General features: G+C 43.4%; 31 protein-coding genes and 8 long non-coding RNA genes across 85 annotated transcripts; 20 read left to right on the top strand and 19 right to left on the bottom strand.

Annotated features, from left to right (window-relative positions):
• The first annotated feature begins 16,323 nt into the window (after nt 1–16,323).
• BEST1 (bestrophin 1) lies at nt 16,324–40,532 on the top strand. Of its 4 annotated transcripts, none has more exons than XM_082215993.1 (10): nt 16,324–16,543; nt 21,433–21,592; nt 22,650–22,744; nt 23,851–24,084; nt 25,514–25,668; nt 29,464–29,541; nt 32,134–32,286; nt 33,610–33,690; nt 34,488–34,639; nt 36,206–40,532. In XM_082215993.1, the coding sequence occupies exons 2-10, from the start codon at nt 21,441–21,443 to the stop codon at nt 37,413–37,415; spliced, it is 2,310 nt and encodes a 769-aa protein (XP_082072119.1). In that variant the 5' UTR covers nt 16,324–16,543; nt 21,433–21,440; the 3' UTR covers nt 37,416–40,532. The 4 variants fall into 4 exon arrangements, with proteins under 4 accessions (XP_082072119.1, XP_082072120.1, XP_082072118.1 ...); XM_082215994.1 differs by having other exon boundaries at nt 21,430–21,592; XM_082215992.1 differs by lacking the exon at nt 16,324–16,543 and adding an exon at nt 21,241–21,285 and having other exon boundaries at nt 21,430–21,592.
• On the bottom strand, nt 18,258–21,568 carry LOC309528537. The gene is made up of 3 exons (XR_014217804.1): nt 21,462–21,568; nt 19,806–20,029; nt 18,258–19,451 (listed from the first exon to the last, which is right to left on the bottom strand). It is a non-coding gene; the product is annotated as an uncharacterized lncRNA (long non-coding RNA).
• A 128-nt stretch (nt 40,533–40,660) lies between the features above and the next one.
• Nucleotides 40,661–46,924, bottom strand: FTH1 (ferritin heavy chain 1). The gene is made up of 4 exons (XM_082216014.1): nt 46,664–46,924; nt 43,342–43,488; nt 41,776–41,901; nt 40,661–40,991 (listed from the first exon to the last, which is right to left on the bottom strand). Exons 1-4 carry the CDS (start codon nt 46,772–46,774, stop codon nt 40,827–40,829), a joined length of 549 nt encoding a protein of 182 aa, XP_082072140.1. The 5' UTR covers nt 46,775–46,924; the 3' UTR covers nt 40,661–40,826.
• Nucleotides 46,925–47,861: 937 nt separating this feature from the next.
• LOC309528534 lies at nt 47,862–52,754 on the top strand. The gene is made up of 2 exons (XR_014217803.1): nt 47,862–48,602; nt 52,140–52,754. It is a non-coding gene; the product is annotated as an uncharacterized lncRNA (long non-coding RNA).
• Nucleotides 52,755–60,281: 7,527 nt separating this feature from the next.
• Nucleotides 60,282–79,616, bottom strand: LOC309514326 (inner centromere protein B-like). The gene is made up of 19 exons (XM_082191329.1): nt 79,551–79,616; nt 77,014–77,154; nt 75,833–75,946; nt 74,131–74,852; nt 73,520–73,568; nt 72,220–72,253; nt 71,120–71,237; nt 70,598–70,688; nt 69,381–69,507; nt 69,158–69,292; nt 68,433–68,444; nt 67,956–68,065; nt 67,491–67,611; nt 66,634–66,732; nt 65,657–65,742; nt 65,328–65,409; nt 64,603–64,707; nt 61,916–62,075; nt 60,282–60,605 (listed from the first exon to the last, which is right to left on the bottom strand). Exons 2-19 carry the CDS (start codon nt 77,148–77,150, stop codon nt 60,391–60,393), a joined length of 2,517 nt encoding a protein of 838 aa, XP_082047455.1. The 5' UTR covers nt 77,151–77,154; nt 79,551–79,616; the 3' UTR covers nt 60,282–60,390.
• INCENP (inner centromere protein) lies at nt 78,969–99,537 on the top strand. Of its 5 annotated transcripts, none has more exons than XM_082191328.1 (18): nt 78,969–78,990; nt 82,355–82,499; nt 84,246–84,353; nt 84,987–85,705; nt 86,860–86,896; nt 89,078–89,105; nt 89,658–89,748; nt 92,374–92,425; nt 92,898–93,009; nt 93,093–93,230; nt 95,117–95,226; nt 95,313–95,433; nt 95,769–95,891; nt 96,569–96,741; nt 97,228–97,342; nt 97,545–97,643; nt 98,620–98,770; nt 99,224–99,537. In XM_082191328.1, exons 2-18 carry the CDS (start codon nt 82,363–82,365, stop codon nt 99,424–99,426), a joined length of 2,517 nt encoding a protein of 838 aa, XP_082047454.1. In that variant the 5' UTR covers nt 78,969–78,990; nt 82,355–82,362; the 3' UTR covers nt 99,427–99,537. The 5 variants fall into 5 exon arrangements, with proteins under 5 accessions (XP_082047454.1, XP_082047452.1, XP_082047453.1 ...); XM_082191326.1 differs by lacking the exon at nt 78,969–78,990 and adding an exon at nt 79,753–79,862; XM_082191327.1 differs by lacking the exon at nt 78,969–78,990 and adding an exon at nt 79,986–80,007.
• A 1,386-nt stretch (nt 99,538–100,923) lies between these two features.
• Nucleotides 100,924–122,362, bottom strand: NLRP6 (NLR family pyrin domain containing 6). Of its 5 annotated transcripts, none has more exons than XM_082236219.1 (10): nt 120,429–122,362; nt 115,747–115,862; nt 112,539–112,846; nt 112,025–112,066; nt 108,139–109,795; nt 107,238–107,324; nt 105,142–105,312; nt 104,457–104,627; nt 102,781–102,954; nt 100,924–101,457 (listed from the first exon to the last, which is right to left on the bottom strand). In XM_082236219.1, the coding sequence occupies exons 3-10, from the start codon at nt 112,822–112,824 to the stop codon at nt 101,271–101,273; spliced, it is 2,775 nt and encodes a 924-aa protein (XP_082092345.1). In that variant the 5' UTR covers nt 112,825–112,846; nt 115,747–115,862; nt 120,429–122,362; the 3' UTR covers nt 100,924–101,270. The 5 variants fall into 5 exon arrangements, 4 of the variants coding, with proteins under 4 accessions (XP_082092345.1, XP_082092346.1, XP_082092344.1 ...); XM_082236220.1 differs by having other exon boundaries at nt 115,747–115,851; XM_082236218.1 differs by lacking the exons at nt 115,747–115,862; nt 120,429–122,362 and adding an exon at nt 113,389–113,562.
• On the top strand, nt 119,436–124,055 carry LOC309539885 (secretoglobin family 1D member 2-like). Its single transcript, XM_082236243.1, has 3 exons — nt 119,436–119,597; nt 122,369–122,559; nt 123,785–124,055. Exons 1-3 carry the CDS (start codon nt 119,543–119,545, stop codon nt 123,830–123,832), a joined length of 294 nt encoding a protein of 97 aa, XP_082092369.1. The 5' UTR covers nt 119,436–119,542; the 3' UTR covers nt 123,833–124,055.
• Nucleotides 124,056–128,013: 3,958 nt separating this feature from the next.
• LOC309527730 (uncharacterized protein) lies at nt 128,014–130,128 on the top strand. The gene is made up of 3 exons (XM_082214627.1): nt 128,014–128,148; nt 129,204–129,391; nt 129,861–130,128. Exons 1-3 carry the CDS (start codon nt 128,094–128,096, stop codon nt 129,903–129,905), a joined length of 288 nt encoding a protein of 95 aa, XP_082070753.1. The 5' UTR covers nt 128,014–128,093; the 3' UTR covers nt 129,906–130,128.
• Nucleotides 130,129–136,426: 6,298 nt separating this feature from the next.
• LOC309514554 lies at nt 136,427–144,309 on the top strand. Its single transcript, XR_014212057.1, has 3 exons — nt 136,427–136,544; nt 138,473–138,660; nt 144,204–144,309. It is a non-coding gene; the product is annotated as an uncharacterized lncRNA (long non-coding RNA).
• Nucleotides 144,310–145,118: 809 nt separating this feature from the next.
• On the top strand, nt 145,119–151,595 carry LOC309527717 (uncharacterized protein). 2 transcript variants are annotated; one of them, XM_082214618.1, is made up of 5 exons: nt 145,119–145,403; nt 147,637–147,757; nt 149,126–149,291; nt 150,631–150,824; nt 151,336–151,595. In XM_082214618.1, exons 3-5 carry the CDS (start codon nt 149,240–149,242, stop codon nt 151,369–151,371), a joined length of 282 nt encoding a protein of 93 aa, XP_082070744.1. In that variant the 5' UTR covers nt 145,119–145,403; nt 147,637–147,757; nt 149,126–149,239; the 3' UTR covers nt 151,372–151,595. The 2 variants fall into 2 exon arrangements, with proteins under 2 accessions (XP_082070744.1, XP_082070743.1); XM_082214617.1 differs by having other exon boundaries at nt 145,119–145,593.
• A 2,615-nt stretch (nt 151,596–154,210) lies between these two features.
• Nucleotides 154,211–157,384, bottom strand: LOC309526884. The gene is made up of 3 exons (XR_014217010.1): nt 157,250–157,384; nt 156,243–156,427; nt 154,211–154,461 (listed from the first exon to the last, which is right to left on the bottom strand). It is a non-coding gene; the product is annotated as an uncharacterized lncRNA (long non-coding RNA).
• Nucleotides 157,385–173,494: 16,110 nt separating this feature from the next.
• On the top strand, nt 173,495–178,272 carry LOC309514579. Its single transcript, XR_014212073.1, has 3 exons — nt 173,495–174,178; nt 174,664–174,848; nt 177,470–178,272. It is a non-coding gene; the product is annotated as an uncharacterized lncRNA (long non-coding RNA).
• Nucleotides 178,273–178,356: 84 nt separating this feature from the next.
• On the bottom strand, nt 178,357–181,746 carry LOC309514587. The gene is made up of 2 exons (XR_014212076.1): nt 181,648–181,746; nt 178,357–179,558 (listed from the first exon to the last, which is right to left on the bottom strand). It is a non-coding gene; the product is annotated as an uncharacterized lncRNA (long non-coding RNA).
• Nucleotides 180,873–188,330, top strand: CIMAP1A (ciliary microtubule associated protein 1A). The gene is made up of 7 exons (XM_082191693.1): nt 180,873–181,055; nt 181,685–181,814; nt 182,270–182,467; nt 184,457–184,558; nt 185,361–185,482; nt 186,068–186,205; nt 187,733–188,330. Exons 2-7 carry the CDS (start codon nt 181,706–181,708, stop codon nt 187,820–187,822), a joined length of 759 nt encoding a protein of 252 aa, XP_082047819.1. The 5' UTR covers nt 180,873–181,055; nt 181,685–181,705; the 3' UTR covers nt 187,823–188,330.
• Nucleotides 188,331–189,757: 1,427 nt separating this feature from the next.
• BET1L (Bet1 golgi vesicular membrane trafficking protein like) lies at nt 189,758–193,609 on the bottom strand. The gene is made up of 4 exons (XM_082191708.1): nt 193,470–193,609; nt 192,726–192,817; nt 192,260–192,316; nt 189,758–191,500 (listed from the first exon to the last, which is right to left on the bottom strand). Exons 1-4 carry the CDS (start codon nt 193,486–193,488, stop codon nt 191,333–191,335), a joined length of 336 nt encoding a protein of 111 aa, XP_082047834.1. The 5' UTR covers nt 193,489–193,609; the 3' UTR covers nt 189,758–191,332.
• A 16-nt stretch (nt 193,610–193,625) lies between these two features.
• RIC8A (RIC8 guanine nucleotide exchange factor A) lies at nt 193,626–217,416 on the top strand. 7 transcript variants are annotated; one of them, XM_082191518.1, is made up of 13 exons: nt 193,626–193,736; nt 195,897–196,112; nt 196,707–196,779; nt 198,570–198,754; nt 203,740–203,787; nt 206,229–206,843; nt 209,024–209,118; nt 209,798–209,948; nt 210,661–210,756; nt 211,101–211,245; nt 212,152–212,296; nt 213,431–213,550; nt 216,147–217,416. In XM_082191518.1, exons 4-13 carry the CDS (start codon nt 198,671–198,673, stop codon nt 216,280–216,282), a joined length of 1,635 nt encoding a protein of 544 aa, XP_082047644.1. In that variant the 5' UTR covers nt 193,626–193,736; nt 195,897–196,112; nt 196,707–196,779; nt 198,570–198,670; the 3' UTR covers nt 216,283–217,416. The 7 variants fall into 7 exon arrangements, with proteins under 7 accessions (XP_082047644.1, XP_082047640.1, XP_082047646.1 ...); XM_082191517.1 differs by lacking the exons at nt 193,626–193,736; nt 196,707–196,779 and adding exons at nt 194,301–194,383; nt 194,824–194,999; XM_082191514.1 differs by lacking the exon at nt 196,707–196,779.
• Nucleotides 217,417–219,256: 1,840 nt separating this feature from the next.
• SIRT3 (sirtuin 3) lies at nt 219,257–228,333 on the bottom strand. 4 transcript variants are annotated; one of them, XM_082191599.1, is made up of 8 exons: nt 228,244–228,333; nt 225,356–225,539; nt 224,794–224,976; nt 223,300–223,532; nt 223,033–223,133; nt 222,617–222,778; nt 221,057–221,266; nt 219,257–220,097 (listed from the first exon to the last, which is right to left on the bottom strand). In XM_082191599.1, exons 1-8 carry the CDS (start codon nt 228,317–228,319, stop codon nt 219,882–219,884), a joined length of 1,365 nt encoding a protein of 454 aa, XP_082047725.1. In that variant the 5' UTR covers nt 228,320–228,333; the 3' UTR covers nt 219,257–219,881. The 4 variants fall into 4 exon arrangements, 3 of the variants coding, with proteins under 3 accessions (XP_082047725.1, XP_082047726.1, XP_082047727.1); XM_082191600.1 differs by having other exon boundaries at nt 219,257–220,021; XM_082191601.1 differs by lacking the exon at nt 228,244–228,333 and having other exon boundaries at nt 224,794–224,935; nt 225,356–225,480.
• Nucleotides 228,334–229,592: 1,259 nt separating this feature from the next.
• On the top strand, nt 229,593–239,878 carry PSMD13 (proteasome 26S subunit, non-ATPase 13). The gene is made up of 13 exons (XM_082191662.1): nt 229,593–229,806; nt 230,289–230,367; nt 233,666–233,700; nt 233,835–233,890; nt 234,511–234,554; nt 234,970–235,056; nt 236,470–236,641; nt 236,955–237,034; nt 237,120–237,245; nt 237,784–237,846; nt 238,100–238,180; nt 238,477–238,593; nt 239,074–239,878. The coding sequence occupies exons 1-13, from the start codon at nt 229,712–229,714 to the stop codon at nt 239,167–239,169; spliced, it is 1,131 nt and encodes a 376-aa protein (XP_082047788.1). The 5' UTR covers nt 229,593–229,711; the 3' UTR covers nt 239,170–239,878.
• Nucleotides 239,879–248,558: 8,680 nt separating this feature from the next.
• On the bottom strand, nt 248,559–255,723 carry LOC309540671 (veficolin-1-like). Its single transcript, XM_082237725.1, has 8 exons — nt 255,495–255,723; nt 253,737–253,874; nt 253,465–253,527; nt 253,136–253,180; nt 252,642–252,775; nt 251,165–251,294; nt 249,496–249,630; nt 248,559–249,259 (listed from the first exon to the last, which is right to left on the bottom strand). The coding sequence occupies exons 1-8, from the start codon at nt 255,598–255,600 to the stop codon at nt 249,009–249,011; spliced, it is 1,002 nt and encodes a 333-aa protein (XP_082093851.1). The 5' UTR covers nt 255,601–255,723; the 3' UTR covers nt 248,559–249,008.
• A 2,039-nt stretch (nt 255,724–257,762) lies between these two features.
• On the bottom strand, nt 257,763–306,272 carry LOC309517111 (uncharacterized protein). Its single transcript, XM_082196166.1, has 24 exons — nt 306,158–306,272; nt 296,796–297,164; nt 294,546–296,292; nt 292,735–292,872; nt 292,449–292,517; nt 291,710–291,880; nt 290,306–290,476; nt 289,430–289,600; nt 288,191–288,355; nt 287,058–287,228; nt 284,904–285,074; nt 283,560–283,730; nt 278,117–278,130; nt 274,362–276,030; nt 273,390–273,476; nt 271,096–271,266; nt 270,181–270,354; nt 268,735–268,905; nt 267,106–267,276; nt 262,589–262,759; nt 261,443–261,613; nt 260,171–260,341; nt 259,383–259,553; nt 257,763–258,127 (listed from the first exon to the last, which is right to left on the bottom strand). The coding sequence occupies exons 2-24, from the start codon at nt 297,094–297,096 to the stop codon at nt 258,040–258,042; spliced, it is 6,675 nt and encodes a 2,224-aa protein (XP_082052292.1). The 5' UTR covers nt 297,097–297,164; nt 306,158–306,272; the 3' UTR covers nt 257,763–258,039.
• A 3,945-nt stretch (nt 306,273–310,217) lies between these two features.
• PGGHG (protein-glucosylgalactosylhydroxylysine glucosidase) lies at nt 310,218–327,192 on the top strand. Its single transcript, XM_082229232.1, has 15 exons — nt 310,218–310,294; nt 312,473–312,738; nt 313,374–313,584; nt 314,211–314,646; nt 316,146–316,265; nt 316,785–316,916; nt 317,286–317,397; nt 318,303–318,375; nt 319,464–319,600; nt 321,730–321,863; nt 322,010–322,105; nt 322,212–322,309; nt 324,187–324,401; nt 324,887–325,022; nt 326,139–327,192. The coding sequence occupies exons 2-14, from the start codon at nt 312,492–312,494 to the stop codon at nt 324,943–324,945; spliced, it is 2,070 nt and encodes a 689-aa protein (XP_082085358.1). The 5' UTR covers nt 310,218–310,294; nt 312,473–312,491; the 3' UTR covers nt 324,946–325,022; nt 326,139–327,192.
• Nucleotides 327,193–337,622: 10,430 nt separating this feature from the next.
• LOC309520678 (interferon-induced transmembrane protein 5-like) lies at nt 337,623–341,765 on the bottom strand. The gene is made up of 2 exons (XM_082202686.1): nt 341,000–341,765; nt 337,623–338,926 (listed from the first exon to the last, which is right to left on the bottom strand). The coding sequence occupies exons 1-2, from the start codon at nt 341,318–341,320 to the stop codon at nt 338,708–338,710; spliced, it is 540 nt and encodes a 179-aa protein (XP_082058812.1). The 5' UTR covers nt 341,321–341,765; the 3' UTR covers nt 337,623–338,707.
• Nucleotides 341,766–355,092: 13,327 nt separating this feature from the next.
• LOC309535521 (interferon-induced transmembrane protein 1-like) lies at nt 355,093–357,200 on the bottom strand. The gene is made up of 2 exons (XM_082228650.1): nt 356,863–357,200; nt 355,093–355,739 (listed from the first exon to the last, which is right to left on the bottom strand). The coding sequence occupies exons 1-2, from the start codon at nt 357,061–357,063 to the stop codon at nt 355,596–355,598; spliced, it is 345 nt and encodes a 114-aa protein (XP_082084776.1). The 5' UTR covers nt 357,064–357,200; the 3' UTR covers nt 355,093–355,595.
• Nucleotides 357,201–359,507: 2,307 nt separating this feature from the next.
• On the bottom strand, nt 359,508–364,533 carry LOC309514538 (uncharacterized protein). Its single transcript, XM_082191695.1, has 2 exons — nt 364,297–364,533; nt 359,508–360,217 (listed from the first exon to the last, which is right to left on the bottom strand). The coding sequence occupies exons 1-2, from the start codon at nt 364,492–364,494 to the stop codon at nt 360,032–360,034; spliced, it is 384 nt and encodes a 127-aa protein (XP_082047821.1). The 5' UTR covers nt 364,495–364,533; the 3' UTR covers nt 359,508–360,031.
• Nucleotides 364,534–371,179: 6,646 nt separating this feature from the next.
• Nucleotides 371,180–391,091, bottom strand: LOC309517105 (uncharacterized protein). The gene is made up of 4 exons (XM_082196156.1): nt 390,536–391,091; nt 388,232–388,396; nt 373,844–374,053; nt 371,180–371,785 (listed from the first exon to the last, which is right to left on the bottom strand). The coding sequence occupies exons 1-4, from the start codon at nt 390,791–390,793 to the stop codon at nt 371,552–371,554; spliced, it is 867 nt and encodes a 288-aa protein (XP_082052282.1). The 5' UTR covers nt 390,794–391,091; the 3' UTR covers nt 371,180–371,551.
• A 29,157-nt stretch (nt 391,092–420,248) lies between these two features.
• Nucleotides 420,249–597,421, top strand: B4GALNT4 (beta-1,4-N-acetyl-galactosaminyltransferase 4). 6 transcript variants are annotated; one of them, XM_082242317.1, is made up of 20 exons: nt 420,249–420,504; nt 515,694–515,809; nt 535,804–535,914; nt 550,172–550,267; nt 551,606–551,696; nt 552,166–552,266; nt 555,596–555,663; nt 563,353–563,431; nt 566,624–566,690; nt 577,242–577,385; nt 579,183–579,292; nt 579,955–580,055; nt 580,922–581,016; nt 582,609–583,893; nt 585,082–585,395; nt 587,532–587,685; nt 588,848–588,920; nt 589,011–589,164; nt 591,427–591,553; nt 595,541–597,421. In XM_082242317.1, exons 1-20 carry the CDS (start codon nt 420,354–420,356, stop codon nt 595,653–595,655), a joined length of 3,552 nt encoding a protein of 1,183 aa, XP_082098443.1. In that variant the 5' UTR covers nt 420,249–420,353; the 3' UTR covers nt 595,656–597,421. The 6 variants fall into 6 exon arrangements, with proteins under 6 accessions (XP_082098443.1, XP_082098445.1, XP_082098447.1 ...); XM_082242319.1 differs by lacking the exon at nt 420,249–420,504 and adding an exon at nt 460,548–460,668; XM_082242321.1 differs by lacking the exon at nt 420,249–420,504 and adding an exon at nt 460,570–460,673.
• On the bottom strand, nt 591,560–647,464 carry LOC309514562. 4 transcript variants are annotated; one of them, XR_014212061.1, is made up of 7 exons: nt 647,272–647,464; nt 636,505–636,566; nt 610,842–611,180; nt 609,556–609,717; nt 600,681–600,732; nt 594,542–594,817; nt 591,560–593,141 (listed from the first exon to the last, which is right to left on the bottom strand). It is a non-coding gene; the product is annotated as an uncharacterized lncRNA (long non-coding RNA). The 4 variants fall into 4 exon arrangements; XR_014212062.1 differs by lacking the exon at nt 609,556–609,717; XR_014212063.1 differs by lacking the exons at nt 609,556–609,717; nt 610,842–611,180 and having other exon boundaries at nt 591,562–593,141; nt 647,249–647,464.
• PKP3 (plakophilin 3) lies at nt 622,940–690,803 on the top strand. 2 transcript variants are annotated; one of them, XM_082191384.1, is made up of 15 exons: nt 622,940–623,135; nt 647,497–647,686; nt 669,705–669,793; nt 670,264–670,997; nt 673,756–673,879; nt 674,193–674,397; nt 679,873–680,047; nt 680,913–681,030; nt 682,874–683,041; nt 683,858–684,043; nt 685,063–685,216; nt 685,412–685,604; nt 686,332–686,419; nt 687,359–688,554; nt 688,930–690,803. In XM_082191384.1, exons 1-14 carry the CDS (start codon nt 623,094–623,096, stop codon nt 687,392–687,394), a joined length of 2,502 nt encoding a protein of 833 aa, XP_082047510.1. In that variant the 5' UTR covers nt 622,940–623,093; the 3' UTR covers nt 687,395–688,554; nt 688,930–690,803. The 2 variants fall into 2 exon arrangements, with proteins under 2 accessions (XP_082047510.1, XP_082047509.1); XM_082191383.1 differs by lacking the exon at nt 647,497–647,686 and having other exon boundaries at nt 622,980–623,135.
• Nucleotides 690,804–692,655: 1,852 nt separating this feature from the next.
• Nucleotides 692,656–729,286, bottom strand: SIGIRR (single Ig and TIR domain containing). Of its 6 annotated transcripts, none has more exons than XM_082191475.1 (12): nt 725,074–725,254; nt 723,652–723,819; nt 720,860–720,983; nt 710,984–711,331; nt 708,825–709,014; nt 707,698–707,828; nt 705,334–705,477; nt 704,999–705,142; nt 702,980–703,082; nt 702,304–702,454; nt 697,669–697,843; nt 692,656–694,727 (listed from the first exon to the last, which is right to left on the bottom strand). In XM_082191475.1, exons 3-12 carry the CDS (start codon nt 720,957–720,959, stop codon nt 694,534–694,536), a joined length of 1,680 nt encoding a protein of 559 aa, XP_082047601.1. In that variant the 5' UTR covers nt 720,960–720,983; nt 723,652–723,819; nt 725,074–725,254; the 3' UTR covers nt 692,656–694,533. The 6 variants fall into 6 exon arrangements, with proteins under 6 accessions (XP_082047601.1, XP_082047600.1, XP_082047603.1 ...); XM_082191474.1 differs by having other exon boundaries at nt 723,652–723,723; XM_082191477.1 differs by lacking the exons at nt 723,652–723,819; nt 725,074–725,254 and adding an exon at nt 729,017–729,286.
• Nucleotides 729,287–731,142: 1,856 nt separating this feature from the next.
• Nucleotides 731,143–770,128, bottom strand: ANO9 (anoctamin 9). 2 transcript variants are annotated; one of them, XM_082191374.1, is made up of 25 exons: nt 769,826–770,128; nt 760,834–760,890; nt 757,744–757,775; nt 755,802–755,918; nt 754,883–755,034; nt 753,590–753,642; nt 752,573–752,631; nt 752,082–752,164; nt 751,487–751,621; nt 750,099–750,195; nt 749,646–749,706; nt 749,158–749,240; nt 747,760–747,864; nt 744,720–744,884; nt 744,589–744,625; nt 744,291–744,402; nt 743,718–743,775; nt 742,965–743,062; nt 740,973–741,136; nt 740,174–740,326; nt 739,425–739,572; nt 737,403–737,519; nt 735,934–736,027; nt 734,845–734,957; nt 731,143–733,439 (listed from the first exon to the last, which is right to left on the bottom strand). In XM_082191374.1, the coding sequence occupies exons 5-25, from the start codon at nt 755,032–755,034 to the stop codon at nt 733,412–733,414; spliced, it is 2,115 nt and encodes a 704-aa protein (XP_082047500.1). In that variant the 5' UTR covers nt 755,802–755,918; nt 757,744–757,775; nt 760,834–760,890; nt 769,826–770,128; the 3' UTR covers nt 731,143–733,411. The 2 variants fall into 2 exon arrangements, with proteins under 2 accessions (XP_082047500.1, XP_082047499.1); XM_082191373.1 differs by lacking the exon at nt 757,744–757,775.
• Nucleotides 770,129–780,092: 9,964 nt separating this feature from the next.
• PTDSS2 (phosphatidylserine synthase 2) lies at nt 780,093–822,170 on the top strand. The gene is made up of 12 exons (XM_082191585.1): nt 780,093–780,524; nt 787,692–787,793; nt 798,660–798,742; nt 802,704–802,771; nt 805,009–805,143; nt 806,978–807,028; nt 808,190–808,303; nt 809,082–809,200; nt 810,828–810,942; nt 811,905–812,050; nt 818,937–819,122; nt 819,882–822,170. Exons 1-12 carry the CDS (start codon nt 780,268–780,270, stop codon nt 820,024–820,026), a joined length of 1,521 nt encoding a protein of 506 aa, XP_082047711.1. The 5' UTR covers nt 780,093–780,267; the 3' UTR covers nt 820,027–822,170.
• On the top strand, nt 788,004–790,581 carry LOC309514338 (inner centromere protein-like). The gene has a single exon (XM_082191335.1). The coding sequence runs from the start codon at nt 788,045–788,047 to the stop codon at nt 790,463–790,465; it is 2,421 nt and encodes an 806-aa protein (XP_082047461.1). The 5' UTR covers nt 788,004–788,044; the 3' UTR covers nt 790,466–790,581.
• Nucleotides 822,171–833,649: 11,479 nt separating the features above from the next.
• SYT12 (synaptotagmin 12) lies at nt 833,650–885,096 on the top strand. 2 transcript variants are annotated; one of them, XM_082191635.1, is made up of 9 exons: nt 833,650–834,625; nt 837,128–837,247; nt 855,140–855,201; nt 856,780–856,973; nt 857,222–857,611; nt 880,397–880,612; nt 880,907–881,027; nt 882,247–882,380; nt 884,586–885,096. In XM_082191635.1, the coding sequence occupies exons 3-9, from the start codon at nt 855,168–855,170 to the stop codon at nt 884,757–884,759; spliced, it is 1,263 nt and encodes a 420-aa protein (XP_082047761.1). In that variant the 5' UTR covers nt 833,650–834,625; nt 837,128–837,247; nt 855,140–855,167; the 3' UTR covers nt 884,760–885,096. The 2 variants fall into 2 exon arrangements, with proteins under 2 accessions (XP_082047761.1, XP_082047762.1); XM_082191636.1 differs by lacking the exon at nt 833,650–834,625 and adding an exon at nt 835,955–836,525.
• A 19,127-nt stretch (nt 885,097–904,223) lies between these two features.
• IGHMBP2 (immunoglobulin mu DNA binding protein 2) lies at nt 904,224–979,559 on the bottom strand. The gene is made up of 15 exons (XM_082191323.1): nt 979,397–979,559; nt 975,602–975,771; nt 971,384–971,576; nt 970,777–970,874; nt 967,300–967,463; nt 966,336–966,536; nt 960,107–960,254; nt 958,055–958,229; nt 939,430–939,612; nt 929,437–929,555; nt 921,655–921,749; nt 921,394–921,517; nt 916,528–917,418; nt 914,825–915,009; nt 904,224–908,060 (listed from the first exon to the last, which is right to left on the bottom strand). Exons 1-15 carry the CDS (start codon nt 979,480–979,482, stop codon nt 907,863–907,865), a joined length of 3,030 nt encoding a protein of 1,009 aa, XP_082047449.1. The 5' UTR covers nt 979,483–979,559; the 3' UTR covers nt 904,224–907,862.
• A 45-nt stretch (nt 979,560–979,604) lies between these two features.
• On the top strand, nt 979,605–999,079 carry MRPL21 (mitochondrial ribosomal protein L21). Of its 6 annotated transcripts, none has more exons than XM_082191679.1 (7): nt 979,605–979,740; nt 985,260–985,320; nt 994,118–994,203; nt 995,185–995,348; nt 997,486–997,538; nt 998,080–998,183; nt 998,917–999,079. In XM_082191679.1, the coding sequence occupies exons 1-7, from the start codon at nt 979,680–979,682 to the stop codon at nt 998,979–998,981; spliced, it is 594 nt and encodes a 197-aa protein (XP_082047805.1). In that variant the 5' UTR covers nt 979,605–979,679; the 3' UTR covers nt 998,982–999,079. The 6 variants fall into 6 exon arrangements, with proteins under 6 accessions (XP_082047805.1, XP_082047804.1, XP_082047800.1 ...); XM_082191678.1 differs by having other exon boundaries at nt 979,639–979,791; XM_082191676.1 differs by lacking the exons at nt 979,605–979,740; nt 994,118–994,203; nt 995,185–995,348; ... (1 more) ...; nt 998,080–998,183; nt 998,917–999,079 and adding exons at nt 982,456–982,636; nt 983,556–984,935; nt 986,698–988,381.
• Nucleotides 999,080–1,001,303: 2,224 nt separating this feature from the next.
• LOC309535766 lies at nt 1,001,304–1,015,398 on the bottom strand. Its single transcript, XR_014221398.1, has 4 exons — nt 1,012,062–1,015,398; nt 1,009,598–1,009,702; nt 1,004,130–1,005,557; nt 1,001,304–1,003,530 (listed from the first exon to the last, which is right to left on the bottom strand). It is a non-coding gene; the product is annotated as an uncharacterized lncRNA (long non-coding RNA).
• On the top strand, nt 1,011,168–1,037,432 carry LOC309535751 (ras-related and estrogen-regulated growth inhibitor-like). The gene is made up of 4 exons (XM_082229137.1): nt 1,011,168–1,011,391; nt 1,027,194–1,027,250; nt 1,029,980–1,030,053; nt 1,032,793–1,037,432. Exons 1-4 carry the CDS (start codon nt 1,011,295–1,011,297, stop codon nt 1,033,276–1,033,278), a joined length of 714 nt encoding a protein of 237 aa, XP_082085263.1. The 5' UTR covers nt 1,011,168–1,011,294; the 3' UTR covers nt 1,033,279–1,037,432.
• Nucleotides 1,037,433–1,055,541: 18,109 nt separating this feature from the next.
• LOC309535720 (SITS-binding protein-like) lies at nt 1,055,542–1,089,864 on the top strand. 5 transcript variants are annotated; one of them, XM_082229114.1, is made up of 13 exons: nt 1,055,542–1,055,606; nt 1,058,004–1,058,162; nt 1,059,909–1,059,979; nt 1,062,390–1,062,611; nt 1,065,447–1,065,618; nt 1,067,148–1,067,355; nt 1,068,300–1,068,450; nt 1,070,018–1,070,221; nt 1,071,726–1,071,994; nt 1,072,956–1,073,092; nt 1,078,080–1,078,201; nt 1,080,235–1,080,414; nt 1,089,513–1,089,864. In XM_082229114.1, exons 3-13 carry the CDS (start codon nt 1,059,932–1,059,934, stop codon nt 1,089,684–1,089,686), a joined length of 1,887 nt encoding a protein of 628 aa, XP_082085240.1. In that variant the 5' UTR covers nt 1,055,542–1,055,606; nt 1,058,004–1,058,162; nt 1,059,909–1,059,931; the 3' UTR covers nt 1,089,687–1,089,864. The 5 variants fall into 5 exon arrangements, with proteins under 5 accessions (XP_082085240.1, XP_082085241.1, XP_082085239.1 ...); XM_082229115.1 differs by lacking the exon at nt 1,055,542–1,055,606 and adding an exon at nt 1,055,730–1,056,257; XM_082229113.1 differs by lacking the exon at nt 1,055,542–1,055,606 and having other exon boundaries at nt 1,057,792–1,058,162.
• Nucleotides 1,089,865–1,090,662: the final 798 nt, after the last annotated feature.

The following is a 1,090,662-nucleotide window of genomic DNA, read 5'->3' as shown; positions in this document are numbered from 1 at the left end:
AATCAAAATCAATACAAATATGAGGTTCTCCCCCCCCCAACAAAAGCCTGCCCCACTAACAAAAATCCTGGCTAGGCCCATGGCTGGAATGATAGGTAGAAATAATTCATGGACCTACTACACCCCCCCTCCTCTCCCCAATTTTAGGCAAACTGCCCTCTCACGGCCTTATAAAAACAGTGGGAGGGGGGTCACCAAAGGAAAGGGGCCAGTCTCTCTCCACTGACATAGTTTGAGCAGTTTTTATATGATGACAAATTGCTTTTAAATGTTGCCAAACCCTGAGCCTTTAAGGGCAGCGTGGCTTACCAATATTCTGCTGTCCCTGTTTACTCGGAAGAAAGCTCCCCCTGACATGGAGAGCAATTGCTCAAGTGTGCATTAAAGCAATCTTAACAAATACATCTATGTAATTGGATTTCAAGACTCTGAAGGTCAGGGGCCCATCCCTCACATTTTGACTTGGAAGTCAGCTTGAGTTCATTGGGAACAGCTTTCAAGGAAATGTGCAATGTGACAGGCAGTCTTGCAGCCCCTGCTTCAGTGGGGAGGCAGTTCAACAGCGTGTCAGCAAAGCATGACAGGCTTGCTATACCTGATTCAAAATGTTCATGGTCTCAGGTGAGGGGAAGCACTCAAAGGAACACATTGTAATTGTGATCCACCATCGTTATGCATGGATTTTCAGGTTTACGTAGGCGAGATATGTTGCTGTTAGAGAAATAATACACCTTTAAATTAAAGCCCTACTGAAATGTGACAAGAAATTGATGTTATAGAGCAACTTCTTCCCCTTCTTCACCAGACCTAATAGAGGGAAGGGTCTGTTTCCCTGGAATTATCCTTCAAGAGTATTTAAAGAGGAAGTTACCTATAAAAGCTCTTGCTGAAAGTACATTTGAAAAGTCTTTTAAGGTGGCATAGCCTTTCTTTTGCTGCTGAAACATACTAGAATTCAGGAAAAGAGTGGCTGTAATAATGCATTGGATGAGAACCATGTATTTTTCATGCATTTCCACAGGACTTTAATGTAAAGGCACATTATTTTCCTGGCCTCCTTAATAGCAAAAATGACATTTGTTCCCCCTATATAAACACCACACACACTGATGGTTTATAATAATTTTTTTAAGTGTTCCCTCTGTTGCCCTTGAATATTGTGGTAATAAAGAGAAGCAAGTAGGGAGGGAAGAAGAGACAGATATGCTATGTAAGCAACAGACTGTCTTTGGCATATCAAGATGTCCTTGAGGCTGGTAATGCTGATATCTTGTCTAGATGTAGTTTCATGGAAAGCCAGAAGCAAATGAAAATGTCAGGTTTTTTATGCAAGGGACTGTGTTTCTCCCTCTTGCATTTAACTCATAGCTGATTGTCATACCTTCTTCCTGCAGCATGTCACTCCCACTCGACAAATTCAGAGTTATTAATAAAAAAAAGACATGCTGCCCCCTTAATCCCATGCTCTTCAAAAACAAGGTTCCAATTGCTGTTGCATAAATATCAGGTGAAACAGCAGCAGCCCATCCATGGCAAAAGTGGAAAAGACGACCTGGTAAAAATTAAACAATAAAATGAACCATCAGGATTCTGGACTAGATACACCTTTGGTCTGATCCAGGAGGGTTCTGAAGCTTTCATGTTCATATATTAATATCAAAATCCCATTTCATTCTAATGCATCAAAACTACATAGTACTTCAGGGGGTCAGCAACACCTGCTACACTCAAATGCAAGTTCATTTAACTTTCTAAGTAAGACCAGACTTATTGGGCCATCCAGTCCCATCTTGAACGGTAATTTTAGACAGCAGCTTTTAGCAGCATGGGGGCTCCAATTTTCCTGCCCCAACCTCCACTAACTTTCTACATTTTAGGACAAAAAGTATTAATAAAATGTCCAAAGCTGTTAACAGGTCTGAAGAAAGTGGCAGATTTCTATGTTTCTTGCTTCTTGTCTCATGCATGTGAACTCATTATTATAAAGCCCAGAAGTTCCAGCTACCTAATCTTACTCCTTGGCCCAACAAGTATGCATAGGATTGCAGTCCTTAGCCCCTTGGATAAAAATTATGACCATAATTCCGCAAGCCCTTTTATGCCTATTACATGGATGTACAGTATGTGAGTGGTGTGTTTCCCTTTATTTCCCAAACAAATTCCACAAGAGGAATTTACAAAGCCATTCACAGTGCTACATGGGGGTAAAAAAATCTCTTGCTGATTGTATGGGTGTTCTCCAGATTAGGGGCCCTGCTTCTTATCCCTACCATTAGTCAGTAATGATAAGCGGGCATGACAAACAACTGTTTCTCCATCTTTCTGACACCCTTATAAACATTTGAAAGCTATAAACTGGTTTCTCCCCAAAGTCCTTTTCGGTAGGCAAAACATACCAAGTTTGTGTAATGTTTGCTCCTATGGTTTGTCTCTAAGTTCTTTTATTATCCTCGTAACTCTGCCCAGAATCCTTTCCAGTTTGTCAACATCCTTCTTAAATTGTAATTCCTGGAACTGAACATTATCCTCCAGATAAGGTCTTTCCACTGTGAGCGTATGAGGTTGTTCGATGTTGTGCAATGGCAACTTGAGCCAAGTAAAAATGCATTGTTTAACTAGCTTGGGGAAAAGGAACAAATGTAGAGTGTGTTGCAGCCAGTTCACAGGTTGGCAAATCTAGCAATTCCAATACGTTCAGTGAGATCCCCACATGAAATTACTGCTTTATGTAGGAACTGACATGCAAATCCGGCATTTACACAAATATAAGCCCATTTTCCATTACCCATGTTGAGATGAAAGAGTTATGGAAATTTGGACATTGTATAAGTGTGCCCATATGCCCACAAATCAGTTCAACTAAATGTGAGTGGAACTGTTCTGTTCCACTCAAGTTAGTTCACTAAGACAATGGGAATTTTTCCATCCAGAGTCTGACAAATAATCATTTCAGATTCCAGAACAAAAGTACAGCTCAGAACAGCTGCTGGCCTTTTTTCTAATGTACGGAAGCCTCATGCTTAGCTTAGGACTGGCTGGTATCCTTGACCTGAATCATCACAAGAGATCTTTCCATATGCACAAAGTCTCTTATACAAAGAAAGCCCAAAAGCATGTGTGCTTCTTCCCCTTCCAGGGGATTTTCTGGAACCACCACCAGATTCCATAGCCAATTTGTTGAGGAATCTGTCCAAGATGGGGAATCTGCTAACTAATTCCAGTATGTACAAAATTTGGTAGCATCCCTACTTGCTGTGCAGAGTGGCAATCACAAGTACATAGTTTTGCTCCACTCCATATAATGAACTGTCAGCTTTATGTGAAATGGCCACCAGGAGCCATGTTTGAAAATGGAAAAGTACAGACTACAGTCTTGCTAGTGACCCAGTAAAAGGTAAAGGGACCCCTGACCATTAGGTCCAGTCGTGGAAGACTCTGGGGTTGCAGCGCTCGTCTCGCTTTATTGGCCAAGGGAGCCAGCGTACAGCTTCCGGGTCATGTGGTCAGCATGACTAAGCCGCTTCTGGTGAACCAGAGCAGAGCACGGAAACGCCGTTTACCTTCCCGCCGGAGTGGTACCTATTTATCTACTTGCACTTTGTGCTTTCGAATTGCTAGGTTGGCAGGAGCAGGGACCGAGCAACGGGACCTCACCCCGCCGCGGGGATTTGAACCACTGACCTTCTGATCGGCAAGCCCTAGGCTCTGTGGTTTAACCCAGTACAAACTGACAAAAGTGGAAAACACCTGACAAGAGTTCATTTTACTTTATTTGTATGCATGCATATATTAATGCTTTAAAATGGTGACAGCAGGGTGAGTCTGGCTATCAAAGACAATGCATATGTCCTCAGGTTAAAAAGAAAAGAATGTTGCTAATGCAGGATGGAAAGAATTCAGAGACAGACAAACAGACAGACAGAGCAATCTAACCACTAGCTGGTTGTGTTACAGACCCAGTTCATGGAAGCAAAATAATAATAATAATAGTAATAAATTTTTATTTATACCCTGCCCTCCCTGGCCAGGACTGGGCTAAGGGTGGCTAACACCAAATATGAATTACAATAAATCATAATAGAAAAACAACAACAAACAAACAAACAAACAAACAAACAGTTAATTAAAATACTGCTTAAAATACTGCTTAAAATGCAGCCTCATTTTAGTATGTGCCACGCATCCTGAGCCAGCACCTAATAGTCTACAAATCACTTTATCAACAACAACAACAACATTATTTAAACTGAAACCTTAGGAATAGCAACACCCCCCCACACACAAATTGGCTTCAAAACAAAAGCAAGGAAATGATAGCTGAGGGAGAAGGAATGTGCTAATGAAAGAACTTCCAGAGGGATAGCTGGGTGAGTCTGCTCTAGCAAAAACCACAAAGCATCTTCCAGCACATCTATTACAAGCATTTTATTTATTTACGTATTTCTTCACTACCTTTTAAGTCATGGTCCTAACAAGGCAGTTTAGAGAACAACAACATAATGAAAGATGTGAAATGCAAGGCGGTCCAAACAATGTTAAAATGTCAGCATAGAAACTAAGGCATCACCTATATAATTTAAACATGAATCAAACAGCAACTTAAGATTCAGATATATAGCATTAATGTACTAGAGTCCACTTCATCAAACACTAATGGAAGAAAATACTTCTCAGTTGAATGTATCAGGGGAAAAAGGAAAAGTCCCTTCACCGTGCAGGCCATTTTGCCAAAACCAACTCCAGAGCAGTTTCAGCTGTGCAGCTGGAGGAGCCAATCGATTGCAATAACATATGGCTGGGGATTTAAATTGGCACCAGATCCTGACTGTGGCTCCTTCCCTTCTGAAATACATAACGGTCTGGAATGCAGGATCCCCTCAGACGAGTGCTGAGACAGCTTTAATTGGCTCAGCAGGAAAGACTGGAGTTTAGAGAAATAATACCGCACAGGAAATAAACATGGACAGCAGCCGAAGGGCGGGCGGGGGGAGAGGGGTTTCAAATGGAGGTTAGATGGAAGGTTAGATGGTTGTGATTTGAAGCCTTTGTGACACATGAGCTTTAAAGAAAGCTGGGAAGCCTGCAAGCACTAGGTCAAGAAATTGGTCGGTGAAGCCAAATTGCGTATGTGGCCCTGATGCTCAGGGTGGCTTTTTCATTTTTTTATATAGATCAGGGGTGGCTAACAGGTCATAGAGCGGGAAGGCGATCCAGGCCAAGGCAGCATCCTAGGAAGGGCTGCAGCTCAGTAGCAGAGCATCTCTTTGGCATATAGAAGGTTTCATGTTCTACCCCAGACATCTCAAGGTAGGGCTGGAAGGAGATGGCCCCATCTGAAATCCTGGAGAGCCAGTCAGTGCAGACAATACTGAGTCAAATGGATCAGTGGTCTGACTTGGCGCAAGGCAGCTTCCTATGTTTTTTTATGTTCCACCCCTGGGCAGATGGCCATCTAGCCTGCACTTAAGTAATTCCAGCTGAAGGAGAAGCCACCTCCTTCTGAGAGAGTCTGTTCTTCCACCATCAGAGAGCTCTTACCACTGGGAAGTTTATCCTCATGTGGCAGAGGGGCCTGAACTGTGCCCTCATGGCCTGTAGGCATATGATAAGGGTCACATGCTCAAGCTATCTGAGTGTAGCCCTGCATGTGTCTGTATGAGAGGCTGCTTGCTGAGGTCTCTGAGCTCCTTGAAAGATGTTTGTACAGTGGTACCTCGGGTTAAGTACTTAATTCGTTCCGAAGGTCCGTTCTTAACCTGAAACTGTTCTTAACCTGAAGCACCACTTTAACTAATGGGGCCTCCTGCTGCCACCGCACTGCCGGAGCATGATTTCTGTTCTCATCCTGAAGCAAAGTTCTTAACATGAAGCCTTATTTCTGGGTTAGTGAAGTCTGTAACCTGAAGCGTAGGTAACCCAAGGTACCACTGTATTATATTGGTCTTCACTGCAGCTGGCGGGGGGGAGGTCTAACCCAGCTCACTATCCGTATGCTGTTCTCCACTCTTGCTCCCAGCCACTAAACTAAAACACATTTTTAAAGTTAAAATGACAGATTTTAGGGGGTTTTGGTGAACCACAAAAACAACAACTTCCAGGGGGTTGATACAGCCCCCAGACACAGATTATCCAACTCTGCTAGAGTGTTTTGACAAGCAGTTAACAGCTATGCACAAGTCACCATCCCATCACTGCCCTACTGAGATTCTCCCTCTCCTTGCCTGTTTTATTATGGGGTTTAAAAAATGCTGCATACTTTGTCTTTGGTTGACTACCCCTAAAGGTCATCACCTCAATTCTAAGCTAGCATCTGCATGAATCTGGAGCAATTCAGGAACTTAGTTGGTGCCCAGAAATCTGCCAATGGAAACAAGCAAGGAGAGTTTCCATGTTTCTTACACATCATGTGAGTTTGGCACCCCATTGTTTTGTGGTTTGCCAATATTGCTGCCTTTGCATGTAAGCATCCATTGATGGACACTGTTGAAGCTAATATTTAAAATAGTGGCTGGGAAGCAATAACAACTTGTCAGCAACCAGATTATCTCTGGTGGCTTAGTTATGCGAAACTGTCTGTCAAACAGCAACTATGGCAGATAGAGGCTCCGTATTTGTTAAACACAATAGCCACTGATGAAAGGCAAGCTAGGATGTGATAAGCTTATCACTTGATTACTCCCACGACAACCATCTTAAATGGCGGCAAGGTTTGTAAGGCAATGAAAAATTGTAAAGTGTGAAGATGATGATGATGATGATGATGATGATGATGATTTCTACCCCGCCCATCTGGCTGGGTTTTCCCAGCCACTGTGGGTGGCTTTCAACAGAACATTAAAAACAGAATAAAACTTCAAACATTAAAAACTTCCTTAGCAGATAGACTGCTAGGACTTTTATGAGCTGATGATGAAGATAGGCTAATCTATCTTTTGCCCAGCTAGTGCCCTCCCATCAGCCTCAGCCAGCTCGGCCATTTTGGCTGGGGCTGATGGGAGTCATAATCCAAAATGTGTGATGGGAACCAGCTTGGCAAAGGCATTATGCCAGTGCATCCAGAGTCAAACTTCCAGGACCACAGCTGTTTGATGTATACCCGTGCCCGACTGTCCCTCCTATTTTCTGGTTGCTGAAAGTGATGAGGTAAATTTATTTATGATGTTCTCTTGTACGGCTTGTATTTTAAATTCTTTATGCAAGCCACCCTGGGATTGCTATTGCAATAAAGAGCAGGTAATAAATATTTTAAATAAACATGAACGGATGAATAAAGAAAGGCATGGTCTCTCCACCAGTGCCCCTGCCAAGATTCACACACAAAGACACTTGGGAAGAGCACTTTATTTCCCTCTCATACCATTTTGCCTCCTTCAAAGTTCTAGCTATAATCCTGCCCACCCCTCCCTTCTCTGTGTTGCCTTTTGCTTTCCTTAATTCTTGTCTCCATACACACACCATGCCTCTAGTTGGTTCTGGCTGAGAACACTGCCCTGTTTCGAGATTGGAGAACAAAGCTAGCAGCAATGAATGAGGTGGAACCTCCAGGTTTAACAGGGCTAGGTTTAACAGGGCTAGGGGAACGTTACGATGAAGATCAAAATACAGAGTTCTTATTAGGGGCACGCGTGTGACCTTGCTTCCCCACATATCTCCCTTGCTGGCTCAGAAGAACACAGAACTCCAATCTTTGCTACCTTCAAGGACCAGCTAAAAGAAAGGAAATGAATCAGGCACAGAGGGCACTCTGGTAACTTATTAGTCCATGTAATAATTAACTCCTGAATCTTAAGCCATCAGAGTAGAAGATCCACAAGTTCAGAAGTGCAGAAAATTAAAAATTAGCAAAGTGAGAACCGAAAGAGTGAAAGCACTGCAGATGCTCAGGTTGTTCTGCTTTCACAGAAATGCTGGTGACAACTGGGGTCTCACAAATTCATCATTGAGGATGGAAACTATGGAAGTGTAGAAATGAAAACATCCTGATGGGGAATCTGTGGGAGAGAATCAGCATTCAAGATGCATAAGGAGGGCCATGACAGAAGTGTATCAAATTAGGTCTGGTGCAGAGAAGGTGGGCAGTGACATCTTTTTTCCCCCTTCCTCATGCTAGAACCTGGGGCTATAATGCAGTGGTACCTTGGTTTACGAACTTAATCCATTCCAGAAGTCTGTTCTTAAACCAAAGAGTTCTTAAACCAAGGCGTGCTTTCCCATAGCAGCTGGGGACTCATTTTACAAATGGAACACACTCCACAGGAAGAGGAACATGTTCTGCTTCCAAGCCAAAGTTCACAAACCAAAACACCTACTTCCGGGTTTGCAGCGTTCTTAATCCAAGTTGTTCATAAACTAAGCTGTTCTTAAACCAAGGTACCACTGTATGTTGGAAGATTCAGGACAGAGAAAATGAAGTCCTCCCCACAGTGCATAAATTATGGGATTTGCTACCATAACATTTAAAACCAAATTCACCACCTACAAACACTATCTGCCTCACAGAACAAAAGTCTGCTAGAATCAAAAAGTCTTCAACAGCCAGTGAAAGAGAATGAGCCCAGGGGCCGGGCTACATTTCTGCTTGTCCCGTGCTTAGAAAGCATGGGTCCAAGTAGTTTCGTCTTCGCCCTGCTGCTTTCCCCAGAAAACCCACTCTTTGGCACTAACAGCAATCAAACAGCAATCCACAGAAAACCCAGTTGCTGTTTGTTCTGATTCAGCACTAAACGGGGGGTTTTCCTGGGGGAAAGCAGGGGAGCAAAGCAGTGTGGGTGAACTGTGTTTCTGTGTGTGTGTGTGTGTGTGTGCGCGCGCGCACAATCATAGCTGTAGCTCATTGGGAGAGCATCTGTGTTGCATGCAGGAGGTCCCAGGTTCAATCCCCAGCATCTCCCTTGTCTGAAACCCTGGAGAGTCACTATTAGCCAGTGTAGACAATACTGAGCTTTATGGCCCAATGGTCTGACGTAATATCAAGCAGCTTCCTATAGTGATGTAGTGGTCACAAGATGTAGTGATGGGCATCAACTTGGATGAGTTCACCTAGGGATTGGATCAATTTGCAGAGGATGTTATCAATGGCTCTTAGTCATAGCAGCTTTGTACTACCTGCGGTATCAGAGATATGCCATCTACCCTCTTGTACTGTGGAATACACCAGGGGTTGACTTCAACAGTGCCCATCAGTTGATGGTAAGACTATTGTCAGTGGAACAGGGGAGGGAAGCAATGTCTGGCTATTCCTTCCTCCTTGCAGCCCTCCACGCCCCCTAAATCTAGTCTAGAGGTCTGGAGAACCCTAGTTTAGAGCATTGGTGGGGGGAGGGCAGGCAGCTCCAGGGGAAGGGGGAATTCCTGAAAAATGTCCCCCACCCCCATCCTGCTGTTGGAAGCTGAGAGACACTCTTGGACACAAGCCCACACATATGGTAAAGTCTTATTTATCTTAGAGTGGAATTGCACTTTGCCACATGTTCCCAAACTTGAGGCAACACAAATGCAAGGCTGATGGGTATTTGGTGGCCAGGACATGTGAGGCTGCTTTCATTTGGGGAGGAGAAAAGGCAGAAAAAAGGTCTGGTGCCATTTGCAGGAGGGAATTATCAGACAGGGAAAGGGTTAAATAGCCCTCCCATCCACCATTTTTGCCCCCCACACAATACAGAACCTATGCCCAGCCTCATAATATGGAATTCTGACCTTGAGTGCCTGTGCAAGCACACACGTACCCTAGCAAAGCAGAGAAACAGCTGATGTAAAGCAGAGCCTTGGCGCCTCCTTCGTTGTTGCTTCTCGCTTTCCATATTTCAGCTCTTTTAAACACCCCAAGCCAAAGTCTGCAGCCTGTGTTTATAAAAATGTGCTTACTCTAATTCCTCCATAGTACAGTGTGAGGTTTCCAGCACCCCACCCTCTGAGGGGACAGACGGCGAGTCAAGATCTATGACTTGCTGCAGGAGACAATCATCTGAGATCCTTGCTTTTCATTCTAGCAGGACAGAGAGCAGCTGCCTGTGCCAGGAGACATACTGCTGATCTGAAGCCAGTGAGAGAGTGTGGCCTCCAGAATGTGCAGCATTTTTCCCCTGCCTTGCTTCCAAACTGAGGTTTGCAGGAAAGTCAGGTGCAAAGGAATGAAAAAATGATGTGACATGTATTCTGGAAGTTGTTGTTGTTGTTTTTTAAGAGATGGTGTGATTGCCTAAAAATTTAGAAAAGAAAAAGAAGGGCTTTGGAAACACAGGCTCCAGCCGCCCACATGTCCCCCTCATCCAGCTGTGTGGAATGTTTGCACAACTGGATGGAATGTTTGCACAGAAGATCCCCCTGGGATCCGTTGAATCTAAGATCTCCGGTTTCAAAGATCTCCAGTTCAAGAGAAGGAAGACAACATGATGTCCCAGTCAGCATTAAAGAATTTGCTTTTTGCCACAAAACAACTGCAGCAGGGGAAAGAGACATGCTAGAACCAAGGAGTGGAGAGAGGTGAAAACAGATGGGATATGGCCCCGTCCGGTCGTGCAGAAAGCAGAGATGGAAGAAGAAACCATCCCAGTGGGAACAAGAGGAGAGCCTGAAGTAGAAAACAGTCTTCCAAAGCATTGGTTAAAGCCCAATTGTGGGCTCTTCCAGATGAACCTATTTATTGAGCATTTGCCCTGATTTGTTTGCACTAAGCTTATACAGAGGTTAGATTATATCCAGTCTTGACTGAACATTTATTCTGCTTTGTTTGCAGGAAGATTATCCCACAATGAGTATTCATCCTGCATGCCTCTGCACTGCATGTTTATACAGCTTTGCATTAATCAATTGTTCATTCCCCAATTCAATTCATTTCCCCATCAATTCCCTAACTATGAAAAGGTGTGTTTCTTTTTAAAAGTGGACTTGTTGTTCTAGGGCAACAGAATGCTTTGAACCACTTTAATTGTGCAAACCTAAATTTAATTGTGCAAAACCTAAATTTCCCAGTATATGTTTGAATCCCTCCTGCAAAATGCTGTCAGTCTTTCAGGGACATAAAGGCAAAACTGGTCTGTATGGAGCCATGCCACTTATGCCAAAAAGCTTTGGAACGGTGAGAAAAGAAATCATAATAAGTGTGTGGTATATATCACACTTTTTCCTCACATGGCAATATGCTATTTGCACATCACAGGAACTGCATCCACAAAGCACACTTCCCCTATGGATACCACGTATAGTAGTCAGATTTTCAGATACTGCATTAGGCATAGGAAGATATTCTATGGAGGCTGACCCATGGGAACAAATGGGGCACTGCCCCACCTAGCTTAGCCTGCTCTCAGCATATTGCCCCCTGCCTGCTTCCTATGTGCAACAAGTCCAGAGGGTGGCCACTAGCTGATAATTCAGAAGCTGTGCAATTGAAAACTCAGTAGAGTGGGAAGGCAAGGAACAGAGGGGTGGATATTGCTTCCCTCTTTCCTTCTTGCTCTAACTCCAGAAATGTCTCATGTGGGAAAGGAGGACCGAGAGTTTGCAAGCTGTAATGTAGTAGCTGTAGTTTTACTCTGGCACCTTGGGAATGCAGAGGTGTGAGTCTGAGTTCACACAGAGCCAGAATAATTTCAGATTACAATTTACAGCCTTTTCCCTAGTGGAGTGCTGGTGTTGGAGCAAAAGGAAGGGAGCAGCGCAAGAAACTTCCAGCTTCTTCAAAGGCTAGTGCTGCAATGAGGAGTGGCAATGAAATGTCACAGCCATCATGGGCCATGCTCTGGAGCCTCCTAGTGGCGGATCTCATGCATGCAACCTATGTGGAAGTGTGTGGTACTTGGGCTGAGCTCAGGCAACAGTTTCAATGAAGCAATGGGAGAAATTCCCCTTTTCTGCCACTTTGGCACTGCTACAGCTAGGTAGATCAAATGCTATGTATATGTAACGGAGATGAAGAAGACTCATTGAAGGGATGGGGAGATGCTGCTTATTCTGTTTTCTTTTAATCTTTAGTTACGGACCAGCCTTATACAAATTAATATGCATAGAATTCTCTTTTTTACAAGCCTCTTTTTTTATCCAGTCAATTTTATTCACAGGGAAAGCTTTATTTTTCCCCTCTCTGCCCCACTGTGGAGATATGGTGTCACACACTCCTCATTTCACGTAACAACAGAAAATAAGAAATAATTTTAAAAATCAAAATGTTCCAAAACTGCTTCAGGGTTATATGCCCAGGAAAGCCAAACACACACAAAAAACAACAATATTACACTCCACCAATGCTGGACATGTGGAAACTTCCGGAGGCTAGATTTGGCTTATAGCTTGGAGCATGGGTAAACAGGATCAGTTCTTCATATTTGCACTCACACCAGAAGACCAAAAAAGCCCCTGTCATAGATCAGTACTGCATCAATACCCATTATAGTTTATTTATCTTTTATCTACAAATTCCCAGGTTTTTATCTACAAATCCTCTTCAAAGCAAAATGCTTCTGAGACCAGCTTTCCACACTTGAATTCGCTTCTTTTCCAGTTGTGTAGATTAGAAATATTGTCCCCCCATCCCCTCACTTTAAAAATGAAAACTTTAAAGGAAAGTTATTTCATATTTATTTTTCCCTATACAGTGGTACCTCAGGTTAAGAACTTAATTTGTTCCAGAGGTCTGTTCTTAACCTGAAACTGTTCTTAACCTGAGGTACCACCTTAGCTAATGGGGCCTTCTGCTGCCGCCGCGCAATTTCTGTTCTCATCCTGAGGTAAAGTTCTTAACCTGAGGTACTACTTCCGGGTTAGCAGAGTCTGTAACCTGAAGCGTCTGCAACCTGAAGCGTCTGTAACCCAAGGTACCACTGTATGGAGATCATTGAGCATCCATCCTGATTTGCTTGTCCAAAGCTTACATGGAGGTCAGCTTATATCCGGTCTTTATTTGGTTTTCATTCTCATTTGTTTGTGTGGTGGTTATATGACAATGAACATTTGTCCTGATTAGCAGTGTTTATGTGTCTTCCTGTTAGTCATTCGTCCATCCCACACTTTTCAGTGCATTCCCCTTTCACTTTCCTGACCATAAAAATCCTTTTTTTATTATGGATTTGTTGCACTAGGTCAACAATGCCTTTTAATGCTTTTTTATTGAACAAACCTACATTCCCAACATGTGCTTGAATCCCTCCAGCAAAATAGTGGTAGACCAGAGGCAACTCTGTTATCGGGGTGATAAAGAAGCTGATTCCACTTGATACCACTAGATGGTGATAAGTCATGTTTCTAGAACATAGCCTGCTGGCAGGGATGGGGAAGAAATTCGATTTTGTTTGCATTTTAATAAGAAACACTTTTCAAACTAATATGAGAACTGAAACACAGCTATCTTCTGAAATTCGTACATCTCTGAATTTTGCGATGCAATCAAATAACATGTACCAAAATGCAAAAAGGCATGGAAAGAAGATGCAAAAATGCTTTACATCAGGAGGGGGGAATCGCTTTCCAAAATGTGTGTGTCAGTTAAAACTTCATACAGAAATGTGTTTATTAGGAGAAATTCACACTAAAATGCTAATGAATTTTCATGAGGGTTAAAAAAAAATGAATAAAGAATTGCAGGTTGCTGTGGAAATGTGGAGCACTGAATTTAAGAGTGGAAGGATGAGAAACTGAGATAAACCAAAACTGAAAGATTCAGCTGTACCTACCTGCTAGTTAGTTCAAATGTGAAGAAGACAACGAGACTTTGGCACCTTAAAGATGGAGAGCGGAATTCAACATCATTTCACAAGATCGTCATGAGCACAAACATTTCTGGACATGCATGCTGTTCTGGGGTTTATTCTAACCCTCCTAAGCAGATCTGGGGAGGCCGTGGGGGGCGCGCAGGTGGACAAGAGGGGGGAACCCCATTGCACAGGCATGTCTTTTTGGACTGGCTTCTGCTAGCGCAACTTAGTTGAATCCAGCCTCAACAGATTTATTATGGCATAAGGTTTCATGGACTACTGTCCACTTCATCAGATGGACATTCATTGGACTGTGGTCTAGGAGAGCTTATGCTGTAATAAATGTGTTAGTCTTTAAGGTGCCAGAAGAATCTTCTATTTCTGCTGCAAGAGACTAACACACCTATCCAGACAAATTTAGACGACACAGAGGAAGTCCAGAGGAGCTGTTCAGCACACCATCAGGTCCAGCTGTCCTGGTTTCTGTTATTAATGGCAGGAGGTTGTGGGCACACTGCTTGAAGGGACTTGTCCTCTCAACTCTTGCCCATCTTGGCTTATTCAGTCTAGCTGAGAGGGAATCACTAGGTGGGTCCAAGGAATCACCAGTGCCTTGTTGTAGGGGAGGGGGTGCCACCTGCCTTGAAGGAGGTGGTTGTAGCGTACCACCTCCTCAAGGGGCCCTCCCTGACCCCATAAATGTCAACCTGGTGTCCTGCTTTCGACTCCAGCTCCCATCAGCCCCAGCCAGCTCAAAATATCTGGATGGCACCAAGTGGCAAGAGGTTGACATAGGGTTTGAGAATGAATTGATGGACAGGAACTTCTGCCTAACTTGGATTGCCCAGCAGAAGGCAGTTGCAAAGTTTACTCAGTTGCCCCCTGAAGGAAATGGGGCAAAAGTATTTTGACTCCCTGAGGTTAAGCTCCTGAGGTGAAGACAAAAAAATTAAACTGCCTCTGAGAGTTTGAGGCAGTGATACCCAAGAAGGAGAATTTGGGAACGGGCCCTTCCTGGCCACATTGACTGGATGTGAAAGAAGGGTATGTTTGAAGGCAGGGACAAGAATCCTCCCTCAGATAAAGCACCTGCCAACTATAGTTTAAAGAATTAAGTGTGACTGACCAAGAGAGGCACTTTGTGGGCAACACAAGCAGATGACTGAGCTCTTTGGTTAGTCCCACTGACAATATTTAAAAACCTACTGAGGAGCAGGGGGAGCTGACCCCAGTGAAAAACCAAGATTTGGGTGCTTAGTTCAGCAGGCTCAACAAGTTTTGGGAGGAAGGGATGAAGGTTGCTGACAAGGTCATGATAGCTTTTATATGCTGCACTTTTAACTAGATAGAAACCCCGCCTTCTGCTCCCTCCCCCTGTCCTACTAGATGAAATGGAATCAAACCATTAGGAAATAGTTATCCTCATCATCAGAGCAAGAGTGAGTTCATGCAGGTCTTCCCCAACCTGCTGCCCTCCAGCTGTTGTTGGACCCCAGCTCACAGGAGCCCCATCCAGTGTGGCCAATGATGGTGGGAGCTGTAGTTGGACAACATATGGAGGGCACCAGGTTGAGCAAGGCTGATTTTATGTGGGTGAATTGGTGGGAGAAAGGAGAATGGCTGCAAAGCAAGGACAAGATTTGAGGGTTAGAATATAAGAAATTGCCATGAGTCTTGTGGAGACATCTTGGAGAGGGCAGTCAGATGACAAGGAATGGGAGGAGATTGGGGAACTGGAGGAGTCTAACCAAGGGGAAGGTCCTAGTGGGTTGGTGACCTCCAGATTCCAGGAGGAGTCTGATCCCAGAGACACATGGATCTAGGGGAAGGGCTGAGCGGTTAAGTCATGAGAATGGCTCACTTCCGCATGCAACATCACTGCCAGTTGAGAAGATTCAGGCGTCTCCCCATCAGCGCAGATCCATCTTCTCCTAAGGAAGCACTTGGGGATAAATCTGACAGCAAGACTCCACCTCCATCTCCAAGGACATGGAGTAGCAGCCGCAAGAACAAACCAGTGTGAATTCCCCCCGCCCCTCAGGTCAGTTGGCAGGTCTAAGTTGATGGTGGCAACCATATACAAGAAGAGCCATTGCAGATCAAGTCCCACAAGAGAGAGTGTCCATATCTCCACCTATGCTTCCTAAGTGGAGAAGCCCGCATGTTCAATTTCAAGCCACCAAATACTGAGCCGTCAAGCGAGGAAACAACCCATGGAGTGATGAGACTTGAATGTGTGAACTGGGCCCAAGTTCAGTTGCCTGGAGGCCAGAGAGCATCCCAGCTCACAGGAAGCCATCGTTTGGAGCCCCAGAAGAAGGCCTGTGGGTGGGTTGTGCTCAGCGCGGCATGACAAAACCCTTATAAACTGTGTGGAAAATTCCAGCCCCACTTAATCCCCGGGGCTTCTGAAAAACGGTGACATTCAGAAAAGATCCAAACAGGAAAGAATTAACAGGAGAAATGCCTTTCTTCTTGCGGCTGCCACGGCTGTGCCAGGAGTGAGTGCAAGCAGGAGCGGGCGGGCGGCAGCTGAGGGGCCACCCCCCGCTCCCCCCCCCGGCCTGCCTCTCTCTAAACACGCAGAGCTTACTTGGAAGATTAGGAGAGAACACAGCAAAAGACAACAGAGTTCCTTTTGTAATGGGGGTGGGATTAAGGAATCAAGTGACCGGTTGCAACTCCCAAGTGGGTTTCAGGCTTCTTAGAGCACCGTTTCACTGTCAGGTTCAATCACCCACAAGCCACAGAGGTGGGAAGAGGTGGAGTGTGGCGTGTGCCGACAAAGAACCTCGCCAGGACACATGCGAGGCCAAACGTCTCCAGTCCCAGCTGCAGGGCCGGAGCCTGCTTTGGTAAGTAGCTCCCCGAGGGCTGCTGTGGTGCTGTCCTAGAATGGGACAGATTTTCTTTTTGCTTAGGGATACATGTTTTTCCACTTTTTTTATAACAAGGCATCTTTATTTAGTTTAATTGGGGCAGAGGGAGGTTCCGTACATTTAGCCATCACGAGAATACTGCGTATACAGATGCAAAGGAGGAACCACCTGGGGTTCTTGTATCTTTCACAGGAGAGGAGGGTGGTGCAGCAGGCGCAGCCTCCCTTGTCCCTGAAGGTCAAGCAACTCTTGCCACAATTTCCTCTTGCATAAACTAGGTCTTGTTCTCCTTTGCGGTTGGCCACGGGGTCTAAGGATGCACTTTAACATGCAAAAAAATGGCATTCTCACATTGGGCATTCCAATGTTCACGTTTAAAATGACTTAATTCTTGAAAGCTGTTCCCCTCCCCCCTCCCCCGAAAAAAGCACATTGGCAAACTCTTTTTTCCTCACTGCACAAAATCCAGTGATCTACTGTTCTATGAGATCCGCAGAGTATTTGCATTATGAAGGCCCCCCGGTGTGTTGGGTGTCACAGCTTTTTATTTTAGAACAATTCACCTGAAATAACAACTCCCATACTCACAAGTAAGTCCCATTCCATGCAGAGGAATCTGTGAACTGTAAAATAGTAGGAAATGCCACCATCAGCTGTGTTTTCCAAGCCTGTGCATGTTTGCTCTGCTGTAGGTCCCACTGTCTTCAATGGGACTTAACTCTCCCAAGTAGGTTTACACAGGATGTTAGCCTCAGCCGGTCTAACAGTAAGGACAAAAGCTGTTTAAAGTGTGTTACAAGGTAGTTCCTCCATGTTATGTGACTTTGGATATGGATCCTTCCTTATTTTAATAGTGTACGCCTGTCTGCACATATAGAGTTTATAGGACTGTTTAGTGTCTGTCACTCTACCAGCTCCTGAGCCAAGGGAGCCTTAACCGGTGAGTACCAGGGAAAAGTTTGACTGGGGAAAACAATGAAGATACCTCTAACCGTAGGATATCAGAAGATGTATTCACTTATTCTCAGACTGAGAATAAGGAGGTATTTGTGCTTTTTTTCTCCATAGGTATTCCAGGTGCAGTACAAGGATATATCGAATCATAGTATTGTAAGGGACCTAAAACACCATTTTTTCCAACCCCACTGCTAAGGCAGAAAACCTGGTGCTATAGCATCTCTGAAAAGCAGCCATCCAGGCTCTTTTTTAATATCTCTAGCGAAAAAGAGCCCACCCAACACCTAATTCAAAGCACCCTGGCATCATATAATATAGAATATGCTCTTTCGCTCCACCGAATCCACAAGAGGAAGCATTACAACTTTCTTCTCTTCTTCTTTGGTGATCAGTGCATTCTCTCCTCTGCTTCTAGAAATTTGATTTGGCATGGTTAACCTTCCAGTTTCCTTCCACAGTAAGCAATATAGCAGGGCAGGGGGGTATTCTAGACTAGGGGGGAAAGGGAAAGGCACAAGACTTTCTATATACTGCTGAAGAATTCACGGGCATTATTTACACAGGCAAGGCTTGGAGTTTTCCATCTTTGGTAAAAATGCACTCCGCATTTGAATTGCATGAGAAAAATTATACCTGGGTGCGGTGGAGGAGCAAAGGAAGTTGCCATAACAAAACACACACAATCAAGGAATATCTTCAAGTGGTTCAAGTGTGTGTGTGTGTGTGTGTGTGTGTGTGTGGTCATTTCCTTTATCTTTTCCACATTTGTGGATTTGTTGTGTTGTGAGTTTTGGAGGGTGAGGTGGGGGTGGGGGTAGGCTGTATGCCTAAATCCCTTCTAATTCCAGGATCCAATGAAGATTCAATTGTTGGAATAGCCAGGCAAGTTTCTTGGTAATGGCACCTAAGTATGGGTACTTAGGGTAACGAAGGAAGTGGCTCTGTGCCAGAGAGGAAAGGGATGGGGCCCCCACCCCCACCTGGCTGTTAGTGTGAAGGACAAAGGCCAGAGTTGTGTGAGAGCTAGAGGCTAGAAGCAGGCTGGACAGCTGCCTGGACACGGCCATGCTTGATTTCTGCTGGAATCTAATGTGGTTATGGGAGAATGCAGATGACTGTAGATTAGAAAATGAAATTAGCATTGGTGAACATTATCTGACTGGCATGTTTACCACCCATCTAGGAAAGAGGTGAAGGGGGCATTGTTTATGTGGTTATTCTAATATACACAATTTTAAAAGGTCTTCAGCAGCGTTGCTGACAATTTTTAAAACAAAAGTATCTAGCTGTAAAATTATCAAATAGCAGCCCCAGACTAGACTGGGGGTATATCTACACTCACTTTTTGTTGAGTGTGGGTTTGGGGGGGGGCTGAGCTTTCCCTATGAGAACCTGCTCTTTAAGACTCAGTTGGAGCAAACATCAATTTGGGTTTCCCACAGATTGCTGTTTGCTCCAACTGAACTATAAAGAGTGGGTTTACACAGAGAAACTCCGGAGCAATGGGGAAAAAAGGCATTTGGACATGGAGTTTTAAGGCACAGACCGTGCCTGGAAAGCATTGAGGAAAGGTAAGTGTGGATAAGCCCTGGCATTTTCTTGCTACCAATGCAGTCAGGTGCATAATCATCTGGGGGGGGTGAGAGAGAGAAAGAGGCACAGTGAGATGGACAATTCAGCAGACAATATGCTTATTTGGGGGCTGAGCTATTCTTACAGATAGACTGGCTACCATACAACATTTCTGTGTTATGTATTTGGCATTACATATTGGAATAATCTTCAAGCTGCCTCTGGCAAACACGTGGCTAGGAACACAATAATATAAACACTGGGACCTTGTGAAAGGTTCATCCATCACATTGAGCAACTCCAGGCGATGACATGACTGAGCCAGGAAATCCACATCATCAAGATACTGTTAAACCTACATGGTCAGGGGGGGAAATATTCCATAGAAAATATTTCGTTGTGTTTCTGCCTGCTTGGACAAACTCGTCTAGAGGATAAGTTTGTGCATTTCTGTGGAACATGCATAGAACGTGCAGAAAGCCTCTCCCACCCTTTACTATACCTTATTTCTGCACCATACTATACAATCATCCCTCCTGCTCACCCCTATCCAAACACAACAGTCCAAACCAAATGTTGTTATTGATGCTTGTGGGGAAGGCCTTTCTGAGAAGCAACATACTTCGGTGCTCTCTTTAATGTGTAAACTATCTCCTGGGCAGCAGTCCAAACCCGAGTTGTTAGTACTACTGAATAAACTTTTTCTTACATCTCGCCTTTTCTTTTCCCATACTCCAACTCTTGGTTCCTTTAGATGTCCCCCAATTGCCTTCTCCTTATTTTCCAGTGTTGCTTCTTTATTCCTGCTCACTTCTTGCCTCAGGAGGAAAAGTTTTCTCTTTGAAGGACTATCAGAGAGGAAAGTCTTCTGTTTCAAGGCATCCTTTATTCAACGAACCATCCAATCCAAGTCCGATGTAAAGACAAATAATCCTAAGAAGAGAGAGCAGGGGTCTTGAAGTTGCCCACCTTAGCACCTGGGCAGCAGACAGAGCAGGCACAGAGGACATCTGGCCCCAGTCTTCTCCATCATGGGAAGATGCATTCTGTTTCTTTCCAAATTGCACAATGGACCTTCCTGCTTCTCTCCTCTCCCCTGTAGCCCCCTGTGCACCCTCAATATTTGCGCATGATGGATGGGGGAGCCTCAGGACACTACTTAAAGTTAAGGCTGTGGTTGCCTTAAAATGTGTTGTATATGTGTATCCGATATAATCTGACATCTTTACTTTCTGGAACAAATCGTGTTTGTGACACCAAGGACTGAGATCCCATCAAACATACTTTTTCCAACATGGAAAATATGTCCATGCAAGAAAAAAGCATGCAACAAATGCAGCTCATCATGTATGATGATGGACATTTATTCTGCTGACCTGTATATCCGATCATCGATATATGGTTAGATAGATAGAAACTTTATTTGCATTAGCCACTAGCCATAGCAATCTATATATGGTTTTCACAGTATATTTCCATCAGCATTTGTTGTCAATTTGAGATTGATTCATTGGGGCTATTATTCTAATAATTATCATCGATTTACTAATAGGTTTCTACACAATAGTCTCAAGACCGTGTACATTAAAAACAGTTAAAAATACAAAAAAGCCAATACATTCCAAACAAAACCAAAACCAAACAGAAGGGCCCATTTATCCGGCTGGGAAAGCCTGTCGGAACAAAAATGTCTTCATTTGTTTCCAAAAAGTGGGTGTCTGTCATATCTCGATATGAAAGCTATTACAGTGGTACCTCGGGTTACATACGCTTCAAGTTACATACGCTTCAGGTTACAGACTCCGCTAACCCAGAAATATTACCTTGGGTTAAGAACTTTGCTTCAGGATGAGAACAGAAATTGGGCAGGGGTGGCCGAGGCCCCATTAGCTAAAGTGGTCTTCAGGTTAAGAACAGTTTCAGGTTAAGAACAGACCTCCAGAACGAATTACCGTAAGTACGTAACCAGAGGTACCACTGTATTGCACGGAACAGGGGCAGCCACTCAAAAAGCTCTGCTCCGGGTTACTGCAAGGCTACCTTCCCCCTCTCTCACACAAACACAATGAAATTGCATACAATTTTGCCCAGTGCTTGCTTGCTTCAGTGGGTGTGGGTGTGTGGGTTGTGTGTCAGCACAAAATGGCTGCCACGGGCAGCAAAAAAACAGGTGATGGTTCCCTGCCCTGGTAAGAACCTTCACCCACAAAAAAACACTGATTTTATCCAGGTTATCCAATTCTCCAACCTGCCAAAGCTGGTTTTGTCTTTCGACAGGACCCGCTCTCCCGCAAAGGGCCTCAACCCCCATCATGTTGCTGTTTGTTTCTTAGCAGGCCTTGTGATGACAGTGACATACACATACCGTGTAGCTGACGCACGCCTGGGCACCTTCTCACAGCTCCTGCTCCGATGGAAAGGGAGCATCTACAAACTCCTCTATTGCGAGTTCCTAATCTTCATCTCTTTCTACTTCGGCATCAGCCTCATCTACAGGTGAGCACCGGCATTTCTTTTAAGCCCGGTTGGTTTCTTTAGGGTCTTTCTGCATGCATCATGCAAGCACGTTTTAGATATGGCATAAGACTTCTGCAGGGGAACAATTGGTAGAGGACGGCTCAATATCTCATTCACTTGTAGGCGATCAGTCTTCCTTTTGAGAGACAGGGAAGGAGGAGCCTGTACTTCAGGGTCTGCCTCCTCCTCCTCCTTTTAATCTGCATTCCATCCAGGAATAACTCCAGAGGGTAAGAAAGGGGATAGTGGGTGTCCCGTCAAAAATGCTTCCCGCTACGCTTTCTGCTCCCACTTAAGACAGAAAAACAACACAGCTTAATATGAACCACAGCAAACTAATTGTAAAAAAAAACACCACAGTAGATTTTGGCCTTCGTTTTGAGCTCATTCTTTGGAAAGGCAGTGGGTGCTTTTAAGGAAAGAATGTTTCCCTCCTCCTCTCCCCAAACTCCAAAACCAACAAACAGGAGTCTGTTGAGCTGTAGGAAGGAGGCAGCTCTCCAGAGAGGAGGCCTGAGGCCGGGCACAGTTGCCCGACTCAACCAAGGAGACAGCACCCTCAGAAGTCAGCGGGGAGGGTGTTTTTCCATGTGATCCGCAGGGGGGCAGATACGTAGCACCTAAATTTTTATTTATAAAATCTGAATACTTAAAAAAAAAAAACAGACCCAACGGTGGGGGGATTGTGTTCAATCTTGTTCCAGAGCTGTGCAATGAGGAAACACGGAACCACAAAGAAAAAATTATTCTAAAGATTATATTTCCCCTAGATTTGAGTGTTTTGAATGCTCAGAGAAACATGAGGCTCTTATATAAGCAAAGCATTACATTGCAACATTGAGGGACAGCATCTTACTGCACACAACAAATGAAAACAAAAGTGAATTTGTTGTACGGTATTGTCCAAATAGCAACAAGAGTCCATGATTCTGCAGGAAGCTCTTTTTCTTCCTTTTTGCTTTTCTCAGTACCCGTTACTGAGAAATCCCCTTTGTAGTGTTGAAACTGGAAATATTCCCCTGTGTTACCATTACAGGCTGGTTCTGAATGAGAGCCAAAGGCTGATGTTTGAGAAGTTGGCTATGTACTGCAATAGCTATGCCGAACTGATCCCGGTGTCCTTTGTACTAGGTAAGGCATGTAAAAATGGGGAAAGAATGGTGTGAAACCCTAACATTATTTATTTGCTTATTTGTAACATGTATAGCCAGGGCCAGCAAAAACATTTTGGTGCTTGAGGCAGAAAATCCAAAATGGCGCCCCACCCACCCCTAATAGCTCTCTATCTGTACCTAGAATGATCAGTAGCAAAGCACTTGAGCTGAGAATCACAGATTCTGTTGTTTCTCAATTATAACAATAGGGAAATATTTTTCTCCCTCTCTTATAACATCCTTTGGAAGCTGAATGTTGGAAAATTTGGAACACACAAAATAAAGTACCGTATTTTTCGCTCTATAACACACACCCGACCATAACACGCACATAGTTTTTAGAGGAGGAAAATCCGTAGGCATGCCACCCGTAGGCATTTCCTCCATAACACGCACAGACATTTCCCCTTACTTTTTAGGAGGAAAAAAGTGAGTGTTATGGTGCAAAAAATACGGTACTTCTTCACAAAGGAGGACATAATTAGGCTATGACAGCTGTTCCTGCCTGGCATGAAATCTGAAGGCTGCTGGAGAATTTCTCACACCCCTTAAGAAACACCAGACAGAAGTTCACATAAATATGTCTTCTCTGAGAGGCAAGATGGCTCTCTGCCAAGAGTACCATTCTTACTGACAGTTTCATGTCAGGCTTTGACAAAGCATTCTCCCTACTCTGGGCTCATAAGACTGAGGAACAATGTGGTAGTGCCCATTCTGACAGGGTATTGCTAAATGAGAGAAGAGCAGGGCTGAGGGATCTTTCTCACAGGATCAACTGCATATACTACAGACAAAGATCTCGCAAGCTCAGGCACTACAGCCAGGGTGCTGAGCATATAATGAGGCCACCCAGAGTCAAGCAAACATAATTTGGATTCCAAAGATTTTCAGCTTTCTTCAGTTTTGTGAGACAAAAAAATTGAACATGCCCAAGTGATGTCTTGTGAAAGCTCAAAATGGAAAAGGTTTGTGGCTCAGAGCTTGTGTGTGTGTCCCAATTTTGCTCAAATTGGATCTGTTCCTGCAGCCCTTTTCTTTTCGTTCCTATCATCCTCACTAACCATCTCTTTGTTTTCACTCTAGGCTTTTATGTCACCTTAGTGGTGTCTCGATGGTGGGGACAGTACGAGAGCATCCCATGGCCTGACCGCATTATGAACCTGGTCTCAAGTAGCGTGGATGGGAAGGATGAGTACGGCCGCCTCCTTCGGCGCACGCTCATGCGCTACATCAATCTGCTGGGTGTGCTGATCTTGCGCTCCGTCAGCACTGCTGTCTTCAAGCGATTTCCCAGCATCGAACATATTGTGACAGCAGGTACTACCCATCGCAGTGATGACCAACTAAGACAAAATGTGCTTAAAGTGATTCCCATCCTCCGGGCCACAAATGAAGACATCCAGGGGGACCCTTTTTGAGATGCCAAGAGTTGGTTAGAGGAGGGAGGGAGGCAATCTTGCTTGTTAAATACATTTATATCCTGCTTTTTTTTCCTCCAAGGAAACTAATAGGCAGTGTACAGGGTTATCTCTGTTGCTTTTTATTCCTACAACAGTCATGTGAGGTAGGTTGGATTGAGAGATAGTGACTGGCCCATGATGACTCAGTGAGCTTTAGGACTGAGCATTGATTTGAACTTGGGTCTCCCCTTTTCTAGCTTGAGATTTAATCTCCTATGCTACACTGGCCCTCAGTCTTTGATGCCTTCAGCCTATCAAATCTAAGGGTTCAGAACAACTGGGCAAGTTATAATTGTTATGGGACCCACTCTGAAGCTCCCGTTAAGCTCTTCCCACATCTCCAAGTGGTTAGCAGTTCTAGGGGTACAGTACATATCCAAGTTTGGTTTCCTTTGGAAGGTGGTCATTGGAAGCTTTTGGTGTTTTGTACGGTATTGGCCCAAATATATGCCACATTTCCCCCCCCCCAAATTCTGACCATAAAAAGTTAAACTGCAGCTTAAATTTGTGACCTTACAAAAATTGGGTTTTACGATATCGCTGCTGAAACAGACATACGGTAAAATGGAACAGGTGTGAGTGCCTGTGGAATTTTAAGGGAGTGACATATTCGAGTACAATATTGTATTTTTTTTTTCTTTTTCCCCTTGAATTTTAAAGGTGCGGCTTATATTTGGGTACGGCTTATATTTGGGCCCATATGGTAATATCTGTGTTTATTTACAAATATATATTTGAATTTGTGCTGTCTATTGTGTTATTAGAGATGCGGGTGGCGCTGTGGGTTGAACCACAGAGCCTAGGACTTGCTGATCAGAAGGTTGGCGGTTCGAATCCCCGTGACGGGGTGAGCTCCTGTTGCTCGGTCCCTGCTCCTGCCCACCAAGCAGTTCGATAGCACGTCAAAGTGCAAGCAGATAAATAGGTACTGCTCTGGCAGGAAGGTAAACGGCGTTTCCGTGCGCTGCTCTGGTTCACCAGAAGCGGCTTAGTCATGCTGGCCACATGACCTGGAAGCTGTACGCCGGCTCCCTCGGCCAATAAAGCGAAATGAGCGCTGCAACCCCAGAGTCGGCCACGACTGGACCTAATGGTCAGGGGTCCCTTTACCTTTACCTTATTGTGTTATTAATTTTTGCTGATTAGTTTTAAGGCGCTTCAATATTTTGAGGTCCCAAAAATTGTTTTTGAGATCAACAGGTTTATTTCCTTTCCAAAATACAACCTGCGTGATGGGATTTGTGTAAACTGTCCTCCTTCTCTCCTCCATCTTCTTGTCTGCATAGGCCTGATGACTCCAGAAGAACACAAGAAGTTTGACAGTTTAAACTCGCCCCATAACAAGTTCTGGATCCCCTGCGTGTGGTTCTCGAACCTGGCAGTGAAGGCACGTAATGATGGAAGGATCCGTGACAGCGTGCTGCTGCAAGGCATCTTGAATGTGAGTTCATTATATGCAAGTGGGTGTCAGCCAACCATGCTGTAGTTTCCTGAACAGAGAACATCACATTTATGTGAAGTGATGAATAATATCTTAAAAGATGGAAGGATACCAAACACCTGGAAGGAAGCATATATTACTTTAATACCTAAAAAAGATGTGGATGCCTTAGAGGTGAAGAACTATAGGCCGATTTCGTTATTAAATAACGACTACAAACTGTTTGCGGATATAATGGCAAAAAGACTAAAAAGGGTATTAAAAAATAGGATTCATAAAGACCAAACGGGCTTCCTACCAGGAAGACAACTAAAAGATAACGTCAGAAATGTGATAGACGTTATTGAATATTTGGAATCTAGAATAGATAAACAGGCAGCCTTGGTATTCATAGATGCGGAAAAGGCATTTGACAATGTCTCATGGCACTTTATGATGGAAAACCTGAAGAGGATGGGGATGGGAGAAAGATTCAGAAAGGGCATAGAGGCCATTTATTATGAGCAAAAGGCAAAACTTATAATAAATAATTCCACATCAGAATTTTTTGATATTTTGAAAGGGACTAGACAAGAGTGTCCCTTGTCTCCCTTACTTTTTATTCTAGAATTGGAAGTACTCACTAAGAAACTGAGGGAAACGGCTGAGGTTAAGGAGTTAGGGTAGGAATTAAGGAACATAAAATTAAAGCCTTTGCGGATGATATTGTGTTAACATTAGAAAACCCAATACATAGTGTAAAAGAAGCCTTACAAAAAATTGAAGCGTTCGGAGCGGTAGCAGGACTCAAAGTCAATAAGATAAGACTAAAATACTGACCAAAAATCTATCTAAGGAAGACATTGCAGAACTAGAACAAAAGACCGGAATTATGACGGCAAAAAAGGTGAAATACCTGGGAGTTTGGATGACGGCTAAGAATATCAATCTATACAAAGATAATTATGAGGTTACCTGGAAGAATATTAAGAAAGATTTAGAAATTTGGGAAAGAATGAGATTATCTTTTTTGGGGAGGATTGCGGTTATTAAAATGAACGTACTGCCCAGAATGATATTTCTATTTCAAACCATCCCGGTAATTAAAGGTCTAAAGCAATGTAAAGAATGGCAAAAAGCCTTAGGGAGATTCATCTGGCAGAAAAAAAGACCGTGAATTAAAATGAAAATATTGGTAGACAGAAAAGAAAGAGGGGGTTTTGCCCTTCCGGATTTATGTATATACTATGAGGCGGCGTGTTTAATGTGGTTGAAAGACTGGATAACGCTAGAAAATAAAGATCTGTTAGACCTTGAAGGCTTTGACAATAGGTACGGATGGCATGCGTACCTATGGTACGAAAAGGTGAAAATACATAGAGGCTTTCGAAACCATATCTTTAGAGGTCCATTACTTCAAGTATGGGAAAGAAATAAAAACATATTGGAAAGGAAGACACCCTGGTGGATTTCTCCAGTAGAGGTGTTGACGGTTTAAAAAGTGAATATGGAGGGGAAGAATGCTACTTATGAAGAACTTACAAGAAAGACGGATCAAGGTATAAAGCTTAGACCATATGAAGAGATTAAAAACTCATTTACCGGGTGGATGCAATATCACCAAGTAAATGACTTGCTAAATGAAGATAAAAAGAAAACAGGATTTGAAGATAAAAAATCTAAATTTAATGTGGAAATTGTTGAAGGAAAGAACAAAGTATTGTCCAGAACATATGATATATTATTAGAGTGGTATACAAAAGACGAAGAGGTGAAGGAGGTCATGATTAAGTGGGCAATAGACTTCGGCTATAATATTGATTTTGAGAGATGGTTAGAATTATGGAATACTAACATGAAATTTACGGCTTGTATGGCGCTAAAGGAAAATATATGGAAGATGATATATAGGTTGTACCTTACACCAGTGAAATTGGCTAAGATGTACAGGTTAAAAAATAAAAGATGCTGGAAATGTGGAGAAGCAGATGGTGACTTCTACCATATGTGGTGTTCATGCAGCAAAGTGAAAGGCTTTTGGGAATTAATTTATAATGAGCTCAAAAAAAATTTCAAGTATACGTTCCCCAAAAAACCCGAAGCTTTTCTGCTAGGAATGACAGGTAAAGAAATTAAAAAGGAAGACAGAGTACTATTTCTATATGCCACAACAGCCGCAAGAATCATATTAGCGCAAAATTGGAAAATGGATGTCATTCCCAATATATACGACTGGCAGATTAAATTAACAAATTATGCCGAGCTCGCTAGAATAACTGCAAGAATAAGAGACCAAGATGAACAGAAACTACATGACAATTGGGTTAAGTATTGGACATATATTGGAATTAAATCTTAAATGACACTAGCGGGATTGGAAACAACTCTAACAGTAAATGGCCAGTATGTGAAAGAAATAAAATACGTGAGTATAAAGTTTATCTGATACTTACCAAAGTTGTAGAAGGAAGTCCAAGGCTCGGCAGAGCCTAAAATGAATATATTCTTGACTTACGGACTGTTTAGATTTTGTGCAACTTAAGTATTGAATTTTGTATACGCTTATTTGTATGTATGTATAATATGTATAATTACTAATAAAAACTTATCTACAAAAAAAGAGAGAGAACATCAGGTCTCTCTCCAGGAAGGAGCAGAGGCAGAATGCAGTGGTACCTCGGGTTAAGTACTTAATTCGTTCCGGAGGTCCGTACTTAACCTGAAACTGTTCTTAACCTGAAGACCACTTTAGCTAATGGGGTCTCCTGCTGCTGCTGCGCCGCCGGAGCACGATTTTTGTTTTATCCTGAAGCAAAGTTCTTAACCTGAAGCACTATTTCTGGGTTAGCGGAGTCTGTAACCTGAAGCGTATGTAACCTGAAGTGTATGTAACCCGAGGTACCACTGCATCAAGGATGGGATATGATGATAGGCAGCTTAAGACCAGACAGGACAGTGGTATGCGGGGAGCTGCGGACCCAAAACCTTCTGTGTCCCTACTGACAAAATAACAAAACAATATTGCAATTGGCAGTGCTCACTTTGGGCTCAGAGAAGGCAAGTCAATGGAAAAGATCAAGCAGGGTCATGTGAGTCTGTGATGTGCTTCAAGGACCACAAGGAGGAACCCCTCGCAAAGAGCGGAAGGATGAGAAAAGGAGGGAGAACTGCTTCACTGGGTGCTTCCACACAGCAGCCGATTGTGACTCAGTGCTGCTCATGAACGCAAGTTTTTCACAGTGTCCACACAATTTCATCCTCATTAAAACACCATCCCAGCCTCCCCATTTAATCTGGATTTACCAGTTCTGGATTTATTTATTTTTAACTTAATGGGTTTTCCATAGAAACAATAAATCCTGATTAAATGGGAAAATACAGTGGGATGGCAATTTGATGAGGACATTGTGAGAGAGACACTCTTAATATTTTTGCATTCTCCCAAGTTTCCTCTTATGTCTACAAAAACAGGACTTTTCGTGTTGCGGCATCTGCCCTCTGGAATGTGCTCCCAGTAATCATCAGACAGGTGCATATAGTACTAGCATTTCAGCATCTCCTTAAAACGCATTTGTTCATCCAGGCTTTCCATGAGAGGCAATCCAGTTAAGCTGAGTTATTAATCTGATTCATTGATGCATTATTTGTAATTTGATTTTATTTATCATTTTATGTTGTTCACCGCCTCAATATGTTTTAAATGTTTGGCAGTATACAAATATTTGCAAAGAAACAAATAATAAAGGAAAAATGGGGAGGGGACCTCTCTGGTGGATCATCTGTACTTTTATCAGTACTTGTCCTTCCCTCCAACAGGAAATGAACACTTTGCGCAGTCAGTGTGGGAGACTCTATGGGTATGATTGGATCAGCATTCCATTGGTCTACACACAGGTGAGAACTGGTATATATTCTCCAGACAAAATTAAATGAGTCTTGGTCCCACTTAAAATCAAGCTAGCTCACTTAACACTCATTTATTTCAATGGGATTTAAAATAATCAAACTTGCTATCAAAATGCAAAGCAAGCTGGAGCAAGTCCTGTACAAGGAAGCATAACAACATTTGGGGCTTTTTAGTTTAGAAAAAAGGGGTGAGCTGAGGAGAGGGCAGTGGTGGAGCTTCGTGCTCCGGCATGGGGGCGGGGTGGAGAGCAGGTGGGGGCAGGGCTGGTGTGCGTCCCCAGGGTGTGGCGCGCTGCCCGCAGGGGTGTGGCACATGTCCTGGAGGTGTGGCACTCTGCCTGCGGGGGCATGGCAGCCGTGATGGCACCCCACCGGGATCACACTGCCAGGGGTGGTGCGCTCCCCCCATACTCCTCTTCCTCCGCCAGTGGGAGAGGGGACATGAATAGAGTGGGTCCCCCCCCACTTTTTTCTCCTAATATTAGAATATCTGGGGTTATGCAAAAAAGCTAGATGATTGGAGTTTCAGATGTATTTCTTCACACAGTGCACTATAGAATTTGCTCCCACCAGATGTGGTGAAGGCCACCGACGTAAAGTGGGATATGAAAAATTCATGTAGGATAAGGCTGTCAGTGGCTGCTGCTGCTGGTCATGGTGGCTGTTGCTACTTCCAGGAGCAGAGGCAGCCTGCTTCAGAACACCAGCCACTTGGCAATGGCTGCAGTAGAAGGCTGTTTCCACATGCCCTGCTTGTGAGCATAGGCATCTGGTTCACCACTGTGGGAAATGCAGTGCTGGGCTAGATCAGCCTTTGGTCTGACCCAACTGGGCTCTTCTATTCTTAGCCTCAGAATGCATCCAAAGTCCTCATGTACAAATAAGTATCTGCCCTTAAACCCCTTCCACTTGAATCTCCAAGTGGGAGGGGTTGTTATTGGTTTGTGGTTGTTTCCTTTGCTCTCATTTTTATTGTGTGTTTTGTGTTTTTATCTTGTATTCTTTATGTTGTGAACCGCCCTAGAATCTACAGATGAGGGCTGGTATACAAATTTAAGAAATAAATAAAATTGTTAGCTTTCCCCACCACAACCACAGATATGCATACTGCATTCATGATCTTCTGTAGCCTTCACACCCATTCCTTGCATCACCTTCTCATGTAACCTTTGTTATGAATCCCATACACACAACTCTAGTGTGCCAGACGTTGTATGCTCAAGTCACAACGTCTTATGCGGTTGCAGTCAAACACATAGCACATAATAACTCCCCATACAATGACAGGGAATTTTCATGGCTAATGAGTTTGGGTCCTTATTTTCTCTGAGTACATGCTCTTTTTCTCCTTGAGCATATCAAAACTTGCCCTACTAGCTCACTCCCATCCACTGAATCATGTTTTTGCCTGAGCCCTACAAACACAGCTTCACAGCTCTTGGCATGCTGTTCCTGCCCTCTGTGCAAAAGGAAGGCTGTTATCTACATTAGACACCAGGCATGTTAACTGCTCACCACCGCCCAAACTGCAGCCTCAGGGTAGACGTTATGGTGCCAGCTTCCTCGCATGTCTTATGCAACCCTGTTGCTTAAATAGTGCACTCTGCCAGACTCTGTTGTGCTGAGAAAAAGGATTTCAGGTTAATGGAAGGTATATATCGAACCCTGCAAGCCAGGATGAAAGGCAGATCAAGGCAGATCAAGGCTGTACATGCACAGTCTGTTTCCATGAATTAGTTGTTTTCTGCATAGCCATAGGGACTTAAATAATGACAGGTGGCATTCTGAGCCAGATTTTGGATTGCAAATGATGTAGAAATGATATGGGATATTAACCATGGTGCCTTTAGCGGTCCCGTATATTGGAAAGATCAAATAGTGAATTGTAAAACTCAAAAAAGCTAAAGAATTAGTAGAGAATTTAGAGCCAGAGTAGTTCTTTTGAGGCAAAAGGGATGAGGAAGTGAGACAATAACTGAGTTCTTCAAAATCTTTGGGGCTTTCCAGACAAAGGTCCTTTTTCATGGAAATACAACCATGCTTTCACCTAGGGCTTTTCTAATACTAGCCACATTTTAAAAATCCCCATAGATCTTCCCAGTGTGGAAGCAAATGGGCCTGAACTTGCTGCAAGAAGAAAACATGGCTTGTTGTTCTTTTGTATTTAAACTGTATGAGGGATTCACTCAAGTACTGGAAGATGTGTCTGAAGTTTCTGGAAGATAGAAAAAAAGGAATGAAAAGAACCAATGGAAGGGGTTTAAAACAGTGGTGCTTACCCATGTGGTAGGCAGGTGGGTGAGGGACAGGTGATGTGTCTTGCAGCAGTCTCATAGGCATTTCAGACCCTATGGGTACATGTGGCATCAGTGAAACCACAGCAAAAGAGACAGAACACAGGTGTACTTCTTGAGGGCGAGAAGCTTGCTTTCTTGGGTTAATGACTTTAGTCTGGGTCATAATGATACTACCCCTGCAGAAGCACTTCCTTTTGTGAACCATAGCTCAGTAATGGCTGTGCAACCCCAATAAGCCACGGCGTCTTAAAAGGCCCTAACACACACTGTCTCTTTCTCCAAGGTGGTCACAGTGGCGGTTTACAGCTTTTTCCTGGCTTGTTTAATTGGTCGACAGTTCCTGGACCCGGCAAAGGCATATCCTGGCCATGAGATGGATCTCTTTGTGCCTATCTTCACCTTCCTGCAGTTTTTCTTCTATGCTGGCTGGCTAAAGGTCAGTTCAAAGGAGAGGGCGTGGATTCCCCCAGAAACTTCTGCCCATCAGGATAGAACTTCCAAAGTTCTTTTTTGGGTAGCCAAAACACACCCTGAAGCCACTTTAGACAGAGGTAAATCCAGGGTTTATAGAGTGGCCCAAAGTCTACGTGATGGTGGCAGACCTAGATCTTCAAACATAGGTCTGCCCATCCATGGGTAACTGGAAGATGGTGGGTGATTTAAAGGACCAAAGGTCCATGCAAGTGCGAGGTGCTGTGCCTTCTGTTCCAGCCACCACTCTTACCTCTGCAGGCCATCCCATCAAGAGGTTTTCTTTCTAGTGAGCTAGCTTAAAAATATATATTACAGTGGTGCCCCGCAAGACGAATGCCTCGCAAGATGGAAAACTCGCTAGACGAAAGAGTTTTCCGTTTTGGAGGTGCTTCGCAAAACGAATTTCCTATGGGCTTGCTTCGCAAGACGAAAATGTCTTGCGAGTTCCTGCGGGTTTTTTTTCCTTCCCCCCCTTTTTCTAAGCCGCTAAGCCGCTTATCAGCTGATCCGATAAGCCGCTAAAAGCCGCTAATAGCGCTAATCCGCTAATCCGTCAATGGGCTTGCTTCGCAAGACGAAAAAACCGCTAGACGAAGAGAATCACAGAACGGATTCTTTTCGTCTTGCGAGGCACCACTGTATTAAGCTGCTGGAGCTGGCAAGGTCTTCTTCAAATGCAAATTGTATTGGTATGGCAGTGCATAACAAGCAAATACATCAACATCTCACTTTCTTTTTGTCTTTTTTTTTTACAAAGTGCCAGATCCTTTTGGTCTGTTTACCTTGCCTTTTAATCCTGCTGACTGGACAAGATAAAATTGTCTTAAATATAATAGTGAAGCCCATTTTTAAAAGCAATCTGGACCATCCTTAGTTCCACAACTAAGGAGCTATTTTCATTTAATTTAAAAGCATTTCTAAACCGCATAATATGTAACCATCTCTAACCAGTATGTAAGAGTACAAAACAAAAGCAATGAAACATTATCGTAAAGCTAAAAATACAACATAAAAACCAGTAAAACAGCATTATGAAAACATAAACAGGATTTCAGCAAAAACAGACCAACCTTCTGAGTCAAGGAAAGCCTAGGCTAACAGGTATGGGTGGTATTCAACTAAGTTTTACTTGACTTAGTCATGTCCATTAACTTCCGTGGGTGTACTCTGAGTAAAGCTTCGTTAACTACCAACCTATGTCTTCACAAGACATCCGAAACAACTGATGGATGAAATTTCATGTCCAATGCTGATCAGCAATGCTTTCATTGCACACATTTCACAGGTAGCTGAACAGCTCATTAATCCATTTGGGGAGGATGATGACGACTTTGAAACCAACTGGCTCATTGATAGGAATCTCCAGGTGAGTCTGAGGCCTGGCTATTACAGAACTCAGAGAAGGCCTTTTTTATGCTTCCCACAGGGCAGCTCTTTCCTCTTTGAGGCTCAACGTTCCTTCTCAGCGATTCATTAGACACCCAGCATTCAATAAGATGAAATCATGGCTCTGAGAAAAAGCTTCATATAGCCTTAGCAGGTCTCTGAGCCAAGCATGACTTTCTTGGTGTGTGGCTTTGTTATCACAAGGCCTAGTGTGCTTCTAACTTAACGTATGACATTTCAAGATGTTTCTGTATCAAAATTTGGAAGGAGGCTTCCCATACTCGGCCCTCCTTGAGCTTTCACTCTTTACTGCACTTTGATCATTTGCCTGCTACTCATGATCTCATGCTGCTTCCTGTACATCAAAGGCACCTCACAATCAACCTCTCCTCCTAGGCAGGCTTGCACAACTTGTGGTGCACCAAGCTGAGCATAGCCCCACTCAGCCATGAGCTGAGCCTACTACAGATGCCATAAACCTCCAGCTTTTTTTTTTTTTGTCTGCCTGGGACTCGCCCACTCAAAAAAGGAGAGGGTTATCAAGACTCCAGCAAGCCACAATAACATAGTTATCTTAGTGAGCTGCTCTATTATCATAAGCCCTCCAGCACTCTCAACTGAACACAGTCATCGCCTCAGCCATTCTTAAATTGCAACCGCCCCCAAATTATTAGAAATGGATGTTTTCTCAGAAATGGAAGAATAAGAGCAAACGCATTCACAGTGCCATTGAGTTTTGACCCCTTTGTGCCTGACATGTATGTCTTGCCTACATAGGTCTCCCTTATGGCAGTGGATGAAATGCACCAGGACCTGCCCACCCTGCAGAAGGACCCATATTGGAACGAACCAGACCCACAGCCACCCTACACAGCAGCAACTGCGGATTATAAGCGGACATCTTTCCTGGGCTCGACCTTTGACATCAGGCAAGTGAAGCTACCTAAAGCAACCCTTTCCCAACACAGGAGATGAAGTAGGTGTTTGCCTATGGAAGCTCATGACATTATACACATGTTTGTCATTATAGTTCCACAAGAGTTTTGAGAATTACTAGCAGAAAACCGAAGGAGGAGATAAAATAACATGTTGCAGTGGGGAGTGCTCCTGTTCAGGGTTCCAGCCAGCCATGCCCTCTTCCTGCACACAAAGTAATAAACAAGAAGAGGACAGTGTTCAACAGAACATATTAAAAAAAACCTTAAAACGTTTTGTACTTCCACAAGCCTGCTCTTGTGCATGGATGATGCCATTTGGGCTATGTAAGGAGAATGAGTTTGCAGTTAGCATATAATTTGACATTCCTCCAATGCTCACACCACTCTTTTTACATCAGCATCTACCAGAACGTGTCATTTGGCTGTTTTGAGGTGCTGTGGAGCTTGTTTTTGCTGTTGCTATGGCTCCCAGCAGAACCTCAGTCACCCAAACCACAAATAGCCAAATTCTTTGTGATATGTTGCCAAGACTCACCTCTTTAGCTCTGCCACACCTCACCTTGTGGCCTGCAGGTAATCAAGTGAATACCACTGGCCAAAGTAATCAAGGTGCAAACTGCCAAATAAGCTGTTTATGAACATCTTCCTCCTCTGAGGTGTTTGAATAAATAGGACTGTGCTATATGTCATGTCTGAGCAACTTGTCTCATAGGTCAGCTTATCCTGGTGCAGGATTTTCATATTTTTGTTTTGTAAGTACACATAGAGCCGGCCCTATCATTGGGCAGAGTGAGGCAGCCACCCCAGGCAGCTGGTTTTAGATATCACAAGAAGGCAGCAAATTGTTAGTGATTTAATATTGATTTTTTTTACTGCCAAGGAGTGGGGAGAGCTGCTTGTTGATTTTTTTAATTTTTTTGCCTCAGGTGCCAAACTAACTTGATCAGCCTTGGATATTGCACCCCTTGATGAGGGGGAATTTTGCAGCAAAATGTCTTGGGCCAAACCTGGAAGTAACAAACAACCATGAGTAGACATGCTAGTACAAACAGAGAAGTATTCCTACTGGGCACAAGAATCATTGACTGGCATGGTCAAGCACCTACCAAGTCCCATACGTCAATAGTTGAGAGCCCCCTGGTCCCACCCCTTCTCCTCTTCCTTGCTGTTGCTGCCCACTTGCTCACCTCTTCTCTCTCTCTCTCTCTCTCTCTCTCTCTGGCCCACAAAGGGGGTGAGCAAGTGAGGAGCCATGTTAGTGAGGAGCAGCAATCTGTGCCACATTTGCTTGCTCATTGGTTCTTCTCTGCCTGGTGAACACTGAACAGGTGACAGCAATAGTCAGGGGAAGCAGCAGCAACAGGGGCTGGAAGTGGGACCCCTGACGTAAGTTGGAGAGAGGTTTTAAAGGGGCACTGAGGATGGTTTCTCTCCAAGGGCTCTCCAGAACATGGAGATGCCCCTGTTCAGAGTGCACCTAACATAGGAGTTTAGAGCCACCCTACGTGTTCTAATCTCTCCGGTCACTGTGTGCAACTGCCTGTTTCCCTTCTCCAGCATGCAGAAAGAAGAGATGGAATTCCAACCCCTGGAACAGATTAAAGAGAACGAGGAAGCAAACCACTCCACCCCATTGCTGGGCCACATCAGCCGCTTCCTGAACGTCCAGTCCCCCACTTTCCCCAGGTCGTCCAGAATGAACCTGATGCGCCGGAGGAATGACAGTGTGCCTTCTTCCCCTTATTACGCCTACCCAGATGTGGGCAAACCCGGCAGCCCAACCAGTATCAACCAGCAAAGGGGAGACTGCTCCCCGGCAAGCTTCAGCTCCCAGGACCAATGGGACAAGGCGGCCAGCAAGCTGAGAGAAATTGACGCCTTCATGTCCACTCCGTTCTACGAGAGGCCTGGCTTCTACAGCGCCCCACAGACGCCCATCAGCTCCATCCCCATGATCTTCCCATCCAGACGTCAAGGCCGCAAGAAGCCGCCTGCTCTCTCCAGCATCGCCGCCTGCTCTGCTTCTTTGAGGGACAACTCCACCAACCAATCTCCTGGCAGAGCCAGTGACATGGACAGAAGTGAGAACTCTCTTGGATCGGGAACTAGAGAAACTTTTGTTTGGCCAACGGAGAAAGGCCAGGCTTCAGACTCCTTGGCAGTGACCATTGAAGAGGTGGCAAAAAACTTGACCAATGGATCGAAGGAGATTGCCCCCTTGGGAAGCCCAGGAGGGCCTCTGTCCTCAGCGAGCTCGGCAAGTCCCAAGTTTCCTTTCTTTGCGGAGTCCCCAGATCCTGAGATGCCGGCAAACATCAAGGGTCTGAAAGGCCACCGGCAGCCCTGGTTCACACCAGACCACTCAGCAACTCCAAACCCAGACTACCCCACCTACCTCCACTCCTACGGTATCAAGACCCCTAGCAGCAATGGCCCTCCCACCTGCTTTCCCTTCACACCCTTGACATCCCCAGTGCTTGAGAGATCCCGTCTGGGCAAAGCAAACGCTGCTGTTGGCTCTGCCTCGGAGGCTTCTCCTGGAGGCATGGAGCAGGATTCGCCAACAGCACCGGGGGCTGCCAGAGATGCAGGAAGTGGAGTCACCAACACTTATCATACCAAGGATCAGAGAAAGGCAGCCAGCTCTTCTCCCAATGACTCGGGCATCTCCCTAGCAGAAGGAGACTTTATCGGGCTAATGGAAGTGATCATGGAAACCACCGAAAGCACAGCTGATGAAGGGAAGGAAGCAGAGATAACTAAATGAAATGGGCTCACAGATGCGTTTCAACTAGGATGGCATGATTTTTTAAAAATGAAGCTTCATGGGTGCGCAGCCTCTTAAGAGACACTGGAATCACATACAATGAGCTACAGAACAGCTGAGAAGGCAAAAACATTGGGTTGAACAGATCACACCATAGATAATGCATAGGCTTTTGCTTACATGCTGGTTAAGAGTCATTCAGGGCACTTGAGCACCACACAATTATGAAACCAGTTCTCATTCCAGCAAGCCAAGGAGAGTGTGGGAGTCCCAGAAATATCCCAGTTGCTCCCAAAGCACAATCCCATCCTTGAGCGGAGGATCAGCAAGCATCAGACAGCAGTACTAATTGGTCCATCCCACCATTGCAAGGAAGAGGCCCGCCCAATGTTCTGAGACAATATAGACTGATATAATCTTTTTGAGAATGAGAGTGAAGTTTGCTTCCACTTCTAACACTGCAGGAAAAAAAGGTGTCAGGTCTCAAAAATTTGGGGAGCGCACACACAACAGCACTTATGGATAGAAAGATTAAGGCTGTGGTTAAAAACTACTTGCTTGATAACCATTAAGAGTTTTTTGCTGGCTGCCTAAGTTAACTGTAGGACAGATAATGAAGATGCAGTTTCGCTGAGTGGCCATAGCTTGATTGCACTGTCTTTTGTGCTATATCCCTTTACTAAACACACATTAGCAATAGACAGCATCACAGCTTTTATTTGCCGACAATCTATTTCTAAAAAGCAGGTGACAAGTCAACTGAAGAAAAAGTTTCAGTTCCTTGTAGCTTTAAATAGCACGAACAGAAAGTACAGCTAGACAATGCCCCTGTTAAATTACAGAGAGTTGGATGTTTTGATCTGGCTATGTTTTAACACAGGATCTTGAGCCATTTACAGGTCCAACAAATGGCTCCTGTCAGGATATAGCAATTGCTGTAGCAACATTCACGGGGGCAGGAAGAGAATCACTTACAATTTTGGGCATCAGCATTTGCAGAATCTCATGCTCACTAAACTGGAAACCTTGAAAAACACCTCCACTTCTCAGGGTATCAAATGAGAACCACCTCCACTTTTTATTTTCTGCTACTGCTCTGCTGTTGTGGCCTAGTGCACCACAAAACACAGGAAACCCATTTGGGGCCATTACTGAAAGTTCCAAGGAAGAAATCCCTTCATTGGATCTAATCCATTGGTTTTGGCATCCGTCTGTCTCGGTAGACAGTAGGAGAGTGCACCTTCGAGGGTGAAGTCAAGCGGTTGGAGTTGCATCACCTGCTGTGGTTGCAGAGACTGATAATGGAAGGGACATGTTTTGTTGCAGCTGGGGCAGATGAAGGCATCCGGTTTAGTTACTTACAGGTGCACCATGGGGTTTCTTTCTGCACTTCTCCCAGCAGTCATTCATCCTCTCGTAGACACACAATCTAATCCACAGATAGGGAAACTGTGGTTTTCCAGATTAAGAGTCTCACGCTGTACCGACCGCTCGTATGAGTCACAGCCAAGATGGCCAGTGGTCAGACATGACTGCAGCCCAACATCTGGAGGGCCCCAGGTTCCTCATCCCTGATTTAATCTGTTCTCTGAAGATTAACCTTTTTTCCAGTTTACAGGAGGGATGAAAATGGGTCAGAAACATACCAACTGTAAAAGCAGTTATTAGTAAAGCAACAGACTTCAAAGAGTGTAATTTCTTTCCATTAAGGGTGGAGAGGCTTCAGGCATGCTCTAGGTATAAGCAAGGCTGCCTATATTCCACACAAGAAAGATTTCAACATAACCTGACATCAGCTATCATTAAAGGAAAGAGGAAAAAACCAAGTTTCTAAACCTTTTGGATAGGAACCTCTCCCAAATATTGTACTGAGGACAAAAGATTAAGACAGAAAATCCCAAGCAGGGTTCTGTCGTGGACATGAATCAAGTTCCTCAAACTTCCCCCATAACTAGCACAAATCCAATGGTTGTTAACTGTTTCCCTCCAGATATGCTTAACTACACCTGCATCATTCTTAACCTTTGACATGAGTCTAGAATTTAACAACTCAGAGCTGCCCCTCATGAAACAAACGGGAAAATTACTCTGGAATGAACCATTGTTTCAAAAATTCATTGTGGAAAGGTACATTTCATGGCAGCTATCAATCCTTTATCCAGAACTGCTCCAAAGAGAAAGTTAAGATCCAAACTAATTCATTAGCTGTGACATGATTTCAAAGGATCTTAGGACAGTGGCTAGAGCAGATCTTGTGTATCTCTCTATAGTTTATTGGAGTGCTTTAAACAGTTTATAGTTCCTAAAGCATGAGTTCACATCCTTCACTGAACTTACTGGAAAAGGAATGGGCTTGAAAATGGCTGACAGCAGCAGCTCACATACAATTGGGAGTTGTGTGGCAATTTTGCACCAGAGACATTCATGTATGTATGCATATGCATATTTTGAGGGCGAAGGCCCAGAAATACCATACTAACAATATCCGCAGTGGGGTCTTATCCCACCCTTCCTTAGCATTCCCAACCATCTTCATTATAAGGTGGCAGAGTAGCATTTCATGTAGTGATTAACTTGCCAAGCCTCACTGAAGAATCAATTTTTAGAAAATAATTTACCCAGACATGTCGCCAGGTTCATAGTTCAACACTCCTCCATGAACTTTAAAAACAAACAAACATCCCACTTGTTAAAACTGACCCTGCCCCCTTATGAAAACGTAGCTCATTTCCACAATGGCAATGACTCTGAAAGATTTAAGCTACATGTATAATTTAATTTCTCTGATGTAGAGGTCACAGTTAAGTGCTTTTATATGGAAGACACAGGATGAGAGTCCAGCAGAGAACAGAACGTTCAAGAAGTCTGAAAACATGTACGTCTACTCAGAAGTACCACTGAGTTAAATGGAGCATATACTCTTCACATATTTCTGTATCCCAGGAGGTTGGGCTAGATGACCCTTGGGGTTTTCAAACTTTACAATTTTATGAGAGCATATAGGATTGCAGGGTTGTACAAGTCCCAGTGTGGGCAATGGAGCGATTTTTAGAAGTTTAAGCCCCTCCGCCTCACTTAAAAGGCCAGTGGGATAAATGTGAAGGCCTTGTGGTGGAGCTTGGGGGCGAGAACTGGGTGGTATTCCTAACAAGGAAGGTATAAGAGATTTATTAAGTTTGGAAGAAACTCTGCTCTCACAACTTTGCCAACACTTGATCTATATACATACTATAGGACAACTGAAATTTAGTGGAACCAAATCACTTTTATTGGGCATTTGAGTTACAACACAAAAAGAACAATAGATGGTTTTATACAGTTATGGACAATAGTATGGATAAACAAAAAACAAACAAACATGCACAGCTGAGTAAGAAGGTAAGAGTCCCTGCTGAAGCATTCATGGGAGGTTTAGTTTTCACTGTCACTTTCTCCCAGGGTGTGCTTGTCAAAGAGATACTCTGCCATTCCAGATTTTGGTGCCCCCATCTTGCGCAAGTTGGTCACATGGTCACCCAGTTCTTTGATGGATTTGACTTGCTCATCCAAGTAGTGGGTCTCAATGAAGTCACATAACTGGAAAATAAAACAATGCATTAGGCACACCACACTATTGATCCTGCCAGCAAAGCAAAGCAGTCCTCAAAACTATCATCAAGAAGTCAAGGTTTCCTGATGAAACCATGAGCAAAGTCAGCAGTCAAGGTACTGCCAGTAGTTTTATGCCTGGTTTGACCTTAAAATGCAGCTCTGCCTTCAGATTCTCTTTGAACAGATGTAGCACACAAGTAGCATGTGGGGTTTTTGTTTTTACGAACTCCCATTAAAGGAGAGCACCTCAAGAATTAGAGCATGATCTACTACTTGATGCACTCCATGCTAAAAATGAAAAATCTGTATCAATGGAGACCAAATTCTGTTGCATGTATAGACTACGCAGATTTTGCAATCTGTCCTGCAGTTTTTGCTAGGTACTAAAGAAGTAAGGACTCTGAAGCCCCACCCCAGCCTCTAAAACAAAAGAAAAATATCTGAAAGCTTCTCACTTCTGCAATCTTAGTATGCAGTGCAAAAATATACCTGGAAATGTGTGGGCAGGCATAAAGGCTAGAAACGGTCTCTTTAAATAAAAATGGCAAAAAAATCATCGTGTCGAGTTCTCTACCAACACGAACACATTCTGTAGTCCCACAGCTTCTCTGAACACACAGTTCCACCTACCAGCGTGGAATTCCAATACAGCCCAGTTCTTTTACTGTTTCAAATTTCATTTACTTCTTGCTTTCTTTCAATCGCAGCAAGTATTTGAGCATATCATTTACACAGACAAACATGCTATTTCCATTAATTTCCAACTTACATGGGGGTCATTTTTGTCAGTTGCCAGCTTGTGCAGTTCCAAAAGTGACTGGTTCACATTCTTTTCCAAGTGCAAAGCACACTCCATTGCTGTCAATCCACTCTCCCAGTCATCACGATCTGGTTTCTAATAAAAGCAAAGGAAAGCACTCTCAAAGCTGAACCACTGGAATAACAAGGATTATTAGTACAACATACGCCTAACAGAATAACTAGCAGGTATTTACAGGACAAATTTAGGGCTCTTTATATATGAATACACTTTAGATTAAATACTTCATTACAGGGCATGTTCCAACGCAAAATGTGTCTATTGCAATGTCCTCCAGCTCCTGAAACTGTAACTGGCTGCTTCTAACCCGGTTCCAGGCACTGCCAGATTCCATCTACCTCTCCTCTCATCCCTAATAGGAAGGAAATAGCAACAAAAACTACAGCAGCTAGCTAAGCATGCCCATAAACACCCAAATGCTCTGAAAGAGCCAAGCGCTGATTTAAACTGCTCTTGGTCACACCTCAAGTTTCTTGTGATCAGACTTTCCCCTTACTTCCCCTGCCCCCCGGTCAATAATTTTTCCTTTGACACAAGTCACTTGCTTTATCAGCGAACACTGAAGTTATATGGAACACCATGTATTTATCTGCAGATTAGAGCTGTTCCCTGTTTATTACATAATCACCAGAAGATTGGTTGATGTTGCAGTTTCCATGGCAACTAAATTCTCAAGTTGCATTTTCACTGCAGAATGAAGGGCATGTTCCATTTTGCACATATCTTTTAGCCAAGCACTGGTAACTCAAGACACCTCAAGCCACTTTAAGCTTGAAGGAACTTTTTCCTGGTCAGCTTGGCCAGCAAGACCACCTGCAAGTTGAAAAGGACTTTAGGAAATCCTAGGTAGCTAACACCTCATAGTGTACAGGCTAGGCCTGATGGGATCCACTTTTGGCCTGTGTGAACTGACCCTAACTTTCCTTTTTCATGCAGAGGTGGTAAAGCTGTATTTCAGAAAAGCTGGCGCTACAGTTAGAATTTAGCAGAGAAGCCACCACAATAACTCCCCTATGGCTCCTTGCCACACAGTCTGAAAACCACTGCTTCCAAGCAAGACATGATCAGCAACTACACGTAGTGCTGCAGTTTATCTACTGCTGGACTGTACCACTTCAGATTGGTCATGGGGAGGGAATCCAGTTTTGAATCGCCCTCATAACTCCATGCATAATTAAAATGTGAATGTTGGTGAGGGTGTTCTAGTTTCAAATTACCTCCAAGTAGTTTTGTACAGGCAGCAAGGAATTTGTTTACACAAAGGGATATTTCCCCTCCTTCAACCCCACCCTGGTGTACAGGTATAATCTAGCAATGCTACATCCTATGAGGTCCATTATTCATGAACTCGCCTTAAGCAGATTTAGCTTCTGTAACCTCTAGACTAGCTGTGGATTTTGCATTTAATGATACATTCAGTCTTTGGAAAGCACATTTTAGCTCTTTTCATAATTTTAATCTGGATCCCAGTCCAGGAAGCAACAGCGCTGTATTTACCACACTTTTACAACTCACTTTGATGTCCTGCAAGAAGATGCGGCCGCCTCTCTGGTTCTGCAACTTCATAAGTTTCTCTGCATGCTCACGCTCCTCGTGGGACTGGTGAAGGAAGTACTTGGCAAAGTTCTTCAGGGCCACATCATCACGGTCAAAATAGTAGGACTGAAAATAAAGTTCAGATTCATTAATTAGAATCAGGAAACCATGTATTTAAGCCATCAATGTTTATATCACTTGACGTATGCAGGTGGGAACTTGCTGCTCCTGGTTGGCAAATTTATTTTCTTACATTGCTGTTCTTGAAACTACTGATCATCAAATCTATCAAACTTGGCCACATTAAAGGTTTCCATTACTGTATTACCGTATTTTTCGCTCTATAACACGCACCCGACCATAACACGCACGTAGTTTTTAGAGGAGGAAAACAAGGGGAAAAAATATTCTAAACGAAACAGTGGATGTATGATTTTTGTGGTTCATGCTGTGGCCACAGACATGTGATCTGATGGTGAATTTGGGGTGACCCAGTGCAAAAATCCTGAGGATCCATGCTTTGTAACCACGTTTTAAGTGGGGAGGGAAGGAAAAGCACTCAAGGGACAAGGAGCACGCGTGGGGTGGGTGGAGAAGGATGCTGCTAATAATGAAGAAGAGGGGTTTAAGGGGAGAAGAAGCATGTGTGGGGTGGGTGGGTGAAGGTGCTGCTAATAATGAAGAAGAGGGGTATAAGGGGAGAAGGCTCCTCTCCTCTCCCACTTTGCTCCTTTAAAGCAAGCAGGCTCTGCTTTTCTCCCTCCTCCCCGCTCAGCCCCGGCTTAGCGAGCTGAAAAACCTTGCTGCTATGTAACGAGCTGAGTGGGGAGGAGAGAGGGACAGAGAGCCTGCTTGCTTTAAAGGAACCAACCGGACAGGAGCCGCTTACACTCGTGTAAGCGGCTCCTCTCCTCTTCCACTTTGCTCCTTTAAAGAAGCAGGCTCTCTGTCCCTCTCTCCTCCCCACTCAGCGGCTTTTCTCCTGCTTTGCTGTTTCAAAGCAAGCCACGGAGGAGGGAAGGAAGGGGAACCATGGATCCTCTGCTCACGACTGCAGCAGATCTCCCCCCCCCCCCGTAGGCATTCCCTCCATAACATGCACAGACATTTCCCCTTACTTTCTAGGAGGAAAAAAGTGAGTGTTATGGTGCAAAAAATACGGTACTTGTTTCTGGTATACCACACATAGGCTCAAGGGTCTAGAAGCACTGGAGCTCCAGCCTCAGTCAAGCCACAACAAACTAAAGTGACCTCAATGTGGAAATTCTAGTTGACTTTATTATTTAGCAGTAATGGTGAAAACCTGGCCCTTAACAGTGCAATGGTGCTTGGTGAACACTTAAAATTATTAACTTGTGGTCTAGGAGTAGGAAAATAACTATCAAAGTGACAATTATTGACATGACTAGTTATGAAATAAATCATGACACTCCAAAGCAGGATCGGAAACCTGTGGCTTCTTTGAGACCATGTTGTCTCAAGAATCCAGCCCTTTATAGTCAGTTTTGACAGTCCAAATCTAATCCCTCTAATACACTTGTAAAACATAGGCCAGGTGAACAAATTAGTTTTAACAGGACTGCGGAAGCTCCAACAGCAACTTTATAGGTTCTAACTTACTCAATTGTGTAATTTGCTTGTTTAAAGCATTCATTTGCTTACAAGCTAGTTGTATGTTCCGTTCTACTTTCCAACTAACGCTGATAAAAGCTCTAGGGTTGAAGGAGTCATCCTAGTCCTTTAGTGGAGTTTGTAATATGGCAGCCTGCTTTAATTAATGCAAATTGAACTGTTAATGCATGTTGAAATAGGCAGGGCAGGCCAATCTGTTATTTGCTTATTAGATGCTGCCAGACAAATAAAGTTTGTTTTACTATACCAAGCAACGAGCAGTAGATTGCTCACACGTGGTCCACTTATCCAAGTTCTCAGCACATTACAGAACATTCTAGCACTCAAAACAGTGAGCACCAAGTGAAAGGCAAACATTTTCAAGCTAGGGTCAGAGAAATGGCTTGTAACTACACCTACACCCCAAATGACAGACTGTTTGAAGCTTTATTGAAGATTCTTGGCATTAACAAGCCCAGGAGTCCCACCCACCTACCCGCCCTCCTCCTGGCAAGTTTAAGATAGCCATCTTGAAGTCCTACTGTTCTCCACATTCACATAGGCCAGTACAAACATTACAGTGGAAGCCTGTTTATACCAAACGTGTATGTGGAAGGACTGGTTAAAGATTAACTTTTAAAATGCAATCCTCTTTTATTCAGAGGCAAGCATACAACCAACTGCTTATTTGTGAGTCCACCCCATGTCGCCTCCTAGCAGGGCTGTGTCAAAAGGTCCGTCCCGTCCCCCCCATAGCTGCTTTCTGCCCTCCGCGCCGGTCCCGGCAGCACAGTGCCCAAATGTTTGCCAAACCCCAGCGGTCCCGGCCTGCCAACAGGGCCGCCCCCCCCCTCCAGCCAGTGGCGCAGAAGCTGCATTGACCTTAGAGCCGAGCACGGAGCATCACGGAAGGCCCCGCTGGGCGCGAGGCAGGGCGCACCGCGATGCGCTTCTCGCTCCCGCCGCAGGTGCGCGCAGCAAAACTGCCGCTCGGCAGGAACGGAGAACCAAGAAAACCGCTACAGCGCAGCGAGAGCGGATCAAGCCTCCCGTCTCAGCACTGGGCTCCCAGCAGCGGCCAAACAAACAGCATAGAAATGCAAGCTTCTAGGATTTTTTTTTTTATGGCGGTTCTTCGACTCCCGGGCCGACTCACGCTCGGAACGCTTGCGCAAGAGGCTGGCTGCTCCAGGGGGAGGAAAAAAGGAGGAGGAACGGAGCGCCTTGCGGCTCGGAAAAAAACAAACCACCAGATTTATTACGACATGAGTAGCGAAGTAGCCCGCGGCTGAAAAAAACCTGTTGGGCCTTTTAAGGCGTCACAAGACGTTGCCGTTTTATGCTCCAACGGGCAGAGGGCAAGCCTCTCTGCACCGTCCGCAGAAGGGCAGCGGAGCGGCTCGAAGGGCGCCGCGATCTCCTCGGGAAAGGAAACCGCTCGGTTGTTTACAGCGAGGAATCCCGAAGGGATCCGCCTGCAGGAGCACGCAGGCCTCACTCGCCCTCCAAGGGCAAGCCAATGCACGGCTAGTAAACAGAGACGGAGGCGGCGCCCCCGGGGAGGGAGGGGAGGGAGCTCCAGCCGCCGCCGCCGCTTGCATTTCCTTCGCCCCCGCCTCCAGCAAGGCACCATTCCCTGCTCCAGTTCAGGACCCCCCCCCCTCGCCCGCCTGCCCAGGTCGGAGCTCACCATGCTGAGATACACGTAGGAGGCGTAGAGCTCCAGGTTGATCTGCCGGTTGATGGCGGCTTCGCAGTCCTGGTGGTAGTTCTGGCGCACCTGGGAGGGAGACGAAGCCATGGCAGCGCGGCTGGAGGTGGTGCAGCTGGGTCGGGCAGGCGGAGGAGGCGCGGAGGTCGGGTGGGCCCGAGCAGGGGTGGGTTCCGTCCAATCACTGTTGAAGCAGGAACCTCCTCGGCCGGGTCTGGTGGAACGTTCTAAAGCCCTGCGCCTTACGTAGCTGCCGTATATACCCGGACCCCGAGGCTGCGTCACAATCCGAGGCGGGAAAAGCCACGCCCACTGCCGCGCGAGGAGGGGGGGCGGAGGGAAGGAAGGGGAGCTGGGCTCCGGTCTCGCGCCTGAAGAGTAAGCGTGACGCAGCAGTTTCTCGGGCGGCGAGGGGGCAGGCGGCGGGAACGAGAAGAGCGCTCCAGCTCCGGGGAGAAATCGCTGACTCGTGGTGTTATTCGAAATTCAAATAAAAGTTGCATGCTGAAATATGGGAATGAAAGACCCGAAGGCAGTGGTACCCTGTAGAGAAGGAAGCCAGTTAACGCATAACCCGAAACAGTGTGTACGTGAGCGCGCGCACATACTTCTGGGAGTGTAACATCCATAGGAGCCAATTTCTAGGGAGCCCACCACCCCCCAACAAAAAATTGAGGGGACCATTCAGATATGCGCGTGCACCGCATCATGTGATGGATTATGCGGGGCGGGGTTTACCTGCCCCCCCTCCTTAATATTTTATTCAAAGTTGGCATCCCCAGTAACATCAAGTGATGAACAGCTACCCAGAGACTGGAAAAACAATGACACAAAAACTTCATCTCTTCTGAGAGAAGAATCATTGTGATGTAGTGCAATGGTTCTAAAAGTGGGTTGCAAGCCAGTGTTGGCAGTGCAAAGATCATCTCCAACCTTCTCCGGGTGGTGGGCATCTTACCAGCTTGAAAGCAGAGTACCCAAGCAACTAGCTGTTGAATCAGTGTGTTATTTTAATGCAAGGGGAGGTAGAGCGGCAACTGCCTTTTTGCAATTATTATTATTTTTTAATTTATTTAAACTGTTTTTAATCCTACTCTTCAGAAGAAGAGTGGGAGAAGGGGGAAAAGGAAACTCAAGATATCAGTTCTTAAAGTTACAGTTCTTTTAACAGGTCAATTATAACAGGTCTGGTAGCCTGAAGGAATGGCTATTGCTAGGTGACCCATGAGGGAGAAGACTAGCCAAAGGTAGCTGGTCTCCCAGCAGAGCGGCTGAAATAGCCCTGTTGCCTTTTCTTTCTCACTACTGTAACCTGATGGAACAGGCAAGGCTAGGATGCTTTTTAGAGAGAGCCCAGAGACAACTGGTCTCTCAGAGTAGCTGATGGCCAGGTCGCAGCTTCCAGAGAGAGAAAACACTTATTCTTCTGTTTTAATGTGCGTTCACAGTTCCTTTAAATGTAGCACCTTCTTTTACAGCAGTGCTTTTAAGGGGTTCCTCAATCAAAAAGAGAGTTGGAAAAAACTGCTTTATAGCACTGTATACATTGCACACATACTTCACTCCTTGACAGGAGAAAATATAGCTGTGTACATACACAGTGCTCATTGTACATAAAATAGGCGTCAAGCCAAAATCAATAAGGCTCTTCTGTGAGGTCTGGTGATATGTTCTGCCAAATGATTTTTTAACAAACAAACCTCCAAGTATACATTTTCTTGAATGCGCCAGGAAACACCTTTTCACAATGATGCACTATATAACTGTACTCCTTTTTTTATCGTCACGTCATCTTCAGCATCCTTCACATTTTCAGAATTTCAAAACACTGGCAGAATTGTGAAATTTAGTTCCCAAGTGAGAAAGTCCTGAATCAGCCCCAGTAACATACTAGTTGGAGGGGAAGCTGCAGAATCAGGTATGAATTCAGAGGCAATTCGGAGAGTAGAAAAACACTGTGCAGTAATTATAAAATAGATGCCCTTAGTGGCTGTGGATTCCCTTTAAACTCTTGTATTACCAGGGAGCATTGTCAAAGGCCTATTGTTTCAGCTCATAACTTGTAGACTGAAAGCCAGAAAGAAGCAGCAGACTTCAAACTGGTACAAATTAAAAAGGTTTATTCTTGTCAAAGAGAGTAACAGGATAACTAAAGGATTTCAATAGCTGCTTGGTCAGGGTGATGCGATTTGATATTCCAAAAAGGGAAGCAACTCGCAACATGCTGAGTACAAATGATGATGATGATGATTAAAATTTGTATACTGTACCACCATCTGAAGATCACAGGGCAGTTAAATATTGATTGATTGTTTAGAAATGTCATGGCATCTAACATGTTTCAAGCTACAGCTCTTCCTTGGGGGCAATAATTAGCATGCACTTTCAACATGCAACACTATTATGTATACCGGTATTTGGTTTATAGCTGCTGGTTTTATTTGTATGTTGATAAATTTTATATTTGTGTTTAGCACTTGATTCTAAATCAATTATTTTACATTGTAAACTGCTCAGAGGTTTTTGTTAGTTAAGTAATATATAAATATGGTCAAATAATATATCCCAGGAGATTCCTCCATCCTCAAAGATAGCCCATCAAAAAAAGAACAAAGTAGAACCAATAGGCAGCCAAGCTAAGAGAGCCAGGAAAGGAGGGGAGATAGTGGAAGGAACTTTATAGGACAGTGTCCGCAGTGGGTTAAGAGACAAAACAACAACAATGGAAAGATTAGGTAAAGGAGGCAGAGACCTCAAAGAAAGGCAAATAAGAGACAAAATCCCTCATGGGCTTCCATTCACTGAGAAGCTCTATATGTATTCATCAGTTTGCACGAAGGGCTCCTTCTCACATATGGGGAGGAGCGGCTACAGGCATGGCAAATGGGACAAGCTAGTCTGTGCAGCATGGTCCTCTTACGCCTTTTGAATATGTGACACACAGACTAGTCCCACATGGGACCCCCTTCTACAACAGCTCTACTGGCTAGCTATTTCCAGACTCAATTCAAAGTGCTGGTTATGACCTATAAAGCCCTACATGGCTTAAAAGGGTAAAGGTAAAGGGACCCCTGACCATTAGGTCCAGTCACAGATGACTCTGGGGTTGCGGCGCTCATCTCGCTTTACTGGCCGAGGGAGCCAGTGTACAGCTTCCGGGTCATGTGGCCAGCATGACTAAGCCACTTCTGGCGAACCAGAGCAGCGCACGGAAACGCTGTTTACTTTCCCGCCAGAGTGGTACCTATTTATCTACTTGCACTTCGTGCTTTCGAACTGCTAGGTTGGCAGGAGCAGGGACCAAGCAACGGGAGCTCACCCTGTCGCGGGGATTCGAACAGCTGACCTTCTGATCTGCAAGCCCTAGGCTCTGTGGTTTAACCCACAGCGCCATGTATTTGAAAGTCTTATTCCCACATACGAAGCTCCCGGTGGCTTTTGCCCCTAGGATGCGTCAAGGAAAGAGTTAAAAATGGGTGTGATGTGATTGGCCAGTGATAATGCAAGAGGGGAGTAAAAGATAGAGTTGACAGTTGAAGTTTGGGAGTTGGGAGTTGAGGCTTGGGTGTTGGAGAAGGAAGAGGGAGGCTTAGGTGTGGGTTGGCTAGAGTTGTATTGTGAGAGAGTGAGAGGAATTGTTAGGGAGTTAGTTAGATAGTTGGGAATAATTCAGTTTGAGGTTGTAGGAACTAAGATTTAAGAAACTGACAAGAGAAAAATAAACTGAAACCATACGCTTATTCCTGCACGTAAAAATAAACTTGATTATTTGTTTATGTTAACAACTGTCTGGACTCCGTGTGTCCCCGTGAGAAGTGGGGTGGTGGCAGCGAAGAAAGCAACCGCAATGGTGGCACAGGGTCAATAGACTGTGAAACGTCCGGGGGCCCTGTGTGATCGCCACACTCCCCAGCATTTGAGATCTTCAGGGAAGGCCCTTCTATTGATCTCGCCACCCTCACAGGATCACTTGTGGACAGAGTCTTCTCGGTGGCTGCCCCCAGGTTTTGGAACTCCTTCCCTAGAGAAGCTAGACTGGCTCTCTCTCCTTGTTGCCCTTCTGTAGGCAGTTGAAGAAGTTCTTGTTCCAACAGGCTTTGAGGAATTGATTGCTTTTAATGAAAGGGCTGGTGCTATGCTGTTTTTATTGTAATCATCTGTTTGTTTTTAATGGATTTTATATATGTATATAGTTTTGTTTTTTCTGTCTTTTTAGCCATTATTATTTTTAATTGTAAGCCACTTTGAGTTGCATCAGGGGAAAAGGTGAGGTATAAATACAACAGCAACAGCAACAACAACAACTTTAAAGCCATGCCCCCTTGCTGTAGTATCTGCCATCCATACAATTCACTAGTATATCACTTTGCCCTCCTGACAAGTGGGAGTTCTAGACATTTGGTACACTTGTAGGAGCTCTCCTTATATGCACCAAATGCACAGCTGGCAAGAGATGCAGTCCGGGCATCTGTCAGCAGCAGATGGCCCTGCTTACCTGGTGATACCCTGGCCTCCTGCTCAACATGTGGGAAGGGTGTTTGTAAGAATTCTTCTAAAAGGAGAGGCCATGGATGGCAGGAAGGGATAAGTAAGCAAAAGAGCTTTGGATGCTAAGGGACTGTGGTAAGAGATGCCAGAGTAATTGTTTGAATTAGCCACCCATACGTTTGTCTGCAGTCCTCACAGAATAGCTTTGATCCAGCAGAGCACTTTATGGATCTGACCTTACAGTGTGTTTTGAGAAGAAGCTTTTAGGCAGAGTAACTTTTTTTTAGTTTATTTAACTGTTTGTTTTGAATCTGACATGTCACCCAGACAGGAAATGAGTGTAAAAGTTCCATTGGGTAACTACCCGGGCTGTCACTTGTAGAAACCCAATTACGTCAGGCAAACTATGCAATGCCCTGTAAGGAACTTTGTGCAACAATGAGGAAAAACAAACTACAGAAATATCACCTTGTGGTGAGTCTACAAAGTACTTAAGAGATTAGGAGAGCATTAGCTGGGTTTTGAAAACGCCTTTAAGAAAGCCAAATCACAGTAAAATGCTATGTCATGTTAAAGCCAATCAGAGTATTAAATATTAAGAAAGCAGAGCTACACAATGCAGAATTCAAACCACAGTGGGAAGTGCCACAGAACCCCACTGGAAGATGAACCAAGTAGCGTTGGTCAATTACTCATCTTACATGACTCACAGGGGTGCTGGTAATAATTTGTACATTTCCTTGCACCAGTCCCTTTGACATAGGTCAGAATTAGGAAAGGTAATGCCTGCCACTGCCCTGTACTGTGAATGAGAAGCTATTGCTGCTACTCCATAAACCCTAATACATAAGCTGTTGTATACAGTGGTCAAGGTACTGTACTGCTGAGAAGTATTGGGCCACTTGTTGGAAGTGTCTATAATGTCCAAAACCTGTATTGATTTGCCGATCCGATTTTTGTTCTCCAGGCCACAGATGCCGCTGGAAATGCTGACACTCTTATTTGCCAGAGTGCAAGAGCCTTGCTGGGTCAGGCCAAAGGCCCATCTAGTCCAGAATGCTGTTCTCACACCAGCCAGCTTGAGCCACTGCCTCCTTTTGTTGTTCCCTTAGCCTCCTGGGCTGTCTGCAGGCAGGGAGATTGGAAAGCAGTCACCTTGGTGCTGATTTGCTGCCTCAAAAGTATTTCAACGTATGTAGGCACCACCTCACAAGGACCAGACCACCCTACACAACAGAGAGAACATTGTTGAGGGTTCAGTCCCAAGACGAGAAGCAGATGTCCCTCAGGCACTGAGCTGAGGTGTCAGAGGAAAAAATTCCAGAAGCTAAACACAAGAAGGCAAATGAGGGGGAAAGATATCTCTGTTGAAATGCCATTGGAGACTTTCCACTCCCTATAACCACTTCAGCCCCCTTCCAGCTTCTGTGCAAACACAACTGGTAAACAATGAGGCTGACTGGTAGGTCTGAGGGCTGTGGAAATGTAGCCCTGCCCTTCGCTGCAAGTTAGTGAGAGAGCGCTGCTTGTTTTTAAACAGGGGCCGAACTAGGCAGTGTCATTAAATACTGTATGTCTCTGCCCTTCCTGTGTAATTTATTATGATTTTTAAATGTAAGCTGCAGCAGGGCTGGGGAATTGTCCAGATTGCAGAAGGCAGAAGTAGGGATCTTTTCCCCTCCCTTGCTGAAGTCCTTTGAAGCTATTTGCATAGGGAGGAAACACCCCCCTCCTTTGGCGCCAGAACCAGGCGCATGTAACCTCAGGTCTAGTTAAATATCAGCAGTTCCAAAAGACAAGCAGAGACAATAAAAACAGCCGGGAGTCCTCCTCCTACTCAATCCTTTCCTAATCCCCATCCATGTCCCTTCTCCTGCCCCTAATCCCTCATGTGTGCTATCAGTCCCTATTTTGTACTACAACCCTGCCCAAAAGCTGAGCTCACAGTGGCCATTCCACATTCTGCTCATTCAGGAGTCCACACTTATGCTCTTCATGCGATGAGGGGAAAGCCAGCATGTTGCAACTTGGGCATGTGGGATTTTTAAAAAAAAAAAGTTACACAAATGGGACTGAAACAGCTGTAGAATATGCAGGGGGGGGGCAGCATCAGCTGAGCAGAAAAAGCCCCCACATATCAGGAGAAAAGAGAAACACACTTCTTGTAAACAAAATATGCCCCTTTTCCCTTATGGGGTATCCAAGAGCCCGTAGAGAGTCCTTACGTGGGTTCCTTATTGGTAGGAGAAAATAACTGAGGCCAACCAGAGAATACTGAGAAGCAAAGCAGCTAGTAAGCCTGATCTTTATTGATCTGTTGCAACAGGGTGCTCCCCTCACACGCAGGAAAGGAGGAGGACCCAGAACCAAAGTGTGCCTGCCCTTATATAGACATTTTAAATTCCCTCCACCTCTCCATACATCATACATACCGTATTTTGCGCCCCATAAGACGCTCCGGCCCATAAGACGCACCTAGTTTTTTTGGGGGGGGAAATAAAGAAAAAAAATTATTCCCCCCCCAGGTGCGGGGCTGGAAGAACCAGGTCGGGGAACAGTGGGAAGGCACGCTCTGCCTCCCCGCTGTCCCCCGAGCTTGTGGGGCTGGCGATGGGGAGAAGTGCACCAGTCCCGGGAGGGCAGGCAGCTCTGCGCCGCCATCCAGAGCGGAGCAGGACTTAGCGCCCCGCTCGGGATGGCGGCGCAGAGCTGTGCTGGTCCCAGGACCACAGGCAGCTCTGCAGGGCCACCGGGAGCGGGGCGGAGCTTCTCCCCCGGCTCCCGGTGGCCGGGCAGAGCTGCGCTGGTCCCAGGACCGCAGGCAGCTCTGCACGGCCACCGGGAGCGGGGCGGAGCTTCTCCCCCGGCTCCCGGTGGCCGGGCAGAGCTGCGCTCGTCCCAGGACCGCAGGCAGCTCTGCACGGCCACCGGGAGCGGGGCGGAGCTTCTCCCCCGGCTCCCGGTGGCCGGGCAGAGCTGCGCTGGTCCCAGGACCGCAGGCAGCTCTGCACGGCCACCGGGAGCGGGGCGAAGCTTAGCGCCCCGCTCCGGATGGCAGCGCAGAGCTGCGCTGGTCCCAGGACCGCAGGCAGCTCTGCACGGCCACCGGGAGCGGGGCGGAGCTTCTCCCCCGGCTCCCGGTGGCCGGGCAGAGCTGCGCTCGTCCCAGGACCGCAGGCAGCTCTGCACGGCCACCGGGAGCGGGGCGAAGCTTAGCGCCCCGCTCCGGATGGCAGCGCAGAGCTGCGCTGGTCCCAGGACCGCAGGCAGCTCTGCACGGCCACCGGGAGCGGGGCGGAGCTTCTCCCCCGGTCTCCCGAGGGTTGCGCAGAGCTTCCTGAAGCCTGGAGAGCGAGAGGGGTCGGTGCGCACCGACCCCCCTCGCTCTCCAGGCTTCAGCGAAAGCCTGCATTCGCCCCATAAGACGCAGGCACATTTCCCCTTCATTTTTGGAGGGGAAAAAGTGCGTCTTATGGGGCGAAAAAGACGGTACATCACAGAAGGGGTGTAACCCAAGACCACCCCCCACAAACATCATACCTACATCACATAAAAGGTGGTCTACAACAGAAATTTGAATGTTGTTGTTTTTCCTGTCTGTCAGGTTATCTGATAATGCCTTATCTGATTGCCTTTCCTGGTAGTCTGCCCATTCCTTTGAGGTGGTGATTTCCCAATTCCTGAGACAATGGGAAGGCTCCCTGACCTCCTCCCTCCTTGCAGAGAAAACATTTGGTCAGTTTGGGAGTCAAAATGGTTTCAGGTCAGTCTTCCTGTGCTGATCTATGTAAGTGCTTGGTTGGTACATTTATGAACATTTATTATATATATAAGACCTTAAATTTTAATACACACTCTTCCCAAGGCAGAGTCTAGATAGCTTCATCACACCAAAGAGCACAATTTGGTTAACAGAGCTCAAATCTATTTTAAAAAGTCTCACATGCAAAAAAAGTAACTGAGTTCTTTGTCCCTTTATTTTGGCATAAGCTGTCATGGGGGAATCACCAACAGCGTGCCCTTCAGATGTTGCTGAGCCACAGCTCTCAACCATGTGGACAATGCTCAGGGATAAGGAGAGTTGTAAGTTCAGCAACATCTGGAGAGCAGGAGCCATTTTTTGTTTTGCTTTGGCTAATGTTTATGGGAAGGTTGCCAGCAGTCCTCTTTGGGAAGGGGTGGGGCAAAGTGAGGGGGAGAAAAGGGACATCATCACTCCTCACTGAAATGTCAAGTTGTGTGCTAAATCCAAGTTAATCTTTGGTGTACTGACTAAAGACAACTAATCTCAGATTTCTAGTAAGGAATTAAAGGACATTTCTTTAGTAGCTGATTGTTAGGGGCCCAGACTACAGGACATTCTAGCAAGACCTATATATTCAGTTTGCTCTAGGTTTGACATACTTAACAAGACAAAGATTTACTCTCACGAAAAGCCTTTATGCTAAAACATTTTAGAACTCCCCTGGTGGATAATAAAAATTATATTAAAAAAAAGGAATAATAAAAATTATATTTAAAAAAAGAACTCCCCTGGTGGTAGGGCTCTTGCGCTGGATTATCTCATCATAACACTAACTCTGTCAGAATAGAGTCTATTGATGAATCTTGTTTCACCATTTTGAAAACACCGTTCCACATAATATACCCAGTACCACATACAATTGCCAGAAGGCCCTTGGAACTGGACATCAGTGTCCTGGCTGAACTATGGGAATGGAAACGCTCCTTCAGGTATACAGGGCCAAGGCTTGAACAAGCTTTCAAGTCCCCTAGCTTGGAACACTTTGTTAAGCTAGATGATACACAAAAGCAGGGGTGGGAGATGAGAAGAACAAAAAGTACTAGACTTACGGCAGGCAATCTACTGCACTTGCAGCACCCTTTCTTCCTCAGTCTATCCGCTGAGAGACTTGGGTGCCTTGTCCTTAAAGCCCTTACATATTGTCGAGTCCCCTAACTTTTGGAGTTGGGGGGGCAATTTGGAAATCTAATAAATTGTCGAGGGCACAAGAAGATACCCACTTTGCAGAAGAAAAACTGGTGATGTTCAGAACTCCTATTTAGCAGACAAAACACCTACAGATCCAAAGCAAGTAAGAGACAAGAGAGAGAGAGACAACCCCCCAACAAACATGTAACCTCCCCAAACAAAAACAGACACAATGCTGTTCATAAATAACTGGGAGGATTGAAGACCCCAGTTATAGAGGGTTCAACAGAGTGGAACTATAGCATGGAACTTCAACCGGTGCCACGCAGTTTGGTCATATTACACCAATTTTGCATCAGACACTTTAGTTACTCATTCCCAGGCTCAATCAAAAGGACTGGTACTGGCCTCTAAAGCCCTGAATGGTGTGGGACCAGGTTAGCTGAAGGACTACCAACAACAGGGAAGGGGAACCTCCATTCACAGCACAATGCAAGCCCCAAGGATCAATTGATACTTGGGTTTGAGTGTTTTGCACATAGAGCTATATAAGCCCCACAAATCAGCTGATGGTCAGATATCCCCCCCAAAAAAAGTTTTTTTAATTAGATTTTTTATTTGCTCTTCACTGTATGGTTCCAGGGTGGGTAACAAGCAGTACATTCATGCAAACAAGTAAAATAGTTTATATATTATAAAAACCAAATAAAACGATTTCAAGCAAAAGCAATAAGCTTCAGAAAAATGTCAAGGGACCTAGGAACAGAGTTGGAAAGCCACTACTCTCTACCTTTCACCAAAAATCATTATTCCACTCTTAGGTATATTCTGAATAACTGCGTAGTTTTACTAGCTTTCATAGGAGGATACAGTAGGGAATTCAAATCTGACTTATTGCACACTTGGCCAGTTTGTAATGAGAGAGCTTCTGGGTAGTTGCACTAGGCCCCTTAGGGACTGACTGTTCCATCTGTGTGCATCTTCATACGCATTTCTGAACATGTCAGCACATATTACAAACTTTAGCTAGGTATAAAATCATTTTTTATCAGGTGATATTAGTCATTCATCGTATTATGGAGCCGACAGACATACAGTAATTACCATCTTCCCAAGGCCCTCTTAGGCTGGCAGGCATGCATGCTGTAGCCCTTCCTCAAGTCATGTGCACAGAAGCAATACTAACCCTCTGTAATTATCACTAGGAGACAGAATCACAAAGGAGCACAGCTTGGGAGCACAAGAGCTGCAAATTCAGTCATCACAGTTTAGCAAGTGGTTGCTGATGGAAAGAGCTACATCTTACTCTTCAGAAACTCATTTGAGTGAGTGGCAGATCCTTCATGACTGGGTTGGTGCAAGGCACACATACACACACACATACACCAGTCTAGGGGGTAAACGGCAGAATCATTACAGAGTTCTTTGGAAATACAAAGGTTGGCAAAAGGACACTCAGTGCTCAGGAAGCAGTGCTCCTGTAGAGAATTGCTGTGCACATCCTTTCAAAGCAGCTCTAGGGGGAAAAGCAAAGCACCTTCAATCTTGTGCCATTACCAATGACTTCCAAAAGAGCCAGTATTTCAATTGCATTACAACTGAGCACTTGTTATTCACCCAAAACTGTGTAAGTAGTAGAGAATAAGGAAACACATTCCATCAACAGCCTTGACTCAACATCTGCAGTTTTAATGCAGATTAAGTACAAATTACATGGGAGCCTCTGTGGTCCAATTTATACAGACAAAAGGAATGAAAGGTTTTTGTTTTGTTTTGTTTTGCTGGTGTTAAAGGAGATTCATGGGATTTAAAAAACCACATTGTACAAAAATATGTTTCCAGTCATCTGACAAAGGGCCGTTCTTTCAAAATCCATAGCGACTGATTCATCTTTTTCCTTCCTGCTCTTCTGGCTACGTCATTACGCCAATTCAGGTTTCAGCTGACGGGACAAGATTCCTTTGACACAAGACATGAACATTACTTTGACAAACAAGGAATTGTTATGAATGAGTGGGTTGTTGCTCCAAGGCCAATTTGATAGCCATACCTGCAATTTTCTAAGTCCACATGTAGATAAAGAGTGTAGCAAATTGAGGAGCTGTAAAAAGGAAGATCTCTTCTTTGGGTTGAGACCACCTGCTCTTCAAAACACCAAAAATCTGCTCCAGGACAGGGATGTACATGTGTACATTTCCCTATGCCAGCAGATATCCCTGGTAGCATAGGGTGGCTTGCAAGCATTTGCCCCGGAGGGGGATAGAAGTATGTTTGCCAATGAAACACAAGAACCACCTGGCTCCTTTTGCCTACTAGTATCACACAGTTGCTAGTGCAAGAGGAGTCTGTGACAGGCAGCAACCACAATCTGCACAGTAGGATACTGGTTTTTTAGGCAGAGGTGAGGCATGCATAATAGAGAATGCTGGAGAACTTACAATTCCAATAGACTCTCCTACTTCCAAAACAAATAAATCAATGAAAATTACTGTATTTTTCGCTCCATAAGACACACTATTTCCCTCCTAAAAAGTAAGGGGAAATGTGTGTGCGTCTTATAGAGCGAATGCAGGCGAGAGGCTCTGCTCAGTGCTCCCTTTAAAGAGCCGCATGGAGTGTGTGTGCGGCTCTTGGGGGCTTTTCCCCGAGGAGGGAGAAGGGCAGCTCTGCTCAGCACCCCATTTGAAGAATATTTTTTTTTCTTGCATTCCCCCTCTAAAAACTAGGTGCATCTTATGGAGCAAAAAATACAGTAGCTACCATCTGATTGATTAATCCCAAGGCTCTCTTTTATAGCATGACCAGTAATATGATATTAGTCTGGATTCACAACTTTTCATCAAGGTTTGCCTAGCAACACAAATTGTGTTTAGCTACCTTCTGTGCCTAATTGCTGTTTTGGACATTGAAACTGAACACGCCTGCTAGGACAGATCTGGGCTTGTCTCTTCCAAGCAAACGGCCTTGGCATCCTCATGTCGGATAATCTTTGCTACCAAGACAAGGGCATTACTTCTTGTCCTTTGATACAGCAGTCCCCAGAGGCAGTTTCAAATAAGAAAAAACACATTTGTTGCAATTATCACTCTAAAACCCTAAAGCTAGCTACCTCCATGTAAATAAAGCCAAGGTCACTGCAATACTCCCATTAGACGGAGCCATGAAAAGTGAGTTTATGTACTGCCTTTGTCAAGATGACAGATTTCATCCTCCTCAAAATTTCAGAAATAACCATGTGAGCTGTAACATCCCTTGGTTTTACTGCCTTTCTAGGAAAGTCATCAAAATATTTGTATTTACTTGACTGCAAATGCATGTAACCTTTGTATGTCACACTGAAATCTAACTTTCTGAAGCAGTGAATCTGCGTTCTGATCTGGGCAGGTAAAAAAGGCTGTGTGCTAAAACTAAAGGCTGGTAGTACTTACATAAGACCAAACCCACTTTTTTTTAGAAAGGCAGAGGAAGTCCCATAAAGTATTAATATAGTTTAGTCCCTTTGGCAATGATCCCTTTGGTTCATACTGAGCAAGAATTTAGTTCACATCATTCTTGCCCATTTGTTTACTTGTTCAGTTATTCCAACTACTGTCAGTTTGTTTTTTCAACTGCCCTCTTTCTCTCTCACCATTAGCTTGGAAGAACCATTTGTGCTGGTGTGAAGTAAGAAACAGTTATAAACAGTCTATTAGGACCTGAAGGCACAATGGGAAGAGATAAACCTAGCAGTATTGAAGTCTACTACAACCTCTTTCTTCATCTTAGTTGGAAGATTCGGTAAACACCTGCACCTACAGGGAACCAGGCAGAGGGCCTTCTCGGTAGTGGCGCCTGCCCTGTGGAACGCCCTCCCATCAGATGTCAAAGAGACAAACAACTACCTGACATTCAGAAGACATCTTAAGGCAGCCCTGTTCAGGTAAGTTTTTAATGTGTGACATCTTTGTGTATTTTTGGTCTTTGTGGAAACCGCCCAGAGTGGCTGGGGAAACCCAGCCAGATGGGTGGGGTACAAATAATAATTTTATTTATTATTATTATTATTATTATTATTATTATTATTATTATTATTATTACTACTATTATTATTATTATTATTTCCAAAATAAGCAAAGCAAATTTGCCCTGGTTATTTGTTTTTTAAAAAACACACACGTTCTTGACAGTTTTAGCATTTAAACCTTTATTGCACAAGATATAAAACATTAAAATACCTTACAGATGCATTTTACATAGACATGACAGACAAAAAACAGCAGAGCGCCATAAGTGGTTCTACACAGCTTCAGTGCTTCTTCATACTGTTAGAGGCACGCAATGCTGCTTTGGTACCTGGAAGAGGTGGAGACTGCCAAACAGCTGAACTTGTGCGCTTGAAATACCTTGGCTTACTTTTGTAGAAGATAGCTTCTAGTTTAGGACTTAAGATTACTCCAAAGAACTTGTTGATGTCTGGAGGGTTGTAATATTGGTATGTAACAGCTTCATTAAGCTGAAGACCTGAGGAAACAAGCAGTTATTCTGTGAGTAATCCTTCAAGTAGCAACACATCTCCACTTCAAGCACTTCTACGTAGGGGGAAAAAATGTGAAACCCAATCTATGAGTGGACTCTAGCCAGCAGCTCAATTCAGCTGCAGCACTCACCGGATCTAGGTATGGCTCGGCCTACATACGGAATACCTCACTGTAATTATCCAATAGTCTCCACCACACAAGCAGACTTATCATTTTGATTCAAAAAACCCCAAAGGAATTAAAAAGCAAGTTTGTCAGATGACCAAATAGAGGCAGGCCTGTAGAACAGAAATTATATTTCAAGCTGGGCAAGTTGGCTACACGATGAATTCCCTCCCCCCCCCAGTTAGATTTTATTAAAGCTTTTTCACAATACAAGAAACTAAATAATAACAAAAACAGAGGAAGAAAGAAGAAAGTGCAGAGTCTTCTCTCAGAGGTAGTTCTTAACCCTTGCCACACACAGAAAGCGGGGGACCCTCCCAGCTCTCACCCGGGGGCTTGCCTTTCTTCTCCCAGTCTCTCACCCCGGGAGATCTTCCCTTCCTTGCATCTCACTCAGGGTCCTTCAACCAACCATCCACCATCCAGAAAGAGCATCTCATAGAGAGCAATGAAGCCTACATTGACTTTGAGAGATCTGCATTGGCTCCCAGTACGTTTCGGAGCACGATTCAAAGTGTTGGTGCTGACCTTTAAAGCCCTAAACAGCCTTGGTCCAGTATATCTGAAGGAGCGTCTCCACCCCCATCGTTCAGACCGGACACTGAGATCCAGCGCCGAGGGCCTTCTGGTGGTTCCCTCATTGCGAGAAGTGAGGCTACAGGGAACCAGGCAGAGGGCCTTCTCGGTAGTGGCGCCCGCCCTGTGGAACGCCCTCCCATCAGATGTCAAAGAGATAAATAATTACCTGACATTCAGAAGACATCTTAAGGCAGCCCTGTTCAGGGAAGTTTTTAATATGTAACGCTGTACTGTTTTTAACACTGATTGGGAGCCACCCAGAGTGGCTGGGGAAACTCAGCCAGATGGGCGGGGTATAAATAAATTATTATTATTATTATTATTATTATTATTATTATTATTATTATTATTTGCTCTCTCCGTGAGGTTGTGTAAAGGCTCTTGTGTTACAGTCAGGGTCTTGTAGCAGAACTGAGCTCTGAGAGATTTGTTTAGGTATTTATATATTAGGACAGATCCAGCAAAAACCTAGAGGACCGTCAGAATCTGAAGCAAGAACCCTGTAATTTCAGTGATACCATTTTGCAGCCACTGAAAACTCACTCTTACCAGTGGCCCATGCAGGGATGGGTTTCCTGGGCTCGCTTTCGTCATCCGTGGAGTCATCGCTATTCAAGTCCATTCCATAGTCATTGTGGTTGACTTTGAGGGACTTGGTACCTTTCAGACCTTGGGGGCTCATTTGACTAGAGCGGGCAGCAGGAGATTTCTGTAATAAAGACGAGACCTGAATGGATTGGTTAATGTTACAGGTGCAGCAATTTGCCAACAGGGCTCTGTGGCTATACATCTTCCAGTTCCAATGTTTCGACCCGTGCCTTTTAAAGTTTCTTATTACGCAAGCACCTCAAATGACACTGTGGGTATTTCCTCTGGGATCATTAATCACTATGGAAAGCTTATGATTACCATACCTAGAATATTTAATATGGAATATGGATGCTCTAATGTGCTTGAAGTTTTTTATTTTATTTTCTGTAATGTGTGTATATTATTATTGTTTATTAAATTTATATACTGCCCTTCATCCAAAGATCTCAAGGGGGTTCACAAGATAAAAAGACAGAATACAATCACAAATAAATAGTTAGAAGCAAAGCAAAGCAAAGCAAAAACACCCATCCCAAATACATTTAAAAGGCCATAGAATATTAACCAGCCCAAGGCCTGGTTGAAGAGAAACATTTTTGTCTGGAACCTAAAGATATATAATGACAGAGCCAGGTGAGCTTCCCTGGAGGAAGCATTCCACAAGCAGGGAGCCACTACAGAAAAGGCCTGTCCTTGTGTTGCCACCCTCCAGACCTCTTGCAGAGGAGGCACACGAAAAAGAGAAGAGAAGAAGAGTTTGGGATTTGATGTCCTGCTTTATCACTACCCTAAGGAGTCTCAAAGCGGCTAACATTCTCCTTTCCCTTCTTCCCCCACAACAAACACTCTGTGAGGTGAGTGAGGCTGAGAGACTTCAGAGATGTGGGACTAGCCCAAGGTCACCCAGCAGCTGCATGTGGAGGAGCGGAGACGCGAACCCAGTTCACCAGATTACGAGTCTACCGCCCTTAACCACTACACCACACTGGGCCTCAGATGATGATTGCACAGGCCAGGTTGGTCTATAAAGGGAGAGGCGGTCCTTGAGCTATTGCGGGCCTGAGCCATTGGTTGTACAGTCCAAAAGATAAATAGCTAGGGAGATGCTGGTGACTGCGCCACAGTACTAAAAGGCACCAGCTATGCAAGTTCCTGAAAATTAAGGCTTGAGATTGGTAGTTCCAGTTTGTCTATCAGAATATGCCACCAGGGAGTGGCTACTTCAAGAATGAATACATGAATATACATAATGCAAAAGCGGCCAGTTACGTTATACGTTGGAACTGAGCTTGTTCCAACATGCTGACACTTTGAAACACCACGAAGTCTAGGACTTCATAGACACACAAGGGCATTGCTATATATAGCACTCACAGCTTCCTCCTTAACTGGCTGAGAGAAAATAACTCCAGGTCTAACCAGAACAATGCTGAACTGCATTTTTGCTGGCTTCTAGTAATCAATCCTTCTCTTGCGCTTTTGTGAGTTATTGGAGCTGCACACCAGATACTCACAAGGCAACATGGGGGATTATGAAGCTTCACCTCCCTCATTCTGGTTTCTGCCAGGCTAAATGGAATAGCATTTAAGTGTGTGTGTAGGGTGCGAGACACCATTGCTCCAAAGTAACCCCCTCAGTATTAGAAAGTACTGCTTCTTCTAAGTCCTTCCTATGGTGGTGCTACAACCAGTACTTTTTTTCTTTAACAAGGTTTAGGGGATCTGTCATTTTGATTCAAGAAAATCACCATTTTATAATTCAAATTGGGAAAAATAAATACAGTAAATGGACAAAAGTACAAAGATTCACAAAAGGTTTAGGGGTATCCGTCCCCCCAGAAAAAAGGCACTGGCAACAGCCATGGAAGGGCTGCCCTTTACAAATATTCCCAGTCTTCTTTGATAACAGCAGTCAAACAGCTTAGTTTATCATATTCTCATGCCCCCTTGTGCTCATTTGTTAGAACTGCAGCACCTTTAGAATTCATGACCACTTATTGCAGCATAAACAGCTGTAGGTTTCTTCCAATATGTATTCAAAAGTGTGTTGTTTTTGATGCCTTGTCTCCTTCAAAGAGGAAGGAAGTGTACAGCCTCAGGAAATGCTTAATGCAGCATCTGGGTCTCAAAACTCACTCAAAACCCTATGCCAGTGACAGCCAAGCGGCTGTGCTAGAAGGTGTTGGTAGGGTGAGGGGAGAAGAGAAATAAAAGGTCCCCAAGTTGGAGGCATTTAACATTCAGCAATATACCACCTGGCTGTTCTTGATCTGCTTTAATCACAGTGTAGGCCCCACTGATGCTTTGAAGTACAATACACAGCAAGGATACACTGCAGGACAACTGCTTGCTCTATAGCCAACAAGTGAGGGGAACTGCAGAAACAGACACTGCCCCATCCCCAAGTGCTTACTTAACAGGCAAAGGGAACGGAGGGGCAACAGAAGGCACTTTTGGACTGCGTCTGCCCACCGCTCAGGGCATAGGCAGAGTGAATATATCTCCGAGCATAAAACGGAGGACTGCTTTTAATTTCAGTTACTGAAAAGGTGTCACAAGTTTGTGAGATACCAATGGACATCCAAGTCACTTTCCAATTCAAAGCCCAGGTATCTGACCACAGGCCTCAACTATCTATTGCTTACCTGGGCAGTTATATTCAACCATTTATTAGCAGCAGGAACTGTGTCCACCTGCATAGCTTTCTTTTCTTGCTGCAGCTCGTCTAGACGGGTAGAATTCTGTTCATCCTATTGGCAAGATCAGATTTATTAGCTGACCATTCTACAATGGTCTTTGATTCCATCCACTTCACCCAGACTGTATTGAAATTTAGTAGGGTAGCCTCTTCACTAGAAGGCACCAGCAGCTATTTTTTGTAAAGATGCAGAGGGTCTTCAGAAAACAAGTTTCTTTTCAGAAAAATCCATTAAGATGCTCCACTAATAAGTCCGTTAACTCTTCCTGCCTGCTCCCCCATCATCAGTGAAGCATAATTGTGATCGCTACCTTTCCCCGGGTGATTCCCCAGACACCCATCCCATTCCCCAAAGAACAAATATAAGTGTAAACTCAGTTCTCTTGTACAGCATATCGTGCAAAAAATGTGCACAAACTTACAGTCTGGTTCAGTATGGTGGGAACATAGCTGCACAAGATTAACACAGCACTTTACAGAATTTAAATGGTGTCAGACAAGCAAATACTCAATTCAAGCAGTTCCCATCAGCAGCACAAGGGACAAGTTGATGTCCTGCATTTTGAAAATGCATCTGCTAAAATTAGAGGGATTTGTTTACATAGCTGCTGGCAAGTGTGGCTTTATGCCCACCCCCACTTCAAATCCTGGCTTTCCAATTCCTTGGCATACCTTCAGATTTTCTTCCTCTTCTGTAACTACTGCTAGCTCCTGGGGTCTCACCAATTTCTCTTTATCATGCTGTCCATGGTGTCTAAAAAGTGAAAGGAGAGCATACATAAACATGTTTACTTGTGACAGGATTACTAGCAAGTGTGTGTTAGGACTGCAGCTTTAAGCAGTTTACCTTAATTACAAAATGCATATTGTAGAAAGCCATATGGTTTTAGAACTGGCCCTTTTACACACAATTTTGGGAAGTCGTCAGAATTGCATCTACACCATTCCAACAAGTGTCCTAGGGTCATCCAACCTTGTAACCGAGAAAGCAAAGTCCTCACCCTTTCCCCTGTTTTGTGCAATTGTGCTCCAGCATTTTCTTAATTTCTCCAACGGTCTTCCACTCTCGATTTTTGTGCCCTTCTTCCTGAAACAAGGAGTACAGAATCAGCAGCCACCATAAACACGAAGAGCAGGTGGGGAAATGCCAAATCCCTGTAGTGCAGTGTTTCTCAACCTTGGGTCCCCAGATGTTGTTGGACTACAACTCCCATCATCCCTGAGCTCTGGCCTTGCTAGCTAGGGATGATGGGAGTTGTAGTTCAACAACATCTGGGGACCCAAGGTTGAGAAAGGCTGCTGTAGTACAACGAAGAGAACTCTGCCCCATTATATTTAACTGCTCCTTATGTACACAACAGGAATTGTATTAAGAGAGGTTTTATTGTAACAACAATGTTTATTAAAAAACTAAATAGCCAAGCAGAATGCTTTAGAAACAAACCAAGCAGTTCAGACAATACTTCTCAATTCTCACCCATACGTGCAACAAAAACCACAGTGGGACGGGTGCTTTTTTCATGGCTTCCCAGGAGATACAGAAGGTAATGCCTGAGCTAGAGGATTTTGCATTTAATATCTCTGAGGGCATGTGGCAATGGTATTACCTCTTATCCACATGAATGCTAGGAAGCTAGATGCAAAGACATTGGGGTAGGTTTTAAAAACCTACATATTCTCACCACCAAGAGTCCCTCCATATTTTGCTCACTCCTCACCCCTTCTGACAACTCCTTATGGCCTGGCTTTGTTAGTAGGAACCAACAGGTCAGCGGAGATTTAAATGCATCTTCCTCTTTCCAAGGAGATCTCCAGGGTTTGATACTTCAGGCAACAGCAAATGCACTTTTCAGGATTACAAGAAGACGTTGCTCAGGAGTTTGACTATTTCAGTCTCCAGCATGCAGGGCTTAATCCTCTGCCTCAGTTTCATTCTCTTCTGTACACCCTTTCACTTGACATTCAATACAGTGCTCACCATCTGAAGCACCTTCTGTTTTCGCGCTTCTGCTTCCCCCATTTTCTTAGTAGATATTCTTTTCTTGGTCTTTTCCTCTGCTACTTTCTCTTCCCGCACCTGTGTGAAAGATCCTTTTATATTTTAGTTTTCATATTTCAGACCTCAAGACCATACTGAATAACAATTCATATAGTATCTGGGGGGGGGGGGGACAGAATCCAGTTAAGAATTATCAACCCTACATGCCTGTGAAGTGCTGATTTGAGTTTATGATCTCAGTGCCGAGTACCAAGTGCAATCCTGTAGTCAGTGCCAGACCAGAACTGAAGAGACCCAGGTTCAGATCCCCACTGGGTGTATCTCATGAGGTGACCTTGAGCTAGTTGTAGCCCCTCAGCCTCCCTGGCCTCACAGGATTGCCAGGAGCAAGGCTCGGGAACCAAGGGCCCTCCATATGTTCTTGGACTGCAACTCCCATCATCATTACCTTGGGTCACACAGGCTGGGGCTGATGTGAGTCAGAGTCCAGAAACATCTGAGCGAAAGTTCTTCAGCCCTTGTTAAAAGGCCAAACCAAAAGTAGCCAATGTGGTGCTTTCCGGAGATTGCTGGACTACAACTCCCATCAGCCTCAGTCAGCATGGCCAATAGTCAGAGATAATGGGAGCTGTTTTCCAGCAACACCTGGAGGATACCACATTAGTGACCCCTGGATTACATATACTGTATACAAAGAATTAACGTTGGTAGCCTATTTAATAAAACATAAAACCACATCTCTCAGAATGGATGACACAATATACCAATAGGAATCCGCTTACATGCTCTGACCACTGTCATTAAAAGGCTAGGAAGAAAATGGGACCATCTCCTACCTTCTCGCTCCTTTCTTCATGTTGAGATAACTTCTGCTCCATCCTCCTTCTCTTTTCTTCCCCCATCTGCTCCACCCGTTCTCGAGCTTGCAGTGTCTTTCTTAGACGTTCTTCCCGCTTTCTGTGTGATACAGAGAAACAGGTGTGTTTATAGTAGAGGCTGGAGAACCTTAGGCCGGGCAAAAAGCCCCAATTTGGCAAGCAATGCTGCTTCCCCCAAACCGTGTCCACCAGGCCCAAACCTGACATGTGGTATCAGGTATGGGGCAGGCAGGGAACGCGCCACAGGGGAACCTTAACATGCACTCCCAATTGTTCATTAGCAAGGAAGGCTTGCTATCATGGCCAATCAGCCTGCCGGAAGTGGCTGCAGTACAGAGCTCCTAGTTTAGACTGCAGGCTGGACCTATCTAGGTGACTGGCCCACAGTTATCCAAACGGGACTGAGGGGGAACAGCTACCTACAGCCTTATCTCTTCTAGTCGCCGCTTTTTTTCTTCCTCAACTTTCTGCTTCCTCTGCTGCTCAGCTTCCTGCTTTTTCCGCAAACTCTCAAGACGCTGTCGCTCCTTTTCCTATGATGTGTAGAAAGTTTGGGCTACTTCCAGTTGTGGCAACCATTTATTATTATTTATTATTATTATTATTATTATTATTATTATTATTATTATTATTATTATTTACTATTATTATTTACTATTATTATTTACTATTATTATTATTTATTATTGACCCACTAGCCAACAAAAGCAATGTTTTCTCCAACCTCACTACCACGAGTTAAAACCAGATCAGTACGTGTAGCAGTACTTAGGTACGTGAAACACCAACACCTTCCGAAAAGATCCATATGCAGCTAAAATGGGTAGTGCATTTAGGGCAGTTAAGTCTTTTTTAAAAAAACAATTCCCAGGCCACAAAATGAGAAAAATAGTTACTTACAACAAACTCTCCCTTTGGCAGGATGAATATGAAAAGGAAAGGAAAGACAAGTTACTTAGTTTCCAAGTCTAAATGCTAACTAACCAGTTCATTAGAGTGATTCAATAGCAGTTCCTTCTGCGTTAGTAAAGGAAAGGCTTGTGAGAAGATGCAAAGTGGCACCAGGGCCCAGCAAGTAACTCCTTTACCTTATCAGTTATAACAAAGGAGATGAGGCAAATAAATCCCAATTTGCTGCCTTAAGGCTATCAAAGATCCCAAGTTCCACAGCAGGACTGGGAATGGAATTAAATTAAACCAAACCAAACCAAAGCTGGAAAGTCCAACAAGCTTAATTTTGAAGAGACTTCAGCCATGCTTCAAAAGGCAGAAGATGATGGCTCTGTCTGACCGATGACCTCCCCAATTGGTTTCCTCAAGAGTAAGGCAGACCGATCGAACCCACATGCACAAGTGGAGGAAGAAACTTCTCTTGCTGGTATGTGCTGGAAATTTCCCACGAGGCCACTTACAAAATGACAGTCCTAGCTCCAACCTCACATCTCTCAGTGTGATAAAAGGATGCATAAGCCCACACTATTAGTTCACCAAACCCAACCCAGCTGGCAGCAGTTCTGCAAGGTCTCATGCAGAGGTCCCTTAGCCCTGCTACACAAGGCAACTGCAGCTGCCAGGAGCTCAGTGTCTAGCAGACTTTTAACTTGAGCAGCATCCTTGACCCTTACCTTGGAGGTAGGTTTACTGGGGGTGCCACGTTTGATGAGATTTTTCATGACACTATTGTGGCCTGCAGACCCTGGGGATTTGAGTAGCTGGCTCTTCTGTATTGTCTGGAAGAAGTTTTTGAAAGGCCGTGTGATCTGTCGGAAGAGTATGGATGTTCTTAGTGGCTGGCCAGTGATGTGGCATCAGAAAAGGGCCATTATGTTGTCCTTGGCATTTATTTACCTTGCCTGGGCCAGATAAGGGCTTGTTTGCAGGAGATGTGGGTTTGTGACTAGGAAGAGAAGTGCCTCCATCCTGTGTGTGCTGGCCAGCAGGTAGTTCATCCATTGCTTGTTTATAACTCTGGCTCCTGAAAAGAGCATGAACTGTATACATAGCAATCCCAATTACATAAATGATCCTTGCTGTCAGAGGTCTGAAGACTCCCAACGATTCAGCACAATCAAAAGGTTTTGGGCCTCTTACTCAATGTCCTTTTGGAGGTCAAGGTGCCCTATAAGCTCTCCAGTGACGCTCAAAAAAAAAACAGGGGAGGGGGAGAGGTATTACAGAGGAAACCACAAAAACAAAACAAAAACCTAGCAAGCACAAGAAACAAAAAAACTTCTATATATTTTTGAATCCAAAATTTTGGCCTCTTCAGATTAGAGTAAAATAACACCTTGATATAGTAACATGTTCAAGAATATACAGTTGTTCTTTGAAGTAAAACAGAATCCGTTCCAGAAATCCGTTCCAACTTCCAAAACGTTCGGAAACCAAAGCATGGCTTCTGATTGGCTGCAGGAAGCTCCTGCAGCCAACTGGAAGCTGCGGAAGCCCCTCAGGCGTTTGGGTTCCAAAGAACATTCGCAAACTGGAACACTCACTTCTGGATTTTCGGTGTTCAGGAGCCAAAACATCCAAGTACCAAGGCATTCGGGATCCAAGGTACGACTGTATACTGTTATGCCACATGGTTTCATGATAGCCAATTTTGCCTGACACTTCCAATTCTGAGTCAATATACATGTACATGTATTAAGCTTACCCAGATATCCAAATTTCCTCTGATCTGTTATACTAGGAGATGTTCATTATGGAGCTTTTACCAGTAAAGATAACGGACTGCATACTATTTCTATGTCCACCCACCTGCCAACGGTGACCCACTGAGTGGAGGGATGGGGTGGGGGGGGATAAGAAAAGAGAGAAGAATCTGGCTCACTGGCTGGACCCATCCTGGAAGAACTCATCTCCCAGAACAAAGATAAGCTTTCATCAGATATACTTGTGTAACCAATCCCTAACACAAAGTGTCATGATACTTTCCAGGAGAACTCTTTCTACCTGAAACAACTTTTGGTAACTGCATTGACTGGAAACTGAGGTGGATTATATCAAAGTTGAAAAGAAAAAAGAGAGGCCACACCAGATTATGCTCCCAAAAGAAAACATACCGTATATTCTGCAATTGCTCACGGGGACAGTTCTGCGCTGAATAGTCAGCTCCACAGACCTGGGTGTCAGTAATTTTAGTTTCAGCTGTTTCTGTGGAGAAGGCACAATTAGTTCAATGAAGGGTATTGTCCTGAAACAGTATCACAGAAGCCACCTTCAACTGACGGCAGCTAAGGTTAGGTGGAAATTGTACCGTGGGCACAACGTGTACTCTAGACAATGCTAACCTAGGCATAGTAACAGTATGCCAGGATTCAGGTCTCTTGTGCCTCAATCCTTTCCACTGGAAGGACAAGATGCTAAGCATTTATGCAGGTTAACTTATATGACAGTTCCCCTTTATTCTAAACTTGGAAACACAACCCATATAATTAAAATTCTAAAGAAACAAAAATAGATTTTTAAAATAAAAAGAAAACGATTCAAACAATGCTATAGTGGGTTGATGGCAACTTCTACTTTCATTTGTTTCACAAAGTCCTATGCTGTGCAGGCAGCTTTGATTGCATGAAGCTGTTTACCTTTACTGCATGATTCCCCTTGCTGCATCTCAAGCGGAACTGGACTTTGCACAGTGCGACAAATATTCAGACTAGGTGCACCCAGAGCACAAGTCATATTTTGTAGAGTGTTCAAAGCCTAAAGGAAAAAATAATGTTTTAACACTAGAGTGACAGTCCTTCCACCAGGTTGAGCAAGCTGAATCCTAGATGAAGCACATGCATAACTTTTATTAAAAGGTAAAGGAGCCCTGACAGTTAAGTCCAGTCGTGAACGACTCTGGGTTGTGGGGCTCATCTCGCTTTAAAGCCCAAGGGAGCTGGCGTTTGTCCGCAGATAGTTTTTTCCAGGTCATGTGGCCAGCATGACTAAGCCGCTTCTGGCGCAATGGAACACTGAAGCCAGAGCAACTCACACAAACAGTAAAATAAGCACGTGCCATTTTTCACGAAGAAAGATGAAAGAGAGAGAAATATTAAAAGACTATTTCCAAGAAAGCAGCTATATAGCACCCAGTGAGGAAACCCAACCAAAGTCAAGGAAATATTCAAACACCAGAAGCAGGAGTCTTGGGATCAGTTTATACTATTAGAAGATCAAATAAAACTTTCTTAGACTAGCACTACAGGCAGTGGTGTCACGGGGGAGTAAGGAGAGAAGGCATGCTTATTCAATTGCTCTCCTAAACAAAGCCTTCCTCCACATAAAAGCTAAAATATCTGGGCAAAGTGTTCAGTGTGGCCATGTAGGTTGGGACTACCTGGCTTAGAAAAGTGGCTGGTGGCAAATAAAAACTTCTTCCCAAGACCACACACATGTGTTAAGACTCGGAACCTCCAAGAGGCTCATGTCTAAGGCCCTAATTTACTTCTCTACTCAACAGATACAACACTTAGTTTTCCTCTGCATTTTGCACAAGTCTCCAAGTTTTGTTTGGATGCCCTTTAACACGGAGCATCTATCACTAGCCATCCTGACAGAACTAACTGACTGGTCCTCTGATCCAACCGACAGGTTTGTACAAGATTATGAGGCAAAGTGATCTGAACTAAAGCAGGTGCAAGGAAAGAGCAGGCAATTCACCAAGTGTAACCCAGTGGATAGCTTATCAATACCTTACCTCACTGGTTTCAGCATTCTGTGCCAAGAAAGGCCTACGGAGAGGCATTTTGACAAAGCGTTACCCATCCCAACAGAGATCAAAACAATGGCTGCATGAGCAGATTAAAACCTTAAGGCACTTCCAAAGAACAATTGAACAGAAGTTGAATCTTCTGATAAAACAAAGCTGAAAGAACAGCATATTGTGTCCACAGGTCTAGCAGTTTCCTTTTTTTATGCCCTTCAGGGTGCAACTTCAGAAGTTTAAACTTAACATAAGGCTCCAAGGAAAGGTAAAGACTTTTTGCAGAGCCACTGGTCTTAAAGTGGACAGTAGAAAACAGGAATGGTGAGCTTGTAGACCTCCACATGTTGTTGGACTCTGGCTCCCATCATCCTTGACCACTGGCAATGCTGGTTGCAACTGATGTTGCAATGACATTAGGAGGCCCACAGGTTCCCCAGTCCTGACGTAAAATGACTTTAAGCTATAGGTTTATTAGGAGCCTCATATCTGCCAAGGGAGCAATGACCAATCCTTTAGTCAAGTGTGCCAGAAAGACATCCAAAGTGTTAAATAAGCACCATTTAAGCATATATCACAACACATATGTATGCAATGAACCTCTTTATACCCTGGGGACATTTTACCAGTATATTCCAGAGCTAAGGAGCAGATCGCCACATAAATCTGGGAAGGCAAGGAGTATAGGCCAGACAACTAGGGCTCCCTTGTCAATTAGGGCCAAATGCTCCCTCTGCCACTTGTGACCTTAGTCAAGAACCAAAGTGCAACAGAGCCTTGAGACTGAGGCTACTCCCAGTCTTTGCTCTTCCACTGTAAACTACAGACAGAACCGCAACTCATTTTCCACATTATGAGTATTTTTCTTCAGTGTACATTCCACTAGGATCCATCCACACAAGAGGGCATGACATAGATGCTGTGGGTAGGGTGTTTGATGCTCAACACACATTAGCAAAACACTTGTAATAGGTGCCATTTTATGACCCTGTTTGTTTGTTTTGTTTTGTTTTAACTGCCACTAAGACAATTTTCCAGGTAGGGGTGATTTTGGGTTTGGTATTTTTTTATAATGAAAGAGATATAGTGCTAACACATCACTATGCTATAACGTTAACATTTAAAATGAATTAAAAGGAAAACATATTTCTCTTATTTCCATTTTAGCAACCTTTATAATGGCACTGGTCAGAATTTTTTTTAAAAAACATTTTTTAAAAAAATTTAAAGTTAAAGTTATAGCAGAATCTTCCAAAGGGCTTTGATTGCTGTCTGTTTGCTAAAGCTTGCTCACCTATGTTTGCTGGTTTCATCATCCATGAATATATCAATGGAATTGTGGCCTGGAGAATAAAAAAGTTAAAGAAAACCATTAGTTGAACAAATGCTTGAAGGGTAAAAGTGTGGTTTGCTTCTCTCCCTCCCATTAGCAACTCTGTCAGTCTAAGAGGCAGAACTTTAAACATATCAGCAAGTTCTGCTACAGTGAAGGGTGTATGTCTCTCTGGTGTATGCACGTACACATGGACAGAATTAACATACCAGCCCATTTGCTACTTGTCTTCATTCAGCACTTTCACTGTGCATGACAAAGAGCATAGTATGCCACAGGTTTTATTAAATCAGTGTTAGTTAAGGGGAGATGTGAGGCGTGAACTATTAAGGAATACCAGTGTACTTTCAGAGTAGTTCCTTGCCTGCAAAAAGAAGGCAAATACACTGCGTGTACCAGGGTTAGATATCAAGTTTTGAAGGCCCTCCAATTAGGAAGTGACCCCGCACTTTCTATATAAGCAGCATATTGGAGATGCCAATTTCTTTCCCATATGTCACAAAGTTAAGGCTACATATTGACAGCTTGTAGAGCCTTACATCCCAGAAGTGAACAGAATTGTCTTCACTTACAGCTTACTTGGCTAGAGGTAGATGAGGAGTCCCAAACTGCTTTCTTCTGAGCAACGCTCTTGTGGATGGATTTCCGAATCATGCTTTTCCTTTTGTTGGCTAGTGAGTATTTCTCCGCGAGTGACACCCGTCTGCTCTTGCGAGGTCTATTTGGAGGGGGGTGGCCTGACTGAGAGTCTGCAGAAGTTCCAGTGTTGTTCTTTAACCCTCGGGAAAACTCTCCCTCGGGCACCATATTAGAGACTAGTTCTTGGGCAGGAAAGTCTTCACTTTCACACATTGCTTTTTCATTCAAAGATGTGTTTGGAGTGGATGTACGCATTGATCCGACTGCATCTTTTTCTGCGCTTCCCGGATCAGTTGTGTCTGTCAGCACCAGCGCAGAGCTATTTGCTACACCTGCAGCCTCTGTAGCCCCAGGCCTAGCAACTGAACAGCCACTAGAACCCACAGTGATGATTTCAGGGTCTCCATTCATCTCCTCATTCAGTTTTCCTGATAATTCACTATTTTGGCTACAGTCAGTACCAAGTGCTCCACCGCCTGCTGCATACATAGTCAACTTGTCACACTGTACGTCTGAAGTTGGTTTAGCAACAGAGCAGGCCGCAAAACCAGACATGGATCTTGCCATCCCCACATCAATTCTTTTCAGTTTCTCTTCACATGGGGACAGACACTGAGAAGGTACTATCTTTACACTGCTTCGTCTTCTAGACAGTCTTAAAAGAGAAACAAGCAAATAAACTTGTTGTTAAAAAAAAATTTAAATTTTTAAAAAATGTTTATTCTGTGTTAAGCCACAGGGTGGCACCAGATACTGGGATACAAATTTCAGATATTCCACAGAGCTTTTTTCCACTAGAATTGAGTGTGACCACACCAAATCCCTCCATTTTCTTTGAAGTGTTATAGACAGGATAAACCTAGAAATTAATGAATGCTCGGATTTTGGTTATTTGTGGTATGAAGGGAGAATGCAATTCCTGGGCTGGCTTATGCAAACCAGCCTGGCTGGCTGGGAGAAGAGGAGACCTGCTAGCATTACAAAAAGGTGTTGAGGGGCCACAGAAGGATCCTTTGGTCTGGGGAGTCAGATGTCACAATGGTTGCCAGGGTAACTGTGTGTTTGAGGGGCCAGGAAAGGGGAGTTTTGAAACAGTGGCTTCTGGGCAGAAGGAGGAGGAAGTGAGGCTGAGGTCCATCTTAGAGAAGGGGACAAAAGGTTGCCTGCAATGCCGTGGGCCATGCTGTACGATCTAGATTCCCTCTATGCAGGCTGAAGATGTAAATAGGCAAATAAACCCTATTTCTTAAAGCATGTCAGTGTCTTCCATTCTCCAAAGGGACACAGACCTTGCATGTGTGCCTGTGCCCCCATGCGCTCTTGCCACTGCTTGGCAGAGAGAGGGGCAGGCACTGGGCTTTTGTAACAATAGGTTACTCCACTGAATAGTCATTGTCCTTATTAGGTGCCCAGCGCAGGGTAAAACTAAGGCTTGATTTAAGCACTGTATGGTGCTGGCTGACAAGTATAATCTAGAAACAGAGAGAGGAACATGATATCAGCAAAACCTGGGAACAACCAATTTAGCAAGCTATAATTCAGTCCTAGGCAAGTACAGAATTGATATAGCTCTTTTAAATACACATAGATGAACATCTAAAAATATTACATCTCTGTGACCTCTGACTGCAATACCTTTTTCTAGTTAGTTCCTTATATTCATCCTTAAAAGTTGAAGATCGTTTCTTCTTCCGATACTTCTTTTGAGAAGGCGTTCTGGGCATCAGCTCAGGCTCAGCACTGAAGTTGCTATTAAAAACAATCTACTGAATAATTGAACTAAACCAAAATCAAAAATAAAGATTGCAAGTTGCATTCAATGTTTGGCATATTCAGAGGAAACCCACTGAAATTAATGGACATTACTAATCCATTGCTCCCAATAGGTCTAGTCTAGCCTCAGCAAAGTATAGTTGGATTCAATACCATACGCTGGTCCCTGTTTCAGAAGAAAATCTTAACTATTATACTGCCATTCTAGCAGGCCAGAACATGTTGCAATACCAGCCAGTTGATAGCAAAATAACAATATATTCATATGTACCGTATTTTTCACTCCATAAGACGCACCTAGTTTTTAGAGGGGGAATGCAAGAAAAAAATATTCTTTAAAGGGAACGCTGAGCAGAGTCTGAATGCACCCGAGGCTCTGCTCAGCACTCCCTTTCACGAGCCGTGTGGAGCGTGTGTGTGGCGCTTGCGGGCTTTTCCCCGAGGAGGGACAAGGGTAGCCCGTCACTGACGGGTTGCCCTTCTCCCTCCTTGGGCAAAAGCCCCCAAGAGATGCACACACGCTCTGTGCGGCTCTTTAAAGGGAGCGTGGCTCTTGCGGGCTTTTCCCCAAGGAGGGTGGGGGAAGGGACAGAGCGTGGCTAAGCCAGAAGCTAGAACAGCAAGAGGGAGCACAGCGATCCTTCTTGCTGTTCTGGCTTCTGGGATAGCTGCGCAGCCTGCATTCGCTCCATAAGATGCACACACATTTCCCTTTACTTTTTAGGAGGGAAAAAGTGTGTCTTATAGAGCGAAAAATACGGTATTTATCACAGCGACAGCCACTGAATCCACATGCAGAAAAGCCCCTCAGTCAGTCAGTCCTAAACTTCTGATGCAAATACCCAACTTATGCCAGGAGCAGAATAAAGCAAAAACAAAAACAAAACCCACATGCCAGAGAGACAGCCTTGATTTCCATCAGACTGGTACTCTGCATTTTTTAAATCTCTTAAGAATAGTGCAGAAATTATGGCACTGGTGGAAAAAGTCATATTCCTCTTTTATAAGATGCCTGGGATTCAAGGGTCAAACCCTAAGCCTACCTATCAAACATCTTCAGGGCTTCGTCCTCGATTTCCCGCAACCACACCAAGCATTTATGTTCAGCATTGAACAAGAATTCTGTGAACTTCCGACTACAAACATCTAGAAGATGAGTGGGGCCTCCTGCCTCTGCCATGGCACTGGTTAAAACAGGAGAAAAATACATTAATCATTGCATTCTGCATTTGATTGCATAGTGATTTCCTCCTAGCAGCAGATAATATTGACAGCCAACCAATTTTCTTACAAATGTGCTTGTCTGAGTCTACTACGGCAGTGTTTCCCAACCGGTGTTCCGCGGCACACTAGTGTGCCGCGAGATGTTGCCTGGTGTGCCGCGAGATGTTGCCTGGAGGGAGGCGGGCGAGTCCAAAAAAGGTTGGGAAACAAGTTTCTCTTTCAAAAAGGAAACGTGGGTTAAAGCGGCGACGCCGCCTCCCACTCACTTTCCTGCTCTGGCTTCCCTAACAGTTTTCCGAGTTGCGTCACTGGATCCAGCCCCCTTTTCCACAGGTGACATGGGGCTGGAGGGAGGGAAATAGGGCTTTACGTCGCGCACAAAGGCAGCCTCCTAGAAACGCTCTGGGCCGGCGCCGTTTCGCTGAAGGCGCCGGTGGACCCCCACCCTCAGCTCCTTCAGAAAGGAAGCCCCGCCCCTCGGCTCCCTACGCCGCCAGGCAGCTCAGCTGACTGACGAGGACGTTCTGCGGCGGCGGCCGCACAACCACACAACCACCGCAGTTGCTGGCAGCGTCCACAGCGCAATAAGTAACAGCGCCTGGTGCTGCCAACTATTTCTCTCTCTCTCCCGCCCCCCGCCCCCAAGCTCTCTCGCGCCCCGCGTCAACATCGCCGCACGCAGCTTCCCAAGCTCGAGGCCAGCCGCTGCACGCACGCGCCGGCTCGTCATCGGCTCCGGTTGTTGCCTTTCTCCGCCGAGGTCGGTGGACCCCGAGCCTAGGCTTCCTTCCCGCACCCCGCTTTCCGAAGACCGCACACCAGTTGGGCCAGTACATATTCCCCTCCCGTGACTGGAGCGGAATAGCCCTTTCTCTTCTTCCCCAACCCTTGTCGTTCGAGGAGTCCCTCAGTCCCTCGCTTTGCTGCCTCCTCCCCCCCCCCCCAAAGCTTGGAGGTTCCCCGGCAAGGGGGAGGGAAAAAAATTGAAAGTTACACTTTCGTGCGTCCCTCCCGGCGTGACGCTGCGCGCTGACGTCACGGGGCTGTAATGGTGGTGTGCCTCGAGATTTTTTTCATCAAACAAGTGTGCCTTTGCCCAAAAAAGGTTGGGAAACACTGTACTACGGAAACTGAAGTTGAGCAAGAAAGCTAACAAACCAGCAAGACAAATGAAGAGTAAGCATTAACTTATACATGCAAAATCAGTAACAGGGAGAAACTAGGAAGCCAACGCTGCCCAGGTAATTCAATACGGTTAGGAACGGTTACTTTCAACTAGCCTGATTAGGTTTTGTTTTTAGAATAGTTAGATTAAGCGCCATTACGTTTGCAAATTGTTTAACTCCTTTGCTGCTTGCCAGGGGCTGAATGGGGAGAGAGCTTCCTGGTTAATACAAGGAAGGGAAAAGAGGATGAGCGCAAGCCGCTCCCTCCCTACCAAGATAAAGGAGTCGAGCAAAGCTAGAGGAAAATGCTCAAAACGTGCTAGTTAATAGCAAATCCAAGGAAACAAACTTAAGTTCTCCTTTAACTTAAGTTCTCCGTCGGTTGCCCAGAAAGAGGCAAACTGCAAACCCTGCACCCTGCAAGGATCACACCTAAAACTTGCACGGTTAAGTGCCTGAATTCTTTAAAACACAGCAGAACGCCTTCCGCCCGCGCGCGCCTCAGCGTTCGAAGCGAGCGCCCGCCCCCTCGCGCGCCTTCTCACCCCTTCTGCCGCGCAGCTACATCGCGGCTCACGCGCAGAGAGGGCGGGTTATACGGATAGACGACGCCGATTGGCTGCAGCCTTTGTAAGTTAAATCTTAAAGAGGACGTTGCATCCCCAACCCCTTTGAACATCAGCCGGACCGAGATGAACAGGGAGACGGGCTCTTTCCTAGTCTGTCAAGCCCCGAACTCAGATTTTTAAAAATAGTACAGACTGACCATTCCTTTGTTCGCTGACGGGACCATTTGCTTATTTTTGAATTTTGGTGCGGGGGGCGGGGGAGGAATGAGGGCACAGCTATTATTGGAGACAAAGGAGAAGTCTGGGACTTTATGGGAGCTGGGACTGGGCAACTGGACCACCAAAGAAAGGCGGTCGTGCTCTTGTAAGCTCACATCAGAGTCCGTGCGCGATGGAAAGGAAACGAGAACGTTGTCCTACCAGTGCAAACCTAAATATGTCGGGGCTGTTAAAGCCCTTTTAAAGTGCAGCGGTGGTGGTTTTCTTCCCAGACCTGTCCCAGTTTTTGTTATTTTCTGCTGAAAACTCCCCCAAAGCCAACAGCCTCAGGTCGCAGCAAGCACGAACAGCTACCTCCGGTTTACCCGCGCTGATGTTTAAAACCCCCAAGTTTGAACGCACCATTCACCTCCACGCGCCCGCCCGCCCTCCAATACGAAGCGGAAACTCAAAGCCAGGCAGTGAGCCGGCGGAAAGACTTCCGAGCCCTTCCCCTCCTCTGTCTCGCCCAGTCGCGTCTGAGCCAATAGCAGGCACCGCTCTGAAAAACCGCGCTTCCCATTGGAGCGCGGCGGCGGTGACGCTCTTTGAAAATAGGAGCGGGCGGCGTGCCTGACGTACAGAACCCTGGGCGGTTTTTCTCGTTTGGCGTGAGGGGCTCGTGCGGTGGCCGGACAAACGGGACTTGCGGCGGAGCGACGGGGCCCAGCCCAAGTGAGTTTACAAGCCGTGGAGGGGGGGGGGAAGCGGGCGCGAGGGGAGGCCTTCGGAGGTCGGTCTCCTGGGGACACCGGCCGTTGCTCGGCCGGCTGCGGCAGAGAGCCGGGGAGAGGGTGTAGGTGGCGTCTCGGCGGGCGTGGCGGGTGTCTGGAGCGGAGGGGCGCCTGAGGAGCCTTACAGAGCTTTGCGCACGGGGGGGGGGGTGTTCAAATGCGGCCCTCCAGGCGTCGTCCATTCTGCCCCTCTCACTAACTCTCGTCCATGGCCTTTATGCCTAACACCAGTGTGCTACTGACCAGGGCTTGTGTTTCGGAATGGACAGGAGCTTACAAAACCTATTCTTTTTGCATGGCTCGAATGCAAATTGGTGCGCGAAGAGGAGGCCGTAGCTGCTGCTGGTGCTCCGCCTCCTTTTTCCTCTGCTCGCTGCAGGATGCTCTCCTTGGGCTTCAGAAGGTTTCCTCCCCCCCCCCCCCGCGCAACCTCTTTATTGGACGTGGTGTTTCCCCAGAGGGGGCTGCAAAGGCAGAAGCATCAAGTGGTTATCCGCTTTGAGATTTTCTAAAAATATATAAAGCGGTATAGAAATACAACAATAATAATAATAAATAAAAAATATGTCTACTCAGAAGTAAGCTCCACCCAGTGCTTATGGGTAAGCGGGTCTTTTATAGGGCTGCAGCCTGGGAACTACTCCGAGGGGATGCCAGGCTGCTTGGCGACTCCTTCGGGAGCTGGTGGGTTGAGGGTCAGACCAAGCTGCGGGGAGGTATTGTAAGCATACACAAGTTCAGGGGTATTTACTCTCCATCAGCTCGTTCTCAGTAACAAGAGTGTCTCTTAGTTTCCGTATTCGGCTGCCAGGTTTGAATTTAGCAGGGCAAGCCCGAACAGGAGGAATGGGAGGAGAAAAATGGAGATATCAAAAAGGCAGAGTGAATTTGAAGTTAGAAAAAGTCGCTTCCGTATAAACCATTATTAAGTCTCCCTTTCCTGGGGAAATTGGAATCATCCATAGAAATAGAGAAAGCTAAGATTTTAAGTTGTGTGCTCCAAGCAAAAGGTAGCAGCAAAGACAGGTGTCAATGCTGCTTGTTACTCTGCTGTGAAATGTGAAATAGCTTGTTTTTGCATTTTAAAAAAAACCTATTAAGTTTGTCAGTGCAAATTCAAGGTGAAGTAGTTTGTCATCCCATATTGCAGTTTGGAAGAGTCTGTGGCTGCTGCTGAGAGAGAGGGAATTGAATTTTAAAAGCCCTGTAGTATACTTCATTCTGAATACTCTGTTGGTTGCCAGGCTGAGGTAAGGTAGTTTTGCAATAATTCTGTAGCATTTTCCTATGGCTTGGTGAAGATTAACATACTTTCTGTTAAGAAAACGTCTCTCAAGTCATTTCTAGCACTCAGCTTCATGCCAAGGCTTGCATTCCTTTGATTTGCATACAGAGTGATTGTGCTTTTCAAAAACTGTTCTTTAAAAAAGTTTGCATACTAAATAAGATTCAGACTAGGAAGAATGGGGACTCCTGTCTTTTCTGACTGACTCCTTTTTTATTGGGAGGTACCTGTTCCCCAGTTCAATATGGTAGCACCCGAATTTCTCCTTTGATTACTATTAACTGCTCCCATTTCAACTGTGGAATCGATTTTATCTATTTAAAATATAAATTTGTGGGTATGTGTGGGATTTTTTGAATCTTTGGGAAAGCGGAAATGGTAGGAAGGAGGTGGGTGGAGGAGAAGCATGCAAAATTGCCATAGGGAGGGGAAGAAAAGCTAGCGTTGAAGGAGGTGTAAAAGCGTAGTGCAAAAAATAGGTTGAGTGCTTGCTTAATATCCACTGGATATTAACATCAGGAGGAGCATTATTTATGAAAAAGACATTTGCACAAACCAATGCTAGGTAAAAACTGAGATTGTTACTGCATGTATCTTGTATGTAAGTTTACAACTTTGCACTACAATTGTGTGTGTCCTTATTCGGAAGTAGCTCTGTATTCAGTGAGGGCCTTAATACTCAAGCAAGTGGATTTAGACAGTGTTAGAAACTCAAAAATATATACTAGGCACCAAATGGTTCTTTAAACCAAGGTTACAGGCACCAAAATGGAATGTCCAACTACTATTTTTGGTAAGACAGCTCTAAAGTCTTTCAAAGGATTGGCTGGCTGTGATTATCAGTGAAACATCTGGCTAGTTCAGATGACAAACTTGAGCTAGGTTCAGAACTTTGAGAACTTAAAGAAGTTTTTGCAAGAGATGTGTAATGAAAGCCACAGACCCTGCTGCCTTTTGCTCACTTCTGTTTTTAAGATGTAGAGTGGCCTTGAGGTACAGGAGGCAGGCAGAAGGTTGAGAAAACCATTTGAGTTTTGCAACATGATGCTGTTTTACATTGTTGCAATATACTTCCTACCATTTGTGGGGAGATCAATGGATTTTTGTTTTTTTGTGCCTTGAGCAAGAAGTCTCTTTCATTTTTGCAGGCCAAGCCATGTGGAAGATGGGGAACCCAGTGATGCCGGAAGAACGTGCAAGGAAGAAACTTGCTGAATTTCTACAAAATATTGACAACAATGACTGTGTGTGGATGGATGAGATTATTGAAGAGGCTAAAAAGATGTTTACGAGGTATGAGCAAGATATCTAGAAATGGTGCCCCAAAGCATGAGTTTTTTGTTCTAGGAATCCATTGAAATAACAACAGCCCATAAGCTGTGTATATACCATAGGTTAAGACTAGGTTTGTCACCCATGCTAGATTAATTTTAAATCAAGGCAATGGTAAATCTGCAAGGAAAAGATATTTACTTTATTTATTTTACAGCCCACCCATCTGGGTGTCTTAAAGGTAAAGGTAAAGGTACCCCTGCCCGAACGGGCCAGTCTTGACAGACTCTGGGGTTTGTGCGCCCATCTCACTCAAGAGGCCGGGGGCCAGCGCTGTCCGGAGACACTTCCGGGTCACGTGGCCAGCGTGACAACGCTGCTCTGGCGAGCCAGAGCCGCACACGGAACGCCGTTTACCTTCCCGCTGGCAAGCGGTACCTATTTATCTACTTGCCCCCGGGGGTGCTTTCGAACTGCTAGGTGGGCAGGCGCTGGGACCGAGCAGCGGGAGCGCACCCCGCCGCGGGGATTCGAACCGCCGACCTTTCGATCGGCAAGCCCTAGGCGCTGAGGCTTTAGCCCACAGCGCCACCCTGGGTGTCTTACAGCATATCTAAAAACATAATAAAACATCACATATTAAAAACTTCCCAATACAGGGCTGCCTTCAGATGTCTTCTAAAAGTTGTGTAGTTTTTTATCTCCTTGACATCTGAAGGGAGGGCATTTCACAGGGACGGTGCCACTACCGAGCAGGCCCTCTGCCTGTTTTCCTGTAACTTCGCTTCTCACAGTGAAGGAACCAGCAGCAGACCCTCGGAGGAGGACTTTGGTGTCTAGGCTGAGCAATGGGGGTAGAAATACTCCAGGTATACTGAACCACCCTGAGACCCTTGGGTATAGGGCGGTATATAAATTCAAATTATTATTATTATTATTATTATTAATAATAATACTGGGACAGGACCATTTAGGGCTTTAAAGGTCAGCACCAACACTTTGAATTGTGCTTGGAGACGTACTGGGAACCAGTGAAGATCCTTTAGGACCAGTGTTATATGGTCCCGGCAGCCACTCCCAGTCTCCATTCTAGCTGCCGCATTCTGGATTGGTTGTAGTTTCCAAGTCACCTTCAAAGGTAGCCCCACATAGAGCACATTGCAGTCGTCCAAGCGGGAGATAACCAGAGCCTACACAACTCTGGCAAGACAGTCTGCAGAGAATGCTTCTAGTTGGATGTTACAAACTATAATTCTCATATGCTATATTATTAGAGAATATGTTACAGTATTAATGTGTTTTCTCATGTGGGAGTATACAACAAAGTGATTACTCCGTCAGACATAGTACAGTACAGTGTCATTAGTCTCTGGGTTTCAGGAAGTTTGATTCTGTGCCATGGTCAGAAACCAGACTGGCTTTGGTAAAAGAATCCCAAGCTGCAAACAATATCCTGAACTGCAAACAATGTTTTTTCCTAGTCTTTACCAAAATGAGAGCTTGAAAGATGAACTTTGAATGAAAGTGGGATACCTGCAATTTTAGCCTGTCATCAAGCCATTGCTTCTGAGGAAAATGTTGACATTCTCGGTCTCCAATAGCTTGACCTCTGTAGGAATCGATACCTTGATTGTTCCAATCCTACAGCATGAATTATGTGAAATGGTCTGAAATAAGAAATTGCCATTCAGTGAGTAGTTGGCAATATTCCTAGGTAAAGGCACTTGGCAGACCAGAATTTAAACTTCTGCTCTTATCTCAAAATAGTGGCTCCAGTGATGAACCTGAGCTGATGCCAAAAACACCATCACAGAAGAGTCATAGGAAAAAGAAGCGTTTTTCTTCTGTTAAGAATGATCACTTTGCTACAAAGAGGTAGGGAATGTATTTGTGGGCTAAGTAGCAGGGAATAATCTGGAAGATAATGTTTAAAATTCCTTGTAGTTACTTCAGGAAAATGTCTAGATTGGGTTGCAATGTTTATTTGATTAGCTAAATATGTTTTGAAGATTTAAAAATGTGTCTTTTTGTGCTTTTGTAATGAGGGGTGGGTTGTAAATGTTTTTTTAAAATTAAAAATAATTACCACCAGGAGATCTCCACACACTACCTCACAAAGCACATCACAACAAGGATAGGACTTTCCTAATTCCATCTACCAGGTGTCCCAGGACTGCAAATCTGAAAGGAATCCCTCTCTCTGTCCCTGTCCATCAGCCAGTCTCTTAGTCTGTTGTCTGTAGTAAGCAACATAGTTACCCTGAATCAAAAGACAAGGTATAAATCTTTAAAATAAATATTGATTTCATCAGCCCAAGGTTTGAATGATATATAAGTGGTAAATTGTTGATGTAACATTTCTCACTCAGTTTGTCCAGGATTTTTCAGTTCAGCTACGCTATTGTCCCTTGCAACACCAAATTGGTTTTATAACTCCATTTCTGCCAGCTTTGGCACACAGTCAGCTTAGTCCCCATTGCTTTCCTTACAATGTGTTTCTTTTATCAGGTTGTCAAGAAGAGAGAGTACTCGGTTATTTTCCAAACGGATTACCCGAAGTCGAAAAAACTTGGAAATTAATGTAGAGAATGCCTCCCCTTGTCATCGTGTTACTAGATCTCGGGCTGCCTCATCTGCCAGTGTCTCAGATGCTTCTCTTAAGAAACTATCTTTCAATTTAGCCAAAGATCGGTTACCACTAGTAGTAATCAGTGCTAATGAGAGGCGTAGTGCAGAACTGCAGGCAAAAAAAGTGCTACCTCAGACAGATACAGCTGATTTGACTCTTCAATTATCTGAGGAGGGGTCTCCTATAAAGAGATCACCTTTGACCAAAACTTGCCTTGTGGCGAAAGAAACTCCTGAAGCTGAAATAAAAGAGGGACGGGGAATATGCAAGATGAAAATAGCAGAAGTACCCGGTGCCGCTGAAAACAAAGAATCCAGCACTCAGAACCAAGAACCAAGTGCCCAGAACCAAGAGGACAGCTGGGCTTCTGAATCAGAGGCTGCTCAGAAGTTAAACCAGAGCTCACAAGCACCCACTACTTCAAAAGCAAACCGTCACTCAGTCCGCCTAAGCAGGACCTCCAAGTCCTCCAGAGCCTCTATGGCTGAGAGATACTCACTCAGTACTAAAAGGGAAAGAATGATCCGGAGATCTAGTCGGAAGTCTTTGTCAAAGCGGAAAACATCCCAGCGGTCATTATCTGCTAGGCATGAAAGTTGTAAGTTTCAATAATGTGAGATAAGAGTACCAAAAAAAAGTGTTGCTGTTTTTACCTTGTAGCAGGCTAGCTTGATATGAACTGCAAAATGCTTCCAATATTTAAGATGTATTTATTTATTATTTTGGTTAGGCTTTCCACCCTCTTGATAACTTCCTTTGTAGTTTCCAATAACTCAAGGCAAAAGTAAGGTTTAAAATTAAAGGTGATGTATTGGAATAATTTTACTCTATACTCAGTGAGACTTTGTCTTGAAACACCTGCTTCCTATTTTTTAAATCTATCCTAAGTCATGTGGTGCAGGCCTTAAGTACATCTAGGGGAAACCTACTGCTATCATTTAGGTTTGGGGGCACTTAGCAATAGTTGGTTCTGGGGATAGGTGGATGCTGCCAAAATGTCCCATACTTGCTGCCCATCAGTTGCCAGCTGAGAAGGTAGGTCTTCTGCCAGTTTTGAGCGATGCATCAACTTTGTATCTCGGAGGAAAGTGATCCAGAGACATGAAGCTGCTGTGGAACAGTCACTGTCAGGTGCTTGCATAAATGTGTTCATAGCCAGAGGCTCCAATGAGAAGAGGCATGGTCATAAAATGTTTGGGATGCCTGCCAGTGATGTGTGTAGATTTGTGTTCATTTGTAACCTGCTTTCGAATTGGCATGTGCAGTGAATAATAGGCAATAAACATTTTAAATAAAAGAAAAACAGTGGCCACCAGGACATCCGTATACACTGCCTCACAAAGCACATCACAACATCCTACTCTCATCCTCCAGCTACAAAAGGAGCAGCTGCATCCAGCTTATTGCTTGCCGACAATTTTGTGATGTAGGGAAGCTAATGCATTCTGTATATGCTACAGAAAGTAGTCCTAGAGTATAAATTAACCATTGTTAGGTGTCTGTCTTAGAATGCATTTCAGACTCCTTACCAGGCGGAATTAGCAAAAACTTTTCCAGTCACAGCAAATTATTTTTCCAGTACTGAAGATTTTAAAATTTGAGCACTTGTCCCTTAGCCCATGGTAGACCCCAGTGGTGCTTAAGGAGGTCCAGGATGATGTCATATATTGTGGGGTGCAGTCTAAGAGCCAGGATGCTTCTGCGGATGTTTGACTTTGTTGGAGATGTAACCTCATGTCTCTTCTCATTCAGGTCATGTTGCTGTGGCTGAAGAAATTACTGAATCTGGGTGAGTTGGAATTAGAATCTTAGATTATTATTTTTTTAAGTGATAATTTAGGAGACGTGGCTAACTGAGGAGCTAAATGGTAGCTTAACTACCACAAGAAGATAAACAGATCAAGTGGGCTTTAAAAAGCGATTTAAAATACAGCAGTTTACAGCTCCAATAAGGTAATGCTCCGGGGACTACAAAGTCCAAAAAGCAAAATGCTAAAACTTGATTTAAGGGAGGAAACATCTGTTCTGAGGACTTGGACAAGGCCTCAGACTCTGAAATGGCACATCAACAAAAAGGCAGGAGCTCAGCTTTCTAAATGTGGGATGATAGAGAGTCATATGCTTACATAACCTAAATCCAGCAAGAGCTAGCTTCAGACTGGGCAACTACTCTAGCCCCCTTTGAAAGATGGTTTGACACACTATCAGGAACCGTAAAGAAATTTCCAAAACAGCTAATGAAGTTGTGAATACAGCCCTTGAAAACCAGTCTGAAATTCAATTGCTCCAAATGACAACTGATTATGTAGCACTTAGGCTAGAAGAATAGGTGGAAAAACCTTAACCTTCATTATTTACCTGAAAAAGAGGGAGGGGGGGTATGGATGCATTTATAATCAACAGGACCGTGAATCTCACTGTCTCCAGTGGATTTAGAGTGGGCTCATAGACTCCTGAGCAGTTGAAACTCCAAGAGACAGTTTGAGCGCTACAGGCTCAAGGATAGTCTTCAAAGTCATTGGGAATATCTGGAATATAAAATATAATGATTCCACGAATAAAATCTGATTAATTAGCTCTGCCATGCTCAGAAGAGTCTTTCATGTACAGTATATGTAACAGGCATATCAGAAGCTTATTGTTCCTCACAAAGGAAGAGCGTGGATTGTAAGCACATACAGCAGGTTGATAATATGCTTAAAATGCTTCAGCTCCAACTTCCAGAAAACACTAAACACTGCCCAAATGAGAATGAAACATACCCTGGTTCACCAAAGGGGGAAGAACAAACAATACATTGCATGCACTATAGTTTTCAATGGCCACTCAAGTCTTTTTGCTACAGCCATGATTCTGACAGTCCTGTGGCAGGAAGGGAGGACTTGGAGATATTGTAACAGCCTCCTTTTGCTCCCACCTAAGCCTAGATTGCATGGAGCAGCTCTCCACTGCCTCCATGACTACCTGCTGGTTGAAGCCTGTATTCTTGGCAAATTATGTTTACAGAGTTCACTGTTTTATTTATAGATCTGGTCAAAGTCTAGGTACTTATTCTGACAGTACAAGTCTTGCTATTCTCGACCCTATTAACAGCCCCTCATGGTAGTTCTGTCTTTTCCTTTCTTTTCTCCCCCCCCCCCCACTATATGCTGAACTTCCCTCCACATTATGGTAGAAACTTATAGATTGGTGAAAGCGCGATCGCTTAATGTAAAGGGTTCAGGTGCTGCTGTTAAAAGAGCAGAGGTAGACTCTATCTTGCAAAAGGAAGGATTGGACATTATGCTTTAAGAAACTCAGAAGCTGGGTAAAGATTCCACAAAAGTGGACTTGTACAGACCAATAGCACTTATAAATGTGGATGCTAAGCTTTTCGCTGCCATTATAGTGAAGTACTTGAATGTTTTTATAACCTCCTACATCTCCCCTGACCGGACATGCTTCATTCCATTTTGAAGCATTGCAGGATCGGTAAGAAGGGTTCTTGATATAATTTATGAATTGCAATCTAAAGAAATGCCAGTATTGTTACTTTCCCTGGATGCCTTTAAGGCCTTTAATAGAACATACCCATCTCTCTTAACTGTTCCTCATAAGGCTTGGTTTCCAGACCATTTATCATCTTGGCCACTCCTCTGCACAGGTTTCAAGTTGTCAGTGACACCACATGCACAATGTATTTTTTGTGGAAATTGTATTAAATAACTAGACTTGTACCCAGACAGAAAAGAAAGGAAATGGTGAATCTATTTTTGAAAGCATGGCAGCAGTGAGGTGTTGTATGGGCTTTCTGTAGTCTAGTATGAGCTGAGGCTAGAGTTCAGCTGATAGGTTGATAACTTCATTTCATTACTTCAATGCATTTAAAGATACAATGAAATGATAAGACCAATTAAAACTCATGCTGCAAGATAAGAGCATGAAAGGAATTTGTTTATTATTAAAAATATGCATACCTTTTCTCTCTTAGACTGATGATAGAGCCACCATCTCAGAAGGTAAGTTCTAAAGAAGACTAAAAGAAGCTTAAGGCCACAATCCATTTACCCAGCAGTAAGCCCCACTCAACTCTATGTGACTCATTTTTGGGTAGAACTGTGTGATTAGCAACCATCCAGACTCAAGCAGGGGGGAGTGTAATGTGCATGGAAGAGTTGGGTGGCATTCCATGGTGCATCTTCAGGGTACATCTGTCCTGCCTCCAGACCTGCTCAACACTGACATGCTGGATGAGATGTTTTGACAGAAACTGCATGTTCAGAGTTAAACACACACAGACTTAATCTGCAGTCAATCCTTTGAAGTTCATGATTGCATCATTTGAGCCTGTGCATGTTGGATTCCACATTAGTGAACCTGAGTGCTGTCCTAGAATGCCTTCTTTCCTATGGCTCTCACTGAAGTGCCAACATCATTTTTAGAGATACTCGAAGGGGCTTAGTATGCCTAACATCATTTGTGCTAAATTGTTAAAGGGCCCACTTAGTTGTCTAGTGATTACACATCTATGGGAGGGGCTTGTACTGAGAAGGAATTTGCCTTTGCTGCAGGTTGATGAGAACCCTCGCATGTCCCTTCGTTCTCACAAGGCCAGTATGCAAGCAGTTATCAAACCTGTGGAACAAGATGGAGATGACAAAGGTCAGTATACTCCTTGGCTAAGTAGCAGTAGAAGGTAAATGGTGAGTTGGATAGAATGTATTTTGAGGAAAGGCAAGTTTACAAGCCTATTATTTGCAAGATGCTCAGTTGCTCAAGCAAAAATAATGACTTGACTGGCCAATGTGGTATAGTAGAAGGTGTATTAGTGTTTGACTGAGAAGTCCAGGTTCAAATTCTAGTTTGGCCATGAAGTTAATGAGGTGAGCTTCAGCCAGTTTTCTCCTGAACTAATCTACATTGAAAAATTGTTGTGAGGAAGCACTGTATGCTGCCATGAGGTCTTGGAAAGGAAGGGTCCTATAAAAATTCATAGCAAACTTGGCTATGTCACATACACAGGCATTCAGCTGGATCTTTCCTCCACTTACGTTTGAGTTGTCCCCCAGCTTGTTTCCTTGCCCTAAGCTCTGGAGTATACTAAGGAGCCAAACGAGCTCCATGAAGTGGCGCTCAGGGGGGGATCATGTTAACAGCCTGAGCCATTCAGATTTCCAGAGGTCAGCCAGAGCTTTGACAGGAGCACCTGTCATATCAGCCAGAAAATCCCTCCGAGCAACCTGGAAACCTACTGGATCCATCAGCTTCCAAGGCCAAACCATCCTCATAAATCTCAACCGGAAGTGATCTGACCATGACAAGGGACTAATGTCAATATGCCCAACTTTCAGATCAGCCTCTTCCTGCCCAACTGAAAAAGGGTTTTGCGTATGTTGGAAGATGCCTGCCTGCTAGGCAGGTGCCAGGTCCCAAGAGACTCACAGAATGTATTCCTGCATATTTGCTGAATAAGGATGAAATCTCATCATGTATTGGCAATATGCTTAGTCTAAAGTAGGTTTCACCTCTTGCTGTTCAGTATAAACTTGGAAAGCACTGGCTAGTCCTATTGTGTTGTATGAGTTTCAGTTGGTAAAGCTTGAGGATGTGGACAAGGTGCTTGGATTGGTTAGGGTGACCATTAGGGCTCTTACCCTTGCCCCTCTTGGCTGGTTAAAAACTAGTAGGGAGGGGAAAGCTGGTTGGGCCAGGGAGGTGATTAATGCCCCCTTGCGAGAGGGGGCTAGTCCCTGCCTACTTGAAGGAGGCAGTGATGAAATCTAAGTAACTACCAACCAGTTGTTTGTGTCTCTTTCCTGGATCAGATCCAGGCGCTTATGCAGGAAACTTATTTTCTATATCTATTGGGAGTTTAGGCCCAATTTTGGCACAGAAACTGCTTTGGTTGCCCTGTGTGAGGACCACTGTCAGGCGAAATGTTGTCCCTGTTAATTTTCTTTGACTTCTCAGTGGCTTTCAATGCTATCAACCATGGTATCATTTTGGTGCAGCTGCCCAAGCTACGGGTGGGTGGCACCACTTTGCAGAGGTTTTGGTCCTACTTGGATGGTTGTTCCCAGAGGGCGTTGCTTTGGGAGTGTTCTTCAGTTCCATGGAGCCTTCAATGTGGGGGAGCCTTCTCAAGGTTTGATTTTATCCCCTGTGCTGTTCAACATCTACATGAAACCACTGAGTGGAGTTATCCAGAGGGTTGGAGTATATTGTCAGCAATATCCTGGTGACACACAGCTCTACTTCTCCTTTACAACTGCAGGAGAGGTAGTGGATGTGCTGGACTGTTGTCTTGCCTTAGTAATGGACTAGATTAGAGGCAACAAACTGAAGCCCAATCCAAATAAGACTGAGACACTGCTAGTGGGCAGTTCCCTAGATCAGATGACTAGGAAGTTGCCTGCTCTTGATGGGGTTACACTTCCTTTGAAGGAGTGGGTATGGTTCTTGAGGGTGCTTCTGGATCCATTGCTATCTCTTGAGACTCAGTTGGCCTTAGTGATGCGGAGTGCCTTCCATAAGCTTCTGCTGGTGGTCCAGCTGTGCCCCTATCTGGACAGGGACAGCCTAACTACTGTTGTCTATGCTCTGGTAAACCTCTAGATTAGATTATTGCAATGCTGGACTGCCTCTGAAGATGGTTCAGAAACTTCAGCTAATGCAGAATTCAGCGGCATTGGCTGCCATTTAGTTTCTGGGCCCCATTCAAAGTGCTGGTTTTGACCTATAAAGCCTTCAGCAGCTCAGAACAGCAATACCTCAAGGACCGCCTGTCTCCATATGAACCTACCTAGACCCTCATCTTCTGAGGCCCTTCTTTGTGTGCCTCCACAAGAGGTCCAGAAGGTTACAACATGAGAATGGTCCTTTTCTACAGAACTGTACTCCCCATTTGTGAAATGTTCTCCCCAAGGAGGTACAGCTGGCACCTTCATTATACACCTTTAGGTGCCAGGCGAAAAATGTTTCTCCTTAACCTGGCCTTTGGCTGACTAACACCCAATTCCCTTTTAAATGTTTTGTGTAGGGGGGGTATTGGCTTGTTTCTGTTCTTATTTTTATTATGTATTTTGCCTTTTTTATATTGTAACTTTATGGTGTGAACTGCCCTGAGATCTATGGTATAGGTCTAATAATCATAATAATAATTAATAATAACTCTGCCCTGACAACTATAAGTATTCATCCCTTTGTTGACTAAACAACTTTGGCTTCAGGCCTTTGCTACATGAAACACTTCCACCATCACTAATTGCTCTCTTTCTCTGTATGCAGGGGGGAGTTCTGAAAAGACTGATGAGGTGCAAAAGCAGCCCCAGAGTGCTAGGTATGTTTTCTTCGGACAAAACCTCCATGGAGCAAAACAAGATGATGATATCTGAGGATTAAGTGCTTAATTGTTCTGTTTGGTTGACACCTGTATGCAGGTTGAAGGTGCTAGGATCTAAACAGTGGAAGAATGGAAGGAGAGGAAGTGAAGGGAAAATACAAGATGGGTATTCTTACAGTTTTTTTCTCCTGTGCGGAGAGAGAGGATTTTCAGAGAAGACTGCAAGCATCATGAGAATAGGAGAGCAGGTCCATTGGTTGGTTGATGGGTAGCTCCTATGTGAGAGGAGAGTTAATTAAAATACTTAACTGAGCAGCTATATTTCTTCTGGCCTCAAAGGATCCTAAGCAACAGAGAATGGAGCCAGAGTCCTGTACTTCCCCTGGTAATTCTGAGACAAGGAGGTGGTTGACTTCTCTGCTGGTGCATCCTATGAAATGAGCCCTGTATTAATATTTAATATTTACAGGAGGAAGCCAAGCTATAAAAGAGCAGTTTATGAGGAAGATGGACAGCACTCAGAGGAGGACTTCTCCCCTGCAAGGAAAAGGGCTGTATCTCCGCAGTGCCCTGCCAGCAAAGTAAGTCGAAAATTCCATCTTTGGGAGCGAACCAGGTCCCATCATTTGCCTTCCAAGGCCTGATCACTTCCTGTATTTTTCAGGTTGTCCGTCCTTTCAAGACATTCTTGCATACAGTGCATAAGAACCGAGTGCTCATGATGACCCCTGGCTCTTTGAGTCGAAGTGCAACCATGAAATCATTCATCAAACAAAACACTCCTATCCAAGCCACTCCCCAGGTAGAGTGAAGTCCTGTTTTGTTTTGTTTTTAAATCCATGTATACCACCTTGAGTTCCTAGGATGAAAGGATGGATGTAAATGTAAGAAATAAATTGCACAAAAACTTCACATGGGCTTAAGGGAAGGAGGAGCTGTAAGAGTAAGAGGGCTTAAGAGACTGAAAGGACTGACATTGGATTGGATGAGAGCAACATTTCTCCTTTGCGTTGAGCTAACCAGCTTATGTCTTTGACCTCAGGTTGTGAATTACTCCATCCCCACTCCATAGCTTAGCTTTTCAGTGATCTTTTAGCATAAGTTTATTGCATGCCATTTGGTTAAATCCATTACTTTTCCTTGGGTTAAACAGGGCTTGACTGGTGAAGCATGGCAGAGAGTTGAATAGGGCAAATCCTATATCAACTAGTGGTCTAGTTCTTTTGTATTGTTGGCAATGAAATACTGATAATTTGGGTGCTAACTTCCAAAGGCATTAATTATGTCTCAATCTTCTCTTCGTACAGCGGGGGTTTGTTGTAAGTAACAACATTTGGTCTCACAGTAGCTGTATTTGTATATCATTAACATGGTGTGTTATCTAATGGCATTCTTAACCTGCATAGTGACTTAACATTGCTTCCTCTTTTTAAGGTGGAATTCTAGCATTTTATTTAGTGCTTATTAGGGTAATCTTACTAAAAAGTAGATAATGGGTAAGCATTGTGCTATTTTGTTCCCTGTAGTAAGAAAGCCACAACCATTTCAAAACACAATAATCAATAACTGCCATTTCTTCTCTTGAATGTCTTAACATTTTTTCTGTTTAATTATTTTAAGTTTAGAATAAAGTGCAAAAAAGAAACTAGATGCATTCTTAAGGTCTTGGTTCAGTTTGCATTGGTGGATTTGGCCTTGGCTCTGGTGGTCCAGAGCTTTTTCACTTCCATTATGCACACTTACATGGTATGATCATTGAATTCAGGAAGACCTCCTTCTAAACAGGGATGCCTATTTTCCTCCTTCCTTACGTTTGTTAGAAAGTAACTACATAGCTTAATTTGGGCAGATTAAAAGGCTAAGGTTACCTATCAGCTTCGTTTTTTCATCTAAGGCAGTAGATAAAACCTTTTTTTTCCCTTTTACCATGAGCTAGCCCAATCATATTGGCTGCTGCATTTTTATACTCCTTACAAGTTCTTTTCATGCATGGATATTGACAGAAGTACCCAAAATGAAAGATTTTTTGCAGGTGTGTTGCTTCTGTCAATATTGTGTGATGGTGATAGTGGAAATAGCATCTGCTTCTATGTAACTGAAGGCAAAGGAGCCCTGTCTTGTGCTGGATCTACCTGTCAAATCACTTGATGGCTTGTCTGAGGTCTGGGCATTTCTAGACTGCATGTGTATCAGGAAGTGTAGGGTGCAATACTTCAAGAAGGTAGACAGAAATTACCAGCGTGTTGTTGCTATGTGATTCTTCCTACCCAATCCACCATAAGGTGCATCAAAGCCTTTCTGAAATAAGTAAAAGATGCATGCTCTAGGTTTAACAATGCATTCAAGTACTATAGAGAGTGTTGTCTAATCACTAACTGTTTGCTGTGATTTAGCTGGGGGGGGGGGGAGGGAAGGAGTGTAGAACAGGCATTGTGAGGGATTGAGCAGTTCTTGCCTATCTTGCTCTTGGGGAAAATTGGTGGCTAAATTTGTGCTCTCTTTTTGTAGTTACTACACTTTCACTACAAAGGATGTTTTCACTGTTAGGAACATTTGCCACAGTGGAGAGAATAGTTCCTTCCAGTTCTGTTGCCTGTCTTCTACCGGGGTGGGTTTTCATATTACAGTAACTGTTAACAGACACATCATTCTATTCATGTGTGCTAATGAACTTCCTTCCCTACCTAGCAAAAGGAAAGAGAACGGTTAGAGTCCCAAAGAAAGAGGGAGGAAGCAGAACAACTAAGGAGGCAGAAACTGGAGGAGGGGAAAAAGCAGCGGCTGGAAGAGATAAAGCGGTATGCATACATAGACATCCTTCCAGTTACTCCTTTCCTAGTTTTGCCTTGGAGCTTTTTCTAACTGAACTCCTGTGTGCCATCAGGAAGCGCGAAGATCGCCTTCGCAAGGTGTTGCAGGCTCGGGAACGGGTAGAGCAGATGGAAGAAGAGAAGAGAAGGCGGCTTGAGCAAAAGCTTGCTCAGCATGAGGAGAAAAATGAGAAGGTGAACATGAATATGGCCAGAGAGCATTTTGGAAACATGTGTTCTTCAGAGTTTAATTATCTATTTGGAAATCCTAACCATTCTCATCAGGGGAATATGCCCCATTGTATTCAGTAGGACTTAGTTTCTGAGTAGACCTGGTTAGGATTGTGCTGATAGTCTTATCAACCCAACAAGTCCCTCCCTCCGTGTGTTTGTCTTGTTAAAACAGTGAAGGGTTTAGAGTGCTTGGTACGTTATAAAGGACATATCTCTTACATTACTGTGTTAGGCTTATCTTGTTTTTAAAAGAAACATGACCCGTATAATGGCAAGATATACACAACCTATTGTAGGTGCGTGAGGAAAAACTGGCAGAGGACAAAGTTAAGAAGAAGGTAGCTGCCAAGAAGTTGGAAGAACTTGAAGCCCGGCGGAAACAAGAAGAAGATGCCCGTAAAAGAAGAGCTCTGCAGCTGGTAAGGGCAGGGGTGTGGGAGTGGCTGGCCATGTAGGACAGTAGGCACACCCCTGTTAAGGCTAAATTCAAAGCCATGTAGCTGCAGGACTTGAAGAGGCTAGGCTTTCAAGTATTTCTATGTCTTTCATGGTCACCGAATCTGTAGTGATTTTTAAGGTAATTGCTACTTTAGCATAGTATATAGCTCCAGTTAAGGATCTTTTTAAAAAATAATAATGTCTGCCTCTTCATCAAGCTTCAGAGGTTGACAACTTGAAGGGGAAACTTTACTAGAAATCTAAGTCTAATTTATAAGTTTGTCTTGCCTGAAGTATTCACTGTTGCTATTCACCTATGAAACATAGGTGAATAGCAACTGAATACTTCAGGGTAGTTGTCCCAGGTGGAGTTGAGGATTTGATTCATGTCATGCAGATGTTTATGCATAATCTATATGACTTCATTACAGCTCTTTAGGTCATTATACTAAGACGAGTTGGCAAAAGTTTTTTGTTTTATAAGGAGGGCTCTGCTGGGTCAGATCAAAGGCCTGTCTAATCCAGTATCCTTTCGTCCCAGTGGCCAGCCAGATGGGCGGAGTATAAATAATAAATTTATTTTTTAAAAATTATTATTATTAGACCCAAAGCAGGGCATGAGTGCAATAGCACTAGCCTGCTGCGTTTATCTTTTCAGGAGGAAGAGCGAAGGCACAAGGAGCAAATGCAGAAAAAAAGGGAAGAAGAGGAACAAGAAAAGGCTAGAAAGATTGCAGAGCAGCATCAGTTGGAACTAGAAAGGGAGAAAAAGCTGTGTGCTGAGAGAGAACTAGAGAAGAGGCGAGAACAGGAGAGGCTCCAAGCACAGCGGTAAGAACAGAATGACTGAGCAACCCACTTGAGAAGGCTTCCAGTCACTCAGCACAGCCATTCCATATAGGGCAGAGGGAAGACTTGCTCCTCCTGGTCTGCCGCTGATGCCCTGCCCCCTTCAAAGGCTAATACTGGCCAGTTTAAATTTTAAAAAATGGAAGACGATCCCATCATCCCCCGCGGCCAGTCATAGCTGAAGCCAGCAGCTAGCACCAAAGGGAGGATGGGGCTGCTCTCCCACCCCCAGGGAGCTGGGCCAGGCTGCAACAGTCGCCCACCCCAGGAAAGGGTAGGTGTTCTTTTCACCAATCTAAAAAATATGGCTGTGGATGAAGCTGTGAGGGGGGAATGATGTGAGCCCCAAGGTGTATGCCACAGGCTGTTGGGAGTGCTGCTCAAGCTAATGCTGGGTGTACAGGTCATGCTTAAGGTCATGATCCCCTTCTTTCTTTGGATGGTAATGAAGTGTCTTTTGTCTGCAAGGGAGCATGAACAGAAAGAGAAGGAGAAGGCTGCTCGGCTGCATAAAGAGGTTTTAGCAGCAGCCAAAGAGAAGGAGCGACTCAGAAAAGAGTTAGAGGAAAAGGAGAGGAAATTGGTAAGTGGCTCTCATGTTTCTATCACATGAATATATTCCTTATACTAAAAGGTATGTTTTCAGCTCCCCAAATCTGGGTCCGGTTGCTTTAGGGGAAGTTTAAATTGGCAGACCCTGTATGCTTCTTCCTGGAGTGCACTGTGTCATCAAGTGTAGGGTGGGAGCAGTGACCTATCAACTGTGTGGCCTTCTTGTGTTTTAGCAGGAACAGCGGCAACAAGAAGAGAAGCGAGAGAAAGCTGCTTCTGAGGCTGAGGCCAAGGCTTCCAGCAAACAACTGAATACAACAGTGGTTATCGAGGTGAGCTACAAACCACAGATCAGGCATTGAAAGGAGTAATGATGGCCCTATTGACTTTCTCTATGAGAGAGAGCATGTACTGCAATGCACAGGCTTGCCCACAGAAGCACATTACCTTCAGTGTGCCTTGAGGCCACTTAATAAAGGCTTTGAACATAAAGTCCCACACATGTTGTTCTGACCCAGTTATTTCCAAGTCTGCCTTCTGCAACCTGGATCACTAGATTGACTGCAGCTCCCATGGCAGGAGTTGTAGTCCAAACACCTGGAGGGCACAAGATTGGGGAAGGCTGCTCTTAAGTGAACAACTACATTAAATGGAGCAATATATCTTAAACCCTGAAAAGGGCAGCATGCCAAAATCATATACTTTTAAATAAACTGTTAACGCTAACTGGAATTTGGAATTTTTGCTTTGGACCGTCAGCTTCTTGCTGGTTGACAGCTGGTTATCTCAACGGAGAAAGCTGTACTGTATAAAAGAAGGGGCCTTTAAAAAATAATGATGTGGCCATTGTCAGAAAAGTTGTGCTTCTTTAACTTTGAAAAGAGATTTGTTGCTGGTCGAGAGAGAGAGAGATCAGAGGGCCTAGGGCATGATTGGTTGCAGTTGATTGGTTGCAGTGTGTTTTGATTGAGAGGGGGCATGCTGCTGGGTGAAGTTAGCCATATTGACTCGTAGTTTGTCAGTTGGTGGTGATTCATCATGCTCTTCTGATAGAATAAGTTCTTTCCTAAAAGGCTGTATTGAGATTCTAGAGCAGAGCAACAACACTAAGTTGGTAAAGCATGAGACTCTTAATCTCAAGGTTGTGGGTTCAAGCTCCATGTTGGGCAAAAGATTCCTGCATTGCAGAGGTTTTGACTAGATGACCCTTGTGGGTCCTTCCAACTCTACAATTCCGTGATTGTAACTTTGCCAGCAAAATCTGGTTCTATACCCAGTGACTTAGCTCTCCCCTCATCTTCTTTCCAGAACTCTACTAGCTGTAATTCCTACCCGATGACACCACAAGGCCCTAAACAGCCCAAGATTGATGTGAATAATTATGGAATGGATTTGAACAGTGATGATTCAACAGATGATGAGAGTCAACCCCGCAAGCCCATACCTGCTTGGGCTACTGGTTTGTTTGAATCCTTTATAGTTGATCTTTCCTTATATTGCTGTATGGAATGGGCTGCTTCAAGGTGTGATGGTGAAGGTGCGAAGACCACTAGCTTTTCCTCCATGAATTTGTCTATCTGCTGCTATTAGTCATGATAGCTGAATGGATCTTGTGTGTTAAGAAGCAGCATGCCCCTGAATACTAGGTTTAAAGGAGGAAGAGGCATTTACCTGGCCACTGGATGCTGGGATAGACAAACCTTTAGTCTGACCAAGCTTGCAATGCTGTCTACTTAATGTTTATGCTCAAGTACTTGAGTGTTTATTAACATTAGCCTGATCCAGCAGGCTCTTAGGTTCATTGGATGCAACCTACTATCTTTGAGTTGAGTTCTTCATGAGCATTATTAATGACACATAAAACTTGGTTAATTGGCTTCAACTGACTGTATGCTGTTCTTCTTTCCATTAGGAAATCTACTAAGCCAGGCAATCATACATCAGTATTACAAACCAGTTGACACCGCTGCCCTCTTTGGAGTTGTGAAGAGCCCTAAACTAGAAGAAATATTCAAGAAGAGCAAGCCGCGTTACTTCAAACGCACCAGTTCTGCAGTGTGGAACTCTCCACCATTCCCAGGTGGCAGAAATGTACCATATGCTTTAAAGATATGATGTTTTCTAGATCTCATGGATATGTGGTGTTTTTGTTCAAGAAGTGTATTTCTGTTTTAAATGTTGAGTCCCTTTTTTCTTGTTTATATTAATAAATGTTGCACTTCCAAGACAGTTTTTGTCTCTGTGATGGGAAGAAGAGAGTACAGATTGCCAGCTGAAATTGGCAAGGATGAGTGAAAATCATTTGGCCTATATTTAACTTACTGAACTGCTAGGAAGAGTCTACGTGGTATAGTAGTTAATATGTCATGCTGAGAGTGAGGAATTATAGGTTCAGATCTCTGAATGCCAGTTTATAATTTAAAGGAAACTCCTAAGTCTAATGGCCCAAGCTAGATAGAATCAAGCTGCTGATACCATGATAGATGAGGCTCTGAGGCATTTCCCAAAGGACATTATTATCTTTTTTTTTTTTTAAGTAATATTTATTAGAGTTTCCAATAGTACAGAAAATCAAAAAGAAAAAAAGAAAAGAATTCAACCTTTAAAGTCCCAATTTCAATAACTTCTTTCCACGACTTCCCCTCACCTCCCCTTCTTGTATTCCAAATCCAAATATTTATCCAACAAGTTCTTATCTCTAATTTCTTAACCTTATTTTGTTATTATATTTATTTATATTAAATTTTTACCCTTAATTCATTGTTATATTTAGTTCAGTTTGTATATCAACTTTTAACTTATGTACCTTAATCATTTATTTTAAAAAAACACTTTTTCTAAGGTTGACCCTATTTCCCTTCCACGAATTCCCCATTCTCATAGTGATAACAACATAAAAATTAAGCACAGAGTAAAAAAGATCAGGCCCCCTTTGGATTTCCCAACCCCACCCTTCCCTCCCCGGTTTCAATCCCAAAGCCATAGTCCATTAGTCCATTTATTTAGCCTGGTGACCTCACGTCCGAGGCTCTTAAATCTCTCACAGTCCCTTTCTGCCGGCTTCTTTGAGAGTCCCTTATGTTTAACGCCCAGTCTCGGAGGGGCACTCTCTCTATGATGTCCATGTTCCTTCCCGCCAGGCCTCCTTGTTTAAAGGTGGAGCTCAAGTCCTGTTTCTTAAGTCCAAATGTCCCAAAAGCTCCAGCTTCCACCTTAATCAGATTAGTAATCCCTAGATCTTCAGATCTCCACAAAAGAAGATCTTTCCATTCCTCCTTTCTAGGTTCAGACCAAATTTTCCTCTTCCGATCCTTGTTTTCTTTAGTAATCATCTTGGCAGGCCTCCGGCTCTCATTTGCCTTCTGTGACACTTCAGCCCCTCTTTTCTGCTCCTCCTGTTCAGTGTATATCTCTTCCTCCTCGCAAAGGAGATTATTATCTACGTAAGTTCCACTTGACAAATTTTGACAGTCATTATTGCATTCTGTGCAAGGCCTTGTTACTATTTTTAAAGAACCTGAAAAAGTAAAAAATTGAAAAGGTGGAATGAAGAACAGGTTATCTTATCAGAAGAAACTGATGTGGAATTGACATGCATTCTAGACGTACTCCTTTTTAGCTTTCCTGTGTCACAATTTAATTACACCTTTTTGTAAATATGATCACACTTATGTATTTAATGATAATTGAGATTTTCTTGCTGCATGAGGCTAAAGATGGAGAAGACAACAGACTGGAAAGGAGAATTCTGTTTGTCACCAGCAGCAATGAAAAAGCTGCTTTTTTTCTTTTAGGGAACAAGGTTGAAGAAATGTGAACATGTGCCCATATACTAATCATAAATCTCTAAACAAAATTTAAATCAAATGCAGATAATCAAACTACCATTTTAACAGATTAGACAACCACTAATTAACTTTATTAGAAAAAAGCAAACCCACCTTCCCCATGTTGTAGGCCTATAAGCTTATTTGTATTCTAAAGTTATGCTGCTTCAATTTTCTAATCCTGCTTCGTTTATCAGCTCCCAGGTAACTCTTCAAATCATCGTTATTTTGTAGATCAAGCTCTCGCAGAGACTGGTTTGTTTTGAGAGCTGCCAAAAAGGCTTCCCAACATGCCTCTGTCAGTCCACATGAATCCAACCTAGATAAAAGTTCATAAGGAGATGGTTGCTTGTAAATGAAAACCACCAAGTTCAAAATCTGTTGCAAATAACTCTCAGAAGGACAGTTGTCCTAGATGACTTTGCATTCTTCTAACTGAAGTTTTGACTGATTTGCTTCTATTGTAAGGAAGCTTCTCATAAGCTATTGGCCTATTGTTTTTAGTCCACCTTTGCTATCTAAATGTGAGACCCTCTCCCTCCCCCCCAAGTGTCTGCAAAAATATCCAAGATGATCGCTCTTCCCACTGTAATGGTTTCCTTGAAACTAGTCACTTAAAAATCAAGTGTTAAAAACAAATGAACATAAAATGCAATAACAGAATCAGTTAAGGAATAACAATAAAAATACATGTTAAAATCCTTCAAGAAAATTGTTCCGAGCTCTTGAGGGTTTCATATACTTATAATCTGCCCCAGTAATAAAGTAGCAGCCAGTGTAGCACTCCAAACAGAGATGTAATATGATGACAGGGTGTCATTCTTGTTAGTGCAGAATGCAGCAGTAGTAGTAATTTTATTATTTATACCCTGCCCATCTGGCTGGGTTGCCCCAGCCACCCTGGGAGGCTGCCAACACATATAAAAGCATAATAGCATGATTGCTAACTGCAGTTTGATGAAAGACACTCCAAGCCACAGAAACAATGTGGCCTCTAGTGAAAAATGTTGATCCAGATGTACACCAGACTGTATCTGCTCGTTTAGGGAGAGTGCAGTTTGTCCAAGGCAATTGGTCTACTTTTTCAGACAAACCATTCACCCACAGCCCCTCCATTCAAGCTTGGTTTCTTTTCTCCCGTTCAGACCACCACAGTGTCCAAGCATGGCCAGGATCTGCATTGTTCTCCTGATACTATGGACAAATAGAGCTGGGTGCTTTAGCATACTGATGGCACCATGCCCCAAATCTTCCAAAATCTGTTGGAAGCAATTCTCATCCAAACTTGGTGTACAGCTTGAAAATCAATATCTTATTCCCAATGTACAGTGGTACCTCGGGTTAAGTACTTAATTCATTCCGGAGGTCCGTTCTTAACCTGAAACTGTTCTTAACCTGAAGCACTACTTTAGCTAATGGGGCCTCCTGGTGCCGCCGCGCCGCCAGAGCACAATTTCTGTTCTCATCCTGAAGCAAAGTTCTTAACCTGAGGTAATATTTCTGGCTTGGCAGAGTCTGTAACCTGAAGCGTATGTAACCCGAAGTACCACTGTAGTTATGAACCACTTTGTCAAAGGTTCCCATCACTGTTCAATTTGCTTTTAACATCCCTATGATATTTCAAATACTTTGAAACAAGTACCTTAGTGAAACTATTTTGCAATTTGGATGTCGAAGGCCTTCGCATAAGAGCTGCACGCCAGCCTCTCCCATTTCTTCATTATGGCCTAGAGACAGCTCTAGCAGGGACTGGTTTTTACAGAGAACAGAAGCAAGATTCACACAGCAAGCAGCAGTGAGATTGCAACCAAGCAAGCTGTTCAAAGAGATGAAAAATCCATTACAAAGTTATTTACATGGAAGTAGCTTAACAGGCTTTAAGTCCAGCGGCAGAATATTTTTACAATATCTGCCTTTACAGGGTCTATAACTTACTGCAGCGAAAATAAAATGAGTCCTGTAGAAGAAAGGTCGCTTTATGTACTCATTGAGGACCCCCATCCCCAAGATTTGACACTTTGCATCCATTTCCCAATCTGACTAGCTTGGCTGACTTTCCCTATCAGTGGTGGCTTATGACGGAAATGTCTCTGCTTGCAAGATGTGCACCTCTCCCTGGTTTTGCCACAGTCATGATTACGCTAGACTACCTGATTAAATGGTCCCATGTGACAGAACTACTACTGCACCTTCTCAACTAGCCTGTTAGGAAGAAGAGATGTAGCAGAATCTTGCCCCCAATGTGCTGTCTCTTTGTTATAAAGGAATATGACATTTATGCCATCTGCAAAGCGAGTCTGCTTAAAAATTTGAGCCTGCTGATGGGGGGGGTGTTGTCTCTGACAGTTAATTATTCATTTCATTTCTATACCACTTTATATTTTAAAGAAAACAATCTGGTTTGCAACACATTAAAACATCAGATAAAGCATTACTGGAGAAAGTCAAATAAAAAGTATACATCCAAAGCAACATAATTAACAGGATCCTAGAATATCACCTAAAGATGTCAAAACAAAGCATTATTAAGTTCAACAACAGGATGCATATTTAACGTAACAAACAAACAACAAAAATTTAAACATTTCAAAAGAAAACATAACTAAAGGAAGTCAAATACAAAATGCACATTTAAAACAGCATAATTAACAAGAGAATAAAATCTCAAGCATTGTTGCTACCAATCCTGCCAGGGCAGGTGGTGGCGGCTGTGGAAGCTCAGGCTTGCTGACTTGGGTCTGCACTAAGAGACAGCCAAGATAGTCTCTATATGGTTCTGTATTATGTCCTAGGAATGTCAAATCAAGTGTCTGGAGGTCCTAGTCTTTGACAAAATCTGAAATGATGTGTGATTTTCTCCATTACAGCTATATTCCAGAGTGAGCAGTACCAAGTGTCCAGTGTAAGAGTTGGGCTGTTTTCTCTTGAGTTGCAATTACTATTTCGTTCTGCCATCCTATATAAGACCAATTCTTTTGACAATACATTTACAGTGCATCATCAAAAATCTTCAGTAGCATTAATTTCAGGCAACAAACAATAGTTTCTTTAGTAATATTTGCTATTTTTGTCAAAATTGAGTTGGGGCAATGTGTACTGTGCTTAGGAGAAAATCTATACTGAGCCAGGCAATTCAGATGATGCTAAGTTTTTTTAAAAAAGCCAGTGGGGGGGCTGTGGCCTCCAGAAGCTGTTGGACTACAACTCCCACATCCTTGGGCATTGGCCATGCTAGCCAGGGCTGATGGGAGTTGAAGTCCAACAGTACATAGAGAGTCACAATTTGCCTATGATTGCAATAAGCCATTGGTCACTTACCTGAGTACCTGCAGTTGGCAGTCTGGATGCAATAACATTTGGCAGAGCTCTATTAGTCCAGCATCCCCTATATTGTTAAAGTCCAAATAAAGCATTCTCAGGTTCTGGTTTTTAGGAACAATAGAGGCTAATTTCTCACATGACTTGGGACTGAGGTTACAGCAACGTAATCTGAAAGGTTTAAGTGTTCAAGAGGAATTAATGATGACAATGTATTCAGTAAGTTGACTGTGTTTCAAAAGTAGGTCATGTTTTTTTTAAAAAAACAAAGTAGAAGTCCCATTATCGTTGGCATTTTCCTTAGCCGTAGTGCTTTGTTTCCTTTGTCCTCAGAAAGTGCATTAGAGATGGGCTGACTAGCACAGTGAACAATATTCTAGATGTGGTTGCTATGCCAAATACTTATATAACAGTATAGATAGTTACTAATGTGTTTTAATTTATTTCTTATTCCAACCACTGAGTTTGCCATCACATTGACTATCCACTTACCCTCCGGTGACTCAGAAATATAGATCAGTGGCATGGAGATTTGCAGTGTCAGGACTCGGAGCAGAGCATCACAGACTACAACTAGGCTGGGTATCCTTTGGCACAAGAAGGCCACTTTGGATAGCAACCCTGGCAAGTGTAACCCAAGGTTCTGCCCTTACGATTTTGATCAAAGGCACCCATGAGCACTCACCTCAGTGTCTGCAGTTTGCAGTTGGGATGCTTGAGTGCTTGACAGAGTTTGATCACTCCCACTTCTCCTAGGTCGCTTTGCTGTAAGTTGAATTCTCTGATGTGTTGATTCATGGTGAGGACAGAGGTAAGAATCTCAAAGGAAGCAGCTCTGAGATTGCATCGCTTAAAACTGAGGAAGAAATAGGGAGTCAGTCTTCCCTTTCCCAACTCTTTGCAACTTCTTTAGGATAAGCTTTTAGACTGCAGGAGCCAAAGAGAAGAAACACCATGGTGCGTCTGCAGCAGCGCAACCAGATGCCTTCATCTGCTGCAACAAAGCACGTCTCTTCTGCATTGGTCTCTCCACAGCAGGCACTGCAACCATCCAATAACCTGACCTCTCCCCCAAAAGTACACTCCTCCATTGTCTCCCGAGACAGATGGGTGCCAACAAGAAGTGAATCATACTAAGGCCTACGCCTATACTTTTGACTTTTAACTAGTTTGACATGGATTGGCAGCCCCTGATAACAGACTTCTCCTTTTTTAAATCAGCTTTGGAAATGCAGTCTACTCATTTCAGTAGTGACTTTAACTATTCATGTGATCATCAACAGCATCTCCTTGCACATCAAGGGAAAAGGCCAGGCTGCATAGCCCTATCCATTAGCCAGAGATGGGGCAGCTGCAGAGAGCTGGCTTCCCCCTCCCTCCTCAAAAGACTATTCTACTCCAACTTCCCACTGCCTTCATATACCAGAATGTCACACCTTCCAGTGTTCTAGATTTGACTTGCTGCACATTTGTCCAAAAAGTTGGCTGCTGCTATCTCCAAACAATAAAAAAGGCCTTTACAATGGATGCTACTTTAAATAACCTAAAGCTGCAAACCTAAGAAAAACTACAGTGGTGCCTCACAAGACGAAATTAATTTGTTCCGCAAGTTTTTTCTTCTTGCGAGTTTTTCGTCTTGCGAAGCACGGTTTCCCATAGGAATGCATTGAAAATCAATTAATGCGTTCCTATGGAAACCGCTTGCCAGGCTAGCGGTGCGGAGAAGGGCTTTTCTCCCCACCACAAGCCTTCAGGACAGGTACGGGAATAGAGGGGAAGGGGCGCAGCGCTTCTCCTCTGTTCCCGGGGCTTGCGGTGGGAGGAGGGTTTTTCCTCCCCACCGCCAACATTCAGAACAGCATTCTGAATGTTGGCGGTGGGAAGGAAAACCCTCCTCCCACCGCAAGTCTTCAGGACAGCCATCCGAAGGCTGGTCCGGGGAGAAGGGCTTTCCGCCCCACCGCCAGCCTTCGGAGGAGCCTTCCGAAGGCTGGTGCGGGGAGAAGGGCTTTCCGCCCCACCGCCAGCCTTCGGAGGAGCCTTCCGAAGGTTGGCTCGGGGAGAAGGGCTTTTCTCCCCACCGCCAGCCTTCGGAGGAGGTCCGAGGACAGTGGGGAAGACGCGCTGCGCTTCCCCGCTGTCCCGGAGATTTCCCTCTGGGCTTTCGTCTTGCGAAGGAAGCCCATAGGGAAATTCGTTTTGCGAAGCGCCTCCAAAACGGAAAACCCTTTCGTCTAGCGGGTTTTCCGTCTTGCGAGGTGTTCGTCTTGCGGGGCACCACTGTATTCCTATCCAAGGTAACAGTTGCCTACAGCAACCCTAGACTTCTAATGGTCTCATATATATTATTTTTAAAATTGCATTTATTTCCTGCCTTAATGGTGTAAAATAGAGAGCCATGTACACCACCTTCAATGCCTCCCTCCACTCTCAGACTCTGTCCGTTGAAGATGAAGGGCTGAAGGGACATTCCAATTGCATTCAGCAGAACATACTGAAAGCTGGGAACCCTAGTAATACAAGCTTTCAGATCCTGAGGAGGCTTCCAGCTGAACAGGCTTAGAATCTCCATACAGTCATGTGGAGAGATGCTGGGGTGGGAGTAGTGTGCACAGCCCTCCCAGTCCCTACCCAGTTTGTGCCCTCAGGCATTTGGCTGAGCCCCCGACAGGGCTGAGGGCACCTGGGCCCTGGGCATGCCAGCGGAAAGCTGCGTGAGATGAACTAAGGCAGAGTTGCACAGGACATGAAAGAACAAAAGTATCATTGCCAGCTACCTACCAGATCTCTCTTACATTACACCTTGGATCCTTCAGTCCTTCAAATAGGAGAGGCAGGTTTTCATCCACTCTTCCATTAAAATATAAGCTAAACAAAATAGAAAACTGTGTGTTGGATATGCTATGCAATTGGATCATACAGCCGCAGCAGACAACGTTGCATCATGACCTGTGAAGTTGTAGGGTGTGTTTTACACAACTCCTCCAGGGCACAGAGACAAGATTGTTGATCAAGAGTAATTTTTAGCCCTAGAGGATAAATGTTGACATATGTGCTCATTCTGGGTGAAATCACTTCTAAAAGAGGTTGGCATAGCCATAAGCAACAGAAAGGCACATTTTTGAATATGAAAAGTCAAATTCACATTGAGCGAAACTTTCCCTTGATAACCAAAACTAGGACTCTTTCATGAAGTATGCACCAGCAAAGCTGGGTTTGCCACCAAGTATATGCTCAAAAGGGAGTGATGGCCATGAATGAACATGTACAATATAAATGTTTGCAAATACGTGTTTGTTGCATTCAGTTTGAGCTTTAGCAACTAAAATTTTATGTGCTCTGGCTTAACAAAATGGGCTCTTTGGAAAAATCTGTGCCTTAGATTCACTGCTACCCATGCTCTAGTACCCTTAAACATACCTACATGCAACATAGAATCTTAGATCTGGAACATTATTTGGCTTTCAGAGAATTACACCTTTTCTTAATATTTTTTTTTAAAACCACCTATATATTTAATCATAATCTATGAGGTTGCCATTGCATGGGCCATAGTGGTCAGAATATCCCAGGAAAGGGCATAATTAAATGGACCAAAGTTTTGGTTTGCACTTTAGCTAAAAACAAAAAAAACAAAAACCCTGAACTGATCTGAACAGTGTCTTCTGATGGGTTCACATACCTTGACAAAAAAAGTAGATATCCAAGATGGAAGGACTGTTCTTTACGACAGTGTCTCAGGCAAAATGAAATAACCAGAGAGTTGAATGCGTTGCCTAGGCAGTTATCATACAGCTTAATCTCAGGGATACAATCCATTGCTCTTCCCACAAACTCTTCTTCTTGAATTTCATATAAGCAACAGAATATCTCAGATTGCTTTTGACAGCTCTTTGATGCCACCTCGGCTTCAATCCAGTCCAAAAGCACTTGTTTCGTTTCTGAACAAATTTTACAGCCTAAACTTTTCTCTATTGTTTTCTTCCTTTTCTCATTTAAAAGACCAAACAGAAAGCGGACTGTCAACACTAAGTACTCATTTCCACCCTCTCCAAAATCTTTAAGCAACTTTCTCACGTCTTCATAACTACAATCTGATTTGTCGGCCATTTCTGGTATTTCCTCTAGCACGTAGGACAAGGCCGCAAAAAACTCTTGGAAACTTAAGTGGATGAAGCTGTAGGCAGATTGGCAATCAATATCTTGCTGGAAGAGTTTCTTGTGAAGGAAGAGTGACCGGATGTCAGCCTCATTTAAGCCATGTTTTTGGAGGTCATCATCCTCAAAGAGTATTTTCCTTGTCAAGACTCCTTCTCTGGCTAAGAGACAAAGGTTTTGGAAATGTTTCTGTTTACCTCTTTCCAACGCTGGACTGTGATCTCTGAGTAAGCTAGTTAAATAAAACATGTATACACAGGTAGTTGTTTTTGAAGTCTGCACAAGATCTTCTCCTCTATCCATCTGTTGCTTCATCACAGTGCAGATGATCCAACACACAATGGGGACAAAGCACATGGTGAAGAGCATCTCATTTGCTTTCACAACCCCAAAAGCTTGCACCGCTTGCCTCTCATTCCCAAAATACTTGTGGAAATACTCTTCCCTGTCCTTCTCAGAAAACCCCAGGATCTCTATGTAGCGGGGATACTTCAGACACTTCTGCAGTTGCTCCAGAGCAATTGGCCTTGTAGTGATGATTAAATAGGATTTGGGAAGAATGCTTTTCCTGACTAAACTTCTCAGTACAACTTTCACCGGCTTCTTTTGACTAGGAGCGAAACATAGATGTTCCTCATTGGATTCTAAGGAAAATTTCAGTTCATCAAGACCGTCGATTATGAACAGGAGCCTCTCTGGGTTTGCAAAAATATCTTCCAGGGGAGCATTTCTCTCAGGACAGTTCCAAAAGATTAAATCAATCAGACTCTGCTGCTCAGTCATCAAGTTAATTTCTCTGCAGTTTATGTAGAATGCATAATCAAACTTGCCTTGGTAGAGTTTGCCAACTGCCCAGTCCAACATAATCTTCCTCGCTGTCATTGTTTTTCCAATCCCAGCAGGCCCTTGGAGCACAACAGTTCTAGGGTTCACTCTGTTATCATCGGGATCAAATAAAGCCGCAATACTACCTGGACTGGCTTGCTTGCCCATCATGTTGGCATGTTTCCTTCCTGTGGACATAATTTCATGCTGCTTCTCTTCCAGCAGGCAATGTTTCTGAATGATCAAGAGTTGGGTGTATCTTCTGTTTAGGTTCACCCATTGACCAAGGAGGGCATTTTTGTCTTGAATTACTTGATATTCTTCCCATACATATTCTCTGTATTTAATCCTGTAATCTAATAACAAGAAAGAAAGCACTGGGGGAGAGTACATGAAACAATGCAAACGAAACATTTAATGATATACCGTATTTTTCGCCCTATAAGACGCACTTTTCCCCCTCCAAAAATGAAGGGGAAATGTGGGTGCTTCTTATGGGGCGAATGCAGGCTTTCGCTGAAGCCTGGAGAGCGAGAGCGGTAGGTGCGCACCGACCCCTCTCGCTCTCCAGGCTTCGCGGACCTCTCGGCAAGCAGCGGGAACGCTCCCGCTGCTTGGGGAGAGTTGCCTGCATCCCGAAGCCTGCGGGCGCTGATCTCAGCGCGTCCAGGCTTCGCGGATCTCTCCTCAAGCAGCGGGAACACTCCCGCTGCTTGGGGAGAGTTGCCGGCATCCCGAAGCCTGCGCGCACTGATCTCAGCGTGTCCAGGCTTCGCGGATCTCTCCTCAAGCAGCGGGAACGCTCCCGCTGCTTGGGGAGAGTTGCCGGCATCCCGAAGCCTGCGCGCGCTGATCTCAGCGCGTCCAGGCTTCGCGGATCTCTCCTCAAGCAGCGGGAACGCTCCCGCTGCTTGGGGAGAGTTGCCGGCATCCCAAAGGCTGTGCGCGCTGATCTCAGCGCGTCCAGGCTTCGCGGATCTCTCCTCAAGCAGCGGGAACGCTCCCGCTGCTTGGGGAGAGTTGCCGGCATCCCGAAGCCTGCGAGCACTGATCTCAGCGCGTCCAGGCTTCGCGGACCTCTCGGCAAGCAGCGGGAACGCTCCCGCTGCTTGGGGAGAGTTGCCGGCATCCCGAAGCCTGCGCGCGCTGATCTCAGCGCGTCCAGGCTTCGCGGATCTCTCCTCAAGCAGCGGGAGCCACCGCTGGGCTCCCACGGCTTGCAGAGAGCTGCCTGTTTGGGGGCTGGGGTCGGGGGAAGCTCGGGCTGCCCCAGCCCCGCGCCTGGGGGAAAATAATTTTTTTCCCTTTATTCCCCCCCAAAAAAACTAGGTGCGTCTTATGGGACGGTGCGTCCTATAGGGCGAAAAATACGGTAGTTCTCAGGAGTAGACTTTTGATCTTGGTTTGGGCTTCCCGCAAATGGACTCCCCACCCCCGCAGACACAGACATCCACAGAGGTAAAATGCTCCATTTGGATGAAGTGGTTTGAATTAAAACAGATTTTGAAGAGCTTCCCTGTGATCACAGATCAGCTACTCAGGAATGTCAGCAACTCAGGAACATTAAGTTCTTGATTATTCATCTGTGCCTGTCCCACACCTGACATCACATGGAAAACAAATTGGGACCCTACTGAGGCTCGTGGATGCTGGGCTAGATACTGGACTCAGATCCAAGACGCTTGTGCGCTCAAGCCCTAACAAAGGAATTGCCAACATATTACCTTCCTGATGCTGTTGCCAGCACAGTTAATTGTCAGGGATGATGGGAATTGTGATCCATCATCTGGAGGGCTACAGATTCTCCACTCCAGCCCTAATACCTTACTGTGGCTGGAGTCTCTGTACAGGGCTAGAAGGTGGGGTTAGATGCCTAGAAGGTGGGGTTAGATGCCTTGCTTACCTGGATTGCAGTGGCAGGCAGGCAAGTCCTGAGAGGCTGCATGTAGGTGTGGCCAGGGTGTGACCCATTATTGAAATGGACTGGTGGACTAGGTGGGCTTTTGCTTTGGTTCAGAGAAGGCCTGCCCTGCCCTTATATTTCTATGGTCTGCTTGTACAGAGGGAGGAAGGCCTCAGCACTCTACCCTCCTTATGCAAACAGGACTAGATCATTTCCATAGAAAGGAGTGCTGCTGCCCTGTATATATATATTGTGCAAGACCATGTTCACCACTTTAATGGAATAGCAACTGTTAAGTTGTGGGCAAACATATCAGATGACACAGCGATTCTTCCAAAGCAGCTCTTTATTTGTAAGCTGGAACAGAACTAACTGAGGAGCTCAGTCAGCCTGCTTATATAGAGCTCCAGAACAATTGTAACTGTTGCAACTTTCTAAAACTATCCAATCACAGAACGTCACTTTTCGATCCTTCATTTGCATAACTATCTACAGTATCCCCCTGCTGGCCCAGGGTGAGAACATCAGTACATAACAGCAACCACCCAGATCCAACACCCAAAATCATGTGCATTCAGCAGCTCTCTCAAAATACTTTCAAGTGAATCAGATTTGCTAAGGTGTTAAACCCAAACTTCTAAGGCTTTGATAAGAGGAATGACCTGCTGTGGGTTTTATGTACCTTTTGGTGATATCTCCAGTGCTTTCTGACCGGACACTAAACCTGAAAGGAGAATTGAAATTGTTCTTAGAATACCTGTTTAGTTTAGTGTAATCTGACACATGTATATTATTCACAGAGGGACACCTGGTGGCCCAAAGAAGGATTATCTCAAAATGCATTGGGCTTGAAATAAATCTTTCTTCAAGCATCTGGAGTTTCTTCCTTTCTCTGCCCCCTAGCTTAGGCTAAAAGACAATGTATTCCCCAAAGCTATCTGGTAAATGTAATTAGTTGAGTCCAACTGAGTTTCTCACATACAAATTCAATGTTGCAACCATTGCAGTGGTGTGCTGTAGTAGATAATTCTGAGCACGTTTGCCAGACTCGATAAGTGTAAACTCTTTGTACATAATCATTTCATAACTCTTTTCTAGAAGACACTTGCACTCTGGATAGTGGTAAGTAGAGCTAGTTGGATCACCTGTGTTAAGCACAGCTTGTTCATGTCGCAGGTTTCCTCAGAGTCCCTTACCTTTCTCTTTCTCTTTTCTGAGTTTAGCAGCAGACTGTTTCTGATTAATATCCAAGAGCACTTGTATGGTTACATCTATTGCATCATCTCCACCATAAAACTTGAGCAGGAGATTCTTGGTATCTACCCTGTCTGCGTTCTCTAGCCGACTTCGGGGAATTATGAAACGCTTTCCTTCGAGGTCTGAATAGGAGAGCTTGTCTTTAAACCTTTTGAAGTCTTCCTGAGAAAGGTCATCGAGCACAAATAAGAGCAGGTCACTGATTCGGCTGCTCTTGTTTCCCATCGTTAAGCATCAAAGAACTAAACTGAAATATAAAGAAGAAGCAAAGTACAACTTTAATTACATAATTTAAAAGGGAAATTTAAAATAAAAATGGTGGATGCGATTAGTTGCCTACAGAAAGGAAAATAAATGGCTGCATATCCAGGTCGCTTGACTATGGCAAGTGCTATACTCTCAGACTGGGGAAACTCACTCTATACTAATGTGTGCATGTATACTTGTGTATGTGTGCACTGTCTCTGTTAGTTTTGAGAGATCAGAGTTATTTTTTGGAATGTTTATTTTAATATGAATCAGTTTATAAAATGCAGTGCTCACAAACTGCTCCAAAGTTGCATACCTATGCCTTGAACGCTGCTACTACTACAACTAATGAGGATTATGGTGTTTGAAAATGCGTTAAACACTGCAAGGAAGTGAAAGGGGCTACTATGAAGGCTCTGCCCAACTCTGACACAATGCATTTTTTTTAATGTTTAAAAATAGGATAGAAACAGGAAATTTAAAGGAAGATGTTTTAACTAAGAACATCAGCAGGACAGTGATGCAAGAAAAACTGCTTACAGTCTTCAAGCAGTAGCGGTAGTTGTGGCCACCAGAGTGCCAGGGTGCTGAGGATCAACTGCACAGCTGGCTGACGTCAGTAATGGCCTTAGAGGTTTCAGTTCACATCACGAGTCAATGGTGGTCACTCCTCGTAGCCCTCCATGGGCTGCGAGGAGGTTCAGGCAGGGGAAAACCAGGATTTATGAGGTATAAGCCCTGCTGGCAATGTTCCCCAGTGCGGTCTGGTGAGTTTACTGCATCCCACTGTAAGCCCATTTCTGCCAACTTGAAAGGCGGAGCAGGTGTGACCTGGCAGTGTGTCCCTGCCATGGACAAACCTCCGTCTTCGGCATGGCTTGTGGTTGGTTCCTCTATAATTAGGACAACTGGCATTAATCAAGAGGCGCTCCTGGCCCACCAGTTTCAATCCTAATTCAGTGTCTTTCTTTACTGCATTTATACTTCCCACCCCCCTCCTCACTCCCCAGTGGCCTCCAACCTGCTGCACACGAGTCCGCAACGCAGAGACAAAACGAGACAAGCAACAACCCCCTGCTGAAAGCAAAGTATAATTAAACAATGGAAATATAAAAATAAAGAGCCATGACTGTTAAGCATATGAAACATAATGAGAACATTGTAGAACACTATAGGGTGGCTCATAACTCAATGGGAAAGTGAGCTAGGTACTATAAACGACATTAAGATGACTCAGGTGCTCAGTGCCTACTTTCGCAATATCTGAGCTGCGCCCTCACCCACTCAAGATGGGGCATCTGACAGTGGTACTTTCAGGGCAGCACAGAGGTCCAGGGCTTGTTTAAAAGTGTGGCACTTACTATAACAGCTACAGTGGTACCAGGTTACAGACACTTCAGGTTACAGACTCCGTTAACCCAGAAATAGTACCTCGGATTAAGAACTTTGCTTCAGGATGAGAACAGAAATCACGCGGTGGCAGCAGGAGGCCCCATTAGCTAAAGTGGTACCTCAGGTTAAGAACGGACCTATGGAATGAATTAAGTTCTTAACCTGAGGTACCACTGTACATGATAAGTACCTGCAATTTTTCTTCTAGAATAAAAGCACTGCTCCCAAGTATTCCGGAGAGATTTGACCCACTTTGCCTTTCAACTTCCTCAGCAATTGTCCAGTAATTGGTTCAGTTACACTTATGTCTTGCATCAGGTCCTGGGTGTTACCCCACTGGGGCCCAGAGTCATTGCCCCTCTGGCCAGTTTCATGACCAAGTGCGTAATCCACCCAAGGGCTCTGTGGCACCATTCACATAACAAAAAGTACCATAGAGATATCAACATTTTCAAAAGGCGTCCATGGCTTGGCTTTTGAAAAATGGGGGGGGGGAGGGCACAGTACTTAGTTAATTGGGAACCACTGGTCTAAGGCACAGTCATTTCTGATATCTAGAAATGTGATATGTTTGTCATTACTGGAACTCACACCTACCCAGTCTGTTTGGGAGTAACTGAAGTCACCCATTCCTACAGCCAGTGCTCCCCCACCCCCAAAAAAATGTTTAGGGGTACTCTCATTTTCCTACTCATGTTGAAATACTGCCCCTCAATGAGGCTAAACTTCCCAAAATGTTTAGGGATATGCGTACCCCCAGAAAAAAGCACTGCCTACAGCACTTCCTCCTTTAGATGCCTCCCTAATTTCATTCTCCATCTCACAATCACCCTGGGGATTTTGGACAGGCGGACAATAGTACACCCCTAGTCCTAAATTACTCTTGTGGCCTGATATCAACACCCACAAGGATTCCATGGGGGAATCTACCCTTTTTGAAATTTCTAACATGGTGGATTCTATGTTGTCTTTGACCTACAGTGTGAAACCACCCCCAGTATGCCCTTTCTGGTCCCTCCTGTGGAGTTTGTCTTTAGAGAGATAACCATGTCCCACTGGTTCTCTTCCTTCCACCAAGTTTCCATTATACCTACTATATCTGTGTTCTTTACTTTTCCTGAAACTGTCTCACCTAGTCAAAAACTAATGACAATGTGAGGCAATAGAATATTTATTGATACTTAACTTTAATACTTAACCTTGAACATCTGTAAATCTAAATCTATAGGCGTTTATCAGTGTTCAATCCCATTCAGGATATTTTGCCAAAGTAGCTGTTCCATTTAAAAACAAAACAACAGCAAAACCTTTCACCAGAGTTAGGACTTCATATGCAAAAGCCCCATTGAAATATATGGGAATTGAGTTATAGGTACAGCTCATTCTTAAGGTGCTTGTGAATAAGTTTCCAAATAGCAAACTTCATAGATGACAGTTGGCCTTTCATCAACACTATGATTAAAACCGGCAAATACTGGAAGATAATAAAGAAAATTATGTACTTACCATTAGTTAGCAAGGATAATGCTGTGAGTAAGAAATCTGGCTATGCCTTGGATTAACTTGGATCCACTTTCTGAGTGTTCAGAGGAGATTCCTACCTTAGACCCCCTGAAGAGGAACTAGGAAACATTTACATCATACTTGATTGTTGCAAAACTGTCAAACCCAAATCTTTCCTGTTTTCTGAACTGCCCTAAATGCCGTCTGACTGATATAAAAGGGAATGTGTGTTTTGTTTAGCATTGTTTCAGTGTGTGCTCAGTTTCAGAAAAAAGAAAATACTTCTCTATTCTGTGAATTTTACTTCTTCGACTTAGCAATTGCTTAATGGAGTGTGTTCCCACGGTGCCTGTTGTCTCCTCAATTATTACTCTCTTGGCTTCTGAAAGTTCCAGGAACCTGAGGTCCTTTGTGGGCATGCACACAGATACATGTGTTTTGTCTGTGAAATTGCACAGCAATACATCTTACCAAAGCAAACCTTTCAAAAATGTCCCATAAAGAGCCAAATGTTCATTAAAAAATAATAATTCTTTCTATATTTACCACTTTTGCATAAAAAAGAAGCTTCAAGAGCCACTAAATTCTTCCAGCTCTGTTCTTTTCTGGCCAGGTTGCTGTTAACTACTTCACCGTTTACATCATCGGGCAAGTCCTGCTGCTCGTGCCCGGAGAGCTTTCCTAGGCAAAAAAGGAGCGGGGGGGGGGGCTAAAGAAATGGGGAGATTCTTTTTCCACTCTCCATGTGTGCAGCACAGGGATCCCACCATCAAATAATCCATGGAATCGGGAAATCCAAATTAATTAGGCAGAAATTTCAGACTTCCACCTGGATGTTGTGTTTAGAACATGTCAAACATGCACACACAAAACGCATCAAATCCACTTTAGACTGCCATGTGTGTATACCCTAAGAGGAAAAGAACAGCATAAAAGCACATGCCACTCAAGTGTGGACACACTGCAGGTGGGGGATGGTTGTTTTAATGTGTGTAGTGACATTTTGCTGGGTGGCACCTGTGCTTCCATTTGCTAGTCACCCCAGCACAACCAAGCCATCTTGTTTCCACCAGCTCAAACTGATGTTGCGCAAAACAGATGTATTAAAACTCGAACGCAGATTGGTCCTTGTTGGGCTACGAGGCAGGAAAGGGGGAAGGAAAACAGTGTGTTTCCAAATCCATTACCCCCAATTGCTGCCTGCCTCTTGCCTTTACTGCTTATGTTCTTCTCCAAACAGCCCTCTGGCTCTCCATGTGTGGAAGTCTGGATTTCAGCTCCTCCACACACAAGGGAGGTTGATGGCAAACCCAAGGCAAGGCAGCATCCTGGGTTAGTCACTGGTGACCCCTTTTCCTCTCCTAAATAACAGCAAAGAAAGAGATTTCTAGAAAATGGGCAGAGGGGACCTCTCAGGTTTCACAACTCTGAAGTCAGTGGAATAGTACAGCCCCTCAACAGGATTTCCTTCTTCCATTCAGTCATGCCTTCAGTTTTGCCTGAAATCAGAGGAATATTGCAAGCCTTGTAGAAGGCATGCCAGTTATTTTCAGCCCAGAACAGCTGGTTCTCTTCTGGCACCTTATCAGCAAAAGTAAAGCTGCCCCGCACAATTTTACTGAAAGCTCTGAGTCTGAGGCCCCTGCTTGGGGGCACTAATGAAGGCCTTTGTGGGTGCCCAGGCATCCATGAGCACAGCATTGGGTGACTCCTGTCAGTTCATTTGAGGCCAGTTCATATATTTACTCAGCCTATCTGTCCTCTTTGCTTGGGGGAAGAGTGGGTTGGGTAAGTACATGAACCAGACCATAAAATCTTTTCTGCATACTTCCTAATTCTCAGGTGGATACTGTTGCATTATAGGGGGCAAGGTTTACTCCATTGTTCATTTCAGTAGATTTCCCTGTCAATATTTGTTAAAATAAGAAGATAAATGTTGCAGAAAGTTATTGAACCAAGACTGTTTATGATTTGGCGGGAAGTCAAAACCAAATGTTAAAAGGGCAGGTCATTTTGCTGCCAACACCGTCACTAAGTGCTAAGCTCTTATACCGTTAGGAATTAGCACTGAACAAGTGCCACTAAATTATTTGTTTAAAGTCATCTTAGTTTCCCTTTAATGGTGGGAGTAGTCCACTAGAACAGTATTAATAATTTCATAATTACTGAAAACATGAGTTATTGGTTAGAAATGAACTGGTCAAATTCCTATTAAGAACAATGTAACCTTTCAAATCAGGATGCGGGTGGCGCCGTGGGTTAAACCACAGAGCCTAGGACTTGCTGATCGGATGGTCGGCGGTTCGAATCCCCCTGATGGGGTGAGCTCCCGTTGCTCAGTCCCAGCTCCTGCCCACCTAGCAGTTCGAAAGCACCTCAAAGTGCAAGTAGATAAATAGGGACCGCTCTCCGGCGGGAAGGTAAACGGCGTTTCCGTGTGCTGCTTTGGTCCGCCAGAAGCGGCTTCGTCATGCTGGCCACATGACCCGGAAGCTGTCTGCGGACAAGTGCCGGCTACGGGCCTCTTGAGCGAGATGAGCACGCAGCCCCAGAGTCGGTCACGACTGGACCTTACGGTCAGGGGTACCTTTACCTTTTCCTTTAACCTTTCAAATGAAGAAATTTGAGTTTGACAGAGCTAGAAATGTCAATTTATAACCCCAAAGGTTTATTGCCAGGTTCACTTAACCTAACAATAGTAATAATGTTTCTGGCTAGTAACTGTCAGTACTTTAACAACTTAGCCTAATTTTTTAATAACAGCCGTGTTTATTGTACCCTGGAATGCTCACCATTTTGGCTGATTCAAAAGTGACTGCTGGAGTCTGTCCCCAGGTCATTCTTTTAATGGATAAAACCACAATTTAAGGTTTTTATATATTTAATAGAAAGTCACCTGCTTCTATTTGGGACACGGGTGGTGCTGTGGGTTAAACCACAGAGCCTAGGACTTGCCGATCAGAAGGTCGGCGGTTTGAATCCCTGTGATGGGGTGAGCTCCCGTTGCTTGGTCCCTGCTCCTGCCAACCTAGCAGTCTGAAAGCACGTCAAAGTGCAAGTAGATAAATAGGTACCGCTCCGGCGGGAAGGTAAACAGTGTTTCCGTGCGCTGCTCTGGTTCACCAGAAGCAGCTTAGTCATGCTGGCCACATGTAAACCAGCTCCCTCGGCCAGTAAAGTGAGATGAGTGCTGCAACCCCAGAGTCAGCCACGATTGTACCTAATGGTCAGGGGTTCCTTTACCTTTTTACACCTGCTTCTCCAAAATTGCCTAAACCAATTTTGTTGTTTTATAGCTTCTTCAGCTGTCACTACTGACAAAGTTTATCTAAAACAGAGATTAAGGCTTGTTTCTGTGTTATTGGTCATACCTGAACTGGACATGAACTTCTTTGGCACTAATAAGCTTTTCAGTTCCTTTTACATTTTAATGTGATCCTACATAATTCATTCTTCTTGAAACCACATGCTTCACTTCTCCAGTTTGCAAAATATCCTTTATTGTTTTGCATTTGTGCATAGCAGGAACAAGTGGCTTCTATGGGCCACTTCATTCTCACGGGAACAAGATCAAAGAGCTATAGTTGTACTTTCCCCTCGCTCCTGCTCTGGAAACCTACTTCATGAACAAAGATGGCTTGAATTACATTTCTGAAGAATTTATTTCTGTAATTTGGCACAAATTCAGCTGGGTGGAAAACCAGCAGTCTCCTATATATATTTAAGCTTGGTCCTTAACTTTCCAAAGGAAGTCCATTGCCTGTTGCCATCTGGTACGCAATAGACAACCATCTCCACCATGAAGCTGACAACTGTATTTCTCCTGGGCACTCTGTTGGTTTGCTGTTATTCGGGTGAGTTGCTTAGCCCATTATAACAAGACATTTTAGTCTCAATGGACCCTTTTGGGTAAGTATGGATGCTTCCATAGGAAAGAGTTTCATACTGGACAATTTCATACTAAACAGTTTTCCTTAAATACCTAAAATTTGTAAGTCATTGTTATCCTGCTGCTCAAATTAGTTTTCAGTAGCAGTATAAAGTTGCCTAGCTGTCAGGCTTCAGGGAATCCGATCCCCCACCCTCCTGGCTGACAATCAGAAATGGGAAAACAAGAAGTTCTTACCATGGTATTTTATTCAATACTGACAGAGAGAGACGGAGGATGCTGCCTCTCAGATAATGGCGTTGCTCCGAGTAAAGTCCCACCCCTTCTGTCTCTCCTATTATACATCATTCCTGCGCCGGCTGATCTGCGCTTTCTGCCTCTGTGCTTTCTGTTCTCCTACTCTCAATGCACGCCGGGTCCTGGGAGAGGAGGGGTCAGGAATGCTGTCTAAAGACACTGAGTCTGTGAGCTGTCTCTCCCCTGGTGCTTCTTCTTCCTGGTTCTCTCCCAATATTTCCCAGCTTCTCCCCTCTCCAGCCTCTGAACTATGACCTTCTGCAAACCATTATTCTAAATCTATACTGTCCTCCTCTTCTCGGGAAGGTTCAGGAAGAGGGTGGGGCGGTCCCCACCATTCCTCATCAGTCCAGTCCCTGACACTACCCCCAAATGCATTTCATGGGCCAGTCTCTCTCTCTCTCTCTCTCTCTCTCTCTCTCTCTCTCTCTCTCTCTCTCTGTTATGTCCGTATGGTTGGATGGAGCCACCCTCCAAAGTCAGCTTTGCTGCAGCTTACCCTGATAGCTCTGTGGCAGGATGGGTGCACCAGCAGAGCCAATCCAGAGCTTCCATTGGCATACCCATGTGGCTCTGACCTTGCCGCTCCCTACTCTACCTCATCCTAGACTTGCCCAGCTAGACTGCAGTGACACTAGTGTTAGGAGGATGGCTCTGCCCCACTCACAATTCACAATTGCTTATTAGCATCCGGTGTTGTGAGTAAATGGATCTGGGCTTATGTGCTTATTTTTGCTCGTACAGTTTTCTTTGGACATATGTGGGGGGAAAGTATTTCACCCCGCAGGTATTCTGGGTAAAACTGTTATGTTTATATGCAAAGGCTAGCCTGCACCAGCTGCTTAGTACTGGAGTTATTTAGAAGACAACTTGGTCACAACACAGAGAGTGTCTTGCAGAGCTGTAAATAGCTCCAGTCTTTTGTTATCATTACAGTGAATCTACCTGAGAGAGAGAAAGCTAGAAGTCTCCTACCCCAAGGGTGACCCCAAAAGATAGGGTTGGGAAAGAATAAGGATGCACACACATGTAGTCTTTGAAACCACACAGGGGTTGGTTTTTTTGTACACAGCAGTTTCCAATTGTACATACCTTAATGCAACAACATCATACAAAGCTGCAGCTACTACCCCTGTTGTCTGTACACACAGGTGGGCTTGTTTTCAAACTTTTGTGCAATGACATTCTCTATTTCGCTCAGTGTTGGAACAGATCATATACCATATATACTCGAGTATAAGCAGACCCGAATATAAGCCGAGGCACCTAATTTTACCACAAAAAACTGGGAAAACTTATTGATTCGAGTATAAGTCGTTTCACCACACCAGAGGCTGGTGGCAGCAGTGGCGGAGGAAAAACAAGCAGCCTGAAAGGGCTGCTTTCGGGCTGCTCGTTCCTCCTCCTCTGCCGCCAACAGTGGCAAAGGCGGAGGAGGAGGAAGGAGCAGCCCGAAAGGACCCTCACTCGAGTATAAGCTGAGGGGGGCTTTTTCAGCATTAAAAATGTGCTGAAAATGTCGGCTTATACTCGAGTATATACAGTATACACATAATAGCCTTTCAAAAGAGGGGATGGAAACCAGTGTGTTGATATGCTGCGGATATATTCTAGTATACAGAGGAGGCTAAATGACTGCGCTGTTTCTTATTTTGCCTATTTCATTCAAAGACAAGTTAAATATGATGAGGGCTAGTGGCACAGCCCTGCAATGTCCATAGGGCTTCCCCAGTAGGAGGAGGAGACCTGAGAAAGTGCTCTCTGTGTATGCATGTAGGCAGCAAGCACTTGAGAAGTGCATTATCGGTGCAGAACGGATTATAACTGTTCCAGCAGAATGTGTTTTAGATCAATGAATAATTTGGGACAGGGATGACATGGCACCTGTATCCAGCACTGAATGTACATAATCATGCCATGTGTGCACACCCAAAAAAGAATAGGCGAATTCTGTGTGAGAGTCTCAAGAGGATTTTGGTGGTATGGTGAGGAGGTTAAGAAGACTGGTGCCTGGATCTATTTCTGGAACTATTTCTGGAATAGAAGATCAAATGTCTCCTGGACACCCAGCCTCCCACCCCAAGTTCCAATTTATGGACATGACTGAAATAATAAAATCCTTGTCATTCAGGGTCATGGAATCTGGCATGCTGTTTCATTTAATACCCTAGGAAGCCAGTTAGCAGGTGAGAAAGTGGAAAGCTGAGACAGATTCACAAAAGTAACGGATTAATTAAAAATATTTTTATCTGTTATATATTTGGTTTTTATCATGCACTCATAGTTTCTGCTTAACTTGAATACCCTAGTTAAAGCTACACTACCTGCTTTTTGCCATGTGATATTTAACTACAGTAGTTCGAAGCCTGCTAACTTTTATCACAATTCAGATTTCCTCACTCAAAATCTAATTTTCAAGCATTTTCCATTCCTTTCCAGCTACTGCTATCAAAACTTGCCCCGTTCTTGTTGATACTCTCACAAACTTCCTTTTCGCCTCGCATGATGACTACATGAAAGCAATTGATCGCTTTGCCACCACCGAAGAAATGAAGAAAGCTGCTTCTGTGCTTAAACAATGTGCAGTTGGGCTTCCGGAATCCGTTCTAATTGCAAAAAGCCAAGTGCTGGTAATTATTTTCACACACATATACCCAACACTTAAATCACAGTTTGGGGCAAATTCACAAATGCACATTCATTATTTGAGGACTTGAAGGTCTAAAACTGATATGACAGATTGCCGCAAGTCACCACAGACACAATATGTTTCAGTGGAAGTAGGTTCTGAGGCCTTGTTCAGATATGGCTGTTTATCACATCATGACTCCAGCATATGCTAGCTGGGTGTCTGTATGAGTTAACTATATTGTTTATTTTTCATTCAATAATAAATACTAAAGTCAGATAATAAAAAAGAACTACAAAGAGAAAGTTTAATTAGATAGCAAAAAAGGCTGTAATAAAAGCAGAGAAACACAGAGTTAAAGCAATCCATTAAAAGTTCAGAAGATCCAAACTGTCTTCATCTGTTGCCTAAAAATTAGAAAATTGGCACCAAAAGTGTATCTCTGCTAGGAAAGAATATTTTGCAACCAATGAGCATAGCTGTCAACGTTTCCCCCTTTTAAAGGGAAATTCCCTTATTCTGAATACGTAAAGGGAAACGTTGACAGCTATGCCAATGAAGGTTTCCAGCCCCTGGGGATTGGTAGTGAAGGGCAAAAGCTCCCACATTAAAGAAGCACATTCAATCTCTGAGATTAGGGCAGGAGTTGTCAACCTTTCTGGGCTAGAGGACACATTCAGAATTTTGAGAAAGCACAGGGCTCTAGTTATAAAATGGCTGCCACATGTAGAAGAGCAGAAAAAGAGACAGGACACAAAATGGTGCAGAATTCCTCCTCATCAGCCATCTCCATCAGTGGAGGAGGAAGAATCACCTATATTCGCCCCTACTGCACTCGCTCACAGAGAGAAGCTCTTTGCACCTCTCCCCTGTTCAGCACAGATGGGAGGGTGTGTGTCTAATCCTGGCCTTCACTGGAATGTAGCATGTTTAAAGGGGCACGCATGGTCCATCTTGGAGAGGCTGAGTAAGTGCAAACAGGAACTGTGCAGGAAAAGCAATCAGTCTCTCATGCGTTGTAGATTTTTGAGGGGCTATTTACTGAGACCTTTTGCAGGCACCACAGGAGGTACTGGTGCCCTCAAGTGCCATGTTGGCTAACCCTGGATTAGGACAGCCTAGACACGACCTACCATATCAGAGACAGATATGATTATATGATTAGGTTTTATCCTATTCTCCATGTGAATTAAAGCATACATTTCTATTGGCAATCTTTGTTCCAGTTAAATATCCTGCATGAATGTGAAAAGCCACAACTGCTGCAAAACTGAAGCTTTGAGGAATTCTCCTGGTCCACCAGCCCCAGCCAGGACAGGAACCCATGATGATCATGCTAGCTGTTGATTGTGATTCCCTTTCACCGATCTTCATCCTGCTGAAACGTATATTTGCTTCAAGAGCAGTTCTTCTCTCAAATGATCCCGCTCTTCAAGATCGGGCATCTTCACAGGCTTCTTTCTAGTCACTTCTTTCCTTAATAAACAAAAAGCATACTAGTGGCGTAGTTTGGAGGTTGTTGTTTTTTTAAAAAGAAACAACTGATAACAGCTCATCTCTTCCAGGGTTTCTACCCCAGTCTGTATCCATAGTGCACTCTAGCAATTCATTAAGTTTAATAACTTTGATTTTCTAATTTATGGTTTAGGTTCATACGTTGTGCTTTGTGTCCCCCCCCCCCCAATAGACAAAGCCTTTCTTGCCTGAAAACCATTTTGTGATTTTTTTCCAACTTGTCTTTAGCCAACCCCACTCCCCATCCACCTTCCTTTCATTCAGCAACCTGCCATGTCTACCCATCCGTCCCTCTCACACTTTCCAAGTGCAGCCAATCCCAGCAAGCCATTGTTACCAAGGCGACACATGGCCCAGACCATGCATTAGTCACACTTGAACTTTACAGGCACATTAAATCTTTATGAATACACATTACCATGGGTGCATGTTATTTTCAAGATCATGGGCCCAGAGTTGTGATATGCCACAGGGATGCTGCATTGTGCTATAGTCTCCAGGGCAGTCACCAATGCATTGCTGAACTGGTTTATTGTTACAAAACACCAAAATGCTATCAGAGAGAAAAAGGGACATGAGAGTGAAACTGTCAAAACAATAACAGAAAAAATGGAGTAAAACTTGGGCAGATAATTCAAAAACACCACACTGCCTGGACCAGCAGCTTACTTGCTCGTTTCTGTGACAGAGCCAAATGATTACCCTTGATGGCACAAGTGAAATAGTAGCACCTTTCTTTCTACTTTCCTTCAAAAATATAGTTAAAATATATGCAATATGTGATATTTTATGAGACAAGCGGCAAAAGCAGGCAGAAGTATAACAGAATGGCAGAAAAGTTCTCATTTTAGCTATGGTCTAAATCAGAGACAGTGCCTGGCTGAAGCTAAGCAGGTTGGCCAGACCTGGCCTTGCCTCGTAGCCCGATGACCTGCCTCAGGTGGCACCATGAGGGATGGGGCAATGAATATACGAAACTGCTCTCCATGGTTTCAGGCAGGAGCTTTCCCCCGGAGACACCAGGGATTGAACCTGACACCTTCTTCATGCAGTGTAGATGACCATGTAGATGAGGTCCTTCCCCAATGAATGCAGGCACTGATGCCTTAATGGGTGAGCCAACTATTACATATTCCCCTTAGCTACAGCAGAGGTAGTTCTAGGCTAGGCTTTAGGAAACAAAAGAGTAATGAGTAAGCACTTGGTTTGGAATTTTCAGTGTATTGATGGGAGATTGATTGGGACTTATTTGTAGAAACAAATACATTGAGATGTGAAGATGTTATTGGACAGCATGCACACCTCCACACCAATGGCAAAGTGCTGCTGGACTCACTGATCATGGCATCACTTCATAGGAAATAGCAGCTCAGGGCAATGGTCCTCAGAAGAGCACAGAGAGTTTGCCTTGGCAGGATAATCCCCTAGAGAATGCCTGAGGAAGGTGGCTCTATTTTCACTCCCCCACTTCAGATGCAAGCCCTTCATCAAAGTGCTCAAAAGCAAATATTTGTTTTAAAGCACTGGAGTTTGATCTCTTAATAACATGCAGTGTGTACATAAAACATTACTAATTAGTTTTCAAAGCACACCATCAAATAATGAACATGCCAGAGCCCGAATCAGTACCCAAAGTAGAAAAGTCAATATATACAAAACAAGTCCCCTAATTTAGGCAATTCCTTAATAACCACAATGGCTTAGAAACAGAATTCATATTAGTTATTCTTGCCAGATTTTTTTTCTGTTTAGAAAACCTGCGGCCATACTGATCATTTGGATACGAAGGCAATTTAGCCTGCCCTAGAATTACCTGCCCTTTCTTCTTTGTAGCCTTGAAAAACGTATGGCCAGTGGTCATTGCAAATACAAGTCTGTAGTAGATTTATCAGCTACAAATCATGTGCATTAAGTACAACCAGTGCTTTTTTCCTTTAAGAAAATGTTTAGCGGCACTCTCATTTTGACTCAAGAAAATCACCATTTTATAGTACAAATTGGGAAAAATAAATACAGTAAACAGACAAGAGTACAAAGATTCACAAAATGTTTAGGGGTAAACGTACCCCTGCATCCCCCCAGAAAAAACACTGTGTACAACATATGACATGGATATATTTCATTATTATTTTTTGTATGTTTTGTATCTTGTCTTTTACTTCCCCAAGAAACTGATAGTGACACTCTAGCCTCACAATAATCGTGTGAGATGGTCTGTGCTGAGTGCAGTTTCTCCAGAGATACCTAGGGAGCTTAATATGGGCGGAACCAGGGATTCATTCTACATGTCCAAACTCAGTCCTCAAGTCATGGCATTCCATCTGTTCTCTTACCTTTATTTAGAGCATGGTTTTTATTTATAGCATGGTTTTTTCCTGTGTGTAGATCTACCCTAGTAAAATGGTTTTCGGAGCATTTTTAATGTTATTTTTGCAATATGCATTTTAATGCACATTCTAACCTTCCATCCCTAGACACCCTCCAAGTAATCCTGATGTAGCACCTTTCTGCTGGCACCCCCTCTGCCTGTGTACCAAAGGGTAAGGCTGCACACAATCAGTGACTCTGCTAGCCGCAGCTGCTTCATGCACAGGGTGTGATATGCACACATGGGAGCGGCAGCTGGGGGGTGTGATGTTAGTCTGATCTGGTGAGAGAAGGGGTTACAGGAGATGAGTTAGAGGAGTCTGTGGGAGCCGGTATCGGACTCTGTGGGTGAATGCACAAGATGCTTTGAGGCTGAGGAGATAGGTCCTCAGTTATAGATTTAGACAGAGAAATAAAGATTTCTTGCCATGCAAAACCAAAAAACCAAAACCAAGTGAGAGGAACAGAAACCACAGAGAATGCAGAAATTAAAAACATCCTCTCAAACGTGCCAGCTAATTTATATTGATCGCAGCTACATGCATTTGAGAATATAGGTTCCTTTTATAGGAGCAATTGTAAGCTTTCACATTTTGTAGAGTAGCTATGTAGAGGTAAAGGGATCCCTGACCATTAGGTCCAGTCGTGACCGACTCTGGGGTTGTGGCGCTCATCTCACTGTATTGGCTGAGGGAGCCGGCGTACAGCTTCCGGGTCATGTGGCCAGCAGGACTAAGCCACTTCTGGTGAAACCAGAGCAGCGCACGGAAATGCCGTTTATCTTCCCGCCGGAGTGGTACCTATTTATCTACTTGCACTTTGACGTGCTTTCGAACTGCTAGGTTGGCAGGAGCAGGGACCGAACAACGGGAGCTCACCCCGTCGCGGGGATTCGAACCGCCGACCTTCTGATCGGCAAGTCCTAGGCTCTGTGGTTTAACCCACGTCCCTTAGAGTAGCTATGTAGCGGGTGCCAATCCTGCTGCCTGTTAGGCACCACGAGGAATGACATCACCTCTGGTGAGGATGCTGCAGAGGTGGGTGACCAATGGCAGCAGCCGTGGGCCCAAGTCACGTTGCAGGCAAAGGTGGTAGTGGAAGGGACGAGAACAGGGCTCTGTCCACCTTCTCTGTCTTTGTGGGGCAAAGTGACAGACTGTATTAACTTGCATGGGGAAGAGGGGAGAATGTCTGCCCCCTCATAAATGGCTGGTGCGTTGGGGAAAATCTCACCCATCCACCAAATTCTCCATTATTCTGCCTCACCAGCTCTAATGGGTAGGCATCACCACTGAATAAAATTGGTTTAAAAAGTTTTTCATTCAAGATTATCACTAACAGAGCTAACCAAAGTGACCCACCTGGTGCCAACTAATTTGAGAATGTCTGAAGCATCTCTTTGACTCCCTTGGATTCAATTTTTGAAGAGAAACAAACCAACGGGACAATTCCTCTCTCATCCATCTAATTCCTCCCTCAGGGTATAATGAAGAGAACAAACATGACAAAGGCCAAGTGTCCTCCTATGTCCTGTTGTGGGTGGTGTTGCTCTTGCTACCTCCTATATATATATCTACACCTGCGCTGTGCAGCTCACCATCACAGACGATTTCCCTGGTAAAGCAATCCATACATAGAGCGTTCTCCATCATCATGAAGTTGGCACTTGTCGTCCTCTTCATCACCCTGGCATGTTGCCTCACCTCTGGTAAGCATCACTCATGATTAGCGTTGCTATTGTTGCACTTTTATTGTCGTAAACTGCTTTGGGATTTGTTTTTAAATGAAAAGCGGTATAAAATGCTTTTAAACAAACAAACAAAAAATAATGCTCTTTTTTCCTCAACACACTGAAGAAGCACAAATGACCTCATTCAGCACAGTGTTTTCAGAGATGGCATTTGCAAATGAAGTACAGTAGGGGAAAGAACTAAAAAATCTGGGCTTTAGGCATCTGACTTAGGTGTGTACTCTGAATGTAATATGTGGAAAGGGGGCAATTGTGGATACGGGGGGGGGGGCAATTGTGGACACCGCTGGCAGATGTTAATGTGACTTCAGTGGAACGTTTTCCAGCCACTGTGATTGTGGAAATTCCTGGCTCCGTCATTGCCAGCCTCAGGTAGGCTTCACTTGCTATGTCAATGTGAGGGATTGCTTCTGTATTGAAGGAAATGTTTGGTGAAAACTGATCCCCAGAGATGCAAACTCACCACTTTGTTGACTAAGTCTCAGTAGTCAAAGTGCTGATGCCCAACAGCTTGCGAAGGTTGCTCAGTATTTGCTAGCTGCTTGGAAGAACAGTTAGGCTCCAAGGAAGCACTGGAGAGGGGCTTGTGGGATTTCCTGCTTCATGGGTCAAAATAATGTAACAAACCTTGAACAACATCCACCCTTGAGTCTGTGAAGGTATCATTTACCACTCCAACTCAGGTTAAAAAACAACAACAACCCAACAATATCTCAAGGGAAGAACTTTCAAAATTGTTACTATTAATATTTTTGAATTATGAACAACAACAGAACAAGTCTGTGGTGGTAGTTCCACACAACTGGGAAGTGGGGCCTGGTGCCTTGTAAATATTTAGGATTATATAGTCTGAGTAAATGGCATCCAGTTTAGATCAGAGCTAGTGCATTCTCAGGTGAGTCCTTTTCCTTCTAGCCAGCTATCACACAAGGTTTTTTTATGTAAAGAGTTTTTAAACATTCGTTTAATTTATTGAAAAATCTTTTCTTTTCTTTTCTTTTGCTTTTTTCTAGTTTCTGCTGATATGTGTGAACCTGTTGACGAGTTTCTGCAAGCAATGCTGGATAAATCAGATGAAGAATTTAAGGAGGTAGCTGAAAAGTATGCCGAGGACGACCATGGGGTAGAAGCCTCAATGAAGCTAAAAAAGTGTGCAGATAAACTGTCAAGCGACGAAAATCCTGCTTACTTTAAAGTGGCGGTAATTATCAGTTTTGCCATTTTCTTTTCTTGCTTTTTGCAGCACAAGCCAACAATCAGATTCAGGATTTGCAATCAATCTTTGTTTTCCTTTCTGTTTAAAAAAGTTATATTAACACACAGATCAAAGGTCATAAGATATAATATCCTGGTCCAAAAAGCACTCAATAAACCTTGTCCTGCCTTCTTCCTCACAGAGAGCTGTATCTCAATTGTTACGGTGTTGTACCTGAATATGGTTACAATATAAATAAAATTTGAAGCAAGCAAGCCAGTCAGGTCAGGCCAGCTGACCTAAATTAAACTATGAGCCACTTTTCTCCCGTTCAATTGCTTACATGCCATTGGGCCATCTGCTCCCAGTACACCTGAATCACCCAAAAGTAACCACAGCTGCACTGTGTACCCATAATCCCCTGCTTCTTTGTCCTGCAACACTCTGTATTGACCTGGATTTCATTTCATTTCAGAAAAATGTAATGGCCAAATGCAAAGAAAGCTGGAAGGAGGATTGATCCATGGATGAATCCAAGCTGATTCCACAGGCTGACTACTAGCATCCGTTGCTGCAAAGCAACACTCATTGATCCATTCTTCTACTTCTTCTGTACTGTCACTATTCCATCCTGAGATTTCTCTCTCAATCTGGATAGTATTCAACAAATACTATCGAGAACCTAGAGAAATCTCACCTGTTGTTCTTGAATCATTCATAATCAATAAACTCTCTGCCTTGCATTTCTGTGCTCAAGATTAATTTTTGAGTGTGTATTAACTTTTGTCACAGTTAATCCAGAGACTTCATTGGGGATCTAGAATTCTAGAAGGGTGACATAACTTTTGTCAATAAAGGATCACTAAAGATTCAACATTGCTATATTAACGAATACCATGTTGGTTAGAGGTGGGAGAGTTGTATTATACCTCTCTGAATATTCAGAGCAGGTCTGCTGCAACATTCAGGCACATATGAAAAGGACTTTGGGGTTTTAACAGACCACAAGAGTCAGCTGTGTGATATGGCAGCTAAAAAAAGCCAATGAAATTTCTAGGCTGCATCAACAGAAGTGTAGTGTCCAATTGCAATAAATCATGGTACCACTGCATTTTGCTTCGGTCAGACCTCAGCCTGGAATACTGTGTCCAGTTCAGGGAACTGGAGTTAAAGGAGAATATTGTTGCACACCACCCCAATCTCCAAGCGGTACAAGATTCCAGGGGTTCCAATCACTTACCCAGGGTTCGTGTTTCCTTTTGGAATGAGGCACAGTGGAGACTGCGGTGTCTTTAGGCTATAAGGTTTATTTACACATACATACAGCCTGATCCTATGATGGAGGCATTCGCAGCATCAATACCCCAAAAGGGACTTGTTTCTCCCATAGCGACAGCCTTGGATCGAAGCAGAGATCTGGCATGGCGCGCTCTCTCTGCTTGCTGCATTGCTCACAACACAGCCCTGAAAACTCTACTCCAAACTCTGGCTTTGTCTTTTGCAAGAAGAGCCCCCACCTTCGGAACTAGGCTCATCCGATGAAGCAGAATGGTAGAAGATTCAGAAAAGACAAGAACTACTGCTTCACAGAATGGAATTCATTGATGAAAATGAAGCAGTGACGGTGACTAATTTAGACAGCAGGCAATCAATAGTGACTAATGTTGGCTGAACAAAACCTTCTGTACCAGAGGCAATATGCTTCTGCATACCCACCAGGTCTCCCCATTTGAGCCATGAGGCCATTTCAGCAAGCCACACAGACATTAAAGTACAAGCGTGTCCATAAATTCAAAAATGGCAGAAGCCAACCTTTTAACAAACACAGAATAAATTCAATATTACAAAAAAAAAAACAACACAAAAAACCCCACAATTTAGATTTAGGTTACTGTCTTTTTGGCGATGATTGAAGATCCTCCTTTTCTAATAAGGACCAATATACAGTGGTGCCTCGCAAGACGAAATTAATCCATTCCGCGAGTCTCTTCGCCTTGCGGTTTTTTCGTCTTGCGAAGCACTGCTATTAGCGGCTTAGTGGCTAACCTGTAGTACCTGTGGTTCAACCCAATTGCAACCTCTGTACGTAAACCTAAAGTTGTTCTCTGTTAATAACCTTAGACAACAGATCAGCAGGAATTTCATTTCCTGGCATGTAGGACACCTGAATGAGTCCTTTCTGAATACACTCTCTTGCACGATGTAACTTAATCTGCAAGTACTTGGTTCTTTGCTTGCAACTCTCTGAGTTCAGCAAAGCCAAACAGGATCTATTGTCTTGATACACTTGTATAGGACATTTCACAGAAACTCTGATGTCCTTAAACAGTTGCATCAACCGTTCACAATCCATGAGTGAAAATGACAGAGCATTGAGTTCTGCTTCACAGGAATTTAGGCTTACTGTCGTCTGCTTTTTGCACAGCCAGTCAAACAGACAGTGGTTGTACATGTAGCATACTCCAGAAGTGCTTGTACCATCCATGGTGTCACTTCCAAAACTAGCATCTGCAAAGATTTCAAGACCTCCAGTCTTCTGACTGGTGAACCTCAGCCTGTAGTGCAAAGTCCCTTTCAAATAGCGGGCTATGCGCTTCAGAGCTTTCCAATCCTGAACAGTAGGATTGTTAGCATGTCTGCTAAGCAGGTTAGTGCTTACAGCTATGTCAGGTCTTGAGCATCTAGCAATGAAATTCAACTTGCCTAGAATGCATCTGTACAGCGTTGTGTCAGAAAACGCTTCAGCAGTACTATCTACCTGGTAACCTGGCACCATCGGTGTGTCTGCTGGGTTTGCATCAACCAAATTCAACCTGGTTAATACATCAGCAATTTTCTGTGTTTGGTGTACCAGAAAACTACCTGCTTGGTCCCTCTCCACCTGCAGAGAAAGATAGTTGAATACTTCACCAAGATCCTTCATGTCAAAGTGCTCCTTCAGCTGAGCAAGGGTGCTTTGGTACAAAGCCTGATTCTTCCAAAACATCAGAAGATCATCAACAAAACATAAACAATACAGACAAACAAGACAAACAAGGAAAGAATACATGCTCTCTTATTTGTCCAATTTCTGCCCCTCGCCCCATGGTTTATGGCAAAACAGTTGCAACATACAAAAAAACTTAAGACTTCTTTTTGTTTACAATACTACACAAGGGTCTGGCTGTTGGGATATCTGAATCTGTGGTGTTATAGCGAGGTTTGGGTACTAATAACTCATGTTTGAATAATGTTTTGTATAACAATTGTTTGGATAGCAGAACCTTTGCATGTATAGCAAAGATGCCAAACTCGCTTCTGTGGTCAGGGATTTCCACAGCTTATATGTTTTGATTGTTAAATCACTAGCTATGTTTCATGGGTAGCAATTCTTAAGTGAAATTAGTAAACTGGCAACTGAAGGGTAGTATAGAAATTTAATAAAGAAAGAAGAAAGACACAATGTGCTGCCAGACATGGGGACAATGGTGTGTCACTTGGTAAAAAATGCCATCTCTGGGCAACAGGCCTCCTCAGAAGCAGAAAGGGCGCTGGATGGTCACTTGAGAGTGCCATATTGTTAGATGGCTGAGGAAGGGGCTTTGGTCCCTATCCAATGCTGCTGTTCCACTAGCACAGCAAAGCTTTCCTCTCCCCTGCAGGCCACCGCCATCGTAAGCTGCTCCAGAGGGTTGGAAGATCCTTTAGAGCAGATATTGAAGGTGCACAGGTTAATGAAAGGGAAGTCCTGCTCTGTGAGTAGAACCTGGGTTGCCATATTTCAAAAGGAAAAACCAGGAACTTCTTCTTCTTCTTTTTTACATAAACACTGAAAAAACGCGAATTTTCAATTGACTTGCCTAAGATCCAGGACCAAGTGCCACCTTTCGGATGTCAATTCCGCCTTTGAAATCCCAGTAATGTCCGGGGAAACCTGGACATTTGGCAGCCCTAGTAGAACTCCATGCATGCAGCGTTGGATATAACCCTTTATCTCTCTCCCCCCCCCACGCCCACTCCTAATACAGGTCCTTCATTCAACTGACAACCTTAATAACACAGAGATATCGCCAACTAGTTTTCAAAGCATGCCATCCAAGCATGAAGAAGGGAAAACATGCCTGAATCCAAATCAATCCCAAAATCAGAAAAGTCAATAGATACAAAGAGATCCTATATGGTAGATAATCCCTTAATGACCAAAATTATTTAGAAGTAGCATTTATATTAGTGATCTCTGCCAAAGACATTTTTGACCGTTAATAAAGCCCAAGGCTATACTGGTCATTTGGAATTTAGCCTGCTATGGAATAGACCGCTTTTTCCTTCCTACAACCCTCCTTGCCGCACAACAACCATCTGCTGTTTGGATGCCTTGAAAATATTTTGGTCACTAATATTTGCAGATTCCATGATTGCGTCCTGCAATTCTTAACAAAAATGCTCTCTGATCCAGCAGGATTTTTCACACCACTTGTTTATTTTCAAGCACGTCCATTGCCTTCAAATTTCATTTGCAATATGACCCAATCACCCATTATACATTTGGAACATTGCTATCTTTAGAGAAAGTTTTGGAGAAAATCTAACCCAAGAGAGGGTGGGAGAGTGAAAAAAAAAATATGGGTGTTCTGGATTGACATTAAAAGAAACCTTGATGAAATTTCAAACCACAATTTCAATCTGAATTCCATAGCTATTTTTAAAGGAAATTTCATAGAAGTAGTACCACCTCAAGGACCTCCTCTCCACATATGAACTGACCAGACCCTGCAGTCATTATCTGAGACCCTTCGCATACCTTCTCTATGACTGGCCGAAAAGCGGCAACACAAGAACAGGCCTTTTCTGTGTTGGCTCCCTGTTTGTGGAATGCTCTCCTCAGGGAAGAAGAAGAAGAAGAGTTTGGATTTGATATCCCGCCTTTCACTCCCTTTAAGGAGTCTCAAAGCGGCTAACATTCTCCTTTCCCTTCCTCCCCCACAACAAACACTCTGTGAGGTGGGTGGGGCTGAGAGACTTCAGAGAAGTGTGACTGGCCCAAGGTCACCCAGCAGCTGCATGTGGAGGAGCGGAGACGCGAACCCGGTTCCCCAGGTTACGAGACTACCGCTCTTAACCACTACACCACACTGGCTCTCAACTGGGAGAGACTCAACTGGCAGCTTTGTTACATGTCTTTAGGCACCAAGCAAAAACATTCCTCTTTTCCCAGGCCTTTGGCTAATTAAACAATCTGTGTGTGCGAGGGTAATTGTTTTGTTGTTGTTGTTCTGGTATGCATTTTTGTGTTCTCATATTGTAAACTGCCCCGTGATCTTAGGATGAAGGGTGGTATAGAAATTTAATAAATAATAATAATACCAACGTGCTATAAAATAGTGGAAAGTTTACCAATTATAAATAGCAAAGCACTGGATGGGAGGTGGGAACACACACACACAATCTGGCACAGGATACTAGGGAACAAAATAGCCTGTGAATTATTGTGGGAAGGTACAGTAAATATGATCAACTGAAAATCTGGTATAAATTTGTTTCATACTGGAACAGTGAACTCAATCCAATAATACTGGTAATGCATGTTGAGAATGTAAACAGAAATGTGAGGCAAGGATAACTATAGAGAACTGTAAATGTGGTAGCTCCTTCTCTTTTACATATTATTTCAACAAGGAACTCTTTGGAATGGATGATTCCTGATGACTAAAGTATACAATTTATGGTTCCTGGTAAAATGAAATGTGTTATATTTTGTCCCTTAAATAAATACATATTTTTAAAGGCACTGAGTGCAAGTCTCAGGGCATCTGAAATAGAGGTAGCAGCTGCACACCTTGTATGCAAGAATTACTGTACTTCCGAAAGAGATCTGTTGTGAGGGGTTTTTTCACATTTGCCTCCTGTCCTTCATCCAAGTAACTCAGAGCCACTTTCTAGCTTCACAATAGGTTAGCTATGCCAAAAGGGTGATTTCCCCAGGACTGTCCTGCGAGCTTCATATGTCAATAGCAATTTTGCACATCCAATCTCAATATTCCAGCTGCCTTACTTTTTCAAAATTCTTATGTACAGCATACCCTCCAACTTTTATCTGGTGAAAATAGGGATGTCCCATTCCATGATAATTTTACTTTTTATACCCCACACATCTTACTGGGTTGCCCCAGCCACTCTGGGCAGCTTCCAACACATATAAAAACATAATAAAACATTAAACATTTTTTAAAAATCCCTATACAGGATTGCCTTCAGATGACTCGGGAGTCAAATAACTCCATACCCCCCAACATTTCTCCAATGAAAATAAGGACACCCTAAGGAAAAGTGGGACATTCTGGGATCAAATCAGAAACTGGATCAGTTTCTCTAAATCAGGGATGTCCCTGGAAAGTAGGGACACTTGGAGGGTCTGTATACAGTGTGCATATAGTCCTACAAGGAGCTGACCTGGGCTAGGCCCCTGTAGTTCACAGAAGTGGTCAAAAACCTGCTTCTCTCTTGCAAGGAAGTCCCTTATAGGGCACATCACAGCAGCCCATACTCTGGCCACTAATTTTGCAATATGTGAAGCCACTCTTCATCTCCTTCAGATCTGATTCTAGGACTGAAATGTTCCAAGAGACACTAATCAGTAAGAGAATTCCTCTCTCGTCTATATTTCCTCTCCCACAGAAGATAGTTTTTAATGTAAAATGCTCAGAGAACTTTGGTTATTGGGCAGTATAGAAACATAGCTGTCAACTTTTCCCTTTTCTTGTGAGGAATCCTATTCGGAATAAGGGAATTTCCCTTTAAAAAAGGGAAACATTGACAGCTATGTATAGAAATGTGCAAGGATGGCTGCAATGCTAACTATACTTACCTGGGACTTGGGAGTAAGCACCACTGAATTCAGTAGGACTTACTTATGAGAGAACATGGTTAGGTTGCCCCATCAGTAAATATATTAAGTAAGTAAATACCAGGAGAAATGTAAATAAGGTCATGTGTGCTCCTGTGTCATGTTGTGGGCGGAGTGGTTCTTGCTACCTCCTCTGTGTGTATAAATAAACACACACCCCAAACAGTTTTGCTGCGTATTGGAACCCATACTGGGATTTCTTCTCCACCATGAAGCTGACACTTGTCCTTCTGCTCCTTGCTCTGGCATGCTGCTCCTTGGATGCGCATCACCATGGTAAGCATCACTCCTCTGGTAACTATCACTATGATGGCTCTTTGCCTTAAGAAACAAAAATAATCCAGTCTAATGTCTTCAGATATGGCATCTACAAATGAGATGCAGGAGAACTTCAGCAAAATCATGAATGCCCGTACCTGACACTTCAGGCATACTCTCCTGAGGTAGCTGCAGTGGCAACCAGGGGCCCAGGACAAAAGATAGTCTTTGGGAACCCTCCACCAATGCAACCCCCTCCCCTAATGCTGTCTGCAGTGAACATAGTATATTTGGGTAAATGAAATATCAGCACAATACCAGGGATGCGGGTGGCACTGTGGTCTAAACCACAGAGCCTAGGGCTTGCCGATCAGAAGGTCGGTGGTTCAAATCCCCACGACGGGGTGAGCTCCTGTCGCTCGGTCCCTGCTCCTGCCAACCTAGCAGTTCGAAAGCACGTCAAAGTGCAAGTAGATAAATAGGTACCACTCCGGCAGGAAGATAAACGGCATTTCCGTGCGCTGTTCTGGTTCGCCAGAAGCGGCTTAGTCATGCTGGCCACATGACCTGGAAGCTGTCTGCGGACAAACATCTTCTCCCTCGGCCAGTAAAGCGAGATGAGCATTGCAACCCCAGAGTCATTCGCAACTGGACTTAACGGTCAGGGGTCCCTTTACCTTTACCTATTTGCATTGTAAACTTTAAAATGTAGTATTTAATGCTGGTCATTAAATTAATAAAATTAAATAAATAATAACCATGAATATTGACTCACTAGCCTAGTGATGTTCATGGGTATCCATGAATGTATCTATCTAGCCTACTTTAATAGAGCTCAGAAGCAGTTCCTTCCAATCTAGGAAATTAAGAATCATCAGAATAGCTGTACATTTTTACAGTCATTAAAATTAAGAGCAGAAATGATAACCTATTCTTATAATTCAAGCAAAACATCATTTTTTGCAAGAATTAACAAGACATCTGATTCTTAAACAAGTAGCCAAGTTAGATGACTTGCTTCTAGTTTGGTGAAAGAAATTTCTCAAAAGAGATTTGCCTAGCTAGCTTACTTTCTTCTGAGAAAATAAAAAAATTCCTTCCAGTAGCACCTTAAAGACCAACTAAGTTAGTTCTTGGTATGAGCTTTCGTGTGCATGCACACTTCTTCAGATTCTGAGAGCATAAGATAGGGGTCAAGCCTATCTTGCCCCTTGGTAAATCTTGGGTGCTCCTTTGTCAGAGGGGGCAAGGGAAGGATAAGGAAGCCCTGTCCATAAGTCAGATCCAGCCCACAGCTGAATTTCATATGGAGGCCACTCAGTATTCTCCCCAAGAAAGACCTGGGTGGACATGAGCATTGGGTGCCACTGCCTGAAAGCACATGCTCACTTCCATCCTGCCTTCTCTATTCATCTGGTAGGTACAGAGGCTGAGAAAACCAGCATGCCTCTCCACTGTCCCCAGGTGGGCTGGAGGGAGATGATGGAAACACTTCCTCCTGTCTCTCATTTCATAGATTTGCACCTGCCTGCCTGTCCATTAATGTAGGAGTGTCCACATTACACTCTCTCCATTTCAGGGTTGTCCCGCATCTTTCCTCCTTTTAATGTGGGGTGTTTTTTTTTCAATCCTTGGAAAGCCCAAAGAGGCCAGGATTGAAAAACCTTGCAATAATGAAGAAACAGGAAAGTGCAAATCCATGCTTTGCTCCAGTGTGGTCAAGCTCATAGCATCTGCTGGTGTAAGTGCCTCTGTCTCGCAGTCTTCTTCTATGGCATCCCAGCTGGATCCTGGGCAGGGCAGACTGAAGTGGGCTATCATGGTTGCAGCCAGTTATCACTTACTTTTTATTTACTTTTAAAAGATGATACTAAAGAAGAGTGTGTGTGTGTAGATTTAAAGTGTTTTTAACAGCCTGTTTGGGTTTTCATTTTCCTTCTTCCTAGATTCCCACAAAACATGCAAACCTATGGAGAAATTTCTAGGTGCAAAGTTTTCCGGAACAGATTCTGATTATATGGAAGAACTTGAACGTTATTCTGACAACGAAGATGGCATCCAAGCTGCAATGGAAGTAAAAGATCTTATTGAAACATTTTCGGATGAGAAACGTTCAGAATACTTGAAACTTCTGGTAATTTTAAGCATTGTCCTTTTTCTTGCTGGCTTTTTGTGTTTCTAACTCATAACAAGAGACAGGGGGAGGAATATGATATTGCGATTGCCAAACAGAATGATCTCCTCTCTCCTCCTGCTGCATGCTGTTCTGGGGGTTCTCCTGGCGCCCCAGAAGGGATTGGGGGGTAGAAGGGGAGTCATATTGCACTAGTGGAAGCCTGTGAACTGACTTCTGCTAGCACACTGGGTTAATTGAATCCAACCCAGGATGTATATGTCCCCCCCCCATCTAATTTTTTAATTTCATTTTTATTGATGAATTTATAAGAGCACAAAATACAGAACTGAAAAATAAAAGAAAAAGTGAAAGAAAAGGAAGGGGGGAAGGGGGGAGAGATACATTACATCAATCCATAATTCTATTTCATCGACTTCCCACCCATCCTTCCATGGTTCCCTAAAGTTTCCCTTTCCTGCTGCATATTCTATTTTTTCTAACTATTTAAACATTCAAATACTTCCCAGTGTAAACTATAACTGCTGAGCTTACTCCAAACCGACTAAAGTTCTAACATTTTTACAATGGTTTTTTAGGTAGTCTACAAATGGCTTCCGTCCCCGGGGTGTATATGTTCTCACCTATCCCACAAATTACAGTCTTTCGGTTTTAAGAGAGTGTTTTACCCTACAGATTGAAAGCCATATGACAAAATCTGATGCTCTAAAACAGTTTTAAATACGTTCCCTGACCCCAGCACTCTCCACATACTAATTTACATCCACAACACATGTATCTGTATTCACTTTTCATCCCAGATAAATGTTTGCATGCCCAGGCAGAGACCCCCGACCCCAAGAGCCATGAATGACTCATGAATAATAATAATAATAATAATAATAATAATAATAATAATAATAATTTATTTGTACCCCGCCCATCTGGCTGGGTTTCCCCAGCCACTCTGGGCGGCTTCCATAGAAACCAAAAAACACTAAAATATCATACATTAAAAACTTCCCTGAATAGGGCCGCCTTAAGATGTCTTCTGAATGTCAGGTAGTTGTTTATCATTTTGACATCTGATGGGAGGGCATTCCACAGGGCGGGCGCCACTACCGAAAAGGCCCTCTGCCTGGTTCCCTGTAGCTTTGCTTCTCGCAATGAGGGAACCGCCAGAAGGCCTTCGGCGCTGGACCTCAGTGTCCGGGCAGAACGATGGGGGTGGAGACGCTCCTTCAGGTATACTGGGCCGAAGCCGTTTAGGGCTTTAAAGGTCAACACCAGCACTTTGAATTGTGCTCGGAAACGTACTGGGAGCCAATGTAGGTCTTTCAAGACCGGTGTTATGTGGTCTCGGTGGCCGCCCCCAGTCACCAGTCTAGCTGCCGCATTCTGGATTAGCTGTAGTTTCCAAGTCACCTTCAAAGGTAGCCCCACGTGGAGCGCATTGCAGTAGTCCAAGCGGGAGATAACTAGAGCATGCACCACTCTGGCCAGACAGTCCGCGGGCAGGTAGGGTCTCAGCCTGCGTACCAGGTGGAGTTGGTAGACAGCTGCCCTGGATACAGAATTGACCTGCGCCTCCATGGACAGCTGTGAGTCCAAAATGACTCCCAGGCTACGCACCTGGTCCTTCAGGGGCACAGTTACCCTATTCAGGACCAGGGAGTCCTCCACACCAGCCCGCCCCGTCCCCCAAAAACAGTACTTCTGTCTTGTCAGGATTCTACTTCAATCCATTAGCCGCCATCCATCCTCCAACCGCCTCCAGGCACTCACACAGGACCTTCACCGCCTTCACTGGTTCTGATTTGAAAGAGAGGTAGAGCTGGGTATCATCTGCATATTGATGGACACCCAGTCCAAACCCCCTGATGATCTCTCCCAGCGGCTTCATATAGATGTTAAAAAGCATGGGGGAGAGGACGGAACCCTGAGGCACCCCACAAGTGAGGGCCCAAGGGTCTGAACACTCATCCCCCACCACCACTTTCTGAACACGGCCCAGGAGGAAGGAGCGAAACCACTGTATAACAGTGCCCCCAGCTCCCAACCCCTCTAGACGGTCCAGAAGGATGTTATGGTCGATTGTATCAAAGGCCACTGAGAGATCCAGCAGAACTAGGAAACAACTCTCACCTTTGTCCCTAGCTCGCCGGACCAGTGCGACCAAGGCAGTTTCAGTCCCATGATGAGGCCTGAACCCTGATTGGAAGGGATCCAAATGGTCCGCATCCTCCAGGCGTGCCTGGAGTTGTTCAGCAACCACACGCTCAATCACCTTGCCCAAGAATGGAAGATTTGAGACTGGGCGATAGTTGGCCATACTGGCCGGGTCTAAAGATGTTTTTTTAAGAAGCAGTTTAATGACCGCCTCTTTCAGCGGATCTGGGAATGTTCCCCCACAGAGGGAAGCATTCACCACCCCGCAGAGCCCATCGCCCAGCCCTTCCCGGCTTGCTTTTATTAGCCAGGATGGGCAAGGATCAAGGAGACAGGTGGTTGGTTTCACGCGTCCAAGCAGCCTGTCCACATCCTTGGGGGTAACGGATTGAAATTGATTCCACACAACTTGACCAGACAGGGCTCTAGCACTCTCCCGCCCCAACCCTACTCCCACGGTGGTGTCTAGCTCCTTCCGAATATGAGTGATTTTATCTGCCAAAACCTTTGCAAAATCGTTGCAGGAGATCTTGGGGTCTTTACAAGGCCCCGGTGGTAAAGGTGGTTCCGTTAAATTGCGGACCACCTGAAAGAGTCTCCTGCTACTATTTTCTGCAGATGCAATAGAGGCGGTGAAGAAAGTCTTCTTCGCCGTTGCTATCGCCACTTGGTAAGCTCGACGTTGAGCTCTAACCTGTGTCCGGTCAGATTCGGAGTGAGTTATCTGCCACCGACGCTCTAGCCATCTCAGCGATTGTTTCATCGCCCTCAGCTCTGAAGAAAACCACGGGGCTGTCCGGGCTCCATGCAGTCAGAGAGGGCGCTTCGGAGCCAGACAGTCGATAGCCCTGGTTAACTCTGCATTCCAGCGGGCCACCAGGGAATCAGCTGAAAGGCCATCAACATGGGATAAAGCATCCCCTACCACTCTCTGGAAACCATTTGGATCCATTAAGTGGCGGGGGCGGACCATACGAATTGGTCCCACCTCCCTGCAGAGGGGAAGGGTCGCGGAGAAGTCCAGTTGCACCAGGAAGTGATCTGACCATGGCACTTCTTTGGTTTCACTTTTACTTAGTGTCAGATCACCGACGTCACTAGAGGTGAATACCAGGTCTAAGGCATGTCCATGATTATGAGTTGGGCCCAACTTATTCAGGGACAGCCCCATGGAGGCCATGCTTTCCACAAAGTCCCGAGTGGCCCCTTGTAAGGTCGTGTCGGCGTGGATGTTAAAATCCCCTAGGACAACCAAATTAGGTGTCTCCAGGAGAACATCCGCCACGACCTGAAGCAGCTCGGACAGGGAATCCTTGGTGCAGCGGGGAGGTCGGTACACCAAAAGGAATCCTGTACTGCCCCTGTTACCCAACTTCCAGAACATGCACTCAGAAAACTGGGTCTTCCCAGTAGGACGCCTGATGCAAACTAATGACTTCCTAAAAATCACTGCAACCCCCCTCCCCGCCCGCATGACCTGGGTTGCTGTGCGTAAGAGAAACCTGGTGGGCAAGCGGCAGCAAGGACAGGCCCATCTGCTTCCTCCAACCAGGTCTCTGTCACACATGCCAGGTCAAATCCTCCATCCACAATCAGGTCGTGGATGGCAGTGGTTTTATTCATCATTGACCTGGCATTACACAGCAACACCTTCAGGTCATGTGGGTTTCCCCTGTTGATTCCAGTATCCATCCGGTCAAGGCCAGACCCGGAGGCAGGGATAGTCTTCAAACAACGACTAAACCTGCCTCCTCGGTAATGACATGGTCTGGTCTTAGCGTAACTCGGCCTCCTGCCCATGATCACTGAGATCGGATGTCCCAGTGCTTCCCCCCCTGTGGAGCTTGTCCCAGCCATCGTGTTGGCTGGGGCCTCACTCCCAGGCAGCCCCGATCCCGCCCCTTAAAAACAAAACACAAACTACACAGAACCAATAAAACAACAGAAAGCAAAAACAGAACAATTATACTAAAATTAATCCCCAACCAAATATCCATCCCACCCACCCACCCCCAACAAAGGAAAAAAGGAAAAAAAGAAATACAAATTTAAATTGCCACCGACTGCTTGAGGACATTTTAAAACACAACGTGTTATGGGATTAAATTGGCCACAACTTTATTTAAACTTTCAGATGCAGGAAGACCTTAGCTTAGGCATTGGGCATGTATCCCTCCCAGTCCCCAGCTGGGGATCTGGGGCACATCCAGGTAATCAGGTCTGTCTGGGAAGTGGGCTGGCTCTGGTAGACATTTTTTTTATGCAGTGTCCACCACCATTTCACCACAACACTGGGGAGTGCACTGACAACTTTTCAGTTTATGGCCCTTTAATGGGGATCGCCGCCGCAGGGGGAGAGTATCACCACTTCAAGGCCCCCCCCCCAATATAGGGAAGATAGACTAAAGGATTCCACCCAAGGCCTAAAACTGCCAAAGTTGTGACATCTGCTACAGGGAAGGCGAAACTTGCCAATGCAGGGAAATTCCTTCCCGGCCCCTTAACAGCAACCATCCTAAGACCATAGCAGCGCCTGAATACCTGTAAAAGAAGTTAACCTGTAATAAAAGAACATTAAACAAAAGGAGGGTGGGGAGGGTGAAGCTCTGGAGCCGACTGTGTGCTGTCAGGTAGGCTGCACCCCTTTTAACTACACAAAGAGCTCCGCCTCCCCCCCCACACACAGATAGGTTTATTAGAACTGAGGTTTGGTGGGAACCTCAAAGGGCTGTGATGTGGGGAGGTGGACCAGGAACTTCTGCCATTGTCTCAGGGATCAGGGTACCTCGTGCGGCCACGCAAAGGGCGCCCTCCGGTTGATGGGAGAGCGGTCATTACGCAGGTTGCCTATGCGAACCAAGGTACAGAAAGGAGGCAAATATACCACCCCATGAGGCAACCTCCTACTGTTTGAGAAGCAGGCTGATGCTTAAATCCAAGACACAAATACTTTTTCTTCCAACACCCTTGAGTTGGCTCAACTAGAACTCCCTCAAGCCCTGTCTACCTCACCCCTTCCCTTCCTCCTCATTCATAAGGATCCCTGAAGCCTCATGGCCAATAGCTGTGCCTCTCCCAGCTTTACTTTACCTTTCTAATCTCCCAGCCATTCTTCACCAGCAAGCCCTGCTGACAAGGAGAAAGGCAGTGGTACGGCCCTTGGTGGTCCTTCAGATTAACCCTACTACTGTTTCAGCCCTCCTTCCTTCCTTCCTTCCTTCCTTCCTTCCTTCCTTTCTTTCTTTCCCTTCTGTATAATAAAAAATACCTAAGTGGTGAACAAGAGTATATGAAAATACGTACATAAAGTCACTGGAGCTACATTGCACAGCTGTGATTTCTTTCTTCTTTGTCATTCAGCACTCTGTACTCACCCAGATTTCATTTCATTTCAGAAAAACCTAATGCACAAATGCAAAAAAGACTGGAAGAACTGATCTTTGGATGATGCTACGCTGATTCTACAAACTGACTACCAATTCCTGAAATATCATATCATAGAATCATAGAATCATAGAGTTGGAAGAGACCACAAGGGCCATTGAGTCCAACCCCCTGCCAAGCAGGATCCATTCTTCTATTTCACTTGTACTGCCCTTGTTCAAAGAAGCTCCCTGTGGGGCAATAATCATTATGCGACAGAAAACCTGTTCTGCAATCAGTCATATTCAAATTGTTATTAAACTTACTGCCTTGCATTCCTTTGCTCAAGTTTCATTCCTGTAGGCTGTTAAATGTGTGCCATTTGCACTGATCTCTTGAGATTTGCTGGAGCCAGCCAGAGACTATGTTAGAGCAGAACAAGGAATATTCTGAACAGCGAGTTGCTGGCCCAGCCCTTCTCTACAACCTAGAGAGGGCCCTTGTGTTGCTAGTTTGAGAGACAGGCAGTTGGGCTTCCCTAACTTCCAAATCTTTTTTGTGGGGGTGGGGAGAGTGGCTAGTACTAGGGACAAAGTGCCATAATGGTCAGTCAGATACATGGATTCCAGAAAGTCATGGAAGCAGGTGGTAGAGTTTATGGGCCCCAACTCTGATCCCAGGAACAGGAATGCAGCTGATAGAATTGATATGCTCACCTGTGAATAAATGTCTACACACGCACACACACACCCCACAAATGTGAGTAAATGCACTCGCACGCTCATGATACTGACATGTGCTAGACAGTCAGGAGCTTATATTACAAGGTTAAGCTAGAGGAAACCATTCATTTGTCCACTTTTTCAAAATAGACAAGACCTTTCTGCAGGCAATATGATTAGCCCAGGGATGATGAACAAAACATTTCGATAAGGAACAAAGACTGCCAAATGCATCATGTGACTCTAGTCAGTGGCCTCATCTGCACAATACAATTATAGCACTATCATAACACTTTAACCGTTCTGGCTTCTCCCAAAGAATTCTGGGAAATATACTTTATTAAGGTGCTGGGCACTCCTTCCTCCAAGCAGCCCCCCATCTCTAGACCTTCTTTCTTGCCAAACCACTGTAATTAGATATTGCAGAAAAATGGATTCAGTTTAGTCCCACAAGGCTGGCACTCTTCTTTAAGAAGTCTTTCTGCAGCATCTTGCACTTCTCTGAACCTGGTAGGACTCTTAACATAACGTAAGAATATAAGATGATCCTGCTGTATCAGACCAATGGCCCATCTAGTCCAGCTTGCTGTTCCCACAGGGGTCAACCAGGTCCCTATGGGAAGCCTGCAAGTTGGACAACAGCACTCTGCTCACCTGAAACTCCCAGCAACTGGGATTCAGATGTATGTTGGCTGCCAAGGTAGGACAAGGGTATCAATGCTAGTAGCCACTGATGGTCTCATCCCCCATGAATTTGTCTAATCCTTTTGGAAAGCCACTCAAGTTGGTGGCCATCACAGCCTCTTGAGGGATCAAGTTCCATAGTTTAACTATCTGCCCTGAATCTTCCAGCATTCTGCTTCATTGGATGCCCATGAGTTCTAATGTTATGAAAGAAGCAGAAAAACACTTTCTCCATGTCATGCATAATTTCTGTCACGTCACCTTTTTTCTCTGAACTAAAAAGTCAAAAATTCTGCAGCATTTCCTCACAGAGAAATTACTCCACCTTCTTGATAGATTTGTCTAATGGTGTTTTAAATTCCTTTTCTAGGGCTCTTCTGTTGTGGAGGTGGGGGGGTTGATTAAGAAAATCAATCCTCCTGTCAATATCTGGGAATCACGCAGTTTAGGACATTCCACACCTTCCCTCAGCAGAGTTTCTTGTTCACTGAGAAAAATAAAGCTTGCGTATATGTAAACTCAGCTTTAATAAACTCAGCTTTAATTTTAAGAAAACTGTAACAAGATAACATAATGAAAGAAACTAAATACGACGACATGAGGCAAATTTGAGGCACGAAACAAGAAGAGACAGTTGGTCCCTCCTAACTGAAACACACTGAAGGGAGGGGCTGATTCTTGAGCAGAACACACAAGCCCCTCCCACCAGATACCTGGCACTCTACTATTCAAATTAGGACCTAGTGTTTTTCTTACATCTTCAGCATGGGATTTGCCCTTTCCACAGCTGCTACACCTTGGGTCAAATATTCCTTCAGCTACTACCCCAAGGTCTCAGTCCTGATCAGTCACTGCCAGTTCAGACCCTATGAGTGTATATGTAAAATTAATATTATTTTTCACCACAATATGCATCACTTTACACTTGTTTACCCTGAATTGCATTTCCCATTTACTGCCCATTCCCTCAATTTGGAAAGGGCTTTTTGGAGCCCTTTGCAAAATCTTTTCATGTTAATGACTCTGAACAATCTATTATCTTCCACAAACTTGGCTACCTCACTGCTTACCCCTAACTCTAGATCACTTTCGAACAAGCCAAAGATCACAAGTCCCAATACCAATCCTTGTGGGATTCCACTTTCCACATGTCTCCCTTTGGAGGACTGTCCATTGATTCCTGTTCTCTGTTTTCTTAACCAATATCTGGCCCACAAGAAGACTTCTCCTCTTATTCCATGACTGCTAACCTTACTAAACTTTCATGAGGTACCCTGTTAAAGGTTTTTGAAAGCCCAGGTACACTACATCACTGGATCAGTTCTATTTATATGCTTGCTGACACTCCAAAATAAATCTAATAGCTTCGTCAGAAAGCCATGCAGAAGCCATGCTGGTTCTGCTTCTTGATGATGTACAAACAGCCTGCCTGTCTCTCATAAGAGTACATAAAAAAGGCAATGCCTATCCCCAGAGAGGCGGAATACCCTCCAAGCAGCAGCATTGGGGTAAAGTGGCTGTATCCACCTCGTATATTACTGAGCTACTCAGTTAGCATGACCAACAGCCAGGGGATAGGAATGTTGTATTCCAGAAACATCTGGAGAGCCATAAGTTCCTTATCCTTGACACTCAAGAACTCCTGAAAAGGTTTCAAGGGTTGATCAATCCATTAATTCATCTGATAGTATGCTTGTGAGCACGCCTCTTCTACAGCACATGAAGGTGCGAAATTTGCCTCAGACACTTAATAACAAACACACAAAGTTGCCTTGCACAGGTTCAGATCATTTTCCATCTAGGCCACACAGACGTATTAGCGTAAGCACTAGATTGGCTCTGCACAGCCCTGACCTCACCACCACCTTCCCTTTCCAGTACATGGAAGTGATGCTACCTCTGTCAAATGTTGTTGTTGCAGCTCCACCCAACCAGGTGAGCTGCTCTTGATCTCTCGCAATAGTATACAGCACTTTTAAAATGGGTCAGATTTCTTCTCATGGTAAGTCTCGTGATTATTATTTTTTAAAATCTTTGGCCCTTTTCACTTTGTTTTTAGCTAAGGAATCTTTCTGCCCCTGTCAGACCTTTCGTCCACAGAAAGTTATAGTACATTCCTCCACACAAGGAAAAGATAACAAGGAAAGAAAAGGAGAAGGAAATCAGAAGAAACCTAGCTGGTTAGTAAAGATATTATTGTCTATACTGTCTGCTTATGAAATGAATGAATGAAGATTATCTGGAAAATTGGGGGGAGTGCATGAATTCAAAGCAGAATTCATAGCCTAGCCCAAAGACAATAGGTGGTATCCAGTGAAGTAGTTCCATCAGTGGCAGAGCTTGGGGTCTCAAATTTCAGTGGAGCCCTGTGCAACTTCAAAATTCAGCACCCTCTGCCTTTTGTGCTCCATTCTAAATCATAGTTGTGGTGTCCCCAGCGTTGCCACTCCCCTAAATCCGTTCCATTAGGACATGAATAAGAGGAAACACACAGGCCTGGGCATAAATCAATACGCAAAGGAGAAATGTCAATATATACGGTACACATCCTTCAATTTAGGTAATCCCATAATGATCTAAAGAATTTAAAAGCAACATTCATATTAGCAATACTTGGCAAAGTCAAGATAGTTTGGACTGTTTATAAAACCTCAGGCTATATGGATCATTTGCATTTACCTTACCATGGAACAACTTGCCCTTTCCTTTTTGCCTCCATCAACCATTTGCTCTCTAGAACCTTGAAAATCTTACAGCCACTGATCTTTTGTCCTGCAATTTCATTTGCATATAATTGAATGCACATTTGGAAGGTTACTATATATTTATAAAGTGGTTGGGGTGCGGGAATCAAATCAAAGACACAGAATGAAAATCTGAGTGTATTTGTAATTGATTTAGCAGCTGCACACAGGGACTATTAAGTATAACACATGAGAGAGAGAGAGAGAGAGAGAGAGAGATTTTGTTTTGTTACGTTCTTGTCCCCAGAAACTCAGTGTGGCACTCGAGCCTCACAATACCCCTTTGAAGTACGCTATACCAAGAAAGAGTGATTTCCCAGGGCTACCCAGTGAGCTTCATATGGGAGCAGGGATTTGATGCATCAAAAGTCAAGAGTACAGCCATAACTCTCTCTTGGCTCTCTTGTCTTTTTAAATCCTACGTACATTCTGCATATAGGTCAGTAGGAAGCCACACCTGACCCTCCTTGTGCTGTAGGAATTGATCTTGGTCTCTTCATCTTGCCAACCTTAAGTTTAGTTCACCCCATTTCCACAGCATTTTTTTCTTCTTTTAAAAGCTGCCACAAAAATTCAGGTAGATGATATTCTGTATCAGTTTGCTGACAGACTGGCTCTTTCCCCCATACAAATAGTCAAAAATTTGATTTTGTCCCCTCAAGGAACTCTCTAATAGGGCACACCGCAGTAACCAACCCAGTGCATCCTGAATTTTAAATGCATGCAGCAGCTCTCCATCTCCTTTGGATTTGATCAGAAATGAGGAGGAGAACAATGTGAATAAGGGCATGTGTTGTGTTGTAGGCGGAGCAGCTCATGGGCACATAGAGCTATATATATAGATGCCTGTGCTGCGCAGCTCAGGATCCCAGATAGTTTTGCTGTGTGCTGCAACCCGTCTGAGAATTTTTCTCCATCATGAAGCTGACACTCATCCTGCTCATCGCCCTAGCATGCTACTGCTCTACAGGTAAGCGTCACTACTGAGACTTCTGGCTCTTGGTTTCAATAGACTCAAGAAGCAAACATTTAGTAGTATGGCATAACATTTCCAGAGATGCCATTTGTAAATGAAATACAGTAGAATCTCAGTGAAATGAACTCCAAGAGCTGGACGTTTTAGGCAATGAAACGTCCTGGACCAGCTCCGCAGGGCCTCTACTCAAGTGCAGCACAATGCAAAGCAGGCTTTCTCAAAAGTAAGTCCTGTTGTGCCCAATGGGGCTTTTCCCCCAGTATGCTTTCTTTAAGATTGCACAGGCCACAATTAGGGATACTGGAGAATTCCGACGGAAATGGAAGCAGAAATCGCCACTGTTCACTTATTCGTTCCACATCTGGAATGAAAATCAGTCAATTGGATGCAATCGGTATTAGCTGTTGTCACTTTCAGTCTGGAAACGATACATGATTGATGAGTCGTCGTCCCCGTCCCCCCCGCATTTGCCCCGTGTTTCCATTACATAGAAATGAATGAGGTTGAATAATGCAATGGCAATGTAATTACATAATTTACATAACTATGTAAAATTTGTCACATCGGACAGTGAGACGAGTAACATCGTTTCTTACATCCCTAGTGACAGTACTGAGCTCTAAAAAATCATTATGGCAACCAGATGCAAAAAATAAATAAATAATAAGGACAAGGTTCCTGTAGCTTTTAAAATTTCAGCAGGTATAGTTTGGCATGGGAGGTGCATCTGCAGAAATCTCCTCTTTACACAGCTGTTAAAAGGTGCAAGAGCCCTGTCCCTTTTTTTTAACCTGGGCACCCTAAAAATCACTAAAGATGATAGTCAGTGAGTTTAAGTGGGCTACAACAGGACTCAGTTTGATCTAGTGACATGTGAATTTTATGGTAAGTTAAGATGTCATATTTATGGCCTCCAATTTAGAAATTACTCGGCTGTGAAAAGGCCAGTTTTGGTTAGTGCTACACAGAGGAAGTATAGTATTTCCCCCCCCCGCCCCCCTGCATCTACAGAGCCCAGGAAACATAGCGCCCTCTGGTCAGGGCTGTGTGTCCCTGACATACAAACATGGTAAGGAAACAACATTCAAACCATCCTCATGTGGTGTCAGCACAAGAAAGTGCTTTTCCCATGGAGATTTCTTGCAGAGAAATGGGCATTCAAGCTGGAGCTGAGCTGGGCCCTTGTCAAGGATATGAATCATATTATTTCCATCCAGCTATCAGGTGATTATTTCTTTTTTTTCCTAAGATGACAATAAAGAGTTTAAATAAAACATGTATAAAGTATTATAAATTCAGTTTTTGTTTTCGTTTTGTTTCCTCCTCCCCCCAGTTTATTCTGAGCTATGTCCTTCTGTCCAGAATTCAGTGACTGCATTCCTTTCTGGAACAGCGGATGACTTAAAAGAGGAGCTTAAAAAACACGTATCTCGTTCAAAGTATGGGATAAACAATGCACAGAAGGTGCAAAGTTGTACCCAGGATGAATTTACAGAAAAGGAAAAAGAGGGGTTATATGATCTTGTGGTAATTATCTATTTTGCCATTTTTTTCTTGCCTGTTTTTGGGGTACTTATTATACCTTGTCTTTCATCCCATCAAACTGTATTTGCAGTCTGCTATTTAAAAACATTATTTTAGCATGCATATCAAAGGCCACAAGTTAATATCTGATGATCTAAAAAGGATCTAAATTCTTTGTCCTGCCATCTATTATTACCAGAGCCTTCTCCATATGTCAGAGACTAATTCAGGTCATACAGTAATATCTCTAGTTTAATATGCATGCAGCAGGCCTGTGTCATCGTAAGGAAGACCCATCTTTTCCAACCCTAAACCTGCCCAATTGTTCTGATGGTTGAGCCAAGTGAATCGAGGCAAAGTTGCCTTTTATTGACTTTCAGTCATTTTCACCATGGCATGATCTTCTAATGTTCAGGAAGCAGGCTGTTGAGTAATGCTTGCCAAGAACCAGCTAGTCCCAACCTTCCTCATTTCCTTTATCGCCTGTACTTACATTTGTTTCATTTCATTTCAGAAAAAGATGGTTGACAAATGCAGCAGCGACGAGTAATTCTGATCTATGGAAGAAGTCAATCAAATTCCACATGCTGACTACTGGTATTGGTTGCTGGAAAATATTGATCCATTCTTCTATTTCTTTGATCCTGTCATTGACGTCGGAGCTCCTGCCTCCCTTTGAAGCAATAATCATATGCTGCAGAAATGCTAGAGAAATCTCCTGCCATGTTCTTCAATCATTCCTACTTGAATCATTATTAAAACCCGTGATTTGCATTTCCGTGCTGAAGATTCATTTTTCAGTGTGTATGATAAATGTCACAGTTAATCCAGAGACTACTTGAAGGATCTAGAGAACAATTCTAGAAAGGGAATTTAATTTTTGTTGATATTTATTTATAAAAATATTTATATACCGCCAACTCAAAGCAGGGTAGAACAAAAGATAAAATGAAATGAAATAGTTTATTGTCACTTGTACAACTTGTATACAGTGAGATTACACGAGCACCTCCCACTCAGCTCTCTTAGTCTTAATTCCCCTCGTTTACTAACGCACACCCACCAAACCCAAAAGTCAGTTGCCCTGTTGTTATCTTTTCATTCAGCAGCCTAACAGCCCACGGATAGAAGCTGTTCTTTATCCTGTTCGTGCGACTAATCATGCTTCTATATCTTCTGCCTGATATTCTTGCTGATATTAAGGTGCAAGTGGTTCCCTAGGCACCATGTAGATATTTTTTGGACCTCCCCTCTATACGCTGATTCGTCTCCACCTCTTATTAAACCCATTATGGTGGTGTCATCTGCAAACTTAATAATTGCAGTAGATGGGTCAGATGATAAAAGGACACTAAAGGATTGTTGGGGTCCGCTAATCGGGCCCAAGCTGCCTTGGTCACTGAAAGGCCAATAAATGCCATAGACAGAGTCCCATAATTACTCGTTTATTCAGCTGAGTAAAACAGAGCGGGCGAGCCACACTCACCAGTGTGATGGTGAAGCCATGCCTAAATAGCCTTTGTTCAGACTTTTTATAGGCATCCCCCCTGCCTTTCCCCTTTTGAAGTTCCTAGCGCTGATCAAAACAGGACACCCTGCCTGGAAACCTTGAAGGGAAAAGCTTCCTGGCAGAGGGAAGTTTTCTGGAAAATTGCCTAGCAATGTTATCTGGTCTTCACATATTTGTGGCTCACCCTCCGAAATTATAAAGCAGGCAGTTTCTTTACAGAAGCAAAATGGCATCAGTTAGTCTAACCAAAAAACAGACAAGAACAGGCCTCTGTGGCTTTTCCTGAGACCTCACAGGATAAAATACAATAAAAACAATAAATGGCAAAGGGCTAGCATTGATGTATCAAAGGATTCTGTCTGAATGTGGTGCACAACTCTAATACAGTTAATAACAATATTCAGACTTATGCATCCTGCAAATGACCTGCTTATCAAGCATTCATTCTGGTTTGCTTACATAAGCAACAGCACCCTCTACAGCGCAGCTCATGGTTGGCACAGAAAGTGGGAGTATAGCAAACAACCTAGTTCAGCCCACTCTGTGGAATGCAAAGATGAAGCATGTTTTTTTTTTGGGGGGGGGGGAGATGCACACTCTCCCACCATCACCCTGCCTTCTCACCATCCAAAGACACATTCAGTCAGTAAAAAAACAAAAACCTCAAGGAGGCTGCAAAGCAAAACTGGAGGTGGGTGATCTGAGCACTGACAGAGAGGCTTGGATGGCTGTATCTGGTCCCCAGAGCCCAATATTCCCTATCTATGCACCCTTAACAAAATACAGTTTTTGGATTCGCTGGGTTTAATTGTTTTAGTTGTTGTGTTCTATGCTGAAGGTAGTTATTTTTTTATTGGGCTTCTTTACTTTCTGATTTATTTTAAGGTTTTTAATAATAGTATAAATGCTGTGTAAAAATGCAGGCTAAACCAGCTTCCTGGCCAGGAATCACCTGGGGAACCATGTGGCTCTGAGAAGTGGACAGAGACAGGAGAATTGGCAGGTTTTAAAAACTGGGCTTGGAATGCCTGAGGCAGAAGGGGAGGTGCTGCGTTTTCCAGGGACTGGGGGGGGGGGTGAGAGAAAGGAGGGGTCAGAACTTCATGTAGGAGCTGAAAGGCAGAACTATCTTGGCTGCATCCCAGAGGCTGAGGAAGATGGCTGGCTGCTCTGGACTCAAGATGGCTGAAGCTGTGAGAGAAGCAAGGAGAGACACTCTGGAGATGTAATGCTGTGAACTCCTCCATCCTAGGCTCAGGTTGTAAATAGGTGTTATTAAACCATATTTCTTAAAGACACTTGCCATCTCTGTGCCTTGATCTGCCCAATGCAAACACAACCCTGGGTAAGTGCCTGGAACCCTGGAATCTGTGAAGACTAGGGTAGTGTGTAACAGTATTTTATATCAAAATAAGGTGGCTAAGTTCCATTAGCAATAGTGTCTGTTTTTACCGGAAACCCGAGGACACCTCTGACTCTGTACTATAGCATATCACAAATTATAATCTCCACGTGTTTCTAATTACTCCTACGTTTTACAACACATGAAGTGAAGCTGTTTCACATATTGCAAAACCAGGTGGTAAGTGAATTTATCTTGCCCCTGAAATTAGGGAAGTCCAGCAACTATTCTGTTCTATTTTGACTTCTTTGTGTTGGGTTAGTTAGTATAACCCCTTGCATTGGGCCAATGATATGCAGAATTATTTCAGATTGAAGATGAAACTCTTACAAATATCACTAGCCATGTAGTGTGGCATATTACAAACACCCAAGTGACTGCTACAAAGTCAGCTTTGCAACCCAAATGTTTGTGCCCTTCCCAGCAGTTCAGCTGGTGAGCAAAGAGCACTTGCCATCAAGAATACACAAAGCAGAGTTTGAATGCAAGGCAATGAGTTTAATGAAACAGGGAGTCTGAGTGATTTAGAAATATTATAGGAGGTTTCTTCAAGTTTTGTAGATCATGATGGATGCACTCTAAAGGAAAGATGGGGCTTCTTGATCAGCGAGAAGGAAGTGATGCAACTTGCAATTGGCTTTGTCTGGCTGCTGACCTGTAGCGTTGCTGTAGATTTCTTTTGAAAACTGAAGCTACTGGATTGAGTCGCAATTCTTCATCACTTTCCTCTGAAATTGAAAGAACAGATGAAAGGTCAGCATAAAGTGCCAGTGTCATCCCAACCTAACAATATGGGCTATATATTGTCTGGAAAGATGATTAAGTTTTTATAAAAGTTTTTACATCCTTACTATACTGGTGCTAGCCTTGATCTGAGTGTTATAGGAGCACCGTGCCTCTTCTTTATATACTAGAAACCAGAATACTACTCACACTGATACCTACCTGTTACTTTTCAATGGAATTCTGTTTGTGCAGCAGGGCTTCCCCTCCCCCTCCCAGCCCACTCTCAAAATCTCTTTTGAAGGATCCTCCAATCCTCTGGAGAAGATTTTGAAGACACGTGCATGGTGGACTACAGGGGAGAGGAGGGAAGGGGGAAGTTTTGTTGCACAAGTGGAAGTCTTCTGCACTGGCTGAACAACAGCTTAGATACAACCCAAAGACTCATGGGTATTCACTGGCATTATACCAAACAAGGGAGTCAATAGGCTGGTCAGTTGGAAAGAGGACAGGACTCCTGTACCTTTAACAGTTGTGTAGTAGAATTTCTGCAGGTGCAGCAAGTGACAACTGCTGGAATTCCTTCATCTAAACAATTATTACAGGAACAGGAGCCACTATCCTGTTTTTCACCTGCTGGCCACCCTAGTTACACCTCATGAACACCACTTTGTCCATTGAATTAAACGAAGGTAGGACCTTCAGTCATAACTAATTCAATATTGGTATCTTTGTTTAGCTCAGTGGTTATCAAACTTTTGGGTCGCACACACACCCCGGTCCCATGAACTCATTCCCAGCATCCCCTACCCTATAAAAAGCATCATTCAGAATAGTGGTTTGCACAACCCACTAAGGAAGATAAGAATGCAATAAAATTCAAAACAGTGACAATTAATTGCACAATTATTCAAAACAGACCGCTCCCTGATGAAAGGCCCATTTCCACCTGGCCTAGGGCATGGGGCCCACACTCACCCTGAACACCCTGGGACACTGCTGGAACAACTCTTGGGTTGGGGCAACTGGCTAAAATGTTTAAAATGGTTCTAATTTTGGTTGCTCTGCTTCATTTTTGTTGGTTAAATGTTTAGTTGTTTTTTAATGTTTGATATTTTGTTGTGTTTTATATGTTGTAAGCCACCCAGAGTATCCTACAGCCAGATGAGTAGGATATAAATTTAAAATATTGTTGTTGTTGTTGTTGTTATTGTTGTTGTTGTTGTTATTATTATTACTGAAATCCAGTTAAAACTATTTAGTTGAATTAATTCAACAGTGGAACCTCTGGCTTAGCCAGTTATCTCATAGATACACAATTATGCTGTACAAGTAGTCCACCACCTGAAATATGAAGGTAGAAATGTGATTTTAAAAGTTAAAGGATTGCTTGCATGCATGCAAAGGCGTACCTAGGCTCCCTTGCACCCTTGGCAAGGAGCTATATCGGTAACTCCCCATCCCCACCACCAAATCCCTTCCACCTTTGGCAAGAAGATGCATCAGCACCTCTGAAGCCAGGAGAGAAAATGAACCATGAAAATGAAAATGAACTCAAAAGATTTGCTTTTTGTTGCCTTTCACCCTCCACCACTGACTTCCTCCATGAACATCGAGGTTAGGGTGTGTCTGCTGTGCCTCCTCCTCCTCCATCTGTCTGTCTGCCTCTCTCCCCACCTCAGCTTCCCATGGTAGAGAGTGGGAACAAAACTATTTCTCCTTCTCCCCCACTCCCCACAAATGACTTAGCTTAATTTTCTAGATAGTTGTAGCAAAATATAATTACCACCACAGGAAGCAGAGTTGCTTTTTGCAAAAGGCTTAATTCGCCGACACATTCTTTCAATTTAAATACAGCATTCTTGGCATCACTGTCCTCTGTGTGCTTAGAAACTTCTTTCTCAACTTCATCATCTGATTTAAAAAGCACCGTTTTTACGAAAGACTTGACGGGCTCACAGATGGAGAAAGCTGCATTAAAGCAAAACAAACAAACAAAACAAAAACACTAAAGAGCTGGCGATTTAAGAAATAACTTTTCACATACATTTTATTTCAGATTTTTGGAGTTTTAAATGTATAATGACAATAGTAACTGGGAAGAGTGTATAGCTTGATTATTTTTATTTATTCCTTGTTAGATTTATATACCGTCCTTCAAAAGATCTCAGGGCAGTTCACAAGATAAAAACACTAGATAAAAGCACAAATAAATAGTTAACACAGAAACAACAAAACCTCCCACAAACACATTTAAAAGGCTGTAGAATATTATCAGGAACGGGGAATGAGAAGAGAGAAATATAAAAGAAAAAACCTTTTCCGCTTCTAGCTTCCTAATCAGCAAATTCTGCCTAAAAGGCAGAGGCTGAGTTGCAATATCTCAGTAGGAACACAGGCAGCTGCGTCACACCAAATCAAGCCACTAACTAACTTAGCACAGTCTACACTGACTGGCTGTAGCTCTGCAGAATTTCAGTCAAGGAGTCTTTGCCAGCCCTGCCTAGAGGGGCTGGAGACTGAAACTGAGACCTTCAGCGTGTAATGCAAATGTAGCAACGTCCAAAGATCAATTAGATATCAGTAGAGAATGGTGTTCATGACTGCCAGTCGGTTATGCTAAGCTCTGCGTCTCCCTGCCACCGTTTTGCGACTGGTTCTGTCCCTGCAACACCACTTTGTGACAGTAATTTTCAGCCATGTCAGGTGGGACTTGAGGGGTCGAAGGCTTGAGAAACCCTGTTCAACAGTGTTCTCAGGCAGAGAGCCGTGCATGGCATTACGGATGCTTACCAGAGTTGCAGCTACATGCCAGGATGAGGAGCAGAAAGAGAAGGGTTGGCTTCATAGCAGCAAGGACCACTTCCTAGAAATAGCTGAAATGCTTTGTGACTTCCTTTGGAACCTAAGGCGCACAGCCGAGAAAGAAGGAGATATATAAGAGGCTACAAGACTGACTCCTCCCTCAACAGAGCATGGCAGGTCACCAGACTTCCTTTGTGCTTGTCTTCCTTGCGCATTTCCTTAGCAAGAACGCACAGGCAAATATGCCCTCCAGCCAGTTTCAGATATGCAAGCCTCTGTTCAGTTCTCCGAAGCTATGACACGTTGAAGAGTTCGAGGAAACCAAGCAGCCACAAGGACTGCCATTTGCACTGGCAACAGCCATGGCCAGATGTAGTTGCACACAGCATAGAACGAGTTGGAATTTTCCTAAGCCCATTTTAACAACAAGAGCTGTTTCAAATCCCCCAGTAGAAATAACAACACCAAGATCTGCTGAGTTGGGTTTTCTCTAGAATCCTTGTATCTGATATATTTCAATAAAATGTCATCCACTAACTCCATCAACAATAAAGCAGGAGCATAGAAAGGATAATGTTTTATTTCAAACAATTTCTTGGGAAAGTAATGGCAGAGGTGAAGAAATCAGTACTCTTACCCAATCATCTTTAAGGCATCTAGGACAATACCAAACCTTACATTCCTCTGATACTTAGTAGGCTTCATCCACTCAGAAGACTACTATGCCTGCAAATTTCACCCAGTTTTGACACATTAAACCCATTTGTTGATCTCTCCATCATAGTTGATGGGGAGACAGCTGAAGCTTTGGAAAACTAACCAAAGCAAAGCTCCTCTTCAGATCTTAAATTAAGTTTGAGGACATTACTAGGCTTCAGCCTGAGACTCCAAAGTGGGTTCTGAGCCGAGTAATTTGTTTTTACAACCCTAATCTGTATGCAATGGGAAATTTGTTGTTGTGACAGACACTACAGTTGTCACCTCTGTGTTCTTTTTCCTGGAACTGCCATCATTTGTTTACTCACTTTCTATGGGGATTCATACAAAGCGGTTGCCAGATCGTTGCATTCTTATATTTTTTGCGGGGGTCTCCTATTATTTTTCAGACCTGGGCTTTTTTGGTGACAATTTGTGTTATAAAATACAATCACAGTAAGCAGCTTGTCTAATCTGAACAGAGAAAACACTCTCAAGGCTTTTAAACATTAGTGTGCCTTTAAACAAAAGCTTTCTGTCTGAAATCCAGGACACACGTTGATGGCACTGGTCCCAGCAGGTGATTGGGCTGCCATGGCCTTGCTGCTGCCCCATTCAACAGCTGCATGGCTGTTGCCAGTGCAGATGGCAGTCCTTGTGGCTCCTTGGTTTCCTCGAACTCGTCAACATGTCATAGCTTCGGAGAACAGAACAGAGGCTTGCATATCCGCTCCAACAGACTCCATTACCACCTGTTATCAATGTTCTTAATGAAATAAAATACACCTATGGAAAGACCCCCTAATACAGATTTTGTTTGGGATTTGTTTCTATCATTAAGGGATTTCCTTAGCTATTGACATTTCTTCTCTTGATATTGGCATGCGGTTTCTTTTCTGAGGGAGCAGTTAATTTGGCCACAGGCATGCTTTACTTTTATTCCTGGTTTTGGCACGCTTTTAAATTCAGTTGTTAATTGTGCCAAACTACCGCACCACTATTTAGTTAGTTATTTACTATTATATTTCACCCTTCCTGCAAAGGAGCCCTAGGTGCTTGGAGTGTGTTTTAAGTTAAAGTGTTTTCCAACCATTGCAAATGCTTTTATTTCTAAGTATTTCAAAGAAAAGTTTGCATTGGGAGATACAAAGGTGAACAACATCCCACATGCAAATAGGTGTAATTGTGTTCTTATGGCCTGTAACTAACACACACACACACAGAGAGAGAGAGAGAGAGAGAGAGAGAGAGAGAGAGAGAGAGAGCTGTTCTCTCCAGCATTTCCACCAACATGAAATTTCTTTCCATCTCCACCTTGTTGGCTACCTGCCTGCTACAGTAAAAGATGTGTAGAGAGTTGTTGGACTCACCCATCAGAAGGATCACCTAGTGGGGGGGGGGGCGAGAATGTTTGCATCTGTCCTATTGGTAGATGACTGATGGAGAAGCTTTGTCTCTTAATTCCCCTCCTCCTTCAATGCTACTCCATCATTGAAGTGCCCAGTCTGAAGCCCTTAATCTCTCTCTCTCTCTCTCTCTCTCTCTCTCTCTCTCTCTCTCTCACACACACACACACACACACACACAAAATGAACAAAATGGAGGCAGCTAGTACCAGTTTAATTTTCTGTGGAGGACATAAAGCATAAATGAGTGAAAGCACACATGCCTCCGTCCAAATCAACTCCCAAAGAAGAAAAGTCCATGTATACAAACTAATCCTTTAATTTAGGTAATCACTTAATGACCTGAATAATTTAGAAGCAGCAGTTGTGCTATCAGTTCTTGCCAAAGTCAAGACATTTTTGACGGTTTACAATGCCTAGGATTATGCTGATCGTTTTCGATTTACCTTGCTATGGAATAATCTGCCTTTGCCTTTTCCCCTGCCCAGTCCCCAACCATTTGCTCCTTGTAACTGTGAAAATCTTATAGCCACTGATCTTTGCAAACCTCATGATCCTGTTCACCAGTTCTTAACACAAATGCTTCCTTGCTATTTATACCCATTAGTTATCTTGGCAGGGGTGCCAACTTGAATAAAATATTGGAGGGTCCAGATAAGCCCTTCCTCTGCCCCTATCCACCTTAGGCTTCAAGCTTGGGCTTTTTTCACTCACCCTTGGTCACCTCCAACACAGGAGAAGAATACTAGTAGGCTCTAGCTTGTCTGCCCCCTGTTCATTTCTGTTCCCCATCATCGTCATCATCATCATCATCACCACTTCCACATCATAACCATGAAAACCTTATGGCTATTGATCTTTGCAAAATCTATCATCCTATTCTGCATTCAGGTAGGTAGCCATGTTGATCTGACGCAGTTGAAATAAAAAATAAAAAATTGTCCAGTAGCACCTTAGAGACCAACTAAGTTTGTTCTTGGTATAAGCTTTCGTGTGCATGCACCAGAACAAACTTAGTTGGTCTATAGGGTGCTACAGCACAATTAAAAAAAAATATACGTCCTATTCTGCAGTTCTTAATGAGCACTAACTCTCCCTGATCTCACTACCTTTCCAGCAACACTAACTTAAGTTCATTCATTCCTAATTTTCTTTGGCCTCATATTTTGTTTGTATGCCACCAAATACATATTCAGATAGTTATTTTCTTTATACAGAGTTTTGGAGGAAATCAGAGACATGGCGTGCAAGCCTGAGCACATGTGAAACTGATTCAGCACTTGCAAACCATATACATGAAAAATGAAAACATTTCAGGTAGATATATTGTCGCTTTTCTGACAGTTATAGCTTGGTTTATACATTAAGAAACTCGCAGGAGTTTCTAAGCGTTCCATCCTCACCATAACCCTATGAAGTAGATTATGCAAAGTTGTTTTCTCTGAGTGGCAAAGTGGTACAGTTAAGTAATGTTAGGCTTTGGACCTAGTGGTCCGACAGCACCCCCTTTCGATGAGCACATGAACTACATCAGTTGTGAAGCACACAGTTAACATTTATTTCCTCCATCTCCTCCTCCTCCTCCTCCACGACCACCACCACCACCAATTCCACACTTTAAAACTGTTTCTACATTCATGATAAATTTAAGCAAGTGAAAAAACAAACAAAAACTGTTTGTCAACCCCGATTTAAAAGAAAAAACAACTATAAGCACCTGAAATTTCACATTTTAAAATCATTTAAAATCATAGCACTACCATGCCTACAAGAATGAAATGGAGTCTGTTGCTGTGCTGCTAAATACACATAAATGGGAATAAACACTATTTTGTTCTAAAAAAAAGAATAAGACATGGTTAGGGGGGGTGTTAAAAATGAACATCTGTAGCCATGCACATGCCTGGTTGGCTGGCTGCCCCCTAACTATAGAATGTTTTTCAAAATAAGAAGGAAAAGATGTTAGCCTTGGTGGGCTCCAACATGCCCATGCTGACCCAAGTGCTGATGCGGGGCCTGTTTGCGTCTCCTTGCATCATCTGAACTGTCACTGTGGTCTAAACCACAGTGCCAGTCGGAAGGTCGACAGTTCGAATCCCCGTGACGGGGTGAGCTCCTGTAGCTCGGTCCTAGCTCCTGCCAACCTAGCAGTTCGAAAGCACGTCGAAGTGCAAGTACATAAATAGGTACCGCTCTGGCAGGAAGGTAAACAGCATTTCCGTGTGCTGCTCTGGTTTTGCCAGAAGCAGTTTTGTCATGCTGGCCACATGACCCGGAAAAACTGTCTGCGGACAAAAGTGGGCTCCCTTGGCCAGTAAACTGAGCGTTGCAACCCCAGAGTCATTCATGACTGGACTTAACTGTCAGGGGTCCTTTACCTTTACCTTTACCTTTACCTAGGGATGCAGGAACCTGGACTTGACATCCAGCCCTTATTAAATCACTGCTTAGAGGAAATGCATTACCAAAAATGAGGACAAAAGAGAACATTGATTTGCATAAAACTGGTACATCTCAGCTTCTCAATAACCTTGTGAAGTAAGCTATACAAATAGAGAGTGATTTTTTTTGCCCCCAACCTGCTGGTGAAGTCCATATGTGAATGGGATTTTCCATATCTAAACTCAGCATGTTGCCCACAAATTTTGCAATGTTTAAAACAGCCCTCTGTCTCTGCTAGATTTGCTTTTCCAAACCAATGGAAGGTTTACTTCTTCTTCTTCTTCTTCTTCTTCTTCTTCTTCTTCTTCTTCTTCTTCTTCTTCTTCTTCTTAAAATGATTTTTACCTGTAGATTTCACAAAAAGGGGAAGGAAAAAGAACAGTGTAGGAAAAAAATCAAAATAAGATGTGCTGATGGTTATTGTATCCATACTGTGAACTGATCATGTTTTTTTGTTAGTGTTGTTTATATATTCTTTTTCTTTCCTTCCTTTTATTGCCTTTATTTATTCGTCTTTTTCTTCCACCAGTTGAAGGATTCCCCTCCCACCCATCTTCCCCCCACTTCAAGAAATAAGGAAGATAACAGATGTGAATAAGTTTATAGTGCCCTCCGTTTTCATGTGATGGGTAGAACATCTGTTGCTATTTCCTGTTTCTGAACTATGCAATTAAATAAATTACACGCCCAGTTTTTCACCTTCTAAAGTGTCTCCCCCCCTGCCCAGAAACTGACATTGTCCTTCTGTTCATCACCCTAGCATGCTGCTACTTCTTTGGTAAGAATCACTTATGGCTCTTTGCAGCAAGTCACTCAAAAAGCAAAAATAAAACAATTCAGTGCATGCTTTCAGAGACAGCATTTGCAAATGAAATACAGTGGTACCTCGGGTTAAGTACTTAATTCGTTCCGGAGGTCCGTTCTTAACCTGAAACTGTTCTTAACCTGAACCACCACTTTAGCTAATGGGGCCTCCTGCTCTTGCCATGCCGCCAGAGCACAATTTCTGTTCTCATCCTGATCAAAGTTCTTAACCTGAAGCACTATTTCTGGGTTAGCGGAGTCTGTAACCAGAAGCGTATGTAACCTGAAGCATATGTAACCCGAGGTACCGCTGTACAGTAAAACAGGTTCCAAAATGAGGACATTTCAGACATCTGGCTCTCCATGTGCATAGTATCACCTCATTGAGACATGCACCTGTGTGGCTGAATGCAACATCTTCTCTTTAAGCTGCAAAATGTCACATGAAGGAAAACTTCCTTCATTTCTAGCATTAATATTTTGGCGTTGTGATGACCAGCCACCTTTCTTCAAGAGAATTTGATGGTTCTCCCATTGCCCAGAACAAGGTGTTATACGAATTCTAAGGTCTCATATATAAAAATAATACATTCATAAATGTACAAGGTAAAAACATACCTAAGTATATGAGCCACGTGTCTGAAATAGTGCTCTTGGATACCCCATAAGGCAGTGGTGTCCAAACTTTTTTCCAAAGAGGGCCATGAGGGGCCAACCAAAGTTGTTAACCTTTTTTTTTAGGATTGAAGTTGTTGAGCTTTTTTTTACCCTGGGAAATAAACTGCCACAGCACATTAAACTGACTGGCGGGCCAGCTACATTAGGCCCCCAAAACGGACTTTGTACATGCCTGCCTTAAGAGTATGTGTGTGCGGCTGCACTCAAGCGCAGCACAATCTGCTGGAGATTTGCTCAGCTGTGGGTTCTGTTGTGTTCCTTGGGGCTTATTCCTTAATTCCCTTATTTTCTTTTGTGCATCTCACTGGCAAGCCACGAGATGGAGCTCTAAGAATCATTGAAGATGGTCAATGCTACTTGAGGAGTTATTATTTGCTCCACAGTGACCATCTGGATCCTGTGGCAACTTATTGCACTTAGAGTAGATATCACCCAAACCTTGTGGAGACCGTTGTAAGAAGAACCTTTGTTTGACCAGTGCTACACAGAGGAAGCAGAATACATTAAAGTTCCTACTTTCCTGCCCAGCTCCAAGCAGGGCTGCATCACATGTCTTTGTCATGCAAATACATAAAGCACCAGAGTGGGTTTACCTGGCTTGAGCTGTGCTGCCTCCAGAGGCTGGGAGAGCTACGTGGCTGCCCAGCACATAACAGCAACACTGTCACTGTGCATGTGTCTGCTTGCATGCAAGGGGGAGGCAAAGGCTGTTGGCTGCACCCACAACAGCACCAAATGCTAGTGGGAACTGAGGAAGCAATTGCTGCTGTGGGATCTATCAAGGGCAGCCTGTTCTGGGCACCCAATACTCTGGAGCTGGGCTTGTGTCCTTTAGTATATCAATGTGAACCCATCGTCACTTACTATTAAGGGATGGAGGGAATGTTGCCCTTCTAGATTTGTTCTCCAGATCCCCAAAAGTAGCCTCTGTGACAAAATGCATTCATCATACAAACTTAGAAATGAATCCTGAGCACAGGATTACAAGGCAGTGATTCGAGCATGAAAGATTCAAGAATATGGCATAAAAATTCTCAAGGTTTTCTGTAGCATAATCAGGGTTTGATGTAAGGTTTGATGAGGCCCTAAGCTACTGAAGGTAATGGGGCCCTTTATATGTCCAGCTGTCCTTTGTCAACAACAAATTGTCACTGTTTTTGTGTGTGTTGAATATATGCTATATGGTAATTTATGGACCTCATAGGTACCTAAAGCCATTTGCACATAACAAAATATGTATTTTATCAAGATAATTATTGAACTGAAATACAATTAAGAAGAAGTATATTAATAATGAAATACAATTAAGAAGAAGTATATAGTTTTTGGGGCCCCTAGAGAGTGGGGCCCTAAGCTATAGCTTGTTTAGCTTATATGTAAATCTGGCACTGGCTGTGACAAAATGCATTCATCATACAAATTTAGAAATGAATCCTGAGCACAGGAATGCAAGGCAGTGATTTGAGCATGAAAGATTCAAGAACATGTCATAAAAATTCTCAAGGTTTTCTGTAGCATAATGATTATTGCTTCACAGGGGAAATGAAACTTCTTCATCAATGACAATACAAGAGAGGAGGAAGAAAAGAATAGATTGATGAGGAGTATTTCTCCGCAACTGATGCTGGCAGTCAGGATGTAGAATTATCTGGGCTTCATCCAAAGATCATAATTCCTAGAAGGCTTAGCATTTTTCCAGCACTTTTTCCTGAAATGAAATGTAGGTCAGTACAGGGTGCTGAAGCGTAAAAGAAGCAGGAGACAAAAGCACAGAGTACTTTTTGATGAACAAAAGTATTAATAAGCTTCCCCAAAAGTATGAGATTGCATCATGGCAGATAAGTGGAAATAATTAATATCTTTGCCTTGTAAATTGAGAGATTATGCATAAGAATTTGTGTATAGAGAGGGCTGTTTGACTTTTGATCTGTACCATAATGTTTTTAACAAAGAGACTGTACATAAAGTTTGAAAATTTTGAACCTGTTTGTAATCTTCAACTGGGGGAAAAATAAGCAAGAAAAAAACGACAGAATTACCACCAGTGTCTTGTAGCCATTTTTTTCCTCCTGTGACAATTTGTCGACGCTCTGTTTCAACGTGGTAACAGCAGCTATTGCAAGCTTTGAAGCAGAGTATTTTTCAAGAGCACTCTTCACATCGGACTCTGATCCATGAAGCATTAGAGACATAATATCTTGAACAACTGCACACTGATAAAAAGAAGCTAGGAAGAAAAAAATAAATAAAAACCAAACAGATTTTTTTTTTAATGCATGCTTTATTTAAACCCTTTGTGGTGGCTCACCTGAGAATGCACTACCTCTGATATGATGTGGATACCAATTATAACTCTGTAGAGTTGTGGTGGGAGAAACACTCCTTCTGCTGACACTACATGAGGGAAGAGTGTCATGCTTACTCGCTCATTGCTATGTTTGCATGCCAGGGACATGAAGCCATGATGAAAGGGTGGCACACTCACTGGAAGTGGTGCATTCAGGAAGGACCAGTCAAACATTAAGCTTCCTCTACGTAGCACTGCCTCCCCCCAGAAAACACAAAAAACACTTTGGCCCAGCTTTCCTGTGAGCTGAGTAACTTCTAAACTGGATCCCACACTGGAGCTCACCACAGAATGCAGATGTCACTACTAGAGCCACCATAAACTGGCAGTGCCTCATGTAACTCACTGACTGTCACATTCACAGATCTTTCTGAGCTCCGTCCTGTGAGCTGCCAGGCAGTAGCACAAAAGCAACTAAACACAATTCGTAAACACAATTAGTAGGGAGTAAGCCTCATGAAGCCCAATGGGATCTGCTCCTGAGAGAACTTGGGTTGGGTTGTGCTTGAGTGCAGGGCCGTCTCAAGAGTTAGTCCAGGTGAACTCCTTGTCTCCTTGTTCTGGGCACTGAGAGGACCACCCCATTTTCCTGAAGTAAGTAGGTGGGTCATAGTGCTAGAATACAAAGGCCAGCCTTTTTGAAAACTATTCTTTCTTCTCCCTGAACCCACACACTTCTTTTCTTCACACTCCTTCCACTGTCACAGCGCCTCTGAACCCAGCTGTTCTCCCAGATGCACAAGCAAGCCTTGCTAATTCGCATCAACACAGTCAGAGCCAGTAATTTCAGAGAATCAGAGAATTGGAAGGGACCCTGAGGATCATCTGCAGTGCAGGAATATGCGGCTGTCCCACGCTCTAACCATCCAGGCTCATAAACTTGCTCCTAGCGGTATCCATAATTGACCCCTTTCCACATATCAGGTGGTTTTCAGCGCTAGCTCTACTCAAAGTAGAACCATTGAAGTTAATGGATAGGATGAATTTAGGTTCCTGAATTTCAATGGGTCTGTGTAGAACTCAGCTGAATACAACTCTTTGCATTTGGCCACCTGTGTACCTACCTTTGGGCAGGTGGTACTCTTTGCCTGGAGAGCCCGATGCCTGAAGGGTCCTGGTTTTGGAGTTCATTTCCCTGAGGCTCTCTGGCACTTTGTTTACAAATGTTGCTTCTGAAGACACTACACTGAATTGTTCTATTTTTGCTCCTTCAGTTTGTTGAGGAAATGAAGGCCATTAGTAATGCTTACCAGAGGAACAGCAAAATGCCAGGGTGAGGAGCAGAAGGACAAGCGCTGGCTTCATGGTGGCAAAGAACGCTCTGAATAGGGTTACAAGAAGCAGCAAGTTGTTTGGGATCCTGGACTGCACAGCAGCTCGGGTATGTGTGTGTGTATATATATATATATATATATATATATATATATATACACACACACACACACACACACACACACACACACCTGGTAGCAAGACCGGCTCCGCCCACAAAATGACAAATGAGGAAACATGACCTTATTCACCTTGTTCTTCTCCTTATTTCCTGAGGGAGAGAAAAGATGGGCGGTCTGATGTCTCTTGAGGGAGGGGGGGAATGAAATCTGAAGGAGACGGGGCTGCTTCAAACATTGTAAAATTAATAGACAATGTGTAGGTCACCGTGGCATGCCCTGTAAGGCATTTCCTTGCAAAATAAGGAAAGGTTTCCCTCCCCCCGCCCAGCCCAAGGCAAGTGCATCTCCCTGTGGACTCAGGTGCAGAATATAAATGGGGTTTTAAAATGCAAGAGGGCAAAAATGGTGTTATGAAGTGTTTAATCTGAATGTGGAAAATCCCTGCTCACATATGGAGCTCTCTGGTAGCACTGCTTGTTTCTATTTGAAAGACTGCCAGAGGACAGTCTGCTGTTTGAAGGGTTTCCCAGTTTAAAGATAAAACCCACAGAAGCCATAGAAGATAAAGCAGGAGTTTTGAAGCACCTGTCAACAGTTATTTATCTATTTATTTTATGTTGTTGTTGCTGCTGCTGCTGCTGCTGTTACAATAGATTTATGAATCACCTTCTAGACCAGTGTTTCCCAACCGGTGTTCCGCGGCACACTACTGTGCCGCGGAACGTTGCCTTGTGTTCCGTGGGAGGGAGGCGGGCGAGTCGGGCGGCGAGAGGCGGGGCGGCGGCGGCGAGCGAGCGAGCTCCCACATCCCATCGCCGCTCGCTTCGGCCGGCCTACTGGAGGAAGGCGCAAAAACCTCGCGCATGCGCAGGCCTTCCGCCTGCGACAGCCCAGTAGGCCGGCCGAAGCGAGCAGCAATGGGATGTGGGAGGGAGGGAGCTCGCCACGAGTCGGGCGGCGAGAGGCGGGGCGGCAGCAGCAAGGAGAGGCCGCCCAGCGCGGGGCTCTCGCCGTCTGCCTGCCTGGCTGCCTGCGAGCTCGGCAGGCAGCGCTTCCGTCCACAGCGCCCGCCTCGCGGCTCTCATTCCCTGCCCCTGCCAAAGCTCACCCAGCCAAGCCGCGCTCTCCTTCCTGCCTCGCTTTGCTGCCTCCTCCCCCCCCACCCCCAAAGCTTGGAGGTTCCCCGGCAGGAAGGAGGGAACTTAATCCTCTCCAAGGGCTGCGGAAAACAGACATGCAAATGGGGGCTTGCCAGCTCTTCAAGCGCCGCCGGCTTTCTTCGGGAATTACCGCCCGCCGAGCCCGGTAACGCTGACAGGCCGAGCCGTGGGGCTTGGCAGCGCAGCCGGCAGAGTGTGGGAAAGGGCGGCCGCCACGCGCCGGGCAAGGCGAGACTCGACAGGGAGGACACCGGCAGCAGCGCCCCCCCCCCCAGAAACCCGCTCTGGGCAGGTAATTCACAGAGAGTGGACAGAAGGAAGCCTTAAAGGGCTTCAGCCTCCCAGAGTGGCGGGGAATAATAATAATAATAATAATAATAATAATAATAATAATAATAATAATAATAATAATTGACAGGTGGTGTTTTTCTAGGTGAGGGGGTGGGGACTGTGATAACAAAAAAATCAGCTGTATATCAACCGCTGTTTTGCAATGAGGAATTGCAAATAAGGAAGATCAAAAGGAGAATGTTTTTTTGGGGGGGACTCTCTTCCTCTTCCTCTTCCTCTTCCTCCTCCTCCTCTCGTTCTTGCTCCTCTTCTTGGCAAAAGGGCTGCTGAGACCCCTTCTCTCTTGGGTGCCGGTGGGTGCTGTGACGTTGACGCTGCTGTGGCAAGTGCCTTTACTTAGCAGAGTGCATTACCCTTTACACAGGAGGGGAGGGAAAATAATTGAAACTTACACTTTCGTGCGTCCCTCCCGGCGCGACGCTGCGCGCTGACGTCACGGGGCTGTAATGGTGGTGTGCCTCGAGATTTTTTTCATCAAACAAGTGTGCCTTTGCCCAAAAAAGGTTGGGAAACACTGTTCTAGACCACCATCTCAAGGCAATTTACACATTAAAAAACCCAGTTAAAAGCACAAAAGAAAATACATTTAAAACAAAACTAAAACCTTAACATAGTGGACACTCGTGGTAAGGAGCCATTTATCCAGCTGGGAAAGCCCCCTTTTCCTCCCAGGAACTCAAGACAGCACACATGTTTCTCCCCATCTGCATTTATTCTCACAACAACCCTGTGAGGTCGGTTAAGCTGAGAAACAGTGACTGGACCAAGATCACACAGTGAGCTTTATAGCTCAGTGGGGTTTATTGACCCAGCTCCCCCAGGTCGTAGTCCAACACTTTAACCACTTGAGCACACTGCGAGCACACAGCACTTGTAGAGCAAGCACACCAAACACCTGGTTAGCTTCTAACCCCTAGGGTGGAGTGCATTATATTTCCCATTAAATAACTGCATTTATTTCTAAATGTATATCTATACATATAAATGACCATGTGCAAATTTTGTGTGTGAGTGTGTCTTATTTTGACCTTCTGATGCCTTTTCTCTTCTTTGGCTATGCCTACGTGGCCATTTATTCACTGGATAGTCCTGAGAAAACAACTCTCTCTCTGCATAGCCTGACTGCCTGGTTTAGGAGGCAGGAATGTTACTGTGTATTTCTTGGTGGAAGGAGAAAATGTGCACGTAAAGAATGAAATATGTCACTTTCGCAAGTCAAATTTAATGTGCATTCTGTGCAGCTGAGGAACCTGATTCAGATGTTCTTAGATTTGCACTTTTGTGTTTTTGATTAGTTCCCCCTCCATAATTGTCTTTAAGTGTAGTAACATTCTAAATGTGTACTTCATTATGTGCATATACAAATGAAATCCAAAGACAAATGCATCTCAATATGTGCAATTTTGAAGTTGAATGAGTGATGTTGACAATATTGCTGGATCAGGCAGCGTTTGTGTTAGGAGCTGCACAACAGGACTGCAAACTTTGCAGATCAGTGGCTGTAACTTTTTCAATGTTACAAAGAGCACATGCAGGTAGGGGAATGGGATGGAAAGAGGCAGGTTATTCCACAACACAGTTAATTTGCCCTGTATCCAAATAATCAGTATAGCTTAGGGTTTTATAGAGTTTCTGAATACAGTGGTACCTCGGGTTAAGTACTTAATTCGTTCCGGAGGTCCGTTCTTAACCTGAAACTGTTCTTAACCTGAAGCACCACTTTAGCTAATGGGGCCTCATGCTGCTGCCGCGCCGCCAGACCACGATTTCTGTTCTTATCCTGAAGCAAAGTTCTTAACCTGAAGCACTATTTCTGGGTTAGCAGAGTCTGTAACCTGAAGCGTATGCAACCTGAAGCGTATGTAACCTGAGGTACCACTGTACAGGGCTAGAATTGCTGCTTCTAAATCATGTAGGTTATTAAAAGATTTGTATGTATATTTTTTCCTATTGATTTGTAGTCAATATTGTTTCTAGAATTCCATCTCCTGGGAAGTTTATCTGGGGCCTTCTGCATTGTTATTTTGTAGGTACCACGTTAATATACATTTTATTTTCTCAGGCATTTGTTTATTATTTTCTTTTACATATGATAGAAATGGAAAAACTGTTTTAAACACGGAAACTAAATTATCCATTCAGCTGAATCTGGGAAATTCTTTTATTTTAACAGCTTTGTACTACATTCAGTAAATATGAAGGGCTGGATAAAAGCGAGTTGAGAAACCTGTCATCAGTCAGCCAGAGCAAAAGCATGCTGTTCCATATCAACTGTATGTCTAGCTTATGTCTAGACCATCCCAATTTGGGGACTGTGTGTGTGTTTCTTCAAAGCCTCCCTTCAGCCGTTTCTCTAATCCCAACCGTCCTCTCCAGAAATAGCTGTTCTTTTGTGGCTGGGAAGAGTTAAAGGCCACATGGGACCCTCTACGGCCACATAGTATGACCCCTCTACGAGATCACCACGAGGCACTTAACCAATAGGAATGCATCTTCATGGTCTCCGTTCTGAGTCAGGCTAAGCTCCATTTTGTCATGGGTGTAAGCCTTGTGTGGAGTTTCTGGGACCTTCTGCAATCTGTCAGTCTCCCTCCACCTGCTGCTGACAGCTCTGGAATATAGGGACGTGCCCTGAATCAGGCCATAAAGGAACCTCTCTACCTTAAAGAAATGGTGGGAGAAGCATGGGGTGTTGATCGTATGGGATGTTGAGTACAATGTTAAAGTCCTGTTTCACTTTAAAAACCATGTGCCCCTTTCTTCATTTTGGGAGGTACATAGCTGTGTTTTCACTCTCCCCAGCACCATCTAAGCAGAACCAGAAAAACACTTTGCTCTTCTCTTTCTCCAGTGTTGCAATATGAGTGTGGGGGGACAAGACCCTTAAAAACAAAAAATGTCATCTGCTAGCCTGCTTGTCTCGTTTTGCAATGCAGTATCTATACATTTAAAGGTTTTCTGGTATTTTCATAGATGCATAGTTCAGTTTATCTATTCTGAACATCTTTAAATGAATTTTTCTCAGGCAATTAAGTGGTTGCCAAAGTACAGGCATGCCTCGTTGTATTGCACGTCACAGATATTGCTCCTTATGAGGATGGGGGTGCAACTGCAGGCAGCCCAGCCACGTCCAAGGTAAGGAAATCCCCCCCCCTGCACCACCACTGCCCCTTTTCTGGACACAGTAGAGGAGTGGGTTGGTGCTGGAGCTGTTTTTCCCCCTCCCACCTCTGCGGCCTCAAGGGCCTGGATTAATAGTACTGTACAGTGGTACCTCGGGTTACAGACGCTTCAGGTTACAGACTCCGCTAACCCAGAAATAGTACCTCGGGTTAAGAACTTTGCTTCAGGATGAGAACAGAAATCACGCGGCGGCAGCGAGAGGCCCCATTAGCTAAAGTGGTACCTCAGGTTAAGAACAGTTTCAGGTTAAGAACAGACCTCCGGAATGAATTAAATTCTTAATCAGTCATGTAAACATGACTTTTGGATGCACTGGGAAACAAAAAAAAGTGTGACTATCTTTATTACAACATTCACTTTGTTGTGGTGGTCTGGAACTGAACCCACAATATCTCTGAGACAGAGGCACCAACTTGGGCCCCAGTTTGTGGGTGCCCCGCGGTGTGCTCAACATGATGACATGACATCATTTTGCACATGCGCGCACATGCGTTGCTCGGCCTCTGCTTGCAGAGAACCAACAAAAGTGTTTGTTTTTATTAATTCCTTCCATGCAGCTCAAAGTGACATATTTGGTTCTCCTCCCCGTTGACCCTCACAATGGCCCTGGAAGGTATGGTAGGTTTGTCTGAGCTGCAGCAACTGATTCAAGGATAGCCAGTCAGCCTTTTGGATTGAGCAGGGACTTGAACACCAGCCAAATCAGGGGTCCCCAACCTGCAGCCCATGGGCCGGAAGCAGCCCACAGAGGCTGTTTAACCAGCCCCCGAGCCGCCTCCGAACCGAGCCGTCCACTTGGCGAGTCCCCACACGCTGCACTAAACTGGCGCAGCGCGGCGCAGGGACTCTCTTCTGCGGCGCCAGAAATCGCTTCTGCACATGCCCAGACGCTGGAAATCGCTTCTGTGAAGGCACGAAACGCACAGAGAAACGCAAGAAAACTTGGATGCAATTATCTAAGACGCATGTCAAAAAAGAAACATAAAAGAATTAAATGATACAGACTTCCAACAGATTTATAGTCGTCAAAAAAACCGAGCTGAAGAAGGCATGTCTCCGAAACAGGGCCCTGTCCTGGTTACTACTACTGAGTCGTACATCTGATTCACACTTCGGATACTCCTTTTTGGCCCTATTTGATCCTTTACTCTTTATTCTTTATTCTGATTTTATATAATGTGGACTCTTTTTGACTACTATTGAGACTTGTATAAAACAATTGTTGTGCACTGGTATTTCATGTACCTTTGTACTATATCACTGTATATTTGAAACTACATTATTTCTGTACTTAAACGTTGTATCCAAACTTACCATTACTTTAAAACTATTGTACTTACACGTTGTGTTTAAACTTACCACTAGCTTCAAACTGTTATTCTTAGCAGAATATACACGTTTTTCATTTCAACTCTTGAGTAGGAATTATTCCTTATAGTGAAACTTTTGGCCAGAGTTCTTGATATATCCTTTTCAGTGCAGTGACAACAAGAACTCCAATTTCTCTAAGGCACGATTTTAGGCATCTGGGCATGCGCAGAAGCTATTTCTGGCGCCATGGACGTGCGCAGACGCAATTTTCGGCATCATGCTGCGCCGGTCCAGCCCACGGAGGATCTCCACGGGAGTGATCTGGCCCATGCCCGGTAAGCCTTGCTGACCCCTGAGCTAAGTATATAAGAACCATTGCGGGATCATATCATACAACAGAGGGTCATCCTGCCCAGCTGCTGAATGCATTGTCTTAAATTGTTGTTGTTGTTGTTGTTGTTGTTTAAAATGCATCTATTTTTATTTTTATCCTGAGGTACTGCAGTGGAATAATTCAGAGGCTTCATACCTGAGCAGTACAAAATTGATAATATCGGCTGCTTCAACACGAGAGCCTTTTACTAGTGCTGAGGCACTATTTTTCCACAATTAGCTGCATGTGAAATATAAAGTATAGCTAGAAGGGAAAGTATAGTGTTGCATTAATCAGCCGATGGCCAAGATCCTGTTTCATAGCGTCAGCAGAAAGTCTCTGATCTGACTCTTGTGTAGAAATAAATCCTCTTCACCACAGTAAATAAGTTTTTTTAAAAAAAGCTTTACTTGCAGAACTTGGTTTCTAAACATTTAGCTATAGACAATAATTGTTACAAAGCAACAAAATGATACGTTGCATGTTAGCAATGGGTTTCAGTCTTTTAAAGTCCAGTAAATCTCTTCCTCTGACTGCATGCTGTTTAGAAACAAAAACAGCCAAAGAAGCCTTGTAAACTGCCATGCCATATTGAGGGAGGAGTCAGTGTTGCTGGCTGGCTCCTATATATTTCTCTCGGCTGCATGTCTGAAGTTCCGAAGAAAGTCACAGAGCATTTTGACTATTCCCAGGGAGCACTCCTTTGTCCTTGTAGCTATGAAGGCAGCCATTGTCTTTCTGCTCCTCTCCCTGCCATGTGGCTGCAACTCTGGTAAGTATCGCCAATACTGTTTATGTCTCTTTAAGATGGAGGTAAAAGTGTGATCAAAACCAGAGATTGGCAGTGAAAATGAACAGAACCTTAAGAAGAGCCAGTCCCTTCCTTCCTTAAAACTTGAGGAAAAACCACCATTTTATCCTCTCAACAACCCTATGAGATAGATTAGAGTGTGTGAGAAAGCGACTGGCTCAACATTCACACCATACAAGCATTATGATACCACTTTAAACGGTCACAGCTTTCCCCAAAGAATTCTGGGAGCTGTAGTTTATTAAAGGTGCTGAGAGTCGTTAGGAGACCCCACTATCCCGCACAGAGCTACAATTTGCAGAGGTCCCTTGGGAAGAAGGATTAATTGTTAAGCCACTGCATCGCTGTTATTAATTTTACACTCCTAAGGCATGAAATAAAATATGTGTAAAAAATGTAATTTTCAAATCACTTGCTCTTCAGCTCTTCTTTTTCTTTTAACCTAGGTTTGATTTCTTGTATTGCTGTCAATACCATTGTGCAGAAAGGGCTTTTTAAATCGGATTCAGTGTTTCAGGAAGAACTTTCAAAGTACACAAGTGACGTCCATGCGATAAATGGTGCACTTAAAATGAGAGCAAGTGTATTCGAGTTGTCTTTGCTCCACAAACTGGCTTTGGTGGATCTGGCGGTAATCTTCTTTTTCTATTTTAAAAAAATGTCCTTGCATTTCTTGCAGTTAACTCTGACGGGTCGTCGTAACATTTTCACAAATGCTATTCAATTAAGAAAAATCATGCTAATGTCCACATACTGAACATGAAAGAACGTAGAATCACACAGGTTTCCAGGGACTTGAGTAATGTTTAAAAATTAGAACAAGTTTTCTATCTACTAGAGAATGGCGAAATCCTGGATCACTGGACTGGGTGCAACCTAGCCCCATGTGGTCTGCAGTGCCATCCTAGGCGGTGGCAGGAGCTGGTGCCAGGCTCAAAACAGGAAAATTGGTAGGAAAACTGGAAGTTGTGTGAAATATACTCAGAGTCGCAAAGTGATTTCATGCTCTTTATTCAGCTAATAGTGGTGAGGAGGAATGAATGAAAGTCCCCTCACAGTATCTGCTTTATATACATTATTTACACAATGGGCTGCACATGATTGGCTAATTCCGGAATTCTACTGTAAACCAATCAGGTTATGGATTCACTTCTATCTGGAGCAGGATTGGGTGGTTCCTGCCAACCAATCATACTGCTGCATTGTTCTAGGACCAATCAGACTGCTGCATTCTGAATCCTATTGTTCTAGGACCCATCAGACTGCTGCATTTTGGATCCTATTGTTCTAGGGCCAATCAGACTGCTGCAGTTTGGATCCTATTCAACTCAGTACATAACATTGTGTTTGCCACAACTTCAACCTCTCTCTGCCCTCTCTTACGTTTTGGTTTGTGGTTGCACCTGCAAGTTGCACAGTGCAAGTTTAGTGCTCATTTCTGCAGTATTTGCAAAGAGATTTTATCTGGACGTAAATGCACAGGATCGCTCCGTCACTAGAGCATGAGACTCTTAATTTCAGGGCCAAGCCCCACATCAGGTAAAAATACCTGCATTGCAGGGGGTTGGGCTAGAAACACCCTCAGGATCCTTTCCAACTCTGCAATTCTATTCTTCTATGAACACAGAAATGAGCACTCAACTTGTGTTATATTCTGCTATGTTCCCAGAAGTGGCTTTTACCTTCTGTGAAAGCTCATTTATAACACAGAAATCAACAGTCAAGGAAATGTGAAAAGGGAATAAATTGCTGTGTGGAGGCAGTCTCGGGAGACAAAGTGGTGCTTATGAGGTGGCACCACTCACCAAGGTAGCTTAGGCTCACAGATGCTCACTGATATTATATCTAACATGGGCAGCCAGAGGTCCAAGAGGGTATGTACTCCAGCAGGTGTGGCTTGTCAAGCAAGCTGAAATCCCCTCATCTACACAACTATTAAAGAGCCAGGAGGCCTGTCCTCTTTTGTATCTGGCAAGTCTAGGTATCACACTTGTGTTAGATATAATATCAGCAAGTTTTTGTAAAGGAACATGTGAACAGGTGTGTGCCCATCCCAGCATCTGTCATGTAGAAATAAGCACTGGCGGAGGAAGAGGAGTGGGGGGGGGGAGCGCACCGCCCCAGCCATCGCAGCTGCCCCCCCCCCGCCAGTGCATAAAGGTCCGCCACTGGACACAAGGCATGGTGCTCGAATAGCACTAGGTCAAAACTACCACAACAGTGGTGGACAATTATTTTCTGCATACTCAATAAATGTTCTCCACTCTTCTTTAAACATATGTTCTTCTTGCTCTCTTGTTCTATGTGTTAAACCTGCAAGTTCTGCATATTCTAACATCTTAAGTTGCCAATCCTCTTTATCTGGGACCTTGCTCATTTTCCATTTTTTGGCTATCAAAACATGGGCTGCTCTTGTTGCATACATAAACAAGATTTTCTGACACCTATGAATTTTTGTCTGGGCTATTCCTAATAAAAAGGACTCTGGTCTTTTGGGGAAGGTAATTTTTTTTTTAAAAAAAATCAACTTGTTATAAATCATTTCCCAATATTCTTTTACCATTTTACATGTCAACCACATATGAAAAATGGTCCCCTCCTTTTCTTTACATTTCCAACACATATCTGATTGTACATTACACATCTTAGCCAACCTACTTGGAGTTGGGTACCATCTGTGAATCATTTTCAGATAGTTCTCTTTCAATGTGTAACATGCAGTAAATTTCAAATTTCTTTTCCAGAGTTTATCCCAGAGGTTTAAATCCATATTGTGTCCTATATCCATTGCCCTGTGGGTCATTGAAGCTTTCACTAGTTCGTCTTTTGTTTCCCATTGTAATAGAAGGTTATACATTCTCGACAAAAGTTTATCCTTGTGTTGTAATAGTTCTTTTTTAAATTGTGAGCTTTGGTCCCAAAACCCAAAAACGCTGGCCGCGTTAAGATAAATTCAACAGTGTAATTAATGTTTGAATGGTGTAAAAATGGAAAATTGATTTGAATGGTTATAGTAAAATATGCAGGAATGGAAGATATGTAAAATGAACCATGGAAAGAGAAGAGGGGAAGTCATTGGATATCAATAAGTTTATAAAAATGTCTATTTCAAATTGTAAAAATAAAAAATAAAAAAAATAAAAAAGACTAACACAACTATGGTGAGGGTAATCTGCGAAGATGTGAACTTATCCCATATTGCTATGTTGAGAGGACTTTATGCTAAATTTTCTTCTGCCCTTTTAATTTCAGGCTGATGTACTGAAGATGTGCTGACAATTCGAAGGAAATCTTCAATAACATTGCAGGCCATCTGCCAGCAGCAGTTGCCCAGTACTGCTCACTGAATGATGCACCCTTTTCTCCCTTTTCTCTTTCTGCTTTCACTGATCAAGCCCTATCCTTCCTTTAGAGTATATTCATCATGCTGTACAAAACCAATGAGAAACCTCTTTATAATATTCCTGAATAATTCAAGCTTCATGTTTCATTAAAATTCCTTATCTTGTTGCATTCAGGTAAATTACAAACGATCTCTGTGTGTTTTCCAGCAGTTACAGCAGCAATTTGGGTCTCTGTAATATGTAGTGCTGTATGGCTGATAATACTTTTAAGGAGTTTCACTTTCAATCTTGCAAGTAACTGAGGCAATACAACAGCTTATCCACTACAAGTAATTCAATATGGAAAAAGACGGTAATTGGTGTGAGTCTGGGTAACACTGCCAGTTCCAGGAGCATGGGGAGGTAACAAAGGTGAATTCTGACCACTGTTCCTTCACCATCTTGGCTCTGTCTTAAGCCTGCAATACGTGAAAGTAAACTTCAGTTCAAACCTTGTAAAATACAGAAATTGTCTGCATGAACACACAGAATCAACGCATTCAATTTAATTTGAGAAATGGTTTGGAACATGCATGGAAATTGCATTTGTGGTGACAACTGCAGGTGCAGGTTTTTTCATGTTTGTTTATTTTTATTTGACCAATTGTGGCTTCCCAGATGTACCCATAATGAAGAACCTGCATGTCTTGACCACCACCCATGAATGCTGGTTTGCAAACAGCAGAAGCAGCCAAAAAAACCAACGCATGAAAATCAACTGCAAAAGAACTACAGTGAAAATTCTACATGTTTAAATAATGTAGTTATTTTACAGGTTTAATTAACATAGTTATGATAAAAATAATCTCATTGAAAGAAAAATAATCTCATGGAAAAATACTGTAAAAATCAGTGACTCATATAAATATTAGCAGCAACGTTTTTTCGACTCTTGTCTGATGGACCAGAAGGTAACTCAATATCAGACCCTGAAGGTGTTTCTAAAGCACAGGAGCAGCAAAGGTCTTTTTTTCCAGCCAGTTGGCATCCCCAGCTGGGGGAAAAGGGATGCAGGGGTGAAAGCCTTCTGTTTGTGCCTCAGCATGGGGGAAAGTGGCAAAGTGGGGTGGGGTTAGATAGAAAGCTGTTGGGCAGAATGATCCCTACTGTCTCAATTTCCCTATTGTGCCAAAAGGTGGAAGGCGATTGAAAGTCAATCAGTTTATTTCTGCATATCAATGATAGCACTTGTGATAGAATCCATTCCACAATCATCACCATCATCATCATTTATTATTTATACCCCGCCCATGTGGCTGGGTTTCCCCAGCGACTCTGGGCAGCTTCCAACAGAATATTAAAATACAATAGTCGATTAAACATTAAAAGCTTCTCTAAACAGGGCTGTCTTCTAAAAGTCTGGTAGTTGTTTTTCTCTTTGACATCTGGTGCGAGGGCATTCTATAGGGCGGGTGCCACTACCGAAAAGGCCCTCTGCCTGGTTCCCTGCAACTTGGCTTCTCGCAGCGAGGGAACCGCCAGAAGGCCCTCGGTGCTGGACCTCAGTCTGGGCTGAATGATGGGGGTGGAAACGCTCCTTCAGGTATACTGGACCGAGGCTGTTTAGGGCTTTAAAGGCCAGCACCAACACTTTGAATTGTGCTCAGAAACGTACTGGGAGCCAGTGTAGGTCTTTCAAGACCGGTTTTATGTGGTCTTGGCGGCCGCTCTCAGTCACCAGTCTAGCTGCCGCATTCTGGATTAGTTGTAGTTTCCAGGTCACCTTCAAATGTAGTCCCACGTAGAGCGCATTGCAGTAGTCCAAGCGAGAGATAACTAGAGCATGCATCACTCTTGGTGAGACACTCCGCGGGCAGGTAGTGTGTCAGCCTGTGTACCAGATAGAGCTGATAAAGAGCTGCCCTGGACACATATCCAATGTTCCAATGTATCCAGAGCAGCTGTAGGCCAATATAGTGATAGAGACAGTGATTTTGGCTTGATGACTACATGTGAACCTGAAATGAAACAAAAGCCATCAGTATTATGAAGGGGAACGAATATCCTAACATGGCTGGTTTCAGGTCAACAGGCAGTTGCTGGAACCAAAGGCAAGCTATGCGTCCATCTTGTCAAGAATGCCATCATGTTCACTTTGCGTGGGGCATAATTGCTCATGAGTTCTGGGGCCCCACTGAAACAAAACAAAAAAAAAAAGTGTGGCTTGCTTTATTGTGATATTCGCTTTATTGCTGTGGTCTAGAACTGAACCCACAAGATCTCTGAGGTATTGTCGCGGACTGGCTGGACACGGGAATGGTGGGAGGCACCAGTTGGGGAACCCCCAAGGGAAGAAGGCTCAGAGCCAGGGGATTGGTGGTGGGATGATGATGAGGGTCAGAGGGAGAAGAGGGAGCAGACTGGGAGGAGGAGGTGTTAGCAGAGGCGGAGCTAGCTGCTCTGGCACCCAGAGCAGCGCACATGCTGTGCACCTAGGGGCGGGGCTACCCATCTCTGGGGGCGGGGCAAGCATCCCAGGGGGTGCTGCCCACAGTGAGTGTCCCGGGGGGGGGGCGGAGGGCGATGTCACCACCCCCTTCCTCTGCCAGTGGGTGTCGGAAGCTGAAGAGGTAACATGGTTTATTGTTCAGGAAGAGGCTGTAGCAGAGGGAAGTCCAAAATCAGAATCTGAAGCAGGAGAGGAGGGAGGCCAAGAGGCAGAGATGAGTCAGGCTGGTGAAGAAACGCAGGTGTCTCCCTCTCCTGCTGCAACAAGCTCTCCTCCCCACAGTCTCCCAGGACCAGAAGAGGTCTGAAGACAGAGGAGCATAGACAGGCATGCCAGCATAGTTTCAGATTGCTTGGGAAGGACCCGGGGGGAGGATGAGATTTGCTTCTTCAAATAAAGAGTAAACGCTACATACTCTGTGTGATTCATGGCTCCCTGACAGGTATGCCTGTATTAGGATTGTGTATTTTCAATGTGCACTATTTTCAGATATTCTATTCATTCTCAGAGATTTTCATACCCAAAATTTTAACTTACAAGGCTGGCTGCATCATTAGAGACAACTTGCTTAGAGTAGCTGGCATGGGAGAGGAGCAAAATAATTCCCTTCCTTCTCCTCTGCAGTGTGCCAGTCAAAATCCCCGGTTCTTTTAGCAAAAGAAAAATATATTTGGAGATCCAACCAAGGATCTTCCACAGACTATGGGATTTGACTCTAATTCTCATCATGACACACACACACAGCCCAGGCTTTCTTAAGAGTCATACCTGGAGTTCTAGAACACCCAGAAGTACTATGAAGGGCAATTGTCTGTTTCTATGGCAATTTCATGAAGGTTCTTCACATGAAGGGGAGGATAAATCCCTGCAAACGGAGATGGGTTCTGCCTGTTCAGAATTCCATCTTCTCCTTAAACTGTCCACAGCCCTGTTGACAGACAGCAAGGAAATATCCTGCAGAAAACACTGTTGCCCACATCAGTTAAATCTCCAAGGGCAAAAGAAGGTGAATTAGCACTCAGTGGCCATTTAAGAATTGTTTTAGTTTATATTCATTTTTTCCTCTGTTTCATGTGCTGGGTAGTTAGTTACCTGACTCTTTTGGAAGTCGGTGGCTGATTCTGGGCAGGGGTTTAATACTGTAAACGGATCACTTAGATAGTGCAAACTGGTAATCAGCAACACAAGGTTTTCTATTTATTTATTTACTGGGTTTCTCCCAGGAAAGGTAAATCCAGATTAAACAGAGGGAGAAGCACAGGCTGGTATTTTGATGACGACAACTATGCCATGTGGAAGCTACAAAAGATCTTGGATGCATGAAGAGCCCCTTCCCACAATAAATGGTGGCCACTGTGAGAACAGGGTGCTGGACCAGATCAGCAGCTGGCATGATCCAGTAGGCACTTCTTATGCAGGAGAGGCCTAATTCTTCCATTCTTCGTACTTCTATCTCCAATACAACCCAGATAATACAATGAGACTCTACTGAATTGGTAACAGTCGTGTTAATAGCTAGCTATAGATCCTGCCAGCTCAGTGCAGGGTACAATAGAGTTACCCCAAGTTTTCCCCCAGGAGGATGTATCCAAACTAACCTTTACACAAATTCACTCTGTGTTCTTCATTTCTTAGGCTTTCGAATAGATTGCCATCATGAGTAATGGAGGTTGGGTGGGCACATGGAGGCCCCATCGTCCACGAGGACCAGTCATGGCCCAGTATTCCAGCCCTGGGCCCAAGTACAACATACCGGGAGCAACAGGTAAGCTAACAGAAACAGAAGTATAGTGGGGTTTTAAAAGTTGATTAAAAAAGGGGGGGGCTGGACAGCAGGAGCAGTCTGCCAGGCTGGCCCACCTCACAGAAATTGATCAGGGGTGGGGGAGCTCCATATTCCGGTACATATTTTCCCTTTGGGGCATGTAGAAACCTGAAAACTCTTAGAGCTTGGGTCCCCTGCTGGCTCTTGGCCGGGGACACCAGTCCCCTCTGTACCCTGTCCCTCTCAGCTGCCCTGGTGCCCCACAACTAGAAATGACTGAGATCAGCTGCATCATTATAGGAGAACATATCTTCCCAGGTTCGATCCCTCGCGCCTCGGACTAAATGATCTAAGGAAGCAGGGCCAGGAATGTCCTTTGTCTTTGAGATACTGGAGAACTGCAACCAGTCGGAGGCAACGCCTTACTCCTGAGCTCTGTGTCTGTCCTTTTTCAGGTTATATCTCGCACATCCCTACCAAAAGGAAAGCCCCTGCCTACAGTATGTATGGCGCAAAGCCCCCATCCAGCAAAGACAGAGTTCCGGGTCCTTATGATGTGCAGGGCTATATGACAAACAGAGGAAGGCAATCAGCTCCGTCTTATACAATGGGTGGTCGATTCAGAGTGAAAAAGGAGGTTACCCCAGGTCCTGGTGAGTAATAGTCACCCATCCAAGGTATAAGTTGACGGCATCTGCTAACCCAAGACTAAGGTAGAGTTTGGGTGCATCGTTCCAAAACTGGCCTTTGGAATGATTTCTTATGGCTACGTTGAAAAACATGCGGTGTCATCCTCAGATTAAATAATCCATATGAGTTGCTTGCTCAGACAGAGACTGGACTGATTCTGTTTGTTCAGTTTCTTTTTTCTTTTTCGTAAATTTATTTATTTGGTTTTTCAATTTAAAGTTTTACAATCAGATATCCAACATACGTCATAAGGTTCCATAGAATCTCCTGGACTTCCCTCCTCCCCTTTGTGGGTCCATACGTTAATCATTTCTTCCTGCATCTTTTATAGTAATCCAACTGTTTGTTACGTTTCAACGTGCCTGATTATTTTTAGAGAATAAAAAAGCTCTGTCAAAGGCTGCATCTGGATGTTTGTCAAAAGTGTCCTTGAATCTTGCCACAACATCAGGCATATCTCGTATGCTACTGTTGGCTTTAGGTTGAATTTTGTCTTATTTCTCAGTTTAGGCTGCATTTTGTCTTGTTTCTTGGTTGTATTTTTTATATTGTGCCATGTCAATTTTGGGTAAGCTGCTTTGGGCAGAATCCAAAGAAGTTCTTCCACTAGTGCAGGAGTGGGGACCATGTATTGACCCTCCATATATTGCATTGTCTCTAGTCACTTGGCCCTGCTTGCTGGGGCTGGTGGCCATTGTGGCTCAACTAGTTCAACTAGCCTAAGGATTTCTACTTGCGCAACAGAACAACTCCCTCTCCTCTCCCTGCATGCCTCTGCACCCTCCCAGGGCCGGCTCATAACATTTTGACATCTGAGCCAGGCCCCAAAATGGTGCCCCTGCCCTGCCTGGGAAGAAGGGGTGAGAGAAAATCTATATCCAAAATGGGGGGGGGATATCAGCATTAGGTTCTGCTGCCCTGGCAAATTCAGCCACCTGAGGCAGTCACTTCACCTCATTGGCCACAGAAGGGACACCCAGTTTCCTGCCAGCTCGTAGGGACATAGATACTTTTTCGTCCACTGGTGCATACACCCTTTGTACCAGGGACAGTTCTGTGGCACAAATTTGCACAAAACACACACTTTTTTGGCATCCTTCTGTCTAGAGAGACAATGGAATGCTCCTCAGGGGGTGAAGTCAAACTGCCAGAGAATCACAGCGCCTGCTGTGGCTGCAAAGACTGGTAACTCGTAACTACTGCCTCCTGTGCTGTTTTTGCTGCATTAGCAGCACCACAGTGACCTCCCTGGGGTACAAGCCTGGGCAGTGTGTGTGGAGGTCCTGAGCTGCCCAGAAAACAACACCCACCCCCTCTCAGCCTCAGTGATGTGGTCCAAAGGAAAGCAGAGCAATGCGTTTGGCACCAGCTTGGCTGCAGGAATGGCCAGAAGGAGGCATACAAGACGCCGTCCAACCATCTTAGGGACTCCACTCAGGATTTGTGTGGTGTTTCCTCCTTAGCCTTTTCTTCTCCCGAAAACAAGGCAGTGGGTATGTATATGCATAAGGTAATTTATATGGAGAAACTAAGATGGTGAGTGGCTGGGGTCTTACAAGCACCACATGGTGAAGAAGGCCCGAGTGCCATAGAATTAAAGTTAAGAACAGGAGATCCAGAAAACACCTGTTGTCTCTGCAACTCCCAATAGCATCCCTGCTTCCCACACTACATTCTATTCCTTCTGTATCTGCTGTTTTATATTCATCCAACCGCGGTCTCATTTGCAATCAGAATAAATCATGCAAAATGTACATTCATCCTGCATTTTAATTCACATGCCTTAGTCAAAATGTGATGAGGGATTTATCCTCCCTGCACGCAGAATGTTAACTTTTTAATTAACAAAACTGTAGACAGCCCTTCAGAGGCTTTAGGACATAGCAGTCATTTTGGCATGGTGAAAGATGAGCTTTAATCTAATTGCATCCATTGCCTTCCCATCTACCTAGCCTCTTACTCACCAGAGAAGTCACGGAAAATAATTTATCAAAATGCTCCTGCACATTCTATGTCATTCAGGACTCGTGGTTACAAAGTAGACGCCACACCAGGTAAGGCTTATCCCTTATGGTTTTGTTTTTTGCTTTGCTGTTGTTGAAAGGCATCAAACATAGGTTGTCTTCAGAAATCTATCAGTGATGAAACACAGCGCATTAGCTCAGGTCTATACATGTTTACTTGAGAGCAAGTTCAGAAGGACTTACATGTGCATGTTTAAGCCTAGGGGTGTACTATTATGCTTCTGCCATTCAGAAAGGTCTTCTCTCATGGTGGTAAGGCTGTGGGTGGCTGGCATCATGCTAACCCGGTATTATTAGCTTGCTAAGATATCACCATTCACATATTATGAAAAGAAGAGCGCCTAGCCTTTGCAGTTAGAGGATAGACTTGGTGGAAGTGGGAAATAGCTTTTTATGTTTTGACCTGTGAACTTGAGCGCTGGAGAGAATGTGCACATGGCCTCTGGAGGAAAATAAAATTAAGAAAACTCTTTTGAAATGGAGGAGGTGCTGAAAAGCAATTTCTGAGATACTGTATTGCGATGGTTTGATGTTCTAAGACAGGTGTGGGGAACCTTTGGCCCTCCAGAGGTAGCTGAACTACAGCTCCCATCAACCCCAGCATGGCCAAAGGCCAGTGATGTTGGGAGCTGTAGTTCAGCAACATCTGGCAGACCAATGGTTCCTTACACCTCTTCGAAGGAAAATGGTCAAAAGTTTCCTAGGTGGTATTCCTGAGCACTTAGGCCAACCTGAAGTAGCTCTTTGGATCCCAGCCATTACCTCCCTCCTCCTCTGGCTCTGCTGGAAGTCTCTGGTGCTCCTCCCAATGGTCCCCATGTTCCTCTTTCAGGTCCCAGCGCTTACACGATGCCTGAGGTCCTTGGACCGCACACAGTGGCCACCTCCGCTGGCCCTTCTTACTCCATGACAGGGAGGAGTAAGCTTGGGCGTTTTGATGAAGACTTGCATAAGGTAGACTGCTGGTTCATTTCATGCCTTGTTTCTCTGTTGGTTACCAATAGTCAAATTTGTGCCTGCTCTGGTCCATTTTTCTGAGATTTGTTTTAATCTTGATTTAATGCATACTGCTGGTTGCTAGTGCCAAAGAGCCAATTTAAGCTCTTTCATGGGGGTCTGAATGCTAAAATTATTCATTCAGGAGCAGATAGAAATCTGGCTGTGATGCACTGTTCGCTCTTGCCATGGTCATTTTACCAAACTTTTTGCAACGCCTTTAATCTTGTTTTACTCCTACTTTTTAGCTCCAGTTGTGCAACATCTTTTACTCTAATTTTCACGTGTCCTTAAAAATAAAAATAAAAAAGCAACTCAATGACAGGTCCTATTTTCATATTTGCTTTTTTATTTTACAACTGCACTGATAAATCATTGGGGAGCGGAAGATAATTAGTGAGAGAAGTAAAGTGTTGCCACGGTAGAAACTATATTCAATGTATTTTGGTGTAACACAGGGAGCTGCTCAATTTTCCTGGGAAATTAGGAGATATGGATTGTATTATTACTTCATCTATGGGAATCCTGCTCCTTCTCTTACAGACCCCTGGTCCTGCTGCATATCATAAGCCCGATACAGATATCTACAAAAAGAGAGCGCCCAAGTATTCTATGGGCAGTCGAAGCAAGGGTCTAAGAGCTGGGAAAACACCTGGGCCTGCAGACTATAGTGTAGGAAAGGTGAGAAGCAGCTTCCTTTCATTCTTAATTGTTTTCAGCAATTATTACTCCCATGTACGGATATTCTCCTTTCCTGGCAACAGAGCCTGAAATTGTGGGATGTGAGGAGAGGGAAATGTTTGTCCTAATATTACAGAAACAGAAGTTAGAAGCTGGTCATAGGTAGCTTAGCAACCCTGTTCATTTTTGTTAGACGTAATTACCAAACCATCAACTTGTTCTGGCCCATGCAAATAATTACTAGTGATATTCTATATCTAGATTGGTCCATTTGTCGCACGGGTCTGATTGGGACATCACATTTCTGCTTCAAGAAACCATGGTTTGTTGGCTCAGGAGCAAGCAATGAGTTGGAGCAGTCCCTCCTCTCCTTATGCAGCTGGCTGTCAGAGAAACTTTCTGTATTGTTGAATGACAGTTTGCCATGATGTCTAAAGTATAGCTTTAAAGCTCTCTACAAGCCAGGATTGTAAACTGAGAACAATCAGTGGTTTGCAATCCTGGTTTACATGGTGTGCTTAGACCAATTTCCTGGCTTAGATGTAATGCAAACTATAGTTTAACAAACCAGTCTCTTCTGCTGCCAAACACATGGTTTGACAGGTTGGGAACATAGTGAGACTACTCAGTGGCGAAGGAAGCTTCTCTGGCACCCTGGGCGGGACACCGAGGGGCAGGGCGAATCGCCCAGTGACGGATGCATGACATCTGTACGGACTGCGCATGTGCGGCGACCATACAGGATGCCACACATGCGCAGTCCGTACGGGCTGCCACTCTCACGCAGCGGCATCCCTACAGAATGCGCACGCATGGCAGCCCATACGGTCGCCGTGTGAGAGGCAGCCCATACGGACACCTGTATGGATGACACGAGAGCGTGGCAGCCCATATGGACGCTGCGCGAGCAGCGCCCTTACTGTGTGCGCCCTCGGCCGCTCTACAGCTGGAGGGAGGCAGGGGCCATCTTGTCATCTTGTCAAACCCGCCCCGCCCCCCCGGGTGGAACCTGGGGTGATCTGCCCCCTCCGCCCCCCACTTTGTACGCCCCTGAGACTACTACAGGTGTGTGCAAAGCAGTTTGGGGGTTTTGTGAACTGATGAACATGAAAATCGCATGAAATTTTGTTTGCAAGTGTGTGCTGCTGGATCTTGAAACTGTACACACTCCATTTCCAGAATCAACCATGGTGCTACTTAATTGCATATGAAGTTACTCAGACCAGAAGAAACAAGATGTTGAAATTACTGTTTCTCTCCAAGGGTCCACAATGCCCAGGATATTCATCTAGCTCCTCCAGCAGTATTTCATGAAACACTGCCCCAGTTGTGCTCTGCAATTATTAATTATCTGTACTTAATAGTTCCACTTAACATTCCATTTAAAATGTTTCTTACTCAGTAAACCAGCAGGAAGCAGCCTGTTCTGTTAAGCAGAACACAGATATCAAAGAACAAAATGAAGAATCTGTTAGCAGAAGCCTAGCCTGTTTCACCTAATATATTTTACTCTCCTTCTGCTTCTAGGTATCATTGCTCAAATCTTGTGCTCCAGTTGTCACTTTTGGAATCAGACACTCCGACTACACAACACCTCTGATTGTGGACGTCTGCTGAATTCATCCCTTGTACAGAAAATGATTTTTCTACTGATATTTCTATATCATGTTCCTCCACATTTTAACAGTTAACCACCAGCTGTTTAACTGCATTTTTTTACAAATACCAGAGCTAAAGGACCATTTAAAATATTCAGAAACTGATTACCATTCAAGACTGAAGTTCTGTCCTCTGATGAAGGCATATGCCATAAGCCCCTCTTGTGAGGAAGACAAAGCGCAGCTCACACTTGCCCTACTCTTTGAGCCCAAGGAATACATATCTAAATGCACGTCGGCATTCTGACAACTAGTATACAATTAACGGTGTCATTCTTCATAAAGTAGGATCCAATATATATTAAATATATATATGTATTTGTGTAAAAAAGCTACTTGTGTTCCTGATCCAGAATTATTTCATGGAACTTGTTTGTTGCAATAACTCACATAAAAAGTATTTTGTATATTCCATATCTTCAGCTGAGAAACGTGTTTTGAAATAAATATATAAATCAGGAATAAAATGTTTATTTCATGTCCTAGCTATAAAATAAAATAAAACATCAGTTCTTTTGTAGAGGGTTCACTACTCGAAAACTGTAGGAATATTCTGAACTTGAAAAGTAGAATGTTAAGCTTTTTCATAGAGAACTAGCAGTAATAGTGATAACAATCACTGAGCCTTGCAGCTCAGTCAGGATTCTCACCCATTCATACTGGTACAGCAGCTGAAATAATTGACGCTGTGAATGGTTGCATCCCCTCCTGCACAAAGGTGTAGAGGGGGAACCAGGATCTCGCCAGTTCCCCCTCCTTATCATCCTTTGTGCATTATATTTATTGTGTCCATCCTCAGAGCAACTCTGTGAGGAAAGCCATTTCACAGATGAGTATATGAGGCTGCACATAGCACAGATGAAACTTGTTCCAAGCCCTACTCTGTCCACTTGACCACAATTTAGACAGTAACTTTATTACGGCATAAGCTTTCATGGTCTACAGTCCATAAAATCTGTTAGTCTTTAAAGGTGCTACAAGATTGTTTTTGCTGCAAAAAGCAAATAAACTCACTTTCTTTCTCACCGTGCTGTAGCAACGGAATGTCAGTTGAGATATCTTTCAAAATAAAAGCATAAACTTCTTTATTTAGATTTATCTTTCAAAAGCCTTCTAGCACATGATGTGGAATACCTGTGATCAGATCTCCCAATATCTTTTTAGAGCTTTAAAAGGAGAGGGGTATTTAACCCTTTCCCTTGACACTGAAACAGTTAGCCCTGCTTTGAGACAGCAAGGCTGTCGGTTGTGGGAGGAAGCTTTTGATCAGTATTTTTGCCCTGATCTAGTTGCACTGGCTCCTGCCAAAACCTTTAAGTCTAGAACAGGAATGGCATGCTATGAAGTTTGTTTGGCTTGGAAGCCAACTAAGAAGTGTGCTTTTAATTTTCTGGCATTAAAAAATGATAAATAAATCATAGTGACTTTAAAGAATTTGGCATCTTTTGACAGCATCCCTGAGTTGAAGGTTGCTTAGCTTTTCAGTGACCTCAGGTTCCTTTTGCCCATTGCATTTTTAGGTGTACTGTACACCTAGAGATATGAGGTGAATATGACGAAACATTATTGCAACCACGTGTATCAGGACGGGTACACTAGTCTAAGAGCTACGATTCACTGCGTGTCTCTCTGGAGTATGCATTTAGGGGTTCACAAACTGGGGCTTGCCGCCTTGTCCCTCATTCAGAGGTTTTAGAAGACAGGCTCCTGGAAGATTTTTTGACTTGCCCTCAAAAACATGATACCGATTTAGTTAGTTCACATGTTCTAAAGAAGCAACTATCTAAAGAAGCAACTATAACATTGGGCAGCAGCCTTTATTGTCTAACATGCAGGAGCAAATATTTGCTTTTCCTAAGAACAGCCAAAGGTTACTAAGAAAGACTTTAGAAACTTTTTGGGCGGGCGGTGTGTGTGTAACATCCTGTGGCACAGCTGTGCTTTAACAGGTGAGGGCTGAAGGCTCAGGAGCAGCTTGTGGGATTGTTGCTGCTACTGTATCTCCCTAGCACTGGCTGAGCTAACTGCCTCACTTTGCCTAATACTCGGTCAGGACCTGTATATACCAGAATTTATACTAGGGACAGGGATACAGGAAAAAAAATACTGGCAAGTGTTTAAAACCTGTTTTAATTTTATTTTTAAGTTAAAAAACAGTGTGGAAGGTACTATTGCTATGATGAGATGTTATAGAATAAATGAGAAACAAAAAAAGCAAGATTCACCCAAATCAAGTCAGGCTTTGAATGACAAAGATCAGCAATGTATCAACTAGACCATGATACACAGCAGAACTGTACGAGAATCTTTCTTCTTTATATTATTTCAATGGTGACATAGTAAATTATGGAAAGTTATATCTGGGAAATTGGAACATCAGACCACCAGCTGAGAGATGAAAAACCTAGGCTGCAATCCTATGTGCCTTTACCCAAGTTTTGAGTATACATGCATAGGACACACACACACACACACACTCTTTCATATATATATATATATATATATATATATATATATATATATATATCAATCACACACAAACTTAACTCCAGTTTTGCTGTTAATACCTTTCTGGCACTCCAGGTGCCAGAACCTAGTAACAAACATTAAAACTGAGGAGTATTGCAAAATGCTACTTGATTCCAGAGAGAAGTGGATAATTATTCAGCAGCCAGCTAAAGAAGACTTAACCAAGAATCAATGTATCAATAAAATTCTTTAACAGAAAGGATGATTTGGACAAACTTTTTAAAGCGAATATACTTTAACTTGCTATAAGGTAAGGTTTGTATAACAAGAAACAAATATAAATAATTTGGTCAGGGGACAGACTAGAATAAGAAGGGGGAAAAATGAGATAAAATCATTTGTGCAAGTTCTCACTCTTCCTTCGTTTAGGAATATTCTCTGTTTTACTAAGCAAGTCCTTGAGAGTAATGGGCAAAAAGGATTGTTTGACTACTTATAAATGCTGGTGTTAACAGAAGTGGAAATAAATTCAAAGTTATTTTTCTAGGAAGAAGTTGTCCATAACACAATTAGTTCTCAAGAGATGCATCACAGTCCTCCAGGTAGTATTTTTTCATTTAAATTGGGCACTTGAACATCTCTGACATGGGTGTCAGGATTTTCCTGCTAACCACAAAATTATAAGAGGTGGCATCACCAGCATGCTTTCCCACCCAGACAGCAGAGAAAATAAGGTATTATATAGAGACTTGGTTTCAACAAGGATGTGAATTGTGCTGCATTTAAATTTTCAAAGGAACAGTGACAGAATAAATTATATTCTTTTAAAGAGAGAGCGTCAAAACAATCCAGAGACGATACTGAAATCCACAGAGGTGCCTCTGGATGACTGTCAACATTTGAATAATATTTTCAGGATCTGAAGATCTTCCAAAACCATTTTCTTCATCAGTTTTTCCCCCTCTTCAACAACTATCCAATACAAAATCTTGACAATTACTCAAGTCCGTGCTCTTGTAACCAAATAATAGAGGATGAAGAAGACTACAATCAGTCCAGCAGAGACGTAGCAAAGAAGTTTACGATTGTCTCTTCCCGACCGGGTCATAGTGGAGAAACGCTTCACACTCCCCGTCAGAAGGCCTGTCACACTCATGAAATCGGAATCCTAATGCCAAGAGTAGAAATAATAAGGTATTTAGAAGACATTGCTTACTGAAAGAAGCAACATGATTATATATACATATGGCATATTTCAGTGAGAGAAATATATTTAACTCAGTTAATTGAATTCCAATTTAATACTGTTAATATTTAAAAAGAAAACCCAAACAAATGCAGACACATGTGCTCAGATCCCACACCAGCAAGATACACTAGTGAAATTCAAGATTTGACCTTGTCAATAACAATTTTAAATGACTTTACTGCGTGCATATTTTGATCTCATTTATCCTTGCGATAACCCAGTGAGAAAATAAGACTTCTATGTGATCATTATAACATGTGGTAGTCTGTGCAAGGTCCACACAAGGTTTGCACACTTGTTCATTCAGGTACTTCTTGCATAAGAAATTCAGAATATTTGACACGAACCTCAATTTTACTGCATAAAATAGTTTCACAGCATATTTGCCATTAGATACCAGATCACTGAACACCAGTTTCTCAGGGAATCACTACCAACAGAAGACCAACAAGTTTGGTCCCTCTTGGAAAGGAAAAAAGATACGTGTGCATGAGCATGTCCCAGAAATATAAAGGCAGGCTAAAACACATTAACTCTCTGGAACAGAGCGACTTACACCAATAGACTTGTGGGTGATTTCTTTTCTGTACAGAAATATGTTTCAATGCAAACTAATTGTCCTGTTTGCTCATGCTGAGCTTCATCAGTAATTCTTAAAGAATGCAAACAGTTGCTTACCATGCCATCCAAGTAGTGATTTTGATCCTCAGCATCTTTGTCAATGTCCAGTGCAAGCTATTGAAAACACAGAATGAAGCAGTTATTGATACCTAGACAACTTTCGGAAAGAACTAATAAAACTGAAAAAAAAATATCATTTGCTCCTGAGAAATTCTCTGTATATTACTAAATACAAGGGGGGTGGGGACAAAAACAAAAACCCTCAAAGACCAAAGTCTTCTGGAGAGCAAGACAGCAATAAAAGAGCAAGGGCTCATCCAGACTTCCTTTTTGCCCAAATGCCACGAATTTCCATTTGTTCTGATTCAGCGTGAAAGAGCAAGTTTTCGATGGGAAAGCGCCAGGGCAAGAGAAATAAAACATGTTCAGTGATGACATTTCAAAGCACAGCCCTGTGCCTAGAAAACACAGGGCAAAAAGGTAAGTGTGGATGAGCCCCAAGTAAAGTAAGTAATCTACAAACCGATTTTAGCCGGGTGACTTTGGAGGCTAGGTTTTCGGTCATACGCTTATTTTCCACATCTAACATATCATCCACAGCATTGGCATTCTGACCTGAAATAAAGATAAAATAATTATGCCACTTAGTGCAGCTAAAACATAACAGCTGTTAAAACAAAAGGTAATACTGTGGGAGGCAGTGGAAGACAGGAGGGCCTGGCGTGCTCTGGTTCATGGGGTCACGAAGAGTCGGACACGACTAAACGACTAAACAACAACAACAAAATATGGTAAAGTGTGTGGTTATTTTGAAGACCTTCCCCCAGCTCACTCCAAAGCCTATTTTCACCATCACAGGGCACAGCAGGCTCCCCACTTGCTAGTGTGGGATGTTACCCCACACTGCAGACACACACACACAAATGCCCTGCGAGCGGGGAAGAGTCCATTCCTCCACCACAACAGAAAGCCACACTGGCAAAGCATGGGCAAAACAGCTGCCACGTCCTTGCCTGTCAGTCAACTACAGAAGACACAGGAGCCCGGAGCAGGGGGGAAGGTGGCAACCGTGACCTGGGGATGATCAGAATGCCTCCTTTGTTCCCCGTCCCCCACCCCCAGCCCAGGCCACGGAGGTCCTGAGGCAGCGCGACGAGCCGGAGCAACGGCGCCCCAAGCCCCGTTCTCCTGAGGGAAGGCAGCGCCGCCGCCGCCACCACCCGGTCCCGCTCAGGCGCCCCCTCGCCATCCTCTTCCGCGCTCTCACCTCGCCCCCAGTCCGCCATGGCCGCTTCCTGCCTTCGTGTCCCGCTCCGCCCACAGAGAGCAGGAGGAGGAGCAGCGGCGGCGGCGGCGGCGGCGGGGAAGGCTCGGCTAGCCGAGGAAACTCCCCCCTCGGCCGCAGCGTCCCCTCCTGTCAGCCCTCCCCTCGGCTGGAGAGGGAGGCGGCCTCAGGCTGCTCTGGCGGAGGCCTCGTCGCCCTTGTTATTCGGGAACGACTTGGATGGTCCACGGCCTCGGGCAGGATTGCCACGTAAGGGGCCCGCTCTGGCTTCTAGTGGGTTGCGACAAAGGCTCGTTGGCTGAATTCGTGTCGCCCAGGTGTTAAAAGGGCAAGACGTCGTTTAGAGGAAAAGGTGGCACTCCTTCCTCGCCCTTTTTTGGACAGTGCAAGTCTATAAGATTATTTATTCTTCCAAGTGAGCCTTGGAGCGTTTGGCAAACCAAATGCTAAAGTGTGACATTTTTATGCCACCACGCTCATACCTTCCAGGTTTTGTGCAGTTCAAAAGCATGTCAAAGTGCAAGTAGATAAATAGGTACCGCTCCAGCGGGAAGGTAAACTGCATTTCTGTGTGCTGCTCTGGTTCGCCAGAAGCGGCTTAGTCATGCTGGCCACATGACCCGGAAGCTGTACGCCGGCTCTCTTGGCCAATAAAGTGTGATGAGCGCCGCAACCCGAGTCATTCACAACTGGACCTAATGGTCAGGGGTCCCTTTACCTAATAGCTTACAGAAACTTGTTTGCGTATGTAAACAATTTATGAGTATGTTAGTTCTTCCAGTTCATCTAATTTCTTCATGTGTTTTTCTTCAGGTTAAATATACCGGACACTAATTTTCTTGTACTGGATACAATACATTGCCAAGAACTGGTATATAACTCCAAAAGAATAATTGGTAATTAAGGCTGGCATCCTGCATGCAAGTTGCTTAAGTTCCTTTGAAGGGAATGGGATTCTGGCTGAAAGCCCAAATACATTTATAAGGGGCAAGTCCAGTCTTGTCCAAAAGCACTTACCAACACACCAGGAGTAAGGATGATCTTCATATTGAGGGGCCAGATAACTTTGTGTTGTGATGGCTTACAGTGTAATCGCATGAAGAGTTGGTGCACCTATGGTAATTATTCATAACACAGCAACAAGATGTTTACTTGCTCTGCTTGCATGTGCTCAGAGACATTTATTTGATAAAATTAGCAGTTTCTTTACTAGAAAGGCAGCCTGCAACTATTTTAAATAAATAAATGTTTAGGTAAAGATAACGGTGAAGGACCCCTGGACGGTTAAGTCCAGTTGAATTTGACTATGGGGTGTGATGCTCATCTCTGCTTTCAGGCTGAAGGATCCGGCGTTTGTCTGCAGACAGCTTTCCCAGGTCATGTGGTGAGCATAACTAAACCGCTTCTGGCGCACAGAACACCATGATGAGTGCCAGAGCGTATCTACTCGTGCTGGTGTGCTTTCAAACTGCTAGGTTGGCAGGAGCTGGGACAAAGGGGAGTTACTCAGAGGTAAATCCCTTGTGGAACTGAAGTTAGTGAACTCATTCAAGAAAGTAGTCTAAAATGACATGTTAACTAACCGAAACACATACCGTAGATAGGAACAGATAATATGGATTACTTTTCCCTTAGTGTAATAATCATAGAGAGAGGCATAGGCACAAACTCCTAGAGGGCAAGGGGTATTCGGCCACCCCAATAAAATATTTGAGGGGGCCAGCCCTCAAATGGTGTGCATGCACTGCATCATGTGATTGATTACCTCCCCCCCCCCCAATATTTTATACAAGTTGCCCCCCTGGAGCAAGGGTAGTTAAATATTGGTACAATTGACTTTTTATGCTTATACATAGAAGAGTGATACATTTAAGTGTTTGTCTAGAATCTAGATCAATATTTATGTAGAACAATGATGTAGCAGTTATTCCTACCTCATTAATCTATGTCATTATTTATTACATTTCTACCCCAGCCTTCATCTCAAAGGATTCCAGGGTGACAAACGCCAAAATCTTAAAACAATAATAGTAAGAGGATACAAGCTTCTGTAAGTACCATTACAGAAGATTAAAGTATTATCTATCTAGTTAGTGAAGAATCAAAATAGGACTCTGAAATAACAAGCTGGGTTAAGGGTTTCCATAAGTCTGTTATCTCCAAGAGTAAAACAAAATCCAGGTGATTTCTTTTTTACCCTTTGGATATCCAATCTGTGGATGCTGGTTTGCCATTTCTGACTGCTGCCTGGGGAGCAAAGCCAAGAGTTGACTGTAGCCAATCATTTGCTCTGTTCCATGATTTCTCACTTCCCGTATGGTTTTGCATTCACCATTTCCCATCAGCCTGAAGACAGTTACTGAAAGGGGTGGAATTCCCAAGAGACCTCCTGTTCTTTCTCTTCTACAGTCTTTGGATGAGCAGCCCAGCATTGTGGTTCCCCACTGCGCCCTCTGTTTTCTGCTAGCAGGATTTCTAGCAGAATGACAACAAAGCCGCTGCCTGCTCTTGAAAACTGCATTTGGTAGGGTTGGGGGAAGGAGGTAGAGTTGCTGTTTTCAGGAAATGAAGCAGGAAGTCTGATCGAAAACTGCACACACAAAAGGCAGCTTAACTAAAAAGAAGGTAATATTTTCCCCTCATCCTCTGATTAGTTTGGTTTTTAAATTTCTGAATTCAGGTTAGTAGGACTAGCTAGGCATGAATTTATAGTGAAAATGATTTTTTTGCTCTTTTTTTAAAAAAGGGAAAAATGGATATATAAACAATATTATTTTAAACCATTTTGGAGTCTGTCCTGTAGCTTGCATGTTGGATGACAGGCTGGGATATAGGTTAATGGGATATTTTACATTTCCCCGAGCTTGTGAATGTTTTCCAGAGGGATGTGAATGGCAGTAGGCTTTGATGGAGTTTAAAAGATTAACATAATCTATGTATATATGGCTTGCCTAAACAGAAACAGGTCTGACTTCAGCTTTACATTTTCCTTCATATACAAAGGTTTGCATATTCTGTTTGATGCTGATCTTTTTTTCCAGTGTGTGCACTGGAAATGGGTGAAAAATAAACTGATATGGCTGTTTCTAAATTACAAAATCCTTGCATGTGTGTGGACCTGTAGTGGAAGTGCTAACTACAATCATTGTAGCAAGTACTGCCAGATGTTTCCTATTTCAAGGTATATACCTTATTAAAAATGCTTTGCTTTTGTTTCAGATTATCACAAGTCTATATAAGATAAAGGAAGTGATCTGTTTCGCAAGCTGTTACAAGCTAACTCATACAATCAGTTGAGCTATTGGCCTCATTCTTTGATAAACTTTCACTTGTTGACAATGCTTGATGTCAAAAAACTGTTTTGCAATTAAGAGCTAATTTATGCCATGATTCTATATTTTCCTTTTTAGTTCCCTTAGAAAATGGGTTACACCTTATGGCAAAAGATGGTCTCAATTATTTGTTGTAAACACAAAACTCATGTTTCCATTCCATTGCAAACCTTCCTAATAGGAGTTGAATAACAGTATGCCAAATCGCAATTTGTACTTGAGACAAATGGACCCAGTTTGGGACAAATGGCCCCAGACAAATCTACCAGGGTGCTTGGAGAAATCAGGGGACAATTTTATTGTTAAAGAACTGGCATAAAACTTTTTGTACAGTGTTTAAAAGAGAATACAGGAAAACATACAAGCCCACATTCCCCACAAGATTTCAGGGATTTAGCAATAGAGACCTTGATCCAGCTCCAGTTGCGAGGAACTAGTTGCGTGATTGGCCCTGGGTTGGGACGTGCATTAACTATGTGTACAGAAGGCTGCTTATTTTCATGCAGTTTGTTTCTAATACTCTGGTTATGTTTACAACTCAGTCTCCACACATACATACCCCACTGTTCCAATGCCTGTAGCTCTGAGAACTGATTAAATTTTGTATAAAAGACAGCTGAATTCTTATGAGATGAAGCATTTATGGATCCAAGAATGGTGGTGCTGTGCCAGAATTGACAATGCCTGTCTGTATCTGGTCATAAATATATAGCATCGTATCTCTTAGTTCTTTATTTGGATGTTGTTCTGTGCCATACTCTTTGCTGGTTTGCAAAGAACTCATAGCAAGTATTTATGTCAATGTAAGCTGTAGCTCACAGCAATTTCACACTTTGTGGCAGCTGGGTAGTGTTTTCCTCAGTACACATGTAAAGTGTGAAGGTCAGGCACCTCTAAATATGAGACGTGACTCTTAGATAGTACAACTCGTGGCATTCTGGGAATGTTATCAGTCTTCTGTAATTCTGGCTTGCACATAATTTGCAACTTGCAGGAAGAGACATATATCATAATGATTAGCATTTTAGTTATGAAGGTCAGGATGGATTCTATAATGTAAATGGAATCCACTTGATTATAAGGCTGAGCACTCTCAAGATGGGACAGGCATGGACTTCTTGTTGCCTCACCCAGCTTGTGTGCATGGTCTGCTGATCTCCCTCACCCTGTCACTGTGTGCTGACATCATGTGCTGTGATTAGAAAGACCACTGGAGGGAAACAAACATGGCCACACATCCTTTAAACAGTTGCCATGTTTGTTACTCCGTGGTAATTGAATACAGATGATACATTTAACCAGGTTCATGTATTTGGATCTAACGGGAGTCAATTTAAAAGATACTCAGATCTGTGGAAACCTGACAAATGATTTTGCCACCTTAACCTAGATGGGGGAGTGTGTATGTTTGCCTATATTGTGCTATGTACATTTTTAAAATATATCACTGGGATGGTTCTAGGTTTTTCTGTGCTGTAACAGAAACCAGGACAGTTGGAGGAGGGAGGCTATTTCAGGGAGCTGCAGCATCCCTTCTGAGGTAATCCTCAGACTGGGGGAGGGGGAGGCTTTTGGAGGTGCTTTGCTGGGAGGGCATTTTTTAAAAGCTGCAAAGCTCAGTGAGGGAAGAGGATTAGTGTGAGAGAGCGAGTGAGCTGCTGGCTGGTTTTACTAGGATCATCCATCTGCTCTGTGCTTTGGGCATATTGAAGTGGGCAGTCTCACTTTGCTTTCCTCATCTCCTCCTCAGCTGTGTGATTAGGGCCCTGCGCATCTGTAATTATCCAGCCAGACTGCAAAGCCGCTTGCCACACTTTACAGCACTCCAGGCCACCTCCACACCGTGGAGCAATGGCGCTCCGGACTGTGCTAGAGACTGTCGAAAGTGGGGAGCAAGATACTATTCTCAAGGTGCTGCAGATCTACAACCAGGAGGTGAGTATTCATTGGAACTTGTTTGGCTGATGTCAGTCGGAAGGATCAGCTGGAGAATCTGTGCTGGTGCTTTGATGCCGTTCCCCATAAGCTGCCTTCAGTTTCATCTGCCTGCATTGCTTCAACAAAATGTTGTTAACCTCTGCGGGCAAGTATCTTTTTGCCTTTGCAAAGAGTAGGTCTTTTGCATATTGATTGTTTGTGACTGCAGTCTCCCTTTTTTCCTGTATGTAATGGGGAGCTTGTGCTGCTTTGGCCAGAGTCAGACGTGTTGGAAAAATCGATGTTAGCAGTGAAGGACGGATTTTGGAGAGCAGAAGGGAAAGGAGGAGCTTTATGTGGCAAGCAGATGTGTGGTATTAACAAACAGGCAGCCCCAGGAGGAGCTGTATGTGGAATAGAACTACTGTGCGGTGTGCAATTTTAGATAATTAAAAAATCTCTTAATGAAGGGATTGCCATAGATATGGCATTTGAAAACTGATGGGGAAGAGAGGAAAAACAATGAACATGGTGAGAACAAGCAGTCTAAGGCACTAACCATTAGATTTGTTTCAAAATGACACAAGAACAAGATACTTCAATGATAATCATATCTGAGAACTTGGAATCAAGCTCCTGTGAATGTGTCATTAATTTACAGGCAGTTGCATCAGGAATACTTTTGGTTTACATATCTATGTGACTCCCCTTGTGGTAGACCTTCAAACTAGGTGGGAAATAAGCAAGGCAGCACATTTTATACTTAGCACAAAAGGTATTTCCTCAGAGGAAAAATAAATGAGTTGGCAAACTGCATGTATTTATTTGCATAGGAAATCGTCTTACACTGTGTCAGATCATTGGTCTTTAATCCAGCATTTGTTTACTTCAGCTCACAACGAGGCCTCGGCCAGAGGTCTTTCCAAGGCCTGGCCTGAGATGCTTTTTAATTAGAGATGCTGGGAAATGAACCTGGGAACTTTTGCATTAAGAGCTTGTGCTCCACTGCTGAGCCTTCCCCTTGTTTTGCTGTGGCAAAGATTCCAGCTGTAGCAATGACAACATGAATAAAGCAGAGACTGGTAGATAAAATATCAGCTTCATTAGCAGAAAAAAGGTTTAAACCTTTAGAACTCCATTCAGGATATATGTGTATGTACTGTATGTATGCATTTGTAGGCGATTTTGGATAGAGAAAATCAATATTCTACCTGGAAGTTTAGAGAACAAGAGCTTTGTAAACAGAAAGGCAACCTTTTGGTGTTTCTCAATCAGTGTTTGGAAGAGTGACTGCCATTCTCTGAGCACCCAGAAATGCTTCACTGTGGTCTCTCAGTATGGAAATAGTTTAATGCTGAGATGTTTTAAGAATTCATGAGAGGGAACTCCATAAGAGGAATCACAGCAGATAAAGCAAAAGCCATGCTTACCAAAAACTTCTTAGTTTTTACCCAAAAAAATTATGAGGCTATATAAAATATAATATAAAAGCTATACACCTAACAGTGACATTTGTGCTCCACTTCTCAGCTGTCACTGCCAAGCAGCTACCAGTGAATCGAGTGCAACTAGTAGGCTTATTCAACAACTGAGGGAACAATTATGTGAATTTCATTTTTCTTTTTCCTAATGATGTTTGCATATAAATCAGACGGTATATGAAGCAGCAGCAAAGGCTGTAGAACTTTGTTTCTTCGACACATGAGTGATCTCTGTTTGATGTTGAGAAGGAATATTTGCCACTCGGGAGAATATGAAACCAAAACTAAGATATTGCTAGGAGTTTTTGAACGGTAGTGTGGGAAACCCATGAGATCCTTGGAAACTTATTAGGAATCCTGCAATCAGAAGATCAAGAATGGTGGGCAAGCTTTCCTGAAGAATGACTTGCCCACCATTGCTGATCTTCCATTGCAATGTAAAGCTGAAGGGATGCATTAGTGTGTTCTAGAGTGTGTTTTTAATTCCCAGAGGGCAATGATGAGATCCAGTAGGCTGCCTTAGAGCGCTGCATGAATGGACTGCCCATCTTAGGACATGCATCATAATATTCTACATTGTAGGGGTTTCCCTTCAGCAAAGTTAGCGTGGGTTTCCCTGAAAGTAGAAAATTTGAAAACTACAGTCATAATCAACTCAGGTAGTAATAGGCCGTTCTTCCTGTATCTCTCCCTCCTCCTTACCCCAGCAAAACAAGAAGGTACAAAATATGGTTTAGTTGTTTGTCTGCAATAGCAAACAGTGTATGATTCAGTGGGCAGGGCTGTCTTTCAGAGAAGCTTGCCCATCATTACCAATACAGTGGTACCTAAGGTTACAAACACCTTGGGTTACAAACACTTCGGGTTACAGACTCTACTAACCCAGAAGTAGGACAGTAGTACCTTGGGGTAAGAACTTTGCCCCAGGATGAGAACAGAAATCGCGTGCCGGTGGTGCAGTGGCAGCGGGTCTGTGGGAGGCCCCATTAGCTTAAGTGGTACCTCAGGTTAAGAACAGTTTCAGGTTAAGAACGGACCTCCGGAACAAATTAAGTTTATAACCAGAGGTACCACTGTATTCTCATTGATAATGTTGTTCTTCATCCTCCCCCCTCCCCGTATCTTCCCACGTGGAATGTGAGCCACTCTGAGGACTCCAAGCCAAAAGTGAAATACATATCTAATAAATTAAAACTATTGTGGATCCCTTGATAGGTTTTCAAGGAAGCACAGAGTACCATAGAACAGAGTTTCAGAAACCGTTGCTGCTGCTAATAAAACATATTGCAAGATCTGAAGCATAAGGCCTCCTGACCATTAAATAAATCCTCTTTATACAGCCAAAATGCATTGTTAAATCATTCCTAAATTTGGAATCTTAGTATTCCATTTCCTTTCTATATGATAGCAATGAGAGAGAGGTGAACATGATTTTGGAATGTGCATAGATGAGTGTCAACAAGACCTGTCAATAGTGATTTACCTGTGTCTGTTTGAGAATCATCTTCATACATAGCAAAAATGAATCTGCTAAAAAAATAAAATACATTGTGATTATGAAATGTTTACAAAGTAGTATAAAATTAAAAAAGAATCTAGAAGACTTTAAAAAGCAAATGGACTCGAATTTTGGGTCCTTATTTACAGTTTCCCATGTATTCTTCCTTCAGGAAAGCTGGCTGGGCTGTGTGAACTGTCTTGTACTGAGGATTGCCCTTGAATGTAGTAATCTTTTGAGTGGTAGTTGACAATTCAGGTTAGAGCCCTGTGTGCTCCCCTACCACTTCATTGTGGAAAAAATGTCACTATCTACCCTCACTTAAAATGATTGTAAGGTTATCTCAGGACAGTTAATTTCAGTAGAACAAGATGTGGAGAGTGTAGGACTGAATTAAAGATTTTAGATTCATACAGTGTAAATGGAAGGAAAAAACCACAGTGGTATGAGATGAATGGGCAGCTGTCTACTTGCCTTAGCATAACAATTAATCTTTTGCTGATGTTTGGATGTCTCGGTATCCTGGTACCTCAAGACTGAATAGGTATGCTTTGAAATGACCCTATGAATTTAATTCAAAGTTTCCAACTTTTTAAGTATGCATAGCATACTTTAAAAATGGACTCTAGATATTTTCAGTGCTCAGTGTCTCTAATTCTGTGTAGGATTAAGGTGACCCTTACTGGGCACTCCTAACATGCTAGGTTCTGTACATTCTAGTTTATTAAGCTCCTTGTGATAAAACAAATCATGTAACATGCTTTTGAACAATATGATCAGTAGTGGCTAGCTAGGGATTTGCATAAGTGACATATATACACATTCCAAAAACAATAACTTGGATCATAACTAGGCTTGTTTGTGGGAGCATCACTTGAGCAGAGTTCCTCTTTTGCTGGCAGGAGCATCTCATGAATGGGCAATGGAACTTTCCTCACTTTCCCCCTGCAATCCCTTATGCCTTACAAAATCTGCTCTAGAAGGTTGGAAGACTCTCCAGAGAAGCATGAGAGAGAGTGCAGGGGGTTGCAGCAGGAAGGGGGAATTATAGAAAATTGCCTCTTCCGTCTTCCATGTTGCAGACTCATAAGAATTTTTACTCAAATATAAATTGGCCAGTGGCGTAGCGTGGGGGGTGCAGGGGGGGCCGGCCGCACCGGGCGCAACATCTGGGGTTAGGGCAAATCCACGGGTTAGGGGGCGCAAATCCACGGGTTAGGGGGTGCAAATTACTTGCCTTGCCCCGGGTGCTGACAACCCACGCTACGCCACTGAAATTGGCTACAATAATGTATTGAAACTTCTTGTTCCAAAGTCAAGAGAAACTAATTAGATTGTCATTTTCTCGTGAAGACATCAGAATGGAGAACCAGTTTTTTTTGTGTTGTTCAAATGATTCTGTTGAGCACATCCTCAATGGCTTCAAAAGGCTTTCCAGATGCAAGTACTTTAAGGACTGCACCCCAAATTTGCTTTGTTCTGCATCTTATATTACTTCAGAATTGCATCCTATGTATCTTTTGATGTTTTCTTCAGCATAGCCTTATATGAAACAGTAGAATTGTACAGAGCTGCACAGTTTCCTTATACAGTGGTACCTCGGGTTAAGAACTTAATTCATTCTGGAGGTCCGTTCTTAACCTGAATCTGTTCTTAACCTGAAGCACCACTTTAGCTAATGGGGCCTCTCGCTTCCGCCACACCACTGGAGCATGATTTCTATTCTCTTCCTGAAGCAAAGTTCTTAACCCAAGGTACTATTTCTGGGTTAGCGGAGTCTGTAACCTGAAGCGTCTGTAACCTGAGGTACCACTGTATCATAGCTTTCATATGCTCCTCAGTATGAATTTATCAGTTTAAGCATGTTTCTTGCTTAACTTCTCACTGCTTTATAGTGTTCACTGGAGTTGCATGCTGTAGGTGTTCAGAAGAAATCAGTTGATTATCACTTTAAAATTCCTTTTGCGCTTTTAGAGTAAGTTTATTTTCCTAGTACATATCTGTTGTCTCTGTTTCATTCTCAGAAATCACAGTGTTTCACTTTTGAAGATGAGGAACAGGAAGAAAGGAGGGTAAGTACTTATTTTCTTATTTTGCTTACTCCATCAGGATCACTGAGGCTGTGAGATGGTGACTTGCCCTAGACATTGAAAGCACTGAATTCCTCCTACATGCATGGAAGCTTTTCCTTCTGAACAAAAGTGTCTAGTTCAAAAGCATGTTTCATGTATATTATGGTCCTCAAGAAGTATGAAATCATGCTGGTAGCAGCTAGAGGGTGGCTGATGGTGCTGCCTCATAAAACCACATGCTGGGTAAGAAGCAGAGTACAGTTTGATAGCAAGGCACCTGTTGCATTCAGGCCCCATTTCTTTTGTTAACCCCACCCGCCACCCCAGTCTTGGAGCCGTGAGATGAGTAGCAAATAATCTACTTGACTAGTAGTTGTGTGAGGTGCTTATACAGAAAGACCTTTCTATGAGGAGGCACAGTCACAATAAATAATGGGAGCTCAGTTCCCTCATGAAGTTTCCTTGATGAGGCAGCAGTGCTAAGCCAATTACATCAAACCATAAGTCCTGTAAAGCTGTAGTGTTTGAGATCCTTCTATATCAACATTTCTGTTGATATAGGTCTAAAAGGTCTATTTAAAATAATATAGTTAACTTTTATTTAACTGTTAAAATAATATGAACAATTACTAATGATAAGTATAACCAATCTTATTAATATTATTATGATAGATAGGTAAATATTTGATTATTAAATATTTAACTATTTTAGATAATAAAAAGTACCGTTGCTGTTTTTAACTGGCAGTTTTATTGACATGTTTTTTACCTGCTTGCTTTATAGGTAGTATTTTATGTGTATGGGATTATTTTATGTTGTATTTTTATTTTACTTGATATTGGGCAACTTGGGTGTCATTATGTGGAAAGGAATGATATAAATTTAATAAATAGGGTCATACATTGGCAGGCACATTTTCAGTGGGTGCACCAGCTAGTATAATTTTATCTGTTCAAGGAAGCTTCCTTGAGTTTTACTGCATAGCCAAATTGCAGAAAGAAAAGGGGGATCATCCAAGATGTAACTGCATACAGTGACTATGCAGATATCTTTATTGCATTCACTTTCAGGGCAGAAAGCTACTGTGACTTGTTCTCTTCTCCCACCCCACTCCGCAGCTGTTTTAGTTTCTCTTCTCTGGATTTGAACTCTGACAGAAATAAGCCACCAGTCTTTGAGGAGAACAATAGTTCTTTGCATAAGCAGTCCTGTTCACTAGCATCAGTTAAAAAGGCATTTAAACAAGTGCTGATAATGCTCCAAAAATAGATACACCTCTGTACCTTTACTGAATTTGGATTAAATTGACCCATAGCCTGCTTCGGAAAGGGACGCGGGTGGCGCTGTGGGTTAAACCACAGAGCCTAGGGCTTGCCGATCAGAAGGTCGGTTGTTAGAATCCCTCGCGACGGGTTGAGCTCCTGTTGCTCGGTCCCTGCTCCTGCCAACCTAGCAGTTCGAAAGCATGAAAGTGCAAGTAGATAAATAGGTACCACTCTGGCAGGAAGGTAAACGGCATTTCCGTGTGCTGCTTTGGTTCGCAAGAAGCGGCTTAGTCATGCTGGCCACATGACCCGAAAGCTGTACGCCAGCTCCCTGAGCCAGTAAAGCAAGATGAGCGCTGCAACCCCAGAGTCGTCTGCGACTGGACCTAATGGTCAGGGGTCCCTTTACCTTACCTGTTGCAGAATAAAAGGATACAAAGAGAAGACGAGAGAGAGAAGGAGAGGAAACCTATGAAACTACAAATGTGCCTATTTTTAAATACTGTATCTGTTTTCACTGAAGGTCCACCATGGCACTACTCCACTCACTTTTGCATCATTTTGCTGCTTTGTTGTGGCCTGCAGAAAGCAAAGAACTACATATCACTAAAACCAATGAGGGTGTGTGTATAGAAAGTGGAATCCTCTTAAGGATCATTTTTAAACCTGCTTTTTTAAACTTGCTCATTAATAACCTAGAGTTAGAATGTTGCCACCAATGCCAGAGGTTTTGAGAGGAGTCCCAAAGGCATATCTGCAAATTGCAGGGAACTTGTCATTAAAATTGCAAATGCAGTTGCTGCTGCTGCTGTTTTTATTATTAAATTTTTAACCTGCCCGATATAAGCAAGTGTAGAGCAGTGCACATTTAGGCAAAAAAAGCCTCATTTATTTTAACTATATTTAAAAATTATAAACTGTTCTACAGTCAAATAATAAGTGGTACAGTGTATTAACATGTGTCACAGATGTACTAATGGGGTCCAAACTGGCAGTGACTGACCAAGATGGATATGGCCCGAGGCACTGGATGGGTTGTGCAGGTTTGAGGTACAACGTAGCTCGTTGAACCTGTGCAATCCACTAGCGCAGACATAATTTTCTTTCTTCACATAGACGTTTATTGCTTCACTACTCGTTTTCTTCTCCCACCCCCCACCTCTGTAATGCTTCAGAAACTGGCTGCGCTTCTGATCAAGTTTCTGGAGAGGGTGCTGCAGCCATCCTGCCAGGTCACCTGTTTGGAAAGCATACGGATCCTGTCCCGAGACAAAAGCTGCCTTGGCCCTTTCACAACCATGGAAGGCCTGAAGACACTGGCCAGGCACGCGGGGATTGATTACGCAGAAGAGCAGATTCTGGAGGTTCCAGACCTTGAAGTGATCCTGGAGGCGCTGAAGTGTCTCTGCAACATTGTCTTCAGCAGTCCCCGGGCTCAGGAGCTGACCTCCGAAGCCCGGTTCGTGGTGGGCCTCACAGACCGCATCAAACTCTACAACGAGAGAAACCTCCCGCACGATATAAAGTTCTTTGACTTGCGCCTTCTCTTCTTGCTGACGGCATTGAGGGTGGACATCCGGCAGCAGCTTGCGCAGGAACTCCGGGGTATTGGTCTGATGACAGATACCTTGGAACTGACCCTGGGAGTCAAGTGGCTAGACCCTCACGAGGTAGCTGCTGAAGGGAACCCTTCTGCTCCTTTACCTCGGCAGGAGGTGGAGCGTGCCATGGAGATCCTGAAAGTGCTCTTCAATATCACATTTGACACCAGCAAGAGGGAGGTAGATGAGGTAAGACACTCAGAGCTTTTGGTAGCTCAATTTTGTGATGTATTTCTGTTTTTATGTATCTGTTTCTTTCATCCATGATTCCTGTGCTTATAGACACCATTTAAGAAAGGAAGGGGGCAAGTTGCCTGACTTAGTTCACCCCACCCCCCTGCATTTCTGACTTGTTCTGTGGGAGCGCCTACTACATACCGTATTTTTCGCTCTATAGGACGCACTTTTTCCCCTCCAAAAATGAAGGGGAAATGTGGGTGCGTCCTATGGGGCGAATGCAGGCTTTCGCTGAAGCCTGGAGAGCGAGGGGGGTCGGTGCGCACAGACCCCTCTCGCTCTCCAGGCTTCAGGAAGCTATCCCAAGTCTTGCAAGCCCGGCGGGATGTCCCGCGGGCTCGCAAGGCTTGCGGGCAGCAGCCTGCACCCAAAAGCTGGGGACAGCGGGGAGGCGCACCGCCGCCACCCCGCTATTCCCCGACCTGAACTGGAGGCTGGGGGTGGGAGAAGTAAGCCTGCTTTTCCCCCCGCCAGCCCCACAAGCTCGGGAGATAGGGGGATGGCGAAGCGCCGCCACCCCGCTATTCCCCGACCTGATCTGGAGGCTGCCGGGGGGAGAAACACGCCTGCTTCTCCCCCCGCCAGCCCCACAAGCTTGTGGGATAGCAGGCCAAGCTGTCCCTGAAGGAAGAGGGAGACGGAGCACTCCGTCTCCCTCTTCTAGCTTGGGATGGTTGCGCAAAGCCTCTGCAGGGCAGCACAGTGCGCTGCCCCACAGAGGCTTGGGAGGCTGTCCCTGAAGGCAGAAGAGGGAGACGAAGTGCTCCGTCTCCCTCTTCTAGCTTGGGGATGGCTGCGCAAACCTGGGGGGAAATCAATTTTTTTCCCTTGATCCCCCCCCCCCCAAAAAAATAGGTGCGTCCTATGGGCCGGTGCGTCCTATAGGGCGAAAAATACGGTATTTGGTCAATTCTGCTCATGCCCACTGGCTGACTCTTGTTATAAACAGGCCTATTTATCAACATACAAAAGCACAAATTCCTGCACACTCGAAGCCAATAAAAAAGAAAGGCTAAATGAATGAAAACATTCATTTCTAAAATTATGTTATGTTTGCTTCCACAGACCTGTTCTAAAACATGGTAAAATCAGATATATTACAATCTGGTGGAATCTATTTTTCAGCAATGCATGGCTAAAAACTCAAGAAAGAAAGCCTAGCATTGTGGGTGTTGAGGTGTAAGCAGCAGTGTTGGCAAGGTACTGCCAGTGTCTGTTTACTAACTAAATCGGGATGAAAACCTAGCAGATCAAGCTATTTAAAATATCCAGAGTCTCTCTCACTTTCTGGATTAGTAATGAACTGTGAGCTCAGGGAGACCTGTGAAGGATATAATTTCTGGGTGTCTATTTTATACTATTTATTTATTTCATCAAAATTATACTGCTTGATTGTAGAAATCCTCAACAAAATTACTTTGGGTTTTATGTATTCTGCTCTGATATTTTATGATGTGAGTTTATAAACCTTTAAAAATATAAATAAATGAAACATGAAGCAGCAGAAGAGAGGGTAAAGTGTGGCAGAAGAAATATAGATACCTCTGTAGGGAAACAATATTTGCATCTGGAGTTCTGGATTAAGAAAATATTCCAGATTCAGCAACCAGACAATCCAAATTCCATGACTGGATATATATATATATTTAAATGCAATTTGCCGTGTTTGTGTATGTATGAATTAATTTAATTTAACCGTTATATTCTTGCTGCCTAATTTAATTGTTGTTTTGCATAATTTTACATTGTGGGGAAAGAGAAGGAAGAATGCAGCTTAGACAAAATTGTGGGAGCATAATCAAGACACCCAGAGAGAAGGCTAAGGGTTCAAGAGAAGAAAGAAATGCTGAATGAAGGAGTCTCGTACTACTTCATTCAGCCCTACTTTGGTTACTATGCCCACATTTCTCCACAAAATGGTGCCAGGAACTCTGTTAAGGGCTGTATTCTGAGCAGGGTAATTCAGCTACACACATTTTTAGTTTCCTTGGGCACAGTTTTTCTTTGGACTAGAATTACATTCCATTTTGAGAACGTACTGTAAAGCGTAGCTTTTTGCTGCCAACAGACTCTGCACAAGAGAGATGTGTTCCTTTCTCATAATCAGGCTTTTCATTGTGTTTTGGGGCCAGGAAGATGCTGCTCTGTACCGACGCCTGGGTGCCCTCCTCCGTCACTGCCTGATGATTTCAGCAGATGGTGAAGATCGGACAGAAGAATTTCACAGGTGATTATCCTGGTGAAAAACTTGGATTGGCTGGAAAAACAAAAAACATTATCATGACCGCCATACAGCTTGAGTATTCAAGAATCTGGGGGTCAGGTCTATTTGACACAGTTAGTACCTAAGAACTTTAGTTGCTGATACTGATTGATATAGTGCTACCTGCACTTCCATACGGGGGGGGGGGGCGTGCCGCACCAGGTACTGTTTGGGGAATGGGTGCCATCGTGACTGCCTCCCGGGACACGCAACCCTGGGATGTGCACCATGCCCCCGCAGGCGACGCGCCACGCCCCTGGGACGTGCACCAGCCACGCCCACGCCTGTTCTCCGCTCCGGGGGCTGCCACATGTTGCTTCGCCACTGGCTACTGGTTGTTGTTGTTGATGATGATATAGTACATGGCACTTTATAAAGAATTAGTTTGATATAATCTAAAAATGGACATCAGAAAACATCAAAGGAAGGGAAGAGAAAATTGAGGCAGTACATGGGAGAAGAAAATGCTATTGTTAAATGTTCTCAGGAGTGTTTATAGTCTTGCCACGATGCCAAGGAAAGGATAGTTTTGGGTCTTGTTCCCGTGGTGCTTGAAAATGGAAATTAACTAGATCTTTGTCAGGCTCCTTGTTGATGTGGAGGCTACTTCCTTTGCATATTTTGTCTTGCATTGCATGTTCAGCCACACAGTCAACCTTCTGGGCAATCTGCCTCTCAAGTGTCTGGATGTCCTGCTGGCCCCCAAGGTGCATCCGGGCTCGCTTGAATATATGGGAGTCAACATGGATGCTGTGAATGTTCTGCTGGATTTCCTTGACCGACGTCTTGACAGGGTGGGTGAAAAGTTCCTCATTGCCTCACACCCACATTTACTTCAGATTCTTTTCATGCAGCCAATGAAATACACTGTAATATTTCTTAGAGAGGAAGGGGGGAACTACAGAGTGTTACAGGTTTTGGTGGGTACCCTGAATTTCTTATACCATAAAGTTTCATCTGAGAAAAGGGATGAGTTATAAGGTATATCTACTCCATGGGTGGAACCAGGATTTATTTATTTTTTTTGGGGGGGAGACTTTATGTTGGGGGGGGGGAGAACAGATATATCTTCAATGCAATTGGTCAGTTAGTTAAGTATTTCTATTTATTTATTTATTTACTTGATTGAGGAGGGCAGTTGCCCCCACACCTCTCTGGCTATGCCTATGATCTACTCCAGGCACCCCCAACCTGCAACCCTCCAGATGTTTTGGCCTACAGCTCCCATGATCCCTAGCTAACAGGACTAGTGGTCAGGAATGATGGGAATTGTAGTCCAAAACATCTGGAGGGCCAAAGGTTGGGGGTGCCTGATCTACTCTGGTGATTTATTATTATGTTGCCTGCAGCTGAGCTGCCATTTACCTGCTCTGTTTCAGAGAAAGGAAACTAATGTTTTTAGATCCTTCCATAAAAAAATTGTGCTCTGATGTATTTTCTCCCTACATGGGAAACAACATGGCTGTGATTATTATTATTACCTTCTTTTTGTGGGCTCTTCTATAGGGTCACAAGCTTAAGGAGAGCCTGACCCCTGTGCTGAACTTGCTGACTGAGAGTGCTCGAGCCCATCGGCAGACCAGGAAATTCCTTAAAGCTAAGGTACTGTATTTAAATTACGTAGGATCCTAAGCAATAATGCTTCCATTGATCCAGCAAAAATGTAAGGCAAGCCCCACCCGTGCCATCATTCTGAAAATATATACTGCAGAAAGACTGAAATTGTTTCCCAAGATTGTGTGTGATCCTATTGTTTTGAAAAATGCCTTGAAGTTCTGTGCTCCCTTGCTATATGAGTGTGAGTGGGCATGTGTCTGCCTAATGTAAAAGTTGCAAAAGTCACCATGATGGTTTCTGCAAAGATGTAGTGGCGCTTTTGGAGCAATATTTACCAACGTAATAGGAAGGCCTTTTAAAATAACTCTCCCCTTTCCATGGGATTGCAGGTACTCCCTCCACTGCGGGATGTGAAAAATAGACCGGAGGTGGGGAACTTGTTGAGAAATAAGCTTGTGCGCCTCATGACTCACATTGACACTGATGTCAAGCACTGTGCTGCGGAATTCCTCTTTGTTCTCTGCAAGGAGAGTGGTGTGTGCCTTTCCATGTTCTATTTCACCTAGTGAAGGTTGTCTTGTAACATTGTATGTCTGACATTGTATGTTACAATGTCTTGTAACATTGACTGTCTGAAAAAGCAATTGAGTGAATAGACTGATCCATCCGACTTCATATCTGCTGAAAGATTCAAAGCACTGGGGTAGACAGGCAGAATATGTTTTAATGGTGGCTTGGCTGCTAAGAGCTGAGGCAATTCACTTATGGATCATAAGGCAAAATTACATATTGCCTGGGTAAGGATGGAATGAAACAGAACCAAATAATTCACCCTAAACATTCACTGACTTGAGATACACTTAGGAAAGAAAAATATTCATTGTAAAAAGGGAGGAATTCCAAACTTAAGCTTTGATAGCCACATACTTACATATTCTCTCTCAAGTTCAATCAAAGGGCCTCGCTTCACAATTAAATAACTCTTTTTGCTGAATGTTAGGACAATGGCAACAGTTTTCCATATTTTTCCTTTGCAAAGTGACTGTTTCCCTCCAAATACATGCACCAGCCCATAGATGCCTACAACCAGTCCCATATGACATTTCACACATTTCTTCTAGTGTGGATATTATATTTGCTTGAGGTAAAAGTAATACAAATATATTTAACGGTCAAAGAAGCTGGGTTCCCTGCTGCTACAGGAGTAAGAGGATTCCCTGGGCCTGTACGGCAGGCGGAGAGTGAGAGGCAAAAGAGGTGAAGTGAAGCAGCTCTGAATGTGACTTACAGACTTGAGAGGCTTGCAAGAAATCATTTCCTTGAAAGGTGGTCCGATAAGCAAGGGTCGGTTTTATGATCATTTGAATTCAGCAGTCTTTTCCAGATTGTTTTTGTAGCAGCAGCAGAATATGACCCTTTTGCCTTTATTTTCTTCAACAGTGTCACGGTTTGTGAAGTACACGGGTTATGGGAATGCTGCGGGGCTCCTGGCAGCCCGAGGCCTCATGACAGGAGGTCGGACAGAAGGAGAATACTCTGAGGATGAAGACACTGATACAGAGGAATACAAGGAGGCAAAACCCAAGTATGGACCCCCTTGTATGCATTGCTTCCTTAAGTATTGCCCTTTCTTCTACTTTTGGCACAAGTCCTTTTCTTGTTAACTTTTCCTCACTCAACCCATTACTCATTTTTTTCTTTCCAACGTTCTTATTGGCATGATGTTCATTTCCCTGTGTTTAATACTGTAGTTATCTGCTTCCATGCCTAATGGCCTTATTCACTGTCTGCCACATCTTCACAGTTGTATGTCTAGCTTTCCCCTATAATCTGCTGCAGAGCATCACAAACCTTTGTTTTGAACTCCATTTATAGGTGGCTGTATGTACGAAAGCTTTTATGTCATGAAAGAGGTTCTGACTCCTCCCCACTCCCATTTATCTTGGTAGCTTTCTCTCTTCCTATCCCTTGTCCCATCCCTCCCATCCCCTTCATTAGCAGATGATTCTCCCTTCTATTCCAAATATATACAGAATTTCCGTCATTCATGATTAAATCCATCTTGTAGATTTCTTTGGTTAACTGTTTCATTAGCACAAACTTCACAATCCCATGTCCATGTTCTTTCCTTCTGCTACCCCTTCCCATTTTCCCCTGCTCATCAGTTATATTGTGATACATGTGAATACATTTGCACATATAGAAAATTTATTAAAGTAGGGACTATTGCAATTCAGAGGAGGGAGAAGTGAACATTACTGGGAAAGGGGTGAAGATTAGAACCTGGACAATGAGAGGGATAAGATTGAACTGAACTCAGTCAAGAGTGCTATTCTGGACACTTTGGGGACAGACACACAAAAGCACCTTGTATTCTCATGTTAAAGGTGTATGTCTGTGATAGGCATGTGAATTATAGCACTAGATTGCTGGGCTGCTAACCTCCTCCTCTTCCCCTGCTTCCACAATAACCAGTCCAAATGGGGATCAAAACTGGCATGCCTGTCAGTAGGTGGATTGCCACTTGCCTAGCAAGAATCCTGTGCCATTTTCAATTTTTTAGTAGTATTTGGTCTTAGGTAGCATGTAGCGTTGAAGAATGCTTGCTACATCTCTGGTACAGTCAACAGTCATTATGCCAGTGGTCAATATATCTGCCTTTTAAATGAACATGCTGTGCCTTCTTTCTGTGTGCTGTTGTTTTGACTGATTCGTACAGCATTAACCCTATAACGGGACGTGTGGAGGAAAAGCTTCCCAACCCAATGGAGGGAATGACAGATGAGCAGAAAGAGGTTGAAGCAATGAAACTGGTGAACATGTTTGACAAACTTTCAAGGTACCATGAGAAGATTTATTGGGAAGTGGGTCAGCAGTTTGAAGAGCAGGCTAAAAGAGGTCAACCAGTTAAAATCGAAGGTTCTGAAATTCCAAGCTCATTGTGACTTCAAACGAATAATTTCTGAATTGTTGACCTACATTTGACCTCTTTTATCCTCCAAATCATTGGACTGTCTTAGATTGTGAGCTCCTAGGAAAGAGGACTATTAACATCAAGAAAGGCCATTGAAAACAGCCATGAGCCTGTTAGGTAGCACAGGATATCAATATGATTTTGTCCATTAAGCCATTATGTGTTAACAATGACTGAATGGGAATGAAGTGGAACCAATTGAAAGAATCAAAGGAGTGAAGTACTGCCCTGCCATCAGTGGTGGCTGATGGGGTAGCATTGCTCTCTTGGCTTCTCAATGTTGTGCATCACTGTGAGTTACTAAGAGGTGAAGGGAGGGCATGGCAGCAGGGAGCTCAGCACAGTGTGGGTGCCAATCCATGCACTGTGTCAAGCTCCCTGTTGCCTTTCCCTCCTCTCTCATGGTAACCAACAGCTACACTGGATCTCCATCATTTGGTGACAGTAGGGCTTTACTCATTGGCTTCAAATGTGGTTGCTGGAATGAAATAGTGTGCATCTCATTTTTTAAAAACCATTTAGACTGTTTTGTAACTGCTAGTGGACTAGGAGAATTATATTGAACTTTTGGCAAGCAACAGGAAGGCAATGACAGGTGACCATACCAAAAGGGTGCTGGTATTCTGGCCTTTTGACTACTGGAACTAGAGTAGCAGGGCTTGGAAAATGTCGACCATGTATCATTAAGTTTCTTCCTCAACAGTGAGGATTGGAAATATTTGTTATAATATTAAAGCAGAAATTTTCTAGAATCCTGAGGGGGAAGTGGAACCCAAAATCAGTGGTCTAGGTTCATCTGTGCTGGAAAATGAACACCTTGGATAAACTGGGTGTAATGACTGGGAATAATGGAAATCTGCACCCTGGGGGATTGCACACCACTTACCTACAGTATACATTTGAATGTCATCTCCACAAAGTTCATTCTGCAGGCTATGTAGTGATAACTCTAGCTAGCTGCTAGTAGGAAGTACTATTGCAAAGGCAGATGGCAGCTAATGGCACCCATTCTCCTTCCCAGCAGGCATTCACTCTACAGTAGTTGTTCATACATCATTTAAGAGTACTGTGGGCAGGAGTCCAGGATCTACCTAAGGAGTTCAAATGACATCTTGCTGAGCAGCCGCCAGTCTTTTTATGCAGATGCCCCATGTTTCCAGTGTGCATTAGACAGACAGAAATGCTAGTCTGAGCATTTCATTAATGGTATTTCCACTACAATGTCACTTTCTTTTGCTGCTGACGTGGCCTAATCAGAAGGACCCCTGAGGCATTTTCCAGCTAGATTAGCGGAGAAAGATTTTGGAGCAATCACTTCCTGGGTTTCCAGTGTAATTTTAGCATTGTTACAAACTTGCATTTGGACCTTAACTTCTCTGAAAATCACACCCTTATACTTTTCCAGGATGTATGTCATGAAGGTTCAGAAAGGCTGATAATTAGCATTTGGTGCATGGCTAATGTACCCTTTAGCTAGCGATGAAGCCAAAAATAGAGCTCCAGTGCACCATAAAATGAAGGAAAAGCCTTCATTAGCAAGCTAGTCTCCACATTTCCCACTGAGTTTCAAACAAAAAAATATTTTTCCTTTCAGTGGAAATGGTTCATCATATAAAATGATTTCAGTCAGAATGTAGGCAGTTCTGTTCAGGTTTCTGAGCATGAAAAACTGCTTTCTGGCCAAATATGGAGATTACATCCTCTCTACCCAAGAAATCTAAACAACACTCTTAGATCTGACACACTGATTATACAGTATTTCATTTACATTTGATTAAATGGGATTAAGAAATCTACATTCTGATTGGATTCATTTTTTGTTGCTTAGTTGTTTCTCCTGAAGAATATTTATGACTGAAAAATGTTTTTCATATTTGGAATCCACTGACCAAGTTCCCTTGATGGACTAAAAGGGCCTAGGAGATAGAAAAGCAGTGGAAAAGTCATTCCACTTGATCCTTAAAGGTAGCTCAGTGACTGAGCGCATGCTTTGCCAATGGCACCAGATTCAGTTCCTACAATCTCCAAACTTAGGTGCCTGAAAAGAAATCTGCCTCACAACCTGATGATCTGTAGATTGTTGGGTTACTGTAGATTGTCATATAAAACCATCATCCGAAAGCTTCAAATTCTCTTCTAGAAATGTTAATAGAGCAACATATGTAGTTGAGCAAATAGCATTTGTCCATGGTGTGAGTATTTATATTCTGGATGTGAGCAAAGCAGTGCCAGCACATGTACCAGATGCCAAACTGAGGGAGGGTTGGGGCTGTTTTTACTGGTGGTGGTATGTATGGCTATTTTATACTATTTCTGCTAGGATCAACAAATGAATTACATTTCTCAAAGTGGGCATACTACTGGTCTGTCCTTAATGTAGGCTTCCCCTTGATGGTTTCTCTAAGAATGTTATCATGAGGAGCCCCTCTCTTGACTGTGCTATTTCTCCTTTCCATTGCAGACAACGAGTCATCCAACCAATGGGGGTCAATCCAGATGGCAATTTAACCTCTCTCAATGTAACCTCCTTGGAGGATGCTGTCCATCAGATATCTGAGGAGAGGTTATCATCTGACTCTGACTTGGAATTGGACTGAAAAAACATTTCCTGTTCCTCAAAAACCTATGGACCCTCTATTCTCTCTCTGTAACAGGTGCTGTATCAGGAGACCAGTCCTAAGAAAGGACTTCCCGTGGGATGGATCTCCACCGCCCAGAGTGGTATAACATCTGTTTCTTCTCTAGCTCTATAACACTCCTACCTTAGAGAGCTCTTTACAGCTTAGCTCTTTTGATCTGTTTTCCCTCTGTGTCCACAAGATTATTACACTCCGATTCCAAGGATTTTTGAGCAGAAATTTCATGGAGGGAAGGGCAATCTCTTATTATATCAAGGTTTAGTAGCACTTAAGGGTGCTGTGAGTGTACTGCAGAGTTACTTATATGGGACTAAAATGTGATACACACAGGTGATATATATGTGTGCGTGTGTGTGTGTGCATTGATATTTGTGCAATGCACATAATGCAGCAACCATACAGTGTGGTGGTGTTTAAAACACACGGATATTCTTGGCAAATGTAAATGTCTATTTGCATACACGACTGGGGCATATTATAGAAATGTGTGAACAATGAGAAGCCTGCATTTTTTTTTACATGTGAAATGCAAGAAAGCATACTCCTGGAGGCATATAAGTGCAATGTGTGTGGCAATCAGTCACATTTTTAGGCAGTTCCTTTAAGACACATTACATGTGTATGGAAACATGCAGGTAAGGAAACGTGCATTGTTGAAATAGTATGTATATGTGCAGTATGTGTCCATTATCTGAGATAATGTGCAAACCTCTTGAGATATCCTTTGCTCACAGCGACATTGTTTGCGTTTGCTGATAATTTGGGGCCAGGAGGCCTCTAATCCCCACTATAACCTTGACACCATGTTCCTCTTTCTACCATGTTTAGTTTCTGGACTACTCTCACTCTCTGTGCTCTTCAGACAAAAGGCGGTGACCAATTGCTTACCCGCACTCTAAATCTGCTTCAGTTCCCCTCTATCCACAGCACTCTGCATTCACCCTGTTATGTACCTTCATCCTGATCATAGGCTTTTCTGTTTTAAAAAAGCAGCCCCCATCTCCTACTTTGTTTCCAACTTTGCCAACAGTTTCTGAACTTAGCACAAATATAAAGATTTTCACTAGAATAAATGAAGCCTTCAGATAACAATATGCGTGCATCTGTTGATTATTTGGGTGATTGTATCTGAGCAATTAGAAATTACATTTCTTGGCAATGTAACTGCAGCCAAACTGGGAGGAGTACAGTTATAGCAGTGTTGTACTCAAGTACAATGCCATGTGGGTGAGCGGTGGAACTTTCTGTGCTTTCAACAAACTAAACCTCACTGAGGCCATTGGTGTCTTATCAGTCAGTCTGTAGTGATCACATATGTGGAGTATCCCGCCCATTGCATCGGACTGGATGATCTTCCAGCTGCCTCTGATTCTAGCTGTACTGTTTGAAAATGTTGGAAACTTTGGGTTATCTCCACAAACTAACACTGAGTATAATTATGACTCTTCTGCATACCCCATCCTCCTAATATATAGTTAAAAGGTTATTAATCACTTACATTTCAACACAATGAAACTAATTGGTCTGCACATCAGACCAAAGGTCTGCCTAGTATCCTGTTTCCCAGAGTGATCATCAGGCACTTGCAGGAAGCCCACAACCAAGCCTTCCCCTGTTGCTCATGTAGCCATCATGCCTTATGGCCATTGATATTCCTTTTGTCTTCCTTGTCATTAAAATAAAATTGTTTGGGGTCATTAAAACAAAGCTTATGAAGAACTCCAAAACGACTCTCCAAATTGAATGAAAGGGCAAAAGCAATTCAGTGGAAGCAAGTGTAAAATGATGTATATCGAGACCAAAAAGTCAAATTGACTTCATGTGTATGCTCATGGGTTCTAAACTGACAGTGACCAGGAACGCCTTGGTGTTGTAGTGTATGGCTCCATGGAAGATGCTGCTCCACTGTGCTGCAGCTGTGAAAAAGGCAAATTCCATGTTAGGGAGCATTAGGAAAGGAGCTGAAAATAAAACTGCTGTTATACAAATCTTGGGTGCAACAACATTTGAAATACTGTGTACTGTACTGTTCTGGTTGCCTCACCTCAAAAACAATATTGTAGAGTTGGAAAAGGTTTAGAAAAAGGCAACCAATATGATGGATTGGTTACATTCCTTCGCATGTAAGGAAATGTTGCAGCATTTTTAGTTCGGCGAAAAGGGAAGTAAGAGGTGACAGTATATAGCAAACACACACACACACACACACACACACACACACACACACACACTTCAGAAGGGTTGGTGATTCAAATGTCTCATTTGAATGGCTTATCCTAAATTCAAGAGCTTTCCAATCCAATATTTGAATCACACATTCATATAAACAAATCTGTTAGCACATTCAAATTATCAGAAGCTCTGCAAAAACGGCCTTGCTGAAAATAGAGCTTGAGGGCGGGGGATCCAGCCTCTGAGGTTGATTGTAATTGGAGAGAAATAAGTAGAGTTCTTCAAATTGGGGGAGCAAACTAGTCACAATTCCTAAAAGCAAAGGGTAATCCTTGGCTTACATGGTTATTGGATGGCACAACCACAAAGTTAATATTAAGCTACACACACTTGACATGTACAAAGTGGTGTTTGCATCTTCATGGTGATTTAAAGTTCATAAAGTAGCAGTACTAGATTTAATAGGTTCCACAATTTCAATGTTAATTCAGGGTAACACTACAAATAACACTGTTCTAACCACCCCGAGCTTCCTTTCATCTCTTTGTCAACAATTACATATTGAAAGAAGAAACCCAGAAGCCCAGCATCTCTTTTAAACAGATAAAAGCCTGTCATTCAAAGATGCTGAATAACACCCAGAAAAATGTCAGACAATTGTGTGAATGATGCCCACAATACTTTTTCCCCCATTAAATGAATTAAAGGACAGAAAATACAAGTTTAGAATTTAAATACTGAGAAATCTGCAGACAGAATATTGAGAGACTGCTGAAACATGCTTTTATTTTGACTAATTATTGCCACTCAATAAGTGTTCATTCAAGTTCAAACAGCAGCTTCACTACACTTTTCATTGTTGTCATTTCTTGCTAGAATTGTAGTTACACACCCCTTATCTTTTCATGTTACATAAATGATACACTGCATATTAATACATCAAATTATTTTAGAATAGCAGCTTTCAGATTGATCTTCACAGAAGCTACAGCAGAAGACACACTGACTGAACAGCCAAACTTCTAAGCTTAGTTATGAAAGCTGGCCTAATCCAAATTCTTTCACAAGTTGGTACAATGTCAGATTCACCATAACTGTGATGAATGCTATTGCAGCTAAGGCTACTAGTGCAACACCACAAGATCTGTGATGGTTTAGAAAACATTTGAAGAGTTTGTTTGGAGAAACAGCTTAAGAGGTGAAGTTTAATGGGAAGTAGCAGCTGTAATGTACATCTTCATCTTCCACCCTGGTATCTAGAGCCTCTTATGCAAAAGCAAATTCACAACCTGCCATTTGATCATCATCTCCCAAGATCCTTCAGAGGACATCCATGTGCAACTAGACTCTCTGAATGATTTTTAGTTTTTCTAACCTACTGGGTGCTAGCACAATGGAGAGCATATTTTCCTCCAGTTCTCTGCTCTTATTGCTGTAACCTTTGGCTGCAGCGAACAGTCCTTTAGGAGGTAAACATCATTTCCAACAGCAGGGGTCAGATTTCCTATTTGTCTTTTGCATCCAGCTAAAAATAGAAAGAACATTATTTGTCTATGAAGCTTGCTTGTTCCAAAGTCCATCCGTTCAACAGCTGATACTGACTAAAGTGCAAAAGCAACAACACAGAGAAGGAAATGATTTGTTTACAGTTAAATGAAAGCACATCACTGTTGAGTTGTAAGAATACAACAAATACATAGGAAAATGTCATTAATTCTATCGTCACAGAATCACAGAACTATAGAGTTGGAAGGGACTCATCTAGTCCATTGTTTTTTTTGGGGGGGCATTCATTTGATTTGTTCTTATTTTGTATTTTTATGCTGTTTACCTCCCCGAGATCTTTGAATGAAGGGTAGTATACAAATTTAATCATAATCAAATAGTACAATCCCTTGAAATTCATGACAGACAGCCATCCAACCTCTGCTTAAAAACCTCCAATGAAGGAGTCCACCGCCTTCCGAGGGAGCCCCCTTCCACTGTCAAACAGCTCTTGCAGTTAAAAAGGTCTTCCTGATGTTTACTAAGAATCTCCTTTCATGTAACTTGAAACCTTTTGTTTGGGTCCTACCCTCCAGAGCAGGAGAAAAAAACTCCCTCAACCATTCCTCATGAGGTTTGGTCTCCAGACCCTTGATCATCTTGGTCACCCTTCTCTGCACATGTTCCAGCTTGTCAATATCCTTTTTAAATTGTGGCACCCAGAACTGGACACAGTGCCCAAGTGTGGTCTGACCAAGACAGAATAGAGTGATATCATTGCTTCCCTTGATCTGTACATCATACTTCTGTTAATGCAGCCTAGAATAGCATTAGCTTTTTTGCTGCTGTATCACACTGTTGATTCATGTTAAACTTGTGGTCTACCAAGACATCTAGAACCTTTTCACATGTACTACTGGTATGCCAGATACCCCCCATCTTGTACAGGTCATATTATGTCAAGACAGGTGATTAACTGCTGTTTTCAGAACTCCTGCAATGTTTGTACTCATGAGAGATTCTGCAAGTGAAATGGGGTTAGAGAATAAAAGCCTTTCAACTCGAACTTTCATACCTTTTCTTTTTCCTTCTTCATTAATTCTTGCAACTCCTCCTTCCAGCCCAACAGTTCCACTACTTTTTCTACTCCAATGATGACGTCTCCCAGTTCAGCCACGTCACTGTGCTGTGGCTGATAAGCGAATGGTCCCACCAATTCCCGATTGATCAGCACACGTGGAACAGAGCTACGAATTGCATAAACCAGACTGGCAAATGGCTCCACCTAAAATCCAAACAACAAAAGGAAAAGGCTGCATATTCTGTTCCAAAGTGAAAGTCACAGCTCAAAAGAAATTCATAACACCTTGAGATCTATTGATCTATCGAACAACTGTAATAAAGCACCCAAATACTGGTTAATGAAGAGGGCTATATGGTAGTGTAAATGAGAACCTGCTAACAAAAAGGAAATATATTACCTATTGGACAGTGGTTCTGCTAAATGCCCACTCAAAGCAATTCAAACTTAAGATTATTTCAGGTTATTCTTTCAACAAGTCAGGTAGGTAGGTTAGCAATATTATTCCTAAGTGAAAGAGTATAGCTGAGGCTTGTAAGAAAATGACTTGCTCACGGCCATCCAGTGAGTTTGTATCTAATCTAATATTTTAACCAAAGTCTTCCTATTTCAGGGTGCATACCCTTGGCCATGGGTAGGCAAACTAAGACCCAGGGGCCGGATTCGGCACAATTGCCTTCTAAATCCGGCCCGCAGGCGGTCAGGGAATCAGCATGTTTTTACATGAGTAGAATGTGCGCTTTTATTTAAAATGCATCTCTGGGTTATTTGTGGGGGCTGCTTGCTGTTTTTACATGAGTAGAATGTGTCCTTTTATTTAAAATGCATCTCTGGGTTATTTGTGAGGCATAGGAATTTGTTCATTCCCCCCCCCCCCAAAAAAACACAGTCCAGCCCCCTACAAGGTCTGAAGGACAGTGGACCGGCCCCCTGCTGAAAAAGTTTGCTGACCCCTGCCCTTGGCCATACACTGTACCAGCTATTCATCCTCAATTAATGCAGAACATTTGAACAGCAGCTAAGGAAATCTACATGCTTCTTATTTAGGAAATGGGGTGTACTGATTCATCATTGATCCCTACAGTACAGGTGATTTGAGTCCATATTGCTCTCCCTTTCCCCTGCTAACACAGTTGCTGATGGAGGCAATGTGCATGTTAAGATTTCTATTGTGTGTGCTGGGATAATGTCAAAGAGGAAAAACTGCTTGCATTTCCAATATTCCTGACTTTATACACAACAATATTTAGTGAAGACTGTCTTGTCATATGTCATATTTACTTCTGCTCTGCCACTGAGAGACAACAACTCTGATTCTGCCTCTCCCTACATCACTAGATACACAAAATCATTTCTTCGATTTTGGCAATCTATGCTTCCCGAGCTATTTATAAATCCTTCTTACACATTTCCCAAGATGCACTTGACTTTGTTGATCCCTGAATTGCCACCCTCGCTTTCCCTTTGGATCCGCATTGCTTTCCAGAGTCCCCGAACCACTCTGTCTCAATACCCCAGCTTTCATTCTCTTCCCATGTTCATGATAGCGCAGACCTCAAGGGAGGTTCCGATGACAAAGAGCAGGTCTGCCATAGGAAAATCTGTCACGTGCAAGAAGAACCGATGAGGGAGCTCCTCTCCAAAAAAAACAATGTCAGGTTTGATCATTCCAGTACACACAGGGCACTTGGGGATCTTGTCAGCCATCACATCCTCCTATAATGATAACACAGAAAGCAGGATATGAGTCCACAATCAGGCAGTATAAGCCACACATTACATCACTTGAAATTACAAGGGACACTTTCCATTGGTACTATTAACTGAACACCCCAAGCATTAATGAAAGTAAAAGCAAACCTGTGAACCCCGCAAAACAAGATTCTTGGTCCCTAAGCCAAACATAACCAGCACCCTTTGGAGTATGCTTGATATTCCTGGAGTGGTGTATCTGCTGTGCTGTCACTTACCCTGAAGTCTTCACCAGGGTATGACCTTCGACAGACAGTGCATGTAGCAGAAGCAAATGTACCATGAGCCTCAACTAGTTTATCTGGAGGAATCCCAGCAACTAGAACACAAAACTCAGAGTTAAGGTCAATTCAGCCCAAACGTTCCATCAACGCAAAGGAAGTGGAGAATACTCTCCCAGCCATCCAAAGGTTTGCTGCAGTATCTCTAACATTAGCCTAGATTTTTATTTCTTAGATCCAAATTGAGGGGATGGGGAGACGTACCTCTCTCCAGCCCATCAATGTTCTGTGTGTACAGACGCAGAAGGAGCCCTTTGTCAAGTAGAAGTCGGAGAAAGTAATGAGCATAGTTGGGCCTGTAATTGCCAGGGTATAACTCCTTGGCCAATGTAAAGAAAGGCTTAGGATTGTGGAAAAAGTAATTAAGCTCAAATATGGCTTCTGGATAAGGAATATTATACTGCTGGAGATTACTGTAGAGGCCACTCCCAGGGGACCTGTGGAGACAAGAGGGGAAGAAAACTACAGAACATGCCAGGAAACCAAGCCATTGCAAAGGTTTTTCATGTGCTGGTATACCCCTATTAGAAGTAAATTCACATATGAGGAAACACAGTTTAGGAATATTTTATCACAAGTTTGTCAAGAAGACATACCACCAAAGTGGCCTATCAGTTTATATGTGAACAGTTTATGGTGAACAGGAAGGAGAATTCAGCAGTGGAGGCCTCTCTCAAGAAGCAATGGCGCTTTTAGGATGGGAGGAGACCCTGTGACAATGATACCAGAAAATGAGAAGGAGGGTAGCTGAGAGCATGCCTGGTAAGAGAACTTCAAACAGGGTAAGGGTGTTTTGATTTGATATAGTAGCATATTGTTTCACTCTTTACCAGCATAGCAGGATCAAACAAGCAAATGAGAACTACAGCAAAATGTGACACTTCCCTGAGACCAAAGATCTTTACATAAATACTCAGATTAAACATGCCTTCCTTCTCTGAAAAAAGAAATGTGCTGAAAGTTCAAAGCAGAAGATGATTGCGCAGGACACTGGCTGGCACTGCATAAAGCCACCCAAAACATACCTCTCTAATCCCCAATAGTGGTTTTTCACTTTACTGCCTTATTTTTTGAAAAGAAAACTGTTAAAAGTTTCTTTTTTAAAAAATAAGGCAATGGCTGAATGGTTATAGGCATAAGTGTTCACAAAATGCTTTCAAAAATTAAATAAAGGCAGCTGACAAGCCACATGAAGGAGGGGGAGGTGCGTGACTGGTGAAATAGCATTCTGTTCACAAATGCGGGTCTGTCACTTCATGCACAACACCTGGTGTATTTGCTCTGGATTCTGTTGCTATCCGTTTTTGAACATAGGTTGCAATCCATAAAAGGGGAAATTTTGGATGCAAGAAAATCAAATTAAATAGTTAAAGGACCTATTGTGGCATCCTCCATGTAGCATAAAACCAGATGGCACTTTATTTAGCATTAAGGGACTATACCATTAATGAACCTTGTTTGGCGCAATGTTGGGATAGGAAAAAAAGTTACACCTACAGTACCAGCCTCTTCATTCAATTCCAAAAAAAGAGCCTGGTTCACTCTTACTGCCTGTGCCCTGCTTCTTGAAGCTGCTCCATCTATGACTGGACAGTGTGGTGGCTGCTGAAGAGTTTCCGCAAGGTGGAGACTTTGCAGAGTAGGGAAAATGTCTGTACAGTCCAGAGAGCAAGGCCTTGACAGCAGTTTGAGTGTTACCTGAAATCGGGGATACCACTAGGAGTGCTGAGCCCTGCTCCAGTCATCACCACGACTCTCTTGCATTCTTTCTTCTGAATTAGTTCTGCCACATCCTTCAGGGTGAGCTGCTCCTTTTGACCATCATTTCTTCCTCTTCCACCTCCAAAGAATACCATTAGAGCAGTGGATAATGAAAAGGGCCTGCCAGCAACATATGCAACGGGTTACAAAGAAACACATTCGAATGCCATTCACCAGAACGAGATTACTGGGAGAAAACTCCCTCAGTTCATATTAGCAGTGAATTGGCATTGTTTTTAACAATGTGGCTTTACTCGTCCTGTGTCTGGTGTCATATGACTTAAAGTGCGCTCTCAACACTTCCTTTGCTTGAATTCTAAAATAACTGAAGCCACAGCTGCAAAGGAAGAACCAGGAGTGCACTTTAAGTCAAGGAGATTCTTATATTCTTATGGGATAAGGTAGAGAAACACAAATAAATACAAGCGTCTCAAGCACGTTTTGTGAAGGAAGGTGGAAGAATTCAAAGTCAAAATGAGCAGGAGAAAGGATATCATACCTCACTCCATAGGTACTTGCAATCTTTTCTATTCTGCTTTCTGGAGTTCTTTGAAAGAAAAGATTTCTATTTGGAAAGACGAAGGTGGGTTTCAGTGAAGTTAGGAGCAGTTTTCTGCAGGCCATAGAACCAGAAAAATTCCCATAATAATGTTGCTGGGAACATATCCAGCAATTCCTCCATCCTATAAAACATAACAACCATTTTCAAATGCAGGGCTTGTAATAGTTGGTTATATGAAATTTCACTGAGGAATAGAAAACCCATTTAACAGTGCAATCCCAACGATGTCTACTAAGAAGTCCTATTAAATTTAATGAGGCTTACTCACAAGTAAGGGACGCGGGTGGCGCTGTGGGTAAAAGCCTCAGCGCCTAGGGCTTGCTGATCGAAAGGTCGGCGGTTCGAATCCCCGCGGCGGGGTGCGCTCCCGCTACTCGGTCCCAGCGCCTGCCAACCTAGCAGTTCGAAAGCACCCCCAGGTGCAAGTAGATAAATAGGTACCGCTTACCAGCGGGAAGGTAAACGGCGTTCCGTGTGCTGCGCTGGCTCGCCAGATGCAGCTTTGTCACGCTGGCCACGTGACCCGGAAGTGTCTCCGGACAGCGCTGGCCCCCGGCCTCTTGAGTGAGATGGGCGCACAAACCCCAGAGTCTGTCAAGACTGGCCCGTTCGGGCAGGGGTACCTTTACCTTTACTCACAAGTAAAGTGGGAGCAATAGGATTAACCCTAATTTAGTTAATTAAACATTTATTTTGAGGTAGGGAATCTTCACTTCATAATCCAGGTGTGGCCCACAGGATCGCCCCTTTAGCTTGCCAGTCTTTTCCCAGATCCAGATCCATCTACTTAGCCCCCTTCCCCCCCACCCTCGCCCCCACTGCTGAGCTGTAATATTCAATCCGTGAAGTAGCCCGGGGAGAACAGATCATAGTGAGGGGAGGAAAACCTCCCACTGCCCTGTGCTGCTCAGCTTACTGAAAATTACTGCTCAGTAGTGGGGAAGAGGGAACATGGCTGAGTCCTGCTGCTGAGCTGCCCATGAGCTGAGCTGAGCAGTTCTTCCTTCATGGGCAGTGTGGTGCATTTTTATCCTGGACAGTGAGAAAAGGAGTCCCTTTTACACTGTGCAGCACAAAAGTTAACTGAGCGGCTTCGGAAGGAAGAGATTACTTTCTTCCCCCATTGGCAGTTCCTGGGCTAAGCATGGAGAAAGGGAGTCCCTTTCTCAGCATGTAGCACAGAAGCCATGCAAGCAGAACGTGGCGCTCTTCAGAGGTTGTTGAACTATGACTCTGATGCTTCCTGATCACTTACCAACCTGTCTGCTGAAGAGAGGGCACTATACTGGCGGCCTGATACAGCGTGTATATGTGCACGTGTTATGTACAGTGGTACCTCGGTTTAAGAACAGTCCTGTTTACGAACGATTCGGCTTATGAACTCCACAAAACCGGAAGTAGTGTCGCGGTTTGTGAACATTACCTCGGTCTAAGAACGGAATCCGAATGGTGGAAAGGCACTGGCAGCGGGAGGCCTCAATAGGGAAAGCACACCTCGGTTTAAGAATGGACTTCCGGAACGGATTAAGTTCGTAAACCAAGGTACCACTGTATGTAGGTTTGTGAATGGGATGTGAGTGTCTATGTATGCTTTGACCCTGCCTTCTTTTGGCCTTGGACCGAAACACTACAGGTGTATAGCCTTGACTACTCCTCCCCCCGCAAATGGAGCCCTGGAGAATGGGAAAGGTTCCCCAGCCTTGTATTATATATGAGAGTTTAGAGTTGAAGAAGAAGAAGAGTTTGGATTTGATATCCCGCCTTTCACTCCCCTTCAGGAGTCTCAAAGCGGCTAACATTCTCCTTTCCCTTCCTCCCCCACAACAAACACTCTGTGAGGTGAGTGGGGCTGAGAGACTTCACAGAAGTGTGACTGGCCCAAGGTCACCCAGCAGCTGCATGTGGAGGAGCGGAGACGCGAACCCGGTTACCCAGATTACGTGACTACCGCTCTTAACCACTACACCACACTGGCTCTCTTAGAGTTTTGGATTTTATATCCCGCTTTATCACTACCCGAAGGAGTCTCAAAGCGGCTAACATTCTCCTTTCCCTTCCTTCCCCACAACAAACACCCTGTGAGGTGAGTGGTGCTGAGAGACTTCAGAGAAGTGGGACTAGCCCAAGGTCACCCAGCAGCTGCATGTGGAGGAGCGGGGAATCGAACCCAGTTCACCAGATTACGAGACTACCGCCCTTAACCACTACACCACACTGACTATATGACTAGTATTTGCCAAAGAACATAAATTATTATTAAGTATCTCCTCATGCAGTTGTATAGACAAAGCAACGGGGTTTTGCTCCAAAGGAGACTCACACTTTATGCAACAAAAGGGGATAAAGGGGGATACACTGCAAAAGTCTGAGATTACATTTTACTGCACTTCCTTCATATGGCTCCTCGGAGGATGTGAGAGTTATAAACCATTTTGCAGGCTAAAAGTGTTCTACAGACAGATAGATGTAAAAAATTACCTACTCTAAATTGGTTCATAGAGGAAACACCTTAGCTCAGTGGTAGACTGTATGTTTTCCATGCACAATGTCCCCGGCATCTCTAGTTATCTCAGGTAGCAGGGCCAAGGCCTCTGTCCACTTGAGAACTTGGAGAGCAGTTGTCTGTCAGAGTACTCAGCCAACAGTCTGATGCACTGTAAGAATCCTTCCAATATTCAACTTTCCTATTTATACTAAACATTCCAACAATCTCCCTGAGTACCTGTAAGCTTTTCCATTCCAGGTCTTAGCTCTCCTAACTCTTCCAAAATCTGATATGCCCCTTCCAGTTCATTCATATTCTTCTGTATTAGACTGTTACTTACCCATTGGTCTCTGAAAACTTTCAGCACAAAGTGCATGCCTTCCTGCAGAGACTCTGTAATATAATTTCCAGTTCATTTCCCTCCAGCCGCCTAGTCCTGCGCCAGAGAAAGAAAAATCAAGAGGTTTCTATGTCTTCTGCGTTCTTCCCTTTATTAATGGCTCTACACATGCAGGGGGGCAGGAGGCTGGTATTACTCTGTATCTCGCCAGTTTCCTGTTTGGGTTGTATTTGTGGTCTGAAGGTTACAGAAGATCTGGAGTGGAGCAGTAGGGCAAAGCACCACTCTTGTTTGCTTTCAGTGATCTTGAGCCTGAAAGAACAGCTGAAAAGCTCTTTACCTTAATGTTCCTAAAAGAAGAGCCTAGATCCGCTCATGCTAAAAATCTTAAGGTCCCCACCACCCTTGCAGTAGCTATTTGGAGATGAATTGCACCACCATTTAAGGCATTATGCTACAAAACTGCTTGTTACAAAGTACTGCTCTGAACTGGCAATAGCTTTTTTCTTTGCAGTAGGTTCTGCTGGGTGTAATCTCGTTCACAGTGGCTTTTTTTATAAGGCGTCACTGGTCTCCGACTGCCGTAATTGCCCAAGAAGCACAGCTCTGTGTTTCACTCATTTTAAGGCAAGGCCCACTTCAGACACACATCCCCATCCAGGATATTATTCTTTTTAGCATTTTCGAAACCAATATACAGCAATGAGTGCAACAACTTTGTTCTTTGCGTCGCAAGATGCCACTTACAGCAAAGGAACCCGCACCTCCCTCAGTTCTAAGATTGGGCAGAAAGGGACGGAGGGGCCAAAAACGGGAGAGCGACGCTTCCCTGCCCAAACCTCCGTCCGACGGTGGCGATGCACCTGAGCAAAGGGAGCAAAAGGAACCCGAGGGGCCGTGTCCAGGTCACTTATGGCCGGCGCGGAGGGGCCCTAGCGGCTCTCCCCCAGCCCGACCGGGGGGGGGACGACAGCAGAGCCTGGGAAACATGTTCTCTGCCGCCGACAGGTATAGCGAGGCGGTGGCGGCAATGTTTTATTTCACGAAGCTGCGACACTAGACGTCCTCCTCGTGGCGCGAGGCGGTGGCGAGTGACGTCAGCATCCCCCCCACGTCACGCGCGGAGGCGGGCCGCCATGGCAACCGGCACCCAACGACTGCAGGGGGCGCCCGAGACAAGTTCGCCGGCTCGCTCGCGAAGCGGAGGCCGTTGCCATGGCGACCAGCGGGCCTGCCCGCCCTCCCCCGGAACTCTCGCCCTTCCTCCCCCCCCCCCCAGCGCGTGGGGCGAGATCGAGAAGCAATGCTGCGCAAAGCAAGGCCAATACGGTACCCGGCGTGCTCCGCGCCGAAGGTGCCGGAAGTGAGTGTGCATTTCCGGCGGCAGGGTGGCCCGGCCTCCTGCTCCTGCTCCTGAGGGTGAAGTGCTCTCTCTGTCTCCCGCTGCTTCCCCGGTCCCGGCCTCGCCATGAAGGACGTGCCGGGTTTCCTGCAGCAGAGCCAAAGCTCGGGGCCCGGCCAGGCCGCCGTGTGGCACCGTCTGGAGGAGCTCTACAACAAGAAGTGAGGCGGGGGGGGGCGGCTGGGGGAGCCTGCGGGAGGTGGGGAAGGGGCGCTCTGCCGTTGACTCGGGGGGGGGTCTCCTGCTCTTGAAGGCCAACCCCCCCCCCCCGGTTCAGGAAGCTGGTGCATCGGGCCTCGCTCCCGAGATGTGTGAGCAGGCTGCTTGCCTTAGGAAAATGGTGGATAGGCACGCGTCGCTTGCCTTGGGCCAAGGTGGCATAAGCACAACAGGGTCGGAAGTGTGAAGCACTCGGCCGTCTCCATTGAGGCTCTGCGCTGGCCTGGTTGCCAAAACGTGTGTGTGTGTGTGTGTGTGTGTCGTGCAAGGGCTTGTATTCATATAACTCGTGTTTGATTTGGGTAAATACACCGTTGCTGTGGTCTCCTGGCTGCTGCTGTACTCTTCCCTTGCTCTCCCTCATTTTGTAAAATTGACAGCCTGTCCTTTGCCATTTCCATTGTCATGTGTGTGTGTTTTACAGACTCTGGCACCAGCTGACTCTTCAGGTTCTGGACTTTGTGCAAGACCCCTGCTTTGCCCAAGGAGATGGACTCATCAAGGTAATATCCCAAGCCCTAACCTTTGTCATAGAGATGGTGATGGGTTGCATTATTTGTATTCTAATTCACAAGATTCTTGGAATTACCATAAATAAGAAAAATTAAAATTAAGAGTAGTGTAAATGTTTACCCCCGGCTTCTTGTGAATACAAACGTTGCCAATAATGAGGCATTTAGGGGAACTCCACTGAACACATCAGTTCCAGGGCTTTGTAGCTTATGTCCTAATTTTTTTGCTTTGTAAATTCTGTTGACTTCTGTATCACTTTTTTGGCATTTGGGATCACATTTTTATTCTTTCCAGGAGCCAAAGGGTGCATTTTGTAAATACTGTATAATGCTGGTACTCTAAATACATGATGCAAAATGGTATGAGATGACATTGCAATGATAAACTGCCAGATTAAATCATTGGTGGGGAACCTCTGCTCCCAGGCCTAGTTATGCCTACCAGTCCTCTGAATTTTGACCACCAGGCCATTTTTGGCACAAACAACACCCACCTGTCAGTCATCTGACACCATATGACATCAGGCGTGGATAATCTATTACCTCCAGTCTAAGTGCTGTTTGTCAAGACCGGAAATAAGGGATCTCCTTTCTTAGTGCTAAGCATTATAGTGCTAAAATCAGAAATAAGCCCAAGCGTATATAAAAAAAAGGTACCAGCGGCAAATATAAGTCTGTGCCTACTCTGATGGTTTGAAGTTTGAATCACCTGGTGTCATATTACATTGGGTGATTGACAGGTGGGTAGCCCCACCCACCTGTCAAAATGGCAGGAGAAGGATGTACCAGTTCTGGATCCAGCCAACCCTGTATTATAGAAAATACTAAATGAATGAAGGCTTGCTTTAAAGGAGGACAACATGACAGACAGTTGTATGAAAAACAAGAAAGATTGAAGGAACTGGATATGTTTGGTCTGGAAAAGAAGATTGAGAGGGGATATAGTAGTTGTAAGGGACCCAAAAGTCATGTAGCCCAACCCCTTGCAATGCAAAAATCTCAGCTAACGCATCCGTGATAGATGGTCATCCAACCTCTGCTTACAAACCTCCAAGGAGGCAGAGTCCACCACATGATAGCACTGTTGAAATAGAGCATGGGTGTCAAACCCAAGGCCCGCGGTCCAAATCCAGCCCGCCAGACCTCGTCATGTGGCCCATGTAGCTGCCGCCGGCCGCCAGCCTTCACCTTTTATTCTCGCTTTTTTCCCTTTTTTTTTTTTTTGACACAAGAAAGTTTACATGGTGCGGCTCCCTACTCGCCTCCCCCTGTCGCTCTTAAGGACGTGGCTGCTTCTTCAAATGTCCCTGCGTCTCTCAACTTGCGCCTTCGTCGTCGGGGGCCGAAGCGAGGCAGGCAGCTGGCTTCTCTCTCCCGCTCACTGCTCAAAAAGAGCAAGCGGAAGGTCAGGTCTCTCCGTGCCGCGGAGGGGGAGTCTTTCTCCTCGGAGAAACTTTTTTATTCCAGCCTTGGATCTTCTCCGGGGATGCTGGATCCCGGCGTGCAAACTCGCCCTGCGGGAGGCGTCCTCTTCTCCTCCACGCTGGATTTCACCAGCCCGGGGCTTCCCTTCCTCTTCATTTCACCTCCCTCTCCATCTTTGCACAGCCAGCCTTTCCAGGACCAACGATGCCCGTGATCAAGTTGTTCTTTGGGAATATGGGGTGGCTGGTGGGGGGGTGTGAGTGGGAGAGAGAGAGAGGCGCGCGCACACACTCCAAACACCCTTAAAATAAATGTAAAGTGGGGGTGGCGATGATGATGGCTGTGATGGGAGGGGGCTGTGTTCCCTGGCACCCCCTCCACTCCCCGCCCCCCACCGCCGCCTTCCTCCTCCTCCTCTTGCAATTTCGTGGCAAGCCAAGCGAGGAAGGCGATCTGGCGCCCGGCTCTCTATCTCAGCTCCACAAGTTGGACTCCGCGTCTGCACAGCGGTGCTGGGCGGTTCTCCCCGCCTTCCGGCACATGTCAGTCCCGCTGGCACATTCCTGGGAGGAGATCGGACGCGGCTTCTTGCAGCCCTTCCATCACTCGGTCACACAATTGGGCGGCTCGCTCTCCGCCCTGCCAGCAGCTCCGCCTTGATCTCTCCCTCCCGCCTCAGGGAAGGAAAGGAAGAAGCCGGAGATCCAGTTGCAGGCAGCGTGCTCGCGCTCTTTCGCCTTTTGCACTATGCAATGGCACCCCGAGATGGGGAGGGGCCAGGGGAATTAGCCAAGGAAAATGAGAGTGCACAAGGCATGTTGATGCTTTCCTGTCAGAGCGCTCTCTCTCGCGCTCTGTCTCTCTCTCTCTCTCTCTCTCTCACACACACACACACACACACACACACACATTTTATTTACAGCCCCATGCCGTGTATGTTTACTCAGAAGCCAGCCTCACTTTCTTCGACAGGAGTTTCAAGTAAATGCACATAGGATTGCAGCAATCGCCTCATTAGGGCTCATTCTTTGTAACAACTTTGTTTCCTAGTTCTGCTGGATCTCTCAGCGGCCTTTGATACAATCGACCATAACATCCTTCTGGACTGTCTACATTATTACAAAAAACAGTAATAATTGAATGCAGTCACAATAATTTATGATAATAAAGAGTGGACACATAGTCCTACAGATACAACCGGCCCTTTGAGGGTGACCAAACTGCTGATGCGGCCCCCGATGAATTTGAGTTTGACACCCCTGAAATAGAGGCTCTTACATAGAAATGATCACATACTTGTTATACCTAGAGGGCAGGACTGACTGGTTTCAGTTACAGAAGGATAGATTTCAGTTCAATATTAGGATAAAATGTTTTACTGGTAAGAGCAGGGTTGGTGTTGCCAGCCTTCATGTCACATAATTTGCGGACATCTTTGTAGCACAGAGTTGTTCTGCTAATTGGCCTGGTGCCAGAAGCCAGCTCGCTGTAGATCAGGTCCTTAGGGATCCTGCCATCTTCCATTCTGTGGACATGAGCAAGCCAGCGTACCTAAGCTAAACCATAGCTTAGTGTAAATGCATGAGCTCTTGGAGAGAGATCACATCTGCCTTGCTCTTTCTCTGGCCTACTGGCATGTTGTCCAAACCTGAGTTTTGATGTTTCTCACTCCAGACGAGGCATGAGCTGTAACAAAGGTGTTATGGCCTACTGCTGACCAGGTGCTTAATATTGATTGCAAGGAATTCCATGCACGCTAATCAAACTGTAAGATAGTGTCCTAGATATACTAATGATCAACTTGACTTGTTAACCAAAACACACTTGTACTGCTAAACTTACTACCTCTTTCTTTGATTTACAGCTTTATGAGAACTTTATCAGTGAGTTTGAACACAGGTAAAGATTTTAAAATACTTAAAATTTAGGAAATACCTTCCATTTTAAGATCAATATTTTAATTCTAAAGTTCATTATTAAACTTAATCGCTATTAAAACTTCAGTTGTTCATGTTACCATCTCTTTATTTCAGGGTGAACCCTTTGTCCCTTGTAGAAATAATTCTTCATGTAGTGCGGCAGATGACAGGTAAAACATCTTCATTTTATCATAGCTATCTTTCCTTATGAACTGGTTCGGGGGGGGGGGATCTGAGGCCAACAATAAGACCTTTAGGAAAGTAACAAGGGATTGAACTAAGTCTTGGAGAAAGGGAATTATTTACATTTCAGTCTTTGTGGACACTAGCCATTAATACTCCTTAACTTTGCTATAAGGTCAGCAGAGATGTATTAATGCAGAATTTGAGAATCTAGGGGTTTGACAGTCTGAAGGCCTCTTTTGGTGCTGGTTTCTCCTTGGGACTGATCCAAGGAAGTATCTGGGAGCTGGCTTTTGGCTTGCACAATCACTCCCCCTCAGTGTAGAGAGAAATGGAATGATCAAACAGGAGATCTCATGTTACTTTGAACACGAGCTCTCCTCTGACTTTGGGACATTAAATCAGGAGATCCTTGAAACCAGAAGTCTGAGCAAAAATTTTGTCATTGTTTCTCGGAACGAAGGGAGGAAGCATGCCTTGAAGCTCTCTACTCCTCTCCCCAAGGACAATATCATCCAGGCAGGTCCTCAATTCTAAAACTTTTGTGATAGGATCCAATAAGAGGTTATGTGAATCTTAATGTAATTGCTTGCTTGTACCTCCTTAGATCCTAATGTAGCTCTTACTTTTCTGGAAAAGACCCGAGAAAAGGTAAGTATGATATATGACAGATACTTTATATAGTACTTTGATCCACTTGCATGGAATTGTTTTCAATGCAGTTACTAGTTTTTATTCATTGCTGTAGCCTACTGATGTTTTTATCACTCGTTTTAAAGGAGTGTAGACTTAAAACTGTTGATTTAAAATAAGCAATTATAGGTTTTATGTTACAATTTCTGTATGCTATCTTTTGTCCTAAAAGGCACAATATAAATTAATAACACATCTACTGAACTGGCCAACAAGCTATGCTTCATTGCCAGTAAGAAAATGATCAAGGATAGTTATACAGTCAGATTTGGAAAAACTGCTAACTACTTACGCTCTCTTTGGCAGACACTAGTTTCATTGCTATTTGAAACAATAGCTGTTTTATTACGTTCATTTTGTATTGTGGCTGCAGGTGAAAAGCAGTGATGAAGCCGTGATTCTATGTAAAACTGCCATTGGAGCTCTGAAATTAAACATTGGTGATCTACAAGTCACAAAGGTGAGACAAAATACATATTTTCTTGTTCATAATAACAAAACCTTTTTTGAATTTGCTTTATTGGACGGCTCTTGCATTTTTGTGCAGCCCTTAGCTTTTAGTAGCTATCTTCTAACATAGGAGAGGGCAGACTTCAGGCCCTTATAGGTACTCTGAAAAGCCATTAGCTGTAGTCAGGTGCAAAAGACATAAACTTAGAATTGAAGGACATTTTGTGTTTGAGCAGGTGCTGATCAGCATGATTTGTTTTGGGTACCAGAACTGAGCTGAGTTTGTTCTCTTTTCATGCAAAAATCCATTCCTGATTACCCCCAAGCATTCTTCATTGTTGCAGGGGGAGAGGCATTTTGTTGCCATTGTTAAACAATTGAGAGTCAGAAATCTTTGCCATTGTACTGGACATCAGGCAATATTGTGGACCTACTTCTCCCCAGTACTGGATGTGTGGAGAAGACTAAATTCTATCTGCTTCTTGTGTTCCACTTTGTGTTACTGGAAATGCAATACAGTGGTACCTCTAGTTACAAACTTAATTCATTCTTAACCTGAAACTCTTCTTAACTAGAGGCGTGCTTTAGCTAATGGGGTCGCTGCGCCACCAGCACACGATTTCCATTCTCATCCTGGGGCAAAGTTCTCAACTCAAGGTAACTCTTCCAAGTTAGCGGAGTTTGTAACCTGAACCATTTGTAACCCGAGACGTTTGTAACTCAGGTACCACTGTACAGTGCAATTTAAATAATCAAAAGTGTTGTTGGTATTTCTGATAAAATACTGTATTGAGTTTTTTTAAATAAGATGCTGAGTATGCAGTAACAGTATTTGTGCCTTTGACAAGTGGCATTATTATTTCCATTCTGATGGCCAGAGATCACTTTTGATTTGATTTATTTTACTGGTATAATCCAGTAACATAATCCATGGCCCATTACAAACTGTTCACAAAAGTCTCAAATAAACATCTTGCAATGTATTCATACTTTGTACAAATGAAAGCTATTTATCAGTTTGCCACAAGCAAAGGATGGGGGGTTTCAAACCTGTAAACATCTGTTTAGAAACTTGTTTTGGCAATTAACAAGGTTATTAAATTTATATAATGGAGGTTGTTTCATTTTTTTATAAACCACAATTAGGAGCTGTAGTGTTCAAGCAGACAAGGATATACAGTTGTGGATTTGTTTCTTCAGCAGAGTTGAGACTTCAGCAGGTCAAGTCCTACTACCAGCAGAAATAAAATAACAAATATGTTCTGATCCTTAATGTGATCACGCCATTCTTTGGAGTTGTGTGTTTTTCTCTCTTCAAATATTGCTTATAGTTGTTAGGCAAAGTATTGTAACATGCTTTTGTGTGTATGTATATAAAATACATGTGGATTTTAAGGATTGGTATCACCTTTTTTCCCTTTAGGAGACCATTGAGGATGTTGAAGAGATGCTGAATAATCTTCCTGGTGTGACATCTGTTCACAGCCGTTTCTATGATCTCTCCAGCAAGTATTACCAGACAATTGGGAATCATGCCTCTTATTATAAGGATGCATTAAGGTTCCTGGGCTGTATAGATGTCAAAGATCTCCCAGGTAATGCTCTTTTCTTCCCATATTGAACAAAATGCATTTGTTTGTGCTGTGGAGACCTGTATCAAATGGATTTAATTTACTGTGCAGAGAGGGAAATAAAAATTATCCTCAAGATTATTGTTGTTGGAACCTGGAGTTTCAGGAAAATAGGCCTAAGACAAATAATTTATTGTACCTTTGTGTATAGAATGCTCACATTTTTATTGAACGTAGGAGAATATATGTACTCTGTGTGTGTGTGTGTGTGTGTGTGTACTAAAATGGGGTGTGGTCTCTCAGACTGTTGCTTGACCCAGATCATTCTTCTTTTCAGTGGCAGACCAGCAGGAGAGAGCCTTTACTTTAGGGTTAGCAGGACTCCTTGGGGAAGGAGTCTATAACTTTGGGGAACTGGTAAGTAGAACTTAATTGGTGAAAATGTTCAGGAACCAGAAGTTAGCTACTATATCTCAATGTCCTACTTTATTTCCATCCTCAGCTTATGCACCCAGTGCTGGAGTCTTTGAGGAACACTGACAGGCAATGGTTGATTGACACGCTTTATGCCTTCAATAGTGGCAATGTGGAAAAATTCCAGGCTTTGAAGTCAGCATGGGGGCAGCAGGTAGGTGGCTGGTTTGACTGATTAAATAAGTACTTCCTCTTTGACTTGCTAGCGGAAAGTAAAGCATACGCACTTCTGAAAACAGCTGGTATAGATTCAGAGTCTTAAACAAAAACCCTTGGGGCAACAGGACAGAGTTCCCCCATTAACTGTTTTAGAGTACTTAAGCCTTGGGACACGGGCCAGTTCAGGAAGGATCTGCCGCAGAGAAGGTCTAAATAACTCCAAAGCATCCCACTTCAATTTAAAATCCATGCTCTGAAACAGATGCATTGCCTGATGTCTTGAACTGTGTAGTAGCATTCATTTTCTCACTCCCATAGAGGAGATGTTGGTTTAATCAGTCTTAGCGGTTGCATTTAGAAATTAAACACTTCTGTTGAACAATTTACAATGATAGGTCTAAGGCTGTGGTTTCATGACACAAGACACATGAAAAGATGAGCGCTTTCTGTGTGTTGCATGCATCTTGTTAAATAAAAGAAAACACAGTAAGATTTTTGGAGTAACTAAGGTTCTCATCTGTCATGTCTTACAGCCAGACTTGGCTGCAAATGAAACTCTTCTTCTACAGAAGATCCAGCTGCTGTGCCTCATGGAGGTAAGTCTAGCAATTCTAAATTATATAATCTGGTCCTTCCCTGTAGTGGTTTCCACTTGGGGCAGAAGTTTTTATTTGTATTGAAATGTAAGATACAGTATATTGCTATTGAAGATCTAGTCCACCTTTCAAATAATGTCTTGCACAGAGGCAAACAAAGCTGGGGAAATCAGGCTTTCTGATCACTGTGTTGGGAACTTCTTTTTTCACGTAAGCCCAGGTTAGTTTTAACTTTAGTTTTACTTGACTGCAGATGACCTTCACCCGACCAGCTAACCACAGGCAACTCACTTTTGAAGAGATTGCTAAAAGTGCCAAAGTCACTGTAAATGAGGTGAGTTGCATTTGCAGTTCTTTATGAGGGAACCAAATGTTCTAGGACCCTGTGTCATTCCATTTTCAAAGACATTTTCATTTCAGATAATCCCTGTTAAAATCGATGCAATTAAATTTCCAGACAGGCATTTACAGCAGCCATGATCTTGGACATTTTCCTTTCTCTGTTTGTTAAATCCCTCTTTTTGAATTGTAGCAAGTACTCAGACTGGTAGGTTGCAGTGATTTTTGTGGAAACAAGTGGATATGTTTCTCAAAAGCCAGTAATGGACTCTTGGTTTTCTTTTCCTGCAGGTGGAGCTGCTAGTGATGAAAGCCCTGTCAGTGGGTTTGGTGAAAGGCAGTATTGATGAAGTGGATAAGAAAGTTCACATGACATGGGTCCAACCACGGGTGCTGGATTTACAACAGGTAATCACTGTTGCTGAAATCTCAGTGCAACACTCTCCTTTTAAAGCATGGCATGGAATCTTAGTAAAAAACAGCTTTCTGAGGAGAAAGGGTGTGGTTTCTTTGATTAATCACACTGCACTTATATGTTTTCCTTTATTTCAGTGCAGAAACAGCTTTATACGGTCACATGTTGAATTTATGACACATTGAATAATTGACTTAATTCAGTTTTCTTCACAATGCTTACTTTGTTTCTGGCACCTTTGAATTTCCCTATCAAAACGTCTTGTCATTAAGACAGACCAATAAGACACACCACTCGGAGATTGCAGTTTATCTTTTCTCTAAAACAGGATTTTAATGTAGTCTGTTGCAAGAGACATTCTAATGCAGAGTGGTTAAATTTTTTATCTTTCATGGCCCTTATTTTGTCTTTATGTATTCATTGTGTATCCGTTGAGTCCAAGTTCCTAAAGTGCTTGTGGGTTTATTTCCTAGATAAAGGGCATGAAAGACCGCCTGGAGTTCTGGTGCACAGATGTGAAGAGCATGGAGATGTTGGTGGAGCACCAAGCCCACGATATCCTGACATAGAGGACTTTGCACTGGCTGAGGGAATGTCTTGTACTGTTGCTGAAACTGGCAGTGCCCTGACCACTGACTCTGTACTGAATTCTATTAACAGGGGGGCTAGGGGAGGAGGGAAAGAACTACTTTTCTGATGCTTGTACAGAGGACTAAGTGGCCTTTGCTGTGTAACCCTTTGGTGCTTGGAGTCGGGAATTCCCTCCTACGTGCTAAGCCATTTGATTAGCATTCTCCTTGGGAGCTCCCATCCTGCTGCCACCAAAGGCAATAAGGACTCCTTCATGGTGGATTAATCGGTCTTGGTGTGAGGCTGCCGCAATGGAGGATGTTTGGGGCTTATGGGCTAAAGGGTGGAGATCACTAGCTCCGCAGTGGGATGGCAGCAGGACTTCCATTGTGCATTTAGGGTGTAAGAAGGAAGGGCCATCTTCAGTCATTGGGCATTTCAGACGGACGTGGGGGGAGAGCATGACCTTTCTCCCTGCCAGTCCAAAGGCAGCATAAATGAGAACAAATGCCTCTTTCCCCTAGTCTCCCTCTGTTTTGCAGTAGAGGAAACTGCTCAAACCCCATCAATGAGTTTTCCAAGAATAAAATCATAAATTTAATGGATTTGTTTTTATACTCTCCTTGGGTTTGCTCTTGTCTTTTATGAACGTTTTATCCTGAAGTGTGATGCAGTCAAATAACTGCTGGAATAAACTTCTCTGCCTTCCCTCTTGCGCAGTTCTGTTGGTATGCTTTACACTGAGTCTTGAATTGAGCAGCAGTCCTATTATAAGAAGCCAAAACCAGAGTTAGCAGCTTACTTGTGCCCTTCAGAGATCAGTGGATTTTAAATAATAATACTACTAATCACATGTCTATGGAAGGCATGATTTCGATGTTAGTATTGCTCTCAGTCTTAGAACAGTAATGGGTGACTTTGGACTTGATCTTGAAAGGGGCTCTGTTCTCCAATTTTTGAATACATACGGAATCTATTTTAAAAAGCTTTTAGCTTTCCGTGACAATTTTTCAGCTTCATGTTTGAAGGTGAAATGGGCATCTAATGACAAAGGCTTCTCTGGTACGGCTTTTATGGTGCCCAGTTGGCATTCATCCACAATAGGGTGCTCACCAATGTTAAAGGTTATCTTGAAAAGCATCCTTTTCACTGTGACTTTCACCTTGGACATGTTGTTAGTAAACTAAATCTGCCCTTGTTTTAGTTCTGGTCAGATTCCCTTGGGGGAATCCCTTGGGGGTGGGGGGAGGAAAATGTCCAGATTTTCTTTAAAAATTGAATATAGAGAAATGGTGGGAGAAGTAGGCCAACAGCTCAGTCTACAGTAGAGCATGAGAGCCAATGCAGTTCTGGGCTGCATCAATAGGAGTATAGCATCTAGATCAAGGGAAGTAATAGTGCCACTGTATTCTGCTCTGGTCAGACCTCACTTGGAGTACTGTGTCCAGTTCTGGGCACCACAGTTCAAGAAGGACACTGACAAACTGGAACGTGTCCAGAGGAGGGCAACCAAAATGGTCAAAGGTCTGGAAACGATGCCTTATGAGGAACGGCTAAGGGAGCTGGGCATGTTTAGCCTGGAGAAGAGGAGGTTAAGGGGTGATATGATATCCATATTCAAATATAAAAAAGGATGTCATATAGAGGAGGGAGAAAAGTTGTTTTCTGCTGCTCCAGAGAAGCGGACACGGAGCAATGGATCCAAACTACAAGAAAGAAGATTCCACCTAAACATTAGGAAGAACTTCCTGACAGTAAGTGCTGTTCGACAGTGGAATTTGCTGCCAAGGAGTGTGGTGGAGTCTCCTACTTTGGAGGTCTTTAAGCAGAGGCTTGACAACCATATGTCAGGAGTGCTCTGATGGTGTTTCCTGCTTGGCAGGGGGTTGGACTCGATGGCCCTTGTGGTCTCTTCCAACTCTATGATTCTTAATCTCAAGGTCATGGGTTTGAGCCCCACATTGGCCAAAGATTCCTGAATTGCAGGAGGCTGGACTAGATGACCCTGGGGGGGGTCCATTCCAACTCTATAATTCTATGATTCTAGGGAGATCATGGGACCAGATATTTTTCTCTAAATTAATGAGAACTGTGGTGATGGTGAATTGATAATCATGATTAAATTATCTACTGTTCACAACTTCCCAGGGCTGGTCAGAGCAGTGTAAAATGTCTTGTAAAAAACTATTAATCACTCACAAAGGGGCTGACTGGCCTATCTCATGTTAAAAAATCAGCAGCTAACATTTCTAACATTTGGTCATCTGCTAAAGAAACTAAAAGTATGAGAACTAGCTGCTGCCAGTTGTGTATAAACAGCTTTCTGATCGCATCGCAGCCTTGCTCCGTTACACCGGTTTATAACTGATAACATAGCAAAAAGTGCGACATGAAGCCACATCACTCAACCTTTTATAGGTGTGGGGTTGGCTAACTGATTATTTTGATACAGATAGTTGCGTGCTTTTGTACAACTGCATTTACAACATATAATTTCCACTAATTCAGCTGAGTTTCAAAGTGGTCCATTTTAACTGTGTACTATGTATTCCAGTCTTTAGTCCTTGTGAGGGGGATAATGCATCTGTCTGTAACAAAAGTATGTAGAGGCCATTGTTAATGACAGCATACCTTGTTCTTAGAGATGGTAAATCGGTTTCACAGTTATATTGATCCAACCTGCAGTAGCAGCTTCGAATTTGAAAGAGTTCTAGTCAAGCCATCACCCTGACATGCTAGTTATCTATATGCAGCATTTGTTTGCTTTTCTGGAGGGGCATTTCATTAAGTTAGTCCCCTCCTGCAGTCTGGAATGGCACATCCTAGAAAAAGGCCAACAGTCAGTGTCGCTTGTTTCTTGCTTTCACATTAAAGTGGGTTGAAAAGTATCTGTGGAACACATTTACTTGGAAGCGAGTCCCACTATGTACTATGTGTATAGGATTGGGGCCTGAGAGACATGAGAAGACACTGCTTAATTGAGAAGGCTGTTAACCACATTCTCCTTTTTCTGTTGTACCATCTCCAAGTTTGTGGCGGAAACGAGATCTTAACTGGGGAATTTCAGATTTACAGCTTGATCTTCCAAGCCACTGCGCTATGCTAACTGAATACTTATTCTCTGCTTTCCCTGGCATGTTTTATTATTTCATGTTGCTATAGGGAAGAGGAATAAGGGGCATTTTTTCCTGAACAAACAAGTTTCACTGTGGTTTTTTAAAAGCAATTTTTTAATTATAAAAACAGCAAGAGACAGCTTTGCATATGGGAAGATGCAAGTTCCTTTGGCATCTGCTTTGTGACCACGTTCATAGTGGAGAACTTCTGCCTGTGCTTCATTCACGGTGCGCGTTCTTGTAATCCTCCATATGGCTCAATATCCAACCAGATGGGACCAAGAAGGTTACAAACATCACAGTCAGTCCAATAGCTTGTTCCTGTACAAAGAAACAGAGGTGAATGTCGTCTGCAGGATTATGAATGTTGTAGAACATTCTAGGTTCTCCTCGGCTAATCACCATTTATAGTTCATGCAGGGAAGAAAGCAAGTGGGCTAAAGTTAATGTATGTGCTGTGTGATGAGTCTTTATTTTTGTACAGTGCAGTGAAGTCCTTATAGGATGGATGTTCGTTGTGGTTTTGAAAGACTCCTCAGTTGCCTGACTAGTCTGACTGCCAGGGCCCAAAATAATCTGCAGATAATTGAAAGGCCTCCTTCTGTTGGTTGGTATCTTTTTTAACAGTCAGGCATGCTGAGCCCACTTCAGCCCCTATAGCCTCTTCTGTGAAAGAGCCTGAAAACTCAATTGCATTAATAACCGCCAGGGCCTAAAAGAAATTGCTATACACCTAATTGTGTAGTTTTGAAAATGTATTGGGAGTCTTAGCAGGGTATAAATACTGCATACATGTGTGCTCTAGAGATGAGGAACTCTTTGGACTGGGCTTTTTTCTAGGTTTCATACCAAAAAAGGAAAACTTTGGAAAACTAAGTCAATCAGAGGGCTTGGGTTTTTATTTTAGTTATTACCCATTCCTCACCCCAAGGTCCCAGGGCAGGTTACAATTTAAAATTGAACTGCAAAAAATGCAACCACAAAAGATAACATCTAATAAAAAGTAACACAATTCATATGATTGCTTATATTATATTTAGATTTCCAGTGTTGGCCTCCCTTTACTAGCTCCCAGATGCACTCCTCCTTTTCATTCAGAAGCAGGAGCTTTTGAAGAACTACATCTCATAGTTCTCTCTAGTCTGTTCACAAGCACAATGGGGCAGGAAAACAAAATCCTCTGCTCTCCACTCACACACCTTTGATGCTGTCCCCACTTTAATAAGGGGAGGGGAAGAGGGACGGGCTAATAGGTGATAGAGATGGATGGGGTTGAGAACAAGAATTCTTCTTAAGACTAAGTCTTATAAAGTTTGCCTTAGTTTTGATGAACACCTGCAGTATGGGTATGTTTAGGGTGTGTGTGTATGAAGTCACACCACCGGAGAATCACAGCGCCTGCTGTAGCTGTGCTACTCATAACTGCTGTCTCCTGTGTTCCTTTTGCTGTGTTAGCAACACCGAAGTGACCTCCCCAAGGCACAAGCCTGGGCAGTGTGTATGGAGGTCCTGGGTTGCGCAGACCACAAGACCTCCCTCTTGGCCTTGCTGATGTGGTCCAAAGGAAAGCAGAGCTATACGTTTGGCACCAGCTTGGCTGCAGGAGATGCTAGAAGGAGGCATACAAGACGCCGTCCAACCGTCTTAAGGATTCCGCTCTGGATTGATGTAGGGCTTACTCCTTAGCCTTTTCTCCCAAAGAAGTCCCACAAGAGAGTTGGTTTATGTTTATGTATGTATGTGTGTACACACATACACACACCATGGTTTGGCTGAGATTGAACAGTGTACTGTACAACCTACTCTTACCAAATGTGTGGTCTTGCTGTGCCTGTTAATTTGTGTCGTTTAATTTTTCCTATGATGCAATGTACATAATTTTCCTCATTCAATATAAAGTGTTAGTTGGGCCCTCACTATTGCTAGTTATAAGCAAAGGCTGTAGTCAGCCCAGATGAGTATTGCTGAATGGTGCAGCCTTTAGATTACTTCTGAGCAAGGAGATAATCTTTTTGCAATGGCATACTGGCAGTAGCCTGACTTTCAAGTGACTTTGTCCTGAGAGCAGTAGCACAGGCCTGCCTGAGCCCAGTTAGAAATCATCTGAACTAGTTATATTCTGTTGTGCCTGTGGGACTGGCTGTGCATACTAACTCTTGTGTGTACTAAAAAATATGTAAAGCATATATTTTTGTTTGGTTCCTATAGAGGGTGGACATGATTTTCAATCACTGTGTTTACTCACAATTTAATTCAGTTGAGATCCATCTGATGAAAAAATGAAGAAAAAATTGCCCTTCCTTCAGAAACCACTCTTTTAATCATAAATTGTTACTGACATGATCAGGGCTGTTAATTTGGTGCCAAAAACTTAGTTTTTCAGCAAGAAAATCAATGTGCATGCCACAAAAATGAAAAACTCTGAATAATTAAAGCAACATGAAGAAAGGGGGACATGACTTGAGGCCACAAAAACTGGTAGAATTTATTTGTGGTTGCAAAAATTCTACACTGATCAATAAAGGCTGCAGATACTGCCTATGTATATTCAAATAAATATTTGATTTTCTTATAGGTTAAAGGCCTCTAAAAGCTGCTTCTCACTTTATTGTGCCATAAAAGGTATAGAGCTGTGAAATTTCTATTTCCTGGTACGTGTATCAGATCTGGAGAACAATGGCTCTGTGCAGGCATATTGCCAAAGTTCTTAACGCTCTTTAAGTTGGGAAGGATGAGGAAATGAATTGTATGATTTTTTAAAATGAGGCTGGATGTGGAAGAGTTGAGGGTGGGAGGAGATGGTCTCCATAAATAACACTTTGCCCATTATTATTAATTTGCTGGGGGGGGGGGAGTTCTACATGTGTCTCAAAGCACTGGTTTTTTGTTTTGTTTTGTTTTTTGCTATTAGGGTTTTTTGCATTGATTAAATGTGTTAAACAAAAGCTTAGCTTCTTTCCCCTAAAAGTGATTTGGAATACCTTCAAATCCACAAAGCAAACAACATGTGGAGAGTAATATAAAGTACGGTACACACACCTTTCGGCGCACGTGTACTCACGTCTCAAAAGTTTTCAGGTGTATGTAGAGACAGTTTAAAGCTATATGTATGTAATCTGTACTTTGCTGCAAGAAATATGAGTACTATGATGTTGTTCTGCCTACTGCAGGTAGGTGCTGGGGATCAAGGGGGTGCGATGCCAAGGGGTTAAGAGGACAAGAGCTGTGTGTGCCACATGGCTCCTAATCTAGCCTACCGCAATATCCCAGTGCCAGTGTTGGAGAAAGATCATAACTGCCATCCTGATAGCTTCTAGACATCTGATTTGTCCTTCGACTTAGGCTGCAAACTCTGGAGTCAGCCCTGGCTGCATGGAACGTGGACCCACCACACCTGCAGTAGGAGAGCCAACGCTTATGAAGACTTGAAATGAAGGTTGGCTTGTGGGAAAGCCCTACTTTGATACACGTCCATACTATAGTTAAAAGAGTTGACAGTAACATTCAAATGTGGCCTGTGGGACCAAGAGCCATTTTGAGCTGTTCCTGCACGTTATATGAAGCAAATGTGCCACAATCATGTTGCAAGGAATAGATGCACCAATAAACTCGTACTGTTGTGCTGCAACTTTGGGGAACAGAATTTGAGACAGTATATAGCGGGGAAGGTGTAATGGCCTATATTTCAGAAGGGTGGGGAGGAGCTGCTTTAGAGTCCCAGCAGCACTCAAGGCAGTCGAGAAACTATTAGGCTAGCTGCTTGAGGGCCAAATGACGCAGTCTGTTCAAAGCGTTACTTAAACACTTGGTTAGAACCCGCTGCCACTTTTAACGAAGAAGCAGGCAAGTGTGAATGTGTGGCATTCAGCTCAGGAGCCTTAAATCCTGTGCCATTTTCGTGCCTGATATCACAGTGCAAATCGTGGGGAATTTATTCACTGGAAGAAAAGACAAGGGAGGAGGAAAAAAGGGAATTCCCTAGGCTGCCCCCCCCCCTTACAGACTTTCCTTTCAGAAACCAAAATCAAGGCTTCAGGTTTGTGGCTGGATAAAGTGTGTAGTTGGCAATTCAGGGGACACCTTAACCATTCTCACCTTCTGAAATCTGAACGTGACATCTAAGCACACGACAATACAATGTATCTGCTGCCCTACCCTAATTTCCTGGTGGTCCAGAGACACCAAAAAAGGGATACTTACCATTGGCGTTATGATCTCCTTAGGTGGCTTCTCAGTGATATTTGCTCGAGGAACAATCTGATTCCTCATTGTTGCATTCAGGAATCTGAACGTCTTATGGAAACGCAGCATTTTCCTTTCGCTTTTGAGCTCCCCAAAGCTGTTGCTGAAATGGCGCTTTCTGCCCTTTGGTAGGGAGTGTCTACAGGCTCGGGCTCTCGAGCTGGGAAGTTGCAGCTGTCGGTGTCACAAGTGCACGCTCGCTCGTCCAAAGGCAGCTGAAGGTTTCCAAGAGGTCGGAGAGGAAAACAAGTGGCTCCGTTCCTGCCAGACTAATTTAGCACCGCTTTCTTGGCTCCGATTGGCTGCTGGGATAGCAGCAACTGCACAATATATCACAAGATATCCCTGGGATAGGAAGCAACTGCACAAAGGTGCCTCGATAGCAGGAAATATCAGGGCTTCTAACTGAATCTCTCTAAACAGTTTCTACTAAACTGTGTAAAATGTTTTTGAAGAACCCAGTGCAAAAATTAAAATAGATTTATCTTTAAAAGTGTGACTTGCTTGACCGAATTCTAGAAGGAAGTTTAAAGAAAATGTACCACCAATTATGGGAGTAATGTGGCAAACAGGCTTGGAGCAGAGCCGATTTTTGGCTGGAAAAGCTTCTTGCACTGCGGTCCTGATTCAAACTTTTCCTTTGTTAAAAGACGTGTCAGGTCCTAACAGTGTACTTAATGTGATCCGGCCTTTGGCCTCAGACAGCTCAGCCTGCACATCCCCACAAGACCAGCTCGCTTTCACCCCCAGAAGCAGGTCATTGTTTGGGTGAGGCACGTGTTACAATAACGTGATCCTGGTATGCTGCCAGCCCCCCAACCTTACTCTAGTAAATGCCCCAAAAATCCCTTGCCCTCCATGTTTAGAATTTGGAAAATGCTTGAGGTGTAATCTAAGGGTAAAGATGCACCCTTTTCCTTTGCTGCACTGCTTCTCCCTGTTTCATATCACAATGCTTTCCCAGTTGTTCTCTGTCTCTTTGAACCAGCGTGTCCAGGAGCAGGAGTTGTATAAACATAAAGAAAGAAAGTGTGCGAAGCCAAAGTCCAAAGAGGCCCAAATAGGGGATACTGTTTAACTCTCTACATCTCTCTCTCTTTCCCTCTCTCCATGTACGGGTGAAAACTGCCAAGAAGAGCATAAAATATATTGCAAGTCTCTCACCCACTGTTTTGGACTAAAACTCCCATCAGCCCTGCTAGCATGATAAAGTGGATTACTCAGGCAGTGGCAATCGCAAATGAATGGATTCCGCAGTATCTCCTGTCAGCGTAGCTGTTTGTTTATAGGAACAGCAAGTGCTTTTCTTCTTAAAAAATGTTTAGGGGTACTCTCATTTTCCTACTCATATTGAAATACTGCCCCTCAATGAGGCCAAACTTAAATTCACAAAATGTTTAGGGGTATGCGTCCCCCCAGAAAAAGAAGCACAAGGAACAGTTATCTGAATGTAATAGCTCCTTTATGTCATTTTCTAGCTTTGATGTCCATCTGATGCGTGTGGCCCGTAAAAGAATGAAATATGTTGTGTATGTACTTTCCCAATAGCAAAATATTCTAACTGGAATCCTGAGAAATACTGCAATAAAAATTAAGCCTCAAGAGAAGACAGGAGGTTGGTAGGTATTTAGCAACCCAAATGTGCTTTAAAAAATGTATAAATGAATATTCTAGAAAGGCCCTCGTGATTATAATCTCCAGTGCAATGTCAGAGTGATTGTAGAGCTACAGGGGGGAAAGAAACCTGGCTGCAAACTGTAAGTAAAAGGCACAAGGCAGTATGAACTGATCAATTAGGAACTCTGCATTGTTCTAGTTTTTATTTGCAAATGTGCTGTTTGCTACAACTTTTGGTTCCTTCGTATCTCCCCAACCCCACTCCATTTATCAATGTGCACCGACAAAACTCTGTATAAAACCATTTTTGATATGACTGTACATATGAAAATGCATCATTTTGTGATGTGTTGCTTTACCAATGTGCATTGATGAAGCACCCAAGCGACAATAACGAAACAAAACATGGGAACTCTGTTCATCCTCATGCCACAGACTAGGAATTTATAAAAATAATGAGAACATTTCACATCATTTTTAAAAAGCGTTTGAATCAGCATGTAAACTTCTTGTGTGGTGTTCAACACCCACCAGCGCTGCAGTTCAACATAAGGCTGTTGCTTTATGTGGGGACGTTGTGGGTGTTTCAAAGCAAGGAGCCAGCCACAATTTGTCCATTCGAAATGTTCACTGTGGGATCCTTTCTACCATTCATACAAGGGGAATGAAAGGCGGCCTTTTGCAAGTGACCACCAGGGGCTTCATCAGACTGGCCTCTTCCTGTTCAGGCCACTGCAGTGTCCTGTGCCCCAAGGAGGGCCTCTGTGTGTGTTGTATTTTAAAAGCAGATGATTCCACATTCAGAGATTGCCCTGCCAGGCATGGAATGCAGAAGCAAGTTCCTGAACAGGTGGACACTTCACCTATTGAGGTCTAAATTTCATGTCTGCATATTTGTAAGAATAATGATGCCCCCGCCCAGAAGACCAGTTGATGCCGTTAGCATAAGAAGAATGTTCGCCTTTGAGGTACAGGCCATTCAGGTTGGAAGAGTGGCAGACACTGTACCACCAGCCCCCCTTGTAAACCACAGCGCAGCTGCCTTTTTCGTTGGTATCGTTGTCCTTGTCTCGGGTGGAGAAGGCCATTCCCCTGTGTCCTGAGAAAGAATCTCCTGAAAGAGAAGAGCAGGGGAAACATCGAATTCACCTCTTTCACATTAACTGTGTGTGCTAAGGCAGTGGAAAAAGGCAGGTGCACTGCTAGGTCACATATATAAGTGCCAGAGGAGACGCTCTGCAGGCGGAAGGTCCTCCTAGATTCAATTCCTGGACCTTCAAAAATGCAGTATTTGTGTTTTTAGGTTACTTTGAAGCAGATGCCTCAAAGGGAATTCTTTGTATAACTCACCCATGTTGCCATCTAAATAGGAGCCCACTTCCAGAGTGTAGTTGTCCCTCTCACTCAAGACTTTGAAGCTGGTATATGTAGCATAAGTTCTAGTGTCATTGAAGTCCTTCACGTCAATTCGCAATTGTTGTACTCCTAACCCCCAAGAGAATGGAAGAGATCTGAGAGTAAGCACTGGTTTGTTTTTTTGTTTGTTTTTATAGTGTTTTATAAACAAGAATAACGTTATACAAATAAGTATACCAAGTTTTCTTATGTCATTTGTATATCACAAAAATAGCATAATAAATGTGGGAAAATATCTACGACATATGTTTCATTATTAGTGGTCAATGTATAAGTTCTTGGTTTATGAATTGGTTTAAATAATTAGGGAGGAGGAGGAGGAGGAGGAGGAGGAGGAGAAGGAGAAGAAGAAGAAGAAGAAGAAGAAGAAGAAGAAGAAGAAGAAGAAGAAGAAGAAAGGGGGGGAAGAGGAGTGGTGAGTGGGATGGGATGGGGTTGGGTCGGGTGGTTATGCTTCTATTATTCTACTTAGTGTGTGAGAGAGGTTGTGTCATTGTTGACAAGAGAAAGCCTTTAACATGTTTACAGCTACAATGAAGGCCAGCAGCTTTTGCTCTAGGCTGTGGCAGCTGGCGGGGTGGAAGGCAGAGCCATAGTTCTGGTTTTGTAAGGACACTTAAGCAAAGCAGTACAATTACTTAGCTACTGAACAGATGTGGCTGTCCCAAGAATGGAAATTTCACAAGCATGGGGAGCCAGCTTCAGGCATAGAAGTGATCATGCACTACTGCAATGAAACAATTCCCAACACCCTTTCACAGAAGCAAACTGTTGACGAGGTTCAGAAAAAAGTAACAAGCAGGGCTTTGTGAATCAACACAAGAAACTTCAACCTGCCCTGTAGGAAACTGGCAACCAATGTGTTTCTCTTAGGAAAGGAGTAACATGCTGCCAGTAACCCGCTCTTGTGAAAAGTCTGGCCACTGCATTCTACACTAGATACAAGGGGAGCCCCACATAAAACATAATGCAGTAGTCAAGTCTTGAGGTTACCAATGCATGGGCTACCATAGTCAGGCTATCCCAGTCTAGGAATGGTCACAGCTGGTAGAAGGCCACACGAATCACTTCACCATCTAGATCAAAGATGGATGGAGGAGTACCCCTCCAGCTGAAAATCTGCTCCTTCAGAACAGGCAGTTGACCTACCACCTGGACACAGGAACCACTCACCTGCAAGACCTCAGACTTTGCAGGATTCAAGCTCAATTTACTGACCCTCATCCAGTCAAGCATTGTATCCAGTCACATGTCCAGGGATTGCACAGTCTGTCCTGACTCGGATGTAATGAAGCTGGGTATCATCAGTGTATGACACCTTGCTCCGAAACTCCCAGTGATTAGCTTAATATAGATGTTGAATAGCATTGGGAATAAAATAGTGCCCGGTGGGATTCCACAGCGTACACACCAAGAGCACTCTTTCAATGATATGCTCCAGACAGGACCCTGCAGCTATTTATCCCAACGTAAAAACTTCACAGATGCGACTCTGGAGGAGCTTTCAATAACTGATTCCACACCTTTCTCCATTATTCATTTAAAATCCCCAAGCTTTCCAGTGATGCTCCAGCATCAGACAGAAGAGGAAACGTTGGTTTACCAGAGCTTGTAAGAAGATGGATTTTATCATTGCCCAACCAGAACTCTGATGCATGGCTCCCAAACCCTTTCTTGTAGGACTCCCAGTTACGGTAGAAATCCTCCGACCCATCCTGTCGCCTCTGGAAGACCTGGGGGCAAAGGGAGGTGATATGTCAGTGTCCCAGCTGAAAGACAAGTCCGTTTCCTATTCCCTACAAGTGCTAGGTGCAGAGGCTAAGATGGAGGGGGCCCACCATTTGCTGTGTGTGCATGAAGTCACACACGTGACACGCAATGTGCGCAACGTCACATATCGCCGGGAGGAAGCCGAGCAGAGCCCGGCATGGGGCAGCCAGCTACAATGGCCAGCCACTCCTCCTCACATGTGCTCAGGAGGAGGCCGACACTAGGCTCTGCGCTCTGCCTCCTTTAACATGGAGGGGCCCACCCCCATCCTAGCAAATATTAAGGGGGCCAAAGACACCTCAGCCCCATAGAGTTGGTGCACCTGGCTGGCTGGGCTCTTTTAGGCACACTGATTGGTTTCAGAACAGGCCCCACAATATAAAGAGGTATCCCTACTGACCCTTCCTCAGTCTAACATATCTCAACAGGGTGATAAATTAGGGAATGAGGACAATAACCTCATAAAAAAATGAAAATAAATTCTCGCAAGGGCATCAGCAGGGTTTCCACACCATACCTCCTCTACAAAGCACAACAGTGGTACCTCGGGTTAAGTACTTAATTCGTTCTGGAGGTCCGTTCTTAACCTGAAACTCTTCTTAACCTGAAGCACCACTTTAGCTAGTGGGGCCTCTCACTGCTGCCTCACTGCCGGAGCACAATTTCTGTTCTCATCCTGAAGCAAAGTTTTAACCCGAGGTATTATTTCTGGGTTAGCGGAGTCTGTAACCTGAAGCGTTTGCAAGCCGAGGTACCACTGTATAACGTAAATAAAAAACATGGTAAGGGGTAGACTTGTACATGTTCCTTCCTCTGTTGATTCAGATTAATAGTTTTGCATTCAGCTTACACCACATGTCCTTTCAGAAAGCACAGGACAAGCGGAAAACCTTTCGGACCCATGTTTTTTAAGCAAAGGATTGTGGAAGTGTGGAGAAGCCACTAGCAAACCCTCCTCCATTCCCCTACATAAGCTGTTCCCCCACAGAACGCCCTTGGACAACACCTCGCCTGAGCTTTGCAGAAGCCAGCAAACAAGGGAAGGCAGCTCCTCCTGCTGCTTCCTCTCTCTAGTCTACTGTTTATGAGCATGCATGAGCAGAAAGCATGTGGGGCTGCCTTTGCTTTGCTTCGCACCCTGGGCCAAGTCTCTCTTGCTCAGTGAAGGAGATGTCTCTGGAGGAAGGAGTTGCCCAAGTGCCTTCCTGGCAGGGGATTCCACTTCTTGAAAAGTGTGCATCATATTGCCTGACACCCTTTTAATAAGTCATAAACAGATGGCTCTTCCTTCTCCATGGGGTACAGCTCACCAGCCAGCCTCCTCCATCCGTCTCCATGTCACAGAAGACCACCATTGCTTTCCCTGTGGCAGGATAGATGGTGTACCAGCCACTCAGGGTCTCTCCACGTTCCAGAAGTTCTTTGCAGTCTTTGGCTCCAGCCTCTAGGAGAAATATCAGGGAGGAAAATGCAAAACAGTTCACCTATTTTCCGTTCTGGAAGTATGTGTGTGATGAGAGCAACATGGTCCTCTACTGTCTTTATCATGTTTGGTTTTGCACAGAAATCAAGAAGATTCTGGGAATACGGAGAAGTTTAATTTGAACTTCTACCATGGGGTTATTATTTTTTATTAACCAGAGAATTATAATTTCTCATGGGTTAAGTTCACCCTTCCCTGTATTATTCTCATAATCTGTGTTCACAGCCATCTTGCATTAGATTGGTAAGGACCGTGAGTTGAACCAAACAAACACAGCTGTACTAGCAAGAGGATGATTAAGATGATGATGATAAGACATACCTTGCGGCTTACAACCAGCAGAAGTGTCCAAACTGCAGTCTTCTCCTGCAGGAAAAGAAAAACAACGTCTGGTGAGGTGAACAAGCTAATAAGAAAGGTGAGAGTGAGAGCAGTTCCAGATTCCATGCTTTTATTTAAGTTTATATTCCTTTTCCTCCAGCGGAGTAGCAGAGGCAAAGGGGGTCACCTTGTTAGAACTGGGGTCTGTTTCTGCTCAGGCACAATGCACAGTGCAGTGTTCACCTGGATCAGCTTTCACCTGTGAATAATCCAAGCTCTTGCATTGCCACACCCCTCCCCTCACAGTGGAGTTATAGATGTAATATTACCTTTGTCTCCTTTGTCTCCCTTGGGTCCAGCTTTCCCAGGCATCCCAGCAACACCTTTCTCACCTGAGAAGGAACAGGTGAGAGATGAAGCCTTTGGAAACAATCAAAACATCTCTAGAAACAATCTTTCCAGCCCCTCTCCTAGACATGGTGTTTGCAATTGCAGAGCATAGCAGCGAGCCTCTTCTCCACAGTGATGAGGCCGAATTAGAGCAAATGATCTCCAGATCTGTCTGGCACAAACTCTGGAGGAGAGATTGGGATCTTCTTACCTGGAGGACCCTGAGGGCCTGGGTCACCCTTAGGCCCAAGTGATCCGCTTTTTCCGGGCACACCTGGTATTCCTGGTATCCCTGGCTGGCCCTGGAAAAAGATCCCACCTGGTCTACAATGTGATAGGCCCTTCAGCTCTGAAAGAGGAAACGTGAGACAGTGTATAAACCTGTGTGAGACAAGACATGTTCCCTGGCATGGGCATATTAAAGAAAGAAAGAACTGGAGTGCCAAGCGTCTTATGTGGTGCAGCAGATCGGACTGCATTTACATGAGGGGAAGGCAGGTTCATATCCTGAGGCACCATCTTCTCATCTTTACCAACCATACAGAACAGCTGTTGTGAGGATTTTTGAGAAAGGAAAATTACTTTCCTGAGCTGTTGGAAGTGGTTAGGGTTGTTAAAGCAACCATGGAAACCTTTTCTCCTTTATATATATATCTCCATATATCTTAATTTAAATGTGGGCCAATTTAAGAATCCCTGTTGAGTATTTCAGAAAGGACATTGTTAATCCCTGGCTTTCTAATGGATATGTGGATGTCTTTGCAGATTCAAGCACAGCCCCACTTGTTTACCTTTTCAAAGGTATACTTAAAATATCTCGGGTAAATATCTTAAAGCTATCATGTATGAAATCAACCATTTAACTACAGTTTAAAAGGAAAGAAAAAGAAATCTGGGCTATCTTATCTTGAAGAGTTTTCTGAAAGACCTGAAGCTAGGTTTTTATGGAATTCAAGACCAATTAGGCACCTGCCTCTTCCACTCTGGCCTCATTCATGAAATTACCGTATTTTTTGCTCTATAAGTCTCACTTTTTCCCTCCTAAAAAGTAAGGGGAAATGTGTGTGCGTCTTATGGAGCGAATGCAGGCTGTGCAGCTATCCCAGAAGCCAGAACAAGAGGGATCGCTGCTTTCGCTGCGCAGCGATCCCTCTTGCTGTTCTGGCTTCTGAGATTCAGAATATTTTTTTTCTTGTTTTCCTCCTCCAAAAACTAGGTCCATCTTATGGTCTGATGCGTCTTATAGAGCAAAAAATATGGTAGTTGTGGCCTGATTGGGAATATCTTGACAAATCTGAACATTTAAAGGGAACAGTGACAGGAAGTTGAAGAAAATGCTATTTGCAGCCAGAAGACAGAGACACATAGAGTGACTAGATGCTGCTTCTTTTTGAGGAACGCCCTTTGTTTCAAAGATCACAACTCAATTTACCAAATCACTTCTCTCTCCAGCCTTCAAAGCCCTCCTCAAGAGTCTCACTCTCCCAGCCCCTCCACTGCTTGTAGATTAAACATTATCACATCCCTGTGACTAAAATGTAAGCCCCTGAGTTATACTTTCACATACCCAAACAATTAACTGAGGAAACAGTGCTGGCCTTGACATGTGCCACACAATGGTCTGATGAGATGCAAAAAATTGGCTCCTTTGCCCTTAATAATTGCACAGAAGAACAAACTTAGGCCCAGCTTTACTCATTATAACCCTTCTGCACAACTATTTGAATTTCTATAGGTGTACAATTAACATTTCCTGGACAGCTTACAATAAAAAAATTAAAAATGCAATATAAAATAGTAATTAAACAAGCAAAAAAAATGTCCTTACATCATGGTAACAAAAACAATCTGCAGTCCAGATTAAAATATTTAATAGACTGGATGAATAAAAGGCACCGGCTGTCCCACTGCCTTTTATACTTGTCCAGAAACAAAGATCACCTCCCACCTCATCCCATTTTGCACTCACGCTCACAGCAGCTGGTTTCTGCCTCCTGTCCAAAGCTTCCCCTCTCCTCCACAGACACAACTACCAAGAGAGTCAGAGCCAGGCGGAAACCAGTCAAGGCTGTCATCTTTCCTTGCAGAACTTTCTTGGCCGCTCCTCTGGGTGAAACAGAGGCAAGTGGCGGTGGAGGGGCTTATATGTATGGCAATCCCAAACAGTTGTGTAAACAGGAATGAGGAAATTCTTGCCTTGGGAAAGGGCTTTGCCGAACCCCATTATTGTGCAATACTTGCTTTCACAAGAGTCAGCATAGTTCGTGATATTTAAGATTATACATTTCTAGACAAATGGCTGGAAACCCCTCGATTGCACAATACCCACCCCCTACTCTGCCCTGATCAGGAAATGTTTATTTGTACTGAATAATATGTTCTTTGGAACCATAATCCCGTCACTGTCTTGTTTAGCGTGAGGCTTGGTCTTGATTTCCTTACTACAGTACATTCATAGAAGTGTCTCCTCCTTCTGTCCATCTATTTACCGTATTTTTCGCTCTATAAGGCACACTTTTTCCCTCCTAAAAAGTAAGGGGAAACGTGTGTGCATCTTATGGAGCGAATGCAGGCTGCGCAGCTATCCCAGAAGCCAGAACAGCGAGAGGGATTGCTGTGCGGCGCTCCTTCTTGCTGTTCTAGCTTTTGGGATAGCCCCTCAGTCCCTTCCCTCACCTCCCGGAAAAGCCCCCAAGAGCCCCGTTCCCTTTAAAGAGCCACGCGGAGCGTGTGTGCGGCTCTTGGGGGCTTTTCCCCGAGGAGGGAGAAGGGCAACCCGTCAGTGACAGGATGCCCTTTTCCCTCCTCGGGGAAAAGCCTGCAAGCTCGTGAAAGGGAGCACTGAGCAGAACCTGGGATGAATATAGGCTCTGCTCACCGCTCCCTTTAAAGAATATTTTTTATCTTGCATTCCCCCTCTAAAAACTAGGTGTGTCTTATGGTCAGGTGTGTCTTATGGAGCAAAAAATACGGCAATTCCTTTTTTGAATGACTGTGTAGTGTTGAATGGCCATTCTGGCTGATACTCTGTGCTTCTTCCATACCTATGATACTGTGGTGGCTGGGTTTGGAATGTATAAACGCAAGCTTACCAAACCAGTTTCTTTGTCTAGGCAATGGCTTTGGCTGGCTAGTTAAGCACCACATAACCAAAGAAGTTGCTTTGTGCAAAAGGACAAATGGGAGGACCTCCCCCTTCTCACCTAGATGCCAGGTAGGAGAACAATAGCCAGAGTTGTGTGTGAGGAAGGTGGGAGCAGACTGGAAGATGGACACACAGGCATGCTTGATCTGTGCTGGACTCAAGGCTGTGATTAATGAAGCAGGATCTTTCCTCTATTCTTCCCTTAGGAGGGCGGATCCTCTCAGGTGGCCAGTACAAACCTGCACTTTCATCTTCAGTGGGTTTTTAGGTCCAGAAGTGCCTCTTATATGCAATCTAGGTGGGGTGAATCCTAGTCCATGGGACTGGAGCAAGTACTGCTTTATGATAAAGTCAACAGCTTGACTGGAGAGGAGACTAATTCTTGCCAGAAATAAAAGCTGGTGAACAGGATTTCTGTCTGTATATTTTTACAGCATGAAGTGAAATGAGGAAGCTGGTCTCCCTTCATAAGAATATAATGTAAGCAAGATGTAGCTAATGTATGGAAGAAATTTAAAATTTATCTTAAAGACTATTATAAACTTGATGAGTGTTAGAATGTCGAGGTTTTTAGAAAGAAAGGGCTACAGTGAAATAAGATTAGATTAATGAAAGGATTAAAATGAAAGAAGTTGAAAAGAAATAGTTACATGTTGCTAAAAAACTATGGACACAGGGATGCAGAAAGGGGAGGTATGGGGAAGTCCGAGAAAAGAAGTTTATGAAAATACGTTTGGAAATATTGCATGTTTTGTATGTTTTGTTTATGTGTTTGTTTGTTATAAAAAAGTTGTAAAACCAATAAAAATCTTATAAAAAAATAAAAAAAAAGATGTAGCTAATGTATGATGCATCCCAATTCCAGTGTGTTTGGTGTGTGGATAAGACGGAGCATGTATCCTGGTGCACTAAGGCAACCAAGACGTGATAAAATTGAGCAAAGGGTGAAGCTTCAGCCTTTAGGGGGAAGAAAAACCCAGGAGAAACCAAGGCATACAAATGAAACGTGAAACACAATTAAAAAAAAACAGTTCTGTTGAGAAGAGCAGAATTCATGGAACACTCACATTCACATCAACCAACCAGCAACAGAATAAACAGGGCAGAAATTTATTATTTGTTCAGCAAACAGTCCTACACTCAGTCCTACACCAGTAAGTAAAACTGGCTGCAGAAACTGGGCACAGCAGTATTGCGGATGTGGCTGCTGCTTCAATTCCCGATTCTCAGTATGGCCTGAAGGTTGGTTTTGTTGCTTCCCAGTGATTGAAGCAGGAGATGATGTGGTTCAGCGGAATCCCAGTTCCCAACAGAGCTATCCAGGTACTCCATCCATGACCATTCCTGTCCTCTGTCATCATAGCGGCTCCTATGTGCCTATAACCAGGTCAGGCTTAATCCTTTTCACGCTACTAAGCTCTCTCACTGTGTCTTCAGATAACTCGTCAATATCGAGTCTGTGAATGGAAGAGAAAGAAACATTCTGTGGCCTCCTATACATGGCAAAAAAGACCATGCACAACTTATACACACTACAAAACTTAAGTGATTTTTTTTTAAAGGCAGTTTCGAGATCCCTGCTTCCCACTTTAATATGCAAGTTTGCATGGTGGTGCTGAACATTTCCTGGGGGAGGAACTCCTCTCGTCCCCTGGAATTAGTTTCTAGGGAAGGTTCTGCAGGACAGAAATTGTGACATTTAAACCTGCTGAGGTTGCTAAGAATGGTTTCTTAAGACATACTATTCTATTCTAGCACACCACTTTCACAGGTATTTGCTAAAATGGCAAATCTTTTTAGCCCCCTGATATACTGTGTACACTCCCCACCCCCCAACCCAATTACATGGAGAGAAAGTCAAAAGTACAGAGATGACTAATGGGCCTTATCAGGCTCCTTACAGCCATTTAAGCTTCCCCTGGGCTTTATTCTTCATTCATTTCCTTCCTTATTTAAACAGCTAAATTGCCTATGCATGCAATCACACTTATGCTCACTGGAATTCTATAGGACTCCTTGGTGCTTATCAGAACAAGCCAGGGTTGAAAAAACTCGATAAAGGAGGTATCTCTAAGTAAGGAGCAGAGAGACCCAGGGTTCAGTGGTAGTGCTTAGATGCAAAAGCCCGAGGCGTGTTTTTAGTGCTTAAATAACAGATGTATTTGATTATATCAAGTAAACGGGTCTAGTTCAAAGCCTGCGATTCTCATGAAAAGGACCTTCTACAGCATGGAGCAGGAACCTGTGGCTGGACTCCAAATCCCATCAGCCAACAGAGCCAATGGCCAGGCATGATGGGAGTCCAAACATACCTGGAGGGCCACAGGCTCCCCATTCATAATCCATCGGCTTTAATCATTATACTCAGCAGAACAATACTATACATTCCATTCTCTATGTACTAATATGTTCCTGGGAACAATCCGCCAACAGTGACTCAGACCTCCACAGGTAAGCATGCTCCTGTTCTCGACTTCTTTCACAAATGCCACCCTTGATTAGGCAATTTCCCCTTGTCCCTTGATGTCCCCCTGCCCGGTTCGACTCACGGTTTGATTGTCACACTGGCTCCCTCGGTTCTTCTCCTGCCTTGTTTTCTTAACTTTCCCCTTTAAAAGTCAGGGGCATCTCTGCCCCCGGAGAGCCTATCTTAGGCAACCACACAGCTCCTCAAATGAACGTTGCACAGCAAGGAAGCTGCCTGCAACTTACTCAATTTCCTCCAGTCCACAGCTTGGGTCTTTCAGTCCTTCACAGAGCATCTTCACTCCGGAATCTCCCAGTTTGTTACCCCCCAGCTCCAGCTTCTTCAGACTCTGGTTGGTGCTGAGAGCAGAGCAGAGATCCCTGCAGGAAGCCGAGGTGAATTCACAATTCCATAACCTGAAAAAACCCCAAACAGCTAGGATGGGAGGGGCTGCTGACTTGTTCCTTACTTGTAACTACAACTCCACAAAGTATGAGGGTGGCAACAGTTTGGAAGAACTCTTGATATATTACAGGCAACCCCCAATTTGTGCCGGGGTTGCATTCCACACCTTCATGCGCGTCACCGTTGTTGGTGGAGTGCGCATGAGCCCCCCCGTTACACCCTCTTCCAGGTCTGAAAGTGGTGTGGGCATCCGTGGTCACACACTGAGAGCTGCCTATACTCACAGTGATCCAAATTTCTTAACTAGTCAAATTCATTGTACTTTCCTTATTGTGTTTCAGTGCTGTTACATTTGTTCATAGAACAGAATTTGCTATGAAAAGCTACCTATTGAGAATTTCAGCTTTCAGGCTTTGTTGGGGTTTCGGGGGGTTGTAAAGAGAAAAGTTACTAGCCTTCACTCTTTGTTGGAAGGAAAAGCTTCATCGTATTTCCATGTTCTTCTCACTGTTACCTTCTGTTAAGCATCCGCTGCTCATTTCCTGACAATATTTTTGTTTTTGAAAAACTGAATTATTCAAAAACAGATTAAAAAAAAACTGTGTAGATAGGAAGATTTCTTACTTACGACAAAATCTGAAGCTTGCAGCCTGGGTGTTTCAGTGCCTCACACAGCAGCCTCATTCCTGAATCTCCCAATGGATTGTTCCATAAATCAATGGCTTCCAGCATCTGGTTTGTGCTGAGGGCAGAACAGATCTCTCCCCAACCTGCTGCTGTGATTTCAGTGCTACACAAGCTGCAGGACACAAGTGCACCTCGTGTGACCATGGGTTTCAGGAGGGGTAGAAGAGGGAGCCCCTGTGGTTTATGGTGAGACCGCCAAGACTGAATTGGGTGAGTGGAGGGAGTTTTCTTAGGAAAGACACCAAAAGGGCAGGAGATATTGGGCAGCTTTTAAAGAAGAAGTCCTGCTGGTGCAATGCGCCTTTCTCCTCTCTCCTCACCTGGCACTCCCTCTGCAACACCCCCACCCCAAATTGGCTCAAGGAGAAGTTAAGAGAGCCCCCAGAGCAGGATGTGGAGGAAGAAGAAGGGGATCAGTCCATCTGGGAATCTGAAATGTGATTTCCACAACGCTGTGTTGAATGCCTCCATGTATCATTGTGGTGGGATGGACCATAGATTGGAGATGGGAGGGGAGGAATGGGGTGGGCAAGGGAAGAGGTAAAGTCCACTTGGAGGGATGGAAAACACAGGAGAAATTAGCCTGGAGTGGGGAAGGGCCTCCTTTGGCTAGGGCATGTGTACTTTTGCGATTAGGAATGTGCACATATAAAGACTATAAAAATGAAAACAAGAGAGAGAGAGGTATGAATGGATGGATGGATGGATAAGGAGGGATTTTCCCCATGAAAACTACCGTATTTTTCGCTCTATAAGACGCACCAGACCATAAGATGCACCTAGTTTTTGGAGAAGGAAAACAAGAAAAAAAATATTCTGAATCCCAGAAGCTAAAACAGCAAGAGGGAGCGCTGCGCAGTGATCCCTCTCGCTGTTCTGGCTTCTGGGATAGCCGCACGAAGCCTCTTCAGGGCAGTGAGATGAATGCTCCCCCTGCTCTGAAGAGGCTTCGCACGGCTAAGCCAGAAGCTAGAACAGCGAGAGGGAGCGCCGCACAGCAATCCCTCTCACTGTTCTGGCTTCTGGGATAGCTGCAGAGCCCGCATTCACTCCATAAGACACACACACATTTCCCCTTACTTTTTATGAGGAAAAAGATGCATCTTATAGAGCGAAAAATACGGTAGATTCCTCATATGCAACAGAACATAATTCCAGACCCACAAGCACTGTGCTCATGATCTGAACCCGAAGGAACAGAGTTCTCCCTTACCACAATTTCTGCAACGTGCACTTTGGATATTTCAGTCCCTCACACAGCAGCTGCACCCCGGAATCCCCAAGCTGGTTACCTCCCAGGAAGAGTTCGGTCAGCGTCTGGTTGCTGCTGAGGACAGAGGCAAGATCTGCACAGCAGGCAGCAGTGAGATCACAATTGTACAAGCTGCAGGAGAAAAAAAGCATTGGCTGTGTTATGTTCACACAAAAGCTAGAAGAGTCCCTCTGCATTCCTCCATCCCGTTTGCAAGTTTGTACCGCATCTAATCACTCTGTACAACTGGATTCCGGCAGGGCATGGAAGAACAGGGTTTTAAGGGGATGGCTTGAAGTGTAAAGACCCTTCTCCTGTTTCTTCAGATCACCTCGCAACTTTCTTCAAATACAAACAATTCCTGTCACCTGCAGCAATTATCCTGCAGCCCCTATGTAACAAACTGGATGACAAGGGCTTTCTTGGTCATGCCTCAGCTGACAGTAGCTGCTACTGAACCCATTCAATGAGCAAAAACGGGCTTCTATGTTCCTCAAAGAGTTTCCTGGAGGTGCAGAAACTTCTCACTCTGAAACTCAGGCAGAGAAGATGTGTAGTGACACTCTCAGTCGGGGGTAGGCAACCTAAGGCCCGGGGGCCGGATGTGGCCCAATCGCCTTCTCATTCCAGCCCACAGATGGTCCGAGAATCAGCATGTTTTTACATGAGTAGAATGTGTCCTTATATTTAAAATGCATCTCTGGGTTGTTTGTGGGGGATAGGAATTTGTTCTTTTTTTCCCTTCCAAAATATAGTCTGGCCCACCACATGGTCTGAGGAACGGTGGACTGGCCCACAGCTGAAAAAGGTTGCTGACCTCTGCTCTCAGCACTTGATGGCAGGAAATGTAAACCAATTTTTTTGGTTGGGGTAGGGGTGAGGGACAACCTGTTAATACCCTATGAATAGTTAAGGTGAAGAAATCAAAAATTAGGAAGGGATCTTGGAATACTGCGATTCCAAACAGAAGCAAGTGATGCCTCAACAGGCTTGACTGGCTCCTGCTTGGGGTGCAGCATTTCTAGGGTCCCTTCACTCTCATGGGGGGGGGCAACCTGGGCTCCAAAGATGCTATCCAACCCCAGAGGGATCCAGCCGATTACTTGCTTGAGGAGCTGCAGCTTGCAGTGCGGATGCTTCAGACCTCTGCACAGAAGCTTCACCCCTGGATCTCGAAGCTCGTTACATTCCACCACCAGCTCTGTCAGAGTCTGTCTGACTGCGAGAGCAGAAGAGAGATCTTCACAAGAAGCAGCTGTAATATTACATCGGGCCAGCCTGTGTGAGAAAGAAAAGATGAAAGAAAAACCTATCCCGTTCACGTTTTCCCCCACAAACAGCTTCTGCTTGCTAGAAGACCCTGAAGCCTTTATTCCTAGCCACTGTCAGGATGAAGGAGTCTTGAAGGACTCAAAGTAACATTGCAGCTGTGCAGGCACTCTGAGGAAGGATTTTGGTTTGTGTATGTGGTTTTGGTTCACTCACAAGCACACAGCCTGCTCCTATTCACACTCCTCTGTGTGGTCTCAATAGTCAATTAAAACTGACCAGACTTTGTTGTCTATTTCATGTTTCCAGGCCTGTCCTTCCAAATGCATGAGAAAGTTTATCTTTCATGTTCATAAGAGCCAACACTCCCCTCTGGGTCTTTTTCAACTATCTGACTCTACCTTCATTCCTGTGCTGCTGAATAGTGCAGAGGTACAAGGGACCCACCTGGTGCAAGGGGATGGCAGCTTACACCAAGGGTGATGAACCGTTGGCTCTCTAGATGCTGCTGAACTACAACTCCCATCAGGCCTAGCAAGCACGGCAAGGATGGTGGGACTTGTAGTTCAGCAAGGATAGTTCCCTCCCTTCGACATAGAGCTAGGGCCCTTCCCTGCCCCAAGGCAAGTGCAGCAGCAATCAGCTCTGCTCAGAAAACCTAAATTCCCTTCAGGTTTTCATGCAGATCACCTTGTGCCATGTGTGCTGGGTTTGTGTGTACAATTCCCACTCTGTATGTGATGCAAAGGCTCTCAGAGCAACTCTGCCTTCTTCCTATGGTCACAGTCCTGCTGCCAGACGTTTTAGGAGGGGTAGGAAATCAAGAGCAACAAGCAGGTGAAAACTGGTTGGCTCTGCCGGTCCATCCTCATTTGTGGGTGGGTGGAGAAAGAAGACAAGCATGTCAGTAAGCACAACAGATCCATGATGAGAAACCTGCAGGGAGACTACAGTGCCCATGACAAAGTGTGGCCCCCTAGAAGTGACAGAAATGGCTGAGAGATCCGCAAAGCCAGCTGGATCAGCCACAGAGAGCAAGCAGCGTCTCTGAAGGCCCTCGGGAGTGCTGGGTCATGATCCATTTCCCCTCCTCCTTACCTTCAGGTTATTCCTCTCTACATTCCTTCCTTTGCCTTTCCTCTTCTGCTATGTTTATCAAGCAACTTTGAAATATATATATATATATATATATATTTGCTTTCGTAGATTTTCACGGGTACAGGAATGCAGGTTTTGGTGTCTTCGGGTGTCTTCCCGTGTAAGAGTCGGGGTGTCTGTGCGACGTTTCGACGAGGTCTCACTCGTCATCTTCAGGCTGGTGCTTTCGGCTTCTTGTTACTGGAACAGAGCAGAATCTGGTGTTTGAGTTCCTATAAATACTGTTGAGGGGTGTGGTGTATAGCCTCCAACGTTCTGGGCAGAGAGGAAGTTCCTAGATTAGTGTGCCTTTTCTTCTTTTGTTCCTTAATTACTTGAGGGATATCTTGAGTGATTTCATGAGTGATATTCTGAATACCACTGGGTGGGTCATTAAGTGTAGATTAGTTGCTAAAGCTTTCGTGTCTTGACCTCTTGAGCTTGTGAAGAGTTTTTCTGAGAAGATGGCTGTGCTGCATTTAGTTGTGCTCTGGCTTGGCTTCGTGTATAGGGGCGAGCTGTGGTTTTGTGCCTTGTGCCAGCCAGATCTGTGTAGGGATTGCAGGGGGGTGCAGCATCCGGAGGTGCCACTATGGTTTGGCTACTGGATGGAGTCTGTAATATGTCTGTGGAGAGGGTCTGGGTTTGGGTCTGGTGTGGTTGATTGGTGACGGCGTTCTGTGTGCCTCTGGTTCTGGTGTCGGTTTTTGTGGGGAGGGCTAATTTCCAGATGTCTGGCAGGCGGGACGTGTCGTCACGCTTGTTCATGTTGTGAGGGTGTTTCTCTATCTCGATGGCTTCCATGATTATTCTCTTGTGGTGATGTTCCATGTTAAAGAGCAATTTGGAATCTGCAAAATTAATTTCGTGTCCTGTTTCTTTCATGTGTTGGAAAAGAGAGGAAGTTTTTTCTTCTTTTTTGACGGCATTCTTGTGTTCTGCGATACGTGCATTTATTCGTCTGTTTGTTTGTCCAATGTACGTGGCTGGGCAGACTTTGCAGGGTATTTCATAGACCCCTTGGTTTTCCAGCTGGATTTTGTCTTTTGGGTTTCTGAGGATATTGGCTATTTTTTGGTTGGTGCAGAAGGCTGTTTTGATATTGTGTTTATGGAGGATTTTGCTAATTTTGTCTGTAGTGCCCTTGATATAAGGAAGGAGGGCCATGCCATTGTTTTCTTCTGTGTCTTGGTTTTTGGGGGGTGTTTCTTTTTGGATTAGCTTCGTAACCCTGTTTTTCTGGTATCCATTGGCGATTAACACATTTCTGGTTAACACTGTTTTTCTGGTATCCATTGGCGATTAACACATTTGAGAGATTCTGTAACTCAGTTGTCAAGTGGTCTTTGTCAGCCAGGCGTTTGGTTCTGGAGATGAGAGTCGTCGAAACGTCGCACAGACACCCCGACTCTTACACGGGAAGACACCCGAAGACACCAAAACCTGCATATATATATATATATACACCTTTGTAATTTGGCCACACGGGAAAGAAAAACTAGATAGCTTCCTCACACATCTCAACAGCCTACACCCCAAAATACAATTCACTATGGAAATAGAAGACAACAACCAACTCCCCTTTCTTGACGTCCTAATCTACAAAAAACCTGATGGCTCCCTAGGACACACTATCTACCGGAAAAAAACACACACCAACCGCTACTTACATGCACAATCACACCACCACCCTGCACAAATAAACTCCGTAGCCAAGACTCTCATCTCCAGAACCAAACGCCTGGCTGACAAAGACCACTTGACAACTGAGTTACAGAATCTCTCAAATGTGTTAATCGCCAATGGATACCAGAAAAACAGGGTTACGAAGCTAATCCAAAAAGAAACACCCCCCAAAAACCAAGACACAGAAGAAAACAATGGCATGGCCCTCCTTCCTTATATCAAGGGCACTACAGACAAAATTAGCAAAATCCTCCATAAACACAATATCAAAACAGCCTTCTGCACCAACCAAAAAATAGCCAATATCCTCAGAAACCCAAAAGACAAAATCCAGCTGGAAAACCAAGGGGTCTATGAAATACCCTGCAAAGTCTGCCCAGCCACGTACATTGGACAAACAAACAGACGAATAAATGCACGTATCGCAGAACACAAGAATGCCGTCAAAAAAGAAGAAAAAACTTCCTCTCTTTTCCAACACATGAAAGAAACAGGACACGAAATTAATTTTGCAGATTCCAAATTGCTCTTTAACATGGAACATCACCACAAGAGAATAATCATGGAAGCCATCGAGATAGAGAAACACCCTCACAACATGAACAAGCGTGACGACACGTCCCGCCTGCCAGACATCTGGAAATTAGCCCTCCCCACAAAAACCGACACCAGAACCAGAGGCACACAGAACGCCGTCACCAATCAACCACACCAGACCCAAACCCAGACCCTCTCCACAGACATATTACAGACTCCATCCAGTAGCCAAACCATAGTGGCACCTCCGGATGCTGCACCCCCCTGCAATCCCTACACAGATCTGGCTGGCACAAGGCACAAAACCACAGCTCGCCCCTATACACGAAGCCAAGCCAGAGCACAACTAAATGCAGCACAGCCATCTTCTCAGAAAAACTCTTCACAAGCTCAAGAGGTCAAGACACGAAAGCTTTAGCAACTAATCTACACTTAATGACCCACCCAGTGGTATTCAGAATATCACTCATGAAATCACTCAAGATATCCCTCAAGTAATTAAGGAACAAAAGAAGAAAAGGCACACTAATCTAGGAACTTCCTCTCTGCCCAGAACGTTGGAGGCTATACACCACACCCCTCAACAGTATTTATAGGAACTCAAACACCAGATTCTGCTCTGTTCCAGTAACAAGAAGCCGAAAGCACCAGCCTGAAGATGACGAGTGAGACCTCGTCGAAACGTCGCACAGACACCCCGACTCTTACACGGGAAGACACCCGAAGACACCAAAACCTGCATATATATATATATATATATATATATATATATATGGGGGCTATGTTCATATTCTTTCTGCTATTTTAAAGTATACAGCTATTTGTTCCTGCATGCAAATATATTAACCCTCTCCCCAATAAGCTGGATCAAGGATGCTATAGTTGTGCAAAAGGGAATCACCTCTTTTCATTTCCCTTGAGAGCAGACATTTCTTTGTATTCTGCAATACACCAAATCATGGAACTCCACAGCACAAATCCCAGCCGCTGCTCACCTCAGTTTTTGCAGCTTGCAGCTGGGCTGCTTCAGCCCCTCACAGAGCAGCCTCACTCCAGCATCTTCCAGTCCATTATATTCTAGTGCCAGTTCTGTCAATGTCGGGCTGGTGCTGAGAATGGAGCTGAAATCCCCACAACAGGCAGGGCTGAGCTCATTTGTGTCCAGTCTGCAAGAGAAAACAAACAGATCCAACAAGTGCAAACATGGCTCACTCACTTCTACAGGCCCCTTCTATTTCACCCTCTGATATTAAGAAGATATGTTGTGAAACAACAGCCCTTCCACTCTAAATCGCAGTGATCACGTCAGTGAATTTCTTCACTTTACAGCTGATGCAGCCTATAATTGGTGGGTGATGAAAGGAAGGCTGTCTGCCTCCATAGCTAAGCTGCATGTATACCGTGATCTGTGGATGGTTCTGATGTAAAACTCAGGTTGAGACCCTTCAGCCGGGGCCTCACCTATAGCATGATATTCACTGCCGCAAAGGCTGGGCACATGCTCCCATTTACTCTGTGTCCAGTTAGCTGCAACCAACGATCCATATCTATGCTGCAGTGATCCTATTAAAGGCTGTGTTTTGATGCATTTCCTCCCAAACCAGCTTCAACACGACTTGAGAAAAAGAGCCACCCGGCTGTGCTTTAAGATAGTTCAGGTGTACCCAGCCAAAGCCTCACTCTCCCTGTCCTCATCCATCACTGAGCTCTCGGCTCTGGTCCCAGAGAATTATTTTAGGCATGTGAGAAATTATTCTGTCATGGAGGTGATAAGACCACAGCAATAAAGGAGAAAGGGGGAGGATTCCTGATATGGAGAGCTGGTTTGGACATTCAGCTCACCTCCATCTGACCTCATCACATACACGCCCTCCAAGGCACGGGTGGGGAACTGGCTCTGGCCAGGGAGCGGGATCCCATGCTGCTCCATCCCCACCCCAAAGGGTCAACCACCTGTCAGTCACCTGCTGTCAACAGAGTCCTCCTGTGCAGCCCTGATTGTTCAAACTGTACCTGCAAAGGAAGGCTTTTCCTTTGCTGCTAGAAAGTGCTAAATTCTGCCAGCGGCTAGAAATGAAGAAGCCGGAATGTGCTCCCGAGTCTCCCTTTTCAAACTGGCCAGTTCCGTCCCTAGTGTTATATATGGGATGGAGGAAACACCCGTGAGCTGGATGTTCACACACGGATTTTGCAATTGCAAGAGGTTTAGAAGAGGAGTCGAAAACTCTGACACTGAATGCACACCTGAACTTCCTGGTCAATCAAACATTTCCTAATACCTTTATGCAACTGTAGCTGAACAGAAGGTCCTCAATGGAAATTACATGGAGGCCAGTCTGAAGGTCTGTTCCTACAGACTGCTGGTTTACTCTGGTTCTGCTTTGCAGGGAAGAGGAAATAATAAGTGTTTGCGATATTGTCAGATTTTCATCCCTCCCTTCCAGGAAGGCAGGGTGGGTTATCCTTTGTTTTATCAAGAAGAATAAAGGCATGAATGATCCTACAACTCTACAGAAATCAAGAGACCAGACTATGTTGTCCAGCAGGACCCCTGATCTACCCAGGGCTCCTTGAAAGTAAGCTGTCCAAGGACTTCACACGGAAGGAATTTGGCTCCCACTTACAATAAAGTTTGCAGTACGCAGTTTGGATGTCTCAGTCCTTCAGACAACAGCTTCACTCCTGCATCTCCCACTTTGTTACATTCCAGGTTCAGCTTCATCAGAGTCCGGCTGGTACTTAGAACAGGGATGAGATCCTGACAACTGGCAGCTGAGAGATTGCAGCTGTCCAACCTGCATAGTGTGTGCAAAATTGTTATTACTTTCTTGGGGGGGGGGCACTTGCTGAGCCTCTGCTTCTTTCATACTTCAAGCTGCAACCAAGATAAGCTGCATCCCATTTGTACTGCAGTGCTCTCTCTCTCTCTCTCCTCCCCATGCCATATGCCAGAGTGGGTGTGGCCAAAGTAGAAATGTGGGAACAGTGAAGACTGCAGTCCTCAAGTTTGCTATCCCAAAGGCTTTCCTATCAGCTATTTTCAATAACTGTGACCAATTAATTGCTATCAAGGTTGGGTCTGAGGGTGGCAGTTCACTTTCTTGCCATTATAGTAACACAGCAAAATGCACACTTTTTTTAAATGGACAAATTAATTGGGGGGGGGAGTCTTGGGGATCCCACAAAAAAACTTTGGGGATTGCAGCACCACAGTGGGTGATCTGCAAGACTTCTGATTTCTCTTTGTCCCCTCCCCAAAATCTGCTCTGGAAGGTTCAGAGCAGAATTTTGGGTGGTTGTGCAGTGCAAAACATGAAAGAAAACACATGGCATGAGAAGACATCAACTTGTGCCATGATGATTCTCTTCCTAAATTTAAAAATAAAAAGTTCTGAGGCCTCAAACATTCAATCTTTTAAAAAGTAAGTGTGTGTTGGAGAGGACCACAAAACATGACCCTGGTTTAGACTACTGCAGGATGATCTGTGTGTGACTGCCCTTGAGGAACGTTCAGAAACCTTTCGTTATTCCCCGAGTTGGTGAGGCTCATTTGACAACAACGAAAAGCTGAGCCTTTAGCGTCACTGGCCCGATCCTATGGAACACCCTGCTGATAAAGATTCAGCATGTAACTTCTGTACCAACTTTTAAATGCCTGCAGGAAACTTTTCTATTCCACCAGGCCTATGCAGACAATTAAGAGTACATCCCCCCACAATGGACTGCTGATATTTTTGCCTTTAACTTGCTATGATGTTCTTGTTTGGTTTTATGTTTTATATTGTTGCAAATTACTATTCTATATTTTTATGATACAGCAGTATAATAACTATTTTTAAAGCAAAATTAAAACTGCAGCTGGTGCCGTTTTGGGCTTACGATTCCACCACCATTGCCTGATTCACCTTGGCCCCCAGTGCTATTTTTGAGTCCATCTTAAAGTGACGGCTAAGACCTAAAAAAATTGGATCACCTGCTTGGTAAGACCACCTGCTTATCAAAAAGCACTAGGCCTGATCCACCAGCTCTGGGCTTTGGCAGTCTGACTCTGAAAGCATGGTGCTCCTCACCCCAAGCTCTGCAGCTTGCAGTTCGGATGCTTCAACCCCTCACACAGCAGCCGAACTCCTTGATCTCCCAGTAAAGGATTCCAACCCAGTTCCAGCTCTGTCAGCTTCTGACTGGTACTGAAAACAGTGGAAAGGTCTCTGCCAGAAACAGAAGTCAGGCCACAGTCCCTCAGTCTGAAAGGTAAAAAAAGAGGTGAGTGGTTGAAAAAGCCTGAGATCGAGATGACATCACGTGGCTTCTCACCCTTCTTCTAAGACTCATGAAAAAGAAGGTGTGATCCAGCACAGGAGAACCTTGCGTCCTTTTCACATTAGGCAGATCACATTAGGCCCACTTGCCTAACTAGGTATAGTGATCGTTGGTTTCACTGAGGATAGTTATGATTTAATTCATTGGGGAACTTAGGAATATCCATTTTCAAACAATGGTGCCTTTAATGTTGAAAGATGCTTTGGACTAAGAGATAAAAGTAAGTCAGATTAAAACTGATTAAAAACACACACATACAGTATATACACACTTTTCTGTATGTGGAGTTAGGATCTGTGATGGCAGGAATTATAGAATATGGCAAACAATACCCAACATTATACATCACAGTGTGTATATAGAAGGAATACACACAGATGCAGTGTGAATCAAGATACAGAAGAGGGACCACAAGAAAGGGAGATACTGACAGCACACACCTGAGAGATAGTGGGCCCTTAAGCTTCATGTTCTAGTTTAAAATTTTGAAATCTCTCCAAAACAGTCTTTTCTCCAAGAGGGAGAAATTGTGCTGTGGTTGTTTTTTAAAACAGAAAAACCCCTGAGTAATTCTGCACACCTAAAGACAACTGACGTTGTGCACCCTCAATGCCTTTATGTTCCACTGGTAATGCTTAGGCATAAGAAGCTTTTTTTCAGCTTACCCCAGTTTTTCTAGCATACAGTTGGGATGACTCAGCCCTTCACATAGCAGCCTGGCTCCCAAATCCTTCAGAATGGCTGCCTGCAAGTCCAGTTCTACCAGCTTCTGGCTTGTTGAGAGAACAGTGGAAAGATCTGCACAGCAATTGTCTGTGAGCTGGCATCCATTAAGCCTGCAAAATGGGACAGAAACAGCTCCATTGGCCAGGTCTTTCCCTGGGTATCCTTTGGACAAACCCTCATAAACATGGCTGATTCTTCTCTAACATCTCAATGATGCAGCAAATGTTGATTACGCACAGGCCACCTGAACGTGTGTAAAACATTCTGCATCTGGAGCTTTTCTTTTTCTCCTTAGGTGGTTCAAAGCACAACAGCTTTTAATATTCCCACTAAATTAGCAAACTCTTTCTCTGGGATCCACGAAAAAGCTCTGGAAAGTTGCCATAGGCAAATGGAAGGCATTTGAGAAGCATGCTAAAGACCAACAGATATGGGGAAATGGAACCCAGCTGTAAATAACTGGCTTAGGCAACAAGCGACTTCTAATTCTGTCCTGCACAGGAGGCTAAGCTGTGGCCCTTCGAATGTTGTTGGGCAGGAACTCTCATCATCCCTGACCCCTGGGGTCAGGCTTGCTGGGGCTGATGAGAGCTAAAATCCAGCAATATCCAGAGGGGCCACAGGTTCTCCTCTCCTACTGTACTGAAAACACAGAGAGATGGACCTTCACATTAACAGCTACCCTGGCACATGGGGTGTGTTGGTCCACCCAGTGGCAGAGGAAGCCACACCTGGGGCGGCGTGCCCAGGGGCGGGCAAGCCACCCACAGGGGTGGGGCGCACCGCGGGACCTCCAGAGTCTGCCTGCCTCCTCCCACTCAGCCACCTTACAGCTGGGGGGAGGCAGAGGGGGAACGTTTGGGCAGCGCAGAGAGACACGTGGCTCAGACCTGGCAGTGAGTGCCGCCTGGCATTTTGTCACCCCCCCCTCAGTGGTGACACCCGGGGGCGGCCCGCACTCACCTCACCCCCTTCCTCTGTCCCTGGGTCAACCTGGTCTTTCCAACGGCCTTCCCTCCCCTCCTGGCCAAGAGGAGCAACATTTTTGTCAGGTCTTGCTAGCCAAGCCAAAAAGAGTAGATGGCTTCCTGTGGTATTAAAGGTGTGTTGGGTGCTGGAGTGGCTAAGGAAGCACCTTGCTAATGATTTCTGGAGGAAAGGCCAGTGGGGAGCTTGCCAATTTTGCTGCTCCGCAATCAGGGTGCCCCAGCAAGAAAGCAATCCCTGGCTGACCTCCCAAGCTTGGAGCCAGAGAATGTATGGGATCTCCGTATAGTTGTGGGGATGATCTCCACCCACCTCCAAAGTCTAAGGTGGAGAGAAAGAATGATCACTGCTCACACTCACCAGAGGCCTGTGGCACATGAGAATGGAGAAGCCTGTCCCTCCTGACATGTGATGACTGACATGTGAAGGAAACTCTGAAACACTTAATTGTTAGTACAGGGGGAACAAACTCTGCAAAACTGGAAGTAGGTGTTCCAGCTAGCAAACTTTGCACTGGAAGCCAAACGGAAGCCAAACAGTGGAAGGGCACTGGCAGTGGGAGGCCTCATTAGGGAAAGTGCGCCTTGGTTTAAGAACACTTTTGGTGTAAGAACAGACTTCCAGGACAAATTAAGTTTGTAAACGGAGGTACCACTGTAGAGTGGTACCTTGGTTGTCAAACGGCTTGGCTCCCAAACAAATAAGCTCCCAAATGTCGCAAACCCGGAAGTAAGTGTTCCAGTTTGCGAACGTTTTTCGGAAGCCAAACATCTGACTTGGCTTCCATGGCTTCCGTTTGAGTGCAGGAAGTTCGAGAACCAAGGTATCACTGTATTAATTTAAGCTTTCCCTAAAGAGGGGCTGGGTGCAACTCTCACAGAATCACTGCGGGCCCCCCAAGGGTCATCTGTGTCGTTCCACCTCATGGAATGCAGGAATCATAAAGCTCAACATACATCTTGCCGACAGATCTGTTTCGCACTTGATCGTGTGAATATTGCCAGAGAAAGGAGCTGATGATGAGATCTAATATAGAGTCCTCCGTAGCCTCCCAAAACTTTCATGACCTCAGACATTTCCACTTGCCAGTTATTCAGCAAACCTCTGACAATGTGGGGCTGCCCTGGGACCCATTCAGGCACTGCTTTGGAAATACCTGAACCTCAATAAGACACACATTAGCTGAGTGTGTCTGATTCAATAGAGCCAAACAAGTAACAAGGCAGGGGGAACAGCTGTGACTTACTCCAGTTTCCTGATTTTGCTGTTTGGATCTTTCAGTGCTTGACAGAGAAGGTAAACTGCTGAACGCTCCCGTGTTTTCTGATCTGGCCTAAAAAGGTAGAAAAGTTCGTTATGTTCTGTTTTCTAATATAAAATGAGCATAATGGACAAAATATGCTTATTGGTTACGCTACCCTTTCTGTTTTGGGAGAGAAAAAAAGCAGTTTTAGTGATTGCACTACAAAATTTAAGCTGGTTTGAAAGAAGTTTAACTGTCGCTAGTTCTTTCCAATAAATGTAGGAAGTTCTAGGTCTGTAAGTGTGGTGATCATTCTTCCTCAGAGAGCCCTAGGCCTTTTACGAAACTGCATTTCCCAAGGTGCTTAGGACAGTTAACTATACTGGCTGGGGCTGATGGGATTTGGAGTCCAAGAGCAGTATACCTGAAGGAGCATCTCAGTATACCTGAAGGAGTATACGTGAAGGAGCGTCTCCACCCCCATCATTCAGCCTGAGGTCCTCCTCCGAGGGCCTTCTGGTGGGTCTCTCACTGCGAGATGTGAGGTTACAGGGAAGCAGGGAGAGGTGGCGCCTGCCCTGTGGAACATCCTCCCATTAGATGTTGAGGAAATAAACAAACAACTATCTGACATTTAGAAGACACCTGAAGGCAGCCCTGTTTAGGGAAGTTTTTAATGTTTTGTTGTGTTTTTAATGTTCTGTTGGGAGCTGCCCAGAGTGGCTGCGGAGACCCAGCCAGGTGGGCGGGGTTTTATTTATTTATTTATTTATTATCCAGAGGACCCCTGCTCTACAGCTTAGCATAGACATAATCCAGATATAAAGGGGAGAAGAAAGAAGGATTTGCCAAAAAACAAAAAAAAGAAAGCAAAGAGCAGAAGTCTATGGTAATGCATATTATGAGAAGTAGGAAAGAAGAGGAATAAAAATCAACTACATCAGTAATACAGTTAAGAGTTTGGGTCCTACTTACTGACATGGATGACTGAGGTGCCCTGGAAGTTCTTCTCCCTCAGGTTCCTTCGACAGAAACAAACATCCGTACAGGCAAAGCGCCTCCAGGTGTAAACAGTTTTGGACACAGGAGTAGAGAACAGCTTGGTCCAGGGGAGTAAATGTCAATCTGTCCATAGTTACTTCAGTCAAATGGTCAAGAGCACATTGGGCAAATTCCTCTTCTTGGGTTGCATACAAATAGTGAAACCTCTCCAGCGGGTGATAATTTGGATAATCTGACTTAATCTGTGTGTCCGTTTTAAACCAATCTAGCAAGTCAGCCTTAATTGCAGGTGAAATTTGCCACCCAAATTGTTCTTTCAGGTATTCCATTATTTCTCTGTTTAATAGGCTAAAGATGAATTGGGCAAATAAGGTCAAATCTCCTGGGTCTTTGCCGCATCCTTCTAGTGAGAGTTCCAGATCTTGCTTCATAGTCTCAGGATCTTTGGGCGTGTCTTCCAAAACATAGAACAAGGCCGCAAGAAACTCTTGTACACTGAGGTGGAGGAACCTATAGAGACCTTCAGAAGCAGGGTCTTTCTGAAAAAGAGCAGGAGGAAGAGAACCTAAGTGACCTGAACTTTGCTTCTGGATTTCTTTGGCCTTGAACAAGGTCTTGTTTTTCCTGATTCCATCAGCAGCCAGTGAGCAGAGCCCTCTCAGATTCCACTGCCCTGAGCTACTGCAGGGAGACTCAGTCAAACGGGAGAGATAAAGTGCATATACCGCAGTGAGTTTTTCAGACACTGGCACTGGATCTTCCTTGCCCCTGTCTAGCTGCTGTTTCAACACAGTGCAGAGGACCCAGCACAAATTGGGGACAAAGGATAGGGCAAAGAGTGTTTCATCCCCTTTAACGTACCTAAGAGCCTGTGTTGCTAATTTTTTATCTCCTAAGACCTTGAGAAAATACTCTTCTTTGCCCTCCTCAGAAAAACCCAAAAGTCTCATGCAGCGTTCAGACTGCAGGCAATTCCTGAGGCTTTCCAAAGAGGATGGCCTGGTAGTAATTAGCAGGCAGGCCTCTGGAAGAAGGGCTCTGTGAAATAATGCACTCAAGAGGACTCCCACCGGCTTCTTCTCCCTGGGATCAACGCTTGGGTTGTCTTCCTGGTGTTCGATGGAGCAAGTGAGTTCATGAAAGCCATCAATTATGAAGAGAAGCTTGACAGGGTTTTCTAGGAGTTCCGTTATCTCTTCTCTCTCTCTAAGCTCAGGGTCACCGTTTAAAATCAAGTCAGCCAAGTCCGCCTGGCCCTCAACGAGATTCAGTTGCCCACAACGGAGGTAGAAAAGGTAATCAAATCTCCCGGGAAAGAGTCTTCCAGCTGCCCAGTCAAGCAGGATCTTTCTGGCCAAGGTGGTTTTCCCAGTCCCAGCCCCTCCCAGGAGCACCACAGTCTGTGGTCCATCGTTGTCAACCTCAAACAAGGCCTCGGTGGGAACAGCAACCATTTGCTCTGACATGATCCCAGAATGTCTCCATGGTCTGTGCAGTATTTCAGTCTCTCGTCTATCTCCATTTGCAATAATTAGTTGCTCATATTTTTCATTGGGTGGCCCATAGACCCCATGGCTGGCCAGCCTCCTTTCAGGGCTTTGGTATTTCTCTCTAATATGTTCTCTGTATTTCTCCCTGTAATCTAATTCAGACATTATTTGTCATTAGGCATACTTTATTAATTCTGAATGAAACTGAGCAAGCATCATTGTGGATTGCAAAAAAACAATTAAGCTTTTGGTGTATTTGACAGGCTTTCTGAAATATATTTGGCAAAATGATACAAAAGCTGGGCGAGATCACGTATTTTTTACATGGTTCCTTTCCAGAACCAGCTCCCCATGCTGGGAAATGGTAACACGTGAACTGATTCACAGATAAAGTATTTTTGACAGATAAAAGTTCTGTTTGAATTAAGACCTGTGACAGCGGTTTACTAGCTGCAAACCTGTGCACATTTACGTGGGACTAAGTCCCACTGAACTCAGGACTTCTAAGCAATCTGCATAGGCCAGCACTGTACAAAATCCTACTATACAATATCCTACTTCAGACACCACCCTTGTCTTGCTCCAACACTCCTCCTTTCAGTTGTCCTTAAAAATCCACTTCCTGGAATCCAAAGAAACTTCCTTATCACATTAAGTAAGATTTTGAATCACAGCAAATGCTCCCATTTTCAGACAAATGGCAGGTTGCCTGTAAAGTCCCTCCGTCTGAAAGCAGAGATGAGCACTGCACCCCAAAGAAGAATTCGACTGGACTTAACTGTCCAGGGGTTCTTTACCTTAAATCCCCCCTTTTTTGCAACTCCAAAATTAACAAAATAACTGCAATACTGCTCACAATTTGGTTACTTCAAAACTCACCAAAGTCCACCTGATTTCAATTAAGCAACCTGAACTAATCTGAACAGGATTGTAAGCAAAACAATCCTGGCTTACCTGACCCCATCGGTGGTGTCATTTAGGAACATGAAAGAGAAAACGAACAAAACCAGGACACTACTTCCTCTGAAACACAAAAGGGCAATTTCTTCTCAGTCTTAAGATCCAATACAATCTCTACAGTGCAGACAGCCCTTTGTACGTCTTCAGTTTCTGTTTAAGTTTAAATGTATTCAGCAACAAGGAAGTATCCCGAGGAAAAAGGTGGAGAGAAATGGATTTGTCCTCGGGTTCCGGTAATCTTACACTGAAAGTCCACCATCTGCTGGTGGAAGTCAGTATTAGTGTGACCAGACCAGAAAAATGGGATAGCCAAAAAATCAAGGTATGTGGTTGCATGACAACCTGCAGAAGGGCCATGTAATCAGTTTTGAGAACCTTTTTGTGTAGTGGAAGAGCAGATTTTAACTCTGGACAGTGGAACTGGCTCCCTCAGAAGGTGGTGGCCTCTTTTTCCTTGGAAGTTTAAAAGCAGATGTTTGATGGTCAATATCCAGATACCAGTCAAGATCGATTAAATGGTGTTTATTTAAAAGGCATAGTTTGTGGAAACATGCCCTTCGCAGGCAGTGGAGAAATGTTACACTGAACACAGGAAAAAAAGCATTCACTTCATACTTCACATGGAAGCAATGCATTGACTATTCAGCCCAGTCAGATTTTCACACAGCATAGCAACAGGGCATCAGCTTTTTGCCTTATTCTCCTTGCCTTCACCAGTGCCCACTGATTAATAAGCATGCCTCCGCTTCTACTGCCTGCCCAGCTACGTAATTTTGCCCACTCTCAAGTGTTTGGCTGCATTACCTAGAACCCTTTTCAACATACATTGGCATTCTCCATGTTCTTCAAACCGTTTTTTCCATGGCAAGGTCATGCAAGCAGATAGCTATGGGCACACTTTAATAATAATAATAATAATAATAATAATAATAATAATAATAATAATAATAAATAAATAATAAATCCCCACCTAAGCAGTGCACACAAGCCAAGGCAATTGTAAATTCTTAGCACACAGGCTTGCATTTTTCTGATTTAGTGCAAATCTAAGAGATTAATAAATTAATTTTTTTAAAACCTACATAAGCTATGTTCGTTCCCCTGTGAGAAGTGTGGCTGAAAAAGAAATGAAAGCACTGAAGAGGTATTGGGTGGGACGTAGCAAGGGGAATAGCAAAAAGTGACAATTGATCTCCCCACCCAAAACCTCCAAAACAATTTGTCTGCAACCCCAAGTGGAGAGGTCCCCCCCCCCCCCAATTTTTAATCAGATTCTACCCACGTTAGGTAAACTAGAATTAAGAAGGGAGAAGTCTCAAGATGGTGTTGTTTGATGGTAACATCACGTGGACAGTGCAAGTTAAATGAGAGTGCAAACTGCAGCAAGCACACAGGAAACACTGGTGTAGACAAACCTTAAGCATCTCATTGGAAAGTATCCCAATGTTTAAATAAATGGGAGGGGACCCAACATTTCTAACTCCAGTATGTAATTTTCTATGGTCTATTCACACATAAAATCACTGATTGGTGATGATGTTTGTGGTACATGGTAAGCAGCCATTGATGAACGGTTGCAGTAGTATTGCAACTACTGCACAACTGGCTACTTTTAAATAATGGTGTGTGATACTCTCTCTCTCTCTCTATTTAGCCTACCTTTACCACTAAAGGGCTTTAAAACCACTTACGGCACATAAAAACAGATAAAATCCAACACAGCATTAGAATTACCAAATAAAAATAAAAACTCACAAACAGCAAATGCAATACAGCGTTCAAATAACAATAAAGAATCAGACCAAAAAGAATACCCAAGACCAAAGGCCCAGTGAAATAAACCAGGCTTTGTAGCTGAATGAAAAGGCTGGGGGGCATAAAAACCTCCAAAGTCATTCCACAACCTGGTTGCCACCACTGTAAAGGCCCTGCGTCAAATCCTTATCAAACCTATACAGTGGTACCTCGGGTTACATACGCTTCAGTTTACACACTCCGCTAACCCAGAATAATGCTTCAGGTTAAGAACTTTGCTTCATTATCTTCTTTTATTTATGTTGTTTGTAGGTAGACTTGTACTTATTCTTTGGTATGTTACCTTTTTGGTGAAGAGATTTTGTGTGTCTACTTTTTATTTTGTGTTTAAAAACTTAATAAAATATTTTTTTTAAAAAAAAAAGAACTTTGCTTCAGGATGAGAACAGAAATTGTGCTCCGGCGGCACGGCAGCAGCAGGAGGCCCCATTAGCTAAAGTGGTGTTTCAGGTTAAGAACAGTTTCAGGTTAAGAACGGACCTCTGGAACAAATTAAGTACTTAACCTGAGGTACCACTGTACAGCTCTGATGGCAGTGAGACACAAAGAAATGTGGGTAAGTTATAGGGCAGAACGACACCTTTAGACTGCAAGGATGTTAATGGTATGGGGTTTTACAGCCCTAACAACCTTTTTTTCTGTATACAACTGTCAGGGGATGATTAGCTGCTTGTGCTTAAAATTGTGCCCCTTCAGAGTTTGTGCGGCCCCACAAACCTCTGTGTGTGACAGAGCTCCTCAGACATGTCTGACAAGCGGTACCCCAGGAATTCCACCTCCTTGGTATGAAACTGACACTTCTCCAGTTTCACCCACAGCCTGTTGGCTTGCAGCCTGCTCAACACTTCTCTGACGTCTCTCACATGTTGCTCCTCATTCTCCGAATACACCAACACGTCATCTAAGAAGGCCACGCAATTCTTGTAGAGCAAAGGCCCCAGTACGTGGTTCATGAAGGCTTGAAAACACGCGGAGCCTGTTTGTAATCCAAAAGGCATAACGAGGTATTCAAATGCCCCCAAAGGGGTGAACATGGTGGTCTTCCATTCATCCCCTTTCCTTATACGTATCAGGTTGTACGCCCCCCTTAGGTCCAGCTTTGTAAAAATCTTTCCTTTTCGCACCCTGGTCAAAATATCATCAATCCTGGGCATAGGAAAAGCCGCCGGCTCTGTCACTGCATTTAACCGCCGAAAGTCACATACCAGCCTCGGCTTGTCCGTGTTTTTTTTATCCACAAAAAACACTGGGCTACCCCCCGCTGCCTTGGACTCTCTGATGAAGCCTCTCTTCAGGTTCTTGTCAATGAACGCTCGCAACTCCTGCATTTCCCTGTCTGACATGGCATACAACTTGCCTACAGGAAGCTGTGCTCCAGGGAGTAAATTGATCTGGCAATCAAAGGGCCTATGCGGGGGTAGTTGGTCAGCTTCCTTCTCGCTGAACACGTCGCTGAGATCAGCATACTGTGGTGGCACCTTCCCCTTCCCCATTACTTCAGTCCCTGCCAGGGTGGCTTGGGCCCCTGCTGACCCCTTTTCCCCCCTGCAGTGTTCTAAGCAATGTGCTGAACCGAAGGAAACCACTCTTTGATGCCAGCCCACCAGCGGATCATGTAAGGCTAGCCAGCTCATTCCCAAAATAATGGGAGCGCCTCCCAAGGTGGCCACATTAAACGCTATCAGTTCTGTGTGCCTTGCCACCCTCATTATCATTGGGACGGTCTGCAAGCTAACTCCTCCTCCCAACAGTTCCCTGCCATCGATCGTGGTCACCTGCAGGGGGTTGCTTAAAGGGATAGTCTGTATCTGATGTTCAGCAGCAAACTCCTTGCTCATAAAATTGCAGGAGCTGCCTGAGTCCAACAGCGCCTTTATTTTTAGGGGGTGTCCATTTTGCAGCTCTAGCGACACTTCAATCACTAGAGCAGGTCGAGGAGCTTCTGGCACGGGCACTTTCACTGCTCTTTGGCCTGGCTGCAGTGCCCTGACGGTGGCAACCAGGCGTTGGCTTTTACCTGCTCCGTTTCTCCCTGCTCTCCCCCCTCAACTGCTCCCACCATCCCTTGCCATTCCTTCCTCTGGGGGCAGACTCTGGCAAAGTGGCCTGGCTGTTGGCAGAGATAGCATTTCCGGGCTCCCTTTCCCTCCTTCTTCGCCCCCTCACTGGGCTTTGAAACTGCGCGCGCGCGGGCTGTTCCGATTTCCATCGGCTCTGCCGGCGGGAAAGCTGGCTCAGGAATGTCTGGAATGCGTAACTCCTTCCAACGCTCCCCTCTCCCTTCCCGCCTCTCCAAGGCTCTTGCCTCCTGGCGCGCTCCAATGGTCAGCGCAGATTTGGTCAGCTGATCCATAGACACCGCCCTGGGGCTCCTGGACCGCTCGTCTTTCACAGCCGAAGAAAGACCTTCTTCAAATAGCATCTGAATGGGTGCTGCCGATAAATCCCACCCCAATCTGTGAATCAGCATGGTAAATTCAGTCCAGTACTCACGGACAGATCTGCTTCCCTGCTTGCAAGCCATTAGCTGTCTGCGCACCACCCCTTCCTCAATATCGCTGGAAAACATGATATCCATTGCACGAAAGAATTTCATAGTGTCCTTTAGGATATCGTTGTGCGTTGCCATCAGGGGTCGAACCCAGTCCCGCGCCCCCTTCTCAAGATGCCCAATTACGAAAGCAACTCGCGATTCCTCATCAGGGAACTCATCAAACTGCACATTCAGGGCATATTGCATCTCGGTCCTAAAGGCATGGTAATCCTTGGGGTCCCCCCCAAACTTCTGCACCAATCCTGGTACCTTTCTGGGGAACTGAGTGGTTCTCCCCTTTTTGTCAGCATCCTGAGCCCTTCTCTCCTCGAGCCTCGCCGTCTGCAGCGCAAGTTGGACCTCCAGAGCTTGATACCTTTCTTCCAAGCTTGGACCAGCTCCAACCCCTGCCTCTCCGGTTCCGGCTGGGTTGCTCATGATGCTTTCTCCTGCACAGGCAGCGTACAAAGACTGTCAGACTGCTGTCAGGGGATGATTAGCTGCTTGTGCTTAAAATTGTGCCCCTTCAGAGTTTGTGCGGCCCCACAAACCTCTGTGTGTGACAGAGCTCCTCAGACATGTCTGCTCTAGTCACTAGTAGAGTCTGACAGTGGCTGCCTGCGGAAGCGCTTCCAGCAAAGAAGTTCCTTAACGGAAACGCGTCTCCTGGACTCACGACGTGGCAGCTTCCGGCGAAGCATGGGTCTCCCTGCAGTTGCTTCTGACACCTCCCCGCTATTTTCGCTGGATGTGTCTCTCACCCCTTTCTCTCCCCTGCTGTTTCCTGCCTGGGCTGCTGCGTCTCTCTCAGCATTACTGAGATCCTCCTCCAGAGACCCCTCGCTCCCCCTCCTTGTCCCTGCTTTAGCTGCTGACTCTCTCCCAGTCTCTGGGAGCCCTACCAACTCCCTTTCCTCTGATGTCAGTTCCCTGACAACAACCAACAAGTTGATTCTATTTGTTTCCTGGAATTTATATACTGCTTTACGGTTTCAGGGGGGGGGGGATTCCAAAACTTAAAAGTGGTTAATTTGCTCCCAGGGACAAAACTAGAATTATTGCCCCAAAAAATGCAATAATCTCATATGAACTATATAACAGGCACCCACAAGCAGCCTGCAGAAACTTACATCTCAAATTTATTTCCCCTTCAAAGTAAAGCTTGGTTGGGTTGGTGACTTTTGGCTGCCATTTCTCAACAATGATATCTTTTTGATAAAAGTATTTAATTGCCAGAATTACTGGGTGGAATTTAACCTTGTGGTCTTCCTGTTTATCCATTTGCGCAAACATTCCTGCCTGCCAGATGGAAGTCTCCCCTCCTCCCCCTCAAGACTATTCCAGTTTCTCTCCAAAAACAAACAAACCCCAAACCAGTTTCAGTGGGGTGGAGGTGCACAGAGGGCTCAAGGAAGGAGGAGTTATTGCATAATGAAATATATAATGCATATTATTGTATAATAAAATAAAAGGGGGGGAGAGAAAGCCACACTGTGCAAGTGAAAGTCTTTGTGCAGGTCTTCTGCCAACAGAACCAATTAGGTGAATCCTGCCCATAGTTTTCTTAATCTTCACTTCTTTCATCACCACTCGGGTATGCCAATATGTTCTCCATTCAACCTGTAATCGAAAATCGCATTTAATTTTCCAGTATTGAGAAAGGACAAGTTCTTGGTCAAGTTCTAGTTACTGCTAGAAATAAGTTCTAGTTATTGCTAGAAATAAGGTCCCAGGTGTTTCATCCTAAAACACAAAATGCCTGGTTGTTCTGTATACAAACTAAAAACCCATCTTTTAATATTCTTTTCTATAACATTTGCGGAAGGATAGTAAGCCTGTGCAGCCTAAACAATGGTTTATTTTCCTATTTTAAGCACAAATTTGAATTGCCGCTAAAGCTTTAGGCTCCAATCCTATGTATTAGCATTTGCCAACCTGGTGCACTACTTTGGGGGGAAGGGGCCCTCTACTCGCATAATCAGATGCAAATTTGCATATGACACACAACATATGCAAATCTGTGTCCTCTGTTGCTACCAAAGGGGCTGATCTACTGAAAAATGTATTGGACTGAGAAAATTGTATTGGCACTCCTGCATGTGCTCTTCTGGTATAGTGCCTTAAACCTAAAGCTGGACAGACCACCAGAAGTATTAAAACAAGGCCAGATTCTTTTAAAAATAACCCATCCTGCTGGAATATATGGCTCAGGGGTAAGAGTAACGCCTAGATCCAATCCCCTAGAGGCCACACTCTGACATGACAGATTTCCCCTACAAGAAATCCCACATTCTGGTAGATAGAATTGCAATTTCCTTAAGTGCCCAATCATTATGAGGCACGATTTCAAAATGGCTGCCAGAAATAACTCACCATAGTCCCTGCCGTCTTCTCCTTCCATGTTGCAGTGCATTTCTGACCTGATCCTTGCCAGAGGCTCCCAGGACGTCACAGCTGACATGCAGTCTGGTCAGTGACTGGTTTGTAGTCAGGGCAGCACAGAGGTTCTCACAAGCAGCAGGTGTCTTGCCGCACCCATGCAGCCTACACAATGTAAGGACAAATCCCCAGTGACTTCCTTCATTCTCACTGTCGTAGCTTCAAAATGCCTGGCACTAAATAACTGAATAAATAATCCAAGACCTGAAGCGCAGGGAGATTCTTTCACAGCAACTATCTTCCTCAGGACCAGGCAGCTGCTGTTAGGATCTCCACAACCCTCACCAGTCTCTCATGGTTTTAATGAAGGGCAACAGGAATGGTACTGGGGCATATGAGTTGTCCTGCCATTATGACAGGATTCAAAAGATCTAACCATGTATGTGATCACTTCCCTTCGCCTGCTCAGATTATCTACTGCTGGCTTAGCCAAGGGCCCCATTCCATTATGGACAACTTTCTGAGGGCCACAAACCAGTGGTGGGCAGGGCTAGATGTAAATATGGACAGAGCAATGGATGTGAATCTTACTTTTGCATATAGTGAGCTACATCCCACTGATGCCAAAGCCAGTAGTTTACTTACACACACACACACACACACACACACACACACTTACTTCTCCATTCTCCTTCCAAGGAAGGAAGAGGTGTTTCACTGTTCAAGGACACATTCCAACTGGCAAAAGTACTCAAAGGGAGTATGGCCTGGGAAAGAGCATGTCCTGATCTGGAGAGAGTCCCCAAAGCCAAATGACTGGAGAGTCTCATTCAGTCCTTGGGACTGCGGTTGCCCAACCCTGATGTACGACTTCTCCTGAAAAACCACACATGGCAGCCTTCTCCCCATAGCAAGGATAAGAGGCAAGGGGATTGGTTTTTAAACTTGCATGTGAGGCGCAAAAAGGGATCGATTGTCACAGCCACGTGGTCAAGCCATTGGGTAATACTGTCACTCTCTGCTTTGCACAGGAAGTTGGGGAAGCGTTTCCCCTGGAATTTACAGAAGATCTACTTTAAATATTATCTACAATTACCTCCAAGCAGAAACTAGGTAAGGCAGGCTGTTTTATGAAGAGTGCTGGGCAGACTGACAAACTGGGGCACATGTGTGTTTGTTTTCTTAATATGACAAATCCATACACAGTAACACAACTATTTTTAAAATGCAGTTGATACTGAGTCCTCATTTTTAACAACTGTTGCAGCACCCTGACAAATGAAAACAAGCACAGATTAAAGAGAGCATTGTGCTTCTGCAAAGGAGCTGGTGACCTACTCTAGAATCTCCAGTTTACAGTCTGGGTGTTTTAGTCCCTCGCAGAGCAGCTCCACTCCCTTGTCTTCGATTTCATTCCAAGCCAGATCCAGTTCTATCAGTGTCTGGCTCTCCCTCAGGACTTCGGCAAGATCCCCGCCACAAGCTTGTGTAAAAGAGCAGTGGGACAACCTGCACGGAACAGTAACAAGAGTTATCAGGATGGAGGAGTTATAAACATGACATCAAGAACAACAGTGACCTGTCGGACTTACACAATTTGCGAAGCTTCAACTAAAATGGGTTCTCTTTGGTCACCCACAGTTTAAAACTAAGTAAAAAGGGGAAACATTTTTGCAATTCATACTGGTGGCTCATGAATGGTGTGATCTATTTGCACCCAAACGCCTTAGGTGGTAGGTGGGTGCTCAGAGATCACATGGCCATGAGTGTGGCGGGTGGTGGGTTTGGCTAGAACTGGGCAGATTCACTGACATACAAACACACTCAATAGATATCCTGATGGCTGATCAGTTGGGCATTAGCGAAAGGTTGTCAGCAGTGATGGATTCCCAAATAGGGAGAGAAGGCACCAACCTTTTAGGGGGCCCACAACAACGGTTCAAAATAATATTGATTTCATTTTGAAAGAAAATTCCAAAAACATGTTAGGAGATAATTTGTGAGGGAAGCCCCAAGATGCTGCCAAGGAGTGTGGTGGAGTCTCCGTCTTTGGAGGTCTTTAAGCAGAGGCTTGACAACCATATGTCAGGAGTGCTCTGATGGTGTTTCCTGCTTGGCAGGGGGTTGGACTCGATGGCCCTTGTGGTCTCTTCCAACTCTATGATTCTATGATTCTAAGATTTTGAATACCTAGGGGCCTCCACAGGGTTTAATCTGGCACAGGTTGCCAGGGCTAACCTAGAGAGCAGCCAAGGGGTCACACAGGCCTATCATAGAATCTCAACTAAAGAATCCATGACTTATGGCCATCCAACCTCTGCTTAAAAACCTCCAAGTAAGGAAAGTCCACCTGTGCTTCAGAGGGTTAAATAGGTAACACAAGTCCCACCTCCCGCCCCACAAGTTTGGCAATCTTTAGAACAAGTATTTCGCTTTCAAAACAAAAAGGAAACAATATTCCACTATTAGAGGTTACCGCCCACACACTGCTTGTGTGGTGGCACCTCAGCAAAACCACTTCTTACTGTTTTCCTGAGGCAGAGGACAAGAACAGGAGTCATACTCAAATTCACAGTCAAGAGCTTCTTTATTGCTTGACTGGTTGCACAAGCATTTCTGTTATCATTATTATAAACTATTTACATTCCTTCTTTATCTCTCCAGCATGGTATAATCTCAGTCCAGTAATTAACAATCCTGATACAACAAAACTCACAGTATCAGCAGCATACATTGTCCTACTTCCAACCTTGTTAGCGTGCATGCTATGTCTGTGTGTGTGCTTTCATCGTGCAGAAATTGCAGCCTGCAACTTCCTCCCTTTATTTGCACTCCAGCTGACACCAATCAAACCTAGAGTGCCACTCCTACACACTAAAGAAAGTTCTGGAACCCTCTTTAAAGCTTCTAGGAACTTTTATCTGTTTCTTAAAGAATGTTTTCGTAACATCCAATTGGTTTTTCTAACACCCATTTCCTGTTGCTGGACTGCCATTTCCAGATTCTAGACTTGTGGGTTTAACATAACCCATACTTGCCTGGCTTTGAGCTTTGGTCAGTTTAACATGGACCCAATTAGATCATACAAGCCACTCAGAGTGGCAATCTGTCAAGATTCTTTCTTCTACTGTATTTTTAACATTTTGTTGGAAGCCGCCCAGAATGGCTGGGGAAACCCAGCCAAATGGGAGGGGTATAAATAATAAATAATCATTATAAATGATTATTTTTACTCACTTGGATGTATAATAGTCTCACTTGCAAATAGTGTAAAAAGAAATCAAGAATATCTATATAGATTTGCTGTTGAACGTACGACATGTGCCCCAACAGCAATGCGAGGGGCATTAATTTCCCATTAGCTTAACTCCTGATAGTCTTTGTCTGCCAATAGGTATCACCATGATCACTCCATTTTGCATGACAAAAATGCTGCATTTATTACATATTACACTGCATTGCATATTTTCACATGCTCACACAAGTACTCACCTCAAACTCTGCAGCTTGCAGTCTGGATGTTTTAGCCCTTCACATAGTAGCTTCACCCCTGAATCACCTAATGCATTCCAAGTTAAATCTAATTTTCTTAAGGTCTGGTTGGTAATGAGAGCAGAAGACAGAGCCTTGCAACAATCTGCTGTCAGACAGCAAGCAAACAACCTAAATCAAACAGAAGGAAATGGCTATGAACAGAAGAAGTAATATGACTGTTTGGTAAAAAAAAAAAAAAAACAATTTTCCAATTATGATATAATCACTTCTGAAGTTCCCTAATGCTGAATCCTTCGAGCCAATTTACGTACCACCAGATAATGTCTGTAAACTATGATATCATTTGTTAAATACTGTCTAACTTTTTTGCAACTATTGTGCTGGAATATTAGCTCTACATTTCCGAGAATCTGGAGCAAGATTACTTTTTAAATGTGTTTGGAGATGCCCCATACATATTTCAGGGTACCTACAGGTGTTTTATTTATTAAGGGAGGTTATGATTCTCTGAATAATCAGGTAGTGGCTGCTGTTGAGATAGAGGAAGGTTCAGGGGTATCTGTTACAAGCCTTCAATCCCACTATTATTCTTTCAGCTCTTTCATAAGCTAAAAAGTCCCAAATATAGCAACTCTCCTTCACAGAGTCGTTCCAGCCACTTGATTATTTTGTCCTCCTCTGCACCCGCTCCAGCTCTGCAAGATCCGTTTTGAGGTATGGCAACCAGAACTATACATAGTGTTTCAAGTGTGATTGCAGCAGAAATCTGTATAAAGGAATTAAGATTCCGACAGTCATATTTTCAAACCCCTTCCTAATGATCTCCAGCACAGAATTCACCTTTTTTACAGGTGCTGCACAATGAGTCAACAAACTTGATCAAGCTATCCATCATGGCCTCAAGATCTTTTTGGTGGTAGAAAAAAATCTAGCAAACATCTCCGTGTCCTTCTCTCTGTTACACTTTTGATAACCCTTTTCTTGGCAATGTATCTCACATTACATAGAAACCTATACGAACCACCCCCCCACCCCCCGTAGAACGGAAGTATAATTGTAGATATTCTTTTTATCATTACTGGAAGAAGCCTTTTGCACAATGCATTCCAAGAGGCAGATTTCATACTTACGACAAAACCTGAAGCTTGCAGTTTGGATGTTTCAAGCCCTCACACAGCAGCCTCACTTCTGAATCTCCCAGTTTATTATCTCGTAAATCTACTTGTTTCAGCATCTGGTTTGTGGCAAGGACAGAAGACAGATCTCCACAACTTGTGATGCTGCACTTAATCAACCTGCAAGACGGAAACATAGCTCATTCCAACAGCACACACCATATATGGTAAAGATGGAAGGATGAAACATGGAGTGGCTCTAGACCAGACTCAAACTACCTGCAACAGGAAGCTGTTTGGCTAATGGTGGCCACATGCATCTCCCTGATAATCTGTAGCTTGGGGAAACACATGGCATGCTGTCATGGCATCAGTGTTCCACTGTCTCCTACATGCAGCAAGAAGTAAAGCATGAGGAGTGGGAGCTCACACTAGGATGGTACATTTTTTCAACCAGGGAGACATATGGGGAGCAGGTCAGCAGCACCTACATCTCTCTCCATGTCATGGGTTTCCAAGGGCAAGGTGGGAATGGGTTTCAATTATTTGGTGATGCTGCTTTGGATTGGAGAGGGTCTGGAGAGGACAAATGCCAAGGACTTCATAATTTCTGAACTTAAAAATAGAAAGCATAATGCTGGTGGTCAACAAAAGAGGTTTAAAGACTGTCTCAAGGCTGTGGAAGGGCGTGTGGATCCAGAATTGGCTTACACAATCACTTACAGACTCATTGTTAAAACCGTGTTTATGGAAGACAATCTTACTCAGCTACAAGTGATCGCCAAAGAAGAATTGGATATATTCAGACTGACACACACAGAAAAAAGGAAAATAATCAGAGCACCTTATTTGAAATCCTAGAAAAAGTTAGAGATGGCATTAACACAAATAGTAATCGCTAAAAAATGTAGCTGTTATCTTAATGATTAATATACTAACTGAAATGTAATTAGAAGTTGATTAAAAAAATGAACCACAGCAATATAAGAACTGGACAAAAACCACTGATCAAGGAATGTGAGGAAACACTTTGCTTAAATTGTATAAATTTGGAATTAATTGGAACTATTTTGATATTGACTGGTATCTGTATAATTGGCAAAACTGTGGTAATATTGGGTAAATATTGGAAAATTAATACAAATTTATATTTTAAAAAAATAATCCAAGTGTGCCCACCACCTCCCCCCGCCCCAAAGTTGAAAACGCCTGCATGAAGCATTCAGTAGAGTGAACTGCACCAGTCAAACTTACTGTAGGTTCTCTAATTTACAAGCTGGATCCTTTAGTCCCATACACAGCAACATCATTCCTATGTTCCACACTTTATTGAAACGCAGATCTAACTCTCTCAGCGTCTGGCTTGTATGCAGAACTTTGGCGAAACCCCAACAAGCAGTTCCTGAGAAAGAACAGTTGGATAACCTGCAGAGGACAGCAAAAGAAAAAACAATAATACTTCTGGATGAGTTGTGAATAGAATTTCAAAAACAAGAACAATCATAGATTGGAAGGGACCAGAAGTCCAACCCCCTGCAATGCAGGAAACACTGAACATGGTTTTTTAAAAAGCAAGCAAAATAAGTGAAGGGTTTTGCACAATGGGTCAGAAAGGACAGTGGGGTAGCTTTCTGGTTGCCAAATTCCCAGGTCCAAATGAGCCCAGTGCTGGTCTGCCATGAGAATGGCCCCTTACACCCCTTGGTGTGTATTTTATTTTGTTGAGTTCTTACTCTCTCAACAGTTTACATTATTAGGACAGCCTTAAAAACTTAATATTTGTTTCTTTGCCAGCATTTCTCATTTCCCCAAACATTCTCCAAAAAGTCACATGAACACGAGAAAGGGAAGTTTTGTAGGCAGAAACAAATAAAAACTCAAATAAACACACATTTAGTTCGAAACTGGAGTAAACATTTTCTTTTTTAATGTTAAATAAGGACTAGCAGATCCAAACCATGTGAGAATAAGGAACTTAAAGTGAGCTTTATATGGGGAACAAGCTGACTACTGGCGAGGTGGTTAGGCTTTGAAAGGGTTGTCAATACAACAGTGTATGTGACTGCAAAAATCTGGTTGGTTTTCCAGGTGCACAATTATTTCATTGTTGTTCTGCTTGTTAACACTCACACGAGCTTCTGCAGCCTGCAGTTAGGATGTTTTAAACCTTCAGTAAGTTGGCGGATTCCAAAATTTCCTAGTGCGTTGTCTGATAAATCCAGATCTGTCAGGGTCTGCTTGGTACAGAGCACAGAGGACAGGTCCTCACAACATGCTCCTGTCAGTCCACAGCTATATAACCTACAGCGAACAGAAATACAAGTACGAAAATAAAACGTGTTTATGCATCTATCCCCATCTTTTCCTTTCCCCATTGCCATCTCCTAAGATATTCTGGTTGCCTTGGCGCTGGCAAAGTGCCAGTGGAAGTCCTCAGAGGGGAAAGCTGTATGTACATATGACTACATCCCACATTTCCACACCTTCCGTCACAACAACGAAAGTTGGCTAACAAAGTTGCCATGTTCCTTTCTGACCCACTCCTCCACAAATACTGCTTCATCTGCATCTCTGATGTCAAGAGTAGGGCTGGGCAATATCTGGTTTTCAACATCGTAATATAACACCAACTAACCATCAGTGATATATCATGATATCTGAAATAATATTGAAAAAGGCTGAAAAAGTGGTGGGGCTGTGGAGTGACTAGGAGGAAATGAAGAAGGTTGCCTGCTTGCTGGGCAAAGGCGCTCCTGCCCACCCCCCTCCCATCCTCTCTCCACAGCTTGGAGCCTGAGAAGGTGGAGGAAAGACAGCCTGTCCCACTTGCTCAGGCAAAGGGAAATGTGCAGGCAGGCAGATGGGAGAGCAGGCAATTGAGCTGGCAATACAGTGGTATCTCGGGTTACAGACGCTTCAGGTTACAGACTCCGCTAACCCAGAAATAGTCCCTTGGATTAAGAACTTTGCTTCAGGATGAGAATAGAAATCGCGCGGCAGCAGCAGGAGGCCCCATTAGCTAAAGTGGTGTCTCAGGTTAATAACAGTTTCAGGTTAAGAACAGACCTCCAGAACGAATAAAGTTCTTAACCCGAGGTACTATTGTACACTGCAGCTTCCCGGCTGCTGCCAGTACAGCACAGGCAGATGGAAGTGAAATGCACTATACTGGTGGCGGCCAAGGAGCCGTGATGTATTGCCAGCTCAAAAAGTCTGAAACGGGTATCACAATCTGAACTTCATATCGGTTTCAGATGATGAATTGAAATATCACCCAGCTCTACTCAAGAGGGTTAGCGGCCAGAGATGGACTCTCGTCCCACTTATTGCTGACCTCACTTGTCTTCAGAATGAAGGAGTGAGATAAAGGGAAGGACCTTAAACCTTCAATCAGCCCCAACAATCATAGAAAATGCCCACAGATATGAGAGATGTAGTTCAGCAACATCTAGAAGGCCAAAGTTTCCCCAGACGTGTTGTAGCAAAAGGAGCAGATACACAGGGAGGCTGAAATCTTAACAAGCACTGACTCACATCACTTTCTGTATCTGGCAGTTTGGGTGCTTTAGTCCCTCAGCTAGCAGCTTCAGTCCTGAATCTCCAACTTTATTTCTTCCCAGCTCTAGCTCCAACAGTGTTGAGTTAACAGAGAGAAGAGATACGAGGAAACCACAAGGAACAAGCTGTTCGCTAAAAAACGTCACTCTGTGGAGGACAATTGGATGAAAGGATGAAAATCTGTATATTGGAAATGATTCAGCGTATACAATAAAACAAAACAATAACAATGCTAGCATTGTATTTCCTTCCAGACACAAAATGCTCACGTTCTCTACAATTCAACCTTTAAACATCACGTCCAAAACAGTGTTTGTTGGAAGGAGACATGAGAACTGTGGGTAGTAGCAAGCCTGCCACCCTAAATTCACTGAACCCTCCTCCCCGGAATGAACATCCTGGGGCACAGTTACCAAAAAGCAGCAGTAGTTCAGGACTGCCCTGATCAGGCAAAAAGCCTTGGTAGGCCAGAAACAAGGGCATAATATTGCCTACTTCTGGTGCTCAGTATTAGGATTGAGAGAGCTAGAGAGGAACCACTGAGGATGCTTCTGTGGGTTTCTTTTCCATGCTTTGAGAGCTGCCTTTTGCTGACTGAAGAAACTGAGGACAGTGCAGACGAACACCCACTTGGGTCCATCACACCCAGGATCAGGATCAATATTTTGCCCTTGCAAAAGGACTCTAATGAAGTTAAACGCAAACAGCTTCTTACCTCACATGCCTTAAGTTACTTTTTGGAGACTTCAGTGCTTTGAAGATGGCTGGGTTTTGATACTGTTCACTAGGAGATGAAAGAAAATGTCCTTGTTAAGAAAAGGTTCGTCAGATTCTTTTATTTTTATGAAGAGAATAGTGTGGTGGTTTTCAAACTTATACTTTAATCATGACACACACATCAAATACCACTGTTGCACAACCTGTCCCACTATCAGTATCATGGTGCGAGTTGATCCAAGGGATCAGGCCACCTCCCCCCCCCCAAAAAAAGGAGGACTTACCAACAGGATTCCAGCTTCCCAAACAAAGGTTCTTCAGGTTTCCCAAAAATACCACAAGTCAGTCGATTCAAAAAATTGTACCTAGTCCAGCTATTGCACTCTGGGTCTCTTCTAAGTCTCTGGATCTGGGTCCATAACCTATTGAGATTATTGTATTATTATTATCCAGTGGAAGCCTCTGGATGAGCAAAAACTGACTCTTGTATTGAAATAAAAATTATCCAGTCCGAAAATATGGTTCAAAAAGCTTTACTCACAGAACAGTGGTGTGCAGTCAGTGGACATGGGAGACTGAGCTGGACCCCTGCATGTTCCCGGTAAATTAGAGTATTAAAGTATTTAAGTCTGGTGCCTCCTTCCCAAAGCTTGGTAAGCTTCTGCCCAGCTTAGGGAAGGAGGTGTGATGTTCATGTGCGCAATGTCCCCCGCCCTCTCAAGGGCCTTTGGCCCTAACTGTATCCCTACAAAAAAATTGCACTATCACAGAACTCAGCTCTCAACTTCAAACAATAAAAATTACATTCACTCAGTTGTATAACTCTTGCACTGGTTCCAGCATAAGGCATGATAATTTAGATTACAAATATCTGGTCCCGACCAGAGATGAATGGCTGATGAAGATGATGGACGACGCTGAAATGGTGAAAATGACCAGGAAAATCAGAAACCAGGAAGAGAGGAACTTCAATATGGAATGGGAAAAATTTACAATGTACTTAAGAGAACACTGTAAACAACTAAAAACTTTGGCAGGATTTGAGTAACGCTTGTAATGTAATAAAAACTAAGGTAAAAATGGACTGTAAGAAAAAAAGAGAAAATATGTGAGGCAGTTGAAAAATATTGAAAATGGTAACCATGGAAGGGTGGAGGGGAGTCTAAGGATTCAGGGAATCCTAAATGCTGATGGTGGTGTTTAATGTTTGAATTTAAATATGCAATGTAAAACTCAATTAAAAAAAGATTATACAAAAACAAGTATCTTGCATTTTGAGCTAAAATAAAAGCTCTTCTCCATTGCAGCCTCTTTTTGCTGGAGATGAAGATTAACATATCCATTCTTTTCAGTAGCTCAGAAGAGGCACTACACCCAACATGGATGCCTGTCAGTTTAGATATGCATGGACATGAAATACTTTCTCTTTCATGTGACTGTATGCTGATAACTCTGTGACTGAGCCACAAAGATACAGCCCAGGTAGGCTCCTCTCTAACTTCATGAAAATTTCCTATCATGCTTCACAGTATACAATACAGAAGCATTCTCTATCTCCCATTTTGATCAACAGACTCCAAGCACCACAAAAGTAGTGTGTTACTCATCATCCTCCCGAGGAACTGGGATGCTCACCCTGCCATGCCGCTCCCCTGTGTTTTGGGGGCCAGACTCCCTTGCATTCTTGCTTTCCTCCAAGGCCATAATCTATAATACAACGTCATGGGAACATTTAGTTCACACCACCCACACACTTCCCAACTCCTGCATCTGCCCTGCTGCCACAGTCAACACCTTTTGCCCACTCTAGGAATTCAGCAGCTGGTCAGCCAAGAGTTAAATGGGGTCTTAACTGTTTTTGGCTATTAACCAGAAATCTGTCTATCAAAAGAAGATCTGGCTGGTCAGCATCAAGAAAACACATGGTGTGTGTGTGTGGAGAATTTTATGAGAGTTGAAAGTCAAATGTGTGTCCTCATCAGAAACTCTGGAAAATATCAGAAAAGGGCAAAAAGTTGCTGCATGTGGTGAAATCCCGTGTGTGGAAGTGGCAGGTGCAGAGAAACTCAACACCCCTTATTTAAATCATACATACCCGTCTGAACGTGGTTCTGAACTAGTAAGTTTTTCCTCTTCTTCCTCCTCCTCTTTTTCTAGTATTTCTTCAGTAAAATCATAATATCTCATAAATAACATTTCCTCCACGTTAAGGACCTCCAAAGCAGAGCAATGCTCCAAGCAATATGCCTGGGCCATCACTCTCGTCTTAGTCAGGTATCTTCCGTGTACGGTAACTTCAGTCACGTGATCCAATGCACTTTCCACAAAATTTTCCTCTTGGTTCTCATACAAGCATTCAAGCCATTGGTACTTATGCCTCTCATGTACATCCATCTTTGTTTCTGTGGTGTTTTTCACCCATTCTAATAAGACTTCTTTAATCTTAGGCAAAAATTTCCATCCAAATCTCTCTTTCATGTCCTTCATTCCCTTTCCTTCATTTACGAGGCCAAAGAGGAAGCGCACCGTTACTTCTAAATCAGGTCTGGAAACTGCGTAGCTTTCTAATAATCCGGCCACATCTCGATTAGGATTTTCAGAACTCAGCCCATCTCCTTCTTCCAGTAAGTAAGATAAGGCTGCAAAAAACTCCTGGAAGCTTAAGTGAATGAAGCTGTAGGCACGTTCACATTCGATGTTCCTTCTGAAAATACTCTTGCTCAGAAAGAGGGGGAGGGAGTCTTCCTGATCTAAGCCAAGCTCTTTTATTTCTTCCTCCCAGAACAGTATTTTTCGTTTCCAGATTCCATCTGCAGCCAGAGAACACAAACTTTTCAAGTTCTTTCTAATATGTTCCTTTGACGGGCTGTTGTGGTGCAGCTTTAGCAAGCTGGAAAGGTAAAGCATATAGATGGCAGAGAGCGTGTTGGATGTTTGCCAAAGATCCTCACTGTTTTCCATCTGTTGTACCAACACCATGCAGATGATGCAGCACACAAGGGGAACCGAGCACATGGTGAAGAGGGTCTCGTTCTGTTTTACAAGACTGAAAGCTTGAGTTGCGAGGTCTTTATTCTCAAAGAATTTGTGGAAATATTTCTCTCTGTCCTCTTTTGAAAATCCCAGGATCTTGAAATGGCGACGTAATTCCTCTGAGCACTCATGGAGATACCCCAGGGCTGTTGGTCTCGTTGTTATTATCAAGTAGGACTCAGGAAGGAGTTTTTTCTTAAGTAAGCTGCCCAGGAGGACCTCCACAGGCCCCTTCTGCCAGGGATCAGTACAAAAGGGGTCTGATTGAAGGGAGCATCTTAATTCATCAAACCCATCAATTACAAACAGCAGTTTCTTCGGATTCTCCAGCATCTTCTTAATTTCATCCTGTCGGGGCCACCCTTTTAAAATGATTTCTGCAATACTACTATCCTCATTACAGAGGTTCATCTCTCCACAATTAATGTAGAAAACATAATCAAACATGGCCTGATAAAGTCTTCCACAGGCCCAGTCAAACATGATTTTTCTTGCCGTTGTTGTTTTCCCGATCCCTGCAGCTCCCTGCAGTACAACGATTTGTGGAACCAGTCCATTTCTATCAGGATTAAATAGCTTTTCAGTGGTATGCTCTGTTTGAAGGCTACAATAGTCCATGTAAGTGTCTCGAAAATATACCCATCCTAAAGCCATGATTTCATGTTCTTCCTTCTGCTTTCTGGGACTCTCAATATCAAAGGTTAGCTTTGAATACTGGCAGCTTCGAAGCAGATTTTCAGCAAGGGAAGGATGGACTTTCATTGACTGAAATTTGCCCTTTATGTAGTCTCTGTAGGTTAACCTAGAACCTAAGAAAAGGACATGTGCTAGCAGAAGTATTGAGAAAACACCAAATATTTTTTGTTAGGAATTCCATCTCTTGTCTTGAAATGAGAAAGATCAGTAAATATAAAAAGCTGTTCTAGCCTGTACATGAACTACACAGACATATATAATCCCATCCCAATCAAATGTGGAGATGTAAAATGCTGTGGCTCCACGGTTCATGGGGACAGACTACTGCTAGAATGTAACTCCAGTGCTTAAAAGCTTGCACTGACTGCCCACATGATACTGAGCCAAGTTTAAGCTTCTTGTATTAACTTAAAAGGGCCTTAACAGCTTGAGTCCAAGGTACCTTAAGGGCTGCCCAAGTCCTTATACCCCTGCCTGATAATGAAGTTCTTCAGGTGAGTCCCCGTTAGCAGTTCCACCAGGATCCAATGCATTTGCTTACTGGAGATCCTCTTTAACAGGAACAAGAAAAGAAAAGAAAAAAGTGAATCTCCAGCAATATGCCGTGATTTCTTACCTTTCCGTGTTGCTTCTTTGAGATTTGCAGCAATGTCTTCCTTGCCAATATGTTCAAGGACACATATGCATACTATTATTGCATTGGCCTCACCATAGAAGTCACACATGAGATGAATAACATCGGATCTATCAGCACTGTCCAGCTGAACTTTGGGGATTTCCCCCTTCCCATCATGGTCAATGTCTTGTAGCTTCTGTTTAAAAATGTTAAACTGGTCTTCAAGGAGTTCTTGCAAGGCATCATAAAGGGTTTGGCTTAAGGTTTCATTCCTACCTATCGCTAGATCTGGGTGAGCCATTGTGGGTTTGCTTGTTAGAGGCCGGAGCGGAGCTTTGGCGATCTCATAAAAGGACTCTGTTCTCAGATCTGGGGCCACACAAAGCGACAGAAAAAGATGAAAAGCTGTTACTTAAGAGATTGTGAAAAGCAAGCTAAAGAGATCATAGAGTTGGAAGGAACCCCAAGGATGATCTAGGCCAACCCTCTGCAATTCAGGTGTCTCTTACGGGGATTGAACCTGCAACCCTAGTGTTATCGGCACCATGCTCTAACCAACTGAAATATCACCATGGGTGTAGCCAGGGGGGCAGGGAGGGGCAACTGCCCCCGCTAAAACGAGAAAATTCAATAAAAATACAGAGCAAACTCAGATTCTGCCCCCAACGAAAGGCCTACCTTGCCTAACAAAAGGCCTCCCCCCTCCCAATAATCCTGGCTACACCCATGGCTATCCCCATGGAACAGTCCAATAATTACCTAGCATGTTCCCATAACATAATTCTAGATTACTTCATTTTCATCTGCAGGGATCAGGCCTTGAAGATTGCTGAGAAGCTTCCATTAGAACAGAAATATCCATTAGTAAGGCCAGTATGTTATTAACCAAGGCCAATAGGATTGACCATATTTCACCAGCGTCTAACAAATCTGTAGGGACGCGGGTGGCGCTGTGGGCTAAAGCCTCAACGCCTAGGGCTTGCCGATCGAAAGGTCGGCGGTTCGAATCCCCGCGGCGGGGTGCGCTCCCGCTGCTCGGTCCCAGCGCCTGCCCACCTAGCAGTTCGAAAGCACCCCCGGGGGCAAGTAGATAAATAGGTACCGCTTACCAGCGGGAAGGTAAACGGCGTTCCGTGTGCGGCTCTGGCTCGCCAGAGCAGCGTTGTCACGCTGGCCACATGACCCGGAAGTGTCCCCGGACAGCGCTGGCCCCCGGCCAATAGATGTGAGATGGGCGCACAAACCCCAGAGTCTGTCAAGACTGGCCCGTTCGGGCAGGGGTACCTTTACCTTTACCTAACAAATCTGCAGCGCTTACTCAAAATAAAAGCAATTACTGGGACTTCCGGCGAGCCGCGATCCCAGCGCAAGCAAGGGCTTGCACCGCGAGGTGAAGCCCGAGCTATTCTGAAGGATAGGGGCGACTCCAGGGCGCGGAGACCCCTCAAACTCTTTGGAAGGGTGTTCAAAGAGTCTAGTTCCCAGCACGACCGAAGAAAGGATCAAACCGGCTACCAGGTAACCCCGAGAGAGGCGAAGAGAGTAGCGGAAAGATTCAACGGGTCTAGGGGAGCCATTTTCTTACCTTCAGATAGCGAAGCCCTGCGCTTGCAGGAAGAGCGGCTTGTTTTCAAAAAAAAAAGAACTCCGATACTGTAACTTTGTGGCTAAGAGGGGAAACAAAGAAATTTCGGAGTAACAAAGAGAGACGAATGGAGTTCAGCGGATGGCCGAAATCAACTAAGACACGGCAGGAACGCAGTACAAAAGAAAGTGAGTGACCTGCCCGGGCGGTAATATAGTTCCCTTTCGGCTTTCCCCCCCTCGCGAAAATAACGTTGTTACAAAGGGAGAAGGGGAAGAAAAGAAATCCAGAGGGGAAAGGAAAGAAACCGGAAGGGTCTAGGCGAGAGGGAGAGTGGAGGTCTTTGATTTTTGGCGAGCAGGAGGCTGCAAAGAAGAGAGGCTTTTTTTATACAAATGAGACTGGTGTGAGAGAGAAAGCTGGAAGAGAAGCCTCGCCGCCATTTGAAACCGGAGCGCAGCGTCTGTGTGGAGGAAAAGGGAAACAAAGATATTACGTGTCGGCGTTCTATAGAAAACTTTATATTTTACCGGGAACTGCATATGGGAATAGGAGTTTGAAACGTGAACTGTGAGGACAATCTAAAGATTTGGTAAGAGTTGATGCAGACTTTGGACAGAAGTGGGGGTTAATTTGGAGAGCTTCTGAGGACAAAATGGAGAATATGAGTTGTGTCTAAACCTCCCTCCTTCCTCCCTCCGGCGCTCCCCCCCTCCCCCTCTATTAGAGACCCGCCGTGTTCGCATCTTTCCCTACCTAACCCCCCTCCTTTCTTTTTTGTTAAACCTCCTGAAGTTTACGCGACCTCTGGACTAAGCAGCAGGAGAACTAGAGAAGTAGCATCGGTTTCCGGAAACTGCAGCCTGCTGCTGGGAACACCATACACCCAAAGGATCTATTTTTGGTATTATAAACAGAGATTGACTGATAAATAAGACCACGACCGGAACTGTGAGAATTTGCTAGGACTTAACTTCACTGTTTTGGAGTGGTATATAAGAGTTTATAGTTTACTGTTTACAACCTATTGCTTACAGACCTAAAGGTTACCGATCCGGTCTTAGAAAAAGCAAACACGGGGTGAGAGATAAACTATAATAAGGAAAGGAAGTAAGGAAATCGCGGGAGGGATCAGGAAGGAAACGTGGGTGGAAAAGGTCGGCGGGGAAAGGGACTACATAAAATACAAGATGTCTCATACAGGAAAGAAGGGAATAAATGGGGGTACACCAGGAGAGAGGAGAGGCTCTAAACAGGAGACAGACTTTAAGACAGATATTCTGAAGATGTTTGCAGAGATCAAACAAAGTCAAGCAAATGTCGAATATAAGTTAGAATCGGTGGACAACAGAATTGGGAAATTAGATAAAAAAATGGAGGAAACTGTGAATGAAATTAAGGGCCAAATAAAAGAAATATCTAGGAGAGCGCAGCTCACAGAAGAAGGTTTGAAAAGAACAAAGGTAGAGATAAGAGAGGTCAGAAAAGATAAAGAAAAGATCAAATCAGATGTGATGGAAATATATAAGACACAGGAAGAGATAAAAGACATTATAGCAATGAACAAACTGAGGCAGAGGGAGGTAAACCTGAGGCTGAGGGCAGTCCCAGAGATACAGAACGAGAATATCAAAGAAAAGTTGACGAAGGAGTTAGCAGAATGGATGGGTCTGCCTGCGGAAGAAATGGCCAATAGTATACTAAACGCATTCAGAATGCGTGTTAATGCAACAAAAGCAAAGAAATTTCCGGGCGATTGTCTGATTACATTTGAAAACAAAATAATGAGGGACAGGATCCTCCAAAGGAATAGAGAAAAAAGACTGAATATAGATGGAAACTATATAATTATTTTTAAAGACGTCCCAATAAGATTGCTTAAAAAGAGAGATGCTTATAAACCTTTGGTGCAAACACTGAGGAAAAATAGGGTTGAGTTTAGGTGGGAATTCCCGGAAGGGTTATCATTTACATATAGAGGTAAAAAACATAAGCTGACAAATTCTGAAGAAACCGGGAAATTCCTTAGGAAATACAAGGAACTTAAAGCGGAAGCCCAAGAGATAGGAAGAGAGGAGAGAGCCTCACCAGGAGAACTAAGAATGTTGGAGGAGGGGGAGGGGGGGAGGGTGGGTCGGAGGAAGAAGAGGAAGAGGAAGAGGAAACAGAGGATTTAGAAAATATACAATAGATAAGAAAATTTCAAAAATAACAAAAGGATAATATACGGGCTATGGGGTTAAAAATCTGGAATTGGAATGTTAACGGGATGAATGACAAAAGAAAGAGAAATAAAATTGAACAATGTTTGAAAAGGAGAAACCTGGATGTTATCTGTCTCCAGGAGACACATGTGGCCAGAAAGCATAGAAAAGTGATAATTAACAAACGGTTGGGAAATGAGTATGAAGCCCTGGACAGGGTTAAAAAAAGAGGTGTGGTATTGTATATCAGTAATAAGATAGAAGCTAAAATAATGTTTAAAGATGAGGAGGGGAGGATGATAGCGGTTAACATCAATTGGCAGGGGGAAAAAATACTGGTAGTGGGGATATATGCGCCGAATGGCAGCAAAACTGAATTCTTTAAGAAACTAGAAGAAAAATTAATGGAATATGCCGATCAAAAAATAATATTAATGGGGGATATGAACGCAGTGGTCTCACTTGAGATGGACAGACTTAGAGATAGAGCAAATAAAGAAGGGAAGTTGCCAAAATCTTTTTTTTCCATGGTGGAAAACTGCGGCTTAGTAGATATTTGGCGCTTGAGACACCCGCTAGAAAAGCAATTTACCTTTTATTCAGAACCCAACCAATCCTTTTCTCGACTGGATCAGATCTGGATCTCTAAAGAACTATGTCCAAGAATTAAATATATAGAGATAAAGCCAAAAGTAATCTCAGATCATAACCCACTAGAGATGGAAGTGGACAGCTATGAGAAAAGATCTTACAGATGGCGATTAAAAGATTACTTGTTGGATGATCAAAAGGTGGTGGAAATGGCAAAGAAAAAATTGACGGAATATTTTAAGGATAACTGTGGCAAAGGAACGAAAGAAAATATAGTTTGGGATGCCAGCAAGGCGGTCATAAGAGGACTTTTCATCCAACAAAATGCAATTAAAAATAGAAATAGAGAAAAAAACAAAGAGGAAATTTTAAGACAAATAATGATAAACGAACGAAAATTAGTTCAGAAACCCAATTGTTCAGAAACAAAGGAAAGAATAAAAATTCTTCAAACCCAGTTTGCCACAATAATAAATAGGGAGGTGGAATGGAATATAAAAAGACTTAAACAAAGAAACTTTGAACATGCTAACAAACCAGGCAAATGGCTTGCCTGGCAAATTAAAAAAAGGAAAGAACAAGGGATAGTTAATAAAATAACAGTAGAGGGGGAAGAAAGAACTGATCCTAAAGGAATAAGGAGCGAGTTTATAAGTTTTTATAGCAACTTATATAACGATCAAGAAAAGATAGGACAAAGGAAGATAGAGAGATTTTTGAAAGACAAAGGAGGACAAAAAATTCCACTGGAAGGAAAACAAAGACTGAACATACCTATTGAAAATAAGGAAATAGAGGAGATAATTAAAAATTTAAAGAGGGGAAAAGCCCCAGGTCCCGACGGGCTCACGGCTGGCTATTATAAGGAAATGAAATCAGTCTTGGTGGAACCTCTGAAAAATACAATGAATATAATATTAAAGAAAGGGGAAATCCCGGAAACCTGGAAAGAGGCGTTTATCACATTCCTACCCAAACAAGATTCGGACCTAACTCAAGTCAGAAATTATAGACCAATTTCATTGTTGAATGTAGACTATAAGATATACGCAGGAATCCTGGCAAGAAGGTTAAAAGACGTACTGGCAGATGTTATTCATAAGGACCAGGCGGGATTTCTGCCAGGTCGGCAGATGAGAGATAATATAAGACACATTGTGGACATGTTAGAATTTTTATCTATTAGATTTAATAAACAAGTTACAATGATGTTCATCGACGCCGAAAAGGCGTTCGATAATGTGATATGGAACTTTATGTTAAGAAACCTAGAGCACATGGGTGTAGGCAGTGATTTCTATAACGGGGTGAAAGCAATATATACGGATCAGAAGGCCAAGCTGATTGTAAATGGCATAGTAACGGAAGAGATTAAGATAAGGAAGGGTACAAGGCAAGGATGCCCACTCTCCCCGTTACTATTTATAACAGTGCTAGAAACCCTCCTAAACTCTATAAGGAAAAATGGAAATATAAAAGGCGTGACTTTAGGTCAGAACGTATACAAAACCAAGGCTTTTGCCGATGATTTAGTGGTGATGACGGAAGACCCATTAACATCAACAGGAGAGATAATGAGAGAAATAGAATCATTCGGAAAGGTGGCTGGATTTAAATTAAACAAGACAAAAACAAAAATGATATATAAGAATGTGGACCCAAAGACAATAGAATCAATCCAACAGCAATGGCAGATAGGGACGGTAAAGAAAGTCAAATATCTTGGCATCTGGATAACATCTAAAAATATGGATCTTTATAAAAATAATTATGAGCCAGTATGGAGGGAAATAAGGAAAGACTTAGAGAAATGGGGACGATTAAAACTATCATTATGGGGAAGAATAAACATGATAAAGATGAACGTTTTACCAAGATTGATGTTTTTGTTTCAGTCTATACCTATAATAAAAGGGAGCAAGACTTTAAAAGAATGGCAGAGGGTAGTTTCGAGGTACATATGGCAGGGCAAAAAACCCAGAATCCAATTTAAATTACTCACAGAAGTAAAAGAAAGGGGGGGGGGTTTGCGCTGCCAGACCTTATGTTATACTATGAGGCGACATGCTTAAGTTGGCTAAAAGACTGGGTCAAATTAGAAAATACGGAGTTACTTGATCTGGAGGGTTTCGATAACCACTTCGGCTGGCATGCCTACCTGTGGAAGAATAAAACGAAAGTACACAGGGGATTTAGCAATCACATTTTTAGAGGACCGATAATAGAAGTGTGGGAAAGATACAAAAATATATTGGAACCGAAAACACCTCACTGGTTAGCACCACTCGAAATAATAAACAGGAAAACTATCAACATGGGAGGCAATTGGGCAACATACAACCAACTAGCAACTAAAGTGGATGGGAAATGGAGAATTAAACCCTACGAGATGATTAGAGAATATGTGTACGATTGGTTTAGTCACCAACAGATTAACCAGATGCTTAGTAGAGACATTAAAGAAAGAGGGTATGCAGACAAAGACTCAAAATTCCAGACGGAAATAATAAACAACAAGGAGAAAAACATATCTAAAGCATATAGGATGCTGTTAGACTGGAATCTGGGAGACGAGGAGGTGAAATCAGTGATGATTCGTTGGGCAAAAGACGTAGGCCACAGTATACAATATGAGGATTGGGAAAGATTATGGAAAGATGGATTGAATTTCACAGCGTGTACGGCGTTAAAAGAAAATGTTATGAAGATGTTTTATAGGTGGCATCTGACACCTGTAAAACTTTCAAAAATGTACAAGGTGAACAATAAGTGTTGGAGATGTAAAGACGCAGAGGGCACCTTCTACCATATGTGGTGGGAGTGTGGAAAAGTAAAACAGTTCTGGGAAAAGGTATATACAGAACTGAAAAAGATTTTGAAGTACACGTTTACAAAAAAATCAGAAACTTTCCTATTAGGAATACTACAACGAGAGATAAGAAAGGAGGATTGCAAAATAGTATACTATGCGGCTACGGCAGCAAGGATCTTAATAGCTCAAAGATGGAAACAGGAAGAAACTCCAACAGTAGAGGAGTGGAGATGTAAACTAACTGAATATGCAGAGTTAGACAAATTAACGGGAAAGATTAGATATATAAAAGATCAAGTGTTTATCAGGGACTGGGGAAAATATGCAAACTATCTGGAAAACATCAGTGATGGACAAATAACGTTAAGGGGGTTTAGAGATGTACTGTGATAGACTAAGGTTATTGTATAAGGAAAATAGAGAACAAAATTGGACATAATGACAATATAAAGGATGAAACGTGTGACTTTACTTATTTACTCCGTATGATTTGCGGTCAGGCTGAAGGAAGTCCCAAAAGAAAGAAATATGTTATGAAAAAACTATGGAAATAAGAACTTTGTGCGCTTTTTTGTTGTGAATGAGACTTTCTGTCTTTTTCTTTATATGTTTGTATTTTGTTGATCTTTTGTGTGTGTCTGGTTTGTATGGAATAAAAATAAAAAGAATTTGAAAAAAAAAAGCAATTACTGGACAAATTTAAAACATTTTGGTATTACTAAGCTTGGGCACAACAAGTTAAAATGTCTTCTTTCCTTAGGTTTCCAGTGGCATTTATTTGATTTGACTGACTATTGTGGGTTGGTTCTTAATTTAGTTGTGGAATTATTTGCAGTGACTCTCAGTCATGTTGTTAGCCCCCTTGGAGACCTGCCTTGGGTAGAAAAGGAGGATGTAAATATTTAAATTAAATTAATTGTGATAAACTAAAACCTGTTATCTGGAAATTGGAAAGCAGGTTCTGAAATCTTTCTTAGTCAGTCATCAGTGTTAATGACACACACATTTATTACATAACATACTTTTTTCAGTATTTCAGATGATGGCTAAAGCAAAGTAATTATTATATCAACATGCCCTGAGCATGATGTGTAGTGTCTTCCCTGCAATACTCCTAAGAAAAAAAACACTGGCTGACTCTCCTCCTGCATACAGAAAGCAAGCATATAAACAAGCCAGCACATCTTAAACATGGGGCATTTTGGTTTTTATAAAACCATTTTATCCCACTCCCCCCACCTTGGTTTTTTGAAACATTCAAAGAAGATTAACAGAAATAAAAAGAAAATGCATGTTTGTAAAAGGAAAAAAAATCAATTAAGAGCAATAACTAAAACAAATGTGGGGATTTATTTATTTTTTAAGGAGATTAGCAGGAAGTATTTTTCAACACTGTATCTGAGCCCTGGCATAGGTTTTAGAAGCAGGTTTTCCCACCTCACAAATTTCCCTTCAGACACATTATGAAAGAGAGAAATAACCCCAAAAGGATACAAAGCTTGCTTTTGCACCTTTCTTACACCTTGTGTCAGTTGTGGTTTCTCCACAGTAGTCAGTCAGTAGTTCTTATCTGCTATACAGGATGATTATTTTATGAATCTGCCTTTAGCTCAGCAACAGCTGCAAGAAGAAGGGCGCTTTCAGGGCGTTAAGAAGGCTAAGAGAGCGTTATGAAGCGTTACCTGCCCAAAGATGAAAGAGGATATTCCCGCCCGAAGGAAAGTGGTGTTTCAATACTGCTTCGGCAGTTTAAACATGACAACTGAACGCATTGTGTCCCTGACACTGCCTATTATTTAAGTGCTTAATAAACACGCGCGTCTAACTCCGCACATCTTCATATTTCGAAACCGCACAGCTTGCATCCCGCTACGTGCTCAGAAAAGCAACAAAAACCTTGCCCTGGGATATGACGTGGTGCACTAATGACGCAACAGGTCTCTGAGAACACGCATCGCAGCTTCTCCCTCAGATCGAGTGAGAATGGTGGCCCCTCTCGCCTCCTCCCCACGAGATCTAAAACTCCCCTTTTTCCAGGCTGCGACGTGAGAAGGGGCGAGCCCAGACTCGGGAGATCTGAGCCGCGAGGCCGGTTCAGACGACAGCGGGGGAAAGGCCCAGCCGAGGGAAGGGCAGAAAAAGCAGGCGCGGCCACTCGGGCGCATCTCACCGCTCGGCTTCTCGCTGCTCCGGCGCCCATCTCTCCTCGCGGTGCAGCCAGCGTTTTTTCTGGACTTTTAAGGAGTCAGGCGCGTCACTTTCCCATAAACACAGCGCTGGTGACGCAGCAGGCAACGGCGTTGCCTCGCAGGTTGCTGCGCTCCAGATCCAGAGCCCCTCTTCGCCCAAACACTCGCCTGCCCTCCCTGAACTTGCCCACAGCGAGGCCAGGAGTTTGCCCACCCACCCGCAAAAAGAAAAAGAAACCCGGGATACTTAGCCTGAGGCCCTATCTATAATAATTGCTGCCTCTCCCTAGGAGCTGTTCGCAGACGGACTGTGATTTGCAGGATCTCAGTTTCTGCATGCATAGTCTCTATGCGGCACCGTCGCTTAAAGGTCTCACAAATTAGGCTTCAATACACAGCCGATGTAATTTTTTTGTCTGAACTGGGTATTTGCAAACATGAAATGCTCCTCTCACTGAAACACACACTCCCAAGTCAGGAAACTCAAGTGTTTCGGCTCTTTTTTGAGCTGCCCCATTTTAGGCTGCTCCCTTTAGGTCAAGAGTCACTATACTGTACTTCAAGGTTAGAGTACTGCAGCGCACTGCGGAGGGTGGGTTCCCTTGCAGCTTGTCTAGTTAGTGTAGGATGTTATGTAGCCTTATGAGGCTTTGCCCTCGGGTGGGAAAAATATTGCGCCTGGGAAAGGGAAGTGAGAGTCAACAGACACTCAAGGAATAGTTTCGGAGAAAAGGCTTTTATTTCTACCATCCATGAACTGGTAGAAGGAACTGGGGGGGTGGCTAACACCCCAGAGGACAGGATTACACTTCAAAACGACCTTGACAGATTAGAGAACTGGGCCAAAACAAACAAGATGAATTTTAACAGGGAGAAATGTAAAGTATTGCACTTGGGCAAAAAAATGAGAGGCACAAATACAAGATGGGTGACACCTGGCTTGAGAGCAGTACATGTGAAAAGGATCTAGGAGTCTTGGTTGACCACAAACTTGACATGAGCCAACAGTGTGACGCGGCAGCTAAAAAAGCCAATGCAATTCTGGGCTGCATCAATAGGAGTATAGCATCTAGATCAAGGGAAGTAATAGTGCCACTGTATTCTGCTCTGGTCAGACCTCACCTGGAGTACTGTGTCCAGTTCTGGGCACCACAGTTCAAGAAGGACACTGACAAACTGGAACGTGTCCAGAGGAGGGCAACCAAAATGGTCAAAGGCCTGGAAACGATGCCTTATGAGGAACGGCTAAGGGAGCTGGGCATGTTTAGCCTGGAGAAGAGGAGGTTAAGGGGTGATATGATAGCCATGTTCAAATATATAAAAGGATGTCACATAGAGGAGGGACAAAGGTTGTTTTCTGCTGCTCCAGAGAAGCGGACACGGAGCAATGGATCCAAACTACAAGAAAGAAGATTCCACCTAAACATTAGGAAGAACTTCCTGACAGTAAGAGCTGTTTGACAGTGGAATTTGCTGCCCAGGAGTGTGGTGGAGTCTCCTCCTTTGGAGGTCTTTAAGCAGAGGCTTGACAACCATATGTCAGGAGTGCTCTGATGGTGTTTCCTGCTTGGCAGGGGGTTGGACTGGATGGCCCTTGTGGTCTCTTCCAACTCTACGATTCTATGATTCTATGATTCTAAGTGTGATAAGTCACAAAAAGCACACACAAGTTCACAATCATGTGCACAAGCATATATATATATATATATATATATATATGCAGGTTTTGGTGTCTTCGGGTGTCTTCCCGTGTAAGAGTCGGGGTGTCTGTACACGGGAAGACACCCGAAGACACCAAAACCTGCATTCCTGTACCCGTGAAAATCTACGAAAGCAAATATATATATATATATATATATATATATATATGCTTTTGAATTATGGTGTTGGAGGAGACTCTTGAGAGTCCCATGGACTGCAAGAAGATCAAACCTATCCATTCTTAACGCAATCAGCCCTGAGTGCTCACAGGAAGGACAGATCGTGAAGCTGAGACTCCAATACTTTGGCCACCTCATGAGAAGAAAAGACTCCCTGGAAAAGACCCTGATGTTGGGAAAGATTGAGGGCACAAGGAGAAGGGAACGACAGAGGACGAGATGGTTGGATAGTGTTCTCGAAGCTACCAGCATGAGTTTGACCAAACTGCGGGAGGCAGTGGAAGACAGGAGTGCCTGGTGTGCTCTGGTCCATGGGGTCACGAAGAGTCGGACACGACTAAACGACTAGACAACAACAACAACAACAACAATGCAACCTGAGGGGGACAAGCACATTTAGAGGCAAGGATAACAGCATGCATGGTCTATCAAAATGATCAAGGGACTTCAGCAACTCCTATGAAGAAAGGTTACAACATTTGGGGCTTTCTAGTTTAGAAAACAGGCAAGAAATCAGGGGCATAATAGAGGCGGGTTATGAATGGTGTAGAGCAGCGGTAGGCAACCTAAGGTCCAGGGGCCGGATCCAGCCCAATTGCCTTCTCAATCTGGCTCGCGGACGGTCCGGAAATCAGCGTGTTTTTACATGAGTAGAATGTGTGCTTTTATTTAAAATGCATCTCTGGGTTATTTGTGGGGCCCAATGACCACTGTGTTCTTACATCTTCAGAGTAAGAGCAAAGAGAAGGTGTAACAAAGTAAAGTCATTACCACTGAATTCCTAACATACTGCTACAAGCTCTGTAAAATATAAATCCTTGATTTTTTTTTAAAAAAAGTGAAAATACACGCAGTGCACACACTTCATAAGTCATCTGCAAATGCATATGGACTTTCTTCTTTAAAATGACTATACTTTGGGAGCCTTTTTATCACAGTATGCCCTCAACTTTTCTGGTGGTTACTTTCCACAGATCACAGCTAAAGCCAATATTGTGTATAGTAAAAACACATTGGGTTCAAGGGCAGGCGGGATTGCCAAAGTCTTTTTTCCTGGGTGCCTGCCCCCTTTTAAATTTCTGTGTTGTTTTTTTAAAATGCCAAGCATGTAAAGAAGAATGAGAACAAATTAAAGATGCATAAGTTGCAGGCTTACTGTGTATTCCATTGCCCTTAAACATTTCCCAAGCCGATGGTTTTAAAAGTAGTCCAGGAAGAGAGACCCCTAAAAATTGGCATCACATCACTAGAGGCACCACAGAAACTGATCTGCCAGACAGAATAGACAAGATGTTTGCTGGACTCGCCTTCCTGGAGGCAAATAGTGCGCTGCAGGCACAAAAGAAGGACATTCATTTTTAAAACGAAAAGAGTTTTTCCCCTCTTTTGTCCCTTTTCCACCCATTTCCCAGACGCACTGCACTACGAACAACTAAGAGTCCTGTGGTAACTTATTCACTAACATGTTTACTAAAGCATAATGTGGACTCTAGTCCACCTACCCGCCACAAAAACTTGTATCATGGTGCCAGGGCAAGGTGTGGTGGGATCCACAGGGGCAGCAGATCCCAAGGTAGATCTTGATGGTACCAGAAGATTCATCCAGAAAGACCCAGGTTCCTCCCCCCCCTTAAATCTCACACACCCAAAAACCATGTGAACTGTAGTTTGTTGTGGGTGCTGGGAACAATGTACAATACATACAATATATGGGAGTAGTAAACTACAGTTCCCAGGATCCGGAAGGATGTGCTTCAAATGTATAGTCTGTAGGCATCCCCAGGTGTGAAGGGAATGAATCTTTTATTTCACGGGAATTTCCCTGCTGCATATGTTTCTCTGCTCTGGAACTCCTGGTTTCCTTGCCTTTTGCTGTGTTTTTTCGCTCTTTATTGTTTACTGAGCTTCTCCCTTGATCTCTTTGCTGACTGACTCGCAGGACACCAAGCGGGAAATTTCCTCTCCGTGCGAAAAAGTGATTAACCAGATAATTAAATCTTTTTCGGCGCAATCTGTGTACCCTGTGTACCCTGCTATGTTTCCCTTGCTCAGATTACGATATTATAGGACACACGCGAAGTTAATTATCTCCGGCTGGAAGTTGTTATTGGTTTTTTAAAAGTTAAACGTATTTCCTTCTCCTCCCTCCTGGGCTCTCCCCGCCCCCGTCGTCCTCCGGCGGCTCCACCTCCAGCAGCAATCCGGAGGACTGTCCGGCTCTCAGCGACCTGATTCAAGGCAAGACCCAACCATTGTTTTCCCGAGGCAACTCATCCGTTCCCTCTTCACCTGTACTGTAGTATGAACTGGCCTCCAGTTCACCACGTCTTTTAGCGCGGTAAGTGCCATTGATCCAAGTGGGGCTTACTCCAACGTAAATGTGCTTGCATTTACCTGGGACTAGTCAGCCCGATCTGACTCAATGGCACTTACTTCTGAGTAGACATTTATGGGATTGCTTAACACCTCCATTAAGGTGGTTCAATGACTATGTGGCGCGTGCGTGTTTTGCTCGATCCTCAGCGCGAACGAGCAGAGGGAGCTTTTTTGCAGGAAAATCGCCAGGAAAGTGTTGAGTGAGAGAAGCGGAGTTTTCCCAAACTGCCAGCATGGCAGTGGAGAGAGGGGAAGCAGCTTTTCAATAATATAATCGCAGCAAACCTTGTGACATTTGAGATGGGAGGTTTGTTTTTGTAAGAAACTAACCTTGCTCCCGCCTTTCACTGTGTGTAGCCAATGAATGAAGTCGTAACAATGAGAAATGGGAGCTAGCCAATTAACCAAAAGAAAGGTGGAGTAGAAACTTCCTGGTTAATTTTTTGATCGCACCCCCCCCCCATCCGCTCGCTGACCTTTTGGAATGAGTCCAGTAGTAGATAGGTAGCCGTGTTGGTCTGCCATAGTCAAAATAAAAAAAATTCCTTCCAGTAGCACCTTAAAGACCAACTAAGTTAGTTCTTGGTATGAGCTTTCGTGTGCATGCACACTTCTTCAGATACACTTTTGGAATGAGTGTTTCTGGACAGGGGAGTGATTGCTGTTCCATGGGGGAAAGTCAGAAATACCGTAGACTGTAGCTGTGATTGAGCTTTCAACCTCTGGGCTTATTTTCCATACATGTGATTTTCTTCTTGTAAAATTGCCATGCTAATACAGGGTGAGTCTTTTAAAAGAGGCCCCGTGGAACATGTGTACTCTGTATCCACGGGGCCTCTTTCAAAGGACTCACCCTGTAATAACAAAGATAATATTGCTGAGACAACAGAGTGTATACTAGCCTTAAGAAACAGACCAGTGATATACCCATTTTGCTGGCGCTGCAGTAGAGAGTGGCAGCCCTGCAGTGTACTCTTCCCACGTTTTCTTCTGTTTTTAAAAGGGGAAATGCGAGGGGACTGTGGTGTTACTTGGAGCAGCAGTGCAATGAATTAAGGGTGTGCAGGGCAAAGGGAGCCAGGGAAAAAACTGAAGTGTTTCAGTTGTGGTGGAAAAATATTGTCAAAACAGCAAGTCTGCAATGATCAGTAAATCTGCCCATCAAAAAATAACAGAATGGGAGAACTATGGTATATTAGTTCCTCAAAGGCAGTTACTACTCAGCTTAGTAGACGTGGTCCCCAGGCCTCACCACCCCTCAGTCACCAGATCTACCAGAAATGATAGACCTGTCCTTTGGCACTACTGTAGTTATGTATCCATGTACATTTTGTACTTTGCTGCATCTCTCCTGGAAAAAATCCTGCAGATGCCCTGAGTTCTTACATGGTCAGACTGCTGCAATGGAACATATCTTGTTGCAACTATGACTCTTAAAAACAGTTTTTTGCATTAGCATCCAGTCTTTGAAAATTTTCATATGTGCATGAGCAGGAACCTTTTTTTTCTGACCTATGGAAAGTGAGGAAAAGATCAGTCCTCTCCTTTTGGTTTCATCTTCGTAAGAGAGAATCTTGCCAGTAAAGGAGGAAGGACATTCAGGTCCTTGGGCACGACCACCATGCCTACAGCCTTCGCTTCCTGTGGCTGAGTGGGAGACTGAGACTGGAGTCGCAGGGCGGTGTTCTCTGAGCAAGTTCCCTCCTTCCGTGGACATCCAGATGCCAAAGAGGCCAGGATTCCTCTCTGTTAAAACCACATAGAAAAGAATTTGAGCAGGTCCATCTTGTCCTGAAGGGATGAGAAGAGTTCCAGTTTTCAAAATTATTATCTGAGACAATCCCTGTCCCCCTCTCTGCCTGGTCAGCCTAAGCACAGCAACACGATGTTTCCACTTCCTTATAAGAACATTTTTCACACCTCTGTCCAGCTCGGAGCTTACATTTCATTTTGCGTGCCTTAGTGCTGAGTATTGTGATTACACGCATAACATTTCTCATCTGATGAAATATTCACTGTGTGCCATCACATTGTTTTCAGCTGCCTGTGGTATGTTGCCATGGCAGAGGAAGATCCTGCTGTGTTCACCTCTGGCACTTTGCCCTCTGACCGCCGTTTCCTTGCCACGGTGACCAACGCCTACCTGGGCACTCGTGTCTACAGGGACATCTTGCATGTAAACGGGGTGTATAATGGAGCAGTTGGGGACTGTCATCGTGCTGATGTTCCCAGCCCTATTAATGTCAAAATGAGTGTGGCTGCTGAGGACAGCCTGACCGAGACTTTCTCGTTGGACACCAGAACAGGTAAGTGTCAACAGTGTTGTTGCTTTTCATTGCAAATGCAGCAATGCCACAATGATGGGGCTAGGTTATTTAGCTTGCACTGAGCATGGGCATTGTTTTAAAAGGAAACTCTTACTTTTAAAGAGACAAAGGTGAACATTGAATAGAGTGTGCTGGTATTGGGCTCAGGATGTCCTGGATTCAAATTCCCACTTAGCACAAAGTTCACTAAGTTTTTGGGAGCTAATTGTAGTCTAGCAACCAGTTTTGAAATAAAGCTTAAATGGAATCCAAAGTATACCACTCCAGAGGAAACTTAGGATTCAAATGTAATCAATTTTTCCAGTACAATGTGTTTAAGATCTGGAGGTTTTTCTGTCTTCTTGTGCTACTAGACAATTTTTTCAATTCCATAGGGTGCCTGATATAATTCTTATTTCAGTAAATAACAAAACAAAGAGTTTTTTAACCTCAATATTTGTCCAAGTATATCATTTTAGAGTTGTAGATTGTGTTTAGATGTTCTTGTCCCAAAAGTGAACTTTGAACCAGACAGACCTTGTGTGAAATTTGTGTTGTTAGGCTTTCTTTAGAACGTAAATAAAAGTGTAAGAATCTGAATTCACATGGATCATTTTCTTTCTTTTTTCCTGCAGGGACCTATATCCACGCAATCCAGGCTCCAGGTTATACAGCCACTCACAGGATCTATGCCCACCAATCCCTTGTTCACCTTCTGGCCTTCAGCGTAACCATCCAGAGGTCAACGCTTGAAGGTGAACCCATTATTGTCAATCTACAGGCCCAATTCACACCTGAGAGTCCAGACCTGGACTTGCACAGAGGGGCAGATTTCCAGGGAGCTCAGTGAGTATCATCATGAGAAGATTTGGTCAGATTTGTGTTGTCCTCCTTCCCCTGAGATATAAAGACAACGGTAGAAAGAATTGAGTGCTTCCTGTGGTTTGGAGGAGAGGCCACAGCTCAGTGGTAGAGCACATACTTTGCATGCAGAAGGTTCAGTCTCTGTCATCTCCAGGGAGTCCTTGGAAAGACTTCTGCCTGAAACAATGCCAAACTAGATGGAACTAAGGACCTGCCTTCCTGAAGGCAACTTCTTATGTCCCTGTGTTTGAATACAGGCAAGCCCAAGGAACAACGGCAGCCCCATTCAGAAGATGTTGGCAGATTAATGGGGGAGAAGATCTACCATGTATATCTTGATATATTTTTATGTTCTTAGGATGAGAGTTGTAGTCCAAAAGAGTTGTAGTCCAAAATATCTGCCTTGGAGGTAGGGCAAAGATACGGAGAGTTTGAAAAGTAAGGAGGACAAAGATTTTGTGCAGGATGTGGATGGGAGCTAAAAAACCAGTGGTAGGATTAACAGTAGAGTTAGAGATGGGGTTTGAATTCCTGGTGTGATTCTATGATCTGATGAAAGAACTGTAAGGTCTTCCTTCCTGCAGCTTTTCTCTCCCTCTCTCCTTTAGCTACATCTATGGAAAGACTTTGGTCCCTGAGGTGGAGAGTGGCCCTCGGCCTACTGTACACATGATCTGGACCCCAGTGCTACAAGCAGTGACCCTCCCTGAGGAGGAGAAGGAAAAGACCTGGGAGTTCCTCACAGCCGTAGCAGAGAGTGAAGAGGACGTGAAAAGGAGCTTTAGTGAAGGAATGTCACTGATTGTCTCTCGTTCATTGTATGTGTCTCACGTCCAGGCGTGGACAGCCCTCTGGAAAGGATGCTGTGTGGAAGTTGAGGGACCTCTTTCACTGAGCCAGGCTGTTTATGGATGCCTCTATTACCTGCTGAGTGCCATTCCCCCCCTGGGTTCTTCTGACTTCCCATTCTCCGGAATTAGCCCTGGAGGCCTTTCTAATGGCACCTCGGGTGAAGATTACTGGGGCCATATCTTCTGGGACCAGGTGATCCAAAAGGCACTACTGTGTCTCCAGTTTCCCATCTCTGTACAGAGGTGATGAAGTGCAGAAATCAGGAGATACCAGTAGGGAAGACATAGCCCCAAACTGAACTTATTCTTTGGTTGCTTAGGCAAATCTTGGCTTTCCAGAGTATATAATTTTGAGAGATAAAGAACAGGAGGGGTGTGGATTCCACAGAATTTTCTCTGTGTGTGCTACCGTATTTTTCATCCCATAGGACGCTCCGTCCCATAGGACGCACTTAGTTTTTTTGGGGGGAAATGAAGGGGGGGAAATTTCCCTTTATTTTCCCCCCAAAAGCAGGTCGGGGAAACAGAACCAGGTCGAGGAACAGCGGGATGGCGGCGCTGCACCTCCCTGCTGTCCCCCGAGCTTGTGAGGCTGGCCGATGTCTGCCCCGCGCGAGGGGCGCTCTGCATCAGGGTGCCCCCCCCCTGCGGGGCGGCAGGCTGCTATCCGCAGCGTGGGGAGCCTTGCGGGGAACTCCTGCAAGGCTCCCCACGCTGCGGATGTCTGCCTGGCGCGGGGGGCGCTCTGCTTCAGGGTGCCCCTCACGCTGGGCAGCAGGCTGCTATCCGCAGCCTAGACATCCCTGCCGGACCTCCCACAGGGCTGCCTAGGTTGCGGATGTGTTCCTGAAGCCTGGAGAGCGAGAGGGGTCGGTGCGCACCGACCCCTCTCGCTCTCCAAGCTTCAGCAAAAGCCTGCATTCGCCCCATAGGACGCACCCAGATTTCCCCTTCATTTTTGGAGGGGGAAAAGTGCGTCCTATAGGGCAAAAAATGCGGTATATTATTTAAGTTTTGTGTAACTAGCTGAAGTATTGTCTTGTTATATACACAGCTTGTGGTGAGTGATCATGAAAGACTTGTTCATAATCAAGGAAACTAAGTCGGACTATAAGTCTTCTCTAACCCAGTGCCTCCAAGATGTTAGGCAGAGAGAGATTTTTCCAGTCCTGAAGACTGAGATCTTTTAAATTAAAGATGCCGGAAAATGAAACTGGAACTATAGGTTGAAGAAATTTAAAGGGGTTCCTAGACTGGAGGTAACCCTTCAAGAAAACCAAAGAAAAAGGACATAGACTTCGAGTAAAAAGATCAGCCTTTATTAAAACATATGTAGGGGTCAGCCTTTCACAAATCCCAGAGGTTACCTGTTTTTAGCTCTTGAACACTATCTTGTATACACCCCACTGAACTAACATGTATTTTTTTTTAAGCCATGGAAGGGAAAATCTGTAGCATATACCTCTCTAAAAAGTCAGACATGGGCACTATCCCCTAATCCAGCGGTAAGGAACCTGTGGCTCTCTAGACGCTGTAAGAGAGCATCTTATGTGGGCTACCACTATCCTACACCATTAAAAGCTTCAGGAACAATCAACATACAGATTCTATGACCAGGTTAGTGGTGGTGAGCTAGAAGGAATATGAGCTTGTCCATCTAATAACAATATGTGATGTTGTCGTTAAACTCAGGATACCTGGATGTACCCAAACATCTTGCTTTTCTATCCGGAAGCAGCTTCTGCTATCCTGAAATACCGGATTCGAACGCTAGGAGGAGCTCTGTGCAACGCTCAGGAGCAAGGATACAAGGTAGGAGCAACAGAAACAGAATGGGGACCTTACTTGACAAAGGGATTGCTGAGGTCTAAAAAGAGAGAGGGAGAGAGATTGCCCCATGAGGGTGCATGCACTCTTATTTTTTCCACGCATCATATTTGTTAATATCCCACTGCTTCCCATCTACACTGCACAATGCAGCTTGTCAGAAAATAATCCTGGGTATGGTGTTTTGTTCCCATGGGAAGAGGAATGATTAGTAAACCACTCTGGGAATTGTAGCTCTTTGCTAAAGTTTCCAGGGCTCTTTGGGAGAAGCCATGACTGTTTAAAGTGGTACGATTCTGATTTAAATGTATAGTGCAGATGGGACCATTCTGATTTGTGTCAAATAGATTATACAAAAAGGGTCATGATCAGTCTCTAGTAAGCATGACTTTCAACAGCGGCTAATGTGAAAGGTTGTCCTGGGTTTTAAATCGCCCACAGAAATAGAGAATCACCATTTGAATTATCATCTCTTTTGAGTGTTACTCGATTTGATTGTGGCAGGGTGCAAAGTTCCCCTGGGAGAGCGCAGCAACAGGCCGAGAGGTCTGCCCTGAGGAGGTTTATGGAAACGAGGAAATCCACATCAATGGAGATGTTTTGCTGGCATTTGAGCAGTATTACTACATCACTCAGGTAAGTGTGGGGCATATTGTATGGCGTTGCTGGTAAATGAATAAAACTCTAGCCTCAGGACCTGCTTTTGAAATTGAGATAGCTTCGTCGCTGAAGACAGTGTCGTATTCCTCTTTCCAATTAATGCATCTTCTGATATTTACCTCTCATTCCTCCTAAATGATGTTCACAGAATCATAGAGCTGGAAGGGATCAACCCCTGCAATGGAGGAATATGCAGCTGGCCTTTATGGGGATCGAACCTGCAACCTTGGCATTATCAGCACCAAGCACTAACCAGCTGAGCTATCCAGCTGATGTTATCCTGTTCTAGGATGGAAACGTGGAGCTCAGTGGCCCTCTGAGCCCCTCTTTCCCCTCTTGTTCTAGGACCTGGAGCTCTTCCATCAGGCAGGAGGCTGGGAGGTGGTCCATGCTGTGGCTCAGTACTGGTGCAGCCGGGTGGTGTGGAACCCAGAAGACCAGAGCTACCACATCCCTGGTAAATATGCGCAAGGGGGGCTCCTCCTCCACCAAAGAGACATACACCGGCTTTTCCATTTCCTGTGCTGCCTCTTGAGCTGCCTGCAATCTGCTACTATTGCACTTCTCATTCAGGTGCAAAGTGATTTGCCTTTGGTTTTCTGGCCTCTTTCCTTAATCCTCTGAGGGGAAACCAGACACAATTCTGGGGAAGCAGGAGAGATGGCGTTGTGCATGTCACAAGGACCAACCTGTCAGCCCTCAGCCCTGCCCTTCTTCACATGTGCAGACTGGAAGAACAGGTCCCCCACCACCACCACCAACTCAATGCTGGGACAAAACAGTTTGTCCGTCTGTGTCCAAAATGCAGTGAATGTGCTTGCGCAGGAGCTTTGACCAGGACATTATCCATGCCCGTGTGCATGCCCTTTCTCTAAGGCACATCTCTAGGCTCTTGGAACTATGTTTGCAGTGACTGCTAAAATCTCAGAGGGGCTACAGAAGGGAAGAACTGTAGCTCAGGGGTAGAGCCCCTGCTTGGCATGCAGAAGGTCCCAGCTCCAATCCCCAGCATCTCCAGGTAGGGCAAGGAGAGACCTTTGCGTCTGAAACCTTGGAGAATCATTGCCAGCCACTGTAGAGCAGACAATATAGAGCCAGCTGGAGCCACCATCTGATTCAATATAAAGCAGCTTGCCGTGTTCCAGTGCTGACTAAGTGGGGCTTAGTTATCTGCATGACTCCTTGCCGCATCCCATACCTAACAGCGGATATATGCAAAAAGTGCAAAATAGGCAAGTATATGCACAATAGACTTAACCTGCAACATTTGTTTGGCTCCTGGAATCTGACTTTTCTTGACTTGGGCTCATTCTGAATTTTCAAAAAATCCAGGAAGTGCTTCCATGTTCTACCTTCTTCTAGGTGTCCTGCCCCCCGATGAATATCACCGTGCTGTAGATAACTCTGTTTATACCAATGTCATTGCCCAGAGGAGGTAAGGGACTTGCAGAATTGATGACATTTTCTCTCCATGCTCTTCCGGTTTCTGCCTTTCTTCTTCATGCTTGGGTGATGGATACAGGCAAAGGACTCCATAAATTAATTGATTAATTAAAAGTTTTTTTCAAAAGGTTTGTGCCACCTTTCTACCAAATAGCAGGCTGCTTGACCATAAAATTATGAAAGGCCATAAAATTCACTGCATAAGGTAACAGCAGAATAAAAGAAGATGCAGGGGATAAAACAACAATGAAATAATTGTTATAATGAATTAATAACTCAGCAAGATCTTCAAATTAGACCAAACAACACAAAACAAAATCTCTTTACAGAATTAATCATAAGTACTGATTCCTACCTCCAATACTGATTATTGCCTAAAGGACAACTCAGCTGTAAATGATTGATTTAGCTGCAGGAAGATGTCGAACAACTTGGCTCCATGTTCCATTAAAAAAGCTTAACTATGGGTTATCTCAGTGTGGCACAGCAGCAAACCAGCCAGCCACAGTCTCCTCTCACAGAGCCTGAACAGTAGTGCTCAGCCATGGTGTGATGTGTGAGCTAGGCTGACCATTTGCATTTCCTGTTTGCTCCGCCACCATTTTCCTTCATGGTCCCTTTACTCTAGGTTTTGACAGCTTGATTGATCCCTTTTAAAACATGGAGGTTGCTTCCACATTCATCCTGATTTTTTTGCAGAAAGCTCAGATGACATGGGCTATTCAATGAGCTTTCAATCAGATTAGTTTGTGGGGAGCTTACAAGACCTCGTAACAAGTGCCATTACCCCCACACTTTCCAATACATTTCCCCATGACTTTCCTTTCTGCAACAATTTCATTTTGGGGGAGGAAGTGGGCTTGTTGTGCAAGACCTCCAAGTCATCTTTAATTGTGCAACATGAATTTGCCACCAAGTGACCGAATCCCACACAAAAAATTGCAGCAGTCCAGAAGCACCCTAAAGCTTCCCACCTTGTAGCTCTCAGCCTTGCCCTGCTAGCCCATCTCTTTCTTTCCTTCTTCATTTTTTTGGTAAAGCTTTTTTTAAAAAACCTTTCTTTTCTTTGTTGCTTTCCAGCTTGAATTTTGCAGTTGACTTGGGATCTCAGTTGCATATTCCAATCCCCGAAGAGTGGGAGGAAGTTCAGAAGAAAATTAAAGTGCCTTTTGATAAAAGCAGGAATTACCACCCAGAGTATGATGGGTACTGCCCAGGTGAGTCGGCTCATGGCAAGGGAGTGTGTGGTGGGCCTAACCCTTTATAACACTTGTTGTTCAGGTCAAAGTCTTCACATCAGTGTCACTTGCCTTGCTAGTAAAATGGGTTTCCGTGTGCAAAAGTGTGGGGCACCAAAATGGGCAGAGGATAGGAGTGATTTCCCACATACCAGAGAGAACCCCCAGTGTATTTAGACCCTAGGTCCCCAACAAAACCTCAGAGTAGCAGAATCTGAGGCAGGGAACACAGGAAGCTTTTTTATATACCTAGGTCAGTATTGTATATCATAACCAGCACTGTCTCTCCAAGGTTTGAGGCAGGGGTCCCTCCCAGCCCTGCCTGGGTTTGCCAGGGGTCGAACCTGGGACCTTTGCATGGCTCTGGCACTGAAGTCTCTTGAGCTCCACACACACTGCCCTCATGCCACCACAGAACACTGGCAGCAGGGAACAGCAGAGAAGCATAAACCCTCCGCTGCCAAAGTTGACATTACATTTGGCAGCAGAAGTGGAGTTTCCTGTGTTCAGAGGAGACACACCGCCTCCTGAATCTTTCCATAATTTGAAAGATGAGGGGGAAGGAAGGGAATTGACCTTGGAAGGCACGTCTTGAAGTCCAGTTTCCTCCCTGAGGAGTCTGTTAGTCTGCACGAACACACACACACACACACACACACACACACACACACACACTCAGCAGCTTCAAGTAACACCAAGGGGTGGGGGTAAGAGAATTCATCTTGGAGAACGTGCATCTTCCCTCACACATTCTCCAAATCCAGTTTCCCCACCTTGAAGGCACTTGTCTTGTCCCCTGAGTGCAACTGGTTTGCACACACAACTATTATGAGGCATGGTGGAGCCATTTGCCCCAGGTGACGGATCCAAACGACATCATGGCACCACAGCCAGCCCCATTGGGGCTTCCCATGCTGTTATCCTAGCTGTTGCGCCCTCACCGCTGCATCATGGCAGCAGCGCAGGTGCAGCCGCAGGTAATGGTACAGTTGTGTCGACGGGACTGGCAGCACAGGGGTAGAGGTAGGGTCCGGGATATGTGAGGGAGAGCTGCATCGGGGCATTTTGCCCACAGCGGCATCTCGGGCCAGTCCTGCCTAATATTCTTAAGGTGAAAAGCTGTTATTATATAAAGCAATATCAAGCTGTGATGAGCCACTTACTGTCTCATAGAGAATGTATTGCTGAAGAATGGCTTTGTCGCATAATCACTGTACCATGATCTCACCTTTGTAGGGTGATGACTAAAAAATACCTGCTAGCTGTCTCCTAGGGCTGCCAGAAAAAGGTTGCTGGCAGGGCTCCTAGGCCCTTTTAATTGGTGCACAGCCAGTGCAAATGCATTGTGGTGTAGCCTTATTGGAGTTCACCGATTGGGTCTGCATTGCTCCGTGACAGGAGGAAGGAAGTCAAAATGACACCGAGTTGGTTCAAAGAAAGAGTTTATTCTGCTCTCCGGATAGCAGAAGGCACTTGCGTGGTGAGTCCACAGCAAGTCCAAAGAAATGACAAGTTTCATGCAGTATATATACCCTCCAGGCACCCTCTCCCTCCTTCCAACCACGTCAGCTTGTATACGTAGGTTGACATCACATATGTTCCTGCTCCGGCACTCTTAACCATAAAAGGATATTCCTGTTCCTACTCCTATCTTGGAGCAAGAGGTCACTACTTCCGAGAACATGCTCTGGCGTTAGTCCCAGACTTGGGTCTCTGCGTCATTTGTGGTCAGGACATAAGATATGTCTGTGTCTGTTCTGCTGGTAAAGTCAAGGCCAGTCTTGCCGTCAAACTGATAAGGGAGAGAGCTGTGTTCTTGTTTTGCATTTGCTCAACGGCTAAAGTTTATGCATTTTAGCTAAGGAGAAATGGGGATTTTGGTGCAGTTTAAAAACTGCCTGCACAGTCAGTTTTGGGTTTTGGAAACCCATTCCTTCAGTGGGAGAGCTGCAAGTGCAGAATTTTTGCCTGCTGTTCATCATACCTCCTTGTTAACAGGAAAATTACAGGCTACTTGTCACCCAAGGTAGTCTGGCAACTCTGTTTCTGGTACGATTCGCCCTAAGGCACGTGGGCCGGGATCACGTTGCCTCTTGTTCTTTCCTCAGGTGAGCAAGTGAAACAGGCTGATGTTGTCCTGCTTGGATTCCCTGTCATGTATTCCATGGACCCAGAAGTCAGAAGGAATGACCTGGAGATGTATGAGCCAGTGACTGACCCTCAGGGGCCAGCCATGACCTGGGTAAAAAAACCTTGCCTTGAAAAGGATGGAAACCTCAAACGGTTTCAGTGCGAGGTCTCCCATGGGTTTGCTACTGAAATGAATTTATCTGAATGAGGCTGTGGTGGCCCTCACTGGTAACGGCGTTGGTTCCTTTTCTCCATCAGAGCATGTTTGCTGTTGGCTGGTTGGAGCTGAAGGAGACCGTAAGAGCCCAGCAGCAGCTGAGCAAATGTTTCAGCAACATCACTGAGCCATTCAAGGTCAGGCAGCTCAATCCTTCCCAACCCCCCTCTTAAAATCTGATCCCTGTAGGTACCCTTTCCAAATAACAACCTTGAAAAAAATATTTTTCCCTGACGCTTTCAGATCTGGGTGGAGAACCCTGATGGATCAGGAGCTGTGAACTTCCTTACAGGGATGAGTGGATTTCTGCAGGCTGTCGTTTATGGATACACTGGATTCAGGTACAAGCTGTATTAACAATAATTTTAATGTGCACAGAGGCGTAGCTAGGGGATGGGGGGGAGAAGGGGACAGTGGGCGCCACACCGTGGTGGGTGGCACTTAACTGCGCCCGAGCCACACGTCTCCCATGGGGGTGACGCAGTGGCTTGAGCGCCTGCAGGTTCCACGCTGCCTGCCACCTCCCACTCAGCTGCGCTACAGCCGAGGGGGAGGCGATGGGCAGACTCCCGGCAGGCTCTCTGCTGCTCAAAAAAGCAACATGGGCCTGCAGGGTGCCAGAGCGGAATGGGGCTCGGCCAGTGAGACTCTGGCGTGCCCTGCCCCACCCCCCATGCATGCCGCACTGGGCCCCCAAGCAGTTAGCTATGTTGCTGGATGTACATGGTCCTGAAGTCCATTGGAATAAAAAGGATGGCAGCTCCTATGAAAAAGGTGCTCGCTACATCAGGAAACTGAATCACATCTGAGCTGCAGGTTCCACCTGTTGTCTCTGTAATGATTTGTTGGAGTCAGGAAAGATGAATCCCCATCCCTCCTGTCCCTGCCAGCCTGCTGGATGACTGAAAGACTGGGGAGTGATTGCAACTTGACAAAGAGCTTCAAATAGGGATGGGGGGGTAGTTTTAAATGGTTACTCTTGCCAGATTGGTCCGTGGCGAGTCACTCTCTAGCCTGCCCCAATAAAGCCTGTATACCCCCTGGCTCTGAGATTGAAGTAATCCAGTTTCCTCCTGATTTGTCCCCAATGTGATCTTCATACTGAGGAAAGCATTGTGGGTGCATCACCCAAATCTCAGGGCAACACAAGCAAACAGTTCCAGTGGAGAGATGTTATTAGAAGGAAGGGCTTTTATCTCTGGACTAGCGTGATTTAAGTTTGGCTGCCCTAAGGTGGGAGGAATAGCAGAGGCGTTCTTGCTCTGTTTTTTTTGTTTTTTTTCCTAGTGAGATGGTTTATTTGCAATCAACATGTGTGGGAAACTTAGTTGCAGCCACAAAGCTTGTCCTTACAAAGTTTGAGTCAATACTGAAGTGGGACAGAGCCTCTCGGCACTCAGATAAAAATAACCCCAAAGCTGCCTCTAGGTTAAGGAAGAACAGGAAATGGCTGAAGTACTCAAATCAGGTCCGGTTTTGAGAGTCCCGAGGAAGTGGGAAAATGCCCTTCTGGGGGTGTTTCTGAGCCAGTGTGGTGTAGTGGTTAAGAGCGGTAGTCACGTAATCTGGGGAACCGGGTTCACGTCTCCGCTCCTCCACATGCAGCTGCTGGGTGACCTTGGGCCAGTCACACTTCTCTGAAGTCTCTCAGCCCCACTCACCTCACAGAGTGTTTGTTGTGGGGGAGGAAGGGAAAGGAGAATGTTAGCCGCTTTGAGACTCCTGAAGGGGAGTGAAAGGCGGGATATCAAATCCAAACTCTTCTTCTTCTTCTTCTTTCTTGGTCTGTCCTCAGGCGCCTTCAGCTGTGCCTGGGAGCCTCAGTGCTTTTGCATAATCAGCATTGTGTTGCTAAAGTATATATAGATTTCTACTTGATTTGTCACAGTTAGAATGCCGATATTAAAAAGGCAGAAGGCAGTTGTCAAAATGAAGATTAATATTTATAGAAGCAAAATCAACAGAAGGACACGGGGGGGGGGGGAATTAATCTCTGTGGTAGCTTTGCTGGGGCACTGCCAGATGATTCCCAGGTGGGTTCTAATTGCCACAGTCCATCTTTGATGGCTGCTTCTGATCTCTGCCAGCCCGCACAACTGGCAGGAACCATCCTAAGCTGTCCAGTCCATTGTGAATGTGGGGTGTGGAAAGTGAGAGGGAAAAGAAGCAGGGTGCCTTCTTGACTTTCCAACAGGAAGTCTTCCTGTACTTCCTTTAGGATCACCAAGAAGCACCTGAAGTTTGACCCCATCTGTCCAGATGACATAAAGAAACTAAAGATCACCGGCGTGTGCTACTTAGGAAGCAAGCTGGATTTCACCCTTACCAAAGAAGATGTCACCATCCGAGTGACACAGGCCTCCTCTGTCCTACAGTCACCTGGTCTGGAGGCTGTGCTGGCAGGAACGGGCGAGCATCTTCCCTTAAATGAAGGTACAGCATCATCTCCTACAGCTGTATTATCAAGGTTTCCTGTTGCTGACAGGGAGATCCCACTTAGCTGAATGTTTTAACAAATTGAGGTATATTCTTGGGTTGGTACTGAACTAGAGTAGACCCATTGAAATTAATGGGCCTGGTGTAGTCATGTTCCTTTGTTTCAGTGGGCCTACTCTGAGGAAAACCTAGTTGAACACCACCCTTGGTATATAGCAAAGATGGCGAGGAAAGGTTTCACCACCTTGGTGGTGGTTTTAAGAAATGCCTCCTGTCCAAGCTGCAACCAACCTGTTGGATCCACTTCCCTAAATATTTACGCCCTAAGACGAGCTAAATATAGGTGGAATAAGTTGTTACCTCAGGAGACCTGTTGATCCTCTGCAGCATCTATATAGAAGGCTAAAAAGATGATGATAATAGAAGAGTTGTTTGTTTGGATGGCCACCTTTACAGCTTGTGTGCTTTCTGTTCTATTTCAGGACAGAGTATCTCCTTCCCTGCAGCCGCTGGCTGGATCCAGAAGGTTGAGACAATTTAAAGCCAGCTTGTTTTGATTCTATGACAAGTATGAAAAAACTACCAGGCCTTTGCAAGCGTAGCAGCCAGCCAGTAGTACCGTATTTTTCGCTCTATAACACGCACCTGACCATAACACGCACATCGTTTTTAGAGGAGGAAAACAAGGGAAAAAATATTCTGAATGAAACAGTGGACGTATCATTTTTGTGCTTCATGCTGTGGCCACAGACATGTGATCTGATGGTGAATTTGGGGTGACCCAATGCAAAAATCCTGAGAATCCCTGTGGATCCATGCTTTGTAACCACGTTTTTGCACCATTGCAGCCCCAGGCAACAGTGGGTGCGTGATTTTTTTTTGGGGGGGGGACAGGCTGTAGCCATGGACATGCTATGTGCTCTGATGGTGAATTTTGGCTGACCCAATGCAAAGATCCTGAGGATCCATGTGGATCCATGCTTTGTAACCACGTTTTTGCACCATTGCAGCCCCAGGCAACAGTGGGTGCGTGATTTTTTTTGGGGGGGGCAGGCTGTAGCCATGGACATGCTGTGTGCTCTGATGGTGAATTTGGGGTGACCCAATGCAAAGATCCTGAGGATCCATGTGGATCCATGCTTTGTAACCACATTTTAAGTGGGGAGGGAAGGAAAAACACAGAAGGCTAAGAATGCAGGAGAGGGCTATAACGTGAGGAAAGGAAGGCAAAAGTTTCCCCCCACCCACCCACACAAGCCAGCCAGCGTGTGCTCTCTCTCTCTCTCTCTCTCCCTCTTTAAATGGAAGAAAGCATATTTGAATGCTGTGTGTCTCCAAAAACAAAAAGCAGGAAGTCAAATCAGAATTTTAAGCCGAACCTGTAATCTCTCTTCCCTTCACAAACATTGTTCCTCCGGAGCAGGGAGAGGATAGAAGGACGGACGCTCTGCTTTCCTCTCTTCTTGCCTGGAGGGGAGGGGCTTCCCCTGCTCTTTGTTCCGTTTGAGCAAACACAGTAACGAAACAGAGAGGGTGGGCAGTAAGACCCTGAGGCAGAATGCAGGAAAGCCGCCACTTCCTCTTTTCAGGTTTCCCTTCTCCCTGAAGCGCGGTTTGATTTTTGCCTCATTTTTCGGCTCCAGGGACCACACATTCGCTCCATAACACGCACAGACATTTCCCCTTCCTTTTTAGGAGAAAAAATCTGCGTGTTATAGAGCGAAAAATACGGTATCTTAGAGGCTTTGTGGTTCATGTTAGCATGCAGCAATACTAAAGAGCCTGAATCTTGAGTTCTTGACTGCATTCATTGTGTATATAACCAACCTGCTGAAGTGGGAGCTGAAATTCCCACCCACCCACCCACCCACCCTCCACCACTGACTACCTTAGAGATGTAGCTTCCTTCTTGGACAGAAAGGTTCTGCAATGGAGAGAAAAGGAAAAGAGCTTATTTTTCATTCTTTTTTCTGGAGGGAGGGGCGAGCAGCTAGTCTGAAGAAATCCCCAAAACTTTCCTGTTAATTTGATTATTGTACATTGTGATTAGCATTGGGGGAGGGAAGGGGGGAGTGTAAACCACTTATATTCCCCCCCCCTATAATTTTTATTAAATTTTCTGTTTTACTTTAAGGTTGTTTAAATGAATATTCTAAAATGTATCAATGACGTCCCTCCTTCTCTTTCCATGGTTCATTTTGCATAACATAAAGGGACCCCTGACCATTAGGTCCAGTTGTGACCGACTCTGGGGTTGCGGTGCTCATCTCGCTTTATTGGCCAAGGGAGCCGGCGTTTGTCCGCAGACAGCTCCCGGGTCATGTGGCCAGCATGACTAAGCTGCTTCTGGCCAACCAGAGCAGCACACGGAAACGCTGTTTACCTTCCCGCGGGAGTGGTACCTCTTTATCTACTTGCACTTTGACGTGCTTTCGAACTGCTAGGTTGGCAGGAGCAGGAACCGAGCAACAGGAGCTCACTCCATCACGGGGATTCAAACTGCTGACCTTCTGATCGGCAAGTCCTAGGCTCTGTGGTTTAACCCACAGCACCACCCGCATCCTTGCATAACATAAATCCCTGCATATTTTACATAAACTAAACCGTTCAGTATTCCATTATTACATCTATCAAAACTTATTTACACTGTTGAATTTATCTTAATGCTGCCCGCGTTTTCAAGTGTACACAATTTCCCCCCATATATGGGGGAGTGCAAACCACTTTTAGAATTTTTTGACAGTCAAGTGGTATAAACATTTTATGAAATAAATAAATAAAACTGCGAGTCAGTAATAGTCTTTCTTCAGACCAGAACTGAACCCCTCGACGCTGGCATTTTCAAGGATTTCTTCCTACCTCCTCTTCTGACAGTTCCAAAGGTTCTTCAGCAGGTTTCCCAGATGGAAACTTGCAAGGCAGTGCAGAAGACTTTGCTACCTTTACAGACTTGGGATGGATGCCGAAAGAGCAAGCATTTGCCACGGCTTGTCTTTGAGAGGCTAATATGCTAAGCGTTACTTATACAAAAAGCAAGCTGCATACGCTGGTAGCAATAGTCCAATTAACGCGGTTTAGAAGCCTCTTTCCAGTTCTCATCCATCTCTCAGATAAGGGAATAACTGACCTACCATGAATAACAGCCTCCCCTCTCCCAACTCGCTAAATGAAAACTAAGGCTTCAAAGCAAGCAGAGAAGCATCTATGATCTCATTTTACAGCTTGCACCAATTAGCCCCAGGGTTATCTTGACGACCAAAAAGGCATTTACACGCCTTCCAGGGCATTTTCACCATTTGCTTAGTCAGCGGTTAAGAGAAGTTTCTCTTTGCATATGCTGTGAGAGCCTTATTTTCCACATCCTGTTCCTCCACCAGCTACACAAACCTTCCTCATCCTGATGTTTGGGAAGAGTAATTGTTGGGCTATGTCCTGACAATGTCAGAGCAGAGGAAGGGAATCTGAATTTCAGGGTCAACACGGTTGCTCGCTGCAATCTTTTACCAGGATGAAGAAAACCATTCATTCCTTCCAAATAGTGGAATACTGTCTGAGACTTGCTTGGCGGTTGCAGAAACATTGCATGAACAGGAGTTGGCAAAGGGGGAGAATTATTTAAGGGAACTTTGGGGGCGTTGCTTCCTCCCACTTTTAGCCTTTGAAAGTCAACAAAACAACCACACGATGGCACCAAAACCACTGATTCAGGGAAGGGAAGGCCCAAAAGGAGCATCTGAAGAGGAAATGGGCTGTGCATGGCACTGTCATCTGTTTACCCTGACCTGGGTTGTGTAAATGCCAGGGGTTAGGAATGCCGGGGGGGGGGGGGAGGAAGAGAACATTCCTTTTTTAAATTTCCAAAGGCAGCAGGGGACAAGAAGCATCCACAGTTTCTTCTCCTAGTCCTGCTGGGTCAGGCATCCCTTGCCTGCCTGCCTGCCTGCCCCCCTGCTGTGCAGCATACGTACTGCTTGTTACAACAGGTGGAGAGGAAGAAAGAGTGGATGGAGGCCATGGAACAAAATGCTACGTAGAATATAGCATTTTGTTAACCTTATTTTTGCAGTGGTTTACATGAAAAAGACCAAAAAAATACATTATAAAATATAATAAACAAAAAATACTAAAACGAACCAAACCGCTAGCAAAATAAGATCCAGGTTTAAAACCAAAAAAAGGGATAGTATGGGAAACAGCCTTATTAGAAAAATTAACGAATAAACTGAAACTGACACGGGGACAAATGGAAGAAGACTCCTTCACCCTGGTATGACTCCCCTTTATCACATACACAGCCCAACAAGACGACGACAAGAATCCACCAACAGCATATGACTCAATATGGCTAACCTAATTAAAAAATACCCACTCACTCCACTCACACATGAAAACAAAGTTCACCACAGCCAATCACAAACAACCACACCCTAGGCCAACCCCAACCTCTCTCACCACCAAAGGAGCACAAGCGAATAGTAAAGGGAACCTGCACAAGTGAAGCTGACATAAAACCCCACACATACATTAAGTAGAATAGAAGTGTTGCCACCCGACCCCAACCCCATTCACCATGCCCCCCTCCACCTCTTCCCCCTTTTTCTTCCTAATGTAACACTAATGTCTCAACAAATGAAATGGATCTGTTGAAAATGTAACTTGAAAAAAGAGACATTGCACATACTTTTGTAAACCAAGAAATCTTTAATAAAAAATACGTTTAAAAAAAACCAAAAAAGGGAGAGGAACAGCAGTACAGAAGCTCTTCAAAGAAGGTAAGATTAAAAATTAAAAGATCATCTGGGATAGGAAAGACTGAAATCCCAGTGCCAGGCAAACCTGTCTGAAGAGGGCATTCTACAGCCACAGAGGCTTTCTCTGATAGCCACCTGCCAAACTTTGGTTGACACTGTACTGGCTGCAAACCATTCTATAATATTTCCCTCATCTCAGCCTCCACTCTTGTGTTGGGGGAATTTTGGGGTTCAAGCTCAGCCAGTTGAATCCAGATACCAATTGGCTGTGGGAGTTGCCAGAAGGAGATGAACAAGATGCCATACAACCGTCTTAGGGACTCCATTCTGGATTTGTGTAGAGTTTACTCCTTGGTCATTTCTTTTCCTGAAGATATCCCACAAAGCAGTGGAGGTTTAGGATCAGAGTTTTCTTTTTCCTAGATGGGCTGCCTTCTCAGATTGACAAGCCCCACCAGCATGTGCAAAAACTGCCTTCTTGACCACTGGACCCACTATTGGTCTCAGTTCACTGGAGCCCATCTTTGCAGGCAGGGGAAATCCCTAACTCTCTGAGCGTTTGAGACCCATTGATTACCCTCACCTGGTTTAGCCGGCTAGTCGAAGCAGTTCCTGGGGTGTGGCTGCTATCGCATGCTGACAGCTTCTAGGAGTCACAGGAGAGAGTGGAGTGCAGGATAGGGACCAAAAGGTGGACAAACTACCCCACAAGGAGCACAACGTGTCCCTCCCAAGAGTTACTACCCCTTAAAGGCCTATATACCCTACAAAAGATTACACACATGGCAAAAGTGGGAGTTTTCCATACGCAGCAAGGTTGTAAAACAGAATCTTCAAGAATGTAAAACAAGATATTCTGTTCTTCGTCTTTTCCGCTCCCTCCTGTTTATTCAACAGACTTCCTTAGCAAGCAATCCTTGAGATGACAGCTGGAGCCTCTGTGTTCCTTGTCAAGGATCCCAGTCCTTGCCTTATTCACACACAGGCTATACATTCCAGACTCTCTTCTCTCACAGACTTTATGTTTCAGCTTAACTCTGGGGCTGTTGGTCCCTCCTTCCTTGCTAGCAAAACCACACCTACACACACACAGACTTTCTCATTTCTAATTCCTTTCTCATTTTGTTCTTCCACACTGGGAAGAATAGCTGTCTGGGAGATTTGGACAGCAAACCAAATGCTTAAAGCCAGGCATAGGCAAACTCGGCCCTCCAGATGTTTTGGGACTACAGCTCCCATCATCCCTAGCTAACAGGACCAGCGGTTAGGGATGATGGAAATTGTAGTCCCAAAACATCTGGAGGGCCAAGTTTGCCTATGCCTGCTTCAAGCTGTAGTTACTTTCTCATAGTCATATGTGCCCTGAACAGCCAGTGAGTTAAGGCGAGAGCTGCCAGGCAACTTCGTTTTCCAGGCACTCAGGGCTGACAAAAAAACAACCCCAAGCATCATTTGAGGAACAACGGGCTGGGACAGTAGCTCAGAAGAAGAGCAGGTGCTTTGCTGCTGCGAGCCACTGCTGTGAGCCACTGCCAGTCAGTGTAGACAACACTGAGCTGGATGGACAACTATTCTGAACGGGTATATCTCAGCTTCCTATGTCATAACTATACAAACTGAAGTTGTGCTTTTCTTCTGAGATAATACAAGCCTTGGGATCAGAGCTGTCTTTCCCATTGGTCTTAGTGGTTTGTTACGCCAGAGCGCTGGCCTCTCAGGGGCACCCCAGCGAGTGGGGGAGCTGTGCGGCTTTGCCGGCGGCCTCCCCTTTCCCTGCATGCCCGCCAGCTGCGCCCCACTAACTATATGGCTGGCAGGCATGCAGCTTCCTTCCCAAGCTTCTGCATCTGCTAAAGACAGCCCTGCTCCCAGTTGTTGTCCTCCTCCTGCTTCCTGGCGAAAGGAGGCCCTTTCTGGGCTGCCTTCTTGGGTGCCCCGACACCAGAGAGCATGTCCGCCAGCATGTTTTCCTGCTTGATCGCCGCCGCCACGCCAGGGGTCGGGGCTGTGGGGGAGGCAGAGGACATTTTCCACCGCCCCCTCCTATGGTCTAAACCACTGAGCCTCTTGGGCTTGCTGATTGGAAGGTCAGCGGTTCAAATCCCCGTGACAGGGTGAGCTCCCTAACCCTAACCCTGTCAGTAGATTTTTTTTTTCTATTAGATGCAAGGATTTCACATTTTGAGGAAAGTGAGGAGAAGGAACAGGGAGAATGCAAGAGAAGCAGCACGAAAGGCTGCAATCTTACACCTGCTTACTTGGGAGTAAGTCCAGTGGTTCCACCCCTTTAAAAAGTTTGACAACTCTGGGAATCAGGGGGACGGGATGGGTGGAGGGATCTTTGCACCACGGCGCTGGATATGCTGAAGATATCCCTGCTTGGGATGCCCTACATCCGAGAGCATTGCGGTGCTGGAGTGTGTTTGTTCAGGCCAAACAGTGCAGACCTGGCACCTGCAAAACATTACCAAAAGGGTAGATGGTGGAAACAGTGTACCAAGATGGGGTGCTTCTTTCTTGCCCAGCAGGAAAGGGCTCACAGATTGGCAATGCAGCCTCATCAGGATGGTTAAAGATGCACCTACAACCTCCAGGAAGAGACGCAGCCTCTTAACTCAGGGGAATAGCGATGAAGCTTTTCAAACCATGGTGAAAACTGAAGCAAAGGGGGGTCTTCATTTCAATTGAGTTAATCCAAAGCACTTGTCTCTGGCTCCACATATAATTGGTTCTGAATCCACACACCACTGACATGTGTTCCTCAACAAATTGCCCCTGAGGGAATGTGGCCCTCAACAGAAAGAAAGAAAAGTTGCTTGCTCCTGCTGTTCAAGATTGTGCTGATTCAGCAAATTATTATTGTAAATCTACAAGGCGTAATGTCTCTCCCTGCCCCTCCACATCAACCCTATGTGAATTGTTCAGGTGAAAGATAATGATTTGACCAAGGCCACCCAGTGAACTCAATTACTGAGGAGAGTTTTGCAAGGTGTCCATCTGTGGCTTGACCTGATCTATGTTACCAGGTCACATAGGTGGAGTTTGAAATGGTTCTGTTTGTCTTTCTGGAGTTGTTCTGAAGGTGTTTAGAGGCTCCTTAAAGTTGGGGCCTCAATATGCTTTCCAACCTCATTTAAAAGACCAAACAGCAAATAATGTGCCTCATTTCTGCCCTTGATGTCTTGCCTGCATCTCTTTCTCTCACCCACCTGGTATTGTGTTAACGCACAAGGCATGTGGACAAGAAAACTAAATATCGGCAAAGGAGGAGATTCAAGAAATCCCAAACCAACACAGATGTATAGAAAGACTGAGAACTCCTGCAAGCTTCATGTCAGCATGTGGGAATGTTTAAGGAGGGAGAGAAACGAGGCTTTCTGCCCTGTAATTAGTCTGGCTGAGAATCAAGACCTGTCTTTCTAAAAAAACAAAAAACCAAAACCACTCATAACCCCTAATCATCAGAAAACCACATTGGCTGGCTGGGTCAGTGGGAGGGAACCCTCTCCCCCAAACTTGTTCTTTCCCCCTTTTATAGTTGGCTTGAGGGATGCAGTTTTCATTTCACACTTAGACATCTATTTTATGCATGTACATGTAAGAATGACGCACTGAGGGGGAACATCTGTGGGACTGGGTATCTTAGAGATTCAGGAAAGTACTGGACTAAAGATGAGAACAATTCTATTTAAAGGGGACTCTCCAATCCAGGACAGAGGCCTTCTATGTAATCAGCACAGTTCCCCATGTCCAAGGGCCTGAGAAATACCTGTGTTGGGTACAACCCAACCAAAGTAAGGGACTTATTCTGAATCCCATTGATTTCAGTGGGAGAGGATTAAGCACGAAGGAATCCATTCTGAATTACCATTTCTTGAGTAGACCCAGCTAAATTGGTCATGGCTTAGGTGGTAGTCCTATATACCCTAAATCACTGGCGGAAGAAGAGAAGTGAGGGGGGAGCGCACCGCCCCCGGCAACGCGATCCCCAGGGTGCCATCGCGGTTGCTCCCCGCCCCCAGGACACCACCAGCCCCGCCCCCACCTGCTCTCCCCCCCCCCCCGGTGCCGGAGCATGAAGCTCCACCACTGCCCTAACCGGGAATAATGGGACTTACTTTTGAGCAAACATGCACAGGGATCAGACTATAAGTCCCACTTAAACCAATGTGACTAACTTTAGTCCCATTACTTTCAATGGGACTAAATTTAGCTCGAGTGTGGCCACTGTTCTCAAAATAACAGCAGGCCTTGCCAAAGGTCTTGAAGATGTTACAAAGACCTGCAAACAGCTTTGTTTTCATTCTCAGAGACTTGCACCTCAATTTTATGCATGTTTACTCAGAAGTAAGTTGCACAGTGGTCAATGGGTCTTATTTATTATCTCATTTTTATACTGCTCTTGATAAAAATAAATCCTAGACCAGCTTACAAAGAAGTATACAATAAAATATCAGATGACACACAACTAAAACCAATAGCAGCAAGAAAATACTTAAGATCATAGAATCACAGAATCATAGAGTTGGAAGAGACCACAAGGGCCATCGAGTCCAACCCCCTGCCAAGCAGGAAACACCATCAGAGCACTCCTGACATATGGTTGTCAAGCCTCTGCTTAAAGACCTCCAAAGTAGGAGACTCCACCACACTCCTTGGCAGCAAATCCCACTGTCGAACAGCTCTTACTGTCAGGAAGTTCTTCCTAATGTTTAGGTGGAATCTTCTTTCTTGTAGTTTGGATCCATTGCTCCGTATCCGCTTCTCTGGAGCAGCAGAAAACAACCTTTCTCCCTCCTCTATGTGACATCCTTTTATATATTTGAACATGGCTATCATATCACCCCTTAACCTCCTCTTCTCCAGGCTAAACATGCCCAGCTTCCCTTAGCCATTCCTCATAAGGCATCGTTTCCAGGCCTTTGACCATTTTGGTTGCCCTCCTCTGGACACGTTCCAGTTTGTCAGTGTCCTTCTTGAATTGTGGTGCCCAGAACTGGACACAGTACTCCAGGTGAGGTCTGACCAGAGCAGAATACAGTGGCACTATTACTTCCCTTGATCTAGATGCTATACTCCTATTGATGCAGCCCAGAATTGCATTGGCTTTTTTAGCTGCCGCATCACACTGTTGGCTCATGTCAAGTTTGTGGTCAACCAAGACTCCTAGATCCTTTTCACATGTACTGCTCTCAAGCCAGGTGTCCCCCATCTTGTATTTGTGCCTCTCATTTTTTTTGCCCAAGTGCAATACTTTACATTTCTCCCTGTTAAAATTCATCTTGTTTGTTTTTGCCCAGTTCTCTAATCTGTCAAGGTCGTTTTGAAGTGTGATCCTGTCCTCTGGGGTGTTAGCCACCCCTCCCAGTTTGGTGTCATCTGCAAATTTGATCAGGATGCCCTTGAGTCCATCATCCAAGTCGTTGATAAAGATGTTGAATAAGACCGGGCCCAAGACAGAACCCTGTGGCACCCCACTAGTCACTCTTCTCCAGGATGAAGAGGAACCATTGATGAGCACCCTTTGGGTTTGGTCAGCCAGCCAGTTACAAATCCACTGAGTGGTAGCAGAGTCAGACCGCATTTTACCAGCTTCTTTACAAGAATATCATGGGGCACCTTGTCGAATGCCTTGCTGAAAGATAAACTAAACCAAACAGTTCACATCTCACAAGGGCCCAAAAGTCTGTGGGGGAAAGGTGCTGCTTCAGCAAACTGTGAAACTGAAGTAGAGAAGACACCTGACATACGTCCAGAAGGACGGTGCCACAACTAAGAAGGCTCCTACATGGGTCACCGCCACCCCAGACTTTGCCAAAGTGCTGGGCTACAAAGAGGAACCCTTCTAGAGATCTTAACTGTCAGTTTGGCACATACTGGCCAAGATGCTCCATCAGGTACTTGGGTCCCAGTTTTTCAGAGCCTTGTAAACCAATGCAATGTTTTAAAGTAGGACTGGAAATGTATAGGCAGCCAATGCAGTTCCTGGAGATTGACTTGACACCCTCCTCCCTAATCGAGCAGCAGAATTCTGCACCACTAAAAACTCCAAAATATCTTCAAGAAGAGCCCCATATAGAGTGCAGTACAGTAATCTAGCTAGGAGGCAAGGTTACTATCACATGGATCACTGTGGCAAAGCTAGCCCAGTCCAGGAACTGATATAGCTGGAACTGGAAATAGGGACTCCTAGCCACCTGGTCCTCCCGGGACAAAGCTGGATCCAGGAGCATCCCCAAGCGATGAACCTGCTCCTTCAGGGGGAATGCAACTTCATTCAGAACAGGCCAACTCCCCATTTCCTAGACACGGGAACTAATTGGAACTTTACCGGTATGTATGCACAGGATTTCATCCTTAAATGGGGGGGGGGGGGTAAACTTCATTAACTAGTAGAAGCAAGTCCTGCACAAACCAAAAAAATATTATCACCAATCTGAAAATTGGGAATAAGTGCTCCAATTAAAGGTAAAAAAGTGCTTCAGCAGGCATTCTGCCCACTGAAAGATGTGTGTCTGTGCACTACCCAATTAGCTTTCTGTTTCACTCAGTCAAGATGCTAATGAAAGAGTTCCATTAGTGGATGGCACATCCCATTGGTTTTCCAAAGCCACAGGCTGCAATATATAGCTGATAATAACAACACTGTTATTGTCCCAGGGCTTTCAGCAATGCTGGCAATTTCATGCCACCATCAAGCAAAAGCATGCTGAAAACATGGGAGTGCAATGTTAAAGCAAGGCCACAAAGCAGCTAGCCACAAAGGCTTCAAAGTGCAGAACTTCACTGCTATTATCCTGGATTGAAATAACCTTGTTCTGTGGGAAACCTGCCACCCTGGCAGGCAAAAGAGATAATGGCCAGGACAGACGACCGGAGTGTGACCAAAGATGAAAGCTGTTTTTTTATGCTAGGGAACTATTTTAGAACAAACAGCAGTACATGAACACTTGACATGAGGCGAGAGAGGCAAAACTCTTAAATTACAGTTTTGCACTACACTGCAGTCCCTGTTCTTAAACGTAGCCAGGAATATAATGACAGGTCAGCCTTGGAGGAATGTGATCCGGGGTTGTGAACCAATAGCCATTTAGCAGAACATCTTCCGAGAAATAGAAAATGGCAAAGCAAGGCAGAAATATCCTGGCATGTGATGCTTTGGTTATTTTGTACCTATATATCAATAGTAGGTCAGGAATGCAGATATATACAGACACCTTTGTGATTATTTAATTGCATTTATCTTTACTTTTTCAGATGAGTTTTCGCACTGCTGTTACTCTGTATTTCATGTACACCGAGAAAGATAATATGTGAATGTGTGAGACTGCTGGCATCCGTCCCTGCTTGGTAAATTACTACAAGTCATTTCCTCAAAGGCCATGTTCGTGCCACTGTAATTGCTTCATTGTGAAAGTAGGTGCATTTATTTATCAGGGACTCTGATCAGCAAGAATAGCAAGGTGTGAGACGGTTGCCTGACAGCACATGCAAACAGCAAAGGAACGATTATATGCAAGTGTTTGCACTTTGCTATTGGGATCCAGGTTTGAGTATTAGCAGCAAACCGGTGCAAACCAACTTACAGAAATATGTGCAGATGTTGCATTTATGCCTTTACTGTGTGGGGGGGTACTTTTTCAGCTTGAGGGCCGCATTCCTTTCCAGAGGCCACACGCCAGTGTTGGGCAGGGCCAGAGGCAAATGTGGGCAGAGCAAGGAACACAAATTTTCTTTCTGTACGGGGGGGGGGGGGCGGTAGTTTCCACAGGCATCTGCACACCTCTCTCAGTCATTTGTCCAGAGAAGCAAGAAGCACTATCAGAGAACAAGGACACATTCTAGCCAGAAAGGGACACTCTGGCTAGGAGCCAGAACCAGTGAGGATGAATAGAGCCTGGGGAGAGCTTTGAGCCCTAAAGGGCCACCTTGAGCCCATAGACTTAAGGTTCCCCAACTCGGCATTCAAAATGAAAGCCAAACTGAGAGGTCATGAGCACCTCATTACATGAGGGTGAATGCTCACAGGTTTGGACTTGCACCAGTTTTGGGCTTTCTACCAATAAAGCTGGCCAGGTGTAAAGCTATCTGAACCAGCACAGACCACGTCTGAATGTTTTCAAATGGTTTGGGGTGATTCTTCAAAGACATGCCCATCTAAAACAAGCTATCTCTAGAGAAGTGAGACTCTTGGTCCATGATGCATTATGCAACGTTATCTTGACCTCACTTTTAAATATAGATTTAAGTAGAAAGCCCATGCACACTTCCTTGGGAGGAAGCCCCACTGACCATAGGAGGGGACATGCGTATGATTGCACTGTGAGGATACTTGAAGCTTCTGCCAAACTCCTTTCTGTCACTGTCTCCTGTGCCCTCTTCTCACCTTGGCCAAGTCAATTGGCACGTGTCTGTTCCATAAAATCTCATGCTTACATGTTTGTTTTGTGGCTGCAGCCTTCAAGGATGTAGATATGGAGGAGTGTTTGCATAAATGAAGGGCCACTCCAAAAAGTTGCCCACAGGCATTGTGCTTCTGGACCTGAGTGAACCCATCAAAGCCTTGTGTTTGTGTTAATATTAAAATGGGTGTCCAGCTCTTATTGATGTGAAATATAGGTTGAAAACCCAGGTGACACAACCCATTTTGTTTTTATTAATACAGACTTGCACAACAGAATGGTAACTTGTAAAATTATTTAATTATGGTACTTAAATAGTAACAAGATAGACTGGAGTCAGGGAAGAAGAAAATGCAGCTTTAAAAAGAATGTTCTAAGGTTTGTACCTAAGGAAACATAAAAAGGTTCTAGGGTAATTATTATCCACCTGATTTGTTAATACAAGATAAAAGATGGTGACTTTAGGATCCTTCCTAATAGATTAAATATGTCTCTGTAGATAAGCCACCACATGTCTGAACATATACCAATCAGCAGTCATCATGGAAATTAATTATTTAATAACAGATTGAATAGCTGTGATCATGCCAATAAAGAATAAAGATCACATTTTTTGTACAATTTAACACACATGCCTCAACATACGTTCACTAATATTCGTACAAACCTCTTGCAGATAGAAACTACACTGAAAACACACAAACTAGCAAAAATAAAAGACAAATAGTATGCATGGTGTAAATATAGTATGCAATTTACATAAGTATATTTAATAGTTTTATCAGTATATCTTGGGCTATCTGCTTTCTGTATGGTTGTTGCATGTTTGTCAAGTGTGTGAAAGCCCAGCAGAGAGGAAGATGAGGGACAGAGAGAACAAACACTGTGATGGGCAGCTCAGCCGTGAGTTTATGAAGAACGCCAAGGATTAATTTCTTCGTCTGCTGCAACCCCAAAGGGTGACCTGGGAGATGAGTTCCAAGGTACATGCATCAGTATAATGCATCAGTATAATGCACCAGATGACCTGAATTACAGCTAGCAGATGTTTTGTAGTGCATAGTGGTTGAGTTACACCAGTTGACAGTTTCAGTAAAGAGCCATATTAATGGTCAATAATACATTCGCAGGAATGCTCGAGACCCTCGGCTCACTTCTTGTCATCATCGTTAGGAAAGAGTCTGTAAGCCAAAAAGTCCATGGACTCCTGAGCCAGCTTGGAGAGGTGGAGGACGCCCGTGATCACCAGAGCAATGAGCATGAGCGGCAGCACCACATTCCACACTGTGGCAAGGACATTGTAGCACCTGGCTTTGGAGCCGTAGCGATGGGCAGCTTCCAGGTCACCGGACACCTTCTGATCCCGTGCCTTCCAGAAAGAAGAAGGAAAAGGCACAGAGCATTAGTAAGGCTACACAGAAAGAAAGCGATGGGGAAGGGAAACCCCCTGTGTAGAGCAGAACAAGACAACTGAGAAGGACCAACATCCAAAACTAGAGTCACAAGGTTAGAAGCAACTATGTCAAGACAGCTACGTATATCTGGGAGCTGGATTTGGTCAGTCTCTTTGGTCTACACAGTGCCTGTGGTATTCTATTCCCCTGAAGTTCACAAAGCAAATTGGGTGGGTGATGGTTGGCACGCGTGACACCATCCAGATGTAGGAATGGTTTACAGAAACCCACACAAGCTGGCATTGCCTTATAGTGAGCATTGTTCCTGTGTTCCATACATATCCGTTTAGTGCTAGAAGCCCCAAGGTGGCAGCATAAGATGCTCCATGCGCTTATAGGCCAGTGAGTGCTCAGTAGGCCAGTGGATACACAAGCTGGAGCTTTCACAGGGACAGAAGTATGGCACATCCTCGTTCCAGCTCTCTAGAACCAGTGACCTATTTTACTTCTGCTATTCACTACATAATGTTGATTCCCAACCCACACCCATCTCTCCAGCCTGGCTTTCCAAACTCCTTTTCCAGGTCTAGAGAGATCCTGGTTGCTGTTTCTTTCCTGTTATGTTAAATGCCAACCTAATTCTTTGTAAGTCATTTTGGGTTGCCCTGGGCAAGACAAAATGACTAACAAATTTAATAAATACATAAATATTTTTTTACAATCATTACATCAGTCACAAACCAAAGAAAGTGTACAGTAGCTTTCTTATCTCTGGATAAATCACTGACTTACCAGTAGTTCCGCATGCGGGAATGTGTTGAAATATTGGTTACAGTGCCTTTACAATAGCCTGTCCCAACTCTTAATCCCATTTCCTCTCTGCAGACTATTAATTACACAATTTAATGAACTATCAACAAATCAGCCTGAGCCAGTGGGAATGGAAGTGACAGCAAGACACACCACAAATCGATCCTATACATTTTATTGTACTCTTGCCCCTGTGCGTCCTTTACAATCTTTGCTTCACTTCAGGATAGCTAACTTCTTTCTTTCTTTATTTTGCTGGTGCTGCTCCTGCACCTTTAAATAACAGCCTAGTTCACAATATGCAGTAGCTAAGACTTTCTCCCCATTAATCTCCATACCAGGAAACATTTCCTTTGAAAGATTTTTGGGTGTCACAGCTCTTAAAAGGCATAGTATTCTCCTGAACAATACAATATTACAAACAATAAGCTATAAAGACTGGTGTACATAGAGGTGGGGAGAATTTGGTTCCTTCCCAAATTTGTTTTCTGCAGCTACATACTGGGAAATGTCATCTGCATAAAAATGAACTGTTTGAAGCATGTGTTCTATCAGGTATAACATTTAGTAGCCATCGAGAGATTCCTGAAGTCACATTTCTGCACCAAGTATAATTTTTTGTCTCTGTTATCCTGTATTTTGCTCTTTAAACTTTCACGAAAACCACAGTTATCTAGGAATTCAACTCTCCTTCCAGTAGTTTCATACATGTCCAGGTTATGGTGCAGTGAGTTTGTGGTATTTCCTCGATTACTAGATATTTCTACATCAATTTCTACTTCTGTTTCCTTTGCCTTTTTAAAAGTGCTTCATAATCCGGAGAACAGAGAGAAATGGAAAAATTATTATACAGGACCCACCTTAAATGCATGCTACAATCCCCTGGTGAAAGCAGCGTTTTAAAACTTAAATTCAGGGTTGCAATCTGGTCTGTTGTTTTTAGAAGAGGAACTATGGAATGGAATTGCTGTGTGAAACAGTAAGAGACAGGCTCTGGAGTTTCACAGCACTCTTCATCATTATGCCTAGATATGTCCACTACCCCAAGATAGACTGAAATGCTTTCCTCCTTTTCTCTAAGGTTCCATAGCAGATTCTGTGTAACTGATGCCACCAAATACCACAGCTACTCTCTGGGAATTGCTCTCAATCAGAATTCTCTGGAGGGGCCATTCCAGGCAAACACGTAGCCCCAATGCAAAGCCCAAGAGATAAGAACCAGTGGAGAATCTTCCTACCTTGACAGAATAAGCAAGGGCGACAAAGCCAAGGCAACACAGGTTCATGTAGATGGTGTTGAATACGGACCAAATCATATAGTCGCGGGGGACCACCGGAGGCTTGACAGTGATGACCGTTGGAGAAGGTTCCTGCTTACGGGAAGACATGGGCAGGTAGTCTTCACGAGGATAAGAAGTGTCCATGACTCCAGCTGGAGGAATCACACACCGTTTCCTTGGAGGAATCACACTGTTTCCTAGCAGTGGCAGCCTGTGAGCGGGGGAAGGTAGTGACAGCCGTTTATATAGTGCCCAGCAAAGGCACAGATTCATCTCCATCTATATATAAAACAGGGAAATTGCAGCTCTGGTTTGACTGTGGTTATCAGAAATGCTTTGCTAGGACTGAGAGAACTGTTTGGTTTCCAAGCCTGCCCCCGCTCCCTTGGACAAGGAGTGCTTTTTATAACCCTGTGGTTGGTGTTGGCCCAACGCCGTCTCAGAGAGCTCCAGCAATTCAGGCACTTGTCTTCAAAGGCAAGTACAGGACAGAGACAAACTGGAGCATGACAAGGTGCTACTTACAGGGCAAGTGCTCTCATATGTGTGAGGTCATCAGGTAACGGCAGACAGAGCTAACAAACCTTATCTTGTAGGGGTTTTTACCCCCATCCCTGCAGAAATGTCTCCTGCTTCTTACCCTTCCAGTGTTTTCCCCTTGCACTTGTAGGTTACAAGGTTTTAAAAGCCAGCTGACATACTCTGGTTTCTCTTCGTATAGATCGTATAAAACTTTCGCCTTTTACTAAAGATTCATGAGTTTTCAACTAATTTTTTAAGGCCTTGCTTTGGCAGGGCTGAAAAACAACAAAGCAAAAAGCCAGCTGATGACTGCATTGTGTCTGGTTCAGCCCACCATCTCTGCATTTTACGATGCAGTTTAATGCAGTTCACGAGGACTGTTTAATGTAGATTACAAAATGTATAAATGGTGGGCTGAACCAGGAAGATGCAAAGTGTTTGTGCTATTGACTTTAAAAAAGATTTTAAAAACCACTAAAAGAAAGCACAGGGTGTTAAACTGTAGAATTTGACCTCACAGGGGGCAGTGATGGCCGCCATCTTGGATGGCTTTAAAGCAGGATTGGACAAATGACTACCAATGACTACCATTGATGATAACTATGATCTGCCTCCATGGTCAGAAGCAGTATGCTAGAAAACGTGGTAGGGCAGAGTGTTCTTGCGCTCTGGTCCTACTTGAGGATTTCCCAAAGGCATTTGGGTAGCCACTGTCAGAACAGGATGCTGGGCTGGCTGGGTCATTCGCTTGATCCATCATGCTCTTCTTACCTTCTTGTGAGTTCTAACTTTGACCTCATCTAGAATTGTGCTTGTCCTTTGCCTAGAAAACACACAGGACAAGCTTTCTCCCATGGGTCTGAGTGGTTTTGCCCTTGCCCCACTGCTAAAAATCCTGCTGTTGAACAATAAAGGTTAAGGTAAAGGGACCCCTGACCGTTAGGTCCAGTTGCGGACAACTCTGGCGTTGCAGCGCTCATCTTGCTTTATTGGCCGAGGGAGCCAGCGTGCACCTTCCGGGTCATGTGGCCAGCATGACTAAGCCGCTTCTGGCGAACCAGAGCAGTGCACGGAAATGCTGTTTACCTTCCCGCCGGAGCAGTACCTATTTATCTACTTGCACTTTGACGTGCTTTCAAACTGCTAGGTTGGCAGGAGCAGGGACCGAGCAACGGGAGCTCACCAACCTCACTCCTGAGAAAACCTGATGGATGTTTGCTCTGATTCAGCGGTAAAGATTGGGATTCCCTAGGGGAAAGCAGTGAGGCAAGCAAGTCTGGCTGAACCCTTTGATCAGAGCTGTAGTGCTTGAGGTACAGGTGTTTAACTCCCCCCCCCCTGCATTACTTCCTGGAGTCAAATCACTTTCCTGAAGCTACTATCAGCCCCTGGGAGGGTGAAGTGGGGAAAACAGCTACAACAGTTGAGCTGCACCTGTGTTTCCTTCCTGTGGGGATAACTTGAGCTTTGCGGGCAATTTAGAGGAAGGGCATTAGAATATGAAGCCTTAAAGACATTCTCCTCCTACTGCCACTGTTAATAATCACATTAGAACAGTGTGCCTGTTTTACAGTTAAGGGATCTCCTGCATTGTAGTCCGTCTGGAGCTATATCACCCCTGTGTGGCTGTTAGCAGACCCCTGATGTTTGTATTTCTCCTGCTGCTAGTAGAACTTGAAAAAAAATGTTTGTAACTGTGGGAGCTATTGGATTACCCAACAATAACATAACTGCAAGGGTTATCATACTATGTCATGGTGAATCTGACAGTGAAGTGTGCGCACACCAAAAAAGAAAGGCAGAGAACTGCCCTGTGTTTCAGATCTCTATGGGCAATAGAACACACTGGGCTAGAGGAAATGCAAAGATGTATGGAAATGGACCAGGAGTCTCCATTACCTGTCTCTCTTTTCCCCAGCACCTCTCTCCTCTCTGTGCACTAGAGAGATCTCAGTCCAGACACCAATATCACCCACCCTCCATAACAAACAATCATGCTTATTGTTTAGGACTGTCACCTTATAACTCGGTCCTAAGCTTAAAGGACAAAGATTCTGTAGGGATTTTTTTATCAAGGGCTGCTTTTATCATCCCCACCTGACTCGCTTTGCTTGCCAAAAAGAAAAGAAACAAAACCCTTCCCTACAACTATTGAAAGTAAACGAGCTCCGTGTCTTTAGAAATTCAGTCAACTGGATTTATGTATGAAATTATTTGCTGAGTTGCCCTACAACTGATTTCTGTTTACTGCAGCAGGTGGCCCTTCCTTCGTGACAAGGATCATTCAGTCCATTGTGATGCCAGTGGATCTGACCAGCCCTTTGGCCCTAATAATAAGAAAGGAGGGATACAGTATGATAGTGGCAGGCTTTCCAACACTAGTGCAAAGGAGGATAGAACTCACCCCTGTATCTGTTGCACAGAAGAGGCATTTTCTTTCTTACAGCTATTAAAAGTCAATGAGACTTTTCCCTTACTGGTCTTCCTCTAAAACCCAAAGCTGTATAAACACAGGTCTCTGCTATAAAAGTAGCTTGTGAAAGAAGCTCAAAAGCTTGCATGTCAAGGTTATATATATAACTACAGTATAAATGTTAGACCATCAGGCTCCCCCAGTCTCTTTTCTTTGGCTCCATCACGTGGCTAGAAGAAAAAGTGCAAGAAAGCTAAGCAAAAAGTAGAGGGTTTTAAGATTAAACAATGGTATTATGGTATGGGATAGACTTCTGAACACCACTTGATCAGATGTGTGAATTGGTATCCTTACTAGACAGATAGGGGGGGTGTACACACCACACACACACACACGTACATGTGCAGGGGGGAGAGAGAAAAGTAGTGAGGTCAGAGAGAAATGAAAAGTTACAAATCCAGAGGTGGGACAACTTATTTCTGTCAAAGGCCACATACCAGCTACAGGTATGGACCTCCATCTTACCAGAATTCAGTCTGTTAGCCCCAGTGCAGCCCACCAAAGTAACAATACCTACACATCCTCTCCTGATGCATATGGAATGGAGGGACAGAGCACTTGTTAATAAAAACAAGAGCAATTATTTATTTTATGAAGGGGAAAAACAGAAAGAAGATGAATTCATATAGGTATACAATTCTAGGCAAAGTTTTAAACTACAAATAGAAGGGGATGAAGTCCACTTACTAAGTGATTCCCAGTTGAGTGAGTCTAGGGCAAAATAGTCAGTCTCCTCCTCTGTCACTCCCCTGGCTGTGGAGCAGTTGCTGCTGCTGTATGATCACTGTGTGAGGGTATAACATGAAGGCTACTCTCTCCTCCACTGTGTGATTGTTTTTATTCTCATTGTAGTTTCTTCTGCCTTTTTCACTTCTTCAAGCAACTTACTCAACATGTACTCTGAACTCTCTTCCAATCTCTGCAACCCTGCAAGCCCCTTTGTGGACGATGAGAGAGATGAACCAAGGCAAATGACAAGAGTCTGCCTTGCAAGCAGTAGGTTCCAGGTTCAGTTCCCAGCATCTCCATGTAAGGTTGGGAGACCCCTGCCTGAAACCATGGAGAACCGCTGCCGGTCAGGTAGACAATACTGAGCTACATGGACCAATGGTCTGACTCAATATAAGGCAGCTTCCTATATTCCTATGACAAGACTTTCCCACCACCAAGACCGCCCAATTTCTGAACAGACTGGAAGTTAAATCCTACTTCAAACACCTGCCAACAGGGCAGTATCCACTGGAACAGAGTGCATCAGGCTAGCTCTGTCCTTCAGCCCCCCTCTGCTGCTCCCTGCCTCCCACAGGACATAGGCTGTGTGAAGTGACCTCATTCCATTTAACAGCAGGGCCAATCCTATGGCCCTCAGTCAACTCCAAAGGGCCATAAATGGCTATGTTCCACAAATCTCATGGGAGCTATACTGCACAGCCTTACATATGCAAAATAATTTTGTGCAACTAAAGATGAAATCTTATGTGCTTCACAGTGAAAACGTATAGACAGGATTTGTTTGCTTGAGCTGTTGGGGAACCCATTAGAATGCATCTTTTCCTCTTTTAACCACTACAGAAATGCTTTTATTTATTTAGGCCATCATAGGAGCACCTATCAACTTTCAAGATGTAGATAATCTGTTTTACAAAGTCCTATCTTCTTAACTTAGGCATCCTTCAACATGGTGCTAGCAAGACTCACTATCCACCACTGACACCCAAGTGGCCTGTATAGGTCAGCTTCCATCTAATCATGCAGCAACCATTTGGGGGGATTATAAAATGTCTATCACATGATGAGGATGGGAGCCTCCCATACAGAAGCACAGCTTCTTTGTACCATCAAATTAAAACAATACAGTGCACCACACAGTAAAAATTACAAATCCAGAACTTGTCAATACCACAATGGCACAAAACATTGATCGGAGGCATGGATTCTAAAGATTCTTACAATGCATTTTCTTTCTTTTTTAAAAAAGATATTTATTAAAGTTTCAACATATTACAAAAATAAGAGAAAAGAGAAAGAAAAAAAAAGAACATACAAAATAAAAACGATTAAAAACAGATCAGTCTTTCCATATCTTATCTTTCATTTGCTTGTTTCCCTGACCTCCTAGAATCATAGAATCATAGAGTTGGAAGAGACCACAAGGGCCATCGAGTCCAACCCCCTGCCAAGCAGGAAACACCATCAGAGCACTCCTGACATATGGTTGTCAAGCCTCTGCTTAAAGACCTCCAAAGTAGGAGACTCCACCACACTCCTTGGCAGCAAATTCCACTGTCGAACACCTCCCTTTTTTGTATTCCATTTCAATTAGTTAATTCAGCAAATCCTTTCCCTCTTTGATTTTATCTTAATCTTTTATCTTAATATATTATAACTTTAGATTATCACCTGTTAACCATCCATTTTTACATATTCCTTTATAACATTGCTGCTAAAAACCACTTAACTTCAATCCAACATCATTCTAACATTCATTAATTTTACAGTATTTCTGTAGATAGTCTTTAAATTTCTTCCAATCTTCTTCCACCAACTCTTCTCCCTGGTCTCAGATTCTGCTGGTCATTTCCGCCAATGCCATATAGTCCATCACCTTCATCTGCCATTCTTCCAGAGTGGGTAAATCTTGTGTCTTCCAATACTTTGCAATAAGTATTCTTGCTGCTGTTGTAGCATACATAAAGTTAGTTCTATCCTTCTTTGACACCAGTTGGCCAACCATGCCCAGGAGAAAGGCCTCTGGTTTCTCCAGAAAGGTATATTTAAATACCTTTTTCATTTCATTATAAATCATCTCCCAGAAAGCCTTAATCCTTGGGCACGTCCACCAAAGGTGAAAGAATGTACCTTCAGTTTCTTTACATTTCCAACATTTATTATCGGGCAAATGATAGATTTTTGCAAGCTTGACTGGTGTCATGTACCACCTGTATATCATTTTCATAATATTCTCTCTTAAGGCATTACATGCCGTGAACTTCATACCTGTGGTCCATAACTGTTCCCAGTCAGCCATCATTATGTTATGTCCAACATCTTGTGCCCATTTAATCATAGCAGATTTCACCGTTTCATCCTGAGTATTCCATTTCAACAGCAAGTTATACATCTTTGACAAAATCTTAGTTTTGGGATCTAACAGTTCTGTTTCCAGTTTTGATTTTTCCACTTGGAAGCCAATTTTCTTGTCCAAATTATATGCCTCCTTTATCTGATAATAATGAAGCCAATCTCACACTTTATTTTTTAGCTTTTCAAAACTCTGCAATTTCAATTTGTCTCCCTCTTGTTCCAAAATTTCCCAATATTTCGGCCATTTGGCCTCCATATTGAGCTTTTTCTGAGCCTTCGCTTCCATCGGTGACAACCACCTTGGGGTTTTATTTTCAATAGATCCTTATATCTTATCCAGACATTAAATAATGCTTTCCTGACAATATGATTTTTAAATGCTTTATGTGCTTTGACCTTATCATACCACAAATATGCATGCCATCCAAATACATTATTAAAACCTTCTAAATCCAAAATGTCTGTGTTTTCAAGAAGCAGCCATTCTTTCAGCCAGCAAAAAGCTGCTGATTCATAATAAAGTTTAAGGTCTGGCAGGGCAAATCCACCTCTTTCCTTTGCGTCCGTTAGTATTTTAAATTTCATTCTAGGCTTCTTGCCCTGCCAGATGAATCTAGAAATATCTCTCTGCCACTTCTTGAAACAATCCATTTTATCCAAAATTTGCAATGTTTGAAACAAAAACAACATTCTGGGCAATACATTCATTTTTATCGCAGCAATGCAGCCTAGCAGTGAAAGCTTCAAATTTGACCAAATTTCTAAATCTTTTTTCACTTCCGTCCAGCATTTTTCATAATTGTCTTTAAATAAATTCCCATTTTTAGCTGTCATGTTAATCCCCAGGTATTTCACTTTCTTAACCACTGTTAAGCCTGTCTCGTTCTGAAACCTCTCTCTCTCAATCACTGTTAAAAAAATTTCTAAAACCTTTGTTTTTAACTTATTCAGTTTAAATCCTGCAACCTGACCAAACTCTTGAATCAGTTCCAAAATTCTTTTAGTACTAGATTCTGGCTCCTGTAATGTCAATACTAAGTCATCTGCAAATGCTCTCAATTTGTACTGTTACAATGCATTTTCTCCAATACCTCTGTGTCCACAGATGTGTACTGTGATTTGATGGTGATTCTGTTTGGAACACCTGTTTAAAAAATTATGAAAATTCATGAGAACATGTGCCTTGGGTCCATGTTTTTGTGCCATTGCAGTGCATTTTTGTTCCATGGTGGTAGTAAACAGCTAGTCTTTAAATTTTACTGCGCAGTCAGCAGACACCAATGTAAGCTTTAACTTGATAGTGGTTTACAGGGCATCTCATGTAATAATCATACAAGAGGATCAATGTTTTATTTGCTAGATGCTACTTTTACCTTCTTGCTGTTTTGTGGTGGTGCCCACATCACGTTTTCACAATGCTAAATGTACCCAGGGCCAAAAGATTGAGGAACACTGATTTCTAATCAGAGCAGTATGCCAGCTACAGCTGAATGGAGCTGTTAAGTGAACACTGTTAAATAATGAGCAGTATGACCATGATGATGCTGGGTCCCAAAAGGTTGAATGCCACATTCTACCAACCAAATTCTTAAGATTTAAAAAACTCAAAAGCATTAACCTTTCTAGTTGAAAGATGCAATGTTAGTTTAATACATAGTTTCACCCTGATAGGGGAATCAAACAACTACCCAAACACTAATGTTTTTAAAAATGCAGTGGGGGTCCTAAATGTTTCAGTCCAGAATAGTTTTAACTGTTTTTACCAACAAGAAAACTGTTTCCACAGAATCAGAAGAATATGCCTTTATTTGCAGAGAATTCACCAGAGACTTCATATTTCAATACGTGAAAGCTCTAATACACTTTAATTGAGAAACTTGTGAAAATCCTGAAAAATGAAACAGAAAGAGTGATGGTTCCCATCAACATCATGAACTAGGAATGCCACAAATCCAGACTTTAGTACAGAGAAAACATCACTCAAACATTGAGACAGGTATTGAGAAACACAAACTGGATAAAGAAGTTGAGGATGATCACCCTAACCTTTCATAGTCCTTGTAAACAAGGTGGGATTGTAGAGCTGCAAAGAAGAGCATAAACCTTTATATCTTCAGATGTGCCAGATGTCCGGTCTTCTTTAGACTTTTTCATTCCTTGCAAGTGTTAAGAGCAAAGTGGGTATAATCAAAGCAGAAGAAAGTGCAGCCAATGCACACTAAGGATATAAATACAGTACGGAGCAGAATATCCTTAACACACAAGTTCCAGCTTAGCCAGCTCGAATCATTGGTATCTCTGCAGTATTGCTTTCACTGCTCTATGGAAAGGTGGTGGATCAAACGTAATCACGGCGACCATACTAACGAAGAATATGATTCCCACTATCAAAGCAAGGATATTCAGGTACTTTGCTTTCCTGCCATGCATAGCTGCACCTTCATTATCTCCCATGACTTTACAATCCCTTGACTGAAGCAGAGGTAGAGAAAAAAAATATGTATTTTTAATAAAAAATAAAGAAAATTAGCAGTAGAAATATCATTGCACATGCTTTAAACACCTGGAAGTCAAACGGGCTTTTTGTGGTTGTTGTGCGATCATTTCAAACCAAGAACTTCCTGCTCAGTGTTACCACTGCAGCATCCTTGTTAGCAATGAGATAGTACTCTTTTCAAATACTAATGATTTACTTGGCAATTATATTCTGATACACTGCCCGCATATGAAAGGTAAAGGACCCCTGAAAGTTAAGTCCAGTCGCGAACGACTCTGGGGTTGCGATGCTCATCTCACTTTACTGGCCAAGGGAGCCAGCGTTTGTCCGCAGACAGTTTTTCTGGGTCATGTGGCCAGCATGACTAAGCTGCTTCTGGCAAAACCAGAGCAGCACACAGAAACGCTGTTTATCTTCCTGCTGGAGCGGTACCTATTTATCTACTTGCACTTTGACATGCTTTTGAACTGATAAGGTTGGCAGGAGCTGGGACCAAGCTACGGGAGCTCAACCCGTCACGGGGATTCGAACCGCCGACCTTCTGATCGGCAAGCCCTAGGCTCAGTGGTTTAGATCACAGCACATATTAGAAAGTGCATTGGTCAAATGGCATTTATGTCTTCTGTTCTCCACAGTACATTATAATTTGGGGTGAATAAATGAGGCAGCCTTTTTTTTGATAGTATAAACATATCTACCTCATTGCCTGTTGGTAATAGGGAGCTTTTACCAAAAAATAACTTTTTGCCCATTTTGCCTAGCTTGGCCCCTTCTCACTGGAGAAGATCTATAATTTACTGAAATATTTGTGGGAGCATCACAGGAAAGGTACAGTACAGAGAATACGAAATTCCCTAATTCCATTTGGTTTTTGTATTTTTGTTTTAATGACATTGCTTGAATTTATACTGTACGCCACTGTAGGCCCTTGGTTCATAGACTATTAAACAAAAGCTGGTGGCACTTTGTTTTAAGCCTTCCAGAGCAAGCCTTTTTGTGACAACAATATATATATAAAATACCATATTATACACATGCAATGAAAAGTACATAGGGCACCCATCTTTTTACCTCTGTTTGCAGCTAAGGTGTGTTAAAAGGCCTCTGACTCCACCCTGCAGCCTAGCAGTGCCTGGTTCCTACCATCAATCAACCCATCCTTAGCTAGATTACATGGGTGAGGGGAATGAAAACTCCCTTGGAAAGTGGGGTAGGGAGAGAACGCTTTAGTTTAGGGTTAACACTGTTGGGGTAGGGGCCTCTGTGACAGCTGTGTGACGGGCAGAAATTTAACAGGTAGAGATCCCCCCCCCCCATCACAGAGGCAATGAGGGGAGAGCTGTTAAAGCCAAATGCTGCTAGGAAAGGGGTCAGTGGCCCACTCCAAGACCCGAGTGAATGGGGTGGAAGAAGAATGACGTCTGCCCCAGAAAATGAGAGTAGAGGCAGAAATGCTATCCAGTCCCATGGGGAGGAAAAGGAGCCAAGACTGAGGGAGGGCAGAAAACCGGAAGCGGGGGGGGCAAATAACTGGGTTAGTGAGATAATGGCGCTTTCCCGCCCTTTTTTTCGTGGGGGTGGGGGAGAAGGGCGGCTTCACCTTGATGGAGAAAATGAGAGCCGCGAAACCGAGGCAGAAGTGGTTCATGAAGGTTAAGCTAAACATCGACCAGAGGACGAAGTCTTGCGGGGGCTGGACGGCGACGCAGGCCACCGGGTAGGGGTAGGGGCTCGCGGGGGGCGGCGTGCGGGGCCTGTACGGGTCGTACGGAGCCACTCTGAGGACAACCGGCGACGACACGGGCTGCATGGCGGCGCGGGGCGGCAAGGGCAGGAGGCGGCGGGCGCCGGCCGCTGAGGCGAAAGGGGGCGCGGCGGGCGCGGGCCGAGGGCGGGTCCTGATTGGGCGGCGCGTGAGAGAAGCCGCCGCTTTCGATTCTGAGAAAACCACGAGGGAGGGAAGCGGCCGGGGGCGAGTTAGAGCGGGGGCAGAGTTCGTAGGAAACGAAACTCGGATGGGAGAGGCAGGCAGGGAGCTGTGGTGCTCCGACGGATTGCTCCGGAACACGAAGCGTCGGTGGCAGCAACTCCGCTAAAACAATAAATGTTGACAGTTCCTTGGAGCCAGCGAGCTCAGGATCAGCTCACCTGTGGGGGGTGGGGTGGCGCGTGGTGTGGAGACCCTACTTAGGGAAGCACCCAGGGTCCGGGGAGCTTTTAGGTAACAAGCAACTACAGTAATAAGGCTGTTGCAGGATTTCTCCCAGTCAATAACGACAGACACGGGTTCTTTCCGAGGAAGGCTAAATTTATTCACCTGCGCCGGGGCGAGAATCAATTCTTAAAGGCTGCTCCCAGATCGTTTGCTGGGGCTTCCTCTTTATAGTGAGCAACAGCCAGCTTTGAAAAAGCAGGACTTGTCTCAAGCCTCCTTCACCTCCTGTTCTGTCTGCCAAGCAGCAAAGAACCACCCCCGTTCGCCCAAACTGCAACTGCCAAACTGTGCGTTTTTGGCCCAGACTGCCGACCTATGCAAGTTTAAAAACAGACACTAGATAGCTCACCCCTTCTGACGGACACGTGTCAGACTTCCCGGCATAAATGGTTTACACAGCGCTTTCTGCTACTCTCCAGGGTGAGGGTGTTGGGAAAGACCGATTCCATTCGGGCCCTCCATCAAGGCTAATAAGTAATAATAACACTCTCTAGCTAAAGGATGGCTATCCCACGTCTCTTCTGCCCTCCATTCTCATGTTAAGAAAGGGGGTGGGGGCATAGGAACCAACTCCTAGGGCCCCCCATAAAATATTTGATGGGCACTGCTATTCAGATACAGTGGACGCTTGGGTTGCGAACGTGATCCATGCGGGATGCACGTTTGCAACCCACATCTGCACACGCGCGGGTCGCGATTCGGCGCTTCTGCGCATGCGTGACTGCCAAAACCCGGAAGTAACCTGTTCTGGTACTTCTGGGTTTTGGAGGTCTGCAACCCAAAAAAACGCAACCTGAAGCGGCTGTAACCCGAGGTATGACTGTAGTGTGCTTGTGACACATCATGTGATGGATTTTCAGGGTGAGGCTTATTTCTCCCCCCACCCCAAATATTTTATACAAGTTGACGTCTCTGCAGGGGAGAATAAGAAAAGTTCTATCAGAACAGGAATGAGGAATCTATAGCCCCCTCCCGATGTTTTCAACAACAATGCTCACCATCCCTGACAGTTGGTCATATTGACTGCAGGGTTTTTGGAGTCAGAATACCAACATCTGGAAGGCCGCAAGTTTCCTTGAAGCAAGAGGGATGTTTTAAAAAGTGGCTTCTAACAAAGTGAAATGATAGCTGCAGTTCCCTGAAACAGCACAGTGAGCTGGGGGAATGGAACTGCATGTTGGCAATTATCAAATTATGATGAGCACAAATAAACATGACACTGTCCTCATCAAAATTTGGGAGACACATTTATTTAAAGAGCACAGGGAAGTGAGATGAATACATGGCAACGCTTAGGACTGTTAGCCCTTTGCAGCAAGAGCCTGTCTTCTCTGTAAAGCATCATTTACGTTGATGGCATAACAACAATCAATCCACATAGCTCACTTGGTAGAGCGGGAGACTCTTAATCTCAATGTTGTGGGTTTGAGCCCCACACTGGGCAAAATATTCCTGCATTGCAGGGGGTTGGACTGGATGACCCTCATGGTCCCTTCCAACTCTACAGTTCTATGATCCTAACGCAATTGATTCTCAACCAGCAAGGCATGATCCTATAAGGAGATCATGAGAAGAAATGAGCAAGCTTCTCCCAACCTGCAATTTTTCTCATAGTGCTAATCTTTTTAGACAGAAGGCAGCATCAACCCACCATCCAAACTGTACACTGTTGCCATGAGAGTGTGTGCTTTCCCATGATTTAATTCTAGGCTGAAGATACACAGTCGGCAATGCTAATTCTTACACCTAGAACCATTTTAATTAAAAGATGCCGTGTGTGTGTTTCCAAGAGAATTAAGTAGTCCCATATATTAAAATGTTTAATGGGTCTAGGGATATTTGGATTCCTTAAATGACTGACCTCCCAGATTAATTTTTTTTATTCATGTAAAAAGTCATCAGAATATTACATAAATCTACATGTTGCATCCAGTCTGGCCCATGAAACCATAATATTGAAGAATCCTACAAAAGGGGAGCCTCAATGTTTTAAGTTTTATACCAACAAGAAAGCAATTGACGCAGAATAAGGTAGGCATGTTTTTATTTGCTCAGAATTCACCCCAGACTTCATGTTTCAATACAGAAAAGCTGCAGTACACGTCTTGAGTGAGAAACCTGTTGAACTGGAAAACTTAATGGTGTAACGTTGAAAAGTGTTGATCACTTTTCCTACCTGGGCAGTTATCTTTCCTCAAGGACTGACATTGATGCCGGAATCTAGCATCACCTGAGCTTTGCAAGCGCAACTTTCAATTGAAGCACAGAGTGTTTGAGGACTGGGACCAACTTTACTGTACACTTGTGAAGCATGGACCACTTATTAATGCCATTTCCAAGTCCTCAAAAGATTCCATCAATGGTGTCTCAGAAAATTTTTACACATCACTTGAGAAGACAGGCAAACGAATATCAGTGTACTGGAAGAAGCAAAGATCACCAGTGTTGAATCAATGATTCTTCAACATCAACTTTGTTGGACTGGTCATGTTGTTTAGATGCCTTATTATTGTCTTCCAAAGCAACTGCTCTATTCCCAACTCAAGAATGGAAAGCGAAATACTGGTGGACAACAAAAGAGGTTTAAAGACTCTCTCAAGGCAAATCTAAAAAAATGTAACATAAGCACTGATAACTGGGAAACACTGGCCTGTGGTGAGCACTCCAGCTGGAGAGCAGCCTTTACCAAAGGTGTTATGGACTTTGAAGCAGCACAAACCCAGGGCAAGAAGGAGAAACGAGCTAAGAAGAAGGCATGTTTGGCAAACCCTCACTGTGATCAACTCCCTCCAGGAAACCTATGTCCCCACTGTGGAAGGACGTGTGGATCCAGAATTGGCCTCCCAGTCACTTACAGACTCACTATTAAGACCATTTTCATGGAAGACAATCTTTCTTGGCTACAAGCGATCACCAAAGAAGAAGTAGTGTGCTTTCTTTAGTGGTTTAATTCTAGGCTGAAAGTACACAGAAGAGTGATTTCTTACATCTGACACCCTTTTAGTTACCATACATACATACAAAATCATGCTCTTTCATTTGGTTCCATTAAATTAATGGTCCCCCAGTTAATTTCTCCCCTATTTATTTATTTATTCATTCATTCATTCATTCATTCATTCATTCATTTAAAAGTCATGATAATATATGGATGTAGGCCTGTAAAGCATTAATGCTGGAGAACTATACAAAGGAGAGTCTCAATGTTTTAGATCCTGAAAAATGTTCAATGATTTTATCAAGAAAATGTTCACACAGAATAAGGACTTAGTTTTATTTGCTCAAAATTCATCCCATAATTCATGTTTCAATAAAGAAAAACTCCCAGTGTACATCTTGAGTGATAAACCTGTTGAAGTAGAAAACAGATCATAAAAAATACTGTTTAGATCTCATGAGTAACAGGAAGAGGCAAGGCCACAAATTCGAATCTTGGACAAAGAAAAAACACTCATACAAACACTTTATTTTCTCAATAAAAGTCTCAAACTGGATGGCAAAGTTGAAGATGACATCAGAGTCTCTCTTCCACCTTCATGGCAAATAGTGCTGAGACCTTTATGTCTCCAGAAATGCAGGATGTACCAGGTGTCATGTAGAATGCCTCCTTCCTTGCAAGTGAAAGAGTAGGGTGGGTACCCTCAGAGAAGAAAAGGCAGCAAAGCTTACAAGAAGTGCTATAACACTGGGGGAAATATTCTGCACACACTTTGCCACTGAGCCAACATTCAGTGGCCATTCCTCTTCATCTACACCATTGCTGCTAAGCGCCGTAGCGAACGATGATGATGATGAAAACGATGAAGAATATGATGCTCAGTATCAGAGCAGCGATGTTCAGACACTTGGAGGTCCTGCCATAGGTAGCTGCAATTTCAGAATATCCAAGCACTTTGTTATCCCTAGACTGAAAGGGGAGAAAAGAGAATTTTTAACAGTATTAATTATGAAAATTCACAATGGACATATATTTGTACATGCTGAACGCCTAAAGCTCCAATAAACTTTCCATGATTGTCTAATCTTATCAAAACACACACTCCTCAACACTAACTGCATTGGTTAGAATCATAATCCACATGCAACAGAAACGACTTGCAGCACGGTGGCAAGATGCACATGTCTGTGGACTAGAGATAGGAGCAACTTTCAATCTAAGTTGCCCCATCTTCTTGGCCCCAGTCCCTGCCCCCCACTCTCACCCAGAGCTACCAGCCAGGGTCCTCAGCTCACAAATACTCCAAAAAACCAAAGACCAGTTCCGAAGGTTTTTCTACTAACTTGTGGATCACTTAATAAGAACACGTTTTACAGATGTATCCTGTTATAAGCATGGTGTACAAGTTTTCATAATGTACTTTCAGGGGTTTCTGGGGAAACTTGAAAGGAAAGAGGGAGGTGGAGAACAATCCTTTAAGTGCTTGTTAAGAGCTGACACTTTTCAGGGCTCATGTATATTAGAGCTGTATGGCATTGATTCAACAGGTAAAGTGTTCCTTAAAACAAACCGTTGGGAACCTGCATCTGTTGAACTCTGATAATTTATTATGTTTTATATATGCTGTAAGCCGCCCAGAGTGGCAGGGTAAACCCAGTCAGATGGGTGGGGTATAAATATCATCATCATCATCATTCAACCTGTCTAATGAACGAATAGAGGTATAAAGCAGTGGCGTAGCGTGAGGGTGCAGGGGGGGCCGGGCGCAACATCTGGGGGGGCACTCACAGCTCTCTGCCCCCTGCTAAAATCCACGGATTAGGGGGTGCAAATTACTTGCCTTGCCCCGGGTGCTGACAACCCACGCTATGCCACTGGTATAAAGCCTGCCGAGAAAGGAACGCAAAGTGGTAGTGAGCCTAGGATGGGAGACAGAGGAAATAAAGAGAAAGAACTGCCTCACAAAGATAGGTGAATGCTCGAGTAAACAAAACAGAAAAGCAAGAAAGAAATACTACCCAGTCACAGGGAGAGAGATAAGTGAAGACTACAGTGGCACTGGCGACAGAGAGGAGACCCGCACAGCCCTCACCTTGATGGAGTAGACGAGCGCCGCGAAGCCGAGGCAGCAGGCGTTCAGGAACGAGAAGCTGAACAGGGACCACAGCACATGGTCCTGGGGCGGCGGGGCGGCGACCCCTCCGGCGCGGGAGGGATACGGCGGCGCGCTCGGCTCATGGCCGCTGTGGAGCTGCATGTGGATGGCGACGGGGTGGTGTGAAGCGCTCTGCATGGCGTACAGTTCCCTGCGCTGCCCACGGCCGAGTGGCGAAGGGATTCAGCAGAGGGGAGGGGGGGGAGAGAGCGGGTCCCGCCTTGGGGCTGGGACGGGCGCTTCCCTGAGCCTCATTTGGAGAAGACGAAACCGAAGGAGCGCAGCGGTGGAGGGAGGGAGACGTAATTGCACGCTGAGCCCACTTGAAAGCCACCTGCTTCCAGTTGTAGCAAGTAGAAACGGAGGAAACGGAACCCCCCGTATTGTATTCAACAAGCAGGTGGCGATGTGCACCCCTCCTTTTCTGATCCCTTACTATCGGCTTGGTGTTCCTGCTGGCTTGTCTTCAGAGTGGAAAGGAAATCTCTAGGCTTTCAGCAAGTGTAATCTACGCTACCTGGGTCCGTAATATGCTGTTGCCAAACAACTCGGGACATGGGCATGGCCAGGATTTTTGTTGTGGGGGCAAGCTTTTGTTAGGGGGTGCAGAACCTCATGCTTCGGGAGTCGCTGGGGTGGGCAGGAAAGTTTTTTTGGGAGAGCCTGCTCACCACGCGATGGACTCGCTTTGCGCTTCCCAGAATTGGGAGGCGAGCAGCTGCTGCAATGACGTCTATTATTTTCCTGCAGCCTCTGGCTATCTGTTGCTCTCCACGCCCCTTTCTGTTCTGGGATCAGCCGTGGCCAAGGATCTCCCAGATGTTGCTTTGTCAACAACACTGATTTCCAAACTTTCCACTCTCAGACCATTTGAAAACTGCTGAGCATCTTGGTGAACCCCTTAATCATTTTTCTGCCTGTTGTTTAGCAACTATAATCTCCTCTTTATTTGATTTATCATTTATCATCATCATCATCACTATATTTACCCACCCTTCATCCTAATATCCCAGGGCAGGGGACACTTAAAACAGATTTAGTGAATAGTTTGAAACAACTTAAAATCACAGAAATAAGATGGGTCCTAAAAATATGCATCTCAAGTGTGAAAAGCCAGGATAAAGAGGTCCAAATAAGGCTGTGTACATCCCATATATTTCAAGCAGAAGCTCCTAAACCTCTTGGTAGTGTGTGCATGAATACACATGAGCGGTGGGGTGTTCTTCTTTCTTCTTTGGTGATCACCCGTAGCTGAGTAAGATTGTCTCCCATAAACATGGTTTGAACAATGAATCCGTAAGTGACTGTGGAAGCCAATTCTGGACCCACATGTACACATCACTTGGAAAGACAGGTGAACTAATATCAGTGTACTGGATGAAGCAAAGATCACCAGTGTTGAAGCAATGATTCTTCAACATCAACTTCGTTGGATTGGTCATGTTGTACAGATGCTAGATTATTGTCTTCCAAAGCAACTACTCTATTCCAAACTTAAAAATGGAAAGCGTAATGCTGGTGGTCAACAAAAGAGGTTTAAAGATTGTCTCAAAGCGGTGGGGTGCACACTTGGCTTTGGACGCATACCTAGTACTGTAATCTCAAAATCCAACATCTGGAGGGCAACCATTTCCCCTTCCCTAAAGAAGAGGGAAGTTCTCAAAGGCTTTCTAACAAAGTGGAATGATAGCTGCTGCTACCAGAAACAGCATCTGGCAATCATCAAATTATAAGCACAAATAAACATAGCACCAGGCACCTAAAAATTTGAAAGACTGTCAGCACTGAGGCAGGGAGAGGCCATTAGAAGGCAACATTTAGGGTTGTAAGCCCCTTGGAGCAAGAACATGTCTTCTCTGTAAAGCACCATATACAGGCAGTGACCGTTTACGGCAACTGATATGTGCGTGCGCACGTGCATCGCATCGAACCCAGAAGTGACCCAAAAATGTCACGTAAAGGGGCAGAACGGGGTGTTTGCAGGCTTTCTCAATGGTGCTTCAAATGAATGTGATTTTACTTAAACATCTGATGCCTTGGAATGCTACCCCCACGTAAATTGGGAGTTGCCTATATGTTGATGGCGTAACAACACAAATGTTTCTCAGCTACTAAGGCATGATCCCCTAAGGAGGTATACAAGAGAAGAAATGAGCAAGCTTCTCCCAACATGCACATTTGTCTCATGGGGTGAATCTTTTTAGATAGAAGGCAACATCTGTACACTGTTGCCATGAGAGTGTGTGCTTTCCCCTGTGGTTTAATTCTAGGCTGAAGATACACAGTCGGCAATGCTAATTCTTACACCTAGGACCATTTTAATTAAAAGATGCCGTGTGTGTGTTTCCAAGAGAATTACCATAAGTAGTCCCATATATAAAAATGTTTAATGGGTTTAGGGATATTTGGATCCCCTAAACGACTGACCTCCCAGATTATTATTTTTTTATTCATGTAAAAAGTCATCAGAATATTACATAAATCTACAAGTTGCATCCAGTCTGGCCCTTTTGAAGAATCCTACAAAAGGGGAGCCTCAGTGTTTTAAGTTTTAAACCAACAAGAAAGCAATTGATGCAGAATAAGGTAGGCATGTGTTTATTTGCTCAGAATTCACCCCAGACTTCATGTTTCAATACAGAAAAGCTGCAGTACGCATCTTGAGTGAGAAACCTGTTGAAATGGAAAACCAATCATAAAAAAATGATTAAATTTCATGAGCAACAGGATGTAGGAAGGCCAAGAATCCAGATCTTGAACAAAGAAAGAGCATCAAATAAATGTTGTTTCTCCATAAGCATCTTAAACTGGATGGTGAATTTCAAGATGACATCTGAGTCTCTCCTCCATCTTTCATAGAATCATAGAACTGTGGAGTTGGAAGGGACCCTAGGGGTCATCTAATCATCTTTGTAGGCAAACATGCCTCAACCTTTCTGCATCTCCATAAGTACCAGGTGCTGTGTGGAATGCCTCCTTCCTTGCAAGTGGATGAGCAGGTTGGGTACACTCAGAGAAGCAAAGGCAAGCCCAAGCTTACAAGCAATGCTATAATGCTGGGGAAAATATTCTGCCTTCTCAATTTGCCACTGAGCCAACACTACAATTAATTGCGTTTCTTCATCATCTCTTGCATTTGTGCTTGGAAAGCTGCTGCGAAGGTAGTAAAGATGATGATGACGATGATGAATATTATGATGCTCACTATCAGAGCAGCGATGTTCAGGCACTTGGAGGTCTTGCCATAGGTAGTTGCGCCTTCAGGATCTCCAACAACTTTGCGATCCCTTGACTGAAAGTGGCAGGTACAGGAAGGAGAGAAAAGAGAATTTAAAAATAAAAAGAACAATGAGAATTAACACTGAAAATACATTTGGATAGGCTTTGAATACCTAAAGCCCCTACAGACTTTCATGGTTGTTTAAATACGGTGATTATACCTGCTAGATTAAGATTCTGGCGTGGGATTAAACTAGGTATTGCGTAGCTGTTTTATCAGCATCCATTTCCACCGAGTTCCTCCCTAGCAATGTGCACTCAATACTTCACACGCCCGAGCTCAGTAATTCTTGCAGTCCTGTGCCAGTATTTGCAAATGGGAAGATGTTGGCTGGGTGTGATCTAGCAGCTCTGCTCTTTCATGTTACCTCTGTTTCTTGATTCAGTCTCCTCTGTTTAGAGAAGCACAGACCCACTTTCTCTCACATGCAACAGAAAACACCTGCAGCTGGTGGGGCACGATGTGTAAGTGTCTGTGGTCTACAGATGGGAATTTCCACCCCCCAAACCCTCCCACCCCAGAGCTACCAGCAAGTTTCATTTCTGTGCTGCACAGGGAGGAAAATAAATATTTCGTTTCTTCACCTCCCACAACTCATAACGGAAACCAGTGTTGGAGGGAGAGGAGGGGGTGCAGAGAAGAGAAGAGTAGCCCTTCCCCTTATTGTCACTGGTCCTGCCCAGGACCAGATCCAATCCTGTCAACAACCTCTATAACAGAAAATAGAGCCCCCAGAAACAAACAAAAAAAAGTTCCCCCACCCCTGGAATAGAGGAACTATAATTGTGGATTTGTTTGATATAGTTATTCCATCATTATTAGAAAACATTTTGAGAACAAACCGCTAATGCAAGACTTTACAACCTTGCCTTTTAAAAGAATTTGGCTCATTCTAAAAGCAAAGACTGGGGGCCTATCCACACTTACCTTTTGCCCCGCTTTTTCCAGGCACAGGTCCACATTCCTTGCAAAGCACCATGCCCTGAACTGCTCCTCCTTCCTTCCCTCCCTCCCTCCCCTTCTCTCTCTGTCTGTGGAGCAGCAGCAGCAGCGGTGGGAGAGCGTGTGCCTGTGCCGCCACCCCCCCCCAACCCACTCAGGCTCAGGCAGAGCCCCCAGGAGGCAGAGGCAGTAGAGAGGGGAGAGCTGTGCCAAGCTGCTTCTCTCTTGGCTGCAACACATTCTGCACTCCATAGCTCTTCAGCACTTACACGCAGGTATTATTCATGGGTTTCTTTTCCTGAGTAAGGTACTGCATTTTTGAAGTATCCCACCTTTCCACGTCTTTCCTGCCTCACTTTAAACCCCTTCTCAGCTTGGAAATACACCTTTGGGGAGCAATTTTCCTCTTTTGGCTCCTTTCTCATAGAATTAATAGTATTGTAGAGTTGGAAGGGACCCGAGGGTCATCTAGTCCAACCCCCTGCAGTGCTGGAATCTCAACTAAAGCATCCATGACAGATGGCCAGCCAACCTCTGCTTAAAAATCTCCAAGGGAGGAGAATTCAAAACCTCCAAAGGGAGTCTGTTCCACTATCAAAGAGCTCTTACTGTCAGAAAGTTTTTTTCTGATGTTTAGTTGGAATCTCCTTTCTTGTACTTTGAAGCCACTGGTTTGAGTCCTACTTTCCAGAGCAGGAGAAAACAAGCTTGCTCTATCTTCCATGTGACAGCCCTTAAGATATTTGAAGCTGGCTATCATATCTCCTCTCATTCTCCTCTTTTCCAAGCTAAACATACCCAGCTCCTTCAAGCGCTCCTCATAAGGCTGTTTCCAGACCCTTGATCATCTTGGTTGCCCTCCTCTGCACATGTTCCAGCTTGCTAATGTGCTTCTTAAATTGTGGTGCCCAGAACTTGGCACAATACTCCAGGTGTGGTCTGATCGTAGCATAATAGAGTGGTACTTGATCTAGAAACTAGACTTCTGTTGATGCAGCCTAGAATCGCATTGCTTTTTTTTAGCTGCTGCACCATCATGTTGTTGACTCATGTTGCCGTCTACTAAAACTCCTAGATCCTTTTAATATGTACTGCTGGTAAGCCAAGTGTCCCCCATCCTATATTCGTGCAGCTTGTTATTCCTACCTAAGCACAGAACCTTTCAGGCTGAAAAGGACTAGTGGGACTTATATGAACAGAAAGAGAAATCCATTCCCATGGGCTCCAGTGTCACTTGCTGCAATTCAGGGATTTTTTAAACAGGGAATTTTGTGAAGCACTTAACTAGACTTCAGAAGGTTTAAGACTGCAGCCCTCATCTGACCACATCACTCATAGGTGCCAACTCCCTATGGCTGAGTAGACCTCAGCTCTCCTGACAAAATTGGGATGGGGTTCAGACACCCAACTTTAAGGGGCCAGGCCTCGCTGCAGAGTGCCTCACTGCACCTACAACGAGCCCCATTGGGCTTTCCTGTGCATGTGGTGGGCCGCAAAAAGGTCTGAGAGGGTTTGTCACAGGTGCGAGGAGGGCAGCACCTATGACACCACCTAAATCCACTGTACTTGAGCAGTATTATGGCTGTCCACAGAAGCAGCATGCAGGTATGAGAGACTACATTCTCCCTTATTGCTCCAGTTATGCACTATTTGGGGATGGGGTTTGCCACTCTGTCTGTGGCTGAAGCAAGAGAAACAACATACACGATGAGGCATTACAAGTAAAGAGAAGGTGTGTGGAGTCTGAGGTGATGGGAACTGAGCTCCTTCCTGCCCCTTGGGAAGCGGGAGAGAAGGGAAGGACAGTCAGAGTGGGGGGGGGGAGAGGCGCGGCAAACTCAGTGACTGCCCCGGGCGGTAAAAGCCCTAGCTACTCCACTGGGGATGCCAGAATAAGGGTGCCAGAATATGACTCAACCTCTCACTACATGGTCACTTATTATGCCTACAGTTTTCATGTGGAAATGAGAGGCCACAAAGGCAGTTTGGTTTCACCGAACCATTTTGGCAAATATTAAGGACAACAAGAAGAACCAAATCACGACATGACATTTCTCAACATTCATCGTAAGCATGTGTTCTGCCCTTCCCAGAAAGCCAGAGCCTATACAGAACCTCATGCTACCCAAATCTGACTGTTAGCTTCTCATGTGCCACAAAGCCCCTTTGTCCTTTTTGCTACAGTAGATTTATTACTACTGCTATTCTAGAATGTAACAAATGCACATGTTGTTGGACGTGCCAAAGACACTTTCTCTAGAAAATGGTGGAACCTGCATTACATTCACAAACACTGCAGAGAGTGAGAGACACAATTACTCGTATGCTGTGCTTTTAATTTTGCGATGTTCTTTTCTTTCTGTCTTAAAGCAATATGCTACCAGTGTAAGGGAATTGTTGACATCATATTACAGTCTTAAGAACTAAAGTTGATGGTTTGTTCATTTTTGCTGTTGGAAGGTTTATGTTCAAACTGTACTGTGCAGAACATCAGATTCCAAATGGCTAGAAAATAACAGTAATGAATATGCTCATATAGTTAATACTTAATTATTAATAAAAGAGGAAGTGCCAAGCACATCCATTGTTTTAGAGCTCTGAGCGCAGCAAATGTCTGCTAATGAGTAGTAAACTTCAACCTGTGATTTTCCATCCTACAATTATCCAGTTCTCTTAATGAAACCATAGCTAGATGAGGTAACAGGAATTAAAACTTCCTTGGGAATGGGTGTGGTGGAAAATCCTTTAAGAGTTAGCTTACAATCAACACATTTCGTGGGAGGTGGAATGAGGGTCATGCCTACATAAGAGCTTCATGGCAGGCAGAAATTCAACAGGTGATGCATTTCAGAAAATAGGTTGTTGTAAAGACGCTGCACCTGTTGAATTTCTACTTGTCTGGGAGCGGGGACCTGATTAAGGTATAAAGCTGGCCAAGAAAGTGGCCAAAAGCGGCTAAAGAGGGAGGCAGAAGGAATAAAGAGGGCTGCCCCAGCAAAACAGGGGAGCGCTCCAGGCAAGGCGGAGGAGGGAGCAAGAAATAGCTATAACCCAGCCACAACGGGGTGCCAGGGAGAAGTCAATAATACTGCAGGGAGGCAGCAGAGAGGAGAGGAAGGTCAGGCAGCCCCCGTGCGCTCCCTCCTCACCTTGATGGAGAAGACGAGCGCGGCGAAGCCGAGGCAGCAGGCGTTCAGGAACGAGAAGCTGAAGAGGGACCACAGCACGTAGTCCTGGGGTTGTGGGCCCGTGGCCGCTCTGGCGTAGGGGTAGGGCGGCGCGTCCGACTCTTTGCCGTCGTGGGGCTGCATGTGGATGGCGACGGGGTGGTGCGGAGCGGTCTGCATGGTGAGAGGTCCCCAGCGAGTGGCGACGGCGAGCGCAGGGCGCGCGGCTGGAGTCTGCCCGGGGCTGGGCGCGGCTCTCGCGCTCTGATTGGGCAGGACGCGCCCAGGGGCTGAATTTGGCCCCCAGACTCGCAGGAAACGAAAGGGAAGGAGCGCAGCGGGTGGGGGAGCGAATTCCTCGCAGTGGGAGGCGGCGCTGCCCCTGGGGGCTTCGCCAAGACCCGCTTCGAAACCACTTTATTCTAGCTGCAACAAGTTTCGCGCGGCAGAAACGGGGATCAAGGAGGGAACGGAGCCCGATTCCTTTAATTCAACGATCGGGTGGCGATGTGCGCCCCTCGGTTTGGGATCCTGGACTATTGTACCCCCTCCCCAAATACCCTCTTCGCTTTTTCTTCTTGACGTGCTGGCGTTGTATTCAGAGTCAAAACGAAATCTCTGTAGGTTTTCAACAAGTGTCATCCGCGCCACGTGAGACCTTAATATGCGGTGGCCAAAGGCTTGGGGAGCCCCTGGGGGTGGACGGGAAAGCTTTTTGGGGAGAGGGGAGAGCCTGCTGTCTAAGCGGTGGACTCAGAATTAGGAGGCGAGCAGTGAACAAAACTCGGAAGTTGATTTCTTCTCTCTTGCATTAGTGCTCTAACTCCGGGCGCTGTGGCTTTTCTCCCAAAGGTAAAATAGCCTCGTGATGGGAAGGGAAGGGAACGCCAGGCTGGCAAGGGAATCATGATGCTGCTTTGCGTTTTGATTCAGGAAGGTCAGATTTCGGCTGCCTAATTCCAGTATTCCTTTTATTCCCAGATTTCAAGTTTAGTGACGCTTGAATCCTTCCAAGAATGGTTGAGCGGTATTTGTCAAAATATATAAAAAAATAAATAAAATTGTCCAGTGGCAGCTTAGAGACCAACAAAGTTTGTTCTTGGTATAAGTTTTCGTGTGCATGCACAAGTGGTATAAGCATGCACACGAAAGCTTATACCAAGAACAAACTTTATTGGTCTCTAAGCTGCCACTAGACTTTTTTTTAAAATTTATATATCGACTGCGTCAGACCAACACGGATACCTACCTGAATTTGTCAAGTTAGGTTTCTGCCTGGTCATTTAGTAGTATTTGCTTTTCTGCGCGGCATTTTTCATTTCCAGGATTGGTTTTAACATTAAAAACATTGTTTACAGAACCGCCCCTCCCTCCCCTATCAATGACTGGTGAGCTGTCTTTACTATGGCTGCGTGCATACTATACTAAATACCCTTCTTTCTTCCGTGATGTGTTTAAGGAGGTTTAAACATTTTTGGTAGTGCATATACGTATAACCATAAAGAAACAGCATAACGATGACGATGAAGCAAAAGAAAGGTATGGGAGAGGGTAGACAGCATGTCAGAAAAAAACAGAGAGGAAGGAAGATCAGAGCATATCGTAACATATGTTATAAAGATCATGGTCAGTTCTGTCGTGCGATTTCTGAGCAGACAAAAGTAGTTATTATCGGCAGAATTCCGTGTGCTGAAGGAAGATGGAGTGAGGCCATAAGTTCAATAAACTTGTACCATGTGGTGTAAATCTTGATTGCTTCTGGTCGTTTCCTTTGTTCTTTCCATTTAAAAGCCAGGTTTTCCATTTGCCAAAGTTTCATATACCATAGATTCAGTAAATATTGAATATTGTTTCCAGTGTTCTGCTTTTACTTTTCTGTCTGCCACAATACAAATCATCATTAAATATTTAAAGAAAATAGTTTGTGAGGAATCATCAAAAATTAACAATGAAGCCAACTGGCTTGTATTTTTTGATTAGTTATTTTTCCCATCGCATTGAAAACTTAAACCAAACACTAGTTTCTGTACAAGACCACTGTATATGATAAAAAGGTCGTTTTTCACCACAATTTCTTCCAACAAATGATAAGCAAATTTGAGTTAATTCTATTTAACTTGGAAGGAGTAAAATACCAATGTAAAATGCGTTATATCAAGTTATCTTTAATCCTTGGTGGCACAGAATTAAATGGAGCTTTGATACAAATAGTGTCCCACTGTTGTGGTTGAAGTGTAGTTTGAATATCTTGTTCCCAAGATGATTTAAAATCCTCATATGTACCTGCTTTCCCTCTGCTAATATGTTATAAAGTATAGACAGTAGTCCTTTAGTTATGACCTGTTGTTCTTATTAGGTTCTCAAGATTAGTGGGTGGTTTAGTAGCTTGTGAAATTACTTCTGACATCATAATAAAGTCATGTTCTAAATTAAACAGGCACCAGGAACATTTTGCACCTGGCTATTGGCCACTTGCGACCAAGTGAAGACACCTGGGCACCAGGATGGTACCTGACATCTCCATCATCTGGAGGTGCTTGTCTGGAGATCATTGGATCTGTACTGCTTTCACACACTAATAGTCCAGCCTGTAGAATTCTATCATTTACATTTTATCTGCACAATCATAATTAATTTCAGAAATGCTTTTTCTGTGCAGCCTGAGAAGGAGCAGTGAATAACGTTAATTGTTGTAGCTTGTCTTCACTTACTGCCCCCACAGTTGGGAAAAATATTCCTATGTTATGAATGGTCCGTGTCACCATTAAGAAAAAGAGGTAGCAATAGGCCAATATACTGTATTGGTCTGAAAATAAGCCACACCTTTAAAATTGGAAGGGGAGAAAGAAAAAAAGAAAAAACACCCAAATATAAGCCACTCCGTTCCTTGCCGCTCCTGGCTGTATACTTGGGGGGGGGGGGGAGCTGCGCTGCATTGCCAGTGGCCTTTCCCCTTCCTCGCTCTCTCCCTTCCCAGCATTTGCCGGAGAGGAGGACTACATGCAGGATGGGCACCACTTTGCCGCATTCCTGGTGCTGTTTGCCCCACGCTCCTGGCTGCATACTGCATGGTCGTGAATAAAAGCTGCACATTAACTTTTCACAGTCAGAATTTGGGGGGAAAGTGAGGCTTAGCTCAAAGTTGTTATCTGAGTCAGTCAGATCCAATCACAGTCAGTCCACCATTTGAAAAATAAGACAGCACTCAGGTGGCATGCCCCACCCCCATAGTGTGGGGTGTGCAACCCCCCCCCCACCCCAGGCCCCGGCAGCTACGCAGGTGGCCATTTGGGCTGGGGCCTCAGACTTCTTCCCAATGGTCTGTTGATAATGGCACCACTGATCACTTTGAATAAGGGTGTTGAAGGATCCAGATTAAAAGACAAATAAGACCTAGGATATTGCCTGAAATCATAAATTAATAGAGGACAACATTTTAAAGAGGAGGAAATTATTTAGGGGGCAACTAGAAAGAATCAGTCAGAATGCAAGAAATGTTTTGGACTATGATCAGTTGCCAACAGAATTTCTACTGACACACAGACAAGGGTGGGAGAATTTCTGGCTTTCTTAGTGCTGTTTCTTTGGCAAGAGTGGAACATTTTCATCCTTGCATTAGTGAGAAGATAACATTTACGGAGAGACACTGAATCCTTTCAGGGGAGGAATTATTTGCTTCCAAGTACGTTTTCACACACTCTCAGTCAGTTTCCCCTATTTGTTGGGGGTTCTGATGTTGACCAATGTCTTCTTTGGTTTTCCATCTAAGTTCTTCACGCTTTTCTTAATTTTGCAGCTTTTCTCTATCCATGGCCAAGAATCTGTCACAAACTACTTCCTTCCAAGGTCCATTTTCACAGATCTTGCCCTAAACTCTGACTAGACTCATGAGTGTAGCCAGAATTTACCCTAAGTTGGGGGGCACAGAACCGAGCTATCTGTGATGCAGTTGGTCAGTTAGTTATGTGTTTTTATTTATTTACTTGATTTAAGGGTGGCAGTGCCAAAGTTGTTGAACTTTTTTTGGGGGGGCACCAAAAATATGCGCCACATCGGGCTACCTTAAAAAGTGCCAAAAACATGTGCCGCGCCAACTTCCATCCAGGGTCTGACAGTGTGTTCTGGCTGGGAAAAAAAGCCCTGGGCTACACCCATGACTAGACTTCTATTACTTATATCCTTCCTAATTTATTTTTTTCTTTTGCCCCTTGGTAATACTGATTTTACTTATAGAACTATAACTTTTGCTTGAAAGTGTTGGACTTTTTGTTTCTTATCTGGAATACTACTTGAGAATTCTGGACTTTCCACTGTAGATATAATTTATTTTATGCTGGGAATTAAATGTAGCTAGTAACTAACTGAATTGCTTTCTCTGGAATAATTCATTTAATTCTTTATAGTATATTAATACAGTTTTATTGCTTTTGTTTTAACATTAGCTGAATGGGAAAGTGTAAGAAGTAAAGCTGCACTTTACTAGAACACAAGACCCCTTGGTGGCTTTCACCACATGAAGCTTTACTGCTCAAACTACTTGGAAAGAAAGGAAAGTGGCTCACGTATGTTGACTTGTTAAAGGACCAAGAAGGAAAATGGAAATTAAGAGACTATGAGGAAATAAAAGAGCATTTTCGGAGTTGGTTACACTATTGGCAATCACATGAGATTTAAAAAGACAATAAGAAAGGATTCAGTTACACGACATCTAGATTTCAGAAGGAAGTTCTGGAAGGGAAAGTAAAGTTGCTGAAAGGCGCATATAGTATTCTGCTAGAATGGGAAACAAAAGACGAGGAGGTGAAATCAGTTATGATTAAATGGGCACAAGACATAGGTCACAATATATTTGAAGATTGGGAAAGATTGTGGAAAACTGATTTAAAATTTACTGATTGCTCTTTACTGAAAGAAAATTACATGAAAATGATGTATAGATGGTATATAACACTAGTACAGATAGCAAGAATGTACAAAACTAGTTCAAATGTATGTTGGAAATGTAAGAAAAAAGAAGGGACATTCTACCATATGTGGTGGGATTGTAGTGAAAGTAAAAAATTCTGGGATATATAATGAGTTGAAGAAAATGTTCCAATTAACATTTGTAAAAAAGCCTGAAGCATTTTTGTTAGGGACTGTAGGAAAATACCTGCCAAGGAAAATGAATAACATATTTATGTATGCAACAATGGCGGCAAGAGTCTTAATAGCACAGGGATGGAAGAACAAAGAAATCCTGACAAAAGAACAGTGGCAAGGGAAATTGATGGACTACGCGGAACTGGTGAAATTGACACACAAACTGCGCGATAAGGACAACTGTGACTTTAAAGAAGAATGGGAACCTTTTACAAAGTATTTAAAGAAACAACAAAATGAACTGGACTCCTTGGCAGGGTTTGAATAAACATACACAAATTTATTATTGGTGACATATAGACAGATAACTTAAGGATCTTTACAATTTTATAATATGCAGAGATAACATGTTCTGACAAAACCAGAGAGAGGAGCTGAGGGAAGTCCGGTGGTGGGTTATTCTTGGGGAGGGAAAAATTTGGGGGGGGGGGGAGCGTGGATGATATGTTTTTGATAAATTGTTATGCTGAAATTCTTAATAAAAATTATTCCCCCCCCAAATGAAGCTGCACTGATCACTCTCATATTAGGATCTCTTAATATACCTGAATTAGTTAATACAACTAGTTTCAGATTTCATTCACTCTTTTATCATTTACTTGTAGCCGTATTGTAGATGTTTCAGTTATTATACTTTAATACAACAGTAACAAAATTTATTAAATGGTCACAGACTTGGCCTTTAATGCAACATGTCTTTGTTTGATACAACAGCATCACTGTTTTTAATGAATATCTACAATTTTTCACCATTTGTCAATTATTAAATTGATTTTGTCTGGTGTGGTTCTGACTTTTCAGACACCATCCCTTTTCTCATTCAAGCAAATTAATATAGAGGGAATAAAGATCCCATTTTTCACACTCAACACTAGCTTCCTAGGTACTCTTGTTCTTGTCGTTGGCATCTATCTTTCTCAGAGACAATGGAGTGTGCCTCTGAGGATGAAGTCAAACTGCTGTGTTAGCAGCACTGAAGTAACCTCCCCAGGACAGAAGCCTGGGCAGTGTGCATGGATGTCCAGGTTGTCCAGACGACAAGACCCATCTCTTGGCCTCGCAGAAATAAGAGAATAATTTCCAAAAAAGAGAGTGTCCTGTATTCAAAGAGTTCCCAAATAGATTGTGTTCTAGTGTGCCCCCCTTCTCACCCAACCCTATAATCTCCTCTGTCCATCTCTTCATCTGCGTTTTCCAGCCACCTGCCAGCACCAAAACTTTGCTATCCTCATCTTTGCTGGATTTCTGAGTAACTCCTTTTGTCCCACCCCCTTCACATGTCAAGTGTGCAAACTTCCCCATCTGGACAACATTGTGTAGTCAGAGGGAGAGGGAGAAGGGGTGATTAAAAGCTTTTCCTCTCTCATCCTTCTCTAGTCCTGGGCTGGATTTCCACAAGAAACAAGTTATCTGAGCTGGGCCAAACAAGCAGTACCCTCTTACCTGGACAAGTGAACAAGCGGAAAAACCAAATGAGCAGCAAAGCCAACCACACTACACGGTTGTTGCTTCACTGTTTGGCATTCTCTTTCTTCCTGCCAGAGCTCCGTCCAATTCCACAGGCCGTGGGAAGTAGTGTGAAAGCCTCATTTTCAATGGAGGAGACAGCCAAGGTTGTCAGCATTGGAAGAGGAGCTGGCTGGGTCTTGGTGGAGCTCAACAAACTGCCAGTTGGAAAAGATGCCCCTCTACTGGGTGATTAACACAGTAACTTTACACGAAATAACAAAATATGTTTTATTTTCTTAGAATTCACATCAAATGTAAAATTTCAATAAAGGAAAGCTCTAATACACATACTGAATTGGAGACTTGCCAAAATACTGAAAAACCAAATGAATATGGCACTTCCCATGAGTAACAGAACTGGAAATGCTGCAAATCCAGAGCTTGGGACAGAGAAATCACCGCTCATAAAAGCATTGCATTTTTTCCAATAAACATCTCAAACTGGATGGTAGGCAATCAGTGGCAGTACATCTTCATAAATGCGAGTAGTACCGCTTTGCAGAAGGTCTCATGCCTTGGCAAATGAACGAGCAGGGCAGGCACTTTCACAAGCAGAAGAAAGGATAGCCAGTGCTTAAAGATTTGTTTAGGATGTCCCAGATCCACTCCCTGATCCAAAAACATCCCCCATGTTCGTTTTGTATTCATCAAACAACTTCTGGACTCTTTCTTGTAAAGCTATTAAAACACTGGCAATAAAGCCACAGAGCAAAAGGAACAACAAGACACCCAGAACTATTGCAACGATATTCAGAATCTTGGCTCTCTTGCCATATCTAGTTGCATCTTCAGCATTTCCAGCGACTTTACAATCCCTTGCCTGCAGGGGAGAGATTTTTTTCAAACAAACAAACAAACAAACAAACAAACAAGAATTAACATTGGAAACATTTGCACATGCTTACAACACCTAAAGCTCAAATGGACTTTCCATGGCTGTTGTGTAATCATAATCAAATCTACAGTTTCCTGTTCAGTGCTATTAGTGACCAAAGGATTGTGCAAAATGAAAGTTCCTGCTTCCCAAAAGGTTGCATCCTATTCTAGCCTCAGCATCATCTGTCTTCATTCATATTCTTTTAACGAGAGCCCACCAACCCTTCTAGGCCCAAGGAAGTATTTGGAATGTTGAGACTGTAATAAGAACCAACTCCTGTTTTCCTCTCTCCCAAGATAGACAGAAGCACATGTGCCCACCTTCAAATTCACTTTACTTTTCCATGAGCAAAAATCAGATCCAGTAAATTTTAAATGGATCCTCTTGAATGTGCATGATTTTATACAAGCCACACACACCCCAACCCCCATGATTAAAGCTTACACTGACAGACTGAAGAGTAACAATCACAGGTGTGTTGCTTCCTATTACCTCAAAAAACATTTACAGTATTTAAAACACGGAGCCTCATGATTTTTGCATAGGATGACAACAAAACCACCAACAAATCTCAGACTATATCTATGGACACAGAGGTGACCGATGATTTGATGGTGGTTTTAAGGAGATTCCTTGTAATAAATAAATAAATTAAAAGTTGAGATCTATAAGATTATGTGTCTCAGATCCAGAGACCACTGGATCTGTGATCTTTACAGTTTAGTCAAAGGAAACAAGGGGATCGTTGTTGGAAGTGGAACCTAGAAACAAATTATACCATTTCAAGACCATCTGTTCTCACTTCCCACTTTCGCAAAACACAGATATGCACACAAACACTGCACACACCTCACTTTCCCAAGGGATCTATGTAAAAGTTGAATCTAGTAAAATTACTCTGAGCCTTGAAAAAACACATACTTTACGGTACAGCTGAAAGAGGAAGTGAGAGTGTCAAGCTTCCAATTTCCTCCTTCAAAGGTACTTTCATGGGAGAAAACAGTAACCCTCACTATCACACTACCACCTTATGATGAAGGAGGCAGTAAGCGGGAAGAGCCTCAGGGGTGTTGAAGGCACCAGAAGTGTGAAGGCACAGGTGTCACTGTGCCCACAGGTGCCACAGCTGGAGACCCCTGCAGACATTAACTATCAATCCCCAAACAGTGCCCAAGACTGTATCTTAATAACTAAGGCGGTAAGAGGGATTGGAGGGCATTTTCTTCTCAAATGTACCAAAAATCCTATTAATATAACTGATGTATTAGCGCTCTCTCTCCCCATACACACACGAATGAGTTGTATTCTGAAACTCATCCATCTCAGAGCTAGAGAATATGAAAATTTAATAGCCTTGCCTACTGCTTCAGTGTCATTGAGTAATTTATACTGCTGAATCCTAATACTTTCAAGCAAAACAGGCCATGTGCCTCTAAATATGTCCTCCACACCTCATTTTTTAGTAGAAAAATGATTTAAAAAATATGAAATGTATGTCTTCTGTGGTGGATATGGAATTACAGGAGATGGGGAACTTTCCACAATGAATCCACAGCTTTGAATGTCTTGGGGGGGGGGATTCCTTGGAAAGCGGACAGGGATGAACTTTGAGAGTTTAACACATTTCACATAGGGTTTTATACCTGTGTCACTCGCAGAAATCCAACAGGCGATGCTTTTCGCACCACAAAGGGAACCAGGGAGCCACAGCTGTTGGATTTCTACTTTCCTGGAGTTGCTGAGAAAAGTACAAAGGCTGCTTGGAAAGGGCAACGCTAGGATCTGAGTCAAGGGTGGAGGAAAGCGAGGGGTTGTCCTAGCAAGGGCAGGAAACGAAGCAAGAACCGGGGTGTACAATATATTCTGGGCCAAACAAAAATATTGCCCAGCCATTTTGAGGTGGGGGGGGGCCGTCGGCGGACACTAAAGTGAGGGGTGAGGAGGGAACACGGCCGGAGGATTTACTGGCGAAGCTTTCCCGCCTTTTCTTGGCGCCTTCACCTTGATGGAGTAGACGAGGGCCGCGAAGCCCAGGCAGCAGGCGTTCATGAAGGAGAAGTTGTACAGCGACCAGAGCACGTAGTCCTTGGGCTGCTCGACGACGAAGGGGTAAGGGCAGATCGTGATGGTGTCACCGCCGATCATCTCGACGCTGTAGGGCCTCAGGTTGACGTCCATGGCACTTTCCAGCTCCATGGTGGCCGAGAGCTGCTAGTGCTGGCGGGAGGCTGCTGAGGAAGAGGAGGAGGAAGAGGATCCCGCCGCAGCCCGTGATGGTAAGGGAGGGTCTCCTCGGCCTCTGATTTGTCAGGAGCGGCCTCTGGCGCACGAAGCTGGGGGCTCTGCCCTGCTCCTCGAAAACGGGGGCGGAGCAGGGCGAACAGGGCAATGGAGGGCGCGGGAGGGAAGGCGTGTTTGTTCCCAGAGCCGCAGGGGAAGCTCAGCGGCGGTCCTGGGGCCACACGGCCTGGGGAGGCTCGAGTTCTTATCCCGCCCGCTGTCTAGCAGCAGCCTAAAGAAAAGGAACCGCGGTGTAACTCACACACTGGTAATTTACCAGCAAGCTTTTAGCGTAGTGTTAAAAAAAAAGGGTGGGGGGGTTGAGAACTACCGTCAGAAAGTAAAGGGGGAATTATATTCCTATAGAGACAGGCAGTGCCAGATTTACGTATAAGCTAAACAAGCTATAGCTTAGGGCCCCACTCTCTTGGGGGCTCCCAGAAAATTTAAAGGGGGGGGGGACTGGATGTACATTTCCAAAATATAAGATAAAAACCAAATAAAATAAAACCTACATGTACAGCAACAGTGTTTTGTGTTGTGTAGGCTCCTGTGATGTAAGTAATGGGCCCCGCCTGCTAGCCTGCTCCCTAAAATTACCATATAGCATATATTCAGCACAAAAAACAGCGGCAATTTGTTGTTGACAAAGGACAGCTGGACATATAAAGGGCCCCATTACCTTCACTAGCTTTGGGCTTCATCAAACCTAAATCCGACCCTGGAGACAGGTCTTTCACTGCATTGTTTCATTTCACCGCTTGTACCCTGCTTTTACTTTCAAAAAGAGGAGCTGAAGGGTCTGACACATGGGCGTAGTGGGGGGGGGGGTAAATCAAGTAAATAAATAAAAATACTTAACTAACAGGCCAATTGCCTCACAGATAACTTGGTTCTGCCCTCCCCACCATAAAGCCTGCCCCCCTCAAATCCTGAGTATGCCCATGGTCTGACAAATGACCAAGTACATGAGAAAGGCAGCTAGTCCAGCTTCTTTAAAAAAACCCCACTAAAATAATCTTGTCAACAATTTTTTTGTTTAGTACCAAAAGGGGACTGGGGAACAGTTCATTTAGTAAAGAGTTGCATTCAGCTAACTTTTACTCCTAGTAGACCCTTTGAAATTAATGGCCATGACTAACTTAGGTCCATTAATTTCCACAAATCTCCTCTGAGTAAAAGTTAACTGAATGTTGTATTTGTATACTTTGGCACACATAGTGTTACACCTTTATGTTCCTCTAGAAAATATATTGTGTATTTTCCCTGCCTGACACATAGCAACCCAAAAACCTGACCTGTTGAAACTTCAGTTTGTTGCAGAGATGCAGTTGCCTGGTCCAGGAAACAGGTTGTATTCAGGGCTTTTTTTTCTGGGGGACACAGACGTTTTGTGAATCTAAGTTTGGCCACATTAAGGGGCAGTATTTCAATATGAGTAGGAAAATGAGAGTGCCCCTAAACATTTTTTTTAGAAAAAAAATCACTCTTTGTATGACACTATTCCTGCTTTGCCCAGCTTTAATTATCTAGTTAAAAGTCCCTTTCTCTTGCCCTATTGATTTATCTATATCCACTTGGCGGTTAACAAACTTTTGCTAATAATAATAATAATAATAATAATAATAATAATTTATTTATACCCCAGCCACTCTGGGTAGCTCCCAACAGAATTAAAAGCACAATAAAACATCAAACATTAAAAACTTCCCTAAACAGGGATGCCTTCAGATGTCTTCTGAACGTCAGATAGTTATACTGATAATTTCTTCTTGTTGTAACATATCCATGGAGTACTCAGATTTCAGATCTAATTTGGAACCTCTTTTGACATTTGTCACAATTAAGCATATTTCCTTTTTCCTGCTTCTTTGTCCTGGGCTTAAGCAGGCTCATATTTTATAGAGGTTACTTTACTCCCAGTGCTGAGAACTCTGCATTAGAAAATAAACATCTAGAAACTAGCTATCCAAGCCTGCATAGGCTTGCTCTTTTCTACAATCTGAGTACACATGAAAATATTTTTTAGCCTGATTCAATAAAGAACATTTACTTGGCTCAGAGTTCAGTTCTTTACTTCCTTAGATAATCATAAAAACTGAGAAATGTTTATAAAGCAGAACGTTTTCCAGCAGCAGCTGAAAGGCTACAAAGCAAAACACCAGGGCAGGACTACAGTGAAGAATTCTCCTGATGACCAAACCACACAAGACATGGTAGATTCATGATCATATCTCTCAACTGATGTGAGGATGTCATCTTAATTATTGAGGTGTGTGGGACTGATTTTCCTCAAAGCACCATGTTTAGAGAAGACCAATCTGAATCACCCTGAAGAAAGTGCTTTTAGCTTTGCAGTGGAAGAAATTAGGGTAGCCCAGTGCAAAAGAAACGGTGCTTGTACCTTTAATAGTTGTGTAAAAGAGAGAGTTTCAACTGACATTACAAACTGAAATTCCCTCTTCTGCACAACAGTAAAGGGGGGGAAGAGTCTTACTGTCTTTTTGCACCACCACCCCACAAGAACAGCAGATACACATATTGTGCCTATGTTTCTCCCCAACCCCCACTGCAGATATTAAAAAAGTTTGGGGAAATTGCATGGGAGAAAAGGGTTACCATATTTTTCACTCTATAAGACGCACTGTTTCCCTCCTAAAAAGTAAGGGGAAATGTGTGTGCGTCTTATGGAGCGAATGCAGGCTGCTCAGCTATCCCAGAAGCCAGAACAGCGAGAGGGATTGCTGTGCAGCGCTCCCTCTTGCTGTTCTAGCTTCTGGCTTAGCCACGCTCTGTCCCTTCTCCCACCTCCAGCAAGAGCCGCGCTCCCTTTAAAGAGCCAAGCGGAGCGTGTGTGCGGCTCTTGGGGGCTTTTCCCCGAGGAGGGAGAAGGGCAACCCGTCAGTGACAGCCTCGGGGAAAAGCCTGCAAGCGCTGCACACATGCTCCACGTGGCTCGTATGGGATGCATACAGGCTCTGCTCAGTGCTCCCTTTAAATTTTTTCCCCCTTGCATTCCCCCTCTAAAAACTAGGTGCGTCTTATGGTCAGGTGTGTCTTACGGTAAACACCCTGTCCCCAGTGCAGTGCTACATCTCCTACAGCAGCTGTGGTCAGCCCAGTACTAGTCTGCAGGAAAAGGACAATCGGAGCAAAGGAAAGGGCAGTGGCTGTTTCCTGAGATTATAATAGCGGGAAGATTAATGTTGTTGTTGTTGTTGGCAACCGTTTGTCTTGAGAGACTCCTCTGGGGGGTGATGTCAAACCATTGCATTGGCAGAAGAACACCCTTGGTTTTTGTAGTTTTTCTATTCCTGGAATAATTCTGATATATGACACGTTGAGTCCTACACTAAATAATGTGTGTGTTTGTGATTACAGATGATCTGAAAAAATAATAGATGCTGCTTTCAGATTGGCTCTGAATCTTAGCAGGATGTAGTCAGTTAACAAATATGTGGAGGGGTAATGTGTTAGAATGAGCGTGCTCTACCCCCATCCCACCCCATCCTATTTGCTTTCACTGCTGGTGGAGCTTCCAACACAGCTCCTCAACCAGCAGATCCTGAGTACAGGATTGCACCCTTATTCTAGGAGACTAAGTAGAAACTAATGAAACATAATCTTTCAGAAGCCCAGGCCAGAAGCAGAGCTATTTAGGTTGAACTTTGGCTACTATAATAAATGCGCTGCAGTCTGTGAAACTGACAGAATTTCTGCCATCAAAGCTGTTCTTGTTTTGTGAGCTATGGGGAAAGAAGAGAAACCCAGAGATTTCATTTGTGAGAAAGCAGATAGACTGACCTTTTCCATCTGAACTTATGACAACACTCTGTGGTATGCTTTTTTCAGTTTCAAGGGGCTGGACAGTGGCGTCCTTTGTTCATCTGTTAAATTCAGCTCTGAACTGGCAGCAGCTGTGGTAGCTTCTTCAAAACTTCCTGTCCTTGTTTGGTACTTTGGTTTCATGATAAATACCTAAAAGGTATATAAATGGGGGACAATAATTGCAATTTGATAGATCTTAAAAGCTGAGATCAACAAGGTTTCTAATATATCATGTATACCAGTTTTATGGTATCAAGCAGGAAAGGAATGTCAAACATGGTTCATGTGGGCTTGTATCCCATAAGAAAGTGTGGAAATGGACTGCTTTAGAGAGTCTGGATTAATTGTCATGTTCTTTTGCACTGCTCAGATGGTGTTCTGTTTTATTGTGGGTAATCTAGTCCTGAGGGCCATCTAGTTCAACCCCATGCAATGCAGAAATCTCAACTAAATCATACATGACAGATGTCCATCCAACCTCTGCATAAAAACCAGCAAAGTATTCCAGGCTCCCTTAGAACCCCAGACCCTGATCGAGCATACCTATTTCTTCTCCCACTGCCAAAGACACCTCCCTGACCCTACTTCCACTCTCCACAGAGGAGCAACCAATATTTCTAATATGTAGGAAATAATTTTGGAACACAGAGAACCTTTTCCTGACAAATCACACGAAGTTCTCAATGTTACAATAGAGGCTGAGATAGCAGAAGTAGTCTGTATGACATTTTTAATGCAGACCTTAATGGGCCAAAGAAGATACGTGAAACATTTGAGCCTAAGCGTATCATCACAGCATTTCAATTTGAGCTTCAAAAAGAGAGAAACCTATCTTGATTAATCCTGTGTCAGCCATGTATTCACCTCAATGAGGCACTTCGAAGGTATGAGTTCTCAACTCTCCAGAGATTCCACTCTAGAGGAAAACAAGCTTTCATTGCCAGTTGAGGGTCTGCTAAGTCCCAGACTGGCCTTCACACACACACAGTTATTTCTTTTTTAGAAAGAAAGAGCAAGCAAGCAAGCCTTTAGAAATCCAAACCAATCTTCTTTAACAAAACAACATTCAATTCAACATAAACTCAATAGCTTTGTTTTAACACTCAGTGCATACAGAATTATATATTAACAGACCCCTTTATAAAACTTCTTGTTTTAAAGTGGGCATCTCTTTGTTGATAAATTCCACTTCTGTTTAGAAAAAGCTTATTGGAAGACTCGTTCAAAATATGCTCCTTCAGCAGCAAGCAGTTACCAAGGAGAGAGAAAACAGTAAGAGAGGAAGATTTGAAAACTCTGGGGCAGGCTAGGTGGCAGGAGTGTGAATAATCAAACTTAAGAGATGAGCAGAGCCCTGACCTTAAAAGTGGGGTGGGCTCTCCAAGTGGCTCTGAAGATACTCCCCCTTTGGGAGAACTCTTAGCGGGACAGTCCCCTGGCGAGGCACTTTCCCTGTGCTTTGCAGCCTGTTGCCTGGTGTGTTCCCTCTCTCATGCTAAAACTGGGGGACAACCAATGAAATAGGATGTTGGAAGAGTCAGCAGAGAGAAGAGAACTTCACGCAGTGCATGGTTAAACTATGGAAGTCACTCCTACAGGAGCTAGTGATGGCCATCAACTTGGATAGCTGTAAAAGAGGATTAGAGACAGCTTTGTAAAGGATAAGGCTATCAATGGCTACTAGCCACATTGGTTATGCTCTGCCACCACTGTTGGAGGTGGCATGCCCCTGGATGCCAATTGCTGGGAGCTTCAGGTGGGAAGAGTGCTTCTGCCTATGGGAAGCAGGACCTGCGTGCATCTGGTAGGCACTGTGAGAACAGGATGCTAGACTAGATGGGCCACTGGGCTGATCAGCAAGACTTTTTATAGTCTCATGCCCAGGAGAAGTTGCTCATGAGGTTCCTGTCTGCAGTTTGAGGGGCCCTGGTGCTGTTTTATCTACCGTATTTTTTGCACCATAACACTCACTTCTTTCCTCCTAGAAAGTAAGGGGAAATGTCTGTGCGTGTTATGGAGGTAATGCCTACGGGTGGCATGCCTACGGATTTTCCTCCTCTAAAAACTATGTGCGTGTTATGGTCGGGTGCGTGTTATAGAGCGAAAAATACGGTAATTCAGTTGGTTTCTGCCTGCCAACCACAGGTTGAGTGAGCCCCTGATCTGGTCTGGTCTGGCTCCTTAGTTGGTGAAACTGTGGCCTCACAGTCAGCATCCTGGTCGGTCCTGGACTTGAGGGTCAAGAGAAGCAGAAAGCGCTCAGCAGGTGGTAATGAATTCCTTACAACTCTTGCATAATGCATCCAAACTTTACTGAACAGCCCATTGAATAGAACATGGGCGGTGAAACAGCTCAGCCTGAATCACTCAGCTAACTTCCTGGTCTCTATGTCAGGTGTGTGGGGGAAATGGCCCTCTGGACTCCTGCCAGGTTTAATTAGGCCTTGGGTGGGAGGGTCCTCCCAGCTGAATTAGTGAAAAGAAGGCTAAAGTGAAACACCTAGAAGAAGAAGAAGAAGGAAATTTTTAGTTCATTTTAAAGCCTTCCTGGTGAAGGCTTTAAAACCACATCCTGGTGAAGATGTGATTGCCACACCTCATAAAATCAATTCAGGTATCCAGAATTTTAGTGCAGCTGTGATTAGAGAATAGTGTAACAACTCAGAAGTGACAGGTAGCAGCCAAAGCAGCAGTTCAATTTCTTTGTAACTCTGGTCTTAAACCCCTGAATTCGTAAACATTTTAGAAATTCCTCTGCTAATGCAGATAAAAAGCCATCATGGTATCCATATTGGAGGAGGCAGAGCTGTGACTGAGCGTGGGATATGCCTGCCCTGCAGAGAAACCCAATATTGTCATACCCATTTTGTTGAGGGTTGGAGGAATAAGTTAGAGTAGTGTAAGACAACTCTGCATGTAATTCAGTGTTGGTTTTCTGGTGTGTTGGGGGTTTCCCCTAGGAAATGTGGGGGTGATTATGAGATTGAGTGTAGCAGCAATTAAGAGTTGCCGGAGGTGAAGGGGACTTGGGGGAAACAGAATGTCTCAGCAGTGAATGGGAGGTATTGTCTGGATGCCAGGTCTACCCACTAAAAAACAAAGGAGGGCTATAGCTGGATGGGGGACGCGGGTGGCGCTGTGGGTAAAACCTCAGCGCCTAGGACTTGCCGATCGCATGGTCAGCGGTTCGAATCCCCGCGGCGGGGTGAGCTCCCGTCTTTCGGTCCCAGCTCCTGCCCACCTAGCAGTTCGAAAGCACTCTTAAGTGCAAGTAGATAAATAGGTACCACTTTATAGCGGGAAGGTAAACGGCGTTTCCGTGTGCTGCTCTGGTGCCGGTTCGCCGGAGCAGCTTCGTCACGCTGGCCACGTGACCCGGAAGTGTCTGCGGACAGCGCTGGCTCCCGGCCTCTAGAGTGAGATGAGCGCACAACCCTAGAGTCTGGCAAGACTGGCCCGTACGGGCAGGGGTACCTTTACCTTTATAGCTGGATGGAGTACAAGTTTTTCAGAGGCTGGGTGTTCCCACGCCTCTCCCCTGGTCAGGCATTAGTTACAGTACATTTGTTTGAAACATTACTTTGCTCTCTTCTGGAAAAAAAATCCTATGGATCCCCATGATGATAGTTAAGTTGGACAGTTTGCCAGAATTCCAAGTTTCAAGTACCAGGTAGCCAAAAGAAAATATTTCTGCAAATATAAACATGAATTTGAACATGTGTTGACCTGCTTTCTTCCTTCCCTTTTTAGGGAGGGGAGGGAGGACCAGTTGGAACCAAGGCTAACGTGGTGAATTGCAGTGTTGCTCAGTAAATAAGAATCAATAGTTTTCAGTAATTGCCAGTTTATCTGCAGAGGCAGTCACAGGGTATGCTTTGCCCAGCTGCAGTGGATTATGGTGCTGAGAATTCTTTTCATGCAATCCATTCTGAATATGCACAGGGACAATTCCTAAGCCTTTGTGACACGCTCCAAGGCCTGGAGCAGAAAAGGAGGTTGGCAATATTGCAGCCCACAATAGTAGATACGGGAAGCCCCAACACAGTCTTCCAGCGTGTTTTCGGCTTCTCCTCACCTGGTCCAAGGTTTCCAGTGTGTTTACAGGTGTAAAGATACTGGCATCCTCTCTTTTCACCAGAAACCTCACAGCAGAAAGGAGAAGGACTAGTGAACTTGGGTCTGTTCCAGGTCCTTTTCTTCTGCTTCGAGTTCTCCTTTCTATGGATTCAAGTAGAGACTAGGTATGAAATGGGTAGAGACATTTCCTAGGAACACCGTGACAGGGAGGCTGTTCTGCACCAACTGTGAATCCATAGCAATTGAAGATTGGGGAGCCAAAGTGCACCTGAGCTGTCTACAAAGGGTCCTTCTGTATTATTGCAGTGTGTGTGTGTGTTCATGTTCCCCACTGCCCTGCATTTAAATGGCAGCAACAGGTGAAACCCTGCTCACAAAGCAAATGGAGATCAATAGAGAAAAGACTAGGGCATCAGGATTCTTAGAAGAGGTGGGGGGGGGGGCGCGCAGTTGGTCAATCATGAATGAGAACTCCTCTCATCTCCAACCAGGAACAAGCCATATATAATCCTAACAATCCCGTGTCTTTTCTTGGGATGTCAACTTTTTGGTTAGGCAATATATTGTTACACACTACCCAATTCTCAAGCAGTGTGAGATTCCAGGGGTACCAAGTAGGTCATTCCATATCAAGTGGTTCAATTTTCTTAAAATTTTGTACACTTGTTGAATGATCAGAGCCAAGTCTGAATCTGATTTTTTTAAAAATCTCTTTTTTTTTTAGTTATGAGGGTTTGATTTCTTTTTTTAATAGACAATTTTGGCCTTGTCTACACAAAAACCTTAAAAGCTCAGCCCAGAATTGAGATATTTCAAAATTAAAAATACCAATCTCTTCAGAACTTCATGAGCTTTAATATGATATGGCACATGATGGATTTACTTTAAAGTTAATATGCATAATTTAAATTTTTTTTAAGTGGTTAAAAATTAACATGATTAAAATTTCCCCCCAAAATGTATTGATTATTTCATATTTCTAAGAGCTTCCTGCAAAATTTAATCTTGGGATCTCAGTGGGATCACATTCTAAAAAAATATTTTCTATATACATGTTGGTCTTATTGGGTTCTATTTAGGATAAATGGGTCTTCCTGGAGTAAAATATAACAGAATATACAAGACTCCACTTTGGAACACATTTCTAAAAGGAAAGCCTGACTAGCTTTCCAGATACCTTTTAATTGGCTAACTTTTTAAATAAATTATTAGTTACTAGTTACTGAAGTTACTAGTATTATGGCTTGAAGTCCAAGCAAGCATTCATACATTCTTCATACACCATGCAGCATCATCACTATGGCCATCACTTCACCTAACCAGATGAGGGCATAGGTGGAAAATACCCAGATCTTATAGATAGCTAGGGTTGCCATATTTTAAACAGAGCAGAGAAAATCGGACAGAAAACTTGTTGATCAAGAATTTGGCCGTCTGATGACTCCTGCAACTCCCAAAGCTCAAAAGCAAAGGAACCAGCCATGACTATACAGATAAGGATTTACCCGTAATTAATTCCAGCTTTTCTCTGAAAAAATTGGCTGTTCGCCCAGCCTCTCCCTCTCCCTCAGTTATTCAGCTATTCAGTTATTCAGTTGTTACTACAAATAAGTTTAACCCATGCCTGTATAAGTTATGGTGCACCAAGCAAACAAGGTAACATATTGTGGCGTGCCAGGTGTTCAGCACCCAAGTCTTATTTTTGCCATCCTAAAAAAGCATCAAAATGGGCACCCTACCCATTCATAGCTGGTGGGCTACATTTGGCTGTGCTTCTCTATATTCTCTTCTGTCCTTCAGGTCAGGCTAGCAAAAGGCTTTTCTTTGTAGACTCCCCCACCCTCTGATACTGAGTTTGCCATATCAAAAGTTAACATAATTTGTGCTAGTGAGTACTGAGTATTTTCCATTGAAGTTGACAGACATGGAAAGGAAGCGATTATTCTCCCTCACCTTTCAGTCTGTGAAGTTATTTTGTTCTGGAATAAGGACTGTTTTGGAAAACGGGGGAAATGAAAATATCTCCTATCAATGGCTCAGTTGCAAACAGTGATTTGATAACTAAAGCTATTGCCATGTAGCCAGGAGAATATAACTGATTGCTCGTTATGATCCAGCTTACATATGTATGGATATAATTTGATTGTTTATCACTTGGTTACACAGCAGTTCTTGATGACTCACAGATGAATGTGTGAATGGGTTCCACTGAAAGGCCTTGTGCCTGAGGTGTTGTGTATTTTCTTTTCTCTGATCTGCAATGACTTATTCACAGACCCAACTGACTGCTTCAAGCTTCAGTCTTCGGGTGATGAGCAGCATGTACGAACCAGTTTAAAGGGTGTCAAAATATCTCCTCCCAACCCCTATTTAGCAAAGTTTGCTGCTTTACTACCAGCATCACACATCAGGACCCAGGATAAGCTGTGCTGCATATTTTTGAGAGTGACAACACACCACAGGGCTGCCATGATTATCACAATCTGTAGTTAACAATGTGAGAGATCTAGGTCCAATCTAGTCCAGGATCTTGTTCACCACAGTGGCCAACCAAATGCCCCTGGGAAACCCACAATAAATTTGGCTTGGTTGAGTGGGTGCTAGGGGCATTATTCCAGCTACTTAGGCAGCAATAGTAATACTTCTCTTAAAGAAGCTCTCTCAGAATCCCACCATGTTGAATCTAGCAAAGTCTCCACATTCCATTCTTAGTCAAGGTTCTTCAACATGTAGTTATGTCTCATTGCCAGACCTTTTCTCAATCACGAGGATTACCGCTTGGGTTACCTTGGTGACAATGCACACTGGGAGCTGAACCAGGGGAAATGCAGCCATATTGATTCTGTTGAACTTATTGCCACTTTTCTGCACTATCAACCCTGATGACCTTCTGAACTACTGAGGAGTGTGGTTTTTTGCTATGGTTCCAGCCCTCAGTGCAGAGGGTAGTTCAGAAAGTGGTTTTGGGGTGTGAATGGGAGACTCCTATCCAACATTGTGGTTGTTTCCATGGTTCCCACATGGCTCTATTTCTTCCTTGTGCTATTTAGCACAAAGCATTTTGTTTGCTTTGTGTGTAATATGGTTTCATTTACAGTGGTACCTTGGGTTAAGAACTTAATTTGTTCTGGAGGTCCATTCTTAACCTGTGATACCACTTCAGCTAATGGGGCCCCCCGCTGCCCTGGCGTGATTTCTGTTCTCATTCTGAAGCAAAGTTCTTAACCCGAGGTATTATTTCTGGGTTAGTGGAGTCTGTAACCTGAAGTGTCTGTAACCCGAGGTACCACTGTAATTGAAAAGTTGGTGCTGTTTATATTATTATTATTTATTAAATTTCTATACTTTCCTTCATCTGAGGTTCATGAGACAGTTTATAATACAGTATACATGTTTGTTGATGGGGGAAAGCACCCCTCATTCTACATTTGTTCAGTCACAAAGTACAAGGTCATTACTTTGCCCTGCATCTCAAGAGCCAAAATGTTCTGTAAATATTTGCAAATAAGGATTGCATCATTTACACGTACTTACATTGAACCGTGTGTCATTTTTTTAGCCCCCTTAACCCTGCTTGGAGAGAGATTTTGACACTCTTCACAGTCTGCTTCAGTTTATGACCCTAACTGCCATGGGCGAATTGGGCCACTTCACTGCTTAACCCGCCATAACATCAGATCATTTATGAACAATTTAAAAAGCATCTGCCCTAATCCATATATTTGACACCCTACCTCTTTCTTCCATACATCATGAGAATATGCTTTTACCCTGCCTATGTGGAGTAATTGAGGCCACCCCTTAATACATTTTCTCCCATTTTAACAGCACCTTTGAAGCACATTCCCCACAATAATTTTGGGCACTGTAATTTACAAATCCCATCAACCTTTAACTACAGTGCCCAGAATTCTTTGAGGGGAAATGTGCTTCATATGTGCTTGAAAGTCAGTTTTGGTCACAAGTGCAATTGTGTCCCATGGGATCTAGTGATGGCCACCAACTTTAAAAGATCTTAAGACAAACTGACAGAGGATAAGGCTATATGTCCAGTCTCCACTTCTTGGACATCATCTGTAGCAGCAAATTCATTAAATTAACATACATTATGCAAAACTGTATTTCCTTTTGTTTGTCCTAAATCTCCCACCATTTAGGTTCACCCGGTGAGCTGGGTTCTGGTGTTATGAGCAAAGCAGGGGGTGGGGGAGGTATCCATCCACATCATACATAATTTTAAATGCCTCTTAACAGGGCCAGCCCACCCATGAGACAAGGTGAGGCAACCACCTCAGGTGGCAGGATCCACAGATCCAGCATCTAAGGAATGTATTGCTCACTGCTGGTGCACACTCCTTGGAGGCCAGATCTGCTGCCTTTTTGGTGGCCACTCCACCCCTCCTGCTGCAATTCAGCCTCTAAGCAAATAGGAGGCACTGCTGGTCACCTTGCACCCCTAGGGAGGAAATGGTGGGGGTTGCCCTCTGGGGTTTGCATCTGCCCAGCACAATTCAGAGTAGGGGCCCTTCATCACTGTGATTTCCACATCAGTAAGGTTGGTTTGATTCCCCCACCCTTCCCAATGTAGAACTTCGCTTACTCTTTCTTCCCTGGCTGGGGTGCAGGTGGGTGGGACACCTTATTTTGTGGTTTGCCTCAGGTGCCAAAATCCCATGCACTGCCAAATCAAGTTCCTTGCCTGATGCAGGAAATGCAGAGCTAGATCCCCTCCCCGACCTGTCTGTCCAGCCTCTATCTGGAAGACCTCCAGTGAGACACCCTCCCCAGTAATTGGTTTCATATAGTATCATGAAACCTACCACAACTCATCACTGAATCTCCTTACAGTGGTGCCCCGCAAGACGAATGCCTCGCAAGATGAAAAACTCGCTAGACAAAAGGGTTTTGCGGTTTTTGAGCTGCTTCGCAAGACGAATTTCCCTATGGGCTTGCTTCGCAAGACGAAAAGTCTTGCATTTTTTGCAAGTTGGTTTCCTTTTTCTTAACACCGTTAATACAGTTGCGACTTGACTTCGAGGAGCAACTCATAGAACGTGGTGTGTTAGCCTTTTTTGAGGTTTTTGGCGATTTTTGAAGCTTTTCCAAAACTTTTCCGACACCGTGCTTCGCAAGACAAAAAAACTCGCGGAACGAATTAATTTCGTCTTGCAAGGCACCACCGTACATCTTTACTCAGTCCAGTCTCCCACTCACCTACAAGGAGGTGCTTTTCCCAAATGAAGAATACTTTGATTTTTTTAATTGTACAAATGGGCATCTTTTGCCACATGGCTGGGAAGAGGACTAGCCCTGCCTCTCCGTGATAGCTAAAGTTTGTTTTTGGTGGTAATTAGAAGCAGGTAGCCAAGCACAGAGAGAATGAATGCAGCCTTTGTGTTTGGAAATGGCAAAGATAACTGCCGCAAGACTTGTAATTCTGCTTGCACTGATGTGACAGGCACCATTTAATTGTTTCCCTGTAACACCAGCACAGCCATAGTCACCATGGCAAAAGAACATTATTTGGATGGCTTTGGAGTGTAAACACATCCTAGGAAACTATTATCCTTACAACAGGAACTCATTTTGTAGCCCCTCTGTTTAGGGTGTGCATAGCTTCTTTGTTAATAAACATGTACAAGAACAAAAACTTCACAAGCTTGTTTTTTAAAATATTTTTAAGCAAATGTATTACGGTGATATGTTGCAAAAAACAAACTACAAGCATCTCTCATTACAAAGAAGTGTGTGGGGGGGTGTAAATACTGGATAATTTGTCTTCCTTGCATCAGGAACAGGAGATGAATCTTCATGTCACTTGGTCCCCATGTGTACCAGCAAGAGAGAAAACTGGATGCTAGGAAAATAACTTGAGAGCGGAAGAGGCACTAGAGCCATGTGGATTTTTTTTTTTTTGGGGGGGGGAATCCCTCTAATGCACAATTCACAGCATGGCAACTCTTGAAATTAATGCTTATCCAGCTCAGTCTTGGCAAGCACAAGAGAGACATAACTGGAAGTACCATATTCTCAATATAAGGGCTGCTCTTTGACCAGCTACACACCCGTGTCATTGGAAAGCAAAACATCACCATTACCCACAAACAAAGTGACTTGAGTGGGAACCTTGGCAGCAAGGGAAAAGGCAGTGAGTGGTTTTACAAGGGAAACCCGTCTGTGACATGGTTCTCCATAGGCTTCCTAATAACCATTATGAAATTGGGGAGCGAAAACCCCTGCTGCTAGCAGGATGATGACAATGACAATGGGCACAATGCACAGGGTCACAGCTGTAATGTTGAGGCACTGGGCAGTAGAACCATAGCTGCGAGCTCCACTGTGGTCACCAACCACTTTGCGATCTCTTGCCTGTTCAGAAAGAAGAAAGAAACAAAAGTCAGCGATGCTTCTATTTTGATACCAATCTATTTTAAGAAGAGAGCTGTACAGGGCAGTCCAATGCAGGTTTACTCAGAAGCAAGTGTGTATTGGGCTGCAACCTTAAGGCAGGGCCTGCACAACTTCAGAACTGACCTTCCTCTGCCAAATAGTAATAATAACCGGGGTGCCTCTTTTTTGGTCATTTATAGCACCCTTTGGCTCCTTCCCATTATCTTAAAGACACACACACTCCTTGTTTAAAGCGCATTAATAGAACTTACTCCCACAGGAGGCAGTGATGGCCACCAACTTGGATAGCTTTAAGAGATGGGACAAAAACGATAGAGAAGCCGCAGATCTGCCTCCCCTGTCAAGGGGATTATGCCTCAGAATACCTTTTGCTGGGAATTGCAGGTGGGCAGAATGCTGTTGTATTCATGTCTAGTTTACAGGTTTCGCAAAGGCGTCTGGTCAGCCACTGTGAGAACAGGATGCTGGACTTGATGGGGCATTGGCCTGATCCAGTAGTTTAAGTTAATTTATTTTTAAGTTCTTAAAATAGGATATTTTATATGGAATGAAGGTATATTTGTGGTACGCTCAGAATTGAAATCTTATTACAGGGCTTGTCTCTTCAGCAGTCCTCATACATCAGTATTGTTGCAGCACTGGGTTTGTACGATCTTATTATCTGATCAGCAGCAGCCAAATTATGAGAAGAACCTGATCTTTACACACCAGAAAGGATGCCACTATGCCAGTTGTTAGTCATGTCTCTGATGTCATGTAGCTTGTTGGTCTGTTGTTGCCCTTGCAGATCATTATTTTTGCATGTTAAAGTTAAGATGATGGGGGGAAATCCCACAGATGTTGCAATCACACAAAGCAGTCTAAAAGAAAAATCCGTGTTGCAGATGATAAACGGGCTTGGTTTTTGGTCATTGACTCTTCTGTGTTAAGCTACATGCACAAGTTTTCTACTATTTGAAGTGTAGAAAACACCTACCTCAGGGGCTTAGATAGTCTTAGATATTTGTTTTTCAGTGCTAAGCTGTGGAGAAAGAGGCTGCCGGAACAATAAGAGCAGGTGACCAGCAAATTTAAGAACTGAATTCCAAGTTTCCTAGAGACCAGCTAGCTTTTGCCCTGCCCTAGCAACTTCCCTCCACATTTCATAGGATCATAGAATTGACCCGAAGGTCATCTAGTCCAATAATTTAACTTTTGCTCTGAGATTAAGAGTCTCATGCTCTACCGACTGAGGCTCCCTACCACCAGTGGAAGGCAAGGGCACAGACACAGAGTGTGGAATGTAAACTGGAGCAATGCTTTGGTACTGCTAGGCTGCAGCTGCCTGATCAGTCCCTTAAGGTTGCCCATTTTTATATACATAAAGCTAGATGGATGAGTGTTCCCCGACCCCCATGTGTTGCACATGCACACACACAAGATGATGCAGGGGGGTGGGCAAAATGCTGTTTTTCCTCACTGTGCTCCCTTGTTTTAAAACCTTTCCTCCCAGGCAATGTCAATGTTGGAAGTGAGCCAACTGGGGGAAAGGTTTCCCGCCCCTTGCCTTGCAGGAAACAAGACCCCCGCCCCAACTTTATACATCAACACAGGGCTGACCCATGGACGCGTCACAGTCTAGCTTGATCCGCCAGACTTTGTAGCCAGGGCTGAGTTTGGGTTCAAAGGCATAAGTGGGCCCGGTTTAAAGCTATACTTTATCCCATGGGTTAAATCTAAATCCAAAACTCGGCTCTGAAAATTTGGGAAAAGAAGATACAATGCCGTCATTCCCCTGCCTCTTGCCAATGAGAGGCCATGATTAATGTCTCCTCTCCCTCTAGCAAGCGAAGCAACAACCCTACAGATACTTTTAAAAGTTCAATGGACGTCAACGGGGCTCATTTCCGAGGAAACACGGATCGGAGAGGGCTCCTACGATGGCTGGAGGGACTTCTGAGCACCCAAAACTTTTTTTTAAAAAGTCCTGATCACGTCCCGCCGGCTTTACGCCCCCTCCCCGCCCCCCACCCACGAGGGGGCAAATGGAGCGTGGAGCAGGAAGGGGTGGGAGCGTCCCATGGACGGCGGAGCTCTCGTCCATCCTGCCCTTCTCACCTTAACCGAGAAGACCAGGGCCATGAACCCGAGGCAGCAGAAGTTGCAGTACATCATGGTGCAGATCGACCACAAGATATGGTCGCGGGGAGGCGCCACGCAGACTTGGCTTTGGCTGTGCATGTGGATCACGGTGGAGCCAGGCGACGCGCCCGCGGGGTCGAGGATGGCCATGTCGTGCTCGTCCTTCAGCTCCTCGTAGCGCGGCAGCCCGCCGCTGGCCTGGCCGGGCAAAGGGAAGTGGGCGCCGCTTGCCATCTTCTCGCCTGCAACCGGGTCTCTCAAGAAGAACTGCTTCGCGGGGCAGCGATCCGGGGAGTGAAAGGCAGGCGGAGGGAGGAGGCGGAGCTGCCAGGCTTCTATCCCGGGGAGGCGTGGATGCGCTCTCTGATTCCCAGCATGGAATAGTGGGCAAACTCAAGGAATCGAAACTTAGGCAGGAACCTCCAAATTTGGGAGACTTGGGCAGGCGGATGTGTGAACTGTTTGCCCTCTGTGTAACGCGGCATGCCCCGCTCTTGACTTGAGAAGGTATCCTCCCGCTCCCCGCCCCCGAAGTATGCGCGCTCTCTGCTTTTTGCAAGCGTATACTTTAAAATATATCAGCATTACTTAAAAAAAGTTATTAATACAGTATGGCTGTTGTAGCTTAATGACCATATACACATACAAGCATTAGATGAGGCACTGGTGTTCTGATACATCTCTAATTTATCGAAGTTGCAACCCAACTATTTTTTTTTTATAATTGCAAATTATACAACTGTTCACTCATATATGTTATATATTTTAAAAATGTATAACCACCCTCCAGCAGAGCTTCTAGGACAGTTTAAGAAAACAACAGCAAATATATAAGGAATGCTAAAATACAGCAATTCAGCAGCAATAAAAATAATTGCTTTCACATTTGTAAAGCTAAGCAGAGTTCAATATGGTTTCAAATTGGATGGAGGACCACAAGTTGAGATTTTGTACATTGAAGGGGGTTGGACTAGATGACCCTCGGAGTCCCTTCCAGTTCTACCAATTCACTTACCCTTTCAGCATGTCTCTCTCTCTCTCTCTCTCTATATATATATATATATATATATATATATATATATATATATATAATTAAAGCTTGGGGAAATACTTCACCAGGCACCAGAAATACAGTGGTACCTCAGGTTACATACGCTTCAGGTTACAGACTCCACTAACCCAGAAATAGTACCTCGGGTTAAGAACCTTGCTTCAGGATGAGAACAGAAATTGTGCTCCAGCGGCGAGGCAGCAGCTGGAGGCCCCATTAGCTAAAGTGGTACCTCAGGTTAAGAACAGTTTCAGATTAAGAACGGACCTCCGGAATGAATTAAGTTCTTAACCTGAGGTACCACTATATAGTAATGTTGGTGACTGTCCGGGGTAGCTTCTGAAGGAAGGCATTCTATTGTTTGGTAGCCACCGCAGAGGAGACGGCCCTTTCTCTGCTTCCCACTCACACCGCAGACAGAGACACTTGCGAGGAGAGCTTCTCAGAACATGTCTTTGATAACTAACATGTTTAAGTCACTACTTGATCCTCCAGTCTTTGTTGGTAACCATCTCTTTCTAGTGGGCAAAATAGTTAAGATTCCAAAATCCATATTAGGGCAGTGCCACATTTTTTAAAACAAGCCCATCAAAATATCACAAAATAGTGTGCTAGTTTTTGAGTTCTTCGGACCTTAGGCTAGATGGTAATGAAAGTGAAGTGGGGGCGGGTGGGGAAAAGGCAAATTGACTGGTGGTAAAGTCATCTGTGTCTGGTAAGAGTCAAGACAGAGTGTGAGAGGAAGTAGGAGGGATGCAAGTGAGTCTTGTTGGGTGCTATGCAGGTTTCAGGTTGCACAGAGGCCTGTTGGGAACTAGAAACATAGGCAGGCTGATTTGCCATCTCTGGAAGTACAAAAAACAACTGTTACCTAGGTCTGTCTTCATCCTTGAGCAAAACCCCCAGGTTCCTTGATAAGTAGAGAACAGGAATAAAGAGAACCTAAGTGATCTTCATGTAAATAAAGGTGGGAATTCATTGCAAGTGGTGTGCTAGGTTTTTTTTTTTAAAAAAGAAAACACTAAGTACTTTTGCAGCTCTATGCTAGTCAGTGGATGTTACCTGAGTCTGGGTTGGGCCTGGGGTATTAATGCTGCTGTCCTGTTCACACTTACTGGGGAGTAACCCCCATTGGACATAGTTGGACTTCTGAATATACATAGGATTGTACATGATGATACAGTGGTACCTCGGGTTACATACGCTTCAGGTTACAGACTCCACTAACCCAGAAATAGTACCTCGAGTTAAGAACTTTGCTTCAGGGTGAGAACAGAAATCGTGCTCTGGCGGCATGGCAGCAGCAGGAGGCCCCATTAGCTAAAGTGGTGCTTCAGCTTAAGAACAGGTTCAGGTTAAGAACGGACCTCCGGTACCACTGTATCTCCATATGCTGGCTAGATGTAGAAGAGGGCAGTGCTCCTGCACCTTTAATACTTGTGAGGAAGAGGGAATTTCAGCATGAAAAAATACACCTGATGAAATTCTACCTTCTATACAACTATCCCAGGGACGCGGGTGGCGCTGTGGGTAAAACCTCAGCGCCTAGGACTTGCCGATCGCATGGTCGGCAGTTTGAATCCCCGCGGCGGGGTGAGCTCCCGCCGTTCGGTCCCAGCTCCTGCCCACATAGCAGTTCGAAAGCACCCTTAAGTGCAAGTAGATAAATAGGTACCGCTTTATAGCGGGAAGGTAAACGGCGTTTCCGTGTGCTGCTCTGGTGCCGGTTCGCCGGAGCAGCTTCGTCACGCTGGCCACGTGACCCGGAAGTGTCTGCGGACAGCGCTGGCTCCCGGCCTCTAGAGTGAGATGAGCGCACAACCCTAGAGTCTGTCAAGACTGGCCCGTACGGGCAGGGGTATCTTTACCTTTACTTTATACAACTATTAAAAGTTGAAGAGCACTGTCTTCTTTTGCATCTGCTGCTCTTCCATCATATACGGAGCTGCAACATTTTCATGTCATTTAGCAGCTTTATGACAGGCAGAAAATCAATAGGGGAAGTTCTGACCAGCATCTGCAGATACTGTGATGAGAAGAACTTCACGTGTTGCCATTCTGCTTGTCATAAGCTATCAAAGGCAGGAAATCTGCCAGAAAAGAATATATGCTGTCTAGTAATTAATATTTGTAAGAAAAACTGTGGAGCGCCAAGTAAAAATATAATATCCTTTTCTGAGGAAGCAAGACACAAAGCATAACAAACAGGCCCTTCCTGTCTTCTGTTTAAGTAATTTTGAGTAAACCAAAAACAAACCATTAACCTACTTTGTGACTTTTTAATGCAAGGGAGTGGGAGGGTGTCCTCTAGCTTCTGAAGGTCTAGTTATCCATGTAATTATTGTTGTAGACTTAGGGTAAACATAGAAATTAATAAATTGTAGGATTGTGATTATTTGGAGTGGGAAGGGAGAAATGTAAGCTGCAAAGGAATTCCTGGGTAGCCTGATCAAGCTTGGGCTATTAAGGGAGCAACAGGGAGCCATTGAGGGCCCATTAAAGGTTGTTAATAAGGCAAGGGCCCTAGGCATGACCAGAGACTGGGGATTTAGAAGGTTGCCAGGGTAACTGCTGGTGGGGTGAGCGCAAGGGGTTTCTGGGAAGAAGATGAAGGAAGTAAGGCTGAGATCCATCTTGGAGGAAGAGCTGAAAGGTTCTTGGCACTGCTGTGAGCCATGCTGTAAGATCTGGACTCCCTCCATGCAGACTGAAGGTACAAATAGGCGAATAAACCCTATTTCTTAAAGACACAACAGTCTTTGCCGTGTCTTCTATTCTCCAAAGGGACACAGACCCTGTATGTGTGCCTGTGACCCCATGTGCTCTGGCCACTGGAAGAGAGAGGGGCTTTTGTAACAAAAAAAACTTGATTAATTGTTAGCTCTTCTCCTTCCATCGGCCCATTCCCTCCTTTGATTACCCCTACCTCTTCCATTTGCAAAGTGACAGCCAGATAATAACATGTGTTGTATGAAAAACTGTTCCCTTTCCCTTATGGGGTATTCCAGACCCGATACAGGGTCCTTCAGTGGGTTCCCTATTGGTAGGAGAAAAATAACAGAGGCCAACCAGAGTATATAGAGAAGCAAAGCAGCTAGTAAGCCTGATCTTTATTCAAAGAAATAAACTGTTGAAACAGGGTCTCCACTCACCAATCACAGGAGGAAGGAGAACCCTGAACAATGGTGTGCAAGCCCTTATAAAGACTTTTGAAATTTCACACCCTGTAGCCCAAGACCACCATCCATCCAAAAACATTATACATATATCACAGAAGGAGGAGGTCTTACAGGAGAAATTTGAGAGTGTTGCTTCTCTCCTGTCTGCCAGGATACCTGATAATGCCTTACTTGATTGCATTTTCTGGGTAGCCTGGACATTCTTTTGAGATGGTAAATACTTAGTTCCTGAACCTCTTATGCATATTGATAGTGTGTTTAGCTTAACAGATACTTGCCAGACTGCATTTGAAAAGGGAGGTGTAAGCCCCTGCAGTCAAAAGACAATTGGAAAGCTTTTCCCATTTCCTTCCTCCTTGCAGAGAAATATTTGAGGTCAATTTGGGAGTCAAAATGGCCTCAGGATTGTTCTCCAGTACTATTTCAGACTATCCCAGAAGGAAGAACAGCAAAAGAGACTTGAGCCCAGGAGTCAGCCTCTTTTCTTCTGGCCTTAGGCCCACCCCCGGCCAGCCGTCCATTGTCCTCCCTGGCCGAGGGCGGGTCAAAGGCCAGCTCAAGCAGGTGGGTGGCACCCGCCCAGGTGAGCCTCGCTTGGTGCCGCAAACCCCGCCCACCTGTGGGGAAGGGAGGGCGGATATTGTTCTCCAGTACTATTTCAGACACGTGGTTTATATACTTATGTATGTATTTGCCTTGTACTTTTATGAACATTTATTTTATATTTGAGAACTTAGAATCCTTATCACACATGCAAACAAATTTATATTACCAACAGCTTTGTATCTTCTGGAGGGCCAAAGGTCCCCACTCCTTACCAGAGCAAAGGTCCATAATGTTTGTGTGCCTGGGGGTATATTTAGAAATTTCAGAAACTGTCATGGGCATCACAAAATACCCATTTCAATTCCGAAAATTTTGGCAATGCTCAGAAAATTTGGAAATGCTCCTAGAAAAACAGGCAAAACTCCCACACAAGTAAAACAATGATAAAAAAGAACAGGCAATACTCTCCCTAAAATATGGTAGCAGTACTGTATCATTGAATGTGAGCGCAGCATGTGTGTGCCTGCTCCCATTTACTGTGCACTTAATGCTGGGTTTTAAAATCCCTGTTTCACACAACTTATCCAAAATGCACATGTATCCTGTACTTTGTTTTAAAATGCTGCTTTTTGATGTGCTGCTTTTCAAACCAGTTCCTATTTCATCTCTAGCCAAGGTGTACAGTTGCATAGGGTAAACGTGTGTGTGTGTGTGTGTGTGTGTGTGTGTGTGTGTGTGTGATGTGCAGTTGGTTTGTGAATTTGTACCAGCATGAATTGAGCCTTGACTTCCCTCTGACCTCTAAGTATGAGTCATACAAAAACTATGTTTAGTCCATGAAGCTGTGCCGCATCTGTTTCTAACATAGTTGAATAAATTGTGTGCGGGAATGCTAAGACAACAGCCAGTCGTTCATGTTCCTCTTAAGAAAAGGGGTTCTCGTAGCAGCTACAGCTGAAGGAGGGGTGGGGCAGCTCTCAATGGTGTGCTGATTTTGTGCCACAAACCCCGCTTTCTTCACAACACCCCAAACTGAGTACAGTCGAACCTTGGTCGTCAAACAAAATCTCTTCCGGAAGCCCGTTCGGCTTCCGAAATGTTTGACAACCAAGGTGGGGCTTCTGTTTTTCTTTTTAAAAGATATTTATTGAAATTTTCAAAATGTTACAAAAAATAAAAAATAAAATAGAAGCAGAAGAAAGTACAAAATAAAAATAGTTGACAAAGTAGAAAAAGAAAAGAAAAAACCAAACCCCTTCCCACCATATGAATAAAAATTCAAAATAAGAAAAAGTGACAGAAAAAAAGAAAAATACAAAAATACATCACAAACCATTAAAAACATTTAAAAACAAATTCATTATTTTCAGATCCTTAACTGTCATTGCCTTCTTTCTTAGACCTCCTCCTCCTCCCTTTCTTTGTATCCTAGTTATTAATTATCCCAGCAAATCTTTTCCATGTTTCATAATATTCTGTCATTGTGTTACCCTAAACTGTTTCAATCTTATCTTTCTATAATAAAATAAACCTTAAAGCTTAAAACTTAAATCTTATCCTTACCAACTTCTCATAACCATAATATTCTTTCATAATTCTTTAAACATCTTTGCTAAAGCCAAGTAATTTCATTCCAACATTTTTCTAACATTCATCAATTTTATAAAACAGTTCTAATGGTAGAGAAAAGAGATACAAACAAATCCAATCTTCATCCAACGTCCCTTCCTCCTGGTTCCGGGTTTTGTCAGTCCTTATTATCCCGTCGATCTAGCCCATTAACCTGGCAACCTTATATCCAAGGCCCTCAAGTCTCTTCCATGTCCCTTCCGCGGCTCTTCTTCATATTTGTAACTGTATTTTCCCTTGTCTCTTGCTCGTGGTAGCTCCAGCTTGACAATGTTTTTAACCCTTCTCGACAGATCAGCCCCTTTTCCATGTTCAACACTGAGTTCCATGTAGTATTTAAAAGCATGTTTCAAAGACCCTCCAAAATTAAGAGCCCCCACAGTCCCAAACATCTCACGGCCCATTGCCATATTTGAAAAGTCCAAACATCCCATCATAGGGGGGTCAATCCAGCCCCCCATTTCCAAGCCAAACCAAACTTTTCCTTTCCAAATCTGGCTTTTTCCAAGTTCATTCGTCAAATCCGAAAAATCATATTCCTGTTGGGCCTGTTCTGTCAAGACACACTCCTGATTTAATTCCTGAGTGGGCTCCACATATTTTCCCACTGCCTGTTCAAAATTTCTAGTCGAAGTCGCCATCCAATTCACCTTCTCATGTAATTGTTCCAGTAGGGCATTTGTTTTATAGAGAGCACACAACAAAGCTTCTGAATACATTGTCCTGCAAGGTCAGATGCCTGTTCCCACGATTGTAATCTGTAACAGCTGCCGGCTCCCTGGAGTTAGTTACAGTTTCACAGACTCCCTCTAGGGGGAAAACTTCTATTTGTTCTTGCGACAAAGTTTCCCTTTTTAAGATACTTTGTCCATATAAATGTGAAAGGGAACAGTGGAATCCCTATGTTTCTCTTCTTTTAGCTATCTGTCAAAAACACTTGTCTTTGGTCAATGAACTTGAAACGTCAGTCCTGACACCCCGCTCCAGGATCAGGACGGAGGAAAGATACTTTACTTTAAAGTCACTTTAAACAGTCCAAAAAGATCCCCCCCTTCTCCTGCTGTCGAAGGGGGGTTCCACAATTTTAAATGGTGAAATTGAATCTTTTAAAAGCGATTTTCTGAGCTCTAGTTTAAATTGTCTTTGCTTTATTCTGTTTACAAATGAACAGAAGGCTGACTTCCTGTTTAGACCTTCCCGTTCCGTACCAAATTAGAGTAGGTTTTTAAAATCTAATTCTTTCCTGCTCACTAGTCCTTATTTGATGTCCAATTATTCAAAGTCTAAGTACTCACGGGTGCTTATTTTAAAGTCCAAATTGTTCCAGGAAAAAGGCAGCGCTCTCCGGCAACGGCTATGCGGCTTCGCTCCACGGAAATAGCAGTTGACTCACAGCACCGCGCCACTTCCCCCTCTTCACTTCGGAGCCCGTTAGTGGGTTCCTTAGCGGGTTGGGGGGCGCTAAAGGTGCCCGCCGAGTCCCATGGTCACAGGCTTCATCCGCCTGTGATTTTTAAAAGGGTCCCCGCTTCGCTGTAGCGGAGAAGACCCGTTTCCCGCGGAGCTAGTCCCTCCAGTTCAGAGGGAGTCTGCCATTGCCGGTGGTGCCACCCCGGAAGATGTGCAGTTGGTTTGTGAATTTGTACCAACATGAATTGAGCCTTGACTTCCCTCTGACCTCTAAGTATGTTTAGTCCATGAAGCTGTGCCGCATCTGTTTCTAACATAGCTGAATAAATTGTGTGCGGGAATGCTGAGACAACAGCCAGTCGTTCATGTTCCTCTTAAGAAAAGGGGTTCTCGTAGCAGCTACAGCTGAAGGAGGGGTGGGGCAGCTCTCAATGGTGTGCTGGTTTTGTGCCATTTTGTGCCACAAACCCCGCTTTCTTCACAACACCCCAAACTGAGTACAGTCAAACCTTGGTCATCAAACACAATCTCTTCCGGAAGCCCGTTCGGCTTCCGAAATGTTTGACAACCAAGGTGGGGCTTCTAATTGGTTGCAGGAACTTCTGAAAAACGTTCGAAAACTGGAACATTTACTTCCGGGTTTTCGGCATTTGGGAGCCAAACTATTCCAAAACGGAGGCATTCGGGATCCGAGGTTTGACTAACTGACACTCAAATGGCACAAAACCAGCACACCACTTTGGCACTAGTTTGAAGTCAAATAGGACGAGGTTTTGTTTTTGGCCCTTTACTTGTGATCCCGGTTTGAGTGTCAGTTGCTCATTTTAGGGGGTGAAAGAAAATGTGTGGTTTGCAGCACAACACTAGCACAACACGTTGGCACCTGTTTGGAGTCAATCAGACAAAATTGTATTTTTTTGGCATTAGCTTGTGTCCCTGATTTGCTTTTTCAATTACTCAGTTTGGGGGGCAGCACAAAATGCAGGATTTGCAGCGCAAAACAGCAGAAAACTAGCTGAAAACCTTGGCATCAGTTTGGGGGAGTCTGGAATTTCGGGGTCCTACGTTAATGAAGCTCTGACTCTCCCTTTGGCAAAAGAATCTAATCGTTCTTTCCCAGGGTGAGTCATGGGCGCTTGTTCCAGGAGGTCTTTGTGTGTTCCCTGCAGGCATCCTGTGTGTGTTTTCCTTCCTTTCATTTGTGGGTATTAGATAAAATTCAAGGATTAGGCTGTCTCATGCCAAGAAAATTAGATACTGAATTTGGGACGGACGGACACTAAGACACAAATGCTTTTTTCAAAAAATAGTCACCGGAAGTTTTTTCTGCTTAAATGGGTATATAGCTCAAGATCTGAGGGCCTTGCGGTATTCTGTGGGGTTTACAATATGCAGAGATGTTGCACAGCCATCTCTGATTTTCCAAAAAGAGATTTCTCTAGAATCTGCTTCTATTGTGAAACAACTGCTCTTAATCACCCTTTGAACCCAGTAAACCATGCTATTTGTGACTCATCCCCCAGTAACCACAATCAGTAAGTGTAGTTATGTTTTGAGTCTCTATTGAGGTCATTTTTAATTTTTGTGTCACTAAAATCACTGAGAGGCAGGGACAGATTCCTCCCCCTGCCCCACTTGCCATACTGTGCTTTCTTGAATGTTCCACTGTCTAACTTTGCATTTATTTCCTCCAGCACTTGAGTACAACTTTTAAAAAAGGATAATGATTTTTTAAATTGTTTTTGATGTAACAGGGCAACAATCTTTTCTTATACATGAATAGAACAACTGACTCCTGTAGCTGATCTTAAAACTGCAGTTTGATCTCTAGAAATGAACAGGTGATGCAACTTTAGCTCCATATTGCTAATTCCTGCAGATAAAACTTACTATCATTGCCTATTAGCAGCCTCGTGCCCAGTGGTGCTCAGGAATTCTAAGAAACCCCCAAAATCAGTGCAGCTTTGAAATCAGGGGTAAAATTGGTGGCGTTCCTTTCCACTTCTAAAACAAAGGGTTTAACATGAAGCAGTGATAGCCACCAACTTGAATGGTTTGAAAAGAGGATTAAACAAATCCATAGAGGATAATGCTGTCAATAGCTACTAGCCACAGTGGCTTTGCTCTGCTGCCCCAGTCAGAGGCAGTAATGCTTCTGAACAGCTGGTGGGGGGACAGTGCCCCTGTGCCCGGGTCCCAAAAGCAATGTCGCTGCCACTGTCATCACGAGATGCAGCAGGATAGCAGTATCTTTGAAGATGGGGTCTGGATTTCCTGTCCTTACTCTCTTTGTAAAAACTCCCCACCTTTTGTTTTTTATTTCTACTTTGCTTACAGGGTGGCTGACTGCAAAGTAGTCAGGGCCAGTCCAATACATTTTGCTGTATGGAGCAAAGGTGTGTCGTCGTCCCCCCCCCCCCCAAATCCCATGCTGACTATTATTTCAGGGATGGTGATGGGACGTTCTCCTCTGTTCCACCTGAGGCCAGCAGGCTGGCTTAGGGGAGTGCAAGGCATGCCATGTGGCATCCATGGTGGAACTGCCTAGCAACATTGCTTCTTGCCTCTCCATCCCTCATGATCTGTTGCCTGAGGCAGTTGCCTCCCTCTGCCTAAGGGGAGGAAAATTAAGTGGAATGCTGTGAGGATCTGTTTGTTTGGAAACAAATAAAATATTTCTCATTTTTTTTTTGAAAATTAGTATGGCCTATACTGAAGTGCAGGCTGTTCCTGTTGGCACCTGTTTGGAGTAAATCAAACAAGGTTGTAGTTTTTGGCATTAACTTTTTACCCCAATTTGCTTTGGTAGGGTTGCCATATTGAAAAATCCAGACTTGCCCATACTTCTGGGTTTTCCCGGACATCTTGCCGATTGAGCAGAAATCCATTTTTTTTGAGCGATTCCCAGATGTGTTGCAGCCCTAGCTCGGTTTGGGGGGTGGGACCAAATGCGGGGTTCACAACACAAAACCAGCAGAAAACTTTGGCATCAGTTTTGGGGGAATCTGACATTTCAGGGTCACACATTAATGAATCTGAGTGTCAGGATACTCAGCAAGGGAAGCTTGCAGGCACATACGGATGGCAGCAGTATCTTGCTGCAGAGAACACTCTTGCGCTGGACTGGGGAAGCTGGAGATGAGAGAGTTTGAGCACTACCTGTGGGTAGGGGGGGCAGGATTTGGACTTCCTCACCTGTTGCCTGGTGAAAATAGTCATGTCAGGGGCAAAAAAAAAAGGGAGCACTCAGGACTCAAACCCACACTGCATGTTCTTCAGAGCACTACCGTTACCAGGCAGCCACAGCAGCACAGAGGTGTTAGGTGCATATGGGCCATTTATATCCCCACCCCAAGGCCCATGTCAGCATCCAGTTATAGATGCTGGGAGTACCAGGCCTGCAGTAGAATTCTCATCTTCTGCATGCAGGAGGGCTCACCTTTGAATCTAGGGCAAAATGCCATACTGCACTCTCAGGTTGGGACTGAGGACATATTTACGCCAACATCTCCACATAAACAACTGGCCAAACTACTTGTTATGATAAATCCGCATGCTTAATTGTAAAGAGATGTTTTTGTGAAGAAAAAGCAGGCAAGGGTCCCTGATCTGGATCAGGGAGTGTGTGTGGACTGCCTAAAACTCTCCTCCTGGCTGCCTCCTACTACGTGCAGTAAATTCAACATGCAGAGCCTATGCTGCTTGCGAACTGTTTGCATGTGTCTGTGGGCTGCAGAATGGACTGAGGGTGCTGTTTGAATAGATGTTCCCATGACCAACATGGCTCTTGTTACATCAATTCTCTCCTTCCTCAAACTTAGGGTCATTTTTCAGGTTTCAGTGCAAGCTCTGTCCCCTCATACTCCCTCACACACAATATGCTGCGCCATGTTTTCCCTGGCAAATCCAAGAAGATTGTTAACTCCGGCCAGCCCAGGATCTCTGAACCAAGGGCAGGGAGTCCATGGTCCTCTTGTTAGACTACAGCCTGCATCATCCCTGACTGAGGCTGATGGGAGATAGAAATCCAGCAATTCCTGGCAGGCCACAAGGTCCCTATCCTTCCTCTTTGCTTTAGCAAGCGATGAAAAGCAAATGTGGCAGGTTGTAGCAAGTGCTGCAGAAAGCTGAATCATTTGAATTGGGAGAGGGCCCAGGTAAGTGTATGCTCCAATGCTATGCAAAGTACAGTGGGATTTACTTCTAAATAAACATGGATAGGATTGCATGATGAATGTGCCTTCTGGTTTTGGTTTTTAAAGGGAGGAGGGAGTCCAGCGTAACCAACCTCTCCAATTGTTCTAATGGTTTGTGTTCATACAATTCTCAACCGCAAAAGGAACAATTTGTTTATTTAAGCAGACCTTAATTTTCAACTCTCTTACGTTTGCAAAGATACATCCGTCTGGGAGGGCACACCCTGCAAGTGAAAGGGCACACCTTCCACTCAGCTGTTCCAGGAATCCTCACCCACCTCCCTCCACTTCTACTCAGCCGCTCAAGAGGGAGTCTTGTTGCATGGGCAGTCCAGGACCTCAATACACGCTGCCCAGGCTTGTGCATTGGGGAGGTCACTTTGGTGCTGCTACTGCAGTGGTTTGACTTCACCCCCGGAGGTGCACACTCCATTGTCTCTTGAGATAGACGGGTGCCAATAACTATGTGAGTGTTTCCAGGTGCTGTGCTTGTGGGACCCCTCCACAGCTGGACTGTCAGGTAGTGTTGTTGTTTAGTTGTTTAGTCGTGTCCGACTCTTCGTGACCCCATGGACCAGAGCATGCCAGGCACTCCTGTCTCCCACTGCCTCCCGCAGTTTGGTCAGACTCATGTTTGTAGCTTTGAGAACACTGTCCAACCATCTCGTCCTCTGTCGTCCCCTTCACCTTGTGCCCTCCATCTTTCCCAACATCAGGGTCTTTTCCAGGGAGTCTTCTCTTCTCATGAGGTGGCCAAAGTATTGGAGCCTCAGCTTCAGGATCTGTCCTTCCAGTGAGCACTCAGGGCTGATTTCCTTAAGAATGGAGAGGTTTGATCTTCTTGCAGTCCATGGGACTCTCAAGAGTCTCCTCCAGCACCATAATTGAAAAGCATAAATTCTTTGGCGATCAGCCTTCTTCATGGTCCAGCTCTCACTTCCATACATCACTACTGGGAAAACCATAGCTTTAAAAAGGCGGGTGGGGAAGCTACTGTTTGACCAAGGGAGGCAGATTTAGCCCTGCCCTTTGCCTGTTTTCTATTCCCTGCCAAATTGCTGATCGGGAAGGTTTTATTTTATTTTTAATTTAAAGGAATACGAGCTGCTTGAGTGTTCTCTGTTGTATAGGGACACAAACCTGTGGAATCTGTTTCCAATGGAGACAACCATCCACACACGTTTTGCATAGATGGTTTCCCCCTCCCACAGCTCAGGTTGCCTTTCACTGCTTTCACAAAGGAGAGCTCCTTTTCTCTTTTGTGCATTTCACTGGATGCAGCAGATGGAACAATTGGCTACAATGCATCAATGAAGCTGAAACTCATTCATGATATTATGGCTCCACCTAGTGTTGCTAAGTTTGCATTATGCATATAAAGCTCCACAATTGACATTATTTGGTTTTATCCACACTTTGTGCTCCTTCAGTGGCGTAGCGTGGGTTGTCAGCACCTGGGGCAAGGCAAGTAATTTGCGCCCCTAACCCCCAGATGTTACGTCCCCCTGCACCCCCCATGCTACGCCACTGTGCTCCTTCATTTTTTTCCTCATGATGTTTCTAGTGACTGGGTGATACTGAAGGAGAAAACTGGAAATAAAAGAGAAAACTCAACTTTCTTGTTTCATTTGAATTTATTTTGTAGCTTAGCAATTGTGCTGTCCTTTAATTAGCTCTTCAGCAGGAGAATGCTCATATAGAAGGCGGCAGTATGCAACAAGAAATCTGATATACTAGAGGAATGCAAGGAATCAGTAAGGTAGAATGACCTCACTCAATCAAAAGTCTGTTTAGAAGAATGGAATCAACCATGGAGAACCACTATACTTAATCATTAGTTAATGATTAAGGATGTTAGAGAACAGCAAATGAATAGGATGCTTAATCAAAAATTAATAAAGAAGGATGTTGAAGAATTGCTATTTTTAATCATAAAGAATGAATGCGAAAGTTGTGCAGAGGAGTTACGATATTCCTGATTGGCTTAGATTTAAGGCGCTGGGTTGTGATTGCTTTAGAATGTTTCATTGCGACCATAGGATTGGCTAATGGTAATCACATGTGTAGCACAGAACTGCATAAGAATGCTGTTCCATCATGCCATGTTGCAGTCTGTCTCTGACTCTTCAGAGAGACTGCCCCTGCGTACGCTTGTACCAATAAAGGTCTAGTTTTCACTTAAAGCCCTTGTCTGTTTGGTGTTCCTTTGGGGACCCTGGCCAATAGATCCCTTAAAAACCTCTCCATCAATAAATCAGCTTATCTGAAGATAAAAAACACTTTTCCACCAGCCAATTGTGGAATTGTGATGTGAAAAGTTTTTCAAAATTGGTTGCATAGCTCTTTTGCAGGTTGACATTCAGCCGCATATCCCAAATTTTTGGATCATCCCATTTTCCCCTATCTCTTAAGTCCTCCTCTGTGCCACTGCCTGACTGCTGTGCCTGCTGTGCCACTCTGCACCACCTGGTGCCATCTCCACATGGCCCACCTCCTCCCACCACCATGAGATCTTGCCAGAAATCAGTGCTGATGCAGGTTTCCCCCCGTGGGGGGGGACAGGGTGCTTGTGGGGGGCAACTCCCTTCTTATGGCCATTCTGTGTTTCTTGTTGAACCTTTGGCTATTAAATTCTATTTCCACACATGTGTTGATAACATTTATTTACAAGGTTCTAGGCTGGTCTCAGCACCTGGCATCCTCAGGTAGTTGCTATAACCCTAACCAAGCCTTCATCCCCCCCACTGGATTTCCCTTTTTTTGCAGGGGTGGCTTGGAGTGGTGCAGAGCACCCTGGAACAGCGTTGCTCCGGAGCCACTATTTACATTCCCCACAATGACCTGAAGTAATGCAGGAGTAATACAAGAGGGATGCTCTGGGGCATTGTGGGAAATGAAATTATGACTCCAGACTGGTTTCCTTGGAGAGCTGCCCACTACCGAAGTAAGGCTCATTTGTGGACCCTGATGTAAGAAGTCCCACCAGAGGGCCTTACGCCCAAGACCTAACTGACCTGGAGCTAGCCCTGAGAAGGTTTTCTACAACTCCTTAATAGAGCTCCTATCACAAGCCTGCAGTGTGTCTTCTTGATTGAGGTAGTCTGGGTTAACCTTAATGGGACAGTGCATAGCTATTTCACTGAGCCTGAATACACCACACTTCCCCTTTCCACTCCCTTCACTATTAGGCTCCCTAACCTTGTACTACTAAATTCTGTTAATTACAAGTACCGTATTTACTTACCCTTTTGGACCAAATTATGTTGTGGAAATTAAGGTGCACATTAGATTCGATGGCACATTTACATTCACCAGCAAATACTTCTTTTCGTTTCAAGGTTCTGAAAATTGAGGTGCTCATTAGATTCGGTGGCACATTAGACTCAAGTAAATATGGTAATTTTAGCAGTACAGTAGTTAAGCTATGGCTATTCAATGCAGAACTCAAAATATGATTGTGTTTGAGAGAATATCAGAGAGGTGAAGGCAGATTTGTTACTATTTTAGTTTTGTGCTATGTTGTAGTTGTACCAACCTTTACATCTGACAAAAGGTTAATGGGGGAAGACTTTGATGAAATGGGCTGAATCAGGGGTCTGCAACCTGAGCCGCATGTGGCTCTTTTACATCTTTGCTGCGGCTCCGGGGCAGATACTAGCGAGGGGAGGAGGCGCATTGTGCGCCCCAACACTCCTCACTGTGGCGGGCGCTGTATGGCTGTGACGTCGCATGGGGGTGGTGCGTGTGTTAGTCACGCACCGTCCTGACGTCACCTTCCCGCCCGCTGTCAGATCGTGGCTCCAGAGATATATTTGTTTTAAATGTCGCAATGGTTTTGCGGCTCCCAGTTGTTGTTTTTTCTTCGGAACGGGTCCAAGTGGCTCTTTTTGTCTTAAAGGTTGCAGACCCCTGGGCTGAATGTTCAAAGCACGTGCAAGATACTCCTAATGACCAGCAGATGGCACTATTGCTCTGTAACTAAGTAGCAGGAGCAGCCCCCCCAGTTGTCCCTCCCCCCAAAAAAAAACCTCATAGAGGAGATCCGAAGTAGCTTTACCCCACTAAAACTGAGAGAAGAGTCAGAAGGTGACTCCAGACTCAGTATTTTGTGGTAGAGATTTATGTGTCTACCATAACTGCACAGTCGATGAGGATTAATGTTGCACATTGAATAAACTTCTAGAAAATGCTGGACTTTTTTTCCCAGCTTGGAAAATGTCAGGTAAATGCACTGAAAAGTGAGGAATGGTCAGATGATTAACATGAAAACGTGTAAACAGCCTGCAAGCAAATCAACATGAATGCCCAATGAATGTTCCTTGCCTTATAACTCCCCTGTAAACTTATTGGGCTTGTAAGTGCTCTCAGCTTTTCCATCTAATCAAGAAGCCAGCAACAAAAAAATCATACTCAGCCACACCCAAGATGAAGAGTCACCCACATTGCGAGGGAGGGTTAGGATGCTACTCTGTTTATGAATAACTGCGGGGCACACTTGGTCTTGGCTTTGAAATGGGTATGGCCCCAGGAGTGTCAAGAATGCCACATTTCCATCTTCCAAACACACTGCAACATTTTAATCCCTATCACCTATGCTTTTAAAACAAACAAACAAACAAACTTTGCTATAGCATTTTAAACCAGCTATCTGAGAATCCCTGTACAAGAAATATCTGACTTAGTAGAAATGTAGCATAGTTTTCAGCAAAACATAGGCAAACAAACTATTTCTTTATGTTTTCTTTGATTTTGCATGTGTGTGTATCTCACTCTAAAGCCTCTCCTCCTTACAGAGGGGAGGAGTTGTGAGCAGGAGCCATTTCCTTCGTTGGCAGGGGGTGTTCCAGGGTTAGGCATTGGAATATGTTAGGCACTGCCTACCCCTCCACTTTATGGGTATTCCGGTAAAGGATCCTGTCCGACGCCCTTGCTGGTGGCTAGGGCCATGGCAGGACCCCGGTGACATCAGGGGGAGCTTTCAGTTGTATTTGCATCAACAGGCTCCTCCCACTGGTGGTTAACTCTTGTTAGACTCACCCCTCCCTGAGGGGGTGGAGTCACGCTCTGTTGTTTTATCCAATGCCTAAGCCAATACCTCTCACATGCTGTAATCAATAAAGTTGTGGCCTTTTTTAGCCCATTAACCTAATATACTGTGTCCTTGTGTCTTTCTTATCCCCAAGCGGGTGGCGGGTCCTTGAATCACAACCGCATTGCTCCTATTTTTGGAGCTGAATATAGCAAAGAGCTAAAGTCTCAGCAATTACCCCTGACCACAGATTATCTGGGAGAGGGATGGAATTCCTTTGACAGAAGTGGGAAACACCCTGCTCCATCACAATAGCTGACATAGCCAGTCATTGTGAGATCAAAGACAATACAAAAAACAACAACACGGGATCTCCTTCACATTGGAACCTTTCTCATTTGAATGGCAAGAAAAGGGCCTGAATTTAAAGGTGACAGCAAAAGCTAAATGAATCTGGCAAAGCTCCACTCTGCTAAGGCCTCTACCATCTCCATCTCCTTTCATTCCAAGGCTGATCTTCCCTCCTCCTGCTCATCTTAGCTGGTGGGGAGGTGTCTTTTTGTGGTTTGCCTCAGGTGCCAAAATGTCTTGGGCTGGACTCTGGTGGCAGTAGAACTTGTCTTGGGCTGGACTCTGGTGGCAGTAGAACTTACCGGTACTTGCCCGGCTGAGTCTTCCCTGTGTCTTCTTTCCAGTGGGGTTCCTTGGTGGCCTTTTCACTGCTTTCTACAGCAGAGACAGCACAAAGATGCTATAAGCAGTCTTCACCCACACTGATGTTAAAAGAGCCCTTTGGCTCAGGAGGAGGCCAACAATCTTAATATTTAATATAATATGAAAATTTATTCACTCTCAGCCCACTTTAAAAAAAAAACCCAAACAAGCCATAGTACTGAGACTCCCTTCCTCCCATTTAGTTCAGAGAGGGTGTAAGTGCAAATCAGGACAGAAGGTGTGTGTATGTGGGAAACCCTACAACAGGATTTTATGGAAGTGGAAAAAATACACTCAGGCTGCTTGCTGCTTGCCAACTTCTGATTCTCTACCCTTGAAATCAATAGAAAGGCTGTTAAAAAGAGAGAAATCCCCCACTTCCCCAGCAAAATCTCCAGAATGACTGAAGGCAAAAGACAAATTGCTCTTCTAGATTGACTGATAAGCAGTTTCAGCATTCCATCCTTCTGCCTTGCTCTGGTCCTTGGCATTCTAGATGTCCCAGCTGCCTCATTGATTTGGTTCAGACATCAATACAAAATAAGCTGAAACATGCCCTGGGCCAAAGGAACGGTTGGAGAGAAAAGGTCCTGCATTAAGCAGCAAGAAGGCTTTGCTGTGATTAGCCTCAGCCCAGCGGGAAGGTGGCTGGCTGGGGCAGAAACAGTTATATCACACAGTCTTCCTCACCTTGCAACAGGTGGGGAGCCTCTCTTGCTCTTCAAACTTTCTCCGCTGCTGTTGTAACTAAGATTAGGTTAGTGCAAAGGATGCCCCAGGAATTAATCAGGCTCCATTTTCCCACTTACAACCCCCCCCCCAATCCCTCGCATTGTGGTTTCAAAGACAAATGGCCTACAAACATAATATCCCTTTGGCTGAACTTAAGCTTCCCTCACATCATCAAATGCTGCTTCTGTAGCAGCAAAAGCCATTTATGACCAAGGAAGAATTTATCTTGCACAGCCTGCTAGCTGTTGGCAACAATGGTCCCAATCTGGCTAAGGTTAGTAATGACTAAGGCAGCGATCTTGAATGCATTTGCTAGGGAGTAAGTGCCACTGATCATAATGGAAGTCATTTTTGAGGGGTCATGCTTACAGTTGCAGTGTAATTTTGCTATCCTAAAGTTTAAGGTAGTAAGCCTCATTGAACACAACAGGGCTGGCTTCTTTGAGGGTGTGTTCACATTACCCCCCCCCTTAGAGTGCAATGTAGTGTGTTCTTTTTTCCAGTGTGATTAACAGCTTCCCCACCCCAGCTGTTCACATCAACCCGGCTTCATTAGTATCAGATTTGTTTCTGTTTGTGTACACATCAGAAGGCAGGGATGTCTTTACCTTCACACCTTGGCTGGAGACCAATTAGGAACAGAATGGCTTGAGGACTCCAATTGGTGTGAAGCTGGTTTGAGAAACAACGCATCAGATAGTAATATTTCACAACAAAGTACAGGATACATATGCATTTGGGAATGAGGTGTTGTGAACATGGATAAAAAATCCAGCACTGGAAACACAGTGAATGTGCTTTAGATGTATTTCAGTTTATATTTAGACCCATCAAAATAAACAGAACAATGGAATTAGGGCTGTACACTTACCTGGGAATAAGTTGAATACAACAGGGCTTATTTTTAAGCAGGTGTGAAATTTTATGCATGCTTATCCTTAAATAGAAAAGGCTTTATTCCTGCAAATATACTCCGTCACAACTAAACTTTGGTTGGTTACTGGCTCTTATCCAACCAAAGTTTAGTTGTGACTAACTGCACTCCTAAGCATTTTTACTCAAAAGTAAATTACTCTGTGTTCAATGATAAGCCCACTCCTATGCATATATAATTGGGGGCAAGTCCTATCATTTTGAGTTGTTCAGTGTACATAGTGTTATACTGGTGACTGCACACCCCAGCTGCATGTTAGGCTTTGCAAAATAAAGTTCACATTCAAGTTATAGTTGCTAAGGATGGAGAGATATATATTCTTGTGATGTGTGTTGTTGTTGTTGTTGTTGTTTAGTCGTGTCTGACTCTTCGTGACCCCATGGACCAGAGCACGCCAGGCACTTCTGTCTTCCACTGCCTCCCGCAGTTTGGTCAAACTCAAGCTGGTAGCTTCGAGAACACTGTCCAACCATCTCATCCTCTGTTGTCCTCTTCTCCTTGTGCCCTCCATCTTTCACAACATCAGGGTCTTTTCCAGGGAGTCTTCTCTTCTCATGAGGTGGCCAAAGTATTGGAGCCTCAGCTTCAGGATCTGTCCTTCCAGTGAGCACTCAGGGCTGATTTCCTTAAGAATGGAGAGGTTTGATCTTCTTGCAGTCCATGGGACTCTCAAGAGTCTCCTCCAGCACCATAACCTGTCGACAATCAGGGTGCAGGGCAGGTTAGAGCTATAACACTGGCCCTACCATTAGGCAGAGTGAGGTTGCCACCTCAGGCAGTGAATGCTGGTGGGTACTGGCGAGCAATGGGAAGGTACTGGAAGGCAGAGCTGTGTATGGCACATGGCCCCTAAGCTACACCTCTTGCCCACAGGTGTAGCGGAGGACATTGTCCCATCACCAGCGTAGAAGTCAGACTCATCTCCCGGTCGGGTTGGTTTCATCTCAGGCAGCAGAATGTGTTGGGTTGGTTGTGAGGAAGAGGGTTGATCTCATCTCACAATGGCACAAGGCAATGACCAACAGATGTTTGTGATCATTATCACATTCCACATAGCAGCAGATATGCAGCCTGGGAGAATCCCACCCCCGAACAAATTATAGTTGCACAGTCCAAAAGGAAGCCATCAGTGCTGTCTGCACAGCACAGAGGTGGCAACTAAGAATGCCTTTATTGCTTTTTGTATGCAGGGCTGCTATTTGAGATTTCAGCAGAAGTAATCAGCAAAGAAAGGACAGTTATGGGGGCATCCTCTTCACCAGCTACTAGTTTTGTGAAAACTTTAGCATACTATTTTGGGATGGGAAGGAGGATGTAAAGCAATGTTGTCTGCATACTCACACTGGTTTCTGAAAACATCCTACATACCGGTATTTCCTCTCTTGATGGGGGAGTGATGCTGCACACCTGAACTCTGCAAGATCTCTCTCCCTTTGTATCAGCTGCAGTGAAGGGGAAGCGATCCTACTTAGCACTGAGTTCCTGCTATGCACAGTGATTCAAAGGCTCCTGACAACCAGCATACAAATGTGACATTGGCCGCTATGGAATTACTCTATATTTCTTGTGATCCTTCAGATTTCTGCAAAAACCAGAAAGCTGCGCAAGCAAATCACGTTTACAATGGTGTGGTAAGAATTTACAGTTGTCTGTGTGCTTTTACGCATTTCCTGGACAGTAAATTTAAAAACAAAAACAAAAACAAGGTGCACATGCAGCTAATTAACTGGCATAACAGAATCAACAAATTAGACAAATACAAAAGAGACCACCTACTGGTATGAATGTATTAACAGCTAATTGATGCTCAGATGTTAACGAAGTCTGCAACTCCATCAGCTCCAGCCTGCATGGCCGCTGGGAGTTGCAAGCTCTGGAGGGCCACAGATTACCCACGCCTGACTTTACAGCATGGAAAGTAAATTAAAAATCAAATAAAGCAAAGGGAAATGTTTTGTGATCATCTCCACACACAGGGCTTTCCCCCCAGATCGAATTCTCTGGAACTCGGTTCCGGCACCTCTCGGATGGGTGCCATTGCTGTTCTAAAAGAACAAGAGAGGTGCTCATGGTGAGTTCTGACACCTCTTTTCTTAAAAAGAAAAAGCACTGCCCACATATGTTTTTGGTTAATATATCACAACATCTTGAACATCCATTGAGGCCCAGTTTTTGCGGAGCCTTGGGAAGCTGCACTCCCTGCACAGACTCCTTGCCACTCCCACCCCCAGTGCCTACCAGGGCCAGAGACCACAGTGGTTATCCTGCAGCCGCCACCTTCCCTCTCTCATGTGGGGGCTCTCTGAGAGCTGGTTACAGCCAGGTAAGGGGGCCTGCCAGTGATACAGGGTGGAGCAACTGCCAGCCTCCTTTGCATTGACACTTGAGAAGTGACTTATCTAGCCACCATGAGCCACCAGTACCACAAAGTAAGCCTCTCATTCGTATGCACAAGGGGGAGCCTAATGGCTGCAGAGGCACTAGTGTTGGGGAGTCCAAGTGGCGACAGGGGCTGCTGGTGTGTGTATGTGTGTCAAGCAAGGCCTAAGCCCAGTGGACCAGTGAGAGTACATGGGCTCTGGCAAATGTCTCCATCAGCTGGGTGCTGATGTTGGGCCTGCATCCAACCAACCAACCATCTGTCCATCCATCTCAGTCAGAAAGGTAGCAGACAGTGGTATGATAGATTTCTGAATAGTTCACCATGTGTTCAGATCAAAATCTTGAAGTAGTTTTAGAAAACATTTCAAAACTGCCACCTGCTCCCCCAAACCACTTAGAAACACATGCAGCTATCTACTGCAGAATGACTTGTGGGCAGTTGGGAGGTGTGTGGAGGGTGACCTCACTGTGGAAACAAAAATATTAGATTTGGCTATTTGAATCTGTCCAAAGTAATGGCAATCCATGATGCTATTCTAGGTTAGATCCCATACATTTGCTTCAAGCACTCTCAGAGTCAAGGAAAGGTCACAAAAACCTGCATCCCTTTTGCTGTTCTTGGCTGCAAGGCAGAGAGGCGCCCGCGCGCGCGCACACACACACACACACACACAGAATCAAGGCCAAGCAGTTTATACACGGAACAGACTCTAGAGAAATGGCTGTTCGATCAATTAAGCAGCTTAAAATGTCAACAGAAAAGAAAAGCAACCGAAAAAGGAAGCAGAAAACAGTTCTCAGCATCTATACAGCACATTGATTTCTAGAGGCAGAGGAATGCCAATTGAGAGCCGTTCCACCTGACCAGGGAGACCAGTTTTCTCTTGGGTTAAAGGAGATCTCTGCAGGCCGTGACTGGGATGCTGCAAAAGAGGCAGCCGGTTGATGGCAGGAATAGGTAGAGGCTGCGTATAGGCCCAATTTGAGGATGTGTGGCACTGTCCATGCACAATAGGTTAAGGGAGGGATCATCAATTTGTGCTGAGAGAAGAGCCACAGCTTGCTAGCACAGCCCCTGCTTTGTACACAGAAAGCCCAAGGCTCTATTCCTGCCTAGGAATGTACCCTGGAGAGCTGCAGCTAGACTGGCCAGCTGTTTGGTTCAGCATAAGGCAGCTCCCTGTGTTATTCTTCTATCATATCTGCATGAACATCACCTCCTACATTATGTTGGTGTTCTTTACCAAAACCAGGCTCAGCCATGCAAGCTGCTGAGCTCACACACTCCTTCAATCCGCACCAGTCAAAAGCTAGTAACAAGTTCAGGCCACACAGGATCCTGCTATTGAGAAGTCACCTGATAATTTAAGAGTAAATATTCATTATCCATATCCTGATCATATAGGATACGTTCTCTCTTTAATATTTTTGGCAAAGTTTTGTATGGGGCCTTTCCCCTCACACACCTGATAATGAAATATTCGTGTAGGTAGCAAAATTGGGGAGAAGTGGGGAGGTCCTATCTTGTTAAAAATAACTCCAGGTTTAACAGCTCCCTTCACAGAAAACACAAAAAATATAATCTACAACAGAACAAGCATTTACTGTATTGTCACAGTCTTTGCTTTTAATAGAATATTTTGCACTGTTTTAATTGGGGACGCCTATTATGTAAATGCCTTTAGGTCAAGAGATAATGCAAAGTTATTTTTACTTGTCATTTGCGCTTTTTACGTTCCTCCATTCAGAGAGCTGTCCATTTATTCCCACTTTCTGCTTCTTGTTACCCAACTAGCTTCTGATCCTGCTCTCATACAGATCCCGTAAATATGGTTTCATACTGAGCATATCCTTTTAGGTGGTATTAAAGGGAAGCCTCTGCAAAGCAAATCCCCGACCCCATCCAGGTCTTTCAGTGTGAACAAGCTAGTGTTGCATAGTGGTTAGAGTGGTCAACTAGAACAGGGGTAGGCAACCTAAGGCCCGTGGGCAGGATGCGGCCCAATCGCTTTCTCAATCCGGCCCATGGACGGTCTGGAATCAGTGTGTTTTTACATGAGTAGAATGTGTCCTTTTATTTAGAATGCATCTCTGGGTTATTTGTGGGGCATAGGAATTTGTTCATTTCCCTCCCCAAAATATAGTCCGGCCCACCACATGGTCTGAGGGACGGTGGACCAGCCCACGGCTGAAAAAGGTTGCTGACCCCTGAACTAGAACATGGGAGGGCAGGGTTCACATCCTGACTCAGTCCTGAAGCTTACTAAGTCACTTGGGGCCAGTCACATGCACTCAGCCTAACAGGGTTGTTGCCAGGGTAAAATGGGGAATAAATGTGTGTGTGTCACCTTGTACTCCTTGAAGCAGTGGCGTAGCGTGGGTTGTCAGCACCCGGGGCAAGGCAAGTAATTTGCGACCCCTAACCCATGGATTTGCGCCCCCTAACCCTAACCCCCAGATGTTGCGCCCGGTGTGGCTGGCCCCCCTGCACCCCCCACGCTACGCCACTGCCTTGAAGAAAAAGTAAGTGATAGATGCAATAAATATAAATAAGAAAAGGGGCAGAACACACTAAGTGCTACCTATTGTTTCCATATTGCCTACAAAAACCTGAGTGGTTTTCTCTAGCCCGAGATATTGGAAGAGATGAGAGTCAACCCAGAGGCCGCTTTGGTCCACAGTTCAGTCTCTTTGGACAATGAAGGAGAGCACATCTAGTGTAATGGCTAAGAAACACTCCTGTTCCTATTCATATCCTGCCCAACATCTCCCAAACTGACACATAGCCTAAAAATCCAGCCAAGCTGCTTTTCATGAACCAAAAGTCAAAAGTTAACATGTAAGTTACTTAGTATTTGACAACAATTCTGCTGTTTGGTCCCAGAGATGAGGTTGGGTTGATGTCTGGTTTTTGTTTGTGGATTTTCTTACTGAAATGTCACAAAATAGTGATCTCAGAAGCTTGCACAGTATTTTTAAACATTTTGATTGTCTTAAATAAGCTATTGTCCTACTGTGGATATTGGAGTTTTCTCTTTACTTTTTCTTTCTATGTTCTCAAGTTCTGGGAGAAACCTTTCCCAGGCCTAATCGAGATAATACAATGATGGTTTGAAAGGAAAGCACTCATAATTCCTAGTATTTGTATACTGTAATCTTGATAAACTAAACTGCACTTTAAAATGCTTTTAGATAACCCATCAATCATGATTCCATCAGATTGAAAGGCAGGGTAAAACATGCCATGTGCTATATCTGGAATACAGTGCTATTGTTAATTTAAACATTGTGTTTTCGTTCTCATCTTTGCATCAGTTTATTATAGTGCAGGCATGTCCAACAGGTCGATTGTGATCTACTGGTTGATCGCAGGATGTTCCTGGTCAATCCTGGTCAATCCTAGGACCCCTTGTGATCTCCACCCTAAAAAATGCTCAACAATTTTGGCTCCTTAAAAGCTCAACAACTCTGGGTAGATCACTGCCAGATTTTTTTATACTGTGAGTAGATTGCAGTCTCTTGGGACTTGGACGTGCCTGTTATAGTGTAATGAATGATGTGACCTTTCCTTTCTTAAGCCCATTGTCAGCTGATTCCAGCATGTCTGTCTACCATGTTTTCTTAGCCCAGCCACATCCTGCTTGCATTACTTCTTGGTAGGATATCCTAGAAGGTTTGATGAGATTCCAGAGAGCAGGATTAGGTAAACAGGAGAAAAGCTTAAGATATAGGCGGGACACGGGGGCCACCAGGTGGCACGTTGGAAGATGGCCGACAATAACATCTCTCTGACCCATACGAGGTAATTAAGGGGCTGCTATGGGAAGTATGCAGTCTTCCTACCCCACCAGGAGATGGGGGGCGCTGCCTTGCCAGCAGTGTTCATAATGCACCCCCTGATCCGAGAGATGGGGGTGCTGAATACTTGGCACGAGCCCTCGGTGAAGTCAGTTCTTCCTGACGCCAATTCCAATTAGCGCGTGCTGGTTAGCTTCAGCTCGGAATTATAATTGGAAACATACGATTGGAATGAAGCTGAAGCACATATATCAAGTAATGTTCGAGAGATAAGACTGCTGATTAATGGATCTCTGTGACCGGGAGTGATGGACGGATAAGTAAATCTTCTGATGAATCACCAATAGGAGACTGTATGTTTGGAATGAAGGGGGGGTGGAGGAAAAAACTTTTTTTTCTTTGCACGATGTGATATTAATAACCCTTCACCACAGATAGAAATAAGATCACTGCGTTTTTACTAATCACAAGCAGGAATTCAAGAACTGTGTGGGATGGATTATAACAGGAGAGAGGATTGGTGAACGGTGAGAAAGAGGAAAATTTTCATGACGCAGTTAAAAAATGGCGTCTCGCCAAGACAGGCTTGCCGGAGAAAGAAGGACAGGGGGAGGAGAATCAGGATCATTCGAAAGAGAAGGAATGTTGGAACGCAAGCTTGACCTGACAGAGCCTCCTTATTCATTTGATTTATTTGGCAAGCCTGAGAAAAGTAAAGGACAGACCGAAGATTAAAATTTTTTTTGGAAGCATTGAATAGAGTGATATGATCTTTGGAGAGTACAAAACCCACACAAAGGATGCCTGTTTTCAATCTGCTTGTGAAGATTATCAGAGATCGCAAAGAAAGGAATATACGATATACGATAACAACAAGAAGAGAAAGAAAGTAATAAAGGACTATCTGGATTGAACTGGATAAAACTGTCTAATTAAAGCAGTAATATAAGTGATGTTTGGACTCGTGTGGAGTTTTGGACTCGTGCGGAGCTTGATGTATGGGTACCCCCAACAAAATTTAAAATTTAGCTGTATAATTTGGAACTAATGTGATTTGGATAATGTGATGTGATTGGCCTGTTAATAAAAATTATTTTTAAAAAAAGGTATAGGCGGAACTTGGCTACTGAAAAGAGCAAGCAGAGAATGTGCCCTACAGACTAAGACAATGCATATTCATTCAGGAACAAGTTTACAGAAGATTGTTAATGCTCATAGCCTCTAGCCTTACTATTTTGCAGGACCAGTCCAAGTGCAAAACTTTATGTTTGCCCAAATGAAATGGATTAAAGGGCTCTGCTACCCTAGTTCAGTTCATACGTTTATTGTTCTAGCCAAAGTGCACGACAAACCTGTATTAAACAATAGCATTACTAATACAAAACATGCATCCATAATATAAAAATCTGCACAGTTTTTGCCAAGTTCCTAAGTATTCAAACAATTTCCTTTCTGCATCTCTGACAGCTCTAATTCTAATATTATTTCACCTTTCTAAAATCTACAACATCTATGTTGTAAGAGAGAGAAGTGACCAGAGACACCAACAAACCCAAATCCATCTTGATTTCAGATTAAACCTCCAAACCCCCACAACAAGTTATAGTGATTTTGCCTAACTCCTTTTTCTGTTTTCATTCTCCCCTTCCCAGCTAGTGCATAGAGGGCCATTCTTTGTGCTGTGTCACTCAAAACAAACTGAACCATTTCTATTGGGTGGTTACTCTAGTCTAGTGCAACAAATTCACTTTAAAAAAAGAGAAGAAACCAACATTTAGAAGTTAGGAAAGTGATGGGGAAATGCACTGAAGATTTTGGGATTAATGAATGATTAAGAAGAAGATCCGGCGTTTCCGTGTGCGGCTCTGGCTCGCCAGAGCAGCGATGTCACGCTGGCCACGTGACCCGGAAGTGTCTCCGGACAGCGCTGGCCCCCGGCCTCTTGAGTGAGATGGGCGCACAACCCTAGAGTCTGTCAAGACTGGCCCGTACAGGCAGGGGTACCTTTACCTTTAAGAAGAAGATCAGGAGGGGTGCTCAATAAAGACAGGATATAACCTAACCTGGTAAAATGTCCCAAAACAGCATGCAAATGTTTGAGTTTTCCCAAGCTCTTATTGTCTGTCTTTGTGAACTGTCAGAGGCAAAGAAAACAGGCTTTAAATTGTGATATTGTTATATTGTGAGCAATATAAAAGGAAAACCTTGCAACAAGTGAGCATATTTGGACACATCTTCAGTATATGAACACTATAAGAACACCTAGAGGAAACTGAATCTAACAAACAAACAAACTCAGAAGTGCAAAGTTTGAGAACCTGCCCCCACTCCTGATTTGCAGATTGGGCAACAATCTTGAATTGCTAGTTTAGCTGAGTAGACATTGGAGGCTTTTAAAAGCATAGGTTGGATGGCCATCTGTCATGTATGCTTAAGTTGAGATTCCTGCATTGCAGGGGGTTGGACTAGATGACCCCTGGGGATACCTTCCAACTCCACAATTTCATGATTCTATGACAGCCTTCTCCAAGGTGTTTTGGAAGGGCAAGGTGTTTGTTGTCCTCGAGGTGTTTTGGAGGGGCAAGATAGCCAATGCACAGGGACAATAGGGTTTGTAGACCAAAAACACGTTGGGGAAGGTTGTCAGTGTGTGATCTCTGGTCATTCCCAGCAAGAAATAATAAACTTTTGAGACAAAAGCAAAGATGTTCACATTTAAGGTGCAACGGCGTTTGGATTTGTTGCTGTTTCTGCACATGCGAGAGAATAAAGCGCCTGCATCCTTCCACAAGTGCACACGGTTTTGCACTTCTACCTGTGGCCGCCTCAGACTACGCCAGCATCCCTCCCCAGCCTTAACCTTCTTGGAGCATCCTTTGCTGCCTTCTCATTAGAGTATCGGCTTGCATCTGTTGGGAAGGTACCAACCCTCGCTAAGGGGAGGCCGCCATACCATTGCAATTCGCCTTGCAACAGAACGAGCCCCAACAGGCAGGAAACGGGAGAGTTTCCTTCCCGAAGCTAGAAAAGCCACAGTGCTCTTCCATAAGCTGCACTCAAAGCCTACGATGTTTGCAGGAGGTGAGAGGACATTCGCCTTCCTTCTTTGCTCCCCCCCTCGCCTCGCCGCGGCATCCACCGGGTCCGCTCCCCAGGTGGATGTTTGCACGTTGGCGTGGAGATGAACGCCGCTCACAGCCCAGCCTCGCCTTCGCCGCCGCCTCCTGAAGCCGAGGATTGGACGGAGGGAGAAGTGCCGATCTGCGATTGGGCCGGCGGGTCTGTCTGTCTGGCTGCCCCGTTTCAGCCTCGGTTGCATCACAGCGTGGGGATGCTGCTCTCTTCGAGCCGAGCCAGAGCAGCGGCGGTGGCGAAGAGGCGATGGTGGTGCCGCCAGAGCATCGCTGCAAGCCGCGCGCGCAGGACGGGCGTAGTAATAGCAGCAGCAGCAGCAGCAGCCGCTGCTTTGCAGCCGTGAGGAGGACAATGTAAAGCGCGGGCCGAGGAGCCAGTGCAATGCAATAGCAGCCCCGGAGCCAGGAGGCGGCGGGGAGAAGGAGGCGGAGGGGGAGAAACTCCGCGCTGCTGCTGCTGCTCCTCCCTCCCTCCCTCCATTCATTGCCTGCCGTGCACGGATTATCACATTGGGGAGAGGATTCTGGGCAGCTGGGCAGCCGGGCGGGAAGGAGGGAGGTCTCGGCGAGCGAGCGACCCGCGGCTCCGGGCGACGTCGACCCGCCGCCTCCCCTCACGGTCGCCGGGAGCCTCCCCGATGGCTCCCCGCCGCTGCCTGGATGCCTTTGTCCCTCGCCGCCGGGACCTGGCGGGAGGCGGCTGGGCTCCGCTCCGGGGAGAGCGCTAGGAGCCTCCTCCCCGCATCTCCGCCCGGCGCCTCTGCGCGTCCTCCTCAGCGCCACAGCGAAGTTTTCGCGCCAGCCGCGAGGCGCCGAAGTTGCAGGTGAGGGGCGGGCGCCCCGCGGGGAGCGGGCGTAGCTGTGAGGGGAGCGGCGCTGGGGGCGAAATGAGCAGCGGCGAGGGGCCGAGCCGGCGGCCGGGTTAGGCGCGCACTCCTCGCGCCCGCCCGGCAACACCTCCTCCTCCTCCGCCGCCGCCGCCGCTTTCCCTTCGCGGCCCGGGCGCCCCTCGCTCACCCCCCGGGGGCAGGCAGACCCCCCCGGGAATGCTGCCTGGAGGATGCTGTGGTTCCCGGTGAAGAAGATCCGGAAGCAGTTCAAGCTGCTGCTGCTCCTGGTGCTCCTCACCTTCGCCGTGTGGTTCACCTACCTGCACATCAGCCTGGTGCGCCAAGGCAAGGCGCTGCGCCTGCACTTTGCCTACGGCAGAGGTAAGCAAGCGGCGGGCCCCTTTTTATCCCCCCTGCCTACCCCGGAGTGAGGGCCTTCCCCACCTCAAAGGGGATCTTCTTTAGCCTTTGTTCAGTTACTCCCAAATCAATCGTTTCATTTCGTTTCCTTCTCTCCCCTCCTCTTACTTAGTTTTGAATCAAAGCAAAGTATAATAACCTCACCCGTGCAGCCCCCTCCCCTTCAGAGACCGCAACTCTTGTGCCCTGGAATACTTTATCTGGAATAGTTACCACCAAGACCCACTTTAAATACTGACACTTGATGGTAAGCTAGGATTCCTGCTCCACTGACCTGGAGAGGAGGAAAGACTGTGATATAAGTGATTTTGGATATGTACTCTTCGCTCATTAGGAGCAAGGCCATTGTCTCATATTTGCACTTTGTGCAGGTAGAGTGCCAACTCTCAAAAGTCCTTTCATATATTTGCTATATATTTTGCCTTCCAGTGTCTTCCCCAACCCTGGTGCTGGTCATAACTTTTAAACGAGTGCATGTGAACACACTAGTATTTGTAATAAATAAATAAATAAATAAAAAGCTGTGGCTATTTGAATTGATCTCAGTTCAAGGAGGACAGCCAAGCTCTTGCCTTTGCCAAACCCTTGATCTCTTAAGGTGCTTACATTCTCCCAATTTGCAGAATACTCCCCCTTTGGCTGGAGAATTGGTACTGGAAACTCTGTAGTTCTGTGCATGTTTACTCTGAGATAAGCCCCACTGTGTCCAAGGAGACTTACTCCCAAGTAAATGTACCAAGGATTGCCAAGACAAAGGTGGCAATCTTGATTCAGAGAGGCATACAGAACAGCCTCTGTGTGGTTAGCTGGGTTTCAAAGCTCAGGTCAGGGACTTGGCTGTAATTGCCAACAAACTGTCCAAACCCTCCAGGTCTTTAGTCTTTGTGGCAGAGTGTTTGTAGCAGCAACTCAATATTTCTTTAGAGCAAGACTGTGTGATTTCTGAATCCAGAGCACAGAGCTCCACTGTATATGTTGGGGGGGGGAAAGAATTCCAAAGCACATGGAAAATCCAGCTCTCTAACCAGGTCAGTTGCTGAGTTTTGTGCAGGCTTGTTAAAAGAGCCCTCTACCAACCTAGCAACAGCTTTATGCCACTGGCGTGTTGTGAATGACCAAGGGGGCTGTGCTCTTGTAGGTGTTGGAGAGGCAGGAGGGTAGAGCACCTCCTGCAGTGATAGTTGTTCACTAGCACGTGTGTTTGATGTCTAGCTACATGGAAGAAACAGCATGAAGATGAAAATTAAGGGAATGGGTTGGAGGCACTCCCCAGATTCAAGTTATTATTTAAATGTAGCTTTTGGTTCTTGACTGGGCCAGGACCCTCAGACTTGTATATTTCCAGCTACAGGTATGAGCATAATATGCACATATCTTGCACAAACAGGAAATGATGTGGAGCCATAGCTGGCAGATATGAAGTTTCTAAAATCTTGTTCTAGAATTGATAAAAACAAGAAATTGACAGCTTTCCACTGTCCTTTGATTTGGTTAGATATTTAGAACCATTCTTTGGAAAATATGCCTTAAAACATGTAACCTTTTTTTTTTTTTTTACTGTGAAATGGCATTTTTAAGCTAAGATGTGAAACCAAGAGGACCAGAAACATGCATTCATTTCTATAGTGAAAGCTAAGATAGTGATTTTTGCAGAGTCCCAGAGATTTTAATCAAAAACTCTGTGTTGCCTTACTGCATACCCTTGTGTGCTTATTTCAGTGGCACAACGTTTTAAAAATCTTAACTGGCATTTAGTTGTGGGTCCTTTTTGCAATGGGAAAATTTGTGTAATCATGAAACCTGCTTCCAAAACAGAGGCTACAAAAGGGTTGGGTGTGGGCTATTGTCTGCATTCCAAGAGCAAAATAATTGCTACAGAAGAGAATGGAACTAAATTTCAGCATATTTCAGGAAATCTGGTTCTGGTTTACAATTCCATTCAGTACTATATTTTTAAAAGCCAACTTTATACAAGAATGTGGGGTGTCTTCAAAATATGAATTTTGCTTTATTTTCTTTCACATAGGGGAAATGTGACTTAATAGTACAGTATTGAATTTGGTTATCCTTCCCCTTTCACTAGTGATCACTTCCGATTTTGGTAGAGTTACTTCAGATTTACACCTCTGTGATAAAAAATGTGAATTAGGCATCAGTATCTGACCTTCCTGTTTCTAAAGGGTCTTTTCAAGAACTACTAAAGGGCACCAATCTCTATCCCTAAAGATACGAGCATCATAAATGTGTTTAAAACAATCAAGGAATAATTCCTTGTATAAAGTTGTGTTAGTAATAAGTCAAACTTGTTATTTTCTCAGTCCTAATATGAAATGACGATGCGTGAATATTTCACAAAATTGCTTTACTTTTAGATGTTTGAGAATGGTTATACAGCAAAAATCATAGGTTGAAATACTGAGCCTATTTCAGAGGTGAAACTGCTGTTAGATTGTACTGTACCTAAATTAATCACAAACCTTTTACTGAGCAGTCTAGTGGATGAATGAATTCTTATAGAGCATGTGCCTCTGTGTGTATTTTGGAGAACGTGCTCTTCATTTTTAAAAAAGTGGTTTCTTGATTAACCACTACCAAGAATTTGTGATCTTGATGTTGTAAGGTGCTTAAATGACTATAGAATGATCCTCTACAAGAGATAGAAGTAATATTTATTCTGTTATGGTGCTAATCCAATTAAGACTACTAAATAATTTTTTTTTTTAAGTTGCATAGTGTTGGGCTATCGTGGGCCATGCAGTGGTGCCCCAAATGCCTCATACGGCAGTAGCACAAGGGTACACAACCTGTGCCCCTCCAGATGTTGTTGAACTACACCTTCTATCATCTCTGATCACTGGCAGTGCTGGCCGGGCTGATGGGAGTTGTACTCCAGAAACATTAGGAGGGTTGCAGGTTGTGCACCCCTTCAGTAGCGGATTGTGGTGCTGCAATAACATTGCTACATCAGTGCAGCACCTTGAGTAAATTGCAGTGTTGGCCATGCCATAAATTGCAGCGTTTCACCGGCACCACTGTTCTTCTACATATCGTAATTCTGTTGCTATTACAGTGGTACCTCAGTTTACTAACTTAATGTGTTCCAGAAGTCTGTTCTTAAACCGAGGTGTGCTTTCCCTAATGAGGTCTCCGGCCGCCAGTACCCTTTCACCATTTGGATTCCGTTCTTAGACTGAGGTAAAGTTCGCAACCTGGGACACAACTTTCGGTTTTGCCGAGTTCGCAAACCGAATAGTTCTTAAACAGGGCTGTTCTTAAACCGAGGCACCACTGTATAAGTCACACAAAGGACTGAGCCATCAGAATGCACTCTAAAATGTTTGAGGTGCAAAGGAGTTGCTCTTGCACTCGTTCTCGCAAGCTGTTGCAAGAAAATAAAAGATGTTTAGGGGGAAACAGTGACTGTATTATGCTGCTTGATGATGCTCTTTACCAAAAGAAGGTAAATTCCAAAATCTTGTGTGTTAATAGTATGTTCAAATTAGGATGTTTGTTAGGGTGATAATGAGTTCATTGAAGATGGCTATTGAGCTTCCTAAAGCAAAATGTTCTTATTTTCCTAGTATTTCAGTCTTTTGACCAATAGATACAGAAGTTTCACTCTTAGATGCAGTGCAAGGTGCTAGGCGATCTAGCAGGATATTTGTGATGGCCTGGGATTCCGAGTCTGAGAGCGATCCGGAGGAATCCCAGCCGGCACAGGAGTCCCCGCCTCCAGGGCCGGCTGAACTGGGGCAAGGCCTAGATGCTGAGGAAACTCAAGAGCAGGCACCAGGTGAAACCATTCTGGCCCCAGAGGTGCTGGATGACTCAGTGGCCACAGGTGAGCCTCCTCCAGGGCCCAGTAACCCTTCGGCCTCTCCTGATCTGCAGAGGCTTAGGGCAGAGAGGCGAAGGGAACTGGTTGCCCCCAGGAGGAGTGCTCGCCTTAAGGCCAGAGGAGGCGGGGCTCCTGGGGGTCGGGACCGCCCCTGACCTTAGAAGAGGATAAAAGCCCAGTCAGGCCGGCCCCAGGTTGCGGGAGCAACGTCGTTGTTGGCTTCGGACCTTCCTGTGTTCTTGATCTCTGCTCGGCCTCCTGTTCCTGACTATCCAGTACTCCTGTTCCCTGCTCGGCCTCCTGTTCCCGTCCATCCGGTGTTCCTGCTACCTACTCAGCCTTCTGTTCCAGCGTTCCTGTTCCCCGCCCGGCTCTCTGCATCGGACCTCGCCCCTCTTCGTGTGGACTCTGCTACACTCACGGTACCTTACCCCCGGGACCAGCACAATATTCAACTTCTTTCACTAATGCGGGAGTAGGGGTGATGGTTAAAGGGGAAGCTTGAAATAAATCTCTTCTGCAATAAACATTAAGGGCACATTTTTTCACTGCTGTAGGATAACTCTCTTCTCAACTTCTGGATCAAGTGTAAATGACGGACCAGTGCAACCCTGCCTGGAATCAAAGTTATCAGTCTGATCTATTTTGAAGGTTTGTTGGAGCTAGTAACCTTATATGTGCACTTTATAGCCTTCAGACTGGCAAAATATAAGTAAGGGTCTGAACCAGGCTTCCATAGCCTGGTGCCCTCTAGATTTTGTTGGACTACAAATCCCATCATCCCTGATCATTGGCCATGCTGGCTGTGGCTGGAGGGAAACAGGTTGGTCTAAACCAGGAGTGAGGAATCTGTGGTCTTTCAGATGTTGTTGGGACTCCAACTTCAATCGGATTTGACTGGCATAGCCAGTGGTTGTGCATGATGGGAGTTGTAGTCCAACAACATCTGGAGTACTGCAGTTTCTTGTCTAAGCCATGATTCTCAAAGCCTACAGAGATAGTCAGTTGCTAAGAGGCTCACATTTTTCTCTTCACCCACACCCTTTTAACAAATGTTTTTGAGTGAATAATGATGTAAGTTTCTGAATGTACATGTTTCACCAGTGGAAGATACAAAAGCTGACATTTACTGTCTTCCCATGCCTTCTCCTTATGGTAATCAATCCTTCCAGGAGACAACTTTGCTTGCTGCAGATGCCACTGAGAACTAGTTCACAGGCAAGGCAGTCGATGGTAAGGCTGCTGGCCAGCATGTTCTGTGGAATGCTGCATCAGTTGGCTTCTCCAAGGCTCCAGATGCCTTACACATTACTCTTAAAAGTTGCTGGTGCCATAGTGAGAATGGCAGTGAGCTCTACCAGTCAGACACCACCTTCATGGTTGCAGGATCAGTGAGAGTACTGGAATAGCATGGGGTTGGGCCAAGCACCCTCGGTAGTCTCATTGACCCTGCAATCTCATAGCTAGCATCTGATTCACATAGCTGTCTGTTGCTTTCACCCCCAGGATCAGTAATTTTGAAAATCAAGGTTAGAGCCACTTGCTGCCAATGCATAGGGAGTCTTCGGGGGTGTGTGTGTGTGTCATGAAGGAACCTTGGGTGGGCCTTGGAGCTCAGCTTGCTACTTGGGTTATAGTGGCACCACTGGCTCGGATGATCTAATGTTTTCCTATGCAAACAATTTCTTCTATGGAGAAAGCCAAGATGCCAGAGTGATATGGCATTGTGGAAAGGTTCATTCAGATTCACAAGCCCCCCACCTGTCTTCTGAAGTGATATTGACCCACAGGTTTATCACCTCCATGGGATGTGGGCCTTAGCCTTGTTTTGTTATACCATATTTTTGCTCCTTTGAATGTGGGCCTGTGTAGCCAACATCCTCCTTTCCATTGATTCAGATGTGAGTAAGCACCATCCACTGAGCCCATCAATCATATATGTGGGGCCTAGGTTTTCCATCTTCTTGGCTCAGAGCAGAGACAGTGACACAAGATTTAGATCTACTTACTGGTGGCCGGCGAAGGCATTGCCTTTGGTTGAGTGTTGGCCCTTTAATATGTGTGGAAGAGGCTCAAATGCAGTTAGAGAATCATAGAGGTGGGAGGGACATTGGCTGTGGCAATTTAAATGTATCAGTACCACTTATGGAGACTTGCCTGTGCAATGAAGTGGTGTGTCTATTGGAAGTAATTGGGAGACATATGTGATTTGAGCCATTGACACCAACGGATCTGAATTCAGCTGCTGTTGTGGTTTTGTTGCTGACTAGATATGCTGATACAGAGGAGGATGTGGATAATTAAACACTCGCTATAGACACACTCCCATCACATCCTGCTCTCATGCGTGCAAGCATTTAGAGAAAACCACTGACGGTGTTTCTCATCACAAACCTTATGAGGGGTATCTCCCCAATCTGGCAGCTGATGTGCTCTTTTACTCAAAGTGGCATGTACAGTGGTAAGGAAACACCTCCTCCTGCAGCCTGATTCAGCTTGCTAACAGTGCAGCTGGATGAACAATAATTTCCTATAGATGAACGCTGCTGTAAACTCTGTTATCAGAAAAGCAAATGTGCACACTATGAATCTGTGCCCAGTGATCTAATATAGGGAGACTTTCTTTGAAGCTGAATTAATGATATATAACATCACTAAACGTGCAGGGTGGGGTGACCAAAGGCTAAGTTCATTCCTATTTTACCAGACCTATTTGCTGTCTGACTGTAATCTGACGACTGCCTTCTATGGTGATTGCTCATGGGCCAATTGTTATTTCTAAAAACATTCATATCAAACTGATCTGATGGCCCGTTTCACCGTGACCCTTGAAAGTGTGCAAAGGATGGTGGTGTCTCAGTCTGTTGGCAGAGTTGTGACTTGGTGGCCAGCGGGTTGTGTATCCCCTGCAGAGTTTGTAAGGTGCAGAGGGGAGAAAGTGGGGAATGATGATGTAGGATGTTTCATTGCTATTTCTTTATAGTGGGCTTCTCTGAAGGCCTGGTGCAAATTATAGATCCTATTAAAAAAGAAACTAGCAAATTATTTAATGAGGAAGTAAGGACTTTCTTACTCCAACAGACTTTTGGGAACTGCTTGCTTTTAATGAAACGGCTGGTGCTGTGCTGTTTATATTGTACTTAGGTGTAGATTTTTGATATATTTTATAGTTTTTAATTCTACCAATGTTTAATTGCTTTTTATGATTTGAAAAAAAAAGTTTTTAGCTGGTTTTTTTTTTAATCTGTAAGCCATATTGAATCCCTGTCATGGATAAAGGCAAGACATAACTAAATATATTATGAAGATATTTGTTTCTTAAGATAAAGCTCTGCTAAAAAGACATTGTTCCTATTTTCATGTTATTGAGAGAACACCGATGATGTACCAACAGAAAGTTCCAAGAGCTGCTTCATATGCTACCTATAAGCTGGGCGGGGGCACTTCCTTTTCTTTTTTCCTAGATGAAGGACTGAAGGTGAAATCCAGGAGTCCTGCTTTGCATGTCACACCAGAACCGGGTGAAGAATATTTGGGCATCGTTTTTGCTTCTTTCTTACATCTCTTAAAAGCAAGCAGAGTTGGGATGATGAACCGGACAGGAGCAATAGAGACTGTTTCATCTTCTAAAAAATGGAATCCAGGAATTGAAGGGTAGTACAGGGAAATTGTTTGATTGAGACCCACCCCCCAACCCCCCAAAAAAGAGCGAATTGAGGAGGTTTGCAGTGCCTCTTCCACTGCTGCACAAGAGTTGAATGAGCCTCTCTGCAAGAGTCTTTTTCTTCAGCTTTGCAGACTAACAGAAATTCAAATATCCTTGATGGAGGGAGGGATAAGTATGGGGAGGGGACAAAGAGCTTTAGATAAAATGCACTTTAAGGTAGGAGGTAGAAAGTATGAAACTGCAGCAGAGACAAAGTTGTAAACTGAAGGGGCCCCCTGGGATTCTGATTTATGCAAGTATAAATACTTTGCTGCAGTGATGGCTGTCGTGTGGATTCTATAGGCAGGTCAGAGTGGCATCTATTGAAGCTCCCTTGGGGGGTATTGCTGTTGAAATTGCTTGTGCTTTCCATCCAAATGACAGAGGCTTAAGCTGGAATTAAATGAGCTGTTAAAATTCAAAATTGGTGGGAAATCTTAACCTGTAACTGATGGAATGTGCTACTGAACCAAGTTTGAAACCTGCTCCTGTTTGGAGCCAAAATCTGACTCAATTCCAGTTTGAAGAAGCTAAATCCAATTTGCAGCAGCCTAGAGACACCTGTATGGCTGTTAATATCTCCTTAGCTGAGAGACAGCTGCTTGTATGCCTACCCTTTGCCTGGGGCAAGTAGCAGTTGGCCAGGAATAGCATCTAGTAAGCAACTGCCCCTCCTCACCCTCCCAGTTGTTCTGCTCCCCCCCCCCCCAGTGCTCTCCTCAGAGTGTGATTAGCCTTTTAAAGCCCTTTAAGGACTGACATCTCCATCTGGCTGGTCCCTCCAGCTTTCACAAGCAAGCAAGCAGGCAGAAGAGCTTATTTATTGCATTTCTATCCTACCTTGCTCTCCAAAGAGTACATGGTTCGCCCCTCCTCCTCAGTTAACCCCTACATATCCCTGCAAGGTAGGTTAGGAGGCTACAGTTGACTCCAAGGTCATCCAGTGAGTTTCAGGACTGAGTGGAGATTTGAACCCTGGTCTCCCAGGTCCTAGTCCAACACACTAAGCATTCAGTGATTAGCTTATATGTCTGAGTTTCTAACACCGACTGAGCATGGAGCAGTGGTGGCGAGCAAGAGGCTGCTGGAGGGGTTGCAGCTGGCAGGTAGACCCAGAGATGGGCAACTGTCTTCTCCTGCATGCTTGCAAGTCTGTTTAAACCTGGGAATTGGTCTTCTTTCCAAATTGAGGTTTCCCCTCTTGTGAGCAACCTGGAGCCCTGCTGTATTTGGAATGCTGCGTGCTCAGGTGGGAGTGCAGTTCCTGGGCTGCTCTCTTGGTTTCCTTTATAGCTGACCTTGTTCCAATGCCAGATGCTGACAGGCTAACCTTCCTCTGACCTCCATTTCTGGAGGAAGATGCTGATGACCATCTGGTGCACCAACTGGGTAGCTTAGTTGTACAATTGTGGCTGGCAGAGAGATCAACTGTCAGCTGACTGGAGTAGTACAGGGGAAGATCTTTAGATCTGACATTCATTTAATTTAGCACTAATAGACTGGAACAAGGAGGAGATCTCAAGAGGAGAGAGCCAGTGGGTTAAAAAGCTGTTCACAGCTTGTCTTCTATAGACATTGGAATGAAGGTACTCAGGCCAGATAGTCACTGTTTGACTCCTATTTACATTGTCTCTTCAGCAGCCTCTTCCTTCCCATCATGTACATTTAGGTTGCTATCAATGCATATTTCTAATCAGGGTGCCAACTTGAATAAAATATTGATGGGGAGGGGGCAGATAAGCCCTGCTCTGCATAATCAACCAAAAGATGTGGCGCACACACACCATTTGAATAGCAGTGCCCATCAACTATGGGGTCCTGGCCTCCTCAAATATTTTATTGAGGGGGCTGAAGGGGCCTTTGCCCCTAGGAATTGGCTCCTATGTTTCTAATGCTTAAAAATTAGGTTGGTTGGGTGCCTGTGAGCCTGGGCTTTTAAATATATCCCTCCAATAGTTCCTTGATCAAGTGTCTGTGTGGTTGGCAACACTTACCTGATCTTTTCTAATTGCAATTTCCCTTTTTGTTCAGGGATTTATGGTAGAGAGAGAGGATACTTGGTGTAAGATGTGGCAAGGAATAGGGAGCAGAAATGTGGATAGAAAACACAAGTGGTGCATTTGAGCACCAGAAGCATAGCACCATCTATCTCACCAGTTCTTAACTTCCACTCAACACGAACACCTGATGATCACCAAATGCCTCCTGAGCCACAAGCAAAAGATTCATGTGATACCCTGACCTAAGGTCAACAGTGTAGCTAGCCTCTCGGGTGCCTGGGGCGTTTCATGTGCCCTGCACCTGGGGGTGAGGTGAGCTAGGGCAGTGCGCACTGTGCAAAACCTCTCTGCTGCCTCCCCCTTAGCTGTAGGGTGGCTGAGGGAGAGGCGGTGGGCAGACGCAAGCCCCACAATGTCGTTTCAGGCAGCGCGGAACCTGCAGGTACCCAAGCCACAATGTCGTTGTGTTTGTTGACTGAACTAAAAAGTTTCATGAGCCCAATTTTTAAATTTTATTTTAAAAACGCATATTTTTGCCATTTTGTCACACACACCCCAGTGATGACACTCTGTGCAGCCCACACCCACCGCACCCCCTTTCTATGTCACTGCCTCCAGTGCAGGGTGAGGTGGTGTGTTTTCAAATGTCATACAAGCAAGGGGAATATGGGTTCTCCAAGAAGTGCTGGATTTTATTTGAGAGCCATTGAGGCTCTTTCGAGGTTCCTCCAGCGGCTTTTGAGGGGACTGCAGGAGAGAGGAGACGAAGTCCGCTGTGTGAGCGGAAGCCTTTTCTGCTTACGCACAGATAGCATTGGCTACATCCTACAGTATCATTGTTAAATGGACAGAGCATCGTTTCACTGTTTTTGTTGGAACTGGGGAGGAGGCATTCCTGCTTGATTCCTCCTTTGCCATGTACCACTTTTTAAAGGAATTGGGGGCAGAAATCAAGGATCTGGGATTTTATACTCAAGACAGGGTAAGCAGTTTACCACAGCTGTCCTCTGTTGCTACTGCAAGAGGGAGAAGGAGCTGCCTAAAATGTAGAATGCCCCCCCCCCGAGTTCTACACCCCTTACCCAAGATTTGTAGATGACTCCCTGTGGGGACCACATGTCCCTAATTAAGAATCACTGGTCTGTCAGCCTCAAAAAGGAATTAAAAGGCTAATGCAGTTCATGCCTTGCTTTATTTTAAGATCCTCAAACCACTCCTTGCAAGTAAGACTCTGCAAGGGTTACCTTTCCTAGCCCACTTGCTCCATCCATAGCCTGCATTAGCGATTTGTGCCCTGTAAGAAGAAGGAATCCATTTTGTCTAAAGCTTTTATGCCTGCTTGCCTGGGGAAGATTCTTACTGGACTCAAGTGAGTGGCTGCTTGCAAGTCTGTTTTAAACCATTGTTTGGATTAAAGTAGTTGAAGACAGTGTCACTTTGACAGCCCCCCCCCCCCAATTTGCTTCTATGGTGGTTTATCCAGGGAGGAGGGAGGCAGTGGTACGGACAAGCAATAGTGAGAAGTTGCTTTAGCTGCCTGGCCCAGTGCTCTTCTCATCACTGGGCTTCTGAAAGAAAGACAGAAGCCATGATAGATGCAATCCTGACCCCAGGCCTTGATAAGCTTCTGGCGGGAGCCCAGGTGAGTGTGCTCATCTTCTTTTCCTTAAATATCCCTGCAGTGTATCCCAGAGGCATGGTGGGGGAGGGGAGGAAGATGGCAGCCACTGGCATTTGCCCAGCCCACTGCTTCCTCTCTTCAGCACGGGGCACTTAAAATATATTTAATTATGCTGTTGTCAGTTGTGTTGGGCCCTCCTGTTACGACTGACAAGTGGGTGCTGACAGATTGTTGGACTCCAGGAAGGATGCCAGAGAATGGGCACCGGTTTTTGGCAAGCGATGGACGCTGTCTCTGGGGAGTGTGATGTTCACGTTTGCATGTACCTTATAGAACAAATGGGCTTCTGCCATGGCGAGGCACAGTCCAATTTATTCTCTGGTTATGGCCCACTTTGCTGATTCTCAGATCAGCCAAGGGGAGGATGTGCAGAAAGGTTAATTGCTTGTTAAATTAGCCAGTTCTAAGCTGATGCACTTTGCATAGGCTGAGGGCTGGGTGTGTGTAGTATCTCCTGCTGTCTACTGAATTGTTTCTGCAGTATCGACATGCAAAAGGTTATGATAACTGGCAAATAAGCTGTTGCCTTCAGGGCTGGGCTGGGAAAAGGTGTCTCATGGAGTTTTGGCATTTCTTGATTTTTAGGCTCATAGCTTATGTTCTCTGCAGGGCTGCTTGTGCATCAAGGTGGCTAGTTATTTGTATTTCGCTACACACTACTCACAGGGGAAATGCTGGTCTCCTGCCTGTATTCAGCATGGTACAACTTGGAGAGTTGGATCCCGACCAGAATACCATTATGTCCCTGATAAAATAAACCTCTTTCTTATCTCCTACAAGTAGATAATTACCCTTCTCTGCCTAATTTAACACAGAGATTCCTCAGCTGAAATAATGAGGCCATTACGGTACTCTCCGGGCTGCAAAGCACACCAAGTCAATGGGGTGGAAACTGTAGCACACACCAGGTAAAAAATACAATTAAAATAAAATAAAATGACTCTTAATGGGGGTTGCCAACACTTCAGTAGCTGGAGATTTCCCTGGCAGGCATTTCGCTGAAGGGAGTGATTTAGCACTTTAGGTTATTGCAGGAGTCAAACAGGAGACGGGTTTTATTTGTGAGGAGCTGTAAACAGCAGCTTTAATAGATTCCCTTCCAGAATACTGATGTCCTGGCTGTCAGCAGTGGGGTGAAGGGGCATGGATTTAGGGAGGGGAGACCTGCCAATGTATGAATGAGAGGTTTTAGAGAGGTACTTGTTGGAATGCAGGGAAGCACAATGAGATTTTGGTCTGTCAACTATAGATGAGGCAGCAGTCTGCCTACAGATGCATTCTGGGTTGGTAGCAAACTGAGGAGCAATAGGATATGCTCAGAGCTGCACTTTCCCCATGCAATTTGTGGTTTGTTTTCAAACAAGGAGGGGACTGGGTCTGCAGTGAACCCAGTGAACGTATTCCTATCAGTACACCATTTCCTGGTGCGCGCTCTCTCTCTCTCTTTGTGTGTGTGTTTCATCGCTTGTGAACATATGAAGATGCCTTATGCATAGTCCAGATTATTGGTCCTTTCTAGTCCATTCATATATGCTCTCTGGCAGCAGCAGACAGAGGTCTTTCTGAAACCTGCTATCGAACATCCTTTAGCTCATGGGTGACTAATTTGCTGGCTATATATGGCTCTCCAAGTATTTTTTCTAGCTCCCTGCCACAAAACTTGCAGCAATTTAGCCAAGGTGGATTTCAAAAATATATATATTTACAAATCAATAACATCATTCTCCGGTCATGTTCTGCTTGCTCCTCTTGTTCCCCTCCAAGTTTTGGAAACTTAATGGGCAGTACCAGTAGCTGCAATACCACCCTTGGTCTGTAGCCTGCTGCTTCTTCATTTGTACAGCACTTCCCCTGGTGTGGTGCCTAGTATTCTTGGTTGCTCTGCTTCCTGGAAGGCTTCTGTGCTCTTCAGAGGACAATGGATCTCATCTATTTGCTTCCATTGTCTCAGCAAAGCCGCCCACTGCTGCTGCTTATGATGAAAACTGCTGTAAGGAAAGGTGAGGAGGGAAGATGCCATGGAACGAGGCTGCATTCAGAGCATGTGCTCTGCCACTGGACTGTGGCTGTTCTCCCGAGCTCATCTGCCTCATTAAAGAGGCACAGATACATTTGCAAAACTAGTGTAGACTGAATTTAACATTGTGGCTCTTCCTAGCATTGCTGTATCTCATTCCGCCTCATCAGAACTTTGTGTTTCTTTTCCCTTGTTGTGGGTTATTCAGAGGTAGTAGGGCTGCTCATAAAGATGTGTTGATGTGGCCTGGTTTCTGTTGTTTTTCTAGACTTCATCTCCCTTCCTCAACCTTAATGAAATGGCTCTAGTGAGAATCATGCGCTGGCAGTTGTTCCTACTTATCTTTTGTTTTTTCCATTTATTTCTCCTCGCGGAGACCATTGGCTAAACTTGAACAATGATATAAAAGCGTAATTGTCTGTATTTCTCAAGATATGAAGGGGTAGGTATATGATATACATGACTGCTGCAATGGGGTAAGATTGCTTGCTCCTCCCCAGAGTCCTTTGTGTGTATGCTTACTTCATAACTGCCAACAGTGTCTGCCTCAACTAATGCTAGATGCCTCCTTCAGTAAGAAATTGGCATTATTTTTGACAGTTTCTCTACTGCCCACTGGGCATTGAATAGCAGCTGAGTGCTGACTGTCAATCTTGTTAATGTGTCTCTCTGCTCTTGCTGGGCAAAAATATGAGCTGTATCGACCGTTGCTGTTGCCTGCCCAATTGCTTGTGCTGCAGAAGAGTGTTGCTATGTTGGGGGCCCCTGCCTTCATTGTGTCTTAAGTTTGGGGTGGGCTGAGGGGTGCTTTGACACCACATTTTTAAAGGGCTTTATGATTTGTCTCCCCTAGCTTGTGGGGGCAGGGGAAAACTGATGGCTGATCCTCTCATTGTAAAACATAGCAATCAAATATGTTTCTGGTTTCCTGTGGTGAATAGATCCTTTGGCCTCTGAGAAGAAGTCTCTTCCATTAGCTCTCAAAGTACAAGTGTAAATGGGTAAATTGTGATCAGGGCCTGTGATGCACAGGCTGTACAAGTAGCGTACTCTGCTGACTGATACTTTGTGGAATGACTAAGGCACCTTTCCCAGAAGAAAACCCTCCTTGTGCCACCATAAATCTCCATAAGATAAAGTGCTTCATCTTTTGGATCAGTTCCCTGCCTGCTCAGGGTTCTGCATAATTCAGAATCCATTGTATCTTGTTAAAAGAGTAGGGTGAATTAAGTTTGCTTGCATGTGTATAGGGAAAGACAAAAAGGATAATGATGACTACTGCATTCCTTGCTTACTTCTCGTGGAAGACTTGCCTCTGAAATGTATTGAAGCCCCTATTTGCAGAACATCAGTCTCATCCTATTCCCTGTAAATAACCTGATGCTTTAGTGGCTGTTTATCAGAGTTGGGAAATCTAGGGAATTCCTGTGCTATAAAGAGTAAAATTGTACGGCCATTTCTCCATCCTTAGCCCACTTATCATGCCACAAAAGTGGAAGAACTTATTGTAATGCTTTTTTAGCCACAAAGTCTGACCGTTTCACCTTATGGCAATTAAACACCTAAAGCTAACTTGCCCTTCTGTGGCTTTACTTAATCTCTTTAAAGTGAGAAAAGCATTATTGAAACACCTGGGCTACTTACCACAGCAGCAAGAAGTTTGCTGATGGGGTTCCTTCTGTTCTGATATAGGACACCAGCAGTTTGCTGATCTTCATCATATATGCATTTTTTGGGGGAGAGGATGGACAACTTTTATTTAAGCTGCTTGGGGTGCCCCCCCCAATCATTTCAGTGCACATTGCTATCAGGGTTTGTCATACCACAGAATCAAGCGGCTCTACCAACTTCAGTTGCTTCTTATGTCGTATGATTCTGTTTGAAAATGTGTGTTGTGGGGGGTGAAATTTGTTTTCTTTTTTCTGTTGAGGGCTAAATTCCCTGGGAGTAGATGAGGTTGTGGCCACTGATGGGTAGGGCCAGAGCCAAAAGTGGGTGTGCTATCCTATTCTCATGTTTGTATGCAGCTCTTAAGCCACAGGTTTTCCACCCCGTGTTAAGTCCCTGTCTTAACCTGCTCAAATATTTTTACATAAGCTCCTAATCTGTATGGTTGCAAGGCAAGCTGAAGATTTTGCAGCCAGTTTATAAAGACCCCAAAAGAGAATTTATAACTGCACGCACGCACCCACACACCCACATGTGTGTGTGGGTGTGTACATACTACTTGGTTCCTTGTCTGTCCAAAGGACCATAGTCCCTATTCCTACTCCTCTGTTACCACTGGTTCTGCTTTTCAATAATTCATCTGTCTGTCTGTCTTGTCTATTCTACATTATTTTTAACCTCATGCCAAAAGAAGTATATTGTACAATATACCTGCATGCTCAGGAATCTGTACATCCTAAGTTATGGGTGAGGCTGCATTGGAAGCATCATGCACCATCAGCCCAGATCCACAAACATATCCTGTAATAACTCTGGTAGTAGAATGGCATTTCTGACAGCACTGACAGCTTTGAAACAGAGCAAATTATCCCGGCAGTTGGCAGGCTTTCTGGCATGTTGGAGAGTTGGTGAACTGCCTGAAGCTATCCCTTGCTTCCAGATGCCGGTCGTATTTTGTGAACTCACAACCCTTTTCTCTTTCTGTTCTGCCAGTCAAGGATACCTGCACAATCACTCCGTCTGACTTCTCTCACAGCTCTTTACCTCTTCTTCATTTCTGTGACCCACTTAATTCCTGCCTCATTGGCAAATACCTTAGTCTTTAGCTTGGGTTTCTCAGGTGAGCTGCTCCTGAATTGGCCCCCTGTAACAAGCCCTAGGCTATATCTTGACATTGAAGATGGAAAGGCCAGGGGAGGAGAACACCATTCCTTTGATGAAATCACAAGGAGCTTGAAGAGAACTCCCACTTGTGCCTGTAACATGGTGGCTTCAATAGTTTGTGTCAGTGAGCAGGTGGGATGGGAGCAGTTAAATTTCAGGAAGCAGTTTTATTTTTGCATTGTCTGTCTCCTTCTAGTCGCCAGCATTTGCTCCACATGGTATGTACCCCTGATAGGAGGCCCGTGCAATATATGCTTGTGTGTTTAAAAAACCTAAAAGGAGGCGTTTACTTCATTCAGATGTTATAAAATCAGACATTACCAAACCCTACCACTCTTCCAATTTAGAATACTTCAAAGGGCACCCATCTCAGTAACAAACCCTTCCCAGCGTGGATTCCTTTTGCTAATTTGCCCATTTCCGCAACAGACAATGCTTTTTCCTAAAGCAAATCCCCACTATAGAAAGGATAACTAGATTTTCCAACTCTGTGTCATAATCTTTTAACTACAACCATCAGATATTTTTTTTAAAGTAACAACATTACTAGTTAAAGGTAACAATATTACTAACACTTGGACTTACGGTAATACTAGTTAGTACAGCGGTACCTTGGGTTAAGAACTTAATTCGTTCCAGAGGTCTGTTCTTAACCTGAAACTGTTCTTAACCTGAAGCACCACTTTAGCTAATGGGACCTCCAGCTGCCGCTGCGCTGCTGGTACACGATATCTGTTCTCATCCTCAGGTAAAGTTCTTAACCCGAGGTACTATTTCTGGGTTGACAGAGTCTGTAACCTGAAGCGTCTGTAACCCGAGGTACTACTGTAAAAGAAAATTTAATACCCCCAGTCTTTAACATGGGGACCCTATTACCACATCTGCAAAAAATCAGTGCCGTATGTTGTACTTAACTCTGGAACTACATTATTTTATGAATGACATTATTTAACTGACTAGGTTTCCAGTGCTGAGGTGTCATCTGTACAGAACTATATTTCTCTCAAATTTTGAGGACTGGGAGAACGATCTGATAGATTCATGTATTGAGTTGATTCATGTCTTGAGTTCTAATCCTTTTCTATTATTGGAATGTCTATAACTAGAACTCATTTATTTTTATACCTGCCTTCCTTTAAGCTAGCTCTCAGAGGCTGCTTATAAATCTTAGATAGCAACCCTCTACTTGAAATGTTATTTTCAATAATCTGGTCCATTTACTGGGTTGGAGTTTGGAAACTGCTTTAAAGAGGGTTTGTGAACCAAATGAAACTGTTGTGGAAATATTAACTAAATTCACCGTGAAGAGCTCCTTAACTGTATCAGGGAGTGATGACTGTCTGTTCTAGAAAAACAGACTGAGAGGAAGTTAGCAGCCTGATAAGATCAATATTAGCTCTGGCCCTAAACAAACCCACCTGGGAGAAATTGTCCTGACAATGTTTTCAAAAAAAAATTAATAGCCATTTTTCTGTACATTTCCCAAAGAGTTAGACTGGAGTCAGGTGATTCCAACCCCCAACCCCTTTTCTTCAACTTCAGAAAGAGTTGAAAAAAGGGCTTCTGTTGGAAGCCACCCAAAGTGGCTTGGGCAACCCAATCAGATGGGCGGGGTACAAAAAATAAATTATCATTATTATTACATGATTGTGTACGATCATCCCACTTTCACTTCTGGTAACATTGCTACTTAACCTCTCTGGCCATAGGTGACAGTGAGAGAAAAACGTGCATGTGCAGGTATGCATCAGGGGTAGCTGGTGCTCTTCAGATGTTGTTGGACCAGATCCTGCCAGGATGGCCAATGGACAGGGATGGTGGAAGTTTTAGTCCCTACATCTGGAGAGCAGCATTTTGGATACCCCGGGCATACATCTTGTGAAACCAGGCCTCTGCAAAAGCCCTTACAACTCTCTCAAAAACTGTTTTCTTTCTCCAGCCTTGAAAATAGATCAGGTGTTTACTCTTGTACCACTGACAATAAATAAATTTTCTCTTTCAAGTTTTTTGAATGTTAGCAAATAGTTTTCATTGATCTCTAGTAAGGCCATCATAAACATGCTGTCAGTTGCACAGAATTGTAGGCTGTAGTCTTGCACTCATTTAATGTTTAGTTTGATCCATTGACATCAGTGGATGCAAGCGTTTGTAATGGGATATAGGATGGCAGCTGTGGAATGAAAAATGAACTAATTGGTCTTTTGCTCCAAGGTTCTCTAGAGGTGTCCTAATTAGAACACGTACTATAAGTAGTGGTATTCATTGAATGTGTGCTTATTATAGGAGCATGTTGTCTAGTTTGCGCCCATTTGACTGGCAGAATGCTAACTTTTCTTGGAACCACATCTAATAAATTGGACAGTGTTATCAGAAGTGTAGTATAGTATTTAATTGCTGAATATGTGTAGCTGATAGGTAGATGTCACAACAGATATGTATGACAACAGAAAAATGTTTCTGGGTGATAAAGTGATAAAGAGGGGGCATTTTGACATTTTTAAGGTTTCTGGAATTCTTTGATATGCATAATACAGTACCAGATTCCATAAAAGTGAATTGTACATGGAAAGCATATTGTATGCTGTTTCTTCAGCTGTTCTTAGGTAGGTTTTAATTGTTAATTTAGATCAGGCTTCCTCAAACTCAGCCCTCCAGATGTTTTTGGCCTACAACTCCCATGATCCCTAGCTAGCAGGACCAGTGATCAGGGATGATGGGAATTGTAGTCTCAAATCATCTGGAGGGCCGAGTTTGAGGAAGCCTGATTTAGATGCTTTGATTGTATTTGGATGTTCCATTGGGCAAACCATTTGGGATTTATTTATTTTTAAATGAAGAGCAGTTTATCAAAGAAAAAACATATTCATAAACAATTCATCTTGCTTGCTTTCCTCAACCATTATCAGGGACTGAGCTCTGATGCAAACAAACAGGGAGAGTATGCTTCCAAGAGCCACCACAATGTTGATCTGACAGCAGTGACAAATCTGTAGCTTTTGTCACATTATGCACATATTGCATGAGCTTGAGGATACAATAATATGGTTCTGTGACATCCCTGAGATATAGTTTGGCTCTTTAGCATATTTGCAGTGTATAGTCAAGATGAGAGAGGTTTGGGTTAAAGTAGCTAGCTAACAGGACCAGTGGTCAGGGATGATGTGAGTTGTAATCTCAAAACATCTGGAGGGCCAAGTTTGCCTATGCCTGCTATTGATAAACAGGTACCAATAAGACAGGGGGAAATTCAACCTAGCTACTCCATTGATCTTAGGTATGGGAGAAGGTTCCTCCCAAGTTGTTTTGGGTTTTATAAACAAACATCATAATTTTGAATGTGGCCTGGTGGTAAACAGCAACCAATGCAACTTCTTTAGGACTGGTGTTATATGGACCCTAACAGCTGAGCTGTCACATTTTGCAGAAGTTTCAGCTTCCATATGTCCTCGCACACAAAGTGCATTACTGTAGTCTATCTGGTAGATTTACCAACACATGGATTGCTGGGAGGAGGCTGTCTGGGAATTGCCTAAGCTAGTAAAAGGTGCTCCTAGCCATCAAAGTCACCTACACCTCCAGTGGCAAGGCTGAATCCAGGAGTCTGTGAACCTGCTCCTTCACTCAACATCCGAAAAACCAAAGAGGAATGCAACCCCATCCAAAACAGGTCTTCTTCCTAATTCCTATTCACCAACTGTTGGAAGTTGGAAAAATGAAGATGCAGGAAAAATTGAAATACAGTAAAGAGCTGTGTTCTATAGAGTGTTTCATAGGAACTTAGGATGCTGCCTTATACTGAGTCGGATCATTAGTCCACGTAGCTCAGTACTGTCTACACTGACTGGCAGCGGTTCCCCGGGGTTTCAGGCACAGAGTGTCTCCCAGTCCTACCTGGAGATGCAAGGGATTGAACCTGGGACCTTCTGCATGCAAAGCAGACGTTGTACCACTGAGCCATTGCCCAATCCATGTGTGTATTGCCTGTCAGCAGCTCTTAAACCTAGCGTTCAGGCATCTCTTCCATATATCAAAGCACGTATGCACCCGCCCACCACTAACATGCTAGCCTTATTGTGCAGCTCTGTCTCATGGGCTACTTATTTCCCCTTCCTATGGCTTCTCATCATTCTATCCAAGTGGGGAAGCTTTTCACAAGCGCAAGTGAAGACATTTTTATATAATCCAAATAAATTGTTGTGCTCTGCAGTGATAGCATGCTGTGCAACAATGGTAGCAATTTTGAAAATAGCAGATACAATTGCAAAGGGGAAAAAATCTTTTTTGTTAAGTTGTTTCCTTGTCCCTACTTTCCCACTTCCCATGCAATTAAGATTAAAAATCACACACTAGGGAGGTGTTGTGAAGCTCTGCTCATGGACTCTCTTCTGCCCTAAGGTGCCAAATCCTTGGCTCTAGCAACAGGACGTTTGTGGCGTACAAGATGTGCATGCGAAGGTAGTGCAGGCAAAATCTTGAAATGAATAAATGTCCCCTGTCTTCTGATGTCTTTGAAACTGCCTTTAATTTTATATCTTTTAGACATGCTTCTACATACAAGCTGAAGGTGAGTGTGTGTTTATTGCCTTCTAACAGGTTTCTAGTTGTGCATGTACCTAATTTTGTGTGTGTGTGCACACATACATATACTAAGAATGTTTAAAATCAGAAAGGGAAAAGAAATTATAATAATTCTCACACAGACAGATGCACAATAGTGGGTGGTGCTAACATCCATGTGGCACTTTGGGTATTGCAGTAAGTAGGCAAGGTATAAATCAAGATGTCTGCAAAGTAGCATTTTCTAATTTCTGAATGTAATACATTTTGGTCTGAATATAGGCCACACTCCCCCCCCCTTTAAATCTGGCCTGTATAAAACCAAAGCATGGCCTGTAATTGCACTATTAAAGGAAGAGAAGCTGTGATTTAAGGTATTTCACTTTAGGGGTGTGGCCTATATTCCAGGTTGGCTTGTATTCAGATCAATAGGATATTTAAAGCTTTCCCATAATTACTGCCTTACATCTGAACTAGCAGTTTTCTGCTCTGTATTTGGAGAGCATCATCCACATCCTGGGGTGGAATTCAGTATCCAGCTGTTACAATCGTTCCATCAACATAAACATTACTTCTAGCCCAGTGGAACAATCTCCCCTCTGCTCCCCCAGCTCACTGTTCTGGGGGTTCTGCTGACCCTCTAGAGCGGATTTGGGGAAGGTGTGGGGGGCCCCCATTGCACCAGGGGAGTCCTTGTTCTGGCTTCCACTAGCAGAATCTGGCCCTAGACTTCTTGGGTTACACACTACTTGTCCAGTGTCAATCCCCAGCCCCTTTACACAAGTGATACATTCATAGAAGGAAGGTGCGATCTCTTAATGTGCAAAGCATGCATTCAAAGCTACGATGTTATAAGAACTGGTAATAAGACAAGCATAAGGCACTTTAATGGCAGGCACAGCCCTCGGATTTGGCTCAGGCAGTCAATCCTGGATTGTCTGGGGGTCTCTGGGTGATTCCTCTCCTTAATTTATCTCGGTGCAAGCTGCTATTTGGGAATCTATCTTAGGAGCGCCTCCTTGTCAGCCTCTTTATGTCAGTCACTAAACTTGAGAAATCTGGGTGGGACCTGGAAAGTAAAATATCTGTGTGTCAGCTTTGCAGTGGGTTGACACCCTTCTGACTTTGGAATGGCTGACCTACATTAGCTGTCTAGCAAATGCTGCAAAACAAGATAATAGAGAATAGAAGAGTTGCAGGTTTGAATGAAAAAGGGCCTTTGCTGTTGTAGCACAAACTGTGTGTGTAAAATATGTGTGTGTGTATGAAAATCCACTTTCCGCTCTTATCATCTCCAAGAGCTGCTTGTTGCAAAGAAGGTTGTTGGAGCAGCTGGGGGGATTGTGTGCAAGTCAAACAATCAGCAGACATTCTCTGTTTGAAAATTAGATTGAGATACAATAGTCAGTTTGTGCATCCTGCTAAGCTAAACCATGGCTTAATGCAAATGAGCAAATATGCAGGTATACAGAGGGGTGCAGCAAAGCAACTGGACTCCCGATCAAAGTTGCTGCAATCTCCTCTTAGTGAGCTCACACACCTGCTTATTTACTAAGGCAGCAGCAAGGAAATATCAGGCCTGGGGGCCAAATACAGCCCTCCACACCTCACTGACTGCTGGAACTGTCCCCGGACTACACACCCCTCCCCAGACTGCTCCATGCCCTCCTCAATTACTTCTGCTTAGCTGGCATGTGTCCTCAAACTATGACAATGCCTCCTGCTTTGCCTATATGGAGCAACCTCTTGTCTTTTGCATGGCTGGAATGTACAAGTGTCAGAGTGGCACAGTTTGCCTGTCCACCACTGGTACATGGCCCCTGGAAGGTATTCAATGAGGGAATGTGGTCCTCACCACTGAATAAGTTGCCCAGGTTGCTCTTTTGCCACTTCCCACTCTACCTTTTCCACATCTGAAGCAAGACCCACCCCCACCCAAAAAGAAAAAAGAATTGAGAAAGGTTCCCTACTAATCCATGTTTTGGATTAGCCTTATATGAGAAGTGTAGCTAGTAGGCATGTTAATCCATAGCATGGCCTTCTAACTCACCGTATCCCTTAGAATACTCCCTTGAGTGGGAACAGGTATTAAAGCGTGCAGATCAGGGCAGAAAGTATTAATAATAATTGATGAATAATGAATAAATGTGTCAGTCCCGTGTGAGAAGGTGCTCAGTTCAAATGCCATTTCCACAACAGTCTGTATGCATCCCATAGTTCAGGAAATGTATTTAAGTTAACTTTGCAGAAAACATACGGTCTTTTGGTTATTTCTTGATTAATATATACAGTTATCTTGATGGCGTATTCTCAGAATATTACTTGTATTAAGCTGGCATAATATTTATTTTAATTGGTCAATTTAACTGGCTAAGTGCTAATCAATTGACTAAAAACACTTCATCAGTTACTGCGGCTGCTTTTTAGTGCAGAGTAAACAGATAGGCATGCAAGCCTTTACTCCCACAGACACACATTCCAGCTGAAACTGACCAAACCATATTCCAGAGCAAATTTACTGGTGCTCATTTTAGTTAAACTGGCAAAATGATGGGCATGCAAAAATAAAAAGGGTTCCAGTACCATGTTATTAAGCAAACTAAGGAAACTTGTTTTAGATTCATAAATTCATGAACGTTACCTAATTTTCTGTGGTTGACAAGGGTCTGTCACATGGCTGTACTTTCTAGTTCCTACCTGGAAGTAGGAAACAGTGGGAAATCTCCCTTGAATGAAGCATATCTCATGAGGTCCCAGCACTGCACTAACCACCTGCAGGATGCATCTAGCCTTGCAGAAGGAATAGTACTGGTTTCAAGATATAGTGTGCTGCTAGGAGAGCCACAAGCTTCTCCTTGACCTGGTACTCCTCTTTTTCTAACTTCCTTTCAATTTTTTGGCGGGTTTTTTTTGGGGGGGGAGGGGGTCTTGGCTGAGATGTAGAAGAGGAAGAGGTGGCAAAATTGTTATCTGGGCAATTGACAAGGCACTCAAAAGACAAAATGAGGCATGCGTGCTGTATTTCCTCCTTTTAGCAAAATAATGAAGGTCCCATGAATGTCCTTGGAAATGCAGCTTCTCCCATCCTCTGCACACACCTTGAAGAACTAAAGCAGGAAGCAAGCTTTGCGAATCTAGGCACACAGACTAGACATTGCCTACACACATGCCATTTCTGATTTATTACCCATCCTGTGGCTTCAGTGGAAGACCCCCCCCCTTCAGACATCTATTTCAAGTAAACTCCCTGCTTCACTGTTTGGTGGAATACTGAGCAGCTTCTGTATTACCAGGATTTAAGCCTGCAATGAAAGTTGTTACACAGGAATATACCCTGAATATACCTTTGCACCAGCACCTTGGGTGAGAGTGAGACTAACAGTGAAACAAGTCTCAGCAACCAAGGAAGCTTCATTGCACCATGAGCCTAGATCAGGAATTGGGTGATTCTTCCTGGCCCCCTAAGAGCTTCATAATTCACCTTGCTTACAGGTCTCAGCAACAGAGAGACAGGCTCTGCCTTAGCTTTGGCTGTATAGGCATTAGGTCTGGTGTGTTGGTGGAGTTCATTCTTTTCATCTCTTGCATTTTACAACAGCATATTGGTATATTAATATTCCTCTCTTGTTTCCCTATTGGATGGGTTTAGTCTGCAGTCTCTCTTGATTAGAGAGCAATGGATTACCAGCTTCTACCCCAGTTACTCTTTAATGGAGTGGAACCTACAGGCTCACTGTCCCATCTCTCATCTTAATGCAATACTTTGGGGACAAACTGTATAGCTTTTTCTGTTCGCTGTTTAGTGCATTTATATTTTAATCTTCTGCACAGTAAATGTGCCCATCACATCAGATGGACTGCTCGAGTAAACAAAAGAAATTAAAACACAAATTAATATTCTGTACTGGAACACTTTTCACCTTTTCTCTTATTTTCTTCCTGAAATGCACCTGAATGACCAGCAAAAAGAATAATCATTGCCATCATCCAAGCTAGTGGTTACTCCATCTTGTGTCATTGAATTCTGCAAGATTTAGAGGGGTGCTGACCACCAGTGGTGACCATATATTCTGACCCTGCAAGCTTACCGAGAGAGCACTTACCCCTTCTCCAGATACCTAGCATGAGCGGAGACCCCTCCCTCCCCATATATCGCAAAGAACTTGAAGGGTTCCCGCCCATTCATGCTTTGGTGAGGCGACCTCCTCCTATCCTGTTCAGAGTCCTCTAGCGTGCTTTGAAGCAGCAAAATAGATTCACACTGCTTTTGCCTTTCTCAAAAGCCTGGGACAGAGTGAGTGCTAAGCCCTTCCCCTGAGTCCTTGATGAATACCTGAATATTCAGCGTTGGTCTTTTTTCAGATGCCCCATACTTCTGCAAGCAGGAGTAGATTATGTTTAGCTACCTGGTTTATACATAGAGAAATAACTTCAGGTTGTTTATCCTACTTATTCAGATAATACATAGGCAAGGGAAATTTTGAGTGCCTTAGTATTAAAGGAATGTTTATATTGTCTGCTTATGTAAATCAGCGAGGAGGTTTCATCCAAAACATGGACTGATTGAGCATTAAAACTTGAGGGTGGGGGTGTGGGGTCGCTGTCAATAGACAGAACATTCAGCTTGGATGATCATGCTCTCTAACCCCACATGACAGTTCTTAAGATGCCTTGAGCCTTGTTGGGCTCTGAGCTTTTAAGCTTCATCCCATATGTTAGTGGGTCTGTAAGTTCTGTTTTCAGTTTTCATGCCATTTGTCCCACAGCATCTCTGTTTTCCTTCTCTTTCCCACTCCTCCCTTTTTTTTTTAGGAGAACCGTCTTCAAGAACTTCTCTTGTGACTTATGGAATCTTTAAAAGGGAATTCCTCCCCCTTCCCTATGCTAACAGTTGCCGTCCATATTGCTTTCCCCTTCCTTTATAGCCAGGAAGCTCTGCTAATTGCAGGTCTGAAGTTGCACTATGTGGTGTTCAGGTAGTAGCTTATGCTGTTTAATGTTATACACAGGGGAAGGGTAACCACAAGTAGGTGAACTCATAAGCGGCAGCAGCCCTGTGGTCTGACCTCTCCTGTAATAAAAGAAACATGGGGATACATGTTGAGACAAAGGTTGGCTGTGATCTTTGAGCATGTGAAATTAATATTAATTGAAATGCACTTGTTTATCCTTTGGACTCATTAATTCTCTGGAACTCTTTCCGAATGCTTTTAAAGGCAAAATTTTGCTTGCAAGGTTGAGAAGTGCTGTCTGGCTTGTGGGCAGGCAGATGAAAGCTCTGATCAGTTAACCCTCCAAGAGTCTAAGTGCTTGAGTTTTTGCATTTGTTCTAGTGGTGCTGGCAGCCTAATCATAAGCATCTGCGCTGGTAAAACTGAGTGATGCCACCGTAATGTCATGTGCTGCGAACACTGAAGCGGCAGAGCTTTAAGGTCAGGGATGGGGAGCCTGTGGACTCCAGCTCCTGTCAGCCCAGGCCAGTACAGCTAATGGTCAAGGTTGATGGATACTGTAGTCCAACAACAGCCAGAGGGCCACAGGTTTGCTATCCTAGCATCTGGGTGCACCTCTTTGGAACTACTTAATAGTTTAGCAGGTTAACTTCAAACAGTTGACTTCATTTGAATTGTGGGGAGAGTGGTAAATTGAGGAAAGGAGATGTACTTGGAAAGTCTCCATGCCTCAGCCATGGTGGGGGGAAACTGTGTCTTTCTTCTGATGCTTTTTTCTTATGTGATGTAATAGAAGAAGGGGATAGACTTAGGCATAAGCTGGGAAGGAGGAATGTTGTTTTCATTAGCTTAATGTTGCACTTCTAAGGCATATAGACCCCATACATCTGGAAGTGCTTGAGGAAGGGGCAAACACTTTCCAGAACACAAAGTATACAGTGTTCTGCATTCCAGCGCTCTCTGAGTCTTTGCATTAAAGCTCAGAGTTAGGTCATGGCAGAGGAGGAGGAATTCATATACGTGATTAAAGTTGCTGCTCTTAGAAAGTACAATGTTTGCGTTTGTTTTTCTCAGTACTAAACAGATACACTGTGGGCCAACAGATCATGTTGAAACCAGGATTAAATTTATTCTCAGGTGCACACTGACTTGTAACCATGGAGCATGGCATTGGTCATGTTTAGACAATGATCCAAAGATTCATAAACCATGGTTTATAAACTTCACAAAGACATAAGCTATGGTTTATAAAGATATGGAGGTGCATCATGGCTGCACTCATCTCCCTTGTTCCTTCTACCAACCTATCACGTTTGCGCAAAAAATCAGGTTTGTATTAATCCACTGGTCCTCATTATATATGATGGGGAATTCAGGTTTAATGTTGGTTAACAAATATAACAAAAATAAATATACTGGGAACTCCAGCTATATGCAGGTCAGAATCTTTATGCTGAAGCCATCATGTGATATTGGGAGAGAAGAACACATGGCCACATTGTTTATTCATGACTTCATAAATCATGGTTTACAAAGGTTTGGGTTTGGGTCACCTGAATGTGATCAGCATTTTTTCTATCTGTAAAATAGAATGCAACCTAATTTACAGAATTGTTGACTGGGTGAAAAGCATTTACATACTTCAAAGTGCAATATTAATGCCCAGTGATTATAACAATACTAATGTATGCCAGAATTCATCCCATCTGATCAAATCAGGCTGTCTCTCGAAGATCTTTGTATGCAACAGCTTGGATCGCCTGCTTCTGTTCTATACCGTGCTTGCTTTATGTGCAAAAATGACTTTGACAGGCTGTGTGGTGGAGAGTGAAAGAAGGGTATGGATTGTTGACAGATGGACATTTTCATGCATGTTATACCGCAGATGTCAACGCTGAAGAAGTTCAGGGTTCTGTACAATTACTTCTGATGAAATGTTCCTTTTTTCTTTTTTCTTTTACATTCCTTCTCAAGGAAAGGTGCTGGATTGAATTTTGGTCCCATTTTTTATAGGGATTTCCTTATAGAGAAGAGGACCTCACAATTTCTACCCCGAGGCCCATTTGAGATGGCTGAAAATTACTGAGTCCTTCCTAAATGGAGGCAGAATTTGACAATGCCAGCTGGCTGTTACTGACCTCATTTTCTGCTGATACCTAAATTGCTATTTGTTTATTTTTTGCAGCAGTGTTTTCCTTATGACAATCAGTTTCATAGTTCAGCTTTCTTAAAGTTAAGTATTGACGTTTGCTTTGGAAGTATTGTGACAGCCTCCCCACTTCAGGAAGAGTTTCCTGATCCAAAGGCATGGAGAAGAAAAAGTTACCCCTTCCCTTCCAGGTGTAGGCAGATTTCCCCCTCCTCCTGTTTTCCCCTTCCTTACCCTCACATGCCTTGCAAAAATATTTTCCCCATCTCCTGTAATTTTATCGTCTACTTTTCTTTCACACTCAGCTTGTAGCTTATTTGTATCTCACTCCCACCCACACACCAGTTTTATGGCCCCCCACTCCTGGTCTTTTTACATTCATTTCTTCCACTCATCCTTTTTTTTCTTTCCCAGTTTATTTTGTTATTGATAATGATGGTGATGATCATCCTATAATACCTTTAATTCACTTTCTAACTTCTTTCAACACCTGCTCTGACCCTTTCCCCTCCTCCCCTTCCTTCCACCAGGAACTTCCCTGACTCCTGGCCACATTTACTCAGTATGCAAGATGCTGATGGAGCTGGCTAGGATTTGGGGCAAGCAAGTGAGGAATCACTGGGCAGGATGTGGCCCTTAGGCCCACTGTTTGAGAAACAGTAATCTGGACCAAAAAACCCAACACCTGCAGTCCTTTTGACAGTTACTACTTCTGAGTACGAAGACACCTCCTGAGTGAGTAAGCATTCTTAATTGAGCTACAGTCTCAGATGGAAAGCAAGCTTCGTTGAAATGGGATTTAAGGTAGGTATGGTCAGTGGGCTTTAATCCAGACTGATTTTAGTTGAATCAGGGTCTGTAATGATTAAATATCAAACATATTTATTACTTCCTGCTTCTGATTTATAAATGTCCATTTCAGATTCTTAAGTTTGACACTCGGGCAGGAAAAGTGGTTTATGCCATTTTAAAAGCCATTTGGAAAACACAGGTGGCTTGCTCTTGAGATGTTATGCTAAACTAAATCCTGTAATCTCTTCAGGGGTCGGGAGCCCCTTTCAGCCAGAAGGCCATGGGCAACCTCTCAAACAGGTGGTGGATGGAGGGCAGAAGCAAAAAGTAGGTGAGGCAATGGTTGTGACTCTATTCATACAGTAGGGTATGTTCCAGACACCCAAAAGCAGTGCAGAGCAGGACCAGCATAGGAGCCAACTCCTAGGGGCTGAGGTACCTTTGACACACACACCCCAATAAAATATTTCAGGAGGTTGCCACCCCCAGCTGATGGGCATTGCCATTCAAATGGTATGCATGCACCATGTCATGTGATCAGTTATGTGGGGTGGGGCTTACCTGCCCCACTCCCAATATTTTATTCAAGTTGGCACCCCTGAGGACCCTCAAGCTATGTGGTCCGGAGAGAATCTCAAGACTCAGACAGGGCAGACTAGAAGGCCTCATTCAGTTCCTGCCTTGGGCTTCATGCTCTCAACCCCTGCTGTACTTAAATAGGCTTCCAGTTTTACATTTAAGCTCAAAAAGGGGGTTATGTAACCTCAATGTTGTGTATGTGGTCTAATACATAAAGCATACTTCGTTCTGAGAACTCTATAACTTTTGAAATAGAAATGAATAAATTCCTATAATTGAATAGCAAACAGAGACATGGGAGAGAAGACCAAAAAAAATTTTTTAGAGGACTTGTCTCTAAGATACCTTAAGTTGTATTCGGTGTTGCTTCCATGGACATGCTAATGCCAGATAAAGTGGGCTTCCTTTAAAACGCATGCTTTTAATGGAATTTGCTTCTAGGTAAATGTGTTTAGTATTGGGGTACTGATTATGAACTCGCTGCCTTTTAACTGCAGGCACAGGAAAAGGTTAAATGCCATCTGAGATGGTTCAGAGACCAGGGATATTGAGTTTGTACATGGGAAATTGAGTTTTAAAGTCCTATGTCAGCCATGAAATTGCCACGGAGTGGCTCCGAGCAACTCATGATCTCAGTTTTACCCACTTCTGCAAAGTTATATCATGAGAACTAATAAGATGGGAACAGAAAAAAAAATCTGTTCAACACTGAAGAGTATTTTTGTCCAAGAAACCTGGGAGAGTGCTATTGTGCTCAGGTCCTGCTTTTGGTTTTTCCCAGGGTGAGAACAGGATGTTGGGCTACATGGGTCATTGGCCTGATCCCATATGCCCTCCTTGGGTGCCCAGCTTAAAAAGAGTTCCTGGTTTGCTGATCCAGAGGTTACTATGACATCTGAACCAGGGCATTATGTTTTAAGCGCTAGCAATGAATCAGGGCCAAACCATTGTTTGCCATTCTGGTTTGTAGACAGGGCTCAAATCATAGTTTGGACATTGTGGGAAACAGATTGAACCGTGTCCTTTCATGACTGGCATATTAGAGGATGCTTTGTGGCAATGCTTTGTGGAGCAACAATGTTATGCCTGAACCAGAACACTGAATTGGTCTCATGTTCCCCCTACAACATTTAATTTATTTTCAAAGTTAAATTCAGTTATACAAGGAGCTGTTGAAATAAAGACCAGACTTTATCTTATTGCTATCAAATTGAAAGGCCTCTGCTCTGTCTTAATACTCATTGCCCCCTCTCCATGCAGAGCAGAGGCAGCAGAGTAATGCCAATTTTTTCACTCATCTCTGATACGAACTTGGGGGGTGTGTGTGGTGGGAATGGACCACATTACATGCAGGCTGGTGTTAAGGAGAGGACTTTACAGGAGGCAGTTCTTCCCATACATAAGCACCTGAAGATGCTGTAAAATGCCACTGTGACCAGAATGAGCACTCAAATTGGGTGGGGAAAAGAGTCTGCAGGCCCTGCATATAATGGGAAGAAAAAAGAAAGAGGAAACTTACCCTGCAAAGTAGGGAGTGGTAGTATGCAAGGAGATTACCAAGGGAAATCTTCCCAGTGAGAAGTTGCCTCCTGCACCTCAAAAGGCAAGTCTGCAATATTAGGTTGTACAGTTTTCAGGATTTTACTGTTTTATCTTTTGTAAACCGCATTGAGCTTTAAAAAAAAACAAAACGAAACAAAGCAGTGTGCAAATTTGATGAGAAATAAATAATACAGTGGTACTTCGGGTTACAGACGCTTCAGGTTACGGACCCTTCAGGTTACAGACTCCGCTAACCCAGAAATAGTACCTCTGGTTAAGTACTTTGCTTCATGATGAGAACAGAAATCGCAGTGCGGCGGCAGGAGGAGGCCCCATTAGCTAAAGTGGTACCTCAGGTTAAGAACAGTTTCAGGTTAAGAAAGGACCTCCAGAACGAATTAAGTTCTTAACCCGAGGTACCACTGTAAAATGAATATGGAACACAGCAATTCACTGTTGATTTTGGATGAGGCTGCAGGTGTTGTGACTTGAAGCTCAGGTTGGGAATCAAAGGAAGGGCAACTTCAGCAGCCACTAAGCTCGAGGTTAGTGTCTGAGCCCAGTTCAGTGTTTTAACCCTGATGTACAAAGCACTAAGTGGAAAATACCAGCTCTTTCAGTGCCATACTGTCTGCTTGGTCAGAGAGGCTCTATTTCTTGCTCCATCATTGAGGGAGATCCAAGTTGCTGGAACTTGGAACAGGGCTTTCTTGGTGGTGGTACCCTGGCTCTGGAAGGCTCAGGCATCCCTTCTATGTTAAATGAGTTTTGACAACTGTTGAAAATGTTATTTTGTCAAGCCTTTGGGTAATGGCAGATGAAGAAATTTGTTGTTGGGATTAAGATATGCATAGTGTATATTCCATATTGTGTTATGAGCTTCTCTTATTTCCATTGATGTGACCTATTGATAAATCCCAATAAAAAATAAGTAAAGTTAGTTTGCTTTGGAGCACTTGATTTAAAAAAAAATCAATGAATCGCTGGCGCAGGGCCCCCTAAACTGGATCAGGAACATGGCATGACCAGCAGGGAGCTTTAACTCTCCACCACCACTACAGTCTCAGTTGGAATCACACTCCCTGTTGGATTGTCAGGCATGGAGGGGGGCAATTCCACCCAGGATTGCAGTGAGGGTAAAGTACTCAAGTCATGCCTACCCTGATGCTATTGTCACTGTTGGTCTGAGCGAGCAACCTGACAAATGTCATGTATAGTTTGTTCTTCAGTAAGATGCTTGTTTGCTTGTCCCTTCATTTGTCCCTTCATTTGCTTGTTTGTTCGCTCCTCCCCGCTGCTCAGCCTAGACTAAAGCTGCACTGAAGATTTTATGCTGCGGTGCTGTGGTTATGCAGAGTCCCACCTCCTCTTGCACCTTGGGGTGTCACCTGGTTTATGGTGTGTCATCTGCAAAGGACGACCAGAAGCAGGTGGTAAAAGAGCAGCCGCTGAGCCTGGTCACTTCTGTTGTCACTTCTGGGTTTTTTTTCCTCTTCAACTTGCGTAGTCTTTCCTCTTATGTTAGCTTATTTTATTGGAAGGCTTCCTATGGTGCGTGTCACTAGTTATCTGCTGTGCTTGGCTGTCACTCTCGGAGACAGCTGGAATAAGAGCGGCTGGAGACGCCTCATTGACATGTTTGCGTGAGAGTCGCTTGTCAGAGGAGGAGTCGCTCTAGAAAGAGCCTCCCAGCACATCCCAGGCGGGGCAGCTGCCGTGTCCCCTTCAGGGAGAAACACTTTGTGGTTTTCAGCAGGCGCTGCATTCCTTGACGTTTCAAAGCTGTTTGCCTGTCACTCTGCTCTTTCCCCGGCTTGCTCATTAGAGGGAGTTCCAAATTCACACTCCTGTGGGCCAGCGGAGGCAGGAGCCTGTTGGGGCTTTGAGGAATGAATGACTGGGAGGGGACTTCTTAACTCCCTTTCATTTTGCTCTGCATTTTTGATGGTATAGAATTACCATAATCTATTGTGAAAGTAAATGTCTGGCTGGGCACTGCTCTAGTTTGAGCTCTGATCTGTAAAGTGCCACTGATTTTCCCCTCCTATTTATCATAGGTCTTGGGAATCTGAGGCCCAGGAGCTAAATGTGGCCCTCTGGGTCTCTCTACCTGGCCCCTAGAATTATCCCCAGGCCACACCCCTCACTGGTGCTTCTTTGCACCCTGGGTATTTTTGCTTGGCTGGAATCTGATAAGGCCTCTTACTTGTTTGGCTGGAGACAGAGAAGGGTGTGTGGGTGGGTGTGCCAAAACTCACCTACTGTACAAAGGTAAAATTCACATTTGTTTCTCTGCCCACTTTTGACTCTGGCCTCACGTCTCTCAAAAGGTTGACTGTAAGGGAATGCAGCCCTTAGGCTGGAAAATATTCCCCTCCCCTGTCTTACCACTTTTCCTATTGCCTGCAGAGGTCAGTCCTCTTTGTTCATTTCTGTCACAGTTGCCTGTTCCACAAATCCTGTCCCAAACCATTGCATTTTCTTGCTGCTCAACCTTAGCTCATCACTGCTAAAGTATCCTCTCGTATTCTCTCACTCAGTCTTACACCACTTTACCTTGGTAAATTGGTGTGGAACACAGTTATTTTTATGTTCTGCATAGCACCTATCACAGAGATGGTGCTAATTTGTTTTTAACATCTCTCATCACATGAAAGGTACTAGCAGCCCAATGCTGCTGATGTTGCTATGTGTCGGGCACTGATGGGACTGGAATCCTGGTCTTCAAGGCTTCAGAGTACAGCCCTCGCACCCCTGCACCATGAAATATTAATAAATGTTGTTGTGTTTGTTTAGAATTAGTTGGGTGTTTCTGTTTTGATGTTTGGTAAAGAATTATTGGAAAGGGCAGAAACCTAAGCAATTATAGCTGAAATTCTGATTAGTCACCAAGAAACATCAGTTTAATTGCTTTTGGTGGGATCTGTAAATAGCATCTCACAGCAGACTCAACATCTATGCTTGTGCTAAAAAAACACCCATGGGGCTAGTTTACACTGTATCACCACATGATCGTGAATGCAGCTGTATGGGAAAAGGTTAGGCTGCTTCCACACTAAGTTTTTAATGTGGAATTGCCACACTGTACTAACCCACATTTTATGGGGCAGCCACACAACACCACCATCCCTTCTTCTACTACTTCTTCCTCACCCCTTATTTTCCCTGTGGCTTTTCTGTCTCAGACTGCAAAACATCCAAAACATCCATGAGTGGAGAAGTAGCACCATCTACACAGGTGTAGGTGCCAATAGTGTTACCTTCTCTGACCACGATCTCTGGTCTGGCTCAGTAGCAGACTTGGAGGTGGCGGGGAGAGGAGACATCTTGCCTGGGTAACCATTGCCCATACTATTCAAGCTGGAGGTATCACAAAAAAATGCCATTGTGGTATTATAGCACTATACCACACTTTCATAATATATATAGCCAGAGAAGCATTTTAGCGCTAATTAGAAGATCAATGGAAGAACTTAAGCTGGGTCATAAAACAGTGCCCACCGCAAGGGTTGTAGTGAATGCATGCAGAGCTTTAAATGACCCTCCTTATAGCAGCTATATCATGCCCACTGGTGTAGATGGGGCATAGCGTGATGTACACATAGAAGGAGGACAATAGTGTGATAAGTCAATTGCTGTTTGGTTTGTAGCTTACAATGGAAAAGTAATGATTAGGTGACATTGGAGATGCTGGTAGGGAAGCAGCCTTAGTGGGAATTGGATTGTATACCCAGTGAGCCATCACTGCAGTTGTTGGCTCACTGTCTGAACAGCCTGTTTTATATTGACTTTTTCCTCTGTGTGATTGTATCCCTGGAAGCATGATGGTAGATGGAACTGAGCTCTGTGAGCTGAAGTGCAGCATTGATTATTTATTTATTTATTTACTGACCAACCACTCTAAGATTCCAGGGCAGAAATATGTAAAGGAGCTCCCACTCTGATTTATTTTTTACCACATGTCTACTCATGCTGCTTTACTCAGGATGATGCCAGCAGAAGCAGGTAGTGGTGGTTGGTAGACACTCTATTCCAGGGGTAGGCAACCTAAGGCCCATGGGCCACAAGCGGCCTACGGGGGTCGCTTAACCTGCCCCTGAGCTGCCCCTGAACCAAGCTGCCTGCTTGGCGAGTCCCCACACGCTGCGCTAAACCGGCACAGCGTGGCGTGGGGACTCGCTTCCGCAGCGCCAGAAATTGCGTCTGCAATCACAGGCACACGCACTCACGCACATGCGCAATCCGGCCCACATACGGATCTCCGCTGGAGGGAACCAGCCCAGGCGAGGTAAACCTTGCCGACCCCTGCAGTCTATTCCGTAGTCCCTATGCCTTTTCTATTCTTAACCAACCACTGGAAGGGTAGATTTAGATTCGCTGCAGCAATTCAAACTATCATAATTGATCAGGTTAAGTCTTATTAACATAAAATAACTATAAGTTCATGGACTGAATTAATATATGCTGTATTAACTCTAGAGTGTGGGAGCCTCTGGCCCTCCCACCATCCCGGCTTATTGGCCATTCTTGCTGGGGCTGACGGGAATTGTAGTTCACCAACATCTGGAGGGTCAAAGATTTCCCACACCTACTCTCATATAATATGGATAATGGGAAGGAATCAACTTAGTTCTTACATGCACAGCACAAGGTGTGTGGGGCGTTTGCCTCCTAGGTGGGTCATAAGGAAAGGGTTAAATGAGTGTTGTGATGTGATTGGCCAGTGAGAATGCAAGGGGTGGAGTAAAAGTAAAAGGAGTGGGAGGTTTCGAAAGTTAGTTGAGGTTTGGGAGTTGAAGAAGGAAGAGGGAGGAATAGGCAGTGGGTCGGTCAAGTTGTATTGTGAGAGAGTGAGAGGAATTGTTAGGTGGAGTCAGATAGATAGTTGGGAATAATCAGTTTGAAGTTGTTAGGAACTAAGATTAAGAAACTGCCAAGAAAAATTAACTGTAACCATAAGCTTGTTCCTGCATTTAAAAATAAACTTGATTATTTGTTAATGTTAACAACTGACTGGACTCCGTGTGACCCCGTGAGATACGGGGTGGTGGCAGCGGAAAAAGCAATCGCAGTGGTTGCACAGGGTCAATAGACCGTCAAACGTCCGGGGGCCCTGTGTGATCGCCACAGTGTGCTTGTGCAATGGGACTCTTCTGCCTCCTCCCTGCATCCCAGCCTCTTAAATCTGCTTTGGGGGGTTGAGTGAAACTCTAGAACAGGTTTAGGGAGCACGTGGGGGGGAGGGTGGGGGTCTTGTTGCATGAGCAGACCTTGTTACATGCATGCATACCTAGCTTAGCGCTATGTTGAATTCCACCCAATAGTCCCACACTTGTAGTCTGCAGTCTGTTAAGTGCAGCTAATAGAATTCTGGGGACTCCAGTAAGTCTTTTTTCTCCTACCGCCACTTCACATTTATGAATTGTCTTTTTCTGCTGTGATCCCTGTGTTGCTTTATGTGGCTGAAGATGTTCTATTCACTCCAGTTTGGCAGGACATGTACGTGCAGCTGAAGGGCTTCCGTGTAGCAAGAAGTTACAGCTGACCCAACATAGTTCAGGGTAAAGGATCAGGGGACCTATCTAGTTCTGCTCTGTGGAGTTTTGGCAGAGAGCAGAATGAAGGCATTTGGCTTTTCAAAAACTCTACAGTTCATCTTGGAAATGAATGGCTGCTGCAATTCAGGTCCGTCCGCCCCCCCCCCCACTATCTTTTGCTGACCCTTTACTGACTTTGAGAGCTCTTAAGGTGGGAGGTGATGTTCTAACTAAATACTCTTTCCTCTTATCTTGATGGCCCTGCTGCACAACAGCCAAAAGGGTGCTTTGCTGTCTTTACCAGACCTTCACTGCAGCTGACAGCCTCATCTTATCCACCATTTTGTTACATGCAGCTAAACTTGTTGGTTTGTGATGTGTGTCACCAGATCCTGTATGTTAATGCATGTGGCCTTAAACTAATTTGCAAAGGAGTAGTCATGCTAATCTTTTGCAGCAAAAACAGCAAAAGGCTCTTCTGGCACCTTTACAGACAAATACATTTATTGTGGCCCCGTCTTTTGTGAACTGTAGTCCATTTCATCAGTTAAAGTAAGCTTCCTTTATCCTGAGCTGGGAATAAAAATAGATAAAACTACAAAGCAGGATAACATTTAAAGCAATAGTGTTTGCTTATAACATGTGTATAGTTTTCTAGGCAGCTTGCAATAAAGAGAAAACAATCAAAACACCAAGACACAAAACCACTAAAATAAGTGGGGGAAATATATATAAAAAAACCAAATCTCACTGCACTCCAAGGCTAATGGTTTCTTCTTTTCCTTAGAAGAAAGATTGTTGGAAGTAAGTTCCAGTGGAATTTGACGCTGATCTTCCAAAAATGTGTTCAGGATCAAATTCTTGAATAGGCGGCTGAGCCTGTGGTCTTGTAGATATCCTTATGATTAAGGTAGTGGTAACTGAAAACAATAAATCCTTTTAAAATTTAACTATTCTTTCAGTTTCTGTTAAAGCTTTTTGACAGAGAAACAATAGAACAAGTGGCTTCTTTTGCTTTTGAGGTAGCAAGGCAGTGCCAAAATTATTTTAATGCCCCTTTGATTGTCACTAGGATGATTAAAACTCTTGTTTTACATTTCATTCTGTAGTTATAGCTGACTTTCACATTTCTAGTGGTCTGTATCTCTTGACAAAGATGGTCCAAGATTTATGCATTTATATTTAATTGCCTTTTAGCCAAAATGTGACATGCTTTATACAAACTTTTAAACTTTTGAATGGATTTACATTTTCTTGAGTGCATCAGTGTGACTGAATCACACATGTACAAATAGATAACTAGAAGTGTGAGAATCTTCAGGTTTGGATTATAGTTCCTTCTCTTACCACTGATAACCTTAGAGAGGTCACCTGCGTTTCTGACCTTGGATGATACTCTTGATATTCCATTGCGATGCTTCCTTTGGCTGTGAGGATAAAATGAGGTCTGGATATATTGTAATCTGTCCTTGGAGTAGGTTGTGAAAGGAATCACTTTTTTCCCCTCTCTCTGCTAAATGAAGCTATTCCCAGATGTGCAAATCTGCAGAGAGGCTGAATATTCTGTAAACGTGACAGGCACTGGAGATCTTCAGTGACTAAGGCAGAGATCATAATAGCTGCCTGCTGTTGTATTTGCATAATATGTGGAAACACAAAGGCTAGAGCTGTAATGAACAGTGGCGCAAAGGAGGCAGCGAGTCCTGGAGCCACGTGTGCAATTAAGCAGACGTGCTTTGTGCTGTCAACTATGCACTTAGGATAGTGTGACCCCCCGTCTGTGTTTAAATTTTAAATTATTCCTATACCTTAAATTATGCCTCTGCATGCTGATCTTGCCCCCTATGCCTTCAGTGTAATGGTGACTGAGGCACCCCAAGGTGTCCCAATCTGTGGTAAGGTTGCCAGAACCTACACCGTCTTTTAAGTGTGGCACAGAACTTTAATCTAGTATGCTTTTTCCTATCACAGAACCACTGTGCTACCAGAAGCTGGCATCTTCCCTTCTGGGAATCTCTTAAAGGTACAGGACTGGGAATAATCAGCTCTTGGGATCAGGAGAAGGAGAAAAAATTGTCTGTCCGGAACAACACACAGCTGCCACTCATAGGCAGATGATGGCCTAGCTGTCTTGCCATATGCACAGTTGGCAGGTGGAAGCACTTCAGCTCCATCCTATGGGTATTTAAGTGGATAGCAAGCAGATATACCAACCTGACAAAAGTGCTAGAGGCATCTGACAGTAATGTTATCTAGTTCCATGACACAGCACTGAGCTGGAGACCCAAAAGTGATTTAGCTGGTTGAAGGTGTGGGCATTCCTCTGGAGAGAGAAGTTACTGGGACTTGAAACTGCTGGTAAGGAAAGAAGCTGGATCTCTTGCTTGAGAGAGAGGTCCAGCTATTAGGGAAAATGTCTCCCATGGACCTTTCCATAGGGCATGAAGATGAGTGAAGATGAAAGACACAGAAGCATTTGTCCAGCTCACATGGCCCAAACAGTCTGTGCAAGAAAGGGCAGAATAGTAATGTGCTGTTGTTGTGTTGTATTTGTATTAATTTTATTCTTTAGTTAGCTGCCCTGGGAATGCTGGTTGGTTACTGAAAGGCTGGGTATACATATAGAAATATCAAGAATACAATGAACGACTTGCCACACAGAAACCTTCAAGGCTGCCTTGGTCTGACAGACCAAGCTCAGGATTGTCAGCACTGACTGGTAGTGGTTCTCCAGTGTTTCGGGCAACAGCCTTTCCCTAACCCACCTGGAGACACCAGTGATTGAACCTGGGTCCATTTGAATGCAGTTTGGTAGAGCATATGCTCTACTGCTGAAGCTGATGAATGAGAGTGGAGCAACAGCAAGGAACCTTATAATGTGATGGAAAACCTGCAGTCCTCAATTCAGCAACTGAAGCACCACCATCACCAACAAATAAACTATAATCGGGATTTTCCTAACTCAAAAGTAGCAAGAAGAACAGTTTGAGAGAGCTCCCTGACAAGAATATTTGACTTAAGTATGGAACAAAATATCAACATGCGTTTGCAGCCCCAGGGCCAATGAAAACAGGTATTATATTAAATGAAGTAAAGGCTAGGAAGATTCATAATCTGTTGGAAGGGAAATAGGGAGAAGTGCCCCTAACCTCTCTGATATTTCCCCTAACAGTTGACTCCGTGGCCTTTGCCACAGGAATCCGCATTGCAGAGCTGCTCTGTTCCTAACTCCACCACTTCTTCCTTGCCCATTTGTGATGCGCAGTTGGAGAGTGAGTGACCTGTTGCAGTGCTTGCACCAGGAAGCAGAATTTGGTCGAATTCTCCCTGGGAAAATAATGGAAACACTATCTGTATTGGAAGGGGGCAGCCCTGCCTTAAAGCATCAGCCAAACTATTCTGTGGGGTCCTCAGGTTAGATCAGGGGAATCTGCTGTATTTTCCTAGGAGTGATGTAAGGAGGAAAACACAGGAGAAATTTAAGTTTTATGTAGAGCAGTCGGAAGCCTCTTAACTAGACTCTGTCATTACTTAGGCAGTGTGAGAGCCATACCAGTGCTGTTCCTTCCTGCGCTGGAAGGGTAATGCGAGAATCTTTAGACCAGTGTTTCTCAGCCAGGGTCCATATGGCCCCCTGGGCTCCCCAGGATATTCCAAGGGGGCTACAGGTGAATAATGCGTAAATGGCGGCCCACAGCAAGAGGCTAGGGGACCACAGAAGGAAGTGAGAAGTGAAGAAAAATATTTTCTTTTGTTTAAAATCCTGATTGGCTGGCTATCTGCTTGGCCAATCACAAGTGGGTAAGGGGGTGGCCCACCAGGGCCAATGCTCCTTTTTGCCACATGCATTTCCTTGGAGCAGTCCTGGTTTGTTTCCAGTGGGGGAGTGTGATCGATGAGACTCCTGTTTTGACCAGTAGAGCCAGCGACCCAGAACCGTCAGGTCAGGTCAGGTAAGTGCAGTGGTGGGATGGCAATGGTTAGGGCTGGGCAAGCCAGAGCTGCTTTTTGCTGCTGCCAGTTCTGGGCCTGCACTCTGCACTGAGTTCAGTGGGCCTTACTCCCAGGTAAAAGTATGTGGGGCTATAGTGTTTTATCTAGGCAGCCAGAACTCCTCCGTATGACAAGATCTTTTTGCACCAGGTCACTTGCTTTTTAAAATTCTCTCATATAACTCCCTGTGTGCCTTTTGGACTGTATCTGTAGGTTCTCCCCCTGTGTCAAATAACTGGAGTCAAATAAGTGTTGTATTTGACTGGGGTCAAATAAGTGTCCTTTTATAATGCATGGAAGATGGATCTTCCTCAGGAGGTTCTGGACTCTCCTTCCTTGGAGGTTTCCAAGCAGAGGTTGGCTGGCCATCCGTCATGTATGATCTAGTTGAGATTCCTGCATTGCAAGGGGTTGGACTCGATCCCTTCCAGCTCTCCATTTCTATGAAGGGCCAGTCGATTCAGGGTTCAGTCTCCAGGACTCGGGTCCCCTACTCCTGCTGTTTGGATTTCTGGCCGGCTCTCAGATCTCTCCTCCACAATTTCCCCCAGGGTCTTGGGAGTGGAGAGGACAGTGAGCTAGGAACTTCAGAGTGGTCACCCAAGTGCCTGGCTAGCTGCATATGAGGTTACTCAGGAGGAGAGGGAAGCACCTGCTCCAATCAGGAGCGCCAGGAAAGGGTGGATCACTAGTTCCTATGTAAGCTCCCAGCCTGAGCTGCTTCGTTGCTGATGCACTGGCTCTCATCCAAACTCTCGCCTTCCTGACCTGGGGAAATGGACAAGCTTCTGTGCTGTTGAGAAAATATAAGAACCTGCTCCTAGAAACATCTTTATTAGTCTTGTTATGCTGACAGAAATGGGCTTCCTTCCTGCTAAGGGGTGGCGAAAGTGAAGTGCACTCTGGCCCCAGAACGCAAGTGCCAGACTTTTGACACTCACTTTATCATGCCTTTGTGGATGAAGCTGCTGAGGCTCTGGGGCTGTCTAGCAAGGACTCGGATTAATTGGTGTCTCTGCTAAATGTCTAGAAAAGTATTTGATGTCTGCCAGCCAGCGAGATGCAGAGGTAATTATCCCTCCAACCCCTATGGCCTGCATTAGCCATACATCACTGTGCTGTCACAACACTCTGAGGACTGTTTTTCATACATTGAAAGTGTGAGCCAAGAGGACAAAAGCTTATATTTTTTTTCAATAAGCAAAATTGGTTGGGGGAGGGGGGAAATGGTTCTGAGCTTCTCAGAACATATGTAATCCTGCCCCTGCCGGCCTTTCAAGGATCCTTTCTTTGGCTAGGGAGCTGGAAAATTTGAGATGCTTTCTTTGTATGGTGTATAAGGAAAGTGATGCTGTGTGTAAAAGTCAATCTGCACAACCGTTACTATAATAGAAAGCAGATAAAGTGCTGGTTTTGGACCTAGGTTAAGATGAATTGCCTAGCCATTTTGGAAGGAAATCTTGCTCTCCCATTAGTTGGCATGATACAAAAAAAGGGGAGGGAGGGTAGCTGTGTGAATTGATGAGACAAAATGCAAACTATTCTATATGCTCAGAAAGTGCGGGGGAAACAACTGTCCCATACTGAGCCCCCCCCCCCAATCTGAGTAGTTACAGAAATGTGTGAGCTGATGTCATCACATCATATAAGTTCTCCCCCCACAAAGAAAAAAGCTTGGTGCATTTTGTTTGGGGACATTCACAAAGTGTGGCTCTCACATCACACATTTCCATATCTGTGTGGAAAAAGGAGACATCAGAAGCAGGGCTGCTGTTTTAAGCTGTAAACCTAAGTTTGTGATCACACCTATCCTTCCCTTAACAGTGCTGTGTAAGCGGGGAACATACATTGTAAATATTTTAGTTCCTAGTATGTGCTGTACAATTACACAAGATCAAATAATGTCAGTAAAAATCCCTTATGCAGCAAAAAGTTCCCACTAATAAATATAGCGCAATAGGTTGGAAGCAAGATTGTCTCAACATGTAATTTTGAATCCTACAAACTTGACAAAAAGAAACTTAATTTAAACTCAGAAAGATTAAGACTATAGACGTACATAGTTTACCTGGTAGTAAGCTCCATTTCACACCATTGGGCTTACTTCTAATATGCAAAAGATTGCTTTATGTTGCTAATTGAAAACATATGGGAAAATCCTAACTGTGCCAGAAGCTACAAAGCAAAGGTTTAATAATGGGGGTGGGGGGGAGTGTTCCATAGCTTTGGCACCACAACTGAAGTCTTTTCATGGAACTCTTGAAAATTTGATCTTCCATGGATTAGGAATTCAATTTATGGGAATGTGCTTTGATTCTTGAACACATAAACTTGTGTCATGTTTGGTGATAAGAGGCCAAGATGGAGCTTGGAGCTTGGCCACAAATTCAGAATTGTCTTTGGGCTAAACTAGATGAGCTGTTGAAGAATCTATTTGGATTTCACATCTCTCTCTTTAATTTCTTTTAATAGCAAAAGAGGTTACCATGAATTGTAGTGGAGATAAAGCACAAGGGGGTGGTTTTTAAAATTCTGCCACTACCTCCATTAGGGAGAACATACACATACCCCATGTTTATCCCAAAGGTGAAATAGTAATGTGGGTGGATCTAGATCAGAAAAGCAGTGCTGGGGAAGGGGTTAAGTCCTCCTTGCCCAGTGCTACAGCCCTCATTTAATTAAGGATTATTTTGCATCTACTTTCGAAATAAAGTAAATGAAAAAGGAGGTTCTGTGCACAATCTCCAGTGTCTTATTTCCCATGGTGAGCAAATAAGACGGTAGCAAGGCTGTTCTAGGCAAGAAGACTGTTCATAATCTCTGTTGGATGAGAGAAGGGGCTTTGTGTTAAGTTGTGGGTGAACATGTCAGACGACACAGCGATTCTTCAAACAGCTCTTGTTTATTCACAGGCCAGAACAGAACTGAACTGAAGGGTTCAGCCAGCCTGCTTATATAGAGCTCCACTAGAATGCAACAGTAACCATTTTCTGTAACTATCCAATCACTGAACATCACTTTCGATCCCTTATTTGCATATGTGGACCTGAACTATCTACAGTATCCCCCTGCTGGCCCAGGGTGAGAACTTCAGTACATAACACTTTGGATGTCTGTTACTGAGCAGGGTGGTCCTCATGCACACCAATGGACTGTAACCACCCCTCAGTTCCCAGGGGAACCTTTGTCTGTCCAGGATCTAAAACTGTTTCTATATGTGTGCTAACTGATTACCTGATTCCCTTAAGTGTGAATACTACTATTGCATCAGGGAATCTGGGGAGCATTTTATGAAGAACCAGCCACGCCATGTTCTTTAGAATAATTGCTGATGGCCACCTTCATAAAATTGTAGAGTTGAAAGGGACCTGGTACAGTGGTACCTCAGGTTACATATGCTTCAGGTTACAGATGCTTCAGGTTACAGACTCCACTAACCCAGAAATAGTACCCCAGTCATTAAAGCTTGGGGAAATACTTCACCACGCACCAGAAATACAGTGGTACCTCAGGTTACAGACGCTTCAGGTTACAGACTCTGCTAACCCAGAAATAGTACCTCGAGTTAAGAACTTTGCTTCAGGATGAGAACAGTAATCGTGCAGCAGCAGGAGGCCCCATTAGCTAAAGTGGTGCTTCAGGTTAAGAACAGTTTCAGGTTAAGAATGGACCTCCAGAAAGAATTAAGGTCTTAACCCGAGGTACCACTGTATATGGTTCAATGATGATCCACGATGGGCAGGTATTTTAATGTTTCATCCGTGTGAGCCTCTTTTCTGCTTCTGTTTATAATTTTTAATGGCATGTTTAATGTAGAAAGTCTCCTACAGTCTTAATCACATGGTGTGCCTTGAACTGCTCTGTGAGGTGACCATTGCCAGCGGCTCTTTTGGCAGAGAGGGTCCATGAACCCCAGGTTGTTCATTACACTCTAGTCGGTGGACTATGGTGGCTTTTCACACTGGTTCATTCAGTGAGAAAGAACTGGCCAAAGCTTCCCAGTTATAACCAAGACATAGCATAGGTGACTGAGTCTACTCACCCACATAGGAAACACAAACCACCTTCTCCCTCATGGCTCTCTCCCTCTCATATATCTTCCCTCAGGGACTTTAAGGAAGGAGGCAGCTTATGTTTCCTGAGTGGATGAAAGAAAAAACACAATCTACTGGATAAAATCATTCCTTTTTTCCGAACGGTGAACAAATACTTTGCGGATGGGCATGGGAGGATTGGAGCCCAATTAGCTGGTGCACTAGGAGTGGGGTGACAGGTTTGCTCTGGCAGGCCCACCTTTGAGATTTGGGGGGCCTAATTGTGCCCATGGACCAGATATTGCCCACCCTGGGCTCGGAAATAGTGAGCACGTTGTACTTGCCACTTCTTAAAACAACCAAAATACATCCCTCTCCCCAATTGGATTAGATTGAGGGAAGGCTTGAGAGGAGGCCCAAGGAGAAGTTAAATCTTGTATTACTTCTCTTCAGAAACACCTGCCTCAGTGTTTCAGAGCATGAGCTATTCTCATAGTCACCATCTGTCATTTTTACTGCCCATCACATTAGAGGGCGGGGAATAAATGGACACACTTTCTTTTTCTTTTTACAGCAAAGGAGGAATGGGAGAATAAATGGAGAGTTTATTTCCTTCCATATGAACCAGGCTGAGTTAGGTGAGGTTTCGTCATTGGAGCCCATGAATATTTAGCAGGCCTCTGAAGACCTCTTTTTCTCGCCCAAAAGTACTGCGAGCCCGACAGTGCAGCTAAAATAAGACACTGGCTTTGAGTCGTGGTTATTAGCTGCTGCTTCCCTTCTGTGATGGAGACATTTTACTGAGAACCCCCAGAGACCTTCTGCCTCTTAGTCTTGGTGGTATGAGGAGGCAAACATGCATAAAATACAGTTTATGTGGTGTAAAAATGCTTTATTAAGCCTGTTCTTTCCATTGCCATCACCACCAATGCAGTGTATCAAATGAGTTTGCCAGGGATGTTAACCTTCATTTATTTACTTTCCTGCCATGGTAGATGAGAGAGCCTGTTCACTGGGCCATAAATAATTGGCCTGAGTTGTATGAGAGAAGTTATTAGGTATAAGACGTTTGCCTCCTTTTGGACCCTGGTGCATAGCTGGTCGAGTGCTGATGATAGGATTGGTTCAGGTGCTGCTCTGATATTTCACAGTGCACCTCAGGCCAGACTTAATGTCCAGAGTTAAATGTCAGGAGATCCATCCCTTCAGTCAAGTGAAGCTATCCCAGACCTCAGACAAGCTGTAGAAAATGTGGAGCATTTGATTTCCAACCCTATGGGGAGTCACAAGTTCCAAATCGGTACGTACTGCATGGGTGAGTGCATATTGTGATCTTATTTAGTTGGTATCTGATATCAAGTTGCAGCACTATTGTCATTTTTATTTTGTCCTTTAGTCAGTCATAGTTTTTGTGTTAAGTTCTCTGCCATCACCAAAAATGATGGGCTTTTGCATTTCCCTTATTTCAATCTTTTGCAACTTTTAAGGCTTTCTGCTGTTAACTGTTTTGGTTTGTTGTTGTTAACTCCTTACTAACCCAGTTTGTTATCAATCAATTGTTTTATTTGTATCTGTGTTTTCCAAAGATAAAACCATACTCAAGATGGTTTACAACATATAAAAAAAAATTACATAACTGCAAACATAACAAAGGTGCTCACAAACAATAAACAAAATGTCAAAAAGTACACAACCAAATTACCCTGACTGGAAGTGTTTTATGTGTTCCTTTTTTTGAACTTAGAGATACCTCTGAGGAACTAGCTGGCAAATGTGTTTGTGTGTTGCATGTGTGTTTAGGGAAGTTTTTAATGTTTGATGTTTTGTTGTGCTTTTAATTCTGTTGGAAGCCACCCAGAGTTGCTGGGGAAACCCAGCCAGATGGGCAGGGTATAAATAATAAATTATATTATTATCAGTATCAGTATCATCATTATTGAAGCGGCAGGCTTGGCAAAGTGCTCTTGCTCTTCAAGTTCATTCATGATATGAGTGTCATTCTGCTCTAATCTCCTGTGCAGGCATAGGTGGTGATGGGGTAGCTTTAGCAGTGAACGAAGGCTGTCCTCTTATGGGAATTATTACTGGAACGTGCTTGCTAACCAGAATTTGCCCAGCTCTACTATTAATTACTGCTGCACATAATGCAGACACAGCTAGCTTAATTTTAAGTCCTCTGACACCTTTGGGGAGAGGCTGAAATTTCCTCCCTGCTAGGCTTGGATCCACCTTTGCTCATCTGCTTCTCATTGACCACAACTCTTTGGGTTCATTCTGTGCACCATTCACCCAGGATGTCTCCTTTCCAGCATGGTTGCCTCTCAACCAGTTCCATGTTACCTACAGCTTTAAGTCTTCTCTGGAAGACAAAACCAGACTCCCCCTCCCCCGTCTTGCAAGGAGGCCACACTGAACAAAGTTCCTGAGTTCTCTGCTGCTTGTCCCCCCTCTTGTTTGGGGCTAGCCCACGACATTAGATGAGATGGCGGCAGGGAATCCTTCTTTCTCTATCCTTTCATTTCTCTTTGCTTGGTATCGCAAGGCAAACACGACTGAAAATTTGACAGCATGTCTCTTTGTTTGCTGCCACAAGCATGCTCTGTTACCTCTTGTCTCTCTGTTTGTAATGCTCAGTCCTGACATAAACTTTGAAGGTGTACAACTTTAATTTCCTTCTCCCAGTTTAAGCTGTCCCATGTAGAAAAGGGAGAAAGCAAGCTCTTCCAGTAAAGGAATTCAAAGAGCAAAAAACAGGAAAGTTAGAGAAGAAATCACCTCCTTTGTACACACCCCACAGTCATGCCCATTGCCCTAGACATTGGCGCACACTCCATCAATAGTCAGTCACAAGCTGTGCAGCCTTGTCTTGAGAAGGCAAAGCAACACTGACACACACACACCCCGCCACCGCCCACAAACCACAAGTGTGGAAGGCTATATGTACGGGAATTACGCACAGGTGAGCACTGGAGTAATAAGAGACTAGCTGAAAGGAAGCAGGCAGACATATCCTTGGGCTTTTTGTTGCCGTGCTGTGCCGCCACCACTCTGGAGCTGCACAGCCTTAGGCTTGTTACTGAACAAAGCGGCAGCACCTCTTCTTTGTACCCTTCTTCAGACTGAAGAGTGCTTCTGATGGCTGCTTCTTTTAGCCATGTCTGAGGGTGCTCTGGAAAAGGAGAGCCGCTTGGAGGTTAGAGGTAAGGATCAGACAACGGCACTCAAGACTGGTACATGGTCTGTTCTGTCAAAAGCACACGTGAGCAAGGGGCTGGAGGGTTCGATGAGAGGGTGACATTGTGCAACCTGTTCAGTTCCTGTCTTGGAACTCAAGTGAACTAAGCTGAAACAGATTCTTGCATCTAAATTTTAAATTCAGAAGTGTGGAGGCTGAGTCTTGTTGCCTTTGGAGCAGGGAGTTCCAGGTCCACGAAGGTTTTCAGTGGTGCCTCTAGGCAGGAGCACCAGACACTCAGTTTTCATTTCTTTTTAAATAAAAAAGCATTTTTTTACCCCTTCTAGAAAGTTATGTGGTAAAATGTGCAGTTACCTTTGAAGTTTTTTCCTTGAATGTGAGTGTTGTGGCTACCTTGTATATTTTTTCTGGTACTGAGGAGTGCTTGCTATTGGACAGCATCTGTGTGCGATCTCCATAATCAAGGCATAGTGATGGCAAGCATAAAGTTGTGGGGGGTGGTTGTGTCTCTCAAGTTTGTGCTATACTATGCTGCCCTTGGCAGCCATTTTCTATTATGTCACATCCCACGGCAGCCATTTTGTGATGGATTCCCTCAGCACTTTCTCAAAATGTGAAGTGTGTCCACTAGTCAAAAACAGTTGGCAACCCCCTGGTTTATGTATTTATCCCCCCCCCAAGCTGGATTCCCTTTAGTGTATCCTCTGTTCCCTGTTAGCTACAAGTTAGAATTTGCATTTATATTGCACTATTGGCTATTGAACACCACACATTAGATCAAGTGCTGTGCACTTTTATGGCCAACAGCCTACAAGAATAAACAAATTGGTCCCGAAGGTGTCATGCCAGCTTTTGCCTTTGTACTGCTGCTGCAGACTAATAAGATTGCTGTTCTGGGATGACTCTTCTTAGAAAAGGAGGCCCTTGGTAGCAGAATGATTCAGAGCTAAGAAGGGTTTGCGTCAACAAAGGGTGCTGATTTTGAAGACAGCAGCTCGTAAAGCACCTGTGTTTGGAGCTTAAAGCAAGAAGAAAGTTAGTGCTTTCTGTCCATTGTTTTCTGGTACCCCCCTTCCTTCTCTCAAGAAACTAAAAGCTTAGTATCTGTCTGCCGATAATGTTTTCCTATTAAAAGCTTAGCAGCCTGGCAAGAGAGGTTATCGGGCAAAAGTATATGGGCATTTCGCCAGTATTGAGTGGGGCTGAATTTGGTCCCTTTATTGCAGAGCACCCCCCCTCCCAAAAAAGTCAGTACTTTCTGACATTGGAAGTAATTGCGTATTTGTAAACAGCCCGTTACTGCTTTGGCTCATTTGCTCTCACCTTTTGTCCATGCCTTAGCAAGGGAGCCTCTCTGCCCAGCCAATCATCCCAGCATCTTTCCTGCTGCTAGTCATTAGGACAGTGACTTGGTACCTAACATCTCTGAATTTTTACAGGGTCTATTGTGAAAGCTGACTTCTGTTCCCAGGGCCAGGGCAGTACCCAGGGCAATTTGGGGGGTCACTCCTCTGATGCTTGCACTTGCACTTGCCCTGAAGTTTCTTTGTGTGGGTTTGCAGTTGCAGTTTGCCATTTTCTCCAGCGGAGAATGCCATAATACGAGGCACTCAAAGATCACTAATGAGTTTAATTTTATGGCCCTTCATTGGCCTGTTGCTCACTGTTTGATTGCCCTGTTTTATTGCTCTAATTATATTGTTAATCGAGTTTATTACTTGTTTCCCCCTCTCTCTCCTTTTTTGATTAAATGTAGATTTATGTCCTCCTCACCATCCACCATACGGTGTTCTCACTCTTTCCATAGTCTGACCATGAAACTAGGACTCTGGATACTTCCAGTGTCACTGTTTTCGGGTGGGATAATTCAGGCTGTGCAATTAAAGCTGACTTGGAGCTCTTGCGCAACAAACCTGCTTCCCCAAAAGGTCAGACTTTTTATGATAAGAAAGGTGATGGGGAAATGTGGGATTAACCCTTGCTTGATGCAACCGTGTCTAAATCTCCCCACAAACAAATCAGGATAAATGTTCATTAAATAGACAACAACCTCTTAATATCTCCACCAAACAAATTGTGTTGAATGCTCATTAAAAGGTAAATTGTTGTTACCCAGATGAACTTTTTGGAAAATAAGGATATTTTTGAAGATATCCAGTAGGTTTTGTGCTATTAATAGAAAAGATGAGAATAGGCAAGGATTCCAAGGCAATTGATTCTTTGCAGAGAAGTGGGGCAGGGGAAGGGATTTGTATTTTCAAATTTGGATATCACTATATTTGTTGTAAAATTGAAAAATGATGGGGGGGGGGGAGATTAACCAGCTGAATGTGTGAATTCCTAGTTTCAACAATAGTTTTCAAAAGCTTCCTCTACGTCCTTGTTTTCCTCTGCTTACAGTCAAGAGTCTACAACAGAAAATAAAACGGTATTATGACCAGTTCAGAATGTTGGCCTATATTCACTAAATTTGAAAATAGGTATTGTCAGTGTATGAAATTCCAATACTGTTGAGATCTCTTTTTTTGGGGGGGGGGGGAAGAAATCTTCCTCATCCTTATTGTCTGTTAATGACAGTAGCTCTTGACTATGGTAGTTATTTACTGTATATCCATATATTTGTAATGCCCATCTACACTAGTTATATCTGGTATTTGGTGTTGAAAAATATTCTGAATCTAGGGAAGTTCCAATTTGCCTGCTTCAGTTTGGCACCTAGAAAAAATGAATGTGGGGCGCATACTTCATGAATGAGTAATGGTGACTAGCACGACTAACTCTGGCTACCAGGGCCGGCCCCAATGTGAGACAAGGTGAGGCAACCACCTTGGGCAACAGGATCCACAGGGGCATTAGATCCTGATGTAGATGTATTGGGCTGGTCCTGCCAGCCACTTGTGAATTTCATTGCCCTTGGTGTGCCTGTGTAATTGCCCTGCTCCAGTCTCACTTTCAACTCTTTTTGAAAGGCCAGTAGATAGTTGCACCTGCTATTCTTGCAATTCCACAGATTTATTTTGGATTGGATGTGCACAAATATACAATATGTTCACGCAATCAATATTGCAAATGGGTGCAACTGCAGTTTTAGTGTCTTGCACAGAAGTTAGAATTCTAACTATCCCTACTGCTGCAGCAGTTACTAGGAGAAGCTGCTGAGTATTTTCTTTTCCTTACCTGCTGAAGATACGGAAATTCCACTTTCTGTTGTATCTAGCAATAGGAACAACTGGGGGGGGGGGGAGAAGGTAATTTTTTTTGCATAAATGTGTTACCAGGTTTGTGTGTGTAAGATTACATTCAGAAAGGCATCAGGACACACATTAACCTCTCCCTTTTGCACAGGACTGGCCTTCACAAACCCCAGTGAGCAGCTACAAACCCTAGCTTGTAAATAGTCTTGTAATGACTCCCATTTCCTACTTGCTGGGAGGAGGCGTTCGCTAGTTTTGTAACACACCTGTAACATTTCATTCCCTCTACCTTCTTGGACCAAGCTGGGCTCAGGGCTCTCCACCTTCCCTTCCTCAGAGCGTTGTCCTGCATGGTTCAGGGAAAAGGAGAGTTTTATTTCCCAGCGGGGTGAGTGGGATGTCAAGATGCATCCAAGAGGTCACTTTAGATCCCTGCGTCTTTGCACCTCTTTCTCTCATATGTCTTTAAGCAGGTGGCCAGCTGCCTCCTTGCGTTGACTTCATTCTCCCCAGCGATGCGGTGCTTAAAATAGCACCAAACCTCAAGCCATTCTCCTCCTTGGGGGTTCCCACCTGGCTTTGCCTTTGGGTAGAACTGTCTTTAGACTGGTCAGTCTTTTCGCTTCCACTCTGATGAGAACAAGACTGGCACTCCCTTCAGAGAGGATTGGAGTGTGTAGGCAGCTGCAGGAACTTGGCAGATCTGCCCTCCTTTCCCCCCAAAAGAGTTCTTAACACACTCTTTCACAAAAAGTATACAACTCTTATTTGACCACTAAAAAAATGTTTGTCACAATAAACTTTCTTCAAGTTTCTCTTCTGGGGGCAATTTCTTTCTTTTTTTAAAGAGGCAGCTAGGAAAGCAGAAACTTGCAGTCCAAGCTTAATAATTGTTCCCATCCACTGCACTTCAGAGAGATGCCAGTCTCTGAAGGATCCAGCCTAGCGCAGGCTCTACTTCCCATCTTCCTTGAGTATTCTCTTTTGTTTTTCCTGGCTGAAATGTGTCCTTAATTATGCCTTTTGTTTGCCTTGATGGGTGGGATGCGGGTGGCGCTGTGGGTTAAACCACAGAGCCTAGTACTTGCCAATAAGAAGGTCGGTGGTTCGAATCCCTGCGATGGGGTGAGCTCCTGTTGCTCGGTCCCTGCTCCTGCCAACCTAGCAGTTCAAAAGCACATCAAAGTGCAAGTAGATAAATAGGTAGCGCTCTGGCGGGAAGGTAAACGGCGTTTCCGTGTGCTGCTCTGGTTCACCAGAAGCGGCTTAGTCATGCTGGCCACATGACCCGGAAGCTGTACGCCGGCTCCCTCGGCCAATAAAGTGAGATGAGCGCCGCAACCCCAGAGTCAGCCACAACTGGACCTAATGGTCAGGGGTCGCTTTACCTTGCCTTGATGGAGGACAGAGAATTGTGTGTATGTGTAGAAACTAGCCTTTCTAATTCACATTTGTTGCCTTGTCCACTTTTGATTCTGATCCTGCCCACCTCTGGCCTGTGGCCGCAAGAAGGTTGCCCAGAACAGAATGTTGCCCTTGATTTGAAAACAGTCCCTGTTCTGGACTTGGGACTGCCTGCCTTATCCTCATATTCTTGACCTGTACCTTCTGGTGTCTCTTGAACATCCCCCCGCTAAAGATGCATCTGGCAAATGCTGTCATAATGGCATTTCTGCACTACGGACTGATACATCTTTCTATATCAATTTAACTGTCATGGCTTCCCCCAAATAATCCTTGGAGTTTGGTAAGTATGCTGGAATTTTTTTTTGGGGGGGGGAGTTTCCAGAGGAGAGGGGAGAGGAGAGAATTTTAAAGCAGTTTAGTATGACCAAAGACAGCTGCATATCTTAATGCAGTGTATATTCCTGGATATTTTTATTATCTACTAGGCTCTTTCTTATTTTATCCCTATTTTTAGGATCTGCTTTCTCTTTTCACCTTGTTATACGTGCACAGGGACTATCCTTCTACTCTACCACCAATAATCTCCAAAAAGTGCACCAGTGTTGATTGCTGATTATGCCACCACATGGAGTTTAAAATGCTTTGTGATCTTCCCGCTTTCCCACCCAGCTTAGCTTTTATCCTATTCGCTTTCCAAGTCCCAGAATTTGGAATCTCGCTCTTAGCAGTATTGGACAGAGCTGTAGTCCGTGCCTCAGGGAAAGAGAGCAGCAGCAGCAACAACAACAGCTGGTGTGCTGTGATTGACAGGATGATAAGGTGACTGTGCAGGCTGAAAGAGGATGGGAATAATTCTTGGCAATTCATTTTCTTCCAAGAGGAAGAAGGTGTGACTTGAGAGCAGTATAGTGGCTGGGAAGTGACCATGTGCCTAAAAGTCCTGGAGGGAAAAGGGGCTTATAATGGGAGAAAACAGATGCAACACCATATTCAAAGTGGCCTCACCACACTGAGGCCACAACTGTCCCATACATTTAAAGCACTATTGTACCACTTTAACAGTTACGGCTTACTGTAAAAAATCCTGGGAACTGTAATTTGTTAAGGATGCTCAGATTTGTTAGGAAACCCCCTTGCAGAGCTGCAGTTTCCAGATTGATTGCTAAACCACTGTGGGCATTGTAGCTCTGTGAGGGGAATAGGGCGTCTCCTAATAACATTCTGATTCTGGAAAGTGAAAACCTCACCTGTATTGCCCCTGTTCAACTCAGAATTTGCGAAACAGACAAAGCTGATGCCCCTCCCTAATAAACATATAATCCTACAGAATAATACAAGTATTCCAGTTCTTCTGATTATGAGTCCAGTCTTTCTGTCCTTAGCATTATTCAGAGAACTTTCAAGGCCATAGAGTACAGTAAATAAGAGGTCCTAGCTGGAAAATTTATATGTACCTTTTGAGTCCCTTGTAGCAGGTCCATGGCTTTTTGAACATAGTCTTCCTAACACTTTAGTTGTGTAGGTAACCCAAACTTCTAGGGTAAAGATCTCTTATAGTTAGATGCTATTGCTGACATTTGTCATAACAAAAAGAGTGCCTTATTCATATAAAATATTTTCTGTTCACTCCAGAATTAAATTTCTGGAGCCCAACTGTGGGAAAGCAGAATAGGGCAGGGAATAGCATTACAGGGCTGGGATGTTTGTACTTGGCCTCATAGTGTGTAATTCTGCCTTATTGCAAAAGCTTTCAGAAAGAAGGGCTATGCCTTTGTCTTCAGGATAATGTCTTGCTCCTTAATATCAAGGCCAGGGGATATGAGTATATGTGAAGAAAACAAAGGATTTGTATCTGAATCATGTGGTTGAAATTGCTTGGTTTCATTTCTTCAAGCATCAAGGAATATGATAAATGATGTTATTTAAACGTGTGTAATAACCTATTAATGAATGGAATTTCATTTAGAGCTATCAAAATGGGAAACACCATAATCATGTGGTTTCAGGGAGGGGAAAATACCAAATTGTCAGTTCTGAAAATACTCCATGGGGAATCCAGCTGCAAAAAAAATCCAATCAAAGGAAGAGGTTGCTATGAAGTGAGAGTGCTGCATCATTAGCAAGCAAAAAAGAAAAGCCAGGGTAAAAAAGTAGGTAGAAATTTTCTATGGAGAGAGGAGAAACCACTTTCTCTGCATTTTGCAAGGGAGTATATATATGAGAAGGGGCGTGGGTAGCGTTGTGGGTTAAACCACAGAGGCTATGACTTGCCGATCAGAAGGTCGGCGGTTCGAATCCCCGCGACGGGGTGAGCTCCCATTGCTCGGTCCCTGCTCCTGCCAACCTTGTAGTTCGAAAGCACATCAAAGTGCAAGTAGATAAATAGGTGGGAAGGTAAACGGTTACTCTGGTGGGAAGGTAAACGGTGTTTCCATGTGCTGCTCTGGTTCGCTAGTCATGCTGGCCACATGATCCGGAAGCTGTACGCCTGCTCCCTCGGCCAATAAAGCGAGATGAGTGCCGCAACCCCAGAGTCGGTCACGACTGGACCTAATGGTCAGGGGTCCCTTTACCTTTACCTTTATATATATGAGATGCTGGATTGCTTTGATGCATTACCCCCTCATGGGGGTGATCATGGCAATGGAAAATAACTCATAGCAATTTTAGCTTGTGCATTTCGTTCAGCCTTGTCTATGGAAACATGGACATGTTTGTTAAAACCAGAGGTGTAGGGACAAGATTCTGCCTGTGATATCACGCTGAGCTTCAAAAATATTACGGTGCATATCTTAAGGCCCACCACAACTGTAGGAGCAAAGTCCCCATCCTTGTCCTCCACCTTTGAGTTAGCTATACAGTGGTACCTTGAGTTACAAACGCTTCAGGTTACAAACTCCACTAACCTGGAAGAGTTACCTCGAGTTGAGAACTTTGCCCCAGGATGAGAACGAAAATCATGTGCCGGTGGCGCAGCGGCAGCAAGAGTCCCCATTAGCGAAAGCACACCTCTAGTTAAGAACAGTTTCAGGTTAATAACGGACCTCCAGAACGAATTAAGTTCATAACTAGAGGTACCACTGTATGTGCAAGGGTGTGATCTTTTGACCATCCTGCTGTTTTTCAAGCCTATCCGTGTCTCAGTGTGAGCAGGAGGGATTCCTGCCCCCTCCCCGCTTGACTTGGAATAAAGGCAGTTGGTCTTCCCATACCTCGTCTAGAGATTGAAAGGGTGGAATGAGCAAGGTTTCTCACTCATTTGCAGTTCTCTCTGCAGCACAAGGGTGTGTGTGTTGTCAGAGAGAGAGAAAATGCAGTTGCCAGTTGCAACCTGGTGAGTGCATTTGTGGACCCGTAATTAAAAGGAAACTGCTGCAGTGCTTTTAAAGTTATCTCAGTTCACCCTCTTCCCTTCTACCTTCACTTGCTGGGGAACAAGAGGCAGAAAAAAGTAGATAGAGATGAAAATATCCTCATTATAATTATTATTCCATTATTAATTGGAATTCTGAAAAATGCCCAATACAGCAACAGTACGCTGAACTACTGAGAAGCAGCCAGTTGCAAAAAGTGCTTATTTTATTCATTATTAATGCAAATGTTGCATTTCCATGTGAACAAACAATACAAAATATGTTCCAGTGCTGATACTCAAAGTGTGAGGCATGTTTTCTCTGCAGGATGCCTGGATGATTGCCAGAGGAAGCACAAACTAACCTCCTTCCAAATGTTTTCCTTTATTGGACTGAGAAGTAAAAAGACAACCAAACCTATTTAGTTCTGGCCAGTGTGCTATGAAAGGCTGTGTGCTCTTAACTTGGCTGTCCGTGTTGGATGCCACTGAGGCAACCCTGCATCTTAGATGGGCAGGGAGAGGGGAGGAAGGGTGGATTCCATATACAGTACAGTCATACCTCGTGTTACATTTGCTTCACGTTGCGGATTTTCAGGTTACGAACGTGGCAAACCTGGAAGTGTTTGCTTTCAGGTTCGCCACATGCACAGAAGCACCCTATTGCACTTTACACACACACAGTAGCGACTCTCTACTTACGGACTTTTCGGGGTGCGAATGGCACCCCAAAACAGATCACAGTTGTAAGTAGAGGTACCATTGTAGTTAATCACACAGAGCCTTAAATAATTCTGTACTGTTGTGTGTGCTGCAGATAGGGAACCTGTGTACTTTCATAAGTTGTTGGACTGCAACTTCCATCTTCTCTGACTGCTGGCCAGGCTGGTTAGGGCTGATGGAAGCTGGAGTCCAATAACATCTGGATGGACACAGATCTTCCATCCCTGAGGTATGCTCTTCCACCTTCTTCTAGTGATGATCTGCTCTTCTGCAGGCTAGGGACAAGAATGGACATTGTGAGACAAACTGCCACCTTAGCTACTCTTGGGAATGCCGCTGACACTGTTTTTACTGACTGTGGCATACATTGAGAAGCCTGAGTTAGAGACCTTCTGTAAACTTACCACATCTTCTTTGCACTGGCAGCTATAGCACTCCTGTAGTTCACAAAAGGCATAAAAAAGAAGGACCTAATAATTTTATAGTTGGGAGCTTTAAATACACCTGTACTTTTTTTTCTTTGAAAAAATGTTTAGTAGTAGGTACTCTCATTTTCCTACTCATATTGAAACACTTCCCCTCAATGAGGTCAAACTTAGATTCACAAAATGTTCAGGGTATGCGTAACCCTGCGTACCCCCAGAAAAAAGCACTGCCTCTACCTAATTTCTGTTCTCACATTTCTTTTCTTTTTTTAAGAAGTAACTTCCGCATTGTGTATCCTTAGTTATTTTTTTGCTAGTACGACAGCTGAATTATTTGAAATTCTCATTGGCAAGTCATGGTCTTTGCATTTAATGTAAGCAACATTGGGTAGGCTTATCTGATTTTTTTTAAAAAAAATCTCTGTTGCCTGATTTATTTGAACTTGCTGTGGCTTCTCTGATGGGTTACCCTTTCGGTTTCCATTGCATCCAGCTAGTTCTACATTGTAAGAAATCACAAAATGAGAAGCTATAGATCATAGAATCATAGAATCATAGAATCATAGAATCATAGAGTTGGAAGAGACCACAAGGGCCATCGAGTCCAACCCCCTGCCAAGCAGGAAACACCATCAGAGCACTCCTGACATATGGTTGTCAAGCCTCTGCTTAAAGACCTCCAAAGTAGGAGATTCCACCACACTCCTTGGCAGCAAATTCCACTGTCGAACAGCTCTTACTGTCAGGAAGTTCTTCCTAATGTTTAGGTGGAATCTTCTTTCTTGTAGTTTGGATCCATTGCTCCGTGTCCGCTTCTCCGGAGCAGCAGAAAACAACCTTTCTCCCTCCTCTATGTGACATCCTTTTATATATTTGAACATGGCTATCATATCACCCCTTAACCTCCTCTTCTCCAGGCTAAACATGCCCAGCTCCCTTAGCCGTTCCTCATAAGGCATCGTTTCCAGGCCTTTGACCATTTTGGTTGCCCTCCTCTGGACACGTTCCAGTTTGTCAGTGTCCTTCTTGAATTGTGGTGCCCAGAACTGGACACAGTACTCCAGGTGTGGTCTGACCAGAGCAGAATACAGTGGCACTATTACTTCCCTTGATCTAGATGCTATACTCCTATTGATGCAGCCCAGAATTGCATTGGCTTTTTTAGCTGCCGCGTCACACTGTTGGCTCATGTCAAGTTTGTGGTCAACCAAGACTCCTAGATCCTTTTCACATGTACTGCTCTCAAGCCAGGTGTCACCCATCTTGTATTTGTGCCTCTCATTTTTTTTGCCCAAGTGCAATACTTTACATTTCTCCCTGTTAAAATTCATCTTGTTTATTTTTGCCCAATTCTCTAATCTGTCAAGGTCGTTTTGAAGTGTGATCCTGTCCTCTGGGGTGTTAGCCACCCCTCCCAGTTTGGTGTCATCTGCAAATTTGATCAGGATGCCCTTGAGTCCATCATCCAAGTCGTTGATAAAGATGTTGAATAAGACCGGGCCCAAGACAGAACCCTGTGGCACCCCACTAGTCACTCTTCTCCAGGATGAAGAGGAACCATTGATGAGCACCCTTTGGGTTCGGTCAGTCAGCCAGTTACAAATCCACTGAGTGGTAGCATAGTCAAGACCGCATTTTACCAGCTTCTTTACAAGAATATCATGGGGCACCTTGTCAAATGCCTTGCTGAAATCAAGGTAGGCTACATCCACTGCGTTCCCTTCATCTACCAGGCTTGTAATTCTGTCAAAAAACGAAATCAGGTTAGTCTGACATGACTTATTTTTCAGAAATCCATGCTGACTATTGGTGATCACAGCATTCCTTTCTAGGTGCTCACAGACTGTTTGCTTAATGCTCTGCTCCAGAATCTTCCCTGCTATTGATGTCAGACTGACTGGGCGGTAATTATTTGGGTCCTCTCTTTTCCCCTTTTTGAAAATAGGGACAACATTTGCCCTCCTCCAGTCTGCCGGGACTTCGCCTGTTCTCCAGGAATTCTCAAAGATGACTGCCAGTGGTTCTGAGATCACATCTGCCAGTTCTTTTAATACTCTTGGATGCAGTTCATCTGGCCCTGGAGACTTGAATACATCTAAACTAGCCAAATATTCTTGTACTATCTCCTTAGTTATTCTGGGCTGTGTTTCCTTTGCTGAATCATTTGCTCCAAATTCTTCAGGTCGGGCATTGTTTTCTTTATCAGAGAAGACTGAGGCAAAGAAGGCATTGAGGAGTTCAGCCCTTTCTGTGTCCCCTGTTTGCATTTCACCATCTTCTCCTCTGAGTGACCCCATTGTTTCTTTGTTCTTCCTTTTGCTACGAACATACCCATAAAAGCCTTTTTTGTTGCTTTTAACCTCTCTAGCAAGCCTGAGTTCATTCTGTGCTTTAGCTTTTCTGACTTTGTGTCTACACGTGCTGGCTATTTGTTTGAATTCCTCTTTGGTGGTTTCCCCCCTTTTCCATTTTTTGTACACATCCTTTTTTAATCTTAATTCAGTTAAAAGTTCTTTAGATAGCCACCCTGGCTTCTTTAGGCACCTTCCATGTTTCCGTCTCATTGGTATTGCCTGACGTTGTGCTTTTACTATCTCCCTCTTAACAAACTCCCAGCCATCATGAACTCCCTTTCCTTTTAGTATTGTTGTCCATGGGATCTCACCCAGCACTTCCCTAAGTTTTATGAAGTCGGCTTTCTTAAAGTCAAGAAATTGAGTCCTAGTATGCTTGGCTGCTCCTTTCCGCTGTATAGTAAACTTCAGAAGAGCATGATCACTCACGCCTAATGATCCTTCCACATCTACCCCACTAACCAGGTCATCAACATTGGTTAGGACCAGATCTAAAATGGCTGTTCCTCTTGTTGCTTCTCCCACTTTCTGGACAATGAAGTTGTCTGCAAGGCCAGTGAGGAATCTGTTTGACCTTATGCTCTTGGCTGAGTTTGACGTCCAACAAATATCCGGGTAATTGAAGTCCCCCATTACTACTATCTCCCTTCCTTTTGCATGCTTGGCCATCTGTTCCAGGAAGGCATCATCTATGTCCTCCGTTTGGCTTGGGGATCTATAGTAAACTCCCACAATGAGGTCTCTGTTATTCATCTCTCCCTTAATTTTGACCCAAATGCTCTCACTTTGGCTTTGAGGATCTAAATCTTGGATCTCTTCACAGGTATACACATCCCTGACATATAACGCCACTCCTCCTCCTTTCTTGTCTGGTCTGTTTCTCTGAAATAGATTGTATCCCCCCATTATTACATTCCAATCGTGGGACTTATCCCACCAGGTTTCAGTGATGCCTATTATGTCATATTTAGTTTGCTGTACCAAGAGCTCAAGCTCATCTTGTTTATTTCCCATGCTTTGCGCATTAGTGTACAGACATTGAAGTCCATTAATCATTCCCCCGTGTCTCTTATTTAAGGATTTTTTCCTCCCACCACTAGGTCCGCGTGCTGTTTGCTCCATTTGGTCTATGACATTTGGATGATCATCTTCATTAATTGATAGACTCCTACCTTCAGGAGCACTGTCTCCCTCCCCCACATTAGTCAGTTTAAAGCCCTCCTGATGAGGTTTCTGAGATTTTTGGCAAAAACATTTCTCCCAACCGTTGTGAGGTGCAGCCCATCACTTGCCAGAAGTCCATCTTCAAGAAACTGCAGTCCATGATCTAAGAATCCAAACCGTTCCTGTTTACACCATTTGCGAAGCCAGCTGTTCACTTCCACTATTTTCCCCTCTCTCCCTGGGCCACGTCGTTCAACTGGGAGGACAGATGAGATGACAATTTGTGCATTTAGTTGCTTCAATTTCCTGCCGAGAGCCTCGTAGTCTCTTTTGATCTTCTGGAGGCTATTGCTTGCAGTGTCATTGGTTCCCACATGAACCAAGAGGAAGGGGTATTTGTCAGTGGGTTTTATGATTCCTTGCAGTCGTTCAGTTACATCTTGGATCTTAGCCCCGGGGAGACAGCACACTTCCCGAGACATCTTGTCAGGCCCACAGATCACTGCTTCTGTTCCCCTCAGTAGGGAATCCCCTATCACCACTACACGCCTCCTCTTGGGTTTGGTCGGGGTTCTTCCGTGAGCTGTCCGTTCCAAGGTCGCCTGCACATTCCCTGAGGACCTACTTTGCTGCTCGTCTTCATATACCTGATCGACTGTAATGAGGGAGAGATCCTCAAATGGAGTCTGCTCTTCGTCTTCCATGCTAGGGGAGAGGACCTCAAAGCGATTGTGTATTTCTAAGCAATCAGAGTGAACCCTGGGCCTCCTACTTCTTTGAGTGACGTTTCTCCATATATCTGGCTCCTGTGTTGGTGAACTTTCCTCCTTCTCAGGGGAGTCCCCTGTCTCCTCCTTGGTGGAGACGGTGTGCTCTGTTGCTTCCAAGAAGAGCTCCAGCTCTCTAATTCTTTGGAGCGTAGCTACACGTTCCTCCAGTTGCAGGACTTTGTCTTTTAAGAGGGCAATCAACATGCAATTGCTGCAGGTAAAGCTGCCTGCAACCTTTGGCAAGATGGCAAACATTGCGCAGGAATCGCAGGCGACTGCAGCTGTTCCCTCCCCTTCCATCTTGAGATCGTGTCGTTGGGGTTGGCTACAGAGGTCCTGCATCATAAAAAGCTTGAAGACAGGACAAATAACTTCCCCCACACAAAAAAAACCTAGATCTCCCCCAACAAACGTTTGAGACTAGCTCCCCTAAATCTAAAAGATGGATCTAACTGTGTGCGCCGCTGCCCTGCAAACTCTGATCAGGGGTTGGCAACCTAAGGCCCTGTGCGCTGCACTAAACCAGCACAGAGCAGAGCGGGGACCATCTTTCTGCTTCCCATTGGCTGCAGGAAGCTGCCCACACCTCCTCTGTGCCAGAAGGAGCACCAGCAATAGCGTTTGCACATGCGGGCGTGTGCGCACACACACTCCGGCCCACTGCGGCGTCTGCGGGACTGTGAACCGGCCCAAGCCACAAAAACTTTGCTGATCCCTGCTATAGATAGATATAGATTTTTTTATATAAAAAAACACATTTTTCTATTGGTACGCTCAAAGGTCATTTACAATCCAAAACAAAATGATATAATGGGTGTGACAGAAAAAGGAAAAGCAGGCAAAAAGAAAATAAGCAGATGCAGGTACCAACTGTTACAAATGGTTATACAGTGGTACCTCTGGTTATGAACTTAATTCGTTCCGGAGGTCCGTTCTTAACCTGAGGCGCGCTGTCACCAATGGGGCCTCCCGCTGCCATGCTACTTCTGCTTGCATCCCAGAGCAAGGTTCGCTACCAGGAGCATCTACTTCCGGGTTAGCAGAGCTTGTTACCCGAAGGGGGACGGTACGTAACCTGAGGTTCCACTGTATGAGATTTACATAGTGACCATTCAGAAAGGAGGAGACATTTGAGAGGAAGAGCCAAATGGCAGCTGCTTGGAGGGGGTCTTCCTATCTTACTTCACCCAGGTGGAATTCCATCCCTCCTCCCTGAAATGCACACATTGCAAAGATTAGGAAACAAAACTTCTCCTTTGCCATATGTAGCCATTCTAACTGAATGGATCAAAAGGTGGTTCAGGCATGTTGGCTTTGTACTAATTGCTTTAATCTTTATTCTGTAAACAGGATGGCATTCAAATGTCTTATCTGATTTTGATTTTCTCTGGTGTCTGCTTTTCTTACTTGGTACCATGTCCACTTCTTTGAAGTTTGATGAGAGTTTTTAAAAATAATACCCACACCCAGATTATACTATGGAGGATGATGAGGAGGAGTTTGCAGATCTCTTCCATAAGCAGATACTGGGGCTTATGTCTTCTTTTTCTTCTGCAGATGTGACATTGTCACCTAAATTACCCATATAGAAATTGTTGGAGCTCAGGTGAACAGGGTTCACTGATCAGTCAACAAAACTTAACTTCCTTTGTCATGCGTAGGCTTAACCACAGCTGGTTTCCCAGCCACTGTATCTGTAGTTGTGTCTCAGTTTTCAGACAGGTTCGAAATGACTCATGGATTTCCACACAGCAGCCACTCTCATCATCTCACCCTGGATTGCATTGCAGTTCCATCTACACTTCAGATGCTCATTGACTGTGTGCTTTATGTGGTATGGGTATCCTGGGTTGAGGCATTGGGGAGGACATTTAAAGGGAGCAGGCTATAGTTCTGAGTCAACTGAAACTGGATGGGTTGGGGAAGGAAAGGGTGAAATTCATCATGGACCAAATGGTTTTGAATACAGATTCTTTTACTGCACAGTTCAAAATGCAAAATAAGCAACTGTGGTTTTAGAAAATAATAATAATGAAAGACTCTGATCAAAGGCAAAGTATCAGTTACACAGTCATCAGCAGCTTTTGGGTGGCTTCTTTTGACTTTGATAGTGGCCAAGAGCACTTATAAATGAAGGAATGGCAGATGAAGATGATAGACTTTTCGAAGCTAGCAGACCTGACTGGAAGAGTCCGTGACCAGGAGGAGGAGGAGCACCAGGAAGAATGGAAGAACTTCAAAGATTATTTACTTAAATATGCTAAGATAAATTAATTAGAAATACTTGCAAAAAATAGATAGGCTAAGGATTTAAATATGTGAAGTTATAGAATATTAGGTTTAAAGCAAAGATGAAAAGAAACAAAGATGTTAAGAGGATTAAGTAAATTTTATGAGATTCTGTTTTGGAAAACCGTTACAATGATATATATTGAAATTCAGTCAAGGGAATTTGAGGAAGTCACTTAACAATGTTAGTAAGATTGGATTAAGTACAGTTATGATCTATGTTTGTTTGTTAGTTTAAAATTTTGGAAAATTAATAAAAAAATTGGGGGGGGGGTACTCATTAAAGGAAGAAACATGCCGTTCTTTATCCAAAGTGTGCAGTGCAAACTTTTGATACCCATGGTGTGCTTTAGTATTTCATTACACACTTGTAAAATAAGATTTACAGCTGGAGCTAAATATATTAAGGGTAGAATTCAGTGTTGCACTATTACAAGCATATTGCACGACCCCCAGATTGAACAACCCCCAGATTGAACGACCCCCACCCCACTCTCCTCCCCTGTGTGCTGTTCCAGAGGTTCTCCTGTAACCCCCAGAGCCAATTTCAGGAGGTGTTTGGGAGGGAAGAGAGGAGGGAAAGCCCCATTGCACCAGTGACAAGGGTGCATTAGGCGAATCCTTCCCAGAGTCTTTACCTATAGGTCTTGCTTTTGCTGTTTAAGTGCAGTTTACATTAGTAAGTCTGCATACTTCTGCACACTCCTGCCATTTGGGTTGAGACATAGGTAAATGGACCTGACTCTTGGATAATGTGTGTCTAGTGGCTTTTGCTGGGGAGGGCAGAGGTCCAGTTCCAAGTTGGAACAAGGCTAATGCAGCACAGTACAAAAATCAGCTTTTTTGTGGGTGGGGGTGTCTGGACTCATTGGAAATGCTGTGATTGATAGTATGCTACAAAAATTAATCGCACGTGCCCTTCTAAAGTCTGGACTGGGGTCATGGCACAAACAATGGATTTTGTTGCATTGAACAGTGTAATCTTGGGAACGGAGTATGGAAATGACTCCGTTAATGCCATGTTCAGACTTTCCACCGAGATCACATGACTTCAGAATCTCTGCAGACTAAGTGGTCCAGACCTTTCAGATTTCATACAATTTTGTAAGAATGGAGCTTTTAGATAGGAAGAGACTATTGGATCATGCTTCTGGCTCTGCCCACAAGACCTCATAGCTTCCTCACCTTATGCTCCAACATCCACAAGTTGAGTGTAAGCCTCTCAGGAGGAGAGTTCTGCGCATGGAGACCTCTCCCTGTTGGTTATGTTGGATGGGGCTGATAGAAATTGTAGTCCGAAACATAAAACCATAGTTCTAAGCTGAGAGCAAATGTTGGGCCTTACCCACTCCTCCTCCCTCCTCCCAGTTTCAGTGCTCCAATCCTGGGCTCTTTAGACCACTGTTGTTTGTTATGTCTAAGCAGGCAACTCTGCCCCCTCTAGATTTTACTGGACTACAACTCCCATCAGTCCCAGCCAGCATGGGCAGTGGCCAGGGATGATGGAAGTTCTAGTTCAGCAACATCCAGTGGTCACCACGTTGGCTATGTCTCAACAAAGATATTAAAATTGGGATCAAAGTGTGGTTTCAGATGGGAAAGGGGAAGTGTGGTTTAAAGACATCTAGATCACGGTGTAACAGTTGGACTGATCTCTTGGAGCCATTCTGTGCCCTCAGTTCCTTGCCAGCCCTCACAGTTACCAAAGGACAGTCTTGTCATCTCTCTCTCTCTCTCTCTCTCTCTCTCTCTCTCTCTCTCTCATAAAGGGCCTAAGAGGGCTGCAATTCCGCCTGACACGGAGCTGCTAATTAAGATCCTGGGTCACATTTTTTTATTCTGCCCCTTCTCAGTTCATTTGCCAGAGCTTGACAGCTAAATAGTTTGCTTCCTGGGGCCCCTCCTGACTGAGCTTGGATAATTACTGCCTAATGAGGGCACAGATTGCATCTGTGATGGGGAAGAAACATGACCGGAGGTAAATAGATTTCTCTCCCCACCCCTGCAATGGACAATTTAGGGGGCAGACATCAGGCTATTTGGTGAAATGTTCAGCAATGAAGAAACATATGGCCAGGAGCCTGCTGTGCATCTACTGTAATTAGTGTTTAGTTTCCCATTCTCTGCTTATCACGACAGTTTATGGACATAGATTAGGGCTGAATGCATATAATAAAAATATTTCTGTTAAGAGCATATAGTTATATTAGTGGGGCTTCTCAGATTGGATATAGATACGCAGTTCTCAGACAGAACATAGCCATGCTGTTCTCAGAAGGGAGGTCTCTTTCCTGCAATATTGAAGTGGGTCAGCTAGTTCCTGTTTGAAATGCAAGGCTATATTTTTTCCACTTGTGGTAACGAAGAGGCAGAAGCTGTTCCCACACAAGTGTAGATGTGTACATGACTCACTGTTTTCATAGGTGCATTTGTATGCCTCCGTCCACACATGAGCACTTTCAGCTTGATTCATCTGAAATCTGTCGTGAGGTTTTCCCATCCAGACTAGTGGGTGGTGCTTGATGGGCCACTGTTTGTTGTTGCCTCCTCTGCTCCTACCCACCAGAAACATGAAGTCATTTGGGAGCATGCCTGTGTGTGCTTAACTGTGTGTTTGTGTGTGCAAGCACCTTCTTTTTCTTTTTTAAGGATTTTTTTTAAAAAAATAAGTTTCATGACATACCAGATTTGCGCAAAAGAACAGTCAATTTTTAAAATTACAATAGTAATAGTGCATGCATCGCTCCAACTCAGGAAAGGACTTGAAGTTGCTCGCATGAAAGGCTGCTTCTTCCTTTCTTCCCCCTTTCCTTTCCTATCTACAGTCATACCTCGGGTTAAATATGCTTCAAGTTGAGCGTTTTCAGGTTATGCTCTGCGGCAACCCGGAAGTAACGAAACGCATTACTTCTGGGTTTCGTCGCTCGCGCATGCGCAGACGCTCAAAATGATGCCATGCGCGGAAGCGGCGAAACACGACCCATGCATGTGCAGATGTTCAGACACGTGTTACGTTGTACTCAGGGTGCGAACGGGGCTCTGGAACAGATCCCGTTCGCATCCAGAGGTACCACTGTACTGTATCTGCAAGGGTGTTTTTCACTTTTTAATAGAGATGCTTTGTGTAAGAGCAGTTCTGCACAAAAGAGCTGTTTTAACAATGAAAATATGTGAATGTGCCTTCATCAATGACTGGTGGAAAAGGGCAGGCTGCATCCTTTCCTTTGGGCCGATGGAGACAAAATGGAAGTAGAGAGTGGGCAATAGATGACACCCAACGAAATTTCGCTACACATGTAAAAGAACCCCCTCACACAGTGCACTTACTGCTTGTCTACAGTTAGGTAACATGTGGTTTCGTATTGGATTTTCTTCCCTTATTGGATTATACGTAGATCCGGTAAATTTGAATTTAGTGCAGGGGTGGGGATGTGGGCTTCTACCCTACTGATTAGCAGCCAGACCTATATGAATGTTAAAAGACTTCATAGGTTCTAGTGGGAGTCTGGTATTTGATGGCCGATATTGTGCCTTTCCAATGCAAATCTCTAGTCCTGTCTGTTTCTGGAAGCTATCTCTTAGATGTCCCTGGGGCAACTGTTGATAAATCTGAAGCCTTTGTTGTGAATTTTGGTTTCCTGTCTGTGACACTTTCATGTTAAAATTAATATTTGCTCAGGCATCTCCTTAGTGGAATATGTTCAGAGAGCCAGGAAAGCTGGATTAGTCCCCCACTGTGTAACCAATCCTTTCTCCCATCCTTCCACACCAACTGAGTTAGCTCATTACCATTTCTTACAACCTTGCATGGCAAAAATGATCAGTTTGAGAGAGTCTTGGGGTTGCAGGTGGGGGAGAGCGCATGGTTTCTGGTTCCTAGAAATGGGGAAGCCGGGTTCTGGACTAAAGGACTGTTGTCGTAACACAAGGCAGAACATTTGTTTTTCAACTTTCCTTTATTTGCAGGAAGTAATGAGTATCTTTCCTCTTTCAGATATTTCTGCCTAGCAACCACCCTCTTTAAGAGACCCCTAAGAGCTCTAGGCTAGAAAAGATGTTGGAATGTCTGTAGATTCAGATACATTCTGCCAGCTGTGTAGAGAGTATCCAGATTCACTCGGCTGCTTCAGTCGGGTGACAGCATAACTGACAGATTGAGGCTTCCTACAGGAGGCACGAGCATGGCTCCTGTGAGGTATGGCAACTGCTTTGTAAAAAGAGTGCTGGGAATTGCACATGAGTCACAGTTAGGCATCTCAGGAACTTTTTGTTTTGTTTTGAAGACAGAAAGTTAGTTGGGAGAAGGGTCCCAGGTTTAATCCTCAGCATCTCCAGGTAGATCTAGGAGAAACTCACATCTGAAAATCACAGAGACCCTCTGCCAGTCAGTGCTGCTAGTCCTGAGCTAAACGGACCAGTGCTTTGACCTTGGTATAATGCAGCTTCCTATGTTCTTCTGTCTGCTCTTCATGGGGGAAAAAAATAACTAAGTCCTACTGTTCTAGTCTGTGACCTCTTCTACTCTCAATGGATGGAGAAGTGTTTTTATGCCACACTGGATGCCAACTTAATGCGATCAGTGTCACGGGCTTTGGCAGTTACTTAAACATCACTGCTTGTGCGCCTTAATTGAGATGCAAAACTGTGCAATTAACTCTGTCCTAATAGCTTTGCAGAATTTCCCTAGCCTGTTATGGAGTGCAGGATACCAGGGCACAGCAGGTGTCCTATAGCCCACTTAGTCAAAGTGGGGTGTCAAATCACCTAAACTTCCTGGGAGGTTAATGCCCTTGAAGAGGAAGTGTCACTGGGGTCCGTGTCCATCACTGCTAATCTCCCACTGTTTGTAGCTAAAGGGCACCCATTCAACATCAGTCATGACCTGCTTCAGCACTGCCACTTCCGTAGCTTGACAGCTGTCCTGCTGGGTTAACAACGGTTTCATTAGTGCCCTGCCAGTCTGCAGAATGACTTGGCCTCATGCCCTCTCAGATTGTTCCCTTCTTCGCCTGTCCCCCTCCATTATTGCAGCCTTGCAAATAACTGCTCAGGATATAGTGGCCCACACGCTGCAGCGATCACCCGTGCCGCCACTTCTCCCCTTTTACCATGTGCTGCTGCCAAAACCAGTTACCTCCTTTTGTGAGATTGTCACAGTTGCTTGTGGAGCCCAGGACTGGCACTAAGGATAGTTTAACAGAAGACAGCATTTTGGATGTTCCATGTTCATTTATTCTTGTTCTCTCTCCTAGTTTAGTGACAAGTAACTTTAAGATTAGAAGGGAGACTGAAAAGATAACGCATGCAGTCGCCATAGTGTTAAACAGGGCAGCACTATGGAGGCCATGCATCATTTGCCCCTTCCCTTCAAACTTTAATGAGGAGGTAGATCTTGAAGGCCTGAAAAGAGAACTGCACATGCAGGTGTCACAGTGCAACCAGACGGCACTGTGGTGGCAGCATGTGTGGCTCACTCTCCATGGCAGGTAGTGGGCATTTCTTAGGCGTAACCAAGGGACTCTGAACCCCTCTCCATACAATGCTAGGCACTGTATCTCCTGTCCTTCCCTCCCTGGGATATGTCTCATCACTTGGAATGGATTGCTGCTACTCTCTACGGGTAACCAGGCAAGAATTATATGACTGGCTCAGTAGCTGCAATAGAAGTGCATGGTTTTTCCTTGTTGCTTTTTGATAGATAAGAACTTAGTGACAAATAACTGCTTTTTAATTTGTTGTTCCAAACCAGAAGCTTTTGCCTCTATCCTTCTATTGCTTAGGAGTGTTAGTAACTTAAACCCGGCACCCAGTCCTGTTAGCTATGTTGAAGTGTGTGTGTGTGTGTGTGTGTGTGTGTGTGTGTGTTTGAGGTGGAAGTGGTAATGCAGTGCTCCTTGTAATTACCGTATTTTTCGCTCTATAGGACACACCTTGTTTTAGAGGGGGGAGAACAAGGAAAAAAAATCTCCCCCTCTCTGCCCAGCGCCCCTTCAGCAAAGCGGCAGGAGGCACTGCGCAGAGAGGGGGAGAATTTCCCCCCTCTTGTTTTCCCCCTCTAAAACAAGGTGCTGTTTAAGGTGCGTTCAGTCGCCTTCAGCGCGCCTGCCATAGCCGTGCGTCACCTCTCCAGCCGGGAGAGGGTCGCGGGGCTATGGCTTCATTAGCCCCACGTGCGCTCTCCCGGCTGGAGAGGTGGAGCGCAGCTAAAGAGTCTCCTGCCATAGCCGCGCGTCACCTCTCCAGCCGGGAGAGGGTCACGGGGCTATGGCTTCTTTGCTCCATAGGATGCACACACATTTCCCCTTCATTTTTGAAGGGGGAAAAGTGCGTCCTATAGAGCGAAAAATACGGTAATTATTTGAGTTGGTTCACACATTAGTTTGCTTGTTCACAAGGCTTGTCAGGTACAGAACTTCTCACATGTTTCCCTTGCCTTCCAGATGGAGGCCAACTCAGGGAACTAATGCTTGATAGCAGTGCTTTCAGATCTTCCTTTGCCAACACTTAGAGAGCTGATGCAGTGGCATGGTCCTGCTGTAGCTTCTAGACAGGTTGAACCCAAATGAAGCATTACAGAGCTGAGCTCATGGGATCACTTCATCATCAGAGTGGCTTTGGGCAATCCTAGTACAGTTAGGCTACCAGGGACTCCGGGATGCATGAATATTGGAGGCGTTTGATGCAATCAAGAAATCTAACTGGATATCATCATGTTTAAAAAAAACAAAAGCATCAAGATCTTGCCCATTTTTTACTGGAATGAAAGTGCAACATATTACAGTCATACCTTGGTTCGCGAATGGAATCAGTTTGAAAACCAAGGTGCGGCTTCTGAGTGGCTGCAGGAGCTTCCTGCACTCAATCGGAAGCCGCAGAAGCAGCGCTGGACATTTGGGTTCCAAAGAACGTTTGCAAACCGGAACAGTCACTTCTGGGTTTGTGGCGTTCGGGAGTTAGAACATTCAAATCACAAGGCATTCAACAACTAAGATATGACTGTATATAAAAATTGGTGTCCCAGAGCTTGCATGTAGCTTATATGATTGTGTGGTTGTGTGTCCTGTTATCCTCCTCATGTTGGTCCAGGCTTTTCTAAATAATTCCTGCACAACACCCCAAATCTTTTGACTTATAACACTCCACTCCTACCCGCTCCATCGTACCATACAGTGGTGCCTTCAGCATGATATCTTAATTACTCAGAGTTGTTTCTGACATAATGTTTGGAGCTTACAGAAAGACTTGTAAAAGGAATCATGGGAGTGCCTCTACAGGGAGATGTTATATGGAGGCTGCATTTTCCAGATGTATGCATGAAAACGATTTTGCAGCTCTGGAAAAGTTGCATGGATGACTAATCCCTACAAAATAGGGAAGTGATTGTTTTTCTAAAGTTCTGCAAGCATCTTACAGGCTATCATATTTAGTGCTGCATAAACCTTTGTTGATACATGATGTTGATACACGATGTGCTGTCCTCATTTGGGCAGGTGTACACACACACACACAGGCACTGGGGAGGAGGTACAGCAGCAGAATAAACCCTGAGGCCAATAACCATGAAATGCAAGAGGTTCAACCTGAGACATTTCTAGGCAAAGCTGTCCGTATAAAAAAGACACCATTCACAGCAGTGGTAATGGGTGATCACACATTTCCCCTAGCTTTGCTGTTTAACATTTTTAATGGGAGAGAGGCCTTTGCATTTGAGTCCCTCGTGCATAGAATAAAACTTACTGATAACATCTGGTTCAGCAATTTCACAGTAGAGCTTCCTTAGAAGAATGTTCTTCCCTGAATGGTGACTTCTAGCAGATTGCCCTTGAACAGTGAAATGTTCTCCCACTGGTTTCTAAACACGCAAACGCACACACAGCTGAGGATGCTGCTTCATGCATGTGTTGAAGTGGTCCATGAGTCCTTATGCCACAATAAATTAGTTTAGTCTTTTAATGTAGCAAGATTTTTTGTGTTTTGTTATCACACACCAACACAGCTGCTCCTCTGGAATTCTTAAGAATATCCATGAGTTCTGGGCATGTTGCTGGAAACTATCTTTGAGCTGGTATGGAAATGATTGGAGTTGCTGAGCACTGCCCACTGCAAACCACTGGGTGCATATATTGTTGGCAAGGAATTAAATCCTGCTAGATAAATCTTAATCTAAACTGAATTGCTAAATGAGTGGCTAGAAAGAAAACAGCAGATGTGATGCATTAGGGTGCTTGAGCACACACAGGATGGTGTGTCTCACTAAACAATGCAATTCCATTAATCTTGATAGCAACGCTTATGATGCAGGCTAGGAATGGAATGACAGACATAAAAGAGGGCGAGTGGAATCGGCAGGGCTTGTGTGCCTTGTGCTCAGAATGTGAAGTTCTTCTGCAAGGAGACACAGGTTCTGTGCCTAGCATGAATTACACATCTCTGTCTGCTTTCAAGACTAGAATGGTCAAACTTTTAAATGACAGTGGTCAGGGCTCCATCCCTGATAACTTTGAGGCAGGCAGCAAAAAACAGTTTTTTCCCCATTTGTCTTTTAATGGTTTTTAATTTGAGATTGAAAGTTTTGTCCTTTGTTTACTTCTGTCACTATTAAAACTAGTTTGTGTTTTTTCTTGTGAACTTATTAGAGCTGGAAAGCATCCTAAAAATGGTATGTATGTATGTATGAATGAATGAATGAATGAATGAATGAATGGTAACAGGTAGGGACAAATGTAATGTTCTACACTTAGCCTGGAATGCTTAACTTGAGTCAACAGTGTGATGCAACTGCAAAAAAAACTAATGCTATACTAGGCTGCATCCCCAGAAGTACAGTGTCCAGATAGTACTTCTCTATTCTGCCTTGGTCAGACCATACTGGGAGTATTGTGTCCAGTTCTGGGTGCCACAATTTAAGAAGGGTTTTGACAAGCTGAAACATGCGCAGAGGATGTTCAAGATGATCAAGGGTCTGGAAACTGAGCCTTATGAGGAACAGTTGAGGGAGCTGGGTATGTTTAGCCTGGAAAAGAGACTGAGAAAAGATACAGTGGTGCCTCGCAAGACGAAAATAATCCGTTCCGCGAGTCTCTTCATCTAGCGGTTTTTTTGTCTTGCGAAGCAACCCTATTAGCGGCTTAGCGGATTAGCGCTATCAGCGGTTTAGCAGCTATTAAAGGCTTAGCGGCTAAAAGGCTATTAGCGGCTTAGCGGCTTAGAAAAAGGGGGGGCAAAAAAAATCGCAAGACTCGCAAGATGTTTTCGTCTTGCGAAGCAAGCCCATAGGGAAATTCGTCTTGCGAAGCGCATCGAAAAATGGAAAACCCTTTCGTCTAGCGGGTTTTTCGTCTTGCGAGGCATTCGTCTTGCGGGGCACCACTGTATGATAGTCATCTTCAGATATCTAAAGGGCTGTCACATGGAATATGCAGCAAGCTTGTCTTCTCCTGCTCTGGATGGTAGGACTTGAACCAATTGATCAGTTTACAAGAAAGGAGATTCTGGCGAAACGTCAGGAAGAGCTTTCTGATGGTAAGAGTTGTTCCACTGTGGAATGAACTCCTTTAGGTGGTTGTGGATACTCCTTCATTGGAGGTTTTTAAGCAGAGGTTGGATGGCTATCTGTCATGGATACTTTAGTTGAGATTCCTACATTGCAGGGGATTGGACTAGATGACACATGAAGCTCCCTTCCACCCCTACAATTCTTCGATTCTATAAAGGTTGGAGTTTGGATGCCAGCAGAGGACAGGAATAATGACTGTGGTAAAAGATGGCATGGATGTGGTGGTGGCTGCAGAATTTAGTTGGTGCTACAGGGCTACTCAACATATGTTATTTATAATACAGTGGAACCTTGGGTTACCCTCAGGTAATGTAAACTTTGGGTTGTGATAGCAGCAGCCCCGGAAGTGTTTCACCACTCACGCATGTGCAGAAGTGGTCCTCCGGTTGTGAAAACTTTGGGATACGGCGGGACTTCTGGAACGGATCCCGTTCGCAACCAGAGGTACCACTGTATAGAGTGGCTGGGTAGTTTAGTACTTGGAGTGGGGATGTGGCCTGACTTCAGTACAAATAGTTCAAGGCCCCTAATGCTCTCTAGTCTTGTTCTCTGTTATTCCAGAGGGCAGAAGTATGCAGAAATTTCAAAGAAGCAGATTTCAACATACCTTGGGAGGTTATGAACTTTTCTGTGCTGGAGGTATTTAAAACAGAGGCTGGACACTCATCTGTCACAGAAGCTGTTCATGCAAGATTCCTTCATTGTACAGTGACTTCACTTGGGGTGGTGTTGGGGGATTTGGCTCCTGTCCCTAATTTATAGCAGGTCAGCAGACAAAGTACTTCCAATCACTGCATCTCCATGCTGGGTGAGACGTCACCCATTGGATTAATATTCATCATGCAGCTACTAGAAGGGATTATAGGTATGCCAGGAAAAGCCACAAGGAAAATAAATATAGCTAAAAGCTCTGCACCTTGACTACTGAAGCATTGTTGGGGCATAGCTGGCGCATTTCCAAATGTAAACTCCACAATAATGAGGACTAAGGTAAAGGGACCCCTGACCGTTAAGTCCAGTCGCGGATGACCCTGGGCTCATCTCGCTTTACTGGCCGAGGGAGCCGCTGTTTGTCTGCAGACAGCGTCCGGGTCATGTGGCTAGCATGACAAAGCCACTTCTGGCGACCCAGAGCAGCGCACGGAAACGTCTTTTACCTTTCCTCCGGAGCGGTACCTATTTATCTACTTGCACTTTGATGTGCTTTCGAACTGCTAGGTTGGCAGGAAATGAGGACTAGATGCTTGGTTTTTAAAGGGCAGACACTTGAGAATCTGTTGTGGGAAACAAATTACAGGCAAAGCTGCATGCATGCAAATTCACAGCCAGCAAATCATCCAGATTGTAACTCCCAGGAGATTTTGGACCCCTTAAGGTACAATAATGCAAGCAGCTGAACTGGTTTTGCTTTGCTTTGTGCTGCAGTAACTTCCTACCCCCCCCCCCGAGGAAGGTGGCACAAGATAGGGCTAGTCAGCTGCCTTCGAGGCACTTAGCTTATACTTGACATTTTGAGCAGTGGCTGAGCTGCAAAATCCTGCAGGAATGGTAGGTCGAAGACAAATTTGCTTCTTCATCAGGCATGCTCTGTCTGCTTCATTACTGATTGGCAAAGCGTAACCTGGGAAAAAGAGCCAACAAAGCAGTCAATCACTGACACAGTGGTGGCAGGGCTGTCGTGTGTGCATAAATCCAAGCGAGCCCGGCATGCAAGACAATCACTGCCTCTGATCCGCAGGAGCAAAATGTCAGGTGGCCCCAGTGGGAACTAGTTTCATTTTCCTTATAAACCAGGCAGTGTGGCTGGTGGAGGAGGGGCACTCTCTGCCTTTTGTGCTGAACTGAATAGTTGTGGAGAGAATACTACACATGCTGAAAAACTGAGATCTGGTACTTGCAATTCCAAGAAAAAGGCGTGGAGTGGGGGTAGTTTCTCCTGGGAGTTGGGAACCAACCTCATGTGTACCTTATTGGTTGTGTGTGAGATTTTGGGGGGCGGGCCGGCAGGAGAGGTGGTTCTAAAATGAAAACTTAACATGGTGACTGTGAATTATCAAGCAAAAAATAAAGCTTCTCCTGTAAGGAGGGAAATATGATCCTGTGTGGTTTGTCACTGCCCATCTCACCACTGGCAGGAACAAACTTTTTTTTAAGAGTATACCTGGGGCAGGGTCAACCCCTTTATCTCCAGTTCTAACATCCTGCCAGCCACTGGTAGGATGTCCTGCTGGCTTCTCTAGGCACAGCAAAAGAGAAGAGGTGGGAACGCCATCTTGGAAGGGATGTTTACTCCTTGACCCCCCTCCTCCTCCTCCTGCAGGGTTTTTTCCAGGCTCCATAGACCTCCTCCTGCATAGCACCCATGGTCTGGATCTGAGCTCCTCTGGGTGACATATACAGGGCGACCATTTGACCTTCACCTTCCACCTCCATGAGTCATGACAAGCTAGAAACGTACGCCTCAGTGGAGGTCTCCTTGGGAGACGAGTGGTTCAACAGGTGTTTAATACCAAAGAGGTAGGTGGCTCCCACAGTGGCTCCCACCTGATTTGAGAACTGCTGAGATACAGAGCATGGATGGTTGCCCAGGGGGTCAGACATGCCGTCCCCCAATGTTCAGGGGCCTCCTATCTCCCCGACCCTCTTGCTATTTAGCACATACGGGGGGGTTCCCTTTCCTCCTTCACCTGTACTATCTACAGGGGCCATTAGGGCAAGCTTGGAATGCGAACAGAGGGAACAGAGAGGCATGCCCCACTGGGACCGCTGAATTTTCTGCTCCTAACTATTTGGTTTCCTTCTTTTCTAGCCTATTAGTTGTTTATTCCTGACTATACAGTTACTTGCTTAAGCACAAATTAAACTGGAGATAAAGGGGTTGTCCCTGCCCCAGGTATACTCTCTCTCTCAAAAAGAAAGGTCCTTCCTGTCAGTGGTGAGATGGGCAGTGACAAACCCACACAGGATCATATTTTTCCCTATGGAGAGGGAACTTACCACAGTAAGTACCAACATTCGCATCTCAGTCTTGTCCGCATAACTGCCACAGAGAACAAAATTCACAATCTTTTGAAATGCAGATGTCATCAGGATTTATTTATTTTTTAAAAAAACAACCCAGATTATTCTCTCCCCCATATTCTTCCCCTGTCATATGTCACCTGGTTTTGTTTTGTTTTTTGCTGGGTAACAAAAGGGAGGAGGTCATCTAAACTGCATGAGTTTTATAAAGAACTTTTTCTGGTTTTATGTTGTAAAAAGCTGTGCACATGATGATACCCAACAACTCTCTGAACATACATATCTCTTCTGGTTTTATCCTGTTTTGGACGTGTAATGTGAATGGGGTGGGGGGAGAAGAGAAGCTGCTTGTGAATATACAGGGTGAGTCCTTGAAAAGAGGCCCTGTGGATACAGAGTACACATGTTCCACGGGGCCTCTTTTCAAGGACTCACCCTGTACATGAATTTTATATAGGGGAAATAACGGGTGGGTGGGTATCCCCACAACCCAGTTGTTAAGTCTGCAGGGTTGCCAGCCAGCATTTTGTCCACCTGTCCAGTTGCCAGAACAGTAAGATGTAAAGCCAGCAGGGAATACGTATTTATTGTTTTCATTATTGTTTTCCTGCTTTTAAAACAAGCAAGCAAGACTTTTTTAAAAGCCACACAAAGGGAGCCACAACCTCAGTGAGGGAGGTATTCTTAGCTTCATATAAAGAAAAAGAAGTGGGTTCTTGTCGCAAAGGAAAGACACTTTCACAGTTTGTGAAGGAAAAGTTGGGAGTGGTGTCGTGGGCATTGGCTGGAAAAATAAATCTCTGAATGAGGGAAGTGGGAAGAACCAGGCAGGACTTTGCTGGCTTCAGTGAGTCCCTTTCTTGTCCCTGCAGCATTCCTGTCATCAGTCTTTTGAGCCGTTCCTCTTTCCCCGTGTCCCTGACAATCATAATAAATTATGCAAAAACGTTGCATACAATTTTATTTAAATTGTTACGATTTGTTTCACTCTGCAGCCTGCTCCTTGTCAATCCTCTTTTCCTTGATGATATCTTTTTTTTTTGTATTGTTGCAAGAACGGAAAATATTTTGTTGCTTACTACATAAAATGTCTTGAAGCAGCTTACAATTGTAAAAACAAAACAAAAAACACCCACCCATACAAATACAACAATTTAAAGCAAACCTCAAAAAGAATAAAACATTATTTACTGAAACTTCATATCCTGCAATATTATTAAAAGGGACAAATCTGACCCCACACCATTTGCAAGGTGAATACCAGGTACCATCGCGCCATGTGATCCCAATTAGTAAGACAATTGACGCTCTTGGGCTTGATGCACTCTTTTGTTCAGTGTTCCCAGTGAAATGTCTAAAATATTACTTGTTGTTTGGTTCAGTTGTATTTTGTTTTCATTTGTATTTGTCTACATAAAAATCAATAAAAATAAAAAGGGAAACAAATATTTCAAAATGTTATTATCAGAACTAGGTAATAGAGGCTTTGTCCAAGAATTTGGATTAATCTTGCTTTTCCACACTATATGTACCCCTAGAAAGAAGTCTTGACACTTCTGCATTCGTGTAAATACTGTAACTGATTTATGTGTGCTTTGCAGTCCTTATTTCATTCATTTTTATTACTGAGGTAGGTGGCTACCTCTTTTAACAGATGTGAGAAATGTGAAGCTGAGAAAATGACATGTCTAATGCTTCCCAGTGAGTTCATGGATGAATTGAGCTTTTAACCCACATCTCCCAGGTCCAACACCTATTCATTGAACCTGGCTGGCTTGCAACACTGTGAGAAAGTGGTACGTTTTTGCCTACAGTAGTGAAGATCAAATGGGTAATGAACTGGATTAGTCTGTTTTGACTGGCAAGCCCTGAAGTCCAGCCTATGATGTTTAAGGGGTGGGGGCACAGCAATCTGGGATGGATTGCTTATCACATACTTCCAGGCTGGGGGAAAGGAAGTTCCTCTTGTCTGTCATGTTAATGTAAAAAACTATTGGTGGCACTGGTGCAATTTTTTTAATCCTCTTAAAAGATATGTGGATTTAAGAGCTCCCCTGGCAATGCTAGGGATTGCTGGTTGTCTTGTGTCTGCCTTTGAGTGGGAGGCTGAAGTATCTTGAACTTGTGCTTTTAAAAACAGCATAAATCAGGATATGCACATCTAGATACAGCTTCGTGCTTCCCTTGCCTTTAGACCAAATCACTGTCTATCCTCGGAGATTTACACTTCACTTGGGTGAATTGCAGCAGCTGCTGTGCTGCTAGAGACTACAGCTTTGCTTTGTGTGTTTGTTTTGTTTTTAGTATGTGATATTAAAGGCTCTTTCTGACAAAATGTTGCTCATGTTTTCCGTGTGATACATTTCTAGGTTTGGGTTCCATAGTGACATGAAGTGACCACAGATGAAATCTTGGAGGGTAGAAATATTGGTGGCTGAAGCATTGGGCACTTTCTAAGCCAAAGAGTGAGTTTATGCAGGGCAGCAGGTAGGTCCAAGACTGGCAGCCTGGAAGAATGCGCATATCCTGGAATATACTATGGAATATTTTCCAGTGTGCTGGGATTCCTTGACATGTGCAAGGAGATTCTTAAGATGACTTTTGAGAAGTCTGAAACCCATTATCGTAGGGTTAAACTCTGGATTTTTCCACTTAATCTTTGGCAAATAAAGTGGAGCTAAACTTACAACTACTGTACTTAGAGCTAAATATATCAGCTACCTCTTGGTAGAACAGACGTGGGTGAGGAATGTCATGTTTATACACTACATCAGATCTGACAGAATGCAGAATACTCCCATTATATCCTTGTCCTATTGCTCAATTCCTTGCGATCTTCTGGTTCTGGCTGTGGTCCAAGAATGTACCTTGGCTAAGACAGGGTGTTAACTATGATCAAAGAAAAATGCCTCTGCTGTTCATACATGGAAGTCCATCTCTAAGTGTCCCTGTTCAAGAGTGATGGGGTGAACTGAGGATAGCAGGCATTGGTGTAGCTAGATAGTTGCTTCAGCCTCTGAGTTCCCCAGAGATGCATTGAATGCCGTGTTATACTTCCCAGACCTGCTTCACAGGGACTGAGTTGCATTATTAATTTATAACACTAATGCAGAATAACCACAGTGCCTCAGGCTTCGGGGCAAAGCCAGGACCTAATAGTAGGCAACCCATCTTCTTGCTTCCCAGTGGTGGGTGTGAGAAGAAAATAAGTGCTTCAGGATTAATCTGGTCAGCCTTTCTCCTAACAACACACGCCACCTTCTCTTGTCTAGGGAGGGGATGGAGATTATTATGGCACCAACTAAAAAAGTATTTATGTTTGCTTGCTTGCTTAATTCTAGAGAAATTCTGAAGCGCCTGATTGCCTTGACACATAAGAAATACAGAGCTGTGATAAAGTACTCAAGGCAAGAATAATTTCTAACAATTTTTTTGAAGGCTCCTCCTTGGATATTTGAAAGTCAGTTCTTAGGCTGTACATGTTTGTCACATCTAGCATGACCAAGAAACTGAGTGGAGCCTATGCAGATTGATTTGGGCTTGGTTTCCACTGAGTTCTGTAGATTAGGGCAAAGACTAGTTGTTTTGTCCACCAGATCCTATGATCTCCCGTAATGTGCATTCTGACACATGGAATCCTTGAGCACTGCCTATTTGTTTTCTCCCGTAATATTTGAGGGCTCTCGTTGACTGACACTGGATATTGCCTCACCCCACCCCAGATGCTGAAGTACCCTGCTTTCTCTTGTGAAACTGGCTGACTTCCATGCACTGGAACTGTAGCTGTCATTCACTCCTGAGGGGGGCAAAGAGAAGTGCTGCACTTGGAAACATTATGGTGGTGGAAGCAAAGCCTTTGGCCTTGGGTGGCCCTGTCTCTCTTGTCAGGTGGCAGAGGGTGGGATCAGGTCCACAGCATATGCATATGTATGATTATATATAATCTAAAGGTCAAAGCATGGCTGTGTGTGAAAGGTAGATTTATAATTGGTCTTCGAGGTTACTCAGAATGCCCCCCCCAACCAGAACAACCCCTCCATTCTAGAATTAAGAAGATTTATGGGTCAGTAATTTGACTTTTCAGCAAACTGGAGACCCACATCCCTCTTTTTAGAAACTTAAGCACTGCTGGCCTTCCTCATACAAGCTAAGTAAGCATTACAGAAACATATGGATATTTGCACTGGGCTTGTATTAGTGAGCACCCTGGCCACTCTTTCTGTTCCCCTCACTGCCAAAGCTTTATCCCATGTGGGTAATCGCTTTCCAAGTGGGTGTGAGAAGGAAATAAGTTCTTAAAACTACTTTTGCCTTGTGGTCATAAATAATCACTGTTAAGGGAGTGGAGAATAAGAGGGCGGGGAGAGAAATAGAAGAGAAGGGCAGAAGGGTTGTTAGTCCCAGTATAGGCAAGTGAATCCTCCAGATTTGCTGTGTTTGGAGACCTTTCTGCTTACTTTGCTGAATGGTGTCCTGGATTTCTGCCCCAAACCACTTGCACCACTGCCAATGAGTTTTAGAGATGGTTTACTGCCTTTTACTTGCTTCATTTTAATTGTGGAAGCCACCAGTAGATAGATATAGATGATATAGTTATAGATATCTTGATATATCTCGATATCTTTTTGTTTTACTTCCTGTTACAAGGCAACCATTTGCAGTGAAATCCAAGAACAAATCAGGGCCATAATTGCCTTGCCCTCTCCTTTTTATCCACAGGGCATCAGTTACCTTTTAAAGCCCTGCAACTTTCTGTACCCACCCCACCACTAGCAGATTCATAGCATATTTTTAAAGGAGAGGGATGAGATAAGTTAGTGGGGAATTGAGCGATATAGACAGTTGCCAAAAAGCGAGAGAAGAAATCGGATTGTCAAGGCTCGGTAATGGTTAGGAACAGGATAAAGGGAACTTTAAGACTTAATTTCCTGTTCCTGTTATGCAGGTCTTGGGTGGATGATATTTCTGCTCCTGTCTCCTAGGAGATGGGGCTGGGGGTTGGGGAAAAGGGGGAGGCAGTGGGTTGCCTCTAGAATACTAATGACATCAATGCTATGGAGGCAGGCATGTACAGAGAACAAAGTGGGGCTGGGGCTTCAGTAATGAGGAGCATTTGCCCCCTTTTAAATTTGTGCAAAGGGTAAAATATTCTCACCAAGTCCCAGGAACTGAAGCAAGTTCTGGGTGTCTCTCTGCCCTTGGGGTTACTCAACCTCGAGCGGTTGCTCCTAGTTTAACCAGCCACAAACTTAAATGGGGCCCCACTCCAGATGAGGATGGAGGTGTTGTTGTTACTAATTAACTGATTAATAATCATGCCTTTCACCAACTAGTCCCAGGGTTGGTTACACACAACAACAACAACAACAACGAAACATTAGCAAGTGTAAACAGTACATTGCATACAAAAACGTGTGTTAAATACAGGGTATAAAAACAGCAGCTAACACTTAACAAAAAGCAAATAAACGGCAAGTGATAGACAGTTTGAGTGATCATTAGCACATTAACTCTAAACTGAAGCTGTACCAGAAACCTGGGCAAAAAGGTGCATCTTCAGTTACCACTGAAAGAAGAACAGTGTCGATGTCAGATGTACCAATTGGGGCGTAGGAATCATTCCAGAAATGGGGTACCGCCTTTGAGAAGTACTTCATCCATGGGCCCACTGCAAGAAAATTCTCACAACATGTTGCCATAGCAAGATGGTTGTAGGAACTTCAAATGTCTTTCAATCACGGCCTGAGCTTCTGTTTCAAGGAATCTGCATTTTCCCCAGGCCACCTGATTCTCAAAGGTCTTTTTGGAGAGATTCTAAGTGGATGGAAGTAAAGCTTGATTTCTTTTTAAGTTTGTACTGGATGACAATAGTTCCCAAGTGGGTGTGAATTGTTGGAATGATTTTAAAAACATACAATAAACTAGATTAGTTTTTATTAAAGATTTTCTTGTGTCACAAAAATGTACATACAGTGTCTCCACTTTCAATTATGAGTCTTTTTCAGTTTGTTTACATTTGGTTGTTGTTGTTGTTGTTTAGTCGTTTAGTCGTGTCCGACTCTTCGTGACCCCATGGACCAGAGCACGCCAGGCACTTCTGTCCTCCACTGCCTCCCGCAGTTTGATCAAACTCATGCTAGTAGCTTCAAGAACACCATCCAACCATCTCATTCTCTGTCGTCCCCTTCTCCTTGTGCCCTCCATCTTTCCCAACATCAGGGTCTTTTCCAGGGAGTCCTCTCTTCTCATGAGGTGGCCAAAGTATTGGAGCCTCAGCTTCACGATCTGTCCTTCCAGTGAGCACTCAGGGCTGATTTCCTTCAGAATGGAGAGGTTTGATCTTCTTGCAGTCCATGGGACTCTCAAGAGTCTCCTCCAGCACCATAATTCAAAAGCATCAATTCTTCGGCGATCAGCCTTCTTTATGGTCCAGCTCTCACTTCCATACATCACTACTGGGAAAACCATGGCTTTTACTATACGGACCTTTGTTGGCAAGGTGATGTCTCTGCTTTTTAAGATGTTGTCTAGGTTTGCCATCGCCTTTCTCCCAAGGAGCAGGCGTCTTTTAATTTCGTGACTGCTGTCACCATCTGCACTGATCATGGAGCCCAAGAAAGTAAAATCTCTCACTGCCTCCATTTCTTCCCCATCTATTTGCCAGGAGGTGATGGGCCCAGTGGCCATGATCTTCGTTTTTTTGATGTTGAGCTTCAGACCATATTTTGCGCTCTCCTCTTTCACCCTCATTAAAAGGTTCTTTAATTCCTCTTCACTTTCTGCCATCAAGGTTGTGTCATCTGCATATCTGAGGTTGTTGATATTTCTTCCGGCAATCTTAATTCCGGCTTGGGATTCATCCAGCCCAGCCTTTCGCATGATGAATTCTGCATATAAGTTAAATAAGCAGGGAGACAATATACAGCCTTGCCGTACTCCTTTCCCAATTTGGAACCAATCAGTTGTTCCATATCCAGTTCTAACTGTAGCTTCTTGTCCCACATAGAGATTTCGCAGGAGACAGATGAGGTGATCAGGCACTCCCATTTCTTTAAGAACTTGCCATAGTTTGCTGTGGTCAACACAGTCAAAGGCTTTTGCATAGTCAATGAAGCAGAAGTAGATGTCTTTCTGGAACTCTCTGGCTTTCTCCATAATCCAGCGCATGTTTGCAATTTGGTCTCTGGTTCCTCTGCCTCTTCTAAATCCAGCTTGCACTTCTGGGAGTTCTCGGTCCACATACTGCTTGAGCCTTCCTTGTAGAATTTTAAGCATAACCTTGCTAGCATGTGAAATGAGTGAAATTGTGCGGTAGTTGGAGCATTCTTTGGCACTGCCTTTCTTTGGGATTGGAATGTAGACTGATCTTCTCCAATCCTCTGGCCACTGCTGAGTTTTCCAAACTTGCTGGCATATTGAGTGTAGCACCTTAACAGCATCATCTTTTAAAATTTTAAACAGTTCAGCTGGAATACCATCACTTCCACTGGCCTTGTTATTTGCAGTGCTTTCTAAGGCCCATTTGACTTCACTCTCCAGGATGTCTGGCTCAAGGTCAGCAACCACACTATCTGGGGTGTATGAGACATCCATATCTTTCTGGTATAATTCCTCTGTGTATTCTTGCCACCTCTTCTTGATGTCTTCTGCTTCAGTTAGATCTTTACCACTTTTGTCCTTTATTATGGTAATCTTTGTACGAAATGTTCCTTTCATATTTCCAATTTTCTTGAACAGATCTCTGGTTCTTCCCATTCTGTTGCTTTCCTCTATTTCTTTGCATTGCTCGTTTAAGAAGGCCTTCTTGTCTCTCCTTGCTGTTCTTTGGAAATCTGCATTCAATTTCCTGTATCTTTCACTATCTCCCTCGCATTTTGCTTGCCTTCTCTCCTCCGCTATTTGTAAGGCCTCGTTGGACAGCCACTTTGCTTTCTTGCATTTCTTTTTCATTGGGATGGTTTTAGTTGCTGCCTCCTGTATAATGTTGCGAGCCTCCATCCATAGTTCTTCAGACACTCTGTCCAGCAAATCTAAATCCTTAAACCTGTTCCTCACTTCCACTGTGTATTCATAAGGGATTTGGTTTAGATTGTATCTTACCTGTCCAGTGGTTTTTCCTACTTTCTTCAGTTTAAGCTTGAATTTTGCTATAAGGAGCTGATGATCTGAGCCACAGTCAGCTCCAGGTCTTGTTTTTGCTGACTGTATAGAGCTTCTCCATCTTTGGCTGCAGAGAATATAATCAATCTGATTTCGATGTTGCCCATCTGGGGATGTCCATGTGTAGAGTCGTCTCTTGTGTTGTTGGAAAAGCGTGTTTGTGATGACCAGCTTGTTCTCTTGACAGAACTCTATTAGCCTTTGCCCTGCTTCGTTTTGATCTCCAAGGCCAAACTTGCCAGTTGTTCCTTTTATCTCTTGATTCCCTACTTTAGCATTCCAATCCCCTATAATGAGCAGAACATCCTTCTTTGGTGTCACTTCGATAAGGTTTTGTAAGTCTTCATAGAACTGGTCAATTTCAGTTTCTTCAGCACCAGTAGTTGGTGCATAAACTTGGATTACTGTGATGTTAAAAGGTCTGCCTTGGATTCGTATCGAGATCATTCTATCATTTTTGAGACTGCATCCCAGTACAGCTTTCGCCACTCTTTTGTTGACTATGAGGGCCACTCCATTTCTCTTACGGGTTTCTTGCCCACAGTAGTAGATATGGTAGTCATCTGAACTGAATTCGCCCATTCCCGTCCATTTTAGCTCACTGATGCCCAGGATGTCAATATTTATTCTTGCCATCTCATTTTTGACCACATCCAACTTACCCAGGTTCATGGTTCTTACATTCCAGGTTCCTATGCAATATTTTTCTTTACAGCATTGGACTTTCCTTTCGCTTCCATGCATATCCACAACTGAGCGTCCTTTCGGCTTTGGCCCAGCCGCTTCATCAGCTCTGGATCTACTTGTACTTGTCCTCCGCTCTTCCCCAGTAGCATGTTGGACACCTTCCGACCTGAGGGGCTCATCTTCCAGTGTCATAACTTTTATATGCCTGTTGTCTTTGTCCATGGAGTTTTCTTGGCAGGGATACTGGAGTGGCTTGCCGATTCCTACTCCAGGTGGATCACGTTTGGTCAAAACTCTCCACTATGACCTGTTCATCTTGTGTGCCCTGCTCGGCGTAGTTCATAGCTTCCCTGAGTTCTTCAAGCCCCTTCGCCACGGCAAGGCAGTGATCCATGAAGGGGATTACATTTGGTAGAGGGACATTTTCCCTTGCTGGAGAACTCAGATTGGAGTAAAGTGATTAATTCTAGCCAGGGCTACTCCACAGGCCCCCAAATACAATAATCCCATCATTTTTAATTCTTGATAACTCTCCTTAGGATTCTCCTCTCATTGTCTGAGAACTGAGTATGATACTGGAATGGAGCTAACCTGCATAGGTTCTCCTTCTCAGAACTCTTGGTTATTTACTGCAGTAATAGCAATCTAAAAGTATGCTTTTTATCACAGAGTATTGTTGAATTGAGCAATTATCATCATTGGAACGTAAGGGTGCCTAATGTAGTTTAGACTGTCATAGTTAATAGATTGATGAGAGATGCATCAGATAATCCTCTCTCTCCACCCATTTGGAAGAACTTGGTTGTTGTTGCTGTGATTGGTATCAAAATGAACTTTTATTCCCGTGACTCTCTTCATTTGGATGAAGCTACAGTCTTTTGAGGGAAATGGCTAAAGCATTCTGAGATGTGTAGTGTTGATAGATGGACTATGGACAGATGCCTAAAAGGTAGTTAGGCAGGAAGTTCCCTGTGCAGAGAGAGGAAAGAAAATCAGGAGGAGAGACAGGAACGAATCTCTTGGGGTGAATCTTGGCAGAAGATGGACTTCCTGAATGTCTCCTGGGAAGCTTTATTGCTTCCTATGGGAAATAGACCTGCCTGACACTTACAAAATATAACACTAGGCCAACATATACTGTCTTCTACTTTCTCCCTCTGGCAGGAGGAATCGCTGTTAACATAAATCCATCTGTCCCGTATAGCCTCCCTGCCCCCAATTCTGGAAGAGATGTTTTTGCAGCTGTTTGCCAAATAATAGGAAAACAAATGGAAGGAAATTGCCCCCCCCCGAGCTAGAGAAGTACCAGAGAAATGCAATAGAGGGGAGAGGTTCTTTGTTTGAAAAGTACGCATGTTGTGGCATGAGAAATATCAGACACTTGGGCACCTGAAGAAATTTTACGCTCACTTCCAGCCCTCCACAGGACTGATGCCTGAACACGTAGTGCTGGCACTTAGGAATATGAAACACTTTTCAGTTGGGTAGATGGATATTTTAGCATCATAAAAAATGAATAAATAATAACCGAACATAGTGGACTGTAAGAAGAAGAAGAAGAAGTGAGCATGCGTTATGTACTTGCAAAAGCAGACAAATGGGGGTGGGGGGGTCCTCCTTCCTGTTTTTACCAAGTAGCGTTTTCTTCCAAGTACCATCACTCTCAGACGGTTAATTTTCACTTCCCAGCAGAAGTCTTGTTTAGCACGCTTGCTGCACTTATTTTTTCTGTATAAAGTGATCTTGTTTAGTACATTCACAAAAGTGCCTGGCTCAATTTTACATTGGCAATTGTAAATCTTAAGCTATGCTATCTCTCCGCAAGGTGTCCAAATGGCCAGTCATGCTCTTGATGTCTGCTCCTCTTTTCACAGAGTGAAACATAGCTTCATTGTGCCATCTTTTCTCTTCTGATCAGCTGAAGATAGGGAGGGCGTTTGATGAATGGGAGCTGGATTCCTTGCCCTTCTGCCAAAGCTTCTCTCATAGCCTTACTGCTCATTTGAATGGATTTTTAGTGTAACTTTCATAAAGAAGCAGCTAATACATCTTAAAAGCCCTGGCGGTATTGTTTAGGGGGAGAAGATAATTTTTAATACTTCAAGTACTCTTCTTATATATAAACCTCCCTTGCTTTAGCAGAGTAGAAGGATCAGTGTAGGCTTTGGGAGAAATACTTGGATCAGGAATTACTATTATGGTAAATTCTAATTAGAGTAGCCTCAGGACCCCACTGTTAGAACAGCAAGTAGATACCTGGAATTAGGCTTGTTAACAACTGCTAATGATTTTGCATCTTCTTTTCTTTTTTACATCAATTTTCATTCATTAACTGATGTTAGCCTGAACTCATGAGGGATGAGCTAGCTTCATTGGAAGTTAAAAAGAAGCTGCAAATATCTCTGGGTCAGATAATAACATGCGTGATTTCTAACAAGGAGATTCAGAGACGTGCATAATGGGTCACTGCACAATCTATTTATTCAATTCTTTAGTGTGGTCCAAAGACCCAACAGGCACAATCTAGTAGTCCTTAGTTCATAACATGAGGGCAAAGGCTAAAATAAAATAACTTTTATTTTAATAAAATACTTTTTCTGTATTTAAACAAAAGTATGTCGCTAACTGCAAGAGTTGTTACTGATAAGCTTTAAAAATGGGGAAGGCAGCTTAGAGGTAATGACGTAGCTCTTGGATCTTCTGCGTTCCACAGATTATCTTGATCCATATTAGTCTGAATTCTGGCCTGCTTTTGGAATTAAAACTGCCTTGATTGTCCTGGTGGTTAAAGTGTGGGAGGAGATTGAGGGAGTGTGACTCTCTTAATTCTCTGGGCACTTCAGCATCTTTTGATACCATCAACCATGGTTTACTTCTGCACCACTTGAATAGATTAGGAGCTGGAGTCACCAATGGCCAGAGATGGAAAAGGACAGAGTTTCTACATCTCCACCCACTGAAATTCCCATTTCTGCACAAGTGTTAATGGTGCAGAACCCCAGTCCTCTTCTCCTTTTGGCCACCTTAATTACCAAATTCTAGTGGCTCCATTCCTGTGTGTCAGGTTGACCTGAGGAAGTAAAGGTAAAGGTACCCCTGCCCGAACGGGCCAGTCTTGACAGACTCTGGGGTTTGTGCGCCCATCTCACTCAAGAGGCCGGGGGCCAGCGCTGTCCGGAGACACTTCCGGGTCACGTGGCCAGCGTGACAAAGCTGCATCTGGCGAGCCAGCGCAGCACACGGAACGCCGTTTACCTTCCCGCTGGTAAGCGGTACCTATTTATCTACTTGCACCCGGGGGTGCTTTCGAACTGCTAGGTTGGCAGGCGCTGGGACCGAGCAGCGGGAGCGCACCCCGCCGCGGGGATTCGAACCGCCGACCTCTCGATCGGCAAGCCCTAGACGCTGAGGCTTTTACCCACAGCGCCACCCGCGTCCCTTGTAGTGTTTGGAAGTAGTGTTTGGGAATTGCTGATGTGTGTCATGGGGTTTAACCTATAAGGTTCTGTCTTGTATCCTGTTCTTTTTAATATTTACATACACTGCTGGAATAAGTTGTTCAGGCATTTTGGGGTGAGGCGTCATCAGTGCACCCATCTCTCCTTTTCAGCAAAAACTGGGAAGGCAGACAATGCCTTAAGTAGGTGACTGGGATCAGTAATGGACTGGATGAGAGTGGATAAACTGAAGGCGGGAATCCTGCCAGATCACAGGTGCTGATGGCGGTGGGTCCAGCTGATCAGGGAGTTAGAACATCCTTTTTTGAACCTCTATGAAGGATTTTGAGAACATAAGAAGAGACCTCCTGGATCAGGCCAGTGGCCCATCTAGTCCAGCATCCTTTTTCTGACAGTGGCCAAGCAGAGGCCTATGGGAAGACTGCAAGTAGGACCTGAGCACAACAGCACTCAGCTCTTCTGTGGGTTCTAGCAGCTGGTATGCAGACGCACACTGTTCCCAAACAAGGGATACTACAGTTTGGTATTTCTGGACCAGGAGTACCCCTAGAACCTCAGGCACTGTCAGGTAGCAGCTGTGGCCAGAGTACTATTTGTTACCTGGTTGGTTCACCAGTTACAGCCACTCCTTTAAATGGTGATTTGGCTGTCATGAGGCATACTCTGGTACCTGGATTTTAGACTACTGGGGTAGCCTTTGAAGACTGGAAACTTTAATTAACCAAAATGCAGCAGTGGGTTTTTAGGAGTATGTAATACTTGTGCTAAGATATCTTTGGCCTTTGCTTGGTTTCTGGGCAAAATTCAAAATACTGAATTTAATAATTTGCCCTAAATTGCCTATGCCTGCCTTGCATTATATGACACCTTCTCCTACACAGATCCTGGTACAATGAGGTCATCTCAAGAGGCCTTGCTTTGTGTTCCATCTTTGTCAGAGGTTGCATTACTGACAACTAGGAGCAGGGCCTTTTCAGTAGTGGCATTGCAAAACCTCTTCCGTAAAGAAGCACACTAAGCTAGCTCTATTTTCACTCTTAAAGGTTTGTATGAACTGTTTCCCTTCCTGGCAGCTCTCTTTGTGTGAAGCCCAGTTGGTTGTATGGGCTATCATTGCTGTTTGTCTCGATTCTTTCAGCTTGTGTATTGTTTTTACATTTATATGTGTAATCTATATGTTTATTGGTTAGGTTTAATCTCTTTTTTGATACATTGTTGCTCTGAGGGTTTTCAGTAGCCATGTTCTGTGGGTAACTGATGTGAAATCACACAATTAAGAATCCATAATGGAGCTGCAGTCCAGTAGAACTTGGACCCTCTTTCTCAGGTCTGAAAAATATGAAAGCCTTGTGTACATCCTTGTTAAAACCTGGTACGGATTTCAGAACCAGTTTTATCTCTTTTGTGACTGAAAGAGAGTTCCCTGGATGCTTGGGTGTGTACCTGGGGTGTACCTGCCACCCAAGACTTTCCTGGATCAGCAGTACCAGGCTGTAGGCCCCCAGCTGTGTTCAGTCCCTTCAAGGCCAGAAGTGTCTTGTCTGTGCCAAATCGTAGGCAGAGATCAATACATGGAGTGGATAGGCCTTTTCAATCCACTTAGTGTGAGTGAGGGCTCTGTTTTCAGTGTCTTCCTCCCAGAAGCAATTTATTGAGTCCTTCCCGCCCTTCAAGTGTGGTAAATGTGAGTTTGAGCGATGGGAGCTCTCTGGTGAAGAGATTTGTATTACACAGGAGAGCAGTCTCCTGCCAATATACAATTAGGATCTGTCTGTGATGCCTGCAGCCCAGCCAAGTCCAGGTGTCCTAAGAAGCCTTCTGGCTGCGTCCATCTGAGTCTAATCTGCTGGTGTGTTTCATTCTACCCTTTCGGGAAACTCCATAACAGCTAGCATGAGTGTGGTCACAGTGCAATTTCTTTAAAAAAAAAGCAATTTCTAAAAAAAGTTTCATGGCTACATGGACACAGAGTTGACCTTGCCTTCAGCAAAGGTTAGGGGGTGAGCAAGGGTCATGCACTTATATCCATCATCCAAATTGCCTCCTGCTCAGATGTGCAGTGGATGTGTCAAGGGCATTCTACAGAGCACACTGAAATAGATTCTGAATTCTACCTCCAATATTCACCTAGGAAAAATCCATCATAGGGAAAATATGGGTTTGACCTTTGCAGGACAATCTGCTGGGTTCTTCCATATCTGGAGCTGGAGTCTGTGTCCAGGCAGCCGTTTCACACACTTTTCCACACTGTGTGAATCAGCAGTAAGACAAAAATAGAACACAGGGAAAAGGTGTAAAGCTGCAAGCTGTTTGGCATAGCAGTCACTCTCCACAGAGCTGCTCATTTGGGCAGAGAGTGCCATGCTGGTCCATGTCTGGGTTCTTTGGACCGATGGGAGATTCTGCTGAGGATCTGATATCATGCAGCCTGCAGTTACTGCATACGCACTCTGAATTGAACACACAGACTTCAGGAAAACTTTTGGGGAAAGCATCTTTGCAGTATGATCCTAAGCACGTTTACTCAGAAGCAATTCCCACTGAGCTCAATGGTATTTCCTAATACAGTGCTGATAATTGCAGCCTTGGAGGTCAGATCATCTTCTACATCCCTCTTTGTCTCCTCAGTTTATAGGAGCAAACCTGGTTTCTGAAGTTCAAGCTTGAACTGTTTTGGAATGAGCCATGGGATGATGTTCGTTTGGACGGTAGTTGTTTCCCCTGTCTTTCCTCAGTTCCTATAATTTAATGACGTTCACTTTGCATGCTTGGAAATTCCCTTCTGTGGCTCTTCTTGAAACCTGAAGCTTTTTATGGGATTGAGGACAGTGCTGGTGTCTGTGGAGAAAAATAATAACCTAACCAAGTTGCCAAGTACGCTGCCTGTTATGTTTCAGGGCCCATGGATACAATATCTGTGCTCTTGTATTCGTTTAAAACTTCAAATCATATGCATTGGAAAATACCTTTAGTGGTCATCTACACACATATACCCTGCTCAGTGTTTCAATATTGCAAATACAACACCCCAGTCTCCACTGAAATATCTCCTGTGAAGTTGAGGCCACCATGTCTATGAACAGCTCTTAAGGTAAAGGTAAAGGGACCCCTGACCATTAGGTCCAGTCGTGACCGACTCTGGGGTTGTGGTGCTCATCTCACTTTACTGGCTGAGGGAGCTGGCATACAGCTTCCGGGTCATGTGGCCAGCATGACTAAGCCGTTTCTGGCGAACCAGAGCAGCGCACGGAAACACTGTTTACCTTCCCACCGGAGTGGTACCTATTTATCTGCTTGCACTTTGACGTGCTTTCGAACTTCTAGGTTGGCAGGAGCTGGGACTGAGCAACGGGAGCTCACCCCGTTGCAGGGATTCGAACCGCCGACCTTCTGATCGGTAAGCCCTAGGCTCTGTGGTTTAGACCACAGCTCTTACGTTTCTCCAAATCTTCCTCTGAAATGAACTTCGTTGTGGTTTCCACCCACTAGTTGTACTGCCCTGTGGAGCTATAGAAAAAGCCCATCTTCTACATGACAGCTCTTCAGATACTTGTAGGCAGCTGTCACATCTCCCTGAAATCTTGTCTTCTTCAGGATAAACATCCCCAAATGGGATTCCAGGCTAATGACACTCCCAGTAGTAATCCGTTGCATCATAACTCAATGCAAATAATTTTCCTTCATCTATAAAAATGTGGGAGCGATAGGCATCGCAATAGCATCCTGAAGTAATTGGGAGTTTTGCATTTAAGAAACTCTTTATGAGGATGTGCCCTGAGAACATTGTGACTGAATCCCATTCCAGAAAAGCACATTGCTCCAGTGCTTCAGTAGTGTAAACAATTAAGAAACACCCTCTCCTAATAGGTGGTAATGCCCCTTCCTGCCTCAGCTGCCTTTGGTAAGAATAATTCAGACTTGGAACCAGCCTCTTTCAAAACTAAATTCCCATTTTGCTGGGCCCAAATTAACAAGTGTCATTAAGCTTTGAGTCCCATGCTTGATTAGCTGAGATGCCCAAAGAAAAAAAATCACCCACCAAAGTGTCATTTTGAGATATACAGGCTTTTTTGTGTTTATCTCAAATCACCCATCCAGAAAAAGGCTGCCCATCAATTTGATAATGAGGTGATATTATGCTGCCTTTTATCCTAGCATTTAAGTCTTAAATGCTGAGCTCTAGTACAGAAGTTGACATTGTTTTGATCTATTTTCTGAATTGACCATTTGCTGCCTTTCTCACTCACTCCCTCTTTTACTTACTATTTGGTCAAATGTTCTATAGTCTGGTGCAACTGAAGAAGAGTCGATATTGATTTGAAGAAGAAAAGACCACACATAGACATTGTAGGGGGTATCTGCACCCAGTCTTGAACTGTCCCTATGAAAAAGATCTGTATCTTGGTAGAAGAAATATATGTTTGGTGTTCCTGTGATATATATGTCTATGCCTGTGCATAAGCCCTTGCCAAAAACACAAAAAAACCCACACACCCCACTTTCAGAGAAACTGTAAGATACTGTATTAAAGAAGTACTCAACCTCCCTGGGGTGAGTAGGTGACATATGCATCCCACATCAAGCTTTATTTGAGTGCAATGCCCTCCCCCCGGAATACAATTGTCTAGTATAATTGACATCAGTTTATCATTGTGTAAACAAAGACAACAAAACTCTAAACGTTCCCTCACTCTTCTGAAGTTTTGATCTCACGACTCCACCTAATATTAACAGCCCTTTTTTAATTGCGTCTCAAGCTATGCCATGAAGGCCTAAGAAAGACACCTTACCCCTAAGAAACAGGTCATGTACAAGAGACGATATTGTGGAGCATCAGCCAGTGGAAAGGTAAAGGGCTGCTAGAGGATGTGAGGCTCTGCCAGTGTTGCACGGTGTTCGCTGTCTCTGTCACTGAGCACATGGCCATGTGTTGGAAAGGAGGTTGTAACAGTCTGTGCTCTGGCTGGAGTTTATCCTTGCTCTTATGTAACAGTTGCTTTAGATATAATTAAACATGACACTGATGAGCCAAGCAAGCTGCTTAGCATAATGTAATGAAGGAGCCTTTTGCAAAAACAGTGCCTTTCCCCCAGAGCCAGGGCAAGTTCGCCTAACTGCAGGCTATCTGTTTCTGAGATCTGGTGCAAGGGCAACCCCTTCCTGCAGACTTGCACCCAACCTCCGAACAAGACATTCCCCTCTTCTCCATGCATCTTGAATCCCAGACACCTTGTAGTGCTGGGTCTCCGATTCAAAATGGCTCCTTCCAAAGAGGGGCACAGAGGTGGGCAGCAACATCTTTTATTCAAATGGGCACCAGGGAATCCTGACTAAACTTGCCAGGATGAGGGTGGGAGTGAGGAGTACTACACCAGAGGGGTAATACAGATAGTGCACGAGGGACTCAGTGGGGTGGTGGGGGTCGCTGCAGAATGAAGCTTTTGTTCCTTTGTGCTCTTCAGCCTCTTGTTTTGCTAGAATTGTAGTGAAAGATAGGAGTGATTATCCACTGTCCGCATTATGATTGGGCAAACAAATGATATCAGCTAGCAAGTGTTTGGGTAGTTTTAATTGGCCAGTAAACCCCTATAAGCGCTGTTCCTCTTTCATGCCCCATTACTCTGGCGCCAGTCTTTTTGTAAAGAAAGCCTGGCACGATGACTGAGATCTCCTAATTTGTACAGGTGTTTTTACTGATCTGTTCTGGCATTTCACAAATACCCGTGGGGAGCAGGGAACTGGGAGTTGGCTTCCGCCCGGAAGGGGCTGCTTGTGTAGCACATAGGAGCTTAGGCACATATGTTGTTGCACCGGCATAGTCTGGTATGGAAGATTGGGATACCACTACTCAGTGCACTAAGCAGCAGATGTTTACATGAAGTTGATGATGGTATCATGATTTCTCATTAATAATTGCAGTGTCTGTAATCCCTCCAGATGGGCTCGTTTAGCTGCTAGGATTCAGGGCTTCATATCCCTGTACCTAGGAATGCAAGGACGCTTATGAGAGAATGAAGCCAGGAATGTTAATTGGGCCGATATACTAATGGAAATGTTTCAACAAGGGTGTGATGCTGGCTATCTGAGTGAATAGTACTTTATTTCTTATGATAGGAAAACTTTATCCCTATTTTCTGCTGCTAGTGGCCTTCCAAAGCTGTAATTGGGGCTTTCCCAGTCTTAGTACTGTACTTACACAATATTCCAGCTGCCGCCCAGTTGGGTACTGGGAAGCTTTGCTGCAGGGAATCTGGGCTCACCATGCATCTCTCTCAATCTTTCCCTATCACATTTGTAATCAGGAGAGATGTGCCTACCTGAGCTGGAAATGCATAACCTTCAGATAATTTTTTTTTAAACCCCTCAAAATAAAATTTAAGCAGATTAATGCAGCAGTAGTGCATTGTTGAGTAAGAAAAATAAGCATGTTTATAACCTGCTTTCTAAAAAACAGTATATTGTGGGGAACATTGATTTGGGGAGAAACAAGCAACCATATGAGAGAGAGTGCATGTGTTAAAGGTCACAATATTGCATAAGCTTTGAGGGTGAGGGTTGCCACATGTCACTAATGAAATTTACAGGCAGTAGGCAAAATAAGGAGCCATGACATTTGTTCAAGAGCATTGTACGTAGACCTCGGAATAGCCTTCTGTACCTGAGGAGAAATAATAATTAATAAAAACAGTTTCCCAGTGAGAAACTGGTATAGTTGGAGTACTGAAGAAAATGTGAAATCCCCATAACAAAGGTTCTGCTTTGAGGAAGGAGATATCAAAATTCAGAATACCAAATGAGAGGTGGTGGTACTTTACTGCAATATAAATTAACCACCCGGAAAGGTTTTGAGATAGCCAAAGGTGATTAGTGACCCAAGTACTGGAGGCATTTTCAAGAATTGTCAGGTTTAAAACAAAAGAACACCAACAACTCCAAAACCTGTTTAGTACTTCATCAGTTTAGGCTGCCATTTCAGAAACAGGGCATAAATGTGGGCTGCTAGATCATGACCTGGTGACTTTCAGAATCCTCTCTTGAGACATGAGGCACACGAGCTCTTCTAACTTCTGAACCTGAAGCATAGAGCTGCTGCCTTGTGATGGCTGTGGGATATGGGTTGGTAGGGGCCATGGCTTCTCTGCTGTCCTCTCATGCCCTACGGTGCATCTGCTTTTTCTTTTGCAGATGGTGAGCGACTGGGCGAGGTGACAGACCCTGGCAGGCATGCGGCGGGGGCCCATGCATCCTCTCCTCAGAGGAAGGCTGAGGACTCCAGCGAGAGCCGGGAGGACGAGCAGATGGTAATCTCACTTGCGCCTGGCTTCTTGCTTTCTGTGTTTTGTGTGCTAATTAGAAAATAAGTTCCCTAACAGTTTTTGTTTGGGATATGGAGATATCTCTGCCGCATCACTGTGATTTACTCTGCATACTAGGAGAAGGGCGGTGGAGGAAAGGCAGTGGTTCCTAATCCCAAGTACTTAGACCATATGATGTCACACATCCAACAGGTGAGGGTGGTTTGCACAGAAGCCTAGTGGACCTAATTAGGCCTTTGAGCTGGAGGTCCACCACCACTGCAGTAGAGGAAGGGGCAAGGTGTTGTATCTGATGTCATGCTGAGTTTCTCTGAAGTTCTGTGTCACTGTGTGGATGAGACCCCACCTGTCCTCTCCTCTCCTCTTCTGAGCTTGGCGGTGGTGGGGGCTTCTCTTTCATGGTGTTGGGAGCAACTTCATGGATGAGTTCTCACTTTCCCCCCAAGCTTTAAGTTGTAAGGACCTCACAGGCATACCCAGGGCAAGGCCAATTGAGAGACTCCTTGTTTTTCTCAGGAGCCTGAAGGGGCTCTCCCTGACCTCATATTGTCCTTGAAGATGGTAGGAAGTCTTTGAGGTATTTAGAATCATAGAATCATAGAATCATAGAGTTGGAAGAGACCACAAGGGCCATCGAGTCCAACCCCCTGCCAAGCAGGAAACACCACCAGAGCACTCCTGATCTACTTCCTAAGCCTCTCCAAAGCCCATGCAACAGGCAGGAACAGCCTGTCTACCCTGCCACACCTCTAGGCTCTGGAAAAGGGCATAGGTTGGTACGAGGTTAAAACATGCACTTACCATTGGTGAGCTGCCACACACATTTGCAGGCCCTTGTCAATTTCTTACCTGGGCATTATAGACTAGATGCAAATATACCTTTGGATGTGAGGTACTGATCCGTTCTTTGAAGGCCTGTGACAGGCTGTTCGCTCTATTATTTAGACCAGGCTTCCTCAAACTTGGCCCTCCGCATGTTTTTGGCCTACAACTCCCATGATCCCTAGCTAGCAGGACCAGTGGTCAGGGATGGTGGGAATTGTAGTCTCAAAACATCTGGAGGGCCGAGTTTGAGGAAGCCTGATTTAGACTGTTGTTCTAATCCAAAGGCAGGAGGTGGCTTAGGTATATTTTTCAGTCTGTTACTTATAATTCAATACAGACAAAATAAAAAAATCTCTCCAGAAAACCACATTTACGTTAATCATTATTTCCAGCGTGCTATATCATTTCCCAGTTTCACCGTTTCCCATATTGTTCCCTTGCCTTTCTCCCATGGAATTTCCTCCATTGCTGCAACCCATATTTTCTCCAGGCATGGGGATCTTGGAAAGGGGCAGGAACAAACACCTATTGAAGACGGATCAATGGGGCAGGGGTCTGCTGTCACTAACAGTTAACATAAGGTAGGGACAAGATAAATAGTGACAGTAGCTAAAAAAGAAAGCAGTCCCTGCTGCGTAGGGACACGGTGATGCTCAGCATTGTGGCCACAGAATGTGTCCTTTGGTAAATATCACTGTGAATGTAAAGGGCCTAGATTGCCGCACATAGAGCATTGTTATGAGTCTCTTTTTGCTTGAGCGTGATTGCCCTTTGAGCAGTGATTCATTGGAGTTGGCATTTCTTCGTAGGATAAAAGGGGGGTATTGGCAGTGCTTCTGCCTGCTGAAGGTGCACAGCTTCTCTGTTAGCTCCCCTATAATGCTGGTTAGTATGCATTCATTGTCCCTTTAGGGCAATATATTGCTTTATGATTCAGACATTGGCTGTTCCCAGCATTGGGCCAGTTTCCCCAGGCAGGTTGTGTATGACAAGAGGTTTGTGTATGTGGAAGGGAAACGGACTGTGTCACCACCTGCCCTTGGCGCGTCCCTCATTATGGTAGCAGTGAATATGGGAGGCATTTGCACCTTCAGAACAGAGAAGGAAATATCGACAACACTGGACTCAAAATAATGCAGAACAATTAGTGTAAGCTGAGGAGAGTGTGGAATGTCACACACCCACGTACATGACACAACTGAGACCTGTGCAGAGGCAATAAATCATAACATTTAACAATATGTTGATTGCCAATGCAATTCTGGGCTGCATCAATAGGAGTATAGCATCTAGATCAAGGGAAGTAATAGTGCCACTGTATTCTGCTCTGGTCAGACCTCACCTGGAGTACTGTGTCCAGTTCTGGGCACCACAGTTCAAGAAGGACACTGACAAACTGGAAAGTGTCCAGAGGAGGGCAACCAAAATGGTCAAAGGCCTGGAAACGATGCCTTATGAGAACGGCTAAGGGAGCTGGGCATGTTTAGCCTGGAGAAGAGGAGGTTAAGGGGTGATATGATAGCCATGTTCAAATATATAAAAAGATGTCACATAGAGGAGGGAGAAAGGTTGTTTTCTGCTGCTCCAGAGAAGCGGACACGGAGCAATGGATCCAAGCTACAAGAAAGAAGATTCCACCTAAACATTAGGAAGAACTTCCTGACAGTAAGAGCTGTTCGACAGTGGAATTTGCTGCCAAGGAGTGTGGTGGAGTCTTCTACTTTGGAGGTCTTTAAGCAGAGGCTTGACAACCATATGTCAGGAGTGCTCTGATGGTGTTTCCTGCTTGGCAGGGGGTTGGACTCGATGGCCCTTGTGGTCTCTTCCAACTCTATGATTCTATATGTCCTTAGAGTCTGGGGAAGAGCAAGACTTAAAGAGAATATACCTGTTCATGCAGAAGCAAACACATTTTTATTGTTGCAGCCTGCACTTCAGGCAAAGGCAGAATCTTCTCTCTCGTGCTAGAAGCACAACCATTTTTGTTGACCCCATTTGTGGCCCCCACACTTTGATAGAAGTCTTGAAGAACAAGGCTTTAAAATATGAATCTGCTTAGGTATTCCAACGTATGTATACCTTATATATTGGCTTTTCATAACACCTGGAATTTTATTTTCATTCTGGGTGTTGTTGTTTTTTAAAAAAAGAACTGGAATAGTGGTGAAATAAATGCCTTCCGGGTTTTCCTCCCCATTGTTCCTCTGTTTTATTTTTTCTATTTCTATATGCATTTTTCTTTGCTACACTTATCCCTTTTACTGTCTTTTCTATGTGTTCATGTTAATAAAAATAAATAATAAATAAATAAATAAATGAGGGGATCGATGATAGGAAGAGAGCACAGTAAGTGTGTTTCCAGAATTCATAACCATAAAGGGTAAATTCATTTACTTATACAAATTTTCCTCTCTAACAGTAGTCCCAACCCTTTAACTACCCCCCCCCATAAAACCCTGCCATTCATCTCATTAAAAGCCTGATGGAACAAAAACTCCTTATTCTTGTTTCACCTTTTTACAGTGGTGGCTTCCCATATCATGCTTGTAGACCAAAGGCAGTCATGCAAAGCATGAGAACTGAACTACACATCCAGAAATTTCACACTGCACAGCCCTCTTTGGACTAATTCAGGTTGCAGATGGAATGATTGCATGTTCAAGTGCTTTCCATGTAAAAACAGCAACAAGAACAAACAGACAACCAAAATGAAATAAACAAAACACTTCTTCCATGAAGAAAACCTGTATGTTGGAGAAGGATGGTTTGGCATAGCCTCACTTCTTCATCAAATGCTCGTTTTCTATGTGCCAGAGAGAGCTTTTATGTGGATAGCATTCCAACATGTAGCACCCTCCCTCCCTGCATTCTGAATTTGTGGAAATTTAAGGAAGTCATATTTCAGGATGTTTCTGAACATGTTGGCTGAGAGTGGTTCTCTTAATACTTCACGCTTGTTTAGATGTATACAAAAACCATTTTTATTTTCCAATTAGATTGCATTTTGCTACACAAGGGAGAGTAATTGTTAGAGAGAATAGCAGCCATATGGATCGTTTGAGGCCTATTTTAAAGCCATTGTGCTGAACAAAATTCAAGGAGATAATTCAAAGTTAATTTGTTTTCGTCCCTTCTTCCTGGGTGTAAGTAACACATTGTGCGACAGGACATCCTTCTGTTGTAATTTGGCTTGTCTGCCCTTCCTTACAGCCCTTGTTCATTACAAAACACAAGCTTTGTAATGTTTGTGCTCCTGGTGCCAATACCCACCCTTTCCTGCCCTGCCTAAATTTGAGAATTGGCCCCTTTTCTTGAGAGCAAGGGCTTTGCCAACTTTTCCCTGACAGATGAGCAGCAGCTAAAGGGCCAATCACCCAAGGCGAAAGTTGAAAGAACTTGTGTTGTCGAAAACCACCAGCAAGGGTCCAGTAGTATTTTCCTCATTTCCTGTCAGGGCAGGTGATGGGCGCTGGTCAGCAATAACTCACAAGGCATCAGTGAACTCTTTACTCAAAGAAACAAAACAGTGAGCACAGCAACTCTTCCCAGTAGATCTTGCCCCCATGAGGCAGTTGCAAGGAATGAAGGTCCCTGCCTTCCCACAGCTCTCTGTCTCCTCCCCGCATGGTCATTCACAAGCAATCTGAGGCTCCATGTTGTCTGTCTTTGCTCCACCCTCTTCATACCTCTGCGGGTTCTGGGAGAACAGTGGGGAGGGGAGTTGGTCACAGCAGGAGGGGGAGACTCCTTGGCTTCTTCAGCAGCATGTCTCATCTCGCCCTCCCTCCTCTCCAGCCTCTGCTTCTGTGTCTGTTTCTGGACTGCTCTCTGCCATAGATCTTCCTGCTCACTAAACCCTGTTGCCTCTTCAGCTTCCGACACCTCCTTCTCCTAGTCTGCTCCATCTTCTCCGTCTGACCACTCATCATCGTCCCACCACCAATTTCCTGGCTCTGAGCCTTCTTACCTTGGGGTTCGCTAGCTGGTGCCTCCCACCACTCCTCTACATCCAGCTAGTCCATGACATTTCCTTGGCCAAAGATTGATCTAGACCTGCAAGCCAAGGGGAAGCTTGCTGGATTCCAGTTCCCTAAGCATGGCTGCTTCACCCAAATGTCAAAAAGCAAAATGAAGGACAGACGTTTGTTTTTCTGCTAAAAGGTTAGGAACTGGCCTGTTGAAAGTATAGCAAGTAGCAAATAAGTGGAAGAGAAATAATCCACGAATTGTTCTTTTCAGTGTTTAGTAACAATTCTTTATGCTTTCAGTCTCTCACATTCCTCTGTGCTCAGGAGTTAAGAGTCTCTTATCCAGCACTGTGAACTGGAACATTTTCAAAACTACTATCACATTAAAAAAAAAATTTTTTTTACTGGCACCAGTGCTTTTGTAGCGTACAAAGCAAATGAGAAATAAGGTTGCTAAATGCTGATCTGGAGATACTAGTAGTGTTTTGGTTTTCTGGATCCCACCTTTTGGTGTTGGCTACGGTTGTTGTAGCCCAGGGGTAGGCAACCTAAGGCCTGTGGGCTGGATGCGGCCCAATCGCCTTTTCAATCCAGCCCATGGAGGTTAGATTGGTTTCAACTAGGGCCAGGGCCTTTCAGCACTGGCCCTGACTTGGTGGAACGCTCTGTCACAAGAGACCAGGGCCCTGCAGGATTTGACATCTCTCCACAAGGCCTGCAAGATGGAGCTGTTCCACCTGGCCTTTGGCTTGGACTCACTCTGACCCCTTATATGGGATTTGGTATATAAATTTTCCCTTGGCTTTTTTGCTGGCCCACGTAGGAACAGCATGGACAGCTGGCTCGGGTGAATATCTGGTGTTTCCTCCCTTTATGGTCTTGATTTTTGGGCTACTACTAAAATGAGGCTGCATTTTAAGCTGTATTTTAAGCCGTATTTTAATTGACTTTTTTCTATTTTCTATTATGTTTTATTGTAATTTATATTCAGTGTTAACAGCCCTGAGCCCATCCCTGGCCAGGGAGGACGGGATATAAATAAAAATGTATTATTATTATTTTTCAAATACATCAAAATAAACAGGTGCAGGCGTCAGTCACAGTGGGCCCTCTGGGGAGCTTAGTCTTGGCACTTGCCTGAGGGCATAGGAGTCAACTCCTAGGGGCTGAGGTCCCTTTGCACCCCCAGTAAAATATTTGAGGGGGGCCCCTAATGTTGATGGACATTGGCATTCAAATGGTGTGCGCGCGCTGTGTCTTATGATCAGTTATGCAGAGCAGGGCTTACCTGGGCACCCCCAATATTTTATTCAAGATGGCACCCCTACCTGACTGAGGGTGCTGAGTGTTGAGGCTAGCCCTGGCTTTTAACATAATACAGTTAGAACAACTGGCAAAATAACCACACACAAAATAACAAAGACAAAACAGCTGATAAACCTAATCCAGATTAAAAAGTCAGGACAAATCAACAGATCGAATGCTTACCAGGAAAAGAAAAGCATTTGTATTGTAGTGGAAGGCCATTAAAGAGGGGGCCAGATGGGTCTGTCTATGAAGGGAGTTCAACAAAGACAACCCTCTCTCCCTTCTCTGGTGGTTGGTCACTGCTATTTCAGGCTACTTCAGGCCCCATCAGTTAGGATTTTCTTGCCCCAGTGTGCATCTCACCAAGCCTCATTCACAATTTTGTTTCCAATTCACCAAATTTGGAGAGGCCCTTGTGAAACCCTTCGCTGCCTGCTTGGGTTTTTGCCACTCCAAATACTTTGGTGATGTTCACAGACTTAGCTGCTTTATTGCTGACTCCAGATCATGTAGGTTAGATAGCACTGGTCTGCTATACAGATCTCAGTATTTCACTCCATTGCAGAAACTATTTATACCACCACTTATATAGCTGCACTCGTACTGTAGGTGAGGGATTGCTCCGAAATTACTGTGCCTATCTTTCACCCGCAGGTAGAGTGAACTGGACGCAGTCATTTGCACAGCCCTGATGCCTGGCTACAGAGGGCTAGTTTTTTGTTCAGAAGTTTGAGGTAATGAATATATCTGAATCCCAACGAGAGTAAGAAAAGCTGTTCCAAGGCAGCCACATGGAGAAATGAGGCTGGGGAGAACCAAGGCAGTGGCTGATAACAAATGCTGTAAACAAAAGGGAGCCCATTAGGATGCACAGTGTTAAAGAAATAATTAGCCAACTTTGTCGAAGTGAGCTAATTAAAGCCCCAGAGGAAAGGAACACAATGCCCTCTGAAGGCATTATTAGGGAGACAACATAATAGCGCTGTGATTGTTTTAAAAAGGAAGAATTTCTTCCGCTGCTTTGGCATCTTAGCTGTTAACTGTGTACGAAGTTTGTCTCAAGAAGCTGCTGAGTTTGAAGATGTGGGGAGGAGGGTGGACTTGCCACTGGGAGCCGCATTTGTGCTTCTTGAAAGGAGGGGTGTCTTGTTTCCCTCTTCCAGACACGGCATATTTTAACAGCTCCTCCCACTAGCATTGGGGGGAAGGGGGAGATGGCTGCACACATGCATAGCTTTCTGTGGTACCAATCCCACAGGGCCAATCCTGACCCCCCACCAAGGGACCAGACGCAGCAACCTCAGGCTAGCAGTTCAAAAACCCTATTTCTCACAATCTAATTGGTGCGCAGTTTGCAGCTGGGTCTCAAAATGTGGAAGATAGCACAGATTTGATAGAAGAAGCTGAATAAATTGACTTTTCTCACACACACACACTCCCCCCCCTTTTTTCCTTAGTGTGCCTGAAGCGGTGGCAGATTAAAGGGCCTCTGTGTTATTCAGCAGAAAAGACCAAAAGGTTCTTCTCTTACAGCTGCCAAGAGAAATTTGGGGGTTGGGGTGGGAGAAAGAGAGCACTCTATTGAAGGAGCTATGGCCAGTCCAGGCACTGTCTCCGTGCCACATCTATTATAAATTTGTTTCTCACAAAGGCCCCTGCAAAGTAATGCTTCACCGAATTTTGTAATGGTAGGGTAAAAGTTTCCATCTCTCTCTCTCTTTGACGTTGTATTTGTTTTGGACCCATGGAATAAATTTCAAGGTTTGCTTCTTGAAGCAGAGTGAACTTTCCCCACTTCCCGAATATATAGAGGAAGCTATTCAGAGCTAGGCTACTCTGATCCAAGTAAATTCTCAGGTTTTGTGGGAATCCGGTTTTGTTTGTTTAAGAGGGAGGGGCAAAGGCAAGGGGAGCAGCTGCCTTTTGCTCTTGAATGCTGAGGTTTTCTGCCTTGGAACATAGTGCAGCCTTCCCTGACCTGGCGCCCTCCAGAGGTTTTGAACTACAATTCCCAGCAGTCTTACCTAGCACAACACTGCTGGCTGGACTGGTGAAGCCATAGTCCCAACCATTTGGAGGACATCAGGTTGGCATTAACAGGTTTGCTTGGCCCAGCTCAGCCTTCTCTTGTAGAGCTTGTCCATTCTGGCCTTGACTTTCCAGATATTGAGTGATAAATACACAGTTGTTACTCATTTGTTGCCAGCGATCCAAAGTCCCCCCTGCTTCCTTCTCAGCTTGTCCATCTGTTATGTGGATGCTGCAGTATATTGTCTTTGGAGCAGTGCAAGGCTCTTTCTCTCCCCTCTGTCTCTCGCCTCTGTCTCCAGCTAGTATTTCCATACCTTATGGGTTCAGCTAGCTCATAAGCATGTGACATCTGTACAGTGATTATGCAAATACTATGGGCACCTATTTGCAGACCTGATGAGTCACACGCACACCACCACAACTTTGATGGTGTGTGTGTGTATTTATTCTCACAAGGATTCCCAGTCAGAAGAGAAACCCAAGCAAACATCAGCAGAACCACATCCCTGCAATGCATTTCCATTTTTAAAAGACAATAGCAGCTTATCCTGTTAAACACACACACACACACACACACACACACACACACACACACACACACTTGGTGGTCTTCTTTGCACCAAGGCTACCTTCCCTCTGCTTTGTTTCATGGAAACAGAATACCGAGTTACACCAGTGCTGAATCCATGATGGCACTACTTCCTCACCCCCACCCTATTGTCCTAAAGAAAGACACTTTAGATCTTTTCTCTTGTGCCAATAGCAAATGGGTTTCACAGGCATACTATAAGGCAGGAAAAGAGAAGGGACCCACAGATAGTTTGATTCCTGGAACTTCTCTGGCCTCTGGGAAGTGCCAGACAATTCACTCAGGCTTCACACTTTGTTCTTTGCCTGTGTGGTCCATAATGAAATGCGCTCCATAGGCCAATGGCTCAAGTCCCTGTCCCCACCGCAGACTATGAGGTGGACTGGAGAGAGCTGCTGTTGCTTTCAAACATTTGCTCCAGTTGGCCTTCTTCATAGCTCTAAGAGTCACCCTTGCAGCAACCAGCATAAACAGTTGATGGTCCTACAGCCCACACATCCAGTGAGCAAGGGCAAGAAGTCAGTTATTTTTATTAACTGATATAACCTGCAGCTGTAAGCTTGGTATGTGGGTTAAAGGGAAGGCATGAGTGGTTCCAGCACGGTTTTCTCTCTCTCTGTTAATTTGCTCCATGGCAGCATTGTAGCCCACTTTCCACTGGAACAACAGGGGCAATAAGGACTTCCGTGACACAATTGGATTAGTCTGTTAATGGTACAAATGGCATCCAAGCAGTGTCTGCTGAAAGCCGACGTAGGAGTTCATAAAGCTTATTTTGCTTGGAGGTAGCCGTGTGTGGGAACCTACGATTGTGCTCCTTCCACTCCAGAGCATTTCTAAAGTCATCTAATGTACAGAGTGTCTCTGAAATAAAAATCAATAGAAACTTTTGCATCCAAAAATGGGGCTACTTTGTCCCCTGGAGGGTTTATTTCTGCACACTGCTCAAAAATGACAGGGCCTTCAACAAAAGAACCATTTCTGCTTCTCTTAACATTTCTGCTTATCGAACGACATGCTTTTAAGCTGGACCTACTTCTGCCTTGATATAATGTCAAAGACACCTTCTATCTAGGCCTCTGTACAGTATTTCTTCTGCCAGCAGGCCACTGAAATCAGGGGCACCAAAAGCTCAGGAGGAGCAGAGGTCAAAGACAAGGTGTCAGTGCAAAGGACCCAGCCTGCGACCTTATCCATCAGTGGCTTCTTGCTGAGAGTTCAAAAGGTTTCAACATCAAGGGCAGGCCCATGGCTAATTTCAGTCACAAAGCATTTCTCCTAGCAGGAAGGGCTCATTGGTATTCACCTGTGGTGTAAGGCAGTGTTTCCCAACCGGTGTTCCGCGGCACACTAGTGTGCCGTGAGACACCGGCTGGTGTGCCGTGGGAGGGAGGCGGGCGAGTCGGGCGGCGAGAGGCGGCGGCGGCGAGGATCCGCGTCGAGCCGGGGGCGGCTCCGCGGTGGTGGTGCCGAGCGGCGGGGCAGCGCGCGCAAAAGGGAGGAGCGCGAGACAGCGGAGGAGGAGGAGGCCGGCATGTCCGGGCAGCAGCAGCAACAGCAGCAGCAGCAACTCCCGGCGACGGCTCCTCCTCCGCCCGCTATCGCCGCCACCACCACAACAGCCGCCGCCGCCTCAGCTGCCGCCGTCCCTCAGTCCCTCGCTCTGCTGCCTCCTCCCACCCCGGCAAGGGGAAGGGAAAAAACGTTCACTTTTGTGCGTCCCTCCCGGCGTGGCGCTGCGCGCTGACGTCACGGGGCGGGGCTTTAATGGTGGTGTGCCGCGAGATTTTTTTCCGGTAAACAGGTGTGCCGTTGCCCAAAAACGTTTGGGAAACACTGGTGTAAGGAATACGGATAGGCTATTGCTAGAAACTTGCTAGAACATATACCCTGAGGATACGGCTCACAATTGAGAGACACAGTCAGGATTAGAACCGCTCCTTGCAACATTAATGATGCATTGATTCAGAATGCCTTGCCTGGCAACCTCTTGTATGCTGGCTGTGAGTTCCTTGGCAGGAGAATAGAATACAGCTTTAACAAATAGAAATATTGATATTAGCGTGAAAATTACCTAACCTATGTCATTTTGAGTTTTGTCTCAATAATGTCTCAGAAAACTAAATTCTGCAGACTTCCAGGTCTATTTTTATCTTATTTTGATAGATACCAAGTTAACCAGGGTTTTACATATAGTCCTTTTGAGATTTTTGTACTACAGTTAATTCTAAACAGACCTTCCCCAACATGGTAATGTTTTGTACTATAGCTCCCATCAGTCATAGCCAGCATGGCCATGGTAGTTGGGGCTGATGGGAATTGTAGTCAAAAACTTCTGGAAAGCACTAGATATGGGGAAAGATGGTTGACAAGATCATATGAGATGTGCTCTAGTTGCAGAAAAATGAACTGCAAACATTTGAATTGGGCTGAATCTAACCACCAGAGGGCAGTAGTGTGCTCATGTTAGACTAAAGAAAGCAATAATTTTGTTTGTTTTTTAAATTTTTAAATAAGAAGAACACTGATTAATTTTAAAAAGAAAATTCTGTCCAACCAGTTTTATCAGTGAGATGAGATTTGTAAAGAAGAAGAAGAAGAAGAAGAAGAAGAAGAAGAAGAAGAGTTTGGATTTGATATCCCGCCTTTCACTCCCCTTCAGGAGTCTCAAAGCGGCTAACATTCTCCTTTCCCTTCCTCCCCCACAACAAACACTCTGTGAGGTTAGTGGGGCTGAGAGACTTCACAGAAGTGTGACTGGCCCAAGGTCACCCAGCAGCTGCATGTGGAGGAGCGGAGACACGAACCCGGTTCCCCAGATTACGTGACTACCACTCTTAACCACTACACCACACTGGCTCTCGAGAAGAACCTGACACATTAAGGCTGCAGTTCTAGACATACTTTCTAGGGAGTCAGACCTTACTGAGCACAGTGGCACTTGCTCTGAGTAAGATTACCCTGCAAGTATTAAAAAAATACATACTAATTCCAGTCCCACCTTGTTTGAATACCAGATGCCCTGCATACAACATACTGCATACTTGTTGAGGAAGGGAAAGGTGCTCTAAATGTATGGTGTAGGAGCAGCCAGAGAGATATTGAGCTGTATCCACAATAGCACTAAAGAGGACGTTCTATCAGTGCAAGGATTTCTCCTTGTATGACCAAACATTCTCCGCTCCCCCCCCTTCTGTGCCCCCCTAAACCTGTGGCCATTTCCCCAACCTTCTGGAGCAGATCTAGAGATGGCACTGGGTACACATGGTGCGGGGAGAAGAAGGGCGACACCCTGTTGTGCTAGTGCTCATCCTTGTACTAATGCAACTGTTTAGCTTCATCCTGCCAAAATCATACCCACATGAGCAGAGCCAGTTGCCATAAGAGCTGTTACCTGCTGAAGCAAATGGCAAGGGGGTATATCTTCCACCCAGCTATTGAATGTGTACACACATTAGTGTTTGGGTAGATGAGCTTCCCTCCTACCTCAAAGTGACTCAGAATGTCACAGTCTCTTTGGTGAGGGGCAATGCTTGCTTTGCGTTTGCAGGTGCTCCACAGTGCGTGTTTCATTGACTATTTTCCTAGCAACGTTTGCATGCATCTGGGACAGGTCTGTTAAACATAATCATTCTAAAATGGAGAAAAGCTTCACTGTTTCTGTCATATGTGGAACATCCACTTGTCTGACCTCGTTGATAGCCTTGCACAGAATAGTTTTATTGAGAGAAAAAGCTACCTGCAAAGCTTCCTTTCTGCTGAGGGGAAATCTGGTTAGTTTTATAATCTGTTGGAGAAAGGGCCTACAACTGCTTGGAGGCTGAACCGAAGGAAGCCTCTTGTCTCTTTAAGCCCTTCTGAGGAAACAGAACTGGTTTTGCCACAAGAAGCCCCACAGACCCACATACTAATCTTGGCTGTTATAAGCTTTTACTGTTTCATTTTTTATTATTTCCCAGAGAGAGGCTTAGGAATTACTTCAGCCTACTCCACAAGCAGCACAGTGAAATAATGTGTGTATTTCCCTCTTTACTTAATTATTACATAAAGGTGGACAAACCCAGAATTGGATTAATATAATCCTTTAAAAAAGAAGGGAGACCCAGGAGGGCGTTTTGCCGCCCTGCATGTGCCAATCTCTTTTAGTAAGTGGAGGTTGGGGGGGGGGAATTGCCCAAGGAGCTTGTGGGGCAGGTGGGGCTCGGGAGGCTGCAAGCGCTTACTGTGTCCATTCAATGAAGGCAGCTCACTTTTGACCACATTCTGCTATCTTTTTGTTACCAAATGATTAATGTTATTACAGCTTCTTTTCTTCGGCTGACTAGAGCTGATTGCTGGATTCATGAGGAAATGTCACATTCTAACTTCACCTTAACTCCTGTCAACTGCAGTTGTGTTGAATTCCCCTTGTTGAATTTCATAATCAACATCATAAATAATTTTATTATTTATATCCTGCCCATCTGACTGGGTTTCCCCAGCTACTCTGGGCGGCTCCCAACAGAACACTAAAAACAGAATAAAACTTCAAACATTAAAAACTTCCCTAAACAGGGCTGCCTTCAGATGTCTTCTAAAAGTCAGATAGTTGCTTATTTCCTTGACATCTGATGGGAGGGCACTCCATGCTAATAGTCATCACCAACCACATTCTGTCTATACCGTGGCATCATAGTCCTCATGACTGCAAATAACATGAATATGTGTTGGCCAAAACTTCTAGCAATGAACAAATTGTTCAGCTTGCAGTTAACCAGCAAAATAGGAAGCCTTTTTATTTTAGAAATCTATGTCCATTTTTTTGTTTGTAAAAACCCCCACTGGCTCACAGTAAAACATATTATTAATAGCAGGTGTTCGGTGTGTGACCTTGCAGTGAATCTCTGTGAGCAAGCTGTGTTTCTCTGCATTCATAAAGTAGGGTATCAATATTTACTTGACGTATAAGTTTTATAACAAACTGCTTAGAGTTCTATTGGCACAGAAAAATCCATAGAATGAAGTTTCTGAAAACTGAGCCCCCTGTGCCCAGAGTGGCTGATGCATCTCTTGAATACCCACCCACTAAAGAAAGCAGCGATGCTGCTAGTGACACAACAAAGTGGAATTCCACAAAGGATGTTTATGTGATTAGACAACTGCTGTGTGAGTGGGCAGAGGAAGCGCTGAATGGAAGGGATGGGTTACTAGGGCCCTTTACAAGCTGCTATCAATTATCACCCAGCCAATCAATAAGCCACTCTTCAGAGCCCAATGGTTACTGAGCAAATCTGTTTTAAACGCAAAGCTGAAAAGGGGAGATGGTGAAAGTGAGCAAAATATCGAACTATCCTGCTCTCCTGTTTGTTTTTTAAAGCTAGAATGAACGTCTGTAACACAGTTGGCTTCATTATGGCAGATCTCCAGATGTCACAATCAGACGGCAATACTATTGCCAATTCTAAGCAGGGTATATCCACCCACCTTTTATTCTCTTCCTACTTGTGTGGAGTCGAGGTGGGCTGCAACTTGCTCTAATTTTTATGTTATCTCAGCTGCGCGGCAGGAACTGCAATAGCATTGCTCTCCTCCTTGTGCCACTGAGGTTGTGTGAAAGTCCTGGATTATGCTGGAGGAGCCAAGTAGCTAGTGCCAGCTCTGGGTTTGAGTGTGCCCTGGACACACACTTATATTGATGAGCTGATGCATGAAAGAGCAGCAAACCTAACTTTTTAAAAATTACTTTATTTTTGTGTTATGTGTGTTTGGGAGGGGTGCTTGTGTGATTCTTTGCCTCAGGTACCAGAATAACTTGGCAAAATAACCTTGGTTTGTGTGTGGGAGGGGACACTTAACTGTGCCACCTCACCGCGGGCAGAATAATGGATCGGACCACCCTTGCAAATAGACCCAGGTAAGTTGGACTAGCATGGGTTGTGAAGGGCTTAGGTGTGTATATTATGAAGTAATGGGCCTGCTCAGCTTTGCTAAGTGAAGATCTATGACTAACTGGAGCCTCAAGTGTCTGACTGGCATGTTTGTGTATAATAAAACATTAGGCACTAATTCTCCTCAGCATTTCCTTTGAGCTTCTGGGGAGAAGTTGTGGCAACAGATCTCAGTAATCATGAATTCTGATATTGTTTTGAGCCATTGAGACCTAAATCTATATTACTTTGGGGGATCCCAGTGACTGTGTCGTCTTGGTGGGCTCCTGCGCAAGGATCCATGAGCCACAGTGTGCCAACTGCGGCTGGGTGTGAATGGCATTTGTGTCACAGTCAGCCACAGCCTCAGCACTCAAGAGGGGCAACTTGAGGTGCCTGTTTCCTCATAGCCCATCTTTCATACCAGATCACTTTTCCTTCCTGCCCATTTCATTTCCCCCAAATGTATAAATATTCAGGAGCATGTGCGTAACTGCCACGCATGTTTGTCCTCAGACCTGTGATGGTATTCAAAATGCTGTTTTATTAAAGGCAAAGGGTTTTGTTGCCCTGGACCTCTGCCTGTCACAGTGCCAAAGTGGAAATTGCAAAATGCGGCATTTCCATATTAATCCCCATCCCTACCCAAGACCTTTTGTCATATCAGTTCCCAGGCAGCATGTATTTGGCCTGCACATAAGAGGCAGGCTGTCCCTTGCTTGCTTCTGAAGAGATGTCTGAACTAAGTGGAAGTCGGCTCAGAAATAATAGTATTAGATGTGGCTGCCATCAAAGGCTTTTTGTTCCTTGTCCTGGCTGGATGATGCTATAATAATCTCTGCTGCCTGCGTGTGTGAAGATTTCTCTCTTAGAGGTTTGATCACACACTTGAGACAGAGAGGGAGGACACAGAGCAATATTTGGGAGAAGGCTCACGGCGTGTAGCCAAGAGCCATGCTGAGAAGCAGAGACTATAGGAGCCATTTTGCTTCCAGATAACTGTAGGGATGTGTCGTGTATCAAGAGACCTTGAGCTTGTGGCAAAGGGCATGGAAATACCGCTACTCCACCAGCATATGGCAACTGTCTCAGGGTGAGCTCATCATCTTCACAAAGTGGGGAGTGTGGCATTGTCCCTGTTATTCTGATGTCAAGTCTGGGGGAAATGGAGTAAGATGCTTGATCAACGTCATGCCACATGTTGGCATAAATTGGGTGGCAGCCACTGAGAATCTTGGTTCTGGCAGGCCCTTGATCATTCCAGTCTCTGGCTCATCCTAAGATAGTAACATTCTTGTGCAGTTCATCCTCAGAAACAGCTGCTTTTATGTGGAATGCAGAAAACTGCCCTACACTAGGGCAGACCATTGGTCCATCTGGTTCTCCAGGGTTTCAAACAGGAGTCTTTCCCAGATTTACCTAGAAATTTCAGAGATTGAACCCATGGCCTCCTGTATGCTGTGTGTATGCTTCCACCTTGGAGCTAGCACTCCTCACCTCAGAGTTCTTCCACGTTTTTTGTGAGCAGCAGGCCACCACCCTGCACACCCCATCTTCCCATATTAGTAATACAGATCACCAGCTCTTTTACAATATATGCTCAAGGCTAACAGGAAGGTAGGAAGGCTTCGACAGAGATCTATTCCAGGCTTAGCGGGTAAGTATGGTCCAACAGCCACCAGATTGCTATAACCTCAGGTCTACCAGGAAACACAGCTGACTTTTGGACATGCTCAACCTTTCTGGGATAGTAAGAGAAGGCTCTATGGAGCCCTTCAATGCAGGGACAGAAGAAATTGCGTCTTTGCATGGGCTCACCCCCCAAGCCCACAAAGCTCAAAATTTAGACTTGGAGTGAGATCATAGAATCATAGAGTTGGAATAGACCACAAGGGCCATTGAATCCAACCCCCTGCCAAGCAGGAAACACCATCAGAGCACTCCTGACATATGGTTGTCAAGCCTCTGCTTAAAGACCTCCAAAGTAGGAGACTCCACCACACTCCTTGGCAGGAAATTCCACTGTCGAACAGCTCTTACTGTCAGGAAGTTCTTCCTAATGTTTAGGTGGAATCTTCTTTCTTGTAGTTTGGATCCATTGCTCTGTGTCCGCTTCTCTGGAGCAGCAGAAAACAACCTTTCTCCCTCCTCTATATGACATCCTTTTATATATTTGAACATGGCTATCATATCACCCCTTAACCTCCTCTTCTCCAGGCTAAACATGCCCAGCTCCCTTAGCCATTCCTCATAAGGCATCGTTTCCAGGCCTTTGACCATTTTGGTTGCCCTCCTCTGGACACGTTCCAGTTTGTCAGTGTCCTTCTTGAACTGTGGTGCCCAGAACGGGACACAGTACTCCAGGTGAGGTCTGACCAGAGCAGAATACAGTGGCGCTATTACTTCCCTTGATCTAGATGCTATACTCCTATTGATGCAGCCCAGAATTGCATTGGCTTTTTTAGCTGCCGCGTCACACTGTTGGCTCATGTCAAGTTTGTGGTCAACCAAGACTCCTAGATCCTTTTCACATGTACTGCTCTCAAGCCAGGTGTCACCCATCTTGTATTTATGCCTCTCATTTTTTTTGCCCAAGTGCAATACTTTACATTTCTCCCTGTTAAAGTTCATCTTGTTTGTTTTGGCCCAGTTCTCTAATCTGTCATGGTCATTTTGAAGTGTGATCCTGTCCTCTGGGGTGTTAGCCACCCCTCCCAGTTTGGTGTCATCTGCAAATTTGATCAGGATGCCCTTGAGTCCATCATCCAAGTCGTTGATAAAGATGTTGAATAAGACCGGGCCCAAGACAGAACCCTGTGGCACCCCACTAGTCACTCTTCTCCAGGATGAAGAGGAACCATTGATGAGCACCCTTTGGGTTCGGTCAGTCAGCCAGTTACAAATCCACTGAGTGGTAGCATAGTCAAGACCGCATTTTACCAGCTTCTTTACAAGAATATCATGGGGCACCTTGTCAAATGCCTTGCTGAAATCAAGGTAGGCTACATCCACTGCGTTCCCTTCATCTACCGGGCTAACTGTATCAAGTAGCCACTGCTATGTGCTGGCTATGTCGAAACTTTCTGTGCTGCGGTTCTGTTCATATGGATATCCTGCTACCTTTAGCCTCTGACTGCATGATAAGCCGAACATCTCTATGTACACCCACACCCAGATTTTTTAGTAGTTTAGGGACCATTCTCATGTTTGGGATGGAGATGAATGGCTGGCTAGTCAGAGCCAGTTGTAAAGTGCCCGGAATACAGATAAGTATTAATGTGCTTCCATTCTTAAGCTGGTGTGGGCTGCCCACAGTGTGGGTCTGGGGAAGAGGTGAGAGATACCCTGCTGATCTCAAGCCTCAGAGGTGGTTTATGCTTCCTCTACTCTTCGCTAGTTGCAGCTGGCTGAGAATTAATTCTGCCAGACTAGGAGTTTGACAAGGAGTCATTTATCACAGGCTAAGGCTTTTGTTTCCTCCTTTGAGTACCCTAATCGGCTGAGCAATTTGTCTCTGTATAATGAGGACTGGATGGCATAACCTGATTGGGGCAGGCCTGAGTCATTTCCTGCCTGCCTCCGCATGCACATAGGCCCAAAGAGTCAGAGGGCTCCCCATAATATCTTCTCCTCTCTTGCACACTTTCCACATACATTCTCCAAGTCTTTTTTCCTGATTTTTTTCATTTTTTCAATGGTGTCTTTTATGTATCAGTGCTACACGTGTGCATCTATATGTTGTCTCTTGTCTTCAGAATGGATATTGCTCATTTTCCATGGTGAGTCACATTCTGCCGTGTTATATTCTCTTTGCTCTTGTCCTGAAGCCACCCTGGGATCTCTTCACGTTTTGAAGCACCTCCGCTCTGTTTGTCCCTGAAGTTCAGAAATTAGATTTTAGATTCTTTGTGAGATAGGATCGTGTATGAGCTGTGTCCTGGTGAGAAAGTGGAGACAGTCTTGCAAGATAGGAAGCAGCGCCAGTCAGTTAACACCACCCTGCTTGTAACACACCACTTGGGAGTGTTATTACATGCACTCAGTAAAGTGGAAGATATCCGGGGGGGGGGGGGGGTTAATCAAGGGTATATCCTAGCCAGCAATAGTCTATTCACTGGAAATGTAAGAACTGCATAAGAAATAGCTTTAAAACCCAACTATAAACATTTGGAAGTAAGTTCCATTGTTTCAAGGAGAAATTTACTTCCAAATAATTAAACTTAGGATCACAGATTTTGCATGTTCATTCAAAACACAAGATTTTGCATGTTTATTCAAAAGTGAGCCCCATTGATTTTATGGAAATACTCTGTGTTGACTCTAAACATACCTTGCCCCTCCATGTAATAATAATAATAATAATAATAATAATAATAATAATAATAATAATAATAAAAAATAATAATAATATACTCCGCCCATCTGGCTGGGTTTCCCCAACCACTCTGGGCGGCTTCCAACAAAATATTAAAAATACAATAAAACATCAAACATTAAAAACTTCCTTAAACAGGGCTGTTGAATTTGGAGTGGGGAGGTGAGGTCAGTGTCAGTTTCATGTCATAGGCATAAAAAAGAAACTGCAAATACTGCTTATCCTTTGACTAGTGTGCAGTTCCATTTGTTATATCTCACTCATCCACCCAAGAAATTCCTTTGGTGAGGAATCTGTGGGTGGTCCTGATAGGGTTCTAACCAAATGCACATTAGGTACTAGTAACCTGGGTGGGCTACTAGCCTCAATGGCTATGCTCCTCCTCCTCTACTGTTAGAGGCAGTATGCCTCTTAAATACCACTTGCTGGGAGTTATAGGTGGGCAGAGTGCTGTTGGACTCAGGCCCTGCTTGGGTGCTTCCCAACAGGCAGCTTGGTTGACCTCTGTGAGATCAGGTTCCTGGACTAGATGGGCCATTGTCCTGAGCCAACAGAGTTCTTCCTATATGTTCTTATGGTAAACGTGTTCAAAATGATTTTTTTCCTCCTCCTCTTTATTTCTGGATATAATACCCCCCCCACCCCTGCAACTTCCCTGTCCCCATATTGTGGACTGAGATGATTTCAATTAACTGCAAGATTCTACTTTGGAGGAGAATGATGTATTCCGTATGACATTAATGCATGAACTCCTACACCGGGTGCTGAGGTGACTTCCATGAAGCCAAACAATTTAGTGCTGCAGATAATTGATCCTGTCAAGCAGAGAGCATGTTGCGCTGGCAATAGCTAATAATAGAAATGACATTAGTACTTTCCGTTTTGTTCTCTCACCTTGGCCCTTTATGGGATTCATCCCACTTGGTGCTGAATTTGCTGTTGTTGCTTCTCCTCCTCCTCCTCCTCCCTTCTTACAGACTGAAGAGCAAGGGGTTGATGGCTGGTTTTCAAAAAGACGTGGCCTTGACAGAGCTGGAAGACCCCCAAAGCCAAACGTAACCAGACATGTTCTGCCCTGGAGCGAGCAGGTAAGCTGGACAAAGCACATTTTCAAGGAAGGGAGGTAATCTGGAAGGGGCGGGGTGGTTTGCAGAGGGGAAGTTTGGGAAATGATACTAATTGTGCAGTTACCAGCTGTGTGCAAAGGTGAAATCACTGGGCTCAATTCTGATTAATAACCTTAATTAAGTCCCAGTGAAATGAATAACTGTGTAAGAGCAGTACTGACCCTCTTGCCCAGTTCCTGTTCATTTCAGTGATGCTTCAAGGAATAGTTTCACAATGGATTGTGGCCTTTCGCTTCACTCCTACTTTGTCCTCCAAAATAGTGCACCTACAAAGGATGCTTTAAGCAGAGGCCATCTGTCTCAGGCCAGGAGATGTGAGTGGATGACCCATAAGGTCTACTTGTGCCCTATGATTTTATGAAACCTAATAATAAAGCTTGAGATACCAGCCAGCAATTCCTCTCTTACAGTATTTGAACCCTTCTTGAACTGCACACTAATAACAACTGAATGCAGTCTTTAGATATTGATGCAGAGAAAATTACAGACACACATAATTAGACCAGGCATCCAAGGCAGATCAGAGGCCAGTGTGCATTCGCTCCATCCTGCTCCATCACATTTGGTCCAGCCCATTTCACACTGATTTCCCAGCACTGTTTTACTTTTATCAGTTCAGGCTAAAGCCCAGCTTGGATTGACTGACACCTGCGCCTGGGCATCTGCCTGCTTAATGCACTCATGCATTATTCAGCCAGCGTTCTGCCTGCCACCATGAAAAGCATCAGGAAGGTCCCGAAGAACTGTGGCAGGGAAGCTGTTGTTAGTGGGATGCACTGAGATGCCCGAGAGGGTAGGTGCTGAGTGATGCTTATGGGAGGAGGATGCAGTTTGATCACAGAGCCAGACCTGGGAGTTGCATCGCAAATGAGCAAATCCCACAGATCAGTAAGCACCATCAGCAGCCAGGCAAAAGAAGTCTGGGACATGCTGTGGCACATAATGGGCTTTGTTCGTTGATTTGTCAAGTGGTTAGGTCTCATTATCTGCGAGGTTTCACGGGAGGCTGGTCAGCATCCTCAGTAGCTTTGTGCAAAATAGCAACCTTGATGTACATGACACCTATTGAGTAGTCAATCCTAAAACGTTTAGCCTCTCTTTGCAAAGAAGGTTCCCCAATGGCTGTGGGGAAGATCGTTTACTACAGACTGGTGGTGCAATGCATACCAGTTGGGGGGCTGCATGGTGCCTTCTTCAGCTGCCCCATTGGAAGGGAAATCGCTCCCCCTCTCATGATATCCTTCCCAGCAGCTTCTGTTTTCCTCAGCTCCTGTGGATTAGTTAAGCACCATTGACTTCACTAAAGCGGCACATCTGCACCAGCTGATGATCCAGCCCTCCATTTGAAGCGCACAACAATGCCCAGAGGGAGCAGCAGCTGAGATGTGCCAGATTTTGATCCACAGACTTGAATCTAGAAAGCGGTGGTGGTCATTAATCACTGTTTGAATGAGGACTCTGTTGTGATTATGGAGAGGAAGATTAAGAGAGTATTGCTATTAGGAGAGGAGAGGGCCCTTGTTAGCATCTCAGAAAGCTGTAGGCTCAGAAGTTACTATAGAGAAATTTGCATCTTATCCTCATAATGATGAGCTGTTTACTGCAGCCCCCCCCTGTACCTCTCAGGTGTTGACGCTGCATGAGATACCAGAATTTTTGGAGTCCAGTGTTAGCAGTCCCGTGCTGTATAGGGAAAGTTTGTGGTTGCCTCAGAATTTCATTGCCAGGAGTATAGAGCAAGGTTGGAAAAATCTCTCTGGCCATAGCTAGCTCTGTATACTGGCTGGGCTTAGCATACCCGAGAAACTCCTGTCCCATATGGTGTTCCATGTTCACCACAGTCATCTAGAGCAGTGTTCCCCAACCTTGGGCCTCCAGCTGTTTTTGGACTACAACTCCCATCATCCCTCACTAGCAAGACCAGTGGTCAAGGATGATGGGAATTGTAGTCCAAAAACAGCTGGAGGCCCAAGGTTGGGGAACACTGATCTAGAGAGACCACACTTTGTTACCTTTGATTGTTACAAGAAGCAGGGCTTTCTCTGAGTTGACACCAAACCTCTGGAACTTCATTTAGAGACTATAAATAATGCTATGATTATTATTTTTTAGTTCAAGCCCAGGCTTCCCCAACCAGGTGCCAGATGCTGTTGGACTACATTCTTGACTATTGGACGTGCTGGCTTGGGCTGATGGGAGTTGTAGTCTTAACAACATCCAGAGGGCACCAGGTTGGGGAAGGCTGATCAAGACCTTTGTACTTCACCAGGCACATGCTTGAGGAAACTGACTCATTTAAGATGACTTGATTATATCGTTCCATAAGTTAGAAATTTAAATGTTTTAGTTTTAGGATAGAAACCTACAATTTTAAAATGGTAGAACTATAGGCCTATTACAGGAACTGAAGTGTTTTGGCTCACGTGGTCCCTCCTTAAGAGGTTGGAGTATGACTTTGCTCTCTATCTCTCAGGTGGATATCTGTAAATGGATGCCTAAACAGTTGTTGCTGGGTTACTGATACCTGCAGGTGGTGCTGTGAAGTAGCCCATACCAAAATTGTGGCTTATCTGTGCCACCACAATTGTGCTAGATGGTTTGAAACATAGTCTACACAGCAAGGAGCCATTCCTGATCTCAGCATTTGCTATTCACGTCAGGCTTGAAACATCAAATGACACATGCATATGTGACTGTCTAGTCCTACTGGTAGAAAGGACTGTGCAACCTCAGAAGGCACACAAGAGATCATTTATTTGACAATGCCCCTGTATTAAATTATCCTTGTGTTTGTAAAAACAGAGAAGGCTTCTAGCATTAGCCTTCCCCCGACATACTATTTATTATTTATTATTATATTTATTGAATTTATATATTGCCCTATACCCAGATGTCTCAGGGCAGTTCACAGAACAAAATCAAAATATAAAACCACAAAATAGATAATCAAAATAAAAACAACCCAATAATACCCCTCCATTGGATGCACACAAACATGTGTACCAACCTTGCATTTCCATAGGTAAATTAGTTTGCCCACAATTACACTTTACTCGTAAGGGCTCCAGCCTATAGTTTCAAGCAGCAGGATGGCACAGCTACTCAGTAGTAGACCTATTCATGAATAAAGGCCCCAACCTGCCTTTTACCCTTCTTTGTATCTTGTGTTCCCCTAATTATTCCTGCATTGTACTTTGCACTTGAGTACTGCAAATGTGCAAGGAATGTGCACAGAATATGTTGCTTGATCAGAGGCAAAGCAAAGTGTTTGGAGGAAGAGCCATAGCTCAATGGAAGAGCAACTGTTTTGAGTTCAGAAGGTCCTAGGTTCCATTCCTAGCATCTCCAGGTAGAGCTGGGAACTGTCTGAAACCCAGGAAGAGCACCTGCCAGTTGGTGTAAACACTCCTGAGCTAGATGGACCAATGTTCTGGCTCTGTATAAGACAGCTTCCAATGTTCTGTGAACATCTCAGAGCAGTCTAGAAAGCCTGGCATCCAACAGAGAACCTTTTCATTAAGAAATGGCTGCACTGCCAATGTATTTCTATATATTCATTACACTACCATGTTCTGTGAACCAGTCCCATGTTATGCTTGCCCTGCTGAAAGTGTGGCCAATAGTAATAATGGGGGGGGGGAATAAGTATATTGAGCGTATGAAGTCAATTAATTAGATGATTGTGCTTAACCACTAGAATAAGCCTCAGAGGGCTGGAAAAAAAATAATGAGAAAGAAATTAAGAAATAATGAGAGACAGTTATGGGCAAAAGAAGAGCAGCCTGCTAGAACTGGGGCATCTCTTCACTACAAACTTAAACCAATTAAAATGTCACAGATCTCCACCCCCAAGAAATCCTGGGAATCATAGATCTGTGGGTGGGTGGGGCTAATATTCTCTAACAGTGAATTCTCAACATTCTAACAAAGCTATGGTTCTCACGAGTCTTTGAGGATGCCATAAGAAAGAGCTTTAAAACCAGCTTATACAGGAGTGCCTGGCATGCTCTGGTCCATGGGGTCACGAAGAGTCGGACACGACTAAACAACAACAACATGTTTATACAGGCCTCCTTCACACATGACACGTGAGCCTTCTGAGGTGGCACAGCCCTTTGTAGCACTCCCTTAAATGCATGCATCATGTGCAGGTGCACCGAGCGAAGATGGCAGTCACTTTGCTACAGAGCAAAGCCATGGTTTGGGTTAGCATTAGGTACAAACCTAGGTTCATGGTTTGTCTCGCTCCAAACAAACCATGAGCTGTAGCCAATGTTTGTCCTTAGCTTACTACTTGTGGTTTGTTGGGTAGAGACAGGCCACAAGCCTGGGTTTGGCTGCAGGTAGCAAAGCAGTCAAAGAACTTGAAGAGAAGTGGCTGTGGTTTACACTCTGCACACATGTATGCTTGCTCATTCATGCTTAGCCATGTTCTGGATTAGCACTGCATGCAAAATGAGCCAGTGTGATATGGCAATATGTGGTGCATGCAGTTTTAAATACAAAGGCTTGGGGTGGGGGCCATTGGGAGATGGACATCATCCCCAGGACCATTATGTGGGCTGGATATAGCTAAATCTGGTAAAGCGTTTTCATAATAAGGGGATATGGACTAATTAGCAATCATCGTTAAAAGAGCCACAGCTGATGCATTTGATATGACATGGTCATAAATTAAATTTTAGTACCTGTATTGTATTCCTGACACAGATATGGACAAGGCATGGCTACTGTCAGAGTGTGGCTGTTGTTTGTTGAATGAAGCAGTTATTGTTCCAAATTCTGGCTAATACCTCGACTGTGAGGAATTAAGCACCTGAGTGGTTTGAAACAGGAGAGAAGTAATTCTGGAAAGGAGTTTTTACTTTCTGAAATTTCTTTTTTTTTATATAAGATTTTTATTAGTTTTACAAAGTTTTTTAAACAAACACACACATAAAAAGACATACAAACACGCATAGATTCATAACAATTTTTCATAAACCTCTTTTCTCGGACTTCCCCATACCTCCCCTTTCTGCATCCCAATGTTCATAGTTTTTTAACAACTTCCAAATAATTCTTTCCAACCTCTGTCATGTTAATCTTTTCTTTAGCCTAATCTTATATTACTGTAACCCTTTCTTTCTAAAAACCTCTATATTGGTAACGTAATTTAATTTTTGTCTCTTTTTCAACTGCCAAGCTAGCAGTTTCCCACATTTATTCGCCGATTCAAATGATCTTTGTTTCATTTGTTTAATTCTCCATTCCACTTCTTGGTTAATCAGTTGCGCATATTGTGACTGGTGGAATTTAATTTCTCTTAAGGTCTCTTTGGATTTTGGGTTTAATCTTAATTTTTTCTCGCCGTCTCTTATCTTCTCCAATATCTTGTCCTTTTTACCATTCCAGAGTTTTTTCTTAATCGTATTCTGTTGTATCAGAAACTGCATACCCGAGAAACTCCTGTCCCATATGGTGTTCCATGTTCACCACAGTCATCTAGAGCAGTGTTCCCCAACCTTGGGCCTCCAGCTGTTTTTGGACTACAACTCCCATCATCCCTCACTAGCAAGACCAGTGGTCAAGGATGATGGGAATTGTAGTCCAAAAACAGCTGGAGGCCCAAGGTTGGGGAACACTGATCTAGAGAGACCACACTTTGTTACCTTTGATTGTTACAAGAAGCAGGGCTTTCTCTGAGTTGACACCAAACCTCTGGAACTTCATTTAGAGACTATAAATAATGCTATGATTATTATTTTTTAGTTCAAGCCCAGGCTTCCCCAACCAGGTGCCAGATGCTGTTGGACTACATTCTTGACTATTGGACGTGCTGGCTTGGGCTGATGGGAGTTGTAGTCTTAACAACATCCAGAGGGCACCAGGTTGGGGAAGGCTGATCAAGACCTTTGTACTTCACCAGGCACATGCTTGAGGAAACTGACTCATTTAAGATGACTTGATTATATCGTTCCATAAGTTAGAAATTTAAATGTTTTAGTTTTAGGATAGAAACCTACAATTTTAAAATGGTAGAACTATAGGCCTATTACAGGAACTGAAGTGTTTTGGCTCACGTGGTCCCTCCTTAAGAGGTTGGAGTATGACTTTGCTCTCTATCTCTCAGGTGGATATCTGTAAATGGATGCCTAAACAGTTGTTGCTGGGTTACTGATACCTGCAGGTGGTGCTGTGAAGTAGCCCATACCAAAATTGTGGCTTATCTGTGCCACCACAATTGTGCTAGATGGTTTGAAACATAGTCTACACAGCAAGGAGCCATTCCTGATCTCAGCATTTGCTATTCACGTCAGGCTTGAAACATCAAATGACACATGCATATGTGACTGTCTAGTCCTACTGGTAGAAAGGACTGTGCAACCTCAGAAGGCACACAAGAGATCATTTATTTGACAATGCCCCTGTATTAAATTATCCTTGTGTTTGTAAAAACAGAGAAGGCTTCTAGCATTAGCCTTCCCCCGACATACTATTTATTATTTATTATTATATTTATTGAATTTATATATTGCCCTATACCCAGATGTCTCAGGGCAGTTCACAGAACAAAATCAAAATATAAAACCACAAAATAGATAATCAAAATAAAAACAACCCAATAATACCCCTCCATTGGATGCACACAAACATGTGTACCAACCTTGCATTTCCATAGGTAAATTAGTTTGCCCACAATTACACTTTACTCGTAAGGGCTCCAGCCTATAGTTTCAAGCAGCAGGATGGCACAGCTACTCAGTAGTAGACCTATTCATGAATAAAGGCCCCAACCTGCCTTTTACCCTTCTTTGTATCTTGTGTTCCCCTAATTATTCCTGCATTGTACTTTGCACTTGAGTACTGCAAATGTGCAAGGAATGTGCACAGAATATGTTGCTTGATCAGAGGCAAAGCAAAGTGTTTGGAGGAAGAGCCATAGCTCAATGGAAGAGCAACTGTTTTGAGTTCAGAAGGTCCTAGGTTCCATTCCTAGCATCTCCAGGTAGAGCTGGGAACTGTCTGAAACCCAGGAAGAGCACCTGCCAGTTGGTGTAAACACTCCTGAGCTAGATGGACCAATGTTCTGGCTCTGTATAAGACAGCTTCCAATGTTCTGTGAACATCTCAGAGCAGTCTAGAAAGCCTGGCATCCAACAGAGAACCTTTTCATTAAGAAATGGCTGCACTGCCAATGTATTTCTATATATTCATTACACTACCATGTTCTGTGAACCAGTCCCATGTTATGCTTGCCCTGCTGAAAGTGTGGCCAATAGTAATAATGGGGGGGGGGAATAAGTATATTGAGCGTATGAAGTCAATTAATTAGATGATTGTGCTTAACCACTAGAATAAGCCTCAGAGGGCTGGAAAAAAAATAATGAGAAAGAAATTAAGAAATAATGAGAGACAGTTATGGGCAAAAGAAGAGCAGCCTGCTAGAACTGGGGCATCTCTTCACTACAAACTTAAACCAATTAAAATGTCACAGATCTCCACCCCCAAGAAATCCTGGGAATCATAGATCTGTGGGTGGGTGGGGCTAATATTCTCTAACAGTGAATTCTCAACATTCTAACAAAGCTATGGTTCTCACGAGTCTTTGAGGATGCCATAAGAAAGAGCTTTAAAACCAGCTTATACAGGAGTGCCTGGCATGCTCTGGTCCATGGGGTCACGAAGAGTCGGACACGACTAAACAACAACAACATGTTTATACAGGCCTCCTTCACACATGACACGTGAGCCTTCTGAGGTGGCACAGCCCTTTGTAGCACTCCCTTAAATGCATGCATCATGTGCAGGTGCACCGAGCGAAGATGGCAGTCACTTTGCTACAGAGCAAAGCCATGGTTTGGGTTAGCATTAGGTACAAACCTAGGTTCATGGTTTGTCTCGCTCCAAACAAACCATGAGCTGTAGCCAATGTTTGTCCTTAGCTTACTACTTGTGGTTTGTTGGGTAGAGACAGGCCACAAGCCTGGGTTTGCCCATGGCTTGGCTGCAGGTAGCAAAGCAGTCAAAGAACTTGAAGAGAAGTGGCTGTGGTTTACACTCTGCACACATGTATGCTTGCTCATTCATGCTTAGCCATGTTCTGGATTAGCACTGCATGCAAAATGAGCCAGTGTGATATGGCAATATGTGGTGCATGCAGTTTTAAATACAAAGGCTTGGGGTGGGGGCCATTGGGAGATGGACATCATCCCCAGGACCATTATGTGGGCTGGATATAGCTAAATCTGGTAAAGCGTTTTCATAATAAGGGGATATGGACTAATTAGCAATCATCGTTAAAAGAGCCACAGCTGATGCATTTGATATGACATGGTCATAAATTAAATTTTAGTACCTGTATTGTATTCCTGACACAGATATGGACAAGGCATGGCTACTGTCAGAGTGTGGCTGTTGTTTGTTGAATGAAGCAGTTATTGTTCCAAATTCTGGCTAATACCTCGACTGTGAGGAATTAAGCACCTGAGTGGTTTGAAACAGGAGAGAAGTAATTCTGGAAAGGAGTTTTTACTTTCTGAAATTTCTTTTTTTTTATATAAGATTTTTATTAGTTTTACAAAGTTTTTTAAACAAACACACACATAAAAAGACATACAAACACGCATAGATTCATAACAATTTTTCATAAACCTCTTTTCTCGGACTTCCCCATACCTCCCCTTTCTGCATCCCAATGTTCATAGTTTTTTAACAACTTCCAAATAATTCTTTCCAACCTCTGTCATGTTAATCTTTTCTTTAGCCTAATCTTATATTACTGTAACCCTTTCTTTCTAAAAACCTCTATATTCTAGCATTCATCAAGTTTATAATAGTCCTTAAGATATATTTTAAATTTCTTCCACTCTTCTTCCGTCGCCTCTTTTCCCCGATCACGGATTCTGCCAGTCATCTCAGCCAATGTCATGTAGTCCATCACTTTCATCTGCCATTCTTCCAGAGTGGGTAGATCTTGTGTCTTCCAATACTTTGCGATAAGTATTCTAGCTGCTGTTGTAGCATACATGAAAAAAAATTCTATCTTTCTTTGACACCAATTGGCCGACAATGCCCAAGAGGAAGGCCTCTGGTTTCTTAGGGAAAGTGCATTTAAGTACCTTTTTCATTTCATTATATATCATTTCCCAGAAAGCCTTAATCTTCGGGCATGTCCACCAAAGATGATAGAAAGTACCTTCAGTTTCTTTACATTTCCAACACTTGTTGTCAGGCAAATGGTAAATTTTTGCTAGCTTGACTGGGGTCATGTACCACCTGTAAACCATTTTCATAATGTTTTCCTTTAGGGCATTACATGCCGTAAATTTAATACCGGTGTTCCACAACCATTCCCAGTCAGCAGACATAATGTTATGACCAATGTCCTGTGCCCACTTAATCATAGCCGATTTAACTGTTTCATCTTGTGTATTCCATTTCAGCAGCAAGTTATACATTCTTGACAAGTTCTTAGTATTGGGTTCTAGCAGTTCAATCTCTAATTTTGATTTTTCCACCTGAAAGCCAATTTTCCTGTCCTGTTTAAAAATCTCCATTATTTGGTGATATTGAAGCCAATCTTGTACTTTAGATTTCATTTTCTCATGACTTTGTAATTTCAGTTTATCTCCCTCCTGTTCCAAAATTTCCCAATACTTCGGCCATCCGACCTCCATATTGAGTTTCTTCAATGCCTTAGCTTCTACAGGAGACACCCATCTAGGGGTTTTGTTTTCCAACAGATCTTTATATCTTATCCAAACATTAAACAATGCTTTTCTAACAATATGGTTTTTAAAGGCCCTATGCACTTTGATTTTATCGTACCATAGATATGCATGCCAACCAAATGCATTATTAAAACCTTCCAGATCCAAAATGTCTGCGTTCTCGAGGAGCATCCACTCTTTCAGCCAGCAAAACGCTGCTGCTTCATAGTACAATTTTAAGTCCGGTAGGGCAAATCCCCCTCTTTCTTTAGCATCTGTCAATATTTTAAATTTTATTCTGGGCTTTTTGCCCTGCCAGACAAATTTCGAAATGTCTTTCTCCCACCTCTTGAAACAATCCATCTTGTCAAGAATCTGCAAGGTCTGAAACAAAAATAACATTCTAGGCAATACATTCATCTTAATCACTGCAATTCGGCCTAACATTGACAATTTCAGATTTGACCATATTTCTAGATCTTTTTTAATTTCTGACCAGCATTTTTCATAATTGTCCTTGTACAAATTCAAATTTTTAGATGTCAAATGGACCCCTAGATATTTCACCTTCTTAACCACCGTCAAACCTGTCTCCTCTTGAAATTTCTCCTTCTCCATATCTGTTAAATTCTTTCCTAGAACTTTAGTTTTTTGTTTGTTCAACTTAAATCCAGCTACCTGGCCGAATTGTTGAATTATTTCTAACACTTTTTTCGTGCTAGTGTTTGGCTCTTGCAAGGTCAGTACTAGATCATCTGCAAATGCCCTTAACTTGTAATGTTTAGCTCCGACCTGTACACCTTTAACCTGCTGGTCATTTCTAATCATATTCAGCAACACCTCCAGAACTGAAATAAAAAGCAATGGGGAAATTGGGCACCCCTGTCGTGTTCCTTTTTCTATCTTAAGTTCCTCAGTTATTACGTTATTTACAATCAGCTTAGCTTTTTGTTCAGAGTATATCGCACCCATACCGTTCTCAAATCCTTGGCCTACCCCCATCCCATGAAGATTCTTTTTCATAAAACTCCAAGAAATATTGTCAAAGGCTTTCTCTGCGTCCACAAAAATCAACACTGCTTTAGTATTTATATTCACCTCTAACTTTTCCAAAATATCTATTATATTCCTTACGTTATCTGATAGGTGCCTTTTTGGGAGAAAGCCTGCTTGGTCCTTATGAATCTTCTCCATCAACACTTTTTTAAGTCTTTTTGCCAAAATGTCTGCAAAAATTTTGTAATCCACATTAAGTAATGATATTGGGCGGTAGTTCTTCAATTGAGTCTTTTCAGTCTCTGTCTTTGGTATGAGTGAAATATACGCTTCTTTCCACGATTCAGGTGCCTTTTTTCCCTCTAGGATCTCGTTGCAGACTTCCTTTAGCGGTTGAATCAACCACTCCTTCAAAGATTTGTAATATCTGGAAGTCAGTCCATCTGGCCCTGGAGATTTGCCCAGTTGCATATTCTGAATGGCGCCCTCTATCTCTTGTTCTGTTATTCTCTGGTTCAGTTCCATCTTACTTTGCTGAGAGATTTTTTGTAATCCATATTTGTCAAGGAATTTTTCTATATCTTCTTCATTTTGTGATCCTTGAGCATAAAGTTTTTTGAAATAACTCAAAAAGCAATTTCTAATCTCATTGGGTTTAGATATGTTCTTTCCATCCACTTCTAGGCTTGTAACTGTATTTAGTTTCTGCCTTTTCTTCAATTGCCATGCCAGAAGTTTACCACATTTGTCTGCCGATTCAAATGTCTTTTGTTTCATTTGCTTTATCTTCCATTCAATCTCTTGGTTCATCAATTCCATATATTGTGTTTGATATAACTTAATCTCTCTCAAAATCTCCTGGGACTTTGGCTTTGCTCTTAATTTTTTCTCTCCTTCCTTTATCTTTTCCAAAATCTTTTCCTTTTTCTCATTCTGTTTCCTCTTCTTTATTGAGTTTTGTTGAATCAAAAAACCTCGCATCACAGCTTTGCTTGCGTCCCAGATCACTCTTTTTTCCACATCTGCTTTTAAATTTATTTCAAAATAGTCCTTTAAAGTTTTTTGGGCTTTCATGTGGATCTCCTTATCTCGAAAGAGGGCGTCATTCATCCTCCATCTAAATTGACCAGTTGTTGTAAGTTTCATTTCCATCTTCACGGCGTTATGGTCGGAGCAAGTTTTTGGGCAGATTTCTACCTTCTTAATCTTTGGAGCCATCCCACTAGTGATCCAAATTTGATCAATTCTGGTCCAGGTCATTGTTGCTTGTGAGAAAAAGGTTCCCTCTCTCTCAAGAGGGTTCCTTGTTCTCCATATGTCTATTAAGTCCATATTTTCCGTCATTTCAAAGAAGGTCTTCGGAAGTCTCCCTTCCTTGGTGACTGTCAATCTTTGTGTCTTGTCCATGTTTGTGGAGACCACACCATTCATGTCTCCCAAAATTATCATATTGTAATCCAGATAGTCCATCAGAGTTTCATGGAGTTTCTTAAAAAATTCTGCCTTGCCTTCATTTGGTGCATAGATTCCAACTATCAAAAATTTTTCCCCTTGTACTTGTATCTCAACTGCCAAGTATCTTCCTTGTTCATCTTTAAACATCATTTTTGGAGCCCACTTCTCTTTTACATAAATCACAACTCCTCTTTTTTTAACTTTGTCCGATGAGATAAATTCCTGTCCTAGTCTTTTGTTTATAAGTAATCTCCTGTGGGCTCTGGTTATGTGAGTTTCTTGCAAACATATCAAGTCCAGTTGTTCTCTATTCAAAATATGAAAAACTTGTCGTCTCCTCAAAGGCATGTTGAGCCCATTACAATTCCAACTAAGGAATTGCAGGGCCATCTTGTTATTTTTCTACAACTCCTCCAAGAGCTCCATACTTTCTGAAATTTCATCCCAATTATGCCTACCCAGGAAACGCCTCCCTAGCTTTTTTATTCAGTTAAGGTCCTCTGCATTGATCAGTGTGACTAAGCACCATCATTGACCTGTCTTCTATTGTGCTGATTATGCCACAAGTATGTACACAACACAGGATGTTTAAGGAGTAATCAGTAACATCACCCCGTGCTTGAATGGGAGTAGAGACCTTTATGTCCTTCATTGCATTGGGCCAGATCTCCATACTGGCCCTAAATAAACAGCTGGTTCAATGGATGCTGCATATACTGCTCTACCAAATAGGAGACTCTCCATCCAGTTCCAGCTTGTCTGAGCTGTCTAGTCTGAGCCCAAAATGATAGCTGTAATTGAAGAGCTTGGGCTCACACTGCATGAGTTGGGCCTCTGGTTTTTCTTGAGGGTGGGGGTAGGTGGGATAGCAATAGAAGTTGCTACTGAGGTATGTGATGTAAATTAGTATCAGAATCCACCATACATCACCTCCAGCTATGTTAAAAAGGGATGTGTTAACTGCAGTGGGACAGCTCTGTGCAAAAATTGGAAGGCAACAGCCAAACCCAAGGAAAGTAATGACTCAGAAAAGTAATGGAATTTGCTAACCTAGCCAGTACATTAACTGCATAACAGGATTCTATTGCGTCTTACGTTTCAGTGCTTGAAGAATAGAGATCTGTTGCTCATTATGTGTCAAATGTCCTCTCTATTGCTAACGTAGATCACAAGTATCTGAATGTCTTTTGAAAATGTTTTATTTTTATTTCTGATTACATTTTTGTTAGTGTTGTTAGCCCACATTATTTTTACTTTTAATTTTGTGATAGCTATGTTTTGCTATATGCATGTTATATTTTTTAAAATAGTGGGAAGCTAGAACTAGGGAAGAAGAAGAGAATCGAGTAGCTTGAGCTCAGAGTTTATGATTTTGGGGTGAAGCAAAGATAAATTTATATTTTCACAAAGGCTTTGTGGATTCTTCCTATTCCTCTTGTCTAAGACAGGTTAAAATATTTTTGCTCCCAGCACATAGCTTATGACACTGGTGTTCACTGCAGTAAACACATCCATGTGGATGATATATCCACATCTTTAAACAAGTTTGCATCATGGACCTGATAGGGTTCCCAAGCTCTTGTACACAAATGTTGAAAGATGAAGATACATCTTTGCTGTGAGGAACACTGGTGCGCCTGCAGCAGTCATCAGGGAAAGGACCAAAAGTCTGTGGCAGAGCAAGAGGTCCCATGCAAGAGGTCCCAGATTCAATCCATGGCATCTCCAGGTAGGATTGGAAAGGCTCCTGGCCCAGAGGTGCCATCTAGGGGGGGCTGAGGGCCCCCCATAAATTTTAAAGGAGGGGGCTGGGCCCCCTCAATATTCCACAGGCTCACCTGGGCTACCCATGTCTGCAGCAGGCCTTAGGTGTACACCTGGCACCACCAGAAGAAGGAGGTATTGCAATACTGCGGTAGTCTTTCAGGGCTCCTGTCACCATTCAGGATTGTGTTTCACTATGTAATGTTTATATTCTCTCTCTGTCACACACGTACACGCACACAGGCATACACCCACCCACACAGAATTGCCTCGGAGAGCTTGTGTATAGCCTAAATGTTGTTCTTCTGCAGTACAAAGGGAAAGCAAACCTGCATGTATTTGAAGACTGGTGTGGAGGAGCTGTTGGGCACCTAAGGAAGAACCTGCATTTCCCCCTCTATCCGCATGTAAGTACAAGGGATTCTGCAAGACGAAGAGTCCAGTTCCAGCATAACTTCCAGGAGGGAGGTTTCTGTTACTCTCTTTGTGTAGTAAATATCAGTAGCCACTGTTGCAGTAAATTTCCATTCTACTAGTAACTAGGGCATTTGACTTGATCTAAGTGCTAATGAAATCCACAAGTGTAGTTCCTTTGATTTCAGCAGGCCAGTATCAGGTATGGTAAGGTTTATACAATGAGGTGTGCTCCTTATGTTGCTGGACTGCAGCTCCCATCATCCCTGACCATTGGGCCATGCTGGGTGGGGCTGATGGGAATTGGAGTCCCAGCAAGATTTGGAGGGCACCACGTTGACTGCCTCTGGGCTATGGTATCCCATTCTCATGTTCACATCCTTGTGCCTGCCCCAGCTTTAAGACGGACAAAATCAAGGAGGCTGACTTACTTCCATGCAAGACACTGGCAATGCATTACTCCTATGATGATCCCTCTGCTAAGGGCTTGTGCTACAAATGGAACTTCTGAATGAATCTCCCCAAAAGACACTTGAGTGGGAGGAGGAATTTGAAGAGGAGGCTTGGCGAACATAAATTATTCTCTGTTTTCCAGTGTGTAAGCATGTTCACAAGATATTTTGATATCTTTTGAGCCAGGTTTTTTCAGGGAGCTGAGTAAATGCTGACTAGTGATGGGTCTACCAGCTTGTTATTGACGCTTTAGTTATTTAAACTTCTATTGTAGACAACAACAAGAATCCACTTACAGCATACAAATCAATATGGCTAACTTGACCCAACAACCCCCCCTTCACACATGAAAAACAAATCTCACTGCAGCCACTAAGGATAACCAACCATACCCTAGGCCCCCCCTCCACCTCTCTCACTACCAAGGAAATATAATAAGTGAATAGAAAGAAAACCTACCCAAGGGATGTTGATACAAAACACCACACATACACTAAGTAAAAGGATATAAGTTTTACCACCCCAACCTCCCTCTCTCTCCCCCCTTCTTCCCTAACCTTATACTGCATACAACACTAATGTCTCACAAGAAATGTAATTGATCTATAAAAAACACAACCTGAAAAAAAGAGACAATGCCCGTACTTTTGTAAATCATGAAAATCTTTAATAAAAATTATTTTTTTATTTTTTAAAAAACCAAGTCTTTTATTGTATGGTTTTATAGTGTGTTGAGGTGTAACCTGCACTTGGAGCAATAGAACTGATGAAGGGTATGATAAATATTGAACAAATGAATATAACATACATTTGCTCAAGGCCTGTGTTGTGGAATATTACATTCAAACACTCTCTTCCTCTTTTCTTCTGGCTCTTAGACCCGCACAACAGTGAAAAAGTTGGCTGTGTCACCCAAATGGAAGAATTATGGCCTCCGTATATTTGGGTACATCCATCCCTTCAAAGACGGTGAGCTGAATTAGCAACCCTTAACTCTGTCTGCAAAGCTGCGCTTCATTGCTGAGATCTCACCTTCTTCCCACTCTGAGATACCTTTGCCTTAAAGAAAACTATATGCATATTGTTGCCCCTGCTCCTAATCTCTCACAGTGGGAGTTATGGGAAACTGCAGAGGGACCCGCTCTCTGTTGCTCCTTTCTAGGTCAAGAGGCTTCATGCCATCAGAACGCCTCCAAATGTATCTCAGACTAGAGAAGTTCAGAAACTACCATCTCTCTGTCCCCCATCCCCCCATCAGTGACCAAGCATCATTCCAGGGGCTGTTGAGTCCCAGACCACGGCATTCAGTAGACATTTGACACATTGACTTGAAAATGCCCAGCTCACCAGCACATGGAATCCTTATTGCTCAAGCCTCCTGCTCTCACCTGCTCCTGCAGTCCACCCTGCAGCTCAAATTTTCTTCTTTGCCTTGTAGGGGACTTCCAGTTTTCTGTAGCTTCAGATGACAACTCTGAATTTTGGCTCAGCCCTGACGAGACTCCAGCCAATGCCCGTCTGGTGGCATTTGTGGGCAAGGTGGGATCCATTTTTCGCTTTCTCTTAGCTTCTCACATTGTAATAGGAAGGCCGATAGATACACATTAGTGGCATTGTAGCATCTTTCCATGGATAGACGTGCTTCTTGCTATCTTCTTACAAGCAATGCCATCTGGCGTCATCTCCCTGGTTCCTTGCTGGGATAGTTAAATGTAAATGTAGCCAGTAGTATTGCCACTGGGAGCCATATAAACCTCAAGCCAACTCAGCTGTGATTCTTACATCTGGAGGCTGCATAATTAAAACCTGGACCTATTATAACACAAAACACAAATACGCGTGTATATGAGTCTGTTCTAAATGCTGTTGTGTTTCGATAGTAATGTTTCTCTGCTTTGTTCTAAATGGGAAGGTAAAGCTCTTATTTCCACGGTGGCTGCAAAGAGAGCCTGTTCCACAGCCACGTTAGCAAATGGAGAAATTATGGAAATAAGGAGCCCTTTTCACCATATAAGGGGTGAGAAATGCACTTTGCCGTTTGATAGCCGGCAAAATGGTTTGGATTTAAAACATTAAACTTGGCTCATACCGTGAAAGCTTTGCTATGTTGGGAAGAAACAGGCTAAGGAGCACAGCTAGGAACTAATGAAAGTATTGTCAGGTGGAGAGATCGGCAGTATTTCAAATTTCTGTTTAAGTCTTCCCTCCGGTGCAATGTCTTAAAAATGCTTGAAAGCAACTCAGCAAGTGTTTCTTCACCCATGTTGTCAGCATTTCCCTCTGGTTTTGCTTGAGATTTCCTGTGCCCAGGGAGAAACTGCATTCCTGTGCCATATATAAGCAGAGAAATAGATACCATGGATACAGAGATGATGCAGATACTCAGGCGAGTCCCATTTCTAAGGCCATTCAGCAAAATCAATTTCTTTGACAGAGATAGCAAAGTATGATTGTGGCCTTAGGGCACCACTTGCTTAGTGTTACTGTTGCCATTGTGTTCAATGCTAACAGCATGCAGGAGGTGATAAGGAATTAGCGCAGATTTCAGATTAGCGGGGTTAGACCTTTGACTAGGGTGGTTGCGGTTGTATATATTGTATATGTCTCTGCGTGTCATGCAAGCAATGAATCTGATAGTAATGAATCTGTCCATTCTGCTGGTTTCCCACACTCTCCCCCTAGTTTCACTCCATCACAAACAAGATTGTTTTCATCACTGAAGTGTTGGAGAATATCATTTTAGGGGTTTATAGCTAATAACTACTGGAAGAATTGTGTTTCATATTATGTTTTAAAGGTATATCACCACTCCGACAGGCCTGTCTGTGTTTTGAACCCAAGACCTCTCACACACAACTTGAAAATGGTGGCCCCATGACTTTTAGGTTTTAGGCCCCACCAATGCGCTGTGGTCTAAACCACAGAGCCTAGGGCTTACCAATCGGAAGGTCGGCAGTTTGAATCCGTACGATAGGGTGAGCTCCCGTTGTTCGGTCTCAGCTCCTGCCAACCTAGCAGTTCAAAAGCACGTCAAGTGCAAGTAAATAAATAGGTACTGCTTCGGCAGAAAGATAAACGGTGTTTCCGTGCGCTGCTCTGGTTTGCCAGAAGCTGCTTAGTCATGCTGGCCACATGACCTGGAAGCTGTCTGCGGACAAACGCTGGCTCCCTCAGCCTATAGAGTGAGATGAGCACATAACCCCAGAGTCATCCACGACTGGACCTAACGGTCAGGGGTACCTTTACCTTTACCTAATGCATGACAGTTGCAGACCTATGTCTGCTGTAAAGCCTAGGGGTGGAATGCTAATTAAGTCTCAAAGTGGGTATCTGTGTTAAATTCTGTTCTCACAACTGCCACTTTCCCCTCTTTTCAACTAGTGTTTATATCATAGCCAAGTTCATTTCCAGCATCAGCTTGGGGGCAGGGAGGAGAAAATCCTGTCAGATGAACTGTAAGAATGAAGTGAGGAGGGAAGGAACCAATACGCTCTACTCCTATGTGCCCCTTTGGGAGTTTAAATCTCTCCCCCCCCCCCGCTCTCTCTCTCTCTTACACACACTCTCACACATTTGAAGGCATGGGCCTGCTGCCCTGATCTGTCATCTCACCCATACGACTCCTTACTTTCATCACTGCCCCACTGCTATTGCCACATCCCCCTTCCCCCTTAAAAAATGCTTTTCTTCATATAAGTCAAACAACACATATGCAACAAAAGAAACACTCCCCCATAGAAATTATGATGCAGCACAGAATATAGTCGTGTTACATACCGCATCAAAGAAAAGAAAAAATCTAAATTATCCAATGCAATAAAATTAAAAATAGCATGGTATCGGAAATCAAACCAGCCAAAAGATTTTATTTGTTGTGTCTTCAAGATGATGAGTGTCTAACCTTCCATTTGAAATTCTACCAGTTTCACAACTGCTCCCTTTTTCTCCGAACGTTTTAGCAGTGCCCATCCCAGTATACTTCAAAGGCTGCCTCAGTATTTCTGAAAGGTTTGGCACTGTCAGGCTATTCCAAATAGATCTATAGTCTGCAGTGAGTCTCTCAAGCCACTGGTGGGTAAAGCTGTTGCCAAGCAAAGATTGGAAATTTGTTTCACCATTTGATTGTTCTGCTAACAAATAAAAGTAAACAAAATTAAATCTTCAGCATGCACAGTCAAGAAATTCAATGCTGCAGGTCCCAGGACAGCTGTAGCTCACTCCCTTTCGTGCATTTTTAATGAAAGCTTAAAGGCTAGTGCTGAATCTTGTACATTTGCAATAGAAAGGTACAAGCCCTGCAGGATTGTGGCAACGCCTTTTAACCTACCCATTACAGAGCTGTCTAGTCACGCAGACCACACTGTGAGACAAAGCTTGTTTTTCCTTATATCAATTAACTCAGAGGTGACCTGATGGAAGGGATTCTCATTTGATCTAGTGGCTTGGGTTTTGTGTGGCTAATATTAATTGTTTAGGAAAACCTTAGTGATTTGATTTTTATAAGCACTTTGTAGCAGTAGATATAAAACAGACCAGATTAGACACAAACTAGAAGATTGGAAATAAAATCACACAGTGACAGGAAGAAAAGTCTACCAGTTGAATTATGACAGCATTATATGAAGGGCTTTCCCCATATTCCTCTTAGTATAATTTATTTGCTTAGGAAATTAGGCATGGTTGCTGTGAATCAGCTTCAAGCTATTCCCCTGAAATGTACTCAAAAACCATGTGGATTGTGATGTTCTAATCAACTTCGGCCAGTGCCGTTCCTAATTTTCTTCTAGTTTTTTGTATATTGGTTTTGGCCTTTGATCAAAGATTGAATTTGGCCCCATATTCACATTCTTTCTCCTCTTCTTCTTTAGCTGGGCTCTGAGTGGACTGCCCCAGGAGAGTTCACAAAATTCAGCTCACAAGTTTCCAAGCCAATCCGGTAGGTGTTGCTACCCTGTCCTTCTGATCATTCTAGGCAGCTAAGGCTGCGCACACACGTGAAGGTACTTTGAATGTGCTTAAAAGGTATAGTGTGTACACAACCTTCATATGCCTACACCATGTCCATATTTTGTTGTAGACCTGTGTGTGTGTGTGTGTGTGTGTGTCCCATCCATCTGACTGGGTTCCCCCAGCCACTCTGGGCTGTGACCATGTGAGATGTAATGCTAGCAAACACTTGCCCATATCCCCCAGCATCTGATATTAAATGTGGTGTGAGAATGCCCTCTCCAGAGGCATCCACAGTATACCCCTGAAGCCATAGATCACACACAACTCACATATGAACTCACAGCCACAAGATGGAATGGTGGCCACTAGCTTAGATCACTTTTTTAAAAAAAATAAAATTGACACATTCATAGAGGATAGATCTCTCAATGGTTTTTAGCTATGAAATCATGTTCACAAATAGTATACCAGCTTCTGGGGAGGCCTGTTGCCTGTTTGCTCCCAGAAGCAGCTGGTTCACCCATGCTGGAAACAGAATGCTGAACCATATCTAGTAGGTATGATAATATATTTAAGCAAAGAGGCGTTACTAATATTTTTATACAATTGCAAGTGTATCTTATGAAATTGTGCATGTTTTTAGAAAGTGATGTGTTTTTTTTATTTTAGCAAGTGAGCATATGTTACTTAGATCTTAACATCTTGTACATGCTTCATTGTTGGAGAGATATAAAAGAAGGAAAGCTTATGTTCTGCTGGTGAAGCATGCAGGGTTGTCAGAAACCACCACTCTTCTCTTCTTTATCCTTTATATCAGGGTGGCTAACCTTCTGTGGCTCAAGGGCCCCTTTGAGCATTTTCCCACTCCCTCGAGATCTGCATGCCCACCAAGCCCATTTCACACACATGCATACACTCATGCAGCGCAAAGGGTAGGACAATCAGTTTACACACGTAGACACACTCAGCAGTGTTTATGCTGTCTAGGGCAGTGCCTGCCCTGGGATAATCTTCTGCCCTTGGGAGGAGCAACAAAGCCCCTTCTCTCTGTGGTATGGCAGTATTGGTAGTAGGTCCTTAGAAAGGAAACTGGAAGGAATGCTTCTTCCTGTTTCTTTTGCCTCTCTAAAGCCTTCCAACAATGGCACCAACTTTGTAAGAATGGTGCAGTACTGAACGGAGAAGGGGTCCTCTTGTAAAGGTAATAAGAGGTGACGCCTCCCATCCCTGCATATCACATCAGCAGAGACCTCTCCCAATGGTGGGGCACAATAGTGCCACCTGCTGCCCAAAAACACTCAGTTGAAAATAGTGGGGACAAATCATTGGGGTTTTGCAGGCCACCAGAAATCATGGGTTAGCTACTCATGCTTCATATGGCACTTGCCACTTAGAACAACCCTGTGTGGTAGATACTTCTCCAGTTCTCAAATGGAAGCTGAGAGAGATGGTGACTTGTTCAAGGCCACACAGTGAGTTCTTGGCAGCGGGTGAGTCCAGGTCTCCCAGTCCCAAGGCCAGATCTCCTGCAGGGCAATCTAAGGTGGGAAATGCATAATTGTTTCTGTAAACTTGCTTCTCCATGAGCCCTTTGCGCGCGCGCGCTCTCTCTCTCTCTCTCCTCATTTCCGATCTCTTTGCATCTTTCTTTTCCCATAGCAACGCTCCTTTCCATTCCTCCTCTTTGTCCTATTTCCAGGCTTGTTGGTCTGAAGGTACTTCCTATCTAGATTTGGTGCCTGTCAGCTCCCCCTTCCTGTTTCTTTGCCTCTCTCTTTTTGACACAGCCCAGAATGGAGCTGGCAGCTCTCGTCTGGGCCTCTCTTTGCCTGTGCTATCAGTCCGCTGCTGTGCAGGAACTTCCATGGCATTCTGCAGTCTTTCCCTGTCCACTCTGCATACCTCTTACTTGTTCTGTTCATGCACAACGAATGGCTGCAGAGACAGAGGCCCTTTTGCCCTACACCGGGAAAGAGGCTTTATTCAGCAGGCAGCTCCAGTGTTGTGAGCAGAGCTTGCGATGGCGGTGCTGAAGGAGGCCGCTGGGAAAGGCTGCTCAAGGTTATGAACTGCTCCCTTGCCGGTGGTGGCCCAAGGGCTGTTGTCATGTGCCCTGTATAAATACATTTGCAAACATTTTGGCATCGCCTCTTCTTTCTCTGCGATGTATCCTGTGTGCCATGCCCTCAGATTGGCAGGAGGACAAATGTGAAGAGCAGGGCATGCAGAGTTTTCTTGCTAGGGTCAGGGCATGAAGAGATCTGGAATAATAGCGGAGATGTGTGCTGAATGCTTATTGCTTCCCCCAGCTGCTGGAAGAAAGAAACGAGGGAAGCTGTCCAAGTGCAAAAAAAAGGGGGTGGGGGGAATATGAATGGACAAACACCTGCTCTGAGAACAGAGGGGCCCAAACCAAGCCTCAGTACTGGGCACATTGGCAGATTTTTCCAGCTTAAGTGCCATGCCTGCCCCTCAGCATAACTAGTCAATGTGATCTCTGTCACTACCGATCAGTGTGATAGTACTGCTTAGTGGGAAAAATTCAGTATAGCGCTAAGAGGATCACTCCATCAGTGCAAGCATTTTGATTGCACTGATACAACAATCTCCCCTTCTAGGGATTCCCCCCCTCCCACATAAGCCAATTCCAGGGGCACAGGAGAAGATGGGAGGGAAGCATCATTGTGTTAGCAGAATCCTTGCATGGGCTTCTGCTAACAGGACCAGTTAGTTGAAGCCTGCTCAGTGTTAAGGCCCAGTGCATGATGGGAAATGTGTCTTCTTAACCAGACATAAATAAATAAAACCAGGGATCTCTTGTCTCTTGTACCTCTGTGGGAGATGCATGGTGAATCTGCAGGTAGTTTCCCCATTTCAGCTTTAAAAGGCATTGAACTGAACTATTTTCTTCACTGATCTCTTTGAAATGGTCAGGATAAGCATTTCGTGGTCCATGGGGTCACGAAGAGTCAGAAACGACTAAACAACAACATATGGTGCAGTGGATTTGCCATAAGAAAATACTCCCAATAGCAGCCCAGTAACATCTGGAGGACCACAGGTTCCCTGTTACTCCTCTAAACAATCAAGATGGGGAGAGCCCAAGGTTTCCCTGTAACCGCTGTCATAGACTGTTGCCTGCAAGGGTTGTGGTTGGCTCATGAATAAGACATGAATAGGCCTTGCAAGATTTCTGGCACCCCTGTGGGGCTACCATTTAAAAGCACTCAGTGTGGGGTGTGAATATACTTCAGATTCCCTTGCAGATGATTAGCTGGGAACAATTCAGTGCTGTAATCTAATTAGGGAGGCGATGAAAGGAAGTGGGAGGGAAGGGCGGGGACTGTTGGTGGTGGCAAGAATAGTTTGGGCACATTTGCCACACAGAGTTCCTTGAAGCAGCTGATTGGAGCTCGGCCAGCTTGGAGAACAAGAGCCTGCCTGGTGTATGTCCTGGAGTTCCCAAGGGAAATTTTGAGATATTTTTTTCTCCTCTCCTCCTCTTCCTTTTCCTCCAATTGAACCACAGTTGTGGTGAGCAGGGCTTGGTGTTCTTGGTTTACACACCCTGGTTACACAGAGCAGTGCTCTCACATCACACACATGGCAAAAGAGATGGATTTGATTCTCTTTCCATTACCTGATGGATAATGGGACATAATAAGATATGAAAGGGGTGACACAGACAGGATTATTTATTTATTTATTTATTTATTTATTTATTTATTTTTAAAAGCGTCCCACAGCACTACTGCATCTGTCACACCTCATTCCTGTCCAGCAGCAGCGCCACATCTTTGCTATTTTGGTATCAAGTCTTCACACAGCTCTGCTACTGCACTCAGAAGGCTAAAGAGAAGACTTCTCCTGTAGTCCCATTTGGGTGATTTCATCTCTCTTGTTTTTCACCCTTGCGAACTTTAGTATTGTAAGTCCAAAGCTTAGGCAGCTTGATGAAAAAAGGATGAATGCATTTCCTATTGTTTCACTTGAGCAAACTCTGTGGTCCTAAATCCAAACAACAGCAAGACCTGCTCACATCTGGCTAAGAAGGGGTTTAATTAAGCGCGCACACACACCCCACACCTCCCCATTGCCAAATCCAAACTGAGCAGTATTGTCTCTGCATATGAAGAACTGAACCCTGTTTTTGGCTGAAGAGTTGGGCATGGCTTGGAGGTTTTGTTGCAATTGTCATTCTCAACAATATATGCCACCTAGTATATTAAATAGGTTTTAAAAATATATATGGTGTTGTTGTTTTTTTAAAAATGCTACAATCCAAAGTCATCTCCAGGAAGAAGAAAGTAAGGGACAAGACTATGTACATGTTCTGGAGCAGCACCATCTACTCAAACAACTTGTTACAAGAAGTTGATCATTTATTCATTTTCTTTGATATACAAACGCATCAGTATTAAAAAGGAAGAGAAGAAGTAGGTAACTGTTAAGAAGTAGTGGCTGGGGGGAAATGTTTCAAAGTTTGAAGTAAGTGAAGAGTGAAATGCTAAATATTAACAGTGATAGCATTTCAGCCTATGGAAAGACAGAAGAAAATGGATGCAGATCAGTCATGGAACAAGAGGCCTAGCTAAAAGAGGGAGGAAGACAGAACTAGCCTGCTCATGAAGTAGCCTGGACTGAAGCAGCTGCTTTGAGCTGTGGAATCCCTCAGGGTGGCACTCTTCCCGCCACCAGCGCCAGGGTTGTGTGATGGTGATGGCTTCTGGTGAGATTTTTCTGGAAGCCACTGTGTGACTGGTAAGCAAGGCAGGGGAGCCACCTTCCCATTCATGTCAGTTGGCAAAATGGAACTGGCCACCCCTGGAAGAAGAGTGAAGAAACTAAACCTGATCATAACAAGAGATTCCAAAGCAAGTTGGCAGCAAATACAAAGGGGACAGATAATTCAGAACAGTAACACTAGAAGTAAGAAGTGAGAGTTGAAGACGAAAAAGATTTGTCAGTGCAGCAACACAATCAAACTGCAACATAACACAAAGACTGTAAATGGCAGCAATATTACCAGAAATTAGTTGTTTACAATGGGAAAGAGATAGTAATCAAGACGAGCGAATTCAAACCGGGAAATGTTCAGAAAGCAAAACTATGAAGAAAACCACCACAGTCAATTTTGTGCTTTCTACCCTTCAGTGTCTTCCCAAATATGAGCACCCTGCTCTCAGAAGCAATAGAAGTGTTTAGTTTTTCTAGGCAACTCCCTTCAGGCGCCATGCCTAATAATCCTCAGTGTGTCTGCACGTGCCTCTGTTTGCAGCCAGTGACTGAATTCCAGAGGTGGTGTGAAGACGTGTGAGGCTACTGCCTGGAGAACATAGGAAACAGTCCATCAAGCCCAGTACTGTACTCTGAATGGCAGCAGGGTCTCCAGGCAGAGCTCTTGTTTTCCTGCCAGAGGTGACCTTGTGCATACAAAGCACATGCTCTTCCAGTCCACTCTAGTCCCTCCCACTTTGGCGGCTGCTTGATGTTAGGGCAGTCCCTCTCCTTGCTATTTGTGTTTGAGGTGTACTGTACAAGCCCATGTTTCCAGGAAGATCCCACCTGGCCCATTGCCTTTGCCACCAGCTCTATGGATCAGCTACTCTCTCCGCCAGGCTTCTGATGCACCACATCTCTGCTGAACCATGGCTGCAGCTGAGTTAGCAGGCACCAGCTGAAGTTGGCAGCCACCACCCCTCCATTCTCCCCATGGGGTTGGCCTGCACTTTCTTCCCAGCACTTGACAATCTCTTGCATGAAAAGTACCAAAGGTCTGTCAGCCCAGGGTGTTTGTGTGTGCTGTGAAATGAACCCAGCATCCCAAGTATCTGGTGTCTTGGGCAGCTTAAGGCAGAGAAGAGCCTTCTGTCTCACTGTGTGAGAGATGGATATGGTTACCATGGCAGCAGTGGCATGCAGCACACCAAGCCAGCAAGAGCCTGTGTGAGAAGGATTTTAGGAGCCCTCTGCTCTCACTGATCAGGACTGACAGGCAGCAGTGATCGAACAGCGGGATCTCAGCTGCAACTGCGCCTGCAATGCCGTGCCTCTGTCAACTGGGTGTGGGCATCTATTGCCTCCAGAACTGCTGGCAGCATTCTCTTCATATCTGTTCTTTAGTTCTATTCCTAAACCTTTTGCTCCACTCCTTTTCAGTGTAGATGGTTGTTTCCTGAATGCTTCCTGAATCCTTCCTAGTTTGCTTTGTTCCTGTGCTGAGGCTCTGTGTTTGTGCCCTATATGAAATCCTGCTGCATGGTTTGGAATTTGGCTCACATCTGAAGGTATCCAGATTTCAGTTGGGAGGAAGAAGAAATGTCTTGAGTCTAGTCTAGTTGTACAGAACATAACTGAACTTAAATGGGCAAAAAAACTGAACCTATGTGGACAACGCGTGATACAGATTGTATTGCCAAATGAGGCTGCAGGTGGGGCTTCCAGTAATCAGAAAGCAGAATTTCTTTGTGCTACGCATGCCTGTGTCCCATTCTCTCTCTGATACCTCTTCTCTGTCCCCATATCAATCTCCTCTTCCCCATCCTGACTTTGCTGTCTGTACTGATAACACTATTATGGGCGAGGAGAGCTGTAAGTTCTCCATAGTCCATTGCATCAGGCACTTTTCTTTTATCCCAGTTCACTCCTAGTATCAGAGTTGATGTTGAAAGCAGATTTCCCCCAACCCTATGCTTTATACATAAACAGGGCAGGCAAGTGATTTAAAGACCATGGCTTTGACTCGTAGCATTCAGTGATCCTTACAACCATGCTGCAAAACAGATTGTTGTTGTTGCCCTTATATTTCAGAAGGAAATCAGGGAGAGAGCTGAGGTTGAGGGACCGAGGGGAGGTGGAGCTGGAATGTTTGTGGCTGAGATGATGTTTGAACCACTTGACTTTTCAGATTACAGCTCAAGCACTTGGCCACTGCAACACCATCCTCTTCCTCTTTCCCTCACACCAGCCACTGCTAAATTGCTCCTAATTCTGTGAAAATGTGATTGATGCCATGATAAATACATTGTGGAAGATTGGGTGATTTTGCACACTCCTGCGCAATTCTTTCTGTGTTTGGAGCATTGATATGCGGAGGGTGAGCACACTTTTGGCCCAGATTCAGCTAAGTTATTGCGCTATAAGAAGTTAGCATAAAAAGTCCTGCAATGGGACTTTCTCCCCTCCCTCTGTGTCCTCCCCAGAGCTGCTCAGGAGGGTTGGGAGAACCCCTAGGACAGCCCATGGGGAAAGGAGAGGGGAGATCAGGCAAGCAGAAGTGGTTGCAGAGACAGAACAATGTGCTGTTGAATTCCACTCTTGGGTATGGAGTGCATTTTCCAGCTAGATCATGGTGTTTGAGAGATCCTGGAAAGAGGAGGGAATTGGCTAAGAAAATGGCAACTGAACTGTACAAATAGAACCACAATCCTACCTTCCTCTTCCCCTATCTCTGGGCACACACAATACTTATTGCTGAAGAGTCAGTGTGGAAGAGTGTGGGTGGAAACTGGCTTCATTCACCAGCTTCATTCACCTAACATTTCTGTTCCCCGGCCCTCCAGCATCTGCTGTAGCAGAGAGTTCCTCAGGGACAACAGCATGGCAGTCCTCGAATTCATGTAACCTTGGAAGTATGCTTGCTCTTTTCTAATGATCTCCTTTGCTTCCCACACAGTGTCCTTTCCTCTAGGCGCTATTACTTCGAGCTCCTCCACAAGCAGGATGACCGTGGCTCAGACCATGTGGAAGTTGGTGTGAGTAAATAAATCCCTCTCAAGCCTCCCCCCACTTTAAGGTACAGAGCACCTGGTAGGAATATTAAACTTGTTTTGAAAAATAGAAACAGACCTACACTTGATCTTAGCCAAAAAAAGGCCAAGAAGCCTTCTGTTTTGTGCTCTCTTGACTAAAAATCTTGACAGTAAATAAACCTTCCATCCCCATCAAAGAAGCCTTTATAGTCAAAAAGACATCTTTAGCACAGCTTTCACTGGTCAATTTTGAAACGGCTCTTATTAACTCAGGACTAGTTTGCAGATTACCAGTTGAGGAAATAGCATCTGGCCATGAGGCACCCAAAGGTACATATTTGCCCCCCAAAGCTAGCAGAATGAAACATGTTTTCCACCATTTAAACTTCCTGAATCTGCTTTACAGTAAAGCAGAGGGAGGGAGGAAGATTATTCCTTAGACCATTTTTCTCATTTTCCTCAGAGCTTGAGGAGAAAACTCTTTTCTCCTTAAAATTAATTGTGTCCTTCTCTGGGGAAAGAGCCAAAAGGGAGTAAGAGAGGGACTTCCTAGCTGGTAATTTCTTAAACTCTTTTATTCTCAAGATAAAATGTCTCCCATCTCCTAGAAACTTTAAAATAGCCTCATTTTCATGCCTCTCAGAGGAGCTGTGTTCCCTTTACAGAAGCCTTTGCTGCACAGCAGGCTGCTGGAGGTGAAATATTAGTCTTTTTAAAGAGGCTCCATTCATCCCACATCTAAATTAAAAGGAAGAAGAGCCACTCAGTGCAAATGCTCTTCCTTCCCAATGGCTGCCTGTCTCTGCTGTGAAGTCTCTGCCAAAAGGATTCTAGGTCACCCTGGCAGGTGTAACACCCAGAGTGCAGGGAATATGAGAAAAAAATTACCAGATGGGATTTATCTTTGCTTTAAAATAATATGCACCAATCGTCTGGTTGCTTTGATGGATATGAAGCACGTACGCATGCAAGGTTGTTCTTCCTGCTCACCAGCTATTTAGCATGTCTACATAAGTACTAAATGTGCAGAATGAACAGCATATGGGCCTGTCTAAAAGCAAGTGTGTAAACTAGACAGATGAACATTGACACATTACTGCTTTTGCCACTTTACACGATGTTGGAAAGCTTGTCAGTCATTACAGAGGCCTTCCAGCCACCCCGATTAACAATAATAAATCTCCAGCCTACTGCAGGAGAAAAGGAAGCAGCCTTTATTAAAACTACTTTGTGTTTCGACATTACAAACTGTTACATAGCAAAACAGTATGTCTACTTAGCTACAGAAATATTAGCAGTGAGCCCGAATAGCAGCTGTTTGACTCTCCTCTGCTAAAATCCTGGGCTGTGTTCCTTACAATGATGGTACAGAAGCGCTTCCTCTCAGGGACATGCATAATGGTGAGCCTGCTATGGAAGTGTGCGCACACTCTTTGGATTTGTTAAAAAAATAACATCTTCCCTCCCAGTTCTGTGTGTGTTCACAGCAGAAGCTGGGTATGCACAGTTCTGATTGGCTGGTGCCAGTGACATTACAAAACAACTTTTGCTTACCCAGAACAGCTTTTTAAAATTAAAATTGTGCTTTGCTTTTAAAATAACCAAATGCACATGGGCAAGTGGGGGAAGGGCAGTTCAGTCAACTGAATCAGTGTTTGGTTCACTGATCCCATTGCCCCTACTCTGAATGAGAGAAGAGCTGGGTTCAGCCTTTGGGTGGAGTTGCCCTCCAACACCTTTTCTTATTTCTTTTACTACTTGTGTAGGTACCCTTTGCTTACCCTTTTAATAGAAAGCCACAGCATGTTACAGTTCCTCACTCAAAAGAAGGAACAAGGGTTCAGCTGAATGTCAGAGAGCTCAGAAGCATCTCCCAAACAGTTTGTAATTGTGCTTCATTGCTGGAGAGGGGCAGTATACCTCCCTGTGATGCTAAGACGAAGGGCAGTATAGAAATAAAATTAATAAAATAAATAAGCATATGGCCTGCAAATAATTTATTAACTCACAAACATGCTTGTAGAGGAGGCTCATTGTGTGGTGAGCCTAAGAGGGTCCTTTTGTGTTGATGTTTTAAATGGCTGCATTTGCATCCTGCATGAGGACTGCTGGGTTTTTTAATATATATTTCTAAGGAAGAGTTAAAATATAATAGAACTTATTGAAAAAGTTCACCAAATGGCACATATTGGGCAGTGGAGGAGGCACCCATCATATTGATGACCCAGGCACTATCCAGACAGTGTGACACTTGGGCAACTTCATTCCACACAGCACTCACTTCTCACTTTCACAGCAAAAGAAAGAAAGAAATTGGCTGAGTGCTCAGAAAATACAATGTTCCTGTAAAAAAAAAATATGGAAAAAAAGTGCTAATATGTTTTAAGATGACTGTGCTCCTGGCAGTTGTTGAGTAACAGCTGCCCAACTTGTCTGCAGGTTAGAGAACAACCAAAAATAATACTGGGTGTTATTCAACCAAGTTTAACTAACTTAGTCATGTTCAGTCATTTCATTGGGCCTGCTCCAAGTAAAATATAGTTGACTGTTGCCCATTATCCAGAAAAGGATCAGGACGATTCAGCAGAATTGCATGTTCTTGACCCAATGGCAGGGCGTGGCCAGGCCAGACTAGCTAGCAACACTAAAAAGCTGTTATCGGATCAGTGCAGTGACTCAGTTTGTTATCTCTGTAGTTGATTCACACCTGCGTTCTGAAGGCCAGAAGCTGCACCAGATGGAACTACAGCCAGGCAAAAGCCTTGAGTTGTGTGCTGCATCTTTCTTCCTTTTTTACTTCCAAACACAGAGCAAACTTTCCTAGTTAAGCTACTGGCTATGGTGGATAGTGCCACCTGATTCTTGAGCTCAGCCCCAAAGTGCCACATGCCCAAGGAACAGCAGGCTGCTGGCTGAGCGTGGAGCACACACTTCCTCCATGCAACATGTTCTCCCAAGGTGTTGCGCCAGAGAGCAGATGAAGAGCCACATGGGGCAGAAACAGTCGCCAGCCGGTGTGAAATAGGCATTGAATGGGAACTTTAGCAGCCTGCCTTCTGGACTCTCCTGAATTCCTCCCCATTCACATTCCTACCAGCTGGTCTTCTGCAAACTTCCTTTCCCCCACATGCAGGAGCACACAGAATACATGCATATATAGATTGACCTTTTTTATCACTCTCTTGTCTCTTTCAGTGGCGCGTTTTTCTGCCCAGCTTCAAGTTTGAGGTCATCGATTCACCCTACATTTCACTCTATACAGGTAAAGCGCCCTTCCCCCCGAGGCTTTGCAGCCTTAGCTTGATACAGGATTCCTCCTGCAACCTGCAATGTGTGTAGTTGGTGCATGCCTAAAGAGAAGAGCATGCCAGCACGATCCTGTGGAGTTCATTGGTTGTCCATGTATTGAGACCTCCCATTGTCATGCCAAAAAGCACCATTGTACTATGAGGCACCCTGTCTCCAGGCCACACTTTGCAAAGGTTCTGGCTTTGCACTTGAAGTGTTTTTGCTTGGCTGGAATGTGTCATTGAACTCTGCTAAGGCTCCTTGCTTCTTTGTATGGAGGATAGGGAATTAGTGTGCACACCTTCCTGGGAGTAAATCCCATTGAACGGAGCTTTGGGGATACTTTTGAGTAAACTTCTATATGATTGCATTGTGGGGCAGGAAACCTCTAAACTAGGGGTTTTTTTTCTGAGTAGATACATCAGAGGTCTAAATGTGTGGGTTTCCCCCCCCCCAAAAAAAAGAGGGCAGAAATTGTAATGTGCAGGGCTGAAAATTCTCTTTGAAGTCATTTAGTCCAACGCCCTTTCACTAGACCAGTGGTTCTCAAAGGGTGTACAGTGGTGCCTCGCAAGACGAAATTAATTCGTTCCGCAAGTTTTTTCTTCTTGTGAGTTTTTCGTCTTGCGAAGCACGGTTTCCCATAGGAATGCATTGAAAATCAATTAATGCGTTCCTATGGAGACCGCCTTCAGACCAGGTCCAGGGACAGTCTGTCCCCAGACCTCTTCTGAAGGCTGGCGGGGGGAGAAGGACTTTTCTCCCCACCGCCAGCCTTCAGAACAGCCTTCTGAAGGCTGGCGGTGGGAAGAAAAGCCCTTCTCCCGCCGCCAGCCTTCAGAAGAGTTCCCGGAGGGCTGCCTAGGCTGCGGATAGCAGCCTGCTGCCCGGTGCGAGGCAGACATCTGCAGCTTGGGGAGCCCTGCAGGACCTCCCCGCAGGGCTCTGCAAGCTGCGGATAGGGGCAGCAGGCTGCTATCTGCAGCTTGGAGAGCCCTGCGGGGAACTCCTGCAGGGCTCCCCAAGCTGCGAATGTCTGCCCCACGCGAGGGGCGCTCTGCTTAAGAGCGCCCCTTGCGCGGGGCAGCATGCTGCTATCCGCAGCCTAGGCAGCCCTCTGCGCGCCTTCCCCTCTGTTCCCGGACCTGTCCTGAAGGCTTGCGGTGGGAGGAGGGCTTTCCTCCCCACCGCCAACATTCAGAATGCTGTTCTGAATGTTGGCGGTGGGGAGGAAAAACCCTCCTCCCACGCAAGTCCCGGGAACAGAGGCGAAGCGCTGCGCGCCTTCTCCTCTGTTCCCGGACCTCCCACCACAAGCCTTCAGGACAGGTCTGGGAACAGAGGAGAAGGTGCGCTGCACTTCCCCGCTGTCCCAGGAGATTTCCCTATGGGCTTTCGTCTTGCGAAGCAAGCCCATAGGGAAATTCGTCTTGCGAAGCCTCTAAAAATCGGAAAACCCTTTCGTCTTGCGGGTTTTTCGTTTAGCGAGGCATTCGTCTTGCGGGGTACCACTGTATTGTGCCACACTGCTGTGGCAGGAGTGAATGGCAAGTGTAGCAAGAAAATTCAAGGACAATCAAAGAAGCATTTGAACATTTAAGTGTAGTATAGTATAGCATAGTATAGTATAGTATAAAAATATTATGCATACATAAATACAACCAGAAACAATATGCATCCCTCTCTTCAAGAGCATTGGCTATTCTTCTGCAGTTCTCCATGACATATGGTTGTGAATAGAGATTTGCATATGAAAAGATCAGAAAAGGGAAAGGCTTCTTTGTATTGATGAGGAGATGTGTTTGTCTCAAATTGGACCTAATATAAATGAGATTACCTGGCATAAGCAAGCTCACACATCTCATTGAGTTTGTATACATATTTAAGGTACATATGTAAGAGGCTTGTTTATAATTATATTTTGGGAATAATTAATGTTCTTACGTAGCTGCACTGTTTTATACTTTCTGGATGCCCCATGATCATATTATAAAGTAGTTGTGTTCTATGTTATAAATCAAACACTGCTAGGAGTTGCTTCTTTTTGTTTTCTGATGTATTTCTTATCAATTAAAAATAAATTGGTGTGGCACAAGCAAATTTTCATTCTGAAAATGTGGCCCAGAGAAAAAGAGTTTTGAGAACCAGTGCACTAGACCTTCGGTATATAACTGCCTGCAACTGCTTAGCTCTCAGTATTCACTTTTTTTTAGTGCACAAGCCAAAAGCTGGTCCATTGCTCCACGTCTGTGGGGTGATAAATACACTTAGAAAAATAGTCCGAGATGAATCAAGCAACTGAGCCAGCAAAGGACTGTAATCACGACATGTACGTGTGTGTGTGTGTGTGTGTGTGTGTGTGTGTTTGTGTGTGTGTGTGTGTGTTGCAGGAAGGGAAAGCTAAAAATAAGATAGCAGGCAGCTGTGATCCTTCATGAAAAGGCAAAGGGGGTTTGGGAGTGTGTATAGACTTTACCTGGCGTGTGCATACTGGGCATATATATTGTTGGCAGACTGTATAAGCAGTCACCTCCTTGCTCTTCTTTTCCCAGGGCTCTTGCTGCCCTTTCCCCCTTGTGTCTTGCTCCATCTCGGAGTGAAAAGCAAGAGGCCAGCAGAAGAGCACCCTTGGCAAATACCCATCAGCTGGTGCTTCCAGAGCTGAATTATGAGCACCTGTCTTGTAAGCAGGGATGGATAGTGCCGAGTTTAATTAAATCCATAGATCTTCCGCTTCCCTCCTCATAACCTGGCCCGGCAGCAGGAGGCGCTTGATGAATAGTTCCCTGCCTGGCACTCGATACACAAGGCGCCTGTAATTAAGTATCCCGTGGAAGGTGGAGATAAGGTGGAGGGGTTGGGCAAGTCAGCCTTCTTTGGTACAGAAGCACGAGGGCTCGATTGGCACGAGAGGAATAGTGGCAATTGGGCTATTGACAGAAGTGCCTGCAAGATGGATGTGCTGTGGGGGGATATTTCCTTCCAGATACATCAGTCACTGTGAGTTTTCTCCTCTACCCTCTGATCTGCAGCTTTGTGCCCCATGAGGAGTGATTTTCTTGTTATCTTGCTCTCTGGCTGCAAACTCCTTCCTTGGCTGCAGGTCAGTTATTAAGAAGGAGTGATTGCATGTGGAGTTGGAAGAGATGGTGTCATCTTTTAGGGGGAAAGGCTACAATGTGATCTCTTTGTAGTGTATTCTTAGCCGCTGCACAGATAACCGTCAACAATAATCTCTGCATATTCTTAGATGTCAGAAGGGGCTCCTAAGATGTGCCCATAAATGCACATAGCAGTTTCATTTGGGCGCATGCAGCTGACCCAGAGTGCTGTGTAGATGTTCTTGGACTCCCAAATCCCATCAGTCCCAGCCTGCATGGCCAATGGTCAGGGATGGTGATGGGAGCTGCAATCCAGCCACTACATTGGCGGGCACTACATTGGCTAGACCCGAGCTTAGTGTTAGTACAGTCTAACCTGGAAGTCACCATGGCATGAATGTCAGAGGCTAAATCTTACCATGTGATTATGTGCATCTTTCAGACTAGCAGACTGACACTGCTGGTGCTACAACAGTCATAGGTACTATACAGCTTCAGGATGCTGTCTGCATAGGATTGTAGGAGTAACTAGAATCTCTTCCACTGATGGAAGTGATCGATCCCCAGCCCTGGCCAGAGCTATCCAGCCTCTCCTACTTTTCCTTACCCCAACTTTTCCTTTCTATACTCTGTATGAAGAGACTCTGAACAGCTGACCTACACTCACTCACCAAACATTTCTGTGTGTAGCACACTTTTCCCGAAAGGGATGTTTGAAAGCTGTGTCGAAGAATTTTTGACTGAGACAGGCCTTTAATGGTAGATGCAAAGAGCTCTTTTTTAAAAAAAAATAATATTTATTGCTTTTACAACAATTTGAACACTACAAAAAAAACAAAGAAAAAACAATACATTAGAATACAAAAACACTACCTTACACTAAAACATTAAACTAACAAGACGAAACAAAAACAATTTAAAAACACATCAACAAAGAAAAAAAAAGAAAAAAAGAATAAATAAATAAATTTCAATGTCTTATCTTTCTTTCACATATTTCCACGACCTCCTCACACCTCCCTTTTTGTATTCCACTTCTATTAATTATTTCAGCAATTCCTTTCCATCTTCCCGTTTCCTATCCTATAATTATCTTAACACATTTCAACCTTATTTTTCTTTTAATACTCTATTAATCTATTTGTACTTAATTCCTTATAACCTTTCTACTAAAGCCATATCACTTCATTCCAACATTCTTCTAGCATTCCTTAATTTTACAATATTTCTGTAAATAGTCTTTAAACTTTTTCCAGTCTTCTTCCACTGACTCTTCTCCCTGGTCTCGGATTCTGCCAGTCATTTCCGCCAATTCCATGTAGTCCATCAACTTCATCTGCCATTCTTCCCTGGTGGGTAAATCTTGTGTTTTCCAATACTTTGCGATGAGTATTCTTGCTGCTGTTGTTGCATACATAAAAAAAGTTCTATCCTTCTTTAGCACCAATTGGCCGACCATGCCCAGGAGAAAGGCAAAGAGCTCTCCTAGATCAAAATGGCTTGTGTATTTGACAAAAGAGGTGCCCATCCAGTCTCCCCCCACAAAAAGTGAACGGCCTGCCCCGCTTCTTTGTTAATATTAAAAATGTATTATATTTTCTTTTAAGAAAGAATATGTACACATGCAGGCAACATAAAACATTATGATAATCAGCAATGATCAGTAGAATATATTACAGCATTAGCTTCATTCATGTATTTTTATAGTCTATATAATTCAATGTATCCACAATCCTCCCGAGTCAAATTAATTCACTTAGCATACATATATCATGCCCTTTACTTTATCTTATATATTGTTGTTTCTTCTAGTAATGAGCTGGTTCTGCAAACTCTACCTTCTGATACCTATTGAAAATAAGTTACTTTAGGGCTTCTTCACACTTACCTTGGGCCTGCTCTTTAGCTAAGCAGCTGGGTTTTTGTTTGCCCCAAACTTCCTCCACAAAAGCCTGCTCTTTAAAACTAAATCAGAGCAAACATCAACTTGGGTTTTCCACAGATTGATGCTTGCTCCAATTGAGCTTTAAAGAGCAGGTTTTCGCAGGGAAAGCTCTGGAGCAAAAAGCAAAAAAGGATACTTGGACATGAAACTTTAAATGGTGGACCATGCCTGCAAAATGCAGAGGAAAGATAAGTATGGCTAAGTCCTTATTCAGTAATAATGCTTGCCAAGTCCTTTGCCTGTCCCCTGCTCTGACATGTTCTCTCAGGCCACCTCAGATAATGTCATCTTGAATTTCCACCAGCTTGGGTCCATTTTCTACGTTGTGTCATATTGGGAAATGCTTCCAGAGTCTAGATTTGAGCACTGACCAATTGAGTAAGTTCTTGCTTTCCTGCCACTTCTTGCTTTCCTGCAACTGTATCAGCTCCAGTCAGGTGGCATGAGTGGAAAGCCTGCCTTGTCAGTGAGCTAAACAGATGTGACTTGAAAATGCAGGAGGCATATTTTTGTAAATAAGAGTGAGGCGACTTTTATGGTTGCCTTTTGAGTGCTTCAGAGCATGAAGGCTTAGTTGGCTCTTGTGTTACAGCACAAAGGTTCTTATATCATACTTCGTATTTTTGTGTCATTAAGTGCTTGTGTGCTACTGTCTAGTAAATTTTAGGGCAAATGCCCAGAAGGGGGAAATCAAAATAAGTATGTTTTATATTTGTGTCTTATTTTCTCTAGGCTGCCTGGGGAAAGGAATGGAAGCTGGAAATATATATTAAGCATTGTTGAAAGCATCAATTTTAGCATTCAACCTGGGGAATTAGAGACTGGGGTTGCTTTCATTGTGTCAAAAGCATCTTTTCTCTCGCCATAGCCGGGAAAACTTTAATCACAGCATAGGTTGAAAGCTTTCAGAATTGTTGCTCTGGTTTATTAGGATGCTTATTTGATTTTTTGTTTTTTTGCTACCAAGGCTTGCCTTGAAGGAGTCTTGTTATTAGCATTATAGGAACAATATTGAGGGAGGAAACAATTGCCAGATCAAGCAGAGATTGTTTATCCGGATAATTTGGGTTTATACAAGGACCTGCTTGAAGGTCCCACCCCTGACTCCTAAAGTTGCCCATTTGTTAGCTCTTGTGTCTCTGACATCCACTATTAGTAACCAAGCCTTCCACATTTCCAGTCTGTGTCACTTAATGAATGTATCCACCCAGATGTTCGTTCTGGCCCTGTTTCTGTATTAGTGTGTGTGTGTGTGTGTGTGTGTGTGAGAGAGAGAGAGAGAGAGAGAGAGAGAGATGCAAGAAAATTCACATTTAAATATGCATTTTAAAATATATTTTCCCCTCAAAATATTCTAAGCATATTTTCTATCAAAATATGCATTTTATATGTGTTTTGGTTTTTGAGCCAATAACTGCACCAGACCATTCAGAAAGTGCAAAAGCTGCCGGCTAGCTTAATTTCCACCCTGCACGTTAGTCTGGGAGGAGTGGATCAAGAGAGTTCATATTGGGATTTGCAAATATTGAATTCCTCAAGTTCCAGCTCAGCATTTTGGAATATTTGGTCAACATCATAAGCTAGTTTTACATCAGCAGAACCCTTTTGTCTGCAGTTCACCTAGGCAACAGGGAACTTTCCAGGCTTTTGTCAGCTGAGGGTTGCATTGAAATTCCTCACTCTGCCCTCTTCTGCTGTTCATCCGGTTGGGAGGAGGTGTTCTTCTTTACTTTTTCTCTAATCTCAGTGGGACCACAGGATACAAAAACATGCCAGTATAGCAACCCTCACCAGTGCCTGGAGTGGTGGGGTGGGGCATCCCAAGTGGCCAGGGCAAGCAGCACAGGGCATGCCACCCCAGGGAATATATCCCTCCCAGGAGGGACGCAGCTGGCATGTGCCAGTCCAGCGCTGTCAGAAAAAGTGTGGGGTGTGCCGCTGGGAGGGCACCAGGGAGCAACACCCGAGAAGACCATTTGTGAGCACTATGTAGAAAGCACTGCTCAGTCTCTGAATGTAACGTAACTTCCTTGACCAAGGCTGTCTTGAGAGCACTAGGTAGGTAAATTTTGTACAAATAGGGAATGGCTGCAATAATAAAACAATTTATGCTTGCTTCCCTTTCCTCAGGGGACAATCAGAAATGCCTGATGTAGTCCTGATTTTACCCTGTTCCCAAACGCAAGTTATCTTGGCAGCAAAAAAATCGCAAGCGAGTGAGAACCACCTGTACTTAGTGATGGGTACATCTGCCTTTCTTCCAGCACACCATGCACAGGCTGTGCTGACACAAGAAAAGAGAGTTAATGTTGCCATTCCTCTCCCTTGTCCCAGGCAACCGGGGTGTGTGAGCAAGCCATTGCTCTTTTCAATAGAATGATACACAGTGCAATTAACTTCTCCACTATGTGCTACATAGTTCTTCCCTTTTATATTTTCCTCTCCCTTCCCTTTCTGTTTTAAAAGAGGCTTGTCTTATTTATTGATTGAACAGAGAACTCGGGAGAGTTGAGTGCGAATGTCTGCTGCTCTGGCGTTGCAGTGTGAAGCCACGATTTGAGCCTCCCCTGCCCTTTTCCCCTCTCCACCCCCACATTTGAACCCTCCAGTCTTCGCCAGGTGAAGAGTCAACCTGATTGCTAAGCTGACTTTTTGCTGTGCTAAGCACTTTGGCTGAAACCTGCACCCCTTGCTTAGGAGGAATCGAAATGGCATTAGGTGCTGCCAGTTGCTCTCAGGGCAGGCAGTTTTCCGCCTGATCACCTTCAGAGCAGCACACAAGGAAATGGTGATGTCTACTGTGACTTCACGATCTAATAGTGTTAACACTCTGCCGCTGAGGGTTGTTGTTTTTTCACACTGAAGGTTATGCCTCATTCAAAAGGCACAAACTGGTCTTGACAGAAACCCCCTTGCTAAGGAGAGGGAAGGGAAGTTCTGTCCCACAGGCAGAAGCCCTTCGTGTGAACAGGATGACATCATTGGATACAATCCTAACGCCTTTGATCCTCCTAAGATAAATGATCAAGGAACCTAATGGAGGGGAAAGTCCCCATCCTTTTTTTCTCTGTCGTTTTCACTGTGCCTCCTCAAAAAGCCTCTCTGGGAGGTTGGGAAGCCCTGCCGAACAATTTGGGATGGGGCTGCTGGAGGAGGGAGGAATTGCCGCACAAGTTAACTTAAGGGAGGAAACTTTACCAGCCTCTCTCCACCAGATTCGCCACCCCCACCCCCACCATCCCATCCCACATGGATCAGGAGACTTTGCAGAGGGGTAGGGGGAAAAGAAACAAGGGACGCGGGTGGCGCTGTGGGTAAAACCTCAGCGCCTAGGACTTGCCGATCGCATGGTCGGCGGTTCGAATCCCCGCAGCAGGGTGCGCTCCCGTTGCTCGGTCCCAGCGCCTGCCAACCTAGCAGTTTGAAAGCACCCCCCGGGTGCAAGTAGATAAATAGGGACCGCTTACTAGCGGGAAGGTAAACGGCGTGACCCGGAAGTGTCTGTGGACAGCGCTGGCTCCCGGCCTATAGAGTGAGATGAGAGCACAACCCTAGAGTCTGTCAAGACTGGCCCGTACAGGCAGGGGTACCTTTACCCTTTAAGGGGAGAAGAGAGGCAGGAAACTCCTTCCATGAACTTGCTTAACTTAGAATCTACATCAAAGTCTTCCCTCCCCCTTTTCCTTTGCTTTTAAAATTAATTGGTGCTTTTTTTATGCAGTCTTCACAAGTTCCTTTCTACTAATGCCTATTGCTTAAGGCTAATAGCAGAAGCTAGCCCTGGCTGTTGCACAATCCCAGCTGATCTCAGCCCCCAGCTTTTTTCCACTGCATTGCGAGTGAAGTGTGTCTGGGCGCAGTGGTGCAATTCAGAGTTTATTACGTAAAAAGAGCTTGCCATTTCAGAAGAGAGCACAGTGCTGGAATACTGGAGGTGGTGGCAGAGTTAAATAAAAGGAATTGCCATAAAATTTTATCAAAAGAGCTGCCCTTTAAAAATTAACTCCTGGATAATTAGCCCAATAGCCCTCTTAGGAATATTCTGCGTGGCTTTTTTGTTTTTTGCGAGCACAGTATGTCTTCTGGCCTTATTCACCAGCCCAGTTTAAGAGATCATTTAGTCTGTCAGTTGATGTGTGAGTTCTGAGGTGCCTTTAGCTCTCTTGCTTTACCAGTTCTGAAAGTTTATCCAGGAAGGCTTTGGCTAGAACTGAGAACAACCGCCCTGTGTTACAGCTGTGAGCCATAGAGCCACAAAAGTGCCTCCCCTCTTGTAACCACAGCGCTGATGTTTTCCCCATGAGCCCCATATCATTATAGCTAGGCTTGTGGAGTCTTTGGCCAGCTCTGTTTTTCTGTACTGTGACTCTGCCATATCAGGTGACTGTGTTTTCCCCTCTGCTTACTAGGATTGAGTGGGAAGACGGATGAAGAGATAGCGGCGGAGGGCAGCCCTTCTAATTTCTTGCACTTCTGTGCTCGCCTTGCTTCGGTTACCTAGTACGGATCTGTGCAAACAGACAGCCTCATCTAATAAACATGACATTAGAGGCAGCCAGCACTTAATTGATATGGCATTTCGTTCCTCCCAGACACCGATGATGTCATTCCTGGCAGTCTTGTCATTTCTTGCAGGAGGCGGGGCTGCGCTTTGCCTTTCTGAGCGCTTGTATCCCTGGAGAAATTATTCCTTGCTTTGCTTTCTGTTTGTTCAGAGGCTCAAATATTTTCAGACTAACCCTGGTGGCGTATTTAGAAGTGGGTAAATGAGAGGCATCTGGAGATCTGTGATCTGCCAGGCCTGGGATGGCATGAGCTGCTTTTGACCTTTGCTCGGTTGAGATTAGGTGGTTGTCTTAAGTGACACAGTTGGCACAGGGTTCTCTTTAAGGAAACAGAGGGTGCCAGTTCCCTCTGGAGCAGAGGCAAGACTGGGAGGCTGGATAGAAATTTTATGCTGCTTCCGACAGTTGGAGCCTATGACGGAAGGTCTCTGTGTAGAGCATATAATGGCCTTGATGTGGCCGCTACGCATTAGATATAGCTTTCCATCTCAGAAGCCTTATAACTGTTTGGCTCCAGACTTGGCTTTTGAGAGAAGCCATATTGGTGCCTAATCCAAAACACAGTCATGATGCTCCAAAAAAGCCATGCATTCCTCTTGAAGAATTGAGATATTTAAAGCAGTATTCTTCCTTCCTACCTTCTTCTTGGGTTTAATAGCATAGCAAGGCCTGCAGGGGTCTTGGGCATACATATATATTGCACCCAGAAACATAACCAACCACACATACACACACCCTAATTCACCCAATATGTGCTTCCTTCCTTCCTTCCTTGATAGCTACACCTGACATTTGTGGGAAATCCTGGAGACAAAAATCCAGTGCTGCTGCTATAACTATAGATGTGAATTTGCCCTTCACTAGTCACCCACCCTCTTTTACCCCTCTCTTCCTTCTCCTCTCCTCCCCTTCAGATGAATCCAGCCTGAAAATGAATGAGGTGGGGCATGTGCCTCAGTCCCTCGCCAGCCACTCTGGCAGCTACCTCTGGGGTGCAAAGAGAGATGAGCACGGAGCAGATATGCTGAAGCCTGACCCTCGGGACACTTTCTTCCTCAGTAAGTGAGAAAGGGTCTTCCAGTGAAGTCTGTTTGCTTGCCATTGCAGTAGAGGAAGAGGAATGGAGGTGGGCAGGGAGGGAAGAATGAAGAGGCACTTGTGGCATTGCCTACATTAGCAGGGGCAGGGGGGTTTCTGCTTATGCATGCATAATTGGTCTCAGTTTGGGCAAGAGCTTTGGCATTGGGTCAAGATGCCTCCTTCTAGCTTTTGCTGACACTGCCCTCCCGTCCCACACTCTTAATGACAGCGATGGACAACATGGTGTCCTCCTGGTGTTGTTGGACTACAATGCCCCCCAGCCTAAGCCAAAAGGGCCAGTGACCATTCATTCATTCATTCATTCATTCATTCATTTTAATTGTCTGCCACTTTCCCACTTGAAGCAGGTTACAACAAAGAAACAAGGATGCATTTCAAAGAAATGCTACAAAACAATGTTATAATATTGTTGCAAAGCAATTGCATAGTAACAATTTCATCATAACAGAGGAAAACCAAAATATAACAACATACCAGAAAAATCACATTTCTATAAACGTAACAAAATTACTTAAACAACTTGCAGCACCAGCCAGTAGCAGAAATAACAAGGGAGCTTCACAATTTCACCTTACTCCTAGAAACACCTCTGCCATGATGTTGCTCACAATCCTTCTCCTGCAACAACACCTTCCAAGAACGAAGGGTGGAGTAGCTGGAAAAGCCATGATGTCAGGGAACATGTTGGGGAGTTGTAGTCCAACAACATCTTCAGCATATTGTCATAGAATCTTAGAACTGTAGAGTTGCAAGGGACCCCGAAAGTCATCTAGTCCAACCCCCTATGTTGGCTCCCTTCGCTGTAAGGAGGGGGAATTGGTGGAGCTCAAGAAAGAGCATATTTGTTTGGAAGCAACCTACCCATCAAAGAAACACGTTTGGGGAGCATTGTATGCCCCTTACTGCGTTTTGATGCAGGATAGAAAGAGCAGGCATTCAGTGGAGAGCTAGCTAAATATCAGTGTCTGCGGCAATAGGATGAAGGAGGCATTCATACAGGATATTTATTGATCTGAAACTATGAGACAAGATGGTCACCTTTGCATTTGCCAAAAGTGAGACTTTTGTGATGGGGAAGGGAGTCGATTTTTCCAGCAAGACTGGATTAATCCTGGTCTCAAAAGAAGGTATGTTGACAGAAGATGGTTCTCAGTCTCCAGGAATGTTGAGTAACACTATAATGACCTCTTGGGGAGATAGTGGCTTACAGTCTAGATCAAAAGCAGAAGACCTCCACAATATAACAGCCATTGTGGATTAATTCAGCCCAGGCTATCTACAGTGTCTGTGCCTAGCAACATAAAATTCTGTGCTTGTGCTGAGAATGGATACTTTTAACAAGTATAAAATTAGCATTTAAAAAAATCATGCAGATTAGCTTATTTTTAATAATTTGTTCTACAAATTTTACTACTTAACATTAATTCTGATTTTCTAGCAGTGATGAGAATTGAGCTATGCAGGACACTGAACCGCCTCACACTCACACACACTCCTAGCAGAAATCTTAGGCCTATCTGCCTCATCCTTAAGCTTATTCTGGACTCTTCCACTAAAAAACAAATCAGGAGATCACATGAATGAATGTTACAAAAAACAAAACAAACCCTCTTCATGGAATACTAGATGCCAGGGAGAAGAATGTCTGGTATTTATGTAGCAGTCCAGAGAGTAACAGTCTAGGCAGGTGGACTCAGGAACCTCTGGGTTTGATCCTGTGGCTTCTTCCTCTTGCTTAACTGCCTTTATCTCAGCTCCCCAGATCGAGCCGTCCCACGTGGAGAATGTGCTGGTGCCCTGTGCTTACAGCCCCACGTACGTGGTGAAGGATTTCCCTATTGCCCGCTATCAGGGCCTGCAGTTTGTAAGTGTCCCCATATGGGCTTTATAGCCTAGCTTTCTCTCTGTCCATGGAGAAGTATCTCCACTACTTTTGCCATCGCTCATTCCTATGCACCTGTAACACAGCACATTGCCCTACGTTGGTGGGTGGGGGGCAGGCTATGCCTGCACTGCTCTGGGAACCAAATTCAAAAGACATCGCTGGGTCATTTTGGCCAGCGGCATTAGCAGATTTTTTTTTATAACAGGGACTGAACTGAAGCTGGTGCACCATAAAAGATGGGGAGTTGGGGGCAGGATAGAAGGATGGGGCAGGGACAAAGAAGGGAATGGGTAAATAACTGTGCTGGCTGCCACCTGAGCACTTGTAACCCGACCAAAAGCTTCTTCGATTCCTATCAAGCACAGAATGCAGTGGTGGGAGCTTGATTCTGAATAAATAAAAAAACAACAAAGGCAGATTTCAGAATCTATGTCACAATGTACAGGCATGTGCAATTCTCACTGGGTCCAGTTGGTAGTGTTCGCGCCCACAGCCTGCCGCCATGTGTTCTCTGGGATGGGCCCCAGAAGCAGCTTCTCCTTCCTGCCCAGTATAATTCACCCCTTTCCTCCTCCACCTGTAGGAAGTGGAAACATACCTACTTTGCTGTGACTCTTCTCACCAGGTTGCCCCTCCCACAGGTCTACCTCTCATTTGTTTACCCCAATGATTTCACCCGGCTTACGCACATGGAGACGGAGAACAAATGCTTCTACAGGGAGTCTCCGCTCTACTTGGAAAAGTAAGTGTGAACCAGGAAGGGCAGTAAGGAAGCTGACTGCTAAGAGCTATCAGAAACCCATCAGATGTACTTTGTTGGGGGTGGAGAGATTGCAATCTCCTGACAGATTAAGTGTAAAATGTGAAATCTAAGGTGCAGCAAACATGAATGGGGACCATAGGACCATAGAAAGGTTGGTGGTGAACCTGAGCCTCTGTGATATGGTCACTGTTGTTTGCCATCGGGGCTGAGAAATTTTACAAGAACTACAAAGTAGTCAACCTAAGGAACCTAAGGAACTTTCTGTTGCGGCTCAATTGGAATTGGCAAGAGGGGAAGAGAACTCAGTTCACATTCATTGGCCCTCTTTCCCTGACATCCATAACTGCTCTGAGTCATAATGGCATAATCCATTGATCTTGATGCTGTTCGGGATATTTCAAAGTCAAGTCTCTGGCTTTAGTGTTACCTCCCACCTTCCATTTTGTAATCTGTTTCAACTGCATGCACCTCTGTGGCAAACACGGCCAATTTGTGGCCTCTTCTACAAAGGGGCACTGAAGCTCAGCTTCAAGAAGAGACTCTTGCCATCAATATTATGTATATGTCTGCCGCTGTCTACCTCCGTAAGAGACTGCTTCATGCATCTAACAGGGCCCCAAAAAGCTTATACTACAATGCATTGGTAGTCTTCAGGGTGCCACCACACTGTTGTTTTTACCACAACTGACTACAGTAGTATGTCCCTCTGGAATCTGCCTCTGTGAAAAAGTAGGCTGGGTGCCTATTACAAGGATTCCCTGCTAAGCAAAAGCCCCCAGGCTTATCCTTGAGCAACACAGGTGTGTGTGTGTGTGTTATCTGAGACTTGTTGCTTGGCCCTCCAGATTTGGCTTTTACAAATACATGAAGATGGATGAAGAGGAAGAGGAGGAGGAGGAAGATCCACACCAGAGAGCCTTTCTCTTCCTGAATCCTGAGAGTAAGTAGCCTTTGGGAAATACAGCTTCCTCCAATCAGGCAGGAACCACACTCTGATCTCTGTCCATTTTATGAGCAGCTTCTGAAGTGTGTGTGTGTTTATGTAAACAGAGGCTGGAATCCGTCAGGGATTCTCTAGCTGTGATTTCTGCATTGCAGGAATGACCCCCGGGGCCCTTGCAGCTCTACAATTCTGTGATTCTGTGTGTTTCACTGGTGTTAGAACAAGCAAGTCTGTTGTGCCATCCACTTACAGGGATTGCAGTCCCAGGCAGGTTGTGTCACGGCAACAGATTGCTTGGTGAGGATGGGAGAGTAGCTGCAGGCAGCTATTCACTAGCCTGGCTCCTGAATGCATTTACAGAGATTCTTTATTTTTTGTTGCTTTGATTTCCCTTCTGGCTCCCATGCAAGAAAGCTGCCATGAAATATACCATATTTTTTGTGTATAAGACTATATTCCCCCCTATTTTTTCAAGTTTAAAATTGGGGGTCGTCTTACACGTCTTATAATGCATATGGGGGATTTCTTTATTTGGAGTCCCAAAAAATAGGGGTCACGTTACACACGGAAAAATACGGTACCTATTGCCAAAGACTGGAATTCTTGGGGTTTATGCCCTGGCTACCTCCATTAAAAGGAGCATGGACAAAGTCACTGCCACCACTGAACACCTGGGAAGAAGAGTATCTGGTTCTTGCCATGTTCTGTGGGGAGCTTTCTGGTATCTTCAGCAGCTTCCTAATCTCTGCTGACAAAATGCCCCTCTCCCACCTCGACCTCTGCAGGCGACCTCTGCAATCCAGAGGCAAGCTGTCCAAGAGCCCATCTGTGCTGAGAACAAGCTTGTGAATACCTTGAAATACAATCAGTACTCCCCTCCCACTCCAAATCTTGTTTGTAGCAGCAAGAATATTAGACCTTCACCATCCCTTTGATATGCAGCCTTGACTCTCCTCAGTTAATTTATGTGATTTTTACTACTTAGTATGGAGGAAATTCTCTCTCGATTCATCTGGTTGAAATGTACAAAGGATGAGGGCAAGGCTATGCCATCCAAATGCCTTGTTAAGTCCCAAAGAGACCCAAATTATGCGTTTAAAATTAATTATTCAAATCCACACGGTGTGTACACATTTTCCCATTTTGCATGAAGTCATTTAGTTAATTTTGATCCTACAGACTGTGCTGACTAGTACCAGGGGTAGGGAAAGAAAGGTCATTAGGGATGTGTAGGCCAGAGAACATAACAGAAGGCCCTGAGGAAAGGGCAGCTAGACATGGAGGAACCATGCATGCTCAGACAAAGCATCACTCCCTCAATACTAGAGACAGTCACAGACACAGCCTGCACTTTTTCCAATCTATTTGAGGGTCTGACCTCATGCCATGGTGGTACACAGAGACTTTGCTTACCAGTACCCAGTACTCACCCTCCCCTGCTTTCTGTTCCAGGCCTTCCCCCAACCCCTTCCTTCCTCAGCTGCCTCTTGTCTTAGAGTCCTCCAAACCCTTCTTGCCTTCAAGTTTCCCCTGCACTTGGGCATGTTACCCGTGAGACTTTATCTGCTCTGCTGCTGGTTATTTTCTAGATTTTCTTGAAGAGGAGGAAGAAGGAGCCGACAGTCCTGAGCCCACCGACCCACTCCCTGAGGACAAGGACAAGAGCCTGGGTGTTCTGGATCCAAATGTGTTCACAGGGCTTCAGAGGAAAGAGAGGCCCCTTGTCACAAAGGATTATGGGAATGACGTGGACTACTATGCCTTCAACCAGAAGCAAAAGAGGTTTAATGAAGAGGGGACCCTGACCGGGCAGCCTTTTTCCACAGGTACAAACACTGGACCTAGCCAGAGTCCTGTGACTCTGTCAAAGGCACCCCAGGCCTACGAGAAGGCAGCCCCTCTTGGGGAGCAGGTGGTTCTCTATGGCCGGTCCCTCAGCTGGGCGCAGAATGAGGAGGACGAAGAGGCCGGAAGGAAGGAGGGCGAGCTGGGGCTGCTGTTGCCACCTAAGCGAGGCAGCTCCCTCGGCCTCCAGCCTCGCCTCTCTGTGCCTTTCTTTGCTGGGAAGGCCAAACAGCAGAGCCCGAAGGAGGAGGGGCAGCCCAAGAAAGAGACCAAGAAGCCCCCAGACAAGGTGTACGTGACGCGGCTGCAGCCCAGCAAGAAGAAGGCCCCGTCCCAGAAGGAGGCTTTCCCCGGAGTCTTTCTCTACCCCAAACTGCCCAGGAAGGTGCACTTGAACTCCAGGCTCCCTCAGCGGCGGCCTGCCCCCTCCAGCAAGCTGCACACCATCCCTGGCCATAGGACCCCTTGGCTCACTGGCAATGCCTCCAAAGAAACAGACCCTTCTAAAAGGAAAAGCCAGCGGGCCAGCAGGAAATGGGAGCAGCTGTATGACCAAGAGGCCCCCAAGGCCCGAAGGAAGCAGAGGGTGCGGCCCAGTGCCTTGAGCCTGCCTGCAGAAGGGCTCTTCAGCCAAGAAACCTTTGAGGTCACCACTGCGGCGAGGACCACCCTGGATTACAATTCCTCTGAGGTGGTGCTGCCTGAAGGCGTGCGAGTGACGTCCTTCCTGCGGATGTCTGAAATGACAGAGTCCCAGCAGGAGGAGGGCCCAGAGAAGGCCCTGGGGGAGGAGGCTGAGGAGGAGCTGTCCGATTACAGCTACGAGAACTCTGAGCTGCAGCAGAGCTGGCTGGAGGACTCCATCAACTGGCAGAGGACGTTCAGCGTCAGCCCCGTGGATTTTGAGCTGCTGCGCTCGGACTGGAACGACCTCCGGTGCAACGTCTCGGGAAACCTGCAGCTGAGCGAGAGCGAGGTGGTGGACGTGGTGGCTCAGTACATGGAGAAGCTCAATGAGAAGAATGGCGGGTAGGAAGGGAGAACTGGGGTGTGGGGGGAACAGTGTCTATACAATAGGCAGGGGCTGAAATGAGGACCCCATGCCCACCCCTTCCACTCAGGTGACATACAGACTGCAAAAGAGCTTACCTTTTGGGAAGATGTTACATTCACTTAGGACAGCTGGAAGCTCTCCTCTGATCAGTGGGCAAGGGGGTAAATCAGCAGATATAACTGAACTGAATCTGCCATGGTAACTGAGGCCTAACACTACCCCTGGGAAACGGAGGGGCAGATGAACTCTTGGGGTAATTGTGACAAAACAGATAACGTTTGCACAGAAGGACTCTGAGAAATCAGGCTTCTACTTAGTCTTTCTGCTTGCTGTAAAGCAGAAACTGGCCACTAGTTCGATCCAGCCAGAACTACTGCTTCTGAACAAAGTCCCACTTCTCACAAACCTATGCCCTTGTTCCTCCTACCTCTGTTAAGTTGTGAGGCACACAAACACCCTGCTGCTTGATTGAAGGCCTCCCCATTTATGGAAATGCCTAAAGAATCCCACTGTGAGAGAGCTGTGGAACTCCTACTTTCATAGACCCTGTTTCTGCTGATTAGGCCTGTTTGGAGCAGGGCTAGCCTACACAATGAGATTATTGTCCCTGTATTCCCTATAGCTGCTAGGGGAACATTCTGTGTGCACCGGGGTCTCTCCTAATCTGCCCCTACAGATCCTAAAACAAGGAGAGGCGTTTCTGGAGTGGGGAAGGGCCCCAGTGAGAGCATATACCATGCATGCAGAACCTCAGTTTCAGTCCCTGGTGTCTCCCATTCAAAGTGGCAGTTCAGGGAGCAGGTGATGGGAAAAGACCCTTCCTTGCCTGAAGCCCTAGAGAGCCACAGTCAAGACTAGACAGCTGGCATGCGCATAACCTGACCAGGGTCATATCACCACACCGTACATTCAAACCACATGGCTTTCCCCAAAGAATCCTGGGAACTGTAGTTTGCTAAGGGTAGCTCTGTGAGGCCCAGAGTGGCTGGGGAAACGCAGGCAGATGGGTGGGGTAGAAAGAATAAAATTATTGTTGCTGTATGGGGGATCCCATATACTTTAAATGTATGGTTGAATGTGATCCTGGTGCAAGGTAGCTTCTTGCGATGAGGGTATTTGGTCTAGGCCGGGACTGCGTCAGCTTTCCATTCTCCCACTCACAGCATCTACACCCTCTTGAGGATCATCAATGTGGAGAAGAGGCGAGACACGGCCCGGGGCAACCGTTACCTGATGGAGCTGGAGCTGATGGAGAGAGGCCAGAGGACTGTGCGGCTCTCAGAGTACATCTATGTCCTGCTGCACCAGGGAAAATCAGAGGACAGCACTGAAGTGAACCCCGAGGGGCCTGCAACAGTGTCCACTGAATCTCAGCCATCACCTAGTGCCTGGAGCCTGCTCTATGGGAAGCCCATCCTGTGCCGACCTTTGCGGCTTAGCTGGAGGCACAATGTTATGGTGCATTTTGTGGTGCCAGGTAAGGGACTGTCCACTGCATCCCATAAATGAATGGCTGCTTTTTTAGGGACTAGTGGAATGAAGGGTAGGGGGGTGGGGTGGAAAAAGACGACTAGCAACCACCAACAGTGGCTTTTTTAAAAAAAGTGTGCTGAAAGTGGTTTGAGAGATGCCTTCCTTTCCTCTGCTGTATACATATATTCCTTTTGTTTTACCGTCACCTCTGCTCAGACATGTTTTGAGGTTTCTTTATAACAATGCAGCCGCCTGCAAAACTTGTTTTACCAGAGGGGAAATTGAGTTGAGTCTGCATATCGCAGGCAGCGATCCTTCATTCATTCTGCCTTCATTTCTCAGGGCAGGGGGTAAGGGCATGACTTTAGACCAAGAAAGGTTTGTTTGGGACCTTGGCCCAATTCATGGGTTACTCAAGGGACAGTGTTGCTGCCTCTCTACTGTTGTTCCCTGGGGCACTCGGGTGACAGATGAAATGAGAAGATGGTTTTTTTTTGTGTGTTGTTTTTTTACAATATATCTGAGCTGCCATTCATCCTGTTGATTCTGTGTACCATACACATTTCATACAAAATATAACAAAAACAACTTCCTTTATGACAGTGGACAAATGGACACGCTATAAGACTATAGAAACTAAAAGCAGGGTGAGGCAACGTAACCCTTTAGAAACCCTTGATAAATAACAACATCTTAACCTGACACCACAAAGACTGTATTATCAGCAACAGGTGTACCTCTTTGGGAAAATCACATGGGAAATATCTTTATCCATACCCCAGTTGGGAAGCTAGTTCAGGAACTTCCCATAAGATCCCTCCCTCCCACAAGATTTCCTTATTTTGTGAATTACAGAACTACTACTACAGAAAACAGATGTGAGGCAATCTGGCTTTCCCCCAACAAAAAGGCAGTGAGGAGGCCATGGTGTTTCACTTACTTATAGTCAGACAGCTCTGTGTACCATGTCCTCCCCCACCCACCCAAAAAAGCAACAAGCCAAGTCCTGTACCACTGCGGGAAAGATAAAACCTGTGGCAAATTACCGTATTTTTTGCAACATAACACTCACTTTTTTCCTCCTAGAAAGTAAGGGGAAATGTTTGTGCGTGTTATGGAGCGAATGCCTGCGGGTGATGGGGGGGATCTGCTGCAGTCGTGAGCAGAGGATCCATGGTTCCCCTTCCTTCCCTCCTCTGTGGTTACAAAGCATGGATCCTCAGGATTTTTGCATTGGGCTACTCCAAACTCACTGTCAGATCACATGTCTGTGGCCACAGCATGAACCACAAAAATCATATATCCACTATTTCGTTTAGAATATTTTTTTTCTTGTTTTCCTCCTCTAAAAACTACGTGCATGTTATGGTCTGGTGCGTGTTATAGAGCGAAAAATACGGTAATTAAAATTTGTGTCTGTTTACACATACAAAAACCATATTCTGTGATGAGAATGTGGATGTGCCAAATATATGCCGTGATCTGGAGTTAAGGGTGAGCAGCGAGGTGGCTAAGTTTGGGAGTAATACCCAATGTTTCAGGATGCTAAAGACAAAAAGGAATTGCAAAGAGCTGCTAGAGATGCTCTCCAAACTAGGGGGATGGGCATTAACCTGACAAATTCTGTTCAGTGTAAGTGTTGGGAGGATATCCTCATGCTGGAGGATAAAGCTGTCAAGGCTATCATGATGGATGTATACTATATCCGAGTCCAGGATCAGAGACAGCATGTCTCTGAGAACCATTTGCGGGGGAACAGCTGTGGGAGAATGCTAATGTACTCAGGTCCTGCTTGTGGACTTTGCAGAGGCATCTGGTTAGCCCCTGTGGGAAAGAGCAGGTTGCTGGACTGGCTGGGCCTTTGGTCTGACCCAGCAGGGCTGCTCTTAACTATATATTTGTATTCACTCACTGTGTAATTATTCCCTTCTTCTGCTCGCCGAATGCTGAATTGCCACAGGCTGAATGCCACTGAAGTCTTGGCTATGCTTGAAACACATGCTGAGAGTGTTATTCTCTTGCCACTGCTGATATGTGTCCACATAGATCATACAAGTCTTTTGTCATGAAGATGCTCCCCCATCAACATGGACTGAGCGTGCTTACAAATGCTAACGGCCTGTTTTCATAACTTGCACAGTTAAAAACCAAGCACGCTGGGTACAGCAGTTCATCTCAGACATGTCTAACCTATACTTGAACACCAAGGATGCCAACTTCAACGTTATCCTGGTAGACTTTGATAGTGACGACATGGATGTGGAGAAGGCCCTTCAGGAAGCTCACCTGCCCAGGTAATGCAAGGAACATTGGAAGCTCGGGAGCTTGTTTCATTAGGTTTCTGTGCCTGCACAACTCAAGTCCTGAAGCCACCGCTGCTTGATTTCTGAGCTGGACCAATAATGATATCCAAACACATTACTTTGGATGATACAGTGGGTACAGTTGGCCACTAGGTAGATAAATAAAGCCATTTAAATTATCTACAGCTTTATTTCCTCTCCAGACTTTTCAGTATTGTGCATGACTAGCCTGCTTTTTAGCTGTCTGTAAACATGAGGCTTGAAGAGCAAATGGCAATAGCAGAAACGCCCTAGATCATGTGTGTATGGAAAGGGGGCAACGATAGGACCATGCCTGCTGAAATCAGATGCCCTATTAAGCATGTTGTGTCTGTGTGCACACTGCCCTTGCTACATCCATTTCTCCATTCAGTCTGTGTTATGATGATGTCTTTGCTTTATGAGTTGTGACCAAATACCAACCTGATGACTTAATCTGCAAATAATATCCTTATGGCTTCAAGTTTCAATCAGTTTAATTGGTAGATTAAGACTGCAACTCTTAGCACACTAGAGAGTGCACCCCACTGAAAAGAATGGCATTACTTCTGAATTGGCATACATAGATTTGCACTGTAATGGACTTTAAACTTGGCATTTTAAACTAGATCCTTTGCATGTTTGCTTGTAAGTAATCCCTCTGAATTTCATGGTACTTCTTCCCAATTAGGTGTGCAACCATAGTTGCTTAATCAGTGACAGACCACTTTAACTAGTGGGCCTCAAAGTTAAAGGACAGTTATTCATTTGCTGAGTCTCTTTTCATTCAAGCATGTTACTAATAAAGAACAAGAAAACATTGATGTTCCCTTCTAAAAAGAATGAATAATCTATTTCCCCCCATTAAATTGCAAAGTATTGCAACCCTTTCAACAGTTCTAAAATGTATCCACGTTGAGGCTAGGGTAGTATGCAAATTTATTTAAATATACTTAATTCAGTTGAGTTAAAGGTATATCATTTAATCAACTAAAAATATGTAACTGTCTCTAGCCTGCCTTTATTGTAGTTTGGTGTTTTCCTTCAGTTGGTGGGACTCATATCTGTTTCCACCTTTCTGGTATTTGGAAGTCCCTGGTTACACCTATTTCACTGGTGTGCATCTTCTTCACAGATACCAATACTTGAAGCGCACAGGAAACTTTGAGCGCTCAGCAGGACTGCAGGCCGGGGTGGACGCCATAGAGGTGAGGACCGAGGGCAAAGGGGATAGCTGTTCCCAAGACTGCTTCATACCTGATTGTCATGGCTTGCTATGCCACTCTTTGATCCCTCAGGATGGCAGCAGTATTGTGTTCCTGTGCGACCTGCACATCCACTTCCCCCTCAACATTCTCGACAGCATCCGGAAGCACTGCGTGGAGGGAAAGCTGGCTTATGCGCCCATTGTCATGCGGCTGGGCTGCGGGAGCTCTCCGCGAGAGCCCAATGGTAAGTGAAACACGTCTGGCTGCTGAGGAAGTGGAGGAGGCTGGACTGACTGACTGACTGTCTGAATGAATGAGGCTGCTTCCGTGAGAGGCAGCATGGCTACATTCCTCACACAGCCAGCTTAGTGTTGGGCAGCAAAAGTTAGTTAAATAGCCAAAGTGCTGGCACTATAATTGTGCCCTTGTTCCCATCTAGCCCTCTTACAGGATGCCTACAGACACAACACAGATCACTGAGATCACCTGGAGGAGTGCTGTTAATTGTCCCCCAATTGGCCTCAACTAGACGTTGGGCATTTAGTGTCACCCATCCAATTCTGTGGAGCCCTCCTCCGGCACAGATCTGGCAAGCCACCTTCACTTTTAACTTTCTTGGAAGTCTCCTAAAGAATTTTTATGCCAACAGGCCTAAGCAGCCTCTTAAAACTTTCTTGTGTAGCCAGTTGTTTTAATGATTGTTCTGCACTGCTTTCGGTGTTTTGTTGTTTTAAATTTTAAAACATGTTTTTATATTGCTGTGCACCACCCTGTGTGAGGGCGGCATGTACGTTTCATAAATAAATAGAAATAAATAAAAACGTCTTATCTGAAACCCTCCTTAAAACTTCACTCTCATTGCTCTTAAGCAAGAGCAGAAATAACATGCAGGTTGACAGCTGCTCTGTAGGCTTCAGCTCAAACCTCTTGTGGCTCCGTCAGGGAAGTTTTGTATCCCCTTTGCAACCCAGCAGAGAAAACCCAGACCATTTGCCTGAGGGGCGCAGCACAAGTTCAGAAAAGAACCCAGGAGTCTTGGGCTCTGACTCTACTGCTGGGAAACCTAACTTGGCTGCTCTTCTCTAAATGGTTTTGACAAGAAAAGCCCTGAATAGTCACGCTGCCAAGTGAGACTGTGGAGAGAGATTCAGTATGTGTGTGGATGTTTTAGCAGTAGAAAGCAGCAGGGAAGTAAGAGAGAGAGAGAGAGAGAGAGAAAGCATACACCAAAGTTATGATTTTTAATACCTGGTGTTATTAAATTATTAATTATTGTGTCAGCGGGTCCATATATTTTATCTGAAATCTTCAGGCTATTTGGACTTCGTGCAGTAGGCATTCCTTTTTGCCAAATACTTGTCACTTGAAATCTGTTTCATATTGTTGAAATTCTGGGGCAGAAAACAGATTGGGCAGCAGAGTGAATACGCTTGCCTTCTCCCAGGGCTCTGAATTTGTTAAGAACTGCTACCAGTCAGCACGGACAAGGTTGTCTGGGTCAAGTGAAGCTGGGCAGGTACTGGAACAATGTGTGGAGGCACTAATGGGTTGGATGAGGGACAGTAAATGGAAGCTAAACCATGGTGAGATTGAGCTGCTATGGATTGGTGGTTCCTGAGACCAGGAAATAGGAATGCCTGTTCTGTACAAGGGTGCACTGTATCACAGGGACAGGTGCATAGTCTGGGGGGGGGGGACGACTCCTGGATTTTACTTTACCTGGACAGGAATAACCCAGCTGCAGTAATCTAGGTACTAGTAAGCTCCTGCAATCAGCTCTATGTGAAACTGCCCTTGAGGATGGTCTGGAAACTGCATTTGGGGCAAAATAACAGCAGTCAGAGTGTTAATGGATATGTCTGCACAAGACCATATAACACTGGTTCTCAAAGACCTGCGCTGGCTGACTGCATGTCCCTGGGCCTATTTAAAGTTTTAGTTGTAAGTCCTAAATGGCTCAGGACCTGGAGATCTGAAGGAACGCTTGGGGCTGGCTGTGGAAGGTTCTTCTGCAGCCCCTCTTTAACTAGAATCAGGCGATCTGGGACTTGCCAGAGGACCTTCTTGGTAATTCACATCCAAGTGGTGGAATCATCTCCCCACTGAGCATGTTGGGGTGGGGGCAACATGGCCCTGTTGTTTATAACAATAGATAGATCAATGATTTTTTTCACTATATTTTCCTTTTTTGTTTTAATTGATGCTTGTATTTTAAATTGTTGTACCTTGCCCTGAAATCACTACTGAAGGGGGGGCACAATATAATTTCTATAAACAATGAATAAAGAAGAATAGAAACAAGTCCTGGTTTCACAGAAGTTCATCTAATTAAAGTTATTTCTATAACTGTTTTGAATCCACATGAGATAATATTTGCTGCCAGCAGAGGACAGAGTGGCTTCTTTGGGTAGCAAAATGAATGGGAGACAAGAACTGTCTAGGCTCTCAAGAATAGCCTTGCTTCCATATCAAGATCCTGGCAACATTCTTGGTTCATTTTTCTCAGGCTACTGGGAGGTGAATGGCTTTGGCCTCTTTGGGATCTACAAATCTGACTTTGACCGTATTGGTGGGATGAACACAGAAGAGTTCCGGGACCGCTGGGGTGGAGAGGACTGGGAGCTGTTGGACAGGTGAGATTTCTGGGATGGCCCAGAGCCCCCAAATCCCCCCAGTGCTGAGTAAATACCTAGTGCAGGACAAGGCAGGTTTATTGACTCTGGGTAGATAGCTGGCAACATTTGGTGTAGAGATGAGGATCTTGAGGTCTACTGCACTTTGCAGAGGCGTCTGTCACAAGTCAATGATATCATATGTGCAGGCCTCAACATATGTAGCATGGTTCAAGATCCCTGTTGCCATACCTGAGCAGGGTGGGCATAATCAGCACCACGCAGACAAATTTAATGCCCTAAAATACTATTATGTTTATATTAAGGAAGAAGGTGATATTCTCTAGCATTCTAGCCTCTCCCCCCACTTTTGTTCTTTCCTCTCTCTCTTTTTTGAAGGACAACAAAATTAACCCTTTCCTTCCCCAACAGCAATGTTCTCACCTTTTTTAATGAAATTCTTTGGAGGTTGTGTTTTCTGCTGCTGCACACACCTACCTACATTTTTAATTGAGAAGGGGCAAACTGCAGCACAGCCTCTCTCCCACCTCTCAACGCAAAGCTGTACCGCCCCTCCATCTATTGGATGTTGTTCAATTGACTTTGAAAAGGGCCTGGGGCTTTCATGCCAAATCTGAAATGTGATTGGAGCCTCTGCTGTGACTTTGCAGAAATGCCCCGAGGCTCTTGGTCTACTTGAAGATTTTTTCATTTCAAGATGTGCCACCAATTCCCAGTTCCTTGTTGTAGTGTTCAGAAGGCCGGGATGCTGCATTCACCCTTGATTTTAACCTCTGCTTAACAAAGGGGAAGCCATTCACCCCAAGGTTTGCACAGGAAACCTGCAAGGTCTCCCTGTCCCTGACGTACACTGGGAGAAGTGAAACCCTTTCCCCTTAGTTGTTAGATGAGTGATATATATATATTCTTCAAAGAATAATGAAAGAGCCAAAACCGGGATTTCCTCATTTATTTCTTAATTTATAAGCTTTCTTTCAACCAATCTGGTAGAGCTATCAAATTATCAAAATGTCTTTAGAAATTTAACCATGTAGAGTAAATTGATTTTAAAACTTGCATGCCAACATTGCAGGGTCACATAACTCAACTGAGGGCCCTTCGATTGCTGCAGTCTTAGAACAACCTCCTAATTTTCTTTGGGGTGCTGCCAGCACACAGCAGAGGCAGGGGCCTTTGCCCCCACCAGTGAATTTTGGTCCCTTCTGCTCTGCCACCGAGAGAGTCATAAAAGAAAAAGCATTGTTTATCTGTCCTGCAGAACTGGCCCCAGCGAACTGTATACTTGTCCTGTGGTAGTCTTCCCTTAGCACCAGGGAGTGTTAGAAAAGCAAAAAGCAACACTTTCAAGGCTTGTTTGTATGACCATGTCCTTCATGAGTGGCTCAGCCTGGAAACATGGTGAGGGAGGTGTCACCATGCCATAGTTGCAGTTTTGGATTTGGCCAACCACAGTGATCCTGTTTCTTGATAGCCTTTGGATTAATATGGACCAGCACAGTAACTTTCATGTCACTGTGAGATCTGTCATTGTGAGGGTACTTTTGAGATCTGGTGCAGACGGCACTACAAGTGGCTGGCTCCCCACAAACTTACCGTATTTTTCGCACCATAGGACACACTTTTTCCCTCCTAAAAAGCAAGGGAAAATGTGTGTGCGTCCTATGGAGCGAATGCAGGGGGGAGGCAGGCGGGGAAAGCCCTCAAGAGCCGCACACAAGCTTCGTGCGCTCTTGCGGGCTTTTCTCCAGGAGGGAGAAGGGACTGACTGGCCCCCAAGAGCAGCGCCCTCTTTAAAGGCTGTGCGGCTCCTGCAGGCTTTTCTACGAGGTGGGGGAATCCCCCCACCTCCCAGAAAAGCCAGGAGAAGCCGCAGCCCCTTTAAAGAGCGTGCGGCTGCTGCAGGAGGTGGGGGAAGCTGCAGCAGATTCCCTTCTCCCGGGCTCCCTTTGAAGCGGCAATGTGGGAGGGGAGCAGCTTACACTCGTGTAAGCAGCTCCTCTCCCACGATCCTCCGCTGCAGCGGATTCCCTCCTCCGTGATTGCTTTGAAGCAGGAAAGTGGGAGGGGAGCAGCTTACACTCGTGTAAGCAGCTCCTCTCCCACTTTCCGCCTTCAAAGCAACTACGGAGGAGGGAAGGAAGGGGACGCTGCTCACGGCTGCAGCGGAGTCCTCCTCCGTGATTGCTTTGAAGCGGCAATGTGGGAGGGCAGCAGCTTACACTCGTGTAAGCAGCTCCTCTCCCACTTTCCTCCTTCAAAGCAACTACGGAGGAGGGAAGGAAGGGGACCATGGATCCTCTGCTGGCAAATGCAGCAGATTCCCTCCTCCTGGGCTCCCTTTGAAGCAGGAAAGTGGGAGGGGAGCAGCTTACACTTGTGTAAGCAGCTCCTCTCCTACTTTCCTGCTTCAAAGCAATCATGGAGGAGGGAAGGAAAGGGACCATGGATCCTCCACTGCTTGCGGCTGCAGCAGATTCCCTCCTCCTGGGCTCCCTTTGAAGCGGCAATGTGGGAGGGGAGCAGCTTACACTCATGTAAGCAGCTCCTCTCCCACTTTCCTGCTTCAAAGTGGAGGGAATTCACTGCAGTTGCGAGCAGAGGATCCATGGCTCCGCTTCCTTCCCTCGAAGCAGGGTGCGGGGGTGCAGGGGGGAAAGAGGGCAGGAAATAGATGCCGGGCAGGAAGACACAACCACACTTTGACCACTGGAAAGTCTACCCCAGCCTCCCCAGATTTCCACTGAGACGGCCAGGCTAATCTCGATGGCCATAAGTCAGGCTCAGCATTATTAACTGATAAGCCATGGTTCCCCTTCCTACCCTCCTCTGAGGCTCCGTTTAAAGCAGCAAAGCGGACAGGAGCCGCCCACTTTGCTCCTTTAAATAGTTTATTGCAACATTTGATTCAGAATATTTTTTCCCGTATTTTCCTCCTCTAAAAACTAGGTGCGCCCTATGGTCAGGTGCACCCTATGGAGCGAAAAATACGGTACCATTCACATGAGTGGTCTGCTCATCATGATGCCAGAAGAGATCACTTTTTTTCTTCCGTGACCAGAAAAAACTGCAGGTTCCCAATTTTTGTATTCACAAAACAGCCATGATATTGTGTGTTTGCTCTTCTAGCATTATCCTGCTTATGAATATGGACCACTTACTGAGCATTTATTTTCAAGGAGTAACAGGCAGCAATACCAGTTCTATCCTCTCTTATGTCAGCATGTTTGACACCCGAAAAGGTCGCCATCTGGAAGCAGTCAGATCCTAGCAATGAAGGATGAAGAAGACAAGAGTTACGTGTCAATCTGAGGCCTTTATTTTTGTAGTCAGTGGCCAAAGCAATTTATATATACTCACAATAATAAACAGAATATAAATAAAATATGCAACTAACAACAAATCCCTGCATGCATATCCTTAGGCACTAAGTGTTTGCCCACATCAAAAGATCTTACTTTACCCTTTGGAAGTTCAAGCTTTGGCAAAGCTTAAGAGAAATTTTAGAAATCTGGATTAGCTGATCAGAATCTCTCCCTAAATGCCATGCAGCCCAGCAGGTTTGTTCAGGTTTGCTCTATGGGTTTACTCAAGAGTAAGTCACAGGGAGATGAATAAGACTTCTTTGTGTAAGGGTGTTACAGCTTTGGTTTGCAAATGACACACTGAACATGCTCTCAAATGTGTATGCTAAAGAGGTGTGAAGGGGGTATAGTTTAGGAGGCAGTCTCTAAAAGCTGTTTCCATGCATGACATTTAAAAGTAGTTTGTTCTTCAGTTACCACACAATGATAACTTTAAAATCTCCATTGGCAAAATGTACATTCCGTTTCTTTCCCACATTATACCCTGTGTTAGCAAGGGTGAGAGAGTCTCAGCATGTGTTTTAGTGGCATAGTTGAAAGTGGTTTAAGTCCTTAACAGATGTTTAGTTGGAGGACTAAATGACCTTTCTGTCTCTTGATTTCCTTCTGTTTGGCTTGCTCACAGGGTGCTTCAGAGTGGGCTGGAGGTGGAACGTTTGCGACTCAGGAACTTTTACCATTACTACCATTCCAAACGTGGCATGTGGAATTCACGCAGCAAGAAGACACCCAAAGACTAAACACCAGCCCTGCCCTCAGCTGATCCCCACTCCTGGTCCTCTTCGGGAGGCAAAGAGGAAGCAGCAGCTGCCATCTTGGCTTTGCTACCTGTGACTCGGCACACCTTCCACACTGCTGCAGGTGCCCTCCTGGATGCAGCATCGGTCAGAGGCCCTGCGCAAGGGCTCTCGGGAGTCGAGGGTTTCTACTGAACTATTTAAAGCAAACCATGTTTACTTTGGGATTTTTTTTGTGACTTTTCTTAAGGGATCTAATTTCTTAGTCAGAAATTGCATTTATTAACTCAGTAGTACTGAAAGGTCGGGATTCCTGCTGAAAGGGAGAATGGGATGTGCCTTCCAGTATTACTACAGCCAGGAAGGAAGGTGCTGGGACCGCTACACAAAGCTCATGCAGCTGCCAGGGGAGGATCACTCTTGTTACTTGGCTCATAGTTTTGGCACCTGAAAGCAAAGGAAGAATCTTCAGTGTGACAAGTGCTGTTCACTCCTGAGGTGACTGGGCCTCAACACTATATCATGGTCAAAGTTGGGCCCTCAGGAGAGTTCAATGTCCTAAGAGGATTTTTGAGGGAAAGGCTCATGTCAGGTTTGGGGGGGGGAGTGTTTCAGTCTTTCTAAGTGAATTTTGGGTTTCTGGCCCATCTGCATATTTTCTGGATCTGTCTTAGGTAGAGGCAGCCCCAAATCTAGCCCCCTGTGATCTTCCTACACGTACCTGCTGCTTCTGTGACTGATGAAGATCATGCTAGGATGGAGATTGGGGGAAAGAGTTTCAAGAGAGAGAGGGCACGATCATGAGAGTGCCCTTCACTACTCTCAGAGCCACTTCAGATGCAATAATCTTGCTAAGGGGGCTGGGGGTATAGGCACCTTGTGCTTCCTGTTCTTCCACATCTCAGTCTTATCAGAAAGAGAACTTGCACATCTCCCCTGCGCTGGAGGTGCAGAGACTCCCAATGTGAGGACATAGTCCAGATAGGAACAGTACAGTTCTCTTTCACACTTCAATGAAATGGCAAAGGAACAGAAAAGTATTGAGGCCCTTCCACTTTCTTTTCCCATCACAACACATTCGCATCAGAATTGGCTTGCACCCTTCTCATTCTTCCCTTTCATCCTTCATCTGTTGTTTGGTACAAGGAAAGTATCGAGTAGCTCTCTGTGCCATCTGAAGTGGCCACAGAGAGAGTAGGTGGGTTTCTGTATAACCATCAGCACTGGAGCTGCCAGGAATTAAGGAGAAACCCTGGGAACCCATGAGTGCTGAGTTGCTCAGTGAGCCTAAGCTTCCAGTTACTGCCCACTCTTCTCCAGTCACCCAACCAAGCTGATGGAAGAAAGCTGGGTACCATCCTCATGCTATGAGGTGTGAATACCCACCACCATAAAAACCCTCATTTTGGGGAGGGGATTGGATAGCTAGGAAAATCAGGATGGGCTGAAAGAGCGGACTGGAGGACCATGTTTTCCTCTAATCAACATTACTTCCAGAGGAACCCCCCTCCTTTTCCACACACAGTTGGAGAAGTAGGTGAGGTTTCACTATCCTCAGGTTCATCTTCACAGGCTGCTGTGGTTGGGGTAACAGAAAGGGACGGTGCAGGAATCAAAGGAGGGGAGGGCACAACAATATTTCCAAGCTAATTTCTGTGAAATTATGAGGTAGAAAGCTGTTTTCAGAAAGTTATGTCTGCTTTTGTTTTATTTTTTTATTTTTATTGATATTGTTATTAAAAATAAAGTAAATGTCTTGGTTCTGATTATCTTCCAGGTTTCAGTTTTGGTGCTTTGCAAATGCCATCTGAAAAAAGGTTGATTTCCACTGCAAAGATCCTTCCCCTCCCAGCCATGCAATGGTATAGGAAGAGTATTGTGTTGTGACACTACTGGTGCACTCAAACTTTGCCTCACTTAGACTATCCCCAAGAGGGTCTGACCCTGCAATTGGTGCTGTGCTGAAGACTTCTCCCACTTTCCCCCAAGCATTCTCTATCATAAATGAGAAAATAAATTGCATTCTGAAATTATCAAAGTCATCTCCCTGGTGCTCTGCATTCTGCAGCCCCTCCAAGCCTGTGACATCCCAGGCTGGGCTTTGCTGTAAGCACAGGAAGCTGGGAGGGTTGTCTACTATGCTCCCAGCTTTTAAGTTATTTTTACTTTTAAAGAAATCAGTACACTTAAAAAAAATGTATTGGGAAGCGCTTCCCTTAGAAACAAAGGGAAGAGCGCTTAAATCCAGGAGCTAGGTTGCCAGTCGCCCCAGCTTCAGGTAACTCCAGGAGAGGAGACCATGGAGGAAATTCATCCCATGGGCCTTTTCAGATCAGGAAGGCTGCAGAGTGCCAGGGAAATACTTAATAGAAAGAAAAACACACCATAGTCTTCTTTGCAAAATTACAAATGCCTTTTAAAGCACTTTGTGAATGAAGCAGAAAAACAGAAGTCTCTTTTTACAAGGGAAGAAATCTAAAGAAACTGGAGGGCATGTTTGAGCAAGTACTACCCAAAACACCTTTATGCTTCAGCCTGGATTTGCCTGCGTGGTCACAATGGCATCCGTGAGAACTTCTGCTGGTGCCCTCTCCCTTTGTCATGCTGTGGATGGTGAACTGCCCCCGCCCCACCTGTGGAAAGTGCAGTGGGGAAAAAGAACGCTACTCATGCTGAGCGCCTGGTTGCGTTAAATGGGGGCAAGAGAAAGGAACATTGTATTCGTTTCTGTAAGAGAAAAACAACTTTCTGAATTTTAGAAAAGGCATTAAGGATGAGAAAGAAATGCCTTCAAACTGACACTCGCATCCAGATTTCATCAACGCTGCTCTGCCCTGCCACACAGGTTTCACCCTGGCCGGCCACAGCTGGGTGTGGTCACACTGAGATGCTTTTGGCCTATATTTAGCTCTAAAGAGAAGGGAAAAAATAGAAGGCAGGCAGTGCCACTGAGAAAAGGACACGAGAGGCAGGAGGAACTCTGCAGGTGCTAGGAAATTTGTTCATTAAGAAAATGTGGCTAAATGCATTTTGGGTTTTTGAACAAAACACACTTGGGGGGGTGGGGCAACACTATTAGTCTGATTCTGCCATGATAGAATGTTCCTTTTTGCTAGCTCTGGAGATTCAGCTAAGGCTGTTTGCAATGCAGACTCTTTCAAGCATCAAATACATGGATACAGAGCTGATGGCAAGTTACTACAGCCTGCTAATCCCTACAAAGGCATAATCAGAAGAACAAACTCATGAAAGATGGCACCTCATCTTCTCTGAATAATCGTGTCCCTGATTAGTGCTCCCTTTGCATTTTGTTTCAGGAAAGCCAGGATCTCATTATAGAGGAGCTGACTTCCCTGCATTAATCTTTTCCCATTCTGGCCAGACCTCATAAGGAACGCTGTCTCTGCCACAATAGCCTCACTTAAGGCAAACCATGAACAAGCAAGCCTGCTGGTGCACAGAACTGATTAACAGCAGGGCAGCTAGAAAAGAACGATTAAAAAAACTTTGGTCCCCTTTTGTAACGTACATAACACCAGCTTAATGTTAAAATATTTTTTGCTGCTGGAATAAAAAGATATAAAGCTTATAATTGCTTGAGAAACAACATGTGAATAATTGAATGATAGTGTTTAAATAATGAGTTTGTTATATATTTGATAATAGGTTTTTTATTATCGGTGTTGTGTTTTGTATCAGGGTATGTGTATATTAAAGAGGGGGGAAATCACAGCATTTCTGCTCCTTACCCACAGCTAAGTCATGGTTTTCAGAAGCTGGGTCTCAACCTCATCACTCCTTGGAGAGGATCTGGTTCAGCACACAAGTTAGCAGGCCTCAAGACTTCCCTCTTGTAATTCATTAGGTCTACAACTATAACAGGAAGAAACTTCCACCTCTCACATATCACCTCAAGGCACCACATTTATGCAGTCTCCATGAATCCATTCTTAGTCTCTGGGCAAGGAGGAGATATAGAGCACATGCAGTAAATATCATCTTGAAATACTCACCTAGGCCAGAAAGGTTAGAGCCACATCTAGAGCCCATTACACACTGACCCATGCAATTGCATTATACTGGTGGCCAGCTGTGCATCAGACAAACTGGAGTGGGTGCTTATGCTGCTGGTTCCAGATTTTGCATAGTATTGGGATCAGGCTGTTTCACCCGATACTATTCCTGACTGCAGTGGTACAGCTAAGGATATCAGACCTTCCATATCCACCCCATTGGACTTATAGGTGCCAACAGCTGAGTTGGGCTAAGCTGAAAAGTCAATGAAACCTGCTGGTTTTTGTTTTGGATTTGTTCTGTCATTAAAGCTCCATGGGTATGGGCCCAGGGTAGTGGAAGGCATGTCTCATCTCATTTGTTCCTCTGAAGACTCTTAAATAATCAGAAGAAGGCATGATATGAGAACCCCACCCTCCTAGGCTAGACAAAGGCATCAAGGAACAAGGGCTTCTTGACAGGAGCATCTTCCCTATGGGAATTCCTTACCTAAAGAGGTCCATCAGACCCACTCACTTGTTATTTTTCATAGGCTGGCCTTTTAAAGCTATCACTTTTATTTCTGGTTTTATCTTGGCTGTTTGAATACAGGGATAGTTGCTTATATTGTTTTAATTTAACTATATATTAATTTTTATTTTTGTTGTAAACCTTGGCATGGCTACTAAGTGTGCTCTATATTTTTTTTACACAAAAAAACAACAGGAGTAGTCTGTCACCTGGACTTCTCTAGCTGAGCACCTTCCACTGCAGCACAAAAACAGCTCACCATCACCTTGCTTTGCTTACAAAACACAACAGGTGGATGACCCAGAAGAAAATGAGGAGAGATGCAAAGAAGATATCAGCACTGCCAATATGTGTTGTCATATACAAAGCATTTCCCCATGCAATCAAGATCAGAGGTGGGGCAGAAGATAGATGGGCATCCACCCCTTGATATTTGGGACACCAAGGATTTCTGATTCCCAACTGTTCAACAATAGCAACACCAACAACAAAAGCTTTCCCTACCTCCTCCTAAATCAGGCTGCTGAGATAGCTTGGGAGCTGGGGACAATCAGTTCTGAAAGGGAAAAGAAATTAGGAATTATTTAATCATGCACATCACAGCAACTGCTACCTACAAATCCATGGGCTGAAGCAATCCCAAAAGGCAAGGGAGCAGCTAAGCAAGAGATACGTATGGAGTTTCTTTCCCACTTATCAACTTGACACGCTGGAGGCATCAGCATAATGGAAAGTGAACTTTTTTCCTTTTTTTATTAAAAAAAGGGTATTTGGCTTCTCATTGGTTGTGCTTATTTTCCAAACAAAAATATTAATTGGGTACTGCTTCCAATGTCAGTTAGCAAGTCACTGCTAGCTTGCACAGCCTCAACAGGCAGATAAGGATTCATTTTCTTCCCCCTTCATTGCACAAACACTTCTTCTACGTTCTGCCTCACCCACCAACCCATCACTGCCATAGGTGACTTAGAAAGTGTAAACCCAAAGTCAAAGCATTTCTTTGTTAAAAAACCAACCTAGTACAGAAATTCACCCTAACATACCCAGTCACACGAACCGTTTCCGTAAAACCTTGGACCCTGCACTGAGTTGTCATGATTGTTATATGAATTATGATACTGTTCAAACCCAATTTAACTAGCAGAGTTGGGCCTCACACCTCAATTGGTGAGATCACTGCCTAACACTTGCAGTGGCACCTTCAGGCAGCATCACATCAGAGAACCATTAAATACCGTAATATTCCCACTAGCGCCTGTCCTCTCTTGTAGTACCACTCTGGTTGTTCTCCCTTAAAAAGGTGCCCTGCAGTTGCATAGCAGGACATGAGGACAACATGAGCAACATAGTTTGCACATCATGGTAAGTCAAACCATGGCTGATGAGGACCACACAAATATGCTTGTTCCCAGAGCAGAGCTGACATCTGCTTTGCACCTTTGAGCTCATGGAAGCATGGCAGCTAAAGCAAGCCTTGGACTTAGTGTGTCATCTGAACCCAAGATTGTGATTAAACTGTCTCCTCCTTAACCACAATCTACAACCAAGAAAAAACCTTGGCTACACATCACAGTTAAAGAGGGAAAAGCTCGGCCACAATCTCCAGTTCAGATAACTGTGCTAAGCCAAGGCTTGTCTTAGCAGCTGTGCTGCACCACCTAAAAAGACTGGAGCAAAGCAGGTGTGATCTCCCCAGGAGCCAATACATGCAAACATGGCCACTGAGACAACCCAACCTGAAGGGAGGGACAAGTGAGCTAATGTGGGAATTCTGTCATTTATTTCAATAAACGTACCTTTGGGGGCAACGCAACACAAAAGGTGGCTTACATTTCATTTAAAAAATTAAGAATGCTACAAAACTAGACTATTTACATTACAGAGGTACAAAATTATTTCAAACAGGCAAGCCCAAAATAAACAGAAATACATGGACTGGTGGTATCTCCACGGTAAAGCATTTGCTTTGAATGGAGAAGGTCCCTTGTTCAGCCCTGGGGCTGCCAGCTTAGTGCTGACCTATGACATTGCCTTGTTCATAGGTGCTTCTCCAGCTGTGGAATGCCCTTGCTAGCGAGGTGCACCTGTCGCCACCATTAATAACTTCTAGGAGGAATTTGAAAATGTTCCTGTTTACCCAGGCATTTGGTGGTTGAAGAATATTGTTCCTGGCAAGCACAAGAACACTGGCTGGAATAGTGCTTTGAACTGTACCTGCTTTTAGAATGCTTCTAACCGTAATTGCTTCCAGAATGGTTTAACTGTTTGTGTGTGTGTGTTTTAAGAAATGTGGACCTCTTTGCTGCGCTAGGCTCTTTCAGGAGGTAGGGCAGGATACACCGTAAATTGAATAAATAGCAATAAAATCCCTGATACCTCTAGGTAGGGCAGAGAAGACTCCCGCCCGAAATCCTGGAGAGCTGCTGACAGTAAGTGAACCAATGATCTGATTCACTATAAGGCACCGTTTCCTATGCTAAAAAGCCAAATTTAGATATTTGGAGGCCATGGACAACTACACCTTCTCTTTAATTTGCTTTTTGGTTTCCCCACCTCTGTTAAAAACAGTAATAGGTAGGGTGTTGCTGAGTTACAGCTTTAATTTTGGGGGGTATGACTGTTCTTTTCATCTTTTGTTGTTTTTAACTGCTGTTTTGGAAGGGCATTTGCTTAGGAATTTTAAAAATCCTTTTCTTTCTGGGGAAGCCAGAGTGAAACACCCCCCCATATATACACACATATTTGCCTGCCGATGAACAAGCACAGGCCCTAGCTTGACTAAGAGAATCCGAGCATCTCCCTGGGGCCATGAGCGCCACCCAGTCAGTCACACCCAGCTAGCGCACTCTTTCTGGCACACCCAGCCAGCAGTTTCACCATCAAGAACACCTTCCTGAGGTTGTCCAACTCACCGCCATCATAGGATCCAGTTCTGATAAAGAACCTGGAATCAGAACCAGTCCTGAGCCTGTGAGTAAGCATCCTATGCATGTCTGCTCTGAAGTTAAGTCCCACTGAGTTCTCTTTACCCCTAGGTGAGTGTGCATTGCAGCTTCAGTTCCCTAACTGAGAGGGATGGTCTGCAGTAGATTTTTTACTTTGGGTCAGGAACTTTTCATTCCCTAATACTATATTTGTTCACTCTCCACTCACTCTAAGATGTGTTCCCCATCTTTTTCAGTCAGGTATTTACGGTAGCTTGCCTTAACGATAACGATACAGTAAATTCACATAGTTTAAAATCAGAAAACCCATGTACTGTTATGTTCAGCAAACGAGAGAAACAACAGCCAGCACCAACCCTAATGCCAATTTAACACAGCTGTTTTTAATTGCTGTTTTGGAGGACCATGTTAGTATGTTTCATGCATTTCCTCTTTTAATATGTCTGTGTGTGTGTGTTTAATTCACCTTCTATGGTTAACCTCTTTAGGAACTTGGATCCAAATGACAAGCCGTGCACGAAGAAAACAAAATGAATAATTGGTGAAACAAAAAGGGTTTTAATGCCCAAGAGGGATTTTACCTTTTGTGTGGAGGGCACAGGAAGCAGTGCTACATTAGATAACCTCAGAGGACAGAGAAGCTCACATGCTAAAGGGTGTTTCTTCAAGACAGGCTGCTAGATTATGCACCTAGCTGCTAAGAGCAGTTCCATGTAAACTGCAGTAATCTAGCCAGAGGTTTACCAAGGTTGCATAATGGATGAAACTTTCCTCCTGCAGTGAGCCTATATTTGAGGTATCAGATGTAAGTGGTAAAAATCAGTCATAGATCTGGCCCAGTGATATCTGGACTTTATTTGAGCCAGTGTTCACCAACAGAGAAGCTGCTTTAAAAGCCAGGGTTGGTCCTAGAATTGGGGGGGAGGGGAGAGAACCTTGGAGCACTTTTAATTAACTCTTTTATCAGTTAATGTATTACTACTGGAGTCTGATAAAGTATGCTTGGCCCTCAACACCAACTTTGTTGGACTGGTCATGTTGTGTGGATGCCTGATTATCGTCTTCCAAAGCATCTACTCCGAACTTAAAAATGGAAAGCGTAATGCTGGTGGTCAACAAAAGAGGTTTAAAGACTTTCTCAAGGCAAATCTAAAAAAAGTAGTATAAACACCGACAACTGGGAAACACTGGCCTGCGAGTGCTCCAGTTGGAGGACAGCCTTTACTAAATGTGTCATGAACTTTGAAGACACTCAAACTCAGAATGCAAGGGAGAAACGTGCTAAAAGGAAGGCACACTTGGCAAATCCACACCGTGATCAACTCCCGCCCAGAAACCAATGTCCCCACTGTGGAAGGATGTGTGGATTCAGAATTGGGCTCCACAGTCACTTACGGACTCATTGTTAAAACCGTGTTTATGGAAGACAATCTTCCATAAACAAAGAAAGAAGAAGGAAGTTAAATAAAACATTCAATGCTCGGCTCCTGAATTAAGATGTACCAGGGCTCAAGCCTACCAAGGAATCACAGTATCTTGTCTTGGCAGGTCTCCCACTAAACCCAAATGTGTGAGAACTACATCATAATCTAATGGGAAAAGAAAAGCACTCTGTGCATGGTCAGAGGCAGCACTCCCTCCCAAGTGCCAAGTCTGGGTTGTAGACATCAAAACAAGCCTTGTGGTTAAATTCTGTTTCTCCGGGCAGAAACTAGAGTACTGACAGATATAATGACTTGCCTAAAACTGCCGTATGGGGGAAATGGGATGCGGAGAATCAAATTCATGACTCCTAAATTCATATACTTCCCATTCTCTTCTGCTGCCATGTGGCAGGTTTATTCTTGCTTTCAATCCTGTACTTTGCATTTTACAGCTAGGCTAATCTCATCTCAACAAATTGCTGTAAACCTGATTTATGGCAAGCTGACCTGCAACCCGCTCCTGCCCCCATCTGCATATACAACTGATTCCATGTTCTTCTACTTGGCCTTTTCCACCTCTTTGTAACACAGAGCTGAGGGAGACACTCGAGTCTTCCCATTAGACAATGAACAAACATTTCCGAAGGAGCACTCCTGACCTCCATCTCTCTTTCATGCCAGGACATCGATAAGGTATTAGAAACCACCCCAGAACTGGCCATATTGAGTATTTTCCAAGACAACAGTGCACACTCACACTGCAAAGAACTCGTAAGTCACCTACTCTCAGCAGCCAGGAGGGACCTGTCTGGAGTGAACATGTACCATGGGTACCAAACCATATGGGAAACAGCCCTACTAGAAAAACTTGCCAACAAATTGAAATTAGCACAGGAACAAACAAAAGAGGACGCCTTCACCCCGGTATGGCTTCCCTTCATTACATACACAGTCCAACAAGAACACACTGAAAGCATGCAAATTGATGTGGCTAACTGGATCCAAAAACTCGTCTCCCTCACACATGGAAATAAAACTCACTGCAGCCAACTAATGTCAGCCATCCATGCCCTGGGCCCCCCAACCTCTCTCACCAGCAACAAAAAGTAATAAATGAACAGAAAGAGAACCTACCCACAAGACGCTGACACAGAAACCTTGCACATAAAAGAATGAAAGTTTACTACCCCCTCTTCTCCTGCAACCCTATACGGTGGTACCTCCGGTTACAGACTCCGCTAACCCAGAAATATTACCTTGGGTTAAGAACTTTGCTTCAGGATGAGAACAGAAATCATGCAGCGGCAGCACAGCAGCAGCAGGAGGCCCCATTAGCTAAAGTGGTACCTCAGGTTAAGAACGGACCTCCAGAACAAATTAAGTTCTTAACCCAAGGTACCACTGTGCTGTCCATAAAATTAGTGTCTCACATCACATATAACTGATCTGTAGAAAGGATTCTATGAATGGAAAACAGAGATGCTCTGTATGTACCTTCATAAATCAATAATTCCTTTATAAAAACGTTGTGTTGTGTTGTTTTTTTTTTTAAAAAAAGTTGCAGTGCTTCAGCCAGGCCACTGGGTGCCAATGAACAAGCAAGGTGACAATTGTAGCTGGAAAAAATTAATAACAAACTCCCTCAGGCTCTCTGTGAGAGTACGAAACAATACTCAATGTGAGCTTGTTTCCTAGCCCACTTGAGATACAGGCAGGGAGCCTGGGGAAAGATTTGATTAGCCGTCTTCTCCAGAGTCTTCACAACCATTTCCTAAAGCCAACCTTTAACCTTTGGAAATGCTATGGGGCCGACTTTTCAGTGCTATCAACGCTGACCATGAGACTGGTTGCTTTTCTGAGAGTGCATTCTGCAACATGTCATTTACACAGTAATGGGCATTAGTAGAGGATTTATACTGGACCACCACAGTTGTTTTGTTTGTGATACTACCTCGATGTCACTGCATTATTGCCCTTCGGAGAGGCAACTCTTGCAAAACATTGTGCAACAACACTTAACAGTGATCAGAAATTCATGTAAGTAGTATGCAAGAGGTTCAAAGGCAATTTGAGCTCTACTTATGAAAAGGTTTTCTCCAGACCCCTTGCTAATCATGCAATAATAATAACAGGGCTAAACAGCGAGCCTCCAAACTCAAGGTCCTCCTTGTGTTATAATTAGCAAGCATCTCTGTCTGGAGAGGGTGTTTCTCCTTCTGCCAGCATGTGGAGTGGGGCTATTTCTGCATCTCCAAGCACAGTACCACTCTGTCAACATCAGAGGAGCAAGCAGAGCCATGTTTGTGGAAGGATTTAGAATACAAAGCACTAGACTTGGCCTGGAAGCTTGAGGTTGGTCAGGGAGTTAGGACCTAAACAACAGCATAATCACAATGAAAGGTGAGGGCCAAACTAAGGGTGTTTGGAATGGTTTGGGAAGAGAGAGGTTTCGGTCAGATTGATTCCCCACCCTCCCAGCTACAACATAGGGTCCTGAGGTGCTTTAAATTGAAGTTGGATGTCAGTTGTAGAAGGCTGGGAGAGAAGAATGATCTTAATTTACAGAAAGCTACACACACACAGCACCAAGAATCCCCAATTTGCTGTTATTATGACAGATTTTGTACAATTCTATTAAATCAGAATAGTACCAAAAGAAAGAAAGAACAAGTGAACTACAATTTAATCCTGTAAATTAACAGGGTGTGTGTATGTGCACAGAGGACATGGCCTATATACAAGATATTGATGATCTTTGATCAAATCTCCTGTCTAACTCAATTTCTTTTAAAATCAGGCATAGGATGAGGGAGGCAAATTGAGTTGGGACTTCAGAGAGGTCTATCGCTTCCACCCCATTCCACTGGGAAGGGGGGAGCAGTTGTCACCCAAAAGTTGGGTTAGGTGGACTGCACATCAGACTAAAGGCAATTGGGGAGGGGGATAACAAACATAGCTCTATCTGTATGGAATATGTGTTACCATCTGTTATAGTAACCATATCTATAGTGTACTCCTCCCACAGCAGGGAATTCCTGTTTCTGTGTACGTTTGTTTATATTAGTTTTGGATTTATATCCCACCATTCACCTCCAAAGGGCCCTCAGAGGAGCTGCCAACATATTGTAACTTATCAGCCCATAAGGCAACCATAAAAACATAATAAAATTAATCACCCTAAAATCCTACAGTTAAAGCAAAGCCCTAAAATATCTTCCAAACTTATGAACAGTAGTCATTACAACAGTTAAAATGAGTCACTACCCACAAAATGCTAGCTGAAATTTAAACAGTTTTACAGTTTTTCTGGACATCCTTGGGAAGGAGTTTCTTGGGGAGTTCTATAGTGTAAGGTGACACTGTTGAGAAGACCCTGTTCCTCAGGTCCATGCTTCAAACTCCAGACAATGTGATTTGGAGCATGGTATCACCTCCTTCTGCCTCTTGTGCATGTATCGAAACCTCTACATCTGCCCTGTGTTTAGCTTGGAATGCATCAGATTAAATTTAACCAACCGTGCACTATCATAATTGTTAATACGGACTTCTGCCACCTAATACCGTGGATAATACCAGTGATAAAACACAGACAGCATGTACCCAACCATGTAACACCAGTGGCGTTATGTATCGGTGGTGTTATTTGACCTTGCACAGCTTTGGAGGCTGATGGTTTTGTCACAGCCAAGTCATCAGCAGAACAATACATTTGCAGGCAAACAGTAGGATAGATAATAGGAGAATGAGGATCCTTCAACACAAAGGCAACTTCCTTCAAGTATAGCAGGCCTTCCAAGCTCTTGGTACTCTCCCTGCATCACAGTCATCAACAGCCCTGCTCTGAATCTTCCCTAGGGCTTTTGCCTGGCTATAATTTGAGTACTGATATGTTTTTTGCTTGCCTGGACAGAGAGTAGAAAGGAGTGTGTGTGTGTGTGTAGAGACTAGCCTACACTACAAAGATAAAATTCACTCTTGCTGCTGTACCCACTTGTCTCTGGCCCTACCCAGCACTAGTATTTGACGCTCAGAAGGTTGCCCAGAAAAGAATGCAACCCTCAGGCTTAAAAAGGGTTCCCTATCCCTAATCTAAGGAAATTTATGGAAAAGGAGTAACAAAGGAGGAATCACAGGAAATGCATATTCAGGGAATTCTCATTTTCAAAGACACTCCATTGTTCCCAAAATGAGTAACTATTACTAAATTAAAGTCTGGTTTGTACCCCAGAACTGTCCCAAACCTTCAACCAAGGATTTGGTTCCTTGGGTAGGCAGAGAGCAGAAGTAAAAAAGAAACATGGCAGTCTTTCATTTAGCAAAGCCAGGGATTGATTAAGGATGGTGCCTTAGGTAAAGAGGGTTACTTGTATAGTATTACTAAGTTACTGGAGGGGAATTTATGCAAAGCCAATCTTCAGGTAATGGAAAATCATCGTTCCCTGGTTGTAGATTCCACCCAACATGGCTACCATTGGTTTTCAAATGCTTGAATATCACCAAATCTTGTCATTCAAGGCAGATGTGAACTGAACCAAATTTCTCCTACATCCCGATTAGAACAACTTTAATTATCCCTGGTCACTTCACTCAGGACAGGATGCAAAGTGCCTTTTCCACTGAATATCAAGTCTATGGAACTCCCAGCCAGTGTGTTTGTAGACATTTGTTAAAGGATTTTGTGAGGGGACAGGGTTGTTGTTCCACTTTGCTTTGAGACTGGTTTTAAATGTGTTGTCTTTGAACGTTCATCACGGCCTGCTTATATTGGTCAGCTTTTACTGCCTGATTTGTCTTTTTGTGTTTTATTGCCTCATGAAGAAATTAAAGAAAACCAAACTAAACTAACACTGACTCAGATAAAGCCCTGGTGCCAGTGTCCCATCTCTACAAAGGCATATTTCTTAATCCAGAGTTGCCAGATTATCAGTTTGCAGTGGTCATCTCAGAATCTCAACATTATCAGGTTTAGCTCAGACTTCTTGTAGTGAGGTGGGGATATACAAAGCCTACCTTATTTTCCTCGAAAACCATTGCCTGTCTTTCACTTCCAGCAGCACCATCCAGCTTCTGAGGCCCAACTGCTCCTAATGGCTTCTTTCCCAAACTTGAAGCTGTTTCTCCCAATTCATTCACATGGCCTGCAGGTGCTGCTGAGGCTTTCTGGGCCTCACTCTTAAAGAGACAGTACAAAAGATGAGAGGTGACCAGAACTTCCCCTTCACACAGCACATCACCCCTGGTTCCAGTGAGGCACTGAAAAATCCACTCTTTTCCCATCTAGCACATTCTCTCGCTCCCATGTTCTTGCTTGAGGCCTGCTGGCCACAAGAGAAGCTTCTGCTAATAAAGCTGATCCAGCAAAGCTATTCTCAGTGCTTTTTCTCCTGGGGGGACGCAGGGGTACACATACCCCTAAACATTTTGTATCTTTGTACTTTTGTCCATTTACTGTATTTGAGAGTACCCCTAAACATTTTTAATAGGGAAAAAAGGCACTGGCTATTCTCATACAGTGGTACCTCGCAAGACGAATGCCTTGCAAGACAAAAAACTCGCTAGACGAAAGGTTTTTCTGTTTTCGATTTGCCTCGCAAGACGAATTTCACCTATGGGCTTGCTTCGCAAGACGAAAACGTCTCGCGACTTTGTTTCCTTTCTCTAAAAACAAAGACATGTTTTGTTTATAAAGTTAATTTATTTTCCCTTCAATTTTTGAACTGCTCTTTACAGTATGTGTGACTTTAAAGAGCAGTTAATAAACTGTTGTTGTACCAAATTTGGCTTTGTTTGGACTTTTTTTGACCATAGGAACGCATTAATTGATTTTCAATGCATTCCTATGGGATTTCGTGATTCGCAAGACGAAAAATTCGCTAGACGACAAAACTTGCGGAACGAATTAATTTCGTCTTGCGGGGCACCACTGTATTCTTAATGGTGGCCACTCAGCACCATTACCAGAGGGATTGAGAGGTGATGATGACAGAGGCCAGATTAATCCTGGGCAGCCACACTGGCATCATGGAGACTGCAAGTCAGCCAGCAGCAGCCTAAGAACCCACACAGTGTGACTCTTAACAGTTTTCATGTGTTTGCCTTGTCCCGCCTTCTGGCAAGATTACAGGGTTTCCTCCTCCCTCAGTTGCTGCACAGTGGCAGCACAGCACAGCACCTCACCCTGCTGAATAGGCTATAAACCTTTTGTGCATTTAACTCATTGCTGGCCCTTTTCCAGAGGTGCTCCAGCATATAGTGACAGGTTATTTACAAAGAAAACAGAAATGTTTCAACTGTACCTGTGCCTTTCTTTCTTTTTCTCATTAAACCAACATGAGCAGCAGGTACCAGGTTGACAGCCCTGAGGTAGAAGTCTTCTTCTTTCAGTTGCAAAACATAGAGATAAAACAACCAGCCCTCTCACCTACCCAGAATGCTGTGCTAACGGACCTCCACCAGCAGGACTTGGGAGGCTCTGCCTGGGGAAAATGACTTTAAGCACATGCTTGGCCTAGTGAAGGGATTTTGTGCTGCAAACCCCTCAGCTGAAGAGATCAACACTCAGATTTCACAAACACATGTGCTGGGGTTTGGTAAATATGTTGCAGCAGTGTGCAGAAACAAAGAGCCTGGCAAGACTGATGGTTGACTGATGGATAAAGAAAGATTAAGGTTTATTACTCTTGGCAAAGAATGCCATTCTAGGTGTAGGTTATACAAGTGGACAATATGCAGCTAAGACGTTAACACTATCACATGCTTTTAAACATTTTTCCTTTGCTGAGCACCCTGCAAAGAGCAGCACAGGAGAGACCCCACCCCAACCACAGTGATATATTTTGTTTGAATAAATGCTTGAATGTGAATTTCAACTGCTCATTTACTCCAGTTCTTTAACTCAACAGCCAATGGAAGGGAACGTCATGCCTTCAGGTTCTGTAGCTTTTACTTAAAATTACCAAGAAAGTTTGAACTCAGCCTTGGATTCAGGAGGAAGTAGGGCATGGGTAGGCAAACTAAGGCCCAGGGGCTGGATCCGGCCTAATCACCTTCTAAATCCGGCCTGCAGACGGTCCAGGAATCAGCGTGATTTTATATGAGTAGAATGTGTCCTTTTATTTAAAAATGCATCTCTGAGTTATTTGTGGGGCCTGCCTGGTGTTTTTATAGGAGTAGAATGTTTGCTTTTATTTAAAATGCATCTCTGGGCTATTTGTGGGGCATAGGAGTTCATTCATTATTTTTTTCAAAATATAGTCTGGCCCCCCACAAGGTCTGAGGGACAGTGGACCAACCCCCTGCTGAAAAAGTTTGCTGACCCCTGAAGGAGGGTGGTAGCAGTAGCCTAGGGTAGGCTATGTATCCAGATGTTGTTGGACTACAACTCCCATCACCACTAACCATTGGCCATGCTAGCTGGGGGGTGAAGGCAGTTGGGAGTCCAACAACCACATTGGCTCCCTCGCCATATCTTGTATTATATGGAATGTCAGGTTTTGTGAAAACATTCCATCCTCCTATGTTTCAGAAGTTATGGGATAAAATACTGTCAAAGAAAAGGGTGGTTTTTTTGTATCAGGGATTCATGAAACAATGCCCCTCTCTCTTAGGCTACTGCAGGAATACCTATTCCTGATCCTTAGTTCAGTGGCAGGAAGCAATTCAGCCCCCTCGCCTATCGTACAGCTGAAGCCATTTCCCTCATTCTTGCTGAACCTCAACCTGACATCCGGCTGATTAAAGGCGCCCTTCAAAGCCATGAGATGGCAAGCCCAGATGAAGGAGACAGCTATTGTTTCATGAGGCACTTTTTGTGTGCCTGGGCGGTAAACGTTATAAATAGCAACACAGAACGAAAGGTGGGCCTCCAGCTGGTACCCATAAGATGATTTATTTCTGAAGTATAGAAGATATAAAAAGCCCAAAGTGTTTTGATAAGAATCTTCCTTAGGGGCAAAAGAAGAAGAATGTATCAGATGTAATTTTTCTTATAAAGGGAAGTCTTACAAAAAAGAGAGACAACATTTTAGGAAAAAGATAAATGAATTGATTTTGTTTGTTTCTTCTATTCTTCAGGAACGTACCTCCTAATGCAGTATTAGCTTGATGAGGCCTGCTACTCTGTTTCACTTTTTTTTGGCCTTTGGGTATCTCACAACACTTCCACCCTTCACTTAGGTTATTTTTAATAAGGTATTTTTAAGCTGCCACCCACAATGTTACCAACCCCTGGTCTCAGAACACATTCCTGTGTCTACATCTTACCTTGTGCCAAGGGCAAATGGATAGTATGGCAAACAAGGCTTTCCCTTCAGTTTAATGATCCTGGCTTGTGTCAATTAATCTCATATTCTCTGATTTTAAACTGTGGCTACATTCACACCATACATTTAAAGCACTATAATACATCTTTAAACATCCACGGCTTTCCCAAAGTGGCTAAGTTTACTCCTCATCTCGGGAGAAAGGTAATCAAGGCCTTTGTTCACCTTCAGTCTACCTGAGAAGCTCAACATGTGAGGTCTTGGCTTTTACAAGGCATTCTTGTATCCCTATACCAACAATTTAGAAACTTTCACCGAAGTAATTAAGCCAAGTTGTATTGCCTGTGCTTTCTGACTAATGTATGGAAAAGCACATGAATCTGACCTTTGGAGAGTTTGTAAGTAAAACATTTTTTCACTTGCTAAACACATGGTCTTTTCCTGTGCTGGGGAAAGAGAAGACTATTTTGGAAGAAACTTAGAAAAGCATATTGTAAAGGTCTAACAGCATATATTTCCGCACTTAACTCCGCTGCATTTTTTAAAAAAATTAAATCTCACCAAAGAGTACTTGCCCCAAATTTGGGTCTTGGCATCCAGGAATTCTCCTTTTATATACCTACCTTTTCCTGGCCACCAAATAATGTATGGTGTGAACGTGGTCTGTTTCTGCCCTAGAAGAACACATATTTCCCTCAGCCAAAAGGTCAACAGCAACAACAAAATGTCAATAGAAAGCAACGCAGCAGCAATAACACAATATAGGGGAACAATACTGGAACCAACGAACATTATGGTGTTGGTAAAAGATAAGATGGGAAGCCATCACCAACTGCACTGTGGGGTGCAACACATCTGCAAGCATAGGCCAAGGCAAATTGTATAGTTATGCCATATAAGCAAAACAACACCTGAAGCATTGAGCATGGCATCCACGGGCTCGACTCTTGAAGTCAGACAGAATGAGTACAGCTGCTGAACTGGTGTTGACCCGGTTACTAACACCTAAATAGTCAGCCATAGGTAATTATTCAGATATAGAGCAGATCTCAGTGGTGTACCACATTAGCATTTGATTATCCTCCCTAAACACAGCTCTCCTCTCCATCATAGGGCCTTTACACCTGCCAGTGTATGACAAATAGCACCAGAGTAATACACATGCCTTAATTTTTCCTGACCTATGTTTCACTCTAATTCACAGGAAACAGCATTTTGTAAAACAGAACACTGGAGAGTATTTCCTCACAGTGCAGAGATAATACACAGATTTCACAAATATGCTGTAGGAGAGAGAAGTTGGAGAGTCTTCTAAAGAGAAGGGTAGGGAAAGAATTCTTCCCAATGTCCTTTTGTCTACATTAATTAATGTAAATGTATGCAAATAGAATCTGTCCATTGGCTAACGGTGATGCTAAACTTGCATTAAAAACAGAAACTGGCTGAGAGCATGAATATTTGTGAAAAGAGAGAGACTAACTGAAAATGGCAGAAATGCTAAGTAAAAGTCAAAGAATATAGAGGAGGTCACTTGTGGTGACCTCCCAGACAGGGCAGCATTGTAACGAAGGTTGTGAAAGGGCCACGTTGGCACGGAAATAAGAAAGCTGGATATGCAGCGTCACACGCACTTATGCAGTGTCACACGCACACACACCACCACCCATGGATGTGCCAAGTGTCATACATGCGACTTGCACACCAATGCATAACTATTAAGAGTTCTATGCTGAATTCAATGCTCAAAAAACTTTCTCCAGAGCAGCAGCATTCACATCACCTGCTAGTGGGCCAGGATAATTGGTGGACCCTCCTTACCCTAGTACAGAGCTAGGAAACCTTTGGGCCCTTCAGGCATTGCTGGACTACAGTTCCCATCATCTCTAATCATTGACCACACCTTGCCCCCATGACTGAGCAGGCTCAGGAGCCACATGACAACAGTGCACCATGCGCACATACCCCATGACGTGCTGACGTCGCGCACACATGCCTCAGGGTGTATGCACACAGCTGCTACAGAAGTTGGGGGGCCCGGCTCGCTGATTTAGAATTTTGTGAGAGCCTTGGCTCCCCTCATACTTGGCGCCCTGATTGACCATGCTCTCTGGGGCTTATGGGAGTTGAAGTCCAACAGCATCTGGAGGGCCAAAGGTCCACCGACTCCTGCTCTAGCAAGTGAATGAGCAGGTAACAAGTTCTTTCTTTCTTTCTTTCTTTCTTGTTTTTTTATCACTATAAGATGTTAATTTAAACTTCAAATTCCGCTTAGATTTCCGCTAAGCCAAAATCAAATAATATTACATAAAATAAAATAACATATATCAAAGTAAAATAAAATTATAAAGTAATTGTGGACTTCCAATCATTTCCCGATATAGTTAATATTTACGATTTTGAATGTACTTATAATTATTACCTTACTTTTAACATGCTTTCTAATACTTTCTTACAGCATATCGTACTGATCTTTTTTTGTTTCTTAATATTTTACTTACACAAGGGTCATTCAAACACTGCCATAGTTAGCATGTCACTGGGGTTTTTTTGTAGGTATCTCTTAAATATTTCCCACTTTTGAGAAAACGATTGCTTTGCGTTACCTCTTAACCTATTTGTTAACTGAGCCATTTCCACATAGTCTAATAATTTATTTTGCCATTCCGCTAACATTGGTATCTTTCCCCCCTTCCAATTAGATGCTATTAATAGACGGGCGGCAGCTGTTGCATATAGGAAGATTTCTCTTATATTTTTCACAATATCTCTGCCCAAGATTTCCAACAGAAAAGCTTCTGGTTTCTTTAGGAATGTTACTTTAAAGATTTTTTTTCATCTCATCATAAATAATATTCCCAAACGCCTTGATTTTACTGCGTGTCCACCACATGTGATAAAAATCTCCTACTTTTTCTCCACACTTCCAACACTTATTCGAATTGCTTTTATACATTTTGGAGAGTTTTGATGGTGTAAAGTACCACCGAAACGGCATCTTCATCATCTTTTCTTTAATAGTGTAACATGCAGTAAAGTTTTTCAATGTGCCTTGCAAACTGAATTTCCTCTTTAGACATCTATTCTAGCTGGATGTTGCTGCCATCTTTGGGATTGTACTGCGCATATACCCAGCTCTCATTGCTGGCGTACTTCTTACGTTGCACCATTTTCATAGTCAGCTGAATGTGTGAAGACAACAGAATCCCCAAGGCTCCAGTAACATTCACTGAAGGCAAAGGCATGAGATGCAGATACTTGGTGGAACAAGGTGAATGCATAGGATAGAGAGGAATGCATAGAGACAGGTCTTCCTATGACTATTTATTTACTTGTTTATTTTCAATATTTATACCTTTATTTTTAGGGCAACATCCTCACACAAGGTAGCTTCTAGCAGTAGATAGAGAAAATGCAAACAAAAAGAATAAATGAAATTTAAACCAACCACCCAGGGTGCAGGCAGGTTGCTGCATATTACAGAATTTTGCTTTCAAAACTGTCAACACGCGTCTCTGCAAAATCAGGCTTTAGCCAGGAGTTGTCACCACAGTTATCTGCAATATTGCCTTCTTTCCATTTTCCTCCAAAAATTAAAGGCAAGTTACACATTCACTTTCTCTCTATCATTTCAGCCTTTTTGTGTTGCTTTAACGGTGCTTTCTTGTATATCACCCAAGTATATTTTCACATAATATATGAGTGCTGTTTCCCAGACAGACATCAGATTGCACGTTTTTGCAACAATGGGTAGGACAGTACATACACTGTGATTCTGCAGAAGCACAAAGAATGCATGCATTATTCTCCTAGTTGAAGAATTCAGTTTCCTCATAATCTCAGTTTTAATGTTTAAAAAGAACAAGTTTCTGGACCCTATAGCTTGGATGCTTGAAGGACAATAACCGTATAAGGTTTTAGAGACTGAGGCTCTTCTTCTCAGTACCTTCCCATGACCAGCAAAACTAAAATAAATCATGCAAAGTTCTAAACACTGCAGTTCTAAACACTGGAAAATATTGGGAGTTGTGTTCAATTTGCATAATCTATACAGACTGCAGAATTCATCTTTTATTGGCTCAAGATATGAATGAATATCTTGAGAAAATTAGATTTGCTTGTTGTTTATGGTGAGCAAGACACTCAGCAAGACAGCTGAGAGTGGACACACAGACAAATGTCCTCTATTAAAATATCCAGACTTCTCTACACACAATTACAGTCAGGCCTAGGTTACACTCGTAACTTGTAAAGTGGCTATCAGTCTCCTCAGGCAGACCAATAAATGGCTTGGTTTTCAAAACAACATAATACCTTATTAGAAAATCATTCTGCAAGAGTAACTTTTGAAAGGTGAGCAATTGCCCTAAAGCACTTTTGAAAATCTTGCCTCACTGGTTTGATGCAAGTTTTAATACGCCTGTTGCTTAAAGCCCCGCCCTCCTCACAAAGCAACGAGAAGCAATGACTCCTCAGGTTAGGTAAACCTTAGCTCCTACTTGCCAAGGCACCTATAAGGAATCTCGCCCAGCAGAACATATTCTCACTTGTAGCAATATTGCCACACTTTGTGAAGCTGTGTCATCCTTTTCTGACCCTGTGTGACAGTAGCGATAAGCCTAACAGCTATCAGAGAGATGAAAGAAGTGTCATCACATCAAGTGTGGTGGCTGGAGCATTTGGGTTTGGATGTTGGGGGAAACCTAGGCTCTAATCCCCACTTCAGACACAAAGCTAGTGCTGCTGATGAAAAGTTAAATATATTTATCCCCAGCCCATATGCAAACCTTGCTTCAGCCTCTCCCCATCAACAGACTGCACTCTCAGGGAGCTCCACCTGGTAATCGGCTCACTCCACCTATCCACCAGGATAGCTTATGATAACAAGGGCCCATCTACATGGCACCAACACCAGCTGGTTTGCCCAGGGCCTCAGGCTGCTTCGTCTCCTGCTTCTTCCTTGAGTTCCCTCCTCTCATGGGCAGCTCAGGAGATTTTGTATTGGAAGTCCTTATGCACCTGGAAGTCCTGCACGTCTCAAGGCCATTCATTCCTAAGCCCTGCCATTTGGCCACATTGCCCTTTGTGAGCCATGCGAAGGTTCTGATGGCGGCAATCCACAATGGAGCCTTGAGGGAAGCCGCAGGGGCAAACAGCTAAAGGAGAAAGTTCCTCCACTCTCAACATGCAAGAGTAAGTGGCACAAATTCAGTGAGTAATTCACTTGGCCTCTATTTATTTATTTAAAAATCTTCCAAAGCCAACTTTCATAAGGAAAATCACAAAGGAAGTTTGTAATAATGGAGAAAATTAAAATTACAACCAACAAATATTATTTATTTATAAAAATATTTATATACCGCTGTTTCTTAGAAATATATTACAGTGGTTTACAGTGATATAAAAACATAAAACCAAACAATAAAACAAGTCAAACAAGTCAAAAGAAAGTTAAGGCGAAAAGAAATTAAAAACAAACATCAATATGTAGAATAACAACTCTTGCAAAACACATATAAAACTAACACAATAATAACCACAACAGGTATCAGTGACTGCCACCATAAGACCAAACCTGACCATGATAACAGAGTTGTCTTAATCCCGCTTGTCTCCAGACTAGCCCTCTCATACCCGGAGGCAAGGATGAAATTGAGGGATGTGTTCTGCTCTGTGCAATGAGCAGAGGACACACTGAGACATCCCCATGGTTTTCATGGAGGTCATGAAGACCCACCAAGGGCAGCTTCAGAATTTTGAAGTTCACCAGCATCACATTCGAGATTGCCAGAGAGGCTACTGAACAGCAGGTGGGCAGCAAACTAGAAGGATCTCTAGTTTGTTTGGTCCAAAGTCAGGCACAGACCGTGTTCCAGGGCAGAAATGTCTCTAAAAAGAAATACGGCATTCTTCTGGACCATAGCAAACCCCCTCCAAACCCTCAAGTCTATGTTGGTGCTGCGCTGGGTACCAAGACAGACACAGCTGGTTCAGACTAACCCCAACCAGGTCTCAATTATACACGCTAGTCTGGCTCCCAGCAGACAGAACTCCTTAGCAGAGCATCCAGAATAGGAAATGGCCCTGCAAAATCCACAGCCACCTGCCTGCTCCCTTGCATCATATCTCCCATGCCCAGAATAATTATGGTGGGGTTCCCCTACCATCCCACCCTTTGCCAAATTCACCCAGACACACACTGAACCAAATGTAGCCTAATTAATTAACATGCACAATACAAAAATGCAAACATAGACAACCGGGTAGCAGCATAAACTAGTAAAATGCTTACAATTGCACAAAGCTATTTAAAGATATATTGCAGCTACTGCTACTACTCTGCAGACGTTTCCGGTTAGTGTTGTGTTGGGCTTCTGAGATGAAGAAAAGGCAGAAGGGAGACAGCTGGGCAGTGTGAAGGAGTTCCACATGTCAAAACTCCATTCGTTAATGGTGTCATGAGACACCATTTGAGAAATACATGAGCTCAATGCTTCTGCCTAGGCAAGCCCATTGGCACTCTGCCACACCTCATCCCAGGTAAACCAGTCCAGAGGCACATTGTCCTTAAACAAAGGGTGCAGCTTGCCTTATACCAGGGCAAGCTGTTTGTCTGCTCTGTGTTGTCTACTCTGACTGGCAGCTGCTGTCCAGGGTCTCTAGCAGAGAAAGGTCTTTCCCATCGCTTACTACCTGATTCTTTAAGCCAGGGTGCAATCCACACCAAGGCCCCGTTTAACTTTATGAGATTTTGTGCAAACACATTTGCTTATCGTTTGGGGTGCACTCTGTGGAATACAATGCCATGTCTCTCTCTTGTTTTTAACATTCTGGGCTATAAGCTGCTGTGAAAAACTATAAAAAGAGGGAGGTGTGTCAAGTCATTTGCGCTGCATCCTTGTTCTTCATCTCACAATGTGGGCGTTGCCTAAAAGGTGACCTATTTTTAAAGAAACCTCAAGTACATGCACATATCTGCAACCGTGCAAACAGTTAATGCAAGCTGTTTGTAGGGAGGGAGAAAGAATGTCGCCACCCGCACCAAGGATTCTGGTGACCTTTCTTCTCCCTACATCCCCCCCCCCAGCTGCCTTTCCTGGACATTCACACTCTTCTTTCCACCCATGCAATTTATTGCAGGTATTGCTCTCATAATTAACTTGTACAAGGAGAATTTGTACAACTGGAGGTCGGGTAACCTGCTCCCACAAACACATTTAAAATGACACAGGTTGCCCATATGATTATTTTTTTCTACAGCTGCTCCCAAATATTTCGGAAGCTGGGTCTCTAGCTCACTGGAAAAGCAGTGAGCTACAAAAGAAATGTAGTATCTCGCCCAGGTTACAGCGTTTTACAAGAGGTCAATAAAAAATTACCGTACTAACCAAATGCAATTACTGTAAGTGTTAATTGTATGGCTGAGTGAGAACCAAACAGATTGCTGCTGCCAACTCCCTCCTCCTTTAAGTTTGACCATGTGTTTCATCAATGACTTGCACCTCTTTCCTCACATATTAGGCATTTAATATTTGCTCCTGTGATCCCCAAGGGCATCTGTCTGATGATACCTCAGCCCTTATCCCCTTCCACATCATTTTCACCTCCTTCCTTCACTCCCAAAATAACAGGCACTCCATGGGTGGTATTCAAGTAAGTTTTACTCAGAGCAGATATATTGAATTAATGAGCCTCACTTAGTTGTGTTGATTAATCTCAAGGATCTACTCTGAGTAAAACTTTGTTGAATACCACTTCATCTTTTATACACCTGGTGTCTGCCCAGTGGTGGGGTTGACATTTGGTGCCATTTCCATACATTGTTGACACACGTTAAGCTTGTGGTCAATTTAGACTCCAAGATCCTTTTCACATGTACTACTGGCAATCCAGGTGTCCCCCATTTGCTTCTTCCTGCCTAAGTGCGGAACCTTACATTTGTCCCTACTGAAATCCATTTTGTTAGTTTGGGTCCAGTTCTCCAATCTAAGGTCTTCTTGAATCCTGCTTCTGTCTTCTGCAGAATTGGCTACCCATCCCAGTTTGGTGTCATCTAATTTGATGAGCATCACCTCAATTGTTTCAACCAAGTCATTTATAAAGAAGTTGAACAACAACGGGCCCAGTACAGGACCCTGCGGCACCCCACTTGCCACTTTCTCCAGGATGATGAGGAACCATTAGTGAGCACTCTTTGGGTCAACCAGCTACAAATCCACCTAACAGTAGTCTCATCCAGCCCATATTTTACCAGTTTTTTCTGCAAGAATATCATGGGGGATATTGTAACTCTCTCTTCAAATCTCTCTCTCTCTCTCTCTCTGTGTGTGTGTGTGTGTGTAAAGAAATGAGATTCATCTGGCATGGCTTGCTTTTGAAAAACCCATGCTAGGCCTAAGTAACCGCAGCATTCTTTTTTAAGTGCTCAAGACCAACTGTTTAATTATCTGTTCAAGGACCTTTCCTGGTATTGACATCAAGCTGACAGGTCCTCTCCCCTCCAACTTTTTGAAGAAGGGGGAAATATTTGCATGCCTCTAGTCTGCAGGGATTTCACCTGTTCTCCAATAATTTTTCAAGATTATAGACAGAGGCTCTGAGATAACACCTGCAAGCCTCCTTTAGTACCTTTGGGTGCAGCTCATCAGGCCCTGGGGATTTCATTTCATTTAAAGTAGCTAGGTGTTCCCTTACCATCTCTTTTCCTATCTTGGGCTGCTGCTCGATCCTGGCATCATTTATTCTGTTATCACTGGTTGGGCACTGCTTTACTTTTGGGTAAAGACAGAGGCAAAGTAGATATTGAGCATTTCTGCCTTCTCTCTGTCACCCAATACCATTTCTTTGTCTTCTCCATGCAAAGGACCTACTACTTGCTTGTTCTTCCTCTTGTTTCAAACATAGCCAAAGAAAGGTTTCTTTTTATTCTTAACCTCTCTTGCAAGCCAGAGCTCATTCTGAGCTTGAGCCAGCCTAACTTTCCCCCTGCAATTGTTGGTTATTTGTGTATACTCCTCCTTTGCTATTTCCCTGATCTTCCATTTCTTATACAGTACATGTCAGCTCATCTGTAAGCTCCTTATGCAGCCGCACTGATTTTCTTAGATACACCCCACTTTTCTTCCTTGCCGGCGTTGTCTGCATTTGTGCCTTCAATATTTCACCTTTAAGAAACTCCCAGGCACTTTGGACTCCTGTCTCTTTGAGTATTTCTGACCATGATATCTTATCCAGTAGTTCCTTAAGCTTTTTCAAATCACCTTTCTTAAAGTCCGACTATACTTAGCTTTCCTTTGTCTCTGTATAGTGAAATCCAAGAGGACATGATCACTTCTTCCCAAGGTTCCCAGTAAAGAAAGAAGGGGCAGAGACCCAGAGGGAGCTTCCACACAACCTGTTTGTTAAGGATTCATCCTCATTTGTTTGCAAGGGTAATAGATGACCTTGTGTCAAAGCAAGTATTATCTTGCACTTTCCAGTCACTGTCTTTATCGTGAAAAGGCTGAGCTTTTGGGAAAGCAGATTTGTTGCAAAAGAACTCCCAATCAGTTTGAATGGCGCAACCTGGATGTGTTTGTGTGTGACAGAAGCCCATCTGAATATAGCAACTGGAAGCGTCCTCAAAGGTATGGGAAGAAGGCCAGGCGAGGCCAGGCAGGCACCCAGCTCAGCATGGGAAATGAATGGGAAAAGTATAAAGAAACAAAAACAAGGTTCTGATGATGTGGTAATGATTCATCTCCTTTTTAATCCAGTACTGTATGGTGTTTGTTTATCTGAAGCTCAGCCCTGCCCTGCCAAAGTGCCAAGAGATTACTGGAACCTGAGCTGTAGGTCAAGGTAGCTTTGAATGGAAAGGCTGGGATAGGTTGAAGAGGGCTTGTGTTCCCTCCTCCTGCTTTTTCCTTCTGCCAGGAGCTCAGACCATAGCAAAGTCTCACCCAGCAGCCAGCTGTTGTTGCTGATCTGCAAGATGAGCACCACTGCCACAGAGAGAACAAACTTGTCTTAGGGCGTTTTAAACTTGTGTGAGTGTGTGTGTGTGTTTAAAGCAACAACAAAAGAAAATTAACTGGTTGGGTAACATCAGTGGGTGGGACTAATTTTTTTGCTTTCAACCCATCTTAGCTCAGCCTGACACTGCACCGATGGTTACGGTTAAAGAGTGAGAGTTTAATTCACCCAAGTGCTTGCAGAAGGAAGTATCTGCCCAGTCGGCAGCCTCTGGGACCTCAACAGCCCTGGGCTAAGAAGGCACGTGGGGAAATTGTCTCCATCGTCACTGAGAGGATGCTGCAGCAGGGGAACAAACTGCCTAGGATGCCAAACACTGTAGGTCTCCAGCTTTCTCTTTCTGATTTCATGCTTTCATTCAGTCTACACAGGTGGAGAGGTGGATGAGCAGAACTTGGGGATGCTAGTGTTGGGATATTGTGCAAGCAAGTGCTGGGCCTCTGGGTGCAAAATCTCATAGACTCTGGCACAGCATGTGGTAGGACGTTGGTGGGTCATGTAAATATATATGGCACCAGAGCTGCAATCCAGCACCCACTTCACTGGGACCAAACCACCTTGAACTTCGGGGTATTTGCATTTGAGTAAAATTGCCTAGGACTGAGCTGCACAGGACTCTGTCATGAGCAAGTCATCCTTTGGATCCTGAAATGGCTTACATCCTGCAAACCAGAGAGAGAGGGACTTGTGATCTGCCATTGTGATTTTCTCTATAGATAGACAGAATAGGCACAATGAGAGGGTCATCCCACTAGAAAGGATAGCATTTCCATGTCCTCTGCGAACCTTCTGGATGATATTGTTTAGAGGCTCTGCGATCTGGTAGTGTCCTGAACTTGGATTTTTTAAATCCCACATCAGCTATAAATGTAAAGGGTGGTTGCATGTGAGTCTCCACTTCCCAGCCCCAGTTCCTCTCCTGTCAAAAAATGGGGGATGCCTCTTCTTCAAACAATGGCTAATTAACTTATAATGGAATTCAGTGTCATGAAATGTGTTGAAGGCCTTAAAAAAGATTTGATGGGAGAGAGGACTATTAATGGCTATTAGCTGTGAGAGCTCAATGGAACCTACATAACCAGAAGCCACACACCTCTAAGCGCTGAGAGCAAATAACAGAGAACCTTACATGCTCTGCTTGTGCATTATCCAGAGGTGGATATTAGAATTTGGGACTAGAAGGGCCTGTGATTTGATCCAGCAGGCCAATTCTTACACTCTTAACAGTAAGCCTCAGATGGGATGTTGAGTGACCGTTTGAAATGAGAGTGGCAATGTACCGGTATTTTGTACATCTGCAAATGTTGAGTAAGTGAATAATAGCTTCTGCCACAGAGCTATAGTGGAGCATAAAGTATCATGCTTATAGATTTTAGCAAAACCATTTCACTTGATCTTAAAGGATGTTACTGTAAACCCCTTAATTGGTCAAGCAAGCCATTTCTACAAAATACATGCCATGCTTAAATTTGTAAATTTATGCATGGCATGAAGAAAGTGGATATCTCCAGCAGATAACCTGTGTAGATAAAAATGCTTTAAAACTTGGCTCAGGAGGTTAGAATTTTTTTTTTTTAAAAAAAGAAAAAGTAGAGTAGGAGCATACACCCAACTTGTCTGATCTGAGAAGACAGACCTGGGCTTGTCTCACTGCTTGACTTCAAACCTTCTCAGCAGCCCCCTGTGGGCCTCAGTTCTCCACCTATAAAATGAGAATGTTAGCAACATATTTCACAAGTCTGTTGTGAAGATGAATAAAAAAATACCATAAAATCAAAGGAAGAGGAGCAAGAAGGAAGAGAGAGCAGAGGTGTAGCATATGGGAGCTTCACAAACATGGTTGCCAACATGTCTATTCAATCGCGATGCAAGAAGGACAACTTTATTAGGAGCAGTTGATCCAAGATCACACATCACATTCACTCTCAAAGGGCAAGGGTGGAGGAAAAATGGTCAAAGAAGAAAGGGAACTCCTGCCTGCGAAATGAGTGATAGGGCCAGACACAGCTTATTCTCAGCTACGGAGTGAATATTCATTAGGGAGAAACTATTTCATTACAAGTTGGTGCTCATCAATTTGGTTTGCTGTTGCATATTCTGCAACTTACATGTGCCAGAGGCAGTGGTGGTGGGTGTGGGACTGAAGGAATTGCTCACTCTGTGCATTCCTTCCACACCCTGGCAGCAAAGCCCTCCTCTGGGGAAGAGCAGATTTAGTGGAATCTGGAGAGGGTGGGATGAAATGCAGATCTTGATGTAGCAGAGAGATGGCAATTTATGCAAGCTGAAGATGTTTATCAACCCTACTTGAGAGCGTTTCCAAGAGGCCCAGGATCTTCTCTTAGGAATTCTTCTGTTCATGCTAAAACATGTGTGTAGGCATCTGCAAGGACCCCTCCCTATAATTTTGCATATACATGTCCAGCATCCTTTGTATTGGCTTCTGTTTGCAGGCAACCCCCACTCCTACCCTGGAATGCTGAAGGTGCAGGCCACGTGGCAGAGTTTACACTGTGCAGGAATCTGGGTGGTGCTCTGGTACTTCATCAATTGACTCAGATTGTAAATCTTTTATTAAAAAAAGAAGAAGAGGTGTGTCTCTAATCCTCATCATACAGGGGGGAAAAACAGGAATATGTACAAAAAAATGTGCAACTCAATGAAAAGTAATGCTCTGCTCACTCGCTGTTGTTGTTCTGGCCTCTGAAAAGGGAATGCCTCTGGCCAAAGGAAGTCGTGAAGAAGCAAGAATGCCTCTTGGTTGTGTCACAACCTCCAAATGTCAGATAACACACAAATGAGGCATGCTAATTTAGTTCATCTCATTTGCATATACATAATTTGCACAACTATCTCCAGATCGCCTTCCCTTAGTGTTGACCTTTATTCTGAACATCCTTCAGTTGTAACTGTTAGTTAATTTCCAACATTTGTAGACTGCTTTTCTTCATAAATGGCCTCAAAGCGGTTTATAGAACAATCAATAAGAAATTCATCAAATAATATCACGATTGGAACAATAAAAAGGTCAAAACATGAAATAGGTCTAATGGAACTTACTGAAGATGCCTGCTGGAATAGAAAGGTCTTTGTCAAGTGCTTGAAGTTTAACAAGAAATGGGCCTGTCTGATCTCAAGTCGCACGACTCTTGGTGAACATCAGAGGTGCCTCTGAGCCATGGGGGACCACTAACAGAGACAATATTTTTCACAGGAAATATTACTCCCAGAAGAAAAGAATAACAAGGAAGTTTAAAGTAGAGGTGGTCGTGTAAATGATGTTGAACTCCTGTCAGCTCCAGCCAGCATGGCCACTGGTCAGGAACGATCAGAGCTGTAGTCAACAACATCTGGTTGGCCACAGGTTCCCTTTCCTTAGTTTAAAAGGGCCAAGGCAGGGGCCTAACCAAATCCCTCTTGGCCTCTGATCTGCTGTCCAGTACTATGGAACATGGCTAGTTCAAACAGTATGCAAGGCTGGAAATCTGCAGTGAAACTGTGGTTCTGGAACTGATCTAGAGCACATCCTAGAACCTGTTGGATCCTGCCAAAGTTTTGGAGACTCTACTGGATGAAGACGATTGACCATTTGCCAACTGGCAACTTACAACACTGGACATAGAACTACTTGGTAAACTGGTCATCTGTTGCCCTGCCAAGTAGTATGGAAACTCTTGCCACACTCTGCACCTCTTCAGAAATCCAGGGAAGCAGGGGGAGGCTGATAAAATTCTACTCAACAATACAGATGACCTGTTTACCAGATCTGTAGTCACCCAAAGTCATGTGTGCCGTATGGCACACATGGTGAAATCTCCAGACCTGTGTTGTCCATTGAAATTAAACTACTACATTCAGGACCCACACAGGAAATAAACCTGACAAGTTTATTAAGAGGCTAATGTATAACTGCAAAATTTTTTCTCCACATTTGGCTCATCAGGCTGTTGGGACCAAGCCTGAAGGGAGATAAAACATGGCCAGGCCAATGGGGGTTTTATGGTTTGTACAGTGGTACCTCGGTTTAAGAACAGCCCTGTTTACGAACTATTCGGTATATGAACTCCGCAAAACTGAAAGTAGTATTCTGGTTAGCGAACTTTACCTCAGTCTACAAACGGAAGCCAAATGGTGGAAGGGCACCGGCAGCGGGAGGCCTCATTAGGGAAAGCACACCTCGGTTTAAGAACAGCTTTGGTTTAAGAATGGACTTCCAGAACAGATTAAGTTCGTAAACAGAGATACCACTGTACTGGCAAAAATGTTATGATGTCAGGTGGTTGCCAGGTGGGTGGGTAGCTAACTCATAGAAATACCATGCCCAGAGTTCCTTGGGGGAATATCTTTGTCAGGTAATCCAATTCATTTTTGTGGAATAGCAAGCACCGGAGTATATCACTTGAGTTGATGAGATAATAATTTGTAACAGCAGTTTCACCTATACAAATTACCACAAGATGGCTGATTGCATGGGAAATCTACCTTGTAAACCTCACCCTGATGTGCATTGTCAGAGGAGTAGCGCTGAGTGGAATAGCTGAAGATCGTCTTGCTCTGGAAACAAAACTAACCCAACAGTAGGCTTGACCAAGTAATCTGCATTCCTCTCCACACACCTCTTTGCCAGGGCACACAAGCCGTAGCTTTTATGAGCTCTATAAATCTTCTGCAAATTTAAATTGTAACATAAAAATGTCTCTAATTGGCCTTTTACCCTCATGCGGTAACAGTTCTAGTGCTCTCCCATTGCCTCCCTTGTGACACATGCATTTCCCCCTCACCCCTGGCTCAGTTGCCTTTGGACATTCTAAATGTGATTTCATAGCCTCAAATTATGCACACATCAAACTGCCCTTCAATGACTGCCCTTCCCCTTCAAACATTAAAAACAATATATGGGAAGATTGTATTGATCTCCTATCAAAACCATTTGCATTCTGACTCTACTACTAGAATAATTCACAATGTTGCTGTTTCAGTGGATAGGGTTGTTGTTTTTAGCTAACTAACCTTTCATTGGGTTTCACAAACAGGGATCATAGGAATAATAAATGATACAAATAAACAGACCAAGCCTTCTCATGCCACATCACAAAAACAGCACAATAAATTTGAAGTGATATCTACAAGATATGGTTCATTATTAGTGGTCAATGTACAAGTTCTAGGTTCATAAAGGTAAAGGTAAAGGTACCCCTGCCCGAACGGGCCAGTCTTGACAGACTCTGGGGTTTGTGCGCCCATCTCACTCTATTGGCCGGGGGCCAGCGCTGTCCGGAGACACTTCCGGGTCACGTGGCCAGCGTGACAAAGCTGCATCTGGCGAGCCAGCGCAGCACACGGAACGCTGGTAAGCGGTACCTATTTATCTACTTGCACCCGGGGGTGCTTTCGAACTGCTAGGTTGGCAGGTGCTGGGACCGAGCAGCGGGAGCGCACCCCGCCGCGGGGATTCGAACCGCCGACCTTTCGATCGGCAAGCCCTAGGCGCTGAGGCTTTTACCCACAGCGCCACCCGCGTCTAGGTTCATAGAGTGGTTTAAATAGAAACAAAAATGAAAACAAAGGGGAAAGATGATAGAATGGAGTTAACATTCATCATTTTATAACTAAAACACTTAATCAGCAGCACTGGGGGTTGTGCTTAGATTAAGTATGAGTAATACTCATTTTTCCTCTTATGTTACCAATGAAACAATACAAAGTGTTGGTATATTGATGAAAGTGGTAGGTGGGGGTTCAAACTGAAGATGATAATTTATGTTTAAATTTAAATTTAGATCAACCAGATTGAGCCAAATGCTGGTGCTGGTAATTGTTCATTTTCTGGAATACTGGCATGTGTTATGAAATTAAACCACACCGGGGTAAAAACCATCTTTCTCAATCTGTCCACATGTTAATCTCGCAAGGAGAGCTGTTTCACAAACTGTTCAGTATCCATTGTCTATTGTTGTGCTGGAAAGGTACTTCCAGTGTCTGGTTATGTTGTGCTTCGCCACTTGTGATAAATGGCATATTAATTCTTTCTCTATTTTGTAAATCCAGTTAAGTTTATGAGCCCACCATTGTTTTGGAGGGAGAGGCTGCACTTTATATTGGTTGGAAAACACTTAGGCTATTGTGCAATCGTGTGTGTGTGTGTTTGTTAAGTTTTCTATTTTACATCTCAAAATAATCATCTTTCATTATACCATACATTCAATGACTTCCCTCCTTCCCCTTCCATGGTTCATTTAGTTCATCCACCATTCCTGCATATTTTGCTATAACCATCTAATTCAGTTCTCCTATCTTACATCACTCTAATATTTATTATACTGTTGAATTTACCTTAATGCTGCCATAAATTTCAACTGTGCACAATTGTTTTCCATATACTCAGTGAAATTCTTCCACTCCTCTTTAAATACCTGCTGTTCTTGCTCTCATTCTTAGACAAGCTAGTTCCACATATTCTATCATCTTAAGTTGCCAGTCCTCCTTCCCTGGGACCACTCTCACTTTCCATTTTGGGGCTAACAAAATCCAAGCCGCCATTGTTGTGTATATAAATAAGCTTTTCTGGCAACTGGAGACTTCTGAACAATTCCTAGCAGAAATGCCTCCGGTCTTTTTGGGAAGGTTGTTTTAAACATTTTTTTCATCTCATAAATCATTTCCCAATGTTCTTTAAGCTTTTTACATGCCTAACATGCAATAAGTTCTAATGTGTAATGTTTCATTTGAGGCTTCCTTAGCTCTGAAATAATTTACATCTTCTCTCTTTATTCCTTCCTTCCTTCCTATCCCTCTTTTCACTTCCTAGTGAGGCCTCAGAGGTAGCTCAGTCAAGGAAGGAGAATAAGATGAGTTAGTTAGACGTATGGAAATGTTATCATGGGCATTTCTAATTTGTCACTATTTTTGGGTGTGATTCAATCATATACTAGCAAATTCAGGTTGTGCAATTACAGCTTATTGGGAGCTTTTGTGCAAGAAACCCACTTCCTTAAAAAAAAGAGGACTTTTCTGATGAGGAAAGTGATGGGGCAATGCAGTAAAATGTGTGAGATAACACTTGCTTTGATACAGTGAATTCAACAATCAAAGTAATCTAATCCCCCTGCAAACAAATCAGGATGAAGGCTCAACAAACGTAGCCATTTGATTCATGACTGGCTTTGACGTGGATGGCACTTTTTGCTCAATGGGTCCTTTAGGAAGCAGCCACACTTCCTGTTTCCTCTCTGTAGTTTATAAAAATGATTGTCACTTGCCTTATAAAATGATGTTGTTAAGCAGTACATTCAATCCCCCCTCAAAACCCCCATGATGTGCTACTTCTAGCTTTGTGTCAATGATCCTGCTCAGAACTGCAGAAATGCATCTACCCCACATACACTATATCAAAATAATGTGATATTTTTACATTTCTGAGCATGCAAGCAGTATGCATGGGCAGTTGATGGAAATATTTGTTGTTTACAAGAGGCCATTTTAGTGCATACACCAACAGAGCATTTTAAACATGAAGCTTAAAGCGGCTTTTGCCTTAGTTAGGTTTGTAATTGAATTGAATCACAAAAGCTTCTGTTCTCATGAGCAATAACCAGCCATTAACTGAACTAGCACAAGAGAGGCTCAAAGGCAATTTAAGTCGCATGTGCTAACATCATTAGCATTTATTTCTATATAGCACATTTAAATTCTTCCCAGTAATTTTTACAACAGCCTTGTTGTTTTTGCAAGTCTAACACAACTATCCATCTGGAAATGATTGCTTTTGTTGTTTATATTGCACCACTAAGGTACACACACTTTACACAGTAGAAGAGGATATCTCCCTGTTCTGCGGAGCTTACAATCTAAAATTCATCACAGTGGAAACAACACATGAAGGGGAGGAACATAGAGGCTGGGTCAACATTAGAAGCAGTATGCAATTGCATGCACCTAGGCAAAGGCTGACCTATAGCAGGGCATGAGAACTGGGAGATGGAAGCCAAAGAAAGGAATTTGAAGGAATCAAGAGAAGTGCATCCTGCAGCAGTTCTGGGAGGTAATTTCAAGCATGTGGGGCATCAAGAGAGAAAGGGTGGAGTCTTTTCAGGAAACAGAACTTCACAAAACTCAGGACAGAGGGGAAAGATCCCAAATGGACAGTTGTATATGTGAGAGATAGGGGATGGAGGGTTTCAAAAGTAAGGGTTATAATAATTTGTGCTGAACTGATAGCATTGAAAGCTGCCTTATACCAAGTCAGATAATTGGTCCCTCTAGATTAATAATAATAATAATAATAATAATAATAATAATAATAATACCCTACCCTTCCTCACGAAGGAGTCCAGTATTATCCACACTGACTGGCAGAAGCTCTCCACGGTTTCTGACAGGGTCCCTCCCAGTTGTACCTGGAGATTTTCAGGACTGAATCTGGAACCATGCAAAACAGATGCTCAACCACTGAGCTATGCTTTTTTTTCTAGGACAGGAAGTCAAAGGAGGGATTTAGGGAGGCATTTCATGTGATCAGAATGATGAGAAAGGTGTATTATTTTGGCAGAAGAATGCCTGGTAGATGCAAGGGGATTAAGGGGAAGCAATGGAAGACCAAGGAGGAGAAGATTGTAGCTGCCTAGCAACAGATGATCAGGGCATGGACCAGAAGCTTTGCTCAGAGGACAAAGAGGAAGAGCTACATTTTTACAGTGATATAAAGGGAGAAGTGACATGACTTGACCACAGACTCGATATGGGGAATAAAGGAGAGAGAGAAGTCAATAATAAAGTCAAAGCTATGTGACTGATCAATGGGAGGTGGGGTAATAACATTGCCAATGGATAAGGAAAGCATGAGTGGAAAAGAGGGTTCGGAAGGATGAGATGGTCAGTCTTGGACATAATGAGTTTAAGATGTTGCCAAGCAGAGATATTGGAGAGGAAGCAGGAGATGTGGGACTGAATTACAGGGGAGGCAGAGATGGGTGTCATCTGAGTACATGTGGTACTAAAAACAACGGCAATGATGAGGTCACCCAGGGATAGTGTGTATGAGAAAGAAGATCAGGGGGCTGAGGATAGATGGTGCTGAGGAGCTGGTAGAGATCAAGGCAGAACTAGATGGTCTGGTGCTAACAGTGGGAGGAGATTTAAATCAGAAGCAGCTTCTGCCAGAGTCTTTCCTGTACTGGAAAAAAGAGGAGGAACTACTGCAGGCACAGCATTAAAGAACTAAGAATGACAAGGAAAAGGGGAGTCAACCGCCCTAGTTGTGGAATAAGCACTGCCAAAGGTACATGGGTATGGCAGGTGTCTTGTATGTATTCATAAGGTTCAGTGGTAGAGTGAAAGTACTGCAATAAGCTATAAACTTTGAACATTCAACTTTTATTTATGTGTGTTGCAATGTGTTGTAAATGTTGATGTAATCTTCTATCAGAGATGGGTCGGGAGCAGAAAGAATTAAAGCAGCAGAGTAGGGAGGTGCATATCCCCTTTGGTGATGGAAGCAGACCGCTCTCTCACTCTTGCACACACCATAGCTCTGTGGGGACATGACAGACCCACTTTTAGATCTCCTGTGGACAGAATCTTCCTCTGCGCTCACATTCTGAGTGTGCTACTACTGCTGCTGCACAATTTAATACTTGGTCCTGTAGCTCATAAGTTTGGATGTTGTGTTAGTGACACAGGGCTTATAATAATGGTTTTATTACATTTTTTGTTTTATATTGCACACAGCTTTGAGATTTATTATCACGACAATTAGTTTATAAGTGTTCCTAAATAAAATAAATGAAATAATTGCTATCATTACCACATTGACCTCTCCCATCCCCTATGGGGAAAGTTGGTCAATGGTACAATGAGAACAATTTCCTCTGGAGTCTGGGCAAAGTATGGGATTGGGTTTTTTCTGGAGTTCTTCACAGAAGAGTACTAGTGTCAGGTGCCCAACATTTCTCAGGAAATCTAAGAAATGAAACCAAAGAAAAGCCCAGTGAAGTTTTGAAAGGTTGAGTGCAATTTTGAAAGGCATCTTCACCCCCCCCAGACAGACAAAAACCTGCTTCTTCAAGAACCATCATGCAAAATTTGGTTACAATATCTTAAGAGGTGTTCAAGTGCATAGAGAACAGACAAACCATTTTCCAAAAAATGTAGTAGTTCTATATTAATGTTAAAGGCGAGGCACAGATAAAACCAGAAAGGAGAGTTCTAAATGGATGTGGTTAATGGAGGTTGGATGAGGCTACAAGCCCAACAGTAGTAGCAAGAGAATGATACTACTCACACCACTAAGAATACTGGTCAGTATTTCTTAGGCAGCCACCTGCTGCTTTTCAGCTATGAGTTTTCTTAGGCTGTGTACACATTATTAACTAGAAAAGCATCTAAGTTGTTCTTTTTCTCAATGCATCAGAACACAGTATTGGCCAAGAAACAACAGGACAGATATGGATTGTGGAGAACATTGTATGTACACCCAAACCAGCAGTGGGAGCACACTGAACGCAGAGCAATTAGGAGTGTATACACAGATATTGGGATGGCTAGAGGGGGGTTCCCAGGCCTGTGGCTGGGTGTGGTCAACCACAGGCTTTGTATGCGAGACCTAACTTGCACATGGAAAGGTAGCATACTTTAGAAATTGCCAAAGTTGGCTGCATTTCACATTGGAGGGCAGAGCTGGCATTTTAATTCAGTCCTGCCTGTTTTATTAGTTAATCTGCTGCTGCCTCCAAGCCACACTGGAGGAGAATGGTTTGGGGGTTCATTGCACTTGATATACACACTGTGTGTTTCCTACAAAGGAAAACATGGGCAGGTAGTGCTGGAAGAGATCCCTGAGCTGTAGGGAGCCAGTGATCCGAATCAGAGCCAAGCTCAGAAGCAGGGTGTTTGCTAAACACATGCTCTTCTATTTGGCTATAAAGTGAAAGTGGGTGCTCTGCCTTTATCACTAAACTGAGCTTGCTGACAGCAGGAGGGAAACTGCCCTCTCCTCTACCTTTCTTCCCTGTGCTTTGTTGCTTTAATTCCACCCCTAGCCCAGCTGCAATACCAAGGAAATTACTGGGGTGTTATTGGGGCAGGGTGGGGGTGATATTCCAGCAGGTGAATGCAGAACAGCAAAGCTGGGGAGGAGGCAGTTTTTGCTCCCATTGCTCCCCCCCCCCCATGGTGCATTTAGTAATAAAAGTAGATACCTCCCTGCTCTATAGCCAAGCCAGCAAGTGCGCATTTCAAAACATATGCATCTGGTTCGGCCCTTGCTTTTTTCACCTGAGGAGGAATCCAGTTGATTACCAGACAGTCAAGGTAGCTGGGATAATAATGTCTGTTTCCAGCAGCGGCAGCAGCAAGCAATACCGGGCAAGTGCTGACTTGTATTGTGACGGTTTTCCTCCACCAGGCCAACTCACGTCACCACCCTCTCCTGAGGGGGAGGCTGAGACTAGAGTTACACGCACACCCCATCGTAGGCCTTGTAAGAGCTAGGCCAGGATAAGAGACACAAACGTGTTGCCTGCTTTCTACTAAAACTGGCAAACTCGCCCTTTATTTGGCAGGCAGTCGCTTTTCTCTCAGCACAAGCTATTTTGTTTTGTTCACCTGAAGCACGGAACTGTGTGTGAAGGAGTGAGTCTGTCAAACAAAGTGAGAACTAGAAAAGATGTTCAGAACACAGAGCTCCTCCTTTTCTCACTGCCTCACTACTGCTTTATTCCACCATCTCTCCCTGAAAAAAGGCAGATTCCTTTCATCCTTCTCACACACACAAGAGCTTGTGTGACTTGCCTAGGTATGGAGAATGGGTGATGGGCTTGGCCCTACCTACTGCTGACCCTTCTGGCTTTGTCCTTCTAACTATCTCTGAGTTGAGGGCACCACCCATGTGCCGTCTCACACAGAGCCCCTTTCATTTGTTTCCCTTAATGGCCCATCGCCCAGGATGTCACCTCAACACAGAAAGCTAGCCTGACTCATATTTTAACACTAGAAGAATCTTACATACAGCCTACTTCCTCCCCTCAAAACTCATAACAATATTTCTACCTGCCAGAAGAAGATGACTTTTAATTTGTGAGTTATGCAATGACTTCGAAATGGCTGCCCTCGTGTGAGAAAATATGTTAGACCTCAAAAAAGAAGCAAACCAGAATGGTGGCTCTCAGTTAAGCATTTCAAGAAGTGTTTCAGTAGAGAAGCTCTGGGATATCCCAGAGGCAGCCTTGTCAATTATTTTCCTTGAGGATTAACCACCTGCTCAAGGATGCGTGCAGTTGTTGGCATTTATTTAGGGATTAATCTGAAGAATAAAAGCACATTTTTGTACGAGGATTTTTGTGGAGTAAACATATATGTATGGGGGAAAGAGCTGTCAACTGCACTGGGAAACAATTATGTAAAAATTAAAAGACAAGGAGCTCTGGACAATTTGAACAGAAGCATGTGAGTTCCTGTGTGAGGTTTTCTATCCTGCAGAGGAAGGCATTTTATCATAGGGTTATCCTTCCTGCCTCCTTTACTCCCTCATTATCAAAATTTCTGAGTGGCTCCATGATAGCAATGGAGAAAAAAATAAATAAATGCTTTACAGTACTTATTTCATTTGTTTTGTAACCTATGACAACAAATATTGCTGGTCAGTTAAGACAATTTTATTTGCTACCATCTTACCCAGTGGTTCTCAAACTTTTCTCTCTGGGCCAAACTTTCAGAATAAAAATTTGCTTGCACCATACTGAAGTTGTTATTGATAAGAAATACATGGGGGGGGGAGAAACAACTCATAACAGTGCTTGATTTATTACACAGAAACACAGCTACTTTATAATATGATCATGAGACATTCGAAAAGAATAAAACAATGTAGCTACATAAGTACATGAATCATTCCCAAAATATAAATGAGCCTCTTATATATGTAGTATGTATACAAACTCAGTGAAAGGTATGAGCTTACTTTTGCCAGGTAATCTCATTTATATTAGGTCTAATTTGAGACAGACAAACCCTCATATCCTCATCAACACCAAAAAGCCTTTCTCTTTTCTGGTCTTTCACATTTGTCAGAGTTGAAAATCCCTGTTCCATATACATATCTATCCATAAAAATATTATATTGATACTCTATGCTACACTACTCAACTGTACTACATTGAAATATTTAAATGTTTATTTCATTGTTCTTGAATCTTCCCAGCATGCCACACCATTTGAGAACAACTGATGTAAGCAGTAAAAATGAGTGCTTCTTTTGGGATTAGTTCCTTAAGACATGAGTATACCTGAAGATCCAGGTAAACGCCCCATAAGGTTACTCATACATCTACTCTCTGACAAAGTCATCCGTAAACTGATGAGATGCTGGAGTTTTGTTCCACGTTCAAATTTTCTGGGAAACGGACGCACAATATATATTTCCCTACAAAATGATAGGTTGTATCTTATGTGGTAAGAGTAAAAAATATTCTGTGTCTTTTAAAAGTAATGTTGGAAGTAGGCCTATATGATTTCAAGTATCTACTCAACCATCTGTTCAGGCGAAATTAAGAAATGGAAGGAACTTTTCAAAGTAAAGAGCATATGATTACATGACATGTTCTAGTGTTTTATAAAGTTGTTGTCTATATTTCCCCCCACAAGTCTAAATACAGGAGTAAGTGCAAAAGATTTGCTGCTAGGGACAACTTACTTGTGATGATGCCTGATGATCACATAAATAAATCCGGGGGTGGGGAGGACAAGCAGTAGTTCCTGAAATGTGAAGAAAGCATTATGTGCAAAGCTGCTATATTCTGGAATGAAACATAAAGGAGATCCGCTTATTATAAGCAATATTGCATTCACCTGGCAACCGGGATGGAATTAAAATACTATTTGGGCTTGCAGAACTCATTTTCCGCCCCTGATTTCTCTGGGCATGAGAGGCGATTCATGAAATAAGGGGAGATGCTGTGCTCCTGGGGCTCAGTACAGAGATCTACATTCACTTCCTGATGGGTGGAAGCCCTGGAAACAACTCAGTAGCTGCAGTTCCTCCACCTCCAGGAGGCTACCTATAAAACTCAGGCAATCATCACTGAATCAAGTTACATTTGTTTTGGGGGTTTTTGCTAGTTATCTCTGTCCCTGCAGCTTGACCCCATCATATAACCCTGGGAAGCATGGATCTCAGAACAGTACACCTTTGTCTCATATCCGTGCCTTAAGCCAGTCAGGAGGATATATTCAGACAAAAGCATCTTCTTAATGGCATATTGGGTAGATGTCGATAGCACAGTATGCACTTGATTAACTGTGCAAGGTCGTTAAGATTCATGCTCCAAAGAGCTTATGACAGAAGAAATCAATGTGTAAGGAAGGTTTGATTAAAATTCTTCTCTGGAAGGATTTGAAGTGGCTGGATAGTCAGCGTACATTGTTTATGAGGAAATGAAGCAGTGATAATCAGAGTGATGGATGAATGGAATAGACAGCAGAGTTAGGCTAGAAGCTGAGGTGGAGTAAAGTGCACAGAGCAAGATAGGGAGAAATAACAAAACTAATAACTCTCTCCCGGTATCTGGCAACTTTCATCTGCAGGTCTCAAAGCAGTTTGCAGAGGTGGGTCGACACCATTCCTTTAATTTACACACGTGATTGAGAGATTAGGACTTGCTTATTACAGCTGCATATCAGATAGTTGATGAGATACGGCTACATTAACTTGCCAGGCAGCTTGATCCTACAGACATCATACCTCGGGCAGTAAAGCAGTTGGCTCACGCCTGCTTCAGCTATTACATCATCCTGCACTTAATGAGTGAGGAAGAACCTTTGGAGTTGCACTGGTCTTCTAGCAAGTGTTGGAGCTCTTAGTTTGCCACAGAGAATGGGCCCATCACCTGAAATTCAGCATTACTGAGGTAGGGGGTGAGCAGTAGTATGTGGCTACTGGTTTTGTAGGTAGCAAATAATTGTGCAGACCCTCTAGTCTGCCCTTACAGCTCACTCCATCATTATGATGTGAATCTTTATTTAAAAGGATGTGCATTGGCACTACATGGAGCTATACACATCTTTTTGATGTTATAGCCCAAGCTGCAGATGTTGCTGGACTACAACACCTATCATCCCTGACCATTGACCATTTTGGCCAGGGCTGATGGGAGTTGTGACCTTCCAGATCCTGCTGGACTCCCATCAGCCCTGGCCAGCATGGTGATGAGAGTTGAGTTGAACAGTTTCTTCACAGTCAAAGGTTCTCTGTCCCTGATCTATGTCCTCTCCTTCCACTCCTTCCCTGGTTTCCTCTCTGTTCCCAACCTATCTCATCTTTTTGTTCTTCCAAATTGTCCTCTCTCCTTCTCTTTATCTCATGTCATAACTTACGCTGCTGAATTATGCTCATCCTGCTAGGTTGTCTTATTATAATAATTTTTCATATATTCTATATATAGCATCCAATCCTCTTCAAGTTCTTTTTCATCTCTGTTTCTTAGTCTATTAGTCATACCCACTAGTTCCACGTATTCCAGCAGTTTATGACGCCACTCCTCTTTTGTTGTAACTACGTCTGTTCTCCACTTTTGTGCAAGTAAAATCCGCGCAGCCGTGGTCGCATACATCAACAGACTCACTTGTTTTTTGAAAAGCTTCTGGGTTTTTAGGAAAGGCTCTTTTATACCTACATGCATTTTAAGCCGCTAATGTGTACACAGTCAAAGCATCTCATTCATTACCTACTTTCCTGATTCCTTGTGAACATGATCTAGCTAAAACTTACTTTATATGTTGTAAGTGCTATAAAAACATTTAACAACCAGTCCTCAACATGCATAATATTTGTTCGAAACGTCTTCCACCTGCAGCTTCAGTTACCTCCTGGTAATTTTTATTTTTATTTTTTGGCACTTATGCATTAAGCCTTCTCTGTTGCTGACGGTTCACAGCTTTTCATTGGAAGCAGCTCTCACGCTTTCCCTCCTTCTCTTTCCCTTTCATTACAAGGCTGATTTGGTCCTTAGGTGGGGACAAAAGTTTATTGATTGCTCTGCAAGGGTAGATTTCAATGCTTTTGTCACTGACTGTGGGAGAGAAATTTGAGTCGAGAGGGAACTTAAACCACAGCAGCTGGAAAGGCTGGCAGGTGGGTTTCAAGAAGTTGCCATTGACTTATGGTGGCATGGGCACTTTTATGTGGAGGGTCTGGCTGCTTGTCTCAATGTCTCCAGTTTAACCAGTTGTCCGGGGCTGCCCTGCAGTTCTCTTTCATCAGCTAAGAGCAAGATACAGGTTGATTTATTTTGCATGTACCTTTGCTACACAGATGTCAGCGTTGTATGGTATGTTTGATGCTATCTGTGCATGGACATATTGAAAGAGGTCATTTCTGGGCCATCCTACTGAAAAGCAGAAATCAACCCTGAGTGCATTTTGGGGAGCCCCATGTATATAAAAATATTGAATTCTTCATGACAACAGCTTGTGTAAATCCATCATCAACATACTGGGCAGCAGAGATGCAATTTCTACAGCAGGCTAGCTTCCACACGCACACACACACACACACACACACACACTCCTCCATCCAACAGTAATTGTCACAAGTCACATTCAGATGACCTGTGTATTGAACATTCATCCTAATTAGTTTGCAGGAAGTATGCAGGGAGGTCAGCTTTCCTTATTGCAAAATGTCTGGGTTTTGTTGTGGGGGGAAGGTAAGTTTGTTGTGCAAGAGCTCTAATTCACTTTAATTGTGCAACCTGAATTTGTTGAAACGTGATTGAATGCTGCCTGAAATTAATGACAGCCTGAAAGTGCCCAGAGATCAAGGAGACATTCCAGCCAGGCAGAAACACTCAAGGAGGGTATTAAGCAAGGCTGGTGAGAGCTGTGACCTAGGGAGAAGGGATATGGCTGGAGAGTGGGTGTGGCTGAAGGGTGAGATGGGCTGGAGGGTGACATTTGGCCGCTAGGCCTGATGCTCTGGATTTCTGCTCCGGAACACACAAGATTCCATAGCAGATGTGCAGAAAAGGTTTTTGGCAGAAAAGTCAAAGCGGAAATGGTTTCTTACAGGCAGAAACTAGCATAGTGCAATCAATTATCTGAAAATGCCTGTGTGCGCTGCCCATGCTGGACTCTTTAAATTCACAGCTGAAACTGTGGGAACAGTTTCCAATTATATGAGAACTTTGCCATCTTCTCCTATTGTAGAGATATGTAAAATATCGGTAGCCTCCCTTGTGCATGGGGCTAACGGTCATGCAGTCTCTGTGTCTGATACTAAAGTCAGGTAAGGGATTATTAGGTAGGGATGGAGCACCTTCTCTGTGAAAGGGCCAGTTCTCATGACAGTTTTACTTTGGGTGACTGAATGCAAAGGACAACAGGTGAGGCAGACTCCTCTCCCTTTATGGTTGCACGGGAGAGGGAATATTGGCAAGCTTTCAGTCATAGGTGAAAATTAATCAAAATCAAAACCTATCAGAATTAATTCCCCTGCAAAACTGCCCAAGGAACAGGAGCCCTGTCCTCCTTTCATCTGGTCTCCCATGTCTCACCCCAAGGCAGCTCTGGTTTTCAGTGAACCAGTACTGTCAATCAGCTGCATCAGTGCTGGCAAGGGGGTTCTGTGTGTACTGTGAGTTCAGTAAGTTGAACTCACACCTGGCATCACTGCAGGTGTAGTTTTCAAACATTTTCAGTGTGTGTGTGTGTGTGTGGTATATTCTCTTGAGATTGCAGGATTTTCTAAAATAATGCTGTGTTGTGCAATACAACATGTGAAGCTTCTGAGAAAACAGATTTTTGCTTTGCTGTGCAAAATATAAAAAATTGGGAGGGGGGAGAGAACTTGTGACGAGACTATTCAACAGCCATGGTAGCGCAGAAAGTCAGAAATTACATTTTCCAGAAGAAGAAGTTGTTGTTGTTGTTTAGTTGTTTAGTTGTGTCTGACTCTTCGTGACCCCACAGACCAGAGCACGCCAGGCACTCCTGTCTTCCACTGCCTCCCGCAGCTTGGTCAAACTCATGCTGGTAGCTTCGAGAACACTGTCCAACCATCTCGTCCTCTGTCGTCCCCTTCTCCTTGTGCCCTCAATCTTTCCCAACATCAGGGTCTTTTCCAGGGAGTCTTCTCTTCTCAGGAGGTGGCCAAAGTATTGGAGCCTCAGCTTCACGATCTGTCTTTCCAGTGAGCATTCAGGGCTGATTTCCTTAAGAATGGTTAGGTTTGATCTTCTTGCAGTCCATGGGATTCTCAAGAGTCTCCTCCAGCACCATAATTCAAAAGCATCAATTCTTCGGCCATCAGCCTTCTTATGGTCCAGCTCTCACTTCCATACATCACTACTGGGAAAACCATGGCTTTAACTATGCGGACCTTTGTCGGCAAGGTGATGTCTCTGTTTTTTAAGATACTGTCTAGGTTTGTCATTGCTTTTCTCCCAAGAAGCAGGCATATTTTAATTTTGTGGCTGCTGTCACCATCTGCAGTGATCATGGAGCCCAAGAAAGTAAAATCTCTCACTGCCTCCATTTCTTCCCCTTCTATTTGCCAGGAGGTGATGGGACCAGTGGCCATGATCTTCGTTTTTTTGATGTTGAGCTTCAAACCATATTTTGCGCTCTCCTTTTTCACCCTCATTAAAAGGTTCTTTAATTCCTCCTCACTTTCTGCCATCAAGGTTGTGTCATCTGCATATCTGAGGTTGTTGATATTTTTTCCGGCAATCTTAATTCCGGCTAGAGATTCATCCAGCCCAGCCTTTCACATAATGAATTCTGCATATAAGTTAAATAAGCAGGGAGACAATATACAGCCTTGTCGAACTCCTTTCCCAATTTTGAACCAATCCGTTGTTCAATATTCAGTTCCAACTGTAGCTTCTTGTCCCACATAGAGATTTCTCAGGAGACAGATGAGGTGATCAGGCACTTCCATTTCTTTAAGAACTTGCCATTGTTTGCTGTGGTTGACACAGTGAAAGGCTTTTGCATAGTCAATGAAGCAGAAGTAGATGTCTTTCTGGAACTCTCTAGCTTTCTCCATAACCCAGCGCATGTTTGCAATTTGGTCTCTGGTTCCTCTGCCTCTTCTAAATCCAGCTTGCACTTCTGGGAGTTCTCAGTCCACATACTGCTTGAGCCTGCCTTGTAGAATTTTAAGCATAACTTTGCTAGCGTGTGAAATGAGTGCAATTGTGCGGTAGTTGGAGCATTCTTTGGCACTGCCCTTCTTTGGGATTGGGATGTAGACTGATCTTCTCCAATCCTTTGGCCACTACTGAGTTTTCCAAACTTGCTGGCATATTGAGTGTAGCACCTTAACAGCATCATCTTTTAAAATTTTAAATAGTTCAGTTGGAATACCATCACTTCCACTGGCCTTGTTATTTGCAGTGCTTTCTAAGGCCCATTTGACTTCACTCTCCAGGGTGTCTGGCTCAAGGTCAGCAACCACACTACCTGGGGTGTACGAGACATCCATATCTTTCTGGTATAATTCCTCTGTGTATTCTTGCCACCTCTTCTTGATGTCTTCTGCTTCTGTTGGGTCCTTACCACTTTTGTCCTTTATTATGATAATCTTTGTATGAAGAAATTAGTGAGGTAGATAGACGGGCTAGACCAAATCAATATATGAGTGAGGGGTGGGGTGGAGCAATAACCAGGAAGATGCACATTGTGAAGCACTTGTGCAGATTAATTGTGGGGAAGGTGTCTTTCGCTTACTAAGGGCACTCTCAGATCAAGAGTTTCATGAGTTTCAGGTGTAATGCTTCCAGGACTGATGGTGATCCCTGTGCTGATTGTTGCTAACTCAAATGGACTAGCAGGATCAGTGCCAGTGGCACAAACCAAATTAGTGCCTATACCACTATGCCCTCACACTAATTAGTACAGACTCTAATTAGTTCGGCTGAGTTACATTTTCCAGGAATTCTGGTTTGGCATTACAACCAGGAAGAGGAATGGCAGCAATAGGTTACAGAAAAACAACAGCACCTCCTCATGCTATTTTCAATGATAGATCACACAAAATGGCCTTGCACAGACATTGTCTTAATTCATGTGTCTGGTAAAGTAGACTAACTCCTTGAAAGCTTATGCCATAGTGTTAGTCTTTAAGCTGCCACAAGATTCTTTGTTTCAACCTTCCCCAGCTTGGTGCCCTTCAGAAGTGTTGGACTACAGCTCTCATTATCCCTGATTGGGGTAGATGGGAGTTGTAGTCCAGTAATATATGGAGAGGGCACCACGTTGAGGAAGGCTGTCTGGTTTTATACTTCATTTAAAGGCTGGCAGACTCACATTTTCTAATGTCAAGAGCATCAGAACATAAAGGAAAGTTCATACTGAAGTATTCACACAATGGGAAGTGGGGAGAGACGATAGATAGATAGATAGATAGATAGATAGAGAGAAAGAGAGAGAGAGAGAGAGAGAGAATGCCATCTTTGTATTTCCTTTGTGCTCAAAATCACATCCAGAAGTATATTTAATCTTGTAGCCAGGTGACATGGGAAGGATAAGTCCAGGCCCATCTCTATCCAGATGACCCACCCTTGACCCACACACCCCACACACCTCCTGCTTCCTGATGCTATCTTGGAGATTTCATCAGAGAAGGAAAAGAGCAAAGGCCACAATATGGATGGCAGAAGGGGAAAGGATTTTCTGCCACTTTACTAAAATTCACTGCTTCAGGTTGGGCCCATTCTGCTCTGTCTCCCCATCACCTCTAAAGGAAACAGAAGGTGTTGGGGAAATGTCCTCAAAGCACCATCCCTGGTGGCTTGTTCAGTGCTACAGTGTTTAGTCAGAAGTGTGGACAAAGGTGGCCCAATACAAGTTGGACTGTGATGCCTCCACTGATCCAGTGAGGCCCTGGTCCACCAATTGATCAGGGGAAAACCATCACAAGGATCATCACAATCTGCGTGTAGCTTAGATTTGTAAGGTACCCTGAATCGGGACATGACGACACCACAATTGGGTTTTGTTTGGAAACAGCCTGACATGAGTCACAGATGAAATTTATACTCTGAGATTAATGCTTGATATATGCAAGGGTAAGCAACCTGCGGCCCTTCAGATGTTACTGGAGTCCAACTCCCATCAGTCTCAGTCAGTGGTCAGGGATGATGGGAATCGTAGTTCAGCAGTATTTGGAGGGCCACAGGTTGCCCAGTCAGGGATGCTCATGCAGTGGTCCCCATAGGATGACTGTCTATGAGAAACAACTTCTCCCCATGTCAATTTTTTGTGACTGGTCAAAAGCAAATTACTTCATAGGATTCCTTTACTCCAGGTCAGTGAGGTAGGTACACTGTTAGCCCTCAGGCTGTTAAAAAGCATTGTATCACTAGTTCCCCAAAAATCTGACACCTGCCAGGAATTTTGAACTTCTAGCATGAATAATCTTCTTGGCCAAACATCATAAGAAATAATAAAAATACACACTCCTGCCCCTCCCCCAGATTCCTCTACCTGGGGCATTGTTGCTGCTGAACATCAATGGGGATATCAGTGGCAATTAATGTTCTCATGAAAGTGCACAAGAAGGGAAATGCCCAATTAGCCTTTAGCACAGTCCTGGGAACTGCTGAGTATTAATCCTTGCTCCGCTTCCGACTGATGAATTGCTCCACATTGCGTGCCTCAGTTTCCCACTAGTTAACAGAGGGACACTTCTTCTTAATGAGGTCTCCTTAATTTGGGAGTGCTTTTTTAACTCAGAGGATTATTCATACTTTAGTCACAGAGCATTTATTAGCTGGAAACTCAGCATCGCCTATGCTGTGCTGTGCAGAATTTTAAAAGCTAAGCTGGGCTGGGCTGGGCTATTACAATGATTAACGCTACACACGTCCAGAGAGTCTTTCATCTGGACATCTGACAGAGCTTCACAAACGCTAGTTAATTATTATTTGGTGAGAGACCACCCAAGGGAAAACCATCATATGGAACGCTGTGTGTCTTGATTATTGTCCCCTGCAAGCCTCAAGGCAGGCGTACTTCCAAGAGGAATATGCTGCTTCCCTGAGAGATAAATAAGCCAGCTGAGGACTGTGCAAGAGGAGACTGAATGGTTTGTTTCTATTAACTGGTAGTCATATAGTATTGTTAGCATTTGGGCCATCATGTCCGAATGTCTCACTGCACTTGCTGTCCTTCATATGCAAAATAAAGACAGTCTCTTTAGTTCCTGGTGCATCAAGCCCAAGCATAGGCAAACTTGGCCCTCCTGATCTAGCCCATTAAAAGGCTGTAATAATAAGCCGAAAGTCTTTTTCAAGTCTACCAAGCCTATGGAAGTGCTGATGCTAGCAATGACCAATTACCTTGATTGATTGGCATATACAGAGAGTAAAAGTATGGGCTATACTTAAGCCCATTTGCTCTCACACGGTATATTCTGTGTACTGCTAAGGTCTATAGGGCATTCTTTTTTAAAGAGTTGGGCATCATTTTTCTTAAGGCTTCAACAGTTTTGAGGAATGGATAAGACTTTCCCTTGTGAGCACAGTCTGCATCTGTTTCACTTGCTATCCCATTAAAGTAGAAAGGAACAGACATAATGCTATACAGGTGGTAGACAGGGCGAAGAGGTCCAGTAACAGAAAAAGAATCTCACCAACAGTAGTAGAAGGATAAGGAAAGAGTCTAATGAGCTTGGAGTTGTAGGGCAAGAAGTAGCAACCTAATGGTGGGAAGAACAGGAATCAAGAACCCATTATGGGGTGGTTATGGAAGGATACATGGATCTGTATGAAGGACATGCTGGGATTTGGCAGATGGCAAGGCCACAGTGGAATGGTGATGACAGCAGTGTGTGTGCAGTTTTAGGATTCTACCCATCGTAGAAGACCATTTCTGCCGCAATGGTGTTGTTTCTCTCTACACTTGCTTCGCCCCAGAGTCTTCCAACACTGAGCAAGTGCTGTATAGCCTCCTAAGAAGCAAGGAAATGGCTCTTCCCCCTTCATTAGTATTGCAGTCTACAAGGCTAGTCCAAATGTATTTTGCAGCAAATGGTGTCTCCTTGCAAAGGCACACAGCGTCCATGACTAACTACATTGTTTTTGCACCTGAGACATAAAATCACCAAATGCCTCTCCCTGAGAGTAAAAATATTATAATAGTAATAATTTAAGGAACTGGCTATTTGCTGCCATTTGACGACACCTTAAATTAGCTGCCTGAAGCAGGTGCCACACCCTGGCTAATAGTAGGGCGAGCAGCCCTGGAACTGTATGATTCAGCAGTGATCTATGACCCTGAGTGGTGAATGGGGAACCCCTCCCACATTCCTTCCAGCCAATCAGCAATGTCTGTTGCTTGTAACATCCAGGAGATACTTGGGGAAGGGTCAAAGCCCAGTGGTACAGCATCTGCCTTATACAAAGAAGGTCCTAGTTTTGATCTCCAGGTAGGACTGGGAAGACTTGCCCAAAACCCTGGAGAGCTGCTGCCAGTCAGTGTAGACAATACTGAGCTAGATGGACCAGTGGTCTGACTCTGTATAAGGCAGCTACCTATATACTCTGGTGAAGAAAATGACGGGGGAGGAAAGGCCACAGCTGGCATGACTTGCTCACCCACTGTCTCTCCCTGGCTGCAGCCATGGCACAGAATGTGCCTGTGTAGCTGAGCCTCACACTCTGAATGCTCTAGAGGTGCCTCCTGGGACTCTGGGTGAGCAGGAGGAGGAGCCTGGATTGAACTCCTGGACTTTGGCCTGCCTCTATCCCTTCTCCCGCTCAGCTCCCAAGGCAGCAGCTCAGTGTTTGGAATGTACAGGCTGTTAAGTTACTTCACAAGCTGGGAGGGAACAAAGCTGGGTTCGGCCGAGGCGTGTTCGTTCCTTGTTTTGCTGCACTTTTGTTGACACGGGGCTCTGCCAGAACCGGGGGAGCTCTGTTTTCGCGGAATGGAGAAGGTGTAACAAAAAGAGAGGAGAGCGGGATGGCACCACGGCCTACAGCCCTCTATCTCTAGGCACACAAACGCACACCCTTCAAGAACCCTGGAGGCACCGCACCCATAACCGCTTTTGCCAGTTTACACAGCTGAGGGCGAGGTGTGGGGCAGGGCAGGGCCAAGGCCAGGCCAGTTCGTGCATCTTTGGAATTCCACCTTAAAGGCACCGCTTTGCCCAACGCCTCACCTGCTTAAGGTGGAAGCGGCCGACCTGCTGCTCTGCCTCCCGGCTGATCTCAGTTGCTAGGGAGAGAGAGGGGTGGAATCACGTAGGTGTGTCACCACCAGCGCAGAGAAGGAAAGTCCCAGGAAACCAAACGACGCTTGCAAGAAGACCGGGGGTGGCGTGGAGGAGGGTGTATGCGTGGGCGCGCGGGCGCGCTCTCTGAATGAAGAAACTTTTTGTTGTTTTTTTTGGTAGACTAACTAAGGAAGTCAGAGGGAGGGCCCGACAGACTCACCTGTGAATAAGCGCGCAACTTACCTGGCGCGTCAAAGCGCCATTTGGGCGCAGAGAAGAGGGCGCAGGAGGAGCGGAAGGGCTGCTCCAAGCCCTCGCGAGCAACTTCCCCTCAGCCCACCCAGAGTTCCTGGCAGGCGCGGGGAAGGGGCGGGTTGACCCGGAGGAAGAGCCGGGCTGTTTTTCACGTGCGCGCCTGGCCCAGCAGCCAGCATGCAGGAGAATAACTTCTTCTTGTCGGCTCTGCAGCCGGAGGATGGCGTGTGCTCCTTGGCGCTGCCCTCGGACAAGCAGCTGGACAGGAAGAGCGAGACCGCCGACGCCGCCGAGGGGTTCAAGAGCGCCCGGGTGCAGGAGCAGGTCCGCATGAGGATGTTGCAGAAGAGCCACTCGACCCCCAGGACCAACGGAGCGATGCTGGACTACGCGGAGCTGAAAGGTAGGCGAGGGGAGAAATGAAACTGGGCGCAGGTTGTTCGCTGCAGAGGGGCGTCAGGTGGTAGAGAGAAACCTTTGGGTCGATTGCGTGGGAATTGTGAAGGGTCGGTATTGAACTACGTTTGACTCAGAGTAGACCCACAGAAATGAATGCACGTGACTCAGGCTCATTGATTCCAGTAGGTCTGCTGTGAGTGAAAGTTAGTTGGATGCCACCCATTATCTAGGAAATTGTTGCAGTGTTCTGGCGAGGTAAGTCAGCCTTGCTACTCTCATTAGCCTGAGAAAACAGTTGCTTGGTGGAGGCCACCCCTGGGGAGTTCAAGGGTGAGGTGAGATGGGAACTTCAGGGCCTCCCAGCTCAAAGCTCACCACTCCTAACCCTCTCTCCTGTTTGTTGTGCGAACTCTTCTAACTCTGGCGGTGCAGCTGCATTAATCAAACCGTGTGATAAAATGGCACCGGGCAAAAAAGTGCAGTGGAGGAGTTAGCCCAGCTGTGTTGTTGATTCAGATGCTTCAGCCAGGAATATGCCCTTGTTGGGGTGGTTGCGGGCTTAGTCAGCCAGCCAGTGTCGTAGGTTTATATGCTAACTATCGTAGACAGAAGGAGAAACTGTCGCCAATAGTTTTTATGATAATAATAGGGCTGTGTTACCAAGACAGCTTCCTCTCTGGGAAGGTGGCGTGGACCTTCTCAAAGGTTTAGTCTGGGTCACACTCAAGATACGCAGGCCAGACAAAGGTTAGTCACAACTGAGAATGACTAAGTGAGATAGCAGAAGAATTCTCCTCTCCAGCAATTTGCCTTGCCTCATAGATTTAATCAAACATGAGATTTGGTCAAATATCCCCCATACCTTGCACTTAAACTGCTCTCGGTTTCTCCAGCTGTTTATTATGCAAGTAATTTCTACTGGTTCTTTGCCTCCTGCTGTTGTCTGCAAAACAATCATTCTTCCTGGAGCCACTGTGCCTATGGTAACATTATGCTAACCTTACCAACCTAGTTTGGACTACTACTTTGCAGCTTTTATATTGTTTATTTTACATTTATATTCCAGCCAAGGATCTCAAGGTGTGTGGTGTGGTTCTCCTCTTCCCCATTTTACCTCGCAACAACCCTGTGGGGTAGTTTAGGCTGAGAGAGAGTGACTGGCCTATGGTTACACAGTGAGCTTCATGGCTGAGTGGGGATTTGAACTCTGGCCTCCCAGGTCCTCGTCCAACACTCTAACCACTGCATCACTTAAAGAATTGGCTTAACCTGAGGGAATAAACCACCCTCATCTCTCCCAAGCTGCCCCTTAGGGCATAATACTGTCAGGGACAGTCAGGGACAATAGTAGGTGCACCTTCTTTAATTCTCCCATCCACACAATATATGTACAGCAGGGCTATGGAATCTGTGGCCCAGCAGACTCCCAACTCCCAACTCTGCCCCAGTCAGCATGACCAATGATCAGGAATGATGGCAGCTGGAGTCCAGCAGCATCTAGGGAGCCACTGGTTCCTCAGCTCCAATCAAAACCTAGCACTATGTTGAGGAAGCAGGAGGGATTGCTTAAATGTTAACACTGTGGGTTTTATTTGCCACTCTGTCCTAGCTACTCAGTTATTGTGGGACAAAGGGAAGTTGCGGGTGAGTCCTCAATGTTGTGGGATTTACACCCAGGTGCATAGGAGTAGCTCACTGGCAGCTCCAGTGAGCTTGATGGCTGAGCAGGATATGGATTTGAACTTGAGCTTTCCATGCTCTACTGATAACTATCCATTTCCTCACACTGAGTTAGAGGAGAGATGGAGCAAGCGTCTTTCAACAGTAGGGTTCACACTCTGCATTTCCTGAGTCATCATGAGAAAGGTGCTGCATCTACAACAGCTGTGTGACAGGCAAAAATTCATCTGATGCAGTTTTCACCACCCGCAGCACCACTAAACTGAAGACGCTTGCGCTGCTGTAATGCCTGCTAGTCGAGTAGCTAACAGAAGGCTTCTGCTGGAGATGGGGAGATGTCACCTCTCTTCAGTAGAATTATAGTCTTGAAATCCTTCCAGTTTCCTTGATGGCACCAGTGACAATTATGCTGCATTTAATTACTAGGCTCTCCTCTGCCACACCCACAGAAGTGTTTTGGAAGGAACCAAGTGGGTCTCTTTACGTGGAAGTTGGACATATTTTAGTTCTGCTCCCACTGCTTGTTTTTCACCGCTGCATTTGGAGACCTAGATTGGAATCCAGAGATTAGGAGAGGTCACTTGTAATTTATGACCCCCTATCAGGTTGACGTATTCCATTCATGTAAACGCCCTGCCACAAACGCCAGGGCAGGGTTCCAGTACGGTGCAAAGTTTCCTTTGCTTGCAGAGTCTGACTGTTTCCTCTTTCAGGTGCTGGCTAAACAATAGAGGTAGAAAGTTTCTCACAAGAACCTGAGAGTTTGTTGTTTACTCGTTTAGTCATGTCCGACTCTTCGTGACCCCATGGACCAGAGCACGCCAGGCACTCCTGTCTTCCACTGCTTCCCGCAGTTTGGTCAAACTCATGCTGGTAGCTTTGAGAACACTGTCCAACCATCTCGTCCTCTGCCATCCCTTTCTCCTTGTGCCCTCAATCTTTCCCAACATCAGGGTCTTAGTTTGGGATTTTCTTCCTTACGTTTCTTGTGATTCTGCCTCAACGGCCTCGGTGTATTTTACCAGTTGGAAATAATTCTCAGTTCATTGCCTATGTCAAAATGCAGCTAAATGCAACTGGGAGGCCAGAGTTTAAACCTCCACTCAGTCATAAAGCTCACTGGGCAGCTTAAGGCAAATCGCTCTCTCTTAGCCTAATCTAACTCATAGGGATGTTGTAAGGATTAAATTGTGCAGAGTAGAATCATGTGCACCAATAGTAATAATTTAACTTCTCAGTAGTGCATCTACGCAGGGGCAGGGGCATTGTATACACCTGGAGAACCTGTGGCCTTCCAGGTGTTGCTGGACTACAACTCCCATTACCCCTGACCTTTGGCCATGCTGATGGGGTTAGAGTCCAGCAATGCCTGGAGGGTCACAGGTTAGCTACCCCTGCTTTATCAGGGTGTGATGGTGGATCCCGTATGTAAAGTCAAAGGCACCGTTTACTGTTCTCCAGCCTTGGCAGTGCTGCAGTGAAGAGCGGGATAGAAGTGTTCAGTTAAGACCTTGGGTTACATTTGGTGCTGGTCTCAATGGTTTCTCCCTCATGAGCTAGTTTCAGTCTTGTCATTGTTTGACATCCCGTGAAATGGGAACAAGAACAGTTCCTGGAATCAAAGGCTCAATTAGCAGCTAACCTGCTTAACTATCTCTGCAATACTCAGAGATTACTATCTCTGCAATATGAGATTGCTGAATAGTGGCAGATCAACAACACTGGATGGTGTTACCATCTAGCCTTTGAACTACACTGAGATTAATGATAGAACACCAGAGGGTAGGAAGCTCTTGGACACACCTGGAGCTCACTTTCTTGATGACTGCACCCACCCTTTGATCTGTCACTCTAGTTCTAATTGTGGAGTCTAGTCCCACACCCTGCACTGGTATGTCTGTCCTGTCCTATGTAATGCTGTCCTTTGGGCTGACAGGAGAAGGATGGGCCTACCTGAAAGGAGATCCCAGTTCCTGCCTGTATTCCCACAATCCTACATGTCTCAGTCCAACCCATGGGTCCTAAACAGGTTTGAAACCTTGTTAATTCAATGAAGGCATGAAACACTTCGATTTTGAGTTTGGGGAATTATACTGCTAAAGTATTCCATTCCACCCTCCCTTTGTTAGGATTCTGTTGGACCTAAAATAGATATTCAAGGTGGCAGACACTGGTTCCTGCATCCAGACAAGGCTTCTTCTACATGTGCTTTTAGTCACTGCCCTGATCTTGACAGAGTGGTGTGTCTTTAAGAGCTATAGAACAGGCAGAAATCCAATAGGAGCAGCTTTATTTTGTGTGGTGGGGAGTTAATTTAGGTCAACAATGTAACTTCCTAGTGGTTGGAATATTGTGCTGAGGCTTCTGAAAACTTGCTTTCCACAGCTTTAATGATGCACATGCTTTACCGTGTGATGTGGTCTTATATCCAAGAGAAGGAAAGCCACCATTCAGAGCGTACACACCTGCAGGTGAATCCCATTCAAATCATTGGGACTTCCTTCTGAGTAAACCTGGTTAAACTTGTGCCGTAAGGGTGTGTTCACATTAAAAGGTGCTCACACCTTGGCTAGAAACAAATTAGGGACAGCTTAAGGACCCCAATCAGTGTGAAGTAGGTTTGAGAAACAATAACATCAAACAGAAGTACTTTAAAACAAGGTGCAGGGTGCATATGCATTTCTTGTGGACACAGTAAACTGAAGTGCTCTTAGACATCCAATCTGGGTATGGTGAAATTTGAAGTGTCTCATCCAGATCTATAGGATCTTTGTAACTTGAGCACAGATGTGCCCTCAGTTACACCGATCCTACAGGTCTGAATGAGCTATTGCAAATTTTACCATACCCAGAATGGAAAGCTGAAGTCCTGCAAAACATCCTCTTCCCTCCTCTCAGTGATGGAGTTGAGGTGCCCTGATTCTTGTGCAGAAGATGTGGGGTAACTGGGGGGTGGTTTCTCTCCCCTCCCCTCCTCTGCCCTTTCCCATCTCTTCCCCTCCTTCAGGTAGAAGGTGGCACTGGCACTCTCTAGAGCTGATCCAATCTATTTAGGGAGAAGCACAGCCTAACCATGGTGTGCCTGCCCTAGGGAAGTGAGAGCAGGTGTTGTATGCGTCTGTAGAAACCTTGAAGACTGGCGGTGGTGGCAACAGTGATAGAGGCAGGAGAAGGGGCTGAGCAAAGTGGGGTAGAAGCTGCTGCAGGGGAGACGATGAGAGGTGCAGTAGAAGAGGCATGACTGTAATCAGAGCTGGAACATCCTGCCAGCTCTCCCGGCCATGCCTATCAAATTTCACAGGCAAGAAGCTACTGAATAACAATGGCCAAAACATGCCTCATCCTAGGGCAGCCTGTGCCAATCTGCCGCCCTCCAGATTTTGTCGGACTCCAACTCCCAGCTGTGCCGGCTGGGGATGATGGGAGTTGTGGTCCGAACACCATACGGAGGGCAGAAGGTTGGCAAAACGCTACCCTAGGGGGCTCATATGGACAAAGGAAAGTGAACTCTCCTGGCCTTCTCCCTTTGTTCAAAGATGGCACCTTGTTATTCATGGTGGCCTTTTTCTTCTTCAGCACATATGCCTCTGGTTACGTCATAATCTAGCACAATTTTAGAGATGTGGAATATATAAAAGTTAATAATAGGCACTTACATTTTTACCACATAAGTCTTCCCTCAGCAATCTTCAGATCTTTGCAATGGCAAAATAAAATTGGCAGTCCCTTTTTAAAAATTGCTTTTAGGACAGATTATGATCGTCCCTCCTGCTGTGACTCTTTTCATTGTGTGCTGTCTCATGTGCGTGCTGCCGCCTCTCCTCCTGCAACAGTGGGGCCTCGCCCTGGTCATAGCGATCATTATTCTGAGTCTGCTACTTCTTTTTTCAAGTGTCTGCTTCTTGGGCTGATTGGCTTTGTTGCCGTCTTCCCTTAGCCTTTATAGACTGAATGCTCCCTTGCCTTGCAATGCCTGTACAAAAGCACACCTCTAGTCAGTTTTTTTTTAAAAAAAACCAGATAATAAGTGGCAAACAGCTCCTTGTTTTCACATCAAAGCCATGCCCTTTTATATGAAGCTTTTGCTTTATTATTGGGTTTTTAAAAATGTTTGGAAGCCCTGCAGAATGAACACATAGCCAAACTTCTGGGTTTTTAAAAACTGAGAAATATAACCAATTTGGTGTGCATAACACCCAGAAATTCATTTCTATCATCTGTGTCCTGAACGTAGTCTTAACACATGTAGGTGGATAATTGACTTACCAATGCTAGCATGTTTGTATATCATTAACACTACTTGTTGAATTGTCACTGTTGTTATTTTAGATTCATTTAAATCAGGCGTAGGCAAACTCTGTCCTCGAGTTGTTTTGAGACTACAATTCCCATCATCCCTGACCACTGGTCCTGGAGAGCCGAGTTTGCCTATGCCTGATTTAAAATTTTAATGCAGTTCTCACAGTCTGTATATATTGCATTTCATTTTCATATGATCTCATTTTCCTCCCTCTTTTCAGTGTAACAAAACAATGTATTTCCAACACTTCGTTTCTTTCCTTGAGGCATTCCACGAGGATTTAGTGGGCACCATTAAATGGCTGGAAAATGTTTTGGACCTAGAACAAAATGTTGCAGTATGGAGTGCTCCTCCTTCAGTGTTCTAGGCAGGCAGCCATGCTCCTTGAAATACTTGACTTAATTCCCCACCAACGGGCTTTCCCATCCTGTCCCCCAGCCCCGTCCAACAGCATTCCATGCCCAATGAAAAACAATCAGAGTGTCTTGTGGTTGTGGCAGAGGCTTCCACTGACCCAAGGCTACTTCATTAAATGCATCTGAAGATGCAAGCTTAAGTCTACAAAAGCCATTATAAATGTTACTCATCTTTAAGGTGCCTCAAGATTACCAGTATTTGTTTTCACTGCAAGAGACTTAACACGGCAACCCCTTTGACTTTTTTATAATAAGAAAAAAATCTCCCATTGGTGCCAATTGTTTTTCCATTGGAAATAGCCTGAGCAAAAAGTGACACCACCTCACTTTCCCCATGGCAACAACCACCTTTGTGAGTGGAGGTTCCATTGGCAGCTCTCGAGTTATTATACAATTCACTGAATGTTACAAATTTTAACTTGGGAAGAAAACTGCTTTTTTTCTGCGATGGTGGCCTGCAATGGCATTGTAAACTGTGGGCAAGTGACAGAGGGGCCCCTACCTCTTGCTTTTGCGTACCTCTCTCCACCCATTCCAAAGCTCCCTTTTCATGCATTCAGGAGTTCAAATGTGGGCCTGCCGGTGGGCAGTTTCTGGATTGCGGTGGTGGTTAAGGCATTGGAGGCTATAAGAGGGTATGTCAGGTGAAGGTCCAAGCGCTGTTTGCTTGCAAAGTCAACCACTCGAGCTTGTTGAGAACCGCTTCAGCCTGTTTCTGAGCTGGAGACACTAGGAGGGGCAATGGTGGGATGCATTCCAGACAGAGGAAGAGTGACAGTTGTACATAATTCATACTTCCTTTTTAGTCAGACACCATACATGATAAAGAAAGCAGCAGAATAGGATAGGGAGGGAGAGAACAACATACAGATATGCATCATTATGGTTGCTGGAATGCTCATAAAAATGTCTGCTGTAGCCAGAGGCAGGTATAACACAGATTTGTATTTCTCCTATGTACATCTCAGCCCCAGATGGGCGGGGTATTATTAATATTAAAATTATTATTATTTGCCTCAAACTCATTAGGTGACCTTAGACAAGCCACTTGCTTTTAGCCAAAGCACCCTCATCCCAAACATCTGTAATGTGTGTAGTATGCAGGGCTTTTTTTTCAGCCGGAGATGACCATGACACCCATCCCCAATTCTAAAATTTATGATTGGTGGCCTCTTCTTCAGTACTTCCTAACACCTGACATTTTATTTTCCAAAGTGATAGCATGCATGGTGGCATAGTAGCTGCTACAAGGAGAGGGGCAGTAGTGGCATCTGAATGTTTACACCTGCTTCATTTAACAGCTGAGATCAGAAGACGTCTAGTTTTGTGCTGCCTCAAGTCTCCCTTGAAACAACGAGGAGAACCCTAGCAGGAGATTCATCCAGGGTTAATTATCTGAATCTACCAATGACTCCTCCCCAAGAGGGAAAAGGGCTTGGCTTTTGCTAGTGCTGCTATTGTTTGTTAGCCTTACAAATGTATAAATTATGTAATGCTTCTACATCCTGATCCAACACATCATTCAAAAACTAAGCTGTGTTGATTTCAGTACAATTTACCTCTAAAGAGGCATAGCTTGCCTTTCGAAGTGCATAATAAATAAATAAAACATCCGGGGGTGATTACATATGTAAGAACCCTTGGCTCCTGTCCTTGTACTCCCAACACAGAAGAACTCTTTTTGCATTAAAGCACAAGTAGCTCTAGAAGTCTTAAAAGGAATATGAAAGAGAGGGATGTACAGCATAGCAACCACTTTTCACACAGTTCAACACTTATCGTAATGTGGCAATGCCTGGAAGCAATTATAATCTGTCCCAATTTTAGCTCTGTTGTTGCTTTGCCCTCACAACAGTCCTAAAGGGTAGGTTCTTACTGTGGCCTTGTTGCAGATGGGGGAACTGAAGCTTGAAAAACAGTGATTTACTCAAGTATATGCTGAGCAGAGATTTTTGGCTGTGTACATACTCCCTTTTGCTCTGCATCCAGTGTGCTCCCACCGCTGGTTTGAGAAACAGTGGACACACGATATAAGCCACAATCCAGATCTCTCCTGTACCTCTCTTATGAAGTATTCCATGTATTCTGTGCCCCCCCCCCCCGCAACTGGCTCAAATCTTAATTGAGGAAAAATAACACCCTAGCTGTGTTTTAAGCCTGTAATATGTGCACAGTCTTAGATTCAGTTCCAAATTAAGAATTCTATCCATAGTTAGCAATAAGTGGTGAGAGAGTTCAAACCTGGCAGATGAAAAAATTGTAAGCTCCACACACTCACTGCACACACACACACGAATAAGTGCTCTCTTCTCCTCTGCAACAGATTAAGTCTGCAGATCAAAGGCAGACACTTCAAGAACAATTTACCTCTGTTATCTGAATCTTTGGCTGGCTGAAAGAAGTGGGGAGGGTGAACACAAGACCATATCTCAATGTGTCCAACTGCTTAACAAGTGGGTCAGTTTAAAACCCATATAGCTGCAACTCCTGGGGGATTCAGAGCTAGGGCCGTATATTCTTAAGGTATATTAAATAAAGCAGCTTCATAGTCATTCATTCTGGAACAGCTATCCATTCTGTGAAAGCAATGCAGCAGCCTCTCACTTCAGTTGGAGTGGGGCACTTTACCCGGTAGGACTGATTTTTACACCACTGTTACAGGGCAAAGGAAGTGCTGGGCATCATGTATAGACTCCAGGGTAACTAAAGGGTGACACTGAAGTGGAAGGTGGGTGCTTTATTAAAACAGGTTTCACAGCAGATCACATGGTCAGGTTCCTCCGCCAAAGGATGAGTCCAGTGTCTCCTGGCTTTGCTACTGAAATGGCTGGTGGGTAAACTTACAACATCAAGTGCTGTCTTAGTTCTCAGTTTTGTCCCTTCCCTCCTCTGTGTGTCATCTGGACTCTCCCCTTTTTTCTAATTTCCAAAGTATCATACATGTATATTTATCCATTAATCTTTGATGTATTCATTAAAAGAAGAAAGGAAACTTTAAAAGAAGAAGCATAATGCTGCTCTAGGGTTTGGTTTTGCTTTTGGTGTTGTCATGGGTGCTGTCCGCTTAACACTATATGCTGTTGGCTTCTGCTGCAAACTAGCAGAACTAGTTTTTTTTTTATAAAGTGCTTGACCTTGGAGAGGAGAGAGATGGGGCTGAGAGCAGTGAGGGCATTTCCAAACTAACCCAACTGCTCTAAAAATGTTTCTCCTATCTCCACTCCTAGTTAATTTAGCATGTGTGTGCTTTGTGTGAGCTGATCCAAACAGGCTTTTTGAAGTACGGCAGGATGAGGCAATGCCTAGGCTTTGTTGCACGATGGAGCTAAAATTAAAATCTCAGGGAACTTGGACTCAGCAGATGGAAGGATAGAGTTTATTTACGCATTTTGAAAAAAAATAATATACCGCCCACACACATAAAATGTCAAGGCGGCATGCAACACTATATGCAAATATAGTGAAACATATGATAAATAAAGAAAATTCAAAATAATAAAAAAATGCCAGCTCGTTTATCACATCACCGCAAAATTCCTTGCATCCTGCCAAATTCTACTAACAACAATACCGGTCATGTGCTGATGCTGTGGTACATTTTGGGGTGATGATAATTTTAAGTGCATGACCCACGTATTTGTTGGCAGCTGGAGCTGTTCTTTGCCTGGGGGTTGGCAGAGGATAGGGCTGAGGAAGAATACAGAGGCAGACTCTCTGAACCAATTGCAGAACCCTCAGCGGGCATATCGGATTTGACCCAGAACAACTCACTATCTCTGAATATTTGTGGTTTTGTCTTGATACTGGTAATTGACCATAATAAAATGACTTGTACTTGGTGAAGTAAACAAAGCATTGCAAAGGTATTCAGAATTCTGCACCACCCCACGACTATACTTCCACTGCAAGGCAGTCACAAACTAGCCTTGCTCTTCATTCATGCTTAGTGAAAGGCATGGAAATGTTGCAGGTGATGGGCGCCATCATCCAACAAATGCCATAAACTCACTTGGGGCTTTTCAGTGACTGTGGAATGACTTGTTTGGATGGATTCAACCTTCCAAATCCTTTAATACATGGCAGTTGATTTATTTTCAAGGTCACTTGTTTGAGCAATAAAAATGACCATGAGAGCTGGGGGAAATAACATACCGTATATGAATGGCCTCTAAGGGGAATGCAGCTTCTGTGATGGGATTTGCTCTCTCAGTCTCTTCAGGCAGGTGGACACACCAAATAGCACTAGCAAGAGTGGGCTGAAACTCAAACTCTCCCTCTGAGGGCTGTGTAAATTATACTTTGCCCCTGGTGTTATCATTTGTGTGACAGTGTGTACTTACTGGTGATAAGTGGGAATTCCACCTGTTTTGGCCCGAATGAATTATCTCCTCACATCTCCACATTAACTTTTCATTAGGAAGTCACTTACAACAAGGGTGACAGGATTGTAAAGGATACCTGAGTGCCAGGGACACAGTGTTGCTAAATACTTGTTGTCATTGTTATTTCTATGAGTATGCTACGGAAGTAAATAAATGTATAAAAACAAAACCTGTGAAAGCAGCTGCCCCACTATCCAGTACAGGATTTCAGAATGCAAAGAGTGGATACTACATTTGAAGCACATCCCCCACCCACCGCCAGCTTGATTAATTCTGTGCACTGTGGGTTTTTAAGGGCTGCTGGGAATTGTAATTCTGTGATTTTGTGAGGGGTAGACTACAGTGCCCAGAACTGTTTGAGAGAAAGAATGTGCTTTGAATGTGCTTTAAAGTTATCACGTATGTTCAAGAATAATAGGTAAGGCTTTTACTGGAAACTGAGTCAAATACGTCTGCCGGATTGTTTTTTCAGCTACCCTGTTTGTGGGAGCCACAAACACACCATGCTGTGAAGCCATAATGTGATACAACTTATTCTCTTATTCCCACCTCCCACAAGCTAGGAGACTCTCTCCATATAGTAGTTTCTGACCTGTCATCCCATGCTGCTTCTCCTTTGTCAGCCGAAAGTTTCACAACATGTTGAATCCTGCTTGAGCCTGCAAGTGTATCTGATTTCCCCCCTGTTGTACTAAATTCCCTTTAGTTTTTGGTAGCACAAATTGTTGGCTTATCCAAATGGCGCTTAGCCTGCTCTAATCAATCATATAGTGAGTTCTACACTAACTTGTAGGTGGAATATTTGCTTACATAATTAGTTCGCCCTCCCCACTGCCAAGCCTACATATGCTCACAAGGGCTCTTTTGTTCATTTGTTTATTAACTTTCCCCCCTATCTATTCCCTACCTTTATATAAGTTATACAGAGTGGTTTATAAATTAAAATATTGTGTTGCAACAAATCCTTTAAAAATCATGATAACATAAAAAACAGTAAACATACTCCATTTTTTCTTACAGATTTCTAAAATAAAATTTTCAGATTTGCGGGGAAACGCTAGCCTGCGTTGTGCCATTTCAGTTCTGGGCTCCTTCATAACATAAAATCTGCCCCCGTGTTGATCCATAGTACTCTCAACTACCTCCATCTCTGCTGTATCTGTATCTTGTATATTAGGCATAAGACAACTTCTTCAGTACAGAAGGTTGCTTTGGAAAGGATGTTCAATGAGAAGAAAAAAAGCTGTTAACACCAGTCAGAACCAGTGTGGTGTAATGTGGCTAGATTGATCTCTAGGCTTGGAGCCAGCTATCATGATCTCCCCATTTTTTAAAATGGGGGCGGAGGAACAAGGGGTGTGGGTGGGGAAGGTTGCCTATATCTTTGGAGCAGTACATGAGATGTGTATTTTTATACGTCTCTCCTCACACTGTTTTCCTGATCAAAATCTTTCACACAGCTGCATTTGCCCTGCATGGGGAAAAATATAGGCACTTTCCGTCTTGCTTGGGGAGATAATTTCAGGAAAACCGTGCAGGAGGAAAGTCGTATGCATATACTCTGCTTCAAATAAATTGACAGCCCTCCCCCATCTACATTTTGCCTTTTAAATAACAAGTGATCCAATAGCAGATTATGCACATAATACGTAGCTGACCTTTGTGACTGGGGACATCTGGGTTTACATCACTGCTTAGCCATTATGCATGGACTTAACCTTCCTCACAGTGGTGATGCAAGGATAAACCAGACAACCTCCCAAGTATACTTCCTTGAGCAGCTTGGAGGAAGAATGAGACGCAGACATAACAAATAAAAATATTCAAGTAAAACAAGAAAGATATGGTCATTAGTGAGGAATAAGCCATCCCATTTTCCTGCAACTGGAAAACTACATTTCTGACTGGCATATTGGGCAGAATTTATTGGTCACTTATTGGATGGGGAAAGTGGGCTGATGAGGAGGGAGGGATTTAATGAATCAAATCTGATTCATTGAAGAATAGGCTGGCTGGGACATAAATAGGTCTATTCTACGACTGTTGAAGCTGACAAATGATGAGGGGTGAAGAACAGGGGGCAAAGATGGAGAGGGAGAGGGAGAGGAAGGAGTTGAAGCAGGTGGAAGACAGGCTAGAGGCTATCCAAGCTGGAAAGATAGTCTTCCCCCAAAGAGCTGGATCACTGAATAAGCTGAACAAGGGGTGTGGGTGGGGAAGGCTGCCTATTTCTTTGGAGCAGTACATGAGATGTGTATTTTTATACGTCTCTCCTTACACTGTTTTCCTGATCAAAATCTTTCACACAGCTGCATTTGCCCTGCATGGGGAAAAATATAGGCACTTTCCGTCTTGCTTGGGGAGATAATTTCAGGAAAACAGTGCAGGAGGAAAGTCGTATGCATATATGAGGCCGTATAAGGGCATTAAGGAATGAGGGGCATTCAGCAAGGAGCTTCTGGAGCTGTCCAGAGTGAGAACTGCCTGCAAGCCTGTCTCAAAGGACTTGGTAGTGAGATTGACTGGGAAGACAGACTAAGCGGTATTAAGTTAAATAGGGTTAGGAACTAAGTTTTACCAGTCAGCCTTATGTAAGCCTTTATAATTGTCATTTAAAGATACAGGAACCTTATTAGAGCAAATATAAGTATGTCTTAAAGCAATAGTAACAAACTGAAGTATAAAACTCGCCTTATTATACCTCTATATTTATAATAAATAAATATATTTAATTATAAAAGAGTGTCTAGATGGTTTTGTACCACATCTATCATACCATAGCTTCTGGAATATAGTTATCAGAACTATACAGTTTACTAATGCTAATATTTGGTGGTTAGAAAGTGAATAAGTGAGAAATAAAATCTGGTCCTCCACATATAAAGTATACAGTGGGGTGTCTTGCTACACAGTCAAACAATATCTGGAGGGCCACAGGTTTCCCATCCTGCTCTAAGCCAGCCCCTTGAGCTAAAAAGTAGCTGCAAAACAAAGAATGCCACAGAGAAGGATGGAGATACAGGTGTACCTCGGAGATATTATGGATTTGGTTCTAGGCCAGCACAATAAAGCAAATATTGCATTAAAGCAAGTCACACATTTTTTGTTTTTGTTTCCTAGTGCATATAAAAGTTATGTTTTCTCTATGCTGTAGGCTACTAAGCCAGCCCCCCCCCCGCCCCCGTCATCAGGGGCAGGAGGGGGAAAGCCCAAGTCCAGCACTAGCCAGCTCCCCTCCTGTAGCCAGAAGAAGGGTGGTAGCAGAGCGCTTCCTTCCCTTGGATGTGGCTGGGCTGCCTGCAGCTGCACCTGCATCCTTGTAAGGAGCAATATCTGTGAAGCACAATAAAGCAAAGCACAATAAATGAGGTGTGCCTGCATTAATGAGAAATGCTCAGATTTTATTTGCGGTTTTGAGCCTGGTTTGTGTCTCCTCCACTGCTGGGAAATCAGCCTCATCTGTCATTGGATTTATTTGGCAAACAGCTCCTAAATGATTATTCTTTTAACTTAGGGTCATGTTTGATAACTACACATGCAGCTGTTCAGTAAAATGGGAGGAATTTTCACTCTGAGCGCTGCATTTCCTCTATAAAGCTTATCTTGTTTAGCTTAATAAGTTGAAAGCCTCTGCAGAAACAGACCTAGTTTCCTAATCTTCTGGTATGAAGAGAGATTCCCCCACTTTACTTACATTTTACGGTAAGAGGACAATTTCTTTCAGAGGAGGAAAAACTGAGGGTGTCTTTATTGTGGTGCAACACTTAGGAAGGTTCACACATTCTTTAAGTGCTGACCTCATACGTTTCTAAGTAATGAATTAATTAGTATAACATGGAGACATGCAAGGTTAGTTTGCACAACCCTTTTTTCACTCCCATAGCAACTCCTTTGGTTTGGTTTCGTCTTTGCACATAATAATTAGTTTTGATTTGTATAAGCATTACTCTAAATAGATTTGTTATCACATGTCATGGAAGGCTTAGAGGGCATCCCAGTCAGGCAGCTAGATAAGAACATCATTGTCTCCAACAAGAAAGAACCAACAAAGGAAACTCTTGAAGCCATTTAGATTTAACTAAGTACAATGCCATCTATTGACCAAACCAGAGAATGACACTATCCACACAACATCCCTTCCTTATTTAAATAAACAACCAGTACATCAGTGCTGTTAAACTACTTGATAGTTCAGGTCTTCGGTCATTTACCTTGACAGCTTCCAAATAACTCAGAGTAAGTAGTAGTCGTGACAGTAACATTGCTGTTAGTTCTACTATGCAAGCCCGAGAGTTTGCTTTTGGTGATTGCACCTTCTCAGTGATAGGAAGAAGATATCATCAGTTTTTGTTAAGTATTCCATGTTCACTCTCAGCAGAATATAATCAGGCTCTTGTGGGACTTTGTGACAAGGTGTCTGCTATGATCAATTGTTTTCTTGTAATATATTCTGCTACATATTTTTTTCTTTAATCAAGGTCACCAAGGGATTATGGTCTGCGAATCTGAAATAAGACAGATCACATAGGTATCTGTAAAAGTTTTTGCATGACCAAACACTAGCAAAAAAAATTCTCAATTTTTTCATAATATTTTTTTTCTGCTCTGGTTAGAGTTCTAGAGCAGAATGTGACTGGCATCCATTCTGAACCATGCAATTGTAATAGCACGCCTTCTAAATCTGCAGTTTCTTGCATCACTGCTACCCATTGTAGGCTTGTGGCATCCTAAAACTAAGATTGGCGAACATCTCATTTATATTTTTAAAGATAGCCCACAGAATTGATCCACAAAACCAGGAAGTAGTGGATTTCAATAATCGGTGTAGTGGTTGTTTATCTTTTGAAGTATTGTACAAATATCATCATAGAAAGATAGTTCAGCATTCCCAGAAATTGTCTCAGTTCTGCAGCCTTCAGTGCTTTCAGTTCTTTGATGGCATTTACCATCTCTAGGCATGGCTTTGTCCCATGTTGTGTGATTAGTTGTCCAAGTAATTCAACTTCACCTTGATGAAAAATGCATTTCTCCTTGTTTATATTTAGTCCAGATTAATGGATCTTATTCCTGACAGTGACCAGTGTTTTGTCATGGTCTTTCTTCCACTGATGTACTCTGCATTAGAATGTCATTCAGGAAGACAATTACTCCTTTTATCTCTCTCAGGACTTCTGTCATCTTTGTTTAAAAAATCTAGGAAGCACTTGCAATTCCAAATGGTAAGTGCTGAAAACAAAATCTCCCAAAGGGTGTGATAAATCTAGTCAGTGTAGCAGTCTAGTTTGTCAAAGGTATTTGCTAGATACTAAAGTATCCTATTTGGAAAATACTTTGGTTCCTGTCTCTTTCAGGAGAAGGTCCTCTAGTGTTGCAGGTGCATACAGTGGTACCTCAGGTTACATACACTTCAGGTTACATACACTTCAGGTTACAGACTCCGCTAACCCAGAAATATTACCTCGTATTAAGAACTTTGCCTCAGGATGAGAACAGAAATCGTGCTCCGGCGGCGTGGCAGCAGCAGCAGGCCCCATTAGCTAAAGTGGTGCTTCAGGTTAAGAACAGTTTCAGGTTAAGTACAGACCTCCGGTACGAATTAAGTACTTAACCTGAGGTACCACTGTATTTTTCTCTCACTGCAGCTTCATCAAGCTTTTACAAAATCTACACCTTTAAACATTGGTGCATTACACAAGATAGGCGTGGTAGTTTCCTTAATTATGCAGTGTTTCTTTATCCTTTCCATCTCCATTTCCCCTTTGTAGTGTAAATAAATGGTGATTCTTTGTGGTGTTTTGTATGCTATATGATTTGACACCAGGCCTTAAAACATTATCCACACCATTTTAATGGACCTGAATTCTAGACACCCCTTTTGTTTCTCCCACTGGTTTTAGGAGTCCCATTCTAGCAGCTGTTCCTTGATTGAGGAAATTGTCCATATAATGATCTCATATACACTAAACATAAACTGTGTGTGTGTGTGTGTGAGAGAGAGAGAGAGAGAGAGAGAGAGAGAGAGAGAGTTGGAGAACACACAGAGAGAAAGGAAAGCGTAATAAGGGATTAATGTATGAAAATGGTATTCTTTAAAAAGAACAAAGGGTTTAAGGTTGTGGGTGCCAGTCACAAAATGGCTGCCATGGGGGTGTGGCAGAACATAAAATGGCTCCTATGGGAGAATATAGGACAGACCAAGCTGGTGCAATCAGGAAGTGAGCAGTAAGAGCAAATAGTCCCTCATACATTATGGGTTTTTGAGGAGATATTTACTGATACCTTTTGAGGGTGTCATAGAAGGAACTGGTGGGCATATTGGTTCTCATGGGCATTGTGTTTGTGACCCCTGAGTTAAGTGACAGGCTTCACATAAATGGTGTTTCTTGCTTGGTAGTAGCAACTTTTTCCTCCCTCTTCTGAGCTGTGCATAGTGACAATTTGTATAGATTTTCTTTTGATGTTTTGAACTACCATAGATCTTTTAAACCAGTCCATGGTGCTGTTTTTAAGCATTAAATAATACTACTTCTCTAAGCTTGTGCACTAGCATATTTGCTATGTCATTATAACTTGATGTTGCAATAGTGTAGCTAGCTAGTTAGCGTGTTCTGTGCCAAGCGCTTAAGAGTACAGCATGTCTTAGGAGCAAAAACTGTTCCCCAGCTTTAAAGCACATGCGCACACACACACACACACACACACACAAAACCCCAGGCACACCAATGGTGTTCTGTCTCTGGGGAATGCACAATATTTCCAGTCTTAGGGGTGCATCTCATATGGTATCATCCAAAAAACTGCTAGTGTAAACTTGCCCATAGGGGTTAAGACTTGTTTCTTGGTCTGGCTTGAACATCAGTCAAAATGAGATTTTGTTCATTCAAGTTTAGTGGTAAACCATGTTTTACACTTCTTCTGAGTTGTTATCTTCTACAGATTCTTCTAAAATGGATATGGGATACTGCTGTACGTATCTCCTCCCTCACAGCCGCAAAAGCAGTCAGATGGTTCTGAGAAAAAACATTAAACATTGGCTCAGAACAAAATCTGAGCCCACCAAAAACATTCTACTTGCTGGATTTTGGCTCGGGTCTCTCCGGATGACTCTGCAGCTTCTGAAATACAATCCCTCAGTAGCATTATGGCTGTGCTGATAGCTGGTCAACTCCCTTCAGCTATCCAGGAACTGTGCCAGGTTACAGCTTTCTAAAAAGGGCCTTTGTTAAGCAACCATTTAAAAAGTGTTTTAATATTTATACAAAATGAAAGGATGCCTGGGAAAGAAGGAGTGGAGAAAGTTAATGGAGAGGGAACAGAAGGAGCTGAAGTTTATTATCTAGCCCCGTCTTGCATTTCTGTTTGTCAGAAAGGAGAACCAGTGCAGCCAAGCAAGAAGAAAAACCAAGCATTTTGCAGATAAGAAAGTGAGAGGACAGCTCCAAAGCCATTTCCCACACTGTTCTTTGGCACTTGAGTTGTAAACTATGACAATAGGGTCCCTTTTGCGAAGGGCACAGGAAGCAAGTGCCTTTGCTTTGGAGGTTTCCTCTACTAACATTGCTGATGCAAACTTGTTCAGTGCTGATAGCAGTGCTAATGTCCTGGTCTTTCCTTTTCTCTCACCCGCAATATGACCTGTGATCAAGGATTGTGTGTGACACAGCTGGGAGAAGAACATACAGCACCGTGCCGTGATTTGGCTTAGTGTTGTGTCCAAACCTGGGCTCATGGTTTATCTTGCTCTAGACAAACTGTGAGCTGTAGCCAAGGTTTGTTCTATGGTTTGCCATGCTCAGCTCACAGCATGGCAGCAGCAGGACCAGAGAAAAAGCAAAGCGGCCAGTCTTCTCTCTGGGAACCTGCACGTTTGGTTATTCAGGCATCCCCAACCTCCAGATGCTTTGGCCTACAACTCCCATGATCCCTAGCTAACAGGACCAGTGGTCAGGGATGGTGGGAATTGTAGTCCAAAACATCTGGAGGGCCGAAGGTTGGGGATACCTGCTCTAAGTCATGGTTTGGCTTAGTGTTATGTCCCATCTGGGCCTCTGACAAGTGCAAAGCTAGTACGATTCCCTGCCATTTTCATTTCCCCCTTCTACCTTGCAGTAGCCCTAGGAGGCATGCACCTCTGAACAAGGGCACCTTTAATAATCACCACGCTAATGATTTTTAATCATAATGGATGAATAGATCATATTTCCAAAATATGTAGCCATTTCCACTTTCTTCCCAAAAAGTGAACGGAGGTGTCATTACCCAGAAGGCACTGTGCCAGATCCCAGTACAGTGTGTTCTGGGATATTATCCAGGAATTCATGCGTAGGTGGAATGTGAACCACCATGCTATTACAATCTGATTAAAAGAGCATCAGAAAACCACCACAAATAAATGGATGACAGGAAAGGGAAGAGCCAAATGCAGTAAGATGGAGGATAACTCATATCTCAGTCTTATGGATTTAAAATGGAAGATGGAAGCCTCTAAATGAGGGTCAAGCAAAGACAAAACAACCTGACATGAGAGAGATAATTGGGGAAGTCAAAATTCCTATAAAAATGAAATAATACTTTACTTGGCTTAGAAAATAGACAACTCAGAGGGCACAAGCTAAAGTTTATACAATCATGAATGATGTGAAGAGAATGGCGAGAAAGAAATTGTCCACCTTCTCCCATAAGAACAGAACACAAAGTTGCTCAAGGAAATATTTGGTCTAGGATGAAGAAAAAGTACTTATTCATAGAGTGGTTCATTAACTAATGGTGTGAATTACCACGAGTATGGTGATGAGTTCAAGCTTAGCTTACTTTTGATAGATGTTACCCATGATTGCAAACATTCCCATGTTTTGAGGCTGCATCCCTAGTTTAAGTGAATACCAGCTGTTTGGAAACGAACTAAAGGGTATGATTGTTGCCATTTTTTTGTCTAGTGAGTTTGTCAGAGACACCTGGCTGCCCACATTCTGAGGCAGAATGATGGACTGGCTAGGTAGACCTTTGATTTGAACCAGCAAGGTACTTATTATGCCCTTGTGTTCTTTGTGAAAAGCTTTGAGCCTTTGTAGAGGATGAAGGTATCTTTGGAAGAACTGACAAGCTCAAAGAGTGGAAGCTAGACAGTTGTCTTGTGGAAAACAAGGAGGTTCTGAAATAAAGGACATTTTTGTAACAGTAATTTACGCTCTAGAAAGTGTGGGACACCTCAATGTGTTTGCGAGCTTTTTGCTATGGTTTTGGCAGGCGCTACAATGGATGGCCTCTCTGAGCTATATAAGGTTTGGCTGCAGGCAAATCCAAATGACTAGGAACATATGGTGGACAAGAGGGACATTGCAAGGGCAATGAGGGATAGCTTTAAAATTAGGTTCAGGTCAGAGACCCTTGACAAGTTATTGGATAATTGGCTATGCAGTCATGATGCCAACAAGCATTTAAGGGTGATAATAGATAACCAACTGAGTCAACAGTTTCATGCAGTGGAGTGAAATGGAGGCCAGTGTAATTTTAGACTGAATTAACAGAAGCTTTCATATCCAGGAATCTATCAAGCAGTAAATAGCCCTGTGCTACTCAGCATTTATCAATGCTCAAGTTAGTACTAGGATTTAATTTCTGCCAGGGTTCATTCCTAGGATCTGTTTCTAATGACAGGGTTCATCCCTGAGATACACAAAGTTAGGTTGGCCAAAAGTTCCTCTGTGTAACTGCAGAAAACATATTCCACACTTCTGAGTAACTGTAGTGTCCCCAGAAATGAGTTATCAATAGGAATGAAATATAGATCATAGTGAGAGCAAGGTCCTTAAAGAACATTGGTTAGATAAACCAAGGATGCAATCCCAAAAGCACCCAGGAAAGAACAATTTGGTGTATATAATGTCACTTGGCAAAGGCCTGGGTAGGTGAGAAAAAAGATAAGGTAATCCACACACATAATCAACTGTTTCCCAACCAGAATACCTAGGACTAAAGAGGTGACATTGCTTAAGAAGTTAGTACAGGGTTCTGAAGGTAAATAAAATCCTGAGTAAGGCCAGTCCCCGTGTGGTGGAGGATTCATAAGGTCAATGGTCTGGTGGCCTCCACTTCTCTGAATTCCCTGGGCTGCCATAAGGTATGGAACTGTGTCATAGACAGCCACCATGGTCTTTCATCACACAGGCTGCATGGTCTAAGATATATATTGCAGGAAGTCATGACAGTGACATTGAATCTCCCAAATATAGATGGAGGATAGTGGTTTCTGGTGGACAAATGGCATAGACATCATGCTATGTCTTGCTTACAAGTTTTCAGCTAGAAAAAGAATGCTGGATTAGGTGGATTCTTCTTGATGTACCTCTGCCTTTATTTCCAGGAACTACAACTTCTATGTGCAGTGTCCACTACTGTCCTCTTCTGGTCCCATGGAGGAGCCCATGTAGCAAGAAGAGCTCTTAGCTGAGCAACTTGCTCAAACCAGAGCTGGAATTGAAAATTTGAGCCTCTGCCTCCAGTCACCTCTCGTAGGCTCCTCCTGCTAGAGTCCCTTGAAGGCCCACCCCCTGGCCTGAGGACTGGGACTTCTCCTGCACTCTATAGCTTCCTACCTAGCACACACTCTCTTTGCCATTAGACTGGCAAGCTAGTATGAGAGGCACTCAGTTCCATGGGCCCTGGGGAAGATTCCATTTGTGGCTACATCTCATGTTGTATGAGATGGGCTTCAGTGGTTCCCTGAACCAGCATTGGAGACAGAGTCAGGAACCTGATGTAGCTCCTAGGCCGGTGATGCTATAGTCTCTATTTTTGTGTCCTGGTCACTCTGGAATCATGACACCCAGGGTCAGCCTGTGGCATCTCCCGTTAACAGGATCTCTCATTTCAGGGCTGAGAAGGACCTGTGCCTGGGACCTTGGAGAACTGTTTCCAGTCTGAGGGGACAATATTAGGCTAGAACAACCAACCGTAACAGTATAAACTAGTTTCCAGGATTAACTGGGAAACATAACATGGGAGTAATTTAAGCCAAGACACTTGTTTTGATTAACATAGAAACTGAGGTCTGCCATGGACCCATAATCCAGACCTCTAGAATTTGAAGGGTAAAGTCTGATATTTTCATACATATTGTATTTCTCCTTCCAAGTTTAGTCAACTCCAGCCAGTTGCTGTCCTGCTGCCCCAACTGTTGGACTGTTTGCCAAACAAAGCAATACTGTCCTTGCTAAGTGAGCTCAATGTATTCTTGTCCTGCAGGCGGAAACTCCACCAATGGCCAATGCAGCACTCTGCAGCAGCACTACAGCTCCAGATCCCAGACAAATGGCACAGCCCCCAAAAGCTCTGTAAGTTCAAAAACCCAGCTCTTTCTGCTACCTATTGATTGCTAATGAACTGCGATTGTGGGTGATGATGACTGTCGTGATGATTACCACCAGCGTTAAAGGAATCTAATTCCCACTTTTGCCCTCCCTGCTTTTGTAAAACTGGTCCCCATGGTACTATGCAATCTTGCAGCGATTGTTTCAGTAAAATATCCCAGTGACGGTGTCAGAGCCAGCTCTGCCAGCTTTTAAGATTCTGTGCAGAGCAGCATGGCTGTTAACTGAGAGCAGAATGTGGCCTGCCAGTTCACTGAGGATGGTGCCCATCAAGGGCAAATAAATGGGTGGTATGGAAAGTTCCCCACTTGACCTTGCAGCTGGGGTGTGGCATTTGCAGGACAAACCAAATACTCTGCATTATTTCATTTGATAGAAGAGTCTATCTCCTTTTGAAAATAAACATTGCACTCCCTTCTTTCCTCCCATTATAGCTGTACCAACCACCAGCTGGAAAGAAAGGTTACAGCACCATGAAAACTACTAGCTGGTCCTCTCGCTCAGCAGTGGACCTCAGACCCAACAAGAGAATGGCCTCCATCAGCAATGGCGTTGGGCCAAAGGGCCTGGCTTATAGTCCAAATTACACGCTGTCTCAGTCTGCCAGTACTGCCCCCCGCCCCAGGTCTTTTCACGAGCGGAACTACCGGGGGCATCAGAACTATGACACCATGTCCCTGCGCTCCCTGCGCCTGGCGGATGGGCCAGGCAGTCCTGGGGGTGTGGATGACCACTACAGCATTGTGTCTGAGCAGCTGGATCCACTGGCCCAGGCAGCGCTCTACAAAAACCGGGCAGGTGGCGGCTTCAGCAGATCCTACACCTTTGAAAGGCAGATGAGCGCCGGCTCCAACGCAGGCATGAAGGGGCCCATCGACTGGATGGATGGTGTGGAGGCACCGCAGAACAGGCCTGTCATCCGTGCGCCGGCCATGCGCACCTTGCAGCGCTTCCAGAGCAACAACCGCTCCCGCCTTAGCACTGGCACCTATGGCACAGTCCAGGCTTCTCAGGCCGGGAACTCCTATGCAGGAATGATGGAACGCAGTTCCCGTGCGCCCTCTGTGCGCAGCTTGGCTGACTCCAACCACCATTTGCAAGACCTGCGTGCCATTGACATGTACGACGGTCAAAACACACTGATGTCTCAGCAGTCCTTCTCTGGAGGGTGAGTGTCCTGCGGTTTACTTGCAGGGTGTGGGGCACTCTGTTCCCAGCGGAGGTGGTTTAAAAAAAGAGGAAAAATCAGGGACACAGAGCATAGTGTTCTTCCTCCCTTGGTGATATTTTTTTTAATTGAAGTACTTGATCATCACTTGTTTAATGCTGCTCAGTGAGTCATATGAATGTTGTCCCTCTCTGGAAGTATGCCTTTACTCTAGCAGCAAAGTACAACTGATGGTGCTTCAAAGAAGATGATAGGACTTCTACTCTTCTTTCCCCCATAATTCCGAAACTTCATGTTAGGGTGCTTTGAATGTAACATCCTGAAGCCAAAGCCAAGGCCAGGGGTCAGCAACCTTTTTCAGTCGTGGGCCAGTCCACCGTCCCTCAGACCATGTGGTGGGCCAGACTATATTTTGAAAAAAAAAATTGAACAAATTCCTATGCCCCACAAATAACCCAGAGATGCATTTTAAATAAAAGCACACATTCTACTCATGTAAAAACACCAGGCAGGCCCCACAAATAACCCAAAGATGCGTTTTAAATAAAAGCACACATTCTACTCATGTAAAAACACCAGGCAGGTCCCACAAATAACCCAAAGATGCATTTTAAATAAAAGCACACATTCTACTCATGTAAAAACATGCTGATTTCCGGACTGTCCACGGGCCAGATTGAGAAGGCGATTGAGACGCATCCGTCCTTAGGTTGCCTACCCCTTGCCAAGGCGATGTGACAGCCTCTGTCAATCCACTTGTTTATGGCTAGTAGGGTGTTGACTTACAGTGAGGGGGGGGGAAGTATTTGATCCCCTGCTAAGTTTGCCTGTTTGCCCTCTGACCAGTCCATAATTTTAATGGTAGGTTTTTTGTAGCTGTGAGAGACAGAATAACAACAGGGGGAAAAAACCCAGAAACCCATTCTGTAATTCCCTTGGTGGGTGTGGGGTGGAACTATACTTAGCTTTCTGTTTTCAGCATATCCATTGTGGAAGCACAGAACCTGGAATCCATTCTGTGTCTTTCATTCTGAGACTCTCCAGTCTCATAATTTTGAAGAACAAAGCATGCTTCTAGCCATTGCAGTTAGGAAGAAAGGCACAGAACTGCGAGAACCAAATAGTAAGGGTTCAGAAAACAGAGTAAGCCTGACCAAAGGTTGCAGTTGTTACTCAGTGTGCTTTTCTGCTGTGCTGGACCCTCCTGTCCTTCATGCCTGTTTGCAGTCTTCTCCTTTGCCATCTAATTCTCAATTCCAAACCCCTCTATCCCTCCCTCTTTTTTACAAAATACTTTTGGTTTTGCAAAAAAGAAAAGAAAAGAAAAACCCTTTGTATACCTCCAATCTGCAAACATGATAAAATAAAGATATTAAGATTTGCTTAATATACATTTGGAGATATATATAGATATAGATATAGATATAGATATAGATATAGATATAGATATAGATATATATATATATATATATATATATGCTTTCGTAGATTTTCACGGGTACAGGAATGCAGGTTTTGGTGTCTTCGGGTGTCTTCCCGTGTAAGAGTCGGGGTGTCTGTGCGACGTTTCGACGAGGTCTCACTCGTCATCTTCAGGCTGGTGCTTTCGGCTTCTTGTTACTGGAACAGAGCAGAATCTGGTGTTTGAGTTCCTATAAATACTGTTGAGGGGTGTGGTGTATAGCCTCCAACGTTCTGGGCAGAGAGGAAGTTCCTAGATTAGTGTGCCTTTTCTTCTTTTGTTCCTTAATTACTTGAGGGATATCTTGAGTGATTTCATGAGTGATATTCTGAATACCACTGGGTGGGTCATTAAGTGTAGATTAGTTGCTAAAGCTTTCGTGTCTTGACCTCTTGAGCTTGTGAAGAGTTTTTCTGAGAAGATGGCTGTGCTGCATTTAGTTGTGCTCTGGCTTGGCTTCGTGTATAGGGGCGAGCTGTAATTTTGTGCCTTGTGCCAGCCAGATCTGTGTAGGGATTGCAGGGGGGTGCAGCATCCGGAGGTGCCACTATAGTTTGGCTACTGGATGGAGTCTGTAGTATGTCTGTGGAGACCCAAACCCAGACCCTCTCCACAGACATACTACAGACTCCATCCAGTAGCCAAACTATAGTGGCACCTCCGGATGCTGCACCCCCCTGCAATCCCTACACAGATCTGGCTGGCACAAGGCACAAAATTACAGCTCGCCCCTATACACGAAGCCAAGCCAGAGCACAACTAAATGCAGCACAGCCATCTTCTCAGAAAAACTCTTCACAAGCTCAAGAGGTCAAGACACGAAAGCTTTAGCAACTAATCTACACTTAATGACCCACCCAGTGGTATTCAGAATATCACTCATGAAATCACTCAAGATATCCCTCAAGTAATTAAGGAACAAAAGAAGAAAAGGCACACTAATCTAGGAACTTCCTCTCTGCCCAGAACGTTGGAGGCTATACACCACACCCCTCAACAGTATTTATAGGAACTCAAACACCAGATTCTGCTCTGTTCCAGTAACAAGAAGCCGAAAGCACCAGCCTGAAGATGACGAGTGAGACCTCGTCGAAACGTCGCACAGACACCCCGACTCTTACACGGGAAGACACCCGAAGACACCAAAACCTGCATATATATATATATATATATATATATATATATATATATATATATATAGCACAGTATTCAGGGGACATTTATTAGAGCTCTATGTGAATGAGGTGAAGATGGGAAAATGCACACTATCCCCTCTAACTAGGCCTTGGTTTTCAGGTTTGATGACATTGATCTCCCTTCTGCGGTGAAATACCTGATGGCCAGTGACCCCAACCTACAGGTGCTTGGAGCTGCCTACATCCAGCACAAATGCTATAGCGACAATGATGCCAAGAAACAGGTGAGGCAGCAGAGGCATATCCCAAGGTGATACTGGGAACGTGCCATGCCAAGGGCCTGAGCTTGTTTCCCAGGGGGACCAATGTGGACTGCAGGTTTAGTCACTGATACATCTCATTGAAAAGCCTGCAACAGCACTCATTCTGATGCATTGGGCTCCTGCCTGTGGGGATGAGTAAGTTATCTGGAATGAGAACAGAGCAGGCAGCCTTAGGTGGCATGGCATACTGAAAAGTTCCACGCAGAGACCTGCTTTCTTGTTTGTCTCTGACAAGTGTACTACTCTTTCTGCCCCTGTCTCTCTGCCTCAACAGGCTCGCAGCCTCCAAGCCGTGCCCAAACTAGTGAAGCTCTTCAACAACTCCAACCATGAGGTGCAGCGCCATGCCACTGGAGCCATGCGCAACCTCATCTATGACAATGCTGAAAACAAGCTGGCCCTGGTGGAAGAAAACGGGATCTATGAGCTGATGCGCACTTTATGCGAGCAAGATGATGAGTTGCGCAAGAATGTCACAGGTGAGAGAAGTTTGCATCGGGCAAGTTATGATGAGGCAAGCTCTCCAGTGCTTAGAGCTGCGCATTATATTTGCCACAGAGCTGCTGCCCCAAACAGTCTCCCCATGAGTAGCCCCTGCCCTACCGTCACTCCTAGGAGTGCTTGCTGCAGCTTGGATTCTGCCTGCCTGTACTCCATGGGTTTGGCTACCACTGTTAGGAGAGCAGAAACATGATGGCCCTGATCCTTGTGGTAGTGGTCAGATATTCCAGCAGGAGGGAGACAACATGTCTTGGGGAAACTATTTTTGGTGGCATCCCCAAGCAAGTGGACTATAGAACCGGGCTCTTAACTCCTGTGTCCAAAAAGGTCGGCATTACTAACACATGCAACTGACTATGAACCAGGGCCAAAAACTGCAAGAACATGGAAATACTGTGAACTGCCCTGAGACAATACAATACAATACAATACAATACAAAATTTCCAGCTCTCCTGGAGGTGCCAGGAATTGAACCTGGGACCTTCTGCATGCAAAGTAAGGGCTTGCCTACATTTGAGCAGTATTTTGCTGTTAATAAATCCACACCCCACCCCGCCTTCAAATAAGACTAGATTAGCCCACACCTGCATGTATTTGAATTTGTATATGAAGAACAACTTTGGTCTTTTTCCATGCACCTTAATTGCATTTGGCCCATGAATCACCTTGCCTGCACCTGCATCATCTTTTGCACTGCACACGATACATTCGCATCCAGAGCTTTTTTCTCTATGCTGCTCCCCTCCCTTTTGTCCCAGGTCCCCTTCAGAACTAGCCACTCTCCTCCCCCCACCCCCACCCCCTGCAACTCAGCTCAAATTTTCCAGGTGTCTCATTTCTCAATTCACAAAAAGCTTGAAGGCACACTAATCTGTGAACAGAAGAAATCAGCAGGACACTAGCAACTCCCAGTTTATTGAAATACTCTCTGAGCTCATATTGGCACCCGTGCCCATTCACAAAGAGAACTGGGATAAGCACCAGCAAATCCTCATAGAGGAAAACATAAAACCTGGCAGAATCCAGAGCGCTTCGTGGGCTGGGGGAGGGAGTTCCAAATCCTCAGATTAAGCACTCTAGTTGCTCTGTATGTCATGGTGTGCAAAGGAAGGTGATAAATATAGGTGGTAGGGAGGGCCAGGGTGTGGGTTGGGACCTAACTCCAGCCTGTCTGCAACTGTCTTTTGCGCTGGGAGAGAGCAAGGGCACTGAATATAGAGGTCCAGCCAACAGGAGAGATTACATTTGCTTCTCTTACAAAAGGGCCTTCCTAATCCTGCCCAACAGGCTCTGATTGTCTAATCTAATACCAGGCTAATGGGAAAGTTAGGTCTAGGAGCTATGATGCAATGAGCTTTAACGCTTATTACAAGCATGGTGGAGTCTGTGAAAGTGGCTTTAGCTGAATACAATCAGAGGATGGAAAGAGTAATCCCCAGATATCACAGCCCAGGGCATACCTCGTTCTGTGCATGAGATTAGCCTTTTGCTGCTGGTATATATGGATTGGGGGTGGGGAGGAGACAAGACAACTGCATTCTTGCCTGCCTGTAGCTGTGTGTGTGTGTGTGTGCGCACACATGCTGATCTCCCACTTTTTGCAACCCACATGACAAAATTTATAATATGTTTTGTGGGCATGTTTCCTTACCTTTCCTGTATACAGGGTATCCTACTGAGACATGTCATAGGCAAATCAGTAATCTGAAAACATTTAAAGCAAACATAGCACTGATGCATTTATTGATTTGTTGTTCCACTTGTCCCAGTCGGACAGGGTGAATTGCTGTGCTGTGCAAGGCTCACTTTCTAAATCAGACAAACTTGTCCACTTTGCTAGCTTTTATGTAATAGTTCCCTTCCCTATAATCCAAATCCTTCATCATCACCAGTGCACAATCTCAGTCTGGATAAATCCCATCCAAATCTGCACCATGCCTTTAGTTTTCTCCTGAAGCAGGTTAAAACACTCCTTTTATCATGCCTGCCACTCACTCTTTTATGGGAATTTCCTCCCTCATCTTCTTTATCTTCTCTCACCCAGTTACTTACCTAGCCCTTTCATACTAAAATCTGTATACAGATTTCTTCCTCCAGAACTGCAACATCTTTTCCCCTGGTTTATGCCTTAGTGCTCCCCATCCAATCCCAACATGAGGTGTACACAGTTAGCTTTGTTTCATGTGTGAATGAATATTGGCTCTTGGAAGCACTCTTGTGGGCTGAACTCTCATTCCTACTCTGCTTCCACAGCAATGCAAACTCTGTGAGAACCAAGCTCTCTCTTATCCTGATTTATCTCGTTTCTCCATTAAATAGAGCTTCCCCAGTAAAATTTTGATTTCTCCCCATTGCCTATTGTGTTACTCTGTTTCTCAAAATGACTATGCATTTTTTTTCTCTGGGGCATATTTTAATATGTGTGTGTGTGTGTTCTGCTTCCTTGAAAATTGTATCCAGAATATCTGTTGATCCTACTAACATAGTGGAACCAGGGGTCCATGCACACCAGCACTGACACTTTTCTTGCCCTGCCCCTTATCTCAGCAGCACCTTAATGTGCTGGGAGCCTGGTGGCTGCTCTGATTCAGCCCTTTACAGTCCTCCTGCCAGTGTTGGCATAGAGTAACCCTACTCACCTGTGAATTCAAGGGGGGAGCTCATGGTTGCATTTGCCATTCAGCTTACCCAATCGGAGCAGTGGCTGATGAGCCCATGTCAGAGCTAGGGGAAGAGGGAGCCCAGTGGTTGCAGCCCAAGGAACTAAGTGATGGTGGGTATTGGGGGGCTGGTTTGTGCTGGGGGGCACTGAGGGCAGATGGCCCAGCACTCCCCTCCAAAAGATGGCGCTGGCCCTGGCTGAGGATCTGGTCTGTTTGTTGATGTAGAGCGTCCCAGTAGAGGTAAAGAAAAAAGAGCAAGCTGGTCTGGACAAAGCTGAGCAAGTGAAACATTATCCTGTCAGTACTGCAGGAAAGATCTCAGGTTTGAGGAACTGCAACAGGGAAGAGGTTAGATGAGTTCCTGGAAGAACACGATTGACACATGGCAGAGCCTGCAGGGCTGTCTTGCTCCAACAAGTTCGTGTGACTCAACCATTCTTGTCTTTGTAGTAAAGCATCCCAGTAATGTTGACAGTCTTACAGGGCTTGGATCCATACAAGTTTCTACATGGCGTCTGTCTGCATCTTTCTCTTGCTGTCATTTCTTGGAGGAGTTGCTGGGGCTGCTGTTTGGTCTCATCCTGTCACTCAGGCTGATTTGCGTGGTTAGCAGATAACAGAGATAACAGTTCAACATTCTAATATTTTCATCTATGGTGGCCCCACTGAAATTAGCAGTTATCTTACACACACACACACATGTTAATATTTGTACTGGGATGGAACCTTCAAATGATCCATTTGCCACAAGGAATCAACACTTCAAGCACCCGTTCCAAAATAATTAGGTATACCCTTGGAAACCATATGAATAGAAGGAAGTGCTGCCACCACAAGGAGATCAGAATATGTCCCCCTTTTTGAACGGTGCATTTTTGTTCATTTTGAAATTTCTGTAGTTGTGGATTTGAGCTTTGAAAATGTGCTGGAGCAAATAGATCTACTCTTTTAAAAAAAACAACAACCCACCCATCATTTTATATATTTAAACAACCACAGCATCATGTGGTACATCATTTTCACAATACTAATGTAGATAGAAAATTTTCTTAGTTTCATTTGATAAATAGGAAAGTAACGTCTTCTTACTTATTCCAGGATATCAGTCCAAAGAGTTTTGTGTTTGTATATTGGAATCCTGAGGCCACCTTGCCCATTGAACAAAAGCATACAACTGAGTGGCAAATATAGCTATTCTTTTGAAATTGCTTCTTGCAAAATTTGCAGAGCAGATACTTGGATTTTCAGTGCTTTGTTATTTTATCCCTTTGGAACTGGTTAATTGCTTTGCAGGGTTTATAAGAAGGTTTTGAACATGGTTGATTGATATTTGCTTTTTTACATTGATTTTCCAATTCACTTCAACTGTACTTTAAATAGCATAGTGTGGGAGGCTGCTTCCTAGCTACTCTTAATGTTTAAAGGGATAGCTGTTTGGAGATGTCATGACCAACTTCAAGGAAACACCCTATACAGTGGTACCTCGGGTTAAGTACTTAATTCGTTCCGGAGGTCCGTTCTTAACCTGAAATTGTTGTTAACCTGAGGTACCACTTTAGCTCATGGGGCCTCCTGCTGCTGCCGCGCCGCCGAAGCATGATTTCTGTTCGCATCCTAAAGCAAAGTACTATTTCTGGGTTAGTGGAGTATGTAACCTGAAGCGTATGTAACCTGAAGTGTATGTAACCTGAGGTACCACTGTACATAGAACCCCAAATCAAATGAAGTATGATGAGTTCCAGTAAAACCATTCAGCAGATAGCAAGCCATGTGCTATTCATAGGAAAGGAACATCTAGCAAGCTGCCTTATATCAAGTCAGAACACTGGTCTGTATAGCTCAGTGTTGTCTTCACTGACTGGCAGCAGCTCCCAAGGGTTTCATATGGGGGAGATTTCCAGCCCTACCTGGAGATGCTGGGGACTGAACCCTGGGACCTTTCTGCATGCAAAGCAGATGCTCTGTCACTGAGCTACAGTTCTTCCCTTTATGAAGAACTGAAGAAAATAAGGGCCTGGGGCTTGAGGTACCTTGTTTCACAGCCCTGTTCAGAGAATAGGTGTGCTGGGTGACCTTGAGAAAGTTGCCCTGTGCCAGGGGAAGCCACTGTGGCAGATTGCCATGTTTCCACTTGACAAGTACAGTGGTACCTCGGGTTACATATGCTTCAGGTTACATACGCTTCAGGTTACATACTCCACTACCCCAGAAATAGTGCTTCAGGTTAAGAACTTTGCTTCAGGATGAGAACAGAAATTGTGCTCCGGTGGCACAGCGGCAGCAGGAGGCCCCATTAGCTAAAGTGGTGCTTCAGATTAAGAACAATTTCAGGTTAAGAACAGACCTCCGGAACCAATTAAGTACTTAAGCCAAGGTACCACTGTATTTGTGGGAATGCTTTGAAACACCTTTTAGGTCTGGGTTGTCCTAGGAAATAGCAGGCCAAGTCAAGGGATGTCAGGGCCTTCATAGGACTGATCTCTGCAACCTGCTGTTTTGCTGGCACACGTCAGGAAATGTTCCTGTAAACTGGGCCTCAGTTGCTTATCTGTGAATCTAAAGTATGAGTGGCCTAACATGCAGGTTTATCCTGACGACAAGTGTGTAAAGACTGTGAAGCATTTTGCACAGTGATGATGATTTAATAGGACATGGGAGCCACCTAGGCATGAAAAAAACCACACTACTTCCTGCTTAGTTCCTCAGGAAGCTGTGAGTTTCCCCATCTTGTGGAGCAGTGGTTTCTGTAGTGAAGTTTCCTTACACATGCTTGTCTCATTGCTCTGCAGGAATCCTCTGGAATCTGTCTTCCAGCGATAACCTCAAGGACCGCCTGGCCCGTGACACCCTGGAGAAGCTCACAGACCTGGTCTTGATTCCCCTGTCTGGGACAGGCAATGCTGCTCTTATCCAGCAAAATGCCTCAGAGGCAGAAATCTTCTACAATGCAACTGGCTTCCTCAGGTATTTCTCCTTACTAAAGGAAAGACATATTCCATGGCTGTTGGATCCTTATAAGACCAACTTGGGAAAGCTATGCATGATGTGGCAATATTTCAATATCCTTGGTGAAGCAATATTAAAGAAACAGACGCAGCACTGCTTTTACACTGTAAAAGCTTCCATGGCAGGTCAAAGTGGTCCATAGCTGGCACCAATGTTGCCATTCGCACTCTGCCCTTCTCTTAGTACATTGCTGCTGACTAAGATGGCATGAACAATCAATTGGTGCACCATCCAGGACAGAAGCAAGGGGTTGGGAGGGGACTGTTAAACAATGCACTTCAGTTAAGCAATGTTTAACTGTTAAACAATGCACACAATGAAACGGCACTTTTGATTTTTAAAGCCAAGAACGTCACACTTATTAGCGGTGTCTATGAATAGCTTATGGGGCTCTGTCGTGGATTGTAAAATGGGCCAGTTTGACTGACAGTGCAGCCCTGCCCATTTCTCTTTGCATGGATCTCATTTGGCTGCCCCTGACAGTGAGACTCAAAGTGCAGTCCTAACTATGTTTACTCAGAGACAATTTCTATTGAATTCAACAGGCCTTGCTCTCAGGTAAGTAGGGTTAGGTCTGTAGTCTACTTTTGGGGTTCCATTGTCAAGATCATGTTCTTTCTCTGCCTTATATATATGCAGCTGCCAGGTCAAGCAGAATAATTTACCCGAGAGATGCTGCTTCCCTCTGATATGTACCTGGCAGAATCTCCTCCTTTCTGTATTTAGTATATTAATTAGTTTGACCTTTTAAGATGTGATGGCAGGTCTCAGGTGACAGGAATATTATTCCTTGTGATGACATGCTTTTGTGTTTCCCTTCTAGGAATCTTAGCTCTGCCAGCCAGCAAACTCGTCAGAAAATGCGTGAATGCCATGGGCTGGTAGACTCCATGGTCAATTACATTAATAGCTCACTAGAAGTAGGGAAGTCAGAGGACAAGGTGAGTCCTCCCCTTGTTAGCTGGTTGCCTTGTAATGTGCTGCGGCTGTGGCTGAACCATTATCTACACAAGGCCAAGAGATCTTTATTCCAAGGCCAAGTTCTCTGTGGTTATTCTTGTACATGTAAACAATTGTGATGTGGAATGATTTCTCCCTAAATCATTGAGGGCCATCTTCTTAAGCCGAGGTTGTAGTTTCATTCTTCTGTACCAAGCTGGGCGATGCTTTTGTTCCTTACATCCACCAGATCTGTTCTTGTCAGGTGATGGCAGAGAAGCAGCAGACTTCTAGATCCCGGCTCATGTTCTAGTCAAGAGTAATTCTGTTTTGGAAATTACTCTGTTTTTAAAGAGAGCATGCAGAAGGCATCTGTTTCTTAAGCCATCTTAATCATAATACAGGAAGGGCAAAACATACATCAATTATCTAAGGATGCTGCTGGCTTTCAGAGTATTATTCTCTGGTATGACTGCCTCATGCATGTTTTCTCTGAGAGAGCCAAGAGTAGGTTGATAGTCTGCCTCAAGTAGGAGACCTCCCCCTAAGTCGGTGGGGAGAACCTTTGCCCCCTCCCCCCATATATTACTGTATAACAGCTGTCATCATCACTGGCCCGCTGGCCTTGCTTGCTAGGGCTGGTGGGAGTTGTAGTTCAGCAACTTCTGGAGGACCCAAGGTTCTCCACCCTTGCCATAAGTCAAAACTTCCTTTGTTACTTTTCCTGACATGAGCTTTTCAGACAGGCTTTGGGAAGCTGTCCAAAGACACGGCAAGCCACTTCACACATTACACGTAGACAAAGCAAGGTCTGCCAACAAGTGTACACTCAGATTGGTGCTACAGCCAATCACAAGGCGTGTGTGTGTGTCTGTGTTAAATGTGTTTTTTACACTTTTCAGTTTAGACATACATATGGAATTTTTGGTGTACACCCAAAAATGGAAAGTGTAAAGCAACCCTTATTCATGTAGTGTAGTGAACAGAGCATCAGACTAGGGCTCGAATGTCCTTGGTTCAGATCTGCCCTTAGCAATGAAACTCGCAGGATGATCTTCAGCCAAGCACTGATACTTGGCTAACCTACATCACAGAAGACCATGTATGCTATAATGAGCACCTTGGAGGAAGGGCAACATAAAATACAAGAAAGAATAAAAGTCGTATTAGCTTGTAAGTGGTCAGATAAGAGTATATTGAATTATTCCATTAAAATTCAGGGTATCTGCAGCAAACAAGTCAGCTAAAATGTGATTTGTGAGTTTAAAAAGACTTGAATTTGACTGTTTCTAGACAACTAAGTAAAATAATCTAAGTTTTCTGTAGACTGTGAAATAATGCATTTTTCTGTGCCTGGGCTGCACTGGTTCAATACAATCAAATATGCTTGGTTGCTCCTTGGGTCAGAGCTGCCTGGGAATCTCCATTCCTAGCCTTTCTCATTCTTGGCAGAAGTGGAGTGCAGATGTCTCCAAGCACAGATGTAGCCCATATCCCTTATCCTGACTCCAAAGCCAGGGAGGAGTCTTCTTATAAGTTGCTTCCAGTAAAAAACTGGAAAGGCAAAATATAAATTATGTGTGTGTGTATGCATAATATTTTACATTTGGGGCTTCTCCAAATATTTGCCTGAGGCAGCTGACGAGAAGAATCAAACACAAACAAAAATACATAAAATACTGAAATCTACACAGAACAGCATCTTATAATACAATCCACAGCAACCACTTAAAAACATAATTCCTTAAGGGCTTGCCAAAAGAAAGAAAAAGAAATACTTTGCATTGGAAAATTTCCTGTAAATGGTTCGTTTAAAAGCACCCCCCGCTTTTGTTGTCCCTACAGAGTGTAGAGAATGCTGTCTGTGTACTGCGCAACCTCTCCTACCGTCTCTATGATGAGATGCCTCCTTCTGCACTCCAGAGACTGGAAGGCCAAAGGAGGGGCGAGGGGCCAAACATGACTAGCGAGCTGGTTGGATGCTTCAGCCCACAGGGCAGGAGAGCTCGAGAGGTGAGAGGGCAAATGGTGTTATTATGGGGGATAGAAAGAAGGGCCTGGCAGCAAATGTTGCATAAGGTAAGGAATTGCTGCATTGTCTTTTTAATATTCGGTTGGGAGCTGCTCAGAGTGGCTGAGGAAACCCAGTCAGATGGGCAGGGTATAAATAATAAATTGTTATTGTTCTTATGTTAAGAGATGGTGAAGTGAGCCTATGAAGGGGTCTGTGCATCTGAAGTCTGCATAGCTTAATTTGTGCCGGGGCTCTGCCCAAACATGTGTTTTTATTGTTGGCGCTCATCCCCCATCCTCAGAATATGAAGTAAGTTTGTTAAAGTATCCCTGAAAATGTGAAGACATTTTGCTTGGTTCTGAGTAACTACAATGAAACCCCCAATTTCTGAGATGAGTGGGAAGAACTTTCAGATCAGTGGTTGTTGCCTTGATCCTCATCATGCCTGTTGCTTGATCTAAGCACTAGAATAGAAGTTGCTTTTCAGGGTGTGAGGGTAACATCCCCAAGGAGATCCAGAGCGTTATCAGTGGAGGTGTAAGCTCCTCCCAGTATTTTCACATTGAATGCTGGGAATTAATGATACAGTGAAGTGAACACATGAGAAGCAATTAAGAAGCGAGTAAGATCCCAAAAGAAATTGAAGTGGATTTAAGGCATGAGAAGCTTTGTCCATAGAAATCGATGACAGCCATGATGGAAACAGTGCATGAGCTGAGGTCTGGGCGAGGTATGAAGTGGGTGATATGGTAGAAAACGGTTCTCTAGACCCCCATAGAATGGTCATTGAACATTCTCTCTCTTTCCCTCCCAAGCTCCACATGAACTCAGACATTGTGACTTTCACAGAGGTCTCTAAGGATCCCAAAGGGATGGAGTGGCTGTGGAACCCTCAAATTATAGGAGTGTACAACAGGCTGCTACAGAGATGTGAGCTAAACAAGCACACCACGGAGGCAGCCTCTGGGGCTCTTCAGAACATCACAGCAGGAGACCGGAGGGTAAGGTTAACAGCTTGAAACATCCCACCAAGAGTCTTGTTGGGTACACTGGGATAAAATGGTGTGAAATTAAGCAGGGTGAATGCGGCTCACAATGTGTTCTCAGTCTATCACTTAGAGGGTTGTTTTTTTAAGATTGCAAACATGAAGAGAAGGTGCCTGTGAAGGAACTTCCCTTGCAGGCTGTGCCTGCCTTACCTTCCTTAGAACAGGCACTGCAGTGAGAATTCACCCTCCATGTCACAGATGATGAGAAGAAAGGCATTCATAGGTGGCTTGTGCAAAATTTGAAAAGAGATGACAAGGCCTCCCTTTCCTGCTTGAATCCAAACATGGCTAGGACAGAAAAGACTAAGAACCAATAGATCACACAGCACTGGGAGTAGATGAAGGGGAAGGCCAGACGGACTTCTCTGTTTGCAGTGTCCCAATACTTGTTGTAGGTATATAGGTCAATAGTTCTTAACCTGTTTTGGCCCACAGACCCTTTTGAGGATTTAATGAAAGCTATAGACTTCCTTCCCAGAAAAATGCACATAAACACGCACACATGCACACAAACGTTTGTTGCAATGGAGGGTTTCCCCCCTCCCTTTGTTCACAGACTTCCTGAAGCCCATCCATGGACCTTTGGTTAAGAATCCCTAATGTAGGCCAGTGAAAATATTTAAATAGTTTTGGAAGTGTACTTTGAAGGAGAAGGAATAGCCAAATATCAGCGCCAGTTCTGTCATTTGTCATAACCAGCTCTCCCCAATTCACAGGTGGGAAGAAAGCTTCCTGTCCTCTTTCCCCCTTACCCCTGAAGAATAGCCTGATGCTTTCTGTGCTGTAGCACTAAATTACTGTGCAAACCTGCCATGGAGTCATCTTAAACACAAGGGTTTTTGATAAACAATGTTACAGCAATAAGCAGAGGGGATGTGGGAATCTCTCTCCCCACATCTGCAACTTGAGCTCAGATGCTTTATTGACTTGGCTGACAACTCATCCTCTTGCTGGCTCCTGTTTCACTGTAGTGGGCTGGTGTCCTCAGCAGAGTGGCTTTGGAACAAGAGAGGATCCTCAACCCAGTGCTGGACAGAGTCCGCACAGCTGACCATCACCAACTTCGTTCACTGACGGGACTTATTCGGAATCTCTCCCGGAATGCGCGCAATAAGGATGAGATGTGTGAGTGTCATTCCAATTGGAAAATATAGCAAAGGTCACCATTCCAGGACCTGGAAGAAAGCTGGGAGGCGCTGTCCTCCATGCAGAATGACCTTGCCTACTCCATCCACACAGTGTTTCTGGGGCGTGTCCCATTCCTTGGGGCTTCACCTGTAGTCACCTGCATCACTGATCAGTTTTGTTTTTGATTTGCAGCAACCAAGGTGGTGAGTCATTTGATCGAGAAGCTTCCAGGCAGCTCTGGAGAGAAGTGGCCTCCAACAGACGTGGTTGTCAACATTATTGCTGTGCTGAACAACTTGGTTGTGGAAAGCCCTGTTGCTGCACGTGACATTGTCTACTTCGATGGCCTGCGGAAGCTATTCTACATCAAGAAGAAAAGGGACAGGTGGGGAAGACCTGGGGATTCCTCCTCCAATTCCATATGCTGAAACCACCAGTTGAATTCCAAGAACTCCATATTCAGTCACATTTTAGGCCATCTGGCTGCTTTATACCAATTGCAAGGGTGTGGAATTAGTCCACCTGCTGCTAAACAGTATGTCCTCCTGTCTAAATTTCTATTAAGGGGAGTGTTTGTGGATTTGCAAAGCTGTGAGTCTGTTCCTACAGACCATGCCCATTTGTTAAGACAGACCCATTTTCTTCCAGAAGTGTAAAGGTAAATGTAAAGAGACCCCTGACCATTAGGTCCAGTTGTGACCGACTCAGAAATGTAGCCCAAGCCTATTGGATGTATCACTGAATTTAGTAGAGCTTAGTCATAAGCACGTGGGAGGAATTCATCTGAGTTCTCCCCCCTCTCTTCCTCTATGCCCTTAAATTTGTTCTGGAAGATGGGGGGAGCCCCCCAGAACAGGTTCAGGGGGGCACAAGGGGGGGGGGAGAGTAGCTAAATCCCACTGCACAAGCAGACCTTGTTCCTTGTGTCCATACCCCACTTAGCGTTATGTGGAATTCCTTACTATGTGTCTAAGGTTTGCTACCTTAATTCTCAGTGGTTCACTAATAGACATGATGTAACCTAGTATAAAATCCACCAATAGTTTATGAAGGAAGAGAGTCTGTGTCTTAAAGTGCACTTGCAGTGTGTTGTGTCTGTCTTTATTCTCCAGCTCAGACAGTGAGAAGTCGTCGAGAGCTGCTTCCAGCCTCCTGACCAACATGTGGCAGTACAGCAAGCTTCATCGGGACTATAAGACGGTATGTTCCTTCCTCCCAATTGCTCTCTCTCCACTCCTCAGTGAGCTTACAGGAGAAGAACTGACTTCCTGCCCAGTCTAGAGGGGGAAGTATGGTTGCTCCTTCAAGTCCTGCAGTGTGAAAGCTTGCACTCCTGGACATAACACATCACAAGAGAAATGACTTCATAGGGTGCCTGTGCTGCAATATGCATGAGTAGATTTCTGATTCTAGAAGAGGGAGAAGAGGTATCTTCTAGATATGATCAGCTACAAAGGCCAGCACACCTGTATTATTAGTAGTTTTCTGGAAGAATGAATTTCAGTAAGTATAGTTTGTCATGGAGGCATAAGAAAACATATACCTGCTCTACGCCCCTATTTTGAACCACTATTAACAGTATGGGAGCCCACCCTATACCCTTTTGCATCTAACTTTAACAAGGGATGCTTAGTGGGTACCTGCTGTGCTTTGGGTTTAGCCCTATAGTACTGAATAGGAAAGTGACAGAGATGTGCTGTTTGTTCAGCTGCCATTTTGGCCTTAGCTGAGGATATTGCCCCAAATAGATCAATAACCTATAGTTTTAGTCCAGGAATCATGGCACTTATCTAAGGTGTCGGGAATGTGTGTCCTCCAAGGGCTTGGTAAGTGCCACTTGTTTTTAGGGCTCCCCCTTATTTTAAATGTTTGAACATTTTAGCACACTAATAGAACATAACACATCACCCTTACTTCCCATGGTGGGGGGCTTCCATTTCAGCCATCAGGTACAAACTTCTCTTATGAGGAAGGGGCACCCCCTGCTGCAGGTCATTCTCTTCTGCAGTGTCACAGATATGAATTCTAGATTTGCAGTTCTTTTGAGAATCTGTGCCATCTTGGGTCTTATATCAATAGGGCAGTGGGTGGGTGGAATGATGTGCCCTTGTGATATTTTTCTTCTTCTGTGTTTTACAGAAGGGCTATCGAAAAGAAGACTTTGTTGGCCTGTAAAGAAAAGGGAATGCAGAAATGGACTGTCCAGCCCTAACTCATCATGAAATTTGTACGTGAATCACCATCATGGACTGTGGCGCCGCTGCATGAAGCTTGCCCTCTGCAGCTTCCCTCCTTTTTATAGATCTCAGGCCAATTTGGCTGGTGTGCCTTATTTTTTAATTATTCATTAGTGTTTCTTTTTCAAGCCTGCTGGAAACTCATCATCTTCTGCTGGCCATCTTATCTCCATAAAAACAAATCTTAACTGTAAAGACGTGAGTCAGCATCCAGGCAAATTCTCAGGACTCTCCTTCTCCTTCACATCTTGTACTGGATGCCCTTGGATCCCCCGTCATTATTTGAAATTCACGAACACTCATGTCATAGCAGGACCTCCAGTCTTGGGAAGGATGCTGAGGGGCCTTCCTTCTCCCTCCTAAAAGTCTTACTGTTTGTAGGTCACTCCCCACCATCTTCTCTGAACCCCTAAAATGATGGGCTTCCTTTTCACTTTTAAAGTGGCATGGATCAATTTTAATGAAAACTATAAGCTCTACACATATGACACCAGAAAACCACTTGTTTCTGGTGGTATTGAACCTGTTAATGGAATTTTGAGGGATAAATGCAATGTTTAAAGTTAGCACTGCCCAAAAAGTAGGGCAAGAATGCTTTGGCATATAGTTTTATGGTGGAATTGGGTGGCGGATCCTTTCATTTTAATTAGTTTGTATGGTCAATAGCAGGAATCCTGAAGACAGGATTTTCTGAAGCTACACACACTGTATATGTGTACCGTTTCTGTTTGGGTGATAGCGCTGGTAAAGTAAGAGGTGGGTGGGATTATGCAAAAAGGGTGCTGGCTGGCTTAGAACCTGCTGGGGGAAAAGAGGTCCTTGGGCTGGTCTCTGGCCAGCTTTGCTGTGGTTTGTGCAAAATGTTACTTTGGCTCTATGCTGGCAGGAATGCCTTGGTGGCTATAAAGTGCCAGGTACTGGCCCACTGAACTGTATTTGATTATAGGGTAAAACCAACAGCCTTGATTTAAAGTGCCAGGACCCTGTCAAATGAGCCAACAATGGCTGGGATAGAATATGTTAAGGCACAAGATGACCAGATTAAAGTTTTAGTAAAATTAAGCTGTCTTTTGTGTGCCAGTATTCTATATGAAGCAGGTTAGGTAAAGGTAAAGGTACCCCTGCCCGAACGGGCCAGTCTTGACAGACTCTGGGGTTTGTGCGCCCATCTCACTCAAGAGGCCGGGGGCCAGCGCTGTCCGGAGACACTTCCGGGTCACGTGGCCAGCGTGACAAAGCTGCATCTGGCGAGCCAGCGCAGCACACGGAACGCCGTTTACCTTCCCGCTGGTAAGCGGAACCTATTTATCTACTTGCACCCGGGGGTGCTTTCGAACTGCTAGGTTGGCAGGCGCTGGGACCGAGCAGCGGGAGCGCACCCCGCCGCGGGGATTCGAACTGCCGATCTTTCGATCGGCAAGCCCTAGGCGCTGAGGCTTTTACCCACAGCGCCACCCGCGTCCCCTGAAGCAGGTTACATAACAACTAATTCACAGTAGCTTTCACTCAGGGGTATATCCTTCCTGCAGTCAAATGGCAGATTACTGGAATGTCCTATCAGAATGTTGGCTAAAGGGGAAGTTACTACAGAGGCTGTGATGGCAGACAAACATTGGTTATGCTGTCATCTGGTACCTGTTTAGGCCAATGGGGAAGCTGGAGGCTGTAGGATCTAGTACTAGTCCCACTACATGCTATGTCCACCAATCTGACAGGCTTTTTTCACTGCCTAACTGAAAGCCATTGATTGAGAAGGTTTCCCTTATTGGAGTAGTTGTGCTGTTAACTGCACTACCTTTCACATAAACCAGCAGCAGCTCTTGATAGTTGTCATTATCAAAGTGAGTCATGCAAATACTATGGGTGGTATTCAACTAATTTTTACTCAAGAGTAGACCTATTAAAATACTTGGCCTAATTTAGCCATGTTCATTTACTTTAAGAGACAAGCTGCTGTTGGAATGGCAGCTGATTTCAGTATTTGGGAGGAAAGTAACTACCCCAGCATCATCTCTCTGACGTTCTTGCTGTAATTGTTAAAATTTGTACCCGGCATAGATATGAGACCAGACTCTGCTCAGCCACAACGGGATGCCAAGATGGACTCGAGGGGCAATAAGAGGGAATAAGTTTCTCCTGTACATACTGTATAAATGCTTTTGTTTTTACTCAGTATAGTGGATAGGCTATTATCTTGTAAAATTGCTGCTTTTAACAACTCATTAACTTTGACAGCATTATGTATGCTTCCTTGGAAATCACAACTGTGCAACTGAAAAGCTGAAGTCACCTTAAGAAAGTGAATTAAGCAGCTGGCATTTTGTTTTAGTAAAATAGCTACCTTTGCACGGTGCATAGTGATGCACCACTCATCAGTTCCTCCAACATCTGACACTCTTCCTATTTTCAGAGGTGATCATCTGTATATAAACATTGAGGAAACAGCTCCCCTAATTTCCAAGTAAGGATGGATGTTATTGTAGAACTATCCCTTTGGAACACGTACACTCAAGCATAGAAGTAGAGCTGTTATCTCTTAACAACTGTATGGGAGAGGGGAGGAGCCAAAAGTATCAACAAATGCACATAGCTCAGCAAGTTAAGCAGGTAATTAAAACTTGCTAATTTGCCAGTCTGCTGCTTCTACTAATGTTGTTCGCCAAAGACCTGCCTCTGCTCTCCACAAAGAGGCACAATCATCCCTATTTTGTCAAATGAGAAGCCTGGATGCAGGATTGAAAACCTTAGCCATGAACACAAAGAGAAAAGTGGGAAGACAAGTCATTTTGTGAAGATGGCCACAGCCTTTGGCCCATTTGCTGGTAAAATACACCTGGTTAAAGTTTAAATTGTAATAAACATGGCAAGTAATAACTATACCCTCGGATTATCTCTTAGGAACTAAATGAGCTCTTAGGCTCTTCTCTAACTTCTGAAACAGAAATATATAATATTGAAATATTTTTGTTTGTTTTATGAGAACCTGGAGCACTGAAAGATAGGCATGTTAAATGCTACATCAAAGAACATGTGGGTGAAAGGACTAGGTCTTCAGTGCTTCTGCTAGAGAAAAATATACCACAACTGGCAAGACAGCTTACTGACCCATCAGGTGATCAGCCTCAGTGGTGCAGTATAGAAGGAATTCCATCCAGTACAGCGTTTCTCACCCCTGTATGACAGACATGTTGCACCTGCAAAAATTCTGTTTCCTGTACAACTATTAAGAACCTGGTCTTCCTCTGAATCTGACAATCTTTTGCACACTTTTGAGCATGCTCAGTGCATGCTCTCTAATTCTGAGCAGACTCACTGATGTTGCTAAATAAATAAAGACTTTGACCATTTATTGCTGTTACTTTTTCTTGTTATGCTATATTCTACATGTGTCAGTGGCATGTATACTTTGAGTTTACCACTCGGGCTTACCATTCTGTCTCCGGAGAACTCTGGGAACTGTGATTCCATGAACTGGAGAAAGGCTCTAGAACAGAATCCTCAACACCATCGCCAAAATACAATTCCCAGAATTCTTTGAGGGAAGGCACAACTGTAATGAATATCTATCATGGAGAGAATATGTAACACCTTGAAAAACTGAAAATGCCCAGAGGATTACCTGTATCCACATAGAAAATGGCAGCTGGCATGCTCAAAGAACTACAAAAGACTTATGATACAGGACTTTTTTGCATTCAGAAACCATGCTGACTATTCCTCAAAAAGGCTTGTCTTCAGTAGCTGTAACAATTCTCTATTTAACATCCTTTTCATGATTTTACTGGAAGATATCTTTTAAAAGGGCTTCCCTACACACACACACACACACATGGACTGGCTATCCTTTAGTTAGCCCAGTTATAGTGATAGATTGCATATTTTTATTATTTAATGCATCTTGGGTGCATTTCAACTGTATATGAGGGATTGTTAATTTTAGCCCTCATACCTTACGCCGCATGAATAAAAAGTAGTTTAGTTCAATGCAAAGGATTATACTTTTCTACAATTTCTCTCTCCCCCTCTTTAGCAATCTTACCACTCCATAGTTGTCTACAGATACAACTGCCTCATTGGCTGGTTTCCTGCTTCTTATGTATTTAAGTTTTAGATTTTTAAAATGTTCTTAGTAAAACGCTCTTCAAATTCTTTTGACACTTGCTTTGTTGTCAACTTATAACTATAAAAACACTATGAAATAGTGCCACCTCTTTGCCAGCTTTCACATTGGTAACTAATGCTTTTAACAGCATTAAGTTATCTAATGCATTATTATTATTATTAGGCAACGTACACCAAAATCCCCAGCCCTCAAAAATACCATTTTATTTTATTTTTTGCATGCAAACAAAATATCATGCTTCTGGCACTAAATTGGGACTAGCACAAATATAGCAAAATGAAAAAAACTTTAAAAAACTAACCTCAGAAAAGCCCTTAAAAATGAAAGCAGTATTTCAGACGTGTGCTGATTAGAGTGTAACTGAAGAGGTTTCCTCTCCTGCTAGCTAATGATTTTGAAAGGAATCTCCTGTCTCCTAGTTACTATCCCATTAAATATGACTAGTGCGTATGCCTTTCTTCCGTGACCAAACACGTTCATGAATACATCTAATGCCTTCAGTTAGATAATGCTTATGAGCCTTCAACCTATGCGGGGCAGTCCTGTTCATCTGTGTAACCTAGGAGCCGTGCAAACAAAGTGTTATCAGCAGCCTTATGGTGCATTGTATTTCTTTTCTCAGGACACAACTACCACTTTCACTGTGACCTAAAGAGCTGAACTGGAAGCAAGAGGAGTCCCCATGCAGATGTTCACTAAACTAGACCTCTTTGTGGCTGGAGGAAAGCGAGGGGCAACAGTCATTAGCACATTCAGAGGAATTGTATCCAGATAAAGTGATATTTCCAGTTTGGCCTCAAGATTAAGCACCAATGCACTAGACAGTGCTAGTGTTCATGGTTGGGAAGAAATTTTGGTGCGTATAAAGACCATGAGAATGTCAATTCCATTTTCATTGTTTTTAGCTGCTGGACCAAGTTAGTAGTGCCCATTTAGTCCTGACACAACTCAACCCTGATATGCAGAAGTTTTTCCCAAGTCAGGGCTTAACCCTTTAGATGCCAGTTAACTTGAAGACATCAGCTTTCTAGAGGCTGAAGTTGACAGCCCAGTGACTACTTATGCTACAAAACAGCTAGCTTAAAATATTTATTTATTTAGCCACTTTCTGGTGTGCATACAATCTTTTTTAAAGCAAGAACACCTGCCCAGTGAACTGTTTAGGCAGCAAACAACATTAGTAGCTAAACACAGCCTAAGAAACACTTTTTGAGGTGCCATTATTGCAATTAGGCCTTTTGGTGGGCGACTTACTCAGAGCTTTGCCAGAAGGAAACAAAGAAGCAGAGGACAAAGGACCATGTGCCAACCTTTTCTAAGACTTGCTGTGACAATATGTTAGCTGGAACGTAAGTAAAACTTGACCTTTTCATTCTGAACTTTCAGTGTCATTACTTTTCAAATCCTGCCTCCCCCAAAAGCTATGATTTTCTTGAAGTTCAGGCAGATGTTCCATCAACATTATAGCCCTTCTCTTTCCATCCTAGGCATTGATCTGCACTTAGTGGCAACAATGTATTGCTAAGGCTGTACTCACAAACTACTGTAACTAACCTAAGGCAAATTTTCCAAGTAAATGTGGCTAGGATCAGGCTGTAAAGCTCTTAGAAAGTGCTACTTACCCAAGGGCTGCAGCTGTCAATGTGATTTTCATTCGGAAACCAAATGGCTAATCTAATCTGTTTTGTCCAAGACATTGCTTCCATTACACTGCTTTTGACTGATACGTTTCCAGCCACAACAGGGTCTCAGCAGTGCCAGGCCAAATTGCTGTTATTTTCCTTTGTTCTATTACCTTAATGTTGGCCAGTCATCAGTGCCCATTTCTGAAATAGCAAGGGCTATCCAGAGATGTTAGCAAAAACAAAGGAGTCTGACAGACGTTGGGATCTCAGCATAGTGACCTAGTGCAAGATCTTCACCCAAGAACATACAATAGGGTCATTCGTTCCTAACAACTTCCCTTGATCCTGAGTAGTTATACAAACTAAAGATAATCAAAGTATAAGGCACTAACAAAGTCTTGCACATTTCAGGATTAACAGAACTCCCCCCCCCAACAATTACAGTGCTGAAGTGATATAAAACCAAAGAGTTGGAAGGGATACTGTAGAGAAGGAGTGGCTAACATTTTGGGCCCAAAGGCTGCATTTACTCTTGATTAACCTTAACTCCTGCAGGTATGCACATGCGTGCGCACACGCACACACACTGCATGCACAGGTATGCAGCTGGTCGCGTTCAAACACTGTCAATTTTGATTTTGTTTCTTCTTGCTGCTGCCACCAAAGTGCTGAGGTGTTGGGGGATGAGACAGTTAGGTGGGGGCCCACATGAACTCAGGTTAGATATCCATACTGTGGACTATATCAATTCAAGTCCAGCCTCTTCCAGAGCAGGAAACCACCTGCCTTCTAGGTAACCAGGTCCACTGCCACAGTTCCACTTCTGGTGACTTGGAAATCATGGTTCTAGTAATGCTGCAAAAAAATCTTATTAGTCTGTTTTTGCAGTCATCTAACACCACTGACTCATACATAGTCAGCTTGTGATCAAACACAATGCTAAAATCCTTCGCACGTATACTATTGCCATGCCAACCTAGGTATTCCCACCACCCAAACATGTGCATTTGAATTTTGCATTGGTCTCTGTTGAATTTCATGTGTTAATCCACCTAGTTTCCAACCCACTGAGATCATGTTGAATTTTATTCCTGTCTTCTGAGATGTTAGTGATCCCTCCCATTTCCATGTCCTCCATAGATGTGCTAAGGATTCCCCTCCACCCCTTCTGCCAAGTAATTGATTAATATTATGAAGAGTGTGGGGCCCAGGAGAGAGCCCTACAGCACTCAATTTGGTTGTTACAGATCAGAGAAACTACCCAAGCTGATTGTCATTGTCAAGGCACATCGTGATAATCAGTTTCACCAAGGAAAATTCCAGCATCTCTTAGATATCATCCTCTGTCACCAGGCAGTAGAAATCTGTCCTTGCTCCATAGTTCCGAGATCCCAAATCAGAGATGTCAATCTCGCTCCTTTGGTTTTCCCCAAGCTGTATTTCTTCCAAAGCACCAAGTGGAGGACCATCAGGGCCACTAATGGGAGGAGGCGGTGCGCCTTTGAAAATGGACCCCCTGCCACCTGTAGGATGGGAAGGAGAAGGTAGCAGTTAGCAGAGAGGAAGGGATGGCAAGGCAGAATGAGACAAGTTGCAGTGCTTTAAAATGACTGGTGCCACTATACTTTCTGCAAGTACAGTGGTACCTCGGGTTACAGACACTTCAGGTTACAGACTCCGTTAACCCAGAAATATTACCTCGGGTTAAGAACTTTGCTTCAGGCTGAGAACAGAAATCGTACTCCGGAGGCGCAGCAGCAGCAGGAGACCCCATTAGCTAAAGTGGTGCTTCAGGTTTAGAACAGTTTCAGGTTAAGAACGGACCTCCGAAAGGAATTAAGTACTTAATCCGAGGTACCACTGTATTTACAAGGAGGACATATATACAGTTCAAGCTCATTTAAACACCAGTTTAAGTATCATTGCTTCCCACCAACATTTCTGCGAATAGTACTTCAGTGAGATTGCTATCCTTCCTCAAAGAACTAGTTGCTAAGGCTAGCCGGAGAGAAGGAAGAACTATTAAACCAATTTAAGTATCAAGTTGCGTGAGATGCAGGAGATCTATAACTAGGAGACAGTACAGATTGGGGTAATGGCACAGGGAAATAGAGTTCAAATTTTTTTTCCTCAGGCCTGAGGCTCAGGGTCACTGCTCTAATCAAAGCTGGAGCCTCTGGCTACTTTTAACTAAAAGCAGAAATGTCAGGAGATCTAATTATAGACCTCCTGCATCTCATGCAGCTTGGGAGTCAGTTGGCAGTTTTAAACTTAATTTAAATGTTTTATTTTAGAGCATGCCTTGACATGTCAGACAAGAGTAAGGGGCCTGAATATTTCAACACCTAGGGAATCTGGAGGAGGCTTCAGTCCCGCCTTTCGCCAATCCCCAGGGTCTGAGAGGAGCTGCTCTTCCCCTTAGCACTAACAGGCAGCATTTCAAAGACCTCAGGAGGGGAGCTGGGAAGAGAAACCGGTAACACCTTTGTAAGCCTCATGAAATACATTTGATGTGCATCACTTTCTCTCAAGCAGGAGAGTGTGTGTGTGTGTGTGTGTGTGTGTGTGTGTAAAAATCAGGCGCTCCTAGTGAGAATGAAATGTCTTCCAAGCAACAATTCCCTTTGCAAGTGAGAGAATGAGGAGCCTCAAGCATCCTGGCATGCTGTTGTATGGAGCAACTAGACTAATGAGGAAAGCTTCCAACAAGGTGCACAGCCGCGCCACACAAGAAACAAGGCCTATTAATGACAGTGAACGCAACACCCTCAGCAAAATAAGCCCAACGCTGCTGTCTCAACTAAAAGAAAAGCCCAGCCAAACCCATTATTTTCTCTGTTCTTCTCTTGACAATAAAATCACCGTGTACAAGCGAGCTGGGCTTGCTCTTGCCAGTTGCTCGTAAATCTTTTATGACCACTGAACTTATTTTGCTCCTGTTACTAAAATTAAAATGTATTGCTTTGCAAGTGCTCAGCCTGTGTTAACAAATCCCTAGGGCCAGAGCTTGTTCTTCACAACCTCTGGAACCGATGCCTCAGGTGCGCTTCCTACTCATTGATCCATTGTACAGCCATAGTCCCACAGGCCTAGGAAAAAGGATGTCAGGACTAAACCACCAAGCTCTCTGTAGTCTCGGGCTCCGAGAATGGAAAACTGCCCTTTGGTGGATATAAAACCCATTTCTTTTATGAACTCTTGGGTATGTTTGCACGTAAATGATAGATGGAGGTGGTAAATTACGTAAATTTCCACTCCTTGGTATTGCTACTCTAAGGAAGCATGTAGTGATAACGACACCATTATTTCCTTTCTTCCTCTGCAAACACACAAATGGATTCATAGCCAAAATAACATGTTCTCTATGAAAACATGTTGCCCTGCTCCCTATCCAATGTTAGCAGTGAATGGGAAAAACAGATGAATTAATTCTTCTGCTACAAAATGTGCCACAGTATGTATGTGTGGACTGCTGCATGACAGGGAAGATCATTTCATTTGGATTGAGGTAATGGTTGTTTGACTGATGAAGGATCAGCTAATTAGGTGTAACTCTGGAATGGCCATTGGAAGGAAGGAAGGAAGGAAGGAAGGAAGGAAGGAAGGAAGGAAGGAAGGAAGGAAAGAAAGAAAGAAAGAAAGAAAGAGGAAGACCTGTTATGCCATTTGGAAGCCACAGACACAGCATACAATGGTGACCAAGCCTGGTGATCAACCAAAGTAGACACATTCTGCCAAGTCAGATGGTATATAAAGGCCTTAAATAAATACTACTGCTTGTGATCTGACTACACTACACAGGCTTAAATTGGAGAAAATAAATTTTAAGGAATCTGAAAGTGGGAGCAGAGGCTTCACTTCCATTGGTCTCCACTGTCACCTTTGGCTGAACAGGTTTTGATAATTCTGAAATAAAGAAGAAACCTATTTCCTAGAGGTGAAACTAAGATGAGAATACATAGCACAATTTGATCACATATTCCAAAGCATCTTTAATTCGGGGAGGGGGGGCGGTTACCATCTGACTAGCCTTAGCTTTTGTAATCAAAAGTGAGGCCTGATCCTACACATATCCACTCTAAAGGATTGAGTTCAATGGAACTTACGTTAAAGTAAGTGTACATAGGGTTTTGGCATACCATACTAAAATAGCTGTAATAATACAGGCAGGAAGCACACAGTTAGCTCATGGCAGTGTGTAGAAAGGCACCTGGCTGACTGATTAATAAATCTGCTGGGCTATACTTTTGCTAATTTTAGCAAGTGCAGTGTTCTTCTATCAAGTGATTTTTTAATGGGGTTTTTTCTTTCAAACTTAATTGTGAGCCTCACTTGAGAATCTTTCTGGCTAACTGTGGACTAACACTCAAAAAAACAAAAAACACAGAGCAGGATCAAGAGCAACTGTGTGTTCTCCTGTTGGCATGCTATGGCGACAGAGTGAAGATTAAACAGTGCTGTTACCAGAGTCTCCTTCAGGGTGCGAATCCCCCCGGAAATCCAAGTAATTGCTGTTGAGGATCAGCATAGGGTCCTTGTCTTCCTGGAAACTGGTCTGGGGGTCTCCCCTGAGGCCTTGATAGGACACTTTTCGTGGCAGGGCGAGGCACAGTTCCTTCCAAAAATCAGATGAAGGCGCCTAGAAGCAGTAAAGAGGCAGCATCTTGTCACATGCTCATCAGTTACACACAAACCCTTGTGCGATATATCTGTAGGCAAGTCCCAGCAGCCCTGCCTTGAGGGCAGCGTTCTCACCGGCGCTCCTCGCCTATGAAGCACAGGCACCCTGTCTGGCTCCCAAAGGATTGAGCAGAGAGAGATAAATGTTCGCTACAACAGAGGGATCTACAGCCCCACCAACAGTTTTCCCATTCAGCTTTGTTTCATCTTCGAGATGAAACGTACTGCAAAATCTAAGAGGTATTAAGTGGCATTACTTCTGATGGAAGGCTTTCGTGACCAGATAAAGCAACAGATTTCGCCTTTCCATTAACCTAGGATTTCAGTGCAATTTTAAATTGAGTGAATTCTTTTCTTCTTCTTTTTTTTAAAATAAGGCTTTTGGCTTTGTCCTCATGGATAAAAGGCAAGAGAACATGTGGCTGGTATCCAGCAAAAACTCAGAAACAGACTGCAATGCTTCAATGCCTCGCACAGATAGCTTTCCCAAGCTTGCTATTTCCTAACTTCATCTCACCTTAGTGGCCCAGTCTGTACATCACAGTAAACCATAGCTGCAAGCTACAGCTGTATGCAGTAAGCCAGGTTTCCTCAAACTTGGCCCTCCAGGTGTTTTGAGATACAATTCCCATCATCCCTGACCACTGCTAGCTAGGGATCATGGGAGTTGTAGGCCAAAAACATCTGGAGGGCTGAGTTTGAGGAAGCCTGCAGTAAGCCATAGCCCTAGAGGAGAAAGTGACCTATAGAGGTTACAAGAATTTGAGACAGATACTGGGAGCTGCCTGTACCCTTGAGGTAAAGGGGCATAGCTGACAGGAACCTCCAGCAATGCTTTACAGCCTTTTCAGGCACAAGAAGCCACAATATTTCCACCTAATCCATTCAGCGTCCTTGTTGCTACTTCAGCCTAACTGATCTGATAGTGTGCCTCTCTGGGGAACAGCAAGGTGGGTAGATATACAAATTAAATAGAGAATTATTTATATTGACCATTGGCCATATCAAGTCAAAATGTACAGCTACATAGGACCAACACTGTAAATAAAACAGCAAGAATTCAAAAATGAAAACATCATTAAACCAAAAACATTGGCAGGAAATTAACAGCCACCACAAACATTCAGCTTGGAGTCCTATTGCAGAAGCATCCACAAACTTTTAACAGCATTCGGCCACAGCTAAAGAAAAGTTGGTCACTGTGTTGATAATGCCCTTTTTTGAACTTGCCAGTAAAAAATAAATTATTTGAAAGCCTGATCAATGGCAACATTCCCCCAGAAACTGATGAAAAAATTACAAGCTTTCTCAGAAATTCATCCAGTAAGTAATGGGTTATACCTTTCACAGAATGTTCTCCACATAAGCAGATTTGGGAAGCAAAAGAAATATTTTTGCATCTCCCATGACAGGAAGTTGCATACACTGCATTGTGAGCACAGGGAAAGTCTTATGCTGGTGAAATTTGATAGATCCATCAGATACAATTCAATATGTTTATATTTAAACATAACTGCCATGGTGTGATTTTAGAGTTGAAAACAAAATATAGGTATTTCTGAATAAAGAGGTCACAAACACTATTCTTTAAATCAAATTTTGCAACCGTAGAATTCCTGCTGGAAAAATATTCAACGGGAAAAAAAATTTGGTTACCAAGCATCAGAGTTGAATAAACTATCCCCTGACTATTAATTACAACAACCTTTTGGTTATATTGATTCAAAAGAATTGCAGGAGTTAATTCCAATAGTTAAAGCAGGCTAGCATTCACTTTTACTTTTAGAGCTAAAATGGCCCATTTTTTATTGGAGAAATGCTGTTAGCATATTTGATGGTGTTCTGAACCCAATCAAGTCGGATGAGAAGCAGACACACACACCCTGAACACCAAGATCTCAAATGCAAAGAGCAACTGCATAGTTAATTTAAACCCATTTTAGAATTGGCAATAGGCATGCAAATATTTCGCGGTACTATTCAGCTGTCATTCAGCTTTTAGTTTTATGGAATTTCAGGGGGGCAGCGAACCACCAGAGATGGAATATACAGAGCTCTTTCACTGTGTGTGCCTGTTTCCAGCAGGGCAGCAGGTATGTACAGGCAAACAGAGCACTATCAAATCCCCTGCTCATCAGCTGGTGAGTGGAGAGCAGAGAGTATAATCTTGCCAGCTGAAGGGGTTTGCTTTGTCAGAATGAATACTGGCTTATGGGCCAGAGGTTGCCCACTCCTACTGTATAACCTCCTTGCAAACCAATCAGGATGAACAATCTGCAATCCACCCTAAATATAGGAATATAGTTGGACACAATCCACTTATGAGATAATTTAGCTTAGTTTTTAAGGGTAATGCTACTACCAAATTAACACATAGCAAGCAATGCTGGTGCTCAAGGTTCTCCAAGAATGTATTTCTACTGATGTAATCAAAGGCAGTTTTAAAATCAACAAAAACTGCAAAGAGCTTATTTTTTCTGTTAACACAGGAATTAAATGAGCAAGCACAGAATGGTTGTCAAGCATTAACCAGCCAGCTTTAAAGTCAGCTTGTTATTCAGCAATTATATTGTGCAACATCGGCCATTCTTCAGATTCAAAACAGGAGGTATTTTACATGTAATTTTTAATGCTATCTATAAGACTGATTGGTATATAATTTGTGTGTCACCTTTCTTGAAAACTGGGATCGCTGTGCTGATTCCACCCTGATGGAATACAGCCAATTGGGTTTTTTTGAACCAAATAATTTAGCAATGACAGGACCACTCCACTGGATGTTACTTTAAAACCTCTCTTGATATTAATTCCTCTCCTAATGCCTTATTTTGGAAAGAGTCAGATTTTTAATCTGACTAAGAAACAAGAAGCCAAAGACTGGCAGCCTGTTGCTCATGTACAGCAACAGTCTTATTAAAAATGTTAATGTGCTGTTCCCATTTTGTCTTAGAGATAGGAGTAAACAAAAAAAATAGCGGACATATGGTGGCTTTGATCCACTCACTGCCAGAAGGAAGCAGTATCCTTACACCTAATGGCATTTTCCAGACACTGTTAAAGCTGCTTTGAAATATTTTGGCTGTCGTAACTTATTATTAGCTGGGGAGGGGAGTAGGTAGTTCCTTGAATGCTGTGTCTAAAAGGCCTGTTTAACAAAGCTGCTTAGGATTCTTTACATTGTAAGTAAAATCAAAAAGCCCCTTTCTTATGTCTTGAGGCATAGGTTGTGTGCACAGCAGAGTGTTAATTGCACAAGTGAGTTGCACGGCTCTGATTTTTCCATGTGGATTTTTGTGCACATCTGTCCACAGGACCACCTTCAAATGAACTCTATTGCAGTGCTTCCTGTCCCCCAAGAGTGGGAGGTGCTTGATGGGGTGTCTTTGCACTGTGTGCTGTTGTCCCCTCCCCTCCATTCCTCACACTCCCTAAGTTCTGGAAACCTAAGGTCTATTGCAAGCATGCTTGCAGTTATTTGTTTACCTGTGTGTGCCTCCTACTTATGTATTTAAATATTTATACGAGGTACAAGTTTTGCATTATACCAGACTTACAAAAAATGATGGGTCCGGTTCTTTAAAAATACACACACATGTGTCATGTCAGTAGTTTTTCTAATTGTTGTAACCTGCCCTGGGACCGTGAGGTGAAGGGTGGGTGAAAAGCATAATAAAATAACTAAATATCCTGATGTGCAACTGCAAGGAGTATTGTGAGTCACAAGCATGCTATTGTTCATTTAGCACAGATAAAGAAACAGCAATAACTGTAAACCAGAAGTCTCTATCCTGCTAGAATGCTCCCCTGCAAATGCTCATTTTAGGGAAGTTTTTGTGCTTTTTTCCTTCTCCATTCTTTTCAATTCTCTTTGCACTGAGAGTACTCTGGGTGAAGCAAAGTATATGTTTCCAATTCTTATTTCTCAGGTTCTGGTGCCTCCCTGTGGCTCTGTTTGCTTCTTTAAAGTTGGAGTTAAAATATAACTTATCTATATTTTCTGCAATGCTTACAACACTGCTCATGACCTCCACGCATGAGCCATGGAGCAGTCAAGCCATGTTCATCTAAAAAGGTATCATTTGGCAAATCTCTGGAGCTGATGATTTCCTAGTCAACAGGTAAATAGCTAAAATAAAAAAGTAAATAACAGGAGATCATGATCAAAATTACGGACAGACAAAAATATACTCAACCTACTTTCATGAAGATGCTACTCTTTAGTGCCAAGAAAAGCAGGTAACAGTTATTACTCTGGTATACATCACAGCAAGGTCAAGTGATGGAGGATTGGCTCTCAACCCTTCTTGGAAGAGAAGCTACTCTACACTTCTATGCTTCTTGAATAGCTTCAAGTACTGCCTTGCCACTGAGAAACAAAACCACAGTGATGAAGTTATGGCCTTGCAGCCCACAACTTACCATGGACCCAGCACGCCACATCAGAAGGGTCACTGTGCTCTTCTGCTGCTTCAGCAAATTTATGGCTGGATGTGCTATTTCTCGGTACTGGCTCTCAAAGACAATGAAGATTGGCCTCCGGGATAGTTCCAGCAGCCTCCAAAGACCTTCCCTGCAAAACCAGACAATCGGTTAGAGTCCTAAGCAAATCCACAACCAAATTATTGAAACCCAATCTAGTCACCCAAAAAATTAATTCTAAGCACGACTAGTTTCAGTAGAATTCAAACAGTTCAATGAAAACTTCAGGAACTGGTTTGAGAGGCATTAACACTAAACTGCTGTGCTTCATTTCCAGAAATATGAGAGAGATTCTGGGTGTTGTGATTGGAGGTGTATACAGAAATTGGATAAATTCAGATGCTCTTCTAACCATAGATAGGAGAGCCAGGAAGATACTCCCACCTGCCTTCCTACTCCCTTCTACCTTCCCTCCTCCTCTTATGAGTACAACTTATTGGAACACTTGACTATTTTGACAAGCCATAGTTCACCAGGACAACCAAATAAGCAAACTATGATTTTAGTGATCCCTCCAAATCAGAATTGCACATACTATTTGCCCGAGTCATTCCTGATCCTCCAAAAACGAAAGGAGGATCAGAGAACTTGTCTCTATTGCTGACGCTCTAATTACCTGAAATTATTGTTGCACCATTCCTGTTCCAGATATGCATTAGAGAGAACCACAATGAGGCGGCGGCACCGGCTGACATTCATAATCAGATCTGCAGAAGGTTCTGAAAGAGAGGAGAAAAACTAAATCTCTTCTGAAAAGGGCCAGAACCAATCCATTGTTGTTTCAGCATTCATCCTTCCCCTGTACAAGAAAGAAATACCCTAGCATCCAAATTCATATCCGCTCTGCTCTACAGAAAGGAGAACCCCTGGGCAATGGAATAAAAACTAACCAGCCTGTTTAGAACTTCCCTGTCCTTCAGACAGCACCATTGGTTTTGGATATGAGTGCCTCTGGTGGAACACTCAGGACATAAAAAAAAAATGAAGAGTATACTCAAACATTGCATTTTTTAATTATTAGACATACCACAAAGAGCACAATACAGATGCCGTTTCCATAGTACTATACACTCAAAAAGGTAATACAGCTGCTGAGAAATGCTGTTTTGTGGTGTATTCTTGTTTAACCAGAACTGTCCACTGTGGGCAGCATTATAGAATATGGAGGAGCTGCATTTTGTACACAGCTTGTTTTGCATCCCCATGCAAATGGATGCTGCATACTTTTTATAGAAGTTTTATTAAACAAAACAGTTGAAGATAAGAACAAATGGTCTGAAGGCACATGATTACAGTGATATTGCGGAAGCCAGAACAGGGGTGGGCCTGTAAACTGCCTGGATAGGAACTACACTTCATGCTCTTTGGAGGAAGATTAAACAAGCTGTGCCCAAAATAAAGAAACACATTGTCAAACATATGCAATAACAGCCTGGAAATGTGGAGGCACAGGGAGAGGCAGCAGGCCAGCACAAAACAACCACCCATCTCTATGAAATGCATATCTGCAAGGTCATGCAAGTTAAGCAATGCATCATGCCACAGACTTTGAACAGGTGTAGAAAGCCCACCAGTTGTGCTGAGCATATACTGGGCAGACTGTGAATACATCCTACTTAATATGCAAATGGAACCTAACTGTGGACAACTGGGTGGTTAAGGAGAATACATTTTTCTTCGTACAACAGAGAGCCTGTCAGTTCTTACTTTGCAGTTTTGCCATTATTGGTGTTTAGAATTAAAGGTATTTTAGGTTGCTTTAGAGGCACAAAATAGTGTGCCAAAGTAATTTTTCAGAGCCATACTTTTGCATCTATTAAATAGCAAAGTGCAGCGTTCAACAGGCTTCATTTCAGATACAGTGGTACCTCGGGTTAAGTACTTAATTCGTTCCGGAGGTCCGTTCTTAACCTGAAACTGTTCTTAACCTGAAGCACCACTTTAGCTAATGGGGCTTCCTGCTGCTGCTGCGCGATTTCTGTTCTCATCCTGAAGCAAAGTTTTTAACCCAAGGTACTATTTCTGGGTTAGCGGAGTCTGTAACCTGAAGCGTATGTAACCCGAGGTACCAATGTACTGCATTGCAATGTTTGTGGCCCTTTCCTTCACTCTGAAAAAGGATACAGATGTCAAGCTGGGATCATATATGAAATGCACAATGGTGTCCTGAATGTATACACCAGCCTGTATTCTAATATCTCAGTCAGATATAGCACTGCACTATGTTTTACATCTTTCCAATCTACCTTGGAAACAGGGACATGGATTAAGCTGTACTTGAAATGCAGAATGTTCAGGGCAACTTTCAGGGAAAGTTGCATACCAACTTTCATCCTGCTGTCTCAGTGTCTAATAGAAATAGTGTTTTTTGCATTCTCCTCCTCTTGTTTGAAAATGGATGCAAGAGTTAACCTGATATTCAGACTTAGTGTGTGTACCAATATCAATTGGATATTTTAACACTTAATAAAGCTACCATATTAAACATAGGATGCCAAATGGGCAAATTAAACTGAAGGTTTCTCTTCATTTAGCCAACTAATCCATTTCAGATAAGTTATTTGCAGCCTGAACTCAACAGCAAGTCTGAGTGCCCAGGTACATATTAAATGAGGTGTTGGACAAGGTTCTATACCTGAATTGGGCAGGATGTCTTTATCATCCAGGAAAATCTTGTAGCCATGACGATTCTCCAGCTGTGGCTTCACTATGAAGTTGACAAACTTTCTATCATCCGTTGAGTTAGAATAAGACACATAGGCATCATACAGCTTTCCATCTGTGGAAAAGTACCAAGAGGAGAAATTTATTATAATTTTTAAAACAACAACAACAACAAAACCTGTGCTGACTAGCTATAACACTGAGAGGATAATTCTTGTAGAAGTTCACACTTTGGGTTGGACTGTCATTGAAACTCGAATCTCACAAGGGGAAAAGTGACAGCCAACTCTCCAGCCCAATATTTACCATTGATCTCCACCTCTCCATGACGGTTTCTGTACCAGAGGAGCACATTCAGACGGCACTTCACATACATCACAGCCATTAGTAACAGCAGTGCCACCGTGACAAGTGCAGCTAGCACAGCGCCCAAGTGCCCAGCAGTCTCTGCTGTAATAGAAAGACATATTTTAAATAGCATTAAATGAGAAAACAGCCTTACAATTGATAGGATGGCAGAGAAAAAAGGAAGAGAAGAGTTGGGGTCTATGGTCTCAGAATATACCAAATTATAAAGAAAATGAGGGGTTATGTCATTCTTGAACAATTTTTAGTATCTTGATGACTGTTCTGACTATCAGAACGTGCAACCATGATGAGGAAGAGATGAGCAGAAGCTAAAAGACAGATTTATTCTAGCACCACATTGTTAGATCATCCTCCAAATTTTGCAAGGATCTCCATTCACAAGATGCACATGCAGAAGTAAATCAAAGGTTTTCAGAGTAAAGATGTGCATGAACTAAATTATTCACATTCTCCAGTGCCAATTCAATTTCTTCCTGCAAGCATGCGGGCAAGTTCATTTAGACTTTTTGTAGCCATTTGCTGAATGTTGCTTTAAAATACACTGAGGCTCTAATCTCAGAATTGCTCCATCAGCCTATGGAAACTTCCAGATGGAGGAATTTGAAAGTGTTCAAGCATGCCAAAACAGCTGAGTTGCTTGGGGGCAGCCTGATAGCACGTTTGTTTTGGTGTGTAGAACCATTTGAGGCTGTGACTGATTGAAAACCTCAGAAAAGTTTCTATTGTCTGCTGGTGCCATCATGTGGCAATTTTCTGCCATCAGATTCACTGATGACGCCATCATAAAATTGCTCTTGTAAACTGAGACCCTAAAGCCAGCATGGAGCAATACTGAGGGCACAAAAGGCTGTCTTTATATTAAACTCCTCTAGAGACATGTTAAGTCTGGTTCAAAGCCCTTTTTAGAAACCCTACTACCAGCTAGAGCAAAAACATCTTTTAAAGTCTAAGAAGAGGATCAGGCAGGCTCAGCTGAGTTTCTTGAATTCCAAGATAAAACTGGGGAAACCTATTCAAAAGAAAAGGAAGGCATCTAGATACAGCATAAAAGCAAATACTCTTATCACCCCAGCTAGACTTCAGTCTATCAGATGGCCATGCATGGGCTAAAGTAAATTACTATATTTTTTAAATGAGAACAGTTAGTTTCTATATAGAAAATTAAGTCTTGCTTCTTCCTAAAAGAAGGAAAGCCAAGCTGAGATACCCACTTCATAAATTCTCAGAGGGTCATACAATACTTCAGAATTTTGAAGCCATCTTAGTTCAAAACTATGTTTCTTCCCCCAAAAAACACATTTGCCTTTGCATACATGCCAAGAGTCATCTGAACAGTGGCACTACAAAGTGAAAAATGTGGACTGAATTATAAACTGAATGTATAGTGAAGCTGTCACACCTCTATAAACTCACTGTGGGTCAAACTCTGACCAGATTCCATGCTACCCACATCCTCAATAGACCATACTGAATCCTGTACATTGGACCCAAGGATGTAGTTTCTTTTACACACACACACTGTTCCATTCCAAGACACACACATAATGTGTGAAATGGCCCTTAGCATCTCACATACACCAATGGAGAAATGAAATAATGATGCTGAGCCATGGATGATTTCTAGACTGTAATTAGAAAATGTAATCCAAAACACTTAGGCTACTTGAGTCTCAAGAGGAGGCAGACAGAATATAAATCACATTCAATTCCTCAGCTGCTGCACAATCTCAGATTTATCTAGTTCTGCCATTTTAATGACAAATGTACAAAGCAAATGCAAGCTCAGTTATCACACTTGCCCCTCCCATCAAGCTTCAGATAAGAAGCCCTTCTAAAGATAATTAAATTAAAAAGAGTTTAAAGTATTTCATTCATGTTTATTTGTCATCTTGTTAACCAAAGTGCAGAACTGCTCTGGGGTGGGGTCAAAGATATGTGTGTGTGTGTGTGTGTGTGTGAGAGAGAGAGAGAGAGAGAGAGAGAGAGAGACTTCAAAGGCATCAGCCAATCAATGCTGTACACAGCCATATTCTTATCTATCAGTTTTCAGAGGTCAACTCTGAAAGGGAAATTTACATTTGGATTGAATGCCATAAGTGTGTTTTCAGAGTAGTCTGACAACTCTTTAAAAAAAAAGTATCTCCAACTCTCATTTCAGAAATACTCATGGGAATTCTACTATGGAATACAGTTAGTGAGTAGCAGTATCTTTTTTGAACAACTTAATAAAGATAACAACCTTCAAATGGAGTACCGGCCCACACCCAAATGCACATGGTATGAAGTACAAAGAAATGCTACCTGATTTTTGCAGTGTGAAAACTGCTGTACTGTTTCTAACCAAGCAGGTAAATGCTCCATAAATTTCATCTGTTGTTACATTCATATCCAAAGTGCTGGAGATGAATATCTCTGATTTATTGTCATTGAACCTGGGGTGCAAATAGAAGATGATTTAGGTTAGCACTGATGGAAAACAAACACTAGGAAATTTCAGTCAGAACCGGACAGGAAGGAAACTCAGAGGGCTCCACCCTATGAATCTTGGATTATACCAAACATTAAATTTGGACAAGGAATGAACTGTGAGTTGGTAACAAGAGTGTCCATTTGAGTATCTATGATCTGGAAATACTGTCACTATTTTATCATGTTGGCCTTTGAAAACCTTTTCTTCCACAAAAACTAGTAGAAATTTGGGGACTTTCAAAATCATCTTTTTTCTTGTTCTTTTAAAGCACTGGATTAATTGTGGTCGCTTAGTTGTTGTATGGGATCCCACTGTCTTATATAAAAGTACTTCTTTTGTGGAACTATAATAGCAATGTCCTATTGCTTAAAGTGCATTTTTTCTTACTAGTGAAATGTCAATTTTTCTTCTCCCAGCTACAGCCTCCATGCCATTATTGAGTGATGTACAAAATATTACATGAGTTCCCAGTAACCTAGTAGAACATATCCATGACACCACTGATAACGTACAACACAACACAAGTCCCCTGCAGTGGGAACACTAAAATAAAAGGGGTGTTCATGAAACCATATTTGTTCTGAAGCCACAAACATCTGAAAGGGTCATCTTCCTCTCCCTCTGCCTCCCCAATGAAGACTGATACATAGAGCATTGTCTTAAGCCCTTCTCCAGGGCTTAAGTGTACAATTTTCTTTTTAACAGAAACACAATCTCCCACTCTCACTCAATCTCCCCCTGCTACTGCAAAGATATTTCCTCCCAATGAACTATATATATTACACTACTGCCCCTATTCCACAAACCTATAAGGTTGATAGTATACATAAGCCCTTAAAGATCCACCATTATCTTCAGAGTCTGGGAGACACTATTTTAATTTGTTTCTCTCTCTTTTGTTTCTAGTTTATACAGCCAATTTAGCTTTATTTTCCATTATACATAAAAGCCTTCTTACCAATGAGTTGAAGAAGCATAGGTCTCGTTGTCTAGCAACTGGTCATCTTTCATCCAATAAAGGCCAAAATCACAGCTTTTCGTGTAGGGCAGCTGCACAGTGCAGTTCAGTGTAAACTGGCTTCCCAAATCACGTTGCAAAGTCAGATTGCTGGAGGGGTAAAGGAAACGAGGAAGGACACTGCAAATATCTGTTGGGAAAACAAAAACAGTACACCGTAAGAGAGCTTTTCAATGAGAGCACTGAACTTCCAGACTGCATACTGCAAATCTTATATTGGCTATTTAGGTCTGGCTAACATAACAAAGAAAGTCAAGCTACTCTTGTCCCTGTGACCCTGCACCTAAGCACAATCTCTCTTGCACAGTGGGTTCGCCGACTTAACTAGACAAGTTGCTGAGTATAACCTCTCTCTCAAGGCTAGTTCTGCAGTTCTGATTTGACTTGAGAAAACAATGAGAAATTCAGTAAGGACTATAGTGGGAAAGACAGAATGTTCAGGTTATCTGGAAAGCATGTCATGTCCCATAATAGAGAAATGCCCAGGATAAAGGGGTATGCACATCACAGAAGTGCTGAATATGAGATATGGTATTAATTATTAACTTTTGAAGTCCTAGTGCCAGTACTTTAATTATTCTCACTGCCTGTTCAGAGTCCAGCACAGTGCTGTTCTTCCCCCTCTGTCTTTCATACTGTCAACTCATTCATCCATGCTAAATATTTTCAGCATATGTGAGCGTGCGTTTTTTTAATGAAGAACTTTCTGAATCCTATTGCGGAAAATAGGGTGTTTAAGGTGCAAATGTCACATTGCATTAAAAACTAGAATATGTCACAGGTACTTGTCCCTAATTTCCTTTTCCCTTACATTCCCTTAAATTCTGAAAAGGAGAACTAGGCCATCATGGCCATCATTTTTTAAAATGTAAAGGCTCTCCCTTCTGTAGGTACCTCTGTGTGTATTGGACTCATTTCCAAACTTTACCTTTATTTAAAAGGGAGAACAATACAAAAAACGTTCTTTTTAGAGCCCATATCCAGTCCTTAGCCAGTTCAGGAGAACTTCCTGAGAAACCAGCAACTACCATCCTTATCTTAATGAATAAAAAAAATTAAAGAGTACAATCCTATACAAATCTTCTCAGAAATAAGATCTACAGTGTCTAGCAAGCCTGACTTCCAGGTCTCAGGATGTGTGTGCAGGATTTCAGCTCAAATGACGTATGATCTCCCTCTGACCATCTTTAGCTAATTTATGTTTCTAATAGCATAATGAAGTACTCCAAAATGATGATCCATCCTAGTTTAAGTGCACTATAAAAGATTAAGCAGAGACAAAAACACACTTATCTGTCCCAACAAGTCTGCTAATTTTTTTAATCTCAGCATATATATATTTTTTAAACCTGTCTTTCCCCATTTCAACTCTGACAATGCAACTAGCAAATGGGGGACGGAGTGAGCTTATCTTGGTAGCTTCAGGTACCTCTCACCACATTTTAGGTACTATCACTTGTTATCACAGCTTTAGAAACATTAAGTCTTTTCTCTCTCTCCTAAACTGCGTCTCCACCACAGTGAAGCCTTCGTCAGGTTTATCTGTTTACACAGTTCTATCGGCCAGTAAAGCGAGATGAGCGCTGAAACCTCAGAGTCATCTGTGACTGGACCAAACAGTCAGGGGTCCCTTTACCTTTATATGTCATCTTAGATATAACATAAAATGCAGAGAGGGCTCAGAAAGAGCTCCGTGTCTGCCTTTTTCTCCCAGGTAAAAGGAAGCCCTCTTCAGCAACAGCCACACATACAGTCACAAACATCAACCCGCCAACTTCTGGTTGACAATGCATAATTTAGATCATAGCACTTGATAAATTGGCTCACATCCCCAGGGCTTATCTAATGCCATAACTTATTTGAGTATGATCAGTACCTTATGTTTAGGTGAAAACGGACAAAATCATGCCCTACATAGTTAGATACTTCACAGCTACTATGTGTCTAATGAGAAACATAGGATCCCGACTTAGGCAGACAAGTGGCCCATCTTGAAACAGTAGCAGTACTGCTTCTCCTGGGATGGGCCCAAGAGGAGACGTCAGTGTTAGGTTAGGGATCCAAAGGCATGTTTGAAAATTCCCACTTCTTTCACTCACCTGCCATGACCAGCCGGACAGTGAAGGAGCTGTTTCTCTGATCGTTCAAGTAGAGCGTGCAGGTATAGTTGCCTGCATCGCTGGCATTTGCGTGCTCAAAGGTGAGGTATGTTGTTGTGTTCTGCAGTGTGCTGTGCAGGTGGCTTAACGCGGTGAAGTTAAGCAGATGACAGTTTTTGCTCCACTGGATGCTAAAGTTTGAGGTAGACTGAAGAAGCTGGAGGCTCTGGTTATCCAAAGGGCAGAACAAATGATTAACCTGTTCTTGCTGGGTCCAAATGGTGTGATCATAGAAGTGATCTGGGTCCACACACGATAAATTAGATGAAACCGTCAGCGAAAAGAATTCTAAATAAAGCAAAGCAGTTAAATTGCAACTACTTCTGTGATGCCTAATCCAACCTACATTTCTACAGCAAGCACAGAATACGCAACTCCAACAGCAACCAAGTCATTCATGCCCAACCAGGTCATAGACACTGCCCCCCTGGCTGAACTTACTTTTAATATGCATACCATGTGATGGCTCCTGAAAGACTGTTTAAAGTGAATTTACTATAGAGAAGAGAGATAAATATTTATCATCCTGATAACAAGATCAGCTAACTATGTGATTCTAACTAGAACTCTATCTATGCCATAGATTCCTTATTTATAATGAACAGAGAACAAATTGATAATAAGGGCATTAACACAATGATCACATTCAACAACCCTCCTCATAACACACACACCACACACAAAAATGCTAGGAGAGGCAATGCACTGAAGCAAGCACTATAGAAAAAGGAAAGAACAGGGGGGAAACCTAGCCAACCAAATACTGCTAATGTATTTTAAAAAAGCATTGGTGGTATTCACTGGCCATTTGCACACCTGGAAACTTTTTTTTAAAAAGATACTATAATTATAATAAGTGCTTCAGAGCTACAAGTTCAAAGGAAAAGCAATCAACCTTCAAAAAAAACCTGTACAACACAGTACATTTTGCTGAGCAAAAAGTTGCATGTCTGTATACTTGTTAGTATTTGATATGAACTGGAACTGGAACAATGAAGTACATGAAATGGATGCACTTGTTTGTCCATGACAGTGAACCTCCACCTTATTTGATACCATTGAGAAATAGATAGAGGTTCTGTATCTTTTCCAGTGCTCAGACATATCCAGTTTAGCTGCTACAAACAAAAGTTGATAAGTCTTTGTAAGAATAATAATCATTTTCAGAAATGTCCAGAAGTACAAAGCATAAATCATGTCTGACTGATCAATACTATTTTGGTGTGGGGTGACTTCCAAGTAAAATTCATTTTGCACACATGGCCATCACATATGATAGTTAAATGACCTAAGTACCATCTATGTACCAGTTCTAAAATAGTCTCCCTCAAGTTAGCAGATAAATTTAAATGGGAATTTATTCCACATTGCGCTCTACTTGCCAAGTGATGTAGCACATGGAACATAATTTTCTCATGCAGTTCTCAGTTAAGAGTAACTTATGTATTTGAGACCTTTTTATGTGTTGTTTGTATGCTATAAGCAACCAGAGATTCAAACCCAACTTCAAGGGCTCTGGTTGCCTGTTGATGGACTATTCTGGAGGCACCCAATGGTTCTTGACTACCACTGTTGGTGTAACAGTAGGCATAAATATGCAACTATAGGGAACAGGTGGCGCTGTGGTCTAAACCACTGAGCCCCTTGGGCTTGCCAATCGGAAGGTCAGCGGTTTGAGTCCACGCGATGGGGTGAGCTCCCATTGCTCTGTTCCAGCTCCTGACAACCTAGCAGTACGGAAATATACCAGTGCAAGTAGACAATTAGGTACTGCTGTGGCAGGAAGGTAAATGGCAGTTCCCTGTGCTATGGCACTCGTCACGGTGTCCTATTGTGCCAGAAGCGGTTTAGTCATGCTGACCTCATGACCCGGAAAGCTGTCTGTGGACAAACGCCGGTTCCCTAGGCCTGAAGCAAGATGAGAACCGCACCCCAAAGTTGCCTTTGACTGAACTTAACCATCCAGGGGTCCTTAACCTTTACCTTGCCTAAATACGCAACTCTACTAAAGTTAATGCCACTGCTGGCAGAACGTCAAGTGAGAACTCATATTCAAGTGAGCACTTCCATTATCAAAGGTTTTCACTGTTGGTGGGACAGCAGTCCTATATATACAATGAATTGTTCACAACTATGATGGTTCTGGCAGAAATGGCAATAACTTTAGTAGATGCAAACACAGTTGTTAAAGTGCCACTGACTACTGTGATGCTTTGTCCTGAAAACACTCCAAATAAGCATTACGGCATTATCATCATTGTTGCAGCTGTTGTTAAAGTTATATGAATGAAATTTCCCAGGTGGAAACTGAATTGCTTCGTATATGAATGGCTTCTTTTTTTGCTAACACAAAAGTAACATAGGATTGCAGTTCTATACCTTACAAGGGAGTAAAGCCCACTGCTCAGCATCTGAATACATGTAGCCTAATCCTACACATCTTTTATTGCTCTTGTCTGTTCTATCATGACCATAATTATTCTACAAAGAACTGCCAGAGTAGTACTGCCACAGAATTTCATTTCATTATTTCATCCTTCTATCCATAAACTATGAATAAAACAACAACACCTTACTGTGACTGGGCTGGGTCCCTTCAAGTATGCATAATATGTTGCCTTTGTCTGCTAGACAAACATTCCCATACCCGATCAGGAAGAAACTGAAGAAAGAAATGCTGCTCTTTTTGCTTACACACAGGAGCTGTTAAGCACACACCCAACCATCAGATAGTGGGAGGGAGTAAACGGCAGGTATGGATCCCAGCATTAAGATGCAACCAAAGACTTATCTCAGAGGGTGCTAATTCTCATAGGGTCCTTTCACAAATATTTCACATACTGAATGCTGATTTACAAATGGATTTTGTCACAACAGGATACACTTACCATGCAGCTTAATTCAGGGCCGTTTCCACTATCATCCCTCATGCTTTTTGCACAGGTAGTGCTTTTGCTACAAGAATATCACATTTTCTGAGAAGTTACTCAAGCCAGTGCACTGTTGTACTGGTCAAATATTTCTGACTCCTGGTCAACAAAAGAGGTTTAAAGACTGTCTTGAGGTAAATCTAAAAAAATGTAGTATAAACACTGACAACTGGGAAACACTGGCCTGCGAGCGCTCCAGTTGGAGAACAGCTTTTACCAAAGGTGTCATGGGCTTTGAAGACATTCAAACTCAGGAAGCAAGGGAGAAACGTGCTAAGAGGAAGGCATGCTTGGCAAATCCACACCGTGATCAACTCCCGCCTGGAAACCAATGTCCCCACTGTGGAAGGCCGTATGGATCCAGAATTGGCCTTGACAGTCACTTACGGACTCATTGTTAAAACCGTGTTTATGGAAGATGATCTTACTCAGCTACGAGTGATCGCCAAAGATTTCTGACTCCACAATGTATTTATAAATGCTAAAGAGATTGAATCATTTGTGTCAGGGGCACTTTGTGGCTGCAGTTTGCTGCACAGTATCTCCTTCCTGCTTCAGCTCCTGCTTATGCTGCATTATTTTACAAGGAATGTTTGTGTGTTCCCTTCACTCAAACATCCTACAATCTTCATTGTGTTTGCAGGAAGTCTAGAGGAAATGGATGGGATTCACTGGGACTGGAGAGCAAAAATTGGTTTGGAAGTAAGACAACTACTCATTCCATTTTGACCTCTGGTAAACAGGTTTCTGTATTGATTAAAAACCTGCCAAACATGTTTGACCAGCAAAACAGAAGAAGCACACACATAAGGAAATTTCAGCTCTCTTCAAAAATTATTATCGTTTCCAGTTTAAATTATCTGAAGTCTCTTTTTTACTTCTGTTTCATTCAGAGGGCAGAGCAGGAGGAGCAGCTTATGCTGGGGCCTGTATGGTATCTGCTTTCACTCAATCTTTGCTGAGAGGTCAGCCCTTTATTCTTAATCCTGTTACTACTGCCACTACTACTACCACTAGTCAGACCTTAGTCCTGGCATGCTTGGTCTGTGAGAAGGGATCTGTTCTAGAGAAATGTACACTCCACTCCTCACTACACCATGAAAGCATCCATTTCATGCTGTGTGCTCAAAATGCACATATACAGTATCCCTTTAAATTGAGACTACCTGTCCAAGCATATACATGTATAATAGAGCATTGTATGTTCTGCATCCCAAGACTGGGATATTAGACTTAAAAATACAAAGGCAGCTCCTTCTATCTTCTAGTATGCAACTATGAGATTAAAAACCTGTCCCTTTTATTTTGTAAATGATTCTCAGATATCAATTTGGTATATCAGACAATGTGCAGGAAGCAAGATTACATTATTCATACTGCTATTATGGTCCCAAAGTATATCAAAGATCATGGCCGCTATCCACTACACACATAAGCTCTTTTTAAAAAGACTTCAGCACAGCTAACAGGTAGGGGCCCTTAAACCCATATTTATTCCTCTGCTCTTATATTTTGCCTATTTCAGCCAATACACAGATTTCCATTTCTTTTTTGGCATTCACTATTCCTTGTATTTTGCACAAATCAATATTAACTACATTATTCTACATTTCAAAACAAAATGTAATTCTTTCATCCCTTTCATATGTTTAAATATAGCACTCCTTCAACACCAACCATCCCAAATCCTGGGATCAATCCAAAGTATTGTACACTTTAGGCAGCAGTAGAGAATAGAACAATAGAGTTGGAAGACAGCACAAGGACAATCTACTCCAAGGGTAGGCAAACTAAGCCATATCCGGCCATATCTGGCCCAATCACCTTCTAAATCCAGCCCGTGGGCAGTCTGGGAATCAGCATGTTTTTACATGAGTAGAATGTGTCCTTTTATTTAAAATGCATCTCTGGATTATTTGTGGGGCATAGGAATTTGTTCTTTCCCCCAAAAAAAATATAGTCCGGCTCCCCACAAGGTCTGAGGGACAGTGGACTGGCCCCCTGCTGAAAAAGTTTGCTGACTCCAACCCACTGCAATGCAGTAATCTTTTTGCCCAGTGTGGGGCTTGAATCTATGACACTGAGATTAAAGAGTCTTCTGCTCTATCGACTATTTCCTCACATTTCTGATGAGTTAAAGGGCTTAATCAGATAATCAATACCCTACTGCACTGTAGTAGATATATTTAATTTAAGGAGTAAGGAAACTCATCTGCTAGAACTGTAGTAATCTGGCACCTCACTTTTATGCATCTTATTACTTGGAAGTAAATCCTACCAATTTTGAAACGTACCTCCAAGAAACTGTGCCTAGGATCCAAGCCACAGGCAGCTAACTAAACAAATAATGATAGGGAGAGCCTTTGCTTTTTGCAGGGGCAACCCTATCATTACAGAATGAGGCAATTGTCTCAGGTGGTAACGACGCCACCTTGGATGTTCTTCCTAAGTCTCCTGGCCATTTCTACCCTCCTGTGCCAGTAAGCCTGCTTGTTGCTGGCCTAGTATGGCTATATGTCTCACCTAGTCACTTTCTTTCAACACGTCACAGTACAGGAAAGCCCCAGACTGAAGAAGTATGCATTGCAAAGAGGCAACCAGCATAAGCCACACAGTCCAGAAACTTTAGCACATGCCCATGCAACACATGCTGCTGCACAGCAGCATCTATCCGTGTTGGCAATGACCCAATTAGGGCGAGGAGTAACGAAGTGTTGAAAGACAGAACTCTATGTGCCATATGGCCTGTCCTGGGCATGCTGATGCCTTCAGGTGTGGTGAAGGATGCTGTCTCGTTGCCAGAGTCAGCTTCTGTACATGGAAGGGGAGTGGGGAAGTCATCCTGTCCCTCTCAGGCAGCAAAATGCCTCAGGGCAGTTATAACAACCCTAAACATCACCTATTTCATTAAAAAATATGGCAGGCTTCAACCTACAAACAACAAAGCGTGCATCCCTGCAAGATGGTAAACTGGTTTCACATCATCATAAAGAGTCTGGAAGGGAGAATCAATTATCTCCTTCATTATGTAATTGCCACAATAAACTTAAAACCAGTAACTGCTGTGCAAAATGCTTCCCTGCAAAACTGCACAGAATAATGTGGTTAAAGCAAAACTAAGGTGCAGTGTAAATGGCCTCAAATAATTTTAATTTGTTGTCAGACCCCTAGGACTGGTTCAGACATAATGCCCAAGCATGGGTTGGCAGCATAAGTATGAGCCACACAGATCCATTTCCTTCCTCCTTTCTTTATTTTAAACAAACCACAATTTGGCATTTTGTCCCAACCAGGCTTGCACTGGAGTACACATTCAGTCCTGTTTCTATAAGTGAATGTCAGCATGGCTATCCCTTTGCAAAGGCTAACACAAATATAGCGCTAAATGAAAAGAAAACTGTGTAAATGTGTCTGTAAATGGTCTGGGAGGCACTCAAGGGTTCTCCCAGTATACAGAGAAGACACAAAGAAATGTCACAACAAACAGCATACCTTGAAGATAAAAAGGTAAAGGTAAAGGTACCCCTGCCCGTACGGGCCAGTCTTGCCAGACTCTAGGGTTGTGCGCCCATCTCACTCAAGAGGCCAGGGGCCAGCGCTGTCCGGAGACACTTCCGGGTCACATGGCCAGCGTGACATCGCTGCTCTGGCGAGCCAGAGCCGCACACGGAAACGCCGTTTACCTTCCCGCTTATAAGCGGTCCCTATTTATCTACTTGCACCAGGGGGTGCTTTCAAACTGCTAGGTTGGCAGGCGCTAGGACCGAGCAACGGGAGCGCACCCTGCCGCGGGGATTCAAACTGCCGACCTTTCAATCGGCAAGCCCTAGGCGCTGAGGCTTTTACCCACAGCGCCACCCGCATCCCTTTGAAGATACTGACACCTATTACTGGCTGAGCAAACTCCCAAGCTCACTCTCTCACTCCCCCCACCATGACATACACATTTTCTAGCCAGTTTGCTTCTTTGCAAGGTGTGGTCAATTTATACAAAAGCATTATCAATAAAAGCAGATTAGGTTGGTCTGTTGCAACAGTAATAACTGAAAAGGCACCTCTATGTAAAACTCAAAGATTATGGCTTATTTATTGGTCCTACAGACAGGAATGTTATCGTATTGACTTTGCCAGTTCTTTTCCCAGGATCACAGCAGGCACACACAAACCCATATAACTGGGAGGGGCAGAGAAAGATAAGGATTATCTCAATTTCTAACCAACTTATAGCTTTAAGACTCCCTCTATGAGGCAGAAAATTAAAATAGCCATTGTTTTAAGAGGTTAGACCAAGGCAATATTGTATCTTTTATCGTCTTGGGCAACATGTATAAAGATTTCTGCACTACTCATGATGGATACTCAGAGGGAATTTAAGAGACAAATCATATTTCAGAAGAAGAAAAATGCCTCTAAAAACATCAAAATGTTGCACCCCACATCATCTTATGTTGCTGTTTCAATTAGGCAAGCATAAATTGCCTAAGGGTGCCTCCAGACAGTCACTATTTTGTAAGTGGGATTCAAGAGCACATCGGAAACTTAGGTCTGAGCCGTTAAATTGGATTGAAAGGCTCTGTTGACTAGCTCAACAAATCCACTTTAAAAAAGAATCAGGCTTTCTGCGGTTTGGAAAGTCATGGGGAAATGCACTGGAAGTATGGGATAAATGAATGAATAACAGAAGGGGGTATTATTATTATTATGCTGTGTATTTTGTGTTTTTATGTTGTAAGCTGGCCTATTGTCTTTGGATGAAGAGTAGTATATAAATTTAAAAAATAATAGTAAACTAGGTCTGTTGGCAGACTAACTGTGTTACAAAGATGTCTGCAAATGTGATATGAAGGCTGGCAACATTAACCCCACCATGTGGGAACCGTTTGCAGGCAATCACAGTGTCTGGAGACAGTCAGTCAGTAACCAGAGGAATGATCACTGGTATGAGCGCAGAAAAAAGAAACACCATGGTGTAACTTTAGCAGCAAAACCAGATGCCTTCTTCTGCACCACCTGCAAGAAAACATATCTCTCCTGTATATGTTTCTGGAACCACTGCAGACACTGTAACTCTCCAACAGCTTGACTTCACTCCCAAAGTCACACTCGTCTATTGTCTCCCAAGACAGACGGATACCAACACAACCCTATTTAAGCATACAACTTAATAAGAGATGCAGGTTGTGTCCCCATTGTCAATCGATGGAAATGGAAGGTTAGCATCCTTACCTTTGTAGTAGGATGTGTTACGAAAGAGTACTTCATCTCTGTACTAACAAAGCTATTTTACCAATACATAGGGATAGCAAGTTAAATCTAGAAGGATCACAGTAGAGTTTCTTCATCGTGCACTGCCTGATCATTTTGTGAGCCACATCAAAAATAAATCATAAGGAAGTAAAAATCTTGTATGCAGATATCTGTGACACTCCAGAGATAAATCTGCTCACTTCCTACAACGACAGTTCAACTATTTATTTATATGGTCATTTGAAAACACTAATTATGGGAATAAATGTGTCAGTTCCATGTATGGCTAACCTAGTGTTTCATTGCCCCACCACATACTAAATTTAACCCCATAGTAATCAGCTGTGGCACAAACATCACAGTGGCAAAGGCAGAATGAGTCTATGGCACTTCTGGACTAGAAACTAAGGATTTATAGGCCCGACTAAGGCAAAATCAAATGTATATTCTTGCCTGTCTCTTCAGCACTGCAATGACACCTACTCCAGAGATTAGAAAACTAGAGGGAAAGCCACTGGAAGCCTAACACACACAGGTTTGCACAGGTACTGTAATGCAATATAGAGTAGCACACTCACATATTTTGAAGATCCCTACAAGTTGGCCACTACTAATTAATTTCTTTTTAAAAAACTGTATTCCACTTCCTTCTACATATGTCCAAGGCAGCCAAGAGTAATGCAAATGAAAAACAGAAAACAAATAAACACCACATAGCTGGTCAGCAGATAAACTTAGGATTTGATCAGCCAATAGGATGACTATGTTGCTGTACTAAGCCACCCCTTAGAATGCAACTGACTAGCCAGCATCCTGTGTTCCCAGAGAAGAATAGCCCATTTTTTTCTCCAAAGTTCCTGTATGCTTTGCCACTGGCTGCAGGGCCAGCATGGGCAGAGGCCAGAGTAAGACTGGATTATAAAGGTCAGAAGAACAGTGGATGCACTTTTCATTCTCTCCTAAAGCTCCATGCACCCCTACAGCAAATGTTAAGCAGAAGGCAAAGAGAATGATGGATAGACAAATGTTGACTACTGAAAAGCCCTCACAGGACAGAAGCCAGCCATATCAAGCATCAGTGAGCTGATGTGAAGCCTACAGGAACCTGGCAATGTGTGTCATGGGAAAATGGAATTCAATGAGGCAATGTGTGTCATGGGAAAATGGAATTCAATGAGGCCTCAAGAACAAATGGAAAACATAGGACACCCCTATGATCAGATAGCAAGTGTTAAATACAAACACACGCACGCACACAAATCTCACTGACCAAAAAACAACAATGGAAAACTAATTTCAAATTGGGAAGCAAGGCCTAGGAAAGGCCACTGTGCCAAACAGAAACAACAATGGAAATAGGCCTGCCATGTAAGAAGTTTCAAATCTTCTCTCAAAATACTCATATTGTCTCATAAATAAAGTGTGTCTCTTCCAGAAAGAGATATCCAAACACAGAAGAGAGATTAGTGGTTGAAGCACACGTGACTGTAAAGGCAGGAGGCCTGATCAGGTCAAGCAAGAAGGGCACAGAGAAGAAAAAACAGTGGGTCAGACTGCCTTAATTGCTAAGTACCACAAGCCTACATATATTCATAAAACACACAAACCACACCAGGACAACTTTTTCTTTTAGTCTCACCTTGTAAAGCTGCTGTCCTTTCCTGCTCACTCCTTGTGGCAAGGCAGAAAGCCAAGAGCACAGATGGCACAGGCAGAAGAGAGAGCAATTTCACAGTCATTTTAGCTTATTCACAAGCAGCATCCTACAAAATGGAAAAGCACAGGGGAAATAATTACCTTTATGGACTTCCCTCTTTGAGATTCAGGCAGCCACCTTCAAATCCTGAGACTCCTTGTGTGTCCTTGCTGTGCACTCCCTGATCGTAGCCATGTTAATCACATGACTGGCCAACAGACTGGCTTTGCCAGTTAAGTATCTCCCTCTGCTTTTTTTTTTTTTTTGTTCATTCCATGTCCTCCTTAAATGACTTGTTCTATTCTCCACCCCCAATCACAATCTTCCAGGCCTGCACTCGGGACAGCCAGTTCCTCCCACCTGCTATCATTGCTCCACCCACCTTTCCACCTGCATACAAGGAGAAAATGAAACCTGGACTCTTAAAATCAACAAACCCACCCAGCGTGTTGGCAGCAAAACAGCCGACCAAGAGTTTGCTCAGTAAAGAGCCAGGAGGCAGGTTGCTCAAAAGCTCTGCAGCTGTGAGGATTGCCGCTCTGTGGCACTAAGCCAGCCGGTTATCCTGGATCCTGGCAAAGACTGCTGTGGACTATAAACATGAAAATGCCCCAAGGAGTAAACAAGAACCCCCCTAAGGAGTAAACAAGGAAAATACACCAAGGAGGCCTGCTTTCAGGCAAAGGGAAAATGTTAGATCTCAAGACAAGATCAAACCTGACAGGCTACACCATGTGTGTAAGTTCTATTACTGAACTGAAAAACAATACTAGTAGAGCTGAATTCTCTTTTTTAATCTGTAAAAGATGTGCTGCTGTTTTCTTTTTAAATGTAGCATAAAATACACACTCAGGGCTACTCATAATTCTGATCATGAAGTGCAGCTAATATACAGTTCAGATGTGAAAGAAAATGCATAAAAGAGGAACAACTCTCCAATTACAGAGAAGCTTTCAGAAACCTAAACATGAAACATGGAATAACCACTAGGCTCCCCAAAGTTGTATTCGGAATTATTAGCTGATCAAAGCTGCTGCCCATATAAGCAAGTAATCCTTAACCACAATGACTATATGAATGGCAGGCAAGTTTTTAGTGTGTAACAGTAAGAGGTACCTGATCTATGTCAAGTACCATATTTTTCGCTCTATAAGACGCACCAGACCACAAGACACACCTAGTTTTTGGAGGAGGAAAACAAGAAAAAAAATATTATGAATCTCAGAAGCCAGAACAGCAAGAGGGATGGCTGCGCAGTGAAAGCAGCAATCCCTCTTGTTGTTCTGGCTTCTGGGATAGCTGTGCAGCCTGCATTCGCTCCATAAGACGCACACACATTTCCCCTTACTTTTTAGGAGGGAAAAAGTGAGTCTTACAGAGCAAAAAATACGGTAACTTCCAAAAGAGACAAAAATGGCTTAATACATTTTCCAAGAACAGAAAATGCAAATGACAAATCCATACAATGGTGGTAACAATATAATACTAAACTAAATAGCTGACACATTACAGCCCTTTGTTTATGGCATTTGCATATCACCCTTCACACACAGGGCAAGAATGCTCACAAACAGGAAATACTGTATATCAAGTATTGCCACAAAGTCTTGTCTTGTAGACACATAGATTTTAGTACAAAATTCTACTGATGCACACATTTCTTTCACCATCCTCTCAGATACCACAGGCACTATCACCTGAGGCACACCAGCTCGCCCTGATAGATGGGGACAGGCCTTGAACAGAATTGCTGTGCTCCAAGTAGGGCAACATTTACAAAGCAGACACCCACTGTTTGGGGTTCCATCCACTGCACTTCCTGTTCCCTTTCCTCTGTCCCATCTGCTCTGTGTTGCCCATGGGCATGGGTACTAGTATGAGATGGAGCGTGTGGCAGTTTCCAGTTTTATCACTGCACAACTGGTGTCTTTGCCTATGCCCTAGGAAGGCTCTGAATTACAGGCTCTGTCATCCAATTTTCATTTTTAAATTAGTTATTTATAATTTACATAGTACTTTCAACATGCAAAGTGCTTTACAGTAATGGTCACATTTGACTAATTTATATGGTTTGTGGTCACAACACTGGTAACAGTACTAAGGCGGGAGGTCTCCTGATTCAAGGATTTTGCAGAGTGGCATCACACTCCTCCACACTCCACATATCTGACTTTTGCAAGACCTCACACAGAGCAACTCCAGAGTGTTGCGTTGGTACATCCTGAGTATTTTGCTGCACTGCACTGATGCTATAATTGCTGCACAATTATGACCCAGCATGGTACTCCTTGTGATTCCTAGTTGCCTTCCACGGGAGACAACAAGATCAGGTTTTTGCTCTGAATACTATGTTTCTCATTTAGTGCAATGGGAAGAGCGATATTCAGTCTAACTAACTACATCTGAAAAGCAGCTTGATGGTAGAGTACAAGCCTTACAAGCTTGAGCAGAATGGGGAGATATTTTATTATGGTTTATACATTTTGGCCCAAATGTTTTGTAACCTAAGTATATTGGCCCATAAAATCTGGTTCTTCAAGTCACAAAAATTATTTTCATCTGTTCTGTCCATGTGATGCTGCAGCATTGTCCCCAAGAAGCTCAAAATGATGCATTTCAGGGAACATCAGAGATGCATAGCTTATTAGTTATAATGTATCTTGAATTCTTAACAAATGTTGCTTTAATTTGCCTGGACAGTCCAAAGCAATCATGAAATTAGGGTAGAATCTTACCAACAGATTATAGACTTCTCCCTTACGCATGGCTTCATTCTTTTCTGAACAGCTGCAGTGAAACCTGTTGCCCTAGAAACCAAGCCGTACAATTTCAGCTCCACAGTATCCCCAGCAATCAATCATCTTCCAAACATGTCCACTTCCTTCCAATTATTCATTTTGTAGCTAATAAATTAAAATTCAGTTTTACAACAAGAGCTTCTGTATAAAATGTCCAAGATATCCAATATGATCTAGTAATGATATTCTATTTTAGGATTTTTTTAAAGCTCAGAAGCAACAGTATAGTCGTCTAACAAAAAACTAATCACACCCAGCCAAGGTTAAGCACATCTGAGTCCCATTAGTTTCAATAAGGAACAAAAGGTTCATGTGGCAAGCCTAAATGTATACTCAGCACTGTCCCACCAAGTATAAGGAGGTCCTAGCTGCAATCATCTGTGCACTTACCAGGAATTAAGCCCCACTGAGCAAAGTTACTTGCTTCTGAGTATATGTGTAAGTTTGTGTTGTTAAAAACATCTCAAACATTGGCTAGATTGTGCGCCTACACTTTTTTAATGAACACAAATTAAAATAAGAAAACTGAATCTGTGGCTGTAGTCGTAAATACTGTTGCCTGGATCACTAAAATCAATTTGACTTGCTTAAATGGTTTTAAGACGGAAATATTAAGTTCCTGTTCCCCACCCTTTACCTCAGTAGATCTTATGCCTGTTTACTCAAAAGCAGCAAGTCCTACTGTGCTCAATAGTAAGTAAGTATGCATACGATTTTATCCAAAGCCTATATTCCTATGTTGACTTCCTTAGGAGTAAGCCCCATTCAACTTTGCACTAATGACTTCCAGGTAAACTGGATCAAGCTATAGGTCTTTTAGTTAGGGGAGTTCATGTTTTGTTTAGGTGTCCCAAGCCTTTTTCAAATAAAAATATGGATCATTATCTCAACACAACACTAGGCAAACCCCCAAACCACACACTTTGCTCCAAGGTAAGATAACAGGGGACTATTTCTACACCAAACAATTTCAAGCTGCAAATTTAACTTCAACCTCAATTCCTAACATGGGCAATCGTAATCACTGCTGAGGAATACCTGCAAAATAACGCTAAAATTGTGTTACAAAAAGGAAGAACGGATTAATCTTTACTAAAGGCAGCAATCCCATTTTCACTGTATGTCCCAATATACTGCTTTTGTACTCCACGAATGCACAGCCCAAGGAACCAGAAGCTGCTACCTCTCCCGCAGTAATAGTTTCACGTTGCCTAAGCTCCACTCTTGGAGGCCTTAAGAAGAAGAAGAAAGCCTTTTTTCTTATCACCATCATGACACGTGCGTGTTTCTCTCTTCCTGGCCTAGTACAGAGAAGACCCAGCACGCGAGACTCCAATGAATAAAAGAAGCAACACCAACCTCTAACTCAAGAAGCCATGGCCCAGTTGCACCCCAAAAAACCCTCTTGCGCGAAGATAACAATTTTAGCAGCTGAGGGGACAAGGAGGCGTCTTCATAACTAACCCTCTTCCCTGTTGCCATGGGAACCCACAACCTGCGCTCAGGTAGGCAAAGGGCGGCGCCTCACACCTCTCTTCGCAGAGGAATTCTGGGTAGTGTAGTGCAGCAGCTTCCTCGCTGCTAAGTTCCTTTCGTGAGAAAATACTACGTCTCCCAGCATGCAACTGGCTACCTCTGCCTTAGGCCCCACACACCTGTGCAGGCAAGTTGTTTACACTCTTCAGCGTAGAGGGATCGAAGCAAGAGGGTAGATAGGTGGCTTGGAAAACATATAACTTCAACATGCTAACTTTTTGCTTAGTCAGCAGGCTTGGAAAAAGTTGTTGTTCAGAGCCAGCACTTCAGGCGGTTGCACTAGGGCGGAATGGGTCGCTTTGCGGCTGTTCCTTTTCGCAGTCCATTAGGCGCCAGCTGGGAGTCCCAGGAATGCGGACAAAATGTCTTGCTTAAGTAAGTTTGTGTATCAGGCCTGCATATTGGTAATGTCGTTGGCGACTTCCTTTCATAGGTCCATTAAAACTATCGATCTAGATAGATACTGATGTAAACTGTGCCGCAAACAAGAAACGGAGATAGACCTGATTAATATATACCTGGTACTCTCAACTTCTTGTTTATAACGATATATACAGAGGAGAATGGAGAAAAGGACCGGCATCAGCTTCCCCCTGCTGTTACAGCATTTTCAGCCTTTTTTCTCCTAACTAAGATGCTTCTTGGGCTAGGTTTGGATGCTGCTGGTTCCCTTCCTTTTCCCAGAGATGTGCAGGGAGTTGGAAGGCAGGGCTTTCCTGCAACCTTTTCTCTTATATAATCTTATGAAGACTGTGCTTTGAATTCTCAATGTGGTTTACATGAAGCCCCATGAAACAAAGTAGATGTAGTTTGCTAAAAATAATATTCTCCGTTTCAGGGTACATTTAAGGAACATAGTGGATTTCCAGACAGGGACCTTATATTGCAAACAGGTCATCAAGTCCAGTTTTTCCTGTGTGCATTTTTGGCATGTTAGCCTCTACACATTTCCTTTATTCATTGCTGTTCTGCTGCTTGCTGAGCTTTGTAGAATGATTTGGTATGTTTCAGTTACGCTGCCTTGTCTATCTGTTTTCCTTATTAATGAATTTGAATGTATTTGGGCTGTTTTTCTGCCCCTTTCCTCAGTTTCCATAACTTTTTTTTTCTGTGCTGGGCACGTGTCCAGCTATTTCTATACCTGTTTGTGTACAACTTAAACAAAAAAAACCTTTACCCGGGAAGTGAACAGGAGTAAATATTACCAGCCCAGAAGAGCAATCTAAATTATAGGAATCTGCCATGTTGCATGGCTGCTGCAATCTGCTGGCATAAAAACTCTTGATCCATATCCCGCACAGTGGTGGCTAGGAGGGACTACAGAAACTGCCCAAGCTCAGTGAAGATAATGGACACTCATTGCATCCATAGCAACACCACCACCCAATCCTGGCACACTTTCTGCCTCTGCATGCATGGCCAGTCACAGACATACACAAATGAGCATGCCAAAACACGACACTGTAAACAAACACATGCACACATTGCAGCCCCTTCTTCAACCTGCATACTTGCAGCCAGCACCTACACAGCATTCATGCCAAGAAACCATGCCAATATACACAAGGCATAGAGTCACAGAATTGTAGAGTAGGAAGTGACCTCGAGTGTCATCTAGCCCAAGCTACTGTGATGCATGTGGGTGAGTGGAGGGAGCTTAGTACAAGCATGGAAGTATGTACACAGTCCACATGAGCAAAACAGTGTCAGAGACCTCAAATACCCCTCTAGTGCCCCCGCACCCGGTCATGTGAAGCAGTGGAAGCAAGAACATGAGTGATGGCAATAATTTTAAACCAAATGTCGGTGGTTTGCAATAGTGACTTGTTAATTTGAGCAAAGTACAATTAAGAGCCTCCTGCCAACCTAGCAGTTCGAAAGCACGTCAAAGTGCAAGTAGATAAATAGGTACCGCTCCGGCGTTTCCGTGCGCTGCTCTGGTTCGCCAGAAGCGGCTTGGTCATGCTGGCCACATGACCCGGAAGCTGTACGCCGGCTCCCTTGGCCAATAAAGCGAGATGAGCGCCGCAACCCCAGAGTCGGCCACGACTGGACCTAATGGTAAGGGGTCCCTTTACCTTTACAATTAAGAGCAACACAAATAAGCTTTAAGGTAATTTTAATTTTAAGTAGAAATTTCATTTCCTTTTATGTTTGTGTATCTCATTGTACTGGCAATGGCCTATGGCTGCAGGCTGTAAATATTGACCATAGCAATTCAATCCCCCTGGTGCTCCAGCACATGTTGTAATCACTCGGGGGGGGGTACTGGAGCGATACCAGCCTATATCCCCCCGTTAGTACATCACTAGTAGTGATCACATTAACCAGAGTGTCAGATTTGCACTGGGGAGACCCATTTTCAAATTCTGCCAGCCAAGAAGCTCACTAGGTGATCTTGGGCTAGTCATTAGTGTTACGTATGTCACAGGATTTTTGTGAGGTTAAAGGAGAGGGGTATTTATGCCACCTTCAGTTCCTTGAAGGAAAGATGAAAAATAAACATATGCATATTGTGCAGATTTATGTTAAAGATTCTGAACTGTGTATTAGTCAAATTGAGACTGAGGACAATATGCAGATCACTTCATATTTGGGAAGAAGAGACCCCATATAGCTAATGACTGAAAGGTAACCTACTTAATGGGATTATTAGTGCTCTCTGGCTGTCTTGAGAGAGAAAACATTGAGCAGCATTAAAGTAGAAAAGGAAGTAATAGCAGACATTAGACAAGCTTTGGAAAGTATTAATGATGTGTGTAATTTCACTTTCCTGCTTCTTCACTCCTGAGCATAAATAAATGACTGTAAGTTACAATAATGAGCACATCAGACTAATCCTGTGTATGAGAATTTACTGCAACACTAAAAGCCTTGTCTTCTAAAATAAACCCCTTTTTATCATGTAAGCTTCCAGTACTATAAAGAGCATTAAGAGGCACAAAGTAGTGAGTGTCTCTCCATGGCAATTCAGATGCAGGTGCCAGGATGTTCCTTCTGCTGAACGTGCTATAATAAAATTCTGTCTGTAGTGGATGGATCCTTTAATAGGAATTGCCATACTAACCCGGACGTGATTAGGACAAACCTCCGCTCCATTCATTCCACACAGACTGGATGTCAAACTCTGAATATTAAACAGCACACTGTTTAATGCCAGGGTCTCACCCACTTGGCATAATAGCTTTAATTCAAATTGGAAAGCAAATGATGTGAAGGCAAAACACCCTGAGATCTATTATATCAGGACAGAAAAGAAAACACTTTTGACATATTTTGCTATAATTCTTAACTTTTTTCTTTTTTAAGGAAGAACCTCAGCTCCTGGAATGTGAGTATGAATAATAACACTTTCCAGTTTGAAACATTTTGACTTTTGTGTAATTTACTCCAGTTGATGAAGTTTTATTCTCAGTAATAGAACTGAGATCTCATTATGTATTTCCAAATATTTTAAAATATTTGTGCCAATAAAATATAGGAAATTATATATTTTAAAAAGGACAGCAATAAGATCTAGCAATGTTTATTAGCCTAGTTCCACTACCAGCTGCTTGTACAATAAGGGCTTTCCTTTCCTTTCAAAAAGTTCAACCGAGAAGCATTGCTGCAATTCTTCTAGGTACATTTCTTATCACTGTCCCTATCCACAGATGCTGCTACTGGAAATTCAGAGCAGATGTATGTTCCTTATATCTCTGAAATTAGCATTATCACATATGCAGACAAGCATGATGGTTAACCTTTTAAAATAGGGGTGGCTAACCTGTAGTCCTGCACAAAGTGGTGGACTCCACCTCTCATCAGCCCCAGCCAGCATAGATGATGTGTGTAGGCCGGAGGGCCACAGGCTAGCCACCACTGCTTTAAATGTTCCTGTGTCACAATACCCAATTACAAGTTGCTAGGTAGCTAACGTATCTAGTAATAATGATTTACTCTTCTATAGTGATAGAACAAAGCATTAGCACTGAGTGTTCGATAATATTGAGGTGATCCACTAAAGTTTAGTGACTCAACAGAGATGTTAACAACGGGTTCAGCACTCCTTTAGTTATAGGTAATGCATGCCAGGTGACTTCCCAAGCCTACACCTGTGCCTCCCAGAATATATCACTGAAGCAGCAATAAGCTTAACCTGGTGTCCAAAAGATGTTGATGCCAGCATCAGGTGAACCTCGGGCCACGGCTGGAAAGAATGTCCCCCTTTTTGCCAGCTTCAGAAATTCTCTTAGAGAGGGAGGACCTGGAGAAGGACCTCAAATAATGAACACAAGATGTGAGTATGTTCAAATCTGGAACACCAATATAGGGTTAAGGAAGGATAAAAATCAGCAAGATTGATATTAGAAAAGTAGCAGTACGCATTATATTCTGGAATACAACCAACATTATAGAGAATATGGGAAAATTGATAGATTTGTAGTATTGAGGGGAAAAGGTTTCCTTTTGCCTAGTTAGATTTTACTTTTAAAATCTATTATTATAAGAAACAAATAGCATCCCAACACATATTCATCATAAACACATCTAAACAACCTAGTCATATATAACAATGCATTATAGCATCAAATCCCATGTGCAGGCAAGAAGAAGGATGTATATATTGTATTGTTGCGCTTCTCTGACACATCAATGTGGGGACTGTCCATAAAAGTAGTGTCTCCAAACTCCGGAGTGCACCAAAGAAGGTATTAAAAGTAATATCTAGACCAGGGGTCAGCAAACCCTTTTCAGCCGTGGGCCGGTCCACCATCCCTCAGACCATGTGGTGGGCCAGACTATATTTTGAAGAGGAAAAAAAAGAACAAATTCCTATGCCCCACAAATAACCCAGAGATGCATTTTAAATAAAAGCATACATTCTACTCATGTAAAAACACCAGGCAGGCCTCACAAATAACCCAGAGATGCATTTTAAATAAAAGGACACATTCTACTCATGTAAAAATATGCTGATTCCCAGACCGTCCACAGGCCGGATTGAGAAGGTGATTGGGCCACATTCGGCCCCCAGGCCTTAGGTTGTTTACCCCTGAGCTAGACTCTAGTTTTTTGTCATTCAGAAGGCACATTGCCAAATTGAAGTTTTCAAAGTTAATACATTGGGGCCAGGGTGGTGAAGGAAAGAAAGCAAAATAGGAGTTTATGGGAAAGCTGTACATGCATGCTCTTAGAAAAATAAAAACAATAATGTAACGAGGGGACTTTCAAGGTGTAGTGTCCCACTTTATATTAGCACTGCCTATAATCACTGAAGAATTATGTTTCTTAATATCCTTTTTAATTTATTTTTCAGAACTCGGTACAACTTAACAAAAACATCACACACATTTTACAAAAATAAGAGATCAGTTATAGTTGGCTCTACTTCCAGGACTCAGTTGGAGAGCATCTGTCTTGCATACAGAAGGTCCCAGGTTCAATCTTCATTTAGGGCAGGGAAAAACTCCATGTGTGAAATCCTGGAGAGCTGTTGCCAGTCAGTGTAGACAATACTAAGCTACATGGACCAATTGTCTGACTCAATATAAGGCAGCTTGCTATGTTCTTATGTAAGGCAGCAGTGGAGACCAACTATTGCATGTTGCATTAGTGACCTATCCAGGATTCTGTTTTTGAACACATTGTTCCTAAGGTTTCCATGTGGAGTGCAAGACTACCCTGGTTAGTTACATGTTTAATAAAGTTATCTTACATCAGTTAGAAGGTATCCTCATTTTCAGTTTATTTTCAACTTCCCTTATGGCCCGCATTGCACATGGGGTTTTTTATACCAGAGTTATACCCAGCACCCTTTGATACAAAACCTCAAAAGATAGGTCTCTCTATAATCATAAGATTTCTGACTTCTCTGTCCAAACTAAAATAAAGCCAGTCCAGTCTTTATGCTTAAAAGTTTTTAAAAGTTTATTGTATAAAATTTCATTTGATAAAAATTACACATTGCACAATATTTTAGAGTAACTGTGTTTTCTTTAAAAGTACAACTTTAAACAGTATGACACAAGAACAGAAAGCCTAAGGAATTACAAATTGAATTAAGTTCCCTAATTCAATATGTAAGGATTTGTGTTAAAGTAATCTAGAGCCAAAGCTTCATATTGCTATAAGGCACAATTTTAAAGGTATTCCCTGAGCAAGATGCTTCCAGAATTACAGCATTATAGAGATTCTCAAACAGATATGTTTCAGCTAGAATCCAAGTCCCATTGGCTTTCAAGGAATGAACATGTGATTGCTGCTGAAGCTTAACTTGCAATTAAATTTAGAATTTGTCAGCGAAAGGGGGGAAAGGAAAAATATAGGTATTAGGTACATAATAGGAATTTTAACTTTGCATGATCTTTTCAGTAAAAGTACAAATTGCAAAAACAACTTCAGGAGCAAGAGAGCATAACTGCAATCATTGCTATCCACAAAGGATTTTGCTGAGGATAAAAACAGGATAGAAGTGCCCTTTAGCATGTTACATCTTTACATTCTCAGTGCTATGATTTAGTTCCAATACCAGTAACTTAACAATATATGTAAGATGTAACATTTGGAAACAAGAACAAAAGAGAATCCAAATGTCAAGTTGATAAGTTACATATGAATATCAACATTAATTCAGCAGTTCTACCTAATCCATATAATAAAAGGTGAAGGGACACAAGTCATTTGAACTTACATCTAAAAGACATCCTGAAGCCTTAACATTTTTGGATCAGGATTTTTTAAAATTGTGCTTTATTTCTGTGTATTATTAGATACTTGATTGGAAAGAAGGCACAGGGGGTATGAAACAAAACAGTTTTTGTAGAATACATAACTGTCCAATGAAGCACAGCCTTTGTACCTTTAGTGCTTATGCAGAAAAGTAAAAGTAAATTTCGTCAAGAGCAGCTTTTCTAACACATGTAGCTCTATGATGCAACAGGCTGAAACTGCTAACCGAAGCCCAGTGTTCTGCTGTGTCCAAGAATGATGTATATACACAGTTCTATGAACAGCTGGCCTCTTTAGGATGAGTGAATTAATAAAGGAACTACTTTATATAATCTTTGTAAATGCACACACATTTTTGGATTGGTCAGAAACTGGGTTCTAACAGTACCATGAATTAAGAATCTAAGGAAAAATATACCTATTCTTGTGAAGTTTATGTGTGGGTACATCTGACCCCAACTTATATGTAAAAAAGTTGAGTGAGGTAATACAAACATTGCCCCATTTGAGGGGTTTCATTCATAGTTTCAATGAGGGCAACTATCCTAGTGGCTCGATGGAATGATAGAATCAAGAGTGTTTACAGTATAGGTGAAGGCCTTAAAGTGCTTTTCAGAACTGAATTAAACTTCCCATCAGCTTTATGAGGTAGACAGTTAACTGGGTCCCTTTTTATAAACCAGCACAAAAGAAACTTTTATCAAATGGTGTACCATTAAAAAGCTAAAGGGAGTAATCTCTAAAAGGATGTCAGCAGATAGAGAAATTATGGAATCTTCAAAATAACAGTTCTCTTGAACTTTAAACAGCAGTTTGGAGGCTTTGATGCAAAAAAACAAACAAACAAAAAAGCCCCTATAAAAATAACTTTGCACATGTGATGTTCAATTATACAAAGGAAATATATGTTATACAAACAATATATTTCTTTCCACTCAAAGAGCACCATCAAGGTAATGAAGGAAATGAAAAGATATTAGTATATATTCCTATGAGCCATGAGAGTTAAGAGATTTCATGTTGATTTATACTGTGAGTCTGAGACAGCTGTGAGAGTTTCATGGGTGTTAAGTGTCAAATCTGTTATGAGTGGTGGCAGCAGAGCATGGAAGTTTTGGTGTAACCAAAATTATTTTAACCTTATAGCAATAGAGTTATTTTATTGACAGTGCAAACGCTCCTGCTTACTTCTGCCTCATGCTCTGACATGTGACATTGTTCCTACCCTGTAGTCTCCTAGGAACACTTGAATATTCAAAACAATCTTACCATGCAAAGCAATGGCACTGTTTCCTTTCAGTGAAGAGGTAAAATCCAAGAGCAGTAAGCAAAAGATCAAGCGACGCCTGCAGAGTTCAGCTGACATCTTCAAAGCCTACAGCACTATTCTTCTAGATACTTGGCTTGAGGATTTCTTCTCTTGATCCCAGCACTCTCATATGACGTTTCACTATACTTCTGTGGAGTCATCCATTCTTCTAAAACATATAGAAACAACTATTCTCAATTTCAGTTGGAAGATGCAGCATTTTAATTGCAAGGGGGAAAATGGCAAAGCTAAAGAGGTGTGGGCTTAACTAATACCTGGAAGGGAAGCCAATGAGGGTCCTTCCTATGCCATTTAAGCATTTAAAATAGAAAGGAGAATACAAGAATATTTAATTTCATGTAAGAGAGCATGAAACCATCTCAGCTGTGGGGATAAAACAGAATTCACTGCCACCTGCTGTATGGAACCACCTTACAAAGTAATACATCAAGGATTTATTTGCACATTGAACAAAAATATTCCCACAGGTCACTTCCAGGAGACAAACTGATGTAGGCATGATATTCAGCAGGGTGTGTTTGTGTCTTAAGCAGAGGAATCACGTCAGCTGAAGCCCTAGGAGTGATGGGGCTTGATAACATTCCCTTGCTCTCAGCTATGTGACTTTTAAAAGACATCTGAAGGCAGCCCTGTTAAGGGAAGTTTTTAGTATTTGAGGTTGTATTGTGTTTTTACTATTTTTTGCAGGGGCAACCCAATCAGGTGGGTGGCATATTAGATGATGATGATGATGATGATGCAAAAAACACAGCAGACATATCCCCTCTGTGAGTGATGGAACATCAAAAAGCTCCATTGTTCCCAGGGAGACTTGCCCTATTCTGTTGAAGACGACCCACTGTACTGGCCATTCCAAACTCTGAATGGCTGGAAGACTACTTCTGAAACTTTAAAAAAGGGATAGAGGGAACCATATGAAATGAACAGAGGAAGCCAGCCCTGGAGCCCTTGGCTCAGTACTGGGTTCTGCCGGACTGTAGGTTCTATAGTAATTTATTGATCTAATCCAGGTCATGATCTGCTCTGATCAGATTAGGCCAAGGTGGAATCAGAGTTCTGTGGAGTTTTTTCTCCATCCCCATTGTAAATGAATACCCCAATAGGGCTCAACTTGGAAGTACATACAGGCTTAAATTAAACTAAATTTAAATGATAACGGTACAACAAAAAAAGCAAGTAAAATTAATCTCTGCTGCCATAACATCTGCTGTAGTGCTATCCACTTGGGACTATTCCAGGCATCATCATTTTATTTGTATGCTGCCTTTCCACAGTTAAAATCATGCTAAAGGTGGCTTACAGCATGAAATGATTTACATTACAAACTTAAAAAGTAATTATAAACAATAAATAAAATGCATCAAAAAGTACACAACCAAACTGAACAATTTCCATATAAATCACAATAAGATCTGAAAATAAATATACCAAAAATATATAAATAACAACAATCTCCCTCCCCAAACAACACCGCAGTTCAAGAGCCTGCTCCCTGTAGCTTTATTGTCCATTGTTTGCCTCTCAAGAGAATCGTACTCGGATAAAACACACACCTGAGTCTTTTCAACAGCCTTTCACGTTTTTGTTGTAGATGCCGGTTCTTAATGGCCCTGGGGACATCAGGCACAAACCAGGCTGCAATCAGTTTGATGCAAAGGGCCACATGCTGCAAAGAGCCAACAGAATCAGATTTTATTCCTTACAGGAGACATACTGCAATCACCATCTAATTTGTTCATTTAAGCAATTTATATACTGCTTGATTACAATAGTCCCTATGCCATGTAAAAGTAACTCAACAATACAATTGTTGGTCTAGATAATGACCAACAGTAAGCAACCTGCTGTTCTTAACTGCTTTACATTGGTTCTTTTGGACACTTGTGTGTTTTACTACATCATGGCAACTAAGCGTCATGGATCAACATTAATCTAAGTCCCTCCACTGACTGTGAAAGGACTGAACAGTCAATTATAAACCCACTATTAGGCCGTGTCCAGAGGAAATCTAAAGCGATGCCCCAATTATCATTCAACACAGATTTTCTGTTTAGTCCTGGGAAAGATAGTCAAGTCCATGTATAGTTGCCCCTCGCTAACTGGCAGAGTTTCTGTTCCTGGACTCAGAACATACTGAAAGAGATATTTCATCTCCAAAGTTAAGACGGCTTATAATGTCCAGTACCTGGATGGCAAACAACATAGAAACCTTATTTGCATGGACATACAGAGCTCTGTGGACAAAGAGTGAAACACAAAACTTAAAATAATTTAACAGTTCTACAAAATAAAAAAGTTTCTCCATTCCCTACTGCCTGCTGCTTTGCCAAGTCCAATATTCTACAGAATGTGATCTGGCTGTTAGCAAGGGAATCATCTCTAAAAGGAATAGAGCATATTTATTTCTTCTCATATATGAAAGCTTTTTCAGAGTGCATTACTTTGAGAATGAGAAGCGTGGTTGGGGATACCCTGGTCATACTTGGCTGAATGTGACCCAAGATTATTCCACAAATGTTGCCCTAAGCTATGATCAATGAAGTTACACTCTTAAGGAGCCTAAATGTAAATGTTCCTTCACACTCACATTTATGTTCAGCTGAAAACTAACATACTAGAGCTTTTACAACAAAAATACTTACTTCAAACAAGATAAGGAAGGAAAGGCGTGCTGCAAGAATATGCCAAAACTCAACAGTATGGCTGTAGTCCTCATTGTTCCTGTAATCTCGGTACCTACAGGAAGGGCAAAAGCAACACATAAATGCTGCAGTATGTATTGCCTATTACAGAAATCCAGTTATTTGTTTGAAACGTGTTGTTTTTAGTGTCTTCTTTTGACAACAAAGGATTGTGGTTGTCTTTGCTGCAACAGACTAACAGCCAGTGCTTTTTTTCTGAGGATACACAGGGTTATGCATACCTCTAAACATTTTGTGAATCTTTGTACTTTTGTCCATTTACTGTATTTATTTTTCCTGATTTAAACTATAAAATGGTGATTTTCTTGAGTCAAAATGAGAGTACCCCCAAACATATTTTTTTTTAGAAAAAAGCACTGCTAACAGCTATTTCTTTGGATGTTTGCCCAGTGTTTGCCCTTATGGGGAATTTACTGATATTTGTTGTTTTTAACTTTTGTAAGCTGCTTTGGGGGCTTTATGAAGCAGAAAAGTGAGGTTAAAAAAAAAGTACTGTACAGTTCTCAGAAGCTAAATCAGATGAGAGAACAATAATCAGTACTGTTCAGTCATAAACTAGTACTAAGAGAGTACTGTCCTATCTATCAGATAGTAGGGCATCTAATACTGGGCAATACATGCAAGACTTTGAGATGTTAAAAGCAATCAAATGCTTCTTTCCCTGCTTGCCACTCCTTCTTTCTGTCCCTCCTTCAAGAAAGTCTTGCTGCTACTTATATGAATGATGATGAAGTCTGTCAGCAAGCAGGGCTCCAACATGTCACTTGAAGTGGAGCCCCTCCCAGTCAATGTAATGATAAAGGACAGGATCAGAAGTAGAGCACTGGCAGGTTGCTTTTCCCAGCTAGCAGGTTCTGTGTTTCTGCCATGTATACTCTGACACTGCAGTGAATATTGCAGGCAAGCCATGTTCCTCTCTTAAAGTAGAATTCATTTTCCTGCAACCACATCTGGAATTGGATCAGTAAACTGTGACTCCACACAGCATTTGGTTCAAACAGCACTCACTTTTTAGAATTATGTATATTGGGAAAATATTTGTTGCAAACACACCTCAGGTGATCTATGGCTAATACTGTCTTCCACAAATATAAACCAATATAAAGTGTTGACTTTCAGGATTCAAAAATAAGGCTTTAGTTACTTCCACAAAAATAACAGATTTTCCATCCCCCACCTCCCCTGGTCTTCATACATACACATTTGTGTGACTGCAAAGGGAAAAGAATATAATCTCCAGAGTAGCCCAATGCTAGATTGAGTTTCTCCTCGCACACACACACAAAAGCTCCAACAGATAATATAAGCTCTGTTGAAGGGATGGAGGACTGCACCAATAACAATTGGGCTGTGGAAGTTTCATTGCTAAAGCTGAGGGCATGGAAACATCACCATACATTTGCCAGTACCTGCAGTGCGTTATCACATTCCCCATGGGATCTTTATGTTCTGGCAGATTCTCATGGTTCGCAAAGTCCTGGACGTTGAACACCGAAAGACTGTAGTTGACATAACCTGCCAAACAACTATGGGCAACAACAAAAAAAGTGACAATCAGATGGGGTGCAGTAGGGTCCCAGTTAAATTGTGCAGCTTAAAAGACTTTGGCAGGAAAATAAAATAACAAAATGGCAGCAATTGCTTGAAATCTTTGGTTGCTGGGCCTTTTGTTATTCAACTTGTTAGAATTTATTTATTTGTATATATTTTAGCAAATTTTGTTTGACTAATAAATGTAAATATGGAGAATATTTGTATTCTTAGTGCTAAAGTTTACATATTAAGTAATAAATTGGTAATTTGTTTATGCACCTTAACTATTTTGTTAACATTTCCAGTTCCTTGTGAAAATGTCTAATTTTGATTTGGTGCCTATCGGAAGAGCTTCATTTTATAAAAATAAAATATTTATTGAGTACTTATCCCTACAAAAAAGCTCTTTTAAGACATTGGATTCTTAGATGTTCTAATGGAGGAGGTACTCTTCTTCAGTGCAATACTTTCTGCCCACAATGCATTCAAGTAATATGATCCAATAAATTGAGTCTAAACATTTATGCAGCCTGTAAAGAAAGGAGGGAGGATAAGGTAGGGAAGATGGATACTTAATCCCCTACAACTCCTGGGTACAAACATCTTGAGTTGCAACAGGATGTTGAATCACCAGGGTAAAAAACTATTCTGCCAGGTGGTATTGCCAGAGCCCCTGTTAATACTCCAACCCAAGCCAGGAGAAACTCAGGGGGCTTCTGGACGGACATCCTTGGGATTCACAAAAACAAGAGGCAAAAAGTCCACTTTTTGACTTTTGAGCCCCAAGCCCACAAATTGCTCAGTAGCATAGTACCAAGCAGCCAAGTACCAGATTTAGAGCCAAGTTTACTCCAATAAGGTACACCAGGATAAACACAAAGCTTTATTAAGGAGGTTATAAGCACACACATAAGAACTCATTTCCAATAAGAAAGGACAATTAAGAAAAAGGCTAACAGTGTAAGTACACATTTGGGAATTCAAGCACAGAACAGAAAACAAGAGCTAGCTTGCCTCACCCTAATACCAACCATTGGAGTCATGGACCGCATTAGACCAGCAAGCTGCATCCAGACACATGTGGATGTTGCAATCCATGAACTCCATCAAAATGGGGTGCCAAAATTAAAAAAACAATTTTTATACAAAAAAAACCCCTGTATACAGAACAGCAGATACTGCTTAGCCAAGGAACATACTTCTCATCACTAGAGGGTGTACGTGCTGGTTGGCCATGCAGCCATTAGGTTAATTTTTTAACAGTCACGGTGACCTTGATGCCATCTTACATTAGACAGTCACAGGCAGCAAGATGAAACTAATTAATGAAACTTTCTTCCTCGATGAATACTGTATCCAGAATTCTGAGTAAAATCCCATTTTAAAATGAGCCAGAGAAAGGAGGATTAATTTACACAGCCTATAATTGAATAGTCTTCTATTTTTCTGTAGGGAGGATTCAAGAAACAGAATGAAATATATTGATTTTCTCTTTCTCACACACAGTATTCATAATATATGTTACACTTTTAAAATTGCCTCCTCCCTGCTTATCTCTTTTTGTCGAAAACTAAATTCCTCCTTTGCGTTAACTTTCCCACCCTTTTCTCCCTCCACAACAGCGCATCACATACTTTATGAATGGTCTCGTACAGAAAGACCTTTAGCAACAGAAGCTGCTTGTGTTCCATAACAATAAATTAATCTCTGAAGTAACCCCACAGAAAAAAAATTGTTCTCGAGACATGGTCATATTCAGTATCTCTTATCCTGCTAGCCTTAGCAAACTTTGCTGTTTAGCATTTGTCACGTATAACAAGTGTACACACAAGAAGAAACTGACTAACTGAATATATGCTATACTTGAAAGCTACCAAAAGGACTCAAATGACACTCACTCTTCGCCTGTGTAATTCTTCTGTATGCAGGGGCTAGATGTGTATTTGTACACCTGCATTGGGATGAAGTCTGAGGTGATGGCAATTACCATACCATTGCCAATGACAGCTAAAATACCAATTGCCTCCAGAATCAGCAACCAGGTACCTGCAACAGGGGAGAAAATAAGAGAAACACATTCCCTCAAGCAGATGGCATTTGCCTCAACTTTAATTAACCCTCCCTCCTCTCCACAATCTAACAATGTAATATCTTTGTCCAGAGGATTGGTCAACTTCTTGCTTTGGACAGGGCCATTTTCCCCCTGAAGGAGCAGATTTGTAGTCTGGAGTTATTCCTGAATTCTTCTCTGTCAGTAGAGGCCTAGGTAACGTCAGTGGCTAGGAGTGCTTTTCATCAAATTTGGCTGGTAAGACAGTTAGGGCCTCCTCTACATTTCTGTCACAGGTTTCTGTACAAGTTACACTGACCCACAGTGATGGTTTCTTAACGTCTTCTTCCCCCTAGAGTTTTGTGGTCCAAGTTTAGATTGAGTGGCAGAATGCATTTCATCTACCCCAGTGCCCCGGAAACCTGTACATACTCTTTCCTCCCCCTCCCCCCCAGTAAGCTCTTAATTCAGCTCCTTCCCTAAATAATCTACCACTTTGAAAAGAGTTAAGTATGACCACTAATAATATTGGGGTAAAATGAAAGCCTCTCCTCAGAGGTCTGAAGTAGAAGCCCCTTTCCCTAATCCTCAGCTTACCAATATCATTTGCTGTCCTGGGAACCATACGCCTCTGCAATCTCACCATCTTGATAGCATCTAGTCGAATTTCGATGAGATTGTTGATAAAGGCCAGGAGTGGAGCAAGGGGAAAGGCAGCCACAAAAATAGTGGTGAAGCTGTACTGGATCACTGAGGATTTAAAAAGAGAACACTGAAAAGAGGCAGCAAACAAACGGAGAATGCTTAAGTCATTATTACATTTGCCGGGCCAGAGTTTGCACATAGCTTCTAAAACATATAAGTAGTTAAGAGACATTTAAGGAAATGGAAATTTCAGAACAGTGAGAATTGGGTGTCCTAAGTATCTTAAAAAGCTAAGAAAAACTACTCAAATCAGCAAAAGTGAATAGAAATATGAAGGATGCTAATAGGCCAGTGTGAGGAATTTTTCAGTGTTTGTTTTTAATTGCACAGAGGAAACAGTCCTGCTGCAGGCCCTAACATTCTCTTTGTAATCTAGATAGAACAAGCATATTCAGTGAACTGAAGTTTTGATAGAAGGAGTGTTCATTTTTTGTGCACATACATCCAAACTATCATCTCTATTCAAAGATTTCAGAAACCTGTTTGACCCAAGGCAATAGAGGGAAGGGAAAAAATGACTGTACAACACTCCACTTCAATCTCTTTGAAAACCATCAGCCAATCTAGTTTGGCCAAATACCTAGCTAGCTTACTAATGTAATGGGAGTGCCAATGACAGAATGTTGAGTCCTGTCCCAATTTAGTCTAGCATTTCACCCTTACCCAAATCTTTCAGTTGAATTTCACTTACTCATCTCCAGAAATTCATCAAACAAACTGAAGACATTGACTTCATTAAGGTTATAGTTCCATAGCCATTCCTCCTTGCATGGGTCTCGAGCACTCTCCTCCATATGAACCCTGTTGTTGCTTTTGGGATTTCTGAACAGCAGTTTGTACTTGTAGTGTATCCAGCTGCAGGGGTAAGCACAACTTTAAGCGAGATAAAACAAGTTTCTAAGTACAAGACCTGCAAGCTGTCAAAGACCTATAAGAGGACAATAATGTAGTCCATGCTGGAGCTCCCTTTATAACAAGAGGCAAACTGCCCTGGGTCTTCAACCTATTGGTACATATTGCCCAAAGTCAGTGCAACAAACAATGTTGCATATGTAAATATTCCCCAAGTCTTCATAGGCAAGTCTTGGCCACACTCCACCCTGCCTTACTCTGGTCCCATATCCTGTTCCTACTTCTTAATTCCCCTAAGTACATGACTGAGTGAAAAATTCCTGTTTCCAGCATTGTAAGCATAGTTCCCTGGGAAGAGGGACTGATTGTTAAGCAGTTCTGGAAATTGTAGCTCTTTGAAGGGGATAAGAATCTCTTAGCATCCTTAAACTACACTTCCCAGGATTCTTTGGGGGAAGACATGACTGTTTAAAGTGGTATGAAACATGGTCTAAGAGAAAATTATATGAAAATTATATACCAATGGTATCTAACACCGAGTAAATTGGCAAAAATGTATAAATCTAAATTAAATAAGTGTTGGAAATGTAAAAACAAAGGAGGTTCTTTTTATCATATGTCGTGGTCTTGTAGTAAGGTTAAAGCTTACTGGGAAATGATATATAATGAAATGAAAAGTGTTTAAAATAACGTTTGTAAAAAAACCAACAAAAAAACAGAAGCCTTTCTTTTGGGAATTATAGGGACAGAACTACCTAAACTGTACAGAAACTTATTCATGTATTCTACTACAGCGGCAAGAATGTTACTTGCCCCAAAATGGAAATAAGCAGAAGTTCTAGCAAAGGAAGAACGGATACAAAAACTTAAGGAATATGCAGAAATGGTGAAACTTAATGGAAGAATAAGAAATCAAGATAACAAACTTTTAATAAAAGAATGGGAATGGTTTATTGAATATTTACAGATAAATTGTAAACAAATAAGAACATTGGCAGGATTATTGTAATGACCTGCATTTTCATAAGAGTATATATTTAAAGAAGATGAATAAGTTAATTTGGATATGCAGAAGATATTAAAAATAAATTTAAAGAACTGCAGAAAGAGGGGGAAGGAAGTCAGGCTTTGAAATGTCAAAATGATTGTAAAATCAGTGAAATGTATAAACCTGAAAAGTATAAATAAAAAATTAAAATAAATAAAGTGGTATGAAACAGCTTTAAATGTATAGTGCCAATACGACCTATCTGGCTCTTAGGCCTCTCCCCAAGCCACATACCCTTCTCTAGTCCTGCTCCACACCCTCTTCAAGTGCTTATGTAGGTGGGTGTAGAAATCTGACTCTTAGCATTGCACAGCAGGTTATATTCCACTCAAGAGTCAGTCACATCCGCTGCTCTACCACTTTTGCTTCTTTAGCCCCTTCACACTACTTGCATGTGGCCCCCTAAAGATTATCCACAAGAGAATGCGATCTTTGGACTGAAAAGGATTCTTCACAATTTCCCTGTCCTAAATCTAGATGATTCAGACAAAAGCCAGGCCACATCTTGCCAGAGAACAGAATTCCCAACACTCCAAGCCGTTAGCCAACCTGATCTGAAGAAACAGAACTGCTCCCTAGTCCCAAGTGCAGCAAGCTCTGACTTTCCACAAGGGCAAAACACAAGCCGCCAAATATTTCCCACAAAAGGAATTGTTATACTGGCATGCAAGCCAACCCCATACTATATTCTCACTCCAGCTGTGACAGTCTGTGATGCTCCAGGGGAAAAGAGGTCCTGGATCCAACCCCAAGGACCAGATCATGCTAACTATGTTGACTTACGGCAACATGAACTCCACAAAGTTACTCAGTGTTTGCTTTAATGTCATGATTACGGCCATCTGGATGAAGAGATCTACAAGGCAGCCGCTGGGGTGGCACTGGAAAGAACAAGAGAAAGATAGTTTGCACCTGAGGGTCACGGATTCCAAAGTCATTTTTAGGTACTTGCATTTTTAAAATTCTCACAGAGGAACTGCCAGGAAAGGCTGCGTGCCTGCATCATTGTAATGTGATGCAATGCATCAGCAGTAATGCAAAGCTCTAGGGAATTTCCACCCTTCATTTCATGTATCTCAGATTCATACCTCTCTATATTTATATTGAGCTCACACATGCTTGCTACCATTTTTTTGGATGTATTTTTTGTAATGATAAGGCTTTTAAAAACTGTTTTGGAGGTTGTATTTTAAATGGTTGTAACTTGCCCTGGGACTTTGGGGCAAAGGACAGGCAATAAATTAAATAATAATAATAAATCTGTATAGTACAGTATAGGAATTTCTGGATGCAAACAGAATGAAGTAAGTGTGAGCTATGAGAACCAGAATGGTGGTCTGCTTGCACTGAATATAATAATGCCCCACAAACTTATTAGGCATTATATTTTTAAACTGTCTTCAACCTGGGGATTCCTAGGAAGATGGATTAGAAAATATTTGGGGAAGATGAAAGAGAAGGCCTGGGCAATTATTTTAATTAAAGGACACCAGGTGGGGAGGTAGGGGAAGACATCACTGCAACAAAGGAACTTACTTCTTCCAGTCTCCACTTGCCGCCCACACGTACATAGTCCCCTGGACGACCATTAATCCTAACAAGAAAGTACAATTGAGATACAGTCAGTTCCTAATGCTATTTATAGTTTTGATAACCACACAGTTTGGAAGATAATAGTCACAATGAGTAATGAAGATGCAGTAGAGCTAAAAAGCAGCATCTCAACCAGCAGAAACTAAAGTAGTAAGAATGACAGAGAGCAAGGGTGGCTGTTAGAGTTACAGATAAACACTCTGTTTTTAGAACACAGGCCTTCAGTTTTGTCAGAGATGCACTACAGTAAGCAAAAATGCAGGACTAACACATTGCCTCTGTATCCCCCTTCTTGCAGCATAATTCCTATAGCAATTTTAAAATAAATAAAATGCCCTATTAGCCCTCACAAAAACTATGGGAAGAAAGCCACCATTGTTCCCTTTTTATAGCTGCACATCTAAAGCAGGAAGAAAGTGGTAAAGATTTAATTCAAATCCAAGTCACCTGATCCAAATTTAACACCCTCACCAGTGGGATACACTGAACGCTCCATTCTTTGCTATTTGCGTTTACCTCCCAAGGAAGAAAGCAACGTAGATCACAGAGGAGAAGTGGGTGAAGAACTGGAAGGTGAAGAGTTTGACAGTGAAGTTTTTCTCACGCTCAGTGAATGTTCTTGGCTTCTCTGGAAATAAGATCATGGACACCAAGTTTAGCTGTGGCACCTGGCATTCCCATTCTTATTTTTATGTATGCCTTATTCTAAGCACCAAGTCACAAAATGCATTCATGATAGGGCAACCTTTTACTTATCAAGTTGAACATATTTCATATAGATGACATAATGTATATAGCATGGATATTTTCTTACCCATATCACAGAGGTACAGCGCTACATGTCTGTTCACCTACAATGGACAAGAGGCAAACAAAGCAATATGATACACCAGAATACAACTGCAAGACAGATTGCTGGAAAATATCACTATGTTTGCTCCATACCTTGCTCATTATGATGATAGTTAAATAATGTAACACAGCCCCTGTCATCACTGCCATGGTACTGGCTCGTTCTCGGAAAAATTCTGAGTCAGACTGAGTAAAGATGACTGTCACCACGACCCTATAGATGACAAGTGCATGGGCAATACCAATAATCACGCAGATCTATAAGGCAAGAATGTATTGTTAGAATTATAAAGCAGCTGGGGCTGTGCAGGAGGCAGTAAACAACAGGTTAACGCCCCCACTGCTCCAGGGCAGGCAGGATCACATGGCATCAAAATGATTGCCACTGCCAGCTCCTGAGTCTTTAGACTCAGCTATGCTGCTGCAAATAAAACGTTTTAAGTGTATTGTAAAGTGCAATATACAAATGTGACACTAGATGGCGATGGCGAGCTATGGCCAATTCAATACATTTTTTCCCAAAAAAACTTTTTTAAAGCATTTTCACAGCGTTTTTCATATGTGTGTAGATTCCACCTTTGTCTCTTTCTCCAGTTCTGACCACTTCCAAGCCAGAGACAGAACAAGCAGACAAAGATGAACAAAGACAAAGGCAAACTAAGAAAGAAACAATTCAAAGTAATCCCCTGACCTAACATGACACAAACCATTGGGACTTGCGCGGGTGGCGCTGTGGGCTAAAGCCTCAGCGCCTAGGGCTTGCCGATCGAAAGGTCGGCGGTTCGAATCCCCGCGGCGGGGTGCGCTCCCGCTGCTCGGTCCCAGCGCCTGCCCACCTAGCAGTTCGAAAGCACCCCCGGGGGCAAGTAGATAAATAGGTACCGCTTACCAGCGGGAAGGTAAACGGCGTTCCGTGTGCGGCTCTGGCTCGCCAGAGCAGCGTTGTCACGCTGGCCACGTGACCCGGAAGTGTCTTCGGACAGCGCTGGCCCCCGGCCAATAGATGTGAGATGGGCGCACAAACCCCAGAGTCTGTCAAGACTGGCCCGTTCGGGCAGGGGTACCTTTACCTTTACCTTTAAGCTAAGCCTGATAAGGGATGGACATGGCAAGTGGCTCTCCTAGAGTGGCAGGAGTACCTGTCATGCCAAAGCACACTGGTCAACTTTGTGGAAGATTCAGTCAAACCTAACAATGCCTATTTTCTAGTTAATATATGATGGGGTTAAGGACCACAGAGTTCTTATTGCTAGAATAGACTCAGTTAGGTCTCACCTAACAGGAAGCCTGTTCCTGTTCCCCTCTCTCTCTCTCTCTCTCTCTCTCTCTCCCTCCCTCCCTCCCTCCCTCCCTCTTTGCTTGCTGTGCCTTAACTTACCTCGCAGAAATGTGTCTGCGTTATACTTGCATTATTTTATTGTTGCTGCATGAAGAAAATGCATGTTGGAGATCAAGAAACTGCACATAAACCATTTTAAACTTCCTTTGCAGTCTGTGGTCTACTTACTGAAAAAGGCAGTCAGCTGCTAAATGCAGCTGAATGCAATAAATAATGTTTAATAGTCTATATACCTACGCTTCACTAAACTGCTTGAGGATGGGAATTAAATTCTGCTAGGGGCTTTCTTCCACCGGAAAGATAGTAAAGCACCACATTTTAAAAGCAGGCACCTGGCATTGTCCTGACCCCAGAGTTGCAGAACAAGATCCTGCCTTTTTAGAAAAATATTTTTTTGAAGCTTTAAACTAGGTGTTGGGAAACTTTGGCCCTCCAGATATTTCTGAACTACAATTCCCTAGCAAGCAGAACCAATGGCTACAGATGATGGGAGGTGTAGCTATGCAACATCAAAGGTTCCCCTTCCCTAATTAATCTGCTAAGAATGATACTGTTGATTGCTCTTCAATGGGAAAGCTACACAGTATTTAACCATCTGATTTCTGCTCAGATTATATACTCATTCTGGAGGTATTTGTCAAAACTTTATTGCCACGTCTTGTAAAACACTAGGAAAAGAACATATGTGATTCTTGTTATGCTGCATTATAAAGAGACATGAAATAAAAAAGCACAAGAAGTCTTCTGAAATATCCGCTTTCCTGCAAATGAAATTTCCCAATCTCAACTCAAGAATTTCGCCCCTTGTGCTGTAGGGTGGCTTAACAATGCACCATACAGAGTATGCCCCGACTATAAAATTGGAGAAATCAAGAGATATATAGCCGCACCGGCAGCATATCTCTTCTTTCTTGTATCTAGAAATGCAAGGAGGGCCTTTACACTTGCCAGAAGCCTGGATGGAGCCTTTAGAAAAGTCCCCTATGCCCAGAGACTTTGCACCTATCCATTGGGAGAGATAGGAAGCCCAGAACACTTGTTCTTTAAATGTCCCTTTTACGAAGAGGCACGCAAATAAGTTCATTGATCCCCTACTGGTGAGGCTCGCCGACTTCCCGCAAAAGCAAAAATTTGACCTTTTGCTGTTAGGCAAAGATCAGAAGACGACCTGGATGGTCGCCAGATTTTGTGTACAAATCTGTAGGCGCAGAGCATCGCCCTACTCAAAATAGTCCGGCATGAAAATCCCCAAACTCGGTTCCATGGGTGGCTCTGAGTCACCTCCCTGGGATAGTTTTACTGTTGTATATTGTTTCTAAATTTATTGTTGTACATTGTTTTAATTGTCTGTTTAAAACATATTTGCACATCAGTTTCTAATGCTGTGAGTGTCATCTATTTCAGAGGCTTCTGCAGCCTCTTATAGTTGCAGCCTCTTATAGTTGCTTTAACTGCAAGTCTTTTAGTTCTTAAGTTCTTACAGTTGTTTTAACTGCATGTTTTCATTTGTTTTTAGTTCTTATCTGTTTTAATTATCAGTTTTTATCCATCCATTATCCGTGTTTAATCTTGTATTTTAGTCAGATGTTTCATCCTATGCTTGCTTCTTTGTCCTTATTTGCTCCAACATTTATCAGTTAAAAAAAATAAATCCTAACTGCTATTTTATTTATATGTTGTTGTTGTTTTATCCTGGTCTTTGACCGTAATAAAGTTCATTCATTCATTCACCATACACAAACCAACATTTAAAATGCATACCAGAAGTGCACTACAAAAATAGCAACCACATACCATAAGCCCAACTAAGATGAGCACAACAGTGCTGCGGATGTAAGAATGCTGGTGCAGTGGGGAAGCCATTTCTGGGTTATTGATGAGTTCCATAGCCAGTTCCTCCTAGAAACAGAAATACAGCCACACTGACAGGTCCTTAGAATTCATAACTTCTTTGGCTCACAAGAGGAGCCATGGGTTAAAATATTTCATGAACACCATCCCTCACGGCTCACCTGTTTTGTGATTCTGGCAGCAGCAACAATCACATTTGCTGCTGATGCTGGGTGCAAGATGCTAGTATGGAGAGAGAAACCATTGCCCTTATTTCAATTTGACTGTGATGACGCCTGCATCCAATGAGATGATGATGACTGAAACCAGAATTAAAGTGAAGACAATGTTTCCTCCTTCACACTGGCATTTTGTAGGTTTAAAAAACAAACAAAACCACATTATCTAACAACAATGTGAAGTCAGATCGCCACTACTGCCACGTTTGGCCCTGACCTTGCCTGTTTGCAAGACCCCTCACAAAATGGCTGAAATACCCTCAACCCCAACCTCTGAACAAGTTGAGGAGGGAAATACTCCAGCTACTATTGAGATACCCTGGCAGAATTATGACTCTTTAGGACTTTCGTATCCATTCTGACCTGAATATGAAACTATTTTAGCCATCTGTGCCAAATTATCTGCAGGGTCTACTGGGAAACTTCTTCTGTCAAAACTGAGATACACCCAGGTTAGGGTTGCCGTATTTCAAAAAGTGAAAATCCGGAAAACAAAAGTTGTTGAGCATTTTTTTTGCAGTTTTTAAAAAGTTTTTGAGCTATTTTTAATAAACTTTGCCAACATCTACACTCCCAACATGGGTCACCATGGCCCCTGTTAACAATTTATTTATTTTTAAAGTAGTCTTCTTGACATCAGTTAGTGATAAACCAAGTTGTCTAATACTGAGTCTAGCCCAGTATTGTCTAAGAGCTCTCCAGGAAGTTGATCCCAAACTAAATATCCAGACTCCACAGTGGCTCCCTAAAGATTTATCTATGGTAGAAATGCTATTTTGTGAACATGAAGATGCTGGAAGGCTTGAGGCATGATTTCTTGGTGATGATGCAGAGCAGAGGTCTCCCAGGAGCCAAAGTGCAATGGCAAAATGATTGGAAAGTTGGGCTCAAGTCAGTGCCACCAATAATTGGTCGCTGATATAACAAAAGGTACTGATGCCCTGCAGGTGAAGATCATGACCCTTGAAATCATATCAAGTCCAAAGGGCAGGACCCAAACCTGAAGAGATTTTCCTCACACCCATGGGCAGCAGTAAATACATTTCTTCCTGTTCAGAACAAGAGTAGGACTGCCACAGTGAACATATCTATAAAGATGGCTATATGAAAGAGTTAACCTTACCTCTTCTTCATCCCACAGATACAACTTCCAGTTACTGACAACTTCAGCTCTCCTTCTCTTCCACAACTCCAAGAATACAGTGGCTATAAATTTAGAATCAAAACACAGAATTGAATATATACAGTGTATAACAAAATCATCCTGTCTTTCTTCTTACAGGGGTCCCTCCACTCAACTATAGGGCAGTCAGCTTTATAGTGTGCAGGAAATAAGAGAAAGATAGCTTGAAATAAATCCAGCAATTCCAGAGAGAAGATCTAAACAAAGGGCCTTTCAGAGTATGAGTCATGATGAAATTAATCTCAGAAGGACCCCGAAGGATCTATATTATATCAACTAACATTTATGTGTTTTCTAGAGTTACATTTCATTCTTAGATGCAAAAATACACTTTAGCCACATCTGTGTTGAATATTGCATACATTTTAAGAAGAGGATTTGTCATAAAACTTAGAACAGGTTCTAGATCAACCTATGCTAAAGCTTACCCCAGACAGCCATGAATATTGCGAAGAGAACTGTCCCTTCATTGTCAAGCAAGTGGGTGACCTAAATTGTAAAGGAAAGAAGTAAAAGTCACTGTTGCAGGGAGAGTCCTAACGGCAAAAAAAGAAGCCACTAGGTGTGCTGAGGAAAACTGTGTCTGAAACAACAGCATTCCGCTGAAAAGCTGTACCCATTGAAAAATTGGGACATAGTGAGAGGTGTATAAGGAATAAAAGTGGGGTGTTCACTACCATTAAGGCACAAGTACAGGGAATATCTAGATTGGCAAAGGAGACAAAGTCTCTAATATCTCTGTGTACTTTGAGAGATTCTTCTTTATCTTCACAAAGCAATCATAATCAGCAGTGAATCTTTTACATCCTTAGTAGTGGGCAACGTTAGAGGACTCCACAACAAGAGACAAATAATATACATTTTATGTAGGTTAATCTTACCTGGGCATATGTGCAAGTTTCTGACAATGGCCAAAAAGGGCACCTCTGGTCACAGAGTGGACACATCATAGTAGTATTGGCTGCACAGATTTCCTTGCTAAATCAGGAAGGGTAGCAGAGGGTACAGAGATTGATTTGCCCAATGTTTATCCTACTTAACAACAGGGCAAAGGCAGAGAGGTACACAGAACTAATAGACAGTCTTCTTTGCCCACATGCTATCAGAACAGGTGAGGAGATACAAGCCAGTTTGTTATCCCCAATTATAACACCCACAATTTCCATTACAGATAGTAATCACACTGATCAATGCCACGTTCTTGGATGTGTAGCAGGTCAATACTAAGGCAACAATTATTAATCTTATTTTATTTATTCACTTCTTTATTTAATTTATATACCACCCTTTATCCAAAGATCCTATGGTGGTGTACAACATTATGAACATAATTTACACAGCATAATAATAAAGACATAATACAGAGCATAAAATACTAAGCATAATAATAAAATCATAACAACAACAGTACCCACCAGCACCTTAGGTTATTTAAATTAATGGCTGAAGGCCTGGGTAAAGAGGAATGTTTTCGCCTAGTGCCTAAAGACATGTAATGATGGTGCCAGGCAAGCCTCACTGGGGAGAGCATTCCACAGATGGGGAGCCACCACAGAAAAGACCCCTTCTCATGTTGTCACCCTCTGAATCTCTAAGGAAGCGGGGACATAGAGAAGGGCCTCAGATTACAAACGCAGGGTCTGGGTTGGTTTGCATGGGGAGAGGAAGTCCTTAAGGTCCTGAGGTCCTGAGCCGTGTAAGGCTTTATAGGTCAGCACCAGCACTTTGAATTATGCAGCAGCCTGTCTTAGTCCAATACTGTACGATATTACAACCAAAGCAAATGAGGACTGCAGCTACATGTTGTTGTTGTTTGACTCTTTGACATTTATATTCTGCCTTTCTTTCATGATGGAATCAAGATGGAATATATGTATTCCCGGGTGGCCTTAGATCCTGCCATTGGTAATTGCTGCTTAACTTCAGCAAGGTTGTTACATTGTCATTTGCCAAAACAATCCTGCCATAATCTCACAAGTAGCAGCCACAGACAGGCCAAAGTGTATGACACAAAATTATATATTATTCTATCAGTGCTTACACGCAGGCCCATGCGGTGGGAGGGGGGAAGCCGGGTACACTTGTCCCAGGCCTCAGACAGCTGAGCTGGCCCTGGGCTTCAGACAAGCTTGCATGGGCCTGCTTACACTCTCTGAGGTGCATACATTCTTTTACAAAGGCATGCAAAAACATTTGCGCACACAGGCAGCTTGCACATAGTTCACCAGCTTCCATATGCAAAGCTTGTTTTCTCATAATGTTTACTTACCTGATCTGACTGGAATTGAAGCTGATTAACCCATATATGGCAAGGATAATGCCTGGCACAGCAGCCACGAACAAGATGCAGGTATACCAGCCCAACCAGGTAAAATAAAGGGCAACTTTTTCTCCAAAATATGTCCTGGAAAGCAAACACAAAAGCTTGATGCTATTATCAAAAGAGCAATACTTGCCTTAATGTAACTAGGGGTGGGGAACCTGTAGATCTCCAAATGTTGTTGGACTCCAACTCCCATCAGTCCTAGCCAGCATGGCCAATAGTCAGAGATGTAGTCCAGTGACATGTGGAAGGCATTAGCTGCCTCTAAAAAGATCAGCTAGTTTAGCAGGTACTTGCCACCATCCTTCCACATTTATTGCAAATGATTCTAACACCCAATAACTTCTTCCAGTGGGGCTGGGGTGAGAATAGGGAGGGAGGGATTAAATATTATTCCAGTTCAATTCCCCTCTTGTACATCAAGTTCAAATTTACTAGATGGATTAATGTGATGAGACCTTTCTAATAGTGGGTTTCTGCACTTCAGAACATCTTCCCTGCCATTAATAGGGTGAGGTTTTTTTGCATTATTTTCCCTTACCTGATTTGTTCAATTGGCTGTCTATAGAGGATGTCTCTCCATCGGGCCCAATTCATCTTCAGAAATGCACCCAGATTCTCCCTCTGAATTTAATATGGTTATATGTATTAGAGCTCTTGACAGATTATATAAATTTTCCGTGACCTGATATCCTCCTGATTTTTTTGGACTACAACTCCCATCAACCTTAACCAGCCTAGGCAATGATCACAGAGTTCAATACTGAACAGAAATGCTAATATATCTCCTAGGATTATGCTCTTCTTTATTAATTATGCTTAACTATTTGATAATTTATTTTCAGATATATTTAGTTTAGTCTGGGGAGAATTTCACTGAGACAAAGTCTGGGAAGAAAGGATTAAAATCCCTCCACCCCATGATTCTGCTGTTGTTTCCCCTGCTCCTACAATTTACATTTTTTTAAACATGCACATTAATTGCATTCATATAATTAATGTTAAGTCTAGCTTGGCCTTCAAATTTCTCACCTCATGTAAAGGAAATGCTGTTTCAAAGACTTTCTTCTTTATCAGATCGTGAAGGTTCTCTAACAGGGCAGGGCAGAAACAAGAGGACGACAAAGACAAAAAAAGTCAATTTTTACAACATACTTCTGAACCTATAAACTAGGGCTAGACACTCAAGGATTTATGGTTATCTTGAAATGAAGCAGCAAAAGCCAATCACTTGTAAGTCTGAAGAGGAACACAGTCTTTTTAACCCAAGTTGCAGCTGTTCCGGGTACCTAGAAAGCTGTCTGTCTCCACAACCTGTGCTCTAAATGCAACCACAGGGTGGCATCATGAGAATGGGCGTTCTCTGCAGAGGCTCCCCGTTTGTGGAATGCTCTCCCCAGGGAGGCTCAATTGGCACTGGGCAAAAAACATTCCTCTTCACCCAGGTCTTGGGGCTGATTAAACAATCTATAGACTTTAAAATATGCTGGGGGCTATTGGTTGTTGTGGTTGTTGTTGTTGTTGCTATGTTCTGCATTTTGTGCTTTTATACTGTAAACCACCCTGTGATCTTCATGTGCAAGGTGATATATAAATTTAATAAATAATAATAGCATATATCTTGCCATTTAAATGTAGGTACTTTTTGCACCCAGGCTTTAGATTGCAAAATATTTTTTGGGTAGTTCTGAGTGGGAATTTAGACCGGGGTTTCACAGGTAAAAGCATCACACTATGGCCAACTGATTATACCAGCACAAGTCTGTTGCAAAGCAAGCACTGAGCTATAAGTGAAAACTGGCGTAATAATATTTTTGCTAGTCAAATCTCTGTGGGTGTGGGTATACTCTCAGCTCATCACAGGTTGATTAGCAGCCAGATGATTGCTTAAATAATACTCATGCAAAAATGATTGTATGTATACAAATGCAAGATTGTGCAGTAAACAGCACTTACGGTCTTAATTTTACTTGTAGAATGGATACAGCAAACCGGAGGGGAAAATACACTGATTGTATCATATAAACAAAGAGAAAAATCTTCCCATACCTTTGGTCTTTTGAATCTTTATGTTCTGCAGGATAAAGCTGACAATTCGTATTCTAAAACACAGAATTGAGAAATAGCAAGAACAGACTAAATTTACCAATGGACAGCAAATAAGAAGGGCAGCTATCCCTATCCATGTCAGGAAAGAAACTTACGCCTGATAATGCAGTTCTTAAAAGTAAAGGTCCTTTAAAAAGGCAGCAATTCTAATTTGTCCAGCACATGCAGTGGAAAGAATAATATGCAGCACAAGCATGGATAGGATGCTCCATACTTAAGTGGTTATCAACCACTATCACTTTCAGCCCCTAATCCTTGACTATAAGGTTTCAGATAAAAGCCTACAATTGGCACAGAATTCTCCATGCCGACACAAACCTTCCTGAATGTTTACACACAGTGATATGGAAAAGTAATTGTAACCATGTGAGGAACAGCTCCATTCAACTGGAATGTTTCAAAATGGGCTTTGGCTAGTGTCAGGGAACTGCCATCAGAGGCACGGGAGAAGGAGAGGGTCTCTGATTCTGCAGGGGAAGGTCCAAGCGCTAGAGGGAGACTCAGCCGGGAGGAAGGGGAAGAGAATGAGTGTAACACCGGGGATCCAGGAGAGCAACGGGACAGGGAGGTGCAGGGGCTCCAGGACTCTTCGCTGGAAGTTAGCGAGGAGAGCCCAAGCACCCCGCTGCCCACGCCCACCCTGCGCAGGAGACTCCCGCGCAGTGAGAGGCGGAAACGATTGGGCGTCAAACAACTCTTATGTTGGCAACGCTTTAAGAAACGCCCACAGACAGATTCTACAAGTGACTAAGGGCAGCCACGCTAATATGGGCTGCGTAGTCCGGAGGGTTTAACCAGGCAATCCGATGCTCAAACGGAGCAGGATTACGCACGAGTAACTCCCAACCACTACAGCTAGTTCTGGAGTAGATAAACTTTTTCAACCAAAGGGCTGTGTTATCTCATGGAGAATCTTCAGGGGCAGTGGGAGGTTGGCAGAGACAAAAATGGGTAGAGCAACAAGTGCAGCTCTTACCTTTATACAGCAGGCTACATTCTAGCCATGCAAGAGTGTACACACAACTCCATCTAGGCCAGCAAGAAGCATCATCACAGTTCAAGAGCACATACTAGCCAAGCGAAAACACTGGAGGATGCATAGTGTAGAGTTGGTGAGGGGCACAGACTGAGGATGCCCAATGCCCTAATAAAAAGCACTGGCCCCTAGGCCTAAAGTTCCTTTAGCTGACACATGTACAGTACTAGAGAGTGGGGTTAGGGGATATTTTTTACCTTGTTGTACTGATCAATTCCCAATAGTCCTCTTCTTGCACTCCAGATATTACTTCTGAATCGGTGTCAATATTCTTCAGAAGCCACTGGTACTTTCTGAACATTATACTTGGGGCGTGAACTCCATAAAAGAGCTTTTCATCTTTAATCATCTAAGCAATAGAGAGAATAGGGAGAATAAAGTCGAGGGAATAATGCATCATGGACTGTGAGAGGAACTGGACTGGTATTTTCCAGTTGCTGCTTTATCAGTGCAATACATGGGTCTCATTTGAAGAGGTGGTTCAGCATCAAACAGCTGACTTCAAGGCACACTCCCAGAGCTGAAGGGGCTTGCTGTAATCATTTGGAGGAAGCTGGCTGTATCAAACTGCCTTGTCAAAGCAGAACATTTTTCCCTCAGCAGATGCCTCCAGAGGGAGAAAAAATATCCATTTGGAGGAAGCAGTTTTAATCAAAACATTTTCCTCCAAACAAAGTATGGGCTACAGCATGAGACTCTTAATCTCAGTCATGGGTCCGAGCCCCACGTTGCGCAAAAGAGTACTGCACTGCAGGGGGGTGGACTAGATGACCACCAGTGCCCCTTCCAGCTATACATTTCTATGATTCTGTCCCTCTGTTTGGCTTCACACCACTTCCTCTGCACAGGAGGAAATGCTCCATTTGGGGAAAGAGGAAACATAGTATTTTTTCCTCTGCAGACAATCTCTATTTGGAGAAAGTGGTTTGAATCCAAACTGCTTGCTCCAAACTGAGAAAGTGAGCCCTGTTCTCCTAGCATTAATTCTATCCTCAGCAGGGTAAGGCTACAGGTCTCTTGCCAGGAAAGACCCCCAAATGCTGGCATCGGTTCCATAGCTAGAAAGGTTTTCAAGAACATGGTGCTGCCTTGTGCTTGGGAAAATGTAAGTCTCACCTTGATAATGAACCCTTTCCTGTACAGTTCGTCCAGAAAACTTTTCTTCTTCTTATCTTTCTCGCTGTTGAGGCTGTGATCATCACAAACTAGGACAAAATCCCATTTGGTTGGGAACTAGTCAAAGAAAACAACAAATTGTATCAACTCATAGAATGATGCAAAAGTTTCTCACTCCCACATATATACATGATCTGTAAATATTATTTCCCTTCCAGTAGGCACTGAAAGATCACCTTCCCCATTAGCGTACTTTCCATCTAACATACTCATCTCAAATACATGACAGTCCTCCTGTCCTGCAGTCACACTTCCATTAATCTCTGCCATGGGAGAAAACTACAACTCCCCACAAGAACTACTTAGATCCAGTAGTGAGAGTTGCTTCACACATCTTGCGTCAGCAAACCACTGTTTGCCACCAAGCATATACTTGGCAGGGAGCTGTCAGGAACAAGCCCCATCTACTGAGCAACAGAATCATTTGGCCACCATAAGGAAAAAAAAATGTCCCCTCACCTAGTCTTCTCCACACATCTCCATCCTATCTGCGAAGCTTAATAGTTTTAAAACACAGACGTGCTTTCAAACATGCAAGATTTAACGTACTGCCATCAGTCATACTTGAAGGTCGTGTCCATCGAATTCCGCTTGAGAAATTATTATATCCATGCAGAGACGGCAGCATTGAATCAGTAGTGTATGTACTGCTAGCTTGTTCTCTTTATAAAGATCTGCGTATGAGGTTATTACCCCTCTTCTATTATCTATACCAGCTCGTTTACTGCTACAGTGTCCTTCCTTCTTGCAGACCAAGATTACCAGGTGACAGCAAACACTGCAAAAAAATTAGCTGGGGCAATTAGAATAAGATCTACCATCTTACTAACCTGCTTAATGCCTGTTAAGAAAGCCCATTCATCCATATGTTTTATCTGTGGTCAAGGAAAGTTATTAACTCTTTTATTTATATAGTTGTAAATTATTAGAATGTATTTTATATAGCCAACCATCTAGCTATATGCTATATGTATTTTATTTCTTTGCTATGGCTTATGGCTGACGCAAGTAAAAATTTTATCTATCTACGGCTCAGACTGTTATAGATTTGTTCAGCTAGGATATACTATACCCTGTATTCATAAACAATGCAATTTATGGCTAGGCAGGATTTTAAAACTGATTCCTACAGCTACAAAGAAGAAAGGTATCATTATACTGGTGATTTTGTAAGTGAGTGAGTTCACAAGTTGAGATATTTGATAAAATATTTGTGACAAAACTGAAAATGTTGTGTAATCATGATCAGCATTTTTCTTACACCTCAGATATTTGGGCAATTGACATGTATATATTGAGTGCACCTTCATTCACACATGAGCTTGTTCAATTTTATGCCTACAAAATCTTGTATGTTCTCCTCTGTCTCTGTCTTTCTCTCCTTCCATTTAGTTTTCTTTTCACGTGAAGCTACTGGAAAAAGTGGCCAGGATGCTGAACTTTTCTTCTACAGTCTCAATTATTTTTTTCTTCTTCCTACTATCTACCGGTATCTTGTATTGCTATGTCCCTATACTTTATTTTTCATGCTTGTAACTCATTTCTCACACAAAGCTAACAAATGTTCCGTAGTTGTCATACCAACTGTTATTTTCAGCTGTAAACAACTGTCTCCCAACTGTCAGTCTCCCTTTCCCCTTCCCCTCTCCCAATTTCATCACTCACAAGGCTTAAAAGCTGTTTCTATCTTTCTAGTCCTATTAGAAGAGGCAAAATATATTTCCATTATAAATTTACAGGGTGAGAGCACCGGCAGCTATTTTAACATCATAGAAAGGTGGAGAATAAATTGGACGAGGGTGACCCTCTCAAAAATTCAAGGAAAATTAAAAGTGAGAATTCAATATGGCCACCACCAAATAATAATTTTAACATAGTTTACCTTGCAGAAGTCTGATGAAGATGCATTTGAGTCTAAATAGGGGTAATATCTTTAGACAAGGAATCATTTTCAGTCAATGCAAAACATCCAGTGAGACTTCTATGCCTCTTAAACAGATTATTGTACATAGCTAGTATTGTTAATATGTAAAACAGCCCAGAACAAATTTCAGAATAAATTTTGTTACAATGAAAAAAAACCTGAACATCATGCTTAAAAGATTCTTGAACTTAATTCAAAGCAATATGGATTTCTAACAATATCAGCACCATGTTACATAAAATAAAAATATGAAAGTTAAACATCTTATAGCTATGTTAATATATAATCATTTCCATCAAACCAGAAAGGAATATTTTTCTGATCTTTAAAAATAATAGCCACAAAAAGCTGAGAACTTCAGGGACAAATCAACAAATATATCCAGTTATATTCTCTTTGTAAACCTTTGACTCTCTTATAGCTCTCACTGTGTAGACTTTCTGTGAAAAATTCCATAGGGACAATATTGTCTTCACTGACTGGCAGCAGCTCTCCAGAGTTTTAGGTAGGAGTTTCTACTAGCCCTACCTGAAGATGCTGGGAATTGAACCTGAGACCTGGGACTACAACTTCCATCAGTCCCACACAGTATGGCCAATTTTAAGAGATGCTGGGAGCTGTACTCTTAACATCTGGAGGGCACCACTTCAGCCACACCTGACCATCTGACCTAGTTCTGCCCTCTGGGACAGCAGATAACAAGGCTTTTTGACCTCTTGCATGCAACAGTCCTTTGAAGAATGTCTGCCCTTAGTCTCCTTTTTCAAAGCTAAACATATCAAGTTCTTCAAGCTTTCCTCATAGGACGTGTTTTCCATACCCAGCCATCTTCACTGCCATCCTCTGAGCTATTTCAATTTGTCCTACATCCTTCTTACAGTGCAGGTCCCAGAACTCTCAAGCCCGAGATTTGGTAGTAATCACTAATGATGCAGCAAATAAAGTTGGAGGAAATCAGAAGAAAGAAACTATGAAGGAAAAGTTCTTTAAGAGAATTTTCATCATATTTTGTTATGAAAGCAATTCTCCATTCAAAATATTGCAGATATGAAACAACAATCAATGAGAAATTCATTATCATGAGGCATGCAGTTGAAACTTGAAAGAAGAATTTCTGGCTGCCTCAAGGCGTGAGAGTAATGATTTCCAAATGCACAGGAACCTACCTTCATGAAAGAGGATACATTGCCATTAAAGCTCCGTATGTTGCTGGTGTTCAGACTGCTGTGGAATTCCAAGTTCTCTTACACAATCACTGCAGCAGGTAATAATGTCCTGACATTCCAATCATTATAAAATCCAGATGATTTAATGTTTTTTTGTGCACTCATAACATATCTCCAGTTTTCAGTTTTGCCAGTTTAGCATCTATCAAAAATTCAGGAAAATTGCAGAAGTGCTGCCTTTCTGGTTTGATGAAAATCCATTGTATAGTTGAAATGTTATGTCACAATCAACTTACAGTCATAATTAACTATATATATAGCGCATTGACATTATCAGAAATTTCATTTTGCTTCAAGCTACATTCGTTTTCCATGTAAGCTATAAAGAGAATTTGCTGAATGCTGCTCTGGAGGTGAAGACTCAATGGATTCTAATTACAATGGTGGAGATTCCAACTAAACTTCAGTAAGAACTTTCTGACAGCAGGAGCTGTTTGACAACCGTCTCCCACGAGAGGCGCTGGACTCTTTTTTTCTAGAGGTTTCTAAGCATAAGTTGGATGGCCATCTGTCGTGTATGCTTTATTTGAGATTCCTGCATTGCAGGGTGCTGGACTAGATCATTCTGAGGTCCCTTCCAACTCTACAATTCTATGGTTCTATGTCAGAATAATTTCTTTTGCAATTTACTTTACATACTAATTGCCATACTAAAAGTACCATGAGGGAAGGCAGAAGTCTAGGCCAGAGAGCTCCTGCCTTCTGATAGATTCTGAAGAGACCATCAACAATCTGAGAGAACTCTGCTGCTCAGTACTTTATAACTTCTATTTGTTTTTAGCATTTTAAAATTGTAAACCAGCTTGGATGCATTGGAAGAAATTTGTTCAGGACCACTTTATACTGACAATGCTAATTAAAACATATGTACAACAATCAGTAAACATTCAAAACAAGTATTCAATGATCAGACTTCTGCAAGGGAAAATGTGTTTAAAGCATTACTATTTGGTGGTGGCCATCTTGAGCTTTACATCTATCAAATTTTCCAAGGTTTTTTGGAAGGTCCCTATTTTGTTTTTAGGTAACCATTTCACCGCCCTCTTAGACTACCAGGTTTGCAATGAGTAAGAAAAAGTTAGGGTTACTGAGAAAAAGGAATAAAACAGGTGAGAAATTTCAACTATAGTACTCCCATACTACTTCACCTTTCTACCAATAAATCACAACCATCCATTCCCTATGGATTCAGTTTTAAAATAATTTTTTTAAATAAACATATTTCTCATATTTGATCCATGTAAAAATGATTGTGAAGCAGATAACTGACATCTCAACACTAGTCTAACAGATACACAGTACCAAATCAGGATAAATGCCAAGGGGCTCAGAATACCCAAGTATTTTCATATATCCTGTTCACCCTTTTACTGAAATGGCAGGCTTGGCTGAGGTAAAGGATTTTATGTACCATCTCCTAACTACCAGCGAACCTAACATCATTAATTCTGCTCAACACATAAAATTTCCACCTCTTTTTTTTCCTTTTTAAAAGGAAAGGTAATTTGGTAACAATCAGGACTGACCCAAGACATTTCCCAGCACCTCTCTGGCAGGAAATATACAAAAGAATAAATTGTTAGTAACCAGTATTATTAGTTTAGGACTGGGGTGAAAAACCTCTAGCCCTCCAGATGACCTTTGATTGCCTCCCAACTCCCATTATTCCTAGCCTGCATGCTTGAGCATGCTCTGAGCAATATTTAAGATTAGGATGAATAGGCCTTGTTCTGGATCTCCATTTTGAAAAAAGATTAAAAATTAAGGAACCTCAATCTGAGCTTTAAAAGGCTTCTGCTTGAAATGAAGGCCTATAACTTACTGAGGTTAGAGCCTCGTGGTCTTCAAAGGGAGATAAAGGCATCAGCGCAATTTCATCCTAGAGAAAGAAATTTTAAAAGTTAAAAGACAGCTTTTCTTTTATGACCACAAAATGTCATTGCACTTATCAAATCTTTGTTTTCCCATAATTCCTAAACATTGTCAACTTTTTTTGCAGGCCTTGCTCCTGTAAATTGTTGCATTGCTAAGTTAAACAGCTAACTACAAGCAGTTTCACCTGTTAAGTATTTAGACAGAAGGTTGCTGTTAAAGGTGCAGGAGCAAAACCAACAAAGTGTTGATAATTCTAACACGAAATAAGTGTCAAAGCACAAGTATCATAAGAAGAATATGATTGGAGACAACTAGACAAATAGGTACCACTCCGGCGGGAAGGTAAACAGCGTTTCTGTGCGCTGCTCTGGTTCGCCAGAAGCGGCTTAGTTATGCTGGCCACATGACCCGGAAGCTGTACGCCGGCTCCCTCAGCCAATAAAGCAAGATGAGTGCCGCAACCCCAGAGTCATTCACGACTGGACCTAATGGTCAGGGACACCTTTACCTTTACCGTATTGATCGCTGCCTGAATGCATTAAGTTAAACTGCTGAGGCAGAAATCCAAGAAACAAAAAACTAAGGTGATTAATTTTTCCTACATTATCTATTGACAACAATAGTTTGATGCATTTTTTTGCCCCAGACAAATATAGCATTGCCATAAAGTTACCGTTTTCAGGATCTGAGCTAAATTGGGTTCAGAGTTGCAGGTTAATAAAGTTACAGATTAACCAAGTGAAGGTGATATTGTACTTATTCACTATCATACATTATCAGAGTATCTATTATCAGAGTATAAACTATGTTCTATAAAAGTTCATTTTAACCAGCAAAACGAATCTGGTTCTCTTTAGCATTTCTTGTCTGCCTGGGGGGATGAGGACTGACTCCTGCCCCTTACTTGTTGAACGTTATAAGCAATTCAATCTGTACAGATGTCCATCATCCAGACTTAAGCCTAATGAGGGCACAGCTAGCTTCGCTTCATTGCAGTACCAATGAGGGGCAATTCTTTGTTGGACATAATATTATGTTTGCTGATTGGGAACAGTTGTGGACCACCGGGATGAAATTTACGGCATGCAATGCCTTAAGAGAAAATATTATGAAAATGATATATAGGTGGTACATGACCCCAGTCAAGCTTGCAAAAATCTATCATTTGCCCGATAACAAATGTTGGAAATGTAAAGAAGCTGAAGGTACATTCTTTCACCTTTGGTGGACGTGCCCAAAGATTAAGGCTTTCTGGGAAATGATATATAAAAGGTATTTAAATATACCTTCTTGAAGAAACCAGAGGCCTTTCTCCTGGGCATTGTCGGCCAATTGGTGTCAAAGAAGGATAGAACTTTCTTTTTGTATGGAACAACAGCAGCAAGAATACTCATTGCAAAGTACTGGAAGATGCAAGACTTGCCCACTTTGGAAGAATGGCAGATGAAGCTGATTGACTGTATGGGACTGGCAGAAATGACTGGTAGAATCCGTGACCAGGGAGAAGAGTTGGCAGAAGAAGATTGGAAAAAATTCAAGGACTATTTACAAAAATACTGTAAAATTAAGGAATGTTGAATGATGTTGGATTGAAATTAAGTGGTTTCTAGCTGTAATGGTACCAAGGAATATGATAAAATGGTTTCTTTTTATAAGTAAGAATTTAAGGTTATAATAACCTTATAAGGATAAGGATTTGCTGCACAAATAATCTGAACTGGGTATACAAGAAGGGGAGGTGTGAGGAGGTCAGGGAAATATGTTATGAGAAAATAAGTTGTGAAATTTATCTGTTTTTAATCTTTTTTATGTTTGCTTTTTTCTTTTTGTTTGTAAAAAATTGGAAACTATAATAAATATCTTTTTTAAAAAAAAATGGGGGGCAATTCTTACATTCCTCCATTGTGAGACCTGTCCATTTCTGGGTTTATTCTAAGCTGCTCCTACTGCACAAGCAATCAGCACACGGCTTGCCTTTGAACTTTTTTTTACCTGAAAGAAACATGAAAGAGGGAAGATAAAACAAGAACTGACAGAGAAAGAGACAGGAAGGAAGAAAAGACAGGAAATTTGAAGAAATAAAAAAGACAGGGTACAAGCAAAATAGAGGTGCCTTGAAAAAAATAGAGGAGTAAGGGGATGTCTCTCTCAATAACAACTAGGGAGAGAAGGGGTTATTGGGCTGTTTTATTATTATTACCGGTATGTATTTTTTAATTTTATATTGTGTTTTTATGTTATAACCTGTGGGTATAGGTTGGTATACACATTTAATAAATAAAATAAAACAATAAATATTTTACTTATACAAATAAAACATACAATTTTATTTAATAAATAAACCCTCAGTTAGAACTAGCCTATAAAGGTAAAGGTAAAGGTACCCCTGCCCGAACGGGCCAGTCTTGACAGACTCTGGGGTTTGTGCGCCCATCTCACTCAAGAGGCCGGGGGCCAGCGCTGTCCGAAGACACTTCCGGGTCACGTGGCCAGCGTGACAACGCTGCTCTGGTGAGCCAGAGCCGCACACGGAACGCCGTTTACCTTCCCGCTGGTAAGCGGTACCTATTTATCTACTTGCCCCCGGGGGTGCTTTCGAACTGCTAGGTTGGCAGGCGCTGGGACCGAGCAGCGGGAGCGCACCCCACCGCGGGGATTCGAACCGCCGACCTTTCGATCGGCAAGCCCTAGGCGCTGAGGCTTTTACCCACAGCGCCACCCGCGTCCCTAGAACTAGCCTATAGCTGAGTACATTACTGATACTCCCTTTGCTTGCAATATGAAGCTAAGCCCCCACCCCAAATTACAATTTTTAGTATTTCCCCTCTGTTACAAAATGACTATCCTGTAAAATAGGTTATAAAATATGTTTATATTTACTGTTATGATATGCTAAGGATGAACAGAGGCTCTTCACAGAATGGCTCTCCAAAACTGTGTTGTTGCCTCAGACCCATGTATCATTTACTACATTGCTTTTCCTTTAACTTGTCTGAGGCTTTCTACTCCTTGGCCTACCCAGTTCAATCTGTAAACCCTCACAGTCTGTTCGGCTTAGCAGGTCTCAATCTGAAGTCGCTCTGAGATGTTGCTTTCTATGGAAGCAAACTTTCTAGAAGTATAGTCATGGGATATGTGTCTTCTTCAAGGATTTGTTCTCCAGGATAGGTGGAGGACAAAACTTAACACAGGCAAATGGAAACAAAGCTCCAGGAGTCCTGGGAACTGTTGTATGACACAGAGACTTGTCCTGGGCCACAGCTGCTGTTTTAAATGAGAAAAGAAAACAGAAATGTTGGAGAAGGAAGGATTAAGGAGCCTGCACAAGGAGCTAAAAGGAGAGTCAGGGGTCTGTGCTACTTGGGCTGTCATGCCTAAGTTCTACTGAAGAGTTGGGCAGGAAGGAGCCACTTCAAGGCATGTGAAGAACTGTAGCTGCTGGAGGCAACTTTTGGCCACTGGCTGCTGAACACTAAATCACACCTCTTCGCCTTTGGAAAGCTTATTGTTTGCTGGCTGTTATGCGAAAAGTGCCCCTTCAGCTGTTCCATTATTGTTTTGTATGGAACAGTAGCGACGTCTTCAGGCGCAAGGAGAGCCCGGGCGATTTCAAACGTCTCCTCTCCACAGACGCTGAAGAATATCGCCCTCTTCTTGGCGCCTTCTTCGTCGGTGACCTCTTTGGCTTCTAGGAGGAAGGTGAAACGGGAGGCGTATGCTTCCCAGTCTCCGGATGCTGGGTTGAATGGCGAGAAGCTGCTGTTGGCTGCCATTCTGAGTTCCTTGTGTCCCGGAGCTGAAGCCTGGATACACGGTGCGAGGCAGCGGTGCGGCAGGTGGCGGTGCTGCGGTGCGGTGTGTAGCAGTCAGCTCAGCGGGATCCCACCTTTGTCGCCAGTGAAATATACTCAGAGTCGCAAAGTGATTTCATGCTCTTTATTCAGCTCATAGTGGTGAGGAGGAATGAATGAAAGTCCCCTCAAAGTATCTGCTTATATACATTATTTACACAATGGGCTGCACATGATTGGTTAATTCTGGAATTCTACTGTAAGCCAATCAGGTTGTGGATTCACTTATATCTGGAGCATGATTGGGTGGTTCCTGCCAACCAATCATACTGCTGCATTGTTCTTGGACCAATCAGACTGCTGCATTCTGAATCCTATTGTTCTAGGACCAATCAGACTGCTGCAATTTGGATCCTATTGTTCTAGGACCAATCAGACTGCTGCAGTTTGGATCCTAGTCAACTCAGTACATAACACTGGCTAAGACTAGCACAAAGCTTGTGCCATAAGGATGTTTAGAGGGGGACAGAGGGTAAAATTTGCTTACACTGCTTTCATTTTACCCCTGTGTTTGTTCAGTCACTTCAGTTTTTTTGTATATCCTTTCAACTTAAAAGTTCATTTTCCCATCTGTTTCCTTTTTTTTTTTAAAAAAAACAACCTACCGGTAATTCCTTATTAAATCTCATATGCCCAATTGCACAAAACACTTACTTCACACTGCACAAATATTTTTGACACTGCACAAAATGTGTCTAGTTGCATGTTAGAATAAACTCTGGTCCATTTATACCTCTCTCTGCTTCCTTTTCTTTAACTAGTCACTGATCTGTAAGAGGACCAGTGTTTTTATCCCACATATGCAACTTTTTTGGTGATGGACATTAAACATTGTCAAAAGCTTTTTTGATAGTTTTTATTTGCATATTATTTGCTTACAGGAACAAGTGTGTATTTTCATTGTCTTCATTCTGGCCAGACTGAGAACCACCACACTACTGGGAAAGGTTAATAGAGCAGAGACCAGCAGCTGGGAGGAAGATGGATAGAGGCAGGAAGTCATTCACAGGCCTCATTCTCACTGTTAGTGAGCCTGTGTCTGGTTTTACATCTTCACACTCACATGGTTTTCTGCCCTATACTCCCCAACACACCTACACAGAAAAATTGAGATATCTTATGTGTATGGGGGAGGGGGAGCGGGGAGGGACCATCCAAGCATGCAAGTTTGAAATGTTATAGCTCAGGCATAGTTATGTTACCTAAGTGAGTACTGTTAGGTTCTGTCACACCTGTGAGAGCTTCCAGGAATAGCAGGAATTGCTCCAACCAAGTCCATTGCTCAGCTCATTGCTTATATATTGAAGCAGGCCTGATGAATGCCAGAACCCCATATTCCTTGTTAAGTTATAACAAAAGTAACATAGTCAACATAGCATCATATCATATATCAAGTGAATTCATTCTCCAAGTGCCTGGCCTTAAGTTGACAAAATGACACACTAGGAAATATTAGCAGGCTTGGGGAAATTTCAAGGTATAACCAAGTACACACACAAAAAACCACCTTAAGGAAAACCCCTCCTCCCAAAATGCAGGCTAATGAAGATATAGAATGGACATAGAACGTTGACTGATTGTTGCAGGCGGAGGGGGGGATGGAATGAAATGGTTGGAACAGCAGCATTCGACACTACAGCATTTGGATACGTGCAGAAACAATACAAACATACCATACATATCTCTAGTTACTTCCTTCTTAGTAGACATCATAACTCTGTGTGGATTTTCAAACACTGATTAGAATCTTGAGTGTTGCCCAACTGTGAAACCAACCATTCAGCTGACAATACCAAAACCAGAAGAACATGTCTGGCCCACTAGATGAATACTGATAACTTATGAGGAACTGATATCATAGCAACAACATTTTACTTTCAGTAAAGAAACAGCTGTCTGTGTACTTATGCAAATGACACTTGATGTGTTTCGTATCTCTCACACAGTAATTATAGCATAGTGTGACGTGTAGCTTACTCCACTGTGTAGTAATGTTGGTTTTATTTTCTAAATTGGGCTACAAACTCTATCCTGGATGTCTCCTCTGTTGTTGCTTCTGATTATATGCAGGCTCTCCATTATCAGAAGCAGCCCAAGTACTGAGGATCTGACAGCCTAGCAAAAGCAAGTAAGTATGGTAGAAATCTAACATTTGGGGGATCAAAAGAAATTACTATTACCAATGAATAACTGCACTGGGTGTTTCAAAATATAGATTTCTACTGATCTATTTTCTAGTTTCTTCCATCATGCAGGGCTAATTAGCATGGCATTTTTATGGTAAGCAGCAGGTGTTCAAGATCTGCTCTGGTCCCTAATTCAGGTCCTGTGTTTTTCAGAGCAGAAATGCTCTGCTCAAAAATAATTTTAAAAAAAGAATTTTAAGGAAAATTTTGTTACACAATAAGAGGTTGTTAAATCCTCCTGAGCATTTCACTAACCCAGTAATTCAACTGTTTTTTTCCAAGTAGAAAATCTTCACAACCAAAGAGAAGTGCAGAGTTGTAAAAATCCACTAATGATGTTGTCCTATCTCTTGTTTCGGTTCAGCCAGTTTCATACACTTCATTGAGACAAATATGTGAGGCAGGATGGATGAGAATGCTTGTGCATACTACCCAAGCATGAGCCAAAAATAAAGGAGCCAGCTGACATGTAGCTTCATTGGTAGTGATTTGTCTGAAGAAAAATACCGTAAACCATAAGCCCAGATCTAGACAACATGGCAAGCCAAGGTTTATGTCTTGTTGCTCCCAGTGTGACCATGGGCAGGGAAGATACAAAGAGAGGGCTTTTGAACTGTATGCACGAACAGGCTGCTTATTTGTGTCAAACCAACAGTTAGTTAAACCAATGGTTGGCAAAACATCATCAATGTGTTAACATGATGTGTGAATCATGCCAATGAGGCATACGTTCATATATTTTAATGCCTATCTATGCATAACCCGTAGGCATCACTATGCCTTTGAATGAAATTTCAATATGAGGGATATTCCATAATTTGATAATCTGTTTTCCTCCAGAAGAGTTGGGAAGTATGAGCAGGAAAGTTTAGTAAATCTAATGTGTAAGAAAGATCCAGGATAGGGTAATGATATGTCCATGCCTTGTAGTCACCATCTGTCAGTGACTGGAGTGAGCCAGCAGTAAATCATCCAAGCCAGTTGGAGTTAACTCTTTATTGGCAAAAACAAGACCTGCACAGAATGTCAGGCCTAATGAGCAGAGCAATTCTCTCCAGCAGGTCTTGCCCCCTTGAAGCAATTGCTAAGACTGTAAGTCCCCGCCTCCTCCACAGCTTCCTAAGCACCCGCTTCAGGGTTCTTCCTAAGCAATCTGAGACTATGCCTGTGTGTCTGTCTTTGCTCCCCCCTGTTTATGCATCTTCTGGTTCTGGGAGACCAGGGGGGAGGGGAGCTTGGTGTCCAACCAGTCCCTTACAGGCATTCTTACATTCTTAGTGCATATTTCACTTCAAGTTGAGCTTGGATGAGCTGCTAAAAGACTGAGGTTGTGAAGCCGCAAGGGGTTAGGTTGGCAGAGTAGGTTAGGAACAGTTGGTATTAATGCGTAGATAAATTGGCTTTGTGACTCCCACTACATTTAAAACTTGTCATCACCTTAGCTCTTCATCTGACTCTATCTTCTTTTTGGGACTAAATAAATATTCCCCTGTAACTCAGATACAAATGTGCTCAAGAGCTGCTCAGGTGCATGAGAATCACCCAGATTCATAGCATCACACACAATTAGGGTTCAGTGTAGCTTTGTTTGGGAATATAAACAAAAAATATTGAGAAAGAGACGGGCAGCTCCTTGATCCGCATCCAAGTTGCCTCTATTGATTAATCTGAAATTTTATCCTAATTAATTGCTCCAAGTATTATTTAAGGACATTTAATGGCACTTAAGGACATTTTCAGATAGGGTGTTTGTCATCTGGGAACTGGAAGGATTCAAGTAGTAATACTCAAAGGGGTAGAACAGGGACAGTTAACAAGTCCAGGGGAAGCTTAAAGGGTAGGTACAGACATTGCTTCTGCATAAAGAAGTTCCACAAACCACTGCATTGTCTAAACAGGTAATCTCTTGCCCTAGCTATCCTGTAACACAGAATGATGCTTCCCAAAATGTTCCCCAAGGAAAGGTAATGGTTTTTAATCATTGGACTGGAGCGGTTTCCTGGTTCCTTAATTTTGTGGTCGGAGCAGCATCAGCATCCAAACTTCAGTGTTACAGGCTGCGCACAACTTAAAAGGCAGCTAGGTCATTCTTTTTCTCAATTCAAATCGAAGCTGGATGGGGGGGACGGGGCACACACATCAGAATGTAGTGGAAGCACACCAGTGGATGCAGAGTAAATGGGGGGTGTACATGGTAGGAACGTGGAACAAATAATAAGGAAGGAAGAACCAACTACAGCCTTCCCCCCTCTGCCAGTGCTCAGCAGACTGTATGCCACCACCCTTGCCTTAGGAGGTATGAAACTCTTGGGAAACTTTTATTAGGTAGGTAGATAAGCATATTTAACATAAATTACCCAACTGTCAGTTAGCTACTTAAGCTAAACAACAAAACAAGTAGCTGTTTAAATATTGTTGTATCCATTGCAGTTAAGGCTACAGTGCCATACCAACTTACTTGAGAGTAAAGACCCCCTCCTCAACTGAGTGGCAGCTGCTGCACAGGATCCCGCGGCACACCAATAGAAACATAAACCCTTATACTTTCAGCATCGAAGTTAATTTGGGGGGGAAATGCACTTTGCAAAAATAGATGACATAAAAACTGTTCCCAAATGGAAACCCAATTCTTCTACATAGCTCAGTCAGCAGAGCAAGAGATTTTTCTGTCCGGCCGTCCTTGGCCACACCACCTTACAGGTGCTCCCGGCAGCCCTCGCCCGATCCTCGCACGAAAGGACCGCGCCAGTTTTCTCCTTGCCGCGAAGGCGACCGGGCAGACCAGCAGCGTTCATAAAGGCAAGAGCCGAAGCGGCTGGACCGCATGAAAGCTACCGGAACAGTTTGAAAAAGGCGGGCTCTCTAGGGGGCTTTGCATATGCGCTTTTCTTTTTCCCCTTACCTGCATGGTGGAAATAAGCAAGTGCTTCTCTCCCCTTCCCCCGTGCAGCAAGATCACGAGAAGATCTCTCCTTGCTAGAACTCAGCTCGATCCCGCAGCATGAGAGGAACAATCCGCAGGGACCCCAGGACGCTTCGTTTAGGTCTCTCCACTCCTGTGTGTCGTCGTCTCTGGTTTCAGAGAGTCCCCTCGGCTCTGGGAGTGCGGACTTCCGCGTGAGGTTGCCTGGCTGCGCCGCGATTCTCTCCTTTCCCGACGGGAGGGAGCCGCCTGTCGGGTTTTGCCACAGGCAGAAAAGAGGAGCAGGAAGCCAGCGTGCCCTTTCCGCCCCCTCCGCCTTACCTGGGCACCACAAGTGGCTGGGGAGGGACAAAGCAGGCACTTCCCGCCATTGATGTGTCAGACTGATACTGCTGTTGGCAGCTGAAAAGCCACAATGGTTTTCTTCCGTGTGTTTGTGTGTTTAGAGAACCAGAATCACCCAAGTCCCAGCTAATTCAATAGGCAGAATTTCAGAACTAAAGTATAATGGGTGGTGGTGATATTAATAATAATAATAATAGTTTATAAGTTGCATTTATATCTCACTTTCTTCTCCAGGAAGCTCAAGGTGGTGTGCATGGTTCTCCCCCTGCTCATTTAATCTCCACAATAACCTTGTGAGGTAAGTTAATCTGAGAGGCAGTGACTGGACCAAGGTCACCCATAGAAGTTCATGGCTGAGTAGGGTTTTGAACCATAGTTCTGCACATCCTGGTGCAACACTCTCTAACCACCATACCAACACTGGCTCTCAGCGTGTGTTCACAGTGGTGAAAGCTGCAGTTTCTACTGGACCCCTATTGACTTTAGCCAAGGACCGAACACTTCATATAAAAGCTGCTCGCTACGCGTCACTTATGATGGGTTTGCTTGTATGGTGCTGTCCAGTTTTGTCAGAGTTACATAAGCAAAAGGTGCCCATCCCAGGAAGCTTACAGTCTAAAGTTGAGGAAAGAGATGAGAGAGAAGAGGGCAGGACCCAAACCAGTGGATTCAAGTTACAAGAAAGGAGATTCAGATTAAACTTCAGGAAGAACTTTCTGACAATAAGGGCTGTTCTACAATGGAGCGGTACCCCTCAGACTGTCTGTTGGTGGTTGTTAAGCAGAGGTTAGATGGCCATCTGTCAAGGATGCTTTACCTGAAATTTCTGCATTGCAGGGGGTTGAACTACATGATCCTCAGGGTCCCTTCCAACTCTACAATTCTATGATCCCTGTGGCATGTGCAAAGGGCAATACAGTGGTACCTCGGGTTACAAATGCTTTGGGCTACGCGTTTTCAGGTTGTGGACCGCGGGAAACCCGGAAGTACTGGAAAGGGTTACTTCCAGGTTTTGCCACTTGCGCAGAAGCGCTAAATCATGCTTTGCACATGCGCAGAAGCGCCAAAGTGCATCACACGCATGTGCAGATGCGGCACTGCAGGTTACGAACGCTGCAGGTTGCGGATGTGCCTCTGTCACAGATTATGTCCGCAACCCGAGGTTCCACTGTATATAAATAATCCAAATAAATAAGAACAGAGTGGGGGGGGTCTGTATAGGGATGCATCCCCTTCCTCTTTAATATTATTAGGATTCAGGGTTGTCCCATGAAATCAATCTATAAAATGAGAAATGGAGTACGTAAATGGAGTTAAATTTCCTGCTTCCCAGTCACTGTCCAACTCCTATCAACCCCTGCCAGCATGGCCATGTTGGTGGGGCAGAGTGAAGTTTTAGTCTAAAGCAGAGGTTTTCAACTTTTTTGAGTCCATGGCTCCCTTGACCAACTATATTCTTTCTGTGGCACCCTGTGGGGTTCAGGAGCCCAGTTATGTCACTCCTTGCCTGCAGAGCTGGCAGCCTCTCACCCTTTTTCAAATACCCACCCTTGTGGAGTGTTCCCTCAGCCTCCTTTCCTCTCCCCTCTCCTTGGGAATCCCCTGGGCAGCCGCTGCTGCCACCCCTAGTCTCTGAGCTGCCCTACCGCCACCACCCACCCCAAAGAGAGGTGCCTCCTCAAACTGCCTCACAGGGGTCTGGGACTTGTCTGTCCATTCCCAACAGCAAGGGCTGACAGACTGGCTGGCTGGGCTCCCTTGCCCGCTTGATTGCTTGCTTATTCTGAGGCAACCTCAGCTCCTGGCAACCAGCACTCCTTGGCAAGCCCCAGAGGCATCATTTGCCTATGGAGCTTGTAGCCAGGGCTGCTGCAATAAACAGCTGTGCGAGCCTTTGGGAGGCAGAGACACAAGAGGGAGTCAGAGGAAGGAGAGAAGGAAAGAGGGACAGAAGCCCACAGCACCCCTGGCTATCATTCAAGGCACCCCAGGGTGCTACAACACACTGGTTGAAAAACACTGGTCTAAAGCATTTGGGGGATACCACGTTGGGGAAGGCTGGCATATGACAAGCAGGTCCTGTGTAAGCAGCAGAAAAGCACTGGCAGTAATGAGTGATGGCATATATTGTTTTTGAAGATGTGCAAATGACCTGAGTTCCTAGGAACTGGCATTAGGCCCTATAATAGCGTTACATGTGCAAATATAGGGACAGAGTTGACACTGGGGTTTGTTGCAGCAGGATCCAGTCCTTGTCTTTGTGAAGGTCAGATGGTCTCCTGTTGTGGATCTGCAGCATCACATACAATGCTATCCTAATCCATAGAGGCACAGGAAATGCCAAATCATAAGTAAGCATGTAAAACTGCAAAGTCTTTACTGCTGCTTACTAAGAATTAAATATATGCCTTTTGATAATTACCTTAAATGGAAGTATTTTTTAATTCAGGTATTCTTGCTACGTATGAATCTTCCGAGCAACTGGGAGAAAGAGGATTTGTATTGTTTGGCTGTAAACCAGAGATGGGAAAACTGCCCACTGCCACCCAGTGTTGTTGCCCTATAGCTCTCATCAGCCCCAGCCAGCATGGCTAATGGTTAGGTAAGATGGGAGTTGAAGTCCAACAGCATCCAGAGGGTCACATATTGTAGGCAATGGATCTTGTGGCATACTCTGGAAGAAAGCTGGAAGCATAAACTGGGTGTGGAGGTCAGCAGATTTTAATAACAAGCTGTGTTTTTTTATGAAATAGGGTGTGTATACACACCATACATTTAAAATGCATTGGGGGGGGAGCAAGAACCAGGGAACTGTAGCTGACCCCTTACTGAGCTACAATTCGCCCTTAACAAAGTGCAGCTCCCAGGATTATTTGTGGGATAATGTACTTCAGATGTATGGTGTGTTTGCAGTCTCATAGCTGCACAGTGCTATCCAGTAAGTGAACCTGTAGTGCTCAGTTAATAGCGAGATAAAAGCATTTTGAGACTGACTTGTCTTATAGCACCATCTACTGTGCTTCTGACAAGACTGCAAGCATTAGTGTATACTGCTTTATTGTATGCATGATGGATCCCTTTTTATATTTGTTTGGGTTTTTATGCTGAAAAACATGAGATATATGAAATGTATATAATCAGTGCTTTTTTTACAGGGGGGGAAAAGGTGCTGGTACTCACCATGCAATTATTACAGTAAGTGTAATAATTTTAATCTTTGCAGGGAGGGGGGGTGGAAAGGTTCTCTTGAGTACCCACAGAAAAAGCACTGTATATAATTCTTAAAATGGTATTGTAAACAAGGCCACAAGAAATGACAACCTGCAAAACTCTTTACTGGGGGCAAGGAGAGAAGGATAAGAGAATTGATTCCATTCCTCTTGCAGCAGTCCGCTGCACATCTGGTTGCTCTCTATGCTGGACACAGAGGAGAGAGAGAGAATACTTTCCCTCTCTGCTCATTTGCCTGAGTGGAATTCCATGAACTCACTTGCATGCAGTTCTCTGTTGCTTCTGGCTAGAGAGCAGAATTCTGACTATCTTGGCCTTGGCAGACTGCCTTTTCATACATAACAGCACTTATTGAAATTTGTTGTGCCTGAGGCATTATAATTCCTAGTCTAGGGCCCAATATCTGCAATGATCTTTTTTTCCAGACTGATGCAGAAACATTGTTTGGCACCTGCTGCAATCATATACATTTCTCCAAGGTCTCTCCATCCCTTTGTAGGGTGGTTTTTTTTTTTTGGGGGGGGGGGTTATTTATTTATTTATTTATTTATTCATTTTAAAGACCCATAAACCAGCATCTACTCATGAGGCGGCAGCTTCGGTTTGCCTAATGCTAGGTCTGGCCCTGGCTTAGCTACGGTACTCTTGTGCAACACACTCATTTTTTTATATTATTAATATTTATTAGTTGCTTTACTCACAAAAATGGCCCAAACTAACTGACAACACAATATAAGCATTGAAATCAATACAATGAATGAACCAATGAAAGCCTAAGAAAACTGATATGAACTTTGGTTACATATATCACTTATTTTTGAGATATGTGTTTAATTATTATTTTCTTTTTCTTTTTTTGTTAATATTGTTAATATTGTTTTTTCTGTTTTGTGTATTAGCATCTTTTTACTATATTTTTTCAGTTTTTATGTTTAATTGTTATATGTATGTATGTCAAGTTTGTCTGTCAGCATACTGTATAAATAAACTTATAAAAAACAAAAAACAAAAACCCAATGAAAACCTCTCAAATTCAGGCCCAAAAAGCCAGGTAAAAAGGAAAGCTTTGCCTCCTGCCTGAATGTATATAAACATGCCCCCAGGCAAACATCTCAGGGAAGTGTATTCCAAAAGAGGGGAGCCACCACTAAAAAGGATTATTCTCATGTTGCTACCCTCTGGACCTCCTGTGGAGGACATACATAGAGAAGGGCCTTAGATGGCAATCACAGGATGTGCAAATCTTGGCCACAAGGCTTGGATTTTTAATTGGAGGGGGGGAGCATATGGTTTTGAATTCTGAGTTCCCATATAATTTGGATTACCCTGCATATGTAAATATTTACCCCACACACTTTTGAATTCCACCTTTTAGGCCTTGCTGCTCTTTGTAAACCATTATGAAGTTTTTTAAAAACAATGTAGTGTATGGATTTTGTGAAACAAATAAACAAACAAACCAAGTGGAATGGAATATGGCCAGATGAAAAACTGAACTATCTTTTAGGGCTCCAAATTTCTGAGTGACCCTTTCTACCTGGCCAGCGTTCATATATAAAAATGGAAATAGATATATGCGGCCGGGCACACAGCCTCCCGCAGTTCAAAGAATTCTACTGCTTGTGCCAACCAGGCTCTCAATATTCAATTCCCACCCACTACAGATTTGGCACGCTTTCTTGTGATAAAATAATAGCTATCCGGTTCCAAACCACAGGGAATTTTAAAAGGCTGCAATACAAGCATCAATATGAGTATACTCTCCATATTGGGAAAGCTCCCAGATAATTAGAGCATCACAAGAACCCCCATTTGGCAGGGGGCCTACTTAGCAGAGTACTTAGCATAATGATTAATTCAGTCCGTAATTGACTGTGCATAATAGTGTTCTCGTATTTGGATGCTAATGCTTTTAAGGAGTAGCTCCAAAAGCAGATTGAGGAAACTGGAGATCCCTTTGATTTTCGTGTGCTCTAGGTGAGATTGCTGAGTAAGAGGTGAGTGCAAAAAGAAGAACCTGTTCTATCTGACTTCCGTGTGTGTGTGTGTGTGTGTGTGTGTGTGTGTGCGCTCACTGATTCTCATATTAACTTTTTATACATGGAAACTCATGCATGTGTATTGAAGAGAATGGCTGGGCAAGTGTGTGTTAGGAAGCTGATGCACATACTGACCTCTTGAGGTTTGTGACATTTCTAAAACATATCCCAAAGGCACCCATTCTGTTATTTCATGCACAGGGGTGTATCTAGTGGTTGGTTAGGTTGGCCCCTGCCAAGGGTGCAGGCCCGCAAAAAGTGTGTCTGTCCACTCTGGCTCAGAGTTGCTAGGAGCCTGCCTGCTCCCCAGGCTGTTCCTTTGCTGTTATGGGCAGCCAGGTGAAGGATGCAGGCTCCTCTGGGCACCCCAGCGGAGGAGCACAAGGGACTGGGGGGGGCACCAATAGAGCTTTTTGCCCAGGGTGCAAGGGACCCTAGGTACATCTCTTTTCATGCATGCTTTTATTTTAATTTTAATAAATACAATAACAAACATGCTTATATTGTTTTTTAGTTCTAATAAGGGACCCCAAGGCAATTTACAAAAACAAATATAAAACTGGCCTGAGAACAGCCCCTCACTGCATCAAGCAAACCTGTACACTTTGGGGAGTGGACTTTGTGTTGTTGGAACTGCTATATCATTGACAAAAGAAGTATGCAGTGGAGTGGAAAATTATATTTGATTTGAAATAACTATACATGGAGCAGGCCTGGGAAGCAACAAACTTACGTTTGTTGAAGATACCATGTTGACTTGCCACTTGTGATGTGTAATGATTAGAAAAAAGATTATTATTTGCTTTTATGTATTAGATAGGGTGTGAAATTTGACTTGCCCAGTCTGTTCATTATGGCATGAATCCACCTGATGTCTGTTGTTCCTGGTTCTGTTTCTCTTTCCTAACTCTCCGTATTTTACCTAAAAGTCAATTTAATTTTTTTTAAAGCAATGAATGTAACTCTTACCTTTGTACAAGAGTCTACATTCCAGCCATGCAAAAGCCAGAGGCTAACGTGCGCGTGTGCACACACCCCCTTCCACCAAAGCAAGCAAAAGCATTACACAATTCAATAGCACATTTCAGTCAGTCACACAAAAGCACTTGAGATGGGCACACAGCAGAGCTTCAATGTAACTGACCAACTATGGTTTTCATTATGTATGTCCTATCCTGAATTACACACCTGTTTCCCAATGTGAACTGATAGTAATGCTGTCTCATTGCCACAACCACCACTCTTTCCATACTCCACTTATTTTCTGGGTGGGGGAGAGTGGGAGCTGATATTCCTCATAGGAGGCAGATTTGGTTTTGGAGCTTCTAACTGTCAGTATTTTCATCCCTCCCATTGCAAAGATCAACAGATCATGTTTGTTTTACATTCTGTACCAGAGAAAGGAGGGGACGGAAACCACTCTACCAGACTTCCGTCCCTAGTACTGTGCCGGTTTTTCTTTGATCTTTCTAGAGACTAGGTGACAGTATGAGAGAGCTGACTCTCTCGTGCATGTCCATTCTGTTTTGTCTTGTTTAACCAGTAGTAATAAAATTAGGTATGCAACAAAACCTCCAGTGTTTTGCTTCCATTACTCTGCTACTATTGAGGTGCTCACAATAGCAAATGTGAGTCCACTGCACCAGGACCTGTTCCAGAGGAATGCTGTGCTCTGCTGTTTCTGCATTCCTGTGATCGGAAGGTCGGTGAAGGTGCTCCTGACACCCAGCCCATGCAGACACTGAAGACGTGGGCTCTATACAGGTGTAGGGACACTAGCTGCTAGTTTTTCTAGCTAGTAAATAAGGGAATACTGTAATGTGCCCAGTGCTGGGTCTGACTGGGCTTTTTTGGAGGGGCTTCTGCAAACCTGCTGCCCAATTTTTGCCAGATGGCAATTTTCTGCAGCACTCAGTTTTGTTGTAGGTTTTCAGAGTCTGACAGTTTAATCACATTGTCCTTTGCTACAAAGCAGTGATGGGGAGCTGCCAGCCTGTGGGTTGGAGGTGGTCAGCATGTCCTCCCTATTCAGTCTGCAGCAGCCTCCAGTCTTTAGCCTCACCCCTAATGGGAATTAGGCTTTCTGTTCTTTTTAAAAGCTTTTAGTGGTGCCTAACTGCTGCATGGCAGGGACGCGGGTGGCGTTGTGGGTTAAACCACAGAGCCTAGGACTTGCCGATCAGAAGGTCAGCGGTTCTAATCCCCGCGACGGGGTGAGCTCCCGTTGCTCGGTCCCTGCTCCTGCCAACCTAGCAGTTCGAAAGCAAGTCAAAGTGCAAGTAGATAAATAGGTACCGCTCCGGCAGGAAGGTAAACGGCGTTTCCATGCGCTGCTCTGGTTCGCCAGAAGCGGCTTAGTCATGCTGGCCACAAGACCCGGAAGCTGTACGCCGGCTCCCTTGGCCAATAAAGCGAGATGAGCACCGCAACCCCAGAGTCGGTCACGACTGGACCTAATGGTCAGGGGTCCCTTTACCTTTAACTGCTGCATGGGGGGCGGGGGCGGAAACCAGCTGGGCAGAGAACAGAGAGAGAAGGGGGGAGTGAGATAAAGAAAAAAGAGGAAGAGAAAGGGGAGAAAAGAGAATGAATGTGTTTGTAGGAGAGATGGCTCTGGGCCCTACCCACTTTGGTCAGCAATCTTGCTTACAGCTGCCATGCAACACCTGGCAGATTTCCCTTGAAAGAATGGAAGGTAGGGGGAATAGGATTTCTCACACCTATAAAGCAATGAAGCCAACCTTATGAGAGTAAGTAGTGTTTCCTAATTTGATGTCTGCTGATAGTTTATGACAGGGTGGTGAAGCTGTGGCCTTCCAGACATTGTGATCTGGGTCTGGTATGATGGGAGCTATAGACACACAATGTCTGGATGTATACAGGTTCCCCATTCCTGATTTAAGGGGACATTTATTATTCTATAGGTCGTCTTCTTCTTTGGCAATCACTCACAGCAGAGCAAGATTGTCCTCCATAAACACAGTTTTAACAATGAGTCCATAATTGACTGTGTAGGCCAGTTCTGGATCGACACAACCTTCCACAGTGGGGACATTGGTTTCCAGGTGGGAGTTGATCACGGTGTGGATTTGCCAAGCGTGCCTTCCTCTTGGCACGTTTCTCCCTTGCGTCTTGAGTTTGAGTATCTTCAAAGCCCATGACACCTTTGGTAAAGGCTGTTCTCCAACTGGAGCGCTTGCAGGCCAGTGTTTCCCAGTTGTCAGTATTTATACTACATTTTTTTAGATTGGCCTTGAGACAGTCTTTAAACCTCTTTTGTTGACCACCAGCATTACGCTTTCCATTTTAAAGTTTGGAATAGAGTAGTTGCTTTGGAAGACGATCATCAGGCATCACACAAAATGACCAGTCCAACAAAATTGATGTTGAAGAATCATTGCCTCAACACTGGTGATCTTTGCTTCTTCTAGTACACTGGTATTAGTTTGCCTGTCTTCTCAGGTGATGTGTAAAAAAATTTGGAGACACCGTTGATGGAATTTTTTGAGGAGTTGGAGATGGCATTTAAAAGTGGTCCTAGTTTCACAAGCATACAGTAAGGTTGGTAGTACAAAGTAGCTTTGTAAAAAAGCATTTGGGGTACACATAATAGACAATCAGTTAAGTGTCAAAAGCTGACCTGCTGACTTCCATCCTCGACCACAGATTTCACCACCATTTCTCTCCCACCATCCATACAGTAAGGTTATGTCCTGTATAGCCAACATTGAAATAAGGTGCACGGTGTTTGATGAAACTTACTCCTAGGTAGGCGTGTATAGGGTTGTAACCATATTTCTGACAAAGTTCATACTGTGCCTTTATTAACTGTGTAACAGACAGAAAGTGAAAAGGTCAAGGCTTTCTCCCATCACTTTGTTTTAGTTTATTAAAGCACCTTGATGCTTGGAAAAATAAAATCTCCAAGTGCCTGCTTGTCAAACACAAAAATCCTGATCTCAAAAGTGGCCCTATGCTCCCACCACCTAGTTCCAGAGGACCCTTCTCTACTTTGCTTAATAAGCTGTTGTTATGGTAACATGAGATTTTCCTCTGCCATGCCTCCACTCCACGCCCCTCTTGAGCAACGAAATTGGAAGAACAATTTCGGAATATAAACTCCATTTTGAACTAGGTGGGACTTCCTTCCATATCAACAAGTTTTAGGGTCAGTTTGTTTTCCAAGGACAAAACTCCCATTTACCAGCGGGGAAGCCGTTTTAGTCCTTCGCAGCAAAATCCACAGAACTGGGTTTAAAGATTCTAGCCCGCCATAATAAAACGTCTTCGCCTTTAGGATAGCACAGGGCTCTCTCTCTTTGCAGCTCCCACGGTCCGCCGTGGAACTTGCTTCAAAGCATGCAAGCGCGCACGGCTGCAACTTTGAAGCTGCGCATGCACGCTTATCTAAAAGCTGTAGGGGCGGGACTAGAAGAGTCTAACAGACCGCTCTTCGCCCACGAGCAAAACACACACACAAAAAACCACGCCCCATTTTGTTCGTCCCCCCCGCCCTCTCCTGGCTTGCGGAGTTCATGCCGCCGGCCCCGACTGCGCACGCGCGCCGCCTCGGCAGCGAATCACGCCTTCCGCGAGCGCGGCCCCGCCCCTCGACCCCGGCCTACGTGGGGTCACGAGCCAGCGGTGCTGAAGCGCCGCCTGTGAGCTGCGGAGCGCGCTGTTGCTCTTTGGGCTCGCCTCTTCCTCTCAGATGGGGCGCGCGGAGGGGCCCGCCTGGTGCGCGCGGGGCGTCGCTTGAGTCGCCGCTCTCTCCCCGCCGCCTTCCTGCAGCCAGCCGTCCCCGTCATGAGGCGCAGCGAGCGGAGAGGTCACGGAGGGGGCTCCGGAAAGGCAGCCCTGGAGGAAGAGGAGCAACCGCCGCCGCCCTCGGAGCCCAACGGGGCTTCTCCCCCCGTGGCAGAGGCTTCGCCGGGGCGCTGTAGGGGCGCGACGCCGGGAGCCGCCGCCGCTCCCACGACCACCACTGCTTCCACCACGACGCACGGGAGCCGGCGCAGCACGGAGTCCGAGGTGTACGATGACGGGACCAACACGTTCTTCTGGTAAGGGGGCCGGAGCAGGGCGCCCCGTGTCCTTCCCCCCTCGTCGCCTCTCTTCCCCAAGGCCCTTTCCCCCTGACACGCGGAAGGAAACGGCGCAGTCCATGGACACGGGTTGCCCACAGTAAATAGACTTGCGTATGCACAACTAAAGATGCGGGTAGCCAGGCTGTCCGTTTAAAAGGCTAGGGACCAACAAGGAGAAGGGAGTGAGCGCGGTGAACTTGAGGATGCTGGAACCAAGGCTATAAAGAAGGGTGTGCATCTCGTTGGAATCAGACTGGACTTCTCTTCCTGGGTGTCTCCTTCCCAGGAGCCCTGCTGAAACTGCTTCTTTTCTCAAGTCACTTCTGCTGTTCCTTCTCTTAGGAATTGGCCCTCCTTTGGTTTATCTCCTCAGCTATTGCGGTCAGTCGGGGAAGTGATTAGTGTTACATCCCTAAACACAGTTGTTGAGTAAATATCACGTAGCTCTGTACGACTTACTGCTGAGTAAATATGCTTTATATTTACTGCTGGCTTTTTCCACCTCTCCTGGCTTGATGAGTATTTGATATAGCAAAATCTCTGAGAAATATTACAGCACCAAGAGGAAACTCAGACTGCTTTCCCATGCATACTTGGAAATATATCCTGTTTAATTCAGTTAGACTTAATTTCTGAGTAAATACATTTGATCTTGCTTCAACTGCACACCTGTGGGATAACTTTCCTAGGCAACAGCCTACTTGTGGTAGTTGAAAGGCAAAACCACACTTTCATCTCCTTATCTCAAGAGAATACTTGCCTGGGCGGTTTGTAGAGAAGAGCACTTCTCTAAGTGTCCTTGCTTAATGGTTTGTGATAGTTTTCCAGATATCATTCTATTAATCCAGCATTTGTACTACAAAAACATAAGGTTTTGTAGACACAAGTAGTGAAAGATAGTGTGACTTTTGTAGTTGAGCAGTCTCGTGAAGAGATGGAGGCAGAATATTTACTAATATTTACATACTAGTAAGTAATTTTTTATCTATAGTAAAAAAAGGATTGACAGACCTCAATACATCCATATCTGATGAAGTAGGTGTGCACATGTGTGATGTTATTTTTCTCCTTTAGACTTATAATGACTACCTTGTTTAGTTTATTATATTCTCAAACAGAACTGGTTAAAACTTTACTTGTCCTGATGCACACCTGAAAGCAAAGCCATACTTTATTATTGTTGAGACAGTATGAAATAAGACTGTATCAAAACCATCTTCAAAGCAAAAAATAATAAAAATTCTTTTGCCATGAAAAGCCTACACAAGAACAAAAGATATAGCACAATACCTACCCACAAAGATATCGTAATTGTGGCATCACTAATTCTTGTATATTTTTCCACTTTGTGTCTTTATTTATTCCACTTGCTTTATATCTTTGAGGTGCCACTGTTCTCTTTCCATTATAGTTGTTAGGCTTGTAATGTAATACCCAGAATGATGGTTCTTTTCTTCCTCCACAATGGGTGTAACTTTTTCTTTTCGTGCAATTCTTAAAGAGGGCAAATTATTTTCTAGCAAACAGCATGATGTTAGTTGGAAATCTGGTAATTTAATTAAGCATCAACTCAGTGTCCTTAGTTTCACTGGGAGAGACAAAATTTCCTGCAAACTTTAAAAAAAATTCTCAAGCGTTTTATCCTCCACAGTATGTTAAGTAACATGGTTTCCAGCTTCAAAACCCTTTCTTCTTCTTGTGCCACATACATCAATTATGGAAAAGGGAATACAATGATTAGCTTTTGACATCAATTTATCTTCTTCAAAGACAACAGAGGGCATAGTTTTTCTGGTTCTGCAAGAGGCTTAGTAAAGATAGAAGAGCCTGATTTGAAGTGACTCCGACCTGGTTTGGCTTGAGGTTGCCCCTGAGTCTGACTCCTCTGATCTTGGCAGTAATAAAATTTGGAGTATGTTGATCTTGAAAGATCTGCTGATATTCAGTGAGAGTTCTGCAAACATAGAGTATACCTAGTGAGGCTGTAGTGGTTATTTCATTCCGGCAACATTGTAGGGACTGACTTAGAGCCTGCAATATCTCAGGTTTAGGAAACACAATCTTTTATCAGAGTTCAGGAAGGACCGCAGAGAACATTCTGGGAAGTTGCTGTGTATTGGCTGAATTAGTGACCAAATAACTGGATCTTGCAGACATACTGGCACAGTCCTGCCCTTTCAATGGAGAATGGGTAAAATTATAACTTGATTGCTTCCTTAATACTAGTTTAAAGGTTGTACATTTTATTGCTGAACAATTTTTCCAACACTGTTGATGATGTTTCATTATTCTGGGTGATAAGTGTTCTATAGTATAGTCAGATCTTTTAGATTGTCTTCAATGATTTGACCATTGTTTGTTTAACTGCTATTTTGATTATATGTGTCCGTTTAAGCTATGAAGAGAAGTGCAGTATTTAATGAGTTCTTAAATACTCTTACATTTGATACTTGAATATGCTCTAACTTTTGAAAAAGGAATCTAAGAACTGACAGAATGTTGATCTTTCATAGTATTTTATGTTACCTTGATCACCAAACACATTCTTTTAGAGATTCAGTTTAGTTCATTCTAATAGTGAATAACTGAGGAATGTAATTTTTCATTGATCATAATTTAAGGTGGATTAACATACATGCTGCCACAAAGTTCAGCATGTACACATACTTTCTGATTTTTTTGGAAGGACAGTAGTGCATCAGGGGTGGAGAACCTCAGTCTAAAAGGCTAAACACAGCTCTGTTGCTCTTGGAACTCTTCCAGGCATGCCCCTTGCTGGCTTTGTAGTGTCCTTGAGTGTTTTTGTCTGACTGAGATGTGTTTTTGAAGTAATATTTTACTTTTTGTTTGTCTGAATGGAGACTAGAGAAATATGTGTAGAAACTAATCTATTGTATAAAGGTAAATTTTTACATTTCATGATGTTCCCACTTTTGTCTCTGACACGTAGCGCTGCCCTGTGGCCCACAAAAGGTTGCCTGTAAGGAAATGCAGCCCTTGGCCAGAAAATTGTTCCCCATCGCTACTATACATGTCCACTCAAAAATAAACCCCATTCAGTCATTCAATGTTCTGTATAGTATCTGAAAAAGACAAATAAACAGTTAAAAAACCCCATTGCATTTCTTTAGGAGTTACTCCCAGCCAGTAGTATTACAATTGTAGTCCTAAGTAATTTTTCATGCTCTGAGTGTTTGTTACAGCAAAAAGAAGAGAATCTATTGGCAGTTTAAAGATAAACAGATTTAGTATGGTGTATGCTTTTATGGACAAGAGTTTCATCAGATACATGAAGTGTTACCCTCAGTTTAAAAGCAAACGTAAATGAGGCTGAATGCTCATTAAATGTAAAAGAGGAAAAGGGGGTTGGATCTGGTCAGTGGTCTGAATCATAGAGTCTGACCTCTGCAAGCTATGTTTGATAGGGACCACCCACCTGTGTGGTACATGGCTTTGTGTGTGGTACAAAGGTCCTGACCATTGTCCAATTGTTAGAGTTTCAAAGAGCTGCACACAACTCTGCAATCATTGATAGCCTGCTGATTGTTAGTACTTCCAGAGAGCCTTGTATTGCACTTTAAAGCCCCAACAATTAGCTTATTGTCAGAACTTCAAAAATCACATACTGCACTGGGCAAAATTAGGTTGCCCAATGTCATTGTGACATCAGGTGGTTGACTTCCTGCAAGCACTGGTAATCAATCAGCTGATGAGTGGTGCTTAGAGAGAACTGTATGGGGGATGCCTGCAATTCCCCCTTTGCCTGCCCCACAGCCAATATCATATATGATGTCAGGTGTAGGACAGGTGAGCATGACTCTGTCAAAATGGTCTCATGGGCTAAGTGGAAAGGCCTGGAAGGCCTAATTGGGGCCCATAGGTCAGAGCTTCTCTACTGCTAGTGTAAGAGGCATATGAGGACTGTTCGCACACACATTTGGCCACCATATAAATGCTGTACACTTAGGCTTCAATCCCTAAAATAATGCATCCAGTGAAATGTTTGGAAAGGGCAGCCATATTTATGTAAAGTGGCACATGCATGGTTTTTCTTCCTGACATTTTTCTTAATGTGTAGGCATTGTGGGTGGAAGCAGAGTGTAGCCAGTAGATGCAGTGCAACTGTGCAGTCCATGCATAGAGTGTGCATTTGTAAACAGTGTGACATTTCTATACAAAGTTGAAATGTATGCAAAGAAGCACTGTGACCATTCACAGTGTAGCACAAACTTCATAATGTAGCACACTTATAGGGGAAGAAAAAATATTTGGTCTCAGTTGAATCTTAAAATCACTTACTGATTCATTGTAGTTCAGCATATTAATGCTAGAATTTTTCCTCTGAAATTCTTTTACTGAAGAACTGAGACTTACAGACTAGCAGTATGTTCATGGGAGATTGAAATGTTTGCTGTTTTTTATGGCAGGTTTGTAACTGTCCTTCTGCTTAAGATAAATATTTAATATGGTCCTTAATATAGTCTGTGTGGAAACATTCAGCATTTAACATCTCAACTGAGGGGCAAAGTAGATGTGGCAGCAACACAATTTAGGCTGGATTGTACTGAAATCTGTAGTGAAATTGCAGTGGGAGATCATGAAGGGGGGAGGGAGGTAAATAACCTTCTGTGCCAACCTCATAAAATAAAGTCTTTTAAGCTATTTCTCTTAGTGAGGCTTGCTTCAGTCATGGAGCACCACTGATAGAAGGTTCTTTCTCCTCCCCCCTTAAAGCAGGCTTGGGGAGAGACCATAGCAGGGAATGCTTCTCCTGCCTGTGCTGTCAGCCCATCAGTGCTGCCACCCCATTTTGTAGGGGCTTTGCATTATTGTAATTCACTTCTTCTGACATAACTTCTAGTTTGGCCCCAAGTGAGCTACTTCAGAAGTACATGAAGGAGAAGTTGGGAGGTTATCTGTGTACTGTTGAGAGTTGTGCCAGAACCTGTGGAGCAACCCTCAAGTTCTTTCAGCGTTGCTGTTTTTACAGAATAATGAACCATTGGCAAATGACTTTGTTTTTCATAAGGACTTCTGGAAAGTGCTGGGAAATGGCTGTCCTTGTTTATCTAGACATAGGTGGCTGTCCTGTTGCTGATTCCTTTAAATTGATTCTTGTGTGTTTACTAAAATCTGTCCTCTCATTGAGTTTAATTTTATGCTGTACTCTAATATAGATGATTGGAATGGATTAGAGGTTTTTAAAGATAAATGCTGCCAAAAGAGCACATGATTTACCTTTTATTTGTTTTCATCCCAAAGCTGCTGGGTCTTCATTGATTTCTGGGAGAAGAATGCCCCAATGCTGAAAATAAGTCATTCAGGGTGATTCTGCCTGTCCTTTGTTTCATACTTAAGAGTTTTTAAAGCAGCTGTCATTCTGTGACTTGCAGAAAATGGAATGGAACATAACTTGGGGACCACATTTCCTTATGTAGGATCCACAAAAGAAAACTAATCTAGTTGTACAGAATTAAACCATAGCTTACTGAACTGGTGGTAATCTCTGCATAGAAGCTAGGTTATGAATGTCCTCTTCCATTCCTTATTGCTGCCATCTCAACAAAGTATATACTATTGCTATTGATAATAAATTGTTTGCCTTTTCTGTTCTTTTGTTAAATGATGCTTGAATATTGGACCCTCTGTTCTCTGAAGTGGCCCACGAGAAATGAAGAAAACTATTGAATGATGATCATCCATCACTCTTTGTGGAATGAATTTCCCATACACTCTATAATGTGTATGTGTTCCAATCTGCTCTGAAGAGTTTGAGGATCCTCTAGAACAGATTGGAGAGCATGCAGAGGGATATAGTGAGCAGAAGAAGAAAGGGAAATCCCATCATGTGAATTGTGTAACACTGCATGCTTATTCTCTTAGAATAATACGCAAAGTGTTTTATATTTGAAACTGGATCTTTATAAATAGGAGTTTTCAGTTTACTGAAAGCTGGTACATGGAAAAGTTGCCAACATGTTTGTGTTGGTTAATGCGGAGAAACAAACCTTTCTAATAATCTTTCGTGTGTTGTGAGCCAGTGTGGTATAGTGGTTAAGAGCGGTAGTCTCGTAATCTGGGGAACCGGGTTCGCGTCTCCGCTCCTCCACATGCAGCTGCTGGGTGACCTTGGGCCAGTCACACTTCTCTGAAGTCTCTCAGCCCCATTCACCCCACAGAGTGTTTGTTGTGGGGGAGCAAGGGAAAGGAGAATGTTAGCCGCTTTGAGACTCCTTAAAGGGAGTGAAAGGCGGGATATCAAATCCAAACTCTTCCAAACTGAAATTCCTTAAAATTGTGCCTCAACTTCCAGTCTTCTGAGTTGAAAAATTGAGTTCCTGCACACTGATTATGCATAGTGTAGTTCTGTTGGTTACAGTGCTCATATTATTTATATACTAAGCTTCAATTTAGTTGTGAGAAGGCAATTGTATTTTCAGAAGCTAAGTTTTATTTACAGGAAAGCTTCCAATGCAGTGTTATGATCCCCTACTTAGCTAAAGATTGACAGCTTTTGTACTAATGCTGTCAGAGTAACTTTTACTACAACCTTTGCCATTCTTTTAGGTCAGTTTGATCACCTTGTTCGGGCGTACGGGCTGTTGCTGCAGCAGTGTCTGTCTGACTGTGCTCAGAATTTTGCCATTTGGAAACTAATTCACTCCTTAGAAATTGGTAGAAAGTGTTCCTCAAGGCTTGATGTTACCATCTGTGCTGCTTGGTTTATTACACTTGCAGGCTGTGGACGATCTGTCTGTGGAAGTTAGAACTAGAACTTTCTTTATGACCTTCCAAAGAGTGTAACGCTTTGGGTTGTTTGAGGAAACTGTTAGTATAGGGTTTGTTTGTTTTTCTCTGAATCAATTATCATGTTCAACTTTTATTTTTATATTTAGTGTATTTTTTTTAAGTGAACTTTTTTTTGAAAAGGTGGTCTATAAATAAGTAAATTTAGCTGCCCTGAACTTTAGATTGGAGGAAGGGTAAATCTTTAATAAATGAAATAAAATAAATACATTTTAATCTGCTGAAGATACTGAGCAACAGTAAATAGTCCTGAAAAATATTATTTGTTGTTGACACTCTCTCTCTCTCTCTCTCTCTCTCTCTCTCTCTCTCTTTCCCCACCCCCCTGTACAATAGGCAAGCACACACCTTAACAGTCCTGTTCATCCTGACCTGCACCCTGGGATATGTGACACTGCTTGAAGAAACCCCACAGGATACAGCCTACAACACAAAGAGGTAACTAGCTGTCACATAAGTGTTGCAGTCAGCTTTTATTGCCAGTTTATTATTAATAGCTAGAGTACCCATTTTTCTTATATTTATTTTTAATTTATTTTGGACTTTGATAAATTTATCAGTCCATTGTACGCATAGCAATGACTCCCCTGTCATTTGTAAAAATAACATCCCCAAATATGTAAATGTGTTTTCTGTATGAGGAGATTCCACAGTTATATCAAAGCTTTAACAACAATGACTGTGTGTGGATGGATGAGATTATTGAAGAGGCTAAAAAGATGTTTACGAGTGGCTCCAGTGATGAACCTGAGCTGATGCCAAAAACACCATCACAGAAGAGTCATAGGAAAAAGAAGCGTTTTTCTTCTGTTAAGAATGATCACTTTGCTACAAAGAGGTTGTCAAGAAGAGACAGTACTCGGTTATTTTCCAAACGGATTACCCGAAGTCGGAAAAACTTGGAAATTAATGTAGAGAATGCCTCCCCTTGTCATCGTGTTACTAGATCTCGGGCTGCCTCATCTGCCAGAGTCTCAGATGCTTCTCTTAAGAAACTATCTTTCAATTTAGCCAAAGATCGGTTACCACTAGTAGTAATCAGTGCTAATGAGAGGCGTAGTGCAGAACTGCAGGCAAAAAAAGTGCTACCTCAGACAGATACAGCTGATTTGACTCTTAAATTATCTGAGGAGGGGTCTCCTATAAAGAGATCACCTTTGACCAAAACTTGCCTTGTGGCGAAAGAAACTCCTGAAGCTGAAATAAAAGAGGGACGGGGAATATGCAAGATGAAAATAGCAGAAGTACCCGGTGCCGCTGAAAACAAAGAATCCAGCACTCAGAACCAAGAACCAAGTGCCCAGAACCAAGAGGACAGCTGGGCTTCTGAATCAGAGGCTGCTCAGAAGTTAAACCAGAGCTCACAAGCACCCACTACTTCAAAAGCAAACCGTCACTCAGTCCGCCTAAGCAGGACCTCCAAGTCCTCCAGAGCCTCTATGGCTGAGAGATACTCACTCAGTACTAAAAGGGAAAGAATGATCCGGAGATCTAGTCGGAAGTCTTTGTCAAAGCGGAAAACATCCCAGCGGTCATTATCTGCTAGGCATGAAAGTTGTCATGTTGCTGTGGCTGAAGAAATTACTGAATCTGGACTGATGATAGAGCCACCATCTCAGAAGGTTGATGAGAACCCTCGCATGTCCCTTCGTTCTCACAAGGCCAGTATGCAAGCAGTTATCAAACCTGTGGAACAAGATGGAGATGACAAAGGGGGAAGTTCTGAAAAGACTGATGAGGTGCAAAAGCAGCCCCAGAGTGCTAGGAGGAAGCCAAGCTATAAAAGAGCAGTTTATGAGGAAGATGGACAGCACTCAGAGGAGGACTTCTCCCCTGCAAGGAAAAGGGCTGTATCTCCGCAGTGCCCTGCCAGCAAAGTTGTCCGTCCTTTCAAGACATTCTTGCATACAGTGCATAAGAACCGAGTGCTCATGATGACCCCTGGCTCTTTGAGTCGAAGTGCAACCATGAAATCATTCATCAAACAAAGCACTCCTATCCAAGCCACTCCCCAGCAAAAGGAAAGAGAACGGTTAGAGTCCCAAAGAAAGAGGGAGGAAGCAGAACAACTAAGGAGGCAGAAACTGGAGGAGGGGAAAAAGCAGCGGCTGGAAGAGATAAAGCGGAAGCGCGAAGATCGCCTTCGCAAGGTGTTGCAGGCTCGGGAACGGGTAGAGCAGATGGAAGAAGAGAAGAGAAGGCGGCTTGAGCAAAAGCTTGCTCAGCATGAGGAGAAAAATGAGAAGGTGCGTGAGGAAAAACTGGCAGAGGACAAAGTTAAGAAGAAGGTAGCTGCCAAGAAGTTGGAAGAACTTGAAGCCCGGCGGAAACAAGAAGAAGATGCCCATAAAAGAAGAGCTCTGCAGCTGGAGGAAGAGCGAAGGCACAAGGAGCAAATGCAGAAAAAAAGGGAAGAAGAGGAACAAGAAAAGGCTAGAAAGATTGCAGAGCAGCATCAGTTGGAACTAGAAAGGGAGAAAAAGCTGTGTGCTGAGAGAGAACTAGAGAAGAGGCGAGAACAGGAGAGGCTCCAAGCACAGCGGGAGCATGAACAGAAAGAGAAGGAGAAGGCTGCTCGGCTGCATAAAGAGGTTTTAGCAGCAGCCAAAGAGAAGGAGCGACTCAGAAAAGAGTTAGAGGAAAAGGAGAGGAAATTGCAGGAACAGCGGCAACAAGAAGAGAAGCGAGAGAAAGCTGCTTCTGAGGCTGAGGCCAAGGCTTCCAGCAAACAACTGAATACAACAGTGGTTATCGAGAACTCTACTAGCTGTAATTCCTACCCGATGACACCACAAGGCCCTAAACAGCCCAAGTTTGATGTGAATAATTATGGAATGGATTTGAACAGTGATGATTCAACAGATGATGAGAGTCAACCCCGCAAGCCCATACCTGCTTGGGCTACTGGAAATCTACTAAGCCAGGCAATCATACATCAGTATTACAAACCAGTTGACACCGCTGCCCTCTTTGGAGTTGTGAAGAGCCCTAAACTAGAAGAAATATTCAAGAAGAGCAAGCCGCGTTACTTCAAACGCACCAGTTCTGCAGTGTGGAACTCTCCACCATTCCCAGGTGGCAGAAATGTACCATATGCTTTAAAGATATGATGTTTTCTAGATCTCATGGATATGTGGTGTTTTTGTTCAAGAAGTGTATTTCTGTTTTAAATGTTGAGTCCCTTTTTTCTTGTTTATATTAATAAATGTTGCACTTCCAAGACAAAGCTTTAACTTTTGTAGTTGTATAAGGAAAAAAGCCTTTTGTTTATTGACTGAATTCCTCTACTTCTATCATGAGATTTAAAAGACTGCCCCAAAGTAAAGTAAATAAAAGGATAAACCAAAAGGCTTCTCCGATAGAGAAGCATTATTAAAATATTCCTATCTGCTGAAAATAAAACAGATTGATGTTTTCTGTAGAGTAAGTCGTACGTAAAATTTGTTAAATAATACTGGGCAGGATTCACCTAGCCAGGATTCACATAATCCGCAGAAGCCCTGTGCAGACTTCTTCTTGCATATTGGGGCTTTCTGCCTCTGTGCAGGTGTGTGTCAGAAGGCTCCCCAGAACAGTGTGCAGGGGGAGGAAGGGGAGGGGTTGTTCCATCTAGCAAAGCTGCAGTGCTTGTGCAGATAGAACGATGGAAGGAGTATGAAGTTTAATTCTACCACAATTATAAAAAAAAATATTGTGGGAACTATAGTTCCTGTGTTACAGTTTTCATTTAACTGGTTCATATTGGAACCACTTACTGAATTTTTGTATATATAAAGCTACTGAACGTGTCTGAATATATTGAAACATGTGCGTGCTACTTGTGGAGTAGTTGGAAATTACGGTGTTGTGGGAGAATAGAAATAATAGGTGACAAGGCTAGTGGCCAGCTATGTTGCTGCCACCTCTCATTTCCCTCCCTGCAATGCCAAATACTACTTTCTCCCACCCACTTTCAGCACAAAGGCTCACCTATGTTACAGTAAGATTATAGGGCTATAGTCAAGCTAATGCGGCATGGCCAGAGTGAATTGTATAATGGTGAAACAAAGACTCGGAGAAGAATGCATATGAAACTCCAGTGGAAATTACAGTACAGTCTGGACAAAACAGGAAATTATGGTCATCAGCTTCAGAGCAGTGCAGGATATTAAACCAGCTTTAAACTGTTGTGGTTTAATACCTTGGTTTGTGTCATAGTTACTGTAATGTCTCAGTTTGAATGAAACAGAAAACTCTTGTTAATTAGAGGTGCACCATGAAAGAAGCAGCAAAGGTCATGTCTTCTCTTATTTGTCACCCCATGATGTATGTAAACTGACTGGCTCTCTTAGGTAAATGTTACCTAGGGCCAGAAAGATATTTCAAAATGGTGGGGTTTTTTTTTAGTTCAGAACTTGCATTAAGTCGGGCTGTATACCTGCAGAACGTTGGCTGCAGGTTCTTGCGTGTATGACAAGTGTAGAATCAACTGATGTTGCATAGCTGATAGATGCACATTATAATAGGTTTTCCCATATACCATTTAAGTTGCAGAAATATAACTGCAAAATACTGTCAAACCTTGGTTCCTGAATGCCTCCGTTATTATACGTTTCGGCTCCCAAATGTAGAAAACCAGTTTTCGAACATTTTCCGGAACCGGAATGTCCGACGCGGCTTCCGCTTGAGTGCAAGAAGCTCTTGCAACCAATTGGAAACTGCGCCTTGGTTGTTGAACGTTTTGGAAGTCGAATGGTCTTCTGGAACAGATTACGTTCGACAACCAAGGTTTGACTTTATTGTGTGTGTGAACTTGGCTATATATGCTTATAAAAGAGAGGCTGGTCTTTAACTACCCTGTTGGAGTTGTTTTTCAGTTGCCTTTATCATGGCAGCAATTTTTATTGTAGGCTTTTGTGGTTCTTTTTATCAAACATCAGTGCTCTTGAAAGAATGTGATGCTATTCTGACATGCCTTCAGTAATATTTGTAAGTGGAAAATTGGTGTGGAAAATTGGAGTGAGTGGTGTCTGTGGAAAATTTCGGAAATGTGTCATCTGTGTATTCTAGAACTTGGAATACAATTGTTCTTGGTTAACTTGGTGAATTTATTTAAAGATGACCTCAGATTTTCATACTGTATTTTGTACTTTGTCATCTTGCACTTTGTAAAGCCACCGTGCTGGTGATATTAATGAATTATTCCAGTTGATCCTAGTTTCCATTTCTATAATAAATGATAGTTATGCCATTCATACCTAAAACTGAATGAGACCCAGTGCTTTTTTTTCCTGGGGGTACGCAGGGGTACGCATACCCCTAAGCATTCTGTGAGTCTAAGTTTGGCCTCATTGAGGGGCAGTATTTCAATATGAGTAGGAAAATGAGAGTACCCCTAAACATTTTTTAAGAAAAAAAGCACTGATGAGACCCCTAAGTAAACTAGCAGATACCAATCCTTACACAAAGTTGGACTAATAGCCAGCTCAGCCTAATAAATCTAAATGCTGGAGAGACAAGGGTTTTTTTCCATCCTGTAACTTAAAATGCCGGAAACATAAGCGGTGAATGTATGTATGCAAACCATATGCTCTTCAACAGAGCTGCAGTTCTTCATTCCAGATGTGAGTAGAGCTATTGAGGGACTCACAGGTTTAGGTTGGAGGTGCACTGATAATGCTGTAAATGGAAGAGTTTCAAATCTTAAGGCCTCTCAGTATATCGTTCTGACCACACTCTGAAGTCTAGAGTAGCACACCTTTCAATCCTCTTTTGGAAGGGCATCCTATTCTTAGTGGTATCTAATGAGGGGCTTTGTCCTAGGGATTCATTGAATAGCTTAGATTTCATGGAGGGTAATACTATCAAAGGCTGCTATGTGTTATCTCCAATCTTGGAAGCAATATGCCTCTGAATTACCACCAGTTGGTGGTAATTGCAAATGGGGGAAAGTGCTGTTTATACTCAGGTCTCGGACGTAGATTTCACCTGGGCATCTCATTGGCTACTATGAGAACAGGATGCGTCTTTGGTTTGAACCAAAGACTCTTCTCATGCTCTCACATTGTTGAATAACCTGAGGTTATCTTTAAGTCAAAAACAATTGACTGCAGATAAAAGAAAGCAACATGATTTGATGGATGTAAAAGATCTAAAAATAATAGATGACATATTTCCTAGATTTCACATTTGGAAACCTATTCTCATCACGAAGGGAAGGGAGTGCAGGGACACAAACTTCATACTGTGACCTGAATTTAAAAAAGTTGAGGCATCTCATAATGTTGTCATTGACTGAGCAGAAGTGATAACCAGTATTTAGCCAATGATTCGTCTGTGTAGGTGGATACAGATATGCAGTTTACTTCCTAATCACATTTTAGATGTCTCTGCAACATCCCCCTTAATGCTGCATTGACTAAGTTGAGCTACTGCTGCAAGCATAGCGTAACATATGACACCACTTACAAAAGAATTGCACTGGCTGCCAGTTCTGTAGTGCTGACCTACAAAGCCCTAAACAACTTGGGCCCAAGTTATGTTTACAGACTACCCAGTCAGTAAAATATTTGAATGAGGCCCTTATGTTTGTGCTACAACCTGCTGAGATCCATCTTGCAGGAATAGGGTAGTGGTCTTTTTCATTGTTACCAAGCCTATAAAACAGCATTGCCTTGTGTGATAAGTAGGCACCAATGGTGCTTTGTTTTGGTGCCTGATAAAAGTTTTTTCCCCAGCCTTCACTTCCCATTAATACCATCTTACTGTAATTTGTACTGGCTCTGTAGCTGCTGTTGTATTGTCTTAATTATTTTTAATGGGCTGAATTCAGCTACCCAGTTCCGTTAGTGAATGCCAGCATGAAGATTCCCACAAGAAGAATGGGGCTCTCTCTTGCACCTCCCCCAAATCTTTTCTGGAGGGTTGGGAGAACCCCCAGAACCGGAGTGGGAAGAAAAATTGTTTTATCAGTTCTGTTGGGCAAGCTAAAATGCTTGGACTTTCTCCTTTGTGCTATATTGAATTCCACCCATTGTATATTCTTAATTGATTGAGTGTTTCGTGAAAGGTGATATAGAAGTAATATTTAAAAATAACTACTGAGCATATCTGCCAGGGAACTGACATCGGAGCCAGAGGCGGAGGCAAGGCTCCCAAGTGATGCTGGAGAAGGGCCCAGCAGGGAGAGAGGCAGCTCATCAGCTGGGGAAGGAAATCAGCGTAACACCAGGGATAAAGGGGGGCAGATGGGGGAATCGGCGAGGGGGCTCCAGGACTCCTCGCCGGAGACCAGCGGGGAGAGCACGGGTCCTCCGCTACCCACACCCTCCCTGCGCAGAAGACTTCCGCGCAGGGAGAGTAGGAGGAGACTTGGGGTCAAACAGCTTTTATGCTGGAAAAAGGTTTAAGAAACGCCCACTGACGGATTCTGCTAGCGACTGAAACAGCCACGAAGTGAAGGGCTGTCCGGACAGAAAAGGTTTAACCAGGCAACCTAGCCAGGAGTGGCGGCAACTTACGCACGAGTAACCCCTATTATTATTACAATATCCTTAATATGTGAGCAGGTTCCAGTGCACTGTGTTGTTGATGTAAGGTGGTGATCAGTGTAATTACATGTGATAAAGTACTATCAGGCAGCAATTAGAAGATGTATTTCTACCCTGTTTCGGTCTTTTTTCCTCTATAAATTAACAAGAAAGCATGCCTAATTCTGCATAAGGGATTAAGAGTTCAAATGGAGGCTGCACTTCAACTTGCTTGTTAACCTGGTGCACCTTGGCTAGCATTATACTCTGGGTATATATCTATAGTTCCAGATCTGAGTGCAGATTTTGTTGCAGTATCATGGTTTGCCACTCAAGGCTGCTGACTTGCTTTTTGGTCTGCACACAGATAATTTAGGTTCCTGCAATTTGAATTGATCTCGCTGCTTTGGTTTTATGGAACGTAAAACCAAATGAAGGCGTAAACCATTCATTTAGTTCTTTAGCTTTTCCATGACGATGTACAGTTTCATAAATAATCTATGTGAATTGGACTCCCTTTATAGAGTTATAAAACTCTAAAACTGCACATAGTCTGATATGTGTGCCTCAAACTTCACATTAGCAATTATCTTTTTACTCAAGAAGCAACATAATTTCAAATTATGGTAAGATAAAAACAGTGATGATTTATAGCAAAATGGATGAATTAAAGCAACATGTTCAATCTAGATTGCCTTCGTGTATTAAATAAAGTGAAACTTAAACAGGGTCTATAAATTGGTTCCGTGTTGTCTTATGACCCAGATGTTGATTTTTAGCATTGGTGTAGGGCAGTATACTTTGTTATAGAGGTCACAAACCTGACTGAATCTGAAGACATGGTGTGGCTTCCAGTAGTTTAGTAGTTTAAACAGTTCATCCTTATAACTAGGTTTCAGTACTATGGTTCAGTAACTTGATTGATTTGAAAATACAGTGGTGCCCCGCAAGACGAAATTAATTCGTTCTGCAATTTTTGTCGTCTAGCGAATTTTTCGTCTTGCGAAGCACGAAATCCCATAGGAATGCATTGAAAATCAATTAATGCGTTCCTATGGTCAAAAAAAGTCCAAACAAAGCCAAATTTGGTACAACCACAGTTTATTAACTGCTCTTTAAAGTCACACATACTGTAAAGAGCAGTTCAAAAATTTAAGGGAAAATAAATTAACTTTATAAACAAAACATGTCTTTGTTTTTAGTCAAAGAAAAAAAGTCGCGAGACGTTTTCGTCTTGCGAAGCAAGCCCATAGGGGAAATTCATCTTGCGAGGCAAATCGCGAACGGAAAAAATTTTCGTCTAGCGAGTTTTTTGTATTGCGAGGCATTCGTCTTGCGGGGCACCACTGTATTTCTATCTATTTTAGTTATTAAAACTTTTGTGGTAACTTACAGCCACACTAAATAAGGTGATAGCCAACTAAGTCAGACTCAAAGTAGACCTGTTGAAATCATAGACTTGAGTTAGTATCATTTATTCCAATTGATCTACTCTGAGTATTACTAAATTGAATATCGCTCTGTAATTGTGGCTTGTGTACTGGAAATAATAATAATAATAATAATAATTTTTTATTTATACCCCGCCCTCCCCAGCCAAGGCCGGGCTCAGAGCGGCTTACAAGCAATAATAAAAACAAGATGAATGATTACAACTTAAAAACAAAAATAAAATACAACATTAAAATAATGGAACATTAAAATATTAAAATGTAGCCTCATTGTAGGAGAAGGAAAAGAAAAAAGAAAATGGGGGGGGGGAATCAAATTGGCTCCAAGCCAAAGGCCAGGCGGAACAACTCTGTCTTACAGGCCCTGCGGAAAGAAATCAGATCCTGCAGGGCCCTGGTCTCATGAGACAGAGCGTTCCACCAAGTTGGGGCCAGTGCTGAAAAGGCCCTGGCTCTGGTTGAAGCCAATCTAACTTCCTTAGGGCCTGGGACCACTAGGGTGTTGTTATTTATGGACCTTGAGGCTCTCCGTGGGGCATACCGGGTGAGGCGGTCCCGTAGGTACGAGGGTCCTAGGCCGTGAAGGGCTTTAAAGGTTAAAAGCAGCACCTTAAATCTGACCCTGTACTCCACCGGGAGCCAGTGCAGCTTGTAAAGCACTGGATGAATATGCTCCCATGGCAGAGACCCCGTGAGGAGCCTCGCTGCAGCATTCTGTACCCGCTGGAGTTTCTGGGACAGCTTCAAGGGCAGCCCCGCATAGAGCGAATTACAGTAGTCAAGCCTGGAGATGACTGTCGCATGGATCACTGTGGCCAGGTCGGGGCGGGAAAGGTAAGGGACCAACTGCTTGATGCGGCGAAGGTGGAAAAATGTCGCCTTGGCTGTTGCTGTAACTTGCGCCTCCATGGAAAGGGAGGCGTCAAGGATTACACCCAAACTCTTAACGGAAGGCAATGGCACTAACTGGGCCCCCTCAAGAGAAGGGAGTTGGTCCCGCATCCCCATACCATCCCAACCCAGCCATAAATATTAGGTTGACTTTTTTAAAGGATTAATTCATGTGTGCAGAAATAGAATATGTTACAGCCTTTTCCAGACAGTTTTAAAGTGCGAAGGAGATCACATATGCCTATGGAAAACTAGTATGTAATTAGCCAGACCTGTTGATCTATGACTATGCCTCACTCCCCTTTTAGCTACACATTACGGAGGCTGAATATTACCTGTGCTTCCCCATAACATTTATGAGCCAAGTAACTGTTTATGGTATGAATGACAAATGGAAGCATGTCAGATTGTATAAAGGGGACTTCCCATGTTGCAGATGACCAGGCAAGTTAATTATAACTCAGCTACAGACTGGTGGATCCATACCCAAACATGCAGTTCGCTTGGGACTTCCATCCCCTTGCTACCTTTATCAGCTTTGGCACATTGAGTAGGGAAGAAGCTGCCTGGTAGACTTCTCAGGGGGTCCCTGCTAGGAAGGAATTCAGCTGCTACCAAAGCAGGTAGCAATGACCTCATAAGGTCTTGATTCTCAGCAAGACCTCATTAGTGTCCATGGGAAATAATTTCAGTGTTAGAAACTCAGATAAATAAGCTAGACACCAAATGGCTCCTTAAACCAGGGTTACAGTTGCCAAAATGAAATGTCTAGTTGGCATTTTGGAGCCAGACAGCTTGAAAGTTGTATTTTTCAATACAACTTTCTGGTTCCTGAAATTTGTTCTGATTGTACAGATAAAATACTGTGGATAGAATTCTAAAGGATGTGTTGTTAGTGCAAGATCTAAAGATCCCCAGACATGCACCATCTGAGGGTGGAGACATCAGGCACCCAGGTACCCAGGAATCTTCACTTGATTGTAAGAGGCCAATAGCCAGGTACAAAATGCGCCTAGTGCCCTGCGAATTTCAAACTCTGAATCATTCCCTTCTTGATATGGCCACACCAAAAGCAGAAGCTGTGGAAATTGAATTGTGCCAACTGCTTGACTGATCTGAATAAGATTTTTAAGAACCGACCTGCCTTTCAATTTTAAGAGAATCAGTGTTGTATCTTTTGGTTTTTCTCAAAAGGATTTGCGAACAGCTTTTAGTAGGTAAGAAGAGTTAATATTGAGCCAGGCAAAATCAGTTTTCTTCCCTGTTGCATGCTTTTGACTACTAAAATGTATCTAAAGCAACCTATTTATCACAGAGTATGAACTTTCAGTCTTCAAGACTAGACTGCCTTCAAATAGTTTTTCTGATTTTAGATGTTCTATGGACTTTCAAAAGACATATTTAACAAAAACCATTCATGAACAGATGTAAATTGAAAGTGTTTTTTTTTTCAGAGGTATTGTTGCCAGCATTTTAGTTTTCTTGTGTTTTGGAGTCACTCAAGCAAAAGATGGGCCATTTTCAAGACCTCATCCAGGTAATCAAAATTGCTCATATCATAAAACTTCTCTTGATAATGATGCACTTGGTAAAATGGCTCCTAATGGTTATATGTAAATGTTGAAAGTAGTAACCTATGTTTCATAGCCTGTATCCCCTAGGGATTTCATTATCAGAATCTAGCATAGTTTTCAGAAGTCCTCATCTGACTGCTCATTAGTCACTTAACAGATGACATATTTTACCGTACTTAATTGAATCTAATGCTCACCTTTTTTGGCCAAATTACATTGCGAAAATTAAGGTGTGCATTAGATTTGATGGCACATTTACTTTCGTCAGCAAATACTTTTTTTTGGTTTCAAGGTTCTGAAAATTGAGGTGCGCATTAGATTCAGTGGTGCATTAGATTTAAGTAAATAAAGTATTTGCTATAAAAATGTAAGAAGAACCTGCTAGATCAGGCCAGTGGTGTATGTGTATGTAGGCTGGAGAACTGCAACTGCAGAGCATCGTGGAACAAACATTCCACTTAGTGAGTGCTTAAGAAAAGGACACATTTCAGTTATCTATTTCAGATTTAGATTATACCTGGAAAAGGTGTGTGTGTCCCCCGGCCTTACCTTGAGTAAGAGAGGCAGGCAAAGAGAGCACTAAATTTGTGCTCCTGTTCCACTGTCTACCGCCTGCCCCCAATTCCACAAGTCCATCTGCCACCAGCCACCCTGTGGAAAAGACTGTGGGATAGAAAGAGACGCAGGCAAAGAATAGCCTTCTCCAGCTGGACTATTGTCTTTCCCACAATAGGGTTGTCTACTATTGAATGCCCTGTGGGAAAGATCCTGATGACTTGTTACATTTTTATATTTTTGTGACTTTATTAATGTATATTGTTGTTACAAATTCTTTCACGTATCCTTGAAGATGTGACATAAATAATTATATTGAAAAGGGAAGTTGATGGAAAATGTGTGGTTCGTATTTGGCTAAACACCATTCTGCAGATTTGTAAAACTGAAAATGATAAAAAAAGCATTAAGGTATTTAACACCAATGTATTTACTGTATTCACCATCCTTCACTTGAAGTTTTGCTAAACATGGTAACATGATAAATGTTTTGCATCACAAAGACAGCTTCCTCTGTGGGAAGTTTTACACACAAACACTGTTCTTCAGAGCATTAATATTTTTGTCTGACATTTTATTTCATTAGTCAGAAGTACAATAGAAATATTGTTGTAGACAATTTGCTGAAGTATGCTACTGTGATGCAAGAGTGCAACAGTATAGCTCTTATTTGTTTAGATAGCACATTATCCTTGTTTCTTGTTTTAAAAATGTATTACATTTATATAATTGCAGCTTAACAAATACAATCATTTTTTTTAAAAAAATGACATTTTTATTTGAAAATATAACAGAAAAAATAACAAACCAAATATAAATAACAACAAAAATAAGATTGTCAGCTGATATTAACATTAAGAATATTCTGACAATTCTGATATAAACATATGATATAATTCTGATATAAATTCTGATATAGGTAATTCAAATGTCCAAATAGGTGTCTAAACAGAATTTACAATTAAGAAGTTGTTCATTCAAATGTAAAGGACAGTGAGATTCAAACCACTAACAGATAGATGGTAGGTTGTCCATCCAACTTCTCAGTATAGATCTTTTAGCTACCATAAGGTTCTCAAACCCACTTTTGTTGCCTGTCTGTTATTCAACACATCACAGAAATATAATTTATGAGTATGTGAACATTTGCAAAAAAATTCTCCAAAACAAAGTTGATAAAGCGCTGTAATTTATGCCCAGAAAGAAACATCACAGAACGTGTCCATTCCATATGCCTCAAGAAAGCATTTTCTGGTTACATCAATTCAGTTCTTGTATTACATGCTTGGGATATCCATCACCACAGATTCCCTTGTATAATGCCAATTCCAATAAGAATTAAAAAGAATCAAATGTTTTTGAAGTATTTTTATTGTTGATTATTCCTTTTCATAATAGTTTATATTGTGTAATTTTATTGAGTATCTTAAAGTCCTAGATTTTATTCTGGTCTGTTGAGCATATTCTGTCCATTTTCCATACCAGTGCATTCAGTATCTAGAGATTCATAGAATTGTAGCGTTGGAAGGGAATAACCAAAATGCATTCATTTCTGTGTATCTGTTGTTTTGTGAATTTCCAAAGCATGATTATTGTATTCAATATTGTATTATTTCATATTCACTCCCCCCCCCCCATTTTTTAAAACAACATTCCTACAGTTGTGCAGAGGGTGGACCCATAGATTTTTCTGTATACCTAGCAAATGACTGATACTGTTAAGTATCCTCATTTTCAAATTAATGTTAATTTTCTTTGTTTGTTTGTTGAAGGAGAATGAGTATGCAGACCTTACAGTGCAATCCTATGCTTGTCAACTCTCAAATCAGGCCTACTTTGGTCAGTGGGTTTATTCCCTGGCAGGCATGTTCAGAATTGCAGTCTTTGTCACATAATGTGATTCTGTGAGTCACTTGTCAACAAACTGAGTGCTTTAAACACTCATAGTACTGGTTTTGAAGCAAAACATAATGAAAAACAATTTAGAAATTGTAACTCAGTGCTGACCTTCACTGTTAGAAATGTTACCTTTTCTATGAGAAGAAAAAGGCAACTTGATAGAATGGAGACGCTTTTGGAAATATTGAATGGGTGGATCATCTGAAAATGGTTCAAAAGGAATAAGTGGCCAATTTTCACCCTCCCCCTCCTGAGTTAAGCATTATTTTCAAACATTGCACACATCTCTGCAATTACATAAAATGATTTCCAAAACTGCTTGGAAAGCATAAAATAATCTGCTTTCTACAGAGCAACAAAGCTATTAGAGAAAGGACATTTCAGCTAGTCTGTCGTCTGAACTTGAGTAGTGAAGAAGACATAAGGCTGTTAATGAGAGTGCTAGAATAAAAGAATAAATGAGTGATCTGTCACTGAAGAGAAATGAGTGCTAATTAGGGATGCATGAGCATTCCTATGGTTGCCCTGAATGGAGCTTGATCTTTTCAAATGCTCCTTGTGAGCAGCCACAGAACAGAACACGAATAGGCACTACAAAACTACAAACCTTTTTTGGGTGAGACAGTGATGGGTGTTCCTGTTCCAAGCAGGGGACTAGGGCTGGAACTGGCCCTTTCATTCTTCCTACCCCACCATCCTGGGATTACAGTTCCTAGCATTCCTGACAGAAAAATGACCCTGTAAATTAGGTCTTGCATTTGTGAGGCAAATGAGGACCTTTTCACAGCAGGGGCCTGTGTGTGGGCATTTGAACTATACTTACCATATCCTAGTTTTAACAAGTGCATTACAGTGTGTTAGTTGCGGAAGTCTCATAATTAAGTTGCCAAAACAGGAGTAGTTAAAAATAGCAATGCTGTGAGACACTTTGAAGAAAGCTTAGTAAATGTTTATAATTTGAGATGTGTCTGAGGAACACTGCCTATGCTGGTTGTTCATTCATGAGATACTTAAATGGAATATCTAAAACTATCATAATAAAATCAGAACTGATATTTTTTGCCAGAGTGGAAAATCTGAGCTACATCCATCTAGCCTTCTATTCCTTAAAACTGGGACCATTTTCATCAACTATGGGCGGAACAAAGAGAGAACTTGTTTAGCAAGGGTATTATCAGATATCAGATTTTGAAAGGTCATCTTGTCTTCCTAAATATGACACTGGTAGGCAGCTATTAAATATGTATGTGAACCTTGTTTCAAAGGAATAGAACAAGATTATGTTGTGCAAAAACAATCCTTGATTATAAATAAATGTGGATAATTGAAAAAATGTGGGTTCCTAGCAGCACATTTCAAATCTTGTTTAGTATTGTGTTGAAAGCATAATCACTCCATAATTTGAAATACATTCTGCACTAAAGATACCCATTTATGTGTATGTTCTGATTTTCTTGCTTGTTCTTTTAGCCTACTGGAGGTTTTGGCTGTGTGTCAGTGTAGTGTATGAGCTTTTCCTCATCTTCATACTTTTTCAGGTAAGGATTTAAAAATTGCATCTTTTATGCAGTTTATTGGGGATTTTAAAAGAAGTTTTGTAAAAGGTAACAAACATGAACAATAAAATGGGAAGTTTTCTTTAAAAGGAAGCGTGCCAACATAGAAAGCTCTCTTTATACCAGACCAGATCACCAGTCCATCTAGTTCAATATTATCTACTCTTGACTGGCTGCAGTTCTCCAGCGACCTACTTTTTACTGGACCCATCAGGATTTTAATCAGGCACCTTCTGCCTATAAAGCATGTGCTTTGCCTTATGCCCCCTCCCATAATACAATTTGTATAATTTAATTCTTCATGGAATCCCTTGTTGTTATTTAGTCGTTTAGTCATGTCCGACTCTTTATGACTCCATGGACCAGAGCACGCCAGGCACTCCTGTCTTCCACTGCCTCTTGCGGCTTGGTCAAACTCATGTTCGTAGCTTCAAGAACACTGTCCAACCATCTCGTCCTCTGTCGTCCCCTTCTTCTTGTGCCCTCCATCTTTCCCAACATCAGGGTCTTTTCCAGGGAGTCTTCTCATGAGGTGGCCAAAGTATTGGAGCCTCAGTTTCAGGATCTGTCCTTCCAGTGAGCACTCACGGCTGGTTTCCTTCAGAATGGAGAGGTTTGATCTTCTTGCAGTCCATGGGACTCTCAAGAGTCTCCTCCAGCACCATAATTCAAAAGCATCAGTTCTTCGGCGACCAGCCTTCTTTACGGTCCAGCTCTCACTTCCATACATCACTACTGGGAAAACCATCGCTTTAACTATACGGACCTATATGGCATCCCTACAGTCTAATATAAGAGAATGTACCTGTGCAGAATGTTACTGAGAGCTGTCAGAAGAGGAGGTATCCACTCTTCTCAAGGCAAGGGGATTATTGCTTCCACACTCAGTTTCTTTCACACATCCATGTAAACAAAAGCCAAGGAAGCTTCTGTCAGGACTTTTCCCTCTGGCTAGGTAGGTAGTTCTTGGCAAAAGTGTTTGGGTAGCAGTCTCGTATCTTGCATGGGATTTCCTGAGAACTGTTAAGCTTATCACAGCACCTTATGCTACATGGGGACAAGTCTCTCAGAACACTGGGAGAGTATTTTAGCTACTATTTCACTTGCAAGTAAACCAGGAAAGCACTTCTTGGTAATTCCATAGGTTGTGAAAATTCTTATTCTTGATTTCAGTGTTCCCAGTTGAGCCTATTCCCTGCAGAAATGCCATAATAATCTAGGTCTGCTTCTGTGAGAGTGCCCCTCCCCACTCTGAACAGCTCCAGAGGTTCCAGGCAGGCTCAGATACTCTTTACCTGTCAGGTGTGTCACAACCATGGGACTTAAATACTACCAGCTTTGTTGTGGCCATGTACCTGCCCATCTGTTTTGAGTCAAAGCAATTATTTCTAGATGTGGATCTATTCACCCTTTCCAAAAAAGGAAAGGGAACTGCCTGAGCCAAGCTTTTTTCCCTCCCTTTGAAAATGGAGCCTATACTTTCAAGGGTGAGAACCATAAGCACAACTTCCCTAAAGCAGTCCTTTGTTAACAGGTGGCCTATTGGACTGAGTAATGTTCCTATGTGTTGCTCTTACACTCTTAGTTCTAGTCTCCTGTAGCCAAGTGCCAGTTATTTGAGAGAAGATTTCACTTTCACCTCAAATGCTGAAGGATCTCGGGTAGCTTGCTTCTGTCGTTCAGGAAGCAAAGGTGCTTGTTGTTAATGAAGCATGTTCTATGGGTGCCACAATTAGGGGTGGAGTGCAGAGTACACTTAGGAGAGTGCTGCAGTAATTTTATTTTATTTATTTAATAAAGTTTATATACCGCTTGATTGTAAAAAACCATTACAAAAAGAAAAACCATTAAATCAAGAAAATATTACAATACGTTAAAACATACAAAAAGTTAAAATACTAAAACAGATTAAAATTCGCATCAGCATTTCTAAGCATCTGGGTAGGCTTGTCTAAGCAATGTTTGTAGAAGGTACTGAAAAGAATACATTGAGGGGACTTTTATCTGTCTTTAGTATTGTCTTGTCTTTAAGCAGTGAATGGACACAGGGCTTTATCCAATCTCTTATTTAAGGTAATGAAACCAAATGTACTTGACTCTTCCACCTGTGTTGCCATCTTAGAAAATGTTAAAATTACTATTCAAGAACAGTACAATATTTTGTCACATTAGTACTTGTTTTAACTGTTTCTTACTAATAGATGTGCTTAATTCTTTAGACTGTACATGATGGAAGACAGTTTATGAAATTCATTGATCCAAATTTAGGAGTCCCCTTACCAGAAAGAGATTATGGTGGAAATTGCCTTATATATGATCCAGACAATGGGACAGATCCCTTTCACAATATTTGGGTAAGAGACTGAAACTGAAATATCTGATTTAGCACTGAAGCTGATCTAAAAATTTGTGTTTGTAGGATGTATCATTTGGTATTTGTGCTTAATGACAATACATCACCTGCCTCATAACCGCTAATGTGTATTCTGTAATTCCATACAAGTGAAGAATTCAGATTCCTGAGAATCTCAGGCTTTACTAAAAAACAAAACAAAACAAAACAAACCCACACAAAACCAAGCTTTCAGCATTTTTAGCTGGTATGATAAAATGTGAGTATGCAGTGCCTAGATTAAATACCCATAGTCATAGAAGTTGTTGAGCACTGTTTTCAGATATTTTCAGATATCAGTGGGTTGAAGATTGAGCATGTATAGCTTGCCCCCCACCTCCATGGCTAGTTAGAAACAAAACAAATTGTGTAAAATAATCAAAATTTCACAGATCTATATTTGGGATTCAGCAATTCTATGCATGAAATTCTGTTGTTGTTGTTGTACAAAATATACACATGCTGCTTATAACTACCAGCTGACCCTTCTATTGACCAGATAGTGCTATCCGTTTGCCTGTAACATAACTATGCACTTTAGAAGTGGGATTAAATTATTTAATTGCTCTTTGCAATTCAAAGTGTACGGATGTAAAACTATACCCTTTCTCTGTTGCTGTTAAAGTACATATCTGCCTTAGCATTTCAAAGCTAGAATATTTTACCTGCTCAGACTTAAGACTATAGAAAAAGAATAGGCTACTATCCAAGTCAAGTGTTACTGTGTTCTGGGGTTCAGAAATCTTGTCTGATTTTAGGAGGCACGTGGCAGTGAGAAAGGAAATATACAAGAGCCTCTGGATCAGCAAATTCTGCTTAAAATGTAGAGGCTATCACAATACCTCCACTGCAAATGTCTGTACTTAGCTTGCTATGGTGCTCCTTGCCAAAAGGAAAACATTGTGGCAAAGAAATCATACATTTCCTAAGAGGGCTTAGCTATCAGTAGAAAATGTAATCCTTTGCCAGCTGATTGTGCCAAATTCTGCCTTCGTCCACCACCATTTTGTGAATGGCTTTGCCTCTGCACCACTGTTTTGAAACTGACTGGCTTCAATTTTCAGCCATCTCAAGTAGGTGGGGTAGAAAATTTGAAAACCTCTGATCTAAGATACAAGGCACTATTCTGTCAAAATTGAAATGTTACAAAAATTTGGGAGAAAAAGAATTAGATTTCCCAAAAATGCAATTAAAACAATGGATTAAAATTTATTTTGGGTTAGCGTTGTTGCCTTCCTGGATGAATATTTGCATTTTAAAAAGGTAAAGGTACCCCTGCCCGTACGGGCCAGTTGTGTCCAACTCTAGGGTTGTGCGCCCATCTCACTCTATAGGCCGGGGGCCAGCGCTGTCCGGAGACACTTCCGGGTCACGTGGCCAGCGTGACAAGCTGCATCTGGTGAGCCAGCGCAGCACACTGAACGCCGTTTACCTTCCCGCTGGTAAGCGGTCCCTATTTATCTACTTGCACCCGGGGGTGCTTTCGAACTGCTAGGTTGGCAGGCGCTGGGACCGAACGACGGGAGTGCACCCCGCCGCGGGGATTCGAACCGCTGACCATGCGATCGGCAAGCCCTAGGGACTGAGGTTTTACCCACAGCGCCACCCGCGTCCCTTTGCATTTTAGACATAAGCAATAAAAGTATTGCCTTGTTAAAATTGACAGTATGTTTGTATCTAAAATATCTGATAAACTTTATGGGAAATACTCCAAACTGCAACCTAGTAATCAGTGAACTAGTTACCTTATAAATGGGTCTAATCTGTGTAACCCAGTTTTTCTGCTTGAATTAAAGGACAAACTAGATGGATTTGTTCCTGCTCATTTCCTTGGCTGGTATATAAAGGTGAGAATCGGTCCTTTTTGTGTTCAGCTCTTGTTAGCCTTTGCAGCTTGACTGCTTCTCCTTCAATGTTACCCGTGTGCAAAATCAATTATGTCAGGCACTCATCTGTGAAAACATTTAAACTGTGTTTGTTCAACTTCAACTATTTCTTACTATACTGGGTCATTAATTGCCTTCAAGGCTAGGAATCTTTTTACATGTTGTGTCCTCACATTTTGATACATAAACCTCTAAACCTCTGCATGTTAACAGCAACATATTTATTTGTCTGGAGTAGACCTGTTGAAATCAATGGACATAGGCAACCACTGATTTCACTGAGATTACTCAGAATATGATTTTCTTGGATATTACCTATTGTCAACAGTTGACTTCAGAAGTTAGTTTAATGACTTAATTGCAACTATGGGGGAACATTTGCTTAACATGGAATTTTGCATGATGTTCTCATGTTGCTGCATCATCATCATAGTGCTCCATTAGGACAGCGCAACAACATCTGTATTTTTATATAGTTGTCATGGATATTTAGCCTTTCTCTTCCAGGTAAAATGCTGATTGTGCTGCTCAGTATTTAATTTCAAAATTAAAGCAGCCCAGCCACCCATTGGCCCCTCGGTGAAAGGCAACTTCTTTCAGTTGAGTAGCTTGTTAAACCTTCTGCTTCATCTGCTTTGTGACTTACAGGTACATGCAAGTGGCTAGTTTGGTAATCTTTTCTGCTCTTTTTGACTAAAACTAGAATATTGGATAGTTGATGCAGAGTTTGTCCCTGCAGGATAAACATGAATAGTACTTTCAGATCAAAATGGAAACATCCTTGAGAGTCACCCCAGGTTTTTGAAAGATGCCTGAAAACTTAAAGAATAGTTCTGTCTTCTGCTTGAAAATATGTTTACCAGTCTGTGCTGCTCATGGTTATAAGGTCTTCTGATCCGCTTGTCTGGAACTGCTGATCTTCAAAGGAGCACAGAAATCTGGTGTGCAGCCTACTATACTGTTATCCGCTATGGCTGCAAGCTTTCCCCGCTATATTTAACTCAGACTATTCTGAACCCTTTGTAGAGCACACTATATAATGCTTGTTCCTTTATTTAGTAACTCAAGATTTTGAATACTCTGTAGGATTAACTTTCCTTTTCATTTTTTAAACCCTTTCAGACATTAATGATTCGTGATTGGTGGATGTGCATGATTATCAGTGTAATGTTTGAATTTCTGGAGTACAGTCTGGAACATCAGCTCCCAAACTTCAGTGAATGTTGGTGGGACCATGTGAGTACTGTTCTCTAAAGAAATATGCTAATGGCTCAAATTACTATGCCAAGAATCTACTTTAGGTGCTTTAGTTACTAATGTGAATAGCATTAGGTGGATGGGGGGGTTTCTTTTTCTTTCTTTTTTTAATCCTTGCTATCTGAAATCCAGGTAGTTCTAAACTGTAATATTGTCTGTATGAATTACCTTTTTGTGTATGCTAGTTAAATGTCTGCTATATGGCATGCATGAAAAAGACTTATGGTAGTTTATGGACTCTTCCCAGTAAATATATTTCCTGTGTTTGGACATAGCAATGAGGAATGCGCAAGAGGAATTAACCTAGGACACTGCAGCTGTGAGGAGGGAATTGGAAGCTTTTGTTTCAGTTTTTTGGTAGCTGCAGATTAAAATTACTTTGAACCCTAAAATATGGTTGGTCTTAACTATAGTATAGCAGAACTAACCAGCTTGATAAGCATAGCTTAGAAGTTGGCTTGCTTTACTAAACCCATAGTTAAGACTTAGCCACATGAGAGCAAAAGCATTTACCTCTATTGTTTACTAACCACATCTTGAGAAATGTCATTTCTTGTCCCCTTTGGATATACAACAATCATTTGAAATAATTTGTAGCATGTGTTAAGTACATATCAGAATTGTGCAAAATTTTGTTGAAAACCTAATTTAATAGAAAGCAAATGTAAAGTATATGCTTGTGAATCCACACTACTGCTAAAGCTATGCCATAGAATTTGTAGTGGTGGTTTGAGTTAGTTTTTCTTTTCTTTTTAAGTGGATTATGGATGTAGTAGTATGCAATGGACTTGGCATTTATTGTGGAATGAAGACTTTGGGGTGGCTTTCTTTGAAAACGTATTCATGGCAAGGACTTTGGAACATTCCGACATACAAGTACGTTAAATGATAAAATTTCATACCTAAATGAAATAACTTTTAATTCTATGTATGTTAATGTAACCTATTTATTTTCATTTGGGTTGTTATAGTCATTTCATTCTGATACAGACTAGGACTAATCTAGAGTAAATTATTTATTGCATTTCACAGAGGCGTTGCTCAAAAAGAGTCTTAAGGTGACTAACAGTCAATATCCAATATACATGGAATTGTGTAATGTCAATATGAAGTTCACAGCGTGTACGGCATTAAGGGAAAACCTGTGGAAAGTGATCTACAGGTGGTATCACACGCCAGTGAAGCTAGCTAAGATTTATAGGTTGAAGAACAAAAGATGCTGGAAATGTGGGGAGGTAGAAGGCGACTTCTATCATATGTAGTGGTCATGCAGCAAAGTGAAAGGCTTTTGGGAATCAATCTATAATGAGCTTAAAAAAAATTTCAAATACACTTTTCCCAAAAAGCCCGAAGCTTTTCTGCTAGGAATGACGGGCAAAGAAATTAAAAAAGAAGATAAAACATTATTTTTATACGCCACAACAGCCGCAAGAACTATGTTAGCACAAAACTGGAAAACGGAGGTAATACCCACTATAAGTGACTGGCAGGTTAAAGTGATAAACTATGCCGAGCTGGCTAGAATAACAGGAAGATTAAGGGATCAAGATGAACAGAAATTTCATGATAATTGGAACAAATATTTGATGTATATTGGAACTAAATTTCAGATGACACTGGCGGGGTTGGAATAACTCTAACAGTAAATGATTACTATGTAAAAGAGATAAAATACGTGACCATAAAAATTATTTGATACTTACCAAAGGAGTGGAGGGAAGCTCAAGGCTCGGCAGAGCCTAAATCAACTTTGTATTATACATATGATTTGTGGAACGGATATAATATGTGCAAGTTATGTAATGGATTTTGTATATGTCTATATGTATATATATGTAATATCAATAAAAATTTATCGGCAACCCCCCCCCCCAGTTAATATCCAATATACAACAAATGTGAACATATAACAATAGCTAAATGGCTAGTGATTAGGCTGAACAAATAAAGACCATATTGTAGAAAGGAACTATGGCCAAATTGCTTTCTGTAAAGAAAAATTGTCTAGGAGCCATATGTGAAATCTCTTAATTTAGGATATTTACCACTTTTTCTCAAATGGTCTATATAAATGTGTATTGACAATTAACCATTTAAATAATGAATCCAGTTTTAACTAGAGGGATAGCCAAGCTCAAATCATGTTCACTTCCAAACAAATCCATGCTAATTATTGATTAGTATGATTATAGCAATACAGGGAGTAAGACAGTAATCTTGAAATATGTACAAAAGTTCACTGATATTTGAAGCAAAGTAAGTTGATTTTGTATAACTTAATAAGCAATTTATTCAAACCTTTCTGGCTTAGCTCAAGGTCTAATATCTAAACAAAGTTAACAAATCCACCAAATTTATTCCCAGCATCCTTGAGCTGCAGTACTGACTATGGAACAGAGTTTTGGGTATTTGAATAGATAGTGAAATAAAAATCATAATTTAGTAACTTGTGACATGGTTAATGCCGCACTTTTCATGAGATACTTGTGATTTTCTCCCTCAGAGGAAAAATGAAGAGAATTGCCTTCCAATTCACGCCATACAGCTGGGTTAAATTTGAGTGGAAGCCAGCATCCAGTCTTCGCAGATGGCTAGCAGTCTGTGGTATTATTTTTATAGTAAGGACCACTACTTTCTTGTAGTTGCACCAAACTGACATAAGTGTTTAGAATTCTTCTTGCTTTTTAACATTACGAAGATGGAGTTCTCAAATTCTCCCCATGTCAGAAAAAGACTCATTGAGTCTGACATAGTGAAGGGTAGGGTTTCTCTAGCAGCATGCCTATATTTATCCCAGGAGCAAGGCAATTGCAAGAAGTAAAGGAGAGAAGAAACCATCTGTACCCATAGCATCTGCAAGTATCTATAAACTGTGCAGAGTGTGCTAATTTATAGCAGGGATTGCTATTTCATTTATTAGAAGCCATTTTGGCCCAATTAGTGTGTAACACTAAGCCTAAACCATGGCTTAACATTAATGAGCAAATGTGTGGGTTTCTGGAGAAAAGATTGCAACCTCTTCTGGTCCTGATGCTGTGAGCTAAGCCATGATTTGGTTTAATATTGCATCTGAACCTGGGCTTATGGTTTAGCTTGCTGTAGACAAACCTCAAGCTGTAAGCCGTAGAACAGAGCCTGGCTACAAGTCATTGTTTGTCTGGAGTGGAATAAGCCACAAACTTGGAATTGGGCATAACATTAAGCCAAGCTATGACAGCCCACAGAAGCACTAGGATTAGAGGAGCATAATGGTTGCGATGTTCTCTTGGGGAACCTGTTCAATGTTTGGCTTAACATTGAGTGAAACTAGGTCTTTGAGTGTGACAGAAGTGGGGTAAATTTTTATTAAGTTCCCTGTTAATACCTGTGCAGGGAAGCCAAGAACATGCTTCCCCATTGTTCCACTGTAGTATAGCTAAAGACCTGTGTGGTTCTATGATTCTGAAGTAAGAGAAAATCATTCTTGCAAGGTACTGCAAGTATATTCAAATTCCTATACTTAAGGATTTACAGCATGTTTTAGATATGAATAATTGGAAACCACCTGAAATTAAGTGATTGAATGGCACATGTCTGTCAGTTTTTATTAGCAGAGTTGAACACTTTTTACTTGAAATTCGTCTTGTGGATGCCTCCAGAACACTATCTGGTCCTGCTGCGGCTTGTCTTTTATGTGAATGTGGGAGGTGTAGCCATGAGAGAGATCTATGACTTCATGGATGATCCGTAAGTGGTTACTCTTATTCAGGCTTATTTGCTTAATTTTAGAATTTGTGAGAATTGCTGCATTTTAGTTGCAAAAAATATTAGGGCAGTGGATGGATCAGTCTGCTGCTGCTAAAACACCTGTAGCCTTGAGAAGAGTTGCAGTTTTTTGTTTTCAGACACAAAATATATCATTATTTGCCAGTTATATGCTTTGGATTGCAAAATGTCACTTTGCTGTGTGCTGTCCTCAAACGTTACCACACAACAACCTGAAAATATGCTCATGATTCATATTAGCTTGGGCACAGTTAGCTTTTGCATAGAACAGCACTTTGAATGGCCTTTTCTAAGGGACTGAATGATTGAGGGAAATAGCTGTGTCTGGAGGGTCTAGCTATAAGACCCTTCTTATATCTTGTTCCTTGAGATTTTCCAACAGTTCTCTTTCGCGTCCTATACATCTTTAGAATTTTATAAGTGTCTGCCCTCGCATGGCAGTGCATGCACTAAACACCTGCCTGATTAGAGCTTGTTCCTTCTGCTTCCTTGTTTAGCAAACAGTAGGACCCAGATCCCTTAGGTTGAGTTTGGTTTTGGCTTAGTGGTGATGGAACAAACTGGCTGATCCCACTACTTAAGCTTATTGTTTCTTCACTGACCAACACAAAAAGTGTCTGTGTTCAGAATCTAGGGTTCCAATACTTTATGAAGATCAGTTTCACTTGCAAGTCTTTGACTCCTAGAACTGGGAAGAAGGGCCCAACCTGATTACTTAGTCGGATTTCAGGACATTCAGCAGTGACAGGCCATTCCCTGCCCCCTGGTGTTGGACCTACTGATTTGGGATATACTTCCTGCTTTAAGGTAAGAAGAGGCCTCCGTTTCTCATTAGTGAGCTCCTCTCCTCAGCACCCCGGCCCATCTTCTAGTCCTTGTGTTTGAGTTGGAAAAACATATTGTCTCTTGTTCTTCTGCCCTCTGTTCAACTACATGGCATAACATTGGAACAGGGGAGCGTCATAAGTCACCAGTGCCTCATTCACCGTGTTGCCATTCTTTGCTAATTCAAGATGCAGAAATTGATGACTACATGCAGCAAAGAGAGCCATCATGAGTTATAGATGAACAATATTCTACTACTTGCTTTTCTTATTACTAAAGTGATAGCACATCCTAGTTCTGCAGATGTTCCAGATCCATATGAAGTTAAGAAGAATTTCCCCACTCTCACATTTTCCGCTGATAAGAATGTTGGAAGCAAAAGAACTGTCTCCATAACTGCTTTTTTTCCTCCCTAAAAGGCATCTTTTCAAACACAACGTATATAATTCTCTGAAAAATCTTAGCCTTTTACTTCTTTTCTGATACCTTCTACATCATTTTATGAGGAAGTCAGAATGATTTATCAAACAATTCCTAAATAATAATATTTGTTTAGAAGAACCATTTCCTGCAAAACATCCCAGATTTTACTGTGTGTGCATGCTACTGTCATGCAGCAGGAAAGCTGCTCATTTAAGAGTCTATAAACTTAACATTCATTTGCAAATGTGATTTTTATCAGTCATTTTCCATCTGCAGCAAAAGATTTGGGAGTGTATAGGCCCAAATGTGGGAAAACTTCTTGAATTCAAGACAGAAGTGAAGGCTCTTATCCCTGCCTTTCTAATGGCTAACTACACGTGCCAGATGACAGAGTAATCAGCTTTGTAATCAGTTTTTCTTTTGTTTTACTGATGCTGCGTTCACAAGAGTCTTTTTGTTCTGAGGCCTTTCTACTTCATATATTCTTGGCAAATATGTTTTGCCTTTCCCTAAACAGTTTTTAGCATTTCCCCCCTACTTTCCTTAGTTAGCGGGACAGTTGCCTGCGGCTTTCTTCTTTCGTTTCTTGCTCAGGTAGGCAAAACTACCTAAGCTGCCTCCCTCCCAATAATGGGTGCTTGGTTCATGGCATGGGGGGAGGGCTTTAAAACTCCTTTCAATATGGCAAGGAAGCTCCTATTACAGCCAGCAACAGCCTATCTTTTCTTCCTTGGAAAGGCCACCATCAACAAGACATATGGGGCCTGTGAAACTTCAGAAAGAACAACATGCTGGAACAGCTCCCTATTTGTGAATCTGCTTCTGGGAGGAGGTTCTAGATGCCTCACAACTGGAAGCACAGCCCCTGTGAAAGTGGTAACAAACAGGTGTACTTAAAGCAAAATGTTGTATTGATCTACTGGACTGTATCCACAAAGCCAACCATATACTGTGAGCAGTAAGATGGCAGGGCCACTTAACAACTGAGGAGGCTTGACTTAGAGCCTGAGGATTTCTTTGCTGACAAAATGCCAAGGCAGTTTGGACGTTTGAACTTTCTGGGAAATTTTTAAACGGCAAGATACTTGTCTTGAATTCCTGATTTCTCTTTGAAAATCTTTACCACTTGTACCTCTTTCAAAATGGCTGGTCGTTCTTGGTTATGGTGGTCAAACGTCTCCTTAAAGGTCCCATGTTTCTTTTTTATCCCTGTTGATTTTTGGAAGAAAATAATCTCATGAAACTAGCTGAGTCACTCATTTTTGCTTCTCTGAACATATCAGAAAAAAATTAGGACTTCAGATTGGTTTTAGGTTTGATTATTTTAACAATCTTTGGCATAGCCAAGATCACATTATTGATTTAAATACCTAGGTTTGATTCAAAAGGTTCTAAAGCTGTCTTGCAGTGGAGTCCATCCTCAGCACACCAAATAAGCACCAGTGTGTTGACTGTTTTAATTGTCCTGAGAGTAAAATAATTCTGTGAAATATGAACAATAGCACTGATGTTCAATACAGCTCTCAAAGGCAGCTCTTTGTAAATAGATACAATTCTTTGTCATTGAATTCAAGTTTGGTTGAATGAATCTTGCCTTTCAACAGCACATTGTAAGGCAGGAAACTTTCCACTGTTACTGCTTCTTAGTGGCTTCCTTATTGATTGCATGCTTTGTAGGAGATGGAGAAGAGTAGCTTCTGCTGCTCTGCCTCCACAATCAGCTTGTCAAATACATGGAGAGAGATGTAGGGGACTATTATCCTGAATTTAGTAAAGTATTTTCATCATGTTGTATTAGAGTGGTACTCAAGTCAGTCCAGAACAATCTTGAAAAATGAAGAAGGAAAGTTAATGACAAGCTACAGTCCATCACAGAACAGAATAACCTGAAGTCTCCAATATGGATCAAGTAAACAACTGGGATTTTTAAGGATCTCATCCTGAGTACACTTTGGCCAGGTGTTGCTGTTGATTATTTATTAAATTTGTATACACCCTTCATCTGGAGATCACAGAGCAGCTCACAACATAAAAATGCAAAATGAGAATGCAAAATACAGAATAAAACAAAAATAAACCAATAACATCCCTGCTACAAACACATTTAAAAGGACATGTTAATCAGCCCAAGGCCTGGTTAAAGTTCATATAGAGAGAGTTTGATTTGCCCTCTACACTGAAAAAAAAATTGTTGGAATGAGATGCAACAGCCAAACTTCAACAGAAGGCAGCACTCCCCCCCCCCCAGCTCTCTGTAAATTTAGATCTTTTCCCAATAGTAGAGCAGGAAATTGAAAGCCCAATCACTCATATTGTTGCTATTCAGTACCTTTCTTTTTTCAGGCAGACAATGTTGACATGGTCATTGCCACCCCTTCAATCTTAAATAGCCTTTTAGTTCCTTTTCACTATCATGCTGCTCTTCATCTCTTCCCCCAGTTCTGCCATGCACTTACCTATGGCTACCATGATTAAGTTTCACTTTGCAGTTTGTTGTGCTGTGTTTTGAGAAACATGGAAAACTGGATTGGGAAGATGGGAGGAAAGTATTCGTGTCATTCCCTCTGGATTATATAAATAATGCACTGTTAAGGTTATTTTCAAAGAATAAGGTCAAGATGATATGGAATCAAAGCAATTTGATGTCAGTGGTGGGTGTGTTAGTCCTAGATAGCTAGCTGATGGAAGCAGGTATACCAGTGGTGGAGTTTTGGTTGGTCTTATCTCTTGGAAGTATCCATTGGGGTTCCTGACAAGTTTTGTGGAGAAAGGTTTGGACCATAGAAGTTTCCCTACCTGATTCAGGCCTAAGATCACACATGGCTTACGATCCTTGATATTAAAAGCATGAACTGAAGACAAATCAGGATGATAAGGTGAAACCTAACAACAGTGGGAGTCTAAAAAGTCCTATTATTATTGTTAAAAAAAATAAATAAATAAATAAATAAATAAATAAATAAATAAATAAATAAATAAATAAATAAATAAATAAATTTGTATACCGCCCTATACCCGCAGGTCTCAGGGCAGTTCACAGGATAAAATCACAATATAAAAACACATGCTAAATAGGAACACAGGGCATCACCACATTTGAACTGAGACCCATTTCTTTTTGTGGTAAGATACTTTATTCAGGTATTTGAGAAATAGTCAAATTACAGTTTGTTAGAGGCTGCAGAGACCTGGGAGTTCTTTGCCCCTCTGCTGCATTGAACACCAAGACTAGATGTGAGTGGTATGGACTTTTCCTGAATAGTATTTCCTTTTTTAAGAGTAAATGGGTGGGTTTTCTCCCATATGGGTTCTACCTGATTACACTATTTTTGCACCCCCCTCCCCCGGCCTACAGTGGCTTACTCATCTCAGACTTTTTGGAGTTATCTCCTTTGCAATCTTCCGACCAGTCTAGTTTGTTGCCCTGACATTGCTTACAACACATTGTAGTTTGGAATCTAGGGGCTGACCGGTAGAGAGCCAATCTGTAGATGACAGTCTTGCTTTACAGTATTCTTGTGCAAGGTGGAACATCTTGAAGGGCTTTTTAGTGCCTTCTAGCTCTATGTCATAGCTGACTGCAAGCACATAGGTAAGGGCCTTATAGTAAGACAGACTACTGAACCAGCTAATTTGGTGTTGCCTCATTTGCCTAGCAGAAAGATCTCATGTAGAGGTTTTTCTCAGCGATAATATCGGAGATCTTTCATCTGGAAATACCAGGGGTTGAATCTGGGTCCTTATATGTGCAAAGCATGGCTTAGTGATAGAACATATGGCATATTTCTTTTTCCACTCTCTAGAAATGGGCATGAAAATGCACTGTTGATCTAGGGTAGAAAAATCTCCCAAGTGTTGTCTGGAATACCAACTAGATTTGTATCATTTGTACCTGCAGTCCTTCTTATTGAGATATGAGATAGCTATGGGAGACCCTGTTTCTCAATTTTCAGTGGATATTCTCAAAATTTTGAAAACATATGCTCTATCCTTCCAGTGCTATCTGGATGCTTATACACTGCAGTGTCCTTGCTCTATTTCCCTGGTTGAAAGCTTGTTCACCACTGTCCTATGAAAACTAGCTTTTCCTGAAAAATTGTCAATCCAGTCTGTTTTATTTGTGATTGTTCTTCAATAGTAAATCGTAATCACTTTGGAAATCCTGTATTGGTAGGCAATATTTTAAGAGGCAGTTGAGAGTTGCAAGATTTTGAAAAGATTGCTGAATTCTTTTTTTTGCAGACTGCGTTCATGGCTATATAGATATTTAGAAACACCTAATATATATGTTGAAGCCATTATATGTTGCATATGTTGCATATATTTATTATATGTTGCTGAATTCCTTTTTTGCAGACTGCGTTCATGGCTATATAGATATTTAGAAACACCTAATATATATGTTGAAGCCATTTCCTAATGCCCTGTGTGACCAAAAAACTGAACACAACAAAAGCCATATGTCATTGTCGGTTCATCAGCTTCCACAAAGTTCTTTGGAACAAAGCAAATACTTTACAATCTGGAACAGCTGAGAGGTCAGAAAACTCTGTCTCTCATGCTTGATTCTGGGATCATCAGGGACACAGGGTCCACCCAACCTCACTGGCATTGCTTTGTGTATGTTTTCACTTTCCTCCATATAAATTAATGGTGTTCATTCCAACAGAGAAAATTTATAGTATTGCCAGCAACCCTGACTGGCTGACCTAGCCATCATCAACAGAGACTTCAGCTTAGGATAGGAAAAACAGAACAGTGCTCCTTCCCATCCTGCTGAAGGCGGTTCCAGTGTAGAGAAAGAAGGGAGCAATGCACTTCTGATGTATTGCCACCAATATCTGGATTTAAGAGGAGGGAAGAACTGCCACTTCTCTGTGTTAAACACAGCTGCAGAGTTGGGGCTGTGAAAATAAATCGTCCCACTCCACTCTTCCAGGGCTGGAGGAAATACTTAGTTTGGAGAAACAGGACAGGCCAGATTTGGAAAATCGTGCCCTGTCAGAAGGAATTGTTTGCAGGAGGGAAATGTCCACACACACCCATTGGGCAACATTTTAATGCTAGTAAATAGAATAAGGGCAATAAGGATTAACTTTTCTTGCTATAGCAGTGGCTATTGTTTAAAAGTTTCCTTGTGTAGATTTTTCCAGGAAGTGTGTGTTTTAAGGCAACAAATAGGGGATGTGACTTTTTATTTCCCACTGTAGAAACAGATAACTTGGGCATGCCTCTTGAAGAATTTTGGTGGAGCTTATTTTGTTAGAGCTTGTCACTTCAAAGTTCATTTGCTCTGTCATGTTACTGAACAATAAAGTTCTCCTTTGTAAATAAGGGGAAATTGCACACTAGATTATTAGCTTGTCAGCTGTTAAGCCACACAAAATTGCTATATATTTTTTCAACCTTCAGTGGTAGAAATTAGAAGGGCAGTTGTTAAACTGTATCTTCCTTTTTTTTTAATTGCTGAAGAACAAAGCTATTACATAGTATTGTGTGTAATATGGTCTTGTTATCAGAGAAGTGCCTATTCTGTTTTTGTTTTAGAAATACCATTTTGAATGTATACCTATGCACTAATGCTGTTTTATTATTGCAGAAAGTACTATAAGAAGTTGGGTCAGCAAGCATGGCTGGTTGCTGCTATTACAGCTACAGAGTTCCTTATTGTGGTAAAATATGATCCCTACACCCTGACATTGTCACTTCCTTTCTACATTACTCAGTGCTGGATTCTTGGAGTCACACTTGTGCTTATTTGGACAGTGTGGCGCTTCTTTATTCGGTAAGCAAGGGTTGAATTCCTGACTGGACTAGGTGGACTCATGGTCTGATCCACCAGGCGTCTTCCCACAGTGCTTGCCAGGGCATACCCTGGAACTGGCTCACTGCATACATTTTCTCCCTTTCTCCATTGCTGCAGGCTAATTCCCGCTCCTGCCACTTTGCTTAAAGCCACTGGGCCAGAATCAACTAAACGAGATAGTGGAAGCCAGTGCCCCCACTCTTCTCTACCAAAAAGGCGGGGAGGCATGTATATGTCAGGAGAGTCCCCCAGAACAATGTACAGGGGGGAAGACTGGAGATTTTGTTCTGTCTGGCAGACAGAAATGCATGTGCTGATGGAATGGTTGTAATTGTTCAACATTGAACCTTCAGCTCTAAATCTGGGGGAGAAAATGGGAGCAGCTGCTTGCACAATGGAGAAACTGAATTGATAGTGGCAACTTGCTCCTTGTCTTTTAGTAGCTGGACAGTTGGAATTGATGGAGTTTATAAAGAAGTGGGGGGCGGAGCAAATTTGTGTGCGGGGTGGGAAGGATAATCTCCAAATCCTGAGGTATTTACACGGCTACTGTAGTTGCTGTAGAATTATCACTTTGGAACTAGGAAATGCTTTGAGGAACTCTGAGTTTGGTCATATAATTGCCTCATTCAGGGAAATGAAAAGAAGCAACCAAAGGACTAAGCTTTTTTCTAAATTTATGGTGTTTCTCTTTTTTTCCTCTGATATTTTTCTAAAATGTATTTGTTTTATTTCTAGAAATATCACCTTGCGGTATAAAGAGATAAGAAGGCAAAAACAAGAACATAAATATGGGAAGGACAATTGTTTAAGCAATGGTGATGGACATCCTGTACTGGCAGATGAGCACAGTGGGAATAAACTCAGAGAGAAAGAACTTTGAACTTGAGTAATGAATTAAGGACTGAGAGAGTTATTTTTCTTGCAAGTTTAACCCTCCCTAGTTTTGTAAGTTTTGATGTTTTCTCATGAATGAGAATCCTTTTGGAAAAGGTGCCACCTAATCTCTCTTGAGGAAGGTGTTTACAACTAACGCTAGAAGCAATTCTTCCCCCAAAAGGAGAACTCCACCTAAGTGTGTTATAAATGTCTGTCATCTTACAAAATGGAGGATTAAACAGGTGCAAAGGGAATCTTAGTAGCCTCAGTTCTGGAAAACCATGGCTGTTTGTGGGGTGTCAGGAACACATTTTATGGAATAAATATGTGCACTGTGAAAAACAGTTTGGTATTTTCCGCTGCGACTACCTTGGACTGTGGTACTAATATGTCCTCATCCATTCATTTTCATTCAACTATTAATACAATATCAACAAAATAAATGGAGAGATGCAATTGAAGCTCGAGAACAAACTGCATAACTTTGCACAATATACTATTGCAAACAGCTCTTGGGGGGTCCTGGATCTAGTTGCCTATGTCTCAAAGCAAAGGTGCATTACCTTGAAACAGCCTGCTAGTTTTATACTGCATCCTCTTGATACCAAATACCTCTTCAGTTCATATTTATCCTGGTCTTAGGCCAGAAAGTTTAACTTTCCTGTCTGTTAGCTAAATAGAGCAAGTGAAGGCTATAATGAACGTGAAAAATATTTAATCCACCAAAGCCGTGTGTTCTTTGCCTTATTTTTCTACCACTGAGCTGGTTTCTGCTCTTGCCTTGAGTCTTAGGACCGCCCCCCCCCTCAGTTGCACATGGCAGAGCATGTCATATGATCATCCAGAACTGTCTTTGTTACTTCTAGAGTTTAAGCTGCACTAGATAAGGTGGAGTTATATCGAGGCAACTGCAGTGTGCACAGTCAGCCACTATATGCTAAAAGGCTACTGCTCATGAAAGCATCCAGTCCAAGAACTCTGGCTGTCTTATTTGTCACTTGCCTCCTAAAACTCCATTGAACAAATGGGAGTTTATGTTACAAATATATTCTCTACAATTAGAGTTGTCATAGGAACGGGTTTCACATTCCTAAAACAGTTGTGTGAATATTCTCCTTAAATGTAACACTAAATTAATAACAAAATAACACTGTCTTAAATCTGTTGAAACTTCTGGAAATTTGCTTTGAAATGAATATCAGTTAAAATGTTAGCCCTGCCCTCCCTCCTCTCTCTCTCTCTCTCTCTCTCTCCTCCCCCAATAAAATCTCAAAAATGCTGCGGGTTAAAGCACAATGCACAGACCTTGGCTTCATTTCATGTCAATACTTGAATGGGAAAACAAGTCTGCCTTTGCCTTGTTTCTACAATGACACTAATGTTCTCTTCTTAAACAATAGACACTTTCAGCAGGGCAAAATTAAAAAAAAATTCCATATAAATGAATCTTAGAAAACTCAGCAAATGAAGTAATTTTTTTAGCATATAAAATGACTGAAGGAACTCTGTTTCATGATGATCAGAATGAGGAAGATCATATGAAGCTTATTTCTTGATTTGTGCGAGATTTACTGCTGTTAAGTCACTGAATGGGTGATGTTTATAATTAGGATTTTTCAGCTGTTCAGTAATAAGAAATACTATGGCTATAACTAGGCATTAACAGACATCTTAAAAGAGCAGATGCTGAGTTGAGCTGGTACATAAAAACAAGCCTCTCCCCACATGGAAGCAGTAGGTTTTTGAAGTTGTTCAGGTTAATTTTGTACCTGTTTTGTGAACTGACTAGAGGTAGTACCAGTGTACCTGTGCTAATGTGGCCCTCGTTTTTCAAGGCTTGCATAGGCATATAGTCCATGTCTGTTTTTGTACTAGTAAACTCTGCCCCCTTGTAATTTTGTATTGTTGTGTCCTCCATGTATTCTGGTGGTAACAAGTGCAATGGGGAGAACGTGAAAGGAATTTTAACTTTGTTTTGTTTTTTGAGGAACCAATTGTGTAAAAGTTGAGGTATAAGGGGGGTGGATTGAAGTTGACCTCCTCTTAAAACATTACTTTTGTACTGATCTTTATGTTTATTGAAATATTGAGTCTTACAGTTATAGTCTGGATAACTGAACAGATGTAATAAAAGGTTGTTTGCTGGTGTGTCCTGAATTGCAAATTTTGTTTTGTAGGGGAGTGGGTTCTCATTGACTACATAGCTGTGATTATCTAAGAGTGTTGGAAAAGCCTAACTCATTGAAGAGTTATTAACGTAGCTACACTAAAAGTAGATAATTAGGAACATTCTCTTAACTTGCCCAAGGTTTAAATAGGCACACCTAGGTCCTGTTGGTTTTAAGGGAACATGGATCTGTATTGCACCAAATTATTCAGGAATATCTTGAATTTCCTGTGGAAGTAAAACAAAATGGTTACAGATCAAATCACATTTCTTGTTCATAAAGCTGGGGGACCAATAGACAAGGAGAAGCTGATTCATGTAGACTTTCCATTAAGCACGAAAAGAGCTTTCAGATTTTTCTTCAGGCTACATTTGTCACACTTGCAAGATAGTTAGCCTAGAGATATGGCTGTAGTGCTAACATTACACAAGAGGCTCACTGCCAGTTCTCTCCTTGCTGGAATATCAATTTCATCATCTGTGAGGTTTTGAAAACCAGTTATTGACCTCTTCTTCTGAGTTTCTGAAATCTGACCTCTGGCTGTGGAAGTGCAGTGATGCTTTCTCCCCGTGTTCTATCTTCCAGAATTAAGGGTTCACCAGGAGCTTGTGTTGCAATGCCATAATGTAAAATAGGTGTCAAGGAGTACAGAATGAACTGCAGCTGTCTTGTTACTAATATTACCTACCATATATTTTAATTTAGACACTTGCGTAAGCAAAGGTGTATGAGTGCCATCTGTTTATAGCCATAATCCTTATAGCTGTTTTTGCATCAGTACAGAGGTACTGAGCACATGGCCAGGTTCTGGTAAATATGGGTTTTGCTTGAAATGTAAAATGGATTAAATTCCCTATTACATTTTTTTAATGTATATCATACCTTATGCGCTATTTGCCTATTGGAACTGACTTTAGTTTTAGGCCATGTCCAATAATGCATAGGAAAAAATAAATATAAAAGCTATTGTTTCAATTACTCTAGGCTTTAGGTAAAGGAAACTCTGGACTGTGTGGCACAGTAAACACTGCCTAATTAACATGTGATAGCTGTGTTTGTACAACACATAAAATATTCTGGTGTAGACTAGAGTCAAATTAAGTATGGAAGGAGAGGAAGGTTGGTCTAGGAGAAAAATAGTATGGTAGTGGGGACTACAATTGATAGGAATTACAGAGAAAGATAAACCAAAGAAGCCTCTCCTTAAATAGAACCTGTTCTGGACCATCCTTTGATTTATCAGACACTGCCTACATATTTCTAACTCTTTCTGAGAGCAGAAAAATCTCAGGAGCCCAAATTCCAAGATGCTACACTTCCTGTGTGACTATAAATCCAACACTCACATTGAAAGATGCTGATAACAGCCCTTGCTGCCTTGGTACTATTTCTAGTTAATTTGAGCTCAGAAATACGAAAGTGATGCTTAGTGTGAAAAGGTAAATGAGCTGTCTTTCAGAGTCTGTCTGAAAAGTGTTAAAAAGAACTTAGCACTTGTCTGAAGCCTATGCTGTTAAAAAAAAATGCAGAGAGAAAACAGCTTCCATTTATGGTGCAGTGCTTCTGGGTGCCAGCCTGACATCTTTGCAAAGGAAGTGTTGTTTTCTAAAGACAGAATTGTAGTGTTGAAAGGGATGATGAGGGTCATCTAGTCCAGCTACTGCAATCCAGGAATCTTTTGCCCAATACAGGGCTCGAATTTGAAAACATTTATGAGCTGCAGTGAGCTAATGAACAGTTATTAGTCCTGGCTTCAATACGAAGACCTAGGTTTCAGTCGTTGGGGGGTCAAGGAAGGAGCAAAAGTAGATAGGTTCTCCCCACCCCCCCGGCTGCCACATACTAATCTGTGCCCAAAGCCCCTGTATATCCCCGATCTGGCTCAAAAACAAAATCACGCAAGAAGGCATCACTTGCCACAGGCATTTTGATCTATTGGAGCACATCATTGTTTCCAGCAAGGATGTTCTGAACTGAAGGCTGTATATACATATATACACTATGTATAGTACACTATACATTTAAAGCATATTGAAAGCATATTTCTCTCGAAGAATTCTGGACACTGTAGTTTACCCCTCACAGAGTTACATTCACAGCAACCCTTTTATTTGAAATATTATAATCCACTTTTTCCAAAAATATTGTGAGTCAGTTTACAACATATAAAATTCAATAAAGTCAATCTTCTGTATATATCTAAAGCATAATTAAAAACCTCAGTAGGTACAGTATACAGTTAGGGAATTCCACATGGCCTGCTTGTACTGGGTTCTGTTTCACAGTCACACAGGGCATTAGAAACTGGCTTCTATTTATATAATAAGGTGATTCAGAAGTCTATATAGCCACCAATGCAGTGTGCTAAAAGGAATTCAGCCATCTTCTAAAAATTCACATTATTTCCAAGGTGGTGTACACTTTGCTATTTTATTTAATTTGTCTTATCGCCTTTCATCCATTAATTTAAGGGTTGCTCAAAACATAAAGAGACAAGATTTTTAAAAATGCATAATAAAAACAATAACAAAAAAAACCCACCTCACAAACCGATACCCGCTCTCCCACAAACACATTTAAAAGAGTATAGGATGTTAATCAGCCTGGTTAAGAGGAATGTTTTTGCCAGGCACCTAAAAGTGTATAATGAAGGTGCCCGCCAAAGCTCCCTGGAGAAAACTTTCCACAAATGGGGAGCTACTGCAAAAAAAAGGCCCATTCGCATGTTGCCACACACTGGACCTCTCGTGGAAGAGACATGAACAAGGGCCTCAGATGATGATCCCAGGTTCCAGGTAGGTTCATATGGGGAGAAGCGGTGCTTGAGGTATTGAAGCCCTAAGCCGTTTAAGGCTTTATTGCTCAAAACCAGCACTTTGACTTGGGCCTGGAAACTAAATTGGCAGCCAGTGTAGTCAGGCCAGGATCAGTGCTAAAACCATTTTGCCTCAGTGAGCAACCTGGCCACCAAATTCTGTACCAGCTGAACTTTCTGAATTATCTTCAGAGGCAGGCAGAGCGGAGACAAGCAGTAGTTTAATGGGAACAAGCAGCTGAACTGGGCAAATGCTCTCATAAGAGCCAGGTTTTAGTTGCTCCCAAAAAAGCAAGGAGCAAGAGAGACAAATAAACCCACTTGGGGAGCTCTTTCCACAGTCTAGTTGGAAAAGTCATGTCATGGGACTCACCCATGAAATGTCAGGCATTAGGAGGACCATTAAGCAGCTTTGGCTGTTTAGCAGAGCGCCTGGGCAGACTCACATGGAAGGAGTGGATATTTCCCCCTAGATACTGAGGTGTTAACAGTATTTTAGACTCTCACATGTACTAACTCAGAACTGTCAGGTTCATAGTTCAGTTTGTCAACCGCTACGTGTCACCAGTAAGCCACTTAAATAAATGTTAATTTTGCAAAATGTCTTTTGATTGCGGTGTCCTGCTCCCATGCCCCCAGTCCTTTTTAACTGAAGAATACAAGGCTTGGTCATGTTGCATTTAGAGGCAAAACTAATTCAGACTACTACACTGGAGACGGAGAAATCTGTGCAACTAATTTTCCTACAGTTCACTAAGCAGCAGTTGGACAGCAAGTTGCATCAACTGACAGTTTGTTTTCCGGATGACCTAGAAACACAGCTGCAATTCTGTTTCCAACTGATTTGGGTTTTTCTTTTTCTTTTTAACTAACAGTCTGAAGATGAGCATAGTTAATGTTTCGTTTGAACAAAATGCCAGTTGCAAAAGCAACAGCATGTGCTAAAATCTGCTCTGCTCTCTGGCCGCAATGTAATTTATCCCAAAGAGAAAACAAATATTGTAGACCCTTTTTGAGCTTATGAATTGTATTTTATTTATTGAATTTATATACCGCCCTATACCTGGAGGTCTCAGGGCAGTTCACAGAACAAAACCAAAAAATAAAACCACGATATATATAATAATAATAAAAAACCTAATGACACCCCTCCCCAAAAGAGAAACATATTTTGAAAGGGCCTAGGATGTCAATTAAATCAACCAAAGGCCTAGTTAAAAAGGAACATTTTTGCCTAGCGCCTAAAGGTGTATAATGAAGGTGCCATGTGAACTTCCTTGGGAAGAGCATTCCACAGACGGGGCCACTGCAGAGAAGGCCTTTTCTCATGTTGCTACCCTCTGGACCTCTCAAGGAGGAGGCACACGAAGGAGGGCCTCAGAAGATGATCTCTGGGTCTAGGTAAGCTCATATGGAAAGGGGCAGTCCTTGAGGTATTTGTGGGGAGTTTGGGACAAGGGTTAAGGTTCTGTTTTTAAAATGTTCTGATTTGAAAGGTCAGCAAGTAATCCATTTTGCTAAAGCACACTTGGCATAGTCTAGGCTCAACAGTCACCAGTTTTCAAGAACTGGCTTCTAAATCCAGATTTCAGATCTGAACGTTTATATTGTATCTGAAAGGTGCCTTTTTATCTGTTTTGCCTTGTTCATCTTAACATTTATAGCCTGCCTTTCCATGATGCATACAGTCCAATTATATGTGTGTAAGAGAAAAAGTTTTCTTCTGGCTGTTTTTAAATTTTACAGGGTCAACAAGTAAAATCAACTCTGTTCCGAATATAATAATAATAATAATTTATTATTTATACCCCACCCATCTGGCTGGGCCTCCCCAGCCACTCTGGGCAGCTTCCATAGGAACCAAAAATACACTAAAATATCACACAGAGCTGCCTTAAGATGTCTTCTGAATGTCAGGTAGTTGTTTATCACTTTGACATCTCGTGGGAGGGCGTTCCACAGGGCGGGCACCACTACCGAGAAGGCCCTCTGCCTGGTTCCCTGTAGCTTTGCTTCCGAAGTATTCTTTGATAGCCACATTTTAAGCTGCTTGTCAAAAGGTGGCCGTGTTGGCCTTCCTTCGAGTTGATAAGATCCATCTTCTGTTACCACCCACTTAATTTAAGAAGAGGACCTTGGTTCCTGAACAGAGTGCCTAAGTAGGCTTGTGTAGAAGGAGACAGTCCTTAAAATACAAAGGTGGTCTCAGTCCCAAGTCCAGGCTAGAAACCAAACTGATAAGAATCCAGTCCAAATAATCTATATTGTCCAGGAAGATCAGGGGTGCAGCATGACAAAGCTGCCCTTCAAATTAGTTAATTGTTAGCAAACTGACCAGAATTAGTCCTAGATTTGAGGTAAGTTGAAGGTCTCTTTGCCGGCCTACCCTTGTGCTAAGCAACTGAACCACCAACCCTGCACTGTGCTACAGCTGCTTAGGAAACACATAGTTTCTTGGGGGAAAAGTGTATTGACCAGTAGGTGCAGTGGGAGGAGCTTTGTGTTGGTTAGGCTGAAAAAGATCGCAAATCCCCAGCGTGTGTGATTTTGATGTTTGATGTTTTATTATGTCCACGAATGTCAAAAAAAGAGGACAGAATTAGTTGCTGGAAGAGCAATGCTGTTTTTTGGTGTGTGTGTGTGTGCTTTAAAAAACCTTTTGCTCTCCATATGCAGTAGGGAAGGAAGAGGGCATTTTGAAATCTCATGATAGATTAAGAATATTAAAGTTTCCATAAAAGCAAATGTATCTATCTTCCACAAGGTGGCACTAGTGTACAAGGATTAAAGAAGCATGAAATAACTTGAGACATCAAAGAGCCTGATCCTACTGGCCAAATTTAGCATCAGCCATGGCAGCCAATGCGCAATTCTAGTAAAGGCAAGGTTCTTCCTTGCTTTTCAGGCAACCCTGTACCCCACTGTGCTTGGCTTATCACTCCCCTGTCCTCAAAGACCAATAAGGTGGCACTGACTGGTGCCTGGGTAGAGATGTACCATCCCTGCAGCAGGATCCTGCTGCACATGGGAGCCAAATACAGAGCTTGATCCTAACCCAGACTTTTTCATAGCACCTGCTCTCTGGAATGTATGATGCCATAGTATCTCTGTCCATATGTGAAGCATGTGCACCGCACCTCTAATCTCACCTTTGCATCTCTGGTGTGGAGATGGAGTACTTACTTATCAGGGAAGAGACGTAGCTCAGTGGCAGAGCCTTTGCATGTGTCCCAGATTCCACCCCAGCATCTCCAGGTAGAGCTAGGAGAGAAGCCAGGGAATGCAGGACAGCATATCACTGGTGAGCAGGGATGGAGAAATTCAACTCAGTTCGTATTTAAAGGCGAACCTGTCAAATTTGCACTTTCTGAAAGAACACGTGAACCGAAACACGAGAACCAGACATCCATTGAAATTCACACTAGTCTGAATTTTTGCAATGCACCGAACCTGTGCTTACAAAAAATGCATATATCGGGGTAAAGTATACATTAAAATGCATGTATTTGTGGAAATAAACATACAGAAATGCAACATAGTGAAGAAAATTGCTTGCAAAAATGTGTATACTAGTCAACGCTGCATACAAAAATGTGTTTATTCCTAGAAAGTCGCACTAAAATGCTGCTGGAATTTTACGAGGATTTTTTTTTAAGTAAATTGCTGCGGAAATCTGGAGAACCGAATTTAAGATTGCAATAATGAGAACCTGAGAGAACTGAAACTGGCAGATCCTTCCATCCCTACTTGTGAAGCAGCTTAGGTATAGAGAGTGACTTGTCTAAGAACCAGCCCCCTCACACACACAGACACAGAGCTCTGCCCAACCTAGAGAGTATTAAGCAGGCATAAGCTTCATGCCCCCCCCTTTCAGTAACTAAACAAGGGTTATATGTGGTTCATTGTTTCTGCAGTAGTAGGCTGTTCAGATCTCAGTGTTTGCACCAAGGCATCAGGTGTGCTCTTGTATATAAACAGGGCTTGCATGTTGTGGTATTTTTGCCCTCCTAACAGAAGTGTTTTTGCTTGGGGTTCCAGACAAACATTCCCTCCATAGCTTGGAGTTCCCTCACCCCACTTGTTTTGTTTTCCTTTTCCTTATGACACTCGGTCCACAGTGGGCTTGTTCTGGAATTTTTAGAACAGGAGTGATCTGCTGCTTTAATACAGCAGCTCATAGACTCTCCTACTTAATACTAGTTTATTATGACAAGCTTCTGCAGACATCAGGCTACAGATGCATTGAAGGGAGTGATAAGAGGGTTTATGTTTTTTCTATTTCAGAAACTAGATTTAAAATGCAGGCTATATGTAATGTTTCGGATATTATAAGCTAGCAAACTGAATCATTACTTTATTACAGGTAGACCGAATGATGTAATGAAAGTGCAGGTTCTGCCAAGAAAAATATGGAATAGGCAGGCACTAATATGAAGTGCTAGACGTCTCCTGTAACCTAGGTTTATAACACATTGTTGCAGTTTATGCATTCTGATTATAAACTCTGGAATCCCTTCCTACACTTTTAAAATAAAAGTAATTTCTAATTCGCATGCTGGGGAAAAACCAAACTTCCATTTAGTCCAGCATTCCATTTCCAACATAAGTCAACCAGAATATTTCCTTATTATTTGCCCCTTGCATTTAGTATGCAGAAATATACTACTGGCTATGTACATGGAGGTTCTATTTGACAAATCTAAAAAGATGGCTTTAAACCCTGGAGTGGTCAGGTGGCCTTGAAAACTTTGTAGCTCATGACTCTTGCCCACTGCAGATCACACTGCTGCCCATTGACAAAGATCCTCTTAAATCTTTTTAGATAAGTGATGATGATTCACTGCCTCTGTTGCTACTATTATACACATGTTCCAGCCTTGCAGGAAAACTGAGAGCAGGAGGTCCCTCTCTGCACAGCAGGTGCACTGCTAGGTACTTGAGAGCATAGGTTGACTCTATGCCACAAATTTGCCTATTCTAATTAATGTTTCTGGGCAAATTAAGATGGCAAATACCTGGGGACTCACCAGTGGTGTGCTTTGCAACATGCCCACTTAGCCTGTAAAGAAAGTTTAATACGTTTTTTAAGAGGAGAAAAACAGGCAGGGCACCCAGAGCCCAGCACAAAAGACCCAAGGCTCTGGCCTCTTGGCTATCCAGTGTTGTTGTGCTGTTTTGTGTTTTTTTTAATAAATTTTTTATTGGTTTTACAAAAATTTTTATAGACACATACAAACAAATAAAAAAACAAACAAACATGTATAATTTCATATCCTTTTTTTCATAAACCTTACTTCGTTGACTTCCCCAAACCTCCCCTTTCTGCATCCCAATTCCCAAAATTATTTCAGCAAATCCTAACACTTAATTTCATCAGATTTTTCCCTTATTCCTTCCTTTTACTTAATCTTTTTCAGCTGTAAACCCTTTTTTCCCTCAAATCTCAACATTTTAGCTCATTAATTTTGCAATATTTCTTAAGATAAACTTTAAATTTCTTCCAATCTTCTTCCGCCGTCTCTTTCCCCTGATCACGAATTCTGCCAGTCATTTCAGCCAGTCCCATATAGTCTATCACCTTCATCTGCCATTCTTCCAGAGTGGGTAGATCTTGAGTCTTCCAATGCTTTGCGATGAGTATTCTTGCTGCTGTAGTAGCATACATAAAAAAAATTCAACAGTGTTGTTGTGCTGTTGGTCCCAAATAGGGGAGCAACATGTCTCTCTCACCCTTCCCCCACCCCCCGCTCCATGTTCTGAGTTTATACTTGTATTTCTGGCTTCACTCAGCTCAGCCTGCAGTTTCATCTGCCAAAGGTGCAATCTCTCTGTAGGGATTTTGTCTCTACTCCACCTAACGCTTGTGTGGCTTGCATAGGCCTTTGTGGGATGCAGAACAGTTTGGAACAAATAACAGCCAAGAAGCATTTCTGCGAGAAATGGGCAGAAACGATCCTTTCCTCCTGACCACATCAATCAATAATCTTTATTTTGAAAAACCTAAACAGACATTTCTGTTTAATGGCTTTCCATTTTCTATTAAAACTTGCATTAGTCACATTTTCCATTACAATGTTTTGATTGAGTATCGCCGTACAGTATTTCATTGTAAGTCTGTAGGAAAGCTCCTCTAGGCAACCTGATCATTCACCAATCGCCCTGATCTGCTTGCACAAAACTTACACAGTGCTCCCATCAAGCATTTGTTTTGGTTTGTTTATGGGGTGTTAACACACTTTAGCATTGATCATCCGCTCACCCCACATTTTTCAGTGCATTTCTCCATCACTTTTCTAATCACTAAAAGTCATTTAAAGGGGGGGGGGAGTCTTTGTTGTACTGGGGTGATAAGGCACCTTGATTTGTTTGAGTTGAGCAAACCTAAATTCCCAGTATGTGCCTCAATCCCTCCTGCAAAATAGTGACTGCATGGAGGCACCTAAAGTTGCTCAGTGTTGGGTGTGCAGCAGTCCTTCAGATTACTGGGTTTAGGTGAATGGCTTTCAGATGAAAGATTTGGGGTAGGGCATCAGGTGTGCCGAGTCAGTGAATCTCATGCCCACAAACTGGCAGGGGGGTTGTGTAAGCACCCACTGGCCTGAAACAGATTAACAGAATCAGCACAGGTAGCAGCACACCCCAAAGAGATTGCTTGGATGCTGTTGTACAAAACACTACAGAACTTTTAAAGGAGAAATCCTATATACATTTACATGAGAATAAGTCCCATTTAACTCAAGGGCACTTACTTCTGAACAGAGACATGTAAGATTGTGCAGCTAGTCATCCTTGAGAGGGGAACAGCTTTCCAGACTTCCTGAATTACTTAGCCAGTAATATGACCTGCTCCTTTCTGCTAAGCTTCCTATCTTCCCTCATTGGCTCAGACAAGGCTCTTCCATATACAACTCCATATTATGAGAGATCAGGAAGGACTTTGCCTAGTCACAGTGTGAGATGATGAAGATGCTAATGCCCCCTGCCATGAACAGCACTCAAATATTCTCATGGCTAAAACATGGCATTTTACAGGGCTGGTCTTGGAATGTTGCCATTTACAAATATGGAGTGAAAGCACATGAAAATAAGGCGACATTGACTCCAGTACTCTCTTTCGGAACTTTTACTATGAGAGACTTTTTGAACTTTGTCCATGTAAGAGCTTTATGACCGAGAAGAGTCTTTGCAACTTTCAGCAGTGTTGCTGTTCCATGATGCTCAGGAACACACTTCCCATGGCAGGGGACTATATTCCTCTGTGACCACTATAGGCCTGATTTTGTGCTGGAATGACCCTGCCTCTACTGCAGACCAGCTCAAGGACTAAAGTTAACCATTTCTGAATTATGCTGCTCCTGCAGCTATCCCTTTAAAAGCAGTTTGATCTGCAGCAATTAGCAGATGGTGTTCAGTTCCACACCATGAAAAGCTTCACCTGCTGATTCTGGTATACTTCAGATAGTTCCTGTTCTTTAGCAAGCTAAGCCACTTTTTTTCTGGTCAGTTGGCATCACCATCTGCCCCATTGCATCCTCCCAAACTGGACTCTGCTCCCAGGCATCTCACAACTACCAGCAATTTTTATTTCAAGACTGGGCAACCCGAGGCAAGAAAGTTAGTTTCCTTTAGAGTCAGACCCTGTGGGAGCCATTACTTTAAAGAATGCTTACAGACAGAAAAATCAGTGCTCAGGGTTAAGCTTTCAGTCAAGCTGAGCTCTCTCTTTTTAAAAGAAGTCAGATTTCGAATGTGTGGAGCGGTACCTAATAAGTGCCTTCACGGTGAATACAGTCAGATGATCAGAACTGTTTGCTAAGTGACAGCTACAGTTTCTCAAAAATCAAATGCCAAGTGCCATGGAAATCTAATTTAGAGAAACGGCTTGGCAAACAAACCTTTCATTTAAACAATTGTGACCATTCAACCAGCTTTACGTTCTTGAATTTAATAAGTTAGCAACATTAGATTTTTTTTTTAATGGAGCTAATTGAAACCACTAATTTATTGACGTCCAGATGGTGAGGAAAGATGATGACTGTGTTATAAAGACAGAGGCAAGATAATAGGAGAAAGTGGGAAGCATTAACTGCCCAATCCTATTCAAGATTAGTCAGAGGTAATTCCAATTTTATACAATGGGGTTTCCTTCCAAGTAAGTGTACACAAGGGTAGTCTAAGATCCTTAGCAAATTTTATTACCTCTTTATAAAAAACAGTCCTTCTATTAAGCCTTGATCCAAAGTTCATTGTATTTAATTCCTATTCATTTCAGTGTGAACTAAAATAAGTCATGACCAATTTGTTCTATTTATTTCAATGGGACCTCAGCTCAGCTAGCAGTCTGGATCCAACCCGTCTTCTTTTTTACCCTCCTCATACCTTGGAATATCACTGTTCCTAAACTGAGCTCCATAGTTTATGGTAGACTGTTATTATTCTTTGAGATATATATTGTTTAAAACAAAGCAGATGGATCTGAAGTGTATCAGAAATAGCTGGTTCTTCAGTACAAAAGCCTCCTTTAAGGAAACTAGCCAGCACAAATATGCTCTGGCCTGCGCCACAACTGTAAACAACTGCTGGTGAGAAACACAGAACAGCTGCACCATATTAGTAGAAGAAAGATCAGGAACAGTAACCTAGCAATTCAAAGCCCTCACATTTTATTGCTGGACAAAAGTTTAAAGATGTCACAAATCAGACTAGCCTAGTGGTTCTGGGCCAATGTATTGGCCTGCTGTTTGCTGAGTTATGACATCAAGTGTCCTGCTTTACTGGAAAAAAGCAATGGCAGTCTTCACTGCTAGGTAGTGCTTATAGATGGTCAGTCCTTTTCCCTTCTCTTGCTTTGGGTGCATGAAATTCTGCAGCTCAGAAAGAGCAGGGATCTAAAGAGGGAGGACGGACCTATTAAGGAAGGTGATGAAGCGGCAGGGAACAAGAGATCCCATGGTAGGAGGTGGACAAGGAATCCACTTTCTGCTCAGGTTCCCAGGTGAGTGCTGCAGTAGTTCATCACAGCCCGGAGCTGTCATCAGAGGTTGGTTGTGGATGGGCCTCACACCTTCACCAAGAACCCACAGCCCATGCAGGTTCATCACAATTGTCACTTGCTCACACCCACCCCTGCTATTTCCTTCTACCCGCACCCCCGAAAGGCAAGCAAGTAAATGATGACAGTGAGGAGGAGGAACAGCTTCCCAATCCAGTTCTCCCTAGCAACATTTATTAGGGGGACATGTCTGGCAGCATTGGTAATAAAAGAAGCTCCTGATTCACTGTTGCCACCACAGAGTGTGTCTTCTTGCCCAAGGGCCTTCCAAACCCTTGAGCTGGCACTGCAGGAGAGGATGCAAAGGCTGTGGGTGTGACAAGTCAGCCAGTCTTGTGGCTAAGGGAAGAGAGCCTATCAGTCCTTGAACTCCTGGGTCAGGTACATGGTGAAGTTCACTGTTTTACCTATAACAGGGGTAAGCAATCTTTCTTTTTTTCCTGTTGAAGGTCACATTCTCTCAGGTGTTATCTGTTGGAGAGGCCCTTTCACCAGTGGTGGGCCAAGCCAGAGCTGATGATGAGCAAAACTAGAGGTGCCGTATGGGGTTTGATGGGCTTACTCACAAGTAAGTATACAGAGCACTTTTTGGGGTACCAATACAGCCACTGTTCTTGAAAGCAAGTGATTGTCATTCCTTCTGACTGATGTTCTCTCTTTCTATCTTATTTTAGAGAGAGATATAGATATTGATGCACACATCTGACAAGAGCCTACCAATTTCTCTCAGCATGGGCTGCGAGGGGGAATTTATTTTCCCCAAGCCATACAACCAAGAAACAATTAAGACCAAAAACACACACCCTTCCATCCATTTATTTTTACCAGATAAATACTACCCCTTTGAAATGTCCCAAAAATACATATAAAAGGGTGGGACGAAAATTCCTGGAAAAATAAGGAGATAGAAGAATGGGGCAGCTGTGACCAGTGGCGTCAAAAGTGCCTGGATACAATTCAAGTCAGGACTAAAAATGATTCATCCACACTCAGTTTGAAAGGTACAATGGACTAGGACCAATGATGGAGTTACTATAGTGACCGAATAGCTAAGCTGTAAACAAAAACTGGACTGTGGGGGTTATAGGCAAGAGAATGCCAACACTTGGGAGGCCTCTCTTCCAGTCCAAGTGCTTCCCCTAAAGTTACCTAGCTCAGAAGCAATTGGAAGTGATAGTTTAAAACCACAACAGCTAACTTCATATTTCCTTTTATCAAAAAGAAAGGAAAGAGCCAGGAAATAACAACGTATATGCTTGTGGGGACAGTGGAGGAAGTTATTTAAGTCAGGCATTGATGGCCTGCTCAGTAGCAGGCTTTATGTGTTAGAATGCTGGACATTCACACTCGGTCTCCCTTGGACTGCAAAAACAAATCTATTACAGAACGTCTGAGTGAAACCTCCTCACAACCCACCTTTTCCATCAAGCCTTTGGTTGGTTCCTGTGCCCAACCGTAACCTACCCTGTAACTAAACCCAAGCACCCTCCCTCCTCTTCTCCAGTGCCTCAGTACAGAAGCACCATTTGCTTGCAGGCAGGAAATACATTAAGGTGTCTCTTGAGGTATGTTGGGGTAAATGCTTAGGGTGGGTCTCAATCCTGGCTAGCCAAGAGTACCTCAAATTGGTCTGTTAGTATTATGTAGCAAGAGGAAGCAACAAACCTTTTCCCTAAAAGCCCAATATCCAAGCCCAGAATCTTGTTCTCACTTTCATACAAGGGATTCCTCTCCCTGGAACTGTGTGCTAGAATCAGAGCAGCTGTGGGTCGTTTGGGGAGGCTTTCAGCCATATGAGAAGTTGCCATCAGGAAGCAGCCTTATGGTTGCATTTATAGTGAGGTTGGTAGTGCTTCACATATATCACCTCAGTCATCCTTACCACAATCTTTTAATAAATGTTAGTGTCATCGATTCCAATATTGCATAAGCGGTTTTGTATGAGTTTGGACTTAATGAGACCAGGGGTCTGCCAACCTTTGAACTGGGGACCTCCCAGCTTACAAACCATAAATTGTTTGGAAAGTCTGAAGTTTGGTCCAGTCAGTATGGAAAAATATGTGTTCTGGGTCTGGGTCTCCAACTACAGTTGTGAGGAAAAAATGGGAATGGGCTGGGCAGGCACATCTCTTTGGCTGTCTCCACGCAAGGCACATTGAATGTTTTGTCTTTCTTTGGAAGAGGGGAATTTTGGCAGATAGTTTCTTCAGCCAACCTCGCCTCTTTTGACCTAAAGGAAATACAGCCCTACTTCAGTGGTGCAATTTGGTGGTAACTGACTTAGGAGAGGGCCTCCTGGGCTTTGCGAGTTGCCGCCTCTTTTTTGGCGGGAAAGTGGTAATGCTGCTGCATTTGGGGGCCGCCCTGCTCATTCTGCTGCGTGAGGCCCAGCCCAGGACTTCGGGCCCCCGAGACCTGCCCCTCGTCGCCCGCCTTCCAGAAGTGACCTTGGAACTGAGCACTCCCCGGTTGGTGAAGGGGCAAGAAAGGCCCTCCCCGTCGCCCACTTCGCAGCCTCTGCAGCTAAGCCTCGGAGGAGGCACATGGGCTTTGGCGCGGCGCCAGCCATCCCCGGCGTGCCCTTGCTGGGGGCCGCCTCCGCCTGGGCCAAGCCCTTCTCTACCGGGGCTGGGGTGGGGCTCTTTGCTGCGGGAGGGCCGGCCAGCGCCGGCGTTTCCTTGCGTTGCTCGTCCCCGCTCTCTTTCCTTCCCTCTCTGACCCCGTGGATTTGTCTCCCGAAGGAGAGGGCGCGAGAGGGGTGTGTGCGCGCGCGCTGAGCGACCTCTCCAGGCATTGCAGGGGTGCTTGGCGCTCCCGCAGTCAGGCGAGCAGCGGGCTTCGGTGAATCCTGCCGCCGCTCGCTTAGCTCCCGCCTTGCGGGAAGGGAGCACTCCCGCCCAAATTCCAACCCTCGGCTCAATCTCTTTTGGAAAGAAGCCACCGGCTTCTTTTTTTCCCAGCTGGAGAACGAGAGGGGAGGGCGGGGGTGACTCAGGCTGCTGGCGCCGCCGCCGCTCCTCCATGAAAGAAGCTCAGCAAGAAGAATTGATTCCTTTGCCTCTCATCTCAGGCCGCCGGGGCAGAAAGAGAGAAAGGAGCGAGAGCATGCTGGTGATGCGCTGCTGCTGAGGAGCCCGAGCCGAGCTGCAGAGTTTGCAGGTCATTAGTGCTGCACCAAACTCCGGGCGAGGTAAGTGGCGCCGTCGCTGCTGCTGCTGCTGCTGCTGCTGCTGCACACAAAGCGCTCGGCAGCGTTTGGGAAGTAAGCCCGGGCGGGAACTGTGGTTTGTCGGGAGAGAATGGCAAACGCAGCAGGCAGCTTTCTCGGCAGGAGGCTCAGTTTTGTGTCTCTGTGCTGGCACAATGCAACGAGGCATGCTGTTTTTCTGCACCGAACGGAGCGCCTTAGTTTGATCCCTAGCAAACCTCGCTCGCTCAATGCGATCAGCGGGGCTGTGCTGCAGACTGGCATCGTGGCGGCCTTGATCCGTGGTCCGATCCCGGAGAACGAGAGGGACGAAAGTCACCAGGCATCTTTGCAAAGTTTGCGCCTCGGTTGCCTGTGCGTAGCCCCGGGGCTGTTTGGTTGAGCGTGCCTTCCTGCGGCGTGGAGCCCTCGTGGGTTTCAAGAAGGGAGAACTGTCCGGGAAACTCCAGTTTATCCTAGGAAGATGCTTTTCGGCCGGCTATTAAGTCTAGGGTTACGGGGAGCTGCTGGATGGAAAGGGATGGGATCGGGAAATCGGAATAATGGCAGTGGAAACAATGGGCGCAAAAACTGAGGCTGGGCTGCCAAAGTGTATTCAGGAGGAGCAGAGCTGCTTAGAAAGAGTCTAGGCGTGGGAGGGAAATGCATCAAGGGTAAGAGAGACCTAGTCTAAAAAAGAGCAGGCACATCTCTATTAAAAGAATGGCTGGGGGCGGGAGGGGAGACCCCCACAAAACCAGATCTCAATATTGCGACCTGAATTAGTTGTGTTCCTTACAAATGAATCTCCAGTTCAGTTTCTAAGTGGGTGGCTTTGTGTTTCACATCCGATGCTTCAGTCTATTCAAGGACTCTGAACCCAGGAAAGCTTTCTGTTATTGCAGTTCATTTATTTGTTCCTGGAAGTTTTCACCTCCTGGCTGGGACCACTGTTGAGAGCTTGCAAAGCTTTGTGATCTAGTTCAGGGTGACCTGCCAGTGATTATCTCTTAATGTATGTTCGTTTCTTTCTTCACATGGTTGGTGGCAAGAGCAAAAAATGTGGTGCTCACTTGCAAGCCTCCAAAGATACCTTTGACATGGGGATGATTGAAGAGAGGATGACTGACAGGCTGTGATGACTGTAACCAAACTGTCTTGCCTCCACTTGGCCTTTGAAGAACGGAGCTACAAGATTGCTTTATTAAGAGAGTTAGGCTTTAGATACTTTCACCACTGTTGTCCCTATGTTCTGATTAAAGCTGTCATTTCATACATCTGTCTCTTATGTGTGTGTGCATGCACGTGCACGCACACCGTAGGGACATCTGGAGTGCTTTAGTTTTATTTCTTACCTTCCGAAGAAAAGTGCATGTGTCGTAGAAGATAGGCTGTGTAATATGGCATGAATAATGGATTGCTTTGTATGAGGAATTCTTTGCTCACGCGTAAATGAAGAGCCTTTGGTGATGACAATTTCAGAAAAGCTGTTAGGTAGAAGGTGACAGTCACTTAAAAAAAGAAATTCAACAAAATATATTTAAAGAGGAGGAAGAGGATTCCCTTCCATAAGCCCCGTTACAAGTTTCTGTTGGGATAGGATTTATTTTAGAGCCCTCCTTTTTGGCAAGCTTTCAGTGTGGCTTGCAATTTATCCATAACAGTGTAATATTTAATTCCCGCCCCCCAACTGGTATTCCATACTTCTTGCTAGGTTATTAGGGCAAGTAGCAAGCACAAAGTTTTCTCTTCTCACCCTGCTAATAAGCCTGTGGAAGTGAGAAATACTGCTTAGCCCAAGGTCACCAGAGAACTGCATTGCTGAACAGTGGTTTCTTAACTAGTGTCTCCCTGGTCCAAGTAAAAAACTTTGTCCATTGCCGTAATACTGGCTTTATAATAATGCATGCACTAGTGTTAAATAATACAACACACGGTCAGGATCAGGTACGGTCACCAAAGTGGCGTCATGCTAATTTTCCTGCTTCACCGAAAGATGCCAGAAATTAAAATTTATTGCAGTGTAACATACCTTTGATGAGAATGGTAATGACACACTCAACCTTTCCATAGAAAACCAACCTTCTCAGACAAATGTTGGACAATATCCTACCCCAGTGCAGAATTCACACAACAGTAGTCCTTGTTACACATAGTCCTTTAGGTCTGATATTGTTGACCAGCAAACTGTGGTGCTCCTTATGGTGTTGAACTCCACTCGCGTCATCCCCAGCCAACATGGTTAATAGTCAGGGATGGTGGGAGATATTGTTACCCCATCTACATCTCATGACACTGCCACACCCACAGTAGTTAATAATGGCCCCAAATTCTAGTAGCCGCTGGAAATTTACCATTTGCACTTGTCTTTCTGTAATCAAAATGCTCCTGGGACATAAACCCCCCCCCCAAATAAACTCAAAAGTTGCAGAGGGGGTGCCCATCTAATGTAGAGAATTGGAGCTAAAAAAATTTCAAATAAAAACAAATGTCTGGAATAAGGAACAGTATTCAGTTTTCTTTCTGAAAACAAATGAACCCAGGGCATTAAATATCCTAAAGAAAGCAATTGTTGTTTAGTCATGTCTGAATCTTCGTGACCCCCTGGACCAGAGCACGCCAGGCACTCCTGTCTTCCACTGCCTCCCGCAGTTTGGTCAAACTCATGTTGGTAGCTTCGAGAACACTGTCCAACCATCTCATCCTCTGTCGTCCCCTTCTCCTTGTGCCCTCAATCTTTCCCAACATCAGGATCTGTCCTTCCCGTGAGCACTCAGGGCTGATTTCCTTAAGAATGGATAGGTTTGATCTTCTTGCAGTCCATGGGACTGACTCTCAAGAGTCTCCTCCAGCACCATAATTCAAAAGCATCAATTCTTCGGTGATCAGCCTTCTTTATGGTCCAGCTCTCACTTCCATACATCACTACTGGGAAAACCATCGCTTTAACTGTATGGACGTTTGTCGGCAAGGTGCTGTTTCTGCTTTTTAAGATGCTGTCTTGGTTTGTCATCACTTTTCTCCCAAGAAGCAGGTGCCTTTTAATTTCGTGACTGCTGTCACCATCTGCAGTGATCATGGAGCCCAAGAAAGTAAAATCTCTCACTGCCTCCATTTCTTCCCCTTCTATTTGCCAGGAGGTGATGGGACCAGTGGTCATGATCTTAGTTTTTTTGATGTTGAGCAATTACATTTTGCATTTAGGGGTGCTGTTTTATCCCAGTAAAGGGAAAATGGACTAAAAATGTATTAAAGGGTCTATTCAAACCAAAAAGGATCTAGGAATGCAGATTTAAGTGCCCTTTTTAAAACCACACACTTTGATTTTGCTTTGGGACATTTTACTACCCCGAGGCACCCCAACAATGGAATTGATTTGGGTTAGTAAAATGCCTTTGTCCCTGTTTAGGAGTTTCAATCCAGTGCAAAGTTGCCTGGGTGTATTTTATTTATTTATTAAATTTCTATACCACCCTTCAGCCAAGGATCATAGGGCAGTTTACAATATAAAAACACAAAAATACATACCATAATAACAAACACAATACTCCCCAGTTATTTATTTATTTATTTATTTAATACTGTAAATAATATAAACTCCATTGAACACTGGGGCTTATTTTGAGTAAACATAAGATCGTACTTCATACAAGCGAAAAACATTTAAGAACTGTCTTCCTAAGAAATACATTGCAATGCTTAACACCCTATTTGATGCTATATAGCATCCAAAAAATACCCTCAAAAGCTACTACAGACCACGCTCCTGCTTAAAGTCATTTTTCCCCAGTTCAGATTTTCTGAAAGAAAAAACTACCAACTATTTTCCAGTTTCTCAACTATACCTTACTTGCCATCAGCAGCAAGTGATAATCTGCTATATAGATTATAAATACAACAGTGGTAATAATCACAATTGTCCTTAGCTGTGGAAGAGAGGGCACGCTTCTAGTGAGTTTCTGCATTTCTTAGGGAAGCCCCCTTTGAGGCTGCATTCAATTGTTCCCTCCCACCTACAGAGCCTCACATGGAATCTACATTTCACCTCACTTGCCATAAATAAGACTGCAAGTTCTATAGCCAACTATTTTCTATAGCTTTCACTGTCAGTTGATCATATTGGATTAAAACACACCAATATTTCTGGTTATCAAAGGGTAAAGGAATTGCATTTGGGTCTGAAATCTCATGTCGTCCTGTATAATTGAGAATCCATTTTTGCAAAGACAACTTGTATTCGGGACATTAGTTCAGAAAATGGCTTTTTGTTCAGATTCCTGCCAGTGGAAGAGGTTGCATGTGAGTATATTATAAGTGGAGGTATATGCATGCAAGGGTATGTGAGAGAAAGATTTCCACCATTGGAACTCAGTTGGATTTTTGTACACTTAACGCATGAAGGTCATCTCCTTTTAGATTTGTTGCTTTATAAAGCAGTAGCTGGGAACACATGCAGGTCTAAGTTGTTGTTTTTTTAAAAAAAAAACTGTAATCAGAGAGACTAGCCTTCAGTATATTAGGCCAATAATTCTTCTGTGTTGCTGATTTAAGATGTGGGATTCCGCTAGGTTTGGCTTTTCTTAGCCATGTAGGAAAACTTACCTAGAAGTGGCTTTTGAGGAATTGCAGCTTTCTCCGCCACAATTTTGCTGCTTGTTACATAGCGGGTTTGTGTTCTCTGCACCAGTGGTAGGATGAAAGTATGCTGCCAGATCTGGAAGCTCTCCTCCCCAAAACCCAATGTCTGTGACAGGAATTTGTGGCCTTCCAGATGTTGGATTCCATTTCCCATAATCCCTAGCCAGCATGGCAAATAGTCTCAGATGTTGGTGCACCAAAATCTGAAAGGCTATAGATTCCCCGCAATGAGTTAGCGTGGTTTCCCTCATGGTGAGAGAAGTTTCCATTGTACCTGCTTCAGAGAACTCTTTCATTTTCACAATGTGTTAAAGTTGAATTTTGACATTCAAAACAGGTTCCTCATAGCACCTTGGGCGAAACAGGAGTGGGGAACTTCAGAGTTGGGGGCTTAATGTGGCCCTCCATGCCTCTTTGCCTGGCCCTTGGAACTTTCCAGAGGCTGCACCCTCCACTGGCTATTGCTTCACACCACCTGTGTTTTTGCCTAGCTGGCATGTGGCTTTGAACTCTTATGTTTCTTGCTCTTCTGAGTGGATAAGAGAAGGGTGTGTGATTGTGTGTAGAAACTAGCCCACTGTATAAAGGTAAGGATTACGTTTGTTGCTCTTCTCACCTTTGCCTCTGGCCAGTGGGCATGTGGCCCTCAGAAGGTTGCCCAAAAGGGAAAGCGGCCCTCGGGCTGAAAAAATTTCCCCGTCCCATGAGTGATATGAAACCCCTGAGAGGTCAACTAGTCTAGCTCTTCACATTGAGTAGAATACCCCTGTTCTATAAAATACTCAATTGCCTCCAAATCATGGGTGGCTAACTTCAGGTGGCACCAAGCACATGGACATGATTTGATCCACATCCAGTTTCCTTGCAAACATACTTGTGCAATGTTTGTTTGTTTTTTGACATCAGCTGATGGGTTAGGTAGATAGATAGATAGATAGATAGATAGATAGATAGATTCTTTATTGTCATTACACTAGTGCAACATTGCACAAGTGCAACGAAATTGGATGCCATCCCTTAAAAACAACAACAGCAAAACAACAGCAACAACCAAACAAACCACCTTCCAACCACACCCACACCCACACCCATCAAACTCCCAGGTCTCACTATCGAGTTACAGCATTCAAAAAGGCCACAGCTCTTGGATAGAAACTGTTTTTCAGTCTATCTGGGCATGTTTTGAGGGAAATGGCCTCATGGGTCATATTGCACCCCTGCCTTTCAGGCCACGATTGGTCTGGATGTCTCACCCCCTTGAATTAGAAGGTACATAAGAGGCTCTGAGCAGAGGGGAGGACGTCAGAGAAGCACATCTGCCCTCACTTGAGCTGGTCAGAAGCTGAGGTACTTCCACCCACATATTCCCCCTTCTGTCTGCTCAAAGCCTTGCACAAACTCTGCAGTAGTTCCAGCTCTAGGGCAGCAGCCAGGGAAGGACTTGCTTCTACAGGCTAAGGAGGATGTCTGTCATTAAGTCAGACTGTCTACTGCTACAAGGAAAGAGGAGGAACAAGAAGATTGTCATGCTGGAGGGCAAAGGAAACCCTCAGCATCTTCCTTTAGTAAAACAACAATTTCCAGTCCTCTTTCACTGTAGATCAGGAGTTAACAGTTGCAAAGTCAATGAAGCTACAGGCCAATATAAGTGAGTAAAGAGTCTCCCTCTAACAAGTTTATAGCCACTGTAAAATGTTTTCCTGGATGACTCTAAAAAGATAAACCTATATTACAGCTGGGTTTCAACATCCAGTAAGAGGCAGAGCACTCAGTCCTGCTGGGTGATGCTTCACCAGCATGTTCCCTGCAGAGAACACGTTGGCAAAGCAAATCCTTGCAGAGAGCTGATTGAAACCTCTGCTCAGCTGAGGGTTTAGTGGTATCACACATGCCCAGTCACCAAGCCTTAGTTGGCAGCAGGACATGGAAAAAAACTTTCAGTATTGGGAGTAGGAGGTACAGTATATTAGTCTATAAGGTGCCCTGGTGTTAGGCCTTTTCTCTATTTAAAATGTGGAAGATTCCTTCCATAGATCAGTCCTCAGTACAGGGATTTTCTTTTTTAGGGGGGAGGATATTGAATAATATGTCTTGAGTTAAGTTAACAATTCAATTTAACCAAAGTGAACACGTATTGCTAGAAGGAAATGCTGTTCAGTTTTCTTTTCATTTCTTGTTATAACAACATAGCAGAGCCAGAACACCTTAACAATATGATCCAGCACTGGCCTTCCATCTCAGCCCGTCAATTAAGATTTACTTCCATTGATTTGTTCCTGTTGAGAAGTTGATTAATCTGCTGATTAATGTATGTTTTGATCAAGGCTGTCCTTCTCATTTCCTCAGCTGCTCCTTTGTTCCAGGAAGTCTTTGTTCTTCCTATGATTGTTTATTCTTGCCATCCCATTTTGCAATATTATTTCTTTTGTGCAAACGGAATGTAATTTCCTTGGCTTCGTTTAGCCCTGCCTGTCACCACTCTCCCGTCTGTAGCAGCTCATAAAGAAACTAATGAGAATCTGTCTCCAATCACCTTTGTCTTCATTAGATTTTCATCAGCCTTCTGTGACTCCACCGGTGCCTTGGTGAAACTACTGGTGACACACATTGGAAGTATTAAATAATCTTGCTCCAGGTTATGTACTTCTGTGGCAACTCCATGATCTCCGCAGGGGAGCTAGGAGTGAAAGTCCTCTGGCAGGAATAATAATAATAATAATAATAATAATAATAATAATAATAATAATTTATTTATACCCTGCCCATCTGGCTGGGTTTCCCCAGCCACTCTGGGTGGCTTCCAACAAAATATTAAAATACAGTAATCTGTCAAACATTAAAAGCTTCCCTAAACAGGGCTGTCTTCAGGTGTCTTCTAAAAGTCTGGTAGTTGTTGTTCTCCTTGACATCTGGTGGGAGGGCATTCCACAGTGCGGGTGCCACTACCGAGAAGGCCCTCTTAATGGTTCCCTGTCACTTCGCTTCTCGCAGTGAGGGAGCCGCCAGAAGGCCCTCGGAGCTGGACCTCAGTGTCCGGGCAGAACGATGGACGTGGAGACGCTCTTTCAGGTATACTGGACCAAGTCTGTTTAGGGCTTTAAAGGTCAGCACTAACCCTTTGACTTGTGCTCTGGAATGTACTGGGAGCCAATGTAGGTCTCTCAGGACCGATGTTATATGGTCTTGGCGGCTGCTCCCAGTCACCAGTCTAGTGTCCGCATTCTGGATTAGTTGTAGTTTCCAGGTCACCTTCAAAGGTAGCCCCACATAGAGCGCATTGCAGTAGTCCAAACGAGGGATAACCAGAGCATGCATCACTCTGGCAAGACAGTCCGCGGGCAGATAGGGTCTCAGCCTGTGTACCAGATGAAGCTGGTAAACAGCTGCCCTGGACACAGAATTGACCTGCACCTCCATGGACAGCTGTGAGTCCAAAATGACTCCCAGGCTGCATACCTGGTCCTTCAGGGGGCACAGTTACCTCATTCAGGACCAGGGAGTCCTCCACACCTGCCTGCCTTCTGTCCCCCCAAAATAGTACTTCTGTCTTGTCAGGATTCAACCTCAATCTGTTAGCCGCCATCCATCCTCCAACTACCTCCAGACATTCACACAGGACCTTCACTGCCTTCACTGGTTCTGATTTGAAAGAGAGGTAGAGCTGTTGGGATACTGCCAGGGAGACAAAGTCCATCATGGCCCCACGTCGCCTCCGGATGTCCATCGATCTCCCGTAGACACGCAATATCAGCAATTAGCGATACGAGCTCCAGAAATAGCTTGCCACACTCCACAGCTGATGCACACTCCTATCAGCAGATGATGCACAGCGAAAGATGCACGCAGGAGAGCATTATTTAAGTTTATTCAGCGTTGGTCAGAACAAAGAAAAACATGACCGCCTGCTTCAGTGTTCAGGCACCAAGAGAGAGACAACAGCTCTATCAAAACAGAAAACATCCTGTGAACAGGAAATACACAGACTCTGTGACTCACAAAGCCTGCTCCCTTTTAAGGTGGAACGGAAATATCCTAACAAGAGCTGGGTATCATCCACATATTGATGAATACCCAGCCCAAACCCCCTGATGACCTCTCCCAGCGGCTGCATGTAGATGTTAAAAAGCATGGGGGAGAGGACAGATCCCTGAGGCACCCCACAAGTGAGAGCCCAGGGGTCTGAACACTCATCCTTCACCACCACTTTCTGCCCCCAGCTCCCAGCCCCTCTAGACGGTTCAGAAGGATGTTATGGTCGATGATATCAAAAGCCACCAAGAGATCCAGCAGATCTCGAAACAGCAAACTGGGAAACATTTCTTCTTTGATACACAAGCATATGAATCTGTCTTACAATGAGTCAGATCACTGGCCAGTCTAACTCAGGACTGTCAGCTCTGGCTGGCACCTCTCCTACTCAGAGTAGAACCTAAGTTAGTTGCCCCATTAATTTCAGTGGGTCTACTCTGAGTAAGATTTAGTTGGATACAATGCTAAACCTTGGCGCAAAGGGCTGTGAACAATCTTGAGATCCTGAAGATCCCTTTAACTTGAAATGCTTGGTGTTGAAACTAGAGTGTTCAGCATGCAACACCTGTTCTCTACCTCTTAACTGTTGAGTGGGATGGGCTGCTCATGGCCCCAAACATAATTATGTGCAGCCATTGGCCTAATTTTAAAAGCTCTCCAAGTAAGTGATCACGTCATACCTCTGGCAAGAGGGATCTGTCCTCCCCCAGAGAAGTAGAGAGGGGTTGCAGAAAGAGAGAGAAAGGATGGCTGTGCCTATTTTTGACTCTGATCCCACCCACACTCAGCATTCCCACCCTCCCAGAGATTACCCCCAAGTGAATGCAGAAAAAGTTAGCTTAGCCCATGAAGCTGACTAAAAATGTGGATTTGAGGTATGCAGCAGAGATGTAGACAAGCATAGGCCTTTAAAATGTTCAAGGAGCTATGCTAGCCTTTTCCTCACTGACTGAAAATCTGTCCTTCTCCAAACTTTAGTCCTTTTGAAAAGTCTGACCCCCTTTGCATCTGTTTCAAAGAATAGGGCTGCAAAGATAAACTTGGAAATGCAAGCAGCTGTTTAGTGGAAACGAAAGCATAGAAGGTTGAAATTTCCTCCAGGTCCCTCTCTGTCCTTTCCACATCATAATGTGAATTTATGCTAATCTTTTTCAGTTTTGTTTTCATCCCGGGTACTCTGAATAGAGACTTGAAGGCTTTTGTCCTCATAGCAGGCTAGTAGCACTAGAATGGGAATAATTTCCCCAAGCATTTTGGGCATGTTGCATAGATCTGAATTACTGCACTGACACCTTAAGGGTCATTGCACCACACACACACAGTAAATCCCAGCAACACAGGGACTTCAAGAGCTGCATGACTTGGCTGCCCTGTGTCTTCTGTCAATGTTGTGACCAGAGAAAAGGTTTTTGACAGTCCTTGGGTACATCCACCTTGTCTTGCTCTCTTACCCGACCTCTATATGTCTCAAATGATGAGGGTGTTGGATTTGGGAAATCTGCATTTCTTCTCAGCCTCATTTGAGGAAATTTATTTAGGAATGTTTCCTATCTGTTTTCTAGAAGTATGGTTGTGAGCTACTCTATGCATTTTTTGGCTTTTTTTAGGATGAAAGAGAACAAAAGCACTTATCTTTTGAGCCTGGCCAGGCTATAAATCTAATTAAGTGCAACATTTTTTAAATTGCCTGTTGTCTTGCGTTGAAGTGTAGCTGAAAACCCTCCCAGATGCCAACCCTACTCGGGTTACAAATGACAAGAATTTTTTGGGGTCATTCTCTTGCTGGTGTTTACTCACTGCCTTTATTTATTTTGCAGAATGAATCATGTCTCAGGCTCATCTTGTAACCATTCTGCGGCAGTGCAGAGTTGTCAGGCCATTTGGGATTGGAATCTCAAAGTACACAATCTTGCAGTTGAGGGAATAGTTTGCATAATTACATTTATAAACTCGATTCTTGCCTTTTGCTTACCATTGTGGTTGAAGAGCAATGTTGCATTTTGCTGAGTAAAATTAGCAAAAGACAGATCCCTGTCTCAAGGAGCTTCCAATACTAGAAAAGAGAAAAGCATGGATAACAAGCCAATAGAGAAAGGGGAGGAATGGGTCAGAGTAACCAAAGATGAATGTAAACAGATGGCTGTTACATCCAGCCAGGCATGCAGTGCAATCGTATGCATATTTACTTGGAACATATGGGACTTACTCCCAGGAAAGCCTGTACAACATTTCAGGCTTTGTATAATAGAGCTTCAGGCTTAGTTTCAGTTTGGGGTGATGAATAATGGATTGGCCTAAAGTCTTCTTGGAAAGGCCAGTACCTAATTATTTCATCAAGTAAGTGGATCAGAATAAGTCAAATTCTTCATTATCCTTCTTTAGTATTTTTGGACAGCTCAAGCTCAGGCTGGAATGCTTTTCAGTACCAAGGACAGTTCTAGTGATTGCTCATGATTTGCCTGGAAGGCTGGCACTAGTGTGCATATTGTACCTACTGTGTTATGTATAATTAATGTATTAAATTAAGCTTACCCCCAGAACATGTCAAAGAATGCCTCCACACACACTCCGTGTTACTCTTATACACCAAAATTAAATATCCATCATATGTTTGGGGGATGTATATAGTGCCCAGTGATTAAAAGGTTTGTTTCTGAATCTACAAACAACTCCAAAATAAAAAAGCATCCTAAAGAAGATACAGAATAAGTCAGAATATCAAATACAATAAATGGCCCAGGTATTGTCCTCCCTTGAAAGCCCTCATCTCTGAAGATTATGGACTCCCGTACAGTTAGATTTGTGCAGGGTGCTGAGATTACACAAAGTGAGCTTTTCAGCTAGTTGGGCTCACCAAGAGCACTCTCTAAAATTGTGAATGGTAAAGCTCATGGCAGGTGAGTAGTTTTCCCTGCTGCTGAGAGCAACCCAGTGCCTTGGACTCTCAGAATCTTTGCTACTTGACTTTTTCTGTAGTTTTTTTAGGATTATGTCTCTTACCTTCAGGTTTTGCCTTTATTAAGAATGTCCCACTTCCTGGGTAGGTATTTTTTTTTAAAGGTTTCAAATCAGTGCAGATGTATGTTTATCACTTTATGGCTTACTTGCCTTGCATGTGTGAATGCATTACCACAGATCAAAGAGCAGAGACGCAACTTCCATGTCACTTCACCTCACTTCAGACACAATTGGTTGCAACCCTAACGCCACTTACCTGAAAGTAAGCGCCAATGAATTCAATAAGACTTAACTTTTGAATAGGCATGGTTAGGGTTGCATTATAAGTTAGTTGCATATAGGCCCCATTGAAATCAATGGGACAAGTTAGTCATGACGGAAGTCTCACTGATTTCATTGGTAACTTAAGTGCAACTAGTGTGGTATAGATCTAGCCCAATGCTTTTCAGTTGAATAAAGTTACGGTATATGTATGCACGTGTGAACCAGTCCATAAATGACACTTTTCTATGAAAAACCTAGTTGGGGTTTGATGAAAATAGTATTGTTTAATATTTCATTTAGGCAACAGGAATGGCAATGGTTATTCTGGTTTTCTTTTCTGTTTGCTCTTCAAAATATATGGGTGCCTTACTGTTCACAAGCAAAATGAACTGTGAACTGCTTGACGGATCTCTGGTTTGCTTTGTTTTTTGCTTTTATATGATTAGGAATTCTGTTCCATCGATTTTGCTTCTCCACCTCAGTCTGCTAGTTTCGACATCTCACTGCATGCTTGCGACCAGGCAAGTTATGTGGTCCCTGCTGTGTGAAGATGGCTTTGCAGAGGATTCTGGGATATGGGTACTTTTATTAGACAGGAAGATGCTGGTTCAAATGCTCTTTATTTTACCTACTGTCTCTAGCCTTTTTAAAAAAACAAAACAAAACAAAAAGCAGTACAGTGGTATGAGCAACACACACAGAATCTGCTCCAGTTGCTGACCCTTCCCACATTCAACAGTTGTTTTAAAAATGTGGGTTTTCAGTTAGCTTGTTAACTGTATTGTAAGCCACCTTGGACATGAAAATCATGACCGAGAGGCAGGGGTGCAAATATTCTAAATATTCACCTGTGGGGTGCATTGAGTGGAAGAGTCTTTTCAAAGCCTCATAATAAACAAACAGGAGGAGCAACATTATTCTCTACCCCACCCCCCAATGCTTATGGAGGTAGGTAAGAGAGGGTCTTTTTAAATGACCAGGAAAATACTAGAGGGGTTAAAATTCCCCTTGGCTCTCCCTCTACCCCCTCCCTCCCCCAAAAAACTAACCAACCACCTTGGCCACCACTTTTCTGTTTGCCCCTGGTGAATAACCTTGACAGAGGAGAGTAGTGCCCAAGATCTTCTGAGTAGGAATGGAGATTGAATAGTGTTGACTGAGGGAAGTGAAGTGCTCAGTCAACAGAAATGGGCTGCAGTCACTTTACCTGCATAGGTTGATTCATTGAAGGTGCCTGAGCCTTCCTTTCTCCAGTGTATTTTTTCTCATTTCACCTTTGATCCCGAAGGGTGAAATTGGGCTCAGAGAGCACCCTTTGGCATGCACTCTCTGGGCTTCAGTGCTTTCCTTTTGTAAGCAAAGTGTGGCTGGGGGGGTCTCTCTTCTCCCCTGAAAGTAAACACTGAGAAGAGGGATTTCCTGCACAGTTCATCCTTCCTCTTTGCAAATTTCATGGGGCGCCAATTTTTTATTGTTATTTATTGCATGGAAATGAATTTCTGTCTAAACATAGCAATACAATGCCCATGTACCTTGGGAGACTGTTCCTGTAGGCTCTGAGCAGTAGCGATAATAAACAGTTGGAGGAGTCCTTTCCTCAGCTCTGGCATCATCTATTTATTTTGCAGTGACCTCTCAATAAGGCCAGCTCCATATTAAATTATTTGTCCATATATTATCCAACACAGGATCATCTGTACACAGAAAACGAGGCGAGTGATGGGGAAATAGCAAGTACAAACTGAACAGCAAGACTGTTAGTAAGATTGTTGTTGATGCATGCATTAATGAAAATACAACACATCACAAAACTAAGCCTCAACAAATTTAAACAACCAACATGAAGCTTGTCCATAACAGAAATAATAAACAATCCATGAAAACAGTATGTGACGGAAATAATAAATAGTCCAATATAATGTAAATGAGTTCCATCTGTGAATGGAATGCATCAAATAAAGCTGATGTACAAATTGCAGGCAATAGTAAAGTTAATATGATGAAAACTTTGGAATATATTTTTCCTTAAGTACGTCCTCAGAATCTACTGTGATGGGTGGCATCCAAGCTGATTCTTCCCAAGATATCACTGGGCACACAGCAATTCAGTAAAACCATAAGTAACAAAAAGCGGAGAGCTACAGACAGACGGTAGACAATGTTGTAAACTTTTCCAATAGCCTTCCAAATCTCAAACAACCACCAGGACTCTGACCCAAAGACAGAGGAGCCAGCCAGATCAAGAGGCCTAATGGTGCAAGCCATGGAAGTGCTGGACCCCCATACCCAAGGCCTGACAATGAAGCCAGGGACCCCTGAACTGAGACCCCTCACACAGTACTCCTTGAGCCAGATTGTCCTTGTGGGACTCCCTCCTCCCATACCAGGGGCTTCATATTCCACAGTGCCCTTTTACCACTGGAGTGCAGCAGACAGGCAAGAAGAGAGAGGAAGTTGCCCGAGCACTGTGCTCTAAGCCAGAAAGTATACTAATATAATATAGTATAATAATACTGTCTGCTCTTGAGGAAGCGTGAAGAACCTGGAAGAGATAATATGGCCCATGCAGAATATAAGTGAAACAGAAGCACTGCAGCCTAGTGGTCCCAGCAACCTTTCTCTGCAGGTCTTGCCCTGATGAGGCAGGTGTGAGGACTAAAGGTCCCCGCCTTCCTAGTGCACACCAAGGCTACTTCTCTGCTGGGTCTTTCCCAAGCAGTCTCAAACTGTGCCTGCACAAAACTGATTTCTGTTCAACCTGCTTAATTTCCCTGCATGCCCAAGGAGACCAAGGGGGAGGAGAGCTGGGTGTTGGGGTGTAGCCAAGGAATTGGGGCAATTGTGAGCATATTTACAAGCAGTTTATTCAGCATACATCAGGACAAAAGGAAAACACGTCTTCTCTCTTTCGTGTCCAAGCAAACAGCACATAAGCAAAAGTTATACACAAATGGAAGTTCCCAGCAAGCTGTGCTGGAGTGTAAACAGGCATGTGACACACAACAGTCATGCCAGTTCCTTAAGGTGGAACAGAATATCCTAACACTGGGTGCAGTTGGAGGGGGAGACTTTCAGGAGAGGGAGACAACCCAGCTTTCATCATCCTGCTTCTCTTGTCTCCTGGCCCCACACCTCTCCAGCCCCCTCTTCTGCCTCAGAGTCTGGAACAGACTCTTCCTGCTCACTAAACACTCTTACCTCCCCTGCGTATTACCCTTCCTCCTCCCAATCTGTTCTTTCTCACTCTTGTCCCTCCGACCACTCACTGTCGTCCCACCACCAATCCCCTGGCTCTGAGCAGTCTTCCTTTGGGGGCTCCCCAGCTGGTGCCTCCCACCAATCCTGTGCATCCAGCCGCTCCATGACATAGGCTTTAAAATTAAGGTATTCATCAGTATCTGGGGATTCTCAATACAACTAAACATGAACCCACCTTTTCTGCATTGTGGGGTCTTTTTCAAAAGACCATGAGATGCTGAGTTAGGGGAGACTTTGTAGGGCAACTTGCTCCTCATACACCTGAATATTCAGCTTACCCACTAGGAGTTGTAATGAAAAATCTTGATGGAGGTTCTCGATGAAAAAAAACATGGGGTCACTCCCTGCTCAGATGGATAGAGGGTAAGCAGGAAATTCTCAAGCAAACCCTTACAGAGCCATTCATCAGCTGGACACGGAATGGAACAATGCAGTAATTCCTCCCCAGCAAGCAAAGAAAGAGCCTTCAGGAATGAAAGATAAATCAGACCTCCTCCACTGGCAGGTTGTAGTGTAGTAATTTTGCTAGGTTCCAGCAATCAGTGACCTCTAATCCGGGGTGATGTACTTGAGAAGCAGGTTTTAATAACGCATTTCCACAAAACACCATGCACTGGTGACTCATGCAGTACCAAAAGACAGAGGAGAATCTCTTCTTGCATAAGTGTACACTGAGCACACTGGCTGAGACTGTAAACTTGTTCTCTCTTGCAGACCATTGGGACACTGCTGGTTATTGGAAGAGTTTACAATGCAAACTCCAAGGCCTAATTCATATGCCATTGGGAACTCAGCCAGATGGATGCTGCCTTGGTGTTATTGGCTGCTTGTGGCAGCTAGTCCCCCCCCCCCAAAAAAAAAGAAAATCTGGTTGGGTGATCAAACCATGTCCCTGCTTCATCCACCAAAGTAACCTGGTATCCGTATCAAAAACAATAAACTAAAACAACATACACAGTGGTTTTTCCTCTTCTTATTAGGTTGTTGGCTGCTAATTTTGCTTACAACAGCCCAGCAGAAAGAGACTGTATTGTTATCCCCATATTTTAGATAAAATTCTACTCATGCTAATATATTTCACGATTTGGTTACCATCAGCCTGAGCTGCATGGAGCTGGTTAACATTAGGCTAACTGTGTAAAGGGAAGCCTTTGGGGAAGAGAAGCTCTCGGGAACAACTGTGCCACAATGGTGATATATTGCAGCAGGCCTAAACAGAGGATTTCTCCATCCCCATCGTCCAGCCAAGACACCAAACTCCTCCTCCAAGGGTCTTCTGCTGGTTTCCTCACCTCAAGAAGCGAAGTTGCAGGGAACCAGGCAGAAGGCCTTCTCAGTAGTAGCGCCCTCCCTGTGGAATGCCCTCCCTTCAGATGTCAAGGAGATAGAGAATTACACAAATTTTAGAAGACATCCGAAGGCAGCCCTGTATCAGGAGGTTTTTAATGCTTGATGTTTTTATTTTGTTTTTAAATATGCTGTAAGCCTCCCAGAGTGGCTGGGGAAACCCACCCAAATGGGCGGGGAATAAATAATAAAATTATAATTATTATTTCAAGATGCAGATTAACCAAAAAGAAAATTAACCAACAGAGTTCTCAGCTTTTTGCTTTCCATATGCATGACAGATTATTATTATTATTATTATTATTATTATTATTATTATTATTATTATTATTTTAAATCCCACGTTTCATCCTTTTCATGTTGGGGAAAGTAGCATTTGTTGAGCTGCCTATCACACAACAGTTAAAGGCACGGTGCCTCTGTTTGGAAATTTGGTGGCAGCCATGCCACAGTGGTTCAGATCCAGACTAAGTTAGTGACATTTCTGTCCCATAAAATTAGCCAATGAGTGTGTAAAGTTCTGTTTATTTAAACGGGACTGAAGTGTGACTAATTTGATCTGAAGATTCTTGGGTGAAACAGAATGAAATGCAAAGCTTATGCAGAAATATTAAAACACAGTGGAGGGGAAGCTGCCATATAAATGTACTCTTAAAACCATGATGACTGGATCCTTTGCTTTATTATGCAATGGCGTTGGAATTTAGGTTCTGGGACTCTTGGTCCCGGACCTCAAGCAGTGAAACCCTTTTGGCCTGACGCTGGCCTAGCAGTAGCCATCAACTCTCCTACACCAGCATGGTCTAGTTCCAGGGACTACAGGGCTAAGGGGCCTCTTCAGTGATATGGGCAGGCCTGCTGCTGTTAGAGCCATTGGAGCATTGGGCCAACAAGCCCATTGGCCCAGTAATACAGGAGCAGAGAAAGGCGCTGCTCCACTTCACAGAGACACAGGATGCTGCAGCAGTTGTAGCACCTCTGTAGCCAAAGCAGCCTAAGAGGATTGGGCTTCCCATGACAGAATGCAAAGGAATATTTTATATGTGTAGCAAAGTGTGTAATGTCATTTCTGCTATTAGTAGTATCAGTAGTCATAATACTACATACATGTATTAGATGCTGTACACCAAAGTTTTTAGACTGCATACAATAAAAGTAATTAAAGCACCCAATACAATCCAGTAAAACTAAAATAAATGCAAGAGGGCAGACTAAAGAACAAAAAATGACTAAAAACAGCAGGATCCCTTCCCAATCGTTGTGCCAATCATTGTGGAAACAGAAGAAAGGGGGTTTGTATTAGCTTTTCATTAATTAGTTATAGAATAAATCTGGTCTTGAGGTACTTTCAGTGTTATACAGCATTGTCTTGATTTCCTCACTGTTTGTGTATTCTTCTAGGTAACTGCCCTTACTCAGGATAGTCACCATGGATAATAACGTTGCTGAGCACCAACTCAGTGGTGAGTATCTTGAATGCTGAACAAACTCCGCTAGGGTTTTGTTTGGAGATGTCAGTCTTGGTAAAAGTCTCCCTGCTCAAACAATAATAATGTGATGTGCCTTCCATTTAGAAATTTTCTGGACAGAACATCCAGAAAACTCTTACAGCCCCAGAGACAGGAGGATATCCAGACAAATACTGAGGGCTGCATCTCACATGTATCATTTGATGAAGCCCTTACCTTCAATCCAGTAGCTTTCTAACATAAGAACTTATTCTAAGGGCCAAGCTAGGTGAGATGGTGAGAGATTTATGAGAAGCTCAATACTACCAGGTGCACACAGAGTAAATTCTCTAGTTAAGGTCTGTGGAAAGAAGATGCTTGAGGAGAATAATTGGTGGCCTACCCCAGTCTAATGTCCTCCAGATGTTTTGGACTACAACAGCCCCAACCAGCATAGTCAAGGATGATGGGTGTTGTAGTTGAAATTTGGAAGGCACCAGGCTAGGGAATGTAGACGTGTTGTTGCTCAGTATTAACGCCTGATCATTGATTCATCTGTTTCCAAGCAAAGAACCATATATTATTGTCTCAGCTGGTTACTAGAGGTTTTTCAAATGAATTTCTCTGTTGGGAAGTAGCTAGTGAAAGTATATGGGGCTTCAGGTCTCTTGGAAGCAGTTGTGTGAATACCTGTCTTTCTAGAAACACAACAATACTTGGTATGTGAAGAAGTTGTGCATTAAGTTGGTTCAATTGTGTATCTTATTGCCACTTCTTGTAGATCACTGCAAACTGTAGAATGTGTGTTTGCTTGAAAGCTGTTCCCATTTATCATAATCAGGTGGGAGCAATTTTCTGTGCCAGTATGAAATTCATAGCATGGTTGAACAGTGGGCCATCTATCTACATTGAAAAGATTATTGCAGTCCAAGTCTGGTGAGGAGACTGCTTGGATACATATAGAAACAGAATATTTGAAAGCTAAAAGTCAAAATGTAGGGGGGAAATGTTTTCCGAAACCATGAAGAAATAAACACATTTTTATTCTCACTGGTAAGAGGAAAAATAGATCAATTTTGAAAAGCTGAAAGAAAGAAAATGCTTCTTTATAAACTAGTAATGGGTAGTATTCACAGATCAGCCAGCAAAAATATTGAACAAGAACTGAATAATGTGAAATCATTTAATGAAAGATTTTTCTTATGAACAGAAAGTTGCAGAGTGATGATAAAAACAAAGTGTTGTAATTCTCCTAAATTTGGGAAGTTACTTCAATGGCTGTAAACAAAAAATCCTGTTATGTTAAGCAATCACATATTTTCTTAGATAGTTCGCTGTACAGAGAGATTATAGTTTAGATTTGAAAAGAAAGATGTGTTCCGTTGTGTCAAGCCATTGTGGTGAAGTTTTGTGTGAAATGTTGTATACTGTTGGTGTGGGGTTGGTGGTGGTTATGAATTAAGAACGGTTAGAACCTTAATTTGCACCTTCATCACAGCATCACAGAAGATACCACACAGAAGGCCACTTAATATTCCTATAATGTTTCTGTAAGATTTCAATGTGCCATGATAACTCACTCTCTTTTTCCAGTCATAAGAAGTCCACCTGGATGGGAAATAGGTATCTATATTACTGGAGCACTTGTTCTGCTGGCAATAGCTGGAGTAAACCTGTGGAAGCTGTGGAGGTCGGGCAGCTATCCTGCACCATCTCCATTTCCAAACTACGACTACAGATACCTAGAACAAAAATATGGGACCACATATTCTCAGATCAAGCAAAAGGTAAAGGGCATTGAGAAATCCTTCAGTTACCACAATCATCCATTCCCCCCCCCCTGTGCACCATCATAATAGCAGATTTGATTAAGAGCTCCCACTTGAGTTCAGAATTTTAATCAGTGGTGGGACTACGAGGGCATGTGGGGAAATTAAACTCTGGGGCTTGCAAAAGGTTGATGTTTTACAGTAGTAAATAGTTTAAAGTTAATCTTGAGCTCTGACTAGCTTTCTGTTCTGCTTACTGTCTGTAGAGAGCTGCGAGCAACTTCCGAAAGGCAGGAGAAAGGACCTCTCCTGTTCGCAAGCCCAGCCTGAAAATGGATGACACCTTTGAAAACATTAATGAGTTGGGCACTTTGGAGCTGATGAACAAAGACCTTGAGTTGGCTCCCTACGGGCCACTGAAAAAGTCCATCTCCACCGATTCTCTCTGTTCCATCTCCTCAATTGGAAATAACTTTGGCCATGAGTTCACAGTGGGACAGGTGGAAGTCAATATGGAATACAATGTGAACTCCAACACCTTGCATGTTACACTGCTACAGGGCAAAGATCTCATGGAGAAGGAAGATGTCAACTTTGAATCATGCTTTGTGCGCATCAGTTTGCTTCCGGATGAGCAAATAGTTGGCATTTCAAGGGTAAGTTTCTCCACCATTTTTACTTGTATACAGTGGTGCATTACATAATAGCAAATGCTCAGGATATTTTTCACCATGTCTTCCAATCAAATAAACATGTGTTTCTTTTTGGAGTTTTTATGCTGTATTGTTGTTAGCTTAGTTGTTCAAGTGGTGAGATCTAGGCACTTTTTTGATCTTCACTTATAGTTGATTTCAGATTCCTGAGGGAATGTTGAGTTGGTCTGAAGTTTCTCAATCATGCAAAAATGTGTTGTGTGTGATCCACATCTGCATTCTAGGAACTGTGTAATGAATTAACTGGCCATGAGCATGATTATGGCATGCTGTGAGTATCAAACCACCTTGTTCTTCCTGTGCTTCAGTTCAATAGATCACATAAGTGTTGACTTCCTTAGAATAGGGGTGAAAGAATGCTTGCTGTAATTAAGTGCTCATCCACTCCATCGGATTGGTTTCTCAGATACAGGTTTTTAGACAATTCTTTAAGCAGAGTAAACCAACACCTTTCCACACCATTTTATGTGGAATGTTTGGGCTTTGGAATAAATGGCCTCCCAAGGGACTGTCCTGATTTGATTGTGCCTTTACTGGTGTAGACTGTTTGAGCTTTATAGAACTGGATTTGCTAGAGCTATGTGTTATCTGTCTTTAAGAGAGCTATTGTCAGAATGTATGGATTTTTTAAATTGTACATTTGCTTTATTTTTTCTTTAATCAGAGACATAATGTTTTATAAATGAAAATAAATATTTAAAGCCAATAGAATCAGCTGTCTAGCTATTTCAGCCCTCCAGGTTTAATCTGGTTTAATTACCTGACTTGAGATGAATTTAGCTGCCTTGATGTTGCAATCTCTGATGGCCCATAGAGTCATGTGTCACACCTTTGCCTGCTTTGATGGCAATGAGACAACCTGCATTTCTAGGATCTATGAGCAGCTATTGCTGAATGAAGCAGCAGCAATTATATAATTAAACCCATGGTTTATGAAAGTATCTTGTGGATGTAGGTTGACTGGATGTTCTGGTAGCTTTTGCCAAAAAGGGACACATCTTCTAGCTATTTATGAGTTAAGGGAAGGAAAGCAACACTGCACCACTGATTCCCCCTTTTCAAGACTCCAGAGATTTCCCATAGTTCAAGAGAGGGATAATGCAAGTCCTCTTCATACAGCATCTTGCTGAATAGGAATCGGTTGTCAGGAGCAGTGTGATCACAGGGTCGCTGAACTCTGAAACTGGCAGTGACTTGAGGCCTATTTAGTCAATGTTCCCCTCACCCATTTCCTAGGCAGAATACATCACACTGTGTGGCCACATATTTAATCCACCCTGTTGCTTACAGTTACATTCAAACACTATGTAAAAGCGGTACTTATGGTGAAGCTAAATTGTTATAACAATTTCTAGAAGGGGGCCCTCTGAGTCTGTTTCAGCAAAAACAACTAACACATTTATTATGACATAAGCTTTCATGGACTTGAGTCTACCTTATCACGAGAGAGATCTGGAAGAAACAATATGCATCATGTCAATGCATTTGCTGAAGACGAACAACTGAAGCAGCAGGAAATTTATCAAGAGATGATAGATTGTAGAAAGTGTGGAGGGATAACATGCTTAGGAGGAGGACTGATTTGTTTCTGATATTTTAGTTTTGATGCCTGCCTTGGAAATTATTGTTGTAGTTTAGTTCTGGTCTTATGGTTTGGGCTAGGAATGGGTGCTGAGATGTATTTTAATACTGAGTGATGTTTGAATTTGTTAGCTGCCTTGAATTTCTTTTGAAAATTAGGCAGGATTATGTTGAGCAATTAGTAAGCGGTTTTGTTTAAGGCATTAATAACATTTAAATCAATTACTTAATTCAAGGTGCTTTCTTTTCTTGGTGATTTAAATTGTCTTTACTTAAATTACTTCCCATAGCATAATATTGAGGACTTTGAAGTCTCTTTTTTTACAAAGATGGATTCAGCAACTCAGGATTCAGTAGCTTGCCAGCACCTGTTTTGTTTCCTGTGAATTAGTCTAATCTAATTCTCAACTCTCAGATGTGAATTCCTGCCATTTGAAAACAAAGTTTTCTTAAAGCCTCCATCTCTAATGTCTTATTCGTCTTACAGAATAGATTTAATTGCTACTGTAAAAGTTAGAAAATTGACAGATGGTATTCCATACAACCTCCACAGAGGAAACTTTGACTGTATCACAAGGCTTATACCCAAAAACTGTTAATCCTTCAGGAAAGGCTCCTGTTGTGAATAAGATTTCCAGAGCAGGAAGGCAACCACATATATTGATTTTGCAGGTTCATCTAGGCTGAGGGCCTTGAAGAACTTGTACAAAAGCAATCAATATAGTTGTCTTTCTTCTCTTGGGGTACAGATTCATTTAGCAGACAATGTCAGTGCTTTTTCACCTTGCTCTTCGTCTACATTGCAGTCACTAGGTGACAATGTAATGCTAGCAGCACCGCTAACTGCATTCTCTTAGGCTTGGGGTCCACCTTTAGCCCAAACCTGCATTTGGGAACCCACTTTTTCATTCTTTTTACCTTATGTTTGTGAGATGGTATTGCTCCTCTTGGAAGACCAATGCTTAAAGAAAGGCAAAGAAACTCCTAAATAGTCACCAGTAGAATTGTCACCTTCTGAACCAGCCATTTGATGATATGCTGATGCCATCATATGAGAAGATTCTTCTGTTAATTCCTGCATTTGAGGTTGCTATTAAAGAAACAAGAGGAGACCAGGCCGTCTTTCCACTCAGGTAATTTGGTAACCCTACATCGACCATGTTTTCGAAACAGATGCTTCAATATAATTTCCATTCAAGGACTGATTCAATTCCACCTTCTCCACCCCCGGCAGTCTTGCTTAAGAGAATGGTTGTGGAATGTTGTGGCAGAAGTTCAACATAATTGCTGTGGGTTGGCATCACATTCTTCTTCATGAAAATCATATGGTAATTATTTTAGCTACAGGTCTGCAGATTAGTTTCCAGCAAGAGTTCCATGAGACATTAAATTGCTCCTGTGGGTAGGCTGCTTGCAACACAGACTTTTACACACACAAGCAGGCAAAAAGTGCTAATCTGAAGAGGCTGAGCAGTTGGAGGCCATTGGGCCAAATCAGATAGATGTGATAGAAGCATCCCACAAGTTGCCAGCTCAGAGGTAAAAAGAGGCATGTGGAAGGGACAACATATGTGGCAAGAAGCCTAGTCAGTAGGCCACTTGTGGCTTTGGCCCAACATCTCTTACTCCCTTTTCACAATGGCCTCTCTGGCAAAACGAATGACTGATCTGGGGCCTTGGTGGTTTATAGACTGCTTACCATGGCATTCACACAGCTTTTGTATGTGTGGCTTTGTAGAATTTATTTGCTAATAGTTAGGTCACCGTGGCAAATCTGGAAAACGTCCCATTTCCCTACAAACCGTTGCTTCCACGCGGCCTTCAATAACTGTAAGCTCCATGATGTTGTAGCTCACTGAGGGAAGAAAGACTCGTATTGGTGCTGACCACAATCTGCTCTGTTCTTTTACTACAGCTTTGTCTCCCGGATGAAATCAGCAGTTAACTTCAACTGCAAGTAGACTGGAGAATTACAGGCAGAGCAATTTGTATAAATGGCATTTCTGGACAAGCTGATATGAGCTTGGCAAAAAAGGAGAGCAGTTGGAAGCTTGGATGTGGAAAACATAAGGACAATTACTAGGCTTGGAAAATGTGTGTGTGATTGTTTTTGAAAGGATTGTTTCCCCTGCTTCTCGTCCTACCAGAGCCGCAGGAGGCAACTTGCGTCTATCTGCAAAGCCATTTTGCAAAGTCAAGGCCATGAGCCTTAATACATATTGCTATTTCTTTGGCTGTGGCAACAAACTGGTTTGCCTCTCAATCAGTGAGCAAGTGATAGAAAGCAACTTTTCTAGTTGGATTAAAATGGCTATTTCCAGGCTGCAATCCTGAATAAGTGTACTAGGAAATAACCCCCACCCACCCCCACCCACAGTAGCATTTACTTCCAAGTAAACATGCATGTTGAATAATTGACGGCATTTGGCTATAACACTGGCCATTAACCACGGTATTCAAATTGGCACTCGTGGCTTGTTTCTCCCAAACATATCATAGGGTTGCCATACATCTGGAATTTCCTGGACATATATAGAATACTGCAGCCGCAAGCAGTGTCCGGGTGGAAATCGGCAAAGTGTTAGCAAAATTTGGCAAAACCCTTACATATCACTATTGGGAAGCAAAGCTTCGGGTTCCTTGCAATAACTTCCTCTGATACATACATAAAGTTCCTCTTGGGATTTGTCTATTCAGTAGTAGTATGAGTGTGGGTGTGAAAGAGAGAGAGAGAGAGAGAGAGAGAGAGAAACAAAAATAGAGAGACAAGCTGCTCACTACCCAATTGGATTTTCTAAGAGTACAAAACATTGTCTGACAAATACCTTGGCACTAGCTTTGGTTAAAAGAAAATCTCATCAAATAAAGACCATTCTCTCTATATTTATGCTTTAGTGATATTTATTATTTATCACCTCTTATCTATAATTCACGGACCTTATTTTCTCCTCAGTGTCCTGTGACAAATAATAAAGACACATTAGTTCCCCCCGCCCTTTTAATGCTCTCCAATCTTTTAAGGAAATAAGTAACATTGGTAGATCATCTTTCATCTAATGACTATACAAATTTGCGCAGAGATCAGTCCTTCCCCACTGTTGCTAAAAGCCACAAGAAGAGATGCTTAGTAGTGATAGCATCACATTCTCTCCTGCATTGATTTAAGACAGCGCATGTAAAGCAGTGATGGGAAGCAAAGAACCCACGGACAGTATTCTTTTCTGCTTTGCACCTAACCCAAGGCAGGCCTGACCCTTAACCTACTCAATCATTTCCTGGCTGAGCCAAACTCTTCTGTTTTAAATCACTTTCCCACACAGTAGCTAGCAAGCATCTTTTCAGTGTCATGTTACACCTGTTTCAATCAGCGTTGCCCACATTTAATCTCTTGCATTCCTGCCAAGAGTGGGATATTTGTTCAGCATTACAAGTGCCACCAGAGTGTTTTCCATCACATACTCAAAATATACCTGTGCAGGCATGCTGTCCAGAAGGGTACATTTGTGAAAATGAAGGTTGAGATTGCCTGGATTTTAATAAATGCACAAGCTGCAGTGGCACATAGGAGGCTAGTGGCTGCATGTTGCCTTTCTCTTGAATGCAGTGCAATGCACTCAGTTATGAAAGTCTGCCCATCTTTGAGTCTCTGTCCACCTTCTTTTCCTGAGCCCTTTTACTGGTGTGTGTGGGAGAGGTACAGTCAGAAAGTTGAAAATATGAGGAAGATAATGGAGGAAGGTGTTTGGGCAACCTGATGGGAGGAAGCCCTTGCAATGCATCTTCCTTCTCGTAGTGGGTAGGGATTTGTAGACATTTTGCTAGGTTTTTCTTCAGCTACTTTCCCGTGACTTGTTTACACTTCTTCATCTGCGTTCTGCAGGTATAATGAAAACCTGCTATACTACTTTTAAAATCATTTCCCATGAGCAAAGCACACCCAGTCCCTTACATACTTTTTCTTCATCTGAACTACCTTTTGAGACATTTTATCTACCCCATACCATTCCCATTAATCTCTCCAGTTTCTTAGCATCTTCTTTAATGTTGGCACCTTGAAGTGAATGCAGTATTCTAGATGAAGTCTTAGAATGGTGGAGCAGAATAGCCCCTTTCAAATTTGGGATCTTATGTTTATGTTGAAACCGAAACTTCTCATGGTCATGGTTCCTTATGAGCAGTTTGCTTTCAGGAAGCTCCCTTGTGCAGAGTCAGACAATTCGCCCATCTGCCTCAGTATTGTCTGCATTGGTTGGCAGCAGCTCTCCATGCTTTCAGCCACAAGTCTCTTCCAGCCCTACCTAGAGATGTCAGGAATTGACCCTGGGATCTTCATGCAAGGCAGATGCTCTGCCAGTGAGCTAAAGCTTTCCCCTCTCTGTTCCTCCAACACCTTGCCCAATCTCATCGTCTCTTTAATCAGTTACTCTCCAAGTTATACTTTTTAATGGCAGAAGGTTTGGTTCAGGGATGGGAAACATGTGGTCCCTCAGACGTTGCTGGGCTATAGCTCCAGTCATCCATGAACATTGGCCATATTGACTGGGAATGATGGGATTTGGAGTCCCTACAACATCTTTGGTGTCCACAGGTTCCCTATCCCTAGTTTAGCATGTTATTTTTCATAACCAGGCTTCAGCTGAACCACTTCCATCAATGAGCTCTCAGGTAACAGAGCGCACAGGGCCTAATGGGAGCTTCACCCTCAAAGTGCAAGGTTGGCACAGTGGCTTCTTTCATTGTGTCAATACGCAACAAATGACAAATCACAATAAGGTTTGAAGAGCATACTATAGACATGAATAATGACATTATATTTGCCTTTCACCTAGAAGATTGTAGGCTCTGAAGAATTATTCGACCTTAGAGTGGAATTTAATCCAGTTCCATTGAGTAGATGCATGCCATGGCATTTCACTGGGACCTAGCACTCCTAATGCCATGCCACATTGTTTCCGTCATCTTGCATGCCTTTGGTAGCACGTCCAGCTCCCCTGCTGCAATGCAGCCTGTTTCTTTCGCAGCCTACAGAATATGTGACATCTTGGGAAACCTATCAGAGATTTCAGAGGGGACAAAAGTTGTGTGACTTAGAACATATTTGTGTTATCACCGCAGCTGAGAAATGCTGTCATTAATCTACAGGCAAAACAGTCAATCCCAACTCTGTATCATATATCAAGCAGAAATGTGTTTTATTTACATACATCCCAGTTTCTTGAATACTAGAGGTTTTAAATTCCTGAACTGAGGTCTTTAAGCAGAGGCTTGACAACCATATGTCAGGAGTGCTCTGATGGTATTTCCTGCTTGGCAGGGGGTTGGACTCGATGGCCCTTGTGGTCTCTTCCAACTCTATGATTCTATGATTCTATATGCATGCAAGGATTGATGTGTAATGTTGGTCTTGTAACCCCAAGGTATTAATTATATTAATAAAGTTAGTGCATCTTGTTTATTAATCTATCAAGATTCAATCCCTTTGGGAGCCTAACAATGACATTGTAAGGGGGGCAAGGGAGAGAAGGTGCCTGCCTGTAGGAAGATAGTGGAAGGCACATTTTTCTTTTTACAATTCGCCAGAAAGTAACTGCACTTTCTGATGTACAATCGCTTCCTGAGAGCATTTCAAAACATTTAAAAAAACAAAAAACTTGTGCAGCCATTGCGGAGGTATTAGCTGGTCTGAGCAGTTGTAAAATGTTAAAGGAAAGAAGACAGACCTTGAACCATCTTGTATATATACTACATGCCTTTGTGTATATTATTTGTTTGTTGATTATAAGACTTAATCCACAGATCTATGTTCCGATCCCTGCGTAGGTGGGGAAAGCATTTTTAGTTTCTTCTAATTTCTCTCTCTCTCTTTTTAAAATTATGTTGTCAGCCAGTTTGGGTATTTTACTTTAAATGAAAATATGTGATGAAATAAACATTTTAATAAATCATAACTTTTTCCTTACCTGCAAAGTCAAATTTATATAAAAAGGGGGGATGAGATGAATATTGTGCCCACGCCTCTGCTGTTCTAAAAATGAATCTGCCTTTCATCACCTTAAATCTCCTTTTCCTGCCTAGCGTGTCACAACATGGTGGGGCGTTCCCTGTATCGTTCCAATTTTAGTAAATGTGCTGCTGAAGCCAGCACTCCGCTGGGGTCTTCCACTAGGCTAAGAAACCTTTTGCTAATGCATCCACTTCATGTTTTAATCATGTCAGAAGCTTTCTAATATGTATGTGGCAGAAGCAACTGGATTTACCTAGAATCCCTAAGAAATCTAAGCAGTGTGTTTAGCCAGGTGGAGAGACTTCTCCTCCACTCCAAAGAACAGAGATGGAAAGCGAACAAGATTAGAACAATGTTAAGCCAACTATAACCCAGGCTTCGTTCAGAATGCTGCAAGAGTATTTTAAAAGTTCACTTGTTTACTACAACTGTAACCTGTCCTACTCATAACATGTCCAGAGCGGCATTTTTGGCTTACAGCAGCCCTGCAGATAAATCAGGCTGAGAACAAGTGTCTGCTAGCCCACCATTTTTGTGTAATGTTGGATTCAAAGGTTCTGTGCAAATCCATTTTCAGTATTCGTATACTTTGTATATAAGACATATAAAGCTGCATATGTGAAACTTGAATACAGTGGAACCTCGGGTTACGTACCATCCTCCTTACGAACACTTTGGGTAACGAGCTCCATTAACCCGGAAGTAGATGCTCCTGGTTGCGAACTTTGCCCTGGGAGGCAAGCGGAAGTCACATGGCAGCAGTGGGAGGCCCCATTAGTGAAAGCGAGCCTCACGTTAAGTACGGTTTCCAGTTAAGAATGGACCTCCACAACGAATTAAGTTCGTAACCGGAGGTACCACTGTAAAAGCTAATTTGTAGAAAGCCTGTTCTGGACTGCATTTGTCCAGCAGTGAGAATTCAGATGAAGGAGCTATCAGTTTTCCGACATTTGTACACACTGCCATGCAACAGATTGTTGCTAGGAGCAAAGTGATATATAGTTTAGTTATTAACTTCACTGTTGAAAAATGAGGGGACTTCAGTTCCCTCTTCCGCAACTCTCCAGCTTCTTTTTTTAAGATGCTGAAATACTGTCTCTGCCCCAAAGCTATTAGAAAAGGATGCAGAGGGCTTAACTATTTGAGTGAGGCATTGTTGATTACAGGACAAATCCTTGTGAGTTGCTATGGGAGCTTCTTTTGCATGGCCAGGTCCCATGAAACACCAGTGATACCTGTACAGGAACCCAAGAGGTCAGGAGGCTCCCAGGATGGGGCAGCATAGGCTTGGCATGGAAAACAGCCACGGCACCTATGCACCCACATGGTTCTCGCATACAAACATTGCTTCTGCAACAGAAGACCTTTAACCACTTGGAAGCTTCCCCCATGCAAGAACGGAAACATGAACCAGCCTGAAGATATTTAAAATGCAAGGAGACCGTATCCTGTTTGTTGATTGTGAAACCTCTGAACTCTCGCTGCGCTTCATATGTTTGCAAACATTCATCTCAAATGGCCTTTAAAAATGAGTGAAAATGAGTTATATCCCCAGAGCACAGACTTGGCAGACAAACTATAAACACTGCTGCTGGGCTGGCTATGAATTGAGCTCATAAGTAGTCTGTGCTAAAGCTGTCTCTTTGCTTTTATACCCTCATCCTTCCTTTTTCTTTTTGCCCCTTTGTTTGTGTCATTCGTAGCTGAGGATTCTCTACTCATCCGCATATGCAGGCTTTACTGCAAGGAGATGCTTGTATACCGGGGATAAAAATCCTATTGCCCATTTCTCTGTAGTCCTAGTCACTGAAGCAGCAGTGTACATGGGAGACAGCTCAGTGGTAGAACACACATGTGATTTGTGTGCAGAAGCTGAGTTCAATGCCTGACTTCTCCAGGTAGGGCTGAGAAACATGCCTATCTAAAATCCCAGTGAGTGCCTACTAGGCTAGACAATGCTGACCTAGATGGAAAATGGTCTGAGCCTGTGCAAGGCAGCTTTGTATGTTTGGTATTAAGCGTCTGAGCCAAATTTTGCACCTTCGTAGGCTGTAGAAGAGGAGCGCCCACAAGCATGCTGTCAGGTGGATTAATGGATTGATCAACCCTTAAAACCTTTTCAGGAGTTCTTGAGTGTCAAGGATAAGGAACTTATGGCTCTCCAGATGTTTCTGGAATACAACATTCCTATCCCCTGTCTGTTGGTCATGCTAAGTGAGTAGATCAGTAATATACCAGGAGGCTACTTAAAAGGCGGCTTGCTGACCATTGTAATAATCCCTGGTTAATATGCCGCTGCAGGAATGTGTTGCATATGTTTTAGGACATGCTCCCACTTTATGTTGAGTGATGGCAAGGCGCAAGATGCCTGACCCTGGTCCCATCAATTCCAGGGTAAGGACACATCTGTGAGCTGTTTCCAGGCAAGAGCATGGGCTACATGGAGCTATAGTCTGACTCTTTGTAAGGCAGTTGCATCTGCTTCCTGTGAGTGAACCTAAAATATGGAGCCTAGCGTTGCCCCCAGAAGCCTTTGCAAAGCATTCATCATTGGATGCCCATATGCAAAATCTTCCCTTTAAGTAGAAAGGTTGAAAGCTATCAAGGTAGATAATTGTTTTATTTATTAAATTTTTATGTTGTAAATTTTTATGTTGTGTTTCACAACATAAAAATGCAAAATGAGAACACAAAATTCATAATAAAACAAAAACTCTCCTCCCAACAAACACAGAGGCCATAGAATGTTAATCAGCCAGATGTGGTATGAATCCAAGGCTTAGGAAAAGTTAACCCAGAATTTTCCAAATTGTGTATTGCGCAACACGTTAGTGTGTCGGCTGCAGTGTGTAGGTACGTCACACAAACACAACCTGCTCCCAGGGCTGGAAAGGGGTTAGCTTAACCTCTGGTTTGCTAGTAAAACTGAATTACTGTGTCACAAAATGATGCATGTCTAAAAAGTGTGTCACCAACATGTAAAGTTTGGAAAGCTCTGAGTTAACCCATCGTGGTGGAGGTACCCATTACTCTGTGTCCGGAGTAAATGCACCCCTGGATTCCTTGATATGATCCACTCTATAACTGAAAGGCCTGAGGGAATCCTAGAAGGGTCATTGTTGACCAGAAAGCACAGTCCCACCCTGAGCCTTGATTGACTGGGCAAAGTGTGCCATTGGTGTGAGAGCTGATTGAGGAAAATAGATGCACAACTTTTGGATATGTTAGAGAGCGGTACAGCCCCTGATTTAATCTCTGTGTTGAAGGTGGTGGTGATTTCCTAACAACTGTTTGGGAAACACCAAGTTGTACTAGCTACGTGCCAGTTTCCAGTTGCCTGCTTGAGAGTGCCTTCTTCACAGAAGTTATGTTACATTATTCAGGTAATTAACTGCCCAGGGCTGCTTGAGACTCTGCCAAAAAGCTCCAACATTAAGATGCTGCTGAGAGAGTTTCTTGAGTATAAAGTGCCCTAATGGAGGAAACAAAACAATGTTATAGAGAAGAAGGGTGTTTATTAGGAATTGGAGAAGGGGGGATGTGTATTAGAACGAAGGAGGGAATAAAACAAGACCAGAAGACGTTACCATTGAGAACATCAAAAGTATGATTGAAGAGCATTTATTTTAAAAATATTCACATAAAGTGATAGGTGTGAAAAGGGACATTTTGTAGGAATGAATTGGCATTTTCAGGTTCCAGAAGCCTACAAAGATAGATGAGAGAAGATAGGCTGTATGTACACTAATCCATTTGTAACACAAAATGTGTAGTTTTTCTCAACTCTGAATCATTCATACTTGTTTTCAGCCTGCTGTTTTCAATTTAGATTGATTCTAGATCATGCTGCCCACAAGGGTAGTGTGGTTACTTGATACATCTTTGAAAACCATGCATATACCTCAATGAATGAAGAAGGAAGTGGTGATTGTGATCTTAGTATACACTCAACCAAGTGGGGCATTGTGGAGGCTTGGTGGACACACTACCCTTTGAAGTTAGGGTCTTCTTGAGCAAACTATTTGGAGCTGTTAGGGCATTTTCCTGCTTCACTTTGTGACAGACTGAGTCCTGGGGCTCAATCTGGACTGGGAACTTAGCCTTGGCTTCTCAATTTGTTTTTATTTCTAGCCTTCTCCTTCTCATGGGCTCAGGGCAGAGGACACCAATGATTCATTTTTTAAAAAATAAAGGTATCCCCTGCAGATGAAAATTGCCTCCCACCTGCTTAGCTATGGCTGTTGAATGTCAACCCAAAAAGGAAAGTTTTACAGTTCTCGTGTAATACAGTGGTACTTTGGGTTACAGATGCTTCAGGTTACAGACTCTGCTAACCCAGAAATAAGTACCTCAAGTTACGAACTTTGCTTTAAGATGAGAACAGAAATCGTGCTGCGGCGGCAGCAGGAGGCCCCCATTAGCTAAAGTGGTGCTTCAGGTTAAGAACAGTTTCAGGTTAAGAACGGACCTCCAGAACTAATTAAGTACTTAACCCGAGGTACCACTGTATGTTGGTTCCATTTGGAGGCTGCCATTTCTGATTAGGAGGCTTCTCTTCCTTTTATAGTTGTGTAGAAGAGGGAAAGTCTGCAAGGGTAACCTGCCAGGCAAGCCTTTTCTTATGTTAAGAAAAACAAGTCTTCTCATCCCCTACCAGAACTGAAGGGATTATTAATTTATTGTGTCATCTTCCAGGGGCTAATTTGTGAGGGATTCTGGGCATGTTTATAGCACTGCACTGTCTCGTTGCAGATGGATGGTGCAGGCATGCAGTTATACGAGTCTGTAGCTAGTGACCCAGCTCTAAACATATTTACTTTGAAGCAAGTGCCATTGATTTTCAATAGAATTTGCTCTCAGATGAGGTGTTGTTTTTCCCATGAGCAGCAAAACCTGTTTAGTTATTTTGTTCTTGCCCTTTGAAAAGCTTCTGGCTCAGTTTGGGGAGCCGAGAGTGAGTTTGCTCTTCCTGCCCTGGTGCCTTGTGACAGCTAAGCTGGGCACACACAGCAAACATCCTCCCTCCTCAACCTGCCCTACTACTGAGAAACGATGAAAATTTAATGCTTGCTTCTCTTGCTGTGTTCTCTGGGCTAATTCTGTCTTTTCCAAGCACCAGAGGGGCTTGTGCCAGGCAGCCAGATATGCTAGAGGGAGGAGGATGGAAGAAACTCAGCAGCGTATCAGGCAGAGCAGCTCAAGCCCCAAAGGCTTCATTAGGGAGGTGCTCCTTGGCAGAAAGGGTCTTGGGAAACAGCAGGAAGACAATTTCTCGATCACACAGTGTCCAAGCAAAAATTAGGTGGGAGAGAGAATGCCAAAGTGGTCAGGAGCTGTTCCCAGACAGAGTGGCAGACAGTCTGCCCTCACTCAGCCAGCAAATGTCAGAAGCGTGTGAAGAAGTACTATCAAGAGGCAGGAGACTGGCAAACTTGAAACAAGCCCACAAACGCATGTCTGCCCACATGTAATTTTAGAGAAAAGGACCACGTTTTGTCAAGCTTTCCTGCTTGGTTTCCTGGAGGAGATTCGTGCTTGCCACAGGAGACCAGGTATGTGGCTGTTTACAAGCCTGAAGACTGGTTTCCCTTTATCAGGCGGCACCAGTACAGTACATTCATTTATCTTGCATTCTTGAATTCATGGCATAAGCCAGCCTTGTAAATCTGCGAACTGAAGTTACCAGCCTGCAGAACTGTTTACTAGTCATCTGGGGCTAGCAGAGGAGGGATAGAGAGTTCCAACCCTCTTTCAATGGCCTTCTCTGTTCCTATGATAGGCACACTTTGTCCCCTATCTTCCTCGCCGCCGCCCTCCCCCCCATTCTGCTCACTCATCTGTATACCATTCATTGTCTCCAATGAGTACCAGGTGAGTGCTTAAATACAGGGCTGTCATAAACCTCTCTGTTCCTTTGTGGGCAGCATGGTGGCTGTGCTTAACTTCACAAGAGTCTGCAAATGGCAGATTCTGCACATTCATTGTGATAGTTGTCAATGTCTCTGAGCATTGGGCTCCTTAGAAAATATCAGGCACTGAGGACTTGATGACCATAAAGGACAAGACAAGTTGAATGGATGAATGTCTGTCTAGTCCTGTACATGCATGCAGCCAATCATCCTTGTTCTTCCCAGAGGATAAAACTAGGGATGCCTTGAGCCTACAGGCAATCATAGAATAGCATACAAATCAAGAGCTGCTGCAGGTTTTGCTCACATAATTGCCTCCTGTTTTGTTCCTCGCCCTAAATGCTTCATATAGGTGGCCTAGCTACTTTTAAATTTTAAAGCCCCATTTTCAATTAATTGTACATTTGCCCCTTCTTTTAAAGCAAACAAGTGGAATTATTTCTTTGAAATGTTGAAAAAGCCTTTTGGGCAGGAACAAATAAATAAGTGATGTCACTGGTTGTGCAAAGATGCAACAAGAAGGGTTTTCCCCAGGAGAGAAGACCACATGTCTGTCCAAAACATGGTGGGGATGCTTCTACAGTAGGTTCACTCTTAACGTTATGTAGATCTGGATTGCACCCTTAGGCTCCTCTGGAATCCTAGCCATGATCAGTGAAATATTCCATGATAAGCAGTGTACCAGCCTTATATAAATCAGGATCTTCTTGACAATTGCATTATTAACACTTTTGCAAAGATGCAACATCTTGAGATATCCAATAAGAAAACTAGCATGTATGATGAGATACTGACAAAGTGTCCTTTGTTGTGACTGGTGGAACTGGGTGGAACATTCCTTAATTTGCTCCCCCTATTTCAGTCAACAAACAGGTTCGGTTTCTTTAAAGTCAAGCTGCAGACCCCCATGCAACATGGTAATTAGGAGGATATAGGTTATATTATCTTATCCCGCACATGGAAACCTGTCTCTTGCCTTTTCATGTTGCTGAGCTTGTTCATCTATTTGCTGCTGACCAGGGCAGACTCGGCAGTGAAGTGATATAAGGACAACACAGCTGATGAAAAGCTCTTCCATTTGCCTAATTAGCTGAGAAAATTAGAAGCCAGCCAGGGAAATCTGATGTAACTGCGGGGAGTGACAGTGCTAGGCCCAGACAGGGAGTTGAGAATGCCATTTTCTGGTGCTGCTGCATCATGCTCCACAGACCCAGGAAGGTATAACAGGAAAAAATGTTTCAGTGCGACATACACCAGTCACTAAAACCCATAGAGATTTCAGTGGGAACTGTCAGTACTTTGCAGTGATTTTAAAACAAGAGCCTCTTACACCAGGCTGTGCAAGTAGAAAGATTTTCTAATGATTTTCAGCCTTCAAAGGGATCACTCATATGCCATTTCACAGGGGTGGCCAACTTCCAAGAGACTGCGATCTACTCACAGAGTTAAAAACTGGCAGTGATCTACCCCCTTTTGGGGGCTTCAGGTCAAAGTTGTTGAGCACGCCTGCCATATCTGAACTCTTGGCTGGTAAAGTGTCCTGCCTAGCCATATCCTTTCTTCCACAGAAGACACACAGGCTGCATTCATGCGTGACGCCCACTTCCTGGCTTGCTGTGATTTATTATGAACAAGCAGTGATGTCTGATCACTCCCAATTTGGTCCTCGGTTGGTTCAAGTAGGATAAACAGACCTGGAAGCCACAGTGAAGCTTGGCTTCCCATTACAATCCTAACCAGGGTTTGTGGTTTCTTGCTCCCTGATGAGCCATGAGCACAAGCCAACAACCAAAGTCATGGCTTGTTTCTGGCTTGCTGAGGAACAACAAGCCACTAACCCCTGTTTTAATATAATGGGAAGCCAGCCTTAGTTGCAGCTCCTTTTTACCAGTTACACCAGGGGAGGAATGATTGGGCAATGTGCGTGAGCTCGTTAACAGCAAATAACAATAAGCCGGAAATCTGATTTCATAAGTGGTTCAAACTTGTTTTTTTCTTCTCCAGCTTGGTCCAGGGGTATAATGCAACTTCTGTGCTTCTCTGTAATCCAGTTGGAATAATCCACCTTCCCCAACCCAAAGTTTTTTTTTCAATAGGCCATTTTCACTTTTCAAATACTGCTCGCTCTTTCTATTTAAAAGACATTTTGTGGATATTGAGTTCTACTGCAGTGTCACTGTACCACTCATTTATTCTTTCTGGACCACCTCAGCCAGTCCTCATTTGATCTCAGTTCTTCTGCCTGGTTGGCTTTTTCAATACTCTATTTTCTTCCCGTTTCCACATTGTTACACGCCCTCCAGGACTCCTGTTTGCTTGCCAGATCCGCTTTTACTTCTTTTTGTTCAAAGGGCTCTTTGTTCTTCTGCCTTATCCTTCTCTTCTTCTTTACTTGTATTCTTGTCGTCTTAGTTGTGCCCATCAGTCTATGGATTGGATTAACCCCCCCCCCCCGCCTCCTTCCTTCCCTTCTCTCTTGCTGTCCCCTTTCCCTGGAACTCATTTTACCAGGCTGTCTGTACCTCTCCCTCTGTTTTAGCATGTGGAAAGCCATGAAAACTTATCCTGACCTGATATCATCAGAACTCTGCATACTCTTTTGCTTGAAACCTTTCTCTATTCCTAATTGACTGGGGGGGCGGAGTTTGCATGTTGTAAATGTGTTTTGTTTCTTTATCTGTGGGATTTTGTTTCTTGTTTTTTAGCAGGTGGGAGGAGAATTGGTTAGGTTTTAAGCCTGCGGCAGAATTTGTGCTTTTTAATACAAATATGATGGCAATATTGATAACTGAAACACCCATAAGTGAAGTGACTCTGCTTCTAAAAGCTAACAATAGCTAGCTTCTCTGTGGCAATGGCTGGCTCCACAAATGTGTTGCAAGGCTTTCCCAAGCAGCAGGTTTGCCCAGAAAGGTGACTAGTAATGTACTACCGAGCAAGGTGAAGAATCAAATAAGACCTAGAAAGGATGGAGAATGAGGGCAACCTGATGTGAAAATCCTGGTCCTTCGGGTGTTCTTAAGGATGAGAAAAAGCACCAGGGAGGGCAAAATGTCATGAGTGTGCAGGAACAAGAGCATCTGAGAAGAAGTGAAGGCAAAGACAGGAAATTGGTGACTGCTTTGCCATTCCCAAGGTTTGAAGAGGCTGTAGGTGACCACCTGTTTTGCACGGAGGGGCACATGCTTCATCTAGGAAGCTTTGAAAATTCTTCATCGAATCATGACACCTTTTTCCTGCTTCTGACATTCATGATAGTGCACTAAATGTAGGGTGAAAGTAGAGCATGGAAAGTAGGGTGACCCAAGAAGTAGGAGAAGAAGACAGCACACCCATATCTTTATTAGTTATCAAAGAGAGTTTGGGCAGCATATTTAAGAGCAGGATGGAATATTTTTATTTTGCAGTACATAAGGATGAAATGCAGGGACTTCCAAGGAACAGGATGGTAGAGAGTGGTCACAATAGCCTGAGGGCAGGGTTCTGCTAACTAGCTCTACTTGTGGAAGCCCATGCAATGACTTCCACTAGTGCAACAGGGCCTTTCCCCTCTCTTCTCCCTGCCCACCCCCAAATTAGCTCTGGTGGCGGGTCAAGTGAACCCTCAGAACAGCCCCTGGAAGGGAGGAAAGCGGTGTAGGTTCCATATCTTGCACTAGTGGAGCAGTGGCCACATATTTGTAGACCAGACTTCCTGAACGTGGTGCCCTCCAATTTTTTTGAACTGCAGTCCCCATCATCTTTGATGGTTGGCCATGCTGGCTGGGTCTGATGAGGGGCCATAGTCCAAGAACACCTGGAGGGAGGTGAACTTGGGGAGGCTGGTGTCGATTAGAAGAAGATTTTGTCCATGATTGCTTCCAAATCACAAGGCTTGGAGCATGGCAGTACAAAAGGGGTCGCCGTTTCTAGCATGCATTCTTGTCATGCTGGTGGCCCTACTGTAGAAAATAGCTGCAGAAAATGTCTTTCCCCCCTGAAGATTTTTGACTGAAATTGCAGCTCTTGCTTCAGTGAGGTGGAAGCTGATGCAATGAGCAGCTCAGCATTGATAAGTTCATCAGTGGGGGGTGGGAGAAAATGGGGGAAGGGGTAGGTGGTTGGGTGGTTGGGAAGGAAGGAAGATTCTCTTATGAATGGACATTGTTTACAGTATTTCCTTTCAAATACCAAAGCGTCTGCCTCTTTGACTTTGTGCTGCATGGTTGATCATTTATTTAGCAAACCTCCCACGCACCCTCAGAATGGGAGACAGAAGCAGGCAAGGAGGAGGAGGTGGTTCACTTTGTAAATTTACATTCTCAGAGGCAGGCCAAGGGGGGGGGGGAATCTTCTAATTTGTATCTGAAATCTTCCCTCAGTATGATGTGTCTCCTTTGTTAATTGCAGTGTGAAGTGAGGATTAGGAGTTAAATGTTCTTTTCCTACTGGTGATCAAAATATAAGCCTGAAGGGGCGGGTGGGTGGGTGGGTGTGATTTGCTCAGCGTCCAGGGCTTGGTCCTGATTCTGATTAAAGCACTTACTTTGCAACATTTAATTCCCATCTTCCCTCCCATGAGCTGATCTTCACAATTCCTCTCTGAGAGACAGTAATTGGCCCTAGATCACCCAGCCGACTTCATGCCTGAGCACAGATTTGAATCCACAGCCTTAGTCTTGACACTCTGAGCTTTATTCCATGCTGGCTCTGAGCCAGGCTTAAGCACCAGAGCAGAAAAACTAATAACAAAGGGTGCCTTTAGGCATGTGCATAGTCCCTTACCAAATTATGTGAGGGGGTGGTGGTATCCCGGATGAAAAATGGGCTCGGCTGTCAAGTGACCTTGAGCTATGTTCCCCAGGCCTTTTAATATATGCAGTGGTTAAGTCTTAACACTAGTGGAATGCAAATAGGCATCATTTGCTTGTTAGGTTTAATCTGTCACATTTATGACCCTGTCTTTACCTTCTCTGCAGCAGTTGGAAAGGGGTGATTCAAATAGGGGAAATGGTGCAGGGGGAAAGGGGTTAACCCCCTTCCCTAGAGCTGTGGACACAATCCAAGTCAGCCTCTCCCCATAGCTTTTTCTTTAAGCAAAGGAAAAGAAGTGAGGGATCTCATCACAGATCTCTCTCTCTCTCTCTCTCTCTCTCACACACACACACAAATATTTTTCTTACTTTATTTTAAAATGCGTATATCCTGTCTTTCCTTTTTTGAAGCAAAATGATATTCAAGGCAGCTGACAGTATTTAAACACAAAATACCTATTAATACAAACTGAAGCACAAGAAGCAGCCAACCAGCAACTAATTAATCAATTAGGCAGTGGCAGTAAACAAAAACCAAAAGCCATAAGAAAGAAAAGAGAGCAGTCAGGAAGGGGGATCCCTTTAAACTCAAGAGGATTTTGAATGCCCTTGGGAACAGCACAGCCTTTTTCCTGGAAGGCTGACAGATGGGGTGGAATAGCTTTCCCCTGGGAGGGAGTTCCAACTCTCAGTGCAAATATGGAGGAGGCACTGTTCTGAATGTGTGAAGCAGTGGGGATGTCTGTGTTCCTGCCCTTTGTCCTGCATCCACATAGCTACTAATCAGTTCATCTGGCACAGCTCTTCTCACACTTGCCAAGCTCCCAGAGATTGTAAGTGGTGCCCACAGAAACTCCCCTTCGGCAGAAATATTGAAGATGGAAGGTAGCTCTTGTTCCTGGCCAGCCTAGAGAGAGGCTTCTGCTTCTCCTTGCACCTTCCTTCCTCTGTCCTAAGACACATGAAAGCATGATGTGGTCATTTCCCAGAAAAAAATGTGCTTATAGGGCAAGCCCCACCACCACCACCCTTAAGCCAGCTCAAAGCTTCCATGTCTTTCCCCAGGCATGCAGATTATCCTTTCATTGCTCGTTTCCTGTTCTCTGCTCATGTGCACTAAAAAGTCATTTGGGATGCAGCCTGGAAAAAGAAAGTCCAAGAGCCCCAAATAAATCCCTGGGTGAGATGAAATCCAGAGATGCTGCCTTTATGTACAGTGGTGCCTCGCAAGACGAAAATAATCCGTTCCGCGAGTCTCTTCATCTAGCGGTTTTTTCGTCTTGCGAAGCAACCCTATTAGCGGCTTAGCGGATTAGTGCTATTAGTGGTTTAGCGACTATTAAAGGCTTAGCGGCTAAAAGGCTCTTAGCGGCTTAGCGGCTTAGAAAAGGGGGGGGGAGCGAAAAAAATCGCAAGACTTTCAAGATGTTTTCGTCTTGCGAAGCAAGCCCATAGGGAAATTTGTCTTGCGAAGCAGCTCAAAAACGGAAAACCCTTTCGTCTAGAGGGTTTTTCGTCTTGCGGAGCACCACTGTATCTTTAACAGCTGGCTCACACAAGCAAGTTCTGCCTGCCTTTTTATGCAGATGCTATTCTCTTTGGGGGCATGACTGTGTGGAGAAACGTGCATGAGCTGGCTGCTTGGGGTGGGGGTGGGGAGAGGGCAACAGCCATTTTCATTTCCACAAGACCACAAAATGTGCCGCCTCTTTGTCTGTGTAAGCAGCAAATGCCTTCTTACTGCTTTGTCTCTGAGTCTGAAGTCACGTAGAGAAGTAAGGGCTCTCGGTTACTACAAACAGGGTGCAAGATTTCTTTATAGGAAGGTTTTCCACAGGGTCCTCCTCTCCCTGTATGCACCATGCCTTTAAAGGGTTGCTGGGGATTGTAATTTTGTTGGGGGGGGGGCCAAACTGCCCATAATACTTTGAGGAAAATAATTGTGCTTCAAATGTATTTTAAAGGTCTAGGGTGTACACAGCAGTATCGTTTTTGTTTGGCTTGTTCTGTTTCCAACTAATCTTAACTCTTTTGGTGGCAATTCATACTAGGAAAATCTGGCATTGCCCACAGAGAACTCTCCCTTTCTGTATAATGTCCTTCAACCCCAAATGGCAGGTTTCAAGTGGAAACAGGAAGTGAGGGCTGTGTTACTTTTACCCACTATCTAAGGCATTCCCCCCCCGCCCCCCACCATTTTTGGGACAGTATAACTAGCATCTTGTGAGGGAGAGAGGGTCAGATCATGGAGAGGCACTCAGAACATGAGAAAACCTGACCCATTCCTATTTTGTATTGGATGTCTTCAAGTTGCAAGGCCCCCGTGAGAAAGGGGGGGGGGCAAGGCTCCTGCACTCTTAATGGTTGCGTTGAAGAGGGGATTTCTGCATGAAGAAGGTGCCATCTTCCCATCTCCTGACTTTGCCACCTCCAGGAACAACAACGACAGGGTTTAGCTGGGGAGGCCCAGCTGGATGGGCAGGGTACAAATAATTATAAATTATTATTAGCTTTTCGTGGGCTCTGAACAGAGGTTTGTGGTTTGTTTGAGGAGAAACAAAATGTGTGCCTCAGCTCAGACAGTAAAGCCAAACCTTGCTGTTTGTTGCTCCCAGGCTAGCAGCTAAGAGCGAAATGGGGACTTTAAAGCAGCAGGGACCAGCTGTCTGTTTATTCACATTTAAACCACGCAAACATGGCCAATGTGGCTGAGAGGTTTGAGGCCATCCCTCAGAAGTAAGTTAACCCATCCAGCATCTCCTGGCCAGTGTCTGCGTTATGACAATGTGTGTCCGCCTGCATGTAATGATTGGCTGTGCCTTAGGGAGCCATTCTGGGCACAAGATTCCGTATTTCAGAAACTGTATTACTATTGCTTAAGCAGCTAAATCATGAATCGTGCAGTGCAAATGCTCTGGAAAGTGGGCACAAGGAAAATGCTCTAATCAGCAAAGTGCACGAAACACATTATTCAGAGCGGAATCACCGACAGAAACCAATGTTATGGATTTTGCACATGGAGCAAGCCGGTTGCTTGGGAGTTCCCTTCTACCTGAGTGTGTGGAAGGTGTCCCTGAGAGAACAGGACAGCAGTGGTGCTCAGCTGGCAGCAGCAGGTGATATGTATAAAAGGAGACCTGACAGCATGGAACCTGAAGAAGATCAATACGTAGTTGGAAGGTCATCAGTGCAGATCAAGAGCACGTGGGACATCCCAAGAGGCAGAAACAGAGGAAGTGTATCCTAGGCAAATAGTTGAAGGGCACAGGTCCTTAGGTAGCACAGATTGACACTGGCACCCAAATAACTGCTTGTTTGTCTTCTCAGATAAGTTACATTAATGCCTGTATTTCTAGAACAGAGCTGGGGGAAAGATCCAAATCTTGCAACTAGAATAAATTAAGCACATTTGCACATAGAAGAAGAAGAAGAAGAAGAAGAAGAAGAAGAAGAAGAGTTTGGATTTGATATCCCGCCTTTCACTCCCCTTCAGGAGTCTCAAAGCAGCTAACATTCTCCTTTCCCTTCCTCCCCCACAACAAACACTCTGTGAGGTGAGTGGGGCTGAGAGACTTCACAGAAGTGTGACTGGCCCAAGGTCACCCAGCAGCTGCATGTGGAGGAACGGAGACACGAACCCGGTTCACCAGATTACGTGAACCACTACACCACACTGGCTCTCTATGTGGAGAGACTATGTGGTATAGTGGTTAGAGGAGACCCAAGGGAAACCTGAGTTTAAATATCTGCTGAACCATAAATCTCACTGCATTTGCAAAGGTCCAAGTCGTGAGGTTATTGTGAGGATAAAATGAGGACGGAAGTGGAAGAAAAAGAAAACAGTTGCTTTTATTTTGTACATTCATTCTGCTTCACCTAGATGTGGAGTGGAGTGGAAATCCTATTCAGCTACCCTCTCGCTTTAGAAATTTCACTGCCATAAAGGTGAAAAATGAGGGGGAAGGGAAAAGAAAACTGAAAAACTTGATTGTTGATTCTGCACCAGTTACCAAATCCGTCCATTTGTGATATTATGATATATGTGTGGTGTTTGAATGTGTCGTTCCAGTGTTCCTTTCCATTTGCTGGGCTTTGAAACGGTGAATCTTCAGAGATGCTGATCTGTTGAAAGTGTGTTAGGCTGTGTACACACTACTCGGCACTATAGTTTACCCCCCATGGAGTTACAATTCCCAGCAGTTCTTAACAGTATTCTTGGAGGGAAAGAATGTGCTCTGAATATCCTTTGAAGGTATAGTGTGTGCACAGCCTCTGTGTTTCCAGGAGCAGAAGTTTTCTCAAGAATGTATTTTGCTGGCCTTCTGTCAACTGATATCCCTGTGCCATTCACGTCTGCACATATAGCAGCTTCCTATGTTCCTGTGTTTTTTCCTCACCTGGCATTTCAACCCTCTCCTGTGCTTCCTTTTTATCTGTGCAGATCCAAAGGACTGCCTACTCAGTCTTCTTCGATGAGAGGTTTTCAATCCCCTTGGACCCTTCTGCACTCGAAGAAAACAGCTTGAGGTTTTCCATCTTTGGCATAGATGAAGACGAAAGGAACATCAGCACTGGAGTCGCTGAGCTGAAGTTGTCAGACTTGGATCTCTCCATCAGGCCCTTCAATGCATGGCTGTATCTACAGGACATGAACAAGGTAGCTTATTGTAGCAGGGCAGAGGGCAGTAGGGTTCTGGAGAATGGGTGGGGCAAGGATATGGGGCAAGGATATTCAGCCCCTTCGGATAGTGGTGCCCTTGGCAACCATCGAAATTGACTGAAATGGCCCTCAAATGTTGAGGGCATTTGCCCTCAAATGCTACCTTTTTATATAGCTCAGTTGCTTTCCAATGTTCCCCACTGCCTTGAGCTAGAGTAGTAATCTCTACCATTCATTTTGTTATAAGGCCATTTAATGAGCAGTCACCTGTCTCCTTCTTATTCCCTGCAGGCAACTGATTCAGTGGGTGAAATTCTGCTTTCTCTTAGCTATCTCCCAACGGCAGAGCGGTTGACAGTAGTTGTGGTTAAGGCCAAGAATCTTGTGTGGACCAATGGGAAAATGACTGCAGGTCAGTAAACAGTTTTGCAAAGCTCCTCCGCCCTGCCCTGCAGCTGTGACTGGATAGAATGTGAAGATGTTGCCTTAGTCCACAGTGGGTAAAGTAGTCGTGCCTGTGATCACAATTTTTATTGTGAAAATAGTGTGGGGAGAAATGGGTCACAGTCCCAATTGTTCCTTACAATTGGGCCAATTGAAAGAAATGTAGAGAGAGAGACATAAATGCATTCATTATGCATTGTCTCCCCCATGACATTTAGTTTGGACCTCAGTGTCTTCTTTAGTGCTCTCCTACAGACTGCTGTCAAGCTCTGGGCATTCCTTGTTCTTAGTGGTTAGTTGTTAGGAGGAGATGAGCTGGGAATCAAATCTGTCTTGGTGCCAATCTGCGATTCTAGAGGGCCTGCCCTATAGTTTCAGCTGCATGTGGTGAGGTTATGCCACTCAGAGGGGAAAGTAAGGCACCTTAAGGTGCACAGACTCAGACATACTCACCTTTAAGCTGGCTCCATCATAGCATCCAGGGCAGACCCACTGAAAACAAATTTCATCTAATACCGTATTTTTCGCTCTATAACATGCACCCGACCATAACACGCACGTAGTTTTTAGAGGAGGAAAATCTGTAGGCATGCCACCCGTAGGCATTTCCTCCATAACACGCACAGACATTTCCCCTTACTTTCTAGGAGGAAAAAAGTGAGTGTTATGGTGCAAAAAATACGGTATTTTAAAACTTCTGAGTTGCCTCAGCAGGGTAGTAATAAACTGTTCCACAGTCTCCCTCAGGCATCCTATTTGGGCTTCTTGAATAACCATCAGCAGAAGCTGAATATCTGTAGGGGGTGATTCTCTTTGAAGAGCCTCAGAAGTGATCAATTAGCTTCCAGTTTTAATTAAGTGGATTTCTCTTGGTTATCAAAAGTGAAGAGCACATGACCAGTCCTTCTAACTTGTATGTTTTTTCCTGTGGATATTACCTTGCTCTCCAAAATGTTGTGAGTGGATTATAGCCCTTTAAAACTAAACTAAGCTAAAAAAAAAGTTAAGTCTCATATATGAATGTCTTGCCTGTACAAACACCTGCTGTTAAATAATATAGCGGTGCGTTTTACTGAAAGTAGCACCAGCTTCAGATACTACATCTTTTCAGAGGTTAAGTCTGCATACAAGAAACAGTTTCCCCCGGGGACCCAGTAAAAACCATCCTCTTCTTACCATCCTATCAGATCCTTTTGTCAAAGTGTACTTGCTGCAAGACGGGAGAAAGATCAGTAAGAAGAAGACTGCGACAAAGAGAGATGACACAAACCCAGTGTTTAATGAAGCCATGATTTTCTCAGTGCCAGCAATTGTTCTACAGGTAAGAGTCTCCAGGTTCACAGGGACGATTACAGCACCATCCATTGAGCTACTGCATTGCTAAGAGCACAGTCTATAGCGTCAGGCATACAGTTCACACCAAGAGCACCCAGGGGAAACTTACCCTCTCCTACCAGTTCATAGGATCAGCCTGCCCGGCTATGAAATACACCCAAAAATGTTAAAGGGCTCATAAAATTCAGTCCAACTATTTCTTGGTTAACCCTAGAATCTTACTGTGAAGGTCTGCCTACTGGAAAAGGCTAGAAGCAATTTCATCTCAAGCCCAGTTCACAAGTCATTTTGGTGTGTGACAGCTGTGCCCGTAATGACTCCATCTGCTTTGTCTCATGCCGGTCCACATGTGTGCACACATGTCACTGGTCGAATCCAGATTTTTTGCCACCCATTAAAAGTGGATGGACAAAGGAGGTGCTTCTTCACACAACACGTAGTTACACTGTGGAATTCCTTCCCACAATATGATGGCCACCCGCTCCAATGGCTTGCTTCCACTATGCTCCACTTACAAATAAAGCAAACTTTTGAAGTCTCCAGGGCACTCTCATCCAAAAGAACCTAAACCTGGCAGTTTTGTTCCTGGAACCTCTCACCACTCACAGTCATAGGAATCCTCTGTGGAAAGCAGGCATGGTGGGGGAGAGGGCAGTTCCAACTGGGCCCATGGCTGGGGCAAAGGGTTAAAGCTCCTTCCCTTCACAATCCATGCTCCTGAAAATACAAACCTGCTTCAAATGGTACCATTCACAAATGTTAATGACAAAGCCTTAGGTGATGCAGATACTTCTCTTCGGAATGAAATTCTAGGAAAACAGTACAGAGAGAGATTCTCTTCATCGTCAGCTTATGTTAGCTCTGTTCATCTTAGGAGCTCACCCAAGTGATGAAGGGCTGACTGTGGCTTGAGGACATCCTAATGAACATGAAATTAAACGGGATATAAACTGGCATGCCCAGGGCAAGAGCCCTCTTCGAGGGTTAGACATTGCCCTTTTGCCAACACTGGTGATCTGAATGGTGAGGGTTAATTTGTTTGTTTAGTCCAGAGGAAACAAACCAAATAATGTATTGGTGATGGGGAAATCTCTTAACTAACCATGTCATGTATCGTCCTGCATTTTCTTTGTTCTTGTTAACATGCTATGTTGTCTTTTACTGGGCAGCGAAGGTGGCCTTCAGATTAACCCAGACAAAATCATTAGTAGACAACAGTATCCAGCTAAGTCATAATAAGAACGTAGCACTCATTTCTTCCTCACTGCGGCTGACATCTATAATTTTAATGAATCTTTCTCTGTTCAGAAGCTTTTCTTGATTGGTGATAGATTCCGCCCACAAGGTTTTTGGCATTCAAGGCAGAGACTTTCAAATTAAACCCTGGGAAAGAAAAACAAGTACAGGACATGTAAACACAATCATTGCATCACCTGCAAGGCCGAATATATAATTTCATTTGCTTTTCAGTCATTCAGAAGCTTCGGTGCTGGGAGCTAATATAACATATCTAACGAAATCATCTTCAAAGGAGACAAGAAAAAGGATGGGTTACCATAACGACCAAGCAAAGGCCGACTGCTGTGGCTTCTCCTGTCCCTTCTTGAGGATGATGCAAATTCATGGGGGTTACGGCAAAGGTTTTCGAAGTTGTAACTAATATGTAAGGGAAAGAGAAGTAATGTTTCATTGCACACAAATTTTACAGGTGCCTGAAAGGCCCTTGGGGCTTACTTGTCAAACAGGAAAGAAACTAGCTGTTGCTGATGGCTAGTGAAATGTTGCATTCCTTAATAACTCATAGTGGAGGGCTACGAGGCTAAGCATTCCCATATGGTGGTTCTGATATTGGAAGGAGCATTTTGGAGTCCTCCTAAGTGACGCTGCACCAAAAATCAAGGTGTTGTCTTTCCCCTTCAAGTTTTTCAGGCCCAGCATACTTCCAGCCCCTGGGTTGATTTTGAGATCCAGTTGGGCAATTCTGCATTGTTGCCAGATCTCATTGTGCTGCATTGTTACTTTTCTGAATGGAATGAGGACATGAATTCAGAATGTGAATTCTATATATAATCAGTAGTGGAAAATTAAGAGTGCTTTTCGAGGGTACCTACAGCCACTTCTCAAACTACATCTGATGGTGGTAAAATTTGGGTCAATGGAATTTTGCTAATATCCGCTTGTGTCCTTGCAGGAACTGTCTCTTCGGGTGACTGTCGCAGAGTGTTGTGAAGACGGGAGAGCTGAAAACATTGGCCATGTTGTCATAGGCCCAGCTGCAGGTGGGATGGGCATCACGCATTGGAACCAGATGTTGGCCACCTTGAGGAAGCCTGTGTCCATGTGGCACCCACTTCGGCGAAGCTAAGGCATGCTTGCACCTTGCTGTGAATAATCCAACTTGGTGCCTAAACTCTATCAGTAGGCAGATACTGTTGGCAAATGGAGTTCATTATAGCTAGGAACGAAAACTTATTTTTTTCTCCAAATATTCTTCACAAAATGGAGTTGCAGCAACAGGAAAGGGGGGGAAATGTTCAGTTGCGAAATGGAACCACACAAGCCTTGGAAAAGCTTCAGACAACTGAAACCTGTAAGAGAGGAAGCCATTCAAGTACAAGGGACTGCCCTGAAGTAGCTTGCTGACAAATAGGGTGGCCTTTTGCCTCCATCACTCTAAAATCACCAGCTTGGAGAACCAGTCATTTAGTAAATTTGTTTTTTTTTACTAGGAATTAAGAGTCCCATGCGGCTTTCCTCCAGCCCCGAGGGTCAAGGGGGAAAGCTTTGTGTACATATGTGTGTGTGTGTGTCTATATATCCATTTGACTCCACTTAGATCTTAAATGCATCTACTTGGAGGTTAGAGCCACTGAATTTAATAGATCTTGCTTTGAAATAGGCATGATTGAGATCACAGTTTTATATTTGTCACATTTTTTGGCAGGAAAATCCCGTTCGATTCAGAGAAACTGAACTGAAATTACTTCCAGCGTAAATGAGCTTAAGATCATAACTTCATGGAACCATCGTCAAATGCATCTCCATCCATGGTTCCAATTCTAGAAGAGTAGTCATGTTTGCCTATTGCTACAAAGAGCAGCAGGAGACCAACTATTGTAGCCTATTACAGGAATAGGGAACCTGGCCCTCCAGAAATCATTGGGACTCCAACTCCCAGCAGCCCCACCACCACGATCATAGGTGACGGGAATTGCAGTCCAGCAACATTTGGAGGGCTCCAGGTTCCCTGTCCCTAGCTTCTTTTGTCAGATGCCTAAAGCAAACCTACTTCTTGCACCTCATGCTACCATAAATTAGACCTCAGAGTAACATAGGCTACGCTGGTTTGTTTGTTTGTTGCCCTGGTGGCATCATTCATTTAAACTTGTCTGTTGCTTGTTACAGAATAGATCTCCAAGCAACTTACAATAGGCTTGGTAGCATTAACCACAAAGTGTCCAGCATGGTCAGAGATGACCATCATGACCATCAAAGCATGATCTAGACTACCATGTAATGCTGTTTAATCCTGATGCCCCCCTCCCAGTGATAGCAGCAGCATCACTTAGATGTTTTCTCACCAGAGCAGCTGTTCCATTGCCATTTTGAGCACATGGATCACATGTCAATCCAAGCGGCCCATAGATAGCAGGCCCTTTGCTTGCCATTCAGGGGGGTGCAGGGTTGCTGGGAAAGGGGAAAATCAAGAAAAAAACAAAACCGTTTTGTTTTTAATGACAAAGTATCATGAAAATTGGTCATTGAGGTGGCTTAAAGTAAGCAAATATGTGATTTAAGTAAAATTTTGAGGAAAGGAATATCAGTAAAATGGGTACCCTAACACTACTCCATTCTCCCAAGCCATTCTGCCACCCAATTTAAAGGCACGTGGCTTTGTATCTAGAGCTCTTTCACTGTTGAAGAACTTGCTGCTTGGCTTAGCTATACACACTTCATAAAGCAAAATGGAAAACACAAGCGCTAATGATCTGAAAAGCATTAGAGGCCACTCAAGCTTTAACTCTTTTTCTTTCTTTTTTTTAAGCAATTCTCTGAGGATGTCAAGCCTGCTCAACTTTAACCATGAAAGATCAGAAATGCTGATATTAAAAGGGTAGCTTTATGTTGAACATAAGCCCATTTGACATTTGGAGTTTATCAAGAAAGCACTTTCCTTTTCTGCCTCCTGAACCTTGGCAAACTCCATCAAGAGTGAACATTTATCGCTTTGCTAAGGCCTGAGCAATTCTGTTGTTAATAAGTTTTACATAGATTGGAAGGGAGATTATTCTCCACCCCATTTGATAAAGCTAGACAGCTGCTTAATTTGCCTTCTGTGCAACCAAATACCACAGTAGGGCTGGCTTTAGCAACTGGACAGAACCATCAAAAAGAGAGACATCTGGATTCATTGAGCTCAGGTGTCCCAAGGACTCTTAAGAAAAGTGTGAAAAGTCCCTTTCAAGTGGAAGCTTTGCTATGTGCCAAGGAGAACTGTGATGGTAGGAAGGTAGTCCTATATCCTTATGAATCCCATGATGCTTTGCTTATTAAAATGATGACATCGTCAGAATGAAACAATCAGAAATCAATTAAGAAAGCTGCAGAAATGATCAAGCATGAGCATCACAACAGTTGAAAGCAATAGCAGATTAAAACCAAATGCAACTGATGTTTGAAAGAATCTTAAGAAAATAAATAGGCCATCCCAGAATTTAAAAATGCCCTTGCCTCTTTAATCCTAACTTAATTATGTCTATCCCTGAAAAATATTCAAGCTTGGAATTGCTGGGAAAAGAGAAGAGAGAATTTTAAGGTGACCCTCCATAATTACCTCTCTTAATGCCCTTATTGCATAAACTTTGCTACGGAAATTATAACCAGCTGATCTCAAAGATTAGGGTGGCATTTGAAATATGATATCAAGGTACATTGGAAGGATAAACAGGAAGGCACCAATTTCAAGAAGGGAGGAAATCCCTGGTTGCCCCAGGGGGGAAAAGGTTTTTTTAAAAAATTGGGGTCAAATGATTTGAACAGGTTTCTTTCTCAGGGACACGTCAACAAATTTCCAAACTGGAATTCAGATTAGGTGCCAGGGGATGTACATATGGTCTAATTCATGTGGGGGCAGGGGGGTAGGTCAAAACCAGCATGTTGAAATGCATTTATTCATCTTTAACATTTTTCTCCCTCCATCCTTGCCCTGGGCCTCCATGGCAGCTTACAATAGTTGTGCTTGTGAAACACAGAGATGCTGTGTGGTTGGTAGAGACCTGGTGTAATGTGCTCCTGGCAACCCCTGACTCTCAGAAAGTAGACTGCAAAGCTTGAGCAGTCACTAAAGGTGTCCCCCTTTGCATCTTCCATTTCCAATAACCAACCCTTGAGATGACAAAGGGAAACCTGAACAGGACAAAAATGAAGACATCCTTCTTGCAAGGAGAAGCAGTGGCAAAGCACTCCTGGCCATCTCCAACCATTAAGCAATTGGCTGAAGAGCACCCCAAGGGGTCAGCAGTGAAGAACAGGTGTTCCTGCTCATTCTAGCTCCAGGCCACACTACCTGCACTGTTCATTATCATCTTGAACTTGTATAGGTTTGGCCTGCCTCACCCAGTCCCTCTACCATGGCCAGACGATGTATTTCAAGACTTGGATAGGATGAAATTCCAATTTATCTGCCATCAGCATAATACGATCATGCTGGCCATAAAACAAACTTGTCTTTCCTGTGACTTTTCTCTGAAGATACACTTCTTGTAGGATACATTTACTTTTGGGATAAATAAAGACTGGTCTTTCTTTAAAAGCTGCTCACACTGCAGGACTGAGAGAGATACTGCTATGATGATTGTAATTACATTTGTACCTCAAATGTTTGATATTCTCACCTGTTCCCTCCTACCCACCCTTCAATGTTAGAAGAGCGGCAGACTTTTGGGAAGGGGTGGGGATTGTCGGTGATTTTGTAATGTAAAGTGTATCATCACACCATTCCTGTATTATGTGCATCATTTCTGCTGTGTCAAAGCAGCAGCTGTGCTCGTGTAACGTATTTTCGTAAGCTTTGTACATAATCTTTTCCCCACTGCACATGCACATTGTTGACAGCACCTTATGCATTTGACTCCTCCTGCCCAATTGCAGTTATCTAGGCTCTAGCTTTCATGTGAGGGAGGAATTCTTTTCTTGTTCTTAAAGCCCAGATAGTGCACACAGTTGATTCTGATTCTCTTGCCAAGGTGTACAGAATCTAACCAGACACTTTGGTAGTCATGGCTGGGGTTACTCTTGAAAGCATTTCTGAATTGGCTGCCTAACATAGTTCCTAACATAGTGCCATGTTCAGGGCACTGCCAAGATACAGTTCTGTAACGTTAAACTCTGGATTTAATGATCTTCTGCAAGTGGGTATTTCCTCCCCCCTTCACTTGATGGTAATGGGTGCAATTTTAATACAGTGGTATCTCGGGTTACATACGCTTCAGGTTACATATGCTTCAGGTTACAGACTCTGCTAACGCAGAAATAGTACCTCGGGTTAAGAACTTTGCTTCAGGATGAGAACAGAAATTGCGCTCTGGCGGCAGCAGGAGGCCCCATTAGCTAAAGTGGTGCTTCAGGTTAAGAACGGACCTCCAGAACAAATTAAGTTCTTAACCCCGAGGTACCACTGTATGTGCTAAGTCAACACTACAGCTATTGAGGGTTGAGTAGAGACTCTGGATGTCTGCCTCATAGTCCTGCTCTGACAGCACTGCTACTCAGATATTCTTCTGGATAGACACCCTAGGATACGAAGTGCATGTATGTTTTTGACTTGCTCCAGAGAAGAGGACACGGAGCAATGGATCCAAACTACAAGAAAGAAGATTCCACCTAAACATTAGGAAGAACTTCCTGACAGTAAGAGCTGTTCGACAGTGGAATTTGCTGCCAAGGAGTGTGGTGGAGTCTCCTTCTTTGGAGATCTTTAAGCAGAGGCTTGACAACCATATGTCAGGAGTGCTCTGATGGTGTTTCCTGCTTGGCAGGGGGTTGGACTCGATGGCCCTTGTGGTCTCTTCCAACTCTATGATTCTATGACTGTAAAAATGGCTACATGGGATATTTCTTACGTTCAATAACCTCTCATTTTCTTTGGCAATTTTAAATGATACACACACATGAGAAAAGATGCTAAAGTTACAAAAGGAGCTTCAGCATCTTTTTCAGGTGTATTTTCAAGGCAACTCCCCTCCCTTTTTTGTATCTTTGATCTTTTGCAAAGAGCTGTGATCAGGCGGGTTCCTGTCCTCAGGTCAACAACAACAAATTAAATCCTTAGAAGGATGTGCCGGGGGGGGGGGGATGTCCCATTAAAGTAATACGTATTTCCGTTGATCCAAAGATGTACTTTACACACAATTTAAGCTACATATTGTTGTAGCAATAGGATCTCACAAAGACAATATTAGTGTAGTGCTACAGTAACATGCACTGAATAGCACCAAATATCTACTACACACTTAACACTATCTCCATTTCAACACACGAGAAAGGGTGCTGTGCAGCTGAAGCTGCCTCCCCTGCCTGTTTATTCTGCATATCCCACTTCCAAAAGAGGCAAGCCTTCCCATAAGAGCATCTAGTCTCGGGCTGTGGGCACTGCTGTAAAAAACAACAACAAATGCGCCAGGTATATAATCACTCCAACTGACTTATTGGGAGCACAAACAAAAATAGTGCTTCTAACATCACAGATAGCACCCAAACCAGACTAGAACATTAGGTGTGCATTGCAGAATCTTTTAGTTTTTCTGGATCATAGTGTGTGGAAAAACAAGCTGCTGTGGGCATACACTTGAAGCATTCTGTTGTCACTTTCAAGGCTATCATCTGCTGTACAATGCGTCAGAGCAAAAACCCAGTTGTTCATACTGGGGCATATTTGAAAAGCAAATAAATAATTTGAGGTAATTGGGCAGCTTGACTTTTTTCCCCCACCTCCCTGTAAAGGAATGGATCCAAATCAGTGTCTATGAGTGCATACTTGTAATGTCTGAACCCATGGCATACTGCTTCAGTATATCTAGATATCTTGCTGCTGCTGGGATTTAGTCATGGTTCCTTAGTCCTCAATTGTATCTGATATTTTTGTCACACAAATGGCCTCACTACAAAATGATAGCGCCGTTTCTAGAAGACTAACATTGTTCAATCTCATGAGGACAAAACAAGCAGAATTATGGTATCCTAAAGACTAACCAATGTCTCCTCAAATGAGTCTCTTGGCAACAGCATATTTTTTTCCGTTGCAGGTGATAAGGCAGGCTGCTTATACCAAAAACTCATACTGCAGTAATTGTGTGTTAGTCCTTAAGATGTCACAGAGCTCTTTGCTGCAATTGCAAAACAAACACACTAACATTTGAACATGGTCTAATGTGAGCTGGTGGGACATCGCCATGGAAACATGGGAAATTGAAAAGGTAATTGAACCGACTCTTGTGCAAAGTGCCCAGGGAATGGCTCCTATCAGTACTGTGCCTCAAATGTGGGAAGGTACTGACAGCTCAAAGATTATCTCAAGGATTAGCTTTGGCAATGTGGATAATGAATCTCTTGGGTTATGGATGTTAAGCATTGCCTGATTCGTTTTCTGATTCAAGATACAATCAGTCTTTCATTAAAACAGAAAACACCAATATTTCACTACTAAGGGCATTGCTCCCATGAAAGAGATGACTGCTGTGAGCAGCAACCTGCAACATCACTGTATGGACATCACTGAGAGAGTCTAGCCTGAGTCTGCTCTGTGCTGGGGAGTTTTGATATGGGGGAGCGTTCAGTCATGCAACCTTATCACCTGTGCTCTGAATAGGTCATGTTCTAACAGGGTTGTGTCATTCTTATTCTCATTGTGCAAAATGGCTCTATACCTGTGCATGAAGTGCATATGATTCCATTGACTCAACACAGACAAATGAAATTCAACCAGTAGCTCAGGTTAATGCTTAGGAAGAAAATATGAGCTAGATTCAATATACCACTACTGAAGTTTTAAAAGTATACTTGCGTATCCATTTTGTTCACTGCATCACAGCCTTTCCCAAAATTGGGTTCCCAAATGTCTGACTACATTCCCATCAGCCTCAGCCAACATGGCCTCATGATGATGGATTTAAATTTCTATAACACCCTTCATCCGAAGGTCATGGGGTGATTCACAACATAAAAATACAAAATGAGAACACAAAATACGTAATAAAAAACAAACCAATAACTTCCCTCTCACATGTAACACATTGCAGTAATCCAACCAAGAGATTACCAGAGCATAGATGACAAGTTAGGATATCCCTTGCCTGCATAGGAGCACAGCTGGGCCACTGCCACCGAGGCCATGTGAGCCTCAAGTGACAGCAAAAGATCTAAGAGTATGTCCAAGCTATGTACTCGCTCCTTCAAAGTGTAACACCCCCCCCAAAAAGCAGGCCACATAGAGAACTGCCCACTAACAGTGCCTCAATCTTACCTGGATTGAGCTTCAGTTTGTTGGCTGCCGTCATCTACAATGAGATCATGGATGAGGGACATCATGCATCCACCTGGCATTCAGCAACAGCAGCCACAGACTTGAGGACTGGCTGATAGGACAACCACAATTCCCCGGGTTGGAGTAGGCACTGGTACATGGCACAGTCACTATTTATATGAAAACCAAAAAAAGTTAAAAGCACACAAGTTAGAAAGCAGTTTAAACAACGTAAAACATTTTCACACAATTCGGACAAGGTCATCCCCAGAGAAAATGATGTCCTGGGGGGTGGCCCCTGTCCTTGCCTCTCTCGAAGCTGCTCCTTCCAAAGGGGCAACCCCCACCCCCGGTCAGCCTGATGTAGCCTCCACTCCCCTGATAGATTGACTCTCAATCTGTCAGTCGGTGGGGTGGGGCAGGCTTCACTCTGCCAGCTACAGGTGCAAAAAGACCAACTTCCTCAAGAGGAAGAGGCATTCCAGCAACTGTGGAGGTCCAGGTGAATAGCCTACCTTCACTGATGGTCTCCAGCTGCTGTTCCCACCTCTAAGAGCAAAGCATCAGTTCTCCAGTGGTCAGGGATGATGGGGATTGTAGTACACCACTACCTGGGGGGCTCACAGTTAGGAAAGGCTGGTCTCCCAGACAACCCTAGAATGGGTAGGAACAGAAACAGGACGCTGCCTTACCAGGTCTGTCCATTTCTCCCATCTAATCCAGTATTCTCTGTTCACACCAGTAGGAACTCACCAGGATCTCAGGCTGATATATTTCACATCACTTGCTGCCTGGTTCTCTTTTAATTTGTCAGGGCTGGAGCTGGGATCTTCTGTATGCAAATAAAAGTGCACTATCACTGACCTATGATCCCGCTCCAATATTAGTAGCGGTTCTCCACCCCAATATTTCTCTCTCTATTACAGCCTCATAAATGATACAAAGGGCTTGGGGGGAGGAAGCAAAGTATGCTGAACAAAATATATATTATTAGATGAGCAGTGATCCAATCCTACGCATGTTTACTTAGCAGTTGGTCCCTCCACACCCGTTGCATGATTAGGATTGCACCAGTAGCCCAATTCATTCCCACCTCCCTCACATACCGCCACACAGAGGCTCTTACCTTGCCCCTCGTTCTTTTTACCTTCTCCCATCTTATTAAAAAGCTGTACCAGGCCGAGGCCCACCTAGTCCAGTATCCTGTTCTCACAGTGGCCAAGCCTGATTATGAGTTAGCAACATCTGTGGATATCATTTGCACCGTTTAGTTAAGGCCGGAATTGCCTTTCCTTGGCGCTGTTAGTCATCGTGACATCCCTGCAGCTGGTGTTGTCGTAACTTGCTTTCTGAAGCCACCCACTTGTCACTTTGAAGAGCTCCCTCTGGTGACCACCACCCACCCACACCCGATTCTGAGCTGCCATGGCGTGGTATTTCAGGGTCCATCCCACTCAGTCATTCCATGAATGTAACATGACATTTCCTCTGTTTCATTCGCTCTCTTTGAACAGATGGCCATGAATAATAAGGGATGTTTTCTGAGAGCTGTTGTCAGTTGTGGATGGGGGCTCCCTCGCCTTTGTATGGAAAAAATAAGAATGACTTTGTTGAGTCAGCTGCTCTTATTTCAATGGTCTCCAAAAGAACAAAACAAAACTCAATGCATCCTTCAGTTGCCAGGGTGCAATTAGCCTCGAGGTAGGGGAGAAAATTGGTTCCACTTACATGCTAATGTGAGACTACCTAATCTCCCCACCTCACCCCACCAAAATACAAAACATGAATCAACATTTTATTTATTATTAATTTATATCCCACCTTTCCTTCAAGGAGCTCAAGGTCACACACACTGTTCTTCCCCTTCCTCATCTTATCCAACAGGTAGGTTAGGCTGAGAGACTGCGACTGGCCCAAGGTCACCCAGTGAGCTTCATGACTGAGGGGATACAGCAATCCTTCAAAATGTGCAGTTCTCTGAATCTTGCAGTGGAAGCCTCCAACCCAAAACTATATATTAGGGGAAAGTTTGCAATAAATATATAGATGAGTGAAAATAAGATACAAAAGTGCATTATATTCGGTAATGTTGCTTGCAAAACATGTATTTAGGAGAACGCAGACAGATTCTCATGGCGATTATTATTATTATTATTATTATTATTATTATTGCATTGCAAACTGATTCAGAAATGTAGCAAACTGAATTTGAGGTTAGAAAAACAAGAAACATTTAGTCTCACATTCAGACAGGAGTTCTCTGATGGCATGGAATCTGGAAAAAAACATGGTCTTACCAATGTCAGTTTTGCACTGTAGTCCGCAGAATGGTTCCTCCAAAGCAATCACACACAGAGTGATCTGCCCCAGTAAGTGACCCAAGGGCTGCCATCTTCATTATCATCAGGGCAGACAGTATCATAGGTCATAAAAACTGCGCTTATGCCACAACTTGCATGTTAAACGAGATGAATTTGTGCCCGTCTTTTTCACTGTAAACATTTTGAACACAAATTGGTTCTACAAAACATGAGGAGAATCTGTTGGCCATGTCTTATTGTGATTAAACATAACAAGCTGCACTTTAATGGACTGTGTATCTTAAGGCAGATTTAGATTATTATTTACAAGAGGAGCCACAGAGCATAACAGTTTGCCATGGTCAACAGCATGGAGCCCACAGGAATCAGTGTGCGCAAGAGAGTAACCCCCATCGTGAAAGTTCTTAGCAATTCGCAATGTGTGAGAGACTGTTTGCACTGGCTCAGCCTCTCCTACCCTGAACAGGCCCCTTAAACCTGCCCACATTTTATTGGAAGCCATTGATTGGACATCCTCCTTCCCTGACATTCTGAACAGAGGAGAGGTACAAAGAGCTTATCTCTATGATACCACGACAATGGTTGATGTAGTTGCCCTTTCCCATTGATGGGAAGACTGATGGAGGGCATGCCCACATTTTTGTGGCCCTCTTTTTTTAGCTCTTTTAGATTTGGCAGCCATTTTGTGTTAGGACATACCCCCATAGCAGCCATTTTGTGCCTAGCACCCACAACACTGCCTCAAAATTCCGCTCGTGTTCACGAGACCAAAAAAAAGGTTGCAACCTCTAGTTTGCATTTCCCCCTTTTGGGTAAAAATTCTAGAAGAACATACATGTAGGAAGTAGAACTCCAATGACACAACTTTTGAAATGGGACAACTTGCCGTTGTTGTACTCTGCCCCGAGGAATAAGTTTTGTCAAAATGTGTGAGGCGGCCTTCTTGATCCAGGAAATTCTACTTCGGGCAGCCATCTGATGTTTGCCTCTCTTTTTGATTCTTAATAAATTCTGTACTAAGGAGACCCAAATTCTCCAACAAGCAAACAGTTTTTATGCCCAGAAGGAATTATGCAAATTGATTCAATATACGCTAAAGTGCTTATTTTGCATAAATGTTCTGCATGCTTTACAGCTCAGTCCTAAACATATTCACTCAGAAATAAGTCCCACTGGTTTCATTTGGACTTCTTTGCTAATAAGAATGTTTAGGATTGCAAATTTTGATACATATTTTTAAAATATACAGATTTATTTTACAAAGAGTGATGCACTAGGTGATCTGAGGATTGCAACCTTCATTATAATCAGGATTTATAAATATTATTCACCATATTCTGTACCAATACAAATTGTCCTGGCAGGAGGAGGGGTACATAAAAGTAATAAGCAATGGGAAGGTGTATAGTTAGGGGAAAGGAGCCTGAGAATAAAGGGCATGTAACCATGTAGGGTAGAGAGACATCATCTCTTGAATGCTTCCATAGAACTGCATGGTTTCAATAGGAAACTTGGTGAACCAGTCAGACCAGTTCCTTTGTTAAGGTAATGGCCTTGGCCAGCCTCATCTTAAACAATTAGCTCCATCCTATGTTCTGGTTGTATATATGTGCAAATAAAAACATATCACCTAAAGACATGTTTTGTCACATCATAAAACTTAAAATAGGCTACTACTATGTGCATTTGCTTGGGAGTAAGTCTGTTCCATTTAATGGACTTTCCAAGTAAACACGGCTGGCACCAGTCTGTACACCATGAAACTAAAAATTGACCTGTTCAGGCCCAGGTTCTACTCATTTGGTCAAATATTTTACCTAGATTATATACAAAGCCGCATGTCAGCAATGATGCAGGCAGGCCAAGCACAGTAGCTGTCCCCCGAGTGCGAAGGCTGCTCAGCCATTATCAATTACTCATTTGAGGATTGTTGACTTGCAGGAAATTTCCAGGGACAGCATGTTTCTAGTATTAGCTGCTATGAATGTGCATCTCCCTAAGTGCCAGCAAGTAAGATGTGAACGGGTTATTTTGTTTATTTGTTTGTTTGTTTGCTTGCTTGCTTGCTTGCTTGGTGTTGTTTTGTCTGCTCAAAGATTCTGGGGAGAACGTCAGGCAATTGTGTGGGTGGATTTAGTACATTTACTTGGAAGCAGGCAACGCTTTGGAAGTTGGATGATTTATTTAATGGCTGTAGCATTGAAAGCTTGGGATAAATTGAAACAAAGTGAGCACAAATGATCAATTTGTCATTGATTAGTGATAATGTCCAAGCAATACTTGGCAAAGAGTACTTAGAGGCTGTCTTTTTCCATTCCGGTTCAGCCTGCTTGCTTCGAATGCACTCCTTCATTAAAGATTCAAAACTTATTTTAATATTTAAACTTTTTCTCCCCATGAAGAAACCTATATTATTTTGGCTTTATCATTAATATACCCAGAAAGGGGGAAATAGTAAATATTTTTGCTTGCAGCTCCTTTTCAATTAAATCATGGAGGTGACTTCATGGAGGTGACTTCTAGCCACATTTTCACCTCATTTTGAGGAACTGGAGTACAACTTTCAGACTACATGTGACATTCAGTGTTTATGCATTGAAGGGTTGTGCAGTCCCTAGTCTGGTTTTATAGAGCTATAAGAAGGAAGAGTGCAGCATGGGGTTCAAATTGCCCAGGAACTGTAGAGACACATATAGGTCACCTGGTCACAGTTGTCCTCATTATGGAGAGATGTATTGACTCTCTATTTAAATTATAGAAATTATTTCTAAATTTACATATTTCCATATAAATTTACACAGAGGAGTTTCATACATATCTGTGCCTCCTTTTTAGGGATTAGGGATTTTTTCTCCTTTTTTAGCAATGCATAAGTGGCCACTCTGCCCAACCACTCCACGCCTGGTATGGCAGGCTAGTAAGCAAAAATCTGTTCTCATTTATTGGTCTCACTTGCTAAACTAGGAGCATCGCTGAATTGGCTTATATACGCATATTCACATTAATTGGTGACTCACCTCTTTGAATGAGTCATCACAGATCAAGAGATCACCATGGAAATAATTATGATACACCCTTATGCCCATGCAGAGGCAAAACTTTGTGGTTCAGACCACTTGTGCTTATTTGTCTGCAACACCTAGATGTGGCGGCCAGTTCACAGTCTCTACATATGAACTGACTCTTAGTTCAAAGTTTAAGCATTTTATATATTAGTTGTGCATGCTAAAGGCAGAAATCCTTTTGCTAAAGCAATAAAGACTATTAGCCATGTGGTTACATTGCAACAGAACATTAACGCTACAGAATTTGGGAGGGATTCATTTTGCAAGGCTACTCTTGTGACTGTTATTTAGCTCTGAAATGGTGGCTTGCTGTAAATGGTTTCCACAGCAGCAGCTGCTAAACAGCTCCTGTAGTTTGTATGAACATGGAGTTCAGCAAGGCTGATTGTACAGCTTGGTGACTGATGCTTTCCCTATGTGGTTTCAAGAAGGTGGTTAGAATGCAAAGTCACAACTGATGGGAAAGCTACGGAGTTATTGACTCAGTAGTGGTTTCCCCCAAAACTGGTTCAAATATCACTTTTCCTGGCACTCGCACAAATGCCCTATTCCCATGAGCAGAGGAAGGCACTTGTGAAACACCACAGATCAGCTTTTATGAGCACTGCAAATGCTCCTAGCCCTTTGAGGTCATAAGAACTGTCTGGACCAGGCAAGTAGTCAATTTAATCCAGCATTCTGTTCTCACAGTGGCCACCCAGATGCCTGTGCGAAACCCTTCAGCAGGAACAGAGCACACAAGCACTTTCCCCTCCTGTGGTTTCCAGCAATTGGTTTTCATGAGCAATTAGCCTTGAGCTGTGGCTAATAGCCATTGATAGCCCTATAGCCCTATTCTCCATGAATCCATCCAATCCTTTTTTAAACCCATCCAAGTTGGTGACCATCCCTGCCACCTGGGGGAATAAGTTCCATAGTTTAACTTTGCATTGCATGGAAAAGTACTTTCTTCACTAGTCCCTCCTTCACTGCTTATAGTGCTCACACACTGGATATAACACTACTCACAAAAGCATGTAAATTCACTAGAGAGATGGAAGATGTAATATAGCAACAATCTCGCATGTCAGGTATTTAAAGGCTATTTAAGGCTGTTTCTTTGTTGGTGTGATGTTGCTGGCAGAAGCTAGAGGCTGTACTAGCCAGTTACCAGTGCAAATAGAGGGAAAATTTTAGGTGCAGCCATTTTAGGTGGCCATTGGTACTGGACAGCCCAATTGTTGTATGTATCTTGTGGAGCACCTAAAGGTTAAACCTTTTGTTTATACTCCCCATATCTACTTTCTGTCCTTGTAAAGTGCTTTGAATTTAAAAAGGTGCTGCATAAATCACTGCTCAGCTTAATTTGTAGTCAAATTAAGGTTTAACATTATTTGTACCTGTTAATTCTCTTTCTATCTGAATGGCTATGGCTATCTGTTGAGCTAGATTGCTATAATTGCATTGATCATGGTGAATTGTGGGACAGAAGTACAACACTTTTCTTGCTAGACCTAAATCTTGATAGCACTCTCCAAATTACACAGTGTTACAGGGTGAAACTATTCTGACCAGTCTCTACTACTAAGAAGCATACCGTCACATCAATTGATATATTTCCAGTTATTCATAGACCGGTAGACTTCTCTCCCTTATTCCATCACTATTGCCTTATCTTTCCATGCCAGCATGAGGATTCCTAGTCCAGCCAGGGACTGAAAAATTCTTATGGGCAATTGCCAGGCTACCATCCACATCATGGGTAGGCAAACTAAGGCCTGGGGGCTGGATCCGGCCCAATCGCCTTCTAAATCCGGCCCATGGACGGTCTGGGAATCAGGGTGTTTTTACAAGAGTAGAATGTGTCCTTTTATTTAAAATGCATCTCTGGGTTATTTGTGGGGCATAGGAATTCGTTCATTTTTTTTTTCAAAATATAGTCCGCCTCCCCACAAGGTCTGAGGGACAGCAGACAGGACCCCTGCTGAAAAAGTCTGCAGACGCCTGATCCACATGGTTTCTCCACTAGCTCTAATGCCAGCTATTACCGTATTTTTCGCTCTATAACACGCACCCGACCATAACACGCATGTAGTTTTTAGAGGAGGAAAATCCGTAGGCATGCCACCCGTAGGCATTCACTCCATAACATGCACAGACATTTCCCCTTACTTTTTAGGAGGAAAAAAGTGAGTGTTATGGTGCAAAAAATACGGTAATTCATTAGCAACTTCAAAGTGGTGAAAATATGGGATTAGAGGCCAGACTGAATGTAGGAAAAAAGAGCAATTTAGCTTAACATTTTCCAGAGTCATATCTTGTAACCATGTGTGCTCGAAAACTTGCCTGTTTTGACAAGCACTTCCCGGATCTGCTGACTGAACCTCCTGTTTTAATTCTTTAACAGTTATGCGGTATTGCAGGCCTTATTTATTGTACATTTTAATTATAGGTGTTTATTTTAATATTTTGATGTTTAGATGAACTTGTCTTATTGTGCATTTTAACTAAGTGTGGCCATATTTTCCTTAGTTTGTGTTCAATGGGGCTTACTCCTAAGTAAGTGGCAGCTGGCTTAGTAAATGGATTAGGGAGCTGTCCACTGCGTGACTACTGAGTGTGCCCTGCAAACATCACATTCTTGATGTGGGACAGGGAAAATAGTCTTGACCTATATATCTTCTGTGCTTTGACCACAAGCACTCTGGAGCATGAGAAAATCACCTTTAATGAACTTACCTCTTTCTTTACCTAGCAGCACTCAGTTATTTTTCAGCTGATCTGAAGTGTAACTCTGGTTTGCATTTTAATGCAACTCCAGCTCTTCTTTTTCTGGCCAAAGCACTGATTCTATTCCATGGACTCCAAATAGCTCACTTGAGCAATGTGGCTTTGCCCTGGAGCTGACATAGCCTGATGAAACAGATTTATCAGTGGGGCACAAATTATGATCTCCTTTTGCGATCACTCGTAGCCGAGTAAGATTGTCTTCCATGAACACGGTATTAACAGTGAGTCTGTAAGTGACTGTGGAGGCGAATTCTGGATCCACATGTGCTTCCACAGTGGGGACATAGATTTCTGGGCGGGAGTTGATCATGGTGAGGGTTTGCCAAGGGTGCCTTCCTCTTAGCACATTTGTCCTGAGTTTGAGCATCTCCTAAGTCCATGACACCTTTGGTAAAGGCTGTTCTCCAATTGGAGCACTCACAGGCCTGTGTTTCCCAATTGTCGGTGTTTATACTACATTTTTTTAGATTTGTCTTGAGAGCATCTTTAAATCTCTTTTGTTGACCACCAGCATTACACTTTCCATTTTTAAGTTCAGAATAGAGTAGTTGCTTTGGAAGACAATAATCAGGCATCTGAAGAACATGACCAGTCCAATGAAGTTGATGTTGAAGAATCATTTATTTGACACGGGTGATCTTTGCTTCTCCCAGTACACTGACATTAGTTCGCCTGTCTTCCCAAGTGACATGTAAAGATTTTTGCAGACTCCACTGATGGAATCTTTCAAGGAGTTGGAAATGTAGTGTTTATAAGTGGTCCATGTTTCACAAGCCTACAGTAAAGTTGGTAGTACAATAGCTTTGTAAACAAGCATTTGGTTGGCCTGCAAATGTGCTAGTTCTCAAACACTCTGCTTTAATTGGGAGAAAGCTGCACTCCCAGAGCTCAGGTGGTGCTGGATTTCGGCATCAATTGTGGAAAGATAACTGCCTAGGTAGGAGAAGGGATTGACACTTTCCAACATTACACCATTGAGTTTGATTTGTGGCCCTGCAGAGGGGTTACTTTGTGCTTGTTGGCACAACACTTTGGTTTTTTGGTTGTTGAGTGATAGACCAAGCTTTTTGTAAGTTTATGTGAAGATATTTAGGATGGTTTCGAGGTCATCCTCTGAGTGTGCACACACAACGTTATCATCAGTATACTGAAGCTCTATGACAGAAGTTTGGGTAACCTTACTCTTTGCTTTCAGCCTATTCAGATTAAAGAGCTTTCCATCTGTTTGATATATGATTTCTAGGATCACAGCAATGAAACAATAAATAGTGTTGGGGCAGTAACACAACCCTGTTTAATACCTGATTCCACTGTAAATGGTTCACTTTGATAATCCGCCATTGATGGGGCAGAGTGAGGACTGTAATGAACCACCCTTTAAAGATGCTTAGAAAAACAGAAACCCAAAGTGCTCAGTCATGTATTGCCCTTTGGAGTTTGTCCAGTCAGCAAAACAAAAAAAATAAGTGGCTTGTGTTGTTTTTGATCTTGTGACTGAACAAAGGTGATAGCATTTCGGGTTGTTATTATCAGTCATGAAAATATTTTTAAATTGCCTTAACCATCCAGCTTCAAGGTAGCATACAATAAAATGACATTTCTAAACATAAAACATTATGGCACAGATAAAATGCAGCTAACAACCCAGGGCAGGGTTAAATCACAACCAACCCTCTGGAATTAAACACCCACAAAAGCCTGGGCACATTTATAGCACAAAGTGGTGCATTTAGAGTGGCTTTAGAGTACAGTGCCAATATAAAGCATTTATAGTGTCTGCTTTAAGGTACAAACTGTGAATGTTTATTTTAAAAATTAGTTCTTGGGGAGGGAAGGGGATGGGGAATCCTCATGGTTGTATAAAGAGCAGTGCAAGCACAAAAACCTGTAAAGATGCAAGTGCCACTCAATGAATATGTTCAAAAAACCTCTTAAGTTAGTGGCCCCCAGTCTAACCTGTCCTGAATCTACTATGCACCAATTCCATAGGTTGGCTCCATGTTCTAGCTTCATTTATTTAGAACACTTGTAGTTTGCTCAACCAAGTTCTCTGGGCAGTTCATTGGAGTGTAGTGAGGGGCCTCATCCCTGTAGGAGTTACCACCCTTTTGTGTGTGGGTGGTGCTACTTTGGATCCATATAGAATGACTCTCACAGTCGAACCTTCAGTGTTCCAACCAAGGTGAAGTAGTTTTTCCAGGACACACCATTCCATTTCCCCTCCTGCCCAGTTTTCTATACTTAATCCAACAGTTAGCATCACACAAGGCATGTTCCATCCACATTGGGCTGTTTTTTGTGATGGGAGTCCTCACTGGGTCTTTTTTTTTGGGGGGGGTGCTTTGTACCGCTGTAATTCTTGAGTCGTCCAAGCCTCCAGATATCCCATCTTGTGCATGGATGGTGCTGTTTTGGCTACCTAAGGACTGGTACTCAGAGAAGTGAGACTGCAGTTACTATATACAGGCTTATCAGTGACTCAGACAACTCCTTCTGAGGCTGATGGATTCTACACAGCTGATGCCTCTCAAAAAACACTATTGTCTTAAAAATGCCTGTGAATGAGCTGAAATGAAAGGCAGCAAGTCCCTGTCTTTTCATACAACACAGGGAATTGTTTATTTCTAAACACAAATGCAGAACTGTTCCTTGGATCTAAGATGCAGTGAGGCAACAAACCCTTCCTGCTAAGCAACAAAATGAAATTATTGCTACCTCTAGACCTGGCAGCATAACAGAGCTATCACAGTTAAAGAGGCTGCAGATTAGGATTCTACAGACACACATATCCAGGAAGGAAGGAACAGAATCACAGAAGTGTAGGGGGCTGTGTAACCCATTCAGTCTAACCCTTGTTTGATGTAGGGAATCTAGAGCATCCCCAAGAGATGGCTGTCTAGCTTCTGCTTGAAGACATCCAGTGAGGGAGAGCCAACCACTGACAAATGCATTCACTGTTGAGAACTTTTCTGTAATTTTCAACTGAAATCTACCCTTCCAAAACTTGGGACAGGATACTAAGTTCTTTTGAGTCCTTAGGGACAGCCTATTCCACAAAGCAAAAATGTGTCGGTCCTGGATAGTACAACTATGCTGTGCTGTTTCTATCTCTAGAATCTATAAAACTCTGAAAGCCCTCTCCCACCTTTGCTGAATGACTATTGATCTTCCCCTCACACTTGCAGTGCATGAGCCTCTGTCATCACCACAAACTTTACTGCACTAACCAAAGGCCATGGCATCATCCAGAAACATCAACAGTCACTACATATACAATATAACCACCATCAAATCCACTAAATCTATTAAAATGAGCCTCTGTCAATAGCCAGATTCTCTAGCAAACCCTCTCTAGCAACTCTTTACCACAATATTTCTTCTCTTAGATTAACATGGTCTGAAGGACCCTCGTGACATCATTCAGGTTTTTATGAGTGACTGGGTATTTGAGTGACTGACTATGGGGCTTCCATTCTACAGCTACATTTTGAAACACATTAACACTGATTACAGGATATGATTAATTTCTCAGCTAGAATAAATTACAGGACTGCTTTCGACAAGAGCTGAGGTTTTTCAGTACCCTGGACAGCTCAGTTTGCAAGCTGTTCCTATTCTTCTCTGCAGGGAATATATATATAATGTCATGCTCTTGCAGGCTCATCTGCATTCCTGGAGCACAAGGCATCTAAACTTTAAAGCCAACAAGCCTTCCTTCAGCCAGTAATAGCCACCCTGAGAAATGCTAACTTTTGCACAAGGAATGTGCACATTGACAACCAATATACAGAGTGAAACATACAGGGTTTCTTCTTAAGCCAGGTGCTCATACACACCACTATGATATAACATCACTAGCGGCATCTGACCACATTCTCCTGTTTATTAGAGTGATTATTTATGTTGACATAGAATAAAGCAATGAAAGTGAACTGGAACTAGTTAAGATACAGTAACTTTCAGTCCATGGACTAATTGCTAGTGTCTTTCCAGTTCCCAAACATACACCGGTGGTTAATTTCAAAAAATCTTGTGGGATTGGAGCTCAACTCTGCTTGGATATATGTGGGAACAGACTATAGATACTCAGTGGTGAGAAGGTTCTTTGAACATGCTCATTATTGCCCAGCTGATTAGGGGATTAAGCTCTGATATCAAAAGCAATGAGCTAAGTTTATTTCATTTTTATGCCACTTTCCCAAGGTGAACTGCACTCAAAAGCAGCTCATAACAGCAATTTTTAAAATAAATATACAAACATAAAATGTTACAAAACATGCCACTAAATTCAAACAAAGAAAAACCAAAAGGATAAATGCAATAAATTACAATGAAATCATCTAGATGATGCATAACAAGTACAGAGCAAAATAAATATTAGGAGGCAAATAAATAAATTAGAAAGCTTATCAAACCTTCAAATTCAAACCTTGCTGCACTCCAGGGAGCCACAGCAGTCCAGCTTAAATACAGTTCAGGGGGTCATATGTCTTCTTCACAGCCTAAATGCGTCACAACTCCCTTCCTCAATCTCCCCTCCAAAAGTGCCAGCAAAGGCAATGATGGTAAGACACAGGAGAAGGTGCTAGGTTCAAATTAAGCCCTGATAAACAATTATGGAAATCGGTAACGGCAGAAGCAGATGTGAAGATAGAGGTACAAGCAGAACAGATGCGATTTATACTCTGTTCCATTCTGCTGTGATTTGAAATAATTCAGCCTTGACTTGCCAGCTGGTGACTTTCCTTGTGCTGGTTTCATTGTATATTTTTAAGGAAAATTTAAATGACAGAACTAATATCAACTGGTTTCTGGGCAAGAAGCCCAAGGGAAATTTTAACTGCTTGGCAGCAAGTCTGTCCATTTTTTACTTTTTTAATGTTAGCTCAGAAATATTTTATCAGCACGGAATAACTAACTATTGAGGGAATTGTCCTCCTCAGATTTATTATAATTACACTGTAACCTTGTGTCACACTTCTGTTCTTTTACATTTCAGAGAATGGGCTCTGTTAATAAGGCATTATTCGTCATCTTTGAAGTATTCCAGAAGGTGATACTAAAGGAAGGGGTTGCTCATTAAGCCAGCAGCACTCCAAACTAGAAGGTGCTAAGCAACCCAAACACAGTCAAGTGTAAAGAGATCTTAATAATGGAGCTACTGCTCACCCCACACTTCTTTTTAAAAATTATAATAACAAAAATATTATTATGTTACCATATTCTTATTGTTATGTCTTCAAATAGCTAATATTATACATTACAAACAGACACAAAACCCGAGAGAGAATTGCCAGTGTCTGCATTTAGGGGGGGAAATACACTTCTAAAACTTTCCAGATTCCTTGCCCCTGCCCGCAGACACCCACACTACAATGAGTGTAATAATATGCACTGGAGTCCTACCTCAATCAATCTATCACAATTAGGACCAACGTACCTCCAAATCCTCTTTTGGATCTTGCATACTGATCTGCATTTAGCATTCTGCTCTGGTAAAATTTCATCTGGTCACACTGAGCTTTCCTAAACAGAGTACATTAATTTTATGCAGAATATAATGATTGTGGGTTTTTAAAAAATGAATTCAATTTCATTTTATTATTGTCGGCTCGCATTATAAGTTATGGGTTCAGAATCCAAGAGCAAACAAGGTTGTAGCTGCATCATTATTAGAATCTCAGAAATGATGTGACACCAATTGTTAGGATCAGATGATAAAACACAAACACCTCTTGTGTTTTCAAGGCTGACAAGAGAAAGTGAACACATTAATTTAAAGTAAAGGAGAAGAGAGATTGGAAGGGTAACAAACCCAAGGTTAATACTGGCAGATGGTAGAACTGCAGGGCATTTGTAGACCCTTAGAGACACTATGCATGGCAAGCGAATGACGTCCCATTGCTTTTGAGCCCAAGGCTGAACAAATCCTGCCAAGAACATCTAGGACATTTCCGGCTAAAGGAACTTGGGACTTGTAATCATTCTAGATCAGTGGTTCCCAAACTTACCCCCCCCCCCGGGACCACTTGAAAATTGCTGATGGCCTTGGCAGACCACTTAATGGTTTTTCTGCCTGTTGTAGCAATTATAATGCATTGTGCTAGATACTGTACAAATTGCATTCCACAGAATTCAAATTGTAATACAATAAAATAGCACTGTGAGAAGAGGAGGCTGGACTAGATGGGCCACTGGCTTGATCCAGCAGGCTCTTCTTCTGTTCTTAATATAAGAAATAAAAGAACCAACAAAAATACAATTAACTTGCTCTAGATACCAGAAGCTTAACCAATTTTGCGTAGTTCATAGGATGAGGTGAAAAGGACACTGCCTGAAAAGAACAGGAGAGGAATGCACCCTTTTTCTTTCTTAAAGTACTTGAGCCTCTGAACAAAATCATGAGGCCACATTCATAACAACATGACACTGAGAGCCCTCCCCTGAAAATGGGACCATTATTTCCCTACTTCTTGGTTGCATATAGTTCTGCACAATGAAAACTCTACTGGGTAATTATTTGTGGGACTACATTGTTTTGTAAACAAACAGCTCCACACACTCCCCAAAATGAAACGTGTCTATTTTTATTGGAACTTGAATGAATTTGAGGAAAAAAATTCTACCTCACACATTCTGTGATTCTAGGCCAAAGGATGGCAAATGCTTTTCAGCTGCAGGGACACATTCCCTCATGGACAACCTTCAAAGAGCTGCATGTCGGTGGCTGGAAGGGTCAGAGGAAAACAAACAAACAAGTGGAGCAACAGATCGGACCCAACCTTAGCACAGTAGACCACATTGCAGCCATGTGCAAGTCAGAGGATCCCCTCACAGGAACCCCTCAGCACCACAGTTCAGATACACATTCAAGACAGGCTAAAGCACTTGATGTGGGCCTAGTGCAGGCCCAGTGAGGGATGTGGCACTGGGAAAAGTCTCAGGGATGAAACAGAGAGACTTGCAAGGACTTAATTTGGACCCTGGCCCTGAGGTTTCCCTACTGTAAGTTAAGGTCCATAACACACAGTGGTGGCATAGGGGTGGAACACATCTTTGTATGCAGAAGACCTGCGCTCAATCCCAGCATATTCCAGTAAAAGTGTATGTGCTGGGCCAGTGAACCCAGGTTATTTTTCTAGATTTTTCTTCACTTTGTCCCCTCACAATTTTAACACATCTTTTTTAGAATCTTTTCTTTCAACATACAAGTTTCTGAGCTTGAGAAATGGAAAAAATCTATTTGTGTTCCCTTAATTTTGTGGACCACCTAGAGAGGTTTTTATTGCTCCCACACATGGGGGGGGGGCAGGAGTCCCACGGACAATGATTATTACATTACCATGCAATGTCAAACGGACAGTTCACTGCTCAAGGCATATGCTATCACTGTTTTATTGTAAAACCTGCTCTGCGCCCGCTCAGAGTACATTTATTACCTTGCCAATAAAGATCATTACTACAAACAAAAGCTGCCCACCTTTCTCCTTAACCAACGGGGCTTTATAGTTCTGATGTGACTGAGGAAAAACACATTTTACAGTGCAAGACGCAACTTGAGAATTGTTTGAAACTTGCAGACGGTGGGAACCTTTCCTCGGTCAATCTCTGGCTCTCTGAGGACCATGAAGCTGAAGGACCTATTCTTGATTTTGGGGGAGTAGGGTGGGGGAAAGAAGCCAAAAGGTTTAAGAGAGTGATGAGCTTTTTCCTCTGGAGTCTGAGCATGCTGCTGTACGAAGGTGCCTCAAGGACAGGCAGGCGAGCATCTTGCCTTGACATAGCTAATCCTCTCATTTCTCTTTGTCTTTCTTTTTGCTCTTTCTTTGGCTTGTGAGCTCACTGAGTTTTTTGTCCAGGCGCCTCTGGAGATGAGCTCTCTTGGCAGGATCCAAGGGCTTGTCCTTTAACCCACTCCCAGCACATAGAGAAGCTTCTTTGCTGATTCTCTGCCGGACATATGCTTTGGCTTTCTCCCCACAGCCATGAATCTGTGGGAGATAAAGCCATAATATCAGCCTCAAGATGTTCCAGCACAAAATTACGACCTTAGTGAAAACTGCTTATCATAAACTTGATCATTCTTCACAGTCCATAAAAATAAACTACTTCACTTACCGGTGGGTCTTTAAACAACAAAACAAAACAATTTTAAAAATATGACGGTCATTTTCCCCTAAGGAGCAATTAAATAATCATTTTGGACAGATTAAGTATTTCTTCCCAAACTCTAAATATGTAAGGAAAATCTCTACTCCATCATCCAGTCACCTTTGTCACCCTTGTTGATAAATACTAACATTTCTCACTTATCTCCAGTCTGGAAAGAATCAGATGAAAGGAGGGAAACCAAGAACAATCAAGCCCTAGAATCATAACAAAACACATCATATCTATTGCTAATAAACTGGCAATACCACCACCTCACCTAAGCAGCTTGAATGTCCACAGTGCTGGGTGCATAATATAAAGTTAAGCAGGTTTGATTAGCCAGTGCCTGATTGGGAAAGAAACTGCATGGAAATAGCCATATAAGCTGAAGAACAGAGTATTAGCTGAAGAAATAAGTAAAACAACACATCACATTTCCTTGTTTCTTTTGTGTTGTTGGGCCCCCTGCAGACTGGCTGTCACAAGTAATGTTTGTAAAGTTCATAATTACCTAGCCCAGAATAGGAATTTGCCCAGTATAGCTGTGTTATGAAACTGAGTGAAACTTCTCCAATAATTTATTCACTGGCTTTGAATGGAAAATAAAATTATTCCAAGGAATATGATCAGTTATGTCAGCTGCCCCTCAAAATTTCACCCAAGCCAAGCTACAGGAAAGCCCCCACAAGGCTGGTTTATTTGTTTTTCAACAGTTTCTACAGAACTTTGTAGTCTTTGCATTCTAAATCATAATTCTTTAGATTCATGACAAAACTATTTATTAATAAACCTGTTTGGTGTGTCAGCAACTCCTTAAGAGTTCAAAATGACCCTTTGATTAGCAAGACAAAATTCTGATCTTTAACATAGTAGGTGGACTCAAAATTAAATGAAGCAGAAGCTGGACTCAGCCCTGGTACATGAAAAATACCCAGTACTTCAGATCATATCTTAGTTGGGGTTGATGAGTTAAGTGCTGCTTGTGTAACAGAGAAGGAACACAGCTGGGTATATCAGCTAGAGGATACTGGGCACCTATATAGAGGGTACAGTTATCAAATGAAGACTCTTTCATGCCAGGAGAATTTGGAAAAGACAGTACAACCTTGAGTTTAGAGCAGAGCTTTCCAAACTGTGTGTCGTGACACATTAGTGTGTTGGCTACAGTGTGTAGGTGTGTCACACGAACGCTCCCTGTGCTCCTCCCGGGCCAGAAAGGGGTTAGTTTGCTAGTAAAACTAAACTACTATGTCACATAATGATGCATATCTTAAAAGTATGTCACCAACATGAAAAGTTTGGAAAGCTCTGGTTTAGAGGTTTAAAGTGACTAACTCATTATTTAGGAGAACTTTTCTAGAGACCAGCATGCTGGCTTCCTTGGCCAATAAAGCGAGATGAGCGCCGCAACCCCAGAGTTGGCCACAACTGGACCTAATGGTCAGAGACCAGATTCTAGAGACCAGATTCTCCCACATCTGTTGGATTCTTGTAGGTAGTGATTTTCACTCATCTCCAGGCCACCAATACCCCCCTCCCTCACTCTTAGGAAGCAGGTTATACTGACTGGCAAAGAATCTCCCAACCTTGAGTCATCAGCATGGCCTGCTTCTTGGCCTAACTTCCTACAATAACACATTGTATAAGAGAAGGAGCCAGAAAGCAAATTGAGGATGACAAGTGGCAGTAGGCAACATGCAAGTCATCCATGAGATAAATTCTACAAGGCGCGAAGATATAAAGGGGCATTGTGGAAGAAAATTAAGTGCAAGGAGGATAAAGAAAGTATTATGGATCCACAAAGGGCTGCCAAAATACCAGATTTAAAAAAACCACATACTGCATGTATGAAAGAGAAGGGAATAGAGACATGCAATATCTCTGCATTTTAGGATTTCTAGAGATGAAGCTACCATAAGTTGAATGACTTGTATGCACATCAGGAGGAAAGATAACTAGAGACACAAGTATGCACATTAATGATATAAACAGGAAGAAACAACAGATAAACTAATGGTTGAAAAACAGCTTTGAAGGAAACTCGTTTTACTGCAGATGAGTGACAAAGTGCAAGCCCGCTGGGTTGCTGGAAAGCAAGATTTATTAAGGTGGGAAAGCACTGAAGCTATTGCTTAGAAGAATTCATTTTAACAAGGAGCTAAAACAGCTGGATTTTGTCCAAAGCTGAAAGAAAATGACAAACACTCTCAAGCAGTATAAAATGGCAAGCAATTTGCAGTCAGTAAAAAGGTAGGGACTTGATGCGACTATATGGGATCACACCCTGCAGTCCCTCTAAAATGAGTTCTATCTCATTAACTGGTCCAAAATTCAGGCTAGGATGGATTAAACCTTCAATTCTACATGAATTACCGTATTTTTCGCTCTATAACACGCACCTGACCATAACACGCACATCGTTTTTAGAGGAGGAAAACAAGGGAAAAAATATTCTGAATGAAACAGTGGACGTATCATTTTTGTGCTTCATGCTGTGGCCACAGACATGTGATCTGATGGTGAATTTGGGGTGACCCAATGCAAAAATCCTGAGAATCCCTGTGGATCCATGCTTTGTAACCACGTTTTTGCACCATTGCAGCCCCAGGCAACAGTGGGTGCGTGATTTTTTTGGGGGGGGAACAGGCTGTAGCCATGGACATGCTATGTGCTCTGATGGTGAATTTTGGCTGACCCAATGCAAAGATCCTGAGGATCCATGTGGACCCATACTTTTTAACCACGTTTTTGCACCATTGCAGCCCCAGGCAACAGTGGGTGCGTGATTTTTTTTGGGGGGGGAACAGGCTGTAGCCATGGACATGCTGTGTGCTCTGATGGTGAATTTGGGGTGACCCAATGCAAAGATCCTGAGGATCCATGTGGATCCATGCTTTGTAACCACATTTTAAGTGGGGAGGGAAGGAAAAACACAGAAGGCTAAGAATGCAGGAGAGGGCTATAACGTGAGGAAAGGAAGGCAAAAGTTTCCCCCCACCCACCCACACAAGCCAGCCAGCGTGCTCTCTCTCTCTCTCTCTCCCTCTCCCTCCCACATGCATGTTTTCCGGCTGCCTGATATATACGTATTTTTTTTAACTGCCTTGACAGAAGAAAGCATTTTAACTGCATTAAGAACTATTTAGCAGCGAAACCTAAGCTTTGCCATCCCTTAAGAGGTACAGACACTGTAATCTTCCAGATCGCATGAATTTACAGGCAAAACACTGTTTAAGGATTTCATCCTTTTAAATGGAAGAAAGCATATTTGAATGCTGTGTGTCTCCAAAAACAAAAAGCAGAAAGTCAAATCAGAATTTTAAACTGAACCTGTAATCTCTCTTCCCTTCACAAACATTGTTCCCTCCGGAGCATGGAGAGGAATTAGAGGGACGCTCTGCTTTCCTCTCTTCTTGCCTGGAGGGGAGGGGCTTTCCCTGCTCTTTGTTCCGTTTGAGCAAACACAGCAAGGAAACAGAGAGGGTGGGCAGTAAGACCCTGAGGCAGAATGCAGGAAAGCCACCACTTCCTCTTTTCAGGTTTCCCTTCTCCCTGAAGCGCGGTTTGATTTTTGCCTGATTTTTCGGCTCCAGGGACCACACATTCGCTGCATAACACGCACAGACATTTCCCCTTCCTTTTTAGGAGAAAAAATCTGCGTGTTATAGAGCGAAAAATACGGTATACTATGACAGCTGGATAACAGTTGAAATGATTTAACAATTTTTAAAAAATTAAAAGTCTCACTTTTAAGTTGATCTAACAAAATATTTTTGTGATTGCATACTAAAGGGGAATACATTCTTCTGCAATACCTTATTGATAGCTCAGTCAGTAGAGCATGAGACTCTTAATCTCAGGGTTTTTGGGTTTGAGCCCCCCACTGGGCAAAAAGATTCCTGCATTGCAGGGGGTTGGACTGGATGACCCTTGTGGTCCCTTCCAACTCTACGATTCTATGAATCTATTAATCCAGCCCCCCAGGGGCCTGTTCACACAAACAGATTTCCTTTTATGCATGCAGCTGCTCAACAGTGGCTAAGAGGGAAAAGAAACTGGCAATCATTTCTGCATTTGCAAGTTGTGCCCTTTCAATGCATTGGAACCAAAGGAACAGATGTGACTGTGTTCCTGTATAGCAAGGGTAGGGAATCTGTTGCCCTCCAGATGCTGCTGGGCTACAACTCCCATCATCGGCTGGGGCCAATGGGAGCTGGTGTCTCACAGCATCCAGACGGCCACAGCTTAGCCAACTCTGCTTCACACTCTTGTTCAGAACCCTGTTCTCTTAATGGGACCATCAGCATGGCAGTGGGGAGGGGGGTCTTCCTGCACAGAGGGCGCTGAAATCTGCCTTTAGTTTTTCAGGATCACATCTCCTTTGTGTAGCTCTCTACCAATACAACTCTGAAATCAGCAAACCCTGAAATCAAAACTACAGAATACCAGAACATTTGGAGTATTTTCCTACATGTTTTTTGTACTCTTATTTCCTTCATTCACAAATCCTTCGAATAAGATTTTTCTCGATTCAAGCTTGCCTTGAAACACCAGCAAGTGTCACATGGTAAGTATATCTATTTAAGACCACCAGTGTTTTGCTGATTTTTCCCTTGCTGCAGCATGTGCCACAGAAAATATTGCCGTATATACTTTTATTTTACGGTTAGAAAGAAACCCAACTCAAACTGTTGGCAGAATGCCAGGAAATCCATAATCCGGTAAATCTATTTCAGGCACTATAGATCAACATGTCTTCAGCTAGCTACAACACTTTCTCCATGGGATTAAAACCACGTATGATCTACTGCTTCAAATAAATCAGAGGGGCATAAAGACGACATCTGAAAGCTCTGGTCGTTGGAAGTCAGTATTATTTTTCCTGGCACACAGGTCTTTTATGTGTTACATAGGGACAGCCATTGGGCAGCTCTAACAGAAGTGCAGAGTGAGACATTCCCACCTTCTGTGAGTCCTGGACTGCAATTTGAGTGCAACTCACAACTCACTCCAATCTTTGCTACAGCTGGAGTGATGGGCAAAGGATGACCTTTTGTTTAGACTGACATCTAGAGGGAAGGAGGCTTCTGTGGATAAAGCCTGCTGCACCCAGGTGAGCTGCTGTGCTTTCGGTATCTCTTGTACCAGTGTGACAACAGCAGCTTGGGCAATAGGGCGAGAAAGGGCTTTGCACAACTTCTCTTACTTAAAGCTGCTCTTGGTGCATGGTATCCAATGAATCTACAGTGTGATGAAGGAGAAAGGGAGAGAAGATAGATAAAAGGCTTATAGTTGAGCAGAATGCATGGCATGGCTGGTGTCATATGAAGATGCCTTTTAAAATCATTTGCAAGTCACTTTGAGCACCTCCTTTTTTCGAGGGGAAAAGCAGAGCACAAGTCTACCTAGTTCAGTATGGACTGACTCTCCATGGAGCAGGCTTAAGGCTTGGGCACTGCCTAGCAAGGCTACCCAAGACCTTTTAGCTGGAGATGCCAGAGATTGAACCTGGGACCTTATGCATGCAAGGGTATGTGCTGTATGCCACAGAACAGTGGCCCTCTCTTGGCCAGCACCATCAGCACCTCAGATACACACATTTTCTAGAGCATCATCCTCCCACAAGCATCTGAACAGGTTGTGGGCAGGGGATGAATGTTAAAAGAAGAGAGGTGAGTTGAGGTACATTGTGCCAAGAGGAAATGACTCAGACACTCCGGGGGAAGAAAAAAGACTCTGAAGAAACACATTATTTCAGCAGTGACACATTGTTAAACACAGGTCCTCTGCCCTGCAATGCTAAGTGCCTGTGTTAAAGGCCTTGCCTCGTTATTCCAATCAAGGAGACCCATCCTTTCTATTCTCCACATCACGAAGAACAGAGACAGGGAAGAAATGGGGGGCGTATTATTATTATTTTTGTTAAAGGTCTTGAGTGGGTGGGTGAGGGGAAATACAAGTACACTGTGAACCTGACAGGAAAGAAAGCCATTCTCATATTAGAGCTTGGTGAAAGATTGGAGTGAGATTTCACAGACACACAGAGGCTCATAATAACTAAATCCATACAAAGTACCAAAGGAAGAAGAAAATGCTTCATATTCCTCCAACTGTAGGCCAAAAAAAGCACCTCTGAATGAGTTTCTTTTTTCACTTATAGCCGAGCAGGAGAGAACTTCCCCATTATTAGGATATATTAAGCTGGAGGCAACTCCCCCCTCCCTCACTCATGGTTCCCTTGTGAATTGAACTGCATGTGCATATTATGCTATATGGCTTTCATAAACCTTGCTCCCCCTCATACCCTAAAAGCAGATTTTCATGTTATCTTTTTAAATTAAAAAATAAAGTAAAGAGGAATGTGAGCAATCCACCCACCAGCGGATTTGCACATGTTCAACTGGCCTTGCGAATGGTTCAAAAGCTCACCTTGCTGTGCCTGGAAGCCTCCTGGAAAAATGGGAGTCTGTGAAATACTTAAAAAAAACACACACAGCCATTTCACACTGGATGAAATTCAAGTCCTGAAAGACTGGGGGTCAAGAAACTGAGCAGATGGTGGCAACGTTTAGCTTACCTGAACCAGGCAAGGACAAAAACATACCTCTGGGATGTGGTGGCTGAGACAGTAGCGTTTATTGCAATGCAGGCAGAGCTGCCCCAGGGTTGTCACACTTGCTTTGCATTTGGGGAAACCACATGTGTTGTCAGCTTTGATTGCAGCAGAAATCAGAGCATCAAAATCTTCCTCTGCTGAACCTTCCACTTTGGTTTTAACAGAAGCCTTCCCTAAAAGCACAAGGGTGGGGAGGAGAATCATCAGCATGCAATAAAAGGAGCTTACAGATGAGCTGAGAGTTAAGGGCTGTTCAGCAGTGGAACAGACTCCTACGAGGGGTGGTGGATTCTCCTTCCTTGGGGGTTTTTAACCAAAAGTTGGATGTCCAACTGTCATGGATGCTTTAGCTTAGATTCCTGCATTGCAGGGGGTTGGATTAGATGACCCTTGATGTACCTTCCAACTTTTAAGATTCTATGATTTCAACACAGTGTTTTTTCATGGGAATAAAAGGGGCACAGGTGTGTTCATCCAGTCCCCTAGTAAAGCCTGCAAAACAAGCTGATCAGCAAAAACAGAAACCCAGGGAACAATCGCAGCCTCAGATGTATGGAATGGCAGAAGGTTGTCTTCATATGCACACACATGAGAACAGATGGCTTTGTAAACCATGCAGAAGCAAGCAGTATCACTTGGCAGGATGAAATCCCTACCCAGAATGTTCAAGCAAGATAAACTGGGCAAAGAAGAAAATATGCACACAGAGAGACTGTACTCCGCTGTGTTACACAGCACTGAGATCGATATACTAGGTGCTGATTTGCTGCTTCTAAACAGGTTCAAGAGCAAGTGAATTCTCTCTGTGTGTGGAGGTTTCCACTTCTCTTCAAAGTTAGCTGTAAGAGAAAAGGAGTGTGTGCACGTGTATGCATATGAAGCATATACAAACGAACGCACACACCCCATTCTCCTAAACTGGCAGATGGAGATTCTCCCTTCTACGGATCTATTTTTGAGCTGAGAAGTTCTTCCTCCTCACTGACATACTGCCTCTACAAACATGCAGATCCAGGCAATATTATCATTCCACAGTTGATTATACAGCATGGTCCAGATAAACCATTGCCTTGGGGGAGGGGGTGGAATGGCTGCCAGCTTCACATCTTTTCTTCCTACCTGCACAACACTCAAAGCAACTGTTCCACAGAGCAAGCTAATCTGAGCCCTGGGTCATTTTTGTCTGCAAATCTCAGTTATTGCTTTCAAGGTTTGGGGTGGGCAGAGGCACATGTCATATTTCCAAAACCAAAGCCTGGCATTCTCCTGATCCCTTCAAAGGAAACCTATTGGATGAATAATCTCTGTGTCTCAGAACAATTAACTTCAACTGCATTCCTGGTTGTTGTCAAAAGTAGTTGCTTTCAGAAGAAAAGCCTGTCACAAGCAGAGCAGAAGGGGAGAAATGGATTGTAGGCACAACGTAGAAGCTGCAATCAATTTTTAAAGCCATTCTGGGAGCAGAGGACTCCCATCGCCTGCTGCTCTGGCCTGGAATTTCCCAAAGGATGCCTGAGGGATACATTCCCTGGAATGCCTCTGCAAAGGAATTTCAATTAAATATGGGACAAATGAAAGGGCAGCAGTGAAGTATCATCACTTTTTCCTTTTATAAATGCAAATAGAAAAGCTCTGCAAAGGAAGGGAATTCGCTACAGAATGGCAAATCCCAAGATGGTATAGTAATGTACCTTTCGCTTCACTTCCATGTTTATTTCCAGTGATTTCCTGAAGATTTACATTTGGCTCATGACTTTGTTTGGCCCTCTCCTCTCTCTTGGCCTTCTCCCTTTGCATCCGCTCCATGTGCAGGGTTTTCAGATCCACTTTCTTCTTGCTCATATGGCTTCCACTCTCCTCACAGTAGGCATGGGTGTCTTTCGAGGGGCTTGGGGGTCTGCAGGTTAACTCTTTTTCAGAGGCCCGGGATTCTTTGGGGGTGCCTGCAGGTCTGCAGGACAACTCTTGTTCACAGGCCTTAGCATCTCCCAGAGAAAGTTCTGTCGTGGTGCCTCTCTTACGGACACTGATGTATCTCTCTCTACCTTCTCCTGTGCTCACATGCTGCAGCCCATGTTCCTCTGCCAGACGGTGGACAATCAACCTGTCATGAGCATTTAATGATGAAGGGAAATCCAGTTGGGTCTCGCTGCTCTCCAGAAACTCCAGTATCCTGGCTTCATGCTTACATGAATTGCCCTTCACTACAGTATCCACTGTTGCCCCCCAGGCTGGGCTTTGCACAGAACCCTCTATGGGCCTCTGCCCGGTCCATTTGGCTGGTTTTCCTCTTGGCTTCTCTCCATCATCCTTTGGGGCAAGTGGAGTGTTGCACTTAAGTCTCTTTTCTTGGTCACCCGGACCCTGAGAGCTCTTGGGAGCAGCATAGTTATCTGGCACAATGTCATCCAGGTATTCAAAAGCGGTGCGCACCTCCCCATGCTGGTTCATATAGTCCACTAGGCGTTTAAGGAAAATGTGGTTGCCAATGGTCCGAGAGTCACAGATCACAGCCACATGGCGGCGGGCACGAGTAATTGCAACATTTAGTCTCCGGTCTTCAGCAAGGAATCCTACTTCACCTGTATTTCATAAAGACAATAATACAGACCTCAAAAAAACAGCATATGGAAAAATTAAGCAGCAGTAGCAATAACAATAGTAACCACCACCACAACAAAATGTATACAGTTTCCTCCTAAATTTTCCAGTTTATTATGTTGACCTAAGGAATTCTCATGTTCACTCAGCTCCAAAATGCCAGGACATGAGATCTGTTATGAGACACACCTTTAAGGCCAAATGGATATATCATAGGATCCTATGCTATGGTTTGTTCAAGCTTCCCTGCTATCTTGGTGCCAGATGGCTGTCAGTGGCAGAGGGGTGGACCTAAATCCCAGTTTTATCTGTTCACTGGAATAGACACCTGGAGTCTATGCAACTGAAGCTCTCCTGCAGTTGAAGTTACCATTCCACATTACAGTATTCAATGAGCAACCAATACCAATGCATGAATAATTCCATCGTTGAGTATAGAAAGAAATAATTCATTCATACATACATAAACCTCAACATGTTTTGGGTCACAAGGGCCCCTTCTGCAATTACCAAAGAGTTATAAGCAACTACACTGATCAATACATAATTAACAAGTATATTACTACAAACTTATTCTTATTATCACACAAAAGCTAGATGAACTCTGAGGTTTCTTAGGGTGTTGTAGCCTATGCCCAATATATAATCCTATACCTACAGAAGTATAGGAACTGCAAAATAAATATAGCCAAATTTCATTACCACAACAAACTACAAGATCAGATGCACTTCAGGTTGATCATTACGAACACGGACACCATTTTTGCACTGTGAAATCTTGCTTTAGTTTTCTGAACTCAGGACCTGGTCCAGTTAATGGGTCCTGCTATTAAGAGCCTAGAAAGGTCTTCTGCTAGTGAAGCAGAGCTTCCCCTTCTTCTCCTGCCCCCCACAATGGCTCAGCATTTGGGTGGCAGAACTGCTAGGACAGTGTGGAGGGAAGCTGATTGTTCCATCAGGCAAGCAGAAATGCTTATGTTGACAAAACCATCTCCCAAGGTCATATCATTGCTTAAGCTGGTCAAATGAATATGAACGTGAAAATGTATGTATTTCATACATTTATAGCCCAACTTTCTTCCAATGAATTCAAGGCTATGGGAAAATAGGTGGAAAGTGTTGTTAAAGATGAAATAACCAAGCATACAGGAGAACAAGCCCTGCTGAAGAGTTCTTGCAGAGGGTCAATAAGGCTATAGATAGAGGTGATCCAACTTAGACTTTCAAAAAGGCTTTTGGCACACTACCTCACCAAGGACTCATAAGCATGTTTAGCAGTCATGGAATAAGAGGTGAGGTCCTTTTGTGGATCAGGAACTGGTGAAGTAACAGAGAGCAGAGAGTGTGAATAAATGTTCTCCCAATGGAGGAGTGTAGATAGTAGTCTCTCCCAAGGATCAGTATTGGGATCTCAATTCACCAATTAATGAATTTCATTAACTGATTTACCACTTGCAGCTTCATAACATCATTTTATGCATGATTATTCAGTTGCAAGTTGCACTGTATCTAGTGGGGTTTGCTCTCATGTAAACTAATTAGTGATGGGAAACTGTAGTCACCGGGACTGAGATCTGATGGCACACTGTTGTTGTTTTTTTTGAGGCTATATGGTGTGTTACTGTAAAAGGGACAAAAATCATTTCATTTAAACAGTGATTGGGGGAGCTTTAGATTATTACATTTAAGTTACCTTACACTTTCTTAAATATATAAAAAGGTACATTTACTATGATTTAGCTAACAGATAAACATGTTAGACTTCAGCTGATGACTTAATTGGTTTGTGAAAATACAAGTAATTAGTCAACTATCTCTTTTAACAAAACCATTTATTTAAAGCTCTACTTATTTTGTGACTTTTTTGTCACAATACTGCTTCAGTCTCATTTGAGAAATCAAGCTGAAAATACAGCTTCATTCCATTTAATTTTTAAGTAGGGGAAGTAGAGTCCGCTAAATGGCCAAGAACCAGAAAATGTAAGTTTCTACGACTTAATGTGGCACACAAGCCACAGATACTCATTATTGATTCACATCACTGTGATTTGAAGTGTCAGAAGCAGAACAGCAGTAATATTCATACAGATGGTCCAAGCTGATTAACTATCTAAAGTTCATGTCTGCAATGGAATTGGCCTTAAGCTATAGGTCAGGACCGCATTGTTTCAGCAGAAATTAGGAAGAGAAAGCTCCCACGGAGCCTTGCAGTTACACTTTCCTTTTTCCTAGTTATTGACACAAGTCTAACTTTCATAAAGGTCAGAAGGAAAGATAGTGAATGCTATTTTTTAAAGGCAATTAACTAGCACACATGTGTGAGCCAATGGATAAAAATGACAAGACACATATGAGACTTTTCCAGAAGCTATTTCTGATCTCCAATTATTTTCTCAAGGATCTGTAACAACAGAAAGCAAATGCCAAGTTGAGTCAGCTCAGCTGCCTAGCTTGGGTGGTGTAGCTGAGTCCCCTGCTCCTGCAGCTAAGCAGAAGACAAGCAAAAAATAAACAAACATTAAAACCAAATGAGGGGGGCAGGCTTTTGTTGCTACCATCTGAAGATATAGAACATTTCAGAACAGAGCCTGTAGGCACATTAAAGTGTATTAGGTTGCCAATGTGTGCTTAACAAGCATTACCTGGAAAATAATAACAAATCATAATAGAAGAACATGCTGCTATTTGCTAACTTCACTTAAGAACATAGCAGAAAAGCAGCAAGGAAAAGTTTTACTGCTTTGACTTCAGCAACCTAGTGCCATGAAAGCAGAAAAGAGTATGTGCTCAGAGCAGAGCCTACCATGCTCCACTCCCCAATTTTGTTGGGCAGGATGCTGCCAGCTGTAGCGAAGTATCTGTTGTATTTCCAAACGGAATACACCTGGGAAACAAGCTAGCTTTTGACCCGCACCCAACAAGTTTGTGGTCAGTTCAGGTTTGCTACAGTGTGGAATTTTTAGAGCTGTGGACAACTGTGTTGTACTCACTACAATAGAGCTGACAGATGACAAGTATCCAGCAATTACCACTGGCTTACCTGAAGGACTGCCTGCCTTCTCCAAAGGTGCCTGAATTAACAGTCCACTCTTTCTTAATTAATTTCTAAGACATAATACGGGGTGATTCATAATGAAGTATACAATAATGGAAACTGTATACCTCATTATGAATCACCCTGTATATTAAGTAGTAATAGTAGTAGCAGTAGCGTGAATAGCCATGACAATAGCCACAGGTTTGGTTTTTAAAATCAACCCCCGTAGATCACTCTGCCTGTTAGAAAAGACATGGTCCTACTATTGGGCAGAGAGAGGCAGCCGCCGCAGATGGCAAAGGCTGGTGTGTGGCGATGTGGAATGGAGAGGCTGCCATCTTGTCATTTGCCTCAGGCAGCAAAATGTATTGGACTGGCCCTGTATTAGAATATGTGCCTAGCCACCAGAGTTTTCAGCCTATGCTTGGAAACACCCATTCCCAGGCTCTCTGGACAAAAAGGAGTGTGTTTTGCCATATAAATTACTTTTCCATTGCGCAGTTAATTATTGAGAATCTTCTGTTCTGGGAAAAGCAACAGTGGTTCCCTGCATATGGGCTCCTAGGAGTGGAAACCACTTCCATGTGATGTGACACATGCTGCAGGAGTAACACAATCTTGTTGGCTAAAACAATTGGGTGATGCCAATGCATTAGGAAATGAACCAGGAGGTAAGGTGCCAATGATTCATGCAACTGGTACTGTCCACATAGTCATGCTACTCCCAAGTACTCCCCTGTAGGATGTGATTACACCACGTGGAAGCATCTCCTTTGATGCCGAGAGCATGTGTAGAAGAGGTCAGCACCTTGTTCCAAAGAAGGAGCCAGTTGAAACCTCACAATTTTAACAGTTTCCCCGATTCTGGCAAATTAAGTTTCTTTTTGTTCTATATGGTTCCAGGTTATAACCTATGTACCTTTTCTGTTGGACCTTACAAAAGAGAGGACAACAGCTTCCTTCTCTCTTCCTTGGAAGCCATCCACCGATTTAATCTCCAGGTCTGGGTACTTGTGACACAAAAGCTCCCTTAGCATGTCCACCTGAAAAACAAAGACGTTGCTAGGACAACAAACGTTATTACTACAATTTATTGCCTACCCTTCATCCTAAAGTCCCAGGGCTTTAAATTTTTTACTTGGAAATGTTGTGCTTTTGAGAGCATGGCAGACACACTCACCTGGAGGTTGTAAGGAGCAATGACGGCAATGTCTCTTGCCTTAACACCGGCTTCCACTAAAGCCTGAACGTGCAAGCTGGCAAGACGCGCTTCGCCTGGAAGGGGAGAAATAAAACTTAGCTGTGAATGAGCGATTTAACCCTAGAACAAGTTGACAGATTCCACTTAAAAAGCATCCAATTCAGACAATGATAGTGAGAGCCTGCCTTTCACTTGCCACTTTAAAAACAAGTCTTTACAGTCAGTAAAGTGCTTTGCCATGGTTTAGTGCTATGTGCACAAATTAGAATGAACCTAAGCAAACCCTTGAGATTGTGTGCTTCCTTTTTCCCACATGGATACCAGAAACACTTTTGCAGCATTTAGTTTCACTTTCAAAGATTCCTGATTTAGCATTATGTACAAGCCAGAGACTGTGATTTAGAACAAACTGGTTAGTTAAACAAGGCAGCTTCAAGCCATGGATCATAAAGTTCTGAAACTGACTATAGTTCAAACATTCACCAAGCTACTTGATGCCCTACATCTCCTCATATGAAATAAGAGATCTCAAATTATCCCTTAATGAAATTTACAAGGGAAACATGCATGGAGTAGGAGTAGTAGTAGTAGTAGTAGTAGTAGTATTGCTATGTTGGTAAAAATAATTTTAAATGATTTACAAATACGGGCTGTATGCCTTATGGATTTCTTTAATAGCTGGGCAAATGGTTATGAGTTCCATACAACACGGTCAGATACAAGCAACACATCACAGTTCACATTCTCAAGGGTAGCAAGATCAATGTTGAAAATGCCAAGATAACCCCACCCCAATTCTGAGAAGTGAAATCTGCCTTTGAACTGATCCAGCATAGGTTAGGAAATTCATATTTTAGACGATGGCTCTTGCAGCTATTTGCCTTTGGAAGCTGGTGCCTATTTATTTGTGTGCCCATTTCACTATGTTTCTGAATTAAGACTTGCTGGTACTGACAACAAGGGCTGCTTCAAACATTATGCAATTCCTACATAGACAGCACTTCCATTACTTAGTATGGATAAAGGGTTGTCAATGTTGATTGCCCTTGAGAAGCTGTAGGACTACAACTCCCATCATACCCAACCAAGGGCCAAGCTAGTTGAGGCTGATGGCAGTTACAACATGGCAACATTTGGATGACACCACATCAGTTACCCCGGTGGAGATCATAATGTGCATGCAACATATGCAAAGTTACCTCCCTGCTCTCAAGCCCTGTCCCATGAGCACGCCCCTTTCCCACTCCTAAATGCAGTCTAGAATTCCCAAATGAATACTGCTACTGGAGCTCAGTGAGACTGGAAACCTTCCTATTTATTCACCAACAGAGACAGAGCTTCACAAACAGTTGCTAGGCTGATTTATAACTCCAGAACTCTCTGTGCTCAGAGAGCTGGCCTTTCTCTGTGTTAGCAGAATTGCTGTATATGCCACCAACATGGTCAGGCACTTTCTGACCCATTAACTGTGAAGGTCTGTGCCTTGTTCACTGAGAGATCTGACAAAGTGCTATGCGGCAAGGCAATTAGAACTGAAAGCTCTCTCAGCTAAGCTGTACCAACAAACCATATGGGAACCAGGAGAGTCCAGCACTTCAAGCTGACAACATACGACTTTGCCCATCGCTTCAGAGCTTGTGTTGCAATTCAAGAGTGCTATTTAAACCACAGATGTCTGATCCAACAATCATCACAGGCGCCCTTCCTCCTCAGCTCCACGACTGGCCCTACTTTTAGGCAAAGTGAGATGACTGTCTCAGGAAGCACATGCTGAGAGGTGTGTGTGTGTGTGTGTGTGTGTGTGTGTGTGTGTGTGTGTGTATGAGAGAGAGCAGTGGAAGCCCCCTGTCTACTCCTCCTAAGCAGTTCCCAGATAGAAGCGAAGGATGCTATCCTGTCACCAGTGTTGAAATAGAATTCAGCTGTTGGCCCAGTCAGCTGAAGGGCACCATCTTGCTTTTTGCCTCAGGGAGTAAAATGTCTTGGTCCAGCCCTGTTAAGCTCTGTCAACTTTCATTAAGGTACTTTATTATCTTACCCTAGACCATGAGACTGATCTTTCATTCTCCTGCTTTTTGCTTTTGAGAATTCAAGGTCTTTGGGGAAGGATGTATTTTGCTAGGTGGCTCTATAAACCTTGTCTAGTGCAGTGCTGTTGAATTCAAATGGAAATTTTCATCATCCATGGTCAGTTATCTACAACCCATTTTCCTCTCCAGCTGCATGTTTTTCCACCTGCTGTTTGGCTACAGTACACTGTGGTCTTGATAATTTGGCTGGACCTCTGCTACATCCATGGTAATTTCAACCAGTGTGCCATGGCACCTTGGGGTGCCTTGAATGATGGTCAGGGGTGCCACGGGCAACACTGGCCTCTGTCCCTCTTTCGTTCCCTGTCTCCTCTGAGGACCTCCCAAAGGCTTGCATAGCTGTTTGTTGCAGCAGCCCTGGCTACAAGCTTTGCAGGCAAATGGTGCCTCAGGGGCTGGTCAAGGAGTGCTGGTTGCCAGAAGCTGAGGTGGCCTTGGAGTAAGCAAGCGGGTGAAGGAGCCCAGCTAGCCAGCCCACCAGCCCTTGCTGTTGGGAATTGGCAGACAAGTATGAGACCAGCTAGACAGGTGCCGTGCTGGCCTCTCTAATAAATAATAATAATAATAATAATAATAATAATAATAATAATAATAATAATAATAATTTATTATTTATACCCCGCCCATCTGGCTGGGCTTCCCCAGCCACTCTGGGCGGCTTCCAAAAGAATATTAAAATACTATAATACATCAAACATTAAAAGCTTCCCGAAACAGGGCTGCCTTCAGATGTCTTCTAAAAGCCTGGTAGTAGTTGTTCTCTTTGACATCTGGTGGGAGGGTGTTCCACAGGGAAGGCGCCACTACCGAGAAGACCCTCTGCCTGGTTCCCTGTAACTTGGCTTCTCACATTGAGGGAACCACCAGAAGGCCCTCGGTGCTAGACCTCAGTGTCCGGGTAGAACGATGGGGGTGGAGACGCTCCTTCAGGTATACTGAACCAAGGCCGTTTAGGGCTTTAAAGGTCAGCACCAACACTTTGAATTGTGCTTGGAAACGTACTGGGAGCCAATGTAGGTCTTTCAAGACCGGTGTTATGTAGTCTCTGCGGCCGCTCCCAGTCACCAGTCTAGCTGCCGCGTTCTGGATTAGTTGTAGTTTCCGGGTCACCTTCAAAGGTAGCCCCACGTAGAGCACATTGCAGTAATCCAAGCAGGAGATAACCAGAGCATGCACAACTCTGGCAAGGCAGTCCACAGGCAGATAGGGTCTCAGCCTGCGTACCAGGTGGAGCTGGTAAACAGCTGCCCTGGACACAGAATTGACCTGTGCCTCCATGGACAGCTGTGAGTCCAAAATGACTCCCAGGCTGCGCACCTGGTCCTTCAGGGGCACAGTTACCCCATTCAGGACCAGGGAATCCTCCACACCTTCCCGCCTCCTGTCCCCCAAAAACAGTACTTCTGTCTTGTCAGGATTCAACCTCAATCTGTTAGCCGCCATCCAACCTCCAACCGCCTCCAGGCACTCACACAGGACCTTCACTGCCTTCACTGATTCTGATTTGAAAGAGAGGTAGAGCTGGGTATCATCCGCATACTGATGAACACCCAGCCCAAATCCCCTGATGATCTCTCCCAGCGGCTTCATGTAGATGTTGAAAAGAATGGGGGAGAGGACAGAACCCTGAGGCACCCCACAAGTGAGAGCCCAGGGGTCTGAACACTCATCCCCCCCACCACTTTCTGAACACGGCCCAGGAGGAAGGAGCGGAACCACTGTATAACAGTGTCCCCAGCTCCTAGCCCCTCAAGACGGTCCAGAAGGATGTTATGGTCGATGGTATCAAACGCCGCTGAGAGATCCAGCAGAACTAGGAAACAGCTCTCACCTTTGTCCCTAGCCCGCCGGAGATCATCAACCAGTGCGACCAAGGCAGTTTCAGTCCCATGATGAGGCCTGAATCCCGACTGGAAGGGATCCAAATGGTCCGCTTCTTCCAGGCGTGCCTGGAGTTGTTCAGCAACCACTCGCTCAATCACGTTGCCCAATAATGGAAGATTTGAGACTGGGCGATAGTTGGGTATCGTAGCCGCATCTAAAGATGGTTTTTTAAGAAGCGGTTTAATAACCGCCTCTTTCAGCGGGTCTGGGAAGGCTCCCTCACAGAGGGAAGCATTCACCACCCCACGAAGCCCATCGCCCAGTCCTTCCCGGCTAGCTTTTATAAGCCAGGATGGGCAAGGATCAAGGAGACAAGTGGTTGGTTTCACTCGTCCAAGCAGCCTGTCCACATCCTCGGGGGTAATAGATTGGAATTGATCCCACACAACTTGACTAGACAGGACTCTAGCACTCTCCCGCCCCAGCCCTGCTCCCACGGTGGAGTCTACGTCTTCTCGAATCTGAGCGACTTTATCCGCAAAACACTTTGCAAAGTCATTGCATGAGATCATGTGGACCGTACTGGGCCCTGATGGAGCAGGTGGTTCCGCTAAATTGCGAACCACCTGAAAGAGTCTCCTGCTGCTGTTTCCCACAGATGCAATAGAGGCGGTGAAGAAAGTCTTCGCCGTCGCTATCGCCACTTGGTAGGCTCGACATTGAGCTCTAACCCGTGTCCGGTCAAATTCAGAATGGGTTATCTGCCACCGCGCTCTAGCCGTCTCAACTATTGTTTCATTGCCCTCAGATCCGTGGAAAACAACGGGGCTGTCCGGGCTCCATGCAATCGGAGAGGGCGCTTTGGAGCCAAACAGTCAATAGTGGTTAACTCCACATTCCAGTGGGCCACCAGGGAATCAGCTGAAAGGCCATCAACATGGGATAAAACATCCCCTACCACTCTCTGGAAACCATTTGGATCCATTAAGTGGCGGGGGCGGACCATCTGAATCGGTCCCGCCTCCCTGCAGAGGGGAAGGGTCGCGGAGAAGTCCAGTTGCACCAGGAAGTGATCTGACCATGGCACTTCTTTGGTTTCGCTTTTACTTAGTGTCAGATCACCAACATCCATAGAGGTGAACACCAGGTCTAAGGCATGCCCGTGGCTATGAGTTGGGCCAGACTTATTCAGGGACAGCCCCATGGAGGCCATGCTTTCCACGAAGTCCCGAGCGGCCCCTTGTAAGGTCGTGTCGGCATGGATGTTAAAATCCCCTAGGACAACCAAACTAGGTATCTCCAGGAGGACATCCGCCACGACCTGAAGCAGCTCGGGCAGGGAATCCTTGGTGCAGCGAGGAGGTCGGTACACCAATAGGAATCCTGTACTGCCCCTATTGCCCAACTTCCAGAACATGCACTCAGAGAACTGGGTCTTTCCAATAGGACGCCTGGTGCAAACTAATGACTTCCTAAAAATCACTGCAACCCCCCCTCCCCGCCCACATGACCTGGGTTGCTGTGCGTAAGAGAAACCTGGTGGACAAGCAGCAGCAAGGACAGGCCCATCTGCTTCATCCAACCAGGTCTCTGTCACACATGCCAGGTCAAATCCTCCATCCACAATCAGGTCGTGGATGGCAGTGGTTTTATTCATCATTGACCTGGCATTGCACAGCAACACTTTCAGGTCATGTGGGTTTCCCTTGCTGATTCCAGTATCCTTCCGGTCAGGACCGGACCTGGAGGCAGGGATAGTCCTCAGACAACGACTAAGCCTGCTTCCTCGGTAATGACATGGTCTGGTCTTAGCGTAACTCCTCCTCCTACCCATGATCACTGAGATCGGTTGTCCCAGTGCATCCCCCCCGTGGAACCTGCCCCAGCCATTTTGTTTGCTGGGACCCACTCCCAGGCAGCCCTGACCCCTCCCCTTAAAATCAAATTAAAGCCTATACAAAAAACAAACTAACAGAACAATAAAACTATAAAAACAAAGAACAAAGTTACAAACACAACATAATTAAATTAAACAAATTCCCACACTCAACTAAACACCCACCCAACCCCACCCACCCGAGACCTCCCTGGAGCCCCATAAGCTGCGGAGGTGAGTATGGGGCCTGCCCCCAGGCCCAAGGGGGAGCGGTCCTCCCCAAGACTCATAGGCAGAGCGGCAGCAGCAATGTCCTGGGCTTCCTTGGAGCCTTATATGCTGTGGTGGAGTATGGGGCCCGCCCCCAGGCCCAAGGTGGAAAAAGGGCTTCAGGGGGGAGCGATCCTCCCCAAGACTCACCGGCAAAGCAACAGCAGCAATGTGCCGGGCCTCCTTGGGGCCTTACATGCTGTGGTGGAGTATGGGGCCCGCCCCCAGGCCCAAGGTGGAAAAGGGGCTTCCAGGGGGAGCGGTCCTCCCCACAAACTCACGGCAAAGCGGCAGCTTTGTGCAAGGCCTGCCTGGGAACTGAGTGCCTGGTGCTGAAGGGGAGCCTTTCCATCTTGCAGGCCCAGCAGCACCCACTGCTGCCTCCCAACGTAAGGTGCTGACCTCACATTCACCTTTAGCCAGTCTCTGTTGGGCCACTATCACTGGGGGCATCCTCTTCCCAGACTCCTGTGGGACAGTGTGAGGAGGCATCTCTCTTTGTGGTGGGTTGGGGCAGCTCAGAGACCAGGGGCAGCAGCAATGGCTGCCAAAAGGACTCCTAAGGAGAGGGGAGAGGAAAGAAGGCTGAATGAACACTCCCCAAGAGAGGGTGTTTGAAAAAGGGCGAGAGGCTGTCAGCTCTGCAGGCAAGGGGTGACACAACTGGGCTCCTGAGTCCCATAGGGGTGCCACAGAAAGAATGTAGTTGGTCAAGGGAGCTGTGGACTCAAAAAGGTTGAAAACCTCTGCACTTATTGGTACTTTGTAGTAAATGTACAGTCCATGTAAAGTGCGCTGTTCTACTATTGAAGGAGTTTTGAAAGGTACAGTGGTACCTCGCAAGACGAATGCCTCGCAAGACGAAAAATGCGGAAGACGAAAGAGTTTTCCGTTTTTTAATCGTTCCGCAAGATGAATTTCCCTATGGGCTTGCTTTGCAAGATGAAACATCTTGTGAGTTTGTTTCCTTTTTCTTAAAGCCGCTAAGCCGTTAATAGCCGCTAAGCCGCTAATAGCCGCTAAGCCGCTAATAGCTGTGCTTCGCAAGACGAAAAAACCGCAAGACAAAGAGACTCGCGGAACGGATTAATTTCGTCTTGCGAGGCACCACTGTACTGGTGGCTTACACAGGCTATCCATCCATCTTAGGGCCACAACAAGCATGTCTAAACCTTGACATCCCAAGATTTTTCCATGGATGTATTCATATTCATTTCCATGTGTGGTTGCCAAGATCCTGACAGCATAACTAAATTCTTCAGTAACACCCCAGGGTGTTTCAGCACCGCGGGCACAAGGCAACCTTTTTAATGTAGTAGCAGTTGAAATTACAGCACATGCATGGATAATGTACCGTATTTTTTGCTCTATAAGACTCACTTTTTCCCTCCTAAAAAGTAAGGGGAAATGTGTGTGCGTCTTATGGAGCGAATGCAGCCTATGCAGCTATCACAGAAGCCAGAACAGCAAGAGGGATTGCTGCTTTCACTGCACAGTGACCCCTCTTGCTGTTCTGGCTTCTGAGATTCAGAATATTTTTTTCCTTGTTTTCCTCCTCCAAAAACTAGGTGCGTATTGTGGTCTGGTGCGTCTTATAGAGCGAAAAATACGGTAACTTGAAATGTGGAGGCTGGCGGGGGGGGGGGGGGACTAATTCCAGGGTGGGAATGTGGAGAACCATAGCAGGTAAAACAACAATACCTTCATTTCCTCTAGACTGTTCATCTTCCAGCTCAAGCTCAAATAAGCCACAGCCAGCTGTATCAATAAGCAACAACGGAATGCAAGTTTCTTCTGTGGAAGCCACCCCTGGCAGGTCCCTGACAAGTTATTAGAAAGAACAATAAGTTAATGACCCTTAACTAGCATGAGTATAAACAGCAGCACATTCATTCTGTTTTAGAATCCTAACACAAATTGACCTAGACTATTCCACAGAACCTCCATAGGTCAGGCCACAGAGCAGAAGAATCCTCCATTCTGTGGGACTGCAGGTCCCACTATCAGAACGTTTGTCACCTGAAATGCCAGTTATCGAAACACAAAGAATCATACCCAAACCTAGTAACACAAACAGCTGGTTCAGATATCCGAGCAGCCAGAGTTTACCCACTTCCTTACTTGTTTGTGTTTTGCTGGTCAGTGGCAGCCATTTTGGGTGGCAACCATGAAGAAAGGAACGGAAGAAGGGAGAGAGTTCAGACAAATTAGGGAACGGAAGAGACCAGACAGGGGGCAGTTTTTCCTTTGTTTGTCTTTTGCTGGTTGGCTGCAGCAATTTGAGACAGAAACCAGAGAGAAATTGAGATTGGACAAATCTTAGATTCCCCATAGGAAATAATGGCAATCTTCTGCTCGTTATGTGAACGCTTGCCTAATGAACGATTTCCTGAGAATGCATTGTGTTTAGATAGTGGGACCTGCAAATATACATTTGCAGTGGACCCCACTTGGGGTCACTTCATATAATTCCTTCCATTGGGCCAAATGATGGAGGGAACAAAGCCTCTGCTCAGCCAGGTCACCATAAATTTAACCTTTTTTGGTTGTGGAACCCTGCCTGTAGAATGCTCTCCTCAGGGAGCCACACATAATTAGTATTTGATGCCATGCTTGTGGAGAGAGGGATATATACTGTCACGCTGGATCTGATCTTTGGGGCTGGCATAGATGTGATCATGCTCCCCGCTGTGGAAGTGCCATGGTCTGATCACTACGCTTTGAAAGCCAAGATTGACTTCCCGCTCCTCCTCGGCTCGGGTGGCAAACCTATTTGGGCTCGTCTGCGAAAACTGATGGATCCTGATAGATTCCGACAAGCCTTGCGGAACCCTGCTCCTCCTGGCGACTCATTAGATGACCTTGCTGAGGACTGGAATAACCGGCTCTTGGCAGCCATTGATGAGATCGCGCCCTCTGCGACCCCGTCAAAACCGGGCCCCTCGGTTTACCGAGGAGCTCCGGAAAATGAAGCAGGATCTCAGACGGCTAGAGCGAGTATGGCGACGGACTCGTGACGGAGCCTCAAGAACATCTTATAGGACGCTTATGAAAGCCTATGAGATGGCTATGAAAGCTGCTAAGAAATCTTACTTTGCAGCTTCCATTGCATCCGCTAGCTCTCGCCCGGCACAACTTTTTAGAATAATTAGGTCAATAACATCCTTAGGAGGACAACCAAATTTAAGCACAAATTCGACCCACAGCTGTGAGGCATTCACAAGCTTTTTTTGCGGAGAAAGTCCTGTTGCTCCGTCGTGACCTCCCTGCCAATTTAGATACAGTGACTGAACTGGAGGCCCCTCGACTGACTTCAGGTCCAGTCAAAATAAAAAAATTCCTTCCAGTAGCATCTTAAAGACCAACTAAGTTAGTTCTTGGTATGAGCTTTCGTGCGCATGCACACTTCTTCAGATACCTTCTTCAGGTATCTGAAGAAGTGTGCATGCACACGAAAGCTCATACCAAGAACTAACTTAGTTGGTCTTTAAGGTGCTACTGGAAGGAATTTTTTTATTTTGACTATGGCAGACCAACACGGCTACCTATCTGTAACTATTCAGGTCCAGTGTTGGACCATTTCGATCGGATACTCCCTACTGATGTGGATAGATTCCTCCAAGTTGGTAGGCCCACCACCTGCCTCCTTGATCCATGCCCGTCTTGGCTGATTAGAGAGTGCCCAGATGTTGCGCGGACCCCCCTGGTTGAAATTATCAATTTGTTCCTTGACACGGGGACATTCCCAGGGGAACTGAAGGAAGCAGTGGTGTGTCCACTCTTAAAGAAAACTTCATTAGATCCCTTAGACCTATCCAATTACCGCCCAGTTTCAAATCTTCCATACCTGGGTAAGGTAATTGAGAGAGCGGTTGCTGAACAGCTTGGTAGGTTTCTGGAGGAAACATCGGCATTAGATCCATTTCAGTCCGGTTTCCGTCCTGGTTTTGGGACTGAGACAGCTCTGGTTGCCCTAACAGATGATATCCGTAGACAACTGGATCGAGGCGGGTCAGGACTGCTGATCCTTTTAGATTTGTCAGCAGCCTTTGACATGGTCGATCATGATCTTCTGAACCACTGCCTCGCAGACGTGGGGATACAGGGCATAGCCCGTAACTGGTTGTGCTCTTTTATCTCTGGTCGGGGACAGAGGGTGGCACTAGGTAGGGAAATGTCGTCGCGCCACTCCTGGGTGTGTGGAGTGCTGCAGGGCGCAATTCTCTCCCCGATGCTTTTTAACATCTTTATGCACCCCTTGCCCAGATTATCCGGAGCTTTGGGCTGGGCTGTCACCAATATGCTGATGACACTCAGCTATATCTGCTGATGGATGGCCACACCGACTCGGCCCCGAACACACTGACCAGATGCTTGGAAGCTGTGGCTGGATGGTTTCGTGGGAGCCGATTGAAACTAAATCCTTCGAAGACAGAGGTCCTATGGCTAGGTCAGGATGGCATGGGGATGAGGGACCAACTCCTTTCTCTTGTGGGGGCCCAATTAGTGCCATTGCCTTCCGTTAAGAGTTTGGGTGTAATCCTTGACGCCTCCCTTTCCATGGAGGCGCAAGTTACAGCAACAGCCAAGGCGACATTTTTCCACCTTCGCCGCATCAAGCAGTTGGTCCCTTACCTTTCCCGCCCTGACCTGGCCACAGTGATCCATGCGATGGTCATCTCCAGGCTTGACTACTGTAATTCGCTCTACGCGGGGCTGCCCTTGAAGCTGTCCCAGAAACTCCAGCGGGTACAGAATGCTGCAGCGAGGCTCCTCACGGGGTCTTTGCCATGGGAGCATATTCACCCAGTGCTTTTCAAGCTGCACTGGCTCCCGGTGGAATACAGGGTCAGATTTAAGGTGCTGCTTTTGACCTTTAAAGCCCTTCACGGCCTAGGACCCTCGTACCTACGGGACCGCCTCTCCTGGTATGCCCCACGGAGAGCCTCAAGGTCCACAAATAACAACACCCTAGTGGTCCCAGGCCCTAAGGAAGTTAGATTGGCTTCAACCAGAGCCAGGGCCTTTTCAACTCTGGCTCCGGCCTGGTGGAACGCTCTGCCTCATGAGACCAGGGCCCTGCAGGATCTGATTTCTTTCCGCAGGGCCTGTAAGACAGTTGTTCCGCCTGGCCTTTGGCTTGGAGCCAGTTTGATTCCCTCCCTCCCTCTCTTTCTTTTTTCTTTTCCTTCTCCTCCTGCAATGAGGCTACATTTTAATGTTCCATTATTTTAATGTTGTATTTTATTTTTGTTTTTAAGTTGTAACCATTCATCTTGTTTTATTATTGCTTGTAAGCCGCTCTGAGCCCGGCCTTGGCTGGGGAGGGCGGGGTATAAATAAAAAAATATTATTGTTATTATTATTATAGATGGGTTTAGAAACAATGGTTTAGATCCAGGTAAGGAATTTGAACTTCGATCCCACTGAAATCAATGGGACAAGCTGGTCATGATTTCAGTTCCATAGGTGGTTGTAATTTCAGTTCCATAGATTTCAATAGGAAGAGAATGAAACTAACAGTGCAATCCTACACATGTCTACTCAGAAGTTCTACTGAATTGAAACAGGACTTGCTTTCCTGTGTGTTCAGGTCTACAGCCTTAGCCTGGATCCAGCCCATTGAAAGTCAGCTAATGAATTTGGTCTTTATTTTCTTGTCTCAAGGTTTCAATTCCTTCAGTACATTTGCCATCACATTCAAAAAACATATCTCTGCAAAATCTAGAAACATACAGTACTTTGTTTTTAAAAAGTCAAGGATACAAGGTGAAAACAACTGTGCCTTTAAACCTATCTCCTGCTCTCCCTTCAAAATTCTAAACAAAGAATTATTCAAAACTCCTGTCTGTAATGGCAACACAACTTTCAGTAGCATCAATGAAAATACAGAAAGTAGAAGACAAAAGCGCATGTCAATAGTGTCAAAGAGCCAAATTACAGATGCAAGATTCTACAGTGCAGATGCTTGTACATTTTAGCACTTGGAGCCAAAAGAAAGTGCCCTTTGATGTATTGCAAGAGACAATGTTCTGACAGCTGCAATATTAGAAAAAGGCACAAAGCACAATCTTGATAACCTCAAATACAACGTTGGCTTAACATAAGTTTTGTACTTCACAAAGCCGTATTAATAATCCGCATTTGAGAATCAAAGTTGTTTACTTGCATTCATAACTGTGGAACATAAATGAAAACTTTTAAGGGTTCCAGTGTAAATTCATGGAGCCAAGATTTGCCATTGTGGAAAATTAACAATTCAATTTTTTACTTGGGTTGTAGCAGTGTAAGAACAGAACCCAGAATTATAGTTCAAAGACAATAACTTTGGGTTTCCCCAAATTATTTGCAATTGTTTTGTTAACTTTTCATTCTGCTTGGAGAAAATGTGCTCCAACAGCCCAACTCTAATCATTTTTCTTGAAAATAGAGTCCACATTCCTCCAATTCAACATGTTTAGGATTGCAACCCAAGCTTCCTTTGAGATGAAAGTCTTCAACAAGTGCTCGTTATCATTATTATTGAGATGCCAGTATGGTTTGGAATAGTTTATAATTTACACAGGTAGAATAAAGGGGATCTATTTTCACAATGTTTTATTTAAATTTCATTTTATCTAGTGCTCAATAAGGAACAGCTAGTAACTGATTCTCATTTCTCCCTTGTTTCAGAGCTCCCATCTTCTTTTCAAGGTGGTCCATTTTATTTAAATCATCAAAATGTGCTGCAACATTACATGATTACCACGTCAGGTCGTGCATAATTATATCATGTTCTTATCATATGAAAATGATCATACTTCCTAAAGTTTGTTTTGGAAGAAGTCAAGAGTCTTCAATTGCTCTGATTTTCTATTTTTACTTTCCTAGGTCTCCTCTTAGTGCACACCTGCTAAGCAAACTCTCTCCTTCAAGGGCACCATTAAGGATACTTCTTTTGTGGTTCAGGATGACAGCAGGTTACTTGCATTTCTCAATAATAGTCTTGATTTGAGTGATTTTGTGAACGTCACTTCTAAAGATAATCTGCTGCATAAGTACAGTATTCCAATGGAGAGAAAAATCACATTTCCTTCTGAGAAAAGCTGGGGGCTGGAAGAGCAGGCTTGGAAATCTATATATAAATGCAAAAGCCTGAAAATAGAGTAATCCCTCCAACTGCTACTTATTTTAGTTTAAACTAGAAGTGCATCAGGACTCTTGTACTTGCCTGGAGGTTATGTTGTCAGTCCTAATCATCCAACCCCCAGTTCCAGACATCTAGAAGATGGCTTTGGCTGCCTGGGAGGAAGGACACTCTGCATGTGCTACAAGATGCTCTTGTTCAGAAGATTATTTTGGAAAGGCCTGGAAGGTCAGTGAAAGAGCACCTGCTTTGCATCTGGAAGGTCCCAGATTCAATTCCTTACATCTTTAGGTAGAGCTGGGAAAGAATCCTGACCAAAACTCTGGAGATCTGCTGCCAAACAGGGTCAACAATACTGAGCCAGACGGACCAATGGTCTGACTCTATAGGTCAGTGTCCTATGTTTCTAGTTTCAAACTAAAATCCTCTGGAAGCCTCTCTCTTGCATTTTCCCTGCAGGCCCCAGGTGACCTATCCTTTGTTCCATGTTTAAAGTACTAAGCAATTGCTGATTATTTCAGCATAAATATTTCAGCATTCCCCTACTTTTCTTGTGCTGCAATGCCTCAGCTGCAGAACAGCCCACACACATTGGCCGAAAGACAGAGCCATCACAATGCTGAGACTTTTAATGGTTGCCAATTACAGGCTGCTTCCAGATCCATCTTCTATACTGAAAATGGTTTCGGCCACAGAAAATCATACTGATACATGCACCAGTTTTCTTCTTCTGCAAGTAAACTTAATACTTGCAAGGCATTAACAGAACTGCTATGATGGCAAAGTGGTTTTCATGACATCAGCAGCAAGAACTGAGGGAAGTAAGGGAGAACTGAGGGAATACTTGCTAATTTGGGGTCCAAGCACATCCTAAAGACAGGAGTTTGGGTTACTAATCCAGGTGCTGCTGTGAGAAAATTTAAGACTTATGTATTACCACTGACAGAAGCATTTTCTTGGTTTTGCACTCCCTTGGTCTTGGTGTTCAGCATATCCCAAACAACATATTCCTTAAATCTTAAAAATAAGATATATGATAAGCATAAAAGCTGTTTGACAAGGAAGTTCTTTCAGTCATATGTGCTGGAACTAGCAGTGCCTTACAAGGTGTAGAGCCAAATATTCTTCTCAGATTCATTAATAATATGTATATACAATGAAGGCTGAATTCTCAATATGCCTGAAATCCACTAGTGAAGCCAGCGAAGTATCATGAAAACAAGGCCACATGATAATTCGAAATGCTGCGGTGTTGACTGCACTGGTGAATGGCATGTTGCTCCCTCAGAAATTAGTAGGGGAGAAGCTTTCAGAAAGCTCTCACCCTTGTTGTCAGAAAGAAACCCTCATTATCGCCCTCTAGCCAAGAGCAGAGGCAGATTCTTTTCTTTTAGCCACCAACATATCAAGTACAGATTTCATGCACAAATGTGAATTTGTAACAGCAGCCCAAAGCTGCCCATGTGCCAAATGAATTTTGCATGATTTGCCCTTGGTTAATCATGCAGTCCTGCCTTGCTGTGATTTGCCGTCCATTAATCTTTTTTTTACCAATAAAAGGATTACAACAGAAGAGGTACTTTCCTTATTAGCTTACCAAGAGTTTCCTTAATGCTATGAATAATTATTCCTTTAAATTCCAGCCATACCTCACATAGGCACATACACCTGCTATAATTAGGGTCCAGGTCAAATCGTTTATTGCCTATGGGCAAAGGTGATTGCTCAAAAGGTACACAACAAATCACATTTGCAAATTCAAATCCTAAAAATACTACTTATAGAAAACCACCAAAAGTAAAAGGCAGAATGAAGAATAAAAAAGGAATAAAACAAGGGATAAGGAAAACAATAAAATGAATAATTAAACAATCTTCAAATCAGGGCATCACCATGACAATTTATAGTTATCTCTGAAAGCACCCAGAGCAAGAGACACTCAAAGTCCCCCCCCCCAAAAAAAAATCTGACTAAAGATAGCATGCAGAAATTTAAAATGGTGTTCCAAATACAAAGGACAAAATAAGGTAGAATATCTTTAAACATTACATCTCAGCAATTCCACTAAGAGTATGAGGCATAGGGGTAAGAGAGGAAAGAGAGGAAAAGAGCCACCACATTCATTACATCTGACCTACAAAGCAACCCAAAGGAAACCACTCCGTTACTAATTCCTTCCTTCCTAAGAAAGATGTACCTGCTTGCTAATACCACGAAATGTGAATTTTTCCTATATACAGTGAGCAGCCTCTTCAGTTATCTGTCTTCTTAAAAACTCAAGCCCATTTTGTTTAAAAAATTTAAAAGAACATTATCAGCACTTTTAACCAGTGTCAAGGAAAGCAGCATTATTAATTTGCCTGTGCTGTTCTTTCCAATCATGCTTACCCAAGACAGTTCACAATAAGCAGAATAAAAATTATAAAGCAAGGTGGGCTCCTTCTACTTTCATTAACTGAAAACAGGGAGACCCCTTGCTGTGGCTACCAAGACTAAAATGACGCCAAATGCAAACAGCATCCTCCCCCAAGCTCAGGAAAATAATTTCTGCCTGGAAAAACTGAAAACCAAGTGTGAGATGCTGTAAAAGTTAAGCCTTCTCTGTACACTTACCTGGAAGTAGGTTCACTGAATGTAGAAGCATAAACTTCTGTGCAAATATGTACAGAATCAGGTTGTATGGTATCACTTAATTCAACTGGAGATACTTACACACATCTGTAACTCTCTCAATGAAATAACCAAGACTTTAAAAATAGAATGCTGGGGGCAGGAGGAGAGTACTGATTAGAACAAGGGCAGGGAACCAGTGACCCTCCACATGTTGCTGGACTACAGCTCCCATCATCCCTGATCATTGACTACGCTGGCTGGGGATGATGGGAGATGGAGTTCGGCAACATCTGGAGGGCGCCACTTTAGCTAACCCAGGATTATCACCATTTGGTACCTGAGCTTTACAACTTGGTTTGTGTGGGAATCTTAGAACTCTAGAAGACTGGTCTCCCCTTTTATTAGCCTACAGCATGGGGATTACAAAAGGGAGAATATTTCAGGTTAAGAGGTTGCTCTAGAGCTCAATGAAATCAGTGAGAATTTATGCAGCCTTCAATTTGCTGCAGCATTCAACCCTAACTGAAGAGTGTAACATCTTCCTTCATTCAAAACAATAATTCATTTTTTATTGTTGACCATTTCTTCCAGCCCTGAGAAAGTATTTCACTGCAATTGCGATCAATATTGCATACTGAAATTATCTTCTTGGTGATTTAAATCCATAATGTGAGTTTCTTTATATAAAAAAGTATCCATATTATCCTGATGTAAGTGTTCCCTGAATACTAACTACTCTATTTTCTTTCTTTCTTTTACACAAAGATAAGGCTCTGTTTGTAGTCCTGCTATGTTTTGCATTTTAGTGGTTGCAAAGATAAAAATTCAAGTACTCCATTCTGAGCACTGCTGACAGCAATTTCCAGTTGCTACCAGTGGATATAACAGATTATGGCCAATATGAGCCCAACTCACAGTGAAGTTTCATATTAGCAGCCTTTTAAAAACTGGATCTTTCAATATACTGCATACGCTTTGTGTTTGTTTGTTTGTTTGGTTGTTTGTTTGGTTGGTTGTTTCATATAATTTTATAAGTTTAAAAAATTACCTATTATGTTTGGAACAATTGCCTGGCTCCCATGCCCTGCCATCACTCAGCCTGCACCTAACCCTAACCTTGTAACTAAAACAATCAGATATTGTTCCCTGTCTAGCCCTGTCCCTTTTCTCCTCCCATTGACCTGTACTCCGTGAAGTGCTATGCACACTGATGATGCTGCATATAAAGATCATCTAAAAAAGACTTATTCATTTGTTGAGCAAACAACATCACACCCAAGTGAAAGACTAGAGTGACATTCCATAGAGGGATATTCCTCATTACATAGAAGAGTGTGCACGGCATGCTCCCAATTTTTTAAAGCAATCGGTAATATTATTATGCCTGCACTGGGCACTGGAATCAAAGGCTAAGACTCAAAGAGACATGGAATAGGCTCCAAGTACCCAAGAGGGCTCTAAACTTGTTTTCCACTACTTCTTAACCCCACCCACCAAAAACAAAATAAAAATACCCAGATAGCAAATTGCCCTTGAATCTTAGTTTCAAAAATTGTTGTGGTACGACATAGAGGGCCAGCTATTTCAACCCCAAAGACTTCGGCTGGGTATGTGCAAGCCATCGGGCCCACAGTGACTGCAAAATCAGGCCCACAAGATATAACTGGTTGCTATATAAATTTGCTTTACTTAAATTAAAAAAAACAGAACTGCACATAAATCTATTTTGCAACCAGTGCAGGGAAAACCAAGATCAATATTTGCTAAATGAAAGGCGATAAAAAAACCCACCCTGGTTTGCTAAAATAGAGGCAAAAAGAAAAAGAAAAAAGGATAATTGCAGATAGCAGAAAACCCTGCATATTCTCCATCAATATTAATTGACAATGTCAATCCGCACTGAAAACGTTTAGAGTCAGGAGAAACAGCAAGCAAGCAGGCACAGTGTCACTTACCTCAGTAAATGTTGCGCAACGGAGCAGTGAGCCGAGAGGCGGCCACCGTACATCTCAGTGGAAGCCCACTGCATGATGGTCTGGTGCATTCGGTACTGCACCGTGAGCATCTTCACAACATGGTCATCATATTTCTGAATCAGCCGTTCCATTAAACTGAGAGAAAGACCCTCTGTGGCAGCCCTGCACCGAGAGACAGAAAGAAAGTAATTAACAAGGTCCTCCAAACAAAGAGAAAGAGCAAATTTATTAAGAAAATTGCAATGAGAGCCACTGCCAGCTTTATCACATGTGTGTGTGTCTCAGATATGTATAGAAAAATGTTATGCAATACCGGCTGTATTCCAATAAGTGAATACTCAAAAGCGCAGTTGGGGATTTCCCAGTGTTTGCTTGCACCTGCAGTTTTTTGCCTCCACTACTCACAAAACGCTGCATGTACAGCCGTCTGAATCTCAGCCAATTTGCTCCAAAATGCTCCAGATTCCCACACTTAAGACATGCTAAAGTCCTATTTAGAGATGTGTTAACCTAGGGAAAATGGGAGGACTTCTTCCCCCAGCTCATAATGCCTCATTATAGTCAATGGTACATAAGACCCCAAATATCAGTAGTCAGCAGTATGGCAGGGCGCTGCCATGAACCTGACCTATGGTCTGTCACACTGCTGCTGCTTAGAGGGGATGGGTGAGGTGCAAATCATGGGCGGAGTCAATTCAGCCCTCCTGCTGGTGAGTTTGAACCACACGGGCCTTGTGGCTGCCTCCCCCTGCTGGTAAGCAGGAGTGATGTAACTGACTAGAGGTCAAATGAGAGGTGCTGCCCCACCAATACTGCCAAATACTATTCTGGAGTTTAGCCTTATACTGTAAGCACTCTAGACAGAAACTTTGCCACTTTTATCCTGGGCAAATACATCCTGAAGCTCAGCAGATCTGGACTTGGCCAGTATTCAAATGGAAATTGTTTCATGGAGAAAAGACAGGACACAAATGTAAATAAATAGATTAAGTTTGTCAGATAAGACAAGACAGCTATTTATTGCTGTATGATCTATCTGACAACAAAAGTTGATGGATTAGCCAGAATTCAAGAGCCCCAATCCAGTAGGTCTACTGGAAATGCCTGTGAACACCAGAGTTCTCAATTCATTTTTAAACACAGCAGCTCCTCTTCCACTTTCTGCCTAGGTCCCAAAACTGCTTTTAAACACTCTAGAATTTTAAAAAGGAACAGCTTGCCATTCAGCAACTGAAATGGTATGAAAATGGTGTTGATCCTGTGTGACAAAAATGGATGGGAAAAATCACTGGTGCCTGCATGGATCTGGTACATGCAGCACCTTGGCAACTACAGCCCCTGGGGTTTCTCCACACCTATATTAGAAAATTCCTTCCTAATCAGGTCCAAGAAATAAGAAGCAAGCCTATAGTCATCTTGCAGTTAAAAACCCTTTGTTTTAAGTCAGGCAGTAAATGCTCAGTCTAAAGTATCTTTTTTTAATGGAATCTCATAAAATGTTGGAGAGGCAATAAAGCTCACCATGGGCCTCCAATAAAACTCCTGTGTACACTAACACGGCCATTTCCAGTATATTGTGCAACCCACTACAGAGGCCAATAACAGGCTATATGGTGAATAAATAGGGAGATATTTCACCTTTTAATAAAATGTGGCATTATTTCACCACTAGTTATTGTCAATAACTGCTGATTTTGCAAAGATTAAGCAAGAAATAATTCTTTGATCTCCTCAAATGTCCGATGTCTGCAAGAGCAGAATAAATAATGGCTATGGACCAATGCACCCACATTGTCGGTCTAAGGAAGTGTGTCTGTCTAAGGAATGTCTAAGGAAGTGTGTCTAGCAAATGAGGCATTTTAAAATGGTCCACAACACCCTTGAAATTCAAAGCCAAGATTATTCTCAACAATTATTTCTAATGTAGATTTTTTAAAAAGCAATTTCCTCAATGAGCTGGTAACAACAACATATCAAGGTTTTATCTAATTATGAAAGATAATCACAGACTGAGAGACAGGGGCAGGAGAGAATCTCCTGGGAAAATAACAAGGTTTCTTGTGTTTTCTCCAAGAGCGGCCCTGAACGATTATCCTGAAATGGTGCAAAAGTGTGTGGGTGGTGGAAAACAGACAAACCTTCAATACAACATTATCACAAACGGATGTAGCAAGGCCAACTGATGAGATCAATTCTCAATTTTCAGCACCACTGAAGCAATGAATATATGCTTTGGAAACAAATGTGTCTCTTGGGTTGCAAGCAGTATTGCAACTAGCAATCAAAGCACTATTTTGACGGCATTAATTGCACACCACAATACTTCCATTGTGTTCTGCATGGTGGCTCTAGACATGGCCAAGTTAAGTCTAGGATGGACAGCTCCGTGCAGAGTTCAAAGGGAAGCTAGGTTAGAATATTGTTTAGGCAACAGATAACCCCGGGCTAAGCATTAAATAAAGCCACAGCTCCATCTGGGTGCTTGTGTGTCCCTCACCACACCTACTCACCCAATGGGTGAAGCTCTTCTGGTTACAATAGCTTTGTCTGTTCCAGCAGCAATAAGACTCCAATGGTGTGGGGCAGGAAAATGGGTTGTAGCCAACTAAGTTATACTCTGAGTAAGCCCACTGAAATTAATAGACCTAAGTGAGTCATGCCCATTATTTTCAGTGGGTGTACTTTGAGGAGGAGTAGCATTGGATACAACACAATGGTTTTGTTGGAGCTTCTAGGCTGGAGTCTTCATAGCTGGAGGGTGTCAGTGCTACCTCCTCAGGCCAGAGAGGTGTTGGCAGAATGGCCTTTACCTTTGCTAGATTTACTGGAGCAGTAGAGAGCACACAATTCCTTCTGACCCTCTGGTTCTTCCTCCGTCCATGGCGCCATCCCTTGAAGACAGGGAGTCAGACTCTGAGGTCATAGCACCTTTTTTGCTGGTATGCTCAAGCCATGTTTGTAATGCTAAACTTCCAGGCCAACTTCTGAGCCCCAGAGAAACCCCTCCAAAGCAGTTTCCTCTAGCTCATTTGGGAGCTTCCAAATTTTGATTACAGACACTCAAAATGAGCTCCCATGAAAAGAACAGGCTATAAACAGCAGCAAGTAACTTGTTTTGTGAAAGAAGGCCTAAAATATTGCCAGTGTCCCAGCAGAGGAAACAGAAAACCACAAAAAATGCCAGTGCCTCTGCTGCTCTAGCGCCAGCCCCCTTGGAAGCTGAGAGACCATCAAGAAAGGCCTGGGATGTAAAGTGAGGGGTTGCAGTGGGAATGGGAAGCTGAGCAGAGGCAGCTTATGAAAGCTTCTCTTTTCCCCCAACCCACATCTCAGGAGATCTCTGTGGATCCCCTGGGGTTGCAGTGGGGGGGAAAAGAGAGAAAATTCACTTTTCGCAAACACCCATGTGCAAGAAGAGCACAGCTCATGCAACCCAGTGACTGGACTGATCAATTACAAACTATACATCTTTAATGATGCAGGCAATGTCAATCAATAAAAGAGAAGCAAATGTATAGCTGTGTTTTAAAACATTACTTTGTACTGTTTAATAGGTTAAATTAATAAAACTACCAGCATTATCCAACATGTAGGAGGTTATAAAAACCCTCTATACATCCCAAAACCACTACCCAAGAGATACTGATCTACAGGAAGCATGAAGTAGGCAGAAATACTGAGTGCAAAGGTACAGGGGGAAATGACAAACAACCCACACCACTTTTAAAACATATTATAAATTAATTTTTAAGTTTAAAATAAACTTTATGAATAACACATTAAGACAACTAAATAGCCAATATGCAAAATTAGCTGTATACAGGGCATTCCGCATTAAATCTTCCTCCCACTCTGCTCCCAGTCATCCAAAGACCACTTCCCACACAGCATTTGCAAGTTGCATGCAAAAAATACACATTTGCCATTATATCTGAAGTGCAAAAAAATAAACTTTAAACCTGCTTCAGACACTATGGGAGATGTATGTTTCCTCTTTGCAGGAAAATTACAATATATGAAGCCGGCCTAAAGCAGATGACAGCATGCTATAAACCACAGCACTAAGTGACCATAAAACTCAGAGCCATTAAACACAACAAAACCAGAACGTTTCCTCAACCAAAAGTTTTCTGCCCACTATCCAGTGTTTCTTGGTTGCCTCTATGAAATAAGAGAAATTAAGATTAGAATGTCAGAGTCTTGATCACCAGCCTGGATAGTTCAGTGGGTTAGAGTGTGGTGCTGATGATGCCAAGGTTGCAGGTTTGATCCTTGTATGGGACAGCTGCGTGTTCCAGCAGATGGCCATTGCAGGGGGTTGGACTAGATGAATCTCAGGATGCCTTCCAGCTCTGCAAGTCAAATGACTCCCCCATATAAAAGTACAGCAGTGAGTAACTTCCCAGCATACAAATAGGGAAGAGAAGAGCGTATGAAAAGCTGGCAGCATGGAAGTGGACATCATGGTGCACATCTTACATGCATTCATCTTCATCCAGTGAAACCCCTGTTTGTGAGATACATTTGGACTAACTGCCTGGTTAGCTTGGAGATTTCAAGGGTGTCTTATTTCGTGCTGCATTTGAACATCTGATACTTGCTCAACAAGGCCACATATACTCAGCTTTGCACGCTCATAGAAATTGGGTCAGTACAGTTGAAGCACCAATGTAAGGGGTTTATTAAAAAAAGTATTAGCTCTTGTGCCATCCCACTGATGGCAATAATGAGGTTGCAGAGGCAGATACAATCTGCCAGCCAGCCATGCTGAGGCCCAGGAGGGCAGTTGACCACTTATATATTCTGTGCTGGAATCCTTGCCTAGGCAATGAGTGATTGTGGAAAGGGAGGGGGGTGTCTGTCTATGCTGAGTACAGCAGGAAAAGAAATGCATAAGAGACCCTAGAGCTTTCATAAAATCATTAAATACAAGTCTGACTTGTCTTTTTCAAATTGGAGAAGGAATCTGGTGGCCTTATGCTAAAGGAAGAGAGACAGGAATCAATAAAAATCAAGAGCGGGCAGGAAATTGCATGCCACAAAGGAAGAGTTGCGTACCTTTTTGGTGAGGAGGGGAGAAAAGATCACTAGTTTCTGACCTGAAGAGAAATTTTTTTTTGATCCCGCATGTTATGATGAGTTATCGTATAAGTTACCTGGTAAGAAGCCCACAAACCACATATTCCCAACCAAGGCAGATTTTATTTGGTCAGAAGTTAACACTATTAATAGAGAGCATTCTAGAAGGTGGACAGATTTCCTGAACTATGTGATATTCTCACTGTATTTCGGGTAGAAAAGCCCTTCTTCAGGATAAAATAGTTTGCAAACTAAATGAATAGTCATGAGGTATAGCTGCCTTAAGCTGAAACTGCTAAAGCACACAGGAAATCAACCAATCCACAATGACAAAGGAAAATAAATTAATACAGTGAAAATGTGACATGGTTCTCCAGTATGAAGAAGGTGCATGATCATTATCAGCAATATTTAAATAGCAGAGTGTAATCAGGATGATACTGAATTAATGCAGATGATCTAGGAGTATAAAGTCTGAGAGGGAAAGATGAATGAAAATGAGAAGATTATAAGCATAGCTAGGACTAAATCATGTTGTAATAACAATATGCAATCCAGACTTCAATATCAATCTCCTACAGGAGAGCCCAATGTTTTGGACATTCCAAATTGAATTGCACCCATTTGCACAACCCTTTGTCACTAGCATACCACTAGTTTACTACTTGGAAAAGCTGGTTAGCTCTGCCACCTATCATGTTCTGCACCTTACTGTAGTTCTCAAGGAATATACAGCAGCAGGCAATAACTGCTCCCAATGATAGTTCAGCTTTGCTCACTGGCAAATTAAGGAAAGAAGATCTATGTTTGCTTTCTTATGTCCAATGGCTACTCAACTGGTTACACATGCTTGAAGCCAAGTTTGCGCAAAGGTGAAATGAAGCCCAAGTCAATGGCCCAGTGCAGATAATCACTGTCCTAAATCAGAGTTCAGGTGATTGGGGGGAAAGGGCAATCCTAGGGCTCCCACACTCCCCCTCCTTTGCTTGAAAGGTAGAAAGTAACAGCTTCCACTTTCAAACAAATTCCACTTTGGAATTTGTCCCTGTCCAAGTTAAAACAAATCAGGATCAAGCTGCAGTGTGATTCTCTCTAATGACCACCTGCCCCAACTGAGATGGTAGCAAACACTGGGGAGTGGCTTCAACAATGGAATGGAGAATGTACACAGATTTCCTTGGAATGTGCCTCATCATCATAAATCACCTCTTCTCCATGTTTTGCAAGGGATTTGGGGCTCAGATGATGAGGGAACAGGGAGACACATTTGCTGCTGCTGTTGTCATTCCCCCCGCCATCACCCAGCTGCACCACCCTCCATGCATCGGAGGGAAAAGGTCTGTAGCAGGAAGCGTTCTACATTTTTGCAGGCTCCCAGCATGATTTAGAACATGCAGGATTCTAAGCTATACCATGAGTGGTGGGGCTGGGTGACAGGGATAACATCTGGATATGGCATTTGTTTCTCTGCAGTTCTGCCCAATGTTGGGTTTTCTTTATATCAAACCTATATACCCTTTCTTCTCCAGCACCATTTCAAAAATTTGCATTCCCGTTTTATTATGTTATTATCCACATAAATAGCATGAAGATTGTCCATTAAACTTTAATTAGTTTAATGTTAAGTAAACGTCCAGTGCGCTTCCAACAGCATATATTATATCGGGCCGAGTCCACTGTGCAATTCTTGTACCAGTTGCTTATAAAATTCCAGTTCTCTACATACATCTGATAATGCATTGAACTCAGATTCAGTTGAACTTAAAGCTGTAAGTGATTGCTTTCTTGATCTCCAACCAATTAGTGCATTTCCAAATTTTATCGCCATCCCTGACACTGATTTTCTATCTGGTCCAGCATCTGCCCAACTGCTGTCGGCCCAACATTCAAGTTGTGTGCTGCCCTCTGCTGATAGTTTCAAGCGAAACCTTTTGGTAGTTTGGAGATACCTTAAAACTCTTTTTACTCCTTGCCAAGCATGCATTGATGGTTTTTCAGCTTGTCTACACAGCATGTTAACAGCATATATTATATCGAGCCGAGTCCACTGTGCAATGTGAAGTAGACTGCCTATCGCTGACTGGTAAACCCCGGGATTACTGAACTCTGCCTGTTGCTCGGCTTGAGCATCCTTTGTGTAACTTAACTCCATTGGGGTTTTAACACCAGCACAGCCGTCCATTTTAAACCTTTCCAGCAACTGCTGGATCTTAGCTTCTTGGCTGAGCCAATAGTTCCCATTTTCATCTTGCTGAATTTTAACTCCTAGATAAACAGATACAGTGCCTAGTGATTTTATCTGAAACTTTTCTCCAAGCTTTGTGGCAAATTGTTGTGCAAGTTTATCGTCCTTTCCACTGTAGAATAAATCGTCAACAAATATCAAAACTGCTTCTTATTCACATCCCGAGCCTTTTAGATAAAGACACGCATCTGCTGCGCTCTTTCTGAACCCCATGCTCTCTAGAGCATCGTTTAAGCAGGAATTCCAATTACGGGCGGACTGTTTCAACCCATAAATGGATTTGTGTAGGCGCCAGACCTGGTTTGGCTTGTCTCCTTCAAAACCTGGTGGTGGTGTCATATAGACTTCCTCCTGTAAGTCTGCATTTAAATAAGCCACATTGACATAAAAATGAAACAGCTTATTTTCTTTCTTAGCTGAAGAGGCTAAAAGCATTCTTAATGACTCTGATCTTGAAGTAGGGGCATAGATTTGAGAATAGTGAACACCTTTGCGCTGCGAAAATCCTTTTGCAACTAGTTGGGCTTTATATTGCAACTCCTCAGTAGTTGTGGGCTTTAAATGATATACCCATCGACAACCTACAGCTTGTTGGCCTTTCGGAAGCTCTGTACTTGTAAACACACCGAGAGACTTCATTGAAGCCATCTCTTTTTCCATTGCTTCCTGCCACTTTACGGCTTCTGAGCTTCGAAGCTGTTGTACCTCTACATAGCTATCTGGCTCACACTGTGCCATATTTACATATACACTTGTCACCTTAAACCGCTCTGGTGGTTTGCCCTTTGTGGCACGTTTTGACCTGCGCAATTGCTCCTCTTGTGCCCCCTCTGACCGTTGGCTGTCAGAATCTGTCTCAGACTTTATATCTGGATGCGCCCCTAGGGATAAAGACCTCTGCTTAGATACCTCCCTTGGGCTTGGTATTGCAGGCAACCTGCTTCGCTTTTGCTGTCTGCTAGGCCTACTGACTGGCGATGTTGGAACACTCCTAGATTCTGGCTTTTCTACCTTAGGAGAAGAACCTTGTGCCTGGTCAGAATCTGCATCTGAACCATGTGCACCATCCCCTTCTGGCTCACCACCCTCTGGACTTTCATTCTCAGCATAAATGCCTAAATCATCTCTCAAAATGTCAGGGTTAGCATGTAAGTGAGTCCATCCGGATTGCTCATAAAATTCAGCGCTCCTACTGATGACCACTCTTGTAGTATCCCCATCTGGGTTCACGAACCTCCAAGATTTGGCGTGTGGTTCGTACCCACAAAAGATGAGTTTCCTAGCCCTTGGACTTCCCCTTTTCCTTAACCCTTTTGGGATAAGTACATAGGCTTGAGATCCAAACACCCGAAAGTAATTAACTTTGGGCTTCTTCCCGTATAAAGCAAAATATAGCGTAGTATCAATTACCGAATTATATACTCGGTTCAGAATATGGGTAGCCGTCTGCCAGGCTTCCGCCCAGTAACTTTGAGGGAGTTTAGAATCAAACAACATAGAGTTTGCCAACTCTTGCAGAACCCTGTTTTTACGTTCGGCCACGCCTCCTTCTTGGGGGGAATAAGGTGTAGACAGACGATGCTTAATTCCCTTTTTCTTAAAGAAATTCTGCAACACAGACCCGGTAAATTCTAACCCTCTGTCTGTCTGAAAAGCAAGTACTCTAGTACCGAATTCAAGTTCTACTGCATGAACCCAATTTTTAACTGTTTCTGCAGTATCTGCTTTTGTTTTGAGAGGAAAAAACCATGTGACTTTTGTTTTGTCATCCGAGAGACACAGTGCATACCTCGAACCACCCATGCTAGCAACAGGCATTGGGCCACAAAGGTCCATATGCACAAGTTGGAATACTTTGTCAGATTTCCTATCTGAACTGGAATAGCTGCATCTATGAACCTTCGCCCTTTTGCATGCAGTACAATCCAAATACTTAGTACATTTGTTCATTTTGCACCCTTCTGATAATTCAGGTTGCCTTTTAACATACTGAAAATTAATATGTCCCAAACGGTGGTGCCATAAATGAACACAAGAATTATGGGTAGGCGAGTTCACACAACCAGCATGAACCTGTTCAACTTCATCTGGACTTGTCTCAAAATAATATAACCCATTTCTGCATTCCACCTGCAAAAGAGATACGTTATTCTTTGAAATAGTGCAAACCCCATTTTCAAACACAGTTTTAAACCCATCTCTATCAAGTTCTGACACAGACAAAATACACATGGTTTTTTCCTCTCAAAACAAAAGCAGATACTGCAGAAACAGTAAAAATTGGGTTCATGCAGTAGAACTTGAATTCGGCACACATGCTTTTATCTCCGGCATAAGGAAAACTTTACTCTAAACTTAACTCATATTAGCAAACACGGGGGGGGGGGGGAGAGAGAGAAAACACACTGGTGAACTGACTATTTATACAAACTAACTCACATTCCTGGATGCTTAATGACTTCCAGCTGCTCAGTGATTAGAGCGACTTGTTACCTCTTAACCCTTTAGTACCAACAAAGATTTAAAGGTGACAACCAACAGCGACAACCTGCTAGAGAAAGAGTTCCACACAATCAAAACAGGAATTCCCCTTCCTCTCCTATTCCTAGCAATCCCCTGCATGCATGCCAAAATTTGCTCCAGAAGATTGGAAGTTCTTGTCAATTTCTACATGCAAGTTTTTAAAAAATGCCAGTCTTAAAATTCATCCAGTCAGCATATAAACATGTCTGTTGCACTATGTCCATTCCATTTCTAATTTCTGTTCCAGTCATTTAACTCTGTTGTCTTGCTCAGTTCATCTCTCTCGCTCTTTCTCACATACACACACACACACACATAATCCATTCTCATCTTACAAGGACACTTTATTATTATTATTATTATTATTATTATTATTATTATTATTATTTATTAAAGCTTCATTTTATTCTAATTTGTTTTTAAGATTATAAAACTGAAAAACAAATGTATTTAATATTGTAATTCTCATTTTCAGACAGATTTTGAAAACTTTTTAATGCATCAGGGTTTTATGATTAATTTTATTATTCTTGCTGTCTCATCAGATTTTTGCTTACGTACCAGTTTGATACTGCGTGTATTGTTTGATATTGTGTAATTTTTTCATGACTACTTCATTCTCTCCTTCTTTGAGCTATCTTTGCTTTTGATAAATCTTAAAAACAACAACATGAAAATTCCATGTTCTCATGCTTCTCTTTTACATCTGGCACCACAGGTATGCAAGATGCAAAGCATGCCAAGTTACTTTCTGTCTATATATTTTAAATATCCAAATTTATCTCTTGTTTGTTCTTTGCAATCTCAAACATGTTGGACGGTATAGGAAACAGTGAGCTTCCCTGACAGAGACTGATTTTTAGCTATTTAAGAAAATTTACTTTAATTATAACTTGTCTTTAGATAGATTGAAAGTTATTCTTTTGTTCAGAGAACCAAAAATATCCAGATGAAGAATGTATGAAGTGGTGCTTACCTATATCTTATGTATGTAGGGAGATGGGAGAGGTTGTGGTCTGTGAGGAAACTGAGGCAGGAGAGTTGTCCCGGAAAGGAAAACTCAATGGAAGGGAAAGTGAGGCAGGGATATGGGAGTTGGCGAATGGAGTGAACAAAGGGACACTCCTAACATTTATTTGTCCCGGATGGTGTGGGTGGTAGCTGATTGCTGATATCAGAGGTTGACAGGGATCCACCTTGAATCTGCTCAGGCTCTTGAGCGCTAGTTTTGAATGTGAGAAATTGAGGTTAAAATTCCCACTCAGTGATGAAGCTCACTACATAATCCAAGCAAAACAAATCCTCTCATTTACGCAAACTCATGCAACCCCTTCAGATACTTCTTATACTTCACAAATGTTTTATCTGTGAGAACACACTGAATATTATTTTTATACTCAAGCGTGTTTTATATCTAGATAGATCATGCTTTGCTAACATTAAAATTTATGTTCACTTTTTAACTAACCTTATACTGGAGATTGTGTTTTTCCAAAATTATGGAATCGGTCCCCAGCTCCCCACCTTTGATCCCATCCCCAATTCTCTAAACTCCACACACCTTCTAGCAAGCCCCAAACTTCAGATAAAGCATTTCAAGGCATGCTGATGGGCCACATGTTTAAAGAAGCTACTTACTTTTTCCAGTACTTTATTTTGATTTTTTAAAATCCCTGACATTTTAGAACAGCGTTTCTTCTTTAAATTTAAAAAGATGCTCCCAATTTATTGGCTTTTGCATTTAATTAGAAGAGTCATCTATCCAAGCTGTGTGTCAGCTAATCCAATAGAAACACCAGTCAACAGACATTGTTGTCCTTTGCAAACAAAACTTGATTAAAGCAGCTTTTAAGAGTACTTTTCTGTTAATAGCAAGGAGAACAAATAATTCCAATAATTTAAAACAGCAGCCATTAAATTTTCGAGACAAAACATTCTTTTTTTGAAAATCATTTTCCACCCCATTATACAATTATAATTTTATTCATTCTGGTAACAAAATGAACTGACAACTTTACAAGCTCACAGGTTCAAATGCTTTGTTTCTAAATGTGAAAAGGGTACTTGCTGTCCAAAATGGCTTGCATGAACATATCTTGGGCCCTGAGGAACTCTGTAGCTGTCTGTACACCCTCCCTACTCCTATGAATGTGGGGCTTTTCTCACCTCGGGCCAGCAAAGAAGCCTGCCACACCCACACTTAGCAACTGGGAGCTCTGCCTGGGCTTAACTACCAGGGTGGCTGGGACTGTATCTTTTCTGGATATGCTACAGCTGAAGGTTTGACATTTGCTCTCAGAGGTGGCAGCTGATATGTGCCTGGCACAAGATCAGCTGGGAAGACTGGGAGAGGGGTCCCCAATTGCAGGTAAGGGCAGGTGTGGCGAGAGAGAAGTGGGGCAAGTCCAATGAGGGGGTATATGACATAGGCAATTGGTGGCTGTGCTGCATGCCGGCCCCCTCTCTACCAAGAGGAATTGGGGTCATGCTATCAGCCAGAACTCAGGCCTGCGGATGCTGCTCTTTGAAGAGCAGGTTGGCTTTAATTAAGATTTCCCTCACCTATGATTAGATGGAGGATGAGGAGGCCCACCTGGTTTGTATTACTAAGACCCGGACGGACGGGTAGGGTGAACTGTGTCCCAGTTGGCTGTGCCCACTTTAGGTACTTGGTGCAGCATCAACACAGGCTCAAGGGCAAGGGAGAGGCAGAGGCTACAGTCTATGGGAATTCTCTGTCCATATCCCACACAAGAAGACAAAGAATGGAGAGAGTGACTTGGAGGGCTACGTTCTCCTTCTGGGACCTCCAAGGAAAACATGTGTCAGGCTGCCAGAACAGCCTTGCCGTAAAATCTGTAAATCGGGAACAGGCATGTGACTTGAAGGCAAATAACTTGATTGCTTCACAATCAGAGATACCAGACGCTCTCAGGCTATGAAAGTTGCAGAAGCTAGAAACCTCTCCCCACCTTCCCTTAATTAAGCATTTCTCTCTGTACATTCTTCTGGCATGATTCAACTTTTCTTATCTGCTTTCTGTTTTTCAGCTCTCCTTTCTTGCACTGAGAAGGGGGGGGGGGAGAAGGGGCTGGAATAGGACTGTCCTGCAACGCAGATCCCTATCAGGGTCTGTGTCCACACTGTGCCTCTCCCCTTTGCCCCCACTCTCTGGCTCCAAGACTTCCCTGATGGTTCCCTCTGTGGATTGTTCTTCCCCGTCCCACCAGTCTGAGTCAAGACTCAAATTCTCCCTCCTCCCCAGTGTCACTCCCTGGTGCTTCTCGGGCAACTGGCAGCCAACACTCCTCCTTGTCTAGCCAGTCCCTGACAACATGTCAATGATCCACCACCTCTTCGCTGAATGCTGTGTAAATGAGAGAATCTGCTTACAATTTAAGAATGGCAGGGCTTTAATTTGACATGCTACTTATGGACAAAAGAGCAAGAATCAAGATGCTCAGTGCAGACTTTTATTCCAGGCATAAAGGTAAAGGTACCCCTGCCCGTACGGGCCAGTCTTGACAGACTCTAGGGTTGTGCGCTCATCTCATTCTATAGGCCGGGAGCCAGCACTGTCCGCAGACACTTCCGGGTCACGTGGCCAGTGTGACAAGCTGCATCTGGCGAGCCAGTGCAGCACACGGAATGCCATTTACCTTCCGGCTGGTAAGCAGTCCCTATTTATCTACTTTCACCCGGGGGTGCTTTCGAACTGCTAGGTTGGCAGGCGCTGGGACCGAACGACGGGAGCGCACTCCGCCGCGGGGATTCGAACCGCCGACCATGCGATCGGCAAGTCCTAGGCGCTGAGGTTTTACCCACAGCGCCACCCGCGTCCCAATTCCAGGCATAACCATCTGCAATGCATCCTGTCTGAAGAGCAATTGGGTTACAGATCTAGGGTACCGCTGATGCCTTGAACATTCATTGTGCTTAATACAGTGAGCTCCTTGGGCATCATTTATTGTTAACATCTTTGGAGATGTAAATTTGTAAACACTATTGATTAGAGCCATGTCCTCTCAAGCTCTGTTTTGGTTTAAATCTATTAAACCAAAAGGAAGCGCAGGAGGCCCACTATCTCTAAATATTGCTGTGAAATGTAACAGCACGCTTTGGTCCCAACTCAGATATTAGTTTGTAAGATAGCAGACTCTGAACCAGACAAATTATTTTACTGCCATGTTGTTTACAAAGAAATTTTACAAAACTCAAGTATCAAGAAACCTGTTTTCACTTCTAACCACGCTTTGAACAGCATAAATTAAAAAAAATATAGATTGAAGGGGAAATGTATAAAGATGTCCATCAACTTCACAGCTATTTTCTTTTTCTATGCTCTTGTCAATATTTCAGAACAGAGATATTTCTGCAAGAACTCAACAGCAGAACAGCTTGTAAAAACCTCATGACATGCATCTGAAAACAGATCCAGGGCCCCATGATAAGGACAGGAACATTAAAGCTCAAAGCTAAAATGATTTACCTAAAAAATACATAGCATACAGGGTGGAAATCTTATTATGTGCTCATAATAAAATATGCAAAACCTACTTACATCTGAGTAACCTGTATACTTTATTGTAATAACAATCAGGAGTACAGACATTTCAATTGGGGTTTAGGCCTGGTTTTGGCACAGAAACTATTTTAGTATGATTACCTCTGTTGGGAGAGACACAAGGGAAATGTGTCCCTGTTAATTCTCCTCAACCTCTCAGCGGCTTTTGATACTCTTGACAATGGTATTCTTTCTGGTGTTTAGTAGAAACCAAAGAAGCACCACTCCCCACTGTATCATACACCCTTTACTTTCTGAGATTTCAACAACATGGCACACAATTGTCAAGCCCTTCTTCCCAAAACATGAGAGCTAGAATCTTTCTTACCTGTTAATCTCATTCTTAAACTGAGACACTGTCTTACATAATAATTATAGCTAGGCTAAAATATCTGAACTCAGTTTGTTTCACTAATCCACTGCACCTGACACTTTTTGTTAGTTTTCACCAGCTAAGCATCTGGAAAGCATTTATTCGAAATTGCCAGCACTGGAAGCTGCCTTATACAGAGTCAGACCATTGGGTTCATCTATTCCAGGCTAGGACGAGGGAGGTATTAGCATGGTTGGGGAAATCCCAAGACTCATAGAAGTATAACAAATCATAATGGGGAAAACAGCCCAGTGAAGACCAAGAATGCTCAACAGACACTAAATGCTTAATTATTATTATTTGGGGGGGGGGGATAGAAAAACTGAGATGCAATGGAGTAGAATCCTGACGGCAGCACTCCACACTGCTTTTTGTGGCAGTTTCCACATTGCATTTAAAAACATTTCCTTTTCAAAGCATGTGACTGTTGCTCCAGGGTAGGGGTAGCCAATATGGTGCCCTCCAGATGTTTCAGACTACAACCCCCACCAACCCCAGTCAACTTGGCCAGGCATGATAGGAATTATAGTTCAGAACACTATGCTGGCTACCCTCTTCTCCAGAGACACAATTTTAAAAAATGGTCCATCTACTCCTGTGTTCTGTTTCCCATAGTTGCCAGCTGTATTCTTCCAGAAAACTTACAACCAGGATAGTTAACTGATACCTCTTCCCTGTTTTTGCCCTCTCCCCACACCCAAAGCAACTTGGGAGGTTCACTGAACTAACAGCTATTGGAAGACCCTGTTCCTCAATTAATTTGCCCCATTTAAAACCATTTGTGAGACTGGCCACGCCACATTTGTCACAGTGAATTCCATTAACGCAATTATGCTTTACATGAAGAAGTACTTTTGTCTAGGATGTTAATCAGCGAGTTCGTTTTTAGCAAGCATACACATGTTGTAAGGTCCCTGTCCATTTCTCATATAGAAACTCTGTATCAACTCTAGGCTTGAGAGAAATAAATTCTAAGCAAACCCAATGGGAATGTCTGAGTGACTGTACTTTGCACATGCATTGCACATATGAGTACACACAGATTCCTGGGGTGCCAATTGCAAACTAGACTTTTTAGACATCAGTTGTGGCAGCTGCACACTCTGGAATTAACTCTTGAGTTTGCAATCCACAACAATTTGCACAAATGACATGTACTGCGGTTTCATAATTGCTACCACAGGGACTCCTGGCTTTTTCATTTCTGTCCAAATATTTTAAATAAACAGGATCTGTGACAATACCTCCACAGGAAGAATAAAAAAAGGAAAAGAATGAAAAGATGGAAGAAAAAAGCTCCTCACTGCAGAGCCCCCCATTCTGGAGAGCTGTTCTCCTCAGAACTGAGACACGCCTTCCTTCTGGTCAGAGACCATTGTGCAACCGTCACATGTTGACAGCATGCACACAGCAAAAACCACTGATACCATGTCCCATTTCCTGGAAACACTGTCAACCAGGACTCAGAGGTGGAGGTGCCCTCTACAGACAGAAGACAGCAAAACTGCCTCTGCCTCTTCCAAATAAATAGTTGGCCCAGTTCAAGGAAAAGCACCCTGCAGGCCACAGAGAAGAACAGAGGCCTGACTCTGAGGCCAGGGATTTGACTCCTGATCAAGAAACCAGAATCTGACATTCCATATCATACCAGATGTCCAAGGATCTTCATTCCCCCTCCAAGTTCTTAGCAGAGAAGGCAGTGTGTGCATCTGGAGCACACAGTGTGTGGCTCCTAGCCAGTGCTCTAAAATTCCTATGAGCATTCGGCTACAGGGCGTGGCTTGGGTCCTCAACATGCATGCCTGGTCATTTAGGTGCTCAACTGTACATACCAGGCCACTGTCACCAACTTCTGTTTTACTCTCCCAGGTACTGCAGAACACACTTCCTTTCTGCTACCTTGATCTCCCTTCTTTTTGCCACTGCAGAATTACAGTACTTTGCCACACCCAAATAACGTGAATTAGTAGGGGACTTGTCAAAAAATCAGCATGACAAAACAGCCCCAGGAGGGAGCCAACTGAATTGAATCCAAGCAATCTGGAGAAGTGGCTGGAGGGAGATTTCAGGGGAAGAAAGGCCTATAAGGATGAAGGCAACCTTGTGACTATCTTCAAAGGATTCAAGGTTCAACAAAGATGACAATGTTCCCATAGGAGATGGAGCTCATTTCTTCAAAAGGATTGCTTACATTTCCCCCACTATCAGCACTGGTTTCTCCTTCATCCTGATACGTTTTTGTTTTGTTTCAGTCTACACCATTATTTCTTTGACATAATGTGTGTGTACATTCAGTCAAAAGGCCCCAACAATTCCTGGGTGTCAAAGTCCTGATCTCTCCATTCTACCACTGAACATCTTTCCTATTATTCAATGGACTGCTCAGGTTCTACACAGGTGTTATGTTGATTTTGCAGTGAAATCACTACATGAGGGATGGGGTAGGGAAAGGCTAAGAGGCGCCTCAAAATGATGCTCTGCAAGGAACAATCTTCACAGACATATGTCTCCAGTATTAGTTTCTAGAGAGAAAGATCATCTAGTCTATAACAGCATCTTTCAACTTGTCAGAAAACATAGTATTTTTTTGTCTAGTCCAGGCCCTTCTAACTGCACAAGAGAACCCTTTTTCATTTGGGACAGCTGCTCACTACTATCAACAGATACAAAAAATGCTTTTAAACTACCATCACTGCAAAGGTTTTCTATACATACCAGGATCTCATAATTAATGCCTGTACCTGAAAGGTTGAATTATATTACAGATATGAGATCCATAAAATTCATGTGCATAAAAAACTGACTAAAGATTTACATAGTAAGAGCAGCACACACAACAATGCACAATTTATAGGCTTCTTGCGTGCTAATTTCCTACTGGGAGAAGAAAGTAAAAAGCAGAGGAGAAATACATTCCTGTTAGTGGCTTAATGCCTCTCAGGGAGCAGGTCCATAAATAAGATGTGGTTTTTTTTCTAGCACAGCAGTAATTCCTTAAAGAAAAACTCGAGCAAACCAGGCACGCACACACAGAGCCCTATATGAAAACTCAAAACCCAAATTTTTGATAATGCATATATGAAGAGGATCTCAAAAAATGTAGTGATCTTTCAATATCTTCCTGCTACAGTGCATGGAAACTAGCAGCTCACCATTTTGGTGATGGTGCCAGCTTATTCAGAATCCTGGCCAGTTCACTCTTTCTCAAAACAGGTTTTATGCAAGCTACTTCCCTAGGCCCTCCCTGCCTAAGCTTCTAGTGCTCTTGGTCATTCCTCTACACCCGTAATTTTCAAATTTTGAGGAGGGAGAAATTAATTAATTCAACAGTTAACAGTTCCCGTGAGCCCAAAGCACTCATCCTCAGCAGGCAACCTTCTCTGAGATGTGGGAATTCTGCTAAATCTCTGTATTGGGTATTATCACGCTGCAGAATTACACACCCACAGAGAAGGCTACCAGATACTTGCCGCCTCCTAATCAGAAGGTGCAGCTCTCAATGAGGACAAATTATTATTATCCTTTCAGGTGTAACAGCAAAGTATGTCTATTATGAATGATAGGAAAAAATCTACCTTTGTGATCAGAGTCCATGGTTCTAACCACTTCTGCTTAAAAATGTTTTTCTGCTGATCTATTGGTACCAATGTCTTTAAATAACGACCAGGTAGGTTGGCCCAGCTATTAACAGCCCTACCTGCTGCACAGATAAATACAGGTAATGATGTCCAAACTGAAACACTTCCCATCAACCCCCAGGTGAACGTTTTCCCCAACGGTCCAAATAATTAATGGTCCAATTTTGGGAAATGTTCCTTACTTGTGAGAGATGATTGTGGGAGGCAGCTGCTTGTGATCTCCAGCCAGGACACACTTCTTGGCCTTCAGCAGAGGTATCCAGCAGCTTGCTTCAAACGCCTGGGCACATTCATCAATTACCACCAGATCAAAGTGGTTCTCAGGAAGTAGCTTCAGAGGACCATCAGAAGAGGCTCCTAATTAACAAGAGAAAATGTTAAAGTTATGCACCATAGCAAAAAGTGGAGGAAAGACGTGTTGGCCTTGACATGCTGGATACCTGCGTCTTTTCAAAGTATTACAAGCCTTCACATTATGTAGTCCTCAGCAGTGTGCTGTGACAGGCAACAGAGGATCCATCTGACAGTCCAATTTCCTGTTTACCAAAACACTTCTCTTAATGAACAAGCACACTTGGCTATTTCTGTGGAAAAGTTCATCCATCCCTGCAGGTGAGGCAGAGGGAATGCTTGCCAGGTGTGTGTATGTCTGGGTGGGTGGGTGTAGTGGGAGAAGTTTTGGAAACACTAGGTGGCTTTTAAAAGGAGCAGGGTGATTCATCTCTGAAAGGAGGGATGTTGTGCTCAAATATGTGTAAATGTTAGGACCTCTGACTGCAGGGAGCCCTGAGCCCAAATATGCCCCTTTGATAAGCTTGGCATGATCCCAACACCCTTGGCTACTGCTTCTGCTGTGTAAGCAATGTGCCCTCTCCTTGGGCACAAAAAACCTGAGCAGTACTTGCCAAACCCTGAGTGTGACCCCATTCATCCTTGCTCTGATAAATGTCTCAACTTTAGCTGACAACTCTTGGTCTTGAAGCATCAGTCTCCAAGGGATCACATTTGTAGTATCTTCTTTCAAATAGTAAATTGGAAAAAAATTGCCAAAGTCCAATACAGTGGTACCTCGGATTAAGTCCTTAATTCATTCTGGAGGTCCGTTCTTAACCTGAAACTGTTCTTAACCTGAAGCACCATCTTAGCTAATGGGGCCTCCTGCTGCTGCCGGAGCACGATTTCTGTTCTTATCCTGAAGCAAAGTTCTTAACCTGAAGCACTATTTCTGGGTTAGCGGAGTCTGTAACCTGAAGCATATGTAACCTGAAGCGTATGTAACCCGAGGTACCACTGTACACACTAAGATGGACAATATTAGGAGACCTAACTCACCCAAAGAGTAGATGGCAATACAGATCTATTCCTAGATTATGCCACTTGGATTTCAGAAGGGATAATCAAATGACTAAACACTCCTGCATTTAGAAATGAACAAATCCACACACCTTCCTGGCACAACTAGACATCAGGGAGGAAGATACTAGCCTAGCCTTCTTCCAGGTGTGCTAGGTTTGAATACACTTTAATATTCTGCTTGTCTAGAACACTCAGTGGTGAGAGATTTAAAGTACTATTTCAGCCTTCCAATCAAAAGGGAAACATTATTTTAAACAACAAATTGATTTTAATATGGCACTTGTGTTGTACTCATAAATAATCTTTGCACATGTTTGTAACATTTAATATGCAATCTTTTTCACTCGGGTTATTTGCAAGCTTCCCTGATAAATATACCATGGGGATCGCCAACAGGAGCAATTTGTCTGGTCCCTGATCCAAGAAGCCACATTAAGTACATACTTTAAAACACAATTCACGGCTTGCTCAGCTCCAAAGGCTTGATTAGTTATATAAATAATGCACGTTCCCTTCCCTCATTAGCCGGCATTAAGTAAAAGATGTTCTGTAAAACATGAATGGCAGAGTTGTGTGTGTGGTACATGTGCGCACAGCATTGATTAGTTATACAAACCATCCAACTGCAAAGCAGAACTGCACAGAAGAAAAAGGCAAATCATCTAGCAAGACGCAATTCTGTATACTGCACATACCTTTACACATATTGGGCTGAGAATCAATTCAAAGATGCACTGGGCAATCTTTGGAGTTCATGATAAAGCACAAGAATGCAGTGGAGTGTAGAGCAGCCTAAATCTGTAACTGCCAATAATCTGATTTAGCTATTCTTCAAGGCAAAAAACCCCACCCAAACAAACCAGAAAAGTTCCTCTAACCTGTGTTTGTCGCCAGAATAACATTAGCTTTTGTCAGTATTTCAGTCATAGCAGCTTCCTCTCGCTCTTTCAGTTCTTTTCTCAGTGTTTTAATCTCATTTAGAAAATGGCTCCTTTCTCCTTTGTCTTGGGTTTTTCTGCTTTTCACCTGTATAAAGGGGAAGAAGAAGAAGAGGAGGAAAACAATTTCCCCATACTACAATGTAGCTTATGGCCCAGTGTATCACTGTACACAACATTTAGCAGCTAAGATAATAGTTAATGAAACAAAATCTTCCCCATTAAAATGCAGCATACTACAATTCAACATCAAGCTGCTCTCTTTTCAGCCCTTATGCCTATACTGACAAAATGTAAATCATCATGAGAAAGGGAAATATAGTTTGTTGATAGTATATTGGGGTGGTGAATTCAATATGGATTATTTAATGGAGGTACTGTTGATGAATGGTGCTTTTTTTCTGGCAGTAGCATCAATAATTCCCCTTCCCCAACATAACAAAGCTTTTCATCTATGTGAGGATCCAGCTGGGATTCATTAATCCCTGAAAATATGCAGACAAGCCCTAGGGTTTATTTAATTGGTTAGTGATAACTATTCTAACAGAAGTCTCAAACACCCCTTTGCTCCAGATTTTGCAAGCTGAGGACATACTAATTAAAATACACTGAAACTTTCAGCACCTGCAACACTTTCTAATAGTGCATGTCTTTTAAAATAAAACATTACACACAATGTGACCTGTAGGTAGCATTATTTTGTTGTTACCCATGTGGTCATCCTAATGTGGTTTGTCACATCTAAGCAGCATATTGTACAATACAAGCCTTCCCAACACCAATAAATCTCTCACAATATAAATAATCTCGTGATTTAGCTCAGAGGCATGTTCAACGTCACAGGTGTAAATTGGCAGCAAAGTAAGATGGAGGCAAAGTTTCTGTATTTCTCCTCATCTTAGCTTTGTTTGGCATGCCTTCATCTCAAGGCAACCCCATTATGCCGTCTAGCTTGCATTGGATGAAAACCTCAGTTCGAAGAGGGACACCTTTCTAACTCTGAGCAGGCACCAAATGTATGAGAACTAGGCAACCTACCTAAACTCTTGTTGATATAGATAACCATGAGGTAACCTCTACAGCATTTGTCTGGGAGATGAGGTATATAATTTTCAGCATAGATGGGCACAATCAATTCATTTTCAGAAGCGCACGAGAGACTTACCATTTATAAGAGAAGGCAGTAGGTTCTCTGCTTTCTTTTCTTCAACAACAACACCACTTACCGTAGTCTCAACTACCACCCGCATCCTGGTGACGTTCCAATGTCTTGCAGAAATGGCCCAATGATGTCACGATGTAATGTCACCACTCCCCAAGGCATGGCTGGGGCACAGGTAGCTGCTCCCCGCAGTGGCCAGTTGGGGAACCATCTTCTTTCCCCCCCGCCAGCAATGCCACTGGGGACAATGCTGCCATGATGTGGCAGTGCTCCCATTGGGCCACTCTGTGGGACATGGGAATGTCGCCAGGTTGCCATATGAAGTTCTGCCACTGAAGCAAAGCCATTTTGGTTGAAAGAAAAGAAGGTGAAAACCCTCTGCCGACTACTCTTATAAATGGCAAGTCACCCTTGTCCTCCTCTGAAAATTAATTTATTTTGCCCTCCCTTCCTGCGTTATTTGCTGAACATCCTATACCCCCTTTTCTGGGGACTGGATGGCCCCGTGAAAGTTGTGGGAGGGTACTAGTGCAACTCGCCTTAGGCTCCAAACCAAGAAACCTTGTGCTCACCACCATCCAGCCCCCAGAGTTCTCCTGGGGCATAGTGTGAACTAATAATCAACTTCATGCTCAGAGCAGGAATGCACAACATGCGCTCTGCAGCCGAGTTATTCTTGGCCAAGAGATTGCGGTCAAAATGGCCCGAATCACATATTTTATTAAACACAAAGTTTCTAGCCCTGGAAAGGATGAAGGGGACAAATAAAACATATCTAGAAACAACTTCATTTTTTGTAGTATTAAACTGCAAAAAAAATAATTATGGCCTTACAATTAAAATCATATGCATACCAATTCAGAAGTTTCATTCATCTGAATGAAACTTGCTCCCAGCTAACTTTATATAGGATTGCAGCATTAATATCAGTTCTTGTTCAAAAGAGGCACCTATGGGTGCAGGGTTTTAAAAACTACAAGATATACCAGACTAAGTATGTAAGAATGTGAAATCTTATTAATTAATACAAGTTGCCCCTTCCCCATTGGCTTTGTCTCAAGTCCTCACAAATAATATTGTGACATAATAATAAAATTGCTAGCCTATATTACTGTGATACTGCTACCCTTCTGGGCCTGTGCAATGAAGTGGCTAGAATGTTGGGGCTGGATATAGAAGGCCCAGGTTCACTCTCCTGCCCAGCCACGAAGGTCACTGGGTGGTGTTAAATGAGTCTTTCAGCCTATGCTATTGCCTGTGTGTCTCATTTGTTGCTTCCTTCAAAATGCTATATCAAACATGCCTAAAAAGTCTTAAGGCACCAACCCTGGGGGGGGGGGGCATGTTCAGAAATGAAGAAATATCCCATATAATACAAAGTCTTTCATACTCCTGTGCTAGGAGATGATCCAAAAAATAATAATAATCTTAGCTATTCTGGATATTTTATTTTCTTGGGACACAACAAAATAAAATAAGAAATAATGAAATAAAGTAAGAAAGTAAAAAGTGAAGCAACTGCAATATACAAAACCTATAAAGTTGCTGAACCCTTTCCATGATTGCTGGCTGTGGAGACACTGGAGAGATAGGCAAGCTACTTTCCACTGCAATTTGCTTTGGGAGGGGACTAATCTCTCAAAACAATTACACTCTCCTGGATTCCTCCCAAATAGGGAACAACTTCTGAGCTGTTTCATTGCTCCAGCAATTAAAGCTTATTATAAAGAGAAATCTGAAAATGCTGAAAGTGGCAAACTCTGTAGCTTTTACTAAAGGAGAACATTTAGCTCCCAGCATGTTATTATAGTACAAGTAGAAACTGCAACGAGATGTTGCAGTATATATTCATCTCCTAACAGGGGTGTTCGTGTCCAGTGTGCCTTCCTCCAGGATATCATAAGATGTTAGGGACTAAAAAAGCTAATTCATTCTACTGCTTTAGTTTTCTCTTCCAACGGACACAACATTCTGCAATGCCTGGTGTCCACTGAACATACTGAGCTCTCATTAGGATTTTGGTGGTTGCGGTAGTTTTTTTAATTGTACTTCTCCAAAACTTGGGATTTCCCCTCCCATAAGCATGCTGATACCTCCCTCTTGTCTCTCAGTGGATCCATTTTGGTTCCGTTCTGATCGGCATGAGGGCACTGAGACTTCATTATTGAGAGAGGTTGGTGACTATTATACCCTAACCTTCCCATGAGAGGTGCTTAAGGTGATGTACAGCCACCAGCACGACAATTATATCCTCACAACAGCTGTGTGAAATAGGCACGGTCGAGAGCGAATGACTCAAGGTCACCAGTGACCTTCATGGATGCTGGTGTCTTCTCCTAGTATACCACTCTGGCTCTCAGTGCAGTGTGGGGTATTACACAAATAAATTGCAGTTAACAGCAGAGTTGTCTGTTATCCTCTAGTTTAAATAGTCAGCCACTGTAGTTTAAGGGAAGATTGTACATCAGAACACCACTGCTCCAGAGAACACAATGGATAGCTCTCATCTCTGAACAAGCCAGAAAACATTCTCACCTCAGTTTGCCTGTTAGGTATTGTTTTTGTTTTGTTTTTTGTTTTTTTGTTTCAACGAGGCAAACTTAATTCACAAACAGGCAGCTCTCCTACAGAGCAGTGGAGAAAGTGAAGGCAGCATTTATGTACCTAGACACTGATGGCCAAGAGGCTACTTTTTGTAACACCAAACCCGCCCCCCCAGTAAATAACCTTGTGGTATGTAGCCCTCTAAACTTCTTGCGGCCATGGACTATTGGAGAACATAGTGTGATCAGCAGCCTGCATTTGGTTTGGTAAGTCAAAACTGAGCATATGTTCCTTGCCTTACTTCTTGATATACAAAAGAAAAAGAGAGGGGGGAGATTTGACTTCACAGGATGGACTCTGTCTAGTTAGCATTCACACCTGCATATGATTCAATTAATCTATGCATCCAGTCAGTGTTTTTTTGCTACCCATGGCAAACATTTTGTTCTGGCACCCACTGCACTTCTATCAATTCCAAATAAAAACAAGCACTGCATTCATTTCATCCCCTGCTCCAACTTCATCCCTCTGCAATGCCAACACCACGCAGGAAATCCCCCACCCAACCAAACTCTGTTCTAGATTGCCACTGTCAGGTCTGCAAATATACCTTTAAAGGGTAATAGTGACAGAGGAACGTGTAGAGCAAACAGCATCTCAGGCCTGGGACCCTCCATCCCAATACTCTGAGCAGCTCTCCAGCAAAGCCAGCTGCTAACCAGGGATTGGATGGAAAGCGATCTAGAAGGTATCACTAAGAAAGCTTATTTACAGCAAAGTGTACATAAATCTGGGTGACCTGGGTTAAACTTCCAGTTCCAATGCTTGCCTTGTCACTATCTCTCAGCCGCAGCTTGTCATCCATAATATGAGGAACAGCCACCTACCTATGTGTGCGTGTTGTGACAATTTGCACAATAAAGGTTATAAAGCACTGTGTAAATAAATGAGAATAATACTAATTATAACTAGTAAAAATGCTTTTAGGGAAGCTTTTAATGTTTAACAGACTACTGTATTTTAATGCTTTGTTGGAAGAAGTCCAAAGTGGCTGGGGAAGCCCAGCCAGATGGGCGAGGTATTAATAATAATAATAATAATAATAATAATAATAATAAGGGTGCTAAAGAAGCAAAGGTATTAAGGAGCAAACAAGACAAATAAAGATCATTACTGCATCATTTCCCAGAGACTGATGGGGCTTAAAACAGGACAGGGCAGGCAAAAGTGTGTGCCAAGTCCGGAAACCTATGTGATAGCAGACAAATTCCCAGCATAGTGCATTTAATTTAATTATGAAGCCATTTTGTACAATGTCACTGGGAAAGAAATGCAATAATTTGTAATAATAAATAATATCCCAATTAAATTAGTGCCACATTTTAAATTAAGTTTAAAGCAGGAAATTAAATAAAGAGGATGACAGAGAACTCTAAAACTAGGCTGCGACGAGTGGAACATGTAACAAATTGAGCTACCAAGACTTTTAATGAATTTTCTTCCAATACTTTTAAGTGGTAATGCTATGGGTGCATTGCATTCTCTACTTGGGTGGTGATCAGGAAAAAGAAATATGGAGAATTCAGAAATCACTACCCCATTCAGCCCCAATGAGCTTCAATGTGGGGGCGGGTTTTCCCTGAAAGCAGATGTCATTTATTCTGTTCATCCAATGACTCAGCCTTGACCTAAAAAGCAAAGGCCAGAGCTAAAAGGGGGCAGTGCTAACACTTACTAAGCTCCAGTAAGGAAGAGGTTATGCTTTTTAATCTCTCCTTAAGTATTTCGCTGTTCTACTGAGTCCAGCAGTCATATATACACTTGTCATGAAAAAATGAGATAGGTCTGATTATATACAGCTACTTCACAGATCACATTTTTTCTAGACATAGACCTAAGACATAGACTCATATCTTCTGAATCAGTGCCTGAATGAGATAATAGGCTGAATGAGTGCCAAAAAATGTGCATTTTCCTAAGTTTGGAGAGTGGGCCTTGGTTAAATCTGCTTTGGTATTTCAGAGCTATGTGTATTATGCTATTATTCCTGTTTGTAGATTTTACAAATAAAATTAGCAAATAAATAAATAACCCTGATTTTGACCCTCCAACTTTACACTGCCTACACACATGTCAGAATTGCCCTCCACAACAATGAGGGCTATGTGCTTGCTTCTTTGAAAAACAAAAAGCAATCCCATGATTCTGAATATTTCATACATCAGACCAGGCATGGCCAAACTTGGCCCTCCAGATGTTTTGGGACTACAATTCCCATCATCCCTGACCACTGGTCCTGCTAGCTGGGGATGACGGGAGTTGCAGTCCCAAAACATCTGGAGGGCCAAGTTTGGCCATGCCTGCATCAGACTGTATTGCACTTATACCTTCTCAGAAGCATACACTCTGCACTTTTCAGAAACATATTCTGAAAGATTGTGGAAAATAGAATGCAAAACTCACAAATGCTTGATCAATATCTTTCCTGATATCTGCTACAATCTGGGCATTATCCCCACGTGCCAAGACTGCATCAAGTGAATGGCACTGTATGGACTCCAAGAGACGAGCCGGGTGACCAAGGCGCAGGATCCGCTCTTTACAGCCAGAGAGTCTTTCTACCAAGTTGTCAACTGCAATGTTAGATGGAGCACAGCACAAGACCTAGGAGAGGAGCACATTTTAAAAAAACATTAATTTGTTTCACTAAAATGGCCAAAAAAGATATGCAAAAAATGTGATTAGGAGAGTTTGAAGAAACACCTTCAAAACAGAAGGGAAAGGAGATCCTTTTATAAGTGCCAGGGGAAGAGCCACATTTAAAAATAATGATGATGATGATGAAGTTTCTCATTATTCCAGAGTCAAACCCAGGCCTCAGGATCTGACATGTAATTTTACTACCTTCTTATGATCTCTCCCAGTTTTGCTTCAGGAAAAAATACAAGGTCAGTAGGGAGGACCTCAAATTAATGGTTAAAGGTGCTTCAGTAGTATGGACAAATGGGTTCAAACAGCAGATCCACCCCAGCCAACACCATCTATTGTAATCTTGGAGGAGTCTTGCAACCTATTCCGAGTCACTCCCCAACCTATAACTAGGGCACAAGAGGGCCACACTGTCATGGGGACAAATACAAGATGTAAAAGATCTTATATACTCTGCTAATAAAGTGATGCTCCCTCTTCTTGCTATCAACCCAGTTCCCATAGAACTCAAAGGGACACAGAAACATGTCGTAAAATGCAGAATGGCTGGGCTGAAGTAATGGAAATGGTAATGGACTCAGCTATGTTTCCCAACCTTTGGGGACATCAAACCCCTGGAGAGCTGCTGCCAGATCATACAAAACTGTCCAGGATTAGGCGGCCATCACTATGTTCTGCCATCAAGCAGCCCCCTTAGAATCCATACCCACTCACTCACTTTCAAGCCTTGCTGAACAGCTTGGAGTATTATCTCCACCACCGTAGTCGTTTTGCCTGTTCCAGGTGGTCCATGGATGATGGCAAGCTCTTTCTGTGCCAGCGAGAAGCAAACAGCCTCCTTCTGAGAGGCATCCAGTGATTCATTGTAGTACTTCAACAGCTCTGCGAGAAGCAGCAGGAGGAGCATTTGTTCAGTTCTCAGTCCCGCAAAGAACATTTGCAAAAGAAAGCAAGCGCAACAATGCAAATAAGAGGCTGCTCCTGGAAGCAGATTTGATAGCAAAAATAACCTTTGCAACAAAGGAAACATCCAAGTTAATACTCAGAGGAGTCAGGATCCCTAGTGTGAGCCCATACTGAGTCCTGGCTGCCTTTAAGACAGACTATGTTTAGTTGCAAATATTCCCAGTCTTCAAACTCTATTTCAGAGACATTCTGCATCATTATCTAAATCTGTGTTGGAATAGAAAGTCAGTGTGTTGTGCCAGGATGTATTTTAAAGAGGCAGTACATTTACAAAAATCCCACCATCATAATCTCACTAAGAAGTTCTTGGTTTTTTGCTTTTGTTAAAAAACCCCACCTTCTTTGCTAGAAGGCCAAACACCAGCACTGCTTAAGTAGGTATGACAGGGCTTCTTAGAATGATTAATAGCATTAATAGCATCCTACAAAAGTGGGAAGCAAGAAAGAGCAATATGCACCATGGCAATGATTGCAAAGGAGCTTGTAAGTAAGTGCAAGAGGCATGTTCAAATTCCTGCTTAGACAGAAACCCTTTTTCCATGGCCTAAAGCGAGCCATACAATCTATCAGCCTCATTTTCTCATCTGCAAAACAGGGTTACTAAATAATATCCTATCCAGCCGTGCAAAGATAAATGAGATCAAGATTTCAAAAGTAGAGGTACACTTGTCTTGAACACAGTGAGAACACTTTCGGAGCAGACTTGAGACGCTAAAAATGTTCTGAACAGCAAATGTTACAGGAGTTCATATAATTAATATCTAAACTTTACCCTTTCAATTGCAAAAGATAAAAGAGGATGGCTTTGGCCTCTATCCTGCTGTTTGTTTGATGTCACGAGTGTTACAATAATCAGCAGAAGAACATTTGGTCTCCGAGGTCCAGAGGAAATCAAGAAAAATATAAAGGAGGGTGTTTTGGATTTCTTTTTTACGAAAGAGGAACAGTTGGCAAGTAGGAGTTCTCATTGTTAGTTTGGCAAATGCTACATGGAACTTGCGTTTGTAATTTCAGGCTGGCAAAAGACACAGAACTGACAATTTAATTCCTCTGTATCTGCAAGGAGCTGGCACATCAGAAGGGGCAGTGAGTGTCACCTTTGCTAAACCAGGTTGCCAAGAGGTTTCTCATTCTAAACAGCAGGAAAAGGAAGTACCCCAATTCATTCAATTTTTAGCATTTCCACCTGGATGGCCCATCAGGATGCACCTTTCAGTTTTACAGAAGGCACACTTTACACTGACCATTCAAAGACTGTCTTAAGGTCCCATTTCTTCCCGCCTTCTTTTGATTTGTTTTACAGTTTTATTAGTAACTGTAACTGCTTTATTTGTTTTACCACTGGAAGCACTTTTGACGGAAATCGGCAAGGCTAGGCTAATGCTTGTAGCAGATTCTGTGGTTTTGTTAAAAAAAGGGGGGGGTTTAAAAAAAATTACATTCCATGTGAATTCACACGTTACTGAACTCTGGAAAAGATCCCACAACAGTAAGGCTGAATCTTTTATTACAATGTTGCCCTGACCCTGTAAGAATTGCCCAGTCCCCATCCAGCATTCTGAACCGCATAACAACCAGCCAGCTGCCTCTGAAAGCTCAACCTATTGCATGTTGTTACATCTAGCATTCAGTGTTACACAACCTGCTAAGCTTGTCTACAGCAGCTGCCAGGTACTCTGACTAACCACAGCTGCTGCTACCTTAGAATGAACTAGTTAGATCACTGGCATCTCACGTGGTGGTACAGCAAGATGTCTCCTTCTGGGTCTGCAGCAATGCCACTGCTGGACCCATGGTGCAGGTTGGCCTCACTTAGTGGGTAGTAGTGGCTGGCCATGCTCCTGCATGCTGCTGCTTCTAGGGGATGTGAGTCTGACTGGCGGGTCACAGCAGCAGGGAGCAAGGGAGATTCCTCACTGCGGCACACGGTGGACAACTAGGCAGAAGGCAGTATGCTGAATAATGTTGCCGAAATAAAAGGAAGTATGGTGTGTGCGCACTACATGTACATAAGCATTCTGGGAAACCCACTAAGCAGCAGCTCAGAAAAATGGGCAGGTGCCATAACTCAAGACCAGCCAGGCCTGGCTAAAGGGAAAGCCACTTTGAAGCAGCACAGCAATGCAGACCTAACAAGCTTCTCACATTCTCCTTAGCAGCACCAGAACGTTCACACAGCTGCACAAAGACATCCTTCATACAGATGCCTTTAAAAAAAATGGAATAAGTACATTTCAAGAGAAGATGAGAAGAAAAGTAAGAGCAGTTACAGGATGGCTTAAGCATATGCTGCTCATAGGAGAATGCTGACCTCTGGTGGTTACCAGCTATCATTATTCCTTTTCCAAAAAGCCTTTTACGTGGAGTTCTTTCCGAGCCTGTATCTGCATTGAAATGGTTCAATATGCTTTTTATTGTTTTGTTGTCTGCCACCCTGGGCTCCTTTTGAAGAGGATATACATTTAATTAATTAATAAATACAGGATTCACAGGTGCTAGCCTAGGCCTAGCTGTCCTCCTGCTGAGCTAGTCTTCAGTGTGAAGATAGCTTTTTATGGGGAGGAGAATGCAAATATGTGCTACCACCTGCTTTGGAAATGGGATAATTGAGCTCTATGATATGATTCTTCCAAGCATGCAGATTGGCCCTGACACACTGACTAATCTTCTGGCAAACATCTGCATCAGAAAGTATGTGCCACCTTTCTCCAGTAGTTGAATTAGATAAGCAGTTGTGTACTGCATTGTTCACTGGAAACAGGATATTGTAGGACTGTGACCTTTTCGTCCCACATATTATTCTTGAGAACAACTAGACTGCTCAGTTCACACAATAAGAAAAAGTACCTGTAACATGCAGCTGAAACTTAAGACCTGTTATATTGTGTAAGCCATGGTGTTTTTCTTGGCACCAGAACTTGTGTCTGTTGGCCCAGGTGACTCCTGGGTGACAGAGAACAGGGATAAGTAACTGAAACTGGAAGGTTTAAGACTAGCTGGTGGGGGACACTACTGTGAATACTGGTATGGTGCCCATTAAAATGAATGAAGGATGCAGAGCATGAATGCTGGTGGATTGCATCTCATGACAGGATCTTGCAACCCTTCTGACAAATTGCCATTGTCTGGCTGTCCTCTATTAATTTCTGGCCCCTGTTGCTGCTGAACAACCGCACAAGGAAGTTCCTCTACTTATCCACATTCTATATAGAGAAGGAAAAGTTCTTACTTATATTGTTGGCATCACTAGGTTTAGAAGAACCGAAGAGGACGTCGATAAGACCAGATGCAGGCCCGGAGCGATATTGACTAAGTGTGTTTAAGGCCCTGCCACAGAAAATAATACAAAGGGAGTGAATCTTAAAAACAATTCCTTTAAAACTCAGACAATATTGTCAAACATGAATAAACTTCTGCTGTAAACTTCAAGAGCTGGGTGTTGTTCATCTCTGCAGTCTTTGGATTGCAGAGGGGGGTTTTGTGGGGGAGGGGAGAAAAAGCTGAACATCCTCTCTCCCTTGCATTGTAGTGGGTTGGACTAGATGACACTCTGGATCTCTTCCATTCCAACTCTATAATTCTATGAACCCATACTACTAAACTAGGTAAGGAATCCCACTACTTTGCTTATAAGTAGTGAGTACCTACGTCACCAAATCCGGAATTGGAGCCCTTGTACAAAGTTTGTTGTCCTGTGATAATATGGAAAAGGGAGGGGGTGGGAGAACAACATACCTTCTCCCCATTATTTTTACAACTTTTGAAAAGAAAGGCATGCTTACTATCCATTTCAGGTACACAATAAAACAACATCTGTCCTATATTAGTAGCTTTACCTTTTAAGCCTCTTGTATGTGACATCGTTGGTAAGTTTCAGCAGACGATAGAGGTTCCCCTGGTCCAAGCTCACAAGGTTACTTTGAGGCTCATCAATTGCAATCGTGATTGATTTGGGAGCTATACGGGTGACAAGTCCTGTGGAGAGCTGATCACCTTGGCCTGCTGTTTCATAAAGTCCAACAATGTCACCTGCAGATGAAACAGAGAAGAACATTCAGGATACAGAATAGCAAGGTTTGGTTATTTGCCCATCAAACCCACCATTGTCTACAGTGACTTGCAGTAGCTCTTTCCTAGCAGTCTCTCCCATTGTCTGACACAGCTTTATTTAACCTGGGGGGTTAAACCTGGGACATAAGCAGTATTCCACAGAGCGAAGGCTATATGGAGATCCCTACTAATAAACATTCCAGTCCTCAGGAATGACTGCAGGAGCCCTCTGCAATCCACCCATTCAGCTCCACACAACTGGCTGCCTGGACCCCCCAGGATCGATTTCCACCTCCCACATGTCCACCAAGATCCTGACTAATCAGCTGTGAAGCTTCACCTTGAAGCCAGAGTAGAAAAAGCACAGAACTTGGCACTGAGTTGAAAATTCAACACCCAGCTATTTCATTTCAGCAGGTTCATCCCACACTGGCTGGTTGTTGCCTGTAATATGGACTGGATGGGAAAACACAAGACTAGGAGGAATCCTATTACAGATCCACCAATGATACCCGGTTCTTTTAAGGTACCAACTTTGTTCACTTCTGTTTTAATAACACAGGAAATGACTGTTTCAATACATTCTTAAAAGATAAGTAGCCATATTGCATTAATAAGCAGAAGTTGTGCAATCCGATATGCTCAGTATGAAGACAGGCATTGTAGTTGACCTGGCAGCAACATCACTGAGAAGATTGGGTCTTTAGTTGAACACTGAAACTAGGCATGCCATCAGACTTATGTACATCTCAAGGAAGCCAGGATCTCTGAGTGCCTTGATCCAGTTCTTGTCTTGGCCCACACAGAATTTAGATCAGCATACCAGGATGCCCTTAGTTAATAGTAAGTCTCCAGAATCACACACTATATATAGAGCCCCCAAGACAGACATTATCAGTTTTAAAACACACTCACAGATTTATATTTCTAAAATATAGCAAGTGTTAGCCATGCAAGCACCACTTAGTTCCAAAAACCAATCAACAAACCCCTATTGATTGTATCTAGCAATGAGAATACATTCTGCTTCAGTAAGTAATTCAAGTACCAATGAAGCTCATTTTATACCAGTGAATTAAATAAAGATTGTTATGCATCTTAAATTGTTATAGGAATTGCCAGTTTAAATTGCCAGAATAAAATCAATCCACGGTGCTTGTACCTGAGGAGCAGGGCGGAAAGTCACCTTCTCTTAGATTCACATCACTCAATTACAACTACAGGAAACCACATTTTCATTTCCATCTGTCTTTTTCCACTCTCCTGTCTGCCTCCCTCATCTTTCTGAAATATTTATTCATTAAGAGAGAAACGCAACTTTGCATAATTGAAAATGATCACTCACTAGCAATTGTGAACCCAACGGACAATTTCTGTAGCCCATGCTGGCATTTCAGAAATGAAGTGCTCTTTCAGAAACAATGCAGAGGGAGATTATGTGCTTATCTGGGGCGGGGGAGGGACGCTTTCCAAAGTTCCTGTTTCTCTAGCTCCATGCAATCCACTTCCAAATAGTCTTTTGTTTTAAAATAGCCAAGGATGCAATGCCATGCTGCTCCCCGATTACTATTATCATGCACAGCTGAGGAGTTAATTCTGGTATATCATTTGCTTGATTGCCTGTGGCAAGAAAGAATTGGCCCCAGGTGAGTCTCCAATCTCCCTCCTAGCCTTAAAGAGATAACCTGCTTATTTCCCCCCCTTTCTTCCTCCTCAAAAGAAACAGCCCCAAAGGATTCCCTTGGGATGCTGTTTAACACAGGTTCAGATTTGAAACATGTGCCAAGTATGTCTGGGCTATCTGTCTCTCTCTCCTTCACGTATCTGAAGAAGTGTGCATGCACACAAAAGCTCATACCAAGAACAAACTTAGTTGGTCTCTTAAGGCATAGCTGTCAACTTACAGATTTGAAAATAAGGGACCAGCAGCCGCGAAAATAAGGGATCAGCAGCCAAAATAAGGGATTTTAGTCAGCCAGCAGCCAAACAAAGCCTCAAGCGGTGGTTCCCACAGCGCAACAACCCAGCAAAGGAGATGCAGCAAGGAAAACCACTGTCACCTCTCTGCTGGGAAGAACTGAGCAAAGGCGAGTCCACAGGCAACGCGGCTGATTTGATCAGCACAAAGTAAGCATGCAAGCTCCACCCCCCAGTCATAATTAGACTCCTTATTGGGTGAGCAACGCAGCCAAGCAACACAGTTGGAGCCTCCCTCCTCCCTGGCTGGCAGGGAGGGAGGGAGAGGAGCTGATTCCTTTGAAACCCAGGAAATTTACAGGACATCATCAATCCGGGACAGCAGCAGGAAACGGCGCTGGGATAAGGGAGTTTCCCACCAAATAAGGGACGGTTGACAGCTATGCTCTAAGGTGCTACTGGACAATTTTTAAAATCTTGTTTATATATTTCTACTGCTCCCAATGTGCTGTGGCGTTCTATTTGACTCTTCCCTCACCTGTACATATTGGAATGGAAGCTTGGAGCCACCAGAACACAAGTTTGCGCCAAACAGCTTAAACAAGGCTGCATTTGGGAAGATGAAAGAAGAGCTATCTTCCTTTCCAGCCTTAGATTTAGGTTATCTAAGACTGCAAAGCAGCAAGCCATACCCAGTCCTGTTTTAATACAGGAAAACAGAGGGTGCATGCAAGGAAGAGCCACCATTACTGAAGCAAAGTGCAGAAACAACAACCTCAGAGGTGACTGCCCACTGCTTCCCTGTCATCTTGGCTTCAAGGGGAGAAGAGCAACACAGTGGGAGGAGGAAAGAGCTAATAAAGTGCACAGGAAGGAGAAAATAAGGTGAATGGAGCAGGGGTAGTGGGTACGTTTGTCTACTCGGAGCAAGTTCCACATAATTCAATGCAGCTATTCCTAGGTAAGTAGGAACAGGATTGCTGCCTAAATTAATTGCAAATATCAGATAACTTCAGGTGTGAGCCTCTGCTGAACCATTTTGCTTGATTGTACACTAAGTAATGACTTAGACTACTCTCAATAAAACAAAAGTAGCTGGGTTACCAGGTCAGGGGTATCAAGAATTGATTTTTGAAACGGTGATCTATGAGGAACTCTGGTGAACAACAAAGATGTTAATGGTCCTATTAAGTGTTTACATACTATTAATTTACTACCACAACTTTACATTGGCTTTCCAAGGCAAACTGCAAACTTTTTTTAGTTCCCATACCAAAAAGACAGATTTAAAAGGCACCTATGGGGTTTCTTTTTAGGAAGCTTTTTGTTTTTGAAGATAATTTGTAGAAAGATTTTAGGGCCTGGTTTTCCTTTTTAAAAAAACAAATGCAAGGTAAACACATACAAGATTGAAAAACAAATTAATTAATGGGAGGGAAGTACTTTGAAGCCACAGTTTCTTATCATTCTACATGTCTGCCCCTTTAAAGAATTATGTATCTATTTACAATTATATTCTCTAACAGAATCAATGGAGAACTACCCTGGCAAATCACATTGTTCTTGAGGAATTAGGTCTGTAAACCTTAAAGGACCCTAGCCACTTCCTCAGATTCATAAACTTGAGCCAGAATGTGGTCTCGGAAGAGAGAGCAGAATTCATCTGAGTTTTAGTTAATGAATTTCTGGCCAGCTGCCTTATAATCGAAGATCTGCTTTGCCTCTCCCCACTGCAAATGTCACACAATCTAGCACCATCCAGTCTTCTATGGCACCTCCTCCTGTCAAAACTGTTGGACACCTATCGTCATAGGCAGAGAGTGAATGGGAGAACTAAATACCCTCCAGCACTAGGTTTCATCAGTCTTGAGCTGAATGCTAACTACCTGAAATGATCAAGTAAATTTGACCTAATATTAGTAGGTTTCTCAATATAGGCTAACGTTAAAACAAGACCAGAAAACAATCTAATTTTCATAAGTAAGGATGGTTCTCCTGCTGCTGGAACAGACAGAGCTTGTGACGTCATGCACCGAGGCTTAGCTTTTCTGTCTGCTTTCTATTGAAGTCAACAACGGATTACTCACCAGGACCAAAATTATTGCAGGGCAGCTCCGTTTCTGAGCTATGCTTTCTAGGTTGTAAAGTTACAAGCAGACGGCCATACAACCCCGTTCTTTGACTGGCTACTTCAAGTTTCAGCAAGCAGACACCTTTGCGCTGCAGCTCTTTGAGGGAGAAACTTTCCTTCCATGCCCTGAAACAAAACATAAAATTGTTATAGATTCAGAAGTTTGAGAATGGTATGAATTAAGATCTGGTCTGGTCCTCTTCCACTCTCCCTCTGCCCATGAAGAATGTGAAGAGAAATGCTGGTAGACAACAAGGAACATCCCGTAGATTGAGTGGCCATGTGTCCTATTTTCAGAGGTCCGTCCTCTATGTAAAGGGCTGTCACAGGACAGTCCTTTATTGGAAAGAGTCCCCTCTACTTGAAGGGCTGTCCAAGTCTACTTTAAAGATACAGAACTGTAAGAAAGAAAAGCAGGGTCTTGCAGTAGCCCATCAACCATTAGCACCAGGGCAACAAACTGAGCAAGTCCACAGTTCACTACCTTCCCTACTATTGTTTCGTGAACTGTAGTATATTTCCATTTAGAGTACATAATTGATTTCTAAATTTGCAAATATAGAATAGTGTATGCAAAGGTTATTCAAGTCTCTTTCCTCTTTTTTTTGCAGCACAATTCTTCTCTTTTGGCACCCTTCCAAAGAAGGACAATAATATAAAACTATGAGACAATGTAGGTGTGCATTCATGTCTGCTGGGGCATTGAGATTACAGATTAATGCTTTGACCTGTACCTGGAGGAACCTAGTACCACCACTTTCTAAACTACCTCAGGTTGATGTGTGTCTACACAAGGGCCTTACTGTGTATTCAGGGATGTGGAAAGTGTCAAGCCTACCCAGGCCCCCCTTGTCACACAGTGTCCATGTATGCTAGGCCTGGGTAAATTAAGATTCTTGCTTGGATAGTTTTACAGCAATCCGAACCGTTTGGCATCTCTCCACCCACCTTTTTTTCTTTTAGTTTAGCCTCAATACTAGGAAACGGGCACTTGGTAATTTGCATAATATAAATTAACATTTGCAAAGGATCAAAAGACCCTGCAGGGGAAAAAGAGGTGCCAAATTTAAGGAACACAGAAGTTACAAGCTGTACAAAGATTAACAGATTCTATGCACATGTAGAATAAAAGAATGACTCCAGAAATAAGAGATACCACATTTACATTTATCCAGAAGTAATTTACCGAACAACCCTGCACTAACTGATCTACCATCATACGCTGACTGCCTGACAAGCCATGGGCAACTGCGTGTAGCCTCAAAGCAGGAAAATATTCAATTATCAACAGGAAGCATTGAGATATCAGGGGCTATTGACAGGCAGCAGAGTCTTTAATATATCTCAGGGCTATTCTGCTCTGTATGAAAAGCTTCTTTGAAAGTTCACTTCAGAGCAATAAACAGAGGTGTACAAGCCTGCTTTCCCCTTGGCCCTGGAGGGAATGAGAGACTTTCAATTAATAATTTGCTTCTGGCTGCTGTTTGTGAAACAAATCTAGAGTTCCCTTGGGTGTGAGGAACTGAGTGCATGGTTCTTTGGATACAGGCCTTAGCCTGAAAGTCTGATTATTTCGATACTTTTTCAGGTAATTTTAGAAAATCTTCCAACAAGTACTACAAGGATTACTCACCTAAATAAGTGTTAAGACATTTAACTCATCTTTAGGGATGAGAGCCCATTTTACTTTATAACAATAAAATAATACTCAGCAACTAAGCCCATGGTTGAACAAGTTTGAAAACTTCAGTTTCTTTTACTATGATATAAGGAAACAGGATGGTATCACTTAAACTATATACTTTCACTATGAGAAACAGAAACCATTTACAATAGCTGCTGGTTACTAACAGTGCATACTAGCCTACTCAGAAGTAAGTTCAATGGGACTTACCCCCAGGTAAGTATGTACAAAGCCCAAGGTTTGCCAGGTTTGACGCAAGACAGGGATTCTGTACCTTTGATAGTTTTGGTTCTAGAAAGGTGCTCTAAGGTCATATGCACCACAATTTGAGTAAGCGAAAGGCTGCTTCTGTGCATTGGCATCTTTACTAGTATTACAGTGGTACCTCACAAGACGAATGCCTCGCAAGACGAAAAACGCGCAAGACGAAAGAGTTTTCCGTTTTTTGAGTCGTTCCGCAAGACGAATTTCCCTATGGGCTTGCTTCGCAAGACGAAACGTCTTGCGAGTTCTTGCGAGTTTGTTTCCTTTTTCTTAAAGCCGCTAATAGCCATGCTTCACAAGACGAAAAAACCGCAAGACGAAGAGACTCGCGGAACGGATTAATTTTGTCTTGCGAGGCACCACTGTATTGTTTACACACTGCCCTTCAGAGAAATCCAGAGCAGCACACAACCCAGTAAAATGTTATTCTTAGAACAACTTTTACTTCATTTAGAGCAATAGCTAAAACAAACAATACAGTACAACGGTACAATACTAGCACCACTAAATTCAGATCAGATCTTTCTACCAATTGCCAGTCAGTAGGCCCAACAGCAGCTCATGAAAATAAATTATAAACATAAATTATAAAATCTAGTTGTAATCTTTACCCTGAAACATAAGACTATGACCATCTCCTGTCTCCCCTGGGCTTGTATTGGGGGTGGGAGCTAAGAGCATGGCTTCCTTAAGGCCATTAGGAGAAAAATCAGGAAGAGCTGTTTGATGGTAAAAGCTGTTTGACAGAGGAATAGACTCCTTCAGAAGGTGGTGAGGGACTTTCTTTCCTTGGAGGTTTTTAACCAGAGGTTGGATGGCCATCTGTCATGGATACTTTAATTGAGATTCCTGCACTGTATGGGGTTGGACTAGATGACCCTTGGGGTCTCTTGCAACTCTGCAATTCTATGATTCTTTAGTTAATTCATGGCAGAGACATGACTAGAACAGTGGACTTGCTGATGAATAGCTCAATCTCTTAGCCATGTACGCTACCCCAGTTCTCTTGACAGGCTTTGACAGATTTGGGGGGATGCAAGCTCCAGGATCAACTAAGTAGCTCATGTGGGTTCTATTGTACTCCTATATTATGCTCTTTGAGCACCTGAGATCTTCAATGCATTTAACTTTTCAAACTACGGGTCGCTGCTAGCCAAACAGAATAGCCATTGCTTTCTACCTCACGAAGAAATGCTACTGTATTTGGCTCTGTGCTTTACTCCCCCCACCCCTTCTCTAAAGTCCTGGACACCCATCACCAAGCAATCCTAGCCATGTTTATTCAGAAGCAAATCCTAAATTGGTCAGTGTGCGAGAGCTTCTTCGAAATGCCTAAGTGCAGGACTGCAACCTTTGCAGTCGCGCTTAGTTAGGGTCATTGAATGTGTGCAGAGATAGGCAAACAAAACTGCATCTTGTGTCTCGGGAGAGATTAACTCAGAAGTGCCACAGGGAAGCTGACTGAATGGCGGAAAAAACTTTGGACGGACGGACTGGGTGCATAAAGGCCCCACGGGCAGCGCAATTCCCTATAAACGTATTTCCTCAGAATAACGTTCCACAGTATTCAGCGGGGTTTGCTCCCCAGCAAGTCTCTTCAGGATTTTTTGTAAACCAATTTATAGTATGCCAAACCATACAGAAGTACAGTAACCAGGAAACTTTTTAAATATAAATTTAAAAATCCGTACTTCGCTTTAAATAGCTTTATTTCCCCTTCGGGAATATAAGTCACACTGCTTCGTTTGTGAGGGGGCCTTAGGAACCCTACGAAGGCAACTGTCCACTAGCCGCCGGCGATACCTGGCTTCCGAAATTTCGGCCTCCCTTTCCTCCTTCAGCATCTCCAGCTGCCGAGAGACAAAATCCTGAACCGCCGCCGTCGCCATCGCGGAAACCTCCGTGGGAGTGAGGGGTGGGGAGGCTTCACGGCGAAGGATTCCGCGCGGGAACAGGCAACGGGCGCTCCCTGGACTCCTGGGCTTCTGTTTCCCGACGGCCCCGCTGCGTCGCTGCTCCGGTCCCCCACAGCGCTATATTTCCGGTTCCGCTAGGGCGGCAAAGAAAAAGGGAAGGAGCGGAGGGAATGGCCGCAGCGTGTGCACTTGCGTACCGGCGCCTTGTGAGCCGGGCGGGAACGCGGGCAGGTGAGGTCGCAGGTTCTTTCCAGCTGCTATTCCGGGACTGCAGTCTCCGTTGTAAGAAGGGGAGGGGGCTCTCTTCCTGCTTGCAACCTCTTCCTAGTTCTTTCCCTGCCTTGCTTCTAAAGTGCCGTTTACCGCCTTCCCTAAATTGCCTGAGTCCCTTTCTGTAGCTAAGTTTTCCCCATGAGCTCATCCAGTTGTTTCCGTTGATAATTTTTAAGAGAGAACCAGCCCTAACCTTCACCGTTCCTTATGAAAACAGTTCCATTCTCAGTCCTCGCATCTTTCTGACCTTACTGGGTGCCTGTAGGCGTTTTCCAACGTGTGCGTTCCATTGTCTCTCTTAGTTGGGCTTGAGGGTTGTATTGTTATTATGACTTCATCATTGCTCTCGACGACTGTGTACAGTAATTCCTGTTCTGTAAGACAGATACAATAGGGTACAGTATCTGGCTATTAAGGAGCTAGGTAAGGTCATTTATCCATCCTGTTATAGTAGTAATTCAAACAGTTATTGGTTTTGTTTGTCTGTTTCACTCTAACGTGGATGTTTTAAAACTTTCCACTCTCAGCTTAATTGAAAATGTATTGCGTATAATTGTTATTGCATATTGAAGAATCAGAGGCCTTGAGTGGTTAAGCTAAAAATCATAGGGCAAAGTGTGTTTTTATTTTTAAGATACTTAATAATTTTCTTAAAAACCTGAGGAATCAACCTTTGCAAACAAAAGTACCCTACTAACACAAACTACAGGAGAAGAATAAAAATATTAATAGTGATGTTATAATTGAAGATATTTTGTGTTAGTTCAATTTTTTTTCAATTAGTGTTTAAGGGAACACCTAGTGAATTGAAGTGTTAAGCATGCTGACTGATAGAAACAAATGATTCTAGGATTTATACAATATAAATATTGTATAATTTATACAGTATATTTATACACTATAAACAATATAAAGAAGGTTCTAGCAGACCAGCTGCAGGTGTTTCTAGAGTACAATGATTATCTGGATCCAGTTCAGTCAGGGTTCAGGCCTGGTTTGTGTACTTGGCCACCTTCATTAAGAGAGGAGCAGGTGGAATACAACCCTGTTACTCCAGCTTGCCCTTCAAGTGGCTTTTGTTGCTGTTGACTATGGACCAATTACTCAGGGTGGTTATTAGAGACACTGTATTACAGTGGTTTCATTCCTACCAGCATGGTAGAATCCAGAGTGTAGCATGGGTGAAGGCTTTCTAGCTCACTATTACTTGTGCTATGGAGTTCTGTAGGGTGTTATTTTGAGAACCATCCTTGGGCATTTTGGAGTGACTTTTGTGGCTAGGAGTGCCGTTTACCAGCTTGATCTGGTATGCCAGTTATAGATTTCCTATATTGTTGTCCTTTCCTCAGTCACCCCAGAAGTAATGCAATAATTAACTACAAGCATTTTTATACTGCCATTCAATCATATTGCCGGGATAGATTGCAAGAATAAAATAATAAAAATGTCGATCCAAATGAAACCTAATAAACTAAAAGGTCACAAGATCATAAAAGCAGCATAAAACAGTCCTCAAGTTAAACCATTGTGCCCAGCTTATTTCTCAGGTCATAATGATTAGGTGAAAGTCACTGTTCTAGAAAATACCACTGGTTTAAATTGGTTCTGTTATCTCTGTCAGGTTCATAATAGTGAGGCCAGAAGTAGCCTGGGTTTCATTCTCTCTCATTCTGTCTCTTTTTACAACTGATGTGGTGTTCTATATAAAGAGCATTAAGGTTTAGTCTTTTGATAAAATATTGTCAGTTTAAGTTAAGTCTGCTGCAACTGGATTTCTTACAGACAGTGCCAATCCTGAATGTATTGGATTTGTGACCATTCTGCTCATTTGCCTTCAGTAGCAGTAAAGCTCTACTGGATGAAATGCCTCCGGTCTATTTTTTAGGAATCCTGCAACTATACATTGGAATCTACTCTGGATCGATATTGAGTAGAATTTCAATGACATCATCTGTTCAGCTTCCCTGTTCTTCTACATCTGCTGGTGGAATCCCACTCCAAATCCAATTCATGCCTTCCGGTTTGCACTATCATATACATCTCCATAATGTTACTTAACACCTCATACAGGAGGAGACCTAGCATGGCAGGCATGTGGGAGAAAGAATGAGGTGGCCCATGTCCACCTGAGAGCCCACCATTGCTGATTCCAGCCTCTCTTCTTAGTTCCACCCCCTCCCCTTTTTGTAGCCTGGTGGAATAGGCTGGGTACCACTTCCTATCCCTCCTGCTGCTCATCGTGACACTGCACACAACCCCCCCCCCAGCCCCCTGTTTAGTTTGCAAAGCAGACAGCCAAGTGGTGTATGTGGACCCAGATGACCCCTCAAATCCTGGTGTTGGCCCAAGCTCTATAAAGGAGCAAAATATTCCAGCATGCTGTTGAACAAGGCTTAAATCTAAGCAGATGTAGCAGGGGGCATCACACACATATTGCACTTAAAACATGCATGCTTATGAACTCAGAGGAGGATGGTAAAATTAAAATTTGAACCAGCCCAGCATTTTCCAAATAATTTGTGAACCCTCTCTGTGCCTCTAAACTAACTACAATTCTCATACACCAGAGTCTGAATAACCAAGGAAACTTATAGCCTGGAAGGTCTACTAGAATCAAAGTAAGTTATAGAGTAAGAAAGATTAGGATTGTGCTTTTTAAGTCTGTAATCTGTTCACCTAATTCTTAAAGTGGTTCCAAGCGTAAGATGAGCAAGAGCTTCTTGGATTCTCCTGTGTGCTCAAAGTGTAGTGACAAAATTATAGGAATTTTTGTGCTACTACAAAAAGCCAAGAACCCACTGGCTATAAAATGTATTGCGTGTATAAGAGTTTGGTAAGTATGCCATCAAATACAGTGGTACCCCGCAAGACGGAAAACCCGCAAGACGAAAGGGTTTTCTGTTTTGGAGGCGCTTCGCAAGACGAATTTCCCTATGGGCTTGCTTCGCAAGACGAAAGCCCATAGGGAAATCTCCGGGGACCTCTTTTAAATGCTGGTGGTGGGGAGCAAAGCCTTTCCCCCCCTCCGGCCTTCAGAAGAGGTCCAGGAAGGCCGGCGGGGGCCAAAAGGCTTTGCTCCCCACCGCCAGCATTTTAAAAGCAGTCCGGGATAGCAGGGAAGCGCTTCCCGCTATCGCGGACGGCTTTTGAAGGCAGGCGGGGGGGAGCAAAGACTTTCGCCCCCCGCCCGCCTTCAGAAGAGGTCCAGGACCTCTTCTGAAGGCGGGCAGGGGGCGAAAGTCTTTGCTCCCCCCTGCCTGCCTTCCCGGGAGAGCGGAGAAAGGCAGCGCGTTTCTCCGCTGTCCCGGACGGCTTTTGAAGGCAGGCGGGGGGGGGGGGCAAAGACCTGGACCTCTTCTGAAGGCGGGCAGGGGGCGAAAGTCTTTGCTCCCCCCTGCCTGCCTTCTCGGGAGAGTGGAGAAAGGCAACGCGTTTCTCCGCTGTCCCGGACGGCTTTTGAAGGACCTCTTCTGAAGGCGGGCAGCCCGCCAGCATTTTAAGATCGCCCCGGACAGCGGAGAAGTCCTCCGCTGTCCCGGGGTTTTTTAAAATGCTGGGGGTGGGAAGAAAAGCCCTTGCCCCCCCCCCAGCCTTCAGAAGAGGTCAGGGGACAGACTGTCCCCGGACCTGGTCTGAAGGCAGTTTCCATAGGAACGCATTAATTGATTTTCAATGCATTCCTATGGGAAACCATGCATCGCAAGATGAAAAACTCGCAAGAAGAAAAAACTTGCGGAACGAATTAATTTCGTCTTGCGAGGCACCACTGTAAGCAGCCAGAATTCCATAAATAAGGTCACCACTGGTAACCAGAGATTTAATTCTGGTAAATAGCAGGGAAATCCTGCTGTATATTGCACTGCAGGAATGATGTATCTTTTGAAAGCTGCTGCTAACACAGGGAAGTGGAGAGTAGCTTCTTCAAAATGCTGCAACGAACCATTAATGTCATGGGTTTAAACAGAGGGGCTGCTTTGTGCATGTATGCATTCAGACACACACAGCTGCTTGTCCCCTTTGGAAAAAAATCTCCTTCACCGAGTAGCAGGTTCAAAAGGGATCCACTCAAATGCAGTGAAAGCACTGAACCTCACTGATTAATTAGGAGCAGTGGTAGGATCTGGAAACCTGTGAAAGCTGATTTCTTCCAGTTGCATCCCCACCTCCACATTGGACCCTCTAGGGCAGCATGCAGTGCAATCAACCCTCAGGAGCAGCTTGTCAGAGAGTAAAAGGGGCTGCAGTAGGAATGAAGAGCCATTATCGTATGAGTGCAACCATTTGTGTGTTTCACAATCCAAACCACTGGTTGGCTGCCAAGCAGATTGAAAATTTCTGGAGCCTTATCCCCAGGTGACAGGATTTTAGATCATTAAGAAGGAAAGGACTCTGGTAATAACTGCAAATTTGGGTTTTTCTGCTTGTAATCAAATATAAAATGTGCTGATTAGGCTATGGATACTTCATGGACTCTTAAAGCCTAATTCTGTGCAGAGTTAGAAGTGCCCAACTCCTTTTGACATTAGTGATATTAGGCATGCCAAGTCTTCATTGGATTGAGCTCCCAAGACTAGAACCAGAAGGAAAAGGGGTCTCCAAGGTTTCACTCAAGCAGCTGCTTAAAGGAACTGCTGAAATAACTTCCCTCATTAAATAGTCCACATTTTCATGTTCAACCCCTGTAAATAATTACTTAGTGCAGGTTGTTTTTTTTCCTTGAAGGAAAGTAAGTCGAGTGCTATGACTGCAAAATGTGATTAAACTAATAAGCTGTTAGGAATAGCTGCTTCCAAGAATGGATTTTGACTAATCTTGCCATTAATTTGGTCAGGTTAATGGTCATCATTTTTACTCTGCTCTCATTATTTCTGAGGCTTGCTGTCTACAGTAGAAGGAGTTATGTTTAAACAGTTTTTAATTTGATATTTTCCAGCTCACTTAATCTAGAAAAGCTAGCATTGGAGTGCTGGAGCCAAACTCACGAGGTGGTGGCCTCATATGCCTTCAGGCCAAGTCTCAGGATATTGCCTCATGAAGGCACATGAGGCTGCTACTTTGCTAAAGCTGATCAGGTCTGTGTCTGGTCAAGGCTTGAATGGGAGACCAGCTGGGAACAACATGTACCCCACCTTGGCTTCCATGATGGAAGAAAGGTGAGATATAAGTGTAATCAGACAAATAAATCTCTGCAAGATTTCCTTGAGCCCACTTCTGTTTCACCAAGTCTTTAGTATTGAAGGACTACAGGGACCTTTTGAGGCTAAATCTTGGTGCCTATTAATATTTTTGCTGTTAAGGGGAAAAAAACCCCATTAAAGATCTTAAAGAAAGGGAACATTCACATCCCATCTTTCTTTTGACACAACAGCCATTCCCACTAATTATGGAAATGGCACAGCTTCATTGCTTATTAAAAGCAGGTTCAGGTGTGAATCTAGTGCGATTCCTTTGTTTCTAATTCTGTCTTTCTCTTTCAGCCTCTCTGCTATGGTCTGCCGCTCGGAATCAAAGTTCACAAAGCACCTCATCACAGCAAAGGTAAGATTTGTTTGTGGCAGAACATGCATCATCTTTCACCTCTAGGATCTTGATCATCCTCTGTTAGAATTATTTTTATCGCATTTTTACTCTGCTCTTCATCTGAAAAGGCTCCTCGAGCTGCTTACAGATATTAATAAGGCAATCCCTGCTCTTAGGCTTACAGTGTAAAATATCCTAGAATTGTAGAGTTGGAAGGAACCCCAAGGGTCCTGTAGTCCAACCTCCTGCAATGCAGGAATCTCAACTAGATCATATGTATCAGATGGCCATCCAACCTCTGCTTAGAAACCTCCAAGGAAGGAGAGTCCACAGCCCCCCTAGGGAGACAGTTCCTCTGTCAGACAGCTCTTATAACACGAAAGGAAAAGGGATAATGAGGGGAAGAGGGAGGGAAAGCAAACACTGGCATTAGATCTTAGTTACAGAGTTATTGTAATGATCAGCTGGAATGGAAACAGTTCAAGGAGAAGGCAAGGCAAGCATTGTTCTCTCAGCTGAATGCATAGAGTGGCTCTCTTTCTCTTCTCTCCCTCTGCTGCGGCATGATGGAATGTTGCTGCAAGATGGGGGAATGTTGAGGGGAAAGGGAAGGCCTGATGGAGCTGGCTTCTCCAAAGAATTGATAGTTGGAGATTTCAGCAGAGACTCAGCCCCCCCCCCCAATCTATCCTTCTGCTTTAAAAACAGAGTTACCATGTTAGACCTAGGACCTACTAGAAAAACACTGCACCATAAGGCTGCAGTTTCAGGAACCTCATGTGCATGCATGTTAGTGCCACACTGGAACTTTAGGAATAAGTTCCCCCAAACCTCCTTTTGGGAGAAAGAGCTACACAAAACAAGATAAGTGTTAAAGGAGAACTGTGACACATGCAGAAACTCCATGCTGGTATGCCTCTTCTTGGGTGGCGTAGGCCATGCTGTTCCTTGGCCGGTCATGAGGACAATCAAAAAAACAAAACTGTGGATTCACCACCAGCACTGCATAGTTTGCAAGATTTGTATGTGCATTTTCAAGGCTTGGGTGTACACACTGAATGTGTCATACCTGAAAAATACCTCTTGCAAGAGCAGCCCTAGGAGGTGCGCTCTAGTAGAGGCAACACAAAGGAATTTCATTTAATATTTCCCATCATCCTCAGCTTGGCTCTGTGCCCTGGTTCTTCTTGAACAAGAGGCATTCATCAGTTTTCCATGAATTCTTCCCTTCTCCTTATCAGACTCTTGTATAAAGAGAACTGTCAAGGTAGGGAAAGATACTCCACCTCGTAATAATCCTAATTGTTTTAGCTAACCTCTTGGCTGAAAGGTAGAAAATTAATATTGGTGTGCTTGCTTCTTAGCCTAATCATGTTTCTTCCTACTTTAATGCAGTTCTAAAGAGTAACTCGAAATACACCCTAACTCCTCGAGATTTTGAACTTGCTCGCAGCTTCGGAGTACCTGGTATAAAAGAGACAACTCCAAAAAAAGTTACAGTGCTCCAAAGCGTCACCAGTTGCATAAAGTTGCTTTAGAGAGAGCATTCATGATCATCATTATCACATTACAAAATTGGTTGGCAACTAAGCAGTGAACAGCACGCGGAGATAAGGGGGAAAGCAAGTACTCTGCAGCCTGTGCCTCTCCCATCCCTGTGCATCATGAGTTCAACTAGTACAGAACGTAATGCAACCAAGGACAGGAAAAGCAAGAGGGGCAGTCCCAACACCTCAGCAAGACCTCGTAATGCTCTGGACAAGATGATGGGGGGAACTGCTTCTGAACCCTGTATCCCCTCTTCCTCCTCCTCCTCTTTGCCTTCTACTTCCTCCCTGGCCTTGCCTTTACAAACTGCCCTTGCTGGCTCCCCTCCTGATGCAGGCCCGAGTTTTATGGAACAAACTACTCCTTTGAATGATAGCAAAGGAACTGAGCAGCAGGACATTCAGAGAAAGTATAGAGGAGCCAAGACTCACTCTAAGCAAACTCGTAATCAAAGGAAAATAGCTGCTGCAGCTGCACAAGTAGAGCCACTCAGACTTGATGATAGAAGTGTCGATGAGGAAGTAGTTGACCTCACTTGCGAAACTTCAGAACCTATAGTTGTTGATCTCACACATAACGATTCTGTTGTGGTTGTTGGAGAAAGTGGACAGCAGCCCAATAGAGAGTTCAGACGTCAACCATTGTCTGACAGTCTTATATTAAGTAGTGATGATGATGATGATAGCGGACACACAGAGAGTGATGCTCTTGCCACTAGAGAGCTGCCCAGAGAAGTGGGAAGGAATGAATTTGCAAGTTCAAGATCCTCAGGCACTGTGTGTTGTCCAATTTGCATAGAGAGCTATGCAGAGATTGTGCAAAGCGGACGGCTTATAATGTCAACAAAATGTGGCCACATCTTCTGTAATCGGTGCCTCAGCAATGCTCTTGGGCATGCAAACTTTTGCCCAACTTGTAGAAGGGAACTCACTCAAAAGGAGTATCATCCAATTTATATATGAAGACCTGGGTGTTCCTGAACACAGTCTAATGCGGCCTTCATAAACATGAGTGAACTCCAAAGAACACACAAAGTATATATGACTTATATATGACAGTTAGCAATTTCACTTTTTTCCAGTTGGCCTCATTATAGTCCAGTTATACTGTTTAAGCTTCATTTTGCTTTAAGGTTTTTTGCAGCTCACATTTTTTTAGGTCTGTAGAAGTTTGAAGAACAGCTGGAAGGATATGTCTGCTGTTGCCACATTGCTTTGTGCAGATATCTCATTTCAGTTCTTCTAGTTCTGTTGCTGCTTTGAGAAAAGATTGTTATCTAGTGAACTCATTTATTCAAGACTAGGCCATTCATAGTCATCTATGATAATACAACCTGCAGTTTCTTTTTGCAATTTGCCTTGTAAAAAACTAAAGCCAGTCTATTCCATATCTACTTGTTTTCTAGTGGCAAACATCTCTTTCTGTTGATGTAGCCCCAATAAAGTTCCATGATCTCATAAACAGATCAAGATTTATAAAACACTGTGGCTCATTTCTAATACTGCATACATAAATGATTTATTACAAATAACTTTTGGTGGTCCGAGTCTTCTCTTTAATAGAATACAGCCATAATGTTAGATCTGAACGGCTTTTCCTGTCCAGGCATATGCTTATGGAGGAAGTCATAATGCAGTCCATACCAATCTTGCCACTTGGGGCAGAATCAAATTGATATGAGCTAAACCATTTATGTGAAACACTCCTCAAATGGTTGGAAGAGGATAAAGTAATGATTTGCTTCTCATAAATGGTTTGCTGTGGGAAGTCTACTTCCATAGGGACGTGTTTCAAGCAGCAAGCATGTAAGACTTGAACCGCACATGATAAAGTCAACATGAGTTGCGGTAACTCACTTTCTTAGCCCTGTTATGTATTCATAGTAGAACTATGAATGGCTTGACATGTTGAACTTTTAGCTGCTGCTGTACTAATAGGTCAAATTGCTTTAAAATGTTTTATGTTGCTAACTCTTAAATTAAAGGCTCTCTCTTCAATGTATGCCACCCAATCTTCAGTTGGTAGAAAACATGGGATGTCCAGATAATGAGCAGCATCTCACCAGGCCTTAATCTGCAAGGTATATGGGCTGCTGTGAGTCTCATAATATTTTTTCCATGTTTCTTCTTTATTAGATTTTAAATGAGTCTCATAACATAATGAAACTTCACCCATTACATCTTGGAGAGCCAGTGTTATGCTTCCAATTCAGCATTAGATTGAACACCTTTTTAAAAGGGAATGTTTCCTTAGTCTCCCTGCAGCCTACTATAGGGGCCTAACTGCACACACCCCATATTAGACTTACACATAGCCTGTCAATCATGTGGAATTGTTAGGACTTCCACAGATGGAATTGTCTCCCTGAACGTGGGCTATGGGGATCAAATACTCTCTCTGCAAATGCATCTGGTGTTACCAAAACCTATATGCAGCCCCCAGCTTTCGAATGGAAGTTAAGTAGAGTGCTAAGTGGTCTGTCACTTGCATTCACCCCTACCATCACAGCTTCTGTTCTGTTTGCACAGGCACTCTTATTAAAGAACAAATTACACTTTGCCCAGGGACAGACCTTGGTAATCTGGTGCCTTGCGGGGTCCAAATTTTGCCACACACCCACCCTTGTGGTGCCTTCCGAAAGCCAGGTAAGGGAGGCATCAGGCTTTGGGGAGGATGCACAAAGCTCTGGCAGGCTCCTAGAGCTCTCCCATCTCATTTCCAAAGCTGGGAAAGTGCTAACTAGAAAGTTGCAGAATGTATTTTTGAGATCATTTATTTGAGTCGTGAGGGGAAAAACTGAATTCCTGTGTAGAATCCTTAATGTACACCAAACTGGAGGGGTACAGCAATCACTACTGTTGGCCAATGCTGTATGGAACCTAACACTTCACCAAACTAGTCTTTGCATAAAAGTTTTAGCAAAAGTATGTGTTAGGGTGCCTCAACCCCTTACACAGTTTCCTGAATCCTTGCAGTGAAAGGGTGTGTGGTTTTTTTTTGGGGGGGGGGTGTTATCTAGTGGCAGTTGAAAAACTGCACCCAAGTTAGCAAAATGCAGTAACAAAAACTACATCTGCATAATGGACTGTTCTTGATGGTAGGCAGCAATTGCCATGTGACACCATGACAAGGATAGAATAATATTTAGCAAGTGAGTCAGAACTTAAAACTACAGTGGTACCCCGCAAGACGAATGCCTCGCAAGACGGAAAACCCGCAAGACGAAAGGGTTTTCTGTTTTGGAGGCGCTTCGCAAGACGAATTTCCCTATGGGCTTGCATCGCAAGACGAAAGCCCATAGGGAAATGCTGGCGGTCGGGAGCAAAGACTTTCGCCCACAGCCGGCCTTCAGAAGAGGACCTCTTCTGAAGGCCGGCGGGGGGCAAAAGTCTTTGCTCCCCCCCGCCAGCCTTCCCCCCCGCCTGCCCCGGGCGATCTTAAAATGCTGGCGGGCGGGAGCGAAGCGTTCGCTGCCGACCCCCAGCATTTTAAAATCTCCAAGGGACAGCAGAGAAGTCTCTGTCCCGGGGAGATTTTAAAATGCTGGGGGTCGGGAGTGAAGCGCTGCCGACCCCCAGCATTTTAAAATCTCCCCATGTCCCGGGAAGGTTTTAAAATGCTGGGGGTCGGGAGCGAAGCGTTCGCTGCCGACCCCCAGCATTTTAAAATCTCCCCGTGTCCCGGGAAGGTTTTAAAATGCTGGGGGTCGGGAGCTATGCTAATAACGGATGGAATAATTGACAGAATTCTCTGCTAAGTTTTGTGACCTCTGCCATTTCTCAAGGACAAGGTCACAGACATCTGAATACAATTTACCCGCATTTAAAAAGAAATGAGTTCTTAAAGGACTGTCAGTTTTTATGTGTGGTTTTCATTTGGTGATGTATATATAATTAATGTTTGTGAGGTCCCGTCCCCCCTCGGTATTCGTAAAAGAATTTTATTTTTGCAGCAAAAAAGTAATCTGAGTACTCCAGTAGTCTTTTAAGGGCTTGGCAATTAAATTATGCTACTCTAATTTCTTTCAAATACTAATTCTTTAGCATTCCTAGTATTAAATAGCCCCTGCTTTTTATTGTATTGCTCATTTTTCCTTTTTGCCCACTGGATGTACCTTAGCAGAAGCAGCTCAAGACCCATAGGCGGTTCATGCGTAGGGAAAAATATTCTGTTTCCTGCTTAGGCTTATTATTAGCAGGTGAAATCTTTAGACCAGATTTCTTAACTGGCATTGTTCTCTGCCATCTTTAGCAAGTGAGAATATGTGTTCTTGGGTTCTTGCTCCTCATGAGTTCTGAAACTTTTGATCTACAGAACCAAACAATACAGTTCCAAAGTTTTGAAGGTAGTACTTATTTATTTGGAGTTACAGATTTCCAGAGTTTGTGTGAACCTGAAGGAATTCACGCCGTCTGACAGAATACTGATGGATAGCAAAAGGAATGCATATTTGAGTTGTCATTTTTATGCCAGCAGCCTAGGGTCTCTTGCCAGGCATTGCATCTCCAGAAAATGTGTGCTGTCAAAAGCTGTCACTATACTAGAATTTTTAGGTAAGCTAAAGTGCAGCTAGCTTCTGGGAAAGCCAATTCAGCTTGGAAACTGACAGCCAGTTGCCCAGGTAGTTTGAGCAGTTGTTCTTTATTTGACACCTGCCCTTCAACATGAGGTTCCAGGGTGTGGGTTGCAATAATTTAAAATACAGTATTAAAAACCATTAAAACACATCATGATCAAAAGAATATCAAAGATGCTATGAAATTTCCTTATTAAGACACCCTTGGGGAAATTTATTGTACTGACATAGGGACGCACCATTCTTTCTGCATGTGTGTGACGACTCTTCACAGGAGTACAGCTCACAGTGTTAAGGGGGAAGCCATATAGAGAAAGGAGGAGGTATACGCAAATATGTGACAGGTGTCTAACCTCTGCATTTCACTGTATGAACTGTATAATGTCTTAGGTAAGTCAAGAGATGGCTTAATCCTGTCTTCCAAAAACCAGTACATGACTGCCTGCAGAGCCTTCCTCAGCCAGCTCCATAGATGGGTTTACAGTCAGTGGCTGTTCAAGATAATGCTGGCCTCCCTTTTTACTTGCTCCTAGCTCCTAGCCAATACAGCTCTTTGTATTCAATGTTCCCTGTTTCATTACTCTACTCTAAATTCCCTTGCTTTTGCATAAACAAAAAATCCCATCAGGATTCCAATAGTAACCAGTTTTGAAAGGGGTGACCCAAACCCATTTTTGCTCGTGCTAGAAGGCATTACTGAACTCCCTTAATCATGGTGAGTGCAAGGGTGTGCAAAAATTATGTTGTAATCTATTCATTCACAAATCACCATTGACTTTCTGACTTATGGTTGTAAGATGCATGTGGCCATTGCTTCATTTCTCCCACTTGGCTCCACTCCTGGCACAAGTAGGATAAACAAACCTGGAAGCTTTGTTTTCCCCATTACATCTGAACTAGGGCTCATGCTTTGTTGCTCCCTAACAAGCCACAGTCAGCAGGCCAACCATCAACCGTGACTTAAGATTGGCTAGCAATTGTTGCTTATTAGAAAGTATAAGGCCCCAGTCCCTGGTTCAGACATGGTGTGGTGCCAAGGTCGTCTGCTTTCTTTCTCCTTCTTGCTCCAATAGAGAACAGAATGAGGAGCAATTGGGCAGCATGTACTACATAATACATTATGAAATTACCCATAATGACCGCTGTATCGTTACAGTGTCTAGGAAGCTGCTTTGTATGCAATCAATCACAGTCTTAACTTAGACTAATCAGCATAATAACAAATCACCATTTAGTAGGGAACGCATGTTTTAATGCTCCCTAATGGCAAATTCCTTGCTTGTAGAAATACTTTTTAAAAGGGAGGTACCGGGGTGTAGCCTGAGATAATCCTATCTGAATGGCATGTAGTATGGTCCTACCCCATTAATTCTTCTGGTTCTACTTCTCCCAACAATCATGTTTCCTTCATAATCAGAAATAGATTTACCATTGGCTAGGTGAGGCCTTTTCAAATTGAGGTGGGGTAATGGCAGGTATGGGGAACTGTTGGCCCTCCAGATGCTGCTGAACAACAAGTCCCATCAGCCCCTGCAGACATGGCCAGTAGCAAGGAATGATGGGGGTTGTAGTTCAGTAACACCTGAGTGGAAGGGGCAAAGCTTCCCCAGACCTGCTCTATAGCACATGTTCTTGTTCCAAGTAGTGATGGCTGGTCCCCATTGGGGCTGGCCACAGAGACCAACTGTAGGTGGAGCCAGAGTCAATGACAGGCAGAGCCAACTAATTCTAGTGTTGTCCCCATCCTCCTCTCTGCTGAGTTTTTCAAGGGCACAACTGAGACTAAGGAGAACGAAGCTGACAGGCAGTGCTACCCTCTGGACCTTTTGTAAATAAGAAGGCAGGAAGGGTGGGGGCTGGCTGTGAGTAGAACCAAGTAAGTGAGGCAGCTCCCCAATTGTCCTAATAGACCAACCTCTGCTGGTTCCAAGTTTCCAGTGGAATTGTAGCACTTGTGCATTGATTTCTGATAATTTGCAAAATAACTGGCTTACACCCGCATGTTTCAAAATTCCAATTCCATGGACACATGCCTCAAGTAAGAAGATCTCCCTGCTGGGTAAGACCAAAGGCCTACCTAGCTCAGCATGCTTTTCTCACAGGGGCCAATTGAAGCAAAGCCTATGGGAAGTCCACAAGCAAGACATGAGTTCATTAGCACTCTCCTGTTCATGATCCTCATTCACTTGCTCTGCACAGCCAACATTTTGCCATCAGGGCCGTTTGCACCACCCAGTTTTTTTGAAAAGGACAATGCCTCTGGTTTCACACCAACACAAGCTTTGGATCTGCATGCCTCAGGTCTCACTTCGTCATTGCTTCGTATACCCAACTTCTCCATCACGTTCTGAATCTTTTTGGCTGAACTCCTCTTACTGATTCCTGACTTTTGGGAGCAGCTGTGAAATTGGCTAGATGGGCAGAAAACGGACGTCTATTTCATATAAAGATTCCGTAACGGGACAGAACCTATCTCTAGTTGTGGTTCTCACTGTTAAAAGATATGAGGGAAATAGTTTTGGAAAACAAGATGACAAGGACTCTTGGGCTAAGTTTGTTTTTATTTCTCTGTACGGTATTGTTTCCAAGAGAAAGCCATTTTCTTTCTTATTTAGGGACGATATTTGAAATACCCTTATAGGCTCAAGTGCTTGGCTATTACATTCATAAAAGTATATTCTTATTTCGCAGACTCCTTCCAAAAACATCCTTAACTTCTCCCCCATATCCTGAAATTAAACTCCCTGATCCTCTAGAAGAGGCCGAACACCACAGAGGTAAATACACATAGCTGTTCAAAGCCAAAGGGTATGGCTGTACCTATTTGCTGTGTTTGTTTTGTTTTGATTTCTCATTGTCTTCATTTTTTTCTGTTTTGCATCTTTACAGTTTGCATGCCTAAAGAGCATTGGCTTTGAGAAAAATTGAAGCCAAGCAATGCAGTGTCAGGGACTGGCAAGGGTCCGAGGAGTGTGTGGCGGAGGCCGTGGGGCCAGAGTCAGATCCAGTGGAAGAGGGCAGTGATTTATGAGAGTTGGTGCCTCCTGCAAGGCAGGAGCTGGAAGAATGGGGAGAGTCCAAGCAATCAGAGATAGGGAGGAGGTGCAGGATGTGGGGAAAGAGCCAGGGCTGGAGGAAGAGCAGAATCCCCTCTGTCTTCCTCTCCGTTGTCCTCCAGCACCAGGAGGGGCTTGAAGAGGTAGGCAAAGCAACAACTTCCATGTAGGAGAAGCCACAGGTTGCTTGCATGCATCCCATCAGGCGAGGGTTCAGTTTTGTCTACAGCAGGGTTTCCCAAACTTGGGTCGCCGGCTGTTTGCACTACAATGTCCATCATCCCTGACCACTGGCCCTGCTAGCTAGGGATGATGGGAGTTGTAGTAAGCAATTGGGGCAGAAGGAATGGAAGTATAGAGAATATGACGATGAAGTTCATAACATGTGGGTGGCAATGGCTATTATAAAGCATGATTATTGATGAAATGGACAACAAAATAAATGTTCAGCCCTGGAACTGCTCATTGCAGACCAGAGTAGCCACTGAGTATACAAAAGGTTTAACTTCAGTGGATCTTCAGAACCGCTCACTGCAACTTAGGCCTTAGAACCAGTTTTTGTAGTTGGACAATGAGGACTGTGACGTGGATTATTACGTTATTGTGAAAGAACTATTTGCTTTATCGGCAGCTAGTATCACACACACATACACACACAAAATTCCCACCTCATTTATTCACTAACTTACCATTTTTATCCAGAGATTGTTGAAAAAGTAAATGAACTAATAGCCACGGGACAATATGGAAGACTGTTTGCAGTTGTTCACTTTGCCAGCAGACAGTGGAAAGTAACCAGCGAAGACTTGATTTTACTTAATAATGATATACCAGCTGAATGTGGAGACAGAATCCGAATGGAAAAGGTAAGCTTTATATTAGCAATTGCTTTATCCTCCTATATCAGACATATTTCATTGGTGTCCTCATTTTTTAAAGTGATTGGATTCCCTATTTTATTAGATGGGTGTCAAATAGGATGTTAAATATCACTAAGAATGTTTGGGCTGATTCAGACAAGCAATGCTAATTTTCTCCATCTTTTGCCTGTAAACTTGGGCATGGAGAAAATTTAGTGGGAGCCAGCTGCTTATATGGGGACAAGGACAGTAATGCCCCTGACTGTAGTAGCTTGAAAAAAAGGACAGCTGTGATCCCAGAAATGGCTGCACCTGTCCCCATGTAAGCAAATGATTAACAATAAAATTTCTCCATGCACACGCAACACCAGTTTGTATGGCAAGCCCATGCTCTGTCTTCACAACGATGAAATGTCTAGAAATATTAAAGTGGTTAATATTTTGGGTGAACACCCTTGTCTTGTTAGTGCTTTGATTCTTACTTTCATCTATTCTTGTACAATCTGGTTGACCTTCATAGGCTCCTTTAACCTGTTGCTATGGAGAGAGGGATGTTGTTTTTAACTAATTAGTGCTTCTCAGGCATTGGCATCTTGGAAATTATATGGAAAGCCAAATTTCAGATTCAGGGTTTCTGATCCCCAGAATTAAATTTACGATGGTACTAGAAAATCACACACACACACCATTTGTATTTTGGGAATTAGTATCATCTTGCTCTTCTCTTTCCATATTAGCACTTTACAAGCATTAATGCTACGTAGTAAACTTTATGAGTCTCTCCTATGCTCACTGAAAAGAGATGCTAGAATTCTTATTACTAGGAAATGACCTAGTATAGAATAGAATTCTAGCCACAGGTATCAGCTGATCTTTGATTTTACTTTCATTATTTTTTGGAGGAGGGGAAAACCAAATATACCGTGAACTTTCATGCAGACCAGAGGGGTTCATTTGCCTAATTCAAACCAAACAAGTCCAATCTTAGATACTGCTTATAAGCATGCTACCCATGAGCATGTTTTGAGACTGCTAACACTGGCCTGCTTTGTTGCTGTCCAGATATGGCACACTTACATGTTGACAAATGCACCTACTCTGATTTGTAAGCAGGACTGGAATTCACATGGAAATTGTGGGGGGTGGGGGTGGAGTATTCTTCAGTATCTAACCTAATCCACTTTTAACACTAACACAGCCTGTTTAATCAAAATACCCCAAGTTGTCATGAAATGAAGTTGTGTTTAGTTCATCAGCATGCATATTCTAGTCAGGTGCCCTGTTATGGAATAATTTAGCAAGAGAAAAATACTTCCCACAAACCTAGTTCTCTGGTTTCATTTCAGAGAGGCCTCCCTGGGGATTGTGCTCCTTTCAACCACATGCCACATCCATATGTGAAACGGATCAGGTGTTTGCAGAAAGCTGACAGCTGGGAGTGCTAAAATTTAGATCGGGGTGAAAAAGTCAGGCTTTCATGTTTAAGCCTCCAGTAACTCCTGACCACAATCCTGTCAGGATATAGCACCGAACTAGAACTTAAGAAGTTCCCAATTATCAGCTGTGTGCAGCATCACAGTGCTTCACTGGCTTGTTAGAGCTGTGGGCAAATGTGTTTAAAAGGTAGTTAACACACGATATTGAAGTTCCCTGCATTGGGGTGCTGCTACCTGTTTTCTTGAGGTTACCAGCTCTGAACCCCAACAGCTGCTGCAGAGCTGTGAGTTTTCAGTGGTGGAGCAACCACTGGTATACTTTACCCTCTTCTTTTGCAATGTGTGGCTCTTCCTACAGCAGCTAAAGAAATCACTTCATGTGCGAAAACAGCTATTCTGTTACTTTTCCCTCCTGTCTCACCATTTCACAAAAGCTAATGATGTTGTCTTTTGTTCGAAGTGAAGAGGGATCTTAGTGTATACCCTAGGTTGGGGCCAAAAACACAGTTCTCACCAAAGACAGTATTTATTGATTAGGCTAGGGCCTGCTTCTCCTCTGTGTTACCCTTCCTTAGTCAGCTATAAGCTGTGGCTAGAAAACTTCATTGCAAATGTAAAGCTCCTTTTCACCCAAGTACGTTGACAACATTCTGATGGTGTTATGACAGTCGTGTGGTGACAGATGTGAATTATTTAATCTTGTCCAGGTATTGCTGGTTGGTGCAGATGACTTCACCTTGCTGGGAAAGCCACTGCTGGGGTAAGGCATACTTCAGAATAATTCTCTCTTGAGGTCAGCTGCCACCTTTATTAAAATGTTTTCAGACAGGTGCAATTAGGGCAATAATAACAACAACAGAACCCCACAATAAAAACCCCTAAACAATACCCCAACCAAGAGTTCAGCTGCTTCAGCTTTTATAGTTGGAGTCAGTCAGGGCTCCGCCCTCCCAGGCTAGGTGGAAAAGGCAAGGCAAGGAGTAGGTCTTCCAGGACTCACAGCCAAGATGGTCTTGTAATGGTGGGGGAGGCAATTGTTAAATGTTTGGGGCCACTGTGACACATGGTATTCTCCCCACCCTGATTTTGGGTTCTTTTGCATGTGACAAAAGCAACCGTAAACAGCTCCAAACATAATTATGCCTGGGACCCATTCTGTGATGTGAAAAAAACTAGAGATGTAGCCCAAAATGGACCCATAGCCTTCATGTCTGCTTTTTTTCTTTTCTTTTTTCTTTCTACTTTACCATTCTCCGTTTGATTAGAATAAAATGTACAATGTTTTCCTCTTTACTATAAAGGAAGGATCTAGTCCGTGTGGAGGCAACCGTCATTGAGAAGACGGAGTCTTGGCCAAAAATACGTATGATAATCCGTCGAAAGTCTAATTACAAGAAAAAAACGAGTAAGATGAAAAATATACATAAGCCCTTCTCTATCAAGCTGTAGAATGCTGTGATGGCACCTAAGCTGGTGTTATGTCTAGAATCAAAGAATGCAGTGTCCTATGTGTCCATAGAATAGCTGGGATGGTGTTCCATCAGTTAGAATCCCTTTCTTTTTGCTGGTCAGTTATTCCTGGTTTGGCTTTCACTCTCCAGATCTTGCCTATGAAGCCAAAGATGTTAACAAGCTGAAACAACATCTTTAGGCTAATCTTAATCAGCATGCTTAGTAAGGAACAAATGACAGCTTATTCCTCAGTGCCTCTGGCAGAAACCTTTAAGATGTATGTGATGAGTAGAAACTGAAACCTGAATAGATTTGAAAGTGCTTCTCTTTGTTTAGGATTATTTGACTCTTTTTGTTAACATACAGTGGTGCCTCGCAAGACGAAATTAATTCGTTCTGCGACTTTTTTCGTCTTGCGAATTTTTCGTCTTGCGAAGCACGGTCAAGTCGCAACTGCACCTCTTCAAGCGGTTTTAAGAAAAAGGAAACAAACTTGCAAGACGTTTTCGTCTTGCGAAGCAAGCCCATAGGGAAATTCGTCTTGCGAAGCAACTCAAAAAACGAAAAACTCTTTCGTCTTGCACGTTTTTCATCTTCCGAGGCATTCGTCTTGCGAGGTACCACTGTACATAGGTAACTGAACTCCAAGGCTGTTCTCTGATCTGTGTTTTTCCATTCTCTTTCAGTTTTAATTCAGCCACAAACTGTTCTCCGGATAAACAGCATTGAAATTGCTCCTGTTCTGTCATGACGAATTGTTGGGCTTGCAGTTTCAGGGCGATATGAAAACTGAAAAATATTTCAGTTGCATTTCATTTGTTGTCAATAAAGAAAACTATTATGAAATAACTTTTGTTCAAATATGATTTCTAACTTGATATAGATTGTTCTGAAACTACTGTCTTGTGAAATTGGCGGTTAAGGAATGATTGACAAGATACCCCCTGCCCCATCTGAGATTGGTGTAGAATAATGTGGAAGAGACTACGCAGCTTATAACCCCACCAGCTTCACACACACACACACACAAAAACAAACCACACACACACACACACACAGAGAGAGAGAGAGATGAGACTCTGCAGCAGCCCAACAGCCATGTGTGGTGGGGTTGACTGATTTGCCTCATGTTGGCTGCCTGAGACTGGTGATGGTTTGATTTTTCCACATGACTCATTTCATGCTAAATCCTCTACCTGTAGTTTAAATATCAGAATGAGTTCCCATAATCATAACATATCAGTGAACTGAAGCAGATGTCTCATTTAAAACAAGCAAACATATTCTTAACTTGTTAACATGGTTGATATTATTTTCTGTGCTGCAACAGTACAGCCTAATCACCTCTGATTCAGCTCATGCCTCTTGTGCTGCAAAGCAATCTGCGACTCTCCCAGTGTTGTTGCAGCTCCAGCCATCCTGGGCAATGGTCAGAAATTACTGCAACTGGGGTTCAACATCTGGAGGGTCCCAGGTTCTCCATCCCAGCTCTGAAGCTAATGCTGTGGCAGAACAATTGTTAAAAGTAAGTAGTTTTAAAATGTGCCACAGCATATTTTGTCTTGAGATGAAAATTGCTTTTTACTCACTTTGCTAATGCCATAATTGAGACCTCTACTTCAGTCCTTCAGTACTCAAGTTTAATGAGCTGGATTAGCAATAGTGTTAGTTTCTTCCATTTCCTGATTCCTGCTGATGAAGAGAACCATTTCCCTCCTTCAGTCCTCTTTAGAGAACTGCAGAAAAACCACTTAGCCAAATACTAATGAACTGTAAGGAGCAGCCAGCATTGTTCCATGGGAGATTAATTCATTGTTTGTCCGATGAGATATCTGTTGCCATCGATTTTGCAAGAGCACTACATAGTGTCAACCTACTGATCTGTTTATTCCTCAGAATGCTTGCATAGCGCAGAACAAAGGCTGGCAAATTAGGTAACATTGCACTTTTAACTGGAGCAATTTTCATTGGTTTGTGTACTGGCTTTCACCTTTCACAAAGCCATTCGTCTGTTAGATTGGTTAGTCAATTAATTTATCAATTAAGTTAAACTAGCACACTTTAATGGAGCTGATTTGGCCATGCTGAAGTCACTTCATGCATCTGGTATAATCTAGAACAGGGGTCTGCAACCTGCGGCTCCGGAGCCGCATGTGGCTCTTTTACACCTTTCCCGCGGCTCCGGGGCAGATACTAGCGAGGGGAGGAGGCACATTGTGCGCTCCAACACTCCCCACTGTGGCGGACGCTGTACTGGCTGTGACGTCGCATGGGGGCGGTGCGTGCGTTAGTCACGCACCGTCCCGACGTCACCTTCCCGCCCGCCCGCTACATTGTAAGGGGCATGTACGCTGGTCACTGTTTTGAAGGGGAGTGAAGAACACACACACACAAAAAGGTAACTTGTTAATTTAACATTTATTTCTATGAGGAGGAGTAATTCTGACGGGTCAAACAAAGAAATAATTTAAAAAGTGACCAAAAAATTATTTTTATAATGACAAGTTTTGCGGCTCCCAGTTGTTTTTTCTTCGGAAACGGGTCCAAGTGGCTCTTTTTGTCTTAAAGGTCGCAGACCCCTGATCTAGAACATAGATGTTTGAATCTAAGGGCTGGTTCACAAAGACCAGCATCACTGAATAAACACATCAGACTGAACTTTTAACAATGCCGGTTATGCAATGCTTATCAATTTACAGTAGTCAGATCATATGTTGCCAATCAAGTGCATAGAAATAGGTGATGTTCTTGCATGTGTGAATCAGCCCTTACTCCTGCTGTTCAAATGTTTAAAGATCTCAGAGGCAAATAATAAAACAATGCACATGCAAATGGAATCACCTGCTGTCATGGAGGCTGCAGAAGATCTCTATGACTCTCATTCAATTCAACAGTAGTTCGAGAGAAGTATGACTTCTGGTTAAAATGCTGAGGATTGTGCTCCACCCTTAAAGCCCATGGGAGAAAGAATACAATGTTTTCCAGCTACAAGCAACTATAGCTTGACAGGTTTTTAAAATTCAGAGTCCGAGACTAAGCAGTGCTAGGAGTACACTCTTGGCATGATTTTATTTTTATTTTATTTTATTGTACAACAGCTTTGCTGGGTGTCTTAGAACTCTTTCTTCTGTCTGATTTATTTTCTCAGCATGCCATGAATTCATTCTGGCTGCAAACAGAAAACATGTTTTAACGACTCAGTTCAGCGATGCTATATAAATGAAAAGAAGCCTGTTTCTGTTGGGGTAAGCGGGGGGCATATGGAACTGAAATCCTTACTGGGAGGAAAGACTGGCAGCAATCTATTGCCCTAGCACACATCTAGTTGGGGTTCAAGAAGCTAATGCTTAGTTACTGAATGCTAAGAAAATAATGGGCTTTGAGCTATACAGACCAAAGCCCAAAAGCTAAGAAAATACTGCCCATTGTTAATTTCATAAAAGACAGTGGTAGTGGGCATTACTAATTATTTCCACGTATATAGTGTTCAGGGTGTTTTAGGTAACATTATCTCAGCCGTCCTGATAATAGTTTTGTTAGGTAGACCAGTATCCTCCCATGGTACTGGTGGGCATCTGAGACTAAGAGAGAGTAAAGACTGTAATCCAATGCACACGTATTGGGGAGTAAATCCCATTTAAATCACTGGGATTTGCTTCAGAGTAAGCATGGATAGGGTTGGGCTGTAACTGGCTTAAAGCCTCCTGGTTAAGTAGGAATGGAGAAGAATTTTGGAAATGGGGTTGTGTAATTAACTCGGACAGGAATTCCATGAATCATCCCAAGCCAAGCTGTCCTCATACTTTTAAAGATGGCCTCCATTTGTGATTACCTAATGCCAGCCCTCTCGTCTACCAGCTTTTCTCTTCTCCTTCATCCCATCTTTCCTACATTTCCAAACAGGAGGGCTGGTGACTAGAGAAAGAAACCCCCCTGAGCTTTTTCAGGGAATTCTCCAAAAAGGCTCACAGAAGACTCAGAAACAGTTTAATTAAGATGAAGATGTTTTGCCCAACACTGCATCTCAGCTACTGTCTACATTAAAAGAGAATTAAAAGGGGTTGGAGAGGCAGAGCTGAGCTCCAGTTTGACTGGATAATCAAACAGGGATAACTCTGCCTCATCCTAAAACCTTTAATGAACTGTATCACACACACACCCCCCACCCCCACCATTTGCTTAATATTGTCCTGTTTCTGGTTTTGTTAATGGCCTTTAAAAAGCATGCCTAGTGGCTACTAACAGAGCAGAACGGCATAAACCGCAAGAGAATGCTCTCTTAAGAATCACACACAGTCTAATATCATTGACCTTAGCGACTTAGAAGAAGGCCAGAACATTTAGATAATTAGAAGTCAAAATGAATGAGGGTACAGCTTAATTAAGAGTTATTCTGACATAGGGGATCTCACAAGAAAATCTGGCTAATCAGGAACTGCAAATAATCATAGTTCAGGTTGGGAGAAACTGCTGCATTAGAATAATTACAAAGATTTATGAGATACATGCTGTGCTGCAATAACAGATAATGGCATTAATAAGATATTTCATTATACCTCCTGTACATCATTTACCGTAATTACATGGTGACAGTTTGTCTCGAGGAACTCCCCCCGGCCACTGCATCTTAAAAGCTAGTAATAATAAAATCAATCTCTGTCCTGAAAAAAGCATTATTGACTAGGATTTGGAATAGTATTATGACTACTGGTGCATCACGGTTCTAGCCTGAATACAATTTCTTTGACTCATCTGCTTTGTGACAAGTGGTTCTCTCCCTATCTACAGGATAGATATCTATCTACAGGCCTTTGGGGGGGGGGATGTATAGAACCACTTTGTTGAGGATCATGGTTTCTGAGGCGAGTCCCTATTTCAGGAATTTTTACTGTTTGGAACAGACATAATTTTCTTGTTACTTTTCTGTAGACCTCAGAAACTTTCCATGTTAGTTTCTGCAAACAAACAAACAAACAAACCACCTTTGATAATTATTCAATCAGGTTAAATTTAATCATACAAAATAGATGTGACCTTATTCGGAGACATAAAGCCAGCTCCATGCCTGGAGCCAAGACATTGCTGCAAATCATTTACCACTTTCCACTTCTTAGACCTCACCTCCCAGCTCCCTCCAAATCATATTTCTCACTTTACCCACCCCCTTCCCCAAATAACCTGGATTTGCCATTTTATTTATGGTATGAGTCAGCCTCTAAGATGGGGTTTGGAAATATGCAGTTCACAGACACATGGCTTATTTGTACAGCACCAGCCTCTTGGTAGAATCCTATTTCTTTCTAAGCAACAGGAAATATAAAATGAAAAAAAAACAATTAAACCATGATGGTGATATGTCTGGATACAGTTTTCAAGCTGCTCCCCCCCCCCCCAAATCTGAAGATTTTTATGCATGTCCCATTATTTTGAGAGCTACTATTAATTTTTCTAAGATGCATTTATTTGCTTATTGATTGATTGCTGTAAATTTATAAGCTGACCCTTGGCATAATGCTTCTAGGCTGACAAACATTTAAAATTATAAAAACACACGTAAAGACCAGGCACAAAGCAAATCAATAAAGCTGCAGCCACCACCAGCCAATAATGTAAAATCCATCAGATCCCATTAGACACAACTAAAAGCAAACTACACAACATGCTGGAATGCTGGGGGAGAAGAAGGCATTTGTTTGGCATTCAAAGAATATCAAACACCCCATCAACACCATACATTTAAACTCGTATTATAACATTCTAACTAGTCATGGCTTCCCCCAAGGAATTTGCCACCCCCACAGCATGCTCTCCAAATCCCCAATCCTTCAGAGCAGATTTGGGAGAAGGAACACAGAAGAGAAGTTCTGTTGCACAAACAGAAACCTTTGCATTAAACTACCTCTCCAGTTGCATACGGTCCATGATATATTAACTCCATCTTGTTTTCAGCAAGTTGTTTTGTCCCATGTGAACCAATCTTCTATTACCACTAATTTTTAAGCATAATAAGATAGTAGTTTAAAAACCAGTAATCCAATCCCGCCATGGCATTTAGAAATGAACAAAGCTTTTTCAGTCAGTCTTGGTTCTCCATTCCAAATTCCCCAAATGGTTTTCTGCCACCACTCTAAAATTATTCAGTCAGGCCTCTACAATCATGTCTATTCATACAGAGAAACAATATTTTTTGGTATACATCCATATTGGTCAAAACAATCCCCCCCCACACACCATGATAATGGAAGATTTGCCCAATTATCTTTCATAGCACTTCCTAGTAATTTCTGGTGTTTATCACAAGAGCTGAGTCATCAGCATAATATTGCATATTCAAGCCTTGTTTTCTGTAAGTTGGGGTGGGCAACGTTATGGCTCCGTGGGCCAGATCCTTATCAGGATCAGTCTTGTGGGCCAAATGTAACAGGTGGGTGGGAAGGCCTGACATCATGTGCAAGGTGCTTTGAAGTCCCTAAGCTGGTACTTCAAAGCACCTTGTAAGGCTAAATGCAAACTCCTTGGTAACAGCATACCCTCACAGTCTTCGCTTCTTCGCCCCACAGAAATGCCCTTTCATTTGACCTTTTTAAAGTATTTATATTAAATTTTATCCCTATAACCCAAATAACAAAATAGAACTTCATGACATAAAAACCAAACCAAGGATGTCATGAGGTGTTACATTAATAAGAAAAAATAATAATTAAGAACCACCTTGAATTGAGCATAAAGTCAGTTCAAGCACTTGAGTACTGGCTCTGTCTCCAGCAATCCACCCGCTCTTAGGACAAAACCTCTACTCCAAACCATCGCCAGTTGGCACTACAATAGTCTTGCCTTGAGGTTATGAATCCATGAGTGATGGTCGCTATATCTGAACATGAAAGAAAAATATGTCAGCACTGCTGGGGATTTTTCTCTTTGTAGATAAGAAACTGGAGTTGGTAACCTGATAGATTGCATGCAAGTTTCACATACCGAAGAGATGAGGTTACATATTTGCTCAAACCTGTAAATTAAGATCTGCAGTGATATACAGCTGCTTTGAGTTGTTCCCAGTGACAGTACAAGGAAAACAGCTGGGAAGTATGTAAACTACAAGTGGTTCGAAAATGACTTGCAAGTTGTTTGGGGTCATCGTTATTTATAATACTCAAAATATAACCAGTCTTCATATTGCGTTTGGGAAAACAATCAGCTGATGGAATACAAGGAAATAACAGTTATATGAATGTGTTAGACAAAATGTTAATAAAAATGCCTCAATAGCCACAGCTACCTCACTGGGAGTAGAATTCAGGACTCTCTTGTCTTCTCTGTTTTTCTGGTTCTGAAAATGAGCAGGATAAATGTATGAGTTCTCATCGGCTGCCTTTGTTGTAACCTCTTGGGGCTAGCAAGGATATTTCCCACTCCTACAAATGCTGGTGGGATTCTTCCCCCTTTTATTGGCAGCATCAGAACAAGCTCCACATGGGGATAGGACGGGGCCAGTGTGTGTTATAGATGGAAGAATACCTGATATAAGGCATTATAAAGCATTATGTGCTAGAATACAGGCAACGACCAATTTACACGGGTTCAATATGTGTGTGGCCATGGACGTGCACATTGTGGCGACCCAGAAGTGGCTGGGAAATGGGGGACAATGGGCTTATGCGTGCTCTGCTGTCGCATGTGATGACCTGGAGACTGAAGAGGCCAGTCCCCTGTGTTACTGGAGGAATCACAAATCTGGATACATTCCCTGATTGGAAAGAGGGAAGTCCAGAGCAGTGACTATCTCATTGACACAACGGACAGCCCTCACAGGGGTGGTCAAAAGCAGATCATCGATTTTCTCAGCAAAGGTGTGCGAATGCTCCAATCAGCCCTGATGAAGCAGATTTACCTCCTGCAGCAGATACTGACTGGATGGTGGCAAGACCAGAATGGTAAAGCATGCAGAGATGCCACCGGCAACCTCCCTTGTGGGTAGACACGTTGCGCTCCCAGGAGATGTTAATGATGCAGTTTAAGCCAGTGTGTTGTCAGGGTCAGAGTGCTGCACTAAGGGCAGGGAGCTCCAGCTTCAAATTCCCACTCCCCCATGAAGATCACTTGGGCCAGTCAGCATCTCTCACCACAACCTAGCTAACAGGGTTGTTATGAGGAAAAAGTGGAGGAGGTGGGGACTATGTACACCACTCTGGGGTCATTGGAAAAAGTCATAAAGAAACACGTTTTCACAATGCACAGAGATGAGGAACCTGTGGCGCTTCAGTTGTTGCTGGACTACAAATCCATTCATCTCTTACCATTGACCATGCTAGCTGGTGCTGATGGGGAGCTGGAGTCCAACAACATCGGGAGGGCCACAGCATCCCCACCCCTGTATGACTAGTTCCCTCTTGGTATACAATCTGAAAATGACTATACTTGCCCCACCAATTCTGACATTCTCTGCTCTAACCCTCCTCTAACTCTACTGCCTCCATAGAATTGTACAGGCTATGATGTCAGCAAAGGAAGCAATTGTCTGAATTCTAAACCCAGGGTTTTTAGTCCATTTGTGTGTGCGCATGGCACATCCTTGGCTGCCAGAATCTGAAGATGAATTGAACTCTGCTTTGGCTTCCTGCTGCCTTTTAGGGGGATAGTAAAAAACAAACGTGTGCACATTATTAAACACCCGATGGAATATGTGCAAAGTCAGAGAGGGGTGTGTGTGTGTATGTGGAGCAAGAGGAGAAAAATGTTGCAGTCAGTTTCTGGAGCAAGGTTGCTAAAAGAAATAAGCAGTGCTGCTTTGTAAACAGAATCCATGTTGCACCGTTACAGCCATGCTGTGCTTCATAACCTTACATGGAAAAAGAAAGGCTGCATTACAGAAAAGAAAAGAAAAAAAACCCCTTGGAGGTAGAATTATGAAACTCTGGGAGTCAGTTTCATTTCTAAATGTCATGCTGTTGTGGTTCTCAGCCCAGTCTGTTCAGTGTCTGCTCTATTCACACTGTCCTTTGTATGGCAAAAGGATCCGCTGTCCACAAGAAATGTAATACCCCCCCCTATGTATTGGAATGATTGGAGGGCACCTGAAATGTTTAGATAAATCCTAAGGTTGCCTAAACAAGAGTGCTGCTTGAATAGGGTCACAGAGAAGGGAGGAATGCAAGCTCAATGCAGATAACTGGGATCAAAAGTAAAATAAATAAATAAATTCAGGAACCCTGGGAGGCAGTCTCTTGGATACCAGTGGCACAAAAGGGATCTTTGTAGGAGGGAGTCCTTTTCAGTTACAATAGACCAGGCTACAATCTTTTTGTTTAAAAAACAGAGACTGGCAGCTCAATTTACAACGTGTTTAAGATGGAGTCTTGAAGGCTGCAATCCCAAGTGAAGCAAAACTCTTGCTAAAGACTCACTTCTGAGTTAATGTGCCTAGGGTTGGTATCACATGTCTTGTGCCTCACTTGCCCAAGATCTGAATGCCTGCCCCCAGCTTGACACATCACTCCTCAGAAAATAACAAAGTCCCTGATTTTATTTATAATGGCCTGTAGAGGTACTGCAGCTTAAGGAACCAGACCGGGAAAGGTGAAAGATTGTGGGCAGTCGGGGAAATGGCACGAGTTGGGAAGAAAGTGTGATGAACATTCATTTGTAATGTTTTCGAATCTGGAGTTCTAGAGAGCAGGGCTGGGGAGCCTTTTGGGCACAGCATTAATCTAATATTGGCCAGCTGGCTACAAATAAAAATGTACCTGTGATTTCTTTCATAGGCACACTCTCTCCAACAAAGAATTTGCTGAGAGGCTACATATATGGTGTGTGCCAGGTGGTGCCTGGCTGAGGGATGATTTATTAAGGAAGTAGAAGTTGGCACTTCCTGCTCACAGGTTCTTCTCCTGAAGTGTGATGCCTTATGCAAGGCTGGGGGGGAATCTGTTGCCTTCCAGATGTTGCTAGGCCATAAAACTCCCATAATCCCTGAGCACTGACCATGTTGACCAGAGCAGGTGGGAGTTGGAGTCCAGCAAATATCTGGAGCGTCAGAGATTTCCCACCCTGCTTTAAAAAATGGCACTACTGGATTGAACCAAGACAAGCTTAAGACAACAAAATGCAAGATCGAAATGTGGCTGATGGGCTTTGTTTAACTTGGTGGTTCACAAATTGTGCAAGTTTGCCCCTAAATGTATTTAGGAACTCACAGATCTGATCACTGGTGAAATCTCTGTTGTGCTCCTTATGGGTATGCAGAAGCACGAAACAGGCTTGCAACTCACATCACCAGGGGAAAAACCACCCAAATCAGTCTTGCCGGTTCTTTTACAAATCCTCAGTGGAGAAAATATGTTCAGACTTTGGATGCAAATTTATTGTAGTCCCCTTTCTCTTTCTTTTCTTTCTTTTTTTAAAAAAAATATTAAGTATTTTCTTGTTTTACCTGATCCAAAACACCCACCCACCTCACACACACACGAAAACAAAGATCACCACAGCCAATCACAAGCAAACAATCACACCCTAGGCCAGGGGTCTGCAACCCGCGGCTCTGGAGCCGCATGTGGCTCTTTTACACCTTTGCCGCGGCTCGGGGGTGGATACTAGCAAGGGGAGGAGGCGCATTGTGCGCCCCGACACTCCCCACTGTGGTGGGCACTGTACTGGCTGTGACGTCGCATGGGGGCAGTGCGTGCGTTAGTCACGCACCATCCCGACGTCACCTTCCCGCCCACTGTCAGATCGGAGGGCAGCGGCGCGCATGCAGGTCTATATTTGTTTTAAATGTCGCAATGGTTTTGCGGCTCCCAGTTTTTTTTCTTCGGAAAAGGGTCAAAGTGGCTGTTTTTGTCTTAAAGGTTGCAGACCCCTGCCCTAGGCCAACCCCAACCTCTCACCACCAAAGGAACACAAGTGAACAACACAAGCAACGCTGACACCAAATTCTACATACATTAAACATAATAGAAACACCGCCACCCGACCCCACCCCCATCCATCTTCCCTCTCTCCACCCCCCATTCTCTTTCTTAGGAAGTTCTGTTGGAAACAGACTGCTGGAAACATTTATTCAGGTTCTACTTGGGGGAAAAGCCTTGCATTTCCTCCCTAGGCTTTGTGATTTATCTCCTGCATTTCAAGGCAAATTTGCATAACACTCACTGAACTCCCATCTTCAGAGCTGCTGGTTTCCCTCTAGGTCCAAGGAAGGCAAAGCAGCATTTGATGTTTTCTTCTTCACAAGTTGGGAGGATCAGCAGTATTGGACTGAGGGGGTAAGCTCTCTGAACTAATTTTAAATTCATCAGTCAGCAAGAAGCAAGCTTGTTCTGTTTCAGCCTACCAGGGCTCAGCCTATAGGATGCAGGGGAAGTTTTGAGTTACCTTAAATCTTAGTCAAGTAAGGACACTTTGGATGATACTGCTGATATATGCAGCACTTTCCATCTCTTCCAGGTAAAGATGTCAAATTCTCCTCCAGCAAACCACCTGCAAATAAAAGCAGAAATTTGACATCTGAAGTTTTCCTGCATCTGCATGCTGGAACAGCTTCACCTGATTTAATTTCTGTTTGTCATATAGCCATTAAAGGAACAAGAGTCCAACAAAGGGGAAAGCTTCACAGGTTCTGTTTGAAAGACCATTTTGCCATTTGCTGGCCATGGGAAATCTGGCAACATACAACTTCTAACCTATGGTCTTCTGGTCAGCCCACGTACTGTCACATACAGGGCTCAGGTTTGGGCATTCGACTGCAAACTCTCAATACTGATGTTAGTTATGGCATTCCAGATGCTAAATCCTGGATCTGGCTGTGCAAATGCACCATTGCCTAGAAGTTAGCATAGTTTTGGGTGTCTCCTAGGGAAAGGTAGCATCCATCAGTGGTAGAATGTTTGCTGTGGGATGCCCTCCTAAGAGAGGTTTGCCTGGTTGCCAATTTTTACTCTCTTTTTTTGGCACCAGGTGAACTCTCTCTCCAGCTCTCGCTTTAATTATCCTAGGCTTTCAAGACGTGCTTCCAGGGCTAATGGAATGTGTGTGAGTGACCATGGGAAAAAGGCTGTTTGTTGGACACAACACATACCTGAGGAACATGTATCTGGGAAAGAGAAATGTGCAAACCTTTACAATGGGTGTTTCCAAGACTCTCAGAAGAAAGCCAACAATATGGATTCCAGAGCCCAGTCTGCACTTTTTTGCATTCAGATTCTCTCAAACCTCCTATCATTCTTCTGCCTCTGCCTATCTGCCAATTTAGGATAACAATTCATACATCTGATGGCATGCTTACACACCACAGGGATCATCAACTTTTTCAGACCCCTGGACACATTTGCAAATGGGAAAAACTGTACTGGGCGCTGCACACACAGCAGGACCTATTATATTAGCTACAATAAAATTCTTCAAGCCTAATCAAAGTGAGGAGGAGGGAATGCTGAAGGCATCACGGAAAGCCTCTGTGGGCACTTGTGCGCCCATGGGCCCCGCACACGAACCAGTCTCTAAAGGCCACAATACTCTTTTATTGCTTTGGCTGCAACTGAACTACCACCACCCCCCTATGGAAACCATTCAGTCAAATAAGCAAGACCGAGGCGCGCTGGCAGCTGCTGCTGCTGCCCAGAGATGGGCTGTGAGAGCAGAGCAGCTCCCTTCGCCGATGATGATGATGATGATGTCACGGCCGGAGTCCTTCCTCAGCTGCCCTGGAGGGAGCAGGAGAGATCCGGCCGGCAGCCCCTCCGTTTCCTCCTGCCCGGGGCGGGAGTGTGGCCAGGGCCTCTGGGGCTCTCTGAGGCTTGCGGCTCGTCTGCGGGTTCAACCTCGTGGTCTTGCTGGGACCGCAGGGACTTCCCCCCCCTCCCTCTCTCGCACTTGGCGCTTGTGCGACCCCGGGAGGAGCGAGCGGCGGCGCACCCCGGCCCCCTCCTGGGCGGAGCTCGCCGCTGCGCTCTTGCGAGAGCCGCCGCCGGGACTGCTGCGCGCTCGCCCGGGCAGTGGCGCGGCGGAGCTGGAGCCGACGAGGCGCGCGGAGATCGCGGCGGCTGATCCGCGGAGATCGCGCCAGCTTCGCCATGAGCTTCCCTCGGCCCTTGCGCCGATCCGTCAGCCTGAGCTCTGCGCGGACCCTGAGGCTCGTGGTGCTGGGACAGGGCGCCGTGGGCAAAACAGGTACCGTCCCGTCCACTCCCGTGGGTGCGGGTGTCCTTAAGCACGGGGGCAGGGGGGACGTTTCGCCACTCGAGCGCCGATCCTTCCCTCTCGGGGTGGGTAACCCGCCGTCCCTTCCTTCTCCACGTGGAGGGCCGGCCGGCAGCGCTCTCTTTCCAATCCGTAGAAATCGTCCCCTGCAGGCTGCGCTCCCGCCATTAGCGCCAAGAAGAAACTTTCCGGCTCGGCTAAGATCTTCTTCCTGGGTCCCGGACCTACAAAAGGCGCTGGCTCTGAGACAAGCCCTCCTTTCCCCCCAAAACACCTTAAAAATAGTCTCCTTAACAACCCCCAAGCTGAGCCGCAAAAAGCAGGGAGGGTCCCGCTGCCGCTACTCTAGAAGTTAAACTCCCCGCTTGCAAACCGAATTTGCTGCCGGAAAAGAGGGTCCCTTGTCAGTGTATCTCTCTCCCCCCCCCTCCCAGTCCGCTACCCTTCCTCATTTACGAAGACTTCTAACGCCTCGGCGGGGCAGCCCCACCCGTTACACAGACGTGGGGGTTCCGCGGACGTTTCCCCGCAAAGTGTGCCCCCTTGAACCCCTGGGGACCTCCCCGAGCCAGTCGGGGAGAGAGAGTAGAAGACATGGCCTCTCGCCCTTCTTCCCACTTTCCCCTGCTCCGAGTCTCACCTCGGTACCTGGTGAAGGACCACCTGGAGGGCACTGGGTTGGCAAAGGCTGATTTGGAGGGTTGCAGGCTCTCCATGCCTCAGATAGACTCCCCAGGCGTCCGTTGATGTATATGTTAAACTTGCAAAGCAAAATCCCCTACTCAACATCTGTTTTGACAGCCAAGGAGTAATTGGTTTGTTTCCAGTAATCCCAAGGACTGCCACTGCGCTGCTCACCTCATCCAGCCATCTTTACCAAGCTCCCAGTGACAGGGAAACCTCAGATAGCCCACCAGAAATTGGCTAGTAGTGGGCTACAGTTTGGCATAGTGTGCATATTGCCCTGCATTTCTTGCATTAATTACTTTTGTCATTTAATCCCAGTCATCCTCAGGGGAGTGCAGGGCGGTGGTGCAGCTGTGTTGTTTTAGACTCCGGACTTAATGGTTTCATGTACCACAACCTCTTTAGACAATGATATGCATTACTTCAAAATGTGACAAGCCAGTGTTGCTACATTCAGGGTGGGAGGCTTCTGCTCATTGTGCTGAGTGGGGTCCTGGACGTCTGTCTGTCTCAAAGCCATGCCTTGATAGCACCCTTGGTTCAGGGAAGCATATATGCTGTGTCTTCCTAAACAACAACCCTGTTGGGTAGGATGGCCCAAACATCATGTGCTTCATGATGAGACAGGGATTGGGCAAAGTCAGACACTCTAATCTGCTGCGCTGCCCTGGTTCTCCATGAAGTTAGGCTGAGAGACTTATGGCATGCTTAAGACCACCCGTTGAGTTTTATAACCAAGGAGGGAATTGAAATGGGACATTCTGACTTCACTTAATTGTTCTCAGAGTACTTCCTACAAAATGTGCCCCCACCCCTTGTTGACATCGAGAAAGTTGTAAAATGATGTGTGAAAGAAGTAGAGGAAAACGCCTCTTTCAGCTTCTTTCATATGTTCAAACATGGGAGGAGATCAAAAGGAAGGGCATTTACACAAAGCAGCTTTTTCATCCAGGAGATCAAACGGCTCAGGATCACAATATCGCAATACTGTCCCTCTGTGTTCACCATCTGAGGCTCTTCTTCGTGTGCCTCCTCCATGTGAAGGTGGCAACATGAAAACAGGCCTTTTCTGTAGTGGCTCCCCATTTGTGTAATGCTCTATTTTAGGTGCCAGGTGAAAATATTTCTCTTCAACCAGGCCTTTGGCTGATTAATATTCTACAGACTTTTAAATGTGTCTGTGGGAAGCATGGGTTATTGTTTATTGTTTTTGTTTTAACTATTCACTTGTGTTTTTACCTTGTATTTTATTCTGTGAACTGCCTTGAGATCTTGTGATGAAAGGGTGGTATATAAATTTAATAAATAAATAAAATAAATAAAAATCAAGATCCTTTTCAGGTTGAAAGGACATTGAAATCCCACCCCCTCTGTCACACACATGTGATTCGCCGCTAGATGGTTGTTTCAACAGACCCATATAGGCGTGTTACACATTTCCCTGCGCAGTGGGATGTTCTGGCGTGTAATTTCTTTGGATAAAAGAGCACTGGAGACATATGATGCCTTTGCAATATATGCTTTATTTACAAATGTACAACTAGAGTATAGTTGAAAGCAAGCAGACTCCTGAAAACAAGCAGCAGATTCCCAGAGGCGTAGCCGATTCTCAGAGATCTGTGCACTTCCAGTTTTTCAGATAACTAGGAAAAGCTACATATGACTTCAGTGCTTTCATTTTGGAGGAAAAAGAAACTGCAATGCCTCCATCCTGAGCATTCTCTTAGTTTAGATGAAGACCCTGTACTTGTGTTCTCCTGGAAACTGCTCCCCCCTGACTGCTTTTTGTCGCTGGATGTGGGCAAATAGCTGCCACATAGGTGATGGGATCTGGATCAGGAGCACCTCTTTAGATAAGGATTCCCAGCTGCTATAACTCCAAAATAACAGCAGCTAGGGTAAGCAAGCTTATGTTAAACTACTAATATCCTATGTAGTTTGGCCCTAACTCTAGCTAGAAACTCTCAGTGGCTCTTTCCCTCTTCATTCTTTTGTGCCTGTCCATTGTTGGCATCCAGTCAGAATCCATAAACTGGCTGGTTCCTGTTCAGGAAAATGACCCACAAGCAATTGGGGGAAAAAGTCTTCTTCCTGAGTACTCATGCACAGGGATCAATCCAGCCAAACCCACAATACCCCTCCCCTATCAAGAGATGAGTTAAATGCTTGTGACTGCCAGCGTTGCTCAGTAAAAGACAACATAGCATGTTAACAAGAACAAAGAAAATGCAAGACGATACATGACATCATCAATACATGTTTGGTTTGTTTCCTCTGGACTAAAACAAATGAACTCTCACCATTCAAATCACCAGTGTTGGCAAAAGGGCAATGTCTAATCCTTGAAGAAGGCTCTTGCCCTGGGCATGCCAGTTTATATCCTATTTAATTTCATGTTCATTAGGATGTCCTCAGCCACAGCCCCTCTCCTAGTCCTCCATCACTTGGGTGAGTTTCTAAGATGAACAGAGCTAACATAACATGACGATGCAGAGAATCTCTCTATACTGTTTTCCTAGAACTTCATTCCAAAAAGAAGTATCTGTGTCACCGAAGGCTTTGTCATTAACATTTGCTATTTTGTAGCAGGTTTGCATTTTTCCTAGGCACCCACTAACCCCCTCCACTGTATACTATGTATGAAATCAAAACACTTATTTCTGAAAATGCCACCCCACAGTTTCCCCTGGTGCGTATAGTATTTCTCTTCATCCAGAGGCTGCACAAGAGGACTCAGCTTCTGTTGCTTTTCATGCTGATTGGCAAAGGATCCAGACACAATGGATGTGTGTGTTGCACAGTTTGATTGCAACATAGCTGATTTCTGTTTCACAAATAGCTGGCACGGGGGGGAATTGTGGGGGCTGAGTCAGCTCGGGAGCATGGTGAAGTTACTTGAGCACTCAAAGTATTATTAAAATGATACATATATTGTTATTCTGAGATTCCCATTGTGGACATTTGTTGCGGGCTAAAAAGTGAGGTTCAAGTACAGGTTGACTCTTTAATCTTTAACAGGGCCTTTTCTCTCCCCAACTGCTACCTCAGAGGAGTCACTTACAATGGCAGGCTTAGATTTCCACCAGTTGCCAAAGCAATGATGTTAAATTAAGCAGCCCTATAGGAATGTGCCCACACCAAAGGGTGGAATTCATCTAGCGAGTCCCATCAGCGCAAGACCTGTGTGATGGGGCTTCTCCTTCAGTGCCTACTCACTGCAATGCCCTGTGAAATTGGCTGTGGGTGTTGGTAGCCAAATTAGATTTGGCTAATCCTAGAGGGGCCCCAAAAGCAACTTTAGTCCGCACTGCTTAAAACATTTGGGTCTAGCAGTGGTATTTGAGTGGCATGACTCAAATTGATTATATATATAGTCAGTTGTAAAGGTGTGGTGATCTGTCGTGGAACAACCCCAGATGTTGAAGAAGATAGCAGGGGTTAGCCAGACCTTGTTGCTGGTTGTGAAGGGGCCCCCATGACAGTTCAAGTTTCAGGACCCCCAAATGTGGGTCTGCCACTGCCTGCCTCCTCAGCTTTATTTGTTTTGCTACCCCCTTGGTTTCCTGGCCTACAGTGTCTAGGTCTCCAAAGCCCCCCGAAAAGTTCATTCTTTCCCTTCCTAACAGCAAGTAGCCCCTTGTGTTCCTCGTCCTGTGTGAAGATTTGATCAGCTGAAAGGACCTTTCACATCTGTCCTAAGGATGACCCAGTTTGCCAACATTTTATTGTTGACAACTCTCCCCATCCTTGAGCAACAGATAACCCCTGAGTGTGGCACAGAAGATACAGGCATCATGAAGTTTTAAACTAGTATATCTAAGATTTCCTGTTGAAATTGAGAAAACATGCTGAGGCTGAAAATACAACCAGGTTTGCAGTGTTAGGTTTCAAAGAGTGCTCCTTTACAATTAATTTCCCTTGCTTCAAGAAGGAAGGAAACTTCACAATTCACTGCAGATGCAATGTGGTTTCCCTAATCATAGCCAATGCAGGTTTCAGTGCTTCAGCTGAAGATGCCCTAATAAAATTGTCCACTTCCCCATAGAGTGCCAGAAGTTGAATAGCAGGTTACTTTCTTTGATGTAAATGAAAATGTGCCACTTTAATTTGGAACTTTCAGAGGGGTGGTCATGTTAGTCTGTTGCAACAGAAATGACTTCTGGCAACCTGGAGATCAACATATTCGTTATGGCTTAAGATTTTGCGGATTAGAGTCAATTTCATCAGATGCAATCCTCAGTGGATAGGTGCTTATACATTGGTGTAAAGGGTGCGGGGGGCAAGAGCAGGTGTTGGAATCAAATAACAATGCAACGCAAAATCTGTTGTCTGTGACAGTTACTTGGAGCATACATGTATGTAAAATAAGTACGCTGAGCCCACACAGCAACAGTAATTGTTGGTTTTAATTAAGAATGCTTGAAAAAAAGTTGAACAATTAAAGTTAACCTTTTTGGTGGTGTAATTTTTTATTACATTTTTCAAACATTTTCACAATAGTAAAGGTAAAGGGACCCCTGACCATTAGGTCCAGTCGTGGCCGACTCTGGGGTTGCGGCACTCATCTCGCTTTATTGGCCGAGGGACCCGGCATACAGCTTCCGAGTCATGTGGCCAGCATGACTAAGCCGCTTCTGGCAAACCAGAGCAGCATATGGAAACGCCGTTTACCTTCCCGCCTGAGTGGTACCTATTTATCTACTTGCACTTTGACGTGCTTTTGAACTGCCAGGTTGGCAGGAGCAGGGACCGAGCAATGGGAGCTCACCCCGTTGCGGGGATTCGAACCGCCAACCTTCTGATCGGCAAGTCCTAGGCTCTGTGATTTAGACCACAGTGCCACCCACGTCCCGTGGTGAATAATCTTCATCAAATAGTTACATGGTTTCATAAACCCTTCTGTAGGGTTTATACTCACACCTTTTCAACTGCATTTTATCCTTATCAATTAAAGTTAACATTTTAGCTGAGCTCTGTATTTTGATATCAGTATATAAATATGGGAAGAAGGCTCATTTTAATCAGTCAGCCAGTTATTTGATTTGTATGCCTGTTAAAACTATGCTCAAAGCAACTTAGGACATTTGAAGGATTACATAATTACAAACAACAAAACAAAAATAAAACGTCAAAAAGTAAACAAACAAACTGAACAATTTCTACGTAAATCATAAGCAGATATCAAGTAAAGATACAAAAAATCAATAACAGCAACAACCCCCCCTACTTACAACCCCCCCTTCAGTGGCCTCAGCTTTTGTAGCTGGAGTCAGTCAGGGCCCCGCCCTCCCAGTCCACATGGAAAATGCCAGCAAGGCAGGGAGCAGATCTTTCTGGACTCACAGCCAATATGGGTTTCAGTAATGGGAGTGATCAGTCATTTTATTTAAAAAAGCAATCCAAACAGATAATTTGGCAACAGCAACATGCGCTGCTCACCACTAAGGGAGGCAGTCCATAGCACTGGTGTATTTATTCACCTTTGCAAATCCCCATTTTACATATACACAAGTGTTGAAGCATGTCTCCCTAGGAGCTGCAGTCGTCGAACTTCTAAACTAGGAGAGTCGAAAGGAATTTCACAGAATGAAGCTAGACATTGCATTGCTCAAATAAGCCATATTGAACGTCATAAAGTCCTGAATCAGCAAGGGGTTCCTCGTGGGTAGAGCCACTGTGTGTATTCTCACCCCCTGCCCAGCTGCTTGCTTGCAGCATTGAACAGACTCATCTGTATAAAAGTTCTCACTATTGAGTAATTGCAAGTGAGATCTTTCAAAAAAATAAATAGCAGATGGCAAGTGCAGTTGCTACTATTGTCACCTGAACACGTGGCTCATTCAATTACTTCCCCCAAAGAATCCCAAGAATGGTAGTTTGTTAACGGTACTTGGAATTGTATGAAGGGGAAACGACAGTTCCAAGATTCTCCGGGGGCAGGCCTTGTGCTTTAGATGTGCATTGGATTCACTTTAAATGTATGGGGTAGATCTGCAGATACTTTAGTCAAGGGGGAAATCTAGAATGTTTGCAAGATTAAAAAAATTAAAAAGTAGAAAATCCCAAAGAATTTAGTAAGTGGGGAAGTGTGGTTGATCTGGACATTCCCACCAGTCAATTTTAGCAGTGTAAAGCAGTTACTCTTTATGACTTCAACCCAGGAATGGGGAACGTATTGATTCCAACTCCCACTTGCCCCTTGGCATGGGCGTAGCCAGGATTTTTGTTGGGGAGGGCAGAACTAATGTGATTGGTCAAGTTAGGTATTTCTACTGTTTTACTTGATCTAGGGGGCAGCTGCCCCTCCGCCCCCACCCCCTCCTCGCTATGCCCATGCCCCTTGGGGATCATTACTGAACCATAGGTGGATCCATAAGGTGGATCACAACATCTGCAGCACTACCATACAAATACATGCCCCTCCCCCAATAATAATCAAGAAGTGGTTTCCAAAATGCATGTTTGGACTAAAGGTGAAGGTCTGAAAAGGTGTTTGACTGATGATCTTGCCCAATATGATCTACTGTGTTTGGCCAGGGCCTCAGCTAGAGATCCTTCTTTGCCTTGCCATCACAGATAAATTTAACTGAGATGCCAAGGATTGAGTGTAGGACCTTCTGCATGCAAAGCACGTACTCTTTCACTCAGCTACGCCCCTGTCCTAACATTTGTTTGAGTTGTAGCTTGTAGTGGCAGAGAGAGAGAAATTTCTAAAACCAGTACTGGTTGTGGCAATTTACACTTAGACAAGCTGTCTAGAAATGTGGAATAAGCCTTTCTCATGGCTGGAGCATAGAATTGGATTGTCTAGGAGCCGTGTGGAGAGTGCGAGTCTCTGCTCATACCTTATTTTACTGAGATGGAGGCCTGATTCATCTGGTCATTTATGATGTAGGAAAGAGGTGCAATGCAATCCCCCCCCCATCACTTTTGCACGATGAACATTTACAGAAACTCCAGGATAAATGCAACCTGTCTGTTTTGTAATTGCAAGCCACCTGGAGACCTTGTTTACAGACAAGATCAAGGGATATAAATTTCAAGCAAAAATAAAGACTAGATTAGGAACTGTAAATCTAAAGCTGTCAGAGTAACTCAAGTGGAAAAGGATTTGCTCTTACTTCAAAATCTCGACCCAATTACAACTTTCCCACTTAAAAACTTTTTTCTCAATCTCATTGCTTAAACTACAGGCAGAACTGAGGTTCTCTCTATATGAATTTCACCACCATGCAGGATGCTTTGATCTGTGGAGCGGAGACATCAGTCGGATCAGCTGTTCCGTATAAAAATGCTAGTGTAGGGGTGGGTAACCTTTTTGGCTCCACAAGGGAAATTTGATAGGAGTGCAGGGCTACCCAGTTGTCAGTTAAATGGCATCACTGCATTATCTAGCCCAGGCTTCCTCAACCTCGGCCATCCAGATGTTTTTTGGCCTACAACTCCCATGATCCCTAGCTAGCAGGACCAGTGGTCAGGGATGATGGGAATTGTAGTCTCAAAACATCTGGAGGGCTGAAGCTGAGGAAGGTTTGCTCTAGCTGAAAAGGTTTAGTCATACATAAAGACTGGACTTGTAAGTAGCTTTTAAATGGCATGTTATCTTGTAACAAATTTCTTTCTAACAGTTTTTAATAACTATTACAGTGGTACCTCGGGTTAAGTACTTAATTCGTTCCGGAGGTCTGTACTTAACCGGAAACTGTTCTTAACCTGAAGCACCACTTTAGCTAATGGGGCCTCCTGCTGCTGCACGATTTCTGTTCTCATCCTGAAGCAAAGTTCTTAACCCGAGGTAATATTTCTGGGTTAGCGGAGTCTGTAACCTGAAGCGTATGTAACCTGAAGCGTATTTAACCTGAGGTACCACTGTACTGCATTTGACTCCTAGTAAAAATATGCTTTCAGTCTTCAAAGCTGTTTTCTAAAGACACACTGCCATGTGTGGGTGGGGGCAGGGTGGGGCAAATTTTGCAAGGACTAGTGTGTGGGTAACTTCAGTGTGCTCACTGGGCCTCTTCCATTTCTGCCACCTGAGGCAGCTGCTTCACCCTGCCTCATGGGTGGGCCTGCCTTGGCCCTACCTGTCTTGGCAAGCCAGTTTCAAGGAGCCCTGCCTTTGAATCTTCTCCATTAGTTCCAGAAGCAGGACTTATTTTGCTGCAGAAACCCTCTCTCACTCGGCACTTTCCCCAGAATCATTGGGTTTGCTTAACCGTGTGCATAAGAGTCTGACATGACCAGACCTTTGTTTGGAGAAGTACAAGGATGGGGTGCAGGTGGGGAGGGTGAGCAGAAGAAGCTCCAAGTTGCAACTTGGCAACCCTAAGGGCACTAGTTTGATCTAACCACAAGGATCTCTTTCAACAGGCTTTCGTTTATTATGAGGCTCTTGGTAATAGGATATAACTTAGATAGTTGGATTTATTATATTTTAAGGTGTGTTTTTTTCACCCGCCTGGAGCTCTTGAGAGTAGGATGAAGGGAACAGAAGTAAGTCACCAAAGCTAATCTACTCTGTAAAGGCTCCTTGGTTTATAAAGGCACCCCAGCTTGATCTGCCTCTAAAACCATTAAGTGTTTGGTTTATCCACCAGCGCCCACATCACGCTTTCTTTAAATGTTACCTGCAGCAAATTCTGCTCATGTTCAAGATGAATAGTTGGGCCTGGTCTCTGTGTCAACCTCCGCCTCTCTGGCCTTGACTCCTTCCTTGTAATAGGGCCTTCTGTTGTTGTGTGTTTTCCCCCCTTGACATTTTTAATCTGTTTAATTGGGTTCTTAATATAGACCCATGCATTTTAGCTTTGGGAGTCTGCCCAGTTCCTGCTATCGAAGCAGGCACTTCACAGAACTCTAGATTGATTTGTTCCACTGTCTTCCCCTTTGCCAGTGAAATCCTTAAAAGATGCAAGTAATTACAGGCTGCTGCATTCTGTTGCTTTACTCACCTGTAATATGGCACTCCATGGGTTGTCATTTCATAGCTATTTCTAGAAATTGCTTTCGAACTAAGCCTGACCCTCCTCACCCTGATGTTTTCCTTTGAGTCCTCTTTTTGCTCTGCCATACCGTCAAGACTGAATATATACCTTTCTATAGGGCAGAATATTGTGGTGATGCAATTGTGGGGAATGAGGGGTTTAGGGGCTCCTCTTTATCTAGTTTCCACCACCAGGTGAATATCTGCATCCTCCCTTGCTTCCAAATTGACTTCTTAGAGCACACAGCTTGCCATTGGGGCTGTCTCTTGATCCAGAACTTCCCCCAGGGCCCAGCCTTACCATTAGGCAGAGTGAAGCAGCTGCCTCAGGCAGCTGTCATGAAAGCGCAGCAAATGTATTCAATTTCTTGCAATGTCACATTGTGTTCGATATTTTTATTCACCGCGTAGTTTATTTGCAAGTTTTTAATGTATGTTTTATTGTTAGTCTCCATGGGCCTTCCCGTTGGAGGGCAAAACAGAGTAAGCATAAATAAATTACTTTTCTTGCAAATGCTAAAAACAAATACCAAGTTTGGGCTGTCTGGTTTCAAGGGGTGTTCTTGTTGCTGCTGCATGAATCATATTTTTCACTTATAACTTTGGAATTTGTGAGGAGAAACATAAATTTAAAATCTCTGTTCAAATGTTACCCATGAAATCCCACTTCTACCACTAAAGCCGGGGGGGGGGGAGCATATTACCTTCAGTAAGCACATAAAGTGAGAAGGGCAGAAACACAATTGATGATACATGACTGGCCATTCTTGGTGGTGGGTCAGTTCTTTAGGGCAGTGGGTCCCAAACTTTCCACCTCCCCAAGGACCACTTGAAAATTTCAGAGGGGCTTTATGGACCACTTAATAACATTTCTGTCTGTTGTAGCAATCATAATGTGCTTTGCTGTTTGGTTTTCATTTTCCTTTGATTGCTTCGTTTACTTCTTATACATTGCATTTCCATAGAATTCAAATTTTAAAACAATAAAATACGAGAAATAAAAGGAGCTCAGAGAAGCTCCCCTGGCCGGGAAGGCACTGCCTGCAGCCTCCTTATGCCAGCAGACTGCCTGAGCAGATGCTTAACTATTAGTCACTTTAGCTGCCACTCTGATGGGCATGTCCTGGACCTTGTTTAGTGGTCAACCAATCTGCTGCTTGATAGACTCCAGGTTGCTCCTGGGTCCTAGTGCCCATCCTGTCACTGTTTATGTGTGCAAAGTCTACCAAGTGCTCTGTAGCATCTTGAATTGATCCAAATCTGCCCATCCTGTCGCTGAGGCACCTGCCTCACCTTGGCTCATTTTACCATGTATTTTTGTATATATTAGAAATTAAATGTTTAGAAAATGAAAAACCCAGTGCTTTAAGTCAGCACTGTCTGATTTCAGTCAGTGCCCACTGTGCCACATCACTCTGTTTAAAATGGCAGCTTGCAGACTCAGCTGCCTGATGCTGATTGGACTGCTACCACTGGCTACTAGAGCTTCTGCCAGAGCCCAGCCTTACAGGTGAAGGCTTATTAGAGGGCACGTCACCAAGATCCCCTCAAACCCAAAGTCCTGAAGGGAAAGCTCCTGCAGGTATTCCTGGGCAAGGCAAGATGTTTGTTCCTGCCCATTGGCTCCCCATACCTGTAGCTGCTTCATAGATGAGTGCAATCACAGATACAGATTTATGTCTCATTCTTAATAAGAAATCTTGCTTAAGCCAACATCTATTACGGCTTTTTTTAAAACAAACAAACAAACCCAGTGATATGTGTGAATTGGTAACGGTGATGCATGCCCCTTGCTGCCCTGATTTTTAATGTATCTTTTCACATGATGTCTTAGCACCAATTTCTCTGGTAATGAATTCGTGACTGCACATTTCTTATCTGTGGAGAGGATCATGTTAAATATTGAGCTCTATATATGCAGATGTATGACACGGTGTTCTGGATGGAAGAAAGATTAATCTGGTGAGTCACTTCCCTCCAGCCATTTTTATATTTACTTTTAAAAACAACAACAAATTTATACTGCCTGTCTTCCCTTTTGGATTTTAGGGTGCTGTAGAATCCAGTAATCATAACAAATGCAGTAATAAAACAATAAATAAAACCCATTACAGTACATTATGCATTCTTGAGTTCACAAAAAGAACCTTTGGCAACTTTTGTGAGGAATTGTTGCTGGTGTTGCTCTGTGCTACCTTGAAAGGACAGCAGGTTGACATGTCCTGACAATTCCTGAGGCTGTTGTGTTCCTTTTCCTTTTCGTTTTGTGGAGAAAATGTCAATCTGCTGAGTCCATCCAGTACATACCCTTAATATCTCTACCTGTGGTAATCTGTGGTATTGTGACAAATTGTGTCCTGCTCATCCACCCTAGGTAAGATGTGTGGTATTCAAGGCCAGCTGGGTTATTTTGGTACTTGAGGCAGAAAGTCCCACAAGTGACTGTCCCACAAGCACCTCTCCCCCTCCCTGGCAGCACAATTTTGAGGAATAACAAGAGTAACAACCAATGCTTTGTTAACAATTTTCTGCCCTTTCCTGACACTCAAAAGTCACCTCCCTGGGGCAGCTGCTTCCCTCTACCTAAGGGCAGGGCCAGCTACACGAGGAGAGCGTAATAACCATCACCACCTTTTTTAATGTGCTTTTGGACATTTGGGATAAAACCAGTGATATTTCTACCTCTTACTACCTGCAGAAAAGTTTTGAAATTGAACAAGACATGAGCCCTAAAAACATTAAGAGTAGCCCTGCTGAATTAGCCCAGTGGCCCATCTAATTCACAATCCTGTTTTCATAGTGGCCAACCTAATGCTAATGGGACCCAAGCACAATGGCACTCTCCCTTCTTGTGCCTCCGACGCGTGACTTCCCAGCTTTAAAAAATTGTCTAAACTCATTTTAAAGCTATGCAAAGTGGTGGCTATTGCTACATCTTGTGGGGCTTTTAAAATATATACTGTATGTATATTTAATTAGTGAAACATCTTTATACCACTTTTTCAAAGACACCAAAGCAGTTTACAAAAAAATCCTCTGCAAGACAAAAGCATTAATAACAAAGTTAAAACATATAATAAACATGATTGGCCTTTTCAGATGCACTGTATAACATTCCTGGCTCCCTAAACCATGGTTTTGTAAGCCAGAAACAGCTGTCTGGTCTGTACACTCTTCCTTTGCATCCTGACCTCCTCCACTGACTTGGATGCTGTGATCCTAGTCTCGTTATGTCTTAAATGGGGGGACTGTGTTTTAATATTGACTTACCAACTAGGATCCAAAGCCACAGCTTTATCCTGGAAGATGATTATGAGGAGTGGGGGGAAGCATGCAGCCCCAGCGCTTTCTCCTGGCTTAATGAAGAAGGGTTTATTGAGCAGGAAACGTTGCACCTCAACTGGCCAAAAAAATTTGACAAAACAAGAAGTCTTACAACCTTTCCAAAAGGACAGCAATGCAAGAAGTTGCATAACCTCTGTGGGATGGAGGATGCAAAGGTTTGGGACTGCTACTGGAAAAGTTCCATCCTGGAAAAGCTATTACTGTCCAAACCTGATGTGTGAATGAAGCAGATTGTATGCCATCTGCTGGCAACTGGTCTTGTGTGTGTATAGATGGTCCTTAAAATATGAGGGCGTGCAAGATCTTAACATGCTTGTGGGTCCTATTAGCATTTTCTCAATTGAATTTCCAGGCTCTGTTGTCCTTGGCTCAGAAACAAACACCGTGCAGCTACCGTAGCTCTTTCATTATGGGAACCTTATTTCTAAAGTTACTCCCTAAATGATGGGGACCCACAGAGTTTGTGCTTCGTCTGGGCCATAACCACATCTCCCTTTCACAAACAGGAGCCCACCCATCTCTTTTTCTGCCTCTCTCAGCCTCTGCCAAAACCACCTACATTCTTTAACCTCCCAACCCTGTGTGTTATCTTTGTCTGCAACTCTTCCCTCCGGCTGGCTGGCTGTTCTGTACAGAGTTCTCTGAATGTGTACTTGGAAGGATAACCAGTGCTTGGATAATCCAGTCCTTTGTGTTCTTTCTGGCTGTAAGTGATAGTTTGGTCTGTGGTGTGTGTTTACTTTTTTCCTTACCCCTAAACTTAGAAGAATGAGCTATATGGAATATGAAAGGACTCCTGATTACTAAAGCTGCCCACACAAGGCAAATTATGTTCAAATTATGGTGTCCTTTCCCCCCTTCTTTAAAAAAAGAGTGTATGGAAACTGTTATTCTGATGGGTCCAGTGCTTATTTCCTTTGTAAGTTACTTACATTTTATACTTTTACTTAGATTTTATAGCTTTGAATCTCTTATATGCTGGGAGATAAGACAATAGCAGAAAGACTAGAGAACCACAATGTTTTAAGGACCCTATTGGGCCAAATTACTGCTTCAGCAGATGCCTTTTGCACCAAATTAATCCAGCACAAAAGGGATTTGAAATTTAGGGGCAAGTAAGGTATCCCAGATGAAAGGTTTTCCATTACCCTGGTGTATAAGATGATCCCACATCATACTCTTTTTAGACAGACCAGAGATTGGGTGCACATGAGAAAATAAAAATTATCTCCAAATGGTTTTATTTTTGCTCCCTCTGCCTACCCAGCTACAATGATGGAAAGAAGACCTTAAGTTTTCATGACTCACTCTTCTATTGTGTAGGAGGAAACAAGGCAAACTCCCTCGGGGACGAGCAAAGGGTCATATCAAAATATCTCCTCCTGTTCTCCCCAGAGTGATGGGTACAGATTCCCAGGCATAAAGGCTGTGGTGTGTGTGTGTGTGTGTGTGTCACGAGTGTGGCATGTTCGCTGTCAAAGGCATCTGGTTAGCTTGCAGAGCAGGGAAGAGAAGGGCTGCAGGCTACGTGCAGTCAAGGCGGTTTCCTGCACTGACAACTTTGCCTTGTCCATTCTCGCCCTCATTCGAAATGCTCTTCCCACCCTCATTTTGAGAGGGTATGCTGTATCTTCACTGCAGGCTTCGACTTGTACCCCCTTCCCCACCCTGATGTTATTTTTCTCGGCTTGGCGTTTTGCTGCTTCTGAGGCCACGCTTCCATATTTTAATTTTAGGTGTTGGGTGGGTTACAGAGAAGGCTTTTGCTAGCTTTTTGAGAAGAGGCATGGCTCATTCTTGCATATTATTGTCTCTGTGAGAGAGACAATATTGTCTCTGAGAGAGAGAATGATGGCTACTTCCCTTCATGTGCTTTAAGAAACATTGGTTGGCAGATCTAATGTCAGAATTAACCTCTACATGCCATTCCTGGAAGAGCTCCAGATTAAAGGATGTGGGAGCGCTGGATTGAACTGTGCAGTGAGCCTCCACATGGCTCCCCTAGTAGCATTCACACATTCCTTTCTGCCCACCGCATTCCACCCCTGACTGTTCCTGAGTTTTGGAGAATGAGCCACCATTGTGCTTCTTGTGCTTAGCAATATTCCAAGCTGCTCAAAAGAAAGTTTGGAGCCTAGGAAATCTGGCACTTACGGGTCCTTTGCTGCCTTTTCTATCCACCACCTTGCCGCCTCTATCTGTTTACTTCCAAAGTAAATGCTCATTGAAATGCTCATTGTGACACTATGTGTGTTTTGGAGTTGTATAAGCTCACAGGAATTTGTTCAAAAGTAAATTCCACTTCAGTTTTCATGTGGGAAGCTTCTAAGAAAGTGCATCTCTCTCTCTCTCTCTCTCTCTCTCTCTCTCTCTCTCCCTCTCTCTCCGTGTGTGTGTGTGTGTGTGTGTGTGTGTGTGTGTGTGCATTTGTTTATTCCAGCCCATCACCTGGAAGTGCACCCCTTTCATTATCTTCATTTGTTTTCCCCAAAACCTACTGCCAACAGTCATGTCCTTAAGACTCACCCACTGATTGGTTCCTTGGTCATGTGTGCTTTGATATTCTCTAGGTGAGGCTTTCCCAACTGGGTGTCCTCTACATGTCATCCCTGACAACAAGGAATCATGGTGGTTGAGGGGGATGGTAGTCCAAAACATTTGGAGGTCATCAGGTTGTGGGAGGTTGCTGTAGACTATTGTTATTTCTGTTTTGGTTTATTCCATTAATCATGTTTACTTTTCCTTTTTCCAATGAAGCTTTGACAGTGAGATTCATCACTAAGCGATTTATTGGTGATTATGACCCAACTCTAGGTAAGTCTCGCTTCTGGCTTATGTCTCTTGTACTGATTCAGAGTGGTAGTAGATGGTTTATTATTATTATTATTATTATTTTATTTTGGAGAGTTGGCTCCAGCACCAAGAGCAATTGCCATTTAGCTCTCAAATACAAACTGTTTGAAGGAAGTGGTGAGGGTGATAGTTTAATGATAGTGCACATGCTTTGCATCCAACAGGTTCCAGGTCCAATCTCCAGGTATGGTTGGGAAAGACTTTTGTCTGAGAACCTGAAAATTTGGTGCCAGTCGGTGTTAGATAACACTGCCCTAGATGGTCTGGCTCATTATAAGGCAGCAGCCTATATTCTTATGATGGAATCGGGGAGGCTAACTAGTGCTACTACTTTCATACAGCAACAATGAACTCTCTACTTGGTGAAAATAATGTCAACGATTGGACAAGATGCTATGGTGGTGAGCTGAAGGTTTAGTGCAAAGAGAACCTAGCACTTTGTTCATTTCTCCATTGCCATCTTGCTCCATTTACCAAGCAATTACATTCTGGAAAATGCCTTGATATTGGACCAATCAAGCTGAATCTCCGCTGGGCTGAGTGTATGTTCTTTGAATATAATAATAGAGCAAAGCACCATCTGAAAATCCTTTCATAGTTCCCCAGAAAGCCTAATTTGCCTCCAATTCACTAGTCATTTTGAAAATTTAGGTCATTATGTACATGTTGTCATTTAGCCTAGAGAGGCTGATAGTCTCCCATCTGCAAGGGATCCCACCCCCCACCACACCCCAATTGTCAATTTGGGAGCAACTCATGGAAAATTAGATTAATACCTGTTCAGTCCTACATTTCCTCATTTTTGTTTTCTTTGATGGCGGAGGTATTCTGCCCAAAAGCAAGAGCTATCCCTCCCCCAACCTCCAGACTCTTCAGATCAGGTACCTAGATAACATGCACGTGTCCTGAAATTACTGCATTTTCAACAAGGCAAAGAAGCCTGCCTTGGACAGACCTGGAAGCTGATAACTCTGAAAAGAGATGGAGTGATTTGTGAAGGGCTTGAAGAACTAACAGGAACTAGTTTGGGATACTGGAGCCCTCAGTAAGGCTTCCTGCTGTGTTGTTGTAATAGCAACATAAACACCTCCATTTGGAGTTACATATTTAGAGATTATGCTGTTAGTCCATCTGGCCTTTTGAGGATGGTGTGGGAATAACATCGTGTGGGTTGCAGCTTCCTGAATGGTTACTAAAAAGGTCTGTTGATGTTTTCTTCTTTTTCTTCAGAGTTTTTTGCCCCCCACAGCTGAAAAGCAACTTGCCATTTCTGTCTTGTCTTTTTAGCATTTTTTATTTTTGGGCTGGGTTGAAATCCTATGCACACTTTTTTTAAAAAAGGAAATAAGCCCTTATTGAACACAGTGAGGATTACTTGCAAGCAAGCATACATAGGATTGCACGGCATGTCACAGAATTCACTGTGCACAAAATAGAGTAATTTGGCTGCTCTGTAGAAGTCAGAGAGGGCTGTGGGTGGGGAGGGTAAGCAGAGGGAGAGAGAGAATCACCTTTATTCTTTTCCTTTTGACAGAGAGGCATAATTGCCTGCCTTTGGGTGTATTATTCTCCTCACAATGTGACTAGACAATATATGGCACGTCCCCACCCTTTAATTCACAGTGCATATGGACAGACTCCTTTATCAACACATAGATCTTGAGCAGGAGAAGAATGGCCCTCGAGGCCAAGATGACTTAATAAGGCTTGTGGGAGCCTGGACATTTCATAGTTAGAGGGCATGTGAGGTTTCAAGGTGAGAACAAAGTGTTTGGGAAGAAATATGTAGCTGTGCACAGCTGCCATTCAGGGCATCTTTTGTTCAATAGGTGGCCTTTTCTGCCTTCCTTGGGCTGAGTTTTGCCAGAACAACTGGTGCGCTTTCATTTTAAGTCACTGGCAAAGTTCCCTTTACCTTCATGGTCCTTCCTCCACCCCACCAAGACTAGTCCCAGAATTTCTCCATTTTGAAGCTTCAGCTCATGCTGCAAACAGGAGGCTGGGCAGTGTATTGAGCTCGTAATGAACTTGTCAGTGATGATGGGCTATATTTCGATCCACAGTCACAGTGTGGCCAGTGTGGCCTGCATACTACAAACCTCTCTGTCCATTTACACACACACACACATACACACACACCAATCTACTTTTCATCTCTCCTTCTGGATCCTCACACTTTTAGTTCCTCTCTCCTTCTACACCCCACCCTTCTCTGAGAGCCCTTGTTGTGTCTGAGGTGAGGCAGGGGGCATTTGGGAAGGGGTTCTTCTGTTTTGGCACCCCACTTGTGGAGCTGTCTCCTTTGGAAGGCTCACCTGATGCCCACCAAAATCCTTTAAAAATAAATAAATTATTGGGTTTGAAGAGTTTTGCCTGTTCAATAACAGGCTATGGTGTTTTCTTGAGTTTTATATTTTGATTGTAAACTGCACTGGAAGTTCTCGAATAGAAAGGTGATATATAAAAATTAATGATGAGGTGAATAAAAAAATACAGGTGCATAAGATTTCTCAGCAGCTCAAGACGTGTAGGGGGATTTTCATGCTGGGCTGTGTACTTGCTTGTGAGCAGAACCAGGAGGGCAGACAAAGGAAGAGAGCACTCTCCACTCAGCTTACTGCTAGCTTTTATTTTTAATTCTGCTCTTGCATATGCCAACAGATTTCTCATATATGTTTTATGTTCCACAGAGATGATTTATAGGCACACAGCTGTCATCGATGGGGAGATGGTGCATTTTGAAATTCTTGATACAGCAGGACAGGTAAGGTTCTGGTCACTATATCTCACAACAAGGGGACTGGGAAGGGGCCAGAAAAAAGCCACCAAAATTTCCCAGAGGGCTTGGGCTATAAAATTTGGGGCCATAAAATTTGAGGCTGTTTATCTTGGAGAGAGGAAAGGCAAGTAAAGGGGGGACATGACAGAGATGCATATAATTATGGCTGTTGTGGACCAAGTCAGTAGAGGCATTTTGTCTCTCTTTCTGATAATATCAGAACCTGGGGCCATGCAGTAAAGCGGAATGGCGAGAGATTCAGGACAAAAGGAAGCACTTCTTTCCCCAGTGCAGAGATAACTTAAGGAATTCACAGGCACAATATGTTTTGACAGCCACCAACTTAGATGGCTTTAAAGGGGAATTGGACAAATTCACAGAGAATAAGACTTAACAATGGCTATTATTCATAATGGCTATATTCTGCCAACCTAGCAGTTCGAAAGCATATCAAAGTGCAAGTAGATAAATAGGTACCGCTACGGCGGGTAAAGGTAAACGGCGTTTCCGTGCGCTGCTCTGGTTCGCCAAAAGCGGCTTAGTCCTGCTGGCCACATGACCCAGAAGCTGTACGCCGGCTCCCTTGGCCAATAAAGCGAGATGAGCGCCGCAACCCCAGAGTCGGTCACGACTGGACCTAATGGTCAGGGGTCCTTTTATATTCTGCTCTAGAGGCACTGAATACCAGTTACTGGGAAACAGTAGCAGGAAAGGGCTCTTCCCTCCCCTTCAAGTCTTACTTTGCTGTTGTCTTTTTAATCAGTATTTTTAGGTTTCTTTTATGTCCAAAAGCCTTCAACATGGCTTAGACAAGATAGACAAATCCAAAATAGGATCAAACTATACAAAAAGACAGATGCAAAGCAAAAGCAAACATTTCCAGCCATTAAAAACCTCAATCTGGTTGGTTGCTGTGCTGAACAGGATGCTGTGCTAAGATGAACCATTGGTCTCATGCTGAAACATAAACTAATAATAAAACGGTGGAGGTGGAAGCTGGATGTCCCCGTACCCACTTTCATTCTGTAAATGAAGTGGGCAGTTAAACTGCGTTAAAGGGTAAGTAATCCCACCTGGCTGGGCCTCCCCAGCCCTAAGAAAGAGAGTGCCCTCAGAAATATGTTTCTGAGATGTAAACAGTGTAGTGGCTAAAAGGGTGCGCAATGAGCCTGGAAATCCCCGGACCAAATTTGTGTTAGTTGTGAACTTACTGTCCAGCCAGTGTCTCTTAGCCTTGACCCCTCTGCTGGAATTATACTGACTGATCTCACATAGTTGCTGTAACTTTTATTCCGATAAAAAGGAGCCAATGTCCTGGTTACATGGTTAGAGTGTTGGACTATGACCAGGAAGATCTAGATTCAAATCTCTACTTTGGCAAAGTCTCAACATGTTACTGGAAAAAGGACATTATCTATCTATCTATCTATCTATCTATCTATCTATCTATCTATCTATTATCTATCTATCTATCTATCTATCTATCTATCTATCATCTTCTATCTATTATCTATCTATCTATTATCTATCTATCATCTATCTATCTATCTATCTATCTATCTATCTATCTATCTATCTATCTATCTTCTATCTATTATCTATCTATCTATCTATCTATCTATCTATCTATCTATCTATCATCTATCTATCTATCTATCTGTCTGTCTGTCATCTATCTATCTATCTATCTATCATCTATTTATTTATTTATACATACATACATACATACATACATACATACATACATACATACATACTCTGCCCATCTGGGCAGCTTCCAATACAAATAAAAACGTAATAAAACATCAAACATTAATAGAAACAATCTGATCCAATATAAAAAAAATCAGAATAACTTTAAAATAAACAACTTATATAAAATAAAGCAATATTCAATAATCCATTAGACTTTAATAGTAAACAGTAAAATTAAACATCAGCAAATAATAATCAAACAGTTTACACTTACCAATTACAATAAAGAATTACTAATCTATAATCAATAAAAATAACAGCAAGTCACAGTGCCATTATAAAATGGTAGTATGTCCTCATACAATAAATGCCTACATTATTTCATCAATAATGTCTGTTTCCAAGTAAGTTACTTTTAGACACAACTGTACTGCTCTTCCTTCCTGAGCAACATTGCACATTTGAATTTAAATCTAACTTGTCCCATTTTAAAGACACAGACAGAATGTAGCATGGACTGTTAGAGAAGGGTGGGAGCTCAGTTACAGAGCATCTGCTTTGCATGTAGGGGGAGGTATTGGCAAGCGCAGGGGAACTCTGAGGCTTGCAGAAGCGCAACAAACTTTAGGGGAAAACACCCAACAGCCCATGATGGCTGAGGATGCCCACTGGGCGTAGAAAGGTGATTGATTGTTGTTGGGGCCGTGGAATGGAGTAGCTGGAGACTTGAACAGAAGTTCTTCACATTACAACCTTTTGTTGCAGGTCCCACTTGTGAGTTTATAATTTCATTTTCTCTCTCTCTATTGGCCAAAGTAGATGAATTGTGACTGACCAAATCTGGGACCTGGATGACCACCGAACAACTGTCAAGTGGGCTGGGTGGGGAATGGTGCAATCTGCAGAGGAGAACCAGTGACTAGAAAGGGGGTACATAACCACCATTGGTCATTGTGTACAGATGTTGTGAGCTCTTTGCAAAGAAGGTGCCGTGCTTATACAGATTTGCGATTGGTCTCTCTGTCCTAGGAGGAGGACTCTCTACAAATTGAAGAGAAGATAAAGTGGGGAGATGGCTTTGCTGTGGTTTACTCTGTCACTGACAGGTGCAGCTTCGACGAAGTCATGAGGCTCTGCTTCCTCATCAACCACATCCATTCCAGCCCAAAGCGGAGCAGCGCGAGTGGAGAGCCGCCCGTCGTGATTGTCGGAAACAAGAAAGACCTGCAGTTTGACCGCATGGTGTCCTCTGAGGATGGGGAGAACCTCTCCAAGGCCCTGAAGCATCCTTTCTACGAGATCTCTACCAGGGACAGCTATGAGGAGACGGTGGTGGTTTTCAACACTTTATACAATGAGCTGATGAAGCAAGGTCATTTTTCCCCAGGGTCCTTCAAGAGGCGAGCAGTGTCTAAACTAATGGAAAAGATCCCAAAGATTCATGCCAACTCGACTCTGGCCTCGGGTGGCAGGAGCCTGAGCTTCAATTCCTTCAGGGACTACATCCCGGAATGAACTTCTGCACAGGCCATTGTGAAATGATGGGCAGTTTTTGCAGGGACCAGCTGGAGTTGGCAATGGAGAGTGTGCAGAGCTGGTGAACTGGCAAGTCCAGAGACCTGTGCATTGTTAGGAAAGGTGTTGTTTTCCCCTAACTACCTTTAAAGGCAGGAAGGTCACAGGGTGACCCTAGACCAGCTTTGTGGTACAGCAGTACATAAGACCAACCCGACTTGGTCAGACCAAAGGTCCACCTAGTCCAGTATCCTGCTCTGAACAGGAGCCACACAGATGCTTCTGGGAGGCTCACCAGCAGGATATGAAGGCAATAATCTGCCCCCTTCCCTGTTTCCAGCTCTGGCAATTTGTATACAGAAGTATACTATCTCTATAGCTGGAAGTTCCATTTAGCCATTATGACCAATAGCCATTGATAGACCTACCCCCTGTGAATTTTAAAGCCTTCTTTGCTGGTTGCCATCACCACATCTTGTGGCAGCAAATTCCATAGCTAAGGCTGATGCGCCACATTTTCTCCTTGTAGAGATTAGTCTTCTAAATCCTGGTGGAAAGGCAGCTGTGAATGTTCCTTTGGTTGCATGGTCTGATTATTCTTTTTGGGCACCCAAGAAAGCAAGGAAAAGTGGAGGCCCTTCCCAAGGCTGGACTCTTGATGCGGAGCTCTGCACCAGCGCAGTCTTGTTGAGTCAGCCTTGTTGGGAGGAGGGGTGGTGGGATCTACAACAAGTTTTGCAAAAGGCTGATTAAGATGTGTTCTCATCTTCCCGGCTCTTGCTAGTATGTTATTGCTCATTCCTGTCCATCAGCAGAATGGTTTAGGCACCTGACCTTTTTCCATAATGGACCAAGGCCAGTGACCCCACCAGTTTTCTATACAGTACAGTCAGGATCAATAGAAGAACATGTTGCAAGTGGCTGATTAAAGGTTTGGTTAGAAGAGAGTTCTGTTTACATTGAGCAGCAGTGCCATGTGACTTCATGGCAGGAAGCACTGAGGTCACAGAATAGGGAAGTTCATGGAATCGTGGAGCTTCAGGCTGCAAAACAATGCACACTTTCCTAGAAGTGAGGCCCACTGAGGACTGTAGGACTTACTTTTGAGTAAACGTGCATAGGGTTGCACTGTTAGTGACCAGAAGCCCATCGAGTGTGCCATAAGACAGCTTCTCCCACCACCAATCTTCCTGTGTAGGTAGTACCATCAGTATTCAGATAACTGACTTTTTATTGGTGTGTAGATGTCATAGCAGGGAGCACTTTCAAATCTTTCCTCCTTTCCGGCAGATTTTTTTTTCTTGAAGTAGGAACATAAGAAGCTGCTTTAGGGCAATGGTCGAACCAGCCAAGTACTATTTGTCTTAACCAGCAGCCAACTCTCCAGTATCTCAGTTTGGTCCATCATGTTCATTTCCTGCTCTTTATTTAACTGGAGAAACCAGGGATCGAACCTGGAACCTTCTGCTTGCAGAGCATATGTTGTGTCATTGAGCTATGGCCCTGACCCAAATTAGTTATTTCTTCCTCTTTTAAGGCTGCATCCATTGTCATGCTAATATACTTGTAGGCACTTGCTGTTCTGGAAGGAAAGATGACCAACTTGTTCCACAAAGGCTTCCATTCTACCGCTCAACACTGGAAAATAGCATTCTGTTTGCCTCCTGCTTCCTTCACTGACTTCTGTGTAGGCAACTCAGAAAAGCTCTGTGCGTTGCAAACACAGATATTTTAGTTGCAGCTCCATAGATCTGAAAATAATAAACATATCTGCCTGCTCTTCAGCAAAACCCCAGGGCTATCTTTTGCTTCTTTCTGACAACAAAAGGAACTGCCTTCACCCAACAAGTCTGAGAACATAGCTCCCTCTTGAAACCCATTTGACTCTCAGATCCAAACTAAGCATTTTTAAAGTCAGCTTGTGTGGCTTTATAATTACATTTTGTATTGTAAAATGATATGGTACTCTGCTGTTGACTAATAGCTGTGTACAAGCAGGAAATGGAATCAGAGTATATGAGGTGGGCATGGTGAGAGGAGTACAGCTACAGGTGCAAATACAATGAAGCCAGAACTAGATGATACTGGAGGTTTCCAAGATCTGGACGCCGCTAGAAGTTGTGGACTACAACTCCCATCAGCTCTATAGCCAGAGCTTGAAAGTTGTAGTCCAGAACATCAGAAGGGCACCAACTGGGCTATCCCTGCCCTAGGCCTTTTGCGGTGGTACAAATCTATTCCTGTGTTTTATTTCAAAAGTGGGCATTGAATCTACTTAAAATGGAACAGAACTCTTTCGTTTTTATCCAAGGTTACTAAAATAAACACTTTCTTAGATTTGTGGCATTGTCAGCTCAATAGCTGCCACCTGGGTTAGGAGCTTGACTCTCCCTCTCCCTGCAGTTTCTAAATCCTAAATCAACACTGTTCCATGGGGCACCCTGCAGTGATCTCAAGAGAATGAGTAAGTGTGAAATAAAAATCTCTTCAAAGCCCCAACCACAAATCCAGGCATATGTTCAAAACAAAGGCTTAAAATTCTCTCAGGATGCTTGACTTTTTAAAGGAGCCAGGACAGGACTAAAAATTTCCTTTCCCTCTTTTAAGTAGCCTAGCAGAACTATTGTTGGATTGACTGCTAAAAGTGGTTTGCTTTCACAGTCAAATGCTATTCTGGTTTGTCTCATGGGCCGGGGGGGGGCAGTTATACCTATCTCAATTGAAATTTCTAAGAAGCAAACTCTAAATTAGAGTCTATGTCTGTTTCCACAGGTGAAGGCTGTTAGCTGGAAGATTTTTTTATTTGCTAGCGATAGAGAATATTCAAAAAAGATTTTAATTTAAAGGATGATTGTTTGCATGTGTCTTCAGTAAATTTTCCTGTTGAAGAGGTCAGGAAAGCTAATCCTCATGAGAGCAGCTTTAGATATCTGCATTGTTTTATACAACTGTATTCCAGCCACAGGAAAAGTGCATAGCATCCTTTCTGATACCTTCTGTTATTAATGGATTCTGCTGAACCTGTTATGGGAACTGTAAAATGTACTTGCAGTGGTATATAGATTGGATTTTCTAGGACAGGGGGTGATGATTCACATACATTGCAGCCACCTACACCACCTTCATCCAGGTTTCCAACCTCTCACAACCACAGAAATCTCACATCCCCACCAGTCACTGAAAATGGCGGCTACTGTAGTTTTCACAAAATACACAGTATTTCTCATGCTGCGACTTGATTGGCAGTACATAGTTACTTGCCTAGCTGCCCTTTGCGACAGACAGTAAAATTACTCCCCCCCCCAAAGCAGTTTATGTGCTTCTTCATCAAATTGAAACTTTAATTTGCCAAAATTAAATTTCACTCCCTAAAATGACATGTCGTACTAGAACATAAAAAGCCCTTTTCCTTTTCCTTTGAGGAATCTATGTATGTGCTTCCTGTTCTGTTAAGCAACTTTCCACCAGCTATGGAGGTACTGCAAGGAACTGCTGCTTGTTTTATATACACGCTCATACACATAAGAGAACAGAAACAATCCTGCCTCAATGAGGGCCTCCTCCCCAAAAGTACAAACCTTGTACAATTGTTTGCTCCACAGTTTGGGGTTCCTTGGGCAAGATATTTAAAGTAGGACACACACACACGCCATTGCTGCTTCCTGCTCACTTTCCCATAGGGCTGGAGGTTGGCAAGCAAAGGAACTGGCTGGGAGAAAGAGGAGGAACAGTATTCATTGCCACTTTTGGGAGAGGGCAGTTAGTGAGTGGTAATAGCTGCTGCTGTTTCTTGGCTCAATGTCACTTGCCCAACTGGATGGCTGAGTGAGCAAATGGATAGCAGCGAGGTGCAGCCACAGGGGACTTGGGGGAGTGGACCCTTGCAAGACACTGGGACCCTCAGCATCTGCCTACGAATACTGGGCAATGGATAGAAATTTCTCTCAAAATGTAAATGCCATCATTTTTAAATACTTCATAATGTATTTTACATGTATATACTTTTTTCCTTGTAACTTCCGTTGCATTTTGTAGACCTGATGCCAGAAATCTTAATGGTTTGCTGAGGGTGAAGAAAAGCTGCCATCTTCAGCAACTGTTTGTATATGGAGTGGTGATGATTATTCTGTGAATTAAAAAAATAATAATTCTCAGGTTTGTTTCTTCAAGCCATTTCATTTTAGATGTTCAAATGTTCAGCCATTTCATTTTGGACGTTCAGCGGCAACTGAGAATTCACATGAAAAGAAAAGGGGAGGAACTCAAGGTTGTGTTAAGATCCATCAGGAATGCATTTCAGCTTACCCAGTGGAATGATGCCCCCCTCTCCTCCCCCTGTATTTGTCCTGATCCATACAGAGCCATTTTTCTTTTGGGGGGAGGGAGAAGAGGAAGCCTGGTTACTCCAGTGGAAGGCTGTGTCCATGCATAGATCTCTCTTAGTGGAGATTCCAATATTTTCCCGTCTCTTGTAACTTAGTAGAGATGACAAAGTTGGGCATATTTTCTTCCAGAGGCAGTCAGATGTTTTATTTACTTATTTGCAAAACTTTCTATAGCACCGACATTAAGAAAGAAAATATGGCAGTGCACAACATAAGACTAACAATAAATCTGCATTCATTAAACAAGTACAAAAACATGTTGCAGCTGGATGAGGAGCTGTCCCAGGTCACAACTGATGCACTGAGAAGTGTTGGGGGGGGGTACATCCTGTGCAGCTGCCATGTACTTAAAAGGGGAATATTCTCTTCAAATAGGTGGTTTATGTTCGCTCTTTGTGCGGGAGAGGAATGATTCCAAACATCTATGGGAATTCACGGTCACATGCTTGGTGTCCCCATGCCGGGGTGGGGGGGTGGGAATCAGATGTGGCTAGTGAACAAAAGTTGGTATGGCCTTGACTGCTCATGCAGTTGAAAACCAGCTTCTGTCAGCAACAGTAGGATAACCCCTTTATTACCCCCACTGCTGTGGAACCACGTGATACAACCCCTGCAGCTCCCGCTGCTGCCACTGTTTGTCTCTCCAATGGAGGAGGGTGTGAAGCCCAATCACGGATGCTTTTCAGCAGTGGTCAACTGTGAGGTCCACACTTGCCTTGAGCTGCCCTGTGAGGGTGTTGAAATGAGACAGATTGCTAGTCCAGCTGCAGAATGGCTCCTTTTAGTCTTCTATCACTTAATCTTTCTGAAATCAGCCTCAGCTTCAAGCGGGATAGGAATTGGATAGCACAAAGATTTTCCATTGCTGCCCATGGCAGCAGCCTTACGTTTATGTATATATCTCTCAGGAAACAATGACTTTGCTTTTCAAACTTTTCAAGGACAGGAACACGCTCCTGGGAATGTTTAAGTGTGTGTGTGTGTGTGTGTGTGTGTGTGTGTGTTCCTCTTCTAGTCTGAAGAAAGGTATCAGGACAGCCAAGCCACAGATTTTACTCCAACCAAAACCTCCCATTCCCATAAACATGCACATAATTGTGCTGGATCTCCCCCGGCAGCACTTCTTATGAACATTCACAGCCCTGATAGATTGACACAGATGATGGGCATTACCATTCAAATACTGTGTGCATGCTGCATCTTGTGATCAATTATGTGTGCTGGGGCTTACCTGCCCCTCCAATATTTTATTAAAGTTGGCACTCCTGCTTTCATAGAAGTTGATCTCCCCACCTCTACCTACCTATACACAGGCACGCATGCACATACATACATACATGAACACCACCACCAATACCATCCTTTTGCCTGGTAGCAGTCCTGTAACTCAGAAACTGTCCTTGTTTGCACATCACAACAATCCACATTTGCATTTGGGCTTACTGGGATGATGTGAATATCTTCTCAGAGAGGCACTCACAGCTTGCTTTGCTGTTCTGGGCTTGGTTACAGTTTGTGATCAGTGAGGTAGAGAGAACTCTGAGCCCAGGTTCTGGCAACACACTAAGACAAACTTTGGCTTAGCTCTACATGGTGTAGGAGAAAAGAGGACAGGGAGGAGTTAAGCAGCTGTGGGCTCCTCTCCAAGCACCTGCACACTCACAGCATCCTGGGAAGCCATGCCATGGTTTGGCTTATGATGCCTTGCCAACTAGGCCCATATGGAATTGTCACTTTTTGTCTTTCTGTCATTTTCTTTGGTGGCCTCTCTTTTTCAGCTGTATTCTGCATGTGTATATATTTTCAAGTAAAAGGCCTTTTAATCAAAAGCCCACTTCAACCTCCTCCTTCTTCCAAATGTCAGAAGATTATTTGTCCTGTTCTTGACTATAAAGAAGCTATGACTCGAGCAAAGTCATGGTATTCGAATTGTCAATCTGCATTTGCTAAACAGGCATTTTCTTAGCCTGTTAATATTTTAAGTGCATTACTGCTGAGCACAGGATTTTCTGCAACCAAAGGATAATTTTATATATATACCAACTGGATCTATTCTAGGCTTTGCTAAGATGTAATGAACTTCAGTTATGCTAATGGCAGATAAGAACAAAGCTATCAGTCACCTGTGTCAATTATTTTATGTTGCCATATTTATTGTAAACTGGATGGTCTATAGGCAAAATTGAATGAATCAGGGCTTATTCAGGTATCACAACACCAGACAACCACCAGTCTTCTCATAGTTGGACTAAGGATCCAGAGAATGGAGAACATTCTTAAAGAAGACAGATGTTAACTTCCCAAGTTTTATATACCGGTATACAGTGTATATAAAAGAGAAACAGCTGACTAAAAAACTTCTGTTCCCTTTTGTTATGTGAAATGGCTTATTCATATAAGAAAGAGTTGTTTGGGTTTTTGCAGAAAATGTTGTTTCATAATCCATACAGTGGAAGCAGTGGAAGGCTTGCTTGTCAGTTCCCCATTCAAGTACATACAAGTTTTTGACTATCAAAACATTCATAAATCTGCTTTGCTGAGACTTCAGCAGCGGCGAGTCTTTCCTGCTGCTCTGCAGTTACTGTGGGAATGAGGGAGAGCCAGAGGCTGCCTGAGGACACAGCACTCCCTCAGGGAAGGACAGTCAACAAAAGAGTAGAGTCTGAGGTGAGGAGGAAAGCTATGTTCCCACAATACAACCAGCCCCAAAAGGAGCAGGGGCTGTAACCTGGAAGAAGGCAGAGACCGGCTAATAATACTATAGAATGATGCCAACCCTGTAAGCTCTGCTGCTCCTATTGGTCGATATGCTCTCCTTATACTGCATGACTTACAGTACGTGCATTCCTGTATCAAGATTTAAAACACACTAATATAACCATGCTAGAAGGGGGATTTACAAACACATCTCAACCTTTCTGTGGTTTTCATGTCATAGGGACATAGGAAGCTGCCATTAACTGACTCAGACCATTAGTTCACCTTGCTCAAAATTGTAAAGGTAAAGGACCCCTGGTCAGTTAAGTCCAGTCAAAGGTGACTGGGGTGCGGCGCTCATCTCACTTTCAGGCTGAGGAAGCTGGTGTTTGTCCACAGACAACTTTCTGGGTCATGTGGCCAGCATTACTAAACCGCTTCTGGCGCAACGGGACACGGTGACGGAAACCAGTGCACATGGAAACGCCGTTTATCTTCCCACTGCAGTGGTACCCATTTATCTCCTTGCACTGGCATGCTTTTGAACTGCTAGGTTGGCAGTAGCTGGGGCAGAGCAATGGGAGCTTACCCTGCTGCGGTGATTCGAACCGCCGACCTTCTGTTCGGCAAGCCCAAGAGGCTCAGTGGTTTAGACTGACTGGCAGCAGCTCTCCAGGGTTTCAGATAGGGGTCTCTCCCAGCCCTACCTGGAGATGCTGGGGATTCAACAGATGCCCTGCCACTGAGTTATGACCCTTCTCTCTCACCTATGAGCAATGGATTTTTATCTGCAGCACATGAATTTTCCACTTTCTGGTTGTACATCCATGTTTCTACTCTCTCCACATACTGATCTATCCTTTCTGTACCAAAGTGTATTTTTCATAACTATTAACAGGTATACTAGGCCCCCTACGCAATTCTTTCTCCTTTTCATAAAGATGAGCATCTGCTGTGCCTCATCTTCTTCATCACCTCCATCCAACCCCTATTCTGGTCTCCAACTGAAGTTGGCAACATCAAGGAAGAGCCTTTGTCAGTTTTCTCTTGCTTCTTCATCTGAAGTACAGCTCAGCTGATTAGAGCCAGCTGCTGATAACACCAAGGTTGCAGGTTTAATCTCTGTATGGAACAGCTGCATATTCCAAGATGATCCTCAGGGTCCCTTCCAATTCTACAGTTCTAGGCATCAGTTCAGCAGAGAATAATAATAGGCAATAGTGAAATTGATAAGATTTTCCTCAACTTAATCACTTCAGTGGAAGGGGGGAGTTAGGGTGATCAGGTGAGAGTGAGGAAAGGATAAGCTCTTGTACCTCTGGTAGTCTGTGCAGAAGGGTTTCTTTCATCAGAGGTAGTTTGTCATCACCACAACTGCACCACTATTAAGAGGTGCAGAAATTATGTCCTTTGTTGCCTCTGACCACCCTAAAGAGGATCCTGAAGGAATTGTGTTATGGTAGGAAATACAGATAGGGAAAGGATGCCCACACACTATCAAGTCTGTTACCAACCATGTAATAAGAAGGTTGTATCTACGTCTAGTCAAAGGGCAATATATAATGAGCCAAAATCCACAGTTGGCAGGCAACTGTTTTCCTGTAATTTAGGTGGAGGACATGTGGTTCCGAATGAAGCTGGAAAAAACACCATTTGTGACTGGCGCTAATGGAAATTCGCTGAAGTGGGAGAAGATTCATGAGTGATCATTTAAACATTTGAAAACGCTCATTTGATTTTGGGTGAGGTAGGTAAAAGTTGGAAGAGGGTTTTTCACAGCAACATGCCCAGCTCAATACCTTGTCCATTTAGCACTGTGGGGACTCTACTCTTACTCACACAATGCTCTGTCTCAGTGAGCCAGCCACCACAATATGTTTGCACGGGTCTAGGTTAAGAAACCACAGGTTTATTAATAACATATAATATCACATAAGAAGAGCTCTGCTGGGTCAAACCAAAGATTCATCCATTCCAGTATCTCATTTTCCAGAGTAGCCCACCAAATGCTTCTAAGAAGCTCATGGTGCATAAATGCTGTTTCTCCTCCAGGTACTGGTATTCAGAAGACTAACAGTTGTGAAACCAGATGTTCATTCATTTATCTATCATGGCAAATATGTGTTTGCCAGGTGATTTTTTTAAAAAAACCTAAACATCACTTTTGAGTTTTAATAGCTGCATAGAAGAAAGGATTTCAACGGGTGTACTTTGCATGACAAGCTACGCCTCTTTTTTAATTCTGCCTACGCCTGGGGCCATCGCCACCTCTTGTGTGACTGAATTCCATAAAGTAATTACAGGTTGTGTGTAGAACAATGTCATGAGAAAATTAATAAGGGTGCTTGGAAAAAATAAACAAAGGAGCAGCCCTATTTGAATCCTCTTAAGGAGATGTGAGCCAAGCATGGCCTGCTCAGCTTACACATTGAGAACCTCCCTCAGAGCCCATTTGCACTATCCATTTAAAGCAGTATTATACTACTTTAAACAGTCACGGCTTCTACTTAAGGAATCCTGAGAACTGTAGTTAATGGTGTTTCGAGTTGTTAGGAGACCCCTATTCCCCTCACAGAGCCACAGTTCTCAGAGTTGTTTAACAATCAATCCCTTTTCCCGGAGAACTTTAGAAACTGTAGCTTTTTCTGAGGGAAATACTGGGTCTCCCAACAACTCCCAGCACCTTTAACAAATGACAGCTCCCAGGATGCTTTGCTGGAAGCCATGACTGTTTAAGTAGAATGATATAACTTTAAATGTACCCAATCTGGGTTGGTAGCCCTGAGTTCTATTATTATGTGATGGTGAAATTTCTCTTTCTCCACAGCATGCATAATTCTGTAACCCTCTATCATATTCCAGTACCCCCCTCCCCAATGTTTAAGGCTTAATCTAAACAGCCCAAAAAAACCCTTTATGGGTCCCAGGGTCTGTTCTCCTTCCAAACACAGAAAAACTAAATGATGTAAGAAAAAGGAGCAGCTGGGTTTCTGCAGGAAGCAATTGATGGGGTGAGGGTGAGCTGACAGTCTCCACCCACTCACTGGTGAATCAGCTGAGTGGGGCATAATACAAATTTCTCTCAAATTCTTTGGCTGGTTCCAGGCTCAGCGGCTTGGTAAACATAAAAAAACCAGGAATTTGTTACATTTCAATGTGTGGGACGGTTAGAGAGAAAAATATGTTTCTCAGTTTTCTTACTGTTTAAGGCTCTGCTTTGGCTGACAGCTGCTACAGTCTTTGCCCCCTACATGGAAAAAAGCTCAGTGTACCAAGCTGCACATGGACCTTAATAGCATGATAATGTGTCACATGTTGTTTGCCTGACAACAGACAACAGAAAATCAGATTTGTGTATCAGCTCTCCATGTAGGAAACTGAATAATATATGGCTCAGACTGCCTACCGTGACAAAACTCAATTACACTATTTTCTTTTAGATACTAACCTACTAGTTCTGGGAAATTTATTCCAATGTCTAGGCACAGTCAGAAGAAACTGTTGGGTTTTTTTTTGTACAACAGAGTTCCTGGGATCAGCTGCCACCAGATACCCAGTGCCTTTTCTTTTTCAGTAAGCAGACACTGAGAACATTGCCCTGGTGTGACTATAGTTGGTATTGCATCGCCTGAGTTCTACGAGTGCGGCTTTCTCCCAACTGAAGTGCAGGGTGTTTGAGGACCAGGACATTCACAGGGAAACCAAAATGCTTGTTTACAAAGCTATTGTACTAGAAATAGAATAGAAATACTTTATTGTCACTGTACCACTTGTTTACAGTGAGATTAAACAAACCTTACTGTATGCTTGTGAAACATGGACCAGTTATAAACGCCATCTCCAACTCCTCGAAAGATTCCATCAAAGGTGTCTCTGAAAAATTTTACACATCACTTGGGAAGACAGGCAAACTAATACCAGTGTACTGGAAGAAGCAAAGATCACCAGGGTTGAAGCAATGATTCTTCAACACCAACTTCGTTGGACTGGTCATGTTGTGCAGATGCCTGATTATCGTCTTCCAAAGCAACTACTCTATTCCAAACTTTTAAATGGAAAGTGTAATGCTGGTGGTCAATAAAAGAAGTTTAAAGACTGTCTCAAGGCAAATCTTTAAAAATGTAATATAAACACCAACAATTGGGAAATATTTGCCTGCGAGCGCTCCAGCTGGAGAACAGCCTTTACCAAAGGTGTCATGGGCTTTGAAGACACTCAAACTCAGGACGCAAGAGAGAAACGTGCTAAGAGGAAGGCATGCTTGGCAAATCCACACTGTGATCAACTCCCACCCAAAAACCTATGTCCTCACTGTGGAAGGACATGTGGATCCAGAACTGGCCTCCACAATCACTTACGGACTCATTGTTAAAACCATGTTTATGGAAGACAATCTTACTCGGCTTCGAATGATCGCCAAAGAAGGAGAAGAGGTATTGCAAACAGACGCCTAACTTTTGAAGGACTTCAACTGCGTACCCGTTTGTAAAAGAAAAATGCAGTTTTTCTCTCAGTCCAGAATCTTTCATGCTCATACTCAACATGCTGCTTCTAAAATAGATTGATTAGAGATCCTGCCATCTACAAGGGTGGGTGTGGTGACTTGATACATACTATATTTGAAAACCTTCCCTTAGATTAGGTTATCCTCACCTCTTCCTTCCTGCACATGCACCAGGAGAACAAAAAAGGATGTGGTGGTTGCAATCCTTGGGCAGATGTGGACACATATCCCCCAATTCTGGCACCGCCTACATCTGTATTCATCGGTTTTCAAATGGACACACTGCAGGGTAACGAAGAATCAATCTGCAATGGTCTTTTATTTTTGGAATGAAATCAGTTTCTTAATAAGTTTTTTTTTAAAAGATGTTTTGATTAGTTTTAAAAAATAATTATAATCTGAAATACTGAGGAAAGTATTTCTTTCTCAAAATGGGAGACTAATCAATGTACCCCCAAATTGCTAAGCTGTTCTCACCCTAGTGAAAAAGCAGAAATCTGATTAAACTGCCCAAAAGGAGGAACATGTTTGTTTAAAATATTTTTATCCAGCCTTTTAATCAAAATACTTTCACAGGCATGTCATAAACTAAAAACAATAGAATTAAATCCCCTAATCACAAAAACAAAATAAACGATAGCATTTCTTAAAAGAGCAAAGTTTTCTAAAAGCAGAAGAATAAGCAATAACAATCCAATAAAACTCTAAAAACAACCAGCAGAGGAAAAGGTGACATAGCTCTTTTATACAGAGTTATGACCATTAGTCAGCCTGTCACAGTCTTGCCTACTCTGACTGACTGCTGCTCTCCAAGGTCTCAGGCAGCCACCTGCTGCCTGACCATTTGACTGGAGTTGGATATCACCCACAGGCAAATAAAACTGTATCTTCCTGGTGTTTATAATTATTAACAGCAGGCACACATTACTGGGGATGGCAGGTGAGAGCTATTTTAAAGCCTGGGCACCACAAATCATAGGAAGTTGCTTTATACTACATCAGACTTGTTGGCTGGCAGTGGCTCTCTTGGGGTTTCAGGTTCTTTCTCAGCCCTACTTGAAGTTGCTGGGGGTTGAATCCGGGACCTCCTGCGTGCAAAGTGGTTGCTCTACCACTGAGGTATGACCCTTACCAGGTGATCCACCCACTTCATTAGACAGGTCAATTGAAAAGTGTCTGTCCACAGTGAATGGGCAGGTTTGTTTACTGTATATGGAATAGGCAGACCTTGAAACTTTGGCCCCAAGCATACCGGGCATTACTAAAGCCAGTACTAGAGATGTGAATAAATCTACCCCCCCCCCTTTTTATATAAAAATTGGGAGGAAAACATCCCCCCTCCAATTTTTCTGGGCATTGTATATTGTGGGGGCAGAACACTGGGCCTTCACATTTCTAAACAACACTTTGTACAGCTGCCTCTCAATGTCTCTCACAGGCCCTGCTGGTAACTTGCCATCAATAGTTGTTTGAGTCATGGGCACCAGAAACATGGTCTCTTCAGCGGTGGCTCCATAATTGTGTCGTTTCCTCTCTAAAGAGGTGCATATGGCCCCCACTGCACTGGCTTTTTCATGGACCTTAAAGACTTTTAAATTACACCCAACTGCTTTTAATTAAGATGTGTGCTCTTCTGTATTGTTTTAACTGCTATGGTTTAATTTTTTTGGTTTTTGGATGAAAACCAAGGAACACCCCTTCTCTGAGCAAAAGTAACAAATATTGGGGCACAAATAATCCAGGTTGATTAATGGAAAGAAAAGTATACAAATGTGGGACATTTGTACCTCATTCCCTCAAACCCAGAAACATTCATTTTGTCAGAACAAAGAGCACAGAGGGAGCAAAATCATATTCTTTGGCAGGCTTTATCAACCTGGTGTTCTTCAGATGCTTTGAACTACAACTCCCATCATCCCTGACCATTGGCAATGCTGGCTAGGGCTGATGGGAGTTGGAGTCAAATAACATCCGGAGGGCACCAGGTTGGGTGCTCTTGACACCAGGTCGGGTGCTCTAGACCACTGTTTCCCAACCTTGGGTCTCCAGCTGTTTTTGCACTACAACTCCCATCATCCCTAGCTAGCAAGACCAGTGGTCAGGAATGATGGGAACTGTAGTCCAAAAGCAGCTGGAGACCCAAGGTTGGGAAACACTGCCGGGACTGTAGACATTTCATGTAATCTTCACACATTTGAAACAAACTTGGGAAAATGGCTGGCAGCAGACAATAGTGCTGAATGAAACTAGGCTTGCTTGCAGAATGCCATCTTGATTTATTAGTACCGTATTTTTCACTCTATAAGACGCACCAGACCACAAGGCGCACCTAGTTTTTGGAGGAGGAAAACAAGAAAAAAAATATTCTGAATCTCAGAAGCCAGAACAGCAAGAGGGATCGCTGCGCAGTGAAAGCAGCAATCCCTCTTGCTGTTCTGGCTTCTGGGATAGCTGTGCAGCCTGCAGTCGCTCCATAAGACGCACACACATTTCCCCTTACTTTTTAGGAGGGAAAAAGTGAGTCTTATAGGGCTAAAAATACGGTATTTGCACTAAAAGCTTTGTTGCTTAGATGCGTGAATTGGGAACAGCCAGATCTGGTTCCAGAGTCTATGGTTGGGGTACAGTCGCTGGCTGAAAGACGAGAACCCCGTGACATTTTCAACATGCCTCTTCTGACATAAGGGTTACAGTTCTAACATAAGGGTTACAGACAAATATATTTGGGGAGTCAAAGCTTCCAAAGGTGTATCACACAATTCCTGCATTGCAGGGGGTTGGACTAGACGCCCCTCAGGGTCTCTTCCAACTCAACAATTCTAAGATTCTATACTGCTACAAATGACCACACAGTGCCTTCCAAGATCAGCAAAACTTTCCTGAGCGCACAAATAGAAGAAAAGGATTTAAAGGTCCCTCAGGGTTCATTCAAAGCTTCACCAATTAAAGCATAAGAAAAATCAAGTATTTTTAAACATCTTTTTTGCAATGCGTTGCAAATCCTTTAATGAAGGAAATAAAGTCACAGCCTTTGAAAACTGCATTCACACTAATCCCTAACAAGCAAGCTCTGCTCACAGTGCTCTAATAAGCCTTCATGATACCAACTCCAGTAAAGGTGGTGAAAGCTCACTGAACCGGCTTAAGTCTGCAAATTCCAGGGCTTGGTAGGAACCCAAGACGGAAGACTCCTGGGCCTCTTTATTTCCACTGATATCCACAAGCAAATCTAAGCTGCCTGCAAGTGCTTGAGAATCCAAAACTGGAAGAGGTTTTGCAATCAAAGAGCTTTGCCCACAGTAAACTACGGTGTTTGTGTGTTGTGTGCTGTTTAGAAGGCCACATCTTTCTCAGTGACGGTGTCCTTTTAAAGGAATCTTCCCCCACCCACCAGAAGTTTGGTCATCCCACACGTCAGAGGCTGCGTACACATTACCAACTTAAAATGCATCCAAGTCATTTTTTTCTCAATTTGGATCACAGCTGGCTGGCAGGGAACCGCATCAAAACACAGTCTTTCATAAGCAATGACAGGATAGATAACAGGATAGATATGGATCCCTGTTTAGGGAAGTTTTTAATGGTTGATCTTTTACTGTGTTTTTAATATTTCGTTGTGAGCTGCCCAGAGTGTCCACGGCAACCCAGTCAAATGGGCAGCATATAAATGATAAAAATATTATTATTATTAAAACACTAGATGCAAGATAAATGGGAGCATGTACACAGTCAGTGTCCAGTCCGTGGAAGACACTTTTGTTCACCCTGGCTCATGGCACGTTCTTGGAAACTGGAGACCTAGGTGCTGTGTTAGGTGCTTGTTTTAGTTTACATATGCAGCTTTAACTATTTTTATTATTGCTTTCTTAAAATTTGTATTTCATGACTAGGCTCCAGTGAGAGGAAGAGAAGTATAGAAACACAACAATAATAAACAAGAGTAAAAGGGAAATCAATCGCAACCAACTCTAGATAGGATGGGGGGAAATGGGATACAATACTAATCGAGTGGTATAGTGTCTACAATATATGAAAAGTATTTTAATAAAAACCAATACCAATTAAAAACAACATCTGTCTCTAATAATGTCCGAAACAAAAAAAGTGCCAAATTTAAAAAATGTGGAACTAGTAAGTATCCACAAAATAGTTAGCATAGCTCATAAACTGTCGCAAAATACACAAGAATGAAAAGAAACGAACCAATAAAGTTAACAAACATAACCAATGTGAAAATAAAAAAATTCCTTCCAGTAGCACCTTAAAGACCAACTAAGTTAGTTCTTGGTATGAGCTTTCGTGTGCATGCACACTTCTTCAGATACACACGAAAGTGTGCAAACACATGTGTGTATCTGAAGAAGTGTGCATGCACACGAAAGCTCATACCAAGAACTAACTTAGTTGGTCTTTAAGGTGCTACTGGAAGGAATTTTTTTATTTTGACTATGGCAGACCAACACGGCTACCTATCTGTAACTATAACCAATGTGTTTTGACCAAGGTCTTCCTCAGTGGTCAGAATAAAATAACTATAGTTCAGCAGATAGTAAATCAAATATTGCAGATGCAAATCACCAAATAGCACCACAATCACCAGTTAGAGGGTTTTGTTTTTTTAAAAAAATGATAATGCTTATATAGCCTCAGTGCCACTTACAAATGTAATCTGATAAGCATGCAAGAAATAATTTGTTTTCCTCCAAATGGGGCCTCAGAACAAAGTATTCAAATGCTATCTGGCTTGTAAGCCTTCAAGGCCCTGAGCTATTATCTCTATTCTTAGGACTTAATTGAAAACACTGTTCTTTTAACCATTTCAAAAGCTCACACAGGCATTGCCACTTATAAGGAAACTTCACATTTGCAAATTCCTCACTTGGAGGAATATCCCCAGTATTTGTGCAAACATTAAATAAATCCAATACACATATACAGCACATGTACAGATAGATAACATAATGGCCAATCAGGATTTAAGGTGAATTATACATTCTACCTTGTCTGTAGCATTATCACCATCCAGCCAATCTCCTCACTGAGGTCAGTTTGTGCTTTAGTCTTAAAGTTGTAGATCCAAAACAATTCCCTCTGCAGTCACCTTTGATGTAGCTGGGTGCCTTGAGCTTTCATCTTTTCAAGCAGAATCTTAAATCCTGAACGTTATGCCCATAATCAACAAAAAGTTTGATTAAAGGAGCTTGCAACCTTTGTGTTCTAATACAACTTTTATGCTTACAGATTCTGACTTTAACAGCTCAAGATGTCATGTCCACATATACTTTATGGCATGCACAAGTAATGGCACCCGTGTGTGTGTGTGTGTGTGTGTGTGTGTGTTCAGCAGTATTTCTTTTAATTCATGCTGTGAGCTGCCCTGGGTCCCGCACTGTGAAAAAGCTGGGATAGAATAAACAAATAATGTATATACTAATACAAACACATTGAATTGTATGCTAGCGCGGGTGGCGCTGTGGGCTAAAGCCTCAACGCCTAGGGCTTGCCGATCGAAAGGTCGGCGGTTCGAATCCCCGCGGCGGGGTGCGCTCCCGCTGCTCGGTCCCAGCGCCTGCCCACCTAGCAGTTCGAAAGCACCCCCGGGGGCAAGTAGATAAATAGGTACCGCTTACCAGCGGGAAGGTAAACGGCGTTCCGTGTGCGGCTCTGGCTCGCCAGAGCAGCGTTGTCACGCTGGCCACGTGACCCGGAAGTGTCCCCGGACAGCGCTGGCCCCCGGCCAATAGATGTGAGATGGGCGCACAAACCCCAGAGTCTGTCAAGACTGGCCCGTTCGGGCAGGGGTACCTTTACCTTTACCTTTAATAGCACTTTTAAATCTTGACTTTGAATGCTTTACAAAAGTAGCTATTTAAAATTTTTATTTATATGTATTGGTCACAGTATTGAGGATCAGCAAACAGGTCCCATTATCATCTTGTGTCTTGGACAGATCACCGTGCTGCTGCTCCCAAGCAATATTCCTGGATTCACAAAGAGATTTGAGGACATTTCTATGACTTCTGTGCTCCAGCAGGTGGTGTTGCTAAACCAGGAGGTTAGGAGAAAGGCACGTTTATCATCTTTCTGCACTGTAGTGCTGGGATAGACTGGTTGCTGTTTCAGTATAGAAAACAAAGTGGCTGTACACAAAGTAGACTATCAAAACTGAATTTGTGTAGAAATTAAATGATGCATTACAATACATTTTGGTATAAAGCATCTTTTTCAATAATCTTTTTCACACTAGCAGTGTTGATGGAACGACTGTAGAGTTCTTAGACAATTATTTTGAAACTGTATAGTTTCAACCTGAATATTTGGAAATCAACGACAACACTATAAAATGCCAATAAACCTCCTTGACATCTTTCAGAAGGGGAACAAACCCAGGAACTTCTCACATTGCCCAGAGAAATGGGGTGAACAGTATGAATATACAGCTTTTGCCACATAGATATAGTGACTAGATCTGCTCCAGCCACCATCATGTGAGCAGTCTTGTGCCAGACTTGGCCATGAGGGTTCAACTGGAACATTTTAAAGAGGCAGAAGGAGCACGATACCCCATGAGTTTCACTGATTTGCATAAAATTAAAAACAGCATTAAAACGAATGGATAAGCATCAGAAGCCAATGAATGGCAACAACATTCAAGGCTGATTTACACAAAGCTGGATGGGAGCCAAATGCAAAGTTCTCCACATGATGAAGCAATGGTGGAGTTGGGTACAATGCTAAAATGTTGACATGCCTTGAAAAATCGGACATTGGATGAGCACTAAAACAATGTGCCCATGTACAAAGAAGGTTGTTTCAGCACTTATCTAGGGTTCTGTGATTTGGCCAGGCTGGTTTTTTTTCTTCTTCCCTGCAAGGCATTAGTATTTCATTCTCATGTATTTATTTGTGCTGAAAACTGATGAGGCATAATGAGGGACATCATGTTCTCTCTTTAAAAAAAAAAAATTATGTCAGGCTCTCAATGTGGAGGAGGAATGTAAAATATCTGAAAATATGCACATCAGCAAGTTCCCATTTCTTTCTCACAACACTGAGCCTATTACAATAAATTAAGTTATATCTCCCCTTTTTTGTACATTCTGCTGCTCTTCAGCGCACCTGTCAAACCCTCCTCCCATTTCAAAAAAGAAAACTGGTGTGAAATCTTGAGTGCCAATATTCTCACAGAAAAAGCTAACACCGCAATCCTTGGGAGACGGCCAAAGGGCAGGCTTCTAAATCAGAAATGCTCAGTGACTATCCAGAGGTCTCCAATGACCATTAGAAAAAACACACAAATGGAGAGCTACATCACCTCGGTCTTATCCACATTTAACCTTTTCCCCTGCTCTTTCCAGGCATAGGTCTGTGCTTAAAAGCCCCATGCCTGAGTGTGGGTTTCAGGTGTGTGTGTTTTTGCCCCAGAGTTTTCCCCACAAAAACCCACTCTTTAGGCACTCATTTGGAGCAAACATCAATTTAGGTTTTAAGCGGATTGCTGTTTGCTCTGATTGAGTTTAAAGAGCAGATTCAGAGCAAAAAAAGAAAGAGGGAGCTGCTTCGACACATAGCTTTAAAGCACGGACCATGCCTAGAAAGCACAGAGGAAAGGTACGTAAGTGTGGATAAGCCCTCACATGCACTGGGGTGGTTAACACCAGCCAGCAGTTCCAAGCTGTTTAAATTGGCCTTATTTATAATAATTATTGACATGGACCTGTAGAGGAAGAACTCATTAGATCTAAGGGCTGGTAAGGAAGAACTGGTGCTGTTTTGCATAGCGAGGCAATCTAGAAGGTCATGGGGCTTGAGGGAAAATGTGTTTGTGAATAAGTTACAAAAATATATTGGGAATAAATGTTTTACTTTCACATGGAGGTTTTGTTTTGTTTTGTTTTGTTACCTAGTGTGTCAGCCTACTAATGGGACATATCAAGCTAAAAAGTCAATGCTATATATCTATGGAGAAGCACCAATTTGACATATTTTGATTGGTGAACCAATGACAAGCACCATTTGCCCAAATCTCTGTGGACCTTTTTTTGAAGGATAGAACTTGACTGTTGTTTTAAGACTATGATTAGATTGTAGCCAAATAGTCGTGATAAAATTATGGTAAATGTAGTTCAGAATCTATTAGCTCATAAGCATTTTCTAACTGCTATGAACCATAAAACATATCTGAGAGAGACGTGAGTAAAGGAAACCCTCAGAAAAAACAATAGTGACAATATAAGAGTGTATGGGAAACATTTTGTTATATAGCTGCGTGAGAATTAAGAATATAATGATGGCACGTGAACAATCACATCTTAAAGAAGAGGTGTCTGATTTTATCCAAGATAAATACAAGATGAGATTGAAAGAGAAGGCAGGCCCCACTCTAAGAAATAAGAGAAATGCACAAAATGTTTTTCCTTAGTCAGGTCAAAGGAAAGCCATTTTTCTTGGCCACAGAAGGTAAACACAGAAGACCATTCAAGGAAAATATAACAAGATGAAGTGCCATTTTGAGCATGCTGCAATTTATCACGGGTAAGGAAAATATTCTTACTCCCCCACTCCTGCCCTCAGGGTGAATGTGTTTCAGAGGGATAAGAGCTGGATTAGGGATGAGAAGAGACATTTAGGCCCAACATACAGGCTGAAAATGGTTCCCTAATGAGGAATCATCGTAGAACCAACAGCTCTAGCTCAATGACTTTCCAATCATAACCAGTCATAGAAAGGGAAATACATCTTCTTCCCTGGCTTAGTTGCAAAGTGGTGACAGTTCCTAAACCCAGGAAAGGTTTGTTAGAACCATGCAGCTCAGCTGGTGCAACCAACTTAGCCTCTTCACACAGTTTATCAGCTGGACTGGGGGAGAACACTAGGCCTGATTACCTGTTTCCTCCCAAAGTAAGAGAAGTGGGCATAGCTAAGCCTGGCAGGACAGCTCCCTCTATGGAATTAATGCATTGATTAGACTTCAGCATGTTAGTTATATGAGGCTGGTTATCCCATACAGATAGCAATAATGCAATAAACTTTGGGAAGCATTGCAGAAAAATTGAATGATGTGTTGAATGACCTGGCCAAAACAGCAGCCTGGAGGGCCCCTAAATCAGATTGCATTTAACTATCCCATTATCATCATGAGCACAAATCGTAATGAATGCAAAATGAAAGGGGCACCTATTTATTCTTTGAACCACCCTGAGACCCCCAGGTATAGGGCGGTATATAAATTCAATTAATCATCATCATCATCATCATCATCATCATCTAGAGGGCCCCTGCAAGCCATAGCAGTCCTAGCAGGAGTATTTTCCCTAGTATGATTTATCCAGGTATTTCTGTAGATTTTCCATAGTATAAAGGCTTATTATTTTACTTGCTCATCTATTGTTCTCTGACATCCTACTTAAATTTCACTGTTTCTTATTGCTACTTGAAGACCTTCTCATTATATATTACTAAAATATCACAGCAAAAGAATGCCTTTCCCTTCTTCGTATTTATGTACCCTTTGCATATTTGTCCAGTCCTATTCTATCCACTGCTTAGCCAAACTATGCAATTAGGTCTTTTTATTCATCCCTCTAAACTCAGCATGTCTGCTCTTTCTGCAGTCAGCCCAGTGCTTTTCTTGGGATAAGAAGCTGCGGTTTTGCATGCGGGAAAGAACATACCGGGCAAAGAACTTCTCCTTCTCTCTCTCAAGACTTCAAAAGGTGCCTTCATGCCCCACACAGCCATTGCTCAGTAAGTTATCAGGAATCAGATATACTTTGTAATAACATTTGTAGGGCATTGCAGACCCCAGGAAAATCCATGCACAACTCAACAAAGACTCCTGTACTGTAAACAATGGGCTGTCCGATGGCAGAGCAAGAGGAAGGCAACTCATACAGCTTATTTTTCTCTTCCTTTCTCTCAGTGTGGCTCTCACCAGTCTACCCTTCCTCCTCAGCCACACCCCTCTCCCTAGGTCACACCCCATGCCAACTCCCCTTTGCGCCCTCCTTGGATGTTTTAGCTATCATTAAAAATAGCTCAAAAACTCAACTGGGCAAGACTAAAAAAAGCTCAACAGCTTTGGCAAAACAATTATGAAAAAATGGCAACCCTTACAAGCCCCACTCCCAAATGTACAACTTTTCCTCCTCCCTCCCTCACCTGAAGCATATTCTGTTCAGGACTTCTGTTCATCTCACTGTTTGGAAGAGACTTGCAAGATCGAACAAAAGTCCCATCCTTTTCCCCCACATGGCCAACTAGATGCCTATGGGAGACCTAAAAACAGAACGTGAGCACAAGGCCCTCTCTTGTTCATGATCCCCCAGCAACTGACAATCATACTACTACCTTTTTAAAGGACTTGTTCGGATTAATTAGTTAGTGCCTTCTTTCACTGAGGGTGGTGCCTCTAACTATGAGATATTGGTTATCGTTTTCAGTTTTTCTTTTGCTCCTGTCTTTTGCTCTCAAGTGTCCTTTCCCATAATATGGCATGCAGATGACTATGGCTGCCAGGCCTACACACAGCCTGTTGCTCCCAACTACTTTAATGGGATTTAGGTAGCCTAACCGCAGGCAGGACTGCAGCCTCTGAACCAATTTGATACATTGCAGTTCTGCTAATTTAAATCCTGGTCTGCATTTGTCTATCAAATCCAGTTGGGAGCGTCAGGAACTGGGGGCCTCCTTGGCTACTTAGGGATGATGAAATTAGTTGAAAGGGGAAAGCAACACAGAAGGTAGTAAAGGCAGGAATGTTTACAAGGCAGGCTTTATTGGCCAGTTGCTGTACGCCTGGCCTCAGTTAGCATCCGTGTGGATTAAGGAGCAGGCCCTTTAAATGTATTTATCATGAGTTAAATCTGATACAACGAGCTTTCGTGCCTTTGAGTTATAATTTTCCCTTCTGTTTTCATGTTTTAGGTCTGACTCTGGTTCCTTGTATGCTAAGCCCTGTAACTATTAACGGGCAGTTCTAAGGGGATTCCATTATACTGCTTTTGAAGAATATGGGGTTTGAACCTGAGGCAATCTGCTGTTGAAACCTTTAAAAGCTTATAACCTCCTGAAAGGGGAGATGGAGGGGAGAAACCCCAACTACCTCTCTCAAAACCTGCAGTCTTTGAAATAGCAACCATCAGGTGTTGGAATGAACAGATGGCAACAGTGAGATAATTCAGAGTTTTAGATGAACCTGAGGACATACCTCACTTTCAATGAGCACCACTCTAGAATGAAAGTGAAACACAGCTTTCTTGGAATATAGGACTTGGAAATCCAAAGCTGAAGCAAGCTTGTTTTCTTCTTCTCCAAAGCGTAGGATCCGAACATATGGATTTAAGTTACAAGAAATGAGATTCTGACTAAATATCAGGAAGAATTTTCTGATGGTAAGAGCTGTTCGACAGTTGGACAGACCTTCTTCGAAGATAGTGGACTGCCCTTCATTAGATGTTTTTAAGCAGAGGTTGGATGGCCATCTGTCATGGATGCTACACTGAAAGGGGTTGGACTAGATGTCCCTCAGGGTCCCTATTCTACAGAATCAATTTTATTATTCTACAGGGAACAACAAAAGGAATAACTTGCACCATTCTGAACAAGCCTTCCCCCTGAATTCATCATCTGGCTCCTGTGTTCATCATCTGAGGCTCTTCTCCATGTGACCTCCTCCAAGTGAGGTGTGAAGGGTTGCAAGATGAGAACCTACATTTTCAGTGGTGGCTTCCCATTTGTGAAATGCTTTCCCCAGGGAGGCGTGTCTGGCAGGATCACTTTCTGTTTTTAGGTGCCGGGCAAAAAATAAAAATTACCCAGGCTTTTGGCCATTTATTTAAAGGACACTTAAGTATATTTGCAGCCACTTCTTTTGCTCATTTATTTATTGGAGTGGGTTGAATTGAATCTGCCCTTTTATACATATTACCAATAAGCATTTTAGCTTGTTTTTTGCTCATTTTTATACTTGGTTTTAATGTTTGTCTTGTATGTTGCTTCAGGTTACTTTTGTGAAAAAAGTTAAATTATTATTATTGTTCCTGGAAAATGATTCACCTTTCATTTGTAAAAGGGCCAACTAGAAGCCTTTCCCCAGTGCTTTTGCTTGTTTATGTTTGGGGTGTAGTTAACTCTTTTAATTTTTTTTAATTACCGCACTGCTTCTGACATGTGTATGTTAAGTTACATATCTGGTCACCATTGTAGCAGCTTTGGTCATTTGTGGGGTGTGAGCAAAAAGTAAATGAAGGATCCAATCTTTCAGCTTAAGTGCCATGTTCCCTGTAGCAAGGTCAATGTTGTCATCTGAGAACAGCAACTAAAACCAAAGAATTGGTCACGAAACTAGATGTTGGAAGAGCTTGACTTGCTAAGGACACCCCAGAATCACTGGGTCCTGAGAATATTTCTATCAAGCACTCTATCTATGCTTTTGACGTATTAGTCAAACAGTCACAGGAGCATTGGAAACTGCCTTATGTTGACCATGTTGACCACCTAGCTGCATTGACTGGCAAAGGCTTTCTAGGGTTTCAGGCAATAGTCTCTCTGGGCCCTACCTGAATATGATGGAGATTGAACCTGCTTGGAATGTGTGTGCTCTACCACTCACCTTTGATAAATTCGCTCTGCCCTTCAAAGGGCTTGTCAACAATGCTTCAGCTGGGTCCAACCTCATAAAGATTCATAAAACATAGCTACCACTACCATGGGTTTCATCCACTGGAAATCTTGCAATTATGTGCATATACGGTAAATACATATATAGACTTGCAACTCTACACAAGTAGAAATGTCATTGAATAACAATACACAATCACTTAACTACAGAGTAGTTATCGTACCTCAGTAAATTGGTGCAATCTTGCCTGTTCTTTGACTGTGTGTTATTTCTGATTAGTTTACTGGGATGCATAAAACGAGTTATACCATATCTGGCTAGCTTGGATGACTGGGTTTTGTCTTGGGTCTGCTGCTCTGATGTCTGGATCAGGATGACATTATCATGGCAACCTTTAGGATGTCACCACATGGCATCATCACTTCGAACGCACAATTGTTCAATGGTATCCACCCACAGCTGTTGTTGATGCATTTTGCTCTGAGATCAGCACTAACCTCCTGTTTTTCTTCAACAGCTTTTCCAAGATTTTTGCAAGCAGTATTTTAGAAGCCTTGGATTACACAGAACCAATCTGTCTGAGGAACAGTCACATCTACTGCTTTGTATTTTTTACCGTAGCTTCTGGCTTCTGCCAGGTGAAATTGCTGATCTTCCAACAGCTTACAAGAAGAAGGTAAGGTTTATTTTACTGGAAGTCTATTTAATTGAAACTGGAATAATCTGGTAATGTTTCCTTCTTAATTATTTGTTGTTACACCACAGAATGCAGAGAAAGAAGTGTTCATTTTTTCCATCTCTGTTTCCAATTGTCTATAGTCAGGATGTGCTAATAACCACTTTATGTGCTAATAACATACTTTACCCTAACAATAACTATCACTGTAATAATTATGATGAGGAACACACACCAACTTTCAACAATTTATTTTTTTAAAAAAACCATTCACAATATTTTAAAAAAATCAATAGGAACATAAAAGACTACCTTACACTAGGTCAGATGATTTGTCCATCTGATTGTCTATTCAACTCTAATGACCAATCTTTCTCATTTTAACCCTAAAGTGGATTAATTCTTTTTTCTTATTATTTCTGGGCACTTTTCTAAAGACTTTCTTCAGGAGCTACAGTTCTAGAACTATTTCCATTACTAAGAACTTTCACATTCTCAGATGCAAACCTGCCTGACTGTCTTGAAGATATCAAGTACCTTCAGAACTACCTTTTCATTTATTTATTTTACTATTTATTAAATTACCACCCTTCACCTGAGGATCACAGAATGGTTTACAATATACAAACACAAAAATACACACCGTAGTGACAAACAAACAAAAGTAATTCCCACAAACCTACCTGTCCAATAATCGGAGAGATGGTATGGTGGAGTTGTTATAGTGGTAGACTAGGACCCGGAAGTCCTGGGTTCAGATCCATACTCACTCATGAAGCTCACTGGGTGATCTTGGGTGAGTCTTTTTGAGCCTAACTGCCTTATGGGCCAGCATTCAACTACCTTGTCCCACCAGCACAAGTATTTTTTTGCACAATGGAACTTCCCTCTCTCCCCATGCGTGCCTGGTGTCCTCGCCAAACCTGTTCCAGAGGATTAGGGGGAGGGAGCCCCTAGAACAGATTTAGGGGTGTACAGGGGGAGGAGAGGAGGGAAATGTTCCATTGCACAAGCAGAAATCCTTGTGTAGACGGAATGTTCACTTAGCACTACATTGGATTCTGCACAGGGTTGTTGTGAGGATAAGCAGACGTGGTGGAGGTGATGGGAGAAACATGTTCACTTCCCTAAGCTACTTAGAGGAAGAATAGGAAATTGAATGGAGATAGCTGGCTTCCTTAAAGCCACAATTTAGTCTTATTGTTTATGAGAGATGAGAGGAATCCAATGCATTCATAACAAATGAAAACACACTTATATATCAGACAGATTTATTGTTAAAACACTCAATAAAAGCCTTCGAGTTCCTCGTAAACAGCTGGGCCTTGTCCTTTTTCTTTTACTCTTAACCATGGGTAGGCAAACTAAGGCCTGGGAACCAGATCCGGCCCGATTGCCTTCTAACTCTGGCCCGCGGACGTGCCAGGTATCAGTGTGTTTTTACATGAGTAGAATGTGTCCTTTTATCTAAAATGCATCTCTGGGTTATTTGTGGGCCATAGGAATTCGTTCATATATATTTTTTCAAAATATAGTCCGCCCCCCCCCCTTTAGATTAAGTTTATGACTGACACATGGATCAGAACCATCTGGGGTCAATAAGACTTTCTGGATGGCTTTGCATTATGTTTCAGACTCAAAGGCTTCTTTGTCATATTTCCTTAATCCTTATTTGCACTTACTGGCCCTTTAGCTGTTGTACCATGATATCACCCGCTAATCAAGTGCTATTTCCTCCCGCCGCAGGAATCCAGTTAGCTCTGGAAACAATGCCAAATCGCTGCTCTGGAACCTTGATCGGTTCCCTTCAGTTTCAGGTGAGTCAATTGCTCTGGGACTGATTTTAAACTTCTGTGGATTAAGTAAGCATATAGTTCATTTGTATACTAGCAATGCAGTCTGATCCATGTTTTTGCATGCTTCGAAAAGCAAACTGTGCATTCATGTAAATGGCCAGCATGCTGGTGCACATTGCTTAGCAGTTTCTGCTGCTGTGCCATGGACAAAACAAAATGTCTTGTCATGATGTTGAAATCCAGACTCATGGTTTATTTCTTCCAAACTGAGTGTAGCCAAAGTTGGTTCTTGGTTTACCACTTGTGGTTTGTTTGGAGAAACAAGTCACAAGCCTGGGTTCAGACAGCCCAACAAACCAGACTTGAGCTTCTTTCATCTATAGCATGATGGTAGCAAGCACAGGAATGCCACTGGAACTTTTGAGCAGGGTTCTACACATTAGAGTATAGTTTGCTTCAAATTATTGTTTGATGTGATGTTTGAACTGCGAATTGTGTTTATGAGGCCACAGAGTGGAAACAAGTTGTGATAGAACACTCTAAATGACTTCCATGAATATGGGACTTGGAACTGCCCAGTTCAGGTGTTTGTCAGTCCTGGTTCTGGCAGGTTAAAGAGATATGTGAAGTTATAAAACTCCACCACATTTAAAGCTGCTGGTTTTTATTGTGCCATTCTTGCCTTGCCTTAATTTATTTTGAAAACAGTGCTTGTGGAGGAAGAAGCATTCCCTTTGGCAAACCCTACTCTCTTTGGGAGAGGGTTGTGTTTGTGCCAAAACTATTTTCTAAGCTCTACCTGAAAGCAAATGAAAACTAGTCCAGATCTTTATGTCCTTCCCAGAACTTTGATTTGGAAAAATAACATTTGGAAAGAGAGTGAATTGTGTTCTTTGTTGTGTAACCAGCATAACTCTTTCAGTTGAGCTTATCTGGTTTATATTAATGAAAAGCTGATCTTTGTTGGGGTTAAATGGAATATTTTAAGTAAATATTTTTCCCTTTGCAAAAAAGCCCTGAAAGCTAAAGGTTCTGCCTCTGTCTTTTAAAATTAAGAAGTGGTTAAAAAGAGTGAGGGAGAATCTCTAAAACTTTGGGGGTTGTGTATGTGGGGGTCTCTTCATTAGAAAATAATTTCAATTAAGCTGCCATCCTAAAACAGATTTATCAAGGTGTTATCCCTGTTAAACTTACTTCTGAGTAAACATGCATAAGATTGCACTGCACGGCTCCTAAAAATAATATAGAGTGTTTAATGCACTCTGTGTGAAATCTGACCAGAGCCAAGAAGACCAAATACATAACGATATCTATTGTGCATAATGTAACACCGTGACATCTGACATCTGTAAAGTATTCTGTTCAAATGTAAATGCTAAAAATTCAATTTGACATTCAAGAACCCCGTGCTTATTTACATCATCAAAGATTTATGATTAACACTCTTCAAAACTATGATAGCTCAACAGAATATAATAAGACATTTATTATTTCAGACTCCTGGCTTGTAATTTTGATTTGGCAACCATATTCAGGGCTAATAAGCTTTAACGATGCTTTCAAAGTGAGCTGGTCGTCTGTGGGTCCCTGTTATGGTTTTGGGGGCTTCAAAAGGTTGAGTCCAAACCCAGAAGTGGAGCTGGATTGACAGTTTGTCGTTTCTTATAACACAGATGCTTCCCACTTACCTGTTCTGTGAGCAGGCTGTCTCTCATCTAGGATCCAGGGTCTCACTGCATATGTGCACTTCTATTAAGCTATGGACAGAGTTCCTGATTAGGCACAGTCCAACAGGCCAAAGAAATGTCATGGCTCAAGGACCTAGGACAAATCTGGCAGGGGCAAATGGATCTGACACCACACATTTGCAGCTATATTTTGGAGGCTTTCTATGCTGCTAGCGCAGAACTGGCTAGAATCACTTCCCCAGACTTAAGTCTCTCTTTTGAATGTAATGCAGTGAGAAGTGCTGGGGAAAGCTTTTAAAAGTTGTACCTTTCCCCACTTCTTTTTTGTTCTCTCCCTCCCCTGGGCAGGGATAGTGTGAAGTTACTCATGGACAGCAGGGGGGGAAGAATCAAATCTGAACTGAGCTTCCTGCAAAGCTCTAAAAAGGGGAGAGCTCTGTGCCTTGAGAGTCCTTCCTAGATCATTAGGGGGGGGGGGAAATATTCTTTGTGTGAGTAAAATGCCTCACAATCGTCGCAGGAACCCGACTCCAGTTCCAGAGGTGACGTGGGATTCTGGGCTGAAGGAAATGAATGAGACCTGGAAAGGAGCAATTGCCTGCCTTGGGGTAACTGTGTTCTTTGTGATGACCATTGGGATTATCTACTGGCAAGTGGTGGATCAGCCAAACAAAAATTGGATCCTGAAAGGGAACTCCAGTGGTCTTATCTGGGAAAGAAAAGCTCATTCCCTCATCCTGCAGACTCTGAGTGAGGACAAAACTTTCCTGGAGATTCACATGGGAAGACTCTCAGATGTGGAGGTACCTTTAATGAAGAATCTGTGTTGGATAAACAAGACGGAATTCTGTTACACCTGGGAAGCCACCGCACACTTGAATATCTCCTTGGAGTCCAGCCTTTCTTCCAACACGGAGTGCTACAGCATCGGTTGGACGCCTCTGCACTGCCAGGTTAAGATCAAGGTAATGAACTATAGCCTCAGTTTATTTCACTAAATATTACGCTCATGTCGCATTCCCAATAAACTTTACAGAGTGTGAACATCAACACTGATAAAGATGCCAGTAATATCCATGCTAATCAAAACAAGCATTGACATCTTAAACTTGGTCCTTGCAGTAAATGTAGATCTGCATTTTTTGTTGTTGCCTGTTTATGAAAATCTTGGTTTTTTAAGGTAAAAGTTCAACCCCCTAAAAGAATCTCCAGGATCCCTTGGCAAATACCAAGATATTTGCACACAAAGACAAAATTGCAAGAATACAAAAGTAAATCAGCCAGCTAAATCCAAAATCAGTTCTAGCTCTGCACCATTGTAGTGCTGTGTATAACCAGAGTGGAAGAACCACCTTTCTAAAAATGAACCAAGTAATACCTAAAATCATATCGGTCTCTGAAAATTGCAAGCTAAGAAAGTTCCCTTGCCACCATAGTCATGACATAACTTATTATTAGTATTATTATTTATCATGGAATGACAGCGGGTGTCTTCAAAACAGCTTTTTTTTCTGTGCTCCCAAAAATGAGGTGGGGGTGCTTTATAATTCTTGTGAAATTAACAAATCTATCTGCGCCGGCATTGAAATCTAAGAACTGTGTTTCTCTCTGGATATACTGAAAGCTGGATAGGAGTGTTTTGGCGTCCCCTGCATGTATGAACTTCTTCAACAATATAGGATTTGGGCAGCAGTCTCAGGCATATGAAACATCCCACTGAAATGCGTGGGATTTTCCTCCAAGTAAATATGTTTATGAGTCAGCATTAAACACATATTTTATGGACAGGATTTTGCAGCAATATCTAGAAATTTATTTATTCTTGCACTTGGCTTTTCAGCTTCAACCATCTCAGGATCTGAGACAGGTTAAAAAATACTTATGTGGACCTATTGGCATATAAGAAATTAGAACAATTCAAAAGAATGTGATCCTAAGCTGACATACTTGGTTGGAAGTAGGGGTATTTTCTTGAGCGATGTAAATAACTCTCTTGAATCAGGAATGCACCACTCATTGGCAATGCTAATGCGGAAATGCTTTTAAATAATAATTAAAAATAAAATAAAGATACATTTAAAATACAAACAAACAGAATGTACATTCCAGCCAATTGAGGTTTTATTTTGGAATTAAAGACATAGGAAATGCAAAGCTTGAATGAAAACAGCTTTTTAAATCAGTGGGTGATCTTCTTACTTTGACTATCTGACCTATTTTTGCTCTCAATGCACAGCATATGCCTTGTTTGTTTTAGTGTACTGGTATGCTAGCAGTACCTGAAAGAAATTCAAAATCTGTGCAGTCATGTTTTCTATGTAAAATACAATTTTTAGTTCAGGATCTTGGGGAGGAAGAGGCCAGTTAGCATAAACAGCTCTAATTAAACCACTCAGTTTTAAGCATGGGGCTCACACTGGGTCAAATTCATTGACCTCAATTAGACATTCTGGTTCATGCTAGAATTTCTGCAGATTTTCAAAAGGTTTAGCAATCATAGGAGTACCCTAATCAAAGTCTCAAAAATGAAGCCAAGCCTTTTTTCAGAGATTCATAGATTGAATTGAAAGGACCTTGCCATAGCTTTGTGTTATCATGGTCCCATAAAGACTAAGCATATGGAACAAAAGACTTCTCAGTTGTACAATAATACGGAGAAACTCTTGCACTGATTGCATTAGGGGCTGAGAATGCCCAGGGAGCAACATTCAGATGCATATCAAAGACTAAGTAAGAAAGAAGTAGAGAGTCAGACTGGAAACATGCATTGTTTTTTAGGAGAGTTCTAAGTGATACAATAAAGGCAACTTGCTTTTGGTCTACACAACAGGCAGGTTTCTTTTATCCTGCTGTCATCATGATCAAACAGACTTTTTGGAACATTCTCCACATCTGCCAAACCTGTTTATCGGAATAAAAAAAATTCCTTCCAGTAGCACCTTAAAGACCAACTAAGTTAGTTCTTGGTATGAGCTTTCGTGTGCATGCACACTTCTTCAGATATCTGAAGAAGTGTGCATGCACACGAAAGCTCATACCAAGAACTAACTTAGTTGGTCTTTAAGGTGCTACTGGAAGGATTTTTTTTTATTTTGACTATGGCAGACCAACACGGCTACCTATCTACAACTGTTTATCGGAAGCAGTCGTAGCACAAGTGTGCATGGTATAATCAGTTATACTCCTTTCCCTCTACTCAGGGAAGGCAGGGTTTTAAAATGGGAAAGCCAAACCAGAATTAGCTTTATTAAATATATTTCAAGACAACAATCTGGATTTACATAATAAAGAATTAATGAACCACTTATTACAAGCGTAAAGACGCAACAAAACCAGACACTGGAGAGACATTTTTGGCACAATGATAGACAATTGGTACAAAACAGTTTGAGACATATGACTAGAAATCTTCCCCTCATTAGTGGCTGATCAACCCTACTGTGTAAAGGAGACGACATAAATGTTAACCCTGATGCCTTCAAAAACTCCAAAATCCCCTTTGAAATGTGTCTAGGCTTTCATCTAAGAGGCCCTGTGCTATTAGCCAGTGATTATGCAATCACATGGGAAGTAAAACTTGCTGATGCTGATCTCATTTGTTCAGTGGAAGTAAATGCTTTTAAAATGATCTGGGGCAACCTGAATATTTGAGTAAAAATAACCCCACAGCTGGGTGAATAAGGTTGGAGCAAGGACAGGTCATATGGGCACAAACATGTACCCTTGCATATTTTATAGATTTAACCAAGGCTATTCTTCAAAATTATACATTAGTTTTTCTGTAATATTTTGCTTTCTAGGACTGCTTTTCCATGGTAAATATTTCCTGGTATGGAGGAGCGAGTGTCAGCAGCCAGCATTGGCCTCTGAACAACGTGAGCATCAAATCCCAGCCATTCATTATCAGCAACCTCGCCAAAACCCCAGCTGCTTATGGCTCTGTCTTAGAAAGATATTTTTTGGGATCAACTGGTAAGAGTTGCCTTCCTCGCTTGATTTCCCAACATTGTTGACTGTAAATAGCTTTTCTATGGCTTTAGTCTTTTCTTTTCTTTTTAATACAGTCCAACTGAGTGAAAAATTAAGAAGGTAACTAGGGTTATATCTTCTCCAGGAAAGGTGGCTAGCTACATCAAATACCTGCCTCACTGATACAGTGAACAGAGAGTGATGTATCATACCTTAATAGTTGGATGGCCATGGACTCTACTTTACAGAGGACAGTCCTCTGTTTGAATGGCTGTCTGGTCCAAATCCAGTTTTAAAGAACCATAAGAAGGAAGAGTGAGCAGGAGTCTTCAAGCTGTCCACCAACACAGGTCACCAGGCCACATTCTTTCCCATTACAGTGAGATTATACATATATAAAGTAGCATATGCAAGTTTTATGCAATCCCGTGCCCTCTTTTTTGTTGACGCAGTTCCTCTTTTTTGCAGTGAGTACACGACCACCTTACTAGTGCATTGTGCAGCAATGATTTCGAATATTAGCTTTTGATGTGGGAATTCCTCTTACTTTCTTTTCTTTCTGAGGAACAGCTCAAATTTGCCTTCCTTAAAAAACAAAAACTAACGTAACAAAAAAGAAAGGCGAAAATGTATGAGGAAGGATATGCCCTCCCCGCATCCCATTCTCTTTCTACCAGTGCATTAAATCCTAGTACATTAGCCCCAGGCACATAAAATTTGAACTGGTTTGTATTCTAATTTGTCTAAAATGTTTACACTGGCCAGGCAAAATTGCTAGTCAATTTCCCTTCTGCACCATAGCTCACAGTAACTTATTGACGTGTGACATTAATAGCATGGCAGAATTTCAGAAGACATGAAATTGCCACTAGTGTACAGAGCAGGGATTGCTAACATGGTGCCCTCCCGATGTTGTTGGATTCCAGCTCCCAGCAGCCCTAGCTAGCATGGCCAAAGGTCAGAAATGTTGCTAGTTAATACGCCAGCAATATCCATGTCTCTTTGCCATGTTGCATTTTAGAAGGACAGGGAATGACTCTTCCTAAAGGAGGATATACCACGTCTCTGGGCTGAGTATCACCCTATGAGGAGGATTCTCTGTCAGGATCAACAACTTTGGAAGGCCGGGCTGTGTTCAGTTTGGCGATGCTTCGCAAGTCCATGATTAAAAGAAGAAAAAAAATCTAATTACATTGATAGTATTCAATCAGTTACGAGATTTTGATACCTAATTATAGTTATTAGACATATTATGCAATAAGTAAACAACAGAATGTTTACGATCTCAGCCATGAGCAATATAACTCGCAATCTCTACAAGGCTTATGTGCCTTTGACAACAACAAAAAGCAAAGTTCCTGTTTTATGCCGTTTTGTCATCATCTGCACAGAAATGGAAGTGAGTGAGTTCTGATTTCTCACACTGGATTAAAAAATGATACTGGAATTTCATCAAATGCATGACAAAGTAAAGCACAGTCCTAACTGTCTGATTTCTTTTTTATACCTTTGTGTGTTTGTTATCTCTAAAGGAGTGACAGTGATGATTGCCTCAGACATACCCATCTTCCTCTCAGTAGAGAGGAACAAACATTTTTGCCTTGAGAGTACCCTTGGCGTCAACATGGCATCCCTGCAGTACACAGTGTGTGTCAGTCAAAACATCACGTCTGTCCATCAGGAAGTGGGAAGCCAGCTTTCAGGACATCAGCGGAAGCTGCCAGATACTGACATACTAAGGTAAGAAAGATATCAGAAAAGTGTGGTCTGACATTAAGCACCCCACCAGCTATAGGGTGGCAAGATCTTAAGGGTATGGGTACACGCAAAGGTGTATAACAGAAATCCAAAAAGGCAGACTGTAAAATAGTAGTAGTTGGTTTTGTTATTCCTTTTATATATATAACCCACTTTTAGGTCCAGTGTTATATGGTTGTGGCAGCTGCTCCCAGTCACCAGTCTAGCAGCTGCATTCTGAATTAATTGCAGTTTCTGAGTCACCTTCAAAGGTAGCTGCACATAGAGTATGTTGCAGTAGGGCCAGTCCTGATTAATATTATACTATGAACCTGAGAAGGGATTCGGGTAGTGCTGTGGTCTAAACCACTGAGCTTAGGGCTTGCCGATTGGAAGGTTGATGGTTCGAATCCCTATGACAGGGTGAGCTCCCGTTGCTCAGTCCCAGCTCCTGCCAACCTAGCAGTTCGAAAGCACGTCAAAGTGCAAGTAGATAAATAGATACCGCTCTGGCGGGAAGGTAAACAGCGTTTCCGTGCGCTACTCTGGTTCACCAGAAGCGGCTTAGTCATGCCTGCCGCATGACCCGGAAAAACTGTCTGCGGACAAACGCCGGCTCTCTCGGGCAGTAAAGCGAGATGAGTGCCGCAATTACTAGAGTCATTCGTGACTGGACTTAACTGTCAGGGGTCCTTTACCTTTACCTATGAACCTGAGAAATGGAATCAAGTGGGGAATTTGCATATCCTATTAGACAGGAACATAAGTTTTCTGCCGACACGAGTCCCCTCCCTTTTTAAACATCTGCAGGCATATACTAGATATGCTGGTTTAACCCAGCTATTTTAGTTTTGTGACTTCCTTCTCATCTTGAAAAACCTGTGGGCTGGATAATAAATAGGTGTTAAGCTCAAGCAAGGCTTCTTTCTTTAACTACACCAATACAGGTTGCCTGTCTGGAGCTATTACAGAACAGCAGATTCTGCTGCCAAGGTGGAGCGAGGATTAAGATATTTCTTCAACAGACTGCAAGGGCATCACCTCGGGGAGGGGCTAATCACGCTCAGTGAACTTTCCACAGTGCTACTTGGTAATACGGTATGTGCATCTTTGGAGGCCATGGGCAAGCTGCAGAGCTAGAGGGCAGCATTTCCACCCACCCTGTTAATTCCTCAAATATATATCTTTCCCAGCATTCTGCATTAAATTGTTATAGCTAAAGTATCACTTTTCAAAACCTTAGCCAGCAAACTCCAATTTTCCATGTACAGGAGTGTTTTCACAGACTTTGACAGCAGCTAGATTTGGTGTTTGATATCACCAGACAAATAAAATACAGAGTCCAGTTTTTCAACAGGGGTTTTGCACAGCTACTTGTCACACAGTTGTACACACACACACACACACACACACACACACAAACACACAAACACACACACACACACGTGCACCAGTAGTCCAATATGTCTAAGCATGGGAGGCAATTTTATAGATGCAAACCCACAAATACAGGTGGGTTTTGTGGGTGCACATTTCAACTGGGATCTGGGCCATTTTGTGTGTGTGTGTGTGTGTGTGTGTGTGTGTGTGTGTGTGTCTCGATTTGATTATAATAAAACCTCAAAGTGTTTTTTTTAAAAAATACAAAAAAAAAATATACTTGTCTTAATTCTCACAAAACTTTATTTTTTTATCATCCATATCCCTCTGTTAGATTTAACCCCAATGAAATTGGGAATTGCGGGTAGATGAGCAAATCAGCCTATTTCTGATCCATGTCAATTTCACATACATTTATTCTCATAAATTAATAGTTAAATACTGTATCTACTTAGGTACATGTTTTACCACAAAATATGTATTTGAATACATGTTTTATCTAAACATTTCCCCCCTAAACATCATTTTTATTTATTTATTAAACTGATAACTATATTGCAAAATTCAGGGAAGTGCAAAATCTGAAGGGCAGCTATGTTCTGATTGGTATTTTAGCTTGGTAAGTGTGTATTAGGTCTGTTCACTTGCAGACCAAATAATATTTTTGTCCATCCCTAGTTGGGACTGATTCCTTAATAGATTCCCATTAACACCATATAAATGTTATTGGACTATCTCCTATTTGAATCTATCTCCTATTTAATCTGACTGTTTAGATAGCAACTGGTGAACTTAACTTATTAAGGCTTAAGCTAGTGGGGCTCCTATTGGCATTCCATCTAGGCTCTAACTAGGTCCATAAACCCTTATCTTCTACATTCCAGACCATTCACTGGAATACTGCAGCATTGTTCAAGCCAAGGCTATGTGAATCTTGTGAGTGGAAGCTCCATCTAAGCCACTTTGACTTTAATTACTGCTTTAAGAGCCTTTATAGCTGTTACCAGCAGCAGGACTGAAGAGTTTTTTCAAATTATGCCAAACCTGGTGTGGCGTGGTGCCTTTTTAAACACACACACACACACTACTTCCTGCACTTCTGTTTTTTTGTGCTGAAATATTAAACAGAAGTAGGGTAAGATTTCTTGGAGATGTCATTTTGAGACCCTGTTAAATAAATAGCAGAGTGTGTTTTGCTGTTTAGTCTTACCTTCCAAACATTATAGTCCCTGGTCCTATGACAAAATCCTTGTCTAATGGTGCACACTATTCTCCCTTCTTTCAGGAACACACGTTTTTACCTGTGATGAGACGAAAAGGGTTGCATGGCCCAAGGCTTGCCATGGACTCCTCACTTACAAAACATCTAAAGCTTTCCATAACTGTGTCCCCTTTTGCAAGCATCAACTCCCAGCTTTTTCAGATGTCTCTACAAGAAGGCAAAGAAGACTTTTGGCTGAGCCGCCACTCTGAATCTGGTGACTACTCGGTACAATTCCCTAATATCACCTCTTGCACTTGACCAATTACATCTAGAGGTTCCTAACCTGGAAGGAACCAGTAGGTATAAGGCTTTCTCGGCTTGCTCAACATACATTAGCCAAATGAGCCAAAGCACATGTTACGTCAGAGATGCGTGATTGGATCCCCCCACTTGGTAGTACGTGAGACTCTTAGTTGCAAAGTTGTGGGTCCAAGCTCCACAATGGGCAAAAGATTCCTGCATTGCAGGGGTCTGGACTAGGTGACCCTCATGGCACCTTCCCATTCTATGACTCTATACCAGGGTTGAGGAGCTGTTTCCAGCCTGCGGATTGGATGTCTAGGTCCCTCACCCTGCCCCCTGCTGGCCATTCTGACAAGTAGATGGGACTGCCCACTTGTCATTCAGTTGGCATCACAGTGAAGTCAGGTGAAGTGCTTTATTTTGCCTGGGCAGTTTGAAATCACACTCAATGGACCAAGACACAGGAGTCTGCAGGAGCTGACAATAAGTTGAGTGTTTGCACTTGCAAAGCCCTGTGCCTTTGCAAGCACTGCCAATCAGCATTTTTCTTCTCCTGGTAGCAGCTACCATGACCCCTGTTTGGATGGAGCCCTGGTAGGTGACACGGTAGGAAGGGGGTCTTACCTTCCTTCCTTGTACCAAAGCCTTGATGCAAATTACCCTCCCTGAGCTGCAGAGGCAAAAATAAGCAATACAGCCATAGAAAGGAAGCTATATAGAGGGGAAACCTTTATCTCCATGCCGTAACCTCAATCTAAACTGGGTGTGTGAGTGTTGGGTTGCTTACAGTGACTTTTAGGAAAGTAAAATCATGGCAGGATACCTAATAATTGATTTCCCATATCATGTCTAGTAAGGCTCTTGTAATCAATAATCAAGCTGTACCTAAATAATGGTTCTTGGGCCTATAACCAATTTCAGGAAATTATAGCTATACTGTATCTTCAATGGTGTCTGCAAAAGAAATATATTTCAGGCCATGTTTTATTAAGCAATGTAATGTAGCAGGCTATCATTTTTTTTAAAAAATAAAAATAAATCTATTGCCTAATAAAATTGCCTCAGTGCCCATGATACACATAAATACAGAGTGATGCCTTTGTTTTGAAAATGCACATTAGCTATAAAATATTCTATGCTGTGTTCATATGATTCTGCTCAGAATTTGAGGCAAGGAGTACTGCCATTCGGAGAGCATAACCTTGAAACCAAGTGCTCACAAATGGTGCCTGCACTCCCCTTAATCTGGCGCTGCCAACTATTAGTTTAGGCAGGGAACATCCAATATGGTAGCTTCTAGATATTGCTGGACTGTAACTGCTATAATGCCTGACCATTGGCTATGCTGTCTGAGGCTGATGGGAGTTGGAACCCATAACCTTCTGGGGGGCCCCACATTGGTTACCTGCACATGAGGTGAACCAGGAAGTCAGCCTAGCCCTTTATGCTTCTGCTGTTCGCTTCTGATGGCTGTTTCCTATTGCAGGTGCCGCTGCTCACCAGATGGAAAGGGCAGTTTTCTGCTCAGCTAAATGTGACCAGCCGGGCTGCGGTGCTCTGGTACATGGACCAAGTGAGCCTCTTGAGGCAGCGACTGGGAGCAGAGTATTTGGTTTTCGAAAGTGGCGAAGGCAATTGGTTTATGGAGCAAGCAGTCCCACCTCCCACAGAACTTGGAGGGGATAAGTACATTCACATTCTAGCCTCAATGGCAGCTGCATTGGGAAACTCGTCAATAATTAGCGCCGGCACGAGGTTCGTCTCAGAATAACTCTCCAAACTGTTTGTTTCCGAGGGCATCCTATTAGTGTGCACCATCTCCTGACCCTTGTTTTTATTTCATTAAAAGTTTATTTTAGGGGAAATCTCACATCCCCCTTCCGCCCCTTTCTTTGTCCTTGTCATTTGCTGCTGGTGCTGCTGTAATCTGAAGGAGAGTCGTGGGGGACAGTGTGAGCTAATGAACAGAGGCATGGATGTGCTTTCAGCATGGGCTCTTCCTTTCCAGAAAAGTGGCTTCAGCTTGCATGAACTGGGTTGCCATATGTCCTCTTTTTCCAGGGCACGTCCTCTTTTTCATAGGTGTGTAAAATGAGAGTCGCTGTGGTCTAAGCCACTGAGCCTCTTGGGCTTGTCAATCAGAAGGTCAGCAGTTCGAATCCACGCAACAGGGTGAGCTCCCATCGCTCTGTCCCAGTTCCTGCCAACCTGGCAGTTCGAAAGCACACCAGTGCAAGTAGAGAATTAGGTACTGCTGTGGCGTGAAGGTAAATGGTATTTACCTTCCTGTTGCGCCAGAAGTGGTTTAGTCATTCTGGCCACATGACCCGAAAAGCTGTCTGTGGACAAACGCCAGCTCCCTTGGCCTGAAAGCAAGATGAGTACCGCAACCCCATAGTCGCCTTTGACTGGACTTAACCATCCAAGGGTCCTTTACCTTTTTTTTACCCATAGTTAAAAGTAGAAGTGTCTTCTTTTTTGCTCTTCAAAATATGGCAACCCTAGCATGAAGCCAAGCCACCAGCTGCTATGTGACAATGCGTCCTTAGAACTGAACAACAGCTGCCAGCGGCTCCAACCAGAATGGCTAAGTCAGGGGTTATGGGAGTTGTGATTCAACAACATCTAGAGGGCGTCGAGTTTGGGGAAGACTGAATGATTACTGTGCCTTTAAATGTTTCCAGTTTGACTCCCGGTCTGTTTCTGCTGCTTCTAGAGCCAGCCACCTGCCGCTCTTTCTCCAAATGAGCCCCCGCCAGTCCGACTGGAGCTACGCTGGCTTGAAAGGGATTATTCCATCGGTGCTTCATTACAGTCTTCTTGGTTATAACTTTTTTATTCCGGATGCAATAGGTAACGTTATTTTAAGGTCAACTTCTCCCAGTTCTTCTTAGAATCCATTTTATAGAAGGGCTGAAGATGATGCCCCTGAGAGAAAAGGCCAGATCTCATGGGCAGAGCCCATACGCTGTGTGTTAAGAGGCCCCAGATTCAATCCCTGGCATTTCTGGGAAGGGCTGCAAAAGACCCAGGCCTCAAACACTGGAGAGAAGTTGCTGGTCAGTGCAGAGTCTTGATCAGCAGCCATCCAGATGTCAGGCTGCAACTCCCACCAGCCCCAAACAGCAAGGCCAGTGGTCAGGGCTGATGAGAGTTGGAGTCTAACAACATCTGGAAGACACTATGCCTCTCTAAATAATACTGTGCTGGATGGACCATTAGGCAGCTTTCTATGCTCCTGCAGGGGAGATGAATGCATATACCGTATTTTTTGCACCATAACACTCACTTTTTTCCTCCTAAAAAGTAAGGGGAAATGTCTGTGCGTGTTATGGAGGGAATGCCTACGGGTTGCATGCCTACGGATTTTCCTCCTCTAAAAACTACGTGCGTGTTATGGTCGGGTGCGTGTTATAGAGCGAAAAATACGGTAATCTGCTCACCTAATCAACCATGTTCATGAAGGCTACACCAAGCAGAACTTGAGGGACATCAGTGCCTGAAGTTCTGTTTGGTGCACCATTAGATTTAATTGATTTTCTGTTGACAAGACTTGGCCAGCACATTTCTTAAGCATTAAAAAAATTAAGCAGGAATTGCATATACATTCAGTTCTGCTGAAATTAGAGGGTGGTGGTGTTGGTTTTTTTAAAAGTGTTTAGAAAAAGAAGTAATGGCATCTCAACTTCATTCATCTGGTTAGCAGAAGGCCGGGGGCTTTTGGACTGCAACTGATTTGTAGCATGGATCGCATCGACCCCATAGCTCAGCGATTGAGCGCATGCTTGCCATGCAAAAGGTCCCTCATTCAGTCCTGCACACAGCCAAACACCCTTAAAACCTTTTAAAGTTCTCGTTTATGTTGATGTTGATGTACTGAACTACATGCAGCAGGTTTAAATTTCTTCATTTCAGACTGCAGTGTAAAGATCTGGATTCAGCATTCAGAGTTATGCATACCTGGGGCGAAACTGTGTAATGAGAACAAAGTTTCCAGAGCAGTCCATTTGTAAAAAATCAGGGGATGCAACTAACAAATGGGAAGGTAGCTTGGACAACCAATCTTTCTCTTCCCCTCTTCCACCTGTACCCTTCAGAAAGTTGATGAGGCCTAGCAAGTATTGAGGGCTTTGCCATAAGGGACTGCAGTGAGAGGCGAATTCCCTGAAATCAGGTGGAGGAATTTTGTACCATTTGTACAGGGCTCCCATTTGGGGGCAATTCTCCCTTCATACTGCAGTCCTGTAAAGCCCAAACACAGTGGCTTTGGAGGGAGGTACAGTATACTGAAGAAGCCAGAAGTGGAAACATTTGCTTTGAAACTTTAATATCTCTGTGTTATTAGTTACTGTAATAAATGTATGATATTAGGCTTGTATTTGAGCAAGCAGAAGGACTTCTGTTACACAGTTGGACTTCCCCCCACCCCATGTGGCTCCTAAATCTGTTCTGGGGGTTCCCCCAACCCTCTGGAGCTGGCTTTGGGATAGCATGGGACAGAAGTCCTGTTGCACAAGTGGAAGTAATTGAACTCCTACATTTGTTAGTTGAATATCACCTTTCTGGTATTGCATCTAACTGCATTCCTCTGGGAGCCAGCACTTTCTGAAGTGCTGTGTGATGCCTTAAAAATCCTATCAGTCACTTTGTGTACACACACACACACACACACACACACACACGTACATACCCATAACAATATCTATGTCTCTTAGAAGAGGAGGTAAAATTTTGTGGCAAGAGATATAAAAATATTAATAGTTTTTTTTAACAATAGTCTTGAACCAATGGAACCCTGTAGTAAATCCTGCTTTTCGTGCTGAAAAGAGGGAGCTCATGCACACCTTGTTCTCACAATGAGCTGTCACTTTTGATAAAATGTGAGGCTGTTTCAGAACGAAATATTCTGTTTTGGAAAGCAATTCCCTTTTCTGAAGGAATTGGGTTCCTTAAGCCTGAGGCAATATTTTTAATAAAAATTCTCTCTTGACCCTCACCCTTTCGCCCACTAGCCAGCACCTAGGATTTCACCAGGAAATATGCTTGCTCCCCTTTGCAGCATGCTTTCCTTATTTCAGTTTTCTGCCCTGGTGGAGGAAACCTGTGTTAGGATCTCCAACCCCTTCAGGATTTATGAAGCTAGATGAAGCGGTGTCATGTCGCATTACATGGCGAAGTATTCTGGATGTGTTAAAACACTACATAACCTTGAGTGGGATGACAGGACACAATTTTCCTATTGTAAGTGACATTGGTAGCATTTGTGGAATTGCTTTATCTTTCTGGATATGCATGGATTTTAAGATACTGTCTGCAACCTGCTAATATAGATGGGTTTATGTTTCAAGGTTATAGTTCATTCTTCCCATCTGGCAAACAAGCTGTATGGGTGTACTCTTCAGCATCTACCTTCTGTGGGTGGGGATGGGGCAGAACTGTTTTGGCACAAGGCTTCCCAAGACTTTTCAGTCTATAAGTGTCCCTTCACTACATTTCTACCTAGAAGAAAGAAGATTCCACCTAAACATTAGGAAGAACTTCCTGACAGTAAGAGCTGTTCGACAGTGGAATTTGCTGCCAAGGAGTGTGGTGGAGTCTCCTACTTTGGAGGTCTTTAAGCAGAGGCTTGACAACCATATGTCAGGAGTGCTCTGATGGTGTTTCCTGCTTGGCAGGGGGTTGGACTCGATGGCCCTTGTGGTCTATTCCAACTCTATGATTCTATGATTCTAAGGTGTTTCTTTCATGTTGGATTAAGAAGTCATGTCTCTGCAGATCATAAAAAGATTTAAATTTATGTATGTGGGGGGGGGCTGACACTTTTCTACTTTGATAAAGAAATTATGCAGCTGGACAACAAATTAACTTCCTTGCATGAAATTTTAGGTCAGGGTATCCAATGTGGTGTTCCCAATATGCTTTTGGCTCCAGCCTCCATCAGCCTCAGCCAGCATGGCCAATGGTCAGGGAAGGAGGAAGTTGTAGTCCAACAACATCTGGAAGGCATTATAATTATAATTATTTATTAAATTTGTATACCGCCCTTCATCCGTAGATCTTAGCGTGGTTCACAACATAAAATGCAATATAAAAACACAAAATACATGATAAAAATAAGAACAAGAAACACAAACCAATGAACCCCACCCCTCCACCCAGAAACCCATTTAAAAGGGAAATAAGATGTTAATCAGCCAAAGGCCTGGTTGGCTACTCCTGCATAGTTAATGTGTTTCAAGATGCCCCTGTGGTCCTTAGTTATAATGTTATAGACATGTTTTTTTCTGGTTTTTTTGTGGTAGGTTGGAATGGTCCCTAAGAACCCCCCAAACACTGATGTGAATTCAGCAGTTATCAGGAATAAATGAGATACACAGGAGTAGGGAACATTTTCTTTTCAGGGTCTTTAGTACAATATTATGTATTTTACCTGCTGTGTCCATGGTTTGCCTTCCAGGCTGCTGACTGTTGATGTTATAATACGCCAGCAGTCAAGCTGCTAAAGCAACGAATGCAAAGCACGTACCAGAAAGAGAGATGAAAGATGTTCTTTCTTTTAACAGATTATCTGGATTGCCCACTATTTATACTATGTACTTTTCCTTTCCAGCTGGAAACTGCCCCCCATTTGTTTCACATCTCAGCTTGAATCCTTCATAATGTACACCAAGCCAATTACATTGTTTTGTGTTAGGAGTCAGATGGTCAGAAATGTTGTTTCTCTGTGAAATCTCAATATACTCAGTGTCCCGTCCCCCCGCCACCCCACTTTCCCATTGCTTTTGAAATTCTTCCTACAACTTGTGTTTCTAGAATGCCAGGAATGCCAAAATGTAAGTTGGATCAGGCCATTCTTCAGTTCCATTTGCTTTGAGCCGTTGAGACTGTTTAAGCATCTGGCATGTGTCTTTTTGAACAACGCTGACTTCTCTAGCCTCTTCTTTCTCCCTTTGGATCTTATTGGCTCCTGTACCAGCAAATAGGAGACAGAAGCCATTTCCAAGCTGTCACTCTTTTGTGGGGAATGGCCATAGCTCAATGGTAGGCCATCTGCTTTGTATGGAGGAAGACCAGGTAGAAATGGGAATGTTCTTTCCAAAACCCCAGACTGCTGCTGCCGGACAATGAAGACAACATTGAGCTGGATAGACCAACATATAATGACCCCCTAGCTGTAAACCAGCAAATTTAGATTGTGCAATTAAAGTGGTTGTGGTGCTCTTGTGCAGCAAACCTGCTTCCAACCCCCCTGGAATTTTCGTGGTAAGAAAAGTGATTGTGGCATGTAACTTGCACACAAATAAAGCAGCATGAAGTCTCAATAAATAACAGTGTTGTAAAACATTCATGCAGATTTTGTGCACCTGTATCAGGATGAAAGCTCAATCAACTGGCTGTCTGGAAGAGCCCTGGGATGAAGCTATTGTATTTTAATATTTTGTACTATTGTATTTTAGTATTTTGTTGGATATAAATCATCATCATCTCAGCAATGGGCGCAATAGCACAACTGAAGTCTATTGCAGTGGCCCTCCCCTTAAAGCTATCCACTACAAGCAGAGTTGGCATTCTGCAGTGGATGCAGCTGACGCCACTGCCAGAAGACCCAGTGCAGTGCAGGAGAAGCTGAGATACATGAGGCCTGGTGGTGACTGGGCAGTGTTTCAATAGCACCTTGATTATACAAGAGCACACAGAGGCCTTGTTACAAATCTCAGGGTTTATCATTAATATAACCTGGTCATTCCTAAATTACTGGATCAAAGATTAAAGTTGAATTCTAAATATTTATAACGGTTTTCCTATTGCCCAATCATTTTTATTTGTTTGTGCTGTGCAGGAGGAAGTCTTGCAAATGAATTTCTGATCGATGAAGAGCTATATATTAGATGGCTGCAGATTGTGACTTTCCTTCCTGTGATGTCTTTCCATACTCCACCGTGGGTCTGTTGTGATGACTGGGTAGGTATATCAACTACCACTGGTATGCTAATGATAATATTCTGCTCTCTTGGTACCTGAATTCTCTCCCTTAGTTCTTACTAATATTTTTTATCTCCACAATGTCTCATTTTGGATGATTCACCACCACCAAAGTTTAAGGTGGATTAAACAGTATACTCTGTATGTCTTCTCTGAAATCATCACTTCCATCTTCCTTGACACATCATCAGTACTCTCATCCAGGACTGGCCCAAGGCATTTTGCTGCCTGAGGTGAAGGACAAGATGGTCCATTTCACATACAGAAGCTAACTGGACCAGCAGTTGAATCTTAATCTAACACTGGTGGTAGGACAGGGTCCTCTGCCACACCTGAGATAGCAAGTCAGTTTATAGGGGCCAGGACATGCCATGTAGCATATACCGGTATAGCTCTGTCCTCTAACATAGGGGCTTAGGAGGATCAGCAAGGTGGCTGTAATTGCTGCCTAGGGAAGCTGCTTCACTTTGCCCAAAGGTAGGGCTGGCTGTGAGCTTCAGTTTTGCACATGGGGTGTGGGGGTGTGTTATGGAGAAAGGGAGGGGGAGAGAAATTTGCCTCTGTGTTGTTCGTCAGCAAAAGATTCTGGTGCCAGATCTTGCAATATATTTCTTCTTAACACTGCCAACATTTGCTTTTTCTGATTTCATAGAAACTCTGGTTCAAGTTCTTGTACTTTCTTGCCTCAGCTATCACCAGGGCTTTCTTATACCTCATCTTAAATTCTTATTTCAGCCCTAAACTCTGCTGCATACCTTGCTCATGGCATTCTACCATTCACAGTCTTCTTTTTTGCTTCTCTTAATCAGGATTCCAGCTGGGGTCAGAGGTGAACTGGCCTCACTCCAGGCATTCGGCTGGAATCCTTGTTGACCTTCCGTCTGCGTCTCCCGGCAGGCAAGGTCGTAAATCGGCGATCCTCCTCAAACGTGAGGAGAACACACCCTCCTCCTTCTCTCCCTCCCTGCACTCCCCAGGGAGAGGAAGAAAGGACAGACAGGAGTCCTATTTACATGTTTTATTCCTGTCATTCAGCAGTACAGAGAAAACGTGTCTGTCCTCTCCAGACTCCGGCAGTAGAGTCTCAGCTCCACCCCTGCACTTCCAGTACAGGTCAGATGACACTCTGAGCTAACACCTGGTGCTCAGTACAGAGAATGGACTGCCCCTTTTTCCCACCAGTACAGTTCCAGACCACAACATCCTGTTTTGCTTTACAGCCACCTGCAGCTGGCTTTTGCATTGCTGCTTTTTCCTGACACAAATTACCCCCTCCTCCTAGTTGCTTCATGCTGTGTGCCCCATCTCTCCTTTCTAATTCCCCTTTCACATTCTTTCTCCCACTATTAATTCTGTTTATACTAATCTTCTTATCTTAGCCCTTTAGCTATGCTCTCTTAGTCCTTTAGCTATGTTCTAGAGCTCAGCTGAAACGTCAAAGAAGGCAGTTTTCTGAAAAAAGAAGGCCACCTTACAGAATTTGCTCTAAATATTCTATACCAATTTGTTTGTGGTTGCTGCCATTCTCCTCCTCTCGACACAATGCTGGCTACAGGAGTAGTGGTAGTAAAGACTAGCACAATAAGAGACTGAAGAGATGGTTTTCATCCAAGCTGAAGGATGAGAGACTTAGATAGGCTGGGATTACAATACCACTAAAGTCATATTTTATTGGCTACTCTGGGTTGGATTCACCTAGGCATCCCTGTCAGGAGAAGACCTGTGCAAGGACTTTTGCTTATACAACACAGCTCCTCCCCGCCCCCTTCCTTCCCCTGTGCACACTCTGAAATTGGCTCAGTTGAGAGAACCTCCATTACAACACACAGTGTGGGGGAGGGTGGAATCCCTGCAATGCTTGTGCAGATGGATTGATTAAAAGAGTGTGACATTGAATTCCACCCTCTGTATCTACTCCCTTTGGGAGAACATAAATCAAACTAAAATACCTGCTTCTCTATTGTCTTCTCCACAGCGTATTTAAATAATATGCTGAACTTCCTTTCTTTCAGGTGCTGAATCTCACCAGGCACTATGTTCAGACACATCAGAGTTTTGTGGTGCCTCTTGTTGAAAAATACAGCAAGGAGTGGCTCTCTGTAGGATACCCTATTTTTCGACCTGTATGGTGGCTCAGCCCCACTGAGTCCATTACCTTTACAATTGATGATGAATTTCTCATAGGAGATGAGGTAAGAAATAAATTTTACTCCAGCATGTTTTGGACCAGGAAGGGCATCTCAGGGACTGAATATTTTCTATAAGGCATTTGGATTTATATTAGAGTACTGAACATTTCAGTTCTCTGCGGGTTTTGAAAATTCATGTAAAGTTACAAAGGTAAAATAGAATACTTGATGATAGAAAACCCTCATAAATTAAAATTGGCAGAAAACATTTATTATAGCTAGAATTCTGAAAACATGGAAGAATTAACTTTGCTGAGGAGGAATCAGCATGACTTCTGTAAATGGAATTCTTGCCTCACTAAACTTTTGGAACGAGACACATTTAGATTGTCCAGTCAAAATGTAAAATCATACAATGATAGTGATGGAAGGGACCTTGAACACCACCTGCCCAACTTCTTGCTCTGTGTAGGAAAACAGAGACATATGTGATCCAGTGGACATTATATATTTGGGGTGTGTGTGTGTGTGTGTGTGTGTGTGTATCTGTCTGCCTCTATCTTTATCATCTTCCTCCCAAATGACTCCTACAAAATGTTACCAGAAGGTTCCAACATTAAAGCATTAAAAACAGAAAACTAAGACTAAGAATAAAAGTGCATTACTAACAATGGATGAAAATCACCCATGAGGTCTTCCAATGATCTGTGTTGGGATCCATGCTGTTTAACTTAATCATGAAGGACTCAGAGTCAGAGGTGAACAAAAGTGTAGAAGGTGACACAAAACCACTCAGGATGGTGAAAACCCAAGCAGTGTGTGAAAGCTTTCTTCTAACTGAGCAAATGGGCAGTAGAATGGGCAATGTGATTCAGTGCAAGGAGGTCCAAAGTGATGCTTGCTGGGACATGAAAATCCTAATATATGAAGTCTAACTTGGCTGTGACTATTCAGGAAGGGGATCTTGGAGTCAGAATGGAAAGTTCATGAAGAACAGCAGCTCACGTAGTGGCAGTGTGTAGGGAAACATAAATCTCATGTTAGCTTTATATTTGATCCCCTAAAAAAAAAATCCCTATCACAATGCCGTTACATAAATTGGTGGAATGCCTGTATTTCGCTCCAAATGAATACTAAAGGACAGGAGAAAGATACAGAGCAGGCAAGTAAATAATCAAGAGGTTGGAGTACCCACCACATGAGAGTCTAAAAACTTTGCATGTAGAGATTTTTAAGTTTACAAAAAGTCAAGGAGGACATGATTGAGATGTACTTATTGTATTGAAAAAGGTGTGGGGAGAAAGCCAATCAAGAGCCAAATTTTGATTTAAGGTTTATTTGGCCCATTAACTTCTTGTGCTTGGAAAAATAGAATGGATCTAAACGGTTTCTACATGTCCAGACATCTGGCAATTTTAGCGTCAATACATTAAGTGGGGGTGAAGGAGTGGCTAACTTCTTCATGTTCAGGGTCTGATGTATTTTCCAGACAGTGAGCGGGATGCTGATGGTATAAAACATATGCTAATACTGTAAAGGACTGCAAATTTTTTTGTTGCAAAATTTTACTTCTGTGTCAAGTCTGCCTGGCAAGCCAGATAAAACTGCTTCAGGGTCTAGATCTGGCCTGGCAGCAGCCCATTATCCATCATGAGGGCAGAGCTGCAAACTGGATTCCTCACAGGAATGCGACTGTGATGGACATCAGAAATGGAGGAGAGAGATGAATATATGATCAGTTGTCCAGCTTCGAAGGTTATAGCATGATTTCCTTATAAAGGTGCAGGTATCTGACTTGTTTAAGGTAGCATCCCTCAGAATCTACTCATAACCTAAAGCACAGGGTCTCCACCAATGGTCCCTGACTAAGTATTCCAGAATGTCGTCCCAGTACTCCCCAGCTATAACTTGCTATAGAAAACAACACTTTCTCCCTGACTTTGGCCTGTCAGATATCCACCCATAGTCTGTTTTGCAGGGTGCAGTAAGCCAAACTATGGCTTACAAGGGCTGCAAAAATGTGCAGGCTCCTGGAGAATGTTTGATGGGTCAAACTTTGGCTTAGCTCAATGCAGCAGTAAAAAGGGCCAGGGAAGAGCAATTGATTCTCAATTTAACAAAAAGCTACCTAATTCTCACTTCCAGAAATGATGTGTGAATTGAAATTGGCACTACTCTAAATTTTGCAATGCAGTTCTCCAATCAATGTGTAAAATAATTAAAAATAAATGCATATATTGGGGGAGGTGTGCATAAAAATGTGTATATTCATAAAAATAACACAACAATGCATTAAATCAGGGAAAACGATGTGCAAAAATGTGTGTATTAAATAAAATTGCAGACAAAAATGTGTTTATTAGGAAAAATTCACACTAAAAAGTTGATGAATCTTCATGAGGGTTAAAAAAAAAGAAATTTGAAAATTAGATGCAGAAAGTGGAGAACTGAATTTAAGATTTGAAAAAAATGAGCAACAAAGAGAAACCAAAATGCGACAGATTCATGCATCCTTTCGTGTAGTTTGACTCTCCCTGTCATATGAACCAGGCCACTGTGACCTCCTTACTAGGTCAACCATTAGTCAGAGAAGTAAATAGCACTTTTAAAACTTTCCCTTTCAACGCTGCCTCTGTCCAGCCACTACATCACATTTACCATTCCTCGCTGGTTTCCCACCATTACCTTCCCTTTGGCAGAGGGTTCACTGGAGTGATTGTGATTTATGTGACATTTTCCACAGCCTCACAAAAGCCCAGCAACATCAGTATTTCAACTGGCAGGTTTACAATGCTTTTAGCAAAGCAAGCAAATGCCTACAGTACCAGAGTGAAATATGGGGCTTTCCATTCAGTGACATTCTAGATCTCACTTTCACTTCTCTCATTTCCTCTCACGCTTCTTTCCATCTGCACCCCGCTCCCCCTTCTATGGCTCCGACTACTGTCATCCTGGAAAATCCATCACCCATCTGTTGGTTTACTTTAGAGTCTTCTACAATAGTCTGGGAAAGCCTGTTGGACGTAGCTGTATGTTACGTTTTTTCTGTGTGTGGCTAGTTATGCAGGAGGTGATGTTTTATGGGGCGTTCTTAGTTGATCAACTTGATTTATTATAGCATGACTGGCTGCGTCTCCAGTGAAGCTTCTGGTTTTTGGTTTGTTTGTTTTTGCTAGCATGGAAAAAAAACTTTCACCTGTATAAATAAGAGACAAAACTGAGGAAATGAGGATACTATAAGAACATGTGTTCTGCTGATACAATAATCACAGATTACGGTGGCAGGCTTTAGAATCTACTTGATAAAGTTCTACATTGGTGACTGCCCATAGATTATAACCAAAGGTTTACCTGTTAATTCATATGACACTTTTCAATAAAAACATGCTGAATCACACATTATTCCATCACTGAATCATGCCCCCCCCACTGTAAATAAATGAGGTGGTATAGTATAGGGATTCAATACCACAGTCTTTTCCTCAGTGGACTAAAACCCGTTGGAGATCAATGGCAGTTAGAGGCCCAGTCTATCAAGACCACTTTCCATATCAACTTTATTGTTTGGGTAACAATCTAAGCACATGTCTCCATTGATTCTGTTGAAACATGATTAGTTTCTCCTTGGCTGTTTGTGAAAAGGAACTCTGGATTACATTGATGGAAGTTTAGGAATGATGGGTCGCAAACAGACCCTGGCCCAAAGAACCACTGAAACTGGCTGGGGTCACACCGTTGTTTGCTCAGTAAGCTAGTTCTTCATGTTGCTCTCTTGGTGATGGTGCCATATGGGTGTAGCCAGGAATTTTGTTGGGGGGGGGCAACCAAAGTTGTTGAGCTTCCCCATTGAAGCCTGAAGTCTGTAGCTATCCAAGTGAACCACAAGAGGCGGTTGAGAGGGGTATATGTTAGAAGAGGACTGAGACATCCTTTCAAATATTACTGTTTGGGTATGCATTGAAAGCACCACATGCATAGCAAAGCCATTGGACTGTAGCAATCATCTTGACTTTGCACTGGTCATAATGAAACCCTATAACCTGCCCTGTATCCTAGAAATGTAGGACAGTGACCATAACTCAGAAGGTCTGAGGTTCCATCCCTGGCATCATGTCCTCTTGCCTCAGACCCTCAAAAGTCACTGCCAGTCAGAAGAGCAGACAACACTGGGCTAGACAGGCAAGCAGTCTGACTTGCTGTAAGTTCCTATATGAGATAGGAGGAAAAGAATGCAAATAAAGAACTATAAAATGCTGGCCCCCTTTTTGTCCACTATAAAATTTAAATAACTATCTCCTCCATATGTGTGTCTTTACATGTTGGGGAAGAATCTTCCACCGCTCTAGGAATACCCTGCTCCTTTTCTCTATGATGCCATTGACTTGGGCAAAAGGAGGCATGGGTGGTGGTACTAGCTGTCCACACCTAGAGGCATCTTGAAACAAGGAAGACTGTTTATGAGATTGATTTCTATGAGATGTTCATGCCAATAATGCCTCCAAGTATTTCAGATCTTGTTTGTCTAGATTAATAAGGCAATTGGGTGCTCCGTTAATGTTATAATCAATTAGCATTAACAAGCAAGTGGAAATAAATTAAAGAGCAGTTAACACTCTAATTTCCTTTGCTGTTAGCATTTCAAATACAGCCAATATCTAATTAAATCTTTTGAAGCACTTTCCTATTTGCTGAATTTATGATTAATGTAAAGACTTAAATATTTCTCCCAGATCAAGGCAATGACACATTGATCTTTAGTGTCTTTAGTTCTGAGGCTGGTGCATGGTAGGATCTAAAGTGTTGCCTTTAATCATATTAAGAAGACTCTCACTGAGGGCTCATTAAGCGCTCAAAGGGCAATGGCGTTTTGTGTGCATTTGAGGCCTTCTAAAATTTACAGTGACTGTTTTAAGAAGAGCAGTAGTTGCCTCATCGCAATCTTTTTGATCAATTATTTCTGCTTTGATGCTTTAAATTGTCTTGGTTACTACTGTATTAGAGAATGTGCAGGGTTAGGAGAGTCTTTTCTCCTGTACTGTCCAAAGTAAAATGTGAACCTCATCCCAGTGTGATCCTTGACCTTCCGCCCTTTAAAATGTAAGATGTAAGATGATTGAAAATCCCTGCATTTACAAGGGAGAAAGGTCCAAGACAAAAATGGGGGTAGGAACGACATCATGTGGATACTCCTACATTTTGTTGCCGTATAGACAAACCCAAAATACAGTGGCCACTTCTGCAAATGGCAACTCATGTGAACAGCCGAATGGTGTGAAAAATGTAGGCAACCTAATATCTTCTGTGAAGTGAAAAATCACAAGTGAGTGGAACGATGAGTGTGTCTGGGTGTGCTTAGTCTTCTTAGACAATGTTATTTATAGAACTTGGAATGTTTTTAGTGGCTGTGATACACAATTCTCTCTCGTGGGCCTGCATGTTTCTCATTGTATTCTGATTCACATAATTGAAAACGGCTTTTGCCTGATTGTGACAAGTTCCACACACCTTGAAGCAGACTATGTAGACGTGCAAGTAATCAGAACACTTGCTCTCACAGACAAATGGACTTTGGGCTGACAGCGAGGGTGTTGGAACAGCTAGTTACCAATTAAACCTTGTGGCAGATGGTTGCTCAACTACCATTGTGTGGAACATACAATGACCTTGCTACAAGTCCAAGGGCTAGTTTCAGTCACCTGATCTTCCTAGTCAAACTTTGATCTTCCTAGGCAAGGCACTCTTTGGTGCCGGTTGGGAACATCTGAAGATGACTTCGGTTCCACTATCAGGTGTTCTGCTTTGAGTCTAGCTGATTCAGTCAGGTGAACAAAGAAGCAAAGCTGCAATGAGGCAGAATGGCAGTGCCTTCTTAAATGGTAGGGTACTACCTTGGTTCTCAAACTTAATTGGTTCTGGAAGTCTGTTCCAAAACCAAAGTGTTCCAAAACCAAGGCGCACTTTCCCATAGAAAGTAATTAATCCGTTCCAGACTTTTAAAAACAACCCCTAAAATAGCAATTTAACATGAATTTTACTATCTAACAAGACCATTGATCCATAAAATGAAAGCAATAATTAATGTTCTGTACTATAAAATAAATAAGAGTATTGTAGATGATAAAAATAAAAATTAATTTTTTTCCTTACCTGCACTGATGATAGTCACTGTTTGGATGGGGGGCTTTTATCCATTTCCACAGTCACACAATCAAACAATCAATCAGTCATAAAACAAAAAACAAGCCACAGTCACAAAAATGAAAAAGCCACACAAACAAAAACTCAAAAAATTATCAAAAACAAAAGCACCAAATATCACCTCAGAACACTGTAATCAGAAACAGAAGGCTTTAATTACGATGGGGGGAGGGGACTTAAATTAGCTGTGCAAGGGTAAAAATGGAAGGAAAAAAGCCTTAATTTTGATGGGGGGAGGACTTAAATAAGCTGCGCAAGGGTAAAACCAGCAGGAAAAAAGCCTTAATAACTATGCAGGGGACTCAAATGAGCTGCGCAACAGTGAAAACGGAAGCTCAGGAGCACATTCGGCTTCTGAGGCAAAGTTCGAAAACCGAAACACATACTTCCGGGTTTGCAGTGTTCAGGTTCCATGTTGTTCTGGAACTAAGCTGTTCGAAAACCGAGGTACCACTGTACTAGGCTTATGCTTGTGTCCTTGTGATCTTTAAACATTAGTAGTAAAACACAGAGGCCCCAGAAAGGGAACAAATCAAGTATGTCAGAAAGCTGTCATCACCTTTGCATCTGTACATGGAAATTCTGTGAGTGAAAGAAATATAATACCCTTGTGGAATGGAGACATTAGTATAAACATTTATATTGACTTCATATTTTATTACCTTTGTTTATGGTTATAAACTCAGGAATAGGTGGCCTTTTCTGGTTATATTGGGGCTAGTTAATATATTCTTCTGTGTCAGAATCCATTCCAAGTCAGGTCTGCACTCCAGAATCCCACTGCCTCATCTGATTCAGTTAAGTGAAACAGACACTCATGACCTGTCCTTAATTCCATAAGGTGAACTGCAGCTGCAGAAGCGTAATAGTGTCAGCATCAATTACAGGTTTCTTATCTGTTGCATAGAGGCCTAGGGCAAATGTCCTAGCATTGCTGTACCAAGATCCTTGTTCTTGGAAGTAGGTACATTTTATTGGAGGTGAAAATGGAAATCATTGCCATTTGTAAAAAGCCATTACACTTTCCAACATGAAAGGCTCAGAGCTTTGACATATATCAATTCCTGAGACCTTGATGCTTTTATATTGATTTCAGTGGATATATTCAGCTTGCGACAAATAAAGGTGGCCATTTCCCCACTTTTGAACTAGACATGATGGCAGCAGGACCTAGCTATGAGTCTTCCTAACTCCTTCTAAATTGGTGCCCGGGTCAATTTAAAGCATGGCATCAGTGGGGGAATTAAATATCCCCATCTATGATTTTCCAGGTGAAATTATTTGAAATGTGTTTTCCTCTTAGCCAGTGTTACTTTTAGCCATGGAGGTCCACTAGGAGAAAAATCAAAGGGGTTTCAGAGAAAAGGCACAGGCAGCAGAAAAGGACATTTTCCCACTTTAAATCTGCTTCACACTTTATAGAAATGGAGCAGCAGATCCATTTCTGTAAACAAGGCAGGCCATCATTCCACTAGTTTGGCCCTTGCATTTTGAAAAGAACATAAATTCAATTTCATGGCAAACATTATTTGTGAAATGCAGCCTACGGTAAGCTGACAAGTGGAATCTGCACTTATAAGATATCATCACATATCTCCTCCCAGAAAATCACTTAAATGGGGCAGCGGGGGGAATCTCTAAAATTGAATCGGACAGTTTCCAATGCAGAAATATGGCCTGCATTAACAAGAAGAGATCTTTTCTTACGATACAGCTAATGCAAAACCAAAGATTGGACTAAGAACATCAGGCCTTTCTGCTGAGCGGCTGGGATCCAAATTTGTGATAAAAGTTCACTTCTGAAAATACAACGTAATGTGTTTGCAACTCCTGGCAATTCCAATTAAAATAAGTATGGACTCAGACTCAAGTCTGTCACTCATAAAGAATCTTTCATGAATTTGGAAAGAACCATTGTGCTGTAATGATGAACATTTGTGCTCTCTAGTGCCTTAGAACTCTGCGTTTTAAAACAAACCAAAAAAAGGCTGCCCTCGTCTTCCCGGAACCTCTCTTTAGATCAGTCTTTGCCCAGTTTGCATCGGTACTGGAATTGTTTTAAAGACGTTCATAACATCTTTTCAATATTTTTAACCGTATTTTTTGTCCCATAGGACGCACCGGCCCATAGGACACACCTAGTTTTTTTGGGGGGAAATAAAGGAAATTTTTCCCCTTTATTTCCCCCCCAAAACCAGGTTGGGGAATCCAAACCAGGTCGGGGAACAGCGGGATGGCAGCGCTGCACCTCCCCGCTGTCCCCCGAGCTTGTGGGGCTGCCAATGTCTTCCCGAAGTGCGGGGCGCTCTGCCCTGGTTGCGCAGAGCTTCCTGAAGCCTGGAGAGCGAGAGGGGTCAGTGCGCACCGACCCCTCTCACTCTCCAGGCTTCAGCGAAAGCCTGTATTCGCCCCATAGGACGCACACACATTTCCCCTTCATTTTGGGAGGGGGAAAAGTGCGTCCTATAGGCCGAAAAATACGGTAATCGTTTATCACTTGTTTGCCGCCCTAGGATCTTTTGGGAAGAAGGGTGGGGTTTTAATAGATGGTGTCAAAGCAAACTTTATTGATTTCACCGTTATGATATAAAGTCATTATCAGAACAGGTAATAGTGTGCTGGTTTCAAGTGAGCTTCACTTTATCAGTGGGGCGATGGCCACCCTGTAGCCAAGGCGGGTGGCACCCTGGTCCCAGGAAGCCCTGCGCAGGATCGCAAACCCCACCCACCTCTTGGAGGGGCTGAGCGGAAATTATCAGTGTTCTGACTACATACTCTAAGGGCAAGGCTACAGCCCTGGTAGAGCATATGCTTCACATCCATTAGATCCCAGGTTCAATGTCTCATGCCTCCAGATAGGGCAGGCAGGCAGTGTCTACACAACTGAGCTTGATGGACCAATGGTCTGAGTATAAAGCAGTTTTCTATGTTCCAGGGCTTCTAACTTTCCTTTTTCAATCCAGGTCCTTGTTGCCCCAATAACTGAACAAGGGCAACGTCAAAGAGATATTTACCTGCCCAGAGAAGGTCAGAAGTGGAAGGACATCAACACGGCGCAGGTGTTTGATGGAGGAACCTTCATCAGGAACTATTCAGTCTCTCTCATGGATGTGCCTGTTTTTGTTAAGACTTTCTAGATTCCAAATCTGACTCAGATCTCAGAAGGTTTCCCTGTATCTCAGAGAAGGATTGCCAACAAGAGCATCCATGTTGACAAGGGGAGTTCTCTCTTTTTCTGAAAAGAGTTTCCAGTCCACTGCAATGTTTCCAGGATCTGTATATTGAAAGAACTATTAAATGTGTGCATTTAAAATAGACTTGACTCCCCACTGTCTGTTTTCCAAAAATTATAAAGTTCTCCAAGAGCTTCTGGTGGGACTACAGCAACTGCTACAATTTTGTACCTTGAACCCCCAGGCCTGTTTTCCTCTTTGCAGAATCTGTTGAAACACTCAGTTTGCAGAGCGGGGAGTGGTGAGTAGGATGATGGGGCTTAGGATGATGGGGAACCTCAGGCCTTGGACTCAAATGTGGTCCTCCAGGCCTTTCTATCTGGCCCTCAGAACATTCTACAGGCCACACCCCTCACTGGCCAGGCTTTCCACCCTGCTTGCATGCTTTTGCCTGGCTGGAATGTGTCCCTCACCTCTGATAATGCTTCTCACTTGTCTGGATGGAGGACAGAGAGGGGTATGTGAGCTTCCTGTACAAAAGTTTACATTTGTGACTCCACTCACATTTGCCTCTGGTTCTGCCCCCCACTGGCCTGTGGTCCTCAGAAGGTTGCTCAGAGGGAATATTGTATAGCCGTCGCGGCTGAAAAGAGTTCCCCACTCCAACTTAGTCCTCCCCCCTGCCTCACTAGCAGATTGTTGTTTGTGATGAAATCCCATGGCAAAATGCAGTCTCTTTTCCAAGACGGATTTGATCGTTTAGGATATTTTCCATAAATGTCTCCAAAATTTGGTTGTGAAAAGGGAACGGACTTTGCAAATTAGGAGAGGAATTCAAGGCTGCCTACCTGTGGAGCAAAAGAAAGGGGAGGGCAATTGATTTTGTGGGTGTGACTTAAAAAATAAACATAAAAACATTATTTGCGGGGCGGGGGGGGGC

Source organism: Podarcis vaucheri (genome assembly GCF_965113315.1).
Source record: "Podarcis vaucheri genome assembly, chromosome: 1".
Lineage (NCBI taxonomy): Eukaryota > Metazoa > Chordata > Lepidosauria > Squamata > Lacertidae > Podarcis > Podarcis vaucheri.
Note: the sequence above shows the minus strand (reverse complement) of the source record. Positions and strands in the feature narration are given on the sequence as shown.

What these genes read in the sequence shown, in the direction of transcription:
- RIC8A (XM_082191514.1), top strand. Translation starts at nt 198,671, where the DNA reads ATGGCGCTCCGGACTGTGCTAGAGACTGTCGAAAGTGGGGAGCAAGAT. An exon ending in CGGACAGAAGAATTTCACAG is followed by an intron (nt 209,119 to 209,797) that starts GTGATTATCCTG and finishes TTGCATGTTCAG; the next exon opens with CCACACAGTCAACCTTCTGG. An exon ending in TGTTCTCTGCAAGGAGAGTG is followed by an intron (nt 211,246 to 212,151) that starts GTGTGTGCCTTT and finishes TTTCTTCAACAG; the next exon opens with TGTCACGGTTTGTGAAGTAC.
- SYT12 (XM_082191635.1), top strand. Translation starts at nt 855,168, where the DNA reads ATGGATAATAACGTTGCTGAGCACCAACTCAGTG. An exon ending in TGCTGAGCACCAACTCAGTG is followed by an intron (nt 855,202 to 856,779) that starts GTGAGTATCTTG and finishes CTCTTTTTCCAG; the next exon opens with TCATAAGAAGTCCACCTGGA. An exon ending in CAATGGGAAAATGACTGCAG is followed by an intron (nt 881,028 to 882,246) that starts GTCAGTAAACAG and finishes CCATCCTATCAG; the next exon opens with ATCCTTTTGTCAAAGTGTAC.
- MRPL21 (XM_082191674.1), top strand. Translation starts at nt 986,967, where the DNA reads ATGAGTTCAACTAGTACAGAACGTAATGCAACCAAGGACAGGAAAAGC.
- CIMAP1A (XM_082191693.1), top strand. Translation starts at nt 181,706, where the DNA reads ATGAGTAATGGAGGTTGGGTGGGCACATGGAGGCCCCATCGTCCACGA. An exon ending in GGAGGTTACCCCAGGTCCTG is followed by an intron (nt 182,468 to 184,456) that starts GTGAGTAATAGT and finishes CCATCTACCTAG; the next exon opens with CCTCTTACTCACCAGAGAAG. An exon ending in TTGATGAAGACTTGCATAAG is followed by an intron (nt 185,483 to 186,067) that starts GTAGACTGCTGG and finishes CTTCTCTTACAG; the next exon opens with ACCCCTGGTCCTGCTGCATA.
- SIRT3 (XM_082191599.1), bottom strand. Translation starts at nt 228,319, where the DNA reads ATGAACTGGAAATTATATTACAGAGTCTCTGCAGGAAGGCATGCACTT. An exon ending in AAGTTTTCAGAGACCAATGG is followed by an intron (nt 225,540 to 228,243) that starts GTAAGTAACAGT and finishes TATGTTTTATAG; the next exon opens with GATGGAGGAATTGCTGGATA. An exon ending in TGAAGAAGGAAAAAGAAAAG is followed by an intron (nt 220,098 to 221,056) that starts GTATGAAAGTTC and finishes TTTGCACTTTAG; the next exon opens with TCAGTATCAGCTGTTGAACG.
- ANO9 (XM_082191373.1), bottom strand. An exon ending in GTTGCTTTCTTCCTTGGGAG is followed by an intron (nt 743,776 to 744,290) that starts GTAAACGCAAAT and finishes CTTTCTTGTTAG; the next exon opens with GATTAATGGTCGTCCAGGGG. An exon ending in TTTGTGGAGTTCATGTTGCC is followed by an intron (nt 741,137 to 742,964) that starts GTAAGTCAACAT and finishes TTACCCCTGCAG; the next exon opens with CTGGATACACTACAAGTACA.
- LOC309514538 (XM_082191695.1), bottom strand. Translation starts at nt 364,494, where the DNA reads ATGCAGACCGCTCCGCACCACCCCGTCGCCATCCACATGCAGCCCCAC. An exon ending in CGCTCGTCTTCTCCATCAAG is followed by an intron (nt 360,218 to 364,296) that starts GTGAGGAGGGAG and finishes TGCCACTTTCAG; the next exon opens with TCAAGGGATCGCAAAGTTGT.
- LOC309527730 (XM_082214627.1), top strand. Translation starts at nt 128,094, where the DNA reads ATGAAGTTGGCACTTGTCGTCCTCTTCATCACCCTGGCATGTTGCCTC. An exon ending in GGCATGTTGCCTCACCTCTG is followed by an intron (nt 128,149 to 129,203) that starts GTAAGCATCACT and finishes GCTTTTTTCTAG; the next exon opens with TTTCTGCTGATATGTGTGAA. An exon ending in CTGCTTACTTTAAAGTGGCG is followed by an intron (nt 129,392 to 129,860) that starts GTAATTATCAGT and finishes ATTTCATTTCAG; the next exon opens with AAAAATGTAATGGCCAAATG.
- LOC309539885 (XM_082236243.1), top strand. Translation starts at nt 119,543, where the DNA reads ATGAAGCTGACAACTGTATTTCTCCTGGGCACTCTGTTGGTTTGCTGT. An exon ending in GTTGGTTTGCTGTTATTCGG is followed by an intron (nt 119,598 to 122,368) that starts GTGAGTTGCTTA and finishes ATTCCTTTCCAG; the next exon opens with CTACTGCTATCAAAACTTGC. An exon ending in TTGCAAAAAGCCAAGTGCTG is followed by an intron (nt 122,560 to 123,784) that starts GTAATTATTTTC and finishes TCTTTGTTCCAG; the next exon opens with TTAAATATCCTGCATGAATG.
- PTDSS2 (XM_082191585.1), top strand. Translation starts at nt 780,268, where the DNA reads ATGAGGCGCAGCGAGCGGAGAGGTCACGGAGGGGGCTCCGGAAAGGCA. An exon ending in GGGACCAACACGTTCTTCTG is followed by an intron (nt 780,525 to 787,691) that starts GTAAGGGGGCCG and finishes CCTGTACAATAG; the next exon opens with GCAAGCACACACCTTAACAG. An exon ending in ATCCCTTTCACAATATTTGG is followed by an intron (nt 805,144 to 806,977) that starts GTAAGAGACTGA and finishes CTTGAATTAAAG; the next exon opens with GACAAACTAGATGGATTTGT.
- BEST1 (XM_082215992.1), top strand. An exon ending in CCCGGTGTCCTTTGTACTAG is followed by an intron (nt 22,745 to 23,850) that starts GTAAGGCATGTA and finishes TTTTCACTCTAG; the next exon opens with GCTTTTATGTCACCTTAGTG. An exon ending in TCATTGATAGGAATCTCCAG is followed by an intron (nt 33,691 to 34,487) that starts GTGAGTCTGAGG and finishes TTGCCTACATAG; the next exon opens with GTCTCCCTTATGGCAGTGGA.
- PGGHG (XM_082229232.1), top strand. Translation starts at nt 312,492, where the DNA reads ATGGCAGAGGAAGATCCTGCTGTGTTCACCTCTGGCACTTTGCCCTCT. An exon ending in CTCGTTGGACACCAGAACAG is followed by an intron (nt 312,739 to 313,373) that starts GTAAGTGTCAAC and finishes TTTTTCCTGCAG; the next exon opens with GGACCTATATCCACGCAATC. An exon ending in CTCAGGAGCAAGGATACAAG is followed by an intron (nt 316,266 to 316,784) that starts GTAGGAGCAACA and finishes TGATTGTGGCAG; the next exon opens with GGTGCAAAGTTCCCCTGGGA.
- IGHMBP2 (XM_082191323.1), bottom strand. Translation starts at nt 979,482, where the DNA reads ATGGCGACGGCGGCGGTTCAGGATTTTGTCTCTCGGCAGCTGGAGATG. An exon ending in ACATACAAGAGGCTTAAAAG is followed by an intron (nt 970,875 to 971,383) that starts GTAAAGCTACTA and finishes TTTCTGTGGCAG; the next exon opens with GGCCTTAAACACACTTAGTC. An exon ending in TGTAAGGTCCAACAGAAAAG is followed by an intron (nt 917,419 to 921,393) that starts GTACATAGGTTA and finishes TATGAAATACAG; the next exon opens with GTGAAGTAGGATTCCTTGCT.
- LOC309535720 (XM_082229111.1), top strand. Translation starts at nt 1,062,147, where the DNA reads ATGCCTCACAATCGTCGCAGGAACCCGACTCCAGTTCCAGAGGTGACG. An exon ending in CAGTGCTACTTGGTAATACG is followed by an intron (nt 1,068,451 to 1,070,017) that starts GTATGTGCATCT and finishes CCCTTCTTTCAG; the next exon opens with GAACACACGTTTTTACCTGT. An exon ending in ATAATTAGCGCCGGCACGAG is followed by an intron (nt 1,071,995 to 1,072,955) that starts GTTCGTCTCAGA and finishes TGCTGCTTCTAG; the next exon opens with AGCCAGCCACCTGCCGCTCT.
- PKP3 (XM_082191384.1), top strand. Translation starts at nt 623,094, where the DNA reads ATGCTGCAGCAGGGGAACAAACTGCCTAGGATGCCAAACACT. An exon ending in AATGCAACTGGCTTCCTCAG is followed by an intron (nt 680,048 to 680,912) that starts GTATTTCTCCTT and finishes TTTCCCTTCTAG; the next exon opens with GAATCTTAGCTCTGCCAGCC. An exon ending in AGGGCAGGAGAGCTCGAGAG is followed by an intron (nt 683,042 to 683,857) that starts GTGAGAGGGCAA and finishes TTCCCTCCCAAG; the next exon opens with CTCCACATGAACTCAGACAT.
- LOC309540671 (XM_082237725.1), bottom strand. Translation starts at nt 255,600, where the DNA reads ATGACAGCCTTGACTGGTTTCCGCCTGGCTCTGACTCTCTTGGTAGTT. An exon ending in AGGCCCTCAGGGTCCTCCAG is followed by an intron (nt 253,528 to 253,736) that starts GTAAGAAGATCC and finishes GTTCCTTCTCAG; the next exon opens with GTGAGAAAGGTGTTGCTGGG. An exon ending in CTATTTAGATGGCAACATGG is followed by an intron (nt 249,260 to 249,495) that starts GTGAGTTATACA and finishes CTTCTCTTTCAG; the next exon opens with GAGATTCTTTCTCAGGACAC.
- LOC309520678 (XM_082202686.1), bottom strand. Translation starts at nt 341,320, where the DNA reads ATGGAGATGAATCTGTGCCTTTGCTGGGCACTATATAAACGGCTGTCA. An exon ending in CCCTTGCTTATTCTGTCAAG is followed by an intron (nt 338,927 to 340,999) that starts GTAGGAAGATTC and finishes TCTTTCTGGAAG; the next exon opens with GCACGGGATCAGAAGGTGTC.
- NLRP6 (XM_082236219.1), bottom strand. Translation starts at nt 112,824, where the DNA reads ATGGGAAACAAGAGCAGCCGAATCAGTGACCTGCTCTTATTTGTGCTC. An exon ending in TGCAAACTGCAGACACTGAG is followed by an intron (nt 104,628 to 105,141) that starts GTGAGTGCTCAT and finishes TAAACCTTTCAG; the next exon opens with ATTACGTTGCTGTAACCTCA. An exon ending in TGCAAAATAGTTTCACTAAG is followed by an intron (nt 101,458 to 102,780) that starts GTACTTGTTTCA and finishes ACTTTTATCTAG; the next exon opens with GTTGGATTCATGTGGACTGA.
- LOC309527717 (XM_082214618.1), top strand. Translation starts at nt 149,240, where the DNA reads ATGAAGCTGACACTCATCCTGCTCATCGCCCTAGCATGCTACTGCTCT. An exon ending in AGCATGCTACTGCTCTACAG is followed by an intron (nt 149,292 to 150,630) that starts GTAAGCGTCACT and finishes TCCTCCCCCCAG; the next exon opens with TTTATTCTGAGCTATGTCCT. An exon ending in AGGGGTTATATGATCTTGTG is followed by an intron (nt 150,825 to 151,335) that starts GTAATTATCTAT and finishes ATTTCATTTCAG; the next exon opens with AAAAAGATGGTTGACAAATG.
- FTH1 (XM_082216014.1), bottom strand. Translation starts at nt 46,774, where the DNA reads ATGGCTTCGTCTCCCTCCCAGGTGCGCCAGAACTACCACCAGGACTGC. An exon ending in TCTTCTTGCAGGACATCAAA is followed by an intron (nt 41,902 to 43,341) that starts GTGAGTTGTAAA and finishes TGCTTTTATTAG; the next exon opens with AAACCAGATCGTGATGACTG. An exon ending in CTGACAAAAATGACCCCCAT is followed by an intron (nt 40,992 to 41,775) that starts GTAAGTTGGAAA and finishes TTTATTTTCCAG; the next exon opens with TTATGTGACTTCATTGAGAC.
- LOC309535751 (XM_082229137.1), top strand. Translation starts at nt 1,011,295, where the DNA reads ATGAGCTTCCCTCGGCCCTTGCGCCGATCCGTCAGCCTGAGCTCTGCG. An exon ending in GGGCGCCGTGGGCAAAACAG is followed by an intron (nt 1,011,392 to 1,027,193) that starts GTACCGTCCCGT and finishes TTTCCAATGAAG; the next exon opens with CTTTGACAGTGAGATTCATC. An exon ending in TGATTATGACCCAACTCTAG is followed by an intron (nt 1,027,251 to 1,029,979) that starts GTAAGTCTCGCT and finishes TATGTTCCACAG; the next exon opens with AGATGATTTATAGGCACACA.
- LOC309517105 (XM_082196156.1), bottom strand. Translation starts at nt 390,793, where the DNA reads ATGGCAAGCGGCGCCCACTTCCCTTTGCCCGGCCAGGCCAGCGGCGGG. An exon ending in CCCTGGTCTTCTCGGTTAAG is followed by an intron (nt 388,397 to 390,535) that starts GTGAGAAGGGCA and finishes CTTTCTGAACAG; the next exon opens with GCAAGAGATCGCAAAGTGGT. An exon ending in CCCAATTTCATAATGGTTAT is followed by an intron (nt 374,054 to 388,231) that starts TAGGAAGCCTAT and finishes CGCCAGCACTAG; the next exon opens with CAGCTCTCGGCCACCATGGA.
- B4GALNT4 (XM_082242317.1), top strand. Translation starts at nt 420,354, where the DNA reads ATGCTGTGGTTCCCGGTGAAGAAGATCCGGAAGCAGTTCAAGCTGCTG. An exon ending in ATTTCCCCCTCTATCCGCAT is followed by an intron (nt 550,268 to 551,605) that starts GTAAGTACAAGG and finishes TCTGGCTCTTAG; the next exon opens with ACCCGCACAACAGTGAAAAA. An exon ending in CAGGAAGCTCACCTGCCCAG is followed by an intron (nt 587,686 to 588,847) that starts GTAATGCAAGGA and finishes TCTTCTTCACAG; the next exon opens with ATACCAATACTTGAAGCGCA.
- PSMD13 (XM_082191662.1), top strand. Translation starts at nt 229,712, where the DNA reads ATGAAGGACGTGCCGGGTTTCCTGCAGCAGAGCCAAAGCTCGGGGCCC. An exon ending in AGCTGCTGTGCCTCATGGAG is followed by an intron (nt 237,847 to 238,099) that starts GTAAGTCTAGCA and finishes ACTTGACTGCAG; the next exon opens with ATGACCTTCACCCGACCAGC. An exon ending in GGGTGCTGGATTTACAACAG is followed by an intron (nt 238,594 to 239,073) that starts GTAATCACTGTT and finishes TTTATTTCCTAG; the next exon opens with ATAAAGGGCATGAAAGACCG.
- LOC309514338 (XM_082191335.1), top strand. Translation starts at nt 788,045, where the DNA reads ATGGATGAGATTATTGAAGAGGCTAAAAAGATGTTTACGAGTGGCTCC.
- SIGIRR (XM_082191477.1), bottom strand. Translation starts at nt 720,959, where the DNA reads ATGACTGTGAAATTGCTCTCTCTTCTGCCTGTGCCATCTGTGCTCTTG. An exon ending in TGGAGAGGTGGAGATCAATG is followed by an intron (nt 705,143 to 705,333) that starts GTAAATATTGGG and finishes ACTTTTCCACAG; the next exon opens with ATGGAAAGCTGTATGATGCC. An exon ending in TGGTGCAACAATAATTTCAG is followed by an intron (nt 702,455 to 702,979) that starts GTAATTAGAGCG and finishes CTGGTTTTGCAG; the next exon opens with GGAAGGTCTTTGGAGGCTGC.
- BET1L (XM_082191708.1), bottom strand. An exon ending in AAGTCACCCGGCTAAAATCG is followed by an intron (nt 192,317 to 192,725) that starts GTTTGTAGATTA and finishes TGTTTTCAATAG; the next exon opens with CTTGCACTGGACATTGACAA. An exon ending in ATCACTACTTGGATGGCATG is followed by an intron (nt 191,501 to 192,259) that starts GTAAGCAACTGT and finishes TCTTGGCATTAG; the next exon opens with GATTCCGATTTCATGAGTGT.
- LOC309535521 (XM_082228650.1), bottom strand. Translation starts at nt 357,063, where the DNA reads ATGCAGAGCGCTTCACACCACCCCGTCGCCATCCACATGCAGCTCCAC. An exon ending in CGCTCGTCTACTCCATCAAG is followed by an intron (nt 355,740 to 356,862) that starts GTGAGGGCTGTG and finishes CTCCCCTTTCAG; the next exon opens with TCTAGGGATAACAAAGTGCT.
- LOC309517111 (XM_082196166.1), bottom strand. Translation starts at nt 297,096, where the DNA reads ATGGCTCACCCAGATCTAGCGATAGGTAGGAATGAAACCTTAAGCCAA. An exon ending in TGCCAGATACAGAAAGTGAT is followed by an intron (nt 290,477 to 291,709) that starts GTGAGTCAGTGC and finishes TGTTCGCTGTAG; the next exon opens with GTTATATAGCTGTGGACTGA. An exon ending in TGCAAGCTGCAGAGTTTGAG is followed by an intron (nt 285,075 to 287,057) that starts GTGAGTACTTGT and finishes TGTTCCGTGCAG; the next exon opens with GTTGTCCCACTGCTCTTTTA.
- INCENP (XM_082191324.1), top strand. An exon ending in GCTAAAAAGATGTTTACGAG is followed by an intron (nt 82,500 to 84,245) that starts GTATGAGCAAGA and finishes ATCTCAAAATAG; the next exon opens with TGGCTCCAGTGATGAACCTG. An exon ending in GATCACTTTGCTACAAAGAG is followed by an intron (nt 84,354 to 84,986) that starts GTAGGGAATGTA and finishes TTCTTTTATCAG; the next exon opens with GTTGTCAAGAAGAGAGAGTA.
- LOC309514326 (XM_082191329.1), bottom strand. Translation starts at nt 77,150, where the DNA reads ATGGCAGAGGCAGGAGGCCCCACTCATCTTCTAGATGTTTGTAGTCGG. An exon ending in TACCTCTAGCCAAGTAAGCT is followed by an intron (nt 73,569 to 74,130) that starts GTAAGTGAAGAC and finishes TTTATTCTCCAG; the next exon opens with GCCACAATTCCATTGATATA. An exon ending in GATGAAACCAGCAAACATAG is followed by an intron (nt 72,254 to 73,519) that starts GTGAGCAAGCTT and finishes GCCTCTCCGTAG; the next exon opens with GCCTTTCTTGGCACAGAATG.